At 40.4% G+C, this 1,034,107-nt stretch overlaps 27 protein-coding genes and 3 long non-coding RNA genes across 40 annotated transcripts; 16 read left to right on the top strand and 14 right to left on the bottom strand.

The window, feature by feature from the left end:
- Positions 1–16,694: 16,694 nt before the first annotated feature.
- On the bottom strand, positions 16,695–22,333 carry LOC140224763 (uncharacterized). The gene has a single exon (XM_072301289.1). The coding sequence runs from the start codon at positions 21,962–21,964 to the stop codon at positions 19,919–19,921; it is 2,046 nt and encodes a 681-aa protein (XP_072157390.1). The 5' UTR covers positions 21,965–22,333; the 3' UTR covers positions 16,695–19,918.
- A 20,023-nt stretch (positions 22,334–42,356) lies between these two features.
- Positions 42,357–65,469, bottom strand: LOC109033469 (uncharacterized). The gene is made up of 2 exons (XM_019046101.2): positions 65,146–65,469; positions 42,357–47,187 (listed from the first exon to the last, which is right to left on the bottom strand). Exon 2 carries the CDS (start codon positions 47,049–47,051, stop codon positions 44,361–44,363), a length of 2,691 nt encoding a protein of 896 aa, XP_018901646.2. The 5' UTR covers positions 47,052–47,187; positions 65,146–65,469; the 3' UTR covers positions 42,357–44,360.
- Positions 65,470–76,709: 11,240 nt separating this feature from the next.
- On the bottom strand, positions 76,710–91,897 carry LOC140224919 (transitional endoplasmic reticulum ATPase TER94-like). The gene is made up of 15 exons (XM_072302060.1): positions 91,817–91,897; positions 91,329–91,385; positions 90,884–90,940; positions 86,746–86,968; positions 85,678–85,870; positions 84,313–84,547; positions 83,692–83,825; positions 83,063–83,311; positions 82,209–82,496; positions 80,678–80,890; positions 79,901–80,084; positions 79,459–79,583; positions 78,886–79,050; positions 78,374–78,528; positions 76,710–77,636 (listed from the first exon to the last, which is right to left on the bottom strand). The coding sequence occupies exons 3-15, from the start codon at positions 90,912–90,914 to the stop codon at positions 77,543–77,545; spliced, it is 2,289 nt and encodes a 762-aa protein (XP_072158161.1). The 5' UTR covers positions 90,915–90,940; positions 91,329–91,385; positions 91,817–91,897; the 3' UTR covers positions 76,710–77,542.
- Positions 91,898–130,560: 38,663 nt separating this feature from the next.
- Positions 130,561–132,328, top strand: LOC140224918 (uncharacterized). The gene is made up of 2 exons (XR_011900134.1): positions 130,561–131,173; positions 132,103–132,328. It is a non-coding gene; the product is annotated as an uncharacterized lncRNA (long non-coding RNA).
- Positions 132,329–152,543: 20,215 nt separating this feature from the next.
- On the bottom strand, positions 152,544–168,414 carry mei-9 (DNA repair endonuclease XPF mei-9). The gene is made up of 14 exons (XM_019048086.2): positions 168,216–168,414; positions 167,155–167,334; positions 166,452–166,632; positions 165,962–166,114; positions 165,641–165,754; positions 164,984–165,132; positions 164,010–164,164; positions 162,546–162,682; positions 161,236–161,979; positions 160,390–160,563; positions 159,402–159,542; positions 158,279–158,383; positions 157,789–157,884; positions 152,544–155,199 (listed from the first exon to the last, which is right to left on the bottom strand). Exons 1-14 carry the CDS (start codon positions 168,281–168,283, stop codon positions 155,035–155,037), a joined length of 2,562 nt encoding a protein of 853 aa, XP_018903631.2. The 5' UTR covers positions 168,284–168,414; the 3' UTR covers positions 152,544–155,034.
- Positions 168,319–171,355, bottom strand: LOC109033478 (UPF0669 protein C6orf120 homolog). The gene is made up of 4 exons (XM_072301499.1): positions 171,351–171,355; positions 170,514–170,630; positions 169,502–169,655; positions 168,319–168,420 (listed from the first exon to the last, which is right to left on the bottom strand). The coding sequence occupies exons 1-4, from the start codon at positions 171,353–171,355 to the stop codon at positions 168,319–168,321; spliced, it is 378 nt and encodes a 125-aa protein (XP_072157600.1).
- Positions 171,356–212,689: 41,334 nt separating this feature from the next.
- On the top strand, positions 212,690–254,844 carry LOC109035150 (short-chain dehydrogenase/reductase family 16C member 6). Of its 2 annotated transcripts, XM_019048690.2 has the most exons (9): positions 212,690–212,824; positions 214,146–214,394; positions 224,567–224,766; positions 238,610–238,738; positions 246,723–246,989; positions 250,114–250,243; positions 251,947–252,064; positions 252,665–252,778; positions 254,165–254,844. In XM_019048690.2, exons 3-9 carry the CDS (start codon positions 224,602–224,604, stop codon positions 254,259–254,261), a joined length of 1,020 nt encoding a protein of 339 aa, XP_018904235.2. In that variant the 5' UTR covers positions 212,690–212,824; positions 214,146–214,394; positions 224,567–224,601; the 3' UTR covers positions 254,262–254,844. The 2 variants fall into 2 exon arrangements, with proteins under 2 accessions (XP_018904235.2, XP_018904214.2); XM_019048669.2 differs by lacking the exons at positions 212,690–212,824; positions 214,146–214,394 and adding an exon at positions 220,654–221,443.
- Positions 254,845–257,609: 2,765 nt separating this feature from the next.
- Positions 257,610–271,372, bottom strand: LOC109033420 (uncharacterized). 2 transcript variants are annotated; one of them, XM_072301402.1, is made up of 7 exons: positions 270,901–271,372; positions 270,539–270,656; positions 269,574–269,809; positions 265,811–266,252; positions 262,891–263,236; positions 259,717–259,771; positions 257,610–258,623 (listed from the first exon to the last, which is right to left on the bottom strand). In XM_072301402.1, exons 3-7 carry the CDS (start codon positions 269,786–269,788, stop codon positions 258,365–258,367), a joined length of 1,317 nt encoding a protein of 438 aa, XP_072157503.1. In that variant the 5' UTR covers positions 269,789–269,809; positions 270,539–270,656; positions 270,901–271,372; the 3' UTR covers positions 257,610–258,364. The 2 variants fall into 2 exon arrangements, with proteins under 2 accessions (XP_072157503.1, XP_018901570.2); XM_019046025.2 differs by lacking the exon at positions 270,539–270,656 and having other exon boundaries at positions 270,901–271,368.
- A 4,576-nt stretch (positions 271,373–275,948) lies between these two features.
- Positions 275,949–283,102, bottom strand: LOC109033483 (UDP-glucosyltransferase 2-like). Its single transcript, XM_019046128.2, has 6 exons — positions 282,791–283,102; positions 281,223–281,410; positions 279,544–280,009; positions 278,488–278,719; positions 277,377–277,599; positions 275,949–276,638 (listed from the first exon to the last, which is right to left on the bottom strand). The coding sequence occupies exons 1-6, from the start codon at positions 282,971–282,973 to the stop codon at positions 276,356–276,358; spliced, it is 1,575 nt and encodes a 524-aa protein (XP_018901673.2). The 5' UTR covers positions 282,974–283,102; the 3' UTR covers positions 275,949–276,355.
- A 2,152-nt stretch (positions 283,103–285,254) lies between these two features.
- LOC109034606 (ras and EF-hand domain-containing protein homolog) lies at positions 285,255–330,737 on the top strand. Of its 2 annotated transcripts, none has more exons than XM_019047861.2 (14): positions 285,255–285,444; positions 294,544–294,747; positions 296,186–296,406; positions 299,381–299,533; positions 302,936–303,122; positions 304,806–304,993; positions 308,733–308,801; positions 309,658–309,828; positions 311,410–311,513; positions 312,216–312,319; positions 315,222–315,564; positions 319,438–319,562; positions 326,694–326,887; positions 329,344–330,737. In XM_019047861.2, exons 2-14 carry the CDS (start codon positions 294,586–294,588, stop codon positions 329,432–329,434), a joined length of 2,112 nt encoding a protein of 703 aa, XP_018903406.2. In that variant the 5' UTR covers positions 285,255–285,444; positions 294,544–294,585; the 3' UTR covers positions 329,435–330,737. The 2 variants fall into 2 exon arrangements, with proteins under 2 accessions (XP_018903406.2, XP_072158127.1); XM_072302026.1 differs by lacking the exon at positions 285,255–285,444 and adding an exon at positions 287,550–287,687.
- Positions 330,738–331,057: 320 nt separating this feature from the next.
- Positions 331,058–345,881, bottom strand: LOC109034617 (uncharacterized). Its single transcript, XM_019047871.2, has 12 exons — positions 345,724–345,881; positions 345,359–345,474; positions 344,775–344,910; positions 343,484–343,597; positions 342,395–342,575; positions 340,753–340,882; positions 339,865–340,060; positions 338,979–339,067; positions 338,383–338,530; positions 337,851–338,004; positions 334,674–335,506; positions 331,058–332,188 (listed from the first exon to the last, which is right to left on the bottom strand). Exons 3-12 carry the CDS (start codon positions 344,775–344,777, stop codon positions 332,090–332,092), a joined length of 1,947 nt encoding a protein of 648 aa, XP_018903416.2. The 5' UTR covers positions 344,778–344,910; positions 345,359–345,474; positions 345,724–345,881; the 3' UTR covers positions 331,058–332,089.
- Positions 345,882–346,131: 250 nt separating this feature from the next.
- Positions 346,132–352,853, top strand: LOC109034627 (uncharacterized). The gene is made up of 7 exons (XM_019047880.2): positions 346,132–346,628; positions 347,611–347,799; positions 348,390–348,679; positions 349,899–350,074; positions 350,731–350,861; positions 351,472–351,642; positions 352,593–352,853. Exons 1-7 carry the CDS (start codon positions 346,461–346,463, stop codon positions 352,710–352,712), a joined length of 1,245 nt encoding a protein of 414 aa, XP_018903425.2. The 5' UTR covers positions 346,132–346,460; the 3' UTR covers positions 352,713–352,853.
- Positions 352,854–357,294: 4,441 nt separating this feature from the next.
- LOC109034175 (max dimerization protein 1) lies at positions 357,295–636,541 on the top strand. Of its 5 annotated transcripts, none has more exons than XM_019047194.2 (7): positions 357,295–357,480; positions 357,602–357,689; positions 417,012–417,041; positions 624,803–624,917; positions 625,467–625,680; positions 626,747–626,922; positions 630,325–636,541. In XM_019047194.2, the coding sequence occupies exons 1-6, from the start codon at positions 357,426–357,428 to the stop codon at positions 626,920–626,922; spliced, it is 678 nt and encodes a 225-aa protein (XP_018902739.1). In that variant the 5' UTR covers positions 357,295–357,425; the 3' UTR covers positions 630,325–636,541. The 5 variants fall into 5 exon arrangements, with proteins under 5 accessions (XP_018902739.1, XP_018902732.1, XP_018902748.1 ...); XM_019047187.2 differs by having other exon boundaries at positions 357,599–357,689; XM_019047203.2 differs by having other exon boundaries at positions 357,596–357,689; positions 626,786–626,922.
- Positions 378,277–383,058, top strand: LOC140224762 (uncharacterized). The gene is made up of 2 exons (XM_072301288.1): positions 378,277–378,873; positions 379,854–383,058. The coding sequence occupies exon 2, from the start codon at positions 379,898–379,900 to the stop codon at positions 382,196–382,198; it is 2,301 nt and encodes a 766-aa protein (XP_072157389.1). The 5' UTR covers positions 378,277–378,873; positions 379,854–379,897; the 3' UTR covers positions 382,199–383,058.
- LOC140224777 (uncharacterized) lies at positions 507,856–611,503 on the top strand. Its single transcript, XR_011900027.1, has 3 exons — positions 507,856–507,902; positions 573,235–573,286; positions 610,540–611,503. It is a non-coding gene; the product is annotated as an uncharacterized lncRNA (long non-coding RNA).
- Positions 636,542–636,815: 274 nt separating the features above from the next.
- On the bottom strand, positions 636,816–646,869 carry LOC109034200 (Mitochondrial cardiolipin hydrolase zuc). 2 transcript variants are annotated; one of them, XM_019047214.2, is made up of 4 exons: positions 646,670–646,869; positions 644,871–645,149; positions 641,239–641,420; positions 636,816–640,229 (listed from the first exon to the last, which is right to left on the bottom strand). In XM_019047214.2, the coding sequence occupies exons 2-4, from the start codon at positions 645,140–645,142 to the stop codon at positions 640,021–640,023; spliced, it is 663 nt and encodes a 220-aa protein (XP_018902759.1). In that variant the 5' UTR covers positions 645,143–645,149; positions 646,670–646,869; the 3' UTR covers positions 636,816–640,020. The 2 variants fall into 2 exon arrangements, with proteins under 2 accessions (XP_018902759.1, XP_018902767.1); XM_019047222.2 differs by lacking the exon at positions 646,670–646,869 and adding an exon at positions 646,457–646,659.
- Positions 646,870–647,355: 486 nt separating this feature from the next.
- Positions 647,356–665,788, top strand: LOC109034684 (UPAR/Ly6 domain-containing protein bou). Of its 2 annotated transcripts, none has more exons than XM_019047963.2 (3): positions 647,356–647,619; positions 661,187–661,306; positions 665,519–665,788. In XM_019047963.2, exons 1-3 carry the CDS (start codon positions 647,565–647,567, stop codon positions 665,563–665,565), a joined length of 222 nt encoding a protein of 73 aa, XP_018903508.2. In that variant the 5' UTR covers positions 647,356–647,564; the 3' UTR covers positions 665,566–665,788. The 2 variants fall into 2 exon arrangements, with proteins under 2 accessions (XP_018903508.2, XP_018903497.2); XM_019047952.2 differs by lacking the exons at positions 661,187–661,306; positions 665,519–665,788 and adding exons at positions 649,664–649,813; positions 651,922–656,421 and having other exon boundaries at positions 647,392–647,619.
- A 3,804-nt stretch (positions 665,789–669,592) lies between these two features.
- On the top strand, positions 669,593–727,174 carry LOC109034679 (uncharacterized). The gene is made up of 9 exons (XM_019047939.2): positions 669,593–670,857; positions 714,720–714,888; positions 719,165–719,298; positions 721,226–721,487; positions 722,229–722,459; positions 723,057–723,278; positions 723,567–723,765; positions 725,118–725,462; positions 726,761–727,174. The coding sequence occupies exons 1-9, from the start codon at positions 670,514–670,516 to the stop codon at positions 727,051–727,053; spliced, it is 2,199 nt and encodes a 732-aa protein (XP_018903484.1). The 5' UTR covers positions 669,593–670,513; the 3' UTR covers positions 727,054–727,174.
- A 2,514-nt stretch (positions 727,175–729,688) lies between these two features.
- Positions 729,689–742,936, top strand: wrm1 (wurmchen 1 transmembrane protein). Its single transcript, XM_072301453.1, has 3 exons — positions 729,689–729,939; positions 737,888–738,099; positions 738,988–742,936. The coding sequence occupies exons 2-3, from the start codon at positions 737,907–737,909 to the stop codon at positions 739,173–739,175; spliced, it is 381 nt and encodes a 126-aa protein (XP_072157554.1). The 5' UTR covers positions 729,689–729,939; positions 737,888–737,906; the 3' UTR covers positions 739,176–742,936.
- LOC109034459 (uncharacterized) lies at positions 731,126–737,859 on the bottom strand. 2 transcript variants are annotated; one of them, XM_019047630.2, is made up of 4 exons: positions 735,537–737,859; positions 734,700–734,808; positions 734,315–734,364; positions 731,126–733,522 (listed from the first exon to the last, which is right to left on the bottom strand). In XM_019047630.2, the coding sequence occupies exons 1-4, from the start codon at positions 735,561–735,563 to the stop codon at positions 731,522–731,524; spliced, it is 2,187 nt and encodes a 728-aa protein (XP_018903175.2). In that variant the 5' UTR covers positions 735,564–737,859; the 3' UTR covers positions 731,126–731,521. The 2 variants fall into 2 exon arrangements, with proteins under 2 accessions (XP_018903175.2, XP_018903183.2); XM_019047638.2 differs by having other exon boundaries at positions 734,700–734,825; positions 735,537–737,858.
- Positions 742,937–744,277: 1,341 nt separating the features above from the next.
- On the top strand, positions 744,278–759,811 carry Naa35 (N-alpha-acetyltransferase 35). Its single transcript, XM_019047618.2, has 13 exons — positions 744,278–744,593; positions 745,569–745,648; positions 746,205–746,335; positions 747,020–747,243; positions 748,323–748,482; positions 749,401–749,605; positions 750,034–750,212; positions 751,766–751,954; positions 752,653–752,793; positions 755,484–755,662; positions 756,968–757,160; positions 757,555–757,809; positions 759,410–759,811. Exons 1-13 carry the CDS (start codon positions 744,544–744,546, stop codon positions 759,548–759,550), a joined length of 2,127 nt encoding a protein of 708 aa, XP_018903163.2. The 5' UTR covers positions 744,278–744,543; the 3' UTR covers positions 759,551–759,811.
- Positions 759,812–761,152: 1,341 nt separating this feature from the next.
- On the top strand, positions 761,153–778,033 carry LOC109034781 (E3 ubiquitin-protein ligase AMFR). Its single transcript, XM_019048108.2, has 9 exons — positions 761,153–762,244; positions 763,336–763,593; positions 764,825–764,977; positions 765,465–765,769; positions 766,729–766,839; positions 768,663–768,826; positions 770,275–770,396; positions 771,164–771,372; positions 772,471–778,033. Exons 1-9 carry the CDS (start codon positions 761,966–761,968, stop codon positions 772,676–772,678), a joined length of 1,809 nt encoding a protein of 602 aa, XP_018903653.2. The 5' UTR covers positions 761,153–761,965; the 3' UTR covers positions 772,679–778,033.
- Positions 777,912–781,161, bottom strand: LOC140224788 (uncharacterized). Its single transcript, XR_011900034.1, has 2 exons — positions 780,632–781,161; positions 777,912–779,579 (listed from the first exon to the last, which is right to left on the bottom strand). It is a non-coding gene; the product is annotated as an uncharacterized lncRNA (long non-coding RNA).
- opm (transmembrane emp24 domain-containing protein opossum) lies at positions 780,052–792,642 on the top strand. The gene is made up of 5 exons (XM_019048366.2): positions 780,052–780,378; positions 781,175–781,278; positions 782,796–782,961; positions 783,684–783,851; positions 785,964–792,642. Exons 1-5 carry the CDS (start codon positions 780,190–780,192, stop codon positions 786,039–786,041), a joined length of 705 nt encoding a protein of 234 aa, XP_018903911.2. The 5' UTR covers positions 780,052–780,189; the 3' UTR covers positions 786,042–792,642.
- A 7,253-nt stretch (positions 792,643–799,895) lies between these two features.
- LOC109034705 (uncharacterized) lies at positions 799,896–819,695 on the bottom strand. Its single transcript, XM_019047987.2, has 2 exons — positions 819,442–819,695; positions 799,896–803,086 (listed from the first exon to the last, which is right to left on the bottom strand). Exons 1-2 carry the CDS (start codon positions 819,478–819,480, stop codon positions 801,125–801,127), a joined length of 2,001 nt encoding a protein of 666 aa, XP_018903532.2. The 5' UTR covers positions 819,481–819,695; the 3' UTR covers positions 799,896–801,124.
- Positions 814,637–818,712, top strand: LOC109034712 (Dpt-YFP repressor by overexpression). Its single transcript, XM_019048000.2, has 4 exons — positions 814,637–814,906; positions 816,728–816,984; positions 817,412–817,515; positions 818,037–818,712. The coding sequence occupies exons 1-4, from the start codon at positions 814,752–814,754 to the stop codon at positions 818,400–818,402; spliced, it is 882 nt and encodes a 293-aa protein (XP_018903545.2). The 5' UTR covers positions 814,637–814,751; the 3' UTR covers positions 818,403–818,712.
- A 9,992-nt stretch (positions 819,696–829,687) lies between the features above and the next one.
- Positions 829,688–833,109, top strand: LOC140224807 (uncharacterized). The gene is made up of 2 exons (XM_072301498.1): positions 829,688–831,666; positions 832,845–833,109. Exons 1-2 carry the CDS (start codon positions 829,688–829,690, stop codon positions 833,107–833,109), a joined length of 2,244 nt encoding a protein of 747 aa, XP_072157599.1.
- Positions 833,110–833,756: 647 nt separating this feature from the next.
- oys (lysophospholipid acyltransferase 6) lies at positions 833,757–919,011 on the bottom strand. Its single transcript, XM_019048011.2, has 11 exons — positions 918,516–919,011; positions 880,962–881,107; positions 850,691–850,768; positions 848,977–849,068; positions 847,131–847,341; positions 845,368–845,500; positions 844,647–844,782; positions 843,851–844,056; positions 842,428–842,625; positions 836,401–836,552; positions 833,757–835,269 (listed from the first exon to the last, which is right to left on the bottom strand). Exons 1-11 carry the CDS (start codon positions 918,585–918,587, stop codon positions 835,116–835,118), a joined length of 1,578 nt encoding a protein of 525 aa, XP_018903556.2. The 5' UTR covers positions 918,588–919,011; the 3' UTR covers positions 833,757–835,115.
- Positions 919,012–921,494: 2,483 nt separating this feature from the next.
- On the bottom strand, positions 921,495–964,064 carry Cad88C (cadherin 88C). The gene is made up of 30 exons (XM_072301173.1): positions 963,702–964,064; positions 957,997–958,148; positions 954,654–954,872; positions 951,914–952,075; positions 949,505–949,634; positions 947,491–947,663; positions 946,875–947,072; positions 946,244–946,382; positions 945,863–945,990; positions 944,680–944,807; positions 943,515–943,640; positions 941,085–941,233; positions 940,151–940,482; positions 939,555–939,869; positions 938,680–938,953; positions 938,064–938,228; positions 937,416–937,658; positions 936,559–936,647; positions 936,042–936,199; positions 935,249–935,433; positions 933,662–934,207; positions 932,648–932,814; positions 931,175–931,417; positions 930,188–930,376; positions 928,993–929,129; positions 928,220–928,418; positions 927,015–927,207; positions 926,329–926,467; positions 925,532–925,618; positions 921,495–923,318 (listed from the first exon to the last, which is right to left on the bottom strand). The coding sequence occupies exons 1-30, from the start codon at positions 963,919–963,921 to the stop codon at positions 923,159–923,161; spliced, it is 5,745 nt and encodes a 1,914-aa protein (XP_072157274.1). The 5' UTR covers positions 963,922–964,064; the 3' UTR covers positions 921,495–923,158.
- A 54,746-nt stretch (positions 964,065–1,018,810) lies between these two features.
- On the top strand, positions 1,018,811–1,024,914 carry LOC109034860 (UDP-glucosyltransferase 2). Its single transcript, XM_019048233.2, has 6 exons — positions 1,018,811–1,019,381; positions 1,019,752–1,019,948; positions 1,021,217–1,021,691; positions 1,022,594–1,022,825; positions 1,023,647–1,023,869; positions 1,024,632–1,024,914. The coding sequence occupies exons 1-6, from the start codon at positions 1,019,205–1,019,207 to the stop codon at positions 1,024,912–1,024,914; spliced, it is 1,587 nt and encodes a 528-aa protein (XP_018903778.2). The 5' UTR covers positions 1,018,811–1,019,204.
- Positions 1,024,915–1,034,107: the final 9,193 nt, after the last annotated feature.

Below are 1,034,107 nucleotides of genomic sequence, written 5' to 3'. Positions count from 1 at the left end.
AATTTCTTTAAGTTGTCCTTATTTACAAAACAGTCAAAAAATGCATGTGCAGGGGTGTCAATTTGGCCACAAAAACATAGGGGTGAATCAATGATTTTTCTTTTTTCTAAATAATAGCCAAAGGAACCATGACCTGAAATAAATTGTGTAACGTAGAAATCCGGAAATCCGTGGTCTCTGTCCAACCAGGCATCTAAATCCTTAATGACTGTTTTGATCCATTTGTTTCCAGTTTCATCTTTCCATCTTGCTCTCCACTTCTTTCTAATATCTGAATCAACTACTAATCTATCCTCTTTCTTGGCAAGAAATAACATTGGAATTAGGAATGACTGGTTCATTATCGAAACAACATAATAATAAAGGTGCCGTGGATACCCTCCGCAGACAGGGGTTTTTAAGTAAAAGCTGGAAATTCAAGTTCCTTATTGCAAAATGCAGTTCATTCGGATCTCGTTACGCAGAGAGGAACCGAGCCACATCACCTGTTGTAAAATTTAATTGACCATTGGCACTTTAATTTTTTACATGAAAATGGTTGTGCAATTTTTTTTTCAAATTTCAGTGAATTTTCTGCACACTACGAAGCAAATTTTTTAAAATTTTCAAAAAATTCGCACAAACGTTCTCCTGTAAAAAATTAAATAAATTAAAAAAAAAAAAAAATTAAATTGCTCAGTTAAATTTGGCGACAGTTGATGTGGCCTCACTGATGTGTTTCTCTCTGCATACCGCGGACCATTTCGGGTTTAAACGAAAAAATCTGAAAAGATAGAAGCTCAGTTCATTCTGTCGCTGAAAAAAAAAGTTCCGGGCTATATAGACACACCGTCCATTCCGGGCTCGAAGGCCGAAAGTTACGGGTGCTGGGGCCGTAGCTTCGATTGCTCCGGGTGCTAGGCCCGGAACTTCTGGCCCCTGGCCCGGAATGTGGGTAATATACAGCCCGTAAATACGGCTTCCAGGGCCGGAGTTTTTTTTCAGTGATGCTTTCAGGTAATAAAATGGGTGCCACTGGGTCATGCATATTGTATTCAGTTCCTCGGATGCTATTGACACGAGGGGTTGAATCCATCGCTCGGTCGAGCTCTGTTTTCACCGATGTCACCGGTGATGTGTGGTGACTTGGTGAGTGGTGAGTTGGTGACTCGTTACCGGCGCGGCGCTAGTCTTGTCCCGGGCCGGACGATAATTAATATAATCCAATTGAGATCCGGTCGGCGAGCTTCGATGCCCATGCCCTTTCCCAGCGGTGTGGCGTGCTTTGCGATACATCGATTGATCTGCCACTACATCGATTGATCTGCCACGTAAGGCTTAGATACACACGGCGATTAATCGCGGCGAGTGAAAGACGAAAGCCAATGGAGAGCCTTGATTTCGATCCATTGACGTCGATATATAGAAATCAAGGCTCTCCATTGCCTTTCGTCTTTCACTCACCGCGATTAATCGCCGTGTGTATCTAGGCCTTTGAACCTATGGCAAAGGATCGATGAAAGGATGCTCGCAACGATTACATTAATCATCGATTCTTTGCCACAGCTTCAAATAGGGAGATATCGATAATCGATCATTCGCGCTTCGTCACTGCCCTTTCCTCGAACCCGTTGAGCGTTGACGCCGCGAGTTTTATTTTCATTCGACCTCGATTTCGATGCGGCCAACGGTGTTGTACTCGCTGTACCTACTCGCGCCGCTCATCCAGTCTGCAACTTCTCTATTGTTAAGGGGTTGCCACATTCCATGACAAGATGAAGGGATTTTCTTGCAGGAAATACAGGGTGCAGGGATTTCCACTTTTTTCAACTTTTTAACTGGACCGCGTTCAGCAGAAAGGAACCAAGCCACATCATCCATTGCCAAATTTCATTGGGCAACTTAATTTTTTACATGAATACGGTTCGTGCGGATTTTTGTGCAAATTTAAGTGAATTTTCTGTAGGAATAGTACGAAGCAAATTCCTCAAAATTCTCAAAGGAATTCGCACAAACATTCTCTTGTAAAACGTTGAATTGCCAACTTAAAATTGGAAACAGCTGATACAGCTTGGTTCTTTTCTGCTTAACGCGGTCCAATTACCCGCGTTTTCCTTGTATTTTTTCCCGATTGATTCCATAAATCAAGTCTTCACAACTCATTCGTCACAGAGGTGTAACATCATCGCTCTCGCAAGGTTCTGATAGCTGACGACTTGAAAAGACTACCTATACCTTCTTCAATTTCTACTTGAAAAGACTACCTATACCTTCTTCAATTTCTCCTCTAACTTCACTACCACACAATCCTTTTCTAAAAAAAATGGTGTGCTTATTAAGGTTCAAATAGAAAAACTTTCCATTTGAAAAAGCAAAAATTCCAGAGTCAACGTCAAATTCCCCACGTTTTTCCTTAAAATGTCATTCCTTGGACTCATTTCCCAGTGGGAGAAACCCGACAGTGTGCCCAGTGGCGTGGCGTGAATTGCGATTTATCGATTGTTATGTCATTTAAACCTATGGAAAAGGATCAATAAACAGGGAGTTCGTAGCGAACACCTTAATAATCGATTCTTTACCATAGGCTTGAATGGCAGAACAATCGATATATCGCAATTCACGCCACGCCACTGAGTGTGCCCATGATCGAACGGGGGAAACTTTGGGGAACGATTCTTTAGACCAATATTAGAAAACTTTTTTCTGGTCGAATATTCATTTTGGAGAGAAATAATGAATATTTTTCCTTGGAATTCGTGGGTATATATGAATAGCTGTTCTCTGAAAAATTCAGAGCAAAATAGCGACACATTTGACAGAATTAAATAATAGAACAAAAATTGGTTTCGCAGACCTAGTTAAATTAGCAAAAACTCGCCGAGCATAGTGCTCATCCCGTCATTCATCAGTTATCATGAGGCAAATTTTATTTGATTTTATGTTCCACAAGTTGCTCAGCAATCATCATAAGGCGGAAAATAGCGTTGACCTTCGAATTTAACTTCTGTCTCAATCGATTACATTGCACAGACGGTTAATGTGGGATCTCTAAAATATATTGTTTCGTGCCTCCTATATTCAGAATTCATTCGTCATTCCTGAATATTTTGGACTCCTTTCTCGACATATCCAATGGTACAAAAATGCGCTGGGATAATTCTAAGATAAAAATGGACCATTAGACAAGGTACGAATTTCAGCATTCTGATACATGCTCCTTAACCAAAATTTCACGTAGAACACGATGCGCACAACGAAAATTACCGAAATCAACTCCTTAAGAAGGTATTCAATAATTCTTGATGCGTGAATTCAAACCACCCGCTCATGAAAACTCAATGCTCTACGTGATACACATCGCGCTTAACGTTTATCGTGACAGTCTCTGCGTTATAAAAATCTGGCAACCTCAATCTTGACACTTTGGCTCAGCTATAGCAAATTGCTTATAGTTGGAACAACACATGGTGGTAAATGAACATTGCTCGATTGAGAAGCTTGCTGAAACCGTTGTAGTGCGCGATTTGACTCACGTAGAGCTTCGAGTTTCTTGTGAGCGGGCAGTTCAAATTCCTCGTAATCCGTGCGAAATAAAAACGTTAATATCTTCGTTAGAAGTTGATTTCGGTAATTTTCGTAGTGTGAATCGTGTTCTACGTGAAATTCTGGTTAATATAAGAAACATGTATCAGATTGCTTAAATTCGTACCTTGTCTAGTGGTCCATTGTTAAACTCAATTTATGTTTCAAGTTTAACACCCACGATTATACTCACCATATATATAAACATCATCGACATAAAACAGCACTTAAATATATTATTAAATTAATAGATGAAAAGAAGATATATATTAACCATTAGCAATGGCGAAGGAGAGGTAGAATAATATATACATAAAGTAATATAGTTAGCAATATTGAAGTGATGACATAAATAATTAATGACGTTAATAATTAATTGTGGTCTTCAGTGATTTTGGAGCTACGAATATAGAGATTTTAATGGCTTTAAAGATTCACATATGATCTTTAATCTGATGCGGCTGCTCATATCTAAAGAAAACCAACCCACCCGCCACTTCTGCAATTCATCACCTCTAACCATCAAACACATACTTATGGACTGCTCTTCCCTCCGATATCTCCAATCACAGATCTACTCCCCTACAATTAACAGAAATACAAACCCTCTTACATGCGATGAACCTAATATTGCCACCAAAATTCTGAAACTCTTCACCTCTCTTAATTTAAAAATCTAAATTTTCGTTCATACTCCTATTTTCAAAATTACCTGTAAAGACGTTAATAGCCTGAGTCGCTGAATGTCTCAAAATTATAATAACTAACTAACTGACTAGAAGTTGACGATTGTTTTGTTATTCTGCTTGGTCTAAAGGTGCGATTCCTAGTTTCATCTGTGGATCTTAGACCAGTAAGAGAGAATCGCTTCGAAAAACGCGGAAATTTTCGCACGAAACGGCACCGGGACTTATTAGTGTGTACTCACCATTACGGCTCGCGTTCGCGTGCAAGTCAATTCCTCTTGTTTGCTCTTCCAACTAATTTAAAACGTGTTCACGTTCTACAAAAGTTGTCACACTTCCAGCACTTGTGCGCTCAGGGAGAGATGGACTGATTTAGTGGCCACGCTTCGTGTTCTCGATCGAACCTCATGCCTCAAAATCTTCGTTTTAACGCGCTTCATTCACTTTTCAATCGCCTATCCGTCGTGTGCTACACATCACAAAGTGATTAAATGTGTTTTATTAAACCTGATGTAATGACAGGCTCATTAATGGACCACTAGACAAGGTACGAATTCTGATACCTGTTTCGTAACTAAAATTTCACGTAGAACACGATGCGCACAGCAAAAATTATCGCAATTAACTCCTTACAAAGATATTCAATGATTCTTGATGCGTGAATTGAAACCAACCGCTCATGAAAACTCAATGCTCTACGTGATTCACATCGTGCGCTAAACGTATTATCATGACAGTCTCTGCGATATAAAAATCTGGCAACCTCAATCTTGACGCTTTGGCTCAGCTATAGCAAATTTCTGATAGTTTAAACAACACATGGTGGGAAACGTACATTGCTCGATTGAGAAGCTTGCTCAAACCGTTGTAGTGCGCGATTTGACTCACGTAGAGCTTTGAGTTTCTCGTAAGCAGGCAGTTCAAATTCCTCGTAACCGATGTGAAATAAAAACGTTAATATCTTCGTTAGGAGTTGGTTTCAGTAGTTTTCGTTGTGTGAATCGTGTTCTACGTAAAATTTTGGTTAGGAAACATGTATCAGGTCGCTTAAATTCGTACCTTGTCTAGTGGTCCATTGCCATGCGTAGCCAACGCTTACACTGCCTTGCTAAGGAAAAGTGCCGTATAAACCTTCAGGCGTTGCCAAATTTCCTTTCATAAAACCCGAATTTCCTACTAAACTTATGACTATTTTCCGCCCAATTTTTCAGATAATATTGTTCGCAATTTTACCTAAAGATTCTGAAAATTTAAAGGAAAAGTATTCATTACTTTCCTCAAAAATAATTATTTTATGGATGTAAATTTGGCAACTCTCGAATGTTCATACGGCGTTCTTCCTGCGCACAAGACAGTACAAGACACGGATATTTTGCGCGAGACGCCTCGTTCGCCAGGATGTCCCTACTTTGAAGAACTTCAGCGGACTGATTATCGAAATTGATGGACAAAGCTATAGACAAAGAAGACATAGAGAGTATAAAGCGATCCTACTGGTTGAAATATGGGTGGTTCCTACAGACAAAGGAAGAAAATGATAGACTAACTGTCAGGTCTCTCGTGGGTTGCCTTTACGGAGTCCATTACCTACCTCCTTTGTCCATTGCAACCACCCGCTTCAACCAATAGGATCTCTCCATATCTCTCTCGTCTATAGCTTTGTCTATCAAATTCAATAATCGGCCCGCTAGTTGATTATTGAAATTGATAGACAAAGCTATAGACAGAGGGAAAACGGTGATAGACAAAGCTATAGAGAGAGGGAAAACGGAGTGATCCTGTTGGTTGAAGCGGGAGGTTATAATGGATAGAGGAGGTAGGTAATAGACCAATAGGATCGCTTCATTTTCCCTTCATCTATCAATTTCGATGATCAGCCCCGAGAGGATTCAATTCATCTTTGGGGGGATGATCCAAAGTTGTCGTCCAATGAAATGCTTCCGATTACTAGCACTCGCGCAAAATGTGGTATAAATGGTGGTAATAAATGGTGGTTTGTTTTGCCATTTATTACCGTATCTAAAATCTGAACTTGGGGGAGTTCATTTTGAATCAGTGGAAGAGGTCAAACAAGCCGTCAACACTTTCATCCCCAGCCAGTTGAAAGACTTCTAACGCGTGGTATCCGTTCTCTTAGTCTCACAATTAGTATCAGACCTGCTTGGATCGAGCTGGTTATGTGGAGAGGTGAGGTAAGCCCCTTATTCTACAAAAACTTCTTTGATTTTTCGTCAGTGATGAACGACTGAGGCTTTGGCAGAGAAGCTCTTCTCTTGTCGCGGACTTAAAATCTCCGCGGATTCGGCGGGAGCGCCGTGCACCTCGGCGCGTTCAAACGGCTCGCGTTCGGCCGCACATGGTCCGATTTTGTTGCGGTTTGTTTTGTTGAACTCAGTATATCTTAAGGAAGATTTTGAGCCCAAGTTTTTTAAAATTGGTCAATTCTTATTGATTTTAGAGAGGGGGGATACTTACTTATTGAACGCCCCTCGTAGTTGCATCAAGTCCCCGTCACCGCCGACCAACGCGTTTGTCGATCGAGTCAACTACAGGTAGTATGAGCAGGGAGTAAAACGCCTTCAATTTCTTGAACGCAATACGGACATCCGTCGAGGTTGTATAGTTGTATCAAGGCGCCGTAGCAATCGCGTCCCATTGTTTATCGTTACAGACGAATATAAGTTGAGAGAGGCCAGTCATAATGCCTTCAATTGTGTACATACATATTTTTGGGCAAAATGAGAGACGACGTTTCTCCATTTGCGACGTTGCAGACTTCCTTAGAAACTTTATTTTGCTTTCGACAAGCTGGTCAACATAAAACTTAAATTCTCAATGATTTTTTGAATTCGATAGCAGAAGATTTGGTTCAAAATGGAAAGTCGTAATGGAATGTTTCTCATGGAAGAGATGAATTAAGAACGGAATTTCTGAAACACCGCAAAGGAGATACGGGGTTTCGCACTTCGGTCGGTGCGATACGGACATCCATCAAGTTTAAAAAAATGCATCAAGTCCCCGTCACCGCCGACCAACCCGTTTGTCGATCGAATCAACTACTGGTAGTATGAGCAGGGAGTCAAAACGCCTTCAATTTTTTGAACGCAATACGGACATCCGTCCAGGTTGTATAGTTGTAGCAATCGGGTCCCATTGTTTATCGTTACAGACGAATATATGTTGAGAGAGGCCAGTCATAATGCCTTCAATTGTATACATACATATTTTTGGGCAAAATGAGAGACGACGTTTCTCCATTTGCGACGTTGCAGACTTCCTTAGAAATTTTATTTTCTTTCGACAAGCTGGTCAACATAAAACTTAAATTCTCCACGATTTTTCGTATTCGATAGCAGAAGATTTGGTTCAAAATGGAAAGTCGTAAATTTGGACTTTTTCTCATGGAAGAGATGAATTAAGAACGGAAATTTTGAAACACCGCAATGGAGATACGCGGTTTCGCACTTCAGTCGGTGCGATACGGACATACAACAAGCTTAAATAGTTTCATCAAGGGCCTACCCTAGCTGAATTGGACGTATTTCTACCAAATGGAACTATGTGCATTATGACGTGAGCCCTGTTATGCATATATACTCATGGGTCTCAGGGCTCATGTCTTAATGCACATAGTTCCGTTTGGCAGAAATACGTCCAATTGGCAACTCTCGAATGTTCATGCGGCGTTCTTCCGAGCTGTTGTCTGCCGCTGAAATCCGTCACTGCTCATGAATTCAAAGAACCCCATCAGCCATCACCCCTTAAAAAAGAACGACGTGGTCCTACGTCAAACATAAGAGAGGGAGGGGGAGTTTCCACCCCAAAATTTATTTCTTACCAAATTCTTTTAATGCAGCTTAAAAATAACCCATTTTTCAATTTCGTCAAAAAAAAGCCCCATTCATCCTACCTTCTTCGAGTAAACGGTCGACAAATCCACCGAAACCTCCCGTATCGCACGCTCGTTCGTATACTCACCATTCCGAACGGTATCTCCAATGGTGGCGTGGCGCGCTTCGCGATACATCGATCGATCGGTCATTTAAACCTGTAGAAAAAGGTCGATGAACAGGGCGTTCGCAACGGACACCTTCATAATCGATTTTTTACCATCGCTTTGAACGGGGAAAAATCGATAATCGATCATTCACGCCTCGCTCCCGCCGAGGCCGTTCACACGACTCGTTTTCGTGGAAGTCGACGGCGACGGTAACCGAATTCGTCGTTTTCGGTAGAAAGATCGTAACTTCATTCCAACGCTGCAAAATTTCCACTCGTAAATTGTACCGTTAGGCCTTGTCCACACGAACGCGGTTCGCGGAACTCAGTTCGAGGAACTTGTTCCCGGAACAAGTTTTTTGCTGAGCTGAAACTTATTCCTCCAAAACCTGGAATTTCCCCCGTGCTCCGAGCTTCTAAATATGTTTCTTTTGATGCGAATTTGCTTGTTTTTGTTTTTCACGTCCTTTACATATGATCTTGACATTTATTTTTGTTACTTTGGCGGTCATAATAATCTATAATTTTGCAATAATTGTATAGTTTTATTGAAGTTCCGGTTCCAGCTCGGACGAACCCGTGTGGACAGCATGCCTCGTTTCAAGGAATAAGTTCCGGGAACTGAGCAAGTTCGAGGAATAAGTTCCGCGAACTGCGCTCGTGTGGACAAGGCCTTACGAGGAGACCTTAGGAGTTATCTAAGTGAAAATGTGACTGATTTTTACGCCGATAACGCTGAAAAATCAACACCATTTTGAGCAGAAATTGCGCGGTCGCACTCTGGTAAAAAATGGAATTGTTCGGGTCGATTTTGCAACCTCGGAATGGAGTTACGCTTCTTCGTGCGGGAAACGACCGAAATTCGACGTGAACATTTGTGCAACCAGATGAGTTAATCGCGAACCTACGAGCGTGCTGTGGGCAAGGGGGAAGGGGAGGAGGGGTGCATGTCGAATTGATTTTCGGCTGCGGTCGTCGCGGTGTGGGAAAACGGAAGACTAGAGTTTCGATGACCACGCTGTCGTGGTGAGGGCTGATCGTTGATATTGATAGACAAAGCGACGGACAAAGAGGAGAAATAAAACAAGCAGTGAACTCCAACACAATGTGTTGATAAGGCGCGTCATTAACTCGCACACATCAACCCCTTTAGTTTTCATTTACAGAGATTTCAAAATAGGCAAACAGCACAACAAGACTGCGAGGTCAAAGACGCACCTTGACGAGACCGTGTATTGTGAAAGTAGAAAGCTATTCGATCGAATTTAAGTTTTTTGATCTGCCTCAAGCAAAATCTTATCAGATTCTTGAAGAAAAGTGCTACGGAATAATTTAAGCGAAGAAAAGAAAAATTCTGTCGAACTCCTAGAAGATAAAGTCGATTTAAAGGTATTTTGGGGCTAAAATACCCAAATCACCGGTAGTAAAAATCCCGTTATATTATTGAAAAGAAATTGACTCGATATAAATGCAATTGCATTAAATACGTCTTGATTTTGTTATTTTAAACGTCTTTCCATGCGAAGAAATTCAACCATGTCGTTGCTTTATTCATTCATGAATTGAAAGTAAGCAATCTACATCCCGAAAATCTACCGATTTGCCGTAAAAAATTGCAGAAACTTGATATAGCAGGTCGATGCACCCACTCGTTGAATTTACCAACCAATTTCGTGAGTGCAAATGTGTAAAGATCAATACGCTATAGTCATTTTGGGTGCATTTATTTTTCATGAAACAATTATAATTTCAATCCCGAAAAACCATCAATTTTCCCTATAAAATCGAAAAAATCAAAATATGTCGACTCCCCGACGTGAAAATTAGATTCTACGTGTGTAAATACTTATGTATCGATATGCTGAACAGAAACTATGTGTGGACACAGTCAGAAGCCCGCGGCAACATTAATTCAACAGAAAAACTGTAAAAATTAGATCGCCCGCCTCTCCTCGTTACTTACAACAAACCGTTCTTATACTCATCTCAAAATTTTTCTCAGAGCTTTGGGTTATTATCAGCTTCCATTTAAACTCCGGTTCGATGGCCGAATCGGCTGCCAAAAAAGCAAGCCACTGTTGAAGGGTTCTATGAGAAATTCGTGATATTATCGGCTCTCAGGAAATCACCCCATGGCTAAAATTGGTGGTATAAATGTTTAAGTGCTTAAAATAATCGTATCCAAGAAACTAAGGAATTAAACTACTATGGAGTCAATTTCTTTTTAATAACATAACGGGATTTACTACCGGTGATCTAGCTATTATAGCCCCAGAATACTTTTAAAGCGCCTTTGCGTTCCAGAATCTCGACGGAATTTTTTTTTTTTTTTTTTTTTGGCTTAAACGATTGAAGAGACATTGTAGTTAAAAATATAAAGATTTTTCGATTTGGACGTATAAAAAATGTTTAACTCGTCCAGGCACACCGTGTATTGTATGGAGTACTGCTGTTATTCGACCGTTGTCTTCAGGTCAAAATTCTTACAAAGAAGCCCCTTGCAAGAGGCGAATTTTTTGTAATTTCTCCCAGTTTTTTCAGCGTTAGGTATATAATTGAATTGCTTGTCAAATTCTGAGGTCAATTATATTTCATTGTAATTTATACTTCCTTTTTTCCCCCTTCATTTTATTTTTCGTATCGAGAAGTCGAGGTTTTGTTGATTTCTTCGGATTTCGATTACTGTAACGTAACTTCTCTTCTATTCGGCCGATTTTTATGAATGAGGTCTCTTTTTATTTGTGTTTTAACGGAGAGTAAGGAAAACATTGCTAAATACACGCGAAACAATTTTTTTTGAAAATTGGATGAATCCTAGCGTGACGGTGAAATGGTTAATGAAGCGTGAGTAATTGGGGTACGGGTATCGGCCGCGTTGGGACCCAAGACGGCCCAAGGCCCATTGTTCTTCGTGACGCCGACGCAGTGATCAGGAGCGTGGGGACGAGAGGGCTGAGTGGACTCCTGTATGAGCCACGTTTAGCAAATGGTCTAATGAGTCTCGAGGCTCATCACAGATTGCACTTACCACTATCCTACTGGCCCCGGCTATCAGAGCAAGGAGTACCAACTTTTGAAAAGCCTAACAGTGGTGTGGAGATCTGTCAAAGCAACGTTATGAACGAAACGGAAGAGTAAAATTCTCATTCCTAGAGTGTCGGCCTGGTCAGCCATCCTCGAATCAGTTCGCTTGCTTCCGCTTATATATGCATATTTTAAATCAGCGCGCCCTACTCTTAGGCTTTTTTTAAAAAAACCAAGTAACGTAGACTCTTGGTATTCACTGCACATAAACTAGCGAGCCCCAGAATGAGAAACAACTTTAAATCATAATTATTGACGGATAAATAAACTTTTTACACGCTTTGGAAAATCTCAGAAGTTCGCGGTAGTCACTTTTCGGTAAGGAACTAAGGGACTCGGTTATTGTATCGAGCAGGGTTCGAAACGATCGCAAAGGCGGTATACTACGTATACGCGCCAAAATGGAGCGATCTTATTGGTGGAAGCAATGGACAAAGGAGGTAAGTGACTGTCTAGCATCTAACGGCAGCGGCTACCCAACCGAGACCCTTTCGACCTCGGTTTTTTGACAACCTCAACGACCGTTGGTCCCAACCAATAGTATCGGTCCATTTTCTCTTTATCTTCTTTGAATATTATAGCCTGTCATTGTTAAAAATCAGTCCACTGAGGGAAAATGCGTTATGAAAATTTGAACGTTTCCAAAGTGCCTCCTTTGGATAAATTATTATTATACTAAGGAAATTGAAATACGCCTTTTACATCACAGGCGCGGTGTGAATGATTGGCTATCGATATCTCCCCATTTGAAGCCGTGGTAAAGACTCGATTATAAAGGTTTTAGTCGCGAGCACCCTGTTTATCAGAGTGTCAAGTATTTTCTAATTTTGAAAAATCCTGATATTTTATAAAAAATTCCTGATTTTTTCGTTTTGAAAATTCCCGATATTTTCCTGATTTTCGAAAAAGTTATATTTATTACATAAATGCATGCGGAAACTAAATTTTCTGATAAGGCTCATATGATTAGAAACAAGCATAAATACAGTATAAAATAAGTTTAAAATACAGGCGCTGAAGATGGACGGGAAATTTTGATTTCGCAAAGGCGGCGACACTGCGATGAGGCCTTCACTACACGACACAAGCGCTACGGGTAAGAAATTATTATCGGAAACAAAGACGGCGCGACGACTACTGGCACGGTAGGCAAAAAGCAGTAAGACTTTTCCGCTAAGGAGATTCGCGTAAGAAAAATTCCTAAAAAAAAAAGTCCGATTTTTCCGATTTTCCTGATTTTTTCCTGATCGGCCAAAATTCCTAATATTTTCAAGTTTTTCCTGATGCAAAACCTGCACCTTGTACATCGACCCTCTCCCATGGGTTTAAATGACAGATCAATTGATGTATTCCAAAGCACACCACACCAATGTGAGCATATTTGTTTTCTCGTCAAAATTAGTTGGAGAATAATTTGATGGACACGTTAGAAAGTATTTCCATTTACAAGTTAAAATTCACTGTTAAATACTCTTCGTGATTCGGATTTCACACTCATCATAAAATCTAATTCGACTCAAATCAAAGCGGTTCCTAAGTTATTTTTACCAGGCTTGGCAATGAAGCAAGATTTATCAAGTGAATAATTATTGGACTACATTTTGCAATTGTGACTAGCATGCCTGGCTCATTTTAGGAACAGAATACGTGTCCTTATTTTCCTCATACATACAGGGGCTTTATGGATGGGCTGGAGATAAAACTTCCTGATTACAATATTTAGTTCAATTTTTTTTCTCCACTTCGTTCAGGGACACTGCGTTAAGAGGTGACACGGGGTTTGGGTAAAATAAAACAGTACGTACTTTTAAGCAACGCTCATAAGATTTCGACGGCTGCCTACACCAGACATAATTAACTATGGTTTTACCTACAGCAGTAAATCGGCATTTATTGACTTCAATGTGAGGTATAAAAGCTGATTTCTTATTCCTGAATTGATTCTAAACTTTTATAGTAAGTTCAACGTTTTTCACTTGAAATTTTTAGGATAGCATATTTTCTGTGATGCGCTGATTCTTTACCATGCCGTGTGATCTTGAAACACTCAATGACAAATGAAATTTTTTATGCATTTAATTGGGTAATTGGGCGTATTTATACCAAACAGAACTATGTGCGGGTGTAAAAGATTGGGTGTGCTCGTTAGTTCTCGGGCGTTAAAAATGCATGGGAATAATAAAGCGCCAGTGACGTCAGCGGCAACGAATCCGTTTCCGTTGTCGCCAACAGAACACACAGTTCTGTTGGCTGAATTTGACGGCCCACTTTTCTATTTCACTTTAAGGTATAACGCCCTCTGACCTTATTGTTTCTTATCCACCTCGACAAGAGCACACCCCCATCTTTCCCTCCCGCGAATAGTTCTGTTTGGTAGAAATACGTGCAATTAAAAATGCTCCGGCGCACAGTGGATCGAGTCAATAGGAGAGGTCGGACAGTATTTGGAATCTTTAAACGCTTAAAACTATGTTTATACAAAACTTTGGGGCTTTGAAAGTTGTTCCATTGGTTTCCTCAAGAAATTTTCTTGTGGAGGCACCCCTTGAAATTTGAAATGTGACGAAATAACCGTTAAAATTTTCAGTTTTAGTCAAAAATTTCATACCGAATCCGACCTCTCTAATTGACTCGATCCACTGTGCGGCGCCGGCCATAGCGAGAAAAGTGTATTATTTGCACAAATATCAGCGCACGCGCAAGTTATACCAGAAAATATCGACAGATCAAAATAATAGAAAGACTCGTATAATGTCCACGCATTACGTAAAAATGATTTTTGACGGTATTCCTCACTTATAGAAAGTTGGCCGGTTAGCAGTCAGTAGTTAGTTTTTATTTATCATGCTTCTACAATATTAACGCAAAAATAATGCACTGAGGTATAGAGGAATCAGGTTCATTTTACTTTCTCTTCAGACTAACCTTTGAAACTTGACAAATCATTCGTTTGGATATTCCAAATTTGATACAATTCAGATTTAGTGGGGGGGGGGACTGGGAAAGAGAGAAGACGAATAAAATTGTCGATTAAAAACAGCTAAAGGTGAAGAAATATCATAGATATAATAGATTAGATTTTCATTCTTAATATGAGAAAATATTGAAACATTTTCATTCTAAGTCTAAGATCTAAATCTAAATTCAGCAGAAAAACAAGCAGTGAACTCCAACACAATGTGTTGATAAGGCGCGTCATTAACTCGCACATATCAACCCCTTTAGTTTTTATTTACAGAGATTTCAAAAAAGGCAAGCAGCACAACAAGAGAATTCACGATCCAACACTGCAGGGTCAACAACGCACCTTGACGAGACCGTGTATTGTGAATCTAGAAAGCTGTTCGAACAAATTTAAGTTTTTTGATCTGCCTCAAGCAAAATTTTATCAGATTCTTGAAGAAAAGTGCTACGGAAAAATTTAAGCGCAGAAAGGAAAAATTCTGTCGAACTCCTAGAAGATAAAGTCGATTTAAAGGTATTTTGGGGCTAAAATACCCAAATCACCGGTATTATAAATCCCGTTCTATTATTGAAAAGAAATTGACTCGATATAAATGAAATTGTAATAAATATGTCTTGATTTTGTTATTTTAAACGTCTTTTCATGCAAAGAAGCTCAACCATGTCCATGTTTTATTCATTCATGAATTGAAAGTAAGCAATCCACATCCCGAAAATCTACCGATTCGCCGTAAAAAATCGCAGAAACTTGATATACCAGGTCGATGTACCCACTCTTTGAATTTACCAATCAATTTAGTGAGTGCACGTATGTGAAAGTCAAAATGCTATAGTCATTTTGGGTGCATTCATTTTTCATGAAACAATTGTAAGTAATTTCAATCCCGAAAAACCATAAATTTTCCGTAAAAAATCGAAAAAATCAAAATATGTTGACTCCCTGACGTGAAAATTAAATTCTACGTGTGAAAATACTTATGTATCGATATGCTGAACAGAATGCCCGCCTCTCCTCGTAATTTACAAACCGTTCCTATACCCATCTCAAAATTTTTCTCAGAGCTTTGTGTTATTATCTGCTTCCATTTAAACCCCGGTTTGATGGCCGAATCGGCTGCCCAAAAAGCAAGCCATTTTTGAAGGGCTCTATGAGAAATTCGTGATATTATCAGCTCTCAGGAAATCACCCCATGGGTAAAATTGCTGGTATAAATTTTCGAGTGCTTAAAATAATCGTATTCAAGAAACTATGGAGTCAATTTCGTTTTAATAATATAACGGGATTTACCTGTCTTCAGGTCAAAACTCATACAAGGAAGTCCCTTGCAAGAGGCTAATTTTTTGTAATTTCACTCAATTTTTTCTCCTTTTTATAATTGAATTGCTTGTCACATTCTGAGGTCAATCATATTAAATTGTAATTTATACATTTCTTTTTTTTCTCCTTCATTTTATTGTTTGTTTGGAGAAGTTTTGTTGATTTCTTCGGATTTCGAATACTGTAACTTCTCTTCTATTTGGCCGATTTTTATGAATGAGACCTCTTTTAATTCGTGTTTTAACGGAGAGTAAGGAAATAATTGCTAAAAACTCGCGAAACAATTTTTTTTGAAAATTGGACGAATCCTAGCGTGACGGTGAAATGGTTAATGAAGCGTAAGTAATTGGGCGAGGGGCTGAGGATCCCGGCATCGCTTGGCAACCGTCATTAGCTATTGTTCGTCGAGACGCCGACGCAGTGAGCAGGAGCGTGGGAAAGAGAGGGGTAAGTGGATTCTTTTATGAGCCACGTTTAGCTAATGGTCTAATGAGTCTCGAGGCTCATCACAGATTGCACTTACACAGATTGCAATATCAGAGCACGGGTACCAACTTTTGGAAAGTATAACCGAGGTTACAGATCTGTCAAAGCAACGTTTTGAACAAAACGGAGGAGTTAAATTCTCATTTCGAGAGTGCCGACCTGCTCAGCCATCCTCGAATCAATTCGCTTGATTCTGCTTATATATGCATATTTTAAATCAGCGCGTCGCATTCTTAGGCTTTTTTTGAAAAAACCAAGTAACGTAGACTCTTGGTATTCACTGCACATAAACTAATGAGCCCCAGAATGAGAAACAACTTTAAATCATAATTATTGATGGATAAATAAACTTTTTACACGCTTTGGAAAATCTCAGAAGTTCGCGGTAGTCACTTTTCGGTAAGGAACTAAGGGACTCGGTTATTGTATCGAGCAAGGTTCGAAACGATCGCAAAGGCGGTATACTACGTATACGCGCCAACATATAACAGGAGGTGAAACACTAATTACTTGCTAAACATGACAATCTGAAGGCGGAAAAAGTGAAAACTTATACGGTAGGTATACTTAACAAGAGGATACTGTACAACTATGTGAAAAGATATTTATTTTAAGTATACAAGGAAGAATACCTGAAAAAACTCTCAACGACTCATACATATGCTAAAAAGCCTATCATTTCAGAACTTCTGATATTTAAAGCTTCTTATGTATTGACACAGCATTAATTTGAAATCACCGAAGACTATACTCTAATGAAGATAACATCAGAGTCAATTTTTTTATGAAAATTGCGCAAAGAACTTCGACCGGACAGCCTTTTCACCCGCAAGTATATTGAGGATATCTTCTTATATAAAATTATTTTTTTAATGAAGTAAGATTGGGTGCAGGGAATAATCACTAACTCCAAATCAAACACTTGATGCCGTCTTTTTACTTGAATGTTTATTAAAACAATGCACCTTTAAATCAAACTCCCGTTTATAAGATGCATTACACTCATTGTATCTAAACGGTCTTTCACTCGTATGACAAATCATATGCTTCGAGACCTCATCCTTTCGTTTAAAAGATACATTACACTCATTGTAACTGAACAGCCTTTCAATCGCATGACTGATCATGTGACAACACACCTCATCTTTAGTTTTAAATGATGCATTAAACTCACAGCAAGCAAACGGTTGAAAGCCCGTATGACCGCGAGTATCATGAGGATATCTTCTTTAATAAATATATGTTTTTAATGAAGTAAGATTGGGTTCAGATAATAAACACTAACTGCAAATTAAACAATTAATGCAGTCTTTTTACTCGAATGTTCCTTTAAACAATGCACCCTTAAATCACACCTCCACTTATAAGATGCATGACACTCATTGCAACTAAAGGGTCTTTCATCCGTATGGGTGAGTATATGATTCTGTAAAAGACGACTTTCTTTGAAAGATGCATTGCACTGATCGCAACGAAATGGTTTTCCATCCGTATGAGTCATTATATGCTGACATAAATCACTCTTACGATTAAAAGATGCATTACACTCACTGCAAATAAACAGTTTCAAGCCCGTATGACTCATCACGTGACTAACCAAACCGTCCTTCCTTTTAAAAGATGCATTGCAATTGGTGCAACTGAACGGTCTTTCATCTGTGTGGATGAGTTTATGTTTCCTTAAATAACGCTTTGTTTTGAAAGATGCATTGCACTGATCGCAACTGAAGAATTTTTCATCAGCATGAGTCATTATATGCTCACGTAAATCACTCTTTCGATTAAAAGATGCATTACACTCACTGCAAGTAAACGGTTTTAAGCTCGTATGACTCATCACGTGACTAACCAAACCGGTCTTCCTTTTAAAAGATGCATTGCACTTAGTGCAACTGAACGGTCTTTCATCCGTATGGAGGAGTCTATGATTCTTTAAAATACACTTTGTTTTGAAGGATGCATTGCACTGATCGCAACTGAATGGTTTTTCATCCGTATGAGTCATTATATGCTTACGTAAAACACTCTTTTGATTAAAAGATGCATTACACTCACTGCAAGTAAACGGTTTTAAGCTCGTATGACTCATCACGTGACTAACCAAACCGTTCTTACTTTTAAAAGATGCATTACACTTAGTGCAACTGAACGGTCTTTCAAAGAATTTAGAGTCCCCCTTTTCTATTTCACCTTAAGGTATCACGCCCCCTGACCACATTGTTTCTTATCCACCTCGCCACGAACGCACCCCATCTTTCCCTCCCGCACATAGTTCTGTTTGGTATAGAAATACGTCCAATAAAAAATGTTCCGGCGCACAGTGGATCGAGTCAATAGGAGAGGTCGGACAATATTTAGAAACTTTAAACGCATTTAACTCCGTTGATACAAAACTTTGATGTTCTAAAGGTTGTTCCATTGGTTTCCTCGAGAAATTTGCTTCTGAGGGCAGTCCTTGAGATTTGAAATGTGTCGAAATAAACATTAAAATTTCCAGTTTCAGTCAAAAATTTCATGTCCGACCTCTCTAGTTGACTCGATGCACTGTTCGGCGGCGCCGGCCGTAGCGAGAAAACGTATTCTTTGTACAAATATCATGGCACGAGTAAGTTATACCAGAAAAAATCGACGGATCAGATTAAAGGACTCGCATAATGTCTACGCATTACGTAAAAATGATCTTGACTGTTTTTTTCACCTATAGAAATTTGGTCAGTTACTAGTGAGTTCGTAGTTTTTACTTACCATGCTTCTACAATATTAACGGAAAAAGAATGCGCTGAAGTTTAGAGGAATCAGGTTCATTTTACTTTCTCTTCAGACTAACCTTTGAAACTTGACAAATCATTCGTTTGAATATTCCAAACTTAATAATATACAGATTTAGTTGGGGGGGGGGGGGGGCTGGGAAAGAGAGGAGATGAATAAAATTGTCGATTAAAAACAGCTGAAGGTGAAAAAATATCATAGATATAATACATTAGATTTTCATTCTTAATATGAGAAAATATTGAAACATTTTCATTCTAAGTCTAAGATCTAAATCTAAATTCTGCAAAAAAGATACAACAGGAGGTGAAACACTAATTACTTGCTGAACATGACAATCTGAAGCCAAAAAAAGTAACAACTTAAATGGTAGGTCTGTATACTTAACAAGAGGATACTGTAAAACTATGTGAAAAGATATTTATTTTAAGTATACGAGGAAGTTTACCTGAAATAACTCTGAACAACTCATACAAATGCCAAAAAGCCTATCATTTCAGAACTTCTGATATTTAAAGCTTCTAATGTAATGACACACCATTTATTTTAAATCAGCGAAGATTCTACTCTAATGAAGGTAACATCAGAGTCAATTTTTTATGACAATTGCGCAAAGATCTTCGACCGAACAGACTCTTCACCCGCGAGTATATTGAGGATATCTTCTTGAATAAAATTATTTTTTTTAATATAGTAAGATTGGGGGCAGGGAATAATCACTAACTCCAAATTAAACACTTAATGCCGTAACGGGAGTTAACGGAAGTTAACGGGAGTTTTCCCGTTTTTAAGATGCATGGCACTCATTGCAACTAAAGGGTTTTACATCCGTATGGGCGAGTCTATGATTCTTTAAACGACGCTTTTCTTTGAAAGATGCATGGCACTGATCGCAACTGAACGGTCTTTCATCTGTATGGACAAGTTTATGTTGCTTTAAAACACGCTTTGTTTTGAAAGATGCATTGCACTAATCGCAACTGAATGGTTTTTCATCCCTATGAGTCATTATATGCCTACGTAAATCACTCTTTAATTTTAAAGATGCATTTCACTCACTGCAAGTAAACGGTTTCAAGCTCGTATGACTCATCACGTGACTAACCAAACCGTTCTTACTTTTAAAAGATGCATTGCACTTAGTGCAACTGAACGGTCTTTCATCTGTATGGACAAGTTTATGTTGCTTTAAAACACGCTTTGTTTTGAAAGATGCATTGCACTGATCGCAACTGAATGGTTTTCCATCCGTATGAGTCATTATATGCTGACATAAAACACTCTTACGATTAAAAGATGCATTACACTCACTGCAAGTAAACGGTTTCAAGCTCGTATGACTCATCACGTGACTAACCAAAACGTTCTTACTTTTAAAAGATGCATTGCACTTAGTGCAACTGAACGGTCTTTCATCTGTATGAACAAGTTTATGTTGCTTTAAAACACGCTTTGTTTTGAAGGATGTATTGCACTGATCGCAACTGAATGGTTTTTCATCCGTATGAGTCATTATATGCCTACGTAAAGCACTCTCTAATTTAAAAGATGCATTACACTCACTGCAAGTAAACGGTTTCAAGCTCGTATGACTCATAACGTGACTAACCAAATCGTTCTTCCTTTTAAAAGATGCATTGCACTTAGTGCAACTAAACGGTCTTTCATCCGTATGAACGAATTTATGACTCTTTAAAATTTGCTTTGTTTTGAAAGATGCATTGCACTGATCGCAACTGAATGGTTTTTCATCCGTATGAGTCATTATATGCTTACGTAAAACACTCTTTTGATTAAAAGATGCATTACACTCACTGCAAGTAAACGGTTTTAAGCTCGTATGACTCATCACGTGACTAACCAAACCGTTCTTACTTTTAAAAGATGCATTACACTTAGTGCAACTGAACGGTCTTTCATCTGTATGGACACGTTTATGTTGCTTTAAAAGACGCTTTGTTTTGAAACATGCATTGCACTGATCGCAACTGAAGAATTTTTCATCAGCATGAGTCATTATATGTTCACGTAAAACACTCTTTTGATTAAAAGATGCATTACACTCACTGCAAGTAAACGGTTTCAAGCCCGTATGACTCATCGCATGAACAACCAAATTTTTCTTCCTTTTAAAAGATGCATTGCACTTAGTGCAACTGAACGGTCTTTCATCTGTATGGACAAGTTTATGATTCTTTAAAATTTGCTTTGTTTTGAAAGATGCATTGCACTGATTGCAACTCAACATTCCGGATCGCGTCTCAACATTCCTCTGCAGCAACGATGATCCTGAATGAGCTGCGTCGAAGTTGTGCGGGTCTCCTCTGCTAACGGTGGTAGAATATTCATCGGAATTTCCTATGTTTTCAGGAGGAGGTGCTGTTGCGTCCGTCAGCTGTGCCGAACTTCCGGAATTCTCTTTTGAACGCAAAAGTGCCTGCCCAGATTTCGACGGTACGTTCCCCCTCGAGTTATTCGGGGTATCTCCGTCGAAAAGCGCAAGTCCGCCGTCCTCGCTACAATATTTGCACTCGCAAGATGCAGAATTAATATGAGCTTTCCCAAGTCGACGATCGGATCTGGAGAAAAGATCCAGAATTTTCACGGAGAGCTTCTTTGATTTTACCAAGTCAGATTCTGAAATGGTTACAGCAATGCTGCTCGATTCATCATTCAGGTTCGTAGCACGGACTTTTTCGACTTTGAGTACAGTTGGGACGAGACACTCGGTCACGAAACCAACTTTTTCATCCAGATCCTCTGCCTCAGATATTAGAGGCATCTGAGACGATTCATCCTCTATTTTGACACTACTGTGCAGTAAAAGCGCTGGCGATGAGTATTCATTTTCGCTGTCAGCTTCCTCTTTGATCAGGGGAGCAAACGGTTCTAGACGCTTGAATTGGGGTGGTATCGATTCGGCATGGTCAAAAGTTGCGAGAAACCCACCTTCACTGACTTCGGGGTGCAACCCTTCTTCGATTGATTCCCGTTTGATTTTGGGATCGTCCAGTTCGGGTGCCGTCATTCCAGAGGGTAAGTTCATTTCAGTTTTTTCAGCTGACTCGATGGATGAGCCTTTGCTCAAATCTTTCATAGCGATTTCTTCGGCTCAAAATTGAGAGTGTCATCGACGGATACCCACAAATATGGATGTGAACGTCCGCGGCGCAGTGGCATATCTGTGAGCAGAGGTACAAGACACGCGAGCATTACTTATGCGGTTAAGTAAAAAATTAAAATTGAAAGAAAAAAACACTAAAAAAGTTCACTCTGGAGTAAAATGAATTGAAAAACCGGTCGCTCGGATTGAAGTTGCGGGTGTCGACAAGTACTGCCGTTCTAAGGAAGAGGACCGTATGTACACTCGACAGCTGCCAAATTTACATCGATAAAATGTTTAATTTCGAGGAAAGTTACAAATATTTTCTCTTGAAATTTCTAGATAATTTAAATCTAATAGCCAATTAAATTCTCCGGAAAAATGGAAAAATGTAAAAATGTTGGTGGAAAAATGTTAACGGATTTCCCTGAAAAGTCGAATTTTAACGAAGACAATTCGGCGACGTCTGACGGCTCATACGTCCTTCCTTGGCGCGGCAGAGGAGGAGGAGGTTTTTGTGGTCCGCGCATTTACCGTTGAATGAGTGTGATTTTAAGATTTTCATGAATTAACTACTACATCATTGAGATGCGGTAAATCTTTAATTTAACCTTTCCCTCCTCCCACCCCTAAAAAGTTAAAAAAGACCGCCATTACGAAACACAAATGCAAATTTTTCCGAGATTCTGAGGAAAATCAGTTTTGATGGACTCCTAAGTACCTGCTAGTAAAATTGCAGCTAGAAATATTCATTTATATTTGAGTTATCTTCCATACCCTTCTCCTGACTTTAAAAAGCTCCAATGTACGCTTTGAATTCAAAAGGAACTATGTCCATTATGACTTCAGCCCTATCATGCATGTATTCCTATGGATCTCAGGGTTCATCAAAAAATGGCGATAGTTTATTTCGATTTAATTAGCTTCAATTGATCGCCATGACGATATGCGTTGGTAGAATTTGCTGATAACTATAATAAGAAACTAGTGATAGTGGACCTCTGACTGCCATTAAAATTTCAGCTTAAAATATTCCAATTTTACTGGAGCCACCAATTTGGTGGCGGGGAAGCAGACTACCGATTTCTTTGCTTCGAAGACAGAAGTTCACTGAGCTGAAATTTGAATATCAGGAACTGAAGAGATCCTTCGTAAAATTGGGTTTCGCAATTTATTAGGCGCTCGTACAAATTCCTAATCGGCGGCGTCTTTACGGTTAAATCAAACATTTTCCCAGCGTAAATCTCGACGGAAACGGGGGCAGAAAATAGCAGCGGCGGTAATTGTCACCTCGTGCATTTATCCAACAGCCAAAGAGCGTCGCTCGGTGGGTATGATTCTCGGATTGATGGATAGGACAACCGGATTTCGATCTATGGTCGGTCGTACAGCCCACTTGTTGAGTTTCCAGTCGAATTCATTTCCAGGGAATAAAAAAAATTAAAACCATTGTCTATCCCTCCTTGGTAAATGAACAACATGCTCAACCATCTCAGGGTACCGTACCTGGCCACATGCAGGAAGCAGAGGCGGGCAGAATCTGTCTGCGTTTAAAGTGTGACATTTATTTTTTGGGGGACAGGGACGATTTTTGTCCTATGAGGGAGTTTCTCTAGATTTTTGAAAATGGACCACCAGACAAGGTACGAATTTCAGCATTCTGATACATGTTTCTCAATCAAAATTTCACGTAGAACACGATACGCACAACGAAAATTGCCAAAATCAACTCCTGACTAAGATATTTAATGATTCTTGATGCGTGAATTCAGACCACCCGCTCATGAAAACTCAATGCTCTACGTGATTCACATCGCGCGCTAAATGTTTATCATGACAGTCTCTGCGATGTAAAAATCTTCAACTTCAATCTTGACACTTTGGCTCAGCTATAGCAAATTACCAATAGTTTGAACAACACATGGTGGAAAATGAACATTGCTCGATTGAGAAGCTTGCTGAAACCGTTGTAGTGCGCGATTTGACTCACGTAGAGCTTTGAGTTTCTTGTGAGCGGGCAGTTCAAATTCCTCGTAATCAGTGCGAAATAAAAACGTTAATATCTTCGTTAGAAAATAATTTCGGTAATTTTCATAGTGTGAATCGTGTTCTACGTGAAATTCTGGTTAAGAAACATGTATCAGATTGCTTAAATTCGTACCTTGTCTAGTGGTCCATTGGGTTACTCCTAACAACTTAAGCCCTCACCATTCCTAATACAATGTTGAAACGGGGCCCCAGCAAGAATATCGATCGAACAAAGAGTTCGACTCCGATCAATTTTTCCGTTTTTCGCCCTTTCTTCCCCTCAGAGGAATTGGATCCTTTGCGAGCCGAAAGGTCCAATTTCACAGGCGCTGACCGTCACTACTGCTATTCTGCCGTGCTAAGGAGCATTGCAGTCCACTTACCGAAGTTGCGAAGTTCACCCTAGCAGCATTATGCCTACGCGGCGCGTATGAATCGGCACCGCTGTGACCCCGTGCCCCCCCCCCCCCCCCCCTCTCTGGGACGAAAGTAGGGTTTCCTCATTTCAATAGGCCTCTAGGTATTTTTGTCAGTAACTATCAAGTTGTCTATATTTTGGCACATTTTACAGCCGAAAAACGAAATACCGCGGATCGACCTCTAATCGCCTCGTTTAAATCAATGTAATTTCTGTGGAGATACTCAGCCTCAATTCGGCGCGTCTTAATAGTGACGGAGGGCGAAAATATTTAGCAGATATCATATTTAGATGGTACGGAACGGAACTAGGGGGCGTCCCACTTTCCTGGGCGAAAAAAAACTAGAAATGATGAAAATTCAACGTGTTTTTTTTTTCCTGGAGGATGACAATACTTCCTCTCTACCCTATGGGAGCGAGAAAGTGAAAAATTGCTCATGTTATATTGGACCACCCTAGCGTTTCCGTGCCGCAATTTGCACGTGAGCCCTGATTTACATAAGGATGAGTCCACGCTTGAAAGCCTGTGCCACATTATCGAAATACTCCATCAAAATGTCAAGCTCGAGTGCTGTGATTGGTCCGAGTCATCGAATAAGCCAATCACAACACTTGACCTTGATATTTTGAAGGCTAGCTTTGAAAGTGCGACACAGGCTTATTCTGCTGGGTACACGCTCAAATTCACATCAATTTCCGATCAAATGGTGACTGGTGCGCACCATCTACCATCAATTTCTGCGGTCAGCAAAAATTTGATGGTAGATGATGGAGCTGTGAGGCTCATCTTTCATCTGATTTCCACACAACCGTGCTTATTTCATGCTTATTTCAATCAACACGCTGTTTTAATTAATTTTACTCATCAATCTAGCTAACTCCCGACCGCTATCTTGGTCATCATTTTGATCGGAATTTGACGGAAATTTGAGCGTGTAACCAGGCCATTATGGGACGCGTGCGGAGATTTGTTGGAATACGCCTTTTACATCACAGGCGCGGCGTGAATGATCGACTATCGATATCTCCCCATTTGAAGTAGTGGTAAAGAATCGATTGTAAAGGTGTTAGTCGCGAGCACCCTGTTTATCGATCCTTTTCCATGGGTTGAAATGGCGGATGAATAAGTAGATCGTTAAGTACGCCACGCCCCTGGTGGGGATCTGAAGTCTACAAACCACTTTGGGCGTCATCGGATGGCAAGGAAATCAAACTGTCTGTGGTAATAATTTTCTTAATGATATCGAAACGTAGTGGAACGTATCGGTCGTAGTGGCTTGGATTCGATTGGGCTAATCACAAAATCATAGAGGCAAACTACGCGCCCTTTCGGTAGCTACCAAGTGAGGCGAGACGACCATAAAATTGAGACACCCTGTACAGAGTTATAACTGAGCAGAAGTTTTTCGATTCACACTCACGGAGAAAGTTGTCACATTGAGCGGACCCAAAAGAATTTGTTTCCCTCTTTTGAAAGCAGCCTAAAAAATTCATGATTAACATTTCCCGCGAAGGATCAACGCCACACAAAAATTAGTTGGCACTCGAATGCGATAAAACGTAAATGAACTACTGAGCATGGTAGGAAATTAAGCCTTCAGTGGCGAGGCGTGAAGGATCGATTATCGGTATTTTCCACATTTGAAGCCATGGTACAGAATCGATTATTAAGGTGTTCGTTGCGCAATGCGAACACCTTGTAAATCGACCCTCTTCCATGGGTTTAAATGGACGTATTTCTATCAAACGGAACTATGTGCATTATGACGTGAGCCCTGGTATGCATGTATTCTTATGGGTCTCAGGGCTCATGAGTTAATGCACATAGTTCCGTTCGACAGAAATTCATCCAAATGACAGATCAATCGATGTATCGCAAAGCACGCCACACCACTGTAAGCATAATTGTTTGCTACTTGTACTGTAACTTTTGCTATGCGCATCGCATTTTACGTGAAATTTTGATTCAGAAACATGTATCAGAATGCTGAAATTCGTACCTAGTCTAGTGGTCCATTCAGCGCGTCTTAATACTGACGGAGGGCGAAAATATTTAGCAGATATCATATTTAGATGGTACGGAACGGAACTAGGGGGCGTCCCACTTTCCTGGGCGAAAAAAAACTAGAAATGATGAAAATTCAACTTTTTTTTTTCCCCTGGAGGATGACAATACTTCCTCTCTACCCTATGGGAGCGAGAAAGTGAAAAATTGCTCATGTTATGTTGGACCACCCTAGCGTTTCCGTGCCGCAATTTGCACGTGAGCCCTGATTTTCATAAGGATGAGTCCACGCTTGAAAGCCTGTGCCACATTATCGAAATACTCCATCAAAATGTCAAGCTCGAGTGCTGTGATTGGTCCGAGTCATCGAATAAGCCAATCACAACACTTGACCTTGATATTTTGAAGGCTAGCTTTGAAAGTGCGACACAGGCTTATTCTGCTGGGTACACGCTCAAATTCACATCAATTTCCGATCAAATGGTGACTGGTGCGCACCATCTACCATCAATTTCTGCGGTCAGCAAAAATTTGATGGTAGATGATGGAGCTGTGAGGCTCATCTTTCATCTGATTTCCACACAACCGTGCTTATTTCATGTTTATTTCAATCAACACGCTGTTTTAATTAATTTTACTTATCAATCTAGCTAACTCCCAACCGCTATCTTGGTCATCATTTTGATCGGAATTTGACGGAAATTTGAGCGTGTAACCAGGCCATAATGGGACGCGTGCGGAAATTTATTGGAATACGCCTTTTACATCACAGGCGCGGCGTGAATGATCGACTATCGATATCTCCCCACTTGAAGTAGTGGTAAAGAATCGATTGTAAAGGTGTTAGTCGCGAGCACCCTGTTTATCGATCCTTTTCCATGGGTTGAAATGGCGGATGAATAAGTAGATCGTTAAGTACGCCACGCCCCTGGTGGGGATCTGAAGTCTATTTGTATTCATGTCATGTATTCTTATAGTACGGTGGGTACGATCAAAATCGACGATTTTTTGATTGGAAATTGCCACTTCGGGAGGTCATACTAGATGAAAAAATAAAAGTTTTTGTCCGTAGAACCACTTTCAAATCCGTGCAGGATCCAAGATGGCGGCCGTTAAAGATGGCGGCCAAGCGCTTTTTTGAAGTGCTATATCTCTGTTGCTAATTGTCCGATTTTGATTTTCTTTTTTTTAAGTGAGAGCTAAAAGGGCCTAGAATATGAATAAATTATAACAAATTCAATTTTGCCAACAATTTGTCCAAAATTTTACAAAAAATTTTTTCCTTGAAAATTCCTAAAATTTCAAAGCAAAATAACTTTTAACTGAGCAGGAAAATTGATATTTTCTCTTCAGTAAAAGAGATGGGTCTTGATTTCGCGTTTAATTTGATACCAAAACCATTTTTGTGCTACGAGTAGTTAGCCCGCGAGAGCCATTTAAGTATCTCGCGGTCGGCCGCGGCGCGCGATTTCCACCCCGCGTTCATGGCCACGGGCGCGCTTCACACGTGTAAAAGGCGCTGTATCTCTCCAGCCGTTCGTTCGATTTTCAAACTTTTGGTCTCGTTTGAAAGCTACTATAAAGACCTTTTCAAATAATGTGCATTTTTACATTTACCTTTAAATAATTTGCCATATTATGAAAAAATACGTGAATTTTTCAATTTCGATCATCTTAACAGCCGTTGATTTTTTGTTTCTGGGCGCAATTAGAGCCCTTTATTTTCTTGAGGTGGATAGAAGATTTTCTGACCTTCAAAACGATACCAAAACCTTTTTTTTGTGACGAATAGAAAACGCGTGAGGACGGTTTTGGTCGCGCGCTCGGGTAGAGGTTCGCAACTTATGCGCCGTGCAACCTCGCGTCGGCCCGCGTTCATGCGCTACAGAACTGGAATATTCGCTGTTTTTTGATCATTCATCGCAAAATTTTCATGAAAATTGTTAATTTTGGAAAATCCTTTCATACCCTCTTGAGACGAAGTGAATACCTATAATAAAAAAATAAATACTCTGGTTAACATGATAAATATGAAAAAATGTATAACGAACTAATTACTATTCCTTAAGTTTTTATGAGATGGAGATGGATGAAACCGCAACAAATTTGATTCTTTATTTGATTCATTACACTTTTAAACGACGATATATTGCCGATAATCAGCATTCTCATGGAATTTTAGGAACGATTTCTACAATTTTCTCGCTTAGAGGTGAACTCTACTATTTAATTAAAATTGATCGCAAAATGATCAGCGGGCTTAGAATCCTTCCCTACAACCAAGTGCATAGTGCACGTGGAAAACTTTTCCGATGCAACAGCGGCGTTTTTCCCTCTTTCGTCCTCAAAGGCACTTCCAGATGCCTGTTTTCAAACCCTGGAAAAATATACCTGCATGTCGCCTCTATTTTTGGCGGTAAATAGAGGTTTTCTTAGCAGGTGCAGGGGTGGATATCGGTTTTCTTAAATTAAGCTGTCCTCAGTACGAAAAATCAGGGAATAAGCCCCTGCATCTGCTGAGAAAATTTCTACTTACACCAAAATTATGGAACTTCATAATTTGCCCCCCACAAAAGGTGCATTAAAGCAGCACACCCTTTGCGCTGCTGACCAGGTAAGGTATGTTTGGGAACGCGCTTTGTCTCCAGAACAAGAAATTCCTGGGCGTGAGGGGTACGAGTTGATCGAATAGAGAAGAAGCTGTTCACTCATCTGGTCAAATCTTCTTTCCATTGGGAACGACTGTCGGGAGATTGTTAAATGCAATTGCAAGTCTGCCTGCATAAAGAGATGCTCCTATGTTAAAGCTCAAGTTCAATGCACTTTTATCTGCCCGCAATGTTCTGGAGGTGCTCCTATTAGTCATTGCAGTAATAGTTTAACAAAAGTTATTATAAATTGCACCTCCAGAACATTGCGGGCAGATAAAAGTGCATTGAACTTGAGCTTTAACATAGGAGCATCTCTTTATGCAGGCAGACTTGCAATTGCATTTAACAATCTCCCGACAGTCGTTCCCAATGGAAAGAAGATTTGACCAGATGAGTGAACAGCTTCTTCTCTATTCGATCAACTCGTACCCCTCACGCCCAGGAATTTCTTGTTCTGGAGACAAAGCGCGTTCCCAAACATACCTTACCTGGTCAGCAGCGCAAAGGGTGTGCTGCTTTAATGCACCTTTTGTGGGGGGCAAATTATGAAGTTCCATAATTTTGGTGTAAGTAGAAATTTTCTCAGCAGATGCAGGGGCTTATTCCCTGATTTTTCGTACTGAGGACAGCTTAATTTAAGAAAACCGATATCCACCCCTGCACCTGCTAAGAAAACCTCTATTTACCGCCAAAAATAGAGGCGACATGCAGGTATATTTTTCCAGGGTTTGAAAACAGGCATCTGGAAGTGCCTTTGAGGACGAAAGAGGGAAAAACGCCGCTGTTGCATCGGAAAAGTTTTCCACGTGCACTATGCACTTGGTTGTAGGGAAGGATTCTAAGCCCGCTGATCATTTTGCGATCAATTTTAATTAAATAGCAGAGTTCACCTCTAAGCGAGAAAATTGTAGAAATCGTTCCTAAAATTCCATGAGAATGCTGATTATCGGCAATATATCGTCGTTTAAAAGTGTAATGAATCAAATAAAGAATCAAATTTGTTGCGGTTTCATCCATCTCCATCTCATAAAAACTTAAGGAATAGTAATTAGTTCGTTATACATTTTTTCATATTTATCATGTTAACCAGAGTATTTATTTTTTTATTATAGGTATTCACTTCGTCTCAAGAGGGTATGAAAGGATTTTCCAAAATTAACAATTTTCATGAAAATTTTGCGATGAATGATCAAAAAACAGCGAATATTCCAGTTCTGTAGCGCATGAACGCGGGCCGACGCGAGGTTGCACGGCGCATAAGTTGCGAACCTCTACCCGAGCGCGCGACCAAAACCGTCCTCACGCGTTTTCTATTCGTCACAAAAAAAAGGTTTTGGTATCGTTTTGAAGGTCAGAAAATCTTCTATCCACCTCAAGAAAATAAAGGGCTCTAATTGCGCCCAGAAACAAAAAATCAACGGCTGTTAAGATGATCGAAATTGAAAAATTCACGTATTTTTTCATAATATGGCAAATTATTTAAAGGTAAATGTAAAAATGCACATTATTTGAAAAGGTCTTTATAGTAGCTTTCAAACGAGACCAAAAGTTTGAAAATCGAACGAACGGCTGGAGAGATACAGCGCCTTTTACACGTGTGAAGCGCGCCCGTGGCCATGAACGCGGGGTGGAAATCGCGCGCCGCGGCCGACCGCGAGATACTTAAATGGCTCTCGCGGGCTAACTACTCGTAGCACAAAAATGGTTTTGGTATCAAATTAAACGCGAAATCAAGACCCATCTCTTTTACTGAAGAGAAAATATCAATTTTCCTGCTCAGTTAAAAGTTATTTTGCTTTGAAATTTTAGGAATTTTCAAGGAAAAAATTTTTTGTAAAATTTTGGACAAATTGTTGGCAAAATTGAATTTGTTATAATTTATTCATATTCTAGGCCCTTTTAGCTCTCACTTAAAAAAAAGAAAATCAAAATCGGACAATTAGCAACAGAGATATAGCACTTCAAAAAAGCGCTTGGCCGCCATCTTTAACGGCCGCCATCTTGGATCCTGCACGGATTTGAAAGTGGTTCTACGGACAAAAACTTTTATTTTTTCATCTAGTATGACCTCCCGAAGTGGCAATTTCCAATCAAAAAATCGTCGATTTTGATCGTACCCACCGTACTATTATGGGTCTCAGGGCTCATGAGTTAATGCACATGGTTCCGTTTGACAGAAATTCATCCAAATGACAGATCAATCGATGTATCGCAAAGCACGCCACACCACTGTAAGCATAATTGTTTTCTCGTCAAAATTGGATGGAGAATAATACGGTGGACACGTTGAAAAGTTGTAATTTCCATTCATAAGTTAAAATTCACTGTTCAATACTCTTCGTGAGTCGGATTTCACACTTACCGTGAATTCTAATTCTACTGAAATCAAAGCGGCTTATAAGTAATTTAACCGGGCTGGGCAATGAAGCAGGATTTATTCAGTCAAAAATTCGACAACATTTTGCAATTGCAGTGACTAACGTGCCTGGCTCATTTTAGAAACAGGGTACGTGTCATTACTTTCCTCGAGCATAGAGGATTATAGGGCCTTTATGGATCGGCTGGAGATAACAGTTCCTTATTACAAAATTTAGTTCAATTTTTACTCCCTACTTCGTTCAGGGACACTGCGTTAAGAGGTGACACGGGGTTTGGGGTAAAATCAAACATTATAAACTTCCAAGCAACGCTCTTAAGACTTAGATGCCTGCTGAACCTGACGTGCTTAACAATGATTTTACCTTTAGCAGGAAGTCTGTATTTATTGGCTTTGATGTGAGCTATAAAAGCTGATTTCCTAATCCTGAGTTGATTCTGAACTTTTATACTAGGTGTAACGTTTTTCACTTGAAATTTTTATGATGGCATATTTTCTGTGATGCGCTGATTCTTTACCCTGCCGTGCGATCTTAAAACACTCAATGAAAAATGAAATTTTTCATGCATTTAATTGGAAAATTGGACGTATTTATATACGAAAAGATCGCGCGGGTGTAAAAGATTGGGTGTGCTCATTAGTTCTTGGGCGGTAAGAATTCATGGGAAAAATAAAGCGCCAGTGACGTCAGTGGCGACGAAACCGTCTATGTTGTCGCCCTTCATCCGCTTTAACTCAGTAGCCATGTCTACAACGCTCTTCTGCCATGCCCAATTGACCCTGGCTCGTGAGTCCCGCATTCAATTGGCACATAGTTCTTTACGCAGAATTTAGAGTCCCCCTTTTCTATTTCACCTCAAGGTATCACGCCCCCTAACCAAATTGTTTCTTATCCATCTCCCCACGAACGCACCCCATCTTTCCCTCCCGAGAATAGTTCTATTTGGTAGAAATACGTCCAATTAAAAATGTTCCGGCGCACAGTGGATCGAGTCAATAGGAGAGGTCGGACAATATTTAGAAACTTTAAACGCATATAACTCCGTTTATACAAAACTTTGAGGTTCTAGATGTTGTTCCATTGGTTTTCTCGAGAAATTTTCTTCTGAGGGCAGCCCTTGAAATTTAAATGTGTCGAAATAAACATTAAAATTTCCAGTTTCAGTCAAAAATTTCATGTCCGACCTCTCTAGTTGACTCGATGCACTGTTCGGCGCCGGCCGTACCGAGATAACGTATTCTTTGTACAAATATCATAGCACGAGTAAGTATAACCAGATAAAATCGACGGATCAGATTAAAGGATTCGCATAATGTCTACGCATTACGTAATAATGATCTTGACTATTTTTTTCACCTATAGAAATTTGGTCAGTTACTAGTGAGTTGGTAGTTTTTACTTATCATGCTTCTACAATATTAACGCAAAAAGAATGCACTGAAGTTTAGAGGAATCAGGTTCATTTTACTTTCTCTTCAGACTAACCTTTGAAACTTGACAAATCATTCATTTGGATATTCCAAACTTAATAAAATACAGATTTAGTTGGGGGGGGGGGGGGGCTGCGAAAGAGAGGAAGCGAATAAAATTGTCGATTAAAAACAGCTAAAGGTGAAGAAATGTCATGGATATAATAGATTAGATTTTCATTCTTAATATGAGAAAATATTGAAACATTTTCATTCTAAATCTAAGATCTAAATCTATATTCAGCAGAAAAAGATACAACAGGAGGTGAAACACTAATTACTTGCTAAACATGACAATCTGAAGGCGAAAAAAGTGAAAACTTATACGGTAGGTATACTTTTTTAACAAGAGGATACGGTAAAACTATGTGAAAATGTATTCATTTTAAATGTACGAGGAAGTTTACCTTAAATAACTCTAAACGACCAATACATATGCTAAAAAACCTATCGTTTTAGAACTTCTGATATTGAAAGCTTCCTCTTTAATGATACAGTATTTATTTTAAATCACCGAAGATTATACTCTAATTAAGATAACATCGCAGTCAACTTTTTTATGAAAATTTCGCAAAGAACTTCGACCGGACAGCCTTTTCACCCGCAAGTATATTAAGGATATTAAATAAATGTATTTTTTTCAATGAAGTAAGATTAAGTGCAGGGAATAATCACTAACTCCAAATTAAACACTTAATGCCGTCTTTTTACTCGAATGTTTATTAAAACAATGCACCTTTAAATCAAACTCCCATTTATAAGACGCATGACACTCATTGCAACTAAAGGGTCTTTCATCCGTATGGGCGAGTCTACGCTTCTTTAAACAACCCTTTTCTTTGAAAGATGCATTGCACTGATCGCAACTGAACGGTCTTTCGTCTGTATGGACAAGGTTATGTTGATTTAAATAACGCTTTTTTTTGAAAGACGCATTGCACTGATCGCAACTGAATGGTTTTTCATCCCTATGAGTCATTATATGCCTACGTAAATCACTCTTACGATTAAAAGATGCATTACACTCACTGCAAGTAAACGGTTTCAAGCTCGTATGACTCATCACGTGACTAACCAAACCGTTCTTACTTTTAAAAGATGCATTGCACATAGTGCAACTGAACGGTCTTTCATCTGTATGGACAAGTTTATGTTGCTTTAAAACACGCTTTGTTTTGAAAGATGCATTGCACTGATCGCAACTGAATGGTTTTTCATCCGTATGAGTCATTATATGCCTACGTAAAACACTCTTTAGATTTAAAAGATGCATTACACTCACTGCAAGTAAACGGTTTCAAGCTCGTATGACTCATCACGTGACTAACCAAACCGTTCTTACTTTTAAAAGATGCATTGCACTTAGTGCAACTGAACGGTCTTTCATCTGTATGGACAGATTTATGATTCTTTAAAAGACGCTTTGTTTTGAAAGATGCATTGCACTGATCGCAACTGAAGAATTTTTCATCAGCATGAGTCATTATATGCTCACGTAAATCACTCTTTTGATTAAAAGATGCATTACACTCACTGCAAGTAAACGGTTTCAAGCTCGTATGACTCATCACGTGACGAACCAAACCGGTCTTCCTTTTAAAAGATGCATTGCACTTAGTGCAACTGAACGGTCTTTCATCCGTATGGACGAGTCTATGCTTCTTTAAAATACTTTTTGTTTTGAAACATGCATTGCACTGATCGCAACTGAATGGTTTTTCATCCGTATGAGTCATTATATGCCTACGTAAAGCACTCTTTAATTTAAAAGATGCATTACACTCACTGCAAGTAAACGGTTTCAAGCCCGTATGACTCATCATGTGACTAACCAAACCGTTCTTCCATTTAAAAGATGCATTGCACTTAGTGCAACTGAACGGTCTTTCATCTGTATGGACAAGTTTATGTTGCTTTAAAACACGCTTTGTTTTGAAAGATGCATTGCACTGATCGCAACTGAATGGTTTTTCCATCCGTATGAGTCATTATATGCTGACATAAAACACTCTTTACGATTAAAAGATGCATTACACTCACTGCAAGTAAACGGTTTAAAGCTCGTATGACTCATCACGTGACTAACCAAACCGTTCTTACTTTTAAAAGATGCATTGCACTTAGTGCAACTGAACGGTCTTTCATCTGTATGGACAAGTTTATGTTGCTTTAAAATTTGCTTTGTTTTGAAAGATGCATTGCACTGATCGCAACTGAATGGTTTTTCATCCGTATGAGTCATTATATGCTTACGTAAAGCACTCTCTTGATTAAAAGATGCATTACACTCACTGCAAGTAAACGGTTTCAAGCCCGTATGACTCATCGCATGAACAACCAAATTTTTCTTCCTTTTAAAAGATGCATTGCACTTAGTGCAACTGAACGGTCTTTCATCTGTATGGACAAGTTTATGATTCTTTAAAATTTGCTTTGTTTTGAAAGATGCATTGCACTGATTGCAACTCAACATTCCGGATCGCGTCTCAACATTCCTCTGCAGCAACGATGATCCTGAATGAGCTGCGTCGAAGTTGTGCGGGTCTCCTCTGCTAACGGTGGTAGAATATTCATCGGAATTTCCTATGTTTTCAGGAGGAGGTGCTGTTGCGTCCGTCAGCTGTGCCGAACTTCCGGAATTCTCTTTTGAACGCAAAAGTGCCTGCCCAGATTTCGACGGTACGTTCCCCCTCGAGTTATTCGGGGTATCTCCGTCGAAAAGCGCAAGTCCGCCGTCCTCGCTACAATATTTGCACTCGCAAGATGCAGAATTAATATGAGCTTTCCCAAGTCGACGATCGGATCTGGAGAAAAGATCCAGAATTTTCACGGAGAGCTTCTTTGATTTTACCAAGTCAAATTCTGAAAAAGTTACAGCAATGCTGCTCGATTCATCGATCAGGTTCGTTGCATGGACTTCTTCGACTTTGGGTACAGTTGGGACGAGACACTCGGTCACGAAACCAACTTTTTCATCCAGTTCCTCCGCCTCAGATATTAGAGGCATCTGAGACGATTCATCCTCTATTTTGACACTACTGTGCAGTAAAGGCGCTGGCGATGAGTCTTCATTTTCGCTGTCAGCTTCCTCTTTGATCAGGGGAGCGAACGGTTCTGGACGCTTGGATTGGGGTGGTATCGATTTGGCATGGTCAAAAGTTGCGAGAAACCCACCTTCACTGACTTCGGGGTGCATCCCTTCTTCTTCGATTGATTCCCGTTTGATTTTGGGATCGTCCAGTTGGGGTGCCGTCTTTCCAGAGGGTAAGTTCATTTCAGTTTTTTCAGCTGACTCGATGGATGAGCCTTTGCTCAAATCTTTCATAGCGATTTCTTCGGCTCAAAATTGAGAGTGTCATCGACGGATACCCACAAATATGGATGTGAACGTCCGCGGCGCAGTGGCATATCTGTGAGCAGAGGTACAAGACACGCGAGCATTACTTATGCGGTTAAGTAAAAAATTAAAATTGAAAGAAAAAAACACTAAAAAAGTTCACTCTGGAGTAAAATTAATTGAAAAACCGGTCGCTCGGATTGAAGTTGCGGGTGTCGACAAGTACTGCCGTTCTAAGGAAGAGGACCGTATGTACACTCGACAGCTGCCAAATTTACATCGATAAAATGTTTAATTTCGAGGAAAGTTACAAATATTTTCTCTTGAAATTTCTAGATAATTTAAATCTAATAGCCAATTAAATTCTCCGGAAAAATGGAAAAATGTAAAAATGTTGGTGGAAAAATGTTAACGGATTTCCCTGAAAAGTCGAATTTTAACGAAGGCAATTCGGCGACGTCTGACGGCTCATACGTCCTTCCTTGGCGCGGCAGAGGAGGAGGAGGTTTTTGTGGTCCGCGCATTTACCGTTGAATGAGTGTGATTTTAAGATTTTCATGAATTAACTACTTCATCATTGAGATGCGGTAAACCTTTAATTTAACCCTTCCCTCCTCCCACCCCTAAAAAGTTGAAAAAGACCGCCATTACGAAACACAAATGCAAATTTTTCCGATATTCTGAGGAAAATCAGTTTTGATGGACCCCTAAGTACCTGCTAGTAAAATTGCAGCTAGAAATATTCATTTATATTTGAGTTATCTTCCATACCCTTCTCCTGACTTTAAAAAGCTCCAATGTACGCTTTGAATTCAAAAGGAACTATGTCCATTATGACTTCAGCCCTATCATGCATGTATTCCTATGGATCTCAGGGTTCATCAAAAAATGGCGATAGTTTATTTCGATTTAATTAGCTTCAATTGATCGCCATGACGATACGCGTTGGTAGAATTTGCTGATAACTTTAATAAGAAACTAGTGATAGTGGACCTCTGACTGCCATTAAAATTTCAGCTTAAAATATTCCAATGTTACTGGAGCCACAAATTTGGTGGCGGGGAAGCAGACTACTGATTGCTTTGCTTCGAAGACAGGAGTTAAGTGAGCTTTTGAAAATCAGGAACTGAAGGGATCCTTCGTAAAATTGGGTTTCGCAATGGGCCTGTTGCAAACTTTTGCTAGAGCAAAACTAAGAGTTGTTTCTTACAGATAATGTCTCAAAAATCACGATGAGCGCATCGGCAAAGTCTGAAATGCACTCATAACTTCACAATCTGCCTAAGAAATTTGCGGTTTTTTGAGCTTCCCGCTTCGAAAACGATACTACGGTACAGTTGAACATTTTGTTAGAGGAGTCGTTTCATTGGCGGCAATACTCATCATGGCCGACGCCAGTCCGCCAAAACACGTTTGATGGGACGAGATAACATCTGAACAGGATTAAACCAGATAACAATCGGCGTGTTTACGTTTATATTTTCCTCGCCCGCCTTAATTGATCTTGAACTCTCCTCGAATTACTCGCGGAACTGCGCAAGCGTCGGCCATGATGAATATTGCCGACGATGGAGGGACTCATCTAACAAAATGTTCACCTGTGCAGTAGTATCGTTTTTGAAGCGGGAAGCTCAAAATAACGCAAATTTCTTACGCAGATTGTGAATTTATGAGTGCATTTCAGACTTTGCCAATGCGCTCATCGTGATTTTTGAGGCATTATCTATAGGAAACAACTCCTCATTCTGCTCTAGCAAAAGTTTGCAACAGGCCCATTAATTCAGCGCAAGTTCAAATTCCTAATCGGCGTCTTTACGGTTAAATCAAACATTTTCCCAGCGTAAATATCGACGGACATGGGGGCAGAAAATAGCAGCGGCGGTAATTGTCACCTCGTGCATTTATCCAACGGCCAAATAGCGTCGCACAGTGGATCGAGTCAATCAAAGAGGTCGGACATGGAGTTGTTGGCTAAAAGTGCAACTCTTTATGTTTTTTCCGTCACATTTTAAATTGTAAGGGGTGATTCTGGAAGAAAATTTCACGAGGAAAGCAATGAAATCACTTTCAGAAACTTAAAGTTTTGTATAAACGGAGTTACAAGCGTTTAAAGGTTCCAAATTCTGTCCGACCTCGCCCATTGACTCGATCCACTGTGCGTCGCTCGGTGGGTATGATTCTCGGATTGATGGATCGGATAATCGGATTTCGATCTATGGTCGGTCGTACAGCCAACTTGTGGAGTTTCCAGTCGAATTCAATTCCAGGGAATAAAAAAAATTGAAACCATTGTCTATCCCTCCTTGGTTAATGGACAACATGCTCAACTATCTCAGGGTACCGTACCTGGCCACTTGCAGGAAGCAGAGGCGGGCAGAATCTGTCTGCGTTTAAAGTGTGACATTTATTTTTTGGGGGACAGGGACGATTTTTGTCCTATGAGGGAGTTTCTCTAGATTTTTGAAAATGGACCACTAGACAAGGTACGAATTTCAGCATTCTGATACATGTTTCTCAACCAAAATTTCACGTAGAACACGATGCGCACAACGAAAATTACCAAAATCAACTCCTGACGAAGATATTTAATGATTCTTGATGCGTGAATTCAGACCACCCGCTCATGAAAACTCAATGCTCTACGTGATTCACATCGCGCGCTAAATGTTTATCATGACAGTCTCTGCGATGTAAAAATCTTCAACTTCAATCTTGACACTTTGGCTCAGCTATAGCAAATTACCAATAGTTTGAACAACACATGGTGGAAAATGAACATTGCTCGATTGAGAAGCTTGCTGAAACCGTTGTAGTGCGCGATTTGACTCACGTAGAGCTTTGAGTTTCTTGTGAGCGGGCAGTTCAAATTCCTCGTAATCAGTGCGAAATAAAAACGTTAATATCTTCGTTAGAAGTTGATTTCGGTAATTTTCATAGTGTGAATCGTGTTCTACGTGAAATTCTGGTTAAGAAACATGTATCAGATTGCTTAAATTCGTACCTTGTCTAGTGGTCCATTGGGTTACTCCTAACAACTTAAGCCCTCACCATTCCTAATACTATGTTGAAACGGGGCCCCAGCAAGAATATCGATCGAACAAAGAGTTCGACTCCGATCAATTTTTCCGTTTTTCGCCCTTTCTTCCCCTCAGAGGAATTGGATCCTTTGCGAGCCGAAAGGTCCAATTTCACAGGCGCTGACCGTCACTACTGCTATTCTGCCGTGCTAAGGAGCATTGCAGTCCACTTACCGAAGTTGCGAAGTTCACCCTAGCAGCATTATGCCGTACGCGGCGCGTATGAATCGGCACCGCTGTGACCCCGTGCCCCCCCCCCCCCCCTCTCTATGGGACGAAAGTAGGGTTTCCTCATTTCAATAGGCCTCTAGGTATTTTTGTCAGTAACTATCAAGTTGTCTATATTTTGGCACATTTTACAGCCGAAAAACGAAATACCGCGGATCGACCTCTTTTCGCCTCGTTTAAATCAATGTAATTTCTGTGGAGATTCTCAGCCTCAATTCGGCGCGTCTTAATACTGACGGAGGGCGAAAATATTTAGCAGATATCATATTTAGATGGTACGGAACGGAACTAGGGGGCGTCCCACTTTCCTGGGCGAAAAAAAAACTAGAAATGATGAAATTTCAACTTTTTTTCTTTTTTCTTGCAGGATGACAATACTTCCGCTCTACCCTATGGGAACGAGAAAGTAAAAAATTGCTAATGTTATGTTGGACCACCCTAGCGTTTCCGTGCCGCGTTTTGCACGTGAGCCCTGATTTTCATAAGGATGAGTCCACGCTTGAAAGCCTGTGCCACATTATCGAAATACTCCATCAAAATGTCAAGCTCGAGTGCTGTGATTGGTCCGAGTCATCGAATAAGCCAATCACAACACTTGACCTTGATATTTTGAAGGCTAGCTTTGAAAGTGCGACACAGGCTTATTCTGCTGGGTACACGCTCAAATTCCCATCAATTTCCGATCAAATGGTGACTGGTGCGCACCATCTACCATCAATTTCTGCGGTCAGCAAAAATTTGATGGTAGATGATGGAGCTGTGAGGCTCATCTTTCATCTGATTTCCACACAACCGTGCTTATTTCATGCTTATTTCAATCAACACGCTGTTTTAATTAATTTTACTCATCAATCTAGCTAACTCCCGACCGCTATCTTGGTCATCATTTTGATCGGAATTTGACGGAAATTTGAGCGTGTAACCAGGCCATTATGGGACGCGTGCGGAGATTTGTTGGAATACGCCTTTTACATCACAGGCGCGGCGTGAATGATCGACTATCGATATCTCCCCATTTGAAGTAGTGGTAAAGAATCGATTGTAAAGGTGTTAGTCGCGAGCACCCTGTTTATCGATCCTTTTCCATGGGTTGAAATGGCGGATGAATAAGTAGATCGTTAAGTACGCCACGCCCCTGGTGGGGATCTGAAGTCTACAAACCACTTTGGGCGTCATCGGATGGCAAGGAAATCAAACTGTCTGTGGTAATAATTTTCTTAATGATATCGAAACGTAGTGGAACGTATCGGTCGTAGTGGCTTGGATTCGATTGGGCTAATCACAAAATCATAGAGGCAAACTACGCGCCCTTTCGGTAGCTACCAAGTGAGGCGAGACGACCATAAAATTGAGACACCCTGTACAGAGTTATAACTGAGCAGAAGTTTTTCGATTCGCACTCACGGAGAAAGTTGTCACATTGAGCGGACCCAAAAGAATTTGCTTCCCTCTTTTGAAAGCAGCCTAAAAAATTCATGATTAACATTTCCCGCGAAGGATCAACGCCACACAAAAATTAGTTGGCACTCGAATGCGATAAAACGTAAATGAACTACTGAGCATGGTAGGAAATTAAGCCTTCAGTGGCGAGGCGTGAAGGATCGATTATCGGTATTTTCCACATTTGAAGCCATGGTACAGAATCGATTATTAAGGTGTTCGTTGCGCAATGCGAACACCTTGTAAATCGACCCTCTTCCATGGGTTTGAATGGACGTATTTCTATCAAACGGAACTATGTGCATTATGACGTGAGCCCTGGTATGCATGTATTCTTATGGGTCTCAGGGCTCATGAGTTAATGCACACAGTTCCGTTTGACAGAAATTCATCCAAATGACAGATCAATCGATGTATCGCAAAGCACGCCACACCACTGTAAGCATAATTGTTTTCTCGTCAAAATTAGATGGAGAATAATACGGTGGACACGTTGAAAAGTTGTAATTTCCATTCATAAGTTAAAATTCACTGTTCAATACTCTTCGTGAGTCGGAATTCACACTTACCGTGAATTCTAATTCTGCTGAAATCAAAGCGGCTTGTAAGTTATTTAACCGGGCTGGGCAATGAAGCAGGATTTATTCAGTCAAAAATTCGACAACCTTTTGCAATGGGCCTGTTGCAAACTTTTGCTAGAGCAAAAATAAGAATTGTTTCTTATAGATAATGCCTCAAAAATCACGATGAGCGCATCGGCAAAGTTTGAAATGCACTCATAACTTCACAGTCTGCGTAAGAAATTTGCGGTTTTTTGAGCTTCCCGCTTCAAAAACGATACTACGGCACAGGTGAACATTTTGTAAGAGGAGTCGTTCCGTCGTCGGCAATAATCATCATGGCCGACGCCAATCCGCCAAAACACGTTTGAAGGGACGAGATAACACCTGAACTGGATTAGACCAGATAACAATCGGTGTGTTAACGTTCATATTTTCCACGCCCGAATTGGTTGACCTTGAACTCTCCTCGAATTACGCGCGGAACTGCGCGCAAGCGTCGGCCATGATGAATATCGCCGACGATGGAGCGACTCCTCTAACAAAATGTTCACCTGTGCCGTAGTATCGTTTTTGAAGCGGGAAGCTTAAGAAAACGCAAATTTCTTACGCAGATTGTGAAGTTATGAGTGCATTTCAGATTTTGCCGATGCGCTCATCGTGATTTTTGAGGCATTATCTACAAGAAACAACTCTTATTTTTGCTCTAGCAAAAGTTTGCAACAGGTCCATTGCAGTGACTAACGTGCCTGGCTAATTTTAGAAACAGGGTAAGTGTCATTACTTTCCTCGAGCATAGAGGATTATAGGGCCTTTATGGATCGGCTGGAGATAACAGTTCCTTATTACAAAATTTAGTTCAATTTTTATTCTTCTTCGTTCAGGGACACTGCGTTAAGAGGTGACAGGGGGTTTGGGTAAAATCAAACATTATAAACTTCCAAGCAACGCTCTTAATATTTAGATGCCTGCTAAACCAGACGTACTTAACAATGATTTTACCTTTAGCAGGAAGTCAGTGTTTATTGGCTTTATTGTGAGCTATAAAAGCTGATTTCCTGATCCTGAGTTGATTCTGAACTTTTATACTAGGTGTAACGCTTTTCACTTGAAATTTTTATGATGGCATATTTTCTATGATGTGCTGATTCTTTACCCTGCCGTGCGATCTTAAAACTCTCAATGAAAAATGAAATTTTTCATGCATTTAATTGGAAAATTGGACGTATTTATATACGAAAAGATCGCGCGGGTGTAAAAGATTGGTCGTGCTAATTAGTTCTTGGGCGGTAAGAATTCATGCAAAAAATAAAGCGCCAGTGACGTCAGTGGCGACGAAACCGTCCATGTTGTCGCCCTTCATCCGCTTTAACTCAGTATAGCCATGTCTACAACGCTCTTCTGCCATGCCCAATTGACCCCGGCTCGTGCGTCCCAGCAAATTCGGTTGGCACATAGTTCTTTACGCAGAATTTAGAATCCCCCTTTTCTATTTCACCTTAAGGTATCACGCCCCCTGACCAAATTGTTTCTTATCCACCTCGCCACGAACGCACCCCATCTTTCCCTCCCGAGAATAGTTCTACTTGGTAGAAATACGTCCCATAAAAAAAGTTCCGGCGCACAGTGGATCGAGTCAATAGGAGAGGTCGGACAATATTTAGAAACTTTAAACGCATATAACTCCGTTTATACAAAACTTTGATGTTCTAAAGGTTGTTCCATTGGTTTCCTCGAGAAATTTGCTTCTGAGGGCAGTCCTTGAGATTTGAAATGTGCCGAAATAAACATTAAAATTTCCAGTTTCAGTCAAAAATTTCATGTCCGACCTCTCTAGTTGACTCGATGCACTGTTCGGCGCCGCCGGCCGTAGCGAGAAAACGTATTCTTTGTACAAATATCATGGCACGAGTAAGTTATACCAGAAAAAATCGACGGATCAGATTAAAGGACTCGCATAATGTCTACGCATTACGTAAAAATGATCTTGACTGTATTTTTCACCTATAGAAATTTGGTCAGTTACTAGTGAGTTCGTAGTTTTTACTTACCATGCTTCTACAATATTAACGGAAAAAGAAGCACTGAAGTTTAGAGGAATCAGGTTCATTTTACTTTCTCTTCAGACTAACCTTTGAAACTTGACAAATCATTCATTTGGATATTCCAAACTTAATAAAATACAGATTTAGTTGGGGGGGGGGGGGCTGCGAAAGAGAGGAAGCGAATAAAATTGTCGATTAAAAACAGCTAAAGGTGAAGAAATGTCATGGATATAATAGATTAGATTTTCATTCTTAATATGAGAAAATATTGAAACATTTTCATTCTAAATCTAAGATCTAAATCTATATTCAGCAGAAAAAGATACAACAGGAGGTGAAACACTAATTACTTGCTAAACATGACAAACTGAAGGCGAAAAAAGTGAAAACTTATACGGTAGGTATACTTTTTTAACAAGAGGATACGGTAAAACTATGTGAAAATGTATTCATTTTAAACGTACGAGGAAGTTTACCTTAAATAACTCTAAACGACCAATACATATGCTAAAAAACCTATCGTTTTAGAACTTCTGATATTGAAAGCTTCCTCTTTAATGATACAGTATTTATTTTAAATCACCGAAGATTATACTCTAATTAAGATAACATCACAGTCAACTTTTTTATGAAAATTTCGCAAAGAGCTTCGACCGGACAGCCTTTTCACCCGCAAGTATATTAAGGATATTAAATAAATGTATTTTTTTCAATGAAGTAAGATTAAGTGCAGGGAATAATCACTAACTCCAAATTAAACACTTAATGCCGTCTTTTTACTCGAATGTTTATTAAAACAATGCACCTTTAAATCAAACTCCCATTTATAAGACGCATGACACTCATCGCAACTAAAGGGTCTTTCATCCGTATGGGCGAGTCTACGCTTCTTTAAACAACCCTTTTCTTTGAAAGATGCATTGCACTGATCGCAACTGAACGGTCTTTCGTCTGTATGGACAAGGTTATGTTGATTTAAATAACGCTTTTTTTTTAAAGACGCATTGCACTGATCGCAACTGAATGGTTTTTCATCCCTATGAGTCATTATATGCCTACGTAAATCACTCTTACGATTAAAAAATGCATTACACTGATCGCAACTGAATGGTTTTTCATCCCTATGAGTCATTATATGCCTACGTAAATCACTCTTACGATTAAAAGATGCATTACACTCACTGCAAGTAAACGGTTTCAAGCTCGTATGACTCATCACGTGACTAACCAAAACGTTCTTACTTTTGAAAGATGCATTGCACTTAGTGCAACTGAACGGTCTTTCATCTGTATGGACAAGTTTATGTTGCTTTAAAACACGCTTTGTTTTGAAGGATGCATTGCACTGATCGCAACTGAATGGTTTTTCATCCGTATGAGTCATTATATGCTCACGTAAAACACTCTTTTGATTAAAAGATGCATTACACTCACTGCAAGTAAACGGTTTCAAGCTCGTATGACTCATCACGTGACTAACCAAACCGTTCTTACTTTTAAAAGATGCATTGCACTTAGTGCAACTGAACGGTCTTTCATCTGTATGGACGGATTTATGATTCTTTAAAAGACGCTTTGTTTTGAAAGATGCATTGCACTGATCGCAACTGAAAAATTTTTCATCAGCATGAGTCATTATATGCTCACGTAAATCACTCTTTTGATTAAAAGATGCATTACACTCACTGCAAGTAAACGGTTTCAAGCTCGTATGACTCATCACGTGACGAACCAAACCGGTCTTCCTTTTAAAAGATGCATTGCACTTAGTGCAACTGAACGGTCTTTCATCCGTATGGACGAGTCTATGCTTCTTTAAAATACTTTTTGTTTTGAAACATGCATTGCACTGATCGCAACTGAATGGTTTTTCATCCGTATGAGTCATTATATGCTTACGTAAAGCACTCTTTAATTTAAAAGATGCATTACACTCACTGCAAGTAAACGGTTTCAAGCTCGTATGACTCATCACATGAAGAACCAAACTTTTCTTCCATTTAAAGGATGCATTGCACTTAGTGCAACTGAACGGTCTTTCATCTGTATGGACAAGTTTATGATTCTTTAAAATATGCTTTGTTTTAAAAGATGCATTGCACTGATCGCAACTGAATGGTTTTTCATCCGTATGAGTCATTATATGCTTACGTAAAGCACTCTTTAATTTAAAAGATGCATTACACTCACTGCAAGTAAACGGTTTCAAGCTCGTATGACTCATCACGTGACTAACCAAACCGGTCTTCCTTTTAAAAGATGCATTGCACTTAGTGCAACTGAACGGTCTTTCATCCGTATGGACGAGTCTATGATTCTTTAAAATACGCTTTGTTTTGAAAGATGCATTGCAATGATTGCAACTGAATGGTTTTGCATCCGTATGGACGATTCTATGATTCTTTAAAATACGCTTTGTTTTGAAAGATGCATTGCACTGATCGCAACTGAAGAGTTTTTCAAAAGCATGAGTCATTATATGCTCACGTAAATCACTCTTTTGATTAAAAGATGCATTACACTCACTGCAAGTAAACGGTTTCAAGCTCGTATGACTCATCATGTGACTAACGAAACCGTTCTTCCTTTTAAAAGCTGCGTTGCACTGATTGCAACTCAACATTCCGGATCGCGTCTCAACATTCCTCTGCTGCAACGATGATCCTGAATGAGCTGCGTCGAAGTTGTGCGGGTCTCCTCTACTAACGAAGGTAGAATATTCATCGGAATTTCCTATGTTTTCAGGAAGAGGTGCTGTTGCGTCCGTCAGCTGTGCCGAACTTCCGGAATTCTCTTTTGAACGCAAAAGTGCCTGCCCAGATTTCGACGGTACGTTCCCCCTCGAGTTATTCGGGGTACCTCCGTCGATAAGCGAAAGTCCGCCGTCCTCGCTACAATATTTGCACTCGCAAGATGCAGAATTAGTATGAGCTTTCCCAAGTCGACGATCGGATCTGGAGAAAAGATCCACAATTTTCACGGATAGCTTCCGTGATTTTAGCAACTCAGATTCTGAAAAAGTTACAGCAATGCTGCTCGATTCATCATTCAGGTTCGTAGCACGGACTTTTTCGACTTTGAGTACAGTTGGGACGAGACACTCGGTCACGAAACTAACTTTTTCATCCAGATCCTCTGCCTCAGATATTAGAGGCATCTGAGACGATTCATCCTCTATTTTGTCACTACTGTGCAGTAAAGGCCTGTGCAGTAAAGGCGCTGGCGATGAGTATTCATTTTCGCTGTCAGCTTCCTCTTTGATCAGGGGAACGAACGGTTCTGGACGCTTGGATTGGGGTGGTAATGGTATCGATTTGGCATGGTCAAAAGTTGCGAGAAACCCACCTTCACTGACTTCGGGGTGCAACCCTTCTTCTTCGATTGATTCCCGTTTGATTTTGGGATCGTCCAGTTGGGGTGCCGTCTTTCCAGAGGGTAAGTTCATTTCAGTTTTTTCAGCTGACTAGATGGATGAGCCTTTGCTCAAATCTTTCATGGCGATTTCTTCGGCTCAAAATTGAGAGTATCATCGACGGATACCCACAAATATGGATGTGAACGTCCGCGGCGCAGTGGCATATCTGTGAGCAGAGGTACAAGACACGCGAGCATTACTTATGCGGTTACGTAAAAAATAAAATTGAAAGGAAAAAACACTAAAAAAGTTCACTTTGGAATAAAATGAATTGAAAAATCGAATCGCTTGGATTGAGGATGCTTCGTGCTTGTGTCGACAAGTACTGCCGTTCTGAGGAAGAGCACTGAAAAAAGAGCTTGAGGCGCAGAACGAGAAAATGGTGCGGCGCACGAGTATTGTGTAGTCAGAAAACGACGCCACGTACTGGGTTGTGCCGCGCACCAGACGAGTTCGGTAGGCGGCACGATTCTTCTCGTTCACATCCTCATCCGCGGCATATCATTCCGAGCTGTTTTGAAAATGTGTGTTTATGTATCAAGTGTTTCAAGGTTTCAGGCACATTTTTCGGGTGCGACATTTTCAATTTCATTCAACGTATCGGAACATTTCACAGTAAAATATACATTAAATTACTATATCCAGAGCGCGCATTGGTAGCCTAGAGGTTAAACCTTGGATCCCTGTAGATTCAGCATAAAATCATCGCACCCGATCGCGGCGAACTCCGCGTCGCGCGCCGTCAGTGAAACCGTGGCCTCGCGCGCCGTCAGTGAAACCGCGGCCTCGCGCGCCGTCAGTGAAACCGCGGCCTCGGATGCACCCGGAGATGCATCATGAACCGCGCTCATGCATTACGCGCGCGCGGGATTTTTATCCTCCACAACCCCCCCGGCGCACACTGGATCGAGTCGATGGGAGAGGTCGGACAAAATTCGGAAACTTTAAACGCTTATAACTCCGTTTATCCGAAACTTTGAGGTTCTAAAAGTGGTTCCATTGGTTTCCTCGTGAAATTTTCTTCTGGAAGGACCCCTTGGAATTTAAAATTTGACGAAATTAACATCAAAATTTGCGGTTTTAGTCGAACATTTCAGGTCCGACCTCCCTAATTGACTCGATCCACTGTGCGGCGCAATTATTCGACTTCACCCGGCGGCGGCGGCTCGCGCATTTCACACTCTTCTAAGGGAAACAGCCCCCCCCCCCCCACCCCCCCACGCACGAGCGGGCCCGTTCTGCCGAGCTAAGGAAAAACGCCGTATTAACATCCGAATGTTGCCAAATTTCCGTTTATAAAACATTCATTTTTGAGGAGATTCGTGAGTATTTTGCATTGAAATTTTCAGATGCTGCAGATTATATTGCGAGGTAAAATCTTTGAAAATTTGGGAGACAAATCTCCACAAGTTTCGTCGGGAATTTTTATTCTATCAGAAGAAGTTTGGCAACGTCTGAAGGCTCATGCGGCGTTTTTCCTTAGCGTGGCAGCGCTGTTTCGGGGATCCGTTTCCCGGCGGGAAGGATCCAACGGGCACGATGACGCGATGAGCGACGCGAACCAGACGCCGCACAGTGGATCGAGTCAAGAGGAGAGGTCGGACAAAGTTTGGAAATTTTAAACGCTTATAACTCCGTTTATACACAATTTTGAGGTTCTAAAAGTGGTTCCATTGGTTTCCTCGTTAAATTTTCGTTAAGAGGCACTCCTTGAAGTTTAAAATGCGACAATTTAAACTTGAAAATTTGCAGTTTTAGTCAAAAATTTCATGTCCGACCTCTCTCATAGACTCGATCCACCGTGCGCCGGCCGTCTCCACGCTCTGCCGTGCTGAGTAAAAGCGCCGTACGAACACTCGAGTGTTGCCAAATTTCCTCTCAGAATATATTTATTTATGAAGGCTATGAATATGTTCCCTTCGAACTTTCGAACTTTTCAGACCAAATTACGAACGAACCCCTCTTAAAAATCGGAAGGGAAGTATTCACGAACTGAAAATTTGTGATTTGTCAAAGGAAATTTGGCAACGCCTGGCGGCTTATGCGGCGTTTTTCAGGGCGGCAGCGCTCTTTCGCCATGAAAAAATGAAGCGTGTAGGGTCAAAAACGCACGAGTCGACTTTAAAAAGACTGACGTAATAGGTGCTTTCTGAGCCGCATCCAATAAACAAATTCAAAACCGTCGAACATTGTTAACAGGTCTCAAATTAAGCCGATTCCGCTAATGGGGAGGGGAGAATGAGGGGAGGGGGAGGGGGAGGGGGACGCTCGCGACAACTAAACATTGATTTTTCCGAATTTTCTTCCTTGCAGATAGGTGGATTTTCAACGAATGTGAACGCTTTGAATCTGCTGCGATTATTCCGAGATAGTGCGAAAAATATTATTTAACAAATGTCGAAGCGCCTTCATTTTCATCTGATACTGTGCAATACTGCAGTGGTGAAATAGTTGCTCAGAGCGCCTTCAAGAGTGTCGCTTCGACTTGATGGCAGAAGATCACTATCGCCGCTGATATTACACTGTAGCAGCTCGTGCCATGCGCGGTTACACATTTCCTCATCACCGATGGTGAGGTAAAACACATTCATACATCGATTTGCGACGTTGCAAGTTTTCGAAAAAAAAAACTAGGTTACCAAATGTAATCAGGAATTTATAGTGAATCAACCCAGAAAATGCTTAAGTACGCGCCTGTCCAGCGTAAAATAATGAGTAGACCTTTTCAAAGGTGGAAGAGGCGAGAATTTTTAAGGGTCAGAGGCTGTCTACAATGGAATCAATAATGAAAACTTCATACCTTGGGACATTGGGAGACAAATTTTGAAGTAAGTCAGGAGATGGGTGCGTAAAAATGTGGAAGCTTGGATAACGTAAATACGGCATACTATTAAATCCGTGTGTAAGGGCACCCTAACGTAGTGTGCCTCGGTAGAAATGAGTTGTTCCACACGCGCATATGGATCGCATTTGGCAAAACGGAACCAGTGCGACTACAGTGTTTTCAAAATCTTGCAACTTCTCCTTTTCTTTGAAAAACAGTTAAAACAAGTATACAGTTTTACACGATTATTTTCCTTCAAAATTAAAAAAAAATTGGTGAAAAGCCAAAGCCATTTGCTACTGTGGGAGATTCTTCATTATTTTTTATGAAGAAGCAACAACGAATCACGCTGAATCCTTTTTGCTGAATGCGAACCATATTTGGGCTAAACACTTTTTTTTTTTTTTTTTTTTTTTTTTTTTTTTTTTTTTTTTTTTTTTACAAATAAATTTAATATGATTTTTACGTGGTGTAAGCTATGCTTTACAGAGCATAGCCCGAAGGCCTTGTTTACATACTAATTTATTGAAGCCTAACTTAAGTTTACATCTACGTTTATTATCATTGAATCCCCCATGTAGTTTCCCTTTATAGAGTTACTTAATGTCTAAATAGGTACTTGAAGTTCCTCGATCTTCTAGTCTTTTACTCTACATTGTTCTCCTCGGGATCACCGAGAAACCTTGTGTTGCCAAATCATGCAAATAACACTCTCGAAAATATATTTCGGTAGCTCGCGTTGCTGGGGTTCTCGTGAGCTACGGTAGAGTCCCTTTATACAGAGAGTCAAGACAACACCTCCTCATGGAGTCACAAACGGGAATAAAGATTACAGAAATTGAACGTTTTTTCTAATCTTTGATCGGCCCATTCTCCAATTCCTTTCTCCGTTCCTTCTCTCATTCTGTTTGTTCCTTGCCGAACCCGTAATTCCCCGGTCCATTCCAGATTATAATCTTTGCAATCGGTGAAAATGTAATCTTTATTCCCGTTTGTGACACTGTGAGGGCCTAAGATACGGGAACCAATCAGAAATGGATTTACATTGTCTTGACTCTCAGTATAAAGGGACTCTAGGCTACGGCTTCTTCTAGCGGCGGAGTTTTCCGAGTGTCCGGTCACGGTCGGCGACTCGCGAAGGCGGGCCTCCAACCCGTGGTGCCGGGCCAGCCGCCCGGGCGCGGGACCGGAAAGATGGAAAGATCAGCTCGTGAGCTCTGTCCGTTCTCGCCAGACGGACCAGAGCTTCCCGCAGCCTTGCCGCGTCCAGCCGGAAGAAAACATAATCCACGCAGACGCGCCCTCACCAGGACTCCGGGCTGATTCTTGACATTCATAGACAAAGCTATAGACTAAGAAGACAAAAGAGATATATGGAGGGATCCTGCGGGCTGATTATTGAAATTGATAGACAAAGCAATAGACAAAGAGGACAAAAAATATATGGAGGGATAATATTGCTGGAAGCGGTTGGTTGCCATGGACAAAGAGCGTAGGTGATAGACTAACTAACGGTAACCCACGAGAGACCCGATGGTTAATCCATCATTTATCTCCTTAGTCTATAAGAACCACCCGTTTCAACCAATAGGATCGCTATACTCCTTATGTCTACTTTGTCTATAGCTTTGTCTATAGCTTTGTCTATAAACGCCAATAATCAGCCCGCTGTTCTGCCGTGCCAAGGAAGGACGCCGTATGAACATTCGAGAGTTGCTAAATTTTCCTCGATAAAATGGTTACTTTTAAGGAAAGGTATGAATATTTTTCCTTGAAACTGTCAGGAAATTTAGGTGGAATTGCGAACGAAATTACCCGAAAAATTGGAGGGAAAATTATCATAAGTTTACCGGGAAATTTGGCAGCTCCGGAGGGTTCATGCGGTGTTTTTCCTTAGCAAGGCAGTATTGGTGGAAACTGGTGGTTGCAATGGACAAAGGAGGTAGATTGTGGTAATAGATTAACTAACAATAACTCACGAGAGACCTTATAGTTAGTCGATCATTTACCCCTCAGTCTATAAGAACGACCCATTTCAACCAATGGGATCGCTACAGGCTCCCTATGTCTTCCGTATCTATAGCCTTTGGGCCATCAATTTCAACAGCCCGTTGGAGTATCTTATCATAAACAGGGGGGAGTTCGGACATGTCGAAATATAGAGCTCTTAAAGCAGCCAACCTTTCAACGCGAAGAAAGCAAGAAAAACAAACGAACAAACTCAGTCTTATTTTCATAAAAAAATTGCCTGGAGGAAAGTCAAAAGAAATTAAAAGGAGCAATTAGTCTCTAAGCTGTAGAAGAAGAGACTCCCGCTTTCTGGGACGGATTCCCAGATTTCACCCTGAAATTTTTCATTCCGCAATAAGTGCCTAATTTTCCCGGTCTGGGCACTATGCATTTTAAAAAAAAAAAACCGACAACGTGGAGCGGGTCTAAGATCCCATCGGTAAATATTTAACATGCGACCGAAAGTGGAGCTGATCTCGCACGAAAACACAGACACCCTTAACTCGTCTGCCCCCCCCACCCCCCTCCCCCTCGGAGTTTTTCACACTTTCTTCACATGCCGCGGCCGGTCCGAAGGCGCAACGACCGGCCGACGCACACCGGATCGAGTCAACGGGAGAAGTCGGACAAAATCCGGAAAATTTTAAAAACAGTGGCGTGGCGGGCTTTGCGATCCATCGATATTTCTCCATTTGAAACTGTGGTAAATAATCGATTATTAAGGTGTTCGCTGCGAACGCCCCGTTTATCTATTCTTTTCCATAGGTTTAAATGGCCGATCAGTTGATATATCGCAAAGCACGCCGCGCCACTGTTTGAAAACTTATATTTTCGAAAACATGAAACAAAAAAGCTCAAGAGTGGTTCCATTAGTTTTTCCGTGAAATTTCCTCCAAGAATCAATCCTTGAAATTCAATTTGTGAAGAAATAAACAGCAAGATTGAGAATAGTATGATTTCTGTTATTTACTTTTTATTCATTGGTTTAGAATATTTTTTACTTCTTCGGTTGGAAAGGGTTTAAACTAGGTATTAGAGGATACCTAGAATGAAAAATTAATGAGCCTGGCTGTTAGTTCAACAGTTTTTGGTGTAGTAATGGGGCTAAATAATTGTGGTATTCAAAAAATAATAGGTCATTCTTCTATCGTTAATCTTCGTTGACTTTTTTACAGAGTAAGAATTAGATTAAACTTTTTTTTAATTTTATAAGTTTTATGTGTATACTTCGATGATTAATCAATCTATTAAATAAATACAGTGTTTTTACATTAATCAACTTAAACTTAGCCAGATAGATTTGCTTAGAAAGCTGATAGCATTAGCCTATAGTCTAAGGATCGCTGGGTTTCCTCCTTCTCCTCACCGGAAAAAAAAATTGCCGGGGTACTTATTAAAAATCTGCGCGACAACTCTTGAATGTTAATAAGAACGCTACGGTTATTAATTCAACGTAGCTAGGATGTTACTTTAACAGCCAGAGTGTCCATGACAACATTCAAGAGTTGTCGCGCAGATTCCTAACATCCGGGATGTTACTTTAGCAATTTTTTTCCCCATGTTGGATTTACAATTAAATGAGTGGTAGCTAAATTATCTTTAAGCGAATTTTCGCGATCGAATATCATTCACCGTTGAATGATATTCGACGATTGTGCATTTTTGTTCAATGATATTCGACTTCTTCGTTGGTCTCACCAGAGACCGTTGAAATCCATCAATTTGAAATTTCGAATTCACCTCGGGACTTGAATTCGATTTTTGAATTGATGCAATCGATGTCAGAAACTTCATCTCTCACCAAAATTTTTGTTCTGTCATCTCTATCTGTTGTTGTGTTTTGTCAATTCAAGTCTGGTGTTTTCGCAATTTCTGTGTTTTAGTGTTTCGTGTTTTCTTATTTTCTTCTTAATTTCATTTAGGAAAAAAATCTGAGCTCTGATTGGCTCCTGACATCACCGATCATCGGCATCACTCAGCACTGATCAATTCGTTTGATGAATGACATTCGATCGCGAAAATTCGCTTTTAGATTGATTATCTTTGGTTGCCAGTGATTGACAATGGACCACTAGACAAGGTACGAATTTAAGTAATCTGGTACATGTTTCTAAATCAGAATTTCACGTAGAACACGATGCACACAACGAAAATGACTGAAAACAACTCATAACGAAGATATTAACGTTTTTATTTCACATTGGTCACGAGGAATTTGAACTGCCCGCTCACAAGAAACTCAAAGCTCTACGTGAGTCAAATCGCCCACTACAACGGTTTCAGCAAGCTTCTCAATCGAGCAATGTCCATTTCCCCCATGTGTTGTTCAAACTATTAGCAATTTGTTATAGCTGAGCAAAAGCATCAAGATTGAGGTATCCAGATTTTTATACCGCAGAGACTGTCATGATAACGTTTAGCGCGCGATGTGATTCACGTGGAGCATTGAGTTTTCATAAGAGGGTGGTTTGAATTCACGCACTAAGAATCATTAAATATCCTCTTAAGGAGTTGATTTCGGTAATTTTCGTTGTGCGCATCGTGTTTTACGTGAAATTTTGGTTAAGAAACATGTATCAGAATGCTAAAATTCGTACCTTGTCTAGTGGTCCATTCAGCCAAAAATTTTATGTCTGACCTCTTCTTTGAGCTCGGTCCACTGAGCGCCGCACATTGGTTCCAGAGCCCGATCTAGGCGGCATTAATTAGAATATCACCCTTACCAGCGTGCAACATATGCTTATATGTGTTTTTTGGGTCGCTGATCACGAATTTAAAGTCGATTTGACCCTATCGTTAACCATAATATGGTAAATATGCGTAAAATAGCAAATTCGCACTCAACACGGGATTAATAATTTGACAACGTGGCTCTGTGCTTGAACTATGATAATCTTGACAAATTTAATGATTATGGTCATCAAGAGCGATCTACTATTTTACTAATATTTAGACCCTGATGGTTATTTTTGTTGAGGAGGGGGGGGGGGGTTGTTACATTGAATAACTTCACGAAGCATCCAGTCAGCACGATCTGTTTTTGGAATCTACTTCTGGTTGCAGTTTCAGAAATGGCAGTATAAAAATTCAATAAAAGGGTGTCGCCCCTATCAAACCATTTTGACCAGTGAGCAGGAAAAAATTCACGAAACTGCAATGCCTGTTGATTTTTTATTTCCAGAGCAACCTTAAATTTAAAATGTTGTAATATATTTTTTTCGCTTCAAATGGCAAAAGATATTTGTCTCTGTCAGGACTACTACCTAGGATTACTTAGTACTAACTAGAAATGGCCACTTGAGACCCGGCAAAGTACCTAGTTGTTTTGGGCCGTTTTGGTAGTAGTAGATCATTTTTAACACGAAAAATTTTGATCTCCTCAGAGTGTTGCACGCCCATGGAAATGATATTTTTGGGTAATTCTTTGGAAAACCTATTAAATAAACTTCCCTTTGGATGAATATCATAAGAGAAATAGTTTTTTGACATTGCCTGAGAGGTCGAACGATATCACCCACCCGTCACGCGAGCCACATCCAATACTCATGAGGGCTGAGCAGGCGACTTTAAAAGGCTGTATTTCACAAATAGGCAAAAACTGGCAAAAGATATTTGTCTCTACATCATGACTAGGATTAGTACTAACTAGAAATGACCGCTTGAGACCCGGCAAAGGCCGGCAAAGTAGTTGTTTTTGGCCGTTTTAGTAGTAGTAGATCATTTTTAACACGAAAAATTTTGATCTCCTCAGAGTGTTGCACGCCCATGGAAGTGATATTTTTGTGTAATTCTTTGGAAAACCGATTGAATAAACTTCCTTCTGAATGAATATCATGGAAAGAAGTAGTTTTTTGACATTGCCTGAGTGGTCGAACGATATCGCCCACCCGTAACGTCCCACATACAGTACTCATGAGGGCTGAGCGGGCGACCTTTAAAAGGCTGTATTTCACAAATAGGCAAAAACTGGCAAAAGATATTTATATCTACATCATGCCTAGGATTAGTACTAACTAGAAATGGCCGCTTGAGACCCGGCAAAGGCCGGCAAAGTAGTTGTTTTCAGCCATTTATATGGAAAATTACGCGAAATTAACGTAAAATAGCGCTATGTCTAATGGCTTATCTAGAGCCATAGACTTAATCTAAAGTTATGATTTAAGCATCGTAAACCTTCAAATTTACTTGAATATTAGGATTCTACCTTCAAAACCTTGTTTCTTTGCCCAAAATGGCAACAAACCTCTATTAGGAACATCACTCGAATGAGATAAATGAGGAAATGGATACAGCCGCAGAGAGAACGGCCTGCGCGCTCACCTTTAGGAGCTTATCATTTCCTTATCACTCATCCAATCATCATGATATTTGGCCGAAATACCCTCCAGAGTATGTAGTGTCGACCAGTTGTACTATTTTTCAATTTTTCCAAAAGTCATTTTTTCGAATTAATGCCGCCTAGATCGGGCTCTGGAACCAATGTGCGCCGTGACGAGACGTCTCAATGCTCTGCTGGCTTCTCGCCTCCGGTTCCGCGTCCAGCTTCGCGCTTATCCGCTCTGCCGTGCTAAGGAAAAACGCCGTATGAACCTACAGGCGTTGCCAAATTTCATTTAACTAAACACTAGTTTTCGAGAAAATTTGTTAATATTTTTCTTCCAATTTCTCAGATAATTTTGTTTGCAATTTGATCTAAAACTCCTGGAAATTTCGAGAGAAAATATTCATAACTCTCCTCAAAAATGAACATTTTATGGAAGGAAATTTGGCGACTCTCTGATGTTCATACGGCGTTCTTCCTTAGTATGGCAGCGCTGGCGTATAACCTCACTTGAACTCCGTGATAGAGAGGTGCTTCATGCGAAGGCAGGGAGAGACCCTCTGGTAGCCTCAGAGACAATATATGAGTACTAGGGGCTATACCCCCTGGCCGCTACGCGGCCCAACCCACAGAGGCTCAATTAGCCCCGCTTCGACAGAAGAACGACCCAAAAACATTAAAAGGTTTTCATACCCGACTCTCATTTGGACTATATATATATATATATGAGTCGCTTTTAGAGCGCTCTTTGGCGCTGTGCGACGCCTAATCGCCACAAAGCTCGGTCTTCCCACAGGTCATCAGGGAGTTGACAATCTCTTATCTCATTTAACACCCCCTGTCGCCAACCTCTCACTGGGCACCTCTCATTTGGACTAGAGTCCCTTTATACTGAGAGTCAAGACAATTCGGCTCATGGATGTCACAAACGGGAATAAAGATTACAGAAATTGAACGTTTTTCGTAATCTTTGATCGGCCCATTCTCAAATGCCTTTCTCCGTTCCTCCTCTCATTCCGTTTGTTCCTTGCCGATCCTGTAATGCCCTGGTCCATTCCAGATTATAATCTTTGCAATCGGTGAAAATGTAATCTTTATTCCCGTTTGTGACACTGTGGAGGCCTAAAATACGGGAACCAATCAGAAATGGATTCAAATTGTCTTGACTCTCAGTATAAAGGGACTCTAATTTGGACGTATTTCTATCAAACGGACCTAAGCGCCATAGGGTGAGGAAGGTAGAGGGGGGCTTGGATTGGCGGCAGAATCGGGCGTCCGGCTTATTTCGTCCTATACTCGCAATGCTTTTCCATGGCGCTTAGGTCCGTTTGACAGAACGCGCTATCCAGGATTCTAAATTCCTCAAAAGAAACTCAAATTGGCGCTTAGTTCCGTTTGATAGAAATGCGTCCATTTGGACCGCGTTTAACCAAGCGCGTTAAACGCGTTAAAGGAACCAAACCACATCAGCTATTGTCAAGTTTAACTGATCGATTTAATTTTTGACGAGAGAGCGTTAGTGCGGATACATTTAAAAAATTTAAGGAATTTGCTTCGTAATAGAGAGAAAATTCACTGAAATTTGCACGAAAATCTGTACAACCGTTTTTACGCAGGAAATTAAATTGCCTGATTAAATTTGGCAATAGCTGATGTGGCTTGGTTCCTTTCTGTTTCACGCGGTCCATATAATCGATATTACTCTGACCGGAAGCGATTGGATTGGACCGTTAAGAATCGATTGAAAAAATCGGCGTTTATTTCAAACTTCACGCCAAACGAACTACGCGATATTCCGCTAGGTCGGTACGGAAATTTCCGGAAAATTATGAACATCAATTTTCACCTCAATTTCGCGGAAAATACGCGATTTTTCTACCGATGCAAGACATGTATTCATAAACGTTAGGAATTTGAGCGAAAAGCTAAGATTCTCCTTCAATTATGCGTGATACCACATACCTACTCCAGAGTTCGAATAGTTGCTAGATTGACCTCCGCTTCTAACAAAGGGAGGAGTACTGGAAAATTCATCTCAAACTCACGCGAACTACGCGATATTCCCAGCGGATTCGTTAAAAGTCCGGAAAAATTACGCGCTTTCCATCTTGGTATCGTGAGAGATGCTCTATTTTCCCGCCGAGTTTGTACAAAAATGGACCACTAGGCAGGGTACGAATTTTAGCATTCTAATACATGTTTCCGAACCAAAATTTCACGTAGAACACGATTCGCGCAACAAAAGTTACTGAAACCAACTCTTAGCGAAGATATTAACGTTTTTATTTCACATTAGTTACGAGAAATTTGAACTGGCCGCTCACAAGAAACTCAAAGCTCTACGTGAGTCAAATCGCGCACTACAATGGTTTCAGCAAGCTTCTCAATCGAGCAATGTTCCTTTCCCACCATGTGTTGTTCAAACTATAAGTAATTTGCTATAGCTGAGCCAAAGCGTCAAGACTGAGGTTGCCAGATTTTTATATCGCTGAGACGTTTATGATAACGTTTAGCGCGCGATGTGAATGACGTAGAGCATTGAGTTTTCATGAGCGGGTGGTTTCAATTCACGCATCAAGAATCATTAAATATCTTCGTAAGGAGTTAATTTCGGTAATTTTCGTTGTGCGCATCGTGTTTTACGTGAAATTTTGGTTAGGAAACATGTATCAGAATGCTTAAATTCGTACCTTGTCTAGTGGTCCATTGTGACAAATAACGCGATAATCACTGGGATGTCACAGCTGATACGAGATTTTTCCAGCGCTTATGTAGAATCATTAAGCATTACGAATTAGGTATGTGCGGAAATTTCCGGAAAATTTACAGAAAATTAAGAACATACAAAGATCACATAGTTCTCACCTTAATATCACGGAAAATACGCAATTTATATATCGATGCAAACTTCATAATCATCAACGTTAGTAATTTGAGAAATGCGAAAAGCTAAAATTCTCCTTCACTTTCGCGTGATACCACATACCTACTCCCGAGTTGGAATATAAGTTGCTCGATTAATATCAGCTTCTTAAACATTTAGAAATACCGCGAATTGTATCTCAATCTCGCGCGAACTATGCGATATTCCTAGCGGATTTGTAAAATCATGAAAAATTACGCGCTTCCCGGTTCGGTACAGCGGATGTGCTCTTTTTTGCCACTGATTTTATAAAAAATGAGAGAAATTACTCGATAATCATTGCAGTATCGCTATCGCAGCTGATACGCGATTTTTCCAGCAACTGTGTAGAATCATTAAAAATTACGTGTTAGCCGTGTACGGATATTTCCAGAAAATTTACGGCAAATTGATAAAATAAAAGATCACACAATTTTCACATTAATACCGCGAAAAGTACGCGATTTTCACATCGATGCGAGCTTCGTATTCACGAACGTCAGTATGTACTTTGAGATGGGCGATGAGCTAAGATGCTCCTTCAATTTCGCATGATACCACACACCTACTTCGGAGTTCGAATAGTTGCTCGATTGATTTCCGCTTTTTTAAATCTGAATTTCATATCAACATAGCGCGAAGTACGTCTTATTTCCAGCTGATTCGTTAGATCCGAAAAAAACTACAAGCATTCCACCTCGGTGCCGCGGGGAAAGCGCAGTTACTGAGCTGTATGTTTAAAAAATTGAGAAATTTCGCGCACTTCACCGCAAAATCGCGGCATGTACACGATTATTCCAACGGCATTGAAAGCGATTTAAAGTTACGCGTAGTTCGACTCAATATTGAGGAATTTACGCAGGGTTTCCTGCAGTTCATCGAGATCACAAAAGATCACTCAATTTTCAGGTCGAGATGACGGAAAATACGCAATTTATAGATAGATGCGGGCAAAATATTCATGAGAGTCAGTTACTTGAGATTGCGAAAAGCCATGATTTTCCTTCAATTTTGCGTGATACCACAAACCTACTCCGGAGTTCGAATACGAGGTCTGTTAGATTAGAAACCGGATTTTGGTCATAACTAGCTCACAATGCGTTCGAATTAGGTTTTCTTGAGCTTTTATGATAGCTGGAAATATACTTAAGAACGCTACGTTCACAGATTTTGTTTATTTTGATCAGTGTTTATTCTGTGTCATCTTGAATACAAGTAAGTCAGGTCCGTTTTGCGATTTTCAGCATGCGAGCACTGATAGAGCAAAGACTCAACATTTAATTTTGTTTTAAACTCGGTACACCTTGTACCGAAACTTTTGGTATGCTAAGTAAAGTTTACCAAGATCATTGTATGAGATGTTCCCTCTGTTTTGAGTGGGTTAAACGATTCAAAACTGGTCAGGAGTTCGTCGAAGATGAGGAGTATGGGAATCTACCCTCAACGGCAACTGACATTCGTCACGTGGAAGAAGTGCGGGCAAAAGTGCTCGAAAATGGTCGTTTCGAGCTTGTTGAACAGAGTAATATTTCTGAAGGCTATGTGCATACAATTTTGATAGAATATGTAGACACGCATCGAGTTTCAGGTACACTTGCCCCTTGATTGTTGTCCGTTGAACGAAAATCCAACCAAATGTCAATTTCCCTTTAGCTGCTTGAACGTTCTAACAATGATCCTACATTTTTGGAAAGGATAATTTTCTGTGACAATACTTTAGTGTACGGCTACGATATGGAGACGAAACTCCAATCGTCCTTGTGGGTTGAAAAATGTAGTGCAAGACCGAAAAAAGAGAGACAAGTTCGGTCAAACATAAAAATCGCAAAACACCCTTGAGGTTGCCTTACTTCAAGCCACATACCAACAAAGCTAATTATGATTTTTCAAATTTGTGAACGTAGCGTTCTTAAATATATTTTCAGCTATCAGAAAAGCTCAAGAAAACGTAATTCGGACGCATTGTGGGCTAGTTATGACCAAAATCCGGTTTCTAATCTAACAGACCTCGTAGTTGCTCGCTTGCTTTCCTGAATGACGCGATTTTCAGCTCAATATCTCGTGACATGCGATACGAGTACGAAATATTTCCATCGGATTCGTTGAATTCTAGGAGATGAAGCACTTTTAATGTCGGTATCGCGTGGAGAGCGCGATTTTCACGACGATATGGTAACCAAATTGAGAAATTACTTACGCGCTCAATTGGCGGCGTGTACGCGATTATTCCAGCGATATTGAAAGTGATTAAAAGTTACGCAGGCTCCGACTCAATATCGAGGAATTTTATTCATTGGGATCATAAACAGGGTGTCTGGTATTTTGTGCTTTTGAAAAATCCTGATATTTTCCTGATTTTTCCTGATATTTTATAAAAAAATTCCTGATTTTATCATTTTGAAAATTCCTGACATTTTCCTGATTTTTCTTTGAGAAATTATCGGAAACAAAGACGGCGCGGCGACTCCTGGCACGGTAGGCAAAGAGCAGTGCAGTAGGACTTCTCCGCTGAGGAGATTCGCGTGAGAAAAATTCCTGATAAAACGTCCGATTTTTCCGATTTTCCTGATCGGCCAAAATTCCTGATATTTTCGGGTTTTCCTGATGCTAGACACCCTGAAAAAGGCTCACATAATTTTCACGTCAAGGTGACGGAAAATACGCGATTTTTCTACCGATGCGAGATTTATATTCATTAACCTTCGGAATTTGAGAGAGGCGAAAAGCTATGATTCTCCTTCAACAATGCGTGATACCACATACCTACTTCGGAGTTCGAATAGTTGCTCGCTTGCTTTCCAACGCTTGAAAGTGAGAAATGACGCGATTTTCAGCTCGAAATCAAGTGACATTAGGCGCGGAGCAACAAAATCCGTGACATACCTTGAGAATTGAAGCGCTGGATGCAGAAACGGCATTTCTTGGTCGTGGTACCCGAGGATCTCCGTTAACGTCTCATCCACTGCATTTAAATAAAATGCGTGGAATTCCTTAAAACGTTAACTAAATTTTCCTCATTATTTTAAAATTCTGAAAACTATAAATTTCAGAAAATTCACCCAATGGTTTCCTCTCTAGTATACATATGAATAAATTAGCAGTGGGGATCCTGAAACACCGCTACCAAAAAATGCCCTTTCTCAGTGGCGTGGCGTGCTTCGCGATACATCGATTGTTACGCCATTTAAACCTATGGTAAATAATCGATTACTAAGGTGTGCGCTGCGAACACCCTGTTAATCGATCCTTTTCCATAGGTTTAAATGGCATAGCAATCGATATATCGCGAAGCACGCCACGCCACTGCCCTTTCTACACCCTACGCCCCAATTTTCAGATGACAAAATATTTCCTTTGTAGGTAACTTTCATTCGTCCAAGTCTTGCGGACGCCCTGCGAGTGGCAAAATACTGCCAGGCAAAATAAAAAAGCCGCAAACGCATTCGAACTTTGCATTTCCTCCGAGAAAATATTTCATTTCATAGAAAGTTACAGTTATTAAATATTCTTCCTAGCAATTTTCGGACTTTTCAGACCAAACCACGAACGAAATCCTCTAAGAAATCGGAATAGAAATACACACAAACTTTCCTGAAAATTCGTGATTTATCGAAGGAAATTTGACAACGCCCGATGGCTCATACGACATTATTCCTTAGCAAGGTTGACTACCCCGTGAGAAGTGCCAATAGTTCACCCAGATCCAGATCCAGCGCAAATTGAACCTTACCGGTACCGTGGAAACGAACTGAGGCGTTAACAGGGTTGCCTAATTTTACAATTAAACCCTTAATTCGAACACCTCAACGTCCAGGGTCCAGGATCATGAGTCTCCGACGCGGCAACGTTGCGCCAGAGCTCGCAGCGTAAACCGAGCGGAGAGAAACCGGTGGATCACATTCACAACCGGTGCAGGGGCTGCGAATCTGTTTACGCTGGCTGGCTCTCAAGAGATCTGCTTTCTAGACTCGCATAAATGAGCTGGTTCCTCGATTCTTCATTTCCTCGTACTCGCCGCTCATCACGGCCGCACAGTGGAACGAACTAAGAGAAGAGGTCGGACATGAAATTTTTGACTAAAATTTCGAATTTTCAAGTTTATTTCGTCACAAATTCAATTTCAAAGGATAATCCTAAATGAAAATTTCACGTGACACCCAATGCAACCACTTTCATAACCTCGAAGTTCTGTATAAGCGGAGTTTTAAGCTAAAATGTCAAATTTCTGTCCGATCTCTCCCATTGGCTCGATCCCCTGTGGGCCGGGCCGAATTCCCGACTTTCCTGCACGGCTCCGAGAAAAAACAGCTCTGTCCGTAGCAGAGTTCGCCACTTTCCGCACGAAAGAGCGTAACAACATTTCAATGTTGCCAAATTTCCCCCCGTAAATTGCGTATTCGTTAGGAGACTCTTGGGCATTTGTCACTGAGGATTTCGCTGATCATTCCTCGGATTTCATGCAAAAATCAGGACGATTTCAAATAAAAATTTCACACGTACATTTCTGTAAAAGCAATGAATTTTTTGAGCCAGTTTGACAACTTTGGAATGGAGTTACGTTCCTTCGTCCGTGAGACGACGAGTTGAGGGGAAGACGCCGTAAGAGCCTTTTAACGTTGCCGGATTTTAATCGATATAATACGATTTTCTGGAATATTTTTGAAGTATTTTCATTCAGTGATTCGGATAACTAGGGGGCTAGCCCTGGCGATCCAACCTACCATACTGCCGTGCTAAGGAAAAACGCCGTATGAACCTTTAGGCGTTGCCAAATTTCCTTTGATAATACACGAATTTCTTGGCTAACTTATGAATATTTTCCTTCCAATTTGTCAGATAATTTTATTTGCAATTTCACATGAAGCCCCTGAAAATTCAAGGGAAAATATTCATATCTTTCCTCAAAAATAAACATTTTATTGAGGGAAATTTGGCAAGTATCGAATGTTCATACAGCGTTCTTCCTAAGCACGGCAGCATAGGCGTTGGTCTCGAATGATTCTATGTTCTGCCGTGATCAGGAAAAACGCCGTAAGAACATTCGATACTTGCCAAATTTCCTTCGATCAAACATTTATGTAATTTTTGAGGAAAGTTATGAGTAAGTAGGCGGTTTTCTTGGAAATTTTCAGGTGCTTAAGATCAAGTTACAAGCGAAATGTTGGAAACATATTTATTTAATACTCTGAAAAATTTGGAAGAAAATATTGACTTTCCCTGCTAATCCGAACTTAAGTAAAAGCACTGCCTCTAGGCAACTATTTTGGCGTGTTTGAGTACTTATTAAACGGTTAAAATTTGACAGGACCATCATCATACTTAACATCCTTTAACTGATCATAGTGATCAGAGCTGTTATTCCATGCGTACACTGAAGTCTGATCTTATGTTATATACTAATCTACAGCAACACCTTGAGGATCTTCCCAATAGAGATAGTGCCCAGAAATGTGCAAATGGGAGGAAGATTCATGCGTTATAAACAACAAGAAAATATAGTACGGGTAAGTACCAGGTATGGTGCGTGCAGGTTCGGCATGGAAGAGTGTTTAACGAAAGAGTATCCTGAGAACGGCACGCCGATAGCGCTGTTGTACAAAGGGCATAGACGGACATGAGCAAAACGCTCATGACACCAGACTCCAAAGATATTTTCACAAAACAACTTTGATGGGTACAAGCATGTGCATTGAGACAACTGCGTAGTCGGAATGGGCATCGGTTTGAGGAGAACTGTTGCTTGAGTCAACACTCCTTGCGTACTGAGTCTGAATGCATCGCTTGAAGATAACCTGCGATGTAGATTCAGGACGCAAGATAACAGATACGAGTTGCATTTTCTGCTCATCCTTGTTCACAGAACAAAACAAACTTAGGAGATAGAATACTGTTCCAATCAGATTCGATGATTATACGTTGCGAAGGTCTGACAGTATCTAAAACCTTCGTTTATTACCGCCCTCACGCCGGCAAAACAACAAAGCTGATAACAAAGAAAGGGTTAAGCACATGGAAATGCCGACAGATTTTGCTGGTTAGGGAGGTAATTTCATGAAAATTATCTTACCTAGTCAAGTTAAGAAACAGGAGCTTGATCCAGACACAGGAAACAACACAAACACATGCACGATTTCCACATTAAAAGCCACGAGTCGCGAAACACGTTGAAACATGCACGAAATAACAATCAACAAGGGGAAAGCGCTTCCGACAATCTTAGAAATGCACTGATGTTTTGTTTTTCTACCGTTCTATTCACCGGTTGCATGAGGAATTCCAATGCAGAGTTGACAAACTGAATTCAAAGTAAATATTAAACAGCAACATTGAAATACACTTAGTAAACCTAACTTGCAAGCCGACAACTCCGTTTGACCATAGAGAAAAAAAAGGAGGTGTTTGCATTTCGGGCATCTTGGAATTTTTCATAGAGTATCTATGGCTTTGATGACGTCATTGGGTACAGCGACGTTTTTATCCTGTCGATTTTCTTGGAAATGGTGTAATTTAAGGGAAAAAGTCATTCTATAAAAAGTGCTTCAAATTAAATAAAGAGTTGATTTAAGTAAAAAAATCGGACACTATGGTCCGTTTTTACAGCGTCAACATAACCCTCAACGAGCGTCTTATTTACATTGATGACGTAGGTGGGTACAAATCCTCAAGATGCAAACACCTCCTTTTTTTTCTCAATGCCGTTTGACCATGTTTGACTAGTGGAGTAGTGAGTGGAGTGGTGTGAGGGAGGGGGAGGGAGACCGGTACGTCAGGTGTACCAACAGTCGAAGTACATTTGGCTATTTTCTGAATACGGAGAACTAACTTTTAATGCTCAATAGCTTGTGATTACAGCAACAGCACAAACATTTTTATCCACCGTTGCAAGTATTTGTGTCATGATCCTGATTTGTAACTGGAGTGCATTAGTAAATATTCACTCGATTCAAAAGTTGAAGTGACTTTTTGGTGACGCCAACACTGGAATTATTTTTTTAAAATAAGGCGCAAACCTGCGAAATAATTTTAAAGGCGAACTTCAGCAGAACGAACATAAATTCTTAAATTTTCTTCACTCGAGCAATAATATTCGGTGAAAAGTAAAGAGAAATATTTGGATCGGATTATTTAGAGAAAAATGGAACAAAATCGGAGGTTTCAAAATTTGTAATGGACATACCCATTTTTTATCTGCAGCCATCATTTCGGAGACAGGTTGCTATCGATCGTTCATCTCTTCGACCATTTCCTCTCTATCTAACTTGATAAAATGTTTCAACGAAATTAAGATATGTGAAAATTAATTTAAAACTTAAACGGCAGGTTATATATTTCAAATGGTGTGAGCCATTATAATGAAGTCAAAAAACAACAAGAATCGGCTCTAAAACTTCTAACTAATTGAATAGGTTGTTATCCTTTTGGGAGGAAGCGAGGGATGGAAAAAAGAAAAGTCTCCTTAGCATAAAAGAGGTTCAGCAAAGAAAAAATGAAGATTATAATAGAACAAGAGATTTATTGACTAAAAAATAATACAAGGTTAAATTATTAACAGATAAAACCCCAGAGAGAAGACAAAAAAATACTTTTGCTCCTTCCTTTGGTTTTTTTTTAAACATATTGATTCGTACAGCCTTACACAATACACAGACACATGCGATGATGAAAATTTTATGCCTGTGAATTTCTTCCTCATAAAATGCTTTTGAATGGAAGACAAATGCACCTCTGAGAGATTTTTTATATTTATAAACATACTGGTAAATACAGACTACATGCATAATAAGTTAGGCAAAACTTTTATGCCATTAGAGCGACCAAGGCTCCTTGTTATTGGTCTAAAACTTTGAATACTGAGCATGATTAGAAATGGGAGTTTTTAAGAGATGACCAAAACAGATAGTATGAGAAATTTTTGGATCATTGGTTTTGAACATACAAGGATAAAAAATTGATTAACTAACAATACCTTAATTATACCTTTTCCTGTTTTTTCCTTTTCTCCTTTCTTTGAAATTTTTAATACATATATCTTTCAAATTTTTCACACTAATATGGAGGCAATATCTCCAAGTAAATTCAGGTGTCTATGCAGTTCTTCTTTCAAAATTAGCAAATCCGTTGGAATTCACATGGAATGACCAGATTCAACAAATTTGCTTTCCTGCAGACACTGACAAAGTTAATATTCTGAGACTTAAATTAATAATCACACATGATACTGTTCTATGGTCAGAGGAATAAAATTTTTCTCTACAATGATGAATTTAAAAATACATTTGCGAACTTAAATACTGCAGTGAGTGCTTGTTCAGATGTTCACTCTGCAAAGGTACATAAGGTTAAAAAGTGCTGGGCAGAATACTTATTGCTTCAATGGCCATTCTTGAAAGTTGCCAACATTGGGGTTCCCTCAGTTCAAGGTGAGAAAAACAACCAATATCTTTTGAAGCAGGTTGTGTCTTCCGGAATCGATCTTTAGATGGATTTAATGTTAAAGAGACAGTATTATCAACTTTCAAAAACGTCCTATTAACATTTGAATAATGAAATTACAAAAACTTGGATCTCAATTACAGAGTTCAGAATGTCTCCTTCTAGTTTACAATTTTAAGGAAGTTTTACTTTATATTTTTCATTATCGATTTATCAGTCATCCCTAAAAAAGTAATTTATGACAGAAAATCTAAATCAATTCAAATCAATATTCAAGGTTTTATAGTTTCATCATGGCATGTTGAAGCATGCCATATGAAACAATTGTTTGCTGTTGCGAGTACAAAAGTAGAAAACCATGCAGTTATTCAATCCACTAAAAAAAAAAGCTGATGATTTGAAACGTTGAGCGAGCCACAATGGGTAAGTGAGCATGAATCAGCATGCTTAAAAGTCACTTGATCGTGGCTGATAATTATGCAACATGAATATAATGTTGCCATCCTTGATGGCACTCTATTTAGCCAACTGGAAGAACCACGATCTCCATTATCACATGGAAAGTAAATGTCTGGCTGTTAATGTGGATGGCTAAAGTCAAAAAGTGCATAACTTAGATTGTGACATTGCGAGTCTCCACGCATACTCTATTCTTTAAAAGGAAAACTGAATAAGTTTCCATGGAAATCTTTTGTGAATTTTCTTCACTCATTCTAAAAAAATCACAAAAAATTGAGATGCAAATGTTATAATACGAAGTTTTCCTTGAAGCGAATAAAACATAATTGGATTTTTAACACTCCAAAAGTGAGATACACATGTTTTAACTACTAGCCACGGATATGTTTTACTCAGAAAATCCTAAACAATTGGAGCAAAAATTCCACCCAACTCCAAAAGCAATCCCAGTGAACATTCTAATTTAAAAAATCCGTAAAAAATCGGACTGCATGATTTTTTAGAAAAATAAAATACAAAATGTTTGAAAAAATAAGCTCTTGGAACAAGAAGGCTCTCCATAATTACAAAATGGTTCAAATTTTATTCGAATACATATACTGATTCATTGAAAAAAGGAGCTTCATTTTTACATGAATTTTGGTAACTATACACTGAGGAGCCTTTTTGACAGCGCAAGAATATGTGTGAAGCTTACTTTTCAGTGAATATCCAGGATGGAATATAAATATAAATAATAGGTTCCTACATTTCATAACCACTGATAACCACAAGTAAAAACCACATTGACTATTGTACCTCTTTAGTAACTCCATACTTACTGTTTTCACAAAAAAACGTGAGATGGCATAAGATCAAAGGTTTACCATACATCTGATACCACTTAAAAATAGAGAAACTTGGGCTCTGAAAATTTTCGGCTTCAAATTCAATTTCTCTCTCACCTGATGTGCTATTGAAGCCTTAAGGAAAGACTCTTTCCTATAGATTCTGATACATGCTTTAAGTAAATTACGTTTAAAAAAATTAACAAACTCAGTCAAGTTTGATATGACATTCATGACTTCATGATCTCTCATGTTAAACTATGTTCTGCGTTTCTTAGCTTGGAATCCTCCTCGAAAACTTTTGCCGCCGCGACTTTTTCCCTTCCCGCCAGTGGGTTCCGGATTTGGCTTATGACTAGAGTGTAGAGCTTTGTATAACAGTTCAGCATTGCCAGAATTTTTTAGAATATCCGCTAATTGCTCCTGAAACAAGTAGACAATGCTTTAGTAAAAATGATCTAGAGTAAAAATTGCACATTTCACATGAGGTGGTGATTGATCTACTTCATACTTGGCAAAACTGTTTTTGTTACTTTTTCTTTTTACATTCCGTTCATTGATAGTGAAACAAGGAGAATATAAAACGTGACCACAGTGTTTTTAAATTTCTGCTTAGACGTTTTGTAAATATCTCTCTTTTCTTTTGATGATTTGGCCATGACGGACCACTAGACACAATACAAATTTAAGCATTCTGATAAATGATTCCTCCTGAGAGTTTAACATAAAAGAAGGTTCCACGAAATAACTTACACATTATAAGGTATTTCGTTGAATCTTTAAAAATAACTTTTATCGACTCCAAATCAAAATAATAATGTTTCTATTTGACATCAGTCCCCAAGAATTTGAATTCCTCTTTTCCAGGAAAAACAAAAGTCTACTAGAGTCAAATTGCACGCTACAACAGTCTTGGCGGGTCTGCAATTGAGTAGTGTTCCTCCCCTCCCTGTGTTTTTCAAAGTGTTAACAGTATGCAATAGCTGAGCCAAAGCGCCAATATTGAGGTTGTAATATCTTCATACTACAGAGACTGTTGGGTAATGTTCAATGTGCGATTTAACTCAAGTAGATACTTTTTTCCATGAACGGGAAGTTTGAATTTATGCATGGAAAAACGTTAGTAATATCTTTGTTAGAGGTTACTTTCAGGAATTTTCCTTGTATAAACTGTTTTCTACAAGGGTTTTGATGTGAAAATATAAATCATAATGTTAAAATTCACAACTTGTTTATTGGTTCATTAAGGCAGGAATGAAACCTGTAAAATCTTTTAAAATTTAGAAGACAGGCTGAGGAAAGAGGCACAAAAGCCACGATTCTCATGTATGCTGACATGCTTTTAGGGCAAAAAGCCAGCTTTTTCCTCTTTCAATCATCTGCTGTTTCACTGAGAACAGTTAAATCTTTCTTGGAAAAGTTTTTCGGGGCAGCTTTTTCACATAATTAGTAGAATCAAATTTTTAAACAAATTAGCACTGGAAATACATGTGTGATCAAATCCTAAAATATTTAGAAGATCTCATAGAAAAGCAATATGTACATTTTAAAGACTTTTAAAAAGTGAAAAATTCCAGCTTTCATGTCTGAAGATAGTCAATTCAGATGTTTTCAAGGTGAATCTAATTGTGATAATAGAGTGTGGTTTGAAAATAGATTGTCTGGAGATAATGTCTACTGGAATAATTAAACCGGTATTAGGGAGCAATTGGTGCGATTGATGCCCTACTTATGGAATTGTTCCATCTTTACTGTGCCTTCAATATTACAGTTAATTACCCACGTGGACAAACAGCTAATGAGAGGTGGATGAGTTTTTATCAACTTGGAAGATAAATGCTGAGTAAAGAGAAGCTAGAAAACAGCTACTCACACAAACTAACAAAGATATCAGTTCATATAGATTTTGAAATAAAATCACTTTGCCCTAATTTTTTTTTTTTTTTTTTTTTTTTTTTTTTTTTTTTTTTTTTTTTTTTTTAGGAATTTAAACAAATTTTACTTTAAAATATTGTAACTACTAGAGGAACTGTGTGCTTCATACCTATTTGCATGACTTAAATCAAATTAACGAAATTAACGTAGGTACTAAGAAACATAGTAATGTTAGATAATACAGATTATGTAAACGAACAAGAGTTATGGAATTCTCTGTCTTTTATGTTAAGAAATTATTATTCTATTTCTTTTATTGATTCTTTATTCTTCTTAATTGATCTTTTATTGATTAAGGCAAAAATGTTTATTTGGGAAGTGTACTTTAGTATGTTTGACAAAGCAATCAACTAAATGGGTGCAGTCTCCATAAGACCTGACAATTTTCTTCAGCCAGTCTTTTGATTGAGACAATGGAGATGTTGCATGTGTGAGGAATTTGCGATTAGACTGTCAGTTCTTATGTAAAAGTTCGCAAGAAAAACGATGGTGCCACTGGTTTTCTCTGAAATCAACTCTCAAGCTCAAAAAAAGCTCTCAAATTGAGGCCAAAATGGAGGGGATATCCCACGCTATCCTGAGAGTCCACCTCTACATCAAGACAAACTCTCCATGCAAAGATAGGGAGCAAATACATTAGCAGGGCTACCGTGTTGTCAGTTTTGGAGTCCCCAAATAAAGAGTGGCAGCCCTGTCAATGTATTTGCTCCCTACCTTTGCATGGAGAGTTTGTCTTGATGTAGAGGTGGACTTTCAGGATAGCGTGGGATATCCCCTCCATTTTGGCCTCAACTCGAGAGCTTTTTTTGAGCTTGGGAGTTCACTTCAGAGAAAACCAGCGGTACCATCGTGTTTCTCGTTAACTTTTACATAAGAATCAACAATCTAATCGCAAATTCCTCACACATGCAACATCTCCATTGCTCTAAAACCAAGTTTCTCCTTTGTTATACGACAAGAGCATTCTTTTCAAGCAGTGGCCTCTGACCAAATACGAGTGAAATTTGTCTCATCAGAAAGATAACAAAAAGAATGCATTGTAAGAATATCTGGGACAGTTAGGTATTCTTTTCCTACATTAGGATCACATGGTTTAAAATGTATTGATTCCAATAGAGGGTAAACGTACCTGTGATAGCGTAATTAGGTGGTCCAGTGATTTTCCTCGGTTCAACAACATGTAGACATTTTTAGTCGTTACTCCAGGTAGTTTCCCCACAAAATCCTACAAAATTTGAGAAATTATCTTCAAATACAAAAATGAATAAATTAAAATAATATGATACGGTTTTATCAATGCGTTAAAATCCACACAAAATGCATTCGACACTTGGAGCAAACTCAAATTTCAGAATGTCACTGGAAAATTTTAAATAAAGAAACCCTCTAGAAAAACGCTAAAAACAGTCAAGTTACATCATTTGCACTTCACAACAAAGCAAACATCATACATTTAGGTTTTCATTTTTAGCATTTACATTAATTCATTTTGTGAGTTTGAATTTTTTTAAATTTCTAATTCTCCTTTCTTTCTTACTCATCCAGCTCAGAGTTTGTTACCTTCTTTTTCATTAGTTTCGGTTTTGTCATCGTTTCCAGTTCCATGAAATAATACTTACATGGATTCCAATGTTGTATTTATCCAAAAATGTGTCGTCTTCAAGAGCACCTTCTTCCGCTCCAATTGATGCTGCAACCTCAGGGTTTGGCTCTTCTTTTCCCATCTGTGGATAACAGAAAAATGAAAATTTTATCATTGAAAAAGGTTAATTTAAAAGATAAATGAAATTAAAAAAAAAAAACAAAAAATTATGTACTATAAATATCAAATTTGTTGTTAGAAATAAAATTTGAACGGTTCTAATGGTTTCTATGATGAGAGTTATGCCATCTTTTTTTTAACTTCTAAAAGTTCTTTCAAATTTACTACAAAAGCTGTTAACTCAAATATTAATAGCAATATTTTTTATTTATTTCTTCTATATATATATATATATGAGTCGCTTTTATAGCGCTCTTTGGCGCTGTGCGACGCCTAATCGCCACAAAGCTCGGTCTTCCCACAGGTCATCAGGGAGTTGACAATCTCTTATCTCATTTAATACCCCCTGTCGCCAACCTCTCACTGGGCGTCCCCTACGTCTCCTCCCAGGAGGAACCCAATCAAGCATCTTTTTTGGCAGCCTCTCTTCCGTCATCCTATTAACATGACCATACCAAACAAGTTGTTTGGTCATGACGTCGAACACGATGTCATTTTCGACTTCCATTATCTGACGCACTCTATCATTACGGACCCGATCTCTCCTAGAAATTCCTGCTGACCTTCTCCAGAAATCCATCTCCGTTGCTCTTAGCATATCCTGTGTCCGTTTCTTCAGCTGCCAAACTTCACATCCGTATGTTAATATACTTTTGACTACAGCGTTGTATATCCTCCTCTTGTTATCTTTGGAAATCCGCTGATCCCAGAGGATTCCATTTAACATCGCTATAGCCTTCCTTGCTAAGGTGTTCCTTTCCCTGATAGCTTGATCCGTCCTTCCATCCTGGGTCAACCGCACTCCCAAGTACTTAAAGTGCTCGCAGCCTTTGATCTGCTGCCCATCCTCCAACTCAATGCTTTGCTGATCACCGCCAAAAGTCATCTTCTCAGATTTGGATATGCTGACTTCCAGACCCCACTTCCGATACTCTTCTACTAACTTGCGCATCATGTATTCCGCATCATCTTGATCTTGAGCAACCACCACCTGGTCATCAGCAAAGCACAGAGTAAACAGAGTTTCGAGATCACCCAAGGGGACACCCATACCAGAGCATTTCTTTTTCCATTCTTTTAGCACGCACTCGAGATAAATTTTAAATAATGTTGGCGACAAACAACATCCCTGTTTTAGACCCTTAGTCGCATAAAATCCCGCTGACAACCCCCCATGGCACTTAACTTTGGTAAAACTCCCTTTATAAAATCGCTTAACAGCGTCAATCAACCCCCCGTTAAAATTCGATTTTTCCAAGGCCTCCCAAAGTTTCACCAACGGCACGCTGTCATACGCCTTCTGGAGATCCACAAAAATTAAATGCAGTTCCTGAGCTACGGCCATTTTCTTCTCAATGACCTGGACAATAACAAAGAGGTGATCTATCGTAGACCTGCCAGCTCTAAAACCAGCCTGCTCCTCTGCTTCGTGATCCTGCCATTCGTCCTCGATCTTCGCTTTCAGTATCTTCCCGTAAACTTTGCTTATTGTCCCGGTCACTGAGAGCCCCCGGTAGTTGTTACAGTCGTCCTTCCTTCCCTTCTTTTTGTAGATGGCCTTGATCCAAGACTCCTTCCACTCCCTTGGTACCTCGTCACCCCTGATGCATTGTTGCATCAGTTTTCTGAGGCACTCAAAGAGCTTAGCAGTCCCGTACTTGACCAACTCGACAGGGATCCCACCAGGACCCGGTGCTTTGCCATTAATTAGCTCTTTAACCGCTTTAATTATGTCACAAGTGTGGATCTCCAAGTTGTTCATTCTTCCGTTGTCCGTGCTGTTGTCTCGAAACTCTGGGCGCCTTTCCGTCAAAAGATCTTTAAAATGATCCTCCAGTTTTTTAAGTGATATCGGAGAAACGATGTCGCGCTCTCAGCACTTTTTCTCCCCCCTAGGTAGGTGTTAATTCTAGAACAGTTGCTTTCCCAAGCTTCATTCTTCTTCCGTGTTATGAGGCTCCTAACTTTAGACTGAGCTTTCCTGTAAGCAACTTTATCTTCAGTCTTTTTAGACGACAGAAATATAAGATGTTTTTGCCTCTTAAGATTTATCTCGTCTTCAATTTCTTCATCCCACCAGTAAGGATGCTGGTATTTATTACTGGTTTTGTGAACACCTAGGGCTTCTTTCGCTGCAGAGTGGATTTATTTCTTCTCACTTCATCAAATCAAAACAAATGAACTTAGTAAAAGCTTTAAAAAAGTCCAAATAATCCTTACTGATTGTTGTTAGAGAAAGTGAATTTTTGGAAGTATCTGTAATTTTTGAACTCAGTGGCTCTCAAGAGTACCTAAAAATGTATTTTGCACGATTTGGACATAAAGTCTAATTCGTTTGTTAAAATGTACTGTTGAGCCTGTTAGGCAACTATGGAACGCCGTTTGTGTCCAAACTATGGAACGCCGTTGGTGTCCAAACCTAATAGAGCAAGAAAACACAAAAAAGTGAGCGAGAACACGGAGAAACTTCCAAGAACACAGCCGAAACTGTCTGAGAACACAGTCAACATTCTGAGAAAACACCGAGGAAACCTCTGAGAAAACAGTAGCGTTTGAACACGAAAAATCCTCATCATCACAAAAAACCATGTTGTCAAAATTCAGTAATGTTATCGAAACTTCTATTTTTCCGTCCCCTTTTCGATTATCGAAGGAGTGACTTCGATGAGAGCGATCGAGCTATCGAACCATGACGAGCGGACAAACTGAATCATCGAATCATACGATAAAAAGTTATTTTCCTTTCGTCTTCAACTGCAGAGACGTTCCACATTGCTCAGTTATTGATCCTCTGCAGCTAATAGATCGAAGCTCTGCAAGTGGTTGAAAGGGAAAACTTAACTGCTCTTATCATTAGGCTGGAGTTACTCCATCCATTGTCAACTCCGTTGACCCCTCAATAGAGCAACCCCCCTCATTGGGGCGATGCTCTGTGCCTAATTCAAACAAACACAAAAAACAAATCGATGACTACTATAACTGCTTAACATAGGTATGACAGTCGAATTTTGTATAAAGACAGGAAATAGCAAGATCTGATAATAAATGGAGAAATCACTCTTGGGAAAACACAGAAAGACACCATCTACTTGTTTAACTAAACGGAATTCAAAGTGAGCATTTTGACAGATTGCTATCCTAAAAAAGTAAAAATCTAAGCATCAGATCACTATCTATGAAAACAAAGCCAATGGTACGACATCAACACTTTGAACGCTGTACGTAGGAGTTGGCGCTGAAACAAAAATGCTTAGGCCTTGTCTCCATAGGACGTTTCATGGGATTTGTCCCAAGTTCAAATCGCATGAATGAGACTTCTGGGCTTTTTCCGCGTTTTACAGAACAAAAAAATTTCTTCTTCTCTCTGAACCACTCTGAGGGCTCTGTAAAGACTCTAATTGATACTGTGATGAGTATTCATTAACTCAATATTATTCCCAACTTCGCAAGTGAGATTTATCCCTGGGAAAAATCCCATGAAACATCCCGGGGAGACAAGGCCTACATGCATCCTTTTGCAAAAAAGAATCCAAGTCTGTTCATGATATTTGAGTTGTTAAGGTGAATCTACGCAGTTTTAGAACCATGTGAAACTGGTTTTGAATAATGAAATTTATTTACTTTGACTTTTTTCAACGATTTTGATTTGTACAATGTGCATAGTTGGTCAGGAGTTCAGGTTCAAATTTTAAAGCCCTTTTGAAAACAAAGGCAAAGCTATGACAGAGGTTTTCATTGATAAATATTGTCTATGAAAGAAGAAAATTTGTTGTAATTTTACCGTTATTTCCAGATGAGAAGTGCTAAGGGCCTAAAAATTTGATAGCTCCACAGACATCCATCCTCTTAGTCTGAATCTAATTCTCTGAAAATAATCTGAGAAATTTTCATGATTATTCATATATTCAAGCTATAATAGCTTGCAGAGGTAGAATGCCTATTTCCACCTTGGCAAACCCTCCAATGATTTTTTTTTTAATTGTACATTACAACGGAAAATTTTAGTGACTATTTTTAAAAAGATGATCAAAGAGAGAGATTAAAAATTGTGAGATGTAAAATAAATATTAAGTTTTAGGTAAATAACACCTATTTCAAGGCAGTTGGTTAGACTCCTATTGGTGTTTATTGTACATCGGGGCTAACTGTCAACGTCCGCATGCTCGAGAGTAGAGTTGAAAAACTTTCCAGGCTTCAGGAGGATAAAGCTCAAAATTGTTTACAAATTTAAAAATATATTTATCACAATATTAATATAATTCCAAGGACAAAATGAAAAAAGAATGAGGAACAATGAGAACAGTTCTAACATAATTACTAAGATATATAACTTCTAAAAACCATTTAATCTGATTCAAGAACTGCACATCAATACAGAGAACGTAAAGAAAAAATCGAAATCTTGCCAAGGAATAAAAGTAACGAAGAATTCATTGCTGATTTATTGGCATGACAGCTTGAATTTTCCGCAGCTCTCTTACTTTTAGTTAAGTCTCTTACAAATAGCTTAAACTTAAGGCACATTTCATTAGGAGAAGGGAAATTAAAGAAAAAAAAAAATACTACGCAATAAATCACCGAACGTTCTGGAATTTCGGCCTAATCTGGGCAGAGGATGGAGTAAGAAACGCAGGCTGAGCTTCCTCTCAAGGAACTCCAAAAATTCTAGCCTTGTTAAATTTGCTCGAAAAGTTCCCTCAAAAATTTAGATATAGTAAAATAGAGAAATAAGACATAAAACTTTGGGGGATACAGTGGACTAAAAACAAAAGAGAAAAGTACAAACGTTGTAAAAAAATTCAGAATTCAGGAAAAATTTGACTCCCAAGATTTCTAAATCAAGATTGCGTTACCGTCAGTAAAAACTCAGGAGGATGCAGAAATTTTACGGGGAGGCATGAGCTTCCTGAATTTAACTTTTCAGCTTGAATAGAAAAAGAGGAAAAAATAAAAAAATCTACATGTAAATCAATATCCATGTACATACAAAGCACACAGCTTGAGGGAGTATGTACGCATTCATGTTTGCCGTTTTTTGTTTAATTTAACTAGCTATATAAGTCGTCATCCCAATCATCTTGAAACGAGGTTTGGTCCCCGCCTGTGCCTTGAGCAGCCGTCCCTTGTTCTGCTGTCCGGAATCTGCAACAAAAATAATCGTATCTTTTAGCAATTAAATCAAACTGTGGGAGATTTTGAAGTTACTGGTCCTGAAACCCAAGGATCAAAAGCTATCAATTCATAGAACTGTTTGTTTTCAACATTTGTTGGATTTTACATTTTTTATAAAAAAAAGAAAAACAATTTGGGACTACTTTTTAAGCACGCGATAAAATAATTTAGGACCAATTTTAGCACTTGCTCAAGGTCTATCGAGGCAGGTCAAAATTCGAAGAAATTCAAGTAGATGCATTCTTGCTACCGGAAAAATAGTGATATGGATTTGGATAAGCCATATTCCTGTAAATTCTGCATAGAATTTTTCCTGATTTTCACTAGACGTTCAGAAAGTTTCGAATCAAAACAGTTCATTATTCTTTCAGCAGGGCATTTAGTAACTCCTGCTTGAAGAGGCATAAATAAACTTGGAAAGCCTCCATTTCATCTTTAAGACGTAGAGTATCATTCTAGATTTTTCATCATTATCGAGTTTCTCAATAATTTCTTCAATGAATACTGAAAAATTGTCAACCTTTTGTTGATGTAAGAAAAAATTCTTGTTTTGAACTTGTTATTAATGTTTTCAGGATGGGTTTCTAACGTACATAGCCAAAGTTACCCGCGGTTTTTCGGAATCCTTCAGATCCTGGAAAATTTAATGAAAAATGATTTTTCATAGCCTTCTGTTGATGCTGATGGAACATAAGTAATGAACATACCTGAAGTTATTTCCAAATCTTCTACTCCGTTGTAGAGTCTGTGCAAACATCTCGTACTTTCTGATATCGTTATCTGTCACCGACCGCCTGGCGAACTTCATCGCCTCTTTGAAATGGGCTCTAGTGATTTCTGGAACTGGGTCATCTTCGTCCATCTGAAAATCAACAGAACAAAATATAGTAATTATACCAGACAGACACAAAGTTGCATCGCTACAGAATATTAGAGATCTCATTCCAGGCCAAAAGTAAAAAAGCTGAGACGGTTCGACTTGCAGCCTGAAATTCATCTTTAGATTACGGAAGTACGGTAACAGATTCAGTGTCAGACACAACGCTTCTGGTGAGAGAAATTCTCGATTATGCAAAACAAAATTTGACATGAAGGCTTTCGCAAACTGTAAATGAAAATATATTTCAGTGATAGAAACTAAATGATTCTAGGATTCTTGAAATGTCCGATTAAGGAGTAGGTATCTGATCACATGAAATATTATAAATGAGGTACATACGTTCATTGCTCCTTGTTGTTGATTGGTTGCACGTTCCCGTTCCCTCTTGATTTCTGCTTCAATGCACTGCCTGATGGCAAGTTTGCAAGCCTGCTGACACACCTCTGTCAGATCAGCACCCGAAAAACCGTGGGTAACTTTGGCTATGTTCGTTAGATCCACATCCTGAAAACATAACAACAAGTTTAAAACAAGAATTCTTTCTAACATCAACAAAAGGTTAACAATTTCGAAGGGAAAGGTTTTCAACTTTGACAAGAACAAAACTTGGAGTTTAGGAAAATCAACATGTTGAATGAGAGTAGTTTGTGACATTGCTTGATGTTATTTTAAAAGAGTACAAATTTCTAGCATGAATTGAAGGGCAAGATGTGAATTTCCGACCTTGCCAGAGTGTTCATCATAATTTTTTGGCCTATTCTCATCAAATAAGCTCTCATTTTGGTTCCAGCTAAAGTTTGCAACAGGCTCATGAAAAAAATCTGAATACATATTTATATTTTTCCGTAAAGGGCGCTTCTGATTGAACGAAGCAAAAAAAAAAAGGTAACTTGACAGTAAAACATAACTTACACCAACAACAGGTGACTTTCTTAAGTTGCTCTTCAAAATAGCTTCACGTGATTTCTCATCAGGCAGTGGAATATAAATTAGCTGATCTAAACGTCCCGGTCTGAGGATTGCAGGGTCAATAATGTCTGTAGAAGGAAATAAAAATAGTTAGCAAAAATAAGTAGTAAATATACTTTAACTTCTCCATCAGTGAGCCACTATTAGACATCATTAGAGTGAGAAAGGCAAATCAATTCTTTCCTACACCAATTGAAATATTTGGCTCTCTTTGTCTGATTGGTTTTGATGATTACAACAGGGAGAAAAGTTGACTCTTAAGAGCAGAAAATTAAGGTGGTCAAAAACAGGGTTGGCTGGATTTCCTGTTTTTGTGGTCCCTCACTTAATAGGAGTCATTTGGTTTTCATTGAATAATATTGAAAATAAAAGTAGCTATGCATACCGGGCCTATTCGTAGCTCCAATGATGAAGACATTCTTCTTAGCGCCCATACCATCCATTTCAGTTAGGATCTGATTGATGATACGATCGACCGCACCACCTGCATCTCCTATATTACCACCTCTTGATTTGGCAATAGAATCTAACTCATTGAAGAATAAAACGCATGGAGCAGCTGCACATGCCTGTAAAATAAAATCATGCAGCATTTAGTTTCAAGTTAAAATATTATTACGTAAACTGATTTATATTTACGCTTGAGAGAGGTTTTTGGTCCAAATTTGAGAAAAAGTAGAGTCAGGAGATGCTCTCTTTTTAAATTTTTGAGCATTTTTAAATAATTTGGGAGGACTTACTGATTCTCACTTTTAAGTAAAATTCATGAGAGCTGTATTATTTATTCTGGTCGGGCCAGTTTTAACATAAGCTGTCCATCTAAACTGGAAGTTCTGAAAAGTGCATGAATGTGTAGTATTTTATCCATGGCTGAATCCCAAAAGTGTGAATCTCAATGAGTTTATCTGCATGACAATTTAGGGGGAAAACCCCTCTATCTGTCTCAGGCTAAGACATGTCTTTTTACCACCCTCTGTTGATAAAGCCTTGGAGTATTTTGTTCCAGACCAGATGGCGAACTATAATCCTATGATGATCCAATCAATTCAATAGACGAGTGGTTCTTTCTTTTATTTTTTCAAATTCACCTAGGTTTCCATTGTAAATGTTTGCATCCAATTGAAAAAGGAGAAGGGTAGATATTGAAGTATCCAAATCTTACCTTATCGAAAATATCTCTGACGTTAGCCTCTGATTCACCAAACCACATGGTGAGTAACTCGGGTCCTTTGACTGAGATGAAGTTGGCCTGACATTCGTTGGCTATGGCTTTGGCCAACAATGTCTTACCACAACCTGGTGGTCCATAGAACAACACACCGCGAGACGGCTGCATACCGAACTTTAAGAACTTGTCAGGATGTTCAACAGGGTACTGAAAATCAGAAACATTCATGAGTAAAACTAAAGCCCAGCATTAAACTTACAATCACGTGCAAATTTGAAAAACGATATTAATCGTTACATTTCCTCAGTCCAGAGTGCGATACAATGAAAGACTTTTTGGAGACAGAGCAAATGCTAGAGCTTAAATTTATGAGAAGTGATGTCAGAATATAACATCAAAAGATCAGTAGAGGTCAAATGTACTTGAACTGATTTTTTTGAGACCTTAAAACCCCCCAAAGTACGAGGGGCGTTCAATAAGTAAGTATCCCCCCTCTCTAAAATCAATAGGAATGGACCAATTTTCAAAAACTTGGGCTCAAAGTTTTCCTTAGGATATACTGAGTTCAACAAAACAAACCGCAACAAAATCAGACCATGTGCGGCCGAACGCGAACCGTTTGAACGCGCCGAGGTGCACAACGCTCCCGCCAAATCCGCGGAAATTTGAAGTCCGCGACAAGAGAAGAGCTTCTCTGCCAACGCTTCAGTCGTTCATCACTGACGAAAAATCAAAGAAGTTTTTGTAGAGGCTTACCTCACCTCTCTACATAACCAGCTCGATCCAAGCAGGTCTGATACTGATTGTGAGACAAAGAGAACAGCGTTCGGATACCACGCGTGTAGAGGTCTTTCAACTGGCTGGGGATGAAAGTGTTGACGGCTTGTTTGACCTCTTCCACTGATTCAAAATGAACTCCCCCAAGTTCAGATTTCAGAGAGGAGAATAAATAGTGGTCTGTTTTGCCATTTATTACCGTATCTAAAATCTTAACTCGGGGAAGTTCATTTTGAATCAGTGGAAGAGGTCAAACAAGCCGTCAACACTTTCATCCCCAGCCAGTTGAAAGACCTCTACACGCGTGGTATCCGAACGCTGTTCTCTTTGTCTCACAATCAGTATCAGACCTGCTTGGATCGAGCTGGTTATGTAGAGAGGTGAGGTAAGCCTCTACAAAAACTTCTTTGATTTTTCGTCAGTGATGAACGACTGAAGCGTTGGCAGAGAAGCTCTTCTCTTGTCGCGGACTTCAAATTTCCGCAGATATGGCGGGAGCGTTGTGCACCTCGGCGCGTTCAAACGGTTCGCGTTCAGCCGCACATGATCCGATTTTGTTGCGGTTTGTTTTGTTGAACTCAGTATATCCTAAGGAAGACTTTGAGCCCAAGCTTTTGAAAATTGGTCCATTCCTATTGATTTTAGAGAGGGGGGATACTTACTTATTGAACGCCCCTTGTAGGATGTAATTGTAAGTAGCATGTTATAAATCTGAGAAAGACGCTGACTGCAAAACAAAAGAAATTACCTGCACCAACTCTTGGAGTTCCCGCTTGACATTCTCCAGACCTCCGATGTCTTCCCAAGTGACGTTGGGGACTTCAACGACAGTCTCACGCAGAGCGCTCAGCGAGCTCTTGCTCATCGCATACCTAAAGTTCTCCATGGTAACGGCCAAAGAGTTCAAGACTTTGGCATCGCTTTGATCGTCTTCCAAGTCAATAAGATCCATTTTCTCTCTGATCTGTTGAAGAGCTGCCTCTGAGCAAAGGGACGCCAAATCAGCACCCACATGACCATGAGTTTCCGCTGCGATCTAAAATAAACAATTAAAACCATTATTACCAATGAGAATGAGTAATCATGCAGCCTCCAAAAAATAATATTTATTTCAAATATTGTGGATGAATAAGCATTTAAATCAGTAACATTTAGACAAATAATAACTCTTCATTTTATGAAATTTCTTTTTTCTAATTTTTCGGGATCTTTACCGACTTCTAGCAATACACAATCGACAAGTTAGTGATCATCAATAGGAAAAAGGACCTCATTGAATCTAAAGGACAAAATGCAAAATCAAGTAGCTGGCAGCATTGCTTAGGACAGTACTACACAAACAATTGAGCACGATAAATATCCAAAAATTTTAAACCACAGCTAAGAGTTTATTGTTGGAAATTCCTGGTTTAAAAAAGACTTTCAGAGAAAAACCGATTTTCAGTTTAAATCTATCTTAGGCCTTCCTGTTTTTACAGGAGGTTTTCGTGGGATTTGCCCCAGTGAAGTTTCGCTTGCGAAGGGAAAAATACTGTGTTAATGGATATTCATCCCAGTCCCAAAAGCAAGAAAAAGAAACAAACAAAAAAAGAAGAAAATTACCTGTTCTAGGTCAACGTCATCTGCCAATTTCATATTCTTGGTGTGAATACGCAGGATTTCTAGACGGCCAGTTGCTTCTGGAATACCAATATCGATTTCACAGTCGAATCTGCCGAATCTACGCAACGCAGCATCGATGGAGTTAGGACGATTTGTGGCTGCCATAACAATGATGTGAGAATTTTGCTTTAAGCCATCCATGAGTGTCAGAAGCTGCGAGACGATCCTCCTCTCAACTTCACCATGAGTCTTGTAAAACGAAAAAAAAATTTATTAAAAAGAGAACTAAATTACGAAATGATGCAGTGCCCACACAGCCAAACATCAAATGTTGAGGAAAAATGTTGTACAAAAATGTTGTATTTTCACTGTGCAAGTCTGGTTTTTTCATTTATCATAGTTTATTCTCTTTCAATTCTGTAATTACAAAATTCAGCACCAGCTGACCATTATTTTGGCAGACATTACTTTCTTTTGTTTACAAACTGACAGTTTGAATACAAAATTAAACTCCTAGGATGGTATGGTATCTTTGATGCTTAATTGAATCATATGAAAGACAACAAGTGAAAATTGGATTTACTCTCCTAAATATTTATAAATAATAGTACTTGAAGATGTGAACTTACCTTTTCTCTTTTTGGCGCAATAGCGTCTAATTCATCGATAAAGATGATAGCTGGAGCATGTTTATCTGCCTCTTCAAAAGCTTTACGCAAATTGCTCTCCGATTCACCGGCTAATTTACTCATAATTTCTGGACCTAAAAAAAAATAAGAAAATTGTCAAAGCTGCAGTTTCTTGCTGATTACAAATTCAATCTGCGGTCCACAGACAATCTACTTAGATGCAGTAGAATTATTCAGGGCAAATTGAAAATCAAATGATGATTGAGATACTGAAAACTATTGCGCTCTTTCATGCGACAAATATCCTCCATTTTTAGGCTTTGCATATTTCTGTTTCACATTTACAGATTTTAATTCTGTAGGCACCACAATATTTACACAAAATTCAGGGAGTATATGACACATACTAAAAGGAACTGGAAAAAATTTCATTAGATTAATGGGAATAAAAAATTTTTCCAACAGATTAAAAAGGTGCTATCAAACGTTGATATTTCTTACTACATTTTAAAAATAAAATTGATCTCTTTGAAATTTAACTAAATTTTGAAACTAAAGTATTATACGTGATGGAGCAAGGTAAAAGACAATTCGGAATAGAAGAAAAATAGAAATGCTTACCATTGATGAGGAAAAAGAATGCACCGGTTTCATTAGCAACAGCACGGGCAATGAGTGTTTTTCCGGTACCCGGTGGGCCATACAACAAAATACCACGCGGTGGCTTCACTCCTATAGCTTTGAAAAGAGAAGGATGACGCAACGGCAACTCAACCATTTCCTTAATTTGAGCTAGTTGCTTCCTGCAGCTTCCAATGTCATCGTAACCTACAGCACTGGACGCTTCTTCCTCTTCCTGGTGAAGGATTTGTATAGTTAAAATAAGAGAAAAAAAGATGATTCATTTAAAACAAATCAATTTTTAACTCTGGGCAATAATCAAAAATTCCTGGTATATTTGTTAAAGATTAATTCTTACCTAAAATACAGCGAAAAAAATAATATGCTGTTTTAGCACCTAGGATGTTAAAAATGAGTCTGGTGATCCGGAGTTGTTGTCCGTACTGCCCTCGCAGTTAACTTTACATCATGTGAATGCAAATTTAACTCTGTAGGTAGTTAAGGCAGCATCTTGAGATCACCAGACACATTTTTAACATCCTAGGTGCTAAAACAGCATATTATTTTTTTTGGTGTACAAAACGTAGGCTGGGGATTTTTCATCACAAACTTGAACGGTCATCCTCAAATCGATGGTAGACGAAAAAAAAAGAAAAAGGAAAAAAATCTTGGCTGAGCATCTCGTCATATTTGATTTACATTTTATCTGAGGCATTTTGCGTTCAAAACTTTACAAAAGAGAATTGAAACCACTACGAAATCTTTGCACAAGTTGAAAGTCATTATCTTTGAAGTTATTCCAAGAGCCATATATCTCGTTCCTACCTGCCCACAACTGCAGTTACGATCTCACTTTTCTTGAGACTGGGTGGGTATCGCTATTTCAGTATTTACGATAATTTCACAATAACTGACGGCGTAATTTATCATCACTCAGCACAGCAGTAGGAACAATTCATCACTATTTCTTTTGAAGATTTTTGACTCCTTCAATGATCTAATTTTACTGGAATGGAACCTTCCAAAACTCTACTAAGATTATGATTTTCTTAAATTAATTATTAAGAAGGTTGTAAGAAAGAAAATGAAAGTTTTTTTATATCAATTGAGGCTTTCTGTCTTCATTTTTATCCTCACCGAGAATTTTTATAGCACACACACACATACCAAAAGAAAAAAAAGAAGAAAAAAATAATAATTTTAGTTTGAAAATGTCCATTGTTAATGAGCAAGTTCCAAAGATTTTAACAGGAGTTCTAAGTTTGAGATTTTTGAAAAATTGATTGCTAAATCAGCGTTGTTAAACCATCCATAAATAGGAGCATACATAAAAAAATCTGATCAAATTTTACAAACTCAACATACCTCACGCTTGACAGCATCACCCTCAAAGTGGATCACAGTGTCCGGGGCAACAAGACAGAAGGGTGATGGGTCTGTTTCGACAACTTTGAATTCTACAGCTCGCATACCACCACGGAAAATGAATGAATCATCCTTGTAAATTGGACGGTAAGCCTCCAAGAAATATGGTTTAAGATAGACTTCAAACAGGTTGCTGTAAAAAAGAAACACAGAGATTAAGTTGCTGAAAGCAGGTATGTGCATACATTGGAAATCATTCATCGAAAGAGGACATTCAATTTCCTAAAAGTATTCCACGGCCCAAATTTTCCTCAGAGATTTACTCAATTTTTATCTAGAATTAGAAATGTGTCGTTGAGGATTAAGATAAAATACTACTAAGATATTGTGAATGACTCTTTTTCAAAGTAACTACTGCCAACAGAAAAAACCACAAGCAGAGGTGATTTAAAATTTAAGTATACTACTGGATACCAAAAAGTGCCTCAAGTAATTTTTAAATGGGTCCCTTGAAAAAAGGAGTGAGGTTATTAAAGTAGAGGGGAAGTTTCTGTCACTTTATTGGATAACGCTTGAAAACTGAGGGGGAAAAATTGGAAAACACCTGCTTACAAAATCTTTTTTATTTCTACAGCAAGGTAATTAAAGTCAGCAACTTTTAAACTTAAACACAAACGAACACCTCTAAGCAGCAGTTTTTCGGGTACAGCTTCTCCTTTCTTTAGGTGAACAACATTTCGCGGCAGAGAACAAAGTTTAAAGGAAAGAGGGAAGTCAACTTGTTCCCTGGCAAGAAAGCAGAATTCTCCATAAAAATTAATGTGAAATTTTGAGAACACGCCATTGACACATCACCTTGTCCAAAATAGATATTTGCTTTCCTGAGATCAATCTACTACATGAGCTGTTGTTTTGAAAATGAAGAGAAATACCTCACTAACTTGTGACAGGCTTTACAACATTAGTGCAAAAAATTTGATTTACCATGGCTAACTGCAGCTCAAATGAAGCACAGTCCTGTTTAAATAAGCTTTTACTTTAAGTATGTTAAAACGAAACTTTACTTACCCGGAAATTCCTGTGACGGTATCATCGTAGGGTAAAACATGGATACGTTTTCCATACTTAACATCTGGACAAGGCTGGATGGAAACAACGTCAGCCAGACGTACGCGCAGGTTATTCAGCACGACACGGTTCATGCGAATTTTTTCAAATGGACAAGTTTCATCTGCAAGAACGATGCACACAGTTTCTTTCCTGCGCTTGCCTTTAATCATAACTGTATCACCTCGGAAGAAAAAGAAGAAAAAAACATTGATCAAGTTGATTCTTTGCTCAACATCTGAAGTAAATCGATATATGTGGAAATTGCGTTTTTTTCGAGAGCTTCTGCAGATTACAAAATTATGAACTCTTGAATGAGGCCATTATGTCAACTTCCAAAAAATCTTTTTTCCTCGTTTTGTTCTGTTAAAGCTATGCTAAAAGCTACCCAATGATTTTTATTCACGAGGTTCTTTTTCATGGTACCACAGCTCTATTTTCAAATACAAAAAGAGAGCACTTATGCCAGTGCATTAGCTACGCTACATGGTTTCCAGAGAAGAGAAAAAAATGGCCGAAAAGGGACAAATCAACATTGTTTGAGCCAGAAGCCAAATTAAATGGGTAAGAAACTTAAAGAGTACCACAAGAAATAGTAGTTGAAGTTCATTTGCCAGCAAAAATTCATTAGTTCAAGATTTGAGAGAGGTATGAATGAAAAAACTGTTAATAAAAAACCAGTTTCCTCATCACACTATAAGCCTTGTTCTCAAGGTCATCATTACTTCCAGCTTAGAGAGGCAGGGTTTTGTTAAGCTACAGTGTACTAGGTTTTTTGGAAGTGGTCTCAGAATGATGGAATTCAAAGGAAAAATTAATTGGAAATTTTTTCCTTGGACCCTGCTCCCTTAAAACCTTGATCTTTGAGTAAACTTAGATGCTTGAGAGCTTCTCTATTTACTAAAAGATCCGGCAAAATTTATACCTAGTTAATTCTTTCTTATACCTGAGAATTTAAGCCAATCCTTACATTGGAATGATGATTTGTATAAGAGGGATAGGTAGCACACCTTAGGTATGCATGCATTACGAAGATGAAATGCATTGAAGCAGGGAATCTCATTGTTCCAATTTGAGAAGTCTACAGATTTATTTATTAACGGGCACTTCAATCACATGGTTATAAAATAAAAGTTTTGGAACTTGGCTTAGAATTTTCTCCCCTCCCCCCTTCCCCTAGTTAAGTATTTCTTTTGCTGGAAACTGCTGTGATAACCTGTCAACACTTTCTCATGTTTTTGCCTTAAATTTTCGATTTTCATTTCAATTTCAGACTAGTCATTTCAGACTAAGGGATTGTCACCTGAGTTTTCATTGACTAATGCTGTCGTGAGATTTTGCCTACAAGTTCTGTGAATGCTCCATACGATTGGATTTCGGGCTTTATTTTGGAGATTTCTTGATCCAGGTCTCGTGTGAAAAGTTCCCAGTTAGCTTTCTTGAAGTTGAAGCGTCTTTTGAACGGGACCGTGTTTGGTCTAATTGCTGCCGTTATATAACAGGTTATTGCTCGGTGTTGAGATTTTGGTATGGGTTCTTCCACTTGTTTCACTGTTTGCTGAGCTATCCTGTCAGACACAAAAATGTTGTCCGGGTTGTATCCTCGTCTCCAGCGTCCGCTATTAAATGATGCGGGCAATTTTGGATCGTGTATTAGTTTGAGGTTCACTTGGTCTACCCAGTTCTCCAGTTTCTCACCGTCGTCGTTGGTTTCGTTGTATCCCCACGCTGTACTGTGGCAGTTGAAGTCACCCAAGACGATGTTAACATTTTGATTGCGGAAGTTATCTGGTTCGTGGAATTTGAACGCTGTATTGGGTGGTTTGTACACTGATGTGACGGTGCAGGATTGGAGCTCTATCGTTAAAATGTCTACATCCTCAACGCAGGTCAAGGCACAGGAGCGTACGTCAATGTCTGGCCTAACAAATATAGCGCTTCCATACTGCTCGTGGGGCCTTTCTACGACTAGATTCATTCCATGGATCTTTGGTCTGTGACTATTTGGTCCCCTATGGGTTTCTTGTAACACTAAGATATTACATTTGTTGCGATTGCACATGTCAGACAGTAAAATTTGTTTATTTACAGATAAGCCTTCGATATTGCATAAAGTTGTTTTGAAGGCTCCGTATGGAGCTGATCTGGCATCTTTGGTTTTGGTGCTTCGGTGTTTGCAGGATCGGCCGACTTAGTCGTTGCCCAGAGGACGCCCGATTGCTTGAGGTTCTTCCGGTAGTTCGAGTGGTGAACGCAATCTTCGGGGAGGCTCCTGCAGTGTCCCCCTCCCAGGAAATGAGAGATTTTTTCGCCTTTTCTCGTCGGTAATTTTTTTCAAAATTCGATTTTTTTTTTTAAAAAAATTGAAAAATTTGCCGCCTCCTTGATTTGCCGCCATGAGCCACGGCCCATGTGGCCACCCCCTTAATCCGGCCCTGTTCGATACCATGTATGTTTTTTTTTTACTTTTTAACTGCAAAATGCAAACTCCAACAACCATAGTTTCACACACCACAACGTTATTTGTCCGAAAAATTTTGCAGAAAATCCTGCTCTGTTCTAGTATCAACTTAATTCTGAGTATTTTAGGATTGGGGTCCCTTTCTGAGGATGGCCACAAATTTCGGGAATAGTGAGAGACTTTGACAAACAGAAAATTTCTTTTGTCCAGCCACGTGAGGTGAAGATCAGAAACAACAGAGCCTTCCTTCCGAAGTTCAGGGCCTGATCCAGTGATTTCATTTGAAGCAGGATCGGAAACATTCTACTGGTAACTAACACGCATAAATGAAGCTTCGCACGAACTCGTTAACTGGCTGATCGTTGGTATAAATATTGAATAGTATTGGGGCCAAAACGCTACCTTGTGCGAGACCGTTCTTCTGTCTCCTCCATCGGCTATTCTTCGTTTGCAAGGTGACAAAGAAGTGTCTGTTCTGTAGCATGCACTGAATGAACTTGGCTAGTGTGTAATCTTTCGTTACACTATACACTTTTTTGGTCAGTAGCTTGTGGTTGACCGTGTCGTAGGCTGCACTAAGGTCCAGGAAGGCAACCCCAGTCACCTCGCCCCTCTGGAAACCGTCTTCAATATGCTGGGTCAAGTTGAGTATCTGTCCGCAGCATGAACGACCAGGCCTGAAACCTGCCTGTTCTTTTATTAAGGCTTCATCCACGTGATCCGATATTCGTTTCAGAACCATTCGCTCCATGACTTTGAACAGCTGGCATAGGAGGGAGATTGGCCGGAAGTTTTTAGCTTCTGTCGGGTCTTTTCCAGGCTTCAGAAGGGCAACAACTCGAGACTTTCTCCAGGGTTTGGGAATTTGCATCTCTTTGACACAGCTATTTATTACCGCGAGTATCTACGCTTTTGTTTTAGGCCCGAAGTGTTTGATTTGTTCAGGTCTTATGTCATCGAGTCCGGCTGCCTTGTTGATTTTCATTTCCTCGATGGCACTCTGAAGTTCTTGAATGGAGAATGGACACGCCAGGAAGTTGTTCTCTTCGTCCATTTTTCTTCTGATTTTACAGTCCTTCTTCTTCTTCCGCCTGGTTCTTCCATTGAGTAGCAGTTGGTGCGCTATTTGATTCGGTGTGACATCTCCATACTTACGCTGGGGGCTTGTTGGGTCGCCACTGAGGCTTTTGACTAGTTTCCATGCTTTCCTGCTGTTATGCTTCATATCGGTTTCCTGTAATAAGTTGCACCACTTCTCCTTCCTCGACTCAGAAATACTGAGCAATAGGCCCTCGCCTGCTTGGATTGTATCTTCCGAGAATGGGTCTTCGTTAAACAGTTCTTCGTATTTGTCTAAGGCTTCCTTCGAGATGTATTGGGTGCGACATCCCCTGGGTATGTGCTGTCGTGAGATTTTGCCTTATCATTAGTGGGACCCTTGTGCTAAGGTTACGGGCTACGTATATATTAGCATGAGTGCAACAATTACAGGCAAACATGGAAAACTTGAGTGGAATCATGCAAAATTTTGTGTAAATGGAAGTTATCTAAGAGAACGTAAGTTACGGAAACAATATAATTTTGATGTAACATAGTTGAACACAAGAGAGGAACATGCAACATGAATTTCCTTCTCACCTGATCGTATTCTATTCCAATGTATTCCCATTTTTCATGCTCACATTTAGAATCGTCCTGTAACATGAACAAAAACACATAGAGTTAAGGGGAGGAAGGAGAAGAGGAAGAAAAAGAAGTGGATTCAGGAAAAATATCTTACCAAAAAAACCGAGGGAAAAACAAACTATGATTGAATTTCAGGAACTTATTGCGGAAATTAGTTGCATGTATGGAAATGGAAAAATGCTGAGTAATGCGAAGGGTCCCTAACTGCATTGACTTCTACATACTAGCATGAGCACAACATTTATAGGGAAAACATGGAAAACTTGAGTGGAATCATGCAAAATTCTGTGTAAATGGAAGTTATCCAAGAGAACGTAAGTTACGGAAACATAATATTATTTTAATGTAACATAGTTGAACACAAGAAAGGAACATGCAACATGAATTTCCTTCTCACCTGATCGTATTCTATTCCAACGTATTCCCATTTTTCATGCTCACATTTAGAATCGTCCTGTAACATGAACAAAAACACATAGAAGTTAAGAGGAGGAAGGAGAAGGAAAAGAAGAAGAAGAAGTGGATTCAGGAAAAATATCTTACCAAAAAAACCGGGGGAAAAATAAACTATGATTGAATTTCAGGAACTTATTGCGGAAATTAGTTGCATATATGGAAATGGAAAAATGCCGAATAAAGCCTATGTAGAGCCCTCGATATTTTAATAAACTGTTTCGTAAGATGCGAGCGATCTTTTGCGAAGGATCCCTAACTACATTGACTTACTACATACTAGCGTGAGCACAACATTTATAGGGAAAACACGGAAAACTTGAGTGGAATCATGCAAAATGTCATGCAAATGAAAGTTATTCAAGAGAACATAAGTTGTGGTGACAAGAAATTTTTTTTTGTAACATATTTGAACACAAGAATTGAACGTACATGCAACATGAATTTCCTTCTCATCAGATTGTATTCTATTGGTGCGTACTCGCACTTTCCTTGCTCGGACTCAGAATCGTCCTGTAACATGAACACAAACACTAAAAAGTTGAGAGAAGAAGAGGAAAAAATAGAGTCAGAGAAGAAGCTTCGGGGAAAATATCTTACCAAAAAATCCGGGGGAAAAACAAACTATGATTGAATTTCAGGAACTTAATGTGGAAATTAGTTGCATACATAGAAATAAAAAAATGCCAAATAAAGCCTATGGAGAGCCCTCGATATTTTAATCAATTGTTTCGGAAGATGCGAGCGATCTTTTGCGAATGACCCCTAACTGCATTGCCTTACTACATACTAGCATGAGCACAACATTCATAGGGAAATCCTCCTAAATAAGCATGGATCATAAACACATTTTTCGTCATCCACTGGCACCTTCTCAGCAATGCTTTAATATTACTCTCAGCTCTCCTACCATAGAATCTATGATTATATGGAGAATTTAATAGGAGATATTTAATATGGAGAGGCACAATAAAATCGTCTCTCTAGGAGGGGAAAAAATCAGATCAAACTGACGAGCTACCTGGCTTCAGCTTCAACCATGATGAGCAAAAGGCCAAAGGCCAACGAAACTTTTTCATTTGCAGGTTAAAAAAAATATTGCACATTTTAGCAACACAGGGGCCAATCGGTGGAATCGTTGAGGACATCCGGCGTAGGACGAAAGTTGGTACGCCGTTTGTCCAATTCCTGACTATCTCATTTCAAATATATATTTTTGGTTAGATAAGGTTGGCTGGATTTCGATATTTTATAAACAACATATATATTTTTAAGGAAAAGTAAATATACCTTTTAAAAAAAAGAATATACATATATATGAAAAAAAAATTTATAAATGAAAGAAAAAAATATATATTTAGTAAATGGACGGACGGCGTTCCATAGGCGTCCAGCCCACTTTCAAACTGGAGCTCTCAAACTGGCATCAATTCTTCTATTTCTCAGCCATTTCTGCACGGAATTCCTTGAAAATTTCAAGATCTGATCTGTGATGTATCCAAACACATCGGTTACCTTCAAAGGTCGTCGGGCCGACGATCTTTGAAAGGCAACAGTCAGCAGTTCCATCGATGAGCCTCTTTGGAGCCCCTAGTTTGAAGGGGGGCTGGACGATCTATACAACTGATACATAGCAAAGCACGCCACGCCACTATAAGACAGAAGGAAGAGAGCGGTTCGGTAGGAAGTAGAGACGAGTGAGAAAAGTATTACTTACATTTATACACGCACTGCTTTCAGCTATATCTAAAGCACGGTCAGCAAACCTGGCGGCCCATTGCCCGGTTCTTTCAGCGGCTCTGTTTATCAGGTATATAATTCTGAAAAATTAAGAAGACAACTTTACTTAAATTAGGGTACAACAGGTGAAAATTGAAAATATGATAAGCGCCGTTCCATATAGGTGGAAAAATGGACACAAATCGGCATAAAATCTCAGCTCAGTAGTAGGGCAATGGCGATTTTAGAATAAGAGTTCATAGCCAAATTGTGCAATAACAATTCGAATTAAATTACAGTGTTGTTGGGTGGACATTGGACAATGTGGCAACGGTGTAACAAGTATTGTATGTTGCCCCTTCATTTTTCGGGTTATGCATATTGAGTATTACATACTGTCCCTTTAATCTGCGGTTATGGAACAGTGTTGGTTACCCCTTCAATTTGTTGGTTATGCAATAGTGTATATTGCCCCTTCAACTTGTAGGTTATGCTACAGCGTTGCCAGAGAGTTAATTATTGGTGAAACTTGACAACGTTCGACATGTGCAGTGTTGCCGGATGAAGCGCGAAATTAAATAATTTTTACAGTGTTGCCAACAGCCTAATCACAGACTTCTATGGCTCCCGGCGATGGAAGTGCGAGTTTGTTCCATAGCAGTTCCATCGCTGGAATTTTTGCGACCACAGACCGCGATGGGAAGGCGTGCGATGTTGAACGATCAACTGGAAAAGAGGATATTGTTCTCAACCAATCACCGTCCTTGATGCATTCATCGAAGATGAAGAAGCAGGTTGGAAAACATTGATGACGGGATATACTCAGACTCTAACCCCAAAATTTTGGTTTCGACCAATAACTTGAACCAAATCAACATCGATGACCCACGAGTGAGAAGCACGTAAACAAAAGAAGAACCCTAACTCGAGGAACTCCGGGCAAAATCGCCAATTTTGAATGCCCCTCTTTAAAAAAATATATGTAATCAATTTTCGCCGAAGTATATTTTTGCTTACAAACAGCGTTTTCGGTCAAGCTTTCGAATTTTTAAAAAATACTTCCGCGTCCTGTACGCTCAAACGTGTAATTTGTATCAACAGTAGTGTATTAGAAGTTAACTATCTTGCGTTTATGAGACTTTTAATTTTACTTATAAGGAAGATATTTTTTTGTTTTTTGACACCGTGATTATTGACACCATGATCAGGGCCCATTTTTGCGTTTTACTGTCTGAGCACGACGTCAACAATAATTGTCGACTCCGTGATCAGATTTTAGGTTTGTTGACACAATGATCGTTGACACCATGCAACGTTACCAATTTTCACAAAATACTTGCGCGTCCTTCACGGAAAAATGTTTAATTTATGTCAAAAATAGTGTGTTAGGAGGCTATCATCTCAAATTTTCGGGGCTCTAGAGTGACTGCTTCGTCCCTAAAAAAATCATCAAATCGTCAAAAATCTCAATTATCGCGAGATCGGAAATTTTACAAATGTGCGATGCGGCAGCACTGAAACATTTTACAATTTTACGTATTTCTGGCAACATTGCAATGGTCATAAATGAACTTGGCGTATCGAAATCATGCGGATAAGTCAGTTGCAAGACGTAAAGTTGAAACCAAACGGCGCTAGCCCGTTTTTTAGGAGAAAAATGTGATTTTTTCGTAAAATTCGAAACTTTAGTTGCCACCTAAAGGAGTTGGAATTTCGGAAAAAGAAAAAACACGGATCAGTTTATATTACGAGAGGCAACTTTTCTGATATTAAGCCGTCAAGCGATTTCCAAAAAAAGTGTTTTTCGCTCCACCCTATTACCCCTACAACTGTCACCTCTTTCGAAGGGCAAAGGAAACCCGTGGGAAAGGAAAAGACAGGAAACAAGTATTTTCGGGACTGAACTGTTTCCACTGAGTTGCTCCGAAAGTCGGTCTGTTCGTGTACGCTGTCAACTTAGTTGCATTGTGCATCTCGAGAGCAACACTGATTAGATTTCGAAATTTTGCGACTTTCTGAGAGGTTGCCCATCGCTCATCTGCTTTCGTCGGATACGTTCATTTACGGTCACGTTCGTTGATCGATGGATACCTAGCAGCAACATCTTCTTAATTTTCCCTCTCTTTTTTCGGAACATTTGCGATTTTTGAGTGTCCGACCAATTCCTACTTAGCATTTTCTGGTCATTGGTTTGAGGTTATTATGGTCGTAACTGCGGAGAACAAACGAGATCGTACATGGAAGACTTAGAAAAGTTGATTTTTTTTCTTGAAAAAGTGAATTCATTCCAAGCGTGGAATTCTCAGGTGAATATTTTGGCAAGTATAACGATCGGATCGCGGGGCGATGGCGGGCCGTAGCCGTAAACCGGGGGTCCAGGGAGCGGAGCGGAGCCACAGCGGCTAGTTATTTATAATGTTTCTTTTTGCCGATGATGTGCTTTTTGTAGTTAGCAATAAGGATCTATCAAGATTAGAGATGGATGTATTTATTATTCTGAACATTTTCTGACAATGGGCTGATTCGAATTTCTTCCAGTTAAATGTAGACAAAATCAAAGGAGGGGTATCGATAAGGGCCTTTTTTGGCCCCCTCCTAGAATCTGGAAATTTATGCGGGTTTTCCAAGTTGACTCAATGTAGTTTACGGAAATAATCATGATTTCGCCCATAGGCCACTGGATACGTGTTAAACGGTTGCCTAAACATAGGTCTGCAGGCGCATTTTGGCGAAAACTCGTGTTTTTCCATCACTCCGGGGCTTTTTTGACACCGAGCGCACCGTCTAACTATAACGAGCTTTTGGTATGTTATTAGGACACATTTTAACTATGGTTTGGTTTTGGTTAGATGATGCGCTCATAGTTAAAAAAAACTTTTTACAAAAATCTTAAGGAAACACGTCTCTCGAACTGTATGCACGCTAAGTATACGAGGTCTGTTAGATTAGAAACCGGATTTTGGTCATAACTAGCCCACATTGCGTCCGAATTAGGTTTTCTTGAGCTTTCCTGATAGCTGGAAATATACTTAAGAACGCTACGTTCACAGATTTTGTTTATTTTGATCAGTGTTTATTCTGTGTCATCTTGAATACGAGTAAGTCAGGTGCGTTTTGCGATTTTCAGCATGCGATCACTGATAGTGCAAACACTCAACATTTAATTTTGTTTTAAACTCGGTATACCTTGTACCGAAACTTTTCGTATGCTAAGTAAAGTTTACCAAGATCATTGTATGAGATGTTCCCACTGTTTTGAGTGGGTTAAACGATTCAAAACTGGTCAGGAGTTCGTCGAAGATGAGGGTTATGGGAATCGACCCTCGACGGCAACTGACATTTGTCACGTGGAAGAAGTGCGGGCGAAAGTGCTCGAAAATGGTCATTTCGAGCTTGTTGAACAGAGTAATATTTCTGAAGGCTCTGTACATACAATTTTGATAGAATATGTAGACACGCATCGAGTTTCAAGTACACTTGCCCCTTGATTGTTGTCCGTTGAACGAAAATCCAACCAAATGTCAATTTCCTTTTAGCTGTTTGAACGTTCTAACAATGATCCTACATTTTTGGATAGGATAATTTTCGGTGACAATACTTAAGTGTACGGCTACGATATGGAGACGAAACTCCAATCGTCCTTGTGGGTTGAAAAATGTAGTGCAAGACCGAAAAAAGAGAGACAAGTTCGGTCAAACATAAAAATCGCAAAACACCCTTGAGGTTGCCTTACTTTAAGCCACATACCAACAAAGCTAATTATGATTTTTCAAATTTGTGAACGTAGCGTTCTTAAATATATTTTCAGCTATCAGAAAAGCTCAAGAAAACGTAATTTGGACGCATTGTGGGCTAGTTATGACCAAAATCCGGTTTCTAATCTAACATACCTCGTACAGGGTGGCCCAGACCTACCATACCAGGCCTTTTCCTCGGTTAATTTGGGTCGTAAGAAGTCCAGGACTGCGGGGATGAATAGGGAATCGACCCCAAGGAATCCGAATTTCATGGTCCCAAAGCCTCCCTGGTGCCCCTTGGGGGGGTAAAAGGGGGGTCCGTACTTTCAAAAAGCCCCCTTTCAAAAAAATTCAAGTTCGTTAAATTGACGTGGAGACTCGGAAAAAATGTGTATTCATGGGTAATCGACCCCAAGGAATCCTAATTTGAGGGTCTCGTTGTCCTCAAAGACTTTTCTGATGGGGCACAGGGGGTCTCTGAACTTTTAAATTCAACCGGTGTGGAGGTTACCTCTGTGCCCCCGGTTGAATTTAACAGTTCAGAGACCCCCTGTGCCCCATCAGAAAAGTCTCTGAGGACAACGAGACCTTCAAATTAGGATTCCTTGGGGTCGATTACCCATGAATACACATTTTTTCCGAGTCTCCACGTCAATTTAACGAACTTGAATTTTTTTGAAAGGGGGCTACGTCCCCCACCTTTAGGGGTCGGTATTTTGAACACGAATGGGCCGATTTTGGATTTCTTGGTGTCGATTTAAGTTAAAAATTTCCGCACGTTCTGATTCCGATGAAATAATTTCAAAATTGACATAAACCCTGACTTTTGAAGTACGGACCCCACTTTTACCCACCAAGGGGCGCCAGGGGGGCTTTGGGGCCATGAAATTCGGATTCCTTGGGGTCGATTCCCTATCCATCCCCGCAATCCTGGACTTCGTACGACCCAAATTAACCGAAAAAAAGGCCTGGTACGGTAGGTCTGGGCCACCCTGTATTATCGAGGGCAATTATCAAGCCTTGTTAGACTCTTACAGAGAGATTTCCTTCAATTGTGTCCAAAAAAAAATTGAATTTTCCATCAAACAGCTGTGCAGATAACGGATTTTGGAGTACAGTGGACTCTCGATAATTCGAAAACCTTGTTAATTCGAAGGAAAGTCCGTTTCCCTTGAAAATCTCTCGATAATTCGAAGAAAATCAATGTATTTTTCTCCCCTCGTTATTTCGAAATTTTTAAGCCGGCGCGGCCCTCTATAATTCGAAATTGCAACGTAAATTCTCTCTGTAATTCGAATTTTGGGAAGTAAATATGGTCCTCCCTCTATAATTCGAAATAAGACGGTACATTCCCTCTACAATTCGAAGTCAACTGTTTATGTACCTAGGTGTCTGAAAGAGCTGATAGGATTGTCAAAATGTAAACATGTAATTAATAATTTTAAAATTAAATATAAATAATTAATACTTAATAATAACTTAGTGTAATTTTTACCTCCGTAAAGAAATAAACTGATATTTTTGGTTCCTTTTGACGTAAATCCGTCCATTTGCCTCTCTACATTCGAACCTCTCTAATTCGAAATTTATCCGCATGAATCTCTTTAATTCAAACTCTCTTTATTTCGAAACCTCGCTAATTCGAAGAAAAAGCCGATTCCCTTCAATTTCGAATTATCGAGAGTCCACTGTAGTGGAGGCATATATTCCCTAATAGCATAACATCAACTTAAATCCGGAAATTTATGCAGGTTTTCCGAGTTGACTCAATGTAGTTTACGGAAATAATCATGATTTCGCCCATAGGCCTCTTGATTCGTGTTTAACGGTTGCCTAAACATAGGTCTACAGGCGTATTTTAGCGAAAATTCGTGTTTTTCTGTCACTCCGAGGCTGTTTTGACACCGAGCGCATCGTCAAAATAAAACGAGCTTTTGATATCTGATCAAGGATGCTTTAGAACACATTTTAACTCTGGTTTGGTTTTAGTTAGATGATGCGCTCATAGTAAAAAAAAAAACTTTTTCAAAAGTCGACGTTTAAGGGACACCAGCAAAAATGATAGGGAACACGTCTCTCCAACTGTATGCACCCTATGTATATTCTCGGGGGCAGTTATCAAGCCTTATTAAACCTTTACAAGGATATTTTCTTTAATTGTGGCAAAAAAAAAAAAAAAAAAAAAAAAACCTAACGACGTAATTCCCTAAGATCTATGCGGATGTCCCTTAGACGTCAATTACAAATAATTACAAGTATGGCAGTAGAGTGTAACTTGCTGCAGGTGCTGTTCATATGGCTATCAAAATTTGGCTTATTGTCCAAAAGAATCCCTAAGTATTTTAATATGGAGACAACTCAATTTCTTGGTTGTTACTCAAGATGTTGAAGGAACCTACAATATTTTTGGTACTCAAAAGCATAAGGAGGGGTATCGATAAGGGCCTTTTTTGGCCCCCTCCTAGAATCTGGAAATTTATGCGGGTTTTCCAAGTTGACTCAATGTAGTTTACGGAAATAATCATGATTTCGCCCATAGGCCTCTGGATTCGTGTTTAACGGTTGCCTAAACATAGGTCTACACGCGTATTTTAGCGAAAATTCGTGTTTTTCTGTCACTCCGAGGCTTTTTTGACACCGAGCGCATCGTCTAACTAAAACGAGCTTTTGATATCTGATCAAGGATGCTTTAGGACATATTTTAACTCTAGTTTGGTTTTAGTTAGAAGATGCGCTCATAGTAAAAAGAAACTTTTTCAAAAGTCGACGTCTAAGGGATATCCGCATAGATCTTAGGGAATTACGTCGTTAGGTTTTTTTTTTTTTTTTTGGCCACAATTGAAGAAAATATCCTTGTAAAGGATTAATAAGGCTTGATAACTGCCCCCGAGAATATACATAGGGTGCATACAGTGGCGTAACGGACTTCCGCTGGGCCCCCCCGCAAAATTTTCTCTAGCCCCCCCCCCCCCAATGTCGATAAAATTTCAAAATTATCCTCCCCTTCCGCCCCTCTCCCTCCCTCGCTCCTTCCCGTTTTTCCTCTTATGGTCGGGGCCCGCAGCACGAAAATTTCTGCAAAAATCAGCCTTAACCACCACAAATATCAAAATGGCAGCAGCTTTTATCTTTTTACCTTTAGGTATGGTATGTGCAGGATTTAGCCTATTTTTACGTTATGTCCTTAGGTTGAATTTGACTCATCCCTCACCGTCCCGGATCCCGTACCCGATTAAATGGGGCCACTAAAGGATCAACGATCTAAAGTGGGGCGGGGGCCCAGGCCCAAGAATCAAAGGGCCTTGGGGCCATTAGATTCTTGCCCCCCCCCCCTCCCAAAGCCCGAAATACGAGAAAAGACAAAAAAAGAGAAAATTATCTAGTAATCACTGAGTGGACATTGGAAAGCAGGGACCCTCCAGCAAACAAAAAGTTAGGAACAGTCCGAAAGAAGTATGAAAAACCCCGAGCTAACAATAAAAATCAGAGGAAGAAGCCCCATCTCTGTAAGTAGAGGCCAAAAGTTTGAAACTAAAGTTGAGCATCAAAAAGAGAGAGAGAGAAAAAAAAATCCCAGCGGCCGAGGGAGGGCCCCCTAGGCGCCTGGGCCCCCCTGCATAGCAGGGTCTGCAGGGGCGCCCGTTACGCCACTGGGTGCATACAGTTGGAGAGACGTGTTCCCTATCATTTTTGCTGGTGTCCCTTGAACGTCGACTTTTGAAAAAGTTTTTTTTTTTACTATGAGCGCATCATCTAACTAAAACCAAACCAGAGTTAAAATGCGTTCTAAAGCATCCTTGATCAGATATCAAAAGCTCGTTTTATTTTGACGATGCGCTCGGTGTCAAAACAGCCTCGGAGTGACAGAAAAACACGAATTTTCGCTAAAATACGCCTGTAGACCTATGTTTAGGCAACCGTTAAACACGTATCCAGAGGCCTATGGGCGAAATCATGATTATTTCCGTAAACTACATTGAGTCAACTCGGAAAACCTACATAAATTTCCAGATTTAAGTTGATGTTATGCTATTAGGGAAAATATGCCTCCACTACTCCAAAATCCGTTATCTGCACAGCTGTTTGTATGGAAAATTCAATATTTTTTGGACACAATTGAAGGAAATCTCCTTGTAAGAGTCTAATAAGGCTTGATAACTGCCCTCGATAATATACTTAGCGTGCATAAGTTCGAGAGACGTGTTTCCTTAAGATTTTTGCGAACGTCCCTTAAACGTCGATTTTTGTAAAAAGTTTTTTTTAACTATGAGCGCATCATCTAACTAAAACCAAACCATAGTTAAAATGTGTGCTAATAACATACCAAAAGCTCGTTATAGTTAGACGGTGCGCTCGGTGTCAAAAAAGCCTCGGAGTGATGGAAAAACACGAGATTTCGCCAAAGTGCGCCTGCAGACCTATGTTTATTCAACCGTTTAACACGTATCCAGTGGCCTATGGGCGAAATCATGATTATTTCCGTAAACTACATTGAGTCAACTTGGAAAACCCGCATTTTCCAGATTCTAGGAGGGGGCCAAAAAAGGCCCTTATCGATACCCCTCCTTTATGCTTTTGAGTACCAAAAATATTGTAGGTTCCTTCAACATCTTGATTAACAACTAAGAAATTGAGTTGTCTCCATATTAAAATACTTAGGGATTCTTTTGGACAATATGGACAATAAGCTAAATTTTGATAGCCATATAAACAGCATCTGCAGTAAGTTACACTCTAACGCCATATTTGTAAATAAAGTCCTCTCTAAATATTGTGACATTAGTATATCTATGTTAGTTTACCACTCCCTATTCATGTCCCACATTAACAATGGATATGTTGCATGTGTGAGGGATTTGCGATTTGACCATTGATTCTTATGTAAAAGTTCGCGAGAAACACAATGGTCCCACTGGTTTTCTCTGAAATCATCTCCCAAGCTCAAAAAAAACTTTCAAAGTGAGGCCAAAATGGAGGGGATATCCCACCCTACCCTGAGAGTCCACATCTACATCAAAACAAACTCTCCATGCAAAGATATGGAGCAAATACATTAGCAGGGCTACCACTTCATTTGGGGACTCCAAAAATGAAAACACGGCAACCCTGCGAATGTATTTGCTCCCTATCTTTGCACGGAGAGTTTGTTTTGATGTAGAGGTGGACTCTCAGGGTAGGGTGGGATATCCCCTCCATTTTGGCCACACTTTGAGAGCCTTTTTTGAGCTTGGGAGATGATTTCAGAGAAAACCAGTTGCACCATCGTGTTTCTCGCGAACTTTTACATGAGAATAAATGGTCAAATCGCAAATCCCTCACACATCGACGGTGAAACTACGAAACCACGTATCTCGTTTGCGGTGTTTAAAAATCTACGCTCGCATTTTATTTTTTTGAAGTAGACCAAATCAATATCATTCCTTGAAATTTGCACAGAATTTTCTCCGCACGAAGAGGAAAAATCACAGAAATTTTCAAGACCGGACGTTAAGTAGTTTTTCATTTAAAAAATAAAGTATGACAGGAAGTCTGCGACGTCGCAAACCGAGATACGTGGTTTGGTAGTTTCACCGTCGACATGCAACATCTCCATTGCGTGACTATTTGGTCTAATTGTAAAAACGCTCTCCTGGAGAAAGTCTTCATCATCCAAAAGAACGCTTTAAGAACCATGTTAAAGCTAGCGCCAAGAGAGTCCTGCAAAAATCATTTCATTGATCTTAAAATTTTGTCCGTTCCCTCCCTCGTAACGGGCATGTTGCAAACTTTTGCTAGAGCAAAACTAAGGGTTGTCTCTTATGGATACGTAATGCCTCAAAAATCACGATGAGCGCATCTGCAAAGTCTGAAATGCACTCATAACTTCACAATCTGCGTAAGTTTGCGGTTTTTTTTTTAGCTTCCCGCTTCAAAAACGATACTACGGCACAGGTGAACATTTTGCTAGAGGAGTCGTTCCATTGTCGGCAATATTCATCATGACCGACGCCAATCCGCCAAAACACGTGTGATGGGACGAGATAATAACACCTGACAAGTATAAGACTAGATAACAGTCGGCGTGTTTACGTTCATATTTCCCTCGCCTACCTTGATTGACCTTGAACTCTCCTCGAATTACGCGCGAAACTGTGGGGGCGTCGCACATTGGGACGAACCCATTACAAAAACGGGACATTCATAGTAAAAATGAAAATCATTAAAAGCAAAAACCAAAGGTGTAGAAGTTACCTGGAGGGTCTAAACTTCCAGAATAACGAAGATTTTAACAATTTAATTGAGGAATATTCAAATGACAGGCGTAGAGAAACGCGTGTTTCGGTAAGATGAAAAAAAGATGTAAAAGCGCACTTATACAAATGTTGCTCCTCTAGCTTTCGAGATGATTTTAAATGCAATTTTTTGCCATAACAATTGAATACAAACATAGACTATTCGTTTACGTCTTTGGTGACGATTCATTTTTACTTCTTGGGGGTCAGAGAGTGAATTAAAAATCGACAAGTCAAAAAACTGAAATTCAAACTTCAATTAGAGTTTTAAAAAAATGTTCAGACTTGTCCAAGAAACGGTTTGCAAATCGAGATTCTATGTATCCTTAGCTTTCAGAATCATATTAGTTTTCATCCGACTTCTTCCGACTTTGGAAGTTACAAGGGAAAACATGAGCGCGGTTCGCTTAAAATCGAGCGCTTTCACAGGCCAAATTGACGGTTGAGGTTGAGCGCAACGGGCTGCGTTGCTGGCCGCCGCGCCGCTGCAGTGGCGTAACGGGCGCCCCCGCAGACCCTGCTATGCAGGGGGGCCCAGGCGCCTAGGGGGCCCTCAGCCGCCCGAATTTTTTCTCTCTCTCTCTCTTTGATGCTCAGCTGTGGTTTCAAACTTTGGGCCTTTACTTGCCGAGATGGAGCTTCTTCCTCTGATTTGTATTGTTATAGCTCGGGGTTTTTCATACTTCTCTTGGGCTGTTCCTAACTTTTTGTTTGCTGGAGGGCCCCTGCCTTCCCATGTCCACTCAATGATTCCTAAATAATTTTCTCTTCTTTTGTCACTTTTCGTATTTCGGATTTTGGAAGGCCCAAGAATCTAAAAGCTTTGGGGGCCCTTTGATTCTTGGGCCTGGGCTGAGCCTCCGACTTCCTTTAGATCCTTGATCCTTTAGGAGCTCCATTTAATCGGGTACTTTTACGTTTTTATTTTTTTTTTTAAATTTATTTATTTGCGCAAACATGCAAGTGAATCAAATTCCACCTCAGAACATAATGTAAAAGTAGGCTAAATCCTTCACATACAATACCTACCTAAAGGTAAAAAGATATAACCTATACTGCCATTTTGATTTTTTGGTGGTTAAGGCTGATTTTCTCAAAAATTTTCGTGCTGCGGGCCTAAACCATAAAAGAAAAAACGGGAAGGGGTGAGGGAGGGAGAGGGGGGATAATTTTGGAATTATATCGACATGGGGGGCCCCTAGAAAAAATTTTGCGGGGGGGCCCAGCGGAAGTCCGTTACGCCACTGCGCCGCTGCGTTGCTTATCAGCTTCCTGCGATGCTCATCTGATATCTAGGATACTGATTGCTATCGTCTTTTCTTGTAGACCGATTTTTTATTTTGAATGTTCAAAGAATCGGATGATGTCGTGATGGAAACGGTGTTTAGAATCGAGGCTGAGATTAAGAATTTAATTTCAACCAAAGTAGACAGTTTGACAGTGTCCCATGAATTGTATTCCACCATGTTCGATGGGAAAATTTGCAATGTATTAAGTGGCAATAAATCCTCATTCTTATGAACGGTATCTCAGAAGTGCAGAAAAGACCCCTAAGACACTCGGAGTTTCTAAAATATGGGATTTTGCCTTGGCATCTCAAGATTAGAACTTTTGAGTGTCTGTTGCATATTTCGTATAATCAGGATTTTAGAAAATGACGCTCAAAAACGTAAGAAGAAAAGTCCTTGAAAAAAACGGAAAAAACAGCATCTGTGTCAAAGAATGATAATATTTGGGAGCAACTTATTCGTTTATGATTTTCGGATTCACTTTAATGTCTGCCCATTGATGACCTCATTCCCCTATAGTCAAATATCGCTGCGGTTTTTGCGATAGGTAAGACGATGGTGGGGGGGGGGGGGGTGTTTATTCTTACTCAAGACATTTCTCAATTTCAGGATAAGTGAATTCATTTTCTTTTTCAATGAAAAAAAGCAAACGACACGCGCGTTAAATCTCTACTATAATCATGCTAATCTGTTTATCAAATACATTAAAACAGAGATTTGGCAACACAATGTTTTGGCGGGATTGTCACTATGAACCAAATACTGAACATAATATTGGATTCCTTTTCCCAAAAAGACCGAAAATGTCAAGTTTTGAGAGGATCGGCGAAAAATTATCGTTTAATGTGCGAATGTCCCGTTTTGACACCTTTTCGTCCCACTGTGCGTGCGTCGGCTATGATGAATATTGCCGACGATGGAGCGACTCCTCTAGCAAAATGTTCACCTGTGCGGTAGTATCGTTTAATTTGAAGCGGGAATCTCAAAAACACGCAAATTTCTTACGCAGATTGTGAAGATATGAGTACATTTCAGACTTTGCCGATGCGCTCATTGGGACTTTTCAGGCATCATCTATAGGAAACAAATCTTATCTTTGCTCTAGCAAAAGTTTGCAACAGGCCCATTTACAGGTCCATTTCGAATTTTGTGGTTAAAACCTCTTAACCTCCAGTGGCTCTCAGTAAAACCAACACTAGATTCCATATCTTTACAAATGCCACCAAGAACAGCCACTCTCTAGGGTGCGGAGTTGAAAAGCTCCCCTCAGCTCTAAAAAGCAAATACAGGGACTTGAATTTTCTTAATATTTTATTTAAAAAATGTCTTCATTGCCAAATGTTTTTATAGTGAAGCGGAGTATTTAGCATAAGTCCTTTTCGAAAAATCTGTATTGTATCTCTTCCTTTCTTTTCTTTTTTTTCTTCTATCCTCACTAACATTGACATATTTGTTCTAGCTGTTAAAAATGTGCACTTACAAATAAAAATATATTATTATCATCGTTTTTTTTTCTATTTTATGGTAGCTTTGTCCTTCCTCTGCAATCATTTTTCTCTTGAACCAGTGATGTGACCGTGCTTTGGAAGAAAATGTATCATCGAAGGAAGGAGCATAATATTTGAGCCATATCGATGGTCAAAGTGCGAAACCATTTACCTCAGTTTGCGACATGGTCAAAGTGCGAAACCATTTACCTCAGTTTGCGACATGGTTAAAGTGCGAAACCATTTACCTCAGTTTGCGACGTTGCAGATTTCACGTTATGTACTTGATTTTTCATTGGAAAACTAGTCAACTTAATGTCTCGAAAACTGCCGTGATTTTTCTTCTCTATAAGTAGCATATTCTTTAGAAAGGAGGAGTATCGTTTTGGGCCTTTTCCGGCCCCACCTGGATTTTGTTGAATGTTTTATATTTTCAAAGTACTAGTCCTAGGTGGACTCTATGCCACATATTTTACCGAACAGAGCCTGTGCAAAGGTGCAGCAGCGCCTCAAACCCAAAATCCTGGCATCGAAAAAAATCGTTAATTTCGTTGACTTTTTCAACTGTTTCCACACTTGCGGCAATGATTCCACTGTATTTTTTGCGTACTTTCCATTTCTGGCTTTTATAAAGGCCTCCGATGAATTTGAAGGGGCCTTACGGTCCATAGTTGCCATTTTTGGCCCATTATTAGAGTTTTTTTTAAATTTTACACACGTAGAACTCAATTCAAACTAAGAACTGTGTGCGTTTTTTAAAAGAACGCAAAAAAGTGTTCAGTGAAACTTTTTTCTAGGTTGCCAAATTTTCGAGAAAAATCGTTCCAAAGAGCCAAAAATAGCAAAAATTCGATAAATTGCCACGCTTTAGGTTCAAGAAAGTGTGGTACAACGTTTATATTGACGTACAAGCGGGATCGTTATTCCTGCGAAAAATAGTTTTCCGTAACCCGCCGTACATGACTCGGTTGACCACAGGAGATTACCCGGGCCCGAAGTCATGTTAGTGAAGAAAGCCTTTCCCCTCATTGCTATCGCACCTTCTCCGACCGTATCTCTCACATCTTCGTATCCCCTCATTGCAGCATGCATCAAATTGCGATTATCCGGAATAGGGCTGTTCTATCGGTTGTCGGTAAGCTACCGAAACTGTTCCGTTAAGAAAAAGTTACGATAAGAGCGCTCTTGCCGATAGCGATCAGAGTTTTCGGAGCTGGCGAAAATAAGCTGTTGCCATGTGTACATCTATTTCATGCGCGCGCCGCGCCGCGCCGCGCCAGGCAATCTGATAAACCGACACAAGGGGCAACAATGCATTGAGTACGAGCTCTCAAAAATCCGATGAGGCCGGCTGTTGTCGATATCATCGCCACTGTCGGTACTGCCGCCAGTTTCAATAAGAGACGATATCGAAAGAGTTCCGGCAAGAATTCGTTTGAACACCCCTAATCCGGAATATACGATCACATGCCTTATCTGATCGAATCCGTCGCCCACTTTTACTGACACGGAAGACAAGACTTGTCTCACTGGGTCAACAGTCGGTTAGTTTAATTTCATTTCGAAGAGGACAGAAGACCCATCTCTCTAGGCGCCCTGGCCCTGCTGATATCTAGGCGCCAGTGTAAGGCGCCATGCAAGCAAGGGGGGGGGGGGGGAGGACAACCAGCCTTTGTGTTCGAGCTAGTTGAAAATTACTTCGATTTTTTGTTTCTTTTTAATATTACTTTCTTTTTAAACAGTCAAAATAATGAGAGAAATAGAAAAAAATATTATTTTTTTTCAGGGTGGACGGTGGGTCAAACGCCAAATATTCAACATTAAAATCGAGATGTTGAAAAAACAAGTAATACTTAGAAAGTTGAGAGGAGGGTGGCATATCTCTTGCCGAAAGAGCTAAGATGACCTTGATTAGCATTTGAAGCACCCAAAAGGAAGGAACTTCATAGGGGTTGGTATCCTGCAGCTTATTTGACTTAAATATCTGACACGATTAACTGACTGTTTAAAAAAATAATGAAGATTTGGCACTCGCTTGCGCCGCTAGCCCGGGGCTTTGCCCCCTGGACCCCCAGTCACTCGCTAAGTCAGTAGCCAAATTTTGCTACTACAAGTAATTAAAGGACTTCCTTGAATACGATGTTTTCTGTACGCCTACCTTTAGGGACAAAGAAGTCCGCGGCAAAGACACAAATATGTCGTTATCAAATCGAGGTAAATTTTGCAACATCGGTCACGCAGATCGAAAAACCAAGGAATGCTGGCACATCTAAAGCCTGAGAGCTTTCATTGAAAACAAATCCGAGGTAAATCGGTCGAGTAGTTTCCGAGATCGAAGGAGGACAAAAAAAAAGCCTTAGGATATTAAATACATAGACACCAAATAAAAACAGCATGGCTCGAGTAAAAAGGAGGAAAAATGGCAAAAGGTTGAAAATCCTAGGAGGCAGTCCATTTTTCAGGATGAAGGATGAACGAATTTGCATTGAAATGAAAATGAGAACAAGCGAGAAGAATGACAGTGACATTTTGCCCAATTCTTAGTTCAAAACATGACAACGAAAAAGTAGCGAGAAGTTGCATTACAGTTGTCCCGTTGCAAAGCTTCACTGAAAACTATCAATATCAGTGATGAATCCGTTAAAAATAATACCAAAACCATTAGTAAAGTCTGCGCCTGACTCCTATGCTCTAAAATAAATACTTCAAGTTTTGCGCGATTTTAAGTTCTCAGACAAAGGGGATGCGAAGCATGTTATTTGAAAGAAGTGGTCAGTTACACTATTGATTCACGATTGCAGGCTCGGACTGGCCATAAGGCCAATCTGCCATTGGCAGATACGCCCCCATGAAGCGCCAAAAACGCGCCCTTCTGACAGATAGCAAAATAAGAAGAAAAAAAATTACAACAGAGAATATATGCGGAAAATTTCTTATGTGAACGGAAGAAGAGAGAGTTAGGGGTGAAGAGAGGTGCTTTTACGCATGATAGTTGTGAACAGAGGTTTAAGAACTACTTCCTGAAGCGTAAACAATTTTCTGTGAAATTGTCACCTTTTTGTTGACATACAGGCGCTGTATCATCCCCGTAGAAGCGATAGCCGGTTCGATATTTAGACATACGCAAACTTTATAGACCTCTTGAGAGACCTTCAAACATATTATTTCTCCCTTTTCAAAATGGCTATTGATTTGGACATATCATAGCATATCTCGGGCAAACTTAACCTTAATTTATTTCGAAATTCAAAAGAAAGAGACATCTAAAGTGTAAACGCGATACAACTATTCTCGCAAGATGGATTGCATATGAAATGTGAGACGCGATGGCGTGAGTCGTGAACTCGCAATGCCCCGCTTTAGTTTAAAGCAACATTACAAATGAGACAAACGGAAACAAACACAACATGGAAATAGAGGGAGGGAAAGGATTCGCGTTAATGACGGCGCAGAGATACAACTATTCGTACTTGATGGACGTCCGTGCAGCATCTGAAAAATTGAAGGCGCGATGACGCGAAGCGTGAGTTCTCAATGCTCTGCTATATGCTACCAATGAGGTGTCGCTCAGATTCGGGAGAAAAGTTAAAAAAGAGGCCCGAACACATCTCTCCTACCATCGGCTTTGTTATTCACGTAGTGCTTGAAGCACCATTACGAATAAGACAAACGGAAACAAACACAATATGGATGTGGAGGGAGGGAAAGGGTGCGCGTTTACGACGGCGCAGAGATACAACTATTCGTACTTGATGGACGTCCGTGCTGCATCTGAAAAATTGAAGGCGCGATGACGCGAAGCGTGAAATCTCAATGCTCTTATATGCTGCCAATGAGGTGTCGCTCAGATTCGGGAGAAAAGTTAAAAAAAGAGGCCCGAACACGTCTTCCTTGTCGTCGGCTGTGTTGATACTCGTTCTTTCTTTTTAATTCAGGTTCTTGTCTGATTCTTTTTTAGGATGGATTTTTAGACCCACGTCTTAAGCTCGTGTAAACCGCAGCACTGACGCGGTTCTCATGGAAATAATGGTGCTTGGATATGTCTAGTGGCTTTAATTTTTTATGTTTTCTTAAATTTTAGAAGTCTGTGGGTCACTTATTGAACGTATTGACGTTCAATCTTACAATTTTTACTCAGTGCGATTAATAAACTTTGAACCTGAAAATAGCGTAAACTTGTGCTGCTTTGCCAAAATTTTCTGAACCCCTCTCCACGGAGGGGATGCCCCATCAGAAAATATCACATTACGCCCCTTAAACCAGCCAAGAAGGGTCTACGCCCTCAGATGCGAGCAAGTCCGACCCTGCACGATTGTGAATTGAAGTTGAGCATTGGGAGTTCTTCTCGCAGCAAATCGGTGACTTCTTCTGCTGGTAACGAAGAGTTCTTTTCCGTAGGGTGGCCTCCTGAAGCAAAACTTAGTCTGTAATTTTAATGCATCTCGTTCGTAGGAAACTCAAATCGTGGTGATTGTTAACAAGTTTTGTCAGTCAAGCAGGAGTGAATTTCAGGCTTTGGCAGTAAGCCCGGTGTTAGTTTTTATCAAAATAAGTAACGAATTCATGTAGTAGAAGAAAAGCCCTAGCAAAATTTTTCAGGTGTTTCCAATAATAGGTCAGCATAGAATACTAGGGTATGAAGTTAGTCACATTGAAATTATGAGCATAAAGGCATGAGCTATCATTGTTTCTACTTAGGAGGTCTAATTTCACCATTCCAATTTTTCTCTCAAGTTTTCGGCAATTGAAGAAGAATAATACAATTTCTCTTCCATTGCTTGCTTTCAAAAATACTCATCAAAAAACACTTAAATGATAATGATCTGCTTGAGAATTTCACTTAAAGTTTGAATAAAAAAGGAAACCACAGTATTGTCCAAAATAAATTTTGGTGGCCTTCTCCATCTCTTGCCCCATAATGGTGCCTTCTGGATGCTGCAAAGCAGGGACAATAGTTAACATAATCATTGTTAATAGTCCCTACTTATCGATTTAAATTAAGCTACAGTTTAACAACTCGCCCATTCAAATTTTTAGTTGTGTAAATAGTTAATATAAAAACACATATTAACTTGTAGTTATGTTTATCAATACGAAGTTAAAAAAAGTACTTTAGGATGATCTGGTCAGGAAAAGGTATAGCTGGTGATACTACGGAATCATATACCTCAGATTGCTATGTTGGAAATTTTCAGGAACATGTCTTTTAATTTTTTCAAGGATGTCTGAATATCGGTATTCCACGTGAGGATTACTTATTAATGGAGATGTTGCATGTGTAAGAAAGCGATTTGATTATTGATTCTTACGTAAAAATTTGCGAAAAACACGATAGTGCCATTGCTTTCCCTGAAATCAACTCCCAAGCTCAAAAAAAGTTCTCAAAGTCGAGGGCGTAATGAAGGGGATATCCCGCACGCCATCCTGAGAGTCCACCTCTACGTAAAGACAAACTCTCCATGCAAAGATAGGGAGCAAATACATTGACAGGGCTGCCACTTTACTTGGGGACTCTAAAACTGAAATCAAGGCAACCCTTCAGTTACCCTGCTAATATATTTGCTCCCTATCTTTGCATGGAGAGTTTGTCTTTACGTAGACGTGGACTCTCAGGATCATTACAGCCTCGACTTTAAGAGCGTTTTTGGAGCTTGGGAGTTGATTTCAGAGAAAATCAGTGGGACTATCGTGTTTCTCGCGAACTTTTACATAAGAATCAATTGTCAAATCGCAAATTCCTCACACATGCAACATCTCCATTAATCCATCTCCATGTTAGGCGTTAACATTTAGCGTCAAATCTTCGTCACTAACTAAACTATCAAAAAAAGACGGTTAAAATGCCAAAAATGGTCTCCAAAAATGAAAAAAAAATCTGAACACGGCGGACTTTATGGTAGACTAGATAGTTGACTAGCTTCTATGTAATTTGTATTGCTGAGTTCAAAATTGACCTTAGTTTTTTTGCAATGACCCATTATCTTCCCACAAAATTAGGTTCCTCCAAAAAAGGAGTTTTTCGTGGGGAAATTCAATTTTGATTCAATTTTTTTGGGAAAACGGTGCATAATATTTAAAATCAAGATCAATTTCGGATTCAGTAGCTAAAGTTACTACAAATCAGACTTTAATGAGACCCATCCTTCATGGTAATATTTATTTAAAAAATAAAATAGGAGCGAAAATTTTGAGTCACAGCTAAAAAAAAATCTAGTTATATGCTATTAATAATTGATAGCTTGGCCTTGGCTGTAGATGACCTACTGCAAGTGCTTAAGCATGAACCTAACTTTTATTTTCAAGAGATCCATTTCTCATTCAATATGTCCACGTTGTGGCTCACACCTCTCAACACTATTACGGTCAGTGGCGTGGCGTGCTTTGTGATATATCGATTGATCTCCCATATAAACCTATGGAAAAGGATCGATAGACAGGGTGTTTACACCTTAATAATCGATTCTTCACCATGGCTTCAATGGAGAAATATCGATAATCGATTAATCACGCCTCGCCACCGATTGCGGTGTTGGTGAAGCATTGGAAACAGCTATGGAACCGGAGGGAAGCCTCGAAGGCATACAGCTATCACCGACTGGCGAGTAGAATCAAATAAGTTTTGCTCTACCATGTCTCCCGACTTTTTAGCCCTTCAAAATGGAAAAATCTGACCCTTTTTTTTAAAATTTGTTCAAAATTTTACGCTTAATCAGATCCCAACATCGTTTTAGGCAGTTTTTGCCATTTACTATCAGAATTTTGGCCCTAAACAGCTGAAATGTCCTGTACCGTAGCCTGTCTGCGACTCAAGTGCGCAACTTTAACGCTTCATAACCATCATCTTGCATCTAAATACTTCCACTTCTGCTGTAAATTCACACTCAACTTGTACCTAACTTATTATTTTCAGTTATATTCATCCAAATAAGTGAAAATATTGACCGTCTTTGCGTCAAGCAGCCTTGTCTGCGGAATTCGCGTCCTGTACCGTAGCCCCCTTTTTTCAGCATCATTTCGTCCGTTAGAGTTCAGCACTTATGAACTTTGTTTACTTTTTTTGCGTTATCGTGACTATCACACGCTGATGTCGAGCAGAGGAAAAAAAACCGCAATGAAACAGTAAATTTTGACCGTTTTTTATGAGTTTCTAGGTTTAACGACCATCTAGGATGTCCTTACCGTATACCTACCATTTTAATGCATAAATCACTTCAAACTCTCGAATTTTGGTATTTTTTGATACGCTCTGATATCTTAACCTCAAATCCAGAATTTCAACCACATGCGTGAATATGCCCGAGCACCGTTGCCAATAATCACACGATTTGTCCGCACCGTAGCCGTCCGTACCGTAGCCCGTAGCCGTCCGGTACCGTAGCCCGTAGCTGACGCGCGATGCGGCCGGGTCTACGATAAGTACGGACAAAATGCGAAAGTCATCCAAAAATCGGTGCGCTGTTTGATAGATCATCCCACTTTACTTTATTTTATCTATCACCAAAATTTGGAATTTAAAAAAAATAGAGAGACGTATTTTTTTTTAGTACGACGCGACTTAGAAGAAGGAGGCTTTTTTTCGATGATTACATAAGGATCGCCATCTTTTTATTTTTTTTCATTTTTTCTTTTAGAACTTTGAGTCCTTTTTTTCGTCTGAAGTTCATAGCAATTTATTCGTTAATATCTAACTTATTTTTTTCTTATTGTCCTTTAAATATTTATTTAAGGTGATTTGTGACCACATTTTCGATAAATTTACCTTTTTGTTTTCTTTCTTATTTTGTAAAAGTGCACCTAAAACGTTCTAACGTTGTCAAGCTTGTTTTAAGAACTCAGCTTCTAAGATTTGTCCCTAATTATTTAATGCGTTTACTTTAAAATAAAAGCAGTTCATTATTTTTGAAAAACTGATTTACTTACTCTTTTTACCTTTATTGCCTGTAATTATTTATAAAAGTGGCACTTATAAGCTATGCTATAACTTAGCAGTTTATTCCCCAATGAATTTCAGTTCTTTATAATTCGGCCCTTGCATACAGTAATATTTACGAATGCCTCTTCGTCCTTACCGTAGCCCGTTTGTCCGTACCGTAACGTTATTGTCCTGTACCGTAGACCAGTAAAAAATTGTACAATTTGTAGCTTTAAAAAGAGCAAACCTGTAGAAATTCTTTAAAAAAGTTGTCTACCACATCTTCTAAGTTAGTTCTACAGAAATTAATTAAAATTAAGCGTTTAATTACATTTCCTGTTTTTTTAGGAGAAAAATGATGGCGCAAAATTCTAGAAATCGGACTTCAGAGCAATTTGGGGGCTAAATTTTGAAAGTAAAAACTTTGAAGGATATTTTGTTTTATTCTTTCTACAAGTATATAGCTCTATGACAGCAAAAAACTTTAAACGGTATTATTATTGCACGTATTGATAGGAAAACAAGCCTGTTTAGTTGGTCTACGGTACGGACAAAAAATTTAACTTCCGGTGATAAAAGAGGCCAAAAAAAAATTTCTGTTGAAAACGAAGATTGACCACTATTAAAATCGACTTGCTAAGAGTATGAGGACTTCAGAAAACATGCTGAAGTTTTAAAATAACTAAAGTCACTTTTTAAAAAACGATGGCTCCAAGAGCAAAACTTATTTGATTCTACTCTGGCCCGACCGTGGAGACAACGATGAAAGTAGGGGAAAGAGGAAAAGAGCAAAAAAATAAACGTGGGATTCCCAATCGCTGATAAGTCGTGAATGTAGAGTCGGTGCGAGAGCTATTATTCTGTGGCCACCATAGCGGTGCACTTAAGTGTATGGCGGGTTACGGAAAACTATTTTTCGCAGGAATAACGACCCCGCTTGTACGTAACAGCTTTTACCCGTATATACAACATATCAAAAAATTATAGTTTTACCTGGATTCCCACAATGTGAAAATTGACCGGAATGTCGATTTTAGCAGCCATTTTATAATTATATCAGTGAGAACGAAAACAAACCAACTCAGTAACTAAAAATGCTGAATTTTATTAAAGAGAGTCAGTATTCATAAAGATCACTAGAGTTAACGCATCTATTCCAACTTGGACCTTTAAAGTACCCTTAAGTACTTCTCTTTCGGCACCAAAAATCTTTTTCTTGTGCTGACTTCTTCAACAACTGTTTAGTTTTGCCTGTGTCTTGATTATTAGCGTAGTTTCCGAGTTGGTGTGTTTTCGTTCTCACTGATTCAATTGAAGGTAGCTCTTCTGAATGTTTTTCGACCTTAGTCACCCTCCATAGGTGAGGATCATATGTATTTCTTTCTCTATGTACTTTTCATATCTGGCCAATAAATGTCTTCCTCTGAATTTTAAAAGACCTAACGGTCCATTGTTGCCAATTCTTCCCAATTATAAGGGGTTTTTTCAAGTTTAAGTGTAAAACTTGATTTAATCTAAAAACCGTGTACATTTTCGGAAAGATTGTGAAAAACACATGCAAAATGTTCTTTTCCACTTTACCCTACGTGGCCAAATTTTCGAGAAAAATCGTCCTTAAGTGCCAAAAATGACAGAAATCGGATTAATCATCACGTCGAAGAGTCTAGGATGTGAATTTTTAGTTTTCTTTCACCACAAATAATGTATCCAATATGAAAAATTGCAATACGTCTCACCGAACATGTAATGGCTCAGATGAACGTGACGCAACGGAGCCTCAAGGTGCTTTCACCTCATCCTTCACTCCATCTCACCGGTATATTCCTGCAACCTCGAGACAGTCATTGGTTCTCAAGATGCCTGGTACGGGCCAAATACCAAACAACAGAAACTGCGTGGGCACAGTGTCCCACAATCCTTATGAACGTCATAATTCACATCCTATAGAATCTTCGAGGCGATGATTAATCCAATTTTTGTTATTTGTGGCACTTGAGGACGATTTTTTTTCGAAAAGGACCCCGCACACCTCTTATGGGAAGGTGCACCACGACCGATTGCCTTCTGACTTATGTCATTCGATTCTCCTCAAGATGCTGATCAAAAGTTATATTTGCGCCAACTTTCTAAGATGCACCGTTTTCGCAAAAAGACCTAAGAGAAGATTCAATTATTCGGCGACTATGAAGAAAAAAGAACAAAGCATTTGAGGACAGGCCTGATGTAAATAAGGAAAAAACGTAGTGCGTGTCCGTCTTCTTATCTGTACCTGCGGACTCAGGGGCTATCTCCCTCCCGCACTCGCCCGGTATACGTTCAGATTTTTCTGTTCTTATGCTTCTCAAGAATCTGATTTGGATGGTCGAGCAAAACGGCGCGCGGGGAGGTTGTAAATTCCGCCGATTTTATTTTTCTGGAGTGTAAATTCCGCCGATTTATCATTCCCCCGATTTGTGAATTCCGCCGATATGACGTCCACCCAAAATGTAAATTCCGCCGGTCAATGTTTTTGAAACAGGATTTGTAAGTAGTGCAAATTTGCTTACCTCTATGTCTATGAGTTGAAGTCGGAGAGGAGAGCGTAGAAAATAAACATTTAGGGTGTAGAGAGCCCAACGTCAAAAAATAAAACAAAAAAGAGACCCATGTCGTAAGAAGACCAACAGTTTTTCACTGTGCTGAAACGGTATGAAACTGTTTTAACAAATTTGAAACGGTCTTGGTGAATTTTAAATTTCATAATTGCATTGTCTACGTGTGCTTGTTGCCTTTTGACGTCTGACCGAAGCTTGGCTGGAGACCTGACACTTTGAATCCGGACGTACACTTCCAATTGGTAGGCGAGTAAAGCTTCAACGAACATTTTTATATTAGGGTGGCCGGAATAAAAGTACTCCCTGAATTTGCTATGAAAAGATTCACAAGCGTTGATCCTTAGCGTTGTGTCGGAGGTGTGAAATGCCCACATTTGAGGCGGAAACAAACTGTCGCTAGCAATGTAATTTTCGCTCTTGCCGAATATGAGTGCCGTTCCAAAAACATTTTCCTTTTCCTCCATCGGCGGAATTTACACTCGCTCGGTGGCACCTATCGGCGGAATTTACACTTTCGGTGGATGGAAAATCGGCGGAATTCACCCATTTTCGGCGGAATTTACTAGCGCCCGGCGCGCGGAATCCGAGATAAGACTGCCGCTCGGTGCGGGAGTTCGCATGATTTCCTTGTTGACACACAGCCGCTTGTCAATCGGGCACTTAAATGAAGAATCTCTCTGGCTTTTTATCGCCGAATAATTGAATCTTTTTGCGAAAACGGTGCATCTTAGAAAGTTGGCGCAAATATAACTTTTGATCAGCATCTTGAGGAGAATCGAATGACATAAGTCAGAAGGCAATCGGTCGTGGTGCAGCTTCCCATAATAGGTGATCGGGGTCCTTTGGCAACGTAAGGAAACGTGAACCCGTGCTTTTAGCATGTATTTTTCACAATCTTTCCGAAAATGTACATGGTTTATAGATTAAACTAAGTTTTACACGTAAACTTGAAAAAAACCCTTAACAATTGGTAAAAATTGGCCATTTATTGGCCAGATATGAAAAGTACGTAAAGAAATACCTATGGTACTTACCTATAAAGGGTGACTAGGGTCGAAAAACGCGCCGATACAATAAAGAACAACATATCGACGGTAAAACTACAAAAATGTGATCTCAATTGCGGTGTTTCAAAATCTCCGCTCCAATTTAATAATTTAAAAGGAGACCAGACAAACATCACGGCTTGTAGTTTTCACGGATTAGTCTTTAAAAAGAGAAGAAAAAACACTGAAATTTTCAAAGAATGACGTTCAGTAGTTTACAACGTAAAAAGAAAGTACGACAGGAAGTCTGCAACGCCGCAAAGCGAGATACCTACGCATTTCTGAAGTTTCACCATCGATGCCTAACTCCGGACTGGATTCGAGGAAGAGGATTGGCGTTTTTGAATACCTAACCCTCTTGGACCAAGGAAATAGGACAACTTTTTAGGAAACCATTGTGACTATTAGAAAAAAAAATAAGATTAAAATTGGAATCAACTTACAGGAGGACTAGAGAATACAGGAGGGCATAGAGAATATATCTTTCTTCTTTATCCATCTGTAATCATAAAATATATATACTGCAGTGGCTAAAATATACCATAAAACAATTGCATTATCGGTGAAAAATTAGGTGAAAATCAATGTTTCCTTTCAAGAATCAAAGTTTCACGAAAAAACGTAGCTAAATCAATGTTATTGACGAATTTCTCCTTGCAAATTGCAGTTTTAGGTACCAGAAAAATATTGGACTAGTCTACCCAAAAATTTCGCTGATTTTGCTCCTGATTTCAAAGAAAAATCCGAAAAATTTCGGAGGGAAATTGCAGAGATACATTCTTGTAAAAAATTGAGTAGTTTCGGTCAGTTTTGCATTGTGGCGGACACGACAGTGATTCTTCAAAGAGGCTTTCCCATTTTCTATGGGAAATGGCCGCAAGAGATTTTCCATCCATACTTTCAGGGATCATGACGGATCATCGGAGAGGCCTAAATTCGGTGACCTTTTCCGTCTAGCCTTCCAAGGGGGGAGGGGGTCAAAGGTCAAACGCACAGACCGTCATAACTTTTGAACAAAGCAACGGATCAAATTGATCTTGGGCTCAAATGAAAGCTCTCAACAAGACCTTTCATTTGATGTGTATTCAAGTCTGCTTTTGGTAATTTTTTAATGTGAAAAAAATCATCGTTTGATTTTTCAAGCCCAAAAAATTCAGTTTTTCGGGTTTTTCTATGAAAGGGAACGCATGAATCGTTACAAAAACCAATTTAAATGAAAACCCTTGATCCAAGCTTGTTTTTAAGCTGTTAGGTAATGAGAACCGCACCATTTGCAAACACTGGCGTTGATAATTCTAGGTGGCGGTAGCCACCCCGGCCCAGTCCAAAAAACTCCCCCTAAAAAATGACGAGACCAAATGAATCGGCTCGTGCGAAAACCGCTAATGTCCATTTTCTCTAATTTTGAGAGAACTGCAAAAAAGTGTAGGAGCCTTCAAAATACGGAATTAAAAAATGTTCAGTAGTTAATTATTACAGGAGAGGATTGTAGAAAAGGATCTGTAACAGTTTCCAGCTCCTCTTCTGTCTGGGACGGAATAATTAAAAAGAAAAGACTCTGGACATTAGCGGTTTTCGCATGATTCGTGAAAATCTCCGAGTTTTGGAGCCGTTTGATACTTTCAAAATTCATTCTAAAGATATTAATACGGTAGATTATCATTCAAATGAAGTTTTAAAACTGAAATTCTTGACAACTACGGCACTTTAAAGCAAGTTTCATCACGAAACTACCAGCAATAAACTGGACATTAGCGGTTTTCGCATGATTCGTGCATGGTCGGTTCTAAATAATCGAAAACGCATATTTTTCATTATATCTTTCGGATGAAGAAGGTTACCCTCTACGTATTTTGAGGCGCTGAATCCGAATATGACCTCCGTTTTTATATATCACCCTCCAATTTTCCGAAAAAGCCGATTTTACTCGGAAAAATGACCATTTTTGGGCATTTACAGTGTTTTTCCGACTGTTGGCCCCTGCAGAATGTAGGTCAAATTTTTCGTAGCTACGAGATTCAATCAGCCCGATGTCTTTTTAACTGATGAGTCCGGAAATGACCTTAATTTTTCCCGTTCACCTCTCAGTTTTCCGGGAAAGCAATCTTTTCCCGGGAAAATGAGCAAAGCCGACGCATATTTGTCGTGAATGCAATTTATTTTTATAAATTTGCCTGGACCCGTGGTAGTCTGTTACTTATGTATTTTGAGCTGCTAAATCCGAATATGACCTCGATTTTTTTCTATCACACTTCAGATTTCCGGTAAAGCCGAGTTTTCCGAGCCTAAAATTGTGTATTGTAAATTCTATGCCGGATTGAAGTGTATTCAAAATTCATTGTATAAATGTCTCCAATATGTAATACATCGATTTCTTTGTATTTTGATCTGTTGAATTCAAATATGATCTCAGATTTTTCCGATCACCCATCATTTTTCCGGAAAAGTCGATTTTCTTAGGAAAACGCTCTTTTCAGATATTTTTGCGATGATTTTTCTGCTCGACGGACTTTCAGAAATTCTCCGGTGGGTGATAATGAATTTCTAAGGTCATATTCGCGGGTTTTTTAGCTCAAATTACATGAGAATCGATGTATCACACATGCGAAAAATGTTTTGAATTTCCCTGGAAGTGGAAACAGTCCGGAAAAGCTTTTGGCCAGGAAAAATCGAACCTTCTAGAAAACGGAAGGGGGTGTCAAAGATGAGTGAAGGTCAAATTCGAGTTCAGTGCCTCTTAATACAGCAAGAGAGACCAAAAGAGGATCTTGGAAAATTTCTGAAAGTCCTTGGAGCAGAAAAATCATCGCAAAAATATCTGAAAAGAGCGTTTTCCTAGGAAAATCGACTTTTCCGGAAAAATGATGGGTGATCGGAAAAATCTGAGATCATATTTGAATTCAACAGATCAAAATACAAAGGAATCGATGTGTCACATACTGGAGACATTTATACAATGAATTTTGAATACACTTCAATCCGGCATAGCTTTTACAATACACAATTTTAGGCTCGGAAAACTCGGCTTTACCGGAAATCTGAAGTGTGATAGAAAAAAATCGAGGTCATATTCGGATTTAGCAGCTCAAAATACATAAGTAACAGACTACCACGGGTCCAGGCAAATTTATAAAAATAAATTGCATTCACGACAAATATGCGTCGGATTTGCTCATTTTCCCGGGAAAAGATTGCTTTCCCGGAAAACTGAGAGGTGAACGGGAAAAATTAAGGTCATTTCCGGACTCATCAGTTAAAAAGACATCGGGCTGATTGAATCTCGTAGCTACGAAAAATTTGACCTACATTCTGCAGGGGCCAACAGTCGGAAAAACACTGAAAATGCCCAAAAATGGTCATTTTTCCGAGTAAAATCGGCTTTTCCGGAAAATTGAAGGGTGATGGAAAAAAATGGAGGTCATATTCGGATTCAGCGCCTTCAAATGCAATAAGATCACCTAATGTCGTCCATGAGACGTTTTTTATTTTGGATTGTTGTACAGTATAATGAGGCACATAACGAAAGATGGACATTAGTGGTTTTCGCATGATTCGGACCACGGCCCCCCCTGAAAAGGGCTTCAAACCTAAGGAACAAGCACTTTTCACCACATTACTGAGTGTGTCTGACCTCCGAGAGTATTTTAACCCAAAAATCTCAAAATTGAAAAAAATGGACATTAGCGGTTTTCGCACGAGCCAATTCAAATGGGGAAAAAAAAAAAAAAAAAAAAAAAAAACCGACAGGTGGCTGCTGCCTAATATGTTTTACAACAAAGGCTGTGCATTTAGAGATGGTATCAACTCTTCTAAAATTTCTCATCTGTTAAGCAGTTTAAATATTCAGTGGAAATTTAACCCAGTAAAAGCCCCGCACTTTGGTGGGATTTGGGAAGCGTCAATACGTTTGTTTAAGCATCATTTCGCAGAACTGTTGGAACTACAAAATTAAATTTTGAGCAACTTAACACTTTGACAACGCAACTGGAATCGGTTCTTCATTCTCGGCCGATTTTTCCACTCTCCTCTTCTCCATTTCATCTCACTGCCTTGACCCCGGGGCATTTCCTTTTTGGAAGGCCTCTTTTGTCCTCACCTATATCTGTCAACGAAAAATCAGTGAGTAGTCCACTTTCGGCATGGCGACATACAACCAAAATGCTTAACAAATTTTGGCAATTTTGACAACATCAATACTTGCAAATCCTCCTACCCTCTGTTAAGTGGCATCTGACGAATCCCATATTAAAAGTAAGCTTTTACTTGTCACTCTAAAAGAAGATTTTTTACCACCCTTAAGTATTTTGGAAAATGGGTCGCATTACAAGACTTGACAAAGGTTCTGATGGTGTTCCTCGTGTTGCTACTGTTCTCACCGCCAATGGATCACTAATTCGTGCCATCACTTCTATTTGTCCGTTGCCATTCAAAGGACCCCGCACACCTCTTATGGGAAGCTGCACCACGAAGAATTGCCTTATGTATTTCGATTCTCCTCAAGATGCTGATCAAAAGTTATAATTGCGCCAACTTTCTACGATGCACCGTTTTCGCAAAAAACCTATGAGAAGATTCAATTATTCGGCGACTATGAATAAAAAAGAACAAAGCATTTGAGAACAGGCCCGATGTGAATAAGGAAAAAATGTAGCATGTGTCTTTCTTCTTATCTGTACCTGCCGACTCAGGGGCTATCTCCCTCCCGCACTCGCCCGGTAGACGTTCAGACTTTCCTGCAGGCTGATTATTTTCCGCGTCGATATCCGAGTCGATAAGTTAGCGACTCACGGATAACGACTGAATTCTAACGACGTCCTTTAGCCGAGTGATCATTTACATCGAATTCCGCTGATCGTTATTCATCGTTCGATAACTTACCGTCGTTAAGTTAGCGATCTGGATCCCCACGTTGCCGACGTGAGAGATAATAATCAACCAATCAGAGAGCGTTTATAATACAAGCAGCGCTCCAACTGCGCGGCGGCGTAAGTTGAAAACAACACATCTCTTTTCTTGACGTCACGCGGGTATGTTTTTAGGTTAGGTTAGCTTGCCGCGAATCGTTAGCTTAGAGGTTGCCGTAGAGCAACCTTTAACTTATCGACGGACTCAAATATCCCGCCACGGTTTAACGATCGGCGCGGAGTGAAATAATCGCTCGATTATACTTTTGCCGCTAACGACGGCGTTAACGTAACGATTTCAATATCGACGCGGAAAATAATCAGCCTGCTGTTCTTATGCCCCTCCAGAATCTGATTTGGATGGTGGTCGAGCAAAACGGCGTGCGGAATCCGAGATAAGACTACCGCTCGGTGCGGGAGTCCCCATGATTTCCTTGTTGACACACAGCCGCTTGTCAATCGAGCACTGAAATGAGGAATCTTTCTGGCTTTTTATCACCGAATAATTGAATCTTCTCATAGGTTTTTTGCGAAAACGGTGCATCATAGAAAGTTGGCGCAATTATAACTTTTGATCAGCATCTTGAGGAGAATCGAAATACATAAGTCAGAAGGCAATTCTTCGTGGTGCAGCTTCCCATAAGAGGTGTGCGGGGTCCTTTGATAGTTCCGCAAAAAATTTAAAAGTTAATTAATTGCTGAATTTCAAAATTAGTGATTGAGTCAAGCTCAAGGGCGGCAGAATGTTAATTCCTATTCGTTGTTATTAATAAAATCATATGTTCATTTTTATTATTATCTCTTTTGAAAGTCTCGTGGGTGACGACTCTTGGATAAAAATGTATTTAACTTTCATGGTCTTCCTTCATATGCGTTGAATAAAATACTGATTATCCAGTGCATAGTAAATAACTGTTTGTTGGATTTATTTCAATTATTATTACTTAAAAATCTTAGTGTTGTTATAAATTAACAAACCGCGTGAATCAGGCTGAAAACGGTTAAAAATTTTCATCCAACAAAGTTGGAAAAGGTGGACCATATGAATTCAGTATGATGAAGACTTCCTCCTAAAGCTCTGAGATTTAGAACAGCAGCAGGCTGATTATTTTCCGCGTCGATATCCGATTCGATAAGTTAGCGACTCACAGATAACGACTGAATTCTAACGACGTCCTTTAGCAGAGCGATTATTTACTTCGAATTCCGCTGATCGTTACTCATCGTTCGATAACTTAGGCCTTGTCTCCACGGGCCGTTTCACGGTATGGCCAAAGACCATGACAGGTGCTCTTGTGTGTGGTGGCTCTAAGAAGAGCCGTTGGAGAGGGCAAGCCGGCCGGCTGCATGAGGTCCGCTGCGTGCTGTGGTGAAGTGAGTCCCGTGTGACGTACGGGTGCGGAGTGTCTTGAAGCGGTGAGGGCACGACATATATAGCCGTGGTTGAGACTGCGGCGGCCAATCAGGGGCGAGCATGGGCTGCGTCGCCAGAGGTGAGCGGTGATTGGCCGCCACAGTACTTCCCTGCGGTTGAGACGGAGTCTCTGTGGGTGGTTGGAGAAGTGAGTGGTGAAATTGGATGTTGGAGTGGTAACAGGTTTGGAAAATGTGTGTAAAGTGGTTGGAAAGTTAAGGATTGAGGGAGTGATGGTGGAATATTTGAGGACTTGGTTGAGTGATGATATGAGTTGAGGGATGGTTGATTGAGTGAGTTGAGGATTGATTGAGTGGTGAGAAGCTGGGGGTGTGTGTCAGCGTGCCGGGGAGCGCCATTCGACCCGGGTGACACACGGTTGAAGTTTTGTGACCATCATCTTTCCGGGCAAAGAGGTTGATGCTCGGGACAACAAGTTGGGAACGTGCTGTGTTCTGCGGCAACTTGCTGGAGCGTGTTGATTTGCGCGGCGGAGAGAGATGGATACGATGCGGTGATGATGCTGGAAGCTTTCAATGCTCATGCTAAGATGATCAAATATGACTGTTCCAGTGAGAGATTTGAGTTTGAGTGCTTGGGTACAGATGACTTGAGAGAAGGTTGAGCGTGTTCTTGAGGTGGGGTTGCTTGAATGAAGTGAATCAGTTGGCTGTGCGTGTTCACTCACGGCGGGAGTCACCAATATGGCCAAAGACCATGACAGGTGCTCTTGTGTGTGGTGGCTCTAAGAAGAGCCGTTGGAGAGGGCAAGCCGGCCGGCTGCATGAGGTCCGCTGCGTGCTGTGGTGAAGTGAGTCCCGTGTGACGTACGGGTGCGGAGTGTCTTGAAGCGGTGAGGGCACGACATATATAGCCGTGGTTGAGACTGCGGCGGCCAATCAGGGGCGAGCATGGGCTGCGTCGCCAGAGGTGAGCGGTGATTGGCCGCCACAACGGGATTTGTCCCAGGGAAAAATCCCACTTACGAAGTTGGGAAAAATATTGAGTTAATCAATATTTTTCCCGGTACCAAGTATGGTCCTTTACCCGTAGGACTCGCTGAGAGAGGAAGAAGTGAAAACGAATTGTGCGATATTTTATTCATTACTCCATTGTTAATGTTTTTTTTAGTTAAAATAATGTGTCTAATTGTCAATTGAGTGCAATTATTATTGTAATCCCGGTTAAATAATCTACTTTAACTAATTTATCTTCCCGCGCAAACTAGTCACAGGACCGTATGAGCCCCGTCCCGTGGAGACGGTAACTGCGAAAAATCCCAGAAGTTTCATTCCTGCGATTCGAACTTGGGACAAATCCTATGAAAACGTCCCGTGGAGACAAGGCCTCCAAGTTGGCGATCTGCAGGCTGATTATTTTCCGCGTTGGTATTGAAATCGTTACGTTAACGCCGTCGTTAGTGGCAAAAGTATAATCGAGCGATTATTTCACTCCGCGCCGATCATTAAACCGTGGCGGGATATTTGAGTCAGTCGATAAGTTAAAGGTTGCTCTCAGAGACAAGTTGCTCTACGGCAACCTCTAAGCTATAGTCTGTCCGAGATGGGAAGGTCCGTGGAAAGTCGGAATTAATTGCACTATGTAGAAACAAGGGTAGCGTTCGAGCCATTGTAAGAGATGAAGACACTGAACCAATCCTGTGTCGTGGCGCACCGCACAGAGGGCTGACTCCTTATGAGTCGCTTGCCGCATCGCGCAGCTCGGCGCCTAGCACAGGAATTTGCGGCTCCAGGTTCATATCCCGGGAAAAACCGCCGCTCCGAGGCCCATAGCCTCCTGTGCGGTGGCTGCGGCGTGCGCGAAACATCGATAAGTGACAGTTGACGAGGGTCGAGACACCCCCACCCTGCAAAATAGTGCTAATTATTCCGACTTTCCACGGACCTTCCCATCTCGGACAGACTATAACTAAGCTAACGATTCTCCAGAGACAAAACCTAACCTAAAAACATACCCGCGTGACGTGACACCGCAATCACACGCTGAATGTGGGAGCTGAATGTGGCTTGAATGTGGAAGTCATCGCCCCGATGCCTGAATTTTGCGCGAGACGCGCAAAATTCAGCAACGATTCTCAGCAACCATCGGACCAATTTTGAATTTGTCTGAACTATTCGAGTAGATTTGATACACATCTGGATGAAAATAACTCGAATTTGCTAAATTTCAGCCGTTGGGCGATGACTGTTGACTTCCACATTCAGCTGCTGAATTCAGCGTCTGATTGCGGCATGAAGAAAATAGAGTCCCTTTATACCCAGAGTTACGACAACTCACTTTTGGTTGGGCCAGGATTGGGCTGAAAGTGGCCTAAAAAAAAATCCAATTCTGATTGGTTCTCGCTCATGGAGGCCGAAACTAGTGCACCAAGATGGCGGTACCTCGAATGTGAACAAGAATAATGAAAATATTACCTAATTGTGGTTTATCAAGAGTAAATTGTTATTTCCATCGGTCTAAAATGAAAATAGATTAAGAAATTATTCACAAACCAATCTCATTTTCTTTTTAATTGATCAATTTGTTGATGTTGTTGTTTTTGTGTGACAGACATCGCAGGATTCCTGATCCTTATCCCTCAATATCGTTCGTTTGAGTGCACTAGTTTCGGCCTCCATGGCCAGCCAAGGTCGGCTGCCAGTCAGCTGATAATCGAGTTGTCGTTACTCTGGGTATAAATAGAGTCCCTTTATACCCAGAGTTACGACAACTCACTTTTGGTTGGGCCAGGACTGGGCTGAACGTGGCCTAAAAAAAAATCCAATTCTGATTGGTTCTCGCTCATGGAGGCCGAAACTAGTGCACCAAGATGGCGGTACCTCGAATGTCAACAAGAATAATGAAAATATTACCTAATTGTGGTTTATCAAGAGTAAATTGTTATTTCCATCGGTCTAAAATGAAAATAGATTAAGAAATTATTCACAAACCAATCTAATTTTCGTTTTAATTGATCAATTTGTTGATGTTGTTGTTTTTGTGTGACAGACATCGCAGGATTCCTGATCCTTATCCCTCAATATCGTTCGTTTGAGTGCACTAGTTTCGGCCTCCATGGCCAGCCAAGGTCGGCTGCCAGTCAGCTGATAATCGAGTTGTCGTTACTCTGGGTATAAAGGGACTCTAGGTATAAAGGGACTCTAGAAGAAAAGAGATGTGTTGTTTTCAACTTACGCCGCCGCGCAGTTGGAGCGCTGCTTGTATCATAAACGCTCTCTGATTGGTTGATAATTATCTCTCACGTCGGCAACGTTGGGATCCAGAACGCTAACTAATACACCCCCCCCCCCCCCCCCCTACCTCGAGTTCCAGCTCCTTACAACTAAACAACGAGGAGATGCATCAGTTTGAAAGAAAAAAAAAAAACGCAACTTAGGAAGAGCATATCTCCCTTTATGAATCTTTTTCAGGCATATCGACGGTGTAAGTCGGCAATCACATACCTCGTTTGCGGTGTCTGAAAATCTCCGCCTCTATGTTATTTTTTTTAAGGAGAACAAATTGACATCATTTGTAGGAGTTTTTGCAGAATTTTCTTCGCACAGAGAAGAAAAATCACGGCAGTTTTGAAGAATTGTCGTTGAGTAGTTTTCCGTTTAAAAATTAAAGTATGACAGGAAGTCTGCGACGTCGCAAAACAAGTTATGTGATTGCCGACTTACACCGTCGATATGTATGTGTATAGGTATAAAAAGTCTTATTTCGAGTAGAAAATTTGATCCTGAAAGTTAAGTATGTTAACTTCCGGACACCCTGTATAACTGATTCCACCAATCTTTTAACAGGCTCAAGGGCCAAAAATGACAATACTTGATAAAGATTCAAAACTGTTTAATGCCCCTGTTCATTTTTTTTGTTTGAAATGACATAGGTCAAAGGCAAGGTCACAGGCAAAGTAAAAATGCCGCATACGCATTCGAACTTTGCCTTTCCTCCGAGAAAATATTTCATTTCATAGAAAGTTACAGTTATTAAATATTCTTCCTAGCAATTTTCAGACTTTTCAGACCAAACCACGAACGAAATCCTCTAAGAAATCGCAATAGAAATACCCACAAACTTTCCTGAAAATTCGTGATTTATCGAAGGAAAGTTGACAACGCCCGATGGCTCATACGACATTATTCCTTAGCAAGGTTGACTACCCCGTGAGAAGTGCCAATAGTTCACCCAGATCCAGAATTCCAGATCCAGCGCAAATTGAACCTTACCGGTACCGTGGAAACGAACTGAGGCGTTAACAGGGTTGCCTAATTTTACAATTAAACCCTTAATTCGAACATCTCAACGTCCAGGGTCCAGGATCATGAGTCTCCGACGCGGCAACGTTGCGCCAGAGCTCGCAGCGTAAACCGAGCGGAGAGAAACCGGTGGATCACATTCACAACCGGTGCAGGGGCTGCGAATCTGTTTACGCTGGCTGGCTCTCAAGAGATCTGCTTTCTAGACTCGCATAAATGAGCTGGTTCCTCGATTCTTCATTTCCTCGTACTCGCCGCTCATCACGGTCGCACAGTGGAACGAACTAAGAGAAGAGGTCGGACACGAAATTTTTGACTAAAATTTCAAATTATTATGTTTATTTCGTCACAAATTCAATTTCAAAGGATAATCCTAAATGAAAATTTCACATGACACCCAATGCAACCACTTTCATAACCTCGAAGTTCTGTATAAGCGGAGTTTTAAGCTAAAATGTCAAATTTCTGTCCGATCTCTCCCATTGGCTCGATCCCCTGTGGGTCGAGCCGCATTCCCGACTTTCCTGCACGGCTCCGAGAAAAAACAGCTCTGTCCGTGGCAGAGTTCGCCACTTTCCGCACGAAAGAACGTAACAACATTTCAATGTTGCCAAATTTCCCCTCGTAAATTGCGTATTCATTAGGAGACTCTTGGGCATTTGTCACTGAGGATTTCGCTGATCATTCCTCGGATTTCATGCAAAAATCAGGACGATTTCAAATAAAAATTGCACACGTACATTTCTGTAAAAGCAATGAATTTTTTGAGCCAGTTTGACAACTTTGGAATGGAGTTACGTTCCTTCGTCCGTGAGACGACGAGTTGAGGGGAAGACGCCGTAAGAGCCTTTTAACGTTGCCGAATTTTAATCGATATAATACGATTTTCTGGAATATTTTCATTCAGTGATTCGGATAACTAGGGGGCTAGCCCTGGCGGTCCAACCCCCCATACTGCCGTGCAAAGGAAAAACGCCATATGAACTATCAGGCGTTGCCAAATTTCCTTTGATAATACACGAATTTCTTGGCTAACTTATGAATATTTTCCTTCCAATTTGTCAGATAATTTTGTTTGCAATTTCACATAAAGCCCCTGAAAATTCAAGGGAAGAAATTCATATCTTTCCTCAAAAATAAACATTTTATCAAGGGAAATTTGGCAAGTATCGAATGTTCATACGGCGTTCTTCCTTAGCACGGCAGCATAGGCGTTGGTCTCGCATGATTTTATGTTCTGTCGTGATCAGGAAAAACGCCGTATGAACATTCGATACTTGCCAAATTTCCTTCGATCAAACATTTATGTAATTTTTGAGGAAAGTTATGAGTAAGTGGGTGGTTCTCTTGGAAATTTTCAGGTGCTTACAATCGAGTTGCGAGCGAAATATTGGAAAAATATTTATTTAATACTCTGAAAAATTTGGAAGAAAATATTGACTTTCCCTGATAATCCGAACTTGAGTAAAAGCACTGCCTCTAGGCAACTATTTTCGCGTGTTTGAGTACTTATTAAACGGTTAAAATTTGACAGGACCATCATCGTACTCAACATCCTTTAACTGATCATAGTGATCAGAGCTGTTATTCCATGCGTACACTGAAGTCTGATCTTATGTTATATACTAATCTACAGCAACACCTTGAGGATCTTCCCAATAGAGATAGTGCCTAGAAATGTGCAAATGGGAGGAAGATTCATGTGTTATATACAACAAGAAAATATAGTACGGGTAAGTACCAGGTATGGTGCGTGCAGGTTCGGCATGGAAGAGTGTTTAACGAAAGAGTATCCTGAGAACGGCACGCCGATAGTGCTGTTGTACAAAGGGCATAGACGGACATGAGCAAAACGCTCATGACACCAGACTCCAAAGATATTTTCACAAAACAACTTTGATGGGTACAAGCATGTGCATTGAGACAACTGCGTAGTCGGAATGGGCATTGGTTTGAGGAGAACTGTTACTTGAGTCAACACTCCTTGCGTACTGAGTCTGAATGCATCGCTTGAAGATAACCTGCGATGTAGATTCAGGACGCAAGATAACAGATACGAGTTGCATTTTCTGCTCATCCTTGTTCACAGAACAAAACAAACAGAGGAGATAGAATACTGTTCCAATCAGATTCGATGATTGTACGTTGCGAAGGTCTGACAATATCTAAAACCTTCGTTTATTACCGCCCTCACGCCGGCAAAACAACAAAGCTGATAACAAAGAAAGGGTTGAGCACATGGAAATGCCGACAGATTTTGCTGGTTAGAGAGGTAATTTCATGAAAATTAAGTATCTTACCTAGTCAAGTTAAGAAACAGGAGCTTGATCCAGACACAGGAACACAAAACATGCAATTTCCACTTAAAGCCACGAGTCGCGAAACACGTTGAAACATGCACGAAATAACAATTGTCAAGGGGACAACGCTTCCGACAATCTTAGAAATGCACTGACTGATGTTAAGTTTTTCTACCGTTCTTTTCACCGGTTGCATGAGGAATTCCAATGCAGAGTTGACAAACTGAATTCAAAGTAAATATTAAGGTGAATCTCTAGCGATTTAGGGACAGAAACCGCCACCACGTCGCGCTGCTACGTGAGCGAGTCTTTGAGAGTGAATAATTAACTAAGACTTGAAATTCATGCAAAAAATCGACCGAATACGCGTAGCAGCATACATTCTGAGTAGAATGATACCAAATTTGTGGGTATTATTTGCAAAAATATACCCGAATTTATGCAGACCGATTTCTTTATGGGCGGCTCAATGTGTAAGAGAGAGATAGCATGCTGTGACGTTTGTTTACATCTGGTCGCTTCCCTCCCCCCCTTGAGGAAAGTAAGGAAGTTCGGCCGGCGATGGATGAAATTCCTTTCCTAGCCTCGGAGACCTGAGATCGGGTTCTGTTGTTATCAAAGTGTGTTCAATGTGAGGTTAGATGATTTGTATTTGAACGAAGATTTTATCGAAAAGAAAACAATTTCATCAGAGTGCTGAAGTGTTGTGGGAATATTTTACAGTCGTGAATCTGGGGTGAATTTGAATTACCTACTTTGTACTTTTATTCATCCAGCTAAATAATTGTGCAACATCTAAGGATTTCCTTTCAAGAAACTGTACCCACAAATGATGGAAACATGACATGCACAGGTATGTAATATCCTGAACTCGTAAATATTTCACAAGTTTTGTATCTACTTACTTAGAACTGAATCTGCAGCAGATGTTAAAGGATAGCATGAAGATTTTTTTCCAGCATCAATGATTGGAACTTCTTGCCGAAATCCATGCAGCAATGATTAAAACTTCAATCCTGCTGAACCAGTTTGGCATTGTATACTGCCAACAGCTATTTACTCTTTTTCAAGCTCTATTTGCATCCCTAAGATTTATCCATGCAGAGTTATACCCATTCACACGGTTGCGATTCAGGGCGATTTATTGAGTAGATAAGCAAGTTTTCCGGATTATACTTTTGTAGGTAGAGAAATTAAAAGTAATAATCGACTCTCATAGTTGGACTTGTGAAAAGTTCAATCAGGGATGACTGTTTTAGAACTAGGGAAAGAAAAGAAGCAACAAATGTCATATCAACCTGGGTGCATTATTCATCAGCGGTCCCATATCTGCAATGGTTAACCTTTACATTTATGTTGAATGGTGCTATCATTTGATGTGACGTTTGTTCATTCTCTTCTTTTGCCGGTTCTAAAGATAGGATTTTTGCCAATGTTAGGCCCCTTTGAGTGCCCTCTCACCTTCAAAATTCCTTTTCGACTGAACAGCTAGAATGCAACTGCTTCTTAGACGAATTGTGTGCCTTTTCAAGCAAGTTTGGAAAGCAGCAAGAGTCTTTGAGCCTTGGTGACTTTAGGCCAGGTGAAAAACTTATGACTGTTGTTAACATGAACCGATGCATTATTTGAATGTCAAATGAGACTAAGTGAATTAGGTCTCCTCGAACCACATTTTTGTAGAATGTCTCCAAGTTGCTACAGGCAACAATCTATTTCTTTCATATCCTTGATTCATAGTTCTTATTTTTCATATTACCACAGTTTCTGGTCTCTTCTTTCTAGGATTGTGGATACCAGCCTACTAATGCTTCTCAGGTCTTGCTGGAAGGATGCCTTTTCTTTTCGGATTCCCAAACAAGATCAATTCTCTGGCTGAGATGTAACACTTTAACAATTTGCTACATTTATGTAACATGTCTAAAAAGCTCTACATCAACTAGATGATAAGTATTACTTTAGTACACTCCTGTATTTAAATTCAAATAATACAAAATATTCTTTCATCGTACCTGCTGCATTACTTTGTATACGGTCCCTCTCATTCTAAAGAAAAAAAAATCCGAAACCTTCACTCCTGCCTCTTGCAGAAGTCATTAACTACCTATAAATAAAATATTTTACTCCAACAATGAGCTTTAGTAAAAATATTTACTCTCTCAAACTGTAATTCTGAGAGACTGCTTGAAATGTTGCAAACAGGGGTGCAAAATCTTCCACACATTCACATTTCAGAGGGTAGTCTACCCCCCCCCCCCAAAAAAAAAAATTGTTAAGTTTTTAAGCTTTTGGCTTGAAACTTTGGCATAAGGTGGGTAGTAACCCTAGTAGCACAGCTCCCCTATATTATACCCATAATATACATATATATACATATTTTATAGATGTTTTATACTTATATTATAAATATATATACCTATTTTATACCTATAATCTACCTATATTATAGGTATAAAGATTATATTAGTTTGCGCTATATTCTACATATATTATAGGTATAAATATATATTTTATACCTATAAAAGATGTATTAGGAATTTGTAGGCCGGTCCTGCTCCCCACCCCCCTCCCTTCAAAAATTTCCAGGACAATGCCCCCTCCCTAGGCTATGTAAGAGGTGAATGGTCTCAATGGTCCTTACCCCTACTTTTGATCATGATTAAAGGCTTGCGTATTAAACCTGCAAGATGAAAATGTTGTTCTATTAGGAGGGTATGCATGAGCTTTCAAAATATACTTGATGCCATGGGTTTCACTGCGACGGAAGACATTAACTTGTTGAGCTCTGGACATGCAACACAAAATGGATAGGTAAATGATGCAACTCACCTGCGAAGTTCAAAGTGGTTTTAAAAGGCGAAGTAGGCTGATGAATTCAACAACTGCGAAATGAATTTTAACAAAGTCTGCCTGGTTTGAGTTTGGATCAAACGGTCAGATTCTGTTAAAAATCTTATACGAACAGCTGTCCATTGATAAGTAGACATTCACATTTTGATCTGGTGTAATTTCAACATTCTTCATCTTACTTGCCACGGATCATACAATGGAGCAGAACTTAATACAATGAGGATGATGAGTAACTACAGATCCTGCTTTACATTACCTACATATGGTACCATTATCCTTGATTTTCCGTGCATTTCCCAATCATTTCTCATTACGTAATCTGACTCTTAAAATTGCAACACTTATCAGCTTCACCTAATTCTAGCCGTATCGGAAGTCAATCTCAGCCTACATTTCCATGAAAATCATACTCGCCTGAGTAATGAAGAAAGCAGAAACTCATGGTTATCGTCAAAGCGATCACTTAATCTGTGTCTTCTCTTAGCTGTGTCCAGGCACATTGAGCAATCTGCTTAAGATACTTAAGTTTTTCATTCTCTTTACCTCTAGGATTGTGAAAATGCTCAAATTGATGTTATTTGTCATGGTTTCTGGGGTGGTTAAACTAGACTGCGAAATATTGCATTGAGTAAATCAAGTATCTTGGCACGTCTCGAATTTTTCGCCTGAAAACAGAACAGTTGCCCCTGCGCACGAAGAATCATTCTAAACTAAAATATTGGCAACACTCAGAGAATTTAAAGCAAGATCTTTTTTGAAAGAAAAAAACCTTGCATTCGATGGAATTAGCAATAACTGTATTCGATGCAAATTTCTCTCCAAAAAGGATCCTGCTTTCATTTCTCTGTATTTGGCCGATTTTATGGATTGAATTATTTTTACGGCTCATGCCCAGGGGCTGTTGTTATTTTTTGGCTAGGAACCCAAAATCTGCCAAGATATTTGACTTGATCATTGCGATATATTGCACGCCAGTTTTAACACCCCAGAATATGACATATCACCTTAATTAAATTTTTCTACACAAAGAGCTGCCACTTCAAGGAGAAACCACACCGAAGTACACTAGATTTAATGTGAGAAAATGACTGAACACAGAACATAACAGACCGATAGATTTACACCCATCATCAAATAGGCATTGATTAACTCTCATCAAGGGCATTATACACGGTTATAGGCTTAGAACAAAAGCCATCACAAATTGAGACTAAAGTCAAGTATTGTTTATGTCATCACCCATCAGTACCTGTATAGTGCCATCTGACTGCATGAATTAACCTGTTAAGTAGTGCTGATTCAGAACTGAGCAGAGATTGACATTTTTCTCAGCATACGATGGCTCTGTTCCAATGAGCGGGCTCTACTCCCACTGCGGTATCATGTGAATATACTTCAATGAAGCAATTTAAGAGAAGGCGCACCTTAATTTTGGTGAATGCCCCATTATCAATTTTAGAATACTTCTGGTAATGCTTCTTGTTCACTGATGCGAACAGAGCCTAGCTTGCAGTGCTGAAAGAATGCGTCAGGCTGCAAGCTGTGTTGCTTATAACTGAAATACCTGCTACGGCTCTCTCTTATCTTCCTGCTCTCATTACCCGAATGTGATAATGATTGGATGACATTACCATGAACTAGCTTAAGGAGAACACCATGTATGTGCTTATGCAATAATAACCAGAGAGGAGTTGCTGAAAGTCATACGAACAATGGAATTAGCGCCTGTAGAGGAACATAGATACAGCCATTACTCCTAGAGAGATTGGGTAAAAGGTAATAACTGATGCACATGGAAACTTACAGAACCAGAAAATTTTCCTAATCAGATTTCAACGAGTATGATTGTGTTATGTAGGTACCACAGATTAGGTTAAGAAGATCAGATGAAGATGTTCACGCCAGAGGCTTCTAAATCACTGAGCACGTGAAGTTGCTTTGATCGGTGTTTTTGAAAGAAATAATTGAGAATTACAGAGAAAAAAGACACACAATACAGAACCAAAGAATTCTCGCGGCCTCTGAAGGAGCCAGGAGCACATAGAATTGAGTTTTAGTTCGAGCTTTAGAGCTCATTCGACCATTTACCCTAGGGTAGCAAACCATTCATCACGAATTCACGAAACAAAACCACAGATCCCCAAAATAGTAATGAGACTGGTAAGTATCTATGAACCGAACCACACATTTGTGAAATTACGAATTACATTACACAGGTACTTGATACTACACTTTCAGTAATTACACGCCAACGGTCAAAATGAAGTGGATGTGGATTGTGGATTGGAAAACCGTTGGCCGTTGCCGTTGGTTGAACCGCTGGCTTGATGGCAGCCATCTTGAAGATTTGCTGTGACGTAGAAAGGTACACGGACTGGCGCGCTGTTCAAATTTTCCGCGATCCTATTCCTAGCAATCAGAATGGTTCATTTTTAGCTGTGCCGTAGAAATTATAATGGGACAATAAATCGCATTTTTAGTGATGCATGTATATTCATAGATTGGCACTAACCGTCACAGCTGTGCCCGTAGTACGTACGTGCAAAATTCAATTTTAAGTTCCTCCAGTGGAAACTAGTAAGACTGTAATACATATTCTAACTCTTGAACCCTGCAAATTTTGGGGACTTTCAGTTTCACCTCCAAAAAGCTACACTGGAGAACACGTTATTTTTTGGGGGGACGGAGAAAAAAATGGGGGGGGGGAGACAATTGAATTTGGAAGAAAAATCTTTTTTTTTGGAGGGGGGAAATTTTCTCGGGTTATGGAGAGCACAATTATATTAATTCGTCCGACAGGGAGACATATTTTCTAGGGGTGGCGGGAGGAATTTTTCCTGGGGTGGGGGAGGGGAGGAGTATTCTCTTAAGGAAAAAGAAAAATTTCCTGGGGGTATTTACCAAGAAGTAAAAAAAAAATCTCCCCCCCCCCCCCCCATTTCAAAGTTGAGGAGTATAGCTCGTTAGAAAAACTCTTGCATTGTACCCCTGGGGAAGTGAGAAAAAGGCGTGTAGTACCGATCCCCCCTGCCCTCCAACAATGAAAAATCCCTACCGACTACCTACCCTCCCTCCCTCCCCAGAACCCAAGGAATTTTTGACATTATATTATACATAGATTATAAATATAATATATATATTTTTATACGTTTTTTATAACTATAATATATGTATTCTAAAATTTTATATTATACATATATTATAAATATATTGTACATATAGTATACATATAATATGCATATAATATAGAATGACCTTTTCAACCCTCAGCTCAAAATATATTATATATATTTTATACTTATAAAAGATATATATTAAACATATATTATAGAATGCTCTATATTATATGTATATTATATGTATAAATTTTCAGATGTGCTACTAGGGAACCTCAAACTATGATTCCCCCCCAAAAAAATTTGGGGGGGGGGGGGCACTCCTTCCCCTTAAAACCACAAAAGATTGAAAAAATAGGGTCATTTTGTGACAGAGATTTCTCAAGACTAGATGAATGAATTTCAATATTCTTTGGCTCATTATGTGTCTAAGTATGTTTATTACAAAGTGTCCAAAGGATTTTTTGTTTCATGAATGGAAGTTTGTTATAAAGAAAGATTTCTAATTTTTTTATATTATTTTTAATCATCTGAGCTTATTCATAATTTTTGAAAATGAAAAAGAAAGAATATTGAAATTTTTTTCTGACATGTTGTAGCCTGAATCATGAGTTTTTCTTTTTACAAAAAAAGAAGTCTATAGCTATTGTAGAACCCGAGATATCTCCCACAAGGCTCGTGAAAGCCTAAAAAAAAGGTGATGATCTGATCACTTTTTCCTGTTTTCCAGACAAAGTATACTGTTGAAATGCACCAAAAAAAAAAAAAAAAAAAAAAAAAAAATTGAGATGGTTTGGGTAGACTACCCCCTTAACACTTGCCCTCCGGCTTTCCATAAAATTTCCCACCGATTGCTAAATGACAATTTTTTTTTCTTAGATATGACCTTTGACTTTAAACTTTTAAAGTTTAAAATTTTTCCTCTTCCCGTCTGCACTTGCTCGGGCATTTTCAACTCCTGGTCGCAAAGTCTCAACAAATCTTCATTCAATTCAGCCAAAATAAAAAAATTCCACCATCAAAAGTAATTTGAACATTAATATCTGTACATGTATCAAAGCTATTTAAAGATGAGTTCACAACATTTAAACCTGAAACTGAAGGCCTCAAACGCCTTTGTAATAAATAATATGCAAGTAAATTACCTATCCTATTTTTAGGGGAATTTGTCAGGGGGGCCTCTTTTAACTATAGTGAGAATTCTTAAAAATATCCAGATTTTTTCCAGTTTCATTCAGCTCAAATGCATACTCTCACCTGAATAAGATGCAAAATCCTCAATCATAAGATTTTTCAAAAGCTTTCAAGATTGTGCACATTGCTTGGGTATCTGCTGAGAAATTTTTCGTTCCTTTTTCTACTACTCTAGGAAAATATGGAGAGCAAGTTTTCTTAAACGATTTTTTTACAGCTTCTTGGTTACTTTTTGGAGGGAAAACTTCCAGTTGTAGAAAAACGAACGGCAACCACAGATTTATGAAAGATGGTCTCAAGGCTGTCCATTGGGATCAATGAGCCAAACAGATTAAGTTAGTGAAGAACCTTTGCGACAATCATAGGAAAGGCCCTGTAGATGTTAGCAGCTTCAGTATAGGCACGAGGCTTGTTAGCTGCAGTCCTGTGGTGCGACATTTTAGAGGGTGATGCAGACCACTCGGTACAGACTTTTTTCTCCCGATCTAGTCATTAAATTATTTTTGGCGAAAAAAAGTAAAACATACTTTAGGCAATTAGAAAACAGTGGAATTGGATGAAAAATGTAAATTAATAAAAAGTCAAGTTTTACATGCATGAGAAGATTTTCTTCTCTCAGAGCGAAAAATTCTGCAAGACTTCTCCAAAGAAAGAGAAAAATAATTGATCTTCAAGTTTACATATTTACTACATTCAAAACATCATTGTCAATCAGGGTGTGAATTTTAGATGTTTGGCACTCTACCAATTTGCACATTTTTCAAAGAGGAAAAGAAAGCCTTTCCTTGACACCTGAAATAGTTGCGGTGCGCTTCATGACAATGTACACACAAATAAATGCTGGTAAAACAAAATAAAAACGTAAGTACATCATTCAGACTTAAGGAGCCAACAAACTCAGAAAAAAATGCAATATTTATTCAATTTCAAGGGCACTTTTGCATTTTACATAATCTGTTATTTTGCTATTTGTAAAGATTAGTACATTAGCCTGAACAGAAAGGCTCAATACAAGTCACATTAGAAAAAGTTACAAAAAAGAGTTCTCTTACAAATTTAAAAACTCTTGCAAGGTGTAGAGAGGGTTTTGTAAAAAGTATTCTTTTAATACCTTAATGAACAAATTTGGGGACTCAGCTGTTGATGGTTACTTGTGGCAAAATTGCATGCAAGAAGAAAATATAATGGTAACGACTCACCAAATTCAGTTGATCCTTCATCAGAAATATAAGCTGAATAAAAACACCGATGAAGCTACTTAGGATACTTTAAACACAGCACTTACACTTTCATTTATTTTCTCATTTAGAATTAGAGGAATGAATGTAAGGGGTAGCTAAGTATTCGAACTTCACGCCACTTTAAATTTCTTAGATAATTTCTGGTCACAGATAAAAAATTTAGGAGAACTAGGTATATGTTTATTTACTCTGAACACACTACAACTTCTTGTGATGATTTTGTTTTGAGGTGACTCATGGTGAGGTTCTCAAAACCAGATGATTTGTAGTTGCTGCTAATTTCCTATCGCTTGACTGCTCAGATGAGAAACTGACAGCCATGTCATAGGATAGTAGCCGCTTTCTGAATCCAGAATAAAGAGGAGCAGGCTGAGGTGTAGGAAGCGCTCCAAAAAACTGAAAACAGACAATTAAACAGCATTATTCTGTATCCCATGCATTTGAATTGTATAATGGGTCATTTGGTGTCAATTCAAAGAGGTGGTGACCCTTCAGCTCTCAGATTCTATTTACACTTGATGTACAAATTTTATCTGTTGAAAAAAAATTCCCTAGATTTCAGGCTGTTCATCTAGAATGAAATTTCCAAATGTTCATAAAATTGCAGTTTTCTTTCTTCAAAAATACATATAGATCGGTGTAACTTTTTCATTGTGATGCAGGAGATTTTATCGTTAGAATTAGAATTTTTGAAGAGCTCTCTTGAAACTGAAAAATATAGTTTTTGCCCCGTCTTATGTGGAAAACAGGCACAGAGGGACATTTAGCTAAACCTAGTTGCCAACCATTTATTTGTAACTACCTCATTCCAGCAATTTTTTAAAGTGAGGAAAAATAGACATCTGAAATCATACTTTTATTATCTTCTTTGTTTTCCTGCTCTGATCGAACACAACAATTGAAATCTTTAATTTATTAACACATATTTATTTGAGATTGGACCTTACAAGCTCCCAAAATGTAGGTTCTTGCAATGTTACATGATTATTTTCTCAATAATTGTGCCCTTGGAAAAAACAAACATACTGTTTAATACGCTCCAGTTTGTTTGAGCGATAATGACCCAGCACAACAAGTAAGAACGAAATGTGAGAAACTAAACTGGCTTGCCTGAGCCCTTGGTGCTCTTATTTTCATATCTTGGTCCGTACGCTCAATTTGATGAAATGCTCTTCCAAGGTGATAATTGGTCATGCTTAGGTTATGCGGCAATCAACAATGCCTAAGTACGAATAAATAATTAAGGAACCAAGAGCCAGAGGCACGCCTCACAGGCACATAATTTCTCTTCAATCTTTACTGGAAATTCTTTCGTACATGCAGAACCTCAGTTGTGAGAAAAGTATGATGGGTCAAATCCTAGTAGCACAGAAAAAGATTACGAAAGGTGCAGGTACTAGATGCTGATAGTGCTTTGTCAAATGACAGTTCTAGTCTGGATAGGAACATTTCGACGATGAAACTCCCAAAGCACCTATCTCGTTTGCAGTGTTTAAAAATCTCTGCTCCCACTTTATTTTTATTGAGGAGAAAAAATCAATGTCATTCTTTGAGGTTTTCACAGAATTTTTTTTGTGCAGAAGAGAAAAGTCACAGAAATTTTCAAGAAGTGATACTGAATAGTTTTCCATTTAAAAAATAAAGTATTACAGGAAGTCTGCTACATCGCAAACAGAGAAACGTGCTCTGGGAGTTTAACCATTAAATTGCAGTTTCATGGATACTACGGGGCTTACTGTCCAACACCCTAAAGCCCTTTGCGCCTCAGGCGTTATGCTTTACTCTCCAGATAAGCACTGCCAGAAGGGTTCATCTCATCAACGGATGATTTCCTTGTTTAGATTAAGATCATGAGTTATTCACCCTACACTGTATTTTTTAGTACAGGGTTAAGTGTGAATTCTAACTTGTGTAAAAAAAACAGTGACATAAACACATGGCAACAAAAATAGACGTGTGTTCAGGTCAAAACAGCAGCTTCGATTGATGGAATTCGACTTCCAGATATAGGGGCAATGTCAATGGTATAACTAGTTCATCCTTAGAGATTCCGACTAAAATGTTATCAGAGTATGTGGAATTATGTAACCATGAGCCAAGTTTTAGGTGGAAAAGCAGATATCAACTTACCTCAAAACATATTTTCTTCATTATGCCAATTGATGGACAGGTGCCTACGGATGGACAGTTGCACGGTGACAATAGAGGTACCGAATGGTCAAAACGTGGACTGAACCAGACTGAACTGAGCCACCAGGAAAAGAACTGTAGCATAATAACTTATTTTCGATAAATTAACAATCAAACACTACTTCCACGACACAATTGTAATTAATCAAGTTAAAATTTTGTGGTCTATCAAAAATACATGTTTGTTTTATAGGTTAGAATCGAAGTGTAAACATATCACCAAGACGGCAACGTTGCCGTTTTGCAAGTGTCCGAAAACGGTCTGCATAATTTCGCTCGCTAAACATCACGGATTTCAATGATTTATACGTCAACCATTCAAGAAAAAAATTATCTACGCGTATTCGGTCGATTTTTTATGATATTCGCTATATTTTCAAAAATATCCTCATCAGAACGGTTCCCCCCTGAAAATCGACTGTGCCGCTATCTCTTGACGGAAAATTTCCCAACTACTGGGTGTAGATTCACCTTAAGGTGGATCCTCAGTTTTTTTGTTTATAGATTTCTCCGCCCAGGGGACGCCACCGTCGATGTCCGTTTTTCGTCAAATTTCTGCAGTCAAAGCTGAATTTTGAAGAATCTGAGCTTTTATTTCAAAATCGGAAAATGTCACTCTGTAGATTAGAGTATTGCGAATATTTTGAGCCTTTGATCATCAAAATGCAAGGTGTTGTGGTTGAGAAAGTACTGTTTCCCCACAAGAAATCTCGGCCCTCGGCCGACGATCCTCTCAGTTGACGGTAAATTTAAAGAATTAGAACACTTAATTTCAAAATCCAAGGATGTCAGTCTGAAGATCAGACTCTCCTCTTTCATTCAAGCCCAAAAACATGCAATTCTATCGCGAATCGACGGAGAAAGTACTGTATCCGACCGGCCGGACAACAAGCTTTTTCATTCGGTCGGTCATTTAAAATTAATTGCCCGCCGCAGCAACAAACAACAGGTTTGTTGACATTTTAGGTTATATGTCCGTTCTTCATCATAGTCAAAAACTCACAAGCTCGCGCGGTGAATTTCAAGTTTATTGCAATCATTTTGATCGTGTCGTATGATCTAAAAGAAGGAATAAGTGTGCTAGTATTCTGTGTTTAGTGTGATAATTTTTATTTCGCCTTCAATTTATCTTCTGGCGAATCGTTCAGTGCCGTACCAAAATTGGTTCTTGCTGGGTTGCGGAGCTCTCTTTCATCAAGGTCCCACATTTTACCTTAACACTGGTTACTGGTGTCTATACCTTGCCGGACACACCAATCATATTTGCCGTATCTCACTCCAGGTAATTCATTTACAGTACCTACTTGACACAGAAAGATAATTCGCATCGTACAAATCCACTCAAACACATCATCACTGTTCATTACCAGTTTGTATTGTTGAATACGCATCAATAAATTGCACATAGTACAGCTACAGTGCTGTCATACTATAAAAATAGTTAGTAGAGATCAGTAATATCAAGATCCTCCCCGCCATCCAGATCCAGTGATGGAGTATCTGTCAAAAATGGCTATAGTGCATAGAGCAAATACGGAGGTGGTCGCATCTTGAGGATTATTTACCCTGTAATGAAGGTCGGCACAATATGGCTCGAAATTACAGCAAAATTCGAAATTTGATTCGCAGACCATAATAACCGTACTGTTTTGCTTAGATCAACTCAAAATATAATTTCAAGCACTTAATCAGAGACTTAAAATGACTTTTTTCCGTCAACCACATTTTAAGATAATCCAAGAGAATCAGTGATAACAATTGTCCGTATCAACCTACATCATCATAAAAATTCAAGATACCTGAAATGCGACCGCCTCTTTTTTTCTCCATGGATATAGTGTATCTAAGTGATTGATGAAATGGGTAGAATTTAACAGAAACACACCAACTTGCCTCAAGTTTGCACCAAGAGAAGGTAGTTTGAAATTTTCTCTTCCACAAGGCTCAATGCTTAGGAGTAAGTCAAAGTACTAATTTTGTGATCAAAATATTTTCCTTCGACTTTGAATTTTTGAGAGAAAAAAAATTCATGTCAGCTCTCCCCCGCAGAGCTGTGGGAGGACAAGGTACCGTGGCAGGTAGACGTTAGTGAGTGTCAGAAAGCACTGTGACAGTGCCTCTCATGTATATCTGTATGTGTATCTGTCTGTTAACTTCACAACTGCTAGTAATGAAATTTGTTCGAAAAGTATCCTGTATTGTCCCCTCCGTGAGAATCATGCAACTATGGACGTTACATTGCTGGAGAAAGTTATGAAGAAATACGATAGGCAGGCTGCAGACTCTCTGGCACTGCACTTATTGTCTCTGACGAATTTTTTTTTTTTTTTTTTTTTTTTTTTTACCAATTTCAAACAGCCTATCGGCTAATCCCACGTTTATTACCCCAACCCCAGGTGACCATTGCCTGAGACCATCCAACTCAGATCACCTGGCCGGGAATCGAACCCGGGACCTCTTGGTCATAGGGCCAGTGCTACAACCACTACACCACAGGAGGCCGACAATGATTAGGAATAATGGTGGGCTTGTATAAATTTGTCGTTGTTGGAATTTAAGGTCACAGTAATTAAGTAATCTGTCTAACTACTTAATCTCCATTTCAAGAAAAGTGCACAATTTCGTTAAAGTAACAGTAATTATGGAACTGTAGGTGAGGGGATTCAAGTGTTCAAGTTTCAGTGACAAGTCCTCTCATTACCGAAGGAAATCCTCATAGTCAAAACAATGGCATAGTCGCTTTGACTTTTGTGGTTTAAACATAAATTTGAAAAATTTTGAGGAGCAAAATCTCAATTTGGTCCTAGACGTTCGATAATACATGCCTCAAGCCCTTCAATATAAATTCTACACTAACTTCATTGTTTCATTATTTTTCATACGCTCAAACACTTTTATTATATTCAAAAAGTTTTACGACAATCGAAGGTTAAAGAAACATTTACCCTGTGTTTTAAAGATAGAGCACCTGAGCTAGATTCTTGATGTAGGAGTGGTACGCTTTTCCTACCCCAGCCACTTTTAAGCTGTCCTCTACCAGGTATTAGAAAGAACAAATGAATTCTGTTTGTCAGGAAAGAAAGAGCTGAGTGACAATGGAGATGTTGCATGTGTGAGGAATTTGCGATTTGACTGTTGATTCTTATGTGAAAGTTCGCAAAAAACTTGATGGGGCCACTCGTTTTCTCTGAAATCAACTCCCAAGCTCAAACAAAGATCTGAAGGTGAGGCCAAAATGGAGGGAATATCCCACGCTGTCCTGAGAGTCCACCTCTACATCAAGACAAACTCTCCATGCAAAGATAGGGAGCAAATACATTGACAGGGTTGCCGTGATTTCAGTTTAAGAGTCCCCAAATAAGGTGGCAGCCCTGTCAATAATGTATTTGCTCCGTATCTTTGCATGGAGAGTTTGTCTTGATGTAGAGGCGGGCTCTCAAGATAACGTGATATATCCCCTCCATTTTGGCCTCAACTTGAGAGCTTTTTTTGAGCTTGGGAGTTGACTTCAGAGAAAACCAGTGGCATCATTGTGTTTCTCGTGAACTTTTACATAAGAATCAATCTTCAAATCGCAAATCCCTTACACATGCAACACCTCTATTGCAGCCTTTGCTTCTAATTTGATTATTTGCAGCATCCAAATCTTGGCCCATTTCTTAAATATGCTTATGCCATCTATTCCCACCAATGATGTCTTGAAGATCTGGCTCAATGTGTGCAAGCAAAAGGTCTTTCATGTGGCAAGATTCTAGCACTAAATAAGCATTTTTCCTCTTTTTTTTTTGTAGATGGAATGCTCCTGAACACCTCTAAAACGAAAGGCTACGGCTTGCAGTACCTTCTCTCTAAATCTGACAGTGTGATGATAGATGATTTTGCCGCTTCTTTTGTAAAGCAGTCATATGCACCTTCTCAAAGTCTCCATCATTGCGAAACAAAAGTGTATCATTGGATTCGTGCGACAAGCTCTAACTAAATGCCTGTAAGTTCCATAATACTTAGAATCCTTTATACAAAAATCATGGTGAATGGTGATGCCATCTCGAGACTCCAGTGGGCCTGATAAGACCTCTCTTTTTCCATCTATATGGAGGAGAAATTAATAAGTAAAATTAGAGAAATGACCGAAGGAAATGATGAGCATTTTCTGGATTAAAAGAAAAGCAACTTTTATTAGAACTAAACTTATTCGAGGTCATTGCGGGGACTTAGTGAGACCTCAATAGTTCAAAGCAGTGATTCGAACTGATCAACTTATGTCATGGAATTTCTTGTGCGAGTCAGGATTTTTTTGACTGCAAAAGATCATTTGAACATACTCATTGCCAAGTGCATTGGCAACATTTAAAAAAAATGTACTCTTCAACACGCTTAGGTTGAATTTTTAAGTCATGTTTATTGATCTTGAGATTTCTGGTGATCTCTAGAAAAAGTAATAACATCAAAATTGAGATCTAAACTGATCCTGAAATTCCCTCTTACAGACGTATTAATGAGTAAAAAACAAGTATTAAAGTTTGTTATTCTTGGTATCTCCTAGAAAGTTTGCTCTGATTTAATTGAATTACACAATACTATCTGCAGCAATGTTAATTTATTTCTTATATCCTGAGTCATCAGAGATGTTTGTAAGAATGAGCAAAGGGTGGACAATTGGTTAATAATACGTTAAGAGATTTGTAAAAATCTACTCTAGGAGATTATCTCTGTACTCACTGTGCTTCTCTTTCACCCCTCCAGCCTCCAATAATTGATGAGAGGGGCCATATTTGCTGTTTGCACGGGTAAAAATCTATCCTCATGGTTTCTCTGAACCAAATTATTTTGATTACTTATGAATAGACTTGTAAAATCAGCAATACTGACTCCAGTAAATCGTAGGACTTCTAATGTCCACTTCTTTAGATTAATCACTGTCTCTTACTTTCAACCAAGAAAAAAATCGATGGAAATAAGTCGTATACTTAGAATCCAATCATTTATCATAGGAAAATACTGCTGCAATATTATTGTGCTTTCCTTGCTGCAGCATGTTGATAAAAAATCAATCAGTAATGGAAAAAGAGAAGGTACGCTACTGCAATTCTGGCATCTAAATCCAAAGTTTTTCCGGCTACCTAGTCAAATGTAGAGTGGAAATCTTAAGAGCCCTGTAGCATTTTTCCTACCTCGAATTTTCAACTGGCTTGCAGTTCCTGACTACTTCATCCTTCCATGCTATCACTTGTAAGATTATTTGAAAAATTCCTGAGAGCAAGAAAATTGCACATTTTCACGTGGAATTTTTAATGCGATTTTTAAACACTGTTTATTGTACATAGACGAAAGAAACACCTAAGAGCCAAGTGAAACTTCTCCTCCGTACAGATGGTATGAACTTAACCAATTAAGTTTGCATAGGTAACTTTGCTGTCATTACACTGTGCCTAAAAGCTTTACAAAATGAAAAAAACCAGCCAAAATTCAGATACATACCTACTTTCAACAGATTTTCTATATTGGCAGTCATTACATGACGGACAATGAAAGACACCAGAGTCAAGTGAAATTTGCTCCTCCATACTGATCGTACTAGGAATCTGACAAGAAACCGAATTAAATTAAGATGCACCATGTGCACAGAACTTGCATGCCACATAGTTTCTTTAATTCTTTTGATTTAATTTTTTTCACTTAGTTATGTTTAGCATTGCACATCAAATTAGAGGGTTCTCAGTAAGCTCCTCAGAAGCTCAGAACAGGCGAACTACAGATTTCTTTCAGGTTTCTAGTAGGATATTTGGGAGTTAACCTAAGCCAGGAAAAAAATCCCTTCAATCTACCTACCGACAAGGTGTTTGCTGAATTAGCATGACCCCGATGTCATTGGAGGAGAGCGTCTAAAACATCACAAGAGACTCATATTCTGCCTAAGAATCACATTAAACATCGATGAATTCAATTATAAATTACGTCTACATTATTTTTCATTGCACTTAAATAGTGACTAAATTTTTTCTGTTGAAACAGAAGAAATGATACTGACCTACCTTTGAATCGTCATATTTTTTTTTTATCTTCGTTAGTGGGAGATAAATTTCTTCGGAGGTGGATAAATCCATATTCACGGAGGTAGAAAAAGTTTCAGCTTGGTCACTGGAGTTGGAAGGTTTATAGCAACATTGCTACTAAAAATTGGTAAATTAGCACAGCTTTTGCACACAACGTAACATTTATTGTGCACACAAGTAAAGGAAAGTCTTTTGGTTGGCCAAGATGCAATACTAATATCACAGTTAGGACAGGACTCTGCGATATTATTGTGTTCGCAGCATAAAAGCTGGCCGGGTGACTTAGAGGCCATCACAAACGAAAAATCACTTGACACTTATCCATCTTCATATTTTAAACTATTATTTCTGTTGAGTGTACCGAGCGACCCAGACCAGACCACCTGCACTATTCTTTTTTTCAGTTATTTTACTTAGGTAGGAGGGAATCGGGGACAGTAGATATGAGAAGGGAATCGATCCCAAGGAATCCGAATTTCATGGTCCAGAAGCCCCCTTGGCTCCTCTTGGGAGACACAAAGGAGGTCCTCATTTCAAAAGTCGAGGTCTTTGTCTAAATTTTGAAATTATTGAATCGCCGCATTGTTATTGAAAGTATCAATATTATCAAAAGTATTGAAATTATCAATAATTTCAATATTGAAAAATATGTTTTCCATGTAAACAACCCCGAGTAATCCGAATTTGACAGTCCTCTGGCTCCCCGGGGCTTTGCAGTCTGGTACAAGGGAGTCCTTAACTTGTAAATTCAAAAAGATTGAGATATCCCTCCCCCCTAAACCCCATCAGCAAAGCCACGGTAGGGGTACATAGGATCTAAAAAATTTTATTCCGGTCCATTACCGAGGAAAGCATCTCTTTTCTCAAACCTCTACAACAACTAAGCGACCTAACATTTTGAAGAAAGCAGCTCTGTCCCCCAACTTCAGAGGTTCGTCCTTCATGCAAGGTAGGGGTTGGACTTTTCGGTGGCAATTTTGATCACCATTTTCCATAGTTCCTGATTTCGATAGAATAATTTCAAAATTTTCTTGAAAGCTCTAATTTTTAGGTTTCCAAATGACAATATTCTGGAATTGTTGTAGTCGATTCCCCTCTCATTCCTACAGTCCAGGACTTCATCCGATACTAGGTAAGAGCCTGTTGCGGGTGTTCTAAGTCACTCTACGTTTTGACCCCTTTATTGAAAAATATGCACCTCGATTGCAAGATGTAAAAATCTCCAATTCTTCATTTTTTTTTACCTATTCATTTTTTAAGAAAACGAACTACAGTATCTTCTTGCAATTTTTTGTGAATTTTTCTGGGAACCTAGGAGGAGGAAATTTGTGTTAAATTTCAAAGAAAATTGTTTCCTGGTTTTCTTTCATATAATAAACCGTTGACGGAGACTTTTAACTGTATCAGTGCAAAGCAGTTGGAGTTACGTGTTTTTTGACTGTGTATGTTGGTACCTGTATTCTTTAGCAGATTTTGTATCAAGTCGTTTTGTCTTTTTGTCCATAGGTTATATTTGAAAGAAAGTCTGGAAAGGTACTCCTCTGCGCCAAAAGGAGCCTTCTTCATTTGGATATTATTTACCCTGCTTATAGAAATAAACCAAGAGATTGTCGATCAATAAAAATAAATTAGTGAATAAATCATTGAAATGAAACGAATCCACTTCTAAAAGTCCCTTTTTTTGAGCCGTAATAAAATTGTTTTTTACTCATCAGCCAGCAAGACTGCATTTTGTATCCATCTCCATCCCTTAAAACTGGAAGTAGGTATCCTTTTCCTTCTAAGGTATAGAATTATATCAGTAATAGTAGTGCTAAGTTTATATTTAATAGTATAAATAAAATTATTTTCCTCTACTTTAATTGAGTTGTATGTACCTATAATCGTTTCAAAGTTTAACTTACTTTTTTTACGTGGTTTGGTCTTCCTAATTTACTCTTCACTCGAGCTGATTTTGCAATGCAAGCACAGATGTCAGAGAAAAGAGGCTCCGAGTTTAGTGAAAGTAATACTAGCTATTTGTAAGTTCTTAGACTCAGAAATAAAAGAATGATCGTTTCTCAATTTGAGAGAGTTTGTTTTTTTCCCCCCTCCCTTAAAATAGCCTGTGCCATGGTAATGGCAACCCATCTCTTATGGACTTTGACACTTTAGCTCAAAGACTTAGAGGGCAAGTGGAAAAAGAGTAGTTTTTGTTATTTCAAGAAATGTATGTTTAAAGTTTCAAAATCACGCAGAGCTCTATTGAGGAAAGAAAGTTCAAACTTTGCTCGTTCAAACAAAGATGATAAAAAATTTGATTTTACTTAGTAGTGAATTTTTCGTATGATATATTTTAAGACTAGTTGTATGTGAAATCATTAATATCTCAATTTTTTCAAGAACTGCACTTATCCCACTTTTCTTCCAAGCCTCTCTACTGAAGTACCTAATTTATACTCACTTGTCTAAGTTCATATCAAAATTTTGGAGAAAATCATTCCTCCCTTGCCAGGTTCTGCATAATTTTGGCTTTCAGCAGCTGAACTCCTGTCCCTCCAAATAAAAGGGAAAGAATTCTTGTGCTAGTATCCAGTCCTACACCCGTCATAAAAAATTTAGAGGTCTCAGCATCAGTAACAGGACAAGTGAACTAATTTCTCGTCTAGTGGGCCTTGATTTTTTCCCTCTTTTTCCTAAATTCCAAAAACTGTTCAAGGCGTCATTTGAAAGGAACTTTGCAATAGGTCTTATCTACTTCTCTTATGAGCTTCATCATGGTGCATGTATTATATCAGTGACTACAGATCAAAAATGTGTAACTTTATTGGCTTGTTACTAAATTTGCGATCATGCATGTTTTATGGCTTTGGAAAAAAAATATAATCAATGTATTTCCTTGAAATTCTCTTCGAATATTTTGACTGAGTGAATAAAATTTACTAAAACTTCATTAAGAGGTGTTAATTTGTACTAATTTTTAAAGAAAGATACTTGAAACATGAGCAGGAATTTGCAACATCTCAATCTGAGGAACGGATTTTTTTACTTTAGCCATCAATATGGATATGTCGCAGGCAAATAGTCAAATCAGGTATATCATCAAATGCCCAAGCAGATAGTCAAATTTTGATGTTTTACCAAGACTCGTGAGTTTTTGACGAGGAATCATCTAGTTTTAATTAATTTGAAAATTGAAAGTAATAATGCATCAAAACTACCAACTTATCTTGTATTTTGCGCTCCGAATGCTCCTCATATATTTTAACTTTCAGAATTTTAAAAAGTCTGTATTATGTGACATGCTGAAAATCCCGAGATGAGAGCTCGTTTAAAGGACTAGATTTAATTTATTTACAATTGTTTGATACTAATTTTTACAAAATCTCCTTATCTACTTGAGAGAATAATTATTTTGTGTAAAATTAGCAAAATAATCGGAATTTCAATCGAAATAAGATTATTTGACTATTTGCCTAGGCATTTAACAAAATGCCTGATTTAGTCAAATGCGACAAGTCCTGCGACAGATACGTATCCTCATGCTGTTACCACCAACAACTTCTAAAGCATGAACTGGAATGCCTCTCTTGCTTTTTCTGCTGGCTTTTAGAAAGCAGCGAGCAATGCGAGCATGGATGGAACCAGGAATTTCTTTTTTGAGGGAGGGCGAGGAGGCAAACTGACCATCCTTCTACGTCCTATCCTTGTTTATAAAATTTAAATAAATCCGTGTGACTATCTACAGGAAAAGGCACATTGATCCAAGAAAAAACTTTCCAATAGGTAGTTGCAAAAGATTGCTCTACCTATCCTATTGGAAAAGTTTTTTCTTGGAACAAGCGTACCGTGCCCCCCCCCCCCCCCCCCCGTTATTTCCCACATGGGCGGAACTACTTTTGGAGGGTCAGAAGGACACCTCGTCAAGGGAGGTCTATGTGACAATATAAAAATCATTCCTTCAAGGGGTATGTTGGGTTTTCCCCTGTTCCAAAGAGGGGGTCAGGGCCTCCCGCAGGAAAATGTCGAGAACTTGGGTCGTCTCAGGAACAATTTTTTGCTGTTCTACCAACAAGTATAGAAATCGAATTAAAATTACAAAGGGAGGTGAAAAATATCCCGCAGACTTATTTAGAAAAATCTCATATTTTTCGGGAGGGACTGAGTAGATTCTTGGATTGGGGGGGGGGGGGGGGCGCCGCTAACCCCCCTCCCCCCTAAATTAGTTCCGCCCATAGTCTCCCATCCTCTTCTCTTCTTTTTCCTAATTGCTGCGTGTCGTGCCTCATCTATCATTACCTACACTGGATTATAACTTATTATTTCATCATGATCTCTGCTTCTCTTCGCATTCGTTTTTCCTAGGCATCACGGGCAGTGAGAAACCTCCTAGAAACGAACATGGCGGTAAGTTAGCGAGCATAAAACCGATTACTATAAAATATGTGAAGAAGGGCGCGCGGAGACTATGACGAAATATCTCGCGGCCGCACGAATTTGAAGCAGAAGTAAATTCTGATTCGCAACCGACCCGACCGAGTAGCCAGCCGACCGGGCCCTTGCACGGGGCGGCCTTGCGGCCGACGAGGAGAAGGGGAGGAGAAATGCGTGCGACCGTTCCGTTCAAGCCGCGCTGATTGTGAGTGACATGAGTGACGAACTGCCGACTGACAAAGACAGCTGCGGAGCAGTCTGTCGCAGTCCCACTTTGACCGCTAGCGCGACGTGGTGGCAGAACGCCGAACATTTTTCTGAAGATCCACCTTAAACAGCAACATTGAAATACACTTAGTACAAACCTTGCAAGCCGACAACTCCGTTTGACTGGAGGAGTGGAGTGGTGTGAGGGAGGGAGAGGGAGACCGGTACGTCAGGTGTACCAACAGTCGAAGTACATTTGGCTATTTTCTGAATACGGAGAACTAACTTTTAATGCTCAATAGCTTGTGATTACAGCAACAGCACAAACATTTTTATCCACCGTTGCAAGTATTTGTGTCATGATCCTGATTTGTAACTGGAGTGCATTAGTAAATATTCACTCGATTCAAAAGTTGAAGTGACTTTTTGGTGACGCCAACACTGGAATTATTTTTTTAAAATAAGGCGCGAACCTGCGAAATAATTTTAAAGGCGAACTTCAGCAGAACGAACATAAATTTTTCTTAAATTTTCTTCACTCGAGCAATAATATTCGGTGAAAAGTAAAGAGAAATATTTGGATCGGATTATTTAGAGAAAAATGGAACAAAATCGGAGGTTTCAAAATTTGTAATGGACATCATACCCATTTTTTATCTGCAGCCATCATTTTGGAGACAGGTTGCTATCGATCGTTCATCTCTTCGACAATTTCCTCTCTATCTAACTTGATAAAATGTTTCAACGAAATTAAGATATGTGAAAATTAATTTAAAACTTAAACGGCAGGTTACATATTTCAAATGGTGTGAGCCATTATAATGAAGTCAGAAAACAACAAGAATCGGCTCTAAAACTTCTAACTAATTGAATAGGTTGTTATCCTTTTGGGAGGAAGCGAGGGATGGAAAAAAGAAAAGTCTCCTTAGCATAAGAGAGGTTCAGCAAAGAAAAAATGAAGATTATAATAGAACAAGAGATTTATTGACTAAAAAATAATACAAGGTTAAATTATTAACAGATAAAACCCGAGAGAGAAGACAAAAAAATACTTTTGCTCCTTTCTTTGGTTTTTTTTTTAAAAATATTGATTCGTACAGCCTTACACAATACATAGACACATGCGATGATGAAAATTTTATGCCTGTAAATTTCTTCCTGATAAAATGCTTTTGAATGGAAGACAAGTGCACCTCTGAGAGATTTTTGATATTTGTAAACATACTGGTAAATACAGACTACATGCATAATAAGTTAGGCAAAACTTTTATGCCATTAGAGCGACCAAGGCTCCTTGTTATTGGTCTAAAACTTTGAATACTGAGCATTATTAGAAATGGGAGTTTTTAAGAGATGACCAAAACAGATAGTATGAGAAATTTTTGGATCAATGGTTTTGAACATACAAGGATAAAAAATTGATTAACTAACAATACCTTAATTATCCCTTTTCCTGTTTTTTCCTTTTCTCCTTTCTTTGAAATTTTTAATACATATATCTTTCAAATTTTTCACACTAATATGGAGGCAATATCTCCAAGTGAATTCAGGTGTCTGTGCAGTTCTTCTTTCAAAATTAGCAAATCCGTTGGAACTCACATGGAATGACCAGATTCAACAAATTTGCTTTCCTGCAGACGCTGACAAAGTTAATATTCTGAGACTTAAATTAATACTCACACATGATACTGTTCTATGATCTGAGGAATAAAATGTTTCTCTACAATGATGAATTTAAAAATACATTTGCGGACTTAAATACTGCAGTGAGTGCTTGTTCAGATGTTCACTCTGCAAAGGTACATAAGGTTAAAAAGTGCTGGGCAGAATACTTATTGCTTCAATGGCCATTCTTGAAAGTTGCCAACATTGGGGTTCCCTCAGTTCAAGGTGAGAAAAACAACCAATATCTTTTGAAGCAGGTTGTGTCTTCCGGAATCGATCTTTAGATGGATTTAATGTTAAAGAGACAGTATTATCAACTTTCAAAAACGTCCTATTAACATTTGAATAATGAAATTACAAAAACTTGGATCTCAATTACAGAGTTCAGAATGTCTCCTTCTAGTTTACAATTTTAAGGAAGTTTTACTTTATATTTTTCTTTATCGATTTATCAGTCATCCCTAAAAAAGTAATTTATGACAGAAAATCTAAATCAATTCAAATCAATATTCAAGGTTTTATAGTTTCATCATGGCATGTTGAAGCATGCCATATGAAACAATTGTTTGCTGTTGCGAGTACAAAAGTAGAAAACCATGCAGTTATTCAATCCACTAAAAAAAAAAGCTGATGATTTGAAACGTTGAGCGAGCCACGATGGGTAAGTGAGCATGAATCAGCATGCTTAAAAGTCACGTGATTGTGGCTGATAATTATGCAACATGAATATAATGTTACCATCCTTGGTGGCACTCTATTTAGCCAACTGGAAGAACCACGATCTCCATTATCACATCAAAAATAAATGTCTGGCTGTTAATGTGGATGGCTAAAGTCAAAAAGTGCATAACTTAGATTGTGACATTGCTAGTCTCCACGCATACTCTATTCTTTAAAAGGAAAACTGAATAAGTTTCCATGGAAATTTTTGTGAATTTTCTTCACTCATTCTAAAAAAATCACAAAAAATTGAGATGCAAATGTTATTATACGAAGTTTTCCTTGAAGCAAATAAAACAAAATTGGATTTTTAACACTCCAAAAGTGAGATACACATGTTTTAACTACTAGCCATGGATATGTTTTACTCAGAAAATCCTAAACAATTGGAGCAAAAATTCCACCCAACTCCAGAGGCAATCCCAGTGAACATTCTAATTTAAAAAATCCGTAAAAAATCGGACTGCATGATTTTTTAGAAAAATAAAATACAAAATTGTTTGAAAAAATAAGCTCTTGGAACAAGAAGGCTCTCCATAATTACAAAATGGTTCAAATTTTATTCGAATACATATAATGATTCATTGAAAAAAAGAGCTTCATTTTTACATGGATTTTGGTAACTATACACTGAGGATCCTTTTTGATAGCGCAAGAATATGTGTGAAGCTTACTTTTCAATGAATATCCAGGATGGAATATAAATATAAATAATAGGTTCCTACATTTCATAACCACTGATAACCACAAGTAAAAACCACATTGACTATTGTACCTCTTTAGTAACTCCATACTTACTGTTTTCACAAAAAAACGTGAGATGGCATAAGATCAAAGGTTTACCATACATCTGATACCACTTAAAAATAGAGAAACTTGGGCTCTGAAAATTTTCGGCTTCAAATAGCGATTCAATTTCTCTCTCACCTGATGTGCTATTGAAGCCTTAAGGAAAGACTCTTTCCTATAGATTCTGATACATGCTTTAAGTAAATTACGTTTAAAAAAATTAACAAACTCAGTCAAGTTTGATATGACATTCATGACTTCATGATCTCTCATGTTAAACTATGTTCTGCGTTTCTTAGCTTGGAATCCTCCTCGAAAACTTTTGCCGCCGCGACTTTTTCCCTTCCCGCCAGTGGGTTCCGGATTTGGCTTATGACTAGAGTGTAGAGCTTTGTATAACAGTTCAGCATTGCCAGAATTTTTTAGAATATCCGCTAATTGCTCCTGAAACAAGTAGACAATGCTTTAGTAAAAATGATCTAGAGTAAAAATTGCACATTTCACATGAGGTGGTGATTGATCTACTTCATACTTGGCAAAACTGTTTTTGTTACTTTTTCTTTTTACATTCCGTTCATTGATAGTGAAACAAGGAGAATATAAAACGTGACCACAGTGTTTTTAAATTTCTGCTTAGACGTTTTGTAAATATATCTCTTTTCTTTTGATGATTTGGCCACGACGGACCACTAGACACAATACAAATTTAAGCATTCTGATAAATGATTCCTCCTGAGAGTTTAACATAAAAGAAGGTTCCACTATATACTTACACATTAACTTACACATTATAAAGTATTTCGTTGAATCTTTAAAAATAACTTTTATCGACTCCAAATCAAAATAATAATGTTTCTATTTGACATCAGTCCCCAAAAATTTGAATTCCTCTTTTCCAGGAAAAACCAAAGTCTACTAGAGTCAAATTGCACGCTTCAACAGTCTTGGCAGGTCTGCAATTGAGTAGTGTTCCTCCCCTCCCTGTGTTGTTCAAAGTGTTAACAGTATGCAATAGCTGAGCCAAAGCGCCAATATTGAGGTTGTAATATCTTCATACTACAAAGACTGTTGGGTAATGTTCAATGTGCGATTTAACTCAAGTAGATACTTTTTTCCATGAAGAGGAAGTTTGAATTTATGTATGGAAAAACGTTAATAATATCTTTGTTAGAGGTTACTTTCAGGAATTTTCCTTGTATAAACTGTGTTCTACAAGGGTTTTGATGTGAAAATATAAATCATAATGTTAAAATTCACAACTTGTTTATTGGTTCATTAAGGCAGGAATGAAACCTGTAAAATCTTTTAAAATTTAGAAGACAGGCTGAGGAAAGAGGCACAAAAGCCACGATTCTCATGCATGCTGACGTGCTTTTAGGGCAAAAAGCCAGCTTTTCCCTCTTTCAATCATCTGCTGTTTCACTGAGAACAGTCAAATCTTTCTTGGAAAAGTTTTTCGGGGCAGCTTTTTCACATAATTAGTAGGATCAAATTTTTAAACAAATTAGCACTGGAAATACATGTGTGATCAAATCCTAAAATATTTAGAAGATCTCATAGAAAAGCAATATGTACATTTTAAAGACTTTTAAAAAGTGATAAATTCCAGCTTTCATGTCTGAAGATAGTCAGTTCAGATGTTTTCAAGGTGAATCTAATTGTGATAATAGAGTGTGGTTTGAAAACAGATTGTCTGGAGATAATGTCTACTGGAATAATTAAACCGGCATTAGGGAACAATTGGTGCGATTGATGCCCTACTTATGGAATTGTTCCATCTTTACTGTGCCTTCAATATTACAGTTAATTACCCACGTGGACAAACAGCTAATGAGAGGTGGATGAGTTTTTATCAACTTGGAAGATAAATGCTGAGTAAAAAGAAGCTAGAAAACAGCTATTCACACAAACTAACAAAGATATCAGTTTATATGTTGAAGATTTTGAAATAAATTCACTTTGCCCTAATTTTTTTTTTTTTTTTTAGGAATTTAAACAAATTTTATTTTAAAATATTGTAACTACTAAAGGAACTGTGTGCTTCATACCTATTTGCATGACTTAAATCAAATTAACGAAATTAACGTAGGTACTAAGAAATATAGTAATGTTAGATACAGATTATGTAAACGAACAAGAGTTATGGAATTCTCTGTCTTTTATGTTAAGAAATAATTATTCTATTTATTTTATTGATTAAGGAAAAAATGTTTATTTGGGAAGTGTACTTTAGTATGTTTGACAAAGCAATCAACTAAATGGGTGCAGTCTCCATAAGACCTGACAATTTTCTTCAGCCAGTCTTTTGATTGAGACAGTGGAGATGTTGCATGTGTGAGGAATTGGCGATTAGATTGTTAGTTCTTATGTAAAAGTTCGCAAGAAAAACGATGGTGCCACTGGTTTTCTCTGAAATCAACTCCCAAGCTCAAAAAATGCTCTCAACTTGAGGCCAAAATGGAGGGGATATCCCACGTTATCCTGAGAGTCCACTTCTACATTAAGACAAACTCTCCATGCAAAGATAGGGAGCAAATACATTAGCAGGGCTACCGTGTTGTCAGTTTTGGAGTCCCCAAATAAAGAGTGGCAGCCCTGTCAATGTATTTGCTCCCTACCTTTGCATGGAGAGTTTGTCTTGATGTAGAGGTGGACTTTCAGGATAGCGTGGGATATCCCCTCCATTTTGGCCTCAACTCGAGAGCTTTTTTTGAGCTTGGGAGTTCACTTCAGAGAAAACCAGCGGTACCATCGTGTTTCTCGTTAACTTTTACATAAGAATCAACAATCTAATCGCAAATTCCTCACACATGCAACATCTCCATTGCTCTAAAACCAAGTTTCTCCTTTGTTATACGACAAGAGCATTCTTTTCAAGCAGTGGCCTCTGACCAAATACGAGTGAAATTTGTCTCATCAGAAAGATAACAAAGTGAATGCATTGTAAGAATATCTGGGAGAGTTAGGTATTCTTTTCCTGCATTAAGATCACATGGTTTAAAATGTATTGATTCCAATAGAGGGTAAACGTACCTGTGATAACATAATTAAGTGGTCCAGTGATTTTCCTCGGTTCAACAACATGTAGACATTTTTAGTCGTGACTCCAGGTAGTTTCCCCACAAAATCCTACAAAATTTGAGAAATTATCTTCAAATACAAGAATGAATAAATTAAAATAATATGATAGGGTTTTATCAATGCGTTAAAATCCACACAAAATGCATTCAACACTTGGAGCAAACTCAAATTTCAGAATGTCACTGGAAAATTTTAAATAAAGAAACCCTCTAGAAAAACGCTAAAAACAGTCAAGTTACATCATTTGCACTTCACAACAAAGCAAACATCATACATTTAGGTTTTCATTTTTAGCATTTACATTAATTCATTTTGTGAGTTTGAATTTTTTTAAATTTCTAACTCTCCCTTCTTCCTTACTCATCCAGCTCAGAGTTTGTTACCTTCTTTTTCATTAGTTTCGGTTTTGTCATCGTTTCCAGTTCCATGAAATAATACTTACATGGATTCCAATGTTGTATTTATCCAAAAATGTGTCATCTTCAAGAGCACCTTCTTCCGCTCCAATTGATGCTGCAACCTCAGGGTTTGGCTCTTCTTTTCCCATCTATAGGAAACAGAAAAATGAAAATGTTATCATTGAAAAAGGTTAATTTAAAAGATAAATGAAATAAAAAAAAAAAAAAAAAAAAATTATGTACTATAAATATCAAATTTGTTGTTAGAAATAAAATGAACGGTTCTAATGGTTTCTATGATGAGAGTTATGCCATCTTTTTTTTAACTTTTAAAAGTTCTTTCAAATTTACTACAAAAGCTGTTAACTCAAATATTAATAGCAATATTTTTTATTTATTTCTTCTCACTTCATCAAATCATAACAAATGAATTTAGTAACAGCTTTAAAAAAGTCCAAATAATTCTTACTGATTGCTGTTAGAGGTGTCGTCAGCTAAGTTGATGGTTGTTTACTTTCGGTTTGCAAGCGCCAACGACAAATTTGGGCCTCTGAACAAAGCAGCGTTGGCTGCTATCCACACTGAAAACATCAGTCTCATGATCGTATCTTAAAAAAACTACTTATCAGTTATGATTTGCGACTTTTTTGTGGTTGTGATTTCCGTGTGGCTAAAAATTAAAGTATTACAAGGTTTGAAAGTATTGAAAAACTTATCTAAGCTTGTGTACTTGCTTCTGAGAGAGTTAGATGTTTTCATGTGGATAGTAGTGACGCGAAAACGCCTGCAAACCGAAAGTAAACAACCGTCAACCTAGTTGACGACACCTCTAGAGAAATAATTTTATTTTTAAATCAACTATTTGGCCCTAATTTTTTCCAGTGTTGATGTTTCAGAAAGTTTCAAAGAATTCTGTATTTTCTAGGGTTACCTCAAGTTTGTAGTTCTACTACTCTGATAACATTTTGGAAATAATTCTTTCTGGGAAAAGAAATATCTTCCCATATTAAGTTGCAAAAATATCCTCATGAAACAAAAATTACACATTTCCATAGCTTTGAAACCCAAAATGAAATGCTTGCAACTTACACTACTTATGTGCTAAATCATCATAATGGCACAATGGCAACAAGGCTTCCAAGAGTTAAGAAGATTTTACCAACTCACCTTCAATTCATGAAATAATTGAGCTGTTGCGTGAGGACTGGGTGACCAAACCAATCTGAGCTTCGGAAAGTGAAGCGTTAGAAGCTGAAGTTTAGAGGTTATGTCATTCGATGTGATATCTTTGCTCAAGTAATAATGACCCTGCAAGAAGAAGCAGAATATTCAAATTTAGGTTAATACACAATTGGAAGCTTCAAAGGAGCGGACAAAAACAGCGAATTACTAGGCTCGGCGATGTTCACTGCCACCAAGTAGTTCTAGCAGAAAAGAAATCAAACAAAATGATAGACCGAGTGTTGGTAATTTTGCCAAAAGCAATTAATTCAGTATAAACATAAAATTCTCCTTTTAGAGGGGAAAAGCTCATCCAAGTGCAAAATCCCCTCAAAGAAATATGCTGTTTGATGCGAGACTGGTGACAAAACATGTTGGCAAAATGACCAACACTCTATTTAAACCATGCAGGCATCAAACTGCTATATGTCCTTAAATGAGAGAAATTTTTCTACTTTCATCTCTTTACTTTTTCTATCAATAAAGGGCTTATCGCTGGCGAGAGTCAGAAAATATGTAACTCCATCTCGACATTTCAACATTTCCAATCATGCTTCATTCTTCATAAGAAAACTAACCATGATAATACTTAAAATTTGTTGTGGACATTTTTGGAAAAGTGAAGAAGATTCACCCAAAATTTCAAGAAAACCATCAGATAATTCTCTTTTGAAGAGATAAAATCTGAGGGAGATTTGCAACATTTCAATCTGAGATGGACTTTCTTTCTTTCCTTGGGCTATCTATATTTTCTTTCTGGACAAAAATGTATAACTACTGAACTTCTGTGAGAAAAACTTAAGTATTTTCAGAGCAGAATCTCTATATATTAGAACTGGGAAGATACAGCATGAGGCACTTTAGTTTTAAAGCTTTAATCTTCGATTAAGTTTACAATACACAATGATTAGAATGCTGATCTGATGACTCTTACCTGAAGAGCAAAGGGTTTCTTCGGATCAAATTCAATCAGTAACATTGGTTTGGTATAATATCTAGTCATTGCTAGTGCTTGCTGATAAAGCCGGCCTTTTTGTAAGGAACCTATTAAATCACTGATGCTCTTACGCTCTACGCACATTTCTGGACTCAGGATGTAATCGCCCACCTAAGGATGAAAAAAAATATTAAAAACATAGAAGATGGATGAAAAATCTTTTAAAGAATACTTTGAAAATCAACAACGAACTACACGGTGTCTTAATTCATCTCATGATCGTCGCCAGTTATGCTAAAATAACATGAAAGGCTTTAATCTACTTCCACAAAAATTTTAAGTCAAATAGCTTAAAACAAATTTCAAGAAAACGAGATGAGTAGAATTGATTACACTTTATGCTTTGAATGCAAAAATAAAATTATTTTTTACAAGAGGGCTAGGAATTTTAAGGTTCCTAATATTTTTAGGTATAATTTTTCTTTCTCATTATTAAATCAATTAATACCCTTTAAGGTTGTAGGATAATATGAGTATAAAAACACAAATTAAGAAGGCCAAATGTATTCCACATTTGCTATTTGCTACACTCAGAATAGTTTTCGCATCATATTTGAGGGTTTCTATAAGTTTTTCGTTTTCCAATTCCCTGACTTTTCCTTGACTTTTTTTTGCTTTTTCCCAGTTCCAAAATGCTCAAATTCTCTGACCTTTGAACAAAATTTCCACATATTTTATTTTTTCCTTCACAGTAAGTATTCTTTTTTGTAAATCTGTGTTAATTATTTTCTTGAAAAAAAAAAAAAAACCTGCCGATGTAGTTAAATTCTTAATTAAACTTACCTGAAGAGTGACAGGATCAATGTCTATTCCTCTCTTGTGTAAAAGTGATGGCAATTCACTTCGGAACTCCCTCATATCTACGATCACTGTAGGCGTCTTCGCCTCTGGCTGCACTCCACCTCTGCGAGAACTTACATTCGTTGGTATAGCCGCAGATTGTCCTACATCTCGGTGAAGTTCCAGGCAGTCTCCACTTTTACCATCCTGGTCAGCAGGGATCACCATGCTAGCTTTTTCTTTTATCAAAAATTCAAATGCTTCTTTCTCTCGTCGCAGTGTAGTTAGGTACGCCTGCTCTTCCACCGAGCTTGCGTACATGAGGAAGTAAACCGTAATCTTGTGTTCAGCTTCTGCCGCTTGATAATTTTCTATCATCCTAATTGCTGTCATTTCACCATCGTACATGATGATGTATTTTGGTTTCAAATTTCGCAAAGTCACTAGAACTGAATTGACGTTTCCGTCTTTACGGTACTCTTGAAGGACAATCAATGGCTCTTGGAGATTTTCTGGTTCCCTGCATTCGCTAAAGGTGGCTTTGGTTTCAGAGGTAGGTTTCGTACTCTGAGTGAGCGTGAAGCATTCGTTTTCATTTATTTCTTCTTCTTCTTCAGGATCATCTATTGTAGCTGCAGTGGATGTATCTGTGAGCTGTTTAGTCGGCGATGGAGCAATAGTAGGTTTAGTTTTAACGATTCGGTTGTACAGATCCTTCAACATTTTCTCACTTCCGATTGTTAAATACTGAAATTAAAGAAATGAAATATTGGTATAATTGACATGAAGGCTAAGGACAGTTTACAAATCAGGATCAAAGTAATACTTTTATGCTTGCCTTGCAGTTCAGGGGATTTACCTCTAAAAGTAACGATAAACTGACTGACGTTCTGTTCAGCAGGTTTTCATTGAACCTGAGTCCGTGCCAAATAAGTTTACCCACTTTTAGACTGAGATTGAAAATGTGCCATTTTGATTCTTGAATACATATGTACTTTTCATGTTAAAGTGACATCAGACGATCTTCCGTAGCAGTCTAAAAGTGCGAAAACCTATTTGGCTCGAACTCTACTATGTGATTCAAGTGCTAACTGTAAGCCCTCTAAGGAACTGATTATTGATTGGTGGTTTTGTGTGCGACAAATAGGAAACATTAGCATCACAACGATTAGTAGAAACCTCAGTTTGAAGGATTTGCATTTCACCATCATTTCACTTGTGGGTGACTGCGAATACAGTTTAAATCTCTTAGCACTGAATTACATGACTCCTAAAAAAAGAGAACTCTGGAAAAAGAACTCCTTCATGCTTACATCCTTCAGCTGTTTGCAGGTTTCTATTGAATCAACGAAAACTAGAACTGTTGCTGGTGAGTTTCCTGCATCTTCCTGTATTTCTTTCAAGGCCTCCGAGAGTGCTGACCATTTGGGATTTTGCTCTGGGGAAACTTCTGTAAAAATAAAAACAGATAAGAAATATATTACGTAAATTTTGTGGAACATTTTTGTCTGCCAAGTTCTAAATTGGAAGTATCAATATGGGCCAAAATTGGCCCTTTAAAAATAAAAAATTTTTTGTTGTATAATTACTCTTTTACAGCAGTAAGGAATACAAATAGAGGGGCCTAAATGGATCGCTTTAAGCAGAAGAGGTTCAACTTGATTATAGTGTTGTCAAAATTGTGCATCTTAATCTTCACCAAAAAAAAGGCCGAAATGGGTCTCTAAACCTTGTTTATTTTATTAAATATTCTAAAAGTACAAGATGGGTAGATAATGTGGTGATTTGTCCGTGTATTTATGGAGCCAAAATCGCGGAGAAAACCGCTTTTGAAAAATCCAAAAACTGCGAGAGATTTCAAACGCACCTGAATGGCGGGAAACTAACGGTGGTGATGTACTGCGGTAGTCAAATCGCAATCTTCTCTCAATTTCCACTCATGTTTTTTAAAATAAAACGTATTTCAATGTGGAGTTGTTGCTTGTTTACTATAGATAACATAAATGAGATTTGATTTTTAAATTCTAAAGATATAATTTCGACTTTAGTATTGTTCTTACATACGAGGAGTGGATAGAGATAGACATTTGACAGAAGTCGTAGAAACCTGTGCTCGCTTCTGATTAGTGCCAGATGACATCATTCGGTTCGGCGCGAAACCGGGACGTTCTAAATTCACTGATAAGTTGAGCGATTTGAACTGCGTATTTCTCGGTTATTGAGTTACTTTTTCGCGTTTTCAATGTGCGCATCATGTTCCACGCCTCACTCACCTTCAGAAAAATGTATTCACAAGTCAAAATTTGTTCATAGTTTAGTGACCCATTGGCACATAATTTTTTTCTCTCTCTACCATAACATTTAAATATTAAAGGAAAAAGACTCGGTGAATTTTATTACTGTACATACATTTAGTATTTTTTTAAGAAGAAGTTTTTACAATTTTGAACGCACTGTAATTCCGTTGGTTTCTTTCTGCTAAATGCAATCCAAATGTATTTTAAAAAAAAATGACTAACTACGACTTCTCCTTTATCAGTTTCAAAATATTTTAACTGAAACAACTTTGGAGCAGTAAGAAAGGATCAAAAGTAATCTCAAAGCTTAACGGGACTAGTGAAAAATTTAGACACTTAAAATATACATTGTGTAAGAGACTGAACTTTTTTGGAATGGTCAGAATTATTTTTAAATGCAAGATAAGTTGATTTCTACCTCAATCTTCATTTAATTCTTCCTATAAGTTGAAAAAAAGAGCACACAATAAAATTACTTACTTTTATCAGCGTCATAGAGTCGTTTTGTAGAGGCCACAAAAAGTGTTTCTGCAGCATCCAAGACCATCCATCCAGAATTTTTCAAGGCATATTCTGTGGTTCTCATTCTACGAACTAGAGAGTAAAAGCGTACACTATCTTTTCTGGTTAATGACCTAGAAAAAAAAATGTCTCTGTCAATCCTTTTGCTATTTAATGCATTAAAACATAATGAAAAGTATAATTTGAAGTTTAAAATAATTTGTCTGCCTTAATTTTGAAAATATAAAAAATCAAACCAAAAATATGACATTATTTTCCTGTAAACTTGGACATTTTATTGCTTTTAAAACGGACTCTGATACATCATTGGTGCTTCAACATTTTCTTATTCGTCTAATTGTTTAAGAGCAGTTTTTGTAATATTTATCTCCATAAATTTGAGATACTGTATTCGATTATCAATAATATTACAAACGGAAAATATCTATATTACTTTTTCTTTACTTTGAGAGTTATCTGTTTCGCATTAGTCTATAATTCTGATGTTCTTGTAAAGTTACAAGCGTCCCATTCATTCACATTTTTTTACAGAATTTTGAGGGGAAAATTCAAAAGACTACATATTTGTGACCAAATCTACGAAAAAGGGATTTTGTTTCCCTGGTCTTCCCTGGCTGCTATGCTAATCGACCCTCAATGAGTGCTATCTACCCTCAGAGACTTGTTTTGCAATATCTAAAACTCCGGGTTATAATTAAGAAATCTGAACACAATGGGCTCTTATCTGGAAGAGGTACCTACAGCAGAAAATAAAAACTTGCGGACTCAGAGAGCATAAAGTAATATGAATGGCATATAAGAGGAAATATCGGATTGTTAGCACTTCAAATTTGCAATGACAAAAATTAAAGAACCACTACTATTACAACAAAGGATCTCAAAACTTTATGCATAGAAAAGGATAAACAGCAAATGATTACAAGAATACTTACAGCAGGACATGGCGAAGAGTCTTCAAGTCCGCTACTAATTGTTTTGTGGTAGAACTCAACTGATGCCATAAGGGGTCAAGCTGCATTTGCAACAATTTGTGGAAAGTTTTCGAAAGAGCGTTCTCTACAGTTATTTCATCCGTATCAAGCTGAAAAATTTCACAGGCATATTAATAATTAATCGATGATCCTTTTTTTTTTAAATTTTGATTATTAATATCGTTGACAATCCTGCGACATTCTCCGATCCGTCAACAGAAATTCCGCCTCTTTCCTGAGGCACAAAAAAAAATTATGATCTCTAACTTTCTCCTCATCCTTACACTGTTCCCTCTTCATCACTATTAACGAGAACAGTAAACACCAGGCAATGGAGCATCAACTTGCTGTTTGAATTCCTATTACGTGAATGTTTACATTGACTTCCTACTATTTTTCCTGACATTCCTGATTTTTCCAGGTTCCTTTAAATTCCCTAATGTTGTAGGTTTTTCTACGGTTTTGGCCACTCTGCTACAGAAACATTTAACTTTCAAATTTGAAAGCATCCTTTTTTCTTGAAAACCGTGAATCCTTAAACAGAAGCGTCACTAGGTATAATTATAGTAGGCAAATAATAGAATTCCTGATGGATAAATAAGCACTGATAGAACTTACGGATGGATTCAGCCGCTTTATTTCTTTGACGCAGTAGTTTGTAAGATCCAGCAGTGCTGCCTGAATTTCTTTCATAGCACTTGTCAATTCCAAATGAAGCTCAAAAACTGCTGGCTGTAAAAATAAATATCAAATTAAAATAAAATTAGACAACAGAAACAAAAGAAATTATACCTGAATTTACCTACGAATTTTAACAGATTTTTCAAATAATGTTATCTCTGCAGTTTCACTTTGTTCCTGAAACGATGATTACAAATAAAGCTGAATCAAAATGTATTGGCGTGTAAAAAGATCAAAAGACAGGAAATCAAATCTTACTTTTCGTCTTTCAAGACTTGAGCTAACGACAGCGTGGAAACGAGGCCACAAGTACAGGTTTTTCAAAAACAGCATCCTCATAATCCTCTCCACGCGAGAAAATCCTACTGTGAATGACTCTGGCGAATTTGAAAATGCTTTTACAAAGCCAGTCTGAAAATGAAAAAAATAACATGATGGTTATGGAAAAAATAAAAAATTCCAGTTCACGAAGAGAGTAAACAGCCGTTAAGTGGTATTTGGTTAAATTTTTAGAGAATGATGAATTATTTTTGTTAAGTAAGATGGTGCACTACATTGCTGAACTGCAACTAACAGCATGATTTTTGCTCATATCAGTTTCTCCTTCCTGCCGCTGCAGGGCTGTACTTAAAAGTTGAAGAAATAAAAAAAAAAACAGATTAAGTGCAGTTTCACTGATTTATTTTAAGAATTTACTAGAAATTTTTAAACAAATAGATGATAAATATGAAGAATACCAAGAGTTTACCTTGTTATTTTGACGATACAACCTTAAAGTGAATCCAATATGGCAGTTCTCTAAAGTACGGTGAGCCCTGTTGACTAGGATGCCAGTTACATGTTCTATGGGAAGGCGTTTTTTCAAAAAATCAACTACAATTATTCTAAAGGATACAAACAGAACGCCACCTTCAAGGTATATTTTTTCCCTGCAAATCAATAGAAGTATTATTGTTAGGAAAATACCTATGAGATAAAAAATCAACGGATACAGGGGGAAAATATGATACAAAACTTTTGAAGTTTCGTGAGGAATAAAAAGTTTGTACCTACACTTTTCTTTGTCTAACTAATACCTCCAGAAACGAAAATATTCTAAAAAAATCTCTGATTTATCTATTCATGTTAAAATACAGAGGGTTTATCAAAGCCTTCAATTTTTGGGGTGGAATATGTAGCCAAAAATGAAAGGAAATTTATCTCACTTAACGGACATTTATTGTAATTACTTCAAAGAAAAGTAAACTCTGTATCAAACTACTAATAACAGCGAATCAATTTATTTTCTGAGAGGAGGTTCTACAATTAAAAGAACCCCACACAATCCTCATGGGAAATGGCTCTCTGTAAAATCTGATAAAACTATTTTACAGAAATTAAGTATCATATAATGATAATTCTAGATCCATGATTAAAAAATCAGAGTTAAGCGATTAAGCGACAAGACAAACCTTTCTGAAATCGAGCAATCAGATGTTATGATTTTAGGCAGCGGAGAAATATCTTGTAAGGTCAAGACTTCTATGATTCTCTGCTCCTCTTCAGGTTCGGTACCGATGACAATCACTAAATTTCCTGGATCACAGTAGACTTTGATGATATTAAGGAAAACTTTATCCAGGCCAAGCCCCCTAGAAAAGAGACAGACAAATTTTAACTACTAGAACATTTATTATAACGAGGCTCTAGAATATTTCAAAGTTGAATTAGATTCTTTTAAGCACAGTTGACATCATTCAATGTGTTCTCAGGGGTGAACTGGTGAGTGATGACAGGAAAAATTTAACTGGGGAGTAAAAAATTGTGGTAGTTTGGGTCAATTTCAGGTGGATAGAACAGATTGAATTGTAGGAGTAAAAGTTGTCCTTTGAAATTCTCAGTCTGCAGGTTCTTAATTTTTGCAGAAATAAACATTTTGAGCAAATTTCTGCTCCCTTTTTCTCCTAATTTCTACTCAAGAAAAATTCAACGAAATTTTGATCAAAAAGTAAGAAGAATACAATAAGTCTGGTGTTGACTATGCCGTGTAATAAAAATTAAAGTACCAAAAAATGCCAGTTTTTTTGAAGAGGAGACCAAATCAACATTAAGGCTAACTATTTTCGCAGAATTTTCGTACATACAGAAATGATATTACAAAATTCTTCTAAGAAATGACCTTTTGTAGGTTTCTACGTACAAAATAAAATATGACAGGAAGTTTGCAATGCCACAAACCAAGATATACATTTCTGTGGTTTTATCATCAATGTGTAGATTGCTCCTTATTAAAATATTATGTACTTGCTATTGAGTAAAATCGCTTTTGTTCAACTATTTGCATTAGGTTAGAAGATCATCATTGTCCTGATACTTATTCATTCACAGGCACCTTTTTTCAAATCACATAAAAGGCAAAGTTACTATAGCTGAGAGAAAAACACCACCTTCGAAACTTTTCAAAACTGATTTTTCTATACGACAAAGTTTATCATTAAGTTTTGCACTCAAGTTGTAAATGATAGAAACTTACTTCGCACTGATTAGAAGACCATCCTCATGAAGAATGTCGAGAAACATTTGATTTTCGTACTCCAACATTTTGACCAGCAATAAGAGTAACTTTTAGATTCAGCTCATAAAAACAGCAGTTCAACCAGCAAGTTAGCAAATGTTAACAAGAGAGGAAATACTGTTGGCGCCTCCTCAGAGGTTTCCATATCAGTGTCATCAAGACCCTGGAAAGAATATAGGGTTCATTAAATTTACAAGCAACTGAAAATTCCTTAAATTATTAATGATTTTTTGCAATAAATACCTTTGATTCTGCATATAAATCTGCGTCAGGGCTACAATTTCTTCTACAGATCTACAAACACCGTTGTAAGGATCAGACACACACAATTTTGAGGAGTAAAAATTTGTCCGACCATTTCTCAAATGATATTACTTAAACTATTGATTGATTCTAGTACAAACTGTCAGTGATTTTTAACTCAAAAAAGCGCGGAAACATGAAGTAGGAATGCATCAAATGCTTATACCTCGCAGTATGTTCGCTCCATGGTGATTTGACCAAAACGTAACTCCCTCATCAATGTGCTAAAATTCAGGCATCCTTCCCTCTTTAGACCTCTTGGTTCTACGGATTTTTACTGACATGAAATAAAAACTAAAGGCCTTAGGTCAAATTAAATTATCAAATCCTTTGATGTAATTCCTGAATTTGAAGATAAGAGAAAGAGAGACACAATAGCCCAAATGCAGACAACGATAAAAACTCACTAAGATACAAAAAACAAATGGGTATACAAGGCTAGAGGAGACATAAAACTAACCAGGACGTTTGTCCCGACGTCCTGGTTTGTTTTATGTCTCCTCTAGCCTTGTATACCCATTTGTTTTTTGTATTTTAGTGTGTTTTTATCGTTTCCTGAATTTACTAATATGTAAGTTCTGCACTAATACATCAGCACTTATGTATTATTGAATTCTTTCAATACATTTTTCCTTTCGTTAGTTTTTTGGATTTATAAATATATCACATCTAACTACTACTGACAGTATTTACAATGACTTGATAGAGGTATGAGGAATTGACTGCTTTCCTTAACTCTATCCAACTAATGATACCGTCACTCAGAACTTTTGAAATCATGGGTTACTTTTGAAGAGAATGGTCATTAAAAGCAGGAAAGGGCCCTATAATCTACCAGCTACAACTCTAACTTGCAAAACCCACAGCACCGAGCAAACAACGAAAAATAACAAGTGGAGAATCAATTTTCTTCCCCAATGAATATTTGGAAAAGAACTTACATCAATGTCATTATCTTCAAAATTTCCAAAATCACTTTCCTCCTCTAGACAAATAATATCACTGTCTCTATTACGGAAGACAATATCCAAATGGTAGATGCTGAATTCACGAGACGGATGTCCGTAAACTCCGATGTAAAGTGGCCTCTTAAAACTGCAACAATATACACAGATGTTGATCTTCATTGCTTTTATGAGCATAGATATGCAACTATTTGAGTTTTTGATTTTATTTATTTACTTTATTTACTTTCAGTCTTCTATCATTTTAGTTAATTAAATATTCTTTACTACTTAAACCCTGCTCTTGTCACTAGACCTTGATCAAATAACATATCCTAAATTGTACTCAAAACTACTAAAACTGAATATTGGCAGAGTTGAATGATATTTTTCAAAAACTGAGGTACCTAAATTTTAGTCATTATAAAAAAAACTCTTTTCCAGAATATACATTTTCAAGAAAATTATACGGTATGATGTCCTATGGATTGCTCATAAACTATCAAAATAGTTATGTTGAACAATGGTAACAATACATAAGAAGCTCCTTATCAATACCTAAGAGAATTTTTGGAGCTAGTTAAAATGATTGGTCACAGTCAAGCACATATTTCAACTCACGGACCCAAAAGGACCCACGGACACTTTGACTTGGAGTTCACAGTTCCGATAAAGCCAGCGATTTCCGACAAGAGCAAACATATCAAAGGGTATTGGTATTTCGAAAAAGAAGTTGCAATAGCTTACTGACAAAGATTTGTTTGAACACCTCTACAAAAGGGCTTATTATTTAACTCAATATTCTGATTTGGAGTTCATTTGCATCATGAGATTTCTTGTGATTTTCCGCTCTTAAATGAGTATTTCTCCAAGAGGAACAGGTAGAGAGAGATGATTCTGTGCCAACTAAAGACACCAATTGGACAGTTAAATAATAACAAGGATATAATGAATAAAATTGGTTGAAAATGAGATGAAGATCATTAGCGACTTGAAAGAAGAACCAAACCTTTTAGGCACGTGGATAACGTCTAAATCACAAGTGGCCGATTGTAAACAATATGTATCTGGTTCAAATGTCGGCTTCTCCGTGAATTGTGAGACATACAAATCTGCATCACCATACCTGGAAATGCAAAAAATATTCTGGTTAAAAGGATGGAAATCAATAAATATCACTGATGTTTTTAAGTATAATTTTTTATTGATCAAAAATCTAACTTTTTCCTGGCCTCATTAATTTCATTTAGGTGAATTTGGTTGAGGTACACAGTGCGCCCAAGGATTGATTGACATAAAAATCAATATATTATGGTTAATAATAGCTTCTCTAAACAAAAACGAAGAAGTTTTTAAAGATTTCCGGACGGTTTCTTCAGGATTTTTGAGAGGAATTGTAGGCAAAAGTGATAAAAACTTATTCACAGCTTGAGTTGACAGGATAAAGGATTTCTCAAAATAAGTGAAGTTTGCTTGTCAGGCAAATTTAGAAAGATAGATTGTTATCGCTAAAGATGTAACAACAAAATTATTTGACTTATCTACTGCCTTTAAGAAAGAAAAAGTAATTAAAGTTCAATAATTGTGAGAAAAATTGTCCGATGATACATATAAATTTTAAAGCCTCGAACTATTAGAGGAAAACTTGAAATTAGAGCCCTTTCCAAAATTTTTGGACTTTAAATATTCATTACCTTAAAAAATGGCTGAAAAATCATTTTTGCCGCAAAATATTCCTGTCTTTTTGTAAAGGACGACTTAGATACGTACAACAGGGCTTGAATCCCCCCCCCCCCCTTTAAGACATTGTAGGGCAGATTCTGACTTCTTCCCTTTTTAAATTAACTCCATAATACCTACTTGAACCGCCCCTAGCTGTTTTAAGGGATGAAAGATCGTTAAAAGAAAAGTGGAGGATCAAAATCTTACTCTGATCTCAGATACAGGGAAATATAGCCGGTATAGATTAACTTGTAGTAGGAATAGTTTCCGCCATCGACTATTTTATCAGATACCGAAACTTGCAGCAGTTGAACTTCAGAATAGACGCTCAAAACCTAAAAGAAAATAAAAAAAAATATTAACGTGGTGAGTAACAAACACCAATTACTATTGTTTACTCTTCTTTATTTCTTTCATATCCTGTATTCCCCTTACAACCCTTACTTCTTTTTAAACTAGGGCATGGAATGATGCATGATTTCACTTGCACTCCTTGGCTTCAAATAAATTAAGGTAAAGTGTCTCAGGTTCTTGTGGTGGTCAAATCGGCATGGGATGTATCACAACCATCCAGTCAAAAATCTTGGCAGATTTTGACTTAGCCAAAAAAGGACAATAGCCCTTAAATATGCGTCTAAAAAATCATTCTCAAAAATCATTCGCAAAATTGCAAATTTTAATAAAGTTAAAATAGAATTTGGCTGAGAAAAAAGTGTTACATTCAATAAAAATACTGATATTATTGTATTAAACACAGGGTTTTTCTTCTTTGCCAAAGCCCATTTTCATTTCTCCGAATTTTGAAATTATTTTAATACCTACAAATGATCGTCAGACTTGAGCACGGGAGCTATCTTTGTTCTTTTCGCTTTAAGTCAAAATCTGCCGACGCTTTTTACTTAGTTGAGATGACTTATTGCATGCCAGTTTGACTACAAGCAAAACTCGGTGCAAATAATCTTAAGGTGAATATGACAGAATGAGTTCAAACCAAAGTTTCTGCAAATATTTTCCCACCGACAACCAATTGAGTCACTTCAGAAAGGCATGCTAATAACCAGCTTTTATAGTTTTATAATTTTGTGAGAAATCATGGTCACAAGCAGAGCAGCTACAGAAAATGTTTCAACAACCGTGTTATTCCATTTTGAATCTATTAGTCCCCACTCTGTAATACTCAAATACTACAAAAATAAAAGAGAGTAACACAAGGGCAACATAATGACAAATCATTGGTGGGTAACTCAAAGAGATGCTTCTTTAAAGTTAGTAACTCAGTCATGAGAGACGGTACCTGTTGCGGACTGATTCAAAAAGTCAGTTTCTCTCTATAGATTATCTCAAAGCTGCTTTGTGGAAAGGAACTGGTTTATTTTAATCAGTACTGTAAGGAGAATTTTTATTTACAGAGGAAACTCATTCAGTGAAAAATTGAAGGGGCTGAAGAAAGTGATTTCAACTTCAGCAGAGTTTTATCTCATTCAGATTGATACTCGGCTACATTAAAATATTGCAGCTTGCACTAACTTGCAACAGACTGTCTCATGCAAAGGAAGCTAAACAATAATGGCAGGAGGTGTTCTTAAGAAGCCGTATGGCTGATCATTTCAATACTCCTCCAAGAGTTATAAGGAGAGATAAGTTTCCGCAAACATCTAAAGTAAGACAGAGGATCCGCTGATATGATTCTTAGATCTTCTTACAATACTAAAATGAAGACAGCCATTCTTCTACCCCCCTCTGAAGGTGCAAAAACTTATTAAATGTAGAATCTAGTTGTAATGATTTACTTCAGTGCACAGCATTAAAGGTACGGAACCTAAGGCGCGTTTTTCCCCAGCGTCTGGACGCCGGTGGAAAACGCAGCTACCGAGTCAAGGGCGAGAAGACGCTCACATATTGGAGCATAGCATCTAAGGAGCGGAATTCGTGGATTTTCTCCTCGAAGTCCGCTGTCAATTTCTCGAATTTTTGATGATCGGACCGGAAGGTATGTTGTGAGACACGAAAATGATTGGACGCGCTTTTTTCAGGCGGATATGGATTTAATTGTCAAGAATCGACCAAATAATGGAAATGGGAACTGAACAACACTAACTCGATGGACAAATTATTAAAAAATTGGTGTCGATTCGATCATCATGAATCGATCAAAGACAAACAAGAATCGATCAACACGAAATGATGGACAATTACTTTTAAAAAAACCAGTATCAATTCAATAGGCATAATTCAATCGAAGACCAAAACCTGACCGACATGATTTAATCAACTCACAGCTTTGTCAATCGATTCACGGGTTTGTCTATTGATTCACAGCTTTTGTCAATCGAACCCAAAACTAAACACATTCGAAAATCGGTAGAAAATGCAGCAGACTGAGCGGAATTAGTCAGCGTCTCCACTCCGATCTATTGGCGACAGATCGGGGCATCCTCCATCGGCTTTTTCCGCAGCATCTCTACACTGCTAAGGTGCCGTCCGAACGCTAAATCATCAGGCAGTTTCATCGGCGTCTTAGGTTCCATACCTTCAGGAAGCCAGCATGAAATATCTCTTACGCCCATCTACCAATATTCATGCACACTCAATGAGTATGTACGAACAATCAAACTTGAAAAATGGCTAGAGAGAAGTAATGCAATTACCAGACAAGACAGGAAAATCCATGGGAATCGGATGATCATTCTAAATGGAAACTTGTTGAATTAAGAGACCGTATGATTCTCTTTCGCCGAGAACATGTCAAAGTCGGTACTTACGAACACTGACCACTTTTCATGACTGCATATGTACTGATTGACGAGTGTATCTGTCTTACTGAGTAGGACTGAAAATCTACAGGGTAAATCGCTGGAGAAGATTTAATTTAACGTTAAACAAAATCCAATCGGGAAAATATAATTTTGTACGATAACGATAACGATAACGATAAAGATTTGAGGTTAGAATAGTTTGTTTTCGGATGTAGTTCAAAGTTGGTCCACCAGATGCTCTTGCTAATGGCGGTAAATTCAATTTGACGGGGACAAAAAATTCGAGCGTCATGGGGGGGGGGGGGGAGTTAAAGCGTATGCTTTAACTCCGTTTAATATTAGACGTAAATTACTATTGCCTCCTTAGGCTACTGTAATTTGCTATAGAAGAAAACGTGGTAACGATGGCCAAAGTGCGAAACTACGTATTGCCATTGCGGTGTTTCAAAATTTCCGCTCCTATTTTACTTTTTCAGGGAGAAACAAGCTAACTTATTAGCTTGTTTATGAAGGATATTCTGCTGGTACAGAAAAATTAAGGATGTTTTTAAAAAAATACAGAGAGTATCTCTCCGAATAAAAAATAAAATATGACAGGAAGTCTGCAACGTCGCAATATGAGATATGTGGTTTCGCACTTTGGTCATAGATGTGCAATAATAATGCAGCGCAGCAGTGTCGATGGGGCACGATATCTAATCGATGCGTCGATAATGTTGCTACTTAGGCAAGAATGGACTGCTAGATTAGAATAGAAACGGAGCATATTATTCGGATCAGACAAGATATGACTTATTACCGATGGAAGAAAAATGAATGACTACACCATGACTTGAAGGGGTTAAAGCTGCATCGGAAAACATCCAAAAATTCCAAAGATTGACTCTTCGGGAGCTATTCAAAGTTTAAGGGTGGAAAGTGGGAAAAAAGAAACTAGCAGTTGAAGTTTGTCTTAGAAACTTGAAAGTTTGAACAACAGCTCATAACAACAGTAATAATAAAAATTGCTGCTTGAAACTTTGACTCGATGTTTTAAAGGGAATTAGAAAGAGTTTAACATTGAAAACTGAAAATCGACATTTTTGACTCGAGCTCGGTTTTATCGCTGTGCCAAAAAATTTGTGTTCCTACCTCAAGGCCCATATTACCCTACTGTATCATATAATACATGTTTTTCATCACAATTTCACACAAAAAAGCCAGGAATATATTAACAGCCTCCATATGCGACAAAGAAATGGAGACTAACGATTTTATTGACCATGAATTAAAATTTTCAGCCTGATTAAAAACAAACGGTCAAGACTAGAACTGAATTGGTCACCAGACTAAATTCAATATGCTTTATATAATATGATTATTCTCGCATCACATTAGATTTTCCTTGTCAGACAAGGGAAGAAATTTTTATGGAAGAGTAAAATGTAAAAATTCTCAATACGCTCGACGTGTCAATGAAATTTAACGAAAAAAACGTGCCTAGTGGTGTTTCACTTCCTTAACGGCCTAGTAGTCCACAGCGAAGCGCCTTCAAATTTTCGTGTATGTATCACGGACGTCCCCGGAGTTCGAATAGTTGTATCAACTATCAAGGCGTTCTATCGTTATTCTCCAGCTTTTGCGGACCAAAAATGTAGCTCTAGTCGCCTCCATCTCGTCTCATCCTCGCCTCTCCCTCGCCTTGATCTGTTGAAGATGCAAGGTTCGTATATTATTCTACGTTTTCTTTCACTGTGTTAAAAAATTTGGATAAAAATTCTGTGCTGGAGTCTATATGGCGCCCAAAATTCCCGAGTTATATGAACGCGGAGCTAAATCTATTTTCCTGACGGAATGACTTACAGTCTCCAACCTGAACTATTATGGATTAGGATCTACTCTTTTTGCGGAAAGTCATACGCTTTCTGGTGCTGATTTCACCTCGCATTTATATCACAGGATGTTCTTGGGCGCCATATAGACTCCGGCACCGAGTTTTCCTCCTCGATTTTTAATAGTGCCCTTTCCTAATTTCCAAAATTTTCATTTACAATTCGAGGGGCCTGGAGGACAGGGCGCATTAGTGCAGTTTTTGAAGAAAATGAGGTATTAGTGACTTCAGGTAAAGCTAGTCTTAATGCATATTCTGTGAAAAATTCGCTCCCAAATTCCAATTTTTAAGCATCAAAGAGTCAGTTTGAACTTTCTTTCCGCCACAAGGATCCATGTAATTTCGAAACTTCAAACACTTATTTCTCCAAATACCTAAAACTGCACTTATGCGCCTTGTCCTTTAAACCCCTGAATTGGACCGCGTTAAGCAAAAAGGAACCAAGCCACATCAGCTGTTGCCAAATTCTACTGGACAATGGGCCTGTTGCATGCAAGAGATACAGCCGTGCGAATAGACTTTTCATAGGGTAAATGACACGAAAATTACGATGGTCACATTAAAAAAGTCTGAAATACACTCCTTACTGCGCAATTTGTGTTGTTAAGAACGCGCTTTTTCAAATTTCCCGCGTCTGGGGGCAGTTTTCTAACGGAAACAAGTAACGGCAACTCGCGGCTATTTCCGGTCAACTAAAACTGACAACATAACCTGAAAATCGGAGATCGTGATGTCGTGAAATGAAATGTAGAAGGATTGCGTTGGATATTTAAAAGTTGATTAATTTAGTTACTGCGTAAAGCGTATTTAGACCACTATGAGAGATCACGTTGGGTTTGTAAATAAACTGAAGGAAAAAAGAACAACAACAACAACGACTCGGCATCTTCCGGAAATCACCGAGCCCGCCGTTTGCTCGTTTCCGGTGATTAGAAAACTGCCCCCAGACGCGGGAAATTTGAAAAAGCGCGTTCCTACTAACGCAAATTGCGCAGTAAGGAGTGCATTTCAGACTTTTTTAATGTGACCATCGTTATTTTCGTGTCATTTAACCTCTAAAAAGTCTATTCGCACGGCTGTATCTCTTGCATGCAACAGGCCCATTTAATTTTTTTACATGAAAACGACTGTGCGGATTTTTGTGCAAATAGTGCATTTTCTGCGTGGTTTGAAGCAAATTACTTAAAATTTTCAAAAGAAGCCGCATAGAGGTCCTCTTGTAGAAAATTTATTAGCCCGGTTAAATTTGACAATCGCTGACGTGGCTTGGTTCCTTTCCTTTCTGTTAAACGCGGTCCAATTTTACTTACATGTAGGGAGCTGGAAACTCCCTATGCAACATCACTGATATTGTCATGGCACAGTATTTCTTGATGCATAGTGTTTCCGTTCATACATATTCTTTATTTATTTATTTATTTATTTATTTATTTATTTATTTATCTATCTATCTATCTATCTATCTATTTATCTATCCATCTATCTATCAATCTATTTATTTATCTATTTGTCTGTTTATTTATATTTTCGGAATTTCCTCGTAATTGCGATATTTCGCTTTCCATCTCTGTGCCGACTCCTGTGACGTGCCCCGGGTCCCCCGGCACCCACAAGAATGATGGCGGCGACCGATATACATATAATGAGCGGCGTAAGGCATTGCGCAAGAGCGCCGTGAAAATCGCGGCGGGTGCCCTCGCGCTGTTTACTCATTGCCATTTGCCCGGCGCTCGGCGGCTCATTTTGCCCGTTTGCCGCCCGATCGTGTAAAACTTGACATTCCGCGCTTCGGAAGCGAGGGGCGCCCCGCAATGTTGCCGCTTTTTGCCCAAAAATTTGCTTATTCCCACCGGGTCAGGCTTGGAAAAGCCTTGATTTCTAAGCGAGATCTGGAAACCATGATGATCTGCGGCAACGCCATTTGTCGCCAGTCGCACACCATCCCGCTAAACAGCGCACTGCTTGATAAGGTGAATCGATTGTATACAGGGTGTGTCAGTGTTGAACTGCCGGACTCCAGGAGCATTTCCTATGATTAAAAAAGCCATTCTTTTTTCATAAAAATTTTTGTACTTCCAAATGTACTCCCAATTGGATTTACGTTGTTCTACATTTTTGGATGAATGGTCTTTGTTTTCTGAATTGTGACGTCGGAAATGGACCAAAACTCATAAGAATTAGTAAACATCTTAATTTTAATGGATATTCCTGGAATTTCTCGAAAACCAAACCCCGGACAAAAAACACTCTACAATTTTGTCGTCGTTGTTGTTGTCGTCGTCGTTGTTGTTGTTGTCGTCGTTGTTGTTGTTGTTGTTGTTGTTGTTGTTGTTGTTGTTGTTGTTGTTGTTGTTGTTGTTGTTGTTGTTGTTGTTGTTGTTGTTGTTGTTGTTGTTGTTGTTGTTGATAATGTTATAATCCACATGCAATAAAAGCAGCACCTGCAATGCCTAGAAAACCAATTTCTTTGTCGCGGAAGATATAAAACCGCCTGGAAACTTTTTATGAGATTTCAACCTCTTCTCACTCGAGATTTCGGTATTTTACAGGCTATGGAAGCGTAAAACATGTGGGGTCCATCCTTTTCCTATGGGTTCCGGCCCTGAACCGCCTCCAAAATTAAAAAGAAAACATGATTTTCTAGAGCTTTGAGATCACTTTTAAGAAGAATTTTATAAACGAAAAAACCTTTTTTTTTGACCCATAGACTACATTCTCGCAGTATGGCGGTTTAACTCTGAGACAGTTGGACACCGTGTGAGAACATGCTGCTCCTTATTCAGCACAATCTGAAAACCAAGGGAATCTGGCAACATCGATTGGCGCTAGCCACACACCACCCCGTCAAACCGCGTAACTTCGCGATGCAAATCGTCTGGATATACGCGGTTTTTTGTTTCGCACGGGTGTGCGGAAAATCGCGGTTATCCGAGTCGCGCCGACAACGGGCGACGGTAGCGGCGTGTTCGCGCTTTTGCGTGTGGCTCCCGCGACCGCGCGCACGTGCTGCACATGCACCGCCACTGAATGGCCTTTCTGTGACGCCCAAGTCACATTTTCGCGGTTGGCGCTGGATTCGGCTAGAGTACCTGTATAGGGAGAGTAGCGACAGATCGGTTCATGGAGGGCTTAGGGCCCAAAAGTGCAGCCACCCTTCTGAGCAACTTCTAACACACAAAATTTCACTGCCAGCCTACAGATTTCAATTCTAACCAAGATGGCTAAGAATGTATATAAATGAGCGTTCTTGCGCAAAAATAAGTAAATTTATGCAAAAAGTAAACCAAATACATGCTTTCTAAACGACGGTTCGTAACAATTGTATTTGTAAATCGCTCTGGACATTCGAAATTCATAGGTTGGCTGCCCTTTTGGGCCCTAACTTTATTCGCGGAGGCATCGGTGAAGGCCTGATGGACTTTCGGAGTTTCAGATCTGTCGCTACTCTCCCTATACAGGTACTCTAGATTCGGCCGATGGTATCCCGCGATTATGGCGAGATTATGGACAGATCGCCTCATGGAGAGCGTAGGGCCCAAAAGTGCAGCCACCCTTCTAACCAACTTCTAACGCACAAAATTTCACTGCCAGTCTGCAGATTCCAATTCTAACCAAGATAGCTAGGGATGCACATAAATGAGCGTTCTTCCGCAAAAATGAGTAAATTTATGCAAAAACTAAGTCAAGTACGTGCTTTATAAACGATGGTTCGTAACAATTGTATTGATAAATCGCTCTGGATAATTGAAATTCATAGGTTGGCTGCATTTCTGAGCCCTAACTTTATTCACGGAGGCATCGGTGAAGGCCTGATGGATTTTCGGAGTTTCACATCTGTCTGTCCTCTCGCTATACAGGTACTCTAGTATCCCATCGCGCAGTACGATATTTAGATGCCAAGGGAATGCTCCGCATGCTATTTCCGATGATGAATATCACAGAATGGGTTAAAATTACTGCTGTGATAGCGAAGAGAGCTGTGAGTGCATGCTGGGATGAACCTCGGGACGTATAAAAGCATGTGCTAATCATGGCTCATACAGAAATGCACTTTCTGCTCTCTTCGCTATCACGGCAGATTTGAGTACCTATATGGGGAGAGTACGGACATGTTGGTAATTTTGGATGTTAGGTCATGGAGATTTTAGGGCCCAAAAGGGCAGCCAAATGATGAACTTTTAGTATCCAGAATGATTTTGGATTTTGAATTTTGTGTGGATATGTAAAGCTGGAATGATTGGTTTGTTTCAAATTATGTTTCTCAGCTCTTTTGAGGCGGGGAGCCAAAATATACCCACATTTTCTACTGAGATTGTGAAATTGGCACAGAATTTTAAACCTTCACGATGTCTTTTTGGCGATTTTTCAGTCATTTTGCTAAAATCATTCCCTCTTTCTTCTTCTTATAACTGGACCTAGGATTACACAAAATGTCCAAAATTTTAGGTTCAAATCCTCACCACAATTTCCTTTTCCCCGAGAATGAGCGAACAGTTCTTTCCGATTATCCAGGAAATCAACACAGACCCATTCAAGGTCCATATTTAAGAACCCACTTGCATATCGATGGCCAAATCCCCGATGTAATATCAGCAGACGGTCCCGGGGTCTATCCTCCCGGACCTTCCTAAACGAAATTAGATTGTAGTTTTCCTGTACTCTCTTACTTTAGAAATTATATCATTATATTTGAAAAAAAAAAAAAAAAAAAAAAAAAAAAAAAAAAAAAAAAATCGATGGCCAAAGTGCAAAATAACATGTCTCCATCGCGGTGCTCCAAAATTTCAACTCCCATTTTATTTTTTCAAAAAGAAATACGCCAAATTTATAGCTTGAATTTTATACAAAATATTTTGATGACAGAGAAGAAAAAATCAAGGCAATTTTCGAGCAAATACATTCTTAAGTTTTCTAAAGAAAAAATAAAGTATGGCAGGAGAAAACGGAGATACGCGGTTCCGCACTTTGGCCATCGATACAACGCCTCGAAAAGCCATTCGATCATCCGCTTTCGGCTCAAGTTTTATTTCAAGAAATCTGGCAACACGGGTTCGAGTCGCACGACAGTCGCGGGGTCAAGCATTCGGTCGGCCTTTTCCCTGGAGCGCGGCGCGGCGGCAGGTTTACGATGGCTTTTCGCTCTTTTCGAATTTCGAAGGTTTTTCGCGCGACGGCCGTTAAGGCGTTACTTGGCGGCGTTAACGGCGGTAACGGTGTAACGAGCGAGCGATGCGCCGCCGTCGGGGAATCGGGTCAAGGTGAACTGAACTTGTTCTCCGATCCTATCCGCGAGCCCCCCCCCCCCCCCCCCCCCCTCCCCCCCTCATCAGCATCGACAGTGGAGCACCAACGCGTACTGCACGCTCCATGCTCACTCATTCTGTTTAAGGAAAAAAGGAAATGTAATTTTCCGCGGAAAAGTGACTCAAATCCACCAAAAATTAAAGTTGGGCCTCTATACAAGGTACGAACTACAGTCGAACCTCGATAACTCGAACCTCGATAACTCGAAAACCTCAATAACTCGAAGAAAATGTCCGTTCCCTTCCGCAGGAGGCCAAAATCCTCGATAACTCGAAGAATTTGTTCCGTTAACTCGAAGACATTTGAGGCTCATTTGTACCTCAGTAACTCGAAGGAATCGGCGGTTTACCTCTATAACTCGAAGGCAACTACCATGTGTCAAATATGTACCTCAGTAACTCGAAGGAATTGGAGAAAAACCTCTATAACTCGAAGGATGCTTCGGCCCAGATAATCTCAAGGCGGCCGCAGGCAATCAGCGGTGGCAGGTTAATCAGTTTATCATCAGTTAATGTTGTGACGCGTTAAAAAAAATGCGCAAGTGTTCCGCGTTGAGTGTCGCCCAAAAAGTGAGCATATTGGAGGCGGTAAAAAACAGAGGTGCGAAGACAAAGGAACAAATTGCAAAAGAGTTCGGTATCCCACCCTGCACCCTCTCAACGATATTAAAAAACGAGGAGAAGATCCTTGAACTTTCAAAAAGTGACGGGGCACGTGGCTGCAAAAGGAAACGGGAGAGTGAATTTTCTGATGTCGGTTTTTTTAACGGACAAATAACGGTTTTTTTTTCTAAATTGACCTAGCACCTACCTCGAACCTCCAACCTCGATAACTCGAATTTTTCATCTCCAAACCTCGTTAACTCGAAACCTCGATAATCTCGAAACCTCAATAACTCGAATTTTTCATCGCTTCCCTTCAGCTTCGAGTTATCGAGGTTCGACTGTAAATCATCGGATTTCTTTTTGAGATATTCGGAACTCCCAATGTCCTAAAGGGATTCTCGTTACTACAACCAGAATCCTATCGGGTGAATCGAGGTATAGGTAAAAGAACGGTTGGATGGGCAGCTGAATTTACAAATCGATAGTGGATAGATGGAAGAATACGTGCGAATGTGTGTTATTTTTCCCTCCATTTATTCTTTCTTATCCACCCGGTAAAGACACTACAGTGTGGCTCATAGAAACACACAAATAGATTTTTAATCGTGTTTTAACTGATACGTCACTTTGGTCAGTTGATACGACTTGAGAGACGCAAATAAACTGTGCTCTCCGTAGTAAAAAAAAAGTTGAACTAATCGGTAAAGCCAAAGGATCTGTTCAAGTATTGATTGAAAATCATGTTAACAGTCAAAGAAAACACTTAGAAATCCTGAATCCTGAAATCCTGAAATTCCTGAAATCCTGAATTTAGAAAATAAAGCAACGGGGGATGGGCCGCGGAGCGGGCACTAGGCGGACCCCCTAGTGAATAGAATAAAAAATACATCATTAATTAAATATGGACTGCATTTTGAAATTTGGAACTATAAAGTCTGGCTCTTCTGGAAAAACACTTATGTGCATAGGGAAACTAATGGCACTTACGTCGTTTTGAAACCGGGCTATAATTTATGGTTCCAAATTGCAAAATGTAGTCCATATAATCTATCATGATGAGACAGTAGATTACATAAATTAAACAAGGGGAAATCAATTGCAATAGTCTGTACGTCCCCTAAACATACTTTAATTAACAACTTGTGGATCAGAATTAGATTTTAACCATCGATTAGTATGACACGTGTCATTTCCGTTCGTCTTGAGAGTATTTATTTATTTTTTTTTCTTTGACGTTTTTTTACTGGAACGGGCAACCTAGATTCAAGCCCGCTGACCATCACGCGACTCGACGCGACGCCCTCAGGGTTAACGGAGCCGCGGTATGTAGGCATAAGCTCCATCACCACGGCAGTCGGCAACCTGGTCGCAGGTTCATTACCAACCATTATCTAATCGATCATCTCACTCGCCGAGACGCTTATACCTTTTCTAGCGACAAGTTTTGACCACTTAAGTGCGGTGGCTTGGCCGACAATTTGCTGAGCACCCTTTTCCTCCTATTTTCCTCTATAGAGTAGGTTTCGCACAAAATGTGTTTTTGCAGTATCGATTCGTTTTAAGCTTTAGAAAAACCCGGAGTAGGTTTGCATTGAAGGAAAAATAACAAAAAACGTACTGTAATTGCGATAGCTTGAGATTTGCGCTCTAAATGTTTTTATTTTTTTTTTATTCTTTCCCAGCGACAAGTTTTGACCACTTAAGTACGGTGTCTTGGCCGACAATTTGCTGAGCACCCTTTTCCTCCTATTCTCCTCTATAGAGTAGGTTTCGCGCAAAATGTGTTTTTGCAGTATCGATTCGTTTTAAGCTTCAGAAAAACCCGGAGTAGGTTTGCATTGAAGGAAAAATAACAAAAAACGTACTGTAATTGCGATAGCTTGGGATTTGCGCTCTAAATTTTTTTATTTTTTTTTAGTTTTTTGAAAAAAACATAACGTGAATCTGCAACGTCGCAAATGCAGATACGCAGCTACTTAATCTCGTCTTCTGGTCATCTCATTGATCTTGTGATTATCCTGATTAACAACTAAATTAACAATTATACATAGTGCCTATATATAATTTAGTTATAAGTTAGAGTCTAATATTAAGTTAGACTCAAAAGTTCAAAGTTCATTTACTAATCATATTTTAACCTTATAATGTAAAAACAATTAATACTCTGTAGTTTTTTTCATAAATAAAAAATAAAAAAAAAAAAAAAAAAAAAATTATCCTGATGTTATTTATTGGGACTTACAATTTTTTCTGCTGGAAAAATTTTAAGTCTCATTTTTTCTGAGTTAAAGAGTATGTAACGCTCTAGGGGAAGGAGATTGAGTTGAGGAGAAAGTTACGCCAATTTGTTTTTACGGGTAAAAGGATGAGGACCTACACCTACATCACAAAGTTGTTACTAGGGACGAGAAGAGGGGATGGGGGGGGGGGGTTCGAAAAATCTGAAATTTTACAATAAGCCCCTACATCAAGAATGTAAGAATGTAAATGGGGAAATATCGATAGTCGATAATTAATCTGCACTTCGCAACTGGTTTTGATGCTTTATTCCATCTAACTTTTCTACCCTTTCGTCCAAGTCTCTGGAAACGTGTAGATTCTGTAAACTGCCGTGCTAACTAAAAACGCAACATGAACCTTCGGGGATGGGACGTTGCCGAATTTTTTGCTCTAATAAAATACTAATATATCTAGGGAACTTTGCGAATTCTCTTCTTCCAATGTTTCAGTAATCTTACTTTCAATTTGATCCAAGGGATTTTATAATTACGAGGAAAAGTATCATAACTTGGTCCCGAAACACACATTTTATCGGAAGAAAGTTTGCAACATTAGAATATTTGTACAGCGTTTTTCTTCAGCATGGTAGCTACATATTGTGAAAGACTTGAACGCAAGGGTAGAAAAGTGAGAAGGGGGGAAAAATATTCATCCAAGATTTTGCACCGGTGTCAGACCTATCGGACGAGAGATCGTCAATTGAAATCAGTTTGGGAATTCTTCTTCTAAAGGAGGGGTATCGTTAAGGGCCTTTTTTGGGCCCACCCTGAAATTCCTCAACTCCGCGATTTTTTGGTCATTGAAGGTCTATTTTTTACGGAATTCATAATGGTTTGGTCATTTCCGATCTATTTCAGGGTCTACCACTGGCCTAAACATGGGTCTGAAGGCCGATTTCGGCGAAAAATGCTGGTTTTTCGGCATTCAACGCGCTGTTTCATACCGATCCCTTCGGAGGACAAAAAAGTCCTTCAAGTATGTTCATTAGGGATGTAAGAGAGTCACTTTGACCAATTTTCGTTGATGTCAAACTTTGCGCTCATAGTTAAAAAAAACTTTTTAGAATTTTCCTGTTTTTCATCATTATTTAAAATGGCTTAAAAAAGCGACTCATCTTACGCCAGAGTTTAACTTGAGTTAACTTTGAAGTTAACTTCCTTGAGTTGGGTTAACTTGAGTTTGACGTGGGTGGTCAAAACCTTCCTCAAAAAAATTTTTTCGATTCAAAGCCCCCCCTAAAAGCCGGCGTTGCCATATTTCATTGCCTGAATTAACGGAAAACCTAGTATTTTAGAATTCGGAGGCTGCTCCTCGTCAAGAACATTCCGAGAGTTCAGAAACTTTTATTTTTCACACGCAGTGGCCACATTAGTAGGAATTTTATGCATGTTTTATCTATTTATGTATTTATCTCCCGCTGTGGCGCAGCGTTGCCACATGTTATTCGTGAAAATCGAGAAAAATTCGCGTTTAGGTGGTTTTGCGCCATTTTTTTCGGATCATGCCTATGGAATAAATATATAAGAAAGAGAGGTACAAGTGGTTCATATGTGCCGGTATTAATTTTTCTAAGATCATGCACCTACAGACGACCCATTCTCTTACGAGTTCTTGGAATGATGAAGAAAAAAGTGATGCACCACAGCGGGAGATAAATACATAAATAGATAAAACATGCATAAAATTCCTACTAATGTGGCCACTGCGTGTGAAAAATAAAGGTTTCTGAACTCTCGGATTGTTCTTGACGAGGAGCATAGCCTCCGAATTCTAAAATACTAGGTTTTCCGTTAATTCAGGCAATGAAATATGGCAACACCGGCTTTGAGGGAGGGGCTTTGAATCGAAAAAAGTTTTTTGAAGAAATTCAAGAAAAATAACTTTCCCTCCACTGTGAAAGTAAACTTCGTGCTGCAGCATTTAAACGTCACCTTGGCTTACCATCAATGGGCATCGTACTTTTCTACTTTTCTACTCCTGCGTTAAAGTCCTCTTGTGATAGACTCGGAACGGTGCGGTGCTGTGTAACACAATGGTTACAAACCGTAGACCCTACACTGCCGTGCTATAGAAAAACGCCGTATGAACCTTCAAGCGTTGCCACATTTCCTTTGATAAAACACGAATTTCCTAGTAAATGTATGAATATTTTTCTTCCAATTTTTCAAATAATTTTGTTCCCAATTTAACCTAAAGCTCTAGAAAATCTCAAAGAAAAATGTTCATAACTTTCCTCAAAAATAAACCTTATATCGAAGGAAATTTGGCAACTCTCGGATGTTCATACGGCGTTCTTCTTTTGCACGGCAGTATACCACACAGACTTATGACATCACCTTGGCCTATCATACATGACGAGTAGAAATTCAAAACCTGGCGAGCGTCATCAGGTTATTGCTAAAATATGCATGTTGCTCCTCAGCGTAAAGTGTCCCGTTTTCATTGGATTTCCATCAGGAAATTTTCTCTAAATTTGGTCTATTAGAAACTGATGCCCCATTATAGGCACCTGATGGCAGTTACCAGGTATTTAATTTCTGCTCTCCGTGTAAAAAAGAAAATTCACACTTCTTCAGCTTCGTGTGCTCTCACCTGAAAATTTCAGTTTCGTATGGTTCAATAAAAAGATTCTCAGGTTTTGACGTCAGCCAGAAGCTATACTGCCGTGCTAAGGAAGAACGCCGTATAAACCCTCAGGCGTTGCCAAATTTCCTCCGCGATATCACGAATTTTTGGGAAAATGTTTAAATATTTTTCTCCCAAATTTTCAGATAATTTTGTTCGCAATTTCACCTAAAGTTCCTGAAAATGTCAAGGAAAAATATTCATAACTTTCTTCTTTACTAAACGTTTTATCGGAGGACATTTGGCACCTCTCGAATATTCATACGGCGTTTTTCCTCAGCACGGCAGTATAAAGCACAAATCGTAAAAGGAACGGGGAAACAATTTTTGAAAAGCTCGTTTCCACACCACCTTAGGATAGTCCGATCAGGTAAATGATACGGTACTGCTCCTGGAGGTAGAGCTTTAGGCGCGCTTTTTTTAACGTGGTATCGCCATGAGCCCTAATCCACGGGGGGAGGGGTAGGAAAAAAATAAAGTACTTACCAATGCTGACGCAGCTCCATGCTTCCTCTGCTCCATGCCATTTTTGATTCTGCTAAAAAGCAGCTCTGCTCGGAAGACGGAAGTAGTGCCCGCTAAAACTGCTTAACGATTATAACCCTTATTTACAAATGAGGATAAATTAAACGGTATCTTACCTTCGGTTGCGGGAACGGCAGCTGCACCTGAAACAGGAAAAAAAAAAAAAAAAAAAAAAAAAAAAAAAATCGACGATCCCGGTACGATGATCCTGGTACGACGATCCCGGTACGACGATCCCGTTACGATGACGGCCTCCCCCAACCCCGGCTTCAGGCCCCTCCGGCCCCCAGGTTCCTTTCCCACCTCCTCCCTTTTTTTTTTTTTTTTTTCCACTCGTGGCTTGCTGAGATCCTCCGGGGCGTAACGCCCCGGAGCCGCCGTCGCCGGCAGGGGCGCCCGCCGGGACCCCATAAGGGTCCGCTGGGCGCCCCCACCCCCGACCCCCGCGAGGGGGGAAAAAGCCCCCCTTGCGGGAGGGCAAAGACCCCCCTCGCGGGGGGTCGGGGGCAGGGACGCCCAACGGACCCACGGGGTCCCGGCGGGCGCCCCTGCCGGCGACGGCGGACCCCGGGACGTAACGCCCCGGAGGATCTCAGCAAGCCAGTCGCGGAAAAAAAAAAAAAAAAAAAATCCTACTCCTCCCCCCGTGATTCTACTCCGCGGCCCCTCCCCCTTGGAAACCCTACTCCGCGATCCTACTTAAACCCCACGGACATCCCCCCCCCTCTCCCCCGGGAACCCCCCTTAGGAAACCCTACCCCGCGATGCCGCACCCAACCCCGCGGACCCCCCTCTCCCCGGGACTCTCCCCCCTGGGAATCCTAGTTCCGCGATACTTCCCAACCCTACGAACCCCCCTTCCCTGGGAACCTCCCCCCTCAGCGATCCCTCCCCCAAGCCCGAATCTTCAGCCGCATCTGAAACAAACAAGGCAAATCATGAATTATTAGTATGATTAGCAACAGGTGACAAAACTGGCTTCTACATTTCTATCTAATCCCTCATCCACGTAGTTAAAAGTTCTGTTCTATGATCATTAGTGGCATGGCGTGAATTGCGATATATCGATTTTTATGCCATTTAAACCTATGGAAAATGATCGATAAACAGGGTGTTCCCAGCGGACACCTTAATAATAGATTCTTTACCATAGGTTTAAATGGCATAACAATCGATATATCGCAATTCACTCCACGCCACTGAGTATTACGCTGGAGTTATAAATGCTAAAGGGAACTATTTGCATGCAACATACTTCCTTTTAGCGTGCATAGGTCCATGATCCATTTGTCCATTTATCTCTTGTCAAAATTTTAGTCAAGGCACCATGCCAAAATTCAGATATCAAAGTTTAGGTATTACTTTTTCAAATTTAAAATGCAGTTCCGTGATGCTTTTGGACTGTATCATGTAGCGTTAATTGCAGAAAGGTGGGAAAATAGTGCTGGGTCCACACTATTTTGTGAGGGAAACGAGGCCAAATAGAACTTTTGATTTCTATTTTTTCGAACTTTTTGGCCTTGTTTTCCTAGCAAAATTGTGTGGACGCAGCACTATTGTACCATTTGGCTTATCTACTACCTATTTTATTATTAATCACTATTGTACCACCTTGTTACATACCGTCCCCTTCTGATGTAAGGGCACATCTCAATTTCCATGTGAGCTCTATTTCGCATATAAAACCATGCTTTCTGAGGCTCATACGGAAATTGCGGTACTCCCTTACGTCAGATAAGCGACAATGCGTCCGGGCTACGTGGGTTTATGGTTTTGTTTCTCTCGTTAATTTCAAGTTTGCATTCAGCTGTAGAGTAACTGAACTGTATAACGCAAAAAGAAACTAATATTTCTGGCTCATTTAGAAAAATTCATGGCATTTATGTCTATGCTACAATAAACCGAAAATGATGATTCCTTTCTACATGATTCAGTCCAATTACTTTCAGTTGAATGCAGTATTGTTCGATAGTAGGTATCAAACGAGAACTATGCATAACTTATAGGAATTGCAAATACTTTTTATCTCTTTCAGCAACTGAGGGCATTTAAGTTATGGATACGATAGAACAAATAGGTACACATTTTGGAGGGCACTACTTCCGTCTTCAATGGCTCATCATGCGGAGCATTTTCTTCGTTTTTTGCAGACCTGAAACAAACTAAGAATAAAAAAAAGAAAGATTAGTTGGAGCTTAACCTAACTTGAAAATAAAAAGTTTAGTGGAAGATTTATTTTAAATAGAAGTTGTGTTTTTATATAAAGAAATTTGATAAATATTTTTGTTTGTTTGAATACTATCCCCTTTTCTGTTGTTTTTAATATGATGATCCTTCGGGCTTTTTGTTCATGTAAAATCAATTTGATGAAGCTGATACCCATCTCTTATTCTAATACAAAATTAATTATTTATTTGGAATGTAATGTAGCTAATTTCTACTTTTGTCTTTTCTTTCGCTATTTGTTATGTCGTCGCTTGGCTGCGGGCCGATTGTTGAAATTGAAAGATAAGGCGATAGACAAAGAAGACATAGGGAGTATGGAGCTATCCTATTGGTTGAAACGGGTGGTTCCTTTAGACGAAGGGAGAAAATAATGGACTAATTATCGGGTCCCTCGTAGGTTGCTGTTACTTAGTCTATTACCTACCTCTTTTGTCCAATGCAACCGCCCGCTATCACCAATAGGATCCCTCTATATTTCTTTTGTCTTCTTTGGCTATAGCTTTGTCTATCAATTTCAATAATCGGCCCGCTGACAGAAGGGCGTAACTACAGATTGAGATGAGCCCGGAAAAGCATTGAATTGTGTGGAAGACAGGGTTCATTGCAAAGTGTAGCTACGCCCTTATGTCAGGTAGGCGACGATGTGAGCTACTAATAAAAGTCATTTTAAAGTGATTATAAATGATAAAAAAGTGATAAGTAATTAGAAACGACTCAGTGTTTCCTGCTTAATCATGCGAAAATCTATGTTAATATTTGCAACACTAAATATTATTAATGTGAAATTCAATGATCAAATGCGAGTAAAACAGCTTCCGCTGTGAGCGCTTCGTTTCTTGCCGATCTGAAAAAAAAGATAAACAAAAAAAAATTAGGTAGTTTGAGGTTTACGGAATATAAAACGGAAACTAAGCTGAACAGTTTGAAAAACTGTTTTTCCTACTGGTCTGAAACTATGCAAATAGAGGAAAAGTAGTTTAAATAATACAAGAAAAAACACTAAATAAAACAAGGTGAAACAATTTTGGAGGGTATGGATTCGATCGACATGAATCGATCGAAAAATGAAAACGTGAATCGATCGACGTGAATCGATCGACATGAATCGATCGACGTGAATCGATCGACACCGATTCGATCGACAAATTATTAAAAAACCGGTATCGACTCGATCGACATGAATCCATCGAAAAATGAAAACGTGAATCGATCGACGAGAATCGATCGACATGAATCGATCGACATGAATCGATCGACACCGATTCGATCGACAAATTATTAAAAAACCGGTGTCGACTCGATCGACATGAATCGATCGAAAAATGAAAACGTGAATCGATCGACCTGAATCAATCGACACCGATTCGATCGACAAATTATTAAAAAACCGGTGTCGACTCGATCGACATGAATCGATCGAAAAATGAAAACGTGAATCGATCGACCTGAATCAATCGACACCGATTCGATCGACAGTTAATTTAAAAACACCCGTATCGATTCGATCGACATGAATGGATCGAAAAATAAAAACGTGAATCGATCGACATTGATTCGATCGACAAAATTCGATCGACTCACGGCTTTTGTCGATCGACTCACGGCTTTTGTCGATAGATTCACGGGTTTGTCGATCGATTCAAGGGTTTGTCGATCGATTCACGGTTGTCGATTGAATCGGTGTCGATCGATTCACGTTTTTATTTTTCGATCCATTCATGTCGATCGAATCGATACGGGTGTTTTTAACTTAACTGTCGATCGAATCGGTGTCGATTGATTCATGTCGATCGATACACGTTTTCATTTTTCGATTGATTCATGTCGATCGAGTTGACACTGGTTTTTTAATAATTTGTCGATCGATTCACGTTTTCATTTTTCGATCATACCCTCCAACAATTTTTACTGTGTTCGTTTCATATTCATCTGATAAAAAATAAATGAAAGTAAAACACAGAGAGCAAAACTAGTGTCTTATTCGAGAGAGTAATAAAAACGCAGTCAATCAATTTTCCTTGTGATTAAAATGCTGAAAATTATCTAACCGCATCTCTCGTCAATTCAGAAAAGATACATACAAATGAGAAAGGAAAGCTGACGTGAAGCTTTTGAGGAGGGGAAAAAATCTGGCTTATAAGAAAAAAGTTTAACAGTTAACAGTCTTTACAGTTTAGGAACTTTATTTTAGATTTTTAAAATTAAAAGTTTTTGATTTCAAAAATTTTAACTTTTACATTTTAGAATTAAAATTTTTACTTTTTAAATTTTATAATTTTTATTTTTCAATTTGATTTTTATATTAATGTTTTACATCATTTCTTCCATTTTTTCAGACTCAATAGATCAATAGTGTATATATACTATAAATATTGTAGTAGTAGGCATATAGTGAGTAGTATGGTAGGTAAATAAGTATAGTAAGTACAGTAAGTAAGTAAGTAAGTAAGTATAGTATAAGTAGTAGTAAGTATATAGTTGCGGTAGTAATAATATATATGTATTATTGACCAATTGAGTATGAATAAATTGGAAAAATGATATGTAGCATTAAGATAAAAATAAAATTGAAAACCAAAAATTTTAAAATTTATAAAGTAAAAATTGAAATATATAATTTACAATATAAAAAATTTGAAATTAAAAAATTAAAAAATAAATTTTTGAATTGTAGAGCATATAAATTTTAAACTTTAAATTTTCTTGCAGTAGAAGTTAAGAATAAGCTATTATACGCAGTGTACTCACGGATTAGAACCTGTAGTGTAAGCGACCACTACAACACAACACAACACAACACAACACAACACAACACTACACAACACTACCGACTGACCGACTGACTGACCCACTGACCTGCTCACCCATGAAATTACTTCGCTTGCTGAAACCAAACTGACTGAAATTTAGGGTTGGGTTTGCCCTTTTATAATCTCGTAAACTGCTGGCCTGAAGCCACCACAAACAATCCCACCCCCTTCCCCCCTGGCTGACCCCTCTCTCAATTAGGATGTATTCCAGAAACTTCTTCATTGTTTTCCAATGGCGGAAAATCCGAGCTTTGCGGGATTTCAGGAAGGGGTGCATTCCATCACTTTCGGATGCGGCCAGGCGGGGTCCTTTGTTTCACTGAGATGGATGATGGACCTTACGTGTCACTGTAATCAGGACATGGAAATCCCCTGTTTTGTTTCTTTGGCGGTCCGATAAAGAAATCTCCGGGCTGCAAAACAATGGGAGAGGGGGGGATTGTAAACAGGAAAAAGAACACGGAAATAAATTATTTCGGAAACACATGCATTACAGTGAAAAAGCAAAAAAATACTGAACTACAAAGAGAGAGAGAGGGGGCGGGTGGCAAAGTCCAGAGAAAGTCTCTAAGTGGGTCGAATTTTGGAAAAAGGAACCATCGCAATTACAGTGTTGTAAAAAGATTGCTTCTTCATAATTATCAAAGAAATCTCCCAGAATAACAAATGGACTACATTTTGCAATTTGGAACTATAAATTGTAGCTAAGTTTAAAAACAATGTATGTGCCAGTAGTTTTCCAATGCATATGAGTGATTTTTCATATGAGCCCAAATTTATAGTTCCAAATTGCAAAATGCAGTCCAAATAGTTCTGGCTTCTCACGAAACAATTGTTAGTTTTGAAGGAAAATACTGAAGGTAAGTTCTAACACTGTACATAGATTATAAGTAATTTTAAACGTACAGAAGAAGGTGCACGATCTTGAAAACACCGTAATCGCGCTGGTTCCTTTTTGCTAAATGCCATCCAAGTGAATTGCGTAGTTCCACAAACAAAAGCGGTGCGTATCACGATAATATTAATATTATGTCTTGGTGAGGTATGGTATGAATATTTTTCCCTGAAATATTTAGATAGTTTTGATGAAATCGCGATTAAAATTCATAAACAAATTATTGGGGGGGGCCTCAAATTCCCCACGAAATTCCCGTTTTATCTCACAAATTTTGGCAACGTCCGAGGGCTCATAGGACGTTCTTTCGCAATACAGAGTTCGGACTGACGGGATTTGAGTGTTGACTTCAAACATTTTTTCTGCCGATTGATTTTTCTGGCTATCGATGAGAGGTATTCTACAGCTGGGCCTGCTCTCCCTAGATCAGGGTGTCTACAGGTCCGGAAAATAAATCCGGAGAAAAATATTCATACATTTACTAGCAAATTCGTGTTTTATCAAAGGAAATATGGGATCGCCTGAAGGTTCATACGGCGTTTTTCCATAGCACGCATCGCATCGCTAGCAGTATAGGATCTATGGTTTGTAACCATTGTGTTACACTGCACCGTTCCGAGTCTATCACAAGGGGACTTTAACGCAGGAGTAGAAAAGCAGAAAAGCAGGAAACTTTAGGTGAAATTGCAAACAACATAATCTGAAAAATTGGGAGAAAAATATATTAGTTTACCAGGAAATTCGTGTTTTATAAATGAAAATTTGGCAACGCCTGAAGGTTCATACGGTGTTTCTCCTTTGCACGGCAGAATTTGCCATGGAAGATTCGGATAAACACCGGCTAAAAATAGGCGGATTTTCATCAAGTTCGACACAATTTCATTTCTGTCGATCGTATTAAAAAATTTCCATCGGAAGTTCCAATCTTATTATACTTTCAATTTTAAATCATCATAATTTGTTCAGCTTGAACTAAAACTCAACTTAAAACAGTGCCCAAAAATAGGGCAAAAATTCCAAATCTGTGGTGAGCGCCATCAGGCATTCCTAGGATCGGGCAACCGATCTTCTCGTTTATCAGGAATCTAGTGGTTGAATTGAAATTAATTTTTTTTTCTTTATTCAAAATATAGAGAACTACAAAGTATTAACTCTATTTGCTATAACTAAAAATTAAAATAAGACCAAAATTTACTTCGGATCTTTCGATAAGAATTCCTTGCAGGAGTCTGAACTTTGATAAATATTTTGTATTTAAGTGGAAACTACCGAGAGAACTGAGCACGAGGATACTTTTGGTTCATCGATTGATTACCTAATTACTGAGATACGAAAAAATGATTTAATCCGCTGAATTACATGTGTTGAAGTAGGAAATCAAGTTCAGCGAATATTCTATAACACAATGTCTAAAAGGTAGTAGTACTGAATATATTGGCATGTAGGGTGTAGCCAAGTGCTAGAGATAAAATTACAATTTTATAAAAAAAAAAAACACTTACATAGACTTTTTTTTGAACTTAAACTTAACTTAAACTTAAACTGAATTTTACAGCCATAACACTCGCTGATTCCCAAAGTAAGTTGCCAAAATAGCGCAAACAAGCTCCAGCTCCATTCTCGAAGCGTTATTTTTATGGCATCGTAAATCGTAACATACGAAAGAGCGTATCTCAATTCCAAAGTTGCAATATTTCAATATTCACTTCATTTTTTTAGAAAACTTTGACCGCGCTATTACGTTTTAAAATTTTTATGATTTTCGCCTGTGACAAAAAGCGATTCAGAGTTATTAGCCTGAAATGTTCAAGTTTCTTTGTAAAAATACAAATTGCGAGTGGAAATTTCGCAACGTTGATATGTGGTAACGTCCTTTCGTCTAGAAATAGATATTGTATACATGGCATTTGACCGGTCCGAAATTTCGTTGATCGAAAAAATTGACGTCTCTTCAGGCGTCCATACTTTCGTGCTCCTATAGCCCGGACTTTGCCAAATTTCCTTTGATAAAAAGTGAATTTTTGAAAAACTTACAAACATATTTCCTCAAATTTTTCAAAGAATGTTAGTCGCATTGTAATCTGAAGTACCTGAAATTTTAAAGGAAAAATATTCGCATAAATATTCTTATGAAAATACATTTTTATTGGCAGAAATTTGGCAACGACCAAATGCTCTCATGCTGTTTGTACTCAGTACAGCAATATCATCCACCAACATCGCGTGAGAGGAGAAGGCGATGCCGATCAGTAGCGAGGTGTGAATAATCGATTATCGATATTTCCCCATTTGAAGCTGTGGTAAAGAATCGATTATTAAGGTGTTCGTTGCTATCATCCAGTTAATCGATCCTTTACCATAGCTTGAAATGGTAGACCAATCGATATCGCAAAGCACGCCAAGCCACTGATTCCGATGACTCACGGCAACTTTGGACCGAATCATTCAACATTGACACTTTTAAACGAACCAAAAAAAACCTCACCTTCGAGAGCGCTGTCTTCAAATCAGATTACCGGCTTAATTCACTCAAACCATCAGTTTAGTACTTTGAGTATCTGTCAATCGGCGCGAAGCTCTGCTCAAAATTTTTATTGATAAGAAAAGCTGTCGGATGCTTCGGTTTTCGGTTGTTGCGCTAACCTGCGTTCCCGGTTTTCTACCGATATTTTTCCGTGCTTTCGTGTTTGGTTTTTGCTTGTTCGTTTGTGTTTTCGTCCTTCCGCTGGTAAATGCTCAAATTTACGGATATGTGATTCGATTGTGGTCTTTTGTTGTTCTTCTACCTGTGATTTTAAAAACTGAAATTTAAGAACATCGAATTTGTGTTTTTTTCTCCATGTGACACTGTAAGCCACTCGCAAATACGCTGCAGAGGAAAATTTTACGGTGAGCATATGATTTTCATTCCTCGAGAGGGTCTTCGCAGTGGCGTGGCGTGAATGATTGCTGATCGATATTTCCCCATTCGAAGCTATGCTGCTATGCAGAAAAAACGCCGTATGAACATTCGAAAGTTGCCAAATTTCCTCCAATAAAATATTTATTTTTGATTAGAGTTATGAAAATGTCCTGTTGAAATTTTCAGATGATATAGATCTAATTACGAAAAAAATTCTCTGAAAAATTGAACGAAAAATATCCAGAATTTTTCCTGAAAATTTGCATTTGATCAAAGGAAATTTGGCAGCTGACTAAGGTTCGCACGGCGTTTGTCCTTAGCACGGCAGTATGGTAAAAGATTAATCATTTAGATGTCTGTTGCGAACACCCTGCTCATCCATCCTTTTCTACAGGTTTAAATGACAGGTCAATCGCCATATCGCAAAACACATCACGCCACTGGATCTGTGTTGCAAGTCAAATCTGGGCATTTTGTTAAATGCCTGACATATAATCAAATGACATAATAAGTGACTAGACATGGTGAACTTAGAAATTTGTAAGAAATTCGCACACATGTCAAGGATGTTTTTTACCATCTTTAATGAATTTTCACAGTAATGATGGGATAATATTATGAATGCAGTAGATGCGAGTTACAGATACTGAAGATGGCTCAGAATTCTCGTTGTAGAGAGCTAGAGAATCCTATACAGCGAAAAGCTGAGACAAAAAGTGAAAATGATGAAGCTGGTTTTTGCCTAGTTTGTATTTTGAAGGGGTTCTAGCCCTAGCCCTAAGCACCAAGAAACAGTCGGACCATATTTTGCAATGAGGAACTACGATTTCTGGCTCATCCGTACATTTAAACACTTTTGCGCATATGGAAACTAATGGTACATTATTTGTTCCTCAACTGAGCCAGAAACTGTACTTCCTAATTGCAAAATGTAAACCAATTTATTAATGGTAACGGAACACTCCATCTACAGAGCCCCTAAGCTTTTTTCGTTATAGTCACAAAATGTCGAGACCGAAGTGCAGTTTTCTCATAACGGAAATATGTTGTAACCCTAACATGGAATACTAATGACCCCTATGGACAGAGATTCCGTATCTGTACCAAATTGGACTGCATTTTGAATTTAGGAACTAAAATTTCTGACACATTTTAAAAACACTTACGTGCGTAAAGTTACCGATGGCACATATCGACTGTGTAAGTCGGCAATCACATAACTCGTTTGCGGTGTCTGAAAATCTCCGCCTCTGTGTTACTTTTTTCAAGGAAAACAAATTTACATCATTTCTTGAAGTTTTTGCAGAATTTTTTTCGCATACAGAAGAAAAATCACGACAGTTTTAGAGAATTGCCATTGAAAAGTTTTCCGTTTAAAAAATTAAGTATGACAGGAAGTCTGCGACGTCGCAAACCGAGTTATGTGATTGCCGACTTACACCGTCGATATGCTCTTTCTGAACGGAGTCAGAAAATGTAGATCCTAATTGCAAAATATAGCACAGTTATTCTTCCAATATTTTTTTTTCGGCCGTAAATGTCTCAGTGGTACAGGGATGGGATTTTGTGAGTAATCTCTAGCCTTTGTCGCATAAAATCAAACGATTCCACCAGAGTCTAAAACAAAAACACGAGTGCCGTAGCTCAAAATTCAAACACTTTTGAATAGGCATGCCGAAAAAGACCGGTCATTTTCAAGTACGATCAGGAAGTAGCCAACACTTCGGTCATGCAGTGAAGCACTTAAACTAAAATGCCCGCTAAACGAAAGCTCGACACTTCGGGAAAGTTGGCCCGCTCGTTTTAGAGAGTTTTATGATTTTGCCGATGATAGGTAGAGCATAACTCGTCGCTTGGCTGACAAAAGGGCGTAACTGCAATTTGAGATGGACCCAGGAAAGCATTGAGTTAAGTGGACGACAAGGTTCATCGCGTATTGTAGTTACGCCCTTATGTCAGGAGGGCGACGAACTTCACCTCTCCTTCCCACCGGTCCTCCAGCTTATCGGTAGGGAGGGGAGAGTGGTTGGACAGTGGTAAGTTACTGACCACCAAAGTTGTTCTTTTGTCCAGCACCCGCCATGCAGCGTTTATGGGCACCACTAAATTAACCTGTAATTGTCTGTTAATTGTGGTAGCGGTAGGAAATGCCATGCCGGATTTGTCATGAAAATCGTTATTTCCTCTATGCGAAAATATGAATTTGAGTTTTACTACATACTGACAAGTGGCGATTCTTCAGAGTTACACCTTCTGTTTTTCCTCTTTTTAAATGTATGTAAAACAATCGAGTCTTGGTGAGGCAGCTCATCCCACCTAAATCGATATTCTTAATGGATTTAAATGGAGGAACTACGCGGGATTTCTAACTTGCAAAATCGCCACTGATCTTGACGGTGAAACTACGTGCCAGAGCGTATCATCTCGTTTGCGGACTTTCAAATTCTTCGCCCCCATTTTACTATATCATAGATCATTGTTCGCAAAGAGAAAAATCAGGGAAAGTGTGGAAAAATGACTTCGAGTATTTATCTATTTTAAAAATTACGTATGAGAATAAGTATGAAAGGTCGTAAATCGATGCACGAGTTCTTACAGTTCCACCATGGATATGCAAATGTATGCGTGTATTTTGAAAGATGAACTCTTAAAAGTCACCACAACAAGACTCATTGATACAAGTTCTTATTTTCCAGAATCGTCATTTTGCTCACTTAAACTTTTTTCCTGTTGTTTTAGAATAACCGATAATATTCTAAACCCATCTGACAACTCTGTTATCAACTAAGCATTCCGCATTACCGCCGTTCCAAGTAAAAACGCCGTATAAAAATTTGGATATTGTCAAACTTCTTTCGATGAAATGTTTATTTTTGGGAAAAGAAATCAATGTTTCCCCTTAAAAATTTCAGATAATATAGTTTAAATTTCGAATAAAATCTTCTGAAAAATTGTAGGAAAAATATCCAAAAATTTCCCTAAAAATTCATATTATATCAAGAGAAAGTTGGCAACGCCTGAAGGCTCATACTGCGTTCTTCCTTAGCATGTTTAACTCCTCCTGCTTTGAAGATAACTAACCAATTAACAAAAACATAAGTGATACATTCTCATTACATATCACGTTTAAAACAAGATCAAAACAAGTAGCAGAAGACGCCAGCTTCAGCAGGGAAGCTTTTTGTGCGAGAAAGAAAGGTAGTGAAATTTTAAGATGAAGAGGAAAGAGTAGCACTAGCGTGTCAAAATTGTTACTGTTTGCGGGTAGGTAGCTCAAAATTTCGACTAGTTTGAGAATACCGTCCATGCGCTTAAAGCACAGCTATCTTCCAGAGCTTTATGAGTGGTTCGTGATGTAAGGCGTCGCGTTTTGAGCTGGATGTTCCATGGACGGTTCGTGTTTTTGAATTGTGCATTTTTATTATTTTCTCGTATAAATCAGTATTCAATAGTTTGTGTGTATACCCAAAAATTGTTGATCGAAAAATGAGATCGTTGCAAACTTCAGCTAGAGCTAGAGGAAGAGTTGTTCCATTCTGCAAATGGCACACAATTCTAGATGAGCAAATCGGAAAAGTTGAAGAGTCAGGGAGCTTAAAAAAAACGCATATATTCCTTACGCAGATTGTGAAGTTGAGAGTGTTTTTCAGAATATTCCAATGCGCTTACCGTGATTTTTGAGTCATTTTCTATGGGAAATAACTCTTCTTTTTGCCCTATCTGCAGTTTGCAGCAGGTCCATGACTCAGATTCTTCAGGTAACTTCAAATTTTCCCCAATTTTGAGCGAACAATGGGTTGGGACATTCCGTGCTGGCAAAATTTCATCCCGTGCACATGCTCAAAATATGTAACAAACCTGCAACTTTTGGTCTGAATGCACCAGCTATCAGCTTTCCTAATGCGCTACGCAAAGATCACGTATGTTGTCATGGCTGTCTTTGTTCACACAGTGTGTAGCGGAATGACCCAATCCAGTCTCATTTTTAATGCATCACGCATTTTCGTCAACCCACATGAGAATGAAACAAAATGCGGGAATAAAACAGAACGTGGTTTTCGGTGGTCTAGAATCGGGCCGCAAGCTCGAGATTTCGTGTGATTTTGAGTCTCACGAGGATCGTAATTCAAGTCAGATCGTCGATTGAACTGATACATACATAATACAATGACAACAAAAAATACATTTCTCGCAGTTGAGTCTATTTATCCATTCCAAGACAAAAAAAAAAAGTAACTCCAGTTTAACGTTGCAAAATTTCAACTCGCAAATTTTGCTTCTGCAAGGAAACTATTGAGCTTGTTTAACTGAAAATTTCACTAAGTTTTCTTCTTATTACATACAAAAATCAGCAAAAGTCTCAACAAAAGATGCTCGGTTATACTTACGCAAAGGATGAAATTGTTATAGTCATAATTTTGCGGCCACGCAATGCAGTTACGTTTCTTCGTCTAAGGAACAATATCTTGTCGGCTCTGATTTCATTTTCACCGTTGTTGCCGATTTCCTTCATCCTTCTCCAGATGCAACACCGTGAAAACGGTTTTGAAAGCTGGAAAGTACCGAGGGAGGGACATTTTAAAGTAGAATTTTGGTCAGTAAAAGCAAAAGAATAACGATAGAACGCCTTGATACAACTATTCAAACTCTCAGGATGCCCGTGATGCATACACGAAAATTTGAAGGCGCTTCGGGAGCATTTAAAGGGGAGCATTTTGAAGGGAGGGGCATTTAAAAGTAGAATCTTGGTCAATTAAAGCAAAAGAATAACGATAGAACGCCTTGATACAACTATTCGAACTCTGAAGACGCGCGTGCTGCATACACGAAAACTTGAAGGCGCTTCGCTATGGACCACCAGTCATATAAATAGGTGAAAACCCACAAACCGAAGCATTCTTTTATGTAAATTACAAGGAGGATTGACCGTTTTTCATGGGTTTTTCGACTTTAGTTTCGTTTATCGCCCAGTACCTTATCAGTAGATTATCAGTATTTGTCTTCCGTCGATTAACTTCTATTTTACTACCAAAAACATATCCAACCTGTAATTGCTTAAGCTCATCTTCTTCTCATCTTCTTCTCCACAGCCTCTCCTGGGCTTCGGCTCTCAAAATGACTTTTTGTCATTCATCCTATCTTTCATCCTCCCTCATCGTCCTCATATCCTAATTGTTCTTAAATATTCTCCTTCCTTTTGCGCATATCTTGGTCGGTGTCTTTTTCTCTCTCTTGTGGTATTGAACCTTTACTTTTCAGTAAACCTCTTCGGCATTCTACTATCGCCCATTCATTCGACATGACCAAACCACCAACTTTAAGCACACTTTTCTAGAGAAATATTTGTCCTAGAAAGTTGAAATTTGGTCTGCACACGTTTTAAGAATAGACGATTTCGGGTAATCAACTGTTTTTTAAATTGTTTAAATTTTCGGAATTTGTTTTGGTTTTTTAAAAAATCCGTATAAATCCATTTTTTTACTACAAGCTTACTCTAAACTCTGTCCATTCATTGGCTGGACGAACATGTTTCTATATCTAAAGTCCTCGAGCTCAAAGCAGTGAACCCAGAGCAATTAGCCCTTAATCACGTGTCACATTCGATGAAATTTCCCTCATTTTGGCGGGAGATGCATCTTTTGACGAAAAATGGGAAAATGCCTCGCGGCGGCATTTTTCACCGCCCGACCTGATTCCGCAAAAAATGCAGTCTCCAGTGAACGTTGCACACGCGGTGGACAGATGCATCCACTAAAGTGCATGGCTGGCTATATACGAACTTGCACTCGGCGCCTTCGCTTAAAATGGTTGTCCGGGATGAGCAAGATTACCGATCAGGAGAGCGACCGCACTCCGCACAGAGGAATCCTAATAACAATAATTACTCTCCAGAGGTCTAGGTTCGAGCCCTACTCATTGACTTCGTGAGAATCTGCGAGTGTGACTGCTGTTCTACCACGATAAAGAAGAACGTCGTAAGAACATTCAAAAGCTGCCAAATTCCATTCCATTAAATAATCATTTTCAAGAAGAGTAATGAATAATTTCTCTCGAAATTTTCGAATAATTTAGACCCGATAGCGCATAAAATTCTCTTAAAAATTGAAGGAAAATATTCGCAAGTTTCCCTGAAAATTTTGTATTTTATCGAAGGAAATCTGGCAACGTCTGAAAATTCATACGGCGTTCTTCCTTTCAGCAGCGGTGTTGTGTGCGCATGGGTGCTAAAAAGGGGAGGAAAGAGGCAGGACTATATCTAACGCTTGAATGAAAATTGGACTTCATTTTGCAATTAGGAATTACAATTCCTGGCTCAGTTTAGAAACAATGTATGTACCATTAGTTTCCCCATGCACATGAGGGTTTTTACGGATGAGCCAAGAAATTATGGTTCCTTATTGCAGAATGAAGTCCAGCTGTCCTACGCTGCTGTGCTACGGAAAGGAGCAGTACTCATCTACAGACATGAAGTTTTTAAGAGAGTAATGGCTTTCTGAAGCTTTTCACTAACTTTCTCTGCTCTTTCATGTATATTCTCGACCATTTTGCTGTGATATTGGATTCTGAAGATTGGCAGCGACATTTTTTTAGGATTTTTCGTATTAGAAGGTCGGCTTCCCTTTCAGGCAATAAAAGATCCATATTTCGATATGGATCGCGTTCAGCAAAAAGGAACCAGCGCAATTACAGTGATGTAAAAATGTCGCTTCTTCATAATTATTTAAAAAAAACTCCCAGAATAGCAAATTTGTCTCTGCTTCCCACCAAAATATTGAAATAAAGGAAAATATTCGTGTAAATTCCAATACTGCGTACATACATTAAGTACTTTTAAAAGGAAAAAATAAGTTACACGATTTTGAAAACACTGTAATCGCGCTGGTTCCTTTTTGATAAATGTGATCCATATGTCCGCACTCTCTCCGTGTAGGCGCTCTAATTAAAACAATTAAAAACCAGAAAGTTGAATACATATTCATCATAGTAGTGAGTTTTCAGAATACTAAATTCTGAATACTGAATTTGGCCCCTGTCTCTTAATATCGATCCAAATATCCGACCATCAACCACCAGAGCCTCGAGTGAGCTTGATGAAGGATCGCGGTTTGACCAACAGATCAGCCGGGAGCTGTCAAGAATACGTCTTGATCGGCGATCAGCCCGGGCCCCCCGACCGGCACAAAATGTCCGCGCGTTATTGAGTGATTGCATGACAGCTCTCAATTACCCGCGCACGCGTTACGACCGCTAACGCTCCGGATTTCCTAGCGATCGTCCGCTTCGCCAGCTCGGAATTAATTAGCCGGCAATCATACCTGTCCGCCTCTCGGTCGATTCAATTTTTCGGGGGTGCCCGCTAATGCAAGGCTAGAAATAACGAGCTCATTTTTGGCGCTGGATCCTGATATATACTTCTATATGAGCCTGAAATCGCTTGAGACAGCGTGGTTGTTGAGAATCATGAGATAGTTCGGATGGACTTGTTTTCAGAGTCCGATTGAGACGTCGACGTGACGTCATGAGAGACGTTTCCGGTGAACTTATAGGTGAATTTGGGGTTTAGTTTGGTTTGGACTGATGGGTTTATTTGGTGGGACTGACCGATAAACGTGAGTGAGAGCTTTTTTTCGGTGAAAATTACATACTTGCTAAGACATAACATTAACATGTGACCAGAAGCGAGGCGTGAATGATCGAGTATCGATATTCCCGTATTTGAAGCTATGCTAAAAATCGAAATCTTAGTTGCAAGTTTTTTTATACGCAAGAAAACTCTTAAAAGTGTCTGTCAATTTTCTAGAGTGATTAAATTCGCATAAAATGAACCATGACCTAATTAGTCATGAATTTTTTCTCCACTAAAAGTTCAAAATCGAGCAAAATATTTTGAAGGTTTAAATTATTATTATCGTGCGTTAGTTTTTGTCATTATGAGTCTTATGAACGTTTACAAATCCAAAATGTTTTTTCCTTACTTCAAGCTTATGCAACTTGATACATTTTTATTAAAGTCGGTCCGAATAAAAAATTTTTCAGGTAACACAGTTAATTTTTCATTCTATGAAAACTACCGATTTTTTAATTCAACTCTAGTACGGCAACACTGTCACGGAAATTGAAGTTACAAGCTTCCGTAGGGTTGCGAGGATGAGTGAGCATCGACCGCATCTACGTTGCGTTTCCGCGCTGGAAAACTGCATGCTGCGTCTACCGATGTTGCCAAATTAATCATTAAATCCCTGTTTTTGTGATAAAGTTTTTCATGGGATGATGACAGGGGGAAATGAATATTTAACGTCAATTCAGCAACGTAATCCCAGTCCGCAACTCTGTCTGTATCGATCGATCATTAATTTCCAGCTAACGCAAGGCACCGTATCGCTGATTTTGATCATTATTCATCCCTCAGTGACTTTGCGAGTAAGAGTGTTACAATGTAAAGTTTCATCGCCGTTAAACCTCATGCACTTGGTTTAAACTGCGCCATGATATGCGGAAACGCTCTCATTGATGGTGTAACGATAATTAATTGTTACAAAAAGACTTTTCCACGTGGATACGTACAACGTGCCAGGTGCTTTGAGAAGCAGCTATTGCTACTTGAGGTGGACTTTCAGTATTTTCGAGAATGATTAGATCGCCGATTGATCAATAATTGGTAATGCATCAAAGTGGCGTGCTTTGCGATATATCGATTAATCTGCCTCTTGAACCTATGGAAAAGGATCGATAAACAGGGTGCTCGGAACGAACACCTCAATAATCGATTCTTTACTGTACTGCAAATGGAGGAAATATCGATGAATCGATCGTTCACGCCTCGCCACTAAATTTTTGGAATTTAGAACATTTTTTCAGAATTTCTAAGCAGCACATGACACATCACGCTGTAGAACATCTCTTACTTGTATAAAACATTTGATTAAAAAATCTGAAATGTCTCTGAAATTGCGTCCCTGGTGAATATTGCAAATATTGTTGCCTTCCGATTTGCGATATTTACTCGGGATGCACTGTTGCATGCTACCTAGATAGCCAAAAGCTAATAGAAAGCTGAAAAATTCATTTTAATACACATATAATGTTTGAGTTCGCACATAAAGGATTAACTTAAATATTTTATTTCGAATTTCGTGTTTTCTTCACTGAAATCTTCAGATTTAATAACTTCGAGTTGATCTGAAATTTAAGTGTGTTGAGGTTGAACTCGAAATATTCGCAAAATGCTCCTCCGAGCAAGAACACCAATATCTTACTTTTGCTTTCACCGGTCAGTAGCGAGATGTGAATGATCGATTATCAATATTCCCCCATTCGAGGCTATGGTAAATAATCGATTATTAAGGTGTTCGTTTGCGACCAACTCGTTTATCGATCCTTTCCCACAGGTTAAATGGCAGATAACTCGATTTATCGCAAAGCGCGCCACGCCACCGTCACCGGTATTCCGGTATTAGTGTGCTTTTGTCCAGGGACAGTCCCATTTATAAATTCGAACAGTAAAAAAAGGATCCTGTGAAACGAACAACTGATCCATCAGGATTCCGGTTCAAGAATCTCGGCTGAAGTGCAGCTCACATTGTTAGAGTAATCTCACTGCAACATCTTTTATGAGCCCAGAATCGAGTTCATTAACAAACACCGCGGGGCCTGGGTTAAGGAGTGCATTGTGAATCTGGTGCATAATGCTGCTGTGCTACGGAAGAACACCATATGAGCATTCGAGGGTTGCCAAATTTATACTAAATAATTATTCATTTTCGAGGAAAGTTTTCCAGGAATATTTTTCTTCGAAATTTTCAGGTGCGCTGGATTTTCGCTAAATTCTCTGAGAACTTTCAAAGGAAAGAAAATCACAGGCTTTATCACAGAAAAAAATAGATGGTGCTTACGACAGAACCTTCTGTTCACAGGCCTCCTGCACTTCTTTTGTTAACAGTCACAGAAGCTTCCGTTATGAGGACAGAGTACTCTGTTCCCACGATCGAAGTTCTGTTCTCACAACTGAAAAATTCTGTGAGTGTAACAAAAAAACTGCAGGAGCCCTGTGGACAGAGAGTTTTGTCGTCAGCACCATCTATTTTTTTCTGTGAAGGAAAATCCGCGCAGGCGAAAATTTCGGGTTCTCTAGATTTGGCCGTGAATGATATTCCTCGAAAATTTAAAGGATAGTAGACGTTTGGGACTATTCAAAGGAAAATGGACCTAGAAGCACACAAAGTCAAAATTAAGTTGTCGATGCCACAGTACAGAGAGACGGTCTACAGACATGTTGGGATGATGATAGTCCAAAAATGGATGCACAAATCGGAGCTGAAGTTCTCAGTTGAAAAAACGTGATTTCGAGAACGTTTCATGTAAAATTTGCTGATCTGCCATGTTCGGAGCACAACATTTCCGGGTCATAATGCAACTTTATTTCCTACTTTGACACAAAAATGAACTAAATCACTCATTATTTACTCCAGTAATAAATGAAAAAAGTCGTCCTTACTTTATTTCTCCCATTTAGCTGGGAGTGCAGTTAATTTAAGAGTTATGAAAAAGATGTATTAAATTCTTCCATAGAAGAGTATAATAACTCTATTTTACGATGTGGAAGCCGTTGGAATCCAAAATCCAATTCATCGACTCAAAACGACAAAAAATGCTCTACTGAAAAATATTCATACGGAGACCAAGGTTTCTTTTTCCTGGGACGATCAGATTTGACTCGAAATGTCAGTTTTTTCTAAGATAAATGTGGCAACGCACGGCTATTCATACGTCGTTTTTAATGAGAACGCGACGGTATGCGGCTAGCCCATTCTCCCGCGCCAAAAGTACACTTGAACTTTCTTCAAAAACACCATCAAACGGGGGCTCTCGGACCCCCTGGTGGAAGTCGGTAGTCGCTGCGGACGAGTTTCGTTATCATTCATCGTGATAGCGGCCGGCGCAGAGCGACAGATTAGCGCCGGGCATTTCACCTAATAATTACGGGGCTTTTTATTGGACCCGACACTTTCTACGGCACGCGAGATCGTTCCTACCCGTGTTGCCACTCTGAGGGTTGTTTTTTGGCTCCACTCACACTGAAAAAAATCGGATTTTTCACGACAAAGAAAACCATTCCCGCGACACACTACGGAAAAAACTCCGGTTACACAGGGACTAAGCTTCAATTTATTTAGAGGACCATAATTCGGTTCAAGTAACCGAAGTTTTACCGAAAAACCAATCGGTTAAAGTAACGAATAGTTTTGGTGGTCTCCTGACTGAGAACGTTGGTGCTCCACCCAGGGATGGAAAAGTTCATGAAATTTTTTGAAACTTTTGGGGATGCGTTTAGGAGGCCAAGAAACGCTTAGAAACGAAGATATTCGATTTTAACATTTTTCACCCCAAGCCTAAAACATTCACGAGTTGCATCTGTTCCCTTTAGGTTTAGAGGTTCGGTTGGGGCTAAACTGCCCTTTGTGTCTCCCTTCGAGTATAGCACCTTAGTAGGGTAATACTGGCGCATCAACAGGAAGACCATCTGAAACGCTTCCGGACTTGCGAGGGTTAAATCAATACATAATTCAGAAAAAAATTAATAAGTTTCAAATTTTGTGCAATTTATTTGAGCTTTTTATATTGCATGAAATTTCATATGAAATAATACTTGCTAGCTCTGGTTCCACCTGATCTGAAGTTCTTTTCTCCAGGGCCGGATTAAGGGGGTGGCCACATGGGCCGCGGCTCATGGCGGCAAATCTATAGGGGGCGGCAAATTTTGAAATTTATTTAAATGTAGGTATAGAAAATTCGAATTTAGAAAAAAAAATTACGAACGAGAAAAGGTGAAAAAATCTCTAATTTTCTGAGAGCATAGTAATTTCTACTTTTGTCGTCTTTCAGTGACACAAGAGAGAGCACCTTTAATTAGTCGAGTTAAGAGAGAAACCAAACACGCAATTTGGCCTGAAACGGCGCGACTTAGGGAGAAATGATGACGAGGACTTGAGATGAAACGGAGAAGCCCTCGGCGCGGCGATTGGCATGTAACACATATTAGCGCCTACAAGACTGCGTGAATACTTCACGCATTGCGTAAAAACACAGTGCGTTCAGCAGCGGTCGGCGTGAAACTCATAGTACCTACAAGACTGTCGGAATACTTCACGCATTGCGCCAAACACGGTGCGGTTTGCGCGGCCCGGCGGCGGAAGTTAAAATCATTAATCCACGTTTATGTTTGTTCTTTCATAATTTTTTCGTTCATTTCTGATGAATGAAAGACCTTGTCCACACAGAAATAGGTTTACGAGACTTAACTTTCGCGGAAAGCTCCGTGAACTTTTGCTAGTAGTGTTGACAGGGCTTTCCCAAAAAATGTGTTCAACACAAGTAAACGCGTCTTATGCACCCCTCCCCCGCTGCCACGTTCATTTGATGGTTTTTATTGATGTTTCAAAACGAGTGAGAAGGGGGCGGCAAAATTCGGGCGGCAAGTAGGTAAATCCGGCCCTGCTTTTCTCCGTGCATTCAATCAATGAGCCACCATTAGAGATTTCGGCTCAGAGAACCAAATTTTTCAGTCATGGGAACTGAATTCGGTCAGGCAAATGGTGTTCGTCACGATGCTTGTTTCAATGGGACGCATTTAACTCAAAAGGAACTACATCCATTTTAACAGGAGCCCTGTCATGCATGTACTCTCATGGATCTTAGGGCTCATGTCACAATATATGTAGTTCCTTTAAATGCGTCCGATTGAAAAAACTCAGTCACACGCAAGGTAGTAATTTCCAATTTTGCGTGGAGTTGTGAAACTGGAGTAAAATATCTGTATCAAATTATGTTTTTGCCACGATATATACACCGAAAAAAAAAATATGCTGTCTTAGCACCTAGGATGTCAAAAATGTGTCTAGTGGTCCCAAAATGCTGCCTTTACAGCCCCCGCAGTTAATTTTACATCCTGTGAATGCAAATTCAACTGCGTGGGCAATCAAGGCAGCATGTATTAGGATCACCAGACACATTTTTGACATCCTAGGTGCTAAAACAGCATATTATTTTTTTCAGTGTACTTTTTGTAGCGGAAGCTCAAAATTGCACAAATATTTTACAAAGATGCATAGGCGGAACTAGACACTTCTAACGGGGTGGAGGGCTTTAGGGAGTTAAGGGGGCTCCCAAGGAAAATTTCGAAATCCTAAAGTATCAAATATGCAGTTTGACTCAATTTCATCATGAAAAATTACGTTCTTCTCATTTCTTTCCTCCACCCTCCCTTCTTCCTGTCTTTCGCCTATTTTTCCGGGAGAACGGGAGGGGGCGGATGCCCCCTAGGGTGCGTCAAAAAAAATGAAAGTCTGAAATGTTCCGCTCCCCAGGCGGCAATCGATGACGTTTGGTAAAAAAACATGTTTGCCAAAATTTGGGCCAATTTCAACCATTTTAAATGGTGCCAAAGGTCAATTTTGTGATGAAATTATGATATTTTGGTTTAGACCTCGATTTCGTACAAAAAACTCGATTTTACGCTGAAATCGTGCGTTTACGAGAAAAATGTCAAAGAACTCGACTTGTAGAGGATGAAATTTTACACTAGGAGGACGTCTTTGTAACCGATAAAAATCAAATTGAACTAGAAAAACTCAACTCGGTATTTATTTTTTTGGTCCTCAGAATTTCCGAGGTCTTACTAAGTAGAGGTTTAAAAGACTCATTTTTCACGAAAATAAGTCGAAAGAGGGTATAAATGAACTGTAGGCAAGTGTTGAGGATGCAAATGTCATCAGAACTTCCTCAGTTTCAAAAAAAGTTCCAACTATTTTGCACAATCCTCCAAAAAGTGTACGGCTCGAGAAGCAGGATCGTGCTATAATAGTAGGGGGAAAGTGCGGTTTGACCGGGAAAAATTGCGTAACAAACTTTCCCTATGTAATCGTCATCAGTAGGTCCCCCTGAACAACTTCCTAAAAGTTAAAAATGGCCCGACCCCGGAATATCCCTCAAAAAAGTTAAAATTGAAAATGGCGGCCGTAATAAGAGGGTCCGGGAAATCGGTATTTTAAAATGCTCATTCTGTCTCATCATGTGAGGTAGCATTTCCTATGTAATTTTGGTCGTAGATTTCATAAATGAATTCCGCAAGGCCCCTTCTGAGCTTACGTTTCTCTCGGTAGTCGTATGTTTCCTTTAATTTCCTTTATTAAATACATTTATAACATCAAATTTAAGTTTCTTGGCCATAAATACATGAAAATAAAGACACTTCACTTTCCTTGTTCCTTCGGTGAATATTTAAAAAAATGCAACCTCCTGCCTTTCACATTTGGCCGCCATCTTTGATTTGGAGCGCCCCCTTTGGCCGGAGGGCCTTGCGGAATTCATTTATGAAATCTACGACCAAAATTACATAGGAAATGCTACCTCACATGATGAGACAGAATGAGCATTTTAAAATACCGATTTCCCGGACCCTCTTATTACGGCCGCCATTTTCAATTTTAACTTTTTTGAGGGATATTCCGGGGTCGGGCCATTTTTAACTTTTAGGAAGTTGTTCAGGGGGACCTACTGATGACGATTACATAGGGAAAGTTTGTTACGCAATTTTTCCCGGTCAAACCGCACTTTCCCCCTACTATTATAGCACGATCCTGCTTCTCGAGCCGTACACTTTTTGGAGGATTGTGCAAAATAGTTGGAACTTTTTTTGAAACTGAGGAAGTTCTGATGACATTTGCATCCTCAACACTTGCCTACAGTTCATTTATACCCTCTTTCGACTTATTTTCGTGAAAAATGAGTCTTTTAAACCTCTACTTAGTAAGACCTCGGAAATTCTGAGGACCAAAAAAATAAATACCGAGTTGAGTTTTTCTAGTTCAATTTGATTTTTATCGGTTACAAAGACGTCCTCCTAGTGTAAAATTTCATCCTCTACAAGTCGAGTTCTTTGACATTTTTCTCGTAAACGCACGATTTCAGCGTAAAATCGAGTTTTTTGTACGAAATCGAGGTCTAAACCAAAATATCATAATTTCATCACAAAATTGACCTTTGGCACCATTTAAAATGATTGAAATTGGCCCAAATTTTGGCAAACATGTTTTTTTACTAAACGTCATCGATTGCCGCCTGGGGAGCGGAACATTTCAGACTTTCATTTTTTTTGACGCACCCTAATGCCCCCTACACCCCCCTTAATCCGGTTAAGCAAAGATTGTGAAGTTAGGAGAGATAATCAGCCTCTCCTATTGCACCCGTCGTTATTTTTGAGCCATTTTTCATAGAGAGCAACTCCTCTTTTCGCCTTGCAGAGCACTCATTGCCTGTGACGTTCAGTAAATCGTAACCGCTATTGCAGCAACATGAAGGCAACACTGTTCGAGGCACTTTCCAACGATTTCCTGCAACTTAAAAGCACGTAACGGAGTACGATAGATACACATACGCCGCGCATGGAGTAATATGATAGCTCGAAGAGTACAACTTTTATTGTGAATAAGAGTCATGCTGTGGTTCGCGTTTCGTATATACGGAACCGGTTGCTCTAAAAGACATCTTTAATTTTTCGTAATTGGGCTCCCCTCCCCTCCTCGTCTAAACATCATTTTGACTTGCACGATCACGCGAACACATCAAAAGGAAAATATACTCAAAATTACGGAATACCTAGGCGTTCAGGAAATGAACGAAAGAGACGATCTTTTCACCATCACTTTCTCAATAGAAGTAAAATTGTCTTTATTCAAAAAATGTTATGTGTTATCAAGAAGAAATTAGAAAAGTTAAGGTCTAAAGGAGAATACGTCGTTTCTCGGAGGAACGGACGTAACTCCATTCCAAGGTTGCAAAATTGACTCAAACAATTCAATTTTTTACAAGAATTTACCTGCGCAATTTTTGTCCAAAATTTCTCTGATTTTTGCTCGAGATCAGAGGAAAAATCAGTGAAATTAGGTTTAATTAGCTAATTTAACCACCCCCGTGGTTAAATTAGCTCTCCACTATTGTGAAATGTACATTTGAAACATGTTGGACATATTTTTCAACAATTTAATTGTTAAGTCAGCAATCCATTTTTTTCCATGCACTAACATAAAGAAGAGCGCAACTTGATTTTGGCGCGGTATCAAAAATGTGAATTTTTTTTAGAAAGCTCATAATCGATGTATGAGGAATCCACTGAACTTTTCAGTCAAATTTTAAGTTAGCCCCATAAGCTCCAGATTTCAAGCAGTCGGTTCCTCTGGAACTGAGCCCTTATCCCTCAAGGTCCCTGGCCGGTCAATGTCGTGAAAGTCGAGCTTTAAGCACGATTACCATCGAGATTCTCACGATAGTGCGAATTTCCGAGGCTTTTTCCCGTTCCGAAGTAGGTTAAATGGGAGTTATATCTGCCAAACAAAATTGTGTGCATTATAACGTGAGCCCTATAATGCGTACGTTCTCATGGGCCTCAGGGGTCATGCCTTAATGCACATAGTTCCGTTTGGTAGAAATACGTCCAGATAATAGTCGAAAGAGGAGGCGGGGGGAGTGTCCGCTGTCCGTTGATCGGCAAAGTGCGAGCTTCGAGCTATCCTAATCGGCGCTTATGAATGGCGACGTACTCCCAAGGTCACTCGCCCCAAGGGAAGGGGGGTGCAGGGCCCCCCTCACCCCCCTTGCGCATCCGTCCTGTTCGCGAGCGCGCGCCGGTGCAGTCTCTCGTTGTTCGCCGGTCCGCGCGCGTCGTCGCTCGTCTCCCGGTCGCCCGAAAGTTCGGAAAGCTCTCGCGACTTGTGCTGTTTCGCCTCACGCGGCCTCCTTTTACCGGTTATTATCAGAGCTTTTAATGAGTCTTTGAATTATAGGCGCTTTTTATGATTAGGTTGATTTATGACGGGGAGGCCAGCAGGCCGATTATTGAAACTGATAGATAAAGCTATAGACAAAGGCGACAAAAGGGATTTGGAGGGATTCTATTGGTGGAAGCGGGTGGTGGCAATGGACATAGGAGGTAGGTAATAGACTAACTAACGGCCACCCACCAAAGACCCGACTGTTAGTCCATCATTTCTTTCCTTAGTCTATAAGAACCAACCATATCAACCAATAGGATCGCTCTATACTCCCTATGTCTTCTTTGTCTATCGCTTTGTCTATCAGTTTCAATAATCGGCCCGGTAGGAGCCCTAAGGGACTCAGGGTTTGGGGGTTGGGACCAAGGGACCCAGCCCCCCCCCCCCCCCCCAATTGACTGGAAAAATATAAAACAGGGAACCAGGGTTTATTGAAAATAATGTTTATTGCTTTATTAGAGAGAGCGGATTATTCAGGGGATTCCGGGGGGGGGGGGGCGTGACCGGAAATTTGTCCCCAAAATGTCATTTTTTGTGATTTTTAGGAATTTTCCCCCATGCACTTCCATCACTCCCCTCTTTTGAAAAGTTTCTGGTTACGACACGATAAATGAGAGAATAAAATAGCCCCTCGCCCCGCTTTGGATTGTCACGAGTGGAGAAAACAGTGGAAAGTCAGAAAATAAGCTGTAGGTAGTTAGAATTATGGTCGATCAGAAGAGCGACCGATCACTGTAGTGAGAAATTTTCTGAGATCTTTCCTGGATATTTTGAGAATATCCGCAGTAAAATTTAATGCGAAAATATTCGGCGCTATACACGCATCAAACATCAGCGAGAATTCATGATGGCAAAAATGATATTTCTGGAGTTTTAATAGGGCACTTTCCCCAATCAATGAGAGGGAATCATCGCGTTGCAAGTATCAAGCAGATTCTGATAATTGACAAAAAAAATTGATCGTATTATCTAAAAATGTTTTAAAAAAATTTAAAATTGAAAAATTAAAAAAAACCTTAAATTCACAATTCAAAAAAAATTTAATCAAAATTTAAAAAATTTACCTACATTAAAATCTTCTCCACGATCATTATATAAATCTCCCGACCAAATTCAGCAAGCAGACTGCTTTCGATGAATCCTGTATCTTTTTTCGAATAACATCTATCTTGTCTCCATGTACAATATGTCTGAATATAGATCCTTTTACAATTAAGTTGCGCGTGTGAAAAATAAATCGACGGTTCTTGAGTGGTTTTCTTCAAAGCGTTGAACTAGGTCTTTTCTTGTTTCAGTGATGCAAAAATGATCGGTGTTCGGAATTTGAGCGGAATTCGGAAACTTCGCTTTTTCCTTCGCAACGCGCTCATCTCCCGCTCTCGCATGCAGTCTCTTTCGCGCTTCGTCAGGTCGTTCGTCAAATTCACGTCGTGACGTCATTCAGGATAAAATAAGTGACGTCATTTAGGATAAAACAAGTGCAGTACTCAGGATAAAAGGAGCACCGGTTTTAAAGGCGAATTGAATTGGATCAGCTTTTCCAGGTAAAGTTGATTTTTTTCGTAAGAGCACACGGCGAGATAATTGGTCCATCCGAAAGGCCAAATTCTGCAGTCCTCCAGACTGATTGTTGAAATTGATAGAGGAAGCAATAGACAAGGAAGAAAAAGGGGAAACAGAGCACTTCGATTGGTTGAAACGAGAGGTTGTTATGGACTAAGGAGACAAATAATGGACTTGCTGTAGGGTCTCCCGTAGGTTGCCGTTAGTTAGTCTATCACCTACCACCTTTGTCTATTGCAGCCACCCGCTTCCATCAATAGGATTGCTCCATTTTTTCTTCGTCTTTTTTGTCTATCGATTTGTCTATCGATTCCAATAATCAGCCAATTTACCGCAGTTGCCGGTCACGGGAACTGAACATTCGCTCAGGTAACGGAAGTTACACTTTGACTCGTATTCTCCATCGAGAACTTCAGCATCTAAACCAAAGGTCGGTTTCTATGACCAAATATATCGGTTGCTTAAACTACAAGTTGAAGTATTCCATATGAACCAAGGTTTGGTCGTTTTAATCGATGTTTTCTCTCCATGTGGCGAGCTGATTGTTGAAATTGATAAAGACAAGGCGATAGAAAGAAGACACGCTTATTATATTATTATTTTTTTTTTAAAAAAAAAAGAAAAATTAACAACGAGACATTGATACTGAAAAGACGCGTCACTGAAATAGTTTTCCCTTTTCAATTTTTCCTACGTATACTTATAAACGTGACGTAACTTTAACGTAAACAAAATCGCTTCCTGTCCTCTACGTGAAGTAATTTTTTTGCTCCTACACTAATTTTTCCCCCTTCAGTTGATCTCTGCACTGAAAGTATATACCACCTTAAACTTCTCAAAATTATTATGCACGCGTTTCTTTTGTAATAAAATCGTGTGTCGGTGGTTGAATCATATGAATTGGACATTTTATTTGAAGCCATCCAATGCCAATCGTTTGAATTTTATGTCATCTCAGACATGCCTTCCATATAGTCATTTATGATAACATCATTTACAGCATTAGTTTAACATTAAGTGGTAAGCCGTGAATGTGAAAGATCACTCTAATCCGTTTCGTTGCCTTGCTTAAGTTTTTAATTTTCTCAGGAAAAACTTAGCGATATGAACATACATATAGTCTTCACGCTGTAATAATTTGTCATACTTGATGGACGATAACAGTCAGCAAATTTGAGGGGTGCGCGAAATTTGGACCCAAAAAGAGTTCCGGTATATTTTATTACACTTTTTCCATCAAAAAATTATGCCGACAGAACACGATTTCAATCGAGTGGTCCATTCTTTAATCCAGGCAGTAATTCTTTCTGCTTACAATAATACCGTATCATACAATTTGATGAAATGATGTATTACATCCTCCTGACTTTGAAAAGCTTATCCATTGGAATTTACTTCGCCAAATCAAAGAAGAAAAATGCGAAGGAGAAATGAATGACATTTGTTTGTTAAAGCCGGAAAGACAGCTCAGTTCCACAGAGGGACTCCTCAATTAATTTAGCATACCATTTGAATTTGTAATTTGAGAAGACAGCTTGCCTCTTTACTGGGTCAATATTCAAATATTTACGTCTAAGCCTCACAAAAACAATAAAAAACCGGTAAAAATCATCCTTGAGAGAAGTGGAAGGAAGCTGACCTTCCGTCTACGAACTGTAACAGTTTTGGTGCGTCGATTTACGGCGCTCGGACCGTCCGCTAAGGTCGTGCCCCCAAATTTCGAGGTTAGGCCGGTAGAAAAAACTTGAGAAAAAATTCGAGGTTAGGCTTGGTTTCGGGCGGGAGAAACGACAGTCTATATTTTAGAGATAACTGTAAGTTACATGAGAAAGATGAGTGAGCGGACAGATTATCAAACGAATCCTTGTGGGAATGAAAAAAGAAAATAAAAAAAACGCGCATAAAACGGCGCTCAGAGTACTAATAAGCCAAAAAAATTGATGAGAGAACGGTTTTTTTTTTTCATACGTGTGAAGTGTTGCAGCAACATTGCGACCTTCACTGAATCATTTACGGTTTGACCGACGCATGATCGAGTAAGTTTCCGTTTCTGAGTTTTAGAGCCTCTTTTAATGAAACATTTTCGATTCATTTACTGCCTCTAATTCTCTTTTTTTTATCACAAAGAGACGATTTTAATTTTTTTCTTTTCCGCTCTCCTCTCTTTTGTGATCATAAAACCTTGCGTAGACTCAATATGACTCCATAAAAACAGGATCGAATAGCGATTTTACGCCTTTGGAAATAAGTTGCGGTTATTTGTAACTTTAAATTTGTGCTGTATTGGCTTAAAATTTTGAAGCAAAAGTAAAAATCATGGTTGAGATCCAATTTTGAATTTTTTCTAAAATCTGTCCTAGTTCCATTTCAACTGAATATAATGCGAACAGTGAACTATTTTGGACTGCACTGTTAAAGGAATTCTAAACATGATTTTCGAATTTCTGCTCTGTTTTTGCCTCCACTCAAAAAAGAGGGAACGGTGGAAAGTTTTGCATAAAGTCATATTTTTGGCCCAAGGGATAGTAATCACTTGAATTCAGATATGATCTTCAGTCTTCCGCAAAGATGGAAAATTTTTACGCGAGAGCATTGCTTCAAAGTTTTCTTAATGGAGGGTAAGAGGACAAATGGTAGGCAAAGGCACCTCGAAGAGGAACCCTCCTCCACCCCTTCAGGCCGTGACCACGGATGACCCCCTACCCCTCGCATCAATAATGTCTCTAATTTTTGCCGCAGCAACAATATCCCCGCCCCATCACAATGAGGAGACATGGTGCCACGGAAAGACTTAAACGCACGGATAGAAAAGATGAACAGTTTCTGACGCCCCGTTTTTGACGTATACGAGATATGCGAGATATGTATAATAATTTGTGCCGCAGCAATAATATCCCTATCGCAATGATGAGACATGATACCACAGAGAGACTTAAACGCACGGATAGAAAAGATGAACGGTTTCTGACGCCCCATTTTTGTGTAGATCTGTAATGTGTGTGTTTTTGGAGCGCTGTAGCTCTGTTTCATGTAAAATTCATGTGATATGAACCATTAAGTATCGGTCAACTTTTTAAGAATTCGTGCGTTATTGTAAAATTCATGCGTTGTGTAAGAGAATAAAGTATAACAGGAGGTCTACAACGTCGCAAACAGCAATTAAGGTAGCATATTTTCACCTTATTTCCCATCGTTGAATGTTTGACTATGATTTAACGGTTTCACAAGATTTCTTTTAGGGCTAACATCACCTCCTCTTCGTCACACGGAATATAACTCTCTAAAAGTTGCAAAAAGAGTAAAATTACTCACACGAGTTTTTAGCGCTAAAAAATCATGGCAAGATCGCACTTCGCGATCACGAAATCTGCGTGCAAACAACAGCGTCGGGCACTTAATTTCACACGAAACAATTAAATTTGACCCCTCAATCTCCGTACTGCGTAAAATGCAGCGCCGATATGATCCACGCAACTTCCCTCGTCCACACTGAGTGAACATCACATACTTGCTCCTCTGACATAAGATCTTAACTACTTTTTGAGGTGAGCCATCCCGTCCATCAAAGCCCATGCTTTCCGGGACTCGAAGTAGAAATGGACATCCGTCCTAACGTCAGGAGAACGACAGAATTCTATCTTGCTTAGGAAAAACGCAGTATGAACATTCGATACGTGCCAAATTTCCTCCGATAAAATGTTAATTTTTGAGGAGAGTCATGAATATGTGAGGGACTCGCTGGGCAAGGCGCGTAAGTGCAGTTTTTGCTATTACGAGAAATACACGTTTGAATTTTCGAAATTACACAGATCCTTATAGCGGAAAGAAAGTTGAAACTGAATTTTTGAAGTTTAAAAACTGGAATTTTCGAACGACTTTTTCACAGAATATGCAGCAAGACTAGAATTACTTGAAATCATGGATTTTCTCAATTTTTCAAAAACTGCAATTATGTGCCTTGTACTCCAAGCCTCTCATTTCTCCTTTAAATTTTTAGATATTGTAGATTAAACAGCGAATGAAGTCCTGTGAAAAATTGGAGGAAAAATATCTGTCGAAGGCAAATAGTCAAATCAGTCATTTAATCAAATGCCTCGGCAGATACTCAAATTTTCAATGTTTACGAGGTTTTTAATGTTCTCACAAATACCTCGCTAATTTTCAATATTTTGAGACTAAACATCTGTCAAAGTACAAACTGCCCTTTCATTTCCCGTTCAAGAATGCTCCTCATAATTTTTCAACGGCCAAAATTATGAAAACTTTTGATTTAACAAAATGCTGGATGTTTTGCGATAAATTTGCATTCAAGGACTAGAAAAACCGTATTATAATCGTATGGAACAAGTTTTTTAAGGGAATTCATTTCCACGTGATCAGAGCATTATTTTGTGTACAGTTAGCAAAATAATCAGAATTTCAGTCTAAGTAAGAGTATTTAACTATTTGCCTAGGCATTTAACGAAATGCCTGATTTGACTATTTGCCTTCAATACAAATTTTCCAGGAAATTTGCATTTTATTGGAGGAAATTTTGCGACGCCTGAAGGCTCATACGGCGTTTTCCTAACACGGCCGGATTTATTCGCGATCTCCGGATTCCGACGGAAGTGCAAGTGGATAAGCCTCTGATTTATGCCTGATCATCGATTGCCGAAATTGATTATGATTCATTATCTGCATAAATTATCTCGACGAACACAGCAGCAGCGACTGGTGAGTGAGCGCAAGGTCGAGCGGATCGCGTGAAGACAACAGAAGAGCCGAATAACGCGTGCTCTTCTCCCTTTCTTATTCGTCCGCTGCGCAAAGCTCATTGCTAAGGTCAAGGTTTGTTTAATTGCCAGTGATCATACTCAGTGCTCAACCATGCTGCCATTTTGGCCAAAATTTTGACTCGGACTTGAGAAAATGAGTAAATAATTGCGGGAAATATTTCAGTACAGCCAAAGTGCGAAACCTCGTATCTCCATTAAGGGGCTTAGAGGACAAGGCACATGGGTGCCAGTGGCGTGGCGTGAATGATCGATTATCGATATTTCCCCATTTGAATCCGTGGTAAAGAATCGATTGTTAAGGTGTTTGCTGCGAACGCACTATTCATCAATCTTTTTCCATAGGTTTAAATGACAGATCAATCGATGCATCGCAATTCACGCCACGCCACTGATAGGTGCAGTTTTTGCCATCTCGAGAAATACGTGTTTGAAGTCACGACATTACATGGATCCTTTTGGCGGAAATAAAGTTCAAACTCACTTTTTGTTACTTATAAAAATTGGAATTCGGGAGCGAATTTTTTTTTACAGAATATGCATTAAGACTAGTTTTACTCGAAATCATCAATATTTCCATTTTTTCAAAAACTGCACTTATGCGCCTTGTCCTCTAAGCTCCTTCATTGCAATGTTTAAAAATTTCTGGTCCTATTTTACTTTTCGAATAGGAACAAGCGAATATCATACCATAAAATTTGTGTAGAATATTCTTCATGGAGAGAAAAAATCTAGGAAGTTTTCAAGAAATTACGTTGACTTGTTTTCCATAGACAAAGTAAAGTATGACAGGAAGTCTGCAACGTCACAAATAGAGAATCGTGGTTTTGCACTTGGGTCATCGATTTGAATCATTTGGTTTGTAAGAAACCTAACTCAGTGGGATAATAGTGCGAAAACGGGGAAAAACTGATTGGGGCTAACAGTTTTGAATGATTTATAGATGTATATGGTGCATGTTGTTAATTTGTCATGGAGAGACTTACATACGGCGATACCAAAATTTCTGCTTCTTTTTTCCTGGAAATTTAAGCGATTGAAGACTCTATGTAGAAATGGGTTGTTTTCATACTGAGCAGAGTACGCAGATGTTAATTGCATGAGAGGTCAAACAATTAAGAAATAAATAAATAAAATTGAAAAATCAGAAGCTATGACTAACCCTAAAATTTTGATAATCAGTTTTCTTCACAGAAACACAATTTTGAAGTTAGGTCGCACAAACAAACGCTTATAATTCGGCCAAGAATTTTAAATAAGTATACTTCTCTAACTGCGCTGCATACACTTTTTGAAATCTGACGATGAATTGATAAGTACTATTTTACTTGCAGGACTGTATTTTGGAGAGTCGCCAATGAGTGTCTTTTTTTTATGGCATACCAAAAACATCGCAGGGGTTCACATTTGCATCATAAATGCATTCAAAGAGAAAGGAGGCGGGGTTAATATTAGCCCGGAACAGTACCTTACGTAACAATTAACGGTATAGTTCAGTTCAAATAGTGCGCAGTGCAAGACAAGTGCTCTCTCTTTTATCATCGGTGATAAGCGGCTACCGTTTCAATTACTGTGCATTGGCTTTTCATACAAATGCAGTATGGGTTACATGTATTTATTTGCAAATGAGTTCAAATGCGAACACCACGCGGTTTGCTGGTTAAAATGTGTTCAATGTAATCCTCCCGGTGACACGATACGCGGTGTTCAGGATGTTTTCTGCTGTCACAACAAGGCCGCATGGTGTTGTGATACATGCAAACATCTAGTGTTAATACTCAAATCTTCCTCTTATTATAAATTCAATAGAGGCCCCAAAGATAAGCTCACGAAGGATGATTTTATCTCTGCTTATGATTATTTCAAAGAGAAGGGATGTAAAACTAATGGTTCGCCGTTTAGAACTACGGAAGTGTCCTCGCAGCAGACAGCAAGGAATGTTTTGTCAACCTCGTCTTCTAATAATTCTCCAAAAAGTGCGACAGTGGAAAGTAAGAAACGCCTTCGAAAAAGATTCTCGAATCCCAAGGGAAAGGAAAATCAAGTTGATTTAGACCAACTGGGATTTAATTTTGATTCTCAGAATTCTGGAATGCAAAGGCAGGAGGGTAAAAAAATCAAGAGCCTTTCTTCCACTTGTCATTCGAACAGTAATAAGCGGACAAGGAGAAACCTTAACGCATCGTTCGAGAAAGAAAAAGAAACTTGGGAAACTACACCTAAAGGACGAGATACGGGAAGATCTGTAAAACCCGGTAATCAAAACGTACTTTTCTCCTTCTGAAATGGAATAGGCAGACATAAATGACAAAATGAGAGAGAAGTCTTAGTCACATAACCCTCCCATGTGTATTATTTAGATATTTCAACGATATGCAGATAAATACATTTTTACGCTGAACTACACTTCCACTTTCAATATTACTCATAGTATTAGCATTACTGATAAAAAACAAAAAAAGTGAAATTTTACTGTGCTAAGCTTTGTAAATTAGTAAGCTTTAGGAAACCCTAAGTGTCTGGAGGTATAGAAAAGGTTGACGACGGACTTCCTTTCAGATGCAAATAGAGGGTCAACATTCTATATGTAATTGTAGGCGTGTTTAGCACAATAAAGAGAGAAATTAAGCGGGTTGCTCATGGTTTTTGCGATAAAAATATTAAATAGGTGCAGAAAAGAGATGATTGATTTATTAAAATCTTACAACTTGAGTTGTGGGTGTGTATCTCCTGAGCCTTTTTTCATTGCAGAAGTCTTTACAATTCAATATCGAGACAATGTAAAAAATTCGGAAAAAATAAAGTGTGAAAAAATGAAATTCGTTGATTGTTATCGTATACGCATCAATTAAACATTCTGACAATCAGTTCGAGGTATAGGTCCGATATATTCAGAATAACGTGCGCAGTTAAATTAAATCAAGTCCGATGTCGATTAAAAGCCAACGTATTTTGATAACCATCTAAAGAAAGATAAGAAAGTACAAAAAGTCATCAAACCATTTTGAAAACGCAATGAATCGTTATGCAGTCCTAAGCAAGTGCATAAAAATATATTGTTACATGCGTAAACATTGCAGGCGTTTGCATGTGTTTTCTCCGCTGGACTTCTTTATGAGACTTTTTATTGGTAGAGAATATACACGTTCTTAAGTCAAGTTTAATATAGACTTATTTTTCATTTAAAGAAGAAACAATGATTTAAAATGGCAGACATCACACTTGAGAAAAATTGATGACAGTCTACGAGATTGTTTGAAGGTTTACGTTAGGTTTCCTCACATCTCTGTGTGGGCAACCCTAGTTGCCGATGACACCCCTGGTAAAAATTGGCAGTAGAATCAGAATCTGTGTTCCAAAATACCATAGACCTACAGCCGGCTGTAAGATTTCCGATAGCTTCTATAGCCGGCAACACAATTTCTTATAGCCTTTTATAGCCGATGACGACTAAGCAACAGCCAGGCGATAAAGTGTATGCTAAACGTCACTAATTACGGATGCTAGGACTTAGATTGAGTTTTTGGACTACCGCTCTCTTTTTGGGCCGTAGTATCTTGATTTATTTTGCGAGGAAAGCTCCGTACTTTTGAAGGATGCCTGTCATTCTTATTATGTTGAGCGCCTTCAATTTCGTATGATACTGTGCAATACCTCTGGTGTGAAATAGTTGCTTAAATCGCCGTGGTACGCTGCGGCGCGGCGCGGCGGGCGGGCAGCCAGCGCAAAACGCGCATTGGCGCCTACAAACCTAACAGGGATACTTCACGCATTGCGCAATGCGTGAAGTATCCCTGTTAGGTTTGTAGGCGCCAGTGCGCCGCCGCTCCGCTTTGAGTTAGGCTCTAATATTTAATCTCGCGGAGTCAGCGTTTTTCAACTCATGACTTTGAAATGTTTGCACACTCTGTCTGGATTATTTCTCATTTTAATTGATGAAAAAAATATGTAGTAAAGGAAAATATAATGTGCGTTTTGTAAATATTAAGGTGATTCCGTACAAACCTAAGAATTTACAAAGCACACGAATTTCTACACAATTTCTTATTGCCCTTTATAGCCGATGGCGAAAAAGCAACAGCCCGGCGATAGGAACAATAGCCCGGCTGTATAATTTTTTATCGCTTCGTGTAGCCCGGCCCTATGATTTTTTCCACTTTCTGCAGCCAGCTATATGATTTTCTATCGCCTTCTTCAGTCGGCTACAAGAACTCCTATGGTATTTTGAACCGCAGGTCCTATGGCCAATTTTTACCAGGGATGGAGAAAGCGGATGCGGGGAATTTGAAAATGTATGATGTGAAGTATAAAAATTGTGCGTTTAGGAGAGGATTTCAGACTTTTTTGGTTAGATTATCGTCATTTTTAAGCGGTTTTATCAATAAATTCATCTGTGCCTCTTCTTGTGCTCGACAGACTACATCGTCACCTTCCGGCTAAAGTATCACAAGCGCCATGCGACGTTTGAAAATTCCCGCCGCCATTTTATTTTTTTACGGAGCAATTGTTGGTTAAATCTATTTGAAATTTCACTGAATTTTATCGGCAGCACAAGAAAATTCAGGGAAATTTTCGAACAGCTTCGTTTAAAAATCTCTCTGAAAAAAATAAAATGGCGACGGAAATTTTAATCGTCGCATGGCGCTTGTGATACTTTGGCCGGAAGATATATGTTTGTAGTGGTAGTAGTGATATCGTACTAAAGTTAGTGCTTCTGATGACAAAGCACAGATGATGATACTACTTTATTTTTTTAGCGGTAGTGTAGTTTCTTCAAAATTGATAGTTGAAATTTTGGTGAGCGAGTTATTTCATCTCATCGGTGCTCATCTTCATGCACTGAAAAAAAAAATCTCGGTGTATTTACTAAGAAAAGGGTAAAATTACCAAGAACTCAGGGTCCTATTTGATCCCAGTTTTTTCTTGGTAAAATTACCATTTATGAAATTGGTAATTTTACCGAGAATCTCGGTAAAATTATTGAACTTTCTCGGTAATTTTACTGGACCTTGGTAAAAACGCCAATATTTTTTATTAACTGTGGTAGAATTACCGAGATAAAATGGTAAAGTTACCGGGAATTGATTACCAATAAAAGTGGCATTCTTACCTGAAAAAAAACAGTAAAAATACCGGTTTTTAGGTAAGCTTACCAGTCTGTCTTGGTAAAATTACCAATAATTGGTAAAAAAAAGTGTGATGGTAAAGGTGCCAACGGACCTTGGTAAAAACGCCGAGAATTTTTTTTCAGTGTGGGGAACTTTGAAGCGCGCCTACATGGGGAACAGCTGAGCTTTTCTCCAGAACGATTGTATTAGAGCTTTCCGATTTGTTTGATTTTTTAATCTGACAATGTTTCTTTTTTTTACGGATTTCAGAGGAGCTGGGAGCTCGGGATGCCAGAGGCTGCACAATGGAGACGAGCCCCATCAAATCGGAGAAGCAGCTGCTGGAGACGTGCAAGTTCCTCCTGGCCGTTCTCAGCGTCCTCCTCCGAACCGTGGGCTACGTGATCCGGGCCGCATGGAGACTCCTCCGACCCGTCCCGCTCAAGGATGTCAACGGCCAAATCGCCCTGGTGCGTAAATTTTTCCACTCTTCCGACCGAACATCGACCCGCCACCGCTCACCGGTGCGGTCACCACTCAACCAAAAACGCCACTCCCGGTTTTTTGAGTAGGATGCACCAATAGACTAAGCATAGATTAAAGATGCGACTCTGCGCTCATGGAGTCTCGTGGCGTCAAGGTCACACTGGTAAAAAATACCTCCTGGACCAATGCCGCGGTGCATTGACTTAAGAGTGCAGTTTCTTGTCGCCGGATTTAAGAGTCTTGAACTCTTGTTTCAAGCGGATTTTGCATTGACTCAATTCAAAATCCGCTTGAAACAAGAGTCTAGACTCTTAAATCCGGCGACAAGAAACTGCACTCTTGAACCAAGAGGTTTTTTTTTACCAGTGCACGTCGCACAGTAGATCGAGTCAGTCAGAGAGGTCGGACATGACATTTTGTACTAAAACTGCAAATTTTGATGTTTAGTTCGTTATATTTTAAATTATAAAGGGTGCTGCTTGAAGAAAATTTTACGAGGAAACCAACTAAGTCAATTTCAGACCCTTAAACTTTATATAAACGGAGTTATAGGCGTTTAAAGTCTCCAAATTTTGTCCGACCTCTCCTTTTGACTCGATCCAGTGTGCGTCGGGAGCGTTTAAGTTTACGGAATGCACTAAAGATGCGTTGAGTGTGAATAAAATAATTTACTTTACCTTTATCATCGTGGTTGGATTTATTAAGGGGGGGGCGGGGTTGAAACGGACAATTTCATACAAATTTACAATCATAATCTTGCGCACACAAGCAAAACTCCACTTAACATACATTTTACTCATTTATTATAAATGCACGAATGATTAGGGCATAGGAAACATAAGCCTGTGTCCCACTATCCATAGCCATCAAATTATCAAGGTCAGGTGTTATGATTGGCTTATTCGATGACTTGGTTTCACAGCACTTGACTTTGACATTTTGATGGAGTATTTTGATAGTGTGACACAGTCTATAGGCATAAAAGTCATTTTAAGGCGTCTAATTCCGAGTCCTATAGAATTGAGTTTAGCTCTTGTGGATAGATAGTGCTCTTTAATGTTTTTATATGATGGGCAGTCCAATTACAGATGTTCTAGGTTTTTTGGGGCATGCATGTTGCAAAGGCTACAGTTTTCAGTGATGTTAATTAGGTACGATGTCTGGTTCACGCTGACCCTCAAGGATTTGATATTTTGCGCTCCACGTTGACGAAAAACTTTTTTTTACCAACACCTTTTTAGCAGACGTAAGATTTAGTTAAGCGACACATAGAAGTTCGAATTCCTGTGATACGGACAAATTACACAACATCGACATTATAAATTCCCATTAGAAAATGAGCTCTTTGCACCATTTGACAAGAGCTCTTTTGCCTAGGGCCCACTCTCGTTAAAGTCAGCTTTCAGAGATGAGCAGACAGAATTAATTTTAATCGAAATTTTAATGGCGTAGAGGCGACCGGCGACCCTCAGACAAATGATGATTGTCGATGGACCTCTCCCGTGCGGTCAAACGCATCCCTCATTTTCTTAAAAAAGTTTCTTAGAGAAGAGGAAGATTCGTGGAATAGCACTTTAACGAAAAACATTTCCATCGTTAAAATATTGAGACGAGATTTTGGTTCGCCCCGCCAATCAGAGGTTAATGATCGCGGACGATTCGGTCAAACCGTTGTGTTGCGGCCACGGCCGCAGCTTTGCTGGAACCTTCTAAAGAAAAAACTGACAGTGGAATTTTTTTCTCTAGATTTCCGTTTTAAAGTTTTACGAGAAACTTTCCAGTGTTGTCAAGTTTAGATTAATCGCATCTCCTATGAGTTCAGCAGTCTCTGATATAATGATTAAGAGTCTGGAACTTGATTGTAGAGGAGGCTCATCAGTAGACTGAATAGCATTCACCAGAATCAGCCTAACTCTATCAGTCGTCTAAATTTTCTGTCATGTTTCATTTTTTTCTTACAAAAAACGATGTAACTCTTTGCCTTTACACCTGATTCTCCGTAATCTCGGGAGTATTTACGAAAAGTTTCAAGGCGTTATATTGTTCAGTTTTCCTAAAAGGCATATATGACGGCAAAACTCCATAACCACGTAACTCTTTGCGGTATTTAAAAATTTCCTCTCCTGTTTTGTTTTTGTAAAGGAGAACAAATCTACATCTTTCCTTGACGTTTTCTAAGAGTTTGCTTCGCACAGAAAGGGAAATCATGGAAGTTTTTAAGATTTGACGACGAGTATAGTTTTCCATTTGAAAATAAAGGATGTCAGGAAGTCTGCATTGTCGCAAACTGAGATACGTGCTCTGGGAGTTTCACCATTGATGTATAAAATACAATGAAATATCGCGGAGAGTTAGACAACGTAAAAACAGTTCGGCTGATTTTTATTAAATTTTCCGGTTACGTGCAAACAATTTTACTGATTTTCAATCTCTTCCCACTCAAGACGACATTCTCGCTTCTTCTTTTGACTAAGCGACTAGGGATGAAATGAACATTTTGGGACTCAAAGAGCTTACAGTAATCGCACGAATTGAATCAAATTCAGCCTAAATATACATATACACCGGACCAAATGTCTCATTCTTCCTCATGTTGAACATGAGATGTTGTAGATATATGAGCTTCAAAATCTGAGGAGAACTCAGAGAAATTTTTGAGACGCAAAGTTTTTTAAATCTCTGTGTAAAAACGAGATGGAGTTAAGACAACGTAAAATACAGTTTTCTGGTTCAATCCATCCACTGACAAAAGCATGATTGCCCCAGTATCTGCGAATAACGCGCGGACATGTTCAAGTCCTTGCTTCAATTATGAGCTTTGACTTCTCGTTTAAAAATTTGTTAAAAGAAGTTGGAGAGTTTGAAAACAAAGAGTAAAAAATAATAAAACTAACACATCGATTCCGGAGGGTTATAAAATCAAAATTAATCTACTACAAATTTTGAACCGAAGCATTTCGCAATGGCTCGATGGGTCCCCGGCCCCCGTCGATTATTTGTAGGTTTATGGATAAAGATCTGGACAAATCTTTCTGCTCCCCGTCCCGACATATCATAGAGGTTCACCCAAGTCACGTTTTATGTGCAGTACGTTAATGGCGCCCGAGGCTATCAGCCAATCAGAGCCCCGTTGTACTCATTACATCTACCTCAATTTACTCGGACTGACATACGTCATCGGTTTTTGCAAGGTCGCGCGAACAGCTCGGTGCCGGTAAATGCCTGCACTTTGCACGGCGCTGGGTTCCTTCAGCCCTTGAACCGGATGATGAAACGCTTTTTCGCAGGCAGTCAAAGGTAGATTATTTTCCTCGATCATAAATCCACATTGTAGGTGCTGAGAGAAGCTTGGTTCATAACGATGATGGAAATAGAAAAATGCCAACTGCCTAGAGTCTCTCGACGTTGTCAGTCAACGTCAACGTCAACGTCAGTCGATCTATCTGAAAGTTCAAATTATAAGCAACCGTTGATAATAATTATTTGATTGATTATTATGTTTTAAATTTCATGAACATTCCGCATGATCTAAAGAATTTTTTTTTTTTTTTTCAAAACACAATTTATCGTCGCGGAAATAATGTTTTAACTTTCAGTAAGTTTCATTCTCCTCGTCAACAATACAAACCTAAAAAAAAGATTGTGCATTTTATGTTTCATTTTTGTATTTCAGAGTATTCTTATTTTTTTTATTATTTTTTTTTTTTTAAATCATAAAGTTGTCTCTCGATCCATCCACACAGACAATCGAAACATCACTGCATTTCGCTACAAGATATTACTTCTTCGCCGTTATATCAATTATTAATAGATTAATAATAGATCAATCATCATCAACATTCGAAAATTTGTGTAATTTTCTATAAGTCCATAGCAATGCCGCTAGAAATTTCAATAAAAACATTTTGTTGGTTTTTCTGTATGATTTATGATACTGCTCACAGATCAGACCACCTAAAGCGCTAAAATGGAAAAAAATAAGACTTTCAAAGAACCTGAGAAGATTTCATAATAATAAAATAAAAGAGATAATCCATCTCACCCCGGAAGTGACCTTTGAGAGGTCATACCCTCACAAGGCGTTCACTAATGAATTTTGACAAGCGCTGAAAACGGCACTGACCGTCCGATGAAATATGCGATCAACTCAAACAACTTTTTACTTTAAGGAACGCACACCTGCATCTGCAACGCTAAAAATTATCGTTTTAAATTTAATGTTTCTAGAATATTTGCCCAATTTGAATCGTTAAATTTTCTGTAAATATTTGATACTTTTCAAAATAATATTTTCTCATTAATTCTCACGGCAGTATCCGTAAGTTTTACGTAAAACATAGAACGGAAGCGAGAATTCTGAGAAGGCTCCATTGACCCTTTAGTAAGAGAATACCATACCGACAGCATCGATGGAAACTGATTGAAGCTTGAAGTTTCATGATTCCGTACGACTCACAATGGAAAAGAAATTTTCAAAAATTTAAATTTTTTCAACCTTAAATGCTTCCAGTTGTACATTTAATTAAATATTAAAAAACCTCATGCTTTTTTTGGTATTTTTGATGGGAAAGAATACTTGGTTAGTTAAGTTTAAAAAAGCTCTTACTGTTGCTTTTAATTAATTTTTATCTAAATTTGGGTTGGTTCCTCCATGCTTTCTTTTATCCACTTGAGATACGCATTTTTCCACGTGAGTCATTAATTGATTACTAATAAGCAATCGCTATCCGTCTGCATTAAAACTCAAGGAAAAAACTTCGTATCTTCTCATCGCATTGCCCCAGCAAATACGCGGTATCAAAATCTCCTGAAGCAAATAGATATATCTCGTCCACGCTGAAAGACATCCAATAAACTATGCAAATCAGCCTACTGATCGTCTTGTATGTCCATTCGTTGTCTAGCCGAAATAGATTTAAATCGTCAAGCCGAACGCAACATCCATCCAAATTATAGCTTGAACCTCGGCAACGGTCAATCCTCGAGCAACCCGCGATCGTTTCTCGCACGAGAGAACGTAAATCCATTCCAAGGTTGCAAAATTGACATCAAAAATTCGATTTTTTTTACGAGGATAAACCTACATAATTTTAATCGAAAATTTGTCTAATTTTTGCATGAGATCAGGAGAAAAACAAGTGAAATTTTCAGCAAGAATTTTCAAAAATTCTCTAAGCAAAAATGCAATTCACGCGGGAAAATTTGGCAACATTGAGATGTAGTCACGTTCTTTTTTTTTAAAAAAAGACGAATCGTGCATGGGCCCGACACCGAATTACACTGCCGTGCTAAGGAAGAACGCCGCATGAACATTCGAGAGTTGCCAAATTTCCTTCGATAAAACATGTAATTTTAACGAAATTACATGTTTATATGTTCCCTTGAAACTTTCAGACATCTTAGATTTAATTGCGTACCTAAACCATTAAGTGAAAATTTTGGAAACAAATATTCGCTATTTTCTCAGTAAATTCGATTTTTATTGGAGGAAATTTGGCAACGTCTGAAGGTTCATCTGGCGTTTTTCCTTAGCTCGGCAGTATAGGTAGATAGATGAGTTATTTCAGCTTAAAAGCGATAATGTTTACTCAAGCACTTAAGCCGAATTTATCGACTACTGAGCATCTCACCGCGCCGCTGCGCTGACGAGCTTGATAATTTATCGCCGTGGAAAAATGTGATTGAATATTCTTCGGGGAGGGAAAGGAAGAAGAAGGTTGGTTTGAAAAGAAGAAGAAGAAGAAGAAGAAGAAGAAGGAGCGATGGCGAGTAGGCAGTGGCAGCGGCGGCCGGCGGCGCGCGCGAAACAATTAAAATGTCGGTCAAGACCGGCTACATCTTTTAATCTCCGAGTTGGAGCAGAATCCCGATTAACGGGAGGAAACGGGCATGATCCGCGTTTACACCGTATAACCGCGCTCCTCGCCCGTTTTCTCACCTTGCGCTAGCGCCTCGTGGCTACTGCCCATTCCGCTCGCGGTTGCCGTTTTACCTCAAAATAAAAATTAAATAAATAAAACGGCATTAAATAAAGGGGTGGTGTATTGAATTTCGACATTTTTTAAATGTTTTCCTCGTCCTACGTGAAATGTGTTTTTTTTTTTTTTTTTTTTTTTTTTTTTTTTTTTTTTTTTATTCATAGAAAATATATATAACATTCAGTCTACAAATATTCAAAAGAAAAGTCGCACTTGAGAACTCAAGTATGTGAGTAGCTAAATAATGAGAGATTAATCATATCTTAATCATAAAATCAATAGAGAGTATAAAATCATAAACATTTCGGTCCATATGAAGTCCCAGGTCTGATAAATTGATGGGTTAATTAGTCAATACGAATAATTATTCATAATATTAACCTAACCATATATAATATTAACCTAACTATGACGTGAAATGTGTTACCGAAAAAAAAGTGAGGTTGATTTAACATTCCGGATGTAAAAAAAAGTGTGCCAGAACTCACAAAACGCTGAACTAACAGCTACAGCAGTACTTTTGCAATGTCAAGATGTAAAACTAACTAATATGGCGGGTAATTCAGCATTTTTTGAGTTCTCGCACACCGTTTTTACATCCAGAATGTTAAATCAACTTCACTATGTTTTCGGTAGTGTCTTCTACGCACAAGAGATTTCACCAAATGAGTAAAATTTACGAGTAAAATCGCACGAAAATCTTGATGATCACACCCGCAATGCGTGAAGTATCCCTGTTAGGTTTGTAGGCGTCAATGCGCGTTTGCGCAATGCGTGAAGTATCCCTGTTAGGTTTGTAGGCGCCAGTGCGTCGCCGCTCCGCTTTGTGCTAGGCTCTAATATTTAATCTGGCGGAGTCAGCGTTTTTCAACTCATGATTTTGAAATGTTTGCACACTCTGCATGGATTATTCTCATTTTAATTGATGAAAAAAAATATATTTTAAAGGAAAATATAACGTGTGTTTTGTAAATATTAAGGTAGTTCCATATCAAACTTAATGATTTCCAAAGCACACGAATTTCTACACAGTTTCTTATAGCCTTTTATAGCCAATGGTGATAAAGTGTAAAGCCCGGCGATAGGAACTATAGCCCGACTGTATGATTTTTTATAGCTTCGTATAGCCCGGCTATATGATTTGTTCCGCTTTCTACAGCCAGCTATATGATTTTCAATAGCCTTCTTTAGTCGGCTATAAGAATTCCTATGGTATTTTGAAACGCAGCTCCTGTCGCCAATTTTTACCAGGGCAACAGCGGGTTGATTGTTGAAAAAAGACAAAGCGATGGACAAAAGAGACAAATGGAAAAGCGAAACTATTGGTTGAAACGAAATTGCACGAAAATCACGTTAAGTTCACCAGTGAGCTGATTATTGAAATTGATAGACAAGGCGATAGAAAAAAAGAGGGAAACGGACAATGGAGCAATCCTATTGGTGCAGATGTTTCTTTTGGACTAAAAGGGATGGATGGACTAACTGATGAGGGGTCTCTCGTGGGTCGCCGCTCGTAATTGGATTGCATTTTGCAAAAAGGAACCACTAGCATTGCAATGATGCTAAGATTGTGCAACTTCATCTTTTGCAATAAAATTGCGGAGCTCGTGAAAAACTATGAAATTTAGATGGTAATTTTTGTCCTAAATTTACAGTTTTTAGCGAGTAAAATAGAAACTATTAATGGATAATCGGTTTTTTTCACCGAGACAAAAGAAGTTGCACAATCTCAGCAACATTGCAATGCTAGTGGTTCCTTTTTTGCAAAATGCAATCCAATTCTATTACTTACCTCAATCTTTCACTGCAACCACCTTACTCAAATAGGATAGCTTCATTTTCCCTTTGTCTTATTCGTCTATCGCTTTGTCCATCAATTTCAATAATCAGCTTGATGTTGCACACAAGAGATTACGCTAAATGAGTGAATTTACCACGAATAAAATTGCGTAAAAATCTCGTTGAACACATCAGAAAAGTCTAATGTTTACTCCCTAACGCAATAATAGCGCAGTTCTCAAGGCGTTTTTTTCAAATTCACCGCGTCCGCGGGCAGTTTTTCTCACGATAATTCGCCGCTAATCTAAGATGAAAAATTATACAAAATGCGATGCTCGGCTTTTAGTCCAATACAATAAGTCAGTTCCTGCTAAAACAGCAACCTTTTCTATGTGCCTCCCCAAAATGCTGATGTTTTGTCGTTATTGTAGCTAAAGACGTTTATCGGGAGGTAGTATAGTAGCAAGGAACAGTTCGGCACTCTTCCATTTTATCGGTGGTTCCTCGCAAGTTACTCATAAAAGCTTGTTTTGCACATCACAATATTTGCAGCGTGGGAAACACATCCATAGCGCCTTCAATTCAGTGTGTCTGCAACACAGACATCCTCGGAGTTCGAATAGTTGTATCAAGGGGTTCTCTTCACCGCTCTGCACCATTCTGCAGAAGGAGCGCCGTATGAGTCTTTTTAGATGTTGCCAAATTTCCTTTGAAAGAATAACTATTATTGAAGAAATATGTGAGAAACTTTCTCTCGATTTTTCAGTGAGTTTCTTCGCAACTGAATCTACTGCATTTGAAAATCGTAAAGAAAATGAGCCATTTTCGTAAAAAAAAGAAGAAAAATACATTGTTTTCGAGAAGATATTTGGTGATGTCTGAAATGTTAATACGACGTTTTTCAGTACGACAGTATTGTCGTATCGTATTATCGATCGAAATTATAATTCTGACTTGTTACCGAGAAGAACAATAACGACCACATTCTCAAAATCGAGTAGCTTCCTACTTGACCAATCGAACATGAACGATTGGACTGATTCTGATCCAACTACAAGAATCGTCTTATTTATATAGAATTAGAGTTATTAGGACGTATCAATGCTGGAAGGAACTAAGTATAAATAAATTAAAATCAAAGATAAAGGAAACTGTGTGCGTAGCATGCAAATCCTGAGCACATTGTCTATCAATAGTTCCTTAAGCATATATACGTCCATTTTTCCAATTTAGAGATCCATCCAAAATGTACATAATACTTTAAAAATATTCTGAAAATGTTACCGATCATCCAACTGGACGCTAATACACGCACTGACGAAAATCATTCACTCCGGTGAGGTATACTTTATTTGCAGAAGACGTTGTAACGCCGGACATTGCCTCCGGCTAATGGCTCCCACCTGTCGTTTATTTTAGCGGCAAACTCGTTTCGAGCACGCTAATCGAGAGCTCAAGAGGTAATAGATCAGTGACATTGTTACTTAGCCGATCTGAGGAGATTCTGGAGATAATTAAATTATGCGTGAGCTCAGATGCACGAGTCCTCGGCCCATTCATTTGGACGTATTTCTGTCAAATGGAACTATGTGCATTAAGACATGAGCCTTGAGACCCATAAGAATACATGCATAACAGGGCTCACATCATAATGCACATAGTTCCGTTTGACAGAAATACGTCCATTTGATGCTTTGCTGACTCAAAGACGTAACTGTTCTTCGAGATTACCCCTGTCGTCTGTAAAACTCCACGCTTTTCAGGGCTCAAGTGAAATGGACGTACGCCAATACTGATGTGCTAAGGAAGAACGCCGTATGAACATTTAAGAGTTGCCAAATTTCCTTCGATAAAACGTTCATTTTTAAGGACAGTAATAAATATTTTTCCTTGAATTTTTAAAGACCTTTGGGTGAAATTGCGAACAAAATTAACCGAAAAATTAGAAGAGAAATATTTATAAGTTTACTAGGAGATTCACGTTTTATCAAATGAAATTTGAAAACGCCTGAAGGTAAATACGGCGTTTTCCCTTAGCACGGCCGAATACGTTAATAGAGTGATGTTCTTACCCTTTCTTTTGAGAACTTATGGCGGAGTCTATAAAATCCCCGTTATTGGCAAGAAATTGATATAAAGCACTTATTTAAGTATTTATTCAAGCATCCAAAATCGACAAAACGCTGAGTAGCGTTGGTTTCGTTTCAATTTTGGCGGGAAATTTGCCCATGGGAAAAGAGGACCAATAAAAATGGAATATTGCAACTGTTTCAAACTGCCCGCCACGGCTGAAAAAAAGTCGACGCGACTAAACGTTTTATCGATTTTGGGTGATCTGAATGAAACCAACATTTAAAAGAATTAGAGATGGGTTATTTTCCAATTAAACGACTCACATGTATTCTCAGTGATACAATTTAGTTTTAAATTAGTAAACCTTTGAAAAATTTGGAAAAAGTGCACTTACTACATAAAATTAAGGACTAACCGTAAAAAAATCAGAATTTTCAGGGAGCAATTCCAGAATTTACGCTGTTCAGCAGGGATTTAGAGCTGAGGTTTGAGGGAGCATCATAAACGGAGCCGCATCGGCGCGCGAGGCGGAGGCCCGGCGCGGACTTTCATGCCGCCTCGATCAGTGCGCCGGGGGAGCGCATATGCCGTTGAGGCGGCTTCACCTGGTGAAGCCGACTCCCGGCTCCTTTTCTGATGCTGCATCAGTTTTGATGCTGAGTCCAGCATCAAAATTAGCGGCCTCAATTAGCAGACGCGTCGGACGCCAGCTCCCCGGGCCCGGCTGCCGGTCGGCTAATTGCACGGGGCTGTGTTTTCAACCCTTCCTCGGCGTCCACTTCTTAGAACTTTCCTCCTCCCTCCCGCTGTCCTCTCACCTGTAGAACCCTTCTCCTCCGCGGTCACCTCGACGGTTCACCCTCTTCCTGGTTTCATTTCGTCACTCTCACTTTCCACAGATTCACCACCTTCCGAGTTCGTTGCGATACATCCGCTTACACATTGTGCGTCCTAGGCTTGCGGATAAGCTGCCTACTTATTTCAGCGCTTCGCGCTTCTCGCGGCACGGCAAGGCAGCAAGGCACCCTCCGTTACCTTAACATGCGCTACTCCGTTTTTTTAAACTTTCTTTCGCTCTCACTAAAATGTTACTCCCTCACATTTGAACGGATTTAAACAGAATTATCCTGAGCCCACTTCAGGTTGCTGCAAGTTTTCTCTTGGAACTAAAACTAGAATACATACATACGACGTTTTAAGTCAGGATATTACCTACTTGGTTTTGGCTGAAAAATTACCACTTAAATAAAAAGTAGGCCATCTCTGATGTGGTTCTGCTGAATACGTTTGATCATTTTATCGTTTGGTTCTTCTTCCTTCCATGCTTCTACTTAATTGAGTCTCTTTTTAATCATTAATGGTTTTTCAGTAGGTAATTAAAAATAAATAAATAAATTTCTAAAAGTTCTTCACTCTACGTCGGATTCACCTGAGTCTCTAGTGGGCCCTATAATTTTTTATTGTTACTTTCCTCCGTTCATGTTAAAAGTTCTTAATCGTTTTTTACGCTTGTGATTTGGACTCAATTTTCCCGGGGGGGGGGGGGGGGGGGCTTTGGCTTTAAACCTTTGCATTTTTGCTCACTTTCTTCATACATTTCCCATTTCATCAGCACTTTTCAACAAATAATTCTTATTTCTAAGTTGCTAGAAAGTTGTAAAGTGATTCGAGAGAGGTGTGAGCGGTCATGCTGGTAAATAAGGTTACCTATAACCAGAAAAAAATCGGCATTTCCGTTTAAAACTTAGCTTTCCCAGGAAGAAATTAATTTTTCAAAAAATTCGCAGATGATGCATTAAAACGAAGGTCCTTTTTGGGTTCCGCTGTCAAAAATATACCGGAATTTGTGTAAGGCACGTCTGAAAATAATCCCAGTTTCTCATAAGGATGTTTTCTCGGACAAACCCGTTACTCCGTCCACATACCACAATTTTTCAGCAGCATTCATGCTTATCTTAATGCTTTCGTAGAGTTACTCTTTAACAAAAACAAACTGCATTTTGCAATTCGGAGCTATAAATTCTGGCTCATCTGAAAAAACACTTATGTGCATAGGGAAACTAATGGCACATACGTTGTTTTTAAACCGGGCTAGAATTTTTAGTTCCAAATTGCAAAATGCAGCCCATTTTTCAAGCTATGAAGTTACAATCATCGATTCCTCGTATAGTGGTGTGAAAGTTTAAGGTATGTGACCGGCAACGAGAGAGAAGCTGTAGGTCAATGACCCCATTATTAAGTTATTGAAAACAGATCATATGACTTCTAGAAGACTTCTACGAAAAGAAGGGGATAAAATGGACGTATTTCTATCAAACAGAACTGTGAGCAGGTGAAAAATATGAGGTGTGCTCTAAAAATCTGCATAAGAAACAATGTAAAAGAGGGCGTGATTACTTTTGAAGAATTGGAAAAGCGGGATATTACATTCTATCATACAGAACTATGTGCCAACTGAATGCGGGATTCATGAGCCGCGAGGATGGGACGAGAGCGTTGTGGACAGGGCTCATAAGAGTTAAAGCGCCCCGACGACGAGCTCCCCCTCGCGCCCGGCGGCCCGGGCTTCATCATTGCCGCTGACGTCACTGGCGCTTTACTACTCTCATTCACTCTTACGGCCAGAGAACTAGCGAGCATATCCCATTTTTCTCACCTACACATAGGTCTCTTTGATAGAAATACGTCCAAATATGCTATAATTTTACCTAAAAATTGACAATTTGGACTCTGCATTTAAAAAATTTATCCTCAATAAATTAGATTTGAAAATTCGTATCTGCCATGTCAAAGGCTGGAAATTTCCGGTTTATAATAAAACTTTACCCCTTCCCCCCCCTCTTAAAACCTTAAAAGTTGCAGTATTATACTGCAACTCAAAAGTGGATCCAACAATTTGGTCACCGGTGTTCCTCCATTTAAATCTATGTTAAATAATCGATGCTTGTCGGAGCATCTGGCCCCTTCAAGAATCGAAACATTTCTGTAGATTTAAAGTTGCCAGGTTGTGCCACAAAATGTGAATATTTAATATGGGTTTAATTGAAGAAAAGTGCTGATTTTCAGCATTATCTGGCGACTTCAGATAACCTGTGAAAGAAGGCATAAAAAATTGAAGTCTGCAGTTGCCTTTTTTTTATAGAAAATCCCACTCTTTCCTGAAACAATTTCCTGTAAAGTTCATCAGAGTTATTGTATTTCATTTGAATATTTTATTTTTCATTTCTTATTGTTGCAAATTGTGAAGAAAGGCAAAAAGTGACAACTTATGCGGAGAAGACGATCCGGGGGGGGGGGGGGGGGTGTTCCTAGACGGCAAATCTCCCCAGTAATAAACGGAACGACAAGACCTCTATTTTTCAAAGTCCATGCGGCCCTTGCACAACCCAACCTAATACTCTGTCTCATTGAGCGTCTCGACTTCTCAAGTTCTCGACCGGGGAAGGGGGACTTTCGATTTCAAACGAGATCGGCGAGAAAAAGAGGTGTCCTCCTGGCGAGACGATGAGACGAGGCGTGGGCCACCGCGCCGATGGGAAACGTAAACAAAGGGGTGTTCCGCGAATTCATCGCCGAGTCCGAGGGTCGCGGTCTTCTGGGACAGCCCCGTCGGTAATTAAGCTGGGTGGCGGGTCCGAAAATTAAGGCCGTATCGGGCCGCAAGCCGACGGTCCGGCCTCAGAGGCTGAGGCCCGCTGAGGCCCATGAGCCAGCATCAAACCTCAGCATCAGCGCTTGAGGCTGGCTCGGTCGGCTCTCCAGCATCGGGCTTCAATGCCCGAAGCCGGCGGCCGGCAGGTTGAGCGCATCAGGCTCGGAGCCGTATGCCCGAACGGCCGCTACCTGGGCATACGGCATTGATGCTGAAGCTACGAGTTGATGCTGTACAGCATAACCTCATGAGGCGCCTCAAATGCCTGCTGTTCAGTGAATGTACAAACGGAAGCTTTCTAAGCTACATCATCCCTAAAGTTTGTTCTTCTTCTCTGTTGTGCAGGTTACTGGTGCCGGGCATGGCATAGGTCGACAACTTGCGATCCAGTTATCTCAACTCGGCTGTGATGTCATTTGCGTTGATATCAATGCGGAATCGAATCAACAAGTAGTTGACATCATCAACAAACAGGTAAATACTTTATAATCATTTTTGCTTGTCAACATTTTCATTCTTGGCTTGACCTACCCTTCCTGTCACAGTGTCACCCACCGCTAGACCTCTCCCCATCCCTTAATTGGACGTAATACATGGACGACCCCCAAAATCATTGGATAGGTTACTGCCCTCATTACGCTTTTCGGGAACGCAACATAGTCCAGACGCCTAGTTAAAATGAAGCTACCTGGAATTTCGGGTACACAGCTATTTTTTTGGTCGCCGCACTGAAAAAAGTAATATTCTGTTTCAGCACCTAGGATGTCAAAAGTGTGTCTGATGATCCGAAGATGCTACCTTTACTGCCCTCGCAGTTAATTTTACAGCCTGTGAATGTAAATTTAACTGCGTTGGCAGGAAAGGCAGCATCTTTGGATCACCAGACACATGTTTGACATCCTAGGTGCTAAAACAGCATACTATTTTTTTCAGTGCGTAATGTTTTTGGGGTCGCTGAGTACGAATCTAAAGTTTCCTCACACGTACCTGGTGTGCATTTCCCGCCATTTTGAAAAAATGACCTAAATATGCCTTTTTTGCGTTTTTTTTAGAATAGCGGCTATATATGAGAAAAAATCCCAGATTTAGTTAATATTTTGAACAGTTGACGTAATTTGGAAGAAAATGGTATATAAATATGCTAGATTTGCTCAAAAATTGAGGAACTTCGGAACGCTTCGGAACTTGGTGGACCGCGGTGAGCCCGACCGCGCTGATGGTTGCGCTGCGAAAACGTGAACGGGTGCGATGTTCACGATGCTGTATCTTCCTCAATTTCTGAGCAAACCTAGCATATGCATATACAATTTTCTTCCAAATTAGGTCAGCTATTTAAATCCTTAACTAAATCCGGGATTTTTTCTCATGCGTTGCCGCTATTTTTTAAAAAAAAAAAACGCAAAAAAGGCCTATTTAGGTAATTTTTTTACAATGGTGGCAAATGCACACCAGAAACGTGTAACGAAACTTCAGATTTTGATTTAGCGACCCAAGAAACATGAAAAGGGCCAAATATATATATCTGTGTACCCGAAATGGAGATGTTGCATGTGTGAGGGATTTGCGATTTGACTGTTGATTCTTACGTAAAAGTTCGCGAGAAACACGATAGTGCCACTGGTTTTCTCTGAAATCAACTCCCAAGCTCAAAAAAAGCTCTCAAAGTGAGGCCAAAATGGAGGGGATATCCCACCCTACCCTGAGAGACCACCTCTACATCAAAACAAACTCTCCATGCAAAGATAGGGAGCAAATACATTAGCAGGGTTGCCGTGTTTTCAGTTTTGGAGTCCCCAAATGAAGTGGCAGCCCTGTCAATGTTTTTGCTCCCCTTCTTTGCATGGAGAGATTTTTTTGATGTAGAGGTGGACTCTCAGGGTAGGGTGGGATATCCCCTCCATTTTGGCCTCAACTTGAGAGCTTTTTTTGAGCTTGGGAGTTAATTTTAGAGAAAATCAGTGGCATCATTGTGTTTCTCGCGAACTTTTACATAAGAATCAACAGTCAAATTGCAAATTCCTCACACATGCAACATCTCCCTTCCAGGTAGACTTACCACGGACCTGGACTAAGTTCTGCAGCTGCGTTGAGAAGACTGTTGGATTTCCACGGATGGATTTCCCTGCGGGTTCCGATCGAGAGCGCGGGTGATACTTTCACGTCTGCGCATGCGTTACGACTTACTAGGAGTCGCGACCACATCACGTGTGAGCTGTGAGATTACAAAAGCTGGCGCGCCGCTTGAATGGTAATGACTCCCCCAACCCCAGCCGCGACTGCAACAATAAACTCATTCGCTCGTTTGCCATTTCATCTAAGCTTGTACACTGCCATGCTGAGGAAGAACGCCGCATGAGCCCTCAGACGTTATCAAGTTTCCTTCGACAAAAACCGAATTTATTAGGAAAGTCGTGTATACTTTTTCCAAAATTTTAGACAATTTTGCACGTAATTTAATCTAAAATATGTGAGAATTTCACGGAAAAATATGCATGAATGTCGTCAGAAATACATGTTTTATCAAAGGAAATTTGGCAACTCTCGAATGTTCATACGTCGTTCTCCCTTAGCACGGCAGTGCAGAAATCCCGCGTGGCGATTGTCAAAATGTCACAATAGGTAGCAAAATTACCGGACTGAGGAAAAACGCCTCATGAACAATTGAGAGTTGCCAAAATTCCCCGGCTAAAACATGTGTTTTTGGGTGAAGTTAAGGATAATTTTCCTCGAAATTTTCAAATATTTTACACTAAATTGCGAACAGTATTGTATGAAAAACTCTAGGAAAAATATTCACGATATTCCCGGTAAATTCGTATTTTATTGAAGGGAATCTGGCAACGTCTGAAGGCTCACGTGTTCTTCCGTAGCACGGCAGAACAGGCTAATACTAAAAGTTCAAAAATTGGGGGAAAATATGATGAGGCACATTAAACGCTACTAAGATGCTACCATTTTAGTTTGAAAATGATCCAACTTTCAAAGAGCAAAAGAAGCAAAAACAGGAAAATATTTTCGCAGCCCATATAGCCATAGTTTTCAGTGATTTGAAGGAGATTTTAGGACATTATGTCAATCTTCTGTAAAAAGCCTACAAGTTTTAAGTTCAAGAGTGAAATCCGGGGTGCATTTCATTACTGCATTGATTTTGCACGCAAAATAATCTGGGGGTGATCAAAGAGTAAGAAATGAATTAAGTTCCGTAACAGTGGAATTAACTTTACATGGAGAGCTGATTTTGCTCCGCAGCCATGTCATTCGGTTGTTTGACAGCAAAAAAGCTCCGGAGTAAAATGTACTCCGGATTTGACTCAGAATGTTTTCACGATGCAGGATCATGCCAATGATATATACATTTTAGAACTTAGAGAAAAAATATGGCGAGACTCATCTAGATTGACCTTGTGAAGGGTCCGAAAAATCTTTTTTAAAAATGAAAATAAAAATGAAATAAAGGTTTTTTTTATTATACACTTAAAATTGAGGGGTTTGGCGGACAAGGCCGTAAAATGGCAGTTTTTGAAAAAAATTGAATATTCATGAGCTCAACTAAAACTAGTTTGGAAGTATATTCTGGAAAAATTTCACAACTGAAATTCAACTCTAAAGCATCGAAAAGTGAGTTTAAACTTCATTTCCGTCACAAGGCTCCATGTAATTTTGAAACTTCAAGTATGTATTTCTTGGAAAAGCAGCAACTGCACTTATGCGCCTTGTCCTTGTCCTTCAAACCTCTCAATTGAAAAAATTCACACAGGAATTTACAGACTGCCTCAGTCTTCACACATTTGTTTTCATCATAAAAAAAGAATGATAGAGAAGTCTGCTCCAAGACTCTAAAATTTAATTTACTTCAATGAAACAAGTTGTTGAAACTTTTGGGATTGGGTAAATTTCAAAAGGAAATATTCGATTTCCACCCGTTTGGCAGCACTGAGAAAATGCGATGCACTCATGGTGACGCAATCGGGGTTAAACTTGACGGAACTGCGAGGAGCGTGGACCACATTTTGACAACTATGAGCGCGGTGCGTCAAATCAAGATGATGCACCGTCGTCGGCGAACTGCGAATTATTATCATTGCTCTTCAGTGCAGCTGCACTGCATTTAAAGCTCATCTTAGATTAACTCTCCCTCCTTCAGCGCGGAGCACCTAATTGCAGTTGGGTGAGTCACATCACACGCGGGGTCTTACTCTCGTTCTCTCTCGGTCAAGGAAACGCGTCGCCGTTGGTTTCAAGTTGAACGAGAAACATTGACGTGTTCGGACGTCGCCGTTTTCAGACACATCCATCGTCGGAATCTGGGTCATTTTGTCGCCTGAAATGGGCCAGTCGATCCGCCATCCTCTTACCCAAGGAAAACATCACAAAAAAATATGCGAATATTTACAGAAAAAAATAACCTCGGTGCAAAAGACGACTATAAATCGAGATGAGAGAAAAACACTAGAAAATGTGGCCTGGGCTACGCTGCCGAGCTGAGAAAAAACATCATATGAGCCTTGAGACGTTGCCAGATTTACTTCAATAAAACCAGAATTTTCTTGGAAAATTCTTCATTTTTCCCTCAAAATTTTCAGACAACTTTGTTCGCCCGGGTAAAAATTGGCAGTAGAATGTGTGTTCCAAAATAATATAGACCTGAAGCCGGCTGTAAGATTTCCAATAACTTCTGTAGCCGGCTGTACAATTTCTTATAGTCTTTTATGGCCGATTGCGATTAAGCAATAGCCAGACGATAAAGTTTATGCTAAACGTTACTAAATACGGATACTAGGACTTAGTTAGTTTTTGGACTACCGCTCTCTTTTAGTGCCGTAGTATCTTGATTTATTTTGCGAGGAAAGCTCCGTACTTTTGAGGGATGCCTGTCATTCTTAATATGTTGGAGCGCCTTCAGTTTCGTATGATACTGTGCAATACCTCTGGTGTGAAATAGTTGCTTCAGACGCCGTGGCACGCTGCGGCGCGGCGGGCAGGCAGAGAGCGCGAAACGCGCATTGGCGCCTACAAACCTAACAGGGATACTTCACGCATTGCGCAATGCGTGAAGTATCCCTGTTAGGTTTGTAGGCGCCAGTGCGTCGCCGCGCAATGCGTGAAGTATCCCTGTTAGGTTTGTAGGCGCCAATGCGTCGCCGCTCCGCTTTGTGTTAGGCTCGAATATTTAATCTTGCGGAGTCAGCGTTTTTCAACTCATGATTTTGAAATGTTGCACACTCTGTATGGACCATCTAATTTTAATTGATGAAAAAAAATATGTTTTAAAGGAAAACATAATATGCGTTTTGTAAATATTAAGGTAGTTCCGTATCAAACTTAATGATATCCAAAGCACACGAATTTCTACACAATTTTTTATAGCCTTTTATAGCCAATGGCGATAAAGTGTAAAGCCCGGCGATAGGAACCATAGCCCGACTGTATAATTTTTTTTAGCTTATTTATATAGCTATTTTGTATAGCCTGGCTATATGATTTGCTCCGCTTTCTACAGCCAGCTATATGTATGATTTTCAATAGCCTTCTTTAGTCGGCTATAAGAACTCCTATGGTATTTTGAAACGCAGCTCGTATCGCCAGTTTTTACCAGGGCGCATTTTTATCTAAAATATCTGAAAATTTCAAATAGACATATGAATAACTTTTCTCATAAATACTTGTTTTATCCGGAGAAATTTGGCAATATTCTCGAATGCTCATACGGCGCTCTTACTTAGCGCGGTAGTGTAATAATAAGGTGGTAAAAAAATAAGATAGGACATTTGGCAACGTGCAATGCATTAGGCTAATTCTAGTTGAAACCGTTAAAACATCAGACCCATCGACTTATTAATAAACGTGCTCTGAGTTGGTCATAAAGGGGCATCTTTTAAATGGAGAGAGCGTTCAAATGAATGAAGGCGCTTTCTTGTATTTTGTATGTTTGCTCCAAGATTGTGGCATGTTTGCCTCGGCAAAATTCGACAAACTTGGTGACGCTTAATATCTTCCGTGCAAATTTGCGGACCATGAGTGGGGAACACACAAAGGAAGTCTCGCTGATCGCTGATCTGCCCTTTGCAAACACTAACAGCAATAAGTTAAAAGCTCACAGTGAGAGAACGCGATGAAGCGTCTTGTCTAAACGAGCAAAACGTGCGCTTTGGAACTTCTTCATTCCTGAGAGTTGGACTTTTTTTTGCAATTAGACACTACACTCTCTAACTCTTTCATAAAAACACTTACCTGCATGAGGAAAATAATGTTAATACCTTGTTCCTTAAAGTGAGCTGGAAATTGTAGATCCTAATTGCAAAATACAGTCCAATTACTAATGAGAATTAACAGAATCTGATATCGAACGGATCTTTGAAACAAGGACGACCCATTGATATGCATTTTCTATTTATCTTTGTTTCTGACCTCTTTTTTTGTTTCTTGTTATGCGTGCATGACAAGATTATATAAGATCCGTTTTCGATATGAAGAAAATAAAATTAATCAGTGGATATACTTTCAAATATGAGCCAAGATAAGCAAAAGCTTCTCAGAGACAACTCACTGTAAGCATAGGTCGAGGGAGGGGAGGCATCTGATATTGTCAGGAAGGGGTCATATTTTCTTTCGACAGATAAAAACAGAATAAGTCCGGCACAAGGCCAGCCTAAAATTTTTTAAATAGACAGAAGAATTATTTCACGCTCTTGATGGTGACTTGCACTCGGCACTTTGCTTGGCTTTCAAGCGAATGGTATAGTTTGTCTGTTCATTTAGAATGTAACTTTTGTAAGTGAGTCTGAAAAACTTAGGAAATACCCTCAAATTAGGTGAAATCGTCCCGAAAAAGGTCGAATTTCAAATTCAACTGGGGTATTATAGCCTCCCAAACTTGTGTTTCAGGACCCTATACCCCTCGGTTGCACCATTATAATCTCGCCATTCTTTAAAATATTTCTCACCTTAAAACCCGACGATATCCATTCGAGTTTCTGATAACACGCCCTTGCAGTGAAAAAATAATCAGTAAACTCGGCCTTTGAAAGGTGTCAATAACGCTGGCTCTCAGCAACTTTTGTGCCTTTCATTCCTTTTACTTTATTATCCGGAGCTTAATTTTTTACTCAAAGTCAACCGTTCCGCACCTACATATAGGCGTGTTGAAATTAAAAAAAACTATCTTCATCGTGACATGGTCTCTGTCATGCATGTATTCTTATGGGTTTCAGGGCTCCTTTAACAATGCAGATAGTTCCTTTTGATTTGGATATACGTCCATACTTAGAATGAGAATGGCCTCGCGTGCGGAGTTCGTCTAATTGGCGGTTGTCAGTTTCTTGATGGATAGTTTACTTTATGACCGCACCGAGTCGGTCATACTCGGACGGTGGGTGACTTGGCTTTTCAAAATTACCGATCACCGGCCTCACTTTTCCTTTTATTATTTCCAATTTTTTTCCAACCTCAATGCTCGTTTGCTCCGCGATACCGAGTGATTGCGGGCTGCCGGTCACTGCGAGATTTGTCTCGACAAATGCGAGAATGATTGTAAGTTGACGAGAGTCGTGCCGTTGAGAAACTGTTCCGCACGTCGAAGCCGATTTTTAAGATTTTCCTTTCTCGCGATTAGTTTACTTTGCTACCCCTGCGTTAAAGTCTCTGCTAAATTGCCGGTAGATACAGTCTCTTCTGTTTTATCCTCATCAGTGGTGCACAAAAAATGGATCTGTGTAGGTAAACGTCATAGTGTAGTTATTAGTTGAGAGACTTTAACGCAACGATAGAAAAGTTAACCATCCGCATAAACGGAAAATTCTAAAAATCGGAGCCTACACCTTTCGATGCATCCAAAGGCTGAAACAACCGGATAAATATGCACCATCAGATGACATGGCCTATCATGAAATCGATAGATATCTCCGTATGAACTCGCCGTTTGACCGGATCATAATATTATCATTGGTGAATCATGATGGGAGAGGGGGACGCCCCACTAATAAGGGTCGGGAGAATCCCCTATGTCCAGAGGAAGGGATGATCCAGGACCAGGAGGCCCTCTCAGCGGACTGATTACTGAAATTGATAGATAAAACGATAGACAAGGAAGACAAAGGGGAATGGAGCTATCCTATAGTTGAAACGGGTGGGTGTTACGGACTAAGGAGGATAATGATGGATATTGGGTCTATCGTAAGTTGCAGTCAATTAGTGTATTACTGACCTCCTGGTCCATTGCAACCACCCGCTTCCACCAATATCGGATCGCTCCATGTCCCTTTTGCCTTCTTTGCCTATAGCTTCGTCTATAAATTTCAATAATCAGCCCTATATTCAAAGTGGGAACAGGATACTATTGTTTAAGACAATGTATGTTTTTTTCAATACTCCTCCAGCATAGTTAAACAACCGTTTACGCTAACACACTCAACCAGCGATGCTTCGGCCTTACACTTAATCCACGTCTTGTTTTTTACAGAACTCAGGGGAAAACGACAACGACGGTGTGGTGATCAAAGGCAAGGGTGGTTCTGCGGGGATGCGGCCAGGACAGGCTTTTGCGTACTCGTGTGACGTATCCGATCGACTGGCCGTGTTCCGATTAGCCGCGGAAGTCTGCTCGAGGTTCGGCCGTGTCGACATCCTGGTCAACAACGCCGGCATCATGCCCCCGCAGCCCATCCTCGACACCGACCCCGCTGATGTCGTCAATATTGTAAATATCAACCTCCTCGCTCACTTCTGGGTAAGTTACACGGATTTCAGAGGTACTTTGAAACCTACATACAAACATACATGAGTCGCTTTTATAGCGCTCTTTGGCGCTGTGCGACGCCTAATCGCCACAAAACTCGGTCTTCCCACAGGTCATCAGGGAGTTGACACTCCCTCATTTCATTTAATACCCCCTATCGCCACCCTCTCACTGGGCGTCCCCTTCGTGAAAGCTTCATTGTTGAAAGTTGGAGAGTGAATTTTGGCACCGGAGTCTATTTGGACCGCGTTCGGCGAAAAAGAACGAAGCCATATCAGCTATAGCCATTTAACTGAGCAATTCAATTTTTTACGAGCGAACGTTTGTGCAGAATTCTTTGAATATGTCAAGGAATTTGCTTCGTGCTATGCAGAAAGTTCACTGAAATTTTGTAAAAAAAAAAAAAAAAAAAAAAAAAAAACCGCACAACCGTTTTTGTGTAAAAAATTAAATTTCCCAATTTAGCAAAAGCTGATTGCTGAAGCTTTCTGCTTAACGTGGTCCTTTCAGCACCCAAAGTGCGAGTGATATGAGTGCTGATATGACAGATACTTCGGCTTTATTTTATCTTAAAATGCGTCACGGAACGTGCGCACATCCACGACTTGAACTTGTAATTATTTTTGTGTTGATTTACGCTAACATGTGGTCCGCGATTAGTTTATATCCGGCGGTAATCATGTCCCTGAAACTTAGTAATCCGATCTGGCCCTGATTTTAGGGCAACCAAGACCGACCCTGACGAGTATCTTGACGCACTTGGACGCTCACGTTTTTGACGGTTACTCGCCACACTCGCATGTGTCCGTTAATGACAGATACAAGTCTATGCTTTACTCATTAACGTAAAATGAAGTGAATGATCGTAGTGGCATGACTGTACGATAAAATTTTATGATGCTTAAGCGTTATTTCTGATATAAAACTAAGGCTGTGGGGGATATTCTTTCTAATCTTTTTTAATTTAATCGTTACTTAGAAGGACTTCAGCGATAGATCATAAATGCAAACAGACGAAACGGATAAAATGAGAATTTGTAAAACCGTTCACTCTCCAAGATTAAATCGTCAATTTTTTCCAAAATACAAAAAATGTTAAATATCGATAGCTGAACACGTTCTAATTGCAACGTTTCAAATGTCCGCATATGTTTTGTTTTCGCAAAAAAAAACCTAACTACGCCATCGAAAGAAATGAAAACCCAAGCATAGATGATGACAAAATCACGGTAAAAATCCAACGCATGAATCGGTCTTGACTCCTCATCCATCGCGGTTAAAACGAGAGGAGAGGCCAAAACCATGATCCGATAAAATCTCTCGCTATTGCGGGTTTGTGAAGCAGTAACTTCCTTCCTCCTGCATCCATACCCGCGAGATATCTGTGGTCTTCATCAAGGCTCTTCAAGAAAACGCCGCGGAAACCAAATTAGACGTAATTTTTCCGTATTGAATGCAGGCGTTTCCTTGGTTGAAAACCTCATATCGTCATCTTCATTACGATGTGATTACTTGTCACCGCCAGGTCATGCACTTGAAAACCGAGGCAATGGCCGCCACGGTGGGTCCAAGGTAACGCAACCGAGTCGTTAAAAGCGTGGAGGAACGTGTGGTCCTCTGTTGGCATGATCCTCGATCATCTTCCAAGAAAAGAGCAATCAGTGGGTCTGTCTTGAGAGATATAATTCATGCTCCATTTTTCACATTTTTTTACCACTCTTGAAGTATAATCTCTCATGTTCACGAGACCCTTCTCTCTCCTCCTTCCCACTATTATGCCGTGCTAAAGAAGAACGCCGGGTGAACATTCGAGAGTTGCCAAATTTCCTCCGATAAAATGTTTCCTTTTGAGGAAAGCTACGAAGATTTTTCCTCGAAATTTTCAGGAACATTAGGTGAAACTGCGAACAAAATTATGTGAAAAGTTGGAAAATGAATATTTACAAATTTTCCCGAGAATCTTGATAATCCGGAAAAAAATTTGGCAACGTCTGACGGTTCATACGGCGTTCTTTCTTAGCACGGCAGTATTTTCCCGTGCTTGGTAAAAGCGCCGTATAAGCATTCGAATGTTACCGAATTTCCTCTTAAAAAATATTAATTTTGGAAGAAAACTGTGAATATTTTTCCTTTAAATTTTCAGACTCTATCGATCAGATTACAAGCAAAATCCTACAAATAATCGGGAGGGTTTTCGGAGGAAATTTGGCAAAGTCTGATGGCTCATACGGCGTTGTTCCTCAATACGGCAGTATTCCTCTGTCCCATTGCTTCCTCCTTGAGGCCTCTTCAGAAATGGAATTTCTTATAGAGGCCGTAATGGCAAGCCAAGTGGCGTGATTAATGGAGATGTTGCATGTGTGAGGAATTTGCGATTTGACTGTTGATTCCAATGTTAAAGTTCGCGAGAAACACGATGGTGCCACTGGTTTTCTCTGAAATCAACTCCCAAGCTCAAAAAAAGCTCTCAAAGTGAGGCCAAAAAGGAGGGGATATCCCACCCTACCCTGAGAGTCTACCTTTACATCAAAACAAACTCTTCATGCAAAGATAGGGAGCAAATACATTAGCAGGGTTGCCGTGTTTTCAGTTTTTGAGTCCCCAAATGAAGTGGCAGCCCTGTCAATGTATTTGCTCCCTATCTTTGCATGGAGAGTTTGTTTTGATTTAGAGGTGGACTCTCAGGGTAGGGCGGGATATCTCCTCCATTTTGGTCTCAACTTGAGAGCTTTTTTTGAGCTTGGGAGATGATTTCAGAGAAAACCAGTGGCACCATCGTGTTTCTCGCGAACTTTCACATAAAAATCAACAGTCAAATCGCAAATTCCTCACACATGCAACATCTCCATTGAGATTGAGTATTCTTCTGAAAGGACCAACAGTTTTAACTTTTAGATCAGGCCCTAATATCTCTCAGTGAGCCCCGGAGCTGGAGCAGTCGAGGGCCCTTTAACAAGAGGCCCTTAAGGGCCGTAGGAGAACCCTTCCTCTACGCCGACCGCTTTTTGCATGACTTGTGAAACTGATTGAACTGGAAGAAACAGCAAATTAAAAATTCACCGAACTTTTAACATTATTTTGTACGTGCTCTGATGTAATTTGCTTAATTTTGCAGACGATTATGGCCTTCTTACCAAAAATGATTGAAAACGGCTCAGGGCATATCGTGGCTGTCTCATCGATGGCCGGTCTAAGTGGACTCGCGAATAAAGTCCCTTACTCAGCGACCAAATTTGGAGTTGCAGGTGGGTTTTTCTTCTTTTTCCTTTTTAAAAACGGCAGCTTCCTGCATACGCCGCACAGTGGATCGAGTCAATGGGAGAAGTCGGACATGATTTAAAAACTTTCAAAGCGTATACATGCATTAATATGAAATATTGATGTCTTAAAAGTAGTTCTATTGGTTTTCTTGTGAAATTTTCTACAATAAGCACCCCTAAAAATTAAAATTGTGACGAAATAAACGTGAAAGTTTACAGTTTTTGTGACAAATTTCATGTCAGACTGCTTCCGAAGACCCGTTTCACTGTGCGCCGCATGCCGCGTTGTAAAGAAACCTCCATGAAACAATGGAGATGTTGCATGTGTGAGGGATTTGCGATTTGACCATTGATTCTTATGTAAAAGTTTGCGAGAAACACGATGGTGCCACTGGTTTTCTCTGAAATAATCTCCCAAGCTCAAAAAAAGCTCTCATAGTGAGGCTAAAATGGAGGGGATATCCCATCCTACCCTGAGAGTCCACCTCTACATCAAAACAAACTCTCCATGCAAAGATAGGGAGCAAATACATTAGCAGTGATGCCGTGTTTTCAGTTTTGGAGTCCCCAAATAAAGTGGCAGCCCTGTCAATGTATTTGCTCCCTATATCTTTGCATGGAGAATTTGTCAAATCGCGAAACCCTCACACATGCAACATCTCCATTGGCGATACTTTAGGGGTCTAGGGATTGTTCAAGAACATATTACGTAAGCAACTTGTTGGGGAGGGGGGTGTCTGAGCTTGTGTTACCGGGTCCTACGAGGAGGAGAGGAAGGTCAAGCCTACCTACTCTTACAAGAGTCCCTCACTTTTAAAAAAGGATAAAATTATTTTTTCTGCTACTTTTTAGGCTTTCTTCTTTCTAGGTGTCAGGCCAATCTTAGGTAACCGAAAAGGGAGAGGTTGCACTGCGGTTGCTTTACAAAAAGGAGGCTCAAGGCAAGGTAAAAGAAGCGTAGGTATGCTCTTCCCGACCCCTTCGGCTCCCGCCGCTAGAGCCTTGGCGCGAAGTATGAATTTCAAAAATTTTGCAATCTCGGCCGAAAACAAATATTTGACCGCCTCTGTTGATAAAAATGAAAAAAAAAACAGTCATAATACTAAAAACAAGTGCATTTTTATATTTCAAGAATTCGTTTGCATTGAATTTGTTCGTTTTTTATCAACAGCAGACAATTATATTTGTTATCGGGCAAGACTGCAAAATTATTGAAATTTAAACTTCGCGCCACAGCTCTAGCGGTGGGAGCCAAAAGCCGAGTTCTGGCCGAAAGGATTGGGAAGAGCCTACTTTTGTTTCACTTACCTTGGGGTCAAGGGGTCAAAAACTGGTCAAAAGTTCATACAGAAAACTTGAACATAACATACGCATAACATGTCGAAGCGTGAGAAATTATTATGACTTAGCCAGCACTAGGGATACCGAAAGTCAAGCTTGAGTTTAAGCAAGATTTTTTTTTACATCCGTCTGGTTTTTAATAAAAAAAAATATTCGCAATTCGCTTTTAGTTAAATATAGAAATTGATATTCTGTATTTTGGTAGTCTACTTACATATTTTACTTTATGTGATAATGAATGAAAATTTAAAAAATGAATAATTATTGGAATGACACTATCAGAAATTGACAACTCTCCGATCCCTTTCTTAGAGTTTCAAAGTCACAAACTAATTTTTTGTTTTCAGGTTTGATGGATGCTCTGGCTGAGGAATTCAAACTGAAGTCACAGAACATAATGACAACCTGCGCACATCCTTACTTTGTACAAACCAGGGATGATATTCCCGAAGTGTTAGATTTAAGGTGATTATCATTACAATTATTAAGATTTACAACGCTGTAAATATGAAATATTGTAAATTTTGTCGATACACCTTATGCAAACATATTACGTTTAATTTGCTCGATTGCTTGCCGTACGTGCCCAAACGCGACTGGCGCGACAGTTAACTACGTAAGCAAATAGTTGTACTAAACCGATCTTTGTTCAGCCTTCAACATCTAGGTTAGGCAACAAACGTATCTCCTGCACCTCGGCGGCACAGTATATCGAGTTAATAGGATAGGTCAGACAAAATTTGAAAACTTTAATCGCTTATAACTCCGTTCATACAAAACTTTGAGGTTATAGAGGTAGTTCCATTGGTTTCTTCGTGAAATTTTCCTCTGGAAATACCCCTTTAAGTTTAAAATGTGAAGAAATGGACATCAAAATTTGCAGTTATATCAAAAAATTTCATGTCTGACCTCTTTGATTGACTCGCTTCACTTTCCGGCGGCAAAGCAAACGATAATTTAGCGTTATAGCGTAGTGTAAATGCAAAATTGGCACAATGATGGCGATTACCCAGATATTATAATGAAAAGTAAAACACCTTATAATTCACTTCTTCTTCATTTTAGGCTACCTCAATTAGCACCAAGTTACGTAGCGAAGGCTATTATCCAGGCAATGCTGCGAAATCAAGAGTCAGTCAGCATTCCTTGTCAGCTCAGGTTCTTCGCTCATCTCCTAAGGTAAATTATCATTAATCTAAACTTCGAAGGATTCAGACTTTCAGCGATTCCACCTTTTTCTATTTCACTCGACAGGTTGCCAGATCGTGCGATAAATGCGAATATTTTACATGGATTGGAATTGGGAAAAGTGCTAAAAAAGCAACTTATCTTGCAACAATACAGTCCGTGAGGGACGAGAGGCTGCCTTCCCGGGAAAGCCCATGATTTAGCCGGAAATGTCATTAAAACAATTGATTCCGTTTGAAGCATCAATTGTATACTAGGGACTAGGGGAAAGCTATTTTAAAATAATAATTGTGAATGTACACAGATGCTACAGAAAAGGAAAAGGGAAAGGAAATGAAATGAGGATATGATTACTAATATGCAATCAGAGGAAATAAAACAAAAACATCAGAGAAATTTATATGCGATGAAAGTATAAGAAAACAACACAAGTGGGCTCACTGCGATTCGGAACTCGAACTACACTATCGTTGAGCAGTTTTTAGACCCCTACGCCACCGATAATCTTCTTAAGAGGTAAAGATGAACTTTTGCTACTTCAGCAAGTCAAATCGCGGAAGGAGATCCAGGGATTGTCTTTTTCCGCCACCCGATGGGATGACGTCCCAGTCAAATGCGTTTTTGAAGAAATGATCGATCCCCATCATCGCTTCATCTCCACACATCTATTCATGTGCAAATGATGGCACGCTCCGGCAACAAGGTTCTGTGACGAAATCATTTTTGCCTCCAGAGTTTCCAAAATGTATCCATCTTAGTGATCAAATGTCCAATCACTGAGAAAAATATCTCGCGGAGCGAGCCGAATGTCACTCGCGTAGCGAGTGATCGGGGGTCCAGGGGGCGCAGCCCCTTGGCTGGCCGTTCTGGACGCGCTTTGCGCGTCCAGAACGGCTAGTATGAGCATGTTTCTCGTCACTAAATGAAAATATGCCTTCTGGACTACATTTCTTGTTGCCTGAGCTTGAAGGAAACCACTTTAAGATACCTTTTTTAAGGCAAAACATGAACGTATGGAAAACAGAGCGTCAATTCAAGACGCAGGAAGTCATACAATTTGTGACCATTCCTGGAAAAAAGGAAGGGGCAAGGAAACGAGTTAATGTGGGGCGTTAACGTTCCAAAAGATAAGCCGTTGCACCAAAAATCGATTGCTTTACATACATTTAAGGAAAACCAGGGTTGCCCACTTGTTGAGGCCTATCAATTTCATCAGTGTGAGACAAATTGATTATAGTCTTCATTCTAGATTTCGGGCCGAAAGGTACAAAGAGAAAATATACGCCACATAATTATGTATCTAAATACATTTATTTTTACTCATACTTATTAAATGATTGAATTATTTGCTCATTTATTTCCCTTAATTGTTTACAGAATGTTACCTCAAGATGCTCGTCATGCATGGAGAGATGTTTTTTACACCAAAGTTTCAACAGTCAATCAACCTATTAGCTCTTTGACCATCGCTTGATTCGATAAAATCTTCGCGCCGATAACCTATCAGATTGAATCGTTTTTAATCAAGGAATTTCATCGATGTACACCGAACTAATTTCTCCATGAGATGTTTTTCAAGATTTTCTGAGAATATCATGAAGAAATTTGATTCACAGGAAGATTATGTTTGTCTCAAAAGAATAAAATCAAATTTTAAAATGGAATTATACATAGAGTCACATACACTCAGGATTAGAAACACGACAAAAATAATTACATCGATAGATGTCATTTCAAACAACGATGATTTGTCCTCAGTGCTTTTGCTCTCACTTCTTGAAAGTACGGCATAAAAATTTCAATGTAATTTTTTAAAACCAATATTTATCTAATAATTGAATCCAATGTTTTAAAAGTACTGGATTAAAACTCTTTTTAAACCTTAAATATGAACGAATTCGATGTACATCGAAAAATGCTTGAATTCACCTTGAAAAATTCGACTCAATAAACTTTCCATTTCGAATGAATCTGTAAATACTCATCTATATCTGTAAGCAATTTTGTCTTTCTCTGTAAATATAATATAGTAATAGTGATTCTATTTCGTAACAAAAGTATGTTTTGTTTCTTATTCCTCCTTAGATCTTTATCACAAATCTAGTCACTACTGTGTAGTCCTGAGTTGTTTAAAAAAATAATTGTACTTAGAGTAAAATCTCAAACTGGTTTGACGAGAGATTCATATCACCCTGAAGTGCGCCCAATGTATACTTCTTGATAGGTTTGAGGATTTTAAAATATCTTGAGCCTTATTACAGAATGCAACCATACCCTCATCATACCATATGCCATTATTCAATTGAAATACTCTATGAAACTCTATCAAATCTTAATGTATTTAGACACCGCTTAACAATGCGTTGGTTAAAGTTGCTTGGGGGGAGGGGGGGGGGGGCGCTCCGGGACCGTGAAATTTGGATTCCTCGAGGTCGATTCCCTGATTGTCCCCGTGGTCTTGGACTTCGTCCGACCTAAATTAGGATCTAAAAAAAGAAATACTTAAATTAAAAGACTTAAATTTAAAAAAAATACCGGGCACGGTACTGCCTTGCTACGGAAAAACGCCGTATAAACATTAGAGTGTTGCCTAATTTCCTCCTCAAAAATGATAATTTCATAAATATTTTTCCTTTAAATTTTCATATACAGTAGATGAAACTGCGAATGAAATTCCGAGGAAAATTGGGAGAAAAATATTCATAAGTATTCAAGGAAAATCGCATTTTATGGAAGGAAATTTGGCAACGCAAAATATTACTTAATTTGAAAAACGTTTACATTTTAAAAATGTTGCAAATATTTGCAAAGCTTTTATCAGACTATGGCAACGGTCTTAATTCCATCGATTCGTGGTTGAAAGAAACCATAGAAAAATGAATAAAAGAGGTGAAAAACCAAAAAGCACGCAATCTTTGGTTTTAACCCACTTGTACATCGATTTTCTAGAGTCAAATATGTTCTATTTAGAGCGTTTGGTTCCGCGTACATCATGCTGCAGCACAGTAAAAGCGCAAACTGTGAAAGAAAAAATTAAAAAGCTTTGGAAATCATTAAATTTATCACGGAACAACCGTAAAACAAAACCCACATTATATTTTCCTTTGATAAATATTTTTTTCCATCAATTTAAATGAGAATAATCCATGCAGATTGTGCAAACATTTCAAAATCATGAATTGAAAATCGCTGACTTCGCGCATTCAAATATTAGAGCCTAACACACAGCGGAGTAGCGTGCCGCTCGTGCCAAACGCGCACAGGCGCCTACAAACCTAAGGGGATACTTCACGCATTGCGCTATGCTTGTAGTATCCCCTTAGGTTTGTAGGCGCCATTGCGCGTTCCGCGCTGGCTGCCCGCTGCCGCGCCGCGCCGCCGCAGCGTGCCACGGTGCTATACTATTCCAGTGACTATTTCACAACAGAGGTGTTGCATAGTATGATACGAAATTAAAGGCGCTCCAGCACATTAAAAATGACAGGCATTCTTTAAGAGCACGGAGCTTTCCTCGCAAAATAAATCAATATACTATGACACAAAACGAGAAAGGTAGTTCAAAAACTCATTATGTCCTAACATCCGTATTGAACAACGTTACATAATTTTAACAAATCATTAGAGATAAAAATGACTCGATTTAAGTAGAAACATTTTTAAGTTGGCCATGAAGAAGATTCTGTTTTGGATCGAGAATAAAATCGCTGAATGAAAGCGGGTTTCTGCTTAATGTAACTGACTTTTCTTTTTATATAAGCATGTTTTCTTCTTTACACGAGCAATCTCTCCTTTATTGATTCATAAAGAAATCCTCTCGACAATATGAGCATATTTCTGCTTGAATCAAAGCACTTTTTTCTCAAATGAAATTAAAAAATCACGCTAAACGTTATTGAATACGGATACCAGGACTTAATACTTTTTTCGACTACAGCTCTCTTTTTTTAGTAGTCACTCGAATTATTTTGGAAGGGAACTTCGTGCTTTTGAAAGATGCCATCAATCATGATACGTTGGGGTACCTTCAATCTCGTATGATACAGTGCAATACCTTCGCGCTTCGTGGCAAAATAGTAACTCGAAGTGCCGCAGCACGCTGGCGCCACGCCGACCGTCGCGAAATTATCGTACACAGGAAAAATACAAGAGTCTTCAGCTGAGGCAAATCAAAAGGTTTATCCGGCTTGGGAATAACAAGAAGGGAATTTCTTGAGAGATAATTAAGTCCTATTGCACCAAAGAGTGGTAGAGAGTTTTAGTGAATTTTGAAAGTTATTTCGAGAATCTCCCATTAAAAGACCATAAAATACGAATCTCTGTTGGTAACAGTATTAATTGAAGAGCTAATATGTTTTAAACGTGTATCATACGGTTATTTTCAATTCGCCTTCAGCTGCGTCCGCAGCAATTGTTGTTGCAGATATGTTGTGCCTACTGATCTCAGCTCATTACATAGTTGCCTCTCTGAAGGCGTTTAATGTGGTGAAGGAGAGCGCCTTTTTGGAGAACCAAGGAAGTGAGATTGAATGAATCGCTCAATTCCTACTTTGTTCGTACTCCAACAGATTGCGCTACTTGCGCACATAAAACGCCTTCAGAGAGTTAACTATGTAATTTGCTGAAATCAGCACGCACAACATGTTCATAACAACAATTGCTGAAGACGCAGCTGAAGGCGAATTGTTCAGTTATAAAAAAGAACATGATTGGAAGTCTGCATGTAACGAGAGGGCATGTATTCGATCGGCATGAATTCGAAAAATAAAAACGTGAACCGATCAACACCGATTCAATGGGCACATAAATAAAAAGGAGGATCAAAATCAGTAGAATACATGCATTTACAATGAAAATTTCAAATTACAATATCTCGAAAAAAGGATCTGCCAAGATTTTGATTTTCCGCGATTTCAAGTCTACACGTACCATAGACTCATTCCTTGCAAACCGTTTTTGGGTACATTTTTGTAGCATTTCTGGTCGCTCGAAGACCTTTTTGTGTTCAAATTCCAAAATATAGCCGTGAAGTGTGAAGAAAACAAATATAAACTTCTGGATTCTTGTTTTTCTAAAGATCTAAAAACTCATCCTGATCAAAACCCGTTTTAAGGAACACCGGGCGTGTGCGATATTTTCAAGGACACTAAAAATACTTTCCTCCGTCTCAACTTAGCCGCCCCTCATTTCAATATAGGAGGGGTCGAATAAACATTCAAACGAGGCGTTTTCAAATTGCATATATACAAAAAAATGTGCATTTACATGAAAAATGTGCATATACATCAAAAATGTTAGTTGACGCTGAATGTCTAAAGATATATTAACTAACTAACTAACTATTTTATTTTCAGACATTCAGCATCCTAGGCTTTTGCCGTCTTTACAAAAAATTTGGCAGATGCATATACATAAAAAATGTGCATATACATAAAAAGTGCGCGTATACATAAAAATATTGCATATAAATGTGCATATACTCGTACATGAAATATGTGCATACACATAAAAAATGTGCATATACATAAAAAACGTGCATATACATCAAAGTGCTGATAACCCGTGAGAATCATCCCTGTCTCAACGTTCAAAAAGGAACTCCTCATCGATCATAAGTCTGACGATTTCAGTTAGGATCTCAGTGACGGCGGCACCCCCTAGTTCTCTTATATTCCGCCTGTAAGTCTTCATAGCCTCCTGTAGTTCCGTTTCGTCCAAATTTTCTGGATCTGGTTGCTCAGGGAATCCAGTTCCCCCTTTCCTTCTCATCGCTGAAGCCGGCAAGCAAGCCGCGATGATGTAGTAGGCGTGGACTCCCTTCCTGCGAATGTCTAAATCACAGATTAGTCCAGATCGCTAACATCCAATCTAGCCAATGCTTCAGAAGCGTGAGTAATTTTTGCTACAGGTTAGGCAACTTTAGAAAATTGATGGCACTACCAGTAGTGAAAGAACTTGACCAGATCGAGAGAAATTTCCTATTGAATCTGATTATAAAGCTTGAAAAAAGTATAAATAGTAATGTGTAATAATGGTTTTTGATCAAATAAGATTTTATCAAGTACTGTTATGCTAAGTATTCTGTTCCAATATTCTTACAACAGTTGGTAGCAATTAACTGCTCTCATGGGGGCCTGGCGGGAATTCAAAACTAGGAACCAAAAGTCTCATTTTGGCAGGATTTTGCTTTAATTTTCGGTTTCTAAGGCTTTAAACTTCAAAAATATGATATATTATAATCTGCAAATTTTTTCAATAATGTTATCTACTCAGTATACTGATGAACTCTGATTTGTTTATTTCCACCGATAAAGCACAAAAACATAGCCCGATTATACGAATAAAGAAGGAGAATTAATTAAAATACGGGTAAACAAGGCTAAAAATTATTGAAACACTTAAAGGCAGGACGTTTCGAGCTGCTACCAGCTCATTTTCAGCTGCAAAAACAAGTAAAAAATTGAGTGGCGACCTGACCCCAGCCGTTATTATGAGTGGTTACGTGATAACGGCTGAGGTCAGGTCGCCACTCAATTTTTTACTTGTTTTTATGTGTTTTTGCAGCTGAAAATGAGCTGGAAGCAGCTCGAAACGTCTTACCTTTTAGTGTTTCAATAATTTTTAGCCTTGTTTACTCGTATTTTAATTAATTCTCCTTCTTTATTTATTTCCACCTTAATTATTTAATCTGGAAATATTGAACCACATAAATTCTACTGAGAAACTAATTCTTGAATTCTTCGGAACGTTTCATCCCACAAAAATCTGAAAAAGAAGTATTCTCCCGCCGAAAATCTGCTGAAAATAGCCAAAATTTCAGTTTTGGTTCCTAGTTTTAAATGCCCATGGATTTTCCCGCCAATGGCGCTCACAAAACTACTCACGCTCCTCCGCCGATGTTAGCGATCTGGACTAATCTGTGGTCTAAATCAACCTCCTCGAAAGATGGCTTCGGTCGGCGGTCGCCCAGCTGACGACACAGAGCGCCTATGGAAAAGTTGAAAATCGTGTTCTCACTACATCGGTAAAATTCAAAAGGAAATTAACCGCAAATTAAATATTCTGACATCCATTTTCTTTTGACTATCTCTAGAGAACCTGTCGATACATATACTTGAACGGTTATTACAGATTGAATCGTACACACGAAATTTAGTGAGTAGCCCCTCGACATAGCAACTTCGCTGCTGCCTATAGAGAGAGAATGTTAACAATTGTGCTATTCAATGTCTATGTTATGGCTGTTGCTATGTTATGCCTAACAGTGATTCCGCCAGTCACCCTATAATTGATTAACCATTTTGTATCTATATTCATTATTTCTCTAGTGATATTTCTATTTTCTTTTGATGTATTTTTAATTCTGTAATACCGTTATTGGATGGCGAATAAACAAAACAACACAAAAACACAAATTGCGCTATTCTGCATTATTTGTATCTTCAGATATGGTCATTTCGCGCACAGTTTAGTAAGTCAGCGAATTTGAAAAGAAAAAAATTGAATGGGAGTTTTGCGCGACGATAGGGAAAATTCAGGAAAAAGTCACGTTATTTGGAAATGAAAAAAAATTATGGGCTGCGCGCATGGGCTCACCATACTGCCGTGCTAAGGAAGAACGCCGTATGGACATTCTAGAGTTGCCAAATTTCCCCGAATAAAACATGTATTTTTGAAGAAAGTTATGCATCTTTCTCATGAAAATTTTCCAACTTTTTAGATAAAATTACGAACAAAATCCTCTGAAAAATTGGAGAAAAAATATTCACAAATTTTCCTGAAAACAAGTGATTTGTCGAAGGAAATTTGGCAACGCCTGAAGGCTCATACGGAGTTTTTCTTCAGGGCGGCAGTGTACCGACCCGTGGCCCAGCTACCTGTGGACGAGTGGAATGAGTCATTAGTCGTCTTTTTTTATGCCATCGGTCGCCATCAGTCGCCGTCACTGCGCAATCATTCGTGTTTTGTTTCGTTGATGCCATCAGAAATGGGCGGAGCTTAGTTTGTCAAACTGAGCTAGACCATCAGTCACGTGACGCTTTGACGCCATCAGCCGCAATCACTCGTAACCCGAGTCCGGAGTGTCTCCATGGAGCACCATCAGTGAAACCTAACCTCTAACAATTTTTTAGTAGCGTAATCCCGTGATCGCGTCGTCCTCTGTCGTCATAACAAAGTCAAGTTGTCTGTGATTGGATAGAGAAAAATGGGCGTAACCATCAGTCGCAATCACAGCGATGCCATCGGTAAGCGACCGACGACATAAAAAAAGACGACTTTGAAACTTGTGTTTTCTATTTGATATTCTGAAAGTACCATGTGATTAGATTACATGGAGAAATTTTACATATTTTTTGAGCCAAAATCGCGCTTTCAAAAAGTCCGAAAACACGACGGAATTTCAAACGCGCAAGAGGCGGGAAAATGATGGAACTTATGTACTACAGCGGTCCAATCCTTTATCATTTTTCACTGATGATTGTTACAATAAAGCAAAAACCAATTTGAAATTGTCGCTTGTTAACTATACATAACATGAACGAGATTCGAGTCTTTGATTCTGAAGGTATAGTTTCTACTTCCCTACTGTTTTCATGTACAAGTAGTGGAAAAATATCCAACAGAAGATGTAGAAAACCATATTCACTTCCCAAAATTATGAACTTTTTGGTCAACATCATTCTAAAAGGCCACTCACAATGGATACAGAAGAGCGCCTTCAAATCAATCCGTAAACATTATGCAAAATTCTGATACCACTATTCGTGCGTCACGCCAGTCATATTGCATACCCCGCCATTTGCAGGCGAATCATTGACTTCAGGCAACGGGGTACGAATTAAACCTTCGTTCGATGGTCAAATCGAATACCGAAGAAGGGGCGAAAGTCAGCCCTTATTTTGGGAGGCTCTTTGCGGAAAAGTTGCGCTTTTTGATCTGCGTGTTTCTCAGTTTCTGAGTTACTTTTTTGGATTTTTTATGTGCGCATCGTGTCCCATGCGTCATTTACCTGCAGAGATATGTATTCGCAAGTCAGAATTTGCCCATGGTCTAGTGATCCATCGGTAATCGAGACGAGTAACTTTGCAGAGCTGGTCATCTTAGTGGGACACATTTCTATCAAACGGAACTATGGACAGGTGGGAACGATAGGGTGCACTCAAGAACGCTGGATAAGAAACAACGTATATTTAAGTGGACGTGATTCACTTTGAAGAAATTAAAAAGCGGGATTTTACATTCTGTCAAACGGAACTATGCTGCCGTACTAAGGAAGAAAGCCGTATGAGCCTTCAAGCATTGCAAAATTTCCTCAGATAAAACACGACTTTCCCGTTAAAATAATGAAAATTTTTCTTCAACATTTTCAGATAATTTTGTTCGCAATTTCATCCGAAGTTCCTGAAAATCTCGGGGAAAAATAATCATAAATTTCCCCTTAAATAAACATTTTAGTGGAAGAAATTTGGCAACTCTCGAATGTTTATACGGCAATCTTCCTTAGCACGGCGGTATGTGCCGAGTGAATGCGGCATTCATGAGCCATGGGCATGTGACAAGAGTGTTGTGGACAAGACTCATGATTTAAAGACTCCCCACGCACGCCGCGTCGCCACTGACGTCACTGGCGCTTCATGATTCCCATTCATGCTTGAGACCCTCGACCCACACGAGCAAACCCCTTCTTTCCCACCTCTCTTTGGCTCCGTTTGGCAGAGACGCGTCCCATTTTGGTGAAAGCGGTGGTTAAAAGGCGATGAAATCATAGAGTACATAGAGTCGTAATGTAATTGGGAGAGCTGACGCCACTTTTAAGCATTTTCCATGTCTCGAATTCCGAGACTCCTGTGTGACGCTGGGTCACTTTTTCGATACATAATCGATTGTTTGCGATACACGGGTACCCGGCCATCCGATGACAACAACAACAACAACGGAGATAGGAATTACCACGTATTCCACACCGCCATTTTGGATCGAAAATGTATCGAAAAAGCGACCCGAACTCGGCGCACACCGGGCTCGGAATTCGTCGAGCAGAACATGGCACCAGCTCTCCCATTTACATTACGACTCTATGTGCTCTATGGATGAAATCCACAAACCATAGTACTGATGCAGATGACCGCTCCAGTGATCCCGTTTCATCTCCGGAGGCAGGTTATCGAACAGCACATGACATAGATCGATGGCGGGCGAGCAGACTTTTATCATGCCGAAATCGAAGAACGCCACGTCGACTAGTGTGCCATCGGCGCCGTATTTGAACATCATGTTGCCCAAGTGTATATCCCCGTGAGCCACCACGGGTAAAGGCCCTGCGGCGGCCGCACTCTCTTCAAATCGCGCCTCGGCATTCTCCAGGGTTGCGCACAAATCGGTCAAGCGGTCCCTATATTTGGGCTCTCTCTGCAAAGGCTCCACGCCTCGAAACAGACACTCTTTAAAAATCTGAAATACAACATCACTGGCATCGTTAAACATACTTGGAGATCTCTCGCGGAACGTAGGGACAAGGCGCATGAGTGCGGTTTTAGAACAAATTGAGATCGTCACCTTTCAGGCAAAGTATCACAAGCGCCATGCGACGTTTAAAAAGAGCCTTGCACAAAAAGGGCTAAAATTCGCCCGTTTTCGGGCCCTCGAAATTGGGGTCGGTGTGAGGTATTTTTTCATCTATAGGGTGACCCTTTACACATAATAAAATTTCAGATTGAGTATACGCACCGTTTTTGAAATATGGGGGGGCAAAGTCCCCGATTTTTACTCATATTTGCAGGTATTTTATAGTCGAACTTCGGCTGCTACAAGGTACCGGATGTAGATATTGAAGCGCGGTTTGCGGTGATTTGTCAAGCTATTTCTGGATTATTTTTTCACATCTTTTACAAACCCGCAAATGGTTTTTCGGGGGGGGGGGGGGAGCTTTATTCATATTATCATGACCGTTCGTATACGTCTTACTGGCATTAATTGCTTCGTTCTCGACTCCTCTCCACGCCGTAATCATGATGGTATTTTCTGTTAGGAATCTTTCTTCTTCTTTATATTTGACCAATTCTAATGTTGTCTCCCCCTTTTTCCCTTTTTAAACCCCCCCCCCCCCCAATTCTAAACACTCCCTCTCAAGTGTATATTCCTGTGCGGCAGATATGAAGGTGTTATTTGTGGGGAATTATTTTCTGTCTTTATGGTTGATAAACTTTGACCCCACCTATTTCCTCCTTCCCCCCTTTACCCCTGTTTCACCCCCCCCCCCATTTCCACCGTACCTTACTCGAAGTTGTCTGCTCCCTCTGCAGCAGAAATGAGGATGTTTCCGGTAACTATTACACTATCCGATAACTATTATACTCTCACAAAAAAAAGTATTCAAGCATGTAAAAAAGAGAAAAGAGGGGGGGGGCAGTGGAAAGAGGGAATAAGGTAGGAAATATGAACTAGTGAGGGGGGATGGGAAAGAGAAAAAAGGGTGGGGGGTGTCTCCCTTGTATTGAGTTTAAAAAAGTAAAAAATTCTTCGCTGGAAACATCCTCATTTCTGCTGCGGAGGGAGCAGACAACTTCGAGTAAGGTACGGTGGAAATTGGGGGGGGGGTGAAACAGGGGTAAAGGGGGGAAGGAGGAAATAGGTGGGGTCAAAGTTTATGAACCATAAAGACAGAAAAATAATTCCCCACAAATAACACCTTCATATCTGCCGCACAGGAATATACACTTGAGAGGGAGTGTTTAGAATTGGGGGGGGGGGGGAGGTTAAAAAGGGAGAAAGGGGGAGACAACATTAGAATTGGTCAAATATAAAGAAGAAGAAAGATTCCTAACAGAAAATACCATCATGATTACGGCGTGGAGAGGAGTCGAGAACGAAGCAATTAATGCCAGTAAGACGTATACGAACGGTCATGATAATATGAATAAAGCTCCCCCCCCCCCCCCCCCCAAAAACCATTTGCGGGTTTGTAAAAGATGTGAAAAAATAATCCAGAAATAGCTTGACAAATCACCGCAAACCGCGCTTCAATATCTACATCCGGTACCTTGTAGCAGCCGAAGTTCGACTATAAAATACCTGCAAATATGAGTAAAAATCGGGGACTTTGCCCCCCCATATCTCAAAAACGGTGCGTATACTCAATCTGAAATTTTATTATGTGTAAAGGGTCACCCTATAGATGAAAAAAAAACCTCACACCGACCCCAATTTCGAGGGCCCAAAAACGGGCGAATTTGTGCATGGCTCTTTCCGCCGCCATTTTATTTTTTACAGAGAAATTGTTCAACGAAGCTGTCCGAAAATTTCACTGAATTTTCTTTGTGCTGCCGATAAAATTTAGTGAAATTTCCAAACAGATTCAACCAACAATTTCTCGGTAAAGAAATAAAATGGCGGCGGAAATTTTTAAACGTCGCACGGCGCTTGTGATGCTTTGCCTGGAAGGTGACGAGATATTAATGATTTCAAATGAAACTACATAGTCTTAATGCATATTCTGTGAAACATCATTATAGGTCAAAATAGAAAACTAATTCATCGCTCAACTACTGTTGAGGCCTTCACCAAATACACTAATATATCTCAAAGACATTACATTCATATTTCTCGCGGAAAATGCACTAGAAATGAAACAGCAGGGTACAGTAAAAGCCCATTTGTCGCCTATAGGTGTCCGGAAGTCAAAGTACTTAACATTTACGATCTATTTTTCGGCTCAAAATATGATTTTATATGAAGATAAAATATGACAATATGTGAGTAGATCGTGCGCACGCTCCTCCCTCCGTTCGCCCGAAAAAGGAGGAAGAAAAAGGAAACAAAGCAAGCAAGAAGGAACGGAGGACAGAGGAAAGAGTATTCAGTTATATGGTAGTTATTCATAGCGAAATTGACTCAAGCTGCGTATTAGATGCTTTAAAATTTTCTGGAAGGACCCCCCCTTCCCCCCAGACCCCTCTTGCACCCCAATCCGTTCGAAGTGTCTGGATTCGCTTATGTAGACAACAAAATCATCGAGGGATTTATCACCTCTTTGCATTCAATACTACAAAACTTTCGAAAAAGCTCAGCTTCATCAAAATTTTTTATTTCGGCTGTTACTTCTTCAAAATCAGCCGGGTCTTCCCTTCGCCATGCCATTGATAATCCGTGGAATCCGCCCAATCTATCCGATATAAGCGCCAGATGGTTGTCATCCAAAACTGTGGCCCTTAATCCTCTTTTCTTTTCACTTTCCCTTGCTACGTATGGCTGGAAATCTCTCTGACGAAGATCCTTCAGGATGATTAAGTCCTCCTCAGAATTTTGGCCGTCGATAGCTCTCCCGCACACGAAATCCGGAAAACTTGCGGACAAGATGTCGTATTCGTCGTATTTCCGGAGAGAGGGCACGATCTTCGAGTAGAATAACACCTCGTTGTGGAACATAGCATCCAAAAAAGTTTTGGACGGAAAGCCACCCCTGCTACTCCTGCGAGAAAAATGGACAGTGTCGAGCGCTGAATAAATAATTATATTTAAACATGCTTGGAGAGGTCGCGAATATAAAATATAAACAAAAATAAAATTAAAAGTAAGAAAAAGAAGTAGATTTCTAATCATTATGCTGTCATTATTACATTTTTTCATTTTTTTTATGCTCTGATGATGGCATAAGCCGAAAGGCCTCATGAAAATGTAATAAATAAAAAAATGGCATCACAATGGTTAGAGATCTACTTATTTTTATTACCTTTATTTTTATATACAGGGTGTAACAAAGTCCGTCCCACTCCATAATTTGGTGAGGCAATAGTTTAGTTTGGAGGTCAATGCTACCTTCCGCCGATTACGTAGCATGGTGTCAACGATCATGGTGTCAACAAACAGTTTTTCTAAGTTTTTGTTGACACCATGATCATCCAAAAATAAAAAATTCTGACCCTTCTGAAAAATGATCACGGTGTCAACGATCACGACGTCAACGAAACTTAAAACTTGCCTCAATAACACCTTTTAAATTTCAAGTCTTGTTTTTCTTGTGTTATTTACTCTAACCTAACTTAACCTAACCTAACCTAACCTAACCTAACCTAACCTAACCTAACCTTACCCAACTTCACCTTAAAAGACCTATCCCACTTTCACAGAGCTTAACTTTCCCCGACCTTACCCTACATAACTTTAACCTTACCTACTTAATCTAACCGTACATGTCCTGACCTAAACTAACCTAATCCAACTATACGTGACCCAGACCTCTCCTGTACACTTAATTTTTTAATTTTACTCACAAGGAAGATATTTTTCTGTTTGTTGACACCGTGATCGTTGACACCATGCTCAGGGCCCATTTTTGTGTTTTACTGCCTGATCACGACGTCAACAATCGTTGACTCCATGATCAGATTTTTGGTTTGTTGACACCATGATCGTTGCCACCATGCAAAGTTACCCTTTCGGCCCAATGGTGATTTCGTCCCCCACCTGACATAAGGGTATAACTAACCTCTCCAGTGAACTCTACCGTCCATACAACTTACTGCTTCCCCGGGCTCATCTCAATTTGTAGTTACGCCCTAATGTCAGCGAAGCGACGATTTATACAGGGTTATTCAAAAGTTACGCACCACTGGCCATAACTTTAGTTCTAATTATGATATCGATTTGCGGTTTGTGGCGTCCTTCCTCATATCGAGGGGGAAACTTTTTGAGGTACTTTTCACTTCTTCACCCCCCCAGGGGGAGGGGGGGCGGGGGGCAACTCAAAAATTTCAAATGGCAACCCCCATCATGTGATACATCGTTAGAAAGAGCATAAAAAAAGAAAATTTTTGGCGCAAACCGGGAGTCAATCTGACCCCCCTGTCAAAAGTTAGGGGGGTCCAAAGGTTATTTAGGGGGTCCGTACCTTCATTTTTTAGAGTAGCTTCAGCGGCTCTTGGACATACCGTTTCTCTTTTCAAAGAATCCTCGAATACTCCAAGTCTGATACCGAAGTCTTCATATTGCCCCCGGGCCACCACAGCCCCCCCGTAGGGGGGGATGGGCCTGTTACAATGAAACATTGCATTAAAATGCGAATAGTCACAGAAGAGCTTCAATCTTAGCATCAAATCCGAGTGGAACTTCTTGCCAATGTTAACGCAAACGCAGCCTGCGACTTTAAAGTGAGTTTTCAAAACTCTTAGCCCCCTGCCCCCCCTCATTTTTGGTTGCAGAGCGGGTAAAAACCGGGAAATTCACTACAAATAATGCCCGAAACTAATGTCCAACTTGAGGAGGACCCTTGAAACGTTGCGATCAGTCGGAGCATTGAAATACAAGGACTGCCACCCCCTTAAAGTACGGAAACATCCAAAACATCCCCGCTGCCCCCCTCATTTTTCGTTGCGGAGCGGGTAAAAACCGGGAAAATCGCCAGAAATGATGCCCGGTTCTTACCAGCTCTGCAACGAAAAAAGAGGGGGGCAGCGGGGGTTTTATGGATGTTTCCGTCCTTAAAGTGGGTGGCAGTCCTTGTGTTTCAATGCTCCGACTGATCGCAACGTTTCAAGGGTCCTCCTCAAGTTGGACATTAGTTTCGGGCATTATTTGTAGTGAATTTCCCGGTTTTTACCCGCTCTGCAACCAAAAACGAGGGGGGGCAGGGGGCTAAGAGTTTTGAAAACTCACTTTAAAGTCGCAGGCTGCGTTTGCGTTAACATTGGCAAGAAGTTCCACTCGGATTTGATGCTAAGATTGAAGCTCTTCTGTGACTTTTCGCATTTTAATGCAATGTTTCATTGTAACAGGCCCATCCCCCCCTACGGGGGGGGCTGTGGTGGCCCGGGGGCAATATGAAGACTTCGGTATCAGACTTGGAGTATTCGAGGATTCTTTGAAAAGAGAAACGGTATGTCCAAGAGCCGCTGAAGCTACTCTAAAAAATGAAGGTACGGACCCCCTAAATAACCTTTGGACCCCCCTAACTTTTGACAGGGGGGTCAGATTGACTCCCGGTTTGCGCCAAAAATTTTCTTTTTTTATGCTCTTTCTAACGATGTATCACATGATGGGGGTTGCCATTTGAAATTTTTGAGTTGCCCCCCGCCCCCCCTCCCCCTGGGGGGGGTGAAGAAGTGAAAAGTACCTCAAAAAGTTTCCCCCTCGATATGAGGAAGGACGCCACAAACCGCAAATCGATATCATAATTAGAACTAAAGTTATGGTCAGTGGTGCGTAACTTTTGAATAACCCTGTATGAGCATGAAATTTGCCTTATGATGACTAGTGAATGTTAGGGTGAGCACGTTGCTAGGAATTTTGTTTTAAAAATTAGGTTAAGATAAACCAATTGCTCAAAGTTTTGGTCATGAATCGTCATTAGGCGAATTTGAACGTTGACTTTTCGGGAGTATCTTTTACATTATAGGTAAAATAGCTGTGCCGGGTCTCTTGAAAACATTGCCTCTAGAAAAAACTACACTTTTTCTGATGAGATACTGGACAGTGTTTGCAGTGGGCACTGCAATATGTTTTTCTTTAAAATTTCGCTCAGAGCAAACTCAACATACTCGATGAGTTCAAAACCAACTATTACAAGAAAAATGACTCCTTATCTTAAATTTGAATCAGTAAACTGAAAATTTATGTTGGAGTTTTTTAGGCAACGTTCGTTCAATTCAGCATAAAGCTGATATCTCACTACAGAGGAAAAAAACTCACACGCAAGCACAAATTTCTCTCTAAGAGATACGCTGCTCGGTGCAACACGACTAACAAACGTTAACAAACTGTTTTCTTAATAAATACAGCTAGTGTATTGTAAAACCTGCTATTCGTTTTTACGATGACTGGCACTTCAAAACGTAGGCCTGCTGTATTCTCCACGAGGACATCACCAAAAATCGTATCCGAGCAGAAGTAAGGTGTGCCTGGGCGGCTCATCACTTTGAAACGGATGAATTTTTCCACGTCATCCCCAAAGCAACCACCGTTCACTGCTTCCGGGAATATAACCGTATTCAGCTGTTCCTCTAGGTCCATTTGATCAAGTGATAAAAGTTCCTGAGAAAACACTTCATTCAATACGATTTCAAAAGTAAATGGGCATAATATGTAAATCACTTTTATTGAGGAAGATAAACCACATCAAGATCAGACTCAACTTCGTATCTAGGTATTTCTTTTTGTATTATTTGAATGTCCGTAAGATAAACTCAGACGAGTTGTAATTAGTACGAATAGAACTGACTTGTTTAAAAGGATCAAACTTTGTTGTCAAATAATGAATCAATATTTTATAAATGTACTTTTTTTTTTATCTAAGTCGTTCCTCTATGAAACCATTATGAGGTCCTCAATTTTTTAATTTTTTTTTGACATCTTATGTTGGACTGTATCTTTCGTCTTCACGTCTTTGGTCAGTAAGTAAATGATCGATTATGCCGTGGTATCGCTTTTGAAGCGGGAAGCTCAAAAAAACGCAAATTTCTTTCGCAGATCATGAAGTTAGGAGTGCATTTTAAACTTTGCCAATGCGCTTATCGTACTTTTTAAGACAATTACTGATAGAATTAACTCTTATTTTAGCTCTCGCAAAAGTTTATGTAACAGGCCCATTGTCATAGTAATGCCTGCCAATTATCTACGCTTCATTCTCCACATTGTACGGCAAAAAATTGTGAATTTAGACTTTGAAAGGGACGTTGTGCAATTATTGTCACGGTAAAATGTAGAAAAGTACCTAAATTACTTTACATATACTTTAGTACATTATACTTTCATTATTCGAACCTTCAAGAAACGTTTTGCACGGGAGGTAAAGTTGGTACTTCCTACGATGAGCTCGGTCCGTTACTACCCATCTCACAAAAATACTCATTCCAAATTGCACCACACTCTGACAACCTGGCTGCGAGTCGCCAGAAAATATAAATACAAATTTTATAAATCTTTTTGCAGAAAATATATTAAAAGAGAGGAAAATATATTACAAGGATAAGAAATATATTTAGAGAAATAAAAATTATATAATAAGAGGAGCAAAATACATTAGGGGAAATAATATATTCAGAAAAAATATATAAATACTGAAAGAAAAAAATAGTAGGGAGAAATAGTTTTTAAAGTGGAAATTTATTTTATAATCTACTTACCCAAACGGCGGCCCTTATATAGCGCCAAGTAAAGGGACTACGGAGCTAAATTATTTGAAAAACAAAGTTGTAGCTGAAACTGTAACCACTGAAATTTAAAAAAATTCAACATCGCGTGTGTCAAGGACTGAACTTTCCAATTTAAAAAATAAAAATAGGAACATAGTCAATAAAACACTGTCAAAAACCGAGAAATTAGCCATCAATGATTCGTGAACTGGGATTGCAGATAAGGCTTTGATGTTTTAATTTTGGTAGCTCGTATCACAGGTTTAACGATAAGATGACCATGCTCAATAGCGAGATATCTCAGTTGAGAGCACGAACGCAAATCATTATCGTATGCTGTGTCGAAAAGAGAAGTGATCAACTACAAGTAGATTCGATGGTTTTAAGTGGTTTCACTTGAAATCATAATCGGTTACTGCTTCGTTCTCTTTTCTTTTTGTCTAGACGAAAGGTCCCCGAGGTAACTTACTTTTGCTCTTCACAAATTTGTGAATGGGTCTGTTGCAAAATTCAGCTTGAGCCAAAAGGATAGTTCATTCTTATTTTAAATGGCTCAAAAATCACGATGAGCGCATCGTGAAAGTCTTAAATACTCCTAACTTCACAATCTGCGTTAAAATTATGCGTTTTTTAAACTTCCCGCTTCAAAAGAAATACCACGGCACAGGTGAACATTTCTTGAGAGGAGTCGTTCCATCCGATCCTTGGATGCTACACAATATTCAACCTGGCTGACGACGCACAGTGGATCGAGTCAATAGGAGAGGTCGGACAAAATTTGGAAACTTTAACCGCTTATAACTCCCTTTACACAAACTTTGAGGTTCTGAAAGTGGTTCCATTGGTTTTCTCGTGAAATTTTCTTCCATTAGCACCCCTTATAATTTAAAACGTGACGAAATCAACATCAAAATTTGCAGTTTCAGTCAAAAATTTCATGTCCGACCTCTCTAATTGACTCGATCCACTGTGCGACGCTTCCGGCGCAAATCGTGAGGAAAAACCACGGTCTTAATCGTCGCAAGGGGAATGCAAATATCAACCCGCAAGTTGATAAAATTTCGTCCTGTCACGTATGTTACGGCGGATTGGCGTCGGCCATGTTGAATTGATTGCGTTAAATCCTAGTGCGTAAGGGTTGAATGTAACGACTCCTCTTACGAAAGGTTCGCCTGTGTCGTAGTGTCGTTTTTACAGGACACAATATTAATTTTTTAAAGTCGCTGAGTCACCGTTTTTCTACTCATGATTTTGAACTGTTTGCACACTCTACATGGATTATTCTCATTCAAATTGATAAAAAAAAAAAACATGTATGTAAGGAAAATACAATGTGAGTTTTGTAAATATAAGCTGGTTCGGTGTCAAAAATGACTTCCAAAGCACTTAAATTTTTTCTTTTATAATTTGTGCTTTTACTGTGCTGCAGCATGGTGTACGCGAAACCAAACACTCAAAATTAGACGTATTTGACTCTAAAAGACGATGTACAAATGGGTTAAAACCAAAGATTGCGTGCTTCTTCTTCCCTTAATTCATTAGTGTATAGTTTCTTTAAACCACGGATCGTTGAGATTAATTAAGTATCATTTTCATGATTATACTTAGTATGTGTGACGCGGTGTGAGCGTCCTGACCATAATTTCAATTTTGACGAGTCGGGCGCCACGAATGTGTTGTTCAAATTTATCGACGACAAACATGACAACCCGGCAAATTGGCGGAATGAGCTGCGAGGTAAACAAACACCTTCAGTCGCGGCTGAGGATGGGAGCTAAGCTCCCGAAACGCGTCCCGGTTATTATTTTATACAATTTTACGCAAGTGAGTGTGTTTTACCATTATCTTACCATAAAAACTGTTATACATTTTTCTCCTGCAAGTTTTCTCTTAAATGAAAAAAAATGATTTTTTTTTATATTTATTTTTGGTGAAAAATATTTATATTCCGATACATTGATTCATCGGGATCGTAAGAGATGACACACAACTCAACGATGAGATCCGATCCGGGAAAGTCGGGCCTCAACAAAGAAAAACAAGAAGAAAAAATCCAACATGAGTATGTTGGAAAAGCGTGCCGAATAACTGAAATGTTGGACAAATACCTCTTATTTTCACGTCTTTGCTTTTTGCATCAATTGGTACTTTTTGCTAAATTTGGGAGAAAATATTGATTCATGAACGTTGAATGTAAATTGATTTTAAAGATTCCGTCCAATTATCTTGATTTTAAGCTGATATGCGGCATTTGCGCACGACCGTGATTTGGGCGAACTGCCGTGCATCGAAATCGCGTTCAGTTAATCTCTTTGGATTTCGAACTGTAACTTCTCTCCTATTCGGCCGATTTGTACAAATGAGGTCTCTTTTTATTTGTACTTCAACGGAAAGTAAAGAAAAACTCGCTAAATAGACGGAAAACAATTTTTGAGAAAATTTGGTGGATCCTGGCATGACGGTGAATGGTTAATCGGTTAATCGCCTCGCCGTCTTTTATTGCCTTGCTCGAAACCGGACACCCAAAGCTATATCGCGAGATAACTGTAGTGGTTTAAGTGGATTTCGGCAGGGGCCATGGTTAGTACATAGTATAATGAGTCACGAGGCTCATCACAGATTGCACTTACAGTGCAAGACGCTCATTGGCTATAGAGTTTTGGCGGGAAAGAAGGTTCTAGAGTTGAGTCCTCCGAGCGTAAGAAAGCTCCTATGAGGTTTCTGTCAAATTGAATAATACGATTTTGACAGAAAAATGTTCTCAAGGGTTTCCAATTAGCAGTTCATTAGATTTTTTGGTAAAAAACCATCAGGGCTTGACAGTGTAATGGTTCAAAGACAAAGAAACGGGTGCGAGGAAAAAAGTATTTGGACGACCCGTTGAATAGCATTGGTTAATCTGGTACATCCGAGTGATTTCAAAAAGCGAGCCCTACTGGCACGCTTAAAACCCAGGCTGGCAGGAATCAATCCTTCAAGGATTGAAATAATTGTCTCGTCAGTATTAAAAATTGTTTCAAGTATTGAAATTGTTAAAAAAAATATATATATATTTATACGCTGGATATTTGGCAGAGGTATTTGTCTTATAGAGTGTTCCAAAAGTTCCGCTTCCCCCTCTAACTTTTGAACTGTTATGGATAGAAAAACGAAACTTTGGGAATGTTTCTATCTCTAAGGGGACTATCCTCTGAGAGGATGAGACCGAGTTGATAAGTCAAAGGTCTTTTACGATAGGTTTCGCTATAAAATATACTTTATTCACACATACTAAGTATAATCATGAAAATGATACTTAATTAATCTCAACGATCCGTGGTTTAAAGAAACTATACACTAATGAATTAAGGGAAGAAGAAGCACGCAATCTTTGGTTTTAACCCATTTGTACATCGTCTTTTAGAGTCAAATACGTCTAATTTTGAGTGTTTGGTTTCGCGTACACCATGCTGCAGCACAGTAAAAGCACAAATTATAAAAGAAACTATTAAAAAGCTTTGGAAATCATCAAATTTGACACGGAACAACCTTAAAATTTACAAAACACATATTATATTTTCCTTTAATTCATATTTTTTTTTTCATCAGTTTAAATGAGAATAATCCATGCAGAGTGTGCGAAAATGTCAAAATCATGAATTGAAAATCGCTGACTTTGCGAGTTTAAATATTAGAGCCTAACACATAGCGAAGTTGCGTGCTGCCCGTGCCAAACGCGCACAGGCGCCTACAAACCTAAGGGGATACTTCACGCATTGCGCAACGCTTGAAGTATCCCCTTAGGTTTGTAGGCGCTGGCCAGCTGGCCGCCGCGCCACGGCGCCTCAAGCAACTATTTCACAACAGAGGTGTTGCACAGTATCATACGAAATTGAAGGCGCTCTGGCATATTAAGAATGGCAGGCATCCTTTCAGAGAACGGAGCTTTCCTCGCAAAATAAATCAAGATACTACGGCACAAAAGAGAGCGGTTGCCCAAAAACTCACTAAGTCCTAGCATCCGTATTTAATAACGTTTAGCATAATTTTTGAATTTCATAAGAGAAAAAAATGACTCGATTTAGGCAGAAACATTCTTAAGTTTGCCATTAAGATTCTGTTTTGAATTAAGAATAAAATCGCTGGAAGAAAGCTCATTTCTGCTTCACATAACTGACTTTTCTATTTATATAAGCCTCTTTTCTTTTTTACACAAGCATTCTTTTCTTTATTGATTCATAAAGAAATCTTCCCGGTGGTAAAATGCTAAAATCAAAGCACTTTTTCCTCTAATGAAGTTCAAAAATCATGCTGAATACAGATATTAGGACTTAATACGTTTTTCGACTACCGCTCTCTTTTTGTAGTCGTGATTTGAATTAATTCCTCTACATCATTAAAAATCCATGTCATAGTAAGACATTTAGAGGAAAGTTTCGAATTCATAGATGGAAATGACGTTTTGGCATATCGGTCGGAGGCATGTCATGGAAGTCTCCAAAGTACATTTTTCAAGCACTGGGAACGCTACACACCCTAAAGATTCGGACCCTGAAAACCGTTTTTGGATGCATTTTCGTCGCATTTTTCTTTTGCTTCAAGAGCACTGTGGTATTAGCGCTTCTCTAGTCTTGGTGGGTAGTTCAGGATTCCCGCCATGAGTGACAGTTTGTGAGTGGGATATTTTATTCTGCATTTAAACTCAGTTTATACTTTAATTTATGTTGAGAAGTTTTTTTTAGATTCTCCAAGGAAAGGACCGTAAAATACAACTCTCTATCGGTAACAATATTAATTAAAGAGATAGAAAACATTTCAACGTGTATTATACGGTTGATTTCAATTTGCCTTCAGCTGCGTCCGCAGCAATTGTTGTTACGAATATGTTGTGCGTGCTGATCTCAGCTCATTACATACTACTACTACTCTGAAGGCGTTTAATGTACGAAAGTAGAGCACCCCGCTGGAGAACAACAGAAGTAAGATTGAATGGATTGCACAATCCGTACTTCGTTTGTTTTCCGACAAATTGCGCTACTTTTTTTTTTTTTTTTTTTTTTTTTTTTGCTTCAAGAACACTGTGTTTAAGCGCGTTATTCAGCCAAATCTGAGAGGGATAAAATTTTTCGGAGGGAAGGAAAATTCACGGAAGAGGAGTGACATTTCAAATAATCTCCGACAATTCCCTTAAATGAATCAAACTTGGGTTAAATTGCCCCCTTAAGGGTCTTTAATATGCAGTTTCAATTTTTTCGAGGTAACCGAGGAGACATTCAAAGATGCCATTGAGTATTGTAATAACTTACTCTTTTAAAATGGAAATTCTCACTGATAAAATAATCGTTTTTTAATTATTGGCACAAATTGAGAGCTCTCTTTGCACATACTTCAGACTTTCGAAACCCGCCAATCGCGGAGAGCTTCGTGTCGATTATGATATGTAAAACTGGATTTGCCACCCGTTTGGTCACACTTTTTTCTCTTTTAAATTTAACCTCCCGAATATCATGGATGCGCCGAACATGAAAATCGAATAAATGGCAAATAACAGTGCAAAACTAAAAACTAATATCACAGATATGATATCTAAGCAGAAAAACTGGAATAGATTTGTGTCAGCGGTTGCTGGTCTCAGATGTTGTGCGCCACCGTGTTTGGCCACATGTTCCACCCAAAACACCGCCTTGTTTAGTGCTTGAGATGAGAAGTCACGGGAAATGGCCGAATATCTTCTCATGTTATGTGCGTAGCTGGAACATCAAGGAAAATTGTGTAAACTCGCTGAAATCACGATCAGTACTTGGAGTGGAGACTTTAAAACTAAAATATTTTTTAGTCGAGGAGCATTTTTTAGCGTAAAAAATGCAAAAAGTAAAAAAAATTGGCACATAACACAGACAAGATCAGTTTTTTAAATGTCTAGTTACAAGAGTGATAATTCCAATCTGCTGAACAGTTCGTCTTGTTTCAAGGACAAAGTGAATATTTGGAAAAAAATTCAAAAGAACAAAAAAAAAAAAACCATTAACCAGAAAACGAATGAAAGATGACACCCGCCATTTTTAATCCTTCGAGGAAAAGGTGGGGCAACTACTTTCATGAATGAGGTGAAAAATGTCAGATTTGTGCGCGCCAATACGCTAGCTTCCATTCACATTATTTCTAGCAAAAATTGGGTTTAAGTAGCATACTGTTGAAAAATGGGTGAACTACTTTATGAGGCTAATATACGCTGAACATTTGTAGACTCTCAGCCGATGAAATGTTTATAACCATTCATGAGTTGTAGTCACACTCCTCTTAACCGAAGATAGGCAAAATGTTCACAGATCTGATCATTATCACATAATTTTTAATGTGTTTCTGAAAAAAATATAGCTCAAATTTTAAATCAAAATTGTCCCTCCTAGATGGAACTTCTTCATCTCACCGGTAGAAGATATATAAAGCTACATAAATACGTTGAGGTTGAGGTTGCTTGCACCAACCTTTCATCGTATAAAACTGTTTTGAGAGCCAGCTCAACTTTTCCAAACTCTTGTAGCTCCTCAAGCAGCAGTTGAACTCCAATCTTCGCATCTACCATTTTGGCGACATTCGCACTCTGATCCCAGCAGTAAGGAATCCCAATCGTCGGTACAGCGTAGTGAACGGCCTCTTGAAAGCTCTGCAACCCTCCTTGGGTGATAAAAACTTTTACGTTTGGATGAGCTGTTGAAATATATCTGATCATTAATTTCGAGCAAAAAAAGATCTAATTATATCTACGGCAAAACTACGAAAACGCGTTTTTCGACTGCGGTGTCTCTCAATCACCACTCCTATCTCATTTTTTTTAAAAGGAGGCCGAACTAAAAGTTTGGCTTGCATTTTCACGAAATATACTAGTGAAAATAATCCCCGAAAGTTCAAGAAATGAGATGAGTATTAGAAATTGAAAGTAAGTTATGACCGGAGGTCTGCAACGCCGGAAATCGAAATGCGTGTTTCAACAGTTTCACCGTGGATAAGAAAAAAAGAACAGTTCTCCATTAAGACAAAATTTGCGTCAGAATGATTTTAGTCTAGCTGAATAAAAAATCGTATTTTGAAATTTTGACGGAAAATTCGGAAGTTTGTTGTTCATGTTTACATAAAAATCAGCCAAATCAAACGTTTCTCTCACGAAGATTAGAAAATCAAAATCAATGTAGCTCAGATCGGTCATTGAGTACAAACTTATCAATTGGAAAATTACACGAGGATTGATTCGCAATAAAAATTCCCCTCTTCCTTTAAAGCACTGAATGCTCTTTTAGAGATATGAAGGAAGTTGCTATATCAGAGGGTACATTGAAATTAGGTTGATGCTCGGTTTGATTCTAGTATAGAGATTTTTCTTTTAAGCAAGCGAGAAGTTCGAATTTATCAACGCAAAAAAACTGATTCCTCACTGTTGGTTGAATTTTTGAAATTTCCAATGTGATGAACTTCTTTTGCCTAAAATTATTTCGATGAGAATATGCATGATTGTATTCACAATGCTAGGCCTCTAACATGCTTTATAAGTTCAGTGTGATGTTTTTGCCATCTTAATGTGTAGAGAGAGAGGTGACTGACCTAACACACTATCCTGTGGCATCCATTTCTGTGTCAATATGTTATCAGATTGTCCGGGGATTTGTCCATCCTGCTCCCATTTCCACAATACGCGATATCCCGATGGTAATTCTTTGAAGAATCTCAAAAAGTTGTTCCTTGCATCATCGGACAAATATGTAGTTTTAAAGAAGCTCCCCAGGCTGAAATAAATCACGCCTTTTTCCGCACCATCCAACCAGTCTTTTAGAATCTGGAAACAATTAAACTTTTGAGGATCTCAGAAAAATCTTCAAAATCCAGCCATAAATATCTTCACAGACAAATTTTCTGTTGACCAAAATCTAGCTGTCAATAGTGACCCTCCGGACATTCCTTTACAGCTAGACATTTTCCCTGAATCCTTCTCTGGAGCTAGGGCAATCCCGCAGTCGCAGGTGGACCCTTCTTAGTGGAGTGATTTTTGTGTCCCCCCCCAAGACCCCCTTGTTCAGGTCCCCTCCTGCCCCCCACAAACATTTTTTAGTTCCCCCATGAGACTCTGAAGGGCCGTGAGCCACGGGATAAAATGCGGCTGAGGGTAACAACTACCTTTTTTCACCCCAAGCCGCCTTTTTCTTTGATCAATACAGGCTCCATATTTTTGCTTGCTTCGGCGAGACGATCATCAAGTGGACTGCATTTTGCAATTTGGAACTATATATTCTGGCTCTTCTGGAAAAACACCTATGTGCATAGGAAAACTAATGGCACATACGTTGCTTTTAACCGGGCTAGAATTTATAGTTCCAAATTGCAAAATGTAGTCCAATTGGACCCCGTTAATCAGAAAGGAACTAAGCCACATTAGCTATTGCCAAATTTAACAGAGCAATTTAATTTTTTACAAGAAGACGTCTGTGCGGATTCCCTTGAAAATTTTGAGGAATTTGCTTCGTACCATGCAGAAGATTCACTGAAGTTTGCACGAAAATATGCACAACCGCTTTCACGCAAAAAATTAGATTGCCCAATTAAATTTGGCGATAGCTGATGTGGCTTGGTTCCCTCCTGCTTGACGCGGTCCAATTTTCTTACCTTCGGCAGTTCCGAGGGAGGCCCAAGATGGAGAGGCCCCACCTGAACGATATTTGGACCCAGAGCCCTCGGATAAAAATATAATGGATTGGAGGTCAATATTAGCAGACTGATATCCGTCCAGCAACTGTCGACGAGACTTTCGATTTCTGAGCCGTATGTTTCCCTGAAAAAACGCTTGGCAGTATTTTCGAACACGCGCTCTTGTGTGTGAGAACCGTATATGTATGAGATCCAATTTTGAATTCTTTCCTTGAGGTCCATTTTGTCAGCCCCCAATGTGAATAAGGAAGCGTGAGCAGAAGATATGCTGCCAAGATAATGTTCGGCGTTTGCTGTATTCAGAGATGACATGGATACGATCGGAACTGCTTCATCGAGAAGTCGTGCCATCGTATAAGTAAAAGGCATGATCCATTCTTCCACGATGGCCACATCGAACTTAAGTTTTTTTGAGTCCACAAGTCTGAAACAACGCAATGACAGAGAACCAGTATTACGCCTCATACCATTAGTTAAATCTCGATTAAATATATAGATACATATATCGACGGTGAAACTACCACACCGCGTATCTCGGTTTGCGACGTGACAGACCTCCTGTCATACTCTATTTGGACCACATTTTGCAATTAGGAACTATAAATTCCGGCCTGGTTTAAAAACAACGTATGTGCCGTTAGTTTCCCTATGCAGATAAGTGTTTTTTCAGATGAGCCAGAATTTATAGGTCCAAATTGCAAAATTCAGTCCATTTATAAGATAGAAAACTACTCAACTTCAATTTTTGCAAAATCCATGGTCTTCAGGGCCTTCCAACTGGACAAGGTCTTTCACTTATAAGAAATGAACGAAACAATTATGAAAGAACTAACATAAATGTGGTTTAATAATTTTAACTTCTGCCGCCGCGCTGACCTCACGGTGTTTGGCGCAATGTGTGAAGTATTCCTACAGTCTTGTAGGCGCTATGCGTTCCACGCCGCGCGCCGTCCGCTGCAGAACGCACCGTGTTTGACGCAATGCGTGAAGTATTCATGCAGTCTTGTAGGCGCTGATATGCTGATCTCCGCGTCGAGGCGGGCAAGGGCTTCTCCTTTTGTATCTCAAGTCCTCGTCATCATTCCTCTCTGCGCCGCGCCATTCCAGGCCAAATTGCGTGTTCGGTTTCTCTCTTAACTCGACTAATTAAAGGTGCTGTCTCTTGTATCACCGAGAGACGACAAAATTAGAAATTACTATACTCTCAGGAAATCAGAGATTTTGCCGGCTATTCTAGTTTGTAATTTTTTTTCTAAATCCGATTTTTTCTTATACCTACGTTTAAAAAAAAATTTCAAAATTTGCCGCCATGGGCCGCGGCACATGAGGCCACCCCCTAAATAAGGCCCTGCACGTGTTATGATCGTGCTTAATTTCTTAAGCATATATTCCTAGACATTTCTAAAAGGAATTTTCAAATGAGATTTATAGACAGGCAAAGGTAATGCACAGAGAATTTAGGGCGAAAGCTATCATCAGCTTGCCTTAAAAATATTAAAGTTTATAAGCAGTGGTTACGTACTTTCACCTCCAAAGTGCATAGTGTGAGCAATAACGGCTGACTTTGGTGTGCGTAAGTAAGCAAACTTCATACTGAAATATCTACTTGAGCTAATCACAAATTTTCGAATACTTACTTTTTGAACTTTGTGAACGGCTTGCTGAGGAACTGCCTCACCCTTGCGTCGGCTGACAACGAGAATGTTCTGTTTAGTTCCCATAATGTACGTTGACGTTGTGTGTTTTTCATGATTTTGTCCAAAGTTTCATAGCGCACTCGATATGAAATGTCAACGAAGGTGTAGTTGCCAAAATTCACCAGTCCCTGCCATCATAATACATTCTCGATTAGTTTGCCGATCTACAGGCACAATTGGACTTATTTCTGCAAAACGGAACTAGAGACAGGTGAGAAAGAAGGCGTGGGTCTATTAGTCGAGGGCCGAAAGAATTAATGGGAATTATAATGCGCCTGTGACGTCAGCGGCGACGAAGCCGCCGCACAGTGCGACATCCTTATAGACAATGCGGACAAAAATCGGTAAAAAACACTAACTTTAATTATTGAAGATGATAGCACCGACATAAAAAAACCCTTTGCTACTATCAAAGTAAAACACTCGAGGAAAAATGTGATTTCTCAAGATTTTTACGCATTTTTCGAGAAAAGTTCATTTGAAGTTGGCGACCTCGAATCAGCACTATGTTAACAATGCAAAAGCAACAATGCAAAAAACCAAAACTTAAACTTCAAATATCTCTGATAGTCGCGAAAAGTCACAAGATCTTCTTGGTAGAATTGAAAAGGGATATCTGAGGATTAAGAAAATGTCAACCACGCAGAGCATTTTGCGATTTAAGCGAGAAATCTTCATTTGAAGTTGACGTCTTTTTCCCGTGTGTTCCTTATGAACCAGTGATTCTTGACCCATTTCCCCCCTTTTTTCTACCCAAATTTGAAGTAAATTTGAGCGAAAAATTTGAAATGAACCATCATTGTGAGTCAGAAATATCTTTAAGATGAATAACTCCAAACTATCGTTTGGTTCACTACAATAGAACATAACCTCAAACCGAAATTGTAGGATTTTTGTCAGAAAAGCTAAAAAAGAGAAATTTTATAGCAATTTTACTACTCTTGGCCGATTAGTACTCATACGAATCACAAATCTATCACTAAAAACCTGTTCCGTTAGATTACTCAATTGACTTTTGAGGCTATGTCTATGTTTTGAACCAATCGATATCGATATAATCTCGTATACACTCGTTTGATGTATCTAATACGATTTATTGACTATTTCGGTATCAATTGTTTTGCCGCGTTTTTTTGGGCAGCGTGATTTGGATTACATTTTGCAAAAAGGAACCACTATTTCTGGCCCATTTTAGAAACAACATACATGCCTTCGGGTTTCCTAGGCAGATATGTGATTCAATGGGAGAGCCAGAGATAGTGGCTCCTTATTGCAAAATGTAATCCATTTAATGGCGATATGTCGAATGACAGCCACTGACAGATTTACCTATCATTTATGGAGAGTTTTCCGTTACGGGAGGAAGGGGGGGGGGACTGGCCGCTGCAAAGAAAGTTCACTGTGATCCTTATAAATAGAAAAATTGGCGGATACTGTGTTTGAATTTTTGAAATGAGAATATGGATTGCAATGAAAAATAACAGCCAATCCAAAAAATAAGTACTTACCGGTACCTCGAACGGACTGACAACAAATAATTCATGACCCTGTCGAACTAACGTCTCCGTAAACGCCAAGATTCCGCGTTGATGACTATAAGCTTGCGTCGGGTATATGACTAAAATTTTGTAGGCATTACCCGAACTAAAAAGAAGAGCAGTCAGAATTATCACAAACATCATTTCGTTCATACTGCCATGAAATTTCTTAAAAAAAAATACAAACAGCACACTGATTTGATTACGACCGTTGCAGACGTGATGTAAAGTGAAAACTGTTCCCAGCAGAAATTATCGCGTTATGAACATTCGTAAACTGACTACATTGAACTTCACCTACATATGTTCATATCTTTAAATTTTAAACGTCGAAAATTTTCAGGAGCGCGTATCTTTATTTACATAAGCAATTACGTATCTCATTGCTTGTCTTACTAGCCAATTGATAATCTTTTACTTCAAAATTATCAATCGGAAACTGACGATATAGATTAGTATTTATAAACTTGAGAAAAAATGAGTGCTTCTCACGGTTTGATTGTAGGATTGGGCCGATGATCATTCTGCTTGGCCCGAAATGTAACTCTTATGGCCCGAGCACTGACGAGCACACCCCATCTTTCCCTCTGCACATAGTTCTGTTTGATAGAAATACGTCCATTTTGCAATTAAGAACTGCAATCTTCGGCTCATCCGTAAAAACACTGATGTACATAAGAAAATTAATGGCATATGCGTTGTTTCTAAACTGAGCCAGAATTTGTAGATCCTAATTGAAAAATGTAGTCCATTTGATGATTGAGTCCACGAAACCAAAAATGTCCACTATTTCCGGGTGTGTAGAGGGCTATGTTCATATTTCTATAACTACGGGTACGCCTCCTGACCGCTTCGCGGTTCAACCCCCAGAAGCGCTCCGTGCCTCAAGCACTAAGCGTTTCGCGATACTCTTATGATTTTGTATTATAAGTGAGATGTGAGCGTATCCAGGGTATCTTCACATTTACACGGAGAAAAAAACTTCGTGCGTGGGACCCGAAGTTTAGTTCATATGGATCGCTGAAGTTTTCGGATTAAGCATCTGAACACTTTAAGTCCAGCTGCTGAGGTTTGGATCACACATCTGAAACTTCAGTTCTTACATCTGAAGTACTTCGATTTTCACATCCGAACAACTTCGGTTCTCACATCTGAAGTACTTCAGATGTAAGAACTGGAGTTTCAGATGTGTCATCCAAACCTCGACAGCTAGACCTAAAGAGTTCAGATGCTCAATCCGAAAACTTCAGAGATCAATATGACCTAAACTTCGGGTCTCACGCACGAGGTTTTTTTCTCCGTGTATGAGAAGAGTGTTGTATCGTCATCTCAATCCTGTAACATTAGGAAAAGTGTTGCTATATGATTCATCGGCGAGTTTTAAGCTTTCATGGATGCCCCTCCGCATCTAGTTTTGGCTTATGGTAATCAAAAAAAAAATAAAAATAAAAAAAATGGCAACAAGCTCAACGTCATAACGATTTTTTCATCCTGAAATGTTCTAGGCAAGTTCTAAGTTCGATGGATATTCCTGTCGAAAATACACTTTTTTCAGTGAGGATCATTAATTGGACAACATTTCGCAATGAGGTCCTACAATTTGTGGCCTCATTATAAAAACCAAGTATGTGCGAATACTTTCCATTTGTAGATAGGTGTTTTTATGGATAAGTCAGAAATTTTAGTTCCTCATTACAGTATGTAATCAAATTTCCCCCCTCGATAATGTATAATTCTCTAAATTAGATCAGGTTTTTATTATTTTGTTAATTTTTTCATTTTTATCAGGATTCATATTTCATAATTTTTCAAAAAATTATTGAATCAAGTTTGTTTGCATTGACCCTGAGTCCTGATGTCCTAAAGAGTCCCATGAGAAGCCTAAAATTGATGAGCCAATCAAGGAGTGGCACAGAAATGACAATACTCTCCCCATCTAAGCACTGCAGTTGGGTCAGAGGCCTGGCCAGACATTTTTCACGGGGGAGGCTTTACAGACAAAAATGTCTTATTTGGAGGGGGGGGGGGGTTCCATAGGTAAAAAAATTCCTAAACATCGCGAGTGATAGCATTTTTTGGGGGAAATTCTCTGGACCTGGGGAGCAGAAACCCTCGAAACTCCTTGGCTACACAATATATACGCGTAACTGACCTTTTAATTCACAGTGGAGCTACGCGCCGCTGCGCCGTCTCTAGAAATGAAGGTTTTCCAGAATTTTCACGTCGACTGACTGACGCGATTTCCTCGACTTGGCAACGGTGCGAGAAAGCGATGTGGCAACCTTGAAAGCAGCCCGCGGCGGCTTGGCGGCGATAAACGGGCCCGCGGCGCGGGGGGCCCTGGGGGGCGCGCAGGGCGAGAAGGGGGGGGGAGGAAATAATTTTTGTTGACACGGGAAATGCGATGGCTGCAAACTGTTGAACACCTGTATTCCACATCCACCCGCCAGCCGTCAGTCCGCTGTGCCGAGCTTTCCCGGGAACGTCACCAAAACGTCGTGCCGTGCTTGTTTTTCCGTGAAAATCCCTGATTAGCCCCCGAAATTTCGACCCCTCCCCGTGGCCCAACTTCCGAGAACTTCCGGTTGTCGTTAAGGTGAATCGGAAGAAGGCATGGATTTACGGTAAGATTGTGGAAAAGTGTCTTAGATGTCAACACCCCCCCCCCCCCCCGAGCCCAAACAAAACATTTTGACCCGAAAATAGTCGGTAGGTGGAGTGTGGCCAAGTGCTAGAAATAATATAACATTTTTTTTTAAACAACTTACATTTTATTATTAAAATTTGACAAAAATTCCACATTCCGATATATTCAGTGCTACTACCTTTTTGACATTGTTTAATGCAATGTTCGCTGAACTTGACGAAAACAGAATTGTTTCAGGCTGATTTTGCTCTGAAATGGACCGAGTTTGGCATAAAGGAACCGGGTACAACGCATGAATGAAAACACCTATCTGCACTGGGAATTCAATCACACGTATGTCGTTTCTGAAATACGACAAAAATTAGATTTTTCTCTTCTAATGTCGGTCTAACTTACGCGAGGAACTTTGAGGAGTAGGAGACGGGGTTGGCAGGTTCAATTGGACTTCATTTTGCAGTGAGCCACTTCAATTTTGGCTCATCCGTAAAAACACTTCTGTACATGGGAAACTAATGGTACATACTTCGTTTCTAAACGGAGCTCGCAATTGTAGTTTCTCAACTGCAAAATGTAGTCAAATCATATTCAAACACTATCAGTCCAACTACAAACAACATAACGCCTTGAAAGTTTCTGTGAATTTCCTCTTGACCTTACAAAATATATTCACAAAATTTCAAGCGATGATGTTGCCTCGGTATCTGTTGTATGAAAAAAACATAAGAAGAAATCAGGCAACGTCTGATGTAGTTCTGCTGATTCTGCTTTAATCCGTTCAATTACATTTGGTAACATAGGCGGTTCAAGATACTTTCGAACGAGTAAGGGGTGGTAAGGGGTCTGAGGGCTCCCGCCAAAAAAAATGTCGGAATTTTAAAGCATCTATCGTGCAGTTTGAATTTCATCATGAATAATTACCAAGTATAAGCGTCCTTCTCACCTCTTTCCTCCATGTCTTCCTATCCTCTTTCATCCCCTTTTCTTCTTCCTGTTTCTCGAGCGAGCGGAAGGGCGTACTTTTTTACGCCCCCCGCACCCCCTTCTTGGATCCGCCCATGCGTTGTAATGGGGATTCATTTTACATTGCTGAATTAATCGGATTTTTTTCGAAGTTCTTCCTGAAAAAAGATCAGTGATTGGACACATTCTACAGAAAAATGTGTATTAAACATAGCGGTAAGTACACAACGGATATACGCCCATTCTTGAAACGCTACAATCAAAAAGTGAGATTTTTAAGTCGCGTCATCCATTTAAGTCTTACAATAATATCCGCTGAAACTGGAGTCGGTGCATTTTTCTTTAAATCAATCGAGTAAACAGATCATATGATTCAAGTAAGCATCATGTAATAGAGACATTCTTTGCAGAGACGACGTATAAGTTTCGGCGTGCTGCGCAGATTGAGGAACCTTCGTGTGTTATGCATAGAAAACTACCACAAATATGCTAATACTTGCATCGAAAAATGAGTGAAAATACTGTAAATTTTAGGCGTGACAATATACTTAGTAGGACAGTCGAGTTCATCAAAGTTGCGATCGAAGCAAAAAGTTGTGCAAATTCAACAGCACTCCAAATGAGTGACTACATTTTGCAATTCAGATTTGTTTTAGGCTCGGCTTAGAAACAGCGTATGTACCATTAGTTTCCATGTGCACATACGTGTTTTTGTGGATAAGCTAGAAATTATAGTTCCTAACTGCAAAATGTAGAAGCTCATACGTCGCCTACATTTACAATTAGATCTTCAAAACTTCAAGAAGCATTAATACGCTTAAAGCATCACTCAAGAAGTATTGTCGCGCGCCGCGCCGTACTGAACAATGACCGTGCTTAAAAATCTTGCATTAGGGGAACGCACGGAACCAGGAAATTTTGCACGGTCTTAACCTTCAAAGCTCGTGACCTTGCCCTCTTATCTGAGGAAAACTAGGAATTATGATGCAACCGGAATGACAAAATTATCTGCTGAAAATTTACTACGACAATTCGGACAGGTGTTAGCGTATAGAGCATTATCAGCTCTACACTTCGGGAACAAGAAGATGTCCTGAGACTGCATAATTCATCAGTATTCTGAAGTTTTGTTCACGAATGCAATTGTTCGGTTGTTTTTAATGAAAGTGGCTGTTCTTTTTGGCGAGATTTTGCGAGCGATGTTACTTTTAACTTGACGCCTTGGAAATGATTGTTCTGATCAATGGGCGTTATGAGACCGTAAGTTTAACCCTTGGAAATGATTGTTCTGATCAATGGGCGTTATGAGACCGTAAGTTTAACTAATAAAACCACGAATTTCTGAGTGACCTGTGTACCACCTACAATTGCAGCCGCATTTAAAATGTGCTGAAAGTTAACAATTATATACAAGAAAATATCGATGGTGGAACTGCAGAAATGCGTATCTCGTTTTGCGGCTTTGCAGACTTCTTCTCATACTTTATTTTCTGCGTAGAAAACTACCAAACGTCATTTCGTGAAAACTTCAATGATTTTTCTTCTCCATTTCCATGTGAAAATTATTCTGTGAAAATTTCAATTGGCATGTTCGTTCGATTTCCGTTGAAGAAATAAGAGAGGAGCGGAGATTTTGAAAAACCGCAACCGAAATACGCACTCTTGCAGTTTCACCATCGATATACGATTATGATTCCGAAAGACAAAATCGAGCTTGCTGGTTGCATCCCTCTGGAAATTTCGATTCGTTCGATGGAGTTTACGGGAGAGGAACTAAAAAACTAAACTAAACTTTGAAGAACTTTGAATAACTGAACTTTTTGGATTAAACTCATTCAACAAGCTACCGATCAAGTGGACCAGATTTTGTATAAGGAACTAACAATTTTAGCTCATTTAAAATCAACATATGTGCCATTAGTTTCCCTGAGCAGATACTTACTTTTACTGATGAGCCATAAATAGTACTTCCTTATGGCAAAATCTGGTCCAAGTTTCTAGGATCACATTGCCCCGCCGGAGAAGGACGGCGCTGCTGAGATAACTATTCGTGCATTACGGTACTATTTTTGGCCTATCTTCTGATTTTGAAGGCACTCTGGGTTGATCTCCAAATCTGTATTGATCTCATGTATTAACCATGTCGACTGACTCGTAAATTGCTGTATTCCTGTGATGCATTCGGATTACATTTTGAAATAAAGAGCCACCGTCTCTGGCTCTCCCATAAAAGCACATATCTGCATAGGGAAACAAATATCATGTATGTTGTTTCTAAAATGGGCCAGAAATAGTGGTTCTTTATTGCAAAATGTATTCCATTTGTGCGGAAAAAGTTCATCTACATTGAGAGATTTAAATTTTGAAGCCTGATCGAGGCTATTTTTATATCCGAGGGCTACTATGAAAGGAGGACGAGAAAATTGAATACACATAACAAGGAACTCATATTGCCCCACCCCCCCCCCCCTCGAGGTTCTCATGTAGATAAACTTGTTGTGTAATGCTGCTCCAATGGGTAGATAACGTGCAAGATAAAGATCTGTCAGCAGGGCAAATAAGACCCTCAACTACTTCAGCGGGCTGATTATTGAAATTGATAGACATAGAAATAGACAAAGAAGACATTGGGAGTATGCAGCAATCCTATTGGTTGAAACGGGTGGTTGTTACAGACTAAGGGGGAAAATGATGGACTGACTAAAGGTCTCTTGTCGGTTGCCGTTAGTTAGTCTTTGCATACCACCTGTGTCCATTGTAACCACCCACTTCCACCAATAGTAGTGCTTCATTTGCCCTATGTTTTCTCTGTCTATCGTTTTGTCAATCAATTTCAATAATCAGCCCGCTGAGTCATAATGATCTCGGGGATTATTTTTAGGCACTTTAGGGTTCATGGGGGATAATTTTAATGGTTTAAGTAACATTTCGTCACCTAGACCATCCATTTTTCCATTAATTTTCATTCATTTTTCAGACCATTATTTCGTCACTTTTCGGCCAAAGTATCATCAGCGTTAATTTCGCTTCTGTGCTATGTTGCCAAACATCTAAAACTCGTTCCATTTTTTACGGAAAAATAAATGAATAGAATCTTTTAAAAATTTTACGGATATTTTTGTTTGTAGGTACAATTTATCCCTGAAATTTTCATGAAAATATATGCAACAATTTTAAAGGAAAAATCAAACAAAATTTGAGATATCTCGTAATATTGCAATATTTTGACCGAAAAGTGACGATTATCGACTTTGCCGATACATATTAGAACTGAAAAACTTGACATGCGCTTGAAATTGCTAAGCACTCAATTTACATTTAATAGGTTTTTCGATTCAGCCGAGGTGTTGGATTTGGATCATCAATAAGGTACTCCTTATTATTAGCACATAAAATTGATTTATTTTATTTGCCTTCTTCATTTCAACGCTTAGTGTCATTATCAGATCGAGTCATCGTTAACCGAATGTAACGAGTGCTATATACATGTGATAGTAATTTTATGATTTCAATTGACCAAGTAATGATGATGACACTACGTATGTGCTGAAAAGCATAAGGCAAATATAATAAACAATTTTATATGCAAATAAGGAGTACCTCGTTAACGTCCAATCCAACACCTTGGCTGGATCCAAAAATCTAATGTTAATAATGGTGTTGCTAAAAAATCTACTAAATTCAAATTACATTTGTACCTGCCAGCTTTTAAGCAGATGTAAAGTTTAACACGTATCAAGAGGTAATATACTTGTACAACAATATCTCATAGGGCTGTTAGTAATTAACCGTATCATCAAAGGTGATTCAACACACTTTTATCAACGTTGTCAATTTACGTAGGGAATTAAGAGTGAGATCTTGGAAGTCATGAGCCTTAGGAGCAAATGATGTCAAGCATTTTAAGTGCTATAGTACTACGGAACCATGCTAGAAATGGGATAAAAATACCCTTCAGTAGCAATATATTTCTTTAAATTATACTTATATTTTTTTTTCTTTAAGTATATCATGAAATTTGTTGCTCATCTCCACATCGATCCAGAGCTCGTTAAAATCCGTAGACAGGATGCGGAGGCAGTTCCGTGGCCATGCTCACTCAGCCGTATGCACAGATGATCCAAAAAGTCAATTGCGTTGCATTGTTGTCTCAATGACATAATTCGCTTACAGATGACTCTTATGACTGGCAGATGCAACAAAACAGCGTCATTTTCCGATATGAAGAACGGCAAATAGCAGTAATGAGCATTCAAGAAAGCTTGGAAGGATATTGATCAATGAAAGATACATACTCGTGCATACATATTTGAAAAGGAGATTGCATAGGGGGGGGGGGGAGATTAAAGTGAAGGGAGTCTTAGCTGCATTAGGGCATTATTAAGAACTTATTATCTGTTTCTGTGATGAATTGTTTTGTAGGATCAGAGAGTAAACGTTAGATTTTTCTGATCTGGAATCTAACCATTTTTACTGAAGTTGAAGACAATTTTATCCTACATTTCACCGTTCAGCCAAAAACAACTATTTCGGGTAGGAGTGTCAAATATCTACAGAAACATCAGGATATTGATGGAAGGGACAGTTTACAAATGTAAAAATGCATTTGTCTCGTGGAAGAAAAAAAGGGGGAAAACAGTATATTTGTACAATCTTAGAAATTTTTTTAAAAAAAAAATTGGGTGCCATGGATCAAAAAATGTACGTGACTTTTTTCTTGAATAAAAAAAATCAGTCTTTTCGAGTAAAACTCATCCAAGGGCACACTTAATGAAAAAATCAAATTCTGGAACTCAATTTTTTGTTCAAAATTACAGGTTTACAATCCATTCGTGTCGTAAGATTTTACGTGGATTTGTAAACTGTAGTCGCGTTTTTTTCTGGAAATCATTATATTTTCACCTAATGATCCTTATCCGTGTATCTTTCAATAATGTAAAATGCTTCGTAAAATCAAAGTTGCCATCGCAATAAGACTTTTACGCTGAAGTCGTGATAAAGTTGATCTTGAAGATAGACAAGACTTGTAAAAACGAACTTTGCGTTGACCTTCTCTTGCACAAAGAACTTTAAACATGAAATTTTTTGTCCCAGTTTGACAAACGTTACAAGGAGGGTTTCGAACAATCTTCAAAGAAACTACGTAGATGTATGCATACTTTTTATTTGATTTACAAGTCAATCTTCGCTATTTAAGATATTTTTATACCAGAGGAAAAACACATCTATCGTGAACATGCGGGTTTCTATGCATCTCTTTAACAGTTCGTAAAATTGTGGACAGAACGGTACCTCTTATTTTATATTTTAAACAATAATTAGCGAGAAAAAACAATCGATAAAGAAATTGAATCCACTTTCATGAAGCATCTATATTTCTCGTAATGTCTGAATCAAGTTACTTTTTTTACACCCTTTATCGACAGCAATAAAAAAACAGTTAATACACGACTCACCATCATTTTACACGCATAATAATGACATTTCCATACACTCTCCAATCCCTCTGCTCAGACGCACTGAATAAAAACTCCGGCCGTGATATTCGTACTTACGAGCTAGACATACCGTCCGCGTTCCGGGTTCAGAGGCCGAAAGTTCCGGGAGTAGCATCCTGCAGCAATCGAAGCACCCGGAACTTTCGGCTTCTGAGCCCGGAACGGACGGTATGTCTCTAAAGCCCGTAACTTTTTTTTTTCAATGCACTGATAAGGAGACATGCCAGGTAAGAATTCCACCGATAACTAAGAGAACGCGAATCTGACTTACAGACAATCAAATGGCGGTAACAGAAAAAAACTCCGCCACTTATTGCATTAGTTTCAATCCATCTATTCAGGCTTGAATATCTATGGGTGTCTTCTGATGCATTCGCGTGGTTACAAGAGGTGAAAACGGCAGATACTATAGTTAGTTTTTTACTTCAGTTTGATCGGCACTGCTGGCTCCACGTTGACGCTTGATCTTGAGTTCGTTGTAGGGGCTAACTAGCGGGACTAAATTCGAATGTGAGTCCATTGGTAGTGAGATTACTGCCTTCGGGTCGAGCCTGGACCCAATAACAAAGAAGGAGGATTCCAAAGAAGCACAGTAGCCGTTGAAAACTCATAATGCCGAAACAGAAGATTTAACAGGATTAGAAACACGAGCACAGAGACGAGAAGCACTGATAGATTTTTCCGAGATCACTAAATGTGGAAGGGCTGAGAGCTGTTTTTGCGTTGGTTTTATACTCACTTCCTACCGGAAAAAAAAAAAAAAAATTCGGAAGGTGATAAGAGGAGACAATGCAGAGAAAGAAAAATTAGCACGAGGTCGTGTCCTCTGACATTTCAGGATGTGTCTAGAAACTAACAATGAGAATGATTTTCTTATGAAGACACCCCTGCTAAAAATGGTGAGTACAAATGAGTAGAAAATCAAAGTCATAAGAATAGAATTTCAACTCATATGAATAGAATTTCGACTTATATGAATAGAATTAAATTCATATGAGCAGAATTTCTCTATATAGTTTTCGCTAACTTCTATGACTAAAAAATTTAAACTCACATGAGTACAGCGTTGAATCGGCCGTGTCCGATATCTCAGAAACTAGTCACCGCATCAGAAAAATCATAAGAACGAAATGTTTTCATTTTACATTCTACGTCGGTGTCTCCTGGTCAGAAACAGCACTTCTGAATTATGAAAAAAAAATTGAATTTATATGAGTTGGACTTTACAACTGTTATGAGTAGAATATTCTAGTGATATGAGTAGAATTTCTTCTCATATGAGTAGGATTTCTACTCATATGAGTAGAAAGTTCTACTCATGTGAGTTTGCGAATTCTGAATAGCCTACTCGTCATCTTTAGCAGGGGCGGTCGTTTTGGTCTGTGATTTTTTCATAATATTTTGCTCCGATTATATGGATTCATAACCGAATCTTGGGGGGAACAAAATTGTTGGGAGGAACCTTTGGGAGGAACCAGAAACCGCTGGGTTTCTGATGGTGCCATTTCGACGACGAAACTCCAAATATGCGTATCCTGGTCGCGATGTTTCAAAATTTCCGCTCCTATTTATTTCTTCAGAAGGAAGCTTGACTGATATCATAGCTTGAATTTTTTGCAGCATATTTTTCAAATAGAGAGGAAAAAGCACTAGTGTTTTCAAGAAATGATGTTTAATGGTTTTCGATGGAAAAAATGAAGTATGACGGGAAGTCTGCAACGCCGCAAAACCGAGTTGCGCATTTCTGTAGTTTCATCATCGATTTGTTTCCGCATTGAAGTGCTGAATGGTGCTATGTTACAGGCAAACCCTTTGCACATAGTTCCTTTTAGCATGAATACGTCCAATTTTGCATTAAGGAACTACTATTTCTGGCTTATTTGGAAACAACCCAAGGCACATACATTTCCTGTGCAAATAGGTGCTTCTATGGATGAGTCAGATATATTAGTTCCCTACGTCATAGGCGGATTCAGGGGGGGCGTAGGGGGAAAATCCCCGCTGTTCGCTCGAAAAAAGGAGGAGGATAAAGAGATGGAAGAAAGAGAAAAGGAACGGAGGAGAGAGGAATGATAGAGTAAGGACAGAGGAAGGATGGAAAAAGGATAGAGGAAGTACAGAGGAAGGAAAAAGGAAGGAATGAGGGAGGAAAGACGCTTACATTTGGTAAATATTCATGACAAAATTGACTCAAACTACAGATTAGATGCTTCAAAAATCCAAGATTAGGGAAGACATTACCTGGACGACCGCCTAGTAGATGGGCACAAAGCTGGCTCTCTTCTCCTGAGGATGATTGAAGATTTTATGCTGTTTTTAATATATTTGACGAGTCCTTTATTTTTAGTGATTTTTAGATTTTTAATATTTATATAGTTTATTGAGCTCGATACTGGATGGCCTTATAGACAGGGCTATGCCCCAGTCGTTAATGAAAGAAAAAGAAGAAGATGAAGAAAAATCCAAAAAATTCTCCCGAATCCCCCTTACGCCCTTTCTCCTGTTCGAGGTGTCTAGATCCGCCCGTGCCTAAAGTCAAAATAAATCCCGCCGGATGAAATTGTTTTGGTTTAGAAGATTTAAACAGTGATTGACAAATGAATCGTTGATGTTTGCAGCTAGCGCCTTGCGGTGCGTGGAGCGGCAACCCGCCGTTCAGGATGGCGAAGCCACAGCTGGAGGAGCTTTTCCGGTGTTGCGACCGGAAAGGCACCGGCCTCATCGATATCGAGGAGTTCCGGGACCTCTGCGCGGGCTTCGGGATCGACAAATCGGATTCTGACGTCATCTTCGGGGACTTGGACCATGATGGCGATGGAAAGGTTTGAGATATTATGTGAATTCTACCTTTCTTTTATTTCTGATATTAATCCTAACAAAATCTCCATTCTAATTGCATCGGTGAGAATGGCCAAAGTTGCAAGGGCCTAAATCTATAAAATAAACAAATTATAGATGGCAAGAGTGCAAAACCGTGTATCTCAGTTTGCGACGTCGCAGAATTCCTGTTATAATTTAATTTTTCTTTGTATAACCAGTAGACGCAATTTCTTGAAAGCTTTGTTGATTTTTCTTTTCTATATGCAGAATATTGTGTAAAAATTTCAAGCTATATAGGTGGCTTGTTCCTCTTCGAAAAAGTGAAAGGGAGCGGAAGTTTTGAAACTCCGCAATAAATATACATAGTGTCGTACATTAGCCATCATTTCCACTGCCTTCTTTATTTTATCATGGCTGTAATTTATTCCAATGACAAAATCGGAAATGGCTCCTTCATCAATTTTCAATAAAAATAAGTAAGTCGTAACTTTGTGCTTACCTACTGAAATAACTGCACACAAACTTATAATTAATGGCAAGTTTACCTCCATCAAAACTTTGAGAAAAATCCGGAGGTCACTTTAACACAACATGTTGTGTCGATTGAAGAAGACACGCTGTGCTGTATTGAAACGACAGTGTTGGAAGAGTATTTTCGGGCACAACACAATTGGACGTATTTCTGTCAGACGGAAGTATGTGTATTAAGATATGAGCCCTGAGACCCATAAGTGTACATACATAAAAGGGCTCACGTCGTAATGCACATAGTTCTGTTCGGCAGAAATACGTCCAATTTTGTGTCATGCAACACAAATTCAGTTGACCTGAGTGAAAACTACTTTTAGCGCTGAACTATAACGAAAGTAGATACATAATTTAAACATGGCCGATTATTTTTCATTTTTTTCGAAATATACTGACCAAAGTATTTCCTTGAAATAATTTGTTACATGGTTTGAATGATGAGAACAGAAACTTCCTAAGAAAAACCGATGGTTAGTTTTTCTTTCATAAAAAAAAAAAAAAATAAATTCAGATATATGAAACGTCGTAATTGGAGGTGCGGATTCTCCGACTTCGGCAATCGACTTTCAAGTGTAAGGCTGTTTCAGACCATGCCACTTCCTGTGGTAGCAAAACTGAAATTAAAAGAACTGGACTGCGTTTAGCAGGAAGGAACCAAGCCACATCAGCTACATGTATTACCAAATTTAGCCTGGAAATTTGATTTTATACAAGAGAATGTTTGTGTGGATTCCTTTAAAAATTTTAAGGAATTTACCTCGTACCATGCGGCAATTCACTAAAATTTGCACAAAACGCATAGCCGTTTTCATACACAAAATTAAGTTGCCCAATAAAATTTGGCAATAGCTGATGAGGCTTGGTTCCTTTTTGCTGAACGGGGTTCATGTCACGTACGTGATGATTGTGTAGGTGAGTCTGGAGGACTTTGCCTGGGGCTTCCGGCACTTCATGTCGCCTGACGAGCGGCGAAATTCCATCCAGATCATCGAGAGGGCCTATCCCTTGGGCACCTTCGGCGGACGCGGGGAGCAGCGGCGCCTTGGGGGAGACCCCGGGGAGGCGCGCGCAGCATGGTCCAATCTCGTTGCAGGGGTCGGCGAAGGCACCATCCACAAGTTCCTGAATAGAAGGTACGTGAAATTATACAAAGTCCCCCCTCCCTTCAAGCCCCAAAGCGGTCTCACCCACCTTGGGCTCTCTGCGGTGTCCCTGTTGAAAGTGATCATGTTGGCACCATGCTGGTGAATATAGTGGAATGTTGACACCATAAACGGCACCAACGTGGTACCAACTTGGTCTCAACGCTGTTCAATGTTGATACCAACACGTTGGTCACTGTTGGGCAATTTGACTAATTTGGTACCATGTCGGCGACAACATTTTACAATGTGTCACTCAGTGACCCCCACGGAGTCGGAGCCCCCTTGATTTTTGTTGCGGCCTTACCTTGTTTATTGCACAATGGGTCACCAGATAATATGTGAGTTGAAGTACTACGCAAAATATTTTCTCTTCGAAATTTCACAATGAAAATGAATCACACAATGGAAAGTCTGGATATCGACTCTTAAACAAAGTATGAGTGTTTTCGATAAACAGTCATTGAATGGCAAAAATACAAAGGACATCATTTTTATATGGTTTAATTTCCATTTGATCTGTGTTAAAAATACTTTTCAATGTCTGGTCTAAGAGTTGATTTCCGAATTTCCCGTTGTTTGTATTGTTTTCTTTGAAATATTTTGAATGGAAACATATGAAGTAATTTTCTAGTTCAGGTTTTTCCTAGGTGGCCCATTTCTTGGTCAAAAATCGTATTGGCTCTTGAGTAATTTTAGATAAGGCCAAGAATTAGATGAGGCGCCATCCACTGGCCTTTAAAATGTTGGCGTGAAGTCTGATCGCTAATGCTTGACTTTTCAGAGGATTATTTATTGACAGTGAAAAACGTGTCAGAATTCAAAAATTTGAAGACCGCCGATCCATCTAGAGAATGTCTTCTTTTGAATGTAAAACAATCATGGAAATCCGGCCCGACAGATCTTGTTCAATATAAGTGGGACGAAAATTAAAAGTGCGTGGAGTTGGAGATTACAGAGTACATACCTTTTGATGTGGTCACAAAAAAAGATAATTTGATTTGTAAGAAAGCGCCGAGTTCTTTTAATCAAATGAATACAATTTGAACCGTGTTAAACAGAAAGGAAGCAAGCCATATCAGCTATTGGCAAATTTAACTGGGCAATTTAATTCTTTACGAGAGAACGTTTGGTGCGGATTCCTTGGAACATTTTAAGGAATTTGCTTCGTACTTTGCAAAAAATTCACTGAAATTTGCACAAAAATCCGCACAACCGTTTTCATGCATAAAATTAGATTACCAAATTAAATTTGGCAATAGCTGATGTGGCATGGTTCCTTTCTGTTTAACGCTGTCCATTCATATGGATTTAGCTGGTGAAATGTGAGCACTGGCGAACATTTATTTCGCGAATTACATGATGCAAAACTTATTTTTTAAATGTTGAACCTAAAAAATTAAGGGCTATTCAACAAAATTTTTCGAAACAACTTGTGTGACACTTCTTGAAACTTTCTTGACCAGAGACATGTTTAAACCTGTCATAAGCCCGAATAGAAGGAATTTTGGTGATGGCTTTAATTTATGATGGTTTTGACGGGCTCCTAATATTTCGAGCTTAGACGCGAGTAATAATCTTAAGATAGTTTTAAAAAAAAAGTCACCATGATTACTATACGGCATGCGCCTTATAAACGGCTCGCTCGAGAAAAATAGTTGGGAACAACATTGACATATCAATTGTGCAAAAATCAAACAACCGAAGTAGATTCAGCGAAATGATTGTTTGCTCAGTTGGTTTTAATCCTTGTTGCCGAAAAATGCGGTTCCGAATTCTGAAATTTCTTAACTTATCAAAAGCTGTTTAAATCAAGTATTTAAATCAATAATCGTCACCTTCCTAAATTATCACAAGTGCCATGCGACGACTAAAAATTTCCGCCGCCATTATATTTTTTTTACGAGGAAATTGGATTTTTTTCAAATCTAGAACCACCGATAAAACAAAACAAAATCAATGGCAACTGTAGAATTACTTATCCGTTACATGAAAATATCGGCTTGGGTATACCTATTTGGCAAAACTTATATTTAGCCCAAAAATGGCCTCTTATATTTGGCACCATTGGTTGTAAATCCATCAATCCTTGAACATACTGCTCGTATTTGCAGTCGAGGAAATAACCACGAGTTCGCCGTTTGATGACAAAGTGCAGCCTTGGTTCCTCGTGGAAAATGTAGCATTTCTCAACATCTGAAAACCAGTAGTTTGTCAGTGACATCGTCAATAGTTCTCATCAGAAATCGTTCAGCTTTTAACCCCGCGATAAACTGATGCTTTGGCTGCTAAATTTAGCACACCCTTCATTTCAAAATATTTTAACGTGCCGGCACTTTTAGATAGCAAACATTTGATGGACCATTCGTGTCTCTTTCTAAAATTGACATTTAAGAGGCAAACAAAATCACCGTCGGTCTTTTTTCTTTAAGTGCTATTTTTTTTTTTTTTTTGAAAGATATAAAATGAACTAAGAACCATGCGTATTTTTCAAACCGTTCAAAACCGCGATCCTATACCTAAAATTCTAAATTGTTGATCATGTGCGATAGATTTTGGAACTCAATACCAATTATACTTTACAGAAATATGTATGATATTAACAACCAGTTCCACGATAAGTATTGCAAAGGTCTGTTGATGGAAGTGAGATTAGGCCTGGCAACCTAATGTTTGTTTATTTAACAACATAACATAAAGTTCAGTTAAAGCATACATTGCGGTTGGTATTCGTGCGAAAGATTTTAGTGGAGCTCCCACCCCCCTCCCCCCCGGAATTTCAAGACTGCATGTTAACTCAACTAACCGTTTAAGTATCGCGCATTTTGTCTTACGGCTAATTATTTATCAGTTTCAATTATTCATTGCTGATGTGCTGCAAAGTGAAATAAGGATTTGAGTGACACATACGACACGTGGCTTTGTCAAAAATTCAAATGAAAAAACGTTTCGGGAATATTTCCAGTGGAAAGAAGCTTGCGGACCTCTACGAAGAACTACAGACTGCGAACGCTTGCCCCGAACTTTTGAACCAGTTCGAAGGAGCTTTGAGCTCACTCATCGAGGACGTCAAAAAGCTCCATGATGAAAAGCGGGAACTGGAGGATATGTTTACGAAGTAAGTGAAATCAGCATCTTAATTATTAATATGAACCAATGACTGCACGGTTGTATCAGACCATAGAAAGTCTTTTCTTCAAAAAATGGATCACTATACAGATGAGAATTTAAAGCATCACATGACATAACATTAAAATAGGATTAAACGACGAGAATTTAAAAAGGATCTCGAAAAAAGGAATTTTGTTTTTAAAAAAAGTTCTCTTTTCTGTATTATTAATGTTCATGAAGAGAAATTGTCAATTGGATCAATAAAAATTCTAATTATAAATGCCCTGGCGAGAATTTCGGTTTTGTCAGTACGAGTATTGCGTTGGCAAAATGGCCCAGTCGGTGAATTGGGAAGCATTTTTGCCCGGTCCGCGAACTAACCGATGTTCTTACGTAGTCCGTAAAATGGGCAACTAGTCCACGACTGGTTGGTTAGAAGTTTAAAAATTATACCGGTCGTTCACTTCTAATGCAATCTATGCGCTAACCGACGCACGGTGGATCGAAACCTGCAAAAAGTCGGACATGGGCGATTCTCACAAATAGTCATTTCATTGATGTGAATGTCTTCCCAAAGAGTTATATTTTATGATACAGGTATTGGTTTTCAATTTTTTAACCCCAGTTTAACGCACACAGCCTCCTAAAGTGGCTCAGGCGGCACTCGAAAAATGTTGCCTCACTCGGGACAAACCGTTCGCCTGTTGGCATTTCCCTCCGATAGATTTCTGACAATTTCTGACTAAAGTAGCTTGTCTTCCTCCTTAAGTAGAATATATTTCACTAATAACAAGTTAAAATATCGCTATTTTTATAAGCGGTATTCTTGCTTAAAAGTACCCTTCTCAATACCGTAAAAATAATAATATAGCTAGACTTTTAACTTGCTATTTCAGCGTATTTCAGGGAAACCTTTGTATAGCAGTGTTAACTGATCCCTGAAGATTCATTATCAAGAAAAATTTGCTGCCCCAAAGTGCCCTTTTGGGAATAAAGCTTAAATGATTTTGAAAAAGTGAAGTTCATAAAATGGTGGCTCGAGAGAATTCGAATTTCACAGGTCTGTGGCAAATAAACACCGGGCATTTGATAGGTGATCTATATGTAATTTTTAGTGCTGAGTCCGGAAATGACCTTGGTTTTTTTCCTACACCCACCGATTTTCCGGAAAATTGAGATTTTCCACTTCAAATGGACTTTTCGGGAAATGTGATTTTCCGGAAAACTGGTGCATGGTAAAGAGAAACCAAGGTCATTTTCGAATCCAGGAGACAAAAATACATGAGAAAACATGCCTTGCGTGGTTAAAAAAATGTCCACGTTGTTTTAGATAACGGGGTTTTCCTCTCAAATGTCCTAGTCGACGCATATGATACTAATCCGTTTGTTTTGCGTCTGAAAAGACGGGAAAATTATATCAAGTTGGAGTCTAATGGAGCATTTTTCATCTACTACTTGATGCTAAAGTAAAAAATGGCCTAAATTCTTTTCTATCTTCTAACTATTTCCCAAAAACTCACGTTTTTTTACATCGATTTTTTTTTTTTTTTATGTTTAATTTCTTCGGAAAATTAGAAGTTAATAGAGAAAATTGAGGTAATATGAGCTTCAGCAGCAATCATTAAGCCGAAGAAGCTCCATTAGATACCTAAGTATAAATAAAGGCAGTGTACAATGGTGACTCGCGGGGCCCTTAATTAGGAAGGCTCGGATAATACATGATTTGTGTTGATTGATGTGTATTTGATTTGTATTTTTCTCTCATATTTTTCCCCCTTGTCATTTTCTTTTGTTAGAAAGCTAAAAAGGTGCCCCAGGAATGAAGGGGAAAGGAGATCCTCTGTTTTCCTCTCAACATTTTCGGATTTCTATTAATTCATTTTTTGGGGGAGAGGAGGGGGAATTGTGAAAGAGATGAGTAATATACGTTTTATATACGATATTTAAACATTTTACCGGAGAAAAAAGTCCATTGAACACTTAAAACTCCGATTAAAATGAGTGTAGAAAGTTTAAACTTATCTGTTGTTAAACAATATCTCTTTATTTATCTGAAATTGTGCCAAAACACATATCTAAACCCAATTATCAGGAAAATAGTCATCAAAAATGAAATCTGCGACGAAAAATACATAAGAGTCATGTATCCTGATTTGTTTTATGAGCGCAAACACTACGTAAATGAGCAAACCAAGTCGCGTGATGTGCCATGTCCGGCCTGCCCTATGACTCGATCCACCGTGCGACGATAGTCCCTCATAACAGCTAGATCGAGTCGATTACGGCGCCTTGATGCAACTATTCGTGTTCCATTATTGTGCGTGTTGCCCATTCAAAAATTGAAGGCGTTCCTACTTTTCTCTACTCTTCAGAGATGCACAGACTCGTCAGTTTAAGCACCTGCATAAGAGAGAGCCTAGAGGCTACGGTCAGAGTATCTCAGGCTCAATAATTCGGTTAGTGTCTCGACCTAAGGATACTACACTGAGATGATTGATGCGCCTTGATGCAAGATCAGTATCCGTCAGATACTGAACTTCAACTCTCATTGAGCACCGAACTTTTTCGGTTCGGTTGACCGAAAAATTTGGAGTATAGCATAATAACCTGTGTTCTGCATATTGTATTAATATCTCATTTTTGTTGTTCCCCCATCTTAAGGCACATTTCGTCGCCCCTCTGACGTCAAGGATAGTACTTCAATTTCCAGGTGAGCCCTGTTGTCCATATAACTCCATGCTTTCCAGGGCTCATGTGGAAATCGAGATACGCCCTTACGTCAGAGGGGCGACGATTTGGCCTGGTTCCATGACGTATTTCGTCGTTTCCATCACAAAAGAACGTAACTACATTTCAATATTGCCAAATTTCCCCTCGCATATTGCATTTTTACCTGGAGAAATTTGGGAATTTCTGAATATAAATTTAACTATGATTATTCCCCTGATCTCATGCAAAAATTAGGGAAATTTTGAATCGAAATTGTTCCTGTAGAAAATGGAATTGTTTGAGTCAATTTTACAACCTTGGAATGGAGTTACGTTCCTTCGTCGGGAACCGATGATTTGGATTACATTTTGAAATAAGGAGCCACTATCTCTGGCTCTCCCATAAAAGCACATATCTGCATAGGGAAAACAATGGCATGTATGTTGTTTCTAAAATGGGTCAGAAATAGTGGTTCTTTATTGCAAAATGCAATCCATTTGATAAGCACTATTTGGACTGCATTTTGAAATTTGGAACTACAAATTCCGGTGATTCTAGAAAAACACTCATGTGCATAGGGAAACTAATGGCACATAGTCGTTTACGGAGTTTATATATGTAGTTCCAAATTGCAAAATGTAGTCCATTTTTGCGAGTAGCACATAGTTGAGGTTGTAACGAGGGATTATAATTATTACAGGGAGAAAGAGAACCACCTACAAAGGCTGCGTGGCTTGGAGGAGGAGCTGGACGCCCAAGTGGCGAAAATAGAAGAGAACGCTCGCGAAGAGGCTCGAATCCAGTTCGAGAACGAAAAACGCGTCCTCATGGACAAAATGGAGTCAGAATCCTCAGAGCTTCAAGCCCATCTTAAACTTCTGCAAAAAGTAAGTCTTTACTGACCACAAATGAAAGGGCCAAAGTAGAGATAAAAGGATAGTGCTAAGCAAGCCAGCGAGCCGATTATTGAAATTGGTAAACGAACCAATAGACAAAGAGGACAAAGAGAGAATGCATCGCTCCCTTGGCTGGAACGAGTGGTTGTCATAAACTACACAGAGAGAAAACTCAACACGAAAGTTTGGTTAATATGGGAAGTAAAATACAAAATAATCCAGCCCTTTGGTTGACTCTGGGGTGTCCTACTCTCTCTATTGTTTTCTGCGTTGATTTCACCGCAAATCGTACCAAAATCAACACAAAATTTGAGTTGCTTTGTACTTCGCCTTCCCTATTAACCAAAATTAATACAAGAACACAAATATTATTTTGATCAATGTAATCCTGGAATAACTATAGGGTCTCTCTTGCGTTGCCGTTTTTTAATCTATTACTTACCGACTTTGTTCATTGAAATTACCCGCTCCTACCGATCGAATCACTCCATTCTTTCTTTGTCTTTTCAGTCTATCGCTTTGGCTACACCGAGAAAAATAATATGCTGTTTTAGCATCTAGGATGTCAAAAATGTGTCTGATGATCCCAAGGTGCTGCCTTTACTGCCCCCGCAGTTAATTTTACATCCTGTGAATGCAAATTCAACTGCGGGGGCAGTAAAGGCAGCATCTTGGGATCACCGGACACATTTTTGACATCCTAGATGCTAAAACGTAGCATATTATTTTTTTCGGTGTATGAATTTCGATAATCAGCCCACTGTCATATTAATATTCGAATTTCAAGAACAGTTTCATCTGAATAGTGGAGGAATTAGCGTTACGCTTAGTTGTAAACGAACGATGAATTTTTCGTGATGCTTCACAAGAGGCCCTGCACAATGACAGATTAAAACAAGAAAAGCTTCAATGGTGATCTTGAGCAGATACATTTAGAACATTTTCTCGTTGATATTTTTGCGGATGTGACCGTATTATTGCTATATTGGGTTCAGAGCGTGGAGTGTTGTGTATGTTGCGTATCTACCAATTGAAGGGGCTCTTCTAATCGAAATGTGTCGCTGTAAAATTGGGATAACTTTCAGTTTTCTTTGCATTAAGAGCTGCCTATCTCTCTTATACATCAAACTATATACGTCTTTTCATTTTTCGTTTCAATTCGGCATCTTTTCACCAAATTATATAAAATTACTGTAATTTTGTGGCGGAAAAAAATGCAAGTTTGATTGCATTATATTTCAACTTTATTTCAATAATTTCGCTGCACCATTGGATTGTGAGTTCCCTTTGATTTAATTCATTTGTACATCGTCCCTATTATACATCAATGGTTGAAGTCGAAAAATGCGTATCTCTATTAAGTACAGCGTTTCAAAATATCTGATTAAGTTTTCTTCTTTTAAAGGAAAACAAACTAACAAATTCTAATGAAATTATCAGTGAATTTTCCTTCCTCGTTCTAAAAATATCACACAGAAATGGAGCGTAATATTTTAATTAGTTTTCTTTGTGGAATATAGATCATAATCGGAGATTTTCAAACATTGAAATCGAGATACGCACCTTTCGAATTTAGCAGTTGCTGGGTCAGCTGAGCTTTTGTGACAAGAATCTTTCGCAGCTGATTATATAAATTACAATCTTAAAACATTCTATCGGCTCTTCTTTTTTCAGATGAACGATGTTCTATCTACTAAGCGAGGGGATTCAGAACAAATAAATAATTCTAAGAAACCCAGCTTGGTGGAAAACAGAGAACTGCGCATGATGCTGAACGACACAAAGGCTAATCTGGCCGTTCTTCGCTCGGAGATGTCTCAGCTAAAAGTCGAGTATGAGAAAAAATGCCGCGAACTTCTTAGGTAAGACGTTCACAATAAATAAATGTCACAGAGGCGAGGTGGGGTAGAAGATTATCGAAGGGGTTAGGTAGAGCACCTTTATTGTGAGAGTGTGGACACCGGAGGATTAATTTTCAGTTGGTTCAGCGAGCTAATTCTTTGAAATTGATAGACAAAGCGATAGACAAAGGAAACAAAGGGAAATCCAGCAATTTTATCAGTTGATACAGTTGGTTGTTATAAACCAAAGGGTGAAAACTATGGCATACTGATAGGGTTGGTGAAGTATACTCAAGTTACATAACTGAGCGTATTTCCTAAGTTTTGAAACCATTTTTCTGGATCCTATGGACCGTCTCCATAGTACCCACTGATTTACTTGTTCTGTAAAGGCATTGAAAGGCCAAAAAGGTACATATGATTTGATGGTAAACATGAAGCAAAAAAAATTGAAACCCACAACACTAGTAATTTACTAAAGTGTACATTGTAAATAAAATAAATTGTATTTAAATTGCTAATAGTCACTTGATTACCTGTGTGCCTAGGCATTCAAAAAAATACTTAATTTGACTGTCAACCTGCAACATTTATGTATCTACGAAATTTCTCTCCTTCCTAAAAGTTCAGAGGTTCGGCCAAGGTTATTGGCCTAGACAGCTGCCATACGCCCGAAGCAATAAACTCCGCAGATTGCAAAACGCGAGGGCAAAGATTAGGTTATAAAAAAGCGTTCGGTCTCCACTCTGACGGAACTCAAAAAGAGAGAAAAATGGGAATTATGCGAGGACTAGACATGCCCATGACGTCACCTTTTCTTGGCACACCTGTCCAAACAAATTGCTCCGACTAAGCACCAAAATGACTTGCTCAACAGATGTCATATAGTGCAAAAAAATCGAGGAATTCATCAGCGCGAAATGTTGAAAGCAAGGGTTAAGTCAGGGGCAACGACGATGAGGGCTTTGGGAGGCGATACGAGACGCAAACAATATGAAAACTATTTGTATCGGTCCCAATAGAGAGTTTTTTCCATATTGTTGCTATCTTTTCCTGCATTCTTTGCTAACACAGGGGAGGTTGGGATGATAGCGACCATTATCCCCCCCCCCCCCCCCCAGGGCCGGATTTTCCTACTTGCCGCCCTTGGGCCGCCTGTATTTTGCCGCCCCCTCTTAATTCGTTTCGAAACATTAATAAAAACCATCAAGTGAACGTGTCGGAGGGGGAGGGGTGCATAAGACTCGTTCACTCGTGTTGGACACATTTTTTGCAAAAACCCTTTCAACACTCCTAACAAAAGTTCACGGAACTTTGCGCGAAAGTTACGTCCCTTAAACCTATCTCTGTGTGAACAAGGCACTCCATCTGAAAGAAATGAACGTAAGGATTATGCAAGAACAAACATAAATGTGGTTTATTAATTTTAACTTCCGCCGCCGCGCTGACCGCACTGTGTTTGGCGCCATGCGTGAAATATTCCTACAGTCTTGCAGGCGCTATGCGGTTCACGCCGACCGCTGCTGAACGCACTGTGTTTGACGCAATGCGTGAAGTATTCACGAAGTCTAGTAGGCGCTATGCGTTTCACGCTGACCGCACTGTTTTTGACGTAATGCGTGAAGTATTCATGCAGTCATGTAGGCGCTATGCGTTTCACGTCGGCCGCTGCTGACCGCACTGTGTTTGACGCAATACGTGAAGTATTCATGCAGTCTTGTAGGCGCTAATATGTGTTACATGCCGACGCGCTAAGGGGTTCTCCTTTTCATCTCAAGTCCTCGTCATTATTGTTCTTTGCGCCCTGCCGCTCCATGCCAAATTGCGTGTTTGGTTTCTCTCTTAACTAGACTAATTGAAAGTGCTGTCTCTTGTATCACCGAAAGACAACAAAATTAGAAATTACTATACTCTCAGGAAATGAGAGATTTTGTCGCCTTTTCTCGTCTGTAATTTTTTTTTTTAATCCGATTTTCTTTTTATACCTACATTTAAAAAAATAGGAAAATTTGCCACCATGTTCCGCGGCCCATGTGGCCATCCCTGAATTCGGCCCTGATCCCCCGCCCCGGTTCCTTCGATACTTTTGAAAAGTTAATCGCAAGAACCAATTGGATTGCATTTTGCCAAAAGGAACCACTAGCATTGAAATGATGCTAAGATTGTGCAACTTCAACCTTTGCAATAAAATTGCGGAAATCGTGAGAAACTATGACATTTAGATGGTAATTTTTGTGTTAAATTCACAGTTTTTAGCGAATAAAATAGAAACTAGCGAAATGCCCGTGACTGGAATCACGGGTCTAGAGGCCGCTAAAATATCTGTAACCCCGAAAAAATTGTGGTAGGGGAGCAAGACATGCCATAAAAAAAAAAAAAAAAAAAAAAAAAAAAAAATGATAAAATCGATTGAAAAATGAGTTGAGGGGAGAGGGTGATGGAGCTAGAAAAATGAGCAGGGGTGGGGGGGGAGGCAAAAAAATTAGAACTAACCTAGCAAGGATTTATTTTAAAAAAAAAAAAATGAAAAAAAGAAGAAAAGAAATTGAAATAAAACATCAGCTGATAGCAAACAAAGGTTACCAAGGAAACCAAGGAATGGAACTTTCATAAAAACAGAATAGTGGAAAACAGCGTAAGTAGGGCACTTACGTTAATTACCGTTTATAAGTAAACGGTAAGTGCGATTTAACCAAAAATCTACACAGTTCTTTATAAGACCAAAATGGACAAAGTTACCAAATTTGAATAGGCTAACGTAAATCTAACGATAGTTATCGGGAACGAAAGAATTGATGACATAGGTCGGATAACTATTATAGGTGGGATGGGATTATAGGTGGGATGGGATAATCGGGTTTTTCCTCCAAGACAAAAGAAGTTGCACAATCTTAGCAACATTGCAATGCTAGTGGTCCCTTTTTGCAAAATGCAATCCAATTCATAATGGTAGGTCAGTTAATAATAAGTACTGATTGTATTTTCAGAAGAAGGCATAACTGAACATGCGAATCCACGTTGTGATATGACTTGAGGGGCTTGGAGGACAAGGCGCACAAGTGCAGTTTTTGCTATTTTGAGATATACGTGTTTGAAGATTCTAAATTACATGGATCCTTATGGGGGAGAGAAAGTTCAAACCTACTTTTTGATGCTTAAAAATTGGAATTCGGGAGCGAATTGTTCACAGACTATGCGTTTAGACTAGATTTACTTTCCAGAGGCGTGGCGTGCTTTGCGATACACCGATTGATCTGTAGTTTAAACATATGGAAAATTATTAATAAACAGGGTGTTCCAACGAACACCTCAATAATCGACTCTTTACCACAGCTTTAAATGGGAAAATATCGATAATCGATCATTCACGCCTCACCACTAATCTCAATTTTTTCAAAAACTGTACTTAAGCGCCTTGTCCTCCAAGCCCCTCGATTAATGTTCGCCTTAAATGCTACGAAAATTCAGGTAATTTTGACTTATGGAAGAATAATGTAATTATGTCTATTTGTATGAGTAAAGACAGAATATCTATACGCAGCTAGTGTGAGAGTGAATGCGTCTCTTTATTAAGATTTTGAGAATGAAACGGGAGAAAAAATATCTCTGTCTGGACGTAGCCATAACTAACATTTTGGAGAATAATGATCTTTTTATTGATTACATAATTTTTCCCTTTCCTATTCTATTCTCATTGTAAGATATTCATGTTTTCAGAAGTATTTTACTAATAAATATATTAACTTTTGTTTCATTCCAGCCAGCAGGAATCTGCACAACAGTTCAAAAACGAAACAGACTACTTTCAAAAGCAACTCCAACTACTTCAGTAAGATAAAAATTTAATGTTTTCTCCTTCGCATTTGCGATATCTATATTATTTAATTCGCTTTATTATCCTCCTCGATTATCTGAGCATATTTGTCGACAAGGCTATCACTTTCCTTTTATTTAAAATTTCAAGAAATACATGTTTAAAGTTGCAAAATTACATGGAGCCTTGTGGCGAAAAGAAAGTTCAAACTCTCATTTTGGTGCTTAAAAATTGGAATTTCAGTGGTTTACGGAATATATTTTAAAACTAATTTTATACTGAAATAATTAATATTTCAATTTTTTTTTTTTTTTAAAAAAAAAAGAAGAAAACAGAACTCATGCTTCTTGTTCTCCAAGCCCTTTAATTGTCGAAAGAATCAAGTTTTTTCACGTTTTCTCGAACTTGACTTTTGGCGGTCTCAACCTTCTCCAAATAAGCCATTAAACATAGGACCTCATTTTGCATGTAGGAACTTCAATTTCAGGCTCATCCATAAAAGAAACGATCTGCATTGGGAAACTTATGGCACATATCGACGGTGAAACTACCAAACCACGTATCTCGGTTTGCGACGTCGCAGACTTCCTGTCATACTTTATTTTTTAAATGAGAAACTACTTAACGTCCAGTCTTGAAAATTTCTGTGATTTTTCCTCTTCGTGCGGAAAAAATTCTGTGAAAATTTCAAGGAATGATATTGATATGATCTCCTTCAAAAAAATAAAATGAGAGTGGAAATTTTTAAACACCGCAAACGAGATACGTGGTCTGGTAGTTTCACCGTCGATATGCTGTCTCTAAATTGAGTCGGAAATTTTAATTCCTAATTGCAAAACATTGTCCAATTGACCGGCGTAACTGATTCTAGCGACACGAACCAAAAGCTGCAGGACACGAACGACAGTCTCCTTTTCGTGGTGGACGACCCCCGGAAGGTGCACGCTTCGCGGCCGGCATCACCGTTCTGCAGCAGTCGGGCCCCCAGCCAGGCCAGCTCCGATTCCGCCGTCTCCGCCCAAGAAGCGGCAAGACTCAAAAGGTCAGTCCTTCTAGAGTCCCTTTATACTGAGAGTCAAGACAATGCGAATCCATTTCTGATTGGTTAACCGGATTTTAGGCCTTCACAGTGTCACAAACGGGAATAAAGATTACATTTTCACCAATTGCAAAGATTATAATCTGGAGTGGACCGAGGAATTTCGGGTTCGACAAGGAACAAACGAAATGAGAGAAGGAACGGAGAAAGGAATTTAAGAATGAGCCGATCAAAGATTACGAAAAACGTTCAATTTGTGTAATCTTTATTCCCGTTTGTGACTCTATGCGGAGTGTTGTCTTGACTCTCAGTATAAAGGGACTCTAAGTCCTTCCAACTGGGAGCAAATTTTTTAATATTTTTCATTGACATTTTTAGACACTTCAGATCAAACTACGAACACAACTCTGAAAAATAGGCGGGAAAATATTCACAAATTTCCCCAGATATTCATGATTTGTCAGAGGAAGTTTGGCGACGTCTGAGGGCTTATGCGGCGTTTTTCCTTAGCACGGCAGTATTGAGGACATGATCGACGATGAAGTTTATGCATGAGATGTCCTTCTCGATACAAGAAAGGTATAGGAAGGCACAGTGGAGATAACTATTCGTGCGTAACGGTGCTGTGTTTGGCCTATCTCCTGATTTTGTAGGCGCGATGAATTAATTTCTTAAAAGATATTGGGCTTCTGTTGACTGACCTCGGACGACTAAAAGTCGCGACTTGCAATATTACTTGGACGTATTTGCCCGTCGGAAGAAATCCCATTGATTGGAACACGGAAAAAAAAGCATCACGCAATCTCAACTATACTCCTGAATGATTTTGGCGCCAGATAATAGAGTAGTGGCACCAATCAGAGGCGCGGTTGAGTCTACCGAAAGTGTCATTTAATCAAGCATACCTCTCGGTAGCGCAACTACTCTTATATCTGGCGCCAAAAGCAGCTAGGAGTATAGTTGGGATTGTGCTACTTTATTTTCCGTGAAGAGATTAAGAGAAGGATCAATGGCTGAATTGTGAAACCACGTATCTCCGTTGCGGTGTTTTAGAACTTCCGATCCCATTTTATTTTTTCAAGGAGAAACGAATCAACTTTATGACTTGAAATTTTTATAGAATATATTTTGCTGACAGAGAAAAAAATTCAAAGAAATTTTCAAGAGATCCCGGCGACTAGTTTTCTAAAGAAAAAATAAAGTATAACAGAAAGTCTACAATTTCGCAAATTGACATACTCGGTTTCTCACGATATAAAGAGAAGCGATAAAGTAAAGAGATAAAGAGAAGAGATAAAAAGAACTCAGATGTAAAGGAAGGCGCTGCTGAGATAACTATTCGTGCATTACGGTGCTTTTTTGGCCTACCTTCTGAATTTGAAGGCGCGTTGAGTTGATTTTCTAATATGTCTTAATCCTCTGTCGACTGACTTGGTTGACTCGTAGAGTGCTACATCATTTTGACGCATTTGCGTTAAAGAGAAAGTCAATTTATATTAGGAGATTTAAGCTTGTTAGGCGGTATATATGAGGGCTAATTTTTTAAGTGTCACGATTTCTAAGCCATTCCCTTTCCCATTCCAGGCAAGCAGAAAATTTAGAAAGGCTTGAGGATCAAACATACTATAACTACGATCAAGAGCAGAACGGTGCACACTTTGTAATTCAAAGGCTTATGGACGATATAGGTAAAATAACCAGAGTATTTATTTTATTAAAAACAACTTAATCAGCCAAAATTCACATAATTAAATAACAACTTAATTTGGGGAAAAGGCCGCCAAAAAAAAATAAAAAAATATTTTTCCCTTGCAGCCTTTTCCCCATATTAAGTTGTTAGTTTAGTATTTATTTTAGTCAATTTTTTTTAATTCCACGTTCCAATAGATATGGTGAACGGATCTGCTTCACATTAGAGTTAACGATAAATTCCACGAACAATCTCACGAACGGTTTTTGACATTTGACAGGTATGATTTCTATTTTCTCTCCTCTTGTTAAACCATTTTCTTTTCTTTTTCCGCATTAAGAGAAAAATAATGCTTCAAAATGATAGAAAAAATGGTAGACGTGAAAGATATTTAACAGTTTGTGAGATCGTTATATTTTTAGGCTAGCTCTTTTTACATTTCTACCGGGGCAAACTTTGATGCCAACAAGGAATTAAAAAGCGCTCAAAGCACGGGAAAATTTGAAAATACTCCAGGAACGGATTACATAGAATATGTGTATATTGAGGGGTGAATTCCAGACTTTTTTATATACTCATCGTGACTCCATTTTAGCGTTGAGGAATCTATTAAACTACAAATATATTTTGTGTGCTTGATATTGAAACATACTCACCAGTTCCTTCTTGATGCTGTAACTCCTCTCTTTTTGTTGATCAGACAGCGGCCGCTCTACTTTACGTGACAACACAGATGACAGCGACCAGAAGTCTTTCCCGGAGGAGCCCAACAGTCTCACCGAAATTGACTTCCCCTCCAAAAATGTAAGCTAGAGATTCTTTGACAGCCTCATAATACTAGTCTATACCAGTGAGCACTATCTCCAGTGACGTGACTATCCTTTGGTGATAGGAGCCGTCCCTATGAACGGTTTCAGGACATTCCACCAACGATTTTTTTACCGCTCACCTGTCTACGCGTAAAATATGCAACAGTGACTTGGTCCAAGCGTTATATTTTAGTTCGTATGTAACATTATGTTGAAAATATCGAAATGAGAAAATTGAGAGAGAAGGAGGTAGTGACTCATTTTTTAAATGAAATGTTACTTTCTTCTTTTGATTCATCTTTTCAAATTGTCATTGGTGAATATTTGGTTTTATTTCTATCCTTCAAATTTTTTATATAAAATATACCTTATATTCACTTTTTTTTTAAATGAAAATATTACTTCATTTGAAAAACATGTAAATTTTTAAAAGGTGGCGCATATTTGTAAAACTTTTTCCAAGCGATGGCATCGATAATAATTTCCATGAGCCGTAGTTGTGTTGAGAGGAACTATACAAAAATGAATATATGTAAAAGAGGGGAAAAAACCAAGAAGCATGCAATCTTTGGTTTTAACTAATTTGAAGTCGATATTTTAGAGTCAAATACGTCCAATATTGAGCGTTTGGTTGCGCGTACACATCGCTACAGCACAGTGAAAGTACAAAATATAAAAGATAAAATTTAAATGCTTTGGAAGTCATTTTTGACACCGAACCAGCATATATTTACAAAACTCACATTGTATTTTCCTTACATACATGTTTTTTTTTTTTTTTTTTTTTTTTTTTTTTTTTTTTTTTTTTTTTTTTTTTTTATCAATTTAAATGAGAATAATCCATGTAGAGTGTGCAAACAGTTCAAAATCATGAGTAGAAAAACGGTGACTCAGCGACTTTAAATATTAGAGCCTATTCCTATTACAGAGCGGAACGGCGCGGCGCGCGGCGTGCTGCCAGCGCGGAACGCGTGCTGACACCTACAAACCTAAGGGGATACTTCACGCATTGCGCAACGCTTGAAGTATCCGCTTAGGTTTGTAGGCGCTGGCCGGCCGGCCGCCGCGCCGCAGCGTGCCACGCGCCACGGCGCCTCAAGCAACTATTTCACAACAGAGGTGTTGCACAGTATCATCCGAAATTGAAGGCGCTCCAACATATTAAGAACGACAGGCATTCTTTGAAAGTACGGAGCTTTCCTTACAAAATAAATCAAGATTCTACGGCACAAAAAGAGAGCGGTAGTCCAAAAACTCACCGAGTCCTAGCATCCGCATTTAATAACGTTTAGCATAATTTTTGAATTCATTAGAGAAAAAAGTGATTTGACAAAACATTCAACAAATGATGAAGTGATTTGACAAAAGTGCAAAAACATTCTTGAGTATGCCGTCGAGAAGATTTTAGTTTGAATCAAGAATTAAATCGCTAAATGAAAGCGGGATTTTGCTTGATGTAAGTGATTTTTCTTTTTACACAATCATCTTTTCTGCTCTGAACAAGCATTATTTTCTTCTTTGATTCAAAAGGAAATCTTCTCGGCGGTAAATGTGATCATGTTTCTGTTTGAATCAAGTCACTTTTTCCTCTAATTTTTCCCGTTTTTACTGGGGATGGCAGGATTCCATCTGAATTCAATAAACCTCAGGTCTAGAAGACCAAGTTCTTAGAGGTGGTTTCACGATAACTAGAATAATTTTGTCGCCGTAACAGACAAAACATTTTTCGGTCATATTTTTAGTAGTAATGATAGTCACTCGATTTTTTTTTGCATTAATCTACACAGAGTTACGTGTTATAACGCTTTTCAAAAATTTATCGCTCTACTTTTCAATTTTAATATTTGAATGACCGAAAATGTACTGACTGTTACGCTGGCGTTTTACCGCGTAGGTAACAGACAGCACATTTTCGGAATTTACATATATTAATTGAGAAGTAGAGTAATAAATCATTAGAAAGCGTTAAAATACGTAATCCTCTGAAGGTTAATGCGAAGAAATTCGAGTGATCATCATTTCTATACTGAATCACTAAATACAAAAAGGGCACATGTCCAGAAAACCAAATTGTTCAGGAGACATAATAAACGGTTTTTTGTGTCTCCTGGACAATTTGGTTTTCTGGACATGTGCCCTTTTTGCATTTAGTGATTCTACTAGAAATGGACCGAGTTTAACAGAAAGGAACCAAGCCACATCTGCTATTGCCAAATTTAACTGGGCAATTTAATTTTTTACGAGAGATCGTTTGTGCGGATTCCTTTGAAATTTTCAAGGAATTTGCTTCGTTCTACGGAGAATTTTCACTGAAATTTGCACGAAAATCCGCACAACCGTTTTCATGAAAAAAATTAACTTGCCCGATTGAATTTGGCAAAAGCTGATGTGGCTTGGTTCCTTTCTGTTTAACGCGGTCCAAATATGACCGAAAAATGTGTTGTCTACGGCGACAAAACTATTAAAGTTATCGTGAAGCCACCCTTAGACTAGAGTAGAGTACCTGTATAGGGAGAGTAGCGACAGATCGGTTCATGGAGGGCTTAGGGCCCAAAAGTGCAGCCACCCTTCTGAGCAACTTCTAACACACAAAATTTCACTGCCAGCCTACAGATTTCAATTCTAACCAAGATGGCTAAGAATGTACATAAATGAGCGTTCTTTCGCAAAAATAAGTGAATTTATGCAAAAAGTAAGCCAAATACATGCTTTCTAAACGACGGTTCGTAACAATTGTATTTGTAAATCGCTCTGGACATTCGAAATTCATAGGTTGGCTGCCCTTTTGGGCCCTAACTTTATTCACGGAGGCATCGGTGAAGGCCTGATGGACTTTCGGAGTTTCAGATCTGTCGCTACTCTCCCTATACAGGTACTCTAGTTCGGGGTTCTTTCAGGAGCAGCAGTACCTGGACGACTACCACAACAACCTGTTCCTGGGCCCGTTCCGGCGGGGGTCGCAGGCGGACACGATGCACCGGCTGAGCATCGCGACGACCCTCTCGCACCGGCCGAGCATCGCTACGACCATGAGCAGCTTCGAGCAGCTCGGCGAGCCCGACCGGACGTTCAAAGTCGTCTTCGCCGGCGACGCAGCCGTCGGCAAGAGCTGCTTCATCCACCGCTTCAGCAAGGGCGTCTTCACCACCCGGCTCAGCTCCACCCTCGGCGTCGACTTCAAGGTCAAGTCCATCAAGGTCGGCGACAAGAACGTCGCTCTACAGCTCTGGGATACCGCCGGTGCGTACCAACCAGTGTTCCCGGGTGCTCCTTGTGCGAGATCCGTACGCTCCACTATGGTCTGGGGGCGCCGAATTGTGGCCAAAAATCCGATTTTTGAAAGTACGAAAATCTGGCAATCGAGCATATAATCCTTATCTACATCCTTTAGTAGGTGTGAAATGACCTATCAAATCTTATGAAATTGTTTTTACGATCAGATATATGGTGGCGAACTTCACATCCTCCGAGGTAAGTAAACAAACGTGAGAATTTAAAGTGCACGTCATCGTGTATTGCCTTGTGTCGCTTTGTGATAAGTTGGCGTAGATCCCCGATCAAATATGGAAAAGAAAGGTGAAAGTAAGTACTTTTTGATGGTTTAATCGTTTTTAGTATTAAGATTGATTTTATGACCACCATGAGACTCCAAAGTTTTGTCCTGATTTAGGCAAAAAATTGCCTTCACCTTAAGTTTTAGTTATCACTAACACGAGCTAACACGTTCTTATCAGTGCAAGAATGTAGCTCATATGTTCCTCTAACAGGATATCATCGGTTTTTTTGCCGCTTTTTGCCTCTGGGGCCTTTTTTGGTCATTTTAGTGAAGGACTTATACGATTTTCTGCGCAATCTGATTTCATTGCAGAAGGAGATAAGAGAGATGAGACAAGGTCAACGTTTGATATAGGGTGATTCATATGTATTTTTGGCTGCTGAATCCGAAAATGATATCAGTTTTTTTCCAGCACTTGCCAGATTTCCGGAAAATAAAGTTTTTTTTGCAAAAAACCTCATTTTTAAGCAAAATAATATTTTCTCCGGAAAAACGACAAATGGTGGATAAAACTTAGGTATTTTTTTTTATTCTTCAGCCTGTATACATAATACAAATTTATTAACTCGGCCCGCTGTGGTGCGTAGTGGTTGGAGTGCTGGCTTTAAGATCAAGAGGTTCCGAGTTCAATTCCTGGCTAGGCAACCCGAGAATGGTAATCCGCAAGGTTTTAGGGTCTGATCTGGGTCTGGGTCTGAAGGCCCCAGAGGCAAAAAGATGCAAAAAAACCTATGATATCCTGTTAGAGGAACATATGAGCTACATTCTTGCACTGATAAGAACGTGTTAGCTCGTGTTAGTGATAACTAAAACTTAAGGTGAAGGCAATTTTTTGCCTAAATTAGGACAAAACTTTGGAGTCTCATGGTGGTCATAAAATCAATCTTAATACTAAAAACGATTAAACCATCAAAAAGTACTTACTTTCACCTTTCTTTTCCATATTTGATCGGGGATCTACGCCAACTTATCACAAACGACACAAGGCAATACACGATAACGTGCACTTTAAATTCTCACGTTTCTTTACTTACCTCGGAGGATGTGAAGTTCGCCACCATATATCTGATCGTAAAAACAATTACATAAGATTTGATAGGTCATTTCACACCTACTAAAGGATGTAGATAAGGATTATATGCTCGATTGCCAGATTTTCGTACTTTCAAAAATCGGATTTTTGGCCACGATTCATTAGGCCTAGAATCTTTATAATAATTCTAACCATGAAAATCAGCGCAGAATGGTTGACAGCCTCCAATGAGTATAAGAATGTCAAAGCTATTTAGGTCTAAGTAGTATTGAGTATATCTAGAAAATTTTGCTAGCAGGGTTTGATGATCAAAGAGTAAATTATTTTTAAAAAATCGCTAGAAATGAAAATTTTTAGGGACAATTTTTGGTTCGGGGAGGGGGCGCCCTAAAGGGCTAATGCCATATGTCTTGCTAACACGAATATCACCATATTGAATGTGCAATTTTTTTAACTTACGCTCCAGTCAGGATCAATAGACCGAAAAACATAGTACTGACTTGATTCAATTTCAATCATTTCTTCTCCTCTTATTTTTCTGGATTAAATACGTATTTTTGGGGCTTCTGCCCTGATAACCTCTTGATCATTGAAAAATAGATTTCATATTATAGTGAGACAACCTTCAAAACATTAAACTGACATTCAATTTGGTATTCTAATCATATTTTGGCTTTTCTTCTAATTTTTTGGTTTCAAGGGCCTGCCGCCATCTTGGATTTAAGAATTTTGTAAAACTAAGGTCAAATTTGAATTCAGCGACCCAAAAAACATAAGTACACCAAATTTCATGATATTCTGATCATTTCCTGATTTATGGCCACAATTCGGCGCCCCCAGACCATAGTGCGCTCTACCGCTCTCCGTGCTGCTATTGGCTGAGCATCATTCTGTGACGTCACGCGTACGGATATTTTAAGATAGGGATTAGGGAAGCGTTTTTCCCATAAGGTTTTTGTCCGTACGCGGTCCGTGTCGGTATAGGGAATGTCCGCGCAGCACGGATAAATCCGTACGCCTGGCATCACTAGTACCAACAGAAATTACTGCCGTGCTAAAGAAGAACGCCGTATGAACATTTAAGAGTTGCCAAATTTCCTTCGATAATATGATTTTTTTTTTTTTTTTTTTCAGGAAAGTCATGAACATTTGGACCGGCTTAAACAGAAAGGAACCAAGCCACATCAGCTCTTGCCAAATTTTAACAGGGGAATTTGACTCTTTACGAGAGAACGTTTTTGCGGATTCCTTTGAAAATTTTAAAGAATTTGCTTTGTATTATGGAGAAAGTTCACAGAAATTTGCAAAAAAATCCGCACAATCGTTTTCATGTAAAAAATTAAATTGCCCGATTAAATTTGGCAATAGCTGATGTGGCTTGGTTCCTTTCTGTTTAACGCGGTCTATTTTTCTTTGAAATTTTCCGGAACTTAAGGTGAAATCGCAAACAACATTATCTGAAAAATTGGAAGAAAAATATTCAAAAATTTACCAGGAAATTCGCATTTTATAAAAGAAAATTTGGCAATGCTTGAAGGTTTATACGGCGTTTTCCCTTAGCACGGCAGAATAGATATATCGCTTGCACAGAGAGAAATTTCAATACTTATTTGGTTTATACGGGAAGTAAAACGCAAAATGGACGTATTTCTACCAAACGGAACTATGTGCATTATGACATGAGCCTTGTTATGCATACATTCTTATGGGTCTCAAGGATCATGTCTCATTGCACATAGCTCCGTTTGACAGAAATACGTCCAAATAACCCTAGCCTTCGGATAAAAATTTCAAGAGAAAATGCCAGCTAGTTTCCTTGAAGAAATTTAATCGGAGGTATTAAAAAAATAAAAAAATAAACTCGGAGCACTGGGGAAAAACACATTGGATCTAGAGTCCAGATTCTTGAAAACATTAACAAGAAAAAATGCTCTTGATTCAATCGGATTTTTGCTTGAATCAAAATGAAATCCGCTTAAATTAAGAGGCTGGGTTCTTGATTTAAGCTAGATTCTGATTGAATCAAGAGTGCTTTTTCTTGTCGATGTTTTTAAGAGTCTGGACTCTAGATCCAATGTGTATTTTTTCCAGTGAGCACTTATCAGTCATTACATCAAATCATATAGTGAACACGCGTCAAAACGCCGTATTTAGATGATGATACAAATATTTTAACTTCACTGTATTGTGGTAAAGTATCATCGTCATTTGAAGGCACCACCAGATCTGATGCGTTCTGCTGTCTCCGGTCCGGCCGCCCCACCTTGTGTCCAAGAAGACCAACACCCCCCCCCCCCCCCCCCGGCTGGCCCACCTGGCATCCAAGCACACCAACCTCCGAGGGGCTGCCCCATCTGGCATCAACGAAGACCAACCCCCAAGGGGCTGCCCCACCTGGTACCCACGGAGACCAACCCCCGGGGAGCTGCCCCACCTGGCATCCATTTTCTTCTAAAGTCAAAATTAGAGTTAAAATTACATTTCCATGTATATAATATCAGATGGAATTTTGTTATTCTTGTAGGACAAGAGAGATTTCGTTCGATGACGAAAAACTACTTTAGGCGAGCGGACGGAGTTGTATTGCTCTACGATGTGACGAATGAAAGATCATTTATCAATGTGCGCCTGTGGATACAATCAGTCAGGGTAAGTTGAACCTCTCTAATTGACCCCAATATCATGCAAACGCTCTGAGCTTTTCATAATTTGAAGAACGCATTCGAGAACGGAGAACTGAAAGAGCGGATATATGTTAGCATTCGCAAATTGGGTGACACTGTGCAGAAACAATCCATGTAGAGGTAGTTTCGAAATAGATTAATAGTCAATCACAGTGCTGCAGTAGATTTTTTTTTTTTTTTTTTTTTTTGAAAATGGCGAATGAAGGGGCTTTAATCCCAAAAGCCCTACACACAAAGTGCTACTGGCAGTTGCTAAAAATTCTTTGAAAGGGAAACCAAAATTTTCGAATTCCCTACATGAATTGGACAGCTCTTACTAAAATCGACCTACTAACATTAACCTTTAGATGCACAAGCCGGGTCGAATTGACCCGACTGTCGTTTCTGAGGAAGTCATGGTGCCGGTACATACGAGCTTTGAATACAGGTTTACAATACAATACACGCTAAAAAAAATTATCAAACATCAAATTGAAAAAAAGAACATTAAAATTGGGGGTCGGGGAATTTTTTTGACAATCACTCTTAGCAATCCTAAGCTGGTTCAAATTAACCCGACTAATTCTTCTGGAGGAGTTACAGGGCCGGCACATAGGAGCTTTAACTATGGGGATTAAAAGGAATGTACCAGTAAACTGAAAAAAGAAAAAGAAAAACAAGTGTCAACACAGTCGAAGATAGAAGAGACGTATTATGGCCTCTCTTTTTAACCTTTTTTATGCACCTGAGCCACGCCTCATTGGCAGCATGAAACGAAGCATTGCGAGTTCACGTCTCGCGCCATCGCGCCTTCAATTTTGCAGATGCAACACGGACATCCATCGAGCAAGAATAGTTGTATCTCTGCGCCATCATCAACGCGCGTCCTTTCCCTTGCTCTATATTTCCATGATATGGTGGTTCCGTTTGCTTATTTGTAGTGGTGATTCAAGGGCTACTTGAGCAACACAGCCGAATATACACGTCCCTAACCGAAAATGCAATTTAATGCAAAAAATCACTTCTACACTAAGCAAAATGTGACTTGAAGGAAAGAGCATTCCAATGTCGCTAACCTTGCAAACATAAACGATCATCTAAACTAGTTTCACCTCTACTCCCAATAAACTATGAATTCAAGACGAAAATTACCGTCGCAAAGTTTACTTTTTGCAAAGAATGTACCTAAGTTGCACAATCCTAGCAACATTGAAATGCTCTTAGTTCCTTTTTGCAAAATGCGATCCAATTGGTTGTTGCTGCAAAAAAATAGTTTCCCACAACCTGCTATACAATGCTTCAGTGACCATGTAAGTTGGCCCGAGCACTAACTTTTCGGGAAGAAAGCCTTTCCCCTACCTGGTTTCTCACTTAATATCCGCCCGAGTTTCGCATATCTTCCGTTTCTCCTCATCGCAGCTTCCATCAAACCGCAATTGCCCGGAAACTAGGACCGCACATCTTATCTGATAAAATCGTTCACCCTTTAGACAGATTTTGGGGGGTTAGGCTAGACTAGTCGATGAGTCAACTGTTGATCTAATTTCATTACGTGAACGTAGAAGAAAAACGGGGTAAAAAATCACTAATGTGTGATCAATTTTCAAGGACAATTCTGTAATTTCTCCTTCGATTTTAAATGGATTAAAACGCGTAATATCCAAAATCTGAGCTCAGATTCGGATTTCTCGTGAAAAACTGATGAGATTTCATGCATCATATGTTAGAATAGCGTGAAGGAAAGAGGCTTAATGGACGTATAAAAACACTAATGTGTGATCAATTTTCAAGGACAATTCTGTAATTTCTCCTACGATTTTAAATGGATTAAAACGCGTGATATCCAAAATCTAAGCTCAGATTCGGATTCCTCGTGAAAAATTGAGGAGATTTCATGTATTATATGTTAGAATAGCGTGAACGAAAAAGGTTTAACGACGCGTATAGATTCTGTTATACCGCCCCTTTGAACTACGCCGCCGCGGCGCTAACAAGCGTTCGTTTTCGTCCGAGGAATTCCTCACGATAAATTATTCTTATTCTTCCTCCTCCGCTGACCCACTGAGCACCACCCATGTTGCCACGTTGGATTCATATGCTCGAATCAGTATGTCTACGTTACGTCTCTTTCCTTCACGCTATGCTCGAGTATGATACATGAAATTGTATCAATTTTTAACGAGGAATCCGAATCTGAACTTCGATTTTGGATATCACGCGTTTTAAGTCAAATTTTCCAAATTCGAAAATCTGAAATGACTGACGTGGCTTAAAATGCCATCTCGGCTCCTGGTTGATGGATTCTCCTGAAATTCGGTGTCAGGGTATGATACATGAAATCGCATCGATTTTTTACGAGGAATCCGAATCTGACCTTCGATTTTGGGGAACACGCGTTTTAAATCAAAATCTGTCAAAATTTCAAAAATTCAAAATTCGAAAATCCGAAATGGCTTAAAATGCTATCTCGGCCCCTGTTCGATGGATTTTTCTGAAATTCGGTGTCAGGGTATGATACATGAAATCGCATCGATTTTTTACGCGGAATCCGAATCTGAACTTCGATTTTGGGTATCACGCGTTTTAAGTGGACGTAGTTCTACCAAACAGACCTATGTGGAAGTGAGAAATATGGGGTGTGCTCGTTAGTCTCTGGCCGTAAGAGTGAATGAGAATAATAAAGCGCCAGTGACGTCAACGGAGGAGGACGCCGCGTCACGTTCCTCGTGGTTCCGGTAGTCGTGGTCATTAACTCATGAGCCCTGTGCACAAGGCTCTCTTGCCATGCCCGCGGCTCATGAGTTCCGCATTCAGTTGCACATAGGTCTGTTTGATAGAATGCAATATCCCGCTTTGCCAATTCTTCAAAAGGAACCACGCCCACTTTTACATTGCTTCTTATGCAGCTTCCAAGAGCACACCCCACATTTCTCATCGCCACATAGGTCTGTTTGGTAGAAATACGTCCAAGTAAAATTCAGCTCGCGCCGCTCGCTCGCGCCGCTAGCCGGTGGCTTCGCCCCCTGGACCCCCAGTCACTCGCTCCGCGAGTGAATGTTGGCTGGCGAAGCGAGCCAAACTTTGCTACCACGAGTAATTAGTGGACTTCCTGGAGGCAAAATGATAAATTCAAAAACAAAGAATAAGAAACTAATAATGATAACCACCTACTTCTAGAAAAAGAAACATCCTTTAAAAATAAAAAACACCCTTGGAAAAAAAAATCAAACCACTTTGTGAAAATTTAACGGTGCGAAAGGGTGAAGATTAATTACCGATTCTCTTGGAGGAACACATGAGCTGCTGACAAAAGTTAATTATCAATAAAACCTGTGCTGCCATAAAAAGGAAAATTATCTTCTGAAAAATACATATCAAAATTAAGTAATTTTCATGTAAAAAAAAAAAAAAAAAAAACTAAAGACAAAATCAAGAAAGCAAAACTCTAGACGTACTAATAAGAAACCTGGACAAACCGAGAACTGATTATGAGCAATGCGACGAAGGAAATGCGTAGCGAGTGTTCCGAGTCAGGCGGCATAAGGAAAGGAGGTATACTGCCACAGGACCTGTGCCAGAGTAAAAGGGTGACACGTGTTAACGGCAGGTAGGGATGGGTTTACCTGGAGAGGGAAACGGAAAATCAGAGGGTGGGAGGTCCCCCAACCATATGACTCGTCCAGCGTAAAAAAGCAAGTATGTCGTTATCAAATGGAGGTAAATTTTGCAACGTCGGTCGTGCAAATCGAAAAACCAAGGAATGTTGGCACGTCTACAGCCTAAGAGCTTTCATTTAAAACAAATCCGAGGAAAATCGGTCCAGTAGTTTCCGAGATCGAATTAGCACAAACTGTCCAGCGTCAAAAATGCAAATATGTCGTTATCAAATGGAGGTAAATTTTGCAACGTCGGTCGCCCAAATCGAAAAACCAAGGGATGTTGGCGCCGGCCAGGTTGGCCTAGTGGTTAGCGCGTCTGACTCTAGGTCAATAGGTCCCGGGTTCGAATCCCGGTGGTGGCGACAAATTTTCATGGAACTGACGAGTGGATCTGTAAGCAGAATTCGCTCGGCCTTAATCCGCGAAAATTTGTAAGCCCGAGCATGGATGTCTACCAAACTCCCTGATGTCTTCGGACAATAAATAGTGCCTATAGATGGCTGTAGATTCCTAAAGGAATAGAAGCCACTAAACTCTCAATTAAAAAAAAAAAAAAAAAAAAAAAAAAAAAAAAAAAAAAAGGGATATTGGCACGTCTGCAGCCTAAGAGCTTTCATTTAAAACAAATCCGAGGAAAATCGGTCCAGTAGTTTCCGAGATCGAATTAGCACAAACTGTAGGAGACCATAAAAGGCCTGAAGATATTAAATATATAGATTTTTCAACTTCAAAAATCCGAAATGACTGAAGTGGCTTAAAATGCCATCTCGGCTCCTGTTCGATAGATTTTCCTGAAATTCAGTGTTAGGGTATGATACATGAAATCGCATCGATTTTTTACGAGGAATCCGAATCTGAACTTCGATTTTGGGTATCACGCGTTTTAAGTCAAATTTTTCAACTTCAAAAATCCGAAATGACTGAAGTAGCTTAAAATGCCATCTCGGCTCCTGGTTGATGGATTCTCCTGAAATTCGGTGTCAGGGTATGATACATGAAATCGCATCGATTTTTTACGAGGAATCCGAATCTGAGCTTCGATTTTGGGGATCACGCGTTTTAAATCAAAATCTGTCAAAATTTAAAAAATTCAAAATTCGAAAATCCGAAATGGCTTAAAATGCTATCTCGGCCCCTGTTCGATGGATTTTTCTGAAATTCGATGTCAGGAGGTATTTTTCGACAGGAAACTCGAATTTTTAGTCCATTTTTTTAAAATTCTCAAATTCAAAATGGCGGACGTGGGCTAAAATGCTATCTCGGTTTCTGTTTGTTTGAGTCTTGTGAAACGCGGTATCACACGGTATTTTTCAACGGAAAACTCGAATTTTTAGTCAACTTTTTAAAATTTTCAACTCCAAAATGTTGGATGTGGCCTAAAATGAGCCCCGGTTCTGGCCTCCGTTTCTGTTCGTTAGAGCTTTGTGAACCGCGGAATCAGGGGTACTCTCCGACGGGAAACTCGAATTTTTAGTCGATTTTTGAAAATTCTCAAACTCAAGATGGCGGACGTGGCCTAAAATGCTATGTCGGCTCCTGTTCGATGGATTTATGGCGCCCCTTTACTACATGCCTACTCTTGTATTTCTGTACAGCCGCAAATTTAAGGTCAAGGGGCGCCTGACCGTCTATGGACCAGGTAGAGTTTTGGTCCTGAAAATTTACCTTTAGACGGCAATTCTCTTTATATTTTTTCTATGGTTTTTTTGCCCCCCCCCCCCTTTCTCACGGACTCTCTTTTCACTTTTCTTGCCTCCTTTTTCCTTCCATTTCCCCCCTTCTTCCTTGCTTTCACTGTCCAACCTTGTTTCCTTTTCCTTTTTTCCCCTTGTCCTTTCTTCTGTTCCTTTTCCTTTTCCCCCTGTTTTTCCCTCTCTTCTTCTTTCGTGGTGCCCCCCAAAGGCTGGCGCCCGTGTGCTCCGCACGCCCTGCACACGCCTCAAGTCCGGTCCTGGACGGAACTACAATTTCGGGCTCAGTTTACCGACAACGTATGTATCATTAGTTCCCCTATTAGCACATGCGTGTTTTTATGGATGAATCAGAAATTGCAATTCCTTTCTGCGAAATGAAATTCGCCAAAAGAATGTAAAATGGACTTCATTTTTCAATTAGAAACTACAGTTTCTGGCTCATCCGTAAAAACGCATATTACGCCTTTAGGGAAACTAATAGTACATACGTTGTTTTCAAGGTGAGCTAGAGATTATGGTTTCGAATTGCAAAATGTAGTCCAAGTGATGTCGAACTGATTCCAATTGATTCATCGATTGTGAATGAGTGAATTTTTCATCTCTCTAAAGGCGACGTTGTTATCCAAGTAGCATTTTTCAACGGAAAAATCGGGATAAATTGCAATTTATCGGCGATAACATCGCTAGGATCATCAACAACTGAGCGATTATCCTCGATCTAGTTGCAACAAAAACGCGATTTTATCGCCCGGCAATTTATCGCGATATTATCGAAATAAAAATCGGGATACATGGCAATTTAATCTCGATTTTATCGACGAATATTGATCGCGTTTTTATCGAGCAAAATGTTGCGATGCATAACAATTTAATCGCCAGATAATATTGTGATAGATTGCCACCGATATAATCGCGATAATCAACCTATAAAATCGCTATTGTCACGATCACTGCTACTTGAGATAGGCGACGATGTTAGTGGCGCCGGGTTCGATGGCAACTATTCATTGGCGGCAGTGGCGTAGGAAGGGGGGGGCCAGGGGGGGCCTGGCCCCCCCCCCCAAAATTGGAAATAGTATCATCTGGCCCCCCCCCAGAAATTCTGGATGGTGCAAAAACACCATCTTTAACGGTAAGTCTCTGTCGCCGTGGCCCGTGAGAGGATGCCTCTGGCATGATTCTGGCATTCACTAAACATTTATTTCGCAATTTTCACACAAATGAGTGGTTAAAAGTGAGAAAATAAATGGAATAACCTGTTGAATGCAACAATTTCAAAGTATTTTAACCTTAAAATGCATAAAACTGGGTGAATTTTATGCAGAAATTGAAGGAAGATTAACGCCACAAGTGCCTCGAGATGCGCTCAAATAGAGTTAAAATTTCAAAAATTTTCCGGGGGAGGCCCCCCGGACCCCCCGGTAGTGGGGGGCCAGGCCCCCCCCAGCAAAATGGCCTAGCTACGCCTATGATTGGCGGATGCAGCAACTTGGCAACACCGGATTTCGTCCATTTAAACCTATGAAAATGTATCGATTCTTGGAGGGGCCAGGTGCTCCGACAAGAATCGATTACTTAGCACAGGTTCAAACGGAGGAAATCCGGTGTTGCCAAATTGCTGGATCCGCCTCTGCAACTATTACTGCTCGACGTATACGCGTGTTGCATTGTAGGTAAATGAAGGCACCCGGGCATTTAATCACTTTGAACAGCGGTGCCCTGAACCCAAACCATTAATTCAACTATGCTGTTTCCTTGTTTCAGGAGGTAGCCGGACAAATCCCTGTCTATCTATGCGGAAATAAGATAGACCTTCGAGAGAAAGCTGCCATACGAGGGACGACATGCGTGCCTACGGAGCAGGGGCAAAAACTGGCCGACGAATGCGAGGCGGTATTCATGGAGACCAGCTCCAAGTCGGGTCTCCACATACATGAAGTACTCGAGGGCATATCTAGGTTAGCCATTATTTTCGAATTTTTAGCGGCTCTGGTGCTTGCACTAGAGCTGCTATTCCGGACGGTCCCAGCTGGGGAGTATCAATGCAGCATGTTACATTGTAGAGACCGCGCGTTGGTTGATGGGAATCGGCGCCATTTTCGGCTATGTTCCTTGTCATGACTTTATTTTATTGCATACTGTTTTATTGTTAGTCAATGCTATGTTGTGTATTGTATTTTTGGAATCATGGTGATACAGTCAACAATTCAAAACTTGTTTGTGCTTTTATCTCGTGATGGAAAAAATGTACTTTACGTTCAAAATTTGAAAATTTGAATTTTAAAGTTTTCGCGGTTAAGGAAGCTTTAACCACTGGGTTGGAGCTTCCTAGTCATTTACTCGATATCAGCTGATAGCAAACAAAGGTTACCAAGGAAACCGTAAACGTCTAATGCTGTCTGCCCACGTAGCAAATGGGAGGCGAAAATGGAAGTCATCAGTGCATCGTTGAGTGTTGACGCCCGATCCCATTTTCAGACATGTTCACACGTTTTGCTTGCAAAGAAAAAAGGCGGCAAATCAATTTTTATTATTGGACCAATGAGTGTTCTCCAATTTGAGTTTGTAAACATCGTGGTTTCTAGGTTAGGTTTTTGGCTGTGTGATAAATGATATTATGCCGTCTTTGATTTTGTTAAAATGACTCGATATATGTTATTTGATAAACGATTGGAGTTTTGATAAAGTAAGTTGATTTGAATTAAAAATTGTGTCCTTAAAAAATGGATGATGAGGTGATTTGGTTAACATGGGCATTTGTGGTACTTGCGGCGTATTGGGAGTTTGTATGGAAACGACGTGGCAGTAGTCCACACTTTTTACAAGAAACTATTTTGTACAAAGTTCTGTACAAATTTTACACTATTTATACAGTAATATAATACAAAAAAATTATGTACTTTATCACAACTCACATAGCTTCAAAACAAGATAGAAAATGATGGATGCTCAGCCCCGACACATCGATGATCGCGAAATTTGCGCGGCCCGCGCAATTTTCACGTTCAACACTCACCGATGCACTGATGACTTCCATTTTCGCCTCCCATTTGCTACGTGGGCAGACGGCACACAACTACCGTGGCCATCGGGGCGATTATTGAAATGACATCGACTCTATGTCGCCGCTTACGACAAGACATATAGCCCTATCTTAACCGTGTAATATATCGCAATTCGATATTCAAAACCATTACCTACAATTTCAGATATAAAAATGCAAATTTTTTGCAGCCTCGCTAAACGACTTATCAACCATGCATTCCAAAGTTTCTTATCACAGGGCTGTGAAAATATACAATCTAATAAATACAAAATAACCAAATATCTAAAAAGACAAAATTTCAGTTACAGTCAGTTTCAGTCTTATTGTTGCACAAACTAGTTATTTGACAAAAAAAGAAGATGATCACTCAATTGAAAGAAATTGGCGCCCAATCACAACGACAAGTTAAAAAAAAATACTGTGGGAGAAATTTTTTAGGATGCGGACCTCCAAAGAGCCTTCAAAATTAAAAGTATACAACAAGTGATAGTGCCATGCATTCTGCATATCAAGGGCCAATACACATTTATACACCGGCTACGTAAATCTGCTAAGTTACAAAACATGAATCGACAGTTGTCGGATTGTACATCAGTGACAAAATGTGTCTAGGCCCTCATTCTTGACTACAACTACTGTCGCCAGAGCCGCTCTCCGACGCGAATGCGTTGGAGCTTCCTGCTTGTTTTTACTTTCGGCCTACTCGCTTTTATTTTTGACTGCTGCAGCCAAAAATCCACTTGGTTTTTTTCATCATTCACCAATTTCCCAGGAAATCGAATAAATAAATTAATTAATAATAAAAAAAGATACTGGGGGGGGGGGGGGTGAAAAAGGATAATGGTCATCTTTGGCCTCAGCAGCCAAAATTTAAAGAGAGTAAGTCCATTAGACATCTGAATTAGATAATTTTCCCGTCCTTTTGAATGTGAAACAAATGGATCAGTTTTACAAGGGGTATATAGGCGATTAAGTCATTTGACAAGAAAAAAATTCGTTATCAGCCACAGCTCGAAGCGGGGAAAACTTTTCCAATTTTGGGCCTCAGCTGGAAAAGTGACTATACCTCCTCCTACGCAGGAAGATTTGCCTACCCGTTATTTTGAAGGCAGTCTGCCCGTTAAAGCGAGTAACTGATACCTACAGCATGAATGGATTCAAGGATCGTTATCAGATCTAAGTAATCATACACGTTTGGTAAATTGCCCAGCTTGGATTTTTTTCCCAATAATTCTTTTCAGTTTTTTACTCACCTATTTATTTGTTTATTTATTGGGTAAAAATGTTACTCCTATTAAAATATCGGGGGTTCGGTTTGACTCAGGACATGTAGCATATCAAATAATTATTATGTTTATTCCTTTCCAGGGATATGTTGACAAGAGAGGACATGGAAATAGTAACATCGGCATTGCAAGTTATGGTTCAGGAGAACAGATCTCAACTATGTTGCAGATAACAACGGTTGATAATGACTGACCCCATCAAACGGTACCTACTAAGAAAAAAATTAAACTAGGTTTTTAGGCCTGAGTTCTTATGTCTATACTGCTACTTTAGGTCCGAAGAGAGAAATTTGCCGTATGATTCTTGAGATACCTCCTTTAGAATCAGATAAGGCTACCATGGAGATAATTTTCGACAAAAATATTCCTATACAATAGGAATTGGAATTGATTTCATATTATCATCTTTGACTTGTGAGCCACAAGATGCAGATTTCTTTCAGCGAACGAATTATACCCTAGTGGCACAGATTGCAATCAACTGCAATGCTGCACGGTAAAATTATTGCTATTGTGCCTAAGTGTTGTGTGTGTTGTCTATAGGTACACTGATTGAAGGAACTCATCTCATTAAAATTTATTGCAATAAATGCAATTTTTTTGCATTGCAAATTGCCTATGCCCCTCTCACAGGGAACTCTTTTTTTTGTCAAATGATAAACAAAATATTTGTACTTTGATTCCTTTCTAAAAGAGTACATAGTAGACGCTGCAAATGGTGCATTTAAAAAAAAAAATTGTTGAAAAAAATATATGTTGAATGAAACAATTATTAAGAGTAAGGCAACACCACTTGGGAATCGCCATTACTTGTTGACTTTGAGGCTTCTGAACTGATTTTTGATATGGAAAGTTTTACTGAGCGAAACCATCTGTGTCAAGGCAGATAAAGAAAGGTGGTTGCATTCCGAGTTGAGCCGCCATTTTAAAGGCTGTGACACGCAGATGGTACATGCTTTGCCATGCATTCAGGATGTACCCGAAACGTCCCCAATGTCATGTGACGTCAAGAGGGTACGAAATGCAACCACCATTCTTTATCTGCCTTGCACCTGTGTTGAAAAAAATGCGTGGAGATCAAGAGACAAATTCACGTTACATAAAGGAACAATGGGAACTCCTAACTTATTTCTGGTAAACTGTTGCTTGTAGGTACTTACATGGAGATAAATATTGTCATACTTACTTCCATTAAAGAGAAAAAAATAGGGATAAGAGCCATGATTTTCCAATCATTCTGAACCATTCAAACCATTTCTGAAGTTTCAATTATTGCATCATAAAAAGAACTGCTTCATTTTCATAGAAAACCCATCTGTCAAGAAAGTAGGTATATTATTTCCAGAAGTTGTTCCTCTTTTTTCATTGTCTCATTTTTAATTAGGTACTCATTATGAAATACGAGTTCTTCCCACATTGTAATAATATTTTGTACAATGTTTATACCTGTACAAATACACTGACATTAACTAAAAACAGCGCTTATTTTTTCTCAACTAATATCGGTCAACTGGACGTAGGTACGCATTTAAATCAAAGGAAACTATCTCCACTAAGACATCTCAGCCATGAGATCAATCTGAATACATGGAAAACAAGGCTCACATCACATTGGGTGTGGTTCCTTTTGATTTAAAAACGGCCATTGAATAATGATAACTGCAATAGTGGTGGATGACCAGTGGAAACTATAACATGCTCACGAATAATCTTTCAAAGAAATTAAAACTTTTCGGAAACTTCCCTCAGGGTTTTCTCTGAGAGTAAATCTTCATTCTTAAAATAAAAAGATGGCCTTTAAATTCATCAAAAATTTTCTAATTAAAAAAATATAAAAATTTACAATAGGTAACTCAGAAAAATAATTACATTTTCTACACTAATATACCTTCACTTATGTTTAAAAAGTTCAAAAATAATGGAAATCCAACCCACTTAGGGAATTCTTGAACAAATTAAAGAGAAAATATTACATGGTGCTACTTCTAAAAACAAACAAAAAATAAGAACTCAATTGAAAGTTATGAATCAAGGTGGAAAGACATAAGCCAGTTACAGAGGGGTAAATGTATAAATTTTAAATTACCTATTGTGTATATTGCTAAATTAAAATGAAGTAGGTAAGAGCTATCTTAAATGACATTAAAGGGACTGAATACAGGACCAGTCTTCGAAAAGAATAAGAATTGAGTTTTTTATTTCAAATAGAGTGCCAAAATGATAAGAGATGAGAAAAATCTTTGTTAGAGATAAAATAAATTTAGTACGTTACCAGTCAATACGAGATACAATTAGTGCAAGCAAGGCACTCAAAATAAATGAACTTGTATTTTTTTGTTTTCATCATGCCTACAGAATTCTGGAATTAGAAAATTGGTAATAAGAGCACATGAGCCAAAGCCTTTGAATAAAAAATTCGGTAAGTATTGATTAGTGACTAAATAACAAAGTTATACAAATTAGGAGTAGATTATCAAATTTGGTAAATCAGTTTCCTCTGGTTAAAATAGCGCACACAAACTACTAAGACTCCTAATTTAATGACGTACATTCTTCAAATCCTGCGGATATATTTAATAAAACTCAAGCACAGAACATCTAGTTCTAAACCTTAAAACCTTATAAAATTAGAGTGAAAAAAAAGGTATCAATAAATTGCCTGTAAACCTCCCATAAAACCATTAGATATGTAAAAACTCATGCAATCTAGCACATACATTAAAATTAAAAGAGTTGGTAAAAATTGTTGGAAAAGATGATGGTGTAAATTTTCCCCTTAAAAGTCTGACTAGATAGGTACCCAATTGATTGATAGATTTATTTATAAATCAATCAAAAAGCGGAGAATTCTGATCCGATTTTACAGCTTGGTTCTTGATTGGTTGCATTGGTTGCCTTGAAGATGACCCAGCATCGGAAAGTGCAGCCTGTACAGACATAAATAAAATTCAAAAATTATACAAATTGTGAGGCCTCTGGGCACAAAACACTCAATTAACTGCAAAATTCATGAAAGCTTGCTCTGGTGATTAAATCCTGTGAATTAGCGAAAAAGGAGAAGATCCATTCAATCGCTGAGTTACAAGGACCAGTTTTAATTGTGGTGTGACCCTTTTTGAATGACACAATAGAATAGCACCTGCGCTGGCGAATAGCATGGTTTCTTCCACCCCAATGTAATCCATGATTAGCATGGAACAACCGTTGAAAATGTATACATCGTCACCTTCCACCCTCAGTAGATTTCACAAGCACCTTTTAAGCTTAGGTTGCCAAGACGTCTCAAAATTGTCTTAATTTTTCCTTCAGAATGCATATATTTGTATGAAAATTTCAGGAATTCATCAACTGTGGTGGATAATGTCTGTTACCATGTTCTTTGGATGGGCAATATCTACGTAAATATTGGATTTGGAAAATCGTATGGATAAATTGTTCGATGGATCTTGTTGATTAATGCTAATCTACAGGATTTAACCATCCAAACAGGATTATGTAACTGACACATGGAATCTACTGCGTGAATAAAACCCTACGGAACTTGGTGCAATTAGCAGTATCTACCCTTGATGTAAATCGGCGGTTGCAAATAAGATTCTAGATTTTCCAATAATCTAAGTTACAACTACTAAAAACATTAAGGACTGCTGTTGAGTTCCACTGAATTTATATGGAACAGTTGCTTTGCAGTTTTGCCAAGTTGCTTCTCTCTTCACAGAAGAGGTAAATTGCGCTGAAGACTACTTGCATCCAAGTTACCTTAAAAAAATGCATTTTTAAGAGCACAATGCGCTGAAAAACTTTTTTCTTGAGATATTATTTAGACTTGAAGCGTCATTTCTTGTTAACAACAATTGTTTTTGTTTTAGTTAAATCCGTGCAGTTTCACCTTAAAGTCAGTTTTTTTTTTGTGAAAATGCGTTGTTTCTTTAACTAAAAAAAACTGACTTTAAGTTAAATCAGAACGGATCTAACTAAAAAACAACAAATTTTGTCAACAAGAGACAACACTTAAAGTCAAACTAATGTCTTAAAATTTTCTTTTTTCCGTAAGTTATTCTTTGTTATAAAAAAGAATGAGAGTTTACATACAGAACTGTAACCAATATTGTATGAGAAGTCTTTAGATATCTCTCGATTTGGACTCGCTAGAATGACTTATCCATGGGGATTTGAATGTTCAGGGAAGGCATGAGAAGAGATTTTATGTTAAGGTAGTCTATAAAAGCATCTTACAATTCTGGTCTAAAACTCATAATTGAGGTTCGGTGCAGAAGGGCATTCTTCGGTTGCAGTGTTTCCAAACCTCCGCTAATACATAATTACATATCGACGGTGAAACTACCAAACCACGTATCTCGTTTGCGGTGTTTAAAAATCTACGCTCACATTTTATTTTTTTGAAGTAGACGAAATCAATATCATTCCTTGAAATTCTCACGAAATTTTCTCCGCACAAAGAGGAAAAATCACAGGAATTTTCGAGACTGGATGTTAAGTAGTTTTTCATTTAAAAAAAAAAGTATGACAGGAAGTCTGCGACGTCGCAAACCGAGATACGTGGTTTGGTAGTTTCACAGTCGATATTCCATTCATTGTAAGGAAAGTAAATGCATATATTTCGTTGAAATTTTTTTTTCATTTTCTGCATAATTCTAGTATATCCGATTGAAGATACATCAGAGAAATCTAAAGAAATCCGGATTCTTTTCTACAACATAAATTTTTAATGAAGGATCGGAAACAAGGCAACCTAGCAGCGCCCTTCTTACACCCAGTGCCTCAATTAAGATAAAGATATTACACATCAATAGAGCACTCAATTCTTAAAAACGAGACGTAAGATTAGAATTGACAAATTTTATAAATCACATTATTTGCCGTTTCTAATCCTTTCAAAAAAGCAAAAATACTGACTGAAAATCTGAAATGCAAGTTTGCATTCACAATTTCTTTCTGAGCCTGCAGGTTTAAGCAAAAGCAAAAAGTAAGAGGAGGAAGCATGATATAAGAAAGGAAGAGGAAATGATAAAAAATAATAATAAAAGATTAGCTGAAAGACTAGTTTATTCTGAAAAGAAAATAACGAGGCAAAAAGACATAGTAGGAGATACAAAAATGCAAAGCAATCTATAGGTGCTTGAAAAGCTGGTGAAAGAATGATGTCAAAACGAGTGCATCATTTAATTCTCTTCGAAGAGACAATAAAATTTCTAAGTTGAGACTAAATCTCCTACTTGAACAATAATTGAGAAGATTATATTTCAGCTATGAAGATGACAGAAACTTGTAAGTTCTCAAACATTTTTTTCACGAACGAATCCTGAGTCTCCTTATAATCCGATGTTTTGATAAACTAAAAATTAGTTTCCCTTTATAAGAAATTTGACAAAGAAATGATAAACTACGTACCGTCTGAGTGAAGAACTTTTTTTTTGGAGGACCTTTTCGCGCGACAGGCTGGGAGAAAAGAATATCGTCCAACAAATCCTCCGGTCGCTGAGAACAAAAGATCTTGGAGTCTCCTGGTTTCCGAGGAGGAGGTTTCTTGGTTTGACTTTCAAAGAACGAGTCCAAATCCTGACTGATTGGAGCTTCTTTGTCCGTCTCAGATAATTTTCCATCAATTCGCTCGCGAACAGTTTTTGTCTTTTGCGATGCCTGAGTGAAACTTTTAAATTTTGATGGTGGAGGTTTTGATACAGGAGGAGTCTTGAGGAATACCGAATTTAACAGTTCCAATTGTTGAGTTCGGAAGTCTCCGAACACACCCATACTCGCCTGGGTGTCAGCAACATCTGAGCTTTCTCTAGCGTCAGAAAACTCTGTGTTGGTTTGTTCTTGTTGTGATGGAGGAGCTCTTTTTCTGGATTTTTTAGGCGACTTCAAAACTTTAGTTGAAGAGAAGAATAAGGCATCAAGTTTATCGTAGTCTGAATTGTGATTGATGTCAGATGTATTTGATGGCCTGAGATCAGACTTTAGCTCTTCTGTTTTTGATGATCTTGAACAGGAAGGCTGTGGCTCAGGAGATCTATCCATTGATCTACGACTGGATTCTGAAGAGGTAGTTGGCTTTGCCTCAACATTTGACAGAGCTTCTAAATCATTGCTCCTTGCCCTTGTTCTTCTTGGAAGTCTACGAAAAACTTCTTCTTCCTCATTTGTTGCTGAACCTTGTCTAGTTCTGGCTGAATAGTCTCCACCACCATCATTATCTTCGATGTCACCATCATCATCTGAAACTAGAAATACAGATTGAAGATAAAAAAAAAATTGATGAAAAAAAACAACGGGGGACAAGTTTTCTTGACGATACATACTTTTGCAACAAAATTTGCAAGCAGTCACTTGACATAAGACATTTTGAACGTGCCAAGCAGATGCAGGATACTTGGCATTTGAGACTTGCACCTTACTGCATTTTTCATAGATAAGAATGAAGTGAGGTAAAAATTAAGACTGCAGCGGTTCGCAGACAATTTTGGAGCTGCATTTCGACAGTGTAAGTCAGCAATTGCATATCTCGTTAGCGATGTCTGAAAATCTCCGTCTCTATGTTATTTTTTTAAAGGAGAACAAATTGACTTCAAGGATGACATCATTCATCCTTGAGGTTTTTGCAGAATTTTCTTCGCACAGAGGAGAAAAATCACGGCAGTTTCAAAGAATTGCTGTCGATTAGTTTTCCATTTAAAAAACAAAGTATGACAGGAAGTCTGCAATGTTGCAAACCAAGTTATGCAACTGCTGACTTACACCATCGATTTGCAACAGATTGAGGTGCAGACCTCAGGCCTCCATTTACTATGTTAACTTTCTTCAAACAAGGAATGGATTCTGATGGTGTTACATCACAGAAAAGCAATACAAATAAATTTATTCTCATGTTTTGCATTTAAAGAGGTTAGGTCATTGTTATTGTTTGGATTGTAATGGACAATCCCTAGGAGGATAACTAATAATACCTTCAATTAAGGGATGTAGAGATTCTTTAAATGATGAGATCTAATCATCATGTAATCACATACATACATGCGAGTCGCTTTACAGCGCGCCCGGGCACTCAGCGACACCTAATCGCCATCCTTACCTATCGATCCAGAGGTCATCTGGTAAATGGCATCTTGTGAATTCATCCTGAATGCCACCTATCCACGATTTTACTGGATGTCCCCTACGTCTTCTCCCAGGAGGAACCCAATCTAGTACCTTCTTAGGCAACCTATCATTCGCCATTTGTTGAACATGACCATACCAGACAGGCTGTTTGGTCATAATTTCATGCACGATGTTCTGCTCGGCATTCATGATCTCACAAACTCTTTCGTTCCTTACGTGATCCCTCCTTGAGATTTCCGCTGATCTTTGCCAGAAATCCATCTCAGTTGCCTTAAAAATCTTTTTGGTACGATCTTTCATGGGCCACACTTCACTACCGTAGGTCAGAATGCTTTTCATTATGGTGTTATAAATCATTCTCTTTTTTTCTTTAGAGATACTTTGATCCCAAAGAATCCTATTTAACATAGCAATAGCTTTCCTTCCCTGCATGTTTCGATTTTATACGAGGAGGGATCAAAAAAAAAAAACCGGAATTTTGCTGTAACTTGGCAACTAGGGAATAAATTCGGGTTCCACCGCTAGGAGGTGTAACTAGGAGCTATGAAAAGTCACTATGCCAAATTTCAACTTCGTAGCACTTTTTCTTTTATTTTGGCAAGACTTGCTTTAAGGGGTTGTCTGATGAGTTCGTCGTTTTTGAAGATGAGTGATTTTCACAGGCAATACACGGCTAACTCTGTCAATTTTTGGAGTGAATTTTGCAGGGAACATGTTTCAATCATGACATGAGTGAATAAATGTTTTTCTTCGTTTTATAGTGTGATTTATTGTTCGAACTTCGGCTGGTCGCCCAGCGGCAGTCACCGGCCAGAGCGCTAAATGGGGTGTCAATTCGGCAACAACGCGTTTTAGGCCAAATTTTCTTGCAGAAATGTTTCTGTATTACATTCAAGTGATATCTGCTAGTTATTTAAATGATCCATAACCACCCTCATTCACAAAAATGCAATTTTTTTTCATTATTTGCATCGGTACTATCCAATGGCGATGGCGGTTTGGAGCCATACAGGGGTTTCGGGCGACACAGCACCATTTCTAAAACGAAAAACTATACTTAGACTGAAGTTTTTGATGTGGATTGTCCTCTTGAAGCAGCACTTCCAAATTTTCACAGAGGAAGTCGTTTTTTCATCGAGTAAGAGAGAAAAACTTGAGCGCTAAGTGTTGTTACTGAAATTGACCCATCTTCAAAAACGACGAACTCGTCAGACAACCCCTTAAACCATGTTTCGCCAAAATTTAAGAAAGTGTGCTACAAAGTTGAAATTTGGCATAATGACTTTTCATTGCTCCTAGTTACACCTCCTAGCAGTGGAACCCGAATATTATCCTTTGTTGCCAAATTACAGCAAAACTCCATTTTTTTGGGTCCCTCCTCGTATGGCTTGGTCCATCTTTCCATCCTGGGATACTCGAGCTCCTAAATATTACTCCTCATGTAATCACATACATAGCAAAACTTACTATCATGAGTTGGAGCTCTGTCTCTTGAACTGAGTCGAGGAGATTTCACTTTTGGTTTGACTTTTTCATTCGATCTTCTCTTATTTGCTTTTGGAGGAGCTCTCTTGGCTTGAGATGTGCTTGGGTGGAGATCAAAATCTACTTCTTCTGCATCCTAAAACAATTAAATAAAAAAAAAAAAATAGTGAGCTAAAAACTGTATAGTAGCAAAGATATGTAATTCATCTTTAATTAAGGAACCTTTTTTTTAAGTCTAAATAAAAACAATGCATTTTTCTGGAAAATAACAAATTTAAAAAAATCAGTGAAAAAGAAAAACATATAATAGCTCTAATGAAGAGAGCATTTCCTGGGATAGATAAAAAAAATGTTTCACTATATTTTGACACTGAGGCTGTGCAATGAGATGAAGATATTTTACATGGATTTAAATGGCAGAAATTTAGATTTTGAGATTTTAGACACTTAGATATTTCAGCATTATCTGGCAAAAATGGGCATCAGACCACAAGCGCGATGCTGCAATACGTACCCTCGGTATATCCAGCAAGGCTTCAGGAACTCTCCCGTCTCTTTTAATGAAGACTTCATTTCGTATGCTTAAAAGATTTGCTTTCAGATGAAGACCTCGAATTTGGTCCGCTTTCGGTCCCGACTTACTATCAAATTGTTTGATGAAACTGAAAAAATAAACAGGAAAAAATCTAAATTAGTGAGATAATGTTTATAGGGTACATTAAACAGGCTTAGAAAGACCAGTAAGGTGGAGGCACATCTTCATGGTGACAAATTGATAGCTAATACTATAAAAAAAAGTACCTGTATAATTTTTGCTCCATTACCAATGGACAGATCAAAATGCTAAGATTTGTAAGAGTGGAAAAAAACTCAGCTAGAAATTTTAGTTTTATCTGGTTTTAGTTGCAGGTTTACCTGTGAGTTATTTATAGATTGGCTATGATTTTTAAACTTAAATATGTAATTTTGTGGTACCTTCCTGAATCTGCTGCTTACAGAACAACTGCAGAAGATCGAGCTGTCACTACGTTAATTAATTTTGTAAGAAAAGGTAAGAATTAGGTAAGATCGAGGTAAGAAAGGTAAAATTAGGAAAAACATCAAACTTACGAGAGGATGTTTGATCTGTCTCTCTTGAATTGTTCATAGTAAGAAGGAGAGACCCAACCAACAATGGTTGCCAAAGTTTCACTGTCATCCTGGAAAAAAGGTAAGAATATTTAACTTAATTTTAGAGAAAAAATTAGGACAATTTTAAGATGTCCCGCAACGTAGCAACTAAGCGTAAATAGTGCTTCGATATTTAGGCCGGAAGATGACAATACATCCAGTGAGACACTTTACACGAATAATGCGGAAAAATGCCTTTTTATGCCCTTTGCTGTGACAGAGAGCAATGATATCAATAACAAACAAGGGATTAAAATGAGTCGTTCATGTGCACCTACCCACCCCTAAACATTGTCTACTGCTTTTAAAACCATCAAAAGGGTGCAATGGGAATGAAAGAAGAAAAAAACTATCTGTATTGCAATTGTGGTACTGGAATCCAGAAGGATTTTCTCGGTTGTTGAGTTTCAGCATCTCAGTCGCTAATTTACATCTTAGAAAAGTGTATAGACTATAGAAGGTGATTTCTCCCAAATCTTAATTTTAAGACACTGTAAAATCATGAAAAATATTCGGTGAAAATTTCAAAGAAATGCAGGCATTCACTTAGGTACCTTATTCAACGAGATAATAGCTGAGATTCTCAAACACTGAAACCGAAAAGTACCTGCAAAGTTTAAAATATATTATATGAGATTGCGTATACTATAGAGAATTTTTTATCTCTCCTCTAGTTTGATATGAGCCGCTTCCACAGTCAAATGAAAATTGTTGAGCTTTTTGAAACTTGGAACAATTTTTCTATGCCTGAGCGAAAGCGATCTCTTATGTAATGAGCAAACTTCGATTAGTGTCCATCTAAAAATGTGATGAATTGAAATCTTACCAAAATTTTGGAGGATATTCCAAATCGAGGGTCTCGTGGCAAGTGATGCAGTAGAAGTTCATACTTCTGTTTCAGTGTGATAACTTCTATATTATCTACAAACAAAACTGTCCACTTGCGTTTAGCCACATTGACAACAGACTTGGCCAGGAGATCAAATGGAAACAAAACTACATCTGTAGAATCTGCTGCCTTGCTGAAGAATAAACAAATTTTAGGTCAGTTTTAGTATCAAAATATTTCAAATAAGTTCAAAACATGGATGGTAAAATCCCTAAAAACACTTTATATGCTACAACATTTGTTTGTAATCTAATAGAAAACTTTTTGATCTGAACACTGGGCTTCTAAGTTTATAGGGGCAGTTTAAACGGTTGATTCCACTGACTCCAGAGCAGTGGCATGCTTTGCAATATATCGATTGATCTGCGATTTAAATCTATAAATTTAAATCTATTTAAATCTTTAAATCTTTAAATCTATGGGTGAATAAACAGGGTAATAATTGATTCTTTACCACAGCTTCATATGGGGAAAAATCGATCGATCATTAAACACTTAACCATTGCTCCAGAATGTCCGTCAGACAAAGCTGACATTCAGGCAATTCAATGAGTACATATACATATCGTCATGAAAGATCGTTCGAAAGTTTTAAAGAAAGAATTAAATCAATATTGAGGTGTTTGGAAACGTATAGTCTAGATAGCACTTGTGATACTTTTGTCAGAGAGTGACGAGATGTCCTGTTTAACTGTAAAAGCAATGCTTCCTTTGGTTTTCCTGAGGTGAATAAATTTCATATTTTTGCGTTAAACATGATATAAAACTAGCCACATTGAAAATCAGGGCTAAATTGAGGTATTTTATGAAATTGATGGAACTTACCTTATATCTAAGTCCGAGCAAACTGAGTGCTTCAGAGAGCTCCACTGTTTAATGCGACTTTCCCATACATGAATTTTAGGTCTAGGACAAATAATTAGAGCAGGATAAACTCTGGCTGAGAAGAATTCACCTGTGAACCAGTGAAAGGGAAAATGAGAACATCACAGTTTTAGAGAAAAAAACATATTTTGATGGTGGAGCTAGAAAAATCACATTTATAAACGTTTGGCAACATTTCAGATTTCCTTTCATATTTCATTTTTTGAAGGACAATCCGTAATAAATTTCCCTAACAAGAACGTAAACACATTTCAACAATGCCACATTTCATTACATAATTAGTATTTTTCCTAAAAAATTATCGGACTTTCTTTAATGAAATTTTCACAGAATTTTCAATAGATTGTCCTAAAAAATTAGCTGGATAGAAATTTCTCTGTCATTTGTGTAAAAAATTAATTATGTAAGTATATTTTGCAACTGTGAAAAGAAGATATGTTCCTTTATGAAGGAAATCAGGAATTTATCATTGTCATTATACATGCAAAATTTGGTACGATTATTCTTTATCTGTTCATGAATATTCTTTTTCTTTCGTGTAAAAATGTCAGGTAAAATACCTTGAGAAAACAAAATATGAGCTGAAATTTTGAATAATGAAATAAATTGATGGCTAAAAGAGAAATATGCAATATGCATAGCTCAATAGCATGGTTTCAAAATCTCCGATTGTAAGTTTATTTTCTTAAAAGATAAGAAATTAGAATTTTTCCTTGCAATTTTGTGTAATTATCATAGAATGAATTAAGGAATTAAAACCATTAAAATCAATAAAAACCATTGGTTAGTTTCCCTTTGAAAGATTCAACAAGAACGGAGACTTATAATGTTGCAATCTGCAAAATATGCTTATCAAATTTAACCATCAATGTATTTGTTAAGTTTCACCATGGATTTCATTAATTAATCTAAAACCTATAAGTTTGAAAGGGAGAGATTCACTTCATCTCTAGCAAAAAAATGGTAAATTTTTTTGGCATGAATAGAGGAAATGCAATAACGCTAGGATTGATACATTAATGGTAAGAATATTTGGATTATAGCTAAAAATTAAAGATATAATCCAAGGAGGTACTCATTTGAGGAAAATTTTATTCATGTTCCTACTTTTAAGGCACAATATTTAATCGGCCCAGTACTCATGGCATGCAAGTCTGCTTTGGCCGAAGGGTGGCACACCAATCCTTCAAAGAACTCAATCAAATTTCCTTTGACAGATTATTATGTTACCATCAATCACCAACTAGCGCACCTTAATTGCTGCATTGTACGTTTCAAATTCTCGCTCAACCAAATAGTGCAGTTGCTTGTGATTATTGACAGTGTTTTCATCTGTTATTACTTGTTACCACTGTTGGAAATTAAGTTATGGCCGTTGTAATTGATACTTTGAGATCCTGACGATGAAGCGCTTGCTTCGAAACGCTTTGGTCAAATTTTATCAATAAAATGTAAGTTTTCCAAAAAATGTTACATTAATTCTAGCACTTGGCTACATTCCACATACCAATATATTTCAGTGCTACTACCTTTTGGACATTGTGTAGTTAATAATACAATGTTCGCTGAACTTGACAGTTACCTGACTCAGTCCGCCGTTGGGATGAAATCAGAGCTGAGATGAAGGCGACAACCTGAACCTTTTTCCCTGAGCCTGGGACATCATTAATTATTGCACCTGAGCCATTTGAGAAAGATTGAAACATCTGCTGGATTCCTCTCCTTTGAAAGTCAAATAGACTGCAGTTTAATTTTGCATCAACCTTGGAGATGGAGAAGAAACATATTACATGATGAGCAACTAAGATCATCCTAAAATAGGAAGGAGACAAAACTATGTGCCACAAGACGAGGTCTGAAGTAAAAAGAAATGCGGCTGTCTCTCTTTAAAATGTTACCTGGACAACTAGACGCCTAATGGGAAACTAAACAATGGACTCCTAACCGTAATATTAGCAAGTATTTTTGACGCAAATTAAATGGAAGTTAAAATTATATGAGTGACTTCATTTGTATTTTTGCTTTTTAACCAATGTCTATTGCAAACATTAATTCTTAAGGAATAAGGATATTTCAAGGCTGCGTTTGCGACAAAATTTTACCTCAGAGAGCTCTTTTTATCTCTGCCCTCTAGCAAATATTGCCCCCTCTAAAAAACCTTAACCCTCCATTGGATTTGTCTGAAATGACGTCCCTGTTCTCCCTATTCATGAAAATTCATCGATGCAGTTGGGGGCAACATTAGATAAGTTGGCATTTGTTTAATTTCAGTTGGCAGGCGATTTCGCATCACTACTATCCACATGAACACATCTGACTCTCGTAGAAGCGAGAACACAAGCTCGGATAGGTTTTTTAATACCTTCAAACCTTGTAACATTGCAATTTTTAACCGCACAGAAATCACAACCACATAAAAGTCGTGGATTACAATTGATAAGGAGTTTTTTTACGATACGATCATGAAACAGATGTTTTCAAGATGGATTCAAGTAGCGAACGACAGGCCAAAATTTGGCGTCTACGCTTGCAAAATGAAAGTAAACAAATGCCGACCTATCTGACGACACTACTAGAGAAGAAATTTTGAGAGATTTAGAAAAGACATGCTGCCAGGAAATTACCGATGCAGCCAGCATGTGGTGAGTAGTATTTCAAAATAAGTACTTACTGCGATTTCGGATTTGCTGGATAGAATCAGTGGGGTATCATCTTCTATACAATAAGTACCAAATTTCTGAGAAAGATTCTCAATTTCAGTAATTCTACTATCTGTACTCTCCTCCTGTGTGAGAAAAGAAAAATAATCCACTTGTCATTACATTGATGGACAAATAAGGTAAAACTGGATGGCAAATTTTTGCATAATTATGATTATTTTTTATGAAAACCATCCTGATACCTATAATCATTTTAACGAGAAAATAAGCTTTGAATGTAATTTGTACAGCTGAATCTGCAAGATATTCTTAGACCGAACAACTACTAGTTAAAATATCAACTTATAGTTATCACAGACTACATAGAGTCATAATGTAAATGGGAGAGCTGGCGCCATGTTCTGCTTGACAAGTTCTGAACCCGGTGTGCGCCAAGCTTTGGTCACTTTTTCGAGATATGTTCGATCCAAAATGGCAGTGTGGAATACATAGTAATTCCTATCTCCTTTTTTTACATCAGATGACCGGGTACCGATGAATCGAAAACAATCAATCATATATCGAGTCTCCGAATTCGGGACTAGGAAAATGCTTAAAAGTGGCATCAGTTTGCCCACTTACAATACAACTCTATGTACTCTATGATACTGATGCATGCATTCAAATATTCAGTTCATAAAAAAAACCATCATCTACTTGAGTTAAATCTCACACTAAATGCTATCGTAATGGTCTCTGTAGTAAAAATATGGCAACTTCAACCTCAAAGCTACACTTTGGCAGTTGCATTCTTTTCAAGCATTGAATCATGCAGGGCAGAAAAGGGACACAGCATGGTTGAGAAGCCTAGAAAAACTATCGTAATGCGTAATTTGATTTTAATGTGAACTCTGACTTCTCTTATGAGGAGGAAATTCGCATTTTTCAGGACTAGTGCAGAATAAGAACGTTGATATCTCAGTTACAAATCAATGACAGTAATTTTCAGTGCAGAAATCATGATCTGCATAAAATTTTGAAGAGGTAACATACATCAGAATGCTTAAATCCATATCTTGTCCAGTCGTTCATTGTATGACGTCAGTTTTTATCTTCCTTTTTCTTTAATTTCGAATATGCTACAATTCAGGTATAGCAACTGGCAAAGTAAGTGGCCTAATGAATAGTGAGCGATGATGTAGGGTCCAAAGGGCAGAGGCCTTTTGGCTACCTGTAAAAGCTTGATTCAGCAAGTTCGAAACAACTGTAGTCACTTGTTCGGAAATGTTAATGACCATTAAGTGAGAATATTAAATAACTTACCATTGTGAATTATGTTGATTAAGTTTTTGCTAAAGAGAATCCTTCTTTCGAATATCCAGCTTCTTGCTCTGAAGCAAGTTGCCTTTTCTTTTTTTGATTTTCTATATCTCGCAATACTCCTTCATGCATTCTCATTCTGAAAAATGAGCATTGTTTCACTAACACTTAATAAAGAAGAAAAGAGGATAAAAATTCGGGAATGAAAAATTAAATACTTTCAACGACTGAGATGAAATTAACAGTACATCACAGGTACACATTGGGCATACTTGGGCTCTACACCCAATCCATGCCAGACATAGCTGGACATGACTGAACAAGTCTGAACATGTTTGGTTCCTTGATCCAAGGTCACCCAGTGATGCCTACCATGTAAAGAAGGAAAATTTTGGGTTAAGCGCAAAAATGAGACAGTGAACATTATTTAAATTGAGTGATAAACATTAATATTTATAATACTGACCTGAGTGAAACGGTAAGTTAATTGGATTCACATGTCAGTTTGATGATTGAAAAGAGACAGCTGGCAATGAATAGCTACCAGATGGACTATGAACAGCTGAGAGAAAGTGACTAATTTTTACCTGTCTAATTCTTGAGTTGCTGTCACGTAAAAAAATGTTCCAATACATCCTGCAACTGCAAGACCAAGGGTGACTTTGGATGCCAGCGACATAGGTAATTCACCACGGAAGCAATTCTGGAACAGAAAAGTTGCAGATTGGTCTCAAAAACTAGTATGACTTCTTGCGGGTCCATCTGATCAATGGAGAGTTGCGGGTTCTGAGTTTGGGCAGAGTAAAATCAAAGATTGAGGTATTGATTTTGAGCAAGAATGCTTGGCGAGTAGGCAAGCCTGTCTCGGGGTCGGGCGGTAAGAGTGACCTAATGAGCGTTGAATTGATCAACGAGATGTGAATAACTGGTAGAGTAAAGATTAAATACACACCAAGAACAGTCCGCTGCGTGGGTGAGAAGATTAAATAATTATAATTAGGAACAATTAAAGCCAGTTTCAGCACATTTTTCTTGAATCGTTGACTACATAACCTGAAAATAAATATTTTTTGTAAATAAACAAAACCATGTGATAGTCAGGTTAGCCAATCGTCTATCAGGTGAGGAGATCCATAATTTACAAAATTCAAGAAGAAATAATAACATTTCGCCCGACAATAAAAGCTTAACAATTCTTTAAATATTTTAAAATACGAAATGCATGAAGATAATTGGAAATGAAGGACTCATGCAATCAGGAAACAAAAATAAATGTTCAACTGATACTAGTGCAATATTAATTTTTTTAAAGAGTGACCCTGTTTAGCAATGAGTATACTTTTAGGTTAGAATTTGTCTGAGTGTTCAATCTTCAATCAATGTTCAACGCAGGAATGTGTGTGTTTTTCCCCTTCATGTGAGATGTGTTTCCTATTTTAATTTCTCATGATTGTCGTCGGTACAATGTTAGTTTTCCTTTTGACCTGAAATTTTACACTCTGCACAGCTTTTTCCTTTTTCAAAATTTTCTACCGGAGCCATCGCTAATGGGAGCTGTCTCCGATCAAATTGTAAAATTTGTTCACTACTTAAGCTGTGTCTCCATGTCAATTGGTATTCCTACCCTGCATCCATAGATTATGCTCAGACGATTTATTTAGTATGCAGACAGCAATCTAGAGATACACGATGAAGAGTTCATTTGCGAGTGTCGACAACTCTAGTTTGGAGAACACGATCAGCACTATTTTGGAACATCTCGGACGCAAGAAGGAGAACTACCCTGGGAAATATCTCAGCAGGGACCATATCTCTGGAAATCTTCTCTTTCCTTTTTCTGCAACCCAGAAACCACCTGTAAGTGCTACAGGATCTATCACTTTCTTAGAATCTATGAGTATGCTGCACTGTCAATGTGTGAAAAATTCAAAACAGCAAAGCAGTTGTTCTCAAAATTTTCTCAGTGTATGTCAAGACATAAGTCAGTCCTTGCTCAGCTCTAAATCAGCCCTTTTCAACAGTTAGAATCCATGCCAAATAAGTTTACGCACTTTCAGACTGCGACAAAAGATCCGCCCATTTTGCTTCTTGCATTTACTTTACGTAGATAATCTTCTGTCGCAGTCTAGAAGTACGTAACCTTATTTTGCACAGACTCTAAATACATTTACTCACATGACACAATTGACCAAGGCCCGTCCAGCAAGTGGTAGCTAGAAAAGTTAGGAAAAGGATGACGAAACTTTATTTATGTCAGACTGACAAACCAAGTGCTGGGTGGGCACTGCAACAATAATGAAGGTTCCTAATCTCTGAATGCTGATTTCTACTTGAATGTTAGTTTATTTAGCGTACCTTTTATTTTGTTGAAGTTTGATTTGTCGTATAAATTTAGAGAGGAAATTTTCCACAGATGAAGTAATTTCAATAGACTGCAAGCTTGAGAGAAACAGCGACACAAAGGACAATATAGAAAAAACAGTTTCAAAAATTGCACCATCATTAACTCCCTCAGCTTCAGTTCAGTAATGGATCTGATCAATTTAATCATTTCAAAATTTTTACAAAATATTCCTTCATCATCAAAATTAATCTTTCAAATTTTCATGGAAGTGTTTTTGCAAACTCTCAAGAAGAAATGAAGAAAATTTGGGTTGTCTAGCAACGTACTTAGTGTTAAAGATCCATTGATGCTACCAATATTATTCCCTGAAAAAGATGACGCCAAGATAGTTGAAATGAGAAACAAAAATTCATTTAAAAAACAAATTCGACCAAGGTGATCAGTAAACGGTGTTCTCCCAAACTGGATCATATTTATTTTCTTTCATTGTTGCAGACCCTAGCAGAAATCTCAAGGAAAGCAGAGACAGAGGTTCTGACGATTGATGATGTCAAGACGGATCATAATTCAAAGATTTTTAAAGTTTTCTTAAACCAAAGTATTGTTTTTCAAACAACATTAGAAACAGTTGCTGACTGTGCAGAAACGTATGGGGCAAATTTTTCAGTTGGAATAAAATTTCAGGTACAGAATTTCCCACAATATTCTCAAAAATATGTTCAGGTAACACCTAGACTAATTTTAGCTCACATGTCTGAGGTCGCAACAATGTACCGTACACCAAAAGAAGTGAGCTCATATTTTTATGAGAACACATGGACATCAAAAAGGAATCAAATTCCTCTGTCAGGAAAAGGTTTTTCACTTAAAATCGCTTGACACAATTTTAAATAAATTCTCAAGGTTACAATCTTCAGTCATCAAATTCAAAGTATTTTACCATGTCTACTACCTAAGTTAAGTACTACTAGATGACCATATCCCTCCTCTATCCTGTTGTCTTTAAGGAACGAGACAGTATTAGAGGTGACAGTATTAGAGGTGACATGGTCACTCACAGCAACAATGACAGATTTTTAAGTGTTCTTAAGAACCTGTCACCACCAGGGATCTAACTTGGGATTTTAGTGCTGCCAGCAAACTGCCGTAACCACTACATCACCAAAGCAGTCTTTCTTTCTATTCGATCCATCCCTAAAATTTTCAAAGAATATCGTTGATAAAACAAAAAAATTACTATAAAACTTTGTCTGTTTCAAACTGTTTTTATGTAGATCACAAATCTGAACCAACCCTTTGAAGAATCAGACCACCTATCTCTCTATCGCTTGTATTTGAGCTCTGATGTTTTAAGAAGCTTTTCTTTGTTCGTTGAAGCTGGGAAAAATGTGTATGAAAATTCTAATAGGAGGCATGGAGATTGCGAATCAAAGAATATTTTGGCATGCAGTCATCAGACCAGGATACGGAGATATAGTCAGACCATTCACGTTGTATGCCGAACAGAAGTAAATCAATTGAATGACAAGAAAAACTTAGATATTAGTTATGCAGCATATAAAATGTAAGTGATAGTTATTCCTTTTCTTTTCAGTGGTGTACTCCTGAAATTTAGTGCTAACAGAACGTAATCCATTTTGAAATGGATGGAAAAGGATGAAATTTTGACCCTTATCACCTTCAAAAAGTGCTTTATGCTCTTTGTTTTATCACTTTGTCAGAGAAAACCTGTAGGTGACAGAATCTTGAAGTGAGCATACTGTAGTTTTGGAAAGCAGGCTTGGATTTGCTTCACTTCACCCGTTGCCTTTTTGATGTTCAAAAAAAGTTTATATTCTCTGATACTGATGCTGTCAAAATTTAGAATTACTCATTATAGCCTTGAAAGCAATCTCAATGTTATCATCGAATGTGAAAGGACTACTGACACAAAACCAGGAAATTCGGCGCTGATCAAATTTTGATAGGTACTCTTTGATACAATAGGTATGGCTCACAACCTCCTGAGCACAATGAGCTTTTAAAATTAAACTTTCCTTGTGGTGATCCCGAGAAAAGTGGGGCTGAAAAGTAACATTTGTGGGTCTATAACATATGTTCTGCTTTTGGAGAGGTAGGACTGTTACTCTGTGTGTAAGGACATTGAGCTGCTTGCTCATATTGTCGAGGAATTTGATTCTCTTCTAACTCATCTTCCCGGTTTGCAAGGAATCGAAAGATCTTCTCAATCACTTATTAAATGGTGCAACATTTTTACTATATATTGCATGTAAAAATGCCAAAAAATTAATTTTTCAAATCTGTTTGCTCAAGATTGGCATGTAAAAAGTTTCATTTTAAGAGCTCATTGTGCTCAGGAGGCCTTAAGGAACATCACATCCAAAAAAAATATTTGATTTCAGCCATCGCCAATTTCCTCAGTATTCCCTATGTAGTCCTTGAAATTGAATCAGCAAAAGTATTTTTACCCACTAGTTATCATAAACTGTTAACATACATTTATTCAGACGTTACTTTTTATGTTGTTGAATGGTCTCTCTTGAAATATCTAAAACATTCTAGTAATTCATTTTTATTTGTCACTGAGGGTTTGTCTCTGTCATCTTTTAAGCATAATCACCACACCTATGAGTTTTAGAAACTGAATTTAAAAAAATTCACACAACAACCCCACTGCTAAGCATTACCCTCTCACTTCTTTTTTTACTCGCTTCTTTTAAAAATCAAGACAAAATGCAACCAGCAGCCTGTGAAAATTTCAATATCTTACAAATTTGTTTCAGACTCAGGGAAAAGGACGTCAAGAGAGATGATGAGTTTAAGAATGATGATAGTTCAAAAATTTCAAGAATTGTCGACGCTTGTATATCTTTTGATCTCTTAACGACCAAACTTAGTATGCCTGTTTATCTGAACATTGATGCTGATCGTATTACATCTCGAAATCCGTCCACCAAAGGTAAGATTTTTGGTATACCGAAGATAAGAGAGGAACTGATGAATGCCAAAACGGTTTCTATCTTGTATCTCAAACATGATTCGCCGATATTGGTTCTAAATTTTAAAGTATGATGGATCGATCTGATTCAGGTAGACACTGGTTTTTCTTGTAAGCGGAGAATTCCTATTGTTCCTGACCAGCACTGAATACAAACGTTAATATCTTGGTTAAGAGATGATTTTAGTAATTTTCACTACGCTACTTGTGTTTCATTTAGACAAAGGAGCATACATTAAAATGTCTAAATTCATGCCTTGTTTGGCGGTCCATCACTTTACTGGAGCTGAGAAAGTTAATGATAGTATGAGGATTATACAAAAACTTTTTCTCACCAATTTCTCTAATGATTTTTAAATTATTTTTCCTTTTATCATCTAAGTCAGGAATTAACTTCAATCTTTTTCAATTTTTGAGGAGAAACATAATTATATCAAAATGCTTAAAATTTTAGCCTGTCTAGTGGTCCATTGGGTAGATAAATTCGAGGGCATACAGGTTTTCATCTTTTGATGATTTTATCGTAGTACTTAAATTAATGCATTATTTGGAATTTATTCCAGTACAATAAATATTTATTATAAGTAATACTTAGTATGTGGTGTATTGAATTACAGGTGCTGTTTTTGTTTTTTATACGTATGCCCGGTTGACGGCAATACTGCAGAAATTTGACGAATTCGTAAAGGAAAAAAGTTTAGAGGTACCACCGATCTCTGAAACAGATTTCTCACTTCTGACCAGCTCTGTAAGTATCTTTCAGTTATTGAATGTATTATTTTATCAGTGGTGTTGGTCAGTGGCACCCATTTTGTTACATTCATTTTCTAGCAGCACAGAATAAACTAAGCTTCATAGAATTTTCTGGATTTTTTAACCCCAAATGACGAAGGAAACCCGTTTCCAAAATGCCAAAAATTAGGCCTGTTGGAAACGATATTTTTGGTAGGCTCTGATGATGCAGCTATACAGAGGGGGAATGGTATTTGCTGATTGGCTGAACAATGCCTGGGGTATCGCCTTGCAAAGTCAACTCGACTCGTAGGCAGTGACCAAAGGGTTGCCTTTACTTAACTCGTCGATCACCTGGCCCAATCAAGATGCGGCAAAGAAAACAAGGAATGCGAGCAACCAATCGCATGACTTGGTTTCACCTCAGTCTTGCCTCGTTCCATCAACGACCACAAAATTTTAACTGTCACCCTGCTGGTTGGTTATTTTGGTTGCTGTTGAGTTAGAGAAATGTGTGTATGGAGTTTTTTATTTTCAACTGCAGCACTAAGGATCCATTTAAAATGAAAACTTAACTTTATAGTGCTTCTTCATAATGATTAAAGTGTTATGATTGACTGTTTCAGGATGAAAAAGTGATACTTTACAATTATATACTGATGTTTCCAGTGTTGATAAAAGAAATTTGGTTAGAACTTGCTAATAGAGAGGAATTTCATGTCCACAAGCTTTATCTGTTTCTAGCCCAGTTTTCTTCCACCATCAGTAAATACTACAGGAGCTCTCGAGTTTTAATGGTAAGAATATTCAATGCTACTTTTTTGATGTAGCATAATTCGCTGCTACAAGCTTCTGAGACTGATTGACAGAAAGTCATTGTTACCTTTAAGGCAGCAGAAACTCAAAGTAGCTAAATCATTATATTAATTGAGAATTGACCACTAGACAAGGTGCGATTATGAGCATCCTTGTTAAAATTTTACGCAAAACACAATTTGTATCACAAAAATTACTAAAAGTAACTTGTAAGAAACATATGCATTTTTTCATGCATATATTCAAACCTCCTCTAGAAAGAGTTGTAGAACTGTCAGTTTGACCTCTACATGTAATAATACTTTATTCACAGATGAAAATGCAACTTTCTTTTTCAATTTCAAGAATAAACCTGTATCTTTTTTTTTCAAGATAAAATAACAGAGATTTAGAGTGCACTCAAGTCTGCCCTTCAGAAATGCCTATCTTCTCATATTTGTATCGCTGAGGAAAACAATGCAGATAGCCCACATTAACGAGGTAACTTCTCATCGTAGGGCTGCTGTATTTTTCTCTTGCCATCTAGGAAACCCTGACTGAACAGTGCCCATATGAGAGAGAAAACAATCTTGGATAGTTAATCAAGGAAAGCTCATAGTCCTTTTAAAAAAATGAAATTAGTCTGTCAAAACAGTCAACACAATGGATGGATTATACAATACCACCAGCCATTACAAAAAAGTTTTTGTTTCTTTGAGTGCCTTCTCTTTTCCTCCTACGACAACATAGTTTGTTATTAAAAAAAAATATTTTTCAATAGCGTCTTCAAAAATATGACTGTTCTCTTTCAAATTTTTTCACCAACCATATTTTACTATTCTTTCCCAGTGATTTTAACAGTCAGTTAATTATTTCTATCATTTAATTACTGTTTAAATTTTTTCTTTTAGTTTTACTGAATTTCCTACTAGAATTTCTCCTTATTTTTCAGACTCAAACTTCGAAATTATATCCTTCCATGTTTGCCCGTATTTACCTTGTACGCGCAGCTCTTCAAGTTCTCCGAAACGGTCTCAATTGCTTGAATATGGAACCAGTGTCTGAAATGTAGCTGCTTCAACCTTTTTGAAGCACCAATTTTGTATTGTCTCTGTATAAAAATGTGATTGTGATAATCACTAGAATAGCTGTACTGGTAAAACTATTATTTCAATTTTGTTTTTATTTTTATAAAAGATGTTTGTTTTTTTTATCTATTTCTAATTCTTATTACTCATGTTCCCAAATAGAGCTAAAAGCAGTGGTCAAAAAACTTTAGGTATCATGGTAAATGATTTCCAAAGTAGAATTCTCTAAGTACATAGGCTGTCCCAAAAGCACCCGGACTTGGTTCTGTAACTTCAAAGACGATAGAAATAGACATGATCTTGGTTTCATATTAAAGATCAACTCAATACATATCGATAAAAACCCAGATCAGCAAAATCGAATGAAAATTGACCGAGTTATGGCAATATGAAATCAGTGAGTAAAATTTACGCCTACGGCTTTTAAGGAAGATTTTTCGCTCACCAGGATTCAAAAAGTTAATCTTCGTTTCTGCTTTCCTCCGAATCTTCCATAACTTCCTTTTGCTTTTCAAAGTACCGTCCATTAAACTGCCACTTCTCTGACATTGTTTTCCTGAATTCTTCCCCTGGGATGGAGTTGAAAAAGTTCTGAACCACATTCTGGATTTCGGTCCTCAATTCGAATCTTTGCCCGCAAAGCTCCTTCTTAAGCGCAGGAAACATCCAAAAATCACAAGGAGCCAAGTCAGGGCAATAAGGAGGATGAAGGACTGTTTCAACTTCATTTTTACTCATAAATTCACGTGTAAAGTTCGAGTTGTGAGGCTGAGCTTTGTCTCGATGGAGTATCCACGAAGCTTTCAAGTGCGGCATTCCGCCCGTTCGGGGTGCGCCTGGTCGATCCGGGATACTTGCCCTTTAGACTCTTGGCTCAAAGGCGGACAACGACAACTGGCAACAGCCGACCACCACAGGGCAATGTTGCCAGGTTGTTCTAGCATCACATGGAAGTTTTTCGCTGAAAACATAATACCAGATCATACTTTTAGATATCAATATTGTCGATGAAATATCTTCCTTAAAAACCGTAGGGGTAAACTTTACTCACCGATTTCAAATTGCCATAACTCGGTCAATTTTTATCCGATTGCGCTGATCTTGGTTTTAATCGATAGGTATTGAGTTGATCTTTAAAATGAAACCAAGATCATGTCTTTATCTATAGTAGTTTTGAAGTTACAGAACCAGTCCGGGTACTTTTGGGACAGCCTATGTATAATTTCTAAAGCAACCTTCTCAATAGCAGAACAGATCGAGGCATGATTGTTGCTTTTCAAATACTTTTTATTTTCCTTTGAATTTTATCAACTGTGGTTCGTAATTCATTTACGTAAGTCTTTTTTCTCCAATTCTTACAAAACTTTATCACCAACTCCTGTTGAGTATCTGCTCATTTCAGAGAGGCAATCTGCTCATTTTCAAGTCATTTTGTTAAACTTTGAAATTTTTGAATCTTCAAAAGGAATGTACTCTGGTATTTTTGTCTCAAAGAACAAGTCAGAGTTGTAATTCGAAATACGGGCTGCAAAGTATTCCCCTACCTTTTAGGTGATGTGTTAAATTGTCTCTGCTTAGCTCGAAATAACACAGGATCTTTATCTTTATTTTTTGAAGAAAAAAATATTTGTCAAAAACTTCAAGAACTTTCGGGAGAGGATGATGTGTGATGTGTCATTTTTTTTCATCATACCCAAAAAATTCTTTTGAAAGTCCTCCAAAACTGTGGACAGTGGTAGTGGAGTGACTAAGGACACTTCACATTTTTCTCCTTTACTTTGAAGATCTTCAACACGGAAAAGAACGGAATCGCTGATTTAACAATTTTGTTGTTATGAAAGTGTCTGACATGTTTCAATGTAGATTTTACAGTAAAAAAATGCTAATTTACCCTTCCTTGTGGTTAAATTAGCTTTCTAATATTTTAAAATGTACATCTGAAACATGTAGGACTTATTTTTTAACAATTCAATTCTTAAATCAGCAATCCATTTTTTTCCGTGAAAAATAATGTCTCACATGTAGGTATGAGAGGAAAGTGAGACGATTAAATATCCCCTTTTTTGGGCAAATACTGAACAAAATGCAAGTTCTGTTCAAAATCTCTGCCATGCATACTTCCAAATTTTTTTTTTTTTTTTTTTTTTTTTTTTTTTTTTTTGAGAGAAGGAATACTTCCGAATCTCTGGACCTTCAAACAAGTCTAGCAGCTATACTATTATACGCACAATCGATTATCAATATGGCCAAAGTGTGAAACGACGTATCGCCATTTCGATGTCGCAGATTTTCTGCCACACTTTATTTTTACTTTGGAAACTTAGTCAACGTAATTCTTTAAAACCTCCTTTATTTTTCCTCTCTGCTAGCAGGATATTCTCCTCAAAGTTCAAGCTACAAAGTTGGCTTGTTTCTCCTCGGAAAAATAAAATAGAAGCGGAAACTTCGAAACATCGCTATGGAGATACGTTGTTTCGTGCTGCATGTGGCCATTGATGTATTTCAATCTTTTGACTCTTTCTCAAGGAGCAGTGATCGCAATAAGTTGCGATTTTATCGGCGTCAAATTATTGCAACATTATCGGATGAAAAAATTGCGACATATTGCGATTTCATCACATAAATTTTCAATATAATCGCAATTTTATTGACGGCAATGTATCGCAGTACTATCGAACAAAAAATCGCGATACATTGAGAAAAAATTTCGATTTTATCGAACGCGATTTTACCAAGATAAAATTGCTATAATATCGAGGACAATCCCTCAACTGGTGATGATCCTAGCGATTTTATCGCAAAAAAATCGTAACTTAATTTCTATATATTGCGATTTTTCCGTTTAAAAATGCTACTTGGGTCATTTCCACTTATTTAAGCATGTTCTCCGAGAAACTTCCAAAACTGAAAGTTGGATTTGAACAAAGCAAGTTTAGTGAAAGGCAACCATTCAACCAAACTTGAATCCTGGCGAGTATCATAAAAACACACCTCCACACATGAGAACCACTGGACAACCGTAATAACCGCAGGGAGCCAAGGAAGTTGAACTTACCCAGAGGGGGAGGAGGGGGTGGAAGAGGACCGAGACGCGGTCGTTGAGATGAGCGTTATCGTTTGAAAGTGGCGTCAAAATTCCTCCGCGTACTCGCTGTCCAATCACGAAAGGCCAGCAACGCTCAGCGCAGCACCACCAACTTAACCGCAAACGCCAACGAAAATACACTACACCCGCTTTGGGACTCCACGTACATTCCGCAAGCGGTGCCTCTTTCAGTGTTAGAATCTAGTTGAGTCAATTTTAATTTCTTAATTTTCACAATTTCTATCCATTCCGTAAATGATTTTAATTCCGTTGAATGAACTCCATGAAATGAGCTTTTGTTGGTCATGTTCGTGAGGATTTTGTACTCACTGGCGTGGTTGACCTGCGGGGTTAAGTTTTTTTTGTTTTGATTGGCGCGGAAATTTTACGGGAAAATCGATTTTATGCAAGCCGGGACAAAAGCTGGTACTCTTACAACATTAAGTAGTACAATGGCTTTCTTGAATCGCTTAGCATTGCCTGCTTTCTTGCGATCCTTTACTTAACTTCTATAGAAGTAAGCTAATATCAGAATTAAAATACTTATTAAACTTTACCATCGTATTAATAGTTAAAATAATCATGGACGGCGGCACAGCGGTATGGGTGAGCTTTGATTAAAAAGCAGAGTTCGTGAATTAAAAAATATTTGACAAGGGGAATTTTTTTTTAATAACGTGATAAATAACGTTAATAACGTTTTTTTCATAACTTTACGTGATAGATACTCGCTTTTATTTTTGCGAATTTTAAATTAATTTGGAAAAAAAATTCGAACACCTGAAGCGTGCTGCGCTAATTAAGGGCTTTTTGAACGCTAAGTAAGCTAAGTAGGTTTTCCTGATGTGTGGGAGATTGTTGATCTCTCACCCATCAAAATTTGATTTTTTTTTTTTATCAGACTGGAAGAGAAAATGTTTGCCCCAGAAGAAATTTAGATCGAAAATCGAAAAAATATGTGTCACTACTAAGGCAGAAATTGTTTTAAAAGTGGAGGGACCAAGGAAAATATCTAAAAAAACTGAACCAATTTTCATTTTCTCCCCTCGTTATAATTATTTGGAAATTTCAAAAAAAAACGAAAACAAAAAAATTTCCTGTTAATTTTGGTCAAATGTGCCCCGTTTCTAAAGGTACGGGTTGGAGGGGTCATCAGTGCCACATCTACGTGAAATTTTGGTATTAGACTGCGAGGAGACTATCCTGTCAAAGTTGAAAAGTTGAAATTGTAAAAGCTCGAGCACCAGGACGCTGGCAGGAGGAGATAGAGCAAGCGAGGATCATAATTCGAACATAGGGCTCTCTCTCGCTCACAGCGCCCATGCTATTTGTTTTGTTTCGTTCCAAGGCATGAAATTCACGTGACTGCTCAGGTAGTGCATGGGGTTGTGAGGCGCGCGCTGATTGGCGCTGAGTATGCAGCTCGCGGCGCATGGGCCAATGGACGCGGAGCTCTCAGAGCGCGTTTGTTAGTAAGCACAGTACGTTTGTAGTTTGTTTGACATCAATAAATTCAGGAGTGAATCTGGCGGAAACGGTGCCTGTAGTGCGTGCGTGTTGAGACTAAATTTTCTTTGTCCAAATTAGGATTTTAATTTAAATTAGTGAAAAAATGTCCATTGCAGCTTTGATACAAGCGGCAGAATATCTAGAACGACGAGAAAGAGGTGAGCAAGTGTTTTTTCAGCTATTTTTCTTTGTGTTTCCACGTCAACATGGCTTCCCTTACGAGTCGACCTTATTATTGCCGATTATTCTAATACCTTTTTGGTTTTTTTCCAGAAGCAGAACATGGATATGCGTCAACTTTGCCAATACCGAACGATCTCAGAAGCTTTAGTAAAAGGCCGAAAACGAAAAAGACGCCTGGAAGCAGGTTAGCTGAGCTCCATATTTTTCATCTCACTATTTTCCTCACTCTACTTTGATTTACACTGGGTTTTCCTCTCCCTCCTAACCTTCACCGAACAACGTGAATTTCTTCGACTGGGATTAAATGAAATTTTCCCATCATCTGCCTCCTGCAATCGTGGATTTTTGCCATCTCATGGATTTATGTGACCCTGAAGTACATATTCGGGCAAGTCGACCGAATCGGATTTTATCATCATCGGTGTTGTGAAGGTGTTCTGTGCGTCCGATTATTTTTCCTAACTTTCAAAATTCGTGAAATATTTGTTTCTTAATTTTCGGCTTGTATAATTTTCCATTTTCAGTGCGCGAAGTGCAATTGCATTAATTCAAGGCCATCTTTACTGCGAAAGTTCCCTGAGGCCAAGTGGTGTATTTTCAAGTTTCATTATTTTTCTTATCAACCAAAAGCCCACAGTGAAAATATTAGTGCAGAAGTTGCTTCTTTATCACTTCAATCAATTCAATCAATTCCAAAGCAGCTTCCTTGGTTCCGTAATTTTATTTCTTGGTGCGGTTGATTTCTTCGTGTCGAAACGTCGCCTCCAGACCTAATTGGATTTCTCTTAATTCTTACTCTGAAATATTCCATACTTTCTGGAAGCGTTTGAATAAGTATTAAACGTCCAAAATATGTCTCGGTCGATTTTTAAAAATATTCAATTTCGCTCTAATTGTGTGGTATTTAAACACGTTTTGTTCCCCGTCCAGTGCGGGACTTTCAATTTAATCTTATTGCCCCTCATCAAGTTCTTCGGATGAATTGATGAATTCCAAATTTTTTCAAGTGCATAGTGACAAGTATTTCTCTCCGACGACGACCAAATTTTTATTTCTCCGTGTTAGTGTCGGTGCCATGTGGCAATCCATGTGGTTGCAGGAGTGATCAGTTGTGTACCATTGTGCTAAGCCAAATCAATCTTCTTAATTTCCTTACTAATTTAAATGGTGGTGGTGCTTTTTTCTTTGCCTGCTCACTCTCGATTTTTATCTTATTTAATTAGTGATCTATGTCCTTGAAATATTTTTGCTGGGTTTCGTGCACCTACACACTTGCCTCAAATTCGTATGACAAGTAGGCACATTTTAATATTACCAGATATTTAATTGCAAGGTACTTCATATTGAGTCATCAGTTCCACTCTGAAGTTTTGCAAAATTCTGCATTTATTTTTATGTCTTAAAATTTTCGATCCTCTAACGTGTCCAAGATAAATCCCCTGGAAAATTATTTTACTCTGATGAGGCACTGTGATAATTTTCAATTGTGAGAATTTTATCTCTAAAGTCAAGCCCGTGTGCTTCGTTATCCAGTGTATCTATAAATCAAAATTAACTGTTTAACAACTCATCTCTTGAAGTTCACCGTGTGTCCCTGAGGCTTAAGAATGAAAATTTTATTTAAGGTCACAATTTGCACTCTGTTTCAAATTTAACCGTTTCCCATCCCAAGCATTCCTAACCTTCCTTTCAATCTTTTCTCTCAAAGTACATAATTCAACTTGTCCCAACAGGAGAAATTACTGTTCAACTCAAACCTTTCCTTAAGTTTCAATTTTACTTATCAGAGGGTGAAATGATATTAGCATTCACAACAACAATAGTGAACTTGATAATTCTGCTCGCAAGAGTCAACTACTCTGTTGAAGTTCGTTCAAGTGCTGATAATGTTTTACGATCTTAAAATATCTTGAGACTCCCATCACAACCATGCTCATCTTATCATGCAAGCTGTTTGCTTCAAGCAGGCAGAGATTATTTGGAAAAAGCCTTTGTATATCAGTGTGGATCATTATTTTCAGTCAAATTATTTTGCTTTGTTTTTTTTTTTTTTTTCTTTTTGCGCAAGTGAGAACTGTCTGCCGTTTTTAATTGATTTTGTCTCAGCTAAAACGCCCCGTTTCACTCACCGCTGATCCTTTTGTAATTTCTTCCACCTACTTGTTGGTCTTAATTAATATAGAAGTAATTTCCTGAAAGTATTCTCGAATGGTTGCCATTTTGCGGCTATAGATTGGGTTGTTCTATTTATCTCTCATTGTCTGTGTATTTTCATGTCATGACACAACAAAGAAATATTTTATGGACAATAGGTTTTTAGGCTTCTTTCCCCAATTACTCTAAGTTTCCCTAGACAGACCATCCCTTTGCTCTTTCTGCTCTCCCTAATTTTTTATTCCAATTTTAACGTTTTGATTAATGGATATTGCTACTCATGTTAACTTACTTATTAGCAGCGTTCATTTTTCAGCGCTATTTTCCTCAGAGATGGTGGTATCTTCAATGTTTTAAGAGACACTGGAGGGATCAGTTTTAATATGTGCAGCTTGTATGCTTCCAACCTATGTTTTTTTATCATTATGAAAGGTGAGAGGAATCGATCATTGGTGTTCCACGAATGTAGTGAAAATTCTATCCATCTTTGAGTATTCCATAGTCAGTTTGGTTTTTTCGGTTGTGACAGTCAAGTTATCAAAATCTATTTTTCTTCCAAATATTCATGTTGAAATTGGTAATCTCCTTTAAATTTTTAAAACATCCGTGAGCTTACTTGGTGTGTAATGCCAATGCTAGATTTATAAATTGATCTCAAGTATATCAATTCCTCCATTTGTTTTCTTGTCAAAACCTCAGCCTTTTTCCTGGTTGTCTAGGGCTTATTTGGGTTTCTAATTGTATTCTCTCGGCTCGATTTTATTCAACCATTTCTTCCAAGTAGTCTGACGGTCTCCTTTGTGGTGTCTTTCTTATGTAAAAGGTCATTACCCTGGTTAGTTCCCTGTATAATGGTGAACAAATTTGTTTTTTAAATAGCTCAGAGTGCTTTCTAAATTGAAGGAATTTATAAACCCATGTTTTGGAATGGATAGTGTGTTCGAGAAGAAGAATGCACTTTTCTCGTTAATATAAAGGATCTGATTTAATTTGCATCGTTGCTCACCTTCTCAGTTTGTAATTCATCAATTTGAAGGGGAAGAATTCGGTGTCGTGATGTATTTGTTGTTCTTTGTAGCGCCAGCTTTTCAGTATTAGTCAATTCAAAAAGTTGTATTCTCTGTCGTCATTGGTGAAGTTTGTTTCTGCAGTATAATTTGCTCTACTATGACAACACTATCAATTTTTTCAAATCTCAGCAAATTCAAAAGATGCCCAAAATAGTTCTTTCTACCTAGGTCTTAAGTAGAATTTATTTTTTAAATTTTTTTTTGCCTCTTCCTCTTTGTTGGTTCTGTATCTATCGACTATGAGTTCGCAATTTAATTTCTTGCGTTACTTTTGAATGCTAATTTATTTAGATTCATTTTTCTGACCTAATTTTGTCCTCTCCTGGATGTAAAAATTTCTACATCCATCTTAAGGTTGCAAAATCGACTTGAATTATTCAATTTTTTACAAGCATGTACCTGTGCGACTTTTACCTTTTGCATGAGATCAAAAGATAAAATCAGTGAAATTTGCAGTCAGAAATGTCCAAAATTCTCCCGTTGCTAATGCAATTTGCGAGGGGAAATTTGGCGACATTGTAATGTAGTTACATCCTTCCACGAAGGAAACTACAATTTGTTGTAGGTCTCACGTAAGGGTCTTGTTCTGTATCTGAGTCATGTCTGTAGTTAATCCAACATTTTGTGTCTCAGTTTTCTACCAGATGGACGTTTCACCTTTGTCGTCACCCATTGTTATCTCATAATTTTTGTTTCCGTGTCTTCTAAAGGGAGAATTCCCCTCTATTTGCCAGGAGCAGCGCTCATTTAAGCAGAACCCTGTAAATTAGTCGATTTTGTACGAACGAGAATATGAGTTCATTTAGTCAGCCGTTGCTCTAGCAGTCAACCCTTTTTGGAAAAAACACTCTCCCTGGTCTATCCCGCGGGTTTACTTCAAAGAAAGTCGGCGGCTATGGGAAGTTCCCGAGATAAATACCGCCGCTCGGTGAAAGGTGGGAACTTTTACTTTCGGAGCGCCACCACTCAACCCTCGGAATTATCTTCTTGTCAACCGTTCTGCTATACCAAGGTAAAACGCCGAATGAGCCTCTAGACGTTGCCAAATTTCTTCTGATTAAATACAATTTTCCCAGGAAATTCGTGGATATTTTTCTCCCAATCTTTTAGAAAATTCATCGATCAATTTAATCTACGGTATCTGAAAATGTCGATGTAAAATATTCCTCAGTTTTCTCAGAAATGAGTGTTTTATAAACATAAATTTGGCAACATTCGATTGTTTCTACGGCGTTTTTACTTAGTACGGCAGCGTTCAGCGATTCCCTCGTTGAATAAGCCGATATTTTGTTTAATCTGTCCTGACACCGAAATGAGAACGACCCAACTTTTAAAATTGAGTTTTCCTCCAAATTGAACTGATTTTATTCAAATGAACCGACTGATTCGTCTGATGGATGTCGGGGTGAGAACTTTTCTAGGGAAGCAAAGATTTGCAGATCAGGTGAGGATTTTCGGCCATGAGTCATCATCTGGCAAATCTGAGCTTTGACCTGCGAAAATAATTTTAACCCTGAAGGGAGCATAGCAGTGCAAGGTTTCTGAAATATATCTTTCTCTTTCTCTACTATCACCGGGATAGCAGTCGAGGATCTCGAATAATTCGTCTGCGGGAAGTCCACCCCGTCAGTGTTACCAGACGAGGAAACCGAGTTTTTCCCACACCACGGCGTCGCAGTCGCAGGGGAATTTTACCCCGCTAGTCGTGGCGCCGAACACCTCGTTTGCCCAAGATGTGACGTGCGGTCGCCGAAAGCTGTAAGTCAAGCCCGGAACTGGTAATGGGCCCGGGGTTTATTTCCCTGGAGAGTGATCAGACAGCGCAGCGTTGGGAAATCGGGCGGTTCTAGCGTGAAATTTCCCTGTTTTAATGATTTTTCACGTCCTTAAATTATCATCGGTCTCTTGCAGGCTAACTCTCATTCGAACGACGTGGAAGAAATTGAGGAAAAGGGAGAAAATGTTGTAAGCTATTAGAAATTTGAATATTCTCGTAGCTTGGTTCGATCAGGTTATAAACGATGAGGGTGACGTTGAATTTTGTAATTCTAATTTGAAAGCAACCCCCAAGACGAGTTTCGTTGAAAGGAAGGTGCCTTTTACCAGCCGCTCGAATAATCCGAATGAAGAACGACGTATGAACACTCCAAGTTGCCAAATTTCTCCAGTTAAAAAATGTATTTTTCAGGATAGTTATTCATATTTTTCCTCGAAATTTTCAGATATTTTAGATCAAATTGTGAACAAAATTATCTGAAAAATTTGAAGAAAAATGTTCGCATTGTTCCAAGAAAATTCGTATTTCATCGAAGTAAATCTGGCAACGTCTAAAGGCTCATACGGCTTCTTTCCTTAGCACGGCAGAATGCTCCCTCGATACCCATATCATTTTTTGGGAAATGTGGCAAACGCTGTCGCCTCCTGGCCCCTGGAAAGACTCACGGGCGCCGTTGAGCGGGTTCAAAAACGGCGCTAATGGGACACTAACGAGTCGCAACCCGAAAGGTTGAAACGATTGACACGACGGGAGGACACGCAGATCAGCTTCCCCGTAACGTAGTACTAGCGCACCCATTGACGTTACGCCGGTTTATTTAGTCGATGTTACTGCACCGATTCGCGGAAAAATTTCCGGAACTTCCAGCGGATTATCCCGTGTTTCATCACGATTTTCCCAATGGGTGTCGCGCTTTTGCGTGTTGTTACAGTTATCAATGTATCCGGAAACCTGGAAAGTCAGTGGATTCGCAGGAAAAGTTACGGAATTTCACGAATAGCGCGCATCGGCTTGGAAAATGCAGCAGATGCCATCCGAGAGAGCGCGAACGACATCCAAGTGCCAATTTCCGGAATTTACATTTTTGAAGGTGGAAATTACGTTCAAAGTTCAGCTAAAGTCAGCGTAATTACCAGAAAATTGTTCCGTTTGTTCGAACCCAGCATCTTGTGCGGTATTTTAAATCTCAAAGATGCCGAAAGTCTTCAGTTTTGCTGGTTAGGATTCCTTGACAAGGCTTGGTTTTTAGACGCAACTATTCGTGTTCTTGGGATGTGCATGTGGCATACACAAAAAATTGAAGGCGCTCTCGCTTTCCTAATGGCAACTCTTCCTGAAAGACCATGAATTTACACGGAAAATTTTTTAAAAAAAGTGATTGCAAGGTCTTTTCAAGGTAGATTTTACAAGAAAAAAATGCTGCTCTAACAACAGAATGACTATTCGATGTTCAAATAGTCTTAAAACTAAACGGTTTTCGCTTAGCATCTCCCAAATTTTAAATTTGGCGGGCGAATCTACCTGCTGGAAGGTTCACGACACGCCCGCCAGGAGCGCCATCTCCTTACCGCGTATCCCCGTAACTCAAAGCGAAAACAATAGAGAGCGCCATCGACAAACGTCAACCAGAGACAAGTCAACAAACGTCACGTTATAACAATTATAACCTCCTTCATTAACAAGCATTAAATCAGTCATATTTGTGCCGAATTATTACATTATATTTGTGCTTAGTACCTCGTAAAAAGGAACCGCAAAAGATGGAATCTGCCGGGATTCTAAATTCATTAACAACAAACATATTAGTTTTTAATAAAGATCTAAGTGTCAGTTCTTGGCGTTAGCTTGATGATTCATAGTACCTTTGTAATGTGAGTATGTATCTAATTAGTTGTCTAATTTTGCTTTGTGATTACCTACGGAGTAATTTTGGAAATAGTATATGATGCATTATATAATGCATTTGAATTCCTAGGTTTCACCTGACTCAAAGCGTTTGCTGCTATTATCTAGAAGCGCTCCGACTCATTTATCAGAGAATTGAGCGTTTCCTATCGGCCCCTCTGCAATTATGAGATTAGTCCATGAATCCTTTAGGAACTTAAATTAATGACTCAGATGGTGCTTTTGAGCCAACTTTCAAAGAATTAAAGGCATTTTTTCAAAATCTACAGTCCATGAGCTCTCCGTGTGACCGAAGTGCTCTCCTCGCTATATGACGCGTAACCCTTCAATTTTTAGTTTAGTCCAAAGACCTCGTAGGAACTTAAATTAATGAACCAGGTGGTGCTCTTATGCCAACTTTCGAAGAATTGAAGGCATTTTTTTTTATTTTTTTTCAAATTTACAGTCCTTGAAAATGAGCTGTTTCGCGGAGCAAAGTGCCCTACTTTTGGGCCTCGTAATCTCTTGAATTTTGAGTTTAGTCCAAAGATCTTTTTGAAAAAATGCTGCTCTAACAACGAAAAATGCTACTTTAACCACCCTCTGTTTATCAGCTTTCCAGTATTGTAAAATGCTCATTTGAAACATTATATCTAGTCACTTTTTTTAACAATTGAATTGGTAAAGCAGCAATCCATTTTTTCCATGCATGAAGTTACGTAGAACGATATTTTAAGGTTGCCGGAAATATTGCATGTTTTTTTTCAAACGATTTTGTATGTTTAAAGAAAAACGTGACAGCTGCGCTCGAGATGCCTAATTGGTGAGCCCAACCACCCACGCCAGTGTGTGACGGGTGCAGCGTGTCATCGGTTTGTTAAGGTTTCATAGCGAGGTGCGAGGGAGGATTGCTTTGCTCTCGGGGGAGGCAAATTAAGGTAGATCTCTGACGGCAAAACAGGGGCACGGTCCCGCTTCGTTTTTTTACGTAGCACGGCTGTCGGAACTCCCGCCCTTTTTTCGGCTTGTTCCTTGTCTCTTGGTGAGGCTTCCGACGTGCCAACATCGATTAGAGCGGTTTCACTCTCGCGGACCGGTGCTGGTTTGAATCATCTTATCTGCGGGCTGATTATTGAAATTGATAGACATAGCAATAGACAAAGAACAAAAAAAGGATTTGGAGGGATCCTATTGGTAGAAGCGGATGGTTGCAATGGACAAAGGAGGTAGGTAATAGACTAACTAACGGCAACCCACGAGAGACCCGACAGTTAGTCTATCATTTTCCCCCTTAGTCTATGAGAACCACCCATTTCAACCGATAGGATTGCTTTATACCTGCTATGTCTTATTTGTCTATAGCTTTGTCTATCAATTTCAATAATCGATCCGCTGGTAATCTATTAGAGGGCCCCATCACCCTGCATGGCTATCTTTCTCATAATTTTAAAAAGGAAGTGTAGTTTAAATAGTTACTTTTGGAAGTCAATGCTCCGATTCGCCCGATGATGATTCTTGATCAAAGAGTTGAGCAAATGGTTTAAGCAATCCTCACCTTTTTAGGTAAAATCTCGCCCAATAAAGTGCTCACTTCGACATTCGTCAGTCATTACTAGGCGAATTTTATTTAAACTTATATGCGCAATAAATTGCTCATCATTAATCATTAGGGGAGAAGTAGCGCTAATCACTAAACACATCTTTTATGCCTTTTCTAAATTACTTTTCTCAGATTGTGAGTGCAGGGTCCTTTGACTATAATCTCTCTGATTACGCATATTTTCTCTCAAGTGCAATGCAGCCGAAGCGCCTTCAATTTTTCGCATACGCAACCCAGACATCCCTCAAGCAGGAATAGTTGCATCCAAGAGTTGGCATCAAGAAATCTAGAGCGCCTTCAATTTATCTTACATGCAACATGGACATCCCTCGCGCACGCATAGTTGCATTCAAGTTGATTGTAAACCATCGCTCGGCGAGAAAAAGCACGCCCCCGAAATGAACTTTTGCCGCTCCGGATTTCATTGATTAGAGCGTTCGTGCGGGGGTTTCCAAAATCAAAATATATCGTCTCTCTACCCGATCTTTTTTGGCTTTATCCAAAATTCAACGATCCGTGTTCGTATCTGCTCGAAGACGGCTTGGTTGATCATTGTCTCGGTCGGCGTTCGGTAGCTTTAGAGTCCCCTTATACTGAGAGTCAAGACAACACCCCTCATGGAGTCACAAACGGGAATAAAGATTACAGAAATTGAACGTTTTTCGTAATCTTTGATCGGCCCATTCTCGAATTCCTTTCTTCGTTCCTTCCCTAATTCCGTTTGTTCCTTGCCGAACCCGTAATTCCCCGGTCCATTCCAGATTATAATCTTCGCAATCGGTGAAACTGTAATCTTTATTCCCGTTTGTGACAATGTGAAGGCCTAAAATACGGGAACCAATCAGAAATGGATTCACATTGTCTTGACTCTCAGTATGAAGGGACTCTAGGTAGCTTCGGCCGCCAACCTACGAACCTCCACCGACTTGGGTCTCACGGCCGAAGTTAAGCGAGTGCATTCCAGCGCATGCGCGGCTCCGAAAGCTTCCGCTGGCCCCGCGCGCGCGCGCACGAAGGCACTTTCCCGGGCCTCGCGCCCGGGCGGCACGGGTGGCGCCGCTAACGCAACAGAATTCAAATGGCTCGCCGAGCTGCAGCGCTCGAAAACCACGTCACGTCGCCCAGAGGAGAAACCGACCACCGACTCGGCACCATTGTCAAGTCGAGACCCATCAGTGCCGAATCTCACCGAAAACCTAGGCGATTTCAGAGATACTCAACTCGCGTCTTTCCCGTAATCTATGTCTCTACGATAAAAATGGGACTCGTTTCTCGAACGAAGGAACGTAACTCCATTCCAAGGTTGCCAAATCACTTCAGCAATTCAAATTTTTACGAGAATATTTCAGTGCACTTTTCGTCCAGAAGTTGCCTGATTTTTGCATGAAATCAGGGGGAAATTCAGTGAAATTTTCAGTTGGAAAGGTGCAAGAATCTGCAGTTAAAATTGCGATTGATTAGGGGAAATTTGGCAACATTGAAGTGTGTTATGTTACTTCGTGTTGGGAGCTATGATTTATGATACTGTCGAGTATTAACCATCACAATTAAGAGGCGCCTCTATTTCGTGATCAACATAAAGCGCGAACGAAGTATCGAATAAATGGGCGTATTTATACTAAAAGGAACTGTGTGCATAGGGATTGCGTGTGATATAGTTCCTTTTGCATAAATACGTCCAAATGAATTTTGATACTCGGTTCGCGATTTCACGTCGATCCAAAAGTAGAGACGCTCCTTGATGATGCTCCATTTTAATTGGCTCATTTTGATTGAGTAAACAGAGCCAAAATGCAGGAATTATTTACAGAAGTCCACATTCACATTCAAGACAAAATCGCTATGGAGGGATTCTATTGGTGGAAGCGGGTGGTTGCAATAGACCAAGAAGGTAGGTAATAGACTAACTAACGGCAACCCATGAGAGACTCTATAGCTACTCCATTATTTTCACCCTTAGTCTACAGCAACCACCCATTTCAACCAATAGGATCGCTCCATACTCCCTACGTCTCCTTCATCCACAACTTTGTCTATCAATTTCAAAAACCAGCCCGTCGGAGTCATCCCGTCGACGACACGGAACTTTCGGTTAGCGTTGCCAGTCGTCGTGAATCGGGGAACCCCGGGGGACGGGGGGCCCGGGGTTCCAGCTGACTACGGAGGGGTCGGCGGGGGGTAGGGGGGGCGGGTAGCGGATCAATACTCGGGAGTCCTCGGTTCCCTGCGCTCGCTGCTCGGCGAGCGGAGCTCGTGACGCAAGAAGCGAGCGAGCGAGCAGCAGATGAAGGAGCCTGAGCCGTGCCGTAACTGTAACTCTATCATAGGGGCGCTGTTGCCATATCTCCGCGCCCCGCGGGGCGGCCGCACGGGCCCGTAAATCGGGGAGGATGTGGCAACGTCGCCGGCAATGAGCGCGAGTGATTCGAGTCGGAATAGAATCAATGCAATCGAAACCCCCCTCGCCCCCCGCCCCGATCGCAGGTGATCGCGCGGGAGGGGCGCCCGAGCCGGCAACGTCGCGACATGCGCAGTGGCCGCCCGGAGCCCCGGTTCCGGACTCCGCCGGGCCGGGGCGAAAGTCGGGTCGTTCGGGGTGGTTTTCAGGTATCTTGATCGGGGTTGACCCTTAAATTTTGAGAGTCGTTCGGGCTGCCCCCGAGTTTCTGGTCGGAAAATGACCCAATTCTACGAAGGAATGTTGAGAAGGCGAAAGGAATTGATCGGATCTGGTGATTGTCAATGCTTTGAAATTGATTCTGGTGCTCGTTGTTCGTCTATCCTACACGGAGATAAACATGTCAGTTCTTATTGCACACCATGATTTTTTGGTCTGGGTAACCCAAGTTTTAGGTCAACGAAACGAGCCAGGTAACCGCGGAATTGGGTTCCTCTGGCCGAAAACTTTGGTCACCTGAGTGGCCTTAAACCGCAAAGTTCGATGTTCAATCCGAACTGAAGTTCAGAATCTGTAACCAAACTTTTTTTCTCGCTGTAGAGGGACTTAAATTGTTGTTGTATCGAATTTTGCGCTTGTATTTGTGTCTCGGAAATATTAAGGATCGAAAACTGCAGTGTAAATCGCATACGAAGACAAACTAAATCCACCCATGCATACGTTATAGCAAGTCAAGAAAACGTTTTTTTTAAAAAAAAAGAAATGAAACTAATGTAGGCAATGAAAGTTGCGTCTAAATACAACTCTTTTTTTAACATGAGAATTTTTTTAAACTGTCGGAGTTAGCCAGTTTTGGAAGAATTTAATTTCTTTGCCGATTCCTGCTACTTTTCTTCCAGAACACGGTTAATGTTTAGCAGAGTCGCAAGATACTTAAAAATCTCGATACCACGAACACTGTGTTACATCAGTGGAGTCGCTCGAAGGTCCAGGCATCTCGCCCACTGTACGAAAGCGAAGTGGCGTAAGCTCCCAGCTCCATCTCAACGAAATGATTACTTGTTTACTCTGATTATGGCCCACTGCTGGGCCGCGGTAATTGTACGGGCGACCATCGTTTGTTTCCGTGTTGGGTCCATTTGAACGGACGGGCCAGGGGGGCGAGGGGTCCCGCTCTCCGAGAAAGCACGCTCGTTACATTTCAAATTATTCCGGGCACTCAGCTCGGCTCAGGAATTTCAGATTTTTCCCCCAGAATAAGAGAAGTTTTAGGGTCGTATTCAAAGTTGTTCTTGAATAGCATCTTTCCTGAAGAATCACCACCGTTAGATTGTTAAAATTTACTTCAAATGCGTTTTCCTTCTCTGCCTCTGTAGATATAACTCTTCCCTCAAATAGAATGGGCTCCGGTTAAATTACAGAAAGTTTGAAGTACGATAGTGAATCTTAATCCACCATCTGATTCATTGATTTCATTTAAATTCCACATTGGAATTGCAAGTTTGCATTTGATGAACGTCACGTGCACTTCTATCACATTGCGGTTCAGGTGAATGAACTAAGAATGCTTGTAGTTGGCATTTCGATACAATCTCAGCTCTTTTTTAACATCATGGATAACGGAACCTAAGAATGCTTATGGTTGGCATTTCGATATAATCTCAACCCCTTTTTCAACATCATGAATAACAGAACGCTCTTTCAACTCGGAAGAACGCGAATAACAATGGCAAAATATTCGAAGCTGGTTTCGAACCCAACATACAACTATTTGAACTCTGCAGTGGGCCGGGTTGCACAAGCTAGATTTCGCGGGCGAAATTTGAGATTGAACGCTCTTTCAACTCGAATGAACGCGAATAACTATGGCAAAATAATCGAAGTTGGGTTCGAACCCAACATACAACTATTTGAACTCCGCAGTGGGCCGGGTTGCATAAGCTAGATTTCGCGGGCGAACTTTGAGATTGTCCACGGCATACGGGCGCTCTCGCTGTACGACTCTCATGATAGGGTACAGATGCTATCTGTGTTTTCCCTATTGCAGGATCTAGTTCAATTTAGACGCAATTGGTGCATTGTTCACATGAGATTCGAACGAATTGAACTGGAAATAAGCGCGAGCCTTCCTTATTTTGATTCAATTCGTCAATATTGCGACTGAGAGGAATCTTTACCCGCGATCCTTTTTGTCAACAATAACTAGCGAGAGAAGAAGATCCACCGAAGAATTCTTCGCCGTATTTTGGACTACATGTTGCAATAAAGAACTGATATTTCTGACTCATTTTAAAAAACAATATAAGTGCCGTTAGTTTCCCTAAGCAGATAGGTGCTTTTTTAAGCCAGGAATAGTGGCTCCTTATTGCTAAATGTACTCCAGTTCTCCCGGCCCGGTGACTAATGATCCTTCCAAGTCACAACAGAGGGGACGCCTCAGTTTCGAGGCATGACTCGTTGACTATCGATATTCTCACATTTGAAGCTATGGTAAAGAATCGATTATTAATGTATACCTCGATGATCGATCTTTCTCCATAGGTTTAAATGGCTGAAAAGCAAAGTATCCGGAACGAGGCGCCCGCAATCAGGGCCCCCGAGTCGCGCATCATTTATAACCTCAAAACGACGCATGGGCCTTTCGGGATTGCGCAACGGGTCGAACTTCACGGGGAAGAACAAAGGAACAAAAGAATCGGGAAGGAGCCAATACGCGACAATTCGGAAATCGGACCGATAACGCCTAATCAGCGTTTTATTGACAGACGAGACGATTAGAGATAGGTTGCTACGGCGGTGTGGCGGGGGAGGGACCACGTGGGTTTTCAATGCTCTTCAATGGCGATTTTGCAAGTTGGCAACACTGTTTTTCCTCCATTTAAATGTACGTTAAACAATCGATTGTCGGTTAGGCAGAAATTGAAAGTTTCGAATTTGGAAATTTTTGTGGAACTATCAAGCTTTCATTCATTCGAATCTTTTATTTTTTTTCACTTTGGGGGAAAATAACACTTGAGTGTGAGCTTTTTTTCCTCTGTTGTCAGATATCAGCTCTATGCTGAATTTAACGCACGTTGGCTAAAAAAACTCCAACATTCCGTTTTATTTTTAGATTCCGAAAATCATGGAAATATCCATGCAATTTATCTCCGCATATTTCCCTTTATCAGGTAATTTTTTGCATTTTGATCTTGCCAATCATAGAAGTTGGCGTTTCTCTTACGAAAGGATGTAACTGCATTTCAATGTTGCCACATTTTCCCACGTAAATTGCATTTTTACCCGGAGAACCTTGGGAATTTCTATCTGGAAAATTTCGTTTATTTTTTTTTTTGATTTCACGTGAAAATCAGGGCAATTTTCGATAGAAATTGCGGGGGTACATTCTTGTTGAAAAATTGTATTGCTTGTGTCAATTTTGCAACCGTGGAGTGCAGTTACGTCCCTTCGCTCGGAAAACTACGAAACGGAGAGGGTTTTTTTGTTGTCGAGAAAGTGCTCGACACTGTCGCGGTCCGGGAAAGCGACTAGAAAAACGCATTCTCGTCCGGTGCATCGCGAACCGCTCAGGCTGAGGTTAACAAACTGAAATCCACGCCGCCAAGGTCATGAGTGTTTTATATTATTTCGAAATTTTCGATAAACAACGCGCGATTATCATAAGCGGTCGCGGTGAGTGATAGCCCTCGGTGAGGGGAGCACGGAGAGAGAGGGGGTGCTACAACGCACTTACTGTTCACCGTCACTGCGCTTCAGTGTCGAGTGCGTGCATAGCATCGTCCACGAGAGGGCCAGTGACGCTCTCGCTGTTATGTCACAGAAAAGCGACATTTATCGATTTATTTTCATTTGTAGCTTTGGGGAAGGTTATGTCATTGTTGTTGGGATCCGATCTGATGTAGCGATGAGTCCAGGTGGTCCACGAATAGTCCACCTCATAACCCTAAATCACCCAATAAAGTAAATCAATATAATTTTTGTGTACTTCAATAGATAAGAGATTTAAAATTATCTATAGTTGAAATATGAGTCCAATAGCTTTAGTTAGCTTACATATCTCTAGAAGTAACCTCAAAGTGACGGCTAAAGTGAGCTGACGGTTATGACGTCGCAGCTAAGACACGAAAAGAAAGTTCAATCGTGTCCGATACACACCCAACTATTTGGGTTGTCAAACCAAGCCATTTAGATATCTAGAAAGGACTTCGTACTGAGAAAAAAATATAGATGACTAAAATGGGAAACCACGTAACTCCGTTCGCGTTTGCGACGTTGCAGACTTCCTGTTATACTTTCTTTTTCCTCGGTGATTGGACAAAGGAGGTAAACTAACCTAACTACCGGCAACCCACGAGAGACCCTATAGTTAGACTATCTATTTCTCCCTTGGTCTATCGGAACCACCCATCTCAATCAACAGGATCGCTTCACACTCCTGATGTCCTCTTTGTTTATAGCTGTGTCCGTAAATTTCAACAATCAGCACTGGAAAAAAAAACACATTGGATCTAGAGTCCAGACTCTTGAAAACATTGACAAGAAAAAATACTCTTGATTCGATCGGATTTTTGCTTGAATCAAAACGAAATCCTCTTAAATTAAGAGGCTTGGTTCTTGATTTAAGCTAGATTCTGATTGAATCAAGAGTACTTTTTCTTGTCGATGTTTTTAAGAGTTTGGATTGTAGATCCAATGTGTTTTTTTTCCAGTGCGCAGTGCTATCTCGGCTGTTTCTAGAGCAGAAAAATGCATCTGTAGGGGTTGAAAATCGTCGGATTTCAACGCTTTTCAAACTCAAGCTCCTTGTTTTTCGAACCTTTCGATAGACTCGAGGACGAGTAAGCTCAATACGGTTTCTGGGAAACTCGGAACAGAACCTGGATTTTGAACCGAAGCTCAGCTCGCGGCTCACCGCAGGCGAAAACCGCGTAACCGCGCGTGGTTCCCATTGAGAGTTGCGTGGTTCTGCAACGGGCGTCGCGGCGGAATCCTAATCGTGAGCGTAGATATCACCGCGCAATCATGACTAATGCCTACCCCCTCCACGGATCCCCTTGTTAACATTTTTATCCGCCTCCTCTCCGTCAGGGCTCAGGCTCGAACAAAGCTCACGGCTCTTAATTTCCCAGCTATTCCATAATTTGTATGAGTAACGCCGGTTAAGTCCTCGTTTTGCCGATGCACCAACGTTGTCGAATCGTCGAGTCGGACGAAATCCCTGACGCATTGGAAAGTTCGGATACTTGAATTTTTTCGAATATTCAAGCCGAAAAATTGCTCCTTGTACTTAGAATTCCTGAAATTTGCTCTATTTCTCATTTATATCGGGCGACGAGACAAGGTCTGAATCAGACGAACACGTCGCATGGTTCCACTTCCAAATCTTACGTAGAAAGCGATCCACACAACGGGTAGTTCGAAAACCAACTCATGAACGAGATATTAACTCGTATTTTCAACACTTATCAAATGGAGGTCAGATCATACACTTGATGTTATTTGTATATTTGCCTTTTGACCCAGCCAGTGTTAATTGTAAACACCTATACCTTTCTAAGGAATGGATTTCCAGACTCTCCGTTGTGTGATGCAACTATTCGTGCCCCTGGGATATGCATGTAGCATACACCAAAAATTGAATGCACTTTAGCTTTCTTATTGACAACTTCTCTCGAAAGTCCTTGAACTTAGTCATGGAAAGCTGTCATGAAGCCTGACCAGAAAGTGTTGATTTTTAAGCTCACTCTGGCAACTTTGCGATGCACCCGCCGGTGTAAACACGTTAAACGCGGCCGTAAACGGCTTTTTTATGTGTCCAGCGAAATACTTTGAGTTCGCTCAATTAATCCGAACAACTGGTTTCCTCAATTAGATCGGGTTGACTTGGGTTCACTGCCTTCGCCCCCCCCCCCCTCACACACACACAGCCCCACCCACCCCCACACGGTTCCATTTTTCTTCTCTGATAATCGGGATAGCTCGATTACGGGGTGCCTGCGTTACGCTTCCCATGCAAATCAGCGGTAATCGGATTTCTGGGCCGACCTCGCAATCCTGCTGGCTCTCTAGCGACGTGGAGGCATAGAACATGGAAATAGGAACGTGGAATCAGAGGCAATGTATTTTTGAGACCCTGCACTGCTATCGCCCATGTAGTATTAAGGGAGACTCGCTGAGAGGTGGCAACACTGCGTTTCATCCACTTAAATTTATGTATAACAATCGATTCTTGGTGAGGCAGCCTGCTTCGACTAAAATCAATATTTTAAAAGGGAAAATATCATGAAATTCGATGTTATCAGGAAGATATCATAAAAATCGGTGATGAATCAGGAAATTATGAGTGTGACAAGCGTATTCCAATTTCGTGCAATTCATGACTGGAAAAAGTGAAAAAATTGAATCAGTTCATCAAGCATGTTTGTCGAATCAAAGGTAGGGTTGCCACAGTCTAGAAAAAACGGGAAATGTCAAGGGCTTTAATTAAATCAGAAAAAACCTAGCAGTCTTCGGGAAAACGACGAAAATGTCAAAGAAATATTATTTCTAATTATGTGTTTTTCACCGTCTGGTATACCTTCAATTGTCGGGAAATTTTACCGAAATGTGTCCGGAAAATCAGGGAAATTAAAGGGAATTTCACTCTTTTAATGCTGTGGCAACCGTGAAAGGAATGCCAATTTCTTCCTCCAAAAAATTAGGAAATTTCATTTAAAATATGAGGGAAACATTAGGAAAATTCAAGTTAAAACTTCATTAGACACCCCTAGAGTTGAATTTCTCCAACCCTGTTTAGAGTTGGATTTCTGTGAAAAACGAGGAAATTTCGTTTGAATTGGGAAAATTCCGCATAAAACTCCAGTAAACACCCTTAGAGTTGAATCTCTCTAACCCTGTTTAAGTTGAATTTCTCCAACCCTGTTCGAGTTGGACTTCTCTATAATGTGCGTGCAATTCCGGAGAGAGCGCGTGTAAACAAAAGCCCTGCTCCCGTCCATCCAGCCGAGAATCCCGGTCCGAGATGAGAATCGCCGGATGAAACCGATACTCCTGAAGGAGCACTCAACCCCGCGGCCGCGGCCTTTGTTCCGGGCAAAATGACGCAAAGGCACCGCAGTCGCCGAAGCCGGCCGGTTCCCGAAAAAGGGCACCGAGTCCGGGGTGGGTGCAGCGTGCAATTCGGCGCCCCTCCCCGGGTTTACGGGCACTCCATTCCGCTCCTCGGATCACACCACCGGAGAGGGGTTGTTCAACCCGCGACTCGCTTCACCCCACTCACGCGCCTGACTCCGACCCCCTCCCGCCCTGCGCGCCACCCCTGCGCCCCCTCCCTTCCGCTCCCGTCCCCGTTTGACAGCTGGCCGGAGCGAGCGCGGCCCTGCGTTGCCGGCTCTCCGCAGAGGGGTTGCTTCTCGTGACCTGCAAACCCTTTTTTCGATCGGGGGGTGGGTTGATCCGTGGAGCTTGGTGGCTCCTCTATCGGGTGACCTTGATAGGTGGTGTTTCGGCCGTAGGCTTCGTTGTGACCGAAAAAAACAAAGGGATTGGAGCTTGGAACCTCGGAATTAGTAATTTTGGAATGAGATGGCTCTGGTGACCAGCAACCCTTTTTTTCAAGGGGGTGGTTCTCGCTGGCGTTAGGTGGATTGGTGGTGCTTTGTGGCTTCTCTGTTGAGTGACCTTGATCGCTGGGCTTCGTAGTGACTGATTAAAAATGTGCTCTATGCATATTTTGTGTCGACTTTTGCAAAGGTTCTTACCAGGAAGTTCATTGAGAGTGTATTTCATTTTCTTTCTCCGCGTTAGTGTTCCTTTTCGGTGAATTTTTTGATCAGAGGTCGGTACGGGGAGGCTCAGCCAGATGGAAATATTTAACAGGGTGCTTACTATACTGAAGTACGTAGAGACGTATCGGCATTTCTTTTGTTCGTAATAGTTCGAAAAAAAGGAGGGATTTTACCTCACCCAGCTCACTGATGAACGGCAGAAACAATAAGTATCGCGAAGTTTATAACTGCTTTTTCGGTCAATAATATATAACGCACTAAGATGTCTCGTTCATAAATCCAATTGAATTTTTAATACAAGTTAAATAGAAGATCTAAGTAAAAAATTACGAGTATCAGGCAGTTTATCACGCAAATTTCCCTCTTAAGTAGCCCAAGACCACACTTTTCGAAAAGGCTGACTGGGAACTCTTTTCCTCCCCCTCCTTCAGTTTTTTTTTTTTTTTTTTTTTTTTTTTTAATAATGTATCACTATCCCACACGGAGTTTCCATTGCATGAAAATTACCGCGATGATTGGAATGGAGACTTCTGTCATGTAGATTGAGCGAAGCAGCGTAAAGGCTGCACGAGGGAAAAAAGTTCTAAAAAATAACCATATCATAACCATAAAAACATATAATTCGTCCACCACTGTGGAAGTCGAATATCGCGTCATTGTCTCCTTTTCCCCGCGCATTTTATTATCTCCCCCCCCCCCCCCCTTTAATGCCGCGCACCAGCCAGGTGACATTAATTTCGGTCCTCTCTCCTCGAGTTTTATTAACTTCATTTAATTTTCTCCCTCCCACGCCCTCTCACACTTACGAGAGGGAAGATATAACGACGTAACACCAAGAGCAGGACGGTTTCAAAGTATAATGAACCGAAATAGCGTATGTTCAATTACAAAATCAGGCAGATAAGCGGTTTTTGCTCGGCGCGCCCGATCTAAAGCTTTTGAGTTAGGCTACTCGAACGTGACGCCCTTCGTTCATCCTCCAAGGTCGTTTCGTTTGAAAGTGAGAGAACGGGTTAGCCTTATTCCCGGCGCGGAGGTGCGCTCAGCAAAAACCGCGTATCTCTCGTTGGAACTTCATGCAGATTCGCGTTTTTATACGTAGTGTAGCCTCGTTACTGCGTAGCAAAAATAGCGTATCTTTCATTGCTACCCATTGGAGATCTGTGTTTTTTGCGTAAGTGTAGCCTTTTTCCCGTTGCGGCGAAACGTTCATCTAAAACCGCTTATCTCTCGTTGAGACTCCCTGCTGAGGTGCGTTTTTTCCCGATGGTTCAGTGGTAGGTAGGGTGTTAACAGGAATGGAAAACCGTGAAAATGAAGGGAGAAAGTTATGAGCATGAGATGGCCAGAAAAGTTGGTTCTTGATTGAGTAATGTAATCCATATAGTTTTTGGCTAATTGAGCTCCAAAGGTCAAATAACCCTGAGCAGTTTATTGTGAGGTAACAAGTCCTTTGTACCAAGAATTGCTTAGTTGAATATCATTTTACAACGAAGAACTCCTAATTCTGGCTCTCACGTTAATTCGACCTAATATTGGCATCGGGAACTCATGGCACTTATTTTGTTTCCAATCCAATTTTGTTCCTGTTAAATCGTCGGAATAATCCGATGCAGCGAAGGTCTTGTTTAAAAATCATTAATTAAAGGGCTTAACGTGGCAACCGCGCTTCGCTTATGAGGATGTCAAATGAGGCCTTTGCGCTGGATATTGTCTTGCAGAGTGCTCGGACACCGGTGCCTGATTTTTCACGCAGGGTTGCCGCATCGCCGCGGAAATGGAAGGGGTATATCGCGCCCCGCTGAGGTCGAGCCGAGAAGGGCGGATTTCGGGGGTGAACGGCGGTGTCGCCAGCGGTTTTCGTTGGAGGGTGAAGAGCAACCGACTCCACCCTTCGAGCGCGGTGTTGCCAGAAGCGATGATGATGATTATGATGTATTTTTTGCAGTCCTTTCGTGATGCTTCTTAAAATCCTCTAATTTTTCTGTCGAATTTTTAAGCTCTACACTATTCTTCACTTCGGGTAGAAGAGCTAAATATGTGATCAACATCTACGAGAGAAGGGGCAGGGTGGCAAGCGTCAGGGAAAACCGGGAAACCGGGAATTGTCAGGGAATTTTGAGTGACCGGGAAAAGTCAGGGAAATGTCAGGGAATTATTGCCGCGGTCAGGGAATTTTCGTAGCGCATCAGCGCATCTTATGAACTAACGTGTACATTACGTAGCAAACAGAGTTCCGTCCCTCCTCCACATGGCAACAGTGTTCCACGATCGGTCATTTCCGTCCGACTCCGTTGGGTGTCGTTCCTTTTCGTCGGTCCCCCACTCCTCCGTCATCGTTGTGACTTACCAACCTATGCACACTAAAAGAATGATCCTGTCGGTTATTTCGTTGCGCCCGGCGGCTTTCGGTAGGGGGAACTAACAGAAACACGCGCGGATCGGGAATCGTTGACAACCGTGTACCAATAAAAACAATTTTATTAATAACCTCGAGTCAGGTCCGCGCAGATCGTGGTGTATACTATGCATAGTTCGAATCTGCCGTGTTTTGGTAGAAAACATGTAAGGTTGGTGCAACTGCATGGCTGGGCGGTGAAATCCTCCTAACCTAACATCGTAAATGAAGTGGTGCTGGTGCTGAACTGAACTGTCCGAATTTCGGATTGTTGGAGACAAAGCTCTAGGATGTGCTCAGGTAAGTTTCGAATACTTCAGTTCTTTTCTTTTTCTCATCTCCGGGAATGAAAAAGATGCTCAGTTGATATCACCGGCGGACCTATTGGATGTGTCAAGTCATTCCTGTCTCTGCATTGTTTCGTAGTTTTACTCTAACTTCAGGATGGAATCACAACGATGGCTCTGAGTAAATGATTACACCTCTTGTTTTAAATTTGAATCGATATTACAGTATTTGTTTAGAAAGCGGAAGCTCGTGAAATTTCGAGACTGAAGGTTTCATAAATTGTGTGTGAGGGCAACATGCGATTCCAGTGCATAATCGCACATTTCAATGAATACAACTGGACCTGAAGGGAGGAAAAGTTCATGCCAAATAGGTTTACACACTGTTTGAATGCTACGGAAGATCTTAAATTCTTGTATTTGCTTTAATTGCTGAATAGAGATAGCTAATTTACTGTTGCTTTCTGAAAGTGCGTAAACTTATTTGGGATTGACAAGGTAAGCTTAAAATGGTGATAGCTCCTTTTCAATTATTAGCAGTTGCTTATGCTTGATCTTGAAATATTTTAGTATAAGAAGGATTACTCAATCGTCCACACTTCTTACGTAGAAAACATCATATCAGTGCGTCTACTGTCTGTAGCACAGCACATGGTAGCACATGGTAGAGCACTTATTATTGTGCAACAAAGCATGTAACAAGCCAAATCATTAAGGCAACAACATTGTCAGTTGCTTTTGTCTGTTGAAACTACTGAACTTTCTCTAATCTAACCAAGAATGAAAGGCAAATCAAAGCATCACAGGAGCTTGCAAATGAAAAAAGAAAATTAATGTTACAAATACTTTCTGTCTAACGATCGCAGATTATTCAACGCCTGTAATTTTCGAAAAAAGGCCGTATCCCTGGAGATGGTCCTTTTTCAATTCCTTCAGTCATAAGTAACTTTCCCCTATGTCACTTCTAATTCCCTTACTACTTTCTGCCTCCAGGTTTATCTCTCGTGAAGTAGTTCATAAGTAGTCCTCTGTCTGTGATGTCATCGAAACAGACTAGATTCCAAGAGCAGTGGCTGCAAAATCCTGAGTTTGCAGAATGGCTGGAAAAAGTTGACAATCATTTGAATGAAGCCCGATGCTCTCTCTGCAGATCAGTATTCGTCCTTGGGAATATGGGCAAGCGAGCGCTGCGGTCTCACCAGGAAGGTAAAAAACACAAACTAGCTGTCCTAAACGCTAAATCAAGTGCTTCGTTGAAGTGCTTCTACAAAAGTACAACTTCCTCCATCATCACTTCAGAGTCGCATGAACCACCGATCACCTTGACTCCCAGTAATGACAATCCTCCTAGTGTACCATCATCGACGGATATCAGCAAATTAAGTGTTGAAATAACACCGCGTGGTCTTCAATCATTTGTGCTGAAGAACAGTATTTCTGATGCAGAGATTCTATCATGCCTGCAATATGTGATGACACCAAACCTATCCATGAGGTCGATGGAAAACATTGTCAAATTAGATGCTCGGAAATATCCTGATTCCGAAATAGCCAAAAAAGTCAAATTGAGCAGGGAAAAAATATCATACTCAGTGAATTATGGCCTAGCGCCCCACTTCCACAAGGAAGTTCAAAACTTACTTTTGTGTGTTGACTGTTTTGTTGTTTGTTTTGATGAATCTTTTAATAAAATAGCAGAAAAAACCCAAATGGACCTAGCTGTTAGATTTTGGGATACGACCTGTGATCTTGTTGCTACTCGTTACTTTAACTCAGTGTTTTTAGGATCTCAAACTTCAGCTGATCTTGTAGCGGGTATTCATAAAGGGCTGTCACCATTACCAATGACTAATATAATTCAGCTTTCAATGGACGGGCCCAATGTAAATCTGAAGGCATCTAGAGACCTTAGGTCCAGTGTTAGCACTGATCCAGATGATCCTTCTATTTTAAACATGGGCACATGTGGTTTACATCATGTGAATAATGCTTTTGAGCGAGCCTTTTCAGAAAATGAATGGGAGTTAGAATTATATCTAAGAGCAAGTTACAAAGTTTTGGATAACTCGCCTGCACGTCGTGCCTTATATACAAGTTTTTCTGGATCTAATATATTTCCTAAACCATTTTGTCTAGTCAGATGGCTAGAGAATGGCGATGCAGCAGATAGAGCAGTCAAAATTTTACCAAATATGCTAAAATTTGTGGAAGGTTTAAGGGAAAATAAAAAGGAGCCTAAGTCTTTTTATTACAAAATGTTAAAAAAATGCCTCAGTGATCCTTTACTCTCTGTGAAACTTGCATTTTTCAGTTTCATTGCAAAACAGACTGAGCCCTTTCTTAGAGAATTCCAAGGAAACGAGCCATTGGCTCCTTTCCTTTATCAGGAGCTTAACTCTTTAGTGCATGATCTTTTAGAGCGTATTGTAAAACCAGAAGTCCTCAGTGAACATGCACAAAATGTATCAAAAATAAATCTCTCTGATGAAAATACCCTTTTGTATGCAAAGAATGTAGTACTTGACGAGTGCACCAAGGAAGCATTCCGAAAACTAAGTTCCAGGCCCAAAACTAGTGAAATTTTATTGTTCCGAAATGAATACAGAGTAACTATAAAGAAATTTTGTAATCTCCTCTTAGAAAAGTCTCCTCTTAAATACCCCTTGACACTGCAGCTTTCTTCTCTTAACCCTGAAATCGCCATTACCTCTTTAGGTACAGAAAGATTTAGATCTTTAATTTCTACTTTTGTGCAAAATAATTGGGTGAGTGCAGTTACTGGCGAAAAAGCTATTAAAGATTATAAGAACCTTTTTTCATGTCCTGTTGTCAAAGAAAAATGCCTAGCTTACTCAAGATTTAAAGAGAGACTCGATGCTTTTTTTATGGATTTATTTAATCTTAAAAAAAATATGCATGTTGCCTTAACGAAAGTTGTCAAAGCAAGTCTGATTTTTTCGCATGGAAATGCATTTGTTGAGTCTGGCTTTTCCATAAACAAGGAACTCCTAGAAACTAATCTTAAAGAGGAAAGTCTCATTGCCAGGCGCATAATACATGATAAAGTTCAATCAATGAATGGGCTGGCCACTTTTGTCATTGATAAGAATTTAACACATGCTTTTAGAAATGCCCATGCAAACTTTACTGAGGCTAAAAGAAAACGAGAGATTTCAGAGACTGATTCAGAAGTAAGGAAGAGGAAAAGACTTTTGGCCCAAAATCAAGTCAAGGATTTAGAAGCCGCACGCAAGGCTCTCAAGAATGAGACTCAACTAAAGGATAGTATTTTAGTAGAAAAGATTAAAGAGCTGAAAGCTTCCAAGGAACAGTTTTGAGTTTCGTAAGCTTATATTTTTGTGTTCCAATTTTTGTAATTTGTTTGCAATTCATTTTTTTTTAGTTTTATGCTGTTTTTTTATTTCTTGTTCATTATTTTTATAATTCCGGCCAAAAGTGGATCGAATTCACTAAAATTCCATTTGTAACCTAAGTGATTACAAGCAAGCTACCCATTGATTATTCAGTTACCTGTTGATTATTTTGTTAAATGTTTATTCTAGTACTCTAGCAGGTCTAACAGGTAACAGCTTTATTTAATTTGTGATAATTATATTACTTTACTTTTTGGGTTTTTTTTTCCATTGCTGTTGGTATCTACCTATTTTCTTGCCTTCTTGTATGTTTCATTTTTGAATTTTGAAGTTTTTTTGTTCAATATTTACTTAGTGTACTTGAGATAGTAAATTCAGTTCCAGACGTCTGCATATTCACACTTGAAATGTAACCATTTTTCCCAATATTTTGTAGTGAAAATACAAATATTTCTTCAATTATTTTTCTCATGAGGGCAAAGTATTTAATTCGTACGAGCATTATTGTTTGCCTGTATCAAAAATAGCAATACTTTTTTGATCTTCAGGATCTCTGACCACTTTTTTATGCTCAGTATACTAAATGTATCAGTTTCGCTATGTTTGGTTTAATTAATTCAATTAGGTATTCTTGTTCACTCATACTCAGATCATTACTACTTTTATGATTTCATTGATCTGTTGTTCTAAATGTGTCTCTTCTAAATGCATTAAGTGCATTAATTTGTTTCAATATAAGTGCTAGTTTCTTGATCTCCCAGACCTATAAGTTTATTTGTTCCTTTTAATTTAATAAATTTATGAACTTTTTTCTGTGTTCAAAATCTTGTTTTCTTGCTTTCTGTTTTTGCTCCCTCATACCATGTTCAGCATCTTTCTACAAAGTACTCCCTGAATGGCTAGTGTTATTATCTTAGGACGAAATTTTGTAGCTATTACGGCACAATCTCATAGCTTTTGCAGCTGACCGATTTCAGTGATTTTAATACAGAGACTGATTCATCGTACGCCACTCCTTCCCTTTCATACATTATTAAGAAGTTAAATGAAAATTTAAAATTTTAATTAATGTGTGTAATTTTTTTTTCTGAATTTTCTTTGATTGTGAAATGGTTATCTCTTTTTATCAAAATAAGTTAAAGATGTGCATTCCAGGCTATAATTCATTCAATTATTCAGCACCGAATTTACCCACAACATTCTGAGTGCAACTGCGCGTCGATGACTTTAAAAAGTCAGGAAATTTAATCGTATTCAGAAAAAGTCGCGGTCTCTTGCCTACAAAAAGTCAGGGAATTTTATTGTAAAGTCAGGGAAAAGTCAGGGAAAAGTCAGGGAATTTTGAAATTGAACTTGACTTGCCACCCTGAGGGGCTTAATTAAGTTTTACATTCAAATCGACAATCTGGAAGAAATTCTCACTGAAGTATGGAAAAGGAAACTTGGGATGCAATGTTGTACTACAAGTTTGAATCAAGTTAAATAAGATTTTCTTTTTTCTTTAGCTTTCCTGTTTAATGTTTCTCTTTACTGAAACCTAACGAATGTTTTCATTATTTTGTTGCAGGTAAGAAAAGCTGATATGCTTCACCTTTGGTTTACTTGAAGAGCGTGTTGTTCAAGAATTAATCAGGTTTCTCTCACAATGACTACCTCATTTTTATTTCATTAGTTACCGTAGCCCTCCTCTCGCTTCTAACGTTTAAAAATCCGCTGATATTGCAAAAATTTCTTAATTGACGTCATCAGTGACAGAGGAAAGCGTTTTTTTAAATTTTCCAGGAAAAATCCTCATCGTGGCAATTTATATTAAAAAAAAGTTAATGGCTCCATTTCCCACCAAGCTACATTCGTTTTTTCCCCTCTTTTCAATGTCACGCTCCCGCAAAGCTAAACCCTCCATTCATCGCGAGAAACCCTGAAAGCCCGCTAATCCTTTCCGCTGAAAACGGATTTTTTCGTCAACTTTTTTGGCTCTTTTTTTGAAGCCGAATTGGCAACCTCGCCGTCGGATTTTCGGAGCTCTTTCCCGATTCCGGACCCACGCCACAGCGAAGCATGTTCGGGCACTCTCGATGTCAAACCGTGCTGACAACCCCCTCTCCCGTTGGCCAGGGGGAGGGGGTTCCGTCGTATGTTCCGCCGTGTCTTGCGTACATGCGTCATCGACAGCACAAATTAGAGACATGTGCCGTTGTGCCGTCATCCCCCCCCCCCCCCCCTGTCGTCCCGCCGCGCCGCCGTGCCAGCGAGGAAAAAATAGGGAAACTGCCCTTGGGTAGGCATTCGAAAGTCGTATTTTTGATTACCATTGTCTTTTCTCCCGCGTCTGGGCCCCGTGGCCGCTAGTCAGACGACCCATTTGTCAGTGCACTGCACCCATTTGTCAGTCTGAGGATTGTCAAAGGTCAGGAATCCACGATCGCACTCCCCGGACCCCCGGACGAGAATTTTTCTTTCTTTTTTTCTTCCCGCGCGTTTTTCGCGGAAAACGAATCCGGCTCGGAGGGACCGAATTATTCGCGCGAGCAAAAAATGTTTGAAAAAATGCGGAACTTCTCAACATGTTTCTAATTATAGTACTGTTTCTCTCAATGCACGTCTTTCTCATTGGTCGAGAACCAACATGTTCGTTAAGAATTTCCACCAAATTTTATTGACGGTTTAAGAAATGGTGCACAGTCGCAATGAATTACCTCCTCCTAAAGGAATCTTTTCGTTTGTTTCTTCGGAATCATGCAAAGCCTCCTCTCCCTAATTTGGAACCCAAGAGTGGCATTTAGAGAGGAGGGTGGTTGCCTTTACTCCGCATTTTATGTTCTAGTTCTCCAAGAGGTAATTAATTTTGGTTAATTTAATTAAATCAAGGGCATTTTTCATGACTGTTCGAAGTTTTTCACCCCTCCTCTCCTAAGATTCGGCTGCAATGAAGCTTACTTAACGGCGTAACTTACGGCTTTTAAGAGCTTCCTCGCTGAAAATTTGTTCAGATTTTGCAAGAAGTAACTACTCTTTCCGACTCATTTTCGGAACAACACATAAACCATCACTTTCCCTACGCAGATAAGTGCTTTTATAACTAAAATTAGTAGTTCCTCGTCGCAAAATATAGTCCACCAATTTTGTCTACAGCTCTGAAACGCTCAGAAATACTTCCGGGTTAAACATTTTATCAGCTTCATAAATTCCTACTTATCTAAATCCCTGACGTTAAGCTTCAGGCCCTGTGAAAGTTTTGAAACCAACCAGCGTCAGTCGCAACGTCAGATAGAGGATCTCCTGATTCGAGCGACGACGACGACGGTGGGTCAGAATCGTCGCTCCTCTGACGTCAGAGCCTATCTCCATCTCCAGTGAGCCCCAGAAAGACACGGAGTTATATGGAGAACAGGGCTCACATAGAAATCGAGAGTACGCCCTTACATCAGCAGAACAACGAAATCCGACAGCGTGGAGAGCATCTTCAGTGGCGAGGCGCGGATACTCGACTATCGATAGAACCCCATTTGAAGCTATGGTAAAGAATCGATTATCGAGGTTTACTCTGATAATCGATCCTTTTCTACAGGTTTAAATGGTCGATGGATCGATTTATCGCGGAGTACGACGGGTTCGGATCCCGGGGCCGGTCGGCGCGGGTCCGGGCGCCGTAAAATTATATTGTGGTCGGGTAGAAAGTTGGACGGGCTCGGCGCGGCGCCTCGTCGACCGAAGTTGAACTCGGAGTCGGATTCGTACACTCGTAATGCCCCCGGGAATCTTAGCGCCATCGCAACGTCACGACGTCGACCCGAAAGCCGGTGCCGATGAGCCCCCCCCGCCCCCTCTCGCCCGGTCCCCCCGGAAATCGGGGTACTCCGAGGGTTCGAGGATGTGTAGGAACCGCGGGCCGGCTCGCTACCACGGATCTAGGAAGTTTCTCGAAACTAGGTGTGTACTGCCGTGCTAAGGGAAAACGCCGTATGAACCTTCAGGCGTTGCCAAATTCCCTGCGTTAAATGTGAATTTATTGAAAGTTGTATATTCTCTCCAATTTTTCAGAAAATTTTGCTTGCAGTTTATTCTTAAATATCTGAAAATGTCACAAGGAAATATTCTCAACAAAGTAGCTGTTTTATCCGGAGAAATTTGGCAACTTTTGAATGCTCATACGGCATTCTTCTTAGCACGGAAGTATCTTAGAACTTAGATGTACCAGGACGCATCTAGAAATGATTAAAATCTGGGAAAATCAGGGAATTTGTCAGGGAATGGAGAAATTGCACGAAAAATATCTATTACTTTATTCCAAGAGTGCTTAGTGAGCTGAGTTCGCTATCTTTTTCTTAATTTTTTCTGTGTTGGAAAATGTAGAATTTTAGAGGTTTTTTTCTTCTCTCCAAAAGAATCTACAGGAGAATGAGGTGGAATCCTAAGTTTTCATCAAGGAATATTTACTTGGAAATGAGGGAAACTAATGGAAGCACGAGGGTAAGAAACAGCATCATTTTCGAAATTCAAACTCTAGAGTAGGGTATTTCATAGTATGTCCTTCCAAGCCGCAAGAGAGAACCCTCCAAAGAGACAAACGAAAATGAAACGAGGAAAGATAGAATTCGCAGAACACGACAAGGTTCTCAAGTCGACTCGTCCAATCGTAAAATTCGCTCACTCGGGTCGAAAATTCGCACTTTTGAACCGCGTTGATAGTCGTCGCCTCCTTGTGAGGGTTGGGCCCCGGAGAGTCCAGGTGGCGCGCCCCCCATCGCGCACAGCGCCGCAGTAGACTTGTGCATCTATTCTGTACAGCTTAATGGTCCCAGGTCGTTGGATCAGAACACACGATCGTGATGCATATAGAGAGCCGTCGAAGGTCATCTCTTGAATTTCACATCCTTATTCATCGTGCCAGCCGTATCGTGTTGTCGTTGGTGTTTTCCTCTCTCTCTCTCTCGCTCGAGAATAAAACTGCATTTTTGAACGGATCCGGAGGGAGGGGGGTGGTCAAGTACACGGATGCCCTTTCCCTCGGCCGTGCCGTGATTGCGAGAGGTTTTTTTTCTACGCTCGCGTCGCGGTTCGAGCGAGACTGAAAGGAACCAAGTGCATGACTGCGTTTATGTAAACGCCTGTTTGAATAGGGAAGTTAATGTCGTTTCTGAAATAAAGCGACAATTTCGCCTCCGTAAAGCCTAACTCTGAAATTTTGATTTAGGGCAATATACATCGATGGCCAAAGTGCGAAACCACGTATCTTCATCGCATTGTTTCCAAATCTCCGCTACTATTCAATTTTTTAAAAGAGAAATGAGCCAATTTTATTACTATTTTACGAACTGATACAAAAAACCAAGGAAGTTTTCAATAATTTACTTTTAATAGTGTTCTTAAGAGAAAATCAAGTATGATGAGAAGCCTGCAACGTCGCAAACGGAGATACATGGTTTCGCACTTGAGCCATCGATATGTGAGCGCTGAGTCAACCGTAGAGTCCACGCCAAACAAGTTAACGCACTTTTTGACTGCAACGGAATATCGTCTTATGTCACTATAGCATGAAAAGTAATAGCAAAAATCAAGATGGCCGACCTTCTGTTGCAGTCGAAAAGTGGGTAAACTTATGCAAAGTGGACTGTAAGAAGGGTAATAAACGAAGGCAATGTATTTTAAAGACACCCCGCACAGCGGGCCGATTATTAAAACTGATAGACAAAGAAGACGTAGGGAGTGTAGAGCGATCCTATTGGTTGACATGATAGGTTCTTATAGACTCAGGAAGAAAATGATGGACTCACTGTCAGGTTTCTCGTGGGTTGCCGTTAGTTAGTCCATTACCCACCTCATATGCCCATTGCCACCACCCGCTTCCACCGATAGGATCCCTCTAAATCCCTTTTGTCGTCTTTGTCCATAGCTTTGTCTATAAGTTTCAATAATCGGTTCGCTGCTATCTTTCCTGTAGTGCAAACGCTCTGTTTGAAAATCAGCGCTCAGATTCACCCCTGATGACTGATGACCGATGTGTTTAGTAATTGCTTCAGCAATCCTAACCTAATTCGCAACGCTCATCGATCATCATTACGTGAATTATGATTTCCAACAAGTTGCTCGTATACAATCATCAGGCCAGATTGAAATTTTGCCTCGGATTGTTAGTGAGGGGTCTCTAAAATATGATGTCCCTGGTCCCGAATTGTTGGACGGACGAAAGTGAATGATTGAATGCTAACGCGTGTCACCGTTGCATGCAGTGGCGAGGCGTGAATGATCGATAGTCGATATTTCCCCATTTGATCCTATGGTAAAGAATCGATTATCAATGTGTTCGCTGCGAACACCCTGTTTATCGATCCTTTTCCGGAGCTTTATATGGCAGATCAATCGATATATCGCATTGCATGTCATCAAGACGTTGGAGCGAGGATTGCCGAATGCCGCGCGTGATAGGAGCCTCGTTTTGGAGCTCCCCTTCAAGATTTAGGTGCCAGGGGAGGTGTTCGACCTTAATCTTCTCGCAACCTTATTGCCGTGGGTGTCGTAATTTTTCTTCGCGTAGGCAGGATTGGATGGATTTCACTTCGTTTCTTTCGTTTTAAGCTATCCTGTCGGTTAGGTGTCACCTACTGGCACCAGTGGCGTGGCGTCAATTGCGATATATCGATTGTTATGCCATTTAAACCTATGGAAAAAGATCGATTATCAGGGCGTTCGCAGCGAACACCTTAGTAATCGATTCTTTACTATAGCTTCAAATGGCGATATATCGATAATCGATCCTTCACGCCACGCCACTGACTGGCACCCGTGCTTGTTTATGCACTCTGTGTATGTCACCATGGTGTCTACGGATCCGGGAATTAGGAAGTAGTCAGGGAACTGCATCAGGTTAGGAAAACCGGGGTAAAGTCAGGGAATGTAATGAAGACGACTGGAAATTTGAAAAATCCTAGAACTTGTATTAAGATCTTTCAAACAAGATTTCACCGCTTTCTCCTCTGCTCTCATGCAAAAATCAGACAAACTTTAGACATAAGTTGCATTGGAACATTCTTGTATATAATTGAATTGTTTGAGCCAGTCATGCAACCCTGCAATGGAGTTATGTTCCCTTGTTCGGGAAATTACGAGTTGTCGATGTGAAAAATCAGGAAAATTTCGGGAAAACCTGGTAATTTCAGGGACTTTTTCTCCCCTTCAGTCATCAGACACCCTATTTGTCGCCCATCTGACGTTTGGGCATATTTCAATTAAACGTGAGCCCTGTTGTACATGTACACCCATGCTTTCTGGGGTTCATAAGGTTCAGTTACACGATCAAATTGAGCCATCAAACTGAAGCTCTGATTGGTGGAAAAAGACCTGAGGTGAGGATGCGACCAATGAGAGGCCCAATCTGATAGCTCAGTTTGATCGTGTAACTGGACCTGTCAGACATGAAAAGCTATAGTCAATAGTCGCATTTTTGAGGTCGCATTGGTCTGGTGTAGCAATGGAATAGAGTAGTAATGACTGACTACGGCCCACCAATGCCCCGTCCTCATCTTCCTTGTCTTGGAATCCAATTCCATGTCAACCATGGATCGCTCTATACTCGCCTTGTCTCTTTGATCTCGTTTGTCATCGTGTAAAATCGGACCTGTACAGAAATTGAAATACGCTCTTACGTCAGAGGATCGACGTGCGATGACCTCAACTTTCAGTGCTTTTCGGATTCGAGAAGATGATTTCTCTTGAACGGTCACGTCGAAGTTGCATCGATTTTGAGCCGAGGATCCCTGCTCTTTGCGAGCGTTCGATTGCAACGGCGAGCTCATCGGACGGGTCGGCGAGGGCGAGGCACGGGTCACCGCGGTCGGTGTCGGTGCAGGGCAGCCGCGGCTCGGTTAGCAACAAATAAGGCAAGTTTCGCGGGCTCCCGAAGGTCACGCCGCGCTCCGCCCGGAGCCTTCCTTATACAGAGAGATCCTGACGTCACCACCTCATCTGCCACAATGCATTCGCTCCGCCGCACCGAGCCGCGGAGAGCTGCTCCAGGAGCGGGCTGCTTAGGTGCACTTGCAGCGAGACCCGTTGCCGGATTCACGGCGAATCCAGATTAAATCGTCGTAACTCTATTCCAAGGTTGCCAATTTGACTCAAACAATTGATTTATTTTACAAAACTGCATGCATGCTAAGTATTTATATCGAAAATTTATCTGATTTTGCATGGAATCTGGGGGAAATTAGTGAAATTTTCAGTTCGGCATGCCCGAGATTTTCTTGACTCTATGGAATTTTCGAGGGGGAATTGGCAACATTGAAATGGAGTTACACTGGAAAAAAACACCTTGGATCTAGAGTCCAGGCTCTTGAAAACATTGACAAGAAAAAGGACTCTTGATTCAATTAGATTTAAGCTTAAATTAAAAGGAAATCCGCTCAAATTAAGAGGCTTGGTTCTTGATTTAAGCTTAAATCTGATTGAATCAAGAGTACTTTTTCTTGTCGATGTTTTTAAGAGTCTGGACTCTAGATCCAATGTGTTTTTTGTGCGCTTTTTCGTAACGGAAACGACGCACTCTGCCGAGTTGAGGAAAAATACCGTATGAACGTTTGAATTTTGCCAAATTTCGTTCAGTATACTCATCAGAAGTTGGAGATTAGAAAAGGCTCACCACGACTTGAATTGCGTTCTTGCATAATGACAGAGATTGGCAATCTAAGTACTTACTCTTACATAAATTATGCGAGAAACGCGACGGTGCCACTGATTTTCTCTGTAATCAAGTACTCCCAAGCGCAAAATAAGCTCTCTAAGTCCGGCTGTAATTGATGAGATATCCCACGCTATGCTGAGGCTGAGGGTCCACCTCTATATCTAGTCAAAGTCTCTATGCAGAACACCCTACCTGTGCATAGAGACTAGCCGTGGAGGTGAACTCTTGACATGACGAGGGATATCTTCGCCATCATGGCCTGAACTTCAAGAGCTTTTTTGAGCTTGGGAGTTGATTTCAGAGCAATATCAGCGGCACCATCTTATCTCTCGCAAAAATTTACCGTCATTAATATAAACTTCGAAGGATTCTGCCTTTTTCTATTTCACTCGAGGGGAAGTGTCCCCTCCCGGACTCTCTTCCCCACCCGGTGACTGACGCTGCGCTGTGCTGAACGGTTCAGCCTGAACCTTTCCCCTACGTCTGACCGTTCCCCACTCCTCTGTCAATCGAACCATATGCCACCGCTTACGTATTGTCGCTCGCCCACCCAGGTACCTACCGGCCAGCGGTCAGTTGATGATAAATCTCGCTCATGCTCCTACGCAGCTACGCATTGATTACCTACGCCAGCGAATTACTTTCCAAATAATTAGAATTTCTTCGATAATAGTTTTCTTTATTTATTCGACGGTATTTTTTCTCTGTTCTACTGTGATTTCCTTGGTTCTCTACTGTGTTTGACTGTGTTGAAATTTATATTAATACTCACACGGAGAAAAAACTTCGTGCATGGGACCCGACGTTGAGATCATATGAATCTCTTAAAACTTGAGGTCCAGCTGCCGAAATTCGGGTCAGAAATCTGAAACACTTCGGTATGCACCGAGTACTTCAGATGTGTGACCTGAAACCTTCGGTATATACCGAACTACTTCAATTGTCTGACCCGAACTTCGGCAGATGGACCTTAACTTTTCGGATGCGTGATCCGAAAACTTCAGAGATCCATATGATCTCAGCTTCGGGTTCCATGCACAAAATTTTTTTCTCCGTGTTTCCTTTTAGGGGACGCAACTAAAATTTCAGTAAATTTTTTCAGAAAAGTAAAAAAGTGGCTAACAATGGTTCCTCACCTTCTCGTGGTGTTGGCTGTTTTACTAAGTGGGAACCGTCCATAAGATATAGTCTATTTCTTGCCCTGCCATTATTATTCTACAAGTTAATTGTGGAATGAGAATTTCATAATGTTTTCTATGAAATCTTCAAAATATAGTGATAAAAAATTTGCAACTACTACAAAATCGGCTCGCGAAGCGAGCCGAATGTCACTCGCGCAGCGAGTGACCGGGGGTCCAGGGGGCGTAGCCCCCGGCTAGGCGTGACGGGCGCGCGAAGCGCGCCCAGTATATCAAATACTTCGATCGCAAATCTCTGTCACATTCAAGAATTACATCATTCGTTTTCCCGGGTTCAAAATGAGGCGTGAAGGTGATACCATCGACGCTGACAACTTGCCGACCAATCAGAGAGCGGCACACGTCGAAGATTGAGACGGTAACTCTCCCCCTCTAGTCGCCCTGCATTTTCGAACACCAGAAGCTCGGCTACAAAGCAAATAAATAAAGGAAGAAAAAAAAAGAAATAAAAATATTTAACTTTCAGCTGAGTTATCCCGAGTCCCCCTTTCACACCCCTGACTGACCAGAGGAGCAGTCGTTTTACGACGCGGCTCGCCCCTCAGATCGTGACGTCACGGATTTTATAGGCCTGGTTAGCTTAATGCTACGCCCCGCGGCTCCAAGAGGGTCCGAAGCGCGGTTGCCAGTTGTCATCGAAAAATAGGGGGTTTCCTCTGTTGATATATCGGGTGTTGTAGAGTCCCTTTATACTGAGAGTCAAGACAATTTCGGCTCATGGATGTCACAAACGGGAATAAAGATTACAGAAATTGAACGTTTTTCGTAATCTTTGATCGGCCCATTCTCAAATGCCTTTCTCCGTTCCTCCTCTCATTCCGTTTGTTCCTTGCCGAACCCGTAATTCCCTGGTCCATTCCAGACTATAATCTTTGCAATTGGTAAAAATGTAATCTTTATTCCCGTTTGTGACACTGTGGAGGCCTAAAATACGGTAACCAATCAGAAATGGATTCAAATTGTCTTGACTCTCAGTATAAAGGGACTCTAGGGTGTTCCAACCGCGGGGACCTGGCAACGCGGGTATCGGGGTCCTCCGCGGTAAGTGGCGCGATAATAAATAATACGTTCCTCCGGCGTCGTCAGGGGAGGCCGAGAAGCACCCCCGACGATTTCGGGCGGAAAAACATTCCGTCCAGGCAGCAATCAAAGCTCCGATGCTGAGGTTTGAGGTTCCCGAACGCGTGAGGGAGGTGCTGGAGCAATAAAAGCGCAACCCCCGATGGGGAAGCTGTGGGAATTCGACGTTTTGTAGTCGGGGTGAATCTTGTGGTTCGGTTTCTTACCGGACTCGTCAGCTAACGACTGCAGTTTCACCGTCGAATACTGCGGTGCTAAGCAGAAACGCATTACGAGCATTTAGAAGTTGGAAACGTTTCTTCCGATGAAACATGAATTTTCTGGGAAAGTTGCGAATTCGGAACATCTCCGGGGTAAGGGCTTCAGAGAGTTGCGAAGCTACTAAGGTCGTGCAGTTTCACATGCAATGACCAGAGAAATGAACTGATTTACGACCGAATCATTATCGCTGAAAAATGAGGTAGAAATTAGAGCAATATTTTGGAAGAAATGTACTTTCAGTATAACTTTTGGACGTATGAGTACAGTAGAATGAATTAAATTGTATAATCTTAGTAGCATTGCAAGCCTCCTATGCCGTTCTAAGGACGATTTTCTTTTTTCTTGTTTGGGATGTAAGAAAAATTCCCTCCGAATGTTGCTGAATTTCTTGGAACAATGTGAATTTTCTGGAAAGCTTGTGAAACTTTCTTTTCGAAAGTTGTTGGGGAGTTCGTAGTTCACAACCAACTTCGAGGCTTTTCTCTCCAGTAAACAATTTTACTACAAGAAGCACCATACTCGTATAGAACCAGTTCGAAAGCCCACTTCTCCTCGCCCCTCCTCTCGGGGGTAGGTTTTGAATATTTTAATACGGAGCTCGAACCCGGGACTCCAACGACACGACGACGACGGTCACTCGGCCGCCGCTCGGTTCGGCCCTGCTTAAATGCTCCGGTCGATAAAACACGCCGTGAAGCCACCGTTCCACAGGCAGTACGCGACGCGAATTCAATCGCGCGATTCGTGCGCGCAACCTGGTTTTATGATTTTAAACCTGCCTCTTGTCATGTACAGGCAACTCATCTCGCCATCGTCTGTGGCAACGGAAATTTTAAAAATATTGCAATTTTTTCCAAATTGGTCGCGCGAATCTACCGCGCGCCGCCGTCCGCTCCCCGTGGAAGCGTGGCTTGAGGCCTTTGTACGGGCGCACCCTCCCCGGGCGACGACTCGTGCCGGGGGGCGGGGGGAGGGAAGGGTGGCAGGAGGGCCGATTTTTGTATTTATGAAATATTAATTACGGGGCCTATTGTTGCGTACGTGGAGTGTACACGCCGCGCTCGTGTCGCGGTATGCCGCATTGCCCGATCGAACCGGAAATCCTTGTTTTTGTGCGAAATTGTTGCCAATTGTTTTTGCGAATGACGGGAAATAATCTACAAGGACGATTTTGGCGGAAAAAATCATGCAAAATTATTTAAAACGCAGATGATTCCAGTTAGCACACATAATTGGGGAAAAGTAACGGGCTGTGTTGCCTCGATCTTACTAACGATCAAAATAGCGATTTCCATAACGATGCAATTTCAGGGAAAAATGAAAGGAACCCCAAAGAACTGGAATCTTTAGATAGCGTTATTTCTGCAAGAAATTAAGAGCTTAATTTAAACAATGTTATCTCTCTCTTCGATTTTCCATGGTATTTCGCCTTTTTATCCTAAATAATTTCCTCTATCAACATCTTTAAGGCCTTTGCCACGCGCCGGGGACCATAGTTGGGCATTTTCTACACCCTGGATGGAAACCCTCAGGAAAATTGAAGTAAAAAGGAGAGTTTGGTATTTGGAAAATATCATAAATTCTGGTATAGGGCAAGTACTGATGGATTTTATCTATAACAGACAAAAATGTATGCTGTTTGATGATATATCTCCTGCTTATAATCAGTAAAATTCGATTTTCCATTAGGAACCTTTAGGGAAATTGTAGAAGAGGGAGAATACGGCATTTGGAAAATATCATGAACCTTGTCCTAGGGCAAGTACTGGTGGATTTTATCTCCTGCTTATGAATAATACACAAAAAGTATGCTGTTCGATCTTATATCTCCTGCTTAATTAGTAAAAAATGGATTTTCGGTGCCGTTTCGGCAAGGGCGGTGGCATTCGTTGTGCCCTTTATCACCCCAACGAATCTCGGCAGTTCGGGATGGGTGGCTCCTCATCGAAATGTTTTGTTAAGTCGGTCGTTCGGTTAGTGTTGGTGCGGCTACTTACTCGCGGGGATAATGCGCGTGCGTGTAGCAGCTTTGTCTTCGGAACATTGTAATTTCTCGCGCGCACAATGGGAAAAAAAGTAAAATCCCCCGCGCTCCTCCCCGCGGCTTATTATTTATTTATAAACGCTCGATCGTTATCAGGGCCCGATGTAATTTGCGAGTCGTCCGGAATAATAAGCGCCGCCGATTACGACGAAAATAACCCTCGGCTTCCTGCACTGTTCCTTTTTGAAAAATTAAAGATGGTAATGTGCGATACCGACATGCGACGCCGTTTTTTTCGAACGCTGCGTCATTACCTACAATTTTCTTATTTCGTCCAAAAATGCCGGGCGGTTTCGTGTCGTTGCAAACAACACGATGATGTGTGTATACGGTGGTTTTTTGGAAGAAAGAACGTAACTTCATTTCAAGATTGCGAAATTGCCGCTGGTTAATTGGACCTAGTTTAACAGAAAGGAACCAAGCCACATCAGCTATTGCCAAGTTTAACTTGGCAATTAAATTATTTACGAGAGAACGTTTTTTCGGATTTCTGTGAAAATTTTAAGGAATTTGCTTCGTACCGTGGAGAATTTTCACTGAAATTTGCAGGAAAATCTGCACAATCGTTTTCATATAAAAAATTAAATCGCCTAATTAAATTTGGCAATTGCTGATGTGGCTTGGTTCATTTCTGTTTAACGCGGTCCAATTGAACTTTTAGTATGGGAAACTGTCGCACGTTTGTAAGTGGAAATGCCGCTGATTTTTGTCCTGATCACACGCTAAAATCGGGAAAAATTTGTTCAAATCAATATTTTACATAAAACTTTTCGACAAAATACGAAAATTGTCGGTGACATCGCACCGCACAAGAAAAGCAGCGTCGAATGTTGGTATCGCACACTATCATCTTTACATATTCTTGGAACAAATTGAATCGGTATAGTCAATATTGAAATATTGAAGATCTGGAGTTAGATACGTTCCTTCGCCTGGGAAAACTACTCTCTCTTCATGGAAACAGATGGTTAAACAACAGTTTTTCAAATCATAACAGAAATCTCTTCGATTCAACGAAGAATTTGAAGTGAAGTTGTAACTTTTTTTGAGTGATTGAATTTTTTCTAGCCGCAAGTTGGTGTGATCATAGTTTCACATCAGATGATAACCATAAAAGTTGGCAGTTCTTCTTTTCTTTTCTTTTTTTTCTTTTTTTTACAACAAAATATTCCTTAACCATTTTTACCAGTGCTACGTTTTTTCGGCCAGAAACCTCACCCGAGCGTTTGGCGTCGTAGTTCACCTCCCGTTCGAACGGCAATAAAAAGCTCGGAACCGAATATAAGCAAACCACGTGCGGCAAGAAAGTTGGTCCCGGGAGAGGGTAGGCCGCGAGGGGAGGGGGGGGGGGTATTTGGCAAAACTAATGGAGTTGAACTCCCGAATTCGAATCGACCCGGGGGTCTATAAATAGGCGTCGAAAAAAGTGTACGAAACGCGGCAAAATCATACCCTCAATCACATCGCCCGCGATGCCGAACCCCTCGGGAGAGATCCCACGTGAAACTTTCGACTGAAATCGCGAATTTTTATGTTCATATCCTTCAATGTTTAAGTTTAAGGGGTGTTTTTTGACGGAAATTTTACGAGAAAGCCAATGAAACCATCTTTAATTGTCTACGTTTTGTATAGACGAAGATATGAGGATTTTAAAGTCTCCATATAATGTTGGAACTCTCTTACTGCCTCGCTTCGCTGCGGCGCCGATTTACGTGCGTCGAGCCGGCAACACCGCGCATTACGGTGTCGTTCATACGTATGTGCGCGGACGCCCACGCACGGTGCGTTCGCGCCGGCGTTGGATGCGATTAATCCCGGCGGCGTTGCCGGATCTCCACCGTTAAATGCGGGTTTTCCTCGTTTCTCGTCGGGTTTTCGCGGAGGTTCGGCAACGGTGTTTATCGCGGTCTTGTGCGTGCTCAAAATGTCAATTATTATCACCGTTCCGTGCGATTATTTTCGGATTTTGGCCGCGGCGAAGTGCAGCGCGAATGTGCGCTGCAAGGGGAGCAACTCCGCGTTATGATGTTGTGTTTCGGAACGTAATGGATCACCTACGCGACTACGCGGCATCGTTGCCAGATGGTGCTGAAAATGTAGCACTTTTCCCTGTGTGATTCATTGTGAAATAGACGTGTTTTTCAGACAGTCTGGCAACCTTGCTACGCGTGCCACAGGGGCTTATGACGGATCAGGTTTGTACGTTCGCCAAAACGCCTCTGCTCCGTGTCCTATGGTGATCGTGATTTCGACCTTGGGTGGGAAATTGTGGTACCTATCATGGTTTCTTGCACCGTTAAGTATTTTAAAAAATGATCCACGTACTTGCAATGACCGACAACACGGATCTAAGCGAAGTGAAAGAAACCGTGGTTAATTGCATCGTGCGGTGCGCAGTGGATGACAGATCATAGGCATCGTTCAGATGAAACGAACGAAGTGACGTTCAAATAAAATGAAAATAAAATGATCTTATCGGCCCCGGATAGTTCTGACCTCGCTAAGATGCACTTCGTCACGAATCGAATGTCCTGAAAAAAAAAATATAGGTGAAAAAAAAATTCTAGGAATTATTAAGTTGGTCTCGTTTCCAGAACAGAAGGGTATAATCAGGGATTTTTAAACTTTGAAATGTAAGCAGTTTTTGACTGCAGTCATTAATATATATTCTACGCGATTGGAATTAACTTACGAAACTTGTCGTCTTTCAGACGAAGGAACGTAACTCAGTTCCAACGTTGCCAAATTCACACGTTCAATTAAATTCTTCACAGAAATATGACATAGCAATTTCTGTCCAAATTTGTTATGGCTATTGCGTGTACAGTAGACTCTGGATTATCCGGCTTCGTACTATCCGGACTCTGGATTATCCGGCTCGATTTTGCAACCATGTAACTAAGTACGCATTCCGATAAGTGAGCGGATCCGCGGAGAAGCGGTCGCAAGGCACATTGGCGCCTGCAAGGCTGAAGGAATACTGCGCGCATTGCGCCAAACAGTGAGGTCGGCGTGGAACGCATTAGCGCCTACTAGATTTCATAAATACTTCTCGCATTACGCCAAACGCAGTGCAGTCGGTTAGTTAGCCTGAAACGCACATTAGCGGCTACAAGACTGCATGAATACCTCACGCATTGCGCGCTTTAATCGTTGTATTGTAATTTTTCGTTGTCGGCTACCATTCACAATTACCATTGAGTCGTTCAGTTTGGCGTTAACCTTTTAAATTCGTGTTGGTATGTACACGATGTATACATAATAAGAATACTGTGGTGTTGGTTGGTGGTGTTTGTGTTTACTATTATTATTCGGATTTCTTTTTCATCCGGATCAGGCCCGGTACCAATTAATCCGGATAATCCAGAGTCCACTGTACTTGGTAGAAAAGCCGGTAAAATGTTCAAGTGAAGAGGCCTTGTAATTCCGTAGAAAGAATACAAGTAACGAGTGAAAACCGCAAAACGTAGAAATGTAGTGACCTTTTTTCTTTTGGAAAACCGTTACGATAAACGAGTGGTTCTTTGAGGTCTCCTCTCGTGGGTGGACAAATTCATATCAGAGTTTCAATGCTCATTGTCGGAGCTATTGAGCGATAAGAAACCATCGCGTAGATCCGTCCACAAAACTGCACTCGAGGCTGCCAATGCATGCGAGTCGCTCGGCTAAAGAGGTCATTAAAAAACATCGATTCGTCTTCCCCAGCGTGCAAGTTGTACGCTCCTCAGTCTTAGAGCCATTAATATTACGTCATCAAAGCCACTGACGTCATTATGGAGTGGACCTCATCGAAGAATCGCCACCGGTCCGATCTAGTTCTCGAGCGTTGAAAAATCGCGTACCTGGCCTCCAGTAAAATCGATTTCATTCGGTCAACGAGCTCACTGGAAAAAAACACATTGGATCTAGAGTCCAGACTCTTGAAAACATTGACAAGAAGAAATACTCTTGATTCAATCAGATTTAAGCTTAAATCAAAAGGAAATCCGCTCAAATTAAGAGGATTGGTTCTTGATTTAAGCAAAAATCCGATTGAATCAAGAGTATTTTTTCTTGTCGATGTTTTTAAGAGTCTGGACTCTAGATCTAATGTGTTTTTTTTTTTTTTTTTTTTTTTTTCAGTGTTGGCAACATACAAGCTGTTTTTCTCCATTAAATACAGCATAAATAATCGATTTTATGTGAGACAGTCCTTTCCGAGATGTATCGATTGTTTTACGTATGTTTAAATAGACGAGACCCGGTTCACAGTGGATCGAGTCAGTTAGGGAGGTCGGACATGAAATTTTTTACTATAACTGCAAATTTTGTTGTTGTTTTTGTTACTTTTTAAACCTTAAGGAGAGCTTCCAGGCAAAAATTTCACGAGGAAACCAATGGAACCATTTTTAGATCTTCAAAGTTTTGTATAAACGGAGTTATAAGCATCTAAAGTTTCAAATTCTTTTCCGACCTCTCCAGTTGACTCGATCCACTATGCGGTGTTGCCGCTTTGGAGACTGGTTACGATCCGCGATAAATCGATCCGACGCAATCGTGAGAGACAGCTGTGACATCGATATCATGCTAGTAGCGTGCAAGATCGTAGTAACGATGCTTTGAAGTGCGGGAGGTTATACAACACGGTGTGTATCTTGTAAAAACCAAGAAAAATCTGTTAAGTCAATTGTTCGTTCGTGAATCTCGCGATATCTTGGACCACTCGACGGAGCTTGCGTCAAGCATTGGAGCAGCAACCCGCGCGCAAAAGCCGCATTCTACATCTCGAAAGCGTTGATGTCGGATCGAGTAGAAATAAACGGATTCAATCAGAATCAGAAATCTGCGTAACTGCCTTTCGCATTTCTAGCTTCTTCACCTGATTAATTATTTTTAAATAGAAAGAACCGGACTACATTTTACGCTAAACCAAAGTGCGTGATACAACTATACCAACTCCCGAGCCGCTCAAATTGCGTCCATCGAGTTGAAGGCGAACTTGATCGCTCACTGCCGTTTTTGGGTTCTAAGGAAAAACGGTGCCTAGTGTGCTAATAGTTTCCCTATGCAGATAGGTGACTTTACCACAATTTTCGGCTTCACAGAAACATCATGTGTGCCATTAGTTTCCCTATGTAGATAGATGATCTTGTAAATGAACCAGATTTAGTCGTTCTTTATCGCAAAATTTAGTCCAACTATTGAACATAGGATCCTTTTCATACTGTCAATGAAGTTTTCTCTGTTCCGTTCGCCCCATTCAGTTGGCCCACATATTGCAACAATAAGGAACTTTTATTTCTGGTTCATTCAGAAAAGCACATATTTGCCTATGCAAAGTAACGGCACATATGTCGTTTCTCAAACGAGTCAAGCGTAGTAGTTCCGAATTGAAAAATGAAGTCAAATTCACCGTGCTTTAAATCTTGCAAATCAGTCCTCTCAGGAGACTAATCCGTCAACGTTGCACAATTACTTGTGTCGAGTGTGATATGCAACGCGGGCAGTTCGCAGCTTGTTACTCTCGTTTTTTTTTTTAGTTTGCACTTCAAGTTTTCTGTTTGTTCATGGATTTTGATGAATTTCAAACTGGGTCACGCTCGCTTTGACCGTGATACGCGATTGCACACTGTCCCCGAGCGGTGGTAAAATCGCCGAGACGGACGCCGCCCGAGGCTCTGGGTCTTTCCAAAAGAGAGGAACGCATCGTATCGTGTTTGAGTTTGATCGAGTGCAGGACTGCACGTAAGACGTAGGTAGCAGCTAATCTTCCGACACACACTGGACCGAGTCTATAAGAGAAGTCGGACAAATTCTGGAAACTTTGGAAGCTCATATTCTCGAAACTATGAAACAAAAAAGTTCATGGAGTAGCTCTATTGGGTTTGTTGTGAAATTTCTCTTCCGGAACACCCATTGAAATCGAATTTGTGACTATGCTAACATCAAAATTCGAAATTTTAGCCGAAAAATGAATGTCCTACCTCTTCAATAAGCTCGATCTATTGTGCGACGGTTACATGCAAGCCTCATTAATCTCCCCTTAATCCTCTATTCAGTCGGCTTGATCAAAATCAGTCCTAAATCCTGCCGATCCGCCCCTGGGGTGGTCATTAATTTTTTTCTCATTTCGCTGACCAGTGGCGTGGTGTACATACGATAAATCGATTGATTCACCATTTAAAACTATGGGAAAGGATCGATAAACAGGGTGTTCGCAACGAACACCTTCACAATCGATTTTTTACTACAGCTCAAATGGGGAAATATCGATAATCGATCGTTCACGCCTCGCTCCTGTCGCTGACACGATGAATCAAGTGACTCACTTCTCTTTAAGCAGGTGTTTCGACTTAAAATGGGCCTGTGCAGACAAGGTATGAATTGAAGCGCTGTGCAACATGTCTTCTCCAGTGGCGTGGCGTGGTTTGCGATGTGACATTTAATCAGCCATTTAAATCTATCGAAAAGGATCGATTAACAGGGGAACACCATTATAATCGATTCTTAACCTTAGTTTTACAATACGACGGTGAAACTACCAAACCACGTATCTCGGTTTGCGACGTCGCAGACTTCCTGTCATACTTTATTTTTTAAATGAAAAACTACTTAACGTCCAGTCTTGAAAATTTTTGTGATTTTTCCTCATCGTGCGGAGAAAATTCTGTGAAAATTTCAAGGAATGATATTGATTTGGTCTACTTCAAAAAAATAAAATGCGAGCGTAGATTTTTAAACACCGCAAACGAGATACGTGGTTTGGTAGTTTCACCGTCGAATAGGGAAATATCGATCATAGACGATTCCCGCTTTGCCACTGGCCTTGGCTAGTGCATGTTAAGTTGTTTCCGACTTTATAAATCATTTTTCTGCAGTCAAACGGAAATGTGCAGACTGCAATGTTCGTTCGTTTTCCTTCCGACGATTTATTTGTGTCTTGTTTTCATTCCTCTGAATGAAGTCATGAATAGGTCACGTTGGCTGGGGCTTAACGACGTCCGCCCGACGATGACGTTTGCTGAAATTTACGCACGGTTCCCCTGCGTGACGCACCGCGACGTAGCGCGAATCCGAGCGCGAGGTGTCAGCGAAATATTAGACGGCCCTCGGAGTACGATCAGCTGATCGGCTGGTCGCGGTGATGAGGCATGAATCCCCGGTTTTCCGCTCGGAACTCGGCTGGGCCGGGCCGGGCCGGGCGTGTGGAATCGAATCGTGGATGTGGAAAGCCATTCCGCCGGCGTTCGCGTTCGGGCTCCCGTCGGCCTTGAGATCAGCTGATTCTTCTTTTTTTTCTAGCGACGTCCGACGGAACCTGATTCGAACGAGCCCGCGGTTGCCAAACACCCCGACATCGAGTGCACTCGGGAAAATGCATGAATGTGATGAGGAAAATCGCTTTTCCTTCCATAGGATACAAATCTTTTACAATCAGGAAAAGTTATTTGTTAAGACAAGTGAACTTTCCTTGTCGTAAGGGCGTAAAATAGTGCTGGGCTCACACTAGTTCGCAGTGGAAACAAGGCCAAAGAGCTCAGAAATTTCAATTAGAGTCAAACATTCTTGAGAACAGGAGAATTACGCTCGGGAAAATGCATGAATGTGATGAGGAAAATTACCTTTCCGTGCATAGGAAACAACTCTTTTACAACCAGGAAAATATTTTTGTTAAGGCAACTGAACTATCGTTGTCGCAAGGTGGTAAAAAAGTGCTGGATTCACATTAGTTTCTGGGCAATACAAGGCCAAAAAGTTCTAAACTTTCTGCAAGAGTCAAAAATTCTGCAGAGCTCAAAAATTCTTGACTTAGATTGAAATTTTTGAACTTTTTGGCCAGTTTTCCCCGCAAATTAGTGTGGACTCAGACTATTTTCTCACCTTGTCATATTCCTTTGAAGTTGGTAGCATCACCGCTTTTCAAACCAGTGTACACCTTGTATACCAGCACACCAGTGTAGTCCTTAATACACGTTCCCAAAATTATTTCGAAAACTTTCGTATGACCTAACGTGCTCAAAAATCGGTCAAAGAACTTCCTCAAAAACTCCCATGGAGGCTTCCGGGCGGTCGGGCCCTCAATTGCGGATGCTCTCCCAATGTTACCCAAATTCACGTAGAACTTGTAGGTAAGACCACCTGGAGGGGGGTGCCGTACCATACCCGACACCCGGGGGGCACGAGGCCCCCCACAGGAAGGCGAGCGAGGATTTTTCGAGTGGCGTTCCGTTGGGCGACCGTATCTCGGTCAGAGCGCGCTTTCGCGACGACGACGACGACGTGGCGCGACGCGACGCGCTCGTCGGCTGCGCCTCCGCGTCCGCGTTTCGTTGCGTCGAGCGTTTCGTTTCGTCACACGCAAAACATCGTTTGAATATTTACAAAACATTTTCGGCCCGAAATCGAATCCGCACCGTCAGCCCGGCCCGCGCCTCGCGTCTCGTAAGCCCCATCCTCGCCGCGACATCGGGCGGAGCCGCGCCGTGGAAAGCGGGGTTTCGGTGGAGGTTCGGCAACGCTGGCGGGCGTGCGGTGACAAATCGCTTTCCGACGACGAATTCCCCGTGATTCCGCAATTTTCGCCGGAGCGGAGGCGCGAGGCGCATGCGTCGAGAAAAATCCGGCCGGGGTGCCCGACGCCGTGATTCGGAAATTTTCCGTCGGAACGTGACTCCCCAAAAATCACTACAGGGTGACCTGGAGATGGTGAGGATTTCACGGGGCGCAAATGCTGAGAAAAGCTGATTTCATCACCGGGTGTTCTCAAAATGGGACTGCAATATGTGTCTAAAGCGTGGAAAAACGAGGAAAACAAAATTATTTGACATAATCACAGAATGAATCATGAATCTGGTGCGAAAACAGCGATTGAAAGGACAATTTTAGTCATTCAAACCCACATTTTCTTACAAACTGATAGCGGATGCGCTACACCGACGAGGGGTCTAATCAGACTCGAAACAAGTCTGCAATTGCCGTCCTGAATGGTCGTAACTACTGTTGCAGCAAACAGCATGTCATTTTGAGAGAAAATTTTGCTCGAATGAGCTTTTTCCCTCTGTGTTGAGATTTTCAGTCTACGCTGAGTTGTAGCGAACGTTGGCTACGTTACCTGCATTTTCTTGATACTGCCCACATTTTTGGATCCTAAGCGCAGCACAAAGATAGCTGAAAATAATTTTGAGTCAATTAGACATGGATCGATCTCCCCATTTTAAACGAGTCTTGGTAGTGAAGATTTTTGAAAACAGTGTTTTTCAGGTATTTTTTGTTCGATTTTAGTTGGCGTCTTTCTCGGTCAGTTCCTCATTATGCTGTAGTATGGTGTTATCATATCAACGTGAGTTGCAGTCGCACTTAGTCAGTTGGCCGTGACGTAACGCTCATATCTAACCTCCAGATGCTGCCAGCTGAGGAGAAAGTTTGCCGGCCGAAATTTTCGGAGCCACGGCCAAATTTGGCATTTTAATTATACACTCGGAGCGCAGATTCGGCAGGTTCGTCGCGAATCTGCGTTTCGCAGTTGGTGTGGCGTACGCTTGCAGCGTGTCGACGTCGAAGGTTATCGCAACACGTGGTCACAACTGAACTCGATTTTAGGTCCCGTTCACGTTGAATTTCGACTCATTCGCTCCTTAACCAAAATGTCAATCCAAAGAATCAATTAAATGGCATCTAGGAAGGAATTTTTTTTTTTTTTTTTTTTTTTTTTTTTTTTTACACAATACTAAAAAATGGTTGCTTCTGAAGGGAAACCACCATCTAAATGGTATTACAGTGCGTATGATTAGTATTTTTCAAAGTAAAGAAGTTTGACGATTTTGAGAACGCTTAAATAGCCTCGACTCTCGTCCTCTCTTCTCAAGAAAAATTACATGAATTTTAAAATTTATTTCCGAACACCCATAGCCCTATCATCAACAATAAATGTCCATCTTCTCTAACTAGTAGATATTTTGAATGCCCCTTTACGCGAGTCCTTCCACCATCGAGCCGAGATCTCGATCTTTCGATATATTTCGATGATCTTATCACTAGCTATCGGCACAACTCCATTCTCGATCCTTCGATATATTTCAACGGCCCTCAATGGCAGCTATCGACCTAATTCGAGGCTCGATCCTTCGATATATTTCAACGGTCCTAAACGCGGAAATCGATGAACCCGCGGCGACGGCGGGCGGGCGAGCGAGGCTCCTCGGCTAACCGTACACTTCCGATTGTTATTATTCATGTTTGTCTTGTCGAGTGTTGAGTGCTGACCCATTTCAGCCCCCCGGATTATGCAACGGTCGGCGAAAATTAATTTTATGCTCCGACGCTCGGATCGGTCCGGTTCGGTTCCGTCTCGTCCGGAGATGTACCTTCGGCAGGGAATTTTTGGAATTTTCGCCCCCCTTCCCATTCCTGCACTCAGCGAGGCATTTCGACGGATGCAGAATCATGCAAATTCTACGCATCGCAGACGGAAAATGACATCTATGCCGAAAAGAACTATGCACAGATTATTCGAATGAAAGGAAACTAGGAAGCTCGCGAATATTATGAACGTAGTTCCTCTTGATGGAATGGAGATGTTGCATGTGTGACGGATTTGCGATTTGACTGTTGTTTCTCATGTAAAAGTTCGCGAGAAACACGATGGTGCCACTGGTTTTCTCTGAAATCATCTCCCAAGCTCAAAAAAAGCTCTCAAAGTGAGGCCAAAATGGAGGGGATATCCCGCCCTATCCTGAGAGTCCACCTCTACATCAAAACAAACTCTCCATGCAAAGATAGGGAGCAAATACATTGGCAGGGTTGCCACTTTATTTGGGGACTCCAAAACTGAAAACACGGCAGCCCTGTCAATGTATTTGCTCCCTATCTTTGCATGGAGAGTTTGTTTTGATGTAGAGGTGGACTCTCAGGGTAGGGCGGGATATCACCTCCATTTTGGCCTCACTTTGAGAGCTTTTTTGAGCTTGGGAGATGATTTCAGAGAAAACCAGTGGCACCATCGTGTTTCTCACGAACTTTTACATAGGAATCAATGGTCAAATCGCAAATCCCTCACACATGCAACATCTCCATCGGTGTACAGTTCCTTTTGACACGAATAAGTAAATCCATTCGCCATTTATGAGTGGAACTTGCGCAAGAGCACTCGAGCGTTTTTTTGCCCATTCCCCTTCCGCTGTCGTTCGACGAAATGCTTTTGAAGTGATTTAAACGAATTCGAAAAACCTGGAAATGATTATTTTGAAAGCTATTCGCATATCAACGCGTGTTTTTTGATCGAATCAGCGCTCAAAGCGATGTTTTCCGTGTTTCCCAGAAATCAATTAGGGGTACTTTTTTTTATCAGTGTAATGCGCTTCGCTTCCGTTGCTCCCGTCCGATTTTGATTGGCCACCGCACGAGTTCCGTTATCCGTTCCCGGAAATTTAACCGCGCACGGGGAACGCAAGTCGGCAAAAAGCCCGGACCCCCCGGCCGGTGACAATTGGATTACATTTTGCATTAAGGAACTACTATTTCTCACTTGTTCATAAAAACACTCATCTGTATAGGGAAACTGATCGCACTCACGTTGTTTTTGAACTGAACCAGAAATAGTAGTCCTCGTTTCAAAATGTGGATCAATTCTTGCATGTCAGCAGCAGGGTTTCGTTCATTATAATAATTCATGTACAAAAATCGACATTTTTCTAGTCTTGATGCCTACCCTAGAAATCATAGCTTTTAATGGATGTAAATGGTAGAAAAGCAGTTTCACCAATTTTCGAGACTCTCTACAGTTCCAGGCTCAGGATGTGAACCGATATGATACGAAAACATTTTCCTTCTCAAGGCAGAGTTGCAAGGGGTAAGGAGAAAGTTGGGAAAAAGAAAATTACACAAACATGTCAATTTAATAAGTGGTATGCTGCTCCTTCCTGAGGGATCCTGGAACAGAGTGTTCGTTAATCCGGCCCGAGGGACCATGAAGACAGGTGTTCTCCTTTTGGTCCCTCGGGCCGGATGAATAATTAATTTTCTGTCCATGGTCTGGGAATCAGCAGAAGTTTCGTACCTGCAACTTTCTTTCGAAGGAAAATCCGATCGAGACGGATGACTTTGGTTATTACTTCAACCGAGAACGCTCGGCGCTCAGCATAAACCGAAATTCAGTCCTTGTACCGGCACTTGTTTCCCCTATAGAGTCCCTTTATACTGAGAGTCAAGACAATTCGGCTCATGGATGTCACAAACGGGAATAAGATTACAGAAATTGAACGTTTTTGTAATCTTTGATCGGCCCATTCTCAATGCCTTTCTCCGTTCCTCCTCTCATTCCGTTTGTTCCTTGCCGAACCCGTGATTCCTGGTCCATTCCAGATTATAATCTTTGCAATCGGTGAAAATGTAATCTTTATTCCCGTTTGTGACACTGTGGAGGCCTAAAATACGGAACCAATCAGAAATGGATTCACATTGTCTTGACTCTCAGTATAAAGGGACTCTAGTTTCGCCAATGCTGAGTCGCGGCCATGTTTTTCCCCCATCCTAAGGGTCTCCATGAGCCCCGGTGCCCATGCTCTCCCGGTGGAGGTACTTGAGTATCGCGCTGCGGTGTCTGGACCCGATCCCCCGCCATCTCTCGTGACGTCAGGCCGAAACAGTCTCTCCAAAAGGCCGAATCGTTAAGTAAGCATGCAGGCCTGCGCTCGCCGAGCATTCTCCAGCGCACAATCACGCCACTTGGCGGTATCGAAGCGGCGTTGCCGAACCGGTCTTCCTACCCCGCGCCGTACCCGGTTCTACGATGGGAAAGGGGTTTTCGGGCCAACTGGCAACGCCGCGCTCTCAGCTGCGCTCCGCTCCGCCGCCGGACAATCTCGGTGCACGGCTCCTCTCAAGTGCGCCCACTTGTTCGTCTTGTTTATACGGACCGAGAACTCTCGAGAGCTTCGAAAAAAAGGGACCCCGCCGCCGCCCGAAGGAAAAACGACGTATTAACCCTTGGGCGTTGCCAAATTGCCCTGAAAAATCGTTCTTTTCCGCACGAAAGAACGTAACTCCATTCCAAGGTCGCGGAATTGACTCACAATCAAACAATTCAATTTTGTATGAGAGTGCACCTGTTCATTCTTAGTCCCAAATTTTTCTGATTTGTGCTCGGAATCAGAGGATAAATCGGTGAAATCAACAGTTAGAAATAGACAAGATTCTCCTGATTAAAATGATTTACACGGACCGAGAACTCTCGAGAGCTTCGAAAAAAAGGGACCCTGCCGCCGTCCGAAGGAAAAACGACGTATGAACCCTTGGGCGTTGCCAAATTGCCCTGAAAAATCGTCCTTTTCCGCACGAAAGAACGTAATTCCATTCCAAGGTCGCGGAATTGACTCGAACAATTCGATTTTGTATGAGAGTGCACCTGTCCACTCTTAGTCCAAAATTTTTCTGATTTGTGCTGGGAATCAGAGGAAAAATCAGTGGGATCAACAGGTAGAAATAGACAAGATTGTGCCGATTAAAATGAAAGTGGTGGGAAATTTGGCAACGCTGAAATGTAGTTGCGTTCTTTCGTGAAGGGACGAAGAAATGTTTGTTTTGGGGCGGAACTCGGCAAGGGTAGGTCTTTAGCCGAGTCGTTTTAGCTTAGGGTGGAGCTGATTTCGAGTCCTCGTCGACGGGGCACGAAAAAGTTCGGGGAGGGCGAGTGCCCTTTGACCCGCCGGGCATCGATCCGCGCGGGGGTCGTGGCGGGTCCGAAAGTTAGGGGATGAACGCGGGATCGAAGGGATGCCGGCCTTCCTCCGTCCAATGGAGGCCTCTTGAATGGGCCCTTGAATTTTTGATCGGCTTAAATCGACACAATTCGACTGTGAGCGAAAGCTGGTCAAGTGTGAATTCGTCAGTGCACAGAGAACGAGTTGACTGACATGATTTCGAAAAAAACGGAATAGTGCGAAGATCTTCGACATTTGTTATCGATTTTGAAGAACTCTCTGCACCCCTTCCTCGGGTTAAGTTTAATGTTCACAATCTTTTTAAATCCCCTTCCATAATGTGCGCCATGCTCAAAGAAAACTCTTATCAATAAAACACTGGAAAAAAGTCTCTCGGATTCAGATTCCAGACTCTTCACAAATTTAACAAGACAAGAATACTCCTAATTCAATCGGACTCTGCGTAAATCAAAGGAAATCTTCTTAAATTAAGAGGCTTGGCTCTCGACTTTCTCAAGCACAAATCTGATTGAATCGAAAGTATTTTTTCTTGTCAAGTTTTTTTAAAAGTCTGAACTCTGAACCCAAGAGATTTTCTTTCCAGTGAACGTCATTTTAGCGGCGATCGATTCGATGTACCAATTCTCAAATCAATAACCCACCACCACAACCAGAACCACCCCTCTCCGTTCATTCCCGCATCGACATCGATGCCCTCTTCCGGGAACCTCCAGGTTTCGGGCTCATCGAAAGCTGCGTGATTTTCGGTGCATCCTAAACCCCCTCGCCTTGCACCGAGACGAGAGTGCATCCGAAATAACTCGGTAATAAATCGCTCCGATCGCATCCATCGCACTGCACTCGGAGGCGAATCGTTGGTGCCGCGCCGCCGCCGCCGGGGAGAGAAAGAATTTAATGTTCCCCAGCCCCCTCCTCCCCCCTTCGGGCGCGGGGTCATCATGGGTGCAGTCTCGGGACGGGATTCCGGACAAATTGACGAGGAACGAGCGGGCCACGACCTTGAGGCCGCGGGGGCGGAGGTGGCGGCCCGGGGGAGGGGAAGGGGGGCGCCACCGAAACACAATTCTCGCTCTGATTTGGAGTGGGGACACCGCGATGGCTCGGCGATGCGGGATGCACGCTCGGTACCGAATTTTTTGAGCAGGATTCAGTATGGATCATTCATAATCATCGCATCTATAGGACCGGGAATCATAGATTGCAAGGGAAGTCGAGGTAATGTAAAAGGGAATCTCTTCCAAAAGCTAGGAATTCCTCCTTCTACCCCCTAGAGACCATTTCGTCTTCAGAGTGTTTTGAACATTTACTTCAATTTAATTTAAAAAATTGCATTTATTTAATTTTTAAAGTACCTATTCTGCCGTGCTGAGGATAATCGCCGTAGGAGAATCCAGGAGTAGCCAAATTTCTCTTGACATGTCCGGAGTTTTCGGAAATAATCGGATCAACGAAGTCTGAGAATTTCGATGCAAAATATTCATAGCTTTCCTCAAAAATACATATTTTCTGATAGGATATTTGGTAACATACGAATGCTCACAAGGCGTTTTTCCCTAGCACCGTAGTAATGTTATTTGAATCTTCAAATCGTCATATCTATAGAGCAGCTTCTATTGACTATACATATTATATTACATCAGGAACTTTTTTGGAATTAAAAATTTGAATGTGCGCCAAAAAATGGGCTGGAAGCTGAAAAAAAAAAATTCGATAGTTTTTCCCAAGATCACTACACAACACTTGGGGAACACTTTGTGAAGTGGGAGAAAACTTCGGTATCTAGTCAGGGAATGAGCTCATAAAATCAGGCGACGAGTATGGTCAAGAATTCTATACACCATGCTCATAATGGATTTAAATCAATCGAGGGGAAAAAGGCATCATCAGCACCCAGCGAAAATTACCACCCAGCCAGGTCTGCATGAATTTCGGAGCGTCCGTAGTTTTACTGCGAAAGCAGCGAAAATAGAACTAGACTCTTCTATAATTGATCTGTGTAATAACTAATTCAACGGCTTTTTCGAAGAGCAACACGAGGGCGATGGGTCCCCCATGTCGCTTACGCGCTTCTGCGCAAACGAGTCGTTCAATTAGCGTGCGACTGGAAGCGCTGGAGAGACTTCTAGCATTCGAACGAACTTTTAACCTTGATTACCTTTTCGCCGCATCACTTGTGATTGCAGCGTGATAAGCGTCGCGCAAACAACAACAACCTGTTACATTTTTAATCTGCCAATAATTAATTGCTTGCAAGCGCGATAAGGCGATAAGGGCCGCGCGGGAAAAATGAAAAAAATCACCGCGTCTGATGAGGTTCGAACCCGAGACCCTTGGATCGGATCGCGAGTCCCAGGAATAGATATGTAAATATCGCGTTGGTTTTTTTTGTTACTGTGTTTATTTTGTTTATTTATCAGTTTAAAATTGTTATCTATCGCATGATTTCATGCTCTCTGCTCTTGCTTAGTCAGTTCCGCCGTGTAAGTTGACTTTTACGGCTCCTGTACTTCTTTGGAGGGTTTTAAATAGTGTAAGTTTTAGCCCCAAAATAGCCCAGAACGTCTCATTTGGTAGAGTTGGAAGATTTTATGACCTCAACATCAGAAAAACCGTCTGAAACTGCTTAAAATATTTGGAAACAGCAGATTATTTGTTTCGAACAAAAGTTTTTACATGGCACTTGGAAGACTCGAAACGATTGCCCAGACAGGGTCCCAAAGAACCAGTCAGGCGAGAGGCGCGGAACCGAAACCATACTCGGAGGTCAGCAATCACCAGTCGTTGCATCGGTGCACCGACCGGTGAGCGACAGGGTTGCCGGATGAGCCGTAGAAAACCCCCCTCTCCCCATATTTCCTACGAATTGTTCAACACCATCCGGCAATAGCGCAGTCTTGGTCGCCAGATTCACCACTGACGGAGCTTGCGAGATTCGACGGCGCATAGTGGAGCTAGTGTTTAAGAGAAGTCGGACATGCAATTTTTGACTCAAACTGAAAGTTTACGTGTTTATTTTGTGACATCATTCACTTCAGGGGTCGCCTTCCGATTATATTTTTACGAGGAGACTACCGAAAACCCTTTTTAACCACTAATTTTGGTTATAACGAAGAAATATTTACCTCTTAAAATTTCCATTTCCAAAGTTATATTTTCACTTTTTCACCGACTACCTCCTCTTAAAGTACCATTTGGGAGAGTGTGGACTTGTCGAAAAATGGAGATCTTAGGGCTCTAAAGGGTGGTCAACTTTCTAACACGAAAAACACTAGAAAAGTGCCACTGCTATCCTCTCGGTTCCAACATCAAACAAGATGGTCAAGAATCAACGTCCTTTCGAAAAAATGAGTAAATTTGTGCAAAAATATGTCAAATACGTGCTTTACAAACGGAGGGTCGTAACAGTTGTATAAATTAAATCATTCTGGATAATTTGATTTTATAGGTTGGCTGCCCTTTTGATCCCTAAAAGCCCCATAACATAACCCCCAAAATTACCGAAATGTCCATGCTCTTCGATTTAGGTATTCTAGCTCCACTGTGCGGTCCCGGCGGAGCTCAGAGGAGTCGAAACTCGAAAAAAGAAAGAAATGCTCAACGAAAACGTATCATTAAGCTGTCGTGCTCGTGAGGAATTCCATCTCATTCATCACACCTTCTTCCCCCGCCGTCGGTGAGGGGCGAGGGGGTTAGCGGTTTTGTCCTCGCCCGCGATTCCCGCCGCGGTGCCCCCTCCTTTTTTCGAGACACCCCCCCCCCCCGGTCCAACCCCCATTTCCATCGCGATCGTCCAGATGCTGGGAAATTTGGCGATCGACGAGTCAGAAAATCGGAGATCGGAGTGATATTGGTTGGCTGAGATGTGCATTTTTTAGGGGAAGTATCGTTGTTGAAAGCAATCCTGGGATAAAAAATCCGCCCGAAATCACATTGAAAAGTTGAGAAACTAACAATAGGAGTAGTGGCAAGTGTAAGATTGACGATTTATCTGTATTTTCATGTTTTTCGCCGGTCACTTGAACATAGGAAAGTTTGAAAATAGTCCTTTTCCCGAATATTAGGGTGCTTTTCCACACGGCTGGAATGCAGGGAACACTTCAATCAATTTCGGGAAGAACTCCCCCTCAAACATGGAAATATCGAGTAGTACCATTCAAAAACTTGAATTTTTCGGGATAAATTGGTTTTCTGCGCCTCGGCGATGGTCATTGAAATAGAAATCTCAGAAAAACCAATCATTTCTAGGACGATTTCACGATAAGCAGCGAAGGAAGCGCGATTCTCCTAAAAACACGACAGGCTGGACAAAATTCTTAGAAGAACCTCTGTCTCTTCGGGAAAATGAAGGGATTTTTCCCCTCTGAACACCGCGGTTGAACTTTTTATTAGTGTGCAGTGTGCATGTGCACCCTCCATCGATCGTGGGCAGGCGGTGTTGGTGAACGGCGCCGAAAAATCTCGGTTTTCTATCCATTCGACTGGAGTTAATAGGGAGACCCGGGGGGCACGGTGGGAGGGGGGGAGGGGGGGTTCTGGAGAGCCATTAACTGGCCGGCCATGGGCTGGGTGTCGTGGCCGGAGACAATGCGAAAGGCAACCGCAGTCGCCATGCCTTGCTGCGCCGCGGGACCACGTGGTCCTTGTCTGCGATGCGATGACCTGCCCAGTACCCAGTGCCTTTTCCCCCTCTCCTTCCCATCGACCACATTGTTATCACACAACTCCCTCACCTGACCATCTTGGACCCCCTCCCCCTCTTTCTCCACGGCCTGGGCCCTAAATTCCAAGGTTTTTTTTTTTGGGTACCTTCACCTGACGAAATGTCCTATCATGCATGGTATAAAACGGTCAAATCAACCTTTTTTTTTTTAAATATGAGTGCATTCAAGAGTGACATTTATTGGAAGGGGCAAGGTTTTGGAAAAGCTTCTGCCTTTGACATGATTTGAACCTTAAATTGCGCGGGTTTTTTTTTTTGACACCCTCATGCCTCGAAATTCACGTATCAAGATCAGTGTTCCTCTCATAAAATTCAACCCGTTGAATGTACCATATTTTAATCTCTTTCCAGTCAATGGCCATGTATCTATGGCATTTTGGGAGGAGTTAATTTTTGAGAATATGACCATTATTGTGGCCCTATTTATGCCTTTAGTCGTGAGTTTTGGATGTTTACAGAACCATAAATTTACTAGTTACGGTTTTTTCTGTTAAATCCTCAACTTAAAGTGTGAAATCAATCAATAGTGACTTTAAGTAGTGAGAGATCTCTTTTCCTCTCAGTTTTAAAACATGTTCTACAAAATGTTCTCGTTTTTAGCGTAACGTGACTTTAAGCACATTCAGGTGGAGTTTTGCCGGAACAACATAGATTTCAAGTTGGGCACTCGTCGGAACTTTTCCCTATTTATTCTACCTCAACTCATTTGAATTTTCCAAGGTTTCAGTGTTTTCAAAACGGAACGCGCTCCACTTTCAACTCTGAACGAACGTAATTTTTCATCGCGAAGACCTTGAAAATCTGATTTTCCTCATCGCCACTCGTCGTGGCATTATTTTTACAAATATTGAAATTCTTCCCCGTTCCCAAATTTTTTGAAACTTTTGTTTCACTGAATTGACGGAAGTTTTCATCTCATAGCAACTTAAATTCGAAGAACGCCGTGTGGACAGACGGACACCTAGACAATGCCAAATTTTCACTGATAAAACACGAATGTTTTAGGAAACGTGAGAATATTTCGCGTTTGAATTTTTAGAAAATTGTATTCGCAATGTTGTCTATTTTATGTCATAATTCGAAGAAAATATACTCGTAACCTTTCTCATTGAAGAAGCTGTTATCAACGGAATTTGACGATATTCGAATGTTTATAAGGCGTTTTTTCTGTGCATGACAAGAGTACTGCCGTGCTAAGGAAGAACGTCGTATGAGAATTCCGGCGTTGCCATATTTCTTTCTATAAAAAGCGAATTCACTGGGGAAAATCGTGAATACTTTTCTTCAAATTGTTCAGACTATTTTGTCTGCAATTTAATCTGAAGTATCTGATAATTTCAAGGAGAAATATGCTTAACTGTCTTCGAAAATACATGTTTTATTTAAGGAAATTTGACAACTGTGGAATGTTGTTACGGCGTTTTTCCTGAGCATGACAAGAGTAGATCTACGGCGTTCGCCTAACGACGACCACGTTGCGATCGTTTGCCCATTTTAGGACGAAACCGCGCAACCTCGAAGCCGCAGGAGTCGACGCGCTCCGCCGCGAGGACAAAACCGCGTATCCGCGCGTGGTTTCATACGGGGTGTTGCGCCGTTCTCGGGCGACGTGGAAAATCGGCGGTTGTAAATTCGAACCGATCCGGTCTTGGGTCTCGGGAGACGTCCGGAGGAAACCTAACAAGGCGCGGGAACTAGGCGTTGGCACCGATTGTTGTTCTTTAATTGAGCCTTTTTTAGGGTTTAAGTGGTCGTCGAACCGTCGTTGTTTGGTCTTGTTTTGCGCTGCGGTGTTCCTTTTTTTTTCACTTCACCACCAACCATCGCGGCGTCGGTTACGGATCGGGGGTTCACTCGTCTATCCGTCGCTTGGCTGACAAAAAGGCGTAATCACAATTTGATATGAGCCCGGGAAAGCATTGAATTGTATGGAAGACAGGGTTCATCGTGAAATGTAGTTACGGCCTTATGTCAGAAGGGCGACGTATTGATGAGGATCGTCTCCCCGGAATTGTCAGGTGAGAGCCCAATTCTACGGTGCTAAGGAAGAACGCCGTATGGACATACGAATGTTGCCAAATTTACTCTTTGAAAAAAATTATATTTGAAGAAAATTTTGGATATTTTTTATTGAACTTTCCAGACATTTAAGATCAAATCACGAATACAATTTTCGGAAAAATTGGAAGTGGAATACTTAGAAATTTTTCCGAAAATTCATTATTTGTCAAAGGAAATTTCTTAACCACTGAAGGCTCATACGGTGTTTTTCCTTAGCACGAGGAAGTAGAATGCGCTCGAACTTCTCCTGGTTTCGTTTGGCCAAGCGTCACGCGACAGGGTCTGATTTACGGCCGTTCAATAAAGTTTTTCGATTGGATCACAGGGAATGGGGTGGTTTTTAGACTAGAGACTAGTAGCGCATGAATTAAATGCGTTTGTTTAGTGATTTTGAACCCTGGAATTTTTTATCTGTTTTTTTTTTTTTTTAAGTTTTGTCGCTTCCCTAGCGGGTAGAGGAAGTATTTTTTCTGCGTATCATCTTCCTTAAGGAAAAAGTAGGTTTTATTAGGGGAGGTTAAACCGAACCGGTTAAAGTTTTTAGCGTAGGAACGAGAAGCGGATTTTTTCCCCGACGACCCTGTTCTCCGGGCAATTGGCTTCATGCGAGCTTTTTCTTCAGCGGCCGTAACCGCCTCGTTCCCAGTGGCGTGGCGTGAATTGCGATATATCGATTGTTATGCCATTCAAACCTATGGAAAAGGATCGATATACGGGGTGTTCGCAGCGAACACCTTAATAATCGATTATTTACCATAGGTTTGAATGGCATAACAATCGATATATCGCAACTCACGCCACGCCACTGCTCGCTCCGAGTAATGATAGGAGGAAAAGTAGCTCCCTGCTGACTAATTTAGCTCTTTACTATCTAATCGTGATCGACATGTAATTGTATGTGTGTAATCTCGTGCTTTTTCCTTGAAAATCGAAGCACTTGCATGCATTGCACTCGTTGAGTCGCCGATGCCATGTTCGAATGAATTATTCTGTTTGTTTGCCCGAGTCTAATGCTCTGTTTCGTTTCTTCTGTTGCAGGACAACTCATAATGAATTGGAAAAAAACAGGTACGTCACCACCGTCAATCATTACTTTTCATCGTTCCTGCTTTTATTCGCCTGCCATGGTTGCTATTAACCCAACCCCACGACCTGATTAGAGTGGTCTATTTGGACAAAGGATTAGTCTATCCATCGATTCAAAATTTGAGAAACTCCGGTCTTTTTTTCCGTTCTCACTTATTTTTGTCCGTGTATATATATACTAACCAAAACTGCCGTTTAAATATGGAACATTTTTAGGGAGAAAAATTGTCAGCGACAATTCTCCCAGTCATAATTTGAAATGAAACTTTAAAAAACACAGAGTTGGTCCATAGAGGTGCATAGAGGTAGCGTGGGATATCCCCCTCATCACAGCTTCAACTTAGGGAGCTTTTTTTGAGCTTTGGAGTTGATTTTAGAGCAAACCAGTGGCAACTGAGCACGGTAGCGTAGGACACGACTCTACAATGTCGTGCTAAGGAAGAACGACGCATGAACTTTCAGACGTTGCCAAATTTCCTTCAATGAAACCTTAATTTACTGGGAAAATCGTGAATTTTTTTCTTCAATTTTTTCAGACAATCTTGTTCGCAACTTTGTCTAAAATGTCTGAAAATTTCAAGGAAAAATTCGCATAATAAAAATACATGTTTTATCCAGGGCAACGCGGCAACTCTCGAATAATGTTCATACGGTATTCTTCAGTAGCACGGCAGTACAGCCCGGCGCTTTAACCCTGGGACACCCTGTACAGCGAGTCAACTTCCAACGCCCCTCACATCGATCCCGGCCCCGACCAATGGGATCCCCCGGGCCGATCATTCGCCCACTCTATAGATAGACAAAAGCTCTATCTCGTTTCGTTTCACCCACGTGGTGGTGCCTTATCCGCCGTGCGATCGCGGGCCTTGGCACCTCCGATCGATTTGCGTCGCAGCTCTGACACATATTCAATAGCGTGAAAGTTTACGCCCCCCCCCCCCCCCCCCCGGAGCTCCCGTGATAGCCGCTCTGGCGTCGTCCGCTCGTTAAATTCCCAACTTTGCCCAATTATTTCGATTTTCCTCTCTCTCTTTTTTTTAGTTAATCGACCGGTATTACAACGACGGAACCTCGTCGTCGTCGAAGTTTTCCCTGGTTTATTTTTCTCGGCGTCAATCATGGACGATGAGTTGATTAAGAGCCAGGGTGGGAGGTGCGACTTTCCGCTTTCGGACGTAGGGTTGAGACTCGTTAGGCGAGGAAGTAACTTTTCGAAGAAATAATGCGTCTAAAGATATATCGTGAAAAATTGTATTTGAATCGGTTCGTATTTGCGAAAACCAATAAAATCTTGAACCCTCGGACCCTCAAAACCCAAAACTTCAAACCTCCAAGAGTCTTTTAAACCAAAAATCTTAAGGAGATTGAAAAATTGACCTTAGTTATTTCCGTACTAACCAATTCAATTTTAAATTCAAATTTTCTGCCTTGGGTTACTAAATAGTACTGGAGTTGAACGGAGTAGACCAACTGTATCGATGCTAGCGCAGCATTCTTGAATTGGTGGCTTCTTTTCGCTGTATGAGGCTCGATTGAACTAACAAACTAACTAAAATTCCACTAATTTTTTTCGTTATTTTGTGCGCAATGTAAAACACAGTTTTTGCTAAATGCTTGGGATTCGTTTTGCTTAATGTTTTTAGTTCAAATATAAATGCGTGCTATTCACAATACCATACATTTGATACTATGTTTATATTTCATTGTCATTATATTGACGACGTTTGAATTATGAGGAGCATCGAAATCGATCTTAGTACAAATATTTTTGTAAAGGTACCGAAGCATCTCATAATATCAGCCCCATCAAAATCAAAACATGACTGTGAAAAGTTTGGATGTTAGTGTCCGCCACGTTCTGTTGGACTTTTTCGGGGCTGTAGACAAAATATTTTCAGAGTCTGTGCAATCATTGTAGGCCGCTAAGTTGTGAAGTTATTTTCCTGAATCAGCAATTATCTAAGAGTTGAGAGACGATGGAGGTAATGTGAGGTCTTGGTTGTTAAATATCGCTTAACATTTTGGTTAATACGTCTCTGAAGGCAACTTTGAGCAGCGTTGACGTTTGAAAATATCTCATGCTTCATAGCGAAGATCCCAGTATTTTTTCAGATGCCTTATTCTAGATGAGTTGATCTGATCAGCATCAGTAATCAGGAGACAGAGAAGAGAAGAGAAGAGAAGAGAAGAGAAAGAATGAGTGGAAGAGGAAGGAGAAGAGAATGAGTGAGAAAGAGATGAGGAAAGAGGTAGATGAGAGGGATGATGATCAGAACAGTACTAGTAATCCGCATAATACAGTGTCTTAGACTGTCCAGTTTCTGAAAATATTTCGTCCAGGGCTCAGATCGGAACGTTTTTATGCGTCCATCGGCGAAACTCAACACAGCCGTTCTATGGAAGAACGCCTTATGAACCTTCAGGCGTTGCCATATTTCCCTTGATGAAATACGAATTTTCAGGAAAATTTGTGAATATTTTTCATCCAATTTTTCAGGAAAACGTATATTCAATTGAATGTAAAGTATCTGAAAGTGTTGAGGAAAGACACTCATAAGTTTCCTCCAAAATAAATATTTTACCACGAGTGAATATGGCAACCTTTGAAAGTTTATACGGCGTTTTTCCGTAGCACGGCAGTGCAGCCGAGCAGCGGCGTGGCATGTTTCGCGATAAATCGATTGTTATGCCATTTAAACTTATGGAAAAGGGTCGATAAACAGGGTGTTCGCAGCGAACATCTTAATAATCGATTCTTTACCATAAGTTTAAATGGTATAACAATCGATGTATCGCAATTCACGCCACGCCACTGCAGCCGAGCAGCCCGAAAAGGCCCGGACGGCGGCGGCACCAGACCAGTCCCAGCAACGGAGTGTAAAAAACTCAATCCAAAGCATTGCACGCATCGGAACCGAATGCGTATCAGTCGTTGCATAAATTAAATCATGTCATTCATAATTTAACGACTCACGCTCTCATGGTGACGTATCGCGATTGTTCGATTAACCAACTCGGGTAGCAGTGTTGTTTTTATGGTTTTACGAGCCCGGGCCGGCGGGGGCCGGGAGGGGGGGCGCCCCCCCCCTCCCCGGCCCCCGCCGGCTCGGATCCGTGCGCTTTCTGTACCTATCTGTTAAGATCGCTTTCCTGCTTTGCGTTTTATGGCGGTCCTCGCTCCATCGAGCGGGCCCGTATTCCCCATCGCTCGTCGTTAAAATCCGAATCGTCCGTTTTTGGATGAGCTCTCGGTTTCGTACAGATGCTTGTATTCCAGGGCTCATCGAATTTGTGGGACCTATGCGGTTTTCACATCGATTGATTAATTTCTATGTAAGTGCGTTTCGATTTTGAGCCGCGGTTAATATGTGCCCTTACGGGCACCGAGGCTCATGCCGGGTGTGGAGTTACTGCGCTTTTCTGTAGGGTGGCATGGTTTTCCGCTCCGCGGTCTCGTTGGCTTGACGTTCATTCGCCATTGTTTTCGGATTTATTGACGGATGGTAGGATGGGAGCGCGAGCCTGCGCCGCCGCGCTAAGGAAAAACGACGTATGAGCTTTTGAACGTTGCCAAATTTCTCTCTGTAAAATACTAATTTCCGAGAAAGTTTTTAGTATGTTCTCTGGAGTTTTCCAGAGCAGGTAGACTGGTTTGGGAACGGAGTTTCCTGCGAAATTCGATGGTTAAATTTCGAGGGTTTTCTTGGGAATTCGTATTACACCTGAGGAGATTTGGCAACGTTGGAATGGTGATATGGTGTTTTTCTTAAGCCAGTATGCCGACTCCGAGTGACAACTTCTTTTCAGGGTGCGTTCGCTGCGCCCGGGAAACCTGGCGAGAACAAAGGAAGTATCCCTCCCCCGCCCCCGACCCCCTTCAATGGCGTCGCGTGTTTTGCGATGTATCGATAGATCTGCCGATTAAACTCATGGTAAAGGATCGATAGATAGGGTGTTCGCAGCAACGTACACTGGAAAAAAAGCACATTGGTCTAGAGTCCAGACTCTTGAAAACATCGACAAGAAAAAATACTCTTGATCCGATCGGATTTTTGCTTGAATCAAAATGAAATCCGCTTAAATTAAGAGGCTTGGTTCGTGTTTTAAGCTAGATTCTGATTGAATCAAGCGTACTTTTTCTTGTCGATGTTTTTAAGAGTCTGGACTCTAGATCCAATGTGTATTTTTTTTCCTGTGCACGCCTTAATAGTCAGTTCATTACCATAGCTTCTAATGGGGAAATATCGACAACCGATCATTTGGACTGCATTTTGCAATTTGGACCTATAAACTCTGACTCATCTAAAAAAACACTCATGTGCATAAGGAAACTAATGGCACATACGTTGTTTTTAAGTTGGGCCGGAATTTATAGTTCCAAATTGCAAAATGAAGTCCATTTACGCCTCGCCACTAATCTCAATTTTTCAAAAACTGTACTTATGCGGTTTGTCCTCCAAGCCCCTCGTTTGAGGTTAGGTGGTCCCTCAGAAGCAGGGACAAGAGACCCTCCACTGGCCCCCTAGCGACAGGTGGAAGATTTTACTTTCGGGGATTCAACAGTTCCTTATGGACAATTATTAGGGAGCAACAGTCATCACCTCAATTTCGGCTGTTGACCTACCTACATGGTCAATGATGAGCTTCGGGTGACGTCATGAGCCAAACAAGTTTCCCAAACTTCGGCCATTTTCGACTTGTTTGCAAAACGAAACTGCCAACACGTTGTTAAACATCAACCATGTAGGTAAGTCAACAGTGGAATGCTGAAGTCCCGAAAGTAAAAGCTTCCACCATGGCCAAGATACTAGTGGAGGGTCTCTTGTCTCTGCTCAGAAGCCACGGCTCCAGCCACCTTCTGAAATTGGGGAGGAGTCATCCCCGACGGGGTGGCGACTTCCAGCACTCGGGATGGGGACGCGGGGTCGAAGGCAGGACACGGGAGACACGGCGGAGGCACGCTGCTCTCGGAGCCCGAAAGGTCACAAGGTCACCGCGTTTAGCGTAAGCCGTAAATTAGATAACCGGGAGCCCGCGCGCTACCGCAGAGCGAGGGGGGCGGAGGGGGGGGGGGCGATCGCGCGGTCGGGAGTCCCGCTTCTTCCCGTGCGGCGTCATGAAATTCCTACCATGCGAATTATTTTGGCACCCGGCGTGGAAATGGGCCAGAGCCATTCCGCCGCCGCCAAAGCGAACCGAAAAATAGGGTGGAAAGGTAGAAAAAAGTCAAGAAATGTCATGTAGGATATCAGTGAAAATCAGGAAAATTGGGGAAAAATCAAGAAATATCATGTAAAATATCAGTTTAAATCAGGAAAGTTACTTGCCCTCCTATTTGCTACCCCAACATGTATCAGGTATCATGAGGCGAATTTTATTTAATTTTTTATGCTCAACGAGTTGCTCATCGATTACCATGAAGCGAAGAGGAGCGTGATCTTCAAACGTAACATCCGTGTCTTGCGATTATGTCGCCCATGGTGGACAGCATTTTGCAATTTTGAACTAAAATGTCTGGCTGAGTTTAAATACAACACATGTGCCATTACTTTCCCCATAAGCACATGTGTTTTTGCGACTAAGTCAGAAAGTGTAGTTTCAAATTGCAAAATGAGTCAAATTGTTAGTGCGGGATCTAACATTTCTTATCCCTAGCCACAGGTTAGCCTAGTCAGCGCTGCACACCAATCAGCACTTCCAATTGATATGTCCAGTTCTCATAGTCGCTTAGGTTTGTTTATTCGTTCTTTTTCGCGCGATCTGACAACGTCCGTTCGGACAGAATCTTCGGTCGCAGCGGTCGCATTTCATCGCCGATTGGGACTGGCTACGATAGCGCCTTAAATTCGGTCGGACGCAGCACGCACGGCGTCTTGTAATCAAATTCCTCGGGTCAACCCCCCGGCACGCTCGTGGACCGCATTTTGAAGAGGACCGAACCAACAGACAAAATCCAACCCCCAAGACCCCTAACGCATAACTTCCCACGGTGTGCACCAAGTACAGCATGCCTGTGAGTCATTTTTAAATTGGATTCAACTTTCAAGAATCGCCCTTATAAGAGGCCCATTCTGCCATGCCGTAATTAGAAAAAACGCCGTATGATCCTTCAGAAGTTGCCAAATTTCCTTCGATAAATCACGTATTTCCGGAGATTTTGTAATTATTTTTCTTCCTATTTTCTAGAGGATTTTGCTTGTAGTTAGATTCAAAGCGTCTGAAAAATCATAGGAAAATATTCATAACTCTCCTCAAAAATCCATGTTTTAACCCTGGCAATGTTGCAACGTTTGAATATTCATAACCTCGCCGGAGAGCGGTCGTGACGACCGCGCATGCGCAGTCCCGCGGCCGGACGGTACGGTAACTCCGCCGTGTTGACTGAAAAGCGCGCAACTCCTACTCGGAAACAGTACGCAGATAGGTGGTTCTGTCGCGCCGCCCAATTCTCGTCCGCTGAACCGCGGGTTGTTATTATCCGTGCTTACGAAAGCGGTCCCGCGCTGCAACGCGCGGGTTCCGCGAATTCGGTGAAAATTTCGCGTTTTTAGGATTCGGTTTCCTTCGCGTGCTCGTAATTGTAAGAGGAGCCCGGTAATGACACCACGAAAGACATTACCGCCGTCCCGGGGGAAAACGACGTTTGAGCCTTGGATGTTGCCAAATTTCCGCTGGTTAAAACAGGATTCTCATGATAATTTACGCTTATTTTCCCTTAAACTAGTTTGTGAGGTTAATTAAGAATTTAATATGTCAAAAATTTTCGAAGAAAAATTTTTCAAGAGAAATTCATCGAGGAAATTTGGTAACCTCCGAATGCTGTTACGAGGTTCTTGCGCGGCACGGCAAATCACTTCGAAGTAGACGGAGCCATGTGATTGTTGTCTCCGCCCGTCTCGGACACGAAGGAGGCATCAATGATCGATTATCGATATTTCCCCATTTGAAGCTGTGGTCAAGAATCGACTGAAAGTGTTCGTTGCGATCAACCCGTTAATCGATTCTTTTCCATAGGTTTGAATGGCAGATCAATCGATGTATCGCAAAGCACGCCGCGTCGAGGTGGATATGTGCGTGGAAACGCACCTGGAGGAAAGACTCATGATTCATATGGAGCCAGACTAATTATTATGAGTAATTTGTCACGAAGTCGTGTCGCATTCGTCGAGGAAAACTGTGCGGTATTATTAATCTCGGAATTGGCAGTTACGTCCACGTCTCGTGGAAGGGAGTGTCGATGCCCGTCAGAAATGTCGTCGAATTATAGGCTGGAAGAGTCGTATTTACCCTGAATTTTTCGAGTTTATTTTGATTTGTCTTCAGTAGTGAGGCGTGAATAATCGATTATCGATATTTCACCATTTGAAGCTACGGTAAAGAATCGATTATTAACGTGTTCGTTGCGAATACCCTATTTATCGATCCTTTTCAATAGTTTTTAATGGTAAATCAATCGGTATATCCCGAAGCACGCCACGCCACTGTCCCCGAGTTTTGTGCACGGAGAAAAAAACTTCGTGCGTGGGACCTGAAGTTTAGGTCATATGGATCTCTAAAGATTTCGGATTGAGCATCTGAACACTCTAGGTCCAGCTGCTGAGGTTTGGATCACACATCTGAAACTTCAGTTCTTACATCTGAAGTACTTCGGTTTTCACATCCGATCAACTTCGGTTCTCACATCCGAAGAACTTCGGTTCTCACATCCGAAAAACTTCGGTTCTCACATCTGAAGTACTTCAGACGTAAGAACTGGAGTTTCAGATGTGTGATCCGAACCTCGACAGCTAGACCTAAAGTGTTCAGATGCTCAATCCGAAAACTTCAGAGATCCATATGACCTAAACTTCGGGTCCCTTGCACGAGGTTTTCTTCTCCGTTTGGAAGTTAGGGTAAAGTCAAGGAGACTTTCAGAGAGCAAACTATCTGATTGGAACCCTTTTTGGACGATCCTCCCAATCAGGGCGTTTTCTCCTCAAAAATCAGGAGTAGAGAGGTAAAACCAGGATGAATTTCGATCGTTTTCATCTGAAACAGAAGGTAAACGAACAACCAGGCACACCTCGCTTCACGGCTGGACCGGTGGCGATCCTTGCAAATCGGTAGCACTTTTTTTCCAACATTTCAATCCATCGCAAATAATAATCGATTCTTGACGATTCAGATGATGAATCGATACATATCGATTGTTTTACATGAATTAATATGGAGGAAACCCAGTGTTACCAACTGCGGAGGATCGAGGATCGCACCTGAGCTGAGCACGTGAGTCGGTGATGGTGGCTGGGGACGATGTCCTGAGCTTGGATGAAGCGGAAAGCCTCCGTTTTCATTCGCTCGCCACGTTTCGCGGTCAAAGTCACGACTCCAGGCAGAAAAGCAGTGTCGAAAACCAGTGTTGCCGAACCTCCAGTTTTTTTCATTTGTCCACGGTGAGATGGTGAACCGGCGAAGAAACCGCTTTAATTCAGCACTTTTAATGTCCGCTTTTCTGAATCTCGCGCAAATTGAGAAAATATTTTCGTTTTTTCAGTATCTGGCTGTGTCGACACAAGTCATACAATCCTAGGCATGCCGTACACTAGAATTGAGGAAAGTCGTACAAGAGTGTCATTTTTCCATTTTTTGCATTGTTTTGCACGATTTGAGACTACGAGGTATCACACTGTGATCCTTCCGAACGTTATCATTTCCACTTTAATTCCTTTAAATTTTCTCCCTTCACTTGAACGGAATTCTTATGCCCATTAAAAGGATCATAATTAGTCCATTGCCTGATCATTTTCCTGAAAATTTTTCGAGAAGAAAAGCCGAGAAAAAAGAGAGGAAAACTTCACGTTTTTTCCTGAGCCCTTCCTTTTTTTCACAAACTGTTCGTAAAAAACAGTTCTTAATTACCATTATTTCATTTTCTAACCTCAGTAAACACCAATATAGTTAGAATCTGCAATTTTTCTTAAGAGTACGTGGATGGGAAGAGTTCGTGCATGTCGAATTATGGAGCTCTTGCAGGTTTCTAAAAGGCAGCCAACTTTCCAACACCAAAAAACACTGAAATAATGCCTCTGCCAATCTTCAGATTCCAGTATCCAAACCAAGATGACTGAGAATCTTCATTATTAAGCGTATATTCGCGAAAATCCGTAAATTTATGCAAAATCTCAGTCAAATGCGTGCTTCATAAGCGACAGGTCGTAACAATTATCGCGATAAATTACTCAGGATAATTTGAATTCTCAGGTTGGCTGCTCTTTGGGCCTAAAAGCTCCATGACCTAACCTAAAAATCACCGACACGTCCGAACTCTCCCTTTACAGGTACTCTATTTCCCTGCATCGAAATGGATGCAAACGGTGGGATTCGAAGGCCCTCTCTCCGGACAGCGAAGGCGGGTCGAAATCCACGGGGATAGAAAGCGAGGCAGAAGAGCAGATCGTCACGAAGCCCGCGGTGAGCGACGTAGCACGGTGCAGGCTCGCGATCTTCCCGCCGCGTTGCCGGACCGGGCGAAAGCCCCAGATTTTCCCTCGCGATTTCCCTCGCCGAGCGGGACGTGCCCGATCCGGCAACGCAGCTCCGCAGTCACATCTCCGAATCGCGTGTCGAATCTCTCGCTGCGATCCATCGATGCGGAATCGTGACGTCCGCGTTGTCGGACCGTCGGGAAATCCGGATTTTCCAGGGCTCCGGATTTTCATCGGAGCCCGGAAAAGCGATACTGGAAATGGGGGCGATCTGAGGACGGGACAGCGCAGGATTTTTGCGAAATTTGCACGATTTCGCGGATCTTCCTCTTAATTTTCCGTTTTTTCTAAGTTTAAGGTGTCAAAGTCGACATTTTTCGCGAAATTTTGAATTTCGAGGGTTCCGGATCAACACAGGAACCCGGAAAGGCGATCCAGGAGTGAGAACGTTCTTGGGATGAGTCGGTGCAGGACTCGAGCGGATTCGGCAGGATTTTGCGGCCTTTTTTATGTAGAATTTTCCGTCTCTACAAGGTTTTTAGGCGGGGAAATCTACCTTCTTTGAAAGAAGAGCCTGCGTGTCGGGAGAAGACTCGAAAATTCCCGTGCCCCTGGATACGTTACAGATTTAAGTCCTGAAAGTTGGTTCTCTTCTTTTGCACCCTTTCACTATAGGTTTTCCCTCATTCATTTATTTCCGCATGTCCTTAACCGAATACTCGAGGGAATTTTAGACCTCTTGGATGGGACAAACCGGGTGAAAACAGGGAATTCTCCCCCTATTCAATCCCAGGAACACCCTTTTCCTTACCCCGGAGCCGCCCTCACTGGAGAAAGAATCTGCTTTCAAGAAGGTTTCTGCGTGTTGAAGCTATTTTTTCTTCTTGACTTGAGAGTGCACCGCGACTGATTCCAGAGAAGTCTCTTATCGGCGGCAAATTCAAGAATATTTTTGCTCGAATCGAGGCGTTTTTTTCCCCGACGTCGAAATTCGCGTCGTTCCCCGCGAGCGGCACCGCGGCGGACCGACGACGACGACGGACGGACGGACGGAGCACGGGCAAGCCAAGAGGAACGAAAGTGTTATGTGCTGTTTATGGAAGTGCAACATGCGATCGAGTGACAGTTAGCCGGAGCGTGCACTCCACACTCGCCTCCGCCCCCCGGGGGGAGGGGGCCCCGGGGGGGGGGAGGGGGGGGGGGCTCCCCAGGTCAACCGAGAGCGAAGAAGAGTCCGCCGCGACCGCGGTTGCAGCGACCTGTTCTCGGCGATTTAGCGTGAATCTAACTGGAGCAGAATCTGGCTCGGTCGAGGTGCATGCACTCGGATCCCCCCCCCCCTCCTCCTCCTCGCCCCCCGCGGAGGAAGAACGATGTAACTCCCTGTGGGGATAGGGTGGTGGTTGCGCGGTTTTACCGGCCGCGGGCTGGCTTTCGCGCGAATTCGTGACTTTCGGATGGACCCGAGTCGAGCGCTGCGCCACCGCGGTGCTCCACGGAGAGATGTTGATGACGTGTCGGCGTGGGTTTTAGAAACGACTAGTGTGCCCTGGGTTTCCTCATGCAGATAGGTGGTTATATATACAGGGTTGCCGCAATCGGAGAATACTGGGAAAACGGGGAAATATCAGGGAATTTTGAAAAGTCAGGGAAAAGTCGTCAAGTCACTTTTATCTCTCGAGTGGGTTCGACATTTCGAAAAACACATTTTGCCTGGTAACTATTTCTAGCTATGTGCTTTTAACAATCTGTCATTTGTTCAATTTTCAGGGAATTTTATCAAAATGTGTGAGGGAAATCAGGGAAATGTCTGGGAATTGAAGTTTTTAAATTCTGTGGCAACCCAGTGCAAAGTGCAGTCATACTTTCGACACTGAGTCGATCTTCAAATTGTCGAAGTTTGTGTGGCTGACAACATGAATGCACCGCAATGTAGTGACCTATAGGTCCACGCGAGAGCTCGTGCCCCCTTCAATTGAAACTGAAGACAAACTGACCATGACCTGAGGTCAGATCTACGATGTTTTTCGTGGTTTTCCCTGATGCTTAAAAGAATTCCCCGATAATTCTCGATTTTTCAGCTATCTAGATGCCATGTTATCTCTCGTACGGTTAGGCAAACCTACCGTTCAACGGTTGAAAATTTTCATAATTACCTAGGAGGGCCCTCGGATTCTGCCTTTCTGGGGATATTTCAATATCCATCAATTATTCCTGAAATCCAAATGTATCATAAACACAGGGATCTTGCGTTAACACTGACAGTTGTGTCTGTGAGAGTGGAACGCAATAATTGTGTCGGGTCTAGATACCGTGTTATTTCTCGTGTGGTTAGACAAATCTTCCGTTTAACGGTTGAAGATTTTTCAAAATAACCTAGGAAGGTCCCCAGATTTTGCCTTTCTGGGGATATTTCAATATCCATCAATTCCTGAAATCCACATGTATCATGAACACAGTGATCTTGCGTTAACACTTACAGTTGTGTCTGTGAGAGTGTGAGAGTGGAACGCAATAGTTGTGTCGGGTCCTCGCAAGACCCGGTCTCATAACACTCTCCGAGTGTTTTAAGTGTCCCATTATTGTCTTACGAACTCGTAACCGTAAATTAACTTCGAAAAATACACGACGAACGCCAGTTAGACATGCTAAAATCCAGGTGCAACGAGGGCAGCGTCGGGTGCCCTGCTGCGCCGATGGATGGATGGTGGATGGTGGAAAGAACCGACATCGCCCGGAGCCTTGTTCCGAGGTTGCCCGGTTACACCATTAAACTCGGATACTTTCAACGGGTTTAAACGGGGGAAACTGCTGATTTTTCAGCACTATCTGGCAACCACGCCTTGTTCACACGGTGCAAGTGAGTTCATCGCCGGCGACGTTGCCGGGGCCCAACTTTTAAAGTTGCGCGCTTTTCTAATTCGATGCGCATAATTTGCGGTCGGAAACCGCGAGGCCCGAATCGCGGTGACTCGTCCCCGAGCGGATTTTATATTGTGGAGTTGGTGTGGCAACGTCGCAACGACCGGTGGATCATCAACGGAGCTCGGTGACGTCATCCGTGGTCTCCGCCCGGGGCTGATGACGACGGTGACCCACGTCCGGCGACGTTGCGGGTTCGGACTTCGCCAACTGCGGGCTGATAATTGGAATCAATAGACAAGATGATAGAGGAAAACCAGGAGACAATGGACCACTAGACAAAGTACGAATTTCAGCATTATGATACATGTTTCGTCACCAAAATTTCACGTAAAACACGATGCGCACTACGAAAATTACCGAAATCAACTCCCTCCGAAGATATTTAATGATTCTTGGCGCTTGAATTGAAACCACCCGCTCATGAAAACTCAATGCTCTACGTGATTCACATCGCGCGCTAAACGTTATCATGACAGTCTCTGCGATATAAAAATCTGGCAACCTCAATCTTGACGCTTTGGCTCAGTTATAGCAAATTGCTAATAGTTCGAACAACACATGATGGGAAATGAACATTGCTCGATTGAGAAGCTTGCTGAAACCGTTGTAGTGGGCGATTTGACTCACGTAGAGTTTTGAGTTTCTTGTGAGCGGGCAGTTCAAATTCCTCGTAACTAATGTGAAATAAAAACGTTAATATCTTCGTTAGGAGTTGATTTCGGTAATTTTCGTAGTGTGAATCGTGTTCTACGTGAAATTCTGGTCAAGAAACATGTATCAGATTGCTTAAATTCGTACCTTGTCTAGTGGTCCATTGAGTGAGCCCGTTGGTTGAAGCGGGTGGTTGCAATTGATTTCATGGTACATCGGGTGGCATCTCGTCATCCCTCTGACGTTAGGGCATCTCTAAATTTCCACGTGACCTCTGTTATACATGTGAATACATGCTTTCCGGGGCTCATGCGGAAATTGAGATATTGCCAGACGAGCGACGATCTGAGGTGTCTGGTACGACTAAATCCGACTCCTTACTCGGATTTTGTTATTGTCATCCCCATGGAAAATCATAAATCATTGGAAAGAAAGGTCTCTTGGGACCAGGAGAATCCACACTCTTAAAAAATCTGACGAAAAAAAAAATACTCAGGATTTAATCGGATGTTGCTCGAATCGAGGGCCGAGCCTCTTGATTTAAGCTGATTTCCTTTTGATTCAAGCAAAAATCCGATTGAATCAAGAGAACGTTTCTTGTCAAATTTTTTCAGAGTCTGGACTTCGGAACCAAGAGTCCTCGCCGGAAAAAAAACACATTGGATCTAGAGTCCAGACTCTTGAAAACATCGACAAGAAAAAAATCTCTTGATTCAATCAGATTTAAGCTTAAATCAAGAACCAAGCCTCTTAATTTGAGCTGATTTCCTTTTGATTTAAGCTTAAATCTGATTGAATCAAGAGTCCTTTTTCTTGTCAATGTTTTCAAGAGTCTGGACTCTAGATCCAATGTGTTTTTTTTTTTTCCCCAGTGCTTTTTCCCTGTTATCAAAAAGGTTTTACTCGCGCAAATCGTCATATCGGACTCCTATTTGACCCGATCCAGGCCCTAAGTTTCTTTTATTACAGTAGATGGAGGTCGAAGCAAAAATCCAATTGAATCAAGAGAACGTTTCTTGTCAAATTTTTTAAGAGTCTGGACTCCGGAACCAAGAGTCCTTTTTCCCTGTTATCAAAAAGGTTTTACTCGCGCAATTCGTCAAATCGGACTCCTACTTTACCCGATTCAGGCCCTAAGTTTCTTTTATTACAGTAGATAGAGGTCGAAGCAAAAATCCGATTGAATCAAGAGAATGGTTCTTATCAATTTTTTTAAGAGTCTGGACCCCGGAATCAAGAGTTCTTTTTCCCTGTTATCAAAAAGGTTTTACTCGCGCAATTCGTCATATCGGACTCCTATTCGACCCGATCCAGGCCCCAAGTTTCTTTTATTACAGTAGATGGAGGTCGAAGATTCGTGCTCCAACCGTAAGGATCTCGTCTGGATTCCGGAACCAAGAGTCCTTTTTCCCTGTTATCAAAAAGGTTAGGTTAAAGGTTAGGTTCGGTTAGGCAACTCGTCATATCGGACTCCTGTTTGACCCGATCCAGGCCCTAAGATTCTTTTATTACGGTAGATGGAGGTCGAAGATTCGTGCTCCAACCGTAAGGATCTCTTCTGGGACGTCAGCATCTCGCTGGCCGCGAGTGATAGCGCGAACGACTCGCGCGAGGCCGAGGAGGAAGCGGCGGAAATTGCCCGGGTCCCGGGTGGCGCGTCGTCGTCGAGCGCTCTTTTCCTCGTTCGCGGCTCCGTTTTCTCCGGCTTTTCGCGTGCACGAAAGTCGTAGAAAGCTCAGCGCATGCGCCGCCGAGCCACGTCCAAGAGAACTTGTAGCTTTCCTCAATCCGCCTTCGTCCGTCCTGGCTACCCGGTTGCCAGATCGGACCCCAACAGGAAGAAACGTCCGGTTTAAACCGTTAGGACGGAACCGACGTGCAGAAGAAGGAAAAATTAAGGAAGAAATGGATAGGTTGCGCTGATTTTAGACTTGTGCTTTAAACAGCGTGTCTAGCATCAGGATTTTCCCGATCCTACCAGGATTTCATGTCAATCAGGATCTAATCCTGATTTCATCATTATTTAAGGAAAAATCGGTTGTAAAATCAGGATTTGAGAAAAGTCGGCCGTTCGCTTATTTTCAGTTAATTATCCGTTATCTGTCCGTTAATTTTTCTCCGCAAGAAATCAGGATTTGATCAGGATTCGGAAAAATTATGAAATCAGGATTTAGCAGTCAAGAATCAGGAAAAATCAGGATGAATCAGGATTTCCCATAATGAAAAAAAACTGGACACTCTGTAAATGCTTGACTCTCGTAGATTAGCTAAAAATAATGGGATCCTTCCAAACAGTGTTATCCACCGCGGGAGTGACACCCTTGCTTTCTTCCACCTTGCTTTCATCAATTAGTGAGGCACTCATTTTACACTTGTTACTCAACGTGAAACTTGAATGGAAGCAAGGTGGAAGCAACCAAGGATGTCACTCCCGCGGTGGATGAAGGCATGTACAGAATTTTTCAAAGCGCGATATCTCCATCAATATTGAACGTAGAAAGATGCTGTTTGAACGAATCTTAATATTTTTAGTTAACCTACGAGAATCGTGCATTAAAACACGATTCTGTGACCAGCGCAACTGACCCAATCAGGCAACGCATGGACTTTTCAAGTCGAGAGAAATCTGGGAACCCAGTCGATAATTCTATTCAATTTTCAAATTTGAAACACTGCCGCCGAGATCCGTGTCTTTTCTCTTCCTTTTTTCCGTTAAAAACTTTCCGATATAAATATTGAGAGCGCCCGGTAACTTCTGCTCCAAAATTACCACTAGCTAATTGAAAAACCAACACGGCAGTTTAGCACGTTGTCGAAAATGGCGGCAAATCAGTAGGATCAACGTAACACCTGCTAGGTGTAGAAACTCAAACCGTAAGAAGATGGAAGTTTTCAGTTCAGGCTTCGGTTCGCATAACCCTAAGTCCTTTTATACTGAGAGTTAAGACACCACCCCTTCATGGAGTCACCAACGGGCGTAAAGATTACAGAAATTGAAAATTTTTCGTAATCTTTAATCGGCCCATTCTCAAATTCCTTTCTCCGTTCCTTCTCACATTCCGTTTGTTCCTTGTCGAACCCGTAATTCCTCAGTCCAGTCAAGATTATAATCTTTGCAATGGGTGAAAATGTAATCTTTACTCCCGTTCGTGACACTGTGGAGGCCTAAAATACGGGAACTCTGGACACAAAACCGCTTGGATCGAGAGTCCAGACTCTTGAAAACACTGACAAGGAAAAACACTCTTGACGCAATCGGATTTTTGCTTAAATTAAGAACCCAGCCTCTTAAATTAAGCGGATTTCTTTTTGATTCAAGTAAAAATCCGATTGAATCAAGAGTATTTTTTCTTGTCATTGTTTTCAAGAGTCTGGACTCTAGGTCCAAGCGGTTTTTTTTTTTTTCCAGTGAACCAATCAGAAATTGACTCACATTGTCTTAACTCTCAGTATGAAGGGACTCAAGCATAAGCGAGGTTTACGTCCGAGATAATAGATTCTCTCCCGGATCTTTATCTCCGGATCTTTATTCTCCCGTTTGCGGATCTTGCACGGCCGGTGGCTGCGGGTCGACATCGACGTGGAGATCTGCCGGATCCCGGTATCCTCTCATTGTGAGGACGCGACGTGGCGGCAACGTCCGGGAAAACGATTCGCTACCGTCGGTTGACGTCGGACGTCCCGATGGATCGATAGGGTATCGTGGATCGACGCCCGTCGGAAGCGCCTATCGCGCGGGCATCGACACGCTCCGGATTCGGGACGGCGACGACGACGGCGGAGAAATCGCCGGTCGCTTCCGAAGGAGCTCCGCGCGGTATCGCCCGTCCCATCGGAATCAGGGTCGTGGACCGAATCGAAGGATAGCATCTCGGAGGGTTTGCACCGTCGAAACTGATTGGAAGAAATACTCAGGGTTGCCGGCGTCCGGAAAATCAGGGAATTTGCTACTAGCGGGAAAAAGAGTCGGGAAGGAAAACATGGTTGGAAAGGTGAAAAGAATACGTAAGGTACAAGGATGCCATAGAAATTCTCATAACTAGAGTATCTTTTAAGTTAGCGTCAATATTAGAATTTTCAAAAATGAGGAGTCAAGAAAAAGAGGCTAAAAGAAAACCGAGCACGCTAATTTTTTGCATTTTCATGGTGTTTCTAGGGTTGCCGGCGGTTTGGAAAATCAGGGAAAGTCAGAGAATGTGCAGCGACCGCGGAAAGATAGGAAATTCGTGGGGAAAGATAGGGAATTAGGGGATTGCCTTTTTCCACTATTTGATCTCAAAGTAAGGAAAGTTTGTCCGAAGATCAGATAAAGTCAAGGAATTGGGGAATTTTGAAGTTTGGGAAAGAACTTGAGGATGCAGAAATTATGGCAACCCTGAAATACAGGAGGCGGCGGCCAGGCACTAGTGATAGGTCTGGCTGAGAATAGTCTTGTCGAAATCTAGAACCATCCTCATGAAGAATGTAACGCATCAGCCCAAAACTGGCCAAAAACCTAGTGGGCATGATCGTGAGCGTTCAACAGAAATATTTCTCTGTGCGTGGATGATCCTGTTTTGCCATCCATTCGATTCAGCGCGATGGAAACTCGGGAGATGGCGAAAAACCTCAGGTGCAGACGAGTGGAGGAGTGGGTTTTTCGTGACCGCGGTCGTGGGGGGATCGTCGGCGGTCCGCAGGCTAACCTCCCTCCCCTGGGGGAGCCCAAATGACCGGGGCAAGATCATTAATTTCGCGTCTTCATCAGATTTGAGGCTCCGCGCCTAGCGTCTGATTGTATCCCCCCGCTGAAGTCTCTATTTAATCGATGTTTGACCCCTGGCCGAGGCTCCCACCCCCGCATCTCGTGCTCTGCGCACAGTTGACGAAAACAGGATAATCTAGGAGTGAGTAAAGAACGTGGGCAATGAAATGAGACGGGGGTTAATATATTTTTTTTTTTAACCTTTTATGTGAAATTCTCGTTGTACAGTATTAGCAATTTTACAATTTAACAATAACCAAATCTAGATCACATTTTAGTAACTGCTAGGCCCAAAACCCTCTTCTGCTAATGTCTATAAATTTTGTATCCCCTTCTCATCTCGATAAACGGATAAAACTCGGAAAAGTGGCAAGTTTTTTTTCTTTCCTTAACTGACAAGGAAAACCCAGTTGATAAACGTACTTCTGTCACGGGAGTGCATCACTTAAGTTTGAGGCACTTTCAAAATTATGCACGCTGTATGCCTTGTATGGTAAAATTGAATAAGTTTGCAAGGTATTTTCTCCTTTCTTCCCTAATCGAAGATTTATTAGTTAGTCTGCCCATTAAAATTTTTGGCGAACGCAAATAAGGTGCTTCTGAGAAGGAAAACTCATCGAAAATGAATAATTCGCATTCAAAGCCAAAGGCCACTGTAATGCATCTTCAATATCCTCACGTCATCCGTTCAAAACGTCATTTTGGAAATTTTAATTTTGAGAACTCAGAAGGTAAGCAAGGAAAAGTGGAAAAAGAAGGAAAGGGAAGGTAAAGGAGAGAAGGGAGAAAAGGAAGAAAAGGAAGGCGCTGAAGACTCTCTATTTCTCAGTCTTTTCTCCCTCTTTTTTTTCTTATTTTCTCCTTTCTCTGCTGTCTCTTCTTTTTAATGTATTTTCCAATGAGAATACACTATTTTCTCCCTTCTCTTCTTCTTCGGGTCAGAGACTTTCAAGAGCTGTCAAGTATGGTCTCTAAAGGTTCAGTCCGTTCTGAAAAATCCGAGTCTGTCAGACCAAACTTTTGCAACTTTAAAAAAAAAATTGCAGATTTTTAGTTATTACTATCTTAATGACCCGATTTCCCCCTCCCCTCTTCTTCCCCTTTTTTTTTCAAATTCTTATTCGTCGGCAAGGCCTGTAACCGTTCAGCGCCGGTCGGAGATGTCTCCTGGGCGGCGGTGGACCGGGGCCGGCCGGTCGCCGGTGGTCGGTCGGTCGGTCGGGCCTTAATTCGGTTTTAATGACGTTTCCATTTGTCACCTGCTGCCCCCGCCGCGGCCCGCGACGGACCTCGACGACGTCGGTGACGTTCGGGCGGCCGATTTGTCTCTGGTCCGTCTGGAAACGAGGATCGGATCCTCGGATCGTCTTTCCGCGTCATTAGACCCATCGCGAGCCCATTAGCCCGGCTAATGTTTCTTGCCCGGGCCCGGGCTCCTGCTCCTCCTGGGAACACAACATTTCGGTTGCGAAACCCATTACGTTATCGCTTCTGGTTTTTGTGTTCTTCTTCGCCACCTATGCTGCCGTCCTAAGGAAAAACGCCGTATGAACATTCGAGAGTTGTCAAATTTCCTTCGATAAAATGTTTGTTTTCGAGGAAAGTTATGAATATTTTTCCCCGAAATTTTCAGGAACTCAAGGTAAAATTGTTAAAAAAAATTATCTGAAAAAGTGGAAGGAATATATTCATAAGTTTACCAGGAAATTTGTGTTTTATTAAAGGAAATTTGGCAACGCCTGATGGTCTTTACGGCGCTCTTCCTCAGCACGACAGTATGCTGCCGTGCTAAGGGAAAACGCCGTATGAGCCTCCAGGCATTGCCAAATTTCCTTCGATAAAACGCTAATTCCCTGGTAAACTTATGAATATTTTCCTCCCAATTTTGCAAATAATTTTGTTCGTAGTTTTACTAAAAGATTCTGAAAATTTAAAGGAAAAATATTCGTAACTTTCCTCAAAAACGAACATTTTATTGAAGGAAATTTGGCTACTTTCGAATGTTCGTACGGCGTCCTTCCTGAGCACGGCAGTATACGGGACGGACCGCAACGTCCGAGCGAGATTTCCGGGCGTCGCACCGGGAAATTCGGGACCATTTCTGACGTCATCGGAGGAGTTTACCCGTTTCGCACAGGACGTGGGAATACTGGAATCCATTAGGGAAGGAAGAAATTTTGGAAAATTAGGAGTGAGGTGCTTAATATCCGAACGTCCACAAAAAAGTCCTGGAATATCCGAGCGGGAACTTTGAGCATCCGGCCCGAGGGACCATATTGCTGGCGTCATTGGAAGGATTTACCCAATCGTTCAGGACGTTGGAACACCGGGATTCTTTAGGGAATGAAGAAATTTGGGAAAAAGAGGATATAGGTGCTTTATATCCGAACGTCCGCAAAAAAGTCCTTGAATATCCGAGCGGGAACTTAGAGCACCCGGCCCGAGAGACCATTGGTGATGTCATCAGATGAATTAGGGCCAATTTCAGAGAAAGTCCATGGTGGTGGATCATGGTGTCCAGGATCTGGGATAACCAGAAACATCATGATTCATACGAGAATTGGTGCTAAAGCTGTCTCTCTTCGCTGCAGAATCAACTAATGTTTTATGACGTCCAATTTTTGTAGAAACATCGTATTGTCCATTCGGGGTCATTCGATGACTCAATGTTAATTGTGTAATATTTACGCGAGCGGACGAGTCAGAACGCAGTTGATCTCCCATCACTGTCAACAACTGGAGCAAAGAAATATACAGTCCATTCTGGGACTGACTCATCTGTTTAACGATCCATTTCGGCTTATCTATTCAATAGCTCATCTGAGATGATTTCAGTAGCCGAAAAACGTCTTCTTTTGTTGAGAAACTAGTAAAAATCAATTTCCGCGAGCCTACTAAAAGCTGCCCATCCTCGATGGCTGATTAAATCCTGGAAATGACGCGTATTTACGAGTGAATTTCCAGGGCAGCTCCGAAACGGAACCAAGTATACACTCTTAAAAATTTCGAAGTGAAATTCTGTGCCAGGGCTTTTATAGCGCCCGAAACACACTAGAAAAATGCCGCTGCCTCTTCAGATTCCAATATTAAACCAAGATGGCCAAAAATGTTAATAAATGAGCGTTCGTAACCATTGGACAGCACCTTAGCATTTAGGAACTACAATTTCTGGCGCATCCCTTAAAACACATATGTGTGTACGGAAACTGATGGTAACTTACGTTTCTAAACTGAGCCAGAAATTGTGATTCCACATCACAAAATGCAGTCCAATCGTAACAATGAAACATTCTGGATCTTTTGATTTCACAGGTTGGCCCTCGTTTAGGCCCTAACAGTTCCATGGCCCAACCTCAAAATTACCGACATGTCCGTACTCTTTCTATGTAGGTAGATGTACTATATGTAGCTCAAAATGACTGGACTTTCAAATAAAAATTTAACCTTTTTCCTTTGAAAAAAAACTGGACGAATCGAGTGGCAGGAGCTGGAGTTCCGCTCGATTTACTTTTACCCGATGCGAGTAGGAAAGTGTTGCGATTCCACGTCGCGGCGTGGCACGCATCGAGTCCGCGAAGCCAGAGCAAGAGCGAAACCAGTGCGGAGGAACTAGAGTGCCCTCCACTAGCACCACCAGAAGACGTATCCAGTATCCGACGTGGAACCTCTCGCTCCTCCTCCTCTCTCTCTCTTTATTTATTTTTTTTTTTTACCTCTTCTTCTGCCTTTTGTTGTTATTCAACGTGGCTTGCAAGTCGGGACTGCCTGCGCTCGCGCATCGTCGTTGCCAACATGACGGCGCGGGATTGCCACCGCTTCGCATTTTGCAGAAGTAGTTAGTAGTTGGGAAGAGTACGTGCCGCTCGCTGATTGGCTCGTCTGTTTCAGGGCCGTATTCGGAGGGTTTCCACAGTCAGGGAAAACCAGGAACTGTCAAGGAATTTTAAGTGGTCAGGAAAAAATTTTTAGGTCATCTTCATTCGCGTTTTGGAATGAGTTTGAAGTTTCGAACTGATGAGATTTTCCTGTAAAATCAGGGTTGCTACAGTCAAGGAATACTGGAAAAAGTCAGGAAATTTTAACAAGTTAGGGAAAACCGGGACATGTTAAGGAAAATTTGATAATTCACCCGAAATATAATTTTCTAAATTCTGTAGCAACCCTGATTTGAAGTTGTCGCTTAAATAGCATATGCCCTTCAGGAAGTCGTGTATGCGTTACATTGTAATTAAAAGGGAGCTATGAGGAAGCCTCAACGTGAGATCTTAAAAAAAAGACGATTTTTAAGAATTTCGAGTAAATTTCCGCAGTGCAACTTTTGGAAGTGGATCCTTGCAAGAAACCAACCACAATAATGTGCCTTTATAAATATACGAACCATGAACCAAAAATTATCGATTTTTAAAATATCTTTTGTGATGATGGACTTTCTTTAAGATTCGTGAGATCTCCAATATTTTTTTCTCCAGCATACTTTTAGGATGTATTTATTGCGGCTCCAGTAGTTTTTACTACGGAAAATCATTGTAATCGCCTGCAAAGATCTTTTTTCAAAGTTACACTTAAATACTTAAAATTTTCAAAAATTGTCTCATTATCATGCTATTTTATGAAGTCCCAAAGACGGGTGATGTTCTAAGCTCCTGATCGTCGTAAGAACTTACCGAAGTGTTTGCTAATTTAATCACTAATTCGATGAAATTGACAACGCTACTATTAAATATGCACGAAACTCGGCTACGTTGTAAGGTCACTCCGCTCTCGGCTAGATGCTCCTAGATGCTCCGCGCAATCTAAGCGCTCTGTTGTCGCTTCTGAGCCATGCGTTGCCCTACGTTGGCGCTCTAACTTACCCGTTCGATCGTTCTCAAGATGGAATAAATTTTGGAAATAATATTTTGTTTGCCACAGGCTAACAACACCATTCATGTATGAATCCCTTACACGTGGCGTAAATGCTGTATTTCGTCCCAAAAACATTGAAAAGTAAAATTTACTGCTAAGAAGTAAAATTTACTGAATAATGTTAAAGGAAATAGTAAAAAAATCGAGAAAACTTTATTCTCTCTATTTCATTCTTTTTTTTTGGCAAAATCGAGCTACTTGTTCCACGTTGGGAGCCCATGTTGTTCAGCGATGATGGTAGGCGGTAGGCCACGTCTGCGTGTTTTTAACGTTGTCGGATTTCCGCAGATTTCGAAAAAAGTAACCTGGAAGCGGCATTTCGATCGACGGCTGTAATAATCGGCAACAGTGTCGGGAAACTCCCCTTCCCCCTCCCCGCGCCGGGAAACGTTGCTAGATGAGCTAGGCGAATTTTCTCCGCCCGTCGGTGAGAGTGTAGGTGGCAGGCGGGTTGAAGCCCTTTTTTGGAAACGGCGAATCGGTGAGATTCTCAAGGTCGAAAATTAATTGTCAGGTCCTCAGCTTCTCGAATGTGAAGTTCGAAGTTTAACCTCTTGAAAGAAGGCTCCAAAACAACAGCTTGTTCGTCAATCGAATCCTTTAGGGCGACATTCATCGCCGAAGCAGATATGCAAAATTTCATGAAACGTTATGAAAACTAAAGTTTCAAACAACTTGGCCCAATGAAATCTTTTACAACCTCTGCATTGGACTCAGTATGCCACTAAACGCGCAGAATTTGTAAAATCTCCATTCTAGAATATTGAACAAAATAAATCGTCAGTCTGAACAGCTTTGAAGTTCCTTATCGTATTCTCTGTCAACTGTTACGGGTTGCATACGCAGTTCCAGGAAAATTTTTGAAATCTTGTGGCAAATATAATTTCATTTTATGTCACTGGAGAAGCCCCGAAAATGGTTCAAGCACTAGCTAAGAAGTTAGAAGAAAGTTTCCACTCGAAATACTTTGGTGTTTTCTTTTATGCTACTTATTTTGAAATTTCAACGCTAACATCTCTGCAAACCGTATGTGTAATCCAGAAAATGTTAGCTCAAGATTTTCACAGTCTCGTGATGAGAACTCGCCAGCACTCACTGGTTCAAACAGATGAAGGGAAAATCTAGGTCCTCCGAGGGGAAACCGGGGGAATTTTATTTCTTTCTCGGGAGCATCACTGCGAATCGTTTCGCCGGGAGATTTTTCACAGCCTCGTGATAAGAATCCGACGCCGGTGGCTCCACGTCGCTCACCTCGTCGTAGTCGTCGTCGGCGCATGTTCCCGCGACGTCGATTCTCGGCCGCGCTAACGAAGGTTGGGACGCGGAAAACAGCCGAGCTTCTAAAATAATTAAAAAATATTTTCCCAGCCGATGCGCGCCATGCCACGCCACGCGGGAAACAGCCAGGGAATTTAGCCGCGGTGGTGTCGGATCGTGCCCGGAATCCTGACTCCCGACGACACAACAGATCCGATTTTTACGCGCCGTAGGGGTGCAGGTTCTTGCCAAAAGGTCAACATAACGCGCAAACCAAAATTTTGTTATATATTTGGATAATATTAGGATGTGGTGCGGTAAAATCGCATTACGCTATAGGAGTTTAATATCTGTGAAGAAATTGTGGAGAAAGCATAAAAAAATGTACAGATTTTTCTCTCCAAATTTCTCAGCCGAATTCACTCACGATCTACTCGAAAGCGTTCCTGAAAATTTCGAGGAAAAATGTGCGACGCTTTTCTTCACACTCAAGTTTTTGAATGACACAACTTGGCAACGTCTACATATTTATACGATGTTTGCCCTTATAGCATGTCAAAGCGGATTTGCTCTGTCCTCAGTTATGTTCGAATGAAAATTCATGAATTTGTGATCCATCCCAAGGAAAATTCTAATAGGAAAGACTCGAGAACAACCAGGAAAATGAGGGAATTTCCACGCTTGGCAGGGAACTTTCACTATGTTTTCAACTTGTTTTGACAAGAGACGAAGGTTTTCTCCAGATTTTTTGTTTCCTCATACCTTTTCTCAGGCAGAGTAGATTCTATCCGTCGTAGCACGATTTTCATCCATTGTGCGTACATTCACTCAACTTCCCGCATCTTATGAACTTCAAAACTTCCGAGTCCCCCGCAACATTATTAAAGGGGCGAAAGCAAGGCACACGTGTGGTTGAATCCGCCAGTGATATTAACACAGCGAGGAGGTAACGGCATAGAGAAGTGTGAGGGGAAGCATCGATCTGTCGGAAAAACTCGGGTGGAAAACTGAACCGCCCGGGAAACTCGAAACCGGGGGAAGGAATCCAAAACAGCGCATCCGCGACAGGTTTTTCTCGGTGGCGTGACGTGCTTTGCGATTTATCAATTGGTCTGCCATTTAAACCTATGGAAAAAGATCGATATACAGGGTGTTCGCAATGAACACCTCAATAATCGATTCCTTATCGCAGCTTCAAGTGAGGATGTATCGATAGTCGATTCACCTTAATAATCGATTCTTTTTCGTAGCTTCAAATGGGGAAATATCGATAATCTGGAGTTGGGGGTTTCTTGCCGACGCGATTCGGGGCGCAACATCAGCTGTTGACAGCGCCGCGGGGTCGGTGGCGGCGCGCAACTGGTGCTAACAGAAATCGCGCTTCCGCCCCGCGGAGCCCACCTATGACGCTCTTAATTAAGTCGCCCCCCCCCCCCTGCGCCTCCCGCCCCCGCCCCGGGGAGAAAAAGAGGAAGTGTAACGTAACCTCCCCAACCCCGAGCACGAATCCCGGGGGTTGATCGGAAGCCCAGTGGAGCGTGTAATTCCGACGGTCGACGCGAGGGGGCGCTGTCTCCCTCGCGGGCCTTCCGAACGCGCTGCCGTGTGAACGTTCGGACGTTGCCGGATTTATCCTGGAAAAAGAAGTGAGAAATCGAGATCGCCTTCAGTTCGATGGTTATGCAATTTGAGTGCCTCAGGAGCTTAAATTGTTGTAGCTCGCATTTCGGCTCAATGTGATGTCCTAAACTGCAGTGCTAAGAAAGTACGCCGTATGAGCCTTCAGACGCTGCCATATTTTCTTCAATATAAAGCGAATTTACTGGGATTGTAATCATTATTCTTTTAAATTTTCAGGCAACTTTGTTCGCAATTTGATCTCTGGAAATTTCAAGGACAAAAATGCATAGCTGATCGCAAAAATATATATGTTATCCAGGAAAATTTGGCACCTCTCAAATTGTTTCCTTAGCACGGCAGTAAAGGCAGTTCACTTTCGTTGCAATCTTCGCGTTTTAATGACAAAAATGCAGCACATTTTATCCGAAATGACAATTTATCTATGGCGATTTGGCTACGTTGGGATGTTCATACGGCGTTCTGTTTCAGCGAGGTGGAAAGAAGGACGGAACGGCGCCAACGCACGTGAAAGGGCGTCGGAGTGCGTTTTTTTACGCGGTTTTGTCGTTGCGCGGACAGGATGAGAGGGGGGGTGTGGGTGCAGTTATTACGGAGGGATTGCGTGTCTGACGCTGCGATTAAGTTAACTCTGTGTGCTTTGTTGCCTCTCATGTGCATACGATTTGAATATAATTAAGCAGAAATTAATCTAAGTTCATCCGAGAGAGCGAGGGAGTGTCGATTGTCAAAATTTTACCGCTTTTGCACTCAGAAACTCATCTTGTAATGAAATAAGCAATTTTTCGAGCACTTAAAACTTCTTGACTTTATGGTGACAGTGTTCATACCTCTTGAACAACAAAATTGACCTGTCCCTCGTCCTTCTGCCAACAGGCGTGAGTTTTTGCAGTTTTGCAAACTTTGTACTGACACGCTCCAAAACGACAGAGAAGTCTCAGTGGACCCCTACGGGTACCTTTGATATTTTAGGCCCTAGAAAAGAGTTTCAGGTCAACCAATCACAAAAGTAAAACCTCTTCATCGTAAAGCTGGTCCCAGTAAACGTCCCGTGCAATTATTAGATTTTTGTTTGGTGAAATGAAATATGCAACACTAAACAGCTATACACCATCAACAAAACAGAATTTTATCTAAAGACCTAAAATTCCCATCAAACGCACTGTAGAATCAACTGAATGATGTGCATATTTTACTTTCATGATCGGTTAACTTGTAACATTGCTTTTAACCTGAAATTTCAGAATGTGTCAGGGGTCCACCGACAGTTTTAGACTCTGAGCTTTTTTTGTGTCATAAACTGAAAAAAAAAATAATTGAAAACCAATTGGAAAGAAAATATGAACCAAGTTGGACGATATAAGTGGACCGACGATGCAATAATCCAGGGTACGGAGCAATGCGAGTCGGTTGTGGTGCGGTACCGCGGACGGGGGAATTAGGGCCGACGACCAATTTCTGAAGCGTCAAATTGAAAACACGCGCCTGGCGCTGCGGCCGGAGCGGCGAGCGCGCTAGCGGCGGGAAAAGAGGTCGGCCAGCGAGGCAGGGCGCGTTTCCCGCTCGGGCACCGCATGGGCCGAGTCGTGAAATTAACCTCCACCGCGACCGCATCGCACAACGCACGCGCAGCCGTAACCGTAAGCAGGGCCTCGCTTCCTCGCCCGTCCGGGGATCGGGAACGCTTCGAGGAGCTATTGTTTCTTATGATGGGCGATAAACTCCGGACCCGAGCGCTGAAGTGCGTGTTGTAGTGGGCCGAAGTGGTTCACACACCGAAATTGGGAGCTGAAAATGAGACTGAACTCTTGGAAATATCAGGGTTGCCGCAGTCAGGGAATACCAGGAAAACTGGGAAATATCAGGGAATTTTAAAAAGTCAAGGAAAACCTGGAAATGTTAGGGAAAAATCGTTAAGTCACCTTTATTTGCTTATTTCTCGAGTGGGTTTGACGTTTCGAACAACAACTTTTCCCTGAAAACTATTTTTAACTATATCTTTTCAACAATCTGGCATTTGTTCAGGTGTCAGGAAAATTTACCAAAAGGTGGCAGGGAAATGTCAGGGAATTTCATTTTCCAAATCCTGTGGCAACCCTGATAATATGCTGCCGTGCTGTAGGAAGAACGCCGTATGAGCATTTGAATGTTGTCAAATCTCCCGTGAAAACATGTTGATTTTTAATGAAAATTGTCAATATTTTCCTCTCAAACTTTCAGGTACTCTCGATCGAATTGCAAGCAAAATTCTCTGAAAAATTTGGAGCGAAATACTCACAGGTTTCCCTGAAGATTCGTATTTGATCGAGGAAAATTTGACCAAGTCTGAATGTTCATACAGCGTTTATCCTTGGCACGGAAGTATAGGGGTGTGCATTAGGTCCGCGATTTGTCTAACATGGCATGTGATTGTTATTCAACAGTTATGAATTAGTAAATTTGTAAAATGAAGTTTTTTTAAGCCTAATTTCGTACCAATTTCTTCGGAATCGTTCGAAACAAAGCCGTAACTCGTATCCGATCCTCATTGAAATTAAGAGCGGAATTTTCGACTCTCGCCCACCGATGGGACGTCGCGATCGTGCCCACATGTTGTGGACGGGATTTCGGGAGGGCCCGGGCGTTTTGGAGGATGAAACCCGATAACCGGAGACCGGAGGGATTAGAGTCATAATTATTGCGTGGCGACTAATCCGGGAAGCCTCGCAAATCCGGATCCGCTCAAGACGGAATTGCCGAAAATACGCTTCGAATCAAAAGCAATCCGATTTGCCTTGTCCGATCAAGCGACGATGGAATAGCTCCAGCCACTTGAGCGCTCATTCGGACACGTGGACGCTCGGTCCCACGTCCGGGGCGAAACGTCTAACGTCTTCCAGACCGTGCCCGGGCGCCAATAGCTCGCCGTCAAGAGAATTTTATTCCGAGGCGGGTTCCGTTGGCCCCAGCGGGTTTCCATCCTACCTATGCGAGAAGCTTGTCGAAGCCGTTAGGCAATGGCGTAACTAGCAGTGCGGTAAGACAGTTTCTCGAGGGATAAGGGGTTCGAAAGTATGAAACCTCTAAACTTTATTGAATATCACATTTTTTGGGCACATTTGTAGGTATAAATGTTGTAAGGTGAATTCAAATCAAACAAAAGGTGATTTTTTAAAAATTATTGTTATTTTTCTCCTCAGTAACTTGGAAATAAATACGAGAGAAGAGCTTTAAAGGTACAAAAATCCTGAGATGTGTAGAAAATAACCTTTTTTGGGAAAATTTTCAGAATGAATTGCAAGGACATTGCAAGGAATTACATGGTCACATAATTTGGGTACCTGTGGTATTTTGTTCACCCTTTCTAATCATTTTTGGCCTCTAAATTCAAAAATCACGAACAGAAAAGAATCTCAGGGAGCAAACCGTCATATTTCGGCTCTCATTTAAGAGAATCCCTGCAACGTTCGTAAATACGGTTCCAAGACCCACAGTGTTTTACGCATTGGGGAAAAAAGTCGATTGGATCTAGAGTCCAGACTCTTAATAACATTGGCAAGAAAAAATACTCTTGATTCAATCCGAGTTTTCCTTGAATCGAAGCGCCGAGCCTCTTGATTTAGGCGGATTTCCCTTTGATTCAAGCTGAAAGTCCGATTGAATCAAGAGTATTTTTTCTTGTCAATGTTATTAAGAGTCTGGACTCTAGATCCAATCGACTTTTTTTTCCAGTGATGAGTAATGTCTCGTGGCTCCATAGCGTAATTCCTGTCATCACCTATGAAAAATGTTGTGCTTTGGAAGGAGGTTACGAATGTCATCGATGACCCCCGATCCAACGACCTACATCCGAGCGACGATCAGAGGAGTCCGAGGTCCGAACCCCCCGAAAATTAAATGTGTTTCGCAAGAGAGTACTAACTCCATTTCGGATTGAGCCTCGAAGCGCATTAAGGCACGTACTATTGGCGGTTAATGTCTAAACGGGAGATACTGCTGCCTTTCCCCGTGGAAATTAGGTTATCATCGGAACGTACCCAACCCGAAACCCGGGTCACCGTCGACCCGAGGTGCGGCCAGGCCGGACACTCGAGAGCCCGATGGGTCGGGATGGCTCGGGCTCGGCCAACAACAAACCCGAGTCCACGTATATTTATTCAAGTCAAGGTCATTTATTATGATGGAGCGGTAGAACTGGTTTGGTTCTCCTTTTTTTTCTTTCTTTCTTTTTCGTCCACGCTTACGTAACGATAGAGAAATCCCTCGGCCGTCCGTCCGTCCTTCTCCAAACAATCGGGTCCCGGGGGAGGAAGGGGTGGGGGTGGGGGCCGCCGGGGCAACTTTTGATCGGTTGCTCCTCTCCGCGCGTTGGCGGGCCCGCCGCCGCGCCGAGGCTCGAACCCGCGATCTCCGCACCCCTCGGCCCCGCCCGCGAACCCGTATCATCATCGACCACTTTCCCCGGGACTGCCTTCCACATCGAGAATGCTGTGACTCCGTTCTGAGGTTTTTGATTGTTTTCTGACTGAATGTTCGAAGAAAACCAGTGAGGATTCTTCTGTTCCTGGAGGCTCATAATTGAAATTGATCGTCAAAGCTCTAGACCAAGAGAGAATGGAGCGATCATAATGGTGGAAAAGGGTGGTTCCGATGCTCCAAAGAAGCAAGTAATCGACAAACTTGAGGTTTCCTACGCTTCCGGGCCAAGGAAGAACGCCGTATGAGCCTTCAGACGTAGTTAAATTTCCCTCTAAAAACCACACTTTTCTAGAAAATTTGTGAATATTTTTCCTCCGATTTTTCAATGAATTTTGTTCGTAATTTGACCCATAAAGTCTGAAAATTCCAAGGAAAAATTTTCATAATTTTCTTCTGGAATAATTATTTTCTGGGAGGAAATATGGCAACATCCGAATGTTCATGCAGTGTTCTTCCTGAGCCCAGCAGTACGAGGGACCCTTTAGTTAGTCCATCATTTTCCCCACTAGTCTACGACGATCACGTGTTTCCGACAATAGGATTGCTCCATTTCCTCCATTCTTTTGCAGAAATTCGTCCGCTGAAATGCTGCTCACACCGATATTCAACAGTCATCCTTCGGCGAATTGTATGCTCAGAAAGTTGCTCACCAATCATCATAGGCCAGAAGTAGCGTTGACCAGCAAAGTGGCATTTTTTCTCGCCGGGGATCGTCAGTTTCGAGAATATGTTGTCTCTGGTCAGGATCGACGGAACAACATTTAATTTACATCGAGGCGATTCCGACCCCGGTGGCTGTCGCAGGACGAGAAATCGCTGCGTCGCTCGGTGGATCGAGTCAATAGGAGAGGTTGGACATGAAATTCTCGATTAAATATGCAAATGTTGGTGTTTATTTCGTCACATTTTCAATTCCAAGGGATGTTTCTAGAAGAAAATTTCACGAGAAAACCAACGGAATCACTTTCAGAACCCCAAATTTTCGTATAAACCGAGCTATAAGCATTTAAAGTTTCCAAATTTTGTCCGACGTCTCCTTTCGGCTGGATCCACCGTGTGTCGTGGCGTCGGAACAGCCTCATCAGGCCGCACGGGATGTGTACACAGCGCGGTAGAATGACCTCCGGATCGATCCTAGGGAATAAAAACGTTTATTCTTCTCCCGAGACTGTTTACATCCGCGCTGAGTTACGGTTTGAGGTCGATGATTTGTTACCGTAAGTTCGGACCCCCCGCCACCCTCGCTTCCCTCCGCTTTTTCGGCAGCCGACGAACTTTCGTTTCCTTCCGGCGCGCAAAAAGCAGGGTTGCCATCCGCGGGGAGAGCCGCGTTTTTCCGTTCGAAATTGGCGCGATTCCTCGCCAAGGACGGCTATGTCGTCGGTCGGACGATCGCGGCGCACGGTGGGATCCAAGACGAGGTTTTTAGACGAAGGCAAACAGAGATTCCCTCCAGGAATCTCTTGGCGACAAGTGGAAACTTACTTTTGGGGATTCAACTTCGGGCGTGTTGCAAAATTCAGCTGGAGCAAAAAGATGAGTCGTTTCTTCTTAGGTCTCGACACACAATCCAATTCCCGAACCAGTTGCCATAGAAAAGTCGGGAATCATCAGTCTTTAAATCGTCACTTCGCTTAGTTTTCAAATGAAAACTTAGCTACATGCTTCGTGCGGCAAGAAATGATGAATGGTGGCACTCCATTTTGTTAAAAATTGACGGCCCCTCCAATTCGATCAAAGAGGACTGTCACATGGTGACTATCAGTCATCAACGTGTCTACTTTGATCAGAATTGGTTCGGAATTGATCGCTTTTCGAGACCCATTAAAAATGGCTCAAAAATCATAATGAACACATCAAGAAAGTCTGAAATACACTCCTTACTTCACAATCTGATTTAGAAATTTGCGTTGTTGTAAGCTTCCCGCCCCAGAAACGCCGTGTGTTTTGGCGGGTTGGCCATGTTGAACATCGTGTAGCATCCTAGTGCGCAAAGGTTTGATGAAACGACTCCATGTCCTCGAAACTTCCTCAAATCATAGTTTTCTTCATCCGGATGATCCGGTTCGCGGGTGGGGTGGATCCGGCGAGCGGCGGATCGTCTCCTCCGTATGGGGAAATTGTGCCAACCATAAGTAAATATTCGGAGGAGATCCAATAAATCTTCGCTCTGTTTACTCTGACTTTGAGCATTGGCACGGCTGCCAACCGCTCCGTCATCATTGCGCCGGGATATTCTTTTTATTTGCTTCTTCGTCCGCCGCTTTTTAAGAGCCTCTCCTCGCCGCCTCCTTCGACGGAATTGTCCCGGGTCTGATTTGAGCCGGACCCAAATCAGCCGATTATTGAATCAACCGATTATTGAAACTGATAGACAAAGCGATAGATAAAGAAGACATAGGGAGTATAGAGCGATCCTATTGGTTGACATGGTTGGTTCTTATAGACTAAGGAAGAAAATGATGGACTAACTGTCGGGTCTTTGGGTGGTTGTCGTTAGTTAGTCCATTACCTCTATGTCCATTGCCACCACCCGCTTCCACCAATAGGATCCCTCCAAATCCCTTTTGTCGTCTTTGTCTATAGCTTTGTCTATCAGTTTCAATAATCGGCCTGTAGCTTCGTCTCGCCGGGATACATTGTTGTGATGGCTCGGAAGATGCTGGATACGACTTGTGTAGCCAGAGAATATTTTGACATGTTTTTGCGATTTGGAATCACTTTTTTCTAATCAGTTTGAGAAACAACGTATGTGCAATTGGTTTCCATTTGCAAATAAGTGCTTTTAAAGATAAGTTACAGTTAGAAATCTTAGCTATTTGTACCAAAGTGAGATCGAAGTGGGAACTCCTGCGTTCTCGGAAACGGGAATTTTCTCGGCAATTTCCGGCTAAAATTCACTTTCCCAAAAAAATTTGAAAGAGAACACACACCTTTGTGTGCCATCCGTCATTATTTAGTCAACATGAGTGATATAATTCATTTATTTTCCCATAAATAAGCTCAATGGACCATTAGACAAGGTACGAATTAAAGGATTCTGATACATGTTTCTTAACCAAAATTTCACGTCGAACACGATTCGCGCAACGAAAATTACCGAAATTAACTCCTTACGAAGATATTAAATAATTCTTGATGCGTGAATTGAAACCACCCGCTCATGAAAACTCAATGCTCTGCGATATAAAAATCTGGCAACCTTAATCTTGACGCTTTAGCTCAGCTATTGCAAGTTGTTGATGGTTTGAACAGCACATGGTGGGAAATGAACATTGCTCGATTGAGAAGCTTGCTGAAACCGTTGTAGTGGGCGATTTGACTCACGTAGAGCTTTGAGTTTCTTGTGAGCTGGCAGTTCAAATTCCTCGTAACCGATGTGAAATATAAACGTTAATATCTTTGTTAGGAGTTGATTTTGGTGATTTTCGTTGCGCGAATCGTATTCTAAGTGAAATTCTGGTCAAGAAACATGTATTAGAATGCTTAAATTCGTACCTTGTCTAGTGGTCCATTGAGTGGGTTAGAGGGAGTATCGTCACCATCGGCCGTCCGGTTCAACAGCCGTCGAAAATTTTAGATTCCGCGCTCGTTCGGTGCGACCGTCTTATTAAATGGGTTAAAAAAGAGGGAAAATCTTAAAAAATTGTGGCTCTGACAGGTTTGGCACTCGGCCCTTAAATTGGACATGTGGCAGAAGCATGTGCGGTGTGCAGCGGCCAAGCCAAACTCGTCCAGTTTCGTCGGTTTTGTGTCATTGCCCGTGTGCCTTTATATGAATTGACGCCCCGTGTTAATGGAAATCAATCGCAAGTTTATCTTTTCTTCTCGCACATCGAGATTTAAAAAGAAGTAAATCCGTCGATCTTAGAAAACGAATCGCTATGATTTTTTTTAACATCTATTTTCGTCTGTTAACAACCATTTAAAGTATCTATTCTTCTACTCAGAAGAAGTATCCATCTATGAGCATATCCTGAGTCCATAAATCTTTTTTGTACATCCATGAAATTACTTGGTTACGGTTTCGGGAAATAGTTTGAGCAGTCGTTTTAATTGTTTGATTTTATTAACTAAAATTCCTTTAAAAACGCTTGAAAGTCTCTAAATTTTGGTTTGTTAACCTATCAGTGCTCAATTCTTTGAACGTTATGGCTCTAAGCAGGATTCAACCATATTTTTTAAAAAAATTTCACTTCTTCAGTGTAGCAGGTGGGGGGGGGGGGATACTATGACGTCACGGCCGGTCGTGGTTCGATTTCTGGCCTCGGAAGGAAAGAGCTAATGACGAAAAAACATCGTCGTCGGGAGCAGAGGCGGTGGAGCGATACCGCGTCCGAAACCGCGTAAGTCGTACGGCTTAAGGATAGGAGATAAGGGGTTCTCGCCGAAGTAGGGTCGTCGGTCGGAAGGTAGGAGAACTCGTTTTGGATTGAGAAGCAAGTCGGCCCACCGCCGGATCGGGGCCCGGGCCGCGGCGTGAAGCCCTGCATTTTCACTTTCATAACTCTCAGGAATTCGATCCGAGCCACGGAATCGAAGGCCGAAAATCGTGAGTTCGGGCCCCAGCCCCCCGGCTCTCGCGGCGCCCGACCCCCGAGTCGGCGTCGAGACGACCGTTCGAGGAAACTGAGGTACGTTTCGAGGTTCGGAGGGTGTCGTGGGGTCTGGAAAACTGGAGATTGTCAGGGAAAAGTCAGAACGGAATTGACTGGAAATCTGAAAAAATCTTGGAACCTGAAATCTACAAATAAAAAATCGGAAAAACCACCATGAGTCGGAAATACATACATAAATAAACAGATATATTCAAACGGCATGCATATTCGTAACTACGACCCATGATCGATGCTCATTACATGGTCTTTGGTCCAGGTCTGACATCAGGGGAGAACGCAATAGTGTATTTCCTTCGGAAAATACACTAAAAGGAATCAGTTCTGCCTTTTAATCAAATTGACTATACGTCATTCTAGGTTGGGTTCGGTATTTTTCTGAACTTCACTCTAAATAATTAATTGGAGAATAATTTATAAGAAGGTATTGCAATTTCTGACTAATTATTTGCTGATTATTGCATGCAATAAAAAAAAAATCTGTGAAATTTTCATTAAAAAATTTCTAGGAAAGTGCCCGGTAAGACTATGATTTGTTGATGAGCAATCACGTTCCCTCGTTTGGGAAAAGACGATTTTGGACCTCATTTTGCAATTAGGAACTATAATTTCTAGCTCATCCGTAAAAAATACTCTTTTACACAGTGAAACTAATGGTACAAACTTTGTTTCTAAACTAAGCCTGAAATTTTAGCTCCGAATTGCAGATGGTAGTCCATTTTTAGTGAAAGTGGTACGGAAAATGCTTCATTTTCAATGTCAGTCGCACGAGTGCAAATTGCTGATGTGAAAAATTCGGGATTTTTGATAGTTTCGGTGAGGGAAATCCTGGAAAAGTCAGTGAGTGCTCCTCTCTCCGACTCGGTAGACACCATGTCCTGTGAAAGGCGGAACGGGCCGATGGTCGAGTTGACGGATGCGGGAGCTGAGCCTGCAAGTCGAACGTCGTCAGCGTCGTCGCTGGTCGGGCGGGTGACTCACACGTAATCGGCGTGAGAAACCGCGACGAAGCCGTAGAGAAACCGGCGAGAAGTCGGACAAATCCATGACTTGAACATCATCCGCGGATCATGAATGCTAATTTCGCGTCCCATCCACCTTCCACCGAGTCTCCGGTCTCCCAAATTACCGCCGCGGCAAGAACTCACTCGCCGTCTCACACCTGAGATGTGACAGGAGATGGTTCAAGAATACCAGGGAGATGATAGTTGAAATCGATAGACAAAGCTGTAGACTAAGATGACAAAAGGGGTATAAACTATAAGGTGATCTTATCAGTAGAGGCGGGTGGTTGCTATGGACTAAGGAGGTAGGGAATACGGCAAACCGCGAGAGACCTTATAGTTAGCCCATCGTTTTCTCCTTTGGTCTCAAGAACCACCCTATTTCATACAATAGGATCGCTCATGGATCGTTCCGAACTTCCTATGTCTTCTTTGTCCATAGCTTTGTCTATAGATTTCAACGGCAACCCGCGAGAAACATTGCAGTTAGCCCATCATTTTCTCCCTTGGTCTATGAGAACCACCCATATCTACCAATAAGATCGCTCACGGATTCCTTCATATACTCTTTATGTATGTCTTCTTTGTCAATAGCTTTGTCTATGAATGTCGAAAATCAGCGCCCAGGACACCCTCTAAGGGGTGCCATTTATCTGAAGCTTCGGGAGATCGGAATCGGAGACGATAAGTTGACTGCATTTTGCATGAAGGAACTATACTCTGCCTGGCTCGTCTGCAAAAGAACATATCTGCATATGTCAAACTTAAGGCACACGTGTTGATTCTCAAATGCGCCAGAAATATTGGTTCCTTATCCAAGGTGATGCAGTATATTGTCGGGAGCTGATGTACGATGCACTTTCGGTGTGTTTTTGGATGCATTTTTATCACCAGTATCCCGACTCTCGAGTCGAAGACGACAGATGCAGGAAAGAGCCGAGCAGTCGAGGCGAAATTCCGGGACCGTTAAGCGCACTTGCTCGCACGCCCGAATTTTAAGGAACGGTGTGGGTTAGACAAGACGTCTCCCACGTCTTTGCGGGACGTGGTACCCCCCCCCCCCCCTCTCTCAGCTTCAGACGTGGAGGGAACCTGTCAAACGTCGTTGCGAATAGCGGTTCGCATCAGCGTGAGTCAGTCTAAAGAGGCGAAATTCTCCGCTTCCACGAATTGAGCCAACGGTTGGTTCTATTCATTTTTTTGGATGCTCATAGAGAATTTGAGTCCTGAAGAGATTGTCTTACCAATGCAGCCAAGCCGTGAACGACGCGTCGAACGAAATTTGAAATCGCTGCCCCCAGTGAGCGAATAACGGCACAGTGTTTTTAACTTTCGAAAGAATAAGTTCAAAGTTACAAAATTGCATATTTCATGGCGTAGAGGAAGTTTACATTGCTTAAGGGTTAAAATTACGTTACGTCACGGTGCACGTAAGCGCCCTCCCCCGCCTCCATCCGTAACGTAATTTCCGTAACGTAGATTCAATTCTCTCCCTCTAAATGCGTTATGTGATCGTGGAACGCCCTGTCGAGCAGTTAATGGTTCTACTCTCTCCTCAGATCCGATTTTCAGCTTTTTCTCTTATGGAAGGAGTAACGAGTATTGTAGACGGGTCTGAAGAGGCAATTTTTCTCTTCGAAATTTAGAAATTTTGACGGGAATTTCGGCAACGCGACGTAGAGAGTGACGAAGTGACACACGTCGTCCTCCCGGCTGACGACTCTCAACCAATTTGACCTGGCGACCGACGACCGCGACCTGTCAAAACATGTTGTCAAATCTACTCAGGAAACAGGAATTTTATTCAAGCTCGAACTTTATGGTCAGAATCAACCTATCTACACGATGCGTCGTTTAATCCGCTCTGCGTTATGTTTTAAAGAGAAAACTCTGAGTAACTGAAACTTTGAAACTCTGAAACTTGGTATTCATTCTTCATCCGGTTAAATCTATCCGATGTCGTAACGCTGCATGAAAATTTGGACGTATTTACGCTGAAAGGAACTTAGTTACGCGCAAATCCTATGAACATAGTTCCTTTTAGCATAAGTACGTTCATTTGAACGCTGCTAAATTTCCCTCTATGAAATATTTATCGTTGAACTTAAAGTTATGAAGTTTTCTCCATGAAATTTTCAGATACTTTGGTTTAAATTGCAAATAAAATTCTCCGGAAAAATTGGAAGGAAAATATTCCTAAGACTCCCTAAAAGTTGGTTCTTCGTTGAAGGCAGGGTTGCCACAGTCAGGGAAAACCGGGAAATATCAGGGAAAATGTGTTCAATCACCTTCATTTGCTGTCTAGAATGGGTTTGAGATTTTGAACAAGGAATTTTGCCCGAAAACTATTTTCAATTACGCCTCCTTAACCATCGGTCACATCTTCAATCGTCAGGGAATTTCGCCGAAATATGTCAGGGAAATCGGGGAAATGTCAGGGAATTTCATTTTCTAAATTCTGAGGCAACCCTGGTAAAGGCTAAAGGCTCATACGACGTTTTTCCTTAGCACGGAGGAATTGGTCGTGTGAGGCTTATTTGACAACGTGGAACGCAGGACCGTCGGCCTCTCGTAAAATGTAAATGAATTTAAGTTTACCTACGCGTACGCACAGAGAAACGTCTTCGCGTTGCGGCATCAGCCCCGAACAGAACATCTCTCGACTCCGGATTTCACTTCCGTGAGATCATGATATCTCCGAGCCAGTGGCGTGGCGTGCTTTGCGATATATCGATTGTTATACCATTTAAACCTATGGAAAAGGATCGATGAACAGGGTATCCGCAACGAACACCTTATTAATCGATTCTTTACCATAGGTTTAAATGGCAGAACAATCGATACATCGCAAAGCACGCCACGCCACTGCTCCGAGCTGCGCTTCCCCTTTTAAAAGCCTCTTTCCGAGCACCGAGAGCACGATTTTGAGACGGAGAACAAGCGACTCGGAGAAAAAAGAGTTTTTACAGTATGTCGTTTTACCATCTCGAAATTTTGAGACCATATTCATAGTCGCTCCTCGCATAGCTTCTTTCCGTAGGAAGCCCTGCGCAAGTGCGTCGTCTATACAGCGTGATCAAGAGAGGTTTAAAGACAGCCCCACTGCATCATCAAAAGGATAACCTTAATAATAAATCTAGAGAACAATTCAACTTTGTAAACCCTGTAAATGACCCTTGGAAAGGCTAATAATAATTTTTTGCCCTAAAAATTCGAAATGCAAAACCGAAATTTTATTATTTTGACAAATTTAAGGTGGGCACAAACCCACATTAAAATTCTCGAAATTATCCTTATAAAGATGCGGTAGCGATCTTCTTAAACCTCCCTTAATCACAATGTAAACCGTAAACTTCCGTGTCAAGGGAGAACTCTGTATAAGCCATCAGGCGTTGCCAAATTTCCCTCGACAAATCTTAAATTCTCAGGGAAACTTGTGAATATGTCTCTTCCGGTTTTTCAGACTATTTCATTCCTAATTCGATCTAAAAAGTCTGACATTTAAAAAAAAAAAAAAAAAAAAAAAAAAAAAAAAAAAAAAAAAAAAAAAAAAATATTCATTTCTTTCATTATTCATTCATTACTTTCCTGAAAGTAATAAATCTCTGAGAGGAAATTCGGCCACATTTGAATTCTCACACTGCTTTTTTCCGTAGCACAGTCAAGTAGCCCCTATACACGTGGGTGAAGGCCGCGGGAAACAGTGGCGAAAAAGCCCCTCCCGGGACCAATTAGGCGGCGGGGCATTAATTCGGCAATACGGCCGGGGAGCCGGGCATTGATTTCGGTAGCGGCCGCGCGCTGATAGGATTTCGCATTGTTTCCACCAGCTTTGGGCGGCCTAATGCGTTTTTTATGGACGAATTATCGCCGCGGCCGCCGCCGGAATTCCACGGCCGATACGCCTCGCTCCGGGGTTGTCGCACCCACCCGAAAACCCACAATTTTTCAATTGCTGAGGCCATTGTACAGGGTGATCCGAATGTCTCGGTACCGCCAAACCCCCGAAACTCTAAACAGGGTTGCCACAGTCAGGGAACATCGGAAAAACCAGGAAATGTTTGGGAATTTTAAAAATTCAGGGAAAATCTGGAAACGTCTGGGAAAATGTCGAAAAAGGCAGGGAAAAATTGTTCATTAACTTTTACACGCTGTTTAGAATATGTCTCGTACCACCAAACCTCCGAAACTCTAAACAGGGTTGCCACAGTCAGGGAACATCGGAAAAACCAGGAAATGTTAGGGAATTTCAAAAATTCAGGGAAAACCTGGAAACGTCTAGGTCGAAAAAGTCATGGAAAAGTTGTTAAGTTACTTTTATTTGCTGTTCAGAATGGATTTGTCGTCTAGAACAACAAATTTTTTCCGGGTACTATTTCAAATGATGTCCTTTTGGACTTACGACATGTCTTCAGTTGTCAGGGAATTTTACTCAAATGTGTCTGGGAAATTAGGGAAATGTCAAGGAATTTCAATTTCTAAATTCTGTGGCAACTCGGTTTAAAGGACCACCCTGACAAAGGGCAAGAACCCTAATGTATTGCGAGACTTTTGAATCACCTTGTGTAAATCGATCCCGGATGCCGATTATCGTGTTTTCGAATTGGCCAAGTCTGGCAACCCCGGTCGGGGATCTGAGGTTTCCACGCAATAATCCGGCTCCGTTACAGAGTGCGCCGACGCGGACTGGACCATGAACGCCGAGTTTTTTGGGGAAAATTCCCCGACGCGGTACCGGTCCGTTCGAGATCGTTCTCGGCGTTTTTTGAACAGAGTAGAAACAATATATTCTAGAAACGCACACCGCTGACTACCATATACTGTGAAAGTTACTTTCGAAAATCAACGCTCAGATACTTATCGATAGTCGATTATCACGCCTCACTGGAAAAAAAAAACACATTGGATCTAGAGTCCAGACTCTTAAAAACATCGACAAGAAAAAATACTCTTGATTCAATCTACTCTCTTGATATCTACTCTAACGATGAAGGGCGGGAAATAGATTTCAAGCGGCCAAAACAAAACACAATTCATGGACTGTCAAAGCTTCTTGTTAAAGACTATGGCCTGGTTCAGTGGCGAGCACTGAAAAAAAACCACATTGAATCTTGAGTCCAGACTCTTGAAAACATTGACAAGAAAAAGGACTGTTGATTCAATCAGATTTAAGCTTAAATCAAGAACCAAGCCTCTTAATTTGAGTGGATTTCCTTTTGATTTAAGCTTAAATCTGATGGAATCATGAGTCCGTTTTCTTGTCAATGTTTTCAAGAGTCTGGACTCAAGATCCAATGTGGTTTTTTTCCAGTGCTCGCCACTGAACCAGGCCGTAGTCTTTAACAAGAAGCTTTGGCAGTCCATGGTTTGTGTTTTGTTTTGACCGCTTAAACTCTATTTCCCGCCCTATTCGTCAGAGTAGATCACGACTAAATATTCATATATTTAATTCTCTTAAGTGCCACGAGAGCACATCCCTCATCACGGCACCTGGTAAGGGTTTCAGAAGCTTTCTGGGCCATCCTACGAACGGGAAAACCGGGCCCTTTTAATATTTTAACATCCAAGTCCTCCAGCAGACCTTCGATTCCTTCTGCGTCGGAATATTTTCCGAAAATAGTCGCTTAAAAAAGCGTTATAATCCCCGGTCCCCATCTCGAAATCTCCGCTTTTCCACCTCCTCGCCGACCGAACAGCGTAACTTCTTTTCGAAACACGGTTTCTCGCGTGTGTATCTCCACGCTTAGTGGAGCTCGAGCTACGAAAAGTTGCGTTCTTTCGTCGGGAAGTGACGATTCCGTCGCTCACACGACGAAAAGACGCAAGTTCCCCGCGAGTTGAGCTCTGCCACTCGTTTGAATACGAGCTTTTCAGGGTCCAAGTGGAAAAAAGTTGTGATCTCTCGCTGGGAAACTGATACAATCGCCCACCCGCGGACGGCCTTTGAAAAGTCACCGGGAAAACGAGCTTAAGTGATTCCCCCCTCCCCCCGCCTCGCAGATTAAACATGACTCTCCGGTGGAGACCTCTCTCGCGGAAAGCGGGGAGGTTTCCCGCGAAAAGCCCGCGCCCCGGGGAAATATCACGAAGTTTCGATTGCTTTTTAGGGGTCGCCGCGCGGAGAGCTCGCCGAAAGTTGCCCGATGTCGCGGGGTTTTTTCCTCCGCGATAACCGCGGATTTGAGTCGGGATTCCGTCGAAGTTGCGCGTTTTTTGCGCGGAAGTGCAGGAACGGATGAGAGAATTGAGTAACTTTTTCGTTTTAAAAATTCGAGGTTCGCTTCAAGTTAAACGCATCTTGGATGGAGATCGAAGTGAAATTGGCCCACTCGCGGGAAATCCTGACTAAAAACTTGCTCGGAAGACTTCGATAGGAAAAGGAAAAAAGGAAGCGTAAAAGAGCAGACTGGAATTGTTCAATTTGACCACATTTTTTGGTATGAAATCCTATTTCATGTTTTTTAGAAACATCATACATTCCATTAGTTCTTGCGGAGCTTGGTGCTTTTATGGATGAGCCGGAATTATTGATCTAAAGTTCCAATTTTTCTCTACAGCAGCTTTTGCTTTCGGAAATCACTATGATGAGACCTTCCTTGCTGGAATTTTCAGTGTCAGCTTGAAAACTGATTTAATGACCTGATGTGATTTTCTCCGAAGCCAATTTCACCAAAACGTCTTTTGGTTGATGCTGTAAACAGATCATTTGAAGTAATCCATGTCTGTTAATATTTTTTTTTATTTGAACAAATGCGGAGGTAAATTATTATATTAGGAAGAAATCACCATGATGAAACCTCATTCTCTGGAAATTTTAATGACAGTTTTAAAACTGATTTAATGAGACTGATGTGGTTTTTCCGAAAGCCAATCCCATCAACACATCATTTGTTTATAGATTTGAATAGATCAATCGAGTAATCCTTTCTCACAATTGAACGTATAGTGGTGATTTTCATATTCAGAAAGAATCACCATGATGATACCTCAATCTCTGGAAATCATAATGACAGCTCAAAACTGATTTAATGAGACTGATGTGATTCTCTGATAATTTTTTTCAGTAGGTATCGGCCTTAATTTTAGGAAATGATGAGGACTTGTGATCGTGAACGATGGTGTTTTCTCAGAAAGTACTGGAAACCTTAATTCATAACATACTCTCTTTGATGAAAATCACAATGATTCTTTGACAGAATTCTCTCACAGAATTTCTTTGCTGGAATCTTCAATGTCAGCTTCAAAACTGATTTAATGAACTGATGTGATAATGTACAAATTAAACTCCGGTGTCCTAAATCGTATTAATCCGTATTAATCCGATTCTTTTTTTATAGTAATAGAAAATGGGTGAATAATTGTTGATATACCCCTTGGAAGTAAGGTACTTGCAACCGTAACCAATTCAGCTTTAGCTAACCCGCAAGACTCGAAGGAAATCACCATGATGAAATGGCATTCCCGTGGAATGAATAATGTCAGCTTCCATAACCGAATCTGATGTGATTTTCCGATGAATATTTTTTAGAATATTTGAAAATTGGTAAATAATTTGATTTACACCCCTAGAAAGTGAGGCACTTACAATCATAATGAATTCAGTTTTAACTAACCTGCATAATTTGAAGGAAATCACCATGATGAAATGACTTTCCCTGGAATTAATGATGTTAGATTAAAACTGATTTAATGAGACTGATGTGATTTTCCGATGGAACCAACCCCCCCCCCCCCCCCCCCGAAAATTAGTATACCTGTACTTGTTGGCAACAATCAAGAGGATCCACTTGTGACCGTAATGAATTCTGATTCAATCAACCCAAATGATTTAAAGGAAATCACCATGATGAAACTTCCATCTCTGGAATCAATAATGTCAGCTTAAAACTGATTTAATGAACTGATGTGATTGCCCTGTAAAATGACTTTGACTAGTGTGGAATACTAATCGAATTTTTGCCTGTCTCGAAGGAAATCACCATGATGAAATTTCTATCTCTGGAATCAATAATGTCAGCTTTAAAACTGATTTAATGAACTGACGTGATTTTTCTGTGAAATGACCTTGACGAGCGTGGAACACTAATCGATTTTTGATTGTTTCCTAAAGGAAATCACCGTGATGAAACTCTTATCTCTGGAATGAATAATGTCAGCTTAAAAACTGATTTAATGAGACTGATGTGATTTTCCGATGGATAATTTTTTTTAATTCTGCTTCAACCAACGCAAGTGACTCGAAGGAAACCACCATGATGAAACTTCCATCTCTGGAATCAATAATGTCAGCTTTAAACTGATTTAATGAACTGATGTGATTTTCCTGTAAAATAACTTTGACTAGCGTTGAACAACAATTGATTTTTGATTGTTTTCGAAGGTAATCACCATGATGAAATTTCCATCTCTGGAATCAATAATGTCAGCTTAAAAACTGATTTAATGAGACTGATGTGATTTTCCTGTAAAATGACTTCGACTAGCGTGGAACACCAATTGATTTTTGATTGTTTTCGAAGGTAATCACCATGATGAAATTTCCGTCTCTGGAATCAATAATGTCAGCTTAAAAACTGATTTAATGAGACTGGTGTGATTTTCCTGCAAAGTGACTTTGACCAGCGTGTAACACCACTCGAATTTTCTTTTTATTCCCGGCTAATTTTAAAACTTTCCGACTTTTCGGAGCTCGAAGCGGCAACGCGATTTCCGAACTCCAATAAAATCGTCCTCGGAGACGAAGCCAATACGTGACAACCTCAACCCTACTCACCGGTGCCCTCTTTTCCCCGTTCTAATAATATTTTTCCTTTTGTTTCAGGTTAGTGACGTGGATCTTCTCCCTCCTCTTTCACCGATCCGTAAGTTTGACTTCCATTGTTTTCGCCGTCCTCGAGGGCCTTCGACGCGCAACATCGAAATCCCTCCTGCCGCGGACGCCCGACGGGTCCCGCAGGAGCGAAAATTGCCCGTTTGAGGGTTTCGGGGATTACAGGGCCGTTTCCACGTCACCGCGACGTGATAAGCCTTCGAAGCGCAGCAGTGGCGAGGCCTGAATGATAGTTATCGATTTTCCCCCATTAAAAGCTATAGTAAAAGATCGATTATTAAGATGCTGGTGGCGAACACTCTGTTTATCGATCCTTTATCATAGGTTTAAATGGCAGGTCAATCTATTTATCGTATAGCACGATACGCCATTGGAGCTCAGTGCAGCCGTGCTAAGGGAAAATGCCGTGAGAGTCTTCGTACGTCGACAGTTTTCCCTTCATAAGAGACGCATGTGCAAGGAAATTTGTAAATATTCCTTCTCTAATTTTTCTGAGAATTTTATGTGCAATTTAATCTGAAGTATTTGCAGATTTAAAGGCGATATATTGATCAATTTCCGCGAAACGTAGCGTTTTTTCGCAGCACGGCAGAATACGTGGTCTTGACAGCCATAAAGAGGTTGTGTACGAAGACGGCTGTCGTTATCTCGTATAGACTATGGTAAACCTTAGCAGGGGTCACGTTTTTACGAAGCTGGGCCAAAGTTAGTAAGCTTTTTCGGGCACAAAAATCATAGAAAAGTTGAGACATTTTTCCATTGACCCCTCTCGTTTTCTTGTTTCGTTGTGCTAATATGATTTTTGATAGCTGGAAATGCATACCCGGATAAGCGTTATCAAGTGTTGCCAAGAAGATGCATCTGTTTCTCTCGCCGAGCAGGAATCCAGTATCCTGGAAGTACAATTCTTGTAACGTCAAAAAGACTTAACTTCTGCAAACAGACGAACTCGTCCAGGTTCTTTTACAGGGGAAACTCTTCGCACGACCGTAACAGCACTTGATAGCTTTTACTCGACTTCCACTATTCATGTATGGATTTTTGGTTATACCATAGATATTTGGAATAAATCGACGTATTCATGCTTTGAAACAACGCAATTGATTGACGGAACCAATGAACGTCGTTGGTCGGGTTCGAGCAGTCCCAGACACCGAGTGAAAATCGCGAGAAAAAAACACCCGGAAAATGGAAACGAAGATTCTAGCCGGTCGAGCTGGAAACGCCAGGTTGCCGGATACCCGTCAAACGAGCGACTAATTCCTCAATCCCGTGGCAAGTTCGGCAACCGCGAGTCGCCGGTTGCCGCTCCGGCGGGCGACCGCGTGGAAAGCCGGGAAATTGGGGTTCCTCCGCGCGGGCGATCGGGCAGCGCGGCCGGGAGTTGCGTGGTCGCGGTATAACAGTAATTTTTCCATTTCCACGGTCAGCGCGAGGTGGAGCCCGCGGGAGGGCGGGGGGTCGGAGTCTGCGACGAGGAAGTGAGGAACTGTTAGTTGCCTGTCAATCTTCGCGCTGCCGGGCCGAGACGTGCGAGGCCGCGAGACCACACGGTGCCCGCGTTGACGTCGGTGGACGGTGGAAATTCGGACGTCAGCGTCGGGTATCGATTCCTGCCGCAGCGTGGCCCGGACGGAGACTGTATTGGCCAGTTTCCGCGGGTGGATTTGGTCCAGTAGCGTGGCGTGAATGATCGATTATCGATATCTCGCCATTTGAAGCTATGGTAAAGAATCGATTACTTAGGTGTCCGCTGCGAACACCCTGATAATCGATCTTTTTTCATAGGTTTGAGTGCGGTATCAATCGATATATCACAAAGCACGCCACGCCACTGATTTGGTCGACTTTATCAGTCATTCCACCGTACATAAGTATACTTAGGAAAAGCCTCTACTGCACTTGAGTCCGATTCAGCGCCTCTGATTATTCAGATGGTTACACGGTGTTTTTTCATAGCAACACACAATATCTGTGAAGGGAGAGTACAGACAAGTCGAAATATGGAGCTCTTAGGGCCCTAAAGGGCAGCTAACCTTCTAACACGAAAAAAAATGTCGCTGCCTATCTTCAGATTTCAATATCAAACCGAGAAAGTCCGTATGAGCGTTCTTCCGCAAAAATGAGTGAATCAATGCAAAAACTACATAAGTCAGACACGTGCTTTACAACCGAAGGGTCGTAATAATTAATTGTAACTGTCAATCACTCCGGAAAACTCGAATTCATAGGTTGGCTGCCGTTTATGGCCCTAAAAGTTCCATGACATAGCCTCAAAATACCCAGCATGTCCGTACTCTCCCTAAATCGGTACTCTAATTATTCACAATCGACGGATCGCAACAATTGAAACAAAAAATCACCCTAGATGATTTGAATTCATCGGTTGTCTGCCCTTTGGGCCCTAAAATCTCCATGACTAACCTCAAAATTACCGACATGTCCCTAATCTCGTATAGATATTCTATCGTGCGACGTTTTTCCCCAGTGCAATAGAATCCTGCCACGAACGCAAGCGCGATCCGTTGGGAACCCGGTCCGATAGACATTTTACTGGAAGTAGCTAGCGCCCATGCAGGCAATGATACACTGTGACTTTCCTGGCGTAACAGCGCATCTCGATTCCCACATGAGCCCCAGAAAGCATGGATTTATACGTAAAACAGGGTTCACGTGGACGTCGAGATACGTCCTTACGTCCGAGGGGCGACGACGTGTCGCGGGACCGACTGGGCGCCCGGCCGTATGGTTTATGGTTAATCGTCGGTAGTTACTCGTGTATCGGAAAGAGCGGCCTCGACCGGTGGAAACTGCCAAAGGCTCCGGTTACCACTCGGCTGGAATCGTGCTTCTCGCTTCCCACTCGCATGTCCAATGTCCCTGTCAGCCGTCTTCCACGCCGCGCACCGCACGGTGGAAACGAGTCAATAGCAGAGACTCCTCCAGTCGTATGTGATGTGGAAACTTTCAAAGCTTCGATAATGTCAAACGTTGAAGTTTTAAAGTGGTCTCAATGGTTTCCTCGTAATATTCCCTTCAACACGGCTTCTACCGGCAGTAAAAATTGGAAGATATCAGGAAAATTGAGCATTGGTCAGGAAATTCTGAATGCCATATGATGTGGAAACTTAAAGAGCTTCGATAATGCCAAACGTAGAAGTTTTAAAGTGGTTTCAGTAGTTTGCTCGTGAAATATCCTTCAACGGGGCGTCTACCGTCTGTGAAAACCGGAAAAGATCAGAAAATTCGATGTTATCCGTAAAATATTAGGAAAATTAGCTCCTGGTCAGGAAATTCCGAGTGCTTCAAGCATTTTTCAAACCTTTGATGCATTTCATTAAGTATGTTGGTATTTTAAATCGACTGAGTGTCAATTTACTCGGGCAAAAAATCAGGTAATCTCCTCTGAAATATTAGAGAGAAAAAGGAGATTTTCGGGAAAATCCAAAATTAAATTTTAGTATACACCCGGTACCAAGTAGCGACCCCGAAATATTAAAATGTGTCGAAAGAATCAATTACGGTTTAGCCAAAAATTTCATGACCGATCCTTCTGCGGGCTGATTATTATTGAAATCGACGGACGAATAGGATCCCTCTATTTTCCCTGTATCCTCTTTGTCTACGGCTTTGTCTATAAATTTCAATAATAATCAGCTCGTTAATATACTTGCTCGTTCCACTGTGCGCCGCCGTTCACACAACGTCCTCCAGATCACTCGGATCGTTCTTGTTGCGAAAAGCCCGCCAAAGGTCTCCATGCCGCGCGAAGTTGCCAAATTGTGCGATTATAAGTGGGTATTTTACATGGGTTCAAATTGGGGGAAATACTGTTTTTTCAGCATTATCTGGCAACGATGGCGCCGTGCCGAGCCTGTCACTGCATAAGAAGCAACGCGCACTCCATGTTGCCAATAAACGTCATTTCTCTACAATTGAACTGCTTATTCGAAGAAGGGCGTAGGTCTACTCCCCGAAAGAGAAGTCACATCGAAATTCCAGGGCTGTAGAATCTTAGAAGCTTCCACAACGTTTTAACGCGCCCACCTGCCAACTTTCCACATGTCTTTCATCGAATTTTCACAAAATTTCCATCAGATCTCAATAGTGAGGTCCTGTTTTTTTTCCGACTACCGTCGATGTTCGACTATTGACCCTTAGCAATTGTCCCTCCTCAGCCTGCAGAGCCTTTGGACATTTTCACGCACCTGGGCGCGGGCGTGCGATCGAGCATTTTCCGCGCGCCTGCGTAAGTATAAAAGTTCAAGGAAACTTGTCCGTCACCTCGAGCGCCAACCCTCCCTCGAAAGCCTCCCTCTCTCCCTTTGCTTCGCACGGTACCCCTCGATAATCACCCCCGTGCGATCGGGTATATTCCGTGCAAGTTACTCGAGAGACCGGTCGGGAGTTTTCTCGATCCTGTCGTCGCCCCTCTGACGTAAGGGCGCATCTCAATGTAAACATGAGCCCTGTTCTCCGTTTAACTCCGTACTTTTCGGGGCTCATATGGAAGCGGAGAAACGCTCGTACGTCAGAGGAGCGCATGTGGGACGGGAGCGAGCGGTTCGCCTTGCGCCACTCGGCGCGATAGGCGATCGCCGCGCAGCAGCGAGCGACTCGGGGTTCGGACGGTGGATGTTGTTGAGTCGCGTGTCAAGTGGCCGAGTGCCCCCCCCCCCCCTATTCGCCCCCTCGGTCCCCGCGCGTCCCCGGTCACGGTGCCCAGCCCGCCCGCTTCCATCATTGGCAACAGGCGGTCGGATCGCGGACGCGTTGCCAACTTCGTCGTCGTCGTCGTGGGTGTTGTCAGATGGGGGACCGTCCGAGTGTATGGTTTTTTCACGGGTCCAGCGATCGGAAAATCGGTAAAGTTAGTATTGATGAGAGATTTTGGGGGAAATCCGTGATTTCTGGAAGTTCAGGGGCTTTACAGGAATGTGCACGGTGAAAAAAACCTCGTGCGTGGGACCCGAAGTTTAGGTCATATGGATCTCTGAAGTTTTTGGATTGAGCATCTGAACACTTCAGGTCTACCTGTCGAGGTTCGGATCACACATCTGAAACTCCAGTTTCTAGATCTGAAGTACTTCAGATGTGAGAACCGAAGTTGTTTGGATGTACGAAAACCGAAGTACTTCAGGTGTAGCTGAAGTTTCCGATGTGTGATCCAAACCTAAGCAGCTGGACCTAAAGTGTTCAGATGCTCAATCCGGAAACTTCAGAGATTCATATGACCTAAACTTCGGGTCCCACGCACGAAGTTTTTCTCTCCGTGTGCCGAGGAAAAAAACTTCGGTTACAGAGACTGAAGTTCGGTTCCTGTTGAACATTGAAGGTTTTCGATCATTTGATCCGAATTTCAGTCAGCTGAACCCGAGTTTGGTCTCTGTGACCGAAAACTTTAGTCTCCGAAAATATCCGGTTTTCAATACAAACTGACCTTTTTTCTCCGTGCAGAAATTACTAACTATGAATGATATGCGTGTTTTTGTGTCATTTTCGGTCAATTATTCGGGAAGACCGACACTAGTAGGAACTATCGTACCTATATGGGGAGAGTACCGACATTTCGGGAAATGGAGGTCTTAGGGCCCTAAAGGCAGCCAACCTTCTGACACGAAAAGACTCCAGAAAAACGCTGCATCTTCAGATACCAATATCAAACCAGAATGGCCCATGAATGTTCAGAAATGAGTAAATTTATGCGAAGACTAAGTCAAATACGTGCTTTGCCAGCAACGGGTCTTAACAATAATAGTAGTAATAAATGGACCGAGTTTAACAGAAAGGAACCAAGCCACATCAGCTATTGCCAAGTTTAACTGGGCAATTAAATTTTTCACGAGAGAACGTTTGTTCGGATTTTTTAAAAATTTTAAGGAATTTGCTTCGTATCATGGAGAATTTTCACTGAAATTTGCACGAAAATCCGCACAACCGTTCTCATGTAAAAAATTAAATTGCCCAATTAAATTTGGCAATAACTGATGTGGCTTGGTTCCTTTCTGTTTAACGCGGTCCAAATCATCCCGGATAATTAGATTTCACAGATTGGCTGCACTTTTTGGCCCTAAGAGGTCCAAGACTTAACCTCCAAAATTGCCGACATGTCCATAGTTCTCCTTCTATACATGTTCTCCAATAGGAACGACGATCTGGTGGACGATCCGATGGAGAAGGAGCAGGACTCGAAGTCCCAGGACGTGGTCGCAGTGTCACAGGACAAACGGGGCGAAGCCGTAGCCGAAGCTGCGCCCTCGGAGAGCGAGACGCAAGAGGAAGAACAACGCCCTTCGGGTCTCACGTCGCTGTCGTCGTCGCGAGGTGTGACCCCTCCTCGATCCAGACACAATTTTTTTCTCCTCCGCGCCCGCGTCCGGCTGCCCCGGAGCCCCGCGTCTTGGGGGATAATTACAGGAAGGCCCTTTTTCGCGCTCGAGTGAGCCCCGAGTGCGTCGGGCGATTTTAGGTAATGGCCTTTCCTGTACTCACCCCCGCCCCCCACCCCCCGTCCGCCTCCTCGGATTTTTCTCGGCTGGGAACGCTGTTGCCGAAAACGGAGCATTCATGCAGGAAAGCCTCCTCTTCCATGTTCCATGGATGAAATGAAACGCAAAATAATGGGTCACCAACGTTGATAGTAGGTATGAAATATATGTTTTAGCACACTGCACTTGTGCTCATTTAGAGCACAAAGTGCAGAATGCAGTTTGTGCTCTAGATGAACACAATGTGCAGGATGCAGTTTGTGCTCTAGATGAACACAAAGTGCAGGATGCAGTTTGTGCTCTAGATGAACACAAGTTGCAGGACGCAGTTTGTGCTCTAGATGAACACAAAGTGCAGGATGCAGTTTGTGCTCTAGCTCTATACGAGCACAAACTGCAGTGTGCTAAAACATATATTTCATACCTACGTGATGTTGATCAGTTCAGATACGATGTACACGGTGATTCAAGATTAAACTTCCAGACTACAGGAGCATGTTTTGTGGGGTCGAAATACTTTTTAAGGGCGCTACAGCCCTCCTCCCCAAGTTCTAGGAAATAAATCGTTTTTCCTGCATTTTGGCAACGGTAACTCACCGAATCCTATGAATGCACCCTTTATTTAATATGTTTGATTTATTATTGACACCAGTAGAATTTTAATATAAGAAAATGGGTAGAGAGAGAGACAGAGAACTAGAGACCTGTGTATAAAATTTTCATTGAAAACATGAAACAAGTTCTCGAATTGAAACTCTAAATTGCTCCAAATTGATTGCAGGCAACCTTAGTCTTGAGCGCAATTAACCAGGAAGATAGCGAGAGGACATTGTTTTAACGAGTGCATGATTGTTAAAAAAAAAAAAAGGAATTAGCAGAAAAAAATTTAGTGGACGTGTGGCCTTCGGCGTATCAGTAGGTTTCGAGGTGAGAATAAATACTACCCGTGCCATCGGCACATGCGGACTTTTAACCTGAGTGATTCATTAGTGCTCATTGATACTTCACGAAAAAGAAAAGAAAAATTATGCAAGTACTGCTCTAAGTGGCGAGACAGTTCATAAAAATTCAGGCCTCAGAAAGTAGGTCAATTTATAAGTATAAAACTAAATTATGGTATACATTAATTTTAAACGACCTGAGGAATCGAGTTCCATTTGATTTAATTCAATTCATGTTTAATCTGTTCCGCACAGTGTAATGGCAAATTTTTTGGTTTCTGAAATTGTGTAAATTTTATGTTTAAAATGAAACTACAAAGAGAACCATGCATGAGGATATCCTTGGTTCTAAATTGCCTAATTATTGGAGGTGATATGACGAAGCGCTGCTAAAATTACTGTGTTTAAACTGGAAACGTCAGATGACTTCACAAGGCGGCACATTTTCTCATTTTTAAATCTATTTTTCAAAAAATTTCCCATTTCAGAAAAAAATTATGAAAACACTGCAAACTCAGCTCCTTTAGCGTTCCCAGATGAAGCAATAACAATTTTGTATGGAAATTTCGACCATTTCAAAACTTGAGACGCTCCAATAAATAGGATCGCTGTGCGAGGTTCGATTTTTCACCGGTGTGGAGTGCAATTTCTGCAATTTTGCCAACTCATTTCAAAAATAAAAATTTTCGATTCTATCATAATGTTGCGATGATGTGCTCGAATCTTCTGGGGGAGGGAGGCGGGTATCCTTCCGTCGGTCACTTCAAGACCCCCGATAATTTATTTATTCCGGGGGACCCATAATTTGGGACCAGGGACCCCGCGGCGGTTGGACGGACGGCGACCCGGCCCCGCGGGCCTAGTTACGATTCGGAAGTAGAAATTGCTACTTGTTCGACCGCTCCGGGGCCTCCGATTGTTCTCCGCCCTCGCAGCCCCCCCCCCCCCTTCCCCCCACGTCCCCGAAAAACCACTCGTCGTTTTCGGGAGAAATGCCTGTCCTGTTCTGCCGTGTTAAGGAAAAACGCAGTATGAGCTTTCAGGTGTTGCCAAATGTCCTTCGATAAAATGTTTATTTTTTCAGGAAAGTTATGAATATTTTCCCTCGAAATTTTCAGGAACTTTAGGTGAAATTGCGAGAAAAAGTATTTGAAAAATTGGAAAGGAAATATTCGCAAGTTTACTAGGAAATTCGGGTTTTATCGAAGGAAATTTGGCAACGCCTGAAGGTTCATACGGCGTTTTTCCCTAGCACGGCAGTGTTCCTCGAGCGACGACCACGATCCACTCAGGACCGAGTTTGTTGACACTGACGTCGGACATCCAACATCCACATCCTTCGCTGCGTTGCCGAACGACGTTGAAATTCCTCCTAATGTCCGTGAGATTTTAGGAAGAGATTGGAATATTTTCGATCATTTTACGTAAAATTCATTATTTTTCTTAGTTGTTGGCCAGTATCATCTTTTTTTCAAAATCAGAAGAATCTGAGGCAGGAAGGTTCATCCATGCGCTTGTTTGAACATCATCGAGGTTTTTTCATGTTTTTTTTTTTTTTTTTTTTATTTTTTTTTTTTATTTTATTTTATTTTTGTCCGGAAATCAATGATTTGTCGCACACAAGTGCATATCAAGGCGATGAATATTAAGGAATTTTCCATACTGTAACGTCCTTAATGTTAATGGTTGCGTCGGATGATTTTCCGATGACGTCTGAATTTTCCCCCGAATTCTTCTTGATTTTCGGTCAAAAAATACAGTTTTATAGGAGGGCTTTTAGGTGATAAAATTAGTAAGCTCCAAGAGATGGCAATTTTCGCTGATCTATCTCTATTTTCCGGCTTTTCACTTTTTTCGATGAAAATTTGCAATATTTTTGAATCATGCTGAACCTTTCTTTGGTCGTAGCTCTCCAAAAAAATTTCGCAAAAATCCTCGAAAATTTTCAGGGAAACCAAATCGACCGAGGGATAAGGAGAGAACTCTACGACCATAGCACGAGATATTTCAACAAGTTTTCAACGGAAAACTCCGAAAGTTCCCCGAAACTTTGATCACCCGACCCGGCAACCTCGTCCCGAAATTTATCCCCCCCCCCCGCTTGGGGGGGGGGGGGGTGTGCAGGGCACCACTTGGCCACTCTCCCACGTCTTCCGAAGAGCACCGAGGCTCTTTGTCTATTCGGCTGTATAAACAAAGCGTGTTTTGTTCCACGCCGGTGCGATGAATGAAGAGGAGCCCCCTCCCCCCCCCCCGACTGCCCCAGGTGCCGGGGGCGAGGGGGAGGGGGGCGTGGAAGTTCGCTGGCCCGGGCAGGTTCCGGCATCGGGTGACGTCACTCGTAGGAAAACAGACCGTTTCGGATTCGATAAACTGATTTGATAGCGCGCCCGATGCCCGATGCGGAGCGACCTGAGCGTGGAGAAAGACGCTGCGGTGGCGGTGGTGAGCTTTCCTGTCCGCGACGCACTTAGCACTTTCCGGCGTGGATCCGTGAAGCTCTGGGTGGCAAGGGTCTATGAGAACCAAGAAAAGCAGGGAGTTTGAAAATAACCCGGAAAGTCAGGGAAAAGTATGGAAATTATGCTCCGAGGCAGGAAAACTTCTGGTGTTAGTTGTCAGGAAAACCCGAAAAATAACCGGAAATTTGATGGCAACAGAAGAATTTCAGGGAAATCTGTTACAAATCAGGAAATTCGAAGCACGTCAAGCATTTTCAACGACTTGCCAAATGACAGCACACATGGACTTGTCGGGGATTTTGAAAACAACCCTGAGTGTCGGGGAAAAGTCCGGGAATTATGCTCCTAGTTATTCAGGGTGTCCCCTGTCAGTTAAACATGGAAAAACTAAGAAATTTGATGTTACCAGAAGAAAAACTTGAAAAATTGGTCATGGATCAGAAAATCCCGAGTGAGTCTTGTGTTTCTCTAAGACATGCAGTTTAGCACCTGCAAAATTGAAGCATTTTATTCAATTTTCATTAAATATGTTGGGTTGTCAAATCAAAGATTTATTCGCCGGAAACCTGCGGTATTTTTTCTTTCAATTTTGCCGAGCAACATCCAAAGGTTCATACGGCGTTGTTCCTCAGCACGGCGGAGCAGCAGATAGGTCGTTTTTTCCCCCGCGCTGAAAGCTCTCGAACGGTGCCCGTGCCATTTTATCGACCTCTCCGCGGCATTTCTTCGGGAAATCCTGGCCTGACCTCGAAAACCGAACGTGCCCTCCATTTTATAGCTTCTTCAGCGAGCAATTTCTTTAATTACAGCCTCCGCGCAGAACGGGCGAGCGGCGGCCCGTCCCGATTTCGTACGTTCGATTCGCTGAAGGTACTAAATCTGTTCCAGGCACTTCGGACGGGTCGAAGCCGTTTGAAATCGTTCGAGGATTTTACTGCGTTTGAAAAAATTTCTCCGAAACGCTCGATTTGATGGCGTTGAGGAAAAGGCGACTGGATTCACCGCGTTGTAAAAACACGTGACTACGCATTGTCGGTGAGGATAGACTCGTCGGATCCTCCGTTCGGTGATCGCCATCAGTGGTGAAGCGAAAATGATCGATTATCGATATTTCCCCATTTAAAGCCATGGTAAATAATCGATCATTTCTAGTGCAAAAGGATGGATCTTCTATTCGGTTTTGGCAAGCGGAGAAAGGAACTTTGAAAATTTCAGCGGAAAAACTTCTCCAAAAATCAATTTTTTGTCCTTTTCCGACGGTTATACCGTTAAATCAAGCTACTTAAATTTCACCTAAGATTTTCCGAATGTTGTTGATGAAATCTGACTTTTCTGGTCCTCCGAAACAGAAATTGTTTTTTCCCTGAACAGAACTCAGCCGCGCTAAGAAAAAACGCCATACGAGCGATCAGACGTCAATCATCTTATGATAGAATATAAATTTTCAGGGAAATCTAGAAATATTTACCCTCCAATTTTCCCGAGACTCTCATTCGTAAGCAGAGCTAAATTGCCTGAAAATTTTAATAAGTTTCCAGCACTATTAACATATCCAGGATGTCTTCCGGTCCCCAGAAGTCCCCAATGTCCCTGATATCCCCGATTTTGGAAGGGTGTCCCTGATATCCCCGAAAGCCCCCAATTTCCTTGTTCAGGTCCCCAAAAAAGAACAAAAATCGTCCTAAATGCTCTAACTAGCTCCCTTCCTCTTACTATTTCGGGAAGAATACGTCCCGATTTTCTTGACAAAACAACCCAAAAAGTCCTCGAAAGTCCCCAATTTTGGTATTTTACAACTGGTAGACACCCTGATTTAATCGGAGGAAGTTCGGTAACTCTCGAACGTCCATAAGGCGTTTCTCCACAGTCCTCAGCACCGCAGTGCACCTTCCGATGCGGCGCATTTCGACCGCGCCATCATCCGAGACCCGACGACTCGAAACAACGTATCCGCCCGTTCGATCCCGGCGGCAGTTGAGCTGTTCCCGCCGAGGAGCGACACCGAATACGTGGCTCCTTTCGTGAGTCCTGGAGCCGCGCGACACATGCTTTCAATGTCTCATCGTCGTGATGTCGGGGCCCGTTATCCCCCCGTCCCCCGCTACCCCCTGTCGACCCGTGGGAGGGGGGGGGGGGGCACCATCACAAAGTCACTCGCTCTATTTCGCGCTGCGGCGACGACGATGGGCACTTGTCGTCGTTATGCAGGACCATCGACGTCGTCACGAGTCTTCAAAATGCACTCGGATCCGGAGCTAACCCCCCCTTCCCCCTCGTTTGCCCTTCATCCCCCCCTTTGCCCCCCGTCCCGCGTACCGACTAACGAGCTTATTTCGGGGAGCGCCCGAGAGCGTTAAGGCGCCGCTCCTCTGACGTAAGGGCGTATCTCGATTTTGCTTGAGCCCTGTTCTCCATACAACACCATGCTTTCTGGGGCTCATAAGTAAATCGAGATTCGCGCTTACGTCAGAGAAGCAACGCAGAGAGCGGAGGGCGCATCGGTTCGTAGTGAAACGGCTTCCGGGAACGTCTTCTAGTCGTCGGTTCAAGGGTACCCGCTTTTCTAGGGGTGAGGAAAACCACCCCTGCGTCCTCTAGGTTTTTGTCATCGTGACGTAGTTAGTTTTCCTAAGGCGTATAGTTGTCGGGTAGAGCTGAAAAATCAGCACGTTCCCCATTTATCTTGTGTAAAATATCCGTATTTTCAAAAGCATAGCTTGGCAATCTTGTTAAGGTGGGAAATGAAGGGTTTTCTCCGGGCGATTTATAATTAGGAGGACTCCCCCCCCCCCCCCCCCCCCCGGGTTTCCTTTTCTCTCGTGAAATATTTTGTTTCTGGGAGGTGTTTTCTCTCCGCAATAGGTGTTGGATTTTTTCCCCCCAATTAGCAGTAGATTTTCTCATGTGGAAAATTCGAAGTCGCGGGAAACAATTTCCAACTCGAAAATGGACAACACTTCGCTATAGAGAACTCCTATTTCCAGCTAATTTTACAAACAAAATATGTGTCATCCATTTCCTTATGGTGCGATTTAAACCAATGGAATAGGATCGATAAACAGGTGTCGCGACGAACACCTTACGAATCGATTCTTTACCACAGCTTCAAATGAGGAAATATCGATAATCGATCATTGACGCCTCCCCTCTGTACCAGCTATTTTAGGGGGATCGAAGCTTACTTGAAGTTAATTCCTTTCTTTCTCGATTTTTAATCAAACATTTCCCCGTGCGGATACTTTTTTTTTATTTTATTTTTTTTTACGGTGCGTTACCCTTTCGTATCGTTTTTCCGCACGGATTTTCCGGGATCCGCGGCCGGGAAAATTCAATTTCGCATCACGTAGAAGATCCGGCTTGGCTCCCTCGGCGAGATGGCGATGGCGGCGGCGGCGGCGACCGGGCCGGGGAAGGAAGGCCGGAGCCAAGAAAGCGTAATTGAAATTCGGAGGTGTGAAAATTGCTGCATCATGCGGATAATTGTCTTCGTCGGAGGAGACGACCCGTCAAAGGAACGAGAAATTTTAAAATTTCGGTCGCTCGATCGCGTGTGGAACTCCTTCCGCGCCCCTCCCCCTCCCCCTTATCTCTATTCTCCCCGGCGAATTTCACGGGGTCCGCGCGTGGGATTGCACCTCGATAACACGCCTTTGTTACCAAATTGGTTTACATTTTGCGAAAAGGAACCACCATTTTTAGCTCGATTGAGAAACGACATTTGCGCTCGTTAGGTTCTTCATTCAGATAGGTGGTTTTATCGATCAGCTAATAATGATAGTTCCTTATCGCAAAATGTAGTCCGTTCATCGTTTCTCGGGTGAAGGAACGTAACTCCATTCCAAGATTGCAAATTTGACCAAGGTAATTCAATTTTTTACAAGAATGTATCGGTGCAATTTTCCCCCCAAAATTGTCTAATTTCTGCATGAGTTTATAGCAAAAATCAATGAAATTTCTACTGAGAAATGCTGAATATTTTCTGGTCCGGGTACAAATGCAAATCGCGACGGGAATTCGGCAACATTTTAATGTAGTTACGTTCTTTCGTAAGGGAAATGACGAATGTGACGACAGCTTTGAATGAAAATGCGTAAAAAGAGTGCACTTTTACGCTTTTTTTACGCTGAACACGATTTCTGACCTGGAAAGATCCATTATAATTTCTGAGGGTGATTTTGTGGGCTCGGAGCTTTGAAAGGGGTGATTTTTTTTGGGGGGGGGAGGGGGGCGTTTTAAAACAAATAAGTTTCGTTCTGAGCCCAAAATTCCTTATTTTGCCCCTACAGCCCCACAATTTCTGTAAAAAATTTCTGGCATCGTGTATAATTTCCTGAAGAGAGTATCTTGTAAAGTAAGGCAACGTGGACACAGGAAAACTCGGCAACAGCGCTCGGGATAGCCGAGCGTTATTCATTGGCTCTCCTCGGGTGATTGCCCCCCCGTCCGCGACGCTAGACAAGCGCAGACAGGCCATTTTGCAATTCGGAATCAGGTCCTCGGCCGCCATGCCACCGCCATCCCGAAGGCGCTTTTCGCGCTCTTGTCTCTTCCCTCCCGTCGTCCCGTCGCGGAAACGTGGCCGATTCGGATAAATCCTGGCCGTCGCACACTGGATCCAGTCAATTAGAAAGGTCGCACATGAAATTTTTGAAATTTTGTGATTCGTCCATTAATTTAGTGGGTCCGACGACACTTTTGATCAATTTTTGACTTCAACAAGAGTGCCAGAATTTTGATGTTTATTTTGTCACATTTAAATTTCAAGGGGTGGTTTTGGAAGAGAATTTCACGGGAAACCAATGGAACCACTTTTAGAACCTCTAAGTTTTGTGTAAACGGAGTTATGAGTGTTTAAAGTTTCCGAATTTTGTCCGACTTCTCCTAGTGACTAGATCCAGTGTGCGTCGGACGTGACGTTAACAAGGCGACCAGTTGACCGGAAAATCCGGGATGTCAGCCCGACGGAAAATTAAAGGCCAGGAACGACAGGACAGGCTGGAGTGCTTTCTTTTAAATGGAACCGGGAGACGGATGGTCGTCGTTCCTCCGGCGTAATGGCTTATCTTCATCCCCGCTTGAGCCCCAGAATGCATGGGTTTATATGTAAAGCGAGGCTCATGTGGATATTGAGATAGGTTCTTACGTCAGACGACGTAGTGTCGTGGCAGGGAGAAAGGAAACTGGGAGGGGGGTGGTCGGTAGCAAAGACAATATCTTTTAAAGACCCCGCACTGCTTTCATCCCTACCGTGTGGTTAGGTGGCGAGGCGTGATACTCGACTATCGATATTATCCCGTTTAAAGCTATGGAAAAGAATCGATTATTGTGGTTTTGATTTGCGAACGCCCTGATAATCGGTCTCTTTTCGTAGGTTTGAATGGCTGATCAATCTATATATCGCAAAGCACACCACGCCGTTGGTTAGGCGTTAGGCGAAAGATATCGTTGACCTAGACCAGAAGAACGAGGCCAACTGGGGGTCTTTTAAACATGCTTTGAAACTTGAAAGTTGCTCTGAAAATTGAATTAATAAGATTTGTTTTTTTGTTTGTTTTCAGGTAAGCATTCAGTTGCTGTTATCAATTATCATCCCTTTAAGGTCCTCCGTTTCTCACATTCAGTCTTTCGTAAGTTCAACTATTGATCTTATATCATTCTTCGCAGGAAAAAAAATTATGAAAAGCACAGTACGAATAGAATGCTGTTCGTAGCTAAAACGCCTAAATTATGTTCCACAACATTTTTCCTCCACGCAAAATACTCACATCAGAGAATCCAATCATTAGCATTCTTCATATGTATGTACCACACGTCTTTGTACCACACTCATGGTAAAAGTTCAAAGTGTAAGAACGCCTTAGTTCTCTTGCTGTAAAATGTCTTGCCGGACCCAGGGAAAAATTTAAAATATTTGAGTGGGGTTTTTTCGATTTTCCTCCGGAAGACACGTTTTTTTTGTGTTCATCTCAAACTTTATCATTAACGAGCCAATGTGATGTCGTTTTTAGCTAAAATCACGCATCTTCCATCAATCGGCGCACTCACCATACGTCATTTTATCCCGGAGTCCTTGGCCTCACCTTCAAGGTCATCCGAGAAGTGCTCTTTAGCCCTTCCACCCGGCAACACCGGACCAACTATCCGTTGAGTTTCGTTCTGTAATTTACCAGTGCGCGGTAATGCGACCGACTGGTCCTGGCCGGGTCCCCCCGGTGTTGCCCCCCTTCACAGACCGGGGGCTTTTTTCGCTTTAATCGCGCACGACCCGGCAACGCTGGAGCCGGGTCGGTGGAACGCCGGACCCGCGGTCGGTTCGTTCGCCCCCGCGCGCTCCGCGGTTGCCGGATCGCCGGGTTTTCGCCCCCTTTCCTCAGGGATTTTTGTAGCTTGCTGTGCGGGTTGGCAATCCTGCGGTGCTGGTCCATGACTCGGCCATTGTGCGGCCACCGCGGCCCGCCGCGCCGGTCTGGCCTAATCTATCGGAGATAGCTTTTTTATTCGGCCATTCGGCCACCGAAATTATTTTACCATTTGACCAGCCCCCACCCACCTTCCTTGATGTGTCGTGGATGGGGAGGGGTGCCCTATGAAGGCGTTTCTCCGTTCGTTTATTTGATATCCGATGTTTCCTGTCGGGTGATATTATGATTGTGACGGAATGATCTTGTAGGAAACCTGGGTGGCGGTAATTTGGATTTTGTGGCTATTTTTTGTGTCATTCCGACGTGGTAAATTTTCAAATTTTAGAGGAACTTAAGGATGTACATAAAATAAGACAGGCGTTTCTGCCCGTTGAACTAATGTTTGGGCCGGATCGAGGATGTAACAACATTCTTTCTGCAGGGTACACCGGTTTTTCCCTTCTTTTTTACATGTGCTCTGTCTTCAGTTTTGTTCATTCACGTGACTTTACTGGATACAAATCCGGAACAGTGCTCCTCATCCGTTTTTTCTGCGCCAAAGTCTGCGTGTACAAATCGACAGCTGTGGATACAACTATATCAACGCGAGGGATGCATTTTTGCATATACGCTTTATTTGAAGGCACTCACTCAGCATGAAAACGAAGTATCATATAGGACACAGGTTTACGGCTGAGGATACAATTATATCAACGCGAGGGATGCTTATTTGCCTATCTACTCTGATTGAAGGCGCTTTTGCGCGCATCGTGTTTCGCCTTCACAGATATAGCAACAACATTTCCCACGCGTCGAAATAGTCGCATCCTCTTCGATTGACTTGCTTTTTTCACATGTTACAGGGCGATGGTCCCCCAAAGTTCTAGTCTTAATTTCAAAATTAAAGCCCCTAATTTTTCCAGTTTCCGTATGTGTCATCAAATCATTGCTCTTGGTGACATTTTAGCTTTGGAATTGGGGAGTGTCGGCGTATTAGTTGAGGGAAGACGAATCATTTTTTTTTTCATGAAGTCTGTAGACTCGATAAAGTAACATTCAAGTTCCTGAAACACATTTTAATCATTTAAATTATACTCTGTAAAATCAAGGGATAACATTAACTCCCAAAAAGAAAATCAATTATTTTCACAAAAAGTTTCGAGGAAACGTCGGAATGTAAACGCGAGAGCAAATAAGGCATTGTGAAGTGCGCCAAGGTTGATTCTCGTTTATTCCGTCCAATTGATGAACACAATAAATTAACATTTCATTTTCACGTATAATGTTTTATTTCCACGTTTTTAGTTTCGGCGCCCGGCTTCTCGTAGATAATAACCGTCAATTCGGACTTAATTAAAGTACCACAATTTCCGATATATCTGTAAAAGCACCCATATGCGTAGGGAATTCAACGGCATATACGCTGTTCCTCAATCGACCCAGAGACAGCGGCTCCTATTAACCGAAAATACGGCAGCATCCAGCCGAACGAGTAACGCACGCATCCTCCTCACGAATAATTTAATTATTATCGAAATTCGGGCGCGGCGTTGCCAGCTTGCACGGGTCCCGCCGAGAACCCCGCAACTCACACGCTAATCCCGCGTCAAAACGCCCTACGAGCCTTCAGATGTTGCCAAATTTCTCTGGGCAGTCACGAATTTTCGGGAAAATTGTAATATTTCCCCCCCAATTTTTCGTAAAAATTTTCTTCGTAATTCGATCTTAAGCGTGTGGAAAATGTCAAGGAAACACATTTATAACTTTCTTCAATACTAGATTTTTTTCTAGAAGGAAATTTGGCAGCATTTGAATACTCATACGGCGTTTTCCCCCAGCACGGCAGTGGAAGAACGCCGTATGAACCTTCAAGTGTTGCCGAATTTTGATTGATAAAACACGAATTTCCCGGTAAACTAATGCATATCTTCCTTCCGATTTTTTTTTGACACTATTGTTCACAATTTCACCCGAAGTTCCTGAAAATTTCAAAGGAAAATATTCATGACTTACCTGTAAAATGAACATTTTATCGATGGAAATTTGGCAACATTCGAATACTCATACGGCGTTTTTCGGACGGAATGCTGGGAATTTTAATCTACTCGCGTTTCGGGCCGGCGGCGGGGGAAAGTGAATGCTAATCGCTGTAAAAGTACAGTGAGTGCATTCCGGGATGGTCCACGAGATGCGTTTAAGCGTGTGGTGGACGTGGCTCTTACGGAAATGCAGTTAGGGCTTTTTCGCGTAACACGCATCTCCACTGGGACGTAACCCCCGAAAAGCGGACTCGCCGACGCGACGAGGTCCGCGGACCAACGTCCATGGCCGCCTCCTCCCGATTGGAAGTGGAGATAGGAATTTCACACGATCCCGCAATGAATTCCCCGGATTTAAAACGCCGAAACGGGAGCGAAGGGGACTTGAAGTGCTACTCGGTGAGAACGGCGTATGAGCTTTCGTATGTTGTCGAATTTCACCTCAGAACGTATATTTTTGAGGAAAACTGAGAAATTCTCCGGTGGAAAGTCGTCAGGGTGTCTACAAGTTCGGAATTTCCGAAAAGTCCGGAAAAAGCTCCGATTTTTAAGGGCGGTCCGGAGGCACTGAGAAAGTGCGGAAATTCTGCAAAAAGGTCCAGAATTTTTTTTAAATTTTTTGTCATTTTTGTCGCATTTTCAAATTTTTAAAATTTTTCTAATCTCGTCAAATACCTAGAGATACTAAAAAAGTACGGAATTTTTCTGTTGGAGGAGGTACTGCATTTCTCGAGAATGTACTGAAAAAGTACTGTTAAAGTACTTATTTTTGACGAGCCCGTTTTAGGAGACACCTTGGTCGTTAATCTGCAATGAGGCAAGAGAGATTGTGGAGTTTTACTCAAAAAGAGAGGTATCGAAGGCCCATATTCAGACCCCAGACCCGAACTGAGACCGTAATTGACCAAATCATGATTCATCCCGTAAAAAGTAGAACTTCAGTGAGAAAAAATTTATTGAAAATTCTGGAGAAAAATCCAGTTCTCCTGAAGAGTCCGGAGAATAATGACGGAGGGTTTTTATCTGGAAATGGGTCTCAGTGAATCGGAGAAAAATCATGGAAGGCAAAAAGAAGAAATTCCAGGCTCCGCAACTCAAATCGTATATTAAATTAAATTTAATGGTTATATATCTGTAATTTCACGTAAGAGCGGGCATTTTTTTCAGGAGGCGGCAACGTTGGAATGCTCATAGGGCGTTTTTCCTGGCCACGAATAGATCCGCGGTGGAGCGCCTACTTCCGGTCAAGTTCCGTCGGTGAAGGAGGGATAATAAAAGCATCGCCGCGAGCTGGACGTGCCGGGCATAAAAACCAACAGTTGTTTGTTTCTGGAATGGGGCCCGGGCCCCGTAAAAACGGTCCTCCGACCCGACGTGTGAAATTATTTCCAAAGACCGTTTCCGATTATAGGCCAGATAGTGCGTCCTCGAACCAACGCACCATCAGGGAACCTATAACCTCTCACCGTGCACATTGCACATCACGCACTAAATTGACGCGCTGATATAGCCCTTTGTAATTTTATTTCCAACGTGAGTTGGCTGTTTTTTTACTGTGAGTTGACGAAACGCCCCCTAGTCTGGAGAACTTTATAGGGAGGGTATGGGGCCGCTGCAGGATCCACCTCCGATTGGCTCAGCCATCCTAGGCTTCATAGAGCCCTATATGTCGCAAGGAAATAGCAATCGCCGGCACATTCCAATTTTTTGGAGTTGAATAAAAAATGTAAAAATTCAGAAGTAAAGAAGAAAGGTAGTAACTACCGATTATTTTCCTAGGAACTGAGCAGATGTTCTTTCCAAGCAGAACACTTCTCAACCGACACTTCCGAAGCACGTGTGGTGAAATCAATGGCCTTAGTTGGTTGGGGTTAAGCATCTAAACTAACTCCCAGCATGCGGAGTATCGCTGAGTTTGAAGGCGCTCAGATGAGGTCTGCGTGGGACTGTTGAAATCAGTGCTTAGTGGTAGCATCAACTAACTCCAGGCATGCGGAAGTACGCTGACTTGAAGGCGCTCAGAGTCGAGGTCGTGCGTGTGGTGAACTGTTGAAATCAGTGGTCCTAGTTGGGTTTGGTTGGGTTACGCATCGAAACTAACTCCCAGGCAATGCGGAGAGTATCGCTGAGTTTGAAGGCGCTCAGAGTCGAGGTCGTGCGTTTGAAGTTCTTTACCGTGCCATTTGATGAGCCAATAACATGCATGCCGTTTGCAAACTGCCAGCATTGCTACCTGCGACATATGGATGATTCAGAAGTGCAGGTGTAATGAGGTTTTATTAGCTTTTTGATTTGCCGTTTGGGTCCGTTCGTTAATAAGCAGTTCGACTGTGGTTGCGGTCAAAGTGCTATATTGACCGGTGGCGTGAGTTTTAACGCACAGCGCCGCACCTTGGTCTCGGTTGCGTTTCTCTCGGATTTCCTCGGTTTTTATGTAATTTCTTTCTTTCTGTAAACTTTAAGTTGTTCACTCTTTGGACTTCCACAAGTCAGCGATGGCTCTTACGTTTCTTCGTCTCTGAAAACATTCTTTTGAATAGGTTAATTCAATGAAATCTTTGGCACGTGTAGCAAAAGAAATGTCTCGCTGGTATCGAACGTTTGACATCGCAAGGCGAGTCCTAAAAAATCATTATTGCGGAGACGATTGAATAATTTCAGCGTATTTTCAGAATGAAAACCAGGAATTGCCGTTCGAGCGATGCCTCCCTTTGATAGCACGTCCAACGTGTAATTCAGCGCACACCATTTTGCGGTGTGTATGTATACATACGCGCTCTGTTTTAAAGAGAAAAAAAAGAAAAAACTAGAAAAAAACACTGAACACGCCCGAGTTCGCTTGGAGTCCGGCCAAAACTCGACGTAGTGGTTTCGATGCCGGATTTCGCGGAAAATATCTCATTCCGCCCCTGAACTGCCGTGCCCGTGCAGAGGCCGAACACCGTATATGTGTTTCCAGGCTTTGCAAAATTGCTCCCCCCCCCCCCCCCCCAGCATATGTTCACCTCTCAGAGAAAATATGCGTATTATTGTTTGAAATTTTTATATGCTCTTGATCAAATTGCGACTAAATTATCCGAAAAATTCCAAGCTGAATATTCGCGTGGTTCCCAGGAAATGTGCGCTTTATCAGAAGAATTTCGGCAACCTCCGGTCGCACGTTCGGCGTTTTCCCCTGTGCTAAGTAAAAACGCCGTATTAGCATTCGAATGTTGCCAAATTTCTTATTAGAAAACATTTATTTTTGAAGGAAGTAAAAAATAGCTTTCCTTGACATTTTCAGAGTTTTTAGATCAAATTCCGAACGAAAGTCTCCGAATAATCGGAAGCGAAATATTCACAAATTTTTCCGAAAATTGTTGATTCGTTGAAGGAAATTTGGCAACCCCTGATGGCTCTTACGGCGTTTTTACTCGGCGGGGCAGTGTAAATCCCCTCGGATAGCCGCGCCGAAAGCACCTGGCAGCCTCGCTCGCAATTCGCAGCGTGTCAGAAGTGAATCGACGTTATTTATTTTTCTTGGTGGTCATTTGGTCAACCGGCGCGCGTATCGATACCTATTTCCAATCCCACATAAAGTACAATTTTTACTTCTTTTTTCCCCAGTTTATTTATCCGTCCGTCGAGCCGTTCCTATTTATTTATCCTCGCCGCGTTTTTGTTCGGTTCGCGAACCGAACGGGAAAGCACTGCCAACGGTGGAGAGATTACGGTCGCGAATATAGCCAGGCACTCTCAGTTCAGCTCGGGCTAATTCACGATGTGTTGAAATGAAAAATTCCCAAGAACGGAAAATATTATCGTTTCGTCTCTAAAACACTGTTCCTTGTATTTTAAGAATGCGGCATTTAAAAATTGGCCAGAAAAACCTTAAGAGAGTCTAGTAACTTCAATTCCAATTTCTTTTGGTCATCCATATTTAGTGGCCACGATCGGTGAAAAATCAGGACAATCGAGGAGGAAAATAGCATTGTAAACTTGAATTCAGAGACAAATGGGACGTTTATGCTGAAAAGGAACGGTTTGAAAATGAATACAATTAAAAATAACCATGTAGCCTGCAATCCCTTTGCACATATCCTTCGGTTTTCAAGTACCACGTGGGCTCTCTCAAAATTTTTCAGCCCCGGACGAGTGGGGGAGGCTTCCCGCCTCATGAGACGATCGTGTTACAGGGGCCGAAAACCCAGACACGTAACCAATCCCCTCCCCACTCCCCTCACCCGCCAAACGAGCAAGCGACTGCTCCCTAAGGCCGAACACGAGCTTCGACACTTCCTACGATCGTGTCGAGCCCAACCGCCGCTCCGTGCAAAAATCGCGCATCTACCCAGGCCTCCGATCGGTGTCATGAGCGGTTTTGGCTAGGAGGGTCGCCCGCCCCCGCTCTTTTCACCCCCCATTAGCATACGCCCCGTCGGCTCCGACACCACATGCCCTCCGTTCGGCGATAGCGACTCGATAACGTCGCAATCGGGACAATAATCGCTGGAAAATAATGATAAATAAACAAACTGAATGGGCCCTCTGTTGAATTCGGGCACCGTTGGGTTTTTTTGTCAATTGTTCGGAGAGTCTTTCGGTGGAAGGGAAGGGGTACCTAGCGTTCCTGAGAAGGTAGAGTATTGTCATGCCTGTGCCGCTCTCTGATTGGTTTATCAGGAAATTAAACAAGCCGTAAGGATTGCACTAGAATCGAAGTATCGATACTCCGATGCGCTAGTCTTTCCCAAGTCGCAAACTGTGGAAGACCCAGACAGAAGTTACAGGACCTGTATGGTGATCAGAGAACGGACATGTCGGCAGTTCGGAGGTTCAGTCATGGAGTTTCTAGGGCCCGAAAGGGCAGCCAACCTTTGAATCCCAATTAGGGGCCGTTCCTGAGTTACGTAGCGCATTTTTTCAGCATTTTTGATCCCCTCCCTCCTTGTAACGCTTTTGCGACGTAGGTTCCTGTCCTTTCACACTTACCCCCCCCCCCCCCCAAGCGTTACGAACAGCCCTTTATCTAGACAATTGTTACGATCCGTTGTTCGTCCAGCACGTATAAGACTTAGTTTTGGCATAAATTTACTTATTTTTGTCCTTGTAATCGTGAATTTACTCGTTTTGCCCTATTGGGCTCTCAGAGCTGCATATTTTAACTTGTCTGTGCTCTCCGCAAGAGAAACTGGAGTGCATTTATTCAGCGGGACGCTGTCCTCATTCCCAGATGCCCTAGAGATGTCTCAGTTTCGGTCGATTTAACCACGAATTCGGTTCATCGACTCAAGGTTCAGTTACACGATCAAATTGAGCCATCAAACTGAAGCTCTGATTGGTGGAAAAAGACCTGAGGTGAGGATGCGACCAATGAGAGGCCCAATTTGATGGCTCAATTTGATCGTGTAACTGGACCTCAAGTCCTTTTGGTCGATCTGACCGAAGAAAAAGTTACCTCAAAGTAACTATACACCCGGGATTTTTGAACTGTGTGCATGGAGAACTTGGCAAGACGGTCGCAACAGCCAGCGCAGCCGAGCGCTAGTCTGGGTCAAGTCAAGGTCACCGCAGGAAACGCATCGGAGAGGCACAAGATGCACCCCCTCCCCCTCCCTCGGAGGGCGCCCCCGGGCAGGGGGAGGGGGAGCTCCCCTCGCCCCTATCCAGTCCCGTAATCGTCAGCCGGGCGACCGGGCGTCGGCTCCGAGCCTGCCGCAGGGATCCCGCCGAGGGACGTTTCTCACGAGTTGGCAACGCTGCCGTGTTGAGGAATAACGCCGTATGCGCCCTCCAACGTTGTCAGATTTCCGCGGGTAAAATACGGGTTTCCTGGTAAACTTTTGAATATTTTTCCTACGATTTTTAGATAATTTCTCTCGCGATTTAACCTGAAATTTTTGATGACCTCGAAGGAAAGTGTTTGTAACTTTCCTCGAAAATAAATATTTCATCGTGGAAATTCGGCAACATGCGAATTTTTGTATGGCGTTAGCACGGCAGAACGCTGGCATGGATAATCATCGATACTTCCCGCCCCTGGAATCGATTATTTATGATGGATTTCTCTGACACTGAGTGATTGTAGATACCTCTTGGAGCACCGTTTGGTGCCACTAAATGGGTTTACAAGGCGTCACTATCTCAGAGGTTGGAAGAACTTCAGAAGAAATTCAGGAACATCAACGAGCAGTGAAAATCGGTTAATTCAAGTTGGAATTGAATCTACCAATCGGAAATTTGAGAAGATACCAACTGTGCACTTGGCTCCTTTTTTTGACTTAGGTAACATGCTTCATTGAAATGAAATATTTTTTTACAATTCTTTAGAAGAAATGAAATAGCAAGAAGCAGACCGTTCGTATTGTGGTAAAAACTTGATTCCTTTTCATGAAACTCGTTGGCAACTTAATGCATTTTCTCGTCACAAATCAAAGGAATCCCAGTATTTTAATCCCAGATATAATTATGTATTGACTTGCAACAGCCATACGACACATCCCTTCTGCCATATCCACAACCTGCCGGGGAACGAAGTCGAAGATGCTTACAACGTAACGTGTAACGAGCACCCTCCTCGAAGAAAGAAACCGGCGCGAAAAGGGTGTAGATAAAGGGCTGAAAGGGTCCAGGGTCCAGCGGGGGAGGCTGGAGTGTTTGGGCGCGCGCGCGCGGGCGCCGCTCGGACAAAGATGCGAGACATGCACCTCGCAAAGGTCATCCCGGGGGAGACAAAGGAGGAGGGTAAAGGCCCGCGCTTTCACGCTGCCACCCCCGCCGCCGTCGCTGCACGGGGGGACGCGACCGAGTGAAAAACGGGAAACAGGTGCGATGCGCCCGCCCCGATGCCAGCTCGCACCGCGAAGGGTCCTTCGCAAGGGGAGAAAGGAAAGGGCGGCAAACGCAGGGCACAAAGGCGAGACGCCGCGATCCTTTGCTTTGTTTCGCTATCCTGCCGGGATTGAGATTAAGGTGCGCGTTGATTGTTTTTTCGGGCTTTTAAATGGAACACATTTTGCTATAAGGAATATTACTATTTCTGGCTCATTTTAGAAACAGCTTATATGCTATTGGTTTCCTCCTGTAGGTAGGTGCTTTTATGGAAAAACCAGAGATAGTGGTTCCTTATCGCAAAATGTAATCCAATTATGTGACTCAGGTTGTCTACTGTTAGTAAAAACCGGAAAATATTAGGAAATTCCATGTTATCAGGAGAACGTCAGGGAATTCTGAATGCTTGCTTCAAGCAATTTTCAAGCATTAGAAACAATGGAGAATTTGTAGGTGTCTTAAATATGCTGAATGCTCTGTCTAAGTGGAAACTACTGAGTGAACTGAACACAAGAATATCCTTGGTTCATAAATTGAACAATTATTGGAGGAGATACGACAAACTCGACTAAATCTACTGAAATACATGTGTTTCCAAGGGAAATGTCGCCTTATGACGTCTCAATGTAGTAGATTCCCTCATTTTTAAACCTTTTAACTTTTATTTTTCATAACGGAAGAATATCGTGCAAAATACTGCGAACGCACCTCATTTTAAACTCGCTCAGATTCACGAATATAATTTTTTCGTGCAGTCTTTCTTCGAGACTCGAGTAACTCAAAAACTAGTCGATTTTACAAACCAAGCAGCTTCCCACGTCCAGGCTTTACCAGATGAGCAGACCCCTCGCTCGGAACACGGAAAACATGAGCGGATTTCAGGGAGGGATTTTGGTTAAGTTGTCTCGTAAATTTCCGTCCCTGACGCGCGGGACCCCCCTTTCGCAGGGGTCTGGCACTTAATTTCGGAGACCACGAAACGGCTCCGGGCGAAATGGCTCGAGTTTCGGCCGTGGCCCCAACCGAAGTTGCCCGATCGTGCGGGTACGGCATCGAATAACTTGGATTACATGTGTGGATTTTTTCGAGTGAAATCTGGCAACGGAGCTCAGCGGGTCGCCAGAGCCAGACGCAGGCGCGGTTGGTGGCAGGATTGCCACGATGAAGGGTGAACTCGCCGGCGACGCAACCCTTGTTTTTTGGACTCGGGTGGATATTTTTGGATGACTTCCCTCGTGGGGTAGCTATGGACGGTCCATGACCTACGGCACTGGATGGGTTCTTGGCGATACTAGAAAAAACGAGCATCGTTCCTTGTCTCACTGCTCGCACTAATACTCCTGTCTTCAAGGTTTTCAACTCCGCACTGATTGCCTTAATTTCTTCTTTAAAGCCCCAAAAATCCAAAATTTCTGTGGTTCATCCTTTCTGTCAGGGTAAAAGCACTGTAACACGGTTAAACAAGGCCAACATTCCTGATACCTTTTTCAAACTCTCGCGAGCGCATATTGCCTACCCTCTGAAATGAAGGAAAATTGAATATCAGGAGCTGTACCCCTAGAAAAATTTCCCTCGTGTCTTGTAATTCTGTCGCCTCGACTTCCTTAGGCGTCCATCCACGATATTCCCTCGTTCGATCCCCAGAAGTAGATAGATTCCAAAAGAAAAATTGAGGCATTTTTCGGTCCAAGGGTGTATGAGACTTCCAACACTACTAAGATTGTGCAACCTAGTTTTGTTAGTCGTTAAGTTATTTATCAGATAGTTCTGCTATGAATTTTTCCCTGAATCTGCTCCGAGTTTTCCTCACTATTGAAAGGAAATAAGTCAACTGTCAATGAATTTCATGCGTCGCGAACGCTATAAAAAATTCGCAACCATCTTAGCAACATTGCAAGCCTTATACACCATTTTACCGAAAAAGTCCTCAATTTCAAACTGCCTCCAGAAGCCCTCGAATGAGTCAAAACAACCTCCTTCTTCCAAGAACCACGTTTTGGTGAAACTCTTTCTCGCGATGGACGAAGCGCGGAGGATCCTAATCGGATCCGTGCAACACGAACGCCTCCCCGAAATCCTTCCTCCGAAAACGTTAAGAATCCTCGGGGCCGGACGACGAAAATTAAACGGGCAGATTTGTCTCCGTCCTCTCGGACCCGGGAGTCGTGCCTGAGAATTTATTAGCTTAGCAGGTTCGTCTCGGTCGCTCCTGTCGGTGTCGTGACCACCGGTTCGTCTCGCGAGGAAACGTGCGATGAAGAATCGCCCGCCTTTCTTCCAGCCCGGGTCCCAGCCTCCCCCCCCCACCCCGCCCCCCGGGGCCCGTGTGACACCCGGGACGGAGTTACGGCTCCCGCGGGAATCCTGCGTTATCCTGCAATTACTTGCCCATTAATTTTTTCGGGAACGAGCCGTGCGACGGCCCCGGATGAGTCGGCAGAATTTGTGGCTCTTCGTGACGCAACGGCGTATTTGCGGTTCCCTGTGAGCCCTGGGAAGTGTTTAGTTGTATGGACAGATAGGGCTCATGGGAAACATTGAGGTACGCTTTATGTCAGGGGGCGACGGATTTCGGACCCCGAGTCGTCATGTCGTCTCGAGATTTCTGCTCAATGCCGTGCTAAACAGGAACGTCGTATACTGCCATGCTGAGGAAGAACGCCGTATAAGCCTCTAGATGTTGCCAGATTTCCTTAATTAAAAAGGAAATTTACTGGGAAAATCTCGAGTATCCCCCCCCCCTCCAATTTTTCTACAAATGTATGCTTTTCAATTCAGTTCAAATTTTACCTTCTTTCAGTATCTAGTTTTTTTTTTATTTTTTTATTTTTTTCCCCTACTGTTTGGACTAAAACTTAACAATATATTTCTTTTTTTTTCTGTTGCAGGTATGAAAAGTTGATGATCTCTTTTGGTTTGGCTGATGAGAGTTGGAGTTCAAGGATTGCTAGGTTCTCGTCTTGAAGAAAAAATATTCATTTCTTGCAATTTAAATTATATGAATTTTAATTCGTTTTTTAAGTGGCGCAATATTAAAGAGAGTAATATTTATATCATTGTTTAAACCGCTTTTCGCTGGAGGTCATTATAGGCAATCATTAGTTAACAGCTTGAAGAATCTCAAGAACCGAGAATCTATCTGTCGTGGGCGCTTATTTTAATTTTTAACCCATCAAATGGGCGATCTAAGAACCAATCGCAATCCTTGCACTTTAATCGGTTGTCGCCACATTTAGAGCAGTCCTCGTAAGTACCTTTCGTTTTTTCCCTTGCCAAAAACAACTGCTCTCATTTCGTCGTTCTCCTGACGAAAGAACGTAACTACAGCCCTATATTGCCAAATTTCCTCTCCGGCCATTGCATTTTTACTAGGCGAATTTTGAGCATTTTTAACAGAATTTTCCCTGATTTTTCCTCTCATCTCATGCAAAAATCAGGAACATTTCAGACAAAATTGTGGAGTAATAGTTTTGCCCCAAAATTGAAATGTTCGAGTCAATTTTGCAACCTTGAAATGTAGTTACGTTCCCTCTTTCAGGAAACGACGACTCAGTTTGATCTCTCTAAACTCTGCGTGGAAAAATCCTCAGCAAAATATCTCCAGCCATCATAATATCCGCACATTGGAAAAAAAAAAACACATCGGATGTAGAGTCCAGACTCTTGAAAACATTGACAAGAAAAAGGACTCTTGATTCAATCAGATGTAAGCTGAAATCAAAAGGAAATCCCCTCAAATCAAGAGGCTTGGTTCTTGATTTTAGCTTAAATCTGAATGAATCAAGAGTATTTTTTCTTGTCGATGTTTTCAAGAGTCTGGACTCTAGATCCAACGTGTTTTTTTTTTTTTTCCAGTGCGTGTTAAACTTGAGTCAGAACATATGCGTCATTCGCGAGTGAAGGAGGAAAAAAATTCCGAAAATCACACGGAACGGAGCTCCTGGAAAGGAAAGTCGGAGAAGGCTCATCGAAGCGTAGGCCCGAAGAAAGTATCGGTTTCGACGGGTAAAACAACACCTCCCCGTTCTACGAATTCGACGAATTTCTCGCCCCGATCTTACGCACGACGCGACGGGCGACGCCGGGGGAAAAAAGGAAATGGACATTCGACGGGCTGTTGTCGTTGTCACGAAGTTGGGGGGCCCCCGCAGTCAGGGACCCACAGACCCCGCGACCCCGCTCGAAATCACCAACTGCACCGCAGACGAAACATGAGCCGGCCCTTCCTCCGCCTCCGATGCGATCGATGCTCTCTCAACTGCTAGATGAAAATTTACGTGACACGACCTAATTGTGCGCCCACCCCCGCCCCCCCCCCCCGGCCGGCGAGGGGTTCCTGCGTTGCCGAACTGAATGGAAAAATAATCAATTAACCAAGAAAGACAGGGTGAGAAAACCTGTACCTGTATTTAGAGACTGTTAGCGGGTCTGAGACGCGCTCTTTCCTTCTATAACCTAGTGAGGGAGGAGGGAGGATGTTTAAACGTTCAGAAAAATATTGAAAATCGCAGAGACAGACCTTGCAGGAGAAACTTCACATTTGAATTTGAAAAATCTGGATTCAGGGAAAAGCCGAAATCGTCAGGGAAAGTTAGGGAATCAGATAACGAAGAAATTACGAAACTCCTGCTAAGTGACTTCAAGAGGACAAAATTTGACCGTTTGTCGGCGAGAAACTCTCATATTCCGGATCTCTCAAATTTCCCTGCAGTCACTCGAATTTCCAGATCTCTAATTTTTCTAAAATCTCCAATATTCCGGATCCTTCAAATTTTCCTGTAGTCTCCTCTCTCTTCTCTCGCTTATCCGGATCTTTCAAATTTTCCTGTAGTCCCTCGACTTTCCGAATCTTTCAAATTGTCCTGCAGGCTCTCAGAGAATCTCCGGATCTTTCAAATTTTCCTGGAGTCTCCCGACTTTCCGGATCTTTCAAATTTCCTGCTGTCTTTCAAATTCCCTTGATTGATGACCTAACCTCTGGACGACACGCGGGATGAGGCGACGATAAGGGCACGGATTCGGGTCGACCCCGAGGACAAATTCGACAACGGCGACGCGGCCTGGCCCGGCCCGGCCCAATTCTGCTGGTACCATTATTTCCTTTTCACGTGATCGTTTCGTTTTATTTCGTGAGCGAGCACCGAGTAGACACTGCCCGGCCCGGGCCCCGGGCGAGAATTTCGTCGGTCGACGGGAGTTTTGACAAATTCGTTAACCTTAATCCCCCGCTATCAGCTGGTGGTCACTGCGGGATGATTGTTCGTCCTCTCCGCGATGAAAGCACCGCGCTCAAAAAACGACCGATGACCCCGCTGAATAGGCCGCGTGATGATTTCGAGGAGGATGCTAATTGGACTACATTTCGCAATTAGGAACTACTATTTCTGGCTGACCCGTAAGAGCTCTCATCTCCGTAGGAAAATAAGTAGTAGTATGTGTGTGTGTTGTTTCTGAAATGAGCTGGAAATCGTAGTTCCCGATTGCAGAGTATAGTCAAATTGGATGCGGTTAAAATTTGTGAGAGTCCCGTCTGCATCGAGGGTTTGGATGAAGACAAATAAAATGTGCGAAGAGATGTGAAATCTCAATAACTTGTATGGGAAGAAAAAGTGACCGCGTGTTAAAATTGGAAGTAGAACACAAAGTAACCTACACGTGCGGTGTTAATATTTGTTAGTTAGTTTTTCTTTGGTTAAATCGACCAACTCTTTGGGTTGAAAATTTTTAACCTCGTTTGATATCAGGAGCTTGTGGCTAGGACCAAACCCGGATAGAATTGGTGATGGTCCATCTAGACCGCGGATCAAGTAAATGTCAATCGTCGATTGAAACAGTAATTTTCCTACCGCAAATTGATCATGAAAGGGATCGCTCCCGCATGCCGTTCGTTCTTAGTCCGCGGTTAACTGGTTTTGATTTATCGACGGAGTCAAGCAGTGTTCTGGTCGGATTCGAAATAAACACCTCTGCCGCGAAGACTCCTCAATATCCAAATCATCGCTATTTACGTTCAACCGTTTCCGAACCCTATTTATTTCAAGTCAGATTCAAGTCGAGGTTCCCTCCCTCCACCCCCCTTTCCCCCTCCAGGACCTGCACCATCGAACAAATAGCTACACAGGGACAAACATTGCCTTACTGAGCAAAAAACGACGCAAGAACAGTCAGGACGTTGCGTAACCTCCTCGAACGAGGTACGAGGTAACTGGAAAACTCATGAAGTTTTCCCCCCTAAATTTTCCCGAGAATTTTATTCGCAATTCAGTCTATTTTATGTTGAAAATCCCGATGACGTACATCGAAAACTTTTCTCGAGAATCGGTATTTCTCGGAGGGCTTTCGGCAACGCGCGAGAGCCTGTAGGACGTTCTGCCTCACGACACGTCAGGATAGATATATTGTCGACGGGACAGCTCATGACTCAGCGAAACCGGGGGGGTTTGTTTTCGAGCCACCGAAAAATCGACGTCAATATCTCGAAAAAGATCCCCCCCCCCCCCGTCTTTTACCCCTCGTGTTTGGCATTTCCGAGGAACACAGACGTAAACACAAACACTCCGTGTTATGTGTGAGTGTGTGTGCAGCGTCCTTTTCCAGACTCATCCCCTTCTCGGCCCTCGCTAGGGAGGTGGTTCTCACCTCTTCATCCCCCTCGACCTTTGTTGCCAATTTAGAACTTTCTCCTGTTTAACCCTGTGTAAAATCCTTGTTTTATCGTGCAAACTGGCAACCTTGTGCTCGACTATCGATATTGTTCCGTTTGAAGGTATGGTAAAGAATCGATCATCAAGATCGATCCTGATGATCGATCTTTTTCTGTAGGTTCAAATCGGCAGATTTAGCGATGTATCGCCAGTAACTGATCGGGAGCATCGGGTTTGATTTCCTCGGGTAAAACCACGTATGGTCCCGGGGGTTGGAGGAGGGGTTGCGGGGTTCTGGCCGAAAGGAGGCCGCAAGGGTGGAGTCCCGGCGGTCGTAAATATCCGCACGGAAGCTCCCTGTCCGGGCGCGGTATCTGATCGGACCCCGGTCCGGTCGCCCTGGAGTTGCCCCGATTAAATCAGGAACTCGCCTGCTACGCTGCCGTCGGAAGGAAAAATGTTAGTCCGATAAATAAATGGAAATTTGGCAACGCCTGAAGGCTCATTCGGCGTTTTTCCTTAGCACGGCAGAATGGAGAATTTGCACGCAATTTTTTTATTGCTTCATCTGAAAGTGCCTAATGAGCTGAGTTCGCAACATTTTTCATAATTTTTTTCTGACATGGGAAATTGGAGAAAAATTGATTTAAAAGTGAGAAAATGTGCCGCCTTGTGACGTCATCTGGCGGCATTTCCCATTAAAACACATGTATTTTAGCAGAATCGGTTATTTTGTCATATCTCCTCTAATAATTGCTCAATTTATGAATCAAGGGTATCTTCGTGTTCAGTTCACTCAGAGGATTCCACTTAAACAGGAAATTCATCAAATTTCAGACCCTTGCAAATTCTCCATTGAGTCCCTTTATACCAAGAGTCAAGACAACGTGAATCCATTTCTGACTCCCGCGTTTTAGGCCTTCACAGTGTCACAAACGGGAATAAAGATTACATTTTCACCGATTGCAAAGATTATAATCTGGAATGGACCAGGGAATTACGGGTTCGGCAAGGAACAAACGGAGTGAGAGAAGGAACGGAGAAAGGAATCTGAGAATGGGCCGATCAAAGATTACAAAAAACGTTCAATTTCTGTAATCTTTATTCCCGTTTGGGGAGGCTGTAAACTGCCACCCATTTCCTGGAAACATGGACAACTGCCCCCCGTATAAATTTGAAAACTGCCACCCGACTTGACAACTGCCCCCCGTGTAAATTTGACAACTGCCACCGGTAGTGACAACTGCCACCCGTTGAAATTTGACCAAGGAGCGCGATTGAGCGGGGTCGCACAGTTTACCAAACTTTCCTTCACACTTGGACAGGCTGAGGACTGTCTACTGAAAATCAACACATGATAAGAAATTGAGCAGTGTCTGTGATGATTTTTTAAAGGCGTGTTTAAAAGTTATTTTTTAATACAATTTTTTTAAAATTTTTTATTATGGTGAAAAGAGGTCAATGGGCTCTTAGTTGAAAGTAGTGAAAAATTGTAAAAAGTATTTTTACAGTAATTTACAGTATTTTTATAGTAAAAAATAGTTAAAAGTAGTAAAATTTTAGTAAAATTACAGTCAAAGAGTACATCACTACTAGGAGCTTTTTTCATCATTTGGCATTACTCTTAGTTGAAAGTAGTGAAAAATTGTAAAAAGTATTTTTACAGTAATTTACAGTATGTTTATAGTAAAAAATAGTTAAAAGTAGTAACATTTTAGTAAAATTACAGTCAAAGAGTACATCACTACTAGGAGCTTTTTTCATCATTTGGCATTACTTTTGTTATTCTTTTTTTTCTTTTTTACCATTTGAACTTTCTTCTGACTTTTACCTTCTTTCTTTTTGGTGAGGTTGGTGGGATTTTTGGCGAATTTAGTGGAAATTCTTTTCATGAAGTCATAAAGGGACATCACTTCGCCTTCTTTGTTGGGGATTTTTTCATCAAATCGCTTGATGACAGCATCCACCCACTTACTTTTTTTCTTTACCTGGGATCTCCGAAAATCTCTAAATGTCCGCTTCGACCCTCTGTGCGCCGAAATTCATGTGGGTGGCAGTTGTAAAATTTACACGGGTGGCAGTTTTCACTACCGGTGGCAGTTTTCAAATTTATACGGGTGGCAGTTTTCATACAAATTTCTTGAAAACTGCCGCCCGGGTGGCAGTTTGCCGTCGCCCTCCCGTTTGTGACTCCGTGAGGGGGTGTTGTCTTGACTCTCAGTATAAAGGGACTCTACGGCAGAATAAGAGGTAACTTGGATTGCGTTTTGCAAAAAGGAAACAGAAGCATTGCAATGTTGCTAAAATTGTACATCTTCTTTTGTCTTGGAAGAAAAACCTGATTATCCATTAACTGTTCCTTTTACTCGCTAAAAACTATAGATTTAAGACAAAAATTATTAAGTAAATTTCATATTTTTTCATGGTTTCAGTAATTTTATCGCCAATGATGAAGTTGCACGATCTTAGCACCGTTGCAATGCTTCTGGTTCCTTTTTGCAAAATGCAATCCGCTCGGTCCCTGCGGTCGGGGTTCGAACCCGGGAGCGCTCGATTGGTGTCCGGGCCGCGCCGACCGCTGAACCGCAGAAACCCGGCTTCCTGAATTATGTATCGGGTGCATTTTTTTTCGCCTTTCACTGACGCTGTTTCTCGACCACGTTGATTTCTTGATTGCATAATGATCCGCGAGGCTACTCCGATCCTCGCCGAGGTGAACGTTCCGCGGGGCGGCAACGCTTCTCTTGACCTCGCCGTCGCCTCCGTGAATTTTAAAATCAGCCCGATGCAGCCAGAGGACATCGCTTCGCGGCACTGCGCTCGAAAAGTGAGAATTTTTTTCTACTCAACGGCGCTAAAATTCCTGCTCGCGAGTTGAGCAGCGCTGCCGTTTTATTCCACTAAAGATTCCGGGGTTCCCGGAGTCAATTCGGATACCCGAAAGTTCCGGAAAAAATTCAAAAATACGCCCGGGTTTGATTCCGAAAATTTTCAAATTTGAGTTAAAAATTTTCCAGGATGCCACAGCCCCCCAAAGTTGGAGAAAAAAATTTGTCTTTCTAACACTGAGACAATGTTTATCAACCAGTATCAATGAAAATTGGTAAATGGGGATAATTTTTAGTGCTCTTTTCCATTTTGAACTCCAAAAAGGGAAAATTACATTTATTGGAGAGGGGGTTACGAGGGGTATCGAATCTAAAAGTGGCTAAAATTAATGTTTTCTAGCGACTAAATTGATATTTGACGGCACCACTAGATTCAGCATTGACAAAAATTGAAAATGTGTCATGCGTTTTTTCACCACGACTCATCGTTTTCGAGATAATAGGGACTGAATGGAGCGCGGGTGGGCACGAAGGGTGTGGGGGTGGCCCCCAGGGAAAGCGTTTTTGGAAAAAAAAGTTATGTGCACCAAAAGTCTTTTTTTGACCCAACGAATCGACTCCTTCAATATTCGCACTTAATCCTGGGACACCCCGTTTAAAAAGTTGTACAGATCTACAGAACGCGTCACTGAACCATCAACAAACTGGCAATAAGACGAGCGTCGCTGCCCGTCGGTTCTCGGACGCTCGAATTTGTTGACCACCGCCTCACCACGAGGGGAGCGATCTCTGGGTGACCCTCGCTCGATTAACCTCATTTATGTCCCTTCAACAAATAGAGGTATTGCCCCACATAATCGATGCGGGACTACCAACCCACCGGATCCAATCCTCGCTACCGTGCTCCGCTTTTTCGGTCGAAATTTTGACGATAGCCGTGTGCGAAGCACATCGCCATCGGCATTATTTCTGCTTGAAATAAATATTCGAGCAAATCCGCGAGGGCAAGCTCCGTTTCGCCCTGTGACCCTGATAGTGGCAACGGCGCTTCGAAGCATTTACTCGCGCCATGTTGCCGGCTCGGTCGACGAACCGAAATTTCCCTCGCGAAAGTCGGCGGGATCCCGTTGTTTTTCTTCGCGGGGCGGCATCCGTATCGCCGTGCGCGGTTGCCGTTTCGCCCCGAAAATTAGCCGCTCCCCACGTGTAATTCAATGCGGAATATGTTGAATTTTAACGGACGGTGTGGCAATTCGGTCGCTGAGTCGCTCTATTTCGAGCGTTGTCGGCCGCAAGGTTACCCGCTCTGACTCAGGCGCGCGACGTTGACGAATTGTCTCAGGTAAAGGTGATATTCGTTTTAGGAGGGACGAAATATTTCAGAAACCCTGCATTGCTATCTTCTCCTTAATGTAAAAGTTCATAATCCTAAGCTAATTTTCAAAAAATGTCGCCCAGCAAAGTGCTCAGGGCTCATCCCGACCTTTATCAGTCGTTATTAGGTGAATTTTATACTTGAAAAGTTGCTCATCAACCATCATAAGGCAAAAAAATAGCGTTCATCTCCGAAAATGACCTGCCTCACTCAATGATATCATCTTGAACGTCAGTGCGAGGTCTCCCAAATACATATAATCTTTCTGATTATGCTCATTTTTGTATATGGAACGCCGTCAAAGCGCCTTCAATTTTTCTCGTATGCAACACAGACATCCCTTCAGCACGAAAAGATGTTTTTAAGCTTCGACATGAAGAAAACCAAAGCGCCTTCAATTTTTCGAATATGCAACATGGACATCCCTCAAGCACGAATAGTGGCATTCAAAGGATGGAAACATTGCTCGAGGTCTCTGAAGTCGTCGATCCCGGACGAAGGAGCGTAACTTAATTTGAAGGTTGCAAAATTGACTCGAACAGTTCAATTATTTACATAAACGTACCTGTGCCTTTTTTGTCCAAGATTTTCCTGATTTTTGCATATGATTAGGGAAGAAATCAATGACGTTTTTACATTGAAATGCCGAAGATTCTCCTGATTCAATTGCAATTTCGGGCAATCTGGCAACGTCGAAATGAAGTTACGTTCTTTAATGAAGACGACGATGACATATATTTTCTCTGGATAATACTTTTTGGGTTATTTTCACTGAGGTGCGGCATGTTTTTCCTGTCTCGTCCGGCAACGGTGGGGAAACATCTGTTTTTGTCCCATCGTTAACCGTACTCCAGCCGTTGCGCTGCGTCATGAGCGCCGAAAATTACAGTCGAATCGCTGAATTTTACACTTATTTCGTTGTCTGAAACCGCTGGAATCAGCATTGCTCGCGAAGATGCTTCCGCATGGGTCTCGCTGTGAGTTGTTGACCGAATTTTAAACCCTAGGAGGAAATTTTTCCCGTTATTGGTTGTAGTTAGCAAAATTATACTGCAATCTGCAATTTGCAATTTATAACTAATATTAATGGCTCATTTCTTCGTTTTCCGAACGAAGGAACGTAAAGTTCCATTGCAACGGAGGTTGCAAAATTACCTCAAACAATTCAGTTTTTTTCAAGAGTACACCTGTGAAATTTTTGTTCAAAATTTGTCTAATTTTCACTTACGATCAGGAGAAAAATCAGTGAAATTTTCAATTAAATTGCAGTTTGTGAGGGGAACTTTAGCAAAATTAAAATACGGTCATTGGTTTCAAGGATGAAGTGAAAGTATAGGCCTCGTGCTTTTTCTCTTTTCCTTTCAGGAATCTGGAATTCCATCGCCGACAAGAGTGCGGCAAATTTAAAAATACTGGTGAAGCTAGAATCCCGCACAGCTTTTATTTTCTTACCTTGAAAGTTTAGGATTTATTTTTCCTCTTTTTGCAAATTCCAAGAAAATTCAGTCTGATTTACGTCTGAAGTTCTGCAATATTATCATTGTCTTATTCATCTTAGAAACGCGATGATTTCTCAGAAAGGAAATGTTTTGGATCGAGAGAAACTCAATCGGTCAAACGATTGAAAATTTTGCCAGATTAGATAACCCGCGAATTACCGACAGTTCATGACCCACTCATTTTTCGACCTCTAAGCAGACGGCCGCGCAACCGCCGAAGAATTTCTGACCCACGATAAGCCGACGCAATCCATTACCGTTATTACTCGCGTGATGACAGCATTTTATTTACTACCTGCTCGCCGGGAAATTTGTCGACGGAGGCGGAATTTTCGGAAACTTTCCGTTTTGAATAATCCATCAGCGCAATTTCTCCTCCGATTAGAATACGCTTGCATAGTTGATTCGTTGAATTTCCCGAAAAACATAATTTTGATCGAGTTTTTAGCGGAAAGGAACCAATTTAACCCACGTGTGTTTAAAAGTACCCTCCTTTCCGGGGAAAATAATTGTGGGTTTGTTGTATCTAAGAGCGAGCTAAACAGCTGGTTTTTTCGGCTGAAATCAGGTCATATTCATTCATACTTCATTGTAAATGGTTTCGCTAGAAACGATGTAGTTTTCCTTTTAAACATTCCGTGATTTTCCGAATGCAGTGATGTTTTCGTCATTGATACGTGGAAATTCTAAATCCATCATAGCACACTTTTCGTTTCTTTTTTTTATCATGCCTTGGTGAGCGGTAACACAGCCTGTTCGCCTTCACGCCAGAGGAATGCGACTATTCCTACTCGTGGGAGCCGGTTTTGCCCATCCGGTCTAAATGAAGGCAACTCTTGTTTTGGGCAAAGGTGTCGCGCGCCTTCAATTGCTGCGAATAGGCAAAAATGCATCCCAAGAGTCGAAATAGTCGCATGCTGCGCCGTAGCTCTGTCGGTGCGATGAGGCTCGCTCTTTCCATTGTGGAAGTACTATCTTGTTTCGGGCAAAGGTGTTGTGCGCCTTCAATTGCCGCGAATAGGCAAAAATGCATCCCAAGAGTCGAAATAGTCGCATGCTGCGCCGTAGCTCTGTCGGTGCGATTTACGACGCTGCGTTGCGTAGCTCGCTCTTTCTACAATGAAAGTACTGAAGTCGGTATTTTTTCCTCGGACCGCGATGATCCTGGTATCATTGAAGCAAAAGGTTTTAAATAAATAAATAATTTAAGAATAATTTGGATTAAGGAACCGTCACTATTATGATAATTTTTTTAAACATTTCAAATAATTTTTATATTACTTCACACATGTGTAATATTCAGACCGTGTTAATCAGAAAGGAAGCAAGCCACATTAGTCATTGCCTTTAATTAGGCAATTTAATTTTTAACGTGGAAACGGTTTTGCGGATTTTTGTGCTTTCAGTGAATTTTCTGCATAGCACGAAGCAAATCCCTAAAAATTTTCATAGGAACCCTCACGAACGCACTCTTTTAAAAAATTAAATTACCCAGTTAAATTTGGCAATAGTTAGTGTGGCTTGGTTCTTTTCTGCTAAATGCGGTTCATTTAATCGAATTTTTAATTTATTTAACACGTGTGCAATATTTTATCATTGATGACGAATTCAATTTTCTTTTGAAAGGATCCTCATCTCTTTAGGTCTAAAAAACATTTTTAACCATTTTTCCCGTAGCACCGTGCACTCTAAACGACGAGACGGCTTGGAAACTTCGAAAATTCCTCGTAGCATGGCTCGTCGCGACGACTCCGGGATGATAAACAAGGGCTTAACGAGGCAGCTTATCGCGCGCTCCGAAAAGCGGACAATGAGTCCGCATGCATCGCCGCCGCGACCACGTGGTACGCCCGTTCCGTTGTCGTCGACTACACTGCAAAATTTTTCAAGGGCATCTTTTCATTTGCAAAATTCCACCTCGTTCGTGCGACACGGCCGTGGCTCGGCGACGACGGAACGGAGGGAGAAAATTCGCCAAACCGCAATTTAAATTGGCGTCTTATGCAAAACGCTCATTAGCGCCCGTGATTCAGCTGCACGGCCCGGCCGGAGGAAAACGAAAAAAAATCGCCAGCGAAAATTTCTTCGGTCGGATGTCCGGACCTTTTCGCGTCGTCGAAAAGTAATGATATTAACAGGGTTGCCGGCGGTCCGTAAAACAGGGATAGTCGGGGAATTTGGGTCAACCGCGGAAAGTCAGGGAATTCTCGCGAAAAGTCGGAGGGAAAGTCAGCCCCGGTCATTTAGGCTCCTGGGAAGGGTGGGGGGCATGGAGAAACGTCACTACTTCTGCCCAAATACCAATATTTATATGTGCGCCTTTTAGGGCGCTTGAGAGACCGCAAAAAAAATTTCATAAATTTTTTTTAAAAGAAAATATACATCTTATTTTACACCTTATAGCACGTTTTGAGACCTGGGGAGCTTAACTTTATTCAAATTTCAAAAATAAGGGACACCAAGGGGGGGGGGGGGTGGCCTGCGGACCGCCGACGATCCCCCTACGATCGCGACCACGAAAAACCCACTCCTCTACTCGTCTGCATCAGAGATTTTCCCCATCTCTTGAGTTTTCATCATGCTGAATCGAATGGATGGGAAAAACAAATTAAGTGACCTTATGTGAGCTAAGATATGTTTATAAATTTTATATAAGAATCAATCGAAGACTACAAATAATTAAATAACTATAACCAAAGTCTCATTTTACAGTTGCACAATAATCCATCACTCAAAGAAATAGGAACCCGCTGGGCTGTCAAGAGTTAATAAACTAAATCGAACAATACATCCAACGGACGCGCAGTTATGTCATTTACAACCTTTTAAAAGATAAGATGCCTGCCAAGAGCGTCCTGCGAGTGACCCCTCTCGCCGATTATAATAATTGTTATTTTTAAAGAAATTTCCATTTATTTATGTCCCACTGCAGCTTTGCTAAGAAAACACGCCGTATGTGCCCTCAGACGTCGCCATATCTCCTTTGATAAAATTACAAATTTGCAGAGAGGCTTTTAAATATTTTTCATCCTATGTTTTTAGAGAACCTCGTTCTCAGTTCAATTCGGAGGATCTGAAAATTCGCGGGCGAATTCTTAAAAATTCTCTCCAAAATAAGTATACTCAATTGGGGAGAATTTGGCAATCTCCGAAAGCGCATACGACGTTTCTGATTGGCTCGCTCCGTTATCACTAATCGGATCGCTCCGTTTCTAATTGATTCTCTTCGACATCTAGGCGCCAGCTTTTTTCGTTTTTTTTTTTTTATTTTCGGCGCGAGCGTTAATGTTTTAATGATGATTACTCACGCCACGCCGTTACGTAAATATTTATTTGTGGAGAATATGTCGATTTAAGAGTTCCATTTCGCCTCGACAAACAGCGATCATGAACGTGTTTGTCACATGCTCGACCGTGCTGTGCGTTCGGGATCGAAACAACCAGCCTTTATTGATCGATGAGCTTCGCTTGTAAAAATGTTTGAGCAATGGTTGTTGTTGGCAAAGTCGTGAATGTACACGTAAAAACGAGTTACCACTCTTTTCCGCCCTAGCGAAACATACACTGAAAATTGATGTCCATCGCTGCAGAATTACACAAATTCTGGCGTTCCTGGCAACTTTAAAATCAATTTTAGTAATTTTTACATTTGTACCTACTCTTTTCCGATTTCTACCGATTCTCCCCAAGGTTTCTCCGAGCTAAAAAACTGAAAATATCCTTAACTTTCTTTAAAAATAAAAGTTTTATCGCGGGAAGGATGGCAAGATTTAAATCTTCTCGCGTCCTTCTTTCTTAGCACGGTAGACTACACGGACTGAGGCAGAAAACCATATGAAAATTCGGAAGCTGTCGAATTTATATCGATAACATTCACCTTTTCTGAAAAACTTGCGAATGATCTTCTTTAAATTTTTCCCTGACAATCTCATCCGAAGTGTAGATTACACAGACTGAGGCAATAAACCATATGAAAATTTGGAAGCTGCCAAATTTATATCAATAACATTCACCTTTTCTGAAAAACTTGCGAATGAGCTTCTTTAAATTTTTCCCTGACAATCTCATCCGAAGTGTGTTTAAATTACAAGGACTCTGTATAAATTTCCTCTAGAATTTTAAAACATTTGACAACCTTCAAATATTCATAGGGTGTTTTTCTTGAGAATCGTCAAGTATAGAACCGGTAAAACTATGGTTTTCTAGAAAGTGCGTGCGCGTCTCGCAGAGGTCAAAAGTGACGGTCGCTTTAGTATTTACACTCGGCTTGACGCTATTCTAAGAGGCTTTGCCACCGTGGGCCGCACAGTAGACCGAGGCAACAGGAGAGGTCGGACAAAATTGGGAAACTTTGAAAGCTGATAACTCCGTTTATACCAAAATTTGAGGTTCTAAAAGTGGTTTCGTTGGTTCCCTCGTTAAATTTTCTGCTAGAAGCACCCCTCTTAAATTAATATGTGACGAATCAAACATCAAAATTTGCAGTTTTAGTAAAAAAATATCATGGTCGACCTCTCTGATCGACTCGATCCACTGTGGGCCGGGCCGGAATAATACCGGAGAAAAAAAGTCGAGTCTCGCTAGAACGAGGCGGGTTTAAAAAAAATACTTCACATTCTAGCCTTCCTAGAATCCGATGGCGCGGAACGAATGTTTTCAAGTTCATTAACTTGGCTAATTCCTCCTCGACTTGCAGAATTAGAGTTTTCGGAATTCGCTCGCCCTGTCTTTAAACTGACACTCGTGACAGATCCTTCGAATATTTTAATAGCATAATAGTGACCGTAAACTTAAACCCCCGCGCGATTATCATTAATCGGGGGCAACGCCAAGTGAATTCAACGTGACTCCCAGAAGTGCCTGTGTTATTTCGTCACCAACTCTTGTTCTGTTTGTTTTTTTCTGTGAAGTCCGAGCGTGTTGAAAGAAAGGACGCTCATTTCTCACGGTTATTACATTCTCTCGGCCAGAGTTACTGATTTTCGCTCGTAAATGTAAAATTCACAAATGTAGAACGAAGTGGATGTCAAAGAAGCTACGGGAATTAGTACTACTGGAGGGTTGCTACAGTCAGGGAAACCGGGAAATGTCAAGGAAAACGTCCGGGAAAATTTGTTAAATCACCTTCATTTGCTGTCTAGAATGGGTTTGAGATTTTGAACAAGAAATATCGCCTGAAAACTATTTTCAATTATGTATTCTTAGCCATCCGTCACATCTTCAATTGTCAGGGAATTTCACCAAAATGTGTCAAAGAAATAAGGTAAAATGTCGGGGAATTTCATTTTCTAAATTCCGTGGCAACCCCGTTTGCTGGTATTTGATAAATGATGACATTTTCGGTTAAAGGGCATATGCAGGGGTGGTTAAAATTTTACCGATTTTTAACGTCAGTGTTCAGAGGAAAAATCCGTGAAATGTCTAGCTAAAAACGCTTATCACTCTCCAGTGAATGTACAAATTGAGAGTGGAATTCTGCAACGTGAAGGTGCAGTTACGCTTTTCTACTGGTAAATGATAGAATTTCCATGTCATCATCTTTCCACGCACGCATCCTAGCCGAGGAGCTTTTAATCTTCCGACTCTCCACCACGTAGCCCGACCCGGAAAACTTCGTCGCAACGCTGCCAAATCTCGCACGAAAATACGTCGTTTTCCGACACTTTTCCGAGGGAATATCGGCGATCCGACGACGCCTGCCCGCCTCGAAAAACGCACAAACACCGCATATTTGCGGGGAAGCAAGTTCGTCAGCGAATGACGACGATGGCTCGTCACGCACGGGGTACGTCGCACGTCGCACGCAGCGACCGATCGCCCCCAGTTGCCAAACCGCGTAACTGCAATGTCGGGTTTTATCGGGATTCGTGTTTTAGTGTATTTTCCGAAGGAAATATTTTTTTTTGCGCGTCCGCCAGGAAGCGTTATGAATGGCGATTTTGCAAGTTGGCAAAACTGTTTTTTCCCTCATTTAAGTCCATTATAAATATCGATGGCTAACGAACAACACCGCCTAGCTGCAAACTGACCATTTTGCGGATGAAGAAAAAACTTCGCCATTTTTCAGGGTTGCCACAGTCAGGGATAATGGGGAAATGTCAGGGAATTTTAAAAAGTCAGGAAAAACTGAGAAATGTCAGGGAATTTTCAAAAGTCAGGAAAAACTGGGAAATGTCAGGGAATTTTCAAAAGTCAGGAAAAACTGGGAAATGTCAGGGAATTTTAAAAAGTCAGGAAAAACTGGGAAATGTCAGGGAAAACTGGGAAATATCAGGGAAAATTTTTAACCACCTTCATTTGCTCTCTAGAATGAGTTTGAGGTTTCCAACAACAAAGTTTGCCTGAAAACTATTTTTCACTTATGACCTTCTTAACCATCCGTCACATCTTCAATTGTCAGGGAATTCCACCAAAATGTGTGAGGGAAATGTCAGGGAATTTCATATTCTAAATTCTGCGGCAACCCTGCTAACGAACAACACACCGAGCTGCAAACTGACCATTTCGCAGAATGAAGAGAAAACTTCGCCATTTTTGTAATTTCAAAGTTAGATATGCTTTGTTTTCCATACCTTACAGCATCATTTCAGCGCTTCCCTCCAGAATTAGAACGAACTCAAATCATCAGCTCGCGTATATTTTATACTGTAGAATGTGGCAAAGTTGCTGACTCATTTTTGCCAAAATTGTCAGTCAGGCGGTATTGTTCGTTTGTTTCACTATCATTGGCGTGGCGTGCTTTGCGATGTATCGATTGATTTGTCATTTAAACCTATGGAAATATATCGATAAACACGGTGTTCGCAACGAACACCTTAACAATCGATTCTTTATCATGGCTTCAAATGGGGAATATCGATAATCGATCTTTCACGCCTCGCCGCAGCACTCTAAAGCACTCTAAGCAACCACGGTCGATAGACTATAGATTAGAGACCCCGTTGTGTCAACCAATAAGTCTGCGTCGTTTTCCCTTCGTCTCCCTTGTCTATCACTATCAATTTCAATAATCAGCTCGCAGGTGGGTGAAAACAGGATGATAAAATGATGAGAGAGCCCTCCGGTCCTTTCCGCACTTAGCAATTCAATTTATACACTCCTTGAATACTTGATATATACTGATGATTTGGCAACGCTGGAAAAATGATCGATAACTATCCTGGAGTCGTCACACGCCGCCGCGTCCTCCTCCACGAAAAATTAACATATGGAGCCGTACAGGACGGTGACGCGACCGAGAATTTTGATGGGACGATGAAAAATAGAGACTGGCGTAGTAGAGAGAGAATTCGAATGGTTTTCGTTGGAGTTTGGGGGGGGGGAGGAGGGGTCATTCTTAATTTCGCTCAGAATGAACGGTTTGAAAAAGGTTTTTGCATTTGACATCAACGTGTCGTCGTTCTTCCCCCCGAGTCTCTTCTTTTCTGACGTCAGACGTACTATTTCTGCCCCGTTCGCGGGTGCGGTGACATCGGTGATTTATTGAGGATTGTAGAAAATATTCGTGTGGATTATAGTGACGTATTTATGAGAAAAGGATCTACCCTAACCACGTAGTTCCTTTCGGCATAAATACGTCTGTAGGCTCGGTTGAATGAAACCTAAATCAACATGAAATACATCTAACGTTACCTAATTTTTCGTGTTTTATTCTTTATTCATCAAAAAAGTAATCGATCAGCGCATTTTGCGCCGAATTCGGCTTTAGACCCATTTTTAAGTCGGTAAGAGACCCGAAAAGAGAAACCCATCAAAATGACGCATCTCGTAAAATTGAGACCTTCAATGAGCCAAAAATCGTACGCTTCAGGAAATTCTAGTGGGCCCAAGAATGGCCCTTATCGATACCCTCACTCCTTCTCTCAAAAACTAATATATTGCCGACAGAAATTTGGCAACCCCGAATGCTCACTCGGCGTTTTTCCCAGGTACGTCACGTCGGGAAATCGAGCATTTTCATCCCTGCGAATCAAGATCCGCTCGACACTCCGGTTGCAAATTTTTTCTGCGATTTTCGCATTTGCCATCCGAACGGACTTCGTGCCGAGGAATCGCCGAGCGGTCTCGCCGACCAACCCCGACCTGCCTCACCGAAGCCCGCCTTGCCCCCGCCCCCTCCCCACCCCCTACCACCCCTCTGGCTTCTGGTTCTGCTCAAATTTATTCGGATCGAGCTCGGCGAGCATCGACGCGGAAAAAAATTCATCCGCCGGTTCTCGTTTTCGGACGTTGTCGACCCGACCCGTCATGTCAGCCGCGTCTGGTTTCTCAGAAAATTACTTTTTTTTTCGTTTTTTTTTATTTTTTATTTTTTCTTTGCTGTTTGGAAAAGCCGTCCGCTCGGAGGAAATTATTTAATTATCTTATTTTTAAATCGGGGCCTCGTCGGCGTATTAATAGCGCCGACCGGGTGAGTTCACCCCGTAGAACCGAAAATGAACGGGGAAAGACGATACAGAGCAGCGGCGTGGCATGTTTTGCGATGTATCGATTTATATGCCAGTTAAACCTATGGAAAAGGATCGATTAATAGGATGTTTGCAACGAACACCTCGATAATCGATTCTCTAGCATAGCTTCAAATGGGGAAATATTAATAATTGATCGGTCACGCCTTGCCACTGACAAAGCGAAAACAATTCTGACGACCAAGAAAAACCAAAAGAGATTGAAAAGCCGAAATATTATTACTGCAATCGACCCATTTTTATCCCAATTTTCCTTCTTTTTGTGTGAAATTTCCGCAAAAGTTGTCTCTTCTTCGCTTTTTTAAAATTCCACCTAATTAACAGGCTTTTGTTTTTTTTTCTGTTTCAGGTAATTACTACATTTGTTCTCTCTGTCAGTACGTAGGGCCCTAATTGGTATGTATTTTACTGATAACTCTTTCAGAACAAGTTTTCGGAAAGTTTAGGAGTAATCAGTAATTCTTCCTCAAGTTACTCATATTTGCACCAAACAAATACTGACTTATTGGCTCTAATCGTAGAGATGTGTGTGATCAATCAGGAAATACAATGATGTACACGGAAAAAATTAAATTGCTGATTTAACAATTCAATTGCTAAAAAAAAGTGACTGCAACGTTTCAACGTAGAGTTTACAACAAAAAAATGCTACTCTAACCACTATTTTAAGCTAATTTAATCACGAGGGTGGTCAAAGTAGCATTTTTTTTATTGTAAAATCTACATAGATTATTGCAGTCACTTTTTTTAGCAATTGAATTGTTATATCAGCAACTTAATTTTTTCCGTGTAGCTCTGCAAGTCAAAGAATTTTTCCAGATTTTTTCGCCATCAACTCGGAATTTATTCGCAAGTTGTTTTTAAACTCTGTATTTCATCTGAAGTCTCATACGGCGTTCTTGCCTGAGCCCGCGCGCGGCATGGCCTAGAAAAACAATCCCCGGTTGTGTCCCGTTTCCCGGTAGCGCGGGCCGGCCCGGTGCCCCGGTAATTAATGGAAAGCCGTCTCCGAGAGGGAGGAGATATCTCCCCGGAAAAAGCGTTAATTAATCCTAGGAGTGGACGGGAAAAATTCCGAAATTAATTAATTTCCCGGCGGAGAAACCGTGTCCCACAAGTCAGTTCCATCACGGTCCCCGGTGGCGACGCGAAAAAACGCGGACCGGGCGGAGGGTTCGCGGGGCGCTTACGCGGTTTCGCGCCCGGGGATTACGGACGGTGTTTTAATTAAATGCCCCGTGTGTCCGGAGCTGGGAGGTTGGCGAGGACCGGAGCGAGCGCCTAGCTCGACCGGGGTAGGCAACCCGAAACGCAGGACGAATGCTGGAAATCTGCCCTCGGAACATCCAGGGACAGTTGGACTACATGTTGCAATTACACTGGAAAAAAAAACACATTGGATCTAGAGTCCAGACTCTTGAAAACATTGACAAGAAAAAGGACTCTTGATTCAATCAGATTTAAGCTTAAATCAAAAGGAAATCCGCTCAAATTAAGAGGCTTGGTTCTTGATTTAAGCTTAAATCTGATTGAATCAAGAGTATTTTTTCTTGTCGATGTTTCTAAGAGTCTGGACTCTAGATCCAATGTGTTTTTTTTTCCAGTGTAGGAATTACAACCTCTGACTCATCGGTGAAAACACTTGTGTGCACAGGGACACTAATGGTACACAAATGAGTTGAGTTGTAGTTGGAAGTTCAGGGTGTCAACAAATCCGGAATTTCCGGGAAGTCCGAAAATAGTGCTGATTTTTTAAGTGTATTCCGAAAGTACCAACAAAGTTCAAAAATGCCGTAAGATGGTCCGGAATTTTTTCATTTTTTGTCATTTTTTCGCAATTTGAGCGAGAAATTCATATTTTTGTAATTTTGCGAATTTCGTCAAATGGAGGTACTGAAAAAGTACTGAATTTTTCTGTTGAGCAGGTACTGAAATTCTTGGAAATGTATTAAAAAAGTACTTTAAAAGTACCAATTTTTGGCCGACCCGTTTCAGTAGACACCCTGAAGTTGTAGTTCCTAATTTCAGAATGAAGTCCAATCGAGGGACTTGGAGGATAACGCGCATGAGTGCGGTTTTTGAAAAAATTGAGATATACATGAACTCAACTAAAACTAGTTTGAAAGTATATTCTGTGAAATATTCTCAACAAGATCCAACTTTAAAGCATCAAAAAGTGAGGTTAAACGTCCTTTCTCAACCATTGGGCCACACGTAAAGTTGAAACTTTAAACACGTGTCTCTCGAAATACTTGTTGAAATAGATTTGCTCCTCCCGAAACGTGTGACTTACTCTGTAAATCTACCCTCGAGACATCCATCCGAGAGGGTTTAATTTTGCGGGCCGAAAAGTAGAAAGGCTCGAAGAAAATTCTACGGTCGGCAGTTACAATGATAGTTCACCACCGGGAAACGGAAGCCACCGGTATGGGGTGAGAGGGGCGATAAGGGAGAAAAATGAAAATCCTGTCAACAAGTGTTGATGTACGTGCCGCTATTCACCCTTCCCCGCACATCGGTCAAAATTTGCGAGCTTTCGGCGAAGAAAGAGGGTTGCCAATCCCAGGGAAGCCGGGAAAACTAGGAAAAGGCAGAGGCAAAGAACAAAACTACCTCAAAGTTAGAGAACGAGAAGAGCTATAAATTGAATCAAGTTGAAGTACCAAGTTGTAGGCGCCTCTACCTGCTCAACGGATGTTCGTTTGTGAGGACCGAATTGAAGGCGCCTAGATGCGACTTTATCACCTCTACGGATGCCCGTGTTGCCTGCATACCAAGTTGAAGGCGTCTCTACCTGCTTAACGGATGTTAGTTTGTGTGGATCGAATGGAAGGCGCATAGATGCGACTTTATCACCTCTACGGATGTCCGTGTTGCCTGCATACCAAGTTGAAGGCGTCTCTACCTGCTTAACGGATGTTAGTTTGTGTGGATCGAATGGAAGGCGCATAGATGCGACTTTATCACCTCTACGGATGTCCGTGTTGCCTGCATACCAAGTTGAAGGCGTCTCTACCTGCTTAACGGATGTTAGTTTGTGTGGATCGAATGGAAGGCGCATAGATGCGACTTTATCACCTCTACGGATGTCCGTGTTGCCTGCATACCAAGTTGAAGGCGTCTCTATCGTCCATTTTTGCGAAAACCTAGAGGCGCCTAACTGCTCAATGGCTGTCCATGTGTGTGGACTGAATTGAAGGCGCCTACATGCGACTATTCCTGCTCTACGGATGTCCGTGTTGCCTGCATATTAAGTTGAAGGCGTTTACCTTTCACCAGTTACCATTGACCTACTCGACGGATGCTCGTGTGTGTGGACTGAATTGAAGCCGCCTAGATGCGACTATACCTGCTCTACGGATGTCCGTGTTGCCTGCATATTAAGTTGAAGGCGTTTACCATTCACCAGTTACCATTGACCTACTCGACGGATGCTCGTGTGTGTGGACTGAATTGAAGGCGCCTAGATGCGACTATACCTGCTCTACGGATGTCCGTGTTGCCTGCATATTAAGTTGAAGGCGTTTACCATTCACCGGTTACCATTTACGACCTACTCAACGGATGCTCGCGTGTATGGACTGCATTGAAGGCGCCTAGATGCGACTATACCTGCTCTACGGATGTCCGTGTTGCCTGCATATTAAGTCGAAGGCGTTTACCATTTTACCATTTGCGTTTATTGTCTACGTACCATTTTCCGGAACACGTCGAAGCATCTCGGGCGATTTTTCCGGGCGGAATCGGCAGCGCCGCGGGCGAACAGCTGAGCGGGGCCGCGGCGCTCGGGACCTTCTCCGAAATTCGCTGACGCGCGCTGCTCGACGCCGCGCCGCCCCTCGCGGGGACCGGGGCACGCGCGCGCGCGCCTCGCTTCCCGGTATCCGCGTGTGCCCCGGGCTTTCCTCGCTCGTAGCGTCGCCGAGTCTCCATTTCCAACATCTGTCCCAACTCCTGTCGCCGGGCACGACGACGGCGGTGGTCCGGCCGCCCGACGTCGAAACGTTTTTCCCTAGCGCTGGGATCACGAGCAAACTCGGCGCAAACGTTGCTGTCGTGCTTTGGAAAAGCGATGCATCAGCGTTTAAACGTTTCCAAACAAAACACGAATTTCTTGGTACATTAATAGTTAATGTTCCCTCCAAATTCTCAGATAAAATGTGCGCAATCGAACTTAAAGTTTCTGAAATTTTCGAAGGAAACATCCAGGTTGCAGCGTCTGAAATGGGGAACTTGGATTCGTAAGAAAAGTAAGAGGATTTCTGGCATATCTAATGGCCACTAAAACATATCACTGATATTCCAACTGTTTTCTCTTCCTGTTCGTTATAAAGGCTTTTCATCTACTAACCAGCTTCTGAATACCTTTTCCATAAATTTATCTCTATGCAAGGAAATTTCGTCTCAAGTTTAGTAAAATCAGCGTATTTGAAGTAAGAGTGAAAATTTTGTTTGAAGGTCAGGGAAAGTCAGGGAATCGGACAATTCGAAGTCCTAAGAAAAGCAAAAATAGTTAGGGATAAGTCAAGAAATTTCGCGAAAATTGATTTTTTTCTGTCGCTGCCTCACTCTCTTAGTCGAATAGTCGCATTCAATCGTTGACAAGGCATTAAGTAATCCAGAGCGCCTTCAATTAATCGTATCTGCAACATGGGCATCCCTCGAGCACGAATAGTTGCACTCGTAGGGGCAGAAGCTTTTATCTAGCATTCAGTAGTGCATTGATTTCCGCCCTCGACTCCAACCCACCCCGATTAAAATGTTCAACTCGTTAGCGCAGGGTCTTTCAAACAGTATATCGTTTCTCTGCGGACACGGTGAGTTCCTCCGCGGATTCCTCCTCGGCGAGGCAACGGTGGAAGCGGCCGAGAGATGCTCGCTCGTTGCTCGGCCGTGTGGCAATCGCAGCGAGGTGATTGTTCTCGCCAACGGAGAAGTGACTCCGTTTCGTCACCCGGTGTAACACAAGTAGTGCCCTCGCCACTGGTCTCGCATCGCATGCGGTGCCCCCCCCCCCCCTCATTGGGGGACCTGGAATCCTGAGAAGGGGGGGAGGGGCCTCTTGCGGCAACGTCGCCGCTCGAGAACCAGTGCGCGAGCCGAGTGCAAACTGCAAAACATGATCCGGGCCCGAGAACCTCGGCCCATCCGTGCCAAACGACGTCGGAAAACCCGGAATGAGTAACTATGATAGTTGGACTTCACTTTGCGATCACGGGAAAAAAAGTCGCTTGGATCTAGAACCGAGACTCTTAAAAACATCGACAAGAAGAAATACCCTTGATTCAATCGGATTTTTGCTTGAATCAAAAGGAAATCCGCTTTAATCAAGGAGCTTGGCTCTTCGATTCAAGGAAAAATCTGATTGAATCGTGAGTATTTTTTCTTGTCAATGTTATCAAGAGTCTGGACTCCAGATCCAAGCGACTTTTTTTCCAGTGATGGAAAATTTGCAGGTGTGTGAAATTCGATGAATTTCGTATCGGAGTGTCGTGCGGGTCTAACCTATGATGTATAGCTGAAGGTAAGATCAGGGTTGCCACAGTCGGGAATACCGGGAAAATCGGGAAATGTCAGGGAAAATGACGGAAATGTCGCAGGGAAAAATTATCAAGTCACCTTTTTTTGCTATTTAGAATGGGTTTTACGTTTCGAACGACAAATTTTGCTTGAGAACTTTGTCTTTTTACCATCTAGCATGTTTTCAATTGTCAGGGAACTACACCACAATGTGTCAGGGGAAATCAGGGAAATGTCGGGGATTTTCAATTTCTAGATTCTGTGGCAACCCTGTAAGGTGGGTGCTGCTGCTCGTGAGGAACTATCAAGTCCCTGAAAGTAAAAGTTGTCACTACTGCCAAATTATCATTCGTGAGAGTGCATGAAGTGGCAACGGCGGGCGATTCTGCGTTTCTGCCACGCGGGCCAGGTAACCTGCGCGATGGATTTGGTCACGTGGCGCGAATCGGGTCCATGAACCGAAAACTGGCTGCCAGGCCATGCGGTGCTGCTCCTCGCTCGACCCGACTGTCAACAGTCAACAGTCAACTAGCATCGTTGTCCCAAGCTCCAAGCTCCGGCAGCGCTTTCGTCATCACGCCTGGCTCCTCCGCGACAGCGGATTCGCGAGTTCTCGCCTCCTCAATTGGACGTATTTCTATCAAACGGAACTATGTGCATTATGATGTAAGCCCTGTTACGCATATACCCTTATGGGGCTCAGAGGTCACGTCATAATGCACATAGTTCCGTTTGACAAAAATACGTCCAATTACGTCCCTGGAAACGGAAGCCACTTTTATTTTAGAAACTAATCGAGTAACATCAACAGTTATTTACAGCGAGTATCGTAGCTTCATCGAGGAATTCAATATTTTCGCTCTGACGGATGTAGTATTGAGAGAGGCTCAAACATGGGTCTGAAGGCCAGGTTGGCGAAAAATTTGGATTTTTCATCTTTCGGCCACAAACTCACCAAATTTGCATTTCCAATTTTCGCCAAAATTCGTCGTTTTCCTAGCAAGAAAACGTAACTACATTTCAATGTTACCAAATTTGTCCGTGCAATTCGCACTTATAGCAGGAGAATCTGCAGCAAGTAGCTGAAAATCTAACCGAATTTTCTTCAGAACCGGTGCAATAATCGGAAAAACGTCTTGGAAAAATTGCGGAGGTACATTCTTGTAAATAATTGAATTGCTTGAGTCAAATTTGCAGCCTTGGAATGGAGATACGTTACCTCGTCCGGGAAGCGATGAATTTGCCATGTTCAGGCCAATAATAAACCCCGAAAGAGACCGAAAATGATCAAAGCACGAAGCATTCCCTAAAAAGAAACCCTCAGTGAGCCAAAATTATTTGTAGAGTGGAGGAAATTCAGGGTGGCCCCCGAAGCAACCCTTATAAATGCCCCTCCTACGTAAATATTAACTTACGGAAACTCTGGTAGTGTCTTTGAAAGATCCCTGTTAAGTCCTTATTTTTGGTTTTGAAAATCTGTCCTAAATCGAGGACTTCCTTCGATTCCCAATTCCAACTATTCCAGGCGCCCGGATGGCGACGCCTGGAAAGTCTCCCGAAATCCGGGACGGAAACTGTCAAGAGTCGACAGGTTCCATAAAGCGTGGAATTTGTCGCCGGGGCGAAAACCGAAAATCCCGATCCGGGCGGAGAGATAGCCCCGGTCCCCGACCCGGCCGGCGAGCAGCTGGCCCAGGCTCCAAGTCGCGCCCCGCGCGCTTTTTTTTCGGGACCCGATCGATGCCATCGATAAGGGAGCCATCTCAAAATAACCCCGGTTCCCGAGCACGCTCCCGTTTGGGTGTATTTCTGCCAAACGGAACTATGTGCATTATGACGTGAACCCTGTTATTCGTACATTCTTATGAGTCTCGGGGCTCATGTCTCAATGCACATACGCAGGAATACGTCCGTTTGATCTTCGACTTGCACTCGAGAAATGAACGTCAACAGTATCGTAATCCACGAGGTGGTTGTCGACAGCATCCTGCGCCACTTGGGATCATCGTTCGTTTGGCGTAAGGGCTGATTTCGATTTCCGCATGAGCTCCGGAAAGTATGGATTCATATGTTAAACACGGCTCAAGTGGAAATAGAGATGTGCCGTTGCGTTCGAGGAGCGACGAAATGGATCCTTATCGTCCGCGTGACTTTGAGACAGCGTGAGATGGTTCGGATGGAAGTTAGAAAAACAGTAGGAAAATCAAAGCGAATTATCGTGACCCCGGCAGCTGCAATTGGAAGGATTTATACTAACATTAGCGCAGCTGCATTTGACGATGCTCTATTTCTTGACTTGTTTTCTTTCTTTTTTTAACTGGAGGATCCAGCAATGTAATGCCCGGAGAACATTGCATGAAATATGGAAAACACAATTTTTTCTTTATTTTAAAGGGTCCACTTGGACGAGATTCCAAATCCTTTCCTTGAAAGTAAAAGTTTCCACCATTGCCAGGATCCTAGTAGAGGACGTTTATGTGTCTTCGGATGGGATCGAAAGCTTCAGGTGGGCAATTTGGATTAGAATCGGACCATTTCGGCGCTATGTGGCGACGTGCGGGTCGTAGAAAGTGGAGGTTAAGCATGGGAAGTGTTGTGACTTGGGACGAGAGAAAATGCGCGCTCTCCTTCGTATTCCAGCGTCAATGAACGCGCGCTCATCAGTTGCCATATTTGAGAAAATTATAGATTATCCTTCCATTTTTCTCACGCACTGGAAAAAAAAACATATTGGATCTAGAGTCCAGACTCTTGAAAACATTGACAAGATAAAGAACTCTTGATTCAATCAGATTTAAGCTTAAACCAAAAGGAAATCAGCTCAAATTAAGAGGCTTGTTTCTTGATTTAAGCTTAAATCTGATTGAATCAAGAGTATTTTATCTTGTCTATGTTTTTAAGAGTCTGGACTCTAGATCCAATGTGTTTTTTTTCCAGTGCGTTCAAAGTGAATTGTTCTAGGCCTCCGCAATTTTCTGCATCGAGCAAGGTTTTCGCCAAAAGGTCAACATAACGCGCTGATCAAAATGTTGTTAAATCTTTGGAACGCGTAAAGTTTTCGCGAAAAACCGTCAACACAACACGCTGATTTGACTTGAAACCTCCTGCCTTCTCCCCCCCCCCCCCCCAATAAAAAACTTTCAGCCTTCGAAATTCTATGGGCATGACCGTTATTTAGTCGCAAGGGAGCAATTTGCACTACTCCTGGTTTTACTTCTGCCTCAGTCGATTATACTCCTCAAATTGTTGGTGCGGGTTCTCCAGAACATGTTTTCTTTGCTAGGGATGTTGAGAAAAACCGAATCAAATTGGAACATGAATTCGACCCGGAGCTGGAGCCTCGGGACGGGTAATTAGGCGCTTGCTCCTGGAAGCACGGCGTTTCCGGTTTCTGGATGGAAAATTTTCAATTTCCGACAGGACGGCGCGGCGCACGGCGGCCCGAGTTCCCGATCCCCGAAACGGGTCCCTGGCGCGGAAGAGAAAGCTCCGAGAAAGGCGGGGGCCCCGAGTTTGGAGCTTCGATTTTGCTCACGAAGGAGCGACAATTTCCGGCGTGTACCTGTGTAGCTCGCTAGCTGCTATCTTCGGAAATTTCGGGCGTTTTTTCCGCTGTGTTTTTCTCTTCCTTCAAGGTGATAACTTTCGCCTTGCGTTCCCTAAGGTGTTCGGACCAGGGAGCGATCCAGGAACAGGGTGTCCCCCAGTCAGTAATTTCCGGAAACATTTCTGATTTTTTAAAGGAGGCACTAAGAAAATGCGGAAATTCCGCAAGAAGGTCAGGAATTTTTTCTTTCTGCACACGACGCACCTTTTTTTTTATTTTAAAGCCTGGAAAATGTGCAATTCCCTGGACGTTGATTCTTTGAGTAGTATTTGCTTTAAAGATCGCGATTGTGCAGTCAATCAGTCTCTAATGAAATTGTGTCATTGTTGTTGCATTCTGAATTTCAAATTTTTTCGTCAAATGGATGCACTGTAAAAGTACTGCATTTTTCTGTTGAAGATGTGAACTTTATCAGTCAGCGGATTTTTTTCTTCTTTTTCCTCTTTTTTTTCTCCTTTTTAAAAGGAAAGTTCGGAAAACGTCGGGAAATTCTGATTTGCACTCCATTTTCCACCCTGAATCTCGTGAGGAAAACTAGTCACAAGAGCAGAAATCATTCAGTCTTGAACGTTTACATGTCTCCTAAATCCTAAGCTGAAACTGCTTGAATTTTGAATCTGCTTTTGACCATTAGGAAACAAATCTTCTCATCCTTCTTCCGAACGGAGATAAAAAAAAAATGAATTATAAAGAGTATGTGAGGAGTGTTAAAATGAATGGTAACATAAAACTCGGCTCGGCATATACGCGTTTCAATTGCACAACAATAAAACTTAAAATGAGAAAAACGGAGCACTGACCCCGTCTTATCGGACCGACTCGACTGTTTCCAGGTTTATTCCTCGAGTCATTCTTCTTCTCCCACCCGAATTATTTTTACCCCACGAATGTTTGTTCGGTAAAAAAATGAATACACACACGGGAGTCGAATCATATATTTAGGTCGGTAAAATTCAGCTTTGCCTCTTTTTTGAAAGAGTGTTTTCCTTTTAAATCGAATTACTTTTTTGTCCTTTCGTGTTTTCCCTCCCGGAAAAAGTGGTCCCTCGGTAGCTTATTTCTGACTTGGAGTCCACCACCCCCTTTCGCCGATGAGATTAAGTTGACCACGTTTCATTGCAGAGGTCAAAGACCGAGGCGCAATGCCGAAATCCTGACTTTGCGAAGGCATACCTCAAAGCTCATTGCCCTAGTCATAATGGATGCTTGTGCTATATTGAACATTTTGAGGAGTTCTTGTCAAATGGACTACATTTTGCAATTTGCAACTACTGTAGGGGTTGCGGGTTGGAGGGTGTTTGATGGGGTTTCCAGAATCTTTCGCTGAAAGATCCTGGAAACCACCACACTACTGTTTCTGGCTAGGTTTAAAAACACCGTATATACTTACCATTATTTTCCCTATGCACATAAGTTTTTTTGCGGATGAGCCAGAAATTGTAGTTCCGAATTGCAAAATAATGTCCAAAGGCAGTTGTGCTGATTAGGATTTTTGTTCACTTGGGTCACAATTTGCAATTTAAAAACTACACTTTCCAGCTCATTTTAGAAACAACGTATGCATCATACGTTTGCATATGCAGATAAGTGTTTTTACAGATGAGTTAGATATTGTAGTTCTTAATTGCAAAATGCGGTCCAATTCTAAGTAGCCCTCACAAAAGAACGTAACTACATCTCTGCAATGAAGCCAAATCAGACAGAAAAAAACGGAATTGAACCGAAATCAACCCCTCTGCATCAGATGTCGCCTAATTTATTTATTGTCGTGCTTTATTTCGTTGCCAGAATGACGAAGAAGATTCGGACTTGACATTTTGTTTTGTCGATTGTCATTTTAGTAATTTTCGTTACGCGGATCTTGTTCTGCGTGAAATTTTACAGCAGAAACATATCATCAGAGAACTTGAATTTGCACCTTGTCTAGTGGTCAATTGCGCGATGCCGCCGAATTGGAAAAAAAATCCCGGGGAAAAATCGGAGGGCAATTAAAGGAAGACGGCAGACGCAAACGATCGATTCCAAGGTCATAAATCGGGAGATAAAGCCCCATTAGTCGGGAGTAATTAAGTGATAAGGGTTTAAAAAAGCGCGGTGCAGCGCGATAGACGCGCGGTGCACACGGAAAACCGATCAAAACAATAGCTATCGAATGTCATCGCGGAGTCTGAACCCCTCTGCGCTCTTGCCCAACGTCCGCCGTAGAAAAACGCCGTATGAGCAATCGAATGTTGCCGAATTTCCCCTGATATCGTGTTCAATTTTAAGGGGAGCTGTGAAATTTGTTCTTTGAAATTTACGGATCTTTTAGATCTGAATACCAGGGTTGCTGGCGGTCTGGAAAACCGGGAAAGTCAGGGAATTTACCGAGGTGCGTAGAGCAGAAGTGAGCGTTACTTAAAGGGGAACAAATCAAAGTGGACATTTTTAAATGTCCGGAAAAGTCCGGAGTCAAAAAATTTCGAGTCAGGTAAAGTAAAAACAGTTAAGGAAAGTCAGGGAATTTGAATATGAAGGAATTAAGGCAACCCTGGAATAATATGTTCGATGTTTCGATGATAAATTGTTGGAGAAATATTTCAAAGCGCTCAGAAAAGTCGCGGTTTTTTCGGAGGAAATTTGGCCATGTCCATAAGCTTTTACGGCGTTTCTCGTCAGCGGATGAGCGTTTGACCGTCAATCTGCCCGACCGGATAAATCAAGTATTGGAGTGAAAGGTTAAGCTATTGCTGCGGATGCTGTAAGGATTGATCGGAAAAATGTGAATGTCAGGGACGAGGCATCAAACGCAGAATCCGGGGATTTTAATAGTTTGAACGTTGTTAGTAACACTTTTAACTCCTCCCACTTCCCTCCTTCCTTCAAGTATGATATAATGAAATGAACACGACAGGGTTTCTTCTAAGCTAGAAGCTGGGTCGAAGTCTGCGGAAAAAATTTTACGCATTTTTTTAAACAGGGAAATAGAGAATTGCCAGGTACAGGTATTTCATGTAACAAACTTCGCTTAATATCTTCTGTTTGATTTTCCTGAATATTTCTAGTTGTGACAATTATCTTGTTACTGAAAATCAGGGTAGCAGAAGATTTTTTCAGGTCCATTTTGTAGCTTGGTAGATATTGCTGTTGTTTCTGAGTATGTTGTGTATTATGATCTATGTATGTTTGTGTATGTGATATGTATGGTATGACTGACTCTGCCTTCTCCATAACCAGAATGACAATACATATACCGCTTTTCTAACCAACTCCTTGTTTTGTTTGTCCACAGGTAAGAATCTCTTTCTTGTACCCTCCCTAATGGCTCAATCTACAAACCGTAAGTTATTTCTAGTCGTCTGATTCGACGCTTTGATTTCACGCATTGAAAATTTCGAATTTAAAGTTTGAAGGATGATGCATTCGCACTTGCATTCGAACGCACCGTGGATTTTCGTTGAGCAGCTTTCGTACCATCTTGGGGCTCTAGGACTTACCTCAGGGGAACGCTGGTGCTGGAATTGGGGCCCCGGTGCATGGGACGACCCGTGAAGCGTCCAAGTAGGAAGTTCCGAGCACGAACGGTGCCCCGGGCCCCGTACAATACGGGCATACGGTGCCCGCTCCTACGCCGCACAGGGGGTCACCGACGAGGTCGCTCTACAAAATTCACATCTAGAATGTAGTAGATCAGGAATATTTTTCCTAGTTTACGAGATGTTGAAAACCATCCGTTTCATCAGTTTGTATTCGATGTTTTGCCATGTGAGCTTGTAATTAAATTTGAAATCGGAAAACATTTTAAAAAAATTCTCCCCGCGACCTTTTCACTGAGCCGCAAGTTCCTTAACTTTACATTGTTTTTCGACATAAAAAGTCTTAGCAAATCCATTCTTTACCTCTTTACATATCGAGGGATAGATCTGGTTCAAGACCAGGGCTACTAGCGACCTGGAAAAGTCAAGGAAAGTCAGAGAATTCACAGGAAAAGTTTTCACAAATTTCACAATTTTGCGAAGTGCATTTAGCAGAAATGAGTGTAATTTAAAGGGGGACAAATGTAAGTGGAAGTTCTGTGCGAAAGTCAGGGAATCCGAAACTTTTGTATTCGGGTAAAATCAGGGAATTTGTAGATGAAGAAATCATGGCAACCCTGATCTTTCTTCAAATCAGGGACAAGTCTGGGTGTACTTCGACATGTGAAGAACTTTTGAAGTCCAAGAGAGGCTGCCATGACCCCAGTGCTAATTACCCAGGCCTGCCCTAAAAGGGACCCGTTCTAAGGGACGATCAGGGGCACGGACCCCACTTGACAGGAACAGCGCGTGATTCCTGCGGAAACCCCATGTAGGGAGCCACTGCCCGATGCCCGGCGCCCAATTATTGGGGGCAGCCGCATAAAACGTCGCTCCTCTGGAGTAAACGCGTATCTCGATTCCCACATGAGCCCCAGAAAGCATGGCTTTATACGAAGAGCAGGGCTCATGTGGAGATCCAGTTACGTCCTTTCGTCAGAGGAGCGACGAAAACCGTCCTTTGGCCGTTTGATCGATGAATAATGAATGGGGAGCACCGGACGGGCACTCGTCCGCCTCGTACGTCCGATCGATCTGTCCTAAGGAAAAACGATTCAAGAACTTTCAGGCGTTGCCTAATTTCCTCCCATAAAATACGAATTTCTTTCGAAAGTTTTGAATATTTTTCTTCCAATTTTTCTGAATATCTCGTCGGCGATTTAATCTAAAATATCTGAAAATGTCAAGCGAAAATATGCATGATTTCCTTTCATGGATAGATTTTTTTATGAGGGGAAATTTGGCAACGTTCGAATGTCCATACTGTGTTTTACCTCAGCGCGAGAAAGGCGCTTGGAGCTCGGAAAGGCCAGTTAAAGACGTCCTCCGCGAAATCTCCCCATAGAATTGGAATTCATACATAATGGACCAGTTGCGCGAGGAGCTTTGATGCTGGGGTCCTCCGGGCTATGGAGGAATAATGAGGCCTGGCCGAATTTCATGTTCTCTAAGTTAAATATTAGTGAAGAGCAAAGACAGCGTCTTTAGAGATACGGTACTTCAACGTGAACTGCTAAACAGGATGATGGAATACGACCCTTGACCCTTGGCTCCTTGGACCTCCGCTGGGCGCATCAAAGCCGTCCCTGTTGCAGGATGGTATCCTGCATTTATTTTCAAAGAATCGGCAGCATTTCACATAAAATACGATCGAGAAGAAATTGTGAAAAAGTGTTTTTAAGTATTTGAGCAAAATGTCATGAATTTTTAAAATTCGTGCAAACGAACAGGGAATCTCGTCTAAAGTATGAAAAATAAATCAGGAAAATCCAATATTAAATTTTAGACACCACCCTGCCCATACCAAGAAAAATTATTATTTCCGTTCCAAAATGAATGAACACACTTCCCAGGTCTTTAATTGCGTTATCTTGATTTTTTGCGCGAAAAATCGGGAAATCTTCACTAAAGTATTTTTTAAAAAATCAGGAAAATACAAAATTAAATTTTGGTAGACACCCTGACCATACTAAGAAAAACAAAAACAATAATTTCCATCTCAAAATGAATGCACAGATTTCCTAGATCTTGAATTTTGTAATCTGAAAATGCTGCGAGGAATCTTTCAAGGGGCTTTTTAAGAAAGTTCCGGTTCTTTTTCGAGCTTTTCCGGAGCACTGTGCGGCGGGCGGTGGCCGTTCCGCCGCTGCGCCTCGGAATCCGGAATCGGGCTAATCCGGCCGCTCCGGGACCAATTTAAGTCGGCTATTATTATTGTAATGATGCGTTTTAGACGCTCGATCCCGATGCCGATGCACCTCCCCCCTCCCCTCCCTCTCGCTCACCCCGATCCGATCGCATCGCCCGCTATCACTCGCCGGCCCCCTCCCCGGTTCTCGCCCCCCTCGGCCGGGTAAAGCTCGGGCTCCCTCGAAAAATCCGGCCCTTTACATCGTTCCGCGCTCTAAAAGGATGAAATAGAATCGAGATGCAGTGCGGTCGGGTACTTAGAAATTTTTGTTAGGATCAGCAGGCTGATTATTGGAGTTGATGGACAATGAAAAGGGAATGGATGACCTCTGGTTTAAACGTTGGGCCATGAAAAGTTCGGAAATTTTGAACAATTTTATTTTTTAAACCTTGAAAAGTCAGAGCATTTTTTTAGTTTATGTGCATGCCAAAGTGTCTCTCTCCCATTTTAACTCGTGCGAATTTCGATGTGAAAAGTGAGAGAATTTTCATTAATTTGGTCCGAGAAAGTCAGGGTACTTTTTCCCGCCGAGTTTACGCGTCTTGCAGGGTATTAAACTCAGCTTCGTGGATCTCACTCGGGTCGAACCGATTTTTCGCGGAAATCCTCAGCTAACCTGCCGCACTAAGGAAAAACGCGGTATGAACTTTCAAACGTTGCCAAATTTACTCTCAGAAAATAGTAATTTTTGAGGTGTGTTTTGAATATTTATCATTGAAATTTTCAGACAATTTAGATCAAATTACGAGCAAAATGTCCTAATAATCTGTAAGAAAAATACTTAAGAATTTTCTAGGTAAATCGCGATTTGTCAAAGGAAATTTGGCAACGCCTCAGGGCTCATACGGCGTTTTCCTTAGCGCGACAGTAACGCTGTTTACCGCATAATAAATCCATCAGACAGCGAGAACGCGCGTCGATTTTTTTGCCACGCTCTACGCACTCATGAAACAAGATTTTTTCAAAATGAGGGAAAGCCGCCGATTTTGCGAAAATTTTCCACCCGTTTTTGCGGACTACTCGGTCGCGTGATCGACTTTTTGCTCCTCACCCTTGGAAACGGCAGCTGGTTCGTCTGCGAAAATAGATGCGTCACGGCGAGAGCATTGCCAACTTGCGAATCCAGTGGCGATTTTGCAAGTTGGCAATACTGTCATTCGGAAAACGACGAAATCTCGGGGAAACTCATGTTCTGAAACCTTGCTTAGAGTCATGGAAAAATTCAAGAACTTTGAAATCCAAGAAATCATGTCACCGCGGACCTAGAACAGGGTTGCCGGCGGTCTGGAAAAGCGGGAAAATCAGGGAATGTACAGGAAAAGGTAGGAAATTTACAGGAAATGTCAAGGAATTTTTAGGAACAGTGAGGGAATTCTCAGGAAAAGTCAGGGAATTCCCAGGAAAAGTCAGGGAATCCTCAGGAAAAGTCAGGAAATTCACAGAAAAAATCAGGGAATTTTGTGAGGTTAGTGAGTGTAGTTAAAAGGAGAAAAAATCCAAATGAAAGTTTTATTAGAATGTCATATCCGGGAAAGTCAGGAATTCAGAAAATGTTGGAGTCAGAGAAAAGCTAAAATACTATGGGAAAAGTCGGGAAATTTGATGATGAAGAAATTATGGCAACCCTGCTAGAATGACGCGCAAAAACTTCGATTTCTGGTAAAGCTGAACTACATTTTGCAATGAGGAACTTCTATGTGTAGCTGTCTCCGAAACAACTTATGTTCTACGTGATTCTCCTTACAGATGGGCGTTTTTATGGATCAGCCAGAAATTGTACTTCCCCATTGCAAAATGAATTCTTATTCTTCAAGACTTCCATGAAAAATTCAGGCAGTGAATTTTTCGTAATGGCGCTCTCCACGATGTCCTCATCGGATATGTTACAACGTGTCTTTTTGACCGTGGCGGGACACATCTACGCAGCGGGGTCCCGGCGACGCACATCAACAAGATTGCGTGATCGTGTTTCGCAAGGTAGAGACAGAACGCATTTTTGAGGGCAAAAATTTAAAAATAGTTCGCCGGTTCGACAGGGGCTGTTCCCTCGAGTATTTTTCCACTCTCGTCACTCGCTCCTGCGGGCTCTATCGAAACTCGAAAGTCCGAAAATCAGCCCCTATACCAGACACTAGTGTTTACAAATAACATTGGTTAAATTGTTATCATGCAGTAGACGTCATTTCGTTGTTGGTATCACCAAAGAACGTAATTATATCAAAATTTTGCCAGAAGTTTTCGCGAAAAGTGCACTGCTACCATAATAATTTTGAGGATTTTTAACTGATGATCCCATACATAAATCAGACACATTTGCTACCAAAATTATGCATGTTTATTCTCGTAAAAAATTAAATTGTTTGAGTTAAGTTCCTTCTTGCGGGTAACAACGATTTGTAGAATCACCTGTTAACTAAAACCAACCGTATTTTTTCTTCAATCAGTTCATTCTCCACAGCATTGAATCGGGAACCGGTGCACTTAAATTGAAATCGGAGGCCGTGCGCCAGCGAAAATACAAGATCCGGTCGAAATCCCAAGGCGATGTTCGGAGGAGCTCGTTCAACGATCGGGTACTAGTTGCAGGCGTGGAAAATGCGCCGATCATTAATCTCCAACCGGTATTGTTTTCCAACGAAATTCAAAGTTTATGAATCATAAATTTCACCTAAAAAAAAAGGAATTCCGACAGTCGAGGTGGGCGTAAGACGCAACATTAATCACCCGTTCGATTCGAAAACGCTCCGAATTTCGAGGTTAGGTTATAAGTCACACGCGACTGGATACCCTTCATCCGGGCATCACTTCTTCTCGCACTGTTGCCATTTTTTTACGGATCCATCATCGTGATCGATGTAACGTCGAATTATAAAACTATTACAGACAGCATCGCATCGCTTTCCCGACACCGTTGCCGCTCGACGTAAGAATTCGCCTGCTTTCTCCGTAAAGGCTAATGTTGAGTAGGCGGATTCTTAAAACAATCGGAAACGTGGAGGACGCGATACCATCAATAACCGATCGATCTCGGGATTCCGTCATCCGGGGATCGAGGAGGAATTCCGAAACGGGTAATTACGGTCCCCGTGGCCGTTCACCGCGGGCGCTCCGGGCTCGGGGGCGGAGGCCACCGGTTGATGCCCGGTGAGCGTTGAGTGTTGACCCCGCCGGTGAGCTGGCAACGATGGCGGAGGTGGAGCCGTCGCTGCGCGATCGCCCCGCGCCACGGGGGTTTTTCGTTGCTGCGAAGGGGTTTTCGTGCGCACTGACCGGCAACGCGGGTGAGAGGTCGTAGGACCGAGGACCTTCGAGGCCCCACGATCTGGATCCGAGAGGACCCGGCCGGCAGGGTGGGCCGGAGGATGATCTATTACGTCATCGTCCGACGCGACGGAATGTTCTCAAACCAACGGGGCTGAAGCTGGCTTGGTCGAGTGGGTCTGTTGTGAGGTAATTTTTCTCCCGGCCAGGGAAAAAGAGCCCGCGGTAGCGGAAAATTTAAATGAAATAAGGTTCACGCACATTGGGGTGTGATATAGTATCTTGCGGGAAATTTGACCCATTAGAGTGTCAACTGTACGGAAAAAGTACAGATACACTGGAAAAGCACGGATTTCGAAAGGTAGGGCTTGAATTTTGCTTTTACATATCCCGTCTCGTGAAAGGACTTTTCATGCTTAACATCCTTGAAATGGAAGGAGGAACTCAGGAATGTTCACGTTCAAAAACATGAAAAATTTGAGGAAATCAGGAAACTTAGAAACCCGAGACAACTCGTCACACTCAATGTCTTGAATCCTGCCTTTGAAAGACGTCACCATTATTATTCGGATAATTTTATATTTTATTTTTAAAGCACCGAGGGAACCTCCGTTCGTCCCTGAGTATGACCCTCGGTATAAGCATATCATCCCGGATTCACCGAGGGGAAACCCTCGAAGCCTCTTTCGCCCACCCGACCCCAAACCCTAAAAACCCCGATCCTATCCCGCAGTGCTCAACTGCTCAGGCAAAACGCCGCATGAACATTCGCAAGTTGCCAAATTTCCCTTGATAGAACGTGTATTTTAAGAGAAAGTTATGAATATTTTGCTTCGGATCGGAATTTTCAGATTTTTTACCTTTTAGTGGGAAGAAAATTCTCCGAAAAATTTGAAGAAAAATATGTACTATTTTCCTCCAATTAACACGCTTTTTATTAGAGGGTATTCAGCAACGTCTAAAGGTTCATACGGCGTTTTTCCTTAAGCTCGGCAGTATCCCGTTTCCAGGAACCACCGTCGTGCGCTCCCTGCACCCACTTTCTCCCCGCGGAAAAAAAGCTCCCCGACTGCGAGCTCTCCGCCCTCTTCTTCCCGAAATTTCCTGGAAACTCACCCCGAAAAGCTCGAGCCGATTAGCCGAGAACGAGGAGGGTGGTGTTAGGTGGGGGGGGGGGGGGTGCGTATCCAGATCCCTATCGCCCTCGTGGAGGAAGGGGTGGGTGGAGGGATGGTCCCCCTCACGGCGACGACACGGGGCGGCGTTTTCGACGCAATAGCCCGGGAGCTTAATCGGGTCTCAGGTCGTTGAATCTCCAAGTGTCTTTTAATTGAGAGTTACTCGATTTAACCGATGTTCGACGACGAGGAGGACGATGCGCCGTAATCCGAGGCCGGGTCGTCGGGCCTCTAACGATGCCCCCCGCCCCGCTCCATCCCTCCTTCCGCCCCACTTAACCAGAAATATGGGCCTCCTGATAATGTCGAATTTTTCTCGATCGAGAGTGGAGCTCGGTACGGGGTGATCGTGTTATGATACGGCCGAAACGTGCAATTTCTGGAACCGTATGCGAGATGCAAGGGGTTGCGCGGTTCAACCCTCGGAAGACGCTTTGCGCCCCGTGAAGAGCTGCTTCCTTTAGTTGCATTTCAATCTCAAAGGAAACGGGCTCTTATTATTATGTACAGGACTAATCGTCGTACACGTCCTGTTATTGAAATTTCCCCTTGGGCATTGCATATTTACCAGGAAATTCTTGGGGATTTGTAATTCAATCATTGTAATCCCTTGCCAGGGTGCATTTTCCAAGTTTTACTGCTGTATTTCACTCGAAGTTTGCAAAAATTGTCCCTCTTTATGATGCAGTGTTAAGGTTCTCCTGAAACCTCCCTCAGTCATAATGTAAACCGTATGCGGCCTCCTAAGAGAAGATCTGTTCGAGAAACAAGCAAGAATACGACCCTAACTTATACCCGATTGGTATGACTGCAATGTGCCCAAACCCCAGTAAATACAGGGAGTATGGAGCGATCCTATCGGTTGAAATGGATAGTTCCTATAGACTTAGGGGGTAAGTGATGGACAAACGATAAGGTCTCTTGTGGAGTGACGTTAGTTTGTCTATCACCTACCTCCTTTGTCCATCGCAACCACCCGTTTCCACCAATAGGATTCCTCTATATTCCTTTTGTCTTCTTTGTCTAACAATTTCATTTCAATAATCAGCCCGCAGGATACCATCAAATCACCTACCTCCATCAGTCCCCCTGCCTCCATTGTCCATTGCAACCACCCGTTTCCACCGATTGGATCCCTCTCCACCCATTTTGTCCTCTTTGTCGATAGCTTTGTCTATCAATTTAATGTCAACAATCAGTCCGCAGGACACCATCCAATCAAAATCCGATGACAGGCCTAACGAAGTCATTCGTCTGCCGAAAGCGGGAATCCGTTGGGGGATCCAGAGGCTGGAATCACACGGAGAGTACAGCGGAGTAATTCGACACCGATGGAAACAATGGATGATCAACAGGACATTTCATTCAAAAGCGAGCGGGGTGCCGTGGCGGTGGGGGGAAGGGGGGCGTGGGCGGGGAGGCCCCGGGGCCGGGGGCGGCGAGCACGCACGGGAGATTAGCCCTTCGGCGGGCCTCACGGAATGACGATGAGGATCCCCCCGAGTCGACGTCGACGCGGACGGGCGCCCGGCCACGCGGTTACGAAACCCGCCCGCAATACCGCCTTGCTCAGGAAAAACGCCGTATGAAACCTTCAGGCGTTGCCGAATTGCCTTCGATTTAACCTGAATTAATTGAGAAAATTTTGAGTATTTTTCTTCAAATTTTTGAGACGATTTTGTTCGCAATTTTATCTGTAATTATTCCTAAATTTAAGGATTAGATATTCGATAACTTTCCTCATGAATAAATATCTTATCGGGGGAGATTTGGCAACGTCTAAAGGCTCATGTGGCGCTTTTCCTTGGAACGGCAGAATACAACCTGCGTCGCGGACTCGCGGGTATTGCGCCTCCGGTTTGACTTGACCGAGAAGTCCTTCTTTCTGTTGTTTCTCCTCAACGAGTTTGTGGAGTTTCCACTTCGAGTCGTGACGCAATCGGGGATCATCCGTCGTCGAGTCAAGAGTCGCGTATCCATTATTACACTCGCGGTCTGGATTCGGGACCGAAATTCGACCTAGATTCATACCCTGTTCCTTAAACAGCTTCTTTCCCTTGAAAGCTCTACATCGATGGCAAAGTGCGAAACCATGAATCTACGTTGACGTTGGTGCACTTCAAAATTCTCGCTCCTCTTTTATTTTTTCGAAGGGATACTAGCCACCTCTATAGCTTGTAATTTATGTAGAATATCCTGTCAGCAGAGAAAAATATCCGGGAAGTTTTCATAAAATTATGTTGTTTAGTTTTCCAATTAAAAAAAAAAGTATGAGCGCAGTGAGCGCCTTCAATCTATCGTATATGCAACATGGACATCCCTCGAGCACGAATAGTTGCATTCAAGGGGCGAAAACATTTCATTGGGCATAAAATAGCGGAGACCTCTGGATTCAAATTTTGCAATACATTGCTCAGATCCTCAGTGAGGGGTGTCTTAAATGTATTTTCGCAGCTTTCAATTTTACCGAAAATAACTCGGAATATGCGAACCATTTCCGCGAAGCTATGTTATTTAGAATTGCTTGTTAAGGTAACGCACGAACACGACTACATCTACGTTTCCACGAAACGCGTCCCTTCAAAAGCTTCGCAGGGTTGAAAAGCTTCGTCATGAGGCACGGTTCGAAGCTCACTAGAGATCTTTTGACTGGCGCGCGGAAAGCCGTTCAACTTTTTACGTTGTATTTTTTTCCAGCGTAACAAACGTGAACTTTTCCTCCTCGTCGTCCTTTTCAGTGTTTCCTCCTCGACGACACGGTAACAATTCTAATGGCACAGTATTTTACGTCTTCCCATTATGTCACTCCCCTCGCTTTGCTGAATCCCTGCCTCTCCACCCCCTTCCCTCGCCCACCGTCTCCTACTTGCCTTTAAGGACGGAGAACGTTGATGCCGGGTGGTCGTTGAAATTCATAAAACAAATTTATTTTTGGTATGTTATCGACGGCTAATGTGCGACATCCCGTATCTCCATCGTACAGGGTTGCCACAGTTGGGGAAACCTGGGAAATGTCAGGAAATTCTGAAAAGTCAAGGAAAATGACGAAAATGTTCGGGAAAATTGTCAAGGCACCATTATTTCCTTTCTAGAACGGGTTTGACAATTCGAACAACAGATTTTGCGTGGAAACTTTCTCACATTACGTCTCTCGTATGAGTTTTCCCTGCACCCTCACGCCATAAATGTTCTTATCAATATTTAAGTTAGAATTTCATGTCTAAAACTTGCCAGTTGGTTTTATATTGATTACTAAGAGTGCAAATCCTCTCGAATCTGTTTTATATCCCTCGCTAGCAAATTTTTCTGTCCGAAAAATCCAAGTCGTTTTAAAAATGAGAATTAAAGGCTGCGTGAATTCGCTCCCTGCGATTGTCTCTCTATCATGTGGATAACGTTTTGCAATAAGGAAACACTATCTCTGACTCTCCCATAAAAGCACGTGCCTGCATTAGAGCAATTAATGGCATTTATGTTGTTTCTGAAAGGTTCCTTATTGCAAAATGTGATCCATGTATGTGTATAGGCACCTACCATAATTAATTTTTTTTTGTTCAACCCCCTCGCCAAGTCAGGAAATGCACAAATCCAAGAATCCTTTCTTCCAAATCAATTAGGTTCTGTGCCCTTTACGTCACTTGACAACCCTGAACGCCGCACTGTTGCCTAATCATTATGACTTCTGAGTTTAATTGATGTTGAGTCTTCGCGGGTGAAATGGCTACCCCGGATGAATCTGCGCTCGAAGTGGGTGCCATCACATCGCAGGAATCGGAACGGAAACGTATAGAACGTTGCTTTACCCCGTTGAGCAAGACCCTATCAAACCCCAACTGAAACAACGCGAAGATACGCGGTTTTGATCCTGCGCGGCGGAGCTGCGTAGCTACCCCCGTGTCGCCGCACAGTGCGCCGCTCCTCTGACGTAAGGGCGTATCTCGATTTCGACGTGAGCCCTAGAAAGCATGGAGTTATATGGAGAACAGGGTTCACGTGGAAATCGAGATACGCCCTTACGTCAGAGGAGCGACGAGTGTAGCGAGTCAATTAAAGAGGTCAGACGGGACGTGGAGACTTTAAAACCGCGTATCTTCGTTAATACAGAACACAGACGCTCAACAATGGTTCCGTTGGTTTTCTTGTAAAATTATCTTCGAGAAATAACTTTTAAAATTTTTAATGTGACGAAATAAACATCAAAATAGGCATTCTTTTTCTAAAATTTTCCATAGGCGTTCCTATGTCATTTTGCCTGGTAAATTTTTGAATTTTTTTTTTATTTACTTCAAGCAAAGAATGATTTTGAATTATTGCATCAAAGATATCTGGAAAGTATTTGAAATTTCAACTCTATTTAGATGCACTTTGAGGCTTCCATTATGAAAACTTTAGAAAATACTAACTTAATAAACACGTTGTTTCAATTTAAAACTTAACATTAATAGAGACAATCCCTTCGACGGAGGTTTTTTCCCACCATCCAGAATTTCTGGGGGAAGGGGGCAGATGATACTATTTTCAATTCTAGGGGAACCAGGCCCCCCTGGACCCTGCCCCTTCCAATGCCTTTGAAACTTTCTGACCGATTACGCTGAAATGCTCGTGGCACTGTGGCACTGGCGCACAGTGGATCGAGTCAAGGAGAGAGGTCGGACCTAAAATTTTTGACAAATGATGTTTATTTCGTCACATTTCAAACTTTTAGGGATGGTCTTATAAAGAAAATTCCACGAGAAAACTTATTAAACCACTTTTAGAACCTCAAAATTGTATATAAACGGAGATATTAGCGTTTTAAGTTTCCTAATTTTGTCCGACCTTCCAGTATTGACTCGATCCACTGTGCGGCGAGCCGGTAGCTACGCAGTTACGCGTGGGTCGGTCGTCGACCTCGCGAAAAGGGACGCGCGTGACGCACCCCTCGCCGCCCTCCGCCGGGGGGTGAGATTTGGCACTCGCCGTTTCCATGACGAAAGTGCGAAACCGCGGCCGCTCGAGTTTTTGGGTCAGGCCTTCCTAAGGGGGGGGGGGGGGGTTGCGGGGTGCGTGAGGTACTCGAAGGAAGCCGCGGGATTCGCACGCTTAACTTAAGGGATGACCCCTTTTTTTCTCCTGTCGAGGGGTTGATGAGAGAGGTCGAGGGCGGTCGAACGTAGGTTTCGCGAAGGAACTGCGTACTTCGTGGGGATGGAGAAATGAAGGGTGAAATTATTCGAGTGGATCCTCCGAATGTTTTAGATATACCTACTATTTCTCCAAGTATGTTTACGTAAAAAATTAAATAATTGACTCTTCAAGTACAGGGTTGCCACAGCCAGGGAAAACCGGAAAACAGATTTTGCCTGGAAACTATTTCCAATTATGCCCTCTTAATCATCTTCAAATGTCAGGGAATTCCACCAAAGTGTGTCACTTGTGTCAGGGAAATCAGGGAATTTCATTTTCTAAATTCTGTGGCAACTCTGTATATTGATTGATGATTTGATGAACGATTTAAACCTATGGTGAAGAATCGATAGACAGGGTGTTCGCAACGAATACCTTAATAATCGATTCTTTACCATATCTTTAAGTGAGCCAACGTCGAGAATCGATCATTGACGCCTCGCTACTGAATTTCTAAGCCCGTTTTTCCGACGAAAATCGGCCTTACGGGCACGTACGCAGGAAGCTGAAATCTTTATCGGACTGCATTTCAGGCGAGCGGAGGCGTGCATCCACCCGGGATGTCGGCGTGCGGGTCGGGGCCGGGCGGTTATCGGATAAGTTGAAGGACCTTCACCCAATTGAATGTAAATACGGCCCCGAATTCGAACGAGGCTCCGTCGACACCGACGACCGTTTGTTTTCCCGCCACTCCCTTATCTATTCTCGTTGATGAGTCGCATTTCTTTACTTTTTCCTCCTTCGGGCGCGCCACGTCCGCTCCAACCGGATCCGCCAACTTGGCAACCATGTCATCTCTACGTTTAAACCTGTGGAAATGAATCGATTTTTCAATGGGATAAGAATCGATTGTCCAATACGGAATTGAAGCGAGGAAAGTCGCTGTTGCCAACCTGCAGGATCCGCGACCCCGAGTCGAACTGCAAACTGTTCGAAAATCGAGCCAGACAACCTATAGGGAGAGTAGGGACATATTGGTAATTTTGGAGGTTCGGTCATGGCAGTGGAATCATGAAAGTTGGCAACACTGTAATTCCTCTCTCTAATGGTTTAAATCCATCCAAAATATCGATTTTAGGTGAGGCAAGCTGCTTTAACAAGAATCGATTGTTTTACATACATTCAAATGGAGAGAAGACAGTGTTGCTAACTTTCGAGAATCGCCGCTGGATCATGGAGCTCTCTCTTAGAGCCCAAAAGAGCAGCCAAACTGTGAACTCCAATTATCCACAATGATTTACTTTTACAATTGTTACAACCCTTCGTTTGTAGCAGTTCGTTCATAAATTTATACTCATTTTGGCGGAAGGACGCTAATGTGAGAACATTCCTGGCCTGCTTAGTTTGATATTGGAATCTGAAGATCGGCAGCAACATTTTTCCAGTGTTTTGCCTGTCAGAAGGTTGGCTGCCCTGTTGGGCCCTGACAGCTCCGAACGACATGCTCGTACTCCACTCCATAAGCACCTCGACCACTGATCGCGGTTCAAATTCCCGGATACCCGGCAACGCGGCGCCTGAAAAACGACGTGGAAATTGGTAAAATTAGTGATATTTCGTCGGAAATCGCACCGAGTCTATCTGTAAGCGCTAGGCACGTGTGCTTTGCGTCAGTGCGGGGACCTTCGGAGAGGTGAAATTAGAGAGGTGAAAAAACAAGGCACGGTCGGGGATTGGCGGGGGAGGGGGGTGGAAAAGCCGGGGAGAAAGAAAAACAAGGGGTGAAAGGGGTGGGGGGTCGAGGGTACTCACGAAACGAGACGAGAGAGATGCACCGAAGAGAAAAGCGAACCCAGGCGAGGGCGGCGCACGGTGGAGCGAACCATTGCAGGGGTCGAACATGATTTTTTTTTCTAAAATCGCAAATTTTATCGTTTATGTTTGTCAAAGTTTAAATTTTTTGGGGTGCTTTTTACAGGAAATTTTATGAGAAAACCAATGGAATCACTTTCATAACCTCGAAGTTTAGCATTAACGAAGTTATAAGGTTTTAAAGTTTCCATATTTTGTCCAACTTTTTATAATTTACCCTTTCCATTGTGCGTCGTGGGAGAGAGAAAGACACGTCGTAAAAGTGAGTGTCGTTTGGAGGTCGATGTCGGGCCGGGCCGGGCTGCGCACCGTGGACGGAAATTTGAATAAGTGCGGTGGTGGAAGTCACCGATGTAACTAGTCTAGTCGAGCCACTCGGCGGTACAATGTTAGTTTATGGGGCTGGTTGCCCTCATTAGATTTCACGCAATCGAGACGGGAAACCACCAACTCCCAAATATTCGGATTTTGATAGCGTCGATTCCGTGGCGTAGCCTGAAATTTTTACGGGATAGCCTAACGTCAAAACGCTTTGGAAGGTGTCGCCCGAAAAAATTCACCATTCAAAAGCGAATTTTTTCAATCTTGAGAGGTGTAGGCTCCTTGGCCATTTTCTCTTCCTCACTTCGGTGGTTCGGAATTGGCACTGCTGTCCGAAGGAAAAGTGTCGTAGAAGCAATCGAGGTTTGCCTCAAAGCCCTCCATCAAAATGTTTACTTTTCTCAGGAGAAGCAAGAATATTTTCTCGTGGAATTTTCAAATACTTCAGATCTGATTGTGAATGCAATTGTTTGAAAAATCGGAGGCAATATATTGAAAGATTTTTCTCCTTTCCCCACTTCGGTGGTTTGGAATTGGCACTGCCGTCCGAAGGAAAATTGTGGTATGGCAATCGAGGGTTGCCTAATTCCCGGAAATAAAATGTTTATTTCTTAGGAGAGGCAAGAATGTTTTCAGATATCTTAGATGTGATCGTAAAAATGCAATTGTTTGAAAAATCAGAGGCAAAATATTGAAAGATTTTCCTGAAAATCGGTGTTTCTTTATAGAAAAGTTGGCAACGTCTGAGGGCTCCTGGCGAAAACTCCGGGGAAAGGGCTCCACTGAGCGACGCGGTGGCGGCGTGGAAGCGTCACCCTGTCTACCGGAACCGTCGGAATTTTTAGTCGGGTTGCGTCACAGCGCAGCGGCGCCGCGTCATCACGAGCGTCGACTTTTTTATCGTCCGCGCCGCTCTTGCAGCGGGCAGGTGAAACTGCGGTTCCGAATTTCGGTCCCCGACTCCCCCCCTACCCACTTTCTGCACCCTCCGCCCCAGCGATTCGTCGGTTTCAACCGAATTTTGCATACGTGGAATCGCGCTTGCAGACTTCGGTCCAAGTTGCCAGAATGTGCGATCAAAGTGAGATATTTGATATGGGTTTAAATGAGGATTAGTGGTGATTATGCAGCCCGATCGGGCAACAATGGCGTTGGTGAAAGAGTGTGCTTTGGGATGAATCACCGCCCTGCGAGAAAATGATGCAATTAAAACATTCTTTACAGAAGTGACGGTGTGGAGCACTGCCGAGCTGAGGAAGAACGCCGTACGAACATTGCAGAGTCGTCAAATTTCCTCGAATAAAATGTTTATTTTTGAGAAAAGTTTGTATATTTTTCCTTGAAATTTTCAGAATTTTCTGATCCAATTATGAACAAAATCCTCCGAAAAATCGTCATAGAAATTGTCACACGTTTTCCTAAAAATTCGTGAGGTATCGAAGGAAATTTGGCAACGCCGCATACGGTGTTTTTCCTCAGGACGGCAAAGCAGGGCCACAAACTCTCGAAAAGACAGTGAAAACCCGGAAAAGTCGGGATGTCCTTCTGTTGAGCCTTGAAATTTTTGCTTCCAGCCGAAAATGACGTGTTCGTATTTCAAGAGACTTCACACCTCGCATCGTCGTGTTGCCCTGCATCTCTTCCTCGGATACAGGGAGGGGATGAAAGCCGAGATAGACAGCGAGCAGAGAACTCATAAAATTTCAAAGGAGTCGCGAGACCTCCTCATTCCGTCGTCTCCCAGACGAAGGAACGTAACTCCATTCCAACGTTGCCAAATTGACTCAATCGATTAATTTATTTTACAAAAATGTATCTGTCCAATTTCTATCCAAAATTTGTTGATTTCTAAATGAAATCTGAGGAAAAATCAGTGAAATTTTCAGTTAGGAATGTCCTAAATTCACCTGGTTAATATGCGATTTGCGAGGAGAAATTTGGCAACATTGAAATAGAGTTACGTTCTTTCGTGAGGGAGACGACGATTCGTGACGGAAAGGCGCTCCTCCTGATGACACGACCCAGAATCAGTTCGTCGTAGATGCATTCATGCGACAATTTCTCATCCCGTCGCGTCGCGGGACTCAGGTCGGGATGAAGGATTTCAAATCCGCTTCCTATACAGACCTCGGGTCTCTTTGACGCAGGGCTCCGCTCCCGCATGTATTTTTTTCATTTTTTTCTCTTCCTCTTTTCACTGGTGAGTAGTCGAGGAGGCTATCCTAGCACTGCTGCGTTATGGAGGAACACTGTAGAAACACTCAAATGTTGCTGAAGCAAGGGTATCGAGGGTTTCTTTCAGTAGTTTCATCTTAAACGTGGAATTGAGGCATTTTTCTGTTAAAAGGCGCCTTACACTTCTAATGCTGCTAAAACTGTGCAACGTTGTTCTCTAGTTGTAAGAAACTGATTTAACACTTTTGCTATCAATTTTTCCCTGAATCTGCTCCTAGTTTTCCTCACTATTGTAACGAAGTAAGTCGACTGTGAGTGAATTTCATCTGCCGCAAACGGTGTTAAAGAAATAGTCCAATTTTAGCAGCATTGCAAGCCTCATTCGCCTTTTACCAAAAAAGTCCCCAATCTAAAAAATTCCAGGCACCTGCAAATCCTCCATTGTGAACTAAACTGTCCGAAAAATTGCAGGGAAATTATTCAGTATCTTCTCCTGAGTGTCTACCGTCAGGAAAAACTAGAAAATATCAGGAAATTCGATATTCTCCGGGAATGATCACACTAATCTGTTATGAATCTGGAAATTCTAAGTGCCTCGAGCTTATTTCGAGCATCCATCGTGAACAAAACCATCCGAAAAATTGCAGGGAAATTATTCAGGATTTGCTCCAGAGTGTCTATCGTCAGGAATCACTAGAAAATATCAGGAAAGTTGATATTCTCCGGGAATGATCATACTTATCTATCATGAATCTGGAAATTCTAAGTGCCTCGAGCATATTTTGAGCATTTTTCCAACTTTCGATTCGCGCACAGGGCCAGGGAATATCGTTTAAAAATCAGGCAAAATCGGGGAAATCACAATTAAATTCTAAGTAGGCACCCTGTCTGCCTGCTTCTTAGTAACTTATTTCATCATTATCGATGGAAAACCTGCAAGGTTTGAAGGCTCATAGGACGTTTTTCCGTAGGAGGGCAGAAAAGCGAGCCGGCTCAGGAGATTTCGTTTAAAAATCAGGCAAAATCGGGGAAATCCAAAATTATATTCTAAGAAGACACCCTGTTTCTCAGTAACTTATTTCATCATTATCGATGGAAAACCTGCAAGGTTTGAAGGCTCATAGGACGTTTTTCCGTAGGAGGGCAGAAAAGCGAGCCGGCTCAGGAGATTTCGTTTAAAAATCAGGCAAAATCGGGGAAATCCAAAATTATATTCTAAGAAGACACCCTGTTTCTCAGTAACTTATTTCATTATTATCGATGGAAAACCTGCAAGGTTTGAAGGCTCATAGGACGTTTTCCGTAGGAGGGCAGAAAAGCGAGCCGGCTCATGAGATTTCGTTTAAAAATCAGGCAAAATCGGGGAAATCCAAAATTATATTCTAAGAAGACACCCTGTTTCTCAGTAACTTATTTCATTATTATCGATGGAAAACCGGCAAGGTTTGAAGGCTCATAGGACGTTTTTCCGTAGGAGGGCAGAAAAGCGAGCCGGCTCATGAGATTTCGTTTAAAAATCAGGCAAAATCGGGGAAATCCAAAATTATATTCTAAGAAGACACCCTGTTTCTCAGTAACTTATTTCATTATTATCGATGGAAAACCGGTACGTTTGAAGGCTCATACGACGTTTTTCGGTAGGAGGGCAGAAAAGCGAGCCGGCTAGGGAGCCCGAGTTTGGACGGAAAAGGAAAGTGGTTTCCTCAACAGGCGTAAAGCGATGCTCCTCGTCTCGGCTCCCGTCCGCTCGCTCTCGGGCCGTTATCGACCCGCGCCGCGCGCAACCCCCGCCCCTCCCCCCCCCCCCCCGCTCACCTGCTCCGAGCCCCGCGCCGCGATTTTCCTTCCTCGCGAAGCCCCTCGCCTCCATCCTCGGTGAAAACCGCGTATTTACTAAGGGTTTCCGTTGGGGTTGCGAGGTTTTTCCTCGAGAGAGCGGTGCAGGCCGGTCAAGAGCCGCGTCTCCGAGTGCGCCTGCAGTTCGGCGGTTATGCAAATTCAAGGTGCGAGAAAAGCGATACTCGAGTGTCGTGCGGGTGGTATCCATACCCTGCCGTTCTATCATTTTAAGCGCACTCGAAAAAAAAAAAAAAAAAAAAAAAAAAAAAACACATTGGATCTAGAGTCCAGACTCTTAAAAACATCGACAAGAAAAAGTACTCTTGATTCAGTCAGAATCTAGCTTAAATCAAGAACCAAGTCTCTTAATTTAAGCGGATTTTCTTTTGATTCAAGCAAAAATCCGATTGAATCAAGGGTATTTTTCCTTGTCAATGTTTTTAAGAGTCTGGACTCTGGATCCAATGTGTTTTTTTTCCCAGTGCGGGTCGGTTTTTGAATCGTTATCGAATGATCTTCCTCGATGTAGCAACTCGAAATTTAGGTAGAAGTCAGGGTGTTTCTTGAATTTCATTTCGCAGTCGATGTGGCAACTCTGCCCACGTTTTAGAACGGTCAGGATGCACGTCGCAGGAAATTGCACTTTGATGCCCCTGCAATTCTGTAGATATGCAAATTCAAGGCACGTCATGAAATGTAACGCGGCAGTAGAATCTCATCAGCTGCCTCTGCGGTTGCATAACCGCCGCTTTGCAGGCACGAGCCCTTTGTTTTAGGAACTTCGACGTTCTGTGTCATGGCCGAAGCCTGTTGAATTCAGGGCAGCATTTGCGGAACGTGTCGCACGGCGTTTTGACGGTTGCATAATCAATTCTTTGCAGGGGTATTGCTATATTCGTGAGGAAGGACTACGTGCAAAACGGGCCATTTGGGGCTCGGGGCGGATACCTTTGAGACTTGCCCTATTCATTCACCTAATAATGCCCCATCTTTTCCCAAAGTTTCGAGCCCCCCAAAAATTTTGGGGAGACGCGGCGGGGGGTCAAAGTTAAAAACCGGCAAAATTTTCGCGAATTTATTACTCGAAAACCAAGAAGTTTTGGAAAACGCGGTTTAAACGAGCGTATTCAGCGTGACGAGATCTTTCAGAAAATGTATAACATCATAGGGTTTTGTCAACTTCAGCTCGAGTTATCGCCTCCGAAGCGCCGGAACGTTCAAAAAAGACCCCTTATTTTTTCACGTTTGGGCCGATATAAAAAAAAGCCATTTTTCCATTTTGATGAAAAACTGATATGTTGTTCCTGACTCTCTGTAGCCCCTCTAGCTCTTTACTGCATGCTGGGGAAATATTTTGGTCGCGAGTTATAAGAGCGAAAAGGAGCGAAGGTCGGGAAAATCGGCCATTTTAAACTGCGCGCGGCGACGGATCGGGAGGCATGTGGCAACAATGCGAGATCGGCAGAGGAGTGTGATTCGCCGAACAGAGTGGGAGGGGACGTTTTCCCTCCGATCAACGCCGCGCGCGCAGTTTAAAATGGCCGATTTTCCCGACCTTCGCTCCTTTTCGCTCTTATAACTCGCGACCAAAATATTTCCCCAGCATGCGGTAAAGAGCTAGAGGGGCTACAGAGAGTCAGGAACAACATATCAGTTTTTCATCAAAATGGAAAAATGGCTTTTTTTTATATCGGCCCAAACGTGAAAAAATAAGGGGTCTTTTTTGAACGTTCCGGCGCTTCGGAGGCGATAACTCGAGCTGAAGTTGACAAAACCCTATGATGTTATACATTTTCTGAAAGCTCTCGTCACGCTGAATACGCTCGTTTAAACCGCGTTTTCCAAAACTTCTTAGTTTTCGAGTAATAAATTCGCGAAAATTTTGCCGGTTTTTAACTTTGACCCCCCGCCGCGTCTCCCCAAAATTTTTGGGGGGCTCGAAACTTTGGGAAAAGATGGGGCATTATTAGGTGAATGAATAGGGCAAGTCTCAAAGGTATCCGCCCCGAGCCCCAAATGGCCCGTTTTGCACGTAGTCCTTTATGAACAATTCAAACTTACTGTAATTCTATCTTTGATTTCTGTGTGCGCAATGTAATTAATACGAATTGTTTCTTTTTTTGTTTGCAGGTAAGCATTGAGTTCGTGCCCACTCCTTTTAAAACCTGTTTTCTGTAAGTTAACAAATTATATTTATCATGAATGAATAGAATGATCGAAGTAATTCCGAGAATTTACATTATTTTGGCTAAGGAAATCTGGAAAAGTCTATGATTTTTACACTCAAAGTAAACCTGTACCAATACTATTAAGAAATGGTAATGCCACTGTCCTTGTGTTGTGCTAATATGATCTTTGCCTAGTTTGACTCAAAATTGTGTTATCTAGGCACTTTCCATTGTGAACTAACTTTTCTTTTGTGTTGATCAAAAACTACACGTTGTCTTGGCTTCCATCACTCAACAACAGAGCTAATCGCAAAATTCTGTCAGTTTTAGACACAGTTAAGTTAGTTCAATACAAACGGTGCCTAAACATAGCAATTTTGAGTCGAACGTACGGACATTTTTGTGGAACCAACAAATTGGTTGGACATTAATCTTTTCGAATCAATTCCTCCTTTCAGTGTGCAGAGCCACCACGAAAATAATTCGACTTGAACGTCCTATCAGAAAATCTCGACTTCAAAGCTCTGAATTCCATATTAGAATCAAATACGTACGGAAATTCCAAAGCTATCCGCCGGATGTTCCAAGCCGTGCCCCCCGTTAAAAACAAGAGAGACAGAAAAAAAAATAGGGAAACTATGAAAGTTGGATGTCGTTGGCGCTGATACGGTCGGGAAAGAGGTCAGTCGGTGATTCATCATCGAAGCCGTCGAGAAGTTTCATTTTTCTTGAAACTGATTCTGTGTCTCTTTGAAAGGCAGCCTCGGAGAAGCCCGTCGCCTCGGTTTGAATAATCGACCGGACCACGGTTGCCGAATCGTGCCGAAAAATCGGCATATTTTACGTTGAGCCCCGTGGGAATACCGACGATTTTCAGCTAAATCGGGAGGTTATGGACCGGACGCGATGTGCAGTCATGTCCGCACCCGTGGATGAAAGTTCAAGACACAAAAAAAAGGAGAGAGAAGGGGAAACTGAAAAGTTTGAATGGGGCGTCCTCGGTGCGCGCGACGGGACCCGTTCGAGAAGTGTTTGTTTCTTTTGTTTTGTTCGCGTAATCGACACTTCGCCGTTGCCGGAGGCTCTATGACTCTTTACATTTTAGTTCCTTAAAAGAGCTACATTTAGAGATCTACCAGGCGGATCTACTTGATTTTTCCGCTAATTGCAGGAAATAATCTCTGTAGGGTTGCCACAGTCAAGGAATACCGGGAAATGTCAGAGACTTTTAAAAAGTCAGGGAAAACCTGGATATATCAGGGAAAAATTATTAGGTCACCTTTATTTGTTTTTTAGAATGGGTTTGACGTTTCGAACAACAAATTTTGCCTAGAAACTGTTTGTAGTTATGTCTATTTAACCATTTGGTATTTCTTCAATTGTCCGGAAATTTTACCAAAATGTGTCCGGGAAATCAGGGATATTTCAGGGAATTTTATGTTCTAAATTCTGCGGCAACCCTGTCTCTGGATTATGGAAGTCGTTCCTGAAACTGCTTCTCTTCTTAGGTGGCCCCAGTTGACATTGTGACTACGAAAGGTTTATTGGGTGTCTTCCATTAACAAAAAGCGGAAAATATCAGGGGATTTGGTGTTATTAGGAAAATGTCAGGAAAACCGGTCATGGATCAGAATTGAGGGCTGGGCCACGTAGGGGCCAGGGGCACCGTCATAATTATCCAAAGTGTACGGTTAGCTAGGGTTAAAGTCAAAGGGTTGTCGAGACAATTGGAGTCTGAGAGCGTGTCTCACTGTCCCCTCGTTGTGAAATGAAGGGACTTGCTTCTTTCAACTCGCGATTGTTTTCCTGCGCGTCCGCTCGAAGTCAAAGCTCATCACGTCAGTCGGAAGTAAAAGATGCAGGGACGAGTGTTTTTCCGGATCGCGCTCTGTCTCCTGTTGCCAAATTTCCCCGGATAAAAATGTTTTCTTTACAAAATTCATGCGAATTTTTCCTTAATATTTTCAGATATTTTGGAGTAAATTGCGAACGAAATAGTCTGGAAAAAATACTGTTCACAGCATGCCCCATTAAATCCGTATCTTACCAGAGGAAATTTGGCAACGCCTGAAAGTTCATGCTGCGTTCTTCCTCAGGAAGGCTGCTCGGAAGAGTTGCCGATTTTCCCAGGATGAAATATGTAGTTTTCACGGAACGTACGCATCTTTTTCCTTGAAATTTTTCAGATATTTTCCATTGAACGCGCAAAGGCTAGTCCGACAAATTTGAAACGAAGCATTCACAACGTCCCCCGATAAATTCGTATTTTATCAGAAGAAATTTGGCACCGCCTGAAGGTTCGTACGGCGTTTTTCCTCAGCACGGCAGTTGGGAAGACAGCAGTAAGTGGGCCTTGGAGTCCGAAAGCCAACGTCCCAACCGCGGTTTACCAGTGGCGTGGCGTGAATTGCGATATATCGATTGTTGTGCCATTTAAACCTATGAAAAAAGATCGATTATCAGGGTGTTCGCAGCGAACACCTTAGTAATCGATTCTTTACCATAGCTTCAAAGGGCGAGATATCGATAATCGATTATTCACGCCACGCCACTGCGGTTTACGACGGGATGCACTTATACTGCCGTCTACCGTAGCAGCGCCATGGCGGTGGTGCTGGTGCGGTGTCTACCGTATCGATTGAAATGCTCCGCGCGCCGATTAACGTGTTTCATCCCGGTCGCGGGGGGGGGGGGGGGGGGGGCTCGAATTGACTTTGCAGCGTTGTCGAGCGGTAGCGAGCAGCCCCCTCCCAAGCTTTTCATGAATAATCCTCCTTTTTTTTCTTGAATTTTCAACGCGACAGTAAAGCGAGAAAGAGGACGTATTAAGCTGAAAATTATCCGGGGTGATATTCTTTTAGTGTATTTTTCGAAGAAAATACACTATTTTCTAAGACAAAATCAGCGAACATTGTAATGCAATGTCTGAAGGTAGTAGGACTAAATATATTGGAGTTTGGATTGTAGCCGAGTGCTAGAAATAATGCAAAAATATTTTAAAAAACACTTACATTTTATTAACAATTTTATTCCAAATTAAAAATAATAAAATTGTATAAAATTGTTAATAAAATGTAAGTGGTTTTTAAAACATTTTTGCATTATTTCTAGCACTCGGCTACAATCCAAACTCCAATATTTTTTAAGAGTTTGTCTTTTGCGTCGAGTGACATCTACGTTTCCCGGGCTGAATAACGTTTATTCCACTCCACGGTTGCAAAATTGACTTAAACAATTCAGTTTTTTACAAGAATTTACCTGAGAAATTTTTATCCTATTTGTTCTGATTCTTGCATGAAATTAAAAGAAAAAATTAGGTACATTTTCCGTCACAAATGCCCAAGATTCAAGAAATTAGGAAAGTCACGATTGGGCCGCGTTACGAACTGAGAAAGTTGCCTCTTGAGCTCATGTTAGAAACATCATACGCGTCTCGCATTTCCTCATGCAAATAGGTGTTTTTTTAATGAGTGTAAATGTCTCGGTTCCTTTCCAGCGTAGTGCTGTTCAGTTACAGTCAAAACTTATGAAAGATCCTAGCCTGAATAACCATAGCGATAGGAAGAATTTCCACTTCAAGTTCTTTTTAAGTCAAATAATCTGTTAGTTTTCGGCGCAGATGGGTGCTGCCGCCCATGTATTAAGAGATTTTGATCATTCGAAAGCTTTGAACTTTTGCCTCGCCTGTTTACATCGCTCAAGTACTCGAGTCCGATAGTCATGAGGCGTGAATGATCGATCATCGATTTTTCTCCATTTGATGCTATGATAAAGAATCGATTATTAAAGTATTCGTTGCGATCACCCTGATCATCGATCCTTCTACATAGGTTTAAATGGCGGATCAATCGAGATATCGCAAAGCACGCCGCGTCACTGTCGGGCACTCGAGTCTGACTGTCTGGAATCGAACGGAAAATCACCGAACGGAACTTGGGGATCTCGCTCGAGTGCTGTGACGTCATTTTTGATTAACCGGAAACGCATCGCTCGTAACAATATCGTAAATTCGCGAACGAGCGGATGTTTGGCTTCTACTTCTCATCGATCCGCACTTATGATCCGTCGGTATCGACTCATCGTTCATCTTCGTTGAGAGTCCGCAATGAGTTTTCGAATTCTCTCAGCCGTCGACAAATTTGAGGATTCGATTTCAGACATGTAAGTGACTATGGTGAGTCAGAAACTCGGTTACCTATTGAGTTACAGGCAAGACCAACATAACTTCATTTTTTCCTATGCAAATTAAAATTTATTAAAAAACCGAATATACTTGGATGAACTTTCTTACCAGTTCAGTCACCTGAAGATGGGCGGCCTACCCCAAATGGCCATTTTGCGTGAAGAATAATACAAAAATAAGTCATCAAAGTATAACCGTTTTTTGAAAATTTTTTAATTTGTATAGAAAAAAAGTGTTCACAATGCCGATAAAGAGTTAGATAAAGTGTGCAGTATGCTACAACATAGTGATGACGACATTTCCCTCACGAAAGAATGCAATTCCATTTCAATGTTGCCAATTTGCCCCGCGTAAATTGCATATTATCTAGGAGGATTTTGGGAATTCCTAACCGAAAATTTCACTGATTTTTTTCTCAGATGCCATACAAAAATCAGACAAATTTGGATAAAAACTGCACATGTACTTTCTTGTCCAACAAATGAATTATTCGAGTCAATTTGGCAAACTTGGAATGGAGTTACGAGCCATCGCCCAGGAGACGACGATTTTTCTTAATAATTAGGCGTGATATCAGTCGTATATCAAGAACCAAGCCTCTTAATTTAAGCGGATTTCGTTTTGATTCAAGCAAAAATCCGATTGAATCAAGAGTATTTTTTCTTGTCAATGTTTTCAAGAGTCTGGACTCTAGATCCAATGTGTTTTTTTTCCCAGTGTGCGCCATGGCACGCTGCGGCGCGGCGGGCGGCCGACCAGCGCAGCGCAAAACGCGCACTGGCGCCTACAAACCCAAGTGGATACTTCACGCATTGCGCAATGCGTGAAGTATCCCTGTTAGGTTTGTAGGCGCCAGTGCGCGTTTTACGCAATGCGTGAAGTATCCTTGTTAGGTTTGTAGGCGCCAGTGCGCGTTTTGCGCAATGCGTGAAGTATCCCTGTTAGGTTTGTAGGCGCCAGTGCGCGTTTTGCGCCGGCATGCAAGCCGCCGTTCCGCTCTGTGTTAGGCTCCAATATTTAAACTCACGGAGTCAGCGGTTCACAACTAATGATTTTCAAATGTTTGCATATACTGTATGGATTATTCTTATTTAAATTGATTTTAAAAAAATACGTGTTTATTATTATTCGTAAAAATCGCAAGAGCCACGACTCCTTTTCCTCGGTGAAACGTTACAATGCCGCGTGGCGTCGGAGTCGAGGTGTTTTTCCCGTGGCGTGGCCTGGCGGCGCGACTCCCCGCAATCAGTGGCGTGGCGTGAATTGCGATTTATCGATTGTTGTGCCATTTAAACCTGTGGAAAAGGATCGATACACAGGGTGTTCGCAGCGAACACCTTAATAATCGATTCTTTACCACGGATTCAAATGGGGAAATATCGATAATCGATCATTCACGCCACGCCACTGCCCGCAATTATTACGAAACAAAGGCGCGCTCTCGATAAACACGGAGCTTCGCCAGGCGTAAATCATAATAAATAACCGGGGCGGATTAGCTGAAACCCAAGACTCGGGGAGCTTTGAAACGCGAGCGAAATTCCGGCCCCGGGAACGGGAGCTTGTGCATCGCGGATTGCGGGGCCCGAGCAGTTGAGCGGGGCGTATAATCCGCCGTCCTGAGGAAGAACACCGTATCAGCCGCCAGACGTTGCCAAATCTTCTGCGATAAAACTTGGATCTGTCCGGGAACCATCCGGATATTTTTCCTTCGGGCCTTTAAAGGATTTTACGTAAATTACAGGGTTGCCGGCGATCTGGAAAACTGGGAAAGTCAGGGAATATGTAGCGACCGAGAAAGTCTGTGAATTTGCAGTGACCGGGAAAAGCCAGGGAATTTGCAGCGACCGGGAAAAGTCTGTGAATTTGCAGCAACCTAGAAAAGTCAGAGAATTCAATGCGCTTAACGTTTAGCAAAAGTGACAGTAATTTGAAGGAAAAGAATCATTGTGGAAGTTTGATTCGAATGCTAGGGAAAGTCAGGGAATCCAAAAATTTTGGAGTCATGGGAAAGCACAAATAGTCAGTGGAAAGTCAGGGAATTTAAAGATGAAAAAATTATGGTATCCCTGAATTTTACTATTTGAAAATCTCAAGAGAATAGGCATAACTTTCCTCAAAAATGAACATTTTATAGGTGGAAATTTGGCAGCTCTCGAATCTTCATACGGCGTTTTTTTCGTAGCACCGCAGTAATTTCTATCCGGATTTATTCCGCGCTACACCGCGCCGTGTCCTCACGACCTTACGCTGCAAATTTTCCGCAAGCCGCTGCAGGGATACGAACCCGGGGCTCGAAAGTTGGAACTGCGCAACAAGCGACCGAACGACCGCGTGTACAATGCAACTGGTTGAGTCATTCGGCCACCGAGCGCTGTTGCCGTTAAGTCGTGGACAATTTTCTATTTTAGGGTTGCCGCAGTCAAGATAGCCGGGAAATATGAGGAAATTTTAAGGAGTCGGTAATATCGGGAAATGTTCGGGAAAATTACAAAAAATGTTCGGGAAAATGACGAGCAATACACTGTTCAGAATGTGTTTGACGCTTTGATCGACCAATGTTCCGCAGTAGGGTTTGCAACTAGCAATTTTCAATCAATTCCTATATTGTTCAATATTTAGGAATTTCACCTTTTATCAGGGAAATAAGAAAAGTGTCAGGGAGTTCAATTTTCTAAATTTTGTGGCAACATTTAGTTAAGCGATCAACCCCAAGAGTACGTTTTCAATGCTAGTATGGATCACCCTTGGCCTACTGATAGATATCTCTCGCAGTTCGCCTTCAACCTCACAGCATAAGCAAAAAACCCACCGGAGAGCCCAAATAGTTATCTACTCGAAAAACATACAGTTTTTCCGCCCCATGTTTTGTTTTTGTCGTAAGTTAGGTTTTTTTAAAAATAAAATCTGATCTGACAGCGTCGCTGCGCAATAACGCGATCACCCATATCCACACGCGCGAGCGTCGTTTTGCGCCCTCACAGCCCCGTTGCCGCCCGCACCCGAAATCCCCCCCGCCCCTTTACCCCGCAAGAAACCCCACCCGTGAGGCAATCGCACTAGCGCCCATGCAACGACGCCTTCAATTAGCACGCACGCAACCCGTTCGCACTTCGTTGTCGTTCAGTTTTGCAAGATAATGCACTTCTGTGTCGGAACCTCCTCTGTACGCTCTTCGACTTTCAATGAGTTCCGTCTCTTCTTATCAATGACTACATCATCTCATAGCTTTGTTGACTATCGGAAGGAACCGCCCCTGGATAACGCCAGGTTTTTCGTCCGTCTTTTATTCGCAAACTTCCAAGAAAAATCTTGCCCTTAAAAGGGTCTCGACACACGATCAAATCACCGTACCAATTACCATCAAAGTGTCGATAGTCATCAGTCTTAAAATCATTACTTTGCTGAATTTTAAAATGAAAAATTGGCAGAGATGTTTCGTGCGGTAGGAAATGATGAATGGTGGCTCTCCAGTATGATCAAAATTTGGCGGCCCGTCCAATTTTGATCAAAGAAGGCTGTTGAATGGTCGCCGTCAGTCATCAACTGGTCTACTATGATCAGAATTGGTTCAGAATTCGATCGTGTGTCCAGACCCAAAGAAATTTTAGATAAAAACAGTTGGAATCTTGAGTTTTCATAAGGAAATCTTTTCCTGAATATAAAGAATTCTGGACTCCGTGGATCGAATCAACAGATTTTTGCCAGCTTTTTCTTTGGTACACTGGAAAAAAAAACACACTGGATCTAGAGTCCAGTCTATTGACAACGTTGAAAAGAAAAAATACTCTTGATTCAATCGGATTTTTGCTTGAATCAAAACGAAATCCGCCTAAATTAAGAGGCTTGGTTCTTGATTTAAGCTATATTCTGATTGAATCAAGAGTATTTTTTCTTGTCGATGTTTTCAAGAGTCTGGACTCTAGATCCAATGTGTTTTTTTTCCAGTGTAACTCTATTTTTGATAGATCTCTCGTCTGTAAATTTGACCTCCAAGACAGAACTTGAGGATCTTGGCGAGATTCTTCCGAAATCCTAGTGCGTTGACCCATGCGTGGATCCGTGCGTGATTACGATTTCTCTTTGTTTTGTGTCAGTGATCAGGAGGTCCAGTAGCGCTCTCGGCGTGCACGCACCGAAATAACCAGTCTCGGAACCCATCATTCTTAAGTGGCCAATTCGGCAGTGGCGTGGCGTGAATTGCGATATATCGATCGTTATCGCCATTTGAACCTATGATAAAAGATCGATTATCAGGGTGTTCGCTGCGAACACCCTAGTAATCGATCCTTTTCCATAGCTTCAAGTGGCGAGTATCGATAATCGATTATTCACGCCACGCCACTGTTAAGTGGCCGCTGATTCGGCCCCGTGGCCGCGTGCCCGTGCGTCGACTCCAATTCGCGCGCTCAGCTCGGAACGAGCGTCTTGGAAACTTGAGCGCGGCCCCTTGTTTTTGTTTCATAATCTTACGAATCGGCGCAGCGCTTAACGGTCAGGAAACTCCCTTTCCGATGGACTTACTTGTGTGTGAAGGGCCGTACTCCAGTTGAATCGGTCCAAACGGAGATGGGTGTTGAAAACGACCGTTTCGCTCCTATGACTATCCCGCGCCCAGCATCGAATGAGTCTGCGTTGCCAGTTTTTTTTCAAGTTTTTCACGAAATTTTAAGTTGGAATGACTCTACTTCTAGTCCAGAAATAATGCTGACTTTTTTAAGGGCGGTCCCGAGCCACTAAAAAATTGCGGAAATTCTACAAGAAGGCCCGGAATTTTTCCCTTCATACCATGTGGTATTTTTTCAATAAGGCCTGGAAAGTACGCAATTCTCTACGCGTTGATTCTTAGAATAGTAATTGCCTGCACGATTGCAAGTATGCAGTGAGTTAATCTTAAAGCCATCAATGAATCGCCACGTCAATTTTATATGATTCGTTCGAGAATTTCAAATTTTAGAAATTTTTCGAATTTCGTCAAACGGAAGCACTGAATTTCTTGGTAATGTACCAAAAAATTCTGATTTTTGGTCAGACTTTTCTTGTAGACACCCTGAGCATTTCTATCGAGGTCCAACCATTTATAACCTTAAAAAAAACATTGGCAAAGTAGGTAAGATCTGGAATCCACAATGAGCATTGCCAAAAAAATTACGATCATTTCTTCTTCCCGCAGAAAGTTTTGACTTTTTACAGGTGAAAATTCAAAGTCATCGCCGCATGAATTTACGTCCTATTTAAATTTAAATGCGCCCGAGCACAGAAAAAAAGACTCGAAGCTTTCGAAAATACGGTGAGGCCCGGACGAGGCACCGACTTGACATCATGGTGGAACCTCTCCTCAATTTCTAATGAATGTTATAAATGTTATAATAACCACCTACACAATCCGGATTCACGCTCCAACGACATCGAACGTGTAGTACCTGTGCCCCCTCGTCGGCGGCGGCGGCGGGGATTTTTTTCGCATTGTTCCCCCCTCCCGCCCGGTTTTTTCTATCGGGGTTTCGGGTTTTTTTGTGCCCAGATCCGATCTGATTGTATTTAAATTGCGCTTTTGTTTTTCAGTAGTCCTATTCGTGTTCCTGCTATCCCGAGCGAAGCGCGGCCCGCATTTGCCGCTACGCGCTCACCCCGCCCCCGGAAGGCGGGCGAGGGGGGGGGGGGGGGCAGGACCGGTTCGGATTGGACGGCCGTGACGTCTCAATGCGTGGCCATCGTGTAAAATTTCGAATTTTCAGGGAAATGGTAGGAGATACAGCATAACGGAATTGGAGATTAGGACCCGAATTTTGTTGGCAATAGTACACTAACTGCAGGTTGAAAGAATGGATAAATGCATTTCCTGGCTGTTGGATATTTTCATGTGAAAAATATGATATGATGTAGTTTCTGTGTCGACAATTTTATTAATAGTGATATTTTTTTCGTTTGTTCACAGGTAAGCACTCAAAGTTGCCGTTATCATTTCTTTGAATCCCAGCCCCAGTAAGTAAATTTTAGCCCAGTACTTTTCAGATCCAAGTCGTTATTCGCGAATAATTGTAAGCACGGTGGCAACGTTAGTCAGTCCACTTCACCAGTACATTTAGAAGAATCTCCTGTCGGATCAAGAGGAATAATTCCGGTTAAGCATACTTCGACAGGAAGTTTTCGTTGAAACAGTAGGAGACCCTCTTGTTTCAAACGCAGTACTCTTATCATTTCGGAGACACATCCAGACGTTTTAAAGAGATTTCCGGGTGTTTCGACAAAAACTCCTGTCGCGGCGTATCAACGAGAGGCATTTTGTTCATTTTGGCAATATTTTATTGAAATCTGTTGGAGTGCCTTCAATTTATCATGTATGCAATTAGCGCTCCTCGCCGTTAAAATAGTTGCTTCCCGCCCCTGGAACGGCAATGTTAATATTATGTACCAAATTATACAGTGCCTTTCAAATCGCAACGCTATCCTAAAGTTTGAATTATTCTCCACCTCTCATTCTCTGTTCTTATCCTCCCAATAAATTTTCATGGGAGAAAAAGGATTCCTATAAATGGCAATGATAAGCTTTTTTCCGGAAAATTCACGATTAGTAGGGAGTGACCCCGCGATTCTTGACCACCAAGGAAGGCGAAGCACTCTCTCTCTCGCATCCAAGATTCAAAAGGCGGCGAAAAAATGTCAGCTCTCCTCCGCAAAGGCATAAATAATAACGGGCGTTTTGACGTGCTGTTTATGCGCTATTGTAATTCTTTCCTATCGACGTAACCTCAAAAGCCCCTCCGCCCGGGAGCAGAAGCTCAAGTGCGCGCGCCCAACGACACGGGTCTATCGCACCCGCGTCACGTAATTATTTTCATAAATAATAAATAATTTATTCTAATCCTCCCGGGCCGCCGATATTTCATCCGCTTCCCGTTTTTACTTGTAGATTTTCCTTGTCCCCCGGACTTGCAGCCCCCCTCCCCTCTCTGCTCCGCCCTCCGCTGCGCTTTCCGTGTCGGATGACTGATGGGTGTCCGGCCGACCGACCGTTGGTGCCTGGTGTCGCTGTTGCCGTTTTTCCCGGGAAAATTCGCCCTCTTTCGGGATCGGAAGGAAAGTCAAAGGAAAGTCGGGGGATGAACAGCGTGGTCACAGCCTGAGCCGACCGGAAAATGTGAAGAAATCATAGGAACAGGATAACATATTCCTCGAGAAAACACTGGTCAGCGGTCTGACCATTAACATCGATAGACAAAGAAGACAAGAGAAAATGTAGCGATCCTATTGGTGAAAATGGATGTTGTTATGGCCAAAGTAGGTATAAGCAATCGGCTAACTAACGGCATTTCCACAATTTGCTCCCTTAGTCTATGATAACCACCTGTTTCAAGCTGTAGGATAGCTCTATTCTTTATTCGTCCTCTTTGTCTATTGCATCGTCTATCAATTTCGTTGATCAGCCCGCTGGAAAGCCGGGAAGAGTCGGATAGAACTTATTTTTTCCTAAAGCCAGAGAAATCGGAGAAAACACAGGAAATTTGTATCAGGTGAAGAGTCACGGATTTCGTCGAAAAAAACAGAACCATCTGAAATCGCACTTGACTTATTACCCTGTTCTCTTACCATACATAGTTTAAATGGACCGCATTGAGCAGAAAGGAACCAAGCCACATCAGCTATTGCCAAAAACAGGGCATTTTAATTTTTTACATGAAAACGATTGTGCAAATTCTTGTGCATATTTCAGTAAATTTTCTCAAGTGTACGAAGCAAATTCCTTAAAATTTTCAAAGGAATCTGCACACACGTTCTCTTGTATAAAATTAAACTTGCTCGCTAAATTTGGGAAAAGGAGTTGTGGCTTGGTTCCTTTCTACCATACCCGGTTCAAATGAGATCATTTTCCGGCGGCACGGCAACACCACCAAGTGTAGTGCGGCGGGGGGGGGGGGGGGGGAGGTGGAAAACATGAGGAAACTCTTCCCGAAGCGGGATGTCCGTCTCGTCGATGAAAGAACCGCCACTCTTCTCCCGATTTTCCTGGTGCCCATGCCTGAGGTCACACAGCGGCGACCGGAGGGGTCAACCCTCGTCTCCCGCCCACCACCGCGGCGCACAGTGGATCGAAATCATAGGAGAGGCCGAACAAAATTTGGAAACTTCAAACGCTTATAACTCAGTTTATACAAAGCTTTGAGGCTCTAAAAGTGGTTTCATCGGTTTTCTCGTAAAATTTCCTGCCAGAAACACCCCATGAAATTAAAAATGTGACGAAATAAACATCAAAATTTGCAGTTTTAGTCAAAAATTTAATGCACGGAAAAAAATTAAATTGCTGATCTAACAATTCAATCGCTAAAAAAGTGACTGCAATATTTCAACGTAGATTTCACAACAAAAAAATGCCTCTTTAACCACTATTGTAAGCTAATTTAACCTCGGGGGTGGTTAAAGTAGCATTTTTTTATTGACGTTGAAATCTTGCAGTCACTTTTTTTGAAGCAAGTGAATTGTTTAATCTGCAATTTAATTTTTGTGCGTGGGTCCGACCCCTCTGATTGACTCGACCCACTGCGCGGCGTCGAGGGAGACCCGTTATTAGAGAGAGGACACCGAAAAGCAATTCGACGGGTGACACCCGCGGAAGCGGGGGAGTTGCGCGTCAAAATTGTCATGCATCAGAATTTAATCCCCCTGTGCCGATGTCTTCATTGAAACCGTTTTTGTTTTCCCTTCGCGCGCCCCTCTCTTCGTCTTGTGAAACTCTACTGGGAAAATTGAGGAAACCTTTGATTGGTTCGTGACTCTTACCCGCCGTTCTGAATAAAAGTGCTCTGCGATAATTCCAACGTCGCCAACCACTCTCGATGAATTGTCTTTCTCAGAAAAGCTGCGAGTACTTTATCTTGAAATGTTTCGATTTGTTGGCTGAAATTGCTAGTGAAATTTTTTTCGGGAAACATATCACACGGTTACCGTAGGGTTTGCATTTTATTTAAAGAGATTTGGCAACGTTTCCATGCTCTTACGGCGTTTTTTTCAGTATGATAGCACACTGCCATGCAAAGGTTAATCGTTCTATGAAAATTTGGATTTTGCCAAATTTCCTCTCATCAAATATTAATTTTTGAGAAAAGTTATTATGAATGTATTTCCTCGAAATTATCTGGTACACAAATTATTGGGAAAATTCCATGTAAAATACTCCAAATTTTTGTTTAATCAGAAGAAGCTTGACAACCTTTGGCTTTTTTTTGTATACGCCGCTTCTCTTTAACGTAGTAGTGCTCCATTCGCATGATTCGGTTTGTCTGTTAACAACTAGTTTAAGCACGTGAGTTTGATGGATTCCGTTTTATTTCAAAATCTGCCGCGTGACTTGTGCAGTGTTTTTTCGTTGTGCTGATCGGGTTTGCCATCGTAGTCGCGCACGATAGATTTTTTCGAAATCATTTCCTCGAATTGAGTTCCACAAAAAAACGAGAAAAATTGGAAAAATCCATTATAACGTCGCCACACCATCCCGAGAAGTGAGAAAAACACCTTTTGTAAGTGGAGGAACAATCCAACATATTGCGCTCTATAGGTCCTCAAAATTGCGACGACTTTGCCCTTTAATAATTTTTTTCCTGAACAATTTTTCCCAGTCTGCCCGAGTTAAGCTGAAGGTTAAAATTTTGAAGTAGAACGCGCATACACTTGAGCACTCATGACTCGTTTTGAGAGGATGTACCGGTACCGCACCAACTTGCCGCGGTATTTTTGAGGATTTTTTCTCTTAATTTTTTTTTCTATGTCTACATGTGGAACCAACCGAGTGGATCGCGTACTGTGCGCTGTACCGTCTACTCGAGCTTATCTGCTCGCTCGATAGCGAGGCATAGTCGCCAAATCGTGCAGAATTCCCGTTAGTTTTTCGATTAGGCTCGGTTGGGAAATGATAGTATTTAAGGGCACCTGGCAACGCTCTTTAACTGGCTCCATGCATTCTCGCTAGGACCACTCGAGGATTTGCCGACAAAGAGGATAAATTCTAATGAGCTAAATCTCACTTAATTTCAATTTTCCCCCGTCCACATTTTTTTTAGCGGCGTGGCGTGCTTTACGATATATCGTTTGATCTGCCGTTTAAATTAGAGTCCCTTTATACCCAGAGTTAAGACAACTCGATTATCAGCTGACTGGCAGCCGGCCTTGGCTGGCCATGGAGGCCGAAACGAGTGCACCCAAACGAACGATATTGAGGGATAAGGATCAGGAATCCTGCGATGTCTGTCACACAAAAACAACAACATCAACAAATTGATCAATTAAAAAGAAAATGGGATTGGTTTGTGAATAATTTCTTAATCTATTTTCATTTTGGACCGATGGAAATAACAATTTACTCTTGATAAACCACAATTAGGTAATATTTTCATTATCCTTGTTCACATTCGAGGTACCGCCATCTTGGTGCACTCGTTTCGGCCTCCATGAGCGAGAACCAATCAGAATTGGATTTTTTTTTAGGCCACTTTCAGCCCAACCAAAAGTGAGTTGTCTTAACTCTGGGTATAAAGGGACTCTAGTTTAAATCTTTGGAAAAGAATCGATGAAAGGGGTGTTCGCAACGAAAACTTCGATAATCGTTTCTTTATTACAGCTTCAAATGGGGAAATGTAGATAATCGATCTTTTACGCCTCGCCACTATCGCACCCACCACAGGAAGTATACTTTTTAAGACGGAGTGAGACGATCGCAATATTTTCATGAGAACTTCATGACATTTTTTTCTGAATAATCCAGTGGTACAAAGGCTTTGTTTACCATCAAAATTTTTGCACAATGATTCGAATTCTGAAAAACGTGTTTAAGCCACGTTGTTTGGCACTCCATTTTTTCTGCCGCGGGCTCGAAGATCCATTAAATCGAGCGTTCTTTTTTGATTAAAGTAATCCATTAACTTTCGCAGTTGTTTACTTAACCAGCGATCAAGGTAATTCGATGGGGTTTTACGATCGGTCCGCCGTCCTTTTCGGCGATTCCCAAACGTCGAGAAAATACTCGGTGTTGCGAACCGATTCGTGCAGAAGGCGCTCTTCTGTTCAGAGGTCTGATCCGTCACTCGAGCAAGCCGATTTCCACGGTCGACAGAACCAGAAGTTCAGTTCAACGAACCGAAGTCTCAAACCTTATACCGAACCGAAGTTCTTCGGCTTGTTACTGCGCCTTCGGTTCACCGAACCGGAATGCGGTTTCGTCAACTCAGAAGTTCGCTGTTCCCGAAGAGGGAAGCTCTCTGAACTGATATTTTCGGTTTGTATTACTTGGGTTGTTTTTCTCCGTGCGAAAGTCGTTCGGGCATTTTCGCGAGAACCGCGCTCTTTCATTTCCTGTAGCCCCCTCCACGCCGCACCGTTGCCCGGAGAAAGATGACAAAAGTTCGGAACCCACGAATCGCTCCGAAAATAGTCGGGAAGTTTTCCAATCGGAAAATTCTCGCCGAGGACTCGAGGCGCGAACCCGCAGTGTCGCGAACTCGAGAATTAATTTACGCGCTGAATCTCTTCTGCTCGAACGGTCAGATTCGCGGCCCTCATCTCACTCTCCGACTCCATCCGAAGGAAGAACCACCTAACTCCAACAGAGAACGCGAGTCACATCAGCGGTTTTCGCCACTTGTGCCACGACTCAGGCCCCGTTTTCCAACCTGCGCTAAAACCACTTAACTCCCATCGAAACCGTGCGTGAAATCCGTGGTTTTTCCTTTCTCAGTGCTTCATCTCTGACTTCACCGCGCGGTAAAACCACTTAACTCCAATCAAAACCGTGTGTGAAATCCGTGGTTTTTCCTTTCTCAGTGCTTCATCTCTGACTTCACCGTGCGGTAGAACCACTTAACTCGAATCGAAACCGTGCGTGAAATCCGTGGTTTTTCCTCTCTCAGTTTTTCATCTGTGACTTCACTGCTCGGTAGAACCACTTAACTCCAATCAAAACCGCATGTAAGATCCGTGGTTTTGCCGGTCTTCTCGACGCCTCATCTCCGCCCTTCATCCCGATGCAGAACCGCGTAACTGCAACCTCGACCATGCGGCGGATACGTTGTTTTTGCAGGGAATCTCTCGAGTGGTTTCGTTATTTCTTCTCGGGGCCGCGCTCGCCGCTCTCGGAAGCGAGGTGCGAATTAAAATTCTAGAAGTTTAAGAGACCCCGAGCAAAGGGGGGGGGGGGGGGGGGGCTCGGGGTGAAGTGCCGGTGAGAACCCCGTAATTCACGCTGCCTGTTTTCATTGTAAGCGATCACGCGACGAGTGCCGGGCAACGTTGTCGAATTTCGTCGTTGAATTGAGGCAAATTAACTCTCGATCAACTTGGCAACGATGACACTATAGACTTTTTAGGTGCAGGCTTCCGAAGTTCTCAGTCTTGAAAACCAAATTCGGTTGGCTCAGCCGAATTTTGGTTTCTGCAGCTGAAATTAGGTCACCTGAACTATGAAAGTTTGGTATTCAATCGAACTTTTTTTCCATGCAGGTAATTCCAAGTGACGAGGCGGGACTGGTCGATTATCGATCTTTCCCCGTTTGAAGCCATGATAAAAAATCGATGCTTAAGGTGTCCATTGCTAACGCCCTGCTTATCGATCATTTTTCATACGTTCAATTGAAAGATCGCAAAGCATACCTTGCTGTTGGTAATTTCGTAGACGCTAGTATAGCTTTTGTCATGACCGTGTTCATTAAATTGGCAGGACCCCCCCCCCCCTCCTCCATTATTCAGCCTTTTGTAGTTGAAAAACCAAGACTTAAACGCTTGGGCGGCTACTTTTATGATTAGATTCTCCGTGAATGCGCTAAAAATAGAGTAAACGAGGGAGCAAAGGAAAAAATGGACAGGTCTGAGAGTGGACTGAGGTTTTTATCCTTTCATTCATTTAATTATTTGTCCGTTTTACATGAAGTGGAGGTCTCGGCTAGGGGTTTTTTCTTCCTTTTTAGCGTACGAACCGCCCATCTAGCTACCGGAACTCGGCGTCCCGAAGAAAACGCTCCTCGAAAAGTCGTTCAATGCATCCAATAGCGAAATTCTTGTTTGCGTTGCGACCGAATGTAGCGCTCGCGGATTTTCCGCGAGACGTGAAAACCAGTGTGCTTTGCGATATATCGATCGATCTGCCATTTAAACCTGTGGAATAGGATCGATTTACTGGGTGCTCGCAACGAACACCTAAATAATCGTTTCTTTAACGTAGTTTTAAATGGGGACATATCGAAAATCGATGGCTTTTCCGGCGGATCCGGCAACGTTGACGGCTCGCAAGTGGAGCGCAAGATTAGAAGTTGTTTGAAGTCGCCCTCGCGTCTGGCCGGAAACAAAGGGACGGAAGGGTGGGGGGGGGGTCCCTGAAAGCTCCGATTTTTCCGCCGGGACGGCCAGGGATACGATACGCGGGTCAGCCGGGGAAAAAGCCGAGACGTGCCCTTAAAAAGTGCTCTCAAAAAGTGTGCTTGAAAAGTGCAGGGCTTTCTTCCCCGCGGGCGATGTCGCGTCTACGTCGACGTCGCGCACCGAAAGTTCGATCCCTTTGCGCGGAGGGCTTCGCTCGTCCGCGATGAATGGAGGGCGGTTTTCAAGGATGAACAATTCGTCGTTTTCCGCACGAAAGAACGCAACTACATTTCAATGTTGCCAAATTTCCTTTCGTAAATTGCATTTCAACCAGAAAAGTATCGGGCATTTCTAACTGAAAATTTCACCGATTTTTCTTCCGATTTCATGCAAAAATCAGACAAATTTGGATGTAAATTGCACCCTTACATTTTTGTAAAATAAATCAATTGTTGGAGTCAATTTGGCAACCTTGGATTGGAGTTACGTTCCTTCGTGCGGGAGACGACGAATTGAGGGGCTTGGAGGACAAGGCGCATGAGTGCAGTTTTTGAAAAATTGAGATATTCGTGAACTCAACTAAAACTGAAATACATTTTGCAATAAGGAACTACTATTTGTGGCTCTTTCATAAAAGCACCTTTCTACATAGATAAACCAATGGCACATATGTTTTTTTCTGAAATGAGCTTGGAATAATGGTTCCGTATTGCAAAATGTGGTCCAACTAGTTTGAAAGTATATGCTGTGAGAAATTCACAACTAAAATCCAACTTTCAAGCTTCAAAAAGTGAGTTTAAACTTCTTTTCCGCCATAAGGCTCCATGCGACTTTGCAACTTTCAACACGTACATATTGCAATAGCAAGAACTGCACTTATGCGCCTTGTCCTCCATGCCTCTCAATATAGACTACATTTTGCGATAGGGAACTACCATTTCCAGCTCATTTTATAAAAAAAGCGTATGTGCTTTTAGTTTACCCATACCCATGCTGATACGTGAATTCGTGGATGAACCAGAAATAGTAATTCCAATTACTACCGTTTCCAGCTCATTTTAGAAACAGCGTACTTGCTTTTAGTTTACCCATACTCATGCAGATACGTGTGGATGAACCAGAAATAGTAATTCCAATAGTTTCAGTCGCAAAACTTCCTGACTTGCCACCCTTTTCCGCCATCTCGTGGCCTCACCCGCAAGATCCACGGATAGCCCGTATATAGCACGTTTTTTTCGCGGGGGAGCTCTGCTGTCAACCCGGGCGTTTCGCAATTGCACCCCGCAACCCCCCCCCCCTCCCCCTCGACTCCCCGTGGAAGCGCGACGGAGGGCGATCCGTATCGCGAAAAATCCCCCGCGAGACAGCTTAGCATTCAGGACGGGCGCGAGGAAGCAAATCAATTTCGCCAACTTCCGAGAGCAAATTTAACAGAATTTACGCCGCCCCGAAACAACCCCCTCCCCCGCACCGTCGTCGGCCCGGCCACCAACGTTTCGGTGTTCCAGCTCGGGATTGCCAACTGGCACCAGAAAAAAAGTCTCATGGATCTAGAGTCTTGACTGTTGAAAATTTGACCTGCGATAAATACTCTTGATTCAGTCGGATTTCTACTTGAATCTAAAGGAAATACGCTTAAATATGAGGCTTGGCTCTCGATTCAAGCAATAATCCGATTGAATTACGAGAATTTTTTCGTGGCAAATTTTTGAAGAGTCCAGACTCTAGATCCAAGAGACTTTTTCTTCCAGTGAGTGACGCGGAATCGCTGATTGTGAGATTCCAAAAACCTGAATGTTTAATTTTTAGGTGTTCGAGTTTTGAGGAATTTTAACCGAAATCAATGTTACTACGCTTCACGCTGTCCAAGTCACCCCTCGCCTTAGGTTTTTTCAATAGAAAGCTTATCAACATTACGTTTGAAATATATTTGTGAATGTTGTGTTGTTCATTGATAACTTTCTAAATACATGACAAGTCAGAATGTTCCGTCGTTGGACTACATTTTACAGGGGAATCACTGTTTCTTGCTCATTTAAAAAACATTATATGTGCTTTTGTGTTCCCTATGCAGATATGCGCTTTTGTGGATGAACCAAAAAGAGTAGCTCGCTAAATGCAAAATGTAGTCGTCATTATATCCTCAAATTCCTTCCATTTTACGATTCGGAACGCTTGAGAAGTCCCTGGAAAAATTCTGCTTTTGCCTCCAGAATGGCCGTCGTGAACCGTTTCCATCCCTCAATCCGAATTCGTAGCAGTACCCAAAAAACTCCGAAAATCGACAACGCCGGGGTTCAAAGACGCGGGTACACGTGGCGGATTTTTGGGGAGATCGCGCGGGGGCGGGCAAAGTGGGGGGGGGGGGGGAGCGAAGGGATTTGGAAGTGGGGCGTGAAGCGAGCGTCAGAGGGCGCGCACGGACGGCAATCGATAGTGCGGTTTACGCGCTCGAACAGCTGTGAAAATCCCCCGGGGGGCGGGCGGGGGAAGGGGGGGAGGCGAAATTGGCCCCGAAAGCTCAGTCGAGCAACGCGACGCCCCCCTCCCCCCTTTCGGGAAGACTAACGGATCGCGAAAAGTCGTTCGTTCCTCCGTTTCCGGAGCGAGCGTCGACTTCCTACAATGGCCCGAGCGACGCGGCATGAATAAAAGCGCCGCCATCATGCCGCCGACCCGGGCAAAAACGCCGTATGATCATTCCGAAGTTGCCGAATTTCCGGAGTTTTCGGAAAATTTGAGCTTTATTTTTCAGGGATTTCCTCCTCGCTTCTCAATCGGAGACAGTACATTTAAGAGACCCCGGTCTGAGCAATGTAATTGTGTGAGGCCAAAGTTAACTCGGAGGTCAAGGACGAATGAATTGTTTCTGTTCCTTGAACGCAACTATTCATGCTCGATGGGTGTTGCTTGTGGTCTATATGATACATTGAAGGCGCTCTGAATTTCTCGTATCGTTCAAGCCTGGGGAATCTTGGTATCGAAGCGTATCCGTGTTGATCGGCAAAGACTGCTGCTGTTGGTTTGCATAAAGTCTAAACGCCTCCAGATTTTCGTATATGCAATCAGGACATCCATCGAGCACGAATAGTTGTATCATACAGTTGTATTACATACCATAGGACAAAGTTAGCTGAGTTTGTGTGTGCATTAAGCGGTAAACGCCTCAGATTTTTGCATTATGCCGTGGCAAGGACATCCAAATCGAGCACGCATAGGTCGCATTTCTTCTCTATTCATACCCATAGACAAAGACAGCTGCTGTTTGTGTGCATTAAGCGTAAACGCCTTCAGATTTTTGCATATGCAATATGGACATCCATCGAGCACGCATAGTCGCATTATCGGCGCCTATTTTTGCCTATCGGCGAAGACTGCTGCTATTTGTGTGCCGTAAGTCAAAACCTAGGATGTTTATGCACACCCCATCAGCGAAAAATATCTCCACTCTCCCCCAATTCCGGAAAATTTCCTCGGTTTTCCGGGTCTCCGGCAACCCGGCGCGGGACCGCGCGATCGCGATCAGATTAAAAATGATTTGATTTATTCCGCGGCCATAAAAATTGATTTTTAATGGCCCGGCCCGGGTCGCCGCCTCCCGTCGTCCCTGCCAGGGTATCGATCGCCCGGGATCCGATAATAAACGCGCCTTCGAAATTATTATTGCCCCCGCCCGGGCGGGGAGGGGGCGGGGGTGGAGGGTTCGGAGCGCCACCGCTCATATCGGATGGCAGTAAATAGCGCCGCCGCCGCCGATAAGTGTCGCGCACAAGCCCCGCCGATCGGGAAGGGAGGAGTCGCGAAGCAGGGACCGACCCTTTCGGGAAGATCGTCCTACCGTGCTAAGGAAAAGCGCCGTATAAGCCACCAGGCGTTGCAAAATTTCTTTCGACAACTCGCGAATTTTCAGGAAAATGTGTGAATTTTTATCTTCTGATTTTTCCGAAGATTTCGTTTGTAATTTGATCTGAAAAGTCTGAAAATTTTAAAGAAAAATATTCGTAACTTTCTTCAGAAATCATTAATTTCTGAAAGGAATTTTGGTCCGTTCCTTTTGGGAAGATCGTCCCCTATAAGATATTTCCCCTCCGATTTTTAGGATTTCGTTAGTAATTTGATCTGAAACGACTGAAAGTCACAAAAAAATGTTCATAATTCCTCAGAAATTATTAATCTCTGAAATAAAATTTGGCAACATTCGGATGGTTTTACGGCGTTTTTACCCAGCACGGCAGTACGGAAAAACGTTGTATGAATGAATATTCAGACGTTTCCGAATTTCTCCGGACCAAATGTGGAATTTTGGGAAATTTACGAATATTTCATCTTAGATATTTCGGATCCTCTAGACAAAATTGCGAATGAAATTCTCTGGATAATCGGAAGAAAAATACTCACTTTACCCGGAAATGTTTATTTTTTCATTTGAGTAAATTCGGCAACGTCTGCAGGTTCGTACGTTGTTCTTCCTTTCTAATGCAGCATTGATTTGCAGCCACGCTCAGCGCTCCTTCGGGAATTGATGTACCCATGGTAAAAGCGGTAAAACGCGCATTTCCGGTTTTGCAAATGGGGTGTCACTTGAGGGAGAGGGGGTGAGGGGGGATGTAAGTGAATGTCCCGTCTCCCTCCCAACGCTTGTGAATTGCTTCTTACTTCTCGGTCAATTTTAAAATCGGGAGTGAATCAAAGTTCAATGGGCGGGAATATTTTCGCTCCTTACATGCAACTATTCGTGCTCGATGGATGTCAATGTTGCATACACAATAAATTGAAGGCACTCTGGATTTCTTAATGTCAACGGTTTAACTCTTCGAAAAAAAACTAGGAGCGTATATTTTGAAACGCCGCAATGGAGAAACGTGGTGTCGCAGGTTTCGGTTATCGATATCGTCTGTGCGGACTGATTACTGAAATTGACAGACAAAGCGATAGACAAAGTAGACTTATGGAGTATGGAGCGATCCTATTGGTTGAAATGGTTGGTCCCTACAGAAGGAAGGAAAGTATGGACTAACCGTAGGGTCTCTCGTGGGTTGCCGTTAGTTAGTCTATTACCTACTCCTATGTTCATCGCAACCACCCGCTTCCACCACTAGGATCTCTCCACATCACTTTTGTCTTCTTGTCTATAGCTTTGTCCATCGATTTCAGTAATCGGCCCGCAGGAAGCTGTGCAGTATCGAGAACCTCGTGCAAATCGGGTGTCTTGAAAGTGAGTCATTAAGTGGAAAAAATAAACGACTTCCCAAACGAGACTTCCCCTCGCCCTTGCCGCCCCACCCTCGTCCTGATTATTAGTGCAGACTGACATTAGCGACAACGGACTGATGAGGGGAAGGGAGCGTGATTGCGCGGAAACTTTCTTCGCCGACACAAACCCCCCTCCCCCTCCCCCGGTCACCGCCCGCGGCGACCCTTCGGAGCTTTTCCACCAATTACCGTCCTCCCATTAATTGGACGCATTTGCATTCGGGCGAAATTGGGAACGAGTCCTGCCAAATGCGCTAACGCTGACTCACCGCCGGTTTTCGCGACACTGCACCGCCGCGTCGTTGACCGGTGAAACTCGGGTAGAGACAATGTATCTCGGAGACCCCGCACGGAGAACTTGAGCAATGTAATCGTCTGGAGCTGAAGTTAAGACGATTCCGTGGGATCTAGGGAACGAGATCGGCCACCACGTTGCACTGCCTCACGGTTTGCGTGTTTGAGAAGCGATCATTATTGCAATGCCCAAAATACTGCAAGAAACTGATCAACACCGTGTAGCAGCATTAATACTGAGTAGAATAACAAAAGATTTGTGTAGATTCATTGATGATTTATTTTTGAGAGTGCAATATCAGACGTCGACCATTGACTCAATTTGTAAGAGAGAGATAGCTTTATAATAACTCGCTCTTATACATTGAGTCAATAGGTAACTTCCACTATCCTAGTTTCAATTATGAATTCTCAATGAATCTTCACCAATTTGCTGTCATTTTACTCCGTATTATAGCTGCTTCACGTTATGGATTCGTTCACGTTCGTCAAATCATCAGTTTTCTTGATCAACGTATACGTCAAGATAATTGTTGCCTCTCCAAGACCCAACCCACGTAACAGCGGAACGTAGGGGCGATTCTCGCCCCTAGATCACATCGAATCACCTTAAACACGGTGGTCCACGCTATTTTTCACCGAATGAATCGTTTTAGCCCCTTGAATACAACTATTCGTACTCGAGGGATGTCCATGTTGCTTCTACGACAGATTGAAGGCGCTCTAAATTTCTTATCTTTAAATTTAAAAGGTGCTCAGAGACTGCAACATAGGTTGCATGCACGAAAAATTGAAGGCGGTGCAGCGGCACTGGAATAAAAAAGCACATTGGATCTAGAGTCCAGACTCTTGAAAACATGGACAAGAAAAAGTACTCTTGATTCAATCAGAATCTAGCTTAAATCAAGAACCAAGCCTCTTAATTTGAGCGGAGTTCGTTTTGATTCAAGCAAAAATCCGATTGAATCGAGAGTACTTTTTCTTGACAATGTTTTCAAGAGTCTGGACTCTCGATCCAATGTGTTTTCTTTCCAGCGTGCTGTTCAAGGAGATGCATGTCGGGAATTTTCGGGAGTTGAAAGTTCTCATCCAGATCCTTAATGGAGCTCTCCAAGGTCGTCGCTCGTCGCGCGGGAGTGAGTTTTTCGGGACACGCGTGCGGGTCCCGGATCGGGAATCGAGGGAACGCGATCATCGATTCCTGCGCGTGCCGAAAAAAAACTGTTGTCGGCGGGCGACACCCATTTGTGCAAATGAAGCCGTAAACTAGTTTACACGGGCGCGGTGGCGGCGGCGGTGGTGGTGGTGGCGGGCGGCGATGAAAATAAGCTCAAATCGTTTGACCTGGAACCGAAACCGGGAGAGCGTCAGGTGTCGACGGAGGATTCGCCGACTGCCACATCCCATCGCACATCGCGCCGCGCGGCGAGTTAATATTTGAGTTGCTCGGTAGGTGATCCGACTTAACCTAAATTCCCCCGCCCACGCCCCCACCCCCGCACCGGTGACAGCCCAATTTACGGCTCCCGGTTGACGGTGACGCGCGGGGGACGGCGAAAATTTTCACCGGTTTTTCTGAGGGCACCCATTTAAGGAGCACGGCAGAGTGTCTACCAGTCCGGAGTTTTCGGAAATAGTACTGATTTTTTAAGGGAAGTCCGGAAGTACTGAAAAAGTGCGGAAATTCCGCGAGAAAGTCCGGAATTTTTTTGCTTCGTACCACGCGTTTTTTTAATAAAGCCTCCGGAATTTTCGAAAATGGTACTGATTTTTAAGGGCAGTCCGGAAGTACTAAAAATGTGTGGAAATTCTGCAACAAAGTCAAGAAGTTTTTGCTTTGTACTACGCGTTGTTTTAAATAAACCGTGGAAAGTTTGCAATTCCGCGCGCGTTGATTCTTAGGGTAGTATTTTCCTACAATAACGCGATCGTGCAAGCAATCTCTAAACCACGGATAAAATTTTCTGTCTTTTTCATTTTTTTCGCAATTCTAGCAAGAATTTCAAAATTTCTAAATTTTTCTAATTTCGTCAAATAGAGGTGCTAACAAAGTACCGCATTTTTCTGTTCAGGAGATACGGGATCTCTAGGGAATGTACTGAGAAAGCACAATAAAAGCACTGATTTTTGGTCAGCCTGTTTCAGTAGACACCCTGCCTGTAAATTTCAATAAGTAGCCCTTATGGGAAGTAAAGGGGCAAGGCAATGTCATGTCCATAGACGCCTACGTTTTTAATCGACCCCCGAAAAATGTCTCATTTTTTGAGCAAGTCGGCGACGCCGACGCCTAATCTCGTTCGTATCTTGGACGCGTGTTTATTCAGGGCTATCGGTACGCTACATCTCCCTTTGGCGCTGACGCAAGCGGGGTCGCGGATTTTCCCGCAGATTTCCCCCCGCGACCGCGAATTTCGAAAAAATCTCCCATCCGGCACCGTCGCCATCGAGCGCGGATACCCAACGATAAGTTGATAAGTTTCACGAACCTAAAGTGCAAAAAAACACGAGAGGTGGAAAGATAAAAATACTTGCCAAGAATTATCTCGGTTGTAACGTTCGCGCCCGGATCGCCTACGACGTGGGTAATACAACAGTTTTTTTTCTCTTTCCCCCCTTTTTTTGCAACCACCCCCCCCCCCCCCCCACGGGCTTATACCTGCGCCCGCCGTTCGATCTGCGAGAGTTCTCCCACATTGCATAATTCTTCCGCGGTATGATGAGGGGTCTCGGCCGGCGAAACTGCAGTTGCTTAAACGCTGGCAGAAAAGTTTCGGCCGAAGTGCCTCGACTGCCTTCGAAAATAATTGAGCTTCGCCTGTAGCTCAATGTAGGAAGGAGCAGACTCAGAAAAATTAGAAATGAAGCGGGTTTATTGGGTGATGAGAAGTCGGTGGAATTCGGGGAAAGTCCATTACGTTTAACCCAGTAGCAAAAGTCTGAAAAAATTCAGGAATTTTTTTAATAAATCGTGGCTCGTCAATTCTTATGAATATTTCTGATTGCTCGTGCACTTTCTATGGGTAAAGCTTTGGAATGTATTAAGGCGTTAAATATGTCCCGTGAAAAGCATTCTGGGAAAAGCCACAAAAAGATTCTGGGAAAAGCCATTTAAAGATTCTGCTGCCTTCGTCGTTTCCCAAACAAAGGAACGTAACTCCGTTCCGAGGTTGCAAAATTGACTCGAACAATTCAATTTTTAACAAAAATGTACCCGTGCTAATTCCCCCCATACTTTGTTTTAATTTTGCGCAAGATCAGAAGAAAAACCTGGGTCTCAGTCAGTGCCCAAAATTCTCTCGGCAATAATCTAATATGCGAGGAGAGACGGCAGTATTGAAATGTAATTACGTTCTTTCGTGAGAGAAACCATGTCATGACCCTTAAATACTTAAGAAAAAAACATGTAAGTTTAAATTTTACAAAAATTGGTTGCCCCGCCAAAGAAGGGTGAATTTTGGTCAGACGCGTCGAATTTTCCCATTTCTAAACATTTTTTTCGGATCCTTCCCATTTTCACACGCGACCAATAGCGACTCGCTAGGTCGAGGGTTGTTTAGTTTTTCCACCCCTGGTAAAACAGGCCTGGCAGTCACGGCGGATTTAACTCCGAGTTTTCCAACAGTGTATTTTTAAATAAACTAGAATCCTTTCACGGGAAATATTCATTAGGAGCTCCCCTCCGTCCGGATAGGAATTTTTCAATTCAGCGCGCTTTAATTTCCGATGCGCAAAAAATGAAAAATCCGCTGCCTTCGGCGGTGAAAGTCAAGGCACGGGAGCGCATCCCACCTCGGCGCGAACCGACCGAGCGGAGTTGTTTACACCGCGCGTTCCGCGCTTTTTTTTTTTCGTCCCGCCACGAGCACGGAGCCGATCCGTATTTAAAGTTCATTACGTCTTATCTCCTTTTACTGCTCGTTTGTTTATCTGTTTAATGATCCTTTAATACTAATTCTTATTTCTCTCGCGCGCTCTACGCGCCGGGTAACCCCGGTTGCCGATCGTTTCGGATAATGGCGTCGAGCCCCCTCCCCCCCCACCCTGGATTTTTGAAATTTGCACGAGGAAGGTCACCCTCTCGCGTTACTGTTGAAAGTAGTGACACCAGCGGGCCGAATTTTGAAATTGCTTGACAAACAGGGTGTCCACAAGTCCGAAAATAGTACTGATTTTTTAAGGGCGGTCCGGAAGTACTGAAAATGTGCGGAAATTCCGGAGAAAGGTCCGGATTTTTTTCATTTTTGTCGCAATTTGAGCGAGGAATTAGAATGTTTTAAATTTTTCGAATTTCGTCAATTGGAAGTACTGAAAAAGTACTGTAAAAGTACCGATTTTTGGCCAGCCTGTCTTAGTAGACACCCTGGACAAAGCAATGGACAGGGTTGTCACTGTCAGGGAAAACCGCTAAATGTAACGGAAAATGGCGAAAATGCCAGGATAGAAGTGAAATGTAAGGAGGTGTCAATTTACCTTCATTTGCTGACTGAGGTGGGTTTGACGTTGCGAACAACAAATTTTGCCTGAAAACAATTTAAAAGCTCTGGCATTTGTTAATTTGTCAGGGAATTTTACCAAAATGTCTTCGGGAAATCAGGAAATTTCATCTTCTAAATTCTGTGGCAACCCTGGATTACGATGCTGCGTTGCCGATTCTCCGACTAAATCCGGTTTGAAATCGCTGCGCGATCTGGCGGTCGTGTCCGGAAGCTTATCACGGTTGCACTCGTCGTCGTCGCTCGTCGGTCCGTTTGTTGCGCCGGGCTATCTGCCGCCGCCGATCGCGCACGCTTCCCGTGCGAAAACAGCGTAAGTGCGCGGGGTTCCCGGCGGGAGATACGCGGTTTGGCGCCCGGCGGGGTCGAACTTGCGAAGCCGAGCGCGAGAGGGATGCGCGCTCGGAGCGGAAGGGGACGAGACAGGACCCCCGGGGTGGAGGGGGGGGGGGTGCCTCGACGGCCAACTCAATTTCGAGCTCGTTTCCCGCAGATCCCCCGCGCGAAAAGCGAATTTTCGCCGTCGGACGTGCTTCGTGTTGCCAACTTTGTAGAACGTTTAGCGGGAAATTATGTGTGGACTTCACTGCCGTGCCGAGGGAAAACGTCGTATGAACACTCAGCCGTTGCCGAATTTCCCTTTATAAAGTACGATTTATTGGGAAAGCTCGTAGTTTCCCTCCCGAAAGAACGTAACTGCGTTTCACTGTTGCCAAATTTACTCTTACTTTGCACATCAATCAGGAAAATCTTGGGAATTTCTAACTGCAATTTCACTGATTTTCCCTAAGATTTCTCGCAAAAATAAGAACATTTTGAATATAAGTTGCATAGGTACGTTTTGTGAAATGATTTATTTCTTGAGTCATTTTGGCAACTTTAGAGTGGAGTTACGTTTCTTCGTCCGGGAGACGACGAGTCATGAAGATTTTTCTTCCATTTTTCAGACGATTTTTTTCGTACTTCATCAACCTAAATATCTTAAAATTTCTAGGAATAGTATGCATATTTTTCCTCGAACAATTTTTCAGTGAGAAGTTGCAGCGTTGAAATGTTAGTCCGTTGTTTCGACCGAAAAGCTACGAAAATGCGGCGATGAATATCGTCGTGGGGCGGAATATGGCGATGGGACATGACGAAAACGCGACCGTGGCGCTAGGAGCTAAAGAGCACAGTGGCGTGGCGTGCTTTGCGATGTATCGATCGATCGTCATTTAAGCCTATGGAAAGGATCGATACTCAGGATGCTCGCAACGAACACCTACATAATCGATTCTTCACCATAGCTTCAAATGGAGAATTATCGATGATGGAGTTGCATTCGCGCCTCGGCACCGAAAGAGTAAGGCCGCGGCGAGCGGTCGGTGCTCCACGAGGAGCGGTAATTAGGCCATGAATAATCATTTGTTTAGGTGTAAATACGAAGCGAATAGCATCGTCGCACGGAGGAACCGAGTCGAGCATGAACTGGATGAGTCACGAGATCCAGCGCCCTACATTTCCATTACATTTTGCAACAATGAGGAGCCACTCTTCGTTTCAGAAACAACGTACGTGTCATTAGTTTCCCTACACCGATAGGCGCTTTTGTCAGGGTCTCGCACTTTTGAAAAGCGAGGAGGGCAATGGACCTGGACCACTAGATAAGGTACGAATTTAAGCAATTTGATACTAGTCTCTCAACCAGAATTTCACGTAGAACACGATTCGCGCAACGAAAATTACTGAAATCAACTCCTTACGAAGATGTAAACGCTTTTATTTCACATTGGTTACGAAGAATTTGAACTGCCCGCGGACAAAAAACTCAAAGCTCTACGTGAGTCAAATCGAGCACTACAACGGTTTCAGCAAGCTTCTCCAACGAGCGATGTTCATTTCTCACCGCGTGTTGTTCAAACTATAAGTAATTTGCTATAGCTGAGCCAAAGCGTCAAAATTGAGGTTGCCAGATTTTTATATCGTAGATACTGTAATGATAACGTTTAGCGCGTGATGTGAATCACGTAGAGCATTGAGTTTTCATGAGCGGGTGGTTTAATTTCACGCATCAAGAATCATTAATTATCTTTGTAAGGAGTTGTTTTCGGTAATTTTCGTTGTGAGCATTGTGTTTCACGTGAAATTTTGGTTCAGAAACATGTATCAGAATGGTACAATACGTACCTTGTCAAGTGGTCCAATCGGTGCCGGAGCCTGGATATCGCTCAAAAACCCCGAGTGATATGTATGGGAAGTCAAATTAGCACCGTATTAGCACTCACATAAAGAGTAGATTTCACTTCTAAGTCATTCCGTAAGGAGAATAGGACGTATTTCTATCAAACGGAACTATGTACATTGTGACGTGAGCCCTGTAATGCATACATTCTTATGGGTATCAGGGCTCACGTCTCAATTCACGTAGTTCCGTTTGATTTGTATATGCGCAATGCATGAAGTATCCTGCGGTCTTGTAAGGCGCTATACTATCCGTGGCGCGCACCGTGCTGTACGCGCAATGCATGAAGTATCCTGCGGACTTCTAAGGCGCTATACCATCCGTGGCGCCTACCGTGCTGTACGCGCAATGCATGAAGTATCTTGCGGTCTTGTAAGGCGCTACTGTGCCTTTTGTGCCGTAAGCACCAGCCACGCGCCAACCACGTCCAATAGATCCCGCATTCGTATCACTCGAGGTTTTCGGGCACTGTACAGACTCCGGCACAGAATTTCACTTCAAAATGTTCATAGTGTCACCTAGAAAATCAGGGAATTAGGGACTTTGCGGTTCCCAACAGGGTGCCTATCGTCAGTAAAAACAGGAAAATATCAAGGAATTTGATGCCCCCCCCCCCCCCAGAAATTTATGGCCAGAGGTGCTGATTTGACATGTTTTTCCTAAAATGGCAGAATTATCGAGACTTATTGCAAAATTAAATTGGAACGAGCGAACCAAAACTTGCAATATCTGTTTGTAACGCACATTACCTACCTCCTCATTTCCAAGGACCCTTGAAACATGGCCTAGAAATGGCTAAAATTTTTGGAAAATTGTCCATATTTCGTTCGAAAATTTCAATTTTATCGCAACACCATGGCAATGTGTTGTAACATCACTGCAATTCTACCTATGTAAAGTGCTTCTCGGGACTTACGGTGTTTCAGCACATGTCGCTCTCTTTCCGTGAACGTCCTTTGAGGGGCTTGAAGAACTAAGCGCATAAGTGCAGTTTTTGGAAAAAATGATATATTAATGATTTCAAGTATAACTAGTCTTACTGTGACAAATTCGATCCCAATTTCCAATTTTTAAGCATCTAAAAGTCAGTTTGAACTTCCTTTCCGCCATAAGGATCCATGTAATTTCGAATCTTCAAACACGCATTTCCCGAAACAGCAAAAAACGCACTTATGCGCCTTGTCCTCCAAACCCCTCATTTTTATTATTCGAGCCTGCGCACTAGTCTTAACGCATATTTTATGACAAATTCAATTCCAACTTCCAATTTTTAAGCATTAAAAAGTCAGTTTGAACTTTCTTTCCGCCATAAGGATCCATGTAATTTCGAATCTTCAAACACGCATTTCCCGAAACAGCAACAAATGCACTTATGCGCCTTGTCCTCCAAACCCCTCAGTTTTATCGCTCGAGCCTGCGCTCACCCGAACGGATCGACGTGGCGCTTGGCGGCCGCCCGGATTCGATAATTATCGCCTGTGATTGTTGCCCTCGAATTTAAGCCGCTCGCTCGGCTGAAACGCAGTACGCGGTCGGCGTGCATCTCCCGACGAAAACACTGTCAAAATATTGGTGGCGAGTATCTAATCGCGAGAATGATAAAAAGGTAGACGGAAACTCTAGACGGAACAACATGTGTCCTAATCGGACGGATCGCATTTAATAATCGAGGCCGGGCTGCCGCATCGCCGAGAAAAAACACCGCGTTTCGGTATTTGGACCACCGGTTCAACGCCCCAGCCGTTCCCGCCAAGGAGCCTCTTGATTTCTCCCGCCTTTTTTTTTACAACATCGGAAACAGCAACTAATTACGAAATACCATACGCATCTACGAGCGCGGAGTGTCCCAGCGCCAAGCTGCCATCCATCAAGAGCGTATTCTGTGTTCTATGGGTTTAAATGGACTAAATTTTGTTCGGAGCTACAATTTCTGGCTGATCTGTAAAACTCTTATGTGCATAGAGGAACCAATGGTACATACGCTGTTCCTCAACTAAGCTAGAAATGGTAGTTCATTATTGGAAAATGTATTCTCAATAATATTTTGCTCTCTGCATCAGCGTCTCTTTCCCAAAGTGCCACTGTTAAAAAGAGCTAGACTGGTTGAGCGTCTTTTATGGGTCAAATGAAACTTTTTTCCCGTGTGAAGGCTTTTTCTTAATTTTTATTTTTAGAAATGCCCCTTGTCGTCTGTAATTTTTGGGAAATTATCGATTTCGCTGAACTTTGGTGACGTTCTTACATCTAAAATTTCTAAAAAACGGCTGCCTCTCACAATTTTCAGCGGTAATTCGTTCTCAGCCTTTAAAATCTAGCTTTCCACTTTCCACTTCCAGATTTTATTTAAGGGTTCTAACAAGATACTTTCCGGGAATAACCAGCTGAAGTGAGCAGCGAAACGCAAACAACTCGTCTTTTGCTAAAAATATAACGTGAAACAAGTATACTAAAAAAATATCCCCTTGTCGAAATCGCTCTAGCCTTGTTTCGTTTCGAGGATCGAGGAATCCGAATCATGAGGTAGATAGTTCCAACTTCCCACTGCGACTGTTCCGCACATTGAAGCAACTCCCCAATGTCTTCATAATGTAGATAGGTCTGTTTCTGACATTTTCGATATCCTTTTTGTCTTCTCTATCTTATACGTTTTCGCGAAGCCAAATCGTGAACATCGCTCCGCGGAAAATGACGGATCGACTTTCGGAACTTACGGTCGGCACTCGAGGGAAATGGAAAAACTGGAACGGTTTCATCTCCAGTCATTCTATTCGTCCCGAGCAGTGGCGTGGCGTGCTTTGCGATGTATCGATTGATCTGACATTTAAGCTTATGGTAAAGGATCGATAAAAGGATGTTCGTTTAACAATCGATTCTTTACCGTAGCTCCAAATGGGGAAATATCGATAATCGCTCGTTCACGCCTCGCCACCGGTCCCGAGGGGATGTTACATCATTTGCGTTGTATTACTTCGCTGAAAATAAAAACGTTGACGGATGTCGCGATCGAGCGCGCAATTTATTCGCTCCTTCTGAAAAGTTTTCGTCGGATAACTCCTTATCTATGTTTTTGTTCACTGTTCTAACTTTTTATCACCGTGCAAGTGCGTACTGTGTACCTTATCTAACGTCCTCTCTTTTTCGTGTGTTTCAGGTAAATAACCATTGGTTCTTTGTAACTCCGATCGATGAGCGGTGAAACTACGGTATGTGCCCTTTTTAACCTCGATTCTTGATCGCAGACCCGAGCGAGAGGAAAACCGCACAGCGAGTGTATTATATATCATGAGCCCCAAAAAGCATAGATTTATATGTGAATCACGGCTCACGTGGAAATCGAGCTACTTCCTTACGTCGTGGGGCGACGATATGAGGATAACGGTTAGGATGTATTAGTATTGGATGATGATCGAGGTTCATCCTATAGCGTGTGGTTAAGTCGTTTGGACCAAATAAATCATCTGTTTACTTCTGTATTGTTTGTTTCTGATGCACCGGTCACAGTCTGGAAGATTCTCTCCGTCAAAGTCTATTGCGTTCCTATCTACAATATTTAACCAGAACATGTTTCAAACGAGTCTCTTTCAACAAGGAGAAAACAACCCCGTGTGAGAGATCCGAAGTCCGCGAGTCATACGTATCTTCGAAGTTTTTTTGATTGTGTAAATTTGAAAACTTGAGATCCGGCCGCCGAAGTTCAGGTTACACGGCTGAAGTTCGGTTGACATGACATGATTTAAAAACTTTAAAAACGTATACCTCCATGCATATCGACGGTAAAACTACCAGACCACGTATCTCGTTTGCGGTGTTTAAAAATCTCCACTCACATTTTATTTTTTTGAAGGAGATCAAATCAATATCATTCCTTACAATTTTCACAGATTTTTCTCCGCACAAAGAGGAAAAATCTCGGAAGTTTTCACGAATTGACGTTGAGTAGTTTTCTGTTTAAAAAATAAAGTATGACAGGAAGTCTGCGACGTCGCAAACCGAGATACGTGGTTTGGTAGTTTCACCGTCGATATGAAATGTTCATGTTTCAAAAGTAGTTTCATCGGTTTTCTAGTAGAATTTTCTGTAATTAGCACTCCTGCAAATTGAAATTGTGACGAGACAAACGTAAAGTTTTACAATTTTTGTCGAAAGTTTCATATCCGACTCCTTCCGAAGGCTCGTTCCACTGTGCTGGCAGTACTACGGTATGGATCAAAAATCGGAGGAGTCTCCATGGATCTTGACTTTTCCCTCATCTCTCGATCCAAGATGGAATCCCGGGTCTTCGGCGAGCGCGCTCGCTCGCTCGGCGCACTTTCTCCGGGCGGAGGACCGGGGCGTCCGGACGGCGCGGCGGTCGGCGAGCTACAAGTCGCGGATCTGCGTGGCGGCCGGGCCGGGGCCGGGCAGGAACCGGGGAGGCGCGCGCACTGCCCGGGCAGCGTGGCAGCGGAGGGGTCGACGAACTGCGCGCCACGCGGGCGTCGAGCAGCTGAGCGAACCGAGCCGCAGCACCGCACCGCACCACGAGAAACCCATCGCGAGTCCTCCCCATCCCCCCTCGCCCCGCCAGGCAGCGAGAGCTTCCACCCCGCCGCGGGATCCCCACCGAAAGCTCCATTTCGGGTAGGCTTTTTTTCCGAGCGGAGGGTTCCTTTGCGGCTCAATACTGAAAGGGCGCTACGTGATTTAGGCCGTGCACTCTCGGCTCTCAGAAATATAGGAGTAAAATACGTAGTTCATTATCTCCCGGGAAATTTTTGCGTAATTTTGCAGTTGTCAGGGCGTCTACAAGTCCGGAATTTCCGGAAAGTCCGGAAGTAGTACCGATTTTTTAAGGGGGACCCGGAAGTACTGAAAAAGTGCGGAAATTCCACGAAGGTCCAGAATTTTTTTCATTTTATGGTCTTTTTCGTCTCAATTTAAGCGAGAAATTCAAATTTTTCGAATTTCGTCAATTGGAGGTACTGAAAAAGTACTGAATTTTTTGGGAATGTACTGCAGAAGTACTGTAAAAGTTCTGATTTTTAGCCCGCCTGTTTTAGTAGACACCCTGAGTTGCACTTGCATTTATTGATACTCAAAATCCGATCCGAGGGACCAAACGTGATTAGTCGCTGCCTTAACGTGATCGGCTTAGCTATGTACACTGTTAAAAAACGAGAAAGTCAAAATCGGAGCACAATACGTGGTGCATTTCACTTTTGATGAAATTTTGAAAACATTTTCGGGTTCTCACCAGCTCTCTAATTGATACTCAAAATCCAGCCCCAGGGACCAAAACAGGAAAGTCGCTGACTGATTGTGATTGGCTTAGCGCAATCCGTCCCCCCAAAGATGAAAATTTTGAACTTTACTCTGAATTATCAATTCTTTTGCAAGTAAGAACGCAATTTTTTTCAAAATATTTCATCATAATTATAGTCGTATGACCTCGTGTTCAGTTTTCATTTCTCTCCGGAGCCACCGAGTCCGACAACGTCGACTCGAAGATGTGCCCGGTCGCGGAATCAGTCGGGAGCGATTGTTTACCCTTCAACACGGTTGCCAGATTTCCTACGAGAATCGAGCATAATCATATCGAAGCGCCCTGCCAGCGTAAAACCAACTATCGTCATCCGGAATTGTATCCAAGTTGCGCCGTTTGCAATGTGTAGAACTTTTAGGGTGGTCAAAATCAAATATTTTCCAATCGACCCACCCTCTGCCTTCAGCCAAGTTACGCGATCCTAGATTCGCAGGGCTCCCAGAGCGGCCGAAATCGGCATTTCCCGCGCGAGCGACAACCTCGCAGTGCAAGTCGGCTACCTGTACTACGCAACGCTACGTATAACTTTAACTTGGAGCCCCGAAGGCGAAGGGGGCTACCGCCCCCCCCCCCCCGACGGATTTCGCAGCGCTCCTGTATCGCCAGAGCAGTTCTTTCTTCCCTCTTTCCCCTCCGGCTATTGCGTACCTCTTCTCTTTAGGTGTCCTCTCGAGGTTGTGCGCGCGGCCTTTACGAACCCCCCCCCCCCCCCCCCATTGCCGCTGGACTCTCGTTTGGATTTTGACCCCGGCTCCCCTCCCCCCCCTCCTCCGCGGGTGCGTCGTTTTCCTGTATCTCTACTCCTAGCGCTCCCGGTGTTTCTGGTCGAACTCTACGAGTCCAGAATGGAGATGTTGCATGTGTGAGGGATTTGCGATTTGACTGTTGTTTCCTTTGTAAAAGTTCGCGAGAAACACGATGGTGCCACTGGTTTTCTCTGAAATCATCTCCCGAGCTCAAAAAAAGCTCTCAAAGCGAGGCCAAAATGGAGGAGATATCCCACCCTACCCTCAGAGTCCACCTCTACATCGAGACAAACTCTCCATGCAAAGATAGGGAGCAAACACATTAGCAGGGTTGCCGTGTTTTCAGTTTTGGAGTCCCCAAATAAAGTGGCAGCCCTGTCAATGTGTTTGCTCCCTGTCTTTGCATGGAGAGTTTGTTTTGATGTAGAGGTGGACTCTCAGGGTAGGGTGGGATATCCCCTCCATTTTGGCTGCACATTGAGAGCTTTTTTTGAGCTTGGGAGTTGATTTCTGAGAAAACCAGTGGCACCATCGTGTTTCTCGCGAACTTTTACATAAGAATCAATGGTCAAATCGCAAATTCCTCACACATGCAACATCTCCATTGACGGGTCTTGTGAACCGAGAAACTGATTTTGCGAAGGATCAATCATGGTCTTTGATTCTGTATCTCAACGGTGTAGTTCAGTCTAGAATCTGGGTTTAACTACGTTTTAGAAGCTATCTTTCCTCGCCGGAAAAAAGTCTCTTTGGTCCAGAGTTAAGACTCTTACAAAATTTGACAGGAAAATTTACTCTCATAGGTCCGATTGAATTTAGAGTATTCTTTCTCGTCAAATTTTTTAGTAGTCTGGACTCAGGATCCAAGAGTCCTTTTCCAGTGCTGTAACGTATGAATTATTTTTGAAACTCTATATTCAGATTTGTCGATTGGTGGCTGATTTCTGAAGTTTCGAGCAATCTTCGCAGCAAACAAAACTAAGTTTGACAAACTTGCCCTGCATCGCTCGATCCGCCATACACGAGTCTCCGATTTGCGAATGTGCTGGATCGTACCATTCAGTCCAAAACAAAACAAAAAAATCCGTTCGAATTCGTACTCCATCTTGTTTCTACCTCGTTTCGTTACTTCCGAATTTTTAAATGTCTCTATTCAACACAATTACATCGCTACTTTTCTGTAACGTATCCAATCCGAAACTTTGAAGACACTTCGGCCCGGCAGGTCTCCAGCTTTATCATTCAGAGAGAGAGAGCTCAGAATAGGATTGTCTCCACGGGTGCAGCGTCGTGTTGTGGTTCCCGCGACGATTTTGCACGTGGCGCGGCGTCGGCGTGGCGTCGACGCGCGTGTCTTCCGAAAGCGCAGCGAGTCGCGAGGCCGGGGCCGAAACTTGCGGCGGTAGTGGCGGAGTCGGCGGCCGAAAAATATTCCGGAGCCACACCTATTGTCCTCGGTGAATTCGGGCGATAGAGAAAGTATTAGCGAGGCTGCCCGCCCGCCCGGCCCGGCAAGTGCGAGGGGTCAACAGACTCGCGATTGGGATCCGCACGGCCCACCACAAAAGACGCGGCGCACAGTGGATCGAGTAAATTAGAGAGGTCGGATACGAAATTTGTTACTAGATCTGCAAATTTTGGCGTTTATTTCGTCACATTTTACATTTCAAGGGGTGCTTCATGAAGGCAATTACACGAAAAAACCAATGGAACCATTTTAAAATATCAAAGTTTTGATTTAACGGAGTTGTAAGCTTTTAAAGTTTCCAAATTTTGTCCGACTTCTCCTGTTGACTCGGTCCAGTGTGCGGCGGCCCCAGCCCGCGACTTCGCCTCGCCTGCCGCTCCAAGTTTGCCCATGCGAGCCGTAGATGTGGAATTTTAACCGTGGGTCCATGCGTCAGGTGTGCAGCTTCATAAAAAGAGGAATTTCAGGCGTCAATGTCACAGTAGGAACTATGGGAAAGCCGAGAGAAAAATTTCGAGCTCAGCAGCAGAAAGGAATCAAAATCATTTTTGAGCTACATCGGGTTCATTTTTTGTATACTTTATTTCTATATCTGACAAAGGAAAGGCTTAGTTTCAAAATGTTATGGAAGATAAACTGCAGGAGCCTTGACTGTCTATTTTTGATTGAAAAGGTCAAATTTGAAAAAATTTGCAACAACTTGGTTCTCCTTTACTGTGTGCAAAACGCCCAAAATCAAGTGCGCATAGGTGGTTCCATCTTTGATGTCTTATGAGCAATATCAATTCATACAAAGTTACGCACTTCTTCCGAATACTCCATAGATTGAACTACAGCGGTGCTAAGATGGAATTTTTCATGAAAAATAAGCTTCTAAAATTTCAGAAATTTTGTAAATTTTCTGAAACGTTCCGAAATTCCTACGGCGATCTCAGCCGCGAGTGGACGACGCAAAGCACCGCAATTTTGAAATCAAGTGTATGTTTCAAATTTTTGGGTCTTGGACAACTCCTAGCATGGTGTTCATTCGCTCATGGAGCGTTTTTTGGCCACTCGTCCTGAAGGAGGCAGTGGGGCTAACCAAGTGTCCCTCTCTAGGAACACACACTAACAATGCTCATTAACGAGGGGACCAACTAAACGTCCCCGACGGGCCCCCGAGTGCCCCCGCGTGACCCCCGGACGGCAACGCCGTCGGGGCCGAGGTCAGCGGGAGGCCGCGCGACACCTTTTTTCCTCCACGCTCGACGGGCGATGGGGCAGGGCGCAGCCGCGGCAACAGGTTAGGTTGGGTTTCTCTCACGGGGGACGTGTGAGTGTGCGTGCGAGCGTGCAAGTGCGAAGCGCGAAGCGCCACGCGGTTGCTAAATCCCGATCGGGATTGGGTTTCGCGCTCCCCGGACGCGGACGCCCGGACGAGCTCCCTGAAGAGCCTGAACAGAACACGACCAGGACGGCTTCTGGGTTACCGACGCCGCTCGACCGAGACGCCCCCGGCCCCGATGGGATGCCCGGCCGAGAATCGGTGAATCTTCTCCGCCGACCGCTTCCTGCTTAGATATAAAGGTAGTTTTCGATAGAGTACCTGTATAGGGAGAGTAGCGACAGATCTGAAACTCCGAAAATCCATCAGGCCTTCACCGATGCCTCCGCGAATAAAGTTAGGGCCCAAAAGGGCAGCCAACCTATGAATTTCGAATGTCCAGAGCGATTTACAAATACAATTGTTACGAACCGTCGTTTAGAAAGCATGTATTTGGTTTACTTTTTGCATAAATTTACTTATTTTTGCGAAAGAACGCTCTTTTATGTACATTCTTAGCCATCTTGGTTAGAATTGAAATCTGTAGGCTGGCAGTGAAATTTTGTGTGTTAGAAGTTGCTCAGAAGGGTGGCTGCACTTTTGGGCCCTAAGCCCTCCATGAACCGATCTGTCGCTACTCTCCCTATACAGGTACTCTAGTTTTCGAGTCGACTTTTTGATGCGCAGGTGATGGAACTTTCTGGCCGCAGAGATCGAACCTAGAGTACCTGTATAGCTAGAGTATGGACAGATGTGAAACTCCGAAAATCCATCAGGCCTTCACCGATGCTTCTGCGAATAAAGTTAGGGCCCAGAAATGCAGCCAACCTATGAATTTCAAGTATCCAGAGCGATTTACTAAATACCTTCGTTTATTAAGCACGTGTTTGACTCAGTTTTTGCATAAATTTACTCAATTTCGCGGAAGAACGCTCATTTCTGTGCATTCTTGGCCATCTTGGTTAGAATTGGAATCTACAGACTGGCAGTCAAATTTTGTGCGTCAGAAGTTGGTTAGAAGGGTGGCTGCACTTTTGGGCCCTAAGCCCTCCATGAAGCGATCTGTCCCTACTCTCGCTATATAGGTACTCTAATCGAACCTAAGTGCAAAAAACAGAGTTTGCGAGTAGTGCGCTGGGACACAAACAGCCGATGGTATCCAGTTCTGAGCTTCTGTTTTCCTTATTTGAATCTCTAGACGTGGAACAAGGTGTCTACTCGTCCGGCAACAGTACTGATTACACAGAGACAGTCCGGAATTTTTCGCTTCAAACATCGCGTGTCTTTTAAAACAACGTGGAGAATATGCAATCCCTTGCGCATTGATTCTCAAAGCAGTATTTGCTAGCCAGATAGCGATTGTGTAGTTGTTGTGTCTTCGCCACTGCAAAGCTTCGAATTTTGTGGCGAGCTACGTCCTCTATGTTGCAATTCGCGCGTAAATCGCGAATTTTTCCGAATTTTTGCGAATTTCATCACACAACGGTACTGAAAAATTACTGCATTTTTTTCGGTCAGTTGTAGAAGACACCCTGTGGAAACTTCTAAAGCTTAAAGATAAGGCATGGAGAAATTTTCCATCCACGAATTTTATGTAAGCGGCCAAAGAACCTGCGCTAATTCGTCGAATCGTCCTCCGGGACCTTCGTGGCAACCCCGCCGCAGTCTAATTACGAGCACTTCTTATTTCCATTCTTTCACCCGGAAACGTGCGATTGTTGTGCTAATGGGGGGCTGGGAAATCCATCCCGCCGGGGAGCTTCCATTTTTAGAGTCATGCCTCGCCCCGCCGAGGCAGAACCGCGCAACGACCAACGGTGACTTCGTGCACTTACGCGGTTTCGATCCAACCCGAATCCGTTTGCTCCAGATCCAAACGAATCGGATTCTAATTTCGTGCGCCGGGAATCCTCGCAGGAAGTCGAGGATTTTCTGGTGCTTTCTCGCGGCGGCCGTCCCGACTCCAGGGCGCATTTCGGGGGGGGGGGGGGGGGGGGGGTCGTGGAGTCACGAGCGATTTCGTGGCTTAATTTTTTGAGGTTAGGTCGACGCTCCGCTCCGCGCTGCACGCTGCCGGCCTCGCCTCGGAGTCGGGTTCACGACGTGACCGGGCCATTCGAGTCCGCTGCACTCGCTCCAAGACAGAAATCTCGTAGAAAAGCGGTTGCAGGATCATTAGCTATCTCGAAAACAGGTACAGTTTGAGGAATCTGTTAAGGCTCCGAAAAAGTCAGGAAACTCCAAAGGTCGTCTAAAATGTAATCCTTATGATTTCGCAACTCGGACACCGTTAGAATTATCTGGAGAATATCTGGATTGCATTTTGCAAAAAGGAACCACTAGCATTGCAATGATGCTAGGATTGTGCAACTTCATCTTTTGCAATAAAATTGCGGAAATCGTGAAAAACTATAAAATTTAGATGGTAATTTTTGTCTTAAATTTACAGTTTTTAGCGGGTAAAATAGAAACTATTAATGGATAATCGGGTTTTCCTCCAAGACAAAAGAAGTTGCACAATCTTAGCAACATTGCAATGCTAGTGGTTCCTTTTTGCAAAATGCAATCCATCTGTAGTATTCCGGAGTGGAATACACTCCGGAACTGGAGTGCCTTACATACAGGAAGCTCGAGTGGCATGAATGCAGAGTGGAATTGACTCTTTTTGCAAAGTGATTTTTCTTCAGAGCGGAATTACTAACTCCGCGTGTACAAAGCGGATTTCGCTCCTTCTCTATTATTCGGATTGTTCGGGAGCAACAAGTATAGGCCCGAAGCGAAATGCTCTCCAGATTTCCCTCGAAGATTTCTCACGGTATGCTCGTCAGAAACCCGGGCGGATTTTTTATGAACTATTGTGAATTTTTTTTGTGCAAAATGTATAATTTCACCTGAAATTTTCTCAGTTAAACGAAATTTCATTGAATCCTACATGAAACTCAATTTCGTAGAATTTCAGTTTGCATCTCAGAGCCTAGTTCTTGATGAGTTTTCTCGTTTCTTCCGGAGACATCGCGAGGAGGAGACGTGGCATTGCGGTTGCAACGTGGAGCGCGCGTGGCTCTCGGTGAAAACGGTGGAGGAGCAAGCGTTGAGCGTTGAGACTCGGAGTCGGAGGGCCTCGCAGCAACCGGCAAGAGCGAGGCGAGGCGAGGCAATTGGCGGACGTTGACGGCACGGCACGCTGCGGTGTGCTGCGGCGAGCGTTGCGAAACGAAACGTCGCCTATTTTGGTGCCGTGATGCAACTCAACGGTGAGAGGATTTTTCGGTTCCTGTCGTAGAGCGCCTGGGCACGAACCTGCTCCCCACGGTCGATGCGAGCAGGTGTAATGTTGTGTTGGCTCCGAGTAACCCAAAGAATATCCGAGGAAAGTTGTTGATTTTTTCTTAGCCTTGGTACATGCGGTGTCATGAGGTCGGTACAGGGACGAAGAGGAAGACAGGGTGCAGAAAGTTCCTCGGCCTATGCAGTTTCGAGCAAATAGGGATTCGGTCTATGCCCTATGACATGCCGTCATTTACTAAAAACTAAACTCGGTCGCATCAATTTTCTGAAAATTCAAGTCAATTTGCTGTAATTTCTCATAAATTCAAGGCTTTTGTTGTAATTTTTTTCAAAAATTCATCACTTACGCAGTGATTGCCGCCGAAATTCAACGCTTTTGCACTAGTTTTGTCAAAATCATTGCGTTCGCACTAATTTTTACACAATACCAACATCCTCGTCATATGCTTTCGTAGAAATCAGTATGCGTCGAGCGCTTCATTTTTAGATTAAAATTGACTTTTTTATTCGTGTAACCGAACGTTCGACTCGTGTAACCGAACTTTTTTCATATGTTTCTTTTACCTAAGATCGGTTATACACGCACAGAGCGTTCGGTAACACGAACTGAAAGATGTGTTTGGCGAACCGAGTAGTTGGGATGATCAAGGACGCCACGTTTCTCCTTCATTTTGTGGATATGCAATTTTACCTACTCGGAAGTCGAAATAGTTGTATCACGCGTTTCGCTCTGTCAAACTTTTCTACTCTGCGTTTGAGTCCCTGAGCCAGCCGAAAAGAGTTCACGTTGTCCTTCATTTTGTGGATATGCAATATTGTCCTCTTGGAAGTCAAAATAATAATACATTTTCTAACCAAATCCAAACTTACGTATTTCGATAATTTTAGCGGTTTTTTTATAGTAATTGTTCAGGCTGGCTGGTAAAATTTTCATCGCAAAATCGGGCGGAGTATTATGACTTTCAGAGTATTTGAAATGTTGAATTTTAAAATGGAGTAGGAACTCGGTGAGAAGTGCAAGCTCCTAAAAATTTCCAGTTTTATCAATCTTCACGTCAAAAATGTTGGAAAATAGAAAATTCTCGGGATACCTACCTTGAAATTTTCCGAGCAGACTGATTCACTCAAGTAGCAACTCAGGGTTTCAAATCATCTACCTTTCGTTACGAAACGGTAATTCCAAGTAAAATTGATATTCCCACACACGTTTCACGTTCGCTATATTCTCCATTAACCGAGGTAAGCGTATCCGTCCAACTAAAGCCTCGTTCTCATTACGTACAATGTTTCACATCCATGATTACTTTCTGTTGAATGCAACCAATCCCAGAGACGTTCATCAAACGCGCATGCGGTTCTAAAGTTTTTTTCCTCAAGCTTCCTTTCAGACGCTACATACGTCATGACGCCATGACGTCACATGTAGATTTAATCTGTGGACTGACTCAGGCGCACGATCACATATTAGGTATAGCCGCCGAAGGCGGTATTGATGAAAGTCGTCCAAAAGTTACTTGGTTGATGCGTAGTACTGGTAGTACAAGACTTTTGGATCACCCCGTACAGTCGAATTCTCCAGAAAGAGATAAAAATGAATACATGAGCGTCTTTGTCTTTCTCAGTAGACTCCAATCGTCCTTAAAGCATAGTTTTTGGCTGTAAAATGACAACCCTGTTCGTATATCCCACCCTATATCGTCGCACCGAGACATCGACTAAATACGGAAGTGGACTTTCCCATGATGTCACGAATCGTAGGATTATGACAGGATTGCCCGTGTTGACATGGAATCTTAAGAAGGTAAAAACGCGATGTCGCTTCAATCGCCGCAGGAAAATCTAAGCGGAACCGAAAGAAAATATGAGAAAACTCCGGACTTTGCCGCTTAAAATCAGGGCATTTTATCGCTGAAAATTTCAAGAAATGCAAACGCCGTGATTTCGCCTGTTGGCGAATGTAGTGGCGGATAAATCCGGGTATTTTGTGTCGAGCTGGCTACTCCGCGGTGCAAGTGCCAAACGGAATCGAAGCCGAGGTTGCACTGACTGCCAGGATCAATGAACGATCCAGTCCTCCACGGCCGGGCAACCTCGAGGCTCGCGCACGACTTGTTGCCTAACTTCCAGGCCCCTCGTAGCTCCAAGACTATGCACTCTTAGAGCCATGAAGCATGAGATCTCAACCTTACCGAGCCTTTAGGTTTCATTCCCATGAGATCTTGGCGTCACCGCAGACCGTAGGACGACCGAATCTTCGTTTTCGAAATCGAGTTTTCTTCACCAATATCGAAAACCGTCGAACACCGAATGATTCTGCTGAGACAGCAAAATTAGCCCTATTTTCAAATCAGACAACATGGTGCCGAAGCACAAATTGTCGTTTCCTGGTCGAAGGAACGCAACATTCGCCTATGCATTTTTCTCCAATTTTTTCACTAGTCCAGAAGAAAAATCAGTGCAAAAATCGGTAAAGTTGCAATTTGCGAAAAGAAATTTGGCAACATTGTAATGTAGCTACGTTCTATCGTGCGGAGAGCTTCGAAATGGCGCTTCTGATATTTTGGCCGCTTGGTGACTATAAGGACTACATTTTGCAATTTGGACCTATAAATTCTAGCCCGGTTTAAAAACGACGTATGTGCCATTAGTTTCCCTATGCACATAAGTGCTTTTCCAGAAGAGCCAGAATTTATGGTTCCAAATTGCAAAATGCAGTCCATATGTTATCTCCGTTTTCGGGACCGATTTTCTTCTCCTTTTTTTATCGTAAATCTAAATTCTCGAAAATCCTTTTTCGAAAAATCTCCTGAATATGCAAACGCAAATCCTTAAATCTCGTATAATTTCATTACTTTATGTTCAAAAGCTGTCATGAACCGCGATCCTTTACGAACTCGGGTCAACGTTGCCTTTGCTCAACAGTGGCGAGGCGTGAATGGTCAATAATCGATATTTCCCCATTTGAAGCTATGCTGAAGAATCGATTATCAAGGTGTCCGTTGCGAACACTCCGTCTATCGATCCTTCTCCATAGGTTTAAACGGCACATCAATCGATATATCGCAAAGCACGCCACGCACTGCCATCGTAAAGCCCATCGGACGTTCGGGCGACCGGGGCACGGTAAATAATTGAGTCGCTGACGCTTGTACGCCATCGATTCGATCCGATCCCGCCCCGTCCCCACCACCCCGCCGCCGCACAATTGAAAATAATAATTGGAACTAACGATCAATTATGACAGTTTTGGCGACCGCCCCGGCCGTAAAACCATCATCGCACCATCGTGTCGGGCCGACGACGGCTGGAAATACCGACGGGCTCGCTGCGATAAGGGGGCCCGTTATCCGTCGATGGCCCTTCGCTTTGACCCCTCTGGGTCGTCCTCGCGACACTTCGACTGCGCTTGAGTGTTACGTCACGCGTTTAGATGTGGTCCAAGAGGAGGGGGGGGGGGCGAACCCCTGTCAAAATGAACCGGGTCCGGGGGGAGGGAGTAGATCGACAAATCCGAAAAATGTTACGTATTTTATGAACGGCACCTTTAGGGTCCTACTCGGGACATTGATTCGGGAACACAAGCTCCTTGGGAGCTGAGACCCAAAGTGCCAAGTTTTAAAATTAAAGAACAAAATTTAAAATAGTATTTTCTGCTCCTCGGGAACGGAAGAAAAAGGAAGTATAGTGGTATAAGGGGGGCGGTCAGAAGGAGTGTATGTGGAAATTATCAAAGCTCGTTTTTTCCTAATCCGAATTAACTTTTACGCTTGTCATTTTTTCTAAAGTTTACCAATACATTAATCATGCCTTTTTTATTATGTTTCAGGTAAGCTTTGTGCTGCAGTCAGTTTTCTTGTCTCATCTCTCAAATTCGTAAGTAGCGATTAGATCCTCTCATCCATCCCTCCCTGTTCATGCAGACGAGAAGAACAACGCAAATAAAGTAAAAAATAAATTGTATCGAGGAGAGAAACCTCTGAATCATCTAATGAGTATCACTGCGGGAAGGAAGGGGAGCAAGGCTCAAAGCTCGAGATGGATGCGGTTGCGTGTCATATGCCTGAGATTTCCCCCCACAAAACAGCATTCATCTTTTTATTTATGAAGCGAGGAAAAAGTGTAATCATCAGATCAAAGAGCGAAGGGAACTTGAAACCGAACGCCGAAACTTGATCAAGTAGGACTTGAATCCATGTTTGCTTCCGGTAGAATTTCGATCATATCGACCGCGATAAGTTAAAAGGCAAGGAACGAAATTTCCTTTGAAGTCGTCCAACCTGTAAGTTAAACCAACAGAGACAGTCGGCAGAGGAAAAGTGAAAGTAAAAAAAATTCCCTCAGGAACATGGCCTTTGGTTAGTGCACCCCTCGAAGCGTTCCCCGCATACTGCCGTGCTAAGGAAAAACGCCGTATGAATATTCGAGAGTTGCCAAAATTCTGCGGATAAAACATGTATTTTTAAGGAAAGTCATGCATATTTTCTTTGAAATTTTCAGACATTTTAAATGAAACTGCGAACAAAATTGGAAGAATAATAGCCACAACTTTCCCCATAACTTTGCATTTTATAAGAGGGAATTTGGCTACGCCGGAAGGTTCATACGGCGTTTTTCCTCAGCGCGGCGGAACAGCACGCTCGTTTCATAGTCTGGTTTTTTACCGCTCGTAGTTTTGTTTTGTTTTTGATGTTGATTCAGGTGTTTATTCATGAGACACGAAGGCACAAGCGTAAACGCTCCGTCTTGTTTGCGTTCTAGGAAGTCATAAGTTAGTTACGGGGGCAACCGAAAAGACACAAATTCAGCGCTCGACTAGCGTGGAAAGCGTTTAAAAATTTAGCCGCAGCTACGGGCGAACGGGAAAAACACAGAGGAAGAGCAATAATTGGCCGTGCCCTGAAACTTGTCCCGTTCCGAATGAGGAGGATGTTTGTTCGCCGCTTTGACAGTATCCTGCAAAGTTTTCGTCGATGGAACCGGAACTTTCCTTGATCCGAAATAATGCTGGAAATTGATCCGGAATATCGAGCGAATTTTTGAGAGTGGATTTGGTTGAAGTTTTCTCGGTGATTTCTCCCAAGAAGCAAACAAACATCGATTCATCGAACAAAGCTTATATACGAGTTTTGCTTTTCACTCTTCATAAATAAGAGCCAAAATAGTGAAGAAGCATACTTTAACCGTGCATCAGTGGAAAATCTCCTACGAAAACCCTAAAATAAAACCAAATGAGACTGAACGACCACTCGAACTATCTGATTCGATTAGTCAAATCGAACTGGAATTTTCGCGTCAAGTTTTTTATGGCTTTAATTTAGATGAAACCGCGAACAAAATTGTCTAAAAAATTAGAAGAGTAACAGCCACAACTTTCCCCATAAATTCGCATTTTATCGAAGGGAATTTGGCTACGCCTGAAGGTTCATACGGCGTTTTCGGAACCCCGTCAGGGTTTTCGGAAGAAATTTTTCATCAACAGTCTGCTGAAGTATGCCTCTACGCTGTTGTAACTCCCCCCACCCCTTTTTTTTTGTACAAAAAGTGGAAAGCAAAACTTGTATTTTAGCAAACTTCGTTCCTTTTATCGATGTTTGCGTACTTCTTGGGAGGAATCACCTTAACTTGGGTACCCATCTGAAAACTTTTATGACCAGAAAAGATGAAAATTCCTCGTTGAAATGCAATTTTTATCGTATTGATATCAAACCTTGGCCTACAAATTATGCACGACGACTTCTTCCTTTGGAGGAGCGAGTTAGGTAACGAGATTCTCTACGTCCCGGAACATTTTCCACGGTTAAGGAAGATCACAATGAATGAAGCGTGGTTAAAACAAACGCGACACCTCAAGGTTGTCCGATCAATTCACACCGTGCGAACACCATCAAGTCAACAACGCGGAGGCTTCCAACTCACCGAGCAATTGCTCCGTTTAGCCGTTTGAATTTTCCGAGCTACTAGACAGAACTGCAAGCACTCAATCGATTACCGAGACTCCGAGACGTTTTTGGAATCTCGTTCGATTGTCCTATACAAGAAACGCGAGTGATTGAAAACTTTCGGAAAATAACTAATCGATTATTTTTCCGGATATGCTCGCGCGAAATTTAAAATTTTTTGAGAAACTCACTTTTCTTCCATTTTCCTTTGATTTCAGACCTCCGTTAACACTAGAAAATTAGGCAATTTTGAGGAAAATTTAAACAATTTTGCGAGAAAAATTACTCAGAATTCAGTGTGGCAGTGAGGCAGTCAGACTCGATCAAAATCGATTATCTTACATACTATAAATGTCAAAGAGTCACAGTGTTGCCAAGTTTTGTAAATCGCCACTGACCCCGGAGTATGCGCTCTAGTTACCTGCCCCGTGTTGCCGTAACTACCCTCGTAAATCGGGTGATTTTTTCATGAGCGATGGCCAGCCGGCCGCCGTTTCCGGTGAAAAATGCAGTATTCATGCGGAAATGCGCGGAAAACCCGAGAGGATCGGAACGGAAGATGGCGGCCGTGGCGCGGCGCATTGTTGCCGGATGGTGCTAAAAATCAGCATTATTCCCCGCTCAAACCGTGTAGAAACTCTAAGTTTTATCGCACAACCTGGCAACCTGGGCGCGGCGTGGACGATTAAAAATTAAATCGAGCCGCCGCGTCGATCAATTCGTCGCTCCTCCAACATAAAGACGTAAGTACACTTGGCGATGAATCCTATTGCCCATATAATTCAATGCTTTCCCGGGCTCATCTAAATTTGCAGTTACGCCCTTTTGTCGTCCGGGCGACGAATTCGGCCCCGGAGCGGGAAAAATGCAGCGCGATTTTCAAGACGATTCGTCCCAGTCACGCTTGGATTTAACGCACTGTTGCCCGATTTACGGTAGTTACCGTAACGGACTTACGGGTCAGATGCGAAATTGACCACTTCGTTAAAGGACCCCGCTTCATAAATTTGACGCACGTAAGAAAGATCGGAAAATTCGGAAGGAAAATGAAGTTTTTATCCGACAATGGAGATGTTGCATGTGTGAGGGATTTGTGATTTGACTGTTGATTCGTATGTAAAAGTTCGCGAGAAACACGATGGTGCCACTGCTTTTCTCTGAAATCAACTCCCAAGCTCAAAAAAAGCTCTCGAAGTGAGGCCAAAATGGAGGGGATATCCCGCCCTACCCTGAGAGTCCACCTCTACATCAAAACAAACTCTCCATGCAAAGATAGGGAGCAAATACATTAGCAGGGTTGCCACTTTATTTGGGGACTCCAAAACTGAAAACACGGCAACCCTGCCAATGTATTTGCTCCCTATCTTTGCACGGAGAGTTTGTTTTGATGTAGAGGTGGACTCTCAGGGTAGGGTGGGATATCCCCTCCATTTTGGCCTCACTTTGAGAGCTTTTTTTGAACTTGGGATATGATTTCAGAGAAAACCAGTGGCACCATCGTATTTCTCGCAAACTTTTACATAGGAATCAATGGTCAAATCGCAAATCCCTCACACATGCAACATGTCCATTCCGGTAAGTGTGGAAGTTAGCTCTTCTTCCCTCCCCTCAGTAAGAGCACTATTTTTAAAAAAAAAAAATGTTTGTCCGCATAAGATAGGATTAAGCTGGAAAAAACGCAGCCATAAAGCTGGAATCAAAGAATTGAGTATCAAGGTGTTCGTTGCAAAAATTTGTTTATCGATCCTATTGCATAGGTTTAAATGACGGTTCGATCGATACATCGCAAAGCACGTCGCGCCACCGGTCCGGTTCTTCACGAGCTGTGACATCTGGCATTGAGAAAAAACTTCAGTTAAAAGAACCGATCAGTTCAGTCGGCGCTTCTCAGTTCAGAAACTGACCCTCCGGTTGAGCAAACCGACTCATCAGGTGACAGAGCTGAACTTCAGTATCACGAACCAAAAAACTTCATTTTTCCATGTGAACCAAAGTTTTTCAGTTCTGTCAACCTAAGCGGTCAATTCGCTCGACCGGAGACGCAGTCTTGAGCACGGAAAAGGGTCCACCGAACCATTCCATCCGTTTAACCAAAGTTTTTATTCTGCACGTGTTCATCGCTGTGCATTGTTTTTTCCTCCCGATCAACAAACAGCACCCTATCGAATGACTCCTTCACGGTCGCGCAACTGCAAGCTGACCCTGCGGAAGAAAACCGCAACTCCGCACCCGAAGGGCGACGGGGAGGGGGAAGCAAAAAAAGTCGGCTCGCCGGCCGGGCACGAGCCAAGGAAATCTGGGGCCCGGGCGAGGAGCGCCTTCCTGCCAGTCGATTGTCGATCGAATCGTTATCCAATGATATCCATCGATAACTCCCTATCCTAGCAGTGCAATGTATCGATCGAAGTCATTCGATATCGATTCGATAATCGAGGATGGAGAACAATGGCGAGAACGGCGAGGGCGACCCACCTCGGACCCCGGTGACGGCGAAGGCGAAGCAGTGCGAATCCCGGTTAATTGAGGAATTATCGGCGCTCCCATCTCCGATCTGGAGGATATCCTAGTCTCCCGTCTTTAGAGAGAACGTCGTAACAACTTTCAGATGCCGCCGAATTGCTCGCAGAAAAAAAGCTCATCTCGCAGAAAATTCTGGATTCAGGGCTGGAAATGGATCCTTACGAGGGATTACAGTGATTGGCCGTTGGAAGAAAAGGTTCTTTGATTTTGACGAACTTGAAGATAGGTGCGGACCCACCTTAAAATTTACTAAACTCGCATTATATTTTCTTCCATATTATTTGTCGTTTTTGCAATGGCGAATCATTGTAATCCCTCGGAAAGATCCATTTCCAGGGTTTCACTCCTGCATTTCACTCGAGATCGGCAAAAATTGTTTTTCTTGATGGTGCTATGCTAAGGATCTTCATAAACTTCCCTTAATCACAACAAGAAACAAATGGGGCCTCCTCAGGATCAGAGCCGTCTAAGGCATGACTATGAATATGACCCCAAGAGGACGATTCCTAAGAAAAGAGAGGAAAGAAAGGGAGTGTTAATGAGTACTTTCTTCCTCTCCCTTCTTCTTCTTTTCCGGCATACATTTCTTCCTCTCTTTCTTCTTTCAACTCTTCTTCCTCCTCTCCTTTGTGGCCAAGACTTTTTATGCAAGGCTCGTCGAGTCAAGTCTAAAAGCCTCGAGTCTCTCAGGAATCTCGACTAGAAGTATCCACAAGTTTTTCTGGAAATTAGTTTTTCACCGGAAGCAATCTGTCAACGTCGGGACGTTCTTACGACGTTTTTGCCGAGCGCGAAAGTCGAGTGGCGGGACACACGTCGTCGTCGATCGTCGCGACGAGGAGCCGGAAAGAGGCACAGCGATATATCGATTGATCTGTCATTCAAACCTATGTAAAAGGATCGGTTAACAGGGTGTTCGCAACGAGTACCTTGATAATCGATTCTTTACCACAGCTTCGAATGGGGAAATATCGATAGTCGATCGTTCACGTCTCGCCGCCGACTCGCGGGAGCAGGGAGAAGACTTCATTAGCGCTTTATTGTTACATAAATCCAATTTGAGCCTTTGCTCCTCGGTTAAGACCCCGCCGGGAAGCGGTGGAGCGAGCGCTGTTTGTCGAGGAAAAAGGAGGAGATTAAAAAACGCCCCGGTGAAATACGACCGAACAGGACTCGCGCGTCCACAGCCACGATTCATCGCGCGCCGCGTTGCGATGCAATTCCTGTGCAGTTCGCCAGCTCCGTGCGAAGTCTGAAGCGAATTTTTGTAACAATCCGATGAAATTGCTGACATCGGTACCATCGACAGAGTAGCTGATCCATTCCATTATCCATCAGTACGAATCAGTCACTGAGCTTCCCGCCAGATTTACCAAGTCCAGTCGGTTTACCTCATGAAATCGTAAAAATCCGCATCGATATTGTGAAGATTTCATCGGTAAATATCACTTCTTCGGCTTGAAGCGCCTTCAAATTCTGTCGATACCCTCCGCTTCGCCCAGCAGTTAGTTTAGTTGCTCAACCTAACCAAACCCAACTTGGTGGGTTACTGATTTCATTATACACTCTTCCTCGGCTTGAAGCGCCTTCAAATCCTGGTGATACCCTCCGCTTCGCTTAGCAGTTAGTTTAGTTGCTTAACCTAACCAAACCCAACTTGGTGGGATTACTGATTTCATTACACACTCCCTCGGCTTGAAGCGCCTTCAAATCCTGGTGATACACTCCGCTTCGCCTAGCAGTTCGTTTAGTTGCTTAACCTAACCAAACCCAACTTGGGTCACTGATTTTCTATTACACTCGCTCGCGATTGTGCTGGCTGGTACCATCATTCAAGGAAAATGATGTATTTGAATTCCAAGCATAATATAATCAGTTCTCATCGCAATTTTCCGGCGATTGCGAATTTCCTACCACTTGTGTATAGCCAGTAACCGCCAGCATTTTTATGCGCTCAGTATACTTCGTGAAGCGGGAACTTTAAAAAAGCGCAAATCTCTCACGCAGATTATGAAGTTAGTTGAATCCAGACCTTCCCAACGCTTCTAGTGCTTTTGAGCCACACTCCGCTCGGACGAACGCCTCATTTCGTTCCGGCAAAAGTAATCTGCAGACCCATTTTTCACGTCGCCTTTTCCGGCGTGGCGTCGTTACACGTGGACGAGAGATCTCATTAGGGAAAACCAGGTCTCGCGAACGGAGGGCGTTCCCTCGGTTTCCCACCTGGAAAACTGTCGCCGATGACATTTGAAAGAAATAGGTTACGACGTTCCTCTCGGCGATAAGACACCCGTTTAATAGGTCAGCCGCAGCCGGCTTCGCGATCGTATCGACGTATCGATCGTCCGTCCGTAAGGTTGCCCAGGAAGTATCGAACGAGTCTCGAATCGAAGCTCCGCGTCACGAAGATCGATATGTATCGATAGTTTTTCGTAAGGGAGTGTCGGGAGTATCGAAGGAGTTTCGACGTATCGCTGGGGGAAGTGCAAGGGTGCCGCGGGCGCGGTGCTTTGCATCGCGGCGTCGTAGGGCTTCTAAGGTAAACGGCGGGGATAAGGCTTCCGTGAACGCTGCCGAGCTAAGGGAGAACGCCGTATGAACCTTCAGACGTTGCCAAGTTGCCTCCGATAAAAACCGAATTTACCGGGAAAATTCTGAATATTACTCTGCGAAATTTTCAGACAATTTTGTACGCAACTTAATCTAAGGTATCGGAAAATGTAGAGGAAAAATTTGCATAAATTTCGTCAAAAATACATGTTTTATCGAGGGAAATTTGGCAACTCCCGTATGTTCGTACGGCGTTCTTCCTCAGCACGGCAGAACGGGACGTCAACGACGTCGTCGTCGTGTTTGCCGTCTTGGCAATTGTTGCTGTCTTTGTTTGTCCCTGGGGCGGGCGTTGCGCGATCAAAATACCCGCTAATTCCCGTCCGAATGAGTTGTGAGCTTATGGAAGTCGAAACTCGAAAATCGCCCGCTCTTAAGCCCTCCGAAGCTGAAGTCGGATGGCGTTTGTGGCCAGAAAACAGGGGGGGGGACTTTGGGACTTGTCGGGTATTGAAATTATTCGCGGGAGAATCAGGGGATTGATGTCGAAAACTAGGATTTTGGGTTTCTGGCGGTTTGAAAAACCTGGAAAGTTAGCGGATTTAGTAAGACCTGGTAAAGTCAGGGAATTTAGCGATTAACGTCTAGCAGAAGTCGGACAAGGGAACTCCCAGAAGTGAATCCAAGTGGATGTTTCAATCGGAAATCTATGTGATTATTTTGACTTTAATTGAAATTTGTGGAATGTTTTGACTTTGCTTTCCCCGCAAAAGTGTGTGGACCCAACTCTGTTCTACCACCTTTTTACACACCGTTCGGGCCACATTATTTCTGTTTTTTTTTTCTTGTCTAAGTGAAAATTTAGTACGAAATTCAGAGAACTCGACAATTTTGAAGTGAGGGAGCGAAAAGTGAAGAAATTATGAAAAAAAATTAAGAATTTCTTCTTTTCCCGTTCCGAGATCGTTTAATTTAAAGAATCAGACGGAATATTAAAAATTTAATTTTTTCCATTTAAGAGTCCATTTTTCCCCCCAACAGAATCCAGACGACTATGAGAGGATTTTGTTTTTCGTGCAATGAGGAATTATTAGAACCAGGAGAATTCTCCAAAAAGAAAGGGAAAAAAAACCCGCGGGAAATTCGTAATTTTGAAACCTCCCCGAACCCTCCTCAACCTCGCTCAACCATCCACCCCGGGTACTCGCAAAAACAATAATAAAAGAGAGAAAAAACAGACGTTGGACCGGAGACCAAGGCACCGGGGGAGGGGGGAGCCAGTCCCCATAAAATTTCCATCTTCATTTCCCGCCCGAAAGGTCCGCCCTCGCCCGGGAAGGGCCAAAAAAAAAGGGAAATAAAAACGGGCGGTTCGGAGGCCGCACTCCACCGAATCGACGTTGAAACGCAGTAAGGTCATTTTCCGATGAGCTCTGAGCTCCATTTGAATCCTTTCATTCCGTAATTCATGAGATTTAGGAGTCGAGTCGCCGTTTTCGGTTCGACATCGGGTCTGAGGGGAAATGCGAGCGATTAACCGCGGGATGGTGGCGCGGGACTCAGGATCGCGGTAATTAACGCGACGAGGACACTTCGAGGGGGGGGGGGGGGGGTCTGTTCGGAGTTTTCCGCCATTTGAATGCAATTCTGTGCATCTGGCTCGACGCCCACCCCTGCCCCCCCCCCCCCCCCGGCCCCCCGCTAGCAGCCGCGACGGGATCGATTCGCGCCGCGCTGCACCGAGGGCGTGGATTATGATTTCTGCCGTCCATCTGTTTTTGGACTGTTGAGGAGACCACGTGACATCACCCGTTGTCGTTTACCTTCGTCATAATTTGCATTGATTTTATCTGCAAATGAAAATGGACTCTTCAGCGCTCCATATCAACCGCTTCGGCAGCCGGCTGCTTATTGAAATCGATCGGCAAAGCGACATACTAAGATACTAAAGCATGGTGTCTAGTTCTTTAAATACCGGGATTCATCAGGGAATGAACATTTACCGGGAAAATCAAGGAATTTGTTACAGAAACCGGGAAAATCAGGGAATTTGTTCCAGAAACCGGGAATAATGTAGAAGCTTTCATTGACCAGATAATAACAACATCAGGAACATTTTTTGAATTAAAACTTTGAATGTGCGCCAAAGAAATGGCTGTAAGATTAATTAAAATCTATATTCATATTTGAAACTCTGGAAAATTATTTTCCTTTCCCCAAGAAAACTCCGGGAAAGTGGGAGAAAACTTCGGTTTCTCATCCGGGAAGGAGCTCCTGAAAATCAGGGGAAAATCAGAGAATGAGCTTTTCCAAGAAAACTAGACACCATGGCACTAAAGGGAAATGTAGCAATCCTATTTGTTGAAACGAGCTATGGATAGGAAGTCAGTTATAGACTAACTAACGGCAACCCACGAGAGACTCTTCAGTTAGTCCATTGTTCTCTCCTCAAACCTGTAACAACCAACCGTTTCAACCTATAGGATCCCTCCATTTTCCCTCGGTCTTCTTTGTCCATCGCTGTGTCTACCAATTTCAATAACTAGCCCTCTGCCACCTACTTATACTTACTTTCTTCTGTCCTACTTCTATGTTTTGTCATCGTCGTAAGAGACAAATGTGAGCGGATCTGTGTAATGGAACCGTATCTGCCGGGAGAAAATGTTCCTTAACATTTTGCAAATGATTGGAGGAAGAAAGTCTGGAAATTTTGGCGTTTATCTGACCCTAAAATTTCGAAAATTGAAGGAGATATTAGGCCTGGAGTTCCAAGATTAAAATTCTCAGGTTGTGGAAAAATGTGCTTTACATTTTCGCAAAATTTTAAAGAACATTTTCTCGCAGAAAATAAGGTTCCTCCTCTTTGATCCGGTCATTTTCAACCTGCTGGCCTTTTAAACCCCAAATTAATAATCAATTTGCAAGCAGGAATATAATCATACTCCTGAATAAACTGACCTACGGCGAAATTAGCGAACTATAATATACCACTAATTCTACCTTGTAATAAAACCCGAAAAGCCATTTCAGTAATACTCGCACTATTATCTGAAAAAATAGGCAAACACCCTGTTTTAAATGCTCTCCTGTCTATGGTAAATACTCGTCTCAGTGCGACAATACAGCCACTTTACCAGAGCTTTAGTCGTTGTGACTATTTTAAAAAAATAATTTTTTTTCGTATCATCCTTGCAGCAGTAGAGTGTAGAAAATGGTAGAATTATTGCCTGATTCGGCAGCCCCGGGCAGAGTTCAATAATCTGAATCCAACTTAAAAGACCAAAGAACAATTGATTGCAACTTATCGCGACGATTGTCTGCGTGTACGCGCCGTTATCTAATTTTGAGACGCAATTTTTTTTCTCGTGTAAACGAAGCCGAAACTAACCAACACTCGACGGCGGCGGAGGAGCACGGCACTCGAAATTCTATTTATGAAATAAATAAAGCCTCGAATGAATCACTCACCGGTTTCGCCACGAGAGCTCGTTTGCGGTAATATACTGGCTGCCTCTGAAAGCTCCCGTTCTGGCGGGTCGTTCTTGCTTTTCACGCCGCAACCTCTATTTTTTTAGGAGATGCGGGTGTGTTCGGGTAAATTTTCTGATATTTCAAGCCGCTCTTCGTGATTTTCTTTCGACTGATATTAATGGAGATTTTGCGAAGTCTCATACCTTCCCAAATTCACTTGAAGCGCGCCGCTCTTGTTTTGCTAATCGGTTCCCATTATTATTTTTTTGATGTCTATCACTTTGGGATAGAGATCGAATATTTTGTCTTATTCCGAGAAATATAGCATAATATGGTCGCCCAATGTTGTCACATTTTTGGCCAGGTTTTTTTTTCATTTATATGCCTTAAAAACAACTTTTTTTGGGCCTTTGGGCCGCACTGGAAAAAAAAACGCATTGGATCTAGAGTCCAGACTCTTGAAAACAATGACGAGAAAAAATACTCTTGATTCAATCGGATTTTTGCTTGAATCAAAACGAAATCCGCTTAAATTAAGAGGCTTGGTTCTTGATTTAAGCCAAAATCCGATTGAATCCAGAGTATTTTTTCTTGTCGATGTTTTTAAGAGTCTGGACTCTAAATTCAATGTTTTTTTTTTTTTTTTTTTTTTTTTTTTTTTTTTTTTTTTTTTTCCAGTGCGGATCTTCATCAGCTTGAGTATTCAAATTTCACTCTTTAAGGGCCGATTTCGGTCCCTCGGGCCGGATTTTGAGAAACCGATCTTCTTCGGTTAGTTTTGGTACCCTAGGCCGAATGTCAAGTTTTATAATTTTTCTCAAGTCAAGAATTCGTAGCGACTAGAAGGCTCTGAAAATTCTCAAAAATCGGAAATTTGTACCCCCGAATGTTTCCATTCACAAAATATGGGGATTCCACGAAGCCGATTGAGATGATATTGAGGGCGGTCGGGTTCAGTGGCGTGGCGTGCTTTGCGATATATCGATTGATTTGCCATTTAAACCTATAGTAAAGAATCGATTATTAAGGTGTTCGCTGCGAACACCCTGTTTATCGATCCTTTTCTATAGGTTTAAATGGCATAACAATCGATATATCGCAAAGCACGCCACGCCACTGGTCGGGTTTGGCACGGCGCCCAGGGTGGCTCGTCGAATACTCGAGTGCAACTTTGATTTTGTGTTCCTTTTTACGCTTCTTCATCGGCGGACCGTCGTCTGCTCTGTCGTGCCGAGGAAAAACGCCGTATGAGCCTTCAGCCGTTGCCAAATTTCCTTCGACTCATCACGAATTTTCGGAAAAGTTTGCAGGTAGTTTTCATTCAATTTTTCAGAGAATTTTGTTCGTAATCTGAAACTGAAGTGTCGAAAAATGTCAAGGAAAAATACTCATAACTTTCTTCGAAATTAAATATTTTCTCTGAGGAAATTTAGCAACATCAGAATGTTTATACGGCGTTTTTCCGTAGCACGGCAGTGTAATTTGCGAATGTATTTTATTTTCGGTCGAGTTTTTGTTTCGATGGACCTTGATCCAGTGCCCGGCCAGAGAAAGTCGTCCCGCCCTCCTCCCTCAAGGTCACGGTTTCTCGATTTTCCTCCCGAGAGAGCCCACCGGTCCAGTGGCGTTGCTTTGCGATATATCGATTGTTATGCCATTTAAACCTATGAAAAAGGATCGATGAACAGGGTGTTCGCAGCAAACACCTTAATAATCGATTCTTTACCATAGGTTTAAATGGAATAACAATCGATATATCGCAATTCACGCCACGCCACTGCACCGGTCGTGTACCTACGTGAAACTAGTCGAACTTGAAGCTTTCCGAAAACTGCGAAAAAAACAGGAAACGGCGATGAAGGTCATCCTAGTAGCTCCATTTACAGTTCGTTTGTTTTTTCCCGCCCGTGTTGGCATTATTCTCGGACTTTCTTTCCACGTAAAATTTTCCGTTCCTTGAAAACGAAGTTGATTTGCGTTCGGAAACAAGCGTATTTCGGGGCATTATGTAACATCTCTCTCTCTGTCTCTTTTCTAGGAATCGCCACAGAACTTGTAGGAATTGTCCGTCAAATTTTACAAGAAGGAAAAATCCATTTAAGATGGTGCATTAAACAAAAACTCCGGCCGTGGAAGCCGTACTTATGGGCTGTATAGACATACCGTCCGTGTTTCGGGCTCAGAGGCCGAATCCTCCCAGCATAGCCTCCGGAGCTATCGGAGCTACGGCTCCAGCACCCGGTAGTTTCGGCCTCTGAGCCCGGAACGGACAGTATGTCTATAGAGCCCGTAACTGTTTCTTTCAGCGTGTCAAACTCTCGTTTGTTTTTTCGCGTTTTCGCAATGTATCAAAAATCAAGCGCCGAATATATTGCTTTATAATTATCGTTTCCTCGCCGAAAACACATAACTGCATCCAATTATATAAAAACATCAACATTATAACGTTAAAAACTTTTCACTGGCATATTGTATTTTTAAAGGAAACGACTGACCTCATCTGACTAAACTAGCAGAAGTGATTGTAATTTAAAGGGGAAAAATCATAGTGGAAGTTTTATTCGAATGCCAGAGGATCTGAAAATCAGGGAAAAGCAAAAAAATAAGGGAAAAGTCAGGGATTTTGAAGAAGAAAAATGATGGCAACCCTGCATTCGAGAACGCGGTCCCCGGTAAGTTCCTTTTTGCACGACCCGAAGCGCGGCATAGTGGAAGTTTTATTCGAATGCCAGAGGATCCGAAAATCAGGGAAAAGCAAAAAAATAAGGGAAAAGTCAGGGATTTTGAAGAAGAAAAATGATGGCAACCCTGCATTCGAGAACGCGGTCCCCGGTAAGTTCCTTTTTGCACGACCCGAAGCGCGGCATATTTTATCCGGGAAAAGTGTATTATCCCCGCTTTGTTTTTCCCTTTTGCGAATACGAAAAACACCCGACTCAAGTCTTAGCGTTTCTGCAAATACACATGAATCATCGCCACCGAGCGCCGCCCTCCCGGCTCAAAACCGCGCAACGTCTCGCGGGATCCGCGCGTCGATAGGCGGTTTTTGGCGGATCCCCGCGGGTCGTCCTTCATTCCTCAATAATTTCATTGTCTCCGGGGACCCGGAATATCCCTGTTTACATGCATGTCCGACGAGTACATTCGCGCGGGAGGATAATCCGGCGTTTCGTATGCATGCACAGGCACACGGTCCGCCGCGCGGAAGGCGGGAGCTTTCGGTCCCGCGGTAATCCGTCCTAAAAGGCGCGGCACCCGGAAAAATAGGGAGCCCGCCAGGACGGAGTTGGGAGTAGCCCCGGACATCGCGGTGGATTCGCCCGGGTCTCGGAGGTTGGCCGAGTGGAAGGTTTCGTGTGTGTAGATGTACGTGAGTTGGGTTGTGTTTTTCGGCTGTTTTCCTGGCCAGGAGGACCCCCTAAAATTTTTGAAAGCTGGATCACTAATGGTCTGGAAAACCTTGAAATTGAGGGATTTCACGGTGATTATGAGAAGTTAGAGAATTTGGAACTTTATACAAAGTTGAGAAAGGAAAGTAATTGGAAAATAAGGATATTATGAAAAAATATCAACGGAAAGACAGAGAGAAACCTAATCTTGAAAACCAAATGAAGTCGGACACATTCCCAAATCGGTTGATGTACAAAACACAGCAGGGTCACCTCACTTGGAAAGCATTAGGCGAACATAGAGGTTTTTTTTTCTTGTGAAAATGTTCAAAAGTGGAAGGTAGAGGAACTGACAGGTTGTCTAAAAGTGCAAAAATTTTAAAGTAAGCCAGAAAATTTAAAAAAAAAAAAAAATTGTCCTAGTCAATTCTAAAGCTTCTAACAACATTACACATGCATCATGATTCGACATTCTTAAAAAACTAAGGATGCATCTTTCAGTTAAGTATTACTTGCTCCAAAATTACTAAAATGACGAGTATGATAAATTTTCGTTTCAGTGTAGCTCAAATCCACCTTGGAAGAAGGTTATGACATTGTTTCCATCTAGCGCGATGGACTTGTATGACGTCAGTCTGAAATAGCCCGGCACGGATGTGGATGATAGATATGTTTGTTTGGAGCTTGTTCCAATTAGTGTTTCAGCGCCATAACACTCTTCACAACCGCAGGGTCGGCCCGAGCGATGATGCCACTTCAATTCGGATAATGATCGTATCTTCAGTCAATTTTCCCACGGTGAATATGAAAAATTGGAAAATTTCCAGAAATTCGCACCGAGAAAAAACTACAGTTATAATTGAAGAATCAACGGCGTCCTTTATTAACTATCAAATAGCAGTAATCATCACCAACAGGATGGTATTTTTATCATGAAGTACCACCATGCTTAAAATTAATAACGTTGTGATGAAATTATCGGTAAATGGTGAAAAATCCACTTTATCCGTTATGACTTCTATGAATTGAGAGTTCATATAGGAAACAACTGTTTTTGTCCTTTTAATTATATGTATTTTATTTTTCAATGGGCGACGAACGGAAGTGAGCCCGGATGGATCATGAACGTTCCGGAAAGAAAAAATTGTCACGGCTCCCTTTGTGTCCGCTAGATTATATCTCATCGTGGAAAAAATAGTAGCAATTAAAAAAATAAATCTCTTTTATCTCTTCAGCGATCAACGGTTGCTCAAGTGGAAATATTTTTGCGGTGATGCAAACGTAGTATGTTCTCAACGAACACTGGTTCCCATTTTTCGAGTCATGGTCGAGTAGCGCAAATTCCGATGGTTTTGAAAGTTGCCGGTAGAGAGGGCGAAGAGCGATGAGGGTTTATTTTCTCGCACGAGAACTGGCAAAATTTCGCTGTTTTTCCGACGCAGACAGCGCGGTTTCTTTCAACGCGTAACAAGTTAGCGCGAGCGACAAATCCCTCGGTTTCTAACCCTCGCCGCCCCCTCCTGTCTCTGCCCACAGAGAGCTTACTTTTTCCGACCCGCGCTTGCCAAACAGAGCTTTTATCTTCCATGAAATTCTAGCCTCGGAGGCCGATCCCGTGTCGATTTTTGGAAAAAAGTATACTGAGAGTCCGGGTATTGGAAAGCCGTTTGGATCGAGTTTAACAGGAAGAAACCAAGCCGCATCTGGACCCTCCAAATGTTGAATATATTCAAACTCTTTGCAGGGTGTCTACAAGTCCGGAATTTCCGCAAAGTTCGGAAATAGCACTGATTTTTTAAGGGCGGTCCGGAAGTACTGAAAAAGTGCGGAAAATCCGCAAAAAGGTCCGGAATTTTTCTAATTTCGTATCATTTTTGTCGCAATTTCAAAGTTTTGAAATGTTTCCAATTTCGTCAATAATGGAGGTACAGAAAAATTACGGAATTTTTCTGTTGGAGGAGGTACTGAATTTCTCGAGAATGTACTCAAAAAGTCCTGTAAAAGTACTTATTTTTGACCAGCCTGTTTTAGTAGACATGCCCTGCTGTGTATCTATGATTTCTAAGCTCTGTGATAAACACAAAAGTTTGGCAGGACGATACGCAGGGTAGGCTTGGGTTCAGATAGAAAGGCTTGATGACGACAAAAACTCATTCGGTGTGCTCTGTATAGATTTTTGATACTTTATGTCTTTTTGTGTCGACGTTGTCGGCAATCCAAGCTTTGTCAGTTTCAGCATCAGATATGTATTGAAAATTCACGCCAGTTCGCATACACGGACAGTGGCGATTCTTGACAGTTAGCAGCACCGGGTTACTCCATTAAAATGCATGTTGAACAATCGATTCCTGGAGAGATAGCTCGCCTCGCTTAAAATCGATATTTTTAATGGATTTAAATGGAGGATAAACCATGTTGCCAGCTTGCAAAATCGCCATCGTACATGAATCGTCGTAACGACGAAAAATCGATAAATAGCCTCTTCGGAAAAGATAGCCGGAAAAGAGAAGTTCTCAAGTTGTTTTTCTCATGACTCAGGCTCTTGACATAGCAGACACACATTCAAATAGGTTTCTCTGCTATTTGTGTTTTTGACGTAAGTAGGAAGTTGATTCGAAAGCACTCCCAACTCATTCTCCTTCTAAAAGGAGCTAGGTTTTCGGGGTACATTTTAGCTTTTCCCACGGCATGGTTAAGTCTCCTCCCACGTGACCCGGGTGCCCCCAGAAATTGCCGGATTGCCCCGGCCGGCCAAAAAGCGGAAGGGGTGAGTTTCCCGCGCGACGCGACGAAGAGCGGCGCACAATGGGGCGAGTAAGTGGGAAAAAGCAAACATGAAAGGAAAGCTTTGAAAGCTCGTATTCTCGTCGATCGGAAACGTAGAAGTTAACAGTTAACAGTAGTTTTCATAGGTTTTCTTGTCTAATTTCCTTTAAAACGCACCCCACATCATTTAAACTATGACGAAATGTACTTGAAAAATTTGGAGTCCAAGTTAAGAATTTCTAGAGTCCCTTTATACCGGGAGTCAAGACAATGTGAATCCATTTCTGATTGGTTCCCGTATTTTAGGCCTTCACAGTGTCAAAAACGGGAATAAAGATTACATTTTCACCAATTGCAAAGATTATAATCTGGAATGGACCGAGGAATTTCGGGTTCGACAAGGAACAAACGGAATGAGAGAAGGGACAAAGAAAGGAATTTAAGAATGGGCCGATCAAAGATCACAAAGAACGTTCAATTTCTGCAATCTTTATTCTCGTTTGTGACTCCATGAGGGGTGTTGTCTTGACTCTCAGCATAAAGGGACTCAAAGAATTTCATCCCCGACTTCGGCCGAAGGGTCGTTCTACTGTACGGCGGGGCGGCGAGTCGATAGCGCGCGGGCGGTGGGCGGCCCGGGCGGCGAACGTTCTCGCGACGGCTAGTAGCGCGTAGCCTACATTTTTCACGCAATCGATAGAGCAGCCGGGGGGGTCAAGTTTGTGCACGCTGTTTACTTTCCGCGCCCGAGCCAGCCCTCTGAAAGTTTGATGAGTTCTTTTCACCGGGGCGGAGACGGGGTTGACACCCGCCTGTTCCGGCCCCGCGCCCGGTCCGTCCGGGCGGGGTGACCGGCCATCGATCCGGGTATCCGCACCGGTGGGCGGTGAAGCGCCGCGACGCGACGCGACAGGAGTAGGAGGGATCGAGAGTGCTCGGGTGTTGTCCAAGACGAAATATTTTATTCACACTGCCAGGGTAGAGTACCTGTATAGGGAGAGTACGGACATGTCGAGATATAGAGCTCTCAGGGCCCAGAAGGACAGCCAACCTTTGGAAACGAAAAATGTCACTGCCTATCTTCAGACTCCAATGTCAACCCAAAATGGCTAAGAATGTTCATAAATGAGCGTTCTTCCGCAAAAATGAGGATATTTAAGCAAAAAATAAGTCGAATATGTGCTTTACCAACGAAGGATCGTAGCAATCGTAATAATTAATCACTCTGGATAATTTGAATCCATAAATTGGCTGCCCGTTTGGGCCTTAAGAGCTCCATGATTTAACCTCAAAATTACCGACTTGTCCGTTCTGTCCAGAGACAGTTCTGTCCCTCTATGTCAAGGCGCTCATAGTTCCCTCGTGGACTGGAAGAATATACCAACTTGGTCTAGAAAACTTGGAAAAGTCAGGGAACTTATTTTAATTTTAAAAATTTCGGTTCGGTTCTACAAACTGAAAGACCCACCCCCCCCCCCCCCAAAAAAAGAAAAAACCGCTCTCTCCGAATCTCCTAAAATCAAACCCTTCCAGTGGCAGCGAGTTTGAACGAAATCAAACTGGAAATCAACGTCGAGGCACGCCAGCCTAATGAGCACGGACAGCTCCGACTGGAAATTAACCAGGCCTGACACCCGCTCTCATGCCCGATTTCCGACGCGCAACACAACATGGGTATGGTTGCTGCTCCCGAATTTCCACGCCAACTCGGTAGGAAATCCTGGACTCCGGACCGGGCGGGCGCCGGCGCCACTCGAAATACCCGCGTTTCCTGCCGCGTCCTGCCTCGTCACGACGCCAGACCATCATAACCCCCCCCCCCCCTCCCAGCGGTGTTGGTAACCGATTCTCAAGTTCCCCGGAACGAACCGAAAGTTGCCGAATCGTTCGGGAGATTCTCCGACTTAAGTGGCGTGGCGTGCTTTGCGATATATCGATTCTCCTCCATTTGAAGCTATGGTAAAGAATCGATCTTTAAGGTGTTCGCTGCGAGCACCCTGTTTATCGATCCTTTTCCATAGGTTTGAATGGCAGATCAATCGATATATCGCAAGACACGCCACGCCACTGTCCGACTTGGGGTTGAACGGGAGGACCGATCTTGCAGCGGGGCTAAAAGCCACCGTAATGACTGTTCCGAGAGAAATATCGCTCCGGATCTAAGTGTTTTGGTGGGCTGAGGCGGATTGACTTTTACAAAATTAATCAGAGCTTTTTCTGCTCTCAAAGGAGTTCGCTTGAACTACACGTTCATTTTCAAGGGATGGAAATAATTATATGTGACGATAAAATTCTATATTATTTTATTTCTCAGCGCGGGCATTTAGAAATCCAGAGTGCCTTCAATTTATCGGGTATGCAACACGCACATTCCCGTAGATACACGAACGATTCCGAAAAAACACGGGGAAAACGCACAGAATTGAAAATTTAGAAAATACTGCGAACGCACTCTGTTTCTGGGATTTTTTCCGAAAGTCAAATCCGTGACATGCACCCGTCTAATCTTCTAAAATGTCTAATTTTCTTGAAATTTAGAACTCCAGAATGCCTTCGATTTTTCGGTCGTGCAACACGCAAATTCCTGAAAAACGCGAAAAATTCCGAAAAAATACGGTGAAAACGCACAGAATTTAAAATTTAGATGTTCCTGGGATTTTTTCTGAAAGTCAAATCCGTGACATGCACCCTTCCAATCTTCTAAAATGTCTAATTCTCTGGAAAAGTCGACTTCTTCGATCTCCGATCTGGCAACGCTGATCCCGAGAAGAGCCCTCCCGATGAAATCCGTGAGGGGGGGACGGGGAGGCAGGGAGGGATTTCCCTCGATCTTCGGCGGTCCGGAACTTAACGAGCAGTCTAAAGCGCCGAATTTACCGACAATTACAACTCTTAATGACCCGGAACCATCGCCGCCCCTCGCTCCAGCCCCGGCGCCCGAGGCCCCCTCCCCCCCTCCCCGCTCGCCGGCTCCGACGAGCAAGACAACGGCGGTCCCTTCACAGATGCAACCGCGCACTGGAGATGGTATCTATCTCTCGTCGCCGTTGCGGCCCTCCACCGCGCTCCCCCCTCAGGAAAAACATCGTATGTGCATTTGGACGTTGCCAAATTGCCTCTGGTTAAATATCCACTCGCGAGGAAAATTATGAAGGTTTTCTCTTGAAATTTTCAGACATTTTAGATAAAATTTAGGTTATAATTCGCTGGAAAATCTCAAGAAATACATTGGAAAGTTTTCTAGTAAATTTGTAAAATACCGAAGGAAATTTGGCAACGCTAGGAGGCTCATATGACGTTTTAGTGTGAAAGCTCCGCCGGTAACGAGGAGCCATCCCGTTTCCCATTGTTATCGACTGAAGAAACGAGCGGGGACTTGAAACTCAACGAACGAGACTTAAGTGCTCGAGATGGTCGGCCTAGTTCAAAGTTGCCAGATTGTGCTGAAAAATCAGCACTTTTCCCTATTTAAATCCAAGTAAAGTATTCACATTTTATCGCACAATCTGACAACTGTGGCCTAGTTCAGTGGCCTCGCTCGTTTGTAATTCATTAGTGTTGTTTAGTAGGTAGGGTGAGAGTTTTTTAAAAGTCATCGAAAAATTGGGACTACGAGGAAAATTTCTGACCAAATGTGACATGTCAGGAAAATAGCAAGACATTCTGCGCTATTTCCTGAGATTTTCCCACACACCGGAATCAATCCTGTTATTAATCGGTGAGTATTTTAGAGATTGGTCCATGGTTCACAGCAGGGGTGCAGAAAATATGCGAGGGCCACCGGGCCGTATGCTCTTATGGCTCATAATCAGGGACGGACTAGCCGGGGTGCTATCCCAGGTCGCCCCGTAGGCGATTTTCCGTTCCGGATCATCTAGGAGTCTTTGGAGACTGAAATTCTCGGTGTAAAGGGGCCCTCCAACTTTAAGATTTGGAGCCCCCGATGACCAGCACCCTGAGCCCTTGAGCTCTAATGGAGATGTTGCATGTGTGAGGGCTTTGCGATTTGACCATCGATTCTTACATAAAAGTTCGCGAGAAACACGATGGTGCCACTGGTTTTCTCAGAAATCATCTAGTAAGCTCAATAAAAGCTCTCAATGTGCGGCCAAAATGGAGGGGATATCCCACCCTACCCTGAGAGCCCACCTCTACATCAAGACAAACTCTCCATGCAAAGATGGGGAGCAAACACATTGACAGGGCTGCCACTTTATTTGGGGACTCCAAAACTGAAAACACGGCAACCCTGCTGATGTATTTGCTCCCTATCTTTGCATGGAGAGTTTGTTTGGATGTAGAGGTGGACTCTCAGGGTAGGGCGGGATATCCCCTCCATTTTGGCCTCAACTTGAGAGCTTTTTTTGAGCTTGGGAGTTGATTTCAGGGAAAACCAGTAGCACCATCGTGTTTCTCGCGAACTTTTACATCAGGAACAACAGTCAAATCGCAAATTCCTCACACATGCAACATCTCCATTCGGCCCTGCTCCTAATATATCGTAGAGTCCCTTTATACCCAGAGTTACGACAACTCGATTATCAGCTGACTGACAGCCGGCCTTGGCTGGCCATGGAGGCCGAAAGGAGTGCACCCAAACGAACGATATTGAGGGATAAGGATCAGGAATCCTGCGATGTCTGTCACACAAAAACAACAACATCAACAAACTGATCAATTAAAAATAAAATGAGATTGGTTTGTGAATAATTTCTTAATCTATTTTCATTTTGGACCGATGGAAATAACAATTTACTCTTGATAAACCACAATTAGGTAATATTTTCATTATTCTTGTTCACATACGAGGTACCGCCATCTTGGTGCACTCGTTTCGGCCTCCATGAGCGAGAACCAATCAGAATTGGATTTTTTTTAGGCCACTTTCAGCCCAACCCTGGCCCAACCAAAAGTGAGTTGTCGTAACTCTGGGTATAAAGGGACTCTAACATCGGGGTGAAACTGGACGACGGCCCCAAGCCCGCCCTCGCGGCAACAGCGCCGCGGGGACTCGCGGGCGCCGCGCGCCGACGAGGATCGCCATCAAAAGGCGGTCAATTTCGCGGCTCTGCGGTGGCGATCGCGTCAGAATGTCATCATAATCGCCCGTGCATTCGACTGCAAGGTCCCGCGCGCTCTTAACGGGTCCTAATCGCGCACCCCTCCCCCGCCCCCGCCCCCCGACCGCGGGCTCCTCTCATTGTTCCAGATCGCGCTACGCCCAAGGCCGGCCCCGCTCCGGATCCGTTCTGCGCAGTTCCCGCCGCCGCGGAAAATTTCGCCCGTGGACCGCTTCGAGCTTCCGCGGATCGCCAGCCGTCCTCCCGTGATAAGGAAGAACGACGTACGAGCCTTCAGACGTTGTTATAGTTTCTTCGAAAAAAAAAGGATTAATAAGGAAAATTGTGTTTGTTTCTTCAAATTTATCAGAAAATGTTGCTCGCAATCTAATCTCTAAAATCTGAAAATTTCCAGGATAAATATGCTCAACTCTTCAAAAAAATACATGTTGCATCGGAGGCAATTTGGCAACTATCGAATGTTAAACACCGTTTTTCCTAAACATGACAGATCTGCTCAACGCCCTCAGGTGGCAGGTGGGTCCCAATCGGCCACTGAAATTAAGGTCTCCACAGAGGGAGTAAACGGACGTAAAAGTATCGAGCGACTTGCTGAAATACTAGTTTCACTTAACTTTTTTGGCAATAAACGAATCCATCGCATCTTTCATCACATTTGACCCTTAAATCGTTTCTAAAACCTGAATCACAGCTGAAATTCTCCGATCGCAAAAATTAACCATTCGACTCGACTGATTATCAATTTCAATAGCGAGTCCGCAGGGAGGATACTCCTGGGCAACCGCTAACGGACGAAAAAGGGCGTTCCGTCCCGAATCCACCGATGGCGGTTGTGGATGCGGCCGCCGCGGGCGAATTCAATGGCTCATCCATCAATGGCAAAAGCCAACGAGCGCACAGTGGATCGAGTCAACAGGAGAGGCCGGACAAAATTCGGAAACTTTAAACGCTCATAACTCCGTTCATACAAAAATTTGAGGTTCTGGAAGTGGTACCATTGGTTTCCTCGTAGAATTTTCTTCGAGAAGCACCCCTTGAAATGTAAAATGTGACGAAATAAACATCAAAATTTGGAGTTTGAGTCAAAAATTTCATGTCCGAACTCTTTAAGTAGGGTGTCTACACCACTGGAAAAAAAAAACACATTGGATCTAGAGTCAAGACTCTTGCAAATATTGACAAGAAAAAGGACTCTTGATTCAATCAGATTTAAGCTTAAATCAAAAGGAAATCCGCTCAAATTAAGAGGCTTGGTTCTTGATTTAAGCTTAAATCTGATTGAATCAAGAGTATTTTTTCTTGTCGATGTTTGTAAGAGTCTGGACTCTGGATCCAATGTGTTTTTTTTTTCCCAGGGAAGTCCGGAAATAGCACTGATTTTTCAAGGGCGGTCTGGAAGTTCTGAAAAAGTGCGGAAAGTTTGCAAAAAATCCCGGATTTTTTTCATTTTTGTCGCAATTTGAGCGGGAAATTCAAATTTTTGAAATTGTTCGGATTTTGTCAGTTGAAGGTATTGAAAAAGTACTGAATTTTTCTGTTGAGGAAGTAGTGAATTTCTTGGGAATGTTCTAAAAAAGTACTGGAAAAGCACTGATTTTTGGCCAGCCTCTTTTAAGTAGACACCCTGCTCTAAGTGACTCGATCCACTGTGCGCCGGCGTGGACCGAAAAGACCTTAACCGGACTAGCGAGCGCGCACCGAGCCGAGAGCGAGCCTTTCAGCGCACCTTAAATGCCTTGACCCGAAAAACCCGCTTCAAAACGCACCGCGACGCCCGTGCTAAGCTCGTAGCGCCGCGGCTTCAGCGCCTTGCTCAACTCCCAAGCTACGGGCACGAGAACATCCAATCGCGTATGGTTCAACTTTCCACCAACACGACCGGACGCTGAAACGTTTAACAGTCCCAGCACGGCAAATGCTAGCGGTTATTGGACCCACCTGACTGGCTGTTTTATCGTCATTCCGTCACCTTCCAGGCAAAGTATCACAAGCGCCATGCGACGTTTAAAAATTTCCGCCGCCATTTTATTTTTTTACAGAGAAATTGTTCAACGAAGCTGTCCGAAAATTTCACTGAATTTTCTTTGTGCTGCCGATAAAATTTAGTGAAATTTCCAAACAGATTCAACCAACAATTTCTCAGTAAAGAAATAAAATGGCGGCGGAAATTTTTAAACGTCGCATGGCGCTTGTGATACTTTGCCTGGAAGGTGACGATTCTCCCACATAAGGACGTAACTACATTCGATGTTGCCAAATTGACCCCCGAAAATTTCATTTTTACCAGGTGAATCCTCGGCATTTCTGACTGCAAATTTTACTGATTTTTCATCGTGCAATAATCGGACAAATTGCGGACACAATTCGAACCGGTGCCTCCTTATAAAAAATTGAATTGTTTGAGTCAATTTTGCAACCTTTCGTAGCCTCTTAATCCATATCATCCTCTATCATATAAAATCACAAGACCATTAAAGCACAACACCTGAGGCGAATGAGGCGCAAAACTGTTTGGGGGGTTGGACCATGAAGCGGTCAGGGACATTAGCCCCCTAGTTTTTTTGATTAATCACCGATTTGAGCTCGTATCCGTTTTCTTAACATTAATTTCTCTGTTTTTCTGTTTGTTGCAGGTAATTTCGCCACCATCTAATTTTTGAAGTGATCAGCTCGTCCGACCTGTAAGTTGTATTTAGTCCAGTCATAAGCGCAAATCTCAAGAATTAAACACTGAATCGAGAGAAGATGAAAAAACTCGGAGAAATATTATCAGCGTATTTGGGCACCAATCAAGAAATGCAATTGAATCTACCACTCCTCTCACGAGAGATAACTTGTAAATTGAGAGGCCACACCAGAAAAATGGCTGATTTAACCTTTTTTCATTGTCGACGCCAAAATCAGCTATAAATACGATTTTCAAGTATCTTTACTTTTCCTCCACGATGATATGTACATCGATAGTCCTTGGAGTCACCTCAACGTGTACGGAACTCGGTCTAGAAGGCGCTCACAATTAGAGGCGAAATTTCGGGCCCAGATCAAAGCGTTTCACCGCTCCACCCTGATTGGAATAGGTCATGATGACTTGAAAAAATTCAGCGAAATATTGTGACCCACGGCGTCCGCCCAGACAATCCATCTTCACCAGGACGTCTGGCCTTGAGCGAGCGCAAAATGGGGAACGTATTAAGACGTTTTAATTTCACCGCTGCCAATTTTAGGAGTTAGATTTAGGATTAGGATTCGGAAAAAAGTGCATATCCTCGGAAATCGGCAACATGGATCAGTGCGATCAGCCGTCGTAGGTTGGTGTTGGTGCCCAAACCTTTGGATTGACTGACATCCATTTATGTTGTCAGTTCCATCCAAGCAACTGGTATGGCGAGAGAGGCAGAAAGAAATTAAATAAAATATTGTTCGGTCGCTTTGGATTATTGAGGAATGGTCTTCCTCTCGAAAAAGTATGTTGGAAATTAATTATCTCTCTTCCAAAAGAATACAATCACAGAAGCGATAACTGGAAATTAGATCTAGCCGTTTATCTTACCCGCCTCTCAACGGCTCCATTGTAATTTTTCCTTTCCAAAAATTTAAAAAAAAAAAATTCCCCTCCATAAATTATTTCTTTGAATAAAATTAAAAAGAATTTAACCTAAAACAATCCGAACATCAAAGATATGTAATAAGATGTTTTTGAACGGGTTTTCTAGCCATCTATAGACTAAAGAATCCATCATTTCCCCTAGTTTTCATTTCGACTTCTGTGCATCTCTTTCTTCAGATGTATATTTCTTCTTCAGATGCATAATTTGTTTTTAAAAAAAAAATTAAATCCGAGCCGGCAACGCTGCGTGTCCGCGGTCCCATCAACAAGTGTCGCTCGCCTAGCCGCCCGGGCGCTCGCTGTATCGCTAAACTCGTGACCCATTTTTATAATTGACATACGCTTATTTCTGTCGGTCGATTATTTATTTACATCTTTTAGTTTTAAGTAACGAATAGCCCAGGTGCGCGGGTCTCCCCCGGCGAAACCCACGGGGGTGTCAGCGTGAAACCAACACCTCCTCCCCCTCCCCATCATCTTTGCTCCTCGAATGACGAGAACTCGGTCGTTCGCCCATTCTTCACTGTAATTTTGCACCACTTCTAGATTTTTTTGTCTCGCACCATTTTAGGAACCATCGATGGGTTTTAGGAGAATGAACTTCAAAACTCGCCCGAATTTTGTTCCAAAAACTATCAAAAGTTGATCCAATAATCGGTCAAACTGACGAAAAGCCCCAAAATTCCGAGGAAATTCCGAAAAATAGCTGAAATACGGGGATATTCCTAGAATGGAGCTGTTGCAAATGTGAGGGATTTGCGATTTGACCGTTGATTCTTATGTAAAAGTTCGCGAGAAACACGATGGTGCCACTAGTTTTCTCTGAAATCATCTCCCAAGCTCAATAAAAGCTCTCAAAGTAAGGCCAAAATGGAGGGGATATCCCACCCTACCCTGAGAGCCCACCTCTACATCAAAACAAGCTCTCCATGCAAAGATAGGGAGCAAATACATTAGCAGGGTTGCCACTTTATTTGGGGACTCCAAAACTGAAAACACGGCAACCCTGCGAATGTATTTGCTCCCTATCTTTGCATGGAGAGTTTGTTTTGACGTAGAGGTGGACTCTCACTACTCTCAGGGCAGGGTGGGATATCCCCTCCATTTTGGCCTCACTTTGAGAGCTTTTTTTGAGCTTGGGAGTTGATTTCAAAGAAAACCAGTGGCACCATCGTGTTTCTCGCGAACTTTTACATAAGAATCAATGGTCAAATCGCAAATCCCTCACACATGCAGCATCTCTATTTCGAAGACTCCGAGTGAAGTTCCGCGAAATTGCAAAAGTTCCGAAGTTCGGAGTTAGTTCCAGGAAATGGCAGCACTGCGACCGCAGCGTATGGTTTACATTCCAGACTCATACTCTCTCGGTTCCAAGGGGAAAAATTCCCAATCCTCCTCCTCCTCCTCCTCCTCCTCCTCCTCCCTCCCCCTCCCCCCGGTCCGTCTCTGAAATTTTATTTACAAGTTGAGCGTGGTGACTCATCGCGCTCGCGTGCAATGAAATCACGCGACGGAGTGTCAACATTGTGACATTAAAACAAACAGTTGCAGACACCGAAACATTGAACAAGGCAGTGTAGTCGTAACTCGGTGGCATGTCCGAGCAACTCGACTCCGGCACGCGGGTCTGGGTTCGGGTCGTGCTCTGCTCGGATGCAGTGGCGTGGTGTGAATTGCGATATATCGATTGTTATGCCATTTAAACCAATGGTAAAGAATCGATTATTAAGGTGTTCGCTGCGAACACCCTGTTTATCGATCCTTTTCCATGGGTTTAAATGGCGTAACAATCGATATATCGCAAAGCACGCCACGCCACTGCTCGGATGCCCTTGGAGGAGTCGTAAAGGTTGTTGAAGGAGCTATCAGGGAGGGTTCTTTAGTTCGAAGGTAACATCGGGCGGATTCAAGCGATTACCAGTAGAAAACCTGTGGCGTTGCCTCCAGGCTTGAACATTTCAAAACATCTAATTTACTTTTTCTCCGACCATTCAAATGAAGAAAAATTCCTATTTTCCAGGCATGGTCAAATTACTGTTAGTAAAAACCGAATATCCTCGAGGATTTATGTATTTTTGCCTCTAAATTTTTCCTCAAGTTCTATTCACCATATCGAATCAAATGGTGTCAGAAATAGTGGTTCCTTATCGCTAATGTAGTGGTAGTCCATTTAAAGAGCTTTGGAAATACATGATTCTGACATCTGACACTATTTGGACAATACTTTGCAAAATGGAACTACTATTTCTGACTCATCCACAGAAGCACCTATCTGAATGTGGAAACTGATGGCACATGCGTTGTCTCTGAAACGAGCCGAAAGTAATAGTCTTTCATTGCGAAATTCAGTTCACTTCCATCTCATCCATGAAAACACATTTGCCCCAAGAAAACAAGCGTTTCTCATTTATCTCTCTGATGAGTCAGAAATAGTGGTTCTTCATCGCGAAATGAAGCCCAGTTGAAGTTTTGACAGCTATTCTGCCGTGCTAAGGAAGAACACCGTATGAACCTCCAGGCGTTGCCAAATTTCCTTTGATAAAACAAGAATTTCCTGGTAAATTTATGAATATACTCCATTCGATTTTTCAGATAATTTTGTACGCAATTTCGCGTAAAGTTCCTGAAAATTTCACGGGAAAATATTCATAATTTTCCTCTGAAATAAGCATTTTATCGAAGGAAATGCGGCAACTCTCGAATGTTCATACGGCGTTCTTCCTTAGCACGGCAGTATCATGGGCGGTCGTACGGCTGCGAAGAAGACGGCAAGCCTCAGGTCGGCCGACCAGGATCGGAACAGGGATTCTAGAGTACCTTTATAGATAGAGTATGGCCATTCGTATCTTTTTACTACAGGAAAACTGTTCCGCTTTTTGATTGGTCAACGAGTTTTTAGGCTTCATGATGCTCTTACGGCCGTAAATAAACAAACAAGATGGCGGCTCACCGTAACATCGATAAGAAGCTAAATTTGACAAAAATTTCATTTATACGGCTGTAACAATTTAAAAAACTAGCATATCTACGAATAACACACGAAAAACACATGAAAACATTGTTAAATCGCCTTTCACCTTTGTCACAGGAGGATGTAAGATGTACATAACCTCAATCTTTTTTTTTTTTTTTTTTTTTTTTTTTTTTTTTTTTGCTGGTTTAGTGGCTTATATTCCGTTGGAACCTACAGCCATCGATAGACAGTATTTATTGTCCTTAGACATCATGGGATTTAGGCACATCCATGCTCCAGGCTTTCAAATTTTCAGGGATTAAGGCCGAGAGGAATCTGTTTCTGCAGATCCACTCGTCAGTTCCATGAAAATTTGTCGCCACCACCGGGATTCGAACCCGGGACCTATTGGCCTAGAGTCAGACGCGCTGACCACTAGGCCAACCTGGCCGGCTAACCTCAATCTTCCTTGCTGATAACAGCCATCTTGTTTGTTTACTTGCGGCCGTAAGAACATCGTGTCAGCCTATTTTCAAGCGACCAATGAAAAACCGGAACAGAAATGGCCATACTCTGTCTATAAAGGTACTCTAGTATCATGGACGGTCGTACGGCTGCGAAGAAGACGCAAGCCTCGGGTCGGCCGACCGGGATCGGAACAGGATTCCGGTCGGCGAATGGCGGTAGCCGAGGAAGCGAGAGGAAACGGCGACGAAAAACGCGGCGCGTAAAAAAAACGGGCCTCGTTGCAAGGTCAGCCGTACTACGGTCGTCGGGCGCGGAGGAGTTGTAATTTTATGTATCGCGCGGCTGGCGCATGGCAGCGGCAGTAGCCCGGTCTTGTCCCGCTCCCGGTCGGTTGTAGCCGTGCCCGTGCACCCGCAGCGCGGGCCTCATCCAGACCCAGTTCCGACGACGACGGTAGTGTCGACCGAGTCGAGTGGGGACTTGGGCGAGGTCGCCGGATCCGCGAAAATCCCACCAGGTCGGCACGGAAATTCGGGAGCTCGAATTCGCGCATCGAGACTAACCGCAGTGAGGAACCACAATAGAGATGCTGCATGTGTGAGGAATTTGCGATTTGACTGTTGATTCGCATGTGAAAGTTCGCGAGAAACACGATGGTGCCACTGGTTTTCTCTGAAATCAACTCCCAAGCTCAAAAAAAGCTCTCAAGTTGAGGCCAAAATGGAGGGGATATCCCACCCTACCCTGAGAGTCCACCTCTACATCAAGACAAACTCTCCATGCAAAGATAGGGAACAAATACATTGACAGGGCTGCCACTTTATTTGGGGACTCCAAAACTGAAAACACGGCAACCCTGCTAATGTATTTGCTCCCTATCTTTGCATGGAGAGTTTGTTTGGATGTAGAGGTGGACTCTCAGGGTAGGGCGGGATATCCCCTCCGTTTTGGCCTCAACTTGAGAGCTTTTTTTGAGCTTGGGAGTCGATTTCAGAGAAAACCAGTGGCACCATCGTGTTTCTCGCGAACTTTTACAGAAGAATCAACAGTCAAATCGCAAATCCCTCGCACATGCAACATCTCCATTTTCCGATTTTCCGATCTAACTCGAAAAAAATGGCTCCTCTACTCACACCGGTCACTTGTTTTAGTGTATGTTTTTCCGGGGGACGGCAACGTGGGACGTCTCGACGTCCGACGCGTCATCCGCGGCGCTGCCGTTGCCGCGCGCAAGGTCGCGCCGAAATGGAAATGCTCGCAGTACGGCTCGGGCCTCCACGCCATGCCCTGCCTTTCCGCCGCGCCACCGAGCTGGAATGAAATGGAGGTGCCAAATGCACTGCGCCACGTGGTCTCGTGGAAAATTTGCGCAAGGCCACTACGCGCTACGCGCTCCCCACGCCACGCACCGCAACGTAGCGACGTAGCTGTCAGGCGGGAAAATTTTACTCCGCAGAGAAACCTCTCAACGCACGCAGATTACTCTCCCTTCACGCTGTAAATGGACGTATTTATGCTGAATGGAACCTCGTGAAGGTAAATTGGATCGCGTTTAGCAGAAAGGAACCAAGCCTCGTCAGCTATTGTCCAATTTAACCGGTCGATATCAGTGGCGTGGCGTGAATAATCGATTATCGATATCTCGCCATTTGAAGCTATGGTAAAGAATCGATTACTAAGGTGTTCGCTGCGAACACCCTAATAATCGATCTTTTTTCATAGGTTTAAATGGCATAACAATCGATATATCGCAATTCACGCCACGCCACTGGTCGATATAATTTTTTACAAGAGAACGTTCGGGTGGATTCCTTTTGAAATTTCGAGGAATTTGTTTCGTACTCCGCGGAAAATTCACTGGAAGTACGAATATCCGCACGACCGTTTTCATGTGAAAAATCAAATCATCCAATTAAATTCCTAAGATCAACAGGCGTGCAATCACCATGCACATAGTTCATTTTAAATTAATTTATATCAAATCCAACAGCTCCGTTTACCATAAATTTTCGTTTCCCTCGCGGAAGAACGTACCTTTTTTTTAGTGGCGCCAAACCTCCCCTCGCAAATTGCAGCTTTACGAGGGAAAGTTTGGGAATCGATGAATTAAAATTTCCTGAAACGAAGCGTATTCCCAGAGGAAGGAGCCATCGTTCGACCTCGTGGCGATCAGTATACTGCCGTGCTAAGGAAAAACGCCCTATGAACATTCGAGAGCTGTCAAATTTCGTTCGATCAAATGTTTATTTTTGAGGAAAGCCATGGATATTTTTCCTTGGAATTTTCAGGAATTGCAATCAATATTATCTGAAAAATTGGAAGTAAAATATTCATAACTTTCCTCAATAATGAACCTGTTACCGAAGGAAATTTGGCAACGCTTGAAGGTTCATACTGGGTTTTTCCTTAGCACGGCAGTATACTTTAAGCTTCCACTCGTCAATAAATTGATGAACCGATCCGAGCATGAACCGCAGCGTTCTTTTTTTGTTTTTTCGCGCGCCAAGGCCTTGCTAATTCATCTGGAGTGGGCTCTTGGAAGTGTCAGTACTGCAGCTGGTTTGATTTTCAGCGCTAGCGTCCGCTCCCACCCGCGCCGCGCCAATCCGAAACGCAGCGTCGATAAGCATTTAACCGGGTTATACTCTAATGAGGAAAAATTGACGAAAAATCGCATACTACCTGCAAGAGAGATATTCACGAGTGGCATCAATCGAGAACCGATAATTTTTTCACTGATAATCTTCAAAAGAGCGGGAACTGCACAGTTTTTTTGTACTTCTGTGCTCGCTGTGCGAGTGGATATTATTCGAGAGGAGTTGAAGAAATAAAGGAAAAATTGAAGATGATCACGTGTATACTCTCGGAAAGCGACTCCCTCAAAATGAAATCTTGCACCTTTTCTTTGACCACAAAATTAACTTTTAAACTTTTATACCGTTGCAAGGTGTCGCGCGGCCATCAGCGAAAGCCGGAAATTTGATGTTACCTGGTAATATCAGGAAATTCAAAGTTTGCTAACTATTTTTCGACTACATGCAGTCAGCACATGTTAAAGTGAAACATTTGACTTAATTGACTTAAAATATCAGGAAAATCCAAGATAAAAAAGCGAACACCCTGCGTTGTCGTAGATGCTTACTCCATTCGATTGCTATTCCCCCATCGTTTTCGTTCTTTTTTCCCGGCAAAAAATTAGTCTATCGTTGCGATTAATCAATGGAACGGAATAGAGTCCCTTGATACTGAGAGTCAAGACAATGTGAATCCATTTCTGATTGGTTACCGTATTTTAGGCCTTCACAGTGTCACAAACGGGAATAAAGATTACATTTTCACCGATTGCAAAGATTATAATGTGGAATGGACCAGGGAATTACGGGTTGGGCAAGGAACAAACGAAATGAGAGAAGGAACGGAGAAAGGAATTTGAGAATGGGCCGATCAAAGATTACAAAAAACGTTCAATTTCTGTAATTTGTATTCCCGTCTGTGACTCCTTGAGGGGGTGTTGTCTTGACTGAAACTCTCTACACCTCTTTGGTGTAACAGAACTTAATTATCTTTCAAGAAATTCCCACCTTGTTATACCTGAATCGGATAAACCTCTATATTTGCCTCAGCTAAAGGCTCTTAGATTTTTCCTGTGTGCGATAAGTATCTTGATTTATTTTGCGAGGAAAGATCTATACTTTTAGAGGATGCCTGTCATTCTTATACGTTTAATTTCGTATAATACTGTGCAACACCTCTGTTGTGAAATAGTTGCTTCAGGCGCCGCCGCACGGCGGCCGGGCGGCCAGCGCGAAACGCGCATTGGCACCTACAAACCTAAAAGTGGATACTTCAAGCATCGTGCAATGCGTGAAGTATCCACTTAGGTTTGTAGGCACCAGTGAGCCTCTCGCGCTGGCAGCACGCGCACGCCGCTCCGCCCTGTTAGGCTTTAATATTTATACTCGCAGTATAAAGGGACTCTAGTTGCGATTTATCAATGATACAGAAGTGCTCGAAAAGTCATAAAAAATCGAGAACTCGGCTCGATATGACAACGCAGCTGATTAAGCCTGCCTCGAGCCGAGAGAGAGACCGCCTCCGGCTGTGGCTTCTTGACCCCGTGAGCATGAGCGTCCCCCTCTCCACCCCCCGTCGCCCGGCCGGGTGGATCGGAACCTCCCCGTCCTACCCCCTCGTTCGGGGAGAGGAACACCACGTGGATACCACGTCATCGCCCCAGCTAACTAGGGATTTTTTTCAGGCCCGAGCTGCGGCGGTGGCGCGGTGAGCAGTGAGCACCCGTGTCGTCCAACGCCGTTGCCGCGCCGCAGTGGCGTGGCGTGAATTGCGATGTATCGATTGTTATGCCATTCAAACCTATGGAAAAGGATCGATAAACAGGGTGTTCGCAGCGAACACCTTAATAATCGATCCTTTACCATAGGTTTAAATTACATAACAATCGATATATCGCAATTCACGCCATGCCACTGGTGTCGTAGCAGCCCCTCGGATTTGACTCGTCAGAGATGAGGGAACTGGGTCACTGGTGATCGCTCGGTTTGAAAAACGGTCCCCAAGTCTTTCAGGGATGTCTTCTCCGAGGTACCTAACGCGAGGGTTTAAGCTGTTCTAAAGAGAAGACAGTGAGAGATAGAGACGTTGTATAGGGAGAATACGGGCACGTCAAAATATGGAGCTCTCAGGGCCCCAAAGGGTGGCCAACCCTCTAACACAAAAATTGTCACAGCCAATGTTTTAATTTTCACACGGGGTTTCTAATATTTCAGCGGCAATAATTCAACAAAATTTCCTCCTTGGAGAATCTGCAGGTGTCTGAAATTTGACGAATTCTGTCTTCGAATGGACGCTACCAAGTGGGCTGAACGCGAGGATAACCTTTGGTTCATAAATTGAACAATTATTGGAAGAGAGACGATAAAATGATCTAATCTGCTAAAATACCTACATGCGTTTAAATGGGAAATGGCGTTACTAGGCGGCGCATTTTCTCACTTGTAAATCTATTTATGTATACTATTTCCCATAGCCAAAAAAAAAAAAATAAAAATTGATAAATACTGCAAGTTTAGCCCTTCAGACAGTTTCAGATGAAGCAATAAAAAATGTGTGTGCGATTTCTCAGTTGTTTGAAGATTTTAATGTTCGTCTGATGTTCGAAGTTGGTCGGATTTCTAGACAATTTATGTCTCCAAGATTACTCTACTCCGTTTCGTGCCCCGGACCGTTCCAGTTGCCACAAACCGTAGACTGTAAACAAATCAATACGTGCTCACGCTCAATGCGTGGCCCTTCTCTTTGGAAATCGATGCAGTGAAATGTTTTGTAAACTTTCCTGCAGAAGCCCATCTTTTGAAAATAACTCTATGCAACGGTGCTGCTCGCTTATTTTGTAACATCGATTGTTTAAATGTTGCGCTTCTGTTTAAGATACTGCATCAACCGCATGTCAGTTGCATCAACGCGTCCTAACCGAGAGCTGTCCTTTGGTCGATGTCGAGACGAAACAGGTCCATCGGCTGATAGGTCCTAGAACGTGGGGAAAAACTTTCATACTACCACCTGTCTCTTATGATAGTCTCTTTAAGGAACAGCTTTAAGACTTGCACTAGGTACCTCTGCGGGGCGATTATTGAAATGTCATCGACTCTATGTCGCCGCTTACGACAAGACATAGCCCTATCTTAACCGTGCAATATATCGCAATTCGATGTCTTATCGGGCTGGTTTAAATTTCAATAATCGGCCCGCTGAAAAGACTTCCTTTACTGCCTCGCTAAGGAAGAACGCCGTATGAACATTCGAGAGTTGCCATATATCTTTCGATAAAACTTCATTTTTAAGAAAAATAATGCATATTTTCCCTAGACATTCGTAGAAATTTCAGGTGGAATTGCGAACCGAATTATCCGAAAAATTAGAATGAAAATATTCGTAAGTTTACCAGGAAATTCGTGTTTTATCAAATGAAATTTGGCAACGCCTGAAGGCTCACACGGCGTTTTTCCTTAGCACAGCAGTACAGAATACCTACACAGGGAGAATACGGACAAGTCGGTAATTACAAGAATCGATTATTAAGGTGTTCGCTGCGAACACCCCATTTATCGATCCTTTTCCATATGTTTAAATGGCATAACAATCGATATATCGCAATTCACGCCACGCCACTGCGGCGCGGCAACGTGGCACTATCACTCCTCTCTAATTAGTCATTCGCAAGTTTATCCATCAACGGTATGCAGTCAAGACCCTTCGCCCCCCCCCCTTTCCTCCCGCCCTCGGTTCCGCCCGTTCGTAATGCTCTCTGGTCCCGAGGGACGAAGCGGGTGCGCCTGGCTGGGAAAGTCAAAAGCCCAATCGCGGAATGAACATGTCGTGCAAAACCGGAGCCTTTCCTCCGCGTCTGAAAAAATACGGGTTGAACGTTGAAAGAATGCGAAGCATCGTGCCAAGGTAAAACGCCGTATGAACCTTTAGGCGTTGCCAAGCTTTCTTTGATAAAACACGAATTTCCCGGTGAACTTATGAATATCCATTCTTCCGATTTCTCAGATAATTTTGTTCGCCATTTCACCATAAGTTCCTGAAAACTCCAAGGGAAAATGTTCATAACTTTTCTAAAAAATAGACATTTTATCGAAGGGCATTCGGCAACTTTCGAATGTTCACACGGCGTTCTTCCTTAGCCCGATAATGATGGTGACCGGAATTGTCTGTCTTTTCACTCTGAGGTTTTATTTTTGAAGGTGGCCAACGCCCATTAGCCTCTATATAAGTATTCAAGGAATGAAAAAATTGATGTTCATTTCGTAATTTCGGAGAAAAATCTAGTTTTTCCAAGAGAATCTGGAAAGAAAGTAGAATGAGCTCCAGGTTTTGTTTGAAACTTTCTCTCGAAAACTAGTAAAACTTTAGGATATGAAAATGTTTTGGATCCGTGACACGATGCTTCAAGAGAATTTTTGCGATCGAAAACGATTTAAATTTACAAACCGGCAACTAGATTCATACATAATATGCGTTTTCCTAAAATTCGCGATCGATTAATGCGACTTTCAAAGCCATCGAGCAACTTCACTTCCTGTGCGCCACTGCTAACATGTAGGAGCGGTGAACGCGAATGGAAAACGCGAGCGCCTCAAAACTCCTTCAAATCGGCGTGTAGGCCAGATCACCACGTGGGAGCTGTATTAGTTGCTCGCGTCGCTTGCCCAGTGTCAAATGGCGCCTCTTGAAGGCGCACCCTCAAAGTTTTACGACGACTCGCTTGCCGCAAACCTGATCGAAAACCGATCCGATCGCCAGTGAAAATCGGTTTTACCTGTCTCTTTTTCTGGTTTTCAAAACGTTTACGTCTACTTTATTCCTTTTGCAATGAGGTTTTGTCTGAAGTAATCTTTTAGAATATACTCTTCGCGAGGCGAAGAAAAATTGTAAGGAAATCGAGTTAAATTGTTCTTTAAAAATGTCATCAAATATTTTTTGTGTTCTATCACGTCATTATACCAACCCCGGTTTTTATATTTCCTATTTTTTCACTTTCTTTTTGTTTCGACCATTAATAGACGGAGTTTTCTGTCGAAAAGAAAATTGAAGTGCGGTGGCACGGGAGGAATAAGCACATTTTTACTTGACAGTGTTTAGTTATCACTGGACACATGGAAAAACATGATTTTTGGAGCCTAACAAAGTTTTTCTCCGATAGATGCCGACCGAACACTTCATTATTTTTCCTTGTAATTATCTCAGAGTTGCCACAGTCAGAGAAACCCGGGAAATGCTAGGGAATTTTAAAAAGTCAGGGAAAACCGGGAAATGTCATGGAAAATGACGAAAAGTCAGGGAAAATTTGTCTAATCACCTTCATTTGCTTTCTAGAATGGGTTTGAGGTTTCGAACAACAAATTTCGCCTGAAAACTATTTTCAATTGGACGTAATTCTGCCAAACGGAGCTATGTGCATTAAAACATGAGCCCTGAGACCCATTAGCATGTATGCATAACAGATCTCACGTCATAATGCACATAGTTCCGTTTGATAGAAAGACATCCAATTATGCCTTCTGAACCATCCGTTACATCTTCAATTGTCAGGGAATTTCACCATAATGTGTCAGGGAAATCAGGGAAATGTCAGGGAATTTCAATTTCTAAATTCTGTGGCAACCTTGTTATCTATTTCAAAAAATATCGTGCATTGTTTTAAATTCGCGCAAGCTCGTAAAACCGTCCTCTGCTTTTTCTTTTTCCCCCCCGACAATTATTCTTCTTGTGGTCCAAAAAACATGTCGTTTTGTCGGTTCCAGAAGAAAATCATATTCACAAAATGCTCCCTTTAAAAATGTCTCTAGAAATCATCACTTTCTGTGTCGTTTGGCAACTCCGCGTCCGATTGAATCTCGTCAATCCGGCGACGAAGTTAAGGGCAGCGACGGGGTAGGAGGGTGATAATGAGCGTTTCGCGTGCTGCGCTCGTTGCACGGTACCCAGGGGTGGGGGAGGGGGGTCTAAATCTGCTCGAATGCTCGCGGACCCGTATTGCCGTGTTGAGGAAGAACGCCGTATGATCATTCGAATGTCGACAAATTTCCCTGGATTGATTGTTCAATTTCCAGGGGAGTTATGTATGTACGTTTTTCCTCGGAATTTTCCGATGCTTTTGATCGAATTGCGAACAAAATTTTATGAAAAATTGGAAACGGAAATGTTTAACAAGTTTCCTTGAAGATTCGAATTTTATCATAGTAAATTTGGCAACGTCTGAAGGCGCATACGGCATTGTTCCGTAGCACAGCCAAGTACTCCGAACTGGTAAGCAACAGTCAGACTGCAAGAGCGTGCGAGAGACGCTAGCTGTCACTCCTGAGTCACGCTCTCTAGAAGAAGACGAAGAAGAAGAAGAAGATGAAGGGGGGGGGGGGGGTTCTTCTTGACCTCCGACCAGACTGCCCGGTGCAGTGGCGTGGCGTGAATTGCGATATATCGATTGTTATGCCATTTAAACCTATGGAAAAAGATCGATAAATAGGGTGTTCGCAGCGAACACCTTAATAATCGATCCTTTACCATAGGTTTAAAATACATAACAATCGATTTATCGCAATTGACGCCACGCCACTGCTCGGGATTGTACGTTCCAAGCAAAACTGAATGCTTTCGTAGTAGGTTCGAACCGAATTTCACAGTATGGAACCAGTTTTTCGGCTTATTGTAATGAAAGCACCTACCTCCAGTGAGAATCGGAGGTTCTGAGCAGTGGCGAGGCATGAATGATCGTTTATCGATATTTCCCCATCTGGAGCTATGGTAAAGAATCGATTCTTAAGTTGTTCGTTGCGGACACCCTGTTCATCGATCCTTTTCCGTAGGTTTAAATGATAGATTAATCCATGTATCCCAAACTATGCCTTGCTCCTGAATTCAAGGGCACATAATATTTTGTTTCTGAAACGAGCCATTAACGATCGCTTCAGTCAATGAAAAACGCATGTATCAGATTGCTGCGATGTGAGTCTCCGCTCATGTTCAATTTTTTCAAAGGGGAACCACCGAATGGACGATTTCGATTATTGACTTTTTATGCGGATTTTTATCACTCATTCCACGCCCAAGAACTTCTCTTTGCAGAAATGAATTTGTATCAGTTTTCCCTGAAAGAAATGAAACAAAATCTTCTGAACTTCGTGGCAACCCTCGGTCTAACGATTCGGTATTTCTGCTTGTCTTAACGAAAACACCAAAAAAACTTAGGAAATTTTTATAATGTCTTAGATTAATCTTCGTGTTCTAATTTTCATATGGTTTTTACTGGCTCTCCAACAATGATTGATTTCTTTGTTTGTTTCAGGCGAGCGCACCTGCGGAATTGTTTAGAAAAACTTAAGGAAATGGTACCTCTGGGCCATGAAGCCTCGAGGCATACCACGTTAGGACTTTTAACTAAGGCGAAAAGATTTATTAAAGTAAGTATCATCGTGAATAATGGGTCTAATCAAAAAGTATTATTTTGAAAATTCATCCTGAGCTCTGACGTGACCAAGTGGAGCATTAACCTGCTTTTCCTGGAAGTCATCAGATCACTAAAATTGAAAGTTGCAGCAGTTAGAGAACTATGTATGATGCTGTCCCTCCACAAGATCACTTTTTACACATCTTTTCCACAGTTTTAATTTCTATTAATCAAAATATGGTAATTATTTAAATTTAACCAGTTCATGAAAATATTAATATGTGAAATCAAGGATAACTTGATGAAGGTTTTAGATGATCAAGATGATAATTTTATTTATAACCGTGGTTACTCTTTACTTAGAATAATAAATATTATTATCATGAAGAAAAATATAAGCGTCGTAATTGAATGAAAGATATTAATAAAAAGAAGAGACATTTTGTTTCTAATACTAGATGACGAATCGTCAGAAATCATCATGGTCAGATTTTATAGACAGTCTTGTTTGGTGAGATTTCCTTGGGTCAACAAATTAACCTTTTGTTCTTAATTTTTTCAGAACTTAGAAAGTCAAGATCGAAAGCATTCGATCCATAAAGAGCACCTGAATCGTGAGCAAAGATACCTGCGGCGGCGCCTGGAGCAGCTGGGCGCTTCCCTCAACACCACTAAGCGCCGTTCTGTCTCAGAATGTTCTGTTTCGTCCACTCTGTCTTGTACAAATTCCTCTCAATCTTCCTCTTCCGCATCTCCTTCATCCATCTCAGAATCAGGTACGTACCTCCATCCCTTTTCATTGGAGATCATGTTTCAAGATATCAGTTTTGAAGAATAAAATCTTACCAAAAAATTCCATTTTATCTGACATCTTAGACTTTTAAGCGCAAGGATACCTACTCTTCAAATCCTTTTGATTTTTAACCTCAATTGGATCAGAGGAAACTATACTGGGGCTGTTCTGAGAATGAAAAAAAAAAAAAAAAAAAATTTGAGAGAAAGCTACAAACGAGGGACCCGGAGAACAAGGTACGTAAGTGCAGTTTTTGCTATTCCAAGCAGTACGTTTGAAGATTTGAAATTACATAGATTCCTACGGCGGAAAGAAAGTTCAAACTGACTCTTTGATGCTCAAAAATTTGAATTTGGGAGCAAATTTTTTACAGTATGTGCATTAAGACTAGTTTTACTTGGAATCATTAATATCTTAATTTTTTCAAAAACTGTACTTATACGCCTTGTCTTCCTAGCCCCTCTATTAGATCTCCTACACATGAGCGCCTTTATTGTTAAGATTGCTTCGAGTCATAACTAGCTCTTGCTCCAGTTTAGAATCATACCCAAAACAAAAGCAAAACTCAAAAATGGAACTTCTGTAATTGAAAATCTGCAAAAATGTAAATACGACGGGTTTGTCCTGGATCCCCTGAAGTACTAATTTTTGCAGTCCCTGGAGAATTTAAATGAAATAAAACTCTTTTAACTAAGTTTACATGCTGAGTGAATGGAATGGAACCTAAGAGCTAGGATAAAAGAGGAAACAGCCTCATTTGTTTTTATCATTGTTTTGTATGAAGAATCGCCTCTTTGAAAAATATATACTTTTGACCATTTAGGTAATCCCTTTGTGCATGTAGTCTAGTCTGTAGTGTGATGATCGATCCTTTTTTATCAAACAAATATTTTGTGATAGAATGTTTTTCTGTTCAACTTCCTTTTACAAGAGAGTTGGGTTCCGCATTGTTTTGTTTCACCTAATTTGTTCTGTTTTGTTATTTTTTGTTTTGTCTTTCAAACTTGGCCGTTATAAACACACACGAAAATACGTTAATTTGCTTACAGATGAAGTGGATCATATTCTAACGCCAGGTTTGTTTACAGATGAAGTTGATGTCATCGGGTACACTAGTAACCAGAGTGATACCGACGACCATAGCAGCATTCAATCTACGTCAAGTGACAGCGGCGTTGCAATTTCCACCTCTCGCCTCACGCTGTCCGAGATGGAAGTCATCTAGGTATTGAATATTTACAATTTGTACAAAGAAAACAAAAGAGAAAAACAAAATGAATGAAATAAAAGAATGGATGTGTACATTAAGTGATTCTAGTCAAAAAAAACGGGGGAAAAACTGTAGAGTACTTTGTATCTTTTTCTTTTTTTTCGGTCCGATAGAATTTCTTAAAATCCTTAGTTCTCTTCTGCTGATTGCACGTTTTCTTTCGGAACTAACTTATCTCAAATCAAAAATTCCTTTACAGTACTGTTTTCCGCCTTATTTCGCTTTTCTGTTTCCATTTTACTTTTATTTAATCCATTTTTACTTTGCGACTTGAAAAACTGTTGACTTCACACTCATCTCATTTGTGTGGATGGCCGTTAACCACGCAACTGTTTCAAGTACTTGGTGGACTGATTTGATGATTTGTAGGCTTTCTGCAGATTTTATTTCCAATTTTATGTATTATAGGCTTAGGAATAAATGTGATACAGTTTCCCTACTTCTTTCTTATTTATTTTTCTTTTTTTTTTTTAATTTTAAATTTTCTATCTAATTAATTTTAAAAAAAGAAAATACATCTATTATATTGTGACATTTTTGTATTGCTGAAACACTATGTATTACAAATAATAAACTTTTTCAGTAATAATATCTCTCGAGTTCAGTATTTTATTTAAATCGCATGACAATACTCATGCTGGCCTGGTTTTTTTCTTCTTTTTTCGCTTTTCTTACATCTTTGAACGGCGACAGGATTAAAATTGAAGTATGACAATGTATTGAAAAAAAGTGGCTAGTTAACAGATTTTCCTCTCAGTCTAATTTTAGAATAAGAATTTCTGACAATCACTGCTTCTTCAATTTTTTTTTTTTTTTTTTTTTTTTAATTTCTGTCAATTTTTAATAGCTTGAACAGCAGCATAGATTTTGTCGCAATAATAGCATTTTCAACACAATACTTTATTTTCATTCTCCTTATTTCAATCGATCCAACCAAGTTTAACTCGGGCATAAAATCTCTCGCCATTCAAGCCACCTTATCCTTGTGACTTTGATCAGAAACTGTTTAGCCTCTCATGATAATGCTGGCATAAACCTCTCACGACTAATGATTTTTCCCATCTCATTTTCAAAGATTATCCGATCACCAATCAAGAATAATAAGTACAAAAAGAGGAACATTCAGAAACTATTGATAGCTTTTTCAACTATTTATCAACAACCAAAATTTTTCCTTCCTTTTTCTCATCACAGAAAGGCTTTGTTATTTTTCTATGGCCTGTTTCTATTCTTGAGAAATCTGGTCCAACTTTTCTTCTTCTCATCCATACTGACTTTGGTGCAGGAAACATAACTTAGTCTACTGTTTCATATTTCTATTTTTGTTTTGTTTTACCTTCTCTTGTCTTTTTTCGAAAAAAATCCCTCGTTACTTGAACATTGAAAGTACTGGCAAAGTTTAATGATGAGCATTCTTATTGACTTTTACCTATTTTGAGACAAACCATACTCTTACCTCTTGTTTTATTCAACGTAACAAGTAGAAACTTCATTTTTACAGTCTTGCCAATTCCTCATCAACTTTTGATTTAGCCTCTCTAAAGGTTAGATGGGATAATAGTAGCTATTCTGACAATTCCACCTGAATTTATGTTCTAAGTTTTCAACAAGCTGATACAAATTTTAAGTACCGTATCTATAGAATCTTGAAAAAAGGTTTTCTTTAGAATAGTGTTCTGAAGAAAAATTAAGGTGAAGATGGACCTGTTATTTACGCTGAATAATTTCTGTGTCAATGTTTTTTTCGTTTTTTCTGGAGCGTAAGGTTGTTTCATGAGAAACTTTGCTCCGAGAACGAAGAAGTTTTTTATTTCTACCATTTTGATAATTGGCAAAGCAGCGTAACAGGTAAATCACCCATATTGTTTTCCCTCTAGCGAAGGCTCTATTTTGTGTCAAGTAAAACGTGTGTCATCAGGAGCACTTGAGTGCTCTTTTTAGGTTCTTTAGAAGAAATTTGATGCACGTCAAATTGAGTTTCCTAAAAAGTCAAAATACCACCCCAATTCCAGTCAATTGAGTCAAATATGCCACCAGTGCAGAACCAAGAAACATCTTTTTTATTCTGCTTTCAAAATTTCAAATTTTGACGGTCCGTCATGCTTCAGATAATTTAAGTGCAGTACTGATCTACAGTATTGGATGTTCTGCCCAAGTACCACCAGTCATCACTTGATATGCCATAGGAAGTGGCAGGTGAGGGCGAAGTCAGCGACTAACTGCGGGTATCGTTTAAGGGTTGAAACGCAAGTACTTTGGTTTATTCAATCAACCTGATTTCACCGAAGTCAGTAAATCCTTAAACAATAGATTGAGCTGCTCTGTTGACTCCACCCGAGTGAAAAAGATGGAGTTACGTTCAAATTTGTAGGATAAAGTATTTTATTATAATTTATCTGAACTGATTACATGAGAGCAAGAAGGGACCGCAAAGACAGGTTGTTTTTGGAACGTACCTTCGAAATATTAACGGGATCATTCCCAGGAAAAGAAACGGTAGTGCGTGAAAAAATTGAGTTATTGGTGCTACTGCCTCGATGAATGATTTGCAAGATTTTTGGCAAAACAAATGCTGAAAAGTGTGAATAATTCCTAGAAATATCTATCAATAGTTTTAATATACCATTTTGGGAACTCAAAATCAGTGTATCGAAATTCAGTTTCATGCTCTTCGTAGGTGAATAAATGAGTTATACTACTTTGGCGGTAAAACTCTCAAACCACATCTCGTTTGCGGTGTTTTGAAATCTCCACTCCCATTTTATTTTTTTAAAGGAGAACGAATCAACATCATTTCATGAAGTTTCATCAGAATTTTCTTCGCATGAAGATGCAAAGTCGCTAATCGAGACATGCGTTTTGGGAGTTTCACAGTAAACTGCTTCTTTGTTGAATCTAAGTTGACATTAATTTTGCCATGCTAAGGAAAAATGCTGTATGAATATCCGAAAGTTGTGAAATTTCTTCCAATTGAATGTTTATATTTGAGGAGTGTTATGAATATTTTCTCTTGAAATTTTCTGAAAATTTTGAGCTGACTGCGAATAAAACTCTCGGAAAAATTTGAAGGAAAGTGTTCACATACTTCCCTGATATTCTTATTTTATTGGAGAAAATTTGGTATTGTCTGAAGGCTCTTACGGCATTCTTCCTTAGCATGGTAGAATTGCTCTTCTGAAAAATTCCAGTCCATGCCTTTCTTTTTCTGTGAAGGGTCACAAATGTTCCAATGAATCATAGGGCTTCTTTGCAGGGATCATATTTTTATCCTAATTATCTTATTTTTTTCCTGCTTAACTTGAATATTTATTTGACCATGAGTTTTTGGCGTTGTGCTGATGATAATTTTATTGACAGGTGCTTGTGACTGGAAAGCGGAGGATCTGGCCCCAAGTTACTTATCAGCGAGACCCAACATGTATGCTGATCTAGTCACCAGCCTGCACCTCTGTACATATATATATATATTTATAAATATATTTGTATTCGACCAGTTCTCCCCTTCCTACACACCCTGTCCCAAACGAAATCCCACTGAATGGACCTCGATTCTTTGAGGGGAGGAATTATAATTGGAAACTCATTGATCCGTTCTCATTATCAATTTGATGATCAGTATTCAACAACTGAAAAAATTACCTAACCGTAGCCCAGTGGCCAAATCACAAAGTGGGCCACGATTTAATCTATTTATTTATTTTTTTTTCTTCACCGTACCCTCTTTATCGATCTTGCTTTTGTGATAAGTAAAAATGTTCGCTGCTACTTAAAATTGGAAAGAGAATGTTATGTTTATTTATTTAAATTTATAATTTATTTATTTATTTATTTTATTATTTTGTTTCTTTCATAAATAATCTGTTATTGCTTTTTTATGTATTGTCGTTTGTTTTCTTTTTTTTTTATAATTTTTTTTTCAAGGTAAGGAAAATTATGAATTGTTCTAATGGAAAATTTTATTGTGACCCAACCAAAATTGTGAGAAGTTGAGAAACCGTGTGGACATTCTACCTCTGTATTACCTATCATGATAGTTATTTTTTGAAATTTTAAATACGTCTTTATCTGTTGTATAGTAAGAGCACAAATTTTATGTTCCATGCCTCTGACAAAATCTTACTCTAATTTTGTAGAAGTAATGTATTATTTTAGAATTTTTGCCCCTGTTCTAAATTCAAGATTATCAGAGTTTTATTAATTTCGGTATGAGACTGTATGTAGATAAGTAAAGGTTTTCACGTTTGAGAATACCGTTTATCACCGTTCCTGTAAGTTTCCCTCTAAAGCAGAGAACTTGGAGGAAAAGTGACGTGTAAAATTTATTTCTTCTTCTTTTTTTTCTCTTTTTTTTGACTTGAAAATTTTATTAAAGATTTTTATAGAAAACTAATCAATTGGTTGTTGATAAAGTTATTCATCGCTTTTTTGATAGAAATTCCTCTAATGATGAACACTGGTAATATTAGGATTTTTTAAAAACTGATTGATAAATCTCAGCATTTTTTATAGTGGTTAATGGTCTATTTTTAAAAATTAACCAGCGACCCCCACGATCCTCTGTACAAGGGGTACAATATTTTGTTGACTGAAAGAGGAAAACAATGCTGAGAAATTTACCTCAGCCAGAACGATGTTAAGCCCTTCAACCACACTACATTATCATTTTGGAAGGAATTCTAAATTTTTTTCTTATGTGATCAGTTTTAGTCCTTCATTCCTAAGTAATAAAATCAGTTGATTAGTTTCCAAGAGTACATGTATAATAAATTATTTATTAAACCTTTGATGTTGGTTAAATAATGCAAAATATTACTTATAAACTTTTATGATCAAATTTTATTTATTTTATGTTATCACATTATAAGATTGATTTGATACTATTAGGTAGTAAGAAGTTTTTATCTAAATTTAAGTTGATGATAGTCATCTGAGTTATGAAAATTGTACAGTATATCCAAAGATTTATAAGCAGTATGAACTGTCACATCGATATCGAGCCTAGCGATGAAGCGTGAGGGAACGAGATGCCTCTAAAAACATCTATAATGCCAGAATTATAATTTTTTTTTCCTCCCTTTTCGAGTGTTGAATACTGATCCTCAACGATAGTTTCATAATTGTTCTTCATTCATCTCGAGATGAAGTTTTTGGCGGTGGTTTGACAAATTTATTCGAAATTCAATTGGTTTTGGAAACTTATCGGTCGTGTAAGACAGATCTCTGACAGACAAAAATCTGTTTCCCCCAAGTCTCTGCATGACAGATGGAAATTCAAAAGAAAATGGAAGGGATATACCATCGTAAAGAAAGGTGTATTGTATGTGAGCTCAACAATGCACTTCAAGATTCAAGAAGGATGGAAGTAAGTTTGTCAAACTATTGGACGAATCAGCAAGAAGCGAAGACAGAAGCGAGCGTTTGTACAATGAATATTATTTTTGCTTGCGTTTCCTAACCATTTTTACATTGTCAGTAATTCCTTCTCCATACTTTCCTGCAAAATGATACCTGTCAATTGAAGCCAATTAGTACGAATACTTCAAATGTTACGCTGATTGTGGCCGCCAAACGCAAAATATCAAAACCATTAAAACCATAGTTTTTTTTCTAATCTGTCCTGTTCACGAAAGAATGAACTTCATTTCTCAATTTGGTAGTTCCAAATTTTCAGTGCAAAGATTATTAATAATATCAATAAGAATGTCATAGATATTTATTGAAAATTTGCAAGTTAACAGTTCTTAGTAACTCAAAATGGTCACTTTGTATTGACAAAAATTGTGCCCTTTTATGATGTTAATTTATATTCCTCTCAGTGTAATTGTGTTGTATCAAAGTCTCTTTTATGTCCTGTATTTTTCCACACATATTTTTTTGTAGACCTAAGGGTCCCCTTTGCATCACACTAAGAACTGTTAACCGGCTTATTTTTCTGAATGCCCCTGTAAAAATTTATCGGAGGGAAATTAGAACTTCTGAGGCGTGAGAAAAATAGCTCTGTTATAATTTAACACTCTTGTAGTGACTCCATTCATCTTACTCCTGTCAAGATCCTGTCAATTAAATTATTTTAATCGGAGCGTACGTCGATTCGAAAAGTTGCTGATCGGACTGCATCTGGAGCTTCTTTAGGAAACTTGAAGTATTCTTTTCTCCCTCTGTAAAATTTAACTTCACTAAATGTTCTACAAAGTTAGTTACAGTCTGCTCGCTTTGCGACAGTTTAAACCGTATTATTTTCTCTTCTTAATAACCAGCCCATGGAAGTAAAGCGCAATACATTGCACTTGTTTTAGTCAAATTTACCTCTTTGCCTTTCTTGTCAAGTGGTCCAGTCCAATCAAAACGATCACAACTTTTCGCCAGGCTGTAATAAAAGCAAATACATTCAATGAGATGATAGTTTGTAATTAGGAGAATTCATCTCGTTTGATGAATATTTAACTGAAATCTCTGAGGAGCTTTTTCAACATTCTGTCGTTTGAATCAATTATTAATTGTTGTTCTGTTTTTTTTTTTTTTTTTTTTTTTTTCTTTTTACCACTTCAAATACCACACAAGTGGTAATCCTTGCGCTTCCAGTTACAGCCCCTCCCCCCTCCGTCCCTACCATGTACCAGCCCAAGGCAACTGTTGTGTGAGACCGTCAAACTCGGGTCGCCTAGCCAGGAATCGAACCTGGGACCTCCTGATTGTAGAGCCAGTGCACCCACTACACCACAAGAGGCCGACCCGAAAAAATTGAACCTGAAAAAAAAAAATTGTTAAAAAAATGTCAATTGTTTAAAAATTGAACCTGAGATAATTTGTGGAATGACTCAGAAATTGAGTTAGAATTAATTTTAACAAATGCCGGGTGGTGATTATTTCAACTAAATACCTAATCTGTTAATCACAATATTATTATTATTTGTTCCAAGTCTTTCGGCATAAAGTAAGTGACTCGTATTGGACTGGGCCTTGACACCATAGCTAATTAACGCTAGAGTATGCGCTGATTTACTTGTGATGATTCTTTCCGTAGTGCTAAGCCATATGGAGAAGAAATTGTTGTGGAAAAAAATGAATGAAACTAACAAAAGACATCGGGTGACCACCCGATCGAAATATCAATAAACTTTCTGTGTTAAAACTAGAAAACCAAAAAAAAAAAATTAAAAATTTAAAAATAACCCAAAAAAAACTTAAAGTGTAAAGTAGAAAAAAAAATTAAAAGCTTTAAAATTAAAAAAAAAAAAAATAAAATAAAATGGATGAAAGAATACATACTGAAGTATGTAGTTTGTATTTATACTTGCTTAGAATCTTAATAAGCTTCTAAATGAGAAAAATGCAAAAAAAAAAAAAAATAATTAAATAAATAAAATAAAATAAACCAGAAAAAAATATAAACAAAATAGCAGAAGTAAACGTAAAAACCAAAAATTTAGGATACAGAAAAGAAATATTATGTGAAAATAATTTTATTGTCTAATGACGATCCTGAATGATATAAGGAGATGAAAATAGTGTAAAGCAATTTAAAAAATTGACACATGTTGATCTATTCGTTTATAGATTTGAATGTATTTATTGACTAAACCAGTCTGTTATCAAGATGTAAGAAACGATATTGGTCATTTACACTGTAAATAAAAAGATGCAAGTATGCGTTGATGAATGCGTACAAGCGAAGTCGTATGTGTACATATAAATGAATCTATATTTATTGAAATTTCTCCATGTATTATAATGATATATGTACATGTGTGTTTATGGATGAACTCTCACATTCATATTTACATATTTATAAACCTTTGAACATTGTCTATATATTTCTTTTTTTTTTTTTTAATTTTTTTCGTATTCCATCGGCTCAGAATAGCTGAGCCGTCTTGTGTAAAATTTGTTTGATAAAAGTTTCTGTATAAATTATCGATGTGTGTACATGAAGTCCATTGATACATGCACGAAGGAATGCACTCATGTATTAGTCTGCATGCAAGGATGTATGTATTTATGAAGTTTTTCCCTGTCAACTCCTCCAAATTTCCATCATTCAATGTTCTTAGTCTGTTTTGTGAGAAATCTGTTGTACCGCCTGTTGCCAAATTAAACTTTCTTGATTTGTGTAAGTAGCTTAGGAGGTTATTGATCCAGTGTGGCAAGTTAAAAGCTCCAAATTCAGATAGTATCAATGGAAATTCATCCTTGTATTCTTTTATTCTCACAGCTGCGACCGATTATTGAAATTTTGCCCATGGATAGGATGTGATGAGATAAAGCTGAAATTTGTGATGGATTAGTCGGTTGCCTCACTTTCCTTTTCTTTTATCGGGTGGGATAATGGATCGGTTCTCAATCACTAAAGCAGGTCTGATAGCTTGTTGATTATCCAACTTGATAAGGAGGAAACAGACAAATTGGATGGGGTAACCAATCAGTCAACTAACTCTATCTCAGTTGAGTCCTATCAGAGGCGTTCGATCAGGAAAGACAAAATTTCAATAACGATCATGTTACTATCGAACATGCACAAGATGATAACAAAGTGATGTAAATGATAGATCAGGAGTTGAATAATAAGAGTTTGGCCGCCACTAAATTATTTTGATCAGTTTTAAGTTGTTCGTAAGAGATGCTGTTATGGGTTTATTGATCACATGAGCATTATCCAGCATCGTAACATTCTTCCTTGGCCGCTCTTTACACTTAATTGATCATCTAAAACACATCGGTCGATGATAAATACGTCCAAGTGCAGTCCTCTTAGCTCTAAACAGCAGATCTTGGTACTTGTAATCGACCTCAAATTATCTCAAGCTTTATAAAAAACGGAGGCTGCAACGTATTCTTTAATCCTCCAACCATGGCAGAATATATTGGTTCCTGAAGTTGAACCAAAATGGATCGGATCAGCATGATTTTCTTAGAAATTTAAGATCTGTTTTGTTAGTAGAATGCTAATGATGAAAGAAATGTACAACATAGTTTAATCAAGAGCCTGGAAATCAATATAAGCTGGTAAATCTTTTTCACGTAGCCAAATTTTTGGAACTGTTGGTGACAACAGTAACATCATGGTTTTAATTTTTTTTAAATTCATTTCTTCGTAAAGCTAGTGAAGAATCCTTGGATGTTATGTGCTCTTTTTCAAAATTTTAGCCTCATTTATAAACTTATCAATTTTTTGTTCAATGTTACGTACCTAAATTTTACAACCTAGCCTTATCTTTCATCCAATGTAATTTGAATTGCTGTTTGTTCTCGGCACTTTGAACCCATTTGAGACCTCTCTTAATGCTTAAGTAAACTGATTAGCAGAGACACATGAACGCAGTGCTGTCGCAAGCCTTCATGGAGGCTACTTGACATCACGAAACAGGCTCATTTCATTGCAAGACCTAACTTGCAAACCTGCAAGTCAATTAGCGCAAGGTGAAATATTACTGTCAAATGAAAGAGTTGTAACAAAACCTATTGTGAAAAATTTAGTTCTCTTAGAGTACCTACCTACTTTCTGTCCATGTAACAATGTTCAAAAAAAAAAAACGAAAAGAAAAAGAAAAAAAAAATAGATTTATAACAATTTCAACTGCTTTGTTTATTCTTTTTTCCTACTCCTCCATTCACGATAATTTTTTACTTCATAAACAGATTATTTTCATTGAGAATAGACTTCGCTGTATTTAATTGTGGACTACATCTCAAACTTGCTCAAAGCTAAATTGAATCATATTACCCTTTAAATTTCTTTCATTAAATTTGCCTGGGCACACAAAACAGACTTCCTACTTAGTGCATTTTTCTAAAGTTGAAAAGAATAAGAAAACAAACAAAACAAAACAAACGTACCGTACATACAGAAGTTGACCAGCAAAAAATATTTATTTGACTTTAGATCATTTGAACAAGTAATCAGGATTTTCACACATTAAGTCTAGAAGGATTATCTATTTCACAAGTTACAAACGCAAGAAGATGCAAAGAAGGCCCAAAGGGAACATGACAATCTGTCAAAGGAAATCTAATCAAGTTCCTTCCACTAATTATCGTGCCAACATCAGTTGTCAACTTGTGCTGACGACTTACTTGCAGTAAAAGCCACACCCTAGAACCTTACATGAGCATACAGCAGTAATTGTAGAGGAGAATGTGCTCCTCTACCAACTATCGAGTGCACTACAGTCATAGACTTATGATCTTGACTGCGCACAAAGCTTGACTACAAGAGGGAGAAACAATATCCCGAGTAGCAGAGATCATGATAATTAGCGATTTTATTGGTTGGTTATTACGATTATATCGGTGGCAATATATCAAGATATGAGTGCATTAAAAATTGCGATTTATGGCGATTAAATCTCTACAGATCGCAATTTTTTGTTCGATAAAATCGCAATAAATTTTCTTTGATAAAATCGCCATTTATCATAATATTAATTTCGATAAAATTGAGGATAATCGCTCAGATGTTGATGATCCTAGCGATTTTATCGCTGATAAAATCGCAATACATCCCGATTTCTCCGTTGAAAAATGCTACTTGGGATAGCTTGGGAGCTGAAACTAGACAGTCATGTGGAACACTGAAACTTGTCATTTGTCGCAGTAAGTGAAATCGACTTAAGTTGAAATTTTGGACAAAATATTTTAAGCATGGAAAGTTGTCGTAAAACTTTGTCCCTAATGATGAGTTTTACAAAGGAATAAAACTTCAAACCTCTTTTCCTCAGTTCAAACTTGATGTGACTTGGCGTATTTAGATTAAATATGGTCCAAATGAAAGTAGTGCACTGTATATATTGCAGGCAAATATTCAGAAAGTGTATCAAATACCTAGGCAGACAGTCAAAGAGGCTGTCCCATTTTCCATAGGAAATGGCCACAAGAGATTTTCCATCCATACTTTCAGGAATTATAACAGATCATTGGAGAGGCCTAAATCCGGTGACCTTTTCCGTCTAGCCCTCCAAGGAGGGTGGGGGGAGGGGGTCAAAGGTCAAACGCACAGACCGCCATGACTTCTGATCGAAGCAACGGATCAAATTTATCTTGGGCTCAAATGAAAGCTCTTAACGAGACCTTTCATTTGATGTACATTAAAGTCTGTTTTGGGTAATTTTTTAATGTGAAAAAAATTATTGTTTGATTTTTCAAGCCCAAAAAATTCAGTTTTTCGGGTTTTTCTATGAAAGGGAACGCATGAATCGTTACAAAAACCAATTTAAATGAAAGCCCTTGATTCAAGCTTTAAAACGAGCTATCGTTGAACCTAGGGAAATGAATGGTTCAAAAGTTATGACCGTTCAAAGTTGGCGTGGCGCGCTATTTTCGAAACACGCGGAGTGTATACTCGCGTGCCACCCCTCCCTACCTTTTCCCCTAGTGCCAACTTCAGCTGTTAACGGACACAGAAAGGTCCAAAGCTCCTTCCACCTAAAGAATGACCAATCATTGGTGCAAAATTACTTTCATTTCTAACGAAAAAAGTATATAAAAATATATTAAATGCTAATAAACAACAAGACGCTGGCATACATTATTTTTTCGCCCCCCTCCCACTCCATGATTTAATATTTAATAGCCAAATAGCCAAATAAAGCCTCTCATCATTGCGGTATCTGATTATTCCCATGCAGGTAAATCTTGATGAGACGAGAATAGATCGGAGAGATATTTAGTAGTAAATGCGAGTTTCAAGTGCTCAAGTGCAACTTTTTTCGTTAGAAATGAAAGTAATTTTGCACCATTGATTGGTCATTCTTTAGGTGGAAGGAGCTTTGGACCTTTCTGTATCCGTTAACAGCTGAAGTTGGCACTAGGGGAAAAGGTAGGGAGGGGTGGCACGCGAGTATACACTCCGCGTACTTCGAAAATAGCGCGCCACGCCAACTTTGAACGGTCATAACTTTTGAACCATTCATTTCCCCAGGTTCAACGATAGCTCGTTTTAAAGCTTGAATCAAGGGCTTTCATTTAAATTGGTTTTTGTAACGATTCATGCGTTCCCTTTCATAGAAAAACCCGAAAAACTGAATTTTTTGGGCTTGAAAAATCAAACAATAATTTTTTTCACATTAAAAAATTACCCAAAACAGACTTTAATGTACATCAAATGAAAGGTCTCGTTAAGAGCTTTCATTTGAGCCCAAGATAAATTTGATCCGTTGCTTCGATCAAAAGTCATGGCGGTCTGTGCGTTTGACCTTTGACCCCCTCCCCCCACCCTCCTTGGAGGGCTAGACGAAAAAGGTCACCGGATTTAGGCCTCTCCAATGATCCGTTATGATTCCTGAAAGTTTGGATGGAAAATCTCTTGCGGCCATTTCCTATTGAAAATGGGACAGCCTCTTTTCAGAGTTTACGAGGTAGATTACTCATGTTTTCACAAAGACCTCTTAAAAGTCCAATATTTTCAAAGTAAAAATCAATAAAAGTACAGACTGTTATTGCATTCACTGTTCCAAAATGCTCCTCATAATTCTTCAACCATCCAAATTGTGAAAACCATTTATAAATGTGCACTTAAGGACTAAGACTTATTTGTCATTGCATGCAGCCAACAGTTCTACAGAGAACTCCTTCCCACATGATGAGAGAATAATTTTGTCTACAGATAGCAGGGTAATCAATATTTCAGCCTAAGTAAGAAGATTTGACTATTTGCCTAGGCATTTAACCAAATGCCTGATTTGCTTTTTGCCCATGACTTACATAACGATTATCTTAACCAAGAATTATTGGTTTAATTTGAGTAATAAGGGTGCTGTTGTATCCGATGGACTTGAAAAATAGCCCAGCACTTGCAAAACTACGTAGATGGAGGTTATACATCACCTGTTCCATTGGTGTTAATAAATTCTTCTCCTGAACACTTTTGGTCCTTTTTACGTTAGGGGGAAAGAAATATACTCACCCTTGAAAAAAGAACATAACAATAGACACAGGAAAGTCGGTAGGATATGATATCATTCTTAAAAGCTAATATCACAGCCTAGGAGGTAAACTTTGGCACCTCTTGAAGAATTGGAAAATAAGTTTCATAGATCGCTTCATACACTCTCAAATTCTTCAAGATAGATCGCTCCATATACTTTCAAATTCTTCAAGGTACTGAGAGACCAAGCGTGGATCCGATGTAATCATGAAATTATCCCAATTCCCACAAAGCCCTTGCTTTGTCCAGTTCAAAGATCCAGTCAGTAAAACTTTTTTATCCATGACTGCAAATTTGTTATGCATTGAGAAATCAGAATTCGTCTTGATTTTGACCGGAATGCCTGTGAATAGAAGAGGAAAAATTAAAACATTGACACATTCTCAGTTTTTTTTTTTTTTTTTTTTTTTTTTTTTTTATATCAATGGCTGAGTGCAAAAAAAGCATGCCTCAATTGTAACGTTTAAAAATCTCTGATTATGTTTTACTTTATTCAAAGGCAACTAATCAAAATCTTTCTCTGCAGTAGAATGTGATTATATTAGGATGAGTGATCAAAACTCGCAGAAAGTTTTAGTGGCAACTATTCGTCTGTTTTCCTTCAAAAAATAGACCATGAGCAGAGATTTACAATGTCACAATCTTCAAAATGTGCTCCTTCATGTGAGTGATGATGATATTACTGAAAATACCGAGAAATTTACTTTTTAGCCTTCCTGTTTTTAAAATTAGCATGTGACATTCCTATTTTAAGGGCTTATTGCCCTCAGGGGGTCGAAAAGAACATCATACTAAATAATAACGAAAGCCAGCAACAAATGCTGTGGTTCTTCGAGGGTTGTTACAAATTGGAGATTATGAAAATTGAAACTATTGAATGTAAGTTATGGATCGAAATGAATAAAAATGACAGAAAAGCATTGGATATGACTCACATACCAATGTTAAGTTACCAATGTCAGCATTTCTCTTACAATGGATACCTCTGTTTCTTAAGAGAGGGTTTCTTTTTCTTGAGCTTGACAATTGCAAATGAAAAATGGCATAATCTTTGCCTTCGTAGGAATTTCAGAGTTGTAAATCTTTAAAATATTTCATAAACCCACGGGACCGGAAACAATTTTTCCTCTGATTATTTATTCAAATGGACACTAAAAATAATACATAGGTTTAAAAGCAACGCTCCTTCTTTTTAACAGCCGCAATACTTGAAATTTTGGAGTCCATGAAAAAATGTTTACCTTTAGGAAAACATCAAGCAAGAATAGTTTGATGAGAACACTTGTTCTTGTCAGTAAGTGGCCTTCAGTTACAAAAGTTAGGAACTTTAAATAAGAATGAAAGAATCATACCCATCATTCTCAAGTCAGGAATCCGAGATTTCTCATTGAAAAATTCAGGATCTGTAATGATTCGAACTTCCACCCCGCCTTCAAAAGCAGCCAATATGGCTTTTTCAATAAGATCCATGGTTAAATGAAGAACACAAATGTCTATCGACACAGAAGCGGACTTGATGAAGTCGATTATCTCTCTGAAAAAAGGACAAAATTGCTAACTGGACTACACTTTGCAAGTAGGCACTACAATTTTGGGCTCCTCTGTGAAAAAACTTATGTTCAAAGGGAAACAAATAATAATACATACGTCATTTGGACCGCATTAAACAGAAAGGAACCAAGTCACATCAGCTATTGCGAAATTTAATCGGGCAATTTAATTTTTTACATAAAATTGCAGTTGTACGGATTTTTGTGCGAATTTCTGTGGATTTTCTCCATAATACAAAGTAAATTTCTTGAAATTTTCAAAGGAATCCGCACAAACGTTCACTCGTAAAAAATTGAATTCTCCTGTTAAAGGCAATAGCTGATGTGGCTTGGTTACTTTCTGTTTAACGCGGTCCATTTAGAGGCTGAGCCCGAAATTGTAGTTCTGAGTCCAATTCAAGTTGAGGACACAGGTTAGAATTTTCATCTTTGATGTCCTCTGGAAGTAAAATGGACTTCATTTTGCAATTAGGAACTACAATATCTGACTCATTTATAAAAGCACTTATCTGTATATGGAAACGAGGGGCACATGCGTTGTTTTTAGATTGAGCTAGAAATTGTATTTCTTGGTTGCAAAATGTATTCCAAATTATTACCATAATTAGCACAACTGCATTGGGACATAATTTTGCAATTACGAACTACAATTTCTGGCTCATCCGTAAATACATTTATGTACATAGGGAAAATAATGGTAAATACGGTATTTCTGAACCAAGCTAGAAATTGCAGTTCCTATTTACAAGATGTAGTTCATTTAATGTTTCCTAATTTCTCCCCAGGTCTCATCATCTTACAAAAAACTAAGCTTCTTGTCCAACAGATTGAAATTTTCTGTGAATTTTTTAGAGTATAAAAAAACATCACCGCTCAACATGGGTTCTGTCCTTTGAACCACACCAAGTTTTTTCGATTCCTAGGTGCTAAAGACGTCCAAAAATGCCCATATTAACTTCAGGAAAATTGGCTGGTGCTCAGGACGCCGCCATTTTGAATTTTTCAAAATTGAGAAAACACACGATTAGATTTTAGCAAATATCTTCTCAACGATTCATCCCACAAAAAAAAAAAAACAAAAAAAACTGGCGGAAAGAACATAAAATTTCCTACCGAAATCACCGTATTCTGTTTTTTCTAGCTTAATTTTTTAGTCATAAACTTAACATTTTCTTCCAAAATTAGCTAAAGAAAGGCCTATTTTTGCTGATTTTAGGAGAAACTTTGCTTCATTTCTCCAGCCACGATTATCTGAGAAAAAAACTGTTATGCTCATTGAAAAGAACGTAAAATTTACTTCTAGAAAAACATATGTCAATATGTTCCTAAACTTGATTTAATCCAGTGAAACAGCAGTTTATTAGCTCCGCCCTTAAATTGCGATTTTGTTGATTATCTCCTTTAAAAACAAGAAAAAAGAAGAAAAAACCTAAAAACGTGGCCCAAACTGTGTAACAACGTGGTTAAATAGTGCTGGGCCCACACTATTTGGGAAGGGGGGGGGGGATAAAGCGAAAAACTTCAAAAATTTTCAATCAGAGCCAAAAATTTTGAGCTCTAATGAGGATCAGTGCAAAACTGATGAGGGAGAGTGTTCAGCTCAGGCAGTTTGCACTGGAATATTAAGTTGATGTGGCGTCGAGAAATCTGTAAATTTGTGTCTTTTTATACCTCATCAGTAAATCACACTCATCAGTGAACCCAACTGAAAATCTTGCGAAATCCAAGACGGCATCAAAGCACAAGTTTGAAGTACAAGTTTTGTACTGCAGGACGGTAAGTTTACTGGTACTCATTAAAGCTCAACATTTTTTATTCTGATTGAGAATTTTTTAAATTTTTGGCTTTTGACCTCACTGACGAGTGTGATTTACTGATGAGGTACAAAAAGACCCAAATTTATAGATCTCTCGACGTGACCTCAACTTAATATTCTGATGCAAACTGCCTGAGCTGAACACTCTCTCTCATCAGTTTTGTACTGATCCTTATTAAAGCTCAAAATTTTTGGCTCTGATTGAAAATTTTTGAAGTTTTTCGCTTTATCCCCCCCCCCCCTTCCTAAATAGTGTGGGCCCAGCACTATTTTACCACGTTGTTACACAGTTTGGGCCACGTTTTTGGGTTTTTTCTTCTTTTTTCTTGATTTTAAAGGAGATGATCGACAAAATCACAATTTAAGGGCGGAGCTAATAAACTGCTGTTTCACAGGATTAAATCAAGTTTGGGAACATATTGATACATGTTTCCCAGAAGTAAATTTTACGTTCTTTTCAATGAGCATAACAGTTTTTTTCCCAGATAATCGTGACTGGAGATATGAAGCAAAGTTTCTCCTAAAATCAGCAAAATTAAGCTTTTTTTTAGCTAATTTTGGAAGAAAACGTTAATTTTACGACCAAAAAATTAAGTTAGAAAAAACAGAGGAGGGTGATTTCGGTAGAAAATTTTATGTTCTTTCTGCCGGGTTTTTTTTTTTTTTTTTTTTTTTTTTTTTTTTTTTTTTTTTTTGTGGGATGAACCGTTGAGGAGATATTTGCAAAAATCTAATCGTGGGTTTTTTCAATTTTGAAAAATTCAAAATGGCGGCCTCCTGAGCACCAGCCAATTTTCCTGAAGTTAAAATGCATAGAGAAAAAAAAGAGGTGTTTGCATTTCGGGCATCTTGGAATTTTTTTAATGACGTAGGTCGGTACAGCAACGTTTATCATTGATTTTCTTGGAAATGGTTTGATTTATGGAAAAAAGTCATTCTACAAATAGTGCTTGAAATTATATCATGAGTTGCTTTAAGCAAAAAAATGGGACATTATGGTCCATTTTTCATACTTCGAATTCCGGATTTCGCTGGCCAGGTTGTACCGACCTACGTCATAGGGTAAACAAACCTCAAGATGCAAACACCTCCTTTTTTTCTCTAAGGTCAATATGGGTATTTTTGGACTTCTTTAGCACCTAGGAATCGAAAAAAATTGGTTTGGTTCGAAGGACAAACCAAAACCGGAAATTTGTTGTGCTGAGTATTCTGACAAGGTTTCAAGGTAGAATGGTGTTTAATTTTCTTGAAAAAAGATCAAACATATGAGGAAATTAAGCAACATCTGATTTAGTTTGGCTGATTTCACTTTATGACATCCAAATATAGCTAGGAAGAATTCTAAGTGATTAACTATAATTCTAACAGGACCATAACAGAAGGGGTAGAGACACTTTTGTCGCATCATCAGCTACTGAGCCTATCAATTTAATCTTGGAAATTATCAATTATCTATACCTCCCGTTTAACTGAATGGATTACTCATTTGAAGAAGGGCATAGCCGCCAAATTTTCAGAGATTGACTTTTTGACAGAATACTGTTACTTGAGGGTGGACATCTTACCACCGCAATTAAGAAAGAGGAAAAATAGATGAGAATTAAAAAGCAATACAAACCTTAAGCCATAGGCTGGACAGTATCTGCCAAATTCACATGGCTCACCATATACATGACCGAAACAAGCTGTTCCCTCATTCCGAAAGAATAAAGCCTTGCGTATATTCAAGGTGTCAGTTCCAGCGTCCTGAGGTTTTGGGCAGCTTTTAATTTCCTTCCGAGAAGTTATGCGCCAGATTTTGTAGAGTATTACAAGCGCATTGAAGAGAAAAAACCCTTTCTTGAAATGTGGAGGGCAATATGTGAGAGTCCTCCAGAACCAATCTGCCATTTCTGTGCTGAATGGGTTAAAAACAGAGGTTCACAAATTAACCTTGGAAACAAATTTCATTTTCACTGGATATGAAGTAGAAGAATTTGGGGCCGTCTGTGAATTATGTAACGCTTAGAGGGGTGAGCTGGTGTCTTTGTAGAGGCTACTAGTTTAACACATAGGCGGAGGAAAACATTAAATGAACCAGCACTGAGATTGGCCTCTATCACTGAGCTTTTGATTTCAAAAAGCGATGTACACATATGTTGATATTTGGCATAAAATGTTGGCATTAGCAGTTTTTCTTGTTTTTTCTAGATCTATTGTCAGAGACGCATGGATAAGTTATGATTCTTACTTTTGCAATGGATAAAATGAAGCATACTTTCAGACAGTTAGGTATTGATGTCTCTTTGTGACCAGTGCAGGAATATTTCAATTCGAATTTTAATTAAGTGTTCGAAAATTGCAGGCCACTTCGTCAACTTCTGGCCAAAGTATCACAGGCGCCATGCGACATTTCAAAATATCCATTGCCATTTTATTTTTCTACAGGGAAACTGTTGGTTGAATGTCTGAAAATTTCACTGATTTTTATCGGGAGTACAAACAAAATTCAGTGAAATTTTTGAACAGCTTCGTTGAACAATTTTTCTGTAAAAAATAAAATGGCGGCAGAAATTTTGAAACGTTGCATTGCATTTGTGGTACATTGGTCGGAAGGTGATAACTTGGTGACGTTGCTGAATGTCTGTGCTGTCACTATGAGGCATTACAGATTGTGAGGCATCCCGGCATTCAGAGGAGCGTTGCGAAGTAAAATCTGTACATGTAGCATTTCATGTTATTTCTTATAAAAAGAAATTACCATTGATGTATAATACAATGTAGACCGCGCATTAGGAAATTTCGGCGAGACCAGAGTCCCTTCAGGCGAGATGATAGGCAACCCAGCAAGTGTACCGGCAATATGTACCGAGACAATGGAAATGCCAGTGCCGTTAGCCGTTGCCTGGTACACTTCGTTCCTATATCCGGCTGTATCAACTGAGCTGAAGGCGCGTCCATACCCTGATTTACCCCACTAGCTGTCTTACCTCCCCCGCCTAAAGTCAGGCCTAGTGCGCGGTCCAGATTGTGTTATAAGTCGATGGGAATTACAAATCCATTTGATAATTGTTTCTTGACTACAATTCTGAAAACCACACAAAATATTGCACTGATCCTTCCAAATAAAAGATTGACAGTTCGGCCTGCATATTAAATAATGGAGGATCCTTGGGAAAAGAAGATTCAAAACCCAAATTAGGTAAGTATTTGAACTCTCCTCACCAAATTCTAAATTTAAGCGACTGCTTTCGTAATTTGAAAAGACCCGACAACTAGTGTGATTATTTTTCATGAAGAATCACCTTTCCTTAAATCTGAAAAGGACTTCTAATGCTTTATTTCTTTGATTCAATTACTAAGCGTCGGTTGGAGATAGACCATGAATCAAGAAATCGTGCTGCTATTCGACAAAGCAAATGGTCGATGCGTACTCACTTTGATGATGAGTACTGGCTTGTCCAGTTAAGAATAAATATTGTTGCATGAAGATTAAAAACAATACCAAAAAAAATCCAGAAAGTCACAAAAAGGAGAGGAATAGAAATAGAATTATGTTCACGGTTTCTGCAGGAACCCACGTGCACCGCACATGACCGCACATTGCTTGCAAAATCAAATCAAAATAATACATAAACAATGATAAGAAGTTTCAATTTCAGCCGTATTTACAACATCGAGCGCTAGTATCGTCGTAAACCGCTGTGCGTCCTGTCAGGGACCAGTTCTATAGGACCCTGGACTCCCGTAAGAGTCAATGTAAAAATTCGTGAGCAGGTACTAGTGCTGCATTCTCGCGTAGGATCCTCGCAACTCACTGCTGTTATCAGTTGTTGGACTTCATTAAAATCCGTAGGATCGCGTATAACTGCAAAAAATCGAATTTTTCACCGTATTACTACACGCAGCGGGCTCTTCCATGTCGAAAGGGGTCGAAAAACTCCAAAAATATACTTATTTTTCAAGAATTCAGCCGCCTTATGTGTTATTTTTCAATCTCCGGCTTAACCTCACTTTTGGAGCGGGCGATGGATGAGTCGTGGTTCGGGGGGGAGGATCCTCTGAGTTGACTAGGATCCTACGCGAGAATGCGCTGCAATCACCGGCTCACAACAGAACGGCGTCCTATAGAACTCGTCCCTGGTCCTGTTCAAGATACTGGAGGTTTCTTGTGTTTCTGTTTACGTTTACAGGTTAGGTTAGGAACGAGAAGTGCCAAAACAATCGTCACGTGAATAATTGCGAACAAAGTCTGAAACTGTGTTAATTTCTTTCGTTGATCGTGTTTCTTCCGGATTTGTATCTTCTCTGATCATCCTCACGTTTTTGCAAAATGAATTCAACAGTACTTCTCCATGCTGTCTTCTTATTTATGTGCTTTAGGAACGGTAAGAAAGTACCTACGCAATATGTATTTTAGTAGTCCATTAGCGTAATCATTGATCACTGAAGAGACATTTATAGAAACTGAAAAAGCAGTAGAATGTCTACTATTGAAATTTAGATTTTGTCTGGATGGACAAGACCAATGGCAAATTGTGAATCATAGGCTTTCGAAACTTTCCCATTTGAAGCTATGATCAAGAATCGTCTGAAATTGTTTGAAAGCGTTTGTTGCAAATATCCTAAACCTCGCATATCTCTCTGTTGTTTAAATGTCAGATTCACCAATATATTGCAAAGAACGATACATCTCAGTGAGAGGCAAGTATAAGGGGAATGGAGCTATGTGTTCAGTCAACTATTTTCTTTGAAGGACTCGGATTTGGTAGCGTAGCCCTTTTTCAGGCGGAATAATGCATTGGTTGTCAGCCACCATAGAGGGGCCTTTATTTAGTCGATTATGCACCCGATTGTAATGAATCAGAGTCGAATTTTGGAGCCGAGTTGCGTATAAGAGCAGGTTTTGGCGACACGTAATGAATCAGAGTTAGTTTTCGAAACGAGAGTTGATGGAAAACTTATCTCATTCTCATTTGTGATGTGATATGAATTAAAGTCCGAAAATATTAACCGTTTCGGTACCAGCCAATCTTTGTTAATGTAGGATGAACAAACTACGAGAAATGGAGTAAGAATGAAAGAGAAGAAATTTTGAGACAAAGTTTAGCACTGTACTAATCCGAAGTTCACAAGAAAGTTGCACAAAATACGAAAATCGAGAGCAGAAGAAAAGTCGACAAATTTCCACACAACGGTGCACTTTTAAGTATTGAGAGTTAGAAACTCTTGATGAAAAGAAACTAGAATGGTCACTTGAGACTAAGAACTGAGAGAGGACCAAAATCACTAAGAGAGGGTGTGTGTTCCTAGGGTCTGAGAGATGGAAGAGGACCTCGATTTAGGCGCAGCGCATGCTTATATAGACTTGCTGACGTCACAGGTGGCGAGACAACAAGTCTATGCGTGATAGGCTGGCTATAATCTATGTAGCTATCAGTTGCAAGTTTTATAATAAAATGCACTGGAGATGAACTGAATGATAGGGTGTAAAGAGGATTTGTGATCGAAAAATGAGCTTTTGTAAGACGGAAAAATGGATGTTAGAAAAATATTGGAAAGTGTTGACACCGATAAAGGGCTCCGCTGCTTGATCTGATTCCTTCGAACAACTTAGTCGACTAATCACATAGCTCTATTCACTATTCGGTCTTGCCCCGTCCAACAAAAAAACTACAAAATTTTGTCGATAAGTGGCAAGCCAGTGTGATCGGTCAGATTTAGCGCTGGTCTGAGTTGTGGTGCTTCCACTGACTTCTGTTCCCACTCCGTTTTGCTATTCCATTGAAGGTAAATCCAAGTGATCTAAGTCAGGACCAAAAAGACCACTAATTCCGCTGCTATGCACAGCTGATGTCAGTAGAAAGCAAAAATAAATATCTCATTCAATGAATTGACGTAAGTAATGAAATTATTAGTAGCAAAATCACCTGTGAGGATTACTACATCAAATCATCATTTCTCTGATGTCAGGACGTATCTCAATTCCCATGTCGGTCCTGGAAAGCATATTATTATATGGATAACAGGGCTCATTTTGAAATGTAGTTATGTCCTCTTGTCAGAAAAGCGACTAAATGTATGAAAATTTACTGAACATTGGTATGGAAAATTAGGGAAATGGACATGACTCAATGTGTGGGATATCAATCATGAGCAACATATATCTTTCCATTCTCAATATTAATCTTCTGCAAATTTTCAAAAATTTGATGTAATATTTCTCTGTATTAAGCTGCTAAATTTTTAGTCATCTCGTCTTTTTTATGCAATCATTGGTACAAGTCATTGCTTAAGTTTTCCTCCTAATTTTTCATTGTCATTGTTGTTCTTCACCAAAGATTGAAAAAAAAAACCGGTTTTCAAATAATTTTTTGAATATCATACCTACCGTGCTTACTGTCTTGAAAAAACTCTTGTAATTAATTTCAGCCAAATGTATTGAGTGCTATCAATGTGATAGCGGCATGGCTGATGCGTCTGACTGTAACTACCTTATGGATAAAAGCAGCCCTGATTTGAAATCCAAATCGTGCTCAAGTATCCCAAACGCAAAGTTTTGTGTTAAGAAAGTTGCTCAAGGTATTAGATTTCCCAGCAGAATATTCGCCAAAATTGGCACATCATGGTTTCAATGGGTCACTGGGAGCAAAAGGGCTTGTCCTGCCAAAATTACAGCTTACATCCTCTTAAAACCTTTCGGTATTTCCTGCCTAGTCTGATCAGCTCTTGATCTGGCACCATGCAAACCGGTTAGTTGCAACCATACTTCAACAGAGACTGATACCTTTCTTGTGTCATGTTTCTTGCCGATTGAAAGCAAGAGAAGTGAAAAATTACTGCATTTGTTCAGTCATCTGTGATTATATGCTTACCTTTTGCGATGCTTTAAATTCTTCAGAACAGTTTTCTCTTCCTCGTATGCGGTACCTCAGCTGCGCCAGTCAGATTGTAAGATTCTTATAGCTCAAGATTTGCCTCTTGACCTGCTTTTACAGATTGAGACTCGAGATTTTTATCGATAAAAATCTCGAGGGCGGAGTCTCACTTATTGCATCCCTATTTCGCACTTTGATCTGTTCCATACAGGCCAAAGAGCATCTTTCAAGCAGTGACTGAATCCAAGGTGTCGCACCTTCATTATTTTTTTTTAAAAGAGCTAACTATCAGATAACATCTCTCATGATTTCTGCCATGCCATGGAACAACGCTGTATGAGTCTTCAGGCGTTGCAAAATTTTCTTCGATAAGTTAGGAATTTCTAATGAAACTTTTGTAACTGTTCTCCCAATTTTTCACAGAATTTCCTCTGCAGTATCTGAAAATTTTAAAAGAAAATACTCATAACTTTCCTCAAAAATGAATTCTTTATGCAAGGAAATTTGGCAACGCCTCAAGTCCATATGGTGTTCCTCCTTAGCTTGACAGATTTGGTTGTGGGCTTTTCTGGCTGCTTTGAATCCAACTCTAAGCTGTACAACTAAGTTTTCTTATGATCATTTCTATTGCATTTTTACTTGTACCAGCACTAAACCTAAGGGTCCTTTATTGAAGACACTTCTTTTTCTTTATTGATGCTTACGGTTGTGGCCAGCTCATCAAATTTCATGCTACCAGTGCACCGCTCCAGAAAATATGGATTGTGGTGATGCAATGATCCATATGGACGACGGTGGAACTGTTAGATCGTTGTCCTGCCATCATATCTATGATGCAAGATTCTGCATCAAAAGCACAGGAAATTACGGAGGTATTTAACTCTGTCTGAAAAAAAAAACATTTCAACTGGCAGTATTTTTTCATTTCCGTAGTGGAAGCACTTTCTTTTGATCCAGCACTGAGCTCTACCCTGTTTAATTTTGTGATGTATGTGGTTCACTCACTCAGAAGGAGCTGTGCACAGTTTTTTTTTCCACCCTCAAAACTGGTAAGATTTCTTTCGCTTTTAATGCCTCTCTTGTTCTTTTCTAGTTACACTCTAGGTGGTCTTGCATTGACTTTTCCGCAATTTTTAGCATGATATTGAATACACTTCTCTCTTCATGCTTTTTTGTACGATATACTTTCCGCCATCAATTTTTTTGGTTTGATTTTGACTCATTTTCTTGTTTTTGTATACTTAATCTATTTTTTTTTATAGAAGATCTGGCAAAGTCAACCATTGAATTATTTTTAAATACCTTTTAATACTTATACAAATAATCTACATCATCAAAAACAGTAGTCCCTACAAAAAAAGTAATAGTTCAACGACCAATCAATGAGAATACTCCTTTTTATGCGAAACATCTACCAAAAATCTGCTTCTTTCCTCTGATTTGGTCCAATTTTACTGGTAAAATTAGTAAATTCTTTTTCCAGTGGTAACGAACTCTACATATCAGTTTCATTATAACGAAGAAAAACTAAGCATTTTTAAAGTGTAAAATTTCATTTTACATAATTATTCTTGACCTATCTAGAGTATTTTTTTTTTACAAATTTCATGGAAAAATATCAGAATTTTTTAAAAAATTAATAAAAGGATGAAATGCTGCTGTACGGGGAATATTTTGATAAGCCTCAGTTTTATTATACCTACCTGTTTCAGATGAGCTTACCTTTTTCATCTGAAACAGGGTCCAGTTAATTCTTCATTTTTTGCGCTGAAGTTGACTCACAGATTCATCCCATCACGAATTTTTTGACAGGTGGCCTAGGAACTAAAAGATTTTGCTCCGCTCTTGACATGGGTAATTACTGCAACTACGTCAAACAGCCAGGAGTAGATCGAGAATATAGGTCCTGCGTTTACACTTGCGGTTCTGATGGTTGCAACTCTGCTCATCTCCTCAAGCCAGTCAATTTGTTCTTTTTTTCAACCATTTTGATTTCTCTGTACATGGGTACCATTTAAATCTTTTTCTGGACCAACTACCTAAGTTTCTGAACTGGAGACCACTAGTTTTATTGTATAGGATTTTTTATCTGAACATTTTTTTGTGCAATATTTTATGAAAATATTTGTCTGTAGATTTAATGGCCCTCTTTGCCTTCCATTTTCATTTTTATCCTAAGCTCAGAACCAAAAAAGATTAAACAAGAATTCTTACTTTTCAAAGTATCAGTGCATTGGTTCTTTGCAATGTAATTTCTATTCACCCCGTTTTCTTTCTTTTTTTTTTTCTTTTTTTTTTAATTCTATTCCTAAATTCGAGGGAGAGTACCACATGATTCATGCACATTCTTGAAAATACTTATACCTACGTACTTGATTTTTTCTTCAACCTTTTTTTTGCATTTAAAGATACTTGGACTCTCGAGTATGGACAAATTATTGGTACTTGAAATTGGCATTGGTTAAGAACTGAAGACAAAATCTTTTAAGAAAACATTTTCTTTTTAGCATTATAAATGTTTCATTATGCTGATCCAAGTGTCAACTACTTGAAAACTGGACCAACTGTGTTGGAAGTGCTTAATGAGTGGCTAAAGCTATTAAAAATTGTGTATACTTGAGCAATTGAGCATACAAAATCGATCAACAGCCTGTGGACATCTTCTTCTGGGGTTGAATTTCATGGATTGAGCCCTTGGGATCTTAATATCGATTTTTGGCCCTTATGAGGATACTTTCCCATTGAAATGTCTTGTAAATAGACAAAAAGCAGCCCACACCAGTCAGCCGATTAATCAATTTGTTTGACAACAGTGGTATCAGTTCCCTAAGCTCCCTCAGACGGTCAGAGATGAAAACCAGAAGGTTCGCCGGGACGGTTTAGTCCGTATGACAAATTGAAGACAGAATCGAAAAATAAAGGAAGTTGAATGAGAATGTCTCGGTTTTTTTCCCTTGAAAAAATAAATATATAAAAACCATACAGACGTTCAACTTACTTTATTTAAACCAAAAAAAAAAAAAAATTCACCGGGGGTGCAAGTATCTTGAAATTAACAACTACAGTCTTTGAAAAAAATTGAATTTATTTGTTGTGTTTCTCAAGTTAACATGAACCATGTATGTACTAGATATATTGTAAGATACTGTTCCATGTTTTGGTTTGTTTTGTTTTGTTTTTTTTTTTCATTCTGCGAATGTATTTATTATTTCTGTAATATTTTCTCAGCGTTTTCTCCCACCTTCCAGTTTCAATTAGTCAAGTAGAAAACAAGAAATCCGTCCGAATGAAAAGGGCTCAGTTTTTTACATTTACCTCCTCTGCTTGGAACCTTTTATGGTTTATATTAACTTTACCCCTCAATCTCTGAAGACGAATAATCTAAAAGCTTTACTGATGCTCCATACTGAGATTATTAATTTCCTGGCTTTCGTTAGTTTTATGAAACAAGTCACTGCATTTTTTAAACCTCAGTTGCATTTTCTGTCGGTAAATGCTATTTGATAGTGATAGTTTTTGCTTGTGTATGAACTGCTTCTCAAATTCTTCATGATCCTATCTTGTTTCTTTTTTCAAGAAAAGAAAGAATAATTATGCTCATGATACTATCTAGAAAAGATCTCAAAGTATTAGGTATTTTACAAATTAAGTAGGTCCAGCAGTCAGTCAACTGATATTCCTCCTTTTTTCCCTCACTAAAGCTCCTTTTTTTCCAATGCCGTCGCCAGTCTGTCAATTTTCATTGCATTGTTATCTAGTCTGTTCTATTAATCTTAAGTGCTCGAAGCGTACAGTAACTCATTTTTAATAGCTAATTGTAGAGGAGTCTTATTGATTTCCTTGGTTCCAAGACTTTAGATTTAGTTTTTATTTTGCTAAAATGATTTTAGAATGATTGTATGTGTAAATATTTTAATTCCTCTAATAGTCTATACTTATGTTGTACTAACAATACCTATCGCAAGAGCTCATAGTGCTCTGAAGCAAAGTTCAAGAAAACTTTGCCACCTCAGAATCAATAATTCGAATGTAGTGCTGCGATAATTTCTAATTCCTCTTGTCTGTAATTTTCTAATCCAACTAATGTCGCTAATTAATTCTCTGTAATTCTTGTAATCAGTAGTCTCCATGACTCCTAGACTTCTTGCCAGCCATATATTTATTCCTCTGCCTCCAGAATGTCTTTTTGAAAGTTAAAGGGTCTCCAATATTGTGTCACTTCCATATTTTCTTCTTATGATTTTTATCTCCAAAAAGGACACTCAAAGGCAATTCATAGGTTACATCAGGCGCTATTTCCAATTTTAACCCCTTGTTAGGTAGCTATGGGCTCCCTTTAAAAATTATTTCTGACCGAATAGACCCCCTCCTCCCTCCACGTACTTACAGTGAGAACTAATGGAAGATTTAAAGTTTATTTATTTTTCTCCCTCCCCGTCCTCTCCCCATTTTTTAATTCTTTCCCACTTTCAAAAAACAGGAGTTTCTAGCCCAATACCATGTTTAGCCTAGCCCCTTTTCTTTTCGTCAGGCACCCCCTCCCCCCCCCCCCTTCTCTCAGGAATAAATGGATGGTTCTTGAAGTACGTTCGGTCTCTAGTAATTTTAGTTTTAGATTTGCATTTTTACGTTCAGCCAATAAACTAAAATCATTTTATTTTGTGTGTGAAGTAAGAAAAATTTTGCTTATCAGGTATGCCTTGAAACTCTCACACTGATTGTGAGCCAATATTAATTTTTTTGATTTTAAGGAACTTTTTTATCATTCGTAAGTATTTTCTTCCATTCAAGAGTTTTAAAACTACCGGTAAAAATCCTGAATAGAGTGCCGATCCCCTCCCCCGGCTGACCCCCCTCCTTCCCGTTACTTCTCCGAGTTCTCCGTGCGTGAAGTTCGTAAATAAATGAGAATGAGAGAGGCAATTAACTTCTCTAATGCAAGCAAAGTTGACTAACCCTTGAATTGAAGGCACTAAGAATTGACGTTGATGACAATATCCATCGAATTCTTTGAGTCCAGTGTAATTAATAGTTGTTAGTCTAGTGTCCAATTCAGAAGGGTCGTGAATCCTTAATCAAATAAAGATGATTTTGATTTTTGCCTTGGATTTTCAACACTCTTGTGATTTTTTCGTTTGTTTTTGTTATTTTTGATCTTACAAAGGCTATAATCAAGAATGCACTTGGCTTTGCACAAGTCTAGAGACATGAAAACAGTGTTCCCTCTTCACCATCCGTTTCAGATGGAGCTAGAAAAAAGGTAAATCACGGATTCAAGAAAAGGAGAGGCGAAAGAAATTAAGAGGAAGATATACAAAAACGAGGTGAAGCGTGAAGTTTTCTTTTATTTGATGAATGAATATTTTACCTATCTTTACATTAAAGCATAGAGGTATTATAGTTCAGCCAAACTCAATACTGCTCTAGTTGATTCTGTACAAATACAGTGGAGTCTCGATTATCCGCGGTCTGTGGAGCCGACTTTATTTTTACTTTTTCTATTTCCTTTGAAAGCGACCGGGATCGAATGGAGAAATTCGGGGTCACTCTTCTCCTCTTTGGAAAAAAACATCTTTCCATATGTACGCGCACGTGCAGGCCTCCAGTGTTACCTGAGTGTTAAAAAGGATTCTTAGTTAAGAATTATATTCTCTCCTAATGCGTGTAAGTGTATTTACTGATTCCTTTAAAGTACAGTCTTTCCGGTGACTTTTTCCGGCCGTCTTGCGTGGATTTCGGTATCTCCGGTCCCAGTTATCGCGGATAATCGAAACTCTACTGTGATTTTATTTTACACGTGTGCCACGTTCTTACTCTCACTGTATTTTTACGTTTTTTTATGAGTCTTTCGAATGTGTTTTGTTTTACCTTTTGCGATTTTAATCAATTTAACAACCCTCTAATTGTAAGAATTCGACAACGGCCGAATTAGAATATTACATGGAACCTGCCAACGCTCTTATTTTCTAAAAAAATATTTCAACTTGTGCTGTCAATTTTTAATATAAAATTCCTATTTTTCATAGTTTTTTTTTTATGGAAATGGTGATCAGATATTCCGTCCACACGCTCTGTTTTTAACGAAATATTATTTTGAATTTCGTGCGTATACTTTAATAAGATTAAGTTAAGCATTGATGCGACTTTGCACTATATTTATCTGTTCGAATTGATTTCCATGTTTAATATGATTTTCTGTTTGTTTTTTGTTTTATACATTTTAGCATGCCGTCCAACAATTAACTATTGCCTTGATTTTGTACTTATTTAACAGCAACCTCATTTGTTTAATAAAATTTGAATTCAATGAAATTTGGATGTTGTTATATTTTCCTAATGCCCAGAATGCTACACGGAATGCACTTAGAATTCAGGTGGATGTCTAGTTTCGCTACGTGAATGCTTCTACATGCAGCCCATCGATAAGTTGATTATTAATTTCGAAAACAAATACCTTTTTTCAATAGTCACTTACTTAATATTGAGTTGCGTAGGGTTTTAAGGGTAATGTACATTTGATCCAGAAAGATCTCAAAATATCCGTTTAAAAAGTTTCTGAGTGAGAGTATAGAAAAAAAAAAAAAAAACAATCGATTTAATGCTCCAGCCATGCATGCGGATTTCGAGATATTTCGCAATTTTAATTCCTCGATCACATATTTGAAACTTTAGGTGATTCACCAAGGTTTCTGACATGGTCGAACTGGCATGCTATATATAAAATCGATTTTGTCAAAAATTTCGGCAGATTTTGAATTTTTAGCCAAGGAAAGGACGATAACTCCTTGCATTAGTCTAAGGAATCAATCTAAACCCATTAATTAGAAAAATGGAAGCAGAATTCGATTTGGAAAAAACCTCGCATTCGATACAGAAATCGATAACTGTATCGAATAGATACGAGATTATTTTCCAAGTAGGAACTTTCATTTCTCTGAATTTTGCCAATTTTTTGGTCTAGATTGATTCCTTAGGCTCATGCGCAGGGGTAATCGTCCTTTTTGGGCCAAAAATCCAAAATCTGCCGAGATTTTAGACACAATTCATGCGATATATCGCACGCCAGTTCAACTACGTGCGCCAGGAACCTTGACAAGTCACCTTAAGTCCAGAAGCACTGCAGACTGCAGCCTGCTTAGCTATGATTTTAGACAATACGTCCAAAAATTCAGAATTCACATATTGATAGTATTAATCAATTATGATTTTTAATCGTAAGTTTATCTCAGAATCACCTTAATTAAAGTCGACATCACGTGATGTAGCTAACTTTGAAAGAAAAGTGTCGCTGATAATCACCTTTCTCAGGTTGTGCACCAAATTCATGTTATGGGTCTTTAACAGCCTCATCAAGTCTTGCAAAAAAGCTTAGACGTCTCAAAAGTCTTAAAAGTCGCCACAGTAGTTTGATGAATACCGCATGAACATACCTGTATTAGGTATTTTAAAATTAAAAAAAAAAAAATTATCATAAATTTAAATCAGTATTTATTACAGCCACTGTGACCATCAAATAAGTGATCCGAGAAAATTGATTTAATACACTTATCTGATGTAGGCGCTCTCGTATTCGGGTGCTACAAGCTACAACTGACAGATCCAGTGCATTTCTGAAGAAGAGAGAAAAGTGGGAGCGCCTTCAATTTTTGAACGGGCTACCCGCACGTTCGTGGAACACGAATAGTTGTATCATGGCGCCGCAATCAACACGTCTAGCGTCTTGCTGCTTTTGTGAGGGACATTCGTTGCTTATTAGCGTGTCATTTAACATGAACTACGGGCTACTTTGGAATAATTTTCAGACTTTTGACTGGCCAGTCTGTGGACTATGACTGCCTATTCTGCCGTGCTAAGGGAGAACGCCGTATGAACATTCGAGAGTTGCCAAATTTCCTTCGATAAAATGTTTATTTTTGAGTCAAGTTATGAATACTTTTCATCGACATTTTTAGGAACTCTAGGTGAAACTGCGAACCAAATTATCTGAAAAATTGGAAGAAAAATGATCATTTATTCACCAGGAAATTCGTGTTTTATTAAAGGAAGTTAGGCAACGCCTGAAGGTTCATACGGCGTTTTTCCTCAGCATGGCAGTATTTTACGGACTGGGCAGGATAATCGGGCAGTTTGACTAAGAAAAAACGTTTCCCAATCCGCGGACTGAGCAATAAATTTTGCCAACGTGTGTAACACTCACACTGAAGAAACCTTTGACAAACATCTCCTTTAATGGGCCTTCAACACAGCCCGTAACTTCTTTTTTAGTGTGCGTTGAAATCTGACTATATCACTTAAAAGCAAAGCTGATATTTGTTTGTTCGTCGCTATCTTTGCTCTAATCGGTCGATGTTGAATTATTCAAAACGCAATCGGAAAAGCCAAAAGGACGTTATCAATGGCGTAATCGGGTAATCCCGTTTATGACGTCAACATGACTTTTCGGATATTTCCTTTCCAAATTGGCGGGGTTTTTTTTATGACATCATCCTTGTTTAAAAAAACTTTTAAACTAAATTTTTTTTTGAAAAAAAAGAATGAAAATAATTAAGGGGCTTGGAGGATAAGGCGCATAAGTGCAATCTTTGCTATTTCGAGAACTACGTGTTTGAAGTTACGAAATTACATGGATCCTTATGGCCGAGAGAAAGTTCAAACTGACTTCTTGATGCTGAAAAAGTGGAATTTGGGAGCGAATTTTTCACAGACTGTGCGTTGAGACTAAGTTTTACTTGAAATCATAACTATCTCAATTTTTTAAAAAACTTCATTTATGGGTCTTGTCCTCCAAACCCCTCAATGGAGAATTTGCAGGTGCCTTAAATTTTGTAAATTTTATCTTTAAAATAGTACTACAGAGAAACTGAGTTCGCGGATATCCTTGGTTTCTAAATTGGACAATTATTGGCGAAAATATGACAAAATAACCTAATCTGCTAAAATACATGTGTTTAAATGGAAAATGCTACCAGATGACGTCACAAGTTGCACATTTCCTCACTTTAAAATGTATTTTTCTCCAATTTCCCATGTCAAAAGAAAATTATAAAAAAATTCTGCGAACTCAGCTCATTATGCACTCTCAGATGAAGCAATAACATTTTTGGGTGCAAACTCTCCGTCGTTTTATTTTTTTCAAAAAAGAATTAATAATAATAATTTTTCTTATTACTATTGCCATCACTACACTCCTCCGAGGACGCGACAGAGCGATAGATCGAATAGGTCGAGCTAGACGGGGAACTCGATTTGGCAGGCGCGGACAGCGGTTCAACTAGACAATTGGTAAAGGTTAACTACCATCCTCGCAGCTCCAGAATACGATGCGTTTGACTCATTAATTGAACCTACCCATGTCAAACCAAACATGCACACCACAAAATGAGCCTCACAATATACACACCCTTACGGAGCTCAGGGCTCGCGAGAATATGAACTTTCCGGGCTTTGACACCGTCGGATTCAATTTAGGATCGTCGCGGTCTCAACGTGGCTCCCTGGTCTCTCCGCCGCCGACGAACCGAGCTCACATGTCGAACCGCCATCGTAAATCTTCCTCTTCCGCCGTGAAATCATGAATTTTCCGGGATATTTGAGGAAATTCGGCAGCGCTGGACGGCGTCTTCTCCCGCCGTCGAGGCCTTGAATGAATCGGGCCGAGGGACGGACCCCGGAGTACGCGAAAGTTCCAGCGACGACGGAAAATCACCGTCAGCCCCGCCGCCGCCACCGGGAGATTATTTGCATTGAGTCAAGAGGATCGAAAATTCACTCTGGGAAAGAACCGAGATTCGCCAAGTGGCTGAAGATCGAGGTGCAAGAAGAATGGGCCTGTTGCAAACTTCAGCTAGAACAAAAGAGAGGAGTTGTTCCGTAGACAAAATGGCTTCAAAATCACGACGGACGCATTATAGGAAAGTCTGAAATTCACTCCAAACTTCACAATTTATGTCCATAATCTGTGCTTTTTTAAGCCGCCCTCTTCAAAAACAATACTGCGATATAGGTACCTAGGTAAACATTTCGCAAGAGGAGTCATTCTATCTAACACCCTTGCGCACTAGGATGCTACGCAATATTCAACATGGCCGACGCTTCGGGGTGCAAATGCTAATCGTGAGGAAGCACCATGGTATTTATCGACGCAAGGATAAGATAGTATATAAACACGCCGGTTGCAGGGCCGGAATTCACCTACTTGCTGCCCATGGGCCGCCTGCATTTTGCCGCCCCCTTCTCATTCGTTTTGAAACTCGATAAAAACCATCAAGTGAACGTGCCAGCGTGGGAGGGGTGCATAAGACGCATTTACTCGTGTTGAACACATTTTTTGGGAAAGCCCTGTCAACACTACTAGCAAAAGTTCACGGAACTTTGCGCGAAAGTTAAGTTTAGTTAACTTCACGCTTTGCGCCAAACATGGAAGGCCTTGTTTGCCTTCCATGCCTTCCATGTTTGGCGCAAAGCGTGAAGTATTCAGACAGTCTTGTAGGCGCTATGCGTTTCACGCTGACCGCACTGTGTTTGGCGCAATGCGTGAAGTATTCAGACAGTCTTGTAGGCGCTATCCGTTTCACGCTGACCGCAATGACCGCACTGTGTTTGATGCAATGCGAGAAGTATTCGTGCAGTCTTGTAGGCGCTAATATGTGTTGCATGCCGATCGCCGCGCCGAGGGCTTCTCCTTTTCATCTCAAGTCCTCGTTATCATTTCTCTCTAAGTCGCGCCGTTCCAGGCCAAATTGCGTGTTTGGTTTCTCTCTTAACTCGACTAATTGAAAGTACTCTCTCTTGTACCACTAAGAGACGACAAAATTAGAAATTACTATACTCTCAGTAAATGAGAGATTTTGTCGCCTTTTCTCGTTTGTAATGTTTTTTTGTCTAAATTCGATTTTTTTTATACCTACACTTAAAAAAATTGCAAATTTTTGCCACCCCTTAGATCTGCCGCCATGGGCCGCGGCCCATGTGGCCACCCCCTTAATCCGGCCCTGGCCGGTTGGTATGGTATGAGTGACCTCTTAAAATCAGAAATTTTTCTTCACACATAATCATTCGTCCAACTTACTTGTTGCAGGTTTGATTTCGAGACTGAAATCAGAAAGGAAATTTGACCATATTCCCCATTGTTCAAGAAAGCTACGGGGCGAGTCCGAGTGCGACCTGCTAGCCTCTCAAGAAATGTTCCCAGTAACAGGTAAGACTAAATTTCTTTTTTATTTACAAATGATGTATAGCCTTCGATAGAAAGTTGTATTTTTATGTTTTGCTATTTATTTGCCATTAAAGATCTGAATTTCCTGCAATTATTACCGGTCAGAAATGCTCCATGTGTCATGATGGTTTAAAAGAACTCCTCAATTGGAACTTTCGCACCTTTGAATTGTAGATACGTTCTTTCGTTCGGAGAGTGACGAACTGGCTGGAAGTCATTTTTACGTACTTTTTAAGACGTAACTTTTTTCACTCTAGGAGAACGTCTGGCAGGTGTGGAGGCCGGAGCCCCCCCCCCCCCACCCCCTAGCTGGGGGACGAATGTTCCGTGTTCCCCCAATCCAATCCACGCATCGATATGTTCGTCGGGCTTTTATAGAACCGCTCAAGGCGAATCTTGCAGCTGAATCAAAGTGCTATGTACACATATTTTCTCTCAAAAATCATAAATATAGAATGTTTCATATCGCTGGCCAAAGTATGAAACCACTTATCGACGGTGCAAGTCGGCAATCACATAACTCGTTTGCGGTGTCTGAAAATCTCCGCAACTATGTTATTTTTTAGAGGAGAACAAATGGACATGATTCCTTGAAGTTTTTGCAGAATTTTCCTCGCATATAGAAGAAAAATCACGGCAGTTTTAAATAATTACCGTTGAGTAGTTTTCCGTTTAAAAAATAAAGTATGACAGGAAGTCTGCGACGTCGCAAACCGAGTTACGTGATTGCCGACTTTCACCGTCGTTATCTCCATCCGCGACGTTGCAAACTTCCCACCATACTTGATTTTTTCCTCTGAAAACTAGCGAACGTAATTTCTTAAAAACTCTCTTGATTTTTCTTCTCTGTCAGCAGAATATTCCGTATAAATTACAAGCTGTGACAAGTTGGCTTGTTGCCCTTCGTAAAAATAAAATAGGAGCGGAAGTTTTGAATCAGCGCAATGAAGGTACGTGGTTTTACACTTCAGCGATCGATATTCTAAGTGCTCTTCCCATGAACTGCACTTGAATTTCATATTAATCGCTGTAAAAATGCCCTCGTTGACGAAATTCGGCAACCTCTGGCCATGGGAGCTTCATATTTCTACGCCGCTCAATGGCGAAGATTATAATTATGAAGCTAGTTGTGCGTCTGATTCCTTGTCCTGTCCCGTCGTCGTCGCTCACTGGAGTTTCTTGGACTCACTCGGGAGAGTTTTATTTAAAAATCCCCTAAATTGACTACATTTTACGATGTGAAACCATTATTTCTGGCTCATTTCAGAAACAACATATATGCTATCGGTTTCCCTAAGCAGAAAGGTGCTTTTATGGAAAAGCCAAAGCTAGTGGTTCCTTATTGCAAAATGTAATCCAAATTGTCTTCGATTATTTTATCACGTCGAGCAACGATCCGTCGATCAGGTCTGATTTCTTGCATGACAACAATCAGCCTAATTGTATTACACGTTGCCATATTTCCTCTCGTAATTTTTTTCCAACCGAAAATGAGCAACGTTCTGCCCATTGAAAATTCGGCTCTCGGCATGAGCTCTGTAAGAACAAGCGTAGGTCTGTCTGTGCCTTCCGCCGTAGAAGTATGCGTGGCTGCGTCGCTTGATTTTGAAGGCGCTTTGACTTGATCGTGCATAACTACTTCTCTGCTGCCGTGCTTAGGAAGAAAGCCGTATGAACATTCGGGAGTTGCCAAATTTTCCTCGATAAAATGCTATTTTTGAGGAGCGTTGTGAACATTTTCTCTTGAAATTTCCAGATGATATAGATCCAATTACGAGGAAAATACTTTAAAAAATCGGAAGGAAAATACTCATAAGTTCACCAGGAAATTCGTGTTTCAGTCTGGCTGCACATGAGAGAGGTACAATGACGTTTCAAGGGAAAACGTCGTAAGAGCCTTCAGAAGTTCAGACATTGCCATATTTCCTTCAAAATCAACCGGAAAATTCGGGACATTTTTCCTCCAATTTTTCAGACACTTTTGTTCACCTTTTTATCTAACACATCTGATTATTTTAAGGAAAAATATGTAACTTTCCAGAAAAATGAACATTTTATCGAAGGAAATTCGGCAACTCGCGAATGTTCTTACGGCGTTTTTCCTTTGCACAGCAGTCAGCAATATACTCATTTAGAAGCGTTTAAAAGATTTTGCGTGAAACACGTAAGTTGGCGAGGGGGGTTCAGGTCTGCGTTATCAGCTTGAAGTGAAAGTATAGCAGCAGTAAAGAAACCTTAAGATATTGAAAAAATAACCTTACTGACGGAAACACTCAGACCTCTTGAACTTACCCTTCCCTTTTCGTCAGCCTATGAGGAGAAAAAAGTCTGTGGGCTGACTGTTGAAATTAATAGACAAAGCTATAGACAAAGAAGACTAAAGGGATTTGGACGGATCGTCTTGGATTAAGCGGGTGGTCGCAATGGACATAGGAGGTAGGTAATAGACTAACTAACGGCAACCCATGAGGGACCCTATAGTTAGTCCATCCTTAACCCTCTTAGTCTGCAAGAACCACCCATTTCAACTAGTAGGATCGCTCCATACTCCCTATATCGACGGTGAAACTACCAAACCACGTATCTCGGTTTGCGACGTCGCAGACTTCCTGTCATACTTTATTTTTTAAATGAAAAACTACTTAACATCCAGTCTTTAAAATTTCTGTGATTTTTCCTCTTTGTGCGGAGAAAATTCCGTGAAAATTTCAAGGAATGATATTGATTTGGTCTACTTCAAAAAAATAAAATGTGAGCGTAGATTTTTAAACACCGCAAACGAGATACGTGGTTTGGTAGTTTCACCGTCAATATCTTCTTTGTCTATCACGTTGTCTATCGATTTAAATAATCAGCCCGCAGGAAACCGATAACGTGTCAGAATTTTGGTGCTCGCGGTATTTTATTTTTTAATTCCTTGCATGAGAGTAACTCAAGAACACACTCAGTTACACTAGAGCGAAGCCCAAATGGATTAGATGCGCATTGCTTTTAAATTTCGGCATCCTTTTTTCCACAACTCAGCCCTCTCAAATGGAGCAGTGACGTGGCGTGCTATGCGATGTATCGATTGATATGTCATTTAAACCAATGGAAGTTTATTGATAGATAGGATGTTCGCCGCGAACACCTCAATTATCGATTATTTACCACAGCTTCTAATGGGGAAATATCGATGGATCGCAAAGCACCTCACTCGATTTTTAAAATGCTGCGACTGCGAGATGATGAGGCCATTGGTTTTCCCAAGAGTCAACTCCCAAGCTTTAAAAAAAATGAAATAATTACGGGTCAAGACAGTCTTAGGAGAAGGAGCTGATTCTTTTACAACACTGGAAAAAAAAAAAAAAAAAAAAAAAAAACCACATTGGATCTAGAGTCCAGACTCTTAAAAACATCGACAAGAAGAAATACTCTTGATTCAAACAGATTTAAGCTTAAATCAAGAACCAAGCCTCTTAATTTGAGCGGATTTCCTTTTGTTTTGATTTAAACTTAAATCTGATTGAATCAAGTGTCCTTTTTCTTGTCAATGTTTTCAAGAGTCTGGACTCTAGATCCAATGTGTTTCTTTTTCCAGTGAAGTGCCCATTTTTGTATTCCGTCAAACTTTCCATTCAGAGATTGGGGTGTTTATATCAGCAAGATTACCTTTACCGAGGGCTGAAAAAGGCTGACTTGAAACTAGGGAGTTGCTACAGAGCGGTAATTTTCCGATGATCTCAGTTCTATCAATGCCCAATCAATTATATTTCTTGATGAGTCCGCTCCAACGGGCTGATTATTGAAATTGATAGACAAAGCAATAGACAAAGAAGACAAAAAGGATTTGGAGGGATCCTATTGGTAGAAGCGAGTGGTTTCAATGGACAAAGAAGGTAGGTAATAGACTAACTAACGGCAACCTACGAGGGACCCGATAGTTAGTCTATCATTTTCCCCCTTAGTCTATGAGAACCACCCATTTCAACCAATAGGATTGCTTTATACCCCCTATGTCTTCTTTGTCTATAGTTTTGTCTATCAATTTCAATAATCGGTCCGCAGGTCCGAGCCCGCTCAACCTTATGTGACTTGTGACTGACGGCTTGATTTTCTCTGCCGCTACGCTTCTCCTCTGCTTTTGATGAAGTTGTTGATTAGCGTAGAGTTGGGATTCTACTAACGACGTGTCTTTGTTGCGTACCTTTTCAGGTATGACATCCAGGAGTAGGACTACAAGAACCTTTCGGGCCTCTTGAAGCTAGTAGAACGTAAATACCGTGAGGAGTGAAGACAGTGCAAGAGCGGGTATCTGATGCATAAGCGGTGCTTCCCCTCCTTGGAGGCTCTCCAAGAAGCCCGCATCCAGATACGGAGTGGTAAGGATATCCTACATGCGCAATCGAATAACACCAGACCGTGAGGAGTATAAATATCCGTTTGATGGAATTCAGAGGTGGACTGTCTTTACCTACAACGCAGGTAGGATACATCATCTTAGCCTCAACTTTTTAGGCTTTTTAAGGCTGGAAGTGAATTTTAGTGAGAAAGTGGCACCATTGTGTTTCTCGCGAAATTTTACGAAATTCAAAATGAGCACATCGAAATTTTTTCTGCATGGAATAGATTTTCGCGTTTTGCACCTTCTGAACGTCACGTTTTTCCAACTCGTGGAAAAGTGGGCACAACTTTTTTCCCACTTTAGAGCGTAACGCAAGGCGCTGTTTATGACTTTGTAAATAAAGGCATTTTCCCCTAGGTGAGAGAACAGATTGGTCTCCTCGCAGGAAGTCGTCGCGTTTAGTTTACAAAAAAGTAGGGATGGTCGAATATTTAGATAATCCACTGGAAAAAAAACACATCGGATCTAGAGTCCAGACTCTTGAAAACATTGACAAGAAAAAATACTCTTGATTCAATCGGATTTTTGCTTGAATCAGAACGAAATCCGCTGCAAGTAAGAGGCTTGGTTCTTGATTTAAGCTAGATTCTGATTGAATCAAGAGTACTTTTTTTTGTCGATGTTTTTAAGAGTCTGGACTCTAGATCCAATGTCGACTAATTCCAGTGTCGACTATCCGATTTTCGAATTATCGGCACCGAGATAATCGCATCACATTCGAATATTCGCCTCCGAAGTATTCGAAATCGCAAGATTAACCGTTAAATTAAATTTTTATGAGCTTTCTTAAACGCTAATCGTGGAGGAATTAGTGTAAAGTGGTCTCTTCCCTATTTGAGTATGTACTAGTAAAGACATGCCCTCAATGGTCGTTCGCCGCGCCGCATCATAGTGCAGTGCACGCTGATGAAACAAAAACGCCTTCACTCTCGTGCGTATGCAACACAGGCAACTCCCGAGCAGGAATAGTTGTATCACAGCGCCGGTATCCATTTAGCCTATATCCCGGGTGTTCGGCTGCCAAGGAAGTAACGGAGGGTACTTTGCCCGTTTCCGTACATCATCAAGACGCCGTATTTTCCTTCTTTCTCTATTTTAATCCCAAGGATTCTAATATGGTAGCTCGGCTCATCTCATCAGCCGAATTCCGAATTGAATCAGTGAGTTCGAAAACACACCAACTCGGAAAAAAAAATTGTTCAGGAAACACCTAAAACTGCGCACCGGGCTAAGAAGTTAGTTAAAGAAAAACCTTTTTGGTGCCAAAGGACAAGTACTTAGAGACTTTGTAAAGCACCAAGTTGAAACCGATACACCAAGTTTCATGACAGAGAATTAAGCGTTTAAAAATTTTCGAGTTGGTGTGTTTTCATTCTCACCGACTTTCAGATACTGATTTTTCATAGTCTGCCCAGAAAAATTTATACTTTTCGACCTGAATAACGCTTAAATATTTATATAACTTGTTGGTACAAGGTATAATGAACCGAAAAAGAAAACCGCAAGATCGGATGGTCACCCGTTTCCCTTGAAATGGCCAAAAATTGGTATTTCCAATGAAATACTCCGATTCTTCCCTTTTCCCGTCGCTGTCTTGAGCACTTCCGAATGCAATTTCGAAATTTCCTTTTCGTGCAGATGCTTCTATCCATAAGTGTTACTAAACCGTGGAAAATTGAAAATCGAAAAAAACCCGAGTTGGTGTGTTTTCGAACTCACTGATTCAATTGATTAATACTATCAATTTGTGAATTCTGAATTTTTGGACGTATTGTCTAAAATCATAGCTAGGCAGGCTGCAGTCTGCAGTGTCTCTGGACTTAAGGTGATTCGTCAAGGCTCCTGGCGCGCGTAGTCGAACTGGTGTGCAATACATCGCATTAATTGTGCCTAAAATCTCGGCAGATTTTGAATTTTTGGCCAAAAAAGGACGAAAACCCCTGCGCATGAGCTTAAGGAATCAATCTAGACCGAAAACTTGGCAAAATTCAGAGAACTGGAAGTAGAGTCTTATTTGGAAAAAACCTCGTATTCGATACAGGTATTGATTTCTGTATCGAATGCGAGGTTTTTTCCAAATCGAATTCTGCCTCCATTTTTCTGAATTTTTCCAATCATTGGGTTCCGTTGGGTTTGGGTTGTGGTTCCGTTGGGTTCATCAACGTCATAGGTTTGAAACGATCCTTCTCACCCCTCTCACCGTACTCCACGTAGAGTTGCCATCATTTTTTTCGAACCCTAGGTGCTCCATGTAATCCAGTGTCTATATTCTCCCTATGAAGTTACTCTACCTGTAAAGGTACTCTTCTTACGAGGCACTCTATAACCTCCTGGCCATGCCATGGATACACTCAATATAGGTACTTTAGGATACACGAACTAGGCGCGAATAGAGTCCATATTTATACTGAGAGTCCAGACAATGTGAATCCATTTCTGACTGGTTCCCGTATTTTAGGTTTTCCCAGTGTCACAAACTGGAATAAAGATTACATTTTTACCGATTGCAAAGATTATAATCTGGAATGGACCAGGGAATTACGGGTTCGGCAAGGAACAAACGGAATGAGGGAGGGAACGGAGAAAGGAATTTGAGAATGGGCCGATCAAAGATTACGAAAAACGTTCAATTTCTGTAATCTTAATTCCCGTTTGTGACTCCACGAGGGGGTGTTGTCTTGACTCTCAGTATAAAGGGACTCTAGGCGCGAATAGAGTACCTATATTGAGAGAGTATGGCCACTGGGGTTACCACCTCTGATTGGCTCAGCCATCTTAGGCTGAATGGAGCCCTTAGGACCCAAAAATGGCGGACGCCATAAATTAATGTAATGCCAAATGACTCAAAATGTAGTTTTCTTTGCTTATCGTAACGAGAAATTTACTCAAATGCACTCTTGCGACTTCTTTACATATTTTTAAGACTAATCGTGTGTAATTTTTGAGAAAAATTATCTTGAATGTAGTAAGGTTGGCAGCAAGTACGGTTGGTGGTAACCGTCAAAAGTTGGCAATGACCCCCCTCCCATCCACAAAAACCAAAACAAAGCACCGCCATTTTTGGGTCCTAAGCCTCTCCATGGGGCCCAGTGGCCATACTCTCTTAATATAGGTACTCTAGGCGCGAAGAGTCCCATATGACCCAGATATCACGGCAACTCCGATTATCAGCTGACTGGTCAGCCGACTTGGATGGCCACTGGGCCCGATAACGAGTGCACCCAAACGAACGATTTTGTAGGGATAAGGATCAGGGAGTCATGCGACTTTCTGTCACACAACAACATCACTTGCTCAATTACAAAGAAATGGATTGTTCTCAATAATTGCTCAATCTACCTTACATTTTGGACGATCGCAATAGACATTTGTAGCTCTTGATAAACCACAATAGGTAATTTTCATTCGTCTTGTTCACTACTATGGGTCCGCCATCTTGGTGCACTCGTATCGGCCTCCATCGAGCCTAGATGGCTAAGCCAATCAGAGATGGTAACCCCAGTGGCCATGCCATACTCTCTCAATATAGGTACTCTAGGCGCGAAGCCCCGAACTGAACCACGATATCCAGCGGCAACCATCCGCGTCCCACCACGCAACGTGACGTCACATCACCTTCCGCGAACCCTCGACTCGGAGCGCGGGCCTCGCTTTTCACTTTCCGCCGGCCCGAAAAGCGGTTATCGTCCGGATCGCGCGGCCGCCGCGCCGGGCCGGGCGACTCCGCCGCGAGTCGCCCCGGTCGGCCCGGGGCGGCGACCACTACTGCGTCACGTTGATAAAAATTGTTTATTCTGCCCGACGTCGGCGCGATCTTCTTCCACTCGGATCCGCCAGTTCGTCTTCCAGCGCGGTCCAGCGTGCGTCTCCCGCTCCGCTCGCAGATTTCGTCTCGGCCGTTTCGTTTTTCCCGCCCCCCGCGCACCCCCACCACCCCCTCCCGCTGCCCCACTTTCCCGCCGATAGAGGAGGACCTCCACTCACCTTCCGCCCCCACCCCGGCGACCGATAATCGCCGCGCTCACAAGTTTTCGCGAACCGGTGCCGCGAGTCCCCAGCTTTCGAACCCGCGCCGGTCGCTCTCGAGTCCCGCCGGAAACGACCCCCGAAAAAACCCCTCGGTTTCCGGTTTAAACCCCTCGGTTTCCGGTTTCAAACTCCTCGGTTTCCGGTTTCAAACCCCTCGGTTTCCGGTTCCCAGCGTCGCCGGTCCCCCCGACCATTTTCCCGACTTGCCAGTGCTTCAGTTTCCGCCCGCCGTGACGACCGGTTTCCGGTCCCGGGGATCCGGTCCGCGCAGCGCCATCTCGCGGCGCGTCCAGGCTATTCCGAAAATAGTTCGTAGATCAAGTGAACGGAATTTGACGGAAACAGCGAAAAACTTTGACCCCAGTGTGAACCTCGACTATGATCCAACCTTGAGGCTGAGCGTCCGATTCTCTGGTGCCGGTTGAAATTCGAAGTCGGTTAATTTCGATTTGTGAAGTGTGGTGCAGGTTTTGTAGTGTCCGGTAGATAGATCAGTTCTCCGATTTCAAAATCGCTTTTAAAAGACCTCCGTGCTGACGGTAGTTTTTCGGAAGTATGAAACTTTCGGCGCCCAAAGCTCGCAGACTTAAATACCGCTGGTGCGTTTGATTCGGGATCCTGCCGGGAATTGAACCGAACCGGAAATCGACTCCACGACCGGAAATGAAGTTTTTCAAGGGCTCGAAAGTCTTCCGTCTGAGGTGAAGCCTCACAGCGCGACGTTTTAGCCTTGAAACAGTGAGAAACTGTACGAATTGCGTGAAAATAATTGAATAATGGGTTTGAAAACCGTTTTACTGTGCGAGCTCGTGGTGATATCCACCCTCACGGTTGGTCTGATGGCGTTGACTGCGGGGTCTTCGCTGCACTGTTCCATGCGACGGGAGATCTCGCCGTGCACTTGTGCCCATCTGGAACTGAACCCTGGCCTCATCCAGGTGACCTGCGAGAAGATCGAGTCCTTCGGCACGATCGTCAACGCCCTGCAGGATAAGTTCGACCCCGAGACGCAGATCGTCCTGAAAATCGCCTTCTCCGGAATGAGGGATTTCGGGGATCGAGGCTTCGAGCAACTTGGATTAACCATCATCAATCTCAAATTGAATTATAATAACTTGAGGTATGCTCTTTTCTTTTTCCTCGCGTATAGAGTAACCCAGCGGGCCGATTATTGAAATTGATAGACAAAGCTATAGACAAAGATGACAAAAGCGATATGGAGGGAACCTATTGGTGGAAGCTGGTGGTTACAATGGACAAAGGCAGTAGGAATAGACTAACTAACGGCAGCCCACGAGAAACCCGACAGTTAGTCTATCATTTTCTCCCTTAGTCTATAAGAACCACACATTTCAACCGATAGGATCGCTCCATACCCCCCATGTCTTCTTTGTCTATAGCTTTGTCTATCAATTTCAATAATCAGTCCGCAGGAGGGTTGCCGGCGGTCTGGAAAACTGGGCCGGTCGGGAAGTTCGCGACGACCGGGAAAAGTCAGGGAACCACTGCAAAAAAATTCTCGGCGTTTTTACCAAGGTCCGTTGGTACCTTTACCATCTCACTTTTTTTTACCAATTATTGGTAATTTTACCAAGACAGACTGGTAAGCTTACCTAAAAACCGGTATTTTTACTGTTTTTTTTTCGGGTAAGAATACCACTTTTATTGGTTATCGATTCTCGGTAACTTTGCCATTTTATCTCGGTAATTCTACCACGGTCGATAAAAAATATTGGCGTTTTTACCAAGGTCCAGTAAAATTACCGAGAAAGTTCAATAATTTTACCGAGATTTCTCGGTAAAATTACCGATTCCATAAATGGTAATTTTACCTAGAAAAAACTGGGATCAAATAGAACCCTGATTTCTTGGTAATTTTACCCTTTTCTTAGTAAATACACAGATATTTTTTTTTCACTGAAAGTCAGGGAATTTAGTGTGTTCAGCGATTATCAGAAATTCGTGTAATTTAAAGGAAGAAATCCAAGTGGAAGTCTCATGCGAATGTCAGGGAAAAGTCAGGGAATTTGTACATGAGTCACTACTCAAGACGTGTTGGGAGTCTCACTTATTGGACTTCATTCTGCAATAAGAAACGACTGTCGTATTTCCGGCTCACACTGGAAAAAAAAACACATTGGATCTAGAGTCCAGACTCTTGAAAACATTGACAAGAAAAAATACTCTTGATTTAATAAGATGTTTGCTTAAATTAAAAGGGAAATGCTCAAATTAAGAGGCTTGGTTCTTGATTTAAGCAAAAATCCGATCGAATCAAGAGTATTTTTTCTTGTCGATGTTTTTAAGAGTCTGGACTCTAGATCCAATGTGGTTTTTTTTCCAGTGCATTTATGAAAGCACCTATCAACAGAAGGAAACTAATGGCACTCAGGCTATTTTTAAAATGAGCCAGTAGCAGAAGTTCCTCGCCGGAAAATGAAGTCGAATTTTTCTTCTGAGTACCTACAGGAAAAAAATCAGCAAAATATTGCCGCTCTTAATTTCCCAACATCTACAATAATGATTTTTTTTTTCGAAATTTTCTTTCGTCAAGGTTTGTCAAAAGGATCCAACAGCTAACTCTCATGTTTTTTCGATCCAATTGAGATACTTTTCTCTTCAGCTCTTTTTAATTGCTCTGAAAACCACTCAAGGTCCAGGGTGCAAAATCCAGGCCGTAAGAGTGTTGTTATGGAACAGGCAATCTCAAATTTGTACATGATGAAATCTTGAGTGTAATGGATCCATGTCTCCATCGTGTCTGGCCGCTTCTCGGTAATATGTTCTCGATGTTTCATCAACACATGGCAACAATGCTCGTCATTAAGTTTCGCAACATTGTGTTTTCAACTTTGTTAATATGATCTTTGCAACTTACGATTCTCCGAATCTCTTTTTTCCTTGGACTAGTGTTTCTTTCCTGTTTGCAATTCGCAAATATCTGAATCTCATCATTCACTGAAAACTTTCCTCTCTGTAATTTACGATTCTTCGTATCACTTTTCCTTCGAAAAAATGCTAAGAATCCGGGAGTTATAGCGCGTCATGTCCTTTTTGAAACTTTGAGACATCGTCATAAGTTTTTTTAACTTACAGAGGTCAAATCTGTCTTTTTTTCAAAGGTAATTACTAGGATTTTAACCTCGTATAAACTGCATTCTAATTTTACATCATTTTTTGTTTATTTCAACATCTCTGAACGTCAGAATATGCACGGTCAATTTCTATCGTAAATACGGTAAAATATAAACATGTGTTGGCTTACATTTGTACATGCTCTTATACAACTCAGCGCCCGTTAAAGTTGGAAACTTTGTGGATATCCATCATTAATTTGTCAAAAAATAGATACCATTGACTGTTCTCCCAAAAATTGTCCATTTCAACAAATTTTAACCATGAGACTTGGTTTTTTTCTGGACCTTCCCTCTTTCTTTCATCCAGTTTTCTTTTTTTTTCTTATTTATTTTTTAAGGGGTCAAAAGGACTGTAGGCAGAATGTGGCAAAACTCTCAGCAACCCAGAGATTTTTTTAATTTTGACTTCATTTTAACGTGAATATCGTGGTGCCTTCACTGCCTCGTATGAACCAGAACCTATAGAAACAGATTCGCTTTCTACAGAACAATTATTTTTATCAAGCTAGAGTGTTCCCAGCTAGCATCTTTTCGGACGTTGAATCCATTTCAAAGGTAGATAATGGAAAACATTAACTTGCCTCGCTGTCGCTTATCTGTCCCGCGGAGTTGCGGTGATAGAGGTTAGACCAGATCATTTTTGGAGTCACCCTTATGATGTATACATGTGATAAATGGGAGAGCGAAATGGAACGTTCTATCGCTTATTCTTCTCTCATTTTTTCTCATGATGTGCTTCAGAGCTTTTTTTATGGAATGGGCCTGTTGCATGCAAGAGATACAGCCGTGCGAATAGACTTTTAAGAGGTTAAATGACACGAAATTACGATGGTCACATTAAAAAAGTCTGAAATACCCTCCTTACTGCGCAATTTGCGTTGTTAGGAACGCGCTTTTTCAAATTTCCCGCGTCTGGGGCAGTTTTCTAATCACCGGAAACGAGCAAACGGCGGCTCGGTGATTTCCGGAAGATGTCGAGTCGTTGTTGTTGTTGTTATTTTTTCCTTCACTTCGTTTAAAAACCCAACGTGATCTCTTATAGTGGTCCATATACGCTCTATGCAGTAATCAAATCGATCAACTTTTAAATATCCAACGCAATCCTTCTACATTTCATTTCACGATATCACGAGCTCCGATTTTTAGGTTATGTTGTCAGTTTTAGTTTACCGAAATAGCCGCGAGTTGCCGTTAATGTTTCCGTTAGAAAACTGCCCCAGACGCGGGAAATTTGAAAAGCGCGTTCCTGACAACGCAAATTGCGCAGTAAGGAGTGTATTTCAGACTTTTTTAATGTGAGCATCGTAATTTTCCGTGTCATTTAACCACTAAAAAGTCTATTCGCACGGCTGTATCTCTTGCATGCAACAGGCCCATTGACTTTACTTTTCATGAGTATCCTATAATTGGACCGTGTCGCTTACGAGAGAAGCAAGTGACACTCCTTGTTACCGAATTGTACCGTTTGCAGACAATACGTTTGTTTCCAAGAAGATGGCTGTACCGATTAGTTTGGAAATTTTAGAGAAATTGCTCTTATACTACAGTAAACTTCCCCTGAAACTTTCAAGCAAATTAGTAGGTACCCACACTGCCGTGCTAAGGAAAAACGTCGTATGATTATTCGAGATTTGCCAAAATTACTTCAATGAAATTTTTATTTTTCGGGAATTATGCATATTTTACCGTAACATTCTCAGACGTTTTAGATGAAATTGAGAACAATATTGTCTGAAAAATTGGAGGAAAAATATTCAGAATTATCCCAGTAAATTAGTTTTTTGTGGAAGGAAATATGGCAACATGTGAAGGTTCATACGGCGTTCTTCCTTAGCACGCCTGTACAGGTGTTCTCCTGTAGACACATGAGTTGTTCTATTAAATGTGATATTAAATCTGAACTCATATCATTTCTGAAGGTATTGTGCGTTGACTTGACTTTCAAGAATTTAACAAAAGCTGGAAAAATTAATTGTTTTCCTCTCTGAGCTCCTGAAAAAAATCTAGGCGGTTTTCCTGTAGAAAATCTGCGGAAAATGAAAGAAAACCGCGAATTTCTATCAGATAGCTTTTCCCTAAAAATCAAAAAATATCACCAGGGAATGAAAAATTCAAGATTTCCAGACGCCATGCCCACGTCTAAATTGCCTCTCGTCTGCTCTCTCAGATGTCGTATGACGACAACGAACAATATTTTCTATTTGCTCTTTTTATTAGTTACTCTCTTTTCCTCTTCTTTTAATTTACCCAGGGGAAACCCTTGTTAAACGGGGAATTTTTCAACCGTACAGTGGGAATCGTCGATTTATACTCTATCTTCCATCTACCATACTGCCATGCACATTAATCATTCCTCACTTTTCCTCAACTTTCAGACGGAGGCTGGTATCTCCATTCCAAAGTTGTAAGAATAACTCCTAAAACTTATTTTTATTTCAACGAAATTGTAACTGCGCACTATGCACCAAAATTTTATATATTTTCTTCCTATGATCTGGAGAAACACCAGTGAAACTTTCGGTTAGAAAGGTCTTACAGTCTCAGTAACAGGGAAATTTGCGAATGGAGTTTTAGCGACGACGTTGCAATGTAATTACGATTTTTCGTTCGAAGAGTTACAGTGTGTTAGTATCAGTGACCTCATAGTTCATAAACTTGCCTTTTTAAAGTTATGTGAAGTAAACACGATGGCCACCCTGGTTTTGTCAATATATTCAGGTCTCGATAAGCTCAAAAAAATATCCTAAAGTTGAGGCCGTCCTAGAGGATCTAACTTCCGTTGTGAAAGTTATCAGCTCTTCCATTAAACTTTCCGATAAGACTGAGCTTTAACATGGTAATTTGCACATTACAGTGGTATCCCTGTCGAAGAAAAAAATCCAATCTCTGCCTAGCGGAGTTTTGCCTCCCGATGGCCAAAAATTAATGAAAATTTGATTCGGCATAGTGAACGTTGGCGGATCCAGCAAATGGACCACTAGATAAGGTACGAATTTCAGCATTCTGATACATGTTTCTTAACCAAAATTTTACGTAAAACACGATGCACACAACGAAAATTACCGAAATTAACTCCTTACGAAGATATTTAATGATTCTTAATGCGTGAATTCAAACCACCCGCTCATGAAAACACAATGCTCTACGTGATTCACATCGCGCGCTAAACGTTATCATGACAGTCTCTGCGATATAAAAATCTGGCAACCTCAATCTTTACGCTTTGGCTCAGTTATAGCAAATTGCTAATAGTTTGAACAACACTATGATGGGAAATGAACATTGCTCGATTGAGAAGCTTGCTGAAACCGTTGTAGTGGGCGATTTGACTCACGTAGAGTTTTGAGTTTCTTGTGAGCGGGCAGTTCAAATTCCTCGTAACCAATGTGAAATAAAAACGTTAATATCTTCGTTAGGAGTTGGTTTCCGTAATTTTCGTTGTGTTGAATCGTTTTCCACGTGAAATTCTGGTTAAGAAACATGTATCAGATCGCTTAAATTCGTACCTTGTCTAGTGGTCCATTGGCAACATTGTCTTTTCTTTATTTAAATTTATGGAAATGTATCGATTCTCGGAGAGGCCAAATGCTCCGAGAAGAATCGATTATTTAGCATAGGTTTAAATGGAAGAAATTCGACGTTGCCAAATTGCTGGATTCGCCTCTGATATTGAATCCAGTGGCGAGGCGTAAATGATCGATTACCCATCTGAAGCTGTGGTAAGGAATCGAATTATTAAGGTGTTCGTTGCGAACACCCTGTTTATCGATTCTTTTTCGTAGGTTTACATGGTAGATCAATCGATATATCGTAAAGCACGCCACATCTCTGGTTAAAGCTTACATGCAGGATAGAGCAATGAAAAGTCAACATGTGAATGACGATAGGGTCATAGTTTGCCGGTATAACCACACACTGGAAAAAAAAAAACACTTTGGATCTTGAGTCCAGACTCTTAAAAACATTGACAAGAAAAAGTACTCTTGATTCAATCAGAATCTAGCTTAAATCATGAACCAAGTCTCTTAATTTAAGCGGATTTTGTTTTGATTCAAGCAAAAATCCGATTGAATCAAGAGTATTTTTTCTTGTCAATGTTTTCAAGAGTCTGGAATCTAGATCCAATGTGTTTTTTTTTCGCAGTGCACGATAGTGCCATCGTAATTTTCTTCATTCCTTCCTACCATCGAAATGTAAAGGAAAGTCATCGGAGTGGCAACAAGAAGAAAATTTTTCCGAGCGGTACCAGTTCATACTGCTATACTATGGAAAAACTCCGTGTAAACATTCGAGAGTTGCCAAATTTCCTCCAATAAAATGTTTATTTTTGAGGAGAGTTGTGGATATTTTCTCTTGAAATTTTCAGATGATATAGATCTAATTACGAGGAAAATACTTTAAAAAGTTGAAAGGAAAATATTCCCAAATTTCCTTGAAAATTCGTATTTGATCAAAGGAAAGTCAACTGACGAAAGTTGATACGGCGTTTTTCCGTAGCGCGGCAGGAACATTTTTCCGAACGGTACCAGTTCATACTGCTATATTATGGAAAAACTCCGTATGAACATTCGAGAGTTGCCAAATTTCCTCCAATAAAATGTTTACTTGTGAGGAAATTGTGGATATTTTCTCTCGAAATTTTCAGATAATATGATCTAAATACGAGGAAAATACTTCACAAAATTAAAAGGAAAATCTTCCCAAGTTTTCTTGAAAATTCGTGTTTGATCAAAGGAAAGTCGACTGACGAAAGTCGATACGGCGTTTTCCCTTAGCGCGGCAGCAGACTAATTGCGGCCACGAATTTGTATGTAAATACACACAAGGTTAGGAATTTGTCAAAGTTTATCGGTTGAGAGTGACTTCACGTCTAAAATGATTCTAATTGTTATGAAACGATCGGGAAAGAGGGAACTTGGAGCGTTCGCTGACGGCGCCACACCGAGGAAACTCGCGCGCGCGGGGAAATGAGAAAAAGTCGGAGCGACGATAACGAAGACATAATTACGTACGGGGACAAAAATTTATCTGTAACTCGACTATTGATAGAGTAGTGAACCTTTGGCACAACCGAATAGAAAAAGTTGACCGAAAAAAGGTAAAAGCTTGACAGTTAGAGGACGAAAATAGCTCGAGACAGCTGGCTTTGCCGATTAGAGATGCATTGCACCGTTGCCTGGTATAGGTACTCATATCAGAGACGATATACTTTTACCGACCCCGTATTGCTGTCTTAACTGCACTGGAAAAAAAAACACATGGGATCTAGAGTCCAGACTCTTAACAACATCGACAAGAAAAAGTACTCTTGATTCAATCAGAATCTAGCTTAAATCAAGAACCAAGCCTCTTAATTTAAGCGGATTTCGTTTTAATTCAAGCAAAAATCCAATTGAATCAAGAGTATTTTTTCTTGTCAATGTTTTCAAGAGTCTGGACTCTAGATCCAATGTGTTTTTTTTTTCCAGTGTGCCGATCATTGAAAGTTTAAAACATGCGATATACTTCATGGTTAAAATAGGGGTAGGTCTTGTTTTGTCAGGCCGACATAGTTTTAATGATCGGGATCGGGTCGCTGCGGGCTGATTAGTGCAATTGATAGACAAAGCAACAGAGAAAGAAGACATAGGGAATATGGAGCGATCCTATTGGTTGAATCGGGTGGTTGATACAGACTAAGAGAGAAAATGATAGACTAACCATAGGGTCGCTCGTGGGTTCTTGTTAGTTTGTCTATTATTCACCTCTTTTGTCTATTGCAACCTCCCGCTTTCACCAATAGGATCGCTTTATTTCTTTTTTGTCTTCTTTGTCTATCGCCTTGCCTATCAATTTTAATAATCAGCCCGCAGGATAGTGTAAAAATTTTCGGAGGTCAGCACTGACATTCGCCTCATGATGAAAGATGACCAAGCACTGGAAGAAAAAAAAAAAACACATTGGATTTAGATTCCAGACTCTTAAAAACATCGACAAGAAAAAGTACTCTTGATTCAATCAGAATCTAGCTTAAATCAAGAACCAAGCCTCTTAATCTAAGCGGATTTCGTTTTGATTCAAGCAAAAATCCGATTGAATCAAGAGTATTTTTTCTTGCCAATGTTTTCAAGAGTCTGGACTCTAGATCCAATGCGTTTTTTTCCCCAGTGAGGTGTTGAGCAATCCGTTTGACAGAGATTACCTTGTTTAACAAACTTTTGCTTTTCGAACTGCTGTATCCAACTTTTATCAGTAGGTACGAATCAAAGACATAAAGACGGAGGGCTAAAAGCAAAAAATGAAGCTTCTTTTCAACCACCTCTACTATTGGCTAGAGGATTGGCGGCGAAATCGGGACAAGTTTGAAATTCAAATGTAGGGCGGGAACTAAATAAAATTGCGGAAACAAAGTATTCTAGGTTGATTTTTGCCCAAATTCACTTACCCACTCATATTTTTTTAGCTTTAGGTTAGCTTTGGTCCGTCGTCGACCGATTAATTTCATTTGGGAGTAACGGTCATCTAGAACTGTAACGGCCTGTTTGAACCTGCAGAACCACCATGAGCAGAAGAAAAACTAACTTTATCTGAGATTACTGCCTGTTACCGAGCAAAAGTAGGTGTATTATAATAGGACGCAGTCCCAACTTTCTTAATATATTCGTTTTAGGCATTTAAAATACGTTTCGAAGAAGAAATGTGGAAAAATCAAGAGGACAAGTTCAAATCAAATTTCCGTTTGCCGCCATGGATTCCCGCGCTCATTTACACACTCACACAAGCACCCAGCGCCAAACCAGGCTTCACTTTTTCCCCGTGCTTTTAGATACGAGCACTCCGTCTTTATGTCTTTGGTACGAATCGTTGATAGGCAAAACATAGGTTCTTCTTCATTTGGATGTATTTAAATCAAAAGGAACTATATCCATTGTGACATAAGCCTGCACGTTTTATCATGTCTCTCAGGGCCCAAGTCAGAATGGATATATTTCCTTTGGATTTAAATACTTCTAATTAACTGTAACCAGCAGTATATTGAGCTTGGATTGAAGTTCCTATAGGACCGAAAACATGGGTCATATGCCCTAGTTGCAATGATCGCGATATAAGTTGCCATTCGAAAGCAGAATGTATCGCGATTGTATCGACGCCGATTTATTGCAATATTATCGGATAAGAAGTTGCGATAAATTGAAATTTCAGCGCATAAATTAGCACTAGAATCTCGATTTCATTGCTAATTTATCGCAACATTATCGAACAAAACATCGTGATAAATTGAGATAGAATTGCCACAAGATTGAGGATAATTGCTCAGACGTTAATGACCCCAGTGATTTTATCGCCAAAAAATTGTAAAAGAATTGCAACTTTATTTCGAAATATCCCGATTTTTTCGTTGTAAAAATGCCACTTGCAGGGCACCCGAACCGAAACAGAAGGTTGTTCCATCTGGACCGAACTTTTTTTCTCAGTCTGCATCATCGCTGGCAACTATGGGAAAGCTGGCGCATATTTCAAAGTCAGTCCGTTACATGAATGCATATTTCAGCAATTGAGCATTGTTACATAGCCAATCACGGACGTAATGGGTGACCTAACTGACCGTCATTCAGACTAGCGTCGCGACGCAGCAACGAAAAATGGATAACTTTGACATGATGCGGCGCGGCATCGCTCTGTCTCACAATCAATTCATGTTTTCCTCTTCGTTTACAATTAAACGGCAAAAATGCAACCTAAATACCAGCACGATAAGGGCTCGTTTCCAAGGACAATGATTGAGACGCTGCGAAATTTGACAGTGTAAAACGAAAAAAAAAGTTCCTCGACCTGGCGGTCAGTATGTATTGATGCAAATCTCAAAGTGAAATCCGTACTACACTGTATAGAACCCTATCATTTAAATTGATAAACAAAGCTACAGACTACAGACTAAGAAGATAAAGAAAAATGGAGTGATCCTATCGGTTGAAACGAGTCGTTTTAATATACCAAGGAAGAAAATAAAGGGCTTAGTTTGGAATCTCAGCAGCGAGGTGATTGTTGAAATTAATGGATAAAGCGATAGATAAAGCAGACATAGAGAGTATGGAGCGATCCTATTGGTTGAAATGGGTGGCTCCTGTAGACTAAGGGAGAAAATTATGGACTAACTATACGGTGTCTTGTGGGTTGCCCTTCGTTAGTCTATTACCCTTTGTACATTTCAACCACTCGCTTCCACCAATAGGATCCCACCTCTTGTCGTCTTTGTCTATCGATTTGTATATCAATTTCAATAATCAGCCCCCTGGTGGGCGTCTATTTCTAAATTTCTTTGTCCATTGCAACAACCCGCTTCCATCGATACGATAGCTCGATGTTCCATTTATTTGTTTTCTTCGTCTAATGCATTAATATCAATTTCAATAATCAGCTAAACGACGTGAGTGATGCAAATGCGAAGTGAAGGCTACTTTTCCATGGAATGAACTTTTTATGCGGGGGAAATTTCGCTCTCTCTTGCAATTCGAACCTAACGCAGCTTTGATGGAATGCGTTTTGTGCACCAGCAATTTATTTAAAGTTTTAACATTAAGTCGGTGTTCGAAACTCACATTGGAGTTTCAGGAGCCATGTGGCGCATTAGGGTCGATTTTTAGGGGCCAAATTGACTTTTTGCCTATGTATCACGACGCATTTAGTGACAAGTTAGACGCAAGATGTTTTAGTTACAGAGCTAGTAGCTGTTACTCGGGGGAAATTTCGAAAAATCACCAAACAGAAAAACTATGATTTTTTAGCTCACGATGCACTCTCAGATGAAGCAATAAAATTTTTGTGTGCAAATTCTCCCTTGACTAAGAGCTTGGGATTACCTTTAATCCTGGACTAGTCCTGGTACAAAAACAGAATAAGGTAGGGGGACACAAAAACAATCAGAGATTCATTTTAGAGCCATGTTCTGATAAGCCAAAATTATTATTAATTAAATGTCGTGACACTATTTACTGACCGTGTACGTGCTATCTAGATAGGTGCCGCCAATTCAATAATAAATTTTACACTATACCAATGGAAAGTAATTTAAATTTTGTGAATTTGAACCGAAGAATGGCAACGATGATCTAGAGCACTGCCACTATCGAATACAAGGATAACTTCAAATTTTCCTTTCAACCGTGATGATACCGAGGAATCCACAATTGATTAAATTAAAGGGAGGAGAGATTTTTTAATCGGCTGTTTCTGGCCTGATCACGAGAATTTTGTTTATTGGTGAGATTGTGAATTTTGCACGTGTACCGACCAGAATATTGTTATCAACCGAACTATTGAAATATTTCCATTGATTCATTTTTTGCTCGCGAAAAAGCTAGCTTTGATTTATCGTTTGTAGTGAAGAGGCAAAAAATTGAACGGTTTAAAAAAATGATTGACGGACTAATGGGTGCACGTGAGTATGGTTGAGACTCACAATTGTTGTTTGTGACTTAATTAGCTGGTTGTGGAGAATGGACCACTACGTAGGGTAAGAAGTAAAATTTTGCTTAGGCAGAATTGAGGGGCTCGGCGGACAAGGTGCACACTGAAAAAAAAAACACATTGGATCTAGAGTCCAAACACTTAAAAACATCGACAAGAAAAAATACTCTTGATTCAATCAGATTTACGCTTAAATCAAGAACCAAGCCTCTTAATTTGAGCGGATTTCCTTTTGATTTACGCTTAAATCTGATTGAATCAAGCGTCCTTTTTCTTGTCAATGTTTTCAAGAGTCTGGACCCTAGATCCAATGTGTTTTTTTTTTTTCCAGTGCATAAGTGCAATTTTGCCTTTCCGAGAAATACGTGTTTGAAGTTTCGAAATTACATGGATCCTTACGGCGAGAAGAAAGTTCAAACTGACTTTTTGATGCTTAGAAATTGGAATTTGGGAGCAAATTCTTCACAGAATATGCATTAAGTGCATATGCATGTGCATTATGTTTTACTTGAAATCATTAATATGTCAATTTTTTCAAAAACTGCACGCATGCGTCTTGTCCTCCAAGCACCTCAATTGAACTTATTCAACCCAAAAAAGTTTCCGTGTATTGATGTTTCTCCCATTGCGTTGAAGCCCCTTAACTTGCTCAGTTTTTGATGGCTTCATCATCTTATCCCACAATCCTCAGATTCGCGCCGAAAAAAAAAAAAAAAAAACTTGCAGGAAATGAGGGCAGAAGTTAGAGTAAAATCAGCAACACCTAATATTCGTCGAAACAGCCCCTGATATCGGTTTTAGTGACCTAATAGCACCGATATTCAGTGAAATGTTTTGAACCGACGGGTGGCCTTCGGAGGTTGGATGCAAGCTCCTTGTTGAATATCGAGACCAGATAAACAACAGCGAACGGAAAAAGAGAAAAGAAATGAGACTTGGTGGAGACTTTGATGACACAGATCTAGGAGTTATTGATTGCACCCAGTCAACACGGGATGTGACAGAACTGTCACAACTCGAAACGGAATAGAATCGAAGAAGTTTCCGTCGATTACTTTTAAGTAAGTATGTGATCGTTCTGAGAGATGAATTCAACCAAGAAGACCTGTAAGTAGTGATATGCTGACATGCGTAGAACAGACATTGAAAAGAGTATAATTTCAGGGTTGCTGGCGACCTGGAAGACCGGGAAAGTCAGGGAATACACGCAAAAAGTCAGGAAATTCAATGCGTTTTGCGCTTAGCAAAATTAGTGTATTTTAAAGGGGAAAAATTAAAAGGAAGTTTTATTCGAGTTTCAGGGAAAGTCCGGGAATGCGGAAAAATTTGGAGTCAGGGGAAAGCAAAAATAGTCGAGGAAAAGTCAGGGGATTTAAAGATGAAGAAATTATGGCAACCCTGTAATTTGTGAGAAAGTAAAACACTAAAATCCCTGTAATTTGGTGATAATTAACTCTCGTAAAAAAGCACAAACATGACGCTCACATTAACTACGCACTGTTAATGTCTGTGATTTTCCAAAGCACGGAAAAAAGGACCGTAATGTCGGGAAACTTGATATCGTTACACCTTCAGTTGAGGGACATCAAGGAGAAAATCGATTAATGAGAATCGATGTACGACTTTTTGAGAAAAAGAAAAATAGTAATTTTAGTAAATTATATTCATGATTTGGCAATTTGCGGTGCTAACATTTCCCACACGAGGGCAGCATAGTCGTAACTATAGATCATGAAGGAGGTGCTGGTGCCTGGTCTTCACTAAATAAATAATTCCCTATCTTCACTCTACCCACCGCGAGGTCCAGAGGTATGGAATACCCCACCGTACAAGTACATACAGAAGAGGGCCCACCAGAAACAGACTTCTCGAAACGCAAGCGGTGACTCTAGCTCATTGTTAGTTTGCCTTCAATTTTCAAAGTAGGCAATGCGAGTTCATACGTGACCGAATAGTGGTATCACCCTCAGAAGTCACGATCCGTCGAGGAAGCGATCGGGAATAGACTGAACCGAACGCGGAGCGATGACTTTAGCTTACAATCTGGTTTTCCTTCAGTTTCTAGGGTAGGCAATACGAGCTCTCTCGTGGTCGAATGGTGGTATTTCCCTCAGATGGCACGATTGGTCGAGGGGAAAGTGAGAATAGACTCAGCCGAACGTGGAGCGGTGACTTTACGTCATTGTCAGTTTGCCTTCAGTTTTTAGTGTAGGCAACATAAGCTCTTACGTGGTCGAATAGTGGTATCACGCCTAGAGATTACGATTACCTATCCAAAATTATACACCGAGCTTTTTATGAGGCATGTTTCCTAAGATTCGAAGTTGTTTACGAACCCGATTCTTAGCCAGTTTCGTGACCAGATATCTTGGCGAATGTGAGTCTACTTTAAAAATCAACTGAGAGGAAAGACAACCGCGTGAGATCTTTAATGAAAAATCCATTTAAGATATCTTTATTTCCACAGATTAAGATTAATATGGACGTGTTTATGCTAAAACGAACTGTGTGCCCGAGGTTTGTGTACACCATATAGTTTCTTGTATCATAAATAAGTCGACATATCGTCACCTTCCAGGCAAAGTATCACAAGCGCCATGCGACGTTTAAAAATTTCCGCCGCCATTTTTTTTTTACAGAGAAATTGTTCAACGAAGCTGTCCGAAAATTTCACTGAATTTTCTTTGTGCTGCCGATAAAATTTAGTGGAATTTCCAAACAGATTCAACCAACAATTTCTCAGTAAAGAAATAAAATGGCGGCGGAAATTTTTAAACGTCGCATGGCGCTTGTGATACTTTGCCTGGAAGGTGACGATATGCTTGGAGTTCACTTAAAGAATCAAGATATCAATTTTGTCTAAAATGCTGGGTTCACTATACAATTTTAGAAGAAAACGGAGTCATCGTATGCGAAGGCAGCACCCATGCTTTTCTGCTACGGAAAAGTTCGTTGTGGAAACCGTCGGCTGCTTTTGAACCAGTTTTAACCAGCCAGAAATGCTTCAACAATCAACCGTTGAATTCTTGGATTGGGAAATAGAGCGCCGTTCTCTCTCATCTAATTTGGTTGCTTAATGTGCATCATCCGTTGGATAAGATATGAACCCGGTAAACAATAAGCAGCTCTGACAGTTGTTCCGCCTTACAGGGGTGCAGAAAAGGCTGAAAGTGGCGGGAAGAAATTTGTGAGCGTGACGGAAAAAAACGGTTTGCGTCGGAGACGCAAAGGCGAGTAGGTCAATTTAGTTGAAAAAATTGGGATGTTAATGATTTCAACTAAAATTAGTGTTGGAATATGTTCTGCGAAAAATGCACCGGTAGAAACCGATTTTTAAGTATCAAAATGTGAGCTTGAATTGGACTGCATTTTGCAATTTGGAACTATAAATTCTGGCCCGGTTTAAAAACAACGTATGTGCCATTGGTTTTCCTACGCGCATAAGTGTTTTTTCAGATGAGCCAGAATCTGTAGTTCCAAATTGCAAAATGCAGTCCAATTGTCTCTTCGCCTTGAGCTCAGAGTAATTTTCAAACTTCAAAAGTGTATTCCTCTGAAGAAGCAACTCTGCACCTCTGCGTCTTATCCCTCAAACCCCTCCATTTGCGTTAGTTAACTTTTCTGCGTCCTTTACCTGCCTTTATAGGGCAGCATCACACGCTGATTGCATCTCAGTCCTAAACCGGCATGAGTGGAACACAAAAAAGTTACCTTCCCGTTTTGTGTCCCCAACGCAAACTCATTTTTGCCATGGTGTGAGGAAATTTTTCCGGAAAAATTTCGATATTAAGGAAAATTAAGGGAGCGAATTATATAATTTTGCCATGTTTTACTCAATGCGTAATTTTGATCTTTTTACGGAGTGAGGAAATTTTGAGGCTGAGATTGCATCGATTTTTCTCCGTAGGACTTTCTGCACCCTGTCATTCATGATACCTAGAATTCCTGAGTATTGAGTTCCATTATAATTTTCAGATTTTTCCTGAGCTTCTGGGGAAGGTCCCCCGACTCCCAAGGTAAAACTTTCCAACAAAAACCTGAGGTTATCTCGAATTTCCCTCCGGACCCTCTTGTGAAAAATGGAATTTTTCTTCAGAGCTCAGAAAAAAACATTAAAGCGTTTTTCGTTCCTCAACGCCAAGTCTACGCAAACCACCAATGAACAATAACTTTTTGTGGAAAGTGACTTTTTCGATTTTCAACACAAATTTTCTGACAATTTCTTTAAGTTTTCCGGGTACTGAAAGAAGATATCATTTAAGCCCAACTATACAATGAGCAGCTTTCCTTCCGAAAGTGGGGGGGGGGGGGGGTATTCCTTTTTGATAGAAACAGGTCATACGGTCTCTTTCCCTAAGCCGTTACAAGTCTGAACCATCCAGTTTCTTTAGTATCCGGGCACTACTAAACAAATTTCCACGCAAAAACCATTACCGCCAACTATGAGTTGAACAATTTCATTTGGGATTTCAATAAAGCTTAGGAATTGGGGTGAGGGGCTGAGGGGGGTCCTGCGTCTATGTTACAGGTGGGGTAGAGGAAATCAACAGCGCCGATTGCATGAACATTATACACGAAAAATGGACGCCAGTTGGCAATTTTTCATCCAAATTCATTACAAAATGCCAATTTGAGGGGAGGGTCAATCATAGATTACATAATTATTTGGATCGCGTTTAGCAGAGAGGAATCAAGCCACATAAGCTATTGCCAAAATTAATTACAAGAGAACGTTTTTATGGATTCCTTTGAAAATTTAAAGGAATTTGCTTCGCACTATGCAGAAAATTCACTGAAATTGGGACAAAAATCCGCAAAGTCAAATCATGTAAAAAATCAATTTGTCCAGATAAATTTAGCAGTATTTGGTGTTGCTTGGTTGCTTTCTGCTTAACGCGGTACATTTCAGGGGGTTTTAGACCAGTGGTCAGGCGCGTGTCACGAAGAAGGGGAGGGAAGCAGTAGAAAAATCCGATTTACGGCGTAACGCTTTTTTTTTTAACGGCCTGTAGGTACTTCTAGAGTCCCTTTATACTGAGAGTCAAGACAACACCCCTGCGCATGGAGTCACAAACGGAAATAAAGATTACAGAAATTGAACGTTTTTCGTAATCTTTGATCGGCTCATTCTTAAATTCCTTTCTCCGTTCCTCCTCTCATTCCGTTTGTTCCTTGTCGAACCCGAAATTCCTCGGTCCATTCCAGATTATAATCTTTGCAATTGGTGAAAATGTAATCTTTATTCCCGTTTGTGACACTGTGGAGGCCTAAAATCCGGTTAACCAATCAGAAATGGATTCGTATTGTCTTGACTCTCAGTATAAAGGGACTCTAGGTACTTCCGAACACACTTTCCCGCCGTAGGTAACCGCGGAATGGAGGGTGGTGGTGGTGGGGGAGGGGGTCTAGCGGGGGCCGATGTACGTTGTTCCCCGTTGGACACGGCGTCTCGGACCACGTAGCGAGTGTCGAGCGGTGAGTGGAGTGAAATTGGCAGGGGGGAGCGTGTCTATCGACAGAGGTCGTAGCTCTTCGATAACCTCGCGATCGGGAGCGGGCTTTCTCGGAAATCGAGCTCTCCTTTGCCTCGTCCGGGGGAAAAGGTTATTGTCATTCATTTGAGCCAGCTTCATTTTTTCCTTCCCGACCCAAAGCCGAACGGCCGAACATGATCGCGGCGTCGCCGATCGAGAATTCTCGTCGATGACAACGGCATGGGCTGGCAGCCAGCATGTTCCGATGATCGGTGGAGTAGTTACGTTACACCGCAATCACACGCTGAATGTGGGAGCTGAATGTGGCTTGAATGTGGAAGTTAGAGTACCTATATTGAGAGAGTATGGCCACTGGGTCCCATGGAGAGGCTTAGGACCCAAAAATGGCGGTGCTTTGTTTTGGTTTTTGTGGATGGGAGGGGGGTCATTGCCAACTTTTGACGGTTACCACCAACCGTACTTGCTGCCAACCTTACTACATTCAAGATAATTTTTCTCAAAAATTGCACACGATTAGTCTTAAAAATATGTAAAGAAGTCGCAAGAGTGCATTTGAGTAAATTTCTCGTTACGATAAGCAAAGAAAACTACATTTTGAGTCATTTTGCATTACATTAATTTATGGCGTCCGCCATTTTTGGGTCCTAAGGGCTCCATTTAGCCTAAGATGGCTTAGCCAATCAGAGGTGGTAACCCCAGTGGCCATACTCTCTCAATATAGGTACTCTACGCTGAATGTGGGAGCTGAATGTGGCTTGAATGCGGAAGTCATCGGCCCGATGCCTGAATTTTGCGCGTGACGCGCAAAATTCAGCAACCATCGGACCAATTTTGAATTTGTCTGAACTATTCGAGTAGATTTAATACACATCTGGTTGAAAATAACTCGAATTTGCTAAATTTCAGCCGTTGGGCGATGACTGTTGACTTCCACATTCAGCTGCTAAATTCAGCGTCTGATTGCGGCATGTGGTTAGGGACCGTGGTGATCGGAATTCGAGATCCGGACGTGAAACCGGAAACGGTGGCCAGACATTTTACCCAATTTCGTTTGATCCAAAATTTTCACTGTCCCATTATAAAGTTAGTCCAATAGTCTTTTTGTGTGCAATGCTCTATCCTGCCGTGTTAAGGAAGAACGCCGTACAAACATTCGAGAGTTGCCAAATCCCCTTTGATAAAATGTTTATTTTTGAGGAAAGTTATGGAATTTTCTCCTTGAAATTCTCAGGAACTTAAGCTAAAATTCCGAACAAAATTTTCTGAAAAATTGGGAGGAAAATATTCACACATTTACCAGGAAATTCGTGTTTTATCAAAGGAAATTTGGCAACGCCTGAAGGTTCATACGGCGTTTTTCCTTTGCACGGCAGTATGAACCAATAGTTTACTTAGTTCAGTTATGAGCAATGGTGTAGCTGCTGAAATTTTATGGGCGAGACAAATAATGAGATGTAACCCTTAGATGCCCAAGCCGGATCAAATTGACCCAAGGATTGCTAAAAAACGTACTTCTCAGGTTCTATGGGGCTGGTAAATCCGACCTGAGATGAAGGTCTACAAATACATCTTAAAAAAAAAGAAGACATCAAATTGAAAAAAAGTACAAAATTAAAGATCAACACAACCGAAGATAGGAGAGACGTTTTTGGGTCTGGTTCTCATAAGTTTTCTCCCGAATCAGAGCGACAGTGCATTGGCACGGAGCATCGGAAGCTCACGTCTCGCGCCGTAGCGCCTTCAATTTTGCAGATGCAACACGGACATCCATCAAGCACGAATAGTTGTATCCTTGCGCCGTCATCAACGCGCGACGGGTTCCGTCTGTCTTATTTTTAGTGGTGCTTCTTAAGGGCTACGTTAGCAAAACAGCCGAAGATAGGAGAGATGTAACCGAACCTTTTTTTTACCTCTCCTCTCGAATCCAAGGGATACCTCATTGACAGCATAAAGCGGAGCATTGCGAGTTCACACCTCGCGCCATCGCGCCTTCAATTTTGCAGATACAACACGGACATCCACCTAGCACGAATAGTTGTATCTCTGCGCCGTCATCGAAGCGAGACCTTTCTCTCACTCTATCTCCATGTTGTGTCGGTTTTGTTTGTCTTATTTATGGCGGGGCTTTAATGGCGACGTGAGCAACACGACGTGAATTTATGGGAATTTTTATAAACATTTTTCTTCCGATTTTTCAGAGAATTTCGTTCGTAATTTGATCCAAATAGTGTAAAAATTTCAAAGGAAAATGTTGATAACTTTCCCGAAAATAAAAATTTTATCGGATAAAATTTGGCAACTCTTGAATGTTCATACGGCGTTCTTCCTTAGCACGGCAGAATGGGTAGTATATATTTCGAAGGCAAATACACGATTGTAATGCATCGCACCTATCAGTTGTAAGGAGTGTAAGATCGATAATCGATTTTTCCCATTTGAAGTTATGGTAAATTGCTAAATCATTCATTGCGAACCTCCTGTTTATCGATCCTTTTCTATAGGAATGAATGGCAGATCAATCGACATATCGCAAAGCGCGCTACGCCACTAATTCTCGTTCAACAAACCGGAAGGAGTTTCATGGCGCAAGACGATGAGAAGCGTAGTTGACATTGTCATCAATTAGTGCATCTTCCAAACGATTGAAGATTGCTCTGATGAAACTGCTTCGCAAATATGCGCGTACTTATTGATCGGTGTGGGTGTCTGGTTTCTTTCTCTTTGAGTATAGTACTTTTATCCTCTTCCCCTTGTATTTTGTGATCCGTTCAGGATTTTCGGAAGCATTTTCAGGAAAATTTTTACCCTTGTTTTCTTCACTTCACATGCCTTTTTTAAATAACGCATATTATTTGAACTATCTTATCGCGCGATCCGTCGTCAACCCCTAATGAAAATTCCTCTCCGACGCACAGTGGACCGAGTCAATAGGAGAGGTCGGACAAAATTTGGAAACTTTAAACGCTCATAACTCCGTTTATGCCGAACTTGGAGGTGCTGAAAGTGGTTCCATTGGTTTTCTCGTAAAATTTCCTTTCAGTAGCACCCCTTGAACTTCAAAATTTGACGCAATGAACTTTAAAATTCGCAGTTTTTGTCAAAAATTGTTTGTCCGTCCTCTGTGATTGACTCGATCCACTGTGCGACGATGCAGTAGTTCAGGAAACTAAAAGTGTCAGATGTGGAATGATTGGACCACATTTTGCAATTTGGAACTGCGATTTTAGGCTCAAGTGTATAAACTTTTACACGCATCGGGAAACTGATGGTACATGCGTTGTTTCTAATTGAGCCAGATGTTGCAGTTCCTAATTGAATCGGTTTCCGTTCGACGGGCGTAAGTGCAACTCATGAGCCCTAGCGTCTTGCATGATCAACTGGATTACATTTCGCAATTTGGAACTATAAATTCTAGCCCGGTTCAAAAACAACGTATGTGCCATTAGTTTTCCTATGCACATAAGTGATTTTCCAGAAGAGCCCGAATTTATAGTTCTAAATTGCAAAATGCAGTCCAACTGATCAACGGAAGTCAAGGCTCACGAGTTTTTGGACTTTCGCCCGCTTGACAGAAGCGGATTCAATCGGGCAGCAAACCTCGTGTTTTTATTCAATAATTTCTAAAAGTACCAGATGAGTAGATTTCGTGGAGTTATATGGATGTACTTCTGCCAAACGGAACTATGTGCATTATGACGTGAGCCCTGTTATGCATGTATTGTTATGAATCTCAGGGCTCATGTTTTAATGCACATAGTTCCGTCTGGTAGAAATACGTCCATATTGTGTATTTTTGGAGCCGAAATGCCGGAAACATCCGCTTCTAAGAAGTCCAAAGACTCGAAGAAATTTCAAACGCGAACACGAGGCGGGAAAATGATGACGGTTAAGTACTACCGTGCTAACCGTGCCGTATGAACCTCCAGGCGTTGCCATTTTTCCTCTGATAATATACGAATTTATCGGGGAAGTTGTAAATATTTGTCTTCCAATTTTTCAGGCTATTTAGTTCGCAATTCAATCTAAAATATCTGAAATTTTCAAGGAAAAATATGCTTAAATTTCGTCAAAAATACATGTTTTATTCGAGGAAATTTGGCAACTCTCGAATGTTCATACGGCGTTCTTTCTTAACACGGCAGAGTACCGCGGCATTCAAATCGCTGTGTCCTCTCATTTTCCATTGATGATTGTTAAAAAAAATTAATTCACCGTGGAATTGTTGCTTGTTTACTAACAAGATAACATGAATGAGGTTCGATTCTTTACTTCTGAAGGTAGAGTTTCGATTTACTATTGTTTTCATGTACGAGGAGTAGGGAGACATTTGACGGAAGTCGTAGAAACCCGTGCTCGCTTTTCTGATTGGCTCCGGATGATATCATTCGGTTCGGCGCTAAACCGGGGCGTTTTAAATTTGCGGAAAAGCTGCGTTCTTGAACGGCGTGTTTCTCGGTTTCGGATTTACTTCTTCACGTTTTTAATTCGAGCATCGTGTTCGACGCGCCCATCCTGCCGTGCCAAGGAAAAACGCCGTATGGACATCCGAGAGTTGCCAAAGTTCCCCGAATAAAGCATGTATTTTCGAGGAAAGTTATGCGTATTTTCCCTTGAAATTTTCAGGTATCTCAGATTAAATTTTGAACAAAATTGACTGAAAAAATTGAGGAAAAGTGTTCACAATTTTCTCAGTAAATTCGCTTTTTCCTGAAGGAAATATGGCAACGTCTGAAGGTTCATACGGCGTTCTTCCTCAGCACGGCAGTATTAGCTTCAGGGCACACTGAAAAAAAAATCTCGGTGTATTTACTAAGAAAAGGGTAAAATTACCAAGAATTCAGGGTTCTATTTGATCCCGGTTTTTTCTTGGTAAAATTACCATTTATGGAATTGGTAATTTTACCGAGAAACTCGGTAAAATTTTTGAACTTTCTCGGTAATTTTACTGGACCTTGGTAAAAACGCCAATATTTTTTATCAACTATGGTAGAATTACCGAGATAAAATGGCAAAGTTACCGGGAATTGATTACCAATAAAAGTGGTATTCTTACTTGACAAAAACAGTAAAAATACCGGTTTTTAGGTAAGTTTACCAGTCTGTCTTGGTAAAATTACCAATAATTGGTAAAAAAGTGAGATGGTAAAGGTACCAACTGACCTTGGTAAAAACGCCGAGAATTTTTTTTCAGTGCAATGTACCTGCAAGTCAAAATTTGTTCATGATTTACTGACCCATTGCATAATGGACACATAAACACATTTATGCTAAAATGAACTATGTGCATAGGCTTTGCGCGAGACATAGTTTCTTTTAGCATAAACACGTCCAAATGAAGCTCTGCGGGTGCAGAAAGGGCATTTTTTGGTTGGGGTGTTGCAAAATCCTCGCTAACGCTTCATTCATTATGATTCAAGCAAATGTATGTAATTCGTTGAAACTTTTACTGAACATTTTTCGTGATTTTACAATACTGAAAATGATATATTTCAGAAAATAAACCCAATAGTATTCCCTCCAAAAAAAAAACATAAATTACCAGTGAAGATTCTGAAACACCGCAACCGACAAACTCCTTCTCTGCGCACCCAACGCCTCAAATTTAGTCCGGTTGACCCACCACTTTTAAAATTCCGCCTCTTCGGCAGAGTGTCTACCGGTCCCTAAAAGTCCCCAATGTCCCCGATTATCTCCGATTTTAGAATGGTATCCCCGCTATCCCCGAAAGTCTCCAATTTTCTTGTTCAGGTCCCCAAAAAACGACAAAAATCGTCCTAAGCACCGGCATTTTCAAATTTTCCCGCCAGCCGCGGTGGCGCGGTATAGCCAGGAATAAAAACAAGCAGTAAGCTCCAACGCATTCGCGTCGGAAAGCGGCTCTGGCGACGGTAGTTGTAGTCAAGAATGAGGGCCTAGACACACAAACCCTTTGGGAGGACCTAGGGGGCCTAGAGCCCCCAAAAGGCCTCCAAGAAGGCCTAGTGACGTAGGTTAAGGGGCCCGTTCGCCAAAACTAATCGGAACTTTATGAATAAATTGCTCCATTTAAAAATCAAAACAATATCGAATTGCGATATATTACACGGATAAGATAGGGCTATGTCCTGTCGTAAGCGGCGACATAGAGTCGATGTCATTTCAATAATCGCCCCGATGGCCACGATAGTTGTTAAACGTTTACGGTTTCCTTGGTAACCTTTGTTTGCTGTCAGCTGATATCGAGTAATATGCCTAGGAAGCTCCAACCACTGCATTCTTCCAAAAAACTGCGAAAACTTTAAAATTCAAAATTTCAAATTTTAAACGTAAAGTACATTTTTTCCATCACGAGATTAAAGCACAGACAAGTTTTGAATTATTGACTGTATCACCATGATTCCAAAAATACACTACACAACATAGCATTGGCTAACAATAAAACAATATGCAATAAAATAAAGCCATGACAAGGTACATAGTCGAAAATGGCGCCGATTCCCATCAACCAACGCGCGGTCTCTCCAATGTAACATGGTCCATAGACCGTATTCGATAACGGTTCGATGTATCGTTTGGTTCAAAACAATAGAACATAACCTCAAACCAAACTGTAAGGATTTTAACTGGAAAAGCTGAAAATGAGAAATTTCCTGACAATTTTACTTTGCATTGGCATTTGGTACTCAAAAGAATAAAAAATCTGTTTCAAAAGATCCGTTCTCTCAGATTTCTGAATTCACTTTTGAGGCTATGTTTATGTTTTGAACCAATCGATATCGATACAATCTCACCCGTTTGATGTATCGAATACGATCTATTGATACTCCCCAGCTGGGACCGTCCGGAATAGCAGCTCTAGTGCAAGCACCAGAGCCGCTAAAACTGTAGTCTTGCTTGGTTTTTCTATGTTTTCATCGGTTCAACATGACTTGTAAAATTAGTCGTAAAAAATACGCATATTAAAGCTCTAACTAGCTCCCTTTCTTTTGTCATTTCGGGAATAAAGTCCCCGAAAGTCCTCAATTTTGGTTTTTTCTATAACTGGTAGACACCCTATTTTGGTTATGCTACGTGCCCAATACACATATAATATTTAAAATGGTACTGAAATGATCAAATTCAATACCTACAGTACCTTTTAATCCGTGACGTCTTTTACATTGGAAAAAAAAACACATTGGATCCAGAGTCCGGACTCCTAAAAACATCGACAAGAAAAAATACTCTTGATTCAATCGGATTTTAGCTTAAATCAAGAACCAAGCCTCTTAATTCGAGCGGATTTCCTTTTGATTTAAGCAAAAATCCGATTGAATCAAGAGCATTTTTTCTTGTCAATGTTTTCAAGAGTCTGGACTCTAGATCCAATGTGTTTTTTTTTACAGTGTATCCATTGCGGAGTTAGACCCTCCGAAAACGCTCGCACACACTTTTTGATCCGGGTACCTAGCCCCCCATCTGCGAATCGCACTCTGTATGATGAACTGCCAAGCAATGTCCCGGAGTTTATCTGGCAACCAGTTTTTCAATTGGAATTCGATCGAAGCTCGGTAAAGGTCACAATCAATTGGACACATTCGCGCTAAAAGGAACTATGTCGCGCAGGAACCCTATGCACATAGTTCCTTTTGACATAAATACGTCCAATTGAGTATCCGCCAGTGTCCCGTAGCCGCGAGCGCGCCTGTCTACCTTCCTCTTTCCAGACTCATTGATGAGAAAGGGATCGAGAAGATGCTGTCCCAAACCGTGCTTTGCGATGTATCGATTGATCTGCCGTTCAAACCTATGGAAAAGGATCGATAAATAGGGTGTACGCAACCAACACCTTGGTGATCGATTCTTTACCATAGGATTAAAGGGGGCAACATCGATAAATCGATCATCCACACCTCGCCACTGGTCCCGAAGGGGCCTCCTCTTTGGTTGAACGGAGCCCTCTGTCCAGAAAAACTGACATTCTCTGACGCAATATCAAGGGTTTTTGATTCGGTTCGAGGTAAAGTGTGATAAAAGTGTTACTGAATCCATGAGGAAAAGGTGTGGTATAACCATTCAAACAAACGGTGAAAGTCTCAAACCACGTACCTTCCTTGCGCTCTGGAAAAAAAACACATTGGATCTAGAGTCCAGAGTCTTGAAAACATTGACAAGAAAATGGACTCTTGATTCAATCAGATTTAAGCTTACATCAAAAGGAAATCCGCTCAAATTAAGAAGCTTGGTTCATGATTTAAGCTAGATTCTGATTGAATCAAGAGAGAATCCAAGTAATTTCGAAACTTCAAACACGTATTTCTCGAAATAGCAGAAACTACACTAAAGTGCCCTGTCCTTCAAGCCCCTCTTATGAGAGTACTCCACCAGGACAAGTGAACTCATGTCTCACTACTTACCTTTTAACGAGAAACAAGTCATCGCGATAAACGGCATCTCATATCATACCCGCGACCGTAGCGGTAGCTCCAGATGTTTTTCGTAGCTGATGACCTTTCGTTCCCGCGCTCTCACCTCCTACCCGCAACCCGCCTCTCTCATTGGCGGATCGTGTCACGTGACCCGTCATCTCCGGCCATCTATTCTGTTCGTGATCCAAAAGAGAAAGGAAAGGAAAGTGGGAGTGAAAATTCAAGAGTCGCTCAATCCATAGGCAGAGGCACTCGCGCAGTCTGTCGTGCCAAGAAAAAACGCCGTAGCCTTCAGGCGTTGCCAAATTTCCCCTGGCAAATCACTAATTTTCTGGAAAATTTCTGAATATTTGTCTATCAATTTCTTAGATAATTTTGTTTGTAATTTCATCTAAAACTTCTGAAATTTTTAAGGAAAAATAACCATAATTTTCCTCAAAAATAAACCTTTTATCGAAGGAAATTTGGCAACTCTCGAATGTTCATACGGCGTTCTTCCTTAGCACGGCAGGATTGTAGAAGGAGCCGTCCCTAAATTACGTAACGCACTTGTTCGGCATTTTTAACTCCCCTCCCCTTATTAACTTTTTTGGGACGGAGGTCCCTTTCCTCCCACGCGTGAAAAAAAAACTCGCCAGTAGCGTGGCGTGAATTGCGATGTATCGATTGTTATGCCATTTAAACCTATGGTGAAGAATCAATTATCCAGGTGTTCGCTGCGAACACCCTGTTTATCGATCCTTTTCCATAGGTTTAAATGGCATAACAATCGATATATCGCAAAACACGCCATCGCCACGCCACTGAAAATTGCGTAACGTTCTTCTCAACCCCCCCCCCCTCCCCCTAAAAAATCACGTAATTTTTAGGGAAGGCCCCTTCAGAAATGTAGAGTAGCTTTACAGGGAGAGCATCGACATGACGTCTCACGGAGACCCTTAGGATCCAAAAATAGTTTATCAAGAAAGTGCCCTTTTAAGGATAACCCAGGCATTTCGATCATGTGGCCTGAACGGAAACTATTGATGAGACACACCTCCAGTGAAAGTTTAGCTTGAGTTCAAAGCTCTTTAGCAGCACAACGCTGCAAAGTTTACATTTTCACCATCGAAAAATGCAAATACCTTGAAGTTCCTCTGTTAAAAGAACAGTTTTATTTTCTGAAGCGCAGTATCATCGATCAGTTGATGCTACTGTGCCTCAGCAAATGAAGAAGGTCACGGTTCAAGTTGTTTTTCGACCTATAAAAACATCCAAATATTAACATTTTTCAATGGTGAAAAGTGGAAACTCTGCAACGCTGTATCGCTGAAACGAGCTTTGAACTCGGACTGAAACTTTCACTGGAGGATTTTCTTATCCTATAAGGTAGGATCAGAAAAGGTCGTTGCCAACCGTAAACCTTTATCACCTGTTGCACCTGCTGCACCTGATACCAACTTTCTCGTAGTAGCGTTTTTCGTGTTTTTCGTTCAAGTGATTTTTTTTCCCCCCAAAAGAAATGCTCAAGATTGGTTTTAAAATTAAGTGAAATCGTCTCCCTGTGTGGTACGAGTAACGTCCACTTTAATAGAGGCAAATAAATATAACCTTATCCTTAGCTCAATCAGTAACATAGCGTTCCATGGGCTTCCACTTGTTCATTCCCGTTTTTGACGTTTACATTTCAATTTTTATGATAATTTTGGCATAGTACCTCCTTCTTAGTGCATAGCATAAGCTTTGAAATATTAAATATTTTCAGTGTATTTTCTTCGGAAAATACACTAAAAATGAAGCAACGCACGATAAAAGTCTGTATGTTACTCCCAACATAAAGTGATCTTTCTTGACATGCCTAAAGCTGTCAAATAAATGATCCTGCCAAAATTCCACCGCGTTAAGCAGAAATGCACCAAGCCACATTAGCTGTTGCCAAATTTAAATGGGCAATTTAATTTTTCCATGGAAACGCTTGTGCGGATTATCATTATGTACAAACTTCAAAGAATTTTCTGTAAGTACGAACCAGATTCCTTAAAAATTTCAAAATAATTCGCTCCAACGTTCTCTTGTATCGTCGGCTCCCTGACATAAGGGCGTAACTACACTCGACGATGAGCCCTGTTGTTCATAAAACTCAATGCTTTCTCGGGCTCATCTCAAATTGTAGTTACGCCCTTTTGTCAGCCAAGCGACGGTATGAAGTCGAATTGCCCTGTCAAATTCAACAATTGCTGTGGCTTGATTCCTTTCTGCTAAACGCGGTCCAATTATCGAGTCCGCTCTGGATTTTCTTCGGTCTGTTCACCCGCACTCTTTTTCCAGCTTGGATCCTTTTTGGATCCTTCGCTGGGTCTGAAATTAAGTCTCGATCCCTCCGCGAAGCTGCCGGTGACAGCCTGTCAGTTGCACGACCTCCCGCAAGCTCTCCCTCTGCCAAGCAATCAAAACTTTCTGTCCACGTGCGCTGCAAAAGCTCGCGAACTTTCGGACGAAGAAAAGAAACCCGCGGAACAACATCGTCTCCCCCGATCGTTTCCGGGCGCCAAACCCACAAGCGAAAACAGCTTATCTGCCCCTGCAATCAACGATAAGTTAACTCCTTCTGTCAAGGTTCGAACTTTCCGAGAAACTTGCGCACGCGCATGCGCTGTGTCGCTGCTGTCAGTTGGTTTGGGGTCGTCCGGGTCTCCACTCGCGGTGTTGGAGTATTTTTCAAACGCTGGCGGCAACCTTAGTTTTTATCGTGTTTGTCATTTTTTCTTGGGATCGTGGTCTTGCAGTCGAGTGATTAAGCGAACGTATGCATCTATTTTTTTCCACTCGCCGGGAAAAAAGGGAAACAAATAATACCCACTGAGATTACGAGATGATAAGCTAACATCTGTGTACTGTTTACATGGAATCTTTAGGTCTAATTACCGATCGATTTTTTCAAGACTAATGAAATACTTTCCATCGGTGTTAATTTGATGCCCAAACTAGCAAAGAATACGTTCGTGACCCCCCGTATCCCTACGTAATTCAATCGCGATGTTTCCAAATTTTCGACCTTCCAATGAGCTAGTATACACTGGAAAAAAAACACATTGGATCTAGAGTCCAGACTCTTAAAAACATCGACAAGAAAAAATACTCTTGATTCAATCGGATTTTTGCTTAAATCAAGAACCAAGCCTCTTAATTTGAGCGGATTTTCTTTTGATTTAAGCTTAAATCTGATTGAATCTAGAGTATTTTTTCTTGTCAATGTTTTCAAGAGTCTGGACTCCAGATCCAATGTGTTTGTTTTTCCAGTGTAGGCAAGGTGCGAATTGCAGGGTTGCTGGCGATTTGGAAAACCGGAAAAGTCAGGGAAAGTCATGGATTTTGCGCCGATCGGGAAAAGTCTGGGAATTTCTGACACATGTACTAATCTTCATAACATATCACCGATCTTCCAGCTGTTCATCCTTCCTGGTCATTTTTAAGGCTTGTCATTTTTTATCCAGCCTTTGAATGCCTATTTCCATAATTTGATCTCTCAGCAAATAAATGTTGACCTAAGTTCAGTGAAAATCAGCGTATTTAAAAAAAAAGTATTTAATTTGAAAAGTCGGGTATTTGACGTCCTCCACCGCGGCAGTGAAATTCTTGGTTTCCTCCACCTTGCTTTCATCAGTCAGTGTGACGCACATTTGAATCGGTTACTCAACGTGAAACTTCGAGGAAAGCAAGGTGGAAGAAACCAAGGGTGTCACTACCACGGTCGACGTCAAAAGCCCGACTTTTCAAAGGGTGATATCTATTATAATATTGAAGTAGAAAGTTGCAGTTTGAACAGATCTTATTAGTTTTAGCTTATCTACAAGAAGTAAGCATCAAAACACGATTTTATGATCAGCGCAACTGACCTATTCTAACTCTATTCGGTGGTCCATTTCGGGTATTTGTACAGGACATATTAACATTAAGTTGCATATGATATGAATGTCAAGTGAAATTTTCTCCATGATAGCATATACTGCACTTCCTAAAAACCGTCGATTCCGCTCCGTAGAGGTAGACTCTCAACCTAACGTGGAATATCACCTCCGTTACGGCCTGACGGCTTCTTTTGAGCTTGGAGTTCACTGGAAAAAAAGTCGCTTGGATCTAGAATCCAGACTCTTGAAATCAATGACGAGAAAAAATACTCTTGATTCCATCGGATTTTTGCTTAAATCGAGAACCAAGCCTCTTAATTTAAGTGGATTTCCCTTTGATTTAAGCAAAAATCTGATTAAATCAAGAGTATCTTTTCTTGTCATCGATTTCAAGAGTCTGGACTCTAGGTCCAAGCGATTTTTTTTCCAGTGTTGGATTTCAGCGAAATCCAATGGCTCCATCGTGTTTCTCGCCAAATCTCACAGAAATTGCAAGTCCCTCACACATGGAAGGACGTCATCGTGAGAGTCGGCATTTACATTGTGGGTGTGGCGTGTTAAGGCTTCATCAGTGATGACACCGGCGGATCAACAGTGCCGCTCCCCTGCGATAACTTCTCCTACTCACGTGCGAAGATGTTGCGTCACTCGAGCTTGCGGGCGTATCATCGCGAAGGGCATCGGCTGGAATGCACGATTCTTCCCGCTCCGAAGCCAACGTCCACGCCTGCAAATTCGATATTTTCGTCGCGTCTCTTTTTTCCGATGACGCGCTGGCCGACCTTTGACGTCTCGCCGATTCATCGCTTAGTCACCGATGAACCAGCGTTGACAGGTTACGCAACGGGGTTTCGTTCCGGAATGTTCACCTGTTTTCGTTGTGACGTCACGGCGATTGCGCGGGGCAGGACATCGGCCTCTCCGCTCGCGAAAAGAAATAAAAAAATAAGAAAAAGCACTCCACGAGGAAGTCACGCTTGTGGGGTGACGTCACAATCACACTGATGATAGCGTGTCGGGTGGTTGGAAGATTAGGCAAGGTTCTGCGCGGAGAGTTGATGTTCACGCGGAAAAGTCTATGTTGTCCGTTCGAACGGCCGGGGATCAGTAACGTGTTTTCGCCACGCTTTCGCAGAATTCTCGCCGCCAAATTGATAAAGTTCGATAAGAGAATGACCGTTACGTCACGAATGCCAGTCCACGGCCCGTGTAATGGCCTGGTTACACGATCGAATCCCCGTCAAATTCCGATGAAATGGTGACTGGTGCGCACCATCTACCATCGAATTTCTGCGGCCTGCAAAAATTTGATGGTAGATGACGGAACTGTGGGGCTCATCCTTCATCTGATTTCCACATAACCGTGCTTATTTGGACGTATTTCTACCAAACAGACCTATGTGGAGGTGAGAAATATGGGGTGTGCTCGTCGAAGCTGGATAAGAAGCAATGTAAAAGTGGGCGTGATTCCTTTTGAAGAATTGGAAAAGCGGGATTTTACATTCTATCAAACAGACATATGTGCCAACTGAATGCGGAACTCATGAGCCGCGGGCATGGCAAGAGAGCGTTGTGGACAGGGCTCATGAGTTAAAGACACGGATCCGCGGATCGGAGTCTCCATCGTCGCCGCTGACGTCATTGGCGCTTCATTATTCTCATTTATTCTTACGGCCAGAGAACTAACGAGCACACCCCATATTTCTCACCTCCACATAGGTCTGTTTGGTAGAAATACGTCCATTTCATGCTTATTTCATGCTTATTTCAATCAACACGCTGTTTTAATTAATTTTACTCGTCACTCTAGATAACTCTCGACCGCCATCTTGGTCATCATTTTGATCGGAATTTGACGGGAATTTGACGGGAATTTGATCGTGTAACTAGGCCATAATGTAATCCGGAGAGCGTGACGCGAAAAGTAGTGGCGTGGCGTGCTTTGCGATATATCGATTGTTATGCCATTTAAACCTATGAAAAAAAATCGATTTACAGGATGTTCGCAAAGAACACCTTACTGATCGATTCTTTACCATAGCTTCAAATGCGGGGAAATATCGATAATCGATCATTCACGCCTCGCCACTGGTGAGAACAGTGGCGTCGCGTGAATTGCGATGTATCGATTGTTATGCCATTTAAACCCATGAAAAAGATCGATTATCAGGGTGTTCGCAGCGAACACCTTGGTAATCGATTCTTTACCATAGCTTCAAGTGGGGAAATATCGATAATCGATCATTCACGCCTCGCCACTGGTGAGAAGTGAATGGACGCGGTGGACTTGAGGTGAATCCATAGCGGAAGTAAGCAAACGTCGAGTTATCCAACAAATTGCCGAATATTTTGATCAAAATCGCTGCATTATTTGGCAGAAAATGGCAGTGACGTGGCGTGCTTTGCGATGTATCGAATGATCCGGTATTTAAATTCATTGAAAAGGATCGATAAACAGGGTGTTCGCAACGGACACCTTAATAATTGATAGTTTACCACAGCTTCAAATGGGGATATCGACGGTGAAAGTCGGCAATCACATAACTCGGTTTGCGACGTCGCAGACTTCCTGTCATACTTTATTTTTAAAATGGAAAACTACTCAACGGCAATTCTTTAAAACTGTCATGATTTTTCTTCTCAATGCGAAGAAAAGTCTGCAAAAACTTCAAGAAATAATATCAATTTGTTCTCCTTTAAAAAAATGGCGTAGAGGCGGAGATTTTCAGACACCGCAAACGAGTTATGTGATTGCCGACTTTCACCGTCGATATATTTTTAATCGATCATTCTCGCCTCGCCACCGAAAAATTGATCTTCCATCTCTGGAAGCACATTCTAACGGTTAATGATCAAAAAGTCTCTGTTGTGTAATCCGTGGGATGATTATTGAAATTGATAGACAAAGAAGACGATGGGAAAATGGAGGATTTTTATTGGTTGAAACGGAAGGTGTTATAAGGAGTAAACTTATGGACTAACTATAAGGCCTCTATATTGATCACCATTCTGTAGTCTATTATCTATCTCGTTTGTTCATTACGTATATCCCTCTGGTTTCCACCAATAGAATCGCTCCACTCTCTCTTTGTCCTCTTTGTCTATCGATTTCATCAATAATCAGCCCGCCGAATTGGACAGACTTAACGAGGATCATCGTAACTATATCAGCTGTTGCCTAATTCGAATTGTAATGAATTTAAATTGAATATGTTTGAATATGTTGAATATATTCGAATTGAATATGTTTTAATGTTTCACGGGAAAATCAAGTATCTTCCGCCCTCGGCGAGTACATTCTTCGAACTTAACGGAAAATTCGTTGAAAGTTTTAAGGTGTCACGTTGCTTATTTTTCTTACAAACAAATATTAATCGGAAGGAAAGTAACCGAGCAACGTGAAATGCAGTTAGGTTTATTCTGGTCAAATTCGTGCGCCCCAATAGATCGTATTCGATACATCAAACGGGTGAGATTGTATCGATATCGATTGGTTCAAAACATAAACATAGCCTCAAAAGTAAATTCAGAAATCTGAGAGAACGGATCTTTTGAAACAGATTTTTTATTCTTTTGAGTACCAAATGCCAATGCAAAGTGAAATTGTCAGGAAATTTCTCATTTTCAGCTTTTCCAATTAAAATCCTTACAGTTTGGTTTGAGGTTATGTTCTATTGTTTTGAACCAAACGATACATCGAACCGTTATCGAATACGATCTATAAAGGTGTAAACGTTGCAAGCAACTAGCAATCGCCAATAATTTGCCATTTTTTGTGTTGAAACAGGAAATTTTAAAATTCAGACGTAAGAAAAGATGATAAAAAGAATTGATTGTTTGCTTTCAAACAGACGTGTTTCTCTTCTTGAATTCATAGCACTGGTCAGCACTCTCGCGAGTCGCTAGTAGTGAAGTCAGTGACCTCAGTTGGGTCAACTTAGGTTAAGCAACTAAACTAACTCCTATGCAAAGCGGAGAGTATCGCTAAGCTTTGAAGGCGCTTTAAACCGAGGTAGTGCTCTGGAGGCTCTTTACCAACGAGATCTAAAGAATATTGGTACGGATTATTGCAATTTCTGACTACCTGCGTCATATATATCCGTATACAAAAGTTAATAGTTCGATTTAACTGTAATCTAAAGCAATATTTCACGTTCGGATACTTTAAGCTTTGTTTTAGGGTCTACAAAATCCATTATTTTGGGGAGTGCTGAAATGTACCTCTATGCGTGAGTAATCCAATGCAACTTTTCACGTTTGGATACTTTTAGCTTTATTTCAGGGTTTACAAAATACATTTTTCCTAGGAAGGAACAGCTGAAATGTGCCTCGAGGCGTGATAAATCCGTTCTTCACCAAACATGTTGAACTAGTAATTCAGTTAAACTTCGAAATCTGGCGATCCTGAGCGTTAAAGTCTGTTAGTAACTTCAACATTGTTTAAGAAGGTAAAAGTGAGGGGCTTGTAAAATATAACGATGGCCAAAGTGCGAAACTACGTATCTCCGTCGCGGTGTTTCAAAACTTCCGCTCCTTGTTTAATTTCTTAAATAGCTTAAAAATTATACTGCTGAACTAAGGGAGAACGCCGTATGAACCTTCAAGCGTTGCCAAATTCCCTCTGATCCAACACGAATTTCTTGGAAAACTTATGAATATTTTCCTCCCAATTTTTCGGATAATTTTGTTCGCAATTTCACCTGGAGTCCCTGAAAATTTCAGGGAAAAATATTCATGACTTTCCTCTAATATAAGGATTGTATCGAAGACAATTTGGCAACTCTTGAATGTTTATATGGCGTTTTTCCTTAGCACAGCAGTACACAGAATATTCTGCCAACAATAAAAAAACATCATGGAAGTTTTCGACAAATTACGTTGGCTCGTTTCTCATAGAAAAAATAATGCATGACGGTAAGTTTCATAAACGGAAATACGTGGTTTCACACTTTGGACATCGATATTGTCTCCGGTCCCGTGTTTTCTAGGTCCGAGACACCATGAATTGAAAATCCATCCGGGAGACAAACTTAAAGCTCGCTAAGGGCCGGAAAACTTGAAAGCCCAAGCCCTTCTAGAACCGAACGTTCTCTCCAACGATATTCCGGCAGGGAACTTTCATTACGGGCGCAGCGCTGATAAAGAACAGAGGATCCGCAGACATTATGAGAAAGCTCCAGCAAAAACTCTCTGAAGAAAACCAGCGGGAAAGTATCAAGAATGCGGCGGCGCCAGATCTCCCGTAACCCTTTTCATAGGGCTCTCTCCAGGTGGAAAAAGGGAGTCGTCGGCCAAGTCCGACAACCCGCGATAAAGAGGTGATCCGATTGCGTAATGCAGGGTCAATTTTTTCACCGCCATGGCATAGATTTTGTTTTCTTCGCCCAGCTCCCGCGCCCGTGGGAGATAATATTCTCACTTTCATTCAACGAACTCCGGGGGGAGTGGTGGGTGATCGTGGGGTGGATTCGTGGATTGCCGCTCTCAGGTGCAGCGGAAAGCGCCAATGGACGTGTTAATGCTGGAAAGAACTGTGTGAAAATGGATTTAATCAAAAGGAAGAAAGGAATTATATCTATGGTCAAAGTGTATAACCACGTATCTCCTCTGCGATGTCTCAAAATTTCCGCTTCTATTTTATTTCTATACATGAAGAGAAACAAGCCAATTTTACAGCTTGAAATGCTTACTAGAGAAGCGCTACATGGACGTGTTAATGCTGGAAAGAACTGTGTCGATGACCAAAGTGCCAAAACACCTATTTCCATTGCGATGTTTCAAAATTTCCGCCCTCATTTTATTTGTTTAAAGAGAAACAAGCCAATTTTACCGCTTAAAATGTGTGTTAATGCTGAAAAGGAGTGTGTGAAAATCGACTCAATCAAAAGGAATTATGTCGACGGTTATAGCGCAAAAACACGTATCTTCATTGCGATGTTTCAAAGTCTCTGCTCCTATTTCATTATCATAAAGAGAAACAAGCCAATTTTACAGCTTGCAGAGAGAAGAAAATCAAGGATGTTTTCGACGAACACGTTGACTAGTTTTCCGTAGAGTACCAATGTAGGGAAAGTACGGACACAATGCGGACGGTAGCTAGACACTTTTTTTTACCCCATACGTAATTTGGCCAACAAAAATCTACGTTATACTTTGGCTGTGTTTCTCACGTAGCTCTTTAAGCACCGCTAGAAAAAAGACAAACGGAGCCAACACAACATGGAGATAGAGTGAAAGAAAGGACTCGCGGCGCAGAGGTACAACTATTCGTGCTTGATAGATGTCCGTGTTGCATGTGCAAAATTGAAGGCGAGGTGCGTGAACTCGCAATGCTCCGTTCTATTCTGCCAATGAGGCGTCGCTCAGATTCGGGAGAAAAGCTTTTTAAAAAAAGGCCCGATCACATCTCTCCTATCTTCTGCTGTTTTGCTCACGTAGCCCTTGAAGCACTACTACAAATAAGACTGAGGGAACCAACAAAACGTGAAAATAGAGCAAGGAAAAGGTTGCGTGTTGATGACGGCGCAAGGATACAACTGTTCGTGCTTGACGGATGTCCGCGTTGCATCTGCAAAATTGAAGGTGATATGGCGTGAGGCGTGAGCTCGCGATGCTCCGCTCTAGGTTGCTAATGAACTGTCGTTCTGGTTCGGGGAAAAGTTAAGGTCTCTTCTAACTTCGGCTGTGCTGATATTTGATTTTTTCAGTTTTTTCTTAAATTTGATATATTATTCTTTTTTAAGATGTATTTGACCTACATCTAAAGTTCGGATGTACCGGTGTATAAAACCCGCGGGGCACGTGTTTTCAGCGATCCTGGGGTCAGTGGCGTGGCGGGAATTGCGATATATCGATTGTTATGCCATTTAAACCTATGGAAAAAGATCGATAAATAGGGTGTTCGCAGCGAACACCTTAATAATCGATTCTTTACCATAGGTTTAAATGGCATAACAATCGATATATCGCAATTCACGCCACGCCACTGCCTGGGGTCAGTTTGACCAAGCTTGGGCATCTAAGGGTTAAATTTCATTATTTGGCGAAATCTCAGCACTTATATAGCATTGCTTGTAACTGGACTAAGTAAACTATTGGTTCTTTTCCGAAGAAAAAAGGAAGTATGACGGAAAGTCTGCAACGTCACAAACGGAGATACGTGGTTCTACACTTCGGTCATTGGTGTATATCAGAGTCAGCATTGTAGTTCCTTTTGATTTTATAAATTTCAAAATTATTCTTCTTAGTATAAATACTTTCACGTAAGCTTTCGGATGTTGCTGAATTTCCTTTGAAGGAATGGTCATTTTAGCGAAAAGTTATGGAAATTTTTCCGTGAAATTTTCTCGGACATGAACTCATATTTGAATTAAATGCGCTGCAGAATTTTAAGAAACAAGATTTACAATTTTTCCAAAAAATCTCGCACTTTATGGGGCAGCGTCTATATGTTCGTACAATGCACAGCGCAGCGCACACTAAAGCACAAAGTGGGAAAGTTTCATCCCTTCGAGAGGAAATATTGCGTGTCAACTGACAGGAATGTGTCCGTCAATGGCTTGGCACAAAAGGTACCGAAGACAACATTTCGGCCCGAGCAGACCAAGTTCTGCATTAGAACATCAAACTCTCCAACCTTACAGGATTTGGTACTTCTGGGTCGATATAAAAATAAGACCATTTCGACGTATAGGATCTATTTTGGCCTAATCGCCCAAGTGAAGGCGAAAGCGCTGTATGCTCCATAGTATGGCAACGTAGTTCCAAGCGAAAAACGGAGTGATTCGCCTGCAATTGATCGTGTAGGTAAAAACACTTCTTGGGCGTCGAAATAGTTGTATCTTCCACGCAAACCGCTGTTTTGTGTTTCGAGTTTCCAGCCAAACCTCCGTGGACTTTCTATCGTAGACTTTCACATATCGTCGCCCCTCTGACCTTAGGGCGTATCTCGATCACCACATGAGCCCCAGAATGTATGGATTTATTTGTAAAACTGGGCTCGCGTGAAAATTGAGATACGCCCTTTCGTCATAGGGGCGACGAAATTCTGCATTCAATGTTGTAAAATTGTTTACTGGTCGATACTAGGCGAAACCATAGCTCATTGGAGTACATTTTTAGAGGGAAAGTGTGAACGCCGGGTCTCGTGATGACCTCCAGAATCCAGAGAAGTGGCAGCGACTGCAGGAGAATGTTGCCGCGCTAAGGAAGAACGCCGTATGAATATTCGAGGGTTGCCAAATTTCCTTCGGAAAAACGTTTATTTTTTAGGAAAGTTATGAATATTTCTCCTTTATATTTTCAGAATCTTCAGGTGAAATCGCGAACTGAATGATCAGAAAAATTGGGAGGAAAATATGCATTAATTTACCAGGAAATTCGTGTTTTATTAAAGGAAATTTGGCAACGCCTGCAGGTTAATACGGCGTTCTTCCTTAGCATGGCAGAATGGGGTTGTTGCTAGCCTTACTATAGCACAGTTGTAGGTTAAAAATATTTGTTCAAATGTAACGCACGAAATTGGTTTCAAAACTGAGTAAATACGCCTAACTATGTAAATTGAGTAAAGTTCACGGTGATAAATGTTATTTTGCAATCAAGTGCATGGATGTTAAGTTTATCACTTTTTTGGATCGTAGACTGCTCCCCACAGCCTCACATAGCTGAACCAATTGAAAATGTGTTCCCTAATGTCTATCCCACCTCTATGAAGGTACACGGAAAAAATTGAATCGCTGATTTAACAATTGAATTACTAAAAAAAGTGACTGCAATGTTTCAATGTAGATCTTACAACAAAAAAATGCTACTTTAACCACCCCTAGGTGAAATTAGCTTTCAATAGTGGTTAAAGTAGCAGTTTTTTGTTGTGAAATCTACAGTGAAATATTGCAGTCACTTTTTTTAGTAATTTAATTGTCAAATCAGGAATTTAATTTTTTATGTGACCTCTCAGAGTTTCCAGGGGTCAAGAGAAGCGGGGAAGTCGGGAGTTTGCGGCGAGCATGAAACGCCCGGGAAAGTCAGAAAATTCATGGGAAAACTCCGGAAACTTTATGCGAGTAGCACGGTGGCCCGGCAATTATAGTCGGTGCCGTGCGAGAAAGCGCGAACATTTTTTGTGTGCCTTTTCGAAGTTGAAATTTTATCCTAAGTTAAGAAAAAGTCAGTGTGTTTGAAATCAAATTGGAGGAGAAGTATTGTACAAAGGTCAGGGAAAAGGCAGGGATACATTGGATCATAAATGGGACGGCTTTTTGGAATTAAATGCGGTAGGTAGACAAAAACTGATAAGGAAAACGGCCGTATGAACATTTGAGAGTTGCCAAATTTCCTTCGATAAAATGTTTAGTTTTGAGGAAAGTGATTTCCTTAAAATTTTCAGAATCTTCAGGTGAAATAGCGATCAAAATTATCTGAAAACTTGGGAGGAAAATATTCAAAAGTTTACCAGGAAATTCGCGTTTTATCGAAGGAAATTTTGCAACGCCTGAAGGTTTAAACGGTGTTTTCCCTTAGCACGGCAGTATAGGTCAGGGTAAGTAACTTTGGACTGCAAGGAACAAGCGGATTCGCTGTACGAGTTCATTTAACCCCAAGTGATTTTACCTACACGTTATTTCAATTCGCACTAAATGGGATACCAGGAGAGTACCACTCGAATACATATGAATTAGGGGAAGGAATGGAACGAATCTCCAGATTTTTAACAGTGTAGCCAAGGAATGTGTACATTTTGGAATCTACGAAAAGCAAAAGAAGTGAGGAAAAGTCAAGAAAGTCGAAAATAAAATAGTTATGGAGACTCCGTAACTCACTCCACTCAGGAGTGGTGTACTGAGGGAAAAAGTGTAGTGAAAGATTCCGAACTTGGGTTCGTATCGAACACCGGACTTTTCCAGTTCAGGTAACCGAATTTTCCGGTTAGTTGAACCGAAGTACGCACATGCAGTTGAAATGTTTGAACTTCCTGACCTTGCTATCCCCTTTAGATACTGTGGACCCAGCACTATTGATTCACGTCGATCAACTCACGTTTTCATTTTTCGATCCATGCATGTCGATCGAATCGACAAGGGTGTTATTAAATTTACTGTCGATCGAATCGGTGTCGATTGATTCATGTCGATCGAATCGACACCGGTTTTTTAATAATTTGTCGATCGATTCATGTAGATCGATTTTCGTTTTCATTTTTCGATCCATTCGTGTCGATCGAAGTGACACCGGTTTTTTAATAATTTGTCGATCGATTCACATTTTCATTTTTCGATCGATTCATGTCGATCGAATCGACACCGGTTTTTTAATAATTTGTCGATCGATTCATGTCGATCGACTCACGTTTTCATTTTTCGATCCATTCATGTCGATCGAAGTGACACCGGTTTTTTTAATAATTTGTCGCTCGATTCACGTTTTCATTTTTCGATCGATTCATGTCGATCGAAGTGACACCGGTTTTTTAATAATTTGTCGCTCGATTCACGTTTTCATTTTTCGATCGATTCATGTCGATCGAATCGACACCGGTTTTTTAATAATTTGTCGCTCGATTCACGTTTTCATTTTTCGATCGATTCATGTCGATCGAATCGACACCGGTGTTTTAATAATCTGTCGCTCGATTCACGTTTTCATTTTTCGATCGATTCATGTCGATCGAATCGACACCGGTTTTTTAATAATTTGTCGCTCGATTCACGTTTTCATTTTTCGATCAAATCCATACACTCCTATTTTACAATCTTGTCTTGAGCAGCTCGGGCCTCATTTTTAGTGTTTTTTTATCGTATGAGCCCAGGATCAGAATCCGTTACGAAACTTTCTTTCTCAGTTGTGCAATATGGAGAACTTTCAGGGCGAGGGAGCCCTGGAAAAGGCGGTTTTAAGCGTTGGGGGAGGGAGGGCGGTTCGGGTCCCGATCAAGAGCGCCCACATCAATCATCGGGGTCCGTAGCGGCTACTATGATTCGGAGCGTACCCTTGAACTTTCCCCCGGTTGGCGATAGTGTCGAATATTGCCGTTTCTTCTCGGATAAGATTAAGCCTGATAAATAACAAAAACACGAGTTCATTCAAACCGGAGCGCGGGCGCGTGATACGTGATACGCGATACGCTCTGCCGCACAGTGGATCCGGTCAATGGGGGATGTCGGACAAAATTTGGAGACTTTAAAGCTCATAACTCCGTTCATACAAAACTTTGGGGTTCTAAAAGTGGTTCCATTGGTTTCCTCGTGAAATTTTCTCTTAGAAGCACCCCTTATAATTTAAAACGTGACGAATTAAACATCAAAATTTGCAGTTTTAGTCAAACATTTCATGTTCGAACTCTCTAATTGACTCGGTGCACTGTGCGCCGCACGGCGGATCGAGTCAACGGGAGAGATCGGACAGAATTTGGAAAAACGCTTATAACTCCGTTCACAGAAAACTTCGAGGTTCTTATAAAAAGTGGTCCCATTGTTTTTCTCGTAAAATTTTCTCTCAGAAGCACCCCTTATAATTTAAAAAGTGACGAGTTAAACATCAAAATTTGCAAATTTAGTTAAAAATTTCGCGTCCGACCTCTCTGACTGACTCGATCCACTGAACGCCGCGCCGTTCCGAGCCAAAACGCCGTTTGAGCATTCGAATCTTGCAAAATATCCTCTCGGGAAATATGCACTTTTGAAGGAAGTTATGGATATTTTCCCTTGAAATTGTCAGACTTTTCAAATCAAATTACGGGCGGAATCCTCCGGAAAATCGGAAGAGAAACATTCACCAATTTTCCCGGAAATTCTTGATTTGTCGAAGGAAATTTGGCATCGCCTGATTACTCATACTGTGTTCTTTCTCAGCACGGCACACAGTGGAACGAGTCTTTGGAGGAAGTCGGACATGAACTATTTGACCAAAATGGTAAAATTTTACGTTTATCTCGTCACAATTCTAATGTTAAGGGGTGTTTTTCATAGAACATTTTACGAGAAAACCAATGAGACTACTTTTAAAACATCAAAATTTCATATTAATGAAGATATACGCTTTTAATTTTTTTAAATCATGTCCGACTTTTCTCATTGACTTGATCCACTGTGCGGCAGTGCTGGGCACAGGGTTTCCCTCCCTCCTCGGTTGCGCCCTCACCCGGCCACCCCGGACCTCGCGGGTCGATTCGAATCGTTATCGAATGATCCTGATCGATAAATCCCTATCTTAGCAATGCTTTTTATCGAATGATCCAAATCGATACATCCCTATCTTAGCAATGATTTCTATCGAATGATCCTGATCGATATGTCGCAGGCAATTAGCAATCGCCGGCAATTTGCAAGCGGTTCTTACGTTGTTTCAATAAATCGTAATAATGCGCATCGGCATGATGCAATTTTTAAGGGTTATGGTCTTCAAAAGTATGAGCTTGGCTTAAAACGCCTTCATTTTTTATGATACTCTACGCTTTGTCACGATGTTAGTTTTAGATTAGTAACTAATGTCACGCAGTTCACTACACGCACCTCTGAGTGTGCATATTCCTGCCAGTTTTTAAGGATGGAAAAGTGTGTATTAACACTATATGCGCAACATAATCAGCACTTTAATCTTGTTCTTTTCTTTTTGAATTTTAAGATTTTCTACATTTATTCACCACTGGCTTGTAAATTGCCGGCGATTGCTAATTGCCTGCGACAGATACATCCCTATCTTAGCAATGCCTTATATCGAATTATCCTGATCGATAAATCCCTATCTTATCAATGCTTTCTATCGATCAAGGTCATTAGATATCGATTCAACAATTGAGCCGCTGGCGGTCTCGCTCTACGTCACACATCTCTCTCGCTGATCCGGCCTCCAGCCACTTATCACCGATGAAATTCGGAATTTTACAATTTGACTAAATTTCGCAATGAGTCGCGCGCTACTCCTCGAATGAACGGATCGTTTGGAGAAGAGCGTAACCGCCAAAATTTTATCAATCGAGTTTTTGATCTTTCAAAGAACCAGCTCATTTTAGAAACAACGTATGTGCAATGGACCTCCAGTTGGGGTGAAAGACAGAGCACCGCAATGTATGAACAGAGGTCAACAGAAACGCATTAAGTTTAAGCCAAAGAAAAGAGCTTTGAATACTTCTCCATAATCTTCAGTGTTAGGGACAAAGTTTGAAGATCATTTCCGCGTTCAAATTTGTTCTCCAATTTTGAATTATTAACAGAAGAAAATGAATGTACATTTAATTCACAACTACGGCTTACTCATTTGTTCCGAAGTGTGACTTGGTGTGCTTCTGGTGAACTTGAGCGTAATCACATCGGAGCATTGCAAAGTTTCATTCGGCGTTTCATCAATTTCCTGGAGAACATAAATTTTGTTGTAATTTTTTTTTTCTTCTTCGTGGCTCGAAAAATAATTTCTGAAATTCTTCATCCGTAACATACAACTCTTAAGGAATGAAAAAATAAATTTCCCGGTGAAGCTTAGGGGCGTTGCAATGCTATTAACCCACTCATCACCCGTCTCCAAATCATCAGCTTTAAGCTGATATGGTGTGACGATATCGCGAGCGGTTCAGTGGCGTGGCGTGCTTTGCGATATATCGATTGTTGTGCCATTTAAACCTATGGTAAAGAATCGATTACTAAGGTGTTCGCTGCGAACACCCTGACTATCGATCCTTTTCCGTAGGTTTAAATGGCGCAACAATCGATATATCGCAAAGCACGCCACGCCACTGGAGCGGTTTTATCAATGGGTATGTTAGGTAGTACGAGTACGTATTTCCATGTCAGCGTCCGGGGTTTTACCACTTCTTACTCTGCCGTGATAAGTAAAAACGCCATATTGACGCATTTATGCCAAAAGGAACTAGGTGCATAGGTTTTGCGTGAGACTTAGTTCCTTTTAGCATAAACACGTCCATATAAGCATTCGAATGTTGCCAAATATTCTCTCAGGAAACATTCAGTTTTGACGAAAGTTGTGAATTTTTTTCCCTTGGGATTTTCAGACTTTTTAGATCAAATTACGAATGAAATCCTCTGAAAAATGTTTGTTGTGGAGGTACCGAATTTCTTGGGAAAGTACTGTGAAAGTGCTGATTTTTGGTCAGCCTGTTTTAGTGGACACCCTGCACCCTATATGCACTGAAAAAAAATTCTCGGCGTTTTTACCAAGGTCCGTTGGTACCTTTACCATCTCACTTTTTTTTACAAATTATTGGTAATTTTACCAAGACAGACTGGTAAGCTTACCTAAAAGCCGGTATTTTTACTGTTTTTTTTAGGTAAGAGTACCACTTTTATTGGTAATCAATTCCCGGTAACTTTGCCTTTTTATCTCGGTAACTCTACCACAGTCGATAAAAAATATTGGCGTTTTTACCAAGGCCCAGGAAAATCACCGAGAAAGTTCTATAATTTTACCGAGATTTCTCGGTAAAATTACCAATACCATAAATGGTAATTTCACCAAGAAAAAACTGGAATCAAATAGAACCCTGAATTCTTGGTAATTTTACCCTTCTCTTAGTGAATACACCGAATTTTTTTTTCAGTGTGACTCTCTTTGATTTCACGTTTCGCCCGAGGGTGAAATAATGCCGACGATCTAACCGGAGGGATGCTATTTCTGATTTCAGCGAGTTTTCGGAGGACAGTTTCGCCGGGCTGAACCGGGTGGAGTCGCTGAGTTTGGCCGACAACGAGCTGACGGAGGTGCCCAGGCACGTGCTCCGACACATGCCCCTCATCAAAATCCTGGACCTGTCTCGGGACCACATCCAAAATCTCACCTCCTACGACTTTAAGGTTAGTGCAAGGTAATTACGACACGAGCCTCATTTCTCATTATTACTCACTCTTCGCGCCGAGCAAAGGACCACGTCAACCCTCCGGATATATCGTCGCTCCTTTGACGTAAGGGCGTATCTCATTTTCCACGTGAGCCCTGTCTCCCATATAACTCCATGCATTCCAGGGCTCATGCGGAAATCGAGATACGCCCTTACGTCAGAGGAGCGACGATATGGGTAGTGGCGAGGCGTGAACGATCGATTATATCGATATTTCCCCATTTGAAGCTATGGTAAAAAATCGATTATTAAGAGATTCGTTGCCAACACCCCGTTTATCGATCCTTTTCCGTAGGGTTAAATGGCAGACCGATCGATGTATCGCAAAGCACGCCACGCAACGCCACTGGATTAGGGTAACTTAGAATCAAAGCGGGCTCGGGCTCTCGCATTCCCTTCTTACGCGGAGACGGGATCGACCAATCAAAATGAACTATGGAATATCCTCGGATCGCCGTATAAAAAGGCATTGGAGCTGGATAGTCCGTTTTCTATACCGAGCAGTGGCCTTGAAGGAAAAAAAAAAAAAAAAAAAAAATGCGACAAAAATGTACTTCAAAACGGGTCGCAGTGGGTTAATCTTATGGTACGTTTAGACCTAAAATCTCGAATAATCAAAACCTTGGCTGATCCAAATTTTGAGCTGTCGCAATTTGGAATTTTGGTGGTGAATGCAAGTTTTCTGCTGTTCTGTTTTTTTTATCGATTTCCTCCGCGTTTCGCTCTACTGCTCTTCTGAAACATGGCGGTAAATACATATTATTTTGTATTTCAACTTAGTTTATCGTGAAAAGTTTTTCGAGAATCCCCCATAAAATGATCGTAAAAAACAACTTTCTGTTTGTAACAATATTAATTAAGGAGCTAAAATGTTTTTCAACGTGTATTATATGGTTGTTTTCAATGCGCCCTTAGCTGCGTCCGCAGCAATTGTTGTTACGAATATGCTGTGCGTGCTGATTTTAGAACATTACATACTTGACTCTCTGAAGGAGTTTTATGTGCACAAGCGATTCCCCTTCAGTTGCGTCTACAGCAATTATTGTTGTTACGAATATGTTGTGCGTGCTGATTTTAGAGCATTACATACTTGACTCTCTGAAGGCGTTTTATGTGCACAAGCGATTCGCCTTCAGTTGCGTCTTCAGCAATTGTTGTTACGAATATGTTGTGCGTGCTGATTTTAGAGCATTACATACTTGACTCTTTGAAGGCGTTTTATGTGCACAAGCGATTCGCCTTCAGTTGCGTCATCAGCAATTGTTGTTATGTATATGTTGTGCGTGCTGATTTTAGAGCATTACATACTTGACTCTCTGAAGGCGTTTTATGTGCGGCAGTAGAGCACCCTGTTGGAAAACAAAGAAAGTGAGATTGAACGAATCGCCCAATCCTTACTTCGTTCGTTCTCCAACAGACTGCACTGCTTGCGCACATAACACGCCTTCAGATAGTCGAATATGTATCGAGCTAAAATCTGCACGCACAACATATTCGTAACAACAATTGCTGCAGACGCAGTAGAAGGTGAATTGTTCAGCTTATGAAAATAGTGTGAAAAGGAGTCTTCATACAACGAGGAGGTATGTATTCGAACGAAAAATAAAAACGTTAATCGATCAACGTTAACTGATTGACACCGACTCGATGGATAAATATATAAAAACCGGACCAAAATCAGTAGAAAACTTGCATTTACAATGAAAATTTCAGATATCTCGATAGTAGGACCAGCCAAGATTTCGATTGTTCGCGATTTTATGTATAAACGATTAAACGCACCATAGATTCACCCTTTGCAAACCGTTTTTGGGTACATATTTGTACCATTTTTTTTGCTTATGAAGACCACCGTGTCTGATTGGTTACGCGATTTGAAGCGCGCAAAAACTTGTCTATAAGCGAGGCACTGGAGGGATCTTAGCGAAATTTAGAGGTAAATTCGAAAACTCGAAAACCTACCAATATAATATCGCCGAAACGTTGAAAATCCAACGATCAGAACCCAAAAATGCTGATTTAATCAATAAAACTAAACAAATTAACTAAAATTCAAGGAAAAGCAAACTAACAGCAACGGCATCGCCCATTTGAACACGCCTAATATCGAAAGGTCTGAACGAATGGATAGTCCATTTGGACGTATCTCTGTTAAACGGAACTATGTGCATTATGACGTGAGCCCCGTTATGCACATAATCAGGGCTCATGTCTGAATGCACATTGCTCATAGTTCCGTTTGATGGAAATACGTCCACTTTTGGCGATGCGAGTACCCTCTTTGACCCCAGGTTACCTACCTACCACACTACTGATGCCTCCTTCCCACATTATTTATGTTGAAAGTACAAAAACGCGTATCTCGTTTGCAGTGTTTGAAAATCTCTGATCTCTTTTTATTTTGTCACGAGAACGAGCCAACAGTGTTGCTTGAAAAATAATATTCGTCACTCAGAGAAGAAAACGAGGAAAGCTCAGAAGTACCCTAGTAAAAATTGGCAGTAGAATCTGTGTTCCAAAATACCATAGACCTACAGCCGGCTGTAAGATTTCCAATAGCTTCTATAGCCGGCCACACAATTTCTTATAGCCTTTTATAGCCGATGGCGACTAAGCAACAGCCAGGCGATTAAGTGTATGCTAAACGTTACTAATTACGGATGCTAGGACTTAGTGAGTTTTTGGAATACTACTCTCTTTTTAGGCCGTAGTATCTTGATTTATTTTGCGAGGAAAGTTCCGCTTTTGATGGATCCCTGTCATTACTAATATACTTATTAGAGCGCCTTCAGTTTCATATGATACTGTGCAATACCTCGGGTGTGAAATAGTTGCTTCAAGCGCTGTGGCAGGCGGGCAGCCAGCGCGGAGCACGCATTGGCGCCTACAAACCTAACAGGAATACTTCACGCGTTGCGCAATGCGTGAAGTATCCCTGTTAGGTTTGTAGGCGCCAGTGCGTCGCCGCTCCGCTTTGTGTTAGGCTCTAATATTTAATCTGGCGGAGTCAGCGTTATTCAACTCATAATTTTAAAATGTTTGCACATCCTGTATGGATTATTCTCATTTTAATTGATGAAAAAAAATATGCATTAAAGGAAAATATAATGTGTGTTTTGTGACTATTAAGGTGGTTCCATATCAAACTTAATGATCTCCAAAGCACACGAATTTCTACACAATTTCTTATAGCCTTTTACAATTGATGGCTAAAAAGCAACAGCCAGGCGATAAAGTGTAGCGTCCGGCGATAGGAACTATAGCCCGGCTGCATAATTTTTTATCGCTTCGTACAGCCTGGCCGTATGATTTTCTCCGCATTCTACAGCCAACTATATGATTTTCTGTAGCCTTCTTTAGCCGGCTATAAGAATTCCTATGGTATTTTGAAACGCAGCTCTTATCGCCAATTTTTACCAGGGTACTTTTCCATTCAGAAAGTAAATAATGGCAGGACGTCTGCACCGTCGCAAAGCGAGTTACGCGTTTTTGCAGTTTAACCGCTGATACGTGGACGGTTAAGGTACACTAACAAATGAATCCTTCGGTCTGTAAAAGACCCAACCCTCGGGGAAAAGAAGTGCAAAAGACTGGAAAAAAACGGATTCTTTAGTTTCTAATGTCGTTAATGTCCTCTATCGATCATGGAGAAAGTAACAGGCAGTAGAACCGATACTTTCGCTATTTTTGCATTGAGGTTTTTTTTAGCGATTGAAAACTCACGTTTCTATGTTGAAACGAATTTTTGAAATTTTTGCGAACGGAACGTTTAAACTTTTTCTGCAGTTTCCCATATTTTTTACACGTTCATAGTTTGGGGACAGGGGTATGGAGTATGTCTGAAATAATATGGTTATCTGCAAAGCTTTTTATCAAAAATTGAACAGGATCAGAAGTCACTGTGTCCGTTTAATCTATTCGTATCTTATTTATCATTCACCCTGTTCAACAAGTTTCTGTGAAGTTTTAGAATCCAATTGAAAGGGTACGCATTCATGCCGTTAAGCAATGAACATGTGCGGGAAAGGTAAAAAACGCCTTCATTTGAAATAAATGCACATAGCTTTACTCCATCCCTCCGTAATTTCATGGGCACCATGTCCATGTCTCACCAAAGTTTCTTTTGTTAGGCACTGGGTATTATCCTTTCTCTAAATTGTCGCTTTTGTTTTTTCATGCTTTGAGCTGTGGATTTTGTATACCTCTTTTCATGTCTTTTCAATGGTTTTCAGAGCTTACCATTGCTGCAGTCATTAATTTTACAGTCAAATAATATTTCGTATCTCGAAAACGGTTCGCTGCCGCCCACATTGAGGTATCTCCATCTTGGCGCCAATAGTTTATCCAGTCTGAATGGGGCTCTCAGGTATGTCATATTTTCTTCCGGTCTTGTTGAAAATGTTCATAACAGGATTTCTTTATGATAATTCATTTCAGAGCACTGCAATTTTCAGAATATTTATTTAGAATAATTTTTTTCCTGAACCAAGCTGCACTAGTGAGTATAAAGATGGCCAAAGTATGAAACGAAGTATCTCCTTTGCGATGTTTCAAAATCTTCGCTCCTGTTTTATTTTTGCACAGAGAAAGGATTCAACTATACAACTCGAATATACAGAATATTCCTCTAACAGAGAAGACAAATCGAGGAAGCTTTCAAGAAATCACGTTACCTAGTTTTCCAAAGAAATGCCTAATAAAGAATAACACTAAGGCCGCAGCGTCGCAAACGGAGATGCGTGGTTTTGCACTTTGGCCATCGATAATCTGTGTGGTTATGGTACCTGTAGAGAGTAAGAAATCTTTTCGAGGCAAAGGGAAAATGACAACATCTTTTTAATCAATTGTGTTTGCTGACTATCTTGTTTGGAAGTCAAACATCAGCACACATTTTGTGAACGATTCAATGGTATCATTCATTTTTTTTATCTTCTTAATTGGATAGCATTAGTAAAAAGGAATCAGTGTCATTACAGTGTATTTAAAATCGTGTAACTTCTTTTTTTCTTTTAAAAAGTACTAAGTATATGTACAGTAATAAAACTTACACAATTATTTCCCTTTAAAATTGCCAATTTTTTGGTGGGATGCAAAAACTATTTGCTATTTTGGGAGATTTTTTAGATAGTTATGAAGAAGCAACATTTTAACAACAGTGGAATTGCGCTGGTTCCTTCTTCCTAAATTCGATCCAAATCATTACCGTATTTTCAGTATATTATGCATTTTTAATTTAAAAGTGAAACTCAAAAGTTAAAGTTCAAACCAAAGTATTCCAACGAAAGTTGCTAACATTTAAGATGGCAAACCAAAGTTTGGTGGACAATGGACCACTAGACAAGGTACGAATTTAAGCAATCTGATACATGTTTCTTATTCAGAATTTCACGTAAAACACGATTCTTACAACGAAAATTACTGAAACCAACTCCTAACAAAGATATTAACGTTTTTATTTCACATTGGCTACAAGGAATTTGAACTGCCCGCTCACAAGAAACTCAGAGCTCTACGCGAGTCAAATCACGCACTACAACGGTTTCAGCAAGCCTCTCAATCGAGCAATGTTCATTTTCCACCATGTGTTGTTCAAACTATAAGCTATTTGCTACAGCTGAGCCAAAGCGTCAAGATTGAGGTTGCCAGATTTTTACATCGCAGAGACTATTATGATAACGTTTAGCGCGCGATGTGAATCACGTAGAGCATTGAGTTTTCATGAGCGGGTGGTTTGAATTCACACATCTAGAATCATCAAATATCTTAGTAAGGAGTTAATTTCGGTGATTTTCTACGTGCCCATCGGGTTCTACGTGAAATTTTAGTTAAGGAACATGTATCAGAATGCTGAAATTCGTACCTTGTCTAGTGGTCCATTATAGCACTCAAATTAAGAATCAAATCGCTAAAATTTAAATAACTCACAACTTTCCTCACTTAATTTTTGTTCCGGACACAGTTTCGGAGGGTCCGCTACCCTTCCTCTTCAACGGTGATAGTGCAACTTATTTTCACCATCATTTCAACTAGAATTTCAAAATTTTAAGGTTTTTTCAGAGTTGCACTATCACTGCTGAAAACAAAAGGCAGACTCTTTAAAACATTATCCGCGGAAAAAATCAAGTAAGGAAAGTTTTCAGTTTTTTTTCAATTTTAGCGATTTTATTCTTAATTGAAGTGTACTTTCCTTGTTTTTTAGCCTATATCATCATTATCATTTTAATTATTGCACTCGTTCGTATAATAAAGGAACTTAATTTGTTATTTGTCTAACTTAATCTGTTTTTGATCAGGGGCCTAACAGATTTAGTCTGGCTGCTCTTGAGTGGAAATGGGCTTCAAAACATCGACTATGAATTCCCGGACTATCTGCCCAAATTGAGTTTCCTGACGGTGACGCACAATGCGCTGGAAAAACTCCCCGACTCTTTCAAGTTTGCTCCCTCTCTTGACATGCTCTTGTTGCACCACAACCGAGTGACGAGTCTCAACGGGTCCCTGTCTCAAGCCCGAATGTTGCGAGAGCTGGATATTTCTCACAATCTAATTGAGAGCGTAGGTTCCTTAATCTCTTCTTTAGAAATTATATGTATTATACACCTCAATAGCCTAATGCCAAGACAATATATCATAATTTTTATAAAACGATCGAAATTTTTATAAACAGTAAAAGCTGTTGTATTAAAATTTTTGAAAAATTTAAAAAAAACTCACGCGTTCACTAAATGATTTTTTAATGGACGCGTTGTGGTGGCTACCCGGGCCACCATTATCAGCTGACTCACAAAACGATAGCCTACAAAAGATAGCGATCGGACTTGCATCCGATAAATAATCATTTAGTAAAAGTGTGAGTTTTTTATTAAATTTTTCAAAAGTTTTAATACAACATATCTTAGTTGCAATGTTTTAAAGCTGTCAAGTACACCTTGATTTTTAGGAAGAAAGCCACTCAACTTGCATTACCTCCTTGCCATTCTGGGGAAAGTGTGAAGACATGGAGGTTGATTTGTTTCTCTTCCAAAAAAATTAAGTATATTGCGGCCAAAGTTTTGGAATGTCATTGTAGGGATTTGTGGTTTTTGCAGATTCATTCTTTTAGAAAGCTACTGGTTTTCTTTTTAGTGACAGAATCAACCACACCTTCGAAAATCAATAACGCTTATTTTTTCACTTATTACCTCACCAATCTGTCTCAAAATTGTATGACTTCTTCTAGCATAACCATGTCTTTTATTCTCTCCTTTATGTGTGGAAGACGTGATGAATAATGAAAATTTTCTGTGATTTTTACAGCTATCGCCTCACGATTTTTTAGAGCAAGAAAATCTTGAGGATCTTCAGATCGGGTTCAACCAGCTGACAGCTCTGAATGGCTCCTTGCTTCCATTGAGATCTTTGAGGTATCTCAACTTGACACACAATAGGCTAGAAGAATTCTCATTGCAGGACATTCGAGGCTTGAAACAATTGAGAATCGTAGACTTGTCGCACAATAAAATTGTGCGTTTGGGTGGGAAAATGGAGGTAAGCCCAAAAAATTTCATCAAGGCTTTTTTTGGCAAATTGTTTACTTTAACTCATCACAATATTTACAGATTTTTATCATGAAAATATTTTTTTAACAGATTTTTTTTACTTAAACAGAATGTTTTTTTCTCTCTCTTTGCACAAAAAAATCCTTGTTGTTGTGATTTAATAAATGATTGAACTCGCATTTTCATTGTGCCGAATTTCCTTTTTCTCCTCCTTTGTTTAAGGAGCAAACGGTTATTTTTTAAAAAAAATTCCGGATATTTACAATTGAGATGCAGCAGAAGATAATGCTTTTCAAAATTTTTGGGATTACTGACAAAGTTTGCATAATATTTAATCTGTCTCTAATATCAATCAACTGAGATCATTTGGTTTTTTTATTTTTCCTCCTGTTCTTTTTTAATGAAGTTTGTATGGATAGCAGATTAGGAATTGTGGCGTTAGCCATCCAGAACTGTTCTTGGAAATCAATGAAAATTTAATAAATGAAGTACTTTATGAAGACGGGGGAAACTTATAAGACAGAGGTCATGTTTTCAAAATATCCTCTCGAAAGTTTATTTTTTGTTGTTATTAATTTTTTTCCAGACTTTGGTGGACCTAGAAACACGAGTGTATGAGCTGAAATTGGAACACAATGAATTAGAAACCCTAGATGGGTCATTATCTGGAATCCAAGGTTTACAGCGTCTTAATGTCAGCCACAATAAGCTGAGCCGGATCGCTGCAGGTGGTCTCATGGGATTAGAAAACTTGAGAATGTTGGACATATCTCATAATATGTTGACAACTCTGGAAGAAACAGCAAGGGTGAGTGGAGAAACAAATTTTTGAATGGCTGTAGCAGTATAGGTAGATAAGCATCAAAGTGCAAAAGTACCTAATCAATACGAAATGAAAAAAAAAAATAATGCGAAGAATAGAAGAAACAATAAAAATTAATAAAAAAATATGTGGAGCAAATTTCTCTAGTAAATTTAAACTACCGCCAAATTTTTCAAGTTTAAAGATCTTTCTTTTACTACTTTGGTAACAAATAATTTTAATGGTAGGGTATGTTATCTTATTATGCTGAATCTTTGAAACTTTTCCTTTTAGACATTCCTACCTTCATTGGAAGAATTGATTGCACACAATAATGCCTTGACACTACTGGAAAGAGACTTCCATGGACTACCGGTGCTCTGTTGGGCTGATCTAGGCCACAATCAAATTCACACCGTTCACTTGGAACTGATTGAGAAAACACAATGTAAACTGTACGGTGTGAACAGCACTTTGAAAATCTACTTACACGGTAAGTACACAGTTTTTTCATATTTCGAACCCTAATTTTGTTCAAGTTTTATTCTACTTGAGGGCCAGTGAATTCAAGTCTCGTTTTCAATTTTTTTTCAAAAGATTTGTGGGCTTTCATAGAATCAACTTAGAAAATCATCCTGTGATTGAAAAAGAGTTGGACGTGTTTTTATCAAACGGAACTAAGTGCTACTGTGGGAGGAAGAGAGAGGGGGACTTGGATTGACGGAACGCAATACTTGTTCCGTCCTATACTCGCAATGGTTTTCCATGGCACTTAGTTTCGTTTGACAGAACGCGCTATCCAGGATTCTAAAATCCTCAAAAGGAACTCAATTTGGCGCTTAGTTCGGTTTAACAAAAATATGTCCAGTTAAAGGATGATGCTTGTTTGTGCCCAAGGATTGACATACGTTGAAAACAGTCTAAGATGACCCGTGTTATGAGAACCTCTCTTCTCTTCTTCAACCCTGTATAACGATTGAGACTAGAAAATGCGAGAGCCTGTTCCCTCTAGTTTTCCTCCTCTCTTAACCCTTTACTGCATCGCGTTGCCATATGGCATTAGCAATTATTTAATTCATAGTAAATTCAAGAAGCTCAAAGACGTGTCTTTTTAATTTAATTTTACTATAACATATATTTTTTTCATAAAAATCGGCGTCGCAAAAATTCCATGCAGTTGCGGGTTAATTCCTATAATAGGAAAGCTCTAGAGCGGCAGAAAGAATTTCCCTACTAGCAGCTTTTTTTCAAAGTTTTGTTCAAACTTTACAAGATTAACTTAGTTTTACGTTGGGAGCAGGGTATTTTTCAGTTGTGTTATTTCAGAATCTCTGCTGCTACTTGATTTCAAATTGACAGGGGAACTAATGGGTAATTTTTCTGCCAGTTATTGATTGAAACATTGGAAAATCTTAGAGAATACTTAGTAAAAGTTTCAACTAATATTTATATTTGCTGTGCTGTGCTAAGAAAGAACACCGTATGAGCCTTCAGAGGTTGCTAAATTTCCTTTGACAAATCAAGAATTTTCGGACAAATTTGGACAGATTTTTCTTCCAATTTTTCAGAGAAATTTTGCTTGTAATTTGCTTTAAAAAGTTGGAAAATTTCAATCCATAACCTTCCTCTAAAGTAAATATATTCGAAGAGAAAACTTTGCAAGATTCGAATGCGTGTACGGCGTTTCTCCTTAGCACAGCAGCGCCTTCCTTGTAATAGATGAAATTCTGGCAGAGGAAAGCTAGGAGTGCCCTCTCTGCACCCAATGCTTCAATTATTATGATCCATCCCAAATGTTCTAAAGCATTCAAGGCATTCAAAAATACTTTTACTGTCACTTTTCAGGCAACCCAGTTCTCTGCAACGAAGAAATGAAGAGAGTTTTCTCAGCAATGGAAACGAAGAACAAGTCAAAAATCCACGGATTTGAAGCAACAGACTGCTCAACAATGAAAACAACAGTTGCTACGACACCCATGATAACAACGCCTTCAACATTGGAGACGACTACTCAAACAACGACAACAGCCACAACGACAATAAGTACAACAACAGAGCTACCGCTTGCCACAAGCACAGTCATCACGACAGAGACAGAAAGCACGACTAGCGAGCCAAGCACCACCAGTACGACAAGTATTCCTAGTACAACAACCACCACTCAGCCCACCACTGTCCAGACCTCTCAAGGTACGTATGTTGTCATTTGTTGTCATCAGGTACGGATTTTGTTATTTTTTCCATTGAAGTCTGTTACGTTCATTGTTTTTACAGACTGAAATAACTTTGCAAAGCAGGGCATGACTTTGTGCGAAGTTGACAATCTGATTTTGTTTGATAGTTTTTTCAATGAATGCAATAGGGCTGTGATCTAAAGAAGTGAAAAGTTCATTCAAAGGTAAAGTAAAAAAAAATTGAAAGAAAACTAGATTTTTACAGAGAAATTATGGTTGATCTCTGTTGATTGAGAAGGTCCTTATAAAAACTTTTCATAGTAGAGCCTCAATTTTGAAAAAAAGCGTTCGGAAGTTCAGAACGCTAACAGCTCAGAGTGAGTAGTATTTTGTCTTAAATTTTAAAACTGATTTACAATACATGTGGACGTATTTAAATCTGAAGGAAGTGTCTCCATCGTCATATATGCCCTGATATCCATGAGAATACATGCATGACAGGGTCCAATCCATGATGATGACAGTTACTTTTGATTTAAATACTTACGAATGTTGATAAAGAATTCTAAAAATTTTAAAGTCAGCTGTTCATTCTTAGATTGGAATTAACGTTAAATGCAGAGTTGTATCTTTAGTAATCGCTGCAAAGAGCAATTCGGCATTGTTTGTTCCTCCTATTTTGGAACTTCACACAAGTAACCAAGGACAAGTCTAGATAGATTTTTTGAAGTTAAGACAATAAGTGCCTGTCATGTTTGTGTTGTTTGTTGTTGTGTGCTTGTGTACGTCCATTTATGCCTAGGCTCCTTTGGTAATATTTTTACCTGATAATCCTGGTTGCAGTTATCTAACCTTTAAATGCTTCTTCTGTTAGCTTTTCTGAGAAAGTACCAGAGAGCAATCAAATATTCAATGTATGAGAAGCATTAAATCATCTGTCCTTTTATTTTTCCTGTCTCTGAAAAATTATCTAAGACGTCATGTCGAGGTATTTATCATGGAGGATTTTTCAATTTTGATATCAGTGAAGACTTTTCCATGCGGTTTTAAAAGAAAACTACGTCCAGCATCGTGTAGAGTGATGTATTACCAAGGACACCTCAATTTTGGTGTTAGTAAACACTTGTCATAAACCTGTTTCCCTTGCGTCTTGGAATAGGAATAAATGTTGTCTAGTCTTTAAACAAGACTATGGCACATCAAATTCTAAATAGTTATTGACAATAAACTTTGTTGCTGAAGATTTCTTGTAAATGCCAAGGTTAAGTTGAATTCAGTTGATAAATTAATTGATCAATTACCTTCCATTTTCAGCTTCTCCAGTGATTTTCTCATATACTGAAACGATTCGCCCAATGTACAACTATATCGAAGATACGACAACAGAAAGTGCAATCAAAACCCTCGATTCGGATGAAGAAAAAGTCGCTGTGACGCAGCGGGAGGAAACAACGCTGTCACCAGTCTCCTCAACAATAACTTATGAAGTTGTTCAGCCTGTCGTCGTTATTGCTGCACCCTTAGACCAAGTTGTGAATGCCGTAAATTCTGCTGAAGTGAATCAAACAGTCGTAGATCCCGTTTCCATAACAGTATCTGTAGCTTAAACCCCCACTACTAGTCCTTGTTTTAAATTATAATCTAATAGGTTTTAATATCCCCCTGTACATTTTATCTTTTCTTTTTTTTTGTTTTTAATTATAATAAAAATCCTGTTTTTTTAAAAAATCTTATTTTCTTTTTCGCCTTGTACAAGACCTTTTTGAGAAACCCAAGATGACTTAAGTCATCTTGGGTTTGGTTAATTAAATTTAATTAAATTTGAAATCAAGGTTGCTAAGTTTCGGAGACAGATACAGAGATGTTTTGTAGGATCATACCTCCTCTTTCTATTGAGAAAAAGGATAAAATTATAAATGAAACCCTCGTAGTTGCCATTATTTCAGGAAACATAGAAGTAGAATTTCCTCCAAGATTTCTTGCTAAATAGGAGACTACTGTTTAATAAGCAGATTCAGGCAAATGAGATGGGCTGTACTCTACAATCAGATGATGGGAAAACCATCTATTTCCTTCTATAGTTTTATTTTCCACTAAAATTTTACTGGTGGGTGATTTTAACACATGCCTCGCCTCTAAAACTAGTAACTAAAGTATCCAAAAAGTACTAAACTGACTTTCAAACTTAATTTATTTCTCAATATTTCATTCCTATAGTGTGGAGAGTGACAAGATGAGCTTTTAAGTCAGTTTTTTTGGTTTACCAATGATGAGGTTGGACTCTGTCAGCTTCTGTAATCTAGAGAAAAGGGCTGATCATTTCCTGCACTAGGAATCAGGCTTAACCCGTTAGTTCAGCAAGGTCGATGCGTATGGCAAAATAAGGCTGAAGATATGCCTTCTGTGAGGGAGATTCCTCTCTGATAATATGTTTTATTTCTTTTGCACGAAAAAAAGTAACTGAAATGTCTGCTTGAAATAGCTTGTAATTATTTTTAAATGTGTGAAGAAAATACACTGGAAACATTCAAAAGAAGATGCTGGTTAGTTTTCTCCGAAAAAAAGAGAAAAGATGGGCACGCTTTGTAATACTGCTAGCATAGGTTATGGAATTTTTGAATGTAGCCATTTCCTTTGCGAATTGAATTCAGATCCTTAAAATACAGAGTTTCATCAAGGGGTAAATAAATTGTTAAGCTCTCTCGGCCACTAAATAGAGAGATAAATTCATAAGGGATGAAACACATCAAAATATTGGGACAATACCTAAACCTCCTGGGAGATACACATGAGACAGCTGGTCCTTGATTGTTTAAAAAAGTTTTAAAAATGGTGCCTACTTGCTTTGCACAAGTAGACAGCATTAATATTAAAGGAACAAACGAACTTATCAGTATTTTATGCAAAAAAATAAAATGTTGAAATTTTCAAAAATCAACTCAAAAGAGAAAATAAAAAAATTAAGTTTACTGTTAATACTAGATTTTGTCAACTCAAGTTTCCACTTAGAGGAATAACTGGACTGAGTTAAACAGAAAGGAACCAACCCACATTTTGGAAAAAATTGAGTTATGAGTGGTTTTGAACTTAACCACTGCTCTACTATCTATCGCCAAAAATTCAACGTTTTTGTTGGAGCAAATTTTGCAGAAATTGAACTTGAAGTTTATCTTTTACATTGCGTCTTATGCAAGAGCCAAACTTTAAACCTCTTTTTCTCGGTTTGATCCCGATGTGGCTTGGTTCCGTTCTGTTTAACTCCGTCCAACTGGAATTGACGGAAATCAAAACAACAATTGAAAATGAAACTTTGACGTCTGGCATACTATGAGAGTTTGCCCTCAAATAAAAATCCCTCTTTCTCTTAGATACACAAGGATGGTAAACTTGTCGCAAACAGTCCAACTCTTTGATTAAATTCTTTCATCGTAAAGCATACTGAAACTATTCCAGTTCTTGATTCTACTCTATGAAACGAGTTTTTCTGTCACAGGAGGAAGCTTGAATTGACGAAAAGTAGAACTTTTTCCCCCTCGAGTTTTACTCAGAAATTTTAAAAATGTTCACTATAATCTGCATGAAATTTTAATGTGGCAACATGGATTATCGCAATGTGAAATCCCTCTTCCAAATCGATGGTCCTACGTGAGCTCCTGCAGCTTCAACAATTACAGAATATCGACGGTGTGAGTCGGCAATCACATAACTCGTTTGCGGTGTCTGAAAATCTCCGCCTCTATGTTATTTTTTTAAAGGGGAACAAATTGACATCATTCCTTGAAGTTTTTGCTGAATTTTCTTCACACAGAGAAGAAAAATCACGGCAGTTTTAAAGAATGCCGTTGAGTAGTTTTCCGTTTAAAAAATGAAGTATGACAGGAAGTCTGCGACGTCGCAAACCGAGTTATGTGATTGCCGACCTACACCGTCGATATTCAATCAATAAATAGTCAATCTCTCAAGAGAAAAAGTTCGGATGAATGATCGAGAAGAACAAGAACTTCTGTTGTTTCTCACTTGGAGGGAGTGCGCTGCGCTCCCGCATTCTGTGTCCGTCAATTTAAATGCCGCGCCAAAATTGCGCATACGTGATTGGCGGATGCAAATTTGCGATCAAGAAAAGTTTAACAGCTTGCCAACTGCAAACAAATTTTCCATGCTGAAAGTTGTAAAAGAATACCTTAATTTGATCAATACAGGGATTAATTTATTTTTATTTCATCAAAATAAACATTTAAAAATATGTGACATGAAAGAACCTCATTATTCGTATGATTTATCGTTCTTTATGAGTTGAGCTATCTCTAGTTTGTGACGCGTAGTTATGGTACAACTGAAGAAGCGGGTGTGGTTTTTTTCCCAAAATCTCCGTTAGGAGCGTTCTGTTTGTTTGAATTTTTGGCATTTGGGCGTTGTTGACGTTTACTGATGATAGTTTTGACGTTCTTTCACATTATATAGATTTTTCCCGGAGTTTTTGGAATTGCTGCCCGGTATGTACTTAAGAATTTAATTTCTAGTGTACCCTTAGTTTTTACGCATTCTCTTAGTTTTCCGTATTTTCAAATTTAATTCACGAAATAGTCAACAAGTGGAACATAACCTCACTGCGGCTCACCTTTCGCTCACCAAGCTCATATCCTCAGATATTCTAAAATTTTTCTCACTAGATCATTGAGTTCTCAGAATTCTTTAATCCAGGATACTCTGAATCATATATCCGATTATTCTGAAGATATTTTAAGATTACAGCCTCATATGAATTGAAAGGACAATGTTGTAGCCTACGCAAAGTCTACGAATTCCTGCATTTCTTACCTTGAGTCTGATAAAGGTGTGCATTTGGACGCTTTATCGTCGGTCTGGAAATTTATGGCTCATTTCTCTCATCTCAACATTGCCTAATTTCTGTTCTGAATGAATCAACCCTTGCACTGAGAACCATTGCAGCCCAGGAGGATTTAGGGTTTACTTTTTTTGTCAGGAGTAGTTGTCTCAAGGAAATTGGCCCTAGACAGTTAAGTCTTTACGGCGACTAGCTAGATACTCAATTCCTACCAATGTATCATTCCGATGCTAAAGTGCGAAACCACATTTCTCCGTTGGCAAGATAGTAGACTTCCTGTCACACTTAATTTTTTCATTGGAAAACTAGCAAATTTAATTTCTTGAAATCTTTCTTGGTTTTTCTTGTTTATTAGCAAAATATTCTATACCAATTGCAAGTGACTTAGTTGCCTTCTTTCTCCTAAGAATTGGACGTATTTCTGCCAAACGGAAGTAAGCGCCATAGGGGGAGGAAGGTAGAGGGGGGCTTGCATTGGCGGTAGAACCGGGCGTCGGGCTCATTCTGTCCCATACTCACCATGCTTTTCCATGGCGCTTAGTTCTGTCTGACAGAACGCGCCATCCGGCTTTCTGAATTCCTCAAAAGGAACTCAAATTGGTGCTTAGTTCCGTTTGACAGAAATACGTCCAATTATAAGAGGAGCTGAGATTTTTATATCGCAATGATACATGTGGATTCGCACCTTAGCCATTAATTTGATCTTTTAATGACACAATTTTCATATTGTTACAGTTAGTGTTTACATCAGTATGATATCATGTCAAATTAATATGATATCATGCTGGCTCAACACAATATCAGTATGACAATGTCTTATATATATATATATATAAAAAACTAGCCTGATATCATTAAGAAATCACTATGATATTAGCATGATATAGCGCACTGATATCATACTGGTATCTTCAAGGAGAATTGGCCAATTCCCAATATATCACGCTGATAGACTTCCCCAGAGCTAGTTGAATCTTTCTACTTGTTTAATTATTGTTTCTGTGTGGTTACCTCAGTGAACGATTTTCAGAATTTTTTTCTTTTACTTTTGCCAACTGGAGGTGTTCTATCAATGCAGATTCGTTTACCAGTGTCCCAGGGCCATGTTTCTTTCTTTTTTTAAATGAAAGTCGATATTTTAAAGTGAAAATCCTCCCTTCCTCAGTAAGTACTTCTCCCAAATGACTTCATCATTTTGACCTGCTCGATCGATTTTTTCCTAACGGTTTTCAATCAATATCCAGCTGGACATCAAATTTTGGCACCACATCCCCACGTCGAACAACAGTAATAACTTGTGACCGTTTATTCACATCATCACAATTGTAATTATATTGAAGGCGGCATTCCGTTACCGTACAGCGCAACCCTACCAAAACGAAAACATTCACGTCCTCCTTAAAATCTCCTCTGAATTTCTCATTTTGGAACACCTCTGAATACCTATGAGACACTGTCTCTCGCAGAGCCTCAGCCACTGACTTCCACTTAAATTTCATCTCCATGACATACCCGATCCGATTCAGGCCAGGACCACTCACAACCATGAGAGCGTCAACATACTCCTGCGGCAGGTATTCATATTTTTCGCGGAATAACTCGACCGTCTTGTAGTCAGGATCGCGGAGATAGAGCACCGACCCCAAGATGATCGCCATCTCCAGTTCGTCGGTGGGTTGTAGGTCGCTCCGATCCAGGAGGGAAGTAATACTCTCCAAAAACCATCGGAGATTAGCGTCAACGTTAGCCTCGTTCACAGCAGCCAGCGCGGAAGTGATATTCGTACCGATCTCCAGAAACGTAGGCCTCTCGATCTCGGTTTTAATGTAAGCCGCGCGGTACAGAATCGATAGAAGCTCCGACCGAATCTCCAAGTTTGGGATACTTATCATAACGGAAGTCCGATTTAAAGTCGTAAATTGCCGCAAAGTTGTGAAGTACCCCTCGTCCAGCAAGAATCTGAGAACGCCATCGATCTTCTTCTCGAACTCGTCCGGTCCGTACCGTCTGTCCCCCAAAAGCTCGGCATCGAACACTTCTTTCATCACCATTACGTCTCGAAGCGTGAGCGTTGATGATCTTACAAATGCCGTGCTTCCCTCCGAGACACAGGAATGGATTCTTTTCCCGAGGTATTCGTAGTTGAAGAGCGAGCGGAGGATACCCAGGGTCCCGGATCTCACCCAGCACGGTTTGAATTTCCCAGGCTTATCTCGCTTGAAGTAAGATACAATAGGGTAAATTCCGTACACCCTAGGACTTGCGTCCAAGACGCGATAGCCTCCGTACCATCGCTGTAAAGATTCCGTCTCGTTAGGTGTAGCGCCGAAAAGGGCGCCCAGTGTATCCACCTCGGCTTGGGATAATGTGTAATACTCAGCGATCTCGTCTTCGTTGAAAGTTACAAGCTCGACCCCGAGCTTAGGGCAAAGAATCGACGCAAGCTCAGAGCTTCCCGTCATCACTGCTGAGAAAAGCGGAGGAGGATCTCTGTTGATCTGTATTATCAGTTCAAGGCGGAACAAACGACTCAGGAATTCGTGAATGTATTCCACTATCATTTCGATCTTCACGGCGCTGACCACAGGATCCGTAATCATCGCCTGGACTGGTTTGTCGAAATTGTCAATCAGCACCAGAACGGTTTTGTTGAAGTGCTTGTGGAGCAGGTGCAGTAGAGTACGACCCCCTTCGATGGTGGCCGATTCAGAAACGGTGGACGTTAGGAACTTCTCGACGGTGTTTCGCTCGTCGGCAGACAGCTTTGTCGAGTTCCGCAGATAATCGTGTGCTCTGTAAGCGGGTTGCAGAACTACCCGATTGAAGGAGTTTTTGAACGATCGGACGTCCGTAACGAGTAATTTTTTGAAGTCGAGAAAGATCACCGGGTGCTGCAGCATGTGTTCAGCGACGACTGCGACTTCTTGCGTGATTTTCAGTTGCCTGCCGCTAGGGGGCGTTGAGAACGAGGGGTGGAACTTTTCTCCCGCCGGCTTTTGATGGGGGTTGGGGATGAGACTAGGGTTGAAGAACGAGTTCAGCATGTGTAAGTTGGTTGTCTTGCCGAACTTCCGGGGAGCAGTGATGTACAGTAGGGAGGGTACCTTTTCGATGACGTATTTGATCAGGAGAGTCCGGTCCACGAACGTTTTGCTGCGGAGGACTTTCCCGAAAGGAGAGTTTTCTGGATTTTTCTGGGCCGTCGATGATATGTCCAGGAGTGGATGCGCCTGAAAGATAGTTAGGAAAGCGTCTTGATAATATTTACATCGTAAAACCGCCCGACTTTTCTTACCAAAATTATCACTGATTATTCCTCGAATCACAGACAAGATTTTGGGCGGATATTGCAATTGCACCATCGCATTGATGGCCAAAGTGGGAGACCACGTATCTCCATTGCGGTGTTTCAAAATTTCTCCTCATATTTTATTTTTTCGAAGAGAAACAACTTCATCAGTTTTCCAAAGAAAAAAGAAAGCACCAATGACAGGAAGTCTACAACGTCAAGAACGGAGATACGCGGTTTTACACTTTGGCCATCTATATTCTTGTAAGAAAATGCATTTTTTGGGTAAATTTTTTTACCTTCCCATCCAACTAGCTTAGGTCTTTGGATAGTCGCAACCTCGTTTTTTTTTTTCTCTCTCGTTAAGATAGTCTAATTGTAAGTCAAATTTTAGAGTTTAATTTTTACCTTCCACCGATAAGAAGGCTACAAAAATGTGCATATGACAAGTATCGAAAGGTGTGGTGTGACTCAGTGGGTCATTTAAATTCTGTTGTAAGCTAAATTTAGACGAGAAAACTTGAAGCGCCTTCACTTTTGCCGTATGCAACCCGCATAGTCACCGAGAAGAAATAATTGTATCCCTGCAAGAAGGCGTTTCGTTGACATCGCGTTGCGACTGTCGGCCAAACCCATGTCGTGTGTTCAACACCGCTTACTAGAAAGCTATTCATTCATTAATTGTCTCAGTTAAAAAAATTGACAATGCGAAATGAAAGTGTGCTCAACTCACCTTTAGCATTTCCCGAGGGTACCATTCTGAATGAGAGAATCGTTCTGTCACTGAAAATATGAAAAATGTCGTTTCATCACCGAATATCTGCTTAAACAATAACATTATGCACTCAAATTTTTAACCGCCTTTTTACTGCAGCTCGTACTATAGAAAATGTTGATTGTCAGATACTCCCGCACCTGCTCGCTCTTATTGAAACTTATTACTCTGCACCGGTAGAATTTCTTGAGTATCTGCTCTCTAAGATCATAAATGTAAAGCCATCTTGGATAGTACCCCGTAGTTTGAAAGAGTATTGCTTGTAAGCGGAAAAAGCAGGGTAGTCCATCATTGACAAAAATAACAAGCATAGATATAGTGTTAACATTGCTAAAATTATTACCTGTGCTTCGCAGATCAAGCTGAATGTTTAGATCACGTGATAATTCGCAATGTCCACAACAAATTAAGCTCAACGCGAGATTCAGGAGAATACGTGGGAGGTAAAATGCCTGAAAAAGTTATTGAACTGCTCACAGATTTTGAATTCAAGTGATGGAATCATTACATCACAAATGTTACTAAGTGATGGGTCTGTTGCACATAGGAGATACAGCCAGTAATCGGGAAGACTTTTGATAAAGCACAAAAAAATCTCGCCAACCACATCAGAAGTGCCAGAATAACCTAAATAGACTCGAACGCACAATTTGCGTAGTGTACCACGCATTTTCAAAATCGTGTCGGCGGCGCGGCGGATACTTCCTCCTAGTCGCCGGCACTCAGGTTTGTCCAAAGAGTGAGTAATGTAGAAGAATGAACAATCACAGAAACTGTTATCAATCTTTCTCACGTATGACAAATAGTTTGAAAGGATTTGTTTTCTCTCAATCCAGAAAAAAGGCAAAAAAAAAAACGCTTTAAACAATTGAAATTTTAAGCGGGAAAGATTTAGGTACAACAATTTTTTCTAGCTCGGCAGTGGTGCTTTTACTCGGGGCGAACCTGATTATTACCGGTGACTACGAAAAAAAAAAAACGCCTACGGACGCGGGAAATTTGAAATTTGAAGTTTTGCGTACTTCAGACTACGCGTATTATGTGTTTCGAAGTGTATTTTACACAATTCTCATGTCCTCAACGTGGTTTTCCTGTGATATCACCCCAAAAATATTAACTCTTCAATTAGTTGTACTTCATGTGTGCAGCAGACCCATTGCATCCTTAGAAAATAACTTACGCAAGCCTTTAGTGGTGTGCACCCCATTCTCCCTTGCTGTTGTATTCGTTTTCCTCTTGTCTCCGCACCGAGAGATCTCTCGTGAAACTGAGTGGACTTAAAGTAAGGCTCTTGACGTCATTGATAACCAAAGGTGAAGGAAGGTTTTTGATTGGTTACTAGCAAAGGATGACGCCGCGTCAGTGAAATTGAACTATCATAGAACGCATCAGTAGGATGATAAGCATGATTGATAACAAAACGAACGAGAATTAAAGTAGGAATCTAAAGAGACTGTAATGAACTTGGGAAAGCCGTTTCCACATTGAACGTGGATGATACCACTATATCAACGCGAGGGAGATCAGTTTGCCTATCGTGAAAAATGAAGGAGTTTTTACTCGCGTCGTCTGCTGTCTACACCTAGAAACGTCGTGTTTAGTCATTCAGCGAGCTCAAGAACTTTCGTCCAATCCTATAATAAGTCGGGAAAAGTTAAGAAATTTGGCTGCGGAAATTTTTCCTCCAGCCAAATCATTGCATTCTTCATTTTCATGATACTTCATGTTCAAAATATCTACAAAGTCAGGGAATTTGGAAGTATAAGAAAAGTTTCCCTTCTGCGAACAGCGATAATCACGATAGGTCGTGATTCCGTTCGTTTTTGCCGATAACGGCCCCACAAATTGCACTATTTGTCAACGCTGCTACCTACAGAAGGTAGTAAATAATTAACAGGACACCATTTGTACATATTTTCGAGTAAAAACGAGAAGGTTCAGGAGAAGGTCAAGTGTGTAATGGCTAATGAAGTTAGGAGAGTTATTGCCGCATAAATAGTCTCTATTTAATTTATATATTTATTATTAATTTACTTAAGTAATTCCCTTTTTAACTTGATCAAATACTCAGTGTCCTATCTTTGTGCGATGACGACGACAGATAAATGCAATGAGTACCTAACACATTTTCTCATCACTAGCGGCACAAATTGAAGGCGTTCCGGCTCTTTCAATGACTAGGTGTGGATGCGACTATTCGCGCTCTCGTGTTGTCTGCGTTGCATACACAAAAAATTGCAGGCACTCTGGCTTTCCTTAGCACCACGTATGGATGCGGTTGGTAGTTCGCAAGGGCTTTCTACGTTTTATTTACAATGTGTTTGCCATGAAATCTTTGGAGTTCGAATGAACCGTGTTGCATCACGGCATCGTTGCCACATAGTGCAACATTTTCACTCAAAACATTTCCACATAGGTATCGCGGATGTCAAGCCCGCAAACTACTACCGAAAATATTTCCGCGATTTGCACCTTTTTTCAATGCTGCCATGTTGCTACACGACACATCCGAATCTCGAGAATTTCGTAGTTAACACGATTTTAAATGTAATGTAGAAAATCCTCGAGGACTTTCAACGGCAGCTATTCGTTGTGCCTGAGAAAACCAGAGCGCCTGCAATTTTTCCGTATGCAACACGCACGTCCAGAGGACACGAATAGTTGCATCCAGACCTAGTCATTCAAAAAGGCAGAGTGCCTTCGATTATTTCCTCTAGGGATAACAAAATGCGTCACTCATTGCCTTTTTATGTTGTCGTTGCACGGAAATAGGGCGCTTCGAGTTTTAAATAAAATTGAAAAAAAAAAGAACAAAAAATCAAAATAGTTTTTGAACTGCACCCTCTAATTCCTCTGTTTTTCGACAACGTCCAGCTGTCTTTTGAACTAAATCATCACACTGGAATGTTAAAAGAAAACTTAATAACGAGTCTGTTGCAAACGTTTATCAGAGTGAAAAGGAGATTATCTCTCATGGAAAGTTGCTTAAAAATCACAATGAGAGAATAGGAAAAGTAAAAAATTCACCTACTACTATTCGAAAGAAAGCAAGCCGAATTCAGGCATTGCTTGTAGTTTTGCAGAAAACTCTTCCAACAGAGAAGAATAATCATGGAAATTTTCAATAAATTAAGTCGATATAAGTCCTAAATAAAGAGTTCATTATGACCTGAAGTCTTCAGTGTCGACAACGGAAACACACGAACCCAGGTGCCCATGGTGTTCTAAAAATCCTCATACAGCTCGTATTAACTTTTGAACGGTTAAAGGTGTAAAAAATGAAACTTTGAGAATTTTTTTTTCTGAAAGGGTCCATCTTTTAGGGATATCAAGACTTCGGGCTCTCTTTCAAGGGAAGTCCAACAAACTGAATCTTTTAAAATAATCAGTAATTGTTTAATATCAAAAATGACTTTGGATGATTTTCATCAGAAATTTCGATGAGCCAAAGTTTACGATTCTTTTTATGATCTGTGTCGCCTGTGATTTTTTCATTTATCCCAGTTGATAAAACGTATTTTATTTCTACAGATGTACCTTTGCGGTTAGAATGTCTGCTGTTTTGGATGATCCTGAATTGTTCAAGAAGAATCCTCTGTACAATAATCACGAACCCTCAAACTACACGCCTTTCTATCTGACACTGTTCGTCTGCACATTATTGACTATCGTTTTGGTTGTCTTCAACGTCATCCTCTGCTGTTTTTCAAAGCATCGTCACTACTGGAAGGATAGCAATACAGGTGAGTCAAGACTGAGTCTTTTCTCTATCACTTATCCTAACTTCATTCTTTTAAGTATCACAAGAAATTCTCTATTCGTGATCGTTGTTTTTTAGCTGTTCATCTTTCTCTGTTCTTTTTCTGTTATTTAGTGCCCAGTTGATCGTGATATCTAGTGTTAAGCTGAAATGTAAGATTTTCTTTTATGTCCTTTCTGTAGCTTGACATATACCATAGCCTTGCGGCTCTCATGTATTAAAATGGAAATAAATAAATTGAAATAGGAAATTGAATGTATTGAAGCAGGACACAACCAATTTTTTTCAGGTTACTGCCATTGATCAGAATCTGAGTTTTCACCAACCTCTCGTTGTTGGGGTGCAAATTTTTCGACTTAGGCCTCTGCAATTTTTCAGGAGGCTTCCAAAATTTTCCGATACTCGCTGAGTTTTTAAGAACAGGTCAACACAGCATGTCAATCAAAATTTTAGGTTAGTTATAGGATGTATGTCAAAGTTCCATCATTCCACAAGAATTGAAAATCTGAAAGCTTTCCAGAAGAAAAACAAAAAAACTCTGCCTCCACATATTTTAGGGCACTCTCACAATTTGATCATAGTTGCGCGGTCGAGAACAATTTGCCTCTTGCTTATCTTGGTAAGGACCGCTGCCCTTTTAGTACAGTAGTAAAGTAGTTTTTGCTTGAGTTACTTTATTTTTAGGCATTTTGATAGGGATGCATTATTCACTATCTCAAGTTTTTGATTGTCAACTATCTAAATATGCGCTCTTCATAAAAATAAATTTTGACTGTTCTAGGAGTAATCACAACGATTCCAACTATTTTAAACCGTTCAACTTTCTGCTTGATTTTGAAAGTTCTTACTGTAATTTTGTTTTCTTTTACAGGAAATCGTTGGCTGCTCCCAATTTGGGTGAAAACACCAGCTGGTCAGCCGCCTCTGGACCTGAAGGAACTGGAGCATCGAGCAAACTACTTCATCGCTCAGCCAGTCTACGAGACAGACGTCCCAGACGATCACAACAAGTACATAGGCTTACAACCTGTCAAGCACCAACAAGAGAGTGAAATCTAACTCTGATCAAAATGTTTCACTTCTATTACCCACCGCTACTTCTACTGGTTACCATCGTTCTCTTCGTAATTATGGCCATGCTGCGGTATGGACCGCAAGTCGTGGACAGGTATTTCAAGAAGGAGCAGCATAGGGTCGAAGACTGGCAGGAAAAAGCTTACGAGCAGCGTGTATCATACGCATGAAGTCGCCTCCTTTTGAGGAATGATCAATTCCAGATGTTTGCTTGTGCGGGAAGACTTTCATCATTTTCAAGATTTCCGAATAGTCAAAATCAGTTAAAATCAGACCAAATCATTGCTGCTTTTCAACATATTGTACTTTTAGGGGTTTTTAAATGATCTAGTTATGCCAGGGCAGTTAGATACTAACATGGATCATTAAGGTCTACTTTTAATTGCCTCAATCTTATTGTTTTACTGCCGAAGTATTTTCCTCATTTTTTTTATGAATATGTATTGATAATCTTTTAATTATATCTCTCAAAGTGGAATGAAAACAAGAATAGAAAATAACCGCTGAAAACTTTTACTTGAAACTACTGAAAGTCTAATCGCACAAGCGACATTAGAGGATCATTGTTGGAATGATATCATGAAATAATTTTACTACAATAGTTACTGATTACGATTATTATCATCTTGGTTTTAACTCATAATTTGCATGAAGTTGTTTTAGAACAAATTTTTTTAAATTTATATTGACTTATTCTGAAGTCCTGCAATATGAAAGCGTCAACGTAAAGGCTCAAAAACTGCAATCATTGTATCGTATCTTTTATATTTTTGTTTCCAAAATTCTAAAAAAAATTCAGTTTTGGTGATTCTTTGGGGAAATTTCTCCAACCCTTCAGAGAAGATTTGCCCGATGAATACTTGTCTCAACTTTACTCCGCATCAGTAAATATTAGATGTGGAAAAAAGTCATTTTTTCTGTGTTGTCTCTTCCAAAGACGAAAATTTACCTAAATGTGTTCATTTCATCACACTGATATGCAATTTTAGAAAAGGGATAATATTCTCATTACCCACTATTACCAAGCTGCAATTTTTCTATGTGTTCACTGACAATTAGATAACTATTACCATCATCAGTCGTCACAGCAATATTTATATTTCTAAGCTAAATAGTCTCAAAACTACACCTTAAGTTTCTTGTATTTGGTTTGAAACGTTGCTGATATTTACATGTATTTGACGTTTGTTGTATATCTGCAGTTCTTGCAAACAGTCTTTTTTAAAACTCTGAATCTCAGTGAAAAGGAATATTGTCTCAAATTATGTTTGTAGCCTCTGAAATTTTTTTATGTGTATTTATTCATTCTTACACTTCGCCTATCAGTTCTTATATATGACACGATTGATCGACATATCTCTCATGCCTAACATGTTGACCGCAGCAGTTTTTTAAGTTTCTCGAGCATGAAGATCATGACCAAGAATTCCCTCAGGGTGTTTTTTCCGGGCTTTTAGCATGGTTGAACTGGCATGTGATTTATCGCAACAGTGAAGTAAAAATCTTGATCTACAGGTTGATTCCTTAGCCCAAATCGGACAAGATTATTTACTTCATTGATTTGATATGTCTCACGCCGGTGAAAAATTCCCTCAGGGTGACTTTTTCCAGGCTCTTAGTATAGTTGAACTGGCATGTGATTTATCGCATCAGTGAAGCAAAAAATCTTGATTTAGATGTAGATTTTTTAGCCAAGATCGGACAAGATTATTTATTTCATAGATTTGATATGTCTCACGCCGGTTCAACGACAACAACAGCCCCATCAATAAATCATCCAAAATTTTTCTTCAGAAAGTTTATCGTCTTTCTCTCCGCGACGTATTGAGTTTTAGATTCTTGAACTATTTTCGTAAAATTTTCGTAAAATAGGTTACCTTGCAATTTGTCGGGTATTAATTTATCTGATTGTTATTCGGCCCATGTACATGCAGAGGTCCAGATGTTTAGGGTTGTAATTTAATATCTAGAAATATTCTGTTGTTGAGGGACTCATCATTCATTTTTTCATTCTTATTAAAGCCATGTGTTTGACGATGTTTAGTTCTTGGAACTAAACTGAATTTTTATCCATTAATGCCCAAAATCAATCTTGTGAGCACAGCAAGAGAGAGCTCAATTATGTATGTGCAATACGTTCTTTTGGCATCAGTGAATGTGCGTAAATGTTTTTTACAAAACAGCATAATTTATTACTGTATCTTCATTACATTTTTTTTTAAATGACCACAAAGTTCTAATGATTGGCCCAAATTTAGTGCAAACTTACCATATTACTGACTATAGAAAAAAAATTTGCGAACACTGTAGTACTGTGTGCAGGGATTGGATGCTGCAATTTAATTGAATATTGCTACTCATTGCAAAATTTTGTTAATTTTCAGTCGGAAGATCTATCACAGCAGCTAATTAATTTTATTGAATCAAAAACCCATGATAGTTGTAGTTTGTGCCATTAAATCCTTTGCACCAAGAAATTAAGGTAGTTTTTCACTTTTACACTTTTTTTAGTTATAGTAATACCTCCTCTACTTGAAATGAGGATAATGTTAAAAGTTTAAGTATTTATTTTGCAGTCTGTATCATACACAAGACTTAGTTTGTTATCAGAAACAAGACAGTGACGAAGTTATACCAGGAAGACTTACAATATTTTACCACTTAGCTTTCAACTTAAGTATTTTTTACGATTCATCAGCCTTACTCTTTTATTGTTCAACGCATATTATGTGCCTTTTTTATGTTTTACATTTTTAGTAATGAAATTAGCAAGATGGTTAGCTTGAATGTTTCAATTATTGTGAATCTTCTGCAAATTTAAATAAGCAGAAATGCAATACAAATTTTGCTTTAAATACGCTCTTGCTTTCAAGTTACAGCGAATACCAAAAGCTTTCAAATTGAAGCACATTTCAGCCACCTCATGTCAACAAATAGATGGTTTGAAGCAAAAAATATGTACCATCATTGATAATGTTCAAAAATTTCAGAATATGTTTTATTCTTCTTAAAAAAATTGATCAAAATTTTTCGTTGAAATTTTCTGTAAATGTTTTTCAATGAATGAAGATGATTCTCAGAAAATCTCATGAAGAGCTGTTGATCAGTTTTAACTTTTAAAAAAAAAAAAAAAGCATGAACAGAGACTTGCAAAGTCACAATCATAGATTTGCAACGTCTCACTTAGGTATCAAAATGTCTTTCCGAACCTTAAATTATTGCTGTAAGCACTCTCAAGCAGAATTCAAGGATTAATTTGAATATTCAATGTGCAATACCTCTTTTCAAATAATTAGCGCTCATTCAAACAGCTGTAGTGCGATATTTTGCATTTGAATGATTTTAGCTTAAGTTTAGAGTTCCAAAAGAGTGCCTTTATCAATGAATCAGGTTTGTGCTGAGAAGAACAAGCAAAACTTCCATTATTGCTAAATTTACTTTCCTCACAATGAAGATTTTTGTCAATCATCTTGAGCAAAACGCACAAGCATTCCTTAAGCAATCCGTCCTCTACTCCGTCCAATTTTTTTTTCTCTTGAAACTGAATCATACTTAAAGGATTTCAATATTTTTTTACTTTTATACAATTTAGTATTTTTAAGTCTCATTATATTCCATCAAAATATTTTTTCTCCAATGACTTATAGCGTAAGATATACTTCTGTAGTTTTTGTTGCTTATTTGTTGAACAGCTTGTGAATTGATTTGCAAACTCAGCAATAAATGCAATAAGTGTCTACTACAAAGCATTTAGTTCTTAATCCTAATTTCTTTCCTCATATGTATGATCAATATCTAGGGAATCAAACATATATAGTGTAACTTATTGTTGAGGCTTACCTTTCCTCACCAAACAAGTAAAATCTTACAGAGGCAACCGTTCTGGAAATAAGAGGTTTTGAAATCATCCCTAACTTAACTGAAAAACATTTTTAAGTAAAACCGCATCTAATTATTCTCTGAATTTTCTTGCCTTCCTTTGTTCAGAAAGGCTTGCAAAAGAAGGCAGCACTTATTAAATTATTTCCCATGCAGAAGATTCAAAGTATGAATTTACAGTAGTAGTTGAACCAAAGAATAATGCTCTCATGAAAAATTCTTGAAATACCTCAATGAGTCTAGTTTTTGCGTTAAAATATTTTCCTAGCTGCTAGAAAATTTTAGCAACTTCTTAAAGCTTCAGATAGTGACTTAATTAAATATATTTTTCTCATAAGGGGCTATAAATCTATCCCAATGTTTCATAATTGTCAAAAACAGTTCATTCTTGCATGGATGGGCAGTTGAGAGTGAATCCCCTGAAAAAGGAAGAAAATTTTCTCATCTTATGCAGTTTTAAATTCGGTCAAAATCACCTGGAGATTCTCTCGTCTACCCATTTAAGTATATTTAATGAACTACATGAAGCAATTTTAAAACTTTTAAATTGTGCTTAGCCCTCACACAAACAACTGATTCAGTCTTGACAATGTAAGTTGTGCAGTTGAATAATTCAAGCCTTAACAGTCGACTGAGTTACTACCATTAAAGCTTGTATCCCTACTTGAAGAACCACAAAATTAATTGCTGCAACCAGTTGCTTGAACAAACTTGAACTTCTGAATTTCAGCATTCTGATGAAGATATCTCGTGAAATTGATAAATATTAGCCGAATAAAAGACCCCAAAGACTTGCCACTAGATTTTTCATGGCCAAGACATAATTAATTGACTTCTATAAAATTAATTACCGAATTGCTATTTTGGCCAATAATTTCCCCAAAGCTCTGGCGTAGATTAGCTCACTTGAGCTTGCAGCATACTTAAAGGATGATTTCAGAAACTCAGATCGAACGATCTTTTAAGTTAGTGTCCTACACGAACGCTCAGGTATTTTCACGGAGGAAATTCGATAAAATTCTTTTTGATTCCTGGTGATGAAAAGAAGCATGGTTTTAAAATTTATGATATTTTTAAAATACTGCGAAATTTACAAAAAAATCATCCTAAATTCACATTGGGGATGTACTAGCGCCCCCCTCGCCCTAGTCAGCTGACGAATACGTGACGTCATGAAATGAAATGCATCCAGCGACCTACGAGAAGACCTAACCTCGAAAAAGTTTGTTTTGATAGTGGGTTGTAGGAGGAGTGATACAATGAAAATTTGCAATTTTTTTTCAGATCAGAGCATGGGGAATCTCATTCTTTTCTACGAACTGTAAATCTACCAAATACTCTAGCCTTTAGTGATAAATGTTGTGTTTTCCAGCACAAAATAAAATTAATGTGACGATTCACTTCTGACAGTGTGTTTCTGCGTATACCTGTGATAACTCTTGTTCATTAATCATTTCTAACTCCAGTACTCGCAATGGGTGATATAGTCACTGTCGAGTACACAAAAGATGATAACTCTGAAAAGTAAGTACCCTCTTTTCCACGGAGTTATTATTATTCCAACAGGCTAGTTTTATATGACACGCAGATCATTCAGACTCAGTTTAATTTTCAACAACACAGCACTATTTTGGGAAACACTTTGCTAATCCCTAATCAACTCATAAAATAATTAAAATAAACTTTCAAGTGCACCTAGGTGCTGTGCACTTGGAAGTATTCTCAAAACTTATGAGAATCCTGGACATGAGTATACTTTTGCTCAGATGTAATGCTGCACCCTAACCCTCGCTACTTACCGCATCTATTCTATTTCTTAGTGCTAAGATCTAGGATGAAACTGGATTGATTCATATTTTCCCTCGATAAAGTTACAAAATGTCTGAGGAGCCATGTGATTTAGTATTCATGCCGAGTCGGTTACCTGCACAACAAGTATTTTTTCTTCATTCTTGGGAAACATGTCCACTTGAATGTGGAGACCGTCTAATTATTACACTCAAATTACGGTGCCATAGAAGATGGCTTATCGTTTCACATTGCAACATCCTCAACCATATGAATTCTAAATGAAACTAGAAGGTGTTTCACCAAGCTTAAAAGCAAGCAAAATGTAATTTTGCAGCTTCTGTACTATTCTCTGCGGTGATCACAAGCCAATCGCTTTTTGTACAGTAATTCATAGGTTTATTACATAATGCTTTAAATAATCCTAGAAACTAAGATACCTAATTCAAGAACACAACAATCAAGAGGTAAATACTTCTATTCCCACCGTCAATTCATGACAGGATCAGTTGCAACTTCCTTATTCCAAGTGCATTAGGGTTGGTTGGCGCTGCACTGTGTATGATTTAGCCCCAGAAATGATGCTAGCTTGAGGCATTTGTGCATGAACTTATGTGGACGAAAATAATTCGAATGAGAAAAATAGGTCACTCAGCGCACCTGAAAGTTTGTACCTACCTTTTTGTAATTCGTTTCTTCTACTTTCGCCAGGAAAGCTAACATGGGCCCAAGATTGCCGAGAATGGGGGATGCAGAGGACATCACAGAGGAATTCTTTTCTGCAGTTAAAGGTAAGTTTCAAGCCAAAATTATTGATACAAGAATCAAGATACCAGAATTGTTTGCAAAAATATTTGCATAACAGCACTTTGCATTTGAAAAAATATCATTGGATGTAGAATTAATTTTCTCCCTTACCTCAACTTGGATCTAGAATTTTGTCCCCTCTTACGAACGCTCATTTTCATGAAGTTTTGCGAAACTATCAGAAATACCTATATGCTGACTGAAAATTGATCAGTTCTAGAATAAGCTGAAACTTTGAAGTTTTTTAAAATTAGGTGATAATTGACACAAAACTTGACTCTTGAGTATCATACATTAAGATCAAAATGTATGATGAACTGACTAAAAAAATTAGGCAACAGAAAATCAGTCACAAGGACCTTTCTGCTGCGCACTTCTTATGAAAGGCATACCTTCTCTGATGACTAAGTAGGTTGTAATATAAAAAAACCCATTCTTTTTTCTAAGGTGATTTTGAAGGTTTTTTACATTACTTTGAGGTTTTTAAAATTTGTCAATTGATTTTTCATAGTGTGATCATCTGTCTTTTTCTTTTGCCAGAACTTTCATTAGGCGAACTTTTCCATGATGAGTTCTTCGGACTGTTTGAAGCCATGTCTGCAATCGAGATGATGGACCCCAAAATGGATGCTGGCATGCTCTGCAATAGGAGTCGTGTTCCAGCTTTAAGTGTAAGTTAATGCCGGACTTTCATCTTTTTTAAGTTTAACAGCTACATAATTACACAATTTTTTATTCTATGGATAAGCTTTATAAAATGAGAAATAGAGATCGTGAAAGAGCTTCTCTAACTCAGTAAACTCAACTTAACTTAAAATTATTTTATTTTATTTTTTACAATGGTTTCTTAAGCACAACTCATGAGTTCTGGGCCTCTTATGTCAGTCCAAAATATTCATCTATTCTTTGATTGATTGGTTTTTACATCATTCTAAAAATGAAGTTTGGATTGGGTTGCACCTTGTCATGTTTCATCTCTGGATCTGGTTGACTTTCAGGCACTTTGATGTTCTGATTATCTTAATAATTTTTAATATAATAGAAATGTTACTACAAGTGCATTTTGGCATTTTTCAACACTATCTGGAGGCCTTCTCTTAATCTTGCTAGTTAAAGTCACTTGTCCTTGCAAAAATTGAACGTACTAAAGTGCAATTGAAATGAACTGACGAATAAGACAGTTCTGTTTTTGAAAGTATAGTGTGGGAACTTCAGTCAAGGACATTTTTTAGTTATATTTCTTTATTTTTCCAAATGAGTCAATTTTTCCAGGATTTTATGTTTAAAGCATGCTTGAATGGACTGCGATTTGACAGAGCTACATTGTTTTTGTCTCATACAATTCCTTTTTGCAGGCCGATGAATTGAAAATGGAAGGTCTAACTGAAGCAGAACAGATAGGAATCATCGATGCTACCCTAGCGTGTCTGGTCTCATGGCTGGAAGGCCACTCACTTGCGCAGACGGTTTTCACCAATTTATACATGTCAAAACCTCACAGTATACATGACAGACCCCTGCGAGCATTTTGCATTGTTGTCTATAATATTATTGAGTTGCTGAAAGACTTTGTCGAAGGGTAAGAGTTACTTCTCATTCTAAACATGCTCACTCTACTCAGTGAACACATGCACAAACTGAAGTTTGCACTTTTTTCAAGTTAATATTATACCAAAATATTTAATTTTAAATTAGAAAAATACCATTCTTATCTCGACAGTTTACCAAGAGTAGAGGTAAACAAATGCTCCATGACGAGCCAAAAACTGAAACTGAACTTCATCGTCCTTCAAGTCGGGACTGTTATTGAATTTCGATCTACTATATGTTTCCAGGTATTTTTGACATAAAAAATAATTTCCCAATTAGAAACTAAACAATAGTCTGCATAGAAACATGCTCAGAGTATGTTTAGAATTACTCCAACATCAGTGATTTTTTTATCGGAAGGAAGAAGAAGTATTGATTCTGTGGTGAAAGAACTAAATTTGTAAGTAGTGTCACTTCTGGTGGGCAAAATCTTCTTTTTTATAACCAGGATGTAAGAAAATACTCGTTCTTTCCAGGGTTCACTGATATTTGATTAAACAACAAGACAAGGTTATATGTAAGGTACTGTGAAAGTGTTTTTTCATCAGAATTTCTGGTAGCATATTGGCGAACAATTTAAATATTTTCAAGTCGGCCCACTAGTGAGAAATTGGCATTTTCTGTGATTTAAGGCCCAAATCTCTGACTTTCTAAAAAAGCGGATTCCTTGCCACAATATATATGTATTGCACTGTCGATTCTGGCAGCAAACTGATTGCAATATCGATGGCTGTGTCGAAAAATGTGAATCTCAGATTGCAATGTTTTAATTTTCTCGTCATATTCTATTTTTTAAGGGATTTTAAGCGACAGGTTCTGTTGAAATTTTCTCGATATTTTCCTCCCTGCTTCTAAAAAAAATCATAGAAAATTGAAAGGAAACATTTAATTAGTTTTCCTTGAAAAAAAAGACAAAATTCAATTGTAATTTATTTTTTACCAACAACTCTATTATTCAGCATTGAGTTTCTTTCTTTGATTTATTTTTCATTCCCAGCCCTTTTTAAATCCGAATTCACTTATTGCTAGTGCATCAAATAGATTATTTCTTGTGTATTTGTCTTATAGTGCTCTTGTAGTTGAGGAGGAAGACTTCCAACCCATGACGTATGGCTACAACCTTTACCCAGAGGTGCCGCATGCTCGCACCATCGGCCTCCTCAAAGAGGTGGAGGATGAACTGACCAAATCTTTAAGGACCTCTGCTGTCTCATCCAATAAAGAGCGGGTAAGACCCCTCAGGAGAGGAATAAATTCCTGCTCAGAATATTCCTGAAAATTTGAACAATTCTGCAAAATAATTCAAGAGGAACCTAAATACAGTCAAAATATTAAAATTAGCCATACACCCTTCGTTAGAAATTATATGAAAAACATAAATCCACAAATTTACTCAATGCTTCGTTACATACTAACATTGAACCAATAAAAACACTTATTTTTATTTTTCTAAGAGAGTATCGCCAAATATTTTTGAGCGAAATTTTTAGAGAATATTCTTAAAAAGGACGAAAGAAAATTAATTAAAAATTTGCGCATTTTCAATGATTATTCGACCAATCCCTCTAAAAAGTTAAATACAACAAATTCCTTAGGTCAGTACTGCAAAAATGTGTCGTCTTGTAGTCTTATCAGCAATATTTGGCCGAACATCCTCAAGCAAAAGAAGTAATCTGTACTAGCATCTCAATGTGGCCCTTCAATCACAGACAGTATTCTTACTGCAACTTAGGATTATTAGAGAGCTGTAGACTGCTTGACGATTTTTCAAATTTTAATCAGTACCAAGGGCGGACTTAGGCATTAAATTTCTTTACTCGAAAGGAATTTGTCAAGAAAATTGGCCTTTTCTCCCAATTGAAGATAGCTTCTCAATGTTGCAAAAATTTCTTGCATTAAATAAGGAGCATCATCAAGAAGAATAATAAGCGCCAAAAAGGATAATTTCTTCAATCCATTCTCTCTTAGAAAAGTTAGTGGTAGCACTTTCAAAAGCCAATAAACGCTTGATCTGCAGTTTTGAATTTTAATACTGCAATTTGAATCTAATTTATCGTGTTTCAAAAGAGGAACAATGTAAAAAAAATTTAGGAGTAACAATCTGATTGAATTTTGTCTGTTTATCATTTTTTTTTATTTCCTTCAGCATGACGATGTTGTGGCCTTGCACGCCAGAATCAGACTACTCCGGATTTTTTATCAAGCTCTGCTTAGCCTCAACTGGAGAGAAGCTGATAAAGAAGCGAACATAGGGGAGTTCCAGAAGTTGTTAAACTCGTGTATAGAAATTATTCCCACTCTTCAAGAAACTGTATCCAGAGGTCTGCAGCCTGTACAAGTAGAAAATTCAGGTAATAGTGTGCTGTAATGATGAAGGTTTCTCAGGGTTTAACACGTCAGAGCCGTGGTCGTTTTTTGTCTTTATCAAATTTCCAGATATTTCTTTAACTGACTTATCAAGGTCTTAATAATTAGGCCCTTTATTGATTTTAAGACCCCTCTTACAGTATAATGAAATGCTATGAACATTTTTGTAGTTATTGTAACATCTTTGATGACTCATCTAAAATTGCAGTCAAGTTTCATTGATCAGTGCAACCAGAGAAAACTTTCAACCTGATTTAAAAATGTCATCACAGGAAATTCCTCTGGAAACCAATAAACTCAGCCATGAGTTTAATTTTGATTTCTGCACGATAAAATCCATTGGCAAATGTGCATTATTTAAAGTATCTAACTTTGCTAAAAGACAAACAATTTTTGTTTTATTTAATTTCAGATGAATTCGTAATGATGGGATTTGATCCTCTAGTCAATCAAAGATTACTGCCACCAACTTTTCCTAGGTACACCAAAATTAAATCACGGCCAGAAGCGTTCGTGTATCTTCAAGAGCTTTTCGGCCGCCTGAAGCAAGTTTGCAAAGTTGTCAATATTGCCTCATTTCACAGAGTACTGGTGAGTAACCCTCAAGTTTAATATGCTTTGTGAAGAATGTAAAATATCCTTGATCCAGTTTCTAAGAGATATTATTTAATTATACTGAAACTTAAATTCATACAAAGAATATTACATATCCAATAAACTTGAGATTAAATAGATAATTACTATTTCATTGACAGTTTCATAAACTGTTTGCAGAAAAGCCCTCTCATTTATTGCAATGTAGAAATCAATGGGCCTGTTGCAAACTTTTGCTAGAGCAAAAATAGGAGTTGCTTCTTATAGATAATGTCTTAAAATTCAGGATGAGCGCATCGGCAGAGTCTGAAATGCACTCATAACTTCACAATCTGCGTAAGAAATTTGTGGTTTTTTGAGCCTCCCACCTCAAAAACGATACTACGGCACAGGTGAACATTTTGTTAGAGGAGTCGTTCAATCGTCAGCAATATTCCTCGTGGCCGACGCCAATCCGCCAAAACACGTGTGACGGGACAAGATAACATCTGACCAAGATTCGACGAGATAACAATCGGTGTGTTTACGTTCATATTTTCCTTGCCCGCCTTGATCGACCTTGATCTCTCCTCGAATTTCGCGCAGAACTGCGGAAGCATTGGCCATGATGAATATTGCCGACGATGGAACGATTCCTCTAAAAAAATGTTCACCTGTGCCATAGTATCGTTGTTGAAGCGGGAAGCTCAAAAAACCGGAAATTTTTTACGCAAATTGTGGCGTTAAGAGTGCATTTTAGACTTGGCCGATGCACTCATCATGATTTTTGAGATACTATCCATAAGAAACAACTCTTATTTTTGTTCCAGCAAAAGTTTGCAACAGGCCCATTGCTTTTAGAATTCTCTTAATAATGGCATGAGTTTTAATTTTCTATGTGAAATTTCCCAGCGTTTAACATTTTTATCCAATTTTAAAATGAAAAAAGCTCTCTTTCAAAGGTATAGAAAGTGGTTTTAAAAATGAGGGGCTTGGAGGACAAGGCATGTAAGAGCAGTTTTTGCTATTTCAAGAAATACATGTTTAAAATTTCGAAATTACATGGAATCCATGGAAGAAAGAAAGTTCAAACTCTTTTTTTGATGCTTAAAAATTGAATTTTAGCTGTAGATTTTGTACAGAATATATTTCAAGACTAGCTTTAATTTAAATCATTAATACACAATTTTTTCAAAAACTGCACTTATGCGCCTTGTCCTTCAAGTCTCTCAAATGTGGAAGGAGGGATAGATTTTAAGGGTCAAAAGTCGCAAATCAAAAGAAACAAGAAGAAAAAGGTCCTCCTTTTTGAAATTTTATGGAAAGTCAATGAGGAAAATGTTCAAAGCCGCTAGGCGGGGGGAAAAAAACAAGAAAGGTTAGAAAACACTGCATCCCTACTCTCTAATATTTTTTCATGCAAGAAATGTTTATATTTACCTCTTTAAATCTTAGTAATATTAGCAGGATTCCTTGTTTTTGATTCTAATGATAGTTAAGGTAAAATTTCATTGGCCACAACTAAATGCACATTTTTTAGGAGTGCACAACACTTTGTCACATTTTTTCAGGATCTGTTCGTCAGCATTAGCAGAAGTAATGCGTGCATTGTATCTCGCTCCATAATGCAAATACTTTACCTGAGACAGGGATCAAAAAACAGGGACAGGGATTTGACTGAAAAACTCCGAGAAGCTGCTAGGTCATTCATTTCTCCGCCTGCTCTTCTACCACGCTCAACCATTCTAAATAATCCTCAGGTAAACCCGCTGAATTTTTATCTGAATATAAATTAAAAAATCCTAATAAATAAATAAGTCAGGAAAGAGCGTAGTACTTAAACAAGAAAGGATCATCAGGCAAAGTAAAGAAGGGTAGGAAACTGATATAATTATTTTTCCCAGGTACTAGAAACGGGATAAAGTTTAGGGGAAAAATTTAACATCAAGGGATAATTTAAAAAAAGTCGATTTATCAGATGTTTTACAAATATTCACAGAGAAGCCTAAATTTTGATTTTTGATGTAAAAATGCTCAACTTCTGCGTTTTATACCAGTTCTCAAAGTGTTATAAACTGTTCAAATTTGATGAAAAGTTGGCTCAAATTTTATATTTTATAGTCTTAGTAGTACGTTGGTGCTTGATTTTCTATTTTTAGGCAAAAATAGAAATGTAACACAACCCAGTCCAGTTTGTTTGTTGTCCTAGTAAGAACCAACCATCCAAACTTCCTCCCAAAAGTGAGATACAGTCATGAAATAACTCTGGAGCATACGCCCAACGGATAATTTTGCAGTACCCAGAAGAACAACATTTTTGCGGTCACATCGTTCTTCACCCACCTCTTCATTTAATAGTCATTTGCTTTTAACTTTTTTTATTCATAACATTTCCTCTGCTGGATTGAATTAATTAAAATTAATTAACTGTTAATTCAAGTTTTATTTTTGCTTCTAGTCGAAAGAATATGTAGACCATTTTATTGGAAACTGTGCGCTAACATTCAAAGGCCTCATTCACCTTTACGGTCACAACAGAGCAAGACAAAGAGATCGGCTGGCGGGTATCATGGATGAATTTGCAAATCTTCAAGACGAGGTTAGTTTCTCTTTTGTCATCAATCCCAGTTGTTTTGATGTCTGTCTTGTACTTGGGACAGAAGATCAGTCTTGTGAAAATCACTCATTCGTCTCCTTTCATTCCATTTGACAAAACTCCCAGAGTTATTTCAAATTTTTTCATCATCGAATTTTGCAAACCTATACCTGAGGCATTGCAGAGTGTTTTGAATTAATGTAGTATGTATTCCTCGAAATAAAAGGGGAAAGGAAATATCAAATGATAATATCAGATACGATGTTGAAAAATGTTGAACCCTAGTATATTTTCCACCTTCATTTATTGACATGAGATCAACTCTGCTGTGCTAAGGAGGGACGGTGTATGAGCCCTCCAACGCTGCCATATTTTCTCGGATAAAAAGCGAATTTACTGAGAATATTGTAAACAGTTTTCCTCAGATTTTTTTGTAATTTAATCTTAAATTTCTAAAAATTGCCAGGAAAAATATGCATAGCTTTCCTTGAAAATACATGTTTTATCAAGGGAAATTTAGCAACTCTCAAATGTTCACATGTCGTTCTTCCATAGGACGTTAGAACTCAAGTGATAAAATTGGCCTCCGGCCAATTTATGCGCGGCGCTTCGCGCCGCGTACCGGCGCTACGCGCCGGCATTTGGGGGGCTTCGCCCCCCATCCGCTTAGCGGATTGGTGCGGGGACCGCACGGGACTTTCTCGCTCGAGCCGGCGCTTCGCGCCGGCATAGACACTTTTACTGGGATATTTAGAAAAATACTGCCAATTTTACAAAATCATAAAGTTTGATTGGAATTTTGATCACAGGATAATAGTTATGAAATTTTTATTCAAACCACTGAACTTTATTGTAAATGTCTTCGCGATATGTGATGAATTCATATATTCGGACTCGACTTGTTCATTTTATGAGGCATCTTCAATTAAATATGTAATTGATTAACAAAGTCTCCTGTCAAAGATGGCGATCCGTAAAAATCTTAGCTTTTCTACGATTCATTAGGATCCATTAGATTCATTGACATCATACTTCAGATACGATTTTATATTATAATCTCTCCTTAAGCACGGTCAAAAGCCATCAAATATCTACTTGAATGGGTAGAATGACTATTCGATGTTCAAATAGTCTTAAAACTAAACGGTTTTCGCTTAGCATCTCCCAAATTTTAAATTTGGCGGGCGAATCTACCTGCTGGAAGGTTCACCACACGCCCGCCAGGAGCGCCATCTCCTTACTGCGTATCCCTGTAATTCAGAGCGAAAACAATAGAGAGCGCTGAGAGCGCCATCTCCTCGCTGCTGTCAACAAACCTCGGTTTCTAACAATTTATAACCTCCTTTATTAAGTAACAAGCATTAAATCAGTCATATTTGTGCCGTATTATTATATTATATTTGTGCTTAGTACCTCGTAAAAAGGAACCGCGAAAGATGGAATCTGCCGGGATTCTAAATTCATTAACAACAAACATATTAGTTTTTAATAAAGATCTAAGTGTCAGTTCTTGGCGTTAGCTTGATGATTCATAGTACCTTTGATATATTGTGAGTACCTAATTAGTTGTCTAATTTTGCTTGGTGTATACCTACGGAGTAATTTTGGAAATAGTATATGATGCATTATATAATGCATTTGAATTCTGGGTTTCACCTGACTCAAAGCGTTCGCTGCTGTTATCTAGAAGCGTTCCGACTCACTTATCAGAGAATTGAGCGTTTCCTATCGGTCCCTCTGCAATTATGAGATTAGTCCAAGAATCCTTTAGGAACTTAAATTAATGACTCAGATGGTGCTTTTGAGCCAACTTTCAAAGAATTAAAGGCATTTTTTCAAAATCTACAGTCCATGAGCTCTCTCGTGTGACCGAAGTGCTCTCCTCGCTATATGACGCGTAACCCTTCAATTTTTAGTTTAGTCCAAAGACCTCATAGGAACTTACATTATTGAACCAGGTGGTGCTCTTATGCCAACTTTCGAAGAAATGAAAGGCATTTTTTTCAAATTTACAGTCTTTGAAAATGAGTTGTTTGTGTGATGTCGCGGAGCAAAGTGCCCTACTTTTGCCTCGTAATCCCTTGAATTTTGAGTTTATTCCAAAGATCTTTTAGGAACTTAAATTAATGACCCAGGCAATGTGCTTGATGCCCACTTTTAAAGAATTAAAGGCATTTTTCAAAATTTACAGTCCCTCAAAATGAGCTTTCCGTGTGATTTTGCTGAAAATGGACCTTTAACCCAATTTGACCCTAGCCCCCCCAAATTTTAGCGTACCTCAAAATCGTTGGACGCGCATAAGGAGACCATAGATATGGTGTCCTGTGCCAATTTTGAATGAAATCGAACAGATAGATTCTGAGATATCGCTGTACACAGATTTGGGGGACGCCACACCGGACGGACACACATTTTTTCAAGTATGGTTATTTTTACTCCTGGGACCTTAAAACGTCTAGAAATGATGAAATTTCAACTTTTTTTTTTTTTTTTTTTGGAGGATGACAATACTTCCTCTCTACCCTATGGGAGCGAGAAAGTAAAAATGCTGCAAAAGCCGTACCTTTCCGTTTTCCTTTGTTCCTGTAGTTCTTGAACTCATGAAGGAGTATCAACCACCTCTAGTTTGGCTGCAAACAGTAATTTTTAAAGAGACCCTCTTTTTACCATCTGCTGAATTTTATTTTTTCCAGGCAGAGCGAGTTGATGCTTTTTTAAATAGTATAACAATGAAGGGCGATCCACCACGAACTCACCTGGCATGCTTCGGAACGTGGATGTTGTACCACACACTTAAAATTATGATTATGTTCCTTCTTTCGGGCTTCGAATTGGAGCTCTACAGTGTCCATGAGTACACCTACGTTTTTTGGTGAGAAAAACTGAATTGTTCCGCCTTGAATTTTTATTCTATTAAGTTTCTAGGGAACTTTAACTACCTCATTTTTTTTCAAAACGCTCTCCAAAAAGTTTTTATGCTATGGTACGATGATCATTAACATTTTTTTTAAATTTGTTTATTTATATTTTTTTATGGTGTGAATTTACTGAAATTGTTAGTTCTGCTCACTTACATTGTGATCTCACAGTCCTGCACCACCACCGTAACTTTTTTGATAAATGAAATGTCGAGTTTGACAACTCTGGATGTATACTTGGGTCAAAAGGAGTTATTTTTTGACCCTTCCAAAACTTTTAAGGGGCCCCCTTGAGGAGGAGGAATGGACCCTAACTTTAGTGTCAAATGGCAACTCCTGCTTTTTGATATGTTGTCGAAAGGAGCTTAAAAAAACAATCTGCCGGCGCAAAGTTCAAATCTTTATCTTTATGAAATTAATATAGAGAAAAGCCTCGCCTTTACATGCTTTTTGTTTATTTTTAGTTCTGTGGATGTATTTTTTGGACATTGAGTCCACAAGCATGTAAAGGCAAGACTTTTCTCTTTTATTAATTTTATTTAATATTAAAACGTAAAATGCGTTACCATAATAATTCTTTATCTATACTTCAAAATAACAGCTGATTGAAATTAAAAATGACTTAAAACAATATCTCGACTTCCGATGAATGGATTTGCTTCAAATTTGGTGTACAGGATTTTTTGGATAGCTTAATTTGAATTCGGTGTCAGTTGTTCAAAGCACTAAATTTGTTTCAAGATGGTGGGAAACCAGTATATTTCCAACGGAAGGTGACCATCCTAGGGGATTAAGTATTTTAAAAAACTGGAGTCAAATTTATGTTCAGCCTCTGAACAAACCTCTTACTCCAATTTTGAAGCAAGTCCATGTGAGAGCTAGAAAAGAATCAGTTTTTGCAATTTTAAGCTCTTTAGCTGTTTAAACTTTTAAACATACTATTTTATAATTTTTTAGAACGTGACTCGAAATCTCTTAAACTCAACTCGAATTCCTTTACATTCAACTTGAATTATCTTGAACTTGATTTGACGAAAGAGTCATCTCCAAATTTCAAAACAGCTTGAACTGGACTCAAAACAGTAAAAAAAATCTTGAACTTGACTCAAACTTACAGAAGTATGCTTGCTCAGCCGTAATTGAAATCCATACACAGGTGCAGTATACTTTACGTAGAATGAGTGGCAGCATTTTTTTGTAACGGAAAGTTCTAATATGTCAAAAACATGTACTATAAATAAGTTTGATTTTTCCTCCAGGTACCTGTATGAATTTTTATATGGTTGGGTCATCTCATCCCTCACAAGAGCAGATAATTATCTAGCGGAACAGCAGTTGCTATCGAGTAAGTCCACACGACGGAAACCAGCCAAAAAGCAGAAACCTCGGCCATTTGTCCGTGAAATAACGTACAATCAAGCCATGCAGAATATGTGCGGTGGCTACTATAAGGTAATTTTGACCTCTATAACAAACACACAGTACAAATTATACAATAGGTGATAGAATATTAAGTTAAGCTTACTGAGACTAATCAAGACTTTATTTGCTTCAAATTAATGTGCACAAACCAATCTTCAGCCATAAATTTGAAAAAATTTGGTGTCTTTTTCAAAGTACGGTTTAAAACGCCATAAGTGGTGCTCAAAGTGGATGGCCCTAAGAAGAGTCATTGAAATATTTGTAAGTTTGTCAATTTTGCAAGCATTAGGCTGTCAAGAGCTTTGAATGGAATCCAGAATTGTTAGGTTCCATCTGGTGAAACTCCTAAAATCTGCGTTACAGTGAAACTTCTGATGACTTTATTCATTTATTTAACATTTCTTACCTGCACGTTAATTTTCAGGCTGTTCTAGGCCTGAAATTAGATGGCAAGATTCGAGTGCCTCGTACAGAGTTCGACTGCGAACGGGTACGCTACGAACACCGGTTCTTCCCTTTCGGGATGCTAGTCACTCCTCCGCCAGTTCAGTATTACGAATTCCAAGAAATGACATCACTTCTGGAACAGTCTTCCAGTGAAATGCTCTACGCAGCCGCATACGAGCATTTTCATCGAGCCAAAACTTTGTTTGAAGGAATCGTCAACCCAGATCAAGAGGTATTGCATACATTTTTTGACAAAAAATTTAAAAAACTCTCAGTAGATCTAAGTCTCAGTCTGGTGACAACTCATCTAAAAAGTTGATTTGAGACCGTACAAGAAAAAAGGGACTTCAACCCACGGAATCAAAATTTTCAGAATAGTGATTTTAATCAAGTTTGGTCAAAAGACAGAATAAGCCACTGAACGAGGTATAAATTTAAACATCCTGATTTTATATTTCTCTGTAAAATTAGGTAAAGATCACGATTTGTGCAACAAAAATTACTGAAATCAACTCCCAACCATGACAATAACGCTTTTATTAAGCATTGGTTATGAAAATTTTGTATTTTCCTCCAAACAAGGAAAGTCAGAATCGCAGTACGGCGATTGTGACCGGCTTCTCAATAAGTAATGTTGCTCCTGCACCCTATGTTATTCAGTGTAATCAACAAGCAAGAACAGAGCGGAAGTGCTGCTATTGAGGTTGTCATATTTTCACACTACAAAAACTGTCATGGTAACGTTTAGCAAGGGATTGAACTTAGTAGATTATAACTATTTTATGAGCGGGAAGTTTGAATTCATGCCTAAAATTTTTTTATCTTAGTTAGGTGTTATTTTCAGTAATTTTAATCATACGATGGTGTTCTCAGTGAAATTTTGATGTGAAATCATTATCATATTGCTTAAATTCGCGCCTTGCATAGTCTGCAGTTTTCATCAGAAAGTGCTCTCCGGTATCTTAGTGTGCAATCAATCCCAGAGTAGATTCAAATTTTACTTAGTCGGTTTTAAACTCCTAACATGGCAAATGAAAACCTTAACTTTCAGTTTTTTTTTTATTCCAAACTGCAAGCTACCATAATTATGGTATCTTTTTTTGTTATAAATGGCTCCCGAAACTCTTCGCTAAGCAGTGTTCTCAGCATATCAATTTGAAGTTTTTCAACTCTACAGTCCCTTTCCCCATTCATGATTGGTTAAATTTATATTCTTTTCTCCCCAAACAGGATACATGAAAGATGTAATGATACTCTAACTGTGAACTTTTTCAGTCCAACTTTCCATCACCCACGCTCGAAAATGCATACAATGAGCTTGTCTAGTAATTTTCAATTCTTAAATATTTGAAAAGTAGAGAATGAAATTTGTTGACTGGGGTTTGCCGAGATTTTTATGAGCCATTTTAACTTATTTTGATTTTCAATGTGGCGTATGCACTCTACATTGAATTTTGCTGAAATAATTTAAATCAACGGTGAAACTATCAAACAACGTAACTCGTTTGCGGTGTTCTAAAATCTCCTCTCCAATTTTATTTTTTTTAAAAAAGGGCAAAATAACATCATTTTTGGAAGTTCTTACAGAATTTTCCTAGCACAGCGAAGAAAAATTAAGTTAATTTCATTCAATTGATGTTAAGTAGCCATCTATTCAAAAAATAAAGTATGATAGGAAGTCACCAGTGTCTCAAACCGAGATACAAAGTTTGGGAGTTTTACCGTTGAAATACGTTCATGCTTTATTTCTGACTATGTGCAATGGTCAATTCAATGGGACTTTCTTGAAGTAATTTTTTAAATTAAATTTTCTGTTTTTTTTTCCCCCCCAGGTAAGGAATCTCCTGAAAATCGCCAAGACAAACTACGTAGTTTTGAAACTATTTGCAACAGGTCATAAGCGGGATTCGGACGTGCCATTGGATTTCAACTTTACGGTCCATCAGTGTTTCCCAATTATCAAACTAAATTGAGTGCCACCAATGTTTTCTAGTCAATTTTGCATTGTGTCCTCGTTTTTTTTAGCCCAAGTCTCTTGCGTACTTTAATTTTTCTTTGAATCTCTGCCTTGTGCACATCCTGGGAGTACATGAGTGGATGAAATACAATTAAAATCCAATTTTATTTCTTTTCTTGTGAAAATTTCTCAATTTTGAATGAGGGTTTATTATTTGAGTCTGTTGTGTTTACCTGCTTTTCTTTTTGAATTTGTAAAATACATGTGTAAAGTTGAACTTCCTTTGAGTTGGCTATAATTTTCATTGTGTTAAATACCTTTTTATTTCTTAAAGTTCATTTTGTATCGACCGTGAAACGGCAAAAGTGCGTATCTCATTGTGCAACATTGCAGACTTCCTGTCATATGGGAAACTATTCAACATCATTTCTTGAAAGTGTTAGTAATTTCTCTTTCTATGTGAAGAACATTTCGAGCAATGATGCAGGTTCCCAGCCAATCCCTTTAAAAAAATAAAAGAGGAGAAAATTTTTTTAAACAGCGCGATTGAGATAAGCGTTTTTGCAGTTTCACTGTCAGTATTCAACTTCAGTTTGGGTCTATGTACGTTGTGTTTGTCATGGTGTGCAGATCAAAGATATTTTTGTGCTACACCATTGCTCTCTCATGAAAAAAATTTCGATGAGTTTTATATTTCTTGATCTTGTGATGCAGTCCCTGCTCATCTGAGTTTAGCAATGATGGCACAGTTTGGAGAAATTAATGTTCCAAGCACATTCTTGATTCATAAGCAGCATGCAAAGACGCTTGTTAAAGTTGATAATGTGACCAATCCGATTATTTCTTCCTTATTTCAATATTCATTTTGAGAAAAATGAAAGGCTTTTTCTCATAGGATCTGTAGGGTTTGAGAGAAAGTCACTCAAAAGATTACTTTTAACTCTCTTGCACGTATTAATTTTAACGGCATAGACCAGCATGACTCTTTACTAATGATATTCTTTTGGAGTGCAGCGCGTGCCGTCAAAACTAATAAATGCAAGTGAGTTTTAAATAAGTAATCTTTTTAGATGACTTATTCTTGTGCGGCCTCCATGGCAATGTATTCGTTCGGAGGGAAAGTCACTTCCTGTACTCATCCCCATGCTTGTGGGCACTCTCATAAGATGCTCAGTAGGTCTACCAGTGAAGAAAAAAATCCTGTATTTCTTTTGGAAAATACACTTAAAAAAATATACTGGGTTTGCCATAGCCTCTTATCTTTGGTAATATTGTTTCCATTAGGCTTTGAAATTTGTCTAAATATACAATAAGGAAGCTTATGTTGCCCCATGATGATTTGTCTTTGCTTTGGTTTATTCCCAATTAATTTTTCAATGGGAATTCATACAGCCTTGGGTTTGAATTGACTAAAAAATTTGTCTCACGATTGTGCAACTGGCCTGAGAAATATCATGTTTATTCTTCCTCATGATGCGGAGGAATAAGGCAAGAATATGAGAAGGAAAATAAAATTTATTTCATCCCGGAGAAATTACATGTAGCAGGTACTTTACAAACTTACAATTATGAGAGGAACTAAACAATTTTCCCTGTTTAGTTTCACATCACCCAGTGCATTAGCTCCTTTGAGGACAGCATTGTCAATTTCTCAGCAGGGAAGTAAAGTCCATTTTGAAAGAGATTTGTTTCAGCCTTTTTCTTTCAAGTCCAGAAAACAAGAAAAAGTGAGACTGCCAGGCTTTTTTCAAGTGTTTAAGACTTAAGCTATCAAGTACGTCGTTTTCGTTCTTTTATTTCAATATTTGAAATTGGCGCCACTGGCCGGAGTGAAGACGTGGAATACCAGCCAATAATCTTTGGTTGTTTTCAATTTGATTATAATCTGTAGTCTTTGAAACTGATAAACAAACAACCAGATCGTCGAATTTCTTCGTCGAAATTTTCCTAATTGAAAGCTATCGTCATTCAATGATTTATCTATAATTAATGACCGTAAATTGGAAAGTTATCCATAACAACAAACTGTCACAGACGAGCCGTCGGTTTTGCAAGTGATCGTGAAGTGTTTTCTATTTTAGTCCTTGCCTCTTGATCTTCATTTTCCCCCAATCTTCATGAAGCCTGTGCTCCTTGTGGAACTGGAACTTACTTTTCAAGGATTTTACAGTTTTTTGTCATAAGTCTATCGCGACTGAGTATCCCGTTCTATTATGAAAAACCGGATTTTAAACGCGTCATTTCAGATGGAAAGCCATTGAACGAACTGCAAGTAGTCAAAAGTGTTCTGCTGCTGTGTGAAATAAATTTTTCTCTCCTGTGGCTTTAACCTATTATCATTCACCATACTTTCATTCTGTTTCATGTACACATGCATTTGGTCTCTTTCTTTCCATATTATTAAGTGTTACTGATCTTCTTTTTAAGAACAATGCCGAGTGTATTTGTTAGTGGGCTCCCGCGTCCCAGTCTAAAATTGTATTCAATTTTTAGTGCTGCGCTTCTGTCTTGTTCCGTGTTCTATGCTGTTCAAACAGCAAACAACAACCAAGGATTAAAAAACAACTCCTCTCAGGGAAGCATGTTTAGTTCTTTGTCAAATTCATCTGATACCCTTGTGCATCAGCTGAAATTAAGTTCATCATCAGGATTCTTGGCCTGGGCATTGAACGTGATCACATTTATCTTGCAAGATCCTCTCAGTATATGGGTAAGAACCTTTTCATTAATTTTATCCTATTCTATCGAGATTGACGATATTAAGACTACTCTTATGGTGATTCGTCACGGTTTCTAGCGTGGTCAAACTGGTGTGTGATATATTGCATGCCAGTTTGACCACGTCAGATACCTTAATGAACCACCTTAAGAGATGAATAAATTTAAAAGTTTGCTTGGGAGTGTACAGGATTGTTTCTTTCTCATATTAATAGATAGTACACATTTATAATTTCTCGCTCCTATTAAAGCTTGCTTAATGGAATGTTGACACAAAAATGAAATATTGTTTAAGTCACCTCTCATAAGTAGTGCCGTTTATCTGCAAGTATTAACCTGTTGAGTGGTGCTGATTTTGAGCTTATCAGATTTTGACATTTTTCTCAACATATGATTGAGCTCTAATGGAATTACTTTTTTTACTGAAGAGAAGTACTTCTAGAAAGAAGAGGTAGAAGGGGAGTTTTTCTGCTGTATTCTGGCGCTAAACCTGTTTACTACCAGGTTTTAGGCTAACGATGTCTGCTCCTATTCAAGCGATGGAAGCAGGAGCACCAATTGGGGGGTGCTAGGCTAGGAATTTGCCGGGCCCTGGGTTTTGGAGTCTGGCCAGGGAATACTGCTTGACATGGCGGGAAAGGGAAAAAGAAGGCGGGAAAACCGAGGGAAGAAGTTTGAAAGATCCACGTTTGCTGTTTCCCAGATGAGAAGCTGAGCTGCTCAGCAAAAAAAAAAAAAAAAATAACCTCGCCACTTTTTCCCCGGCCCTGCAAAAATCTGAAATGGCGCCCCTGGATGAAAGAAATGGCATTAAAAAATACCTACCAATCGTATGAAGTTAAATTGAATTTCATGCCTGTGCAGAACGGAAGTTCTTAATCTAATTTTGCACCCTAGGTGTGCAGAAAGCTCCGAGGAGAACCACAAGATAACACTATGGACCTAGATGACTTCAAGCTCACACCCATCAGGATAGAGCGTTATTATATTTGTGTCTAATTCAAGGCATGAAAAAAAAAACGGAATTTTTATAAAGTGTTTTTCCCTCAAATAATGTTTTAATAACTGCCCTTCTATTTGCAGGCTGTGATCAATGCTGCAGTTTGTGGGCTGATATTAACTGCAAAAACTGTCCAAGTTCTAGTGTTTGGAGAACTTCGAGTGGTGGAGATGCAACACCTGAAAGACAAGTTTTGGAACTACCTGTTTTACAAGTTTATCTTCGTATTCGGTGTAATAAATGTTCAAAACATGGATGAAGTGATACTATGGTACACTTGGTTTGTCATTCTGGGTTTTCTTCAGCTGCTAGCTCTAGTATGCAAAGATCGGTTTGAATATGTAAGTTTACTCTGATAATAATTTATTAATTTTATAATAATTATTCGTTTATTTTCTCTTCCTAATATCAAGTTCAATTACTCCTATCGCAGAATGGTCCTCAATTTGATGTTTCATGAAGGCTAATTTATTGCCCAAAATTTATCTACAGCTGTCAATTTCATATTTTTCATAGTATCCAAGGAAAAGGAAAGAGTATTTGGAACATCCACCTAAAAGTTTCACTGAACATTGTTTATTCTTCTTTTTTTTTTTGCGTTCTTTTCAAAAACTTACGGTTCATAGTTTAAATTGAATTCTTCGTGTGTAAACCCCTAAAAATGGGCCAAAAAGGGCAACAATGGACCATCAGGCCCCTTGAAATTTATCAGAGTCCTTTTTAAAGGCCAGAAACGGAAAGTACGCACAAAAATAAATAGGAATCATCTGCTGGAAGAGTGATAACAGTCAAAAAAGTCGACAAAAATAACTATTTTTCGATGCCAGGATTTTGGGTTTGAGGCATTACTGCACCTTTACATGGGCTCCATTCAGTAAAATATTTGGCATAGAGTCTACCCAGGACTAGTACTTTGAAAATATGAAACACTCAGCAAAATCCAGGTGGGGCTGGAAAAAGCCAAAAACGATACCCCTCTGTTGTATGATCAGCGTTGGGATGTGTTGGTCTGAGGCATCTAATAACTCCATGTGCAAAGTGTGATATAGGTATTCAGCAATGAATCAATCAAGCCGCAAGAAAAAAAATTCATTGTAAAGTATCCTTTTTCCAGGAATGATGTTTTTTTCTTGTAAACATAGAAGGATGCTCTAAACACTCTTTCCTTTTTCTTGGATACTGTGAAAGATCGACCTATAAATTCGACAGCTGTAGATAAATTTTGGGCAGTAAATTAGCCTCCATGAAACATCAAATTGGCGACCATTCTGCGATAAATAAGTAATTTAACTTTCATGAAAATGTATCAATGTGTTCAAAGATATCCTCTCTCTGTGTTTCGTGGTTTTAATTTGTCAAGATGATATATCGGCAGCAAGGTATAAGAGTCAGTGCTGGAAGTCCATGGCTATCTTTAAATTTTTATTCAATTCAATTTTTTCCCTTTTTTTTCAGTATCATAGATTTTTTAAAACAAAACCCTTTCTAAAAATTTGTAGAGACGTATGGTTTTACCATGTACTTGTTCTCAGGTGCAAGAAGAATTTTTTATTTTGAAAATGAATGTTTCAGTACTTGTTTTCAACCACTCCAACCTCTTGGAATCACATAAGGCTACTATGCTTGTTGGGTGCAATCTTAGTTCTCTCTGGCGTCCTATTGATTGCTGCAATTGGAGTAGGATTTTTTGGTGGCTTCAACACTTTTGCATTCATGGCTGCTGAGGTGAGTTGGAAAGAGCATTTTTACGAGTATGAATTACTTGAACCACAAAAGAAATTTGTCTCAGTTACGAATTAATCTGTCGTTAAAATTGACAAAGCAGATCATTGGCAAAAATTTGATGGTTTAGTCTCCCATGATTGCCGTTCAAAATCGTAAAATGATGCTCTGAATTTATGCTCTTCATTGGCACCAAAGTTAATTGAACCTTTTGGAACTTATTCTCTCAGATACTAGAATTGGTCTACATTTTGCGAAAAGGAACTTTTATTTCTGACTCATATATGAAAGTACCTATCTACATAGGGCAATTATTGGCGCACGTGTTGTTTTCAAAACAAGCCAAAAGTACAAACTCCTTTTTCAAAATGTAAGTAGTCTAATCGTAAAAAATTGTAATTTTAAATTTTTAAAAAAATGACGTTTGAGAAAAATTTTCCTCTGTTAATGCAAGTCATTTCTATATCTAATGTATAATTTGAATTCGCAGTGTCTTTTGTTGGCCCTGAGCGTTCAACATACACTCTTGCGCTACTTGTTGCATCTTTACAACTCCCGCGGAAACAACTCCTGGTCGCGAGGCCATCTGCCGTACTACGCTGAGCTCATCTGTGACCTGACAATTCTCATCCTAGAGCTTCTTCATCACCTGCACATGCTTGTCTGGAGCAATATCTTCCTCTCGATGGCGTCTCTTGTCATCGGCCTTCATATCAAGTTCCTATTCTACCAGATCCAAAGGCGAATTAAGAAACATCGCAACTATTGGTGGGTCATCACACACATGGAGAAGAGGTACATATTTTTATTTTCTCTCTGCAAGATTCAGTGGACCTGTGTATCTTAATTTCCTTTGATTTTCTAAGTCGCCTAAATTTCTTAATTTATTTGAAAGAAATACATTTTTAAATCAATGGTTAAGTGCAGAAACCATATATTTTGACCCCAATTTTTCAAAATTTCCGCCTCAAATTTTTTTTAAACAAGAAACAAGCTAACATTAGCTTAACAAGCCATTGTTTTTTGTTTGAAACCCTCATCAAATATTCTTCAGACTTCAGAAAAAATTCACAAAATATTTAGGAAATTATATTGATATGTGTTCGAATTACATTAATAAAGTATGACAGTGAGTTTGAAACATTACAAACTGAGGTTTGTGGTGTTCGTGTTCAGTCATCAACTGTATCTTCAAGTGCATTAGAAGGCTTTAAGCGGGCCTGTAACAGTTTCTTACTTTAATCTCATTATTCTGAAAGCCACTTGACTGTCACGCATATTATTAGCCACCGTCCCCAAATTTTTTGGAGCCCATAAAATTTTTGATAATGGAGCAAGTACTCTGCAGAAATCAAGGCTGAACAAAATTTTAGGAGCTACATTTTTCTAGTGCCCTTATTTTTTAAAAGTTGCAGCCTAATTCTCAGATCCGTTTCACAAATGGTGTTCGGTGATGTTGGAGCATTGGTTCCCAGACACATAAAAAGCTGAAGCCCAACTTTTAGAATTCATGCTTGTAATTAAAATTAGTAGGACATTTTTTTAGAATGGCTAACTTTATATTCCCAATGACTGGTAACCAAGATAATTCATTAGAATACGGCTGGATAGGTGAAGTGCTGTAGCATTTCACTCATGCGACCGCTGCTAATTAAAGACCTATCATCTCCGTTTTGGAACCTGAGATCTATAAAAGATTTTGTGGCAATGTATCTCCTTCCTAAGTGACCATTCATACATTTTCTTTTTTGCAGTTATCCTGAAGCAACAAGTGAGGAGTTGGCTGAAAATTCTGACAACTGTGCTATTTGCTGGGAGAAAATGGAATCGGCCAGAAAATTACCATGCTCGCACCTTTTCCACAAGTAAGTAGATTTTCCTCCTACTTTACTCATTTTTCAAAATTTGCTACCCACCTTCGAATTAGAATCATAATGGTAGTGCTTTGCAAAATCTTGAAAAATTGAGAGTTATCATACATTATTGCCAATTTTAAGAAAGAAAAAAAATTAATTTGGCAGGGTAGGCGAATTTTATGAGCAAAAAATTCCATCATAAAAACTGACCAATCTCAGATTCTGACCATCAAAAATGAGAATTCAATTTTAAACTGGACATTATCAATAACTTGAATATGAATTCATTTTTCTTAGTTCACCAATCTTGCTAGGCTGAATGTCATTTGGGCGTAGTAAAAATCCTTTCTCTATTGAAAGGAAAGGAGAAAGTAAAAATGGAATCAAAAGTATTTTAATGCATGCAAAATGGAACAACTTCAAAAAGTAAGTAACTGTGTGGATTGATTATCATCAGGAAAGAGACAGTTGTAGGCAGGTACATTTTTAACTGCATTAATTTAAATATGCAATTGGGAGTGGTATTATAATTCCTAATGAAAAGACTTGTTTCTTTCCCAAACTCATATTATTTTCGTGGTTCCCCTTCAGTACTAACACACTAACAGGTTTGAATTCATAATTCATGAGTGACTCCTCAGTTCTCTTCAAGGTCATTTGCCAGATGATGATATTGAGGATATCTTTATTCAGGTCTGTCATTCTTTCACCGAAAATTGTGTTTACATACCCATTATATGCTGTAAGTCTGTCCTCTGGATGTACATAGCATCTTACTTCCAGAATGGAGATTTTACTCCAAAGTTAAGGATTCGGTTGCTCATTGTGAGACCAGCTAAGACTGTAATGGGTCGGTTGTGCAGGTTATCATATTACTTTTAATGGTTGAAGTTCACTGAGTAGCGAAAAATAGTACACTGGCTTAATACCATGTTTCAATGATTATTATTTATGCTAATAGCCAAAGTGCAAAACCACAAATCTCCATTGTAGTGTTTTCAAAATTTCCGATCTTATTTTATTTTTTCGAAGAAAAACAAGCCAACTTCTTAGCATAAAATTTATACAGAATATTCTGTTAAACGAGGAAAAAAATTAAGGATGTTTTCAAGAAACTCCGTCAACTAGTTTTCCAAAGAAAAAGTAAAGTATGGCTAAAAGTCTGCAACATCGCAAAAAGAGATTTCTACATATGTGGTTTTGTTCTTTGGGCATTGATGTATATTCTTTTATTACTGATATGTACAATTAAGCAATGGACAATTGAAAAAAATGGTTGAAGATGATGTAAAGATGTTGTAAAGTACGCTTCACAAAAAGCAATATTCCTATGTACTTACTTTAGTTGTGAAGAGCTTAACAGTAATTGGAAGTAATGATTTTGCAAGGATAGAGCTTTAGGTAATTTCTCCTGGGCTCTGGGCATGGTCAAACTGGCATGCGGTAAATCCTATCAATTTGACGTATTTCTGCCGAACGGAACTACATGTATTAAGACATGAGCCCTGAGACCCATAAGAATATATGCATAACAGGGTTCACGTCATAATGCACATAGTTCTGTTTGGCAGAAATACGTCCAATTAAGTCACAAATCTCGGCGGTTTTTGACTTTTTTGTGTAAAGACAATCTTTCAACGATCGATACATCAAACTTAAATTCTCATATCTGCTATCTCAATCCGTACTTCAGCTCTCGGAAGTTAAATTCAAAACAATTAAGAACGACATGAACCCTTAATGAACTCATATTTCAAGCAGAAGAATTCAAGTTTTGGCTTTAATGTAGTAGTGAGGTATAATCTCACACATTATTTTTTCTCCTCCTGCAGCACCTGTCTTCAATCTTGGTTGGAGCAAGACACATCATGTCCAACATGTCGCATGTACCTTGGAATCCGTCCTCCCCCAGGCATGTCATCGGTGGTTCTCTCCAGAGACGCTTTGAATACTCCAAGGAGAAGTCGTAGTCCTTACCATTACTTCCATTTTGACGGTAAATTCTTGTTTTGATTTTAATTTCTCTTTAAATTTTCATGCGGATAAAAAAAGCATCAAGATGTGGAATACTTTCAGATTGTACTATTTTAACTTGTACTTTATTTTCGAGCAATATAAATAGGAAGTAACCCTTTGCAGCTCATACCTTTATTCCGCAAGCCTGTACCTAGAATCGCCTAGAAAAAAATTGTTACAATTAATTTATAGCTCTGAGTCCTTGGTTTTTTCCCCACATCCTCCAGTTTTCCGAAAAATTGAGATTTTCTTAAAAAAACTTCCTTTTGTGAGGAAAACTCGGATCTTCTGAAAAATTGGTGCTTTTTTGAGGCAAAAATTCAACTCGATTTGAATAGCCAAGAATTCTCAGGATAATATGTATCTTATCCCAAGTATATTTTTCCCTGCTGTTTCTAATAATGTGGTCTTCCTGGTCCAATGGTGTGATTCGTTTGTGCACTACCAATGCCAAGCTCACAACAGTTGTAGCACTAATACTAATCCATGGTGTCCAGGAATTAGAAGAACCAAGAAATATCGGGATTCTTCAGAGAATGAAATATATGAGGGAAAATCAGGGATTTTGTCAGGATATTGGTGCTCAAAATCAGGAAATTCCTCTCTGTTCGCTTGTAGATGAAATTTGCATAATTATTGGTGACCTGTATAACCAGGACTTCAATGAATTAGATAACTGATGAAAAATTTAATTTTTTCCGCAATCTTTCAGGGGAAAGGTTTGTGTCTCCACGATAATCCCAAAGAAAATGAGCGGAAATCTCGGATTTTCATCAGAGAATTTTTTTTCGAAATCAGGGAAAATCCAGGAAATATCAGGAAATGAATAAAATTAAAAATTAAAACCACCATGGTCTGATAAAACGCCTCACTGAATGAATTTTCCTGTCCTTTCAGTAGCAAAACAAATGGCTCAATTTTGCAAGGTAGTCCGTTGGTGTGGGGAATCCTGCTACTTGACTGGAAAAATCTCACTACTAGAAACAGGGGAAAATTTTTTACGCATGCAATGCCCGCCATAGATGCACTCCTGTGTATTTTGGTTGTTAAATCCAGCAATGACTTTGACTTTTCATTATCATGCACCATTTACCCAGAAAATCATTTTGTAATTAGGAGCAATCCTTTCTGGCCCATTGACAGAAGCATCTATGTGAATAGGAAAACTAATGGAACGCATGTTGTTTCTAAACCAAGTCAGAAATAGTACTCTTTAGTTACAAATTGCAGTCCAGTTTCAGTTATTTGCTGTAAATGCGCAAATCTTCAAGCCATCAGAATTATGTTTTTCTCCTATACATCACAAAAATGAATCCATGACGCATGTGTGTTGATGGAACATCAGCACATGTCATCTAGACTCACAGTAAAATCATTGTGAAAATTACATATTCCAGCAAATTGTTTCTACATGTTACATATTTTCAGGCTCTCGATACGGTTCATGGTTGCCAAGTTTCTCAGTAGAAGTTACTCATCCACCCCAGTTACTGCGGTTGGACTCAATGCAATCAGATTCATCTTCACAGATTGACTCAATGGCAAGACAGGTAGGAGGTTTGAGCATTTGACAAACTTGTAAACATAAAACTGAAATTCCTGCACTTTCTATATACCATGCAAAGAGTCCAAAGAGTATGTAAAGAGAACATCATGTATCATATGCTATGGGTCTCAAAATCAGATGTAAAGGTCTGCTATGTTTAACTCAAAATAAGTGGGAGAGAAGCGTTTCCAAAAATCCCTGAAAAATCCTAAAATTTTACAACTTCTCCTGAACTCCAATGAGGAAGTCAAGAACGCTCATTCTTCATATTTTCGTCTTAAATAATAATTCAAAGGGAAGTTACAACATTCCAACAAACGGTCTTGATTTCGGAAGCTTACCATATCGCCTGTCATACTGTTAGTAAATGTACTGTCAATGTTTACTGTTTTAAATTAGAGGCTCCATTCTTTAAATTGCTCAGGGAAATTAGCATGTCTCTTAAAAATCAAAAGGCAACTATCTTCACTCCGGAAATGATGACTGAGAGTGAACGCAACGTCCTCATCCTTTACTATTTGCTTATTTCACTATTAAATCAAATAGAATAAATAAACTAATAAAGAATATTATGCTGCGAACAAAACAATTTTAATTTTGAAAAACTTACATTTTGACCTAAGGCCTTTTGGCAATCAATGTCATCATCAAACTTATTTTTTTCGCTGTACAATGGTTCTTTATAAATCTATTGTTTCTATTTTATTATTCAATTTTTCGGCTTATCCAATTATGTTCTCTTATTTCACTGTTTGTCTTTTTCCAACTTAGGTGCAACAGTTATTTCCAGACTATCCGTTATCTACTCTCAGAGATGATCTTCATGTGACGAGATCTGTTGAACTGACAGTTGAAAACATTCTAGATGGGCGAATTCCTCCACCCTCCCCCTCTTTTGAAGAGGAAAATGGTACGCCTGGAGAGGCTCCATCATCGTCATCATCATGGCAGCCTTTCTCTCCATCATTTACGCCGACAAGGTTAGCACCCTCTAAGAATTGTATTTTTGCAGCTGTAAGATGCTATTAAACAGTGTTCGAAACTCATCTTTGAGTTTTAGGAGCCATGCGGCTCATCAAGCTCGATTTTTAGGGGCCATGGAAGATTATTTAGGGGCCAAATTGACTTTTTGCCTAAATGTCATGGCGCATTCAGTGAAAAGTTAGACGCGAGATGTTTTAGTTACAGGACAAGTAGCTGTAACTTGGGAGCTGTCAAAAAATTATCCAACCAGAAAATAGGATTTTTTCCAAAGGGGAGGAGGGGGGCGATTTTTAGTGACCACGTTGGCGCAGAGTAATCATTTTTTAGGCGCATTTGGCGCGTGTGAGTTTCGAACACTGGCTATAAAAAACAGAGATAAGAATCTTGTAGTTAGCTTGTAAAGAAAGGTGTAGTTAGGGGGTACATTGCACAATCAGCCAAAACTACCCGGTTCAACTGCGGAATAACTGCAAAAAACTTGTTTATGAAGCCCTCCCCCCCAAATGAAGGAAAAACTGTCAGCTCATACATTTTATACGTCTTAAAAAGTTTCAGCGAACTGCCAGTAAATTGAATTATTTCAAATGATCGAGTATAGAGAGAAGTAAGTTCTTTCGTTCTGTATTTGATTTGACTGTAATCGGTAATTTTGGATATTGATAAAATTTTCTAAAATTCATCTCACAATGATAAAAATTGAGATACTTAATATTTAAAATGCGCTCTGTCAGAAAACAACTGAGAAAAGCTGTTTGAAGCTTTTACTGCGGTTATTTATCCAACTGTCAAAATAAAAAAAAATGCAAAATCACAGAATTAATGTTGTCAGATGAAGTAATAGAGTACACAGTAAAACCCAATCAGCACACAGTTGGGTTGGTTTTAATTATATTACAAGTAAGGATGAGTGACGCCCTCTGTCAAAAAAGGACGGAACTGACAAAATCAACGCTGCCAGGTCCCATAATCAGATATTTTTTTATTCTCAATTTATCATAGAACAGCCATGATGAGTTAACTTGTCATTCAAAGTCCGAGAATAACATGTTCAAAAATTTTCAATCTGAATTCTTTCAATAAAATTTCTGTTTCAGCTCGGATGTGAGTATAGAACCAAGTGAACCGCTCACAACAGGGAGCCGTTTCTCAAAATCTCCCAGTGAAAGGGAATTAATCTTACAATTACGCAAGGAAAAGCTGCTGCTGGCAGCGAGGAAAAAGTATTTAGATCGCCAAGCAGCCACATCTTCAAGCGGGGAGTCAAGTACATCAACCGATCAGTCCCATTCCAAAGTCGACTAGGCCAGATCATAGCTGGAGTTTTTTAGTGTCCGTTTTAAACACTCCAAATCGCCTCGACTAAACTATTTTTATTGATACAAAATCGGGACTATCAAACAGGATGAGGTGTGAATTAGTGTAAATTTTAAGGAGGGAAATTTTTGGAATTTTAATTTCGTTTCTCTACAAGATGTACAATTTGCGCTGTTGATTTTTTCTTGTGAGGATTGAACTACTTTGATAAAGCTAGTTTTTTCTCTCTTTTTTTACGAAAAAAATGGCTTTCCTTAGTTCATGCAGCAAAAAATTCTGGAGGGAAACTGTTTTCCTAAAATTGGACTTGCATCCAACTTGCATCTAACTTGTTTGCATCCGAAAAAACGTACCTACTTTGGAAAGGTATGTTTCTGAAGCAATACCTCTTCAGTTGCTGCTTTAAATAATTTTTTGTCCATTTTTCAAAATATCTAGTTAATTATTTAGAGTAGATTATAAAAATTATTGAACTTTCTGATTTTTTTTTCCCCCCAATTAAGAAACTTTATCTTTGTTGTCCTCTCAATGTTCAAGTAAAATGGTCCTATTTAGTCCAGGGAATTTTGCGTCTTTTCCTGTTTGCTAGTCCCACCAAGAGTGGCGTCGAGGATATTTTATCATTAACTATTTTACTCTAATCCTGGTCAAGTTATCTGTGATGGAAAGTGCTGTTTCATTTTAATTGTCTCTTTCTGTTTTATTTTGTTTTTAATTTTATTATTATTCCGAAAAGGAATAAAGGCAGCTTTTCTGTCTCTGTTCTTCCAATTCAGTCTACCAATTGTCCGTTTTTCCAGTCACTAAACAGCGAAGTTTGTGAAGTTGGCACTTGCTCAGAGTTTTTATTATACCTATTTTTTCTATCTTCTTTTCGAATGTAGACACTCAACTGTAAATTTGAACCTATTTAGAAGAGTTTTATACATTAACGGCAAAAGAATTACTTAAGTGAATTTATCGTATCACAGCTGAATTATTTTTTTGACAGTTTGACTCGGTTTTTTTTTTTTTTTTTTCAACTAATATCGACTGCTTGTAGATATTTTGCAAGTAACTTTTTCTTTTATTCAAATGCTCTTACATCTTGTCCATAGGTGTTGTCAGATCATTGTCAGGAAGTATATAAAGTTCCCTATTTCACATTCTGCTTTTTATCATAAAAATAAAAAATTTCCCTTTTTTATTTTGAGCAATACAATTTGTTCAAGTTGTTGAAGAGTGTGCTCAAAATTTTGGTCCTCATGCATTAAAATGATTAAATTCAGTAATGTTCATTTTTGTCTTGTTTAAAAAAGCATACATAATTTTTTAAACTTTACCAGCATTGGCTGGAGTCCAAAACTTTGGCATTATTTCAGCTTGGTACGATGAATTCCTCAAGTAGTGCCACCCCCTTTTTCTTAATCACCATCATGTAATAAATTAAATAGGTAATCATATTAAATTTTAGGAATTATCTCTTGATTCTTCAATCGAAAGCTATTACTCTGCAGTACCAGTCCAAGGTCTAACAGTCGGCTGATTTACATATTTCTGTTTTGTTTGATAGCATCTCTTTTTTGTTGTAATTTTTTAATTATTTGATTTTTAATGTCTTGTGCAATCCTGATTCTATTGTATATAAGTCCCCTATCACTTTCTTTCTACCTTATGTTAATGTACGCATGACTGTCTCTTAAGAACCAAGTAATTTTAACCATGTACGTGGGGAGTTTAAGTTTTTTATCTTTAAAGTTAAGCCAAGTAATTTTCTCTCTATTGCGATGTTCTTGTCTTGTATGACATAGAGGAGGAGTGCTCGTGAAATTACTTTAGTGTGTAACTTGGTCAGAAAGGAATGTTAAATTTGTGTTTTGTGTCTTTAAGGAGGTTAAAAACAAACATCAAACATTGTGAAATACTAATTTTTTCCCGGCAAAATTCCCAGTCAAAGTGAGTTCACAAGAGAGATAACTGAAACCCCTCTCGCTGCACCATCATTTGCCGCAGCTTAAGTAAAAATATGGTTAAGAATCCTTCTCCTCGAAAAATTACGGATATTTATCATGGTGCATTTACCGCGGGAAAAACATAAGTCTGAATTTTCTTTGCCCTGATACTGCAAACAAGACCTCTCTCCCATTGTAAGGAATGCATAATGGAGCTCTTACATGCCTCCGGGATTTGCGATTCAAGTACTTTCCCTTTTTTAAAATTTCGCGAGGAACGCAATGATGCCACTGATTTTCTCTGAAATGAAAAGTGCAAAAAAAGCTCTCGAAGTTGAGGTCGCATCGGAGGAGACACCCCTTACACCCAATGCTGGGAGTTCACCTCTATATCCAGTCAAACTTTCTATGCACAGATAGGGAACAAATACATTAGCAAGGTTGCCACTTTATTTTGGGACTCTAAGGCTGACCTCTGAACAACGGCAACCCGCCAATGTCTTTGTCCTCTATCTGTGCATTGAGAGTTTAACTAGATTTTAAGGTGGACTTCCATCATAGCAGGGGGGTTCCCTTATTGTGACCTCAACTTTGAGAGTTTTTTTTGTACTTGAAAGTCCGTCTCAGAGAAAATCAGTAGCACCATTGTGTCCTTCGCAAAATTTTTATCACGGGAGAGTACTTAAATGGTAAATCCTGGAGGCATACCAGAGCAGAGCTCCATTCATTCCTACAATTCTGCATAGTTCAGTGAAAAATATCAGTTAAAATTCAGCAAGACCTCAGAACAAATTCAGAGAGCACACTTAATTTTCTAAAGTTGCATATTGACGATGAAACTGCAAAAATGTGTATCTTGGTCGTGGTGTTTCAAAATCTCCGCGTCTATTGTATCTCGAAAAAGGAGATTGAACAAACATCATGGCTCGACTTTTTACGAAAATTTTTTACACAGAGAAGAAAAATAACGAACGTTTTCAAGAAATGTTGTTCAGTAGTTTCCGATGTAGAAAAGAAAGTATGACAAGAAGTCTGCTACACCCTGAACTGAGACACGCATTGCTGCAATTTCATTAGTGACATGTGTCAACAATCCTGTTTTCTCTTTCAAAGTCTAAAGCTTTATGAAAGAAACTTTAAAGGAGTTATTTTGTCATTGTCAGGGAAAAGCAGCCATTTCTTATTGAAGCTTCTTTTAGGTTTCTCAAGTCAAACAAACACACATGTTTTTAATTTTAATTTTTTCATGTATTTTTTTTCTTTCTTTCTTGAACGCAGTGTTTTAAGTGGATGGGTCATTAGAACTGGTTAAGGTTTGCAACTCCATAAGAATATTTTCTCATTAATATACGTTTGCTGTTTTACACACATACTCTCAGACATTTTTACACATTAGTTGCTGCAGCAAATCACTCAAACAAATTCGCAGATTATGAAGTCTTGTAGAGAATTAAAGGACACTGTGTTAACTGTCAAATTTTGATTTTAAAAAAAGTAAAGCAAGCAAAAAATCGTAGAGTTGAGGAAGTTCAGATAGTGTATGCCAAAAAACTGCCGTTATCGATTCTCCTCCTTAATGTGAAATATATGTCAAAAAAGAATTCCAAAAAAAATTGGCAATTTCATTTTGTTAGATTATAAAAATCACTCTTTTTGATGCTAAACATAAAATATTTGACATAAAAACTAAGACATCTCGTAAAAATTTTTATTAATATTTACGGACATTAACTAATGAAAAACTTGTATGAGTAAAGTTGACATTTTTATGTTAGAAAAGAATGGTCCACACCAATTTTTACGCTCATTCAGAGTGGAATGGAAAATCAGTTGCTCCATATTAGAGTTGGATGTAAATGCAAGAATCATTATGGCGGATCTTCTGCGCACTCTGTAAGTGTGCAAACTTAGGTATTCGGCAAGAATTTTAACCCAAAGCATTTCCTGACTTGGATTTTTTAACGGCATTTTTTTAAAGAATTTCCTGTTTGAATTGCACAAGTTATTTAACTTTTTTTTAACAGCCAGTGCTACGGTGATGTATCAGGTAGCTTGTAGCTTACTTTTGTATCGATTTTGCCTCACTCTCGGGCCAAAATATTCAAATTAGAGGTGTGTTGTTGAGCTTACCTGAAACCAAGCAGTGCCTCCATTTACTAAATGCAATTCAGCACGCCTAATTTACTCTGAAGATTGTCAACCGTTTGGTTAATTAGACAGGTATTAATGCGTAAATTTTTAAGTCATCGGAAAATTCTAATGAAATCAAATGATGCAAACCATTGAGCATCTGACATCCTTGTTTCCGAACAGGTACTTAGGATAATGCACCTTAACCGTTTGAAAATCTCTGATGGAGACAAGGTCTTACATCAATGGCCTGAGTGCAAAATTAAGTATCTCGTTATCATCATTACAATGTTTCAAAATTTCTGCTCCTATTATATATTTTTATTTATATATTATATATATAATTCAATAATTCCTTATTATATATTTCAAAGAGAAAAAACCCGACTGTTTAGCTTGAAATTTATACACAATATTCTGCTTACAGAGAAGAAAAATCAAGGAAGTTTTCAAGGAAATATTCTGACTAGTTCTTTGAAGAAAAAATAAAGTATGACAGGAAGTTTGAACGTCGCAAAAAGAGATACGTGGTTTCGCACTTTGGCCATCGATATCTCTTTCATTTTCAAGAAGAGAACTTTCCTCTTTTTAAGCATAGTCTCACAGGTACCATTAATGAAAAAAGAAGTTCTTAAGAAATTGTGCACTTCAAGTCCTATGTTTTCATGTAATGATTCAGTAGTTGAAAATTGCAAGTCGTGCACACAATCCTGAAAAACCTTTTTTCTCTAATGCCCTACTTGAACCTGCAAAAAAAAGTAAGGGCATTCATATGCGCCACAGAAACTCTTACAGGAAGTATCTTTGAAGGAGAATTCAATCATTGTCTGAACTTTTCTCTCTTATTCATGATAAAAAGGATTTGGAAGAAACTTTAAGGCATAAGTCGCATTTTAGGTTTCAGTCTGTATGGTGGCAACAATTATTCAAATTTTGTCTACTTTCATTGTATGTAGACTAGTCTTGTTGAGATTCACGCTTTATTATTATCGCTTGTGATACTTGCTTTGGGAAGAGGACGGAATGTCGTCACAACATGGAATGTTGCGCCGTTTTTCGAGTATTTAAAATGAATGAAGGACTCTATTTTTGTACCAAGTTAATGCAGTAGCTTTTTTTATTTTATTTTTTTTAATTGTCCCTTACCGTGAAGCATGTAATCTTTTTTATGTCCTTGTGTGAATGTTTCCCATCGCTATGACTTCTGAGCTAATGGGCTCTCTTTAAGTGGAGGAGAGACCATCACTATGTTGTCAGAATAAACTATTTGTTCTAATTAAGTGTGTTGACTAATCTTTCCTCTACGAACCTCTTTTAATACCAGTTGAAGTTGTAAAACCGGTTGGAGCACATTGGTTGCTAAATGCATTGCAATTTTTCTTTTGCGAATGAACATGCAAAAGTTGAGGCTGTTCCTTGTTGATAATAGCAAGAAATATTTAAAAAATAACTTTGCATCACTTGTGGATTGCAATAAGCAGAAGGGAACCAACGCAATCAAAGTGTAGTAAAAATTGTGCATCCCTATGTAGCTCACATAACTCCGAAAAAAAAAAAAAATGTAAAACTGGTTTTTCTTTGGAGTTTGAAATTTATATGCAAAAAAGCTTGTAAATAAGCCGTATATAGGTGAGAGTTAATTTATTTTACCCGAAAAATATTTGATCATAAGGACGAAGAGAGGCAATTAGTACTTGTACACATTTTTCTTGTAAAAACTAGTAAATAACCATATTTGTTTTGTCTAGACTCCTACTTTTTTTACGAGTTTTTCTATGAGGTTTTGTTTCGTAAATTTTATATCATGTGCCACCAGGGATCTTCATCTGTATCTGAAAATGCCTTAAATAGTAAATAATTTTCGTTTTTCCACTGAAAAATTGATAATTCCAAAGGGAGAAGATCAGGTTAATTTAATTTCTGTGCTTATGTTTAGTATTTCTGAAAGCAAAGAAGTTGTAAAATTTGGAGAAAACTGTGATCAGGTTAGTTCCGCCTCCTAAATGAGTTCTATTTACAGCTCCTCTTCCTAAACCCCTTGTTTGGATTACCTTAATTCGATGGAAAAGAACCAAGAGGGATCAAGATGAGCCTTCTAAATATCAAAAGCATATCAAGGGTGAAACTCCAAGGGTGTACCATAACAGTGTTTTAAAATCTCCGCTCCTATTTTATTTTTTTAAAGGAAAACAAATCAGCCTTACCTATGATCGAAATTTTTATAAAATTTTCTTTGCGTAGAGAAAAAAAATTACGGAAGTTTTCAAGAATTAACGTCAAGTAGTTCTTCCTTTAAAAAACACAGTATGATAGGAAGCCTGCAATGTTGCAAATCAAGATACGTGGTTTGGAAGTTTCACTGTTGATATGTCAGTCACAGTCATACCCCTCAACATTCATCGTTTCAGCCAAAACCTTTCTTCCTATGATGCAAGAAAAATGAAAGCCTTACAATCATAAAGGAATCCTCTTAATCCAACCATTTTTATATTTTAAATCGTTCACAATTCACCAGTTAGCAGATACCAGAAAAGATAGAGAAGAGAATAAAATTAATGTTAAATGAGTTTGCTGGAAGAGGAATATTGAAATCGCTGTCTTAAAAAAGGGGGAAAAACCTAGCAAAGAAAGCATATTTTGCAATAATTGCAAAATATGTTTCTAATTATTAGGAACTATAATTTCCAGCTCATCCGTAAAAAAACTCACGTGCATAGAGAAACTAATGGTACGTATGTCGTTTCTAAACTGAGCCAGATATTGTAAGTCCAAATTGCACAATGCATTCCATTCATGAGGAGGAGCAGTGTCACGCATTTTTTCTGAAACTAAGAAGTGAATTGCTTTTACCGGAATAATAGTAGGGATTCAAGGTAAAATTAAAGAAGGCTTCTCTGTAGTGAGTATTTTATGGATAATAATGGACAGCTGTTCCAAAACTGTGAGTACCTTGATAATTATTCAAGTCAGACAAGAGCTCATCCTCATGTCGCAACCCACCAGCTATGTAAATATTTGATTGGTAGCAAATATCGAATTCTAGGAATCAAGGTTTTAAAGTGATATTTCATCACATGTCATCAAAGAGAGTAAGTACACGTAGGCAGATAAATATTACACGCTGATAACTAGTTGAATGGCCAAACATACTTTTGAGAGAAAAAAAATACTGATGATTTAGTTTTCCCCCCCTCTCCCATATCATCTTCAAATTTACCGCTTATCACCAAAACTCCTTCGCGGTTTGATGAAATTTAGCCAATCACGTCGAAGCACGGAACCGGGCTACAAATTCTAACCTCCAAAAACCACGGTGTTCTGTTTCGTTTCAGAATTTTTTATGATAGCTTACTACTTATTTCAGTGGACTTCGTTTTTCCCTAATTATAAAAAGTAGTTGTTTTTTTGCGGTGCGATTTCTAAGGTTCCCTTAGCATTATGTTATCGGGAGTAGCCCCCTATACTCATTTGCTCAGGTTATTTTGTCTTATTTGCTCTCATCTTGTGTTATGTGGAGGAGTAGATGAACCTCTCGATTTCAAGCTGACTTTTTTTGTTGAAGCCGGTAAAGAAGAGTGTTTCTTCCAAGAGTTTGCAGTGAATCAAAATATAGATCTTGAATACCAGGTAATGAATCTTAAGCAGAAATAAACAACACTCACAGTTCTTGTTGTAAAGGACTGTCGATCTCGTCTTCCGGAGCCAAGTGCCAAGCTGGCTCTTGAGTCGCAAAAAAATTGCTACACTTTGTGTGACTATTTATGCGAATGAAAAGAAAGTTTTTGCAGTTAACTGAAAAAATTATCATAAGGTAATCCCTCAATAATAATGATAACTCATTAATGTAAGTATAGTTGAACAATGGAAAGTGAATACTTACATTTGGAGAATTTCACTGCCATCAAGAGAGTGCTTACTTATTTTAGGTGTAAACATGCAGGTATCTAGATGGCAGCTTTTGCACAGAGAGCTGTTATCCTCCTATGGGAGCGAAAAGTGGCATATTCCCATATTTTGTTATCAGAATTAGGGACCAAGAAGGTGGCTGAGAATATCGGCCCCCCACTGCACAAATTGGCCCATTTTAGTCGTTTTTTGCTGTGACTGGGAGGAAAAACAGTCCCTAATCATCCGCAAAATCTGCTGGCCGATCTGGATTTTTCCATCTGCCTTGTCTGCCTCTGATCACAGCCCCTGAAAAATCGTTGAAATTTAATGGAAAACGAAATTTCATTATTATATCCTGCGAGTCGATTGTTGAATCGTTATCGAATGACCTTGATCGATGTACAGCATTGTGAATATAGGGAGTTATCGATCAAACTCATTCAAAAACGATTCAACAATTGACCCGCAGGAGCAAGACTAAGTAATTTGCTAGATTACAATTCTTAGAAATAAGTGAATTGTTTTTTTATTCCAGGTTCTAGAGGGAGGTCAAGGTGAGCTAGATATCAATTTTAAATTGATAACACCCAGTGGTCAAGTAATCCATCATGACTATAAACAAGAAGAAAACAGTTATACGTAAGTATGGCTCTTCAATATGAGGATTACCTCCTTTCCTGTCAAAGGATAGGAGGACAACTGATTTCGACCAATCCTGGCCACTATTCACTCGGCTAATGGCATGTTAACATAAATTACTTATGAACCTCTGGCAGTGTTGCTTGCAGTATTTCGAAATTTCAGCTTCTACTGCACAAGTCCAGAGTGAATTTCTGTACACTTTTGCATGAAATAAACCATTAAATAAGATGAAAATTTAAGCATTCTCATTCATGATTCCCTGTCAAAATCTCAGAACACAATTTGTGCAACAACAATCACTAATATTAACTCCTATTCAAGACGTTTAACATTTTTCGATGCGTAAATTCAAGCCTTCCGTTTGTGAAAAAACAAAAGGTTACATGAATTCAGTCACGCACTCTACGTTACCGTAACGGTCACTACGCTATGAAAATGTAGCAACCGCAATCTGGATGTTGCTCAGTTGTTGCGCACTGCTAACACTTTGAACAACACATGGCGCGAAGGAACATTATTCAATTATGAAGCCTGTCAGAACTGTTGTAGTGTGCAATCTTATTCAAATCGACTACTGCTTTTCTTGTATCATGTATGAAATTTCCCATTACGATTGTAAACTAAAACTGTAAATATTGTAATTAGGAGTTGATTTTAGTCATTTTTGTCGTGCGAATTGTATTTTACATGAAATTTTGTCAAGGAAACACATATCACAATGCTTATATTTGCACTTTGTCTAGTGGTTCATTTTGCAGGAAACATTTTGTTTTTTTTCAAAACAGGAAAAATGCAACGTTGGTGCTGCTACCAACAGCAGTAGTGGGCGTCGCATCAAAGGCATTTCAAGCCAAGGTAAGTGAAACAAGGGTATACTCCTGCCCTATTTAAGTACCCAAAATCGACAAACGTTTAGTCACGTTGATTCCATTTCGGTCTTACAAAAGATTTTCCCAGGTGGAAGTGTGTAGCAAGGAAAATTGAATTTTTGTAGAATTAGAACCCTCTATCAAACCTCCTGCCAAGACTAAAAGAAACCCGTCCAAAAAAACTGAGCCTGACAAAAACTTGCCGATTTTGGGTGGTCTGTATCCGAAGAGCACACCTTTGTTTCACTTACCTTGATCTCAAGCAATCGGAGAGTCATCAAAGAATCAGAAAATCAAGAATCAGCAAAGCAATAAGCCCCTCGCAAATTATTTACCGTAAGATTTTTTTGAAGTGGAAAGGGGTAGAGTGTAAATGTATAAGATTAAAAAAGGTCTCAACAGAAAATTATTCTGACATGTATAACTTTAGAAACTGACTATTGAAAGTAAAATGTACTACTTTTAATGAATGCCAAGTAGGTCTAAGCTAGTAGACATTTTCAAATGTATGTATCAACAGATTCGTAGTAAATACCATGTTGGTTTGTAAACTGGTAACTCGCCTGTGAAATTTTTTTACTAAACCTGTGCTGTCTAATTCTTTGTTTTAAAATGTAACAAAATCCGTTGTCTTTTTTGTTTCAGGTTCTCAGTGAAGGAGGCAGGCATCCATCAGTTCTGCTGGGATAATTCAATCAGCATGTTCAACAGGAAAACAGTTTTCTTTGAAATTTACCATGAAAATTGGTCGGGCGAAAGTTTGCAGCTCACGCCGGAAGAAGAATACGACCTCAAGGCTGACAATATTGCAGTGAGATTCCTTAAATTTTACAACTTTTAACAGGGTGAAAACAAATCATGCGTCTGTGAAGCTTTTCTTTTTATTCCAAACTCCTTGACAGAGTTGAAGAATATATTAGTGTTGTAACAAACACATTTCGTCAGTTAAAACAGTTTTCTGTTTAATATTTTGAATCTTCCTATCCTAATTGTATTTTGAAGGTCTATCGAATTTTTCTGGAAAGTGAGCTCCCCTCCTCCATTTTTCAGTTTTTTTCCCCTTCTCATGTAAATATGACGTCAGGAAAACTTAGTACACAGTGTCAGCATTATCACTCGTAACGTTCTTTGCTTGTATCTCAGGGGTGCAGAAAATGCCCGAATATCGTAGGATTATGGCAAACATGAAGTAAATCCTTTGTCCTGAGAAAATTTTAGAAAATGATTACTCTTTTTTGCTCAGTACTTTACGAAAGTGTAGCAAGTTATTCCTTTCATCGAGGAAGAGGGTAAATTGCCAAAAAATCAGGCATTTTGCTTCGTGACAAATCAAAAATATTTCCGTGAGGCAAGAACACTTGTTTGCAAAACGGTTGTTGTTTTAGAACTTTTTACACTACTACTATTTCTTCAAATTATAGTTCACCGGGCATCTGTAATGTTCTCATTGTTTACAAGCTGAAATTATTATTTCTCCAAAAATATTAAAAAATCTCATCTTTCATGAATGAATTTGATGTTTGATTTTTGCAGGATATGCTACATCAGATTCAGACCCATTTGCTCAAAATCCGCCATATTCAAGAATTATTCCGAGCATCGGAGGCTAGGGACAGAAATTTGGCTGAAAGGAATTTCTCACGCATCAACAACTGGTCCTTGTTCCAGATTACAGTCATGTTATTTGTTGGAGTGTGTCAGGTTTGTACACTTTTTGTTTCCAGAGGACAACGCTGTTGTGCTAAGGAAAAATTCCGAATGGACATTTGAATGTTGCCAAATTGCCCTTCTTAAAATTCTCATTTGTTTTTTAGAAAAATGAAGATTATTTCTACTTGACATTTTAGATCACATTGTGGACAAAATTCTCTGAAAAATTGGACGGAAAATATTCACAAGTTCTCCTTATAATTCGTGTCTCATCAAAGGAAATTTGACAGCGTACGAAAGTTTATACAGCATTCTTCCTTAGCACAGCAGAATACATCACTAAGCAGAAGGGCATGCGTACTTACTGTTCATTTATTTATTAAATTTCTAATGGGGAGAATTCCCATTATCAGAAAATAAAATATACATATACATAAGCAGCAAGCCAAAAAAAACCATGGATCCATATTATAATGCCTCCTCTAACCTGCTTGACCAATTATGCATACAATAATTCGACAGTGTAAGTCGGCAATCACATAACTCGGTTTGCGACGCCGCAGACTTCCTGTCATACTTTATTGTTTAAACAGAAAACTACTCAACGCCAATTCTTCAAAACTGCCATGATTTTTCTTCTCTGTGCGAAGAAAACTTTGCAAAAACTTCAAGGAATGATGTCAATTTGTTCTCCTTTAAAAAAATAACATAGCGGCGGAGATTTTCAGACACCGCAAACGAGGTATGTGATTGCGAACTTATGCCGTCGAATTATTTTATCGGTCATTCTAAGAGCTTTTTTACCTATCTACCTATTTATTAATGCACATTACTAATCCTGGTAAAGAACCATAATTTCAAAAATAAGAGATGTTAGAGGGTGATCCCAAGAGGAGGATGTTAGAGGTAAACAAGCCTTAGTCATGGCTTTGCTTTCCATATTTCACAAGCGCATGATAACTATTGAGAACAGTTTTGGGAACCCCCTGGATCAAATCTCTCAGAGAGGTTAGCTACTGACTTGAAGCAAACCGCTTAAAGCAAAATATATCTGGCATGCAGTCCAAACCGGGCGTTTCTGTCACCACGTGTGAATGTCATAGAAAACAATTTTAGACATCTCCTGTTTTGACTCTTTTGCTTGTCGGAGGCCCGCTGCTATTGCAAACTGCATTGAGCAAAAATGCTTCTGGCTTGCTGTTTGAAAATAGCGTTTTTGTTGCCTAGCAAGAGCAAACCCTCGATCACATCTTAGGAACCCCCATGAATTCTCCTTGCTGGAGCTTCCTGCTGCCGAGTGTATGGACCAAAAAATATTACCTGCCCGATGTGACAGACTGAAAGGAACCTCCAGTTGAAAAACATTTTAACCTTAGCTTTGGATTATATTTTATTGCTCACCAGAGTTTACCTTTTTTTTTTGTACATGTAAGTATTACGTGTTAGTAATATTTATATGTAAAACGTGGAAGTATAAAGTAAATTCAATATTTTCAAAAGGGCACAATTGATATTCAGAGGCCAGAAAAAGGCAGGCGAGGAATAAAAAATTAGAATAAGAGGGGATAAGAGCCTCTGGCAGTTTATATGTGGAGGGCAGGGGAGGGGGTCTACCTAACTTTTTGATGTGAATCAAATGGCAGGTGCAAGTTGAGCTTTTTTGTCTTCTAAACTTTCTACCCATGGTAAGCCTAATATAATTGTAATATCTTTAAAATCAGTTACTTCAAAACACAAATGCTTCGATGGCATTCTGATGCTTTAACAAGTGAACAGAATAAACATAAGTTTCATAGCTGAATGTAACCACTTTCCATCAGTTCCTCTCCCTCAAAACATCATATATATCACTGAAAGGGCACTATTTCCTGACGTTTAAATGCTCATTATTTCAAACCAAATGACAATTTTAGAGAATACTTTCGAGGAAAACGTTCATTTAATTGGTACACACTAAAATACCAGGAGAAAAAAACAGTCATCGTGCTCCATATTGATCACTTGCATGTTTTTCTGGAAAAATTGTCCTTCCCGCAATAGTGTCCTTTCTGCATTTTGCGATTAAAGTGGCAGTAATGCTTGAGGAAGCACGAGTAGTTTTTTCTTTATTAGAAGGCCAACATTTTGCCTTGTACCTTCATTGTTTTGTTTAATTGTTTTTAGGTTATCCTAGTCAAAGGCTTTCTCGATGAAAAATCCAAAGTCAACAACCTCTGGAAATCGCTTTTGAGACTCAAATAAATGGACCTTTGCTGGATTCTCTTGCAAAGTTATGGGAGTTTTCTTCAGACAGTAAACCTCGTTTACTGTAAATCGTAGAGGCCAATCTTATTCATCTCTCGTCAACATCAGCCGCAGGAGAAGTCTTCCTCCCTACCTGTTGAAGGAGAGGTTTTTCATGAACCCTGTGAAAAGATTCCTATCGTTAAAAATGAGATAAGTGCCTTATGCGTTTATAATTTTCTTTTTTCATGTTACCAATTTTAGAGATGATTGTTACCATTATGTCAAGAGCTACTTTTGCAATTTCTCTTCTCGGTCAACGTATAGTTTTCGTTTCATGACTGCTCTAGTTTGAGAATGAATCCTATTTTTTCCATATCTCTCACATTTGTTCATGTTAGGCAGCATTCAAATGTTGAAATTCAAGAGAACAGGAATATTTTTCTCTATGGATGATAGGCAGTCAATTCTACAAGATTGTGGTAGGTATCTAATTGATGTATTTCTTTTTAACTATCAATATTGTAACTGAGATAAACTCTCTCTAAGATCAAGAGAAATCACCAATCAAAAATCAGAATTTTCAATTATTTTCCAAGATTCTTGCTTTGACTGAATATTTTCTCAGGAGAAGAATATGCAAAAAAAAATTGGCAACAGTTTGTTCTAGATGAGCAAGAATTTTTCATGAAGACATGCGGACCAGACAGTCAGAATTTAAATACTTTTAGCTGAGAGAAGCGTCAAAGGGCCGTCGTGACGTTTCAGTATTTCCTCTCAGTTTTCGAATTAAGGGTGCCTCGGAAAGTTTTTGAATACATTAAGTAGAGGTCTATCTTCAATTGCTTAGTCTTTAAATTATTATTATCATTTTTTTAATTTTAAAATTCAGGGCACAAGGCTGGTATTTCCATACCCTCCCTGTAACCTAGTACAAAGGAGGATCCTTTTTAAATTTTTTTTAATAGAACAATTTTTTTTAAAATTTCAAAGTCCTTGAATTTAAGGGCTTTCGATGTACGCACTTGATTGTTCTCAGATTTTACATCATCTAGTCATTGGGTATGTTTATGACTGTTTCAAAAGAGCAATTTTTTTTTTTTTTTTTGTGATAGAGACCTCTAAAATATCTAAAAGAAATGTCCGTTCATCGTACGTTTGCCCTTTTAAGTAGGTTGCAGAAAGAAAAGGAAATATTAATTTATTTCAGGCATTCCCTAAGACTTCTGAAATATTTCTGTGAAGCCTGAAATTTTTTTTCCAAGCTAGGGAAAATATTTATGTTTTCTTTAAGAACTCCTTAATGAGTCCTGTACAGCTGCCATGAACATAGAGTTCATTTTATGAAGGGAACCGAGCAACTAATCTGCACAGAACTTTAGTTTGATTTTTTCAAGTAGCAAAGCAATTTTGGATACAATTTTTACTCAGTTAGGACAATTAGTTTTGATTTTTGAAAAATGGATCAGGAAATACTGCCAATAATAAAAATTAGAGGTTATAGGAGCTTCAAATCAATGGATAAATGCAAAAAATGCATATCTCAATCGCAGCGTTTAAAAATCTTAGATTGTGTTTTATTATTCATAATGAAAACTAATTCAGATGCTTCCTTGCAACTTCATGCAGATTTTCTAGAATGAGTGAAGAAAATTCACCAAAAATTTCATTATAAATTTTCTGCTGTTTTCCTGTAAAAGAATGCAACATGAGTGGAGACTTACAACTTCGCAATTTGAAATTCCTATTTTTTTACACTAGCCATTGAACTGAATTTTAATGAAAAACAAAGCTTTCAAGTCTCTGGAGTAAGTCTAATTAAGTTTAGAGCCCCTGCAGTTGGACTTAATGGAAATCTTTTGTAAACAAATTGGATACTTCTTTTACTATTTGTTGAGAAAAGCACAAATTTGTATATTGGTCAAATACTTTTCGCACTTGTGCGAAAGTTTTCCTTTGTTTTCCTACCATTAACATTGTTTGTAAAAAAAAAGAGCACAAAGCCGGCAGTCATAATTTATTTTTTCTTGATCTTGTGTCAGAAACTCCGAGAGTCATAATTGGACATATTTCTATCAAACAGAACTATGTGCATCATGACGTGAGCCCTGCTACGCGTGTATTCTTAAGGGTCTCAGGGCTCATGTCTTAATGCACATAGTTCCGTTTGATAGAAATACATCCAATTCAGTTTCTAATCAACTAGCAAGACCTCTTTGTAAGACTCTAGTCTATACCTTTAAGCATCATAATCATTGTCTAAATCATCAAGATTTTAGTTTGGTCTTCTTTTGAATTCCTTGTGACATGCTACTATTTTATTTTTGTTTTATGGTTTTTAGTTTTGTATTAAATGTGTGCCGGCTGTTCTGTTTTGAAAATATCTTATGACTGTTTGTTGTACATTTGAATTTCGGTGTTCATGTACTGTGATGCAATCTGTTCAAACTGCCCTGAACTTGTAGTGAGGAAACCAACGCGCATCAGATCGAGGAGAAGAGGTTCGAACCTTTATTTCTTCTTGAGACCTGGCGTTGGAAAGGAGGGTTTTGTTTCATTCTTACAATTCAATTTTTTTTTTTTTGCTCATTTTTAACAGAAAAAATTACTACCTTCTGTACAACTTGACAACCAATCAGAGCAAAGAATTCGAGATTAAAACCTGTAAAAGGCAATCGAGCCTACCCAAACAGAGGCCTGGCTCCACTCTTGAATGACACCCATCACGGCCACATTTTTTTTTTTTTTTTTGCCTTCCTGCAATTTAGGTTTTTGATTTATTAAAAAATTCAGCAACTTTGAGATACACGGCCACATAGTTGCGGACACGAGTGTTGATAGAAGACATGAGAACTCATGACATCTTCTGAACGTATATGTACAATTGTACATACCTTTAGCCCCAGTGCACTTTTACAAATTTTAAATCAGTGAAAATGTTCTGCTCCAATCGAAGATTCAGCCTCAGCTCATAATTTTGATGAGACTTGGTCCAAAGGTCTTGCTGATATCTCAATGTTACACCTTTTTACGCATGCTGCCCATGTCCTCATCCACATCTTACATAAATTTAATAGAGTGCATAAAAAGGTGGCATATTAGGATATCAGCATGAATTTTGGACCAAGTCTCATCAAAATTTTGAGCAGAGCACGAATTCAAGTGGAGGCACCAAATTTTTGCCGATTTAAAAATTGCAAAAATGCAGGTATGTATATGTGACCATGAGAAATCGCAAGCCCTAGTGTCTTCGATTGTTCATATCAGTGCGTCCGTTACAGGTGTCATTCTGGGGTGGAGCCAGACCTTGGTTTGGGTTAGCACAATAGTTGTTAGCTGGTTTTAATCTCGAATTTTTTGTCCCGATTAGTTGCCGGCGAGTATAGCTAAGATCAGAACTGTTCTGTGATTGCTCTCCTCCAACATGTTGGTCAGGTCCCCTCACTTTGACTTGGTTCATTTGAATTGCGTAGCAATATTTTTTTAAGAAGTCAATTCTACGTCAAGATTTTAAAAGATTGACTACTCTGCTATGCTTCAAAGTTTAAATGAATGGACTTCAGTTTCAAGAAAAAGGCAATCAAGAGCACAGCAAAATGTGTACTCAATTGTTTTGTGCATTTTCCCAAACAGTGGAATATACACTTTGATTTGCACTTTACTTAAGATGGCTATGTTTTTAAATTCACTTTAGGTTAAGGAAAAGAATAAAGATACTGTCCCAAACTGCAAATAGTGCGCATGTATCCATTTTTTATTAACTTGAGACGCATGAAAGAGTCTCTGGCACTAAAAATGGCAGGTTTCAATCAATCAATTATTTGTTCTCTTTTTAAAAAAAAAATTATCACAGAAAGTTCAGGACAGGTTTTACTGGTCGCATCTTATACATTGATAGTGAAACTAGGAAAACTTACACTTCTATTGGAGCTGTCAAAATTTCAGCTTATATTTTATCTCTTGAGGCAATATTCTGCAATACTTTGGCATGAAAAACTCTGAGGATAGTGTAGAAGAAAGCACACAAAAAAATAATTCAAAATTTTGTGCAGTAACAATAATTGGTCACCCTTCAAGAATGAAGATTTGTTGGCAGTGTAGTTTCTGTTGGAAGTCTACTATGTCATAAGTGTAAATAATGTTTTTGGAGTTTTACTATCAATTTTTTCTCAAAATATAGATGTAATTATGTATGTAATAGAATATAATATACAAATTAAGTTAGTCATAAACTTATGAAGTGACAAGAATGCACTACCTACATCAAAGTTTAGTAAGGATAAAAAACGCATACAAAAAGGTTGAACAAGGCTAAAAAGTTCAAACTTTTAAAGTTTTTGGCCTTTAAAACATTTGAATTTCATATCCTTGCTTACCCATTTTTTGTGTGCTTTTTATTTGTGCCACATTTCAGGCTTTTGTATAGGTTTAGTAATCAATACTTCATCGTACATTTGTGATTTAAGTCTGTAAGGTTTCATGATCTCTTTGGAAATATTAGTTTTGTATTTACTTTACTTGAAGTTCCTGTGTGATTCACAGGGTGATCCAAAAGTCCACATATAATCTCTAGGGACCTTGCTCCTCTTCAGAAAAGTCCTCTAAAATTTTTGGGGATCCCAAAAGTCGTTTCCTTTGACTTAGAAGCATTCGCCAAATTTCAAGTCTCCGTCTCAATTTGTTCAAAAGTTGTAGGGGTGATACCCGGAGCAGGCAGTGTGGGATTTTTGGATCACCCTGTGTAATCAAGAAATTACAAAAGAGCCCAGTTTCTATCAATAGCACAGAAGGTTTTCTAGCCCTTTATTCAGCTTCTTGAAACTAAGGAGGTTTTAGAATTTTGAAAAGTTTGATTCTTTCATTGGAATAAGGAGCTGCTCTCAAAGAAATAGCTGGAGGAAAATACCATGTGGTGAATGATACATCATTGGAACTTCAACCAATATCGATGAATTTAGTATCTTTCTAAAATGAAAATTTAATCTAATGAGCAATTCCACTTGGCAATACTTAAGTTTAAACTTACCTCCTTAATTTATCTACTAGGTTCATTAAATCGTGAATATTTCCTCATAAGTGGCTCCTGTCATGCGAAATTCAAAATTAAGATTTTCCGATTTGTTTATTTTGTTTGTTTTTAGAGTGTTTTGTGAACATATTGACACAGAAAAGCACCCAAGATTTGCCACCAAGCAAGAGTAATGACGAATTCAAAATTGCAGTGTAGAAGAAAAGGTTTAGGTTTAAACTCCTTTGTTTGGGGCTTAAAATTGCTGGACAGGGTGTCTACAGGTCTGAGAAACCAGGAATTGTCGGGGAATTTCATCCAGTCGAGAAAATCAGGGATGAGTCAGGGAATATAATGTAAAAGACTAGAAAAAACCAATCAAAAGCTGATTTTTGAGTTGACGCAGCAAGGCAAAGTGTGAAGCTGAGTTCAGTTAATCAGCAAATGCCATTTCCCCTATCTGGCTGCATTGTCAAAAATATAGTTTCAAACCGTTCCCATTTTCAGCATTTTCACAACAAGGGTTCCTCGCCATTTAGAGTTGAAAAAATTCGGAAAAATTCCTAGTAGCTTAGCTTACTCCATACTACCAGAAATTGAAGTTTAAAAAAAATGTTGACCCATTCCAGTTTTAGTCAATATCAATTAATTAATACCTAAAGAAAAAAGGTTCACTTATTTTTGTCATTTGCAGTATTGTGAATGCCAAAAATTTTTCATTTTCAGTTCTATGTGACAAATTTTCTAAGTCAGGAGTCAGGGAAAGATTATTTTAGAAAGAGAAAACCCGAGAAGGTGGAAGAATTTTTTCTGCCGCAGACACCCTATTTAATTACACGGCAATATTGCTCTTCTTATTGACACCTGTTTAGTAAGCTGATCACAGTTAATTAATCATCATACTGCAGAGATTTCTCCTTTAAGTTCAAATTCTGATTTTTCCACTCAACGAGACGAAAATAACTCTCTGGATGACCTCATCTCGGTACCTAAGGTCATCTCCTCTCCAGATGATTGCATTTTTTCAATTTTTCGGCCATGTTCACACGTGTGCGGCTCATGGAACTTCGGGCAAACCTGTTACAGGAACTTCTTATAACTCAACCATAACTTGTTTCTCGAACTTAGTATAACTCAACTATTACTTGTTCCTTGAGCTCCCAAGCTCGTAGCACTAATGTGCTCCTGTGGACAAGGCCTTCTATTACCCATTACTTAGATTTTTTTCATCACGTAGAACTTATTCTGTCCCTTATGCTTGGGAGTCTTCATGGCTTTTAAGGTCTAAACAATTTTTTATTTTTTTTTGTAAAATGATTTTAAGCCCTTGGTTTTTTCTAAAATCTTCTTCTCCAAGAAGAGAGTACAATGCTGTTACGAAAATCTACTTTCCGGTTGTCGCACCAGTTAAAGGAAAATTTAGACCTGAAGTTAAGTAACAGGCAGAGGCATGCAACCAGATGAGGTCTAAACTAGAAAAAAGAACTTAAATTTTTTTTTATTAAAAATCTCGCCTAGAAAACGCTTCACACAAACGGTACTTTGTTTTTCATTTGTTTCATAATTAGACAAAATAAGTTCAAACAATAAACGAACCCAATTTAAAATTAGTGTACTGTTTTTCTCATTTTTCAATAATCTTGTAATCTGTACCCATGGTTCAAAGCCAAGGAATGGTAATTGGATTACCAAAAGTAGCTGTCAATAGTTTGGAAACCTGGACAGTTTGAAATCTTACTCCTCTGCGAGACTCAATGTGGAAAATTCAGTTTCATCCCCATTATAAAATCCGGAATATTTGTTTTCCCTTTAATTTAGACAGGGGAAAAAAATCACTGAATAAGTTCATAACTATTCCTATTATAATTCATTTGTTCCAAACACTGTGGCATTGATCCTTTATGACTACATATTCCTGTTTTCTCAAGGACACATTTTCAGAGGGATAAATGCTTCCCCCATGCTATATTGATAGCTTGACCTCCTTAGTGGTCAGAATTATCTAACATATTTTTGAGTAGGTACATATCGAATTAGAAAAAAGAACTCCTTGTCAAAGTATCAAACAAGTGATGTTACCTCGATGAACGTTGATGAAGTAAATGCAGTGCCATGTAGTCATAATATCCTTTTAACCTCCAAAAATTGGTTAATATCAGCGAGTTTTATTTGGACTGCGTTAAACAGAAAGGAACCAAGCCACATCAGCTATTGCCAAATCTAAGTTTTCACTTTAAAACGGTTGTGCGAATTTATGTGTGCAAATTTCAGTCAATTCTCCGCATAGTAAGAAGCAAATTCCTTAAAATTTTCAAAGAAATCCACACAAACGTTCTCTCGTTAAAAATTAAATTACCCAATTAAATTTGGCAAGAGCTGATGTGCCTCGATTCCTTTCTGTTAAACGCGATTCATTTAAGTCACTCAGGTTTCTCTGTCTCACAGACCTTTCAGATCTCGGGGGCTTTCAATTTTCAGAGAGAAGCATTCCAGCGTAACATCTTAACCCGTTCACTAGCTTTGTCCATTACAATGGACATCATTTTGGGTACTTGAAAATCAAGTTAAATCAAAGGAATTGTTATGATTAGTTTTATTATTCAACGTAACCTATCTCCAGCGGCATTTGTCATGAGCAGCGCTTTCATTCTTACGATTTGGGGATTTACTAGGATTACTTAAAAATTGTCATTTTTTCGTTTTTCCAAATAAGCTAAAAAGCCTCTGTTTACATTTGTGCCTTAAAGCGCCGGATAGAATTCGTCTTAAAATTGGAAATATTTATGAAATTTTAGCTATTGCAATTTTTTTTTTAATTTCAAGGATCAAGATACCCCCCTTCCACCGAAACCGCGCTTCGATTCACGTGGTCATAAAAGTTCATTGCCTGAATTTGTCCATTACAATGGACATTCCATATCTCGGGTTCTACTGATCCGATTTTGATCGGAGAGGACTTAACATTCTTTTAAAACATTAGCTTAGTTAGAATCAGAACTTGGAAAATTTTTTGGAGGCCCCCGAGTTTCGAGCTGAGTGTCGGATCTTACATAGTTGGAGGCGTAGAATCGATTCCCCGTGGTCCCGAGGCTCGGCGGAGCTTTCCTAGCCGAGAAAGGATCAAAAACACTGGTTTTTCTGACCGTTTTGCGAAAGTTCACCGACCGCGCGTTTTCGCCGATCCAGCGGACCAGCGGACTCGCAGAGCTTTTTAGACCAGAAAAACGGACTCAGCGGGTCATTTCCAAGGGGACTTGCTCGGTTTCAGCCCGATCGGAGAACTTTCGATTTTGACCCCGAAATTTCACTCCATGGTACCCCTGTCGATTTTTCTCGATTTTGGAGGAGAAAAAAAATTTCGAGCTGAGTGTCGGATCTTACATAGTTGGAGGCGTAGAATCGATTCCCCGTGGTCCCGAGGCTCGGCGGAGCTTTCCTAGCCGAGAAAGGGTCAAAAACACTGGTTTTTTTGACCGTTTTGCGAAAGTTCACCGACCGCGCGTTTTCGCCGATCCAGCGGACTCGCAGAGCTTTTTAGACCAGAAAAACGGACTCAGCGGGTCATTTCCAAGGGGACTTGCTCGGTTTCAGCCCGATCGGAGAACTTTCGATTTTGACCCCGAAATTTCACTCCATGGTACCCCTGTCGATTTTTCTGGATTTTGGAGGAGAAAAAGGCAGTGAACGGGTTGACAAATGTTAACGGTGTAAGTCCGCAACCACATATCTTGGTTTGCGACGATACGGCGCTGCAGACTTCCTGTCTTACTTTAATTTTTAAACGGAAATCTACTCGACGGCGATTCATGAACATGAACACAGCCGTTGATTTTCTTACCTGTGCGAAGAAAATTCTGCAAAAACTCAAAGGGATTAGGTCAATATGTTCTCATTTAAAAAAATAATATAGAGGCAGAGATTTTCAAACACCGCAAGCAAGATACGTGGATGTGGAAATATATGGTTGTGGGGATACATGGACTAAATTTATAAAAGTGGTCAGAAAAGCTCGTTTTTGACCAGTTTTTGACTGTTTCTCGGCTAAAGAAGCCTGGCCGAGAGTAGGGACCGTGCGGAATTGATTTTACGCCTCAAACTACGTAAGATACGACTGAAATCTCGAAAAAAAATTGCCCAGTCCAAAATCGAGAAAAATCGATAGGAAAATTAAGGAATTGAAAATTCAGGTCATTCATTAATGATTCTCTCAGGAAATGGTGGGTTTTATATATTTTTGGTTCAGTTGATTTTTTTTCTTTTTGAATTTTTTGTCTGCGTTATTCAAGCTTTTGTGTTCTCTGTTTTATTAACCCTTTATTCAAATGAAATTTAAACTGAATTTAATACTAGCCTATCCTTTTGAATTCATCCAATCCTGCTTTTTTTATTATAATAAAAGAGAGTTATTTTTTATTAATACAAACAATAAAATTAGATTAATAAATTTCACATTTTTTTACTTTTATGGTCTCTACGCTATTTGAGATTATGATTCAAAAAGATTTTTTTTCAACCTAAACCTCAACTGATTTCCTGTTTTTGAGCATGGACTAAATTTTTAGGGTCGAAATCGAAAGTTCGCCGATCGAGCCGAAACCAAGTAAGCTCGCTTGGAATTGACCCGCTGGGTGCGATTTTCCAGTCGGAAAAGCTCAGCGAGTCCCTCGCTTCCAGCTACCCGCTGAAAACGCTCCAGAGGCAGAGTCAAAAAGTGGTCAGAAAAGCTTGTTTTTGACCAGTTTTTGACTGTTTCTAGGCTCGACGAAATCGAAAGTTCGCCGATCGGACCGAAACCAAGTAAGCTCGCTTGAAAAGACCCGCTCAGTGCGATTTTCAAGTCGGAAAAGCTCCGTCAGTCCCTCGCTTCAAGCTACCCGCTGAAAATGCTTCGGAGAAACAGGCAAAAAATGGTCAGGAAAGCTCGTTTATGACCAGTTTGTGACTGTTTCTGGGCTCAGGAAGCCTCGCCGAGAGTCGGGACCGTGCGGAATCGACTCTACGCCTCCAACTCCGTCGGATGCGACTGAAATCTCGAAATTTTTTCCTCAGTCCATAATCGAGAAAAATCGACAGGGGTTACATGCACTAGATTTTTATCGTCAAAATCAAAAGTTCGCCGATCGGGCCGAAACCAAGTAAGGTCGCTTGAAAATGGGCGAACTTTCAATTTTGACCCGAAAAATTTAGTCCATGTAACCTATGTCGATTTTTCTCGATTTTGGACTGAGAAAAAAATTTCGAGATTTCAGTCGGATCCTACGTCGTTGGAGGCGCAGAATCCATTCCGCAGGGTCTTGACTCTCGGCGAGGTTTCCTGAGCCGAGAAACAGTCAAAAACGAGCTTTCTGACCACTTTTTGACTCTTTCTCTAGAGCGTTTTCAGCGGATAGCTCGAAGCGAGGGACTTGCGGAGCTTTTCCGACTAGAAAATCCCACTCAGCGGGTCAATTCCAAGCGAGCTTACTTGGTTTCGGCCCGATGGGCGAACTTTCGATTTTGACCCGAAAGATTTAGTCCATGTATCCCATGTCGATTTTTCTCGATTTTGGACTGAGAAAAAAATTTCTAGATTTCAGTCGGATCCTACGTCGTTAGAGGCGTAGAATCCATTCCGCAGGGTCTTGACTCTCGGCGAGGTTTCCTGAGCCGAGAAAAAGTAAAAAACAAGCTTTTCTGACCACTTTTTGCCTCTTTCTCTGGAGCGTTCTCAGCGGATAGCTCGAAGCGAGGGATTGACGGAGCTTTTCCGACTCGAAAAACGCACTTAGCGGGTCAATTCCAACGAGCTAACTTGGTTTCGGCCCGATCGGCGATTTTTCGATTTTGACCCGAAAAATTTAGTCTTGATTTGGGTCTCCTTGACAGGGGTTAAATGGACTAAATTTTTAGCGTCCAAATCGAAAGTTCGCCCATCGGGCCGAAACCAAGTAAACTCGCTTGGAATTGAAACGCTGATTGCGATTTTCCAGTCGGAAAAGTTCCGCGGGTCCTTCGCTTCAAGCTAGCCACTGAAAACGCTCCAGAGAAACAGGCAAAAAGTGGTCACAAAAGCTCGTTTTTGACTGTTTCTCGGCTCAGGAAGCCTCGCCGAGAGTCGGGACCGTGCGGAATCAATTTTATGACACCAATTACGTTGGACGCGACTGATATCTCGAGATTTTTTTCCTCAATCCAAAATTGAGGAAAATCGACAGAGGTTACATGGTCTGAATTCTTAGGGTCAAAATGGACCACTAGACAAGGTACGAATTTAAGCAATCTGATGCATGTTTCTGAATCAGAATTTCACGTGGAACACGATGCACACAACGAAAATTACTGAAACCAACTCCAAATGAAAATATTAACGTTTTTATTTCACATTGGTAACGAGGAATTTGAACTGCCCGCTCACAAGAAACTCAAAGCTCTACGTGAGTCAAATCGCCCGCTACGACGGTTCCAGCAAGCTTCTCAGTCAAGCAATGTTCATGTCTCACCATGTGTTGTTCAAACTACAAGCAATTTGCTACAGCTGAGCCAAAGCGTCAAGTTGAGGTTACCAGACTTTTTTTTATCGCAGAGACGTTCATGATAACGTCTAGCGCGCGATGTGAATCACGTAGAGTATATTGAGTTTTCATGAGCGGGTGGTTTCAATTCACGCACCAAGAATCATTAAATATCTTCGGAAGGAGCTGATTTCGGTAATTTTCGTTGTGCGCATCGTGTTTTACGTGACATTTTGGTGAAGAAGCATGTATCAGAATGCTGAAATTCGTACCTTGTCTAGTGGTCCATTGAAAGTTCGCCGATACGGCCGAAACCAAGCAAGCTCACTTGAAATTGACCCGCTGAGTGCGATTTTCCAGTCGGAAAAGCTCCGCTAGTCTCTCGCTTCGAGCTAACCGCGGAAGACGATCCAGAGAAAAACTCAAAAAGTGGCCAGAAACACTCGTTCTTGACCAGTTTGCCTGAGGTCAACGAGACGCCTTCAAATGGCCGGGTATGCAGAATGACTGCCGTGACGCACGAATAGTGGTATCAGAATTTTACATTAAGTTTACGGATTGATTTGAAGGCGCTCTTCAGTATCCATTATGAGTGGCCTTGTACAATGATGTTGACCAAAAAGTTCATAATTTTGGGTGTTTAAATCGAGTTGCATATTGGGAAAATGCCGAGGAATATTATTTTGAAATTATATTAAGATTGTTTTTGGTATCTACGTCCTTTTTAAATGAAGAGAGCGCAGGCGGCTGGATCAGATTGTGTATTTTAAGTCCCTAGGTTCGGTTATCGTATTCTGAAGTGAAACTGAAAGAGTCGCCGTTTACAAGATCGCAACTCACTCAAAAGCGGTCGTGAATTTAAATAGTTTCGCACGGATAAAATGAGTTTTCTTTGATTAATTGTGAATAATCATAATTGAAGAAAAAGTACTTTGTCCACTGGTCCATTAGGAAAGCGTAAAGCATGGATTAATGGAGCATCGATGACCAACTAAATCTTATCTGATAAGGAAATTTAAGTGTGAAACCCTTTTTTCCGTCTTTAAATGATCCAAATCCACCAACAAGTTTAAAACACCAAGTGCAAAAATGCGAATCTACTGATGAAGGGTCGATTCTTAGTGTCGAAAACGCGAATCTCGGCATTTCTGCCGTATTTTCTAACAGTTCGAGAAAATATTGAAACTTCTGATGGAGTTTGAAAAAACATCTTATTCTTGCCATCCTCAAGAATTATTAATAAGAAGGGTAGAAGGTTAATCCCTTCTACCGACAATAAAGAGGAATGCAGACAGTTTTTTTACTCTCCTGGAAAATCTTGTTTTCCGAGATTCGCACTTCTGCACTTTCACCATCTATTATGCTTTAGTATCGTTTAATTAACATTTCCACAGGCAGTGATTATGATTGTTCAGTCAGTAATTTTTTTTTCTCATTAATTTCTTCACAAAAATTCTCCTTATATGTGTTGCAGGCAATTAGCGATCGCCGGCAAATTGCAATCTATTCGTGTTTAATCAACAAATTAAATCGTTTTAAAGTGAAAAAACGAGATTGGAAGTAGGGATTATTACCTACTTATGCTTTGAATTCAAACGTATGTTAGCCTCTTCTTCTTGGATACATGGTGCCAGTTAGCACACTCGCGAGTTCGTGAAATGTCATCAATAATCGGTGTTACGTTCGGTTAAGCAACTAAACTAACTCCATGGCAAAGCGGATAGTATCGCTGGATTTGAAGGCGTACAGAAATCTTTACAATTTCGATGTTATCGTAATTACAATTTGACGAATTGAAAAGTACGGAGCTTGCAAATTGCCGGCGATTGCTGACTCCCTGCGATTTCAGAGATGTTTTTTTCCATCTTTAAGTTTACATGTACTTTTCTCTCTTCTAATCCAGTATCTATTTCATAGGTCTACTTTCTGTCATCTTCCCATTTAGAAAAAAGATATTTAAATATTTATTGAAAGTAGAATTATTTTCTAGCCAATTTTATGATGTTTTCTTTTAAGAAAATGCAAGGAAAAAATGTATTTTCTTACTGCTTAATTTCTACATCTACTTCATACCTATTTTCTTTCAAGAAAATTGTTCTAACTAGAAAGTAGACATTTTCTTGATGAGCGCCACCTAGATAGTAGATGAAAATGCTACCTGGGTAGGGTGAAGGATCCATTTTTAGGGTGTTCGTTGCGAACACCATGCACCTGTATCGATCCTTTTCTATGGTTTAAATGGCAAATCAATGGATACATCGCAAAGCACGCCGCGCCAATGAACTGTCCCTAACAGTTTAGTAGAGTAGATCATTTCTTTTTCGTTAACTTTGTCCACGTGTGCAGGGTTGAAAATAATGAGAATAATACGGCTGGCTCTATAAAAATACATTTTTATTTCATCTGGTGCATAAAAATTTAACTATAACATTACTCACAACTCGCAGTTAGAAATGGCTTCACATTATTCAATATCAAATGAACACTGAAGATGCTTCACTTCACAGACCACCTTATTTTCTTTCGAAAGGAAGGACATCGCACACTTAGGCCATATTATAATTACAGTTTAAGGCACCTAACCAGTGCTACAGAGTCCCTCTTTGCCGTTTTGACTCCGCCTCCCTTTTAAGACCAACATTTGTCTGGGCATTCAATGTAGCCCTAGTGGCATTGGCTGTTACTAAAAAAAAAAAAAAAAAAAAATTGACGATTCGTAAAGAGGAAACCATTTAAAAAACTGTTCGAATGTTTGATACAAAACCCCTTTGCTTTGTTCTTTGCGTAAAAATTCCACCTTACAATTTTCTTTTTGCATCGGGAAGTTTTTCATCACTTTACTTCAGTAGATTTTTAAGAAAACTGCATACATTTTACATACAATTTCATATTTTTACGATGCATATTTTTTAGTTTACTTTGTACTTGACATCTACTGTCGTGATATTTAGGATATCGACGGTGAAACTACCAAACCACGTATCTCGTTTGCGGTGTTTAAAAATCTACGCTCACATTTTATTTTTTTGAAGTAGACCAAATCAAGATCATTCCTTGAAATTTTCACGGAATTTTCTCCGCACAAAGAGGAAAAATCACAGAAATTTTCAAGACTGGATGTTAAGTAGTTTTTCATTTAAAAAATAAAGTATGACAGGAAGTCTGCGACGTCGCAAACCGAGATACGTGGTTTGGTAGTTTCACCGTCGATATGTAAGTGACACACTTTTAAAGACGTTTTTTTTTTCAAAACTTTTAAAACAGTTTTACGAAAGTTTCACTTATAAGAGATCATAGAGGGTTTTCCAACTCTTCATTTTGACAAGTTCTTACACTTCTTTTGAAGTTCATTATCAGTCAGTACTATTAGGGTGGTTTCAAAACGTTATCAGGGTAACGCTCGAGGTTTGGGTGCGCTAGGAGGATCTTCCTGCCAAGCAGTGCACTTGATTGTTTTTACAAAATGACGGCACTTCGGCTTAGGTAGATATGTGATCTTAAAACAAAAAAGGTATAAACCTACCTTAAAAACTACGAATGAGTGAAGTCAAAGGAAATTTTTTAAAAATAATTAATCGACAATAAAATTTGAGGACGAATTTCTAACTATACAGGCGTCTTGCCATTTCTCTTTCCCAGGCGCTTCGGTCTCCTGCACCGTTTTTCAGAGTTGTTACAAAAACCATAGCGTTCCCATTTTTTAATACAGTTCTATTAAAAACGACGTTTCTAACTTCATGGCATGGAGAAAGGTTCAGGAGAGCATTGCGTCCGTTGCCGTTTTTGTCGAATTTTGAATTTTCTTTGGTTACTTTCTTGCGTAAAATACATTCTACTTTGTGTCGATAATCTTGCTTCAATTCCTTGGTTAACTCATTGCCTAAGTTGGGCGAATAGAATATATGAACTGCTATTCCTTCCATGGTGAATTCTGGTTTATCGACGTTGAATTGAGTCTCGGGGTCGTTCTCAAATGTGAATAGATTTGCCCACTTTGATAACGGATTTGGATAACAAGTAGTACCCAAATCGCTTGATCGCTTGAGAACTGTAATTGACGCTAGTGAGCATTTTTCTAGTTGTATTAGAAAATAGTTAGTGCCGTTAATTAGGTGTTGAGGTGATCGTACCTTTATTAGGTCCATGAACTGAAACCAAAGTTGGACTAACTGAGGTTGCGTCAAAGAGTGCCTCTTTTTCGTGCATTCTGCATGTTCTCGCAGAGCCTTCCAGGCAATTCTTATTGAGGAAATGGAAAACGTTAAGAAGAACTGGACACCATTAAATTTGACATCCAACGGGTCAGCAATTTGGAAGAATGTATTAATTTTACCGATCAGAGCGAGAAGGTCGTCTCCCATTCGGTCGAAAGTTTTCACGTCGATTATCTCGGGGAGTCGATGCCTAAATTGATTACAAAACAGATTTCCGAAATAAGTGGCCATTTCCTTGATCTGAGGTCCGAAATATGATAAAATCTCCGGCAGCACATAGCTAAAGACGAGGATGGCGACATCTTTAGCCGACCGCAGCGTTCGGAAAACGGTGTAGGGATCACCTCTGTAGATAGCTACACCGGCGAGGAATAACTGAATCATGGGTTTGGCCCACCCGACAGCTGTTTCCAGATCAGTATTCAAGAAGCTGAAGCAAAAAGCTTTCAGGTCATCGAGGCTGAGCTCGCCGAACTCATGATTCAGACATTTGACGAGTAATGAGACATTCTGAACTGTGCTGCCAGCGATTTTTATGACTCTTAATATTTTTGTAAGCGTCTCTGCTTCGCTTTTCAGAAGTGAGGCAGCGGTTGCAGCCCCACCTCTGATAAGACCACCGCAAGCTGAGCCTATATCTAGGTATGCATCGAGAGCACGGCTATTGGTGACATTTAAGCTTTCGTTGTGCTTAGCTAAATCCACCAGATTCACGACACCATCCACTCCCATGACAACACCACTGCTGGCAGCCGTGATATACAAGCCCAACGCGGCAGGGGCAAGAATTGGGCAAAAAGGAACGGCTGCTAGAGCAACAGTCGATGTCAGAGCTGTTGTCGTTGCGAATATCTTCGTAATTTTCCTCGCTAGTTTCACAGGCGAGCAAGCCACCGATTCTGCCAGAACGATTTCCGTTCGGGCTTTATAATCCCCTCCGTAGGGATAAATCAAGTGTAACTTGGGTAAAATGTTGTTCTCCAAGTAATCGGTCCACGTCTCGTAAGTGCGAGCTTCGTCGACGTAGAAGCAGCAACCTGTTTTCTCCTTTAAAATTCGGAATACCAGACAGTTCCCCGATTTCTCGAAATCCAGATCGATGACGCTTATGAAGATGGGCTTCAAATAGTAACAGCGTTGTGACCTACTGGAAAACGATGCCTCTGTTTCGTCTCGGATTCTTTGCGTCACCGCTTTCCACGTTTTTCCGGGGTCGGAATCATTTCCGATCAATTTGTAATAGTATTTCATTTTTTCTTCCAGGCGGCCTTCTGGGACTTCGTGGTGTTCTGTGTAGCCGAGCAGTCTGCTTATCGTCTCTTGAAAGACGATCGCATCCGCGACCCATTGCTGAAAAAAAAAAGAAGAAAACAGATAAAATATCTAATTGAGAAAAAACAGTGACACAAGGTGCATCTTCAGGTTCAGCTACACGATCAAATTGAGCCATCAAACTGAAGCTCTGATTGGTGGAAAAAGACCCGAGGTGAAGATCCGACCAATGAGAGGCCCAATTTGATGGGTCGATTTGATCGTGTCACCAGGCCTTTCAAGTAAAACGCAGTCGTCCCTCGTTATTCGCGGATTTGCCATTCGCGAGTCTCATCCGCGAATTTCGTGAAACGAACAATTGCGTGTTTCATACTTGAACATATTTCTGTCAGACAAAGCTATGTGCCTTACGACCAAGCCTTGAGATCTATAAGAGTATATACATAACAGGGCTCACGTCATAATGCACGAAGTTCCGTTTGGCAGAAGTACGTCCAAATATGTTTGAACGAGGCACCTTGGTTTCCAAAGTGAGATTTTCGTCAATTTAAGTCGAGGAGTCGGTGAGGGTATGGGTTTTTGAGGGAAACTACTGGTGGCATATGACGAAGGTGAAACTGGAGAAATGCGTATCTCGATTTGAAGCGTTGCAGACTTCCCGTCATACATAATTTTCGACATCGAAAAAGTAATACTAACCTAACTCGAGGTTCTTAGTAACAAATGGTTCTTTTAATGTAGCAAGCATAGTTTTATGTGCTCTTCCTTCTATATCAAGATTTTATTCAAAAGAAATTATTATGGAGATAGTTATAATTAAGCCATTGAACAAAGTACTAATTCTAACTTTTATTGCCTTAATGATAGTCACTACTAATTGGACCGAGTTAAACAGAAAGGAACCAAGCCACATTAGCTATTGCCAAGTTTAACTGGGCAATTAACTTTTTTATGAAAGAACGTTTGTTCGGAATTCTTTGAAAATTTTATGGAATTTGCTTCGCACCATGGAGAATTTTCACTGAAATTTGCACGAAAATCCGCACAACCGTTTTCACGTAAAAAATTAAATTGCCTAATTAAATTTGGCAATAGCTGATGTGGCTTGGTTCCTTTCTGTTTAACGTAGTCCAATTGCATTGACATTTCTTGAAAACTCCGGCGATTTTCTTATCAATTCGAAAAATATTCCATGAAAATTTCAAGCGATGATGTCGGATTGGTTTCCTTCTAACAAATAGGAGCGGAGATTTTGAAACACCGCAATCGAGATACGCATTTTTGCATTTTCGCCGTCGATAAACTACATTACCCACGTAGTAGAATTACAATATTGATAGTGATGATTCAGAGTCCATTATATTTATATTTATTGCCATAAAACTTCTACTAAATAAAAATTTTAATCTACATGCGAAATACAAACTTGCTATTCATGAATAGTCATGTCCGATTTTGGAAAACGAAATATCTACTTAATTGCAATTTATCGATACGAGATCCCTATTTTTGACAATTTTTAATCCCCAGTATTTGAATTTAATAGCTAATTAATTGTCACATATTGCTATCGAATTCGTATTCTTGAAAACTCTGCCTCAAGAGTAACCGTTAGGAATTTGCGACGGGGAAAATTCTAAAAACTCCTTCCATTTGCCGTGATACCACGTGCCTACTCCGGAGTTCGAATAGTTGCTCGCTCGATTACCGCAAGGAACCATGCGAGCAACACATCTGAATTCATTATTCATGCAGCTGTTTGGTAAAAGAGTGAGGAATTACATTAATTCCATCTCAAAATTACGATACGAGAGATACGCTTTACTTAAGATTCGCAGATTCGTTAAATCATAAGATATGACGAGCTTCTTTTCTTATTATATCGCAGAAGTCGCGTCATTTTTGCAGCGATTCATTTAAAAAAAAAAAAAAAAAAAAAAAAAAAAAAAAAAAAAAAAAAAAAAATGGAAAGATTACGCGATGTACAGTCTCCTCAAAATCGCAAAAAAGTACAACTTTTCGAGCGGGTTTGTAAACTCATTATACAAAATTACGCGTTATTTACCTTAGCATCCCGCCGAATATACAAATTTTCTATCGGCTGTGTACCTAAGGCCGGGAAAGATCACACAATGTTTGCTTTGATTTGGCGGAGAATATGCGATTTCTTAAACGATGCAACCATTATTTTCATAAACATTAGTCATTTGCGGAAGGCGAAAAACTAAGATTTTCCTTCAATTCCGCGCGATACCACATACCTACACCGGAGTTCGAATAGTTGCTCCTTTGTGTTCCGCATGCGAAAAAGTGAGAAACTGCGAGAATTTCATCTCAATATCGCGGGAGATAAGCGGAATTTCCAGCAGATTCGTTTGATCATAAGAAATAACGCACATAGAAGATTGCAAGAAATGCCCGATATTTTTCGATTGAGCAAAAAAATGAGGGCGATGATCAGCTCACTATCGCGGTAAATACGGAAAGTTTCAAGTGATTTATTAATATAATAAGAAAGCGCGCGTTATTTTTGTCAAAATCGCGGCATTTGCGAGAGAAAGTAGAGATATTACGCGAAATTTCATTTCGTTACTGAGGGAAATGCTCACTTTTTACACCGATTTAGTAAACAAATGAAAAATTACGCCACAATCAACTCAGTATGGCGGCAAATAAAGGATTTTTCAAGCGATTAAATGTTATGATACAAAATTACGCTTTTAATATCCTGGCATTTCAAATTTTCCACCGGTCGTGTAAGAACATGAGAGATCATGATTTAACGAAGTTACTAGAAAAATTGCGCGTGTGTGTAAATTTTGAGTTGAAATTGGTTCATTCCATGCCAACTAACTAGTACCACTTAGAAAAAGTGACACCCTCAGAATTTGATGAAATTCAAATTTCAAATTTTTCTCTAGTTGTGTGAGAACACGAGAGATCACGTAATATTCACTTTCATTTCGCGTAAAATATGCGATTTTATAACGATACTCACATCATTTTCATAAATGTTACTAATTTGCGACAGGGGAAAAGATAACATTTTCCGTCAATAATGTAGGATAACAAATACCTACTCCAGTTGCTCGCTTTATTTCTGTGGGAAAGTGGGAAATTATACGTGAATTGGGTTATTCCATGCCGACTGGTGCCACTTTGAAAATGTGACCCCCTCAGAATTAGATTAAATTTAGCGTGCTTAGTGTACACGCATATCTTAGTAAAACACCAACATTTTAAGTTAATTCGACCACCCGTTGAGCTTTTATTAGACACTGGAAGTTAGCCTCTCTCGGTGGATGCCACCACTTTGTTGATGTGTAACCTCGTAACGGCATATACCGAAAGAGGCCAACTTTCAGTGTCTATTAAAAGTTCAACGGGTGGTCAAATTAACTTAAAATGTTGGTGTTTTACTGAGATATGCGTGTACACTAAGTACGCTAAATTTATTCAAATTCTGAGGGGGTCACAATTTCAAAGTGGCACCAGTCGGCATGGAATGACCCAATTCACGTATAATTTCCCACTTTCCCGCAGACGGAAATAAAACGAGCAACTGTTCGAACTCCGGAGTAGGCATTTGGTATCCTACGCAATCGAAGGAAAATCTTATCTTTTCCCCTGTCGCAAATTACTAACATTTATGAAATTGATGTTAGCATCTAGGCTCGGGCTGGCCATAAGGCCAATCTGCCATTGGCAGAGAGACATCTAAAGTGTAAACGCAATACAACTATTCGCGCAAGATGGATGTCCACATTGCATATGAAAATGTGAGACGCGATGGCGTGAGTTGGGAACTCGCAATGATCTGCTCTATGCTACTAGTTTGAAGCACCATTACGAATAACAGAAACTCAAACAAACACAATATGGAAATAAAGCGAGGGAAAGGATGCGCTTTAACGACGGCGCAGAGATACAACTATTCGTACTCGATGGACGTCCGTGCTGCATCTACAAAATTGAAGGCGCGATGACGCGAAGCGTGAGCTCTCAATGCTCTGTTATATGCTGTCAATGAGGAAATTCGGGAGGAAAGCTAAAAAAGAGGCCCGAACACATCTACCCTACCTTCGGCTGTGTTACTCACGTAGTGCTTGAAGCACCGTTACGAATCAGACAAACGCAAACAAACACAATATGGAAATAAAGCGAGGGAAAGGATGCGCTTTAACGACGGCGCAGAGATACAACTATTCGTACTCGATGGACGTCCGTGCTGCATCTGCAAAATTGAAGGCGCGATGACGCGAAGCGTGAGCTCTCAATGCTCTGTTATATGCTGTCAATGAGGTGTCCCTCAGATTCGGGCGAAAAGTTAAGAGGAGGCCCGAATACGTCTTCCCTGTCTTTGGTGTGTTGATACTCGTTCTTTCCTCTTTTTTCAGGTTCTTGTCTGATTATTTTTTAGGATGGATTTTCAGAAAAGTCTTAAGCTAGTGTAAACCGCAACACTGGCTTGGTACTTTTGCAAATAATTGTGCTTGGATGCGTCTAGTGGCTTTAATTTTTTATGTTTTCATTAATTTCAGAAGTCTGTCGGTTACTTCAATACGTTCAATTTTGCAATTTTTACTCGGTGCGATTAATAAACTTTGAACCTGAAAATTGCGTAAACTTGTGCTGCTTTAACAAAATTTTCTGAACCTCTCTCCACGTTGGGAATGCCCCATCAGGAAATATATCACTTTATGCCTCTTAACCAGACAAGGGTCTACGCCCTCAGAGGCGAGCCAGTCCGACCCTGTTAGCATCGCTTGTAAAATCGCATATTTTCCGCAAAATTAAAGTGAAAATTACGTGATCTCTCATGTTCTTGCACAATTGTTGGAAAATTTTACCTTTGAATTTCATCAAATTCTGAGGGTGTTACTTTTTCTAAGTGGCACTAGTTGACATGGAATAACCCGATTTCAACTCAACATTTACAAATATACGCGATTTTGCCGGTAAATTCGTTAAATCATGAGAATTTAGGCGCTTTTCATATCATTATTGCGAGAAATGCTCGATTCATGCGACAATTTAGTAAAAAAAAGTAGAAAAAAAAGAAAAAGGGAAGAAAATAACACCACGATCAACTCAGAATGGCGGCAAATATGCGATTTCTCAAGCGATTTCATAAAATGATAAAGAACGACGCGTTATTCGTTCAATACCGCGGCGTAAATGGGAATTTTCCAGCGGTTGAGAAAAGATCACATATCTGCACTGCCGTGCTGAGGAAAAACGCCGTATGAACCTTCTGGCGTTGTCAAATTTCTTTGAAAAAACACGAATTTCCTGGTAAATTTATGAATATTTACCTTTCGATTTTTCAGATTATTTTGTATGCGCAATTTCACCTAAAATTCCTGAAAATTGCAAGGGAAAATATTCATAACTTTCCTCAAAAATAAACATTTTATACAGAGAGAAATGCGGCAACCCTCGAATGTTCATACGGCGTTGTCCGTCGGCACGGCAGTACCAGTGCCTTTGCGAGCACAAGCGCAGCCGATCCAGATCAATTCGGCGTTTTTCCTTGCCAAGGAAAAAGGCCGTATGAACCTTTAAGCGTTGCCACATTTCCTCCGATAAAATAGGTATTTATTGGCGAAGTTTCAAATATTTTTCCTCAGAATATTCAGCCAATTTTTTTCGCACTTTAATCTAGGGTCTCTGAAAATTTCGAGGGAAAATACGCATAAATTCCGTCATGAATACGAATAAAAAAAAAATAATAAAAATAAAATAAAATAAAAAAAAAAAATAAAAAAAAATAATAAAAATAAAAAAAATAATAAAAAAAAAATAATAAATAAAAATAATAAAAATAAAAAAAATAAAAAAAATAATAATAAAAAAAAATAAAAAAATAAAAAAATAAAAATAAATAAAAAATAATAGATATAAATTTTTATAATAATAAAAATAATATAATCCGTCTGTTTTAATCGGGGAAATTTGGCAACTCTCGAATGTTCATACGGCGTTCTTCCTTAGCGCGGCAGTAGGGGTCGAGAGGGTTCTCAAGAGCGAACACCGATTTTCAAGATTTTATTGGCATCGCCTCCCCGCTCGCGAGTTGAGAGGCCTTTGTTTCGAATGCCCTCGTCGTTCGCGGACCCGAACCCTTTTGTCCGGCGCCCGCTCCTACTTCTCAATACTGCCGTGCTAAGGAAGAACGCCGTATGAACATTCGAGAGTTGCCAAATTTCCTCCAGTAAAATGTTTGATTTTGAGGAAAGTTATGAAAATTTTCTCTTGAAATTTTCAGATAATTTAGATTTGGTGGTGAACAAAATTCTCTGAAAAATCGGAGGAAAAATATTCACAAATTTTCCTGAAAATTCATGTTTAATTGGAGGAAATTTGGCAACGCCTGAAGGCTTATACGGCGTTCTTCCTTAGCACGGCAGAATACCTGAGGCATATTGCTGCGAAAGCGATACCTATTTTAGAACTCGATCGATTAGCCGTCCAATTCGATAACGTTCGAAGATGCGATGCCGAAGACGCTCGTATTCATACTTGTCCGATCTTTAGGGGGCAATAATTGCTGGACGCCAGTTAATTCCCTCCTTATGCCCTAACATCTCTCAGTGGCCGGGCGTCGCACTATGGTCCCAAGCCCGATTTAGGCGGCAATAAATCGGAAAAATGAAGTTTGGAAAAAGCTCGATTTTAAGACAAGGCTCGATAGTACATACACTGAAAAAAAAGTTCGGTAAATATGGAACCACGATCTTGTTCGGTACACACGACCGAATTATTCGGTCTGCTCAGCCGAACTGCTCGGTCCACTGAACCGAACTGTAAGAATTTATTATGGTTCGGTCGCACAAACCGAACAATTCGGTTGAACAGACCGAAATTATTCGGTTGTGTGGACCGAGCAAGATCGTGGTTCCATATTTACCGAACTTTTTTTTCAGTGATACTGTGGAGAGGATTCCTGTAAAATATCATTTCGATCGAAGCACTAATAAAGATGTGACAAGCACACTGCCGAGTTAAGGAAGAACGCCGTATGAACATTCGAGAGTTGCCAAATTTCCTTGCATAAAATGCTTATTTTTGAGGAAAATTATGAATATTATTCCTTTACATTTTCAGACACTTTAGATCGAATTGCGAACAAAATTATCTGAGAAATTGGCAGAAAAATATTCAAAAAATGTCCTGAAAATTAGTGATTTGCTAGAGGAAATTTGGCAACACCTGAAGGCTCATACGGCGTTTTTCTTAGCAAGGCAGCACAGGAAGCGCAGTGCGCCGAGCACTTTTGAGCACGATCCAAGTTATCACCGAGCGGCGGCGCTGTGTTTAAGGACTTTAAAAGGGTTTGTTTACGTTGTTTCGCTGTACCAGAAAATGTTCGGGCACCTGATTCACAAAATATAGGATTCTGTGGAAGATGTTACATGCCGAAATTATTCTTTTTCTAAATATCTATTGCTCTGGACTAATCCTTAGAGACATAGTCAAATTTTTAATAAAATCGCAAAAGCAGGACCCAAAAAATATACTTTGCACCCTACAGAAATCAGAAAGGGATTAGCCTACAGTTTACGCACGAAACATGACAGGAGAAAAATAGCTATGGTTGAGGACGAAAGTAAAAGGAGAAAAACGCATGATTACAAGCCGTGTGCGGACTACACTGCCGTGCCAAGGAAGAACGACATATGAGCCTTCAGGCGTTGCCAAATTTCCTTCGAGAAAATACTCAATTCCTGGAAAACTTGCGGATATTTGTATACCAATTTTTTACAGGATTTCAATCACAATTTTATCCATAGTATTTGAAAATTTCAAGGGGAAATATTCATAACTCTCCAGTAAAAATAACATTTTACAGGAGAAAATTTGGCAACTCTCGAATGTTCATGCGGCGTTCTTACTTAGCACAGCAGTATGTAGTAGTAGAGGCAAGACTCCGGGGATGAGGTCTAGTGCCTTTGCGAGCCCAAGCGCAGCCGATCCAGATCAATTCGATCGGAAGCCCCGTGAGCGTCTCTGGAAGAGGGATATCGGGATCGGGTTTTCCCCTCCTGTCTCACGAGGGGATGGCAATCCGGCCAGGAATTATATCCGAATTTGGTCCGCGCTACTGCGTATCGTTCCTCGAACTAAAGCAATAACCGCCCAAATCGCCTCTGAGTTCGGGATGCGTGAGGGGAAATTCTTTTACCTGCTCAGGCCCTCTTGAGCGAATATTTCGATCGAAAGCGACGCCTGGTCGTTCACGAACTCGGAGGGCGATCAAATTAATTTCAATTCCCTCTCGACCCCTGAATTCTGCCGTGCTGAGGAAAAACGCCGTATGAGCCTTCAGGCATTGCCAAATTTCCTTTGACAATTCACTAATTCTCAAGAAAATTTGTGAATATTTTTCTTCCAATTTCTCAGGTGATTTTGCTTGCAATTTGATCTAGAAAGTCTGAAAATTTCAAGGAAAAATATGGAAAATTTTCCTAAAAAATAAACATTTTATCGGTGAAAATTTGGCAACTCTTGAATGTTCATACGGCGTTTTTCCTTAGCACGGCAGCATTGCTGTAACATTTTACGTTTCAACAAGAAATGGGATCAACGTAATATTTCGAAAATTTTCATTATTTCTCCTTTTTGCTGAAAGGATACTTGTTCTGCGAAATGTCTAAGCAATAAAACGGTTAGTTCCCTTTTTAAAAAAAAAACTATATCGATGGGAATGGTACAAAACCATGCATCTTTGTTTGCGACGTAGTAGAGCTCCCAGAGTCCATTTTGCACGGTAAAACTGGTCACCGTATTTTCTCGATAAGTCGGCTTGTTTTTCTTGCAAAACATAAAATAGGAGCAGAAATATTGAAACATCGCGATGGAGAAACGTGGTTTCGCACTTAGGCAACCTATATAGGAATTGCGATTTAAAATATAGCAATCGGGATGCGTGCTTCCTGAATGACGCCATCGATTTCTCTGACGAAGTTTCCCGGAAACGCGGGAGTTCCCACTGCGATTCCTGCTGAAATATTTCGAGAAGCGGTTTGGCAACAGCGTGTTCGGCATCGGCGCTGGAAGCGAGTCTGTCGGGTTCGCGGCGAGCACGCGTCGCGGTTGCTCCCCGCTTGGGCGAACTTTTTGGCGATGTTGTCGGCTCGACACAGAATAATAGACTTCGAAGAACGAGCCGAAAGCTCCCAACGTGAGGGTGAGTTCAGGGGTTGAACAAAAGATCATCGAGGTAATACCAGCTGATTATTGCGAGAATGTTTGAATGAGGATATGATTCGAATCACGAATAATCAGATCGCGGATAAGCCGACCGCGGATGATCGAGGCTCGAATATGTGTATCCATCCGAGGTTCAGCGTAAGGACAAACCCAAGAGTCGAAATCCACTAGCATCTTAATTATCATCCATTTGATACATGCACCACACAATCCAAATCGCGGATATTCAAGTTGCAGATACCCCCACCGCGGATAATCGAGATTAGGCTGTGTATTACGGCTCAGCGCACGGCACGGACATGCCCGAAAGTCAAAACCAACCAGCATCACTGTTGTCATTCATTAATACAGTTATGATACTTTCAGAAACGCGGATAGTCAGATCGCGGATATTGCGGTCGCGAATAATTGAGACAAGACTGTGTAGAAAGGCTCAGTGTAAGGACACGACCGAGAGTCGAAACCCACCTGCATCACTATTGTCATCCATTTGAGACTTGCATGACACAACCCAAACCGCGGATATTCAAATCCCAGATGCCCCCAACGCAGATAACCGAGACTAGACTGTGTATTAAGGTCCAGCGCAGGGGCATACCCGAAAGTCGGGACCCACCAGTATCGCCATGATCAGCCATTTGATATTTAGAACTACGGACAATCGGATCGCGGATTCTCCAACCACGGATGATTGAAACTCGACTTTAGTTTCAAATTCTGGATAAACGGAAGACCAAAAAGCTGATACCCCATGTTACAACCACGATCATCCACCGCACATGATATCATACAAAACGCGGATATTCGAATCGCGGATACTTAGACGGAGGTAAGATAACGTAGGTAGGTGCAACCTTTTCAAGGGAGCTTTCCTCGAAAATGGTGTGGATTATGAACAAAGCCATACACTACAAAAAAGTGTTCGAAAATATTGTGTGTTGTCTTGCGCTATAAACTACGGACGCAACGGTCCGTTATCCATTCAGTGCTTTAAATTTCGGATTGCGCAGAAATGTTGACGCCAATATTGGGCCATAGGGCCCCTGTCCACACAAGCACGGTTCGCGGAACTTCGGGCGAACTTATTCTAGGAACTTATTATAACCCAGCTATAATTTATTATTCCGCGAAAACCCAGGTCGTGGAACTAATTCGCTCAAACTGCACTCGTGTGGACAAGGCATGTACAAGGTGATCCTAAAGTCCGTTCCACCCCCTCTAACTTTTTACTTAATTGAGGTAAAGATTTGAAACTTGGAGAAATGTTCCTAGGTCAGAGGGAGCTACTTTTCGGCCCCCGAGAATTTTCGGGGGTGCTCACTAAGGAGAAGGCAACTGAACCCAAATCTTCTTTTTTCAGATAAAAAGATAATCTCTGTGACACCTAGCTGAAAGAACGTGAAAAAAGACTCGGAGTCAATTTTTCAAACCGTTCAAAATGGAGGACGGTCAAAGTTCAAAATTGCCGAAAATTGGCTTCTTAGTTTTTTGCTGATGCATTGGCTAAAACTTAGAACATGAGGGTACTTCGGCATGAGAAAAACGAATTTGTCGTTTGTCGTTGGATTTTTGAAAAAGTCAATTTTTGGCCATTTTGAACTTAACTGGATGCCAATTTCAAAAATTCGAGTTTTGCTAAAAAAAAAAAAAATTTCGACGTCAAATTGGTTTTCTCGTCTCAAAATACTCCCGAACACCGAGTTTCATGCAAATTCAACGACAAGAACCGTATGCCAATTTTCGGCCATTCTGGACCTTAACCGGCCACCATTCTGAAATAGTTAGTGCTATTAACCTCGGGTTGCCGCGAAAAGTTTACTTTTGCCATGTCCTTTCAAACGAGGTATCACGCGAGGTCTTTCCATTGTAAAAAAGGGGGATAAAAGAGAAAAAATAGTGCCCATATTACCCTGCGAGGGGTCTTTCCATCATAAAAAAAGGGGAAAAGAGAGAAAAAATAGTGTCCGTTGCCCTACGAGGGGTCAAATGCGAGGTCCCTTTCTATTGTAAAAAAAGGGGGGAAAAAGAGAAAAAATAGAATCCGTTGCCCTTCTCCCCAAAAAGGCCCCCTGAAAATTTAAGGGGGCCAAGGAGCAGCTCCCTTGGACCTCAAAACATCCTCCAATTCTGATACCTTCTTCAATAATCTGGCTAAGTAGTTGGAGGGGATGGAAGGGCTTTTCGGCTCACCCTGTGTGATAGCCCCTCCTGTTGAATTCGATCGAACGCGGTGTTTAGCCGGTGCGCTTGGCAACGTCGCGCGGAACGTTGGAGTGGGGGTCGACTCCCGCCCCTGTGTTCGGGTCGAGCTCGGGCCGACGCGGTGTTGTCGGGTCTCCCCGAAAAACCCCACTTATTGCCATCTAAAACTCCGCGGGGCGCACGAGGCGGCATCGGCGCGGGCTCGAATGGCGTTCGGAGCTCGAACAAACGCCGCGGCGACGACCAGTCCCGCGTACTTCGACGTTCGACGAACACGCGATTTCGACGTCCTTGGTGCCTCGAGCGTCCCGCGAACCAAGACCCGTGAATGCCGAAGCGGAGCTCGGTGGAATCGCGGATTCTGACTGGGAGGTGCAACACCAGGCGGATGGGCATGGAATCGGCCGAGGATGAAGTCAAAACCAAGGGCGGCGAGCTGGAGAATTTGGACCCCAACATAACCATCGTCAAGATGGATGGAAGGTGAGGGATCGAGCTGTTTCATGTTTTGTTAGGAAGGAGACGATTCCCGGAAATCGGATCTCCCTGACGCCGGTTCGTTTTTAATTGAACCGATTATTTACCGAATCACTTAAGCGTCAAAACTGCGAATGCGAGAAAAACGAGAGAACCGGTAGAAGTATTCGCTTATTCGCTTTATTGATAACAGGGTGTTTACTAAAACAGACCGGCCAAAAATCAGTACTTTTACAATACTTTTTCAGTACATTCCCAAAAAATTCAGTACCTCCTCAATAGAAAAATTCGGTTCTTTTCCAGTACCTCCATTTGACGAAATTCGAAAAATTTCAAAAATTTGAATTTCTCGCTCAAATTGTGACAAAAATGACCAAAAAAAGAAAAAATTCCGGACCTTAAGCGAAACTTCCGCACTTTTTCAGTACTTCAGGAACCCCCTTAAAAAATCGGTACTATTTCCGGACTTCTAGACACCCTGAACAATCTTCGAATTCCAAAAAATGTATGTTCCTTTAGAGGGATATTTTGAGATTAGACATAAGTGATTATTGTACCAGAGAAAAAGCAGAGCAAACAACCCCTCCACCACCGAAATAGAGATTTGCGCTTACGTGATTTGGAAAATAATCTGTTCGATTGCACATGCGTTGTTTCTGAAATGAGCCAGGGATCCTCATTGTAAGATGTAGTCCGAAAGATGCATGCTAAGGAAAAACGCTGTATGAACATTCGAGAGTTGCCTTTCTCCGGATAAAACATGTACTTTCAGAGAAATTTAGCCTTAATCTTCGTTGTTTTCGGATATTTAAGATTAAATTGCGAAAAACATTATTTTGAAAATTGGAAGGAAAATGTTAACAATTTTTCTAGTATATTCGTTTTTTTAATATAGCAACGCCTGAGGGCTCATACAACGTTCTTCCTTAGCAGGGCAGAATGGACTTCTTGGACGAATAAATCGGAAAATGAAATTTGGCAATGCCTCATGTGACTTGGTTCCTTTCTGCTGAATGCGGTTGTGGGAATGCTGACAGCATTTAAACAGCACTTAGCAGAAAAGAACCAAGTCACATCAGACATTGGCAAATTTAATTTGTTCACGAGCTCCAATTTGAATACGCTTTACGATAAGGAACAAATATTCTGGCTCATTTCAGAAACAACGCTTGTGCAATTAGTTTTCCTATGCAGATAGGTGCTTTTATGAATGTGCGAGAGGTATTGGTTCCTTGCTGCAAAATGTAGTCCATTTAATAACAGGGAACGAACTAGATCACAATGTTTTCAACATTGAGCGACTTCCTAATTGCTTTTGTGGGTCAATACTAAATATAAGTACGGTACTAAAATTTACACAGCAAGTAAGTACAATTTAAACCTTGTAAACTTTAATGGGTTGCTATTAATTTTCGAAGCAACATGTAAGTAGGCAGAGCATTTTAAGGCATTTTTTTTTTTTTTAAATACAATTTTTGAGGAGAAAAAACATGAGTGAAAAGTGTAAAAATAAGCTATTTTAGGATCTACTACAGTTTTATAATGCTGAAAATGGTTTTAGAACAAGTGATAAAAACGGTTGAAAAATAGTTAAAAAAACTGCAGTTCTTTGAAGACATTTTATGCATGAATTTTACTCATTCGCATTCGATACTGGGGGTGCTCAGAATCGAATGTAAAAAAATTTTCTAGGAAAAATTTTGCTTTCATTTCTCTGAATTTTGAAAATATTTTAATTATAAATGATTCTACAAGAGATTGATAAGATTACTGATTGTTGAGTCTAAAATATGGGACGGTTTGTAACTCCACCAAATTTTTTCGTAGAGCCAGTATTGGAGAAATGGACCCACCCACATGGACGAGCAACAGGTGTTTGACCCTTATTGCAGCCTACAAATTAAGGCCCTGCCTATGGGATCCCAATGATGGCTATTACTTTGATCGAGACAGGAAGGCAGAGGCATGGGGTGAAATATCGCAAGAAATGGACATACCTGTCACTGAAATCAAGAGGAAAATGGAGAGCCTTACATCCTCCTTCCGACGAGAGAAAGGAAAGCATAAAAGGATCAACGAATCTGGTAAGTTTTTTTGATCAGACTAGCCCATCTAAAGACAGTCCCTTATACAACGTAAAAAGTTAGAGCAATATCGGAGCAAATGATTTTGAGATATTAAGTCAGTAGACAGCGAAAATCTCTAATCTCTTCAAATTAAGATTATTCAAATCGGTAAAGATTATTTTCATGCATTATACCTACCCATGAATTTAATCTATTGACAAGCAGAATCACCGCACCTGTGTCCCAGGTCGTAATTACTGGATGCAATATAATGCAGTAGACAGGTCTTTTTCTAGTGAATTAAATTGGGGTTTTCATAAACTCTACAGTTTTTAAAATTCTCCGACTTCCTCTGATAATCTTTGATCAAAGTCTCTGCTTATAATGGTTCCTTTTTATTTCTCTAACAATTGCTTGATGTTGAATTGATTTTTGTGTTTTGCAGGAAGGGTGTACAAATCAGACTGGTATGCATTCAAAGCTTTCAGCTTTTTAATGAGCAGAGAAGGCAAATCAAAAGCGAATAATAAATCTAATGATAACGATAATGTAAGTAATCCAGCTTTTATTTTGATCAACTTATTGGCCCTCTAGAATCGGAAGAATCCAGCTGCAATTCGTTTAAAATAATAACACCTGGAAATTCGCAATTCGTTTTGGAGAGCTTGGCATACATTGTAATCATGTCTCATTGTAATTCAGTTCCCTGGAAATAATCTCTTCGTATTAAACAGTTAAGTTTAAGTTTCATTCAGAAAAACATTTCAAAAGCTGTCACGGTGATGTCGTCAATCTTTCGACACTTCACAAGAAAAATGATCTCATTTTTATCAAATACTTCAGAAACATTTTGATTTTCGTCAGGACACGGGGAGGAGGCCGTTGGGGGTATGTTACATCAAAGCAGTAAATTTAAAAAAAAGCTGATCTGTGAGAACTTAAAATACGATTATTGAAACCTAGCCGAGATGTTTTCTGTATCAAATTGGTACCTACATACAATAATTTGCTACAAGATCTCCTGAAGTTCATGATTTATCTTCTCACTTTTTTATTTTTATTTTTTAAAGGAAAACCACCATCTCACCGATCAAGACTCAGATAACACTTCTGATATAGAGAAATTAACAGATTTCCTAACGGGAGAAAATTCTGAGCGGACATCAATACCAAGAAAACGGAAATCGGGAACTCATCAGACACAATTACCGAAAAAATTGAAGGACTCCACACATGAATTAATCAGTGAGGAGACAGTGGTGCCCAATGGCTGTGCGATTTGGCAAACATCAGTAGATGATGATGATCCAACACTGATGTTCACGAGGTATCTAGGAAAGAAGTTGAACAAATATGATCCGCGGACGAGAGCGACTATAATCCATGACATAAACCAGCTGATATTCCAAGCTGACATGAATGCTCACCCTGAATAGTAGCTAAGTGATTTTTATTTTGGCCGTTGAAACAAAGAGTTAATGGTTCATAAGTTACCTCAGAACTAGGAGGAAAATTCTGATAAAACTGCAGTGATTTCCTTCTATAACATTTGCAAAAATTGCATCAACAAGAGTGAGTATACTTGTCCCTCGAGTCATGTGCATTGGACTCCCACCGTCCCACCCTAAATTAAGATAATTATGTGCCTCAGCAAAGTAAGTGTAAATACTGGAATTTCCACGACTCAGACTGTGTATTTATTGATTTTTGTTATTATATTGATGTAAATAAACATTCCAAAAGTAATCTGACTACATATTTGCAAGTTCAAATATTTCCTTTGATCCTTAATTAGGGGGAGGGTTTGCGCCTGCACTCACGGAGCTCCTCACCGCTCTCAGGTACCTAATTTCTTCTGATCATGACATAAAAATTACACACTTTACTGATATCAATAACTGCAAAAGGCAAATCCAAGAGATATAAACACGCATGATTAAGGAGAATCAGGGATGACCGATTAAGCCTGTACTCATCTGAGCTTACCAATTACATTCAACGTCTACTTCATGCTAAAATTTTGATCTGTTTACTCATGCAGTAAACAACAGGAATTTGTTGTCCATATAACTACATACATTTACTCTATAGATTAAAAGGAAGATTTTAGGCTCAGATTCCCTCCGTTCAAGCGAAACTGATGATGATTTGGCTGAAGTTATCTGAATGGCCCGTCCTCCGGTCAGGTTGGGTTCTATTCCCTATGACAATATTGGCCCCTATTGTATTATTACGTAAGTCCCAGTAATAGTTGCGGTTTGTTAAACGGATCATGTAGCTCGTCTATTGGGTTGTGTACTAAACTCAATCCGATTATTCCATAACTTAGATTCAGGTTGCTTAATAGCGTTTTCCAAGACAGACAATGACAGCTACTTATTTCAGTTTAACTGGTAAATTATTTGGCAGACTCATACGCCAAAGGAGAAATTCAGAACTATTAAGAACAAGAAGCGAAACCGCTTTGAATCTTACATGTTTTCGTTCCTCCAATTCTGGCTTCTTCTGCGACATGGTTCCGAAGTCCAATCCTACTGGAAGGTCATCAGTTGTAGAATTCAGAATGAGCACAGTTAGTCGCTTCTTGATTTCGTTTGAGTTCCACGATGAAAAAAAACGATAAGATTATGTGTACAGAAAACTGACAGATGATAGCGACAATTTGGAAAAGCAAGAAGAGTAAATCGATGACGCAAGATTGATTAATGAAAGTGAACTCAATAAAGAACCTAACCCAAGGTAGATTTACACAGGTATGGAAAAGTTGAAAATTTCCCATCATGAGCCTCAACGTGTCAATGACTCGTGACGTAGGTTAAGAAATTACAATCAAATTAACATTCAAACGTTTGTGCGAACGCTAAAATTAATATCGTATAACCTGCAAAAAATCCCAAAAAATTTTGACAAACGATAAACGAACATAATAAATCAAAATAATCAAAACACGGCTGACGTTAAGCGCTGATTAGTTCTGTCCATACCTGTGTAAAACCTTGAACCTAACCTGCAAAATTGACAAAACAAACTAACAACCACGGTCGAGCGCTGATTGGTTACGGAAACGTACGAAGAGGGGAATAGAAAACACGAGCGGTTGATTTGAATTTCGGATGATAAGGGCCTCTATTCGGAGAATAGACTCACCATAGGTATTACATTTACTTTCTACATTTTTATTAAAAGTTTTCTTCATCATTATTATTGCTGAGAAATTGACCTGCGATGTAAATTCAATCTGAATCGGAATTTGATTTTCTGTGACATTTATTCAAAATCTTCCCAAGGTAGACCTTGATCGAACTAATAACATTCAAGTAGAACTCTTTCCATCGGCTGGTAAGCATGACAGCTTTAGTACTGAAGAAGCGTTCATGAAATACGAAACGCTCTAGGGAGGGAGGGAGGGAGGTTTGAGTGCGTTACAGCAGGTGCATTGCTATGGAAGAGGGGCAGTCCAGGGCTGGGTTGTATAATGGTAAAATCAGCATGTACTCTCAGTGCTGATTTTACAAAAATATATGGTGAAAAGTCGACACAAGGAGGCAATTTTTCATCCGAAATTCATCTTAAACTGTCAACTTCAAGAGGGGGTGGGGGATCAAACATAGCGTGAAGTAATTTTTTGGAAAGGAAACAAATTTGTATTGGAAGGAGTATAAAAAAATCAATTTTTCAGCAGCTCCTTATAGTACCTATCTATGCAAGCAGATAAAAAAAGTAAACTTATCAGAGACATGGTCTAGGTATTTTAGTCGTTCTGCAGGAGTGCATATCATAGTTGGAGCGAACATCAAAATTATTTGCAGAGTCTGAAGTGCAGCAGAAAGAGTGTTATTTTAATTTTCCCATTAAAACTATATGTACTTTAATGAAATTATCAATGGTAGCAGCTTAATTGTTGAAACTTATGTCAGCACAAGAAGACATCGAAAATACATATTTTGCAAGGTACAGACAGGGCTTCGTCTTGTCTTATCTCGTCTACAAAGCCAGAAATAGTTTCAACAATGAGGCTGCTGATCTTCCGATGAGCTCCAGGAGCCAAGGGACCAAATTGAAAATAAATTTCCGCTCTGTCTATTAGATTAATAAATGCTTGAAATGGAAGATGTCTCCCCGTTCATCAATTGGTTGGTCAAAACACTGAAATGTGGATTTCTTTCGAACAAAGTTACAAATCACTACCTTTAGTACAAAAATGCTTGGTACGCCAAATACTTCTCAATTCTGGCTGGCAATAGCATGAAAAAAAAAAATGATTCAACTGAGGATATCTTTCAACAGAATTTCATTTGAGTGATATAATAATCTTGGTAATTTTTACTGTTCTGAGTGATCTCGCCCTTACTTCAGAGGGGGAAAATCTTAGTCTTGTGACAAGCTCATTACTCATTTAAGATGATACCTCTCTTTCTACTTTGTAGAATTAATATTCAAAGTTTCAAAATCTGATAATCAAAAGGGAAACAAGGCCAGATTGTGGCTGAAAATTGTTACAGAAGAATTGTTCAGAAAAATTAGACAAATTTTTCAACAATACTTTTCCCCTCTGAAAGATAAGGTAGTATGTGTAACCTTCTTCTGGGTTGGATCAAATTAGAGAAAAATAATACTTAGATATGTTTAAAATTTTGATTTATTTACAAGGCCAAAGAAACAGTCAAACTACGTTACAACGTAATTCGATAAACAACAATAAAACAGAGCAAGTTTGAAAAAATAAATAGTGAAACAAACAAAATATTGATGCTAATAGAGGGGATTAAAAACGAAGACAGCCCTTAACCTCTAGAAATACTTCCCCTAATATTACTTAAAATACTATCACAAGTAGCTTCAGTGTTTATAAATTAAGGCTTACTTTAGTAGCTGAAAATGACCAGAGGACAAAGTTTGAATTAAAGTTCGCCTTTAGGATTTCTCTTGAAGATTTTTCTAGACACCTATTAATGTGATGAGAATTTTTATTTTTTTCTTATGTTTTCTAGAAACGAACTTAGACTCCAGATTTTATAATGGGAGTTCTTTCACTGTGGCAGGAAAAGCCTAGATTTAAACGAAAGACATCGAATTTGCCTCCATTTAAAATCTAAAATACATATCCAGTCACGAATTGACAGTGAAACTACAAATGAATATCTCAGTTGCGGTTCAAAATCTCTGCTCCTGTTTTAAATTCCAAGAGGAGACCGAACTATCATCATGGCTTGCAATTTTTACCAAATATTTTTCACATATAAGAGAAAAATCACTGCAGTTTTCAAAAAATGATGTTCAGGAGTTTTCAATGTAGAAAATAAAGTATGAAAGGAAGTATACGCAAATTTCCGCAGTTTCACCGTCAATATGCCAGCTATTTTGAACTCGAGTAAAATTCAGGTTAAAGCTTCATTCAGTAAAAAAAGGTGGCTCAGGTTGTCTGGTCAGATGACTTGAACCTCCTTCCTTCTAATCGAGCCTTAATGAAAGTGTTGTTCCTCGAATAAAAGTTAAAAAATTGCTCAGCAGAAATGATTACTTCTAGTTGAATGAAAAAGAAATATCCATTACAGAACAAAATAACGATAACCCATACTACCTGCATGGCATTTTTGGTAAATACAGGTTAGTTATAGTGATGCTCTTATTAAAAACCAGACAAGAGTATGCCTTTTGGTTGCGTGAAATACAAAAAAGAGTGTTGAAAATTTCCTATCACCTCTTTCTCACTCAGAATTGAAATGTAGGACATGTTTTTCATTCTAATGTGAGATATTCAGAATTCGACTTGAATGGTATTATGTACTTCATGAGCAAAAATATATTCAGAACTTATAAGTCTAACAAAATTTCATATGAACTTAGAACGCTGATTTTTACTGAATTATAACATTCTTCTCTTAAATCTTAAACAGCAGATAATGGGACAACTCAGTTCTGGTCGAACTTGATACAAATATTCAAAGCTAAGATAAGGCAGGGTCCCTTAATTGATCTGATGTTACATTTTGCAACACAAAACGTTCATTCATTTTGCGATACAAAATGTTGTTATATTTTGCAACACAAAAAGTGGAAATGATGTAAAAAAAGCAGCTGATTTACGTTAACATTGCAGAATTCAACAAAAATTACATGAATATTTATACCAGAGAAGAAAGAAGAAGGAGAGATGGTATACAACCATATAACTCAAGAAGAAGAAAAAATAATGAAAGAAGTTACAATTTTGACGGTAAAACAGTAACGTCTCTCTAGCCGACAAAGCTGTAAAAAGTTATGAGATATCTTGTTCTGCATAAAAATTAACATTAAGACTGAGATCAAAGATATATTCTTACATTGTTCGTTCATTACATAAAATTCAGGGTATGGTTGATCCTTGACCACTGTATTGAGTCAAAGCGTGTAATTAAGAGAAAATTTTTGACTTCAACATGTTAAAAAAATTAAAATCACTTGTAATATTTGAGGTGTTTCACAGTTGTATACATTCTAAATTGAAGAACAATTCTTGAAAGGGCAATTACAAAGACAATGAAACCTCGAGGAAAAAAAAATAAATACTTATATAAAGAAAACAGGGAGGAGGATAAAATTTAATGTAATCTCTTTGACCAAAACAAGGAGAAAATAATACGACACAATAAGTGAAAAATACGAGAAATTCAGAGGGTTGGTGATGATTTAAATGTATCTACAAACATTTTAACTTTGATCCTTTCCTTTTCATGATTTGAGACAAGAAAATAAAGGAATCAGTGGTGCAGAAAGAGCTTGATCAGCCAATTGCAGAAGAAGTGTGAGGGCACAAAAAAAGGAGAAAAATTTGAAGACGGAAAACATTTTTGTGAAGGAAACCATAAAACGCTTCATATTTTTTAAAAGAAAACTATGAACAATAGGCACATTACCACTGCCTAGGAAAACTGTGTAATGCGCTTTTATTTTACACAAGGAAAATAGTGAAGCGTGTTGTCTTACATGGACGGCATAGGAGGCTGCCTCAAAAAATAAGAAGGCAACTTTCTGCGTCCCTGATAGGAATGGAAATATGCGATCAAGATGTTTGCCAGGAAATGATTATTTAATGAGACAGGGCAATACAGAGGGTTTCAAAAGAAAACATATTGGTAAAAAGGAGGCTCTTAGAGCAAGAAAATTGAAATAATTTGGATCCTTCCTTAAAAATGAAGTTTGGAAGTAACAACTGCTGAAAATTAGAGCTTCTGTAACAAATTTAGGTTAGAAATAAAAATAAATACAAACAAAGAGAAATTTATCCCTTAGAACAAATAAAAAAGTGCAATAAAGCACGCAACCAGTGATATCCTACAAAAATATTTAAGCTATGACTAAAATCAGCCCTTTCAGTTCAAGTTACGTTTTCTTCTTTCCCTTTGATCAAACCGCTACACTAGTGCTATGAGCCAGGATATCCGTCACTAATATCACAGATCAGAACGATATATAACACAGAGAAAGAAAATTCACTTTTAAAGTTTGGACTTTTACACTCTAGACGTTTATGAGTAGGATATTCTACAGAAAAGTTTTTACAAATAAAAAAGCATATCCACGATTTTGTTCTGATGTGGAGGAATTAACAAACTTCCTTTCTCCTACCAAGACATTTTGAAGTAGACAAATTATGCTTGATGCTAAATTGTAGCATATTCTCCCTCCGTTATTGCAGAAGCTTAAAAGCAAGAATTTAGAGGGTTTAAAGTTTGAGAGGAAGTTTTTACAATTTGTAAGCATGAGAGAACCATTTTAATTATTTCTTTCTTGAAATACAGAGTATATGTCTCACAATATGTTAGAATCACATATTAAATTGAAAAAAAATAGGCTCAGAAATAATTTTGATGGATTTGAGGAAGCTATAGGAATGCAAATTGATCCAGGGCATTAAATGTACATAATAATCTAAAAATAAGAGAGGAAAAAATTAAGACGGTTTGCACATTCAGGGTGTCTACAGATGAGAGATAATCATTCTCTGACTTTTCACAACTACAATTTGCACACATAGAGCTGAAATGAAATGAAATTCTTTTAATTATTTTCACGGCAGATAACAAAAGCATGTGACCCTTTTTTTCAGAGGATAATCAATCGACTGACTGAAGCTGCGATCCCTAAATGAAAATTATTTCTCTATTCACTATCGAGCGTGAAGCTTGGAGCATTGGACTCTGAACTAGTTTCAGACTTAAGTTGATTGCGTGGACAGCGCTGATGTTTTTCCAAGTTTCAAAACTCTTCAAATTTCTCATAACCCCTGACTTTTCCCTGATATTGATGACCTGGTAGATTTCCCCGATCATTCCTGGTTTTCCAGACCTGCAGACACCCCCGCATTTTACTGTTTGACAAGAGATTCAAGCTCACGACTGAATTGCTTTAGGAAGGCAGAAATCCATTGCTTTGTTTCAAAATGACCCTTGATGTTTCATTTCAATGTCCCTGCAGACACAATTTTTCCATGTGCCCAATTTCCATTTACTATACTCAATGGTGAGACTAATAGCTGATATTTTTAAGGATCTGCTGTTATTATTATTATTCATTTATTATCCGCTTATTTATTTTCCAACGACAGCTGTGCATTTGATTGTACTGGCATTGAAATGTCTTAACATACTTGCAACAAATCTATTCATTCGAAGGTGAACTCTTGATCCAATAAGACTAGGAATTCATAAAATTTTCCTTGCATTGATGAGGAAATCTCAAGAGCCCACAAAATAAAAGATTCAACAAAGTTTTGTTAAAAAAATAATGCATTCGGAGAATTTTTACGATATCGCAATGCTGATACGCCTTTAGGGGCAGAGACTAGCAATTTGTGACATATAAAACGGGTACCAGAGATCAAGTTCGAAGAATAATTTTTTAACACAGGAATACAAAAAATATCAGTGCCACTGGGCGAAATAGTCTAGGACTGAGTTTAGTCGAAGTAAAACTATTGATGAATAAAGTTTTTATCTGTTTTTGGGTCGATTTTAATCTTCAGTATTATATATTTTTCTTAAAAAAAATTAAGACGCTGGATGGGAGAAGAGGACTTGTCAGCTGCGGTGTTTTAGAATCTCTACCCCCCTTATGTCTTAGAGGAGAATTCAATGGGTGATTTTTCCAGTATTTTTCCTATGGAACATTGTAGAATCATGAAGAATATTCAGTAAAAATTTCAATTGGAAGCACCTCTTCACTTTTTATAAAATGAATAAAATGTCAAGAGAGATGCTGCAACACCACAAATGAGAGGTGCTCTTTTCACACTCAGCAGCTTAATCGAATCTTTCAGTTCGAAAACAACCCAACTCGGTTTTTTTAGAATGCCCATTTTTTTGCGTAGAAACTGTTCTTTTCTGGCTGTTATGTAGTTTTTATAGTCTCCTGAAAAATTTAATTTTTCTGAGATGGATCGTTTTTGAACGGAGAGATTCAATAGTAAGGCACCTTCAACAAAATAAAGCAATAGTTTTCCGTCATTGTTCTTAGTCATCTAGAACAAGTGAGCAAAATATACAATGAGTGAAAATAGAGTTATGCTACTCGTGAGCAAATTTGAAGCTGACAGTAATCAAATACTGTCAGAAACATATACGTATTACGATAATGGTTGATATGCATGATTTCTTTTCTCACGCTCCACTACCAAGTCAGCTTGACTCAAGTGTCTCCTTGCCTTGATCTTTGACAGTTTCAATTCAACTTTTTGTCTGTAATGACCAGAGCTGCCAATCACCGCAAAAGTATGCTAAGAGTTCAAAATACAAGTATGTGAAGCGGGTCCCCCTTCGTCTCCAGGGAAACCAAATCTTTAGTATAAAAATTCCAAGCTAAGCCTTTTTGTGTCTGTAAAAATCATCTCCAAAAGTTCAATCTAAAAATCATCTTCGTCTCTCCTCTTTTGTCTTTCGTCCATTTTCTGTTAAATAAAAGGTAATAAATTCCAAATCAAATAGTTCAAGTTCTCCAAAATTTCATTTGGTGCCGAAACCCGGGAAAGTTGAAAATATTGTTCGGGTGCTCGACGTTCGACAGCGGATAACCTATCAAGTCCTTCCCCTTCCCATTCTTGCCCGGCGCTTTTTCAACGGATCTCGCTCGGAACGAATCAAAGGGACAATTCTTTACATGGTCAAAATCTAAGCTCTCCCAAAATCTCAGATCGTCAAAAAATCGGTGAAGTCATTCCAATTCTTTCCTTATTTTTCTTTTCTTGGTAGTAATAGAAATTCATAACCTCAAATTTTCATTAAAATTTTCATAACCTAGAGAATTCGAATCGTGGTGTTGTTTGATGATGGTTTGAGGTTATGTCTTATTGTTGATATCATCTGTTCGCCTCCTTCGCCAATATTATAATGTTCTATTCTTTAGGAGCTGTGAATTAATAAGCAGTTATGGAATCTGAATTCAATCTCGGAGTGGGAACTCAAAGTGAAACTCACTTACGGAGAACAAGTCTTGAAAATGTTTATTTTCGCAAGGCTACACGGTTGCATGCCGGTGGCCCCTTTAAAAAGTCCTCTTCTGATCCTCTTTCCATTCATTCGCCTCATTCATCTAAAAACTCGTTCGCCACTCCTCCCGAAATCACAAATAATCCGTTACTTAAAAAGCGACAAATGCTGTTAAATAAAATTCAAAGGATCGTCAAATCATTACGGGAAGTAACAACCGACAATGTGAATGAATTTGATTGGTCTATTGAAAGGTTGAAAAAATGTCAAGACGAATTTGATCTGATTCAGGACGAAATTGTCATGAATTCGGACCATCTGGAAGAAGAGGCAATATGGCAGGGAAAGTTAGATGACTTGATTGAGGAAGGTCAGAAACTCTACTTACCCGCGAAGCATGCAGCAGCTTCTATTGTCAGTTCTTCCAGAAATTCTCCAAAGCCTTCAATGAATCTTCGCTCTCATCTTAAATTACCAAAAATCGAATTACCAAAATTCGATGGTAAAAGTTTATCTGATTGGTCTGTTTTTCGAGGTTTATTTGAAGTAACGATTCATAATGCGACTGAGTTGACGAAACAGGAAAAGCTTCAATATCTTTTAGCTCAATTATCCGGGGATGCGTTAAATCATGTTAAAAACTTAGAATTTACCAGCGAAAATTACGACGTTGCTTGGAAATTGTTAAATGAATATTATAATAGTCCTAGAAGACAAATTACTCATCATTTGGTTAATTTCTTGGACTTACCTGAGTTAGGTGCTAATAACGTCTCTGTCTTTTTTACTAAATTGAGAGAAAATATGCAAGCTTTAGAAGCATTAGGGTATAAATCAGAAAACTATGGGTTGTTATTGATTGTAATTCTGTTACGGAAAATGAATAATTATCATCGAAGGAGATTTGAGGATTCCAGAGACGATAAGTCAGCAATGCCAACAGTTGAGGAACTTTGTACTTATTTAAAGGACGAATTGTCTCAGTATTTGGGAGCTTCTTCCACGTTCCGTCAATCTCAACCGCAACCATGTAGAGCTCCAAAAAAAGAACAGCCACAAATGATTTTGCATAATTCTAGTAAAGAAAATAAAAAGGGAAGTTCTGATTCTAAAAAATATCAAAATAAAGTTCAAAATGCAAATCCGTTGGAAGTTCCTGAATGTTTTAAATGTCCACAATGTCCAAACGCAAATCATGTAATTTCTCAGTGTCAAAATTATAGAATGCTATCTCCTCAGGAAAGAAAGAAAGTTCTTGAGAAATACAAACTTTGTTTGAATTGTACCTCGAAAGATCATTTTGTAAGTTCGTGCAAGAGTAAAAGGAAGTGTAGAGAATGTAATGGATCCCATCATTCTTCAATCCATGAGAATAGAGGCAAAACTTTCTATACTCAGTTGTTTAAACATGAGCAATCAAATGATGAACCAGAACGATCTTTAATAAATCACGTAAAAACAACCAGTTCGATTTTACCAACAGTTAAGGTATTATTAACAAATGAAAAAGGGGATAAAATCATCGTTCGAGGATGCATCGACACTGGCGCAGATCGTGGTGTATTGACATCACAGTGTTGCCAATTGCTCAATTTGAAGCCTAAAAGAGGTGGAGTGACGGTCTCTGGGCTATCAGGAAATGTAGTGGAATCATTCGGATCAGTGCAAATAAATATACTAAATAAAAATGGTAAATTAGTAGCGCCTAACTATCCGGTGATTGTCGTTCGAAAAATAACAGATCCTGTTCCGTCAGTTCTTTTAGATCCAAAATTAAAAGAGATTTTGAAAAATAGACAGTTAGCGGATGATTCTTGTGAGAAGGATGCAAAAATAGACATTCTATTAGGCGTAGATATTTACGCAAATATAGTGACTGGAATTCCAGAACCCCTGGGTCCGTCTCTCCCTTCTATTCTTCCCACTGTGTTCGGTGATGTGGTTTTGGGACGCAATGGTGGAGAATTTTCCGCCTTACATTCTAAACCTTTACTTCTGAATTCAACTGTTTTTATGGTAAATGTTGAAAATAAAAATGAGAATAATAATTTGAATAAAATAATGGAAAAATTTTGGACAATAGAAGAGATAAATCCTCCAAAAAAGGCAATGACACCAGAGGAAGAATATGCAGAAAAATATTATGTTGAAACGACAACACAATTGGAAAACAAAAAGTATCAAGTCAGGCTACCTTTTTCAGAAAACGCAAAAAACTAGGTCAGTCCCGCAACTTAGCCTTAAAACAGTTTTACAAAATGGAAGCTAGGTTGCAAAGGGACACGGAAATGAAAAAATTGTACACTAAATTTATGGAGGAATATCTTAATAACGGTTTTATGGAACCGGTCAACCCTCCGCCAGAAAATTCTCAACATTTTTTCTTGCCACATCATGGAGTGTTGAAAACTGACTCGTCAACTACAAAATTGCGAGTAGTTTTCAACGCGGGGATGAAAACCAGTAATGGTGTTTCTTTGAACGATATTTTATTACCTGGACCAGCTCTTCAATCGGACATAACGGATATTTTAATCAAATTTCGTAGTTATGCAGTAGTTTTCTCGGGGGATATTAAACAAATGTATTTACAAATTCCTCTCCATCCTTCAGATCATAAATATCAGTTAATATTTTGGAGAGCTGAGCCCTGGTTACCTCTACAAGTTTATGCTCTAACAACGGTTACTTTCGGCATTAATTCGTCTCCATTTTTAGCTATCAGAACTATAAAACAGTTAATTAAAGATCATGGGCATAAGTATCCGAGAGCTGCAAAGGCACTTTCAGACGCTTTATTTATGGATGACTTAGTGCATGGGGATCAAAGCCCAGAAGAAGCACGCTCTTTATTAATGGAAATTATAGCTCTATTAAGTGAGGGAGGTTTTTATATGCGAAAATGGACCTCTAATGTCCCGTCAATTTTAGCTGATCGCCCCAGTGCAGATTTAGAAATGCCGAAAGGAAATCCGGAAAATCCTTATTTTAAACTTTTAGGAATTATTTGGTCTTCGATAAAGGACACATTTTCATACAAAATTCCTGATTTTCCCCCAGCAAAAACAAAGAGAGATATCGCTTCACAAATCGCATCAGTGTTCGACCCTTGCGGTTGGCTGTTGCCAGTTTTTGTGAAGGGCAAAGTCTTCTTACAAGAACTCTGGCTTCTTAAAGTAGATTGGGATGATTCTCTCCCTCAGGATGTTCTAGATCGGTGGCATCAATTTACGCAAACTCTTCCAAAACTTTCAGATATTTCGATTCCAAGGTTCTTAGATAGACATAAACAACCTACTCAAATACACATTTTCACGGATGCAAGTGAAATGGCAACGTCATGCGCTCTGTATCTCCGTTTTGCTCCTTCTTCAACGGAAGATAAAGGTCAGGTTCATTTGATAATTGCTAAGTCCAAGGTAGCACCTTTGAAGAAAGTGTCTTTACCGAGATTAGAACTAGTAGCTGCAAATATGGGAATGGAGTTATTGCGCCGTCATGCCACCACTCTGGAACATTATGAGGTCAATAAAATCTTTGCATGGACTGATTCTTCAATTGTTCTTTCTTGGATTCAAACTCCAACTTATAGACTAAAAACCTTTGTAGCAAATCGAGTAACGTCCATTCATGAAACTCCGTCGCAAGTCATCTGGCGTCATGTCAAATCGAGTGACAATCCCGCCGACTGTGCGACAAGGGGACTCTCCCCTGAAGAGTTATCGACTTTTCGGCTCTGGTGGTCAGGCCCTTCGTGGCTGGCTGATCCAGAGGAGACTTGGCCAGTCTCAAATCTTATTCTCCCCTCTTTAAAGGCGTTGCCTGATGTGAAGTCACCCAGGCAAATTCTCAAAGTTCAAGTCGGGAAGGAGGAGGTCTCTGTCCCTGCCCCCTCTCCGCAAACTTCTATTCGTCTACCAAGTCTATCTTCCTGGACAAAGGTCGTCCACTCTCTAGCTTATGTATGGCGTTTCGGGGCGAGACATTTCGTGTCAAAAAACCTCGAGCCCATCAAAAAAGGGTTTTTATCTCTTTCAGAGATAGAGCACGCAGAATTCCTGCTGCTCAAGTTAATCCAAAGGGATACTCTTAGTTCAGAAATTCGCAAAGTTCGGACCGGAGAAAGGTTGTCTGCAAAATCCAAAGCGATTAAAAAATTGAATCCTTATTTGGATCACAGAGGTTTACTTCGAGCCGGAGGGAGATTAGAACATGCTTCATTACCGGAGTCATCGAGGTACCCGATTATTTTGTCTTCTAACCATCATGTGGTGAGATTATTGGTTCAGCATTACCACATTGACAATCTTCACGCACCTCCTCAACTTTTATTTTCGTTGATCGTGCAACGTTTTTGGATTTTGGGTCTGCGAAATTTAATCAAGTCAATCGTGGACGGTTGTGTGGTGTGTTTCAGGGCTAATCCTAAAAATCAATTTCCACAAATGGCACCGTTACCATCATTCAGAGTACAACCCAGTCCACCTTTCTATAAAACCGGTCTGGATTATTGCGGTTTTTTCAATGTCAAAGTTCACTTTTCTCGATTTGCTCGGGTTATGCCTGTCTATGTTTGTGTTTTCGTCTGCATGAGCACGAAAGCAGTGCATTTGGAATCAGTCTGTGATCTCTCAACAAATGCTTTCATAGGCGCCTTGCATAGATTTGTGGCCAGAAGAGGTTTGGCAGCACATATCTATTGCGATCAGGCGTCAAATTTTAAGGGAGCAGTAAATCTTTTTCAAAGGCTCTTGTCTCCTTCAAATTCTGAGTTAATTCAGTTTTCTCATAAGGAGAAAATTGAATTTCATCTCAATGTCCCTACGGGGCCTCATTTGGGAGGCATCTGGGAGGCAGTGGTGAAAAGTTTCAAGTTTCACTTAAAACGAACGTATGGTCTAAATGTTCTCACTCAAGAAGAGTTTAATACTTTGATCGCACGGATAGAAGCTGTTTTAAATTCTAGACCTTTGACTGCTCTATCATCAGATCATAGGGATCTTTTAGCTCTCACTCCGGGGCATTTCCTGATTGGACGTCCTTTGGTAGCGCTTCCCAATAAACAATATGATCCAGATGATCCTCCTATTCTTAGAAGGTGGCATTTGGCTGAGTTATTGGCTCAACAGTTTTGGCGAAGGTGGCACATAGAGTATCTGCATACCTTGCTGCCAAGGGGAAAATGGTGGGAGAAAGAGGAATCTCTGAAAGAAGGACAACTAGTGGTATTACACGATCCTTCTACTCCTCCTTTACGGTGGAAATTGGGACGAGTTATTGAGCTGCACCCTGGAAGAGACGGCCAAACTCGGGTGGTAGATGTTCGCACGGCTTGTGGAACACTTCGTCGTCCAGTAGTGAAGTTATTCCCTTTACCGGTTGCCGAGAATTTAACCAACTAATCCTTGTTTTCAGGAACATGTCTGGTTCAAATTCCGATAATAACAACAACTCCACTACGGTTCAAGATCCTATCCCTGCTCCCACTCAATCTCAAAATCCCACGGCAACGCCCGATTCAACTTCTCCTTCCTCGGCCAAATCCTCCCAAAATTCAACTCCCTCAACAAGACCCAAAACGATGGCAGAATTCTATGGGAAACCAAATCCCAGATATGTTTATGTACCGCCAGGACACGATCCCCCTAAAAGTTGGGACGATGTCACATTTTATTACTAAACAACATCGTTTTAAAAAAAAATTCAATTTTAAAAAAAATTCAGCATACGTCTTAAATTCAACGTTCTGAAAATTCTCCATATTGCCATGTTTTTCCGACCTTCCCTTTCCCTAATCCGTTCCCTTTATTCTGGTTGGTCTTTCAGATGTCGACTAGGGAGCGAGTTACCGGTCTCTTTTTACAAATGACGACGTGTATTAGTTGCAAAAGAACTACCACAGGCCCGTTTTGGAGCTGTAAACGCGACCACGTACAATGTACTGCTTGTCAAGGACGCGACTCGAGAAGGAGATGTCCTTTGTGCAGAAACATGCTCAGAAGAAACAGGTTGCTCGACCGTCTAGAGAGGGCAATCTTCGACGAGATAAGGATTTTCCCTGGTCCTCATCAGGATCAACCATGAGTCTGCAGTTCAGAACTTCCGGGAAGTTCAGGGGGGCCAGAATGAAGCGGGTCCCCCTTCGTCTCCAGGGAAACCAAATCTTTAGTATAAAAATTCCAAGCTAAGCCTTTTTGTGTCTGTAAAAATCATCTCCAAAAGTTCAATCTAAAAATCATCTTCGTCTCTCCTCTTTTGTCTTTCGTCCATTTTCTGTTAAATAAAAGGTAATAAATTCCAAATCAAATAGTTCAAGTTCTCCAAAATTTCAGTATGAATGTTGTGACTCAAGGGCTTATTTTGAGCATCACTTTTGCCTTCACCATCAATGCATCATTAAAGAAAACTGTATGCTTTAAGCAGCGCAACTAAAAAAATATTCATATAACGAATTCATATAACGAAATAAACGTTTTGATACTTTGTAACTCACAGAAGGCACTTGGTAGAACAATTAACAAGAAGACCTCAACAAAATCAATTTAATTTTACTTTTTGTTTCAGGTAATTAGTTTCTTAAGTACGGTGTGAACTCTTAAAGATTTCAAGATGGACTAAAGTAAGTGTAACATTCTTTATTGTGTGTTGAAAAATGAGTAAAGGGTTGATGAGCTGAGTTTATTTTTCCGCACACAATTCTGGGGAATTTGTCTAAATTTTCCGGTCCATTCATCATAATCATAAGTAAAAACAAGAATTAATTCCTGTGTCAATTTTGGTTCACAGGAACTAACTCCTAACAAAGTAAAAACACTACTTTGAGCCTAGAGTCACTGCGAGATAAAAAGATTTGCACTTAACCGTCTGTATTTATGAAGTAGCAGGAGCTAAATTTTTTTCAAAACATAAAGGGCTTTTTCTGTAACCCATTGAGCCTTGTCTTTGCACATTTTTACCTCAATAGTTTTCAAAAATGGATTAAGCTTTATTCCATTCGTTCATCTAGGTTTTGCTTTTTGCTAATAAACGCATTTGAATGCCCTTCAACATGTTAGCTGCAATACTGGTGGATTTGGTTGGCACTCGTTGGCAAAGGCTAAACTACCGGTACAATGATCAGCAGCGGAGAGATCGGTCAGACTTCATTTTGCAATAAGGAGCTAAAATTTCTATCTCATCTGTAAAAACACTTACACATATAGGGACGCTAATGGTACATATTTTTTCTTCTAAACTGAGCCAAAATCGTAGTTCCTAATTGTAAAATATATTCTAATTCCTCTCAATCAGTGGGGCTACACAAAACCTATACTCTAGTGAAATTTAGGCAAAAAGAGAGCAAAATGAGGCCCAATCTTGGTTGGTGCTCTCCTCACCGCTGGCACAAAGCATACAGTGCATTCTTTCATGTATTGCACAACCTGGAGGAAATATGAGTTAGAACGTCTTGGCAGCGACCATGTCTATACTCGGTTGATCGTTTCGTTCATTTTTCATGGTTAAGATTCAACCATTGAACAAGAAATCAACCCACGCTGTGACTCATACATCCTGAGTTGAGTGCGGTACCAAGTTTCTGGTTCTCTCCACAAATGATTGAGACTTTCAAATCATAAATAATAGTTCTGTTACACATTGGAAACAGGAAATAAAGAGAAAAACAAGGTGTTAGGTCTGAAGCATTTGCTACCCATGAATGCTTGTTGTAACCAGGTTATTACTTGATTGAGTCAATGTCAACCTTGCTGCAAAAGTTTGCGCCTCGGGTCCACTTGAAGGGAAATGAGGTAACAGGAACACAGCGGAAATTGCCAGGATGTGCATCCAGAAATACTGATGACTGAAAATGAGAAAATTACGCTTGATTATCCACTAAATCAGAGGTAGGGAATATTTACACGGTATTGTTAAGATATGAAACGTGGAGATACAAGAGTTTCTCAATTCTTGTTGAAAAATTTTTTTCAGTAGAAGTGAAATTTTTACTAATTACACTAGGTTATTATTGCAAATCGGATAGGTATCTGGGATGCTCCATAAAGACCAAAATATCTCATCAGGAGACTTGACAACCACATTTTTCTTAGTTTGCTTTTTTTCTTCAGAGGACAATCATTAAATCTTATTTTAAAGTAACTTCAACCCCACACATTTCTGTGCCGTAGTTTTTCTTTCTCGTTTGATAGTTTGGTTTTATAATGCACTAATCCTTTAATTTTTTTTCTTTTTTAATTAAAGATTTCGTTTCTCTTCATTTTGATGCTTGTATTAAACCCCAAAAAATTGCTCTCTGCTGTTTTCTGACAAAATGTATTTCCCAGTAATCCTTAATTTTCAGAAACATTGAATAAGAATTAGGACAATTCAGAAATATCCAAAGTTACTGATTTTAGTTAAATTAAATGATACAGCAAGGCGTAGGTTGCAAAAACATAAATGGAAAGGGAATGGGGTTAGGTGATGGTACTACACCCCAGAGGTATGGCTTGACGAATGTTGGGATAAAAAAAAAAAAATACATGCTACACCTATGTACCTACTTGAGTTCGAGATGATTAAAGTGGTTAAATTGAAAAATTGACTTAGATCCAAAGTCAAAGTTCACAGTTCAAAAGCTCCTACTACTCAAAGAAACATTATATTATATTATGGATATTAACGGCTAAAAAGCGAAACGACGTATCTCTATTGCAGTGTTTCAAAATGTCTGCTCCTATTTTATTATTTTTGAAGGAGAAAGGCAACTTTATAGCTTGAAACTTTTACTGATTATTCTGCTACTGGAGAGGAAAAATCTAGGTTGTTTTCTAGAAATTATGTTAACCAGTTTTCCAGCGAAACTATATAAGGGTTGACGGGAAGTCTGCGGTGTTGCAAACGGAGATACATGATTTCACACTTTGGTCATTGATATAATATTGAATGAAACTTTGCTTGAATTTCTGAGTTGAATTAATGCTGGAATACTTACAGATAAATACGCATGCTGAGTCCAAACTCGAGAAGCACGAACGGAAACACGATATACGCCATTGCAACTCGGGAGACAACAGTAGTTGCAAGGTCATAGAATAATTTATGCGATGAACTGCTTTGGAAATATGGTCTGATTTTTCGGCGAACCTACATAACAAGACATGAATAGAGTAATAAAATTATGATGAGACGATTACTTATTGTCTAAATGACACATGCACATGCATCAGACTGCAATTGGATTGCATTTTGCGTTTAGGAACCAAAACTGGCTCAGTTTAGAAACAACATATGTAGCATTTGTTACCCTACATGCATGAGTTTTTTTACAACTGAGTGTGAAAATTTTAGTTCCCAATTGCAAAATGAAGTCCGAATAAAAGATGCAGTTAACTAGAGTCAGTTTCACTGTATTTGGAATACATTTTGCAATTGGGGACAACAATATCTGGCTCGTTTTAGAAACAACATATCGCGGCGTAAGTCCGCAATCACATAACTCGTTTGCGGTGTCTGAAAATCTCCGCCTCTATGTTATTTCTTTAAAGTAGAACAATTTGACATCATTCCTTGAAATTTTTGCAAAATTTTCTTCACACAGAGAAGAAAAATTACGGCAGTTTTAAAGAATTTCCGTAGAGTAGTTTTCCGTTTAATAAATAAAGTATGACAGTAAGTCTGCGACGTCGCAAACCGAGTTATGTGATCGCCGACTTACACCGTCGATATGTGCCACTAGTTTCCCTCAGTAGATATGTGTTCTTCTTCTATGAGCCAGAAATTGTGGTTCCTAATTGCAAAATGGAGTCCATTTGATATTTCCTGAACTCCTCTAATGTTTTATATTCTAAGATAGAGATGGTGATTTTATAACTGTGCGTTGTAATTCAGTATTGAACTAAAAATCTTACAATAGAGGAGAGGGAGGAGGCTCATTCAATCACAATATCTCCTCTTAGAGATATGCTGTGTGGTGCAACACTGCTTACAATCAGTCGGGCAAGAAACTGTCGATGTATTTGAATCTAACTGGAGACATTATCAGCTCAGCACAGTCTGCTCTGACAATTTGCTTTCACAAAAATTTAATTTTGCTAATTTTTGAGTAGTTATGAAAACCAATATGAGCAATGAGCATATGGGAAGCTAACTTACTGCTACCTAGTGAGAGGTTATCTGAACAGCTCCGCTAAAGCTCCATCTAGACAGGTCAACTACAAATAGATTGCAATTGGACGCTCCATAGTCGTTTCGACAGAGATGATGATTTTGACGGAGTGCGTTAAAATTCAGTAAAGAACTGAAAATCTTGTGATTTGGCGCTTGAATGAGCTTTTCATCTCTATGGTGAAATTATTAGTTTTATACCGGATTTTAATGTACAATCTCAAAATTACCATCTATAGGTAAATGAGTATTGAGTCATACTGTAATCTGTTGGTAGTTTTCTTCTTTAACGAATAACTGAATGAAGTAAAAAAATGTTTGAGTAAGAATGAAGTAAGATCTTTTGAACGTTTTATAATTTCACCCCAAATTACACGTACAAAAGCAAAACATTATGATTTGCATAGATTTTCATGGATGTAGGTCTGTGTTAAGTCAATGAGTTTTTTCTTAACGTCGATACTCTTCAGAGATGCAAATTTTATATTTTCCTTGTATGATGTCAGTTCATGCCTCTTATGGAGTTTTTATAGCGACAGTGTAAGTCGGCAAACACATAACTAAGTTTGCAACGTAGCAGACTTCCTTCCATACTTTATTTTTTAAACAGAAAACTACTCAACAGCAATTCTTTGAAACTGCCATGATTTTTCTTCTCTGAAGTAAATTCTGCAAAAACTTCAAGGAATGATAGTCCGGGAGCACATGTTCATTTTTGGGGTCCCGTTGGACCGTTAATGATACAAGTTGGCGAGATGGCTTGATCTCTTCGTCTTGATGTCCTGAAACAGAATTTTGATGCTGCCAGGCTCAATTTTTCCCGGAACACCCTTAAATTCAAGATGGCGCCCATAATGGCCGCCACGGGGGTGAAGTGGGTGAAAGTGACTCCCATGGTCGACATGTATGTCGATTCCTATGTATTTTTGGTCGAAAATTTCAAATATATGCTTAAAAATGTACTCCGACTTCTTAAAGACCCTTAAATCCAAGATGGCGGCCAAATTTCCCCTCCTGAAAGTCAAACGGCCACGTGTGCTCCCATATGGCATGTGAGGTATCTTTCATACCATTTTTTGGGCCGTAAAATCGAAAAATGATTTTAAAAAATCCTTTGCGATTCATTTAAGGCCTCAAATTACAAGATGGCGGCCAAAATTGCTGAAATTTTGGAACCAAAAATTCTATAATAGCTTCTCATATCATGTGACGTATCGAACCCCATAGATTTCTGGTCGTAGAATCCAAATCTTGAATTCAAAATTCACCGCGGCCCCCTGGGATGTCCAAAATCCAAGATGGCCGCCGAAATTATCCCTCACAGGATCATACAGTCAGCCTTGACCTTAGAATAGCAAGATATGTATCAATTTACAGGTTTATTGGGTCGCAGAATTCATAAATGAAGGTTAAAGTAACCTTCCTTTTACAATTTGCGACATTTTAGTTTTAAGAATTGCGGCTAAAAGGCGTGAAGCGTGTGGATTTAAGAAATATTTCAATTTTACACGTTTAAAAATTTAATTACAACTGCTAACGTCATCGCTTATTCTAATGGATAAGCCCTGATTTGCGATTCACTTATTTGTAGAAAACATGTGTCAATAGTTTCAACATCAATTTAATCCTGTGAAACAGCAATTTATCAGCTCCGCCCTTAAAATGTAATTTTTTCGACCATTTTCCCTAGAATCACGAAAAAAGAGAAAAACCCCTAAAAACGTGACCCGAACTGTGTAAAATGGTGGCAAAATATTGCTGGGTCCACACTATTTTGAAAACAAAACCAAAAAGTTCCAAAATTTTCAATTGGAGTCAAAAATTTTGAGCTCTAATGGATAACCAGTACGGCAGTACATAACTGAAGAGGAAGAGCGTTCAGCTCAGGCAATTAGCATCAGAATATGAAGAGGAGACCACGGCGAGAGATCTATAATTTTGGGTCTTGTTATAGACCTCGTCAGTAGATTACACTCGTCAGTGACATCAAAAGCCAAAAACTTCAAAAATTTTCAATCAGAGTAAAAAATTTTGAGGTCCAATGATTACCAGTACGAAACTTGCCGTCTTGTAATACAAAACTTGTACTTCGAACTTGAGCTTTGATGCCGTCTTGGATTTTGCGAGATTTTCAGTTGGATTCACATGACGAATGTGATCTACTGATGAGGTATAAAAAGACCCAAAATTATAGATCTCTCGACGTTACCTTACCTTAATATTCCAATGCAAACTGCCTGAGCTGAACTCTCTCCCCCCTCAGTTCTGTACTGATACTCATTGGAACTCACAATTGTTGACTCTGATCGAAAATTTTTGACCTCTTTGGCTTTGTTCCACCCCCCCCCCCCCCCAAAGTGTGGACCCAGTACTATTTTGCCACCTTTTTACACAGTTCGGGTCACGTGTTCAGAGTTTTTTCTCTTTTTATCGTGATTCTAGGGAAAATGGTAGAAAAAATCACATTTTAAGGGTGGAGCTGATAAACTGCTGTTTCACAGGATTAAATCAAGTCTAGGAACTAATGACATATGTTTTCTAGCAGTAAATTTTACAATCTTTTCAATGAGCATGACAGTTTTTTTCTCAGATAATTGTGGCTGGAGGTATGAAGCAAAGTTTCTCCTTAAATCAGCAAAAATACGCCTTTTTTAAGCTAATTTTTGAAGAAAACGTTAATTTCACGACCGAAAAATTAAGTTAGAAAAAATAAAAGAGAATGATTTCTATAGGAAATTTTATGCTCTTTCCACTGGTTTTTTGGTTTTTTCGTGAGATGAACCGTTGAGGAGATATTTGCAAATATCTAATCATGAGTTTTCTTAATTTTGCAAAATTCAAAATGGCGGCGCCCTGAGGACCGGCCAATTTTCCTGTAGTTAATGTGGCCATTTTTGGGCTGTAGTACCTAGGAATCGAAAAGAATTGGTTTGGTTCGAAGGACGGAACCCATGTTGACCGGTGTTATCGGTGTACAAATAGTTAAAAACTCTAGACAAAATTGTTTAAAAAATAATTTGGTTTATGCCTCTCGTTATTGATGGGATGTTCAGAAAAAATTAGTTATCAGACATTTAAAAGATAATTTAGTTCAATTTTGAAAGTTCATGTTGCTTAACTGTTTACAAGCCCGGTTTTTTTCTTCTTCTTGCTTTGTTTTTTGTTCCTTTCCTTGGTAACAGCTAATTAGCAATATTCGCGTTACCAAGAATATCTTACATTTCTACAAATAGCTAGGTGCTACAAAATGCAATTGATTGTTTAGTGTTAGTGCTCTTGTTTATGAATGATAAGTTTATTACAAAGGATAAGTTGCGAGGCATCCTGAAAGGATCCTCTTCCAGTATTCTCCTTTGAACTATTTTCCTAATGCCCATTGAAAAGACTGAACCCAGAGAAAAACCAAAAACGCCCTAAATTCTTATCAAAAACCTGTGCTTGCTTCGTTTTTTTCCAAAAATGTACACCTTTGATGTGTGTATCATGTCGCTTTATAAACCTTTCCTCCTTTTGTTACTTTGTCTGTAAATAAAACCTCATTTTTATTTCTGCCAAAAAAAAGACAATCCTATCTCGTTTAGTGTAATCTTCCTAAAGCTACATAATCCTTTATTCATTATGATTTGCTATCTTGCCCATTAAATTTATGCTGAAGGGGGGGGGGGGTTCTTAATAGTTTGAAAGGTTGATTTAACCTTCATTTATGAATTCTACGACCCAATAAACCTGTAAATGGATACATATCTTGCTATTCTAAGGTCAAGGCTGACTGTATGATCCTGTGAGGGATAATTTCGGCGGCCATCTTGGATTTTGGACATCCCAGGGGGCCGCGGTGAATTTTGAATTCAAGATTTGGATTCTACGACCAGAAATCTATGGGGTTCGATACGTCACATGATATGAGAAGCTATTATAGAATTTTTGGTTCCAAAATTTCAGCAATTTTGGCCGCCATCTTGTAATTTGAGGCCTTAAATGAATCGCAAAGGATTTTTTAAAATCATTTTTCGATTTTACGGCCCAAAAAATGGTATGAAAGATACCTCACATGCCATATAGGAGCACACGTGGCCGTTTGACTTTCAGGAGGGGAAATTTGGCCGCCATCTTGGATTTAAGGGTCTTTAAGAAGTCGGAGTACATTTTTAAGCATATATTTGAAATTTTCGACCAAAAATACATAGGAATCGACATACATGTCGACCATGGGAGTCACTTTCACCCACTTCACCCCCGTGGCGGCCATTATGGGCGCCATCTTGAATTTAAGGGTGTTCCGGGAAAAATTGAGCCTGGCAGCATCAAAATTCTGTTTCAGGACATCAAGACGAAGAGATCAAGCCATCTCGCCAACTTGTATCATTAACGGTCCCACGGGACTACATGTGCTCCCGGACTATGATGTCAATTTGTTCTCCTTTAAAAAAATAACATAGAGGTGGAGATTTTCAGACACCGCAAACGAGATATGTGATTGCCGACTTACACCGTTGATATGTACCTTGCCTTGGCATCTGAAACTTGCAAAAAGGACTAAAAGTCCCAACTGAAGCGCTGGGTGCAGAAAGGAAATTTCTTAGTTGTGGTGTCTCAGAATCTTTGCAAACGTTCCATCCTTTATAATTAAAGCAAATAAATAGAATTCGTTGAGGCTTTTACCGATATTTTTTTTTTACGATTTTACAATGTTGAAAACGAAACATTTCAGAAAATTCACTGAATAGTTTCCTCTCTAAAATATAAATCAACAGAGAAGATTTTGAGCCATCCCAACCAAGAAATGCCCTTTCTATACCCAACACCTCAATTGCAGAGGGTTGATATGTTGAATTTACAAAAATTGACCACTTACCGCTCTAGCAGCTGAGATAAAGAGAGCTCCATTGGCGAAGGTTAGGTAGTAGCCGGGGTAAAACCCATGCCAAAGAGCAGATAACGCAAATGTTAGAGCAGTGCTGAATTTTTTTGTTCGATTGTACACGATCAACCGGAGCCATCTGTTGGTGCCCATGTTCCAACCATCAATTGTCTCTTTAAAGTTGACACCAAACTGAAAACATTCAAGACATTATATAGCTTGAAAAATTACTTTGCGAGCCGATTGTTGCAATGATGTCTCTATCTACAGAACAAGATTGAACTATGATGGAATGGAGCTACGTAATTGGTTGGCTTTGTCAGGTAGATGACCAGGAACTGCATACCGAGGCTTCTGTCAAGTAATTTAAGGGTTGTTGGCCAGAAAAAGTGTACCTGTAGATAAATCCATCATTTGGCTTGATAAAAGGCTCACAATGCGAGTGCCGATTGTCAGACTGGCAAGGCTGACTAATCATTTAACGCTTTTCAATCTTGGTCTCGTTTTTTCGAGTAGACAGACACATAATTTCAATAATCAGCCATCTGACTAGTTAGCAATTTTTGGAAATACCTTCAAAAGCCGACCGCATCACAATTCATAGTCCCAACACCCAGTAACCAAGGTGACTCTTAGAATACAGCTGGATGGGTAAAGTGCTGGGGTACTTTAATTAAACAGCCCCTGCTAATACGAGAGACTCTTAATGAGAAAACGACCGTCAAACTAAAATACTATGGCACCTTACCTAAACGGCCACTGTCATGATCCGGGCGACCATCGACCATTTTGAAATTTTTGGATGGTGCAATGTTGCAAAAGTGGGAATCTGTGTGCTCACTCTACTCACTATTCTATAAAAACAACCCTTATTGGGTAGCAATTTTGAGACGCTTAGATGATGTAATGTTCTCAATGTTTATTTAAGATCTCATCTCTTTTCACATTAAAAACAAAGACGGATGTGACACACGACAGGCGGGGCAGTCTAGATGCCAAAAGTCATGGAAAAAGAGGCATCACTGCTTGAGGGGTGATTCTAGATTTTCAAGGCTTTGTTTAGGCTGTAGAAAATATGGACAGGGGTGCAAAAAGTTCCAAAATTCATACCGTTTTTTAGGATTAGCTGTTCTTACATTATGTCAAAATTCCATTTTATCTGACAGAAAATTGCCCAATTTTATGTCAAAATACACATTTTTTCCCACTTGTAAAAAAGTTGAAAGAAAAAGAGAGAGAGAGAGAGAAAAGAATGTTACTAGAGAGGTGTTTTGAAAATTCCTCATGGCCTCTTGATTGCAAAGAGATTGGACACTTTACGCACCCCTAGAGTCATGGAAAGGGAAACGATATGCTTGGTTGTTCCGCTGATTTCAAATTAGAAAGTATGATAATGATGATTTAATTCAATACTAACCTCAAACTTTGGAATGTTGACATTCGTGACTAGATCCCAACGTGAGACGCCATGCTCATCGTAGCCGTTGAAGCCAAGACCAGACGCATTGCAGACTGCGTCTGTCAAAAGCCAGGCATTGTAATACATAAACCGCACCAAGGTTGTGCTAATATGAAGGTAGAGAATTTGACTAAGGAGTGACCACTTTTCGACAAAGTCATCATCTGAATGTAAAAAAATAGAAAGAAGAAGTGAAGACTTAGTAGAAATCATTGTTTACCATAGTAATACCAGTACAAACATACAACAAACAGGGATACACCTACAGACATTTTAAGGGAGAGGCTTTGTAATTTTTGCTCATAAAAAAAGTGGATTGATTTTAAAATAAACAGTTGCTCGCGTTGAACACTCTAATAAAGCCAGTGGTTCTTGGATTTAGGTATACATATATGGCTAACAACCTAAGTGAAAGAATGCACCTCAGAACTTTCGGAAGAAAGAAACACACAGTGGTACTGAGGGAGATGCGTCTGTACCTAAAACACTACGGCCAGCAACGAATTAAGCAATGATCACATGGGAGAAATGATTTGTTAGGCATCTGGAAAGGCCCAACCTATAATGGTTGCATAAAAGTTGTTGTTCAACTGCCCTTTATGACTCAGTCAAAAGTAGTATTTTCTCTTTCCTTCGTGCTGACTGGTACGTTCACAAATCACTGAAGGAGAATATTTCTCACCAAGAATGATCTTCGCTTTTAAGGATTACATTTAAGGAGGCAATTAAATAAATTTCAACCTCTGAAACTTACCTCTCAGTTTTGAGATAGGAAACTTGGAAATTAAACTAACATACAGCAAACCAAAAGCAGCACTTGCTGTAACTTTTTTGAGAACAGCCTGAAAAGGACTTGGAACAGATCCGTTTTTAGTGGAACTTCCATTTGCCTGTGAATAAAACAGTGTTAGGTGAGTTAAAGAACAAAAACTAAGAACCATGCGTAGCTAAGTCAGAGTTCTGTTGTTCTAGGAAAACAGTAAAGGGTGATGGGTGATAATGAAGTCCCTCTTGTCCACTCTGACCCTGTCTTCCCGTCCGGCAACGGCCAAAAATAACATTGCCACAACGTTGCTGCAACGTTGCCGCAAAATTATTTTTGGCAGTTACATTGTGACAACATTTCCGCATCTACTTCAGGCAACCACTTGCCGGGCGGGTTGCTTTTGGGATTGAAGTAGAGTCAAACAGTTTTTAACCAACTCAGTTTTCAACTTTCAGACCACAAAAAAAAAAATTCAAAAAGATTTCGAAAGAGAACCAATTTGATCTCTTATTCTTGACTCTGTCCTGATGTTTACTTTCACCAATCAATGATCCGGGGAATAAAATTAAAATACTACAGGTTTCTTCACATTGATCGAACACTACTTTTACAAGAGTAAAAACCTGCAGTTTTTTTAAAATAAACTGGAGTAAAATAATTTAAAAGTTTATGATTGTAAACTCATTTTTTTTCTTTGTGCTGAAATTACCTGCAATTTGTGCTTTGTAAAATTTTCTCCATTCACCCATTCCATGTGGTCATCGAAAAAAACTAGAGGTCCTACCATGAGGGTTTGAAAATTGAACATATAACCATAGAATTCTAGTAAAGATGGAACAGTTCTGAAACATATTAAACATGTTTTATTATAATTCACAAGTCTCAACTGTTGGGTATAAGCTCCGGAGTGCCGCTTGGGCTGTTTGAAATTCAGCCAGAATATCTACACTCCAGTGCTCTTCATTATTTCACCATGTGAAAATCATGTCTCATTTAAAATGTGATTTGATTTTCTGGGGCTGCAGCACTGATGCTAACGATATCTTTGTAGTTTAAAAAGAGGGTTGATGAATGGACAATGGGCCTGTTGCATGAAAGAGATACAGCCGCGCGAATAGACTTTTTAGAGGTTAAATGATACAAAAATTACGTTGGTCACATTAAAAAAGTCTGAAATACACTCCTTACTGCGCAATTTGCGTTGTTAGGAACGCGCTTTTTCAAATTTCCCGCGTCTGGGGGCAGTTTTCTAATCACCGGAAACGAGCAAACGGCGGGCTCGAAGATTTCCGGAAGATGCCGAGTCGTTGTTGTTGTTGTTATTTTTTCCTTCAGTTTGTTTACAAACCCAACGTGATCTCTTATAGTGGTCCATATACGCTTTATGCGGTAACCAAATCGATCAACTTTTAAATATCCAACGCAATCCTTCTACATTTCCTTTCACGATATCACGAGCTCCGATTTTTAGGTTATGTTGTCAGTTTTAGTTGACCGGAAATAGCCGCGAGTTGCCGTTAATTGTTTCCGTTAGAAAACTGCCCCCAGACGCGGGAAATTTGAAAAAGCGCGTTCTTAACAACGCAAATTGCACAGTAAGGAGTGTATTTCAGACCTTTTTAATGTGACCATCGTAATTTTCGTGTCATTTAACCTCTAAAAAGTCTATTCGCACGGCTGTATCTCTTGCATGCAACAGGCCCATTTATTTATTTATAAACAAACGGCTTATATTTTTTTTTAATATAGTAAGATTTTATTGGTGCACAGTTGTATTTGTTGTGTTATCCACCCTGTCCAATAAAAGTAGTTTTTTTCCTTTTAGAACCTATGTGCCTTCTTCCATGAAATTTCAAAATGTAAGCACATACCTTAGAAATGGATTACACAATTGGAGAGCATCCAGTGAGTTTTATTTTAAAGACAGTAGTCGCTAATTTAGCTCAGTTGCATTCAATTCTACAACACTCTCCATGATAATTAATTTGTTGTAATACTAAAATTGTCTTCTCTTTTGACCATACATCATTAATTGAATTCTGCCAGGGGAAAATAATTTTTCCAAACAATGTCAATTTTTCAGGTTTTTCCAAAATTCAAGTCATGGAAGCATTAAGAAACATATCGATGGTGAAACTGGAGAAAAAATGCGTCTCTTGGTTTGCAGCATTGCAGACTTCTTGCCATACTTTATTTTCTACAAGGAAAACTGCCATACGTCACTTTTTAAAACTTTGATGATTTTTCTGCTCATGGTACAGAGCATTCTGCGAAAGCAAGCCATCGATGTTGGTTTGGTTTTTTAAAACATATATTAGGAGCAGAGATTTTGAAACACCGTAACTGAGATACACACTTCTGCAGTTTCACCGTCGTAATATATCTTGATATTGAGAAATCGATGACTTGCTTCATTATTTAAAAAGCGATTGGAGAAAGGAAAAAGAAAAGAATCAGAAAAAGAAAACTTACGTGATTTTACAAGTAACTTTGTTACTTTCGGAACCATTTTTCTTCATAAGATTGTTATTTTCGGAACCATTTTTCTTGATGTGATTGTTACTTTCGGAACCATTTTTCTTGATGTGATTGTTACTGTCAGACACGTTTTTCTTGATATGAATGTTATCGTGTAAAATAAAGGCAAGACTAGTTAATTTTTGAACAGCAACCATGAGTGGTCCTGAAATCATGGAGATAACATTTGTGATGAGATGTCAACTTTTATTATATTGGTCAAGAATAGAATTGATTTCAGACTATTGCCAGTGCAAGACATTTACGTAGGCTGTCCGGAGAGGATCCACCCTTATTGATTATTTCCATATAGATTGCAGATTAGCGGTTGGAACTTGGGCTTAACTTTGTCCAGACTCTCTTGAGTGCAGGTATGCAACTGCATCATCATATGTTAAGTTAGTTGTTTGGCACAAAAGTACACAGCAGCCAGTTGTGAATAACATTATTCATTTTTTGAAAAATAACCAAACAAAGAGGGGAAACAAATTCCATCCTTTTTCGTTTTTAACTTTAATGATATGTGTACAGCGACTACTTTGAAGGTTGAAATAACACTGGGCCTAGAGTGTCATATCCAAGATAGAAAGTATGAGGGAGTAAACCCCTGACGCTCAACTCAAAGAAAAAGATAAGAAAATTGTATCCTTTCTGGAAAAACCTCATATATTAAAGAAAAATATGCTTGATATATGAAAAACTAATTTAACTGAGTCTTAGAACGATGCTTTAAAGTGTTTCAAAATGTCGATTCAGATGAAGCAGGAGTAGTACAGTCAATCCTTTAATTTCATTAATTAAAATAAATTCATCAACCCCTTTAATTTCATTATTCTCACAAGAATTTTGAATTATTTCAGTAAAAGCTGACGGATCAAGGCTGATTTTTGCCTTTATAAATTAAGTGACCGTCCCTCAGAAAAGGGACTTTAGAAGGCAAAATTTTAAGGAGGGTGATCTTTATCGAGTTTTGGACAAAAATCGGATTTTGGTATTTTTAACAGAAACTTTCTTGTGTAAGAAAGAAAAAGTTGCGAGGCGTTTCGTTCACAATTAAGTCAGTACAGGGCATAGTATTGCATCATGATCAGGTGATTTTGAGCTCTGAACATAGCAGTTTTTCATTTAAACAAGTAGGAGTAATTAACAACTGCAAATCTTAAACCGCCATTGTTCTGATTTGGTTCAAAATTTTTGGGTCTTTTTTTGTAAAATTTTTTTTCATAAATAGAGCACTTTCCAATGCTTAGATTGCAGAAACTCGATCAATTTCTTTGGACTGGAGTTCCTAAACCTGAGGATAGCCACAAATTTTGAGGTAATGGGTCAGTTGCGCTAATCACAGAATTGTTTTTTGGTGCCTGATTCTTGTAGATGAACTAAAAATAATCAGATCTGTTAAAACAGCTGGTTTCTATGCTCAATATTGATCGAGGTACTGCGCTTTGAAAAACTCGGTTTATGAAGTCATTCACTGCTGTAGTAATACCCTTGGTTTTTTCCACCTTGCTTTCATCCGAGTAATAATTGCAAACAAGTGCCTCCCTTTAAGTACTAATGAAACAAAGGGGAAGAAATCAAAAAGAACGAAGTCAAAAACTGATTTTTTCAAAGCACGATATCCCGGTTAATATTGGACTTAGGGATTTGCTATTTGGACAGGTTTTTATAATTCTAGCTGATCTGCAAGAATCAGGTATCAAAACACGATTCTGAGACCAGTGCAATTCTGACCTGTTAAAAAAATTGCAAGTTTTAAAAAGAGTAAGAATAGTTATAAAAGAGGCTGGCAGATACAAACCTGTAATATCTAAACTATATGATGCATATTCAAAAAATAATCTGTACAAATGCATGAGCGATAAGTAAGAAAGGGTAACTATAAGAGTGATCCTGGAACAGAGAAAATAAATGAAATTGATCAAATATAAATAGTCGATGGATAGGATAACAGAAATATGCAGGAACGCATATCTTGTTTATGGTGTTTCAGAACCTCTGCTCATTTTATTTTATCTAAAAAGGACAAGCAATTGCTCTAGCTCGAAATTTTCCGAGACTATTCTTCAAACAGAGAGGAAAAAACAGGGAAACTTCAATGGAAGCACATGGAGCATTTTCCCTTAAAAAAAATTAAGTATGAGAGGAAGTCAGCAACAGCGCAAACTGAGGCGAGTGTTCCTGCAGTTTTACTGTTCCAGTGGCGAGGCGTGAATGATCGATTGTCGGTATTTCTCTACTTGAAACTGTGGTAAAGAATCGATTACTGAGGTGTTCGTTGCAATCACCCTGTTTATAGATCATTTTCCATAGATTTAAATGGCAGATCAATCGATATATCGCAAAGCATGCAATGCCACTGCTGCGTTCACATGGAAAAGGTTTAAAGCAATGGTCTACAAATAGAAGAAGCAGAGGCTCAGCCCAATGAGCTTTAAAAATGCCCCAAAATTACTTGCTTTTGAGCTCAGAAGAAAATTCCCTGGGAATAAATATGTTCAATGAATGGTGCTGAAAATTGCGGAAGACACTCCATATGCACAACCCTGTTCTTTCCAAAAATTTTTTCAAAGAAGTTATTGCTTGTTTTGTTCCACATCAAAAAAAGAAATTACCATGATTTTCGACGCATAACAGACTGAGATACGTGAAAAAAATTGTTAATCTTTCTATCATCTTTGCAGAGATCAGGTCGGAGAGTTATCTGATTCTGTTAAGTTGAGAGTTGCTGAGACTGCCTAGCATCCTATCAGCTTGCGGTCGCGTAAAAGTAGTCATGTGCTATTTGTCAGATAAATGTGATAGAATTTTTTCAAGGATTAGATATTCTCCTTCCTTCCTGGGATAAGCAGAGTTTATCATGAGAGAAAATAGCGCGTCACAATCTTGCAAACATTGTGCCACATTTATCATTGCTACAAACAGCGAACAACATAAAAGGTATTTCGATGGTGAAACTCCCAAAGCACATACCTCGGTTTGCAGCGTTGCGGAATTTATGTCATATTTTAATTTTTAACAAAAGAACTACACAACGTTAATGCTTTGAAACCTCCTTGTTTTTTCTGCATGTGCAAAGAAAATTATACACAAATTTCATGGAATAATTTTAATTTGTTCTTCTTCAAAAAAATAAAAAGGAAGCGTCGATCTTGAAACACCGCAAACGAAATACGTGGTTTGGAGGTTTCACCATCGATTTGTCATTCCTGTTCGCTAATGAATGACGATTAGAGAATTATTTTCTTTTGCGGATAAGTTTTTAAACCTGAAAAATAGTGCACTTACGGACAAGCACATGCTTGTTTGAAAAAAAGGAGAAGTTGCATCATTTGCAGTTAATGAAATGCATTTAACTTCTTTTTAATATATAATTTCCAAGAAATTTCGATTAACTTGAATTGAGTACTTCAAGTTTTGAACAGATTATTAATCCTGTGGACGTCAGCAATTTACAAGGAAAAATCATGATGGAAACCGGCATGTACCCAATATATGTCAAGGAAAAAACTTACCATTGTACTCTTAATGGATTGACAGTCTTAAATAAAACATAGGAAACAGTTGAAAGGAAAAACAGGTGAAGTAGCTGCCTGAAACAGAAAAAAGCATTGATGTTCAGATTAGATGGGTATTTAATTTTAATTAAACATAAATTAAAGCGGGCCAAATTCAACCCGTTTAAGCATAAAAACAGCTTACGGCACCTTACAGAATCTCGGCGATAGACATAAATTCCACAGGCAGCGGGAATCAGAGCTGGAAACCCGTCGCGTGCTCAAGAATGTTATCGATAGACATAAATTCTACACTCGGGGGTAGCGTGGTAACAGCTTACGTTTCCTTACGGAATCTCGGCTATAGACATAAATTCCACAGGCAGCGAGAATCCAAACGGGGACCCCCCCGCTACCTCAAGAATGTCGTCGATAGACATAAATTCCACACTCGTGGGTAACGTGGTAACAGCATACGGCTCTTTACGGAATCTCGGCTATAGACATAAATTCCAAAGGCAGCGGGAATCCATGCTTGGACCCCGCCGCGAGCTCAAGAATGTCGTCGATAGACATAAATTCCACACTCGGGGGTAGCGTGATAACAGCATACGGCTCCTTGCGGAATCTCGGCTATAGACATAAATTCCACAGGCAGCGGGAATCCAAGCTGGGACCCCGCCGCGAGCTCAATAATGTCGTCGATAGACATAAATTACACACTCGGGGGTAGCGTGATAACAGCATACGGCTCCTTACGGAATCTCGGCTTTAGACATAAATTCCACAGGCAGCGGGAATCCAAGCTGGGACCCCGCCGCGAGCTCAAGAATGTCATCGATAGACATAAATTCCACACTCGGGGGTAGCGTGATAACAGCATACGGCTCCTTACGGAATCTCGGCTTTAGACATAAATTCCAAAGGCAGCGGGAATCCATGCTTGGACCCCGCCGCGAGCTCAATAATGTCGTCGATAGACATAAATTCCACGCTCGGGGGTAGCGTGATAACAGCATACGGCTCCTTACGGAATCTCGGCTTTAGACATAAATTCCACAGGCAGCGGGAATCCAAGCTGGGATCCCGCCGCGAGCTCAAGAATGTCATCGATAGACATAAATTCCACACTCGGGGGTAGTGTGGTAACAGCTTACGTTTCCTTACGGAATCTCGGCTATAGACATAAATTCCACAGGCAGCGGGAATCCAAGCTGGGACCCCGCCGCGAGCTCAAGAATGTCATCGATAGACATAAATTCCACACTCGTGGGTAACGTGGTAACAGCATACGGCTCTTTACGGAATCTCGGCTATAGACATAAATTCCACAAGCAGCGGGAATCCATGCTTGGACCCCGCCGCGAGCTCAAGAATGTCGTCGATAGACATAAATTCCACACTCGGGGGTAACGTGGTAACAGCATACGGCTCTTTACGGAATCTCGGCTTTAGACATAAATTCCAAAGGCAGCGGGAATCCATGCTTGGACCCCGCCGCGAGCTCAAGAATGTCGTCGATAGACATAAATTCCACACTCGGGGGTAGCGTGATAACAGCATACGGCTCCTTGCGGAATCTCGGCTATAGACATAAATTCCACAGGCAGCGGGAATCCAAGCTGGGACCCCGCCGCGAGCTCAATAATGTCGTTGATAGACATAAATTCCACACTGGGGGGTAGCGTGGTAACAGCTTACGTTTCCTTACGGAATCTCGGCTATAGACATAAATTCCACAGGCAGCGGGAATCCAAGCTCGGACCCCGCCAAGAGCTCATGAATGTCACCGATGGACATAAATTCCACACACGGGGGTAGCGTGGTAACAGCTTACGATCCTTACGGAATCTCGGCTATAGACATAAATTCCACAGACAGCGGGAATCCATGCTTGGACCCCGCCGCGAGCTCAAGAATGTCATCGATAGACATAAATTCCACACTCGGGGGTAGCGTGGTAACAGCTTACGATCCTTACGGAATCTCGGCTATAGACATAAATTCCACAGGCAGCGGGAATCCAAGCTGGGACGTCGCCGCGAGCTCAAGAATGTCGTCGATAGACATAAATTCCACACTCGGGGGTAGCGTGATAACAGCATACGGCTCCTTACGGAATCTCGGCTTTAGACATAAATTCCACAGGCAGCGGGAATCCAAGCTGGGACCCCGCCGCGAGCTCAAGAATGTCATCGATAGACATAAATTCCACACTCGGGGGTAACGTGGTAACAGCATACGGCTCCTTACGGAATCTCGGCTATAGACATAAATTCCACAGGCAGCGGGAATCCACGCTTGGACCCCGCCGCGAGCTCAAGAATGTCGTCGATAGACAAATTCCACACTCGGGGGTAACGAGGTAACAGCAAACGGTTCCTTACGGAATCTCGGCTATAGACATAAATTCCACAGACAGCGGGAATCCATGCTTGGACCCCGCCGCGAGCTCAAGAATGTCGTCGATAGACATAAATTCCACACTCGGGGGTAACGAGGTAACAGCAAACGGCTCCTTACGGAATCTCGGCTATACCCATAAATTCCACAGGCAGCGGGAATCGAAGCTGGGACATCGCCGCGAGCTCAACGATGTCGTCGATAGACATAAATTCCACACTGGGGGGGTAGCGTGATAAGAGCATACGGGTCCTTACGGAATCTCGGCTTTAGACATAAATTCCACGGGCAGCGGGAATCCAAGCTGGGACCCCGCCGCGAGCTCAAGAATGTCGTCGATAGACATAAATTCCACACTCGGGGGTAGCGTCGTAACAGCATACGGCTCTTTACGGAATCTCGGCTATAGACATAAATTCCACAAGCAACGGGAATCAAAGCTGGGACCCCGCCGCGAGCTCAAGAATGTCATCGATAGACATAAATTCCACACTCGGGGGTAGCGTGGTAACAGCTTACGTTTCCTTACGGAATCTCGGCTATAGACATAAATTCCACAAGCAACGGGAATCAAAGCTGGGACCCCGCCGCGAGCTCAAGAATGTCATCGATAGACATAAATTCCACACTCGGGGGTAGCGTGGTAACAGCTTACGTTTCTTTACGGAATCTCGGCTATAGACATAAATTCCACAGGCAACGGGAATCAAAGCTGGGACCCCGCCGCGAGCTCAAGAATGTCATCGATAGACATAAATTCCACACTCGGGGGTTGCGTGGTAACAGCATACGGTTACTTATGGATTCTCGGCTATAGACATAAATTCCACAGGCAGCGGGAATCCATGCTTGGACCCCGCCGCGAGCTCAAGAATGTCGTCGATAGACATAAATTCCACACTCGGGGGTAACCAGGTAACAGCAAACGGTTCCTTACGGAATCTCGGCTATAGACATAAATTCCACAGGCAGCGGGAATCCATGCTTGGACCCCGCCGCGAGCTCAAGAATGTCGTCGATAGACATAAAATCCACACTCGGGGGTAACGAGGTAACAGCAAACGGCTCCTTACGGAATCTCGGCTATAGACATAAATTCCACAGGCAGCGGGAATCCAAGCTGGGACCCCGCCGCGAGCTCAAGAATGTCTTCGATAGACATAGATTCCACACTCGGGGGTAGCGTGGTAACAGCATACGGCTCCTTACGGAATCTCGGCTATAGACATAAATTCCACAGGCAGCGGGAATCCAAGCTTGGACCCCGCCGCGAGCTCAAGAATGTCATCGATAGACATAAATTCCACACTCGTGGGTAACGTGGTAACAGCATACGGCTCTTTACGGAATCTCGGCTATAGACATAAATTCCACAGGCAGCGGGAATCCATGCTTGGACCCCGCCGCGAGCTCAAGAATGTCGTCGATAGACATAAATTCCACACTCGGGGGTATCGTGATAACAGCATACGGCTCCTTACGGAATCACGGCTATAGATATAAATTCCATAGGCAGCGGGAATCCAAGCTGGGACCCCACCGCGACCTCAATAATGTCGTTGATAGACATAAATTCCACACTCGGGGGTAGCGTGGTAACAGCATACGGCTCCTAACGGAATCTCGGCTATAGATATGAATTCCACAGGCAGCGGGAATCCAAGCTGGGACCCCGCCGCGAGCTCAATAATGTCGTTGATAGACATAAATTCCACACTCGTGGGTAACGTGGTAAGAGCATTCGGCTCTTTACGGAATCTCGGTTATAGACATAAATTCCACAGGCAGCGGGAATCCATGCTTGGACCCCGCCGCGAGCTCAAGAATGTCGTCGATAGACATAAATTCCAAACTCGGGGGTATCGTGATAACAGCATACGGCTCCTTACGGAATCTCGGCTATAGATATAAATTCCACAGGCAGCGGGAATCCAAGCTGGGACCCCACCGCGACCTCAATAATGTCGTTGATAGACATAATTTCCACACTCGGGGGTAGCGTGGTAACAGCATACGGCTCTTTACGGAATCTCGGCTATAGACATAAATTCCACAGGCAGCGGGAATCCATGCTTGGACTCCGCCGCGAGCTCAAGAATGTCGTCGATAGACATAAATTCCACACTCGGGGGTATCGTGATAACAGCATACGGCTCCTTACGGAATCTCGGCTATAGATATAAATTCCACAGGCAGCGGGAATCCATGCTTGGACCCCGCCGCGAGCTCAAGAATGTCGTCGATAGACATAAATTCCACACTCGGGGGTATCGTGATAACAGCATACGGCTCCTTACGGAATCTCGGCTTTAGACATAAATTCCACAGGCAGCGGGAATCCAAGCAGGGACCCCACCGCGACCTCAATAATGTCGTTGATAGACATAAATTCCACACTCGGGGGTAGCGTGGTAACAGCTTACGTTTCCTTACGGAATCTCGGCTATAGACATAAATTCCACAGGCAGCGGGCATCCAAGCTGGGACGTCGCCGCGAGCTCAAGAATGTCGTCGATAGACATAAATTCCACACTCGGGGGTAGCGTCGTAACAGCATACGGCTCTTTACGGAATCTCGGCTATGGACATAAATTCCACAGGCAGCGGGAATCCATGCTTGGACCCTGCCGCGAGCTCAATAATGTCGTCGATAGACATAAATTCCACGCTCGGGGGTAGCGTGATAACAGCATACGGCTCCTTACGGAATCTCGGCTTTAGACATAAATTCCACAGGCAGCGAGAATCCAAGCTGGGATCCCGCCGCGAGCTCAAGAATGTCATCGATAGACATAAATTCCACACTCGGGGGTAGTATGGTAACAGCTTACGTTTCCTTACGGAATCTCGGCTATAGACATAAATTCCACAGGCAGCGGGAATCCATGCTTGGACCCCGCCGCGAGCTCAAGAATGTCGTCGATAGACATAGATTCCACACTCGGGGGTAACGAGGTAACAGCAAACGGTTCCTTACGGAATCTCGGCTATAGACATAAATTCCACAGGCAGCGGGAATCCATGCTTGGACCCCGCCGCGAGCTCAAGAATGTCGTCGATAGACATAAATTCCACACTCGGGGGTAACGAGGTAACAGCAAACGGCTCCTTACGGAATCTCGGGTTTAGACATAAATTCCACAGGCAGCGGGAATCCAAGCAGGGACCCCGCCGCGAGCTCAAGAATGTCGTCGATAGACATAAATTCCACACTCGTGGGTAACGTGGTAACAGCATACGGCTCTTTACGGAATCTCGGCTATAGACATAAATTCCACAGGCAGCGGGCATCCAAGCTGGGACGTCGCCGCGAACTCAAGAATGTCGTCGATAGACATAAATTCCACACTCGGGGGTAGCGTCGTAACAGCATACGGCTCTTTACGGAATCTCGGCTATGGACATAAATTCCACAGGCAGCGGGAATCCATGCTTGGATCCTGCCGCGAGCTCAATAATGTCGTCGATAGACATAAATTCCACGCTCGGGGGTAGCGTGATAACAGCATACGGCTCCTTACGGAATCTCGGCTTTAGACATAAATTCCACAGGCAGCGGGAATCCAAGCTGGGATCCCGCCGCGAGCTCAAGAATGTCATCGATAGACATAAATTCCACACTCGGGGGTAGTGTGGTAACAGCTTACGTTTCCTTACGGAATCTCGGCTATAGACATAAATTCCACAGGCAGCGGGAATCCAAGCTGGGACCCCGCCGCGAGCTCAAGAATGTCATCGATACACATAAATTCCACACTCATGGGTAACGTGGTAACAGCATACGGCTCGTTACGGAATCTCGGCTATAGACATAAATTCCACAGGCAGCGGGAATCCATGCTTGGACCCCGCCGCGAGCTCAAGAATGTCGTCGATAGACATAAATTCCACACTCGGGGGTATCGTGATAACAGCATACGGCTCCTTACGGGATCTCGGCTATAGATATAAATTCCACAGGCAGCGGGAATCCAAGCTGGGACCCCACCGCGACCTCAATAATGTCGTTGATAGACATAAATTCCACACTCGGGGGTAGCGTGGTAACAGCATACGGCTCCTTACGGAATCTCGGCTATAGACATAAATTCCACAGGCAGCGGGAATCGAAAATGGGACATCGCCGCGAGCTCAACGATGTCGTCGATAGACATAAATTCCACACTCGGGGGTAGCGTGGTAACAGCTTACGATCCTTACGGAATCTCGGCTATAGACATAAATTCCACAGGCAGCGGGAATCCATGCTTGGTCCCCGCCGCGAGCTCAAGAATGTCATCGATAGACATAAATTCCACACTCGGGTGTAGCGTGGTAACAGCTTACGATCCTTACGGAATCTCGGCTATAGACATAAATTCCACAGGCAGCGGGAATCCATGCTTGGTCCCCGCCGCGAGCACAAGAATGTCATCGATAGACATAAATTCCACACTCGGGGGTAGCGTCGTAACAGCTTACGTTTCCTTACGGAATCTCGGCTTTAGACATAAATTCCACAGGCAGCGGGAATCCAAGCTGGGATCCCGCCGCGAGCTCAAGAATGTCATCGATAGACATAAATTCCACACTCGGGGGTAGTGTGGGAACAGCTTACGTTCCCTTACGGAATCTCGGCTTTAGACATAAATTCCACAGGCAGCGGGAATCCATGCTTGGTCCCCGCCGCGAGCTCAAGAATGTCATCGATAGACATAAATTCCACACTCGGGGGTAGCGTCGTAACAGCTTACGTTTCCTTACGGAATCTCGGCTTTAGACATAAATTCCACAGGCAGCGGGAATCCAAGCTGGGACCCCGCCGCGAGCTCAAGAATGTCATCGATAGACATAAATTCCACACTCGTGGGTAACGTGGTAACAGCATACGGCTCTTTACGGAATCTCGGCTATAGACATAAATTCCACAGGCAGCGGGAATCGAAAATGGGACATCGCCGCGAGCTCAACGATGTCGTCGATAGACATAAATTCCACACTCGGGGGTAGCGTCGTAACAGCATACGGCTCTTTACGGAATCTCGGCTATGGACATAAATTCCACAGGCAGCGGGAATCCATGCTTGGACCCTGCCGCGAGCTCAACGATGTCGTCGATAGACATAAATTCCACGCTCGGGGGTAGCGTGATAACAGCATACGGCTCCTTACGGAATCTCGGCTATAGACATAAATTCCACAGGCAGCGGGAATCCATGCTTGGACCCCGCCGCGAGCTCAAGAATGTCGTCGATAGACATAAAATCCACACTCGGGGGTAACGAGGTAACAGCAAACGGCTCCTTACGGAATCTCGGCTATAGACATAAATTCCACAGGCAGCGGGAATCGAAGCTGGGACATCGCCGCGAGCTCAACGATGTCGTCGATAGACATAAATTCCACACTCGGGGGTAGCGTGATAACACCATACGGGTCCTTACGGAATCTCGGCTTTAGACATAAATTCCACAGGCAGCGGGAATCCAAGCAGGGACCCCGCCGCGAGCTCAAGAATGTCGTCGATAGACATAAATTCCACACTCGTGGGTAACGTGGTAACAGCATACGGCTCTTTACGGAATCTCGGCTATAGACATAAATTCCACAGGCAGCGGGCATCAAAGCTGGGACGTCGCCGCGAGCTCAAGAATGTCGTCGATAGACATAAATTCCACACTCGGGGGTAGCGTCGTAACAGCATACGGCTCTTTACGGAATCTCGGCTATGGACATAAATTCCACAGGCAGCGGGAATCCATGCTTGGACCCTGCCGCGAGCTCAATAATGTCGTCGATAGACATAAATTCCACGCTCGGGGGTAGCGTGATAACAGCATACGGCTCCTTACGGAATCTCGGCTTTAGACATAAATTCCACAGGCAGCGAGAATCCAAGCTGGGATCCCGCCGCGAGCTCAAGAATGTCATCGATAGACATAAATTCCACACTCGGGGGTAGTGCGGTAACAGCTTACGTTTCCTTACGGAATCTCGGCTATAGACATAAATTCCACAGGCAGCGGGAATCCAAGCTGGGACCCCGCCGCGAGCTCAAGAATGTCATCGATACACATAAATTCCACACTCGTGGGTAACGTGGTAACAGCATACGGCTCGTTACGGAATCTCGGCTATAGACATAAATTCCACAGGCAGCGGGAATCCATGCTTGGACCCCGCCGCGAGCTCAAGAATGTCGTCGATATACATAAATTCCACACTCGGGGGTATCGTGATAACAGCATACGGCTCCTTACGGGATCTCGGCTATAGATATAAATTCCACAGGCAGCGGGAATCCAAGCTGGGACCCCACCGCGACCTCAATAATGTCGTTGATAGACATAAATTCCACACTCGGGGGTAGCGTGGTAACAGCATACGGCTCCTTACGGAATCTCGGCTATAGACATAAATTCCACAGGCAGCGGGAATCGAAAATGGGACATCGCCGCGAGCTCAACGATGTCGTCGATAGACATAAATTCCACACTCGGGGGTAGCGTGGTAACAGCTTACGATCCTTACGGAATCTCGGCTATAGACATAAATTCCACAGGCAGCGGGAATCCATGCTTGGTCCCCGCCGCGAGCTCAAGAATGTCATCGATAGACATAAATTCCACACTCGGGTGTAGCGTGGTAACAGCTTACGATCCTTACGGAATCTCGGCTATAGACATAAATTCCACAGGCAGCGGGAATCCATGCTTGGACCCTGCCGCGAGCTCAATAATGTCGTCGATAGACATAAATTCCACGCTCGGGGGTAGCGTGATAACAGCATACGGCTCCTTACGGAATCTCGGCTTTAGACATAAATTCCACAGGCAGCGAGAATCCAAGCTGGGATCCCGCCGCGAGCTCAAGAATGTCATCGATAGACATAAATTCCACACTCGGGGGTAGTATGGTAACAGCTTACGTTTCCTTACGGAATCTCGGCTATAGACATAAATTCCACAGGCAGCGGGAATCCATGCTTGGACCCCGCCGCGAGCTCAAGAATGTCGTCGATAGACATAGATTCCACACTCGGGGGTAACGAGGTAACAGCAAACGGTTCCTTACGGAATCTCGGCTATAGACATAAATTCCACAGGCAGCGGGAATCCATGCTTGGACCCCGCCGCGAGCTCAAGAATGTCGTCGATAGACATAAATTCCACACTCGGGGGTAACGAGGTAACAGCAAACGGCTCCTTACGGAATCTCGGGTTTAGACATAAATTCCACAGGCAGCGGGAATCCAAGCAGGGACCCCGCCGCGAGCTCAAGAATGTCGTCGATAGACATAAATTCCACACTCGTGGGTAACGTGGTAACAGCATACGGCTCTTTACGGAATCTCGGCTATAGACATAAATTCCACAGGCAGCGGGCATCCAAGCTGGGACGTCGCCGCGAACTCAAGAATGTCGTCGATAGACATAAATTCCACACTCGGGGTAGCGTCGTAACAGCATACGGCTCTTTACGGAATCTCGGCTATGGACATAAATTCCACAGGCAGCGGGAATCCATGCTTGGATCCTGCCGCGAGCTCAATAATGTCGTCGATAGACATAAATTCCACGCTCGGGGGTAGCGTGATAACAGCATACGGCTCCTTACGGAATCTCGGCTTTAGACATAAATTCCACAGGCAGCGGGAATCCAAGCTGGGATCCCGCCGCGAGCTCAAGAATGTCATCGATAGACATTAATTCCACACTCGGGGGTAGTGTGGTAACAGCTTACGTTTCCTTACGGAATCTCGGCTATAGACATAAATTCCACAGGCAGCGGGAATCCAAGCTGGGACCCCGCCGCGAGCTCAAGAATGTCATCGATACACATAAATTCCACACTCATGGGTAACGTGGTAACAGCATACGGCTCGTTACGGAATCTCGGCTATAGACATAAATTCCACAGGCAGCGGGAATCCATGCTTGGACCCCGCCGCGAGCTCAAGAATGTCGTCGATAGACATAAATTCCACACTCGGGGGTATCGTGATAACAGCATACGGCTCCTTACGGGATCTCGGCTATAGATATAAATTCCACAGGCAGCGGGAATCCAAGCTGGGACCCCACCGCGACCTCAATAATGTCGTTGATAGACATAAATTCCACACTCGGGGGTAGCGTGGTAACAGCATACGGCTCCTTACGGAATCTCGGCTATAGACATAAATTCCACAGGCAGCGGGAATCGAAAATGGGACATCGCCGCGAGCTCAACGATGTCGTCGATAGACATAAATTCCACACTCGGGGGTAGCGTGGTAACAGCTTACGATCCTTACGGAATCTCGGCTATAGACATAAATTCCACAGGCAGCGGGAATCCATGCTTGGTCCCCGCCGCGAGCTCAAGAATGTCATCGATAGACATAAATTCCACACTCGGGTGTAGCGTGGTAACAGCTTACGATCCTTACGGAATCTCGGCTATAGACATAAATTCCACAGGCAGCGGGAATCCATGCTTGGTCCCCGCCGCGAGCACAAGAATGTCATCGATAGACATAAATTCCACACTCGGGGGTAGCGTCGTAACAGCTTACGTTTCCTTACGGAATCTCGGCTTTAGACATAAATTCCACAGGCAGCGGGAATCCAAGCTGGGATCCCGCCGCGAGCTCAAGAATGTCATCGATAGACATAAATTCCACACTCGGGGGTAGTGTGGGAACAGCTTACGTTCCCTTACGGAATCTCGGCTTTAGACATAAATTCCACAGGCAGCGGGAATCCATGCTTGGTCCCCGCCGCGAGCTCAAGAATGTCATCGATAGACATAAATTCCACACTCGGGGGTAGCGTCGTAACAGCTTACGTTTCCTTACGGAATCTCGGCTTTAGACATAAATTCCACAGGCAGCGGGAATCCAAGCTGGGACCCCGCCGCGAGCTCAAGAATGTCATCGATAGACATAAATTCCACACTCGTGGGTAACGTGGTAACAGCATACGGCTCTTTACGGAATCTCGGCTATAGACATAAATTCCACAGGCAGCGGGAATCGAAAATGGGACATCGCCGCGAGCTCAAGAATGTCGTCGATAGACATAAATTCCACACTCGGGGGTAGCGTGGTAACAGCTTACGATCCTTACGGAATCTCGGCTATAGACATAAATTCCACAGGCAGCGGGAATCCATGCTTGGTCCCCGCCGCGAGCTCAAGAATGTCATCGATAGACATAAATTCCACACTCGGGTGTAGCGTGGTAACAGCTTACGATCCTTACGGAATCTCGGCTATAGACATAAATTCCACAGGCAGCGGGAATCCATGCTTGGACCCTGCCGCGAGCTCAATAATGTCGTCGATAGACATAAATTCCACGCTCGGGGGTAGCGTGATAACAGCATACGGCTCCTTACGGAATCTCGGCTTTAGACATAAATTCCACAGGCAGCGAGAATCCAAGCTGGGATCCCGCCGCGAGCTCAAGAATGTCATCGATAGACATAAATTCCACACTCGGGGGTAGTATGGTAACAGCTTACGTTTCCTTACGGAATCTCGGCTATAGACATAAATTCCACAGGCAGCGGGAATCCATGCTTGGACCCCGCCGCGAGCTCAAGAATGTCGTCGATAGACATAGATTCCACACTCGGGGGTAACGAGGTAACAGCAAACGGTTCCTTACGGAATCTCGGCTATAGACATAAATTCCACAGGCAGCGGGAATCCATGCTTGGACCCCGCCGCGAGCTCAAGAATGTCGTCGATAGACATAAATTCCACACTCGGGGGTAACGAGGTAACAGCAAACGGCTCCTTACGGAATCTCGGGTTTAGACATAAATTCCACAGGCAGCGGGAATCCAAGCAGGGACCCCGCCGCGAGCTCAAGAATGTCGTCGATAGACATAAATTCCACACTCGTGGGTAACGTGGTAACAGCATACGGCTCTTTACGGAATCTCGGCTATAGACATAAATTCCACAGGCAGCGGGCATCCAAGCTGGGACGTCGCCGCGAACTCAAGAATGTCGTCGATAGACATAAATTCCACACTCGGGGGTAGCGTCGTAACAGCATACGGCTCTTTACGGAATCTCGGCTATGGACATAAATTCCACAGGCAGCGGGAATCCATGCTTGGATCCTGCCGCGAGCTCAATAATGTCGTCGATAGACATAAATTCCACGCTCGGGGGTAGCGTGATAACAGCATACGGCTCCTTACGGAATCTCGGCTTTAGACATAAATTCCACAGGCAGCGGGAATCCAAGCTGGGATCCCGCCGCGAGCTCAAGAATGTCATCGATAGACATAAATTCCACACTCGGGGGTAGTGTGGTAACAGCTTACGTTTCCTTACGGAATCTCGGCTATAGACATAAATTCCACAGGCAGCGGGAATCCAAGCTGGGACCCCGCCGCGAGCTCAAGAATGTCATCGATACACATAAATTCCACACTCGTGGGTAACGTGGTAACAGCATACGGCTCGTTACGGAATCTCGGCTATAGACATAAATTCCACAGGCAGCGGGAATCCATGCTTGGACCCCGCCGCGAGCTCAAGAATGTCGTCGATAGACATAAATTCCACACTCGGGGGTATCGTGATAACAGCATACGGCTCCTTACGGGATCTCGGCTATAGATATAAATTCCACAGGCAGCGGGAATCCAAGCTGGGACCCCACCGCGACCTCAATAATGTCGTTGATAGACATAAATTCCACACTCGGGGGTAGCGTGGTAACAGCATACGGCTCCTTACGGAATCTCGGCTATAGACATAAATTCCACAGGCAGCGGGAATCGAAAATGGGACATCGCCGCGAGCTCAACGATGTCGTCGATAGACATAAATTCCACACTCGGGGGTAGCGTGGTAACAGCTTACGATCCTTACGGAATCTCGGCTATAGACATAAATTCCACAGGCAGCGGGAATCCATGCTTGGTCCCCGCCGCGAGCTCAAGAATGTCATCGATAGACATAAATTCCACACTCGGGTGTAGCGTGGTAACAGCTTACGATCCTTACGGAATCTCGGCTATAGACATAAATTCCACAGGCAGCGGGAATCCATGCTTGGTCCCCGCCGCGAGCACAAGAATGTCATCGATAGACATAAATTCCACACTCGGGGGTAGCGTCGTAACAGCTTACGTTTCCTTACGGAATCTCGGCTTTAGACATAAATTCCACAGGCAGCGGGAATCCAAGCTGGGATCCCGCCGCGAGCTCAAGAATGTCATCGATAGACATAAATTCCACACTCGGGGGTAGTGTGGGAACAGCTTACGTTCCCTTACGGAATCTCGGCTTTAGACATAAATTCCACAGGCAGCGGGAATCCATGCTTGGTCCCCGCCGCGAGCTCAAGAATGTCATCGATAGACATAAATTCCACACTCGGGGGTAGCGTCGTAACAGCTTACGTTTCCTTACGGAATCTCGGCTTTAGACATAAATTCCACAGGCAGCGGGAATCCAAGCTGGGACCCCGCCGCGAGCTCAAGAATGTCATCGATAGACATAAATTCCACACTCGTGGGTAACGTGGTAACAGCATACGGCTCTTTACGGAATCTCGGCTATAGACATAAATTCCACAGGCAGCGGGAATCGAAAATGGGACATCGCCGCGAGCTCAACGATGTCGTCGATAGACATAAATTCCACACTCGGGGGTAGCGTCGTAACAGCATACGGCTCTTTACGGAATCTCGGCTATGGACATAAATTCCACAGGCAGCGGGAATCCATGCTTGGACCCTGCCGCGAGCTCAACGATGTCGTCGATAGACATAAATTCCACGCTCGGGGGTAGCGTGATAACAGCATACGGCTCCTTACGGAATCTCGGCTATAGACATAAATTCCACAGGCAGCGGGAATCCATGCTTGGACCCCGCCGCGAGCTCAAGAATGTCGTCGATAGACATAAATTCCACACTCGGGGGTAACGAGGTAACAGCAAACGGCTCCTTACGGAATCTCGGCTATAGACATAAATTCCACAGGCAGCGGGAATCGAAGCTGGGACATCGCCGCGAGCTCAACGATGTCGTCGATAGACATAAATTCCACACTCGGGGGTAGCGTGATAACACCATACGGGTCCTTACGGAATCTCGGCTTTAGACATAAATTCCACAGGCAGCGGGAATCCAAGCAGGGACCCCGCCGCGAGCTCAAGAATGTCGTCGATAGACATAAATTCCACACTCGTGGGTAACGTGGTAACAGCATACGGCTCTTTACGGAATCTCGGCTATAGACATAAATTCCACAGGCAGCGGGCATCAAAGCTGGGACGTCGCCGCGAGCTCAAGAATGTCGTCGATAGACATAAATTCCACACTCGGGGGTAGCGTCGTAACAGCATACGGCTCTTTACGGAATCTCGGCTATGGACATAAATTCCACAGGCAGCGGGAATCCATGCTTGGACCCTGCCGCGAGCTCAATAATGTCGTCGATAGACATAAATTCCACGCTCGGGGGTAGCGTGATAACAGCATACGGCTCCTTACGGAATCTCGGCTTTAGACATAAATTCCACAGGCAGCGAGAATCCAAGCTGGGATCCCGCCGCGAGCTCAAGAATGTCATCGATAGACATAAATTCCACACTCGGGGGTAGCGTGGTAACAGCTTACGTTTCCTTACGGAATCTCGGCTATAGACATAAATTCCACAGGCAGCGGGAATCCAAGCTGGGACCCCGCCGCGAGCTCAAGAATGTCATCGATACACATAAATTCCACACTCGTGGGTAACGTGGTAACAGCATACGGCTCGTTACGGAATCTCGGCTATAGACATAAATTCCACAGGCAGCGGGAATCCATGCTTAGACCCCGCCGCGAGCTCAAGAATGTCGTCGATATACATAAATTCCACACTCGGGGGTATCGTGATAACAGCATACGGCTCCTTACGGGATCTCGGCTATAGATATAAATTCCACAGGCAGCGGGAATCCAAGCTGGGACCCCACCGCGACCTCAATAATGTCGTTGATAGACATAAATTCCACACTCGGGGGTAGCGTGGTAACAGCATACGGCTCCTTACGGAATCTCGGCTATAGACATAAATTCCACAGGCAGCGGGAATCGAAAATGGGACATCGCCGCGAGCTCAACGATGTCGTCGATAGACATAAATTCCACACTCGGGGGTAGCGTGGTAACAGCTTACGATCCTTACGGAATCTCGGCTATAGACATAAATTCCACAGGCAGCGGGAATCCATGCTTGGTCCCCGCCGCGAGCTCAAGAATGTCATCGATAGACATAAATTCCACACTCGGGTGTAGCGTGGTAACAGCTTACGATCCTTACGGAATCTCGGCTATAGACATAAATTCCACAGGCAGCGGGAATCCATGCTTGGTCCCCGCCGCGAGCTCAAGAATGTCATCGATAGACATAAATTCCACACTCGGGGGTAGCGTCGTAACAGCTTACGTTTCCTTACGGAATCTCGGCTTTAGACATAAATTCCACAGGCAGCGGGAATCCAAGCTGGGATCCCGCCGCGAGCTCAAGAATGTCATCGATAGACATAAATTCCACACTCGGGGGTAGTGTGGTAACAGCTTACGTTTCCTTACGGAATCTCGGCTTTAGACATAAATTCCACAGGCAGCGGGAATCCAAACTGGGACCCCGGTGCGGGATTTTCCGGAAAAGTCGGGTCGGATCCGGAGACTCTGGCGATACGGCAACCCCGGGAAAAAACTAATAGTTCGGCGATCGATTGCCCACATTACCTACACGGCCGCTCACTTAACTTCACGTGATGCCAATTGATCCACGACCGGGCAAAAGCCCGAACTTTCGAGTGTTGGTTGGGAGCTTTTCCCGCGCTCGTGAAACCGCGCAACTCCGCTGGCGTTCCGTGGTTTGCGAGGAGTCGATCGATGAGCCATTTAAACCCCGTGGAAAGGATCGATTGTAAGGGTAAACCTCGATAATAGATTTTTTACCAAAGCTTTAAATTGATGATTATCGATGTTCGATGATCGGAGGATGCGTGGTTCTCGCTGAGCGGGATTCGACGGCGCGGATTGAGAACCACGCATCCTCACGGGTATGGTCCTTGCACGTATGCGGTTTTTACTTCCAGGTTCGAGAGGGACACTTAAGGATATGATGGCTGTCCCGAAAGTAAATACATGCCCGGTGACAGGATGCATTAGCGGACAGCCTTAACTGTATCGAATTCGGCGGGGAGGGATTGGCCCGTATCGGCTGTTGCCAAATTTCCTTGGGGCTATCAATTATCCATTAATTTTATATAAATGTAATCTACTGCAAGTACTCCAGAGCGAAAAGGTACCTAACTCAAATTTTTCAAAAAATCGAGTTATTGTCGCTTTGGAAATGTCCGATGACGGTTCCCTGTGTGTGGCAAATTTGGTAGCCCTACTTTATGCCGGTTGTGAAATACGGAATTTCAATTTCTTTGAAAAAGAAGAAGAAGAAAAAATTGAAATCGATGATCATACATTTTAAAAAAAACCGAGGCTTTTATCATTGTTTCTTTTTCTTGAAAAGCTTCGAAATAATTCACATAGAAAACCTCATGCACCTCTCATTCAGTATTATCCAGATTTCTGCGAATTTTTTTGGGGGAAAAAAAAATTAAAATTAACGTTTGTTGCAGACACCATAGTGCAACGCAAAAACTGCGGGTAGAAAATCCTGCACACTGTGTAATCTGAAAAGAAATAAACTTAAGACCAAAGGCAAAAAATCAGGGAGATCTTTGACCGCACTGCAACCAAATTTAAATTCAATCGCTGAAACGTAGTATAACGAAGTACTAATTTTACCGGCTCGTTTAAGTGACATGTGCTATTGGTGTCTGTAAGCAGATAGGTGATTTCATAGAACAGCCAGAAAATGTTATTTTTCGCGTGGTGTAGTCCACTTGGACTGCATTTTGCAATTACGAACTATAAATTCCGGCCCGGTTTAAAAACAACCTACGTGCCATCAGTTTCCCTATGTACATAAGTTTTTTTTTTTTTCAGATGAGCCAGAATTTATAGTTCCAAATTGCAAAATGCAGTCCAATTATGAAGGGTTTGGCAACGGCTGATGTGGAGGGGTTCCTTTCTCCTTCTCCTGAATTCAATCCAATTAAGGCCTCCTTTCTCCGAGGGCTGCAGTATTCGATTATTCATAAACTTCAAAAAACCTTTCGGCCGTGCTGAGGAAGAAGGCCGTATAAACCTTCAGACATTGCCATTTTTCCTTCAATAGGACACGAAGTTTCCGGGAAACCTGTGAAAATTTTTCTTCCAATTTTTCACAGAATTTCATTTGCAATTTGATCTAAATTACCTAAAAATTTCGAGGAAAAATACTCATGTCTCTCCTCAAAAAGTCACATTTTATGGCCGGACCTGTGGCATTATTCGAATGTTCAAATGACGTTTTTTCTGAGCGGGGCAGTGTTCTCGAGGCGATGCAGTAAGACGCCTCTCAGGTTTGCAGAGCTCTTTGCGAAAAACTGGATGGCGATTTCTGTACGGACGGAGATCAGAGGAAAGTCTTATTGGACTATACATTATGCAATAAGGAACCACCGTTCAGAGTGACATGAAACGATGGAAATTTGTGAAAGATTGGGAACGGTACGTAATTTAATGGAATTACGCGAGGTTGTGACATTTTTGGAAAATTTGAAACATTCATCCGAGGGGCGGGCTAGGCAACCCGCGCTAAAACTGAACGAAACAGAAAATCCTTAATTCCTTCACAGAAAAAATTAAATTGCTGATTCAGTAATTCAATTGCTAAAAAAAAGTGACTGCAATGTTTCTTTGTAGATTTTAAAACAAAAAAATGCTACTTTAACCACCCCCGTGGTTAAATTAGCTTACAATAGTGGTTTAAGTAGAATTTTTTTGTTGTGAAATCTACGTTGAAATATTGCAGTCACTTTTTTAGGAATTTTAATCGTTAAATCAGCAATTTAATTTTTTTCCGTGTTGATCTAATTCTAGATTATATATTATTTTTTTGGCACGGGAAACAGGAATGATACAAATGAGTAAAACATTGCCTCTGAACAATTTTCACAACGTTTTGATAATTATTCGACGAGAGCTAATGTTCAAAGATCTGAGATATTTCTTTTATACATAATTTCATATATCGTTTCATATGAAATTTTACGATTTTATTTTTCATGAAGTTTGCCAGCCTGACCACTGTTTCTATCTTTTCTGGTTTCAACAAATCGATGGTCGAAGTGCGAAGCCACGTATTTCCCTTGCGGCGTTTCCAAATTTCCGCTTCTACCGTGTTTTCACGAGGGAAAACAAGTCAACTTCATGGCTTGAAATTTCTACAGATTATTCTGCTAACGGAGCAGAAAAATTAAGGAAGTTTTCAAGCAAATTCGGTGATTAGTTTTAGGAAGAAACAATTGACAGGAAGTCTACAACGTCGCAAAAGGAGATGCCAGGGTGTCTACAATAACAAGCTGGCCAAAAATCAATACTTTGTCAGTACATTCCCAAGAAATTCAGTACCTCCTCAACAGGAAAATTGTCAGTACTTCTATTTGACGGAATTCGAAAAATCTCATTAATTTGAATTTCTCGCTCAAATTGCGACAAAAATTCCGTACCTTCCTGCGGAATTACCCCACTTTTTCAGTACTTCCCGACCGCCCTTAAAAAATCAGTACTACTTCCGGACTTGTAGACACCCTGGATACGTAGTTCCACACTTTGACCAGCGATTTTGTCGATTCTTACATGAAAGTCGTGACTACATTTCAACGTTGCAACATTTTCACTCGCGCATTGTCCTCTCACACAGAAACTGTTGGGCATTTCTGACTAAAACCTTTTGATTTTTCTACTTATTACAAGCAAAAATCAGCAAAATTCTGATGAAAATTTACACAGCCAGATTCTCGTGGTGAGATGATTTGCTTATTGAGTCCATTTTGCAACTTTGGAATGCAGTTGCGTTATGTGTCTGGGAAACAACGTGTGTGCCATTCGTTCCCTCACGCAGGTGGATGTTCTTTTATGGATGAGCCAGAAATAGTGGTTTCTGGCTGGAAAATGAAATTTACGGGAGCAGACACGAGGATTGGAGGCTGACCTCTAGAAAATTGGGAAAATTCATTCTCCAGAGATTAAAACTGTTCAATTCATTGTCCAACTGTCGCAGCATATGGACAGATGATAAAAAGGAGGTGGCCTTCGTCCGAAACACAGTGGATTGAGTCAATTGGAGAAGCCACACGTGAAATTTTCGACTAAAATTGCAAATTTTCATGTTTATTTCATCACATTTTAAATATCAAGGGGTGCTAAGAGAAGAAAATTTTACGAGGAAACCAATGAAATCAATCTTAGAACCTCAAATTTTTGTACAAACGGAGTTATGAGCGTTAAAAGTTTTCAAATTTTGTCCGACCTCTCCTACTGACTCGATCCACTGCTCGACGTGAAGCAACTCATAGAGTTCTGATTTATTCAATATGAATCGAGGTGAAATAAAAGTACGAGCGTGCAAATAGTGTACCTCGTAGAAATTCCAGCTATATTCCTTCTTAATTCTTTTGCGAACAAACCTTTGCGTTACGTCCATTAACTCCATGAAATCAGCATAAAAATGTTCCAAGAAACTCTAACGTTATGGTTCCTGCGTTTTCGTGTTATTGATGCGAGACGGAAATAAAACGAGGCGCCTTCAGATGAAGCTGAGATACAACTATACCTACTCTACGCTTGCCTGTATTGCATACACAAAAAATTGAAGGCGCACTTCCCGCGCTCTCGTGGAGTCAAACGGATACGAAAAACTGGCAAAATAAAACGAGGCGCCTTCAGATGAAGCAGGGATACAACTATACCTACTCTCCACTCACCTCTATTGCACACACAGAAAAAGGAAGGCGCACCGACTTTTCACGCATTAACACAGTGTTGAATCGATACGAATAGCTAGCGCAATAAAAACGAGGTGCCTTCAAATGAAGCTTAGATGTAACTATACATACTTTACGCTCGCACATACTGCATCATAGAGAAATGAAGGTGCACTGATTTTTCTTGCGCTCACAATAGTCACACCTATGCGAATATCTGGTAATTTTCTGGGGCGGATGTGTTGGCATTTCTGCACCGAAATGCAACGTTATAACATCCGTTGATGAACTGAAACTGCACCACCCGCCAATTAGAAGCTCCAGAATGAACTGAAGAGCGATATATCAGCCTGCCTCATCCTACGCATATTAGTGTAGCGCTTACCTCTCCGGGAATCTTTTTTTCAACGAGTTCAAAAACGAACACCAAGGGTGTTTCTATTTTAAAAAAATAAAATAAAAAGAAATGAAAATAAAGGATAAGGAAAAGGAAAAGGAAAAAGAGAAAGAAGACGGACAAATTGAAAAAAAAGGGAGAAAAAGGGTAAATTATTGAAAATTTCAAGGTTCCTACTAGGATTTGAATTTCTGAGGAAATTTCTTTACTTACAGTTTGTATGAGCTGTTTGAAAATGTATTAAATTTATAAGCCTTAAAGGTTTATTTGCATTATTTCATAAATGTTCAGGATTAAAAAGGTGATGGGGGGGCGGAGGGGTGGGGGGGGGGGGGGGTCGGAATTGAAAGCTTCTGTAACTTCAAAAGAGTGTATTCACTTTGAACGTACTTCTCTCGTCTCCTACCCCTCCCTCCTTCACATTCCCAATTCACAAAGATAGCGCGCCTTCAAATTAAATGAGTGCATTTCTGTATTTCAAGTTATAATTTCTAGAAATGAAAGGAGCAAAAGGTTCCATTCTACCGATCCTAATTACGGAACTCCCTTGAGACAACGCGATGAGGGCTGAAACAGCCGGTGAGTTTTATTTTCAAGAAAGGGAAAAGCACGGGAATGGCGTAAAGGGTGACAAAGGCAGGTTTCGGTGATAATAGATTCGATTAAAGGATCTGGCGCGAAAGGAGAGCAAATGGAAACAAGCGACCGTGTAACAGGTTCGGTCATAGAATAAATTTGAATTTCAGACACTCATCAATCGGCTGTGCGAATGCTAGATTTGAATAATTACTCCGTTAGCTTACGATCGGCTAGTTAGTTGGCGTGTGACTCCTTTCCTCGGAGCCACCGCTGCCAGCTAACGTGCAAGTAATTGACTTGCATTTTATTTCGGAGATAGGGACGCTGAGAACTTCCCGATGAATCTGGCAAAATTTGCAATGCAGAAATCCCGACTCGATGAGATGGATTGAATTCCGTCCATTATGCATTCGAAAGGACTTAACACCCCCCCCCCCCCCGCTCGCGCGCGCGCTCTCCTCCCACTTATGCGGTCACGGTGACCACAAACGGCGGACCTGTCGAAATCTGCACACTAAATCTGCAACAATAGGATTGAACATCATATGAGCATTCAAATGTTGCAAAATTTCCCTCCGACAAAAAAGATGTAGTGGAGTCAATTTAATACACGGAGAAAAAAATCTCGTGCGTGGGGCCCGAAGTTTAGGTCATATGGATCTCTGAAGTTTCCAGATTAAGCATCTGAGCACTTAAGGTCTAGCTGTCGAGGTTCGGATCACACACCTGAAACTTCAGTTCTTACATCTGAAGAACTTCGGTTTTCACACCCGAAAAACTTCGGTTCTCACATCTGAAATACTTCAGATGTAAGAACTGAAGTTTCAGATGTCAGACCTGAACTTCGGCAGCTAGACCTTAAGTGTTTAGATGCTCAATCCGAAAACTTCAGAGATCCATATGACCTAAACTTCGGGTCCCACGCACGAAGTTTTTTTCTCCGTGTAAGCATGTATTTTCTCGGAATTTCCAGTGGCGATCGGGTAAAAAGCCCCCCCCCCCCCCCTCAAAAAAAGGAAAATTCAAGATGAGAAAAAACGAGTTTCCCGGAAAATTCAAATTTTCTGAGCAGAAATCTGACAACGGCCGAATCCTCATAAGTCGTTTTTCCTCAGAGCGGAAGAAGTGGGGCGAGTCTAATTGACCTGCAACCTTTAAGTCTCTTGAATAATGCACGGATCAGAGGGAGAGAACGCAGTGGCGAGGCGTGCTCTGCGATATATCGATTGATCTACCATCTTCTATACTATAAGCTCCGAGACCTCCTAATTTTGCGAAACTGGTAACGCTTAGTTCTAGCGTTTTACCGGGCCGATTTTCATGATTTTTGCGGCTATCGACGGGCAATTGTCTCTAGATAAGCCAACTCTTTTCAGATTTTCAAAATATGGCCTAGGTTTTTTTATATTACGTGGTAAAGTTGCGAATTCTCCCATTTAAACAATGTAAATTTATACTTTTTGTCATAGTTCGTTAGAGCGTTCTACCGGGCCGATTTCCATGATTTTTGCGTAAATCGACAGGTAATAGGCCCTAAATGAGCCCGCTGTAATCAGATTTTGGAAAAAGGACCCAGGTTTTTTTAAAATCACGTTATAAAAGTGAGTGAGTTTACAGATTGCTCCGGTACTGCTACCGCTATGCGCGGGAGGATGCGCAGTGGTCGAGGAGGTTGCGCAGTAGCTGTGTAGCCTGCGCATCAGCTCTACACTTATCTACAAGATACTAAGATTCGCACTGACGATCTCACGTCGAGCGGTGGCCGAGTCGTCTAAGACGTCGAATGCGTCCACTAGACCCCGATGTGGGTTCGGTCCCCGTCTCATGAATTCTAAATCATTACCTGACTATCATTGTTCATTGTTTAACTGCAATATTTCATCAAGCAGTCATTCCAAATCGCGTCCTTTTAATTTTAAAAGTAATTTTAAGTATAAAGTTTAAAATTAAAGTATATATCATATCGTATTTTTTTAGGGGAAAAATAAAACTAACACTGATAGGAGGGTAAAAATAGGGCCGCGAAGCGGCCCATTGATGCCGCGGAGCGCCTTCAGGGGGTTGGGCCGCGTAGCGGCCAGGGGGCGTAGCCCCCTAGTTTAAACCTATGGGGGAAGGGTCGATGAACAGGATGTTCGTGACGGACGCTTTGATAATCGATTCTTTACCACGGCTTCAAATAGGGAACTATCGATGATCGATCATTCAAGCCTCGCAACTGAGAGAACGTCATGTAAATTTCGACACCAGCTCCGCGAATGGTGCTTTCTCATAAAACGCATTGACTTAAGTTAATGTCGCGATCAGTGGCGTGGCGTGCTTTGCGATAAATCGATTGATCTGCCATTTAAACGTTTGGGAAAAGATCGATAAACAGGATGTTTGCAACGAACACCTTAATAATCGATTTTTTACCATTGCTTCAAAGGGGGAAATATTGATAATCGATTATTCACGCCTCGGCAATGATCGCGATATTCCATTCTTTCGCTGCCGCGACCAATGGATAAGGGAGATGTGCCCTTTGGGAAACACTATGGAAAATCTCGACGGGAAATTCGGCAGTGGCACGGCGTGAATGATCAACTGTATCGATATTTCTCCCTCCATTAGAAGCTATGGTAAAGAATCGATTATTAAAGTGATCGCTGCGAACACCCTGTTCATCGATCCTTCTCCACGGGTTTAAATGACAGATCAATCGATATATCGCAAAGCACGCCACGCCACTGATTTACTACGGTGACAGAATAAGAAAAAAAAAGAGAAAAAAAAACAGAACCGACCGAGAAAAAAAATATAGGTCTCTATTTTTAAAGCTCCTCGGCTCTCGTAAAAATTGAGGAATGGCGCTGAGCCGTAAACGTGTGGAAATAACGTCGCTTCTCTGACGTAAGGGCGCACCTTGATTTCCACGTGGGCCTTGTTTTCCGTAAGACTCCATGTTTTTCGCGGCTCATACGCAAATCGAGATACCCTCACTGCCGTGCTACGGAAGAACGCCGTATGAACATTGGAGAGCTACCAAATTTCCTTCGATAAAATATTGATTTTGGAGAAAAGTTATGAATGCTTTTCCTTGAAATTTGCAGGAACTTTGGGTGAAATCGCGAACCAAATTATCTGAAAAATCGGAAGGAAAATATTGGTAAGTTTAACAGGGAATTCGTATTTTATCAAAGGAAACTTGGCAACGCCTGTAGGTTCATACGGCGTTTTTCCTTAGCACGGCAGCTTACGTCAGAGGAACGACGATAAGTCATCGGGACGTTTGCATTGATGCTTTTATCGTAGATGGACGTCGAGTATGCTATCACCGCTTTGCGTGAATTTACGGCAAAAAAATTGGTGTTGCAGTGCGAAGCGTGAGGAGGAAAAAATGTCTCAAAATCGATTAAGGGCACTGTCCGGTGAGATGAAACCTTCGCCTCGATATGACGACGTTGAAGTCACTCTAGTTCTTGACCTCAAACCGATCTTGGCTCTTGGTTGTCACATTGTCGATGTATTCTTCGACGGGGGTCGGATATTGAATATTGGCCCATGTTCATTTCTCCGACCTTTTTTTAATCCACTTTCTTAGGATCTGCTTCGACTTTCATCTTCCGTCTGTAGGTTCTTGTTCGATTCGTAATGCTCTTTTGCAACAAATTCAAGAAGACTTCATTTTAAAAGCAAAATAGAATTTTCGCGATTTAATAAATTTGGTAACCGTCTTTTTCAATTTTTCCCCCATTCTAAAGTGACGATTGAAATGAAGTTCTCAAACAAATCTTAAGGTACGGTGGGCGCCCAACAAAAAAACAAACAAACAAAAAAAAAAACCAAAAAAAAACATGAAAAACAAAATGCAATAGTGTATTTTTTCGGAAAATACACTAAAAATAAAAAAAAATGTACAAAATCGCAGGAAAGTTGAAGTTTTCTTGAAAAGCAGGCAACATCAAAATTAACTCACGATGACGAGATCAGTAATTTTGCACGTAGGCGAAAATATTAAAGACTAATTAAAATTCGCGGAAACTAAGTGTTTCAAAAATACTTTTAAGTCACGATGGTTCCAGATCTCTCTGTTTCCTAAGGTGTACTTCGTCTATTCTCATGTCGTCATTTAAAAAAAAAGAAAGAAAAAGAAAAAAAAGAAAACCACATAAAACAGGTAATAAAAAGAAAAATAGAAAGAAAAAGAAAAAACCACTTGCAATCTCCTTTTATTTCAACTGATAAAATGGATTTTTAGTTCATGATAAAAAAATCCGAATTTTGCGGATTTTGATAGCAACTTGCATGTAAGTCCGTATTGCGATGGTCTTTGGGCTTGACAGTTCCCGGAAAATTTAAATAGCATCAATCAAATACTGTCAAATTCCGAAAAACAAGAAAAAAGAAACGAAGTAATCATTCAACGAGAGTGAAAATTCATCCGTCTAATATATTCTCTGAAATATGGTATTCACATTTTTTGGGGAGTAATATTTCGATTGCGCAACGGTTTTCGTCATGATTTTATCAGGAATCTAGTGGCCCAAGAATGAAAATTCTTGTGTTAAAAATAAGGTTAAAATGTAGGGACAAATTTCCAATCTAAGTCCAAGGAACAATGACGTTTGGATTATTTACAGTCAGAAACACCATGCACTATTTCAGCAACATCTTATGGTGCTTATCGATTTTTACATACATACTCTTCAATTATCAATGTATCGCGCTAGGTGGCAACACTGCGCCATATCTGGCTCTTTTTTGCTCGTCTAACCCAACGAGCAAAAGAGAGTTATAGGCCATTAAGATGCACATTCTTCGCTGAAGTCATCTCGACACCTGTTATATAATAGTGCCCAAGGGTGTTAAAATTGTCGAATGTTGATAGCAGGTGAAAGGCAATGGCACCTACGCAGAGCGCACACAATTTCTACCGTTCATCCTTCGGGCAGGGGTGCTGAGAGTTTTACGGGGCAAAAATCAATCGCAATCTCAGCTTCAAAAACGCCTCACTCCGAAAAAATGTCGAAAGTACAAGTTAAGCTAAAAATGTTCAGAAGTCAGCGCGGTTTGCTGTCACCCTCCGCTTTCTTTATTTGCTTAGCAAAACGATAAAAAACATTTTTTTTATTAAAACATTTTTTTATCAAAACATTTCTTTCATCAGAAACTTTTTTTTAAATCAAAACATTTTTCTTATCAAAAAATTTCCTTGTAGGCTCACAGATTTTCTTCCATGATAAGACGAGATATGATAAGAAAACTGCAATGCCCCGAATCGAGGTGAGAGTTTCGCGATCTGTGTTTTCGCGCGAAAATCTTGCGATTTCGCTAAGAATTCGCGATTCCTCGATCTAAGCGTGATAATTTTCGTATGAATACACGTGTACACGTGTTGGCACACGCGTTCGTCATAAGTTTCCTTATGCAGATGAGCGATTTTATAAATAAGCCAGAAATAGCGCGATTTCAAATTGCAAAATGAATTCCATCAGTTTTTCCTTCACTTAAGCCCCTTTCTTTCTCTTTTCTTGGTGAGAAGCATCACTGAATCGTCCAGCTTGAAACCGAAGAACCCCGAAACTTCTTCTCCCCGAAAAAGCTTTCGCCAATCGCGGAAAAATACTTTTTAGGATCAGACGCAACTTCCACTTTTTTTTCTTTTTTCCAAAAACAAAAATTTTACCACCCGTGAAGTTGATACCAGCTACTTCTGCTCAGTTTGTGAATCATCTATTTTTGGAGTATAATTAGTTTTTCCAGTCATCCTTCTTATCAGGTGTGGATTTTAAGAAACATAAAAAGCTCTTCTTGCATATTCTCAAAGCGGAAAAAGACGAAAACTTTGGTAAATGTTGGCTTTGACATATGAGGTTATGTTCTATTGTTTTGAACCAAACGATACATCGAACCACTATCGAATATGATCCATTGAAAACCTTCGACTCAAATCAGATTGGTTTCGTTACTTGTTAAATCTATGTACGACTCATTGGTATAAAAGTCAATTTCCCCGAATAACTGGTCACGCAGTCATTCTAGGATCTCCGAAACTGACGTAAAAGATCGGGTGGAGACCAAAAGTCGCTAAGACACGAAGCGGTAAAACCCTGATCAGACGTGCGTATGCTAAAAAGTAGCTACATAAAAATGAATAAAATCAAAAGTTAAAGCGAAGCGCGCAAATCCTGTGTACATTGTTTCTTTTTAAATAATTCATGTGCACATAGTTCCTTTCAGCAACAATAAGTCCGATTTTGGAGCCCCACCCTCTGTGGACCGGTCAGCGGATTTCGGGTGACCCCGAACATCTTCACATGTCAAACTGGGCAAATAAATTAAATTTTTAACTCATCAATCACGGGATGTTACAAATGTTGGGGCACATTGATGATTGTCGGGGTGAGCACTTTTCGAGGCGAAGTTTCACAAATTAGGTTAAGATTGCTGGGTCAATTGAGGGGCTTGGAGGACAAGGCGCATATTAAGTGCAAGTTTTTTTTTTTGTTAAAAATCGAGATATTTCTGATTTCGAGTAAAACTACTCCTAATGCATATTCTGTGAAAAATTTGCTACCTAATTCCAATTTTTAAGCGTCAAAAAGTCAGTTTCAGCTTTCTTTCCACCATAAGGATCCATGTAATTTCGAAACTTCAATCACGTATTTCTCGAAATGACAAAAACTGCACTTATGCGCCTTGTCTTCCGAGCCCCTCAATTGGACTGCATTTTGCAATTGGGAGCTACAAAATCTAACTCATCTGAAAAAACACTTATGTGCAAAGGGAAACTCATGGCACATACGTTGTTTTTAAACCGGGCCGAAATTTATAGTTCTTAATTGCAAAATATAGTCCAATTGTTCAACTCATCATTCCTCTCCAGACGAACTCCAGCATTAACTTTTGAAAGCAACTTCTACACTGTGAGAGAGATAGTGACGCGGGGGCTCTGAGATATAATGTATCAAAGAACGATTATAAATATGGATTTTTCCTGTAAATCTGGCAACCTCTCGCAAGTCGCGAATCGCGGTGGCACGCGAGAACCAGAATGAGATCCTGGCGGATTTGGAAATGCATAATAATGCGACACCACCGCGGTACTCATGCTAGTTGAGCCGGTCAAATATAAAACCTGACAAGTCCGATTCCTGTTGAGCTCTGAACTGTATAAGAACGCCCATATTTCAGGGCTTTTGAGATAACTGCCGAGTGCGGTGTCCGCATCCAGCGATGCTCATTCACATCGCGTTAATAACGCGAAAGCTCTCGATTCCATGTAGCGCGTGCGAAGATGCAACTGTGACGTTGACGTATTTCCATACATATAGGGGGGTTTCCTTCGGCCAATTTATTTCGGGTGTTATTTAAAAGCTTTATCCGGAAAGTGCCGTACCTACATCGAGGGGAAAAAATCCAGAATTCGGAAGAACTTAATGCAGCCGTAAATTTTTGGTGCATGGAACATCTTTTTGGCGCATGTTAATATTCAGACCACCGTGGTCAAAAATACGAAACTGTTTAGTTCTTCGCTAGTCACTGAGAATGCTTTAAACTCTTTTGACTTGGACAATTTTCGAAACAAACAAAAACTCTAACCCATTTTTGAGTGAAAAAACACCTCCTAAAAACATCTTTACTGCGATAAGATGGAGCATTATTTCTTCTCTTCCGAGCTTGGCAGTTTTCGAAAATGAAGCCCGATAAGTGCCTAATTTCCAGAAAAAATGTCTGAAATGAAAATCGGTATTTCTTCTCATTTTCTTCCAGATTCTATTGGGGGAAACTAGAATAGTGCACCCACAAAAGAAAATGATAAGATTAACCATCTGCTATCCTATCATTTAAATTATTGCCGTTTTCAAGCTCAGAAGATAACATGATTCCAAAGAATAGAGCCTATTCGTCGCTTCACTAGAAAAAAAAAACACATTGGATCTAGAGTCCAGACTCTTGAAAACATTGACAAGAAAAAATACTCTTGATTCAATCAGATTTTTGCTTAAATCAAAAGGAAATCCGCTCAAAGTAAGAAGCTTGGTTCTTGATTTAAGCAAAAATCCGATTGAATCAAGAGTATTTTTTCTTGTCGATGTTTTTAAGAGTCTGGACTCTAGATCCTATGTGGTTTTTTTTGCAGTATTGCGACGCGCGGAGAGCAGATTTGAGGATGATGATTGGCCTTTGAGAATATTATTATTTTAAACCTTTAAACTGGCAACTTCTGGAAGAAGAGCATCGAAGAGACGAACTTCAGAGGGTTTGACGGCGGAATCTCTGCCATGGCAGCAAGTTATGTTTTTATTTTGAATTGAATTGCAAGTTCCCTCAAGAGGAGGAGGGGGTAGGCGTTATGGTAGGATTAAAGGTTTTGGTATGTCGCTTAAAATCCTTTCGAGCCGGATGACCATTCGATGATTTCAAAGCAATTTGGAACATTTGTTATAGAGCGCGATAAATTAACAAGGTATCAATTACGATTCAATTCCATACCTTAAATGGATGACATTTAGACATAAATGTTCGCATGCCTTCGATGCGTTAGAATTGTATTTCATGATTTATTCATCGCTTATAATAACGTCACTTCTAACCGCGACCTCCAAAAGAAAAAAGAACCGGCACAAAGACTAAGAAACAAGAGGAAAGCGAGAAAAAAAAAACAAGAGAAGAAAAATGTAAAAACAAAAAACGAAAAAACAAAACTCAGGGTTGCCACAGATTTTAGAAAACGAAATTCCCTGACATTTCTCTGATTTTCATGACACATTTTGGTGGAATTCCCTGACAATTGAAGATGTGCGACGGATGGTCAACAAGGAATAATTGACTATTGTTTTCAGGCAAAATTTGCTGTTCGAAACCTTAAACCTATTCCAGAAAGCAAATGAAGGTGATTTGACAAATTTTCCCTGACATGTTCGTCATTTTCCCTGACATTTCCTGACTTTTTAAAATTCCCTGACATTTCTCGATCTTCCCTGACTGTGGCAACCCTGAAAAGTCAAATAAAATAAGAGAAAACAGAAGGAAATTTGAGAAAAAATTCAGAGGATAAACTGACCTTCCGAAACACGTGGAGGCGAAAATCACGCCCAGAACAAGGCTTACGATTTGCCTAAGGGCTGGACTCGCTTTCGACGGATGAAGAAGCGACTGGAATGTTGGGGCTATCGTTAGAGCTGTTATCTGTACAGTTATAAACGTGATCTGTAACAAAATACAAAATTACATCAAATAAATTAATACGTACATTACTTGGAATCAAGGATGATTCAAAGAGTGTAGAGCTAAAATATCGGGCAAAGCGTGCAAGAGATATTTTTAAACTTTACTATCGCATTTCAAACGGAAGAGAGGTATTATCAAACCGTAAAAGTTCTGAAAAAAACTTAAATGACGGACCGATAGCCACAGTGGTAAGTGAAACATTCGGTGATGTAGTACTATCAAGACTTCGCAGCACTGGTGGCTTCTTGGATCTTTCAAATTGATTATTTGCATAAACCACTTCTTTGACTTTCCTAGTGCACGCATCTGCTAGGAATCAATGCATAGATATGTTGTTCTAAATGAGCCGAAAGTGGTTCCTATTGCAGAATGTGATCCTATCACCACGTTTTGAAGGCGAGAATTCTTCTTAACCTTAGTGCCCAGGACTTTTATGAGTAAAGTCCCAAGTCTGATTAAATTGACCCGTACTCTTGAGTATATTGATTTTCATAGTTTTTGAAGTATTATCTATGTTTTTGGAGGTAACAAATATTTTTTTCTTTTTTTCTGCTTTATGTCAACTTTTTGGTAACGAACTGACGCTTTGGCACCCCCTCCTCATCCGCCATACTCTCGCAAGAGCGATGGTCGGGTCAATTTGATCCAACTTGACATTTATATGGGTAGTCGTTGAAAAAAATCCTTAACACGATTCAACTCGCGCCAAATTACCAATTTTTAGACGTGCGCCTTTTGGGGAGCTGGAATAACATTTTTCCACTTTTCTTTACCTACTTTTCCTCAAAACGATTATTGATTTGGACACATCATAACACATTTCGAGGAAATTATCTTTGACTTTTCTTAAATTTCAGAAATAAGAAACATTTCAACCGCGCGCGTTGATAACAACGCAGATATACAACTATTCGTGCTTGATTAATGTCCATGATGCATACGCAAAATTGAAGGCGCGATGACGCGAGGCGTGAACTCGCAATGATGTGATTTATGCTGTCAAAGGGGTGTCGTTCAGATTCGGGAGAAAATTTAAAAAAACGAGACCAGATTACGTCTCTCCGACACCTTCGACTGTGTTGCTCACGAAGCCCTCGGAGCACCACTACAAATAAGACAAGCGGAACCAAAACATTAAAAATAAAACAAGGAAAAGGACCCGCGTTGATGACGGCGCAGAGATACAACTATTCGTACTTAATGGATGTCCGTGTTGCGTCTGCAAAATTGAAGGCGCGATGGCACGAGGCGTGCACTCGCAATGCTCCGTTGCGTGTTGCTTGTAAAGTGTCGTTCCGATTCGGGAGAAAATCAAAAAACGAGGCCGGATAACGTATATCCTGTTTTCAGCTGCGTTGCTCACATCACATAGCCTTTGAAGCTCCACTTCAAATAGTAAAAATGGAAACAAACACAATTTTGAAATAGAGCAAGGGGAAGCAGCGCGTTGATGACGGCGCAGAGACTATTCGTACTTGATGGATGTCCGTGTTGCGTCTGCAAAATTGAAGGCGCGATGGCACGAGACGTGCACTCGCAATGCTCCGTTGCGAGATGCTTGTAAAGTGTCGTTCCGATTCGGAAGCCGGAAGCAAAGTTAAGAGACGCGGTCCGACTGAGTCTCTCCTATCGTCGGCTGTCTTGACTCCCGATTTTTTTTTCTTCTTTTTCAATTTGACGTCTGATTTTTCTTAGGATATATTTGTAGACCTATATGTAGGTGATAAGGCAGAGAAATGGTACTGGGGCCACACCGTTTCGCGGGGAAAACAATGTAGGACCTATACGTAGGTAAAAACTCATTTGTGCCGGCTCTATACTGCCGTGCTAGGGAAGAACGCCGCATAAACATTCGAGAGATGCCAAATTTCCTCCGATAAAATGTTCATTTTCCCGGGAAATTAAGAATAAGTTTCCTAGACATTTTCAGACACTTTAGAACAAATTACAGACAAAATTATCCGAGAAATCGGAAGATAAATATTCGCAAATATTTCTGAAAATTTGCGATTTTTCTAAGGAAATTTGGGAACGCCTGAAGGCTCATGCGGCGTTTTTCGTTAGCATGGCAGCATACAACCCCCGGGGCGCGTGTTTTTAGTAAGTCTCGGGTCAATTTGACCCGGCTTGTGCATTTAAGGCTTGAGTAGACAATGAAATCAATTTTTTGATTTTTTCTTTTCAAAATGAATTGAATTTTTGTACCGCAAACTTCACAGTGTATTACTACGCTTTAATTGCATGATTAGGGGCATTTTTTGTCCCAAAATCTTCGTAAAAAACACTCGAGCTAATAACTCGATTTTGAGTGTTTGTGGGTTAAACTTAAGAATCGTTTTCCCGCGGCCGGTATAACATTAAAGAACTGGTGACTATGACACTTCCTCGGTGTTGCCACTCCGATAAGAAAAACACGAAGTTTTCGTGTGAGCTATCGAAAATGAGCGATAGTTTTTGGGCAGAAATCTGCGTTTCTGCAACTTCGTTTGTCGGTAAATTTTCGACATTCTAATTCCCGAGAGAATGAAGCTGTCTAGAGTTCCGACCCCGCGACCCCCGCGTAGTAATAAGAGTGAAAACTTGATCCGCTGGATTTTACGGTGGGTTTTTTTGACATATTCTGAAAGCTGCCCTGGCTCTTTCCGCGCAGCGTGGGAATTTTAGAATCCGTTATGAATCCATCTTGTCTCGTTGGCTATCCGATTGATTTGTGATTTCCCAGAATCGGATATTAAGCTTTTGCCGCGACTGCTTTCGTCAGAATGGATTTGACTACACGCAGGAGCATTTGGTTAGATTGAATTCCTATATTGAATATCGACTATCGCTACGACGAGAATCTCTCTATATCGAGGCAATTGGCCGGTCTCTTGAGTTCTCGTTACAGGGAGAAAGTACTGTGTTCACAGAATACATTTACCTTACACAGAGAGGAAAAACCAGGGAAAGTTTCAAGAAATAACGTTGAGCATTCGGACTACGGACTACCTACATTTCGCATTTTGGAAATTCTGTCTCAATTTAGAAACAACAACAAATGTATCGTTCGTTCCTCTATGCACATAAGTGTTTTTACCGACGAGCCAGAAATTGCAAAATGTAGTCAGTTTTTCCCGGAAAAAATTAATTATAACGGAAAGTCTACAGCCTGGGTGTCTAATAAAACAAGCTGGCCAAAAATCAGTACTTATACAGTGCTTTTTCAGTGCATTCCCAAGAAATTCAGTACCCTCTTAATAGAAAAATTCAGTATTTTTTCAGCACCTCAATTTGACGAAATTCGAAAAAGTTCAAAAATTTGAATATCTCGCTCAAATCTGCGACAAAAATGCCGAAAAATGAAAAAAAATTCGAACCTTCTGGCGGATCCGCACTTTTTCAGTACTTCCGGACCGCCCTTAAAAAGCAATACTTTTTTCGGACTTTCCGGAAATTCCGAACTTGTAGACACCCTGACAGCGTCGCAAATCGGCATACTAGTTTTCGCAGTTTCACCTTCGCATTGTCTCTCAGCCAGATCAAATTTAAACGCAGGGATAGAGTGGGGGTTTGGAAGGGGGGGGGGCAATGACCCACTCAGCTAGCCCTCGACAACATGCGCCTTTGATCCGAGAAAAGCGCAAGTGACCCATTTCCGGGCGTCGCGGCGCGGCGCGCACCTTGCGTCGCGTCGCAACGTTCATTCATGAGCGCTGGTCGCGGACGCGTCGGCGAGTTGAACGACTGCCACTCGGCGGCTCGGGAGGTTGGAAGTTCAGTTGGCCGAGGTTAATGGGCTGCGGTCCCGACCGGCGGCGTGGATGCAATAACGCACTCGGCTCCGTCGAGAAAAGTCACCGCGAGACCGCGGTTGCGAAACGCGCAAAGCGAGGAAATGACACCGCTGCATTTCTCGTAACGCCCGTGCCATACCGCACTCAGAGCCTCGTCTCTGTATTGCAATGGGCCTCTTGCAATCTTCGGATGGAGTGCCTTTGTAACTGAGATTGTGGACACTGCAGGGGTGCGAGCGCAGATAATTGAGACCCTGCAACTGCAAGCCAAGAAATGTAATCGGGTGCAGAGACAATGCATTTTACAGAGCTGCATTGACACTCTAAGCCACGTAATCGAATGAGGCGAAAGTTGAGTGGAGATGTTGCATGTGTGGGGAATTTGCGATTTGACTATTGATACTTATGTAAAATTTCGCGAGAAACATGATAGTGTCTCTGGTTTTCCCTGAAATCAATTCCTAAGCTCAAAAAAGCTCTTAAAGTTGAGGGCGCAATGGAGGGGCCATCTAACGCTATCCTGAGAGTCCACCTCTACATCAAGACAAACTCTCCATGCAAAGATAGAGAGCAAATACATTAGCAGGGTTGCCGTGTTTTCGGTTTTAGAGCCCCCAAATGAAGTGGCAGCCCTGTCAATGTATTTGCTCTCCATCTTTGCATGGATACTTTGTTTTGATGTAGAGGTGGACTCTCAGGATAGCGTGGGATATCCTCTCCATTAAGCCCTCAACTTTGAGAGCTTTTTTGAGCTTGGGAGTTGATTTCAGAGAAAACCAGCGGTACTATCGTGTTTCTCGCCAACTTTTACAAAAAATCAATAATCAAATCGCAAATTCCTCACACATGCAAAATCTCCATTCGGAGGGCAATGCTGTTTTTCGCTGGGTGAAGCTTGATGAGCAAATTCGAGAGCGAAAAATCAAATAAAATTCGCTTCATGATGACTGATGAACGTCGGAGAGTGCTCTTTGCTAGACGCGTTCTTGCAAACTAGGCTGGGGTTGCTCAACCGAGTACTCAACTCTTGGGTCATCAGCTGGACAGTGTCGAGACGTGAATGATCGATTTTCGATATTTCCCTATTTAAAGCTTTGGTAAATAATCGATTATTAAGGTGTTCTTTGTGAACACCCTGTTTATCGATCCTTTTCCATAGGTTTACATGACGGATCAATCGATACATCGCAAAGCGATCCAGTTATCATTAGGCAAATCTCAGCGTTGACTTTCGGAAGTAACAATTACACTGTAGATGAGATAGGCCGTTTGAGATCTCTGAAATATATTTGTCTCTGGGTGCGAAAACTTCCGAAACGCTGACCGTTTGCGGTGATCCGGCGTTTTTACTTGTTTTACGGATCAGTGGTGTGGCGTGCTTTGCGATAAATCGATTAATCTGCCATTTAAAGCTATAGAAAAGGATCGATATTCATGGTGTTCGCAACGAACACCTTAATAATCGATTCTTAACAATAGTTTTAAATGGAGAGATATCGATAATTGATCATTCACGCCACGCTACTGTTACGGATGTAAGAGCGTATCTCGAAATGTGCATGAGCACGAGAAAGCATATGAATGTATATGTAATGCGGGGCTGATGTGGAAATTGAGATAGGTCGTTACGTCAGAGGAGCGACGACATGAATACGTGTTCGGTTCAATGGAAAAATTCAGGCACTAATACAAGAGTTTTAAAAAAATCTCGAAAGATGCATCGGAGAAGGCAAAAAGTAACTCCATTTTCAGATGATTTTACCTTTGGCACCTGCTTGCAAAGTTACAGTAATTGCCTTACTCGCGAGCGGAGGAGATAAATCTGAATCAGGGTCTACCACTATTTTGACTCCGGTAAACGCGCTTTTGCCTATGTCGGGCATTGAAGGCGAAATTCCGTTCCGTGCGTCGAACCGTGGCACGCTGCGGCGCGGCGCCTACAAACCTAAGAGGATACTTCAAGCCTTGCGCAATGCGTGAAGTATCCCGTTAGGTTTGTAGGCGCCAGTGCACGTTTCGCGCTGGCAGCACGCCGCGTCGCACCGTCGCTACGAAATCTTGTGAGCCCGATTTTTTGTTTGCACAATTATTTTCACTGATGTCATTACGTGTTAGTGGAAATATTTGGAATATTTTTGGTGAAACTATTAACATTATTTTTCTGATTCTAAATTCTTGACGTGTTACCCGTAGTCTCCTTGTATCTGCAAGGGGATAGAAACGATAGAATTCAGAATTCAACTAGATAGCTAAAAAAAGTTTAACTTTCGTGACTCGTCACTGGAAATCATTCGGATCTCCCCCCCCCCCCCCCCAAGAGCCCTGCTCAAATATTTCCTTCTATGCGTCATCACTGTTGAATACCACATTCCCGATTATTGGTGGTTTTTCTCGCTAAATTTATTGCTCCTTCCTCCTTCCTCGAATTCGTTTGATGACATTACTTAAGATAATTTTGATCAAATTCAGCGTATTAGAGGAGATCTTTGGAAGTTTTGCCCCGTATCGCGTTCGTGCCACTTTCGTGCGGACCTTAGCTTCATGCCTCAAAAGACGGAGTAAGGAAAACTTTAGATTTCAATGATACAGACGTTATACTGTTCTTTACCGTAACACAGCAGAGCTCCCTAAAAATTCGGCGAATAATACCTCTCCTCTCTAGAGTGCGGTGGCCTATACTGCCGTGCTGAGAAAGAACGCCGTATGAACATTCGAGAGGTGCCAAATTTCCCTGGATAAAACATGTGTTTGTGACAACGTTCAAGCATATTTTTCCTTGAAATTTTCAGTTATATTAGATTAAATTGCGTACACAATTGTCTGAGAATTTTGGAAAATAATGTTCGCAATTTTCCCCGGTAAATTCGATTTTTATCGAAGGAAACTTGGCAAAGTCTGAAAGCTCATACGGCGTTCTTTCTTGGAATTTCAGTATAAAATATCCAGAGCAGGCTGAAGAGAGCCTATTAGTTCGGCGAGGGCCTAGACCTTGTACGTTGCGAAGACACAATGACACCGATGTATCGCTTGATTGATCGGCCCATAGAAATGCCAGTAATAATAGGGGTAATCACGTCCTGCCTCTTGTACTTGACCTTAGCCACCAGATCCTAGAGGGGAGATAGCCTACCGATCATAAATTAATAACCGAAAGTTCCAATTACGATACCCGGACGTTTTTTTTTATTGGGCTGAATTGGTTCATTTTTTTCGACTGGCGTAAGAAGGATTGACTCATGCAAAGGGGTAAATCAGTATCGAAGCGTGAATGATCGATATTCGATATGTTTCCATTTGAAGCTGTGGTAAAAATTCGATTATAATTTCTTGTCGCCATGGATCTCCCGAATTTTCCCAGGTTTATCTCTTTGGCTTGAATTAACATTCTTTGAATTCCGCTGAGAATCGTGCGATATTAAACAAATTTTTCCCTTCGAATTTTCGGTCTTCTACAGAAGATGCTCATTTCCAATTTTTGACCTCGACTTTCCACTTCGATCGTTTCTTTCCACGTCAAAACTGAGGCTGAAAATTAATCCATCACTGATAGTCCTAAAGGATTATACTCTAAATGGTAGGGGAGGGGGGAGAGATAAAGTAAACAGGATGGAAAATAGGAGACAAAAATCTTCTGCACAAGAGAGATTTGATTTTGTTTTAAAATTATTGAAACATTATCGAGTTTAGGTTTAACTGTGGGAAAGATATTTTATCACATGCACGGTCAAAATTAAATGAATTTTTTTATTAACTATGACCACATCTCGCTTTTTTTCTAATTTAAAACGCTGAAGACTGTTAAAGGTAGTGGCACTTTATTCAATAACGAATGGCGGTTTAGTAACCAAAAACTGAACAGTCACGGTGTTGAGGGGGGGGGGGGGTGATTGGAGTAAAATCAGCGTGTGTTATTAGAATCAAGTTCAACAAAAATTTCGAACGATAAAGCCTAATGTTCAGCTTCGACAAGCAAGTTTTACACTAGTTGGAGTTAAAAAGTCTCATGAACTTATTGTGTCAATTTCATTATTGACGTGAAAGTATATGATCAAAAACTTTTAGTTATTAATTTATTTTCTTCCTAGGCCTTATATTATTTCCCATTTCTGCATATCTCATATGTCATTGTGTTTTTCTTAAACGATGCTATTATTTTAAGTGGTTGCTGGTTGCAGGAAGCGCTAACGCTATTAGCCCGTCGATACGGTAACCGCCTTAAAAGGATTACAGCTTTCAGCGAGATCATTCATGATTTGACGTGAAAGGTCGAATACTTGTTGGGTTTCTGAGGCTGGAACATTCTAAATGGATTACTTAGTTTGGATGTGCTTTCACGACTAAAGTGTAAAATCACTTAAAGCAATTTAAGACCCACACAGTAAACAAATTCGAAAGGAAAAAATAGTAAGAGTAAGAGGTATAATATAACATTTGATTAAGTATACCAGTTCATATGTGAGATATAGCATCCGGACGGTCCGTAAGGTTGCAAGTATGGTAAAATTCAAAATTTCTCGGAATTTTTCTTACTTAGATTACAAATTTCCAGGCAACTTTTGCCTAAATTAACTGGCTTTACAAACAACAATAGAAAAAAACCTCCTAACTACGTTTATCCAGGGTGTCTACCAGAACAGGGTGGTCAAAAATAAGTACTTTTACAGTACTTTTTCAGTATATTCTCGAGAAATTCAGTACCTCCGCCAACAGAAAAATTCCGTTCTTTTCCAGTACCTCCATTTGACGAAATTACAAAAATTTGAAATTGCGACAAAAATTACAAAAAATTCAAAAAAAATTCCGGACCTTTTTGCGGAATTTCCGCACTTTTTCAGTACTTCCGGACCGCCCTTACAAAATCAGTACTATTTCCGGACTTTCCGGAAATTCCGGAATTGGAGACACCCTCTTTATCCAACCACGGCTTCTGAGACCTTTATCCGCTTATCCCGCTCGGAATCGCTGATCGGCCGGTGCGGCACGTTCTTCCGCCGCGGGGAAAAGCGGCGTGTGTGAAAAACAATCGGCTCATTACAGCTCCGTAATCACGATTTAATTGACGCCGTGAATATTCAATAGACACAAATCGGAACGCGGGCCCCGCGAAAAACGAATAGACGCGTGTCATGTCGACAAGCGCGCGAATATTGATCAAGAACGTATACGACAATCGGAGTTCTTAGATGGAAAGTCACGGAGCCTTGCTCAACTTTGTCCTTCCTCAACTTTAAGATTAGGTAAGACGGATATTCAAACGCGTGTACGGAAAGATACGGGATCCAAAAATGGCACGAAAAGACACGCTTCAAATGAAGAAGATACAATTTTTTAAAAAAAAAACTGATTTTCAGACGACTAACTCAGGTCGTCCTTTTCTTTGACGAAAGAACCAGGGGCACACAGTGGATCGCACAGTCAATAGAATAGGTCGGACAAAATTTGGAAACTTTAAACGCTTATGACTCCATTTTTACAAAACTTTGAGGTTTTATAAGTGGTTTCATTGGTTTTCTCGTGAAATTTTCTATCAGAACCATCCCTTATAGTATAAAATATGACGATTTAAACATTAAAATGTGCAGTTTTAGTTATAAATATCATGTCCGACCTCTCCTATTGACTCGATCCACTGTGTGGCGTCTGGCGTGGCGTGAATTGCGATGTATCGATTACTATGCCATTTAAACCTATGGTAAAGAATCGATTATTAAAGTGTCCGTCGCGAACACCCTGTTTATCGATCCTTTTCCATAGGTTTAAATGGCATAACAATCGATATATCGCAATTCACGCCACGCCACTGCTTTGTATTCTCCAACTCTTGCGAAGGAGCGAGAGTTAAACTGGACGGCGTTAAGGAGAAAGGAACTAAGCCACATCAGCTATTGCCAAATTTAATGAGTCGGTTTAATTTTTTACAAAAGAACGTTTGTGCAGATTTCTTTGAAAATGTTAAGGGATTGGCTTCGTGCTGTGTAGGAAATTCACTGAAATTTGCAGAAAAATCTGCACAACCGTTCTTATGTAAAAATTAAATTGCTCAGTTAAATTTGGCAATAGCTGATGTGGCTTGGTTCCATTCTGCTTAACGCGGTCCAGCCGTGATCGAATGCAAAGTTTTTCGAAAGCTTGCATTTTAATCACAATAAAAGCAACTGATCCACTGTGAATGGGTTTTTTCTTTTAAATATTCATCTTAAGTCCATTTTCGAACTTAGCCTTTCGACCTCTCCTATTGACTCGATCCACTGTGTGGCGTCTGGCGTGGCGTGAATTGCGATGTATCGATTACTATGCCATTTAAACCTATGGTAAAGAATCGATTATTAAAGTGTCCGTCACGAACACCCTGTTTATCGATCCTTTTCCATAAGTTTAAATGGCATAACAATCGATATATCGCAAAACACGCCACGCCACTGGAAAGAACGTTACTACATTTCAACGTGGCAAAAGGAGGGGTATCGATAAGGGTCGTTTTTGGGCCCATTCTGAATTTCCTCAAATTTACTATTTTCTGCTCATTGAAGTTGTATATTGTACGGAATATATATTGATTTGGTTATTTTGGGTCTCTATCTATTCGGGCCTGATGGCGCATTCAACTGCAAACTCGCATTTCCGTCAAAATCGGCCTTCAGACCCATGTTAAGGCCCGTTCACTGAAAACAAATTCTCGGCGTTTTTACCAAGGTCCGTTGGTTCCTTTACCATCTCACTTTCTTTTACCAATTATTGGTAATTTTACCAAGACAGACTGGTAAGCTTACCTAAAAACCGGTATTTTTACTGTTTTATTTTTCGGGTAAGAATACCACTTTTATTGGCAATCAATTCCTGGTAACTTTGCCATTTTATATCTCGGTAACTCTACCACGGTCGATGAAAAATATTGGCGTTTTTACCAAGGTCCAGTAAAATTACCCAAAAAGTTCAATAATTTTACCGAGATTTCTCGGTAAAATTACCGATTCCATAAATGGTAATTTTACCGAGAAAAAACTGGGATCAAATAGAACCTTGAATTCTTGGCAATTTTACCCTTTTCTTAGTAAATACACAGAGATTTTTTTTCAGCGTGTTGAACCAGAAAAAAGACCGGATACGACCAAATCATGATACATTCTGTAGGATGTAGACTTTCAATGAGCAAAAATTCATAGAGTTGCCCGAGGAAATTCAGCGAGAGTGCGTTCAAGAACGGGCCCCTTCTCTCTACCTGCAGATATGCCATATCAGTGCAATTTTACCTAAAAAAGTGCATTCACTTGGCGGTATATCTTGCATGCAACAGGCCAATTTCAAAACCGCAATCTAAAAGATCAGGGAAGTCATGCTATTACAGACAGCGCTGAAAGTTTCGTCATACTTACACAACGGACACACCGGGGGGTGTTTTTACTGTTTTCCCCTTCTAAATTGGCGTGTCATGTTTTTAGGACAGAGGGAACTTTCTGTGATGTTTTTAATTCGGTGTCATTCTTTGACTCTTTCCAGAGAGGAAGAGGGTAGAAGGAGGGGGTTGTAACCGTCAATAGAACGAAAATTTCTGAAAATAAAGCGTTTGGGTCTGCTAACTCCTTTCCTACCGTACTACAGATGATTTTGATTTACTAAAGCGAACGGAAAGTCTGCAATGACTGAACAAGAATGTCAGCAGTGCATGTTGACTTTCCTGATGCGAAGTTCCGATCATTTTTAATGATGGGTAGTTAATCTTATTCTCTTCGCAACACATATTTCTGCCGTTTCTTCGCGAGGGCGTGGGTAGTTGCGTGGGAGTTTAATTCCCCAAATTGAAAAGGCAATTATCTAGAGTGATTTTTGTGTAACGCTGGACGGATTGTGAGCTCATGCTGACAGGAAAATTTGAGTGTGCTTAAGTTCTCACCCCAGCGCTCGCAAAGATAATAAAATGATGATAATAAAATTTCTAGACTATTCTCACTCAGACACCTCGGCTTTTTTAAGTTTGTACGAGGAAACAAGAGAGTACGATGACCTTCTGAACATTTCGGACAGCAAGCAGGGCATGCGTCTTTCTTTTGAAATATACGATTAGAGGGCCTTGGAAGACAAGGCGCATACGTGCAGTTTCTGCTATTTTGAGAAATACGTGTTTGAAGTTTCGAAATTACATGGGTCCTTATGGCGGAAAGAAAGTTTCAACTGACTTCTTTTTAGTACTTAATTGGAATTTGGGATCGAATTTTCTACAGAAAGTGTATCAAGATAGTTTTATTTGACATCATCCATAACTCAATTTTTTAACAACTGATGCACTTGTGCGCCTTTTCTTCCAAGATCCTCATTATAGCTATGGTGCTTAAAATATAGAGAAAATGTTAGACCTATAATATTTTCACACGGACAAATTTAATCCTATATGAAACAGCGTATCCCTAGTAAAAATAAAATGCCCTTAGTGCGTTCGGAGTGCACTCCGAGTGCACTCCGAACGCACTAAGTGTGTAGTGTGAGAGTGGGTGCGCTTCGAGTGCACTCGGGGTGCACTCGAGGTGCGTCCGTGGTGCCGTGATATATATATATATATATATATATATATATATATATATATATATATATATATATATATATATATATATCATTGGTTCCTCTGTAGAGTAGTAATTTTATGGATGAGCCAAAAATCGTAGTTCTTTCTTGCAAGATTCAGTCTAATAATTGATCGTCAATGCGAAACATTTCCTCAGACCGTCCCCATCAGAGCCACCAGTGGCGCGGCGTGCTTTGCGATATATCGATTGATCTGCCGTTTCAACCCATAGAAAAGGATCGATATATAGCCACAATTAGAAAAACTGGTAACCAAGTATTTTACTCTCATCAGATTCAACTAGAGGGCTGGAGCTAGTGCTATTTGTATTTTGTCGGAAGCAACTCTCATCTGAGTCGCGTATGAGCTAGTTCCTATTTTAAATCTAATCTGAGTCAGAGTAGATTTGATCTTAATGGGAATATGCCACTTTGAGGCGAAATTCAAGATGAGGCGAAGTCACACATACATAGGGTTTCCTCAGTCACCAAGAAGGCAACAACGTCTATAGAAATAATTAATTAAACAAGTTCTGCAAGAGAAAGAGGAACACTGGAACAAGCACACCTATGAGGTCAGGCGTTGAGCGGATGTCTGACGTGTCACTCGGAAAACGACTCTTCGTCGTGGAGGATCCTAAAAGCACCTCGAACATCCGGATGAATTCGAAACGATGGACGCAGAAAACACGAGTCTACTTTGCGAACCCATTTCATTGGTGCGAAATTTCATTAAAGTGGACTGCATTTGGCAAGAAGGAGATAAATGCACTCACAAGTATAGGAAAACAATGGCAAATATGTTGTTTTGTTGAATTGGATCGTCACTGCTCAACTGCTCTTTTCGGGACTGCAACAGAAATGGACTTGTTAGGTTTTAGCATCAGGTGATTCACTTCGTTTCCAAGACGCGGGAAAGGATCTCCATTTAAAGCTTGCAAAATCAATTCAAATAATGACATTTCTTTGAAAAAAATTTAGATATTATTGGTAAGAAACGGCCAACAGTTCCTAGTAAAAATACAATGTTGCGAGTGGACACATTCTGACGCTGAACAAAATAATGTTCCCTCGAAAGTCGTTGAGACTACACCAAATAATTTTGAGCACTTTTAGACTGCGATTTAAGACCGCGTTCAGATGTTAGTTCGGCATTGAGAGTAGGTAATTGCAAAAATTAGGACGGTGTCCGTTTTTGTACCAGTCTAAAAAAGTGTGCAGCAATACTGCCGTGCTAAGGATGAACATATTGTGAACATTTGAGAGTTGCTAAATTTCCCCGAATAAAACATGTATTTTTGAGGAAAGGTATGAATATTTTTCCTTGAAGTTTTTAAATATTTTCAATTAAATCTTGAACTAAACTGACTCAAAAGTTAGAAAAATTCTCAGAGAATTCGGTTTTTCTTGAAGGAAATATGGCAACGTTAGCGGGCTCGTACGGCGTTCTTCCTCAGCACGCACTGGAAAAAAAAAAAAACACATTGGATCTAGAGTCCAGACTCATAAAAACATCGACAAGAAAAAATACTCTTGATTCAATCAGATTTAAGCTTAAATCAAGAACCAAGCCTTTTAATTTGAGCGGATTTCCTTTTGATTTAAGCTTAAATCTGCTCGAATCAAGAGTCCTTTTTCTTGTCAATGTTTTCAAGAGTCTGGACTCTAGATCCAATGTGTTTTTTTTTCCAGTGCGGCAGAATAGTTACCTGATGTTAGAGTCCCTTTATACCCAGAGTTAAGACAACTCGATTATCAGCTGACTGGCAGCCGGCCTTGGCTGGCCATGGAGGCCGAAACGAGTGCACCCGAACGAACGATATTGATGGATAAGGATCAGGAATCCTGCGATGTGTGTCACACAAAAACAACAACATCAACAAATTGATCAATTAAAAAGAAAATGAGATTGGTTTGTGAATAACTTCTTAATCTATTTTCATTTTGGACCGATGGAAATAACAATTTACTCTTGATGAACCCCAATTAGGTAATATTTTCATTATTCTTGTTCACATTCGAGGTACCGCCATCTTGGTGCACTCACTCGTTTCGGCCTCCATGAGCGAGAACCAATCAGAATTGGATTTTTTTTAGGCCACTTTCAGCCCAACCAAAAGTGAGTTGTCTTAACTCTGGGTGTATAGGGACTCTAGGTGCGGCAGAATAGTTACCTGATGTTTCATCCCCTGATGAATCCCGGTAGCTCCGGGATTTTCCGAGTACTAGATATCTATCAAAAATTAGCAAAAATTTAGCATTTTTGCGATCTAGGACTGGAGTTACGTTTCTTGGTCTGAGAAACGACGGCGTTAGGAGCCGATCAGAGTCCCTTTATACTGAGAGTCAAGACAACACCCCTCATGGAGTCACAAACGGGAATAAAGATTACACAAATTGAACGTTTTTCGTACTCTTTGATCGGCCCATTCTCAAATTCCTTTCTCCGTTCCTTCTCTCATTCCGTTTGTTCCTTGTCGAACTCGAAATTCCTCGGTCCATTCCAGATTATAATCTTTGCAATCGGTGAAACTGTAATCTTTATTCCCGTTTGTGACACTGTGAAGGCCTAAAATACGGGAACCAATCAGAAATGGATTCACATTGTCTTGACTCTCAGTATAAAGGGACTCTAATAAGGCCGATCAGCCGAGCCGAATGCTGATCCGAGCGAGGATCATAACAGCTCTAGCGCCACGCCATGGCACAGCCACGTGCTCCGCGGACCAACCTCGGAGGCTGAGGCGGACTGGTGGCGGCGGTGGTGACAAAAAATGGCGAGCCCCCGCCAAACTGGAACAGGGGCCCCCGAAAGCGAAGCGAGAGGCCCGACTCCCGATTCTTCAGGGTCATCTTCGGCCTGGGGACTCCTCTAGTCCTCTGCTCCGAAGCCACGGCCGCTGCCGTCTGCCGTGTTTGGGTGTGCCGCGCTCCCGTCGCACGGCGGATCGAGTCAGTAGGAGAGGTCGGACATGAAATTTTTGACTAAAACTGCAAATTTTGGTGTTCATTTCGTCACATTTTAAGTTTAAAGGGGTGTTTCTAAAAGAAAATTTCACGAGGAAACCACTGAAGCCACTTTTGGAACCTCAACATTTTGTCTAAACGGAGTTATAAGCGTTTAAAGCTTCCAAATTTCGTTCGACCTCTCCTATTGACTCGATCCACCGTGTGCCGCCGCACACTGGATCGAGTTAGTTGGAGAGGTCGGACCAAATTTGGAAACTTAAAACGCTTTTAACTCCGTATATACAAAACTTTTACGTTCTAAAAGTGGTTCCATTGGTTTCCTTATTAAATTTTCTTCGAAAAGCACCCATTGAAATGTAAAATTTGACGAAATAAACATCAAAATTAGCAGTTTTAATCAAACATTTCATGTCCGACCCCTCTAATTGACTCGATCCACTGTGCGGCGCGGCCAATCACTGCGCAATCCGCGACTCCAAGCGTGCTCCCATCATCCATGAGATCATCGTGGGCCCACGACGACGATCGGTGATGCAATGCACCAGGTCATCAAGTTTTTTGCCTGCCAGGAGAGTATAGCCATGACTCGCTCAGGTTTCCTGGACGACTTTTAAAAATAGACGGGGGGGGGGGGGACCCAATAGGGAAGGAAAAGATGAATGAAAAGAAGAGAGAGAAGTATAGTTAGTTCCTGTTTTTAGGGTTACTTAAACTTACTTTTTTTTTGGACAGATTATGACCAATAGGACTAGGTTTATCGACAAAATTTTTGATTAAACCGACCAAAACCGTAGGTCACCTTGACGCGACGCCTTGTCTTCAGGGACGTTTCGTGGGATTTGTCCCAAGTTCGAATCGCAGGAATGAAACTTCTGGGCTTCTTCCCCGTTGAACGAAGCGACAAAATTTCTTCTCCTTCTCTCTGAGTCGCTCTTAGAACTCCGTGAGGACTCCGCTTGATACTGTGATTAGTATTAACCAACTTAATAATTTTCCCAACTTCGCAAGTTAGATAGTTCCCTAGAACAAATCCCATGAAACGTCCTGTGGAGCAAGGCCTGAGACACCTGAGGATAAATAAAGTGTCCTACTGAACCACTGCGTACTCCTGCAACTCTCAATATCGTTCAGAACTTGCAAATGGCGAGTAGCCAGCTGAATGAACAATCACCAATGTGATCCAGGTTCGAACCTGGCGGTCTTAGCCACTGCAATGTAGATATAGCCATCGATATGCATCATCCACGGAATAGAGAAACGATAGCGGTGAGTACGAGAATTTCCACAAGCTTTCACGCACTGGAAAAAAAAAACCACATTGGATCTAGAGTCCAGACTCTTAAAAACATCGAAAAGAAAAAAATCTCTTGATTCAATCAGATTCAAGCTTAAATCAAGAACCAAGCCTCTTAATTTGAGCGGATTTCCTTTTGATTTAAGCTTAAATCTGATTGAATCAAGAGTCCTTTTTCTTGTCAATGTTTTCAAGAGTCTGGATTCTAGATTCAATGTGGTTTTTTTTTCCAGTGCGTGTTCAAGTTAATTTGAACCTCCAAGATGTGGAAGTATAATTAAATTAAATTTAAAAAACATTAATGTCGAAGGTAAAATTAAAAAAAAAAAAAAAAAAAAAAAAAAAAAAAAAAAAAAAAAAACACTATGCAAAGGAAAATTGGATTAACAGGGCAAAAAATGTCAGTGTTCAACAGCGAAATTTTCCGTTTCCTGGCTTTCACGGTCGAGTAAAAATTCATGGGTTATTGGGTTTTCCCAACTTGTTTTCTCCTTAAGATTTCATTGAAAAACGCCCCTGAATCTTAAAGTTAGTAATTACGGCGCTTAGAGTATTTTTTTTTTTTCATTTCTGTTCTTCAACTGTCAATCTAAAGGCCGTGACGTCACTACAGCTCCCGTCTAGGGCTAGACGGACTTGGTGGAACGCTTCGCTTTCCGCATGTCTGGTTGACGAGGTGGAAACGGACGGTAGCGGTGACATGACAGTGACACCGGATCGGAGAAAAACACCACTCTGGTAGGAAGAACGCAGTATGGGCATTCAAAGCTTGCCTCACTTCCTCCGAAAGGACATTTATAAGGACATGGAGGACACGAGGAAAGACATGAATTTTTTTAATTGAAATTTTTACACGTGCAAAATAAAATAGGATGAAACATGGATGGACTTGTAAGTAGTGCGGACTGATGTAGGTATACAGGGTGATCCAAAAGTCCCTTCCACCCCCTCTAACTTTTTACCTAATTGAGGTAAAGATTTGAAACTTGGGGGATATTCCTAGGTCAAAGGGAGCTACTTTTTGGCCCCCCTAAAATTTTCAGGGGGGCCCCCCTTGGGGGGCTACGGACCCCAACTTTTAATTTTCAAATGGGAAGACCCCCTTTGTGATAGCTCGTTCGAAAGAGCATAAAAAAAGAAAACTTTTCGCGCAAACCCGAAGTCAATATCTCAAACCGTTTCAAAATGGCGGCCGGTTAAAGTTCAAAATGGCCGAAAATTCACACCGGTTATTTGTCGATGGATTTGCGCGAAAATCGGTATGTAGGGGTATTTTGACACGAGAAAAACGAATTTAACGTTAGATTTTCAAAAAAACCGAAATTTCCAAAATGGCCGCCGGTCAAAGTTCAAAATGACCAAAAATTGATTTTTTTAGAAATCTAAGTTCAAATTTGTTTATCTTATGCCAAAATACTCTCAAATTCCAAGTTTTAGGCAAATCCATCAGCAAAAAACCGAGGTGACAATTTTCGGCCATTTTAAACTTTAACCGGCGGCCATTTTGGAAATTTCGGTTTTTTTGAAAATCTAACGTTAAATTCGTTTTTCTCGTGTCAAAATACCCCTACATACCGATTTTCGCGCAAATCTATCGACAAATAACCGGTGTGAATTTTCGGCCATTTTGAACTTTAACCGGCCGCCATTTTGAAACGGTTTAAGATATTGACTTCGAGTTTGCGCGAAAAGTTTTCTTTTTTTATGCTCTTTCGAACGAGCTATCACAAAGGGGGTCTTCCTATTTGAAAATTAAAAGTTGGGGGCCGTTGCCCCCCAAGGGGGGCCCCCTGAAAATTTTAGGGGGCCAAAAAGTAGCTCCCTTTGACCTAGGAATATCCCCCAAGTTTCAAATCTTTACCTCAATTAGGTAAAAAGTTAGAGGGGGTGGAAGGGACTTTTGGATCACCCTGTATGCGTTTTTTTCTTTCTTTCTTTTGGAAGGGGGGAGGCGAAATGCTTAAGAGTTTCGGGCCAATAGCAAAACAGATTTCCCAGGTTTTTTTTCAGACCTGACTTTCCCAGATTCTTCAGACCGAATGGAAGTTTTTCCTGGACCTGTTCCGCATAGACATCTCGTTTTCTTTATGAATCAATTTCAGCGTAAATTCTAAAATTCCTGTCAGGACCTGACGTTTCATCGGTTTCAGACTCGATGTGGGGAAATTCAAAAAAACGAAAATTGATAGATTGGACGGAGAAAATCTCGTTTTCTTCCAATGGAGCAGCTTGAAGAACAAGGCGCATGACTGCAATTTTTGAAAAAAATTGACATATTAATGATTTCAAGTATAACTAATCGTGATGCAAATTCTGTGAAAAATTTGCTACCAAATTCCCATTTTTAAGCATCAAAAAGTCAGTTTGAACTCTCTTTGCGCCACGAGGAACCATGACATTTCAAACGTTCAAACACGTATTTCATGAAATAGCAAAAACAGCACTTATGCGCCTTGTCCTCCGAGCCCCTCGATGATTATAAGTCTGTTAAAATGTTTCCTAACTTTCCGTAATCCTTACAGACATTCCCTGACTTCTTGTTTTCCAGGCCGCTAGGAATGCTCTGTTAGGCTGAGGACCTCTCGTCTTATTTGATCTATCTATTTCAAGGAGCAAAAATTAATTAATTAATCGGAAAATGCGTACTTTTCTGAGTTATTTTAAAACGTCTGAATGTCATGCAGCGTTATTATATACTTAGTAACGACAAACATCTCAACGCGACACCGCACCACCGGGTTCGTTTCCGTACATATCGTCGTTGCTCAGACGAAAGAACGTAACTGCATTCCAAGGTTGCAAAATTCACCCAAAAAAATCAATTTTTCACAAGAATGTACCCGTGCGATTTTTGTACAAATCAGACTTTTGCATAAGATCAGAAGCAAAATCAGTGAAATTTTCAATTAGAAATTCTCAAGCTGATCCCGGTCAAAACGTTATTTGCGCGCACTGGAAAAAAAACACATTGGATCTAGAGCCCAGACTCTTAAAAACATCGACAAGAAAAAATACTATTGATTCAATCAGATTTAAGCTTAAATCAAGAACCAAGCCTCTTAATGTGAGCGGATTTCCTTTTGATTTAAGCTTAAATCTGATTGAATCAAGAGTATTTTTTGCTGTTAATGTTTTCAAGAGTCTGGACTCTATGTGGTTTTTTTTTTTTTTTTTTTTTTTTTTTTTTTTTTTTAATAAAGTGCCTGATAAAAGGGTTAAATTGTAAATTTAATTATAAGTTTGTTCTTCTTTATTAAAATTTAATTATACTTTTGAAAATTATTAGTTTTAACTTAACTTAGAATTTTAATAAAAAATAAATAGAATAAGATAAGATATTAAAAATAAAAATCTTAATAATCCAAATTTAATAAAATTGATAGTATATCATTTTACCCACCTACTAAATAACAATATAGCAAAAAAAAATAACTGTCTAATGTGTTTTTTTTTTCCAGTGCGGGGAAATTCGGCAACATAGAAATAGAGTTACGTCCTTTCCGGATTTTCGCGCGACGCTGCTCGTCACGTCACGTCGCGACGACGAGCGTTGACTCCGACGTCGGCCGCGCCGGGCAAAAACCGCGTAACTCCAACGTTAAACATAGGAGGATGCGCGGTTTACGCTCGGGGGGCGGGAAAATGATTATCTCGACCGCCAGCGATGACCTTAGCCGGTGCAGTTTCTGCCATATAGAAAAAGGGAAGCCGCTGGCGGCGGGATCGGCGCGGCTCGGACCGTAAGTCGCTAATTTATTTTTTCTTATTAATAGAATTTTTAACGACCGATACGTCCACGCGCGATTATTTTTAATTCTGGAGACCGCGGACGCGGGATGTAGGTCTCGCGCTACGGTTTCTATTCAAAATATCCCTTTGTTGGGGTCCGTCAACAGTGGCGGAGCGTGCTTCGCGAATGATCCCCCCTCCCCCCCCCCCCCCCTGCATCTATCAAGAAAGGATCGATAGACAGGGTGTTCGCAACGGACACCTTAGTAATCGATTCTTTGCCATAGTTTCAAATGTAAATGTCGGAGGCAAATAGTCAAATCAGGCATTCTATCAAATGCCTAGGCAGGTACTCAAATTTTCAATGTTTACGAGGTTTTTACCGTTTTTACGAAGACGTCTCTAATTTTCGATATTTTGGGACAAAAAATCCGTAGAAGTACATACTGTCATTTTATTTCCCGTTCAAAAATGCTCCTTGCAATTCTTTATCCGTCCAAACTGTGAAAACGTTTTATTTCAAGACATGCTGCATATTTCGAGATAAATTCGCATTAAAGGACTAAAAAAACGTACTTATAATCATATGGAACACGTTTTTACAGGGAATTCTCTTCCACGTGATAAGAGAATTATTTCGTCTACAGTCAGCAAAATAATCAGAATTTCAGTCTAAATGAGAATGTTTAACTATTTGCATAAGCATTTAACAAAATGCCTGATTTGACTATTTTGCCTCCAACAGGTAGACAGGAGGTTCGCACCGAACACCTTAATAATCGATTATTTGCCATAGTTTCAAAAGTAGGTAAATACGGCAAATGTGAGAATACAGCAAATATCGATAATCGATAATTCACGCCTCGCCCCCGTCTGTCAGGTGTCGTTTTGACACAATTTTAAAGATGGATTTAGACGGCAGGACGTGGGGCAGGAAAAATCCATAGAAACATATTGATGTTCACTAAGAAAAATTCGGTTTTCTTAGCGTAGAAAAATAGCTTTTCTGGGCAGGTTCTAGTTGCAGTATTGCAGAAGAAAAGTAATTGATTACACGTAAAATGGCGTATAGGATTATTATCGTAAACATGTAAGTGACGGAAAACGCTTAAAAGGGTCAAACGGACCCTTTTCCCAACATTTTCATTTGACTTTTCCCAAGCTTCAAGTATGATTACGCGGCGATTGTTTTCGGTCTAAAAGTTCTCGCACGATTCCGTGACAAATAAAGGAGTCAGCTCTCTAAATTATTGATTCCGATTACTCTAATGCACGTAATGGGTTTTTGAAATAAAGTAAAATAAACTCATGAATAACTGGACGGATCTCCTTCAGCAAAAATCTTTTCTCAAGGCTGTCTAGGAACATTTATATTGCCACGGATCAAAAACTGCATTCTTCATTCCGCTGTTGAAAAATTTAACAAACATTCTGATTTTCAGAATGAGGTAACCAATATGACTTATTTGTACATGAAATACTGCCATAATACATTTAGATAGAATTTTAGGCAAGTCAGTAGTAATAACATGCAACATGCGTTACTCTAACAATCCGATCATGATGAACGATTGTCTTACAAATGAAATATGTATAAGTTTTTATGGAAATATGCAGATTATCACCGCCTTTTTTTTAGCGTCAATTAAAATGATCGCTCAATGTTTGAACAGCGGAATGGAGACTGCAGCTTTTGATCCTCACAGGGTTGCCACAGAATTAAGAAAATTGAAATCCCTGACATTTCCCTGATTTCCCCGATATATTTAGGTGAAATTCCCTGACAATTGAAGATATGCCGATAAAGAATTTGCAGGTGTCTGCAATTTGATGAATTTCGTGTTTAAGTGGAAACTACTGAGTGAACTGAACACGAGGATACCCTAGGTTCTTGAATTGAACATTACAGAGAAAATACGACAAAATGATCTAATCTTCTAAAATACATGTGTTTGAATGGGAAATGCCGCCAGATGACGTCACTAGGCGGTGCATTTTCTCACTTTTAAATCTATTTTTATACTATTTCCCATATCAGAAAAAAAATTATAAAAAATACAGTGAAATTAGCTCCTTAAGCACTTTCAGATGAAGTAAAAACATTTGCATGCAAGTTTTCCATTGGTCAAAAAGACATTATCAGAAATAGTTTTAGGACAAAATTTGATATTCGAAACGTCAAACCCATTCTAGAAAGGAAATAAAGGTGACTCGACAATTTCCCCTGACATTTCCAGATTTTCTCTGACTGTGGCAACCCTGTTTACAGTTAATTAAAATGACTGCTAAATTTTTAAACAGCGGAATGGAGACTGCAACTTATGATTCTCAGCGTTTCATTTCTTTAAAAACATTTCGCGGAACAAATATAGCGTGATGTGCATATATTGAATTTTGCGATTTCATGTCGTTTTGCGAGCAGCTCACACGCAGAGGCGTCTCCGCCGACCACTCGACGAGATTGGAAATACTATGTCGGATGGACTCTACGAGATTGGAAATACTATGTCGAATGGACTCTACGAGATTGGAAATATGTCGAATGGACAGAATGAAAAAGCGGCTTGGGCGCGGATGGAAAAGCGCGCCTCAATCCAATTTTTTTTATCAGTGCATTAGCTCGAACAATGCGACAATGACCTGCACTCAGCAATCCGCTATCGGGGGCCCGGTGCAGTGGATGCACCGACAAACTGCACCGAAACAAATCTTCGCCTTCCGCGGTTGCCGTTCAGACGTGAGAGCCTCAAATTGGATTGTATTTTGCAATGGACCACTAGATAAGGTACGAGTTTCAGCGCGCTAAACGTTATCATGACAGTCTCTGCGATATAAAAATCTGGCAACCTCAATCTTGACGCTTTGGCTCATTTATGGTAAATTACTTATAGTTTGAACAACACATGATGGGAAATGAACATTGCTCGATTGAGAAGCTTGCTGAAACCGTTGTAGTGGACGATTTGACTCACGTAGAGCTTTGAGTTTCTTGTGAGCGGGCAGTTCAAATTCCTTGTAACCAATGTGAAATAAAAACGTTAATATCTTCGTTAGGAGTTGGTTTCAGTAATTTTCGTTGTGTGAATCGTTTTTTACGTGAAATTCTGGTTAAGAAACATGTATCAGATCGCTTAAACTCGTACCTTGTCTAGTGGTCCATTCGGAACTACAATTTCCGGCCAATCCGTAAAAATATTCATGTCGTCACCTTCCGGCCGAAGTATCACAAGCGCCATGCGACGTTTAAAAATTTCCGCCGCCATTTTACTTTGTTACAGTAGGGTGTCTACTAAAACAGGCTGGCCAAAAATCAGTACTTTTTCCGTACATTCCCGCGGAATTCAGTACTTTTTCAGAGCCTCCATTTGACGAAATTCGAAAGATTTCACAAATTTGAATTTCTCTCTCAAATTGCGACAAAAATAAAAAAATCCGGACCTCCGAACGGAATTTCCGCACTTTTTCAGTGCTTCCGGACCGCCCTTTAAAAATCAATACTTTTTCCGGATTTTCCGAAAATTCCGGACTTGTAGACACCCTGTACAGAGAAATTGTTCGACGAGGCTGTCCGAAAATTTCACTGAATTTTCTTTGTGCTGCCGATAAAATTCAGTGTTTTTAAACAGATTCAACCGACAATTCCTTTGTAAAAAATAAAATGGCGCCGTAAATTTTAAATCGTTGCATGGCGCTTGTGATACTTTGGCTGGAAGGTGACGATGCGCACTTGGGACAAATCCAATGAAAACGGCCCGTGGAGACAAGGCCTGAGATTGTTGCGTACAGGAACTTTCTGAAGATTCTTAAAAGTTCAGTGGGCTACTCGTTAAAAACAGGGGATATTTTTTCAAAGTACTAGTACAATTTTTTAAGTCGCCACATTTTTTATTTGAAAATTTTAACTTACTGGTGATTGGATTCTGGAAAATAAGTATTGTAACTTTAAGTGCTCACCTGTGAACAAAAAAAATAACACTATTAGGAATACCGATAAAAAAAAACCGGATCATGTATTATTTTTCACATTGAAATATGCAACAGACACGACATGCAATTACATATGCATTCATTCGACCTCCATCATCAGAATATTTATATCAAACACCAAGTTTTTCAGTCATTTGAACCGAGGTTCGTTCGGTTTTTGTGACCGAACACAGGACGGAAGATTCAAAATCTGTTGCCGAACTTTTCACAGAGTGCGGTCTTCCCGAATTGCAGACTGATTGATGAAATTGATAGACAAAGCAATAGACAAAGAAGATAAAGGGAAAATGAAGCAATAATGTTGGTGAAAGCGAACGGTTGCAATGTACAACCTAACTATTAGAGACTGACTAACAGCAACCTATGAGAGATCCCATAAATAGTTCATAATTTTCTTTTTAGTTATAACAACCAACCGTTTTAACCAATAGGATCGCTCCATTTTCCCTCTGCCTTCTTTGCCTATAGCTTTGTAGATAAATATCAGCCTGTTGTTGTGAGCACTATCAGAAAATAAAATTCCCTGATTTCCCTGACACATTTTGTGTTTTCTGTTCTGAAAACTGAAGATTTGACGGATGGTTCAGAGGGCATAATTGAAAATAGTTTTCTTCAGGCAAAATTTGTTGTTCCAAACCTCAAACCCATTCTAGAAAGCAAACGGAGGTGATTTAACAAATTTTCCCTGATATTTTCGTCATTTTCCCCGACATTTCCCTGACTGTGGCAACCCTGAATTGACGCATGAAGAGCATCAAATTTCAGACACCTGCAACTTATCCATTCACTGAAAAAAAGAATCTTTTTGCCGCCAAGAAGTATTTTTTCTTGAATCAAGAATTATGCTGCTTAATATAAACTACTCATTTGCTTGACCCAAGCGTTATTTTTCTTGTATCAAGAAGAATTCAGTTTAAATCAAGATAAGAACAAATTCTTGGCAGCAAATTCAAGAATCATTATGCTTGAGCCAAGCACTTTTTTTCAGTGTTCCTTGACTTTCCAGGTTTTCCAGCCGGTCGGAAACCCTAGATCGCTCACGCGGATATTGGCAACACTGATCGATCACATGGCACTGGACTGGCGCATGAGATCAGATCTCGCGGAGTCGTTCACAGTTATCCGCAAATCATCCGCGAATCCACGGCCGGATGGAGACTGCACCGCGATGCATCATGCAAAATGACGATTGACGGTCCGTGAGAAAAGCCTACCGCTCTGCAATTTTCACGCTGCGTATCGTTATATCTACTGCACCGAGGACACTAATTTCCGGATCCGAATACGGACTCTGGAGTCGCTGGCCATCCTTGTATCGGGCTAAAAAACGCCGGTATGCGTCGAATGATAGATGACCGATTAGAAATACTGTATTTGAGGTGGAATCAGGCGGAGAAAAGAGCGATGTTAAGGCGAAAAAATTTGCACGTTCTATTTTTATGCGAGTCGAATGATTACATTGAGAAAAAAGGGATGTGGGAAGTTTCTGATCTGTTCATACCATGACGAAGATCAGCGCAGCAAGGCGTCAATACACCTGCAAAATACGAAATTCCAAGTGTGGAAAACGGGCCGTAACGTTGCGTCGGCTGTAATAACGTGATTCGACACAAAATACCCTGGTAAAAATTTGCGATAGGAGCTGCGTTTCAAAATACCATAGGAGTTCTTATAGCCGACTGAAGAAGGCGATAGAAAATCATATAGCTGGCTGTAGAAAGTGGAAAAAATCATACGGCCGGGCTACACGAAGCGATAAAAAATTATACAGCCGGGCTATAGTTCCTATCGCCGGGCTTTACACTTTATCGCCTGGCTGTTGCTTTTTCGCCATCGGCTATAAAAGGCTATAAGAAATTGTGTAGAAATTCGTGTGCTTTGTAAATCCTTAAGTTTGTACGGAATCACCTTAATATTTACAAAACACACATTATATTTTCCTTTACTACATATTTTTTTTTCATCAATTAAAATGAGAATAATCCATACAGAGTGTGCAAACATTTCAAAGTCATGAGTTGAAAAACGCTGACTCCACGAGATTAAATATTAGAGCCTAACACAAAGCGGAGCGGCGGCGCACTGGCGCCTACAAACCTAACAGGGATACTTCACGCATTGCGCAATGCGTGAAGTATCCCTGTTAGGTTTGAAGGCGCCAATGCGCGTTCCGCGCTGGCTGCCCGCCCGCCGTGCCGCGCCGCAGCGTACCACGGCGCTTGAAGCAACTATTTCACACCAGAGGTATTGCACAGTATCATACGAAATTGCAGGCGCTCCAACATGTTAGGAATGGCAGGCATCCTTCAAAAGTACGGAGCTTTCCTCGCAAAATAAATCAAGATACTACGGTCCAAACAGAGAGCGATAGTCCGCAAAACTCACTAAGTCCCAGCATCCGTAATAAGTAACGTTTAGCATACATTTTATCGCCAGGCTGTTGCTTACTCGCCATCGGCTATAAAAGGCCATAAGAAATTGATTCGCCGGCTAGAGAAGCTATTGGAAATCTTACAGCCGGCTGTAGGTCTATGGTATTTTGGAACACAGATTCTACTGCCAATTTTTACCAGGGTATAATTGTAAACACTTTAGGGATATTGCTTTTAGCTACATACATCGGGTGTTCAAAAAGTTTTGCACATTTCCAAGTTTTGACCGAACGAAAGCAGCTTATTGATTTGCGGTTTGTGTGTGCTTAAAGTAGACGTAATCTATACTAATAAAGCAGACTTCACGTTGATTGACTCACTCACTGACTGACTGACTGACTCACTCACGTATCAGCGGATCTCGTGAACGGGAGGCCGTGTGACCCTGAGATTCCGCACTGGGATCCCTCTCTACCCCGAGGCGCCGGATAAGGGAGGATTTCGCGATCCGCCCGCCGGTTCGCGGGATATCGCGGTCCGCGTGTGTCGATTTTCCCGTAAGGACAACGGGTGCGAGAGAGAGTGCGAGCGAGATGGAGCGATTTCCGCGGCTCGCGCTGGAAGACAGCTGATAAATTTTACGTGTTCTTCTGGTACGCGCAACGGGTGCGAGGAAGATGGAAGGAGTTCGGCGTCCAACGAGTGCGAGGAGATGGAACGAGTTCGGCGTCGCGCTGTTGGAAACGCCGCGCCATGATTTTTGCGAGCTCCGACTCGTGCATCCGTTGCCGGGCTACTCTCTCAGGGATGTGAAAATCTGGAAAATCTGTCTATGCATCGGCATAGAATAAAGAGACTGACGTAGTCTCTTCATTCTATGACATTGGCTCGCGATTTTCGCGATTGGTTCGCGCATTGGTTCGAGTTTTCTTCCGTTTTTTGCAAGATTAGTGAAAAATGTGCTCCGCGGAACCTTTCGTTTCGTTTTGTTTTTTTTTTGTTTTTTTTTTTTTTGAAAAAATTTACCTGCTCAAGTTCGAAAGTAAAAAAATTGTTGTGATTTAGTCTTCACGTCGCCTGGGGTTACTTTTTGTTACTTTTATCTTCTGTTTTGAAATGATTAAGGCAAATTCTCGGGAAATTTTGAGAGAATCTGTTGCTTGGCTTCAAAAATAAAATAAATAAATCAAAATGGAACATAAAGACGGTGTGCAACGCTTCAATCGGAGGAGAAGCGGGGGTTTCGCGCGCATTTCATCAATATTTGACTCCGATCGTGGAGGGCGCTCTTGATACAACTATTTCACCACGGAAGATGTCCAAATTGCCGCTTGCTAGATTGAAGGCGTTCTATACTGTGATGACGGCTCGGTCACACTGCGCAGTGCGCCTGCAGACGCGGTGCTGACAGCGGAGCAAAACTAGAACATCGCTTCGACATTCTTCACCTGCTTTCTGTTTCTATCATAGTTTAACCAAAACACATGAGTCTTACTTGCAAAATTTTAAATCATCGCTAATGCTCTTTTTTTTTTTTTTTTTTTTTTCATTTCAAAACATTAAATCTTATATAGGGAAACCGATGGTTACATCCCATATGGTTCTCGTGAAATTAAGATTGGATTCTTCCAATTCGTCACTTTTAACAAGCAGAATTGAAGCGAGCAACTATTTGAACTCCGGAGTGGGTATGTGGTATCATACAAAATTGAAGGAAAATCATACGTTTTCGCCCATCTCAAGTAACAGATGTTTATGAGTTTCATGCGCACATTTACGTAATCTTAATTGAGTCAGAGATTCGCGTGTATGCCACGATATTGATGTGAATAACGCGCAATTGTAATGATCTTAAAAATTCGCTAGGAACACGACGTATTTGCCGTGATACCGTGGTGATTATCGTGTAATTTCTAATTTGTTTTACAAAATCCCAGGAAAAATCAAGTTTTCTCCGCGATGTAGATGACAAACCCGCCATTGCTGTGAATTAAACGAAACCGCTGGTTAAATCCCGTAATTATTTCGCGGCTGAAACTCACCAGCTAACTTCAATTAAACATTGAACTGACAAAAGTAACAAATCTTTATGAAAATAACCAACTTTTGATTGGGAATTTTTGATTATTATAATTATCATGTGAGCTTATTGCAGAACAGACCAAAATAGCAGCATACTACTAATATCAACTTTTTAATCAAACCAGTGCGTCTCGCCAATTTTGAAATAGTAGATAATAATTCAGAAACACAATTAGTAACTGATCACTAATCACAGTGATTGCTGATGGTGGGGTTTTCCTGTGCGTAGCACGGGTTTCCTGCTAGTTACCAATAAAAGAAGACCAAGAAAAGTTCTCTAGCTCACGAAATAGCCATAATACAGGGTTTTGAAAATGACATAAAGCGTGACCGCCTCCAGGATTTTTAGCTATAAATATGTGTGTCAAGAAAAAAAAGTTAGATGAGAATTGAGTGTTTTTATTTAAAAAACTTACACAATTTTACGGATACCTATTGGCGAACTTTAAGCTTCGCCATTGGATGACACGGCTGACTCAACATTTGGCTGTTTTTCGAAGTATTTTCCACCACTTTGGACACAAAGCTTCAGCCGTTCTGCCCACTTCGCAAGGATCGTCTTTTCGAAGTCTTCTTGACGGAGAGTTTTGAAGAATTTTTGAACAGCGGTTTTGATCTCGGCTACGGCATCAAACCGTGTGCCTCTCAGAAACGTCCTGAGCTCAGGAAAGAGCCATGCTATAGCTGAGGTCAAAACCGCTGTTCAAAAATTCTTCAAAACCCTTCGTCAAGAAGACTCAAATTTAGAATCACTGTTTCTAGGCGTTTCTTGGCATCTTGAACGCATCCCCGAAAGTTTCAAAGAATTTCATGAAATTTAACACGAATAAATTTCATGACATTTTACATCTCCGATATAAACGCCCCTGATATTCCAGCTGGGCTTTTGTAGATGCGTCGGAAATGATAGTACCTGTATAGCGAAGTATGGACAGATCGCTTCATGGAGGTCTTAGGGCCCAAAAGTGCAGCCATCCTTCTAACAAACTTCTGACACACAAAATTTCACTGCCAGTCTGCAGAGTCTGCAGAATCCAATTCTAACCATGATGGCCAAGAATGTACAGAGATGAGCGTTCTTCCGCAAAAATGAGTAAATTTATGCAAAAACTGAGTCAGATGCGTGCTTTATAAACGACGGTTCTTAACAATAGTATTAGTAAATCGTTCTGGGTAATTGAAATTCATAGGTTGGCTGCATTTCTGGGCCCTAACTTTATTCGCAGAAGCATCGGTGAAGGCCTGATGGATTTTCGGAGTTTCACATTTGTCCATACTCTCGCTAGACAGGAACTTTAATAATTCCTCAATGCAAAATATACTCTATTTCAGGCGCGTCAGCGACCGCTAATAAATTCAAATCCTCGGCGAATCCGTCGAGAGCCCGTGCAATTAGGTTGTCCTCACACGGGATTTCGTTCCACTGCAACTTGGGCGCCCTAATGATCCGCATTTCGCGTGCTCACTTAGTTCACGATGACGTTTCGGCTCGAGCATTGACTAATTAATAGCGCGATAATTTCCGATTTACGGCGCACTTGATCTAAGTCTCATCAACACCGCTTGTGATGACAGAGTTAGGCTCGATAAAGCGTGAACCGCTACCCCCGCTTGTTGTTCCGTTCTTCCTGTTGTCGAGAGTCGGTGCATCCATGGATTAAAATACCTCTGGGAGCCTGCGTCACATATCCAGAGACAAATAGTTGGGTCAAATTGCGACTAGTATTGGGTGGTCTGGAACAGGATGCGTTGGAGACTTTTTTGTACCGAAAAACGCAAGGTAGATTTACACAGGCATGGACAAGTTGAAAATTTCCCATGAGCGTCAGTACGTGTCACATGACTACGTGGCGTAGGTTAAGGGGCCCGTTTTTTAATTAAATTACAATCAAATTAACATTCAAACGTTTGTGCGTTTAAACGTTAAAATTAATATCGCATTATCAAAATTGTGCAAAAAATCACACAAAATTTTGACGAACAATAAACCGAACATAATAAATCAAAGTAATCAAAACATACAAAATGGCGGAAGTTAAGGGGCCGTTGGAGAGCCAATCAGAGGCCAGTTGTTTAGTTCTGTCCATACCTGTGTAAATCTACCTTGCGAAAAACGCAGTAAATCGGTAGAATACGTATATCTATCTAAAATAAATCACAATCGGCCAACAGTATCAGCCGCCCAAAATTCGAAAAAATGCCTAGAGGGCAATGGAGTCTCAACAAACTTGTTGAAACTCCCGAACCACTTACTTCATTGGAAAAATCGAAGGTAGTAGTCACCTATTCACGTATTTTTTGGTTTTTTGTTTTAAATCCTTTACTTTCCGAGTTTTTCTTTCTTTCATTGATTGATCGAATTGAGCTTCAGTTCTACGAAACGAAAGGTACAGTTTAGCGAGCCAAAGTATTGGTTAATGCGGAGCACTTTCCATAATCGGCCTCTGCTTGTAGAACTAAGCTATGCATTGATTCACTGACAATGAGCCAAAGTTTAATCCTGTCAACCCTATGGATTTGTGTGACCCCAGGGCTTAATTTCCTTTGATAAAACGCGAATTTCATGGTAAAGTTTAGAATGTTTTTCTTCCTTTTTTTCAGATAATGTTGTTTGCAATTTCACCGAAAGTTTCTGAAAATTTCAAGGAAATATATTCATATATTTCCTCAAAAACAACCATTTTATCGAGGGAAATTTGGCAACTCTCGAATGTTCATACGGCTTTCTTCCTTAGCACGGCAGTGCCATACCCTTACGAAAACGTTTAATTCCCGTAAGTGAAAGTTTCCACCTATGCTAGGATACAATTCACGGAACGGTTTCTGTTCGTTTCTAATGAGTTGTATGAGCAAAGTGATGGGTTGACTTGTGGTGGGCAGTAGTTACTCATTTTTGTCAATAATGACACTCTAACATCCAATAGTTTATCGAAGCGAAGTCATTAGTCAAATACGGTGCTTGATAAAGTACTTATTCGTTATCAATGGGCATAAAGCGTGTTGATCCTTAATGTGATATCGTCAAGTCATCGTTACTATTAAAACTGAGATCTTCAGAATGAGCGATTGATAATCTGAGGGGCTTGCACCTCTGATGAATGAGAATTGAGAAGTTTACCGAGTGATTGCACGAGGACGGTTTTACACACTGAAAGTACGGACAAACTTAGAGGTAATTGACGATCTGATTGGATTGACTACCCATTTCTACAGTCCACAACAAAAGAAACATTTATACTTCCGTGCCGAAGAAAAACGCCGTATGAGCCTTCAGGCGTTGCCAAATTTCCCTCGGCAAATCACTCATTTTCAGAAAAATTGTTGAATATTTGTCTACCAATTTCTCAGATAATTTTGTTTGTAATTTGATGTAAACCTTCTGAAACTTTCAAGGAAAAATATTCATGATTTCCTCCAAATTAAACACTTTATCGAATTATATTTGGCAACTCTCGAATGTTCATACGGCGTTCTTCCATAGCACGGCAGTATACAGCTCCATTCAAGATTTTTTCAATATTTTTTTTCCCTGAAAAAATGATTCATTACAGAAAAATCGACGAGATCTCATCTTTTCTTTAGTGTTTAATGTAAAAAAAGGAAAGGTCATCAACTTTCTGCATCCTTGTCATGGTAGACCACTGAGAGCTCAAATAGACAAAATGAATCAAGATTTAATGATCATTTCTTAGCATAATAGAGCATTATGTAAGGAGCAGGGAAAATACAAATCTCGACTGAAGTTACGGCTATTTTTCTGTTGCAGCAAAATTAGAAGGCTCGAAATATCATCGATGGTATCTCTGTCTGCAAGCAACTCGATAGTAAAACTAAAACCCTTCAATAAAAAGCCGCTTTCACGCGAAGTTAGGTGAAAACGATCCATGTAATTTCTAAGTGTTTTTTTAAAGGATAGGTATGGTGTTTGGACGTGGTTTTTTACAATTTTGGCAACATTCCGGGCGGTTTACTTACCCACAACACACCCGGAGATGTCATAAAACGATAGAAAATAAACAGTGCGCCGACTTGTTACGCAAAACTCTAAAGTGTTTACGTGACTCATTATCCTTTCCATCGATGCCGAATCTTTAGAACGACCCCGCGAAAAAGGATCAGAGATGTGAGAGCGAAAGCTATTCGTTTCAGCAGAATCTAATAGAATTTTAGAAATGTAGGCAAAAAAAAAAAAAAAAGAACTTGAGAGAATTTTAAACTCTCAGAAACATACTTTGGCCTGATATTATAAAGTTGAGTGAATGTTCCATTGTACAACCGAAGAATAATTAGTTGAATTTGTCTGGGCTTTCAATATTTTGAAATTGGGGCGAAATTGGCCGAGAAAACTAGGCCAGATCTAGTTTCTTTTTTTTAAAGAAAAAAACGGAAAAAAAAAACAAAAACAAAAACAAAAGCAGCTTAGGTACAAATACCTAGGTAAGTAATGTTTTTCCTTCATTCAAAAATATTCAAGAAAATTTCGAGGATATAGATACTTCGATCAATTTTCTTGTAAACAAATGAACCTCAATCCGAATTTTTTCAATGTCACGATGGATATGCGCATTTTACGACTTTTATCTATCGAAAAAATGTTGGATACGGGTTACGAGTCGCATCGGACGAAAAGTTTGAAAGTTATTATACTTAAATTTCCTGGGCCTTTTTTTAAAAATCTACATTTAGGGTGTCTACTAAAACAGGCTGGCCAAAAATCAGTACTTTTACAGTGCTTTTTCAGTACCTCTTCAATAGAAAAATTCAGTACATTTTCAGTACCTCCATTTGACGAAATTCGAAAAATTTCAAAAATTTGAATTTCTCGCTCAGAAATGAAAAAAAATTTGGACCTTTTTGCGGAATTTCCGCACTTTTTCGGTACTTCCGGACCGCCTTTAAAAAATAAATACTATTTCCGGACTTGCCAGAAATTCCGGACTTGTAGACACACTGACATTTCATCGTTAATCTTAAAATTCAAAACTAACGATAAGTAACGCAAGCGCAGTCAGGCAACAATGCGCAGTACTGTTGCCAAGTTCTACGTTAAAACTTGACGTTTCTTTGATAGTTCGGGCTTTGGGCTAAAAATATGACTAATATACTAGACGATTTTGGCTGTGAGCGACAATCGCACCCATTTCCGCGAGTTCGCGTGATAGAGCAATGTTATCAGGCAATGTGTATTATTCACTTCTGAGGTCTTCCCGGAAAACGCCGAAAAAATTAATACATCCTCGAAATCTGCGTCTTGGGACTGGTGAATTCTAAAGCGATTCGACAGTAATTCAAGAAAGTTCAGCGGGAAAACGTCAATTACGCCTGCTGGCATATTCAACGGATTTCGGAAGGGAGACTTGTTAGGCGCGCGTGATCATGAATTAATGCAGGTTCTGTATGGGTTAAAAAAAGGAAAGAAAAAATTCTTGAGGCTGCGGAAAAAAAGATTCTGTGAAAATTTTGGTCGTTGACGAACTACGTAAAGGACACTATTTAGAGTGCGGATGCGCTGAAAAGTGGAAGGGTTAAATTTCAAGGCAAATTCACACTCTGCAATCAGACTTGTTCGCAACTTTTAGGGGCTTTATAAAAAAATTTTCAGATCATAATTTTTGGCCATTTTTTCTATCTGAGTGAAAAAGAAATTTGACAGGAGTATGGTAAAAAATTGGGGGGGGGGGGGGCTCTGAAAATTAAGGGAAAGTTTAGTTTTGTGGCTTCTTTAGAAGCATTGACATTCAAATTTGGACTTAAAACGAACAGGAAGAAAATTATAATACCTAAATTCATAAACGTCGATAATTTGAGACAGGCGAAAAGCTAAGATTTTCCTTCATTTTCACGTGATACCATAAATCTACTCCAGAGTTCGAATAGTTGCATGCTTGATTTCCGCATTTGACGATGCGAGGATAATACCTACATTCGTAGACGTCAGCAATTTGAAACAGGTGAAAAGCTAAGATTTTCCTTCATTTTCACGTGATATCAAATGAATACTCCAGAGTTTGAATAGTTGCGCGTTTGTCGTCCATTTTGACTAGTGCTGAATCATAAAACATTTTGTTGCAAATCCGAAACTTAAAAAAAAAAAAAAGCAAATTTTCCAGCGGTTTCTTTAAGACATTAGGAATTATACGCGATTTCCATCCTCGTACCGCGGCAAATACGCGTACATCACGTCGATATCGCAGCATATTCGCGATTTTCCCGGTGGATTTGTAAAAAGCACGAAAAATTACGCGTTTTTCACCTCAATACTGTGTAGCGAATACGATATTTTTCCAGCGATTGTAAAGACATGGAGGACTACGCGTTTATCACCTGAACCTCGCGGCATCCGTAGACGTCAATAATTTGAGACAGGCGAACAGCTAAGATTTTCCTTCATTTTCGCATGATACCACTTACCTACTCCGGAGTTCGAACAGTTGCACGCTTGATTTTCGTATCTGACAACGCGAGCAGAACAGAATATTCTGAATATTGTTAAGTATGATTTATGGTACAGGTACAAAAAATTGTACACTGGGATGAAATGTGAGGAAGCAAAGTTTAAAAACTTAAAAAAAAAAAAAAAAAAAAAAAAAAAAAAGCATCGGAACTTAGTTGAAATTAAAAAATTGTTTACAGTTATGTCGGACAGAAATTACTTAGAGTGGACATATTTAAATCAAAAGGAACTATATGCATTGTGACATGAGCCCTGACATGCATGTATTCTTATGGATCTCAGGGTTTATATCAGAATGGATGTAGTTCCTTTTGATTTAAATATGTCCAATTGCAATACAGTTAAGTACCATACAAATCTTAAAATCATCTAGGTTTGAATAAAAAGAAAATCAGTACCCACACATAGACTTTCTTTCAAAATTCATTCAAATAAGATGAGAAGTACTCAAAAGAGTACATACCTAGCAAGATTTTCATTCATTGTCCCTCTTACTTTAAAAAATGAAAAGGGTTCTTGATTGTTTATTTCAGTACTTGGCAATTACATAGGAGAGTTGAATTTCGATTTGAAATTTGCAGGGTTTTGTGATTTGTGTTTGCTTCTGTGATCAATGCTACTGGGCATTTGATACACCACCCTAATAGCAGGGACTGCACAAAATCTTTTAATAAACTTGTCAATTTTAATTAAAAAACTCTTAATAAAACTGTTAAAATTTAATAAGAGGGAAACCCTTGGGGAGATTTAATTGGTGTAAAATTTAGTAGAGGTGAAATCTAAGTGAAATAATTGTTAAATAAACTCTTAAAAACTCTTGAAAATAAAACACTGGATTTTTGACATTAATTTCACTTTACAAATTTTTTTTTAAAAAATTCCAGTTTTTCTATATAGATCATAATCACTTTTTTTACTTAAATTTTGCCTTTCGTAAATTTTATGTACTTAAAAAAATCCCCAAAAGGATTCTCTTCTTCATAAATTTTAGCAGTTTTTTTAGAGTTTTTCAAAAACCAATTTTAACAGCCCTTGCTGGTAGGGCAGCTCAAAGTGGTACTGCATATGAAATGCTCAGGCAAATCAATATAAGCCATCGACTTTGGTTACCTAATACTGCAATGCTAAGGAAGAACTCCGTATAAACCTTCGACAGTTTCCAAATTCAGCAAACAGAACATATATTTTTGGGGAAAGGTATGCTTATGCATACTTATGCATATATTTCCTTGAACTTTTCAGACATTTTAGATTAAATTGCGAATAAAATTGTCTGAAAAATCTAAAGAGAAATATTCCAACTTTGCCCAGTAAATAAGTATTTTGTTGAGAGAAATATAGCAACGTCTAAATGCTCATACAGCGTTCTTCCTTAGCACTGAAATACAACTATCAAATGGGTCAAGCGGTGTAGCCACTACGTAGTTGATGGTGAGGGTTTTCTTGGTATGAATTGGGAGTGCTCCATCAGTCACCGCTAAAGAGCACTAACTCCTATCATCAGCCACCGCTAAAGAGCTCTTACTCCGATCATCAGCAATTTGCCGTTGATATTGACAATTTGTAATTCAGGTTTTCCACTAATGGATCAGTGGACTTGTAGATAAGAATTTATTACTACGACTTAATCAGCTCTAATAACTGATTATCATTACCAAATCCACTAACCATGGATCTACCAGTCGTAACGTCGACATCCTCTGACCATTTAAACGGCATCAATAGGTTAACTAGAGGTGCCTCTGATTTATATCCCTGATGATAAAAAACCCTTCGCTTATACCCACCTTATTTACAGACGGTCTACGTCAGCAATCACATAACTCAGTTTGTGATGTCACAGACTTCCTGTCATACTTTATTTTTTAAACGGAAAACTACTCAACAGCATTTCTTCAAAACTGTCGTGATTTTTCTTCTCTGTGCAAAACAAATTCTGCAAAAACCTCAAGGAATGATGACAATTTGTACTCATTTAAAAAAATGATATAGTGGCGGAGATTTTCAGACACCGCAAACGAGATATGTGATTGCGGACTTACACCATCATTATAGCTGCACTGATCCTAAATGGTCAATGCACTTAAACGCTCAACTATTAAGTAACATCTTACGAAGCTACTGAAGACAACTCAAAGACCTGGAACAAGTATTCTGTTAAGACAATTACCTGGTCAATCTGTATTCCGGTAAGCTGCGAGAGATTCTCAAAGAAGGCACCGACACCAAAAGGATCCCACATGTTCACTCTTGTGATAAGAGCTATCGCACGTGAAAACTAAACTCAGCACAGTGCTGAAAACACAAAATTAAAACCTCTGAGTATCAATGAAAGTTTCGTCGCAAAAAAATGAAGATATCACACACGCATTTCGAGTAAACACAAGATAAAGGGATGTGAGTCATAGTCACGCCTCTGGGTTACAGGTTGTTGTCAGGACAACTAGTATCTAGAACATTTCTACGATGTCCTCTTTGCCGCGCACAAATTATGAAGAGTACTTGAAAGTTAAAATAGAATGATAACGCGAGCGGTTTACGCTAGACAAGAAAGCCGCACGGTTTTCACAACCACGAGTGAGTAAACGCAAAAGTTAACTGACAAAATTCGAATAACCGACAGACGAGACAGCGAGACACAACAGAACAGAACGTACCATGAATCACAATTCCAGGAGGGGGTAAACGAAGGAATGCAGAAGGGAATGCGAGGCGCCACCAGCGGTAGGCGGGTGCGGCGCGTAGTTTAACGAACTCTACTGGATTTTTTAAGAAGCATGATTAACGTCAGCTTACGGATAGTACCTGCAGAGTGCAGTGGCATTCGCGGCATTTTTACGCGGTTTATTTGAATTTTTTTCCTGCTAAGTTTAAGACTTTTCCTCTACTGCGCTGATTAATGAATGTACCTTGTATCTCCGTTTGCAACGACGCAGACTTCCTGTCGCATAATTTAATCGACGTATGCGAAAATGTCCGTTGTCCATTATAGGATTTCATAATTGCGGTGGGTTTCTTTCGTCCCACGACACTGATGAATAGGATCAATCTCTTTTGTAAACATTTAATTACACTTAGGGGAAAATTCAAAAAATTGTTCAACATTCTTAACGTCTTAAACCTTTTTGTGTCGTTAAGTTACAACGAAATTGTCCACTCAAATTCTGAAATACTATCTTCGACATCAGACGTTTTCGCATACGTTGATTCAATTAATTTCTTTATTTGAAAACCACTCAACGTCAATTCTTGGAAACTTCCATATTTCATCTCCTCAATGCAAGGAAACTTCCTACATACTTAAAACTTAAATTCTCCATGATTTTTCGAATTCGATAGCAGAAGATTCGGTTCAAAATTTAAAGTCGTGAATTTGGATTGGTTCTCATGGAAAAGATGAAATAAGAACGGAAATTTTGAATCACCGCAATGAAGATACGTGGTTTCGCACTTCCGTCGGTGCGATACGGACATCTATCAAGTTTAAATAGTTGCATCAAGTCCCCGTCACCGCCGACCAACGCGTCTGTCGATCGAATCAAATATAGGTGGTATGAGCAGGTAGTCAAAACGCCTTCAATCTTTTGAACGCAATACGGACATCCGTCAAGGTTGTATAGTTGTATCAAGGCGCCGTAGCAAACGCGTCCCATTCTTTATCGTTACCGACGAATATAAGTTGAGGGAGGAATGTCATAATGCCTTGAATTTTATACATACATATTTTTGGGCAAAATGAGAGACGACGTTTCTCCATTTGCCACGTTGCAGACTTCCTTACAAATTTTATTTTTCTCCCGAGAAGCTCGTCAACACAAAACTTAAATTCTGCATGATTTTTCGTATTCGATAGCAGAAGATTCAGTTCACAATTTAAAGTCGTAAATCTGGATTGTTTCTCATGGAAGAGAGGAAATAAGAACGGATATTTTGAAACACCGCAATGGAGATACGTGGTTTCGCACTTCAGTCGGTGTGATACGGACATCCATCAAGTTTAAATAGTTGCATCAAGTCCCCGTCACCGCCGACCAACGCGTCTGTCGATCGAATAAAATATAGGTGGTATGAGCAGGGAGTCAAAACGCCTTCAATTTTTCGAACGCAATACGGACATGCGTCGAGGTTGTATAGTTGTATAAAGGTGCCGTAGCAAACGCAACCCATTGTTTCCCGTTACAGACGAATATAAGTTGAGAGAGGAAAGTCATAATGTCTTCATTTTACACAAACATATTTTATCGATATTCGATATATCGTTTGATTTAAAGGAGTATTGACTGGGATAAAAGGTGATTTCTTCTCATTAACCAGTATAAAAGGTAGGAATATTACCTATACAGGATAGTCTTGGAAAAAACGGGATGTACCTATATTAATAAACCGGGATAACAGGAAGGATATCGATCTTTGTGTATCGATCTTCGATACATCGTTTGTTCTAAAGCAGTATTGACTGGGATAAAACGGGATTTCTTCATAGTGACCGGGATAATATGTAGTAATTTTACCTATACAGGATAGTCATGGATAAAATGGGATGTAACTATGTTAAGAAACCGGGATAACAGGAAGGATATCGATCTTTGAATACCGATCTTCGATATATCGTTTGATTGAAAGCAAAACTTCATAGGATAATATTCATGTTTTCTCCTAAAAAAAAATTGTACCAGGGATCTTGAAACACTGCAAACAACATGTGCGATCTGGGAGTTACATCATCCATATCTGGGTTTCCGATGTTGCGGACTTCCTGTCAGACTTTATTCTTTATTAATATGGAAAAATACTTGACGTCATTTTTTGAGAACTTTCCCCTTTATGTGAAGAATATTCTGTAAGAACTTCAAGCAATAGCGTTGGTTTGTCCTCTTTTGATAGTATAAAATGCAGTAGCATGGCGTGAATTGCAATGTATCGATTGTTATGCCATTTTAACCTACGGTAAAGAATCGATTATTAAGGTGTTTGCTGCAAATACCCTGTTTATTGATCGATTTCCATAGTTTTAAATGGCATAACAATCGATATATCACGATTCACACCTCTCCACTGATAAAATGGGAGCGGAAATTTTGTAACACAACAAACAAGAAACGCGTTCCCACAGTTTCACGGTTAACATTAATAAAAACTTCTAAATAGATACATTTAAAGTTCATTTATTAACAAAAAAACTATTGTACAAAATTTAAAAAAGTCAAGTTAATTCCAAAGATTTTACACAATCTTTTAGATCATTAAAGATAAGATTCTACATTACAATTAACAGAGTTTTAAAGGTTCAGTATTTCATTGTAACTTTATCAAAATGAAATTGAACAACTGGCAAATATCTACAATAAATATAAATCTTAGGAACTTAACTGTACAATATTTACATAATTATATTTTACAAAAACTAATACATGCTACAGCTATGGGAGCAAATAATAATAAAAGCGGTATCATGATGTTTCCTTCAGACACAAATTAAAGTAATGGATGAAAAACTTCCTAGATTCTTCAATCTGCCACCATTGTTTCCACAAGATAACACAATTTTTATAGCCATCTTCATTTTTCAATTGAAAAGATTTGCTTGAATTGAAATGGGACAGTAAAGATGGGATTTTAGTCAATGTTTGTGAAGGTAGTACAGTATCTTCTGCATACTTTATTCAGATGAAAAATATTACCAATGGCTGAATGCAAACATGCATACCTCGATTTTAACATTACAAATCTCCGATTGAAAATATTAATTATGTTAGTTTCACATTACTTACAAGTTTTGTAATTTTTCTTTAAAATTATCCGTCTCTAAAAATTTGCCATTGAGAGCAGTTTTTCACTCTGTACATAGCTTGATCCAGCTTGGACTGAATTGAAAATATTTATGCTTGGGTTTAAATTAAAAATTGGTTTCCGATATACACGCTCAAAAAATTGTTGACTGCTTATGGTTAGGTTATTGAGAACCTACAATATTGAGCGCCCCTCTTTATAAATTCGTTGTAAAAGACCAAAGGGCAACCAAAAAAAGTTTGTACATTGCAGTGGTTATTTTAAACAACTTGTAATGGGAGAAAACTGAGCAAGATAAAATTCTTAAATTCCTTAGAGTGTTCCATTAAATTGATGTTGATGCAGTAAAAAAAGGAGTTGCAAATTTCGTCGAATAGCTCTACTTCCAAACTAGTTTTAAATAAAATTTTCAGTAACTCCCCCTTCACGAATAAAAAAGCTTTCAGTGTTGCCAAACACTATCTGTTTGAACCCTTTCAATACATGAAAGAATCACACAAATAATTTTGCACTGTCTTTACAGAAAGATGAACACGTCTTTCAAAAGCATGAAATTATTCATATAATTAATAGTTGTTAACTCTCGTTCCATTCTTCGATTTCATTTCAGTGTATTTGCATTTGGTTTGTTATGAATGGTTACAACTGGAGATGCAAAATTTAAACTTAATCAAATAAAATTTCATACTTCATGAAATTTCGTGAATTTTTTAAAACTTCTACAATGGATTCCATATACCATGAAACGTATAAAACAGTAAAATCTTAATTTTGACATTTTGAAAAAGTCAAATTCCGAAGTTTCTTCTTAAAGTCTAGGATAATTGTTGTGGGTTTTGTATGCAGCCTCTGAAAAATCATTGAAATTTTATGGAAAATGGAATTTCATTTTGCATCTCTGGTTCTTTCATCATTTTCTGTGGAAGAGATTCAAGGAGTCTAAGCGACAGATTGATCATCAGCTTTACAGACAGTCGTTATCTGCACAAAATCTTCACTTGTATCCCGAGGCTTGGTTGATTGCTATAATTCCGTTGTTTCAAGCTTTTTCGTTATCAACGGGTTGCCAAGTTTCTCTAGATGATGGTACAGATTCTGGTGGTAGAGACTGCTACTTTTGGTGTTGAGGTCGTTTTGATCCTTAATACTGACTGAGTCACGGACTTGAATAATGTTTGACCGGCTAGAAAACAGAAGGAGATATTTAAAATTAAAGATCATCTTAGTTTTTGGTCCTTTGCTTTAAGGTCCAATACTGAGCGTTTGCTCGTGCGTACACCATGCTGCAGCACAGTAAAAGCACGAAATATAAAAGAAAAAATTAAAGTGCTTTGAAAGTCGTTTTTGACACGGAACCACCTCAATATTTATAAAACACACATTGTATTTTCCTTTCATACATATTTTTTTTTCCCATCAATTTAAATGAGAATAATCCATGCAGAGTGTGCAAACATTTCAAAATCACGAGTTGAAAAACGCTGACTCCGTGAGTTTAAATATTAGAGCCTCACACAGAGCCGAGTAGCGCGCGGCATGCTACCAGCTCGAAAAGCGCACTGACGCCTACAAACCTAAGGGGATACTTCACGCATTGCGCGACACTTGAAGTATCCCTTTAGGTTTGTAGGCGCTGGCTGGCCGCCCGCCGCACCGCAGCGTGCCACGCGCCACGGCGCCTGAAGCAACTATTTCACAGCAGAGGTGTTGCACAGTATCATACGAAATTGAAGACACTCCAACATATTAAGAATGACAGGTATCCTTCAAGAGTCCGGAGCTTTCCTTGCAAAATAAATCAAGATACTACGGCGCAAAAAGAGAGTGGTAGTCCTAAATCTCACTAAGTCCTAGTATACGTATTCAATAGCGTTTAGCATAATTTTTGGATTTTGTTAGAGAAAAAAGTGACTAGATTCAGGTGGAAACATTCTTGAGTATGCCGTCAAGAAGATTTTATTTTGAATCAAGAATAAAATCGCTGAATGAAAGCAGGTTTCTGCTTGATGTAATTGATTTTTCTTCTTGCACCATCATCTTTTCTGCTTTGAAAAGCATTACTTTCTTTATTGATTCAAAAGGAAATCTTCTCAGCGGTAAATTTGATCACATTTCTGTTTGAATCAAGTCACTTTTTCTTCTAATGAAGTCAAAAATCATGCTAAACGTTATTGAATGTGGATACTAGGACTCAATAAGTTTTTCGACTACCGCTCTCTTTTTGTCGTCATCACTCGATTTAATTTAAGAGGGAACTTCATGCTTTTGAAAGATGCCATCATCAAGATAACTATAACTGTATTCCTCACCAATAAATAAAGATGTGTACGCAAAATCAAACCAAGTCAACCAAGTGTCAATATCAGATAGAATATTCAAATCCGTATCGATTTATCAGTGCCTTCAATCTCGTATGACAGTGTACAACACCTCTTTGGCAAAATAGTGGCTCAAAGAGCCACTTTACGCTAGCGCCGTCTCAAAGTTATCGTACACAGGACAAATCTAAGAAGCTTTGTCTGAGATAAGTCAAAAGGTTTATCCGGTTCAGGTATAACAAGATGAGATTTTCTTGAGAGATAATCAAGTCCTGTTGCACCAAAGAGGTGTAGAGAGTTTATGTGAATTTTCCCTCATGGAATTAACTCTTCCCCATTTTTACTAAAAATCTCAATTATATTTTTCTCTACGTTGGACCAAACAAACAAAAAAAAACAAGCAAACCCTCATTCTTCCCAAACACAATACATTTTCATCCAAAAACGTTGTGAGCAATTGTCGTTTGTATTTATACGTGAACTAATTAACTTTGGGTCTCAATTGTTAAGCAGATCAAAACTCCCCTGCTGAAAAACGGGTGGACATAAACTACTGGAAAAAACAGGTGCACAGACAAAAAATTGTTGACGAAATGTCCTATAACCAATGTGATGTGGAATAGTATTATGAACCGACGGAGACTTGATGGTAAACATTACAAAACAAAAAATGTAACATCGAAGTCTGCAGAATAATCTTATTTTCCCAAATTTCTTTTCAGTTATTTAAATTTTTTTTTTTTTAAATCATTTGAGAAATATTGTGCCTTTTCACAAATTTAGCAGACATCAATTTGAGGATCCAGAAATTATGCAGAAGCCAATCACTCCTTGAAATCTGGTGTCTTATCCTTACAGCCTTACTATACTTAGTCTTCTATTTTAATTCTCACTGACAACCCTCGAATGTTCAGTTTCCTGATCAAGATAAAATTTTCCTTAATGTTTGTAGATTTTCTTCTTATTTATTACACTCAGTTTATTTAGGAATGAAGCACTTCCTACATCCTTGCGTTAATTTAATCATGCAGGCGACTGAAAAATCGATGAAAGTAAAAAAATTCTCCCACAGACATACCTGTTGCAAGACGATCCACCAGTGTCAACATCGTGATTGACAACACTCACAATGTTCTCGTCTAATGAGTCTCGTTCTGATGCTTGGCTGAAATCATTGACACAACCCAAATTAGAAAGTTTTAAGATTTGATGAAGTGACTGTGGAATTTTTATACATTCAAAAGGGAAAAAAGTTACAGTGATATTTGCATTGAGACATGACTTCTTAAATTTATTACAGTGAAAATGAAAAGATAAGAAACCAAACTTAAAGTGTTACACATTCTGTCAAAGAGATTATGTGGAAAAAAATGATCAGACATGTACCAACGATATAATACCAAAATAATGTATTTTAGTTTACAACGTTGCTGCTTTTCTGGTGCATTTTATGTACTTTGGTGAAGGATAACTGATTATCCGTCTACCAGAAAATTTCCTGTGAGTTTTCTCTGTCTCTTCTAGAATATTCGCTGAAAATTTTGGACAAAAATGTCTTACAATATTCTTTCAGAAAAAAATAGGATCGAAAATTTTGAAACACTGTTATCAAGAAGTGTAGAAGATTTTTTGAGCTTCCATCATTGATATATAAAACGAAGGCAAAGTCAAGAAAAGGGTTTAGGAAAATTGGACTTTCATAGCTTTCCATTTTCTCTACAAAGAAGTAATTAACAGTTTTTACTGCCCCCTTCCCCCAACATTGAAGAATTTCTTGTTCAGCTATCAATGTAAAACTATTGAAAGCAGTTTAAAAAATTACTATGATTACACAGGGAGAAATTCAAATCCCTCGATTGGAAAATCAAAATTTACCTCCCAGAGTCATCTTCTTTGTACCATTCATTTTCATATGCTTGCATCCATATCGGGTTGGAGCCTTCTACACTGTGTTTGTTTGTGTTAGGAACTCGACCTGTGTTCGTCACTCTTGTCATGTCCGAATCAGTGGAACCTGTGGTTGGAAAGAAAAAAACATGTCATTCACAATTTTGAAATAAGAAAATGACCCAAAAGGTTTTTGAAAAGGTCAGTCTACTACGCAAAGATTTTAAACACTATAGATTGAGAACGAAAAGGTAGCCTTTGAAGGATTCTACTTTTTTCCGTGCTGATACAAAATTTCCCCCCTTCCCCCTTCCATTGCATTAAATAACTGCATTAATTTATATTCAACATGAGAAAATTTTACAGATGTGGGGTAAGGAGGTGCGATTATAATCTCATTTCTCACAAATTCATAATCATTCAATTCATTGTCACTTCCCTATAATCTGAACTTCAGATGACCTCTGTAAAGCTTGTCGGGGCTCTAAGAGTTTGATAAACCTTTGGAAGTTCCGAAAAATTTTTCAAGAATCTATGAAATTTTATTTCATTCTGAATTTTTCTTTTAATTCCATGCAGCCTGTTACAAATTTAAATAATACAGTTGAAGGAAATGCAAAAAACAAAATCCCCAAAAGTAGAGCTTACAGGAGAGATCAGTAAACCAAACTTACTAAATGCAGTGACAGTTGCAGCCTTGAGTTGCCTCCGGTAGCGTGCGCGCTGAGCAAGGCAAAGACATACAATGACTAGGAGCAATAAACTTAAAAATATAGTGGTTCCTATTAGCCAAACCGTTGCAACATTATCTGATGTTCCAGCAGTTCTCACCAGTTCTGCCGCTTGCGTGTCCAGAACATTGAAATCCTAGGAATAAAAGACAACAGAGGTTCAAGTCATGAGTAAAAAAAAAAGCAAGAGAAAATCTGCAAATGTGAATTAAGGTGATTCATCATATTCCGACGCATGCTTGTTCCTATTACCTCCATTTTTTCCCATGGTGATGCATCCAGGGTGTCTACTAAAACAGGCTGGCCAAAAATCAGTACTTTTAAAGTACTTTTTCAGTACATTCCCGAGAAATTCAGTACCTCCTCAACGGAAAAATTCAGTACATTTTCTGTACCTCCTTTTGACAGAATTCGAGAAATGTCAAAAATTTGAATTTCTCTCTCAAATTGCGACAAAAATGAAAAATTCCGGACCTTCTGACGGAATTTCCGCACTTTTTAAGTACTTCCGAACCGCCCTTAATAAATCAGTACTATTTCTGGACTTTCCAGAAATTCCTGACTTGTAGACACCCTGTGCATCAATATCAAACCCTAAGTCAATCATTTTGTATTACAGTAAATTGGGAAGAATCCCTAATCCTTGAAACGTCACTTTTTCTTCATCAAATCGATGGTTAAATGCAAAATCTGCGTCTCCATACTGCAACATTTTTATGGGGGTGTATGGGTGGATTGTGTTATTTGACCGGAAAAACCTTGTTATCAGACACAGCGGGGAAAACTTTTTAAGCACACATTACATAGTTCCCTACTCCTTCATAGCTGTTGAATTCAAAAATGACTTTCGTTCTTTACCTGCATCCACCAATTTGGCGTATAATGAAAGTACCATCAGAAAAGTTGATTTTTTAAGGAAAATTGGTGGCTGTATAGGGATAAAACGAAGATAATTTTTGGAAACAATGCCAGAAATTAGATAGGTATCATCTATCAAATCCTCTGCAGTTTTTTCCGGGTAGACTTGTGTTATGACTTAGAAAATGACTGAACTGATCCAAAGAAAATTCAATTACTTTAGGCAAAGAAAGAGTAAAGTTACCCATCTTTTGCAAATTTCATTTATTGAGATTACAATTTCAGCAAACCTTAAATAAGGAGTCCAACTTTTCGATGTTGAGATCAATTAAGTGGAGAACTTGTTCAACCTCAAGGACGGAGTTATCCTTGCGGCTAACAAAATGCAGGTACATATCAGAGCGAGTTTTGTCCACTCTTCCATCTGATGTTTCATGAATTTTGTACTCGTCAACATTAACAATCGCTCCAGTGACATTGCCCAGAACTCTGTAAAATGCAGAAAAATAAACTGGATTAAAAATTAATCCTAAAAAACATATTGATTTCTAATTCAAAACATTTTCAAAACATGTGATTTTATTCAAAGGACGCTTGAAGCATATGAACATTTGAAATACATGAAAAACATGTTCAGTCCAAATCAATTGTTTGTTAGTAATTTATGGGAGATACTCCATCATCATATTTTTATGATTTCAGGGTACTTTAGTTCAAAATGTCAAAATCTGTCTAACAGAACATCACAGCCATCGGTGATTGTTTTTGTAAAACAGAAAAATTCATCATCATGGGAAAAACTTACTTCAGGAAAAAGCACATTGATATTTGGAGAAAAATTGCATAAGGCCATTAAAATCCAGCTGATGTTTTCAATTTGTCTAATATTACGAGAGTATTCTTAGGAATGGTGCATATGGACTTGAAAAAACACTTAAATACGGAAAGACCTCTTAAGTCCAATAAATGGGTCATAACTGAGTTATTGCACTGCTTGATAAAGACCACGTTGAGCCTGGAAGATTTACAGTATCACACATCTGAAGATTACGATTTAACTTACTCTCTGAAAATGTGAATTTTATCCCTCAGCTCGGAGGGTTGCTGCCTAAGTACAAATCTGACTCGCTGATCCTCGCGGAGAAGATAGATGAAAACTTGAGCTGTGTCTTTTAAACCACTAATGTCTGTTGCTGCAACCTGAAAAATAATAGAAAATTTTAGCACCAGACAAAAAATTTCCGTCCTTACCCAAGTGGCATTTCTCAATGTAAAAATCGCCATATATTGCGATTTTATCAGCGATAAAATCGCTAGGATCATCAATATCTGAGCAATTATCCTCGATCTTATCGCAATAAAGTCGCGCTTTCATCGCCAGACAATTTATTGCGATATTTTCGAAATAAAAATCGCGATAAATGGCGATTTACTCTCGATTTTATCGACGGTTGATCACGATTTTATCGAACCAAAAATTGGGATGTGTAGCGATTTAATTGCCATATGTCGCAATTTATAATGCGATAATATCTTAATATATTGCCATCAATATAATCACGATAACAAACCGATAAAATCGCTATTTATTGCGATCACTGCTACTTGGGTCTCTTGACAAAGTTACAAGTCATGGAAAATTTTACACAAGGACTCCCATGCTTGTCATTGAGACCTGTTGAAAGCAGTTTTACAAGCAATACAATAGTTATCATAGAGGAAAAATTACTTTGAAGAAGCTCATTTATTATTTTCTGTGCTTGACATCATCGGAAGGATACTCATCCTTTGTTCACCTTATTATTAGATTTTGAGGAGCTTATTTTGACAAATTATGGAACTGGGTTACAATTTTTTACTCTCATTAAATCATTTTGGAATTTGACAGTTCATTGCATTGGCAATGAGTTCCATGTGTAGATTGGACTGTATTTGGCAATTTGGAATTACATTATCTGGCTTACAATTAGTTTAATAACGACTTTTCTACCATTAGTTTCCCTATGCACATGAGTGTTTAAACGGAGGAATTAGAAATTGTAGTTCCCAATAGCAAAATGTAGTCCAAATGTGGCATAGCGATGAATATTACAGAATTATTGAAGAGCACTTCATTCTAAAAGAAACATTTTTTAGAAATAGTTCATGATTTCAGATAAACTTCCTGATCTCGAAATGTTTATTTTTTGTTATAATTTGTTTGTTCTGTCCATTAGGTATGTAAAATAAGGTATGTTTAGTAAATAACATAAAATTACCGTGAAATCAAAGTATCCCTTCATTCCTTTTTGCGGATCAAAATTCAAAACGACGCCTCCAGTTGTAGGGTCAACCAAAAACGGAGTCATTTGCGGAACAATGTCAAGCCCTTCCGTTAAGGTCATTTCAACTCCACCATGCAAACTATATTCAATTTTTGCATTTAAACCGCTGTCTAAATCGATAGCCTGGAACAAAACAAGATCAGATAATGAAAATTCAACTCTTCACTAAAAATTAGTCTTGTAGAGAGTGCAGAGCCAGAGATAAAAAATAAATAAGACTTAAAGAAAAGGATCTCACTCAAGTATACTACGACTCGAATTTCGACATTTTACAGGAGAGTGACTCTCCGTTCCTGTTGCTCAATTTTCATTAAAAGGCATAATCCAGTGCATGAGTTATTTTACAAAGAAAAATTTTTAAGATACCCTTAAATAACATGAAAGCAGTTCAATTCAGTTCTAAGTTAAATAAAATAGATAATTCAATTCTATAAAGATGATGTCCAAACGGCTTGGAAATTGACTTCAGCTAACATTTTTTAGAGATCAAACGTTCAAACTTAAAAATACTAACTGCTATCACTTCTCCATAGATTGATGTACTTTGGAAAACATCATCAGTAAAACTATCCTTTGTTAAGAGTACACATTGATGATTAAATGAGAAAAATGCCAAACTAAACTACGACGTTTTAAGATTTCCTATCATATTTTATTTTCATAACGGGACACTGATCAAAACTTTTCTGTACAGTTTTGTATTATTTTTTTTTTAGGTAAGTGAAGATTATTCACTGAAATTTTAGTGGAAACTGTTGGTTGGTTTCCTTAAAAAAAAAAAAAAAAAAAAGATGCTATGGGGGACTTACAGTGTCGCGATCTCAGATACACATTTTTCAACTTCAGCCATCATACGTTCCTTTCTCCAGTTTCTACAGACTCATTTTTGACAAATAGACGATAAATATTGTAATTACTGACCTGAACCTGCATGAACTCTGTTCCGAAGTCTGTCTCTGTGGTAATCCCACCAGTAAAAACAGGAGAAATGAATTTCGGAGGGTTATCGTTGATATCAAGGACATTTATCACAACTCTCAGGGTTGTATCATCATGAGGGTCAAAGAATTCCACCTTCTTCATCGGTGCGTGAGTACAGTCCTCCAGAGCTTTGATTATCAGAACGTGGGAGTCAGCCACTTCCCTGTCTAGTTCTCGCACAACCTACAGGAATGAGAGAGAATACATATAAACCATGTAGACCAAACCCTTGATAATTTACGTAATTAAAAATAATTATCAGTTATCAATATTTTATGAATGAGGCAAAGAAAAAAAAATAGTAATAAAGAATTTGAACAGATGTTTGCATGCTAAACAGAACTACAAATGAATAAAATAAAATGGAACTAAATGCATAAGATTTGCTTGTTTCATTGTTTTTTTTTTTTTTTTTTTTTTTTTTTTTTTTTTTTTTTTAAATTTATTTATTAAACTTATTTGCACATGGTTTCTTTTCAAATTAATAAATACACATTAGAGTCAATTCCAAAAGGGCAGTGATCAATAATAAGAAACGCACTTTTTCTCGAAAGCAGAGGTCTTGCCATTGAGAAAGATTGGCAGAAATCCAAGTTGATCCTCACAGAACATCTTTCGAGTCAACATTTTAATTTGAATGATTTATGTTGATAGCAAAACTTCCAAAACACATATCTCGTTGGTGAAGTTTAAAAGTCTCTGCTCCTTCTTTTTTTTTTTTTTTTTTTTTTTTTTAAAGGAGGACAAATCGACATCATTCCTTGGAAATTTTTCAAAATTTGCTTCTCATATGGGAGAAAAATCGCAGAAGTTTTTAGAAATTGACATTGAGTTGTTCTACATTTAAGAAATGCAGTACTTCCTGCATGCTCCCTGTCATTTTAAAAATAACAGGAAGTCTGCGACGTCGCAAACCGAGATATGCGCTTTGAGAGTGAGAGTTTCACTGTCAATATGTTACATAATTTAAAATTTCTTTGTTAAGCAAGAGGATTGGAGTGGTCCGAGTGTGATTACTCCATGGCTATATGATTCCTTGCTGTATATATTGATAGCTGAGGTCGAAAAATGTGCATATCTGATTGCAATGTTGTTGAGTCTCCTCTTCTGTTTTATTTTTTTAAAAGAACATTGACCAATAAATTTTCACAGGACTTTCTATACATTCTTTCCATTCCTTCAATAATACTCAGAGAATCTTCTACGTAAAAAAATACTTTAGTCAACTCTCTTTCATTAAAATGAAACATACTTGGAGATGTTTTTAAACGTTACGATGGTTATGCACATTTTTCGATCTTAGCCATCAATCTACCGGTGCGTCACAGTAAATTGGGCAAGTTTTGAAACTGCATGCTTCAAATTAACTCATACATCAAAATAGCTGAAAAATCATGAACTCTAATTACAAACCGTAATTTGATGACTTAGAGGCTCTAGGTTGAAATATCCGTCATCGTTTCCGGCTACAATGTAGTAACAGATTGGCATCGAGGCTGCTGCCACTTCATCCATTTCATCCCGATCCCTGTCCACTGTGTCTACAAGTTTAACTCGTTCTGAGCCAGGTTTCTCATGCTCTACAGACAAAAATAAAACAAATTTGATACAATGAGAATAATAATTTTGTAGATGCAGATTTGAAATACGTTGTTACGGTGACTCTTTTCTGCAGACTTAAAAAAATTCAGGAAAAATTATATGCTTATTTGCGGTTAGTTGAACTTATTTTTGCAAAACGCTCTGCTTCAATGACACTGAGTACAAATTGCATTTTGTCATTCATTATTCACAAATGACTTAATTTGAGTATTGGTCAGAATCTTCCTCTTCTTAGAAAATTTCCTGATAATGTTAGTTCTAAACCTGACTTTCATCCTTTAGAAATTTTCTATTAAAAACAGTACTTGGGTAATTAATGGATGATTACAGACAACGAATTTCTTCTTTTTTGTTAAATAAGTTAGAAAATTGCATTATTAAAAAAGAGAGGTGTAGTTCAGTACATATTAAAAAATCGTTTTCGTCATAAAATAGGTTAAAAAAAAATAAAAAAAAACATTGAGCGAAGCCACAGTTTTCTCTAGATACACAATTTAATCAAAATTTTGAGATTTTTTCATGGTTGATTGCAATTCTAAGATGAAATCCAACAATTTTTTTTTTAATTTAAAGAAAATGATGAAACATGAAAAATTTTCAACCGTAAATAGATACAGTTTTTCTCGTAGGATATTTTTCGTAGAATTTCGCCAAAGAAAATTTTAAATTCAAAGCACAAGCTTATTTTCAGTAGACATACATGCCTTTTACTTTGGCAGAAAAATGTTTTTTCAGAAAGGCAGAAAAAGGATTTCAAAATGTTCACAATCACACATTACACATTACAAACTCATTGCTAAGAGCTAAAACAAGAGAAAAAATTACCAGTAAAATTGATCGTAAATTCATCAATCAAGAACTGTGGCTGATGATCGTTCACACTGCGAACGTAAACAACCAAATCCAGATCTGCAGTCAGCGGAGTGGGCAAACCCAAATCATATGCCTCGACCCTGATCTGGTATATCTTCTGTTTCTCTCGGTTTAACGGTAGTCTCAGTGTGATCTGGCCTGTGGTGTCGTTTATGGCAAAGGTCCGATAGTCGCCTGACAGATCGTGCTTCAATCGATACCGCACTTCAGCATTAAGCCCAACATCGTCATCTGTTGCCTCTACTCTTATCACAGAGCTGCCTTCAGTTGCATTCTCTGGTATGCGGATTGTGATGTTGTGCGATGGGGACACAAACCGCGGTGCATGGTCATTGAAATCCGAGACACAGATTTTCAGATCAGTCATTGCGACATTAGACGGAGTGCCCAAATCTTGGATACGGATGACCAGCGTATAGTTGCCATAGCGACCTTTCAATGAACTGCGGCTCATGATTTTGCTTGTGAACTGATCCACTTTCTCCAAACCAAATAATCCTGAGATAAAAGAAAACAATTACAGAGGAATTCAAAAAAATTGTCAAAGATTTAATGGCTGTTCTATCATAACAGGTTAAAAATAGTAGCTCATTTTATTAATTTGAGTTTGCACACCTTTGAATCATGAATAAATAGTTGTGATAATTCATTGAAAAGAGTTTAATCTTGATGGTTAGTTACGAAAATGTGTATTTCGAGTCAACATTTAAAAATCTCTGATAAAGTTTCATTTTCTTGAAGGAAAACTAAGGTGTTTCTTCGCTAATTTGTATTTTTTAAGAATGAGCAAAGACAGGTTACAGAAAATTTCAATAGAAACTGTTCCCTAGTTTTTTACGAAAAAAATAAAACGTGAGCGGAGACTCATAGTGCCGAAATCTGAGATATTAACGATGAAACTACTAGACTACGTATCTTGTTGGCGGTGTTTAAAAATCTCCGCTCTTATTATATTTTTGTATAGGAGAACAAATCAATATCATTCTTTGAAGTTTCCACACACTATTCTTTACATGGTGAGAAAAAAACCACGGCATTTTTCAAGAATTGATGTTGAGTAGTTTTCCATCTAAAAAATAAAGTATGACAGGAAGTTGACGACGTCGCAAACCGAGATAAGTGGTCTGGTATTTTCACCATCGATACGTTTTTCTCTATTTTAGAAATCGATCTCTTCTTGTTTTTTTTTTCCAAAGAAATGACTTGTCCTACTTGATGGCGAGTCTCTCTGTAATTGAAATAAAGTTTCCTTGCAACATAAAAAACTACTGCTAAAATGTTCTTCCGTTGTTGCTACTTTTAAACGAAAAGTTTTGACTGAAATTGACATAGGTATAAAATGGTTTTCCGTTTTACTATGTTGTTGGCTGGAATGAAGCTAAAAAATTGTACATGCAGGATTTTTTTTTAAAATTATATTTTTTTAAAACCTTTGAGTTAGACATGGATCTAAAGGCCTGTATAAAAATCTCAGCAAAAGAACATTTTGAGACAGAAACAAAAGAAAACAGACAGAAATTTTAATTCCAAGGTGTTTACCTTGCTCATTTCCGGACAGAATGGCAAAATTGATGCGACCATTCAAAGTACTAGGATCGTCTTTGTCAGATCCTTTAAGTATAAAAACAGGTTCTCCAATATCATGGAACTCCGTGACTGAAATGCAACCATCGGGGATAGAGTCGAATTCCGGAGCATTGTCATTTTCATCGATGATCGAGACACTGAAATTACAAAGCAGTTCACTTAAAAACCAATCCAATGATTGCAGGTATATACCACAAAGCAGTGTCAGCAAAAATTGTAAAGAGAGATCATGATTGCAATAATGTATACCGTCAGATTGCAGGAATTTGGAGTGAAATTCATTTGCAAAAAATGGGGTGGCCACAGCTACTTAGCATTTTAATTCTCTGACTTTTCAGATTATCCCTGACCAATTTACAAAATTAATATGTCTTTGAAGCAAATACAGGGTGATAAGCAAGAATTATAGAAAAGATGCTACAATAAAGCTACAAGCTGAAGTTGTGTGCCAGAACATGTGAAAATTTTCCATCCTGAAAACGTAATTTTTCCCTGACTTTTGGGTTCTTGTGTTCTCTTCCCTCAATCAAATTTTTTTCAGGAAAAAAATGTCTTTGCTTTGCTCTGTTCCCAGGTTTCCTCTGACTCTGCCAACTGGATAAAAATGTAAATAAAGGAAGTTCTTCGGCCATTATTGAAGTCATTAAAGGAAATATTTGATGTTCATTGATGGCTTGCATTAATTGCAGGAATTTTTGACTTTCAGTTTCAAGGAAATTTTTTGAGACAAAAGGAAAATACTCACGCTAGTTGTTTGAATGCATTTCGGCTTTCTCCGCTTGCGTATCCAAATTGATAATTATCCCACGCTTCAACGATAAGATTATACGACGATGTTTGTTCACGGTCCAATTTATCAGCTACCGTTAATATACCTGTATTTGGGTCGATGGCAAATTTTCCCTGGAATTCAGAGTAGAAAATAAAATTAGAGTTTCATACCTACAGTGAGATATACAAAAATATGTTCCGTTGATACCACAATCATTGACACCATGCTGCTCAAATTTTTCAATAATGCATAGTGCGCTTAAAAATACTCAAAAAATTAAGGCTCTTTAAATCTTCTTTCTTTTGATTTTAATTTTATTGTGAAAACCAAAACCACTTGAGATTTTACAGGCATAAACCAGTTTGGACATTAAAGTGGGCTTGGAATAAAAAGAAATGCTGGTTCCAATACCCTGTCCAAATATGAAGGTCAAGCAAACTCCTTCATCATCAGTAATCATTTCATTGACTTGCAAAAAAAATGAGCTTACATGAGATGATATTCTGTCTAGAAGATAAGTGATCCTCCCATAGTCACCGACATCAGCGTCTCTAGCTTCAATCGAAGCTACCTCCGTACCTGAAACAAACCATGATCATTGGAAAATTACATTTAAGGATTGATGATTCACACTGAAGAAAAGAGGAAGTATTTATGCTGTAACTTAGGAGCTTCAGAAACTTTTTCCTGTGATAGGTAGTTTTTACAAATAAGATGAAGGTACCTGATAGATTAGCAATGGGATGACGTAGTATTCAGAGACACTCTGTGATGATGTACAGAGAATGCGGAGGGATGATGAAAAGTAAGGGGAAGAGAAGTGAATTTTCGCATCATGGTGCATTGAAATGGGAAGGAGCGTTTGGAAGAATATTCCACAAACATTTAAAACAATTACACTGGTTGTCCTCATTTGATAAAATAAAACGTGAGAAGAGATTTTGAAACACCGCAGCCCAGATATGTATTTTTACAGTTTCACCATTGATAAGCAGGAATAAGCATTCCAGGAAAATTAAAAGGTCAGAGAACCTCAGCGAGCCTTAGTTTGAAGGCTTAATTGGAGTATCTACTAAAATTTCATTTCGGATTTACCTGATTTTTTAGCCAAATGAATTGACACTCGTTTGACTTTACAAACCAACATATTTGATGAATTGGATTGAATATTCCACTTTTGCACGTACTAAACTGCATGCAGCTGAGAAATGCTTGATGCGCTCAGAATTTCCTGATCCATGACCGATTTTCCTGATATATTCCGGTTGTCACTGATGGTGGACACCCTGTTGATAGTTCTACAGCAGGTACTCATGTTCCAAAAAAATTTATCTTTAGTGCACTTACCAATCGGTGTATTTTCTGGAATATTGAGGAGACCAGTGGTGTCAACAAAATAAGGATTGTTATCGTTTTCATCCAGAACTTGGACGAAAACATCGACAAAACTGGAGCGAGGAGGCACACCATTATCCGTTGCTTTGACACTCATGTTCAGCCACGGTGTCGCTTCTCTATCTACCTTCCCACCCACTACGAGCTCCCCTGTTTCTGTGTCTAAGTGAATCAGATCTCGTACTGCTGCGGAGCCTGCCAACACACACATCAACTTTAAAAATCTTAAAAATTTATCCAGATTATGTTTAGAGGAGACAAAAAAAAATGAGATAAAATTGTTGAAAATATTCAATTTTTTGACTGATTAAAAATGAAAATTAATTAATTAAAATTAAATGGACAATTTTGAAATGAAGCAATGAATGGTCTTTGGAAATTGCTTTTTTTGCACGAAAAACCTGCATTGCTTGTTTCTTAAAAATATTAATGATTCCATGGTTTATTTTAGTTGCGATCCGTTCTCTATCATACTATTGATAAATATTAATGATTCCATAGTTTAGTTTAGTTGCGATCCGTTATCTAATATACTACTGATCATAAATAAGAAGTAATTTCTTAAAGCGCATCTTCAAATCGAAATTGAATGAGGCTCACCTTCAAGACCATACTTGATAGTTCGGTTCTTATCAGGGTCAGTCGCTAGGACGCTAACTATAGGTGTTCCTTGTTGACTGTTTTCAGGAATTGACCGTCGGTAGAATGGTTTCTTGAACGCAGGGCTGTTGTCGTTTTCATCCTCCACAACGATATTGATTATGGCTAAAAAAAATGGACAATTTTTATTTCTTCAAAGAAATATCAATCATTATTTAAGTGCATTCAACCTTAAGATTCCATCTGCGCCAAGTGGAGAGCACATACTAGTTGGAGCACAAAACTAGATTAGCAATGAAATCCAAAATTAGCAGACATTTTTAATTTAAAATATTTGGCATTAATGCAGTGACAGAACTATTGGCAGTACCAGGTACCTGGTCAAACTATAGATTTTTCCTATTGTCTCAGAGAGTGCCACTGTCATTATAATGAAGAAACTGTTTTTCACGTGTATAATTTTTGAATGAAAAGTTACCATCATTTTTTCTTGAAACCAAGATAGTAATAGTAATTCTGCGTTACTTTTTCTTGTCTACTTAATATCAATGGATAAGATGAAATTCAATTAGGATTCTTCAGGCCATTATTATTGATAGTAAAAACCATATATTACCTGCTGCTGTTTGTTTGCCTCTTGTTGCTGCCAGGTCTTCAACATGAATCGCTAGACGGATATTTTCAACTTTCTCTCGGTCAAGTAGCCGCACAACTCGAAGTAAACCATCCAATGGGTTGAGGTGAAATGCATTTATAAAATCGAATTCAGAACCTTTGACGATGGTACCTTCTTCACTTCGAGCTTCAGAATTTTCAGGATCTATATGGTATCGAAGAACAGGCTTTTCATCTGGATCTATGGCAACAATCCGATGAATGAATGTGCCCACCTGCATATAAATGAGTGACTTTAGTTGAAATTGGGATTCTTGAGGTGCATGGATTATGTAATTTACAGGGTTGAGATCAGTTAGAAATTCAGTTAATAAGGTGTATAAAGGATAAAACTTTACAATTAAGGCCTAAAATTATATGATTCGTTCACTCTGAAGTAGTTAACTAAATTTTAATAGTCTCTACAAAGTATTAATTGATGAGAAATTAGATAAACAAGTATAGAATTTCCGTCTACGAACTGAAACAGCTTTGATGAGATTACGAGTGATGCTACTGAATGACAAATACAAATTAGCAAATATAATAAAACTAATAATGAATAAATAGACTAATGAATTGTCTTGCTGCAAGTAAAATTCTGAAAGATGGCCATGAGTATAATTAGAAGATTTATTGGTAACATACTTTTTGCTCCAAATAACTAAAATAATGTTTTCTTCATTCTATTTTGAGTTATAGAGATCTTTTTTTTTTTAAATCGCATGTAGGCGATGCCATTTTTTAGTCGATGAAAAGTCAATTTTACAGTAATTGTAGTTATAAGATTCTTGTTTACAGCATAGGTTACAGAAAAATGGAGTAAAATAACCAGACCTGAGTGTTTTCTCGTACAGCTATGGCCCCAGGATCTAAGATAACTGGGGGTTTGTTGTTCACATCTTCTATAGAAATATGCGCTTGGACCGTTGTTTGACGTTGCTCAGAGCCAATTCCACCATCCAGAGCAACAATGGTCAGAGTATACTCCTTTGTTTTTGGGTCTGTGCTATCAGGATCTAGCGAGGCCCCTTTTGCAACACTGATGACGCCTGTTGAAGCATCGACAACAAACTTGTCGCTAGCCCCATTTTGAATTCGGAACACAATCACATTGTTTGGAGAAGAGCCATCGCTGTCTTTGGCTTGGACCTGCAATAGTAAAAATAAGGGTCATTGCATTTTCATAATAAGAGAGAACGAGACAAAACATACATATACACTTCTAAAAATTTAACGATAATTTTAAGATCAACTTTTGGTCAAATTCATATAGAATGAAAAGAAATTATTTCCGAAACTACAAAATTGAGAAATAAAACACAATTAAGGTGTGATAAATTGAAATACGTCATTTACAAGGCCTGTATATAAAAAAATCAAATATATTGGCGTATTTTTTAGTGTTATTTTTGTGAAATTTGAAAACATACTTGTAAAACTGATGTTCCGCTCGCAAGATCTTCCGGAATAGCTGCACCGTAGGAGCTTCGGTCAAAAACCGGTGCATGATCATTGGTGTCTTGGATGTAAACTGTGACAACGACATCTGAGCTCAATGGTGGAGAACCGTGATCTGTAGCTCGGACTAGGACTTGGACTGCTCGAACTGGCTTGATGGATTCATCATCTTGGAAAGCGGCAAGTTCTTCAAAATCGATTGCTTTGACTGGTTTAAAGGTTCCCGTTGCTGGGTCTATTGTGAAGTTGGCAACAGGTGTATTTGTTTTCACGATGGTGTAAGTGATTCGGCTGTTATCCGTGCCTGAAAAATGAAATATGTAAGTTAATTTCTGCTTAACTATAAGTCTGATGACTGATAACAGTTGCAACCTCATCCTAGATTTTAGGAGCCATTCGGATTGAGATCCTAATGGATTACAAGGCATGGTACAAAATCAAGCATTATAACATAGAATTCCTCCTCAATATTCATGCAAAAAACGATGAAAACATCAACAATTATGTTCAAATAATAAATCAGGAATTATCGTCACCTGTGTTTGTTACTTCAAACTTTTCACTTGCCAAAAAACCAACGTCTATTTGAGCCAAATCATACAAGATGGGTCAATTGGACTTATTTTGTTTAAAATTTATTTTCCGCAGGTATGGAGCTCTTTTTGGGTATTGTTCAAGATTTTTTTTTTTTAACTGTAAGTGGCATAGAAACACCGTTTTGAAAATATCAAATATGGACGACTTGAATTTTGCATTATGAAGGAAACTGGTAGGGTGAGACTGAAAACTGTGAGTGAAGTCTATGATGCCCTTTCCAGTATATCTAAAAAATAAAGTTAAAAGAATCTTTGATCAATCAGAGGGAACAGATTAAAGAACAGTTGTGAAAAAAACTCCAATGCTTACCATTCAAATCTAAATCGTATGCTTCAATTTTTAGCGGAACATCAAAATCATCTTGGTTTTCAAGTAATCGAGCTTCATATTTTTGGTAGTAAAATCTTGGAGCATTATCATTTACATCATTCACGTTGACTATAATTTGAACAGTGTTCCTGGAGAAAAATAAAGGTTCATGAGAACAATTTATGAGTACATTTGAAATGAATAATAGAAAGAGAATAAAAAAAAAGGAACTCTTCCTCACGGAAGAAATCCTTCTTTTGAGCTCGCCCACTCGGGAGAGCTCTTTGCGATCGATTTCTTTTAGCATTGGTAGTGTCCGTGGCGACAAATGGATGGTTCTCGTTGCCGTCGGAGGAACGGCCAAAATCCCATTGATTTCAAGGTCTAAAAGTTGAATTTTCGCGGGTTACAGTTTTCCTCCGTCGAACATTTCCGTTCCCTCATTCAACTGAGGATTAATTGTTCCTCGTTTGCTACACTAGAGAGCAGCACTTTCCAGTGGCCGAGTATATCATAGCATGTTGCTATGGTTTTATAGCAAATTACCTAATTGTATGTTATCATCCTCTTATCTTTTCAATGCAGTTTTTGTGTGCAGTTGTACTTGCAATTGTTATTATTTCTGAAAAATAAAAAACATGGTGACCTCGACGTGATTTAATAATTTGTTCAATTAATTTTAAGTTACTAAGACTAAGATTGAGATTTGCGCATAATTAATGGATAATCCTTAAGATTGCCGTTATTGGTACCATAGAAGGTTAATTAACCTCAAAATAATTGCATGCTTGAGAGCTCGGTTGAGACTCGCATTGGGATCCTTTCAGAGTTTGTTTAAACCTCATATTAAGAATGCTTTAGGATTCGTTTGAGCCCCTCGCATTAAGAATGCTTGGGAGTTCGTTTGAGCCTCGCATTAAGAATGCTTGAGAGTTCGTTTGAGCCTCGCATTGAGTTTCTTTAGAGTTCGTTTTAACCTTAAAATACAGATGCATGAAGTGCTCTTTCGAGCTCCGTGCTATTTATAGTGCGCGAGGTGCTCCATTGAGCCACCGCATACACACAAAGGCGTGATGTGCTCCATTGAGCCACTCGCATACAAAGACTTGAAGTGGTCTTTCGAGCTCCACGCTAAAATTCAAGTGAGTTCCTTTTCCGCTCTTAGTGTATACCATAAGTATTGTGTAAGAATTATGGCAGAAACGTTCCTCCGAACCGTGCTCAATTATAGTTTCTTTGAACTCTGTGCCGATAAAAATTCAGAATTTCAGACTGCCAGCTTAACAAAGTATAACCTTAATTCAAGTTGGCGACTTGATTTAAAAAAAAAAAAATTAAAATTAAATCATATGGTTTCATTACATTGTTGACAAGTTAAGAAAAAGCTTATCAACGATGAAAGCCAGAAACAAAAATGCGATGGCAAAAATAGCCATTGCAACATTTGCCGCAAAATCACATTCATAAAAGATAATTCCATTTCTCTCTCTTCATTTCTCTTTATTTATTGAAATGTGAAAAATTTGAGTTATGAAATTACGTCATAACATTTTGCATCGGCATGTAACCTCTGATAATTGGGTAAAGATTCATTTAATACGTATAAAATTTTAGAAAAAAGCATTAATAGTTGTTAATAGTTTCCCAAAGGCGAGCTCTCCAACACAGTAGTGTTGGAACCAGCAGCTTGTTTTCCTTCTTTTGTAAAAGGATGAGAGTAAATAATTGGCAACAAGCAGATGTTGAAGAGTTGATGACAAATTAGTGAACTAACTTTTAAAAGGTCCCAGAAAAATTTGCTGCTTTAATTTTTGCAATGAAACTAGATTATACAAATCCGTCTAAAAGTTAGTCGACTTATTTGACTGTGAAATTCATCAACAAGCAACATTCATTGAATATTTTTGGATGCAGTTCTATTGAAGTCTTTGAGAGATATTCACAGTAAGAAACCAGAAAATGTAAATCTTTCGATCCAAATGTTAAAGGATTTCATAGCCTCCACATATACATTTAAAATTGAAGTAATAACTTCATTTTGAAAATTTTCAATATTTGTTCAATTATTCATTTTTCATCACGAGTTGAAATTCGTCAGGAAAAAAATATTGGCAGTCAATAAAAGAATTTCACGTATAATGAAAAAAAGGACTGATAAAACCAGACAAGAAAAATAAAAAAAAATTAAGAATAAAAAAAGAGAAAACATTGATCATAGCAAGGATACTGAAGCTTAAAGCTCATTAATAAAGTGCGACTCAAAACTTATACTCTGTTATGCAGAAAATGATAAACACACAATACACAAAGAAAGTTAACAAAGAAAAGGGCAATCGTTAACTTAAAAAATGACGGTATTTTTGGGTTAGTCTCCTTTATTTTTATTATGAATTAAGAATGCAAACTAAAGTAACTGGTTCATATGCATACCTATTTCCCCTTCCTAAATCATCTCTCGCCTCCACAGTCAGATAATGCCTGGCAATCTGCTCCCGGTCAAACGCAGGCCCTGCAGTTTTTATCGTTATCACACCAGTCAAAGGGTCTAAGGCTAACCTGCAAACGAATTAAATCAAATGAAAATATTATAATTAAATTCATCGAGAGATACTTTGAAATTAATTTACATATCCTTGCATTAAAGAGACAGTAACATTTCATTCTGTTATTGTGACTCTGATCAACAGTCTCAAGAATGATCAAAAAACCGTATCTTCAATCTGAAATCATAAGTCTTGGGTCAAAAACTTAAGTAAAGAGAGTTTTTTCTTGAAAAGAACTGTGAAAAAAAGAAAGCCACTTCAGGAAAAAGTTACTGCGGTTGAAAACTGAATACAATCTGTTTTTTACAATATATTAGAGACATTGGTGGATCCAGCAATTTGGCAACACCGGGTTTCCTCCATTTAAACCTATGGAAATGTATCGATTCTTGGAGAGGCCAGGTGCTCCGAGAAGAATCGATTATTTAGCATAGGTTTAAATGGAGAGAATCCGGTGTTGCCAAATTGCTGGATCCGCTTCTGATTAGAGAGAAAATATCATTTGTGGAAGAAATTTCCTAGGTTTGTGACTGATTCACTCTGCTTTTCACTCATTTCAATTCATAGAGCACGGTAGAAACACATCTTGGCTCTTTGGCTCTTTGGCTCAATTGCATCGTTAATAATCTAATCATGAAAGACTGATCATCGAAAATGGGAGCTCTATTGAATGCAGAAAGTGAATAAATGAGCAAATAAAGGACAAATAAAATAACTTTTGTGAAATGTCTTACTTTATGAGGATATTTTGTTATTGTAAAACATTCAAAGGAACAAAACGCCTTCATTGCAAAACTTGAGGGACAGAATTTAGCTGATACCCTGGAAAGATTTTCTTACCAGGGAAGAAATACTAATTAGCACTTCTTGCAATCAGGGGGTAAAAACATGATTAACACACACAAAGAGATGTTAGCTTGTTTTCAGAAGAACCGAATTCAAGAGGTCAAAAAAGACAAAAATTCAGGATAAGGCAATATTTTGATAAGAAATAATTCTCGTAAAATTATTTTCTTTTACACACAAATAAAGCAAGTGACATTGGAACTTACGTGTCTGCAATACTGCCTCCTATTGAAGTATATCGAATGCCTTTGGTGCCAAAATCACCCGAGTCCTCATCGTGAGCTGAGATCCATGCTAGAGTTCTTCCAGCGGCAGAATTTTCAGGAACATAAACCTGCGAGAAAAATTGTGTCAGCAACATTTACGTGATTGAGCTCACAAAGTAGTTCTTTTCCGATAAAGTTGTTAGCCCTCTTGAAATTTTGAACACAATGGCAAAGAAGATTGGCAAGAAAGTTGGTTACAAGCAATAATTCGACCTTGCTCATTATTCTGATTTATTTATTTTCATTTTCTGATTGTTTCTGAAATGAAAAAATGCAATGCATTGCTTCCAAATCTGAATTTTAGATTAGAGATTCAACTTACATAAATATTTGAAGGAAAACTAAAGTATACCCTAAACAAGTTGATACCTCTAAGAGACTGATTTTTTTTTTTTTTATTTGCACAATAATCAAAGTTTGTACAGTATACACTTATAGACATGTTAAAATGTCTTTTAAAGCTTAGTTTAACTGTAAGATTAACTTAACTATAATACTTTTACATTATATCTTAAATAAAACATACTGCCTCTTTACAGTGAGGAGATGAGAAAAGTACACTATTATTTCTGTAAATAAAAATGTCTTTTTGTCTTATTGATTATCGTCTTCTATTTTATTTTACTTTATTGAGACTACGGTCGACCGTCACCGGTCAAAGACCCAGGAACCCCTGATCCATCCGAAGGTATGGGGAGGCACACTTATTTTATGGGAAAAATTTTGTGAAGCCCTGAATTCCAAGCTCATAGGGCTTACGTCTTTTCAGCCTGCGACTACACCGATCCCATTCCAGGAGTGTAAGTGCTTCCTGGTTGGGGTGACGGTGCAATCTCATTTCGTATGCAGAGTACATCTTGGTGATGTAATCCTCTACAGAATCAATGTTGAGGTCAGCGCGAATATCTGCGTTCCTCTCGTACCATTTTGCTTTAACTATGCTTCTTAAGATTTTCATTTGCATGACTTCTATTTTATCTAAACTAAGAGACTGATACTTCAGTATCTATTTGAATAATAGTTGAAACTTGAGTTTTGGTTAGGAATGGATGTAAGTTAAAGCAATTTTCTTCCTAAAATTTGAAAATAAAAGTAAAAAAGAAAATTAATCTTCAAGACTTACCTCATACAAAGGCTTACTGAATTCTGGAAAGTTATCGTTCATGTCCCGAATGTGAATTGTAATAGGTACTACACTAAACTTAGCAAATTTTGGCACTGTTTCTTTTGCGACTAGAGTAAAATTCATAACTGAAACAAACAAAGAGCTTATGAGTAAAATAGCATTGAATAATATATTGGTTATTCCAAGAATATGAAATGTTCACGAGGGTTGAACTCAGAGGTACACAAGAACCTTCCAGTAAGAAGAGCTCAAGATATAGATAGAAAGAATACATCATCTTTCGAAATTAATTAAAGGTTTGTCTTCTTAAAAATATTGAAGTAAATGGTTTACTTTTTTATACAACAAAATAAAACTCATAAAGTTGGCAAAACTAACCTTTAATTTCTTCATAATCTAATTTTGTGGGGTTTTTCACCCGTATTAGAAATGATGCTTCATTTATGCCTTTGGGTGGAGTTACTTCGAAAGTATCTTGGTTCCCGTCTATGAACATCATGAACGTTCCGTTGTTTCCCTGGAAAAGTAAAATTTTTAAATCTTTGAGTGACCTTAGCTACAGAAAATTCTTGGTGATGATCAAAAGGAGAATTGTTTTTAAATTCAATTTTTAAAGAAAATTAGAGTAACATTCAGTTTGCGCATGAAGTTGGATTCAGACCCTGCTTTGTTAGGATTATGATCATGATAACTGATAAAATTTACTTGCATAGTAATTATTAGACGGATTAAAATGCTGCTTTAGATGTTTGGTTCCAGAACATAAGATATTATTTTTAATTTAAGTAATAGCGTTAAATCTAAAGCTAGAGTTGCCAGTTTGCAGACAATTTAAGCATTTGAAATAATTTTCCAATAAAATTATTCGTCAACTCACAATTCAAAATATTGATTCTTAAAAAATGTTATTCAAGATGATTCAATATAATTCAATGAATTTGAAAACCAGTCTGTTCTTAAGGTAATATTTGTCAACTGGAATTGAAAATAATTGCAATGGCAAACTTACCTGGTCATAGTCGAAGACTTGTGGTATGACAGGACCAATGAAAGAAACAGCAGTGTTCACTTGGGCATTTTCGTTGATTTCAGCGACGTATCGTGCGCTGCGAAAGGTTGGCACTTCATCATTAACGTCAGTTACTATGACAGTTATTTCAGTTTTGACTTCGGGAGCTGGGAAAACTTCATGAGACTCTTCTCTTGCCTTTAATTTAAGAACAAAAAACATAGATGAGTTCATGGACAGTTTTTGAAAAACATTTAAATGCCTTATTAGATGTAAAAATGTTTAGACTAAAAAAAAATGTTTGGAGGAGATTAAAACAGGAACTAAGTAGATGCAACAACAGGACTGAAACGGCTGAGGAAACTTTTGGTATTTTTCGATGAGTTCTTAAAATACTTCTGTTACCTACAAATGAAATAAAAAAGAAGACTCCTGCTAATTAACTATCGGCAAACTAATCTGATATTATTTATCTTTTCTGAAAACTATGCATCTCAAAAGACAAATTTAAAGGACACTAATACATAAGATTTAGATAGACAAACCAAATATGAGCAAGTTTCTGATTTATGGACCATAATTCAATTTATATTGTGTGTTATACTTGGATACTTACAGTGATTTCCAGAATATAAGCCCCATTGTTACTATTGGCACTTTCACGATCAAGCTTCTGAATTGTGAAGACAGCTCCACTCATTGAATTGATATCAAATATTCCCTGACCTCCACTTGTGATCGCATACGAGATACGGTTGTTCACTCCGCGATCACCATCAACAGCTTTCACTGGGGACAGAGATAAAATTAAGGTAAAAAAATTAAGTTGAGATCCGAAATGCAGGTGTCAAACAACTTATGTGCCATAACTTGCATTCTCAACATACAGCAAAAATTGATAAGTTTATGAAACTTTTATTTTAAAATTACACTTGGTAAATGAAATATTCTCCTCTTCCAAACCAATCTTTGATAATCACTGCACAGATAAGAGATATGATAAATGCAGGAATTGTGTGAAATTTTTTTGATTTTTATTTATTCATTTATCGATGGTGTAAGTCCGTAATCACATAACTTGGTTTGTGACATCGCAGACTTCTTGTCATACTTTAAACTGCCATGATTTTTCTTCTCTGTGCGAAGAAAATTCTGCAAAAACTTCAAGGAATGATGTCAATTCGTTCTCCTTTAAAAATTATCATAGAAGCGGAGATTTTCAGACACCGCAAACGAGATATGTGATTGCAGACTTACGCTGTCGATATACTGATTGGTACATGAGCCATGCACATGGCTATTATACAGGTCATACATAGTGTCATGTCATACTAAACATACAGTTGACACATCAACAGTGAAAAGCACATGATAAGAGTAGATTTTCTGTGAAACGCACTGAAGGTTGTAAAGTTCCATGGAAGTTTTTGACACAAAGGACTTTTAATTTTGGAAGTTCCAGTGAAAAAATGAGCTCAAACGTTCAATGTTCCAACAAAGCATACCTTGCAAAGACCATACATTTGCTTAATATCACTTTTACAAACCTAAATTTTGTTAAAAATGCTCTTAAACCTTTTGCTAAATGATCAGAGCCTTCAAAGCTTTCACAATTTCACTCGACTGCCTGCCAGCTTTCCACAAAATTTCTCAGCAATTTCGGGGGGACAACCTTTTCTTCTTTATTTCTTTGGCTTCTGACTTTAAGTCCTTGAAAAATTTTCTCTCTCGCACATATTCTGCACTCCTGTACTCATAATGTCTTCCGGCTCCTCAATTAAGACTTGAAATTTCAGCTGCGGTCAGAGCTCAAGATTTTGTGCCCGATGCGTTTCATAATTAGGGTTCCTTATATTTTCTTCATTTTCCGATCCTTGCCTTTTCCTTGACTCTTTTTGCTTTCCCCTAACTCGCCAAATGTTTGAATTTCCTGACTTTCCTTGACTTTTGAATGAAACTCCCACTTTGATTATTTCCTTTTAATTAAGTACACACACAGTTCCTGCTGGAAACTGCTTGCAAAATTCCTTGACTTTATTCCAGGTGGCCATAAATTCCCTGAATTTCTAGGTTTTCTAGATCCAGAACAAGAAACCCTGTATCTAAATGACTAACATTTATTAAGGTTTGAACTTGAATTTTCTACTTTAAAAAAAAAAAGGAAAAAATGAAGTACAATTTTTCTAATTGATTTTAATCACTAGAAATTGTAGTTCATAGTGGTTCTCAAGACTTCAATCGATGTTGGAGTCAGCAGAGAATTGGACTGCCATCTCAAACTTTATCAGGGCGGTAATTACTCGCAAAGACTCAGCTATTAACCCACCCAACCTACCTGTAGAATTGCCTCACCGCACACCAGGACATCCTCTAACTGAGCGATCCTAACTATTTCAGAACAATTGTGTTTTCTTTTCTAAATTCAGTGTTGTTGATACATGCATAATGTTCTTTGTTACCCCTCATGCTTTGTTCCTTGGTCTTTTTTTGATCTCTTGTATTTTGAATCTTAATCTCTTGTATTCTGTAATGTATCTTCTGAGGAAATGAATAAATAAAAAAGATTTTAATTAAAATTATGACTCTAACACATCACCATTGTGCCCAGTCAGTTCGGAACTTCGACAAACCTTGGGAAATAGAGGTGCCGATTTTGACATCTTCACTGACTCTGGTAACAGGCACGACAACTACGAATTCGGGTGGCTGATCCTCAACGTCTTGAACTTTCACAAGAATTGCTGCAGTCCCTGTATTGACCTGCGAACCAAACGAGAAAATTCTACATTGAGGAGTGGGATTTGATTAACTTTTCTTAAATAATCACAATAAATTGCAAGGAAAAGTTATGAATAGTTTTCCTTGAAGAAAATGAAACATAAACAGAAATTTATAGTTACAGCAATTGAATCGTGTCGTGTGAAAACCGCTAATGTCCATTTGTTCAGCTTTCAGTTTTTTTATGTTGATAATACTACTTTTCAAGAGCTGATACAATCATGAAAGTGGTGCCAATACTTGTTTTGGGAGGAGGATAACCCTAAACCAAGTATTAACACCTTTCATGGTTGTATTTAACTCTGAAAAGTATTTTCAACCCAAAAAAACTCAAGGCTGGAAAAATGGACATTAGCGGTTTTTCGCACAACACGATTCAATTGAAGTAGAACTAGGGGAAGAAGAGAATAGACAAAAGTCACATCAGTCTGAATGCATCAATCATCAGTTGGCCCATTGGTTAGCATGTTAATCTGTATCTGTATGAGTATCTGTTGAATGGTGCAATTTTTGGATGTGACATTCGTATGTTCCTTCCTTTCCGCAGTTCTACACATCTAATGCTTTTAGCCATTAATATATTAAGGTGATTCGATGGACGCCATACTTTGTGTCAGAACGGCATGCGATATATCTCATCAATTGGTTCCATTTTTTCAGCTACTCGTCATTTTTCTCCAATTTTGAGATCGCAATTCTGTTGTCAGGAGACTTAAGCACTTACTCACCAATTTTAACAAAGAAATTCAATGTAATAAAGGCGTGGTTTTTTCAGAGAGAAAACATTGCATTCGATACTGATATCGAAACTGCACTCGAATGCTATATTTTCTCTCTAGAAAAACCACGCCTTTATTACGTTGAATTTCTTTGTTAAAATTGGTAAGTAAGTGCTTAAGTCTCCTGACAACAGAATTGCGATCTCAAAATTCGAGAAAAATGACGAGTAGCTGAAAAGATGGAACCAATTGATGCGATATATCGCATGCTGTTCTGACACAAAATATGGCGTCCATCGAATCACCTTCAAATACACAGTGCTTGCTGTTAGCCGTACATATTCTGTATGTTGGAAAGGTCCTCCTGGGCTGCCAGTTAGTCTAGATTTTCAGAAAATCCAGCAACTAGTGATGGTAAACTTGATCTTAGTTGATTCGTATGAAAAAATGGGGACTCCTGCGAGTGATACCAGAATTGAATCGAATGGAACAAGTTAGAGCAGACGCATCGTATGTTGAGACAAAATTCAAGTATTGTTTAGGTCACCTCTCACTTGCTTCAGGTCATAGGTCACTACCAATGGTGCCATATACAACTGGGGAAAGAATCGAAGAGACAAAAGTCACATCAGTCTGGATGCATCAATTGTCAGTTGGCCCATCGGTTAGCATGTAAATATCTGTTGAATGTTGCAAATTTTGGATGTGGCGTTTGTCTCTCTTTCTTTCCCAGTTCTAACTCATGAACTGATGTAGAACCTAGCCCTGGATAGACGATCAAATTCCGAACCAATTCCGATCAAAGTAGACATGCTGATGACTGGTGGTCACCATCTTACCATCAAATTTTGACGGCCGCACTTTTTTGTTCAAAGTAAGATCAGAACGGAGTGCCACCATCCGTCTTTTCCTGCCACTGAACATTTCTGCCAAGTTTTCATTTAAAATGAAGCCAAATTATGAGTTTAAGACTGATGACCTCCAGACATCTTGATGCTACTTTGATCGGAATTGGTTCGGGAATTTGATCGTCTATCCAGGGCTCATCGACGATGTAGAAAGTGATATTAACCTGTTGAGTGGTGCTGATTTGGAGGTAATCAGAGATTGATATTTGTCTCAACATACGATGAGTCTGCTCTAAATCTTGAACTAAAATGACAGTTGAAGTATGTAGCTGTCACTGTTCCAGTGGCTTTATCTGTCCAACAAATGGTTGGGCATGTTCCTTCCCTTGCTTACTGCCAACAGCGTCAATTCGATTGAGCTGTGTGAATAAATATCAATCATGACAAATTGAATTGTGTGGGAGACTTGGTTAAGTACCAGTCTTTACATGGATGAATGCTGTAGAATTGGATTTTTAAGATGACTGCAAGGTAAGTGGGTGCTCCATTAGTGAGCAATTCACCTGCTGCGGTGATCAAAGTTGCCGATACATTTTAAACAAGTGTGTATTAAAAAGAAGATAGCATAGCATATAAATGTGGCTCTATTGATAAGAGATGTGCAAAATTTTCTTTTAGCTGATAATGAACTCACGCGGTCATTATTTGAACGGTCAACAGCGAGAACCCTTAGCTGATGGAGAAATTTTCGTTCGTAGTCCAGCTGACCCACCAGACGGATGACTCCTTTGCCATTGACTGTCGACACGGAGAATAAGTGATCTTCTCCATCCAATTCTTGAATATGATAAACAACCTAAAACATGTTGAAACAAACAATTTTAGACAAAAATAAAGGCGGATGCTCCCTAAAGAGAGGTGACCTCTGAATCACAACCTACTGATAAGTAATTCTGCAGCAAGATTCCTCAAAAAATTAGATTCCTCACAACATTGAAAATATGAGAAATTTACCTCATTGCTAAGATTTTGTGCATGAACTTGGCACGAAAAATATTCATAACTTTAGGAATTACACTATCACTTCAATGTTTCCTAAAATTCTGAAAAAAATACTAATATTTTGTCCGAAGTTGCTACATTGCCAATCAATTCATTCCGTTTATTCCCCATTTTAAATGAAAGGAATTTTACGGCAAATTCCGAACCAGGCATTTTGATTGGTTCAAGCCGGTTCATTCCATGCATTCCCAGTTTGACAAAAAATGGCGGGAATGTCATTCGCGCGCATTTCGAATTGAGCCCGCGTTTTTCAAATTGACGGGCGCCACTCAGATTCCCCGCTTTATTTTTATCAGTCACTTTCACATTTCTGATGGTTTGAATAAACGATCATTGCGCTCGCTTTTTCTACTAAGCCCATTACCCTGATTTTTTGCAGCTATCGAAACAGGTAATACGGCTTAAATTTAAGTGCATCTTACTATAAAATATAAAATCATTAGAGTAACGTGTTGAATTGTGAAAAATTAACGTCATTTAATACAATTGCAATCAGGGTGGCAAAACGTAAGTAAGTTATGAAACATTGGCATTTTCCATGAAATATTTGCTGAAATTTAACGGGCCTGTGAGGGGTATTTGAAATTTATGAAACGTATTTTTCGAGGGCTAGGTATGGCACCCGCACTTGATTCCAAGAAATCTTGATCTTTGGCATCTGATTCTCCATTAAAAATGTCTTAGCTTTCATAAATTTCTGAAATTTCCGGAAATATTTCGAGAGAAATTTCATGATGTTGAATTTCATTACATTTTGTCACCCTGAGCGCTGTTGTGGGTGGCAATAGAGCATGCAGCAAGTAGGATCCTGATCCATCCTGACTGCAGCTCAAAAGTGTAAATCATACGCCTGAAGAGCAAAGCGCCTCGGGGGGTTGAGTCGCGCGAGGCGGTTATAGTGACAGAGGCGGATCCAGCAATTTGGCAACACCGGATTCGCTCCATTTAAACCTATGCTAAATAATCGATCCTTGTCGGAGCACCCGACCCCTCCAAGAATCGATAAATTTCCATAGGTTTAAATGGAGGAAAGACAATGTTGCTAATTTGCTGGATCCGCCAATGTCATAATGGTTTTGAGGCAAAAATAAGTTTTAAAAAAAAATGCGACAAAAATGTATCCAAAGACGGTTTGCAGGGGGTGAGTCTATGGTGCGTATGAACTTGAAATCGCGAAAAATCAAAATCTTGGCTGATCCTATTTTCGAGAAGTGGCAGTTTGAAATTTTCATCGTAAATGCAAGTTTTCTATTGATTTTGATCCGGTTTTATATTTATTCGTCTATTGAATCGGTGTCGATTGGTTTTCGATTTTCGATTCATGTCGATCGAATACTTACCCTCTAGTTGCATGCAAACTTCCTACTTCCTCCTATTCCTTCTATTCCTCTTATTTTCTTCCTCTTTTTTTTTTAAACTGAAGAATTCGCCTTCTGCTGCGTCTACAGCAATTGTTGTTACGAATATGTTGTGCGCACTGATTTTAACTCATTACATACTCGACTGTCCGAAGGCGTTTTGTGTGCTCAAGCAGAGCATCTTGTTGGAGAACAACAGAACTGAGATTCAATGAATCGCTCAATCTCTACTTCTTTTGTTCTCCGACAGATAGCGCTACTTGCTCACTCAAAACGCCTTCGGACCGTCGAGTATGTAATGAGTTAAAATCAGAGCGCACAACATATCCGTAACAACAATTGCTGCAGACGCAGTAGAAGGCGAATCGTTCAGTTTAAAAAAAAGAAGGAAAAGGAAATAGGAAGTCTGCATGCAACAAGAGAGTAAGTATTCGATTGACATGAATCGAGCGAAAAATAAAAATATGAACCAATCGACACCGATTCAATGGACAAATAAATAAAAAACCGAATCAAAATCAGTAGAAAACTTGCATTTACCATGAAAATTTCAAATTGCGATTTGTCGAAAATAGGATCAGCCAAGATTTTGATTTTTCGCGATTTCAAGTTCGTCCAAAGACTCACTCCCTGCAAACCGTCTTTGGATACATTTTTGTCTCATTTTTTTTTGGTTCGAGACCACTACTGTGGGTCAGGTAAAGCCCCCTAGTACACATGCAGAAGTTTTTCGAGATGCAACAACTCGATTTTTCCAAAATCGCCACGTCTCTTTGGTTATTAACTATACGGACCTCCAAGAGTGTTGTTCACCGAAGTAACAGCAGCCATTGGCGGATCCAGCAAATTGGCAACATTGTCTTTTTTCCATTGAACCTATGGAAAAGTATCGATTCTTGGAGGGGCCAGGTGCTCCGACAAGAATCGATTATTCAACATAGGTTTAAATGGAGAAAACCCGGTGTTGCCAAATTGCTGGATCCGCCTCTGACAGCAGCTCTGAGAGAGACTCACCTGTCCGTAAGGGCCTTCGTCAGCGTCAGTGGCTTCGACGGTGGTGAGAACGCCCGGGGGCGCATCCTCCCGCACGGATATCGTCGACTGATAAGGCTTGAAGATCGGCTCGTTATCATTCACATCTTCGACTAGAAGCAGTAAACTCTGAGTGATGAAATTACCCTCGCCTAGCCGCCCGTCAGTCAGGGTCAGAACCACCGCGTACTCGTCTTGCACCTGAGGAGAGAACGTAAGACCAGTGAGTCATAGTGAAAAATAAGTCGATGGACAAAGTGCGAAACTGAGTATGAGTATCTCCATTGAAGTACTTCCAAATCTCTGCTCCTATTTTATTTTTTCTAGGAGAACAAGCCCACTATACAGCTTGAAATTTCTACGGAACATTCTGCTAAAATCACGGAAAAAATTAAATTACTAATTTAACAGTTTAATTGCTAAAAAAAAGTGACTGCAATATTTCAACGTAGATTTCACAACACAAAAATGCTACTTTAACTGCCCCCGTGGTTAAATTAGCTTACAATAGTGGTTAAAGTAGCATTTTTGTGTTGTGAAATCTTCGTTGAAATATTTCAGTCACTTTTTTTTAGCAATTTAATTGTTAAATCAGCAATTTAATTTTTTCCGTGTAGAGAGGAAACAAGCAGGAAGCTCCAACGCATTCGCGTCGGAAAGCGGCTCTGGCGACGGTAGGTAGTTGTTACGCGTTTACGGTTTCCTTGGTAACCTTTGTTTGCTATCAGCTGATGTCGAGTAGTATGACTAGGAAGCTCCAACCACGGCATTCTTCGAAAAAAGCGCGAAAACTTATAGATTTGAATTTTCAAATTTTAAACGTAAAGTACATTTTTTCCAGTGCGAGATTAAAGCACAGACCCGTTTTGAATTATTGACAGTATCACCATGATTCCAAAAATACACTACACAACATAGCATTCGCTCACAGGAAAAATATATCAATTAAAATAAAATCAGTCCCCCCTAAACAGCAGAAAATGGCGCCGATTCCCATCAACCAACACGCGGTCTCTCCAATGTAACATGGTCCGTTGATACTCCCCAGCTGGGACCGTCCGGAATAGCAGCTCTAGTGCAAGCACCAGAGCCGCTAAAATCAAAGCAGTCATCAAGAAATTACATGAGCTAGTTATTATTTAAAGAAAGAACAAGGGGCTTGGAGCACAAAGCGCATGCGTGCAGTTTTTGCTATTTCGAGAGTAACGTGTTTGACGTTTTGAGATTACATGGATCTTTACGGCGGAAAAAAGTTTGAACTGACTTTTTGATGCTTAAAAATTGGAATTTTTGAGCGATTTTTTTTACAGAATTTGCATAAAGACTATAGTTTCACTTGGAATCAACCATATCTCGATTTTTTTGTAAAAACTGCACTTATGCGCCTTTTCCTCCAAGCCCCTCCGATAAAGTGTTACAGGAAACTGCCAAGTCGCAGATGGAGATAGTTTGCTCTTTAGTTATCCAAGTACTACCATTCTGCTGTGGTGAGGCAGAACCAGTGGCGTGGCGTGCTTTGCGATATATTTCGATTGTTATGCCGTTTAAACCTATGGAAAAAGATCGATAAACAGAGTGTTTGCAGCGAACACCTTAATAATCGATTCTTTACCATAGTTTTAAATGGCATAACAATCGATAAATCGCAATTCACGCCACGCTTCTGGGCAGAACGTTGCATGAGCTTTCAGAGTTTTGCTGAATTTCCTCTGATAAAATACGAATTTTCAGGAAAATCTGAGAGCATTTATCCTCCAACTTTTCAGAGCATTGTATTCAAAATCACATCTTAATCTATGTTGATAGATAACATATGTGCTTGTTCAACATTTAGATTACATTTTACAATAAATGAGGAATCACAATTTCAGGCTAATCCGTAAAAACAGACGTGTCTGTAGACAAACTAATGATACATACTTTCTTTTTAAACTGGACCAGAAATGTTAGTTTCTAATTGTAAATGTAGTCCATTTGTACCCTACTTGCAAGAATCTTTTCATGGAAGAAACAGATAAAGATTGCGATCTAGAAAGTATTTTATAGATTTAGGAGCGTATTGAAAGCCGTTTCATAATCAGCCGCTGGCCAGTCCAGGAAGTTGGCGGCATTGTTTTCTCTCTATTTCAATATATGGAAATGAATTAAAGAGGACGTCAAGCCTAACAAGAAAAAAGACTGGACAAGTTTGTAGTTTGCAATTTAGAAAAGTTACAATGAGAGGATAAAAGAGAGAGTGTAAGATTTGAAAATTTTAATGAGAATTTCAGAAAATTCTTTGAGTCTGACTTAATAATGAAGGAAAACTAGGAGGTATGAACTGAGTCGATACAAAAGTAGAAGAATTGATGCAATACTTTCGACGCAAAGAGCAAGACTTTTATCCCTCTACTGCATGGAATTTTTTTGCGACGCCGATTTTGATGAAAAAAATATATGTTATAGTAAAATGTGATTAAAAAGACACGTCTTTGAGCTTTTTTTGAAATTTCAATTTTTTCTTTAACTTTTAAAGCTTAAAAAAGCTCGTTGCCATACGGCAACAACATGTGGTAATTTCTTGCCAGAGTATCCACTTGTTTCCATATGGCAACAACATACAGTGCAGGAGTGGAATAGTGATGCCAGGGCATAACTCTTGTGCGGGATTTTTGAAAAAAAAGCTAAGAAAAAAAGTTTTTTTGATTCTTCTAACATTACCAAATTCAAAAAGCGTCTAATGATGAATTTTAAGCTCCATTTTTGGACAGCATGACACATGATTGCGTCGGGGCCAGTATGTTGTTGCCATATGGCAACAGGAAATATGATGGGCTGGAAGTTTGCCGGTATGTTGTTGCCATATGGCATCTTGCCGTTTTTGAGTCAAAAATAATATTTCAATCATTTTGTTTCTCATAAGTCCATAAAATTTTCAATCTAGATAGTTTAGGCAATGACTGTGATTTTTTTCCCGTCTCTGAAGGCAAGCTAAGTCATTCAAAACGTTCTTCAAAGTTGAGCTACTCGCGGCTACTCCTTGAAAATGGCCCCTTTAGAAAAACGGGATTATATAGCTGATTTGGCAGCTCCAGTTCCCCCCACCACTATTTTTTTTAGGTTGGTAATGTTGTTAAGTTCCCTAGAATCCACACGGGGTACCAATATGAGCATTCCTGAATTTACTATGAATTAAATAATTGCTGTTGCCATATGGCAACGCGATGCAGTAAAGGGTTATAATCAGTAGAATTAGGGAGAGCTCAATATCACTCTAAGTTTCTAAGATTTTAGATTTGCCAGTTCTTGATGAGTACATCATGAACGTCGGAAAGTGTTTACTTACCTCGCGGTCCAATTCCTTGTTTAGATAAACGTTGGCTTCGTTTGTGCCCAAGTTTTCGATTCGCAAAACTTCTTTGCTGCTAGGATCCTTGACCCCAAAGGTCAGTTGGTCATTATCCGGGTCAACTCCTCTTAACCTGTAAATTAAACTCCCTGCAACATAAAGGAAATTGGTTTGGTGAAATATCACAATAGCGAATAAAATTGTGAAATCTAGTTGACGATCAACCGTACAGCGCTACGTGCAAGCAGGAATTTAATAGAAATCCGCGAATGGAGAGAAATGAATTTCTTTATTTTTATGGATGTACCGCGCTCAGGAAATCTACGGTATAAATGTTTAAAAGATGGCTAAAAATCCGGAAATTACTGTGCAGGTGGTCCCTAGAGGAATTCTCGAGTCAATTCAAATAAAAAAATAAAATGTGCTGAAACTGCAAAAAAAAAGAAAGAGAAAAGAATCATGGTCTTTATAAGAGTTTTTTGTAGTAAAAAAAAAACTGGTAAAGAACTTATAAAAAGGATATTTGCTTACGATTTTATTTCAAGTTTCCTTCTTTTGCCAACACTGTTTATAATTGTCTCAAGTTCTTCGTTCAAGTTCATGAATGTGTGTTTTTTTAATAGATAACTATTCGCGCTCCCCAATATGTTCGTTGCCTATGCCGCGAATTGAAGGCGGATCTCAGGTGAACGATCTCTGTCAATACGTTTACGCTGGGTCTTTTTGTTCAGCGCGTGGAACCAAATTACCGAATGTTTTTAGATTAGATGACTATTTGTACACTCCGGTATGTTTGTTGCCTATGCAGCAAAATTGAAGGCGGGACTTAGATCACTGGCAGTACGTTTACGCACGGTCTTTTGGTTTAGCTTATGGAGCAAGATTGATGTATGTTTTTCGATTAGATAACTATTCGCGCTCTCCGGTGTGTCTGTTGCCTATTTAGCAAAATTGAAGGCGAACCTGAGATAGACCATACCTGACCATAGATTGACAACACCAGGTAACATTTCAACTATCGGGTACTATGGAGCAATATGAATGTGTGTTGTGCGAATACATAATTATTCGAACTCCTCAATATTTGCGGTAAATTCCCTTTGCGGCAAAATTGAAGGCGAGTTTTTAGAAGATATTATCTACCAGCAAAATCATTAATTGTTCAATGACTCGATCGAAACACGCAGCGGGATTACTATGTTTTTCGATAGCTCGCTATTCGCACTCCTCGATAAATTCAATACTCATCGTTGCTGTTCATTTTTACTCTCCTCTTTTTCTTTATCTTTTTTCTTTCCTCTCAATATAGCGCCCTCGTTATGATAGCATCCACTGGAAAAAAAACACATTGGATCTAGAGTCCAGACTCTTGAAAACATTGACAAGAAAAAGGACTCTTGATTCAAGCAGATTTAAGCTTAAATCAAAAGGAAATCTTCTGAAATTAAGAGGCTTGGTTCTTGATTTCGGCTTAGATCTGATTGAATCAAGAGTATTTTTTCTTGTAGATGTTTTTAAGAGTCTCGACTCCAGATCCAGTGTATTTTTTTTTCCCGGTGTCTGGCGCAGTGGCGATTTTGCAAGTTGGCAAAACTATTGATCCTTCATTTAAATCCTTAAAAAATTCGATTTTAAGTGAGGGAAGCCGCCTCAACAAGAATCGATTGTTTTACATACATTCAAATGTAAGAAAAATCCGTGTTAACTGCAACTTTCAAGAATCGCTTCTACAGATTGTCAGTGTGGAGTCTCTTAAATGCATTGTCTCCACTCCAGGCGCCAAACACTGAGTGAAGGTTCATCTGGGAAATTTGCAAAGCCCTGGATAGGTCAGCGGAGCCCTGGCGCGGGGGAGGGGGGGGGGTGGGGTCGGCGAAGAAAATATAAATTATTCAGAAACTCGCCCGCCCGCGACTCGAGGCGGAGGGAGAGGTCGAGACAGCGACACGATATCGGTTGCTGAACACTGGATGCTCACTGCCAACGCTGATTGTACGACATGACTGCAGTTAGCATTTCGCGATCATCGTTCATGAATTCACGAATCCATGATTTTCGCAGCCAAGTCGCCGCGTTGCCGAGGAGAGGACTTCGCCAAAGATTCAAGAAAAAGAATAGATATCTATATCGACGGTGTAAGTCGGCAATCACATAACTCGGTTTGCGACGTCGCAGACTTCCTGTCATACTTTATTTTTTAAACGGGAAACTACTCAATGACAATTCTTTAAAACTGCCGTGATTTTTCTTCTCTGTGCGAAGAAAATTCTGCGAAAATTTAAAAGAATTTTTTAGAAATTTAAAAAAGAAAATTATGAGAAAGATGTCAATTTGTTCTCCTTTAAAAAATAACATGGAGATGGAGATTTTCAGACACCGCAAACGAGATATGTGATTGCAGACTTACGTTGTCGTTATGCTACGTCAAAGCTGTAGAAAAAGAAGACAACAGGGATATGGAGGGATCCTATTGGTGGAAGCAGGTAGTTTCGATGGAAAATGTGTTTGTTATTTGTCATAAACACAACATTAGATAGTGCATCCTGCTATCTTGCCTAACATAGAGCAAATTATTCATTTTTGTGTAAATGTAAAGTTAAACCCGAAAAATTTTGAAGTGCCTACAGACAATTTTGCGAAGATTGGTAGACTTGTTGATCAAATTTTCCCCTAGAACACCTTCTCAAAAATTGCAGGTTGCATTTAATTACGATTCGATGCTTTATTACATGCTGATATTGCTACGGCATTGGTGTGTAGTATATGTTGCCTATTGACTAATTGAAGGGACTTCTTTTGTTGACATTTATTGCAATTAAATTAAAATACGTTTTTAAGCGGCGAACTGTCTCTCTTCCATCTAAGCGTCTGATGGCCTAAAATCTACATTTATTGGCCAAGCGATGTAAAAATATTGCAGTTTATTGCATTAAGTTGCAATCTAATTCAATACCGTTATTACACCGTGTTTTTCTAGTTTTAGTTCACTGGAACAAAAAACACGTTGGATCTAGAGTCCAGACCCTTGAAAACATTGACAAGAAAAAATACTCTTGATTCAATCGGATTTTTGCTTGAATCAAAACGAAATCCGCTTAAATCAAGAGGCTTGGTTCTTAATTTAAGCTAGATTCTGATTGAATCAAGAGTACTTTTTCTTGTCGATGTTTTTAAGAGTCTGGACTCTAAATCCAATGTGGTTTTTTTTCCCAGTGTTCATCATCTCAAAACTTAATCTCTGAAGTTACGGCTCTCTTCGGTATCATGTCATCGACTCAATTTTGAAGATTATCGGAAAATCTTACAACAGGGCTATTTCATGGTTGCAACCTTTGAGGGTGCCGCGGTGGCGTCGCGACGCTGGTCCATAATTTCTCCGATCAAGCGGCGTCGCGTCGCGGGAACTCTCGTAATGACGAAATTACCTCCGAGCCGAGAATCGTCATCGAGGGGGGATTGGGAGATGTTACGTGAATTTATTGTTTCGGCCGCCAAAGACACGGACAGGCCGGCGGATCGAAGAGTAAAGGTCCCAAGGTTTGAGTCAAAAGCCTCTCGTTCCCGGGCCTGGTTCTTCCATACTCTTTAGCTAAAGGACTCGATTACCGTTCAACCGTGCGAGGTGGCAATGAAAAGACACGAAAAAATAAAGCGATGGACATGGTATAGGAGGATTTAGACACTTCGAATAAGGGGACGGGTGCTCCTTCAGAAAATCGGTTTATATTAAATCGGTATATTTGGTATAATAAATATATTATTATATTAATGGCGCATATGCTGTTTTTAAATGATCAGAAAATGGTTATTCTCTTCCATACGATGAAGTACCGTTGATATCTCAGGAGACTTAAACGCAAGGGTAGAAAAGGCAACTAACTGAAGTACATCAAAATCCTACCCCTTTTACTGTATACTGATCGGCAGAACTCCTCTTCGACCAATTGGTTTAGCAATCCTAACCTGATAAAGTAATGAACCCAGCCAAGCCAAAAATATGTTATTATTATTATTTCGCTGCCATGTTTAAGGCCTCTTTAGGTCTTCCTCGATCACAATGTAAATCGTATGGGCTCCCAGAGAGCTGTTTAAGGAACAACAAATTAAGTGTACGACCCTTTAACTTTCTATATTACTATCTTCGGACATTCTGTTTATTTTTTAAATGAATCAGGCTGCAACCTCAAACAACCAGAGGAGGAACAACGCAATAACAGAGCCGGCCGGAAACTTTTCATCACCCGATATTTATTAACAGATCGGCAGGATTGATGGGAGCAGTATCACGACGCCTCACCTTCCGTTACCCTGCGACGCCTATTGTTCCAAGTTCAGCGCCCGAGCACAGAAATACACATCCTCACTTCGAATCGACTCAACTCGAAGTATTTCATGAGCCCTGGTTTGCATTCAACGCAGGAAGCTCCAAGCTCAAGATTTGGTAAGGATTTAATATCGTCGGAAAGGAGCACCGAGAGCCACCTCTAAATCTCACCACCGCCTCCACGATGCAAATCAAATGGACCATTGTCTGTCGACCGCGGGGACTTTATGAAATATCCCATGTTGTCGAGTTGAGCGTGATATTTTTTGTATTTTTCAATATGTTCTTAAAGGAATTTTGAGTGTGTTTACCTATGATCGGCAACTATGGAAAGGGTTCCGTTCGAGATCCTGACTGGACTTCCGAATCAGTGTTTGTTAATGGTTTTGAGTACGGGAGGAGTCTTTTTGAGAGAATTTTAAAACAGGATACATAAAGCTGCTCTGTTACTTACACTACACATGTTTATTCTTGCTCGGCTAGCGACCATTGGTATCCATAAAGGAACACTTTATTGAAATAAATTGGTGTAATGGATACGGAGGGCAATGTTGTGAACGCTATTCCACTCTCTTCTTCCGTTCAGAGTGTGATATGTTTCACTGGGTCAATGTAGCACATGCGTTTGTAATGTGCGCTAGGACTGCAGAAAGTTCTTAGCCTTCCCCAGTGTTTTTAATTTGCCTTGCCCGAAATTTGATATTTTGCTATAATTGTGCCTCCACATAATGCAATTCGTTTAACAGTGACCTTCCCCCAAAAGGAGCGCATTTGAAAGACTTCTAGCTCACAAAACAGCTTGACGTCTCATCATCTTCATGATTTTACGTAAGTTTTCCGTACACCCAATCGAGATGGGTTAAAAAGAAGAAGAAAAAAGTCTTCCCAAGTTTTCACGCGATTGGCCACGCGACCATGATAGCGTGATCGGGAACACTACACTCTGCACCCCGCACTGGAAAAAAACACATTGGATCTTGAGTCCAGACTCTTAAAAATATCGAGAAGAAAAAGTACTCTTGATTCAATCAGAATCTAGCTTAAGTCAAGGACCAAGCCTCTTAATTTAAGCGGATTTCGTTTTGATTCAAGCAAAAATCCGATTGAATCAAGAGTATTTTTTCTCGTCAATGTTTTCAAGAGTCTGGATTCTAGATCCAATGTGTTTTTTTTCCCCAGTGCCGTGCAGCGTGCGCAAGAGAGCAGTTTATGAGGTGCACAGATTTTAAACGTTTGATGTTTGAAGTTTAATCCTTCTCTCTTATTAAGCTTTTTAAGGATCATAGTTTCCTGAGAAAATAAATTTAACCGAAAATGAAATACGCATAATTTAAGACACCTGCGAATTCTCTATTCAGTGGAAAAAATGTTGACTCACCAACTGGCGTCTCTTCTCCTTCCTTGAGTCGGAGAACGATCTCGGTCTGTCCGTCGATGATGAACTTGGGCGGGCGGTTGGCGGCGGCGGGGAGGGCGCAGTAGGCGGCGGCAAAGGCGACCGCGAGCCAGAGGTGGAGCTCGAGGCGGCGGAATTTCCGCCTCACCCGGTTGGCGCTGCAGCGGCGGCAGGGCCCCGCCCGGAGGGGCTCAAGGCCCATGGGGCCAAAGGGGCAGCCGAGGGGCCCGAAGGGGCGGGGGCGGGGGCGGGTGCGAGGGCAGGCGCCGCCCGGGCCCCTCGCTCATCGGACGGGACCGGGGGCCCCGCGGCACGCCCGGCTAGCGCCCAACCCACCACATCGCCCCACGGATCCCACGGGGGCTCCCACCTGAAACAAAAACAAAAAAACTTAGGTTAGAATTTCAAGTAATTCATGTTTATGTATATGCAAATTGTCCTATTTTTTTTTTTTTTTTTTTTTTTTTTTTTTTTTTTTTTTTTTTTATGATCTCTCTCATTTATTTTTCATTGTTTATTGTAATTCTTCTTCTTTTTTTTTAATCCACTACTCTAGTTTTAAGGTGTATGAATGTAGTCTGGGTGCTGTGTGAGAATAGGTTATACATGCAAAAGTTAAAAATGAAAATTAAAAATAGTTCATTTGTTTGTTATTATATTTGAAAAACGAAGTTAATTTACACTTGTAAACAGGTGGTTGTAACATAATTTGTTGAATATAAAAAAAAAAAAAATTTCAAGGGTAAAGGATATGTCGAAGGCAACTAGTCAAATCAGGTATTTTATCAAATGCCTAGGCCGATAGTCAAAGTTTGACAGTTTACGGAATTCTGTAAATTTATGGCTAGTACATATAGTTAACATGTTTTCTATATTTTGCGAAGAACAACTCTTCAAATCCGCAAACTCTCCTTGTTCCTTCCTTTTCAAATGCTTCTTGTACATTTAAATGCTAAAATTTTAAAAATTCCATGTCTTACGACATGCTGAAAATTTCAAAGTAAATGTGCGTTCAGGAACTAAAAGTAGTTTCAAAAAATAAGTGTATGCTGCATGTTTTTACAGAGAATTCTGTTTTACAGGAGTACCGAATTATTTTTTCTAAAATTAGGAAAATAATTAAAATGTCAATCTAAGTAAGGATATTTTACTATTTGCCTAGGCATTTGACAAAATGCCTGAACCAACTATTTGCCTTCAACCTATACACATGCATGACTCACAAAGAAAAAGTGTCTTTAGGACACTGCTCATATGCAGGCTGATTATTGGGAGTGATGGCCAAAACGATAGATGTAGAAGACGAAGGGTATATTATGGTTTAATGAGTCGACAAGTATAGCATTAATTTCCCTAACTTGGCAGGGTGTATTGCGACGACTGTTACGTTAGACTCGGCAACAAAATGACTCTGTGGACACGGTTCATCGCGTTGCCATTTTCGATAAATAAATCGAGTGAAGCGTCCACTTGTTCTTCGTCCTTCCCAACCAAGAGGATGGGATTCATAGACCACAGGAGACCAGATCAGTTCATTGTAACATCATTCCGGAGTATCATACGAAATTACTTTACTCAAAAGGCAATTTTCAAGTGATGGGTTATAGCAAACTTACTAAGAGACTAACCGAACTAGTAGCCCAGGAGAGAAAACATTTCTCTCCTCTGCTTTAAGTAGTTGTTTTCGAGAGAAATATTTTCTCTCCCGAGCAGCTGGTTGGTTCTCAGGAGAGGAGTGTATCTGTTCCTAAGCAATAACTAGTTGCCCAGGGGAGAAAACATATCTCTCCTCTGCATTAAGTATGTTCTTGTTTCTGAAAGAAATGTTTTCTTTCCCGAGCAACTAGTTGGTGCTTGGGAGAGGAATGTATCCATTCTTAAGCAATAACTAGTTGCTCAGGAGAGAAAATATTTCTCTCCTCTGCATTGAGTATAGTTGTTTTCGAAATAAACGTATAATGAAAAGTTTTCATAGCTATATTTTCTTGTCATTTATTTTGGGTAGCATTGCAGAGTATTTACGACGGCAAAGTCAAAATGCATCACTATGATGATCAAACCTAAGTAAGATCACGAAAATATCAAATAGACAAAGCTTTTTAGACGATCCATACTTTTCAACAACATATTATCACGTGAATTTTTACAATATTTGAAGCGCGCGCTTTCGCGTTTGTGTTTTTCTACTTCTTGTGACGCTTTTGCTTCAATCCGTCACAATTAAGTAGATTTATGCGACGATCGCCTTCAGAGCAAGCTGGTTGTGTGGTGTCAAGTGCCAATTATTTGAGGGAATAAGGTGAGTGTGATCTAAAAACCGAAACACAATAATTAGAGCGGGCATAATATGATGCGTTGAATTATGAATTAGCCACGCGGGGCTAGACCCGGCGGCCCCCTAGCCCCCCCCCCCCCCCCCCGCAAGCTGGTTTTGAGGAGCGCGACTGAGCGATCATCGGAGGATGTTGCCTTTCTCGAGAAAATATGCGTTTCTTCGCTCTGGCAGAAACTGGCACATGATGAAAGTGATGAATTGAATCGTTTCCCATTTGTTATTGTGTGGAGACTTGAACGTAAGGGTAAAAAAGTAAACGCTTGAAAATAGGTAATGATAGGTGATCTTCAGTTTAACAGACACTGGTTTTTTGACCGAACTTTCGTCTGCTGAATTGGGGGGCAAAAACGAGGAGGAGAAAGAAGGGAAACATGAAGAAGGAGAGAAGGAGGGGATGGAATGGCGAGAGAGGAGGAGGAAGGAGAGGGAGTAAAAAGGAAGAAAAGTGGATTCTTCTTACTCTGTTTCTCCTCCAGTTTCTTCTATCCTATCTCTTTTTTTCATCATTTCTTCTCCTTCTCCACACAAGTGATATGCTGTCGTACTGAGAAAAAGCGCTGTATGAGCCTTCAGGCGTTGCCAAATTTCCTTAGATAAAATATAATTTTTCAGGGGAATCTATGCATATTTTTCCTCCGATTTTCAGAGAATTTTATTCGCAATCAGCCCTAAATTATCTGAAAATTTCAAGAGAAAATATTCATAACTCTCCTTAAAAATAAACATTTTATAGACGGAAATTTGGCGACTCTCGAATGTTCATACTGCGTTTTTCCGTAGCACGGAAGTATGGATGCAGAGCGGAATCTATTCTCCGAGTTACGCTAAACCGAGCGACATATACTCTTTTTGCGGAGTAACATACGTTTTATAGTGCTAATTTCACTTTTACGATTCATATCATGCGGGGTCTGTGAGCGCTATATAGACTCCGGCACCGACTTTACTTTTTACTCCATTTATAACAGTGTTTCCACGCATCGAAACTAAAAACTGAGCGATTTTTCGGAGAGTCAATTCCCGCGCGAATGCGCCCGAGTGTCACGCAGAGGTTTTCCTGAAAGTTGGCGACTCTATTCCTCTTCCATTTAAATGTATGTTTAACAATCGATTCTTGGCAAGCGCGACCAAAATTGATATTTGTGATGGATTCAAATGGAGGAAAAACAATATTGTCGAATTGCGAAATCACTATTGCCGATTGCGCGGCAGTTCTGCCGTGTTAAGGAAAGAACGCCGTATGAGCCTTCGGACGCTGCTGAATCTCCTCCTACAACTCACAGATTTCCGGGAAAATTCGCAGATATTTTTCTTCAAATTTTTCGGAGAATTTTGTTTGTAATTTAATCTAAAGTGTCTGACAATGTCAAGGCAAAATATTTATAGCCTTCTTGAACAGGAAACATTTCCTAAAAGGCAATTTGGCAACATTCGAAAGCCCATACGGCGTTTCCACTTAAGGCCCAGATGCACCTGCGAGTTACAAGCGCTTGTTGAAAGCGAAACACCAATAGGCAAGGAGGATTTCGATAGCTCGACGGCGAACGATCGAAACCCTGGTTTCCTATTGGTGTTTCATTTTCAACAAGCGCAATCGCAAGTGTATCTGCCACTTTAGAACGGCAGAGTTGCATCTAAATGCGGCGGCGGGGCGTGAAGATGCACAGGACGATGTCTGTGCGAAGGCAGCTCCACTTTCGCCACTTCCTGTGTCTGGGCAACAACGTCGTTGTCGGAGACCGAGTCCAGCCGGTGGTGCCGGTGGCAAGGCCCGGGGAACACGGACGGCTAACGCGCGATAACGCCGGATGATCCAGCTGCGTTAATGGCCGCTTGACACGCTATTATGCGCGTACGCTATGCCGCTGCTCGCATTCCGAGGGCCAAGGTTAGTAGCGCACCCATCCAGTGGCGTGGCGTGAATTGCGATGTATCGATTGTTATGCCATTTAAACCTATGGTGAAGAATCGATTATTAAGGTGTTCGCTGCGAACATCCTGTCTATCGATCCTCTTCCATAGGTTTAAATGGCATAAAAATCGATATATCGCAAAGCACGCCACCCATCCTACCACCGGCGCCCCATGCTGCCGCTATACAGAGGAGAGCGGTAATACTCAAAATTTTAAGCCAATTTTTTTACATTTTTTTAGCCATTTTTTGTTAAATCGCTGCCATAAAACAATTATTTGCCCACGCTCTGCCGTGCTGAGGAAAAACGCCGTATGAACATTTGAGATTTGCCTACTTTCCTCCGATAAAATGTATATTTTGGAGCAGAGTTATAAATATTTTTTCCTCAAAGTTGCAGATGTTATAAATCTAATTACGAAAAAAATTCTCTGAAAAATTGAACGGAATATATTCACAAGTTCTCCTATAAATTCGTATTTGATCAAAGGAAATTTGGCAACTGGCGAAGGTTCATGACACTTTTTGGTGTACTTTCTTAAAGCGTTTCTCCTGGACTTACTGCTGTCTTCGGTAAGATGCAGTGTCTTAAACGGCATTCCAAAACTGAATTATGTATCGTTGGTTTTAGTGATGGATGTGTGCAAATGATAGGATTGATCAACCACGACAGCAGCAGAAACAAATAGAGATCATCCCGAAAAAGGCGTCATCTTCTTCACTCATCTCAAAAGCGACATACTTTCGATTGGTATTCATATACAGATAGGTATACTCTTACGAATGAGGCAGAAAAGTTAGTCCGTTTCAGAAGTATACCGCGCACACCATACTCTCCGTTATATCTATTATGGCACTCTTCACGAACAACTGTTAATTTCCGCTGAAGATCGACATCCTCACTTCACGGACTGCAGGTTTTTGAAAACACTGACGGACGAGGCAAAGATGTCGGGTAGAAATTGCAACCGTCCTCCACACAAGAAAAATATTTCCTGTTAGAAAGGGATTTTACGACCCAGTGTGCAGTGTTTGAGTAATAGTTGTGCAGATTCCGATCGAAGTCGCGGCTAACAATACTGCAGTAGGTAGATCGGGAGCTTCTCGCGTGGAATTACGGACGTACGGTGCTCCTCGTAGTATAGGTTATTACCCGCTATCGAAGTCATTAATCTTGCGGTTATTGATGAAACGAAAGGCACACGCTATGTCGCCTCGCACTATGTCGTGACGGCCGATCGCCGGCTTGAATCGAATTATAATCGAAAAGTAATGATCAGTTCTGGTGACCAGTCATACATAGCTTCAGGGCGAGGAAGTTGGGTGTAAAAAAGTCGAACTTCCAATGCATTCGAGTGATATTAGTTGGAAATTGGTTTCTGACTGACAAAATGAACCATATAAGGAACGAAAATGATTTTCGGCTGCAAAAAATAAAAAATACAAGGGGGAAAATACCACAATTTTTCAAATTTTCAGGGGATAAATAAATGGGGATAGTAACGGACCTACCTTTATTTGCGAAATCCCTATTATGTTTTCTTTTGCGTTTTCTAATTTTTTGGATTGGAAAATCATTTTAATCCCTTGTAAGGATCTATGCCCACAGTTATAGGTACTACTGAATTTCACTCTAGCTTTGGAAGAATTGTCCGTCTTATGATGCTACGTTAGAAGAGGTTTCCATAAACATTCCTTGATCTTCCTGTAAACCATAAGGCGTTTTTCTAAGAAGAAAAGCTATCTGGACCAAAATTAATAAAGAAGCACCAAGTTGAATCAAGTTCGAACCGAGAAAAGGAGGTTTGAAATTATATTCCTCCATAAAACTCAATGTTAAGGACAAAGTTCAACCACTATCATCACGTTCATAAATATATTCTCGCGACTTTGAGTCATAACAGGAGAATATTCACACATGTAGTATGTAATTGAAATGCCATTTGGTGCTCCTCTATTAAATTCGGTCCATCTACGGATTCACTATGAATATTGATCATAGTCAGTTTCGATTAGATGCTGGACCCGAGATTCAACTTACTCGAGAGGCTTTGTAGCTGGAAATTGCGACTAGAACAATCTGCAAGAGGCTTCTCGGTGACCCTACGACGAGAAGAGGGCACCGACTCGACGTCACCGTGTCGAATTCAAAAGTCAGGCGGAAGCGGAGAGGCCGTGTTCGACGTCGGACGTCGATTGAGACGTAAGTCCAGCCGAAAGCCGAAAGCACGGCGGCGGAGCGGTTGAGTCTTGCACGCTAATGCATACGTTTACCGACCCGGCGCGCGGCGCGGCGACCAACGACCGCTGACCAGAGACAAGACGCTTCAAAGTCCCGCCACTTCCGCCATCGGCCACCGTGCAAGCGACCACCGTTGCACGCTTCCCGCTGGAAACACAAGGATGCTCTAAGAAAATCTGCTCCTTCACTCGCCAATGCACCCGTACTAAGGAAGAAAGCCGTATAAACATTCGAGAGTTGCCAAATATCCCCGGATAAAACATGTATTTTTGAGGAAGGTTGTGCATATATTTCCTAGAAATGTTCAGATATCTATTTCAGTGTAGATATCGAATGAAATAGAGACTTTGCAGGGAGGTGTCTTAAATTTTGTGAATTTCATCTTTAAATTGATACTGCTAGGAAAACTGAGTACGATGATATGCTTGGTTTTTAAATTGGACAATTCGTCACTTGGCTGACATAAGGGCGTGACTACACATTGAGATGAGCCCAGAAAAGCGTTGAATAGTATGGAGGACAGGGTTCATTGCAGAGGGTAGTTACGCCCTTATGTCACGTAGGAAATGAATTATTGGAGAAAATATGACAAAATAACCTAATCTGCTAAAATACATGTGTTTAAATGGAAAATGCGGCAGATGACATCATAAGGCGGCACATTTTCTCACTTTTAAATCTATATTTCCCCAATGCCCCATGTTAGAAAATAATTATGAAATATACTGCGAACTCAGCTTGTTAGGCACTCTCAAATGAAGCAATAACATTTTTGTGTGCAAATTCTCCATTGTCTGAAAATTTGGAAAAAATTGTTCACAATGTTCTACGCAAATTCATCTTGGATTGAAGGAGACCAGGCAACGTCTGAAGACTCATACAGCGTTTTTCCTCAGCACGGCAGGATGGACCTCTGGACGAGGTACGAATTTAAGCATTCTAATACATGTTTCATAATCAGAATCTCGTGTGTAGTACGATTCTTGCATAGGAAATTTCTGAAATCAACTCCGGACGAAGATATTAGCGTTTTTATTTCACATTGGCTACGGGAAATATTGATTGCTTGCTCACAAGAAACGATATACTCTATATGAGTCGAATCGCACCTTAAAACGGTTTCGGAAGGCTTTCTCAATCGAGCATTGATCCTTTCCCATCCTTTATTGTTGGAAGTGTAAACAATTTGCCATAGCTGAGCAAAAGAGTCAAAATTGAGGTTGCAATATTTTCGTATCACAGAGACTACCACTGTATTGTTTAGTGTGCGAGTTGAGTCACGTAGGCCGTTGCGTTTTCATGAGCGGGAGGTTCGAATTCACGAGTTAAGAAACATTAAATATCTGCATGGATCACTTTCTACGGAAACTATTTTGAAGAGAAAATGTTTAACCGAGTGCTTTACTTAAGAGCCCGTCCGATTTCCCAATTTACGATGATACCCATAAACAAGGAGTCCTGAATCTCCCTCTTCGATGCCTCGAATTTTGCACGATTTGGCTCAAAAGTGGAACTGTGTAATCCCTGCGCAATCATCTGAATCCTTCTCTGACACTGACCAGGATGAAAAGATGGACGATCGATTGCTCGCTGTGATACTAGCTTTGGACGGAGAAGCATAGCGAGGGGCTAAGCGGGAGGTAGCGATGGGAAACCTACAATTTTACAGTCTAGGAATTAGAAACAGCACGATAATCCAAAATTCGCCTGGACCCGTTGGTACAGTTTTTAAATAAGGGCCAAATCTCACCATAATGAATTCTTGAATATTTTAGGGTCGGTAATTCAAGCCCACAATTTTTCCAAAAAAGGCAAATTGGTGGTATATTGTTCTGAAGTTTCAAAAATTAGCACGATGTTGAATTTTCTGCCGTGCAGCTTGTGGCCTCTCCTGTCTGTCAGTGTTATCAATCGATTTGTTTGGAATATTCATGCACTCGTATATAATTTTGATTTTGAATTAGTTTTTTCTCAATGTTTAACAGGAAGGAAACTGAATAAGGGAAACCGGAAAGAAGCAAATTAACTTTACTGGAAACCGAGAGCTGTTACTAATATTAAGTTGACTTTGTTTAAACGCAAAGGGTATGGTTTTTTGGGTGGAAAATGGATGCTTTTCATTACAATTTTTTTCATGAAGCGTGGGAACGGATATAACCTCTTGATTAAAGCTCCTCAAGTAGTAAAATCGTCTGAATCTGAAGTCATATGGATGAACCATGTATCTCAGTTTGCGACGTTGCATACTTCCTGACATTGATTTTTTAATTGGAAAACTACTAAACGTTAAGGCTTTAAAATGTTCGTGATTTTTCTCCTCACTACGAAAACAATTTTGAGAAAACATCATATTGACCTGTTCTAAAAAAAGAAAAAAAAAATTCAAAAAAAAAGAAAAAAAAAAAAAAAAATAATGGACCGGATATTTTAAAACACTGCAAACAAGATATGTGGTTAGGGATTTTCAGTGTCGACTTCTTCCATGGAACCTTAAAATTTATGCTTTGCTTATGGGATGTCACTTGATATCAATTGGTAATCTTCATGCGTGATGATTTTTGCCGACCCGTTTACACTTCGGCAGTTATTGATCAGAGTTGTGACATTGACACGCAGTGACGAATAAGCGATTACCTCAGAGTTTTGTAAGAATCAATTTATTCACCGGATATTCCGAAATGATATTTACGACATAGTTAGGGCGAAAAATTAGGTAAGTATTGTGCTAAATATGGAACATTGATGGTCTTATTACAGGCTGCATTTATTAATTTTCATTTCCATTGCCGCATACATTTGATAAAACTTTAAATATTTGGTTAATAACATTCGTCCCGGAGTTTGATAAGTTCCAACTACCGTAAACCAGTGTACAAAAATAGAGGAGTCAGAAATAAAATGATCACCATCAGAAAAATAGTTGTCTTTGAGGAAAATCATTTTGAGTTTGCACGAAAACGAGCATATGAACGGATTTAACCTGCCCTGGTAAAAATTGGCAGTAGAATGTGTGTTCCAAAAAACTATGGACCTAAAGCCGGCTGTAAGATTTTCAATAGCTTCTGTAGCCGGCTGTACAATTTCTTCATAGCCGATGGCGACTAAGCAACAGCCAGACGATAAAGTTTATTCTAAACGTCACTAATTACGGATACTAGGACTTAGTTAGTTTTTGGACTACCGCTCTCTTTTTGTGCCGTAGTATCTTGATTTATTTTGCGAGGAAAGCTTTGTACTTTTGAAGGATGCCTGCCACTCCTAACATGTTGGAGCGCCTGCAATTTCGTATGATACTGTGCAATACCTCTGGTGTGAAATAGTTGCTTCAAGCGCCGTGACACGCTGTGGCGCGGCGCGGCGGGCGGGCAGCCAGCGCGAAACGCGCATTGGCATTTGGCGCCTTCAAACCTAACAGGGATACTTCACGTATTGCGCAATGCGTGAAGTATCCCTGTTAGGTTTGTAGGCGCTAGTGCGCCGCCGCTCCGCTTTGTGTTAAGCTCTTATATTTAATCTCGTGGAGTCAGCGTTTTTCAACTCATGACTTTGAAATGTTTGCACACTCTGTATGGATTATTCTCATTTTAATTAAAGAAAAAAAATATGTAGTAAAGGGAAATATAATGTGTGTTTTGTAAATATTAAGGTGATTCCGGACAAACTTAAGGATTTTCAAAGCACACGAATTTCTACACAATTTCTCATAGCCTTTTATAGCCAATATGGCGATAAAGTGTAAAGCCCGGCGATAGGAACTATAGCCCGACTGTATACTTTTTTATAGCTTCGTATAGCCCGGCTATATGATTTGCTCTGCTTTATACAGCCAGCTTTATGATTTTCAATAGCCTTCTTTAGTCGGCTGTAAGAACTCCTATGGTATTTTGAAACGTAGCTCCTATCGCCAATTTTTACCAGGGATACATGAACCTAACTACATGAGACGTTGCCAAATGTTCTTCGATGTTTTTTATCTTAAACAGAAGCACTGAAACTTAAAATTTTGTGAGTATATCCTTCATAATTTGGAGTCAATTCACAGAGAGGTTAGAGGCTTTCAGTAGTTTAGTTCTCTGATAAAAAATAAAACACGAGAGAAATTAGGCAGCGTGAAATGCAGTTAATCTGAATTTAGTTAATATATTAGGTGGTATTTAGCGATACCAATTTCAGTTCGTTAGTAGAAAAATTAAGACTCTTGCTTATTTCTTATAAATATAGTTAAATGGACATTTTTCAAAGAACGGATTTGAATGGTTCTTTTTTCGGAATGGAGATGTTGCATGTGTGAGGAATTTGCGATTTGACTGTTGATTCTTATGTAAAAGTTCGCGAGAAACACGATGGTGGCACTGGTTTTCTCTGAAATCAACTCCCAAGCTCAAAAAAAGCTCTCAAGTTGAGGCCAAAATGGAGGGATATCTCACGCTATCCTGAGAGTCCACCTCTACAACAAAACAAACTTTATGCAAAGATAGGGAGCAAATACATTGACAGGGCTGCCACTTTATTTAGGGACTCCAAAACTGAAAACACGGCATCACTGCTGATGTATTTGCTCCATATCTTTGCATGGAGAGTTTGTATCGATGTAGAGGTAGACTCTCAGGATAGCGTGGGATATCCCCTCCATTTTGGTCTCAACTTGAGAGCTTTTTTGAGCTTGGGAGTTGATTTCAGAGAAAACCAGGGGGACCATCGTGTTTCTCGCGAACCTTTACATAAGAATCAACAGTCAAATCGCAAATTCCTCACACATGCAACATCTCCATTAATGATTGCCTCTCATAGGAAATAATAGAAAATTGTAGAAAATTCTGAACAACCAAGATTCACTTATATGAGGAAGAAAAGGAATCAAACAGGATAGGAATAAAAAGAGGTGGCTCAACCCGCGTGTTAATGAGTTGTCGTGGTTGGCTGGTTCATACATTCAACAAAACCTTGCTCTGCTACTTGTTGAGGTTCGCTGATTTGGGCAACACGAAAGCATATGGGTGGCTGGGTATCAGAGGGGCTTAGCCCCTCCTAATATTTCATTGACCCCGAATCGTGTGCATTCTACATATAGTCGTTTCCCTCACAAAATAACGTAACTACATTTCAATGTTGCCAAATTTTGCCTCCCAAATTGCATTTTTAACAGAATAATCTTTGGCATTTCTAGCTGAAAACTTCACTGATTTTCTTTATAATCCCATGGTCCCATTAATCAGGATTTGGACGAAAATTGCAGAGGTAAATTTTGGTAGAAAATTTAATTGTTTGAGCCAATTTTGTAAATTTAGTGGAGTTACGTTCCTTTGTTCGGGGAACGACTCACAGTGGATCGAGTTAATAGGAGAGGTCGGACAAAATTTGGAAACTGTAAATAATGCTTATAACTCCGTTTATGCAAAACTTTGAGGTTCCAAAAGTGGTTCCATTGGCTTCCTCTTAAAATTTTCTCCCAGAAGCACCCATTGAAATTTAAAATGTGACGAAATAAACATCAAAATTTGCAGTTTTAGTCGAAAATTTCATGCCCGACCTCTCTAATTGGCTCGATCCACTGTGTGACGGTATATGTAAACAACTCACGAGATACCGAGTCACCAATGTAATCACGAATATTTCGCCGTTGAGTGAAGTTTCATCAAATTCATTGTATGTTCGTTGCTTTGATGAGACTTTTGAAGAAAAGTCGCTTATTTTACACTGAAAAAAAAGTTCGGTAAATCCGAACTAGTAAGGATCATATGGAACCACGACTTGGTTCGGTACACACGACCGAATTATTCGGTCTGCTCAGCTGAACTGTTCGGTCCACTGAACCGAACTGTAAGAATTTATAATGGTTCGGTCGCACAAACCGAACAATTCGGTTGAACAGACCGAACAATTCGGTTGAACAGACCGAATAATTCGGTTGTGTGCACCGAACAAAACCTGGTTCCATATGATCCTAACTAGTTCGGATTTACCGAACTTTTTTTTTTCTGTGTCGGAACGCCTCCTATCAAGACTCATTCAAAAATCTATCAAGTAGAAAAGAGTGCTTAGTTTGGCAACATAGAGAGGTCAATAGCTGACATGAGGAGGACACTGATCGCAGTAATCGCCATGAGTGTGAATTGCCTGCGGCACCAGTTGACAGCTGTCGTGTTCATGACGTGCTTCACAACTGGCCCAGGTGCTTTATGTTGATCAAATGGACGTATTTATGCTAAAAAGAACTATGTGCATAGGGTTTACGTGAGACATAGTTCCTATTAACATAAATACGTCCAAATTATTGTCTCTTGTTTCACAACTCTTCGTCACGTTATATTTCCTGGCGTGAACCTAATAATTTTTTAGCAGCCTCTTCCTTTGGGCCCAAAATAATTATAATAAAATTATTCGGATGTTATGATAGATGTTAGTAAGTATTTTGTGAAGATTATAGAAAGAGTCTCATAGTATAATAAGTCAAACGCGTTATCATTTGGTGAAACTTTTCCGAATGATAAGGCGTTGTTGAGCATCAATGAACGCCGATGTTTACGAGTGTACTGTGTATTCTCTAATTCATAAATTTTAGCCTCGACCTTTGATTTCAATATTTTGAACATTCTTGGTCAAACTTTCAAAATTTTAAGAGTTCATTTGAGACATCACTACTTCGGTAAACATACTCACTAATGTTTCTCAGTGTACAAGATTAGTATTTCGACGGTATGCTTTCTTGCTCGGGCGTTAAAGTCTCCAACAAAAATGAACGTATTTCTACCAAACGGAACTATGTGTATTATGACATGAGCCCTGTTATGAATTTATTCTCCTGGGTCTCGGGGATCATGTCTTAATGCACATAGTTCCGTTTGGCAGGAATACGTCCAAATTATACTTCATCACACAATCCGGAAACTGGCCATAATTTCGTAGAAAATTTCAGGTACAGTTACGGAGGTTATATTTCCCCCTGAAAATAATAGTTTATTTTCATAGCAAGCGTTTAGCGATTATTTATTTTATTTATTAATTTTGACAAATCGATGCAGCATTTAAGTACCACGTTATCGGGGAGACTGTAGAAGTGCCCTGACAAAAATTCGAATTCACTTGGTCGCGCGCACCTCGCGTTGCATAACACCTCAAAGGGGCAGATCATTTTTCCGCCCAAAATTTGACCCGCGAGCCGATTATTGAAATTGAAAGACAAAGCTATAGACATAGAAGACAAAGAGATATGGATGGATCCTATTGGTGGAAGCGGGCGGTTGCAATGGAAAAAACGAGGTAGGTATTAAACTAACTACCAACCCACGAGAGAACCGATAGTTAGTCCATCATTTTCTCTAGGAACCACCCATTTCAACCTGTAGGATCGCTCCATTCTCCCTATGTCTATCACTTCGTCTATCAATTTCAATAATCAGTCTGCCGCAACATGGTCTTTGCATCGTTAAAATGAACAAAACACCGCTCAATTGTCAATTAGCTCGACGCTCGAACATCACCTTCCTCGCCAGGACCTAATCCACTAAACTAGGAAACACCCCGACCATTTTCGGCCCTCCATAAAAGCGATCGCATCTTTTTTCCGCATGTGTCGCCCGCGAATTTCATCCGTAATAATTACCGAGCCATTCCTCCCCCCCCCCCCCCCCTCCGCATCGGGGTCGTTGCAACAGATGCGCGCTGGGTCAGCGACGATGCATCGCGCTGGCTGGCGCAACCTGCACTCGCTGTTTGCGGATGACACCCCCTCCTTCTTGGTCCCGCTCGAAAACCGCGTATCCACCCGCCATTTCCCTCGTAGTTATGCGGTTCTTGATTAGCGAGGCAGAGGCGGCGGTGGAAATGGCTTCACTTTCTCCTACCGCCACCTCCACCCACACCGTATGCTCTTCGGTGCTTGCGATATATCGATTGATCTGCATTTAAACCTATGGAAAAGTATCGATAACCAGAGTGTTTGCAACGGAGACTTTAATAATCGATTCTTTACCATAGGTTCAAATGGGGAAATATCGATAATCGATCATTCACGCCTTGTTACTGCTCGTCGGTGCGCCTGCGCGAATGCTCGCCGCGGCTAACTGCGCTCGCCGGGTCCGGGGGAGTCTATTAACGATGACGTCATTGGTGTAATTGAGATGCTTGTCGTACTAACAATAAGTAAAAGGTCACGCTGACTGACCATTTGATAATGCTAAAAGATGACCCGGTGGGGCTTTCAAGTGTGTTGGAGGATTTTAATTCTGAATTTGGCTTGAAGAGAGAGGTCAGATCAGCGCAACGAAAGCAACCCACCACCAAATGAAATTAAACTGATTATGGTGGGTTTTTGAAGCTACCGCCCATTTCGGCTGAAAATAAAACCTTCCGGCTTGATCAAATTTGGTATTTGGTTTGCTACTGAAGGTGTGGCAAAAAAGTAGAAGATCTCCACCAGAACGACATAATTTTGCGTTTAATATTTGTATTAATGAAATCTCACACAACATTTTTGTGTGTCATCGCATCTGTGTTCATCAATAAAAACAAGAATGCACTAGTTCAGTAGGGCACTTTCTGTATTCCCAGATGTCGCAGAGTGACTTACGGTTACGGTCGATTTAACCAGAAATTTCTTCAGCAGGCCATGTTTTTTTGATTGATCGGACCAGTTTTTTTTTTTTTTTTTTTTTTTTTTTTTTTTATTATTATTTTTAAATGGACTGCATTTTGCAATTTGGAGCTATAAATTCCAACTCATCTGAAAAAACAAGTATGTGCATAGGGAAACTAACGGCACATACGTTGTTTTTAAACCGGGCCGAAATTATAGTTCTTAATTGCAAAATGCAGTCCAATTGTGCATTTTTCAATAGTATTCAAAATCCAACGAGCCAAAGTTGAGGAACCATCTAAATTCCTTGAGATTCTACTACAAAACTTATCGAGAAACGCAGCGTTTCTCGAGGCTGCCCAACAAAAGCGCTCAAGATGCCCCTCGACACCCGCCGTTCCACGCACGAATTGACCAGCTCAACTCTTCACCTCGTGCAGGAAGCCCGAAGCCGAGCATCTGTTTCATAAGAGCAGTTAATTTTCGACAAAACCGCGGCATCCAAGATTGACACCCGCCAAGCCCGGTGGTCGAGCGCGGCGTGCAACAGTTGTTCCCCCGTTGCCCACTCGGCTCGAACACCCACGTTCCACCCTGTATTATTCGCATTAATAAATTAAAATTAGAATCCGGCAACGTGTTAGGGGGCCCGTTTTCCGGTCAGTTTCGTGAAATCGTGCTTGGCGATGGGGATCTGAAAAACGCGGCGGGGGCGCGCCCGGGCACATTGGCACTCGGATGAGCATGTGTTATGTTTCACCCAGTGTTGTCCGCCGGGCTGCGACATGAGAAAAAAACTCGCAAATGCATCGAGGAAGAGGGAATTTTACATAAATAAATATGGCGAGAATGATGAACGGATGAAAAAGAACACTGGAAAAAAAAACACATTGGATCTAGAGTCCTGACTCTTAAAAACATTGACAAGAAAAAGTACTCTTGATTCAATCAGAATCTGGCTTAAATTAAGAACCAAGCCACTTAATTTAGGCGGATTTCGTTTTGATTCAAGCAAAAATCCGATTGAATCAAGAGTATTGTTTCTTGTCAATGTTTTCAAGAGTCTGGTCTCTAGTTCCAATGTGTTTTTTTTTTCCAGTGAATGGTAATGGTTACTAGACTAGCTGGCTTTATTACAAAGGCGTTCCAGGGTTAAACCGCCAGGCTGTAAGTGCGTATTCTTTGGATCAAAATCCGAGTACCTATATGGGGAGAGTAAGGACTTTTGGTAACTTTGGAAGGTCACTTTATTCAAAATCAAATAAAATTCCTGCTGCTCGCCTAACGGTAATAACGGTTTTAAACATTTTGCAACTTTCTTGTTTTAAGGTATTAAAGATTTTTCAAAATTAAAGCTCTTCAAACTTCCTCCAATACGGTATAAACTCATTTTCTCTCATTAATTAGTCACGCAATATGTTCCACCTGTTCCACTCTAAAATGCTAGGAATAAACGTCGTGTCGTAAACATATTTCGAATGCAACCCTCTAATAAAAGATCGATTTTTGAGAATGAGTATAAGTGTTTTTCCACGATTTTGGGATACACTTGATTGAATTTCGAATACAATTTCCATCAAATATTAAAAAAAAAAAAAAAAAAAAAAAAAAAAAAAAAAAAAAACTCTCACACGCTTCCCAGAAAATATTTACATTTTAGCAGAAACATTTGGCAAACTCCAAATATTCACACTTTAGTTTCCTCTCAGCACAGTAGCACCAGTGTTTACAACTGCGCACGTTAATATCTTCCTGAGGAGTTGAATGCCAAATGTATGATTGTGTAGTGTACATTGCTTCCTCCAATGGCTTGGCGAGCTTTGCGATTTGTCGATTGACCCGTCATTTAAACTTATGTATAAAGATCGATAAGCAGGGTGTTCGCAACGGACACCTTAATAATCGATTCTTTACTATGGCTTCAAATAGGGACATATCGATAATGGATCTTTCACGCTTCGTCACTGCTTCCTATCTGAAATACTCGACAGAAAATTAACGGAAAGCCTGAAATGGACGTATTTCTATCAAACGGAACTATTTGCATTAAGTCATGAGCCTGAGACCCATAAGAATATACGCATAACAGGGCTCACGTCATAATGCACATAGTTCCGTTCGATAGAAATAGGTCCAAATATGCGTGCCACTTCACTTCAAAACGTTTTGATTTCCAAGGCAGTTGAGACTGCGAGCTGTTCCGGGTGTTGGAGGTTCAGAGAAGTAAGAAAACCAAAGAAAGTTCACCTCGAAACACACCGCGGCAATCGTGGTTGAACCTCTTGCTCACTCTTAGCACCTGATTACGTCAAACGATTTTGTGGCTGTGCGCGATGCATGCTCGCCGCGTATTTCATTCACACATCGGCGGAAACGATCTTCATACGTCCAGAATGCAGTTTGAAATTTTTTACGAGCTGGGCGCCTTCACAAATCACTTGTTTACAGTGATAGCGGGAGGTTATGGCGCACAGTGGATCGAGTCGATTAGAGAGGTCGGACGTGAAATTTTTGACTAAAACTGCAAATTTTGATGTTTATTTTGTCACAAATTCAATTTTTAAGGGGTGTTTCTGAAGGGAAATTCCACGGAAACTCCAATGAAATCACTCTTGAAACCTATAAGTTTTGTAAAAACGGAGTTATAAGCGTTTAAAGTTTCCAAATTTTGTCCAACCTCTCCTATTGACTCGATCCACTGTGTGGCGTTATGTTTCTACTCGGTGCCTTGTTTTAGGAATTTGAGTAAGACATCTTCTTTAATGCTTGTATGGTTTGGTTTTCTCAATCTAGGGGCGCAAGTTTAAACGTCTTAATTTTTGTATTTGCGAGGAAAGATAATTAATAGCCCAAAATCATGATTATCTTCTGTTTAAAAATTCTTTGAGCTTCTGTTTAGTTCGATCAAAGAGGAACAGAAGCAAGAGTTAAACGAAACAAACTTTTTGCAAAATCGTAGATATTTTTGCGATGATAAGAAATCTCGTCCTAAAATCTAAAATCTACTGAGCATAGGTGGTATTTGAAAATGGAAAGAAATTGGGCTCATTCAAAGGTTATCACCTGCTGATAGTAGAAAAAATCAATAAAATCGTCCGGCCGGTGGATCCCAAGCACACATTGAGACATAATAAACATTTACATTGTTTTGTTTCAATGTCAAAAGTCTCCACTTTACCATCACCTATGATTAAAATACCTGGATAAAATTTCAAAATTTGAGCACATTTTTTGGGAAAGCCATGTCAACACTACTAGCAAAAGTTCACGGAACTTTGCGCGAAAGTTAAGTTTTGTAAACCTATCTCTGTGTGGACAAGGCCTTCCATTCACAAGAAATGAACGAAAAAATTATGAAAGAACAAACATGTATCGACGGTGAAAGTCGGCAATCACATAACTCGGTTTGCGACGTCGCAGACTTCCTGTCATACTTTATTTTTTAAATGGAAAACTACTCAACGGCAATTCTTTAAAACTGTCATGATTTTTCTTCTCAATGCGAAGAAAATTCTGCAAAAACTTCAAGAAATAATATCAATTTGTTCTCCTTTAAAAAAATGACGTAGAGGCGGATATTTTCAGACACCGCAAACGAGTTATGTGATTGCCGACTTTCACCGTCGATATGTGGTTTAATGATTTTAACTTCCGCTGCCGCGCCTCGTAGCACTGTGTTTGACGCAATGCGTGAAGTATTCACGTAGTCTTGTAGGCGCTATGCGCCTCACGCTGATCGCACTGTGTTTGCCGCAATATGAGGTATTCATGCATTCTTGTAGGCGCTATCCGTTATACGCTGACCGCAATGACCGCACTGTGTTTGATGCAATGCGTGAAGTATTCGTGCAGTCTTGTAGGTGCCAATATGTATTACATGCCGATCGCCGCGCCGAGGGCTTCTCCTTTTCATCTCAAGTCCTCGTCATCATTTCTCTCTAAGTCGCGCCGTTCCAGGCCAAATTGCGTGTTATGTTTCTCTCTTAACTCGACTAATTCAAGGTGCTATCTCTTGTATCTCTAAGAGACGACAAAATTAGAAATTACTATACTCTCAAGAAATGAGTGATTTTGTCGCCTTTTCTCGTTTGTACTTTTTTTTTCTAAATCCGATTTTTTTATACCTCCACGTAAAAAAATTGCAAATTTTTGCCGCCACTTAGATTTGCCGCCATGGGCCGCGGCCCATGTAGCCACCCCCTTTATCCGGCCCTGGATTACGTGGTGACGACTGGGGTAAGGTCACCACTCAATTCCTTATTTATTTTTCCGTGGTATTTCCAGCTGAAAGTGAGCCGGTTCGAAACGTCCTATGCCTTTTGTGTTTTAAATGGTTTAGCCTTCTCTACCCAATTTTTAATCGCTCCCTATTTTATTCGGCATTTCGGACCATGTTTTGTATGCTTATCGTTAGAGGTTACCTCCTATTGTTAGCCTCAAAAATCATGAAGATCGGCTCAGTAGATCACTAGAACGAACTATGACAAAAATTGAAAGTTCAAGGAGTCAGAAAGCTGGTGCTAATAATGATGATTCTGCCTTTAAAAGACTGCATTCTTCCAAAAATCCCACTTCTTTTTCGCCGAATGAATCCAGTTATCGTTGATCCTTGCTCCAGAACCAAAATAATCACTTAAACACGCTCATCTTCTCGCCGGGCGGTAATCAGACTCAAAATTACACAGCGACCCACCGAGATCGTTTCAAAATCACAGGCTGTCTTGGCCCGAGATCCCCCGTCATCACGTGAAATCAATCCACGCGCGCCTCGCAATCAATTTCCGCGCGTGGCGCGGCCTCACGCACTTGACCCCCTTAAACGCCACTAAAATGCCATACAAATCAAGAACCACGTAACCGCACGCGATTTTCACCGGTAGTTGGGCGGTTATTGGCGACCGATCTCGTTTTCAGCTCGATAAATCAAACCTAGACTCGGGATCAAAAGCTCGCACTGTCGTGTAAAGGAAGAATGCCGTATGATCTTCCGAACGTTGCCAAATTCCCTTTGATGAAACATGAAATTTGTGGGAAACTTGCGAATATTTTGCCAAATTTCGTAAAACCTTTTCTTACCGATTTTTCTAAACGGACTAGGGTTATCAGTCACATCACGAACGCGAACGCAGACGCGGATACCAAACTACTCGCGATAATGCATCATAATTCTAGTTTTTACGAAAGTTTTACGAAATTTGATAAAGTTAACAAAAGAAGGAATATTTTGCGTCTAGTTTTTCAAAAAATTTTAGGCGCGATTAAAGCTTATTAGTTTTGACAACTCCTCCCGATTAAATGTACCCTACTCCAGTAGCAACGACTTTTGAGAGTACTTTAAAAACAAGTTATAATTTAAAAAAAAAAAAATACTTTCAAATAAATTTATATGGAATTTTTGTGAGGAAACCTCTTTGGGTATTTTTTGATGAAGTGGTGAAAAACTCTTGACAGATTTACTGCAGTTTTTTAGTCTCAAGATGTTTGAAAAAATGTCCAAGAACTCTTAAAAATCAGAAATTTTCTTAAAAGACCTTGAGAAATTTCAAAGTAAAATATTCACAATTTTCTTTAAAAATACATATTTTTTCGAGAGCAACCCGGCAACATCTGAATGCACATACGCCGTTCTTGCTCAGTAGTATTGTTCCCGCGCGATCGTGATCCGATTCATAATTTTCTCGAGGAAATCTTCGTGCGTTTTCACTCGACCACTAAAAATGTCAAGTCCATTATTCGGCGCATCCAACTCCAATCCTATCCGATCTCCTGCGAGAGCCCTGATTATAATGCGATTCAATAGCGATTAGGGGTCACGCTGGATTCGAATATGTTGTTGTTGCTCCCCGGCGTCCGGTTGTAAAAAGAATCCCCGGCGTATAAATATTGCAGTAAATTATACGGCTCCGTAATGGCTCGGCTCAGCGGGATCGCGGCAATAGGTCATCGTTTAAATACTGCTTCGTGAACTCGTGAACAATGGGTCCATTCATGATCTCCACGCCGACGACGCGACCGGCGGCATACTGCCATGCCGTCCACAGGCAAAAGGCCGCAAGTGCGTTCGGACCTCGCCGAAGTTTCTTGAATAAAATATACTCTTGTCACAACGACTGTAAAAACCGTAAAAATTATGTTCCACGACACTATTCAAAATCTCATAAAAAAAACAGTGAAAATTAAGTTTCCAGTAACCGATTTTGGATGTTCTTTCAGTGGAATTGAAGTCTGGGAAAATTTACGTAAAAAATTCTTACGCCAAAACTTCAAAACTCCGTAAGTGCCTTCGGACCTCGCCGAAGTTTTTTTGATAAAATATACTCTTGTCACAACGACTAATCGACGACACTATTCAAAATCTCTTGAAACAGTAAAAATTATGTTTCCAGTAACCGATTTTGGATGTTCTTTCAGTGGAATTGAAGTCTGGGAAAATTTACGTAAACAATTCTTACGCCAAAACTTCAAAACTCCGTAAGTGCGTTCGGACCTCGTCGAGGTTTTTTTGATAAAATATACTCTTGCCACAACGACCATTCGACGACACTATTCAAAATCTCTTAAAAAAACTGTAAAAATTATGTTTTCAGTAACCGCTTTTGGATGTTCTTTCAGTGGAATTTAAGTCTCGGAAAATTTCCGTAAAAAACTTCCGAACTGAATATGATGACAGTTCATGAATAGAACAATTATTGGAGAAGATATGACAAAATGATCGAATCTGCTAAAATACGTGTGTTTAAAATGGGATATACCGCCAGATGACGCCACTAAGCGGTGCATTTTCTCACTTTTAAATCTATTTTTATATTATTTCCCATATCAGAAAAAAATTATATGAAATATCTTGGAATCAGCTCTTCAAGGATAAAGCACAAAACACTTAAGAAAAAGGCATAGGAAAAGTTTCTTAAAACATGAATTTTAACAGTTTTATCAAGTATTGTTTTTTTTTTTAAAAAATTCTTCAACAGTCGTTGCTATACTATGGCAGCTTTTATGAGAAGCCTATAGAAATGTTGGTTGCAATTAGATACCTGTGATCAGCTTTTGTATTTTTACGCGTATCGAAAAATTTCAAGGAATGACTTACCCATCACCTACGAATATTTTTCACGAGTTAAAAGTAGAAAAAATATATAAAGAAACCAATATAAAAGTTGAAAATAAACAGCATTCAAGAATTTTACGTAAAATTGTGAGTATAAAAGGCAAAGAATAAGAATTGGGAGGTTCAAGTGTTTCTGACACATTTTTGAGAACTAACCAGTAATATCGAGCCAGATTTTGCAACATTCGAATCCCCATGTGGCATTTTTCCTCAGTGCGGCGAGATAGTTTGTTGCTGCAAACCAAAACGGACAACTTTCAACGAGCTAGGAATATTTTAGGCTGTTTTCATTTAGGTCGAATAGTGGGATACTGTCCTATCCGCAAATTACGCAGTCTATAAGTCATCATATTAATCGAACATATTGGAACGATTGTCTACCACGGGTCTTTCAGCCTATAATGGGCAAATTAAAACGAACGAAGGATAATTTAGGCGATTTTGATACGCATATTTAAAAACGTTTATGGCCTAATATGCCCAAATGCGAAGCTGCGTAATGCATTGAGCGCATAGGATAGGAGTGGGTAGGATAGAAGGTACGTTAGTCAGGCACAGTATTAAAAAATATTGCTCGTGTTTGTGCTGTTTTCTAAACGGACAACTTTCAACATAAAAGTTGGAATAATTGGACATATTTATGCCAGAAGGAACTATCTTGCAGGCAAATCCTATGCACATAGTTCTTTTTAGTATGAGTGCGTCCAATTGGAGGAATTTGAATCAAAAGCAACTTTATCGACCGTGGCATAGACATTGGTACCTCTAAGACCACATTAAATAAGGCAAAATTTCTACTATGAATTTAATAACTGATTGGGTCCTTCATTATTTCAAAACGAATGAACCGAATTATTCAAAATTTTCTTGTTACACATTGTTGTTACATATTGTATAATACAAGGGAAAGTCGTAGGTGATGTGCCAATAAGGCAGAGGATCACATAAAGACCAATGTCTTCAATTGATCCAAAACTCGGGGATTAAGCCTGTATTTGGAGATTACTGTCAACGAACTGCAACTTATAAAATTGAAGGACAGTACAAAATCTGAAAATGAAGAGAGATAAAGCGAATTTTGACGATCGAATATCATTCATTATACGAATTGATCAGTGCTGAGTGACGCCGGTGATCGATGAAAGCAGGAGCCAATCAGAGTTCATATTTTTTTTGCAAACGAAATCAAGGAGAAAATACAACAACGCGAAACATTAAAATACAGCCAATTGCAAAAACAGCAAACTTGAATTGACAAAACACAACATCAAAAAGAAAGGTCGGAAGAAAAATTCTGGTGACGGATGAAGTTTCTGGCATCGATTGTATCAATCGAATTGAAGTACCGAGGTGAGTTCGAAATTTTAAATTGATAGATTTCGACGGTCCCCGGTGAGACCAACGAGGAAGTCAAACATCATTTTAAAAAATGCACAATCGTCGAACATCATTCAACGGTGAATGATATATTCGATCGCGAAAAGTCGCTTATATTTATAGATTCATATTCATAGATTAAATGATATAAAATGATATAACAGCGATTTAGGCAACATCGCCTTTGAGTAGATGTATTGGTGCACTTTCTAATTGTTTTTTATAGCAAATCTCATGCTCATCACATTCACGGAGCTTTTATCCGTCAAGTTATGAAAGAGTTCAACCGCCCTCCGAGTCCAGCTTTGACTGCGGTGGGTTTATGACCTGCACCTCGTTGAAATATAAAGAACACCGTTGCCGGTGTTAAAAAGCGAAAACTTTTCCAGCCTCTATTGCTCTGAGACAGAGGGCGTGAACACACCTATAGACATAGCCGTGGATATGAACGATAGACAAAGCCAGAGAAAAATCTAGAGACATGACTGCAGACAATAGACATTACCAGATCAATTTCTTAGAGGGAAGGCGGGTTTAGGTCGAATACGCCATACTTCAACTAATTGCTACATGGCACCTTTCACCGGCTAATTGCATGGACTGATGCTAAAGAGTTCGAAAATTCTCCCCCGAAAATATTTTCAAAACTTGTTGTATTTTGTACACATTTTACTCTAGAGGGCACTCTTGCCGGGATATCGAAGGGTCTCTATTTGTCTCTAGGTTTTCTCTTTGAGTGACCGCACTACATTGATAAAATATTTGTGTGTGTTACTTTTGGTTAATATACGAAGTGAAACACAAACCAACACAAATTTTGTGTTGATTTTCTCTTTGGGTTGCCGCTCTACTTTGATAAGAATATTTGTGTTCTTGTGTTACTTTCGGTTAATATAGGAAGTGAAACACAAACCAACACAAATTTTGTGTTGATTTTCTCTTTGGGTCGCCGCACTATACATTTATAAAAATATTTGTGTTCTCGTGTTACTTTTGGTTGATATAGGAAGTGAAACACACCAATACAAATTTTGTGTTAATTTTGGTACAGTTTGCGGTGAATTTAGCGCAGAAAACAACGGCGAAACTGGGGAAATGCATGCCTCCGATTGCGGCGTTGGTATTCACCACTGGATTTATTTTTAAATTTCGTCATGAAAAAAAGTTGGCATTTTCTCTTGAGATTGTCAATCAAAGGCTGGGGTTGTTTCTCGTATTAACCAAACTTTTGTATTGAAATTTCTCTCTGTGCACTGGCGGACTGGCCCTGTCTGGTAAGAGGAAGGAGGTTCCGAAAAGTCACTGAGAGGTTTGCAAGATTCCTGAAAATCCCCCCAAAATTGGGCTTTTCACCATTTGGACGTATTTCTATCAAACGGAACTATGTGCATTATGACGTGAGCCCTGTTTTGCACATATTCTTATGGGTCTCAGGGCTCATGTCTTAATGCACACAGCTCCGTTTGATAGAAACACGTCCATTTCGGGGGCAATCGAACTCCGAAACACTCCCTTGATACACCAGCAGCGTGGACGGTGCGTGGAGAGAGGGCCACACGATCGAAATAGCCACGGGAGCAGGCGCGGCGACGTTTAACCCGAATGACGTCACGTGCGTCCAGCGCGAGCTTGACTGGACGTGAGCCCGGCCCGGGCGGCCACGTCACGGCGTCACGTACTCCGAGGCAATTCCCACGGCCGACACGTACCGCCGCGTTAAATGCCACCGCGACACCGCTCGTCCAGCACCCCCGACGCGACATGAAACGACTCGCGAGATGAAGATGCGATCGATCTGGTTTATAGATCCGCGATTTGATTGATTGATATTAACGCTGTCGCGTTGTTGAGTCAATCGTTAGGTCTTTCATAGGGAGAGTATGGGCCGGGACACTGATACTGCCGTAGTAAGGAAGAGCGCCGTATGAAACCTCAGACGTTGTCAAACTTCCTTTGACAAGTCACAATTTTCAAATTAAATTCACGAGTATTTTTCTTCTAATTTTTCCTAGATTTTTTTTTCATAATTTCGTCGCTCCTCTGACGTATAGGCATATTTCGCTTTCCGCATGAGCCCCAGAAAGCATGGGTCCTTATATGAAACAGGCCTCGCGTGGAAACTGAGAAACATCCTTAAGTCAGAGGAACGGCGATTTGATCGAAGTGTCTCAAAATTGCAAAGGAAAAATATTCATGACTTTTCTCAAAAATCTTTCCTGAGAGGAACTTTGGCAACATTCGAAAGTTTACACGGCGTTTTTCTTACGGCAGTAAGCTCCTAGCTCATCCATGAAAGCACCTATCTGAATGGGTAGCGTAATGACACATATGTTGTATCTAAAATGAGCAGTATCACAAGATGTAGCTCAGAGACTTAAACGCCAGGGTAGAAAAGGAAAGTAACTTGCATTAAAACCCTACCACGTCTTTCACTGTATTCTGATCAGCAGAACTCATTCTTTCAAGTATTTTCCCGATGAGTTTTCTCTTAGTTTGCTGAATTCAATTTTACCAAGGAGTTCACCCCCTGGCTGCTCCACGGCCTGACCGCAGAAAACAGCACTGCCAGAGACAGCATTTATCCTGAAAAAAAAAAACAAGATCGGTAGAATTTACCATTCCTTCACGCTATATTTCACGCAACGTGGTAAATTCTACCAATCTTCGAGTCGATTTTGCCAGAGGAATGCTTACCTGTACCAGTAAATAGTAACGTTTACCACACTGAAAAAAAAGTAGTTAGCGTTGAGAACTAATTTGGTAAGTTCTCGCCAAGTAGAATCAAAATTAGGCTTCAGAACTAATTTATTGTACTGAAGCACCAATCAATTCGCTTCATACGCTGACTTCACTTTACTAGAGCGCGAACCAGAATTGGAAAACAGCACTAGCTGTAAAATTAGCGCTGTGGTAAGACAAATTCACCTTCGGGTCAAACTAATTCGCCCTCAACGCTAACTGCCACATTGTCCGTTACATTTATTTAGTTTCGAAAAAGTGGCGTCGGTACAACAGCCTCAATCGCGTCAGCTCGTAAAAATCAATTAAAATGTGAAATTTCGGGCTCGTTTGACCATGTAAATACTCCCGGTATGATTTATAGTGTCCTCTCTTTCTTGAAAACGTTCGAAAGCAACATAAATAAACCTGTTAAGGTTAGAAATCGTCTGTTCGATTCAAAAAGTAAACAAGCATGATATTCGTTGGAGTCGTCAATCTTCTGTATTAAATTGCGATTAAAGCGTTCCGCGTTCAGTTTATATTTTACGAAAATCTGTGAACTTACTGCTTACTTCTATAGTTCGTGTTCTCCCGTAATTTCAAAAGAATATCTCAAGTGTTCGAACGAGATATGTTTATTCAGTGTGAACATTCGCTACCGTTTCATGTGTGAGTGTGTGTCTCTCTAAAGAATAATTCTGTCTACTTGCACGTACCTATGGGATATTCCTTTCCTCTGTCGTTCATTTGGAACCGGTCAGTTTATTTTTACCTCTCATCTTTTAAGAAATCTTATTTTCCTGAAAGTATTGTCCAGTTATCATTCGCTAAGCCGTTTTCTCCTCTCTCAGTTTTGAGGTTAGGTTGACCCAACCCTACCGAATGCGAATTAGAGTAGCGGAATTAGTTTCCAGCACTAATAGTGGTTAGTGTACAGAAACCAAAAATCATGTGTGTCCAAATCACACAATTTGAGTTAGTGTATAGAAACCATTTTTAGTCATCTGACGCTAACTCATTTTTTTCAGTGCATTTCGTCGGACAGAATTGACTCTGTGTGAAATACAGCGTGAATGAATGGTAAATTCTACCAATCTTTTTTTCAGTGTAGAGATGCCGCGCAGCACTGCTGACCCACCTATGATGTAAAAGCTACTTTCGGAAATGAACGCTCAGATCCGCCTAATGATAACTGATGAGCAAAAAGAGTAGTAATTGGTTTAGCAGTCCTACCTTACTTTGTAAAAAGTTGCCTAAGCAAAGTACTCCCCCGACACGACAGTCATGATTTGGAGTATTTTAAATTCAACAAGTTGCTAACTGATCATCATTAGACTGTAAGTACAGTTCACCTTCGAACTGAACTTTGCCTGTTTAGACTTGTTAATTTTGGTTCTCCAAAGTATACACGAGGCACATAAGTGCAGTTTTTACTACTTCGAGAAATACGTGTTTGAAGTTTCGAAGTTACATGGATCCTCATGGCGGAGAGAAAGTTCAGTATGGCTTTTTGATGCTTAAAAATTAGAATTCGGAGGCAAATTTTCCTCAGAATATGCACAAAGACTAGTTTCACTTAAAATCATTGATAGCTCAATGTGTTTAAAAACTGCACCTTTGCGCATTGCCCTTCAAGCCCCTCACATTATCTCTGGTTGTCAAACAACATTTCCCGCATAAGATTGGGTCAAGAGCAAAATACCATTAGCTCAACATCGTACAAACACTTCACGAGGATCATCGTCCAAGCTTTGAAAAGCACCGAAGACTCCTCGACGACGGCCACTCGAATTCCCGCTACCGCGCACCGCTAAAGCTGTCGGTAACGCCGCCGGTAACGCGCGCTGAGCTGGTAACTTACCAGTGGTAAGTGCTGGGATCTCGGTGCGGTGGCTGGCGTCCTCTTTGTAATATCAATCATGCTCCTACATTAAGTGTTTCACCAATCTAGCAACGACCAGCAAACAAGATTAGAATCGCGTATTTTTTGTCCCCTCTTCTCCCTCTTCTTCTTCTTCCTCCTCCTCTTTTTCTTCAGCGCGGGATGAGCCGCCGCGGACTTCACGACTTCGCAGTCGACCCGAACCCAACCGCGGTGCCGCCGATGTGAAACAATGCGAATGGCGCATTATTACACGGTACTTCGTTGCCGGATTCACTGAAAGAGAGGGTATGCAACCCGCGATGCATTATCCCCCTTCGGATGTTAGGTTTTCTGTGGGATTTCAAGCGGCGGGCTCTTGCAGAGTAGGGTGTCCCAAAAAAAGGTCGACCCTCGAAAATTTACGTATCCTGGTTAAAAAAGTGCTCCATTTGGTTTGAAAACACTTTTGGCCAAGTTTCAGATTTTCAGGTGAAGTTCAAGTGCTGCCGCATCGCACATTTGTGAAATTTGCGATCCCGATAGTTAAGATTTTTGACGATTCGCTGATCTTTTTTTAGGGAAGAAAAAGTTACGCTAGAGCCCCGAAAATCACCAAAAATCTCAATTATCGGGATCGCAAATTTCACAAATGCGCGATGTGGCAGCACTTAAACTTCTCCTAAAAATCTGAAATTTGGCCAAAAAAGTGTTCTAACCAAATGTAACACTTTTTTTAACCAGAAAACGTAACTTTTCGAGGGTCGACCTTTTTTTGGGACACCCTCTTGCAGAGCCTCCCTAAGGAGGCGCTGAATAAATGCATAATAACAACACCGAAGGGTGGTTTTCCGCGCATGGGGATCAAAGTTTCCCGGGAAAGTCAAGGATCGGGAATAGGAATTTTGTCATAAAGGCTCTGGAAACTGTGATTACCGTGATTACATATGTATATGTATTGTTACCTCTATTAAAGTTTCCCTAGATGTAGATTGTAGCTCAGAATTTCCGAGAACTTTCACGGGAAAGTTCCCACTCAGATCTCTGTCCGCGTCCTCCGCTACAGATCGTTGAAAAATCTTAAAATAAGACTTTGAGCTTTTACCAGCCCCAGGATGACCCCTAGGTGTATTTTCAGGAAAATTGCACGGTGAGCAAAAAATGAAAACACAGAGAATTGACAACGAAGAAAAGGAGCGGTTAACTTTTCGTGATGCTGGCCAAAGCCGGTAAGGGCTGCCGGAGCGCAGGTGTGTGCTGTGGTCTGTGGTGCTGTACATTACTTTATCGGATCGCGGGGAAAAACAACGAACTTTTCTCACACGCTTACAACGAACACCGTCCCAGCTTCGTTATTGGAGACATCAAAATTAGTAGTAGAGGTTAGTATTGGTCCGAGGCACGATTCTGTATACCAATGTGGGTCATCGGTTTGCATGGACCACGACTAACGAGGTCTCCGGTTGGTGATAGAAAACTTCGCATACAATACTGAGCACCGATACTAATGCTAATGTTTAATGTGAAAAGAACGCGTTTCTGGTGCTAAATACTGCATTTAAACTGAGTTAAGCAGAATGGAACGCAGTCACAACGAGTTGAAACAGAGGGAAGTTGAAAAGTTCGAAGTTACATACTTCCGCCAAAATGAATGTGGATAATAGGCCTGTCGCAAACTTTTGCTAGAGCAAAAATAAGAGTTGTTACCATCAGAAAATGTCTCAAAAATCACGATGAGCGCATTTGCAATGTTTGAAATGCACTCCTAGCTTCACTATCTGCGTAAAAAATTTGCGGTTTTTTGAGCTTCCCGCTTTAAAAACGATACTAAGGCACAGGTGAACATTTCGTTAGAGGAGTCGTTCCATTCAACCCTTCCGCAATAGCAATACCCAAGCCGACGCTTCCACGCGCAAATTGCAATCGAGAGCACAAGTTCAACCAAAGCGGATCTTTATCAACGCAAAGGAATCGTGAATGTAAACTTGCTGGGTTATTAACAAATGGTTAGAATCTCGTCCAGGCCCATGTGTTTTGGCGGATTGGTGTCAGCCATGTTGAATATTGTGTAGTATCCTAATGCACAGGGGTCGTATAGAGCGACACCTCTAACGAAATGTTCACCTGTGCCGCAGTATCGTTTTTGAAGCGGAAAGCTAAAAAAAACCGCAAATTTTTTACGCAGATTGTGAAGCTAGGAGTGCATTTCAAACTTTGCCAATGCGCTCATCGTGATTTTTGAGCCATTTTCATTAAGAAACAATTTTTATTTTTGCTGTAACAAACTTCAGCTAGAGCAAGATAAAAAGTTGTTTTTAATGGAAATGGCTCAAAAAACCTTCACCACTTGTAGGGATATCTAGGACCAACTGAGAGAGGAAGAAAAAGTGAAGGTAAATCGTGCGATATTTTGTTTTTTATTCGATCGTTCGTGTTTGCCTAATTTCAATAATTTGTTTAACTGTTAATCGTGTTCAATTATTATCCTAATCCCAATAAAAATACTCGATTTATACTAATTTACCTGTCCTCGGAAACTTTTCGCAGGAACGTGAGAGCCCTGTCCCATGGAGAGGGTATCTGGAAAACATCCCAGAGAATTCACTCCTGCGATTCGAGCTTCGGACATATCCAATGAAAACGTCCCGCGGAGACGAAAGGCCATGGATGACTTAATTTTGATAGTTCCATCTCTAAGTTTGCGAACTTTGGATCAACCACAATCCCACTTCTTCTCGGTGCCAATCCGAGGACCTTCCGATCGGTGACCAGGCGTGATGACCGGGCAACGAACGCCTTCTGCACGAGTCCCCCGATTTTCCGCTCCTGTTGACCGTCGATATTGACCTCTCGGTGTCCCTCCCCCCCGCGTCGGTGGTCGGGGGAGGGGGGATTCGTGAATCGAGAAAAGTTGTTGGTCACGACGACAGTGGATTTTTCTTTTCGGCTCTCAGTTTGTAACTCATTACGATCCAGTGAGCCTTGACTTGAGCCGCCACGGAGGGACGGACGTTATCGGAATCTGCGGCCACATCTGCGACACCATGTAAATGGGAAAATAAAAATGATTCGGACGGAATTTAAAAGAGAGGATGCGTTGGATTTACAGCGAGAGGGAAAAACAAGTTCAAAGTTCTATTATTTCATGAGATTCAATGTTCGAGTTCAGTTCAATGTCAATTTTCACATTCAAAATATATTTTCTCAACTTAGCAATTGAATCAGTGAGAACGAAAACCCACCGACTCGAAAAAATGAAAATAATTAAGGCACAAACAAAACTGCACGGAAGGTGAAGAAGTAAGTCTAAGAAAAAGTTTTTCGGTGCCTAAAGACAAGCTCCACGAGAGACCTTATAGTTAGTCCATCATTTTCTCCCTCAGTCTATGAAAATAACCAATTTCAACCAATAGATAGCTTTATACGCCCTAGGTCTTCTTTATCTATCGCTTTGTCGATTAATTCCAATAATCAGCTCGCTGCTCGAGCTGACTCCGGAAAGGACGGTCTTCGGTCTGGAGCGAAGAGGAAAGCTGTCTAACTGAGCTGCGGTTCCGGAGGGAAACATCTCGTAAACTAATACCCATAATTGTCATGGAAAATTGTTTCCAGAGCCGCGACCAGTTGAGATTGAGACAATGCCTCTTCCTTTAGCTGCGCGTCCGGTGCTCCGAACAAATTAAGTAGCCGCTGGAACGCGTGCCAACCTCCTGCGCCGTGCAAGCTCGGTGACGCAACAATTGTCACAACGCAACGCACGGAACTTCGAAATTGGGATGGTCTCATGTTGAGAGGAAGTTGGGAAGGAAATTTTCACTGTACATTATCTTTTTCAGAACCGCTACATCTTGAAGAGGTATCGTTCGTGCGAAGGGTATGCATTCATTTTCAGAGTCAATATTGAAATAAGTTATACGATCAAATGGGCCACATTCTTTAACTAGGAGCTATAATTTCTGGCTCATCTGTAAAAAACTTATGGGTATAGGAAGATGGATGGCACATACGATGGTGTGTCTAAACTGAACCAGAAATGGTAGTTCCTAACTTCAAAATGTAGTTCAAACGGCCACATGCGGATTATAATTTAATCGTCGCGAGCAGAGGAATCGTTACCTCTTCGGAGGTGCAAAGCACCTTAAAATTTAAATGGAATTTTCCAGAATTACCTCATAAAAGGCAATGGACTTTATTATACACATAGAAATGAATCAACTTAAACTTCCTGCCCGCTAAAAATGCCAAAATTAATGTAGCTAAAATCGATAATTTGGAAATTTGTTTAAGTCTGGTAAACAAAATGTCCATTGAGTAGTGGTCATCAAATGAATGTCCACTTCAGAATATTCAACATATGATTCGTCCTCTTCATGAGATCCCTAAAAACGAATCAAAAGTCGATTCTGAGACAAGCCTGACTCGGAAAATTTTCTTCGGACGATTTTATCCACGGAATTTTCCTTTTTTGCATACCTGCATCACTGTAAATTATGGAGAGCACCTCCTTACCCTCTCCTCCATCGATAAACCAATCGGATCCATTTCAGCGAGCAGAGAAATGACGAAAGAATGACTGTCGAAATATTGCGTATCTATATCCTATCCCTGTTTCTGCATCGATGGCTCCGACACGTGGAAATATTGACTGATGCGGCTTATTTCGATGAGTTCACAGAAGAACGACTCATTTGCCATTGTTCGTCCGTGTGGATGCCTCGTTTTTGCTTGCATTCGTCCGATTGTTCTGCGTTTCCGCTGTCCTTCGTTGTTTCAATGATGAATTAATTGGCTCCGTCGTCGAATCGCATGGGGCCCTGAGTGCTGCAATAGCGACGGGTTTGGAGGCGAGGGTAATTAGAGGACCTTTTTTATGACACCTAGTTTGTTTTTAGTTCATAAAGTGTTTCACGGTGAGAAGCTATCTTCTTTGAAGAATTTCAAAACTTCAACATTTCGAGACTTCTAAAGGCTACTTAAGGGTTGCACGGGTGGAATGAAAAATATGAAATATTGAAAATTTCCGTGAAACATATCATGGAATTTCACAAAGTTGCGAAGAATATAAAAAATATGAAACATATTTTCAGGAGCTGGGTAATTGGGTATGCAACACGCACTAAAAAACACCGAAAAGTAAAAACCAATTACCTTACATTCAATTTCGAAACTCGTTTATCATCTTTTTCATATTTTGCTAAATTTCGTGAAATATTCCGCATGAAATTTCAAGATTTTATTATTCGTGAAAAATTGCAACTCTGAATATACATAACATTTTCCGACTTTTTGATAGAATTGAGCATGGCAATAATTCTTACGAGAACTATTACACTCTGAAATTCCGCTGAACTTGAAGAATTACGGCAAATGTCGAAGGGATACGCGGGAAGACACAGAACCCATTTTGCTGCCATGTGATGGGGCTTTGGCCTTCGTGCATCGGCACAAACATTCAAGCAAGACGAGAACGGCTCAACTCAGCCCGTTTGAATAATAACTTCAAACTCAGTGCGGTCGGCGGCGTGAAACGCATATTAGCGCTTCAAGACTGTGAGAATACTTCATGCATTGCGCCAAACTTTGTACGGTCGGCTCGGTCGGCATAGGATGCATATTAGTGCCTACGAGACCGGCTGAATACTTCACGCATTGCGCCAAACACAGTGTCGTCTGCTCGGTTGGCTTGAACCAATATTAGCGCCTACAAGACCGCAAGGAAACTTCACGCATTGTGCCAAACACAGTGCGTTCGGCATGAAACGCATAGTAGCACCTACATGACTATATGCGTACTTTAAGCAGTGGGCCTACACTAAGGTGCGCGCTTTATCGTTGAATATTCATTATAATAATTTCATGATATTTTCCGGGTTTTTCAGTTTTTACTGGATGGTAGACACCCTGCTCCTAAGTTTACCAAAGCAGTTTATTTTGTTTAACGGAAATTTTCATACGTCTAAATGGATCGACTTCATCAGAAAGGAACCAACCTGGAAAGCTCAATGTAGAGAATAAACTTTAACCCCTCTTTTCACAAACTAATTTCTCTATTTCGACTCTCAGAATTCGGCCGGAAAAAATAAACAACAGGTGGAAGGTGGAACTCAAAAAAATTCATAATTCTATTTCTTCGAATATGCGGGTTGATTCCTTTCTGATAAACTCGGACCAAATTTCCTCACGGCGATTTTTTAGCACGACAGCACAATAAGGTTAGTGACCGAGGAAATCCTTGACGTTCTCAGAAGCGACGGCGCGAATAATTGAGCGTTCCGCGGAATCGGCAACAGTGTGGATCGGGGTCACAATTTGAATAAAGCACACACGTTGCAGTTTCGGTACTTTTTAATTTGACCGCCACACTCCACACTCCGGACTCCACCGGGTGCAGCGCCCGGGCGGGGGTGGGGGAGGGATCCGCTTTTCCAGATCAGCACGGCTCATCCTCTTACGTAATTAAGCTCCGGCGACCGCACACGAAATCGATTCCTCGAACAAACCAACAACGGCCGCGCCATCCGCTCTTCTGCAAGACGATCGCCCGCGTTGCATTTTCAGACAAAAAACCCTCGTTTTTTGACTTGCGTTGTTTTTGTAATCCTGATTTTGTTGATTTGTTTGTGTAAGCGTTACAAAAACAGCGTAAACTAAAATGTGGCTGTCTCTTATAGTACGTAACGCTTTAGGGGTGAAAGGGGTGAAGGAGACTAACCCTGCGTGATGCATATTTCCAGGCAAAAAACCCTTCCTTTTTTGACTTACGTGGTTTTTGTAATACTGATTCTGTTGATTTGTTTGGGTGAGCATTACAGAAACAACGTAAGCAAAAATGTGACAGTCTCTTTAAGTGCGTAACGCTCTAAAGGAGAGTCTCCTTTACCCCTAAAAACCCTGCGCGATGCGCGCATTACAGGGGGAAGAAAAAAGTGTAGGACCGCTTTACATATCGATAGCATCGACACGATACGTGTGGCTATTGTATCGAATATTTAAGATGGAAAATCAACGCTAGCCAGCAGTTTGTCATTTAAAATGTATTGCAAGATGCCGATTTGAGAGCAGGAGATTAAAAAGAGGGTTACGTAAATATTTACGGAGGTGGGGATCTGTGTTACACGCGCGACACGGGAGTTGAGGAGAGTATAAAAATCCGATTTTCAGCGTGGCATATTTTATGAGCGGCTATTACCGGCATAGACCCTATTAAAGTACCTATAATAGAGACAGAATAAATACCGGGTCCTATAGAGACTCAAAGAACCCATGGAGATTGACAGCGCACAAGGACACTTCCTCTGAGTAAGGAGGATCTGCAAAAGAAACTATAGCCTTTCGTTGAAATGAGTCTGAAATGATCGTTTCAGGAGGAAAACGTGAATATCATTGCATCAATTTTGATCTGACACAATGATGCACTTATTTTCAGGTTCAATGCACGAATTCGAGCTCCTCGTCCGAACCTGACCTGGAAGATATCGTCACTGTCACTTTTTATGCGACCGTGTGCGGAATTAAACACGAGCCAATTTTGCAATAAACATAATACTAAATCAATTCGACGTTTTGACCCGGATTCAACCTAACCTTTAACTGATTTTTGACGACCAGGTGACAACGTTGATACGTCGGAGGGAAAGGATGCCCTCTCGCTAAGTGTTGGAGGGGGCTACTTTCAACATCATCATTAGACACTTAATTTGGTAACACTGCGATAGGTTCAAAGTTGCCAGATTGTGCAATTAAATGTAGATATTTTACGTAGGTTTAAATTGGGAAAGTGCTGATTTTTTAGCATTCTCTGGCAAATATGTGTAGGTTTCAAGTTGCTGCGCCGGCAAGGAAACGGGGGCGGAAGTCAAGACCGCAGCCCGAAACAAAACGCCAGGAACAAGGGAGTCCTGACCTGGAATAGCCGCCACGTAATCAAAATTATTCTGCAACTGGTAGCGAAGAAATAAGAAAAATTGACCGAGGAACGTAAATATTCATTTTCTGGGAATCTTAATCCAATGTGAATGGACGAGTCAGCAAAAGAGGTTTTTTGTGAACATTTCCTTGCTTGATATTGCATTTTTTAGCGCCATGCGCCATGGGAATTCCGAGTTTGAGGATTTTGAACGCCACACAGAAAATTCTGCATGTCCGTCTGTGAAAATGCAAATGCAGCAGGTAAATGAGGTTTGTGGCTAATTTCTCTGAAATATGAAATTGTAGGACGATATGATGACTATGTTTCACTATTGAAAATTGTATATTTTGAAAGATCTGCTAAAAAAAAAACAGGAAAGGATAAGGATCTACTTTAAATATCAAGGATCTGATCGATGGTGTTCGATCATGAATAATTCCAGAGAAGTGAGAGGGGAAGGGGTATTCGTCGGTAAATAACATACCTAGAAATCACGAAGAATGGCGTTTTTTTTTGGGGGGGGGGAATTTTTCAATAATGAGGGACCCCCTTGACTCCCTCCTTACCCCGGCAGCCCGGCTTTGTCACTGATCTCAAAGAATCTTTTGTGATTTTACTTCATCTGCCCATGGATGATTCCCAAAACTTTCGTGCAGACATTTTTTATAATAAACGTTAAAAAGAAGAGAAGAGATGGAACAGTTCGAGTCGCAGCAATCAAAATACGTGTTTTCGTTATTTTGCCGTCCATGTATAGACCACATAGTCACTCGGCTGACAAAAGGACTTAGCCACATTTTCAGATGAGTCCTGGAAAGCCATGAGTATATAGCGACTACAGGATCCATCGCGAAAAGTAGTTAGGTCCTCATGTCAGGAAGGAGAGGCGACATGCAGTCAAGATAGCTTAATTACGAGCCCTGCGCCAGTTTCTCAACTTTATGCGCTGGAAACGTCCGGAAAACCATGCACTATCCGCCTCCAACTTTCACTCAACATTGTCAAAAATCTTAATAAGGACCTACAATGAGGACCAGGGCCCAACTTACACTCTCAGCGGAACAGGGGCACATTCCGCGATAGCGAAGAGAGCCGTACGTGCATTCCTGCATGAGCCACGGTTAGTACATACTTAAATGCGTTTCGGGGCTCATCCCAGATTGAATTTAGGGCTCTTTTCCGTAAGGCGGCAGAACAGGGGCACATTCCGGTCCTACTCCTACACACCGTCCCGTTCGCATGCGAGGCGCTACCGGTCTCAACACATCGACTCGGGATAGGAATTAAATCATAAAAAGTACGTTTCACACGGGGAGATAACTAATGAGTTCCCATACTTTCTCAGCGCGCCTTGACCTTGCTCTTGTGGGAGAAATTCAGAGCGCATGCCGCCGAGCCCGTAGCCCAGAAATAGTGGAGCGGTTTTACGCATCAACGAATAGAGACATGGTTACGGTTCTGTTTGTTGTGACAGCTCCGCGAAGAAAGTTTCGGGAGGTTCGGAGGCGTTGGAGGTGGTGGATGTGTGGCAGCTTGGATGGACCGCTCAGAGTGGAATTGAGAGTGTAGTTTACCGGAAACCTACGTATAATGTTACTGAGAAATACGGAAAAAATGAAATTGCTGATTTAACGATTCAATTGCTAAAACAAGTGACTGCAATGTTTCAACGTAGATTTTACAACAAAAAATGCTACTTTAACCACTATTGTGTGCTAATTTTACCACGGGGTGGGTTACAGTAGCATTTTTTTGTTGTAAAATCTACGTTGAAACATTGCTGTCACTTTTTTTAGCAACTGAATTGTTAACCCATTGACTTATGATTTAATTTGACCCTGCCGGGCCAGGAATTACGAATTAATTTGGCGAAAATCAGCAACTTTGAACACTTCAAAATAATCCAGAAATTATTGCTCAAAGGGTGAAAATTGACAAAATAAACATTCACAATACAACGTTTGAGAAAAATGGTGAAAACTTTGAACACATTGATTTTTTTATGTGGTTTATAGCTGTCAAAATCGCAAAAATCGCAAAATCAGCGAAAATCAGAAAATTTTGAGGTTATTTCATGTGCAAACGCACAGTAATATGAAAATACCGTAACAAAACAAGAAATTACCGTACACAATAAGTCATAGGGTGGCCACACTACTCATATAAATATTGATGAGAACGCAATCTACCGGAGAATTGCCGAAATAACGCAAACAATCAGTGGACGGCTCTGAGCCGTCGTTTCAGAGCTGGCCCAGCGCTGCGATGACGGCTGGGAGCAGTCATGTTAAGTCAATGGGTTAAATTAGCAATTTAATTTTTCCATGAATGAATGAGGTCTTGATTGTTGATTAGCCCAACATGGGTAAGGAAATCGTTTTAGGATGGTTGGAACGCAATGATTATCAATTTTGATGTTAGCCAACCTCGATTTTCCTAGTGATTAGCGTAACGCAGCGTGGATGATTATTGACCAAGAAGAGATCCCGGGTTTGAATCCCGCCAATGGTGACAAGATTTGATGGTCGCAGATTCAAAAGTAATTTCCGATGCATGGTCGTTTTGATGAAAGATCCAAGAGCCCATACGAGTACAATCCTTCTTTAATTTAGGATTTCGATATTCCTAAGGCTATGAATAAATTTAACGCCAAAAACTGTGACGGGTGAAGGAATCTTTTAAAAGTGCCTGTGCATTACCGTTACCTAAAGTAGAGAGCGAAAGAAAACGACAGTTTTCTCCAAAATTTGGTGGCCATAGCGCGAAATGGAGGCATTTTTGGGGAAGAATTCAATGAAGTAAACCAGTCTTAATTTACACCCTAGGGAAAAAATCTTTTGATCTGAATATTCGACTCCGAGGCACCCCGAATTTTGAATACACGCATGAAAAAAAGAAACATTTTCGAATTCGTGGATCAAGTGGGGGACTTACGGGACAAGGCGTATAAGTCAAGTATTTTTATTTGTGATGATAACTAAAAAAGATCTTAAAATATATGCTGTGATCAATTTGCACTGTCAAGATCCAACTTTTAGGCATCAAAAAGCGAGTTTGAACTCTCTTTTCCGCAACAAGATTCCATTTTAATTTTAGAGCTTTAAACTTGTATTTCTTGAAATAGCAAAACCACTATGTGCACTTATGGACCTTGTCCTTAAGTCCTTCAATTTTCAGTCATTCTCACCATTCTGTACCGTGACCTTTATAAATTTCTGGTAAATCAGAAATCCATAACTTCGTCGTAAGACTGCTAACACTTTCGATCGATAGCTCACGATCGCGCCGTGACCTTCCACGAAGGTAAAATCACTGCAACGGAGCGCTGAACGGGATCATTGCCCAGTGCAATATTCGCCGATTCCCCGCTTTAATTGGCTCACGCTCACTCCGTCTCCTCGCTCATATAAGCGCGTAACTCCACATCTCATAAATCCTGAAACGCATGGAAGTAAACGGACAACAGGGTTCATCTCGAGAGCCCTTATGACGTTTTAGCAGCATGGAGTGTGGATTTGACGCGAAACGCTAGGTTCGTAACTTCATATCACATGAACCCTGAAGATCATGGAAGTAAACAGACGACACGGCTCATCTCGGAACGAACTAAGTCGTTTTGGCATTTGGGAGTGAGGATTTGACGCGGCCGACATGGACGCTGTTTGCCCGTCCGGAAAGCTCAACTTCGAAACTTATGACAGAGATCCATCACGTACCCAACTTGGAGCTTTGAGCCGGAAGCAAAAGTTTTCCACAGCTCGGGTATGTCTGCTCGCTGGGCGGCCTTTGACGGGCGCCTTTAGTAGCAGCAGAGTTGTCTCTTCATAAAAATGCATCGAGCTTTTTATCTTCAGTACCGTTGGGAACTATAACAGACGCCACCTCACATACTAAGTTTTGCAGTCCTATCCGAAATATTTCTATCCTAAAGTAACAAGCCACTTTTGATTAGCCATTACGATTTATGCAATCAGTCAGCAATCACCAGCAATTTGGATGCGACATACTTGTTAGCTTGCCAAATTGCAATAATTCGCATCAAAATAGTTAACTTTTTTGGAGACCTAACTTCAAAAGCACGACCTCCGCTTGAAACGCCTTCAAATCCTTGTGATACATTCCGCTTTGCCTGGCAGTTAGTTTAGTTGCTTAACCTAACCAATATCAAGTACGGTCAACTTCAAAAGCACGATCTCCGCTTGAAACGCCTTCAAATCCTGATGACACATTCCGCTTTGCCAGGCAGTTAGTTTAGTTGCTTAACCCAACCAATATCAAGTACGGTCACCAATTTCACTACACGCAGTAGTTAGTGTGCTAGTTGGTACCAAGTATTCAGGAAGAGAAAAACTTTAAATTTCAAGCATAATACTAATTAATTTCTATCTTCATTCTTTACTTCAAAATATTTTAATTTCTTCATTAAACATAAATACTTTGCAACTTATGATTATTGTTGAATGTCCTACTCGAAACAGTAAAAAACGTCACAATCCTCTGAGAAAGAGGACAATTCTGATATTTTGAAAGAATTTACTGAAACTGTACGATGCAATTGTACTGATGATACATGAAAGGGGAACGTAGGGAGTATCGGAGTAAATTGGTATAAAGGTGAATTATTGACAACACCGGTAAAAGAAGGGAGCGGAATTACAGGGAAGTTTAGAGAAAAGCGTGTAATGCGCTTCATCCAGACATCCAAATTAAATTTCGAATCAAACTTCGCGTTGATTACCTCATGCTGGAATGAGTCACGCAGTGAGGTGAGAGGGGGCCACTGACTTCAAACACGTACGAACACTGCGATCGTTTTATTTCACAGCAAACGTGGCGCGATCCCTAAAACAAGAGTTCCACCCATCGCCGTTGACTCGGATTTTCATTGCAAAACTTGCCGTTCAATCACAAATGGACCGCGTTAAGCAGAAAGGGACCAAGTCACATCAGCTATTGCCAAGTTTAATCGGTCAATTTTAATTTTTTACATGAAGACGGCTGTGCAGATTTTTTTGTTGCAAAAAGTGACTCTTCTACTTATCATGAAGCAAACTCGTCGAAAATTCAAAAAAAAAAAAAAATCCGCACAAACGTCCTCTCACAAGAAATTAAATTGCTCAGTCTTCGGCAATAGCCGATGTTGCTTGGTTCCTGTCTGGTATACGCGGTCCAAATGGCTGACTTGCAAGTTGAAAAACAGATTATATTGTTATTACGAGGGGCCATTGATGAGACTCATTACGGTGGGTAGCCCATAACCCATAGGAACCGTTAATGATGCTTGGAATTAGAAAACTCAGGAAAGAAATAAAAGCTATAACATAAAATCATAAGAGTAACGCGTCGCGCATAACAACTGAGGCGTGAAAAGCCTCGAGGTGTTGGATCGCAAAGCAGTCGGGGGCAGCCCCCTAGTTAAAAGCACAGAAACGTACATTTTGTAAGTATGTATAAATATTGAGAGTAAGGGGTTTTTTAAAAATATTCCTGATTTTTCTTTGGTTTAAACAATATTCTAAGGAACTTTCAAGCAATTAAGTTGTTGGCTCGTCTCTTTTACAATACAAGCGGAAATGTTGAACTACTGTGATTAATTTTACCGGGTTTACTTATAGATTCGTGGATTTTGATTTCATAAAATCAAATAATTTCCTAAAAAAGGCTGTAAACACGATTTATTTAAAACTTTTTAAAAAAGGTAAAGACACTATTGTATGTCAATTTTCAAAACCCTATAGGGCGCGTTTCGTCCGCGTCCAGGCCGGACGTCATCAACGACGTGACGTAGAGACCAGAGTCGCAATTATATTCGGCCTGAACGGATGAAACGCGCCCTAGAGTTTTAAAAATTGACGCAAACGTGAGTGCCTTTACCTTTTTAAAAAGTTGTTCATAAAGTTCGTGTGTATGGTTCCTGATAGTTTATTTTTACTTACGATTTATGAATGCCACGGATGCAAGTTTCAGCTTACCTGGAACAAGAAAACATTATGATAAGTGAAGCCACAAATACAAGCAATGATGAAAAAATTCACGAGAAATGGTTCATATTTTGAAAAATACGCATGAGGTATCATTTGAATTTCAATGAAAAGCAGTAATCTAAGATCCCTGAGATTTCCAACTGCACGGCATTTTGATTCACACTTTATGGAACATCCACTGCTAAAATTTTGAAGTTAAATTCTGTGCCGGAGTCTACATAGCGCCCAAAAACTCCGAAGGATAAGAAGGCAGAGTGGAAATCTATTTTCCTTGAGGATTAACGTATACTCAAACAGAGCAGAATCTACTTTTTTTGCAGAGTGCCATACGCATTTATGGTGCTAATTTCACTTCACATTCATATCACTTGGAGATTTTGGGCACTCTGCATATAGACTGCCATACTGAATTTCACTCCTCCACTTTTAATATTGCGCATGAATCGAGAGTGGTTGTGAGATGAACTCCCATATTTTGATTAGTGTGAGTCAGGCCTCGCCGACAGAGGAGCCACACAATAATATTTACATCCGCTGAAAAATATGCACGATTAGTTATTTTTATCACTGATCGCCTTTATTTCGTGCCACTCAAATGAGCGGAATTCTCACGCAAGAGATTACGTGAGTCGTGCTCTCCAAAAAATTAAAACCCGCAGCGCGTCGTGCGCAGCGCCCTCTGATTCAAACGTAAACGCAATTAAACCGTGAGCAGATTATCAGGTAGTCTCTTCCTTTGAGAGCGATCCCTCGGTATGGTAATATGATATAACGCCAAGATGCTATCGTAGGAAAAGAGAAGAAAAATAGAGGGAACGGGGAATTTTTGATGAGGATGCTGTAAGCTTCGTGGGTGATGATCTCATGTCATGGGTGATGAGGGGACATATTTGGATGGAATTGCCCAAACGGGATGAATTGGACTACATTTTGCAATTTGGAGCTACGATTTCAGGCTCACTTTAGAAACAACGCAATTGAATCCGTGAGAACGAAAAGACACCAACTCGAAAAAGTGAAAATAATCAAGACACACAAAAACTGCATATTAGGTGAAGAAGTTAGTCTAAGAAAAATATTTTTGGTGTCTAAAAGCAAGTACTTAAGGAAACTTTAAATGTCTTAGTCGGAACAGAGACGGTACCTTCATAAACCTTTATGAAAATTGTCTGTCCTTAGTGAAAAGTGAGCATTTTCGAAGTACCGAGTTGGTGTGTTTTCGTTCTCACTGATTCTGTTAGTTTCCCTATCCACGTAAGTGTTCTTACGGATACAGATGAGCAAGAAATTTAAGTTCCTAATTGCAAAATATAGTCCAATTGACATTGGACCCTTTCTTAGAGGAGCTGCTCTATTTCGTGGATAAAATTTAATGACCAAAGTGCGAAACCACGTATCTCCATGGCGATGTTTCAAAATTTCTGCTTGTATTTTATTTTTTGAAGAAATACAATTTAACTGCATAGCTTGAAATTTATTCGGAATGTTCTAATAACAGATAAGAAAAATCTTGGAAGTTTTCAAGAAATTACGTTGACTATTTGTCCTAAGGAAAAAACAAGTATGACAGGAAGTCTGGTCGTAGACACAGATACGTGGTTTCGCACGTTGGTCATCTATTTGGCTAGAATTTAGTTTGTGCGGGGGTGGGGTTTACGTTGTTTCTTTGCTTGTGCTTGTGTGACACTAAGACATGAGCCCTGAGACCCATAAGAATATATGCATAACAGGGCTTACGTCATAATGCACATAGTTCCGTTCGGCAGAAATACGTCCATACAAGATCAAGCTTCCGTCTTCTCAAAATAAGAAACCAACTTCAAAAATCCCTCATTCAAATATTGAAATTATTCACTTCGATCGATTTTATATCACTCATTCTTTGTGAAACCGTCCCGACGAAAAAGGAACGGAACAATTTTATTGCAGAGCAAAGCGGCAACAAAAAGCGTGGGAGTGAAACAGTGGAAACTGTTTCACCGCTACCAGTTGCAGGATGGGATTGCTCGTCGTGATGATCGTCTTGACCGGACCATCCAGACTTGCCAAATCTCACCGATAAAACTTAATATCTCCACGATAAAGCGAAAATTATCACGCGGATCGGCAACGGTGGAACGTGGCGATCATAAGGTCGGCGCTCCCCGGCCCGGCGATGAGAGGGGATCATCACGGTATCGGTGTATCACGCACGCATATGGAGCTTATAAGTATGAAACGACGTAAGTGCAGTGTAAAATACATGTCGGATATGTTATTTTTATGCGAATTTGTTCGTAGGAGAGTGAGGTACACGAATTATTATGAAAAGCGGCGCCGTATGGCGTTCGAGTGATACGCGCGACGATTAGCAGTATTTCCGACTTTCGTTCTGCCGTTCGTGAAAATCGACCGCCTGGCAACTAAAGACAAAATGAACACATTTATATCGTTGTTCCTCTGACGTAAGGGCGTATATCCATTTCTAAATGAGCCCCGAAAATCATGGCGTCTTATGGACGACAGGGCTCAAGTGGAAATTGAGATACGCCCATACGTCACACAGTGGATCGAGTCAATCAGAGAGGTCGGACAAAATTCGGAAACTTTAAACGCTCATAACTCCGTTAATACAAAACTTTGCTGTTCTAAAAGTGGTTCAACTGGTTTCCCCGTGAAATTTTCCTCTAGCAGCTCCATTTAAAATATGAAATGTGACGAAATAAACATCCAAATTTGCTGTTTTAGTCAAAAATTGTATGTCCGACCTCTCCGATTGACTCGATCCGCTGTGCGTCGGAGGAACGACTATATTTGAAAACCGTCTAACTACAATAAGAGATCTAAGAAAGCACCCATCTACGGGCTGATTATTAGATTGATAGACAAGTGGAAAGACGAAGGAGACAAATGGAAAATGGAGAGAGAGTTCATTTGAAGAAGTGCATTTGAGTTCATGTGAAAATGATATAGGTGCAAATGCACATATTTCATTTTTGCAAGAATGCGGTAATTGGTCTAGATTTTGCGATGAGGAACTACTATATTCGACTCATTTTAGGAACGACATATGTGCAATAGTTTCCTCACGGAGATGGGTGATTTTATAAATAGACCAGGTATAGCAGCTCTTTATTGCAAAATGCAGTCCAATTAACACCTCCTCGCAGCGAACACCTCAATTCCTAACTGTCAACGGCGCACGGAAGCGCTGGTAGCGCAATGTAAACAGCGAGTAACCAACCATCTGCGGTAACGCGAAAAACAGTGAACAGGTGATTAGCAGCTAAGCGAGATGGACCAGGGGGTGAAGGGGTCCCCCTCCCTTCAGAGGGGGGATGATCACGGCAGTGTGTCACCACGAGTGGACCAATGGACCTACTTCGGATGGCAATGGAACTAATTATGCGGTAAACCACACTCGCCATATAGTGCACTAAAGTGTCGATATTCCCTCCGGTCGGAAGATACAACGGGGATGTTTGGCAACGTTGCGGGCAGCGTTGCCAGATTTTAGCGAAGAACCACCGATGTTACACGTCGGGTGGATGTAAAATAAGCGGTTTTGGGATGGGACGGCGGCGCACACATAACGGCCCGGAGCGACCGACAGACCGACTCCTAATTAACGGAATTCGTTCATTAAAAAATGATGCGGAGGATTTTTAATCGATCGACACATCCATCGGACCGCGCGCTGGCGGTTCCAGCTCCGACTGACCCACTCGATTTTCAGACTGGATCCGCGCTCTTTTCCGGCCGAAACGGAAAAAGGAAAACGGAAACGGACGGAACTCCTGGTGACGTCAGTCGGAGCTGCGTCGTGCGTAACAATGAGGATGACCAAATTTCACTCGATGGAGCAGGATTGATACATTCTTCGGCTGATGGAGAATCCTCTCAAGAAACTGAATTGGGTGGCTTGGAGGACTAGGCGCATAAGTGCAGTTTTTGCTGTTTTAAACACGTGTTTAAAGTTTAAAAATTACATGGAGCACTGGAAAAAAAAAACACATTGGATCTAGAGTCCAGACTCTTAAAAACATTGACAAGAAAAAATACTCTTGATTCGATCAGATTTAAGCTTAAATTATAAGAACTAAGACTCTTAATTTGAGCGGATTTCCTTTTGATTTAAGCTTAAATCTGGTTGAATCAAGAGTCCTTTTTCTTGTCAATGTTTTCAAGAGTCTGGACTCTAGATTCAATATGTTTTTTTTTTTTCCAGTGAGCCTTTTGGCGGAGAGAAAGTTCAAAATCACATTTTGAAGCTTAAAAATTGAATTCTACCAATGAATTTTTCACAGAATTTATTTCAAACTTAGATAAAGTTAAGATTACGAATACGTCGATTTTTTTCGAAAACTGCACTTTTGCGCTGTGTCCTCCAAGCCCCTCAACATAATGAGCGTCCCTCCACAAAAATAAGTAAATTCATGCAAAAACCAAGTCAAATACATGCCTCACAAACGGCGGTATAGTGCAGAGATAAGTACAGTTTTTGCTGTTTTAAATACGTGTTTAAAGTTTCAAAATTACATGGAGCCTTATGGCGGAAAGAAAGTTCAAACCCAACTTTTCATGCTTATAAATTGGATTTCAGCAGTGACTTTTCCACTGATAGAGAATTTGCAGGTGTCTCAAATTTTGTGAATTTCGTCTTTAAAATGGTACTGTTCGGAACACTGAGTACGAGGATATCTTTGTTTTCTAAATTGAACAATTTTATTATTGGAGAAAATATGACAAAATAACCTAATCTGCTTAAATACATGCGTTTAAATGGAAAATGCCGCCAGATGACGTCATAAGGCTGCACATTTTCTCATTTTTAAATGTATTTTTTTTTCCAATTTCCCATGTCAGAATAAAATTATGCAAAATACTGCGAACTCAGTGCATTAGACACTGTCAGATAAAGCAGTAAAATGTTCGTGTGCAAATTCTCCAAAATATTTTGAGACCAGTTTAAGTTGTGATCATTAGTATCTCATAAAAAAAAAAAAAAAAAAAAAAAAAAAAAAAAAAAAAAAAAACTGCACTTATGCGCCTCGTTCACCTCAATTTTTATAAAGATGGGCTCATCTTGGTTTGCCTTCTGAATTGGTCCGTTTGAACTTGTGTCGCAATGTAATGCCTAACGCCTAATGCCGAGTCATCGTCAACCGTTAGCTGTTACAATCGCATCTGACGGTCAAGATGTGACACCGTGTCGTCGACGCAACGGATCTCTTACACACAAGAGAGACAGACAGCCATCTGAGTGGACACTTTAGGAGTAACATTGCGCAAAAATCACGTTGAGTACATCAGAAATTTCAAAAATACTGTCTTTAACGCACAATGAAGAATTTGCAGATGTCTAAAAAGTATGGTGAATTTCATGTTCAGGGAGAAACTACCGAGGGAACTGAGCTTGAGAATATCTGTAATATCTAAAATGTACAATGGACTACTAGACAAAATGCATAGCTAAGCATTTTGACAATTGATTCGTAACTAAAATTTCACGTAAAACACGATTCGCAAATTAATTACAAGAAAATTACTAAAATTAACTATTTCTAGGTATGTGTGAATTCGAATTTTCCGGTCATGACAAAACGCAAGGTCGATGTGAGTCACACTGCATATTAAACGTTAACGTATACAAAACCTGTTATTTCCTAACTTTTAATCTAAAATTGGAAAATTTTAAGGCGTCAATCGTATTCAACGTAAAATTTCGATCAGGTAGCGTATTTCTAGATCATTGTAGGCGGTGAAGTTAGAAAAGTTGAAGTGCCTTCACTCCTTCATATGTGCAACACGGGCATCTGTTGAGCACAAGTAGTCGCATGCAATGCACCTTCATCCGTAACTTGCGGTGTCGCACGTACATCGTGCAATCGCAACTGGAGTTGTTGAGAAAGCCGTAGCGCCTTCACTCCTTCACATCTGCAACCTGGACATCCGTTAAGCACGAATAGTCGCATGCGATGCGCCTTCATCTTTAACACAAAACTCATAGCGTGTCGCACGCATAATCGTAGCCGGAGTCATGAGGAAAGCCAGAGTGCCTTCAATCCTTCACATCAGCAACCTGGTCACCTAACAAGCACGAATAGTCGCATGCGATGCGCCTTAATTCACACATAACAGCGTAACGGCGCGTGATGCTAAGATGCGCAATGTCTGACCCTCTACCCCTACAGTTGCCTATTCAGTGCTCTCGGAGAGAGATGTAGTAGAACAAAGCTTGATGAATAAACAAACAATCTCGCAAACCATTGCAAATCTTTCTTTCGTATAACTCCGATCGTTATAAATTTTTGTTTTTGCAAAAAAAAGAAATAAGAGAAAACAAACGGTTGAAAACAATTTAAATCGCACATGTAAGAAACAGCTTGCGGAATGGTTTGTTTATTTCGATCAAGTTCCATCCGTGTCTCTCTGCGCAAACCTCTTTGCCAGACACTATAGCGAGGAAATGCCCGCATTGGCGATACATTTGAAAATCCGCCATTCGGGATACGCATATTGTGCGCTAAAAAGTGGAGTCCAGACCATTATGACGTACTTATCAACGAAATTTTCGTGCGATTTTATCCGGATAAATCTACATAGTTGGCAGTAACTCTACAGTGCGCAACAGGCACATCTGAGAGATGAGTCGGCGGAAAGGAATTTTCACGTGATCGCGCTGTGTCGATGTGATGGCGTCATGTTCCAGAGTCCCGATGGGAAAACGGGAACACCTTCGGAAAATGAGGCGAGAGCATTAAAACATTACGACTACAGGGTGCCTCGAGGTTTAACCGCCACACTGTAGAAGAGTGTTGTATATTGGTGGAAATATGACTTCTTGCACCTATAAAATTTCCTCCAAAAGTATCTTCATTGCGCACTCTGAGCTCCTCCCCAGATTCCCAGAGAAAGCATCGTTTTCTTTGAAATTTGGCGAAAGTTATGGACGAAAAACCATGAGAGGTGGCTATTTCCCATGAATTATCGCTGAATTCGTATATGTAAAGGTAGACTCAAAAACATCGAAACTCGTGTTAGAGGGAATTTCAAGGGGATTAAAATGAGATAAATCGAGATTTTTCCCTTCAAGGAGCGAAGACACCTAACATCTCTCTTTGTTTGGGCTTTCATAATTTTGATAGATTTTGCCCTGAAATTAATGGGGGACAGCCATTTCCCATATACTACTGGGTTCATAATCGTCAAAAATATCGAGAAAGAAAATATGATATTCTAAGTGGGTTTTTTATAGAAAGTTGGACCCTCGATTAAAAGCAATTTCGGGAAAAACTTTATAGAGGAAACAAGTCTTATTTCAACCAGAGCACACTCTTGTAGTTTGGTTTTTGTCCTGTACGTTCTAAAAAACGCTGCTTATTTGGCCGTACACCCTTCGTTCGAACTTTCGCCGAACTGAAAATAGAAACCTTGATAGTGTATTAAAAATTCCACGCAATTTCGCACGCAATCGTCAGCAAATCAAAACAAGGCTCTCTCAGAATTTTCCTGAACACTCATCGTTTTCCCGACAGACGACTCATAGTCCTTCACACCTGCATCTCCAGCGTTGCCATCCCTCCGCGCAAAAACAAAAACGACCCATCACAAAAATCTGAAATTTCCAACCGAACGCAACTCTGAGCCTCGATTCCCCTATGCGTGCACGCAGCGGTGGAATGACGCGGGAAGGGAGGGGGGAGGTGATGGAATTATGCGACGAAATAGCGAATGCGGAGGACCTTTAAGTAAAAAAAGCGGATCTTCGTCGAGTTTTAAGCGGAGTTACGTTGTTTTTGCTTATTGGGACGGCGCGGCGACCGCGAAATCGAATTCGTTCGCGGGCCCGAATTGAACGGACTCGAACCCGGTACCCCCGGTCTGTGGTCCCGTTACCGACGGTCGGCGCGTCCAATCGCTGTCCAGTGTCCACTGCGGCCCCGGAACAATATCGACCATCCCGGCCTGGTGACAATTCCGCTCTCCTAAGGAAAAACGACGTATGAACGTTCCGATGTTGCTAAATGTCCCTCGATAAGGTATTTATTCTTGAGGGAATTTATGAACATGGCTCCTTCGTATTTGTAGGTACTTTAGATTAAATGAGAAGTAAAAGTCTCAGAGAAGTTGGAAGAAAATATTCACAGGTTTTTGCCTAAAAGTTCGTTTTTTATTGAAGGAATTTTGGCAACGTCTGAGGGCTCATACGAGGTTTTTACATGGCATCGTAAATATTGGCGCCCAGCGGAGGGTCCCAATGCGACGATCTGCGAGTGTAGTGAGGCGCTGGAAGTACCTATGCCGGCACGAGCACGATGAGTGCGAAAGTATATTTGAGGGCAGCGAAAAAAGAGATATCTTGCTTGGTCTTGAAATGACACCAGAGAAAAAAAAATTGCGGATAACTTTCTAACTAAAACGTATGAATTTATATATCAGGAGGTACTTATCTTACACTTGGACTATATTTTGAAATGAGGAACTACTATTTTTGTCACATTTTCGGAACAACATATGTACCATTTGATTCCTCCTACAGGTGGGTGATTTTCTTTATGAGCTAAAACTAGTAGATCTTAATTGCAAATTGTAGTCCAATTATTTGAGGAAAATAATCAAGTTACGACGGATCTCCATTATCTGTGGATTTATTTACTTAATGGCTCCTAGAGGGATCATCTTATCCCAGTGGCGAGGCGTGAATGATCGATTATTGATATTTCCCCATTTGAAGATATGGTAGAGAATCGATTATCAAGGCGTTCGCTGCGAACACCCTGTCTATCGATCCATTTGGCAGATGGTATTTCAAATGGTAGATCTAGCGATATATCGCAAAACACGCCACGCCACTGTCTTGTCCTTGTTATCCGCGACTCTTTGCTTCGCTTTTCCGTGAATGAGTGACCAGAGACCAGTGGACGAAGAAGATGAAGAGGAATTAAAAAACGAATGTCCATTACAAATGCTCAAAATGCTAAGTGATGTTACCCACTGTGTACTAAAGGCATGTAAAAAGGAAGAAACGAGGAGAGTTCGCGGATTTGAAGAGTTATGCTTCCCAAAATATTGAAAACCCGTGAACTTCTCACAATTAATTTACAGAATTCTGTAAATTGTCAAAATTTGACTATCGGCCCCGGCATTTGATAAAATGCCTGATTTGACTAATTGCCTTCGACATAAACTTAGGCCGAGGAGCTTGATCGGAAAACTATATAAAACCAAGGCAAAGTAACAGAACAGCGTTCTGAATCCCACGCGACACTGAAGTGACCGTCAACGGAAAATCTTAACGGAAGTGAGCAGGGACCGTTCTGACATCGGGAAATTATATTCGCAAGACGCAATTGTTGAGTTCAGCAACGCATCTCTCATTAACCGATGAGTGGACCGTTGGCCCGCTCCGCTCCGGGAGCCGCTACCGGTGCAAAACACTCTTAAAAATAATAACAGCGCCAGGTCATCCGACTTGAAGTCTTTCAGACCTCGGACAACTTGAATCGGCTACGATCCGTTAAATAGCGTCGAGTGTCGCGTGGACCGACGGAAAGACGGCTACGACAATAATAACGCCTCTTTAACCCGGCTCTCGGCCATATTCAAAACACTGTCGAGACGCCCACTTAATTTGTCACCCGGATATTACGGATAATTGGAGGGTTTAGCCGTGGCGATTCCTCCAGTAGGGCATGTTTTGTGAGTCACAAGATCGCAGTGATCGTCACAGTGATGCATAGGCGGATCCAGGGGGGGAGGCGTAGGGGGCGTGCGCCCCTACCGTTCGCCCGAAAAGAAGGAGGAAGAAAATGGGAAGAAAAAAAGAAGAAAATAACGGAGGAAAGAGGCAAGAGGGACTCTTATATTTGGAATGTATTCATGATGAAATTGAGCCAAACTATACATCAGATACTACAAAATTTCAAAATTTTTCTGGTGGCACACAGTGGATCGAGTCAATAAGAGAGGTCGGACAAAATTTGGAAAATTTAAACGCTTATGACTCCGTTTATACAGAATTTTGAGGTTCAATAAGTGGTTCCATTGGTTTCCTCGTAAAATGCTCTTCCTTGAGCACCCCTTGAAATTTAAAATGTAACGAAATAAACATCAAAATTTGCGGTTTCAGTCAAAAATTTCATGTCCGAACTGTCTCGATCCACCGTGTAGCAGTCCACAAGACCCCCTTCTGTCCCTACCATTCAAGATGTCTAATCTGCCTTCGCTGTGATGCAATTATGAGTTTTGCAACACTAACGGGTCGGGGACAGGGAGTGGCTTTACAGTTGAAAATTTATTGAGGGGTAGGGGTGGGCTGAAACGTAAATAATTTCTGTTAAGTATATGAGAAACAAACTTTTTGACTGATTTTGAAACAAAATGCAGAAAAAATGACCGGCCACCACGGTAAATTAATTAATTTTATCAATTTTTTGATAACTTTAAAGTATTCTTGGCAGAGCCGGATTAAGGGGTCGCGGAACACATGGGCCGCGGCCCATGGCGGCAAAAATTTGAAATTTTTTAAAGTGTAGGTGTAATAAAAATCAGATTTATAAAAACAAAATTACAAACGAGAAAAGGCGACAAAATCTCTCATTTCCTGAGAGTATAGTAATTTCTAATTTTGTCGTGTCTTAGTGATACAAGAGACAGCACCTTCAATAAGTCGAGTTAAGAGAGAGAGCAAACACGCGATTTGGCCTGGAGCGGCGCGACGTAGAGAGAAATGGTAACGAGGACTTGAGATGAAAAGGAGAAGCCCTCGGCTCGGCAATCGGCATGTAACACATATTAGCGCCTACAAGACTGCACGAATACTTCACGCATTGCATCAAACACAGTGCGGTCATTGCGGTCAGCGTGAAACGGATAGCGCCTACAAGCATGCATGAATACTTCACGCATTGCGCCAAACACGGTGCGGTCTGCGCGGCGGCGGAAGTTAAAATCAATGATCCACATTTACGTTTGTTCTTTCATAATTTTTTCGTTCATTTCTTATGAATGGAAGGTCATGTCCACACAGAGATAGGTTTACGGAACTTAACTTTCGCGCAAAGTTCCGTGAAATTTTGCCAGTGGTATTGACAGGGCTTTCCCAAAAAATTTGTTCAACAGGAGTAAACGCGTCTTATTCATCCCTCCCCCGCTGGCACGTTCACTTGATGGTTTTTATTGATGTTTCAAAACGAATGAGAAGGGGGCGGCAAAATACAGGCGGCCCATGGGCGGCAAGTTGGTGAATCCGGCCATGATTCTTGGTATCTGTGGGACTTTTGTCCGTGATTTCCCGGCAGATTAAGATTAACAGATCACCCCGCTTTTTTCAAATTATCGCACCTAACCCGAGTATTTTAACACCACGGTGTGGCCCCCATGGGGTCTTGGGCCGCTGCGCGGCCCGAGGGAACCCCCCTAGTAACACTGACCTGGAAACGAGCCGAAAACAATGGCAACTCTGTGGAGCGTAGAACCTGGGATGCAAAACTCATAATTGCATTTATGACTTATTAGCGGGGAGGATGCGGCGGCGGCAGCATTCTTTCGAGCCGGGCACAAAACTTGGCGAATAATCGAACCAAATCAAACAAAACTACCATCATTTTTCCCCGGGTCGGCCACGCCATTTGCGTGCCGGAATCGTGTCAAAATCGGGAATTGTGTCGGCGGGTTGCCGCTCCGCGCCGCCGCGGTGGTGACGCCGGCGGCGGGCGGACACGCTTCCGAAACGGTGCTGCGCTAGGAATTAGGAATGATTTCCTGCCTATTATTTTCCACAGCCTCGTCGGGATGCTCTTTGTCCGCGGCACCGAAAATCCCAGATGCTGGAGGCTCGTGGAGTGCCGGTGTGCATTGCTGCCGTGCTAAGGAAGAACGCCGTATGAACACTCGAGAGTTGACAAAATTCCCCGAATAAAACATGCATTTTTGAAGAAAATTATGCGTAGTTTTCCTTTAAATTCTCGGATATTTTGGATTAAATCGTGAACAAGGCCGTCTGAGAAACTGGGGGAAAAATATTCAGAATTTTCCTAATAAATTCGTAGATTATTAAAGGAAGTATGGCGACCCCTGAAGGTCCATACGGCGTTTTTCCTTAGTACGGCAGATTGGTAGAGCGTATAGCGCGTGGATGGTGGAATCTGGGAGGTATCATCAAAATTACTATGAGAGGTATCAAACTGCATTCTCCATAAAGAGTAGCGGATCCAGAGTGAGTCGGAGGAGGAGGGGAGGGGGCATTTGCTGATGGTGTTTGGGGGTCCTTCCCCCCCCCCCCCCGATCAAGATGGTCGGGGGGCCTCCCCCAGGGAATTTTATAAAAAATTAGCCCTCTCAGATTGATTTTAGGCAGTTTTAGCCTGCAATTTGTTCATTACTTGTAAGTTGAAAATTGACTAATTAGACTTCTAGTAGTACCATATACTAAACTCGTAGAGTCCATATACTAAAATAAAATCTTGCAAATAGATGTCTAATTAGTCAATTTTCTTCTTCCTTCTCTACTGCCCTAGTCATTAGAAGAAGAAGGAAAAAATTGACCAAATAGACCTCTATTAGCGTGATTTTAATTAGTATATGGACTATTTATTTCTGTAATGTTCAGTAAAATTTGTCTTGGTAAACTTTGTTTATACAGTTCTATCCTAAAATCGTTTCAGTAATTAGGAGCCTTTTTATTTCTCTCTTTTTCTTTCCCCCTTTTCTTCTTTTTTATTTTTTCCTTTTTTGATCCGATGCCACGAGTGGTCGAGGCCGACTTAAAGTTTTCGCCAGCTGAAGTTCTAATGTACCTTGATGGTAGCAGTTGCTGTAAACATATCGACGGTGAAACTACCAAACCACGTATCTCATTTGCGGTGTTTAAAAATCTACGCTCACATTTTATTTTTTTGAAGTAGACCAAATCAATATCATTCCTTGAAATTTTCACCGAATATTCTCCGCACAAAGAGGAAAAATCACAGAAATTTTCAAGACTGGACGTTAAGTAGTTTTTCATTTAAAAAATAAAGTATGACAGGAAGTTTGCGACGTCGCAAACCGAGATACGTGGTTTGGTAGTTTCACCGTCGATATCTGATTTTTTAATTTGCCTCTCAAAAACTCATGAAAGAAACGAACACGTTTAAATTTAATCTCGCAGCTTTTGATATTTTTTCTACATCGCGGCTTAGCTTGAAGACATAGATAACGTAAGACAATCTCATTTCTCAAGGTGAGAATATAGATAAAAATATTTCAATCTGAATTTTCAATGAGTAAAATCTTTTTAGTAATTAAAGTGCAGTTTGCGATGTGACGGGCCGCGTGTTTCCTCTTCTTCTCGTTAAAACAAAATTAACGTTATACACAGAATAAACAATTTTATTTCGCAAATGGAAGAATTCAAATAGTTGTAGTTTGAAATGATTACAAGCTTTCTAAATAATAATTCACTTTTTCAGTCTACGATTTTGAATCTTTCGAACAGCCATGATGCTCAAACTCCTCTTGCTGTGTTTAATGATTTGCTCAACTACTTTCTCATTTAAAATTTTGGTCCTATTTCCAACGCCTTCCTTCAGCCATCAACGTCCAATTATGGCCTTGACAGAGAAGTTAGTTAAAAGTGGTCATGAAGTTTTCGTGGTCAGCCCGAATAAAGTGCAGGTAACTCAAAAACTGAAGCTTTTGGTTCTTCTTAAAATATTTCCATATTTTTCGAGTCGTTACGTTACCGCACGTTGTAGTGGCGCACTCTGGAAAAAGTACGCATGTACATAGTGCATGTTACATGTTCTGGATTTCCAGCGACAAGTCACAGCTTCTCGCATTGAAAGTTCGTTTTTTATCAGGGAATTATTAGGCATGTTTGTGACAAGGCATGCGGCAGTGCGACTTAAGTATACGATATCCCATAGTACTCGTACGCATATTTTTCAACAGTAATACTTTCAATAGTAACGGAAGGAAATTTCTTTGAGACAACCTTCGTGTACAGATATAATATTATTTATTTTATTTTTATTTTATTTTAAAGGAACTGGAGCAGCATGATAACTACACATTCATTGATGTTTCGTTCTCGTACAAGATTCTTGCGGATGAGTTGAAAAACTCCGTATTGTCGCTGAAAGGAGAAATGTCTAATTACGAAATGCTAAAAATAGGTTGGGCAGCAATTGCGAAGGCAGCGGAAAGTCAATTTGGTAGTGAGACATTCTTGCAGTTCGAGCGGTGCGTAAGGCAAAATAATTTACTATTTTCACTTGGAAACAGTTCATACCAAGTTTTATGCTTAAACAATTCTGAGTGGGCAAATTTTACAAGTTTTGAGCTTTGTGTATAACATAAGATCCAAGATTCCCAGAATTTTCATTTTCCCCTATGGTTCATCCCTTTTTCAGATAAATTTAGTTGCATTATATAATTAATTATTCCACACATCGGATGGTAATTGTCTCCAGATGAGCCCATTTCATCCGCTTTGACAGCGCTCTCTGGCGATCTGCGACGCCTTACCGCCACAGTTCCCTGTCCTCTCACAGCCCTTGGGGGATTTAGCACTCCGGAATTTTATTTAAAACCACCTTTCAACGTCCTTTCACTGGGCGCCCCCTTTGTTTATTTCTTCAACGTGACATTTTCATTTTCTGAATCCTCTACACGCTCTCTGCTCACCTCTAAATTGAGCCCCCTTTATTTAAATGTTTGAGACATAAAGCAGGAAGCGGCCCTTAAAAGGCCACAAAGTGCCGGCTGTTGTGTAAGCAATATTCGTCCGCGAATTAGGTGTTTTGCGCTTAGAGGAGAAGAGACGGTCGAATATAACCTCGCGTGGAGCTCAAAATATTCGTAGTCCTAGCATTAGTAAATACACGCTTAAAGACAGACATTTTCCCTAAAATCTAAATGAATCGTTTGATCCATCTCCATGCATATCGTATAACATAGGTCTTGTCAAAAATTTGATCTTATAGGTCCCAGGGCCTGGTAACGATGAAAATATTTACTATTGATTTAAATACGTCCAATTGGACTACATTTTGTAATTGAGAACTACAATTTCTGGCTCTTCCGCAAAAGCACGTTTGTGCATGGGGAACTATAATGGTACACACGTTGTTGCCAAACTGAGCCTGAAATTATAGCTCCTAATTGAACCAGTGAGAACGAAAACCTCGGTCACACCAACTCTGTAACTCGAAAATGCTCAATTTTAATAAATTCAAGACTATCAATTTTCATAAAGAATGTTGACGTTAGCGCATCTGTTCCAACTTGGACCTTTAAGGTGTCCTTAAGCCCGTGTTTTTCGGCACCAAAATTATTTTTCTTGGACTAGCTTCTTCACTTACTGTACAGTTTTGTGTGTGCCTTGATTAGTTTCACTTTTTCGATTTGGTGTGTTTTCGTTCTCACTGATTCAATTGCAAAATGTAGTCGAAATCATCGTTCCGCCTTGTTATGAATACAATCCTATATGTTCTGCAATTTCATTTCAGGCGCGTGGAATCGGAGAAAATTGTCTTCGACGTGGTCATCGTGGAGGCTCTACTTATACCGCACACATGCGGGATGGCACGAAAACTAACTGGCGCTGTACCCATTGTGTCCATTTCATCATTTCCAGTGGACGTTCTTGCTGAAAGATATATAGGAAACATGGTTCACACGTCCTTTGCGCCTTCTCTCCTCAGCGATTACACCAACAAAATGTCTTTTTGGCAAAAACTTAATAACTGGTCTCGAGATATATGGATGATTTATCATAAATATCGCATTATGAATGGCGCTGCCAAGCAGCATTTCAAGAGAAAGTACGGTTTTGGAAAAGAAAGTCTTGTCGATGGGTGCTATGAAAATATTAGTCTTGCGTTAGTGACGTCAAATTCACTGAATTTTTATCCAAGATCTCTGAGTTCGAATATCATAGAAACTGGACCCCTGCACTTGAAAACTCCTCAGCCGCTACCTCAAGTAATGCATTTATTTCATTCTGTGACGATAATGTTCGTGTTGAGCCACATTTTCATAGGAGTTACATATTTTGATCCAATATTCTTGCAAAAATCTGATTAAATTATGATATCACAAACTTCATAATATTCGGACTGGAAAAGTAGTTACTTTGAAATCTTGCATAAAAGTAAGCGTGCCGCAAACTACAGGTTTAAAAGTTGAAAGTTGAATTCGACACTCATGCATTATAATATTTTGTTGATTTTTTCTTTCTTATCACGGACATTGTAACTGGTTGTTATTCCTGATCTCCTAGCTTAGTCCGATTTTCCATTATTTGACGATGACCATTTCGGGAGTTGTTTTTTCTATCTACTTTTTATCGTATTTATTCACTCGACAAAGCTCTTCGTGGCTTAAAAGACTAGGAATGAAGCTCAAACACAAAGAAATCTAACAAGGAGTGATTGCAAAGAAAAAGAGGACCTGCAGATGGGAAAAACAACTCCCGAAATGGCCATTGGCCAATAATGAAAATAGGACAAAACCAGGAGATCAGGAACAACAAGCTGGTAAAAATTCCAAAAGAATATTTGGACTCATGAGAAGTTGATTTCCATTTTTTTTCTATCAGTGGCGTAGCGTGCATTGCGATTTATCGATTGATCTACCATTTAAACCTATGGAAAAGAAGCGATTATTAGGGTGTTCGCAGCGAACACCCTAATAATCGATTCTTTACCACAGCTCAAATGGGGAAATATCGATAATCGATCGTTCACGCCTCGCCACTGTACCTACCATGCAAAATCCTCTACTTCCATAGTGTAAAATGCTATAGGCACAATTGTCATGTAAGCAGTTGCCCTGATTAACGTTTCATTTTTGATTATGAATAACCGTTTTTCTTTTCATTCCAGACTCTGCAAAGTTGGCTGGATGGCGCAGAGGAGGGGGTAATCTATTTCAGCTTTGGAAGCAATATAAGAGTTGAATCAATGCCTGCTGAGGTGCTTCGTAATTTTCTCAAAGTTTTCAGGGAGCTATCACCTCGATATCGAGTCGTTTGGAAAGCGAAATTCGAGGCTGCGGCCCCAGACATACCCCAAAATATTCTGATGGAAAGCTGGTTGCCACAACACGGTATTTTGGGTGGGTAATTATTTTTTCTATTGACAAAGCTTCCTTGATGACTACGCACGACTTTCACGATGATGAGCGCTTAGGAGCTCAAAATACGCAATTTAAACTCGCTTTTCTTTAGGTTTTACCATTTGATGAATCTTGGAAAATTCCTGTGAACTTTCTGTGAACTCATAAAAAACCTGAAAAAACATATGAGGAAAACCCTATTTATGCTACGAAGGAGTTTTTACAGTAAGATTTTAAGGAAAAACATTTCATTTTACGTATAATTTATAACTATACATGGACTGCATTTGCAATTTGGAACTATAAATTCTGGCCCGGTTTAAAAACTACGTATGTGCCATTAGTTTCCATACGCATATAAGTTTTTTTTTTAGATGAGCCAGAATTTATAGTTCCAAATTGCAAATTGCAGTCCATGTATCATGAACAACGAATGGGTAATTTTTATAGGTTCACGAATTCTGTTCACATTTTGGTAAAAATTGGCAATTCAAATTTTGGTAAATTTGGTTCACATTTGTAGAAATTTGTAGTGATGTATAGACATGTACTGTAGATAGTGTAAATTGTTCTGTGTAAAACTACCTGAAATGTATTTATACTGAGGTGCATATTAGTTTTTCAAAGAAGAGGCTCCATGTACAAAAAAATAAACAAACAAACAAATAATAATAAAAAATAAATAAAAATAAATAAATAAATAAATAAATAAATAAAATAAATAAATATGTCTCGAAAGGTGGACAAACCGAAGGTAGGCTTTAAAGGAAAATGTCGAATTTTCATGAGATGATTTCCTTTTACTCGTAAAATGTTCACAGTGCACCCGAAAGTAAAACTCTTCATAACGCATGGTGGTTTCCAGAGCCTCCAGGAGGCAATGCACTATGGAGTTCCAACGGTGGGCATACCGCGATACGGAGATCAGCACTGTCTCGTGTCGAAAATGGTGGATGCGGGGATTGGAGTGCGGCTTCACTTGAACGATCTGTATTCATCTGAGAAAATCAAAGAGGCCATCGAGGAGGTACTGCACGGAGCGAGGTAAGGATAAATGAGGGGCTTGGAAGACAAGGCGCATAAGTGCAGTTTTGGGAAAAATTGAGGTATCAATGATTTCAAATAAAACTAGTCTTAATGCATATTTCGTGAAAATTTTCCTCCCAAATTCCAATTTTTAAGCATTAAAACGTCAGTTTAAACTTTCCTCCCGGCATAAGGATCCATGTAATTTCGAAACTTTGAACACGTATTTTATTCCTCAAAATCGCAAACACTGCACTTATGCGCCTTGTCCTCCAAGCCCCTCATATGAAGTACTTATTCAGTTGGATCGTGTGGATTGTCTCGGAGGCCATTTCTGCGATATTTGGGTCATCTTCTCAGCAATCTCTGTGAGGTTTTTGGGGGAAATGTCCTTGCCCATACTTGCTTTAAAAAAGTAAGAATACTACTCATTTACGGGAATGAAACTTCCAGCACCACAGGTTCTCCTCTAGTTTACAGTATTCATGCCAAGACTATATATTCAATATTAAATTTTTAAGACCTTCTACTAGAGAGATCAAAGCCCAGTTCTATCCCTTTTTGGTCGCGGATTTATCTTCTGGGTACAGTTTGACAAGTTTGACTCTGGGTATCTACTTTTTAAATGGAAGTTAGACTCTCATTTCTAAACTTCGACCAAAATCATTGTGGAAATAGTCATCCGGACCATAAAATCTATCATATGAGCCCAAAAATCTCTAAAAATACACGGTCCTCAATTGTTTTGATTGTGATTCATTTAACTCCGTTCCATTTCAGGTACTCCAAGAACGCGAAAAAACTATCTGCAATATCGCACGATTTCAGCTCTGTGGCCCTGGATAAAGCCACGTTTTGGGTTGAGCATGTGGCCAGACACGGCGGAGCCGCACATCTACGGCCAGTCACCGCCGACGCAACACTCTTCGAATTTCTCTGCCTGGATATCATTACTTCACTTCTAGTTTTTAGTTCCTGTGTCATGATGTTTCTCTATTTATTTTTTAAGTTTTTATTGCGAGTCTACTTTCGATATTTTAACAACAAAGTAAAGAAAGCTTGATCTGATTCATACCGTGTTTTTATTTATCATACAGAAAATGATATTTGCACATGGCGGCAAGGCCGGATTGAAGGTGGTGCACGAGAAGTGGTTGCGCCATTCTCTATCGCAGCGAGGGAGCTAAAATGAAACGAAAGAAAAAGACGAGGAAAAGCACAATTAGGCTTTGCTAAACCAATAGATCATGCGGAAACCTATTATTGATAGAGATATCTCTTACTTGAGGTCCGCCTTCAATTCCGGCGAATAAGCAACAAACATACCAAAAAGCACGAATAGTTATTTGAAAAAGACACATTTCAATAGTTCCTTCTTATTTTAATCTTGAGAAAGTAATGGCACATACGTTGTCTCTAAAATTATCAAGAAATATACGTAGGTTCTTGTACCGTCACAAGATGTAGTCCCATTAATAGCTTAGAGACTTAAACGCTAGGGTAGAAAAGGCAACTGACTTACATCAAAACTTTATATGCATGATTTGCAATAATTGCCTGGCAAATAATTGCTCACCCCTGCAGTCAACAGTCATTTGATTAATTTTACGCTCAACAAATAGCTCATCTTCAATTTGCCTTTCGCGAAAAGTGGCGTTGACCCTTCAAGCTTGACACTTGCTTCGCCCTATTGAGTTGCCCAGACTATTCCTCGCCCCTAAGATATGATGTCACTGGGGTAAATGCTTTTAGAAGGTTACGTTTCTGTTCACATTGAAACCATTATTGAGCTGCGATAATATCGAATGATGTAGCCACTAAGTTCAGTATTGCCATTTCCCTTAATGAATACAGAATTTCGGAACCTCTGCGAATTCTAGGAACTTTACTCGGAATTTTGAAAATTTCTTGGAATTTCCAGCTATTTTCGGAATTTTGGGGTATTTTTGTCAGTATGACCAATTATTTCATCAAATTCAATGATTTTTTTTTTTTTTTTTTTTTTTTTTTTTTTTTAAATCAAATTTGACGATTTTTGGAATTGAATATGGGCGCTTTTCGGAATTGTATCTCGGAGCTTTTAAAACCAGTTGGATTTTTTCTCAGAACTTTTGGAAAATGCAATTAATTCATGGAACCCCGGAATCCTTGATAAAATAAGATGACAGCACTGACTGAATCAGTCCATTTGTGCATCCATAAAAATGTCGGTGCAGCATGATGAGCAGCACCGGCGTCATTTTTTGCGTCGGGGGCGTCGCGGCGCGGCGGCGAATGCCCGCGGAGATGATGCCGACCGGCGACGAGGTAAATGACGCGTGAACAAACTACAAACAAGACAACTTGTCAAGTGTCCCACGGCCGACCACCGACCGACCGGCGCGGAGGAAGCACCATTCATTCCTCACCAACGACCCACCGTTTGCATTCGTTAATGCACCGGAAGAGTTTTTTCATTCCGATCCCGATGAAATATTCGTGAAAATCGTCCCAGAAAGAAACTTCGCACAATTTATCGCCGATGCTTTCTCGGATGGATTCCACTCCTCATTCCGAACATTATTCAGTCTGAGTGAGTGTGACAAAGTCGGGAAAAATGGGCTTTGCGGCAGGGAAAATGAGAAAACTATGTCATGGCTTAGAATATTTTATTCGGATGCTGCTGAGTGAAAGAACTTTCGAATATTTCAAAAAATTGCCACCTAGCGTCTATTTATTATCTTTAAATTTCCACTACTTACGAAATAGTTTCAACTAACATGCCCATATCCTCGTTCTCTATCCTCTATATTCCAAGTGTAAACGACTTGTCCTTTTAGATTGGAGACTAACCATAACTATAGCTACAATCACGTGGAACTAAGCAATACCTACACTCAGGAAGGCCACTTTCATGGGGGTGTTTGGAAAAACACATAACTGAAATACTGTTGGGACCTTAATACACATGTCAGCAGAAATCAGAGGTTGAAGGAGAAGGAGAAGATGAAGAAGAAAAAGAAGTAGAAGCAAAAGCAGAAAAAGAAGAAGCAGTAGAAGTAGAGGAAGAAGAAGCAGAAAAAGAAGAAAAAAGGGAAAAAAAGAAAAAGAGTGAAAAAGACGAGAAAGATGAAATATAAGAGGAAGAAGAGGAGATAAAGGAAGAGGATGAAGAAGAAAAAAAGAGAAAAAACTGGAAGAAAAAGACGAGGAAAGTTCAATTTAACCTCTTCCTCAGCTTCTTTTCTTCTTCTTTCTTCTCTTTTATTCTTCCTTTCTTTCTTCCGACTTTTCCTCTTCATTTTATTCTTCTTTGGCTTCTTCCTCCACTTCTTCATCTGATTCTCCGTTTTCCTCACCTCATTATTTTCTTCCTCCCATTTTTTTCCCTTTTCCTTCTTTTCCTTCCCGATTTCTAACGCGCCCTCATCTGACATACATCAAAATCCCTATAATCCCGCAGTCCGTCGGATCAGGAATACCCGTCGAACATCACACACACTTACGGTCCTAAACGCCACGTTTTCCCCTCTTTTGAGGAGGCTACGTCGGCGGCATTGGCGTGGCGCACGTTGGCTATTCGTCGCGCTCGCGTCGCGTCGGCGGCGTCGGCGTCCGTGTCCGCCCCCGCGGCGCACGAAATCCGAACCGCGTGCGACTCCAGCTCCTCCGGGCTCCGGCCCAGTTTACTGACCAAGTAACCATCCCGCCCTCCCTCTTCCCCCCCCCTTACCCCCCTCACCCCCCCCGGGCCCGGACAATAGCAGCCCGCCCGGCCGAGTCGCTTATGCTCGCTGAACCCGAGCTGCTTCCTCCTCTGGTTCCTTCGGGACGTCCTCGGTCCTCGCTCCTCGCTCCGGTGACAATGATGAGTTCCGACGGTGTTGCATCAACTTACCGGTCGGCGTCGCCCGCAGGTGTAGAACTACGCGCAGGAAGAGGTCCATCAAACGGTGGAAGACTATCCGACGAAGCTGTCGGGAGGAGAGGTGCACGTTGTGTGGTTTCTTCGATCAATCGGTAATACGATCAAAGGACGGCACGGACCATAATATCTGGGGGGTTTACTTTCTGGTTGCTGTGCAGTGTAGGATGTGACTATGAGGGACAAAGTATGCATTTCCGAGAACTTTTCCGGCAAAAACTAATCTTCTCAGATAAAGTTAACAGAGAATCGCACAAATACATGCTTTTATCAACGGTGTAAGTCGGTAATCAAATAACTCGGTTTGCAGAGTTGCAAACTTCCTGTCATTCTTTATTTTTTAAACGGAAAACTACCCAACGGCAATTCTTTCAAACTGCCGTGATTTTTCTTCTCTCTGCGAAGAAGATTCTGCAAAAATTTCAAGGAATGATGTCAATTTGTTCTCCTTTAAAAAAATGACACACATGCGGAGATTTTCAGACACCGCAAACGAGATATGTGATTGCCGACTAACGCCGTCGATATGAAATCTTGCAATAGATATTGACAAGTACCCACAATTTTTGCTCACCTTACACGATTACGATACCCAGGTAAATATCCGAGTTTTTATCGGATGCGATCTAAAAGCCCGGGTGTTTTACAACACTCGAGACATAGTGTGCTACTCCTTGGCGGGGCAGCGCGAACCGTAAATTGACCGTGAAAACCATCTACAAAATTACACATGGAAGATATTTAAATGAAATTCTGCCAGCTTTTGCATGACGAGCACACCTACTCTGCCGTGCTAAGGAGAAAACGCCTTATGAACCTTCAGGCGTTGTCAAAGTTCCTTTGATAAAACACGAATTTACCGGGAAATACTGAACATTTTTTTCCAAAATATTTAGACAAATTTGTACGCAATTTAATCTCAAATATCTAAAAATGTCAAGGACAAAAAGGCATGAATGTTGTGAAAAATACATTTTTTACCAAGGGAAATTTGGCAACACGTAAATGTTCATACGGCGGTTTTCCTTAGCACGACAGTGCTCTTGCGCACTAAATTGCTTTTCATTTGAGTTGTTTTCCATGAATATAGGATACTTTCTCTGCTGGCTACACAACGCTAGATCGGGTTGAGACGACAACGTGGGACGAAAGCTGGACGGAGAAGATTGGATTAAGCGGTGAGCCGTGACACGTCCACATCAGGGCGACGACGCGACGGTCCCAGCCGCCGCGGCGGCGTCGACAACCATCAGCTAAAACCCCGTAATTGGCTCTTTAACGGGCCAAGGAAACCCGATACCATCGACGCCACATCAAAGGCGTGCCGACGGGGAATTTTTCCGAGTCTCGCGGACCTGTAGGAATCCCCGGAATCGATCCGGGGTCAGCCAGCACCTATGGCTCAAGAAGTTGAGACTATAAAATTTTGTAGTAAGTTGACCGGGAAGGATCAGAGAAAGGAGACTTAGAACTAACGGATTTGACAGCGTAATCATTGTTACCTGGTTAACTACCAATTAAGTAATAATCGTAGTAGCAGTAATTCCGGTCGTGATTTCTAATATGATGAAATTGCTCTTCATACGTTCGTCTGAACGGAGAGGGAATCTGCGGTACGTATGGCACGCTAAAATTCTCAGTCCAGGTAACTCAAGTTTCCGGTCATGGGAATCGAACTTTCGTTCAGGTATCTGGAGATTTCGTTACTCAGCCTCGTATTTTTCACCAAAGATTTTGTTATCGTTTGCCTGATACCACAGAAATGCAGTTTGCACAACTGAAAACTTCAATTGTATGAGCCAAAATCTCAGTATTCCGTTTGAATTGAAGCTCAGCCCTCGTAACCGAACTTTCTTCCTCAGTGAGCTTGCAAGTTCTCTGCATCTCGGAGCAAGTCCGTACGAGAATTGGACGAATTTACGCTGAAATGAACTATGTGCGTAGGTTTTACGTGCGACATAGTTCCTTTTAGCATAAATACGTCCAATTCAAAGAGTAGGTACTTTAATAACGCCCGATGTCGTTCAAATAAATTTATAAATCGACGGAAATTAACTGCAAAAATTTCAAAATTTAGGATTCCAGTGACTGGGTATGTTCCGTCACGAGTAGAGTTTCCCAGGTCTACTTCGTCTTTGAAAAAACAAAAAAATCACCCAAAATCGCTCAAGTTGACCCCTTTCAGACGAAAATTTTGGACGATGAGTTGAGGGCCGGGTGACTTGTCCCGGACTGTCCGGAACACGTCATGGCCACGCACTTCTTCCTGCTTCCTGTCTGCATTTCTTCCGAATCGCGGAATTCAAATCCGAGCGGGCCGCCAGAGCCTCATCCGCAACTCACGGATGACTCTCCAAAAACGCACCAAGCAACACGCCTCCTGTCAACGTTTTCTAAACGCGAGAAAAACTCTCCACCCACGATGCTTTCACTTTGTTCTTATAAATTGCCACTTATCGGTTTTACTCCTATTCAAAACACCGTGAGAGCCATAAGTGCCGCGGCCGCATTCTTCCAGCGAAGGTCCTTCCTCCGCGCATTGTTCTAGACCAACACATCACATTGTAGCATCTTCCGGGATCTATTTGTTTTTCCCAACGGTCGAATCAAGAGCGTTGATACGGAGGCGTATAACAGCCAGGCGAGCGGGGGGGGGGGGCGCACAATGACCAAGCCCCCCCCCCCCCCCCCCTTCCCCAGGTGGTTTATTTGAACAGCCACCAACATAACGCCCACCTGGAATTTCGGGGTGACGTGTAACGAGGTATTAATTTTTCGGGCCGTGAATAGGGCGCCGGTTGTTAGTAGGTACCCACGGCACAAAAGGGTATTTGTGAGATTTAAGGAGATGCGTAGGGATGGAGGCTGAGCAGCGTTGTCAGAATTATATGGTCGTCGCATTGAATTGAATTTTATTTCTAAGTTCTATTGGGTTCTTTGGGTATACTCTACAAGGAAGCATTAATATTTGATAGTTTCTACTGAACTATGATGTCGGAGAGGTTCGCTTACTACGAACCAGGAAAGCGATGATTCTAACTCTTTCTAACATTTCTACAAAGCAGCCTCTTGATTTTTTCCCTCTTTAAGATGAACCTGAAAGATGGCACTGAAAAACTTTAGACGTACTTTATGGTTCAAAGAGGTCAAAAAAGGACAAAATTTTGATCGATTTTGGGCGTCATTGTTAAAGGAACATATTCTTTCGTACTTCTTAATTTTTTTCTTTTTGTGGCAATTTGCTATATTCTTCTACATGAAACCAATTTCGGTGATATTTCATGGAGACTTCACTCACGAGGAGTTAGGAGTTGAAATTCATTTTGATTTGTTGTTATTGTTGACTTTTTTCAATGTGGTCTTCTGTAAAAATACTGCACGGAATCATACAAATCGTGTCGCACATTAATGAAACGACTTAAATCGTCGCTCCTGTGACTTAAAGATGTATCTATCTATATTTCCATATGAACCCCAGAGAGCATAGAATTGCACGGAGAACAGGGCTCAGGTGGAAATTCAGATACGCCCTTTACGCCAAAAGAGCGAAAAAATGGGCGGAGGATTATTTCCTGGTCCGTTAGCGCACACCAAAATCTCCTGAAATCCTATGATACCTTTCTAGGAGGATATTAAAAAAGAAGAAAATTGATTTTTCGAGCTATCAAAATGATAAAATATCCTCCTGGGGCTTTGAATGGTCATTTCAAACACACAGGTTCTTACAGAGTGTGCCTCTCGTAAATAAAGCCTCCCTATGCTCTGGTCCCTTAATTTACATAAAAATCATCTTTGATCTTACCATATTCTTAAATCTTTCTACGAGGATGTTAAAAAAGAAAGAAAGGGACGAGAGGAAAAGGACCAGAAACTACCAAAATAAAAAACTATAAAATCTAACTTAGATATTCCAGCATTTCACTTTATCTGACAAACCTGGAACGCATATGAATAGATCCCGACCGAAAGTGTGGGTCCGGGTGCTTTTGATTCATGGCCATGTTCGGACCAAAGACATTTGGTCTAAGGTGAGCTTTCAGTGACGATTCATGGTCGGTGCTATGGCCCTTTCACACCGTTGCCAAATATGACGAAAATCAATATTAAACCCACGTTGGCCGGACGATTTAATTACAAAACCGGCCACGAAGCTTTCATGACTGGACGCGTCGGATGGCACTTCCTGGCGGCGTAAATTTCATTACAGGCCGTAATGAGCATTTGAAGTTGTGGAACTGGGTCAGTATCAAGGCTACGAGGATAGACAATAATTACGCTTTTTAACGTGTTAAATGCAAATTAGAAGCTGAAATTATATTCAGCTATTCACGCTCCGAATCCTACGCTCGCATTCTGTGCGCGCTCGGAGCACTTTCGTGAGTGTTTTTCGCGTCAAAAATATTCGGGAAATTAGCACGGGGGTCTGATAAAAATCGCATCGGTGAGTTTCAAGGTCGCGGGGACTCGAACGGATAGCAAAATTTAAATAAAAATCCGAATTATATAAAAATCCGAATTATAATCACATCTTAAAATCACGCTGAAAACGAGGCCTGGGATATGTTTCCGATCGCTGGATTTTCCACATGATATATGGTTGAAAATCAGCTATTTTTTTTTTAGGAACTAAGAATTATTACGATTTCAAAACTTTGCATTTCGAGAGAAAATATACCACTAGTTGTGAAACGTACTGAGAAACATGTAAAAATAGGAAAATAAAAACACGCACTCCATGAATTTAGCCTAATTTCCCAAAATATGTCACCTCCAGCGGATTTTCCTCATAGATTTAAGAGAAGTTTTGCAACTTTTTTCTAAGAAAAATATTCAGAACTTCATTCAGGCATGAGCATTTTTTAGTGGAAATTTGGAGACTTCTGAATGCTCATAAGGCATTTTTCCTTAACACAGTAGTGTGAATGTCCGAACATTTCCTGGCCAATTTCTACTTATGAAAAAAAAAAAAAACCTCAAACACAGCTCATCAAGAAATTGTGAATGGAGAAAAACACAAATTTACGAAGCAGGTAATTCCCCACCGAGGCTGAGGACTGCAGCAGCACTTGGAGAATTGAAATGAGTTTAGCGACGACAACGAAACGGAGAGTTTGTTCCGAAACACGTGCAAATGGGAGGCCCGTGCGCGCTTTCGCCTAGGCAATCGGGATTTTCAATTTACCACCAATTTGAGGTTACCATCGCCACTCAGACTCCTTTGTTCACGACACAACTTTCGCCCTCGACTATGGCCCTCGAATCGTACGATATTTCTAATGAGCAAAAGTGTCTGGAACTCAGACAGTGCTCGGTATCGAACATAATCAGTACAGAATCCTGTAAGTTGTTTAAAAGCTTGATTTACTCGGATTACCGCGATCGTTCGAAATCTACTCGGTAAACTTTATTGGATAAGAGATTACGATACATCGGAAATCTAATAATCGCAAAGAAATACTCGTCTCATGTAATTCGCAAAGCACGGATTTCTTGTGTTGAATAAAATAATGTAAAAATGTAAAAGTAAAAAAACCTGACTTTTATATGTAGAGTACTGATTATTATGGTTGGAATTCAAACGGGTAATATTTTTCATACCAAATGTATGTTACCAGCTTGAACTCTCGCGAGTGCCTGTGGGGTGAAATCAGTGAGCATCATTAGGTTTGGCTCGGATAGGCAACTAAACTAACTGCTTGGTAAAACGGAGAGTATGGACCAGATTTGAAGGCGCTGAGGCAGCATTTTTTAAGGTTTTGTCTTTACTAATACCTTTGGTATGTCAATGCAAATAATTGCAATTTGACGAGCTATCCATGTTCTCAAAAAAACTGGTTATTTTCTGCGAGTCTCAGTCCATATTGCCTCTGATCTCTATGCTCTCCTTCGAGAATAAACTTTTGAAACCCCGCAATATCCTTCCTATAAGGTATTAGTACTGTTCAGAAGTCAACGTCGCTGATGACAGATAAGTAGTTGAAGTTGAACAACCGGTATGAGCAAATTTTAACCTTCATAATTTGCGAAACCTTTCTTGGCGAAGTGCTTACCGCAAAATTCATCAGTCATTATCATCAGACGAAAGAAAAAATTGTAAAAATTGCTCATGGATCATCATTGAAAGAAAAATAACTTTGATCTCCGCGCTTCAACTTTTTCCTCACCCGATTAAATCGCATTGATTGTTAGAACGGGGGCCTGGGGGGTCTAAAATATGATGTCTCCTTGTTGATCTCATGGTTATGGTTTTTTGATCTCACCTTATTGTTTGTACAATTTACTCGGAAAAACTACCAAAAACGAGAGTGGACGAATAATTATAGGAACGCCGGACCCGGACCAAATCGCTCGG

The sequence above is a fragment of the Bemisia tabaci genome, chromosome 6 (assembly GCF_918797505.1).
Source record: "Bemisia tabaci chromosome 6, PGI_BMITA_v3".
NCBI lineage: Eukaryota > Metazoa > Arthropoda > Insecta > Hemiptera > Aleyrodidae > Bemisia > Bemisia tabaci.
Note: the sequence above shows the minus strand (reverse complement) of the source record. Positions and strands in the feature narration are given on the sequence as shown.

Bases quoted from the DNA above. Each gene is read 5' to 3' on its own strand.
- LOC140224763 (XM_072301289.1), bottom strand. From the start codon at position 21,964: ATGAAAGATTTGAGCAAAGGCTCATCCATCGAGTCAGCTGAAAAAACT.
- LOC109033469 (XM_019046101.2), bottom strand. From the start codon at position 47,051: ATGAACTTACCCTCTGGAAAGACGGCACCCCAACTGGACGATCCCAAA.
- LOC140224919 (XM_072302060.1), bottom strand. From the start codon at position 90,914: ATGGGAATACATTGGAATAGAATACGATCAG. The intron at 83,312-83,691 runs GTAAGTTCACAT...TCGTTTTACAAG, and splicing joins TTGCGCCAAAAAGAGAAAAG to ACTCATGGTGAAGTTGAGAG. The intron at 80,085-80,677 runs GTAAGATTTGGA...TTTATTTTACAG, and splicing joins TCAGAGATATTTTCGATAAG to GCATGTGCAGCTGCTCCATG.
- mei-9 (XM_019048086.2), bottom strand. From the start codon at position 168,283: ATGTTGGAGTACGAAAATCAAATGTTTCTCGACATTCTTCATGAGGAT. The intron at 164,165-164,983 runs GTAAGTATTCTT...TTTTTTTTCTAG, and splicing joins ACTCTTCGCCATGTCCTGCT to GTCATTAACCAGAAAAGATA. The intron at 155,200-157,788 runs GTACGTTTACCC...TACTTGTTTCAG, and splicing joins ACTTAATTATGTTATCACAG to GAGCAATTAGCGGATATTCT.
- LOC109033478 (XM_072301499.1), bottom strand. The intron at 169,656-170,513 runs GTTTGGTTCTTC...ATATTGTTGCAG, and splicing joins GTTATCCACGTGCCTAAAAG to TTTTAAGAGGCCACTTTACA. The intron at 168,421-169,501 runs GTAAGTTCTTTT...TATTCTTTCCAG, and splicing joins TTGAAGATAATGACATTGAT to GGTCTTGATGACACTGATAT.
- LOC109035150 (XM_019048669.2), top strand. From the start codon at position 220,789: ATGGGTTACATGTATTTATTTGCAAATGAGTTCAAATGCGAACACCAC. The intron at 250,244-251,946 runs GTGGGTTTTTCT...TTTTGTTTTCAG, and splicing joins GACCAAATTTGGAGTTGCAG to GTTTGATGGATGCTCTGGCT. The intron at 252,065-252,664 runs GTGATTATCATT...TCTTCATTTTAG, and splicing joins CCCGAAGTGTTAGATTTAAG to GCTACCTCAATTAGCACCAA.
- LOC109033420 (XM_072301402.1), bottom strand. From the start codon at position 269,788: ATGGACCTAGAGGAACAGCTGAATACGGTTATATTCCCGGAAGCAGTG. The intron at 266,253-269,573 runs GTTTTACAATAC...TTTTTCTCGCAG, and splicing joins ATCGTAAAAACGAATAGCAG to GAGTAGCAGGGGTGGCTTTC. The intron at 259,772-262,890 runs GTTTGTGGATTT...ACTTTTCCATAG, and splicing joins TCATCTGCATCAGTACTATG to GCGCTCTGTGTCGTCAGCTG.
- LOC109033483 (XM_019046128.2), bottom strand. From the start codon at position 282,973: ATGAACGAAATGATGTTTGTGATAATTCTGACTGCTCTTCTTTTTAGT. The intron at 278,720-279,543 runs GTAAGAAAATTG...AATTGTTTCCAG, and splicing joins CTCCCTCGGAACTGCCGAAG to ATTCTAAAAGACTGGTTGGA. The intron at 276,639-277,376 runs GTTGGTGCAAGC...TTGATGTTCCAG, and splicing joins ACAGTTTTATACGATGAAAG to CTACGCACATAACATGAGAA.
- LOC109034606 (XM_072302026.1), top strand. From the start codon at position 287,655: ATGATTGTTCTGATCAATGGGCGTTATGAGACC. The intron at 294,748-296,185 runs GTTTGAGATATT...ATGATTGTGTAG, and splicing joins ACCATGATGGCGATGGAAAG to GTGAGTCTGGAGGACTTTGC. The intron at 309,829-311,409 runs GTCAGTCCTTCT...TTCCCATTCCAG, and splicing joins GAAGCGGCAAGACTCAAAAG to GCAAGCAGAAAATTTAGAAA.
- LOC109034617 (XM_019047871.2), bottom strand. The intron at 342,576-343,483 runs GTAAGTACTTAT...TCCATCTCCAAG, and splicing joins CCAGCAAATCCGAAATCGCA to GTTGATGCAAAATTAAACTG. The intron at 338,531-338,978 runs GTAAGTTTGATG...TTATTTTTTCAG, and splicing joins GACAGATCAAACATCCTCTC to TTTCATCAAACAATTTGATA.
- LOC109034627 (XM_019047880.2), top strand. From the start codon at position 346,461: ATGAAGAGTTCATTTGCGAGTGTCGACAACTCTAGTTTGGAGAACACG. The intron at 348,680-349,898 runs GTAAGTGATAGT...AATTTGTTTCAG, and splicing joins AGTTATGCAGCATATAAAAT to ACTCAGGGAAAAGGACGTCA. The intron at 350,075-350,730 runs GTAAGATTTTTG...ATTGAATTACAG, and splicing joins TCGAAATCCGTCCACCAAAG to GTGCTGTTTTTGTTTTTTAT.
- LOC109034175 (XM_019047181.2), top strand. From the start codon at position 357,426: ATGTCCATTGCAGCTTTGATACAAGCGGCAGAATATCTAGAACGACGA. The intron at 417,042-624,802 runs GTACGTCACCAC...TGTTTGTTTCAG, and splicing joins AATGAATTGGAAAAAAACAG to GCGAGCGCACCTGCGGAATT. The intron at 624,918-625,466 runs GTAAGTATCATC...TAATTTTTTCAG, and splicing joins AGGCGAAAAGATTTATTAAA to AACTTAGAAAGTCAAGATCG.
- LOC140224762 (XM_072301288.1), top strand. From the start codon at position 379,898: ATGTCATCGAAACAGACTAGATTCCAAGAGCAGTGGCTGCAAAATCCT.
- LOC109034200 (XM_019047214.2), bottom strand. From the start codon at position 645,142: ATGGCAGATTGGTTCTGGAGGACTCTCACATATTGCCCTCCACATTTC. The intron at 641,421-644,870 runs GTTTGTATTGCT...TCCTTTTTTCAG, and splicing joins TGTCCAGCCTATGGCTTAAG to AGAGATAATCGACTTCATCA. The intron at 640,230-641,238 runs GTATGATTCTTT...TTCTATTCACAG, and splicing joins TCCTGACTTGAGAATGATGG to GCATTCCGGTCAAAATCAAG.
- LOC109034684 (XM_019047952.2), top strand. From the start codon at position 647,565: ATGAATTCAACAGTACTTCTCCATGCTGTCTTCTTATTTATGTGCTTT. The intron at 647,620-649,663 runs GTAAGAAAGTAC...AATTAATTTCAG, and splicing joins ATTTATGTGCTTTAGGAACG to CCAAATGTATTGAGTGCTAT. The intron at 649,814-651,921 runs GTATTAGATTTC...ATTTTTTGACAG, and splicing joins TGTTAAGAAAGTTGCTCAAG to GTGGCCTAGGAACTAAAAGA.
- LOC109034679 (XM_019047939.2), top strand. From the start codon at position 670,514: ATGGGTTTGAAAACCGTTTTACTGTGCGAGCTCGTGGTGATATCCACC. The intron at 714,889-719,164 runs GTTAGTGCAAGG...AATGGTTTTCAG, and splicing joins TCACCTCCTACGACTTTAAG to AGCTTACCATTGCTGCAGTC. The intron at 725,463-726,760 runs GTACGTATGTTG...TTCCATTTTCAG, and splicing joins CACTGTCCAGACCTCTCAAG to CTTCTCCAGTGATTTTCTCA.
- LOC109034459 (XM_019047630.2), bottom strand. From the start codon at position 735,563: ATGGGGTGCACACCACTAAAGGCTTGC. The intron at 734,365-734,699 runs GTAATAATTTTA...TCATATTTTCAG, and splicing joins GCTTGATCTGCGAAGCACAG to TGACAGAACGATTCTCTCAT. The intron at 733,523-734,314 runs GTGAGTTGAGCA...ACTATCTTTCAG, and splicing joins ACCCTCGGGAAATGCTAAAG to GCGCATCCACTCCTGGACAT.
- wrm1 (XM_072301453.1), top strand. From the start codon at position 737,907: ATGTCTGCTGTTTTGGATGATCCTGAATTGTTCAAGAAGAATCCTCTG. The intron at 738,100-738,987 runs GTGAGTCAAGAC...TTTCTTTTACAG, and splicing joins CTGGAAGGATAGCAATACAG to GAAATCGTTGGCTGCTCCCA.
- Naa35 (XM_019047618.2), top strand. From the start codon at position 744,544: ATGGGTGATATAGTCACTGTCGAGTACACAAAAGATGATAACTCTGAA. The intron at 746,336-747,019 runs GTAAGTTAATGC...TCCTTTTTGCAG, and splicing joins GTCGTGTTCCAGCTTTAAGT to GCCGATGAATTGAAAATGGA. The intron at 751,955-752,652 runs GTAAACCCGCTG...TTTTGCTTCTAG, and splicing joins CCATTCTAAATAATCCTCAG to TCGAAAGAATATGTAGACCA.
- LOC109034781 (XM_019048108.2), top strand. From the start codon at position 761,966: ATGCCGAGTGTATTTGTTAGTGGGCTCCCGCGTCCCAGTCTAAAATTG. The intron at 770,397-771,163 runs GTAGGAGGTTTG...TTTCCAACTTAG, and splicing joins TTGACTCAATGGCAAGACAG to GTGCAACAGTTATTTCCAGA. The intron at 771,373-772,470 runs GTTAGCACCCTC...TTTCTGTTTCAG, and splicing joins CCATCATTTACGCCGACAAG to CTCGGATGTGAGTATAGAAC.
- opm (XM_019048366.2), top strand. From the start codon at position 780,190: ATGTTATCGGGAGTAGCCCCCTATACTCATTTGCTCAGGTTATTTTGT. The intron at 780,379-781,174 runs GTAATGAATCTT...TTTTTATTCCAG, and splicing joins ATATAGATCTTGAATACCAG to GTTCTAGAGGGAGGTCAAGG. The intron at 781,279-782,795 runs GTAAGTATGGCT...TTTTTGTTTCAG, and splicing joins CAAGAAGAAAACAGTTATAC to GTTCTCAGTGAAGGAGGCAG.
- LOC109034712 (XM_019048000.2), top strand. From the start codon at position 814,752: ATGCCGAAGCGGAGCTCGGTGGAATCGCGGATTCTGACTGGGAGGTGC. The intron at 814,907-816,727 runs GTGAGGGATCGA...ATTTTTTCGTAG, and splicing joins ATCGTCAAGATGGATGGAAG to AGCCAGTATTGGAGAAATGG. The intron at 816,985-817,411 runs GTAAGTTTTTTT...TGTGTTTTGCAG, and splicing joins TAAAAGGATCAACGAATCTG to GAAGGGTGTACAAATCAGAC.
- LOC109034705 (XM_019047987.2), bottom strand. From the start codon at position 819,480: ATGTCGCAGAAGAAGCCAGAATTGGAGGAACGAAAACAT. The intron at 803,087-819,441 runs GTAAGATTCAAA...TTTTTTTTTCAG, and splicing joins AATTGGAGGAACGAAAACAT to CAATGGGTCGCGGATGCGAT.
- LOC140224807 (XM_072301498.1), top strand. From the start codon at position 829,688: ATGGAAGCTAGGTTGCAAAGGGACACGGAAATGAAAAAATTGTACACT. The intron at 831,667-832,844 runs GTACCCGATTAT...CCTTGTTTTCAG, and splicing joins TCATTACCGGAGTCATCGAG to GAACATGTCTGGTTCAAATT.
- oys (XM_019048011.2), bottom strand. From the start codon at position 918,587: ATGTGGGATCCTTTTGGTGTCGGTGCCTTCTTTGAGAATCTCTCGCAG. The intron at 881,108-918,515 runs GTAATTGTCTTA...ATTTTGTTACAG, and splicing joins CCGGAATACAGATTGACCAG to ATCACGTTTATAACTGTACA. The intron at 850,769-880,961 runs GTCAGTTTATCC...TTTCTGTTTCAG, and splicing joins GCCTCCACGTGTTTCGGAAG to GCAGCTACTTCACCTGTTTT.
- Cad88C (XM_072301173.1), bottom strand. From the start codon at position 963,921: ATGGGCCTTGAGCCCCTCCGGGCGGGGCCCTGCCGCCGCTGCAGCGCC. The intron at 944,808-945,862 runs GTAAGTCTTGAA...TTTTTCTCGCAG, and splicing joins TCAGTAAGCCTTTGTATGAG to GTTTATGTTCCTGAAAATTC. The intron at 928,419-928,992 runs GTAAGTTAAATC...TGCATTTTACAG, and splicing joins AAAATTCACATTTTCAGAGA to AGTTCTGGGCAATGTCACTG.
- LOC109034860 (XM_019048233.2), top strand. From the start codon at position 1,019,205: ATGATGCTCAAACTCCTCTTGCTGTGTTTAATGATTTGCTCAACTACT. The intron at 1,019,382-1,019,751 runs GTAACTCAAAAA...TTTATTTTAAAG, and splicing joins TCAGCCCGAATAAAGTGCAG to GAACTGGAGCAGCATGATAA. The intron at 1,021,692-1,022,593 runs GTAATGCATTTA...TTTTCATTCCAG, and splicing joins CTCCTCAGCCGCTACCTCAA to ACTCTGCAAAGTTGGCTGGA.